Source organism: Leptopilina boulardi, unplaced genomic scaffold (genome assembly GCF_019393585.1).
Source record: "Leptopilina boulardi isolate dan_hultmark-lab unplaced genomic scaffold, ZJU_Lbou_2.1 LbouV2_327, whole genome shotgun sequence".
Lineage (NCBI taxonomy): Eukaryota > Metazoa > Arthropoda > Insecta > Hymenoptera > Figitidae > Leptopilina > Leptopilina boulardi.
Genome location: NW_026137893.1, coordinates 1,073,716 through 1,998,087, shown reverse-complemented (window position 1 = coordinate 1,998,087; position 924,372 = coordinate 1,073,716). Strand labels below are relative to the sequence as shown.

Genomic DNA, 924,372 nt, shown 5'->3' with positions numbered 1-924,372 from the left:
TTTTATTTATTAATAAAAATGTTATAAAATAAAATTCTTTTTTATAAAGAAAATTTGCAAGATTTTCAATATTTATAATTAATTTTGTTATAATAAGATACTCGGTCCATTTTGATAGTGACGATTCTTCAAGTTGTTTTCTTAAATTTTGTTCATTGTCCTCAATTATTAGAAATCTTTTTGTTGTATTATCTTCAATTATTTTATTCTCTATTGTAATACTAAAATTTTGATAAAGAATTTCAATAATATCTTGATGATTTTCTTGATTATTGATAATTACATGTAAATTTGTTGTAGCAGCAAAAATTTTTTCCACTGTTGTTACAATACAATTGGAAATTTGTGTTTCTTTTTTTATAATTGATTGAAAATTATCCAAAAATATAGACGATGAAATAGAACATTTTAAGAGTAAAACTATTGTGATTATAATTGACATTATTTTATTTATAATTAATTTTCTCGGAATTATTTTTCTTTTTCGTAGACGTTTGAGAAAAAAAAAAAATGTTTTGTCATTTCAATAACTTTTGTGGTTATTCTTATTGCAAAAAAAAAAACGTATAATAATCGATGGTAGAAATTGTTCTCTAATAGAAGAAAAATATATTTTTATAATAAGTGAAAGAGTTTTAGATAAATACAAATTGATGAAAATTATTGAGTTGAAATAATAATTCGATAACTTTTTTTCCCCCGTTTATCAGATATGATATAATAATGCAAAATAATAGAATATAAAGAAATAAGTGTTTTATTGATTAGAAATATTTTTTATGGCAAATGTTTTTGTGCGGTAAATACATTTTTCAATGGACAGTTTTTTTTTTTTTGTTATCTTTCTCGCAACATCAGAAAATATTTATTGCAAAATGACACGTAATTTTTTAAAAAAAAATTTTTCGCATATACAAATGTATAGCCTTATTTAAAAAAAGAAATTTTATTAAATTAATAATAAGAAGCAAATTAATATCTACACGATTTTAATAATTTGAATAATTAAATATGTATATGTAAATTTAAAAAAAAATTATTTTTAATTTGAATCTTTTTGTAGTTTAAAATTAATATTTGCTCTACATATAATCATAAAAATGTACCTTTTTTTTTAATATTTATGATTTTAATTTTACACAACAAAAATACGTTTATCAATTCAATTTATTATGTAACGTTTCAAATTGTTTCGTAAGAATAAAATTATATTGAAAATAGTCGTAAAAGAGGAAAAAGAAAGTATAGGAATTAAATAAAAATTTTACTATTAAAATAATAAATAAAAAATATAAAAATTATAATTATAAATCATCCTAATATATTTTATTCAATTTATATGCAGGTTTATATACTTTACTATATTTAATATGACTGTTCTTGACATTTACCACTGAATTTATTTACTTTGTCCGAACATATTCTACTTGTACTACTGATAGAAAGAACCCTTTTTTATATTGAACTAGCGCCTCCGACGGCCTTTGGCCGTTATTCTTTGTCCATTCAATTTAATTTTTAATTTATGTTTCATAATTTATTACAATTATTTTATTAAATATTTAATAATATTGTTAACAAAATGCAAACAGGCATGTAATTATAGAAAAAGTTTTAAACAGAAAAATAATAATCAATTATATTTGTAGTCTGAAAATGATAATAATTGTTGAATAATTTTTTTTAAAACTAAAAACACTTTTTTATTCAAGGGTAATATTATTTTCATAATAATTTAATTTATTTCAATTATTTTATTATAATTTAATAAATTTCATTATTTTAAAAAAGCGTTCTCTATTTTGTCATGGGCCAATCATATGATTTCAACTAAATGTAGGTTATGTTCGTTTCTGATTCATGACAGCTGCAAACATTTACAACAAATAAATGCTTTGCAAGTGTATATTTATTGCACTTAAGTAACTTATGCAAAATATATATATGTAGAACAATAATTTAAAGTGATTTTCATAAAATGAATATTGATTTAGATGCTGTGGAAAGCAAAGTTTATTTTTTCGACCATCGAGATATTTCGATACATTTTCATGTGCTTTGCATGCACTGTCTTTTTTAAGAAAGGATTATCGTTTAAAGATTTCTTATATAGAAATCATGGAGTAGTATAAGGAGACTGAACGACATACATTAAAAGTGGACCAAATTTTGGTAATCGCTTAGTGTCATGAAAATACGTAATGAAACACTAGCGCTCTCGTGGGAAGTATGTAAACAGTGGGAAAAATTAGAAGTACGTTGAACATAACCCAAAAATACATCACAGAAAATTAAAAGGCATTAAAATAAGCGTTGCAGCTTAAGGTGCTTATATACCTCAAATTTCGATCAGATGAACATTATTTCTGGACCGTGAAAATGCGTGAAAAGTCATTTTCACGGCGGGTATTTTTGAATTGTTTTAAACAAAAAATGTTTTTTTAAGAAATATAATATTAAATAATTGTTTTAATATGTAAGAACACTTTAAAATAGTGATAGAGAGATGATTTGATTAAAAAATTTAGCAAATTTTGCTTTAAAACGTTTTCTGCTACAAGAAAGTGTAAAATGACGATGTTTGTGAAATGGTTTGTACAGAGTGCTTCTTCCTTGTTAGTGTCTCTCAGAGTTTTGTTTATGTTATGTCGGTTCTTTTTAACTTGTAATAAATAATGAGTGCTGAAAATAAATCGGTAAGTTGAAATGTTTATCAAATAAATTTAAATTTAACTAATTGTTTCGAATAACTGAAAGAAACATGTACACATGTACACTGTACAAACCATTTCACAAACATCGTCATTTTACACTTTCTTGTAGCAGAAAACGTTTTAAAGCAAAATTTGCTAAATTTTTTAATCAAATCATCTCTCTATCACTATTTTAAAGTGTTCTTACATATTAAAACAATTATTTAATATTATATTTCTTAAAAAAACATTTTTTGTTTAAAACAATTCAAAAATACCCGCCGTGAAAATGACTTTTCACGCATTTTCACGGTCCAGAAATAATGTTCATCTGATCGAAATTTGAGGTATATAAGCACCTTTATTTTAATGCCTTTTAATTTTCTGTGATTGCTCCTTATTTTTAAAAATTTTACAATGGCTGACTGTCCAGCTGAGTTTAACACAATCAGTGGCGCTAGTGTTTCATTAAGTATTTTCATGACACTAGGCGGTTACCAAAATTTAGTCCACTTTTAACGCAGATTTAACATGGTCGTTCGGTCTCCTTATACTACTCCATAATAGGATTATGCGTATTTTTTTTAATTTTTTTTATAAGTACTCAAATTTTTGAGTTATGAATATTTAAAAATCTGCTTTTTTCAAGCTTTTTAAAAATAAACTTAATTTGAATGACATCTAAATCTAAAAGTATTGAATTTAACAATTAAAGGCCAAGATTGTAAAATTAAAAAAAAAGTAAAAAAAAACGTGCTCAAATTTAAAAAAAAATAATATCTTTAAAAAAATCGTTTTTTTTAAATTCTATTTTTAATAATAATTCTTTGGAAAATTACACGTGTTTCATTAACGGTACTATAGCGGGGAGTTCAGTAGGATACACAAAATACATAAATCAATTGTTTTATTCAGAATATTTACCCAGCTGGGTATAGACGAAAAATATGTAAATGAGTTAGGCAATAAATTTTTAAATATATTAATAAAATGAATTTATTTTTATCGAATTTCGTATATATAAAGAAAAGTTTGAAGAAATATTTTATTGCTAGTAAAAATATTTATTAATTTCGACAATTTAAAAAAAAAATTATTAATATACATACTTATAGAGAAAGCAAAAAACTTGTTTTATTTCAAATAATTTTTTTTTTTAATTGAAAATTTTATTCTTCAACATTTGACATAGTGATAATATTTATAAATTAAGGTAAATATTTTTTTTATAGTGTAACACCTACTTTTTTTTAAGTTTTAACAAAATTGGTAAATACCACTTCAACTTTTAATTTATTTTAAATCTTTGAAGAATTTTTGTACCATACAATCTGAAGTCCATACAAATTTTATCTGAAAGCAAAAACTTATTTCAGCAGACATTAACGTTCTAAAAACTTTATTTAAATCATAAACATTCTAAAAACGTTGAAGGAATTTTGTTTTAGAAAAAATAACTTTTTTGTATCGACTTGGATTCAGTATTCTCTAAAAGCTTATATGAACAAAATAATTCAGAAATATTTATAACATACACAGTAAATCGGTTTTCCGGATAAGTTGCCATTTCTCAAAATTTTAAAAATTTTAACATAATTTTAATTAAAATTTTTCAGTTTCACTCAATAAAAATGCAGTTCTTCATCTGTGGAATATTTCTAACGGTGCTTATTGTATTATCCACATGTAAAACTCCATTTCTCTTACACAATGAAGATCATGAGAAATGCATTGAGACGAAAAATTTTCTTCAATTGTCCGCCAATACAAACTGGTCAAAAATCAAAGCAATGATTTCAAACACCACTGACATCAAATGTCTAAATATGCAAAGTAGCAATATAGAGTACATAACGCCTTCAACATTTCAAAAATTTCCAAATTTGGAATATCTAAATCTTGCCGATAACAATCTTCAAAAGCGAAATTTGGATTTTGTATCAAGAATGACAAATTTAAAAACACTTGTACTTGACAAAGCCTACAGAATGGATAGCGTTGATGGTGATGAATTTCTCTTTAATGTCGAATCGTCAAATTTAGAATCACTTTATTTACGATATAATGGAATTAAAAAATTAATTGTTTCACATAATGTACAATTCAAAAATCTCACCAAATTAGTTCTCAGTGATAATAAAATCGAAGAGATCAGAATCATAGGAAATGGACCACCTACTAAGGCGAATTTTAATTGGTTACCTCAATCATTAAAGTATCTTAATATCGAGAACAATAAATTAAAAGAGTTAAATTTAAACAATATGATAAAACTCGTTGAATTGCAAGCGCGAAACAATGAATTTGAATCACTAATACTGGAAAATCTTCCCAATCTTCAATCACTTTTAATAAATGAAGAGTCCCTTAATCTAGTATCCATAAAAAATCTCACCAAACTCGAGGATCTTGTACTTGGTCTCAATAATCCTAATGAAATTCTACTTTCCCACATCAATGGTCTCACAGCACTTCAAAGTTTACAATTGGAATGCAAAAATGTCTCACTATTCGACGGTGAAATAATAGATCAAATGCCATCACTTCGAAGTTTATTCATTGGCGGTAGTTTACTGAATGCCATACCAAAAATAACAAATGGAACCCATTTAAATTATCTATTTCTACCCAAGAATAAAATTGAAATAATAAATCCAATTGATTTTTCAAGTATGCCAAATTTAGAGGAACTAAATCTTTCTGACAATTTAATAATGGATCTATCACCTGATACTTTTTCGATTCTAAAAAAATTACGAATTCTTAATTTAGAGAAAAATCTTCTCAAGCGTGTTTCACATTTAGCGTTCAATTCTTTTGATAATTTACAAAAATTACGACTATCTTACAATAGTATTACTTCTTTTGATGCAAAAATTGTCAATTTAAATCCATCACTTAAAGAACTTCATTTGGGAAACAATTTTTTAAAACAATTTCCCCTAATCAATAGAGCAGAGAATTTATGGTATTTGAATTTAGGAAGCAATAAGCTTAGAGTTTTGGAAAAAATTGACCTTAATTTAATGTTTCCCAATTTAGAAGTATTGATTTTATCCTTTAATAATTTGACAAGAATTGATCGTAAAGTATTTGATAATTTAAAAAATTTAAGAGGTTTACATTTACATTCAAATGAATTACAAACAATGCCAGATAATTGGTCCTTGTCATTGAAAAAACTCGAAACAGTTAGTTTAGATAGAAATAAATTTAATGATTTTGAAGCGCTTTCATTGACTGAAATAAATTTTCAAAATGTCGCCCTATCCTATTCATTGGCAAATGATCATTTTCTCTATTGTACTTTAAGAAATGGTATCAATATTTATTGTAATTTTATCAAGGAATATAAAGAGGGCGACAATATTTTTTATTTTCAAAAGAAATACATGACTTTTAAAAAAGTAGCAAATAATAAATTAATGTTAATTCCATCGGCTGAAATGTAATTATTTGATATAACTATTTGATTTTGAAATTTAGTATAAAATTGTCAATTATTTCTATACTTTGAAGGGTTTTACCATTATGTATTATTAAAACGTTATTTTCATATATTTGACTTTGAAAATTAATGCACACGCAGTATTTATAATTATGTGGGAAAAATTAATTATATGAAATATCTAGAGCACAATTTGAATTATGAATTACAAAGTTAAAACTAATGAAAAATATAATTATTTTAATGTTAAGTATTTATTTTTATTAAAATAATGTAATTTATTTTATTTAAGGTTTATGTAAAAATTGTTGCATTAATAAAATATATTAATTTATCCTGAATTTGTAGTTGTCACATTTTGTTGTTCAAGATTTTCACTAAATTGTATTGTATTTCTATTTACTTATTTACAGAGAATATAAGTTAGCTGATACTGCTAACTCTTAGCTATTTCAGCTAATTTTAATTGCTATTATATGGATAGAAATTTTATTATAGCTATTTCTACTAATTGATGTTAGCTAGATGCTGTTAGTTATGGCAGCTAAGAATTCGTCAGGTTAGCGCAATAACGTACCAATTCAGAAACAGATACAAGAAGGTGCCTATTCAGAAAAAAGGGTCAGAAACGTGCCAATTCAGAATTTGTATTTTTTATTAATTTTTAAGTTGGTAACATTGTCAATATTTAAATATTGACAGCTTTCTTAATATAAAAATTGCGTACATATAGTTTTTGAAAATTATGGTTTGTTATTTTCTACATATAAATTTCTTTGAATATGTTTTCACAAATAATTTTTTTTTAAAGTAGAAAATCATATTGTTTACTAGCTTTGATTATTATTGTACAATTTTAATTCTTTCTTAAGTTTATTATTTTTATAGTTGTAAATAGGAATTCCAGAGTTTATGACAAAACGTTAAAATTGCAGTATTTTATATATTATTATTTATAATAATGTTATAAGTTTTTAAATCAAATTGGAATCATATAAGTATCAAGTATTCAAGAGTTTGTGTAGTTCTATTTTCATGTTAAAAATTTGATAAATATTTTTAATGATTGAAATTAAAAATTTTATAAATACGACATTTTATTACAGGAAGAGGAAAACTTATTCGTAAAAAATAACATATTCAGAAATGCTAAATGTAGGGGAATAGTGTCAGGGTTGGACACAGTTTTGGTTTTTTGTTTATAAATATTTTGTTTAGATAAATTCAGTCAATTGTGGTGTATGGGTGGAAAGATCTACAAAAGAGGAACACTTTTGCTGTGGACCGTAAATTGATTGGTCCAAAATTAAAAAAGTTATAAACATTTAAAAAAAAAAATTCTAGTCAGGGTTGGACACTTTTTGAAAATCGAAACGCATTATTGGTAAAAACGTAAAATAACATTTCTATAACACCTGTCGTCAAAACCTCGACTTAAAAGTAGTTTTTTTATCATACTACGACCTAAAAGAGGGGAAATCTACTTTTAAGCACAGGTTGGTCCCCACTATCAATCTTTCTCAACAGTGCTACCAACTTGATTTCTCCTTTAGTTGCTGCGAAGTCACTAGATCGCGTCTACCACAGTTTGCGTCATTCGTGATTAGAATCTCGTTCATTCTTTATCGCCAGTTTTTTTATACATATTTTGTTCAAAAATTTATTATTCTCATTATGGAGTCGCAAGAAAATGTTGACGAAAGTGTCGGAACTCTTTTCAAATCTGCAAAGGAGCAATTAATACCGAAAAAATCGAAGCATGTGTACATAACCTCTTATGAACACTTCAAAACATGGCAAAAAGAAAAGAATTGTTTGTCAATATCCGAGGAAGTTATTATGGCGTATTTCGAAAATCTATCTGCAACAAAAGCACCGTCCACATTGTGGTCCACGTATTCAATGATTAAAAAAATGATTTGTCAAAACGAAAATGTAGACATTAGTCAATACGGAAATTTAATCGATTTATTAAAAATAAAAGCTAAAGGTTTTCAGCCAAAGAAGGCACAAGTTTTGACACCAGAAGAAATCAACAAGTTTATAAACGATGCCCCAAATTATCAATATTTGGCAACAAAGGTATTTACAAATTAATTCAACAAAATAACTAAAGTTTAATAATATTTACAAATAAGTATATTTACAAATAAATAACTAAAGTTTAATAATATATACAAATAAATATATTTACAAATAAATTATCAAGTTACAATAAATATTACATTTTTAAAAATAAAAATATAAAAATACAAATTAATAAATAATACGATAAATTAATTTAACTTAATGTGTACAAATAAATAGCTAAGTTGTATTTACAATTATATTGACAAGTTATAAAATATAAAATTTTTAAAAATATTAACAAAACATAATAAAATGAATTTATTTTATAAAAATGATATGCACAAATAAATAGTTAAGTTATATTTACAATTAAATCAATAGGTGGCTTTAATAATTGGCGTTCTTGGAGCTTGCAGAAAAGACGAATTGCACAAATTATCCATAAGTGATATTATTGATCGTGGATCCTTGTATTCAGTTACACTGCCAATAACCAAAACAAGTGTTAAGCGGAATTTTGTTATTGAAGGACTCTTCTATAATACAGTAAAAGAATATATTTCTTGTCGACCAAAAGATATTCAGTGCAGCAATTTTTTTCTAAATTGGCAGAAAGGGAAATGTACGAAGCAGGTCATAGGTGTTAATAAATTTGCTAGTATGCCACAAACGATTGCTAAATTTTTAAAGTTGCCTCAGCCAGAATTGTACACTGGACACTGTTTTCGACGATCATCAACAACAATTCTGGCTGACGCAGGTGCTGATTTAATTACATTAAAACGACATGGAGGGTGGAAGTCGAACCAAGTAGCAGAAGGGTATATTGAAGATTCGATGGAAAATAAAAGAAAAGTCGGTAATATGATTTCGAAATCCATTTTGAAAACTTCAACTTATATTAACACTGAAACTCAACCATCAAGCGAGGGAGTCAATGTCGCTGCATCAACTTCTAAACAAACTCTGTCGGTTATCAATAAAGAAATTCAAAATACTTCTAATATTATGCAATCCTCAGGCTCGGATATTCTACGTATGGTCAATTGTCAGAACGTTACTATTAACATTTTTAATGAAAATAAGAAATAAGTATTCTCCTTTATTAGTTTGTCCCTTTGAGAAGCTTTTTATGTTACAAATATTCTTATTTACTTGAAGAGAAATAATTTTTTTTTAAAATAAGTATTAAAGTAAAATAAGTATGTACAATACTTATTATATTATCATTTAAATTATACATTGAAAAAATTTAATATAAATATTTTAAAATGTTATATAAGACTGTTTTGAATCTAAATAATACGACAAATAATTATTTAAATAATACGATAGTATTTTAAATACCAAAGTCTTAGAAGAAGATAACTAATGTGATATTTTGATATTTATTAATATAATTATATAATTGTTATTTGTCAATAAAATAAAACATTTGATATAAAAATTTCTAATTTATTAATTTCATCATACATTCTAAACGATATTTTAATTTTCGATTTTTTTTTATTAAACAGTTTTTTTAATTTTTAAAATAAAGTTAATAATTTATTTAGTAATTTAATCTTATTATCTGGTTTTTTGTGGTCGGGGGGCTTCGCCCCCCCAACCCCCCGACCGGGGCGCTGCCCCTGGACCCCGTCGGGGGGAGACCCCCCGAACCCCCCCGCGGCCAAAATCTTTTGAGCGCTTGATAGTATTTCTGTGACAAGACTATACATATGTCTCGGTTTTGACACATGGTGTTATAGAAAATAGTGTGTGCAACGTGGGCGCATTCTAGGGGAATCTCGACTTGTGTGATTGGCAAACTTCACACAAGTCTCGATTCCCCTACAAATGCGCCCTTGTTGCACAAATAACTATTGTAATGTTTTTTATTCTTATTTTTTCATGTTTACCTTTACTTATTGTTTACAAATTGTAAAGCTTCATGGGTTTAAAAAGGAATGAACTCAAATTACAAAAAATAACGCTTTATTGTTCCAAATAACTCAATGAAATGATGAACAAAATTTATACAATTTAAGTATTATTTTTCTAATAACTTTGGCACAATTTTGCACTGAAATATCAATAAAATAAAATTTATTTGTATATTTATTTATAAATTGTGTCAAATTCATAATTAATATGGGTGTCCAACCCTAACTGTATAAAGTGTCCAACCCTAACTAGAAGCATCATTTTCGAATTGTGCTAACCATAACCAGACATGTGTCGCGATTCGATTTTTCACTTTTTTTCTTCTTAAATTATGTACCCCACAATACATTCAATAAGCTTACCTTGCTGAATTCTTGCTTTTTTACACATTTTTTAGGTTTATTCTCAAGTCAAACAAAACTTTTTTTGTCTCTTCGATTGCATCGAAGTCACAGGAGACGCTACTTTTGATTCTCCAAAAATGTAATGCCACAAAAAGTTAGGTTACACTCATAGAAGATTCGTCACGTACGCACACAGGTGGCGCTAGTGTTCTTATTGAAAAAAAGCCAAGTGTCCAACCCTGACACTATTCCCCTAATAAAATAAGATTCAGAAATGCAAAATGTATACCTAATAAAGTTAATTAGGGTCAACCGGGGTAAATCCGAACGCTTTTAGTAAGTTTCAACAATAACATAAGTTTTTTCTTTAAAAAAAAATACTTCCGGTATTCTGGTGGATGAAGTTGTTACTTTACTTCCATAGAACAATTTTATGGGGTAGAAAAAATTTTTGATAAATTACAATCGCAGGAAACTTAGCGTTCGTATTTACCTCGATACTTTGCAACTTTCCTAATACATGGGGGGTAAATACGAACGCCACTGTATTTCAGAAAAATCTTAGGGAAAATAAATTTAAAGTATTGCAATTGTTAAACTTATATAAAAACTGAAAAAAATGCGATAATAAACCTATTATGTAATAATGCATCATATATAAATACAAAAATCAAACAGGTTAAAAATTAAAATGCATTACACAATTAAAACCTTCAATAACTTTATCAAATCATAACGGATTTTTGCAAAACTTGGTACAGAAAGTATTTTGGAGTGATTGAATGAAAATACAAAAATAAAAGTCAAATTTTTTAAATTCAAAATGGCGTACTTTCCTAAAACTTATTTTTAAAAATGATCAAATTTGCTAACCCTGAAACCCCCCGAGTAACAATTTTCGAGGGAATCCAATGAATTTTTTAATTCTCGTCCGCCATTTTGAATTTTGAAAAACTGACTTCAAATTGGTAATTAGCGACCCCAAAAACCGTAGAATAGCAAATTTTATTAAGATCCTGAAAAACTTTTTTCAACAAACCATTTGGCAAAAAAATTGAAACACTCCTTCGAGAGAACAGAGATTAAGTTTCTGCTTATTAATTACTAACGAGGATACGTATAGAAAGAAAAACTTTTTTCTATGTACTTTTATAATGTTAAAATAATAGTGTAATCAAATAAAAACAATTTTGTGTGGCTTTGATGTAAAAAAAAATTATTAAAAATACCGTTCGGATTTACCCCAGTTTTCCAATTTTCTTGGGTAAATACGAACGGTCTGATATTATTAATAAAATTTTACAGAAGGCAAAAATCAAATATAGTTTCTGTTCTAGTATTCATAACAAACAATTATAAATAATAAAATGAATTTTTAGCTTCTTTTTCTTCAAATACGAGACAAAATACTGAAAGAGTGTCATCTTTGATTTTCAATCTTTTTTGCAATACTTGTTATCTTTGTTTATGCTGTTGCTAATTAACAAACAAAAAATGGGATAATACTTAGAATCTCTTCAAGAGGATCTGAGGTAAAAATTCTCATATCGAACTTATTTTTAAAAATTTTAATTAAGCTGAAATAATTAGCGTTCGGATTTACCCCCCGTTCGGATTTACCCCGACTGACCCTACAAAAAATGTATATTATTCTTCTCTTTTTATAAAGTTTCTAAAATTATTTATAATGTTCAATTTTGATATTAGATTTTTAAAATTAAAACAAAAATATTTGCTAATTGCATTTAAAAATTTTATTTTTATTTATTTATTATTATTCGGTATTATTAATTATTTATTTAGGATAATAATAATAATAATATATTAGCAATAACAAAATTTCAAAATACTTTTATATTACATGTAATTTAAATTTTCCCAATAATTTACATTGAAATATTTCAATTTTTCATATACATCTAATTTTTCATGAAATTTTACATCCCTAATCACGCACTACATTTAACAAAACAAAACTTTTCATCAAATGTAGCAAATATTTATTAGCTGCAATAACAAATAACTTGCTGTATCAGCTAAATACCTAGCACAACTAGCTAATTGATTTCAACTAATGCATATTTGCTGCTACAGCTAATTCATTTTTATTCGTGTTGAAGCCGCTATTATCTCAAATAATTGTACAAAGTTAAAAAAACGATTGTACTCATTATTTCTTCTTGCGCTAAAATCAAAATATGTTAAATTAATTATTACATAAGCACCACAATGGTTTATAAAATTTTTGAAATACGTTTCTAATAAATATTTTATTTAATAACTATAGTAACAATATAATCAACAATGACAAACTAGTTTTTAAATTTAATAGAAAAAAATAATCTTTGTTACTTCATGCTCCCATATATTCATGAATGCTTGTCAAACGAACGAAGCTTTTCAATATAACTATTTAAGTCAAATCAAACATGTATTCTTTTGTCAGAAAAAAAGGAGCGTTAATAACTACAACTTTATATTCATATTATTAAACAGTTTCTATAAGTCAAACAAGGTGATTGTCCACAATAAAATTTATAAGTTTATTTATTGTTAGTTACATTTTTTGAAGGGAAATCTCAGGAAAGTCTTTTAATTATTTTGATGGATTGATAAAGTATCTCAAAGACGATTCTAAATTGCATCAGGTAGTGTTCATTCTTGACGATGAAGAAAAAAATATAGACCCAATTATGTTTTCCCTTGTGACAACAGTCAATTCGCATTTTCCATCTGTGAGCATCAGCTAGAGTCAAATGAATTCTAAACTTACTGCATCACACTTTAAGTTTCTTTTTCGACCGAGAAGTACTACACTGTTTATTTTACAGTGGATGGATGAGAGTACTATGATAAATCTTGACAATTTTTTGATAAAAGATAATGATCTATTATTAAAATCATCAAAACCAAGATGTTTAGTTGTAAATTCTAATTTCTGAACTCATGATGACATCAATGGAACCTTGCATTTATTCTGGTTGAATAAATATTTAGACATTACTTTATTGACATACAATAGTGAATTCCAAGTGATTCTCAAACCAAGTTCTAAAAAATTACCTTTATTAAGTGACATAAATCCTTTTACCAACAATTTATCCTCGCAGACAATATCATCAGAAAGTCAATGGTTTCCCAATAAACTGAAAAATCTAAATGGATACAAACACAGAAAATTAAAAGGCATTAAAATAAGCTGCAACGCTTATTATTTTAATCCAATTTTGCTTATTTTAATACCAAAATGAATTAAAATAAGCAAAATTGGATTAAAATAATAAGCGTTGCAGCTTATTTTAATGCCTTTTAATTTTCTGTGAATTAAATTTCGTGTTTTTTAATTCTACTTCATCAGTACAAAAATTATTAGGCTTTAAAAGATTTATAGAAATTTTCTCAGAATCGATGAATTTTGAACCTGTCACATACATATTTCGAAATACTAATTCTAGGCGTAACTTTAAAAATGTCGATAGTAAATTAAAAAAAATTGAAAATATAAAAAGAAAAATACTAAAGGAAATAGATCCGGAGTTTTCGCTAAACTTCCTAATATTATATAATGTATCTACATTTAATGTAAATATGCGAATACTAAACATTAGAAAAATGAAAGCTATTATTCCAAAGGGGGTAAAAGTCACTAAAGACATTCAAGTTTCACATGAATTCTGGTACATATGATCTTGATCACAATTGGTGCAATTGTTGTTATCCGTTTCACGGCCTTTTTGATGAAATTCAGAAACAGCACATGGCAAACTTTCAATATCAGTCAAATTTTAATGGGAATGCCTACTACTCAGGAACCAGTGAAATGGCTGGAAAGGATAATTTTTGGCTCACTACTGATTACATGCATCGTCTATACAAGTTATATTTACACTATAATTCTGGACATTAACTTTGTATCAGCTACTGAAATTTTATCTCTTGAGGAACTTGTTAAATCTCATTTGACGCCAGTGATGGAGGATTCTGTGTACCGTAATATAAGAAATAGTTCAATTTCTAATATTCGTCAATTGGCAGAAAAATCCATTCAAACGATGTCATTTAGAGGAATCATTCCATGTTTGGTAAACTTAGTTATGTATAAAAATGTCAGCTGTATTTTTCATCTTTCTGATAATTTTATTAAAAATTTTGAAGAAAGTTACTAAAAATTAAATGTTACAGTATTGCAAGAAGTTATTCAATATTATTTTATATATACTTTACCGTCAAAGGCTTGGTCACCCTATTATGATCGTTTCAATGAATTAATTCTGAAAGCTTCAGAGTTTGTATTACTTACAGAATTTCCTGAAATTACAACAGCGTACAACAGTTTTTCAAAACCAGAAATAATTTCCAAAGAAAAACTTTTTCTTGTACTATTTTCTGTATTAGGCATTGGATACTCTCTTTCGATTATTGTTTTTATTCTTGAAGTAATTACAGTAAAATTAAAAAGAAGATATTTGCAAAAGGCGATATTTCGATTTGTAAATTAGAGAAACCTCATTATTAAGGATGCAAAAATATAGATTTTATTTTAAGTTTATGTAAAATTGCATTAATAAAATATATTAATTATATAGTCTTGAATTTTTAGTAGTTACATTTGTCGTACAAAATTTTCACTAAATTGTGTTGTATTTCTATTTATTTGTTGAAGCATTTCTTAGGAAAGTCCTTCCTACTGAGGAAAATTTTGACATTCGAGCAAAAAGAAATGTGTTTTTCATAGTTTTAAGGATTCTTTGCTGTGTCTATTTGGTAGAAAGTAAAATTTTGTATTAATTAGTTTTAATTAATTTTTTTCTTTCTTCTTCGTTAAATTAAAATTACATATTTCTTTTTAATTAACAGATATTAAATTAATAGAATATGCAATTTTATTGAAATAAAAATAGAAATTGTACATTATTTTAAATCTGTTTTCATTGTATTGAGTGAAGTAATGAATTCATCCATTTACCAAGGGTCACTGACTGCTTCATTTGTAGAATAATATAAAGGCAAAGGCGACTAATAAAACTGTCTCTATAATTCAATTTCTTTTTTTTTGCGTTTAATTTCCATACACATATACATGTATATATTTATATATAGAAAGATATTTTACATTTAAGTTATAATTTCTGGTGAAAAATGTCCTTCTATCATTTATTCGAACCTGAATGACCTATAATTCGTCACTTATCCGATTAAAGTAAATCGGCAGATGTTGAAATTAGACTTACTCACACATGATTCACTAAACATGATTAAAGGGCTGAAGGTTTAAAAGCCTCTTGTTGCAGCTCCTTGTGCAACACACATTATTGTGACTCCAAACATTCAACATCTCAAATATTGAATAAAGAAATTCTAATAATTTTTCTTTTCTTTTACTAAAAAAAAAAATATCTCATTTTTCTTCATAAATAAAAAATTTTCCAACCAAATTACGCGTAAAAGTGTCGAGTGATTAAACGAAAGAGACAAGGTAATTTTTAAGTTTATTAAGATATTTTGGAAAAATAAAAATTATTTCTATTTATACTGTGTGATTTTTATGTTCCGGAGTCCCTAAAAAATTTTTTTTAAATCCACTTTTAAAAAAAATGAGATTAAAAAAAAATTTTTTTGGGGGTCCGGAACATAAAATTACCCTTATATGTATATTTAGAGCTCCTATCATATAAATAGCAATGAACTCTCGATAAACATAATTTACATTTGTTCAAAGTTTTCTTATTTGTATATAACATAATTTGTAAATAATATAAAATATAAATACAATAGATAACGTACATTATATATTTTATAAATATTGATATAAATAAAATAAATACAAATACAGATCTGACCGATAATAATCATTTGGCGTACAGTATACATATATATCAAATATTGATAAACATAATCGTTTGTTTAATCAGTGTGAAACGATATAAATAATGATACAAATTAAAATTAATGAATATAAAATTATCTATTATTTGCTATTCAAAATCGACATTGACCTCTTCTTTTACTATTATAAAAATAATATTAAGCAAATGATACAAAAAATGTACAAAATTTTTTTTTTTACATTTGTATTGCATTTAAAGATATATTTGGTTTCTTATTTTCGAAATTTTTTGTCTCGAAATAGTTTTGAATTTGTTTTATTTGAAAATAAATAATAAAAATGTTAATTTCGAAAAAAAATTCATTATTATTTTAACTGTTTAAAACAGCAGGAAAAATTACGACATTCATATGCAAAAAAAATTTTATGAAATGCAGTAAAGTTAAATATATTCGATGAATATTGTTATTAAAATTTATTTTATTTAAGGGTATGTGGGAACCTCCCACGTGACCTAGTATGGGAAAATGTGTTTTGGTAGTATACCCTGGCGGAATAAAATCACTCAACGTCCACTTTGTAAAGTAGACATTGAGTGGACATTGGGTAGAAACTTGGTAATTCGCAAAAATAAATGTTAAAAAATGACAAAATATGAAAAAATTTGATTTGCAAAAGGTAAATAAATATCCAGAGACTCAATTCTAGTAATAATTGCGTTAAATAAAGCATTAAATATTAAAAAATTAATATAAATTGTGCAAAGTAACTTGTCGCATGTTTACATTCTATTGGTTTTTTTAATATTTCCAATAAATTAATATAAAATGACGTATAACTTTACACATAATTTTAAAAAATGGTTAAATTCATCAAATTGATGTATTTTTGAGGTTAATTAATTAATAATATTAAAAATTATATTTAATCTCAATAGTGTTGTGAAATACTATAGAAATTGTATTACCGACCACATGTGATAATAAAAAGTTCGATTTCACGGTAAGTAAAGTTATAGTTATGCATAAATACTTAGATGTCACTATAGTCACCTTGAATATGCTTCTGCTGGAATATAGATTTTGAATTGAATATGACATGATGATCGTTATTTTAAGTTGATGCCAGGACGCGACTATATATTATAAATGGGGTAAAATTCCTGTAGCGAACTAAGTGAAAAAAAAGTTGATCGGATCCGGCTGTAATTTGCACATAGTTTAACCCTAGGAATGAGTAATTTAACCACGCATTTATGCATAACTATAACTTTACTTACCGTGAAAGGGAAATTTTTATTATCACATGTGGTCGGTAATTCAGTTTCCATAGTATTTCACAACACTATTGAAATTAAATATAATTTTTATTATTATTAATTAATTAACCTCAAAAATACATCAATTTGATGAATTTAACAATTTTTTTAAATTATGTGTAAAGTTATACGTCATTTTATATTAATTTATTGGAAATATTAAAAAAACCAATAGAATGTAAACATGCGACAAGTTACTTTGCACAATTTATATTAATTTTTTAATATTTAATGCTTTATTTAACGCAATTATTACTAGAATTGAGTCTCTGGATATTTATTTACCTTTTGCAACTCAAATTTTTTCATATTTTGTCATTTTAACATTTATTTTTGCGAATTACCAAGTTTCTACCCAATGTCCACTCAATGTTTACTTTACAAAGTGGACGTTGAGTGATTTTATTCCGCCAGGGTATACTACTCTAAAATGAAAAAAAGATTTTTGTCTAAAATTTTAAGGGATAATAGATTTGGGTTCAAGGAATCTCGTAGTTCTCCGAAAAATACATAATTTTGTGTCAAATTATTAAAAAATGAAGTTTAAAAAGTGGCATTTTTAAACTATAATGAAAACAAAGATGGCGGCGCATACACAGACGTTGCTTGAGTGTGTCAGTGCTCCAGTAAACAGCGCCAATTCGAGCGAGTGGCCGCTGAATGAAATTAACCCGAAATAATTTTTTATTTCAGAGATAGTTTCAAACCACAAAAAACGTCCTTTGCCCACATACCCTTAAGTGAAGAAAAATTTACGAAAGAAAAAATACGTAGTTTTGAAATTTTTCAAGTTATCCCGAAATTCCAACCTCCATCTCTCCTCGCGGGAAATAACTTTTTCACGCTCTCCTCATTTATTTTTAATATTTTCTTTTATTTTATAAAAAAAATTTGTTCTAATAATCAAATATTTAATTTTTAGGTTAAGTTTGCGAAACTGAATTCGTTACACTTATTTTCTAAGGGTTTTATATATTTCTCATTTTTGAAGTAGCTGCACTAGTTCTTCATTCAACATTTTTGAATAATAATTAATATTTACTTACTGCATTTAACAAAACTTTTCCACGGTTAACTGTCCATATCTTTTGACGCAAAGTAAAACTGGCGTCACTCCGCAATGCTGGCCGGCTACGGGGTTTACACACACGGACTTTCTAATCCTTAACTGTCTAATACTTTTTTATTTTAAATATTATTATTAATTAATACTAATAATAAATTAATATTACTTTTTTCTTCATAGGATTATAAAAAAAATGACGGTTTTAACATTCGTACTGTCATTTATTTGTCTGATGAGTGTACTTTCAAATGGTTCAACATTACCGGCAAATAAAGAAGCAAAAAAAAATTTCGAATCAGAAGAATATACAAGAGGCTCAGAAGAGGATAGTAAAATTGAAATGGATTCATTGGAAGATAAAAAATTATTAAAATCACAAGAAACAGATAAAATAAGTCGATCAAAGCGTTGGTTGGTCCAATCGACATCGACGACAAGTCAAAATCCAGAATTTGTTTATAAACCATGGCTTTTTGCTGTTTAATTTTTGTCACAATGACGCAAATGGAAAAAAATATATTGTTTTACATAAATGTAAATGATTTGTTATACTTTAAATTTAAAAAAAAAATATTTAACTTTCCAAAGAAAAATTAATTTTTTTTTATGTATTTCATCTTATTTATCATATACTAAAACTCTAATTATATAATCATTTCTTTCAGAATTTTGTCAGTTTTTATAGGAAATATTTTAAAAGGAACAAAATTTAATTTTTATATTTTTTTAATTTTAAAGTTGTTTTACAATCATAAAGAAAAATATCGAAGGCTATATAATTTCTATATCTGTAGTGTATATATGATAAAATAATTTATTTGTCATATTTCATAATTTCATGCACGTTCTGTAAAAAAATATTGAACGTAATATTATATATTAATTTTTTAAATGCGAAAAAATATTTTTTTAAATTTAGAGAAAACTTTCATTATAATAAGATATAAAATATTTATTGTGCCATCTCAACAAAAATTGAGAGGTTGATTTTAATAAATACATAATAATTTACAAAAGAATAAATTACATTTCTTCAAGCAATTCCTGTATTTCTTCTAAAGTCTTTCCTTTAGTTTCAGGCATAATAATATAATTAGACAATGTAATAATCAAAGTGACTATTCCATATAACCAAAAAACACCGTATATTTTAAAAACACTAACTAAATATCCAAAGCTCAATTGAAGAAAGAAATCTACAATTGACCATAATATATTATTAATAGAAGAAGCTGAACTTTTGATTTCAATTGATAAAAGTTCCGCTACTTGAATTTGACTAAGACTAAGTAAACCAGAACTACTGCCAACTATATAAATTAATAATGCAACAAATGGAATCCAATAAATTGATGACAATTGACCGTTAAAATAATATTTATAAAAAAAGAAACCACCAATTGTAAATGAACTTAATCCAACCAAAATTCCATACAAAAAAGTTAAAATTCTTCTACCCAATAAATCAGGAATTGGTGATATTATAATTGAGGAAATTAATACTATTATCATTATTAAAACTGTCGCTTGCTCAGGTTTTAATGGAGTGTCAATATATCCAATAATTGTTTGAGCATGTCCTGCAATTACTGTTGATCCAGAAAAAGCAAAACTTAAAGTACCAAGAGTACAGATTAGTAGAGCTTTTCTATTACTTCTCACACTAAATAATTTCATGAGTAAAATTTTTTTTGAATTATTCGTTTTTATTATTCCTTTTTTCATTGATTCGATTTCTAATTCCAATAATTTTGTATCACGTGTTCCACGTAATTTCACTAGACTTTGAAATGCATCTTCTTCTCTATTAATTTTAATATAAAAATATGGTGATTCGGGCATAAATGAAAATGTCACAACAAAAATCAATGATATTAATAACAATATTAAATTCATATTGTCATAGGTAACAAAAGCTCCAAGTATAACAACAATAAGTGATCCTAGAACGTATGCAATTTTTCCAATGACAATTAAAAAACCGCGAATATTTTTTTCTGCAATTTCACCCACATAAATAATATCGACAACATAACTTGCACTATATCCAATTCCAGAGAGAATTCTTGCAGCATAAAGATGATATACATTTGATGCATAATAAATTGTGAGCCAAGAAAAAATTTGTGGTATGGCAAATAAAAGCATTGTGTACTTTCGTCCTATTCTATTGAAAAATAAAGGATAAAGAAGAAATCCAATAAGAGCACCAAAAGTAGCTAAAGATACAACCCAAGATGCTTCGTTTGAATTTATTATAAATTTTGAATTTGATGATGTTAAATGAGGTATTGCTGGTGATGACCAGTGAATTACTGTTCCAAATCCTAGTCGTATGAGACAAGCTAAAAATGTTATATTATTATATTATCGAATTGAAAAGAAAAATAGTCGAAAATAATTAATTTCTATAATTTTAATAATAATTTTAACGCACTCTGAAGAAAGGGACCTAAGAAGCAAACGAATTATAGATTATATTTCGCACCTTGAAAAGTCGTGACACTTTTATAATAATAATAATTTATAATTATTCACACAAATATAATATTTAAAAAATAGACATAGCATACACTTAACATTTGTCAGATTTGATTCTGTTAAAAGTTACGCAGGGGTGTCCACAAATGAACCTCTTTAACCTAACACTTGCTTTGACAACACTGTGACATAACCTCTAGATTTTTGGCTCACACTTTCCAATATATAGGAAACATTAAAGTTCAATCTCCATATTATTATTATGGTTGGTTGGTTTTGGTAACAATTATAAAAATTATGAAAATGTCACAAGTTTTTTAAAATAGTCTCAAACCGAAAGGACAGCATTTATAATATTAGGTGTATAATTTTTTGCTCTTCTTCAATTTTTTTTCCCCCTTTCTTCATTGCGAGTTACAATTAATTTTAATAAATATATTTACAACTTATTGCTGCAGGTAATTGTAGAGAACATTTTCTTTTATTTGAATAATTTTGTAGATTATTCGTTGTCATAACTTTATGCATTATTTAAAAAACAATAGTTTTATTTTTTTGCAATATCCGCTTGCATGACAATATCTCATTATTGGCTATATAGGTTACAGATTACTGAATAAGTTTTTGTAAATTAATTATATTTTATGATAAGGTATATTGAAAAACAAACAAATAAAACATAAGGAAAAACGTGAATATAATATAACAAAGTATTATACAATTACTTATTAGTATATTTCTATTTTAAAATTATATATCTGGGACATTCCACGTCAACACGGACAGAGCTCTAAACAAAAATGGTTTTGAAGGATTTAAACGTTCTAGGGCTTAAAAGATTTCTACATTCATGTACTTTAAGATGCCGATGGGCGTTTTTAAAAAAAATTCATTTTTGACGCCAATAGAGCTGTCAAAAGTCAAAAAGTCTAGAAATTTTAAAATACTTTTACGAATTAAAAGCTAAAAACGAGGTTTATAATTCTGAAACTCATTCTTTAACAGTTTTGAGGGTCACTGATTATAAATTTAAAGTTTGTTTCAAAAATTCAAAATGGCGGATCCAATATGTCGGACAAAAGCTGAAAAAAGCAGAAAGAATGGTTTTTTTTGCGGATAACATATTATTCGATAGTTTTTAAGGTTGCTGATGAAGAATCTGAAGTTATTTTTAAAAATTTCAAAATGGCGGATCCAAAATGGCGGACAAAAATGTTTAAAAACATTCAAAAATTCGTTTTTTTTGCTTGAAACTTTCCATATGAATGTTTTTGATGTCTCTCATGACGAATCTAAAATTATACTTTAAAAATTCAAAATGGCGGACAAATTTTTTTTAAAAAAGTTCAAAAATTCGTTTTTTTGCTTGTAGCTTTTTATATGAAGGTTTTTGAGGTCGTTCATGACGAATCTAAAGTTATTCTCTAGAAATTAAAAATGGCGGATATGTCATGTTCAATTTGAAGGCGCTAAAAACTGCAAATTGTGTATCAGAAACTTGATAAAGCTCTTTAAACTTGTAATGAACAATTTATTGGCCCTGAAAAAGGCCGATTGTATGTTGAAGTTTTTAGAAAAATTTTAAAACTTTTAATAGATAATTTGGTGGCCCTAAAAAGGGCCTTTTGTACGTTGATAAGGTTTGATAAAAAATAAAAACCTTTTTGATAAAAATTTACAATGTTTGTAAACATTATAGCACTCAAGTATTACAATACTTTCAAAGTTTTATTTGGCTCAACTATAAAGCCATGACTACTTTGATTATTTTTAACTGCAGGAATAACAAAATAATAAATAAAAATAAAATAAATCCATATAATAAATAAAAAATTTTAATTTCTTATAATTTATCAGCAACCTCAAAAACCTTCATATAGAAAGTTTCCAGCAAAAAAACGAATTTTTGAACTTTATTAAAAATTTTTTTTTGCAATTTGGATCCGCCATTTTGAATTTCTAAAGTATAATTTTAGATTCGTCATAAGCGACCTCCAAAACATTCATATAGAAAGTTTCCATCAAAAACACGAATTTTTGAACTTTTTAAAAAAAATTTGTCCGCCATTTTGAATTTTTAAAGTATAATTTTAGATTCGTCATGAGAGACCTCGAAAACATTCATATGAAAAGTTTCAAGCAAAAAAAACGAATTTTTGAATGTTTTTAAACATTTTTGTCCGCCATTTTGAAATTTTAAAAAATAACTTCAGATTCTTCATCAGCAACCTTAAAAACTATCGAATAATATGTTATCCGCAAAAAAACCCATTCTTTCTGCTTTTTTCAGCTTTTGTCCGACATATTGGATCCGCCATTTTGAATTTTTGAAACAAACTTTAAATTTATAATCAGTGACCCTCAAAACTGTTAAAGAATGAGTTTCAGAATTATAAACCTCGTTTTTAGCTTTTAATTCGTAAAAGTATTTTAAAATTTCTAGACTTTTTGACTTTTGACAGCTCTATTGGCGTCAAAAATGAATTTTTTTTAAAAACGCCCATCGGCAACTTAAAGTATTATTATTGTAAAAAAAAAATTTTTTTTTAAATATTAAATATTTAAATATTTACGTCAATTTACATTTATGACAAGAGTTACAAAAACCAGTAATACTTAACTTAAGTGTAGCCTACGAAATTTCTAAGCGCTATATTTTTTCTTATCAATCAAATTTGTGGACTTGAGATTGAACAGGACTATTAAGAGGCGCATGAATTTTCTTTAAATTTCAAATGGCCTAAAACTTAATTGACCTAAAAGTCGTATGAACTAATTATTATTTGGCCTAATCTGTATATGACCTAATTATTATTTATCCTAATCTTTATTCAATCTAATCCTCATTTGTACTAATCGTCATTTGTCCTAATTCTCATTTGGCATAATCTTAATTTAAACTAATTCTTATTTAACGTAATATTTATCTGCCCTAAATCACATCTGACCTAAATTTTCTGTAACTAATACTTCTTTAGTCTCATTTTTATTTGACTTAATTATTACTTAGCCTAAACATCATTTGCCATAATTATCATTCGAAATAATTTTCATTTGGCCTATTTACTATTATTATTTGGACTAAACGCCCCTTAAACTAATTTTTGTTTGATCTAATCTTTATAAAACCTAATTCTCATTTGGCCTAATCATACTAATCATACAAATTGTTATTTGTTCTAATATTTATCTGACCTAATTCTCAATTGGCCTAATTTTACTTTATCCTAATTGTTACTTGTTCTAATATTAATCTAACATAATTCTTAATTTGCCTAATCTTCATGTAACCTAATTCTCTTTTGTCCTAATCCTAATTTGATCTAATTCTCACTTTGCAAATAATTTCGCATGAAGTTTTTCGGAATTGATAGTATAACAAGTAATAAATTGTTTATTTGTTTAAAGACATAACGTCTATACAAAGAAGTTGCGAATATAAATTTACAAAAACAAATTAAAATTTATAAAAACATTTAAAACCGAGGAGTTACAAAAATTTACGTGATTATATATAAAATTAAAATTTGCAAAATTCACACGAAGTTTTCCCTTTAAGTTACAATAGACTCAACAAATTGGTACAAATTTTTAATCCAATCTGTGGATTGTTAAAAATTGCAAATACTGCCGCCGATTTTGTGGATTCATTCTCCGCATCACAAATGAATTTTTCCCTTTCTTCATTGTGATGTCTACACTCAACCAAAACATGATAACCAAATTTGCCATTAATGAGAAGACCACAACCACCGCATATTCCCTTACATCTCCAATTATACATTTTATTATTTATTCTCACTTTCGACTGAAATTTGTTAAGAAGCCGCATTTGGGCAATTATACTAAAGTATTTTATTGATAGACAAAATTTAAGATACTGTTGGATATTCTCGTTTACTGAGAGATATGAGAGAAGCTGCAATGATCGGGATACACTTAGTCGAGACATATCTTCCTTGTACAAAAAACACTCATAATCAGATACCCAGCGGATTTTATTTAACTTCAATGAAGTCAAAGTAAGATTTTCCCATTCAAAAGATTTATTTATTGATTTAAAAATTTCCCCTATCTGCGCACACCAGTTATATTTAGGCGAAACATTGTTGTTTTCTGACAGTGTCTTTAACTTTATAAAAGACTTTTGAGGATAACGGTCACTGTCCAAAGTAAGTGTCTTTTCAATAAAATTGAGAGCTAACTTGAAACAAATTGCAATAAGATTGCGGTTTCCTGTTTCCAATCTTACTGCGTATCTAGGTGTGTTAAATGGTAATTGTAATAATCTTTTATAAAATTGAATCTGAAATTTCTCAATTTCATTTCCGTATCTTAAACTCCAGATTTGTACGTTATACATCAAGACACTCAAGGACATACTCTTGAATAAACGCTCAATCGAGGACCAGGAATCCAGCTTCACTTTTTAATTACACAGAGAAACTTTGTGTATCACTTTTTGTTAAACTCATATGTATTTTTAGTAAATTGACTACTAAAGTGGGGAAAAAACGGGAAAAAGACGAAATTTCTTATTTAATAGAAGTCTCTTTAACAATATATGACTTCTTTTTTCAATATTTAGTAGTCAAGTTAAGAAAAATTTGACGTGGACAGTGTCGTAACTAAAAAGGGTTAGATGAAGCCCCGACTTAATCGCAACAATTATTAATTAACTTTTAATTGAATCATAAGTAATATTAATGAGGCTTTACTTTAGGTTATTTTTCTTTTTCTGTGTTTAAAATTTCAGAATCCGGTTAGATTATAGGGTAACTGCACCAGTGGTGGATCAATTAAGCCTACTAAATTTATTATTTTGACTTTACAGGTGTACAGATTTTTTCAGATGAAAAATATAGGGTAATCTTTACAATAGTATGAATTAACAAGTCTTCAAGGACACTATCGTGTAGTTTTCGACCTGCTTGTAACGTTTACACCCCCTCACACCCCCATTCAACAATAAAATGACATTGCTCCAGTCGTGGATCATTTACCCCTTTACACTACACAAAAATAACTTAATGATGTAAATTTTTTTCCAGAAGTATTCTATATGGAAAGAATTGATTACTTTCTACTCTAAAAATTAAAAAAATTTAGACTAAACAATTATTTTTTAAGATTTCATGTGAAAAAGCATAAAATCAATAATTGTTGTATTGCTTTGTTTTCCTAAATATTTTCAAATGATTTTATTTCATAAAACTTATCTATACACCTCCCCTAAACGATTGAAACATTTAGTTCAATTAGAAATAGCTTATTTTAACCTTTTTAACGCTGTTGATCCACCATTGGTGCCTGATCCACCACTGGTGCATTTACCCTACATCGAAAATACTGTTTTTATGAAGTTAGGGGCGCTTAAAACATACAGTACCTACTCTCCTGAGCACATGTGAGCTTGTCTATGAAACCCCCCCAAAAAATATATCATGTCATGTACATCTCTTATCCAAAGATATAATTCTTTTAATTATTGAGAATCGGTTTCAAATGAACACTATTTTTGTTTTTTCTTTTTTTGTAAAGTTGAAGTGTATTTGTGATACTTCGTGTCACTAAAAGTGAGGTTAGGTGCGATACAATACTAAAGGCACTCTCACACCTTTTTGGCTGCCTGCAGGTTACCATGGCAATGCATGAGAGTAAGTGCGACAGAAGATTTAAAATTTTGAATATTCAAATTTTCTGTCTCACTCACACTCGTGTGTTGCCATGGTAACCTGCAGACAGGCAGGCAGCAAAAAAGGTGTGAGAGTGCCTTTATACGACAAAGTTATTAATCAAAACAAGACAGCGGAAACACCAAGGCGAAGGAACAAGTTCTCATCAGATCACGCAAGTTAAGCAACGTTGGACGCGGTTAGTACTTGGATGGGTGACTGCTTGAATTGACATTCGGCGATATGTTTTTTCGTGAAATTTAATTTTCGATCAAATGCCGCAAATTTTAGTAGTCAGACTAAGAAAAATTCATATCGTTGCAGTTTTTCCCCACTTTAGTAGTCAATTTACTAAAAATACATAGTGAGTTTAAGAAAAAGTAATACTCAAAGTTTCTTCGTGTAAGGAAATTGTTTTAAATTGCGCAAGATTAGCCTAATCATATAATTTTACTTTATCCTAATTGTTACTTGTTCTAATATTAATCTAACATAATTCTTAATTTGCCTAATCATAATGTAAACTAATTCTCTTTTGACCTTATCCTAATTTGATCTAATTCTCAGTTTGCAAATAATTTCGCATGGAGTTTTTCGGAATTAATAGTATGACAAGTAAATAATACAGCTGAGAGAAGAAAGATAATTAATATACGGGTGATTCATAAAGTGATCGACAAACTGAAGGAGTGTAAACTAGACGAAATTCTAAGATAGCCTATTTTATTTTCGAAAAAGCGTATTTTGAATAAGTGAGAATTAAAAATGTTGTGAAATGGGGATGAATTTGAAGAACTTGAACGCCATTTAACGAATGAAGCCAACTTCTCTCTAATTGTAAAACAAATGAAATCAACGCAAAACAAAAAGTTGCTTTCAGCCAATTAGAAATGAGTTTTAGAAAAAAATGACTAGATTAATGTCAATTTTTAATTTAAAAAATGTAAAAAAAAGTATTAAAAATATTTTTTTTAATAATTGCGAAGTAAGATATAAATTAGAAACAGTTAGCTAAACTATTCATCATAAGTGTAAGTAAATCAATAAATAAACTATTAAAATAACAACTTTTATTTCTTGATATTTCAAAAAGAATTTTTAAAGACTTCTTTGAGGATACAAATTAGGACGAGTTTTACGAATACTTGGTTGTTTTTGAGGAATACTTCGAAGGTCGAATGTAGGACGAATTTGAGGATCATATTTAGGATGAGTTTGCTGAGTTCTTTGAGGATCATATGTAGGACTAGTTTGAGTATTTCTTTGAGGATCAAATTTAGGACGTGTTTGAGGACTTATTTGAGGATCATATTTAGGACGAGTTTGAGTACTCCTTTGAGGATCAAATTTAAGACGAGTTTAATTTAATTTTAATTTCGGTATATTAAATTACTTACTTTTAAGATGAACAATTTGACAATTTTGAAATATTGAATAATGTTTCCCACTTAATTTATTAATGTTCTTAATACTTTGTTCACATCTTTTAAATTAAAAATTGACATTAACCTAGTCATTTTTTTCTAAACCTCATTTCTAATTGGCTGAAAGCAACTTTTTGTTTTGCGTTGATATCATATTTGTTTTACATTTAGAAAGAAGTTGGCTCCATTCGTTAAATGGCGTTCAAGTACTTCAAATTCATCCCTATTTCACAACATTTTTTATTCTCACTTATTCAAAATAAGCTTTTTCAAAAAAAAATTAAAAATAGGCTATCTTAGAACTTCATCTAGTTTACGCTCCTTCAGTTTGTCAATCACTTTATGAATCACGTACAATAAAATCACTTACTTTTTCAATTTATTTATAATTGATGAATATCGTTGAAAACTCGTTTAAATCAGAACCTTGAAACCTTGATATAAATTTGAATGATATCTTGAACTGGACCTTCAACTTAAATTGGTTCAAGTACTGGATGTTGAAGATAGAACTTGGATAAATTTGAATATCATAAAAAGAATTTAAATAACTGACTAAGAACTGAAGAAAAATTTAGAATTTGAATGACTTTGAATTAGAAGAAAGAAGTTGGAATTAAAACTCCAATAAGAAATGGATATAAATTTTTTTTTTAATTTGGGTGCAAATTTGGGGATGAACGATAAGAAATTTGCAAATAAAAATTAAGAAGAAAAAGAAAATAACGAGAAAAATATAATGAAATAACGCAGAACTTTACACTCCTTTAAGCGTACAGAGATTATGAGTATGAATTGAGTTGAATATCTGATTTCTATAAAAGTAGAACTATTTTGCTTATTTGGTGCTCAGAAATAATTTACAAAAAGGTCTATCACCTGTGTGGGATGTTTGAAATAACTTATGGTATGAGGAAGCAAAAATTACACATGTAAATGAATGCACGTACATTTTCATTTTTTGTAAATTACTAAATATATGTATACAATAAAATGAGACATATACATAGAAACTTGTGGTTCTTTAACAAATTTTAGACATCGTCATTACTAGAAAACTTCTTCTATGATTAAGCAAAAATTATACAAGTAAATTAATGTACATAAAATGTTTATCTTGAAATAACAAATCAGTTTCTATTCTCGCACGTCTAAAAATTATTTCATTTTATCACAGAGAATACCATTTTTTAAAGTGATTATTGTGTTTCTAATTGTTTTTTTGTATTATAATTTCTTTAACTTTGTGAAATTTATCAGTTTCAACGTTTTGTTATAAATCTCTGCAAATTAAAATTAGATTAAAAATATTTTTTCAATCAGTTTCTTTCTATTCATTTTTGTTTTGAATATGTCAAAGGAAAAATTTATTTTGAGTGGACCAGTTTTAAAAAAGAAATGGAATTACGAATCAGTAGGTGAATATTTTTTTCAAAAATTTACTGAAAATGGAGAAAGCACCGCACTGGTAAAGTTATTACTATACGATTTTAATTTTTTGTCTTTTTATTAATAATTAATATTAATGTAATTTATAAATTAATTAAAATCCACTTTTCAGGTAGATGTTGAGACAGGAGAAGAATTATCACACAGAAAACTATTTGAAAAAAGTCTTAAATTATCAATGATTCTCGAGAAAATGGAATTAAATGTAAATGATAAAATTGGCATTTGCAGTGAGAATAATATAAATGTTGCAATTACAATTTTTGCTAGCATTTTTAAAGGCACTACTATTTGTCCATATAATCCTCTTTACACTGAACAAGAATTAATTCACGTTTTAAATATTTCCATGCCTAAATTTATTTTTATCTCAAAATCTGTTTGTGGGAAAATGGAGAAATTAGTGAAAAAATTATCATGGACAGTGAAACTAATTCTACTTAATGAAGATGATAATTCAAAAATTCCAAATCTTTCAAATTTAATTGCAAACATTTCAAATGATGAATTATCGAAATTTCAATTGCCAAAAATTGAGAAAAATGAACACATTTCAATAATTGCCTCTTCTAGTGGTACAACTGGACTCTCAAAGGGTGTTATGTTGATGGATAAAAATATTTTATTAATGATTCAAACTCAAACTGAATGTTTAGAGCCTGTAATGAAAAATAAAATGATTGTATCAGGCTTTATGCCGTTATTTCATATTTATGCTCTAGACATTCTTTTATTTACAGTTGCGTGCAATTCAAAAATGATTATTTTTCCAAAATTTGAAGAACGTTCCTTTCTACAGGCAGTTGAAAAATATAAAATTCAAATTGTCTGCTTAGTTCCAACGATACTCATCATTTTCTCAACAAGTTCAATAATTCATGAATATGATTTGTCCTCCGTTAAACGAATAGTGTTAGTTTTCTTTTTTTTTTTTAATTATTTATTATTTAACAATCAAATTATTATTTATTGGCGATTTCACTTATCTTATTTGATTCCCTTGATCTTTTCCCTCCCTCTTTTTCTAGTTTTGTAAAAATTATTAGTTTCACTTTTTTTAGAACTGCAGCGGCGCCACTGCCTCCTAAAATAGGAGAAACAGCAAAGAAACATTTTCCGAATTCGGAGCTTTATATTTGCTATGGAATGACGGAAACTTGTTTTGCAACGACATTTGCATTAGCAGAAAACGATTTAAAAAGCGTTGGTGTCCTACAACCGGGCTATCAGGGTAACATTAAATTATTGTTATTTCCGAATAATATTATCTAAATATTTTGTTGAAAGATTTTAAATACGTGCCCAATTTAAAACAAATTGAGTTTTAAATATTTAAAAATAGTATTTTATGAGGAACCAGAATTTATTTAATGTATACTTATATGCGTGTAAATAATAGATGTTTTAGATTTGGGTTCATATAAATTTATTAACAATGAAGTTATTTTCTTTTTTCGTTTTTATATTTATGCATTAAGAGTGTCGAACGGTAACTGAAATTCTTTGGCAAGAAGAGAGCTTTAATTATCGCTCTGAACGTGAAATAGTATTAATTTTAAAATACTTTTTTCTCGAAACACGAACACTTTTAACAAAATCAGCCAAAATCCTCATCTTATAAATTTCCTAAATCCAAAAGACTGTACGAATCCTTAGAAAAACATGGTTGCAAAACAAAAAGTAGAAAAGTAATCTAATAACAGCTGCGACTTTGTGCGCCCTGCATGCTGCTGCCATCTGACGGCGGCAGGAGGTAATGAACCCCTCATTATATTACTTTTCGTTTTGCAATCGTGTTTTTGTATGAATTCGTATAATCTTTAGGATTTAGGAAATTTAGTCAAAAAGAATTTTTAAGTGCCAATTCATTTTTATTTAAACCACCTTCTGACGTATTTTTATACAATATAAAATTCCATTCCCCATGTGGCCACAATACAAACTATACCTAAACAAGTACGAGCCAATTTTTATTTTATTATTTTACAGCCAAAGTTATTGCACTAACTGACGATTCAAAAGAACCTCTTGGACCAAATTGTGAAGGGGAATTGTGTTTTAAAGGAGAAAATATCATGAAAGGATATTATGGCGATGAAAAAGCAACGCGAGCATCAATTGATGAAGAAGGTTTTCTTCACACCGGTGACGTTGGATATTATAATGAAAAAGGGTATTTTTACATTGTCGATAGAGTGAAGGAACTTATCAAATACAAGGGATTTCAAGTTCCTCCCGCGGAGCTCGAAGCTATTTTATTCACACATCCGGCAATACAGGATGCAGCAGTCGTTGGTTTACCCGATGAATTTGGTGAAGAATTGCCACTTGCTTTTGTTGTTAAAAAGCCCGATGTCAATGTTTCTTCCATCGAAATCATTCAATACGTTAATGGTAAAATCAACTGTATATAAGGAAAGTTAGAAAATTTACGCGAAATAAAAATTATTATTTTACGAAACTAACAGCTCAGTGTACCGACTCAAGATTACTATATTATAGACTGAAGCAAAAATAAAACGACGAAAGGACTTAGTCAAACGCACGGTCGGTAACGAAAGGCTCCGCAGTCCCCACTACGAAGTACCATAGAGATATCTAATGTGACGTCACACTCAACCGGTAAAGTCACAGAAAGTAGAGCGATTATCATCGTGGCCCCAAGCTTACATTGGCTTATATAGAAGATGGCAGAAAATGTTTTTTTTTCCCTGAAATTAAATAATAAATCATGATAACCATTTGTGTTTCGGACAAAGTAGTGATTTTTGCAATACATATGTATTTTTAAGTCTGTCATTAATGTTTGAATAATTTACAAATTAAATAAAATCAGCTCTAGCAGAAGAGTATATTTGTATTTTCGTCTGCTAGAGCTGATTTTATTTAATTTGTAAATTATTCAAACATTAATGACAGACTTAAAAATACATATGTATTGCAAAAATCACTACTTTGTCCGAAACACAAATGGTTATCATGATTTATTATTTAATTTCAGAGAAAAAAAACATTTTCTGCCATCTTCTATATAAGCCAATGTAAGCTTGGGGCCACGATGATAATCGCTCTACTTTCTGTGACTTTACCGGTTGAGTGTGACGTCACATTAGATATCTCTATCCAATCTCTCCTCCTATGGGATGCGCGTCAGTTAATCAAGAAATTAGTTTCAATGTTGGTGGTAGATGGAGCTAGAGTCCATAATTTTTAAATTGCGACAAAATGTGAACGTGCGTTAGGTTCCAAAAGAATAGTGCCAGAATTTTGGGGAATAATATAAATTTCCCCAAAAATTTTTCACTAGATGACTGAAAACGTGATTTCCTTCATTGTGGGGATTACAGATTAGATTACACCGGACCACACTGGTAAAGAAAAGAAGATAAAACTTACACTACCGTCGGAAATTGTCGGTACGGCTGACGTTCGAGGAGTGGAAATTCGGTGCTGACTTTAAAGCAAGATATTTCAAGTTAGAAAAAAGTTAGAGACTTCTAACTTAGGCCCTGGTGGATCTCGAAATTGGAATGTACGCTGAATTCGTTGTACATTCGTTACACATTGGTTAAACATTTAGTTGGAGTGAAAATTGTGTGGAAACTGAGTGGAAAAGTGTAAATGAATTGAATAATAAAAGTATTGATAGATTTGTGCTGTATTTGTGATAAATTAACGTGTTATTGTTAAATAAATAAAGTTTAAAGTGTAAAATGTTCGCGTAAGTGAGTTTGACAGGCTAGGGAATTTTCTAGTGACATCCAAATTGATAGTCGATAAAGAAGTTGAGCCGCCGACTTTGCACGGTAGGTGGCAGCATTCATACTTTCGCCTTTTTAAAAATTCTCTTTTTCAATTGTAAATAGAAAAATTAATTAATAAGTTTTATAGTTTCTATGTTGTCATTTTTTTTAACAATTGAATTTTTGAAGATTGTTTAATGAGATAAATTAAACTTGTATAATCGATGCAAATTGTTGTTTTTTAATTAATTAATTAAATTAAAATGACAACATAGAAACTATATAACTTATTAATTAATTAATTTTTCTATTTACAATTGAAAAAGAGAATTTTTAAAAAGGCGAAAGTATGAATGCTGCCACCTACCGTGCAAAGTCGGCGGCTCAACTTCTTTATCTACTATCAATTTGGATGTCACTAGAAAATTCCCTAGCTTGTCAAACTCACTTACGCGAACATTTTACACTTTAAATTTTATTTATTTAATAATAACACGTTAATTTATCACAAATACAGCACAAATCTATTTCTAAATACTTTTATTATTCAATTCATTTACACTTTTCCACTCAGTTTCCACTCAGTTTCTACACAATTTTCACTCCAACTAAATGTTTAACCAATGTGTAACGAATGTACAACGAATTCAGCGTACATTCCGATTTCGAGATCCGCCAGGGAGGGCCGTCCATAAACTACGTTACCTATTTTAGGGGGGGAGGGGGTCAAAAAATCTAAAAAAATGCATTTAACGCAATGGTAACGAGGGGGGGGAGGGGGTCTAAAAAGAATGAAGAAGTGGTAACGTAGTTTATGGACGGCCCCTTACATGGTTGGAAAGCTGATAAAATTTTGCTTCTGAATGTATATCGAGAAAATTTTTTTCTTTTTTTTTGGTATTTATAACACCGAAAAGATTTCAAGAAAAAATTATGCAATTTTCCTACTTTCGTACTAATGTTTTTGACTTCCGGCATAATCTAGAATAATGTACGGAAAAATTTTACAACATAATCTTTAGGGTCTTAGCTTTAACTACAAAACATTTTTTAAGTTTCAAAAAATCAAATTAAAGCTAAGACCCTAAAGATTATGATGTAAAATTGTCAAATTTTTCCATACATTATTCTAGATTCTGCCGGAAGTCAAAAACATTAGTACGAAAGTAGGAAAATTGCATAATTTTTTCTTGAAATTTTATCAGCTTTCCAACCATCTAAGTTAGAAGTCTCTAACTTTTTTCTAACTTGAAATATCTTGCTTTAAAGTCAGCGCCGAATTTCCACTCCTCGAACGTCAGCCGTACCAACAATTTCCGACGGTAGTGTATGTATAATTACGATATTTAAAATTTTTTAATTGAATTTTGTTAATTAATTAAGTCTGTCAATGAATTTTAATAGTTTTAACAGTTATAGTCCAAGTCAAAGTTTCTTTGTTTACATTTTCATAACCTCAAATTTTTATATTTTAAATGAAAAATTACTGCGGGTTTTAAAAAAAAATTATTTAAGTTGATATAAATGTTTCAAAATGATTGGATAAATTATTTTAGACTTTCTTTAATGCAATTACATATTACGATGCACATTTATGCAATTATTAATTTAATTATTTAAGATCAAATTTTATCTGACGCATTCTAACCTCTAAATACATTATTTTCGACACAGTAATTGACACGCAGAAACTAATTCAAACGCGTAGTAATACAAAATTTCAATGTCACTTTTAACTGCTTAAATTTGTTTAAATAATGTATTTTTAAATACAACTGCCTATGTATGGGGAAGTCGACCAAGCCTGCTTAGAAATGCCAGTTGGTCTTGACTTTGACTTTGAAAACCATATTTATTTATCATTGAGAGTTGTACATTAAAGTTATACAAAAAATTTCTTAATTCTAAGATATATATTCAGCGCCTGTTATTTTAAGTAACTTATCTGAATGTTTTTTATTTTATTAAAGTTTATATATTTAATAATATTTATATATTCTTTGTTTGGGTAAAAAGGTAGAATAATTCAAAAACCATTTGAAAAATGCCAGTTGGTATTCAACGCGTCCGATATTTATCCGCTACGCGTGTGCGACGAAAACTTTTGCACTCTGCGCAGAGTTACATTCGTTTTTAGTAAGCGACGCGCATACAGGTGGTGAGGGAAACGCGGCCTTTCTCCACCGTCCGTGCGTTTGCCTGGGTCTGTTAATATTTTTAAATTTCAAACTATATTTATAGTTATAATTCATTTTTAAAGTCTATTTCAATTAAATTTTTATGAAAAATAATTTTCAAAATACTATGAACAAAATTTCCATTTAATCGAATTTTCATTGGTACAACTTTATTTTAACGAATCCCTTATTTATTAATAATGGCAAAAGAAGTTGAATTTTATAATAAAAATCAAGATATAAATATTCATATACGGAATAATTTTTTTTTGTAGAAGCTGTCTCACCTCAAAAAAAATTAAGAGGAGGAGTTAGATTTATCGAAGCAATTCCAAGAAGTTCTGCTGGAAAAATTCTACGCAAAGATTTGCGTAATATATTAGTTTCAATAAAAGATTAATAAGTAAACGATTATACGTAAGAATTATGAATAAATAAACAAACTAATAAATAACAATTCTCATAATTTAATACCATAGTACTTATGAAAAAAAGAGTTACAAATTTATTTATCAATAATGTACGAACATCACATTTTTTTTTGTTTATGAAAAACTTTCAAGGCCTTTGACGGTTTTTTTTTCTTATTTTGAAGTTCTGTAAGATGTTTTAAAAAATTAAAATGGAATGTTTATTTCTAAAAAGAAACACATTTTATCTGTTAAAATAATAAATTAGGTACAAAATTTTATCATTTATATTTTAATAAAATAGAAATGAAAAAAATTGCGTCGTATATAAATAAAAATTACTCTCTTTTAGAATTATAAAGAGAAATTAAAATAATAAAATAAAATTTTTTAAAATTCATCTAACTATGAAAATAATTTACTGAAATTTCTGTTTTATTTCGTCTGGAATGTGATTTAAATACCAACGATGATCTTCATCAGGTGCAGTGGCTAAAACTCCTCCAATATTTGGAAAATCAGTTTTCGAATCGTAATTATAAGTTTGTCCAAGAAGATCTGTAAGTTTTCCACCAACTGCATGAAGAATTGCTTCCGGTGCACATGTGTCCCATCTTTTTGATCCTTTACTTGCAAAAACATAACAGTGAGCCTTTCCTTCTAACAATAACATCACCTGAAAAAAAATTAAATTATTTCATCAAATTTTAGTAATAAATTTAGTTTTTCCAAATTTTGTAGAAATTAGAGATAATAATTATTTCCGAAACGATTCTAATTTAAAAAAAAAATAAACTAATTAAAATTGATCTTACTTTATGTCCTGCACCTCCGACTCGTAAAACTTCAGTAGGCTCCAAAGAATTCACAGCTTTTTCTACAGTCTCATTGGAATGCGATCTATTGGAGAAATAAAAATAATATATTAAATAAGCTCTAAAATTATTTTGTTATAGAAACATTAATTGACCAAATTTCATTACCTAGAATTTTTTTTTAGTAAAATTTTTATTTTTCCCAATTATTATTTAACAGAAATTCCAATAAAACGAATTATTATATATTACAGAATTGTTACTTAAATGAATTTTTATTTTGTTTACAGAAAAATTTGGACGCGAATTTTAAAATTAATCCGAAATTATCAACAAAATTAAGAGTGGTTAATTTTTAAATTCGCATCAAAATTTTTCTGCAATTTTCGGACAAATGAAAGTTCTGTAAAATAAAAATTCGGCATTTTAAGAATTCTGTAAAATGTAAATTCGAGCAAATGAAAATTCGGCTAAAAAAAATTATTTCTGTAAAATAAAAATTCCTTTTAATGACTATTATGTGTAAAAATAATAATAGTTTATGTAAAATTCAAAGTCGATAAAATAAAAATTCAGTTAAACAAAAATTCGTTACAGTAACAATTTTATAATATTTGAGAGAAAGTTCCATTTTAAAATAAAATTTGCAAATAAGTTAATAAAAATCATACCGACTAGTTGTGAGGATTCTCTTTCCAATTGGTGGAGAAATATTCTTAAAACCACCAATGCCCACGCCGTCAATACCCCAAATTGTTCTACCCAAACTTCCATTATTGTCATTTTTATAATAAGGTTGATGAATAATACCGGCAACTGCCCTTTTGCCAACAGCAACGCCCACCAAAACGGTTACATGCTCAACTAGACCCTGAGTATATTCTGAAGTTCCTGGATAATTATAATTATTAAAAATTATTTTCAAATTCTTTTGTCTTTTTATTTTCATTTTCATTTACTATTCTTACGATTACTTCAGTATAATATATAAACACAGTCAAAATAAAACTAAATATTATATCGAAAATTTTCTAATTTCTAATTTTAAATTACAATTTTTTAAAAATTTCTAAAAAATAAAAATGTTATGTTTTTGAATATATAAAGAAAATTATATAATAATAAAATGCTTGGTCTGTCCTTCTGTCCTAACTTGAAGTTGGCCTTTTCTGATTTCACTTGTTTTTTTGAATAGCAATCTTATGACGTGTCAAATTTTGACAATTCTTTTTCTAATTTTTGCCAAAGTTGTATAATTGTGTTTCCAAATTTCGGAATAAGTTTCTTTAAAATTCCAAATTCGAAAATTCAATTCACGAAGCTGAAGTACACAACGTTTACCAACGAAATTTTTTTTAAAGTTGTATATTGATTCAAAAATTCTATACAAATACAAAAAATTTATGATGAGAAAAAAGATGCGCCAGGAAATTTCGTACAAGATAGTAATTTGAAAAAAATTTATTTTTCAAAATTAATTTTTAAGGTACTATAGGGGCCAGCGAATACCTATTAAGTAAATATTAATTATAAAAACACAGGCCTCGAATCAACTTAAAGACACAAAAAAGTCGTTTTAGTCGATTTATATTCCAATAAAAAGTGGATTTGTTTTTTATTTTAACAAAAATATTTTATAGATTTTTAAATAAAAAAATTTTTTTTCATAATAATCCTTTTCGAAGGGTTAAAGTTGAAATTTTTAGAAATAATTAAATTTCAAAAGATATTGTTAATTTTCAAACAATTATTAAATTTTACAGAACTAAAAATAATTTATTAAACAATTTTTGGAAAACATTTTTTAAATTTAATTGAATTTTCAAAGATTTGAAATTAATTGAAACTTTAAGTGTTTTGTAATTAAAATTTTAGATGATTTCACTAAAAATTTATTAGAAAATGTGGACAAAATACAATAATTTGAAAATCATTTTTAATTGAAAAATGGTTTCAGATAGTTGAATTTTCAAAGAATATTATTAAAATAGTTAAAAATAATTGAATTTCCTTAGAGTTATAATTGAACTTACTAAATTTCAAAAAAAAAAATTTCGATGGAAAATTTTAGAAATAATTAAATTTTAGATGCTGTTAAATTCAAATTATTGAAAATTCAATTAATTTTGAATTCAAATTTTTGAGAATAACGAAAATTTAATTGATTTTAAATTTGGAAAATAATTGAATTTCAGTTCATTTTCAATTGAAAGTAATTGATTGATTTTAAATTGAAAATTTTTTAAATAATTAAATTTCAATTAAAATTTTGGAAAATAATTTTATTTTAGTTAAATTTTAGTTGATTTTGAATTGAAATTTAGAAAACAATTGAATTTTAGTTGATTTTGAATTGAAATTTTTGAAAATAATAGAACTTTAGTGTATTTTGAATTGAAATTTTGGAAATTTTTGAAAATATTTAAATTTCAATTAAAATTTTGAAAAATAATTGTATTTTAGTTAACTTTTAGTTGATTCTGAATTTAAATTTGGAAAATAATTGAATTTTAGTTGATTTTGAATTGAAATTTTTGAAAAAAATTGAATTTTAATTAATTTAGAATTAAAATTTTCGAATAGAATTGAATTTTAGTTGATTTTTAATTGGAATTTTAGAAAATAATTGAATTTCAATTGAAATTTTGAATAATAATTTAATTTAAGTTCATTTTTGATTGAAAATTTGGATAATTAATTTTGAATAGAAATTTTAGAAAATAATTGAATTTTATTTTATTTTAAATTTAAAACTTGGTAAATAATTAAATTTTAAACTGAAAATTTTGGATAATTATTTGATTTTTAATTGATTTTGAATTAAAATTTCGGGTAATAATTGAATTTTAGTTTATTTTGAATTGAAATTTTTGAAAAATAATTCAATTTTATTGTGATAAATTTTTTAAAATTATAAACAATTGTTAAATTTCATAAAAATTTTAATTGAAAAATAATTTTGATATAATTGAATTTGTGATGTATTTCATTAAAATTATTAAAAATAATTAATTTAGTGAAGAATCATTTTAGTTCAAAATTTGTTAAATAATTGAATTGAAGAAGATCTGAAGAAGATCTACATTTTATACTAAAAAAATGTATTTTATTTACATTTTTTTTCAAATGTAAAAAAAATGTCACATTTTATTAAAATAAGTCGATAAAAGTCGTATTTTTGAAAAAAGTCGGAAAAAGTCGTATAATCCGAGGCCTGTAAATATATAATTTCCATTATTATCATTTAATATGTAATAATATTCTATTAAATTAAATTATTATTGATAATATTAATCTTTAATTTCTTTATAACAAACAATTAAATACTCAATTTGAAGCGCTTGCGCGCGTTTAATTTTGCTAGTATTAAATAATATATTATAATAATAAAAATAATAATAATACATACTTTGTAGAAATAGGTCCATATGTTTGAATAAATAAATAAATAATTTAAAACATTACAAAAAAATGTTAATTGTCAGATGTTTAATAATTTATTAATGTAAAAATTCTAATTAAAAAGATATGAATAAACTTAATTTATTAAAGTTATCTGTATTAATATAAATAAATTTATAATTTATTTATATTAATTAGTGATTAATTACTAAACTAAATTTAGTAAATAATTTAACTGAAAATAATACCCAGTTAAATATAATTTTTTTAAGCAATTTAAATTTTGTCTGTTTCAATAAAATTAAATCATTAAATTTAAAAAAATAAATAATTTATTAAAAATTAATAAAGTAAAAAATAATAAATAATAAATTAAAAATATCTACTTACCATCAAGTGGATCGACCCAAACACATATATTTTTTGCCTCGATATTATCGAGAGATTCAGGTAATTTAAGAGTGAGTATCTCTTGATCCATATCGGTGACAATCCAATCCGAAGGAATTTCACAGGAGGCAGAATTATCTTCGCCAATAATTGTTATATTTGGAAAATGTTTACTGAGCGATGAAATAATACATTTTTGAGCTGAACGATCGGCTTCAGTTTGTAAATCATTTTTACCCTTTTCAATTATATTCAATTCACCGCGACTCATTACATCACGTATTATTTTTCCCGCTCTATTCACAACAATCACAGAAGATGCAACTATTCTTGCCAAAAGGGTTGCACTTTGAGCCATTTTTTTTTTTTTAAATCTTTCTTTAAAATCGATTAAACTGCTTTGTCTGTTCTGTAAACCACTGAGTGTGAGGAAATATAATTATAGACAAAAGTATAATACTTTCTAATTTTTTTTTCCCGTTATATAGAAATACGTCAACAAATAATTACGAGACCAAAAAATACAAAGTATATATTTAGTAAAAAAAAATCGACCTTCCACTCAAGGTTCAATAAACGAATAAATGCGTAATTATACAATGAAATTTAATAAGCATAATGGTAAATTTTTTTTAATAATTTATATATATTAAGTTTGTTTATAATTATAAATTATATATTTTTATTTACTCTCTCTCTACCAATGTAGAGTTTGAGGCTCTCAAAAAATACAATATAAATAATATTTATATTTATATGTAAGGGATTTGAAAATGTTAAAACTATGTACATAGTATTACAAGAATAAAATACTACCACTACAATATAAATAATATATTAATTTATTCAAGTTAATTTAGAAAAAAAATATTAATTTTTTATTTTATATTTTTTTTTATTTTCATTTTATATATTTTATTAAAATTTAGTAAAAATTAATGAAAAAAAAAAGATAATATTAAAATTATTTAGGAGAAATAAATTTATTGAGGGATTATAAAAAATAAATTCTACTTAGTTCTTTTTTTGTCAATTTTTATAGACATAAATTTTGTTAAATTGAAATTATATTAATTTAAAATTTTTAAAATAAAGTATTAGAAAAAATGCTTTATAAGTGTTCTGCTAAATAGAAATTCTTTTAAATCGAATTTTAGTTTAATGTAAATTGAAAATTTTGCATAATATAAAATTCACTTTATACAATTTTGCTAAATAGAAATTCGATAATTTAATATTCGACGCCGTAAAAATGTTTATAATTTAAATGTGGGTATTGGCATTAAATAATAAATTATTCGTATTAATGAAATAATTTAATTTATTTGAAATTGAACCGATAAAATAAAATTGTATCAAATAATTTTTATTTTATATTAAAAAAACCAAATATTTCACTGAAAAAAATTAATTAATTGTTATCCAAGTTTAAAAAATCATTTATTAGATTCAATAAATAGTAGTAAATAATTATTTACTTAATGAATATAAGATATATCACATGCTTAATAATTGAGTGTGAAGGCCAAATTTTTAATTTGCATTTGCTTTAGGAAAAAAGTAAAAAATTTTTTGAAACTAATAGTTACTTTAATTTATTCATAAAAAAATTCCAGAAAATTAAAGAAATTTCCTGACTTTTCTGTGATTTTTCCCTGACCATTTATATTCTCTGACTTTTCCCTGACTTCCCTGACCGTTAGACACCCTGTAATTGTTTAATAAAATAATTGAAATTATTTTGAAAAATTTAATACAAAAAAAAATTGCAATTACATTAAAATATTTAATTAAATAATTGAAAATTATCCTAATATATTTAACCAAATTATTGAAAATATCTTTAAATTTTTAATCAAGTTTTTTAAATAATTATAATTATCTTCAATTACTCAATGAAAATAATTGAAATTATTTTGAATTACTGAGTCAAATTAATGAAAAATCTTTATAATTATACTCAATTAAATAATAACTTATATAATTATAAATCATTATTATTATTATTATTATTTTATAATTATTAATATTTTATAATTATTATTATTCATATATAGCAAAAAAGTACAAATGATAAATTCTGTTAACATAACCTAAAAAGTTTATATACGCGATGTATATATTTTGAATTAAAATCTATTATAAATAAATAAAAATAAATTATTAATAATAGCTAAAGTATAAAATAAGTTTTAAAACTATTATTTTCAAAAAAAATAAAAGAATATTTTACTTACAATGGTCGAAATATAATTTTCTAAATGCAAACAATAAACTTATGTCAAGAACACAATTTTTTTTAAAGTTATAAAGAATAGAATTTTAACAATTTTAGACAACAAATAAAAACAATAAAACAAATAAAGTTTGTACGTCAAAAAATTACAAATATTAAAATCCACAGGCAGATGTAAACATTACTCGGAATACATGCGAGGTATAGGTAAGGTAAGGTTAGTTTGAAAGCATAATAACATGTGGAAAACCTAACCACAAAAAGTTTGTTGTTATTTTCTCAAAATCTCGGCGATATAAAAATTCTCTAATTTTGTTTGTGAAATTATTAACTTTTGTAAAAACGAAAAAACACCTTTACTTAAATTTGACATTGTGTCTAATTAATAAAATGGATAATTTTACATCTAATTTTAATAATTTTTCGAATTTTTTTAGTGAAAAAATTCAACTTTAATATATTATACGAGAAAAAAGTAAATTTTTTTTTATTATCGCGACTTAAACATTCCAATAAATATTTATATTTATATACATGTCTTCAAAAGAATATTTCGTATATGATTTTACAAAATTCAATAATGTTAAAACTTATCAGAGATCAATTTTCCACGACAATAAAAAATTCTATTCGATGTTGTGCTGCAATAATAAAGAAAAATGAAGGTTTGTTTTTAATATTTATTTTATTTATTACTTATAAATATTAAATTTAAATTGTTTTATTTAAACAAATTTTAAATTTATGTTTTTAATAAAATTCCTATAAAGAAAAAAAATTCATTTTCTAATAAATTTCATTGTTTTTTTATTTTATTGCGATTTTCTTTTCTATAAGTATTTTTCAATTTTTATTCTTCCAATAAATTGAAAAAATAATCTAATATTTATTAATTTTAAAAATAAATATGAAAGTGAAAAATTAATTTTTATCTATAAAATATTTTTAAAAAATTATTAAAATTGGTTAAAAATTAATTTTATTTGTTACTAGAAAACTATACATAAAATAAATAAAAGCGTATTGCATTGTTAATTTATTTAAATTGTTAAGTAAGTAAATTATATAATTACAAAATTTTTATTTTTATATTTTGAATATTTAAATTTTAATTTTTCTATTAGGAATTTTAATAGATTACTATTTTTCAATTGTTTTAAATTAATTGAAATTGAAACATTCTCTCAATAATATTTTCGATAAATTATAATATAATTTAATTTTGAATATAATTAATAAAATTATAAATTGAACATAAGCAATATTTATATTATTCTTTTAATTTAAAAACAATATTTTTAATTAATATACAAAATTAATTTCACAAAATTGTTGTTCACATTCTTCGTATTTTATTTTAAAGAAATAATCAAAAAAAACTTTTTTTCGAAAGTAAAACTAAAGAATTATCAATTGAATACAAGATTTATTATTATTTTTTTCTTCAAATTAAAAGGAAAAAATCTTTTTAAAATTTTGTTTACTTTTTTTCCATTTTCAATAAATATTTAAATAACATTTTTCAATTAATCACTATTAATTAAATTAACTAACAATAATAAAATAAAATTAATTATATTTTTATTTTCTCTTTTTTATTGTTGTAGAAAATAAAATACCCGAAAATATGGATGTAAACAATAATTCCGAAAATGAAAAACCAAAGAAAACTACATATAAAAAGAAGGAGGGTATAACTAAAACTGAAATTAAAAAATATTTAAAATCTGTAAATTCAGAAGAACTAATTAATAATATGCCAAATCCTATGAACAGAAGATCAAGAAATCCAGCCGCTTTGTTTCTTATTGATAGTAATTTGGCAGAAAAAATTGCTAATAAATTGGAAGATGCACTTACATCAGATCCTGATATGTTTATTGCTGAAGTTAATCCCGGTTGGGGATTATTGACGGAAAATTTATTAAAAAAGTCAATTTCAAAAATTCATCTTTATGAAACATTTGAATTTTTTTTAAATCCAAATTCTCGATTACAAAATATTGTCAAAAAAAATGAAGAACGTTTAGAATTACGTAAAAAGAATTTATTTGATCTTTGGACAATTGTATTTCGAGATTTTCGAGGATCAACGAATGATGAGGAAAAATTGTTAAAGGGAACAAAAATAAGGGAATGGAAGGATAAACCATATATGACAGTAATTGGTACTATAACAAATGAAAGTTTTATAAAACACTTGATAATGAGTGTTCTTTTTCAAAATACATTCATGAAACGAGGAAGAATTGTTTTCTATTTAATGATAGATCCAATAATTTGGGAGGTGTGAAATTGTTTTCTTATTTTTTAAAAATACATTTATTTTCAAAAAAAAGGAGAAAAAAAAAGTTTCTAAAAATGTTACCATTTTTTTTTTAATTATAAAAATCTTATTTTAACGGAAACTTAAAAAAAAAAATCAGACTAAGAATCGGAACAGAAGTAAATAAATTTCTCTTGAAATTTTAAAAAAGTAAAAAATTTTAAATAATTTAATTTTTAACATTTTAAACAATTAGAAATTGTATTTAAATTAAAATTTAAAATTTTTATGCAATGTCTAATTGTTTAAAATTAAATTATTTAAAATTTCACCGAACCTTTTTTAAAATTTAAATCATTTTTTTTTTTTTAATACAAAAATAAACAGTTGGACTAACTTTTTTTCCGATTCTTTGTCTGATTCTAACTTAAGCAGAAAAAATTCAAATCTAAGGAATTAAATGTGATTTTTTTTTAACAAAAACTGAGTTTTAAAAAATCAAAGTTATTAATATTTTAATAAAAATTTAATTTTTTATTTATATAATATCTATAAATTTATTTTACAAAAAATACAATTCCCTGGGATTTAAAATTAATGCGTTAAAAGCAAAAATTTTAAATTAAAAATTTTTTTAAATAATTAAATTAAATTATTTTAATTAGTATGTTTTTTTAAAATTTATTTAGAAAATTAATTATTTATGTAAATTATTTAGTTTTTGAAGAATTTATTCAAAATTTTTGAAAAAATTAAGTTTCTGAAAAATTTGAATTACAATTTTAATTAAATAATTGAGAATAAGAATTTTAGAAAAAAAATTTTTTTAATATAATATTGAATATTCGAAGAATTTTAATTGAAAAATATATAAAAAATTAAATTGTGAAAGTATTAAAGAATCATAGTTTTTCGATATCACAAAAAAATTCAAATTTAAAGGATTATGAGTTATTACGTGAAAGGTTAACCTTGAAAAAAATAATTTTGAATATTAGAAATCTTCAAAAGACCTTGATTAAAAAAAAAAGTTACTGAACACCCTGAGAATGGTATTATATAAAATTTCTAAAACACGACAAAAATTTTAGTCAAAAAAAGTCATTTTTATGTTATGTGTATTAAATACTTCGTAAATTAATTATTTTTTTGAAATTAAAAATTTTTTTTATTTTTAATTTCAAGAACATATTTTTTTTATTCCTGAATTTTTTGTTTTTGTTACGATTAATATCGTTTTTCGCTAGTAAAAACTTGGTAATTTTATAATTTCTTTGTAAATTTTTTAAATAAATTTTTTCCTCATAAGACAAAATTTTATTTAAAAATTTTCAATTTTGTTAAAAAATTAAAATAATGAAAATTCTCTTTAATAAATTTAAATTTGTCCTACATGAAAATTCATCATTATTATTATAATAATTATAAACTTTTATTTTATTTTTAATAATCATCTACAGCAAATAATCTTACAAAATATAATTTTTTTTTTTTCAGAAATATATATCACCAAAACAGACAGGAACCTATAATTGTCGAAGTGTTATATTTCAAAGTCTATTTGATTATGAGAAAATTGAGACATTACCAAGAAAATCTTTTCTACCTTGGCTTTATAAAAAAACTTATTTGAATCAAACAAATAATAAAAATTTAAGAAAATTGAAATATGAATATGTTTATTTTGTAAGAATTGAGCCAAAAATTGATTTATACGACAACATAAGTCAAGCGGATTTACTCACATATTATTATTTTATCAAATATCATATGCAAATATCGCACACAAGAGTAATACCGGCTTTAGAGTAAGTAATGTAAAATTTTTTTTTTTTTATTTTGAATTTGAATTTAAATTATTTTCCCTAATCCTAATGAAAATAATTCAAGAGATTTTCAAATTATAAAAAAATGTGAGAATAATAATTTTTTGAAACAAAAGTTTGAATTGAAAATTTCAAAAATTATAATTTTAGTAGGATTTTTAGAAATTTGATATTTTTCCAGTACTTTTCATATAAAATTCCGAAGTTGACTTTGACGGTATTAGCGAGGAAAAATCTCTTAAATTTAAAAAATAGAAATTTTTTTCAAAAATCCGAGACGCAATATAAAAGTTATTTCATGTAATTTACAAATTACAATTGGCAAACAACATGAAAATTTTGTTTATTAGAATGTGAATTTACTATATTATAATTTTTATTACTTAAAATAATTAATTAATTAAAAATTCTTTTTTTAACCAATAATATTTCTTTCATTTTACAGAAATTGGATACCCGGTTGTGGACCACGATTAATAATGCGTAATTTTACTATTTACACGGAATTTCAAGATTTAGATGTGAAACAACTTTTGGATCTTTATAAAGAATTTAGCTCTTGGCCAGAATTCAAAGAGTGTTATTTTCTTACTTTATCGTCCGATTTTTATTCTTCAATGGAGGATGCTTTTCATGAAATGGGATGTATTTAGCTCTTATTTGTTTTTGAATTAAAATTATTTAATTTTGTTACGACTTTATAAATGATAAAAAATATTTTTTCAACAAGGAAAAAAAGAATTGCTTATGGGACATTTCATATGAAATTTTTTCAATTAACTTCAAAAAAAAAAAAAAAATAAAAAAAATCTCTTATAACTAATTGTAAATAATAATTTTAATAAAAAAAAAAAATTGTTGCATATTTTATATGAAGTGTCACTATATTTTACAATTAAATTGAAGCAATAAAACAAATGTGTATAATATAAGGACGTAATTAGAAAAAAGAGATTCGACAATTTCATTTCCTTATCAATAAAGGAATTTATCCTTTTGTGAATCAGAAGGAAATGTTTTTGTTCTTGTAAATAATTTATTGTATAAAATTATATAAGGAAAATATTTATATCCTTATTGAATGAATTTTATAAAAATAACTCTTTTGTATTTATTTGTGTTACAAATGAAAAATTTTCATTTTTTTCTCTCTTGGGAAATGTTAATTTTTTTTTTTTGAAAATTAGTCGCGTGAATGTATCTCAAGTTCAAGTGCACTGTCCCGCTAAGTATTTCTCGCGTGTGTTTGTTTCATTAATTTATTTATCACTGACGTAACTGGAGAATGAATAATATAAAAATCCGGTTACTTTTTTTTTTTTTTTATTTCAATTCAAATGAGATGAGCGTATTTGTGTGTAACTTCAACTCGACCGTTTTATTTTCTTCTCTTTTTGTATATGTAGTTTGCCTTGAGAGGCAATGCTCGACGATAATCTTCTCTCACTATAAACTCAGATTCTCAGTCTCAACTTTCTCAGTGGGAAGTTAACATTATAATAAGTTATTCACCCCAAATTTATTTTATTTTTTTTCTATTTTTCTATTTTTTTTTTTTTTTTGATATATTTTCTTTTATAAAGAAAAAATATGAAAATTATTCTACAATTTTTTGTTACGGCTGCAATTTTCTGGCAAATCTGGAGTCAGGACATTGCATTTCCAATTGAAGGTACAACGAACCACGTGAGCGGAAATATTGGAAATCCTGGCGGACCAGTTGTAAGTTTTTTTATTGAATTTTTATTATTTTTTTTTTTTAAATCAAGTTGAAATATCAATTTTAGAGATTTTTTTTATAATTTTTTTTTCTCTTATCTCGTCACAAAGAGAAACATGAAAAATTAGTTTTAATTAAAAATTCGAATAATTATTTGATTAATATTTTTTAATTATTTTTGTTAAATGTTTCGTTTGATCAATTTTTGTGTTGATTTTTGACAAATGCTGAAAAATTTTATAAATTCATTAGAAACTTTTGAAACAAAAATATTTAAACTTTCTATTTCACAAATATTTTAAAAAAATATATAAAGTTTTGAATTTCGTCATTTTCAAGTTTTTTCATATCGTGAAAAGATCATCATAGACGTTTAAAATATAAAGAGAAGATTTAATTATTATGTTTATTAATAAGAATAAAAAATATTTTATAATGATTAACAAATTATCTGTTTTAAATTTAAAATTAATATAATTTCTATCAATTTTTTTTTTTTAAGTAGGAATTGGATAGACAGTCAAATAAAAATTTTTTTTTTTTTAAACAGTCTCTGATAAATAAGGAATTTTTTTCCTGTTTATGCGAAAGTGGTGTTTTTTGCCATTAAAATATTATTTACAATTTTTAAGCTAGATGCAAATTTACATTATGTATTTCTGAAAATAATATAAAAACAAATGAATTATAAGGGAAAAAAATTTTAATTGCTAATAACTTTAATAAAAAAAAAAAAATTTCTTTTTTGTTAAATTTATTTTTATTACACTAAGAGTAAAAAAAATTGATTTTTAAATCATTTTAAATTAAAAATTTAAATGTAAATTAAATTTCAAATGATCCGTTTGAGAAATTCTGACGCAATATAATTTTGTTTTTTTTTTTGTTTTTCAGTTAACAGAAAGAATTCCGGTACATTCGCCAGGACAATGTCCTGAGAATATGTTACTTTATCCAGGAGCTGGAAACAGTAGCACATGGATTTGTGATTGTAGATTGAATTTTGTCTATTTTCCGGATTCGGACAGTTGTCATGAACTTTATAAACGTGGTCCATGCCCGCTAAAACAAATTGTTGTTTTACCGCGCAATGAAGTTATTCCAAAGTGCATTGACAATTTATGCCAAGAGGAAAATCAGGTTCCATTTAATGGCACATGCAGTCGAATTGGTAGTATCGGCGGAATTTGTGGCATGAAAGGAATGCTTATTATTAACGGGACAACATATCAACTTGAATGCATGGATTTGGGAGTTGAACATTTTGTTATAATAAATGCGCCAATGAAAGTTTGTCCACCCGGTAGTCGTCGAAATTCCTCAGGACATTGTAAATATGTCCTTTAGGGGAATTAAAAAAAAAACAACATTTTTCTCTAATTACATATTTTTATTATCATTAATTTTCATTTTTTTTTTTTTTTTTTTTTTTTTTTGAAAATTTAGTAAAAAAAAAATTTCACAAAGTATCTGAGAGGCTGAATTATTTTAAATAAGACTGGAGTTAATTAGCGATGATTTTTTTTTAATTTTACTTTTCAAGTGTTTACAATATTAGGGTAAATGATACAGTAGTCGGCCACTTAAGAACAGGCGTCGACAATTTTTTTTTTTCAAAATATTGATAATTAAAAAAAAAAATTACAAATAACTAAATTTAAAAATTAGAAAATTTAACATTTTTCCGAAACTTAAAATTTTAAGCTAGAAAAAAATTAAGAAGCAAATATTTGTTTAATAACGTTAATTTATTATTAAAATTATTATTATTATTATTATTATTATTAAGTTATTATTATTATTATTATTTAAAATTATAATGTTATTAATTTAAAATGTAAGCGAAAAAGTTGTACTGCTAATTTATATTTTAAAATATAAGACATTTTTTAATTTCAGTATTTTTCAGTTTCATATAATAAATTTTTTTTTTTTAAATAAGTCTCATAAATAGATTAAGAATATAATTATTTTTTCTCAAACTAAAAATTCCAATACTTTTTTTGAAAACAACAAAATTTTCAATTTAAAATTCAATTCGTCACATAGAAAATTAAATTTTAAGAAATTTTTAGTTATAAAATTAATATTTTTCTAAGAAACAAATTTTAATTGTTAATTTCCAAATTTTTGAGACAAAAATAATATAGTTTTCAAATTTTTATTAGGAAAAAAAATTAAATAAATAAAAAAAAAAATGTTTAATATATATATATAATTTGAATCAGTTTTTTAAGTGTTAAAAATTAAATTAATTAAAACAGAAATATGTTGATGTTGAAAAATTGCAAAGACAGAAAATTCATAAATGAAAGAATACGCCGACAACACATTAAAAATGTTTACACTATTAAAAAAAAAAATATTATTAAAATGCAAAAAAAAAAATTAGGAAAAAATTTGATACCAGTTGTCCTTGGAATTATTAAAATTAGTCTCCTTTTTACAACTCTGGAAATATGAATTTATATATATTGTGAAGAAGCATTCAGTTTCATTTGATAATTCTGTCGAGTTTCATCACCTGGCTATATCTTTTATTCGCAATTTAATTATTATATCAAGAGAAAATAACATCAGTTCCAGGAAAATTGCTTTCCTATTAATAATTATGAGGCAATTACAAATTGTTCTTGTGTCATTTATTATTTGTCAAATTCGAGCCGAATTAATTGATTATGCGGTGAGTTTCCTCAATTTTTGACGTCAAAAAAAAAAAAAAATTTTTTTTTAATTAAAATATACTAAAATTCATATTTAAAATTATTGTATCCGTAAATTGTAATTTATTATTAATTATTAAATAAACTATCGAGGTACTTAATTTATTTATTAAAGCATGTAAAATATAAATAAATATTTCAATTTTAATTGAATTAAAGTTTAATTGAAATTTACATTAAAACTAAAAAATATTAATAAATATAAAATTCTAATTTTCTCGTTTCACAATTTAAAAAACTGAATACTATTTTTTTTATTTAATTTTCGAAACTAATTAATTTATTTAATTATTAAAAAAGTGACGTACGCCACTTCTAGTTATGAAAAAGTGGAACAGTTTTCAGTGATACAAATTATTAATAGTTACCCCACGCGTTCGTCAAGTGGCGCCACTTCGAACTAGAAAATAATTTTCAGTGGTATATATATTAAATGAAGTAATTTTGTACTTTATATTTAAGTAAATATTTTAAAATCGCTTCAGGAACGTTTTTAAAGCAAATATATGATATATTCCACGCCAAAGTGTAAGTCCATCTGCAATTGCATCTCCGATTTTTTTTTCTTTTAGTACTAATTGAGACTAGCTTCCATGAATTTTTTTCAAATTTTTTTAGCAAGCCGTTTTCGAGTTATGAAATTTTGAAAATTGGAGAATTTTCATGACTTTTAATTTTTGAATGCTCATAACTTCCTTAAAAATGCATTAATTTTAAAAGTCTTTTTTTTTAAATGTGTGTGTTTTAAACGTACTTTTCAAGAAAAAAATCGAAATTTTTTTTTAAACGATATTACTATCAAATTTTTGATTTTTAATGATAAAAAGTAATTTTTCTCATTTGACACGTACTGATCGATTTTTTTCAAAAATTTTTCAAAAAAACTACTTCATTTTACAAAACTTTTAATCCTAGCCCGATAATAGGCAAACAATTTTTACAATATTTTCGGAATTTTTCAAAAAATTTTGAATTTTTTAAAAATATTTTTGGCTTTTTTTTATACTATGTACTTTTATGTATTTTGATGCGCTGATTACGAAAATTTAGTGACAATATCCAAAAATTTGATTTTTATGGTGAAAACCATAAAAAAGTCCCAAAATTTATAGTTTTTTTCGTTTATTAGGTAAAATATGCAAAATTAAAAAAAATGCATTAGATAAAAAAATGTATTTTAATAATATCTATAACTTTTGTTTGAACATTTTTTTTAATTTTGCATATTTTACCTAATAAACGAAAGAAACCATAAATTTTGGGACTTTTTTATGGTTTTCACCCTAAAAATCAAATTTTTGGGTATTGTTAGTATGATTTTCGTAATCAGCGCATCAAAATACATAAAAGTACGTAGTTTAAAAAAAAACCAAAAATATTTTTAAAAAATTCAAATTTCAAAAATTTTTGAAAAATTCCAAAAATATTGTAAAAATTGTTTGCCCATTATCGGGCTAGGCTTAAAAGTTTCGTAAAAAGAAGTAGTTTTTTTGAAAAAATTTTGAAAAAAAATCGATCAGTACGTCAAATGAGAAAAATGACTTTTTATCATTAAAACTCAAAAATTTGATAGTAATATCGTTAAAAAAATTTTTTGATTTTTTTGTTGAAAAGTACGTTTAAAAACACACATTTTGAAAAAAAAGACTTTTAAAATTGATGCATTTTTAAGGAAGTTATGAGCATTGAAAAAATAAATTAAAATTAAAAATTAAATTAATTAAATTATTCTCCAATTTTCAAAATTTCATAACTCGAAAACGGCTTGCTAAAAAAATTTGAAAAAAATTCATGGAAGCTAGTCTCAATTAGTACTAATAGAAAAAAAAATCGGAGATGCAATTGCAGATGGACTTACACACTTTGGCGTGGAATACATCATATATTTTTAGAATCTATTGAATAGTTACCCCACGCGTTCGTCAGGTGGCGCCAGTTCAATTTTATTTTTAAAGAAAGTAAAAATTATTTTAAATAAAAAACGACTGAATGTACTATTTTTTTTTTTTTTTTATTTAATTTTCCAGACAAATTCGACAACATGTGAAGATAAAAATATGTTGCCCTATGCGCTGGATGAAAATTACACGACTTGGATATGCGATTGTATGATAAAATATTTATATTTTCCGAAAACTGATTCATGTCACGCTCCATACAGACAAGGACCATGTCTTGTGGGACAATATTTAATACTTTCGGATAATGATAATTTTGGAAAATGTGAGGAAAATCCATGCTTCTATGATGGTCTTGTGCCTTTTAAGGGAGGCTGCCATTCCCTTGGACAATTTGGACCACCTTGCGATAAAGACAATCAAACTGCTCTATTAGTTACTCTCGATTTTAAATTGATTTGTTCGTATCCTGTATTTTTTGGAATTATAACTGCGCCTGGAAAAACATGTCCAATTGGCAGTCGACGAATTGCTCTTGGAATTTGTAAAAAAATTTTGTAATCGTAAAAAAAAAATTACAAAATTTTACAATTGTCGTTTTTATTTTATTTAAGAAAAAACAATTGTAAGTTCAGGATATACACTAGTGAAATATATAATTTTATAAAAAAAAAAAATTTGTAATAAAAATATTATTCTCTAAATAATAATAATAATAATATAATATTATTCAGTTCTTTCGAAATTTTTATTTAATAAATTCTTTTTATTTATTTTGAACTTTAGAAAGTATTTTTTATTTTATTAATACAAAACAAATTTTTTTTTTTTTTTTGACAAATTATAAATTCTCGTTAGCCTTGAATTGTATGAGAACATGCTGATTGTTATTTATAGTTTATAAAACTAAAATTGATGAGCAAATGATTTCAGTGTCTCGCAGACTTTCAAGGATAATTGATCATTAATTAATTTGTTTGAAAATTGTGATTTTTCCATTAAATTAAGGGGGAAAAAAATAATGTGGATTCTTCAATTTTACATTATGTCTATAATTTTTTGGCAAGGATTGTGTCATGATGTTGATATTTTGGTAAAAAATAAATATTAAATTTTTTTTCCTACAAAAATTATTTTTTAAAAATTTTTTCTATAATTAACTATTTTTAATATGCCTAATTTTTTTCAATTTAAATTAAACTTATCCAATAGAAACACTCGAGCTTAATAAATTTTTTTCATTTTTTTGTTATTTTATTTAAAAACTGATTTTTAATTTTATAAAGATATATATGTATATAGGTAATTTTATGAACGATTTGAGTATTCCTTCATTAGTGTTTCACTACAAAAAAAAACTCTTTTATGTCAGTTTATGTTAATAAATAAATAAATTTAAAATTATTTACAAATATGTGGACAATAAATTTTTCAAAAATGTTATATTTTTGTTTTTAATTTACAGACCTGTCCACATAGAATGGTAGCGGTTCTAGGATTGGAACCAAATACATGGGTTTGCGATTGCATCAAACCATTTGTTTATTATTCCGAAACGAATTCTTGTCATGAAGTTTTCTTTCAAGGTCCATGTCCAACTAATTATTATTTAGTGTTTCCTAGTGGAGAATTAAATGCAAAATGTGAAGAGAATCCTTGTCACGAATACGCTGTTGTTCCATTTAATGGAACTTGTGCTCATCTTTATTCAAGGGGACCATTTTGTTCAAATGATTACTATGAATTACTTGTTAATGATAATTATGAACTTTATTGTGGTGTTCCCAAAGAATATACAATTATAACTGCTCCTCCAAAAGCATGTGAAAAAGGAAGTCGAAGAACTTCTTTAGGGCTTTGTAAAAAATCCTTACAATGAGAATTTTCACTTAATAATTTACCTAAATGAGATCTAATTCTGTTTTTTAATGACGAAAATTATATTCATATTTAATATTATATATTCGAATTATTGATGAGTAAAGTAAAAATTTCTCTGTTAACAAAGTGTTTTCATACCTATATATTACACTAATACCGAATTTTTCACATAAAGATTTAAGATTCTTACGCACGGTGAGCTTCGTTTAGGTTCAACCTAAACTGCATGACCCTTCTCAGGTTTTTTTTTATATCAGTTCGGTGATGCCTCACGATCATTTTAAGACGAAAATTAAAATAATCGTTGGAGGGAAACTCAAATTATATTGATTTTTAAATTTTTTTTCTAGGTTATTGAAGATATTTTCATTAAAATACCGTTTGGTAAAATACTCATTGCTTCAAAAGCTACAATTTAACATAAAAATAGATTATATATAATAATTAAACCATTTTGATACATAGAATTAAGAAAATGTTTAAAAACCCTGGCGGATTCGATTTGCGTAATGTCTACTTAACTAAGCGGACTTTAGGTAGACATTAGGTAGACATGTAAAAAAACGTATAAAAAAGCTATTAATCGACTTATTATGATAAAAAAAAGTTGATAAAAGGGTAAATGAATGTTTATAGAGTAAATTCGTACAAAATTTGTAATTAATAAAGCAATAAATAATTAATAATGAATGGAAATGTGCGCGAGGTACCTGATCAGTTCAGCTGTACAATTATTTTCGTGCTATTTTCATGAAAAGAATATAAATTAACTGCAAAAACAATTGATATTTATAAAAAAGTGTAAAATTGATTTAATTTTATTGTTTGCAATACGAATTATTAAATAATAATTAAGTTTTTATCAAATGTGAATAGTGTTGTGAAAACCTGTGAAAACTAATGAGTTACTACATTACCGATCGCATATGATAATAAAAAGTTCTCGATGAGTGTAACAAAAAAGCTGCAATCATGTCCGTAATTTTGGACGAGAAACAATTATGAAATCAATAATTATTTGTATAACTTTATTCTGCATTTTAAAATTCACTTTTTATTTTCTTTCAAAGCAAAAGCTTGGAAGAAAACATGCTCGCACTGTATTGTAAAAACTGGTGGCGCCATCTCTCATATGCGATCGGTAATGTAGTAACTCATTAGTTTTCACAGGTTTTCACAACACTATTCACATTTGATAAAAACTTAATTATTATTTAATAATTCGTATTGCAAACAATAAAATTAAATCAATTTTACACTTTTTTTATAAATATCAATTGTTTTTGCAGTTAATTTATATTCTTTTCATGAAAATAGCACGAAAATAATTGTACAGCTGAACTGATCAGGTACCTCGCGCACATTTCCATTCATTATTAATTATTTATTGCTTTATTAATTACAAATTTTGTACGAATTTACTCTATAAACATTCATTTACCCTTTTATCAACTTTTTTTTATCATAATAAGTCGATTAATAATAATAAGTCCAAGTCGGTTGGAGTTGGTTGCGCACGCATGGTGTGGCCAACTGTCGCCGAGTTGAAAATGAAAAAAAAATTGTGCGTGATCTCGTGCTCACGAAATAGTTGAGGTTATGTACCTCCCTGCTAAAAATAAAATCAGAAATCAGTCTCAAAACGTCAGAAATCCTGACGTTTTGAGACTATTTTGATGTTCTGTGATGCTGCTGACTAATTCTGACTTAAATAGTTTTTATGGGCCTGACGTTTTCTAAAAAGTGACGATTTCTCACTACGTTTTATTTTTTTTTGTAAAAAGGGTTCCAAGAGAGGTACCAAGGCCACTCAAACCCACCATATAACTCTATTATATTATATATTCCCTTTTTCCAACAGAAGGGTCCTTTCGAGGGTCCATCAGGTTTTATGACTTTTTAATGCAAAATAAAAAATTATTTAAATTTAAATAAATATTTTTTTAAATGTTATATTTGTAATTTATAGATTTTAACGATTCCAATGATATAAAACATTATGTAAAAACTCTAAAATTACATAATGATTATACAATAAATACTCCATTAATTAAAATTAATTCTCAATAATTTAAAAATATTTGCAAAAAATTTTATATCGTTGTAATTGTATTAACATGTACATTACGAATATAATATTTAAAAATCATTTTTTTCAAATGTAACAATTTTTAATTTTGCAATGAAAAGCCATAAAACCATAAAAGATCCTTCTGGCCTATACTTTTCTTTTTGTCCTTTTCTAACGTACATATAATATATATGGAATCACGTTTGTAAGACAAGGACAGAAAAGGGAAGGCGTCAATGACTACGACTATACTTTTAAAGTCCCTACTTCAAATTTGTATTTATTATTTTACAGTAAGCTAGTTTCCTTACATTTAGTTATAAGAAAGCAACATATGTTGAAAACCTATTCTTACCATTGTGTTAACTCTATATATATATATATATTTGAAAAAAATTAGAAATCGCTGGCTATTTCACATAAAAGTTTATTTTTTTACAACTAGATGAGCAAAAACATTCCGGTCTCTTGTAAAATAGAATATATGAATTGATCGCTCAATCAATCTCTGAGCGAATTTGATCCAGTTTTCACTAAATGTAAATTTGATTTGAACTAAATATTACATCTAATTATAGTGCAGTATGCTAAAAAGAGAAATTAAAATTAGTAATTATTTAGTTGATTTGTGGAAGAATTATGTTAAATTGAATTTTAATAATATAGTAATTAATATATGCATATTAATTAATTCTTATCATTATAATTAATTATAATAGTAATGAATGTGCTAAAACGTGAGCGAAAAACCTGATAAAATTCGCTCAGAGTTTACTTGAGACAATCCGACAGTATCTTATTATTCTAGACTATTTTATTTGTATATTACACATATTCTTTTAAGTTCGAATTCAAATAATATTTACATACGAATTTTTTGTTTAATTAAATATTTGCTGAAGCAAATTTTATTAATTGAATACATTAATATATGATAATTGGACTACAAATGTTTTTTGATCAATATAACAGTATACCTATTTTAACTTTACTTGTTAATTTTTAAAAATTATAAAATTTTTTTAAAATAATAATAATAATTATCAACAAAATATGTTGATAAAATTGAAAAAAGTAATAAGATCTTCTATTTTCATAAAACCGTATTCTATTTTTAAGATCTCAGTTAGGTTAGTTTAGCTCAGGGGTTAGGTATTCGGTTTGCGTTCGTTAGGTTGTGAGTTCGATTCCCTGCGTTTGCGAGATTTTCTTCGATAGGAGTAAATAAATATAATAAATTGTAAAAATAATAATTAAGAATGTGTAACGTAAAGATAAAAAAATGTTGTACGATAATTTATTTTTTTAATGATAAAATATTGATTTTTTTTAATTTTTAAATATTTGTAGTCAGAATTCATGAGAAGTAAGTCAGGAATCTTCAAAACTATTTTATAGAAAGAAATGTCATTTAACATCACAAATAGTCACAGGGTTTAATGATTTATGGTATGGCAAAAAAAAGGGTCTCCGACCCTCATAAAAAATCTGACTACTATTGACGATTCTTTGACTAAACCTCACTTATTGTGGTGTTCTGTGACTGCAATCGTAACAAAAACAGTCTCAAAACGTCAGAGATCCTGACTAATTTTTTGACGTTTTGTGATTTTATTTTTAGCAGGGCTTTGAAGCTGTAAACACGCTGTAAAGTTTAATAAATTATTTGTTGTTGTTACTGTTGATGTTGCCGCTGTCTCATCGTTTTTTAAAGAGAAGAAAAATATAAATTAAATTAAATTTTTCTTTTATAAATAACAAAATTTTTTTCCCCGAATAATACACACATGCAATGAATTTTATATTTGTAATATATAAATATAGTAATAAAAAAATATACAATTAATAAGATGAACTGTCAATACAAATTTTTTTTTATGTTTTTTATTGACATTATAATAAAAGTTTTTCATCATTTTGATTTCACAATATATTAAAAAGGTATTTTCATGAACATAACCTTACAATATTATTTTACATTTTATCACATGAGAAGGCCGTAATCATAAAATGGAATTAAATTTAAAAATATTTGAAAAATAATGGAAAACGTGCGTTAACATATTTATTATATTTTTAATTAAATACGATTTTTAAAAATAATTTAACTTAAGATTACATTATTCTCATTAACAGATTATTTTACTATATTATTTTAATGTTATTTTCAGAATTAAATTCAGATTAGAGTATTTAGATTATAGTGTTTAAAATGTTTGTAGAGTCTTAAATGTTTTCTTTTCTTCTAATAAGAAATCTGTATGTCAGGGAAAAAGTTATTATTTACATGGAAAAATGGAGTATTCAGGAAATTGGATTACAAAAATATTATGGCAACGCATGAAGAAATTAACTTTTTAAAGAATTATCACATATAGTAATTATATTCAATGAATTTTAGACGAAAAAATTCATTCATAAAATATTAAACTTTGAAAATTATCTGCATTCTCTAATATTAAAATAAGCAAAAAATATTGTAAGGTTATATGTTAATGACAATACCTTTTTAATATATTGTGAAATCAAAATGATGAAAAACTTTTATTATAATGTCAATAAAAAACATAAAAAAAATTTTGTATTGACAGTTCATCTCATTTATTGTATATTTCTTTATTACCTATATTTATATATTACAATAATATAAAATTCATTGCATGTGTGTATTATTCGGGGAAAAAAATGTTGTTGCGTTTATAAAAGAAAAATTTAATTTAATTTATATTTTTCTTCTCTTTAAAAAACGATGAGACGGCGGCAACATCAACAGTAACAACAACAAATAATTTATTAAACTTTACAGCGTGTTTACAGCTTCAAAGGTACATAACCTCAACTATTTCGTGAGCACGAGATCACGCACAATTTTTTTTTTTCATTTTCAACTCGGCGACAGTTGGCAACACCATGCGTGCGCAACCAACTCCAACCGACTTGGACTTGGACTTGGAGTTGCCAAACGGAGCTATTGTAGAAGCTCCTTAAGAGAGATTTGAGTAGTCCGAAAATGATATCTTGAACTCGAAATATCTCGATGAACTGACTACGGAAGCGCCTACAAGTCACCAGCGAACTATCTTGTTCGCGTCACATTTTTAAGGTGCTTATATACCTCAAATTTCGATCAGATGAACATTATTTCTGGACCGTGAAAATGCGTGAAAAGTCATTTTCACGGCGGGTATTTTTGAATTGTTTTATACAAAAAATGTTTTCTTAAGAAATATAATATTAAATAATTGTTTTAATATGTAAGAACACTTTAAAATAGTGATAGAGAGATGATTTGATTAAAAAATTTAGCAAATTTTGCTTTAAAACGTTTTCTGCTACAAGAAAGTGTAAAATGACGATGTTTGTGAAATGGTTTGTACAGTGCTTCTTCCTTGTTAGTGTCTCTCAGAGTTTTGTTTATGTTATGTCGGTTCTTTTTAACTTGTAATAAATAATGAGTGCTGAAAATAAATCGGTAAGTTGAAATGTTTATCAAATAAATTTAAATTCAACTAATTGTTTCGAATAACTGAAAGAAACATGTACACATGTACACTGTACAAACCATTTCACAAACATCGTCATTTTACACTTTCTTGTAGCAGAAAACGTTTTAAAGAAAAATTTGCTAAATTTTTTAATCAAATCATCTCTTTATCACTATTTTAAAGTGTTCTTACATATTAAAACAATTATTTAATATTATATTTCTTAAAAAAACATTTTTTGTTTCAAACAATTCAAAAATACCCGCCGTGAAAATGACTTTTCACGCATTTTCACGGTCCAGAAATAATGTTCATCTGATCGAAATTTGAGGTATATAAGCACCTTTAGCTGTGAAACCGAGGAACGCGTTCGATGGTTTCGCTGTTTCCTTGTTTTTGAGTGACGATAAAACACACTGTACGATTCGATAGTTCGATGGTTCTTTGGTTTTACTTAGTTCTATCGTTATCGAAGTCTAAATTTTGTATTAAAAAAATAAATTTAAATTTAAAAACCGAAATATAATAATATATTTAAATTATATATTTGAGATATATCAGATATCTTATAATGTGTGCCTAAAAAATTATTTTATTTAAAAATAATAGTACAAAATATTATTTTGAAGTAAGTTGATTTGTTTGCATTTTATATTTGTACTATACTATTAATATTTTGTACTATTATTTTTAAATAAAATAATTTTTTAGGCACACATTATAAGATATCTGATATATCTCAAATATATAATTTAAATATATTATTATATTTCGGTTTTTAAATTTAAATTTATTTTTTTAATACAAAATTTAGACTTCGATAACGATAGAACTAAGTAAAACCAGAGAACCATCGAACCGTATAGTGTGTTTTATCGTCACTCAAAAACAAGGAAACACCGAAACCATCGAACGCGTTCCTCGGTTTCACAGCTAAAAATGTGACGCGAACAAGATAGTTCGCTGGTGACTCGTAGGCGCTTCCGTAACTGACACAGCCTAATATGCACAAAAAATTCAGTTACTACCCAACTCTGCTTTCGTGCAACAATACAGACGTTGAGTTGTAACTTCCCAGTTCTGATTATTATTGTCCGATGTGAAAGTAACAAAATCTCAAAATATAAACTTATTTTTTTAAAAATTATAAAAAGTAGAGTAGATTGAAGTTTTGAGTTTTCATTTATACTTTTCAATATACCTAAAAAGTTTTTTTCAAACAAAATTTTTTAACCCTATTTTTTCAAAATTAAACCTTATTTTTCATTTTTAACCAAATTTTCCCTTTAAAATTAATAATAAATATTAAAAAGTGGACATTTAAATTTCTCAAAACTGGTCCTGGGAAACCTACACCGAAAAAACGGCATTCTAGTTTTAAAATTATTATTTTCTTAAAAAAATATTCTTAAAAATATTCTTAAAATATTCTAGTTTTAAGAATGATAAATTATTACATAAATATTCTTAATAATATTCTTAAGCAGATTCTATCTTTAAGAATATTTTCTATGTACTAAATCTTCTTCTTCTTTAAACAAGAATATGCGCTAGAATTGACGTGCTGCTAGCTTGTTCGCGTCGCCATTGACTAACGAGTCGTCCTGCAATTATTTTATTAATATAATTATAGCTTTTTTGATTAAATGTTGATTACCAAAAGTGGTCAACATTACCTCTATTTGCCGCGAAAACTGTCAAGCGTGTGTGCAGTCGTCGCCACGATCCAACAACGTGTATATAGCTATATAGCTGTTATCGATTGCTTTTTCAGTGTAGCATCGATAAAGACGACTGTTCTAACGTTGTTGTTGTTTTTTGCTTTTTTTTGTTTTTCTTGTTTTTCTTGTTTTTTTTGTTCTATTTTTCAATGTTTTATATTATTATTTATATTTGTGTGTTGTGTGTAGGTAATAATATAAACACCATGAAAAGAGTGAGAGGTCTTACTATGGATTTGATAATTAAGTTTATAGTATTCTTAAAACTGCTAAAAGTATATTTCTTGATACAAGAAGAAAATATACTTATTTTAAGATTATATTCTAAAAAAGTGATTCTAAGAAAATATTCTTAATATAAGAAGATTCAATTCTTAATTTAAGATATATATATTTGTGGCGCCTATTTAAGTCTCGCATATTCTTAAAATAAGTTGAAAATTCTTAAAATTAGAATATCGTTTTTTCGGTGTAGAGAAGTCATGGAAATTTAAAAACAAACTTCTGTTGCAACCCTGATCATTTTTATGATTTATACGTACTTTTTGTTGTTTCGTATATATTTATTCCTTTGGACATTTGTATGTTTGGAATATTTAGTTTATACTTTAGAATTCTTCGCTAAATTTTAATCCAAAATTTTGTTAGCTGAGGCAAATATTCTGATTGGTTTAATTTTAAAAAATTGCGATCGAAAACTTCAGATGGATTATAATAAGTTTAAATTGACACTTAAAATTCAGAATCATGAAGTGGAATAATGTAAAATAAATAAAAGCAATGATAAAAGTTTTATTTAAATTTATATAATTTATTGTTGTTTAACTATTTTTTTTACACAGGAAAAACAAAGTGTTATTTTAACACCAGAATTGGTGTTAAAATAACACGCAATAAATTTTACCCTAAATCTGCGGGTTAAATCTTATGGGTTTTAGCATTGGAGAAAATTACTCGCAACAAAAATAACACCAGCTTTTTTCTGTGTAAATTTAATTTGACAAATAAAAATTATTTTTTTATTATCAGCACACATTTTTATAAATTAGATTTTTATATACCCACATGAAAAGATTTCCCGGAAAGTGCCCCCTGGAGGTTCTATCAGAATTCCGCCGGAACTTCCAACGTAATTCCATTGGAGTTCCAAAGAATTTCCGATGGGATTCCGACGGAATTAGGACTCTAAAAATTTTGAAAAAATTAATCGTAACTCCGTCGGAATCCCATCGGAAATTCTTTGGAACTCCGATGGAATTACGTTGGAAGTTCCGGCGGAATTCTGATAGAACCTCCAGGGGGCACTTTCCGGGGAATCTTTCCAAGTGGGTATAGATAAACATAAAGTTTCTATAAATTAAATACTAAAGTGTAATCAAAACAAAACCAAAACAATGAAAAATATAAAGGATTTGAATGTAATTTTTTTATTTCAAACATCCTTTTTTAAAAAAAAGAAAGAAAAACTCTTCATTCTGATTTTACCGCCGAAAAAATCAGTAAGACATTATAATTACTAGTAAAATTTTTAATTACAGTTTACATAAAATCGCGTGTGAGACTCTTTAAGTTCTTTTAATTTTATCATTACTTCTTTCTGTTGCTCAAATATACTCAAATTTTTATCATTATGAGTTATTTTTATTCTTAAATCAACACCATTAATATCATTCGTCCTTTCATTAGTAATAAATTCCGTATCTGGAAGCAGAACTGTTTCTCTCTCAAGAGAACTGAGTGTTAAATTATCAATATTTGCACTCAAAAATGGCTTTGCCCTGTTGAAAATTCCGACCTCGTTTACGACGTCGTATTCTAAGTAGTTTGCGACGTAGTAAACGACGTAGTAAACGAAGTAGTAAACGACGTCGTAAATGAAAGCGGAATTTGGGATAGCAAACTACGTCGTTTACTACGTCGTTTACTACGTCGTTTACGATGTCGTTTACTACGTCGTTTACTACGTCGTTTACTACGTCGTTTACGATGTTGCAAAAATTATTTTAATATTATTTATTTAGTAATTTAGTAAGTCCAATATCCAATATTAAAAATTTTAATAATAATTTAAAAAATCAATAATTTAAAAAAAAATTTATTTTTATTATTTTTTTATAGTTATTATTATTATTTTATTTTTAATATTTAAATTAAAATAAAAAAATGGTCATCAAAATATTAGTGAAACCATTTCTTCCAAAAAAGAATTTGTCTCAAATCCAATAAAGGAGAGACATCGGGCAGAAAAAAATTTCGACAAAAAAAAAATTTTCGATCACTGCTTATATACCAATCTAAAGGCACCTCAACTGCGAGAAACAGTTATGATGTTCGCCCTCCCTGTGGCGTTGAGCGAACTTAAGTCCAGAGCTGAGCCATCAGCGCAGCGCGGAAACATTTGAAAAATTTGATTTTATTAGATATTTTATTTTATTTTAAATATGACAAATAATTAACTTAATAAATAATTAATGTCATAAATAATTATTAATAACATAATGTCATACTTAATAATTCGTTAATTAATTATTTTTAACGAAAATTTGACAAAAACAAAATTTGTTGGCCAAAAAAAATATTACCATTAAAAAATAATTTTTTTGTTAAAATTTCGTAGTAAAAAAAATTTTTTCAAGACAATTATTTGTGACCTAAAAAAATATCACGATGAGAATATAATTAACAAAAAAATTACTCGTAGCACAGAAAAAATTTCACCATGAGAAAATAATTTTTTTTAAATTTTATTTGTAAAAAATTTATTGGTAGCTCAAAAAAAATATCACGATGAGAAAATAATTTTTTGTCAAATTTTCTCTGTAAATAAATTAATTAACTAAATAACGTACCGTAAAACGGGGTTATTTCGCTCATTGCGGGTAAATTCGCTCACCCACTTTTATGCTTTATTTCAGCTTTAAAATAAAGTTTAATACCTTTATTAGCAGGTAAAAATGTTAAATTTGTTAATAGAAATACTAAATTTTAGTTTTTAATCAAATTTAAAGAAAAAAAATGGGTGAGCGACTTTACCCGCACTGAGCGAAATAACCCTGTTTTACGGTAATTATTATAGTTACTTAATTTTTTACTACGAAAATGTAACAAAAAAATATTTGTAGAACAAAAATAATATCAAGATGAGAAATTTAATTATCTTTAAATTTTCTCTGTAAAAAAAATATTTTGTGGCCTAAAAAAATTATATCACGATAAGAAAATAACTTTTTTGTCAAATTTTCTCTTAAAAACAATTAATTCACTAAATACCGTAATAAATCGTTGATTTTTTTTACTACGAAAATTTACCAAAAATTTATTCGTAGCACAAAAGAATATCACAATGATAAAATAATAATTTTTTTTCAAATTTTCTTTGAAAAAAAAAATTCGTGTTTTTAAAAAAAATCACGATGAAAAATAATTTTGTTGTAAAAATTTCTCTGTAAAAAGATTTAACAAAACAATTATACGTAGCACAAAAAAATATTACGATGAGAAATTTACTTATTTTAAAATTTTCTCAATAAAAAAATTATTTGTGGCCCAAATAAAATATCACGATGAGAAAATAATTTTATTTGTCAAAATTTCTCTGTAAAAAAAATTAATTAAATAATTATATAATAATAAAATGTTTGGTCTGTCTTTCTGTCCTAACTTGAAGTTGGCCTTTTCTGATTTCACGTATTTTTTTGAATATAGTAATCTTATGACGTGTCAAATTTTGACAATTCTTTTTCTCATTTTTGCCAAAATTGTATAATTGTGTTTCCAAATTTCGGAATAAGTTTCTTTAAAATTCCAAATTCGAAAATTCAATTCACGAAGCTGAAGTACACAACGTTTACCAACGAAAATTTTTTTAAAGTTGTATATTGATTCAAAAATTGTATACAAATACAAAAAATTTATAATGAGAAAAAAGATGCGCCAGGAAATTTCGTACAAGATAGTAATTTGAAAAAAATTTATTTTTAAGGTACCAGGGGCCAACGATTACCTATTAAATATTAATTATAAAAACACAGGCCTCGAATCAACTTAAAGACACAAAACAGTCGTTTTAGTCGATTTATATTCCAAAAAAAAGTGGATTTGTTTTTCATTTTAACAAAAATATTTTACAGATTTTTAAATAAAAATTTTTTTTTAATAATAATCCTTTTCGAAGGGTTAAAGTTGAAATTTTTAGAAATAATTAAATTTCAAAAGATATAGTTAATTTTCAAACAATTATTAAATTTTACAGATCTAAAAATAATTTATCAAACAATTTTTGGAAAACATTTTTTAAATTTAATTGAATTTTCAAAGATTTAAAATTGAGATTTTTGAAATTAATTGAAACTTTAAGTGTTTTGTAATTAAAATTTTAGATGATTTCACTAAAAATTTATTAGAAAATGCGGACAAAATACAATAATTTGAAAATCATTTTTAATTGAAAAATGGTTTCACATAGTTGAATTTTCAAAGAATATTATTAAAATAGTTAAAAATAATTGAATTTCCTTAGAGTTATAATTGAAATTATTAAATTTCAAAAAAAAAAAATTTCGATGGAAAATTTTAGAAATTTTAGATGCTTTTAAATTCAAATTATTGAAAATTCAATTAATTTTGAATTAAAATTTTTGAGAATAATGAAATTTAATTTTGATTTTAAATTTGGAAAATAATTGTACTTCAGTTCATTTTGAATTAAAAATTTTGGGAAATACTTGAATTTTACTTGAAATTTTTTATAATAATTTAATTTAAGTTCATTTTTGATTGAAAATTTGGATAATTAATTTTGAATAGAAATTTTAGAAAATAATTGAATTTTATTTCATTTTAAATTGAAAACTTGGTAAATAATTAAATTTTAAATTGAAAATTTTGGATAATTATTGAATTTTAATTGATTTTGAATTAAAATTTCGGGTAATAATTGAATTTTAGTTTATCTTGAATTGAAATTTTTAAAAAATAATTCAATTTTATTGTGATATTTTTTTTTAAATTATAAACAATTGTTAAATTTCATAAAAATTTTAATTGAAAAATAATTTTGATATAATTGAATTTGTAATGTATTTCATTAAAATTATTAAAAATAATTAATTTAGTGAAGAATCATTTTAGTTCAAAATTTGTTAAATAATTGAATTGAAGAAGATCTGAAGAAGATCTACATTTTATACCAAAAAAATGTATTTTATTTACATTTTCTTTTCAAATGTAAAAAACAAGTCGCAATTTATTAAAATAAGTTGATAAAAGTCGTATTTTTGAAAAAAGTCGGAAAAAGTCGTATAATCCGAGGCCTGTAAACATATAATTTTCATTATTATCATTTAATATGTTATAATATTCTAATAAATTAAATTATTATTAATAATATTAATCTTTAATTTCTTTATAACAAATAATTAAATCCTCAATTTGGCGCGCTTGCGCGCGTTTAATTTTGCTAGTTAGCTTAATAATAAATTAATTAATTTTTTTATTACGAAAATTTAACCTGGTAATAAATGTATTAAACTTTATTTTAAAGCTGAAATAAAGCATAAAAGTGGGTGAGCGAATTTACCCGCAATGAGCGAAATAACCCCGTTTTACGGTACGTTATTTAGTTAATTAATTTATTTACAGAGAAAATTTGACAAAAAATTATTTTCTCATCGTGATATTTTTTTTGAGCTACCAATAAATTTTTTACAAATAAAATTTAAAAAAAATTATTTTCTCATGGTGAAATTTTTTCTGTGCTACGAGTAATTTTTTTTGTTAATTATATTCTCATCGTGATATTTTTTTAGGTCACAAATAATTGTCTTGAAAAAATTTTTTTTACTACGAAATTTTAACAAAAAAATTATTTTTTAATGGTAATATTTTTTTTGGCCAACAAATTTTGTTTTTGTCAAATTTTCGTTAAAAATAATTAATTAACGAATTATTAAGTATGACATTATGTTATTAATAATTATTTATGACATTAATTATTTATTAAGTTAATTATTTGTCATATTTAAAATAAAATAAAATATCTAATAAAATCAAATTTTTCAAATGTTTCCGCGCTGCGCTGATGGCTCAGCTCTGGACTTAAGTTCGCTCAACGCCACAGGGAGGGCGAACATCATAACTGTTTCTCGCAGTTGAGGTGCCTTTAGATTGGTATATAAGCAGTGATCGAAAATTTTTTTTTTGTCGAAATTTTTTTCTGCCCGATGTCTCTCCTTTATTGGATTTGAGACAAATTCTTTTTTGGAAGAAATGGTTTCACTAATATTTTGATGACCATTTTTTTATTTTAATTTAAATATTAAAAATAAAATAATAATAATAACTATAAAAAAATAATAAAAATAAATTTTTTTTTAAATTATTGATTTTTTAAATTATTATTAAAATTTTTAATATTGGATATTGGACTTACTAAATTACTAAATAAATAATATTAAAATAATTTTTGCAACATCGTAAACGACGTAGTAAACGACGTAGTAAACGACATCGTAAACGACGTAGTAAACGACGTAGTTTGCTATCCCAAATTCCGCTTTCATTTACGACGTCGTTTACTACTTCGTTTACTACGTCGTTTACTACGTCGCAAACTACTTAGAATACGACGTCGTAAACGAGGTCGGAATTTTCAACAGGGTGGAAAATGCATTTCATAAACTGTTGAAGTCATGTTAGTTGCATTTTTTCTGTCTGTCGCGTAGGTAGCTGCTACTGCTTCATTTAATGATGTTGAAGTAAATCTTGTCAATGTTGCCGTTCCATTTATATAATAATGTGTTTCATACCACGTATTGAGTTCGCTTTGTCCTCGATACAATATAGAATTATGATATTTACTTGGATCTTTGGATTGTACTATTGCTAATCTGTAGAAAGCATTCCTCATTTGTCTACCCTCATCCGTGTCTTGTCTTATTCGTTCAAAGCCATAATTAGTGTAATATGCAATGGAAAAGGCATCTTCAAAACTTATTACAGATGACAAATTAAAAATATTATATATCTTAGCTACTTTATAATACATATCTTTAAAATGCCTTAAACCGTAAAAGTACCAATCATAACCCAAATTCTTGCTATTACCTAAATGATACAATATATGTCTATGAGTATTTCTCCCCATTTCATATAATCTATATGACAATGAGCAATTGTTATCAAAATTTTCCTTGTGCATTAAGTCGTAAAACAATTCTGGTTCAACCATTCCTGAAGCTGTGAGACGTGCAATTTCTTTATCCCTGGATAGTTGTTCCTCATTTAATTCAGAAGCATTGCTGCAGGTGCACAACGTAATAAGAATAAGAATAATTTCCAAATAATGAATTACATCATTTGATATAGCCATGATTGGAATCTGAAAAATTGTATCAAAATTATTGCGCCTTTTTAAATTTTAATTAATAAATATTTTAATAATATTGTTATTTTAAATAATTTTTAACTATACATTTAGAAAAAATTTTAAATATTGCCTAATTTATTCATGCAAAATTTTTGTTTTATACATTTTTTTTTAGGAAAATATTTAACGTGCTATTAAATTATCTTTAGTATTATGAATTTTTAAAATTTTGTATGATAAGTCATAATTGTTGTGTTGAAACAAGATATAAGAAAAAAAAATCAAAATTCATTTCTAGGAATTTAATAAATTATATAGTAATTGACAATTGTCAAAAGAGCAATCATCATGAATATAAAATATGCATAATTATTTAAAAATTATCAAATTAATTTAACAAGTTTTGTTACATATTTTCAAATTTTAACCAATGTAATATTGAAAATATCAGTCAATTATAAGTAATTTTTATAGTTACCTTCTGCCTTATTTTTCTTTAGACTTATTTAGTTACACTTATAGTGTTTAATATAAATTTCTACCATTTATATACTGCTCACAGCAGGTATAGATAACACAGTAAAATAATAAAAACAAACATTTCAAGTTGAAATATAAATTTTTTGTGATCAATTCATGTACACTTTGCTTCTGCATGAAGATATCGAGTCTATATATTAGAATAGATGTTGTATATTAAAAGATTTTATTTATTAATTTTTATAAGAGAGATTGTATATTTTGGATAAGGACTGTTTTATTTATATATATATATAAATAATTACTGTCATTATTTAATTATTGCATAATTAATTTATTATTATTATTGTTATTATTAAAAAACTTTTTTAGTAATTTAAAGATAAAAATGAGTTTTTAATAGATTTACAAAATAAGGTTTACCAATTTAAAATTTATTAATTTTAAAAAATATATTTATTTGAAAAGAACAATAAAAAAAAATTTAAGAAAGTAATAAAATATTGAGAAAAATTTTTAAATATTATTTTTATGTAAAATGCATGCGAATTGAAAAATAAAAGAAAGATATATCTTAATCGCATGCATTTTACATAAAAAATATTATCCTATTTTTTTAATATTGTCGGTTTTTTTTATTTTTCTTATTTATATTTCTTGTTCTAAATTTTAAATATACGTATTCTTTAAAACAAAGTTTTAAAGTAGTAAAAATTCTATATTTTTTAAATAGCAACATTTCACAAAATTATTAAAATCAAATTTCATTTCAACTTATATATTTTAATACCTAAACATTTTTTGTTTGTTCAAAAATCAAATATTTTTTTTCGCCATTGACATGAAAAAGTGTCTTTTTTGTGCCTGTTTTGGGCAGATAAAGTAGCACTTTTTAAGGCAGTTTGGGCCAACTGCCTAAAAAAGACTTTTTTAGGCAGAAAACTGCCCTGTATAGTCTTTTTTAGGCAGTAAACTGCCCTATAAAGTCTTTTTCAGGCAGTTGTTAATTTTTGCATAATTTTTGTGTTGCTTTTATTTTATTTATCAATTTTTATTATTTTATTTTATATACTATTTCATATATATTATATTATATATTATATATTATATATGTGTGCGATTCCAAGTGAGATTTTGACTTTTTCGGAGTAGGTTAACCGATTGCAATGAAACTTTGGAATTTTGTTATATATAGTAAGACTAATCTTTAACGTAAATTTCAGCCTAAAATATTTGTTAGTTTACGAGATTTGCAATAATAACAAAAAATTTAAAACTGCTATATCTTCCGTTCTAATAAACGGATTGAGGTCTACTTTTTTTTAAAATGTCAAGGAAAATGAGAGGAATAAATCTCTTTCAGAACATTTTTTTATAATTTTACAACTAAAAAAATTATTAAATAATAATTGAATAACTTTCGCGCGACTAACTAAAATTCAATCACTTAAACGCTAAAATGATCTTACCTGTGTTTTCTTTAATGTTCCAAAGGATTTTTATTGTAAATGTAAGTTTAACTTAAGAAATTTTATTAATTTATTAGTATAAACAATTGAGATTTCTGCTAGTTGACGTGCAGACGACATTGCGCACGCAGCATTCTCACATAGCCAACTGACGTGATTCGTGGACTAAATTGGCTATGTGAGAATGCTGCGTGCGCAATGTCGTCTGCACGTCAACTAGCAGAAATCTCAATTGTTTATACTAATAAATTAATAAAATTTCTTAAGTTAAACTTACATTTACAATAAAAATCCTTTGGAACATTAAAGAAAACACAGGTAAGATCATTTTAGCGTTTAAGTGATTGAATTTTAGTTAGTCGCGCGAAAGTTATTCAATTATTATTTAATAATTTTTTTAGTTGTAAAATTATAAAAAAATGTTCTGAAAGAGATTTATTCCTCTCATTTTCCTTGACATTTTAAAAAAAAGTAGACCTCAATCCGTTTATTAGAACGGAAGATATAGCAGTTTTAAATTTTTTGTTATTATTGCAAATCTCGTAAACTAACAAATATTTTAGGCTGAAATTTACGTTAAAGATTAGTCTTACTATATATAACAAAATCCCAAAGTTTCATTGCAATCGGTTAACCTACTCCGAAAAAGTCAAAATCTCACTTGGAATCGCACATGTATATAATATATATATATATATTATATAAATAAATATATATAAATATATATATATATATATATATATATTTATAACAATGGCGAAAAAAATAGCGTATGAAATTTCTTTTGACAATTTAACATTCTCGTAAAAATGTATGCCTGGAGATCCATTCCTAGACAATGGGACTTTATGGGAGCCCACACAGCACAACATCTTACACCAGGCCTACAGCAGGCTTACATGTAAGGTTTGTAAGGTAACATCGTAAGCCCATAGTAGACTTACAGTAAACCTAAAATGTCCGCCTTACAGTAAGCTTACATGGTAGGGTCGAGGTAAGTTTACATGGTAGGGTCGAGGTAAGCTTACACGGTAAGGTCGAGGTAAGCTTATGAGTAAAGGCTGTGGTAAGGTTATTATTAAGTTGTAAGGTTGAGGTAAGGTTGTGGTAAGCTTACAAGGTAAGGCAAGTTATATTCAAATAATAATATTAATAATAAATAAATATTCAATAAAAAAATTTTTCTTTTGCCTTATTCTATTTTGGGAACCTATCATTTCGCAGAAAGTTTTGAAAACAAATTTGGGAGGAGTAGGATTCGAACCCGGGACCGAAGTATATACCTAACAACCTAACCAACTGAGCTAAACGGGGAACTGACAATGAGAAAAGTAATCTTGCTTTTAAGGAGTTGATTATCTTCTTGGTTCCACTTTAAAAGTAAGATTACTTTTCTCATTGTCAGTTCCCCGTTTAGCTCAGTTGGTTAGGTTGTTAGGTATATACTTCGGTCCCGGGTTCGAATCCTACTCCTCCCAAATTTGTTTTCAAAACTTTCTGCGAAATGATAGGTTCCCAAAATAGAATAAGGCAAAAGAAAAATTTTTTTATTGAATATTTATTTATTATTAATATTATTATTTGAATATAACTTGCCTTACCTTGTAAGCTTACCACAACCTTACCTCAACCTTACAACTTAATAATAACCTTACCACAGCCTTTACTCATAAGCTTACCTCGACCTTACCGTGTAAGCTTACCTCGACCCTACCATGTAAGCTTACCTCGACCCTACCATGTAAGCTTACCTCGACCTTACCGTGTAAGCTTACCTCGACCTTACCGTGTAAGCTTACCTCGACCCTACCATGTAAGCTTACCTCGACCCTACCATGTAAGCTTACTGTAAGGCGGACATTTTAGGTTTACTGTAAGTCTACTATGGGCTTACGATGTTACCTTACAAACCTTACATGTAAGCCTGCTGTAGGCCTGGTGTAAGATGTTGTGCTGTGTGGGAGGGGATCCAATAGAATTTAATTTCATGATTTTTATATTTATTAATTTTTATAAAAGAGATTGTATATTTTGGATAAGGACTGTTTTATTTATATATAATTATATAAATAATTGATGTCATTATTTAATTAAGGTTTAATAATCTAATCTAAGGTTTGATACTCATATTGCCAATACTGTTAACGCGGCACTTAAAGTGTTTGGCTCAATCCAAAGAAATGCGTGTCATTTTAAGAACATAGTGGTCTTAAAGTCATTATTTTTTGCTTTAGCCAGATCAAAATTAGAATTTGTAATAGCAATATGGGTCCCATACCAAGAGTACCAATTGTTAAAACTAGAGCGTGTACAAAATAAATTTCTCCGTTTTGCAACAAGACAAGTTTGTGTATATTACAACATACTCAGTCATGATTATACAGATTTAAGAAAAACACTAATGGTTCCAAAATTCTAGTCCAGAATTATTTTTTTGGACCTATTATTATTGTTCAAAATACACAGAAAAAAGGTGGGTAAAATGTTGTAAAGATAGAGGATAAAAGTCGTTAGGATACAGGGTAAAGGATAAATTTGTGATGGATAAAAATGTTACTAAAATATTACTAGAAAAATGGATGTTCATCGAGATATTTCGAGTTCAAGATATGACGTCAGAGGCCTGGAGGGACAACAAACAGACGACACAATGTTATTCTTATGGGAAAGAAAATTTGTTTCCACTTTCATCAATTTTATTCATACTTTATGAACACGGAAAACGCTTGTTGACATATAATAAAATTAAAATTTGTGTTGATAATTAATTTTGTTATATATTTGATATCATGAAGTAGTATAAGGAGACCTCACGGCAATGGTAGTAGAGGTAAAAGTCAGCCTACATTTGGGGGAATAGAGTTGTGCTAGTTCTGACAACGTTCAGAGGCAGCGCTTTTGCGGAGAAAATGTAAATTACAGAAACAGTTTTGGCGGTATTATGCTTATTGTGTACTACAGGTGGTTTGAGATTCAAGTGAAAAGTGTTGTGACAAAAAGAAATAAAAGAAAACAGTGCAAATGCCTACAACTTGCATAATACAATACAATTATTTTATTAATTCCATTTCATTTCCCAAGTATGTCTTTCCAGGGTTGCTGCAGATCAGGGAAAAGTCAGGAAGTTTTGTCAAAAAGACTGCAAAAATTTTTAAATCGTGGATTGGATACCAAAATTCTGGGTTTTTAATATTTTTATTAAAAAGTTCTGTAATTATAATTATGAAATTGTTTAGTTGATTAACTCGCTTCCTTGAATGAGACTTTACGACTGACTTTTTTTAAGAAAACACTTAATTTATTGACTCCTTAAACTCGTCTCAAAATATCAAAACATCTCTTTAAGCCTTTTTTATTAGGAGCGGGGAAAAAGATAAAACTTCGACTGGAAATCAGGCAACAGTCAGGGAAAAAATTGAATATCTGTAGCAACCCTGAAATTTCACTTTTTAGTTGTTACTGAATTTTCAGTATTTCATTAAAATTTGCCTAAAAATATTAAATTAAATTTCACTTTTCACTTGTTACTGAATTTTCAGTATTTCATTAAAATTTGCCTAAAAATATTAATTCCATCTCTATTCCATTTTATCAACAGTATATAATAATTTTGTTACTTCTTCTTCACTTCGTAAAGTTATAAAGCTTGAAAGTGGGTTCAGCTTTTCATGGAAAAAAATTTTTACTTCTAAATTTTTTAGAACAACAATCTTTCTTTCGAAACTGGCATCATCTCCCATTCTCACGAAGGCAAAGAAATTTTCACCTCCAGGAATTGTACACCACTGCTTTGAAGGCAATTTAAAAGATTTAAAATTTTGTTGGCATTTTTCAAATGAAAATGCATTTTCCGACATGATCCCTGTAAAAATGGTAATACAATTTTTATAAATAAATAAATAATGACATGCAATAAAGTACACTTATGTACATTTATTTCAATAATATACCAATAAAATTTACTCATGTACTTACCTAAAATAACAATCTTTCAGAATTAATATATTTTATAAACCGCACTTATATACAGCTAGGATTTGAAATAATACTCAAATTATGTTTACATCCGTTTAATACAGGTTAATATGTCAGGAGTAAGCAGACGATATTTCAGTACTAAATTTCAACCGCAGAGGCGCAACCTCTGAACGTTGTCAGAAATCGCACAACTCTGTTCCCCCAAATATAGGCTGGCTTTTAAGCCGCGTGAGGTCTCCTTATACTACTTCATGTTTGATATATTTTATATATTTGATATATTTTATATATTTGAATTGCATTGATAGATTCTCTGAATTCGTGATAAAATATAAATATTGAGGTTAGAAAAGTTTGTTTACTAATCACATTTTACATTTTAACATTATTAAACAATATCCAGTATGCATGTTATTCAAAAAGATAAAATATATATATTTTAAGTGGGAATTACCGCAGCAGTAAAAGATTTCAAGTTAGTAAACAAACACCCCTAACCTCAAAATTTATACTTTATCACGAATTCAGAGAATGTATAAATGCAATTGAATCAAATATATAACAAAATTAATTATCAACACACATTTTAATTTTATTATATGTCAACAAGCGTTTTCGATGAATAAAATTGATGAAAGTGAAAACAAATTTTCTTCCCCATAAGAATAACATTGTGTCGTCTGTTTGTTGTCCCTCCAGACCTCTGACGTCATATCTTGAACTCGAAATATCTCGATGAACTGACACAGCCTAATATGCACAAAAAATTCAGTTACTACCCAACTCTGCTTTCGTGCAACAATACAGACGTTGAGTTGTAATTTCCCAGTTCTGATTATTTACGCACTGTCGTCAGCTATCAGTTGTATTAGTCAAAGATATTTTTATTAATAGACAATAATTATAGGCAAAATATTTCCACATGCAATTACTTATATATAAAATTTGTGGATTTAATAAGTTATGTGTAAAATTACTAATATTTTTATTAAATTTAGACAGTTTACTCAAATATGACATCCATTTTTCTAGTAATATTTTAGTAACATTTTTATCCATCACAAATTTATCCTTTACCCTGTATCCTAACGACTTTTATCCTCTATCTTTACAACTTTTTACCCACCTTTTTTTCTGTGTAATTAACGGATTAATCGATTGTCCATCGATATTGTCAAGCATAAATTTTATTGTTCCTTCAAAAGGTTTAAGAAATCAAAAACTGTTCAGAGTTAAATTTAATAAATCTAACTATTTAGACAACAGTGTTATTAACAGAATTTGTACTAGAGCTAACGAGTACTGTCCATAGAGATAATATAAATAGAGTAGACAAGGTATAGGCGGCTGCGTAAGAGGGAAGTGTCCTGACATAAACAGAATGGGTTGGAAAGAGAAGAAAGATTTAACACCAGTATCTGTCCTTCAATAAGCACCAGCGCAAGAGAGACACCTACTGGTGCTAAAATCGCGTTCTCTTTCTATCAAACGGACGCCTCTATACAGACCATCTCCATTCTATTTATATTATCTCTATGGTACTGTCACGCGTTAGACTTCTTTGGTATATAGCTTTAGGCAAATTCAGAAACGACCTACGAAAATTAATTTTGTATTTATCTATATGTCACCTACATGATTTCGTCATTCTGTGATTACATTCATTATATCTTCTTATAATATTAAGTGCTTTTGCACTAAAGGGCATTTTTAACTTTTTATTTGTAAGCCCTTACATTGTAATTAAATAAATAAATAAATTATTGCATAATTAATTTATTGTTATTATTAAAAAACTTTTTTGGTAATTTAAAGATAAAAATGAGTTTGTAATAGATTTACAAAAATAGGTTTACTACTTTAAAATTTTTTAATTTTGAAACATATATTTATTTGAAAAGAACAATAGAAAAAAATTTTAAGAAAGTAATAAAATTTTGAGGATAATTTTTAAATATTATTTTTATGTAAAATGCATGCGAATTAAAAAATAAAAGAAAGATATATCTTTATCGCATGCATTTTACATAAAAATAATATTTAAAAATTATTCTATTAGTTTCTTGAATTTTTTATTTATTGTTCTTTTCAAATAAAAATGTTTTTTCAACACAAAGCTTTTAAGAATTAATAAAATTTTTTCGTAATTCTATTACAAACACATTTTTATCTTTTAATTCTTAAAACCCAATTTATTTAACCCATAAAATTAATATGGGGTTAAAATGCGACACCATTAAAATTTTCCGACTAAGTCTTTTAAAATTGGTCGTTCAAAATGATAAATTTGATAATTATTTTTAATAAAATAAATGTATTTTTTAACTTTATTTTGCATATTTTTGATTATTATTAAGAAACTTTTATTATTAATTTAAAATAGCTTATAATCTTCTGAACAAAAAATGTTAAAATTACAAAAACCCCGAAAATCAATAGTTTTTGAGCTACACTACATATTGAGTTTAAAGAAATGGGCTCAAGAATTGACTGTGGCTTGAAGCTTGATTGTGGATCAAGGCTTGATTCAGATTCAGAATCATGGCTCTAGGATGGATCATATGGCTCGAGTCTATAGTTTCAGATTTTGGTACATAGCTCAAATCTTAAACATGACTCAAGGTTTGATTCTACACTGAAAAAAACAAATTTATTTGATTCAAATACTTCAAATTATTTGAAAAATATTTAATTGGTTCAAAGACTTTTTATTTGGATCAAAAAAATATGTATTTGATTCAAATAACTTGAATTATTATTGAATCGCATTTATTTGAACCAAATAAATCGTATTTGGTTCAATTAAATAATTAATTGAATTGAATAAATGAATTTATTTAATACAAATAATGAGTTACTTGAAACTATTCATTCATTTATTTCACTCAAATATTTCGTTTATTTTAAATAAAAATAAAAAGTATTTGACACAATAAATTTATGTAATTGATTTAAATAAACTGAATTATTTAATACAAATAATTCGTTATTTAATCCTAATACTCTATTTTATCAAGACAAATAAAAAAATGTTTTAATCAATTAAATGTTTATTTGAAACGAAAATAATGAGTTACTTAATTTATTATTTAATGTTAATTAATTAATTAATACACTATTTTATTAAAGGAAAATACAATATTTTGATCAATTAAATATTTAAGTGTAATGATAATAATGAGTTATTTGATACTATTTATTTATTTATATATATTATTTAATATTCTAAGTCCAAAAGTTTTTCATCAACAAAAAATTAATGTTTACAACGATTCAGAACAACGAAAAACGCGTTTTTAATAAAAATATATTTACACTTTTTTTGAAAATTCACCTGGGATGATTCATGATAATAATCATGAAGCATATAATTAATTATATTTCATAAATTGCATTTAATTGGGAAATATAATTTAATATATGAATTTTAACTAAATCATGTTAACTACGCGTAGCGTAGTTGGTTAAGCGTTAGACTCATAATCCGTAGGTCGTAGGTTCGATTCCCCCCATGCGTTAGATTTATATATTTCTCAGGTTTGCGTTTAATCATTAATTATATGTATGAATTAGTTGAAAAATGAAAATATCCGATCATAGTATGTAGAAATTACATATTTTTTAATTTATTTATTTGAGTAAGATTTTAATTTAGAAATGGAAGAATTAGTAAATAAATATGTTATTTATTCAATTCAAATTTTGATTTATTTGAATCAAAAAATTCTTACATTTTATGCAAATAAATTATGTATCTGGATCAAATAAAATAATAATTGCCGCAATTAAAGAGGTTTTAGTTTCAATTAAAACAATTACTTATGACAAATAATCGAATATTTGATTCAAGAAAATTTTTACTTGTTTCAAGAAAAATATTTTATTAATGCAAATAAATATTTATTTGAATCAAAAAAACATGCAGTATTGAATGAAATAATTATCATAATTGATTCAAATAATTATTTATTAGCTTTGAATATTCCATTTATTTGATTTGAATATTTTGTATTTGATTCAAATAACTATTTAGTTGATACGATAAAATAAAATACTTATGTCTAGTAAATGTGTATTTAGTTTAAATACATATTTATTGGAGGATATAATATAAAAATATACATGACAAAATTTACAGTTATATAAGAATTTTATATCTCTCTTGGAAGTGTGTTTAAAAACAGATATTTCCCTTTATAGAAAAAATATTACGGAACTAAAAAATTGTACCAACATGCGTATTATAACATTGACACCACAAAAAAATGGTTCGTCTAAATATTTGAATAAATCCAAGATTTTTTTTTTCTTTTTTTTTAATGACAAAAACTATAAAAAAAAGCCAATAAAAGTCTTCTTCATTGCTTGTGCACACTCGAATTTTATATGCACTACGAAGTTTACGTTTCTTTCGAAATCTTTACAGCGGAAATCGTATAATGGTATATATATTCCACATTGATGCCGACGACAGCGTTCTGGATTATGGTGTCGTGCCAACTGTGCTGAAATTTAATGGGGTCGCACACTAGAACTAAAGAAAAGTACCAACCGTGTGTTCTTTCAGATTGTGTGTATATTGCAAGCGTCCAATTTAAAATCTTTTCTCGAGTTGCACTTTCCGCCATGAATCTCCTTTTGTTTCGATTTAATTAGAACTTTTCTTCTCCAAAATGAATCCTTCTCTCACTTGATTCTCTTTTTCTCTTTGTGAAATTTCTATAAAAGCCTCTGCATTTTTTTTCTGTGTATAAACAATAAACTCAAATGACAAAAAAAATTGCATCACTTGAAGTACATAATTATGTAGAAATATAACAAAAAAAAATCGGAATCGTTATAATAAATCATTAACTTAATTTTATAATGATTATTATTTTTATTATTATATTTAGTAAATTAATTTAAACTGTTATTATTTATACGAAATACATTCACATTCATATTCATCATTTCTTCTTATAGAAATCTACAATTTTTAATTAATTATTGCCTGCAAGTTACCATGGCAACGCATGAGAGTGAGTGCGACAGACTCTCTCTCACACTCGTGCGTTGCCATGGTAACCTGTTGGCATTGAATAATGGTTAAAGTGCCGCCATGACAGTTTTTAGTAGTTCTTTAAGGCTGCAGTCCCATGGCAGCGTTTTGCGTTGCGTTTTGTCACTAGACCGTGAGTGTAAACATAGCAAACATATATCTGCATCTCTTTTACACTCATGGTCTAGTGACAAAACGCAACGCAAAACGCTGCCATGGGACTGCAGCCTAAAGGATTAACCGATTGAAATAAAAAATGTTTAGAATTTGAATTAAAATTTTTAATTAACATTTCGTGCATAATATTTATACAAAAGGGAACACAGAAAAAAAGGTCGGTAAAGAGTTGTAAAGATAGAGGATAAAAGTCGTTAGGATACAGGGTAAAGGATAAATTTATGATGGATAAAAATGTTACTAAAATATTACTAGAAAAATGGATGTCATATTTAAGTAAACTGTCTAATTTTAATAAAAATATTAGTAATTTTACACTTAATTTATTAAATCCAAAAATTTTATATAAATAAGTAATTGCACGTGGAAATATTTTTCCTAAAATTATTGTCTATTAATAAAAATATCTTTGACTATTACAACTGACAGCTGATGACAGTACGTAAATAATCAGAACTGGAAAATTACAACTCAACGTCTGTATTGTTGCACGAAAGCAGAGTTGGGTAGTAACTGAATTTTTTGAGCATATTATGCTGTGTCAGTTCATCGAGATATTTCGAGTTCAAGATATGACGTCAGAGGCCTGGAGGGACAACAAACAGACGATACAATGTTATTCTTACGGAGAAGAAAATTTGTTTCCACTTTCATCAATTTTATTCATACTTTAAACACGGAAAACGCTTGTTGACATATAATAAAATTAAAATGTGTGTTGATAATTAATTTTGTTATATATTTGATTCATTTGCATTGATAGATTCTCTGAATTCGTGATAAAATATAAATATTGAGGTTAGAAAATTTTGTTTACTAATCACATTTTACATTTTAACATTACACAGGCACACAAAAAATAAAAAGTTGTTTGGCCGAGACACTACAATAGTCTATTTTCATGTATTTTTTCACGCTGAATCCGAATCCGAAGTCAGAATTATCAGATTGGCTCTTATTTTTGAGATAAACTCAAAAAACTGCTCAGAAAGAAAAATAAAATCAAAAAGTTAAAAAAATTTTGAATGTCACTGCGATAGTGTAATTCCATGTATTTTTTGTCGCTGATTCCGAATCCAAAGTCAGAATTGTTAGATTCGCTCAAATTTTTGAGATAATTGCAAAAAAACACAAGTAACAAAAAACTCAAAATACTCAAAATCAGTTTTTTGGAATTATCTTTAAAATTTGAGCCAATCTGTCAATTCTGACTTCGAATTCGGATTCAGCGTGAAAAAAAAAAGAAATTGCACTATCGTAGTGTTTCGACAAAAAAATTATCTGTGCCCCTAATTCAGAATTTTTATCAGTTTTTGGCGATTTTAGCTCAAAGAAATTTTTTTTTGCCGAAACATTACGATAGTGCATTTTCATGTATTTTTTCACGTTGAATCCGAATTCGAAGTCAGAATTGACAGATTGGCTCAAATTTTGATGATAATTCCAAAAAACTGATTTTGAGTATTTTGAGTTTTTTGTTACTTGTGTTTTTTTGCAATTATCTCAAAAATTTGAGCGAATCTAACAATTCTGACTTTGGATTCGGATTCAGCGACAAAAAATACATGGAATTACACTATCGCAGTGACATTCAAAATTTTTTTAACTTTTTGATTTTATTTTTCTTTCTGAGCAGTTTTTTGAGTTTATCTCAAAAATAAGAGCCAATCTGATAATTCTGACTTCGGATTCGGATTCAGCGTGAAAAAATACATGCAAATAGACTAGTGTAGTGTCTCGGCCAAACAACTTTTTATTTTTTTGTGTGCCTGTGTTATTAAACAATATCCAGTATGCATGTTATTAAAAAAGATATAAAATATATATTTTAAGTGGGAAAATTACCGCAGCAGTAAAAGATTTCAAGTTAGTAAACAAACACCCCTAACCTCAAAATTTATATTTTATCACGAATTCAGAGAATGTATAAATGCAATTGAATCAAATATATAACAAAATTAATTATCAACACACATTTTAATTTTATTATATGTCAACAAGCGTTTTTCGATGAATAAAATTTATGAAAGTGAAAACAAATTTTCTTCCCCATAATTTTAGTAACATTTTTGTCCATAACAAATTTATCCTTTACCCTGTATCCTAACGACTTTTATCCTCTATCTTTACAACTTTTTACCCACCTTTTTTTTCTGTGCAGTCCGTAACAATTCGATTCTAGGTCGATCAAAAAACATAACCTAAAATGAGTCTGGAATAATCCGGCGATTGTGTCTAAGAAATTCGGTATTAGCAACAATAAGAGTCTTAATCTGTCCAGTAATAAAAAATAATTGGGAGTAAGCGAAAAGAATTGGGGATGACTTAAGCTCAATTCGGTTTCGTGTCTAAACCGAATTGTTACGTTACGGTGAATTCTTTTTTTCTTACCTTGAATTCTTTTCATCTGAATCAATTGAATTTACGTTTATTAATTCGAGTTGACATTATAAATGAAAGAAGTGATTGTTCTTAAGTGTAAAAATGCCGATTACGAACAGGAAATATGAAATTTTGTTAAATTGTGAAAAAGATAAATTTGACAGGCAGGCTGTATAGTGTTGATCTATTACCATCCCAAGCAGCACGGTATATCCCCTGAATATCCCTTGAATACCACCGTGGAATATTCCCATGATCTTCTAGGAAAATCAAAATGTCCGCATCATGGGAATATTCCACAGTGACATTCAGGGTATATTCCAGTGACATTGAGGGTAATATTAAAGAAATATTCCAGTGACATTGAGGCTAATATTAAAGGAATATTCCAGTGATATTGAGGGAATATTCCACGGTTATATTGAATTTTTTTTAAGTGTTGAAATAATAGAAATGTGTTATAAATTGTTATTTGAATAAGCAGGAAGATTAAAAACACATTTAAAAAAAAATTCAATGTAACCGTGGAATATTCCCTCAATATCACTGTAATATTTCCACAATATCACCTGAATATCCCCTTAATGTCACTGAAATATTCCATGAATGTGACCGAGGAATATTCCATCAATGTCACTGGAATATACCCTGAATGTCACTATGAAATATTCCCATGATGCGGATATTTTGATTTTCCTAGAAGATCATGAGAATATTCCACTGTGGTATTCAACGGATATTCAGGGAATATACCGTGCTGCTTGGGATATGATTTAGGCTGTTTTTGTGGTTCGCGCTGTATGCATAAGTGCATCTTTTTAGAAATAAAGGTATAGGTATTAGAAAAAGTTAACTTATTCACACAGCGTCCTCAGCGCGAACCTCAAAATCATATGGTAAGTCATATGATAATAGATCAACACTATGCTTCTACCTGTCAAATTTATCATTTTCACAATTTAACAAAATTCCATATTTCCTGTTCGTAATCAGCATTTTTACACTTAAGATCAATCACTTCTATCATTTATAATGCCAACTCGAATCATTAAACGTAAATTCAATGATTCAGATGAAAAGAATTCAAGGTAAGAAAATAAGAATTCACCGTAACGTACGTACCAATTCGATTTAGACACGAAACCGAATTGAGCTTAAGTCACTGCCAATTTGATTTTGCTTACAATTATTTTTATTACTGGGTGGTATAACATCTTAATCCAAAATGAGTCCGAAAAAATCCGCAATTTATATATGTACAAAATCATCATTGTTGTGGACTAATACATTTACATTTTCAATTAAGATTTTAGACCTGCTCTACCTAAATCCGGATTTGTTACACACAGATTGCCTATACTAATTCGGATTCCTTTCTGATTAAGATTTTTGTTTAGACTGTTTTGATCTAACTAAAATCAAATTGTTGTGGGCTAATTGTGGATTTATTTTATGCTAATTTCGGACTATTCTGGACTGAACTCGGATTTATCTTTTCATCCAGATTGATTGCTGACTAATAAGGATCATTTTCTGATTGTTTTCATACAATTTCTGTAGACTAATCCGGAGTGATCTGTCTGCATTTTATCTGAAATCAGTCCGAAATTTTAACCAGGGTCTACTATTCTCAAAGAGTAAAATCCCAATGAAATTTTTTTCGAACAACAAAATAAAAATTTAGAACCTATACTCTTAGGAATAATTAAAATAAAATTAAACTATACTAATATATAGTAATTTAAAAATGACAAGAATGCTGTTATAATAGGTATAAATCTCGGGCTTTTTAAATTAAAAGATAAGTGCAAAATAATTCTTGAGAAAATTCAGTAATTTATGATATCATAGTTCGGATAATAAGTAACTTGTTTTCCTTGAATTTAAAATAATATTTTGCTTCCTTGTATGATGTATCAATAAATATAAATCGCGATGTACGAACATATTGTGTGTCATAGTCTTTTGAGTTTTGTTCTTCTCTAGAATTTGATAACTTTGGCTTTACTTAATTTTTTTAGAATTATTATAAAAATTTTAAGATTTAATTTCAAGATTCTTCCATTTGTATTTAACAATGACATTTTTTAGTCAAATTTATTTTCCTCTTGTCATTCTTTCTCTAGTTTCTAGTCACGGAACAGTTGGAAATCCAAGTGAACAAAGTGTAAGGCACTTTAATTATCTTTTTAAAAATTAATAAAGGATCGGTATTATTGGATAATGATTTCACTATTGCGGCAGTTTTAAAATAAATTGAAGTTATTTTCGATTTAAATATTTAAATAAAATTTGAAAAGTATACCATTATTATAGTTTCAAATCTAATATAGAAATAAACAAAACTTTAGAAATTAACTCTTTTAGGAAAAATCTTGTCCGGAGAATATGATTCATATACCAGAGTCTGAGAATTCAACGGAGATAATTTGTGATTGTAAACCGAAATTTTTATATCATCGAGACAGCGATTCTTGTCACGAAGCATTCAAGAGAGGTCCTTGTCCTCCTGTACATTATTTTGTACTTCCATCTGAGGATGTATCAGCAAAATGTGTGAAAAATCCGTGTGTCGACGATGGACTCGTTTATTATCAAGGAAGTTGCAATCGACTTGGACATAATGGATCACCCTGCGAGGATGATTCAATTTTATTAGATGTCAATGAAATTAGTTTTGAACTCGAATGTAAGCCAATATTATTTTTCAGTAGTCGTCTCAATGTACACAAAAATTCCAATAATAATTGTCCTCGAGGTAGTCGTAGAATTTATTCAGGAAAATGTAAACACATTTTTCAATAAAATGTAATTATAATTGTATTATTTAAATTAATGTACAAAAAAAAAAAAATAAAAATACAAAAAAACGTAATTCATTCGATTTGAGTTTATTAATTTACCCTATTGAGAATTCCTTGGATACGTTCACGTAACTCTCACTCTCACTCAAAAATTTTTCAATTTCACTCTCACATTCACTCATAAACTTTTCACTCTCAATATCACTCTTACTCCAAAAATATGATAAATTGAAATATATAAAATCTAAATTTGAGGTTCATTAAAAGTAGAGTCAATTGAAATTTTAATCATTTAAATTTAGTGTGGATTGAAAATTTAATCAATGTATTGTTTTAAGAAATTAAAACTTGAAATTTTGTATTTAAATGTTCATAAAATGATGCTTAAATTAAAAAAAAATTTACAATATTGTTTTAATAATAATAATTATTAATACCTACAAATTTCAACTAATTAAACTTTTAGAGATTAGATTGTCACCTTTTTACCTTTGACACCTTTTATAATTTTTGTCTCATTTTTCGTCTACTTCGTTAATTTGTCACCCATTTCACTGATTTTGCTATTTTTTCAGATTTTTAATTTTAACATATTTTTAATACATGTTAACAATTGTAAAATTTTTTTTAATTTAAGCATCATTTTTTTAACATTTAAATACAAAATTTCAAGTTTTGATTTCTTAAAACAATACATTGATTAAATTTTCAATCCACACTAAATTTAATTCATACAAAATTTAAATGATTAAAATTTCAATTCATTCTACTTTTAATGAACCTCAAATTTACATTTTAAATATATATTTCAATTTATAATATTTTTGTAGTAAGAGTGATATATCGAGAGTGAAAAGTTTTTGAGTGAATGTGAGAGTAAAATTGAAACATTTTTAAGTGAGGCACAGTGGGGCAGAATGCATAAAAAGTTGGCAAAAAATGAAAAATTGAAAAATTTTATTCCAACTTTTAATTACATTATTTCAATAAACAATAAGTCAAAGTTTGATGAAATATATTATTTATCATGGAATCTTCAAATTCAGGTATTTAATTATATGATAGAAAACATAAAATCGTATTTTATAATATTTTAATTATTAAAATTCTTAAAAGAAACGAGCTTCTGAAATTCAAAAATTGAAAAAATTTTCTGTAAACAGTAATCATTTTAGTTATGTTCCAAGCTAGTCCAAGCGTTAATTCTTGAATTTTTTATTATGTTTTGATTCCAGGTTTCTGAATCTGCTTGAACTTTTTGCGAATATTTGCGATTTTTCGAGAAAAAGTGATTTTATTGGACCCATTGCAAAATACAGAAATATATATTTTCAATAATGAGTGTACTTTGTTTTAAGAAAATTTGTTAACCTTTAAAAATTAAACTTAATAAGATTTTGATTTTAAAATGTTCTAAATTATTAATTTTATATTTAAAAGTTTATAATTGAAATTTATAAAATGGGATAAATAAATATTCTTACAATTTTCGAATTTTTTTGTCGCATAAGTATTTTTAATTTAAGTAAATATTTGTAATTAGTGTAGAAATTAAAAATAAATTATTGTAATTTTTATATTAGGAACGACTTCAAGCACGCTTCATGTAAAGAGAATAGAACTCGTTGAAATAATCAACCGTTCAAATAGCAGTAAATTCGATGAGAGATTTAATTTTTTAACTGAAGAGATAATAAAGCGAACACAATGTGACGGAAAGGATATTAATAATTTAAAGCATTATTTATCTTATTTTAAATCCCAATATCAATCTCGTTGATTTTTTCAAAAAATATCTGCCATTTTGTATCTGCTATTTTGTAGTTTTAAAAAATTGACTTTATATTCGTAATCAGCGATCCTAAAAACACACGAATATCTAGTTTCAAACGATTTCGTTGAAATTTAAAAAAAACATCCACCATATTGGATCCGCCATTTTGAATTTTTAAAAACTGACTTCATATTCATAATCAGCGACCCAAAAAACTTTAAGATTTTTAATGTCAATAATTTTCAATGAAAAATACATTTAATGCCAACTTTTTTAACATAATGCCCCACTGTGTGAGGGTGAGATTGAAAAATTTGAGTGAGACTGACAGTGAAAAATTTTTTAGTGAGTGAGGGATGATTAGGCATAATGCATTGGATAATTGAGCAAACAATTAAACATATAATGTCATAAAAGTGGTAAAGATTATTAATATTTAAAATTTTTTTATAATTTTTAAAATAAAATTACCTAACACACTTTCTAAATGAAATTTAAAAAAAAAGTGCAAACTAAAATAGTCGAATTTCATTCTCGTGACAATTTATTGTCAATCTCACGAGAATTCATTACAAAAGATGTAAATTTACATATATACATATATATTGATATCATTATTTTCTATTTTATCTTATTGAATGTGCAATGTTGTTTGCCTTGATTTTTGACGAAGAGAGGCGTACGACATAAGCATCTTGTAAAATCGACAAATATAAAATGATATCAACAGTAGATTCTCAGTCTTTTGCGAACATTCATCGGATTATCCTTTATTTAAGAGAAATAATTATTATCTGTTAATTTTTTCGTACCTACTAAAATAAAATGCAATTAATTTTTCAAATTAGTTTTGGAATTTTCATTTTATCACAAATTTTAGTTGCTGAAATCAATATACTGGTAATTAATACAGATATAATTTTTTTATTTTCTTTTATAATTAATTTCTTTTGGCAAATTTTAGAAAAAACTAAATTGTGCGGATCAAAAGAACCGGTTATAACTTTTTTTAAAACTTTGAAATCGTTGGCCTCTGAATTGAAAAAAAAGTTTTCATTAGTTTTCTGAAAGTATTTATTTTTATCAAGAATATGTAAAAATACCTAACGGAAAAATGAGATTCAAATTTAAATTTATTGGCCAGTAATTTTTAGTTTAAAAAAATTATAACCGGTTCTTTGATTGGGACCCTTAATTACCTTATAACTAATGCGAAAATAATTTAGGTTTGAATCATAAACAACAAAATGTAATATTAATTTTTTTGCTTTTAAAATGCAATTTTGTAAGTCATAAGAGATGCTTTTATAAGATATCAAATAAATTTTTAAATATATAAATAAAAGCGTCAATTTTATATAAATTGTGTTAAGATAAAGTTGAATAAATAGATTCCAAATAATAATTTCAGTTCTTTTTTAATTTAAATCTTCGTGTACCGGCTACTGACATTCAATGTGTGATTGTAATTTAGGTTTATGAGAAAAAAATAATTATTTTTCCAGATTCCACCTGATGAGCCATGTCCAAAAGGATTGGTATTCTATCCATCGGATGAGAATTATACGACACTAATTTGCGACTGTGTAGACGATTGGCTACAAATTTATCATCCAGATACTGATTTATGCTACTATCCATATACACAAGGTCCATGTCAACCTGGATATTACTACGTGTTACCAAAAGGAGAAGAAGTTGCCAAATGTGAAGAAAGTCCCTGTGATGAAGGCTTAGTTCCATACGAAGGTGGATGTTACAAGCTTGGAGTTTCAGAGCCTCCATGCAAGGCAAATGTAACTTACCTGACAATTGAATTGCTCACTTTGGAAATAAAGTGCTTGGAACCAATGGGTCGAGTTGCTGGTTATGTTCACACAATTTATGGTGGAATCATCAATGCACCACTCAAGGAATGCAGAAAGGGAAGTCGTCGAATTTTCTCAGGCAAATGTAAACGTGAATTATTCTAATGTTCTTGAAATTTTCTAAAATTTGAAATATTTACAGTTTTTTTGAAGTATTTGGTGTTGCAAAAAACTGACAAAAAGAAACATTTTTTCTATATTATTATTGTAAACTATATTATGAAAAATAGTTACAAAAAGCAAATAAAAATTCTAATTTTCAGAGACTAGATCGGCTATCACATCCTATTTAATCAATTTAAAGGTTTATTAACTTAAATAACCTGCATATAGTAGATATTATGTTTAATAATTGTAACAGGAAATATTATTTTAAAATATTAAACAAAACTTTTTATATAGTCGGCTAACATATTAGAAGACTTGGGCGAATTTTGTTAAGGGTTGATCCCTGATTGTTGTCATAGCAACGGAGCGTGCGCGAAAATTTTCGCCGACAGAGTGCGCACGTACGATGGAAAAATCATTCCTGGATCAACCATTGTAAAGAGTGATATCGCGATAAAATATTTTATATTATAATAATTGTGTGAGTATTCCTGATTGCGGAGGTACCTTATCGTTTGGATAGAGTATACTGTATACTGTAATTAAATTTCCGATTATTAAAACCAATTGTCGACAACGCTGAGTTTTTATTATTTAGGTTATTTCCATTTTACCCCTCCTTTTCTTGTTAAAATACTAAAGTAAATGTTAAAATCAATTTTCTCTCTATATTATAAAAAGATTTCGCCGCCGTTTCAGTACCCCTTTGACCTTGACCTTTGCCCTCAAAATTTAGGTCAAATTTAAGAGCAGTTTTGACCCTTGACCTTTGACCTCCTTTGCCCTCAAAATTTGGACCTTTGGCCTTTGACCCATGTTTTTGACAAGGTTAGGTAAGGGTGAGCCAACCCATGTTTTTGACATGGATAGTACAATAGTTGGTTACACTTGAAATGGAATGACTCATATGAATATAGCTGCAAGTCCCTCCCCCTTCTCCCCCTCCCTGGCAAAAAATGACCTAAATTTTAAGGTTATGTTCGTTTCAAGACTCTGAATAGAGCAGCAAGTCGTTCCCCTTCCCTCATCTCTCTCCGTATTTCCCGCCAAAAATGACATAAATTATGAGGTTATGTTCATTTCAAGACTTTCAATATAGCCGCAAGTGGAGGTAGATTTCCTGCCAAAAATGACCTGAATTTAAAGGTTATGTTCGTTTCAAGACTGTGAATATAGTCGCAAGGCTCCTTACGTTGAAGGAGAGGTGTATTTTTTGCCGAAATTGAACTAAATTTTAAGGTTAATTTATTTTGTCAGGCAACGACCAAGAAACAAACATTACCTCAAAATTTAGGCCAAAATTTGGCGCAAAAAGACAAAGGAACAAACATAACCTCAAAATTTAGGTCAAACTTTGAAGAAAAATGACCAAAAAACGAACATAACCTTAAATGTAGGTCAAATTTTAGCTGGAAAATTTAAAAAATTAGATAAATTTTGTTTTAAAAATTGAAAATAATAAAAATTATTGTTAATTAAAATCGTAAATGACATTTAAAGAAATAAATGGGTCAATCCATTATATTTCGACTGAAGTCGTCGCTGACTAATTTTTAAAAATTATAATACTTTGCAGGAATGATTTTGAAGTTATCAAGATCACGAAATGAAAAGAATTTTATTAAAATTTTAATTATTTATTGCAAAATATGAATTTAAAGTATATGAGGTGCTGAAAACTGCCAATTTTTTAGCCATTAGAAAATATGCAAAAATACGTAGAATTTACCATAAAAATAAAAAATTTTTTTTGTAATTTACTAAGAATGAATAAATTTATCATTATCAATTGATGTAATTATTTAAATATGTGAAATAATATATAAAATATGATTTTCAAGTTCGCCTGTCAAATAACCTAAATTTGCAAATTTCATCTATAAAATGTGAGAAAGAGAAGTCATTAAATTGAAAAAAACCTTACCAAATATAAAGTACTTGTGACTAACTTTTAGTTTTTCTTAGCACTTTTTTCCTTTTTTCTTCATAAATGTGAAATAAAAAGCAATAAAAATTGGCACTTTGCTTATTTTCACTATTTTCAAATGTAAATAACTTTCTTGGAGAAAACTGAAAAATTACAAAACTTGGGCAATATCTAATTGATCACTAACTACACACACTGGAAAAAAATTCGCTTTGGTCCCGAAGATACTTTTTGAGATAATTAAGTTTAAACTTTTCACAATTTTTATCAGGTTAATACATGTAGTTTTTTAAGAACGAAGTTAGGTTTTATTGGTTAAACATTTTGAACTAACTTCAATTTTATAAAAATCACATGCATTAACCTGATAAAAATTGTGAAAAATTTAAACATAATTATCTCAAAAAGTATCTTCGGGACCAAAGTGAATTTTTTTCCAGTGTGTGTATTTAGTGATCAATTAGATATTGCCCAAGTTTTGTAATTTTTCAGTTTTCTCCAAGAAAGTTATTTACATTTGAAAATAGTGAAAATAAGCAAAGTGCCAATTTTTATTGCTTTTTATTTCACATTTATGAAGAAAAAATGAAAAAAGTGCTAAGAAAAACTAAAAGTTAGTCACAGCTACTTTATATTTGGTAAGGTTTTTTTCAATTTAATGACTTCTCTTTCTCACATTTTATAGATGAAATTTGCAAATTTAGGTTATTTGACAGGCGAACTTGAAAATCATATTTTATATATTATTTTACATATTTAAATAATTACATCAATTGATAATGATAAATTTATTCATTCTTAGTAAATTACAAAAAAAAATTTTTATTTTTATGGTAAATTCTACGTATTTTTGCATATTTTCTAATGGCTAAAAAATTGGCAGTTTTCAGCACCTCATATACTTTAAATTCATATTTTGCAATAAATAATTAAAATTTTAATAAAATTCTTTTCATTTCGTGATCTTGATAACTTCAAAATCATTCCTGCAAAGTATTATAATTTTTAAAAATTAGTCAGCGACGACTTCAGTCGAAATATAATGGATTGACCCAAATAATAAAATATTAATAATAGTTTTAAATTCCAGAAATTGTCTAAACATTAATTCAAACATCTACAAAACCAATAAAAAATAGGGGGTTGGCGCGCGCAGCCGCCCTAGTATTTAAAATAATTAAATGTTCACTGGGTTAAAATTAACAATATAAATTTTTATCACAAAGTGTTTTATTAAGAACTGTTCATATTACCTGACTGGCAATTTTAGACACATTTCCCCTAAAATTTAATTTCATTGAAATGTTTTTTTACAACCATTAAATGCTCGTCGAGTACCTGGTGGACAAGTTCTAATTGGTGCAGTTATGATACCATCACGATGTTGAAAAATGGGAAATGCTATTGAAAGCACACATTGTAACTGTGAAGTTTTTCCATCAACGCCTAAATAATGATTGTTAGGGCAAGGAGATCCGAATTTGTATAGAGGATAACAACCATCTTCAAAAGGAACAAGACGGTCATAAAGACAAATATTTTTTTCACACTTTGCTTCTTTTGCGCCTGGAGGATGAACTAAGAAATATTCTTCAGGACATGGTCCTTGTCTGTATGCTTCATGACAAGAATTTGTTTTTACGTCATGTAAAAAACCTGGATTACAACCACAAATCCATTCTGTCTGATTATCATTCGCAGGCACAAGCATCGAATTTTTTGAACAAGATTTTGATATTTTCTGAAAATAAAAATATATTTATATACTTTTTCAAAGATTTGGAAAAATTTTTAGCTGCTTCAATACAATAAAATTAGACTTCTAATATTGTGTTTTCAATATATATACCAATTTCAACATGTCGCCGACATAAGGCTCATCACTGCATTCTATTTGAAATGTGTTTCTATTGACAATTAAATGATGTGTTTGTACTTTACAGGGTATTTCAGATACCCAGAGTAAATAACATTTGCCCTGGAATGGAACAAGTCCGTCCAAAATGCATGGATTTTTTTCACATTTTGCTAATTTTTCGTCTGAAGAAAATATTAAGTAATGTTCAGAAGGACATGGACCTTGTCTGTATGCAGCGTAACAAGAATTATCACTAGAATAATTTAAAAAAGTATCCAGGCATTTGCAAATTGTTTCTGAATTGTTTTTACCATCATTGTCAAGTACCATATTCTCTGGACATGAATTCTCGTTTCTCTAAATTAATAAAATTTTATATAAATCTATAAAAATGCGATAAATCAATTATTTTTTAATTAAAATGGAATTTTTCAATTGGGTTAAGTCAGATAATTAGCAGTTGTTAGGGCATAAATTGAATAGAAATCAATTTTTTTTCATTAATTAGTATATATTAGATTTTTTTGTAGATTAAATATTTTGTTGGCTTTAAAGTAAGTTACTGCTTACTAAAATGTTATATGTTGAAAATGTCCAAGAAAGTTGTAAAAATGCACAGAACGGAATTATTGACTTCATGTTTTATTCACTTAATTGAGAAATTAACTGTTGTTCTAATTACACGGAAAATAAAAATGTTTTCTACTTAGTTAAATACTATGAATGTATCAAGCAACTGTATATCTCCAGTGACTGGATGCAAACTTAATGAGAAATGAAATGACAATATAATTCTATAAACTCTGTTATAAAGTTAAACATGTTTTTATTTCAAGGAAAACCAGTAAATAAATACATCCGAAAACGCATGACATATCCTTAGTAGTTTAGCTTTCAATTTTATAAATGCTATCTATATTATATTGTAATGGAAAAATATTTCTTGACGTTATTTCGAGAAATAAAATTATCAAATATCCTAGAATAAGGGTAAATAGGGTCAATAGTTTGCCTCTGCGATCTTATATCGATCATAGCGCTAATAGTTCAATATATTGTCGCATTACCAAAATTTACTGGTCCGTAACTTTTTCCGGATTCCAAATTCCAGATCCCACTTTCAAAATTCCGTATTCCATTTTTCCCATTCCGTATTCCACTTTTAAAATTTCGGATTTCACTTTTCATATTTCGTCCCAGATAGCACGGAAACTTGCGGCAAGCTTACCGTGCAAGCTTGTCTGAGCTAGCGAAGTGTCCCACCCAGGACAATCTTGCCGTGAAACCTTGCTGTAAGCTTTCCAGGAAAGCTTGCTGCAATCTTGCCATGAAAGATTGCTGCAAGCATACTAAGAATGATTGCGGCAAGCTTGCCGTGAAAGATTGCTGTAAGCTTGCTACGTAAAGTTGCAGGAGAATTTCAACAAGCTTCTGGAAAGGTTGCTGCAATAATAAATATTATTATTAAATTAACAAATGTTTAATACATTTAAAAAATTTTATTCATCTTTTCAATAAATATTTTCATATTTTAAATAAATTTGATAAAATATAACAATAATAACATTGATTAATTAACAAATAAAATAGAAAACACAAAATTTCTATTTAAAAGCATTTTGAAAAAGCCCGCCGTTTTTCAACTGTTTTTCAACTCATAAAAACAGTCGAGGGTTAAGAGCAAGATTTTTTTATTCTCTGATAGTTGGTCGAGTAGGTTCTCGGTTAGTGTCTGTCGAACCCGGGTTCAATTCCCAGTCCCCTCAAATTTGTTTCGAAAATTTTCTCGTTAAGTTTCCAAATGAAAATAAACAGGACATAATTAATAATAATAAACGTCACAAGGATTTTCAAATTTAGAAAACAAATAATTTTTTTTTTTAATTTAAAATGTATTTTTTTAAAATTGCAGCAAGCTTGCAGCAACCTTTCCAGAAGCTTGTTGAAATTCTCCTGCAACATTACGTAGCAAGCTTACAGCAATCTTTCACGGCAAGCTTGCCGCAATCATTCTTAGTATGCTTGCAGCAATCTTTCATGGCAAGATTGCAGCAACCTTTCCAGGAAAGCTTACAGCAAGCTTTCACGGCAAGCTTGCCCTGGGTGGGACATTTCGCTAGCTCAGACAAGCTTGCACGGTAAGCTTGTCGTAAGCTTGCTGCAAGTTTCCGTGCTATCTGGGGTATTCCAAATTCCACATTTCGGATTCCATGTTCCAATTACCACATTCCGGATCCCACTTTTCACATTCCGTATTCCTTTTCCACATTCCGGATCCCACAATCCAGATCCCACATTGTGGATTCTATTTTCCACTTTCAGAATGTGGAATCCGGAATGTGAAAAGTGTAATCCGGAATATGGAATCCGGAATGTGGAATCTGAAATACGGAATTTTGAAAGTGGATCCGGAATGTAGAATACGGTATTTTAAAAGTGGAACCCGGAATGTGCTATCTGGAATCGGGAATTTTGAAAGTGTGATCCGAAATGTGTGAAATATGAAATGTGGAATACGGAATGTAGAATACGAAATGTGGGATCCAGAATGTGGGATCTCGAAAAAATTACGTAATTGACCCCTGTATATATCCACAATATATTTTCTTGACAAATATAAGATTTTAAAATGATTAATTTAAATTGTCACATACTAGGCAAAATCCAATTAACTATTAAATTTAACTAAATACACGTTTGCAACCTAGAAAATGTCTTCGACTACCTGGAGGACATGCTTTCTGTGGAGGATTTATAATTCCAGGTTGTTGTGAAGTGGATAACAATCCTCCTCTTAGTTGGTATATGTTTTTATTCTGTTTTGGCAGTTTGCTAACTACGCGATCATACTGTTTTGACAGTTGACTAAAGTGAATACACATTAATTGAAAATTATTTCTGCTGACTGTTAAAACTTGAAATTCATCAGAGCATGGAATTCCACTTTTGTATATTCGATGACAATTTCCTTCGAAAGGCACCAATCCATCATCATGACAAGGATTTTCCTCACATTTAGATTCATTTCCCGATGGAGAAAATATAAAATAATTCCCTTCCAAACAAGGACCCTGCCTGTATGCTTGATAACAGGATTTATTTTGTTCCGAAAATATAAATGTTTCTTTACATTCACAATTGTATTGCGTATTATTTTCATCCACTGGAATCATATAGGTATTCTCTGGACAAGATTTTGAGGATTTCTAAAAAAAAATGTAATTATATTAGATATAAGAATAAAATAAAATAACTTTAAAAAAATTTGCGGTATTTTTTTTTTTTATTTACCAAACGATCAATGCTGCCTAAATATTTAGAACTGCCACATTCAATTTGAAATTCTTTGTTGATTCCTAAATACGTGTTATTATCTTTGCAAGGATTTCCGGATTTCCAAAGAAAGTGACATTTTCCATTAAAAGGAACAAGACCATCAACATCACAGGGATTTTTTTCACATGTTGCTAATGCTTCTCCTGGAGGAAGTATAAAGTAATGTCCAATTGAACAGGGACCTTGTCTATAGGCATCGTAACAAAAATTATCCGAAACATGATAGAGAAAAGTATCTTTGCAATCACAAAATTCTCTTCCTTCTTCAGAAAAAAATTTCATATTTTCTTTACATTTTATAAACGAATCCTAGAGATAAAAATAAATTTTTCTGTGAATTATATTTTTGTAACAAAAGTAATAAGAATTTTAAAAAATAATTTTAATTATATCTCTGGTAAAAATTTCTATATAATATTCTAAATTAAATTAATCAATGAATAATATTGTATAGTTAAAATTTATTGCTTACAGCAGAAATATTGAAGACATTGTAGATAAGCACAAAGAAAACACTGACTTTAAATAATATTTTCATTTTAACTTTACACTTAATCACAATAAATTCAGGTAAATGTTTTACACAATTTCTTAGTGAAATAACACTTTTAAAAATGAAGACAATCTTTGTAAGTTAATTTATATTAAATTATTGATAAATACTAGTTTTTGTGATTTATACATATCATTTAACAGGTTGTGATCTTATGTTTTGTTATCACTAAGGTTTATCAATTACATCTACAAATAGTTTATATACATAATTATATAATTCTTAGAACTCATGTTCTATTTGATATTTTTTCTATGTCAATTATTTTGCATAATTATGCGTTAAATAATTAAATTATTTTCGTGTATTTTTTACAGACTAATAAAAGTAATTTTAACCCTAATAACACAAAATATCTTGGGATATATTGATAATATCCCGCAGATATCCTAGGGATGTCCTTTGGATATCAAAAGGATCTCTTAAGGATATCCAAAAAATCGGCCTAAGATATCCTGGGGACCATTCTAGGATATCGACCATTGATATGGATATCCTAGGGATATCCTTTTGTTATGAGGGAATTATCAATTTTGATAAATACTTAGAAATATTTTACAACTCCAGATCCCGCAGTATGGACCATAAATGGGTAATTTATAACTTTTTAAAAAAGATAAATTAAAAAGAAATCAAAAATATTTTTTTCGAGTGTTTTTTTTTTTTATTGAAAAACTTTTTTGCAGTCTGTAATTACTCTTCGACTTCCTGGAGGACAAGCTTTTTCTGGAGCATTTATAATTCCACCACCACCTGCACCCGAAGGTGGACGATAAATGCATTTTAGTTTAAATGTTTTTGCCGTGACTGTCAATTGAGTACGAGAATCAGCACAAGGAGGTCCAAATTTATAAATTTCATGACAATGTCCTTGAAAAGGAACATAACCATCTTCTTGACATGGATTTCTTACGCATCTTGGCTCTTTTTGTTCTCGAGGAAGTACATAGAAGCTTCCTTGCTTACATGGTCCCTGTCTGTATGCCTGATGACAAGAATTATTTTTTGCCGAATAAATATAAGTTTCTTTACAGTTACAAATGAAATTCGAATGTTCATTATCTGTTGGTTCTAGATAAGAATTATTTGGACAGTTCTTGGATATTTTCTGAAAAGAGTTATATTATTGATTGAATTATATATTTTTTAAGAAGATTCTTATTCTATATTCAAATTTATTTTCCCTTTATATTTAAGAGGGGTTGTAATTTTCGAAAAATCGATTTTTTTGCATTTTCTTAAACTATATGTTTTTAGAAGTTCGTCTTTAAATGATCCGGTGAAAAAGAAATGAGATATACAGGAGGCATTTAAATTTTAAATATTAATTTTAAAATACTTTTTTCTCGAAACATGGACACTTTTTTCAAAATCGATCTAAACACCAAGGATCCTTATCTTATATATTTCCTAAATCCGAAAGATTGTGCGAATCGATACAAAAACGCGATTGCAAAACAAAAAGTAGGAAAGTAAGTACAGTGGCGACTTTGTGCTCCCTGCATGCTTCTGCCATCTGACGGCGGCAGAACGTAATAAACCTGTCATTATATTACTTTCCTACTTTTCGTTTTGCAATCGCGTTTTTGTATGAATTCGCACAATCTTTCGGATTTAGAAAATTTATAAGATAAGGATCCTTTGTGTTTTGGCCGATTTTGTAAAGTGTTTTTATAGGATCAAGTTAAAATAACGAAAATCAAAATTACCAATTCAATCCAGCTACCAATGTATCTTCTGTCACTGCACTCTATTTGAAAATTATCATTGATTCCTAAAAATAAAGTTTCGTTTTTACAAGGATGTCCTGATTCCCATAGAAAATGACATTTTCCATTAAAAGGCACAAGGCCGTCTATACGACATGGATTTAATTGACATGTTGCCACATTCTCTCCAGGTGATAATGCGAAATAATATCCTGATGGACAAGGACCTTGTCTATAGGCGTCATAACAAAAATCATTTTCAGGATGATATAAAAATGTATCTTGACAGTCACAAAACTGTTTAGTACTATTTTCACTAACTAAAAAAGATTGCATATTCTTTGGACATCGTAGAAAATTCGACTGTAAGAAAAACGTTTTTTTTTTTTTTAATTTTAATTAAATTTTTTATCTAAATTTTATGTTAAATTGATAGAAATTTTTGAATAATTCTCTGGATATGCTTCATTCAAATTAATTGAAAGACATAAGAAAATAGTTTTTCAGATTCTGCATTATTTTTTAATGAAATCACTCTATCGACTAATTGCCAATGACCCGAAACGAACTCAACTGAGCTTACGTCATTGGAATAAAATAAATAAATTCTCAAAACTATATATTTATAACACTTTTATTTTTAAAAATGTTTTAAAAAAAACTGAAAACGAATTGTTAACCTGTAATTAATTACTTATTTTTATGTTCAATTAATTTAAAAATAAAATGCATAAAGAACAAAATTAAATTAATTTACTCACAAATAATTGAAATATATTTTTTATTGCTTACTGGATTTAAACTGCTTGAAATTTGGTAGATGTGTGAAAGAAAAACACTAATTATAATCAACAATTTCATTTTTATTTCACTTGTTGACAAATAGTACCTATCAATTTATTGAAAGATTTTATTTTGTTAGTGAATGAAACTTCAAGAAACTAAATACCATCTTTATAAGATCATTTATATAATAACGAAGACTCATCAAATCAATTGGAAAATCGTTTTCTTCATTATTCAAGAAACCGGTTTGAATTTATCCGAAAAATAACAGAGAACAAAATTATTTAATTGTTTTTTTTTCATAATTTATACACTTTTTCCAATAAACTTAGTGTTTTTTCTTTGAATAAAAGATAAGACATTTATCATTTTTCATCTTGTAATATAGTTTTACAGAAAATAATATTAATGTTTTAATAAAATATTACCTGTATTTCTCTTTTTCATTAATTTTTAAAATATTTAGAAATAACAATTACAATAAAATTATAATAATTTATGATTTATTATTATAAAATCTTAGTATTTATAATAAGTGTTTTTAATTTTTTATATGATTGTATCCTGATACAATTATGACGCATCATGTGATGTGTTTAGGAGACGATATTTTAATACAATGTTTGCCGTGAAACTTCTATAATAATAATTTTATTAGTGTCTTCCCTATTATGAAAAATAATTATTGGAATAATTAATAACAAAATTATTTGGATATTTACTGGAATAACTGTTAGATTAATTACTGGAAAGTCCAGAAATTTTTTCCCCAGATGTATTTTTTTAGTAAAACAAAATTTTTTTTTTAATTTCAATGGAATTGTAATTTTGGGTTAAATATATTTCAATCATTTAATTTACAATAAAAATCTATTGCCTAGACATAGAGGAGCTGTAGAAATAACTTAGTCCGCAACAAGTTAATTTTTAAGATGTGTATGGCTAAAAAATTACTGGATGAGTTACCGCAATAATTAATTCAGTTGTTATTCCAGTAATTAACACAGTATTTATCTCAATAATTATGCTAGTAATTAACTATAATAATCTTGGTATTCATTCATTCATTCATTCATTCATTCCGTCCGGACCCCTGCTGGGTTTTCGGTGACAGAGAAAAGAACAAGTTATGGAGAGAAAAAGGTATATCTTTATTTTGCAAATGAGGGTTAGCTTGACCTGCAATCTGTTAAGAAGGATTAATTAATAACTCTGAGGACCCTGGTAATTATTTCTTTCTCCCTTTATCACGTGAAAAAGCTATAAAGAAAGTGTAAAACTGAATAGGTAACGCATACCTTTCTTTCTTACACCAAGAAATATAACATAAGTACTTCTTTGTTTAACATTGCGTTTCTCTATCTAGACGATTGAAAATGGCATAAGAACATCATCGTCTAAAATCTTAATCTTCTTTCATTTTTGTTTTAAAAATAAAAAAAAAATTCATTTATATGTATATATGTATGTAGGGGAGAGTGACAAACAGTGGAACACTTTTTTTCAAAGAGATATTAATATGTCAATTTTATATATTTTTGGACACTTTTTGGTACTACCATAAAATTTCAAGTTTTTGGAACTTGATACATTTTTCTTGTTTTTAAGGTTTGTGTTAAACAGTGGGACACCTATTATTAATTATTAAATAATGAATAATTGTTTCAATAATAATATTCTGCTTCATACTTTGTAAATACATACATATATATGTTTTGCATTAAATAACGTTAACAAATGTATCAAAACACTCATAATTTAATAATATTTTAAATTTTTATAATTTTTTATTACATTTCATTATGTACTCCGAGTTAATCTTCATTAACAAAGGTTCTATTGGCCAAGGGTTGGTACATCTTTATTTTTGTATATAATAAATGTGAAAAAAGAAATTATTACCTGGGTCCTCAGAGTTAATCCTCATTAACAAAGGTTCTATTGTCCAATGGTTGGTTCTTTTGTGGTATTTGTTCCGGGGTTTTAATACAGGTATAAATACGTATATATGTCATTTATAATGAACTACTGATTACTCATATAAGAGTGTCCTTTTTGCACTTAGTGGCTGATCAGTAGTTACTGATTCATAGTTACTTATAGTTCTCTCATTCTTTTGGATATTTGGTAGTTTTATTGGATAAAAGGCAAAATTAATTATATTGGATTAAAGTAAAAATTGGTTATATTGAATTAAAGGAAAAATTAGTTATATTTAGTAAAAGGTAAAATTAGTTGTATTGAATTAAAGAAAAAATTGGTTATATTTAATAAAAGGCAAAATTGGTTATATTAGAGAAAGTGAGCAAAACGGTTAAAGATATTTAGATTTTCATGCATCAAAAATAAAATTAAACGAAGTATAATATGGCCAACATTAAAGAGTATGTTATTTTAAGTGATAAAGATTTAAAAATTATTGAAAATAGAAATAAATTGTTAAATTACATGCATATGTACAAATATGAAGATTTATTAAGAAAAGATTCCAATTCTTTTTTTAATATGCAAAGTGCTTTGTATGTACAAATTCTTGATTTTATTGTCCCAATTAGAGACGGTGATAAACATATTTAAATACTTTTTAGCGGTAATAACAATTATGGTCACTGAATTTATGTCTATTACTATAGAGTAAGGCTTTATATTTTTGATAGCCTTAATAAGGGGTGTTTAAATGTGCAGCAAATAAAATATTTAATTAGATTGTTCCATTTTAAACCAACAGTAGTTTTTGAAGCTGTTGATCAACAACCTTTTGGTAGTGTTGAGTGTGGAGTACATGCAATAGCATTTGCAACATCTATATTATTTAACGTAATGCCAAACCGTGTAAATTATGAAACTGATAATAACAAAATGAGAAACCATTTTAAGTCAATGTTTGAAAATAATTACTTAAATCATTTTCCGACAGTAAGAACGTCTCACAATAGGAATTCGATAATAGAGAATGATTAGAACCGTCTTTTCATAAATTGAACTCAGGAACATAAAAATTATATTTTAAACTATTGTTCTGTTTTTAATACTTTTCCCAGTAATAATATTAACAGAGTTCTATTAACACAAGAGTTAAAAATTAAACATTCTTTAAATGACACTAGTGAAAAGAAAATAATTCGTACAACTTATAATACTGTGAACAAAATTTTACCACATGAATATTTAACAATGAAAACTTTTCTGAGTAAAGAAAATGATAAAAAGATAAATCGAGCAATTAAAGAGAAGGGAAGAAAAAGGAAGGCAAGGCGCAAAGTTACATATGAGCAGTAAATAATAAGACAGGAGAATGAGAGATTGAGAAAACGTAATCGTAATAAAACAGAAATAAAAAAGAAAGAGCGCAAAAAAAATTTGACATGCAAAAAAAAGAAATTATCTATAAAAACTGAAGATGGAAAGAAAATACGCAAGGATAAAAATTTGGCATGTAGGACAAGAAAAATATCAATGGAAACTCAAGATGAAAAGAAAGTGCGTCAAGAAAATAATTTGTCATGTAAGAAGAAAAAATTTTCTACGGGAACGGAAGATGAAAAGAATGTGTGAAGAAAAGAATTTGACATGTAAAAACGATAATCGGAATAAAAAAAGTGCAGGAGTTGCAATAATGTCTTTTGAAGATTTAGATGAAAGTAAAGTACCACAGAATTATTTAGGTTTAATAAATGTAGAATGTAAGTTTTGTAACGCGTTACATTTTTTGTGTGAAAGACCGTAACATAGATACATCACGGAGGAATGTCCCCGTGAAAAGGACATTATGATATGTTAATTATCTGAGCCAATAATGACAGCGCGATTCTGATAAAAGATATTAAAACACTTTAATGAAATGAAAAGAAACTTGTTTATTATTAGAAACATTAAAAATAGTACAAAAGCAAAAAAATACTCTCCGTGCGCACTCGTCACGAGACAAAACAGTTTTATAGATAAAACAATCGTAGTACAGAAACTACTTAGCGACGACAGCGCCATTGGCTGTTCAGTAAACTGATTCAAACAAATGACAAAATACTAAATTGCATCTTTTTCAACATGATATCGCCTGAATGTCACAAGAATATTCCCAGTTGATATCAGCTTGACATTCAAGGAATATTCCGTGCTACTTGGGTGGTAGATCCAATATAAAGAAATTTTTTTTTACATTTCTAATATTAAATTTTTTTGAAAAAAAATGAATAAAAAATATGGTTAATGGGTAAGAATTCCTGAAGTGGCCCCCTAATATTTTTTGTGTAATAGAAAAAAGTGATACCCACATATTTTGGTAGTCCATGATGTCACTAAGAAACCCCTGAAACGATTTTTCAAAATTCGAATTTTTTCATAAGTTATAAACAATTAAACTTTTTTGCAACGTTTTGGAAAAAATTCTGTATCTGGAAATTGGCCGAACCGATTTTAATAAAAATTGGTTTGGAGAAAGATTAAGATACGTACTTTTGATAAATAAATAAATTATGAATAAAAAGTATAATTTGTTTAAACAAATTATATTGTTAATTTTTAACTTTATAAATTAACAATGTTCTCAATCGATTTTTCCAATTTTTTTTATAGAATCATAAAAAGGGACTTTTCACGATTCCATGACAAAAATAAAAAAGTGGGATTCTCAAAAACTTTAGAAGATACAGAATTTTTAGTCTTAACGCGCGCGAGTTTTCTGAGCAGCTCACGCATACGGCGCGCCATCTCCCGCGCGCCCCGCGCCAACCAAGACTCCATATAAGAGTTCCCGATTATAATATTTTATTAACTCAATTAAACTAAACAGTTGTTTATATGTATTTTATTATTCATATCATTTTTGTTTATATTTAATAATTTTTATTATTTATAAAATTTCTGTTTATAATAAGTTTCTGATTATTTAATTTTAATGATAAATTTTCAACGTTTTTTAATTGTTTTGTTTATGTATCAATGAATAATAAAATATATTATTATCCTTTAATTTGTTGATGGCTGCTTTGCACGAAAAACAAATGAACTGTCCTATTAAATTTTTAAATCTATAATTCCACGAATTAGGCACTTTCACAAGATTTTTATAAACTGCTTTATGTTCGTTTTTTTTCAACGGGTTGCAGCAAGTAGTTGCTTTTGGCATATTTTAAGATTTGTTTTTATAGCACATACGCGAAAAAGTAAAATTTTTAATATACAACGTGAAAAATACTAATCGAAACAACAAACACGGACTTACATTTATGTATACGTAAAGAAAATACTATGATCTAAAAACGAAATTATCATGTTAGGTGAATGACCAGACGATTGTCGCGATTCTTTTGTTTTCACGTGAAAACGCGCAAATTTTCATTCAGTGCGCATAAACGTGAAATTTGTTAAAATTTTGATAGCAAACGTTAAACAATGCGGTCTAGAAAAATAAAACACGGATTCGCAATAATATATTTTATTATTCATTGATACATAAACAAAACAATTAAAAAACGTTGAAAATTTATCATTAAAATTAAATAATCAGAAACTTATTATAAACAGAAATTTTATAAATAATAAAAATTATTAAATATAAACAAAAATGATATGAATAATAAAATACATATAAACAACTGTTTAGTTTAATTGAGTTAATAAAATATTATAATCGGGAACTCTTATATGGAGTCTTGGTTGGCGCGGGGCGCGCGGGAGATGGCGCGCCGTATGCGTGAGCTGCTCAGAAAACTCGCGCGCGTTAAGACTAAAAATTCTGTATCTTCTAAAGTTTTTGAGAATCCCACTTTTTTATTTTTGTCATGGAATCGTGAAAAGTCCCTTTTTATGATTCTATAAAAAAAATTGGAAAAATCGATTGAGAACATTGTTAATTTATAAAGTTAAAAATTAACAATATAATTTGTTTAAACAAATTATACTTTTTATTCATAATTTATTTATTTATCAAAAGTACGTATCTTAATCTTTCTCCAAACCAATTTTTATTAAAATCGGTTCGGCCAATTTCCAGATACAGAATTTTTTCCAAAACGTTGCAAAAAAGTTTAATTGTTTATAACTTATGAAAAAATTCGAATTTTGAAAAATCGTTTCAGGGGTTTCTTAGTGACATCATGGACTACCAAAATATGTGGGTATCACTTTTTTCTATTACACAAAAAATATTAGGGGGCCACTTCAGGAATTCTTACCCTAATGCATACTAGCAACGTAGTCGGCCGCTTGCGGACGACAAAGTTGCTAGTTATATTATAATTTTGAAATCTTTTAACGATTATTGATCAAAATAAACGTGTATCGTCCACATTATTCGAACACTTAATTTATCTTTATAAACTTACGCTGAAAACCAAAGGGAAATTGGGACCAAAGAAATCATCGCGGTGTAATGATGAGCAAACAATATTCGAGCAAGAAGCAAAATCACATATATAATATATTCACATAAAATACCTTCAAATTAAAGCAAGAAATAATAAAATAAGCGTTTACTTTATTCTAAATTTAATTATTAAGTTTCTATATAAAATAATTTCCTGTCATTAAATAAAACAATTAATAATTCAACAACAATAATTGACAAAGAATATAAATGGATTTATTAAAAATAACACTAGATTAGATACAATAAAAGCGTGAAATGCGATTTTTAGAAAAATATAAAATTTCCCGAAATGCGACTTTTCAAATAGAAGATCCAGAATCGAATGACAAATTGACGATCACTTTCCCTTAGATCCCTAATCCGAGAGAGGAGTACGATTCTTCCTAGTCAACCTCATCGCTCCATTCGTTTCCTTGGACGACTTTGGTGGCAACAAATATTTATATGGAAACTCATAACGACGCTGACAATCGGGCCTTTAGGCGACACACATTCATAATTCATTAACGCGGAAAAACTGCTAGAACACAGGTTCATAACACGGTGACATTATTAAAATATCTGTATATAATTATTTCAGCAGCAAAAACAAAAAATGAACACAGTAGTATAGCAAGGGGGCTTCTGCCCCAGGTTCTGATCTCGGCTAAGTACCTGCAGTCGATAACTACTCGGTCGGTAATGCAGATTTCTACTTTATCAACAGTCGGTAAGGTAGGAATCTGACAAAAATTTCAACTCGGGCGATAAGGTAGGAAACTGTTTTACCGACCGAACATTGAAGTTAGTTTACCGACCACCCAATAGATGGCGCTCACTTCAGAGTGTGTTGCCGACTTTGATTAACCTTTTAATTAAAAATAAAATTATTCTGTTTTACTGAACATTGAAGTTAGTTTACCGACCACCCAATAGATGGCGCTCACTTCAGTCTGAATTTTTTGTCAGATTCCTACCTTACCGACTGTTGATAAAGTAGAAATCTGTATTACCGACCGAGCAGTTACCGAATGCAGGTACTTAGTCGAGATCAGAACCTGGGGCAGAAGCCCCCTTGCTATACTACTGAACACTAATAATCAATCAAAAGTATAATAATCATCGAATTCATGTATTTTGGGATGTAAAAGAATTTTCCAGTTTGTACAAATCGATTAGACTTTGAAGATTCGATACTTGTGGAATGTATGCAGCATCCCACTTTTGACTGATACCAGATTCAATAAGAGCTGATGTAATATACTCAAATTGTCTTTTATAAGGTGATCCTCGTAGAAGATACAATACACCTGGTCATACTCCAACAGATTGTTTCAAAATTTTTATTTTCGATTGATTAATTGTATTTCGATCATTTTGAATGATCAAATGTGCAGAATCTTCTCGTCCATCAAAATTTCTGCACATTTATCCAATGATTCTGCAGAAAATATTCTATTTTTCAGCAGTATTTGATAGGTATCATTTGTATTACTTTCTTTATTTCATTCATTATTTCCATGTTTGATTATCGTCAAATTTGCGTCAAGTATGTCTTCAAATGTTTCCATTTCTTTGATAGCTGTTTTTTGTAGTTGAAGACTTGTTAATGTGGTAAGAATATACGACGGCTGGAGAAAAAAGAATATTATCATTGTTATAAATACTATTTTCTCTACAGAATTTTTCGGTTCTTTTGGAATGTAAAATCCGAGTACGATTTGAACAACGTTCATCAGTTTCCAGATGCGTTGGTCAAAATTGAAGAATCTAGCTATCAACCAAGGTAACAAAATCAAGCACATGATGTTAACTACTTTCATTAAATTCCACTCGGTTGTTAAAGCTTGATTTAATCATAGCGGACTAAATAGGTGTAAACTCGATCGTTATGTCCATTTTTTTGGCATAGTATGCTCCATTTGAGTTTGATTTCAACCAGCTTGAATAATTACACAGGTCCACAAAATAAATTCAATGAAATTCAATACTTTGACCAAACATGATGTATTATATGTTTTTGGGGCCGCTGATCACGAATCTGAAATCCGTTTTGCTCCATCACGTCAGGATTTTTTCCTAACCTCAAAAATATGTTGGATTTTACGTTGCAGACAACATTTTGTAAATATTGACGGATTTATCTCAATCTTGGTATCTAGGGGTTTTTGGGGTCGCTGATTACGAATTTGAAGGCATATTTTCAAAATACAAAATGGCGGATCCAATATGGCGGACGTAGTTTTAAAAAAAATTGCATTTTTACAAAACTTGGTATCTAGGGGTTTTTTTAGGTCGCTGATTACGATTTTGAAGTATGATTTTCAAAATCAATAGATATAACATGAGTTCAAGATATGTTTTAGTTTGCAATTACCTACATTCAGCCGTACCCAGGAAGAAACGACGTGGACGTAGCAGGCTTCTGTTCCCTTCGGGGTGCTTGTTTATGGTGAGTTTTTTTGCCTCTCACTATTCTTAAAAGGAGATTGACTGGGGTCGTAAGTGGAGAATTAGCTATTAAAAATGTCCGATTTTTTTAAAGCCTGCTACGTCCACGTCGTTGTTCCTGGGTACGGCTGAATGTAGGTAATTGCAAACTAAAGCATATCTTGAACTCATGTTATATGTATTGATTTTAAAAATCAGACTTCTAAATCGTAATCAGCGACCTAAAAAACCCCTAAATACCAAGTTTTGTAAAAATGCAATTTTATGCATTAGGTTAGGAAAAAATCCTGACGTGATGGAGCAAAACGGAATTCAGATTCGTGATCAGCGATCCCAAAAACATACAATACACCAGGTTTGGTCAAAGTAACCTTTCATCGAATTTATTTTGTGGACCTGTGTTATATATCATATTCACCGCAGTGAAATTCATTACTTTTGAGAAGAACAGCATTAAATTGACATCAGGGCCGTGGACACACACAACATGTCTTGTAGAGTTTCGTTCGATATAGGCATAAGGTGGAAAGTGAAAGAAGTACACTTTTATTTTGTATCCATTCATGTTAGTTTATTTGGAAACAAACTAATGCTTTTTAGGAATGATCTTTTATAAGACCTTTCAGTGAATGGATTGTAGTAACGCAAATTAACGATTTTCGGTTGAAAACATTGAGCTAGCAGTTTGTTACATTTTTGAATTTTAAGCTGAAGAATAGTGACATTCAGAAACTTTTTAGACCACAACAATTTGAAAAATTATTGATATCTTGTATGTTGTGTAACTTGAGTAAAAATCAAAACCTTTGGACGCATTTTTGGATGAAAGAATTTCGCAATTGATTTCAGTACCTCAAATAATTTTGATGAGTTTCCGTACTCACTTTGGTTTGAAATAACAACAATTGCTTTTATTTGAAATAAGTTTGCTACTTTCAGTAAATTCTTATTTTCATCAATAACGTTTGTAAAATTGACATGTCGTGTTGGCATCGTTCTTAAAATATTCTTAGAAAGATGGAAAATTTCTGTACTCATAAGATCGTCTTTATACAACAGAAGCAGTTGATTCATTTTGGATTCATGTTTTAGAACATTTGATACATGAAGTTAGTCATTTCCTGTCGTTGTTCCTTTGCTGATACAATAAAGTACAAACAAAAATATTCTTGAAGTGTTTGATGTCCTCATGTTGGTTTCTGCCTCAGATTTTAATGTTTAAATTTAAACATTCTGAAATATTAAAATTAGTATCGAATTATGTAAAAAATTTAATTATACAAATGCATAATCATATTTACCAATCAGAATTTGTCTTCTGTTTTACTAATTTAAAAAAAATGCATAACACATTTGGGTGATAACACATAACTAAACTGCAAAGCAAAAAGAAAGTGTAGCTGTAACGAAATCGATGTTAATGTTTGGAAATGTAGATTTGTATGCTAAGATAGAATCTGAGTATTTATATTTTCTTTATGGAATACGAAGGTTAAAATGTGAATAATAAAGGCCATTGTGAAATAACGATTTTTTAGTATTTTACATATATACTGCAATTAGAATTTTCTTCAAATTACATATGTACAGAATAACTTTTATTGAAACATTTTTTTGCAACTTTTAACAACTCTACGACTTCCTGGAGGACAAACTTTTAATGGAGCATTTATAATTCCACCTCCACCCATACTAGGTGGTGGATTATAAATACATTCTAGTTTAAAAGTTTTTGTTGTAACAGTTAATTGAGTATATTTTTCAGTACAAGGATGTCCATATTCATAAATTTTATGACAATCTCCTTGAAAAGGAACAAGACCATCTTCATGACATGGATTTTTTTCACATATTGGCTCCTTTTGCCCTTGAGGAAGTACATAGTAACTTCCTGTTGGGCATGGACCTTGTCTATAGGCCAAGTGACAAGATTTATTTTTTGCCGAATAGATATAAGTTTCTTTACATTTGCAAAAGTAATGCGTATGTTCATCATTTGTTGGCATCAGCAATGAATCCTTTGGACAAGACTTGGATGTTTTCTGTATGAAGAATTATTAAAGATTTTATTATATATAATGACTAAGTGCATATAGGTGGTATTTTAAAAAAAAATTTTTTAAATAAAGAAAATTAAAATTACCCAATCATAATACCAGCCATTATAACCTGTTCTACTGCATTCTACTTGAAAATTGTTGTTAATTCCTAAATATGTGTCTGTGTTTTTGCATGGAACTCCTGATTCCCATAGAAAATGACATTTTCCTTTAAAAGGCACAAGGCCGTCTATACGACATGGATTTCTTTTACATGTTGCCACATTCTCTCCAGGTGATAAAGCAAAGTAATATCCAGATGGACAAGGTCCTTGTCTGTATGCATCGTAACAAGAATCGTCTTTTGGATTATATAAAAATGTTTTATCGCAGTCACAATATTTTTTTTCACTATTTTCACTAATTAAAAAGGGTTTCATATGTTTTGGACATTGTAGAGACTGCGAACAAAAAAAGTAATTGATTTTTATTTCGATGATAAGTACAATTATATAAAATATAAATATTTATATGGGTGATTCTACAAACGAAGGACGAAAATGAAGAAAATATGGACACAACATTTTTTTCTCATTTAACGTCTAAAAAGTACTTTAACTTCAAGTTAATGACACTAAAAAAGATATCTGAAAGTGGCCAGACAAAATATTAAAAATTACAAAACTTATGGTTGTTTATAAACAATTTATCAAGGAAATTAAGATCGTGTATAGAAAATTCACATTAACACTAAAAATAATGGATGGATTTATACAAAATTTATTACTCGGAGGTTTTCAAGGTCGCTGATTACGAGTCAGAGTTCAGTTTTTCAAAATTCAAAATGGCGGATCCAATATGGCGGACTTTTTTTTTAAAAAAATCGTTCAGATTTGCTTGAAACTCTCTACTCGGGGGTTTTTGAGGTCGCTGAAAATGAATCCGGAGTCAGGTTTTCAAAATTCAAAATGGCGGATGCAACATGGCGGACAAATATTTAAAATCACTGGAAACTACTTACTTCAGACGAATATTTTAAGTTTTTTCAAAAGTTGTCCGCCATATTGGATCTGCCATTTTGAATTTTGAAAAACTGACATCGCATTCGTAATCAGCGACCCCGAAAATCCCCGAGTAATTATTTTCAGACAAGTATATTAAGTTTTTTCAAAACTTGTCCGCCATATTGGATCCGCCATTTTGAATTTTGATAAACTGACCTCTGATTCGTAATCAGCGACCCCGAAAACCCACGAGTAACGAATTTCACAAAGTTCAATAATTAGTAATTTGTTTATAACAAATTACGTGTGTTCTACTAGAACATAATTTTACAAATCACAAATCTATAGGAGTACTTTAAGTGTCTAATAATAAAAAATATTTCGATTTTGTTGTGATATTCATACGATTCACAGGAAAAAGGTACTTTTTATTTGTTTATTTATATTAATATAATTATATATACAAAATGAAAATTAAAGATTGTGGTTTAGCAATATCTTAAAAATTTAGTGAGGATTATTTTAAGTCAAGAAAATCGAAAATTGTTAAAAAATTATTAGTTTTACGCTGTTTTTAGTGCTTAATGTATATCCTGTCTCAAAAGTGCCAGACGAATGAGAACCAGACGAATGAGAATTTGGCAGTTTTTTTTTAAAAAAAAGGTAGAAACAACATTAAATAAAAAAATAAGCAATTCTATCCGATAGAGAATTCAAAGTTGCAATACATAAGGCTATAAAAGGACCTAAAAATAATATTTTTTTCAAAAAAATAGATGCCAGACGAATGAGAATTTAGCACTTTGATGTGTATTTTTTGCAAGAAATATTTTTTTTCATCGGCTGCTTTTTAGTGCCACAATAGAAACCATTTAGACTTACAATTTTCATTAAAAAAAATTATTTTTTTCAAAATTAATATACAAAATATGCTTGACCGCTCATAATTCCCTCGTTTGTAGAATCACCCATATATATTATATAGAATAATTAGTCATGAGATGTATACTGTGACGTTGTAAAATTTTTATTAATTTTAGTTTAGTTAATCTTAGATTTATGTATTAATTTTGTAAATTTATTTCATTTATGTAAACTTCGTTTTCTGATTTCTAATTCCTGTTCAATGAGGAGACTATTGAATGATCAATTTTATTTAACATAACATCTGGATTAAATAATAATCTATTATTACACCGTCCGACAAAATTCAACTTTTTTTTTCACACACGAAAAAATCAATGATTTTCAGAAACTAGGACCAAAAAAAAATACCCGTGTCTGGCCGTTTTGCTAGATCAGGTCATTTTTTGCTTTTAGGGGTAAAAACAACCCTTAAATGAAAGGTGATAGGAAATCTTGTACAAAAAAATAATTTTTTATGAAACCTGGTATCTCGGGGTTTTCCGGGTCGCTGATTACGAATCTGATGTCAGATTTTCAAAATTCAAAATGGCGGATCAAATATGGCGGTCGAAATTAATAAAAATTCACCAATTCATTTAAAAGTTGTTACTTAGGGGTTTTTGGAGTCGCTGATTACGAATATGATGTCAGATTTTCAAAATTCAAAATGGCGGATTTAATATAGCGGTCGAAATTTATAAATATTAATTATTTTTTATAAAACTTGGTGTCTATGGATTTTTGGAGTTGCTGAGTACGAATCTGAAGTCAGATTTTTAAAATACAAAATTGCAGATTCAATATGGCGTTTGAAATTTATAAAAGTTCGTCGAATTCACTTGAAACTTGTTACTTGAAGGTTTTTGGTGTTGCTGATTACGAATTTAATGTTGGCTTTTCAAAATTCAAAATGGCAGATCCACTATGGTGGTCGAAATTTATAAATGTTATTATGTTATTATTATTATTATTATTATGTTATTATCAGCGACCCCAAAAGCCTCTAGACACCAAGTTTTATAAAAAATAATTAATATTTATAAATTTAGACCGCCATATTGGATCCGCCATTTTGAATTATTAAAATCTGACATCATATTCGTAATCAGCGACCCCAAAAATCCCTAAGTAACAACTTTCAAATGAATTGGTGAATTTTTATAAATTTGGACCGCCATATTGGATCCGCCATTTCGAATTTTGAAAATCTGACATCAGATTCGTAATCAGCGACCCGGAAAACCCCGAGATACCAGGTTTCATAAAAAATTATTTTTTTGTACAAGATTTCCTATCACCTTTCATTTAAGGGTTGTTTTTACCCCTAAAAGCAAAAAATGACCTGATCTAGCAAAACGGCCAGACACGGGTATCTTTTTTTTGGTCCTAGCTTCTGAAAATCATTGATTTTTTCGTGTGTGAAAAATCGTGTCGGACGGTGTTATCAAGGAATGAAAAGGGTCCCAAAAATAGCCTTACAATACGTCTCTGTATGAAACAACGAAAATTATGTTTGATAGCAGAAGACAAAAGAAGACCGGTACATGACAACCAAATAACAAAAATCTTTTTATCAGTCTCTTTTCATCAACCTCCAAAGGATAAACATCGTTTGTAAATTAAAAATTGATTTTTCTCTTATAAAAGTTGTTCTTTTAATTAATTATTTTGTGTCCTGTGTTTATTTCGAACATTTGTGATTGGTGAGAATCTTTTCTATTAGAATTCAGCAAAAAGAAGAAAATTTATATTAATTTAATTTTCGTTATTGTCAGCCATTTTTAATTTTTATTGAAAATAATTTTCTTTTTCTGAATTTGTCTTATTAATTTAATATTTGTGACTTATTTCGACATGTTTTGATTATGTATTTCACCGTTATTAAATGTGTTTTTATTGAAAATTTACTATTGACCCTTTTTCCTTATTAATATTTATTTACGATATGACAATTATTAATTTTTTCTTTTTATGTATTTTTACGATTCCCTTAAAATTTTCTGATTTATTATTGATTGATTTTCTAATTTATTGATTTATTTCATTATTTAATCGATCTTGGAATTCCGTGACAAGAGAGGGCAAATGTAACGTTTATCGTTTGTTTTTGTCCATTTTGTATTTTTAATCATCAATTTTAAAAATTGTGTTTTAAATCAAAAATGTTTAATTATAAAATTTATCTTTTGTAATTTTCGTGAATTTATTGTGTTGATTTAATTCTTGCAAAAATTAATCCGTAGTTTATTTGTGAAATGTGATTAGATGTTCTTTTACCATGTCCACTTAAAAAATGAAAGAATGTTTAAAAGTGTATTGATAATTTTTATTTAAAAAAAATAATCAAAAATTTATATTTTGTATTGCTTACAGAAGCTACTCCACTTGAAGTTTGGTAGAAATGTGTAAGAAAAACACTGATTACAAATAGTAATTGCATTTTTATTTCACTTATTTACTAACAATTTTGAAGAAAATTAAATTTATTCAGTTGATTAATTTTATTCTTTTTCTTAGTGAATGACATTCATGAAACTAAAGATAATCTTTGTAAGTCCATTTGTATATATATTAACTAAGACTCATCAAATCAGTAGGAAATATTAATTTATTTCATTATTCAAGGAAAACCGGTTTAAATTATCCGAAAAAATAACAACACAATTGTTCTGTCATTATTTATACACTTATTCAATTATTCAAGTTTTCGCTTTGAATAAAAGATACAGACAAATATCATTTTTCACCTTTTAACATATTTTTGCTAATATAAAATTTGTAAGAGATAATTTTTTAATACAATATTACCTATTCTTCTGCTTCCAATTTTTTTTTTTTAATAATTAGATTCAACAATTGCAATTTAATTGTAAAGTATGATTGTAGTTAATTATTGTACACTTATTGATTAGTCATTCTAATTTGAAATTTTTAAGTTATAATAAATCAATAAGTTGAACATTTAAAAGTTTTCATAATCTATTCTTTTTTGATTATATCGTTACAGTTTCTAGCACATCAAGATATGAAGAAAAAATACTAAAAACTCTGAAACCCTAATTTTTTCAAAAAAAATTTTTATCTTGCACATATGGGTCTTACAGTGTACGATTTAAGCAAATTTAATTTGATATATATATATATATATGTGCCATTCCAGGAGTTTTTTAGCACTTTTCGGAGTAACCTTTCCAAATTAAATGAAACATTTTTTTAATAATATTTATTAATATAAAGGTCCAAAAAAATCACTTTTTAAGTAAAAACAATTGTTTATTTAAAAAATACAACAATAAATAATGCAAAAAATTCACTTTTTTCCTGCAACTCCAAATAAATTGGTTTAAAGATCAAAATTTTCCTTATTTTTCAAGCTTTAATACCGCACAAGAAACATAGAGTCCGAGAAAATATTCAACTCGCAATTTTTTAAACAATGTTTGTTTACTTTTTTGTATTTTATTTACTGTGAAACGTCTGCTAAAGCTGCGCGCGACGTTTGGAAGTTGTCGCTTTCCTTATTGAGCAGAAGCTCATTACACTAGCGTAGTAGAAAGCATGTTGTGCGAAAAGTGAGGTTATGTTATCATTAAACGAAACGTAAAAATTTCTGGTTATCACATTGAATGGTTTTTAATTATCTACTTTGCAGTAAAAAATCATAAAAAACATTTTTAAAGGATGAAAAACCTCACTTTTCACACAACATGTTTTTTACTACGCTAGTGTAATGAGCTTCTGCTCAATAAGGAAAGCGACAACTTCCAAACGTCGCGCGCAGCTTTAGCAGACGTTTCACAGTAAATAAAATACAAAAAAGTAAACAAACATTGTTTAAAAAATTGTGAGTTGAATATTTTCTCGGACTCTATGTTTCTTGTGCGGTATTAAAGCTTGAAAAATAAGGAAAATTTTGATCTTTAAACCAATTTATTTGGAGTTGCAGGAAAAAAGTGAATTTTTTGCATTATTTATTGTTGTATTTTTTAAATAAACAATTGTTTTTACTTAAAAAGTGATTTTTTTGGACCTTTATATTAATAAATATTATTAAAAAAATGTTTCATTTAATTTGGAAAGGTTACTCCGAAAAGTGCTAAAAAACTCCTGGAATGGCACATATATATATTTTTTTTTTTTGATAATAACGCTGTGAATATTTAAAAACCATTATTGGGTTAAATTTTTTGAATAGGATTGTTATTGATGCTTATTAATGTGTAAATTTCATATAATCAACTTCATTTTATTAATATTTAACGAAATTTTCAGATAACCGCGCCACCTAACCCCGAATGTACTTTTGAAATATTTATTAATTTTTTATAAAAACTGTTAATATAAATGAAAAAATTTTTTTTGTTTCTTAATAACAAATGTATAGAGCTCAAAACTTAATATTTGAGCTCTTCTAAAATGAATTTTTTAAAGAGATATCACAAAAAAATGAAGAGGTTAAAAAATTACTTTGGAGTGCCAAAATCAGTTATTTTAATCTATACTCCACAATAATTAATGAATATTAATGAAATTTTGTACAAACTTACAGTTCATCAAGTACTTTAAGCAGAATAAAGAGAAAAATTAATGTAACTTAACACTTTTGAATAAAATCAAGTGCGCCAAACAACCCCGGTCTCCCCTAATTAACAGCTTTTAATATTACAAATACTAATGTGAGAATAGGCTACACCTCGTTTAATTGTAACAAAAATAGATAATCGTATCAGTTTTTATATTTTTGTATAATTAAATCTAATGTGCAAGGAAGGGTGTGTAGTAAGTAATGTCAACATAAGTATTCATGAAATAATATATTTTAACCATTACAATTCAACTTTCATTAAACATAAATTGTTTAAACCTTTTCGCCTTTGTATTACCGGATTTGGAGAAAATAACTATTTTAGTTTTTTCCGTGTTGACTGTTAATTTATTTAAAACGCAGAAATCATGCAAAACTTATCTAATTTTTTTTTTATTAAATTCTAAAGAAGAATCTGCTAGTAAAAGTTAGTTGTCGGCATACACAATCATAAGAACCTCAGTTCATTCATCAATTAAGAAAAAACAATATATCCTTATACACACAGAAAAAAACTGAACTCAGAATGAGTCGTGTAGGCGGCTCATTTTGATGTGCAACAAAATTGAGTCAAGTTGGTGGCGCCACTTTCTATGTCGTTTAGCATTGACTCATTTTGAGTTGCAACAAAAATGAGACTAGATTTTTTCTGTTCAGTAGGATCCGTTTATAATGATATTGAAGGGACATAGAAATTTGGTCATACTAAGCGGACGTCATAGTAAACGGAAAATAAGCAATGTCATTTAAATTGAAAAAAAAGATCAAGTTTAATAATAAAAATTAAAAACGTCAAATATTTTAATTCTGGATTTACTGTACAAATCGATATATTTTGTTGCAAGAATTTAATTCTTCAAATGTGTCATATTTTTTATTGTTTTAAAATTTTTCACCTTTATTAAAATATATTTCTATATGTTAAAGGAAATATTGAAGAAATTTGCAACTAATTTTTTTTTTTAGATACAGCAATGAAGCAATAAAAGTCAGAAGGATAATATTAAATATTTTAACGTTTGACTATATCAAACAAAATTTTATTCATTTTTTAAAAATTTTTGCCATTTAATATTTCTTTTTTACTGTTGTCGACAAATTGATATATTTTATTGCAAGAATTTAATTCTTCAAATGTGCGTCATATTTTTTACTGCTTTAAAATTTTCCACATTTATTAAATGTATTTCTATATGTAAAAAAAAATATTGCAGAAATTTGCAACTCATTTTTTTCTAGATACAGAAATAAAAGTATGAAAGTTAGGACAATTAAATATTTTAACCGTAGATAACAAACGTTTCCCGTACGCCCTGCACATTGTATTTTTTTTAAATAATATAAAAATAAGAATAGGGGATATATAAATTTTAGTTTTAAAATTTTTCACATGTTAAAAATTTTTTTTTCTAGAATTCATTCATTCTATGAATTTGTTTTTTTTTTTACTTTCTGACTTTCTTTCTTAGAAAATATAAATTAGAGAAAGTAAATAAAAGTAGATTCAATTTTCGTTTCGTTCAACAAACGGAATCGAAAGTTAATTTTTGATTCCGATTTCGAAATTAAAACTTAAATGAACAAGTGTTTTGATAATACAATAAAATCACGGTTTTATTAAAAAAAAAAAAAAAAAAAAATCTATTTTTTTAAGCCAAAAATATATTTTTTAAGTCAGCTATAACCTATCCTATTAGTGGATAAAATAAAAACTATTATAAAAAATAATATTTTCAGCTTAGCATATTTTATTGAAAAGCTTTTTTACATAGTGTTAAAATTCGTCGACTTCCTAATGGACACACTTTTCGCGGTGCATTTATAATGCCACCAGCACTTAGCGGTCCAAAAGATTTAGTTTCAAATGTACATTGCAATTGAAAAGTAATTTCGTCGACTGTTAATAAATCAGGAATAGGACAATGAGGTCCTGATTTATAAACTTGATGACAGCCACCTTCAAATGGAACTAAACCATCTTCATGACAAGGATTCTTCTCACATCGCGGTTCATTCTGACCCAAAGGAAGAACAAAATAGTTTCCAGGAGAGCAAGGGCCTTGTCTATAAGCCATGTGACAAGAATCAGTTTTTGATAAATATAAAAATCTTTGATTGCATTCACAACTGTAACTAGTGTTGTCCTCGCTTGTTGAAATAAGGTGCGAATTATTTGTACAGAATTTTGATATTCTCTGTAAAAAAAATATGCATTTTATATATTAAAACATTAAAATATAGTAGAACAATATGACATCAATTATCAAAGGCATTAATCATTTGCTTATGCTAACTCATCTTTACAGCAGCTTTTTATATCGTAGTTCCACATTAACTAATTAACTAAATTCAGATTGTTGCAGACTAATTGCGGATTTAGGGGTATGTGGGAACCTCCCACGTGGGGCGGTATGAATTCAACACAAATAAATTCTACACAAGAAAATACTGCACCGCTAACTGTACACGAGTCAATTGTCAACAAAATTAAATAAAAATATATTCTTCACAATTAAATACTACATCGAAAAGCCCTACACAATAAACTATTTACTAGAAAATTATCTTCATAAACTCTACACAAATAAACTCAACACATTAAGATTTAGAATTAGAAAAATGAAAAAAAGAAATTTTTTTTATAATTCTACACAAATAAATACTACATCAGTAAATTTTACACAGCTATAAAAAATAAAAAATTAAATTCGACACAATTAAATTTTACACATGAAAATAATATTTTCTTTATTTCCACGTGTAACAAATTCTTGAAATTTTAAAAAAGTTTTAAAGTATGAATTACATGTGGAATTTTGTGAAAAATAACTTTCAAATTCAAAGTACGAATTACACGTGTAATTTTTTTGTTAGGGAGCCCATGACTTTACCGATAATGGTTCATTATTGGTTGCCATTATTGAAATTATATTGGCATCCCTGGCTCCCATATTATTGGGCCATTAATATGTTAATGGTATTTTTCTTATTGGGAATTCATTTCTATTGATTTTAATTCGTCGTGACAAATCAGTAAGCGGGATTCAGAAGAATTCAACCAAAAGTCAATTCATTTCAATTCATTTTAATTAGTTTTTTTTACTGGAATATTTCTCATTTGTACTAAACGTCGTTTGTCCTAATTCTCATTTGGCATAATCTTTATTTAACCTAATTCTTACACTGAAAAAAAAGTTCTGGTTAAAGCACGAAGTAGTATAAGGAGACGTAACGCCATGCATTCAAAGCAACCCCAAATGCGTGTCCTAGAGTTACTAAGGTTTTCGAATAATGCTCTTGTAGCGCCTCTACTGAGATAAATCGGAATCAAAATATGTCGTCTGCTATCGCGTAAACAACTGTAGTTGACAGCAAAAGTGTTTTGATCACGAAGTGGTTTTGATAAAATATTGTGTAATAAATAAATAATAAAATAAATATTGTGAAATATTAAATATTAGTGAAAGTAAATAATATAATATTAATATTGACGGCACTGCTCCTTTTACAAGGTCATATCTACCTCGTTTTATTTTGTGTACACTACCATCAGGTAACTTTGTGATATAATCTTTCAGAATATCTGATTCCACAAAGTGCAAATCACATATCTTATCCTTTTTTGTCAATTTTGGTTTTTTTCCAATACCAACAATAGCACTCGACCAAGTTAACAAACTTTCATTCTATAATAGGAAAGCATTAAAAAATAAAAAACACTTCGGAAATAATTAAAACTCTAATGATATCCCTACTGAAAATCCCTGTATAAGATCTTGTACAATTTCCTGTACAGGATCAGCAACTGAACTTGTACAAGTTCTGACCAGTTCCTGTACAGGAAAATGCATACGAATTTGGAACAAGTTCATGTGTGAGATCTTGTACAAGATCTGGTGCAAGATCTTGTACAAGAAAGATATTTGTACAAGAAAATGTACATGATCTTGTACAATTTCATGTATAAGTACTTGTACATGAACACGTTCATGTTCTTGCACATGTATAGTTGTAAATTTTTTTTTTTTTTAATAAAATTTGAGATTTTAATAATTTTTAACCACTAAGATTCGTAACTCATGCATGCTAAAAACTATTGCGCAGCTGTAAAGGTTAATGTAAACTATTGCGCAGCCTTTGAAGTTTTTAATTTTTAGTAAAGAAAAACACGAATTAACATGTGCAAGAACATGTACATTTTCTTGTACAAGTATCTTTCTTGTACAAGATCTTGCACCAGATCTTGTACAAGATCTCACACATGAACTTGTTCCAAATTCGTATGCATTTTCCTGTACAGGAACTGGTCAGAACTTGTACAAGTTCAGTTGCTGATCCTGTACAGGAAATTGTACAAGATCTTGTACAGGGATTTTCAGTAGGGATAATATTAACAATAATAAAACAATAATAAATAATAAAAATTAAATACTGTTCGAGCTGAAAAAAAACTTCGATTTTCTCCATTTTTTTCTTCTTTTGTAGTTATTTTTGATCCACATCCTTTTATAAAACATGACATTTCACTGATAACATTAACAAAGCACAAAGTGCAAGCGCGAAACACCGGTTCAAGACAATTTGTAAGCACATGCGAGCACGTGATAAATTTTAATTCTCTATTTCTCCACGCGCGGCGTCCTCATCGCATTATTAGAAAAATGCGTAAACTCTAGGACACGATTTTGGGGCTCACTTTCACCACAATCTACTATGGGCGTTACGTCTCCTTATACTACTTCGTGGGTTAAAGTTACTAGATGCGTCTGGTTAAAAAATTTCTAGTTATTTTAACAAAAAAATATAGTTAAAAAGACTAAACAGTTCTAGTTAAATAAGTATGGTTAAATTATTCTGGTTAAAAACGCGCGTTCGCGGACACTGCGTAGCGTCTGATGTTCTTTTTCGAATATGTATTAGTTTATCGTGCGGATCGCAAGAATGGATGAAAAAGTTAACCAAGCTCTGGAAAATTGGGGTTTGGGAGAATTAAAAGATCTGTTTAAAGGTAGGTTAATTAATTTTATAATATAAGTGAAAAAATTGTTGACGAACGGCAAACCCGTTCGTGTGGAAAATAGTTTGAAGGTTATGTTAAAAACGTGTTCGACACGTTTTATCCGAATTTTAGTTCTGAATAATCATATTTAAATAAACATTATTAAGAGAATTTTAGTGTAAAGGTGTTATTATTTGATTGCATTTATATGTACATAATACAAACTTTTTAATACATATTTTATAATATTTTATAATATAATATAATAATAATAAATTTAATTAATTCTCGGATTAACTAGAATTTCTGGTAAGATCAACCAGAAATTTTTTTACCAGAAATTTTTAACTAGAAAAATTCTAGTAAGATTAACTTGAAATTCTGGTTAAATTAACCAGAATTTTAACCAGAATTTTCTAGTACTTTTAACCAGAAAAAGTAGTAAGGGTATATATAACTTTTTATTCTGGTTAGATTAACCAGAATTCTGGTTATTTTAACCAGACTTTTTTTCAGTGATATTTAACGCCTAAATTTCACTTGGCCTAAATTTTCTGTAACGTAATACTTTTTTAGTCTCATTTTTATTTGATCTCATTATTACTTGGCATAAACACCATTTTTCATAATTATCATTTGAAATAATGTTCATCTTGCCTAATTATTATCATTTGGACTAAACGCCGCTTAAATTAATTTTCATTTCGTCGATTGAGGGCAGAAACACGCCAATTCAGGCGAATGTTGAGAAACATGACAATCTAAAAAATATTAGGGAAACCTGCCATTCCAGTGAAGATTTCAAAAACATGCCATCTCAGATGTCAAATTTTTGTTGATTGTTTTAGGTTGGTAATACTTTCTTGAGAATGTTATATTATAGTTAACAAAATTTTATTCTTGAAATCAATATTAAAAATTAAGAAAAGTATAATCATTAATAATAAAATTATTAAAGGTTCTACCGACTTAGCCATAAATATTCAACAAAATATTAATTATTTTGACTCATCAATTTTTCGTTTACAGTGTTACCAACCTAAAAAAATCAACAAAAATTTGACATCTGAGATGGCATGTTTTTGAAATCTTCACTGGAATGGCAGGTTTCCCTAATATTTTTTAGATTGTAATTTTTCTCAACATTCGCCTCAATTGGCGTGTTTCTGCCCTCAATCGACGATTTGATCTAATCTTTATAGTATTCAAGACTGTTCTCAACTGTGAGAAAAAAAATTATCACCATCTGGCGGCGTAAGAGTGGAACTATGATGATCTACATCTATTTTAGAATTTCCTATATAATTTCCTTTATAATATCTCATATAATTTCCTACTTGGTATCTTAGATGGACAATTAAAATAGTGAAATCCACACATGACGTCCCATATAAATTCCTATATGATAAATTCTTACATGAGATCCTATGTAGGAATCCATATGAGAATATATTTAGGATCTTATATATGATTTCTTATGTTCAAATCCATCATATATATTATCCCACGTGAGGATTCTTAATATGATTTCATGTCAGATTTTTTGTAATAATTTTTCATTCAAGAATCGAAAAAAAATTTGATGTATGATTTGATATTAAGAAAATTTCTGGTTAAAGATTGAGCAATAAATTTTGGTAGGTTTTTTAATAAGAAAACTCGAAGGAAATTGACATAGGAAATTGACATAAGAAATTGAAGGAAAAAATTTGACCAGAAAAAATTGTAGGATTTCACATAGGAATTTACATAATTTATTATTACCTAAGAATACGTTTATAAGAATTTACATCGAATCCCACTTCAAATCATGTCTCAATTTCCTATATGATTTTTCATAAGATCCTATATAGTTTCTTACATGACATAGGTATAGGATTTTATATGAATTTTAATATATGAATTTATGTGAGATCCTATATAAGATCCTACATGAGAATTTTCAGTAGGGAAAATAACAAAAATATGTTTTGTCATTTTCTCTCTCATGATTGACGTTCATGAGCGGATGACAAATGAAGTTTAGGTCAAATGCGTACTGTTTGCGGATAGTTTACATTAAAAATTCTTGATTATTCTGGATTCATTTTGGATTGTTTTTCGATCTAACTAAAATCAAATTATTGCGGGCTAATTGTGGATTTATTTCATGTCAATTTCGAACTATTCCAAACTGATCTCGGATTTATTATATTTACATCTAGTGTGATTGCTGACTAATATGGATCATTTTCGGATTGTTTTCGTAAAATTTCTAGACTAATCCGAACTGATTTGTCTGTGTCCAAAATTTTAACCAGGTATAAGATGTTGTTCGAACAGACATGAATGTTCTAAGAATACCCTAAAAACGACATATCCAAGGCAAAAAAAAAAATGTCCCCGTGCTCATTGGGAAATAAATATAATTACCAAATCTTCAAAGTCTCCATGATATTTAAATTTATTGCATTCAATTTGATAATTTTGGTTGAAACCAAGATATGTATATTCATCATCACAGGGTTTTCCATTTGCCCAGAGAATATGACATTTTCCACGATAAGGAACAAAGCCATCAACGCTGCAAGGATTCTTTACACATCTTGCCACCGCTTCTCCAGGAAGAAGTACTAAATAATGTTTGTATGGACAAGGTCCTTGTCTATAAGCATCGTAACATGAATCATCTTGTGGATAATACAAAAGCTGTGATTTGCAATCGCACACTCTTTCTGTAGGATTCTCATTAATTGAATAAGCTATCATATTTTGTGGACAAGTGAGCAAATTATCCTGTAAACAGAAACAATCTTAAGGTGCTTTTATACCTCCAGTTAATTGAAAAGCCAGTGAAATAAAATGTTCTAACAGTTATTTTATTGTAACTCTCAATAAAATTTTAATCAGGGGACGTTGGTAAGTGTCACGTCTCTGAAGTGTCGCCGTGAGCGCATGCGTCTCGCTAAAGAATTTTAGCGTGAGGCATGCGGTGATCTTGCCACCATTCTTGGGCCTCCCGTCTGAAAAAACTTGTACAAGAAAATGTACAAGTTCTTGTACATGTTCATTAATGAACTTGTTCATTTTCTTGTACATGCTCAAGTAATATTCTTAAACAAGTTCAGCATCCGGAATTAAGACATGTTCTTGTACCAGAAATTGTCCAAGAAAATATACTTGTACATGAAAATGTACATGTTCTTGTACATATTTTTTGGTGCAGGTTTCATGTACATTTTCTTGTACCAGATGTGGAACATGTTCTTGTACATGTTCATTTATATTTTTTTAAATTAAAAACTGTAAAGGCTGCGCAGTAGTTTTCTGAAGCCTTTACAACAGCGCAATAATTTTTAGCATGCATAAGTGAAGAGTCTTAATAATTATAACTTATTAAAATTTCAAATTTTTTTCAAAAACATTTTTAAACAAATGTTCTTGTACAAGAATTCGTGTAAAAGTACTTGTACATGAAACCTGCACAAAAAATATGTACAAGAACATGTACATTTTCTTGTACAAGTATATTTTCTTGTCCAGGATCTTGTACAAGTTATGGTACAAGAACATGTCTCAATTTTGGATGCTGAACTTGTTTAAGGGGACATTCCAGTTTAAAATGGGAAAAAGAAGTCTTTTTTAAGATGTACTTCTAAAAAAAAACCATGACATTTATTCAAAATTTTTGTTTACATGTTATAAATAACTTATTCAAGAATATGAAAAAATTATTTTTTTTCACTTGTAGTCCAAGATGGCGTCGATGTACAACATTTTCAAAAAATGTTCATTTTTTCATGGGGGGATCGATTTCGAGATTTCTACAACAGATAGAGACATAAAATAAAAAGCATTTTCTTGGTTAGATCTTTCTCTATGCATGGAACCTCAAAAACTGGAAAATTTCTTTTTCTCTTTTTTTCTATAACAGAAATTCTGAATAAAAACTACATGTGTTTTTTTCAAGTTTTGAGAAAAACTTACCATAAAAAAAAGAAGAGGACGAAAATTCCACTTTTTTGAGGTTCCATCCATAGAGAAATATCTAACGAAGAAAATGCTTTTTATTTTATGTCTCTATCTGTTGTAGAAATCTCGGAATCGATCCCCCTATTAAAAAATTGAACATTTTTTGAAAATGATGTACATCGCCGTCATCTTGGACTACAAGTGGAAATTTTTTTTTTTAATATCCCCCACAGCACCGAAAATTTCCTGAAAATTTCCTAAAGATTTATTTGCAAACTTCGGAAACTTTAATTGCAAAGTTTAGAGAAAATTGTATAAAGATTTAAATGTCCAAAATGAATAAATGTTTGGCGTAAAACTTGACGGAAGATTTAAATTAAATTTTCCAGAAATTTTCGACGCGAAAATTGAGTGAAGATTTAAATTAAAGTTTCGTGAAATGTTTGGCGTAAAAGTTGACTAAAAATTTAAATTAAATATTTATTAAAAATTTATACCGAAAGTTGAGTGAAAATGTAATTTAAATATTCAGTCAATTTTTGTGACGAACATTTCCTAAAAATTTAAATTAAATTTTCAGAAAAGGTTGGACGAAAATATTTGTAAAAAATACAAAAATAATATTTAAGAAGTATTAATATTATTATTAATATTAATAATAATCTTTATACAATTTTCTCTAAACTTTGCAATTAAAGTTTCCGAAGTTTGCAAATAAATCTTTAGGAAATTTTCAGAAAATTTTCGGTGCTGTGGGGGATTTTTCAATAAGTTATTTATAACATGTAAACAAAAATTTCTGAATAAATGGCATGGTTTTTTTAGAGATACATCCTAAAAAAGCTTTCTTTTTCCCCATTTTGAACAGGAATATCCCCTTAAGAACGTTACTTGAACATGTACAAGAAAATGTACAAGTTCATTAATGAACATGTACAAGAACTTGTACATTTTCTTGTACAAGTTTTTTCAGCCGGGCTGTTTCCGTATAGTAAGCACATGTTTGTTGCGTATTGTTATGGGTTCGCCCAATTTTACCCCCCCCCCCCTTCTTGAGATTAATTAAATTAAAATTTCTTAAAAAAATAGTTTGTAACATGAAATAATATTGTCAACCTTCTGCCGATTGGCGCCGGGCAAATAAATAAAAAGGGAATTATCTTGAACCCACACAGTTCTAAACCCGATCGCATATGGTGTGGAGTAAATTCAAAAAATAAATATATAACTCCTGTTTCAATGTTAATTCAAAAGTGTGTGCTATATATGATTCTTATTGAAAATTTTATGGAATATGAATCTAATTGCATCTTGAAATTTTAATTATATACACTCATATTTTTAAAATTATTTTAATTAATACACTGAGAGTAAAGATTAGTTGGGGTTACCATTTTTGAGGTGACCATTTTTAGTTAGTAAACTATACTGCTGCTAATTTATTAGTTGTGGTTACTATTTTTATTGGTTGGCATAACTATTTTATTAATTAGTTTATTGGAATAACTATTTAATAAGTTACCGTCCTAACTAAATATGGTTATGCTAACTAATTGGTATCAGAAACTATAATAAATTAGCAAAAATACTCTTACTAACAAAATGGTATAATCGCAACCAATCGTTGCGAAATGTGTGAAAGCAATGTGAAATATTTTTGTATAAATATTCCATATTTTAATGTAAATATTAATAAATCACTTTATCTGATTTAATTTTTATTTAAAATTAAATATTTTCAATCAAAAAATACTATAGGGTCAGTTGGGGTAAATGGGGACAAAATCGCTATTTTTCACAAATTACGTAAGTTTCTTCCTTTAAAAGGTGCAAGGAATCTCGCTGTTCTTCACATTTACTATAACATAACGCAAAAATAATAAAAAAAATCTGGCAGCCCCCTGCGGGGGCGGCCACATTCTCATCACGCGCTTCGCGCGTAGGGGCTCGCTTCGCTCGCTAGTTTGAGCGCGCCCCGGGGCGCGCGAAGGATAATCGTCCCGCTTCGCGGTCCGATATTATTACGCGCTTCGCGCGTTTTGTTTGTTTATTACAATTCAAAACCTATTAGCATTAATTACTTTTTAACTACACTCTGTAATACAAAAATTTTCCTATTAAATTTAAAAATTGTATTAATTGTACTACCAGAAAGTAGTTGAATGACCCAAGAATCTATTTGGTAGAATGAGATTTTGTAGTTGTTTTAGACTTTGTAGTTGATTTAATTAATTTTGAAGTAAAATGTCAAGAAGAAAGAAATTATTTTTATTTATTTTATTAAAAAGAATAAAATTAATTACACACAGAGTTAAAATAAGTAAAAAAGTAGTTATTTTAAAAGTGGATGTTCATATAATCGACTTGTTTTGAAAAATTTATTAGAAACAACTCATAGTCTTTATTAAAATGCGTTAAATTAAATTATAGAAATAGGTAAGGTTTAAAGGTATTAGAATAAATTTTTTATCGGGCACTGAAGAATGACGGCACTGTAGCTGTTCAAACTTAGTTCCTTAATATTGCGCCGTGGATTGGCCAGGTCTTTGTAATTAACGAAAATCGACAAACCAAATTATTTACTAAAATAAGATATTCCGCTTTGAGCTAATTTCAATTGAGTAAAAGAAAAAATTAATTGAAGTGCGATTCCAGGTGAGATTTTGACTTTTTCGGAGTAGGTTAACCGATTGCAATGAAACTTTGGAATTTTGTTATATATAGTAAGACTAATCTTTAACGTAAATTTCAGCTTAAAATATTTGTTAGTTTACGAGATTTGCAACAATAACAAAAAATGCGAGTTTAACTTATTTAATTTTAATAATTTACGTGTATAAACAATTGCGATTTCTGCTAGTTGACGTGCAGACGTCATTGCGCACGCAGCATTCTCCTATAACTAGCTGACGTGATTCGTGGACTAAATTGGCTACGTGAGAATGCTGCGTGCGCAATGTCGTTAATGTTCCTTTGGAACATTAAAGAAAACACAGGTAAGATCATTTTAGCGTTTGAGTGATTGAATTTTAGATTGTCGCGTGAAATTTATTCAATTATTATTTAATAATTTTTTTAGTTGTAAAATTATAAAAAATTGTTCTGAAAGAGATTTATTCCTCTCATTTTCCTTGACATTTTAAAAAAAGTAGACCTCAATCCGATTATTAGAACGGAAGATATAGCACTTTAAAATTTTTTGTTATTATTGCAAATCTCGTAAACTAACAAATATTTTAAGCTGCAATTTACGTTCAAGATTAGTCTTACTATATATAACAAAATTCCAAAGTTTCATTGCAATCGGTTAACCTACTCCGAAAAAGTCAAAATCTCACCTGGAATCGCACTGAAAATTTAAAAACACTAAAAAAAAAGAACTTTAAAGTAAAAGCATTTTTTAAAGCAACAAATTTATTATGTGAGGTTTTGCTCTCATGTTTTTATTCATAAAAATTTTTTTGTACAATTTATATAAGTGAAATTTTTGGTTTTTATAAATTAAATTTCATTTTCTTAAAGTACTTTGACTTTAAGGATAACATTCTCATCACGGCACTCGCGTTTCACGCTCGAAAATTAGAAACATACAATAGGAAAAGGAGGCATGCATTAACCTATTAACGAAATTTTTACAGGTAATTTGAGGCTCTCTCAAATAGTGTACTAAAAGAACCGAAAATTTTTAAATAAACAATTTACAAGCATTAAAAAAAAGATTTTTTTAGAATTTTTGTTCAGTTTTTATAATTTTTCAAATCTTATCCCTTCAGAATACCTTTAAATGCTAAAAATATGGTGTCAAAAATGTTCCAATACGCCATTTTGAATTTTTAAAAACTGACTTCAGAATCGTAATGAGCGACCTACACACCAAGGAGTAGAAAGATTTATTTAAATTTGTTAAAAAGATTGTTGAAAAATGAATTTTCTCTTAAAAAATATCAATGTTTCTACTTAGTTAATTCATAATTCTTTATAATTTCGCCTGCAACACTTATTATTTTTGTTTCACTTCACAATGCTTTCGTTATAGTGGAAAAAATGTTTTAGGAATACTGCTTCAAAAACTTTAAATCTAGAGATGAAAGTTGCTAAAAGAAAAGGTGGCAAAATAGGTTAAAACTGGGACGCAAAAAATTAATGAGTAAAATAACCGAATTTTAAAATAATCGAATCAATGTTAAATTATTCCGTTATGATGGGCCAGCCATTTTGGATTTTTTAAATCTAACCTCAAATTCGAATTCAGGGACCTCGAAAACAACAGTGTACTCATTGATACTTAAATAGAAAAAGATTTACTATTTTCTTCAAAGGTGTACAAATACGTTCAAAATCACAAAAACGGAACGTCTTTTTATTGGGATATATATGAGCCATAAACTGTCAAGGGGTTAGATAAAAAAAAGGGCTAAAACTAAAAGAAGTTCACTAAATTCAAAAGTTAGCAATCGAAAACTTACGATATTCTAGTAAAAACAGTGCAACATGAACTAATCAGAAACATTATGAAAAAAATTGCAATTTTTGGAAATGGATAGCAATGGTTCACTTATAAAAAAAAAATTCAAAAAAAGTCAAAAATATTTAAATGTTTTGAAAATTATGAATAAGTTACTTTAATTTATGTTAATTGAAGGTGGTTTAAAGAGAAATAATTCATATTTGAACACATTTTTTCAAAATAAAGTGATTTTGCTCTGCATTTTACCCATTTTTCATCGGTTTTTGTCATTTTTTGTCTTTTTTTAAAAAAGTGGTATAACTTTTTTGTTTTAATCGCTATTAAAAATTGTCAAAAGAAAAAAGTGTTTATTTTTAGTCGTAATTTTCAAAAAAAAATTTAAAAAAATTTTTTTTTGAAAAATGCGAATTTTTGAAATTTTTAAAAACTCAAAATTTGAATAATTTTGTTGATTTTTGATGAAATCATCTGGCCAACGAACTCAGGCGAGATTTTGGTACACTTAAAGTGTATACCAAATTTGAGGTCGATTAATTAAAATTTACTCAAGTTATCGTCGAGACAACTTTTTTGTCTACAGACATACAGACATACATACATACATACATACATACATACAGACAAACATTTGTTTAAAACCTATTTTTTTGGCATCAGGATGTCTTGAAACGTGGAGATTCACAAGAATTAGATATTGGTCAAAATCGGGCAAATGTAATACTTTCTCATTATGATGAGAATGTAATAAAGCAATAAATAGTAAAATAATGTATTATATCATAGTTCATTCAGCGGCCACTCGCTCGAATTGGCGCTGTTTACTGGAGCACTGACACACTCAAGCAACGTCTGTGTATGCGCCGCCATCTTTGTTTTCATTTTCGTTTAAAAATGCCACTTTTTAAACTTCATTTTTTAATAATTTAACACAAAATTATGTATTTTTCGGAGAACAGCGAGATTCCTTGAACCCAAATCTATTATCCCTCAAAATTTTAGACAAAAATCTTTTTTCGTTTTAGAGTAAGACATATACTACCAAAACACATTTTCCCATACTAGGTCACGTGGGAGGTTTCCACATACCCTTAAAGAATGAAAAAAATTGAAAAAAAATTGTAGTAGATATATAATAGTTGAACCGCAATTAAAATTTTTTTATTTTTTTTTTATTTCAGTATTTTGTCTCGCATTTCAAAAAAACACTTAAAAATCATACAAACTTTTTTTTGTTATTCCTTATGACTCCCATAACAGAAATTCACTTGAATTTTTGATTTTTGTTAATTTGGTTAATAATGACAAGCTGTCCCCATTTACCCCAAAAATTTGAAAACTCAGGGTAAATGGGGACAGGCTGTCATTATTAACAAAATTGATAAAAATCAAAAATTCAAGTGAATTTCTGTTATAGGAGTCATAAGGAATAAGAAAAAAAATTGGTATGATTTTTAAGTCTGTTTCCTTTGAAATGCTCGACAAAATAGGTCGGTAAACCTGGAAGTACCACATTCATAAAAAAAGTTTTTACATATGCCAACATTTAGGGCTCAATTAGGGCTAATTTAATACGACATGCAAAAATTTAGGGCCCTTTACATATTTGAAATAACCCTTGGTACTGCTGGCTTGACGTCAAGCTGGAAGTACCACACTATAGAACCTAAATATTTTTCAAAATTTCTTCCATAGAAATTTAGGGCTCTCAACTGGGACTATTTAAAATTTTTAAAAACCACCCCTAAGTACAAAAAAACATCCCCAATTATTTAAACTCAATTAAAGCAAAGAATAATCATATAGGAATTAAGACCTAAATTAGGGTTCTTCAATAGCACTAAATTCACTTTTTAAAAGTGCACCCCAACCACCCCAGCCAAGTAACTGATAGATAGTCAACCACAAAAACTACTCTCAACTAGTTAAAACTCAATATTTTCAAAAACTAACACATACGCATTTAAGACTAATTTAGGGCTCTAAAATATAATTAGATTGGTTATTCAAAAATGATACACCAACTTTAAAAACTACCCCAGAGTGGTTCAAACTTAATTTTTTTAAAAAATAAATACTTAGAAATTTAGGGCTAATTTAGGGCTCTTAAATAAAACTACATTGAGTGTTCAAAAACGATACACCAACTTTAAAAACTACCCCTGAGTAGTTCAAACTTCATTTTTTTTAAAAAAAACTTAGGAATTTAGGGCTAATTTAGGGCTCTTAAATAAAACTACATTGGGTGTTCAAAAACGATACACCAACTTTAAAAACTACCCCAGAGTAGTTCATACTTAATTTTTTCCAAAATAAATACTTAGTAATTTAGGGCTCTTAAATGGAACTACATTGGGTGTTCAAAAGTGACGCATAAACTTTAAAAACTACCCCAGAGTAGTTCAAACTTAATTTTTTCAAAAAAAAATATTTAGGAATTTAGGGATAATTTAGGGCTCTTAAATGGAACTACATTGGGTGTTCAAAAGTGACGCATTAACTTTCCATTTAAGAGCCCTAAATTAGCTCTAAATTCCTAAGTATTTATTTTTTGAAAAAATTAAGTTTGAACTACTCTGGGGTAGTTTTTAATGTTAATGCGTCACTTTTGAACACCCAATGTAGTTCCATTTAAGAGCCCTAAATTCCTAAGTATTTATTTTGGAAAAAATTAAGTTTGAACTACTCTGGGGTAGTTTTTAAAGTTGGTGTATCGTTTTTGAACACCCAATGTAGTTTTATTTAAGAGCCCTAAATTAGCCCTAAATTCCTAATTTTTTTTTAAAAAAAATGAAGTTTGAACTACTCAGGGGTAGTTTTTAAAGTTGGTGTATCGTTTTTGAACACTCAATGTAGTTTTATTTAAGAGCCCTAAATTAGCCCTAAATTCCTAAGTATTTATTTTTTAAAAAAATTAAGTTTGAACCACTCTGGGGTAGTTTTTAAAGTTGGTGTATCATTTTTGAATAACCAATCTAATTATATTTTAGAGCCCTAAATTAGCCTTAAATGCGTATGTGTTAGTTTTTGAAAATATTGAGTTTTAACTAGTTGAGGGTAGTTTTTGTGGTTGACTATCTATCAGTTACTTGGCTGGGGTGGTTGGGATGCACTTTTTTAAAAGTGAATTTAGTGCTATTGAAGAACCCTAATTTAGGTCTTAATTCCTATATGATTATTGTTTGCTTAAATTGAGTTTAAATAATTGGGGATGTTTTTTTGTACTTAGGGGTGGTTTTTAAAAATTTTAAATAGTCCCAGTTGAGAGCCCTAAATTTCTATGGAAGAAATTTTGAAAAATATTTAGGTTCTATAGTGTGGTACTTCCAGCTTGACGTCAAGCCAGCAGTACCAAGGGTTATTTCAAATTGGTAAAGGGCCCTAAATTTTTGCATGTGGTACTAAATTAGTCCTAATTGAGCCCTAAATGTTGGCATATGTAAAAACTTTTTTTATGAATGTGGTACTTCTAGGTTTACCGACCTCGACAAAATACTGAAACAGTTTAACTTTGATTTTCAAGTTTTTATGCATTGAGCGATAACTTTTTTTATCTTGCTGCCAATTGTCAAGATAAAAGCTTGGCAATACTCAAAACCTATTGCAGGTGATCTGAGGTTAAAATATTGACGTTGAACTTAATTTTAAAACTGTAAATTAAGCCCCAAAACATCTTGTCCCATTTATCCCAACTGACCCTAATTAAAGTAATTTTAAAAATATATAATTACAATTTTAAGATGCTAGGTTAAAAAGAGAATATATTTTATATAACCATACGTCAACATTATAATTTTTAAAGGTGAAATTATAATTTTAATGAAAATTGACTCAAATAAACATTATATTAAATTTTTTGTTTAATTAGCATTTTATGACACTCAACTTCAAAGAGCATTTTATTACACAAACAATTGAATTAGCTTCATATTCCACAAAATTTTCAATAATAATCATATAGCACACACTTTTGAATTAGCATTTTATTCCTCTGGCTTTTAAATTAACATTTTATCAACAAGTACTGTCAAAATGTATTTTTTATTACTTACAACAAAATATGCTGTGCTCTGAATTTCCCAAAAAATCATAAACAAAATATGAACTTGAATTAATACCTTCATTTTGATTTCATATAAAAAAGACAAATAATTTCTAAAGATATACTTTTACTTTTTCGTTTGAGAATAAGTTTCTTATAATAGTCTCACTGACGAGCATTAGAAGACTGAAGAAAATCTTCAAAAATATTTAAATAGTTAATTTCAAGGTGAATAGTAATGGGAAAGTAAGGTAATATATTCTAAGAGTACGCATTGCCTAAGAGTAGGCACAATCTATCTCATTAAGTAAAGCAAAAAAAAAAATTAATAATAAGTCATTACATTTACATGGTCAGTTAACTTTCGATCTAAACATTTAATCATGGTGGCCATTTTAATACTCAGATAGCACGTAAGCTTGCAGTAAGCTTAAATAGTTTGCACTTAAACCTTTAACCCTTGTGTCCACACTCAACATTTTCTACGTTGTCTCGCACCCACTACAGCAAAAAATTTATAAAAAATAATATGACGATCAGATCTGGTTAAAAATGTTTACTCAAAGTTTTTTGGGATCGCTGATTATAACATAATAATATAATATAATATAATTTCAATAATGGCACCCAATAATATGGACCATTATTGGTAAAGTCATGGGCTGTCCATGCCGATGCCAATGATTGGCCAATATTAAAAATTTTAATAATAATTTACAAAATCAATTATTTAAAACAAACATTTATTATTTTTTAATAGTTATTATTATTATTTTATTTTTAATAATTAAATTAAAATAAAAAAATAGTCATCACAGTAGTAGTGAAACAATTTCTTCCAAAAAAAAGATGATGTTCGCCCTCCCTTTGCAGTGTTGAGCGAATACTAAAGTCCAGAGATGAGACATTATATTAATAACATAATGTCATATTTAATAATTAGTTCATTAATTTTTTTCAACGAAAATTTGCCAAAACAAAAATTTGTTGCCCAAAAAAATATTACAATAAAAAAAAAATTTTTTTGTCAAATTTACGTAGTAAAAAAAATTAATTAACTAATTAATAAGTTTTTTAGTTAATTTTTTTAACAGAGAAGATTTGAAGAAAAAATTATTTTCTCATAGTGAAATTTTTTGTACTACGTACGAGTAATTTTTTTGTTAAATTATCGTAACAAAAAAAATTAATTAACTAATTATTACGTTATATAGTTAATTATATTTTTGGAGAGAATATTTGACAAAATAATTATTTTCTCATCGTGATATTTTTTTAGGCCACAAATAATTATCTTGATAATAATTTTCTTATTGAGAAAATTTGACAAAAAAATTATTTTCTTTATCTTAATATTTTTTTTGGCCACAAATTTTTTTTTTTGGCAAATTTTCCTTGAAAAAAATTAATTAACTAATTATTAAGTATGACATTATGTTATTAATAATTATTTTTTAAATTAATTACTATTTGTCATATTTAAAATAAAATAAAATATCTAATAAAATCAAATTTTTCAAATGTTCCCGCGCTGCGCTGATGGCTCGGCTCTGGACTTTAGTTCGCTCAACGCCGCAAAGGGAGGGCAAACATCACTGTTTCTCGCAGTTGAGGTGCCACTAGTTTGGTATATAAGCAGTGATCGAAAATTTTTTTCTCGTCGAAATTTGTTTTTTCCCGATGTCTCTCTTATTTATTGGGATGCACAGTGGGGCAGAATGTTAAAAAAGTTGGCATTAAATGTATTTTTCATTAAAAATTATTGACATTAAAGATTTTAAAAGTTTTTGGGTCGCTGATTACGAATATGAAGTCAGTTTTTAAAAATTCAAAATGGCGGATCCAATATGGCGGACAATTTTTTAAAAAATTAGTTTGATTTCTATAAAATTTGGTATCTAGGGGTTTTCGGGGTCGCTGATTGCGAATCTAACGTCAAATTTTAAAAATTCAAAATGGCGGATCCAATATGGCGGACAATTTTTTTTCAAAATTGTTCGATTTCTATAAAATTTGGTATCTAAGGGTTTTCGAGGTCGCTGATTACGAATCTAAAGTCAGATTTTTGGGGTTGCTGATTACGAATATGAAGTCAATTTTTTAAAACTACGAAATAGCAGATTCAAAATGGCAGATATTAAAAAATTAAATCTCTCATCGAATTTACTGCTATTTGAACGGTTCATTATTTCAACGAGTTCTTTTCTCTTTACGCATGAAGCGTGCTTGAAGTCGTTCCTAATATAAAAATTACAATAATTTATTTTTAATTTCTACACTAATTACAAATATTTACTTAAATTAAAAATACTTATCCGACGAAGAAATTCAAAAATTGTAAGAATATTTATTTATCCCGTTTTATAAATTTCAATTATAAACTTTTAAATATAAAATTAATAATATAGAACATTTTAAAATCAAAATCTTATTAAGTTTAATTTTTAAAGGTTAACAAATTTTCTTAAAACAAAGTACACTCATTATTGAAAATACGTATTTCTGTATTTTGCAATGTGTCCAATAAAATCACTTTTTCTCGAAAAATCGCAAATATTCGCAAAAATTTCAAGCAGATTCAGAAACCTGGAATCAAAACATAATAAAAAATTCAAGAATTAACGCTTGGACTAGCTTGGAATATAACTAAAATGATTAATGTTTACAGAAAATTTTTTCAATTTTTGAATTTCAGAAGCTCGTTTCTTTTAAGAATTTTAATAATTAAAATTTTATAAAATACGATTTTACCTTTTCTATAATATAATTAAATACCTGAATTTGAAGATTCCATGATAAATAATTCAAAATCTGTCACATTGTACGTCTTAATCAGGTTACAAACCTTACCTTGATAAATAAACAAAAAAGCGCCAACATAACCGTTGAAAATAGGTCGACATTAAAACATATTTCTATGAAAATCCGCAGTTAAAAAGAGCTAAAAATTATATTTCATCAAACTTTGACTTATTGTTTATTGAAATAATGTAATTAAAAGTTGGAATTGAATTTTTCAATTTTTCATTTTTTGCCAACTTTTTATGCATTCTGCCCCACTGTGGGATGTGAGATCTACTTTTTTTGGAAGAAATGGTTCCACTAATACTGTGATGACAATTTTTTTATTTTAATTTAATTATTAAAAATAAAATAATAATAATAGTAAAAAGTATTAAAAAATAATAAAAATAAAAAAATTTTTTTAAATAATTGATTTTTTAAATTATTATTAAAATTTTTAATATTGGCAAATTATTGGTTGCCAATAGTTGGCATTGGTGTGGACAGCCCATGACTTTACCAATAATGGAGGGACTATACACCGCAGTGAGAAGAGAAACATTGTCATGCGAAAGTGAGAAACTTTTCTCATCGATGAGTGAGTGAAATCAAGGTTGCCAACCTAGAAGACGTGTTGGTAAGGTAGGTATTGAATAGTTTCTTAAGAAAAAATTCAATACCTACCTTACCAACACGTCTATACGGTCAATGACAAGGTAAAAAGTAATGGTGTAGTATCACATTCATATAAAAAACCGGTATAGATCTAATCCATGAAGTTTGACTCTTTTTTTTTTAATGATAAAAGATAAAGAAAAACATTTTGCAATAAACATTTCTTATAGTTTAAGAATCGCTCTTTCGAATTCCACAGTGAAAATTAACGAACGTTTATAAATAAACAAATGGCAGGATATGTTTTTTAATAAAAAACACTATTTTCTTAGTTTTCTTTTATTTATGACTTTTTTTGGCACTTTAATTTAAAGGAATATTTTTTACTAATACATATTTCATGGCAAGAATAGTCAAGCTTTACGGTACAATTATTTATTTTATATTATTTCAAAATGGCGGCTAAAATAGATTCTTTTTTGCAAATTCATATAGTAGGGTGTACGAAATCCTGAGAACAAAAAAAATGATCAATTGTGCTTAAAATTTGGTACTCGGGGGTTTTTTGGGGTCGCTAAATACAATTCTAATGTCAGACTTTCAAAATTCAAAATGGCTAATCCAATATGGCGGACGACTTTTGCAAAAATTGATTAGATTCAATTCAAACTTGTTACTCAGGGGTTTTTAGGGTCGCTAATTACGATTTCAAAATTCAAAATAGCCGATCCAATATGGTTGTCAAATTCAAAAAAATCAATTTTTTTGCAAAATGACTGGATTTTTAGAAAATTGACCGCCATATTAGTTCTGACATTTAAAATTCTACAAATATAACTTTAAGACCCCAAAAACCCCCGAATAATAAGTTTTAAGCCAAATTGATCATTTTTGCAAAAGTCGTCCGCCATATTGGATCCGCCATTTTGAATTTTGAAAATCTGACCTCAGAATCGTCTCCAGCGACCCCAAAAACCCCCGAGAAACAAGTTTCAATCCAAATTGATCACTTTTGTAAAATTCGTCCGCCATATTGGATCCGCCATTTTGAATTTTGAAAATCTGAACTCAGAATCGTGTTCAGCAATTCCAAAAACCCCCGAGAAACAAGTTTCAATCCAAATTGATCACTTTTGTAAAATTCGTCATTAATCTGCTATATTTATTCCTGGAACATTATTTTCTTTTCCAACAATTTTTTTGATCCAGGGACCATTCAAATGTCTAAAGTAATTAGGAAAGCTAACGGCTTATAACAACTACCGGGGATTCCCCGCATTGGCTATATTAATAATAATTCAACCTTGCTTTTCTTATATTGTGCAACTTATTGTTGATTTGACTACAATTTTGAAACCACTAATAGTTTTTTTTATGTACAATTTTCTATTTGAAATGAACGCCATATAATATTAAGTGTCTAATATTTTATGATTGTTCAGAAAAAAATACTATTAAAATCAACCTTGGAATTTCTTGTACTCATCTTAAAAATTCTACTTTATTTTTTAATTATAAATATAACCGGTTTTCATATAGATATAATAAATACGATTCTCCACTTACATATATAATCACTATGTATTCTTATAAATATGAAGATTATCAAAGATTTTCTACCAGTCATTATTTAATTGAAGGTGCTAAGTTATACAAGCAAAACTAACTTGAAGAAAATAATTTTCAAAATTGTTTTTAATCATCAATAAGTGAAGACAACATGAAGTTATTATTTCAAATATGTGTTTCCTTTGTTATTTTTTGGGAAATATCGTGCGACGTAAGTCCCGTAATTAGTTATATCAAGGACTTTTCATATAATTAATAAATATAATTGAGACACCGGATTAAAAAAAAACTTGATTAATCAATCTTCAATACTAACTTAATGTATTGTAGACAAATTATTTTGGAAAAAAAAAATTGTGGTTCTTTCCGATCTAATAATGAGAATTTAATTTTTATTTACTTTATAATTATATTATTACATAATATTACATAATTCTAAAATTAGATTTCTATATTTTATTATAATTATAATCTTTTTTTTTTTGCTGTTATTATTTTAATTAAATTTAACATTAAATTAATAATCATGTATTTTACTTTAATTCCTTTTCAATTTTTTCTGTAGTTGTATATAAGATGTATAAAATATTTCCTGAATTTTTTTTTTAATTTATGCTCTTTTTAGAAAAAAATATTGACATTTAAAGTGAAAATTAATTTTATAATTAATTAAAATTTTAGTCATTAGTCGGAAATCCACGTCCAGTTGATGTAAATAAAGATGAAATTCAGCAGTACGCAAAACTTGGTCTTGCGGAATATTCACGAAATTTACAAAAATCCTATGAACCACTAATAGAAACTGTTATTAGTGCTACAGAACAAGTTGTCTCTGGAACAAGATATATAATAAAAGTTAAATTCACTGAAAGCACTTGTTCTAAAGGAGAGAAAAATAATGAATGCCTTTTGAAAGCGAAAGGTGAATCTGAAGTTTGCATCGTTGACGTTTGGTCACAACCTTGGGAAGATAAAGGTGTTCCAAAAGTAACTGTTAAATGTCAATTGGAACAGTAAAATAAAGGTAATTCAACGTCTTTATTTTATCAACCGTAATCTGTATTTAGTCCAAAACGATCTGGTTTTTGTCATCCTGAATTAGTCAGATAATGTCCTAAATTTGCCTGGTTTGTGTAATTACAGTGAATCCGAAATTAATCAAATCTAATTCGAATTCAATCCAATCAAACATAATTAGTGAATTCAGATTTCGGATTTAGTATTTAAACATCTGAAATTAATTTTAGATTCAATAAGAGTAATTTCACAATCGTAGTGGTTGTGTATCATTAGATTAATTTCGGATTGTATCAGATTAATTCTAGTTTTTACTATTCACACATATAATACTAATTTCGAACACAACCATCTAAATTCGGATGACAAAAACCTGACTATAAACTGTAGCGTTTCAGATTAATTCCAAATTCAGGAAATTTAACTAAAGTATTCATTATTGAAATTTATATACGAAAATTTGTATCGTCTGTGTATAACTAAACACATAATAATAATAACAATAATAATGATAATAATATCGCTAGTTAATAATCAACTTATCTACATTTCAGATTATTTACTTTTTTTCAAAATATAAGATGTTATGAAGATAATCCTGAACTATTTACGATTTGATTACATCAAAAATCTTTTCTAAAATTTGGTTTTATGCTGAAGCATAAGTAACTAAAAATACTGAGAAAATTTAATTCTGATTAAAATTCTTACGTTCTACTATTTCAAAATTGTATAATATCTAAATGGAACAAAAAATTAAAATAAAAAATTTTATACAATTATTACGTGTTTTACCTCCTCATAAATATAATAAACTTATACCGAATTTTCCATATCAAATTAAAGTTTTAAGTGCAACAAACAAATTTTCAAGCAAATTCAAATGTTCTTTTTAACAACTAATATAGCAAAATTATCAACTTCTAAATAAGAATAGAAGTTAAGATATATTATTAAAATTCATTTCAAAATAAATTTTTTTTTTATTGTACCAATCAAAATTTAGAAGCAAAAAATTATAAAATACTTACATTTTTAAATTAATGTCATATTTTTGAAAAATTGAAACCGGTCTTTCATGAATAATAATTACAATTTTCCTGTTTTTATGTTTACCATCTTTGATTTAATGAGGCGATTATAAAAAAAAATCCCCTACAGTCTTTGAACAATTGTTGTATTCATGACAAATTAGATAAAAGGAAGGAAAAGAAAAAATATATTCTTTTAAATATTTCACTAGTGCAAACATTATGAAATTATTACTTCAAATAAGTGCTTCCTTTGTAATTTTCACGGAAATTTCGAGCAATACTACTCTTGTAAGTTAGAAAAATATTTATAACATATAATTACTGTCATTAATAATAAGTACAACCTTTTTTTTAAATATGTTATTGTGTAACATTTATTAAGTAATATTGGTTATTATCCAATGTTTTCTTCACATTTAAAACAAATTTTCAAAATCTCAATCTGTTCACAGCTTTCAATTATCCAATGTCCAATAAACATGCAACCTTTTTATGCTGATAAAAATTCCACTAGACAAATATGTGATTGTGAAGATACTTTTCTCTATCATCCTGAAGATGATTCATGTTACGATGCCTATAAACAAGGTCCATGTAATTCTGGACAATATTTTGTACTACCTTCAGGAGAAATGGTAGCAAAATGTATAAAAAATCCTTGTGATATAGATGGATTTGTTCACTATCAAGGAAAGTGTCACATTCTTTGGGAAAGGGGAATACCTTGCAAAGATCAATCGACTTACTTAGGAGTAAACGACAATTTTGAAATAGAATGCAATTCAAGAAAATATTTAGGAAATTGGAAAACATTGGTAATTTTAGTTTGCGATCGTTACAATAAAATATTTTACCTAATCATCATCTTTCAAAATTAATTCTTTAGTATTTGAAAAAAAATTAATTCATACCTTCTATAGGTGACGCTCGGTGATTAAAGATACCTTAGCTCCTAATTGTCACAACTTGCAAGCCTGTAACGCTAATTTAGATATTAGAAATATTAATTAAAATTATATTATTTCACAGCCCCGTGTTTAAATTACGTACTGTTATTTCCCTACACACTACTCTCCGGCATACGAGCCTCTCTCATGGGGAGATTCCGCTGAAACGATTGAGAAACACGACGACGACCTGATTTGAACTACCTGTTACCCTTATATATGCTACTCACTAAACACACCTTTGTTGAGATAATCCGCTGGAACGACGATGTGGCTGCGAATTGACCCCAAGGATTGAAGACACAAATAACTCACGATTTTAACTTGGTCGGTGAGAATCCGGAAATATCTGGGACTTCCTAATCCTTCATTGGACAACGAACCACCTATACTAAGGAAAACCGCTGACACGCACAATCACACACAAATACGAATAGATTTCCCTGTATGACATATCCGACGCTGATACCAAAGAATTCACGAAAAATATAAATATTCTTTAGAATATTTATTATAACGTATCCTTCGTTATAAGCCATAAAATTTCAATCAGTGATGTAATACAATCATGTGTTTTAATTAAGTTTTAACTTGAATTTAATTTAATCCAGCCAATTGCTTGACCAAAATACTGGAGTTATAAAAGCACCTTAATGAAATGTATTTGGAGTGAAATAGTGAAGTTCCTATTTTTTTACGAGTGAAATGGAAAATTTGCATAATCCTTGGTATGTAAAGCAGATATTTGGAGCCTGTAATCAAAACTTATGAGGATTCTTCTTTTTCAAGTCAACCCACTAAAAACCGCACCATTTGACTGGACTGATTCTCACACTACGAAACTAGCGCCAGGCTTTAAACTTCGTAGGTGAAGGTCCTTGGGATCTCGATTTCACGACTTTTCCATTGCCGATCTTTCTGGCCTATTTATTCTTCGTTCGTGCGAAAGTCTTCTTCGTTTCCTCGAAGGCTGATCAAAAGACTCTGCAAACTTCTGTACCGGCGACATGGTTGTTATTTGCTATATCGCCGTACTTCTCTTTGTATAAAATGCAGCTTAGGCTTCTCTTGCAGTCTGCGAACTTGTGATCAGCTTCACTACTACTAAAACGCGCAGCTGAGCTGTTCGCCGCCTTACAAGCTTATCCTATGTACCCATAATTAAGGCATCGATGACACCTACTCACCAAATACTCTTTTCTTTATCGGGCACAACGTAAAACCTATCTTTAAACGTCCTAAGTGATCAAGTCAGTACGCCTCTTCTTCGTCAGTGTCTATAACTGCAAGCTTCATCCCACGCTTGATCATTACCTTTCTGAGCACTTCTTGAAACCTTTGTTGTACTTGTTTCTGGGTAAGACAATCCAGTTTGCGAATCGTCAGTGTGATTTTTCGATATACCGTCAGAACCTTCCCCAAGCTTCCAACGTTTTGGTGACCTATGCAATCAAGGCCTCCTTGTCGGAATCTCCTCCGATTTTGATCAAGTCCTCCTTCCTTTAGACCTTGCATCCACGACCTGTGCGTGGCTGACATCTGGATTCACTTTCCTACGAAGTTTTGTCAGTACGTCGGCATACGTATTTCCAGTTACGACTCGGATCACCAGTGAAGATCCACTCGTTACCATCTTCTTTCTGGTTTGCTTAGGATTCGGTGATTCCGTCATTTTCGAAAATTTAGTGAAGTTTCTATTATCAGTATCCTATTATTATTCTCGAAAGAGCCTAAGTTTCACATACTTCGTGCTCGGTAAATTATATATCAGAGAGAGAAAGAAGTTACAACGGAAGAGAGAAGACAGAGCCGGAGTTTCACGAAGCTCAATGATACAGTGGGAATAGTAGTAAAATTAAAGTGAAAGAGCATGTTCAAATTCGATTTTTTGAGCTAAGGTACCTTATGTCGTAGAACACCACATACAGTGGGACCGTGTAATACCGACAGATTAGATTTGAGGTTAGGATTATTAATTAATAATTGAAACAGAAATAAATTTATTCCCACTGAAATATATATATACTACTGGAACAGGCACTGTCTACTCGTGGCTGTAAGAGGAAAACGATCCTGCGATAGACTGCGATTGGGGGGCTTGGTATCTTTCTTACTGCGTTTGTACGTAGGCGAAAAACGCGTGATTACATTGTACTAAGAGAGAGAAAGCGAGCCACCAACACTCTTCCGCAGGCTCGTTTTTAGCAGCGTAGTGCCTGTTCCATTAGTATATATATATATTTCAGTCAGCGTTTCTTATTAGTATTAATTTATTCTTAAATAATAAACCTTACCTAAAATTACCTAAAATTTTGCAGAAGGAATCGAAATCCTGTCCGGAGAATTCATATTTACTTTCAACAAACGATGAGCACACAAGTTACGTTTGTCAATGTAAATCAGAAAATGATTTTAATCTTCCTGAGGGTAGCATTGACATTAGAATCACATACAAGTTAGGAGGTGGTATTATAAAAGCACCTATCAAAGCTTGTCCTCCAGGAAGTCGTAGAATTTTCTCCGGAGAATGCAAACGAGAATTTGTTTAATTTATGATTTTTAGCATGCATAAGTGAAGAATTTTGAAGATTATAACTTATTAAAATCTCAAATTTTTATCAAAAACATTTTTGTTCCCAAATGTACTTGTATAAGAACATGAACGTGTTCATGTAGAATTACTTCTACATCAAGCTGCATAAGAATATGTACAATAACATGTACATTTTCTTCACTAGAACTGGTACAAGTTCAGCTGCTAAACTTGTAGTAAGAACATAACTGTGAATGCAGATTTTGGATTTACTTTAACAATGGATTAATTTCGGATTCAACAGAAGAAACGCATTCACTAGTTATGTATGATCAAACTAATTTCGGATATTTCCGAATTTACAATAATTTACATATTTAAAACAGACACCATTTAATTGACTCAAATAAAAATTATATTCATTTAATAATAGTGAAGTAACTAATTATTTGAATCAACTTCCTTTTTTTAAGTGTAAATAAATAATTAACATGATGTTATCAGTTAAGTTGTATTATGCCAATCAAATTTTAGAAGTAAAAAATTAATTACAAAATATTTTTGAAAAATTAAAACCGGTCTTTCATGAATAATGATTACAAATTTCCTGTTTTTTATATTTATCATCTTTGATTTAATGGCACGATTATAAAAAAAATCCCCTACAGTATTTTAACAAATTGCTTCATTCATGGCAAATTAGATAAAAAGAAGGAAAACAAATATATTCTTTAAAATCTTTTACTGATGTACGCATTATGAAATTACTACTTCAAATAAGTGCATCCTTTGTAATTTTCTGGGAAACTTTGAGCAATACTACTCCTGTAAGTTATAAACAAATTTTCTTTTCTTCAAGTTTCTTATTAACACGTAACAGTTACATAATTAAAAGTAATTTTAAAAACTTCAATCTGTTCACAGCTGTCAATTATTCAATGTCCAAAAAATATGCAACCTTTTTATGCTGATAAAAATTCCACTAGACAAATATGTGATTGTGAAGATACTTTTCTCTATCATCCTGAAGATGATTCATGTTACGATGCCTATAGACAAGGTCCATGTAATTCTGGACAATATTTTGTATTGTCTTCAGGAGAAATGGTAGCAAAATGTATAAAAAATCCTTGTGATATAGATGGATTTGTTCACTATCAAGGAAAGTGTCACATTCTTTGGGAAAGGGGAATACCTTGCAAAGATCAATCCAATGCCTTAGGAGTAAACGAAGATTTTGAAATAGAATGCAATTTAAGGGGATATAAAGGATTCTGGAAAGAAAAGGTAATTTTAACTTGCGATCGTTAGGTGCAATTAAATATTTTATATAATCAGTATAGATATGGATGTTCAGAAAATTGTACAAACTTCCTAATCATATTCCATGGTCTACTGAAAATTAAATCCTTATGACTTCTGTAGAATTTTTGTAATATGCAATTGGATATTTTGACATAAGTTAGACTGTCAACAGAAAACTGCTGTTTCACTATTGGAATGCTGCCGTTTTAGGATTGTGATACAGAGAAGTTCGCTTAAACGGTAGCATTCCTATACTGTAACAGCAGTTTTCTGTTGTCAGTGTAAGGGTGCAGTCCCATGTGGGTAGAATAGTGGAATAAATGTCGACCAATGAGATGAGTCTAGGGGAATTGGACTTAAGGTGTTAAAATGTGAATATCGTTTTGAAATCTATGTGTTTGATGGTTCGTGATAGTGAAATCATTTATTAAGAAAAATGACTTTTTATCATTAAAACTTAAAAATTTAATAGTAATATAATTTGAAAAAAATGTTCTATTTTTTTAATGTACGTTTAAAATAACATTTAAAAAAAAGAAAATTTAAAAATTGATGAATCTTTTAGGAAGTTATGAGCATTCAAATATTAAAAGCCATGAAAATTCTCCAATTTTCAAAATTGCATAACTCGAAAACGGCTTGTTAAAAAAATTTGAAAAAATTCATGAAAGCTAGTCTCAATTAGTAATAAAATAAAAAAAACGGAGATGCAATTGTAGATAGAACGTCACTTTGGCGTGGAACACATCATATACCTACAAAAATATTTAATGAAAATTCAAAGATTTTATACATAGTGTTGAAAATAACCTCAAATTTTATATTTATTTATTATATAAATTAAATAAATTTATATAATAATTTATATAAAATATTATACATTTATTTATTATATAAAGTGATTTTTTATTATAAAAGAATTATTAATGAGTTAGTTTCATACCTATTATGTCATATAGTTTAAATACACAGGCACACAAAAAATAAAAAGTTGTTTGGCCGAGACACTACACTAGTCTATTTTCATGTATTTTTTCACGCTGAATCCGAATCCGAAGTCAGAATTATCAGATTGGCTCTTATTTTTGAGATAAACTCAAAAAAGTGCTCAGAAAGAAAAATAAAATCAAAAAGTTAAAAAAAATTTTAATGTCACTGCCATAGTGTAATTCCATGTATTTTTTGTCACTGAATCCGAATCCAAAGTCAGAATTGTTAGATTCGCTCAAATTTTTGAGATAATTGCAGAAAAACGCAAGTAACAAAAAACTCAAAATACTCAAAATCAGTTTTTTGGAATTATCTTCAAAATTTCAGCCAATCTGTCAATTCTGACTTCGAATTCGGATTCAGCGTGAAAAAATACATGAAAATGCACTATAGTAATGTTTCGGCAAAAAAAATTTCTTTGAGCTAAAATCGCCAAAAACTGATAAAAATTCTGAATTAGGGGCACAGATAATTTTTTTTGCCGAAACACTACGATAGTGCATTTTCATGTATTTTTTCACGCTGAATCCGAATTCGAAGTCAGAATTGACAGATTGGCTGAAATTTTGAACATAATTCCAAAAAACTGATTTTGAGTATTTTGAGCTTTTTGTTACTTGTGTTTTTTTGCAATTATCTCAAAAATTTGAGCGAATCTAACAATTCTGACTTTGGATTCGGATTCAGCGACAAAAAATACATGGAATTACATTATCGCAGTGACATTCAAAAATTTTTTAACTTTTTGATTTTATTTTTCTTTCTGAGCAGTTTTTTGAATTTATCTCAAAAATAAGAGCCAATCTGATAATTCTGACTTCGGATTCGGATTCAGCGTGAAAAAATACATGAAAATAGACTAGTGTAGTGTCTCGGCCAAACAACTTTTTATTTTTTGTGTGCCTGTGATATTATTATTATTATAAATATACGTTAAATGTATTGTACTTTGTTATTATTTTGTCTATTCCACTATTCTACCAAAATCAAAAAGCGCGTGTCCCATGTGGTAGAATAGAAATAGTGGAATAGTTGAATTGCTGTTATGCAGCCAATAATAAGCTGCATTTCCACTAGATCCCAATCTTACAATTACCACGATTCGCTTTTTCTGTTCCTCTATTCCACTATTCTACCAGCTGGGACATAGATACCCTAAATTTGGTAGAATAGGTAATTGGACATTTTTTTAAAAAATTAAAAAAATTATTAAGTTTACAAATCACTCAACCGATTTTATGAATATTTTAATTTTATATTTATTGTTTTGTGTTGTACTTATTATGTATTTATTTAATTATTGTTTTAATTATTGATTATTCTTCAATTGATTGAGTCCAAGTTATATATATGTATATATTTATTAAGAATTTAATTTGTATAGAATGTGGTAATTTTTTAATTTTGAAAAATAAATTTAACATCAGTATTGTCCAAATTTAATTTTTGAGTAAACAAAATTAACACCAAAATTTTTTATTTAAAACTTTTAGTTGGTAGTAGGGATATTAAAGTTGTATATTTAAATATGTTATTTACATATATTTCAATTCCGCAAAATTCTTTACCTCTAAAAATTATGTGCATCACTCACACATAGTTAAAAATACATTTTAGTAATTGTCATTGAATTGTTTGTTCATTTTTCTTAATAAATGATTTCACTATCACGAACCATCAAACACATAGATTTCAAAACGATATTCACATTTTAACACCTTAAGTCCAATTCCCCTAGATTCATCTCATTGGTCGACATTTATTCCACTATTCTACTATTCCACTATTCTACCCACATGGGACTGCACCCTAACTTATGCCAAAATAACATGGTTTTACCGCTAAAACGAAAGCTTTTTCCTCTCAATGTACGAAGGAAGTAAAAAATCTGCATATATCCAAGGCAGACACCTGGAGCCAGGTGCTCTGAAGTTGGGTAGGAATTGCCGTTCTGGTTCTGGTCAACCTACTAAATATCACACCTGTGTGTGGACTAATCCTAAAACTACGGAACTGCCATCAGGTTTTAAACTTCGTAGGTGAAGGTCCCTGGGATTTCGATTTCGTGACTTGCTTATCTTTCTGGCCTATTTATTCTTCGTTCGTGCGAGAGTCTTCTTCGTTTTCTCGAGGGCTGGTCGGAAGACACTGTAAACTCCTGTACCGCGGCGACATAGTTGTTATTCGCCATATCGCCGTAATTCTCTTTGCATATAAAAAGCAGTTTAGTCTTCTGTTACAGTCTGCGAACTTGTGATCAGCTTCACCGCTACTAAAACACGCTGCTGATCTGTACGCCGCGTTACAAGCTTATTCTATGTGCCCATAATCAAGTCATCGATGACATAAACTATACTCTTTTTTTTATTGGGCTTGACGTTAAACCTATCTTTATGCGCCCCAAATGATCCAGTCTGTCCGCCTCTTCTTGGTAAGTGACTACAACTGCGAGCTTCATCCCACGCTTGTTTGGTCCTCTAAGACCATCACCTTCCCGCTTTCTAGCTTTCCGAGCGCTTTTTGCAACTTTTGTTGCACTTCTCCCTCTTCTTGATTTACATCAACATGTAAACACATCTTAAGACAATCCAGGTTGCGAATCGTCAGTGTGATCCTTCGATACACACTCAGCACCCTCCTCATGCTTCTAACCGTTTTGGTGACCTATGTAATCCTTGTTAGAATCTCCTCCGATTTTGATCAAGTCTACCTTTCTCGTAGGCCTTCCAACCGTGACCCGCGTGTGGCTGATATCCGGATTCAATTTCCTACGAAGTTTACTCAGTTTTTTGGTATTCGTATTTCCAGTTGCGACTCGGATCACCAGTGTAGATCCACTTGTTGCCATCTTCTTTCTGGTTTGCTTAGGAATCAGTGCTTCCGTCACTTTCGAAAATTTATTGAAGTTCCTATTATCAGTAACTTATTATTTCGTGCATGGTGAATTGCATATCAGAAAGAGAAAGAAGTTAGAACGGAAAAGAAAAGACAGAGCCGAAGTTGCACCAAACTCAATGATGCAATGGGTATGGTAGTAATAATAAAGTGGAAGAGCATGCTTAAAATCTATTTTTTGAGCTAAGGTACCTTATGTCATGAAACATCACATACAATGAGACCATTTAATACCGGCACATTAAATTTGAGGTTAGGATTATTACTTAATTATTGAAACAAAAATTAATTTGTAATTATTAGCGTTCCTAATTAGTATTAATTAATTCTTAATTTATTCCTAAATAAAATACTTTAACTGTCTTACATTATACTTGAAATTTTTTCAGATGGAGTCGAAATCTTGTCCCGAGAATTCATATTTATTTTCAACAAACGATGAGCACACGAGTTACGTTTGTGAATGTAAAACAAATTTCATATATTTTGAAAATAATAATACTTGTCAGCCATTTTGTATTCAAAGTTTTTGTCCTTCAATAAATAACGTACACCTTAAAATAGATTACAATTATGGAAGTGGTATTATAAAAGCACCTTTCAAAGTTTGTGCTCCAGGAAGTCGTAGAATCTTCTCCGGAGAATGTAAACGTGAATTTTTTTATGTTACACAAGGTGTGCATTTTTAGTTAAAAAAAATTATATAAACCATTATTAATATGTAATATTAATAAATCATAATTTATTTAAAATAAACTTGTAATGGCCTCCGCTTTTAGATTTTTATTTTTTAAGGACTCAACCATAAACTTTGATAATGTTAACTTTTGCAAATATTAAATATTTACTGTACAACCCTAGACTTTAATAAAATGAGGACATGATCAGTGCAAGTACAAAGATTGCGATTTTCAGTATAAAGTTAATTTTATTAGATATTAAAAAATAAAGAATTAATGTTTTTATGAAAGAAAAAAGGTTTTTTTAGAAAAAATTATGTTTCTTTTTGTTAAATTAAAGTGTGGCTATTCGTAATTGAAGTTATATTATTTTTGTCATTAAAATACATCCAGGATTGAATTGAGATAATTTATAAATATGCATATATGTATTCATTGCATTATACAAATGCAAAATATATGTAGCAACATGAAAATAAATATATGTGCATTTTGGGTGGATGAATCAACTAGTTTTCCTTGAAATCCAGTGATTTCCCCTTCCTTCTTAAAGATTCTATATGCTATAATATGTCAATTATCTTGCAAACTTTTTCTTTTGAGTTGCATTCGTTGTTCGAAAAAATAAAAGGCGCTAAAAATTTTTTATTCTTCTGAATATTTAAAAGAAATTTTTGTATTTTCTAAAGTGATTAAAACATGAAATTATTATTGTTTCTTTGTGTCTTTTATCATATTTCATGGACAGTAGTATCCAGACGTGGTTTTTTTATTGTGAGTAATTTTTAAAAAGTATAACAATTTTCTTTTATTTTTATAAATAAAATTATTTTCAAAATTTCAGTAATTAATAAAAGTCGCTTGCGAAGGATTAATACCTGGCAAGAGATTTTGTTGATGCACACGAGCTGCAGATTTCAAAAAATGATAACTAGCATTACTTTTTTTTAATTAACAGTTTTCGTTAATAACGGTGGTTCTCGAATAGTTTCAACTATGATTTTTTTCCACACCTCTAATTTTTTGGGGGAATGATAAGGGACTGACTCAGAATCATTTTCCAAGAAAAATTAAAATCGCAGACAGCATTATTTTATTGTGATTGTTCTACTTATTTTATAGCATACGTTTTTCTTTTTGAAACTATTACGCTTTTCATTCTCAATTTACTCAATATGTTATTAAAAATGTTTTTTTCCGAAATATATTACACAAAATAAATCGAATAAAGGAAATTTCATTTTAAAAATATTTTATTGACTTATAATTAAACAGATGTGTAGGCTTGCTATAAACTTAAAATGTGATGCTTCTACTTTAAACTTATATTTTGATTTTCCTCACCTCTTCCCCATCTATGTCTCTTGTCACTTTTCTAAATTTAAATCTATTTACAACACACGATTGTAATAATATAATAGCAATATGATAAAACTATTTTACTTTGTTTTTAGAAAAATGCAGCACCTTGTCCACAAAATATGGCTCGCTACATTGATGAAACGAATCATTCCATCACATTTTGCGACTGCAAAGAAACATTTTTATATTTTCCTGAAAATGATTTTTGTTACGATTCTTATAGGCAAGGTCCTTGTCCTTCTGAACAGTATCTAACACTTGCTCCAGGGGAAAATGTTGCAAAATGCGAAAAAAATCCTTGCTTATTAGATGGTCTTGTTCCATTCGATGATAACTGTTACTTCCTCTGGAAATCTGAATTGCCTTGTGAAAAAATGTTTCATAAATTAATAGTTAACACAAGTACATTTAAAATAGAATGCAATCAAGGAAGTTATAATGGCGATTATTCAACTTTGGTAATTTTTTAAAAATTTTAAATTCCTGTTATATTTAACTAAATGTGATTGTTAGGTCCAAAATTTTGAATTTTATCAAGAACTATATTCTTAATATATCAAATGGTTTGATCTGAGAATTTATGAACATCAATCCATAAAATATTTTAAGAATAAAGTTCCTGACAAAATTAACATTGTACACCTAACAATTATTATTCAAATCTATTAACACACAAAAAATTGTTCTTTATCTTCCAGAAAGAATCAAAATCATGTTCCAAAAATTCAATACTTTCTTCCGTAGATGAAAACGAAACAAAATGGAGATGTGAATGCAAACCGGGATTTCTTCGTGATGTAAAAAATAATTCTTGCCATGAAGCATATAGACAAGGTCCTTGTCCTCCAGAACATTTCTTTATCCTTCCTCCGGGAGAGAAAGAAGCGAGATGTGAAAAGAATCCCTGTCTTGAAGATTCTCTTGTTCCTTTTGAAGAGGGCTGTTATACTCTTTTTAACTTTGGATCACCTTGTTCTAGTTCTTATTATTATTTGGGTATTGATGAAAATAATTTTCAATTAAAATGTATTTATTCAAGTCGTTATCATTCTGGAGGTCACCATGCTGGCGGTATCATTACTGCACCTCTCAAATCTTGTCCTCCAGGAAGTCGACGTGTAATACATGGTTGTAAACACGTTTTTCAATAAAAAAAAAAACTAGTCACGTTTTAAATTTTTATTGTCTGTTCATAAAATCTCAATTCACTGCAAACAATAATTTCACACAAGCAGGAATAATGAGATTAGTGATTACATTGTGTGTGCTTCAACTAGCCGCAGATATGAAAATGTATCAAGAAACGGCTGACGGGGAATTGTTCTAAATATCCTACAGATTCCAAATTTTTAAGATTTGAAATCCTAGCTGCTCCCCTTTCTGAGATTATAATGTGAAAGCTAAATATTTGCCATGAAAAGGCGAAAGAAGCAACCAACTCAAAAAAATTACGAAATAAGACGCATCAGCTCGTATTATAGACAGAATATACGAAACGCAAACAGTGATAACATTCGTATAACCTCAAATTTTCTGCCAATTTTCAGGTTTTTTTCTGCGTGTCAATTACTGTATTAAAAATAATGCATTTAGAGGTTAGAATGCCCGTAGTAAATGAAGCTAGTAAAAAACGAAAAATATTTCAATTACCGCGGCAGATAAAATTTCTTCTTAAATAATTAAATTATAATAATTGTTTAATCGTGTATCGTAAATATATAATTGCATTAAAGAAGTCCGAAATAACGTATCCCAATCATTTTGAAACATTTATATCAACTTAAATTATAAACAATTAATTATTATTTTTTAAAACCCGCAGTCATTTTTTTCAAAATATAAAAATTTGAGGTTATAAAAATGTAAACAAAAGCGACGAAACTTTGGCTTGAACTACTATAACCGATAAAACTATTAAAAATTCTTTGACAAACTTAATTCATATTAACAATAAGCATTATTCAATTAAAAAATGTTAAATATTATTGTAATTATACATATCTTTTATTGGATAAAATAATAAGTGTTGCAGCTTAATTTAATGCCTTTTAATTTTCTGTGTTGTCCTCACTCGCCAAAGTTCCCACTCGCCATTTGTCATATAATGCTCGTCAACTACCGTACCCTGCTCTAGTAAAAATTTAGTGACTTTATGAAAATTAAAAGTTACCTTGTTATATGCATTATGTAGAAAAACCATATGTTGATTCAAAATCTTTTTTTAAATAATTTTTTTAAACATTTTAATGTTTTTTCTTTCTGCTAAGACGAAGAGTATGAAAGGGAAAATAAAGTTTTGTAGTACCTGCGGACTTTTTAGCTAATACTATTGTTTTATAGTAAAATAACTTGGATTTTCAGAAAAATTATTTCGTAAATTTAGATTAGGAAATTTTTCATTCGGAACATTATCTTTATTCGAAAAATTATAATTGCGGAAAATTTTATAAATATTGCTTTCTTTTATTAAAAAAACACTAGTTTAGCTTAATAATGTAATAATTTAATATTTTACATATTTAATTATAAATGCATCTTATCATTTTTCATAATTTCCAAATGAAATTAATAAAAACTAAAGCCAAAGATAAAATATTTTACATACCTATATTTATTCCATTTGATTGAACAAAATGAAATTTATTAGTACAGTTGTTCTATTAATAAATATATAGTTCTCATTAACATAATAAAATGAACGGATTTCCTTATAAACTATATAATATATGTATAAGATACTTTATTAGAAGACGCAAATGTTTTTATTTCATTCAAGAATTCAAAGAATAATGTATTTAAATTAAAAATTTATTGAAGTTTTCACACCTATTTCAACATCAATTGTTGAATATATTAAATTAATTTTAATAATCACTGGATTATCTCTAAATATAAAAAAAATAAAATTTTTTTAAATTAACATTACAATAAATAATTATCTTTAAAAAGTAAACAAAAAAATGAAGTTTTATAAAAAAGCAAGCATTTTGATTCAAATATAATTTTTAAAAAAAATTATTCAATTTAAAGAGTATATAATAGTTTGTACAGAATTATAATTTTCTCTTTTAAAATAAACACATTTTGAAAAATTTTAGAGAACTAAAATTTGGATTTTATAAATAAATATTTATTAGGAAAGAGTTATACTATATTGTACATTATTGTTATTTTCAATTATTTTATAATATATTAGTAATTTCTATACAGCGGACCATCTGGAATCGGCATTCTTGATGAACAATAATAATAAGATACATCATCTATTACAACTTCATCTAAACAATAGCCTAAGAAAGAAAGAAAATTAATTTAAATAATAATAATTATCTAAAATTAAAGAAATTAATTTTCAATAATCATTTTTTACTCCTAGTGTAATGAAAATAAGTTTTTGAAATTATTAGAAAACAAAATTTTTTTGTTATCGTTATTCACAATTAATATTATTTATATCAAATTATTAATTTTTTTCTTTAAACACTTGTTTCAAAAATTTTCTAAATTCATGATGAATTTCTTTGTATGAAAAATTTTCTATTTTAAAAATGTTCACAAAAAAGGCAGCCTCCAGTTGACTGGATTTTAAATTGATAAAACTTTAAATTTAACAAGAAAATGTTTTTTTGTAATAATTTCAGAAACTTATTTTGATCACATTAAAAGTAAAAAAAAAAAAAAAAATTTTACATTAATAATTAATTAATTTTTGAAAATTTTAGACGATGCGTTTGAGAAATTTTAATCCAATAATTAAAATTAAATTTTGAATTTTATAGTTTTATTATTTTAAAAATTTGACTTACTTGCACCATGAACAATTCTATCGAAAAATTCTACACTCCTATATCCAGTACAAATGAAATAATTTGCCAAAAATTCAGAAGGCTGCGTACAATATACTGAAATTTACAAAAATAATAATTTAAATTTAAATTAACATAAAATAGAGCTTTTGATAACAGTATAGTATTACTCGTATTATACGACTTTTTTCAAAAATACGACTTTTATCGACTTATTTTAATAAAATGAGACATTTTTTTTACATTTGAAAAAAAATGTAAATAAAATACATTTTTTTAGTATAAAATGTAGATCTTCTTCAGATCTTCTTCAATTCAATTATTTAACAAATTTTGAACTAAAATGATTCTTCACTAAATTAATTATTTTTAATAATTTTAATGAAATACATCACAAATTCAATTAAAATTTTTATGAAATTTAACAATTGTTTATAATTTTAAAAAAAAATTTCACAATAAAATTAAATTATTTTTTAAAAATTTCAATTCAAAATAAACTAAAATTCAATTATTACCCGAAATTTTTATTCAAAATCAATTAAAAATCCAATAATTATCCAAAATTTTCAATTTAAAATTTAATTATTTACCAAGTTTTCAATTTAAAATGCAATAAAATTCAATTATTTTCTAAAATTTCTATTCAAAATTAATTATCCAAATTTTCAATCAAAAATGAACTTAAATTAAATTATTATTCAAAATTTCAATTGAAATTCAATTATTTTCTAAAATTCCAATTCAAAATCAACTAAAATTCAATTCTATTCGAAAATTTTAATTCTAAATTAATTAAAATTCAATTTTTTTCAAAAATTTCAATTCAAAATCAACTAAAATTCAATTATTTTCCAAATTTAAATTCAAAATCAACTAAAAGTTAACTAAAACACAATTATTTTTCAAAATTTTAATTGAAATTCAAATATTTTCAAAAATTTCAATTCAAAATATACTAAAGTTCTATTATTTTCAAAAATTTCAATTCAAAATCAACTAAAATTCAATTGTTTTCTAAATTTAAATTCAAAATGAACTAAAATTTAACTAAAATAAAATTATTTTCCAAAATTTTAATTGAAATTCAATTATTTAAAAAATTTTCAATTTAAAATCAATCAATTACTTTCAATTGAAAATGAACTGAAATTCAATTATTTTCCAAATTTAAAATCAAATAAAATTTCATTATTCTCAAAAATTTGAATTCAAAATTAATTGAATTTTCAATAATTTGAATTTAAAAGCATCTAAAATTTAATTATTTCTAAAATTTTCCATCGAAAATTTTTTTTTTGAAATTTAATAATTTCAATTATAACTCTAAGGAAATTCAATTATTTTTTAACTATTTTAATAATATTCTTTGAAAATTCAACTATCTGAAACCATTTTTCAATTAAAAATGATTTTCAAATTATTGTATTTTGTCCACATTTTCTAATAAATTTTTAGTGAAATCATCTAAAATTTTAATTAAAAATCACTTAAAGTTTCAATTAATTTCAAAAATCTCAATTTTAAATCTTTGAAAATTCAATTAAATTTAAAAAATGTTTTCCAAAAATTGTTTGATAAATTATTTTTAGTTCTGTAAAATTTAATAATTGTTTGAAAATTAACAATATCTTTTGAAATTTAATTATTTCTAGAAATTTCAACTTTAACCCTTCGAAAAGGATTATTATTAAAAAAAAAATTTTTTATTTAAAAATCTGTAAAATATTTTTGTTAAAATAAAAAACAAATCCACTTTTTTTGGAATATAAATCGACTGAAACGACTTTTTGTGTCTTTAAGTTGATTCGAGGCCTGTGTTTTTATAATTAATATTTAATAGGTATTCGTTGGCCCCTGGTACCTTAAAAATAAATTTTTAAAAATAAATTTTTTTCAAATTACTATCTTGTACGAAATTTCCTGGCGCATCTTTTTTGCTCATCATAAATTTTTTGTATTTGTATACAATTTTTGAATCAATATACAACTTTAAAAAAAATTTCGTTGGTAAAGGTTGTGTACTTCAGCTTCGTGAATTGAATTTTGGAATTTGGAATTTTAAAGAAACTTATTCCGAAATTTGGAAACACAATTATACAACTTTGGCAAAAATGAGAAAAAGAATTGTCAAAATTTGACACGTCATAAGATTACTATTCAAAAAAATACGTGAAATCAGAAAAGGCCAACTTCAAGTTAGGACAGAAGAACAGACCAAGCATTTTATTATTATATAATTAATACGGTCAATTACAAAAAAAACAAAGTATAGTAATAATTAATTATTTTTTTCACTTTCAAAAAAATTAAATTTATAAAATTATGGTTTTGAATAAAAAAAAAAATTCAACTTACAAGCTGCTTCTGTTTCATTACTAAATTGTCTGGTATTGAGACCTTCACCCTTATAAACAATTAAGCAGATGAAGAAAAGTATTAAGAAACGCATGTTATCAGTTTTATATATATATATATATTGATTTTTGTATAATTAAATAAATTTTTGTATTTATATAAAATTTATTAACTAAATCAATTTTTTACAAAATTGTAAATTAAAATCTTTTTTTGCAAAAGTTTTTTTTTTCTTAGCACATGTCTCAATCATCCTTTTATATTAGTTGATTGGCATAAAAAACAATTTAACCCATTGTCAATAACATCTGTTTAAACAGAATAAGTTACATAAAAAATTGTTAATGAAAATCAAAATTCCCCATTTTAATTATAAGTTTTTTTTTATAGGACAATTCTCATTTGTGTATTCAAAGTTTAAGTTTAATTAATAAATCATTTTTAATCTATAGATTGAATATTTATATCATACATATTATTTCGTAGAAACACTATTTTAATGAGTTTTGAATGAATATTAATTCAGTAACTTTGTTCTCTCCTCTATGGTAGAGACGACAATTTTTTGTACAATATTTACTAGCTGTTCATTACAACTATATATAGAAGACGAAAAATAACTGTACTCTGTATGAAATTTGTTCGATTTTTCTTATTCTTAAATTTTTTATTAGATGCGTGTAAAGTAAAAAATAACAAAAAATAATAATTTTGATCAACAAAATTTATATGTAACAGAATTTTCACAGATATTTATTTCAAAGAATTTATGATTAATGAAATTTTTATTTAATTGAATTTTTGTATTGATTTAATTTTACTTATCTGAATTTTTATTTAATCGAATTTTGACTTATCTTAATTCTTATTCAGCACAACTTTTATTTAGCCAAATTTTTATTTCAACTAATTTTCAATTAATAGATAGAAATAATCTTAAATAAAAACTCTATACGAAATGAAAATTCGATTGAATCAGACTTCGGATCAACTTTAAGGCACAAAAAAATAGTTTTCGTCGTATTACATTACAAAAAAAGTTGAAAAAGTCGATTTTATAATTCTTAATACATTTAATATTTTTATTAAGTATTTTTAGATTTAAAAAAAAATTCAGGTTTCTTTTTTCTTAAAAATTTTATGGAAACTTTTTTAATTCAAATTTTCAATACAATTTCCGAGTTAAAATCGCCTTAAACTTTCAGTCTTTTTTTTAAAAAAATTATATAACGTCAATTCTTCATAAATTGAGTCAAATAATTTAAAAAAGTTTTAAAATAATTAAATTTTCAAAAATTATACAAAAATAAATTTTATGTATTACTTTATCATATAAAAACTCAATAACAAACCAAATATTTGTGATAAATAAAATAGAATTCTTTATTAATAATAATTCATGAAAATATTCTTAAAAAAATGTTATTTAGAATTTTTCAGAATTTAACTGAGAAAAATTTTCATGATCTTTAGATTAAAAAGAAAATTCATGATTCTTTTTTCTGAACTATTCTTAAGTTTTATTTATTTGTTTATTTATTTAAAGTAAATTTATAGAAATTTTTTTCAGATTTTCAATGAAATTTTTGAGTTGAAATTGTCACAAACTAAAAATTAGTTTTATAAAAATTTATACTTAAGATCAATTATTACTGGTAAATTGTTGAGTCAAATAATGAAAATAATTTTTAAGTTAGAAGAATTTTCAAGAAATTCAATAAATAAATCGATTAGTTATTTTTTACTCTATAAAAACCGAAATAAATCTCATTTTATCTGAAAAAAAGTCGCATTCATTGAAAAAAGTTGAAAAAGTCGTACAATTTGAGGCCAGTTGAATTAGTATCAATTTATTAATTCCACTCTATAAACTTTCGCTGAATAAAAATTAGTTCAATTATAAGATTCGTTCCACTGGAAATTTGTACTACATAATGAAATTACTGAAATAATGAACCGTATTATGTAAGAGAACATTTTTGACCAATAGAGATTAAAATTTAAAAACTTCATGTTGATTTCAACTTTAAGCACTAAATTTAAAACAAAAAAGTTGTAATGTCAACTTAGAAACTTGAGATTTTCTCGATTCAAATAAAGGAAATTAAATTTTCAGAACTATATTTCATAAAATTCTCTGCCATTTCCAGGTTATTAAGGTTTTCCATGACTAAAAAAAATTTCCATGCCAATTTCAGGTTTTCCAAATCTATGTCAACCCTGTTTCTCCTTGTCAAAGAATTTCAGAGACCTTTCGACACCCTTAAATTAAATTTTGATTTAGTATTTTAAAAATTTTTAAAATTAGTTTTTTAAAAAATTTTTTTCAAGCTCACCGTGAGGGGTTTTTAACAAGGAACAATTATATAATAATAAAATGCTTGGTCTGTTCTTCTGTCCTAACTTGAAGTTGGCCTTTTCTGATTTCACGTATTTTTTTGAATAGTAATCTTATGACGTGTCAAATTTTGACAATTCTTTTTCTCATTTTTGCCAAAGTTGTATAATTGTGTTTCCAAATTTCGGAATAAGTTTCTTTAAAATTCCAAATTCCAAAATTCAATTCACGAAGCTGAAGTACACAACCTTTACCAACGAAATTTTTTTTAAAGTTGTATATTGATTCAAAAATTGTATACAAATACAAAAAATTTATGATGAGCAAAAAAGATGCGCCAGGAAATTTCGTACAAGATAGTAATTTGAAAAAAATTTATTTTTAAAAATTTATTTTTAAGGTACCAGGGGCCAACGAATACCTATTAAATATTAATTATAAAAACACAGGCCTCGAATCAACTTAAAGACACAAAAAGTCGTTTCAGTCGATTTATATTCCAAAAAAAGTGGATTTGTTTTTTATTTTAACAAAAATATTTTACAGATTTTTAAATAAAAAATTTTTTTTTTAATAATAATCCTTTTCGAAGGATTAAAGTTGAAATTTCTAGAAATAATTAAATTTCAAAAGATATTGTTAATTTTCAAACAATTATTAAATTTTACAGAACTAAAAATAATTTATCAAACAATTTTTGGAAAACATTTTTTAAATTTAATTGAATTTTCAAAGATTTAAAATTGAGATTTTTGAAATTAATTGAAACTTTAAGTTTAAAAAAATTTTAGATGATTTCACTAAAAATTTATTAGAAAATGCGGACAAAATACAAGAATTTGAAAATCATTTTTAATTGAAAAATGGTTTCAGATAGTTGAAATTTCAAAGAATATTATTAACATAGTTAAAAATAACTGAATTTCCTTAGAGTTATAATTGAAATTATTAAATTTCAAAAAAAAAAAATTTTCGATGGAAAATTTTAGAAATAATTAAATTTTAGATGCTTTTAAATTCAAATTATTGAAAATTCAATTAATTTTGAATTCAAATTTTTGAGAATAATTAAATATTATTTGATTTTAAATTTGGAAAATAATTGAATTTCAGTTCATTTTCAATTGAAAGTAATTGATTTATTTTAAATTGAAAATTTTTTAAATAATTAAATTTCAATTAAAATTTTGGAAAATAATTTTATTTTAGTTAAATTTTAGTTGATTTTGAATTTAAATTTAGAAAACAATTGAATTTTAGTTGATTTTGAATTGAAATTTTTGAAAATAATTGAATTTTAGTTTATTTTGAATCGAAATTTTTAAAAAATAATTCAATTTTATTGTGATATATTTTTTTAAATTATAAACAATTGTTAAATTTCATAAAAAATTGAATTGAAAAATAATTTTGATATAATTGAATTTGTGATGTATTTCATTAAAATTATTAAAAATAATTAATTTAGTGAAGAATCATTTTAGTTCAAAATTTGTTAAATAATTGAATTGAAGAAGATCTGAAGAAGATCTACATTTTATACTAAAAAATGTATTTTATTTACATTTTTTTTCAAATGTAAAAAAAATGTCGCATTTTATTAAAATAAGTTGATAAAAGTCGTATTTTTGAAAAAAGTCGGAAAAATTCGTATAATCCGAGGCCTGGAAACATATAATTTTTATTATTATCATTTAATATGTAATAATCTTCTAATAAATTAAATTATTATTGATAATATTAATCTTTAATTTCTTTATAACAAACAATTAAATACTCAATTTGACGCGCTTGCGCGCGTTTAATTTTGCTAGTTCTTAAATAAAATTCAGTGGAAAAACCAATATTTAAAATAGTATTAAAAAAAATAAATGACCTTCAAATAAAAAATATAATTACTTTTATTTTTTTTAAATTACAGTAACTAAGAAAACAATTGATAATAAACATTCTAGTTTTATTAGTAAAATCCAATGTTTACAAAAAATAAAACTAAATTTTCATACATTATAGAAACTTTGAGGTGATTATACAAATAAAAATTAAAAGTTAATCAATAATTGACATCTTAACTGCTCATGATTAGTTTTAATTAAAAACCTAATATTCGACTAACTTTTAATCAAAATTTATAACTCTCGCTTGATGAGTTCTAAGCAATACTTATTAAAAGAATAAGTTAAAGAATAAAGATTAAATTTCTTATTCCTAATAAGTCTTCAACAGTCTCTCCACTTTATAAAATAATTTGTTTTAACAAATTTAATATTTTTTTTTAGGTATCTGAAAATTAGTTAATGAGTTTTACACAACTGATCACAAAAACTATTTAAACAATTAGGTTTTAAGATTGTAAAACAAATTTTTTGTACAAGTTAAGACTTTGACAAGAATAAGTAAAACAACTCATAATAAAAAGAACATTTTTTTTTAAGTTTATGTAAACTTAGTACAAAATAGCAGATTGAAATATTTTTTTAAAAGTATTTCTTTACAAAGAAAAATATTTTTTAAATTAAAAAATAAACTTTTTTTATGTTTAATCTAATAGTCATTAACAATTGTTAAATCCTTTTAAAAACTTCAAAATTTTTGTTTAAATATAAATTTACATGCAAAAAAAAATTGTAATTTATTAATTATAAATCTAAAAATGTTATTTCTTCGTAACAAAGCCAAGATCTCTGGGTGTCATATACTCTTTTACAATTTCGTCTGTTACTTTTGTTCTATTTTCCTGATGAGCGCCTACAAGTTTTTGCAAAACTTCAATTAATTCCTTTTTCAATTCACCAGTCAAGATTTCTCCAGACGTATATCCCTGAAAAAGAAAAAATAATTAATTTAAATCGATTATTCTTTAGATATAGATTGAAATTTTGTTAATTTGGAGTATCAATCAATTAAATTTTCATTTTATTCAAATTTTAATTAATGAATTTGTTTTGACAAATAAAAAATAGAATTGACTGAAAGTTGGATGACATGAAATTTAAATTTAGATTGAATTAAAATTTGAATCGATTAAAATTTAATTAAATTATAATTTTAATGAAATAAATATTAAATCAACTAATATATACTTATTTGGACTTTATATTACAACAATTTAATTGTTATAAATAAGGGGAAATTATATTGTAAAACTTAAAAAGTGTACAATGAAGAAATAAAATCTAATCTTATCTAATCTATTAAACCAACTAAAACTGGAATTTAATAAAATGTAATTAAATTGTAATTTGTATCAATTAAATATTGAACTGATTAAAATTTGGATAAATTAAATTTTGAAAGGATTAATTAATAAACAGATTAGAATTATTAGAATAAATTTAAATTTAGATCGATTACAATTTTAATCAATAAATTCTTCAACTAATTTAAATTTAGATTTATTGAAATTTGATCCAGGTAAATAATTTGTAAATCGTTAAAAATTTTGATAAATTCAAGCTTAGGTCAATTAAATCATCAATTTTTTAATTCAATTTAAATTTTTTTCATTATTAATGCAGGCTATGGATCGACTTTAAGGTACAAAAAAAACCGATTTTTTAATTTTAATCAAATTTATGTAGTTAAGATAACATTTTTTAAAAGTAATTGAATTTTTAAAAATTTAGAATTCAGATTTTTGAAAATAATTGAACTTCAAGTGATTTTTAATTAAAATTTTTGGTGATTTCTGTTGATGAAGTATTTATTAGAAATTATAGAAAAAAATTGAATTTCAAAAGTTTTTAACTGTGAAATGTTTCCAAATAATTGAATTTTTGAAGAATATTATAAAAAATTATTTCAAATCATTAAATTTTGGAAAAAGTTTTAATTGAAATTTTTAGAAATAATTAAATTTTAAAAGATTTTAAATTGAAATTTTTGGTAATTTTATTTGATTTTTTTAAAATTATAAACAACTAGCAAAATTAAACGCGCGCAAGCGCGCCAAATTGATTATTTAATTGTTTGTACATATTAAATGATAATAATGAAAATTATATGTTTACAGGCCTCGGATTATACGACTTTTTCCGACTTTTTTCAGAAATACGACTTTTATCGACTTATTTTAATAAAATGCGACATTTTTTTTTACATTTGAAAAAAAATGTAAATAAAATACATTTTTTTAGTATAAAATGTAGATCTTCTTCAGATCTTCTTCAATTCAATTATTTAACAAATTTTGAACTAAAATGATTCTTCACTAAATTAATTATTTTTAATAATTTTAATGAAATACATCACAAATTCAATTATATCAAAATTATTTTTCAATTCAAATTTTTATGAAATTTAACAATTGTTTATAATTTAAAAAAAAATATCACAACAAAATTGAATTATTTTTTAAAAATTTCGATTCAAAATAAACTAAAATTCAACTATTACAAGAAATTTTAATTCAAAATCAATTAAAAATCCAATAATTATCCAAAATTTTCCATCGAAAATTATTTTTAGTTCTGTAAAATTTAATAATTGTTTGAAAATTAACAATATCTTTTGAAATTTAATTATTTCTAACAATTTCAACTTTAACCCTTCGAAAAGGATTCAATTTTTTTTCAATTTAAAATGAAATAAAATTCAATTATTTTCTAAAATTTCTATTCAAAATTAATTATCCAAATTTTCAATCAAAAATGAACTTAAATTAAATTATTATCCAAACTTTCAATTAAAATTCAATTATTTCCCAAAATTTTCAATTCAAAATGAAGTGAAATTCAATTATTTTTCTAATTTAAAATCAAATAAAATTTAATTATTCACAAAAATTTGAATTCAAAATTAATTGCATTTTCAATAATTTTAATTTAAAAGCATCTAAAATTTAATTATTTCTAAAATTTTCCATCGAAATTTTTTTTTTGAAATTCAATAATTTCAATTATAACTCTAAGGAAATTCAATTATTTTTAACTATTTTAATAATATTCTTTGAAATTTCAACTATCTGAAACCATTTTTCAATTAAAAATGATTTTCAAATTCTTGTATTTTGTCCGCATTTTCTAATAAATTTTTAGTGAAATCATCTAAAATTTTTTTAAACTTAAAGTTTCAATTAATTTCAAAAATCTCAATTTTAAATCTTTGAAAATTCAATTAAATTTAAAAAATGTTTTCCAAAAATTGTTTGATAAATTATTTTTAGTTCTGTAAAATTTAATAATTGTTTGAAAATTAACAATATCTTTTGAAATTTAATTATTTCTAAAAATTTCAACTTTAACCCTTTGAAAAGGATTATTATTAAAAAAAAAATTTTTATTAAAAATCTGTAAAATATTTTTGTTAAAATAAAAAACAAATCCACTTTTTTTGGAATATAAATCGACTGAAACGACTTTTTGTGTCTTTAAGTTGATTCGAGGCCTGTGTTTTTATAATTAATATTTAATAGGTATTCGTTGGCCCCTGGTACCTTAAAAATAAATTTTTTTCTAATTACTATCTTGTACGAAATTTCCTGGCGCATCTTTTTTGCTCATCATAAATTTTTTGTATTTGTATACAATTTTTGAATCAATATACAACTTTAAAAAAAATTTCGTTGGTAAAGGTTGTGTACTTCAGCTTCGTGAATTGAATTTTGGAATTTGGAATTTTAAAGAAACTTATTCCGAAATTTGGAAACACAATTATACAACTTTGGCAAAAATGAGAAAAAGAATTGTCAAAATTTGACACGTCATAAGATTACTATTCAAAAAAACACGTGAAATCAGAAAACGCCAACTTCAAGTTAGGACAGAAGGACAGACCAAGAATTTTATTATTGTATAATATATAATTGTTGAATTTCATAAAATTTGTAAATGAAAAATAATTGAAGATAATTGAATTTGTGAAGAATTCCATTAAAATTATTAAAAATAATTAATTTAGAGAAGAAGTTTAGTTAAAAATTTGTCAAATAATTGAAATAAAGAATATCTGCATTGTATACTAAAAAAGACGGTATTTTGTTTTAAAATTTTGTAAAAAAAATGTAAAATAAAGCCGAAAAAAGTCGTATTTTCAAAAACAAAAAAAAAAAAAAAAACAAAAAAATTAGAATAAGTCGTATAATTCATGGCCTGTTAGTAAAATAAATGATTGAAGTTATATTTTTCAAAATCATCATGTTTGATATACATACGTCAATTCAAGAAAAATTAAAATATTTTTAAATTTAAGATTTCTTTTACGATAAAACTAATTCTTTTAACCATTAAAGGACTTGATTTAAAAGAAAATTAGTTTAAAATTTAATAAATCATTTTTCTCAGTGTACACACAATTCAGGACAAAATTTGTTTTTGAAAAATAATTATTGAATATTTCTGCGTTAAAATTTTTTCAATTTAAATTTGACTTAATTTGAAAAATTTATTATTAAAGATTTTTTGAAAATTGTTGTCAATTTCTTTTTGTTCTGGTCGTTGTAAAAATTGTTTATTTTTAAATATAAGTAAAATTTTTGCAGCACAAATTGGTAGAAAAATTATTATTTTTTGAAAAAATAAAATGGGGTTGCTGAATTTTTACATGTCTTTGTAGCTACATTGTGTAAATAAATTTTTTTTCAATTATAAAAATAAATAAAAAAATTACTTACAACTTTGAGTTTTTCTAATTTCTCATCGTCATCGAGGAAAAATGTTAGCCACTGGTATGAGATATCAACATCGCAGTTTCCTCCAAGTTTTCTATGTTCCTCGAGAGTTGCTTGTCCACCGGAAAAAGCGTGCTTATTCACTTTGTCCTTAATCTTCTTTGGTGTATCAATTAGAAAAATGGCAGAGTTATCTTCGCTGGCAGACATTTTTGTTTTTGAACCTTGCAGTGCAGGGAAGAATGTGGAATGTAATAATGCAGGTTTTGGATAGCCAATTCTTGGAGCTACATCCCTCGTCATTCTAAAGTAAGGATCCTGATCAATTGCACAAGGAATCAAACAGTGTGCTTTTGAATTTTTAAAAATAAATGGAAATGTACTGCAAAAAGCAGGCGCTGCTTGCGTTGGAGGAAAGGAAATTTTTGCAATTGGATCACTATCACCAAATCCAAAAATTCCTTTAACTTGATTAAATGTGACGCATTTTTGAATTCTTATCATATTCTGATAGAAGGCAGGATTATTGCCAATATGTTCAAGATTTGAAAATATAAAAGTTTTTTTAATATTAAAACCACAAGCAATAATGTCTTTTGCATTTAAATAAGCAAGTTCAATTGCAGTTTCAAGTTTGATATTTTTCCAAATTGATTTCTCGTCATCAGTTAATTGAATCACTAGAGGAACATCGAAAACATCCTGCAACCATTTACAAAACATAAAAGGAATCAAATGACCAAGATGCATTGACTCAGAACTTGGACCACGTCCTGTATAAAGATAAAATGGTTTTCCCTCTTCGTATAATTTTAAAATTGTATTCATATCTCTGTGTGAGAAAAATATTCCTCTACGAAGAAAATGATGTGGCTTTTGTCCAGTAACTTTTTCGAATCTTTGAAGAAGTTCATCATCGATTTTTGAGCTTCCAAAGCGTTCTATTAAAGAAAAATTTCATTTTTAGTTAAAACTTTATCAACTTGCTTTGAGAAAAAAGTAAAAAAAAATTTTTGAAACTAATAGTTACTTGAATTTATTTATAAAAAAATTTCAGAAAATTAAATAAATTCACTGACTTTTCCCTTACCGTTAGACACCCTGATGGTATCTTAAAATAACGAAGTACGCAACATTAATAATAAATGATTTTTAAATAAAAAAATTTTTTAAATGTAAAATTCTCTAATTGTTTGCCTAAAAAATATTTCATGTAATTTTCATTAATTAACAAAATAAGAAAAAAATATTTTTTAGACAAAAAATTACAAAATTTTTCATTTTAAAAATCGTTTATCATAAACGTTGTGTACTTCAGCTTTGTTTAAATAACGTTTTTTTGTACTTTAATAATGTAAAGTTGATATTTAAAAATTTTTTATTAAATTTTTAATAAATTAAATTAAAGAAAATAACTAATTAATCATTTAGTTCAAAAAATATTTTACCAACTAAATTTTTTTTTGTATATTTCATTTTAATTTTATAAAATTTCTTACTGAAACTGCCAACAAAAAAATGGGTTGGAATATTTTAATTATAATTATATTTAATTTTTTAAAAAAGCTTTTAAATTTAAATTAAACTTTTAATAATGTTTGAAAATTATTTTATGAAAATTTGTTTGAATTGCTTTTTTTGCATTATTCATTGAGTAATAATAATAAAAAAGTATCAGAATTTCTGTCGTCTAAACTAAAACTACAAAATATTATTTTTTATTAAATTTGAAAGAAGAGAATAAAATTTTGGTTCAGTAAAAATAAATTTATTATCGAAATACAAAATAAGAATATAATTTTGGTTATATTATATGTATTAGAAATTTTGTTTTACAAATAAAAGTAATTAAATAAAATAAAATTGCTCTTAATTTTTTTTTTTAAATTTCTGACAACAATTCAATTTTAGAGTTTTTATTTAAACATTTTTTGAATAATTAAATTTAAAAAAAAAAATTATTAAAAATAATTGAATTTTGGAAGAGTTACAGTAGAAATTTTTAGAAATAATTAAATTTCAAAAGATTTTTTTGAATTTTTAGAAAATAATTAAATTTGACAGAATTGACAATAATTTAACAAATAATTTTAGATAACATTTTTTGAAATTAATTTAATTTTCAATAAATCATTCAAATTTTTGAAATTTTTGGTAATTTCTGTTGCTGAAGAATTTATTAGAAATTAAAGAATTGAAAAACGCTTTCAGATAATTGAATTTACGAAAAATATTATAAAAATCATTAATAAAAATAATTGAATTTTTGAAGAATTATAATTGAAATTATTTAATTTTAGAAAGTTTTAGATGGTAAATTTTTACATGTTTTTAAATTCCAATTTTTTCTTACCACTTTCAAAGCAAATGAACAGTAACATTTTTTAACGTTTATTTATTTTTTTTTTTTAATATGAGACGCATTGTTTTTGAGGTTATTTATCTATTTAAACGAACATATTTAAGCACTTTATAATAATTTATTTTTTTATTTTGCCGGTGTTTTAAAATTGTAAAGATAAAGTGTTGTTTTTTTGTGAAAGAAATTCTAAACTAGACAATAAATCACACTATGAAAGACTCTTAAATTAAAACTGAAAAAAATTTAGAATAAATAAATAATAGAAATAAATCTACATAAATAATTTTCTTTTTACCAATAAGTTTATCGTAGTCAATTCCTTTTGCTCCTGTACTTTCAACATTCCAAGGTGTAACAACGTCTTCACTTTGAACATCTCCATTGGCGTTAATCGATAATTTTTCAATTCCCATTTCGGCACTCATTTTTCAATGTTTCTTAGTTATTTATAATATGCACACAATTTTAACTATTAATTTCAATAAATTAAAAATAAAAGCAAAATTTAAATGTTTTGATCTTTCAAGCTGTTTAATGCAGGAATGATACAGGATCTAAAGCATGCTCTCACCTCTCTATACAAAAACATGATTCAAGAGACAAGGTTGTCCAAATCTGCGCTACCAGTGGCATTGTGCGCCGGCGCAGAGCAATTTTCAAATAGAGTTAAAGCTGCTTCTACAACAACATTCTTTGTGTTCATTAGGCTTGAGCACAGTGGTGTCGTAAACGTAATTGTAAATTTTTGAATAACGTAAAACTTCTCACGTCTAGTCTCATGGAGCGGTAACATCTCGCCTGCAGGAGCAGTTGCCAATGACAACCGTGTAAGAGTAAGAGAGATGGAAAATCTTCTATCTCTCTTACTTTTACACGGTTGCCATGGGCAACTGCTCCTGCAGCCGAGGTGTGACCGCTCCATTACAATAAAAATATTTAATTATCAAAGGCCTCAAAAGAATTATGAATTATTTATTGTATTTCATTAATTAGTGAAACTAAATTCTTGGACTACTGAAAACTGTTGCGCGCGCATCGTTTCGACAACAAATCGGAATTAGCTTGTTATTATTACAAACATTACTTTTAAACTGTCACATTTCGGACATTCCACCCTACAAGAGTCGAAATACATAAAAAAAAATGTGAATGCACCCTAAAGTTAAGCGTCATTTAAAATAGCTATACAACCCTGATGGTTTATATGGTGATCACTGATTCTTTTGAGACGCCAAGAATTTTATTCTTCTATTGAAAAAGGTAATTTATTATATACAATAAATATATATAAATAGCATATAATAGTAAATTTACATAAATTACAAGTTTCTAAAAAATATTGATTATTTTTTTTAATGCATTCAAATATCCAAAATCTTTTTTTACAATAAATATATAATGTTGCGTAGTCAAGAGACGCAAAATGAAAATTCTCATACAGAAAAATATTGAAAAATAACTTTTTTAGAAAATAAAAAAGATCTTTAAACTTAAACACAATATTTCACTTTTTGTTGCAATTGGAAATTTTATTTATAAGATATTTGACGTAAAGTAATCAAGGTTAAAAAAAAAATTAACATGCTCACGCTTAGGTAAATTTTTTCCATTAAATACTAAAAAAAATTTTTTGACGATAGTTTTTTCTTACGCTTTTTCAATTAGTAAAATGCATTTTTGAGAAAAAAAAAATTTTAACCAAACAAAATGAAAAATATATAAACCAAAATTCACGAAATGGTTCTATGTAAAAAATACACATTTTTTTCCCATCTATATTTATAGTAAAACATCAATTTTTTTTAAAAAAAAAAGAAAAAATCAAATTTATTTATTATTTTTCTTTTTTTTTTTTTTTTTTTGATCGAAGAAAAAATTTTTTCAATGCATTTTCAAATTGTCTAACGAACCACGAATCCGGGAAATCCCCGAGAATTTAGTTCAACCGGGAAATAACAGGAAAAACCCTAGTAAATTTTTTTTTAAGTTCGGGAATTTATTCTTCGTGAAATATATTTTTTATGTTAACAAAATGTTATTTTATATTTCCACTCTTCTATATTTTAAATTTGTATTAGTAGAATTTTGATTAATTTAATTACAGTATTCGGTTGAACTAATTAATTAGCAATTAATTGTGTTCTGACTAATTTAATTAATAAAATAATTATTCTAAATGTATCTTTTTTTTTTAGTATATAAAAATATTTTCTTCTTATACTTACAAAAATTAATTACATAATATTTAAAACACTTTCATAAAAAATATATTTCAAAGTGTAATTATAGAAAATTATTAAAATAAAAGTAGAAAAAATGTACTCAACCTAAAATTCAATGTTTTTTAATTTTTTTAATGCAATTTTAATGAAAATTAGGAAATAAACGAAAATTTTAACAAGTTTAAAACTGAAAATAAATAACAGTAGTTTTTTAAAGAGACATTATTTCTTGATAAGTAAATATCCGGTTTTTTTTTGAAATTTTATCACTCAAAAGTGATTAATTAAATTCGTAAATTAAAAATTTTGACTAATTCACAGTAAATAGTTTAAAATAGTCTGAAATTACTATCAATTATGTAGAGGCAGTTGAATAAAATTTTGTTTTTTATTTCAAATTTAAATTTATAAATTAATTTTTTTTTTGAAGTCAAAATTTTCAAAACTAACTTAAGAACTGTTTTACACTGAAAAAAGAAATTTATTTGATTCAAATACTCGATTACTTGACTATTATCAAATAAATATTTACTTGAATCAAAAAATTTTTATTTGAATTAAATAAACTGTATTTAAAACAAATACCATTTAATTAATTTGATAGAAATAAAATATTTATTTAATAATAGTCAAGTAAGCGATTATTTGAATCAAATAAATTTTTGTTCTTCATTATATTAAATCAGGGTATCTAACGGTCAGGGAAAGTCAGGGACTTTAAATGGTCAGGGAAAAGTCAGTAAATTTCTTTAATTTTTTGGAATTTTTTATGACTAAATTAAAGTAACTATTTCAAAAAAAATTTTTACTTTTTTCCCAAAGCAAATGCAAATTAAAAATTTGGCCTTCACACTCAATTATTAAGCATGTGATATATACGAAGCTGAAGTACGCAACGTTTATGATAAACGATTTTTAAAGAAATAATTTTTTCAAATGAAAAATTCTATAATTTTTTGCCAAAAAAATATTTTTTTTATAATTTGTTGATTATTGAAAACTACAGGAAATATTTTTAAAGCAAAAAATCATAGAATTTTTCATTTTAAAAAATTATTTCTTTAAAAATCGTTTATCATAAAAACGTTGCGTACTTCAGCTTTGTTGATATATCTTATATTCATTAAATAAATAATTATTTACTATACTATTTATTGAATCAAATAAATGATTTTTTAAACTTGGATAACAATTAATTAATTTTTTTCAGTGTAAATATTTGGTTTTTTAATATAAATAAAAATTATTTGATACAATTTTCTAATACTTTTTAAAAATTTTAAATTAATATAATTTCAATTTAACGATATTTATGTCTATAAAAATTGACAAAAAAAATAACTAAGTAGAATTTTTCATAAATGAAAATTCTGTTAAATAAGAATTAGTTGGAATTAAAATTTTCTCTAATAAAAACTTTGTTAATTAAGAATATTGTTAAATAGAAAATTAAAAATTCCATATTTCAGATTAAAGGTGAAATTTGAAAAATATGGATCAAATACGATCATCCATAGTAACAGAGATGAGACATTATCCATATAAATGTTTCGTTTGTGAAGAAAGAAAAAATTTAAAAAGATGTTCTGGATGCAAAATGATTTCTTACTGTTGCAAAGAACATCAAACGCAACATCGTTCAGAGCATAAAAATTTTTGTAAAATAATATCCGAAATTTTAAAATCACAAAAAAAATCGCACATCTATGAAAATATTGTTGCATCAAATTGGTTTAAAGAAAAGGAGAAAATTATTCATGAAGTAATGAAAAAATCAAAGCGACCTCCAACTGAAGATGAATTATATCTTCTCAATTATCCACGATTATGTTCCATTTGTCTTGAAGCCAATCAGGATAAATTGAAAACTTGTCCTAAATGTTTAATGACAAGTTTCTGTACAATTCATTCAAACAATTCTATTCATGATAAAAATTGTCGAATCGATAGTGATTTTAAAAATAATTTCTCATCATCAATAATGGATCCAAATTTAAAATCACTCGTCACATCAATTGTTAATGGATTAAAAATTTTAAAATCCGATGATTCTACTCCAACATCAATGGAAGAATTTTTTGAATTCTACACAAAGCATAATAAAATATTTTTCGACAATTTAAACAAGAATTCAGTAGCATTGCTTTCTGAAATATTCAGCATTCCTTTGACACTGTTCAATGCATTGAAAACAGTATACAGTAATATTCCTTCAAATTTGATTATTTTCTTGAAAATACAATACGATGATAATATAATGAGCATGAAGTTTTGGGAAACTTTGTTACACTTATTGCCAAATGTAAAGAATTTGAAAATTATTTACTTTCCAACTGATAATTTAAATCCTAAGAAATTGCAAATTGATCTCTGCAAGGATTGTAATATTAAGAAGAAAAATTTAATAATCGAAAATCAACAATCATACACTGATAATGATGAACCATCTTTAATTGCTGTTTTCGATTTACAACCTTCGAACATAATGGATTTTTTTCATAAAATTGATTATTTTAAGACAACAACGAATAAATTTACTTGTCCTTTGTTAATAACGGTTCCATTTCTTCAGAATCTAACAGAAATTGAATCATTAAATTTATTTACCAGTTATCGAAAAATTTACCATGGATACAATGATTTTTCATCTTTAATAGAACAACCAGTTGATATTAAAGGTCGTTATTCACAATTTATAACTATTCTTCTGCCTGATGATGAGAATTTTTATGAAACTTTTTCATTTATTGACAATGACGCATCGTATTATCATCAAATTTGTCATTTTTGTCATAAAATGGATGGGAAAATAATTTGCAAACATTGTAAATTTGTTTCCTATTGCAATCGCAAACATCAAAATCAACATCAAATTCATCATAAAGATTTGTGTGATGTAATTTGTTGTCTACAACAGAAAATGATTGGAAAACAACTTTTTTCTAATGTAACAACTACAGATCCTGAGGAATGGCTACGCATGAGAATTGAAATATTGAACGATGTACAAATGAAAATTGGAAAAAAATTGACGAAATTTGAGGAGGAAATGTTTCTTTTTCCAAAAAATTGTGGAATTTGTCACGATTGTAACTCGAATTCGCTGAAAAGTTGCGAATGTGGGGTAAGATTTAATTTTTCTTTTATTTTCACTATAATATGAAATTATTTTTAATTTATTTTTTTTTTTTTGTTACAAAAAGAATTTCCATTTTTAAAAATTAAATTTTTATAAAATTATCAAAATTTTTAACATCAACAGGCCACGAATTGTACGACTTTTATCGACTTATTTTAATAAAACACAATTTTTTCGACATTTTTTTTTTACATTTAAAAAAAAAATTAAATAAAATACATATTTTTTAGTAATAGAAATAGATCTTCTTCTGATTTTATTTATTTCAATTATTTAACAAATTTTTAACTAAAATTTTTCTCTAAATTAATTATTTTTAATAATTTTAATGAAATTATTCACAAATTCAATTATCTTAAACTATTTTTGAGTTAAAAATTTTATGAAATTCAATAATTGTTTAAATTTAAAAAAAAAAAAAAAAAAAAAAAAAAAAAAAACAGCAAATAAACTTAGCGTCAATTTTAATTTGAAACCTTCTAAAATTTTCTAAAGTTTTAAAAATTTTCACTATAACTCTTCCAAAATTCAATTATTTTTAATGATTTTTAAAATATTCTTCGAAAATTCAGTTATCTGAAAGTATTTTCAATTTTTGACTGTAATTCCTAATAAATTCTTCAACAGAAATCACCAATAAGTTAAAATAAAAATTACTTGAAGTTCAATTATTTTAAAAAATATTGGATCTAAAATTAATTGTTAAATTTTCAATTCTGTAAAATTTAATTATTGTCTGAAATTAAATAAAGTTTTCAATTTAAGAAAATTGCTTAAATTAGACTTCAAAAAAAATTTTGAAATAGAACTTTAAGAATTTTTTTTTAAAGTTAGTCTTATTTAATTAAAATTTTGAAAATTTGTCTTAATTCGATTCTGAAATTTTTTGAAATACATTTTATTGATAATATTCTTATAGAATTATTCTTATTAAGGAATTAATAAAATGAATTTATTATTCTCGATTTTTTTTGGATTGTAAATCGACTAAAACGACTTTTTTTTTGCATCTTAAAGTCGATACAAAGCTTGTATTAATAATGAACAAATTTAAATTGAACTAAAAAATAAAAATTTATTTATTAAAAAATCTTTTACTTATTTAAGAAAATATTTTTCAAATTTTAATAGTTCTGGTAATATAGTAAAAATCACAAAAAATTTGTGAAATAAATTTTTGAATTTAGTTTGTATAAAAATTACAATTAATTTCCCGATGAAATTTTAATGGGATTTCGTCTTATTAATAATTTAAAAAAAAAACTCTGAATAAACACTATTTTTAATATTTTTTTATTTTTAACTATAGTTTTTTTTTTGTTTTCTCTATAGGTATTTCTTTGCAAGAAACACAAAAACGATCCTCAACACAAGAAAATTTGCCAACAATTGAAAATTGTTTTTAAAATGTCTACGAATCCACTGACATTCAATAAAGGCTGCTTTATTGAAACAATTTTTTCATTATTGAAAGAAATTTCCGATAAACTATTCAATGGAAAATTACCAGTATCGATGAAAATGTTGACACCTCCAACAATGAATGAAATTTCAGTAAAAAGTGATAATTTATCAAAAATATTATTCGCAAACACATTTCTCTCATCGCCATTGACTTTATTCTATGCAATTGAAAAATTAAGCAAAAAAATAAATTCATCAGCAATCGTAATTCATGTAATTGGTGCAAAACAAGTGAATTTTGAGAAAAAATTTCTTTGGGCATTTCATTTTTATCAAGTCAATGAAATAGAAAAATTAAAATTAATATTTATCGATGAAGAATTTTGTAATTTTCCTGAAATTGATGTTATCAATAATTCTGAAATGAAAAGAAATATCAAAATTGAAGGTCACGCTTTAAATTACGACAATTATTTTTCGAGTAATAAATTTATTAAACCTGACTTTATTATTGGATTTGATCTCAATATTCATTATGAAAAAAAATTACTATCAACGTCGGAAAAAGTTTCGAAAGAGACAATTTTAGCAATGGAAAAATTAAAAGTTCCCTTTATTCACACAGCTGGAACTAAAGAACGCGCTGAGAATAATCATAAAATGATTTGCGATAGTTTTGAAAAATCCATGAATTTTGAATTTTTTGAAGAAAATCCATTTGGATCATTGTGCCCAGAACGAGATTTTGAAACTACAGGTGTAATGTATTCAAATAAATATATAATTGCTTACGATTGGAAATTGAAAAATTCAAGTGAAGGGATGGAGAAAATTAATGCCAAAGAATTTTTGAAATTTGAAAATATTCATTTGGAATCTAATGAAAATAATGTAAACCCCGAAGAAGCAATTCAAGAGAATATTGAAAAGAATTTGAAAAATGAATCAAAGGAAAATATTCCCACGAATTTAAATATTGAAATTAAAGAAATATTAACGGAAAAAATTAACAATGATAATGAAAATTTGAAATTTGTAAAAATGCATTTTGACACTGAGGAAAAATATTCAAAAGAAACAATTCCAAAGGTAAAAATTGTGAAAATTGACAAAAATCAAGAAAATGAATCAGAGAAAATTATCTGCGAAAGTGAAAATGAAATTTTATTGACTGATACAATTAATGAAAATCGTTTAGAATCGAAGAATAGTGAAGAAAGTGTTTTAAAAATTAAAGAAGTGATTCCTGAGGAAATCATCGAAAAGAAACAAGAAATCGATACAGAAAAAATAAATGTTCTCCCTGAAAGTTTAAACATTGAGAAAAAAGGAGATGAGAAAATCGAAAAAAATAATTTACAATCTGATGAGGTTTGTTCGAAAATTTTAATTCAAGACAGAAAGAAAATAAAAATTCAACGAGGTAAAGGAATTATAAAACAACGAGAAAAAATTAATGTTATTTCTGAGAATATTAGAAAAATTAAACAAGAATCACTGTCAGAGAAAATTGATAAAAATGAAAGCTTACAAGAGGAAAAGAAAATTATTGAAAATAAAAGCTTACAAGAAGAAAAGAAAATTATTCAAAATGAAAACTTACAAAAGGAAAAGAAAATTATTGAAAATAAAATCTTACAAGAGGAAAAGAAACTTATCAAAAATGAAGACTTACAAAAGGAAAAGAAAATTATCGAAAATAAAATCTTACAACAGGAAAAGAAAATTATCGAAAATAAAAGCTTACAAGAGGAAAAGAAAATTATCAAAAATGAAGACTTACAAAAGGAAAAGAAAATTATCCAAAATGAAAACTTACAAAAGGAAAAGAAAATTATCGAAAATAAAAGCTTACAAGAGGAAAAGAAAATTATGAAAAATGTAGACTTACAAAAGGAAAAGAAAATTATCAAAAATGAAGACTTACAGAAGGAAAAGAAAATTATGAAAAATGAAGACTTACAAAAGGAAATGAAAATTATCGAAAATAAAATCTTACAACAGGAAAAGAAAATTATTGAAAATAAAAGCTTACAAGAAGAAAATAAAATTATCCAAAATGAAAACTTACAAAAGGAAGAGAAAATTATCGAAAATAAAATCTTACAACAGGAAAAGAAAATTATTGAAAATGAAAATTCTAAAGTTGAAAAAATGATTCCAGAGACAAACCAGATTATTGACGAAAATCAGAAAGAAGAAAATGAAAATTTAATGAGCAAAGAAGAAACACTTGTGGAACAAATAATTCAACGCGAAGATTCGAAATTAATTGAACCCGTCGATTTTGAAAAAAATGATTCAAAAATTGTGGAAATTATCATTGAAACAAAGGAAATTATTCAAGAAACCGAAGATAAGAAACCGGTAGAAATAAAAATTACCTCTAATGATTCAATGGACGAAAACTTATCATCAGCCAAACAAATTTTGTCTCTTCAAATCGAGAATGAAAAATTGAGACAGGAATTAAATTTATCGGAAAAATTAAATGAAAAACTAAAAAATCAAATTTTAGTTTATCAAACAATTTATCCAAATTTCATGGATAAAAGTAATTTGATAAAAGAAGCATTGGAGTGTATTACAAAAAATATAACTTCAGCATTCGAGAAAGAATAAAAGGTAAAAAATAGTTTTTAACATTGAAAAATGTTTAATTATTTTAATTTTGTTATTGTGTTACTAATTTAATAAGTTTAAATTCCCTTTTTAAGTTATAAAACACACGAAAAATTTTTTGTTGAAAAAAAAATGTCATTAATCAAAAGGGAAAAAAAGTTTAAAAAATAGTTTTTAACATTGCAAAATGTTTGTAATGTTACAAAAATAGATTTAATAAGTTTAAATTCAGTTTTGTTACAAACACACAAATATTATGTTTTTATTGAAAAAAAATATAACTTTAGCAATCGAGAGAGAGAAAACGTTAAAAATAATTTTCAACACTGCAAAATGTTTTTAAGATTATTATTATTATTATGTTACTAAAATAAATTTAATAAGTTTAAATTCAGCAAATTTACGAATATTGTGTTTTCATTTGAAAAAAATATATATAACTTCAAAAAAATCGAAAGAGAATAAAATTAAAAAATAGCTTTTAACATTGCAAAATGTTTTTAATATTATTATTATGTTACAAAAGTAGATTTAATAAGTTTTAAGTTACAAACACACGAATATTATGTTTTTATTTAAAAGAAATATAACTTCAGCTATTGAGAAAGAAAAAAAGTTTTAAAAAAACAATTTTTTAACGCTGCAAAATGTTTTTAATAATATTATTATGTTACAAAATATATTTAATAAGTTTAAATTTACTTTTAAGTTACAAACGCATGAACATTGTATTTTTATAAATGTTGATCCTTTATATTTATTATAGTATTTTAATCATATGTATCATTTATAAAATATGCTTCTGCATTATGTATCAAAATGTATTTTTTCGATTTTTAACTAAAATATATAAAAATATCCAAAATATTTTGTTTATCTTTCTTGAAATATCGATCTAAAATATTGATTTCCTTTATTTAATTTGGAAAAATCTCAAGTACTCAAATTTTATTTATTTTTTTTTTTTTTTTGTAGAACTTTCTAAATTTTCATGACTAAGTTTAGTCAAAATTTGTGAAGTTTGCCAATATTTTTTTATTAATTAAAAATTTAAATTCAAAAAACAATTTTTTTAACTAAGAAATATTCAAAAATTATTATTTTTCAAAAACAAATTTTGTTGCTAGTCAAGAACAAAAAAAACATAGAATTTTTTTTGTGCTGGCAAAATTATTTTTCGAAAATTATAATTTTTGAATATTTTCTTGATAAAAAATGTATATATTTGAATTTTAAAATTTAATTATTAAAAAATGGTAATTTTTCGTAAATTTTATAATTGTTTCTTTTTGTATTAAAAGCATAACTTACAAAAAAAAAAAAAAAATTCAGAATTAAAAATTATTCATATTAATATTTTATTTTTAAATTACAGCTTTTTTTTATTTAATTAGAGATAAATTATACAATTTATATAATTCAATTATATTTACTCTTTTAAAGTAACTTATTTTTTTTATATTAAAACATTAAATATTCCATTTTTAAATAAATCTATATTATTATTATTATTTGATTATTCCAACTGAAATTAATTCTAAATATGGAAAACAAAATTTGTACAATTTTTAAAATAAAACAAAAAAAATTATTATATAGCTTTTTTAACTATTTATTTTTCGTTGTGTTGTCAAAAAATAAATCTTCAGCATTTTCAATTCGAGTCATTGATAAAATATTGTAAACCGCTCGATTCATTGTTGATGTTGGACCTAAAATTTGTATTCTAACAGCAAATTTAGCAAAAAGAAATTGCCATTTTAATTCCAGACGCTGTTCTTCATTTAATTCCTGTTAATTATTATAATATACTAATAAATAACAAGTTCGAAATTAATAGTAAATTTAACTATAATATACAAAATTTCTTACTTGGAATTCTGTAGCTGTACATCCAAAAATTTGTTCCCCTGCATTTCCCATTATTCTACATCCAATAAGATAGCCAGTGTCATCTTTTAAATTCAATTTTACAACAAAACTAACAACATTGTATGGTTTTTGACTTCCATTTCCCGATGGACATTCCAAATTCATACATGAATCTTGATCTTTTTGCACGAGTCTTTTGCAAAGAGCACTTAAATATAAATAATAAATTCATATTAAATATTTTAATTTATTAAAATTTTTAAATATTTTCAAAATATAAATTCTATTTTATTAAATTTAGTAAACGAACAAAAAAAAAATGAAATTCTCACCATTTTGTCATTAAAACATTTCCATCTTTGCTGTCTAAATTAATTTCAGTGATTTGTGCATATAAAATAACAAAAAATTGAATTCTTTCGTAATTTTCGGCGGGAGTTGAATTCAATTTCTCAGTAATTTGTTGTACAGTCATAACGGAAGTAATATTTTTCACTAGAATTAATATTTTATTTATTAATATTGGTTTTTAGTGTTTTCAAGTAATTAAGATTTTTAAAAAAAATTTTAAGAACTTTTTGAAGATCTAAAATAATTTTTCTCGATTCACATTTTAACTCTGAAAACATTTTAAAATGATTCTTCAATACTTATTCAATTATTTACCTATATTTTTCAATTAAAATTCTTCGCAAATTCAATTTTCTTAATTTTCAATCAAATTTTTACGAAATTTCAATTATTTAAAATTCTTTTTATTAAATATTTTTGAGAATTCAATTATTTTCAAAATTTTAATTAAAATTAAATCATAAACATAATTTTTTTTCAGAATTTTTAATAAATTCTTTGAAAATTAAATTATTTAAAATACATTAAACTGCATTTTTTTTATACGTTTAAAAATAATATTACGCAAATTCTAATTGTTTTTCGATAATTAAATATTTAAACTAAATTAAAAATATTGCTTCAAAAAGGAGAATTCAAAGTTTTTAAGAGTCGCTAAAAATCGTGGCTCGAACTAATTAAAATATACTTACAATTTGGAATAGAAAAAGGATCAGTTGGCGTAAATTCGGGCCTATTTGAAATTGCAAGCCTTAATTCCATTGCTTGTGAAATATTAGGATTTTCAGTGATCAAAGTCTTTCTCGCTAGATATTGCAAAATTGTGATTATTCTCTTAGATAAATATAATTTTAAATTATTTTCTCAGCAAAGAAATATTTTTTAAAAAAAAGTTTTCTTACCAATAGACATGTCGATACGTTTTTTAAAATTATTATATCCAATACGAATTTCGGCTAAAAATAAAACTGTTTTTCGTGGTTCCCAAAATTCAGACAATCTTATCCATTCTGAATCCCAAAGTTGAAGTGATATTGTTTTATTTGTTGACTTGTCTGTTATTTCAAAAGAACGACATTTAAAATTTCGACCGTCTCGACTAATTATTTCACGAACTTCACCAATCTATAATAAAAAAAAATAATTTTAATTTACAATTTATTCTTATTTAATAAATTAAAAATTAATTAATTATATTTTTAATTTATATAATAATTGTTTTATTAATTATTAAATATAATAATTTAGTCTTACAAAGGTAACAATAACAAGAAGATCAATAAATTGATCTTTTAGCTCTTCAATATGATCCAAAGCATAACTCAATGTTCTTAACGTATCCATTGATTTTGTGGGCAAATTTAGTAATGGTAACAATTGAGCCTTATCATCTGAATCGTGATTTTGTATTAAAGCACTGCCTTCATTGACAGTAATTTTAAGTTGACTAGTTACAGAAGGAACAAATGATTCATTTGGATCATCCACTAATCGACCAATCACTTTACCGCTTATAATTTCAACTGAAAAATTATATTTTAATTATTTAATTTTTTACAGATGTCAAATTAATCTTTTTTCCGTGTAACTCATTTTTAAAATTCAAATTCCAAAGTAAATATATAAAATTTTTATTAAATAAATTATTCATTTTTTAATTTTATGGATAATGAAAATGATTATTAGGAATTTTAAGATTTTTCTAAAAGCAAAATACAAAACTTCAGGTGAAATTGAGGATTGACCTATAAATAAAAAAAAATGTTATAAAACAAAAATTATTAACAATTTTAACTATTATTATTTATTAATTAAGCTTCAGCCTTTCGGCCCAGAAGTGGACTTGGTTTAATACAAAATTTAAAAAAATATATATATTAACAATTTTAACTAATATTTTGGAAGAAAAATATTTGTATTTTATAAAAAAAAAGAGCAAAAATTTAAGGCAACCCACATTTAAATAAACTGAAACTTTTTCACCACATTCTACAATAAATGCAACGATTTTTAAATAAACAATAGAAATATATATGTATATTTACCAACAGAACCAATTTGAAATTTATTGAAAAGAGAATTAATAAATTCTGAGCTTCCCCAAACAGTCACATTGATAAAATCATCAGGTGAATCACGCATAGTAAAAGTCCAAACCGCACGTTTTATTTCATCATTAACTGAAAAAAAAATCATAAATCGGATAAAATATCTCTACTTTTTAATTGCCTTTTCGGCCTTTCAAAATTATTAATTGAAAAATTTAATATATTTCAATATTGAAACGAATTGAATGTCCAGGCCTTGGAACGACTTTAAGGCGCATAAAAAAGTCATTTTAGTTGATTTACATTCCAAAAATAATCGATTTTTTTTTATTTTAATTAAATTTAATTAGTTCATAAATATATTACTTTAAATGACTAATGTTATTAGATCTTAAATTCATTTTTTTTAACTCCTTAATAACAGGGTATCTACTAGTCCTGGAAATGTCCTTGAATGTCCTGGAATTTTAATTTTTGTCCTTGAATTTTTTATATTTTGCTTTTAAATTTTCAAAAATTTATAATTTTGTCAATCAAGTTAAAAAAAAATCATTAAATAAGTAAAATGAAAATTTACTTAAGTAATTAATTAATTTTTGAATAATTTCTGAAAACAATAGTTAAACTAAAAATTTTTTTATTCCTTAAGATCATCCAATTTAATGTCTTGGAAAAATAAGAAATTTGTCCTGAAAAAGTCCTGGAATTTTAAATCAGATTTTTAGTAGACACCCTGAATAAAAATAATTATGTGTATAAGAATATTATCAAGAAATTTTTATTCGAAAATTTCAGAATTGAATTAAGCCAAATTTTAGAAAATTTTAACTAAGTAGGACAAATTTCTAAAAAAAAATTCTTAAAGTTCCATTTAAAAATTTTTTTGAAAGTCTAATTTAAGCAATTTATTTGAATTAAACATTTTAGCATAGTTTTTAGCATTTTAGCATAATCAATGGAATTTTTGATAATAATTAAATTTTGAAAGAGTTGCAGTTGAATTTTTGAGAAATAATTGAAATTCATAAGATTTTGTTAAATTTTAAACAATAATTAAATTTTACAAAATTAAAATAAATTTATATAATATTTTTTAAAAAGCAATTGAATTTTTAAAGAATTAAAATTCAAATTTTTGAAAATAATTACACTTCAAGTGATTTTTAATTAAAATTTTTTGCTGATTTCTGTTGCTGAAGAATTTACTAGAGAATAATAGACAAAAATTAAATTTTAAAAATTTGTAATTAATAAATACTTTCAAATAATTGAATTTTCGAAGATTGTTATAAAATTAATTAAAAATAGTTGAATTTTGTAAGAGTTACAGTTTAAATTTTTGAAAAATTATTGAATTTCAAAAAATTTTGTTAATTTTCAGACAATAATTAAATTTTTCAGAATTGAAAATAATTTATCAAATAATTTTAGATAAACTTTTGTGAAAATAATTAAATTTTCAAAAATTTACATATCAGATTTTTAAAATTAATTGAACATCAATTGATTTTTGATTGAAATTTTTGGTAATTTTTGTTGCTGATTATTATTATTGAATTTCATAAAATTTTTAATTGAAAAATAGTTTAAGATAATTTGTGAATAATTTTATTAAAATTATTGAAAAATATTAATTTAGAGAAGAATTTTAGTTAGAAATTTATTAAATAATTGAAATAAAGAAGATTTGCATTGTATACTAAAAAAACATATTTTATTTAAAAATTTTGGAAAAAAATGTATAAAATGTAAAAAAAAAGCTGAAAAAATCACATCTTATTAAAATATGCCAAAAAAAGTCGTATAATCCTAGGCCTGAATAATAGGATCAGATTTGGAATTAAGTGGTTGCAACTTAATTTAAAAAAAAAATTGATACTTTAAGAAATGACACTATGATATTTTGGGAACGAAATAAAAGAATAATGTAAAATTTTTTATTATTTCCCTCAAAATGTAAGTTTAAAGTGGATAAAATACTGAAAACTCACTTTATTAGCAACTAAAAAAATATAATAAAGAACCTAAAATAATTCTTAAGATTGTAAAAAGAATTATTTGTTCTTTATAGAATTAATTAATTAATTTAATGTTTAATGATTAAAGTAGTGAAAAATTAGAAAAATCGTCTGACCCTAATATTTAATCAAAATCCATTCCAATTATTATAAAACAAACATAATTATTATTTTGCACAAAAAAATGACATTTTATTAAAATTAATCTTTACTCACATTTTGTAAAGGAATTTTCAAAAATTTTCGGATTGGAGCTATGAATTATAATTCCAATAACAATAGAATTTTGAGTTCCTGGTTGTAGGGAATTTAACTTTTGTGTCCAAACTCCAGCCATATTTACTGTAGTATTTTAAAACTTTTCAATAATCATCAAAAGTCTTTCTAACTAAAATATTTTCTTTTTTCCAACGACGGTTGAATATACATATATATATGTATAGGAAGATTTTTAGGTAATCAAAAGTTAAAACGCGCCAAAATTAACTTTTTCTGCGCATGAACAATTTTTCTGCAAGTATTAGCAGAGTTGGGAAGTTCTGCATTAAGGTGCTATCGTTGTGTTAACTCAGTAGGAAGGAACGTTCGAAATGTAAACTAAGGGAACGGTCACAGCTTAAAGGTACGGTCACACGACTTTTGGAAAAACCATTCTTGTCTTTCTCTCTCCTAAGACAGAGACATAAGATTGTCTCACTCTGCATTTTCTTACATTTCCCAAAGACGGAAAATGCAGAGTGAGACAAACTTATGCGTCTGTATGCACGACGATAGAATACTCGGGATCGGTGAGGTATACAAGCGCCTTAAGGTGCTTTTATACTTTTATAAAATGTTTTTTTAAGAAATATAATATTAAATAATTGTTTTAATATGTAAGAACACTTTAAAATAGTGATAAAAAGATGATTTGATTGAAAAATTTAGCAAATTTTGCTTTAAAACGTTTCTGCTACAAGAAAGTGTAAAATGACGATGTTTGTGAAATGGTTTGTACAGTGTACATGTTTCTTTCAGTTATTCGAAACAATTAGTTGAATTTAAATTTATTTGATAAACATTTCAACTTACCGATTTATTTTCAGCACTCATTATTTATTACAAGTTAAAAAAAACCGACATAACATAAACAAAACTCTGAGAGACACTAACAAGGAAGAAGCACTGTACAAACCATTTCACAAACATCGTCATTTTACACTTTCTTGTAGCAGAAAACGTTTTAAAGCAAAATTTGCTAAATTTTTTAATCAAATCATCTCTCTATCACTATTTTAAAGTGTTCTTACATATTAAAACAATTATTTAATATTATATTTCTTAAAAAAAACATTTTTTGTATAAAACAATTCAAAAATACCCGCCGTGAAAATGACTTTTCACGCATTTTCACGGTCCAGAAATAATGTTCATCTGATCGAAATTTGAGGTATATAAGCACCTTTAACGTATGCGTTATGATCCTATTGAAGAAAGACCTTTATGCTGATTCTACACTTATTTTTGGTCTATTGTGACGGCAGCTTAAAAGTCCTCAGAGCCAACGGAAATACAATTTAACCGTAATCGCAATCGTAAACGGAAAACTAAGTTAGAGAGGGATAGTCATATATTGTTTTTCTTCTCTTACTAATTCTTCCGTTTGTGATAACTATAAGGTTATTCAAGTTGGGTGGGGGAAAGCCAAGATGGTTGCTTGCTGGTGCACCTATCAGCCTATCAGCATTCATTCCCACGAGAAATTTCTCGTGGGAATGAATGCTGATAGGCTGATAGGTGCACCAGCAAGCAACCATCTTGGCTTTCCCCCACCCAACTTGAATAACCTTATTCCGGTTACCTTCTATTGTGCTTAGGCCTTCAGGCTGCAGTCCCATGTAGATAAAACAATGGAATATTATAACAAATTTGACCAATTAGATGATTGGATTTTTTAAAAACTTTTTCTTATTGGTCAAATCTGATCCTTATTCTACCCACATTGGACTGGGGCCTCAAGGTGCTTTTATACCTCCAGTATTTTGGTAAAGCAATCGGCTGGATTGAATTTTCACGGTTGTATCACTGAATTTGATTGGCTCTGACTAATATTCCATTTTCACCGTGAAAATCTAATATTTGTCAGAGCCAATCAAATTCAGTGATACAACCGTGAAAATCCAATCCAGCCGATTGCTTGACCAAAATACTGGAGGTATAAAAGCACCTTAAGACAAAAGCAGAATAGAAATGGAAACGGAAACACAAATGCAAAAACGTAAACGGAAAAATGAGTTAGAGAAGGACAAATATATATGCTTCTATTTTGATTGATTTGCAATTGGACAATTTACGAAAATTGACGCTTAAGGTGCTTACATACATTCTTAAGGCGCTTGTACAATTCACAAATTCTGAGTATCTTCAGAATTTGTCAGAAGTTTCACTAACTTTGATTGGCTTTGCTCATCGAGAATTTAGAAATTTTCCTATCTTTTGGAAATTCTCCATGAGCAAGGTCAATCAAAATTAGTATAACTTTTGACAAATTCCGTGTATAATTAGAATTTGTGAGGTGTACAAGCGCCTGAAGCACCTATATAATTTCTGTTTTCACGCCACTGTGGAAAGGGTTTTTGATTGGTTAGCAGTTGGACTATTTTCGATAGTTTTCAAATCAAAAAACCAGACTACATGAAAAGCGATGCGGCGCTTTACGTTATCATGTGATCTCACCCTAAATCCATGTGATTTTCTTTTCCCTCTTATATAATTATTTTTTTTTTTTATTTCATTATAAAATGAAGGAAGTAATTTTAAATTCTACTTCATCAAATTTTCACAAATTGTATTCCCACCGTATTTCTCAATCCTTCAATATCATTGGAAAAATTTGAATGTTTATTTCGTGCGCTTTTCAACGGTTCCAGTGGGAGTGAGAGGAGACGTTGTCGTTTATTGGCTATTGGTGACGCCAGCGTTTACCAAGTTATTTATAATCAACGCATGCGCAATGCGAATTCTAATATCCGCCATTCATACTCGAGTCGATTTCGTGTCGTGTGTCGATGTTTCTATGTGTTGAATCAAGAGAGGCATGGTGACGGTGATCACATTGATATTCTTACGAAAAGCGACGAAAAACATGATACAAGTGAATTAGTGATTAAACAAGAAACTAAAACATTTATACCATATATTATTAGGAAATAAAATACGCCCGCGAAACAACTGACGATGATATTGATATTTTGTTGCAACCTCTTCACGTAAGTATACATATAGTATCTTCGCTCCAAAAAATCCCAGCAGCCGAAAATCTCTCCCTTTGATTATCGCGCTAAAATAATTTTTAGTCGAAATAGAAAAAAAAAAATTATGAATTTTAATTGAGAAAGTTTTTTTGTTTATTTTGAAAAAATTGTTCGTTTTTTTCTAATTAGAAATATAATTTGTTAATTTTTTGTATTTTAATTTTCATTCTTGTTTCGTGAGCGTGAAAATATAAGGTGAAAGCTTTATGTTTTCTGCATTTAACGCGCGATCATTTCGTTCACGCATCTTTCGTTCTTGTTTACCGGCTGAACTGTGTTTTTTGTTTTTCTTTTTTTTTTTTTTGCTACTTTTTATAATCTATAACTCGGAAATTTTTAACTAAATTTCCTCGTAGGAGTTTTGTAAATTGTTCGCAACCTCGAAAATATTACGCGATGACGCTGCCAGGAAATGAACGCAGCTTGTTCTCTCTGCCAACGCTCTATTTTCAGAATCTTGTGATCGTAGTGTTCGGTTTTGTGAAAAGCAAATAAAACCGCGCGCTTCTATTCTCTCTTTGCTGAAATCCCTGTTTTTTTTTTGCCCTATGTCACGCTTCATTTTTCACTAAATAAATAAAAAATAAACTTTCCCTCTCTGCATGCTGAAAAATTAACTCTTTTTTTTCTGTTTTTCTGCGAGCACACTCTATTGACAGTGTGCTCTGACAATTTGTTATAAAAGTGAACAGTGCTCTTCATTATCAAAACACAAAGGTTGCAAATATTGTGGCTTCAAATAATTAAGTTAATAATTCAGTCGATTTCCAACCTTTTGAATTTCTCTAAAAGAAAGGTATTTATTCATATTTGCTTTTATTATTCAAAAAAAAAAAAAATATATATATATATATATAACCTTTTTGTTAAATGTAACTTCGTGCAAAACAAACTTATTTTTATTTCTTTTCTTATAATTCATAAAAAACAAAAGTTTAAAAATGAATTAAAATGGTTTTTAGAAATGTAAAATTTTTTAATACTGTGAAATTGAAATTAAAAATATTTTGAATTGTTTCGACTATTGACTATAATATAACTTTAAAATAAATGATGCAATTTGCATCATGTGTGGGTGGAAATTAAAGGAAAAGGGGGGAAATAATTATTTAATAAAAAAAAAAAGAGTGCTAATAAAATTACAAATCAACAAATTGCAAATATTTAAATATTAATTTTATATATGATTTTTTTTTGTTTTAATTTGAATTCTCGGGTATTAGAAAATTAGACATAAATTATTTTTATTATTTAAAAAAAAAAAATTATATTTTCTATGTTCGCTTCTGTAAATCTTGCGCTCACGTGAAGCAAGAGTACACACTTACGTATTCATTTGAATACGTAATAACTTCAATGAAAAAGAAAAAACAAATATGTCTACAAGTTGTTGTAAACACGTGATTAGACTGAACAGTTAGACGATTTCACATAAAAGCATTAAAATTACATAAATTTTGTAAACCAAAAAAAAAAGGATAATCACATTTTCAGAAAAATTTAGAATTCTTCTTTTTCAAATTTAATTCTCTTGGGAGAAAGTTTACTACGAATTTAATCGTCATGAAAATTGTAAGCTAATATTTATCATCACTAAATTTAACTTTTTATTAACTGTTAAATTAATTTTTTTTTCTTTTTTTTAATGAAAAATGTTTATCGATTAATTTATGAAATTTTAAATTTAGAAAATTTTTATTTTTTCAAAAAATTCAAAATAGTAAATTATTGGGCGAAGTATTAATTTTTAAGATTTTTAAATTTTAATTTATATTAATTTTTTATAAAAAATTAAAATTAAAATTTTGCAGAAAATAAATTTTCTATACTTTACAAATTCAAAAAATGTTTCAGAAATTATTTAAACAATTTGCTTTACTAATTATTGTTGAGAATTTTTATTAATATGTGTATATTTGCATAGAATTTCAAAAACTAAAAGAATACACATACTTGTAAGTAAAAAGAAAAACGATTTTTTTATTTAAATAAAATTTATATTTTTGTAATATTTTTCAAAAATTCATTTTTAAATAGTTTTTATTTTTAAGTGGTTGTTTTAATAAATACTTAAACAATAAATTTAATAATACAAGCGTAAGGAAATATTTATATATTTTTATCAAAGGAAATAACATTTTTGAATTAAAAATTCAGTCCAACAATATTCATATTTTTTAAAATTGTTAATTGTTAATATATATATATATATATTTTTTTTTTTTTGTTTAAAGTTAGTAAACAATTATATTTTTTCATCCAATTTTTATAAACAGTAAATTATTCTCTTTAATTCTGTTAGTTTTTTTTTAAATAATATTTAGTTTAAAAAATATATTAAAAAAACAAAACATTTAATTTCTATAACTTTTGAACAAATATTGTTAAAATTTAACAAAAAAAATTGTAGAGAATCTTTCGATGAGTAAAATCAGCTATTGTTTATAAAAAAAGGATAAAAAAATACAATTGTTTACTAATTTTAAACAGAAAGAAAACAAAATATTAAATAATTATTATTTAACAAGAAATTTTAGCTCAAAATAATTGTTTTTTGAAAATTGTACAATTATTGAATCTTTAAAAATTTAATAAAATCAATTTTAATTGTAGTATACACATATAAAAAAAAACTTTCATATTTATTAAACATTTCTTAAACTTAATATTTCATAATTTAATTAATTTTTTAAACCAATTTGTAATGAATATAAAAATCTTGATTGAAAAATATAAATTTAGAAATTAATTTAAAAATAATAACAAAATTTCACTCGATAGCAAAATTTATATTTAGGATATCTTATAAAATCAGAAAAGATAGAACGAAATAAAATCAATTTAAATAGGCAAATGTAAAAATACAAAGACAGACGACAGGAACACAATAATCAAATAATGTAGAATTATAAATAAAAATTCACAAAATTGAAACATTAATAAAATTAATTAATATATTTACTAACTTATATTTCGTATATAAAAAATCAAATCCAGTAGTCTCGGGACGCGTCTCATGTAAATTTACACTCGAATCTCGAATCTTTTACAATTTCGGGATTAAATCCTCCCATTTTCTTTAGTTCTATACAGGGGCGCATGATCTTTCCACAAAAATCATTAATTAAAATTTTTATTTTCAAGTATTTTATTAGAAATAATTATTTTTTACACAAATTTTCAACTTAAAATTTGATAGATTTTCTTTTTATACGAATTTTTACAGAATAAAATTTTTAGTTACCGAATTTTCGTTTGGCAGAATTTTTATTTTACGGTAATTAAATTTATATGACTTTTTATTTAAGAGAATTTAAAATTAATTGAATTTAAAATTAACAAAACTCTCATTCAATCGAATTTTATGTGTTTCGAATTTTTAAATAACAGAAATTCCAATTCACCGAATTTATAATTTATCCGAATTTTTATTTGTACGAATTTTAAATTCGATAGAATTTTTAAGACGCCGAATTTTCATTTGTCCGAAATTGCAGTTGGCCAAACAATTAATCGACAGAAAGATTTCGCCGCAATTTTTAAAATTGACCAGTCACAATTTTCTTGATCGTTTCTAATTGGTCAATTTTAAAAATTGCGCCGAAATCTTTATGTCTATTATTTGATCGGCTATTTGTAATTTCGGACAAATGAAAATTTGGCGTCTTAAAAATTCGGGCAAATTAAAATTCGGTGAATTGAAATTTCTATTATTTACAAATTCGAATCACAAAATTCGATTGAATGAGAATTCTGCTAAACTAAAACTCAATTACATTAAAATTTTCTTAAATAAAAAATTATATAAATTAAATAACTGTTAATTGAAAATTCTGCCAAAGAAAAATTTGGTTGCTAAAAATTTTGTTAAGTAAAAATTCATTTAAAAAGAAATTCTGTCAAATGCTAATTCAAAAAAAAATTCGTCTAAAATATAATTTTTTCTTTTTAAATAAAATTATTTAAAATGAAAATTCTAATTAATGATTTTTTAAAGATAATCATGCGCCTCGTGTTACATTTTTGTTTTACACTTAAAGTAAGCCACGTTTTAATACTAATTTAAAATTATGTGATAATCTCAATTTAAAAAACAGAATTTTTTTTTTTTTTTTTTTAAACCGGGGAGAAGCCATGAAAAAGTGTATAAACACAGGGTGGCCACCGAACCGGGAAAAAGTCAGTGCTAAAATTATAAGTCTTTTTTTTAATGTCTGTTTTTAATTGAACTTCTCAAAAATTTCTTGCAAAAATTTGTACATTTAAAATTTACTATATTTTTTGTAATTTAAACGTTAAAATCTTGTTTTTAAAACTGTTTGTATTTTTCGATTTATTTTTTTTAAATTTTCAAAAAAAACTACTTCCTTTTACAACAATTTTAACTTGAGAAAACGATTTTTTCAATATTTTCGGAATTTTTTAAAATTTTCGAAATTTTGAATTCAAATACATTTTTTATATCTTATGCACTTTTTGACAATTTTGCATACCGTAGTTTAAAAAAAAACCAGAGATATTTTTAAAAAATGCAAAACAAGATTTTAACTTTTAAATTACGAAAAATATAGTAAATTTATATTTTATATAATTTTTTTGTATGAAATTTTTGAAAAGTTCAGTTAAAAACACACATTTTGAAAAAGAACTTTTAAAATTGATGCATTTTTAAGGAAGTTATGAGAATTTAAAAATAAAAAATCATTTAAATTCTCCAATTTTGAAAAATTAATATTTCGTAAATATAGCTTGATGGAAAAATTTGAAAAAAAAATCATAAAGATCTATTTTGAAGGGTACAAAATGGTAAAAATGTTTGTGCCAAATCAAAGATATTTTTTGGACAAAATTAATATCATTTATATACAACTACATATTATATAAAAGTAATTTTTTGATCATAGTTAAATTGTAACTAAAAACACCTCCATGAAGGTGGCGTCGACGCTCATCGCCGAAAACTGTTTTTTACAGGATTAAAAATGTGAAATTATTATTTTTTTTTTTAAAGATTTTCGATCCTAATAATGCCTTGATAAAATGAAGCTGAAACAATTACAATTACAAATGATTCTATTATTATTTATTAATGAATGCATTTAAAAAGGGGGAGAATATTATTTTTATTTTATTTTTTTTTTTGAAGCAAATAGAAGTTAAAGAAAATTAATTTAATTTTGAAAAGATTTTCCATTCAAATTCTACGAAAAATTATTAATTACAAATATTTTTCGTTAAAGATTCGGAAAAAAAATTCCAATTTCTCCCTTAAATAAAATTTAACACTTGCAATATTTTTTTCAACTTCTTTGGGTCACAAAAAGACTGAAAAAATTATTGCAGGTGTTAAATTTTATTCAAGGGAGAAATTGGAATTTTTTTTTCTGAATTATGGTAGAAAAATCTTTATAATTTCGTTTGGAATCCAAGTCTCGCGATCACAATTTTTTTTTAACTTCCTTTAGTCCCGAAAAGACTGAAAAAAAAGTTGAAAACTGTTAAATTTTATTGTGGAGAAAAATTAAAAATTTTTCGTAGAATTTGAATATAAAATCTTTTCAAAATTAAATTAATTTTCTTTAACTTCTATTTGCTGCAAAAAAAATAATAATATTCTCCCACTTTTTAAATGCATTCATTAATAAATAATAATAGAATCATTTGTAATTGTAAATTTTAATGTTGTCGTTATTATTTTCATTATTTATTTAAAAAAATATTTAAATTTATTTTTGATATTTTTTTGTCGTATTCATTTGTTTTCTACACGGAAAGACTTCTTATATTAAAAGACATTAAAAATGGTAATACATTTTAAGAAATTCAATATTAAATGGAGGCTATTCACAGTTCACTAATAATATTTAAAATTGCAATATGAATACTTATTAATGAAAGAAAATTAAATTTCATATATTGACTTAGAAATTTTAGTTTTTGTCTCTATTAAATTTGAGACTAGTAATTTGTAAAAAAAAAAGTTTACTTTTCATTACTAAAAATAACACGAATTAAAATAAAGTTTTTGAAATTTTAACATATTAAATATGAAAAGATCTTAAAACCATAGCCACACGTATATCGATGTGAAAAATTAAAATGTTCACTTTGGAAATTTAATATCGACCACTATTGATCCTCGCGCTTGGCTCCCGAGGATTGACGAATCTACCCGAAACTATGAATATGCCGCGCGGGAAGATAAACGACAATCAGTTCGATTTTAACGATTTTCACTGGGAAATCATTAGCAGAAATGATTTAAATAATGCTGCTTTTTCGTATTTAAATACGACAAGAGATGGAATGTATATTAATAAAACTTGGATCTGAATAATGGTTTTTTCATTTTTTTACTCTCTTTCAAATTATATATTTGTCGTTATGAATAGCACTTTTGTAATTTTATCCCAAATAATAATTTAATATTTTAAAATATTTTAGTTTATTAATAATTTACATTTATATTTACTGATTATTTATTATTATTTCTTAAAATATTTTAAGATAACTTAGCTCAAAAATTGACCATTGATACTATATAACTACTTATGTGTAATACATTGATAATTATTATTATTTACAATTATTTTAACAATAATGGTCCTTTCTCATAAGTGGTGAAAAATTGTCTTGCTTAGTATATAAGCAAACCTCTGCTTTCACTCCTCAGCGTAGTTGCGTGCGAGCGTTTACATGTATTATGCGTATATTTGAGTGTATAGGTAGCATTAGGCTGTTAGGTAGGTGTGTATGTTTCTATGTATTTGACTTGGTGAAAAGCGACAGGTATGTAAAACCGACCACCTCATCCCTCCATCTCCTTCTAAATCTCCTTAAATTTCTATCTGCCTGTCCTTCTTCATGTTCTCTCTATTTTCCCATTCTCATACTTTTATGTCTGTCTCATCAATTTTTAACAGTGCCGATATTAAAATTTGCTTTTCTTGGTTTTAAAATTTGTAATCACTTTTTTTAATTAAGAAAATTGTATTTATGAATTTTACAAATATTGACAAATGATTTACAGAATTAATAGTGACTATAGTGATTTTAAATATTGACCCTGAATAGCCTCACTTTGATATAGTAAAATACTAAATTTTGGTTCTATTTTTACAAATTTTTAATATAAGAAGTCTTTCCGTGTAATGAATAACCTTTGAATTATATACTTTTCTTTTGATGTTTGAGATTTTTGACAAATGGTATTCTTTTGTTTTAATACCAACTTGAAAATTTCAAAAATTAAATGGGTGCTAATAACAAGGTTTCAGCTTCATCTTGATAAATACTTTTTAAGTTATTATGTGGACCCAAAACCTTTTTAAAAATGATTTTCTATTTTTGATCCCGTGAAAAATAATTTTCGACACTGAGTGTCGACGTCTAAAAACCGGGAGAAAACGCTCATTTTTACCGGAAGACAAAAAGTTTAAATACAGTGACCACCCTGAAAAAACCATTGTCATTAGTATTACTTTAATGATATTTTCAAAAATATAATTAATTTTCAAACTGGTTTAATTTTGACTAAAATATTGGATACTGCTTTTTTTCCAGATAGGAAGACTACGAGATATCGCTAGAATAAATCGAGCAATGAAAATGCTGAATAAATAATATTGAATTTTGACTGAGAACGAGTAATTGAGTTGCTTTTGCCGACAACAAGGAACGTATTGAGAGTATGGGGGCGTTTTTGGATACACCGAAAACGGAAAAGTGCAATGAACATGGGGCAGGAAATGGTTTACGATATGGAGTTGCCAGTATGCAAGGCTGGCGACTTGAGATGGAAGACGCTCACAAGGCCATTACTGGCCTCGACGGTGGACTCACGGATTGGAGTTATTTTGCCGTGTTCGATGGTCACGCGGGTGCGCTCGTTTCCGCGCATAGCTCCAAGCACCTACTAGAATGTATAATGCACACAGAGGAGTTTAAAGCTGAGAATGTGATAAAGGGAATTCACTCTGGCTTTCTTCGGCTCGACGATGAGATGCGAGACCTTCCGGAAATGAGTTCTGGCAATGACAAATCAGGCTCGACCGCAGTCTGTGCATTCATTTCGCCGAGGAATGTCTATATAGCGAATTGCGGCGATTCAAGAGCAGTTCTTTGCAGTTCAGGAAATCCAATATTCTCGACGCGAGATCATAAACCGGGTCTACCTGCTGAGAAGGAGAGAATTCAAAAGGCTGGCGGAAGCGTCATGATACAAAGAGTTAATGGCTCTTTGGCAGTGTCGCGTGCCCTCGGCGATTATGAGTACAAAAATGTTGAAGGCTGTGGGCCATGCGAGCAATTGGTCTCACCTGAGCCAGAGATATTTGTCCTCGATCGACAGGACGAGAATGACGAGTTCCTAGTCCTTGCTTGTGATGGAATCTGGGACGTCATGACCAATGAGGACCTCTGCAATTTTATACACTCGAGGCTCCTAATTACCGACGACTTGGTAGCTGTCACCAATCAAGTCATAGACACATGCTTATACAAGGTAAGATTCTTTAAAGAATATGTGACGCTCCACGAGAAAAGGGGCCTATCTCCGAAATAATATTAGGCTTAGTTTTCATGTACGGTGCACGGAAAACTGAGCTTAATGTTATTTCGGAGATAGGTCCCTTCTCTCGTGGAGCGTCACATATATTTATTTTTTTTATCCTTTCGTAATTTATACATAGAGGTCGTTTTCACCTTATGGATAAGTTGTGAGGGGGAAATATTTCTTGACGTTATTTTGAGAAATAAATGATCAAATATACTAGAATAAGGGTAAAAAGTCACCCCTGCGACCGGGTCGGTTCCTCACACTTTATCCGTACGTCATATGATGTGTTTAGAGTATATCTCCTTGTGTGAATTTATAGTCTATAATCATTATATTCATTTCTTATTTGGGATCAATTAATATTTGACAATTGTACTTGAAGATCGACATTATCCGAATAGACTATTTTATTGTTGAAAGTGATATAAGGAAAAGAGTCGATATTTGATCATTATTGAACTTAAGGGGCTATACCAGAGTGACACTTTCAAAAAATCAATTTTTTGGCTTATTCGATAGTTTATACTTTCAAAAATATCATGTGAAAGCGTCAAGATTGTATCTTGATTAGTTTTTGAATGGCAATGTTCTAAAGAGCGACCGCTCGCTGATATAAACCGCACCACCTGCCTATAGACGATCTTTAGCGTTTTTTTGGAAACGACATTTTTAAAAATTGCTGACATCATAGCTTAACGAGAAATTCACCGATTGACTTTAAATTGAAACTGAGTATTCTTGAATATATTTACTATACAATGACCTACGATCTTTTTGATTGGTTGAAAATTGTCAATTTGGCATTAAAAAAAACGACCATTTTTTACCCCAAAAACGACACTTTTTCAGAACTACGCCATTTTATTAGTTTTTGATATTTTTCAAAAATCCTAGGTCATTGTATAGGAAATACCTTAAACTTCAAGAACCTTTTTGAATTTTTTTGTTTCATCTACTCATTTGGCCGGAATCATGTCAGCAGTTGGGGAAAATTTTTTTTGCCACCTCCGAAGACAGCACATAACTTCGTTATTTTTCAATATTTTTGTAAAAAAAATCTTAAAATATAACTAAAAATATGCCTTATTATGTCCAAAAAACATCAAAACATTCTATTAAGTACTTTCTTTTAAAAAAATACCCAAAAATCGTCTAATTTTTCATGGGTTTGGTATAGCCCCTTAAACAAGTAATTAATGTATTACATTTGATCTTTGTAATAAATTTTATATTCCTGGAAGTCACTTAATATTTTATTTTTATATTTTGTATTTGGGTTCACCAACTTCCCTCCCTGTGATCTTAAAGTCTTTTGTTAATTTTAACTAATAAATTAACTGTCGTTCGCGTGCAAATTATATTATTTTATTTATCATCAAATAGAGCCCCAGCAACTTTGAACCCGATCGCGCTGAATGTGGAATAATTTTATATAATTTATGTGAGTTTTGTGATCATTTATTCTTATTTAATTATATTTTCTTTAAATAACAAATTATTCCGTCTCTAAAGTTTAATTCTCCGAGAGGTTAAAAACAGTAGATATATTCTGCGTCTGCGCAGAATGTTCGCTTCTGCGCAGTCGCAGAATATATCTACTGCTTTTAACCTCTCGTAGGATTTTAGCCACACGGTGAAAATGGCCTCATAAAGAGAAGTAAATGATCTTTAAAAGGTCAGGAGAAATAAAATTATTTAAATTTTTTGATTTCATTAGATGGTTTGCCAATCTCCTCAAGCTTAAAAATTTTTATTTATTTTTGTAACAGGACATTTTATTTAGTGATTTATTAACGCTATTTATAAGTTGAGCCGATTAGCGTTTAATTGAACGAAGTCGACTACTTGGAAAAAAATCATTTTTAGACTGATCACCATTGATCATGTATTGATTTTGTGTATTTTATAGTGTGTTGTATAAGTGATAATACAGTTTAAAAATTAGTAAGTTAGAATTTCTATGTTACCGAATTTTATAAAATAGAAATTATATTGAATTGCATTTTCATATTTAAACATTTTTTTATTTAACAATTTTGAGAAAATGATCAAATCATCGAATTTTCATTTGACCGAAATTGCAAATGGCCGAACAAATATCTGACAGAAAAGTTTTGGCGCGATTTTGAAAATTAACCAATTGGAAATAATCAAGAAAATTTTGATTTAATTTTTGAATTCCAGCCAAAAATTTTGTCGGATATTTGTTCGGTCAAATGAAAATTCGGCGTTTTTAAAGGGGTGAAATCCAAAAGATAACCTCAAAAATGAAAATCACTTAAAATTCTGATAAAGAGAAATTTTGTAAAATAAAAAATCTGCCAAATAAAAATTCGGTATCCAAAAAAGTCTGTTAAAGAAAAATTATTTAAAAAGTAAATTTTAATGAATGATTTTTATGGGAAATTCATAAATTTTTACACATAATTTTCTTTACTTTTGTCATTTGATTTGAGGCCAATAAAGTAAAGTATTTACTTTTAACAATTTATTTCAAAAAAATAACAAATTTTTTTAAAAATAAATGAAGGATTATAAAATTATAAAATTTTATTAAAACAAAAAGAAATTGAGAATTCAATCTGAAGATATATTTGTAGAACCCCTGTTAAAAGCATCAAGTTTGTATCACTTATATTATTATTTTTCTCTCCTCCAGTTTAATAAAATTCACCTTGAAAAGAGAAAATCTTAAAATAGAAAAGTACTTTTATAAATATGATTATAAGGTATTCTATTTCAAACCTTTTCACCAGGAAAAGATTATCACGTACAAAAGATTTTTTCAAATGAATATGTATATATTTTTATGAAAAGAAAATTCAAAGGTATATAATTCATAATAGTAAAGGAATCAAAAAGATGGAGAATTTAATAAATTTTATATTGGCTGTAAAATTTTTCTGAATTTTATTCGATTTTTATTCTAGTTTTTAATTATTATTATTATTACTACAGGTGTTAAAGACGATTAAATAATAAATAATAAATTCATCGATTAAGTAATAAAAATTAAAATGCTATTTTTTTAAAATTGTTAACATATACTGTAAATGCAATATAAATTAAAAAATTGCTGAACGATGAAAACTAAATATTACAGTTATTAACATCGTAAGTTTAAATAAATGTATGTATTTTTTAAAAAAAGCAACATTACGGAATAATGAGATGGGAAAATAATACAATAAGTAGTTTCTAAACTTCATCTGAATACACGAAAATTAATGCCAAGAGGTTTTGGCAATGGCCTCTGCATATTAACGTAATGGGTTAGATATTTAGAGATTTAACGCTTTTGATTCAGATCAAGTTCACTTGATATTTTCATTATTATTAAAACTTTGTCTAAAAACAAATAACAATTTTTTTTTTCTTAGTAATATTTATTGAAATCTTTATTCATTTAATATTTATTTATTTTATCATTTTGAATTTAAAAAATTAAAATTAAACAAAATTAACTAAAGCAGTTAAATTATTATCAAACAATAACTTAAATTTGTTTCTTCTGAATTTATTTTTTTTTTTATTGCCAATATTCCTATTTTTATTTTCCCTTATATTAACTGAACCAATTTTTAATTTTAGTTTTTTTTTATATAACCGAAAATGTTCATTTCACAAATAATATTGTTTCGTAACATATTAATTTTGAAGAATATTCATGCAAAAGAATAAAAATTCTGTAAAATTAAAATTGTGTACAATTTTTTTTTTCTCCAAAATTAAGATTCTTTTAAATTACTGTTTTGCAAAAATAGTATTCTACAGAGTGGAATTTTATTAAAACAAATGAAAATTCTAACAATTGATTTTTAAAACTTATTCATACGTTCCAAAAAAAAAAAAGAAAACAGTTTTGATAGTATCGAAGATTTGATTAATCTAAATAATTATCATTATTTTTACAGGGCAGCCGAGACAATATGAGTATAGTTCTGGTAACCTTCCCAGGAGCGCCAAAGCCGAGTCCTGAAGCGCAGGAAAAAGAGACTGCACTCGAAAAGGCCCTCGAAAGGAAGATCAAAGGTTCACTGTCTTTTCCTTTTTCACATTCTATATTATCTCTTTGTTGTGGTATTAACTCGCGATCTCGATATCGTAAACGCACCTGACGTCAATCCCCCAATTTTATTTAGAGAAAATAATTTAATTTTAATAAATACCTCCTCCCCCACCCCTAGCCGTTAAAAAAAAAATAATTTACAAAAAGTAATGAATTTGATGAAACTACGAAAAAGTAGTTAAAAATATTTAAAAAAAAAAAAAAATTCTAACCGGTGACAACGGAGCGCACTTTATAAAATTCATTAGCTAGAATTTCAATTTCATTTCTTCGATTTAGAATTTTAACGAATTTCTTGTTAAACAAATTTTTATATATGAGAATTTTTAAAGTAACCAATTTTTTATTTAAAAGAATTTTTAACATCTTTTTATCAAACAACATTTTGGGTTCGAATTTTAAAATCGACAAATCACCAAAAAAAATTTTGATATTTAAAAATTTTTAAATTTGGGCCGAAATTTTGTTTTGTCGATTTTAAGATTTTAAGAATTCTATAAATTTGCAAATAAAAATTTGTACAAGAGAAGATTCCGATGAACTGAAAATTCAAATTCGAATAACTGAAAATTCTGTTGATTGAGAATTTTGCTAAATTAAAATTCGGTTAAGTAAAAATGGAGTTTAAAAAAAAAATTTAGTGAAATGATAATTCGAAGAAATGAAAATTGATCAAAATGAAAATTATTTTAAATAAAAATTCTAACTAATCAATTTTATGGAATTATCAAGCGCCCAGTAGTAATTAATAAAATAAATAGAAATAATAATTTATTAAAATACAATAAAAATCGGTTTTTGTGGGATTATCTGATTAAAATCACAAAATATTAAAAAATATTTTGAAATTAAAATACAAAGTATTTATTGGAGGGGGTCAACGATATTTTAGCAAATATTTTTTATCCTTTTGTACTCTACGAAAAAGGGTTCCATGATTTTTTTTTCGAATTTTTCATCAAGCCTTATACGAGATATAATTTTTTTTTTTAAATTAAAGATTTTTTTCTTTGATTGTTCATAACTTTCTTTATATTGTTTCAATTTTGAAAGTATTTTTTTTTTAATCCTGGGTAAACTTTTCGCAAATTTGATGCAAAAAATGACGGAAAAATAATAATAATAATAATTAAATTAATTTTGAAAAATTTATATTTAGTAAACGGTTTGATAAAAGAAAAAAAGAAAAAATCCTGGAACTCTTTTTCGTATCTAATTTATTTAATTCCCGCATTATATCAATTTTAGAACTTCTAAAACGGTTTTTTTTTCAATCTTTGAGTAGAATATATATTTTTTCTATGAAAAACAATAATCCAAATGTGCGTGTGTCACGTTTTGTTGCCTTTACAAATTTTATGATGAAAAATATTTTTTACATTAAATTTGGTACGTTTTTTGTGGTGATTGATCGGTGATAAAAATTTTTAAATATGAGGCAATTTTATCCAAGATTTAAAATAAATGACAAATAATTCGAATATTCATTCGCATATCTTGCGTATAGAAATGAATATGTACCAAATATTTCTATATTCAATTTTTTAAATTCGTCTAACGAATAATATATATAGAATTTTATTGGTTTTATATTATTTGACGAAAATCCCATTTTACTGCCATGTTGTTAGGAAGAGAAAATTATTAAGTTTTTCTTATAAAAAACCATTTTTATAACAAGACAGTATTTTGTTTTTTCTTTTCTATATAGATTTCAAAAAACGAAGCACTTTCTTAAAAAAATTATCCCTATTGAAAAAATATCAATTAAACAAATTGACAAAATTTAAAATTAGTAATAGAGAAGAGAAATTTAAAAACTTTTTAAATTTCTATAAAAATTAGTAATTATACAAAAATTTATTTTTAAATATTCCAAATTTATATCAAATTACAGAAAATGAACATTTAAGTTTCAATAAATTATTTGTTGTTTTCCACTATAAATTATGATTTAATTTTTTTGTTCAGTTAAAGTTTTTTTTTTATAAATAAATAGGAAAAAAGTTAATTTAAACAAAACCACTTTTTGTTCAAATGTTTACAGTTATTAAAAATACATAATTCAAATTTAATTTTGTTTGAAATAAATAAAAAGTTACTTTTTATTTTTATTTGTAATAAAATCCATTTATAAAAAAAAAAATTTTAAGAGAGAAAACTGTCTTCTCAGAAACACAAAGTATTAATCAAAACTTAGCTCAAAATAATTCGTTCAAATGTATAAAGAATGATGAAAAAAAAATATATATATATATATATTTTAATAGTATTAGCGAGAGTATAAAGATGCTCAAACTTTCAAGTATTTTATGTATAACAAATAACGAACGTACGTCTCGTAAAGAAAATACAATTTTAATTAGATTTCTTTGTAATTAACAATTATAATATAAATATATACTAATGACTGATTCATTAGTATTGTGTGCAAATCAAATGATAGAGAATTAGGATAGTAAACCAAATACGTGAGACCTTACTCGGAATTTTTCACCTCATGTCGATCAGTATTAAAACAAATTAATTAGATATAATTTAAATTAATTAACTTAACTATATATATATATATAAATTTCAGTGAAAGTTAATTTAAAAAGTTCAAATGACAAATTTTAAAAAAAAATTAATTTACAATTAGTAAAATTTGATAAAAAAAAAGTAAATTATTTGACAAAAATAGGTACATATAATATATATCTTTAGTCAAATGAAATAAAAAATTGAAATTTTATAAAAAAAAATATAATATATATTAGAAATATTTTAGATATTTATCATGTGATTCATAAATAGTCTTAATATCAAAGATATAGTTATATAATGTGATTAAAATTATTCCTAGTTATAGGAGCCCAAATATTTCCGAATTACTTTTAATTGTAAAGAAAATTATATTTTTCTATGCCGTTAAGTAGTGACAAGTTTTATTTATTTTAGAGTTATATATAAATTAAAAGAGTTTATTAGAATGTTGAAATTAATTAGATTTAATTAAATTATTATGGATTATCCATATCATGTTGAGTTTTTTTTCATTAATTTTTTTTTTGTTTTGAGAAATATGAATGTGTTATATAGATTAAAAATTAGAATTAGAGTAGGTTTTTAGAAAAAAAAGTGTAGTTTTAAAGGTTGTTCTTTGAAATATATAAATAATGTTAAACTCTCTTTTAAACATAGTGAGCTCTAATTGTAAGATAAATTTTATTTTTTTTTTGTTAACAATATATTAGGGTGGCCACTCAATCAGGAGAAAGGGGAAAAAATTTCAATCGGGAAAAAGCCGGGACTGAAATTTTACACCGGGAGATTTTTTCAAATTTTTTCATCAAGCCGTTTACGAGATATAAATTTTGCAAAATTTGAGAATTCTAATGATTTTTTATTTTTGAATGCTCATAACTTTCTTATAAATGCGTCAATTTTATTTTTTTGTTAAAATGAGTATTTTTAACTGAAAATTTCAAAAATTTATACAATTAAAATTTACTATATTTTTTTGTAATTTAAACGTTAAAATCTTGTTTTTAAAACTGTTTGTATTTTTCGATTTCTTTTTTTTTTTTTAATTTTCAAAAAAAACTACTTTCTTTTACAAAAATTTTTGAGCCTAGTCTGGTCGTGAGAAAACAATTTTCTCATTATTTTCAAAATTTTTTAAAATTTTCGAAATTTTGAATTGAAATACATTTCTTATACCTTTTACATTTTTGAAAATTTTGCATATTTTTACCCAAAAAAACAAAAAAAAAAAAAAAACAAAAAATTTAGGACTTTTCTATGGTTTTCACCATAGAAATCAAATTTTTCGAAATTGTCACTATCATTTTCGTAATCAGCGCATCAAAATACATAAAAGTACGTAGTACAAAAAAAACCAGAGATATTTTTAAAAAATGCAAAATTTCGAAAATTTAAAAAAATTCCGAAAATATTGAAAAAATGTTTTTCCCATTATCGAACCAGGCTTGAAATTTTTGTAAAAGTAGTTTTTTTTTGAAAATTTAAAAAATCGAAGGATACAAACAGTTTTAAAAACAAAATTTTAACTTTTAAATTACTAAAAATATAGTAAATTTTAATTTTATAATTTTTTTGTAATGAAATTTTTGAAAACTTTATTTAAAAACATATATTTTGAAAAAGAACTATTAAAATTGATGTATTTTTAAGGAAATTATGAAAATTCAAAAAATTAAAAATTATTTAAATTCTCCAATTTTGAAAAATTCATATTTCGTAAATATGGTTTGATGAAAAAATTTGAAAAAAAATCATGACGATCTATTTTAGAGGGTACAAAACGGTCCTTTAAAATCAAAATATATTAATTTTCATAGTAACTAAAAACCAAGAGAAAAACGGGAGACAAAAAGTCTAAAAATAGTGGCCACCCTGTAATAAAATTATTGTCCTTTTGTTTTGTAAAACAAAATTTTTTTCTCGATTTCAAATTCCGTTTTTTATTAACGTAAAAATTGAAAATTTTTAAAAAGTTTTTTTGCCAAAGAAACAATAAAAAAAAAAATTACGAACTAATATCTTGGAGATTGCGAATTAGTACCTACTTCAAAGGAAGTTAACAATATTATCAAATTAATCAAGAATGTGAAATTGAATTTTAGGACAATTAGAATTTTATCTTAGTAATTATAATTACAAGATAATTTTTATTTTCAATCGTTTCTGTTTTTTTTTCTTTTTTTTTTGAATAGTTGTAAAACATTAACTTTTTTTTAATGTTTATTATTGAATATAAATTATTTTTTTATTAAATATTAATTATTTTTTTAATTAATATTAAATATTAAAAAAATAATAAATGGAAATAATGAAATTGATAAGGGGCCAAATTAAGGGAATTGAAAAGTAGTTAAATTTGTAAATGTATAATAATCTGACTGAAAAATTTTTATTTTAGAATTTTGAATTTGAAATCGAGTCATGAGACAGAAACGATTGATAAAAAAATTTAATTTGTCAAATGAGACTGTTGTTAAGTGCGTATCATTTCATTAAATCTAGTCATAAATAATCGAAAGAAATGAATAACTGATACGAAATACTTAACGTCTAATTATGAAACTCAAATTCTCAAAAACAAAAAAAGAAAACAATGTGTTTTAGACAAAAATTTTGATACGAATTTAGATCATAAATTATTTATATATATATATAAATATTTTCCATTAGATTGTTAAGCCTAACAGCGGTACAAAAATTAAAAAAAAAAAACCGAGTGCCAAATAGTTTTATTTTTTTTTTGTTTTTATGAAACTCGTGAATATTCCTGAAATTTACTCGTTTATCCAGTGACCAAACAATTTTGTTTTACAATTGAAAATTAGAAAAAAAAACTTGTTAAAATTTTTCCCTTTTTCTAAGTAGAGACAAAATTTAATTATTTTTTTTATGTTAAATGACGTATAAATTAAAAAGTATTAAAAAATAAATAAATTTTGTTAGCCTTGAATAAATAAATAAAAAAAAAAAATTGAATGAATATTGATGCGTCTCTAAAAAAAATTGATTTATTAAAATATAAAAAAAAAGAAAGAAAGGAATTTTTTTAAAAACTGATATTATTGTACCACTGTTACCTGATTGTTAAGTAGTTAATCGTTGATGTGCGAAATCTTTATATACCTTCAAAGAATGTGTTCCACCCTTGGAGTTGTTAGAAAGGAAACATTAAAGTTCTTATTGTAAATAAAAAAAGTCTCGTTTTGTATTGAAAAAAAAATAATTCATTTATACATAGAAGATTTTTTAAGGTAGGTACTACTTTCTTTATGCCTCTAGATCTCCGTCTTTTTTTTCTCTTCACTTTTTCACCCCCCCCCCCCCCCCATTCAATCCTTTTTTGCAGGCATTTAACGGCAATGCATTTCTTATGGCGGAATTTCCTGCATTAGCCGTTAAAAAAAAAAAAAACAAATTTTTTATCGATTATCTAAAACAAATATGAAAAAAAAAAAAAAATGATTCCGACAATTCCAGAGGTGGACAAAATTGATAATTACGAAAGAGAAACGCTATATGCTTACGACCGGAATACAATTTTTTTAAATTGGCACTAAAAATGAATTTAAAAAAAATAATTTTTTTTTTTAATTTCCTATAATTTATCGGATGGAATTAATTACCCATAAGAAATGTACTATGGCTTTTGTCATTTATATTCCAGTCCTGAGTAGTTTGCATGTTCCCCTTTTATTCGTTTCTCTTTCTATTTAGAAAATCCCTTTCTTTTCACAAAATAATTTTTAATTTACAAGAAGAAAAAAAACAAAAAAATTTGTTACGGTTTTATTATGCCAATATTGAGACAGTGGGAATTTTGTTGTTTGCATTTTGAATGAAAGCTTTTATCTCACACCGGTATAACAGTTGATACATACATATTTATATATATAGTTTTGGCTTTAAAGTCAAAAGACGTGTTTGAAATATTGTCTTGATTTAATTAATTAGTTAATTAATTGCACTGTTGTTTGTTCGTTTTTTTTTTTCTAAAGAAAAAAAAAATAATTGTCAAAGAAAGCACGTGCAGTTTTTTTAACGTTATATAAACTCTTTATATCTCACAATAATTATTTTTGTCTTATCTTATTCTATTTATTTATTTTTTTTCTGTGAAACAGAAATCGTTGAGCAACAGGAGGGAAAAGAGAACTTCGACTTTGTTCAGATGCTCAAATTTCTTCTTTGTGTGGAACTACCGAATCTGCCACCTGGTGGAGGACTTGCTGCAAAGTGAGTTTGTTTTTTATTTTTGTATTTTACAAAAAACTTTTATAAGAATTTCAAATTTTTATAAAAATTAACGTCGATGAAGTTCACAACGATTTCAGGCTTCGGATTATACGATTTTTTTCTGACTTATTTAAATAAAATGTGACGTTCTCGACTTTTTTTTTACAAAATTTTTAAACAAAATACGTTTCTTTTAGTATACAAAGCAGATTTTACATCTTGTTTATTTCAATTATTTAACAAATTTTTAACTAAAATTTTTCTCTAAATTAATTATTTTTTTATATTTTTAATGAAATTCTTCACAAATTCAATTATCTTAAATTATTTTTCAATGAAAAATTTTATGAAGTTCAATTATTGTTTACAATTTTAAAAAATCAAATAAAATGACAAAAAATTTCAATTTTAAATATTTAACAATTTAATTATTTCTAAAATTTTCCATCTAAAACTTTCTAAAATTTAATAATTGCAATTTTAATTTTTCCGAAATTCAATTATTTTTAATAATTTTTATAATAACTCTTCAAAAATTCAATTATCTTAAAGTATTTTTCAATTTTAAACTTTTGAAATTCAATTTTTGTTCGTGATTTCTAATAAATTCTTCATCAACAGAAAACACTAAACTCCTATTATATAATTATTATCTGAAAATTAACACAATCTTTTGAAATTCAATTATTTTCCAAAATTTCAATTTAAAAACCTCTAAAATGTAATTATTTTAAAAATTCTCCATCTAAAACTTTTTGCAATTTAATTATTTTAATTAAAACTCTTCCAAAATTCAATTATTTGAAAGCATTTTGTATTTAAAAATTTTGAAATTTATTTTTTGTCTGTAATTTCTAATAAATTCTTTATCAATAGAAATTACTAAAAATTATTTCAATTAAAAATCACTTGAAGTTTAATTAATTTTAGAAATTTGAATTGTAAATTTTTGAAAATTCAATTATTTTTAGAATATGTTATTTAAAATTATTTGATAAATTATTTTTAGTTTTGTAAAATTTAATTATTGTCTGAAATTTAACAAAATCTTTTGAAATTTAATTATTTTTAAAAATTTCAAACTATAACTCTTCTAAAGTTCAATTATTTTTAATAATTTTAATATTTCTGTAAAATTTCATTTAAAATAGTTTCAAATAAAAACTCTAAATTTGAATTGTTGTCAAAATTTTTTTTTTTTAAAGAAATTTGTCCCATTTAATTAAAATTTATAAAATTTACGTTTTCGATTTTGAAATATTTTTTCAAATTTTTTTTTAGTATTTTAGTTTTTTAATAATAATAATTTAAAAAAAAAAACTTATAACTTTTCTACAAATACTTTAAAAACAATAATTTTAATTTACTAATTGCTTAAATAGTTAAATTATTGAAGAAGTTTATTGAACTTTTTGTAAATTATAAAATTTGCAAATAGTTTTAGTTATCTTTTTTTTAATAAATAACAATTATTATGGATATAATAGAAATAAATCAATATTAAAAGAGATGTTTTTAATTATTCAATTATCGAAGAATTTATTAAAAATTTTAAAATAAATAAGTTTCTTTTAATAATAATAATTTAAATTATATTTTTGAAAATAATAATTGAATTTTCGAATATTATTGAATTAAACGAAATTGAATTTTGAAATTTATATATTTTATATTTGAAATTTTGTAAAATTTGATTGAAACCTTTGAAAATAATTATTGAAATTTATAATCTTATTTGTAATAAAAATTAATAAAAATTAATAAAATTTTACAAATTTCTCTTTATTTTCAATATAATTAAAGAAATATAATATTTAAATATTTTCGTTTTTGTTCACAGGCAAACGTTTATTGAACGTGTATTTCGAAAAGTTTGTCCCAGCAGAGCAGACAGCGTAAGTTTTGGATGCGATTATCCTTCGTTATAAGTAAAACTCTCCTGTCTTTTTATTATAAATTTATAAATATAAACAAAAAAAAAAAAAAAAAATCCGTGCATCAAATGTACAACTACAATATCATCAGTTGCATACCACTCACATTTTTCAGATAACATGTCATTTGTGAACAAAATTTTTTACAATAGTTATGCCTCCTTGACATTGAATTTTATAGAATTTCTTCACAAATTCATGTCTGCTTATTGAAAATAAAAAAATAGAAAAAGGAACAAATTTAATTAAAAAAAAAAAAATCATACAGTTACGGTAAAGATTTTTTAAAATTCTCTGAATTCTTTCCAATAATAATAATAATTACACCCCTCCCGCAAAAAAAAGGCAGACATGAACTTTAATTTCAAGTTATGCTTGTAATGAAAATTATTGTTTATTGAATGAAAGACAAAACTAAAATAGAGGAGAAAACAAAAAATCGAAAGTCCACGTAAATGTCGTATTATTGTTACATTGATAAGTTTTTCGAGAATTTCTTTTTTTTGCAAGTGCATTGCGGAGATTAATTCGATATTTAATTATTAATGAATTTTATAATCTCTGCTCATATGCATATTATGAAAAAAAATAAACTTTTATCATTTTACGTTAATTTCGACGACAGTACAACTATAAATAAATAAAAAAATAAATATATATATATATACAAATCATATATTATTATATACAAAGCAATTTATCATGAGGGTTTGCGAGAAATTATTCATCTCAGAGAATTTTCATGATCCCGAAGGAGAGAAAGAAAGAGAGAAAAAAAATCCTTATCAATGTCCGTAAAAAAAAAGAAAAACTTTCAAATATATAACACGGGATTAGAAAACGATTAGTTAGAGATAAATTCGCTACGGATTTAATAGACTTGTAAGTAAATAATAATCCTCCCAAAAAATATTGACTTGATTATTCCAGAATTACATTTCTTGCAATAATTTGCATAAAAGAAAAGAATTTTTTTTTAATTTACATTTACGTTTTTAAATTCAAAAATATTTAAATTAATTTCCCTTTCTTTTTCATTGTAGATACTTTGAAAAATAACAAGAATTGTAATTCGTGGAAATTTATAGTCTCTGCATTGCAAATTCCCTTCCCCCTTAGATTTAGAAAAGTAGACTTGTTGAATTTTATATATAAAAAAAAAAAAATATTGTCTTAACGAACGATAACAAAAAAGAAAGCAGTTTGTTGCCTTGAATCTTGAAAAAAAAAATTCTTCTCTCTTACTTTTCAAGATTTGAGACGAGACTCGCCGAATGAGTGACTTGAGTTCCTCGATAATATATTGTTGCACCACTGCGATTTTTATGACATAATAATAAAAACAAAAAAAACATAATATTGAAAAAAGGGGTAAAAAATTATTTACAAAAAAAAAAAAGTGACATGAGAGCATAATACCAATCGAATTACCGATTTGATTTATTGCAACCCCCCTGATTAACGACGACAAGTTTACAAATTTATAAAAACAAGCTTAAAACAATAAAAAACTTTCAAATCTCGTACTGTATTTTGTGCGAGAATTTTGAAATTAATAAAAAATAAACTAAAGACGTGTACAGACCGATGAGTGTTCGGAAAAAAAAAAAAAATGAAATAATATGAAAAATGATGTAGATAAGAAATTAAATGACTTGTTAGGCGCGAATAATATTGAGAAGGAAGAATTTTTATGTCTTTTCTTTAAATATAATTTCCTTAATAATGGAAATTCCGAATATTTCTATCCTCTGCCATGTTGACAAAAAAAAAAAAATGCGTAATGTAATAATGTAACAATAAGTATACAACACATATACATATATATTTTTTTCTAGTTGTAGAAAATTGCGCTCAGATTATTAACATATTATACACATACACAAAGTGAGATTGGTCACTTTTTCCTCTTTATTGTTAATTTTTCAACAAAAAAAAAAAAAAAAAAAAAAAAAAAAAGTTTCTTTTTTCGACTTTTTTTTCAACGAAAAATTTCTTTGCAATTTGAGGCAAACTTTGAGCGCATTTACATTTTTAAACCCTTCTGTGTCTTTTTTTTTATTATATTATATTTTTCCTTTATAAATTCTTCCAAATCCATTTTTCATATAGAGATTTTGATTTTCCTTAATTCGATCAAAATTACACTAAATAATCATTTATTAATTTTTAAATGGAAGATGTATTCGAACAATTTTTTACTTTAATTTTAATTTTTAATTTTTATATTCTCTTTATATGGGAAAGAAACCAATAAAATAAATTAATATAAAAAAAAATCCATTAGTATAAATGTAGGAAACAATTGTTTTTAATTAAAATTACAGGCCTCGGATTATACGACTTTTTTCAACTTTTTTTACGAAATTTTTAAACAAAATACATTTTTTTTAGTATACAATGCAGATCTTCATTATTTTAATTATTTAACACATTTTTTACTAAAAATTTTTCTCTAAATTAATTATTTTTAAAAATTTTAATGAAATGCTTCACAAATTCAATTATCTTAAACTATTTTTCAATTAAGAAATTTTATGAAATTCAACAATTTTTTACAATTTAAAACAAAAATCAAGTAAAATTATTAAAAATTTCAATTTAAAACATACAACAGTTTTAAATGATTTTCATAATATTTTTCGAAAATTCAATTATCTGAAAGCATTTTTCAATTTAAAAAAATTTTAAGTTCAATTTTTGTATTTATTTTTTAATAAATTCTTCAACAACAGAAATCACAAATAAATTTGAATTTAAAATCACTTGAATTTAATTATTTTCAAAAATTTTAATTTAAAATCTGTATAAATCTTCTAAAATTTAATTATTTCTAAAATTTTCCATCTTAAACTTTCTGAAATTTAATAATTATAATTTTAATTTTTATACCTAATATTCTTCGAAAATTCAATTAAAATTTTTTATTTAAAATTTTTCCAATTCAATTTTTCAATTAAAAAATTTTAAAGTTCAATTTTTGTCTTTAATTTTTAAGACATTCTTCAATAACAGAAATTACTAAAAAAAATTCAATTAAAAATCACTTTAATTCAATTATTTTCAAATTTTAATTTAAAACCTTCTAAAATTTAATTATTTTTAATATTTTCCATCTAAAACTTTTTGAAATTTATTAATTTCAATTATAATTTTTTCGAAATTCAATTATTTTTAATGATTTTTGTAATATTCTTTGAAAATTCAATTATCTGAAAGCATTTTTGAAATATAAATCGACTAAAACGACTTTTGTTTTGTGCCTGAAAGTCGATCCGAGGCCTGATTTTCCTTAATTCGATCAAAATTGCACTAATTTATCATTTATTAATTTTAAATGGAAGATGTATTCGAAAAATTTTTTACTCTAATTTTAATTAAAAATTTTTATATTCTCTTTATAGGAAAGGAAACAATAATAGAAATTAATAAAAAAAAAAGAATCCATTAGTACAAATGAAGGAAACAATTATTGTTTTCAATGAAAATTAATTACAATAATAATTATTATATTCAATTATTTCACATTTTGATAAAAATTCAGTTAATCAAAATTTGAATTTTTCAATTCAGGCGAAAATTATGTTGAAAAAAAAAATATTACATTGTTTCCTTACCGAAAATATTCTCGTTTCTTTGAGAGAATTTTTCACAAATGAAAACGTGTCGGAAAAATTGACCATTTTCATTTTTTTCAAGCAAAATCAATCCTGTATATACATGTACATCATTAATGTCTACATTACAATTTTATCATTCTTTTTGTCTCAAACTTTTCTATATTTTTCATCGATTTTTCTCCTATCCGAAAAAATAGCTTTCAAGAATTTTCTCCCAATTGATATTTTATAAGAAAAATATTGTAAAATATTCGGAAATTAAAATTTTTTTAAATGAAAATTTCTCTTTTGTCAATAGTTTTTTTTTTGTATTAAAACTCAACTTTTCTCTAATTTTCTTATTTGTGTAATTAACAATTAACTGTTATTTTTATTTTTTTTTATTTTACATAATTTTTTATTTAATTCTATTTATAATTTGCCATAGTTTTTTTTCCAATATTCAAATATATGTTTTGAAATTTGATTTTACAATTTATCTTATTCATTATTTAATGCTATTTTTTAAGTTATAATTAAATAATCTATATTAATTCTTTATTATTTATAAGTTTTTATATTAAAAATTTATTAATAATAACAATAAGGAACATTGTAAAAAAATATTTTACTAAACAATTATTATTAGGAATAGAAACGACTTTTTATGAAAAATCAACTAACATGAAAAAATTAAATGATAATATTTAAAGACTTAAAAAAAAAATACAGAATAAACTTAATGGCAAATTGTCTTTTGTAAACATACAAAAAATTAGGTAAATAAAAATTATGTAAAATAAAACTAATAGTAAGTTGTTAATTGTTCATATTGGAATTTAAATAATTTGAAAATAAAAAAAATTTCATTTGTTAAAAAATATTTTTTTTCAATTTTTATCCATTTTTAATTTTTTTTTTTAATCTTTTTTCTCATATTTTTTAAATCGTTTTAAAAAAGACATTTTACCAAATGAAAATCTGTAAAATAATTTTTGTATTAAAAACTGAATATTAAAAAAAAAAAAAAAAATTTGTTAAAAATAAATGTCATGGAATTTTTTGTAAAGTTAAAGAAAACACGTGTTACGCATATCAGAATTGTAAAAAAAAGTGTTTGAAGATCTTTTTAATTTTTTTTTTTTTTGTACGAATATTTTTTTTATTACAATGGATCTAAAAAGACGCATTAAGTATATATATATTGTGAAAATTTTTCTATAGAAAATAAATTTATTGACAATTTCCTCCTCTGACTGTCGAATATTTTTTATTAAAAGATAAATTTTTTCCCAATACGGAGAGAAATATTAAGCTTTAATGTAAATTGAATTTTATTAATTTTGCTTTCTTCAATAAATAATTTTTATTTTGAAAAAAAAAAATTTATTTGATTCAAATAATCGGTTACTTGACTATTATCAAATAAATATTTATTTGTATCAAATAATTATTATTTGAGTCAATAAAATGGTATTTATTTCAAATACAGAAATTATTGATTCAAATACAATTTATTTAATTTAAATAAAAATTCTTTGATTCAAGTAAATATTTATTTGATAATAGTCAAGTAATCGAGAATTTGAATCAAATAAATTTTTTTTTCCTGTGTATGTTCGTTTTAAAATGATGATGATAATAATGTTAGAAAATTTTTCGAAGCTTTCTATTTGCTTTCTTTTTACAATGATACCAAAGTATAATTAGTTTTAAACCATTTAATAAAATATAGAAAATGAGATTCAATGCTTGACAAATATGGTGTAATTTTGATTTGTCAAGCAAGAAATGATTTTTTGATTTGCATTTATTAGCGCTTGTCAAAAGAGATGAAGTTTTTGTACACTTTTTAAGATTATATATATATATAGCAAATACTGAGTGTAGAAATCGTGAATATTGTTATTATTATTATTATTATTAATTTAGAAGCTGTGGAATGCTCTGATTTATTGTTCGCAATAATCATTAACGTAAATCAAAAGTAATTTTAATACTCTTTAATTTATTGTTAAAAGCAATTTTTTTTTTACATTTCAAAAGTCATTCTTCTATCCTTTTTCATCTTTTTTTCTTTTTTTCTGTCAAAAGAAATAATATCTACATTGAATGTAAATTTTTTTATAATCTGATTTGGAAATATTTAATATTGTACACTCAAAGAAAATAATTTTGAAGGCTTTAAAATTTTTTTTAATTCTTGTTTAAAAGAAATTTTTGATCTTTTTCTGTAAAATGGTTTAATTTTAATTTTTTTTTTAAGAATCTCGTTTGTACTTAATAGAATTTTTTTTTGTTTGCACAATTTTGGAAAATTATTATTTCGAATTCAAAGCCTTCAAAATTTAAATGAAATTATTTTGTAAATAGAATGTCAATTTTTAATGATTATTTTCAAATTCGAATAAACGTGATTTTTTTAAAAAGTTGTTTCTTTTTTTTTTTGATTTTTCGAGTTTCATTAAAAAAAAAATATATATTCCTAAGAAAGACTTTTTTAAGTAAGGAAACAAAAAAAATCCTTCGTAAAAAATGATAAATGGATTTATAAATATATGACGAGAACATGAATAATTATTATTATTATTATTATCCTGAATCTGCGAATTTAAAATTATTTTGTAAACGTCGATTTTTTTAGATTATTTTGGTGATTAAAAAACAAAAAAAGCAATCTGAAGCTTTTTTTTCGAAAATCCTGCTCAACACTTGTATTAAAAGAAAATTTTTTATATTTTTTTCAGCTGCACTGATTCAAGAGATTTACTTGCACCCATGGCTAATAAATTATTAACTTGGAGAAGAAAAATGTGAAAAAATAATTTATTAGATCTACACGTTCGAAGATCGGTACATGGAAAGAAAAAAAAAATTGTTTCTTTTCGATGAAAAATTCAGCGATCCAACCGCTGAATTGAAAAAAAAAAAAAAAAAAATTTTTTTAAAACAAGAATAGAGCAAATCGAAATGTTTATTATTGGCTATAGATTTTTTGTCATAGAGGTATTTTCATGGTAAATTTGTTCTCAGTGTAGAAGGATTGAGCAGAATTTTTTTTTTTTATAAAAATATTATTAAGAAAAAAAAAAAAACCCCTTGAGTCCTTCGCTATCAAGCACGGCACAACCTTTACTTAATTAATCAATTTGTACACTTATGAATTTTAAGATTTTATTTTTAACAAAATTTGGATTTTTTTCTTTTATTGTCAAAAATGCGATCTTCTTTTTTGGAAAATATATTTTTTTTCGGATTTTATTGAAACGTTTTTGTGGTAATTGACTGCCAATTGCAGATTGTAATATTCACAAAATGTGTGTCTTCGAACTAAAATTGATTTGAAACTTTTAATTTCTATCGATGATGTGGTAAATTCTCTTAATTATATGTATATTACATTAAGGTTGTTGAGAAAAACAAAAACTTATAAATTTAATTAATTTTAATTCTTACAATTTATTTTGTATTCGAAACATTGGAAAATGTAAATTGTTCAACTTTGCAAGAGGTATTTCAATTGAGAAGGGTCTTCTTAAAAAAAAAAATAATAAAATACAAATTATATAATAGAATTGAAGTAATTAAAATGACCCAATTATTTTATATCTGACTTTTGTAGATATAAAAAAGAAGAAAAATATATTTATTTTCGTATTCTTCAACAACAAAGGTAAGTGCTAAAAAATAAAAATTTTTTCTAGTAGAATTTTCTTTGCTGTTTTTTTTCGAAAATTCGGTGCAAAAAATTCTAAAAAATTAATTTACTATATATTATTGGCAATTTAAAGATTTAATTTTAATTTTTTTTTTGCGTTCTTTGGATAAAAGTAATGAATAATAAATAAATAATAATAATAAAAATTAATAATAGTAATAGTAAAATAAATACTTGCCAATTTTTAAATGATATTTTATTCTTTTAAAATTGATGATTTTTTTTACTGGTAAAATAAGAAGGGTGTCTAACAACTGCTGGGAAAAAAAATTCCCTGACTTTTCACTCACCTGAATTACACTAAAAAATTTTTATTTTAATACAATTAAATCATTTACCTGTCTATTATCCACTAATTTCATATATATTTGAACCAAATAAATAATGTTTCGTAAAAAATATAATATTTAAGTTAAATAAATAAACTAATTGGGGACGTATAAATATTCTCAAAATTTAATTTAAAAGAATTTTCACGGCGTCAAATCTTAAATTATTAAATTTTTATTTAGTAAAATTATATGAAGCAGATTTTCTAGTACATTGAATTTCAAATTAATACAATTTCAATTTAATGGAATTTATGTTAAGAAAAATTGCATAAAGAACAATTTTTTTTAACAAAATTGTTATTTTAGTAAATTTCGATTTATCAAAATATTTACTTAACAGAATTGTCATTTAATAAATCCACAATTAACAGAATTTCTATTCAACAAAATTCTTAATTAACAAAGTTTTTATTAAAGAAAATTTTAATTCGTACTAATTCTTATTTAACAGAATTCTCATTTAAGAAAAATTCTACCTAATTCTTTTTTTGTCAATTTTCATAAACATAAATTTTGTTAAATTGAAATTATATTAATTTAAAATTTTAAAAAAAGGATTAGAAAAAATGCTTTATAAGAGTTCTGCTAAATAGAAATTCTTTTAAATCGAATTTTAGTTAAATGTAAATTGAAAATTTTGCATAATATAAAATCCACTTTATACAATTTTGCTAAATAGAAATTCGATAATTTAATATTCGACGCCGTAAAAATTTTTATAATTTAAATGTGGGTATTGGCATTAAATAATAAATTATTCGTATTAATGAATAATTTACTTTATTTGAAGTTGAACCGATAAAATAAAATTGTAACAAATAATTTTTATTTATATTAAAAAACCAAATATTTCACTGAAAAAAATTAATTAATTGTTATCCAAGTTTAAAAAATCATTTATTTGATTCGATAAATAGTAGTAAATAATTATTTACTTAATGAATATAAGATATATCACATGCTTAATAATTGAGTGTGAAGGCCAACTTTTAAATTTGCATTTGCTTTGGGAAAAAAGTAAAAAATTTTTTGAAACTAATAGTTACTTTAATTTATTCATAAAAAATTCCATAAAATTAAAGAAATTCCCTGACCGTTAGACACCCTGAATAATTTTATTTATATTTAATTAATTAATTTTTGTCTAATTCCTTGAAAGATTTCTCTGATTTTTTCTCTGGAGATTCATCAATCGATTTTGTATTACTGTTATTTTGTTTATTATTTTTTTTTAAATATTATTTAATTAATAAACTAGCAAAATTAAACGCACGCAAGCGCGCCAAATTGAGTATTTAATTGTTTGTTATAAAGAAATAAAAAATTAATATTATCAATAATAATTTAATTTATTAGAATATTATTACATATTAAATGATAATAATGAAAATTATATGTTTACAGGCCTCGGATTATACGACTTTTTCCGACTTTTTTCAAAAATACGACTTTTATCGACTTATTTTAATAAAATGCGACATTTTTTTTTTACATTTGAAAAAAATGTAAATAAAATACATTTTTTAGTATAAAATATAGATCTTCTTCACAGCTTCTTCAATTCAATTATTTAACAAATTTTGTACTAAAATGATTCTTCACTAAATTAATTATTTTTAATAATTTTAATGAAATACATTACAAATTCAATTATATCAAAATTATTTTTCAATTAAAATTTTTATGAAATTTAACAATTGTTTATAATTTAAAAAAAAATATCACAATAAATTTGCATTATTTTTTAAAAATTTCAATTCAAAATAAAAAATAAAATTCAACTATTACCCGAAATTTTAATTCAAAATCAATTAAAAATCCAATAATTATCCAAAATTTTCAATTTAAAATTTAATTATTTACCAAGTTTTTAATTTAAAATGAAATAAAATTCAATTATTTTCTAAAATTTTTATTCAAAATTAATTATCCAAATTTTCAATTCAAATTCAATTATTTCCCAAAATTTTCAATTGAAAATGAACTGAAATTCAATTATTTTCCAAATTTAAAATCAAATAAAATTTCATTATTCTCAAAAATTTGAATTCAAAATTAATTGAATTTTCAATAATTTGAATTTAAAAGCATCTAAAATTTAATTATTTCTAAAATTTTCCATCGAAAATTTTTTTTTTTTTTGAAATTTAATAATTTCAATTATAACTCTAAGGAAATTCAATTATTTTTAACTATTTTAATAATATTCTTTGAAAATTCAACTATCTGAAACAATTTTTCAATTAAAAATGATTTTCAAATTATTGTATTTTGTCCGCATTTTCTAATAAATTTTTAGTGAAATCATTTAAAATTTTAATTGCAAAACACTTAATGTTTCAATTAATTTCAAAAATCTCAATTTTAAATCTTTGAAAATTCAATTAAATTTACAAAATGTTTTCCAAAAATTGTTTGATAAATTATTTTTAGTTCTGTAAAATTTAATAATTGTTTGAAAATTAACAATATCTTTTGAAATTTAATTATTTCTAAAAATTTCAACTTTAACCCTTCGAAAAGGATTATTATTAAAAAAAAATTTTATTCAAAAAACTGTAAAATATTTTTGTTAAAATAAAAAACAAATCCACTTTTTTTTGGAATATAAATCGACTAAAACGACTTTTTGTGTCTTTAAGTTGATTCGAGGCCTGTGTTTTTATAATTAATATTTAATAGGTATTCGTTGGCCCCTGGTACCTTAAAAATTAATTTTTAAAAATAAATTTTTTTCAAATTACTGTCTTGTACAAAATTTCCTGGCGCATCTTTTTTTTCATCATAAATTTTTTGTATTTGTATACAATTTTTGAATGAATATACAACTTTAAAAAAAATTTCGTTGGTAAACGTTGTGTACTTCAGCTTCGTGAATTGAATTTTCGAATTTGGAATTTTAAAGAAACTTATTCCGAAATTTGGAAACACAATTATACAACTTTGGCAAAAATGAGAAAAAGAATTGTCAAAATTTGTCACGTCATTACTATTCAAAAAAACACGTGAAATCAGAAAAGGCCAACTTCAAGTTAGGACAGAAGGACAGACCAAGCATTTTATTATTATATAATTTTGATTAGGAAATTAATTTAACAACAATAACTATAAATATTTTTATTAAACACGAATTCTTTTTACAGGCATTTTACTTTTGTTAACTACATAATATCTAAGAAAAATGTAAATTATTTATTTGGTAAATGTACATTTTATTTTAAACGTATTAGAAAAATATAGTTTTTGTTTTTGTTTTATAAATGAATGCAAAAATTATTTATTTTAACCAATTAAATCGATTTAGTCACTAACTAACAATTATACAACTATTTTTACTTAAAAAGTCACAAAATAATAATAATAAAAAAAACAAAGTTTTAACGTCTAAAACAAATTGGAATTAAAATACAATTATTTTGAAATTCGTATTCGTATTTTTCGTCGTATCTTCATTTTCTCGGATTAAATATCATTTTTGGTCTTTCACTGCAGATTTGTTTTAATTTTCTTTTCAATGTATTTGAACTCGATTCTTGATTTTGTTTCTTGCGTTCTTGTGAATTAATTTTAATCATTTCCTGAGGTAATTGTTTTCCAATTAGTGTGTCGTTTTTCATTTTATTTTGCTTCTCATTTTTCTCCTTGTTTTGTTTGGAAATATTTAATGCAATAAGTTTTTCTTGTTTTGTATCAAAAAAGAGATTTTTATTATTTTTCTTTTTTATTTGAAATGAAGCTTTTTCTTTCTTTTGTTTTTTATTTAATTGCATCTCAATTATTTGCTTCCAATCAAATTGCTTTTCTTTATTCTTTTGTTTTTCATTTTCAAATCCCATATTTTTTTCTTTCACTTTCAAAAATTCTTGTTTCTTTTCAATTGAAGAATTTAATTCATTTTTTTTATTCGTTTTATTTTCCTTTATTTTCTGTTGAGATAAATTTTTATCTAATTTTTGACGTTTTTCCGGTAGATTTGCAATAATTTCGGGTGATAATCGTTTTAAACCTTCAGATTTTGTTTTTTTCATAAATTTCTTTTCAATTTCACATTCCTCATCTGAATATTCAAGTTTTTGTTTGACATTTTTCTTTTTTTTCAATTTATTTTTTTCTTTGTTGATTTTCTCAACTTGAAATCCGGTATTTTTCTCAATTGAAGTTGTTGATAATTGTAAATTGAAATCTTCAATACACCAATTGTCATTTTTATTGAAAAGTTGAGTTTTATTTTCTTCTTTTAGTTCTTTTTTTGATTCTTTATTCTTTGTTTCTTTTGTAAGATTCTTTTTATTGTCAATTTTCGCCTTTTTTGTATTGTAACTTGTATCAATTGTTTTTTCACTTTTTACTTTGTCTTTCTGTTTTTCTTCCGTTACTTCTGTTTCTTTTTCAATTTTTAATTTCTTCTTTTTAGAAGTTTCTTTTTTCATTAAATTTTCAACTTCTTTAGTCTCGTCATTTTCTGCCGTTAATTCTTGATTTATTTTTGATTTTCTCTTCTTCTTTTTTCGTTTCTCAAAATCTGTAGCTTCAATTTCTTCATTCTTGGTCTTCATTAGAATTTTAACTTCTTTATCCTCTTGATTTTCTTCAGTCACTTCTTGATCAATTTTCGATTTCTTTTTCTTTTTTCTATGTAGGGTTTCTTCTTTTTGTTTCTCGGAAACTTCTTCTTCTTCTTGATTTTCTTTTGCAAGTTTCGAAGTTTTCTTTTTCTTTTTTAATTTTCCTAGTGTTTCTTCGTTTTTCAACTCCTCTGGATTTTCAATTTCTTTCTCCTCGACTTCATTATCTTTCTTCGATTTCTTCTTTTTCTTCTTTCGTTTCTCGGAATTAGTTTCCGTTGGACAAAATTCGGTTTCTTGTACTGTTGTGATTTTCTCAAAATTCTCTTCTGTTTCAAGTATTTCATGTTCTGTTTCACTCTCTTTTCTCTTCTTCTTTTTCTTTGATTTTTTATCCTTTATTACAGTTTCTATTTCTTCTCCTGGTTCCTCGATAAATAATTTTGATTTCTTTTTCTTCTTTTCCTTCTTTAAATTCACTTCTGAGTCCACAATTTTTATTTCTTCTTCTTCTTCTTTGTTCTTTAATTTCTTCTTCTTTTGACTCTTGTCTTTAGCGAAAGAATTATCTTCATTATTATCAATTTTTCGTTTCTTTTTCTTTTCTTTGACAAAACTTGAATCGTTATCGACACTGTCATTTTCAAATTTATCTAAAAATTTCGGGAAATGAGATTTTTTTGTTAATTTTTCCTCATTGTCAACATCATCATCATCATCATCACTGCTTGTTTGATTCATTATAAATGCTGGAAGTGTTTTCTTTCGTTTACTTTCCTTTTTCAAATTATCGTCGAGTTTTTTGAAAAATGGTGAATTTGATTTTGTCGATTGATGAATAAAATCTTGAACTGAAATTTTATTAATCGTCTTTAGAGGACTTTTTGTTTTTTCAATTACATTGATTTTATCCGAAATTTTTTCATTTGAATGTAGTAAAATCTTTTTTTCTTTAAACAATTGATTTAAGGGAATTTTCTCTTTAAAAATTTCAATTTTCCTCACAATTGGACGATTTATTTTTTTCTCTTTTTCATTGGTATTAATTTCTTCAATTTTCTTAAACGGTGATAATTTTTCTTGTTTTTTGCTGTCAGCAATGATTTCTAAATTTTTTTTGGGTGATTTTCTAGTAATTTTCTCAGGTGATTTTTCCACTATTTTTTCTGGTGATTTTTCCATTATTTTTTGTGGTGTTTCGCGGTGTTTTGTTGGTGATTTTTCCATTATTTTTTGTGGTGTTTCGCGGTGTTTTGTTGGCGATTTTTCCATTATTTTTTGTGGTGTTTCGCGGTGTTTTGTTGGCGATTTTTCCATTATTTTCTGCGGTGTTTCACGATTCATTGGTGATTTTTCAATTATTTTCTGCGGTGTTTCGCGATTCATTGGTGATTTTTCAATTATTTTTTGAGGTGTTTCGCGATTCGTTAATGATTTTTCCATTATTTTTTGCGGAGTTTCACGATGTTTTGGTGATTTTTTAATTATTTTTTCCGGTGATTTTTCTAATGCTGTTTCATCAATTAGTTTCACTGAAGAATTTTTGTCTAATTCCTTGAAAGATTTCTCGGATTTTTCCTCTGGAGATTCGTCAATCGATTTGTCTGAAACATTTTTAGTTTCCATTTCTTCAATAAATTCAATTGACAATCTTTTGTGTTTATTTTCATCCTTCTGCAAAATCGTAATAGGAGAGTCATTGTTAGATTTGTTTTTCGTTTTCGTTTCACTATCATCGTCGTCATCCTCATCATCATCATCATCATCGAGGAGAATAAAATCATCTTTAGATTGAGTGGTAAATTCCTCGGCAGTGACGTCTTCGAAATAAAACAGTGCGTCGTCATCTTCCGTTGTCTGCTTTTCTGGCGATCCTGCAACAATAGAAGATCTTCTATTTTCCAATGATGGAGAAATTTGACTTTCAAAATTTACTTTTTCTAAATCTATTTTAAAATCGTTATTCGACCCGACATTGTTCGTAGAAATATTCTCTTTTAAATTTGAATTCGAATTTTCCAAATCATTGGATTTTGATTTAGAAATTTCTTCTATTTGAAAACTTTCAGAAATTTCCGATTCATTTGATTTATTTTCTATCTTTTCCTCTTGCTGAGAAATTAATTTTAATTTTTCCTCATTCAATGATTCATTTTTTGTATTTTCTTCGTCATTTAAATCAAAACTTTTATTTTTATGAGAATTTTTCACTTCAATTGATAATTTTTCTGGACTTTTTTTAATGCTAACATTTTCGTCAATAGTTTCTAATTCATTATCCGAATTTGTATTGTCTGTTTCAATTGCCGAATCTTCTTTATCGTCAATTTTATCAGCGATTTTTTTCAAAAATTCCGAATTTTCTTCTGCTGCCGGAACATTTAAATTTTCACTGTCCGATTCACTTTCATATGTCAAATTTAAATTAACACTACTTTCTTCTTCACTGTGAGGTGTATCAAGAATTTTGCAATTTTTAGGAGATTTTTTCACACTATTTGAATTATACGAATCGTTAGATGGAGAATTTGATTTTTCAACAGAATTTTTAATTGGCGTTTTAATTGGCGTTTTAATTGAAGAATTTAATTTTTCAACGGAATTTTTAATTGGAGAATTTAATTTTTCAACAGAATTTTTAATTGGCGTTTTAATTGGAGAATTTGATTTTTCAACAGAATTTTTAATTGGCGTTTTAATTGGAGAATTTGATTTTTCAACAAAATTTTTAATCGGCGTTTTAATTGAAGAATTTTTTTTCGGTGAAATTTCCAATTTTTCAGCATCATCATCAATTAAAGAATTTTTCTCTTGTTGACAAATATTTCCAGGAGAATTGGAAATTTTCGGTGATTTCGAAATTTTTCGCATCAATCTTGGACTTTCTTTGCTTGGAGTGTTTGCAACATTTTTTGGACTCTCGTAAGATGAAAATTGTTTCTTTGGACTCACTTCTTGAAATAATTTCACGGGAGATTTAAGTGTTTGAGCTTTATCCACTTTCTCTGTAGGCTCAACCAAAAATTGATCAATTTCTTTGAGAAAAGAATCTTCCTGTGTCGATGGTGATATTTCTTGTTCATTTGCCTGACTATCTGCATTTGAGAGAAGATCATTGGATTTTTCTGTTTCCGATTCACATTCAGTTTCGGGAATAATAGAACATTCCGTGTCTTGAGCATTTGAGACTGTATCTTCGGATTCTGAAGCAAGAACTATTGTTTCTATTGTTTTTTGAGAATTTTCCTCCTCATTTTCCTTTTCTAATATTTTTTCTTGTATTACATCTTCTTCTATTTTTGTTTCAGTTTCTGTTTTTTCTGATTCATTTTCTAAATTATCGATTTCTTCCTCAACATTGTCAGTTATGTGTCCAGCAATTTTACGAACTAATTCTGCCGATAAACTGTTTCTCTTCTTTGGAAGTGAAACATTTGCATTCACTCCCTCAGTGATACTTCGTCTCTCGTGAATTTTCTCCGTTCGTTTTGAGAAAAATAATTGCTTCATTTTCACATACGAGGCGTTTATTTTGACTTTTTCTAAAACATCTTCTAAAACAACAACAACTTCTTGATTCTCAATATTCTCCTTCTCCTTTTCAGTCGTTTTCATATCACAAACATCAATTTCTTCGTCGCTATCCTCGTTTTTAGCCACTTTAGAAATGTCATCGGGTTTATTTGTCAATCCACAAACATCAACGTCAGAATCACTGTCAATCTCGTGTATTGAAGTTAAATTTTTTTTCACTTCGTCAAGTGGTTTTTCCTTCAATAAATCTTTTGTTGTATTTTCCGTGAGTTTATCAATTGATTTATTACATGAATTTGATGAGTCGATTAATTTACTTTCATCACAGCCATTTGATTGATCATCCTCAGATGCTTTAGTGTCATTGGGATTTGATTTTGAAGGACTCATCTTGTCCTTGTTTATGGAATCAACTTCTTCGATATCGCCAATTGTTGCGGAATCTGATTCAACTGAGAAATATTGTTTTATTCTTTTACACGAATATATCGATATTAAAATTTATAAATTTAAAAAAAATAAATAAAACAGAGAAATAAATACTTATAAAATTTATTTTTATATCTGATCCACATATAATTAATATATTTCTATAATATTATAAAAAAACCAAATTATTATTTATTAATCTTCATAGTGAGATAATAATAAATTTAATAATAAAAACAACCAACAATTAATTATTGAAATATCAATTTCATTTGATTTTCAATCTAAATAGACAACGAATCTCTTTTTAAATTATTTTAAGAATTATAATTTAATTTTGCATAATAAAATGATTTGTTTTTATTATATATCTCTCAGAAAGTCAATAATTAATTTGATATATATATATACCTGAAGTTCTAAACGTTTAAATGAACGAAAAATTTGTTTCTAAATTTCAAATTTCATTATAAAATATAGCTTTCTGTATTCGAAAATAAATTAATATGTTTACTGTACTTTTTTATTTATTTTTTAATTATTCTTATTATAAGAATAATAATATATAGCTAGATAAATAATTTATTAAAGAATAATAATTTATTATTACGTTTTTTTTTGAACCTTCAAAACTTGAGGCACATAATTTAATTTAATAATTTTATATAAAATTCAACAAAAATGATTTATTAAAATTAAAAACTTTGCAATTTAATAAAAATAAAATAATAGTTTATCATTTGAAGTAAGAATGATAAAAAATATATATATAAATTTTGAAGATTTGATAACTCACCAGAAATCTCATCTTCTATTACTATAACTGGAACTTCGGTACTCTGACAGGTTTCTTCCTTCAAATCTTGAGTTTCCTCAGCAAGAGAAGGTTGAGAAGGTGCCATCGATAACCGTTTGCGAGACCTTGTGGGAGTTCCGAAATGTGTCCGAGTGGATAGATTGGATAGAGAAGATTTCAAATCATCATCAGACATTGTCACAGAACTTGCTCTCGTTCTGCGAGTAACTCTACCTGGTGTTATCGTTTTCGTTTCCGATCCACATCGAACATCCCGTCTACAAGCATTTTTTTTTAATTAATTTTTTTTTTCCTTTTAGAGCTATATTGCATTATTTTTTTTAATATTGATACATTTTTTTACTTATTCATTGCTCTCTAACATTAAAAACTTTTAAATTCAAGATTATTCACTCTAAAATAATTACATTACATATTTTCAAAAGTTTTAATGAAATTCTTTTTAAAAATTCAATTATTATCAAATTTTACGAAATTTCAATTACAACTTTTTTTTTAATTCACTAAAAATTCGAAACTTCAATTATTTTCAAAAATATAATTTAAATTATTATTTAAAAAAACTTAATTAAGTATTTCATAATTTTTAATACATTCTTCGATATTGAATTATTTAAAAATGAAATTTTAATTTTAAATCATTCAAAAATAGAAAAAGTCAAAACATTTTATTGCAAATATTACAATATTGATTTATTTCTATTAAATCTATATAATTATGTTATTTATTAAAAAAAAAAATAAAACTAAAACTCTGCGAATTTAATCATTTTAAAAAATTTCAATAAAACTTTTTCAACAATTTAATTATTTAAGCAATTATCAAATTAAAATTACTGCTTTTAACTAATTAATTTTAATTTACACAAAATTTATTTATTTGTAAAAATTAAGTTTTTCAAAAATTTAATTGTATTATTAAAATTTTTGATTGCAACTCTTTGAGATATCAATTATTTCAAAACTAGCAAAATTAAACGCGCGCAAGCGCGCCAAATTGACTATTTAATTGTTTGTTATAAAGAAATCAAAAATTAATATTATCAATAATAATTTAATTTATTAGAATATTATTACATATTAAATAATAATAATGAAAATTATATGTTTACAGGCCTCGGATTATACGACTTTTTCCGACTTTTTTCAAAAATACGACTTTTATCGACTTATTTTAATAAAATGTGACATTTTTTTTACATTTGAAAAAAATGTAAATAAAATACATTTTTTTAGTATAAAATGTAGATCCTCTTCCAATCTTCTTCAATTCAATTATTTAACAAATTTTGTACTAAAATGATTCTTCACTAAATTTATTATATTTAATAATTTTAATGAAATACATCACAAATTCAATTATATCAAAATTATTTTTCAATTAAAATTTTTATGAAATTCAACAATTGTTTATAATTTAAAAAAAAAATATCACAATAAAATTGAATTATTTTTTAAAAATTTCAATTCAAAATAAACTAAAATTCAATTATTACCCGAAATTTTAATTCAAAATCAATTAAAAATCCAATAATTATCCAAAATTTTCAATTTAAAATTTAATTATTTACCAAGTTTTTAATTTAAAATGAAATAAAATTCAATTATTTTCTAAAATTTCTATTCAAAATTAATTATCCAAATTTTCAATCAAAAATGAACTTCAATTAAATTATTATCCAAAATTTCAATTAAAATTTAATTATTTCCCAAAATGAACTGAAATTCAATTATTTTCCAAATTTAAAATCAAATAAAATTTCATTATTCTCAAAAATGTGAATTCAAAATTAATTGAATTTTCAATAATTTGAATTTAAAAGCATCTAAAATTTAATTATTTCTAAAATTTTCCATCAAAAATTTTTTTTTTTTTGAAATTCAATAATTTCAATTATAACTCTAAGGAAATTCAATTATTTTTAACTATTTTAATAATATGCTTTGAAAATTCAACTATCTGAAACAATTTTTCAATTAAAAATGATTTTCAAATTATTGTATTTTGTCTTCATTTTCTAATAAATTTTTAGTGAAATCATTTAAAATTTTAATTACAAAACACTTAAAGTTTCAATTAATTTCAAAAATCTCAATTTTAAATCTTTGAAAATTCAATTAAATTTAAAAAATGTTTTCCAAAAATTGTTTGATAAATTATTTTTAGTTTTGTAAAATTTAATAATTGTTTGAAAATTAACAATATCTTTTGAAATTTAATTATTTCTAAAAATTTCAACTTTAACCCTTCGAAAAGGATTAATATTAAAAAAAAAATTTTTTATTTAAAAATCTGTAAAATATTTTTGTTAAAATAAAAAACAAATCCACTTTTTTTTGGAATATAAATCGACTAAAACGACTTTTTGTGTTTTTAAGTTGATTCGAGGCCTGTGTTTTTATAATTAATATTTAATAGGTATTCGTTGGCCCCTGGTACCTTAAAAATTAATTTTTAAAAATAAATTTTTTTCAAATTACTATCTTGTACGAAATTTCCTGGCGCATCTTTTTTCTCATCATAAATTTTTTGTATTTGTATACAATTTTTGAATCAATATACAACTTTAAAAAAAATTTCGTTGGTAAACGTTGTGTACTTCAGCTTCGTGAATTGAATTTTCGAATTTGTAATTTTAAAGAAACTTATTCCAAAATTTGGAAACACAATTATACAACTTTGGCAAAAATGAGAAAAAGAATTGTCAAAATTTGACACGTCATAAGATTACTATTCAAGAAAACACGTGAAATCCTAACTTCAAGTTAGGACAGAAGGACAGGCCAAGCATGTTATTATTTCAAAATATTGAAATTAAATTTTTTCCCAAAAAAATTTGTACCTATAAAATTTTTCATTTACTTTTAAATATTTTCCTAATTTTCAATTGAAAATCTTTTAAAATTTTATCATAAAAAAAATTAACTACTGACCTTCGAAAATTTAATGAATTAAAAAAATGTTAACAAAAATTCTTTGAAATTTCAATAATTTGCAAAAATTTTTAATTAAAAATTCTATAAAACCTTCAAATTCAATTATAGTTAAAAATTTATAGAAAAAAAAATTTTCAGCATTTCTTTACAAAAAATTCCAATTTCAAATCTTCTGAAATTCAATTAATTCTAAAAATTTTTAGTAGGAACTATTAGAAAATTTAAGTATTTATAAATATTTAAAGTTTTTCGCAAAATGAATAATTTTTAATAATTTTAATAGTTTTTCAAAAATTATGTTATTTCAAAAAAATTTTAATCAAAAATTTTCTAAAAATTTAATTAATGTTTGAAATTTTAATAGAAAAAATTTAGGAGTATAAATTTACAAAAAATTTAAATTTCTAAAAATATAATCTGTTAATCTTTAAAAATTCAATTATTTTTGATATATTTTCATTTTTTTTTCATCACATTTAATTCTTTGAATTTCTTCTCTTAATTTTAAATTTTAACCGTTTATCTTCAAACTGAGATTTTTATAGTATTAATTAAACTATAAATATTATTTTATATAAAATTTTAATAATTCCTAAAGTTTTGTATTAAAATTCAAAGTGATTCAAATATTTTCAGAATTTCGTGAAAAGTACTTTGTATCTAACCATTTAAGAATTTTATTTCTTGAAAGAAATGAAATTTTTTAAAATTTTCACACTTGATTGTTCAAAAAAAAAAAAAACAGCCTAAAAAATAGTCGATGAAAAATAATATAGAAATTATGAAAAAAAAATTGTTAAAAAGAAGCGTAAAAAACTCTGTTAATGAAAAATAATAGAAATTATGAAAAAAAAATTGAAATTTTTCAAAATTCCCACAATTGATTGATTGAAAAAAAGCGCAAAAAATTATCTATCAAAAATAATAGAAATTTTGCAAAAATTCTAATTAAAAATTTTCACATATTACATTAAGTCATGTAATTAATACTGTCGAAAAAATGTAATAATAATAATAATAGTAATAATAATAATAATAGTAATAATAATAATAATAATAATAGTAATAATAATAATAATAATAAATAATAATTTAACAATATTTGAAACAAACCTTGTATTTTTAACAGTTTCCGTTTCAGGTTCTACTGTTGAAGACCGACTTCGGCTTCTGGTAGTTCGGGGAATTTCAATAACTTCAGAGGTATCATTTTGTTTGCTAATACGAGAACTACGTCGTAAGGGCAATTCTGCGACTGAATAAAGTGATCGAGTTCGCCGACCTGTAATTGGGGCTAAATAAAAGAAACATTAACTATTAAAAAATATTTTCAATAAATCGAAAATATTTTTATTCATTTATTTGATGTAACAAATTTGACAAACAGTATTTATAGATTTATTACCATATTTTCTATGGTCATATTTTCTAAAGTTTACAAAGAAATCAAAATCACGGCATGAAATTAAAATAAACAAAAAAATAAAAGAAAGACAAAACGTGTATAGATGGAAACCTAACCTCACTTTTTAAAATTCGCTTAAAACTTATTTTCAACAATAATTTAAAAAATGAAAAAAAACAACTTCTTTATAATTAATAAAAGTGAATAAAATAGTTATTAAAAAAACTGTTATTCAAAAACATTTTGCTATAATGGTAATTGTGTGCTATAAATATTAAATTCGCACTTCCAAGTTGTATAAATTATTATTACTATCCATTTATTCAGTTCAAATAAATTTTAATTTTATTGAATATTTAATTTTAGGGGGAAAAAATGCATTTAGTTTTTTTTTTAAACATATTACTATATTGTTATTGCAAAATAAACGAACCTTTTGCATCCTTTCCATCTTCATCCAATTTCATTGATCGTCGCATTTTTAACAAATGCTATTTATACATGCATTCATGAAATTATTAACTGATTTTAAAAATCACAAAAGTATTTTAACATTAGTTGAATAAAAAACACGTGCACATGCAAGATCTGAATACTATTGTATAGAGCAAAAAAAAAAAATTGCCGGTAACAAATTACAAAAAAAAACGAAAGAAGATTGCGCACGCAGCGGAAGGATACATACAATATATTTGTCAGGTTAGTTCAAATTATTTTTAAATTGGGAGAGGGAAAATTCAAGATGGACGTGAATGTAATGAATTTTAAAAAAGTTCCCTATTTTGAATTTTGAAAATTCGTTATAAGAGACCTCAAAAAAAAGTACCAATTTTCAAAAGAATTGCAAACAATTTTTAAAAAAACCTTCCTCCATATTGTGTCCGACATTTTTAATTTTAAAAAGCCCCGACTTAAGCTGTCTCTACAATGGAAACGGAAGATACAGACGTGAAACGCGCGAAAATGCCATGTTTTTAAATAATCAAACTATTAGAAACTTTATATAATAAATTATTATTATTAATTACATGATGATAATTGTTGTTATTCTTTTAATTTTAATAAAAAAAAAGGCAGGTAGGTGTGATCGTACCTTTAAGTGTCCATCGTCTTTTAGCGGTCATTTTTTGTACTAGATTTAAAGTGTTATTTTACTTAATGTATAAACTTCTTATCGTTTTACTTATGAATGAATTTTTAATTTCTTCGAAACGAATAAAAATAAAATAATCTTCTCTCGTGGAGCGTCACATATTCATAGATAATATACTTTTGCAAAAAATATAAAATGACTCCTCCCAAAAAATTCACATTTCGGACGTTCTATCATATATTTTACGACTACTGATTGGTTGATTCCATTTGAGTTTATCGCTGATTCGTTTATGAATGAGTGTGTAACATTTAAATAGAACATTGGACACGTAAGAAAAATAAAATTGTTTCTGTATAGAGAAATTTCGAATGGCTGCCAACTCATCGAAATGTTGACGGTGGTGCAATGAAATTTTCATAGTTTTCTTTTTTCTCAAAAAAAAAAAAAAAAAAAACGAAGTGCACAAACATTTTTTTCGTTTAATTTTTTTAACAATTTCTAATAGAAACAATTGAGTGCTCAGGAAAAATGAATACGTGTAATTTTGTAATTTTCGGCCTCCTTTTACTTATCGCTCATGTTCGTAGTATCATGTGGTATCTGGAGCCAAATCATTCAAAATGTTTTCGAGAAGAAATTCAAGCTAATGTTTTAGTTAGTGGAGAATATCATGTATCTGAAGTACAAGGTCAAAAAGTTGATTATGTGGTGAGTTTTTCATAGAATAATAAGTGAAAAAGACCCTTTTAGGTTAGGTTACTGTAACCTTCAATATGGTTAATAAAATTCAAATTGTTTTAATAAATATTATTTTTTTTATCATTTCTGAATATTATAGAAGATAATTTAATTTTCTTTCCAACTTGTTTTACTAATTTTCATTCATTTCTAAGTGACGATAAAATGACATTGCGATTTTCAGTCTCAAAATATTTTTTTCTAAAATTATTATTGTCTAGAGTGTATTTTCTGATTTGCTTCACTATTTTCTTTTATTTTTAGACTGAATTTATTCATAAGAAGGAAATTAAACATATTTTCGTTAAATTAGAATTTTTTAATTATTTGACCTTTAAAATACCGATTTTTTTTGGGAAAAAAATTGGAAAATTGAAAACAATAACTTTATTTTTCTTGTATAGATAAAAAATTATTTTTTGAGGAATTATAAATAAATGTAATTCTAGCTTTCTATGTGTTAATTTGTTTGTTTTTTTTTTTTGCAATTTTTAAGGTTCGCGATTCGAAAGGACATATTCTTGCGCAAAAACAAGATATTCCTCATGGAAAGTCTGGGAAATTTTCATTCGTCACTGAAGTTTATGACAATTTTGAAATATGTTTCGAATCGCACGTTGCAAAAAGTAAGTTTTAGATTTTTCTTATTACATATGTATCTGTTTTGAAAATTTTTGAAACTTTATCAGGGTGTCTAACGGTCAGGGAAGTCAGTAAATTTCTTTAATTTTCTGGAATTTTTTATGAATAAATTAAAGAAACTATTAGTTTCAAAAAAAAATTACTTTTTTCCCAAAGCAAATGCAAATTAAAAAGTTGGCCTTCACACTCAATTATTAAGCACGTGATATATACGAAGCTGAAGTACGCAACGTTTATGATAAACAATTTTTAAAGAAATAATTTTTTCAAAGGGAAAAATTCTATAATTTTTTGTCTAAAAAATATTTCTTGTAATTTTCATTAATCAACAAATTATAAAAAAAAATATTTTTTAGGCAAAAAATTTTCCCTTTTAAAAAATTATTCCTTTAGAATCATTTATCATAAACGTTGCGTACTTCAGCTTCGTATGTTTGAAATAATTTTGCAATTATGACTATTGACATTAGTTTAAATTATTTTAAATTCAATATTTCAAAAACTTATTCAATTTTCGTAGAATTTATTTAGAATTTTTTTGTTCTAAAATTACAATTGTTAAAATAATTAAATTTTTAAAAAATATTTAATTACAAGGATGTTAAATAAATGAAAATTTATTAAATTTCAATGCAGATTTTAAAAATAATTAAAATTTTTATAGAATTTTATTAAAAATTTTGAAAATACATAATATATTTAAATTTTCGAAGAATCACTTGAAATTCAATTAATTATTTTCAAAAATATGAATTGTAAATTTTTGCAAATTCAATTACTTATAAAAAATGTTATCTAAAATTATTTGATAAATTATTTTCAATTCTGTAGATGGAATTTAATTATTGTCTAAAATTTAACAAAATCTTTTAAAATTCAATTATTCCTAATAATTTCAACTGGTAACTCTTCGAAAATTCAATTATTTGTAATAATTTTAATATTTCTTTGAAAATTCAATTATTTAAAAAAAAAAATTCAAATAAAAACTCTGAAATTGAATTGTTTTTAGAAATTAAAAAAAAAATACAACAGTTTTTTGTAGAAAATTTATTTGTTAAAAATTTTTTGAAATTCAATCATTTAAAAAAAATTAATTTAAAAATCTTGTGAATCTTAATAATTGACCGAAATTTTTTTTGACCATTAAAACTAAAAATTATCTGTGCAAAAATTTTAAATTCGAATAAATTGCTAAAACGACTTTTTTGCGCCTAAAAGTCGATCCGAGGCCTATTATTATTATTATTATTTAGTGTTACAAAAAATTAATTATTTACAGATCAACGTGGCATAAAACAAGAAATTTCCTTAAATATAAAACGAGATCTTGAGGCAAAAAGTTATGAAAGCGTAAGTTTACTATTAACATTAACATTTTATTCTCTACTTTATGAAATTCTAATTTTTCCTTTTTTTTATGTCGCTTGAATGGGCGAGCAGCTGGTAAAGTCAAATTATTATTATTATTATTTATTTAAAAAAAAAAAAAAAAAAAATTGCATGAAGTTTGATTTATGAAATTGCGAATGTTCCTTATATTCCTTCTTTTTATTATAAATATTATATTTTTGTTTTCTGTAATATGTAGATTTAACGAGCATCATTTTTAATTTTTGAATAACAGATTGTGCCCTTTATTATTTTTTTCATTTAGTGTAATTTGTATTATTAATTTTTTAGTGTAAATTTTTGTTTGCAAATTATTTTTATTGCGATTGTATATTTTTGTTTGATTTTAACAGCAAGTGCCTATATAATTATATTACTTACACCTTTAATTTATTAATTGTCAGATTTTTTTTTTTTAGAAAGTGAGCTTTTATTATCATTATTTATTTTATTTATTTTAATTATATAATTGATTTATTTTTATTTATAGCTTGGCGAGGCTTCTAAATTAAAACCCGTTGAGGTCGAATTAAAAAGATTGGAAGAACTTTCCAAAATAATTGTCGATGATTTCTCGAGAATGCGAAAAAGTGAGGAAGAAATGAGAAATACAAATGGTAATTAATTTTTTTAAATTTTTATTATAATTTATTATTTTTATTTCTATTTTATTTATTTATTTCATATAAATCTATTAGTAGGTCCTTTTATTTATTTTTTATATATTTCAATTTCTTTTTTTTAGAATCGACAAACGCTCGTGTCCTTTACTTCAGTATATTTTCCATGTGTTGTTTATTGGGTTTGGCAACATGGCAAGTCTTCTACCTTAGACGTTATTTCCGAGCGAAGAAACTCATAGAATGAATGCTTCTTTTTTTAAAAAAAAATCAGATTTTCTCTGAAAGAAAAACAAAAATGACGAGGACTTGAAAACGAAAAAAAAAAATAAACTCTTTCTAAAGACTTGAAATCTTCGTCAAAGGAATGCCAATGTTGTGAAGTAAAAAAATCTTCACAAAGTATGGTCATGCCATGTAATTAAAAATATTGTACAAAAGAAAATCAAGCATACTTCATCAATAACAAAAAAAAAATGTTTTTGTATTTTACCACACATTTACTCACACTTGAAACCATTTTAAATGTCAATCAAGGAGAGTGTTTGCAATAATTGAAAAAGAGAAAAAAAAAAAACCATTTCGAGTAAAGGAAAGCGAATCATATTTCAAATATTCTAAAAGAAACTCGATCATGAATTTAAAATCTCGTAAAAAGAAAATGGTGACTAAAAACAATTTTACTGAAAAGATGATTTAGAAAAAAAAAAAAATTAAATGACTTATTAAATATCGAGTTTGCTTTACTTTATTCGCTATAGATTCATTAAATATAAGCATGGAGTGATTTAGTTGTTACTAAATAAATCATATTATTTCTTAAGGTATCTAAGGTATTTCGGGATTTTTGTACATGTGATTTCTTTTTTTGTTCATTCCTTCTTCTTTTTTTTCTTGTTAAAAAAATTCAATATTTCTTCATTTAGATCTAATTTTATTGAATTATTCTATTTCTTTTGAGAATAAGAGAAAACAGTTTTTTTTTTTTTTTATTTCACAGTTCATTCGATGGATTAATTTTTATTCGTGATATTTTGTTTATATTAAGTGTGTAACTGGATAAAATGATCTTGTGGAAATAAAGTGTAATATTTATCATAGATTTCAGTCAATTATTTATTCATTTGACAATATATTTTTCATTAAAAAATTTTTTTTTTGAAAATTCCTAACATTTTTACAAAACGGAACAAAGATCTTCATTTTTTACCATAAAATATTAAATTATAATTTTTTTTTCTTAAATTTGTTTATTATTAAAAATTTTCGTTTTTAAAGCGATTTTTCCTTTAAAGTTTCTTTTTTTTGCAATTCATAAAATTTTGTGTATTTTACTTTTAAAAAATCAGAAAATTTTCATTTTTCCCGCAATTTTATTCTTATATTCTGAAAATTTGTAAAATTCTCATGTTTTTTTAAATTCTTTTTCAAATCATTCTTCAAATTCTCGTATAATTGAAATTCCTAAAGTTATCTATTTTTCTTTCAAATAATAATTAATTATTTGATTCAAGTAAATATTTATTTTATAATAATCAAGTAACCGATTATTTGAATTAAATATAATTTTTTTCCAGTGTATTTTCTTATTTAATTATTTTTAAGTCAAAAAAGCGGCTTTTTAAAAAATGTTTTAATAAAAGTGTACGGACAATAATTTTATTTTATTTTTTTTTATTTTCGTATAATTGAACAAAAAAAAAGATTTAAATTCTCGCGGGTTTTTTTTTCTTACATCAGCTGTCAAAATTTCAAAGATGGCGGCTTTAACTTGTTGACAAAAACAAGTAATAACCTACAAAAATAAACTATTTTACACCGAAAAACTATTCATTTTTCTTGATATCAAAATTATAATTATTATAATTAACAAACATATAAAAGTGAAATGCCTGAAACAGTTAAAAGTGTTATTACCAATAGAGATCGTACTTGTCTTGGCTGTAGACTTGTTAGTGGTTGCGGTCTCCTTGGCTCTGGACTTTATGTTTCTTATCATTCGAAAAAGTTTCAGAAAATCCCTACAAAATCAGTTATGCTCACAGTCGGTGGTGGTAAGTGAAATATTTACAATTCCTCATTAAAAAAAACACACAAATTGATTATTTCTTTCGATAAAAACACAATTTGTAATTTGAAAATTTTATGTTTATTTGCAAACAAGAATATTTTACATACCTATATTTTTTCGTGGTGAAATTTTGTCATATTTTACACATAAAATGAAAAATATAATTTTTTTAGCTTTGATGGCACTTGGTACAGCGAGAGTATTAAATCTACCACCATTTCAGGATCAATTTAATAATAATAATAATAATTAACTGAACTTGTTTTTCCGATTTTATCATTTATATTTTTTCGATAAATATAAAAGAATTTGTAAATTATTCTCATTTTTGTAAGTATATAAAATGTAAATAAAACTATATATTCCCGCAAATAATAAGTGATTATTTTTAACCTTCAAATATTTCTCATAATATTAAAAAAAAATTTATTAATCACAAAATAGTACATATTTGATAATTATTTATTTAAATTTGTATATTTATATTTTATATAAATTTCTTTTATATATTTCTTTATATTTTTATTCTGTGTTTTTTTTTTAAATTTGCCCATAATTGGCGGCACAAAAAAGTAGTTTCACGTTCCTGTTTCTTTAATTTAATAATCTTATAAATATTTTAATTAATTTGCATTAAAATAAAAATAAAATAAAAATGATGTATTTTTTTAATTTTTAGTAATAATTTCGTTATTTACATATATATTGTACAAATTATATATTTAAATTTCACATGAAAATTAAAGAATTCAAATCTTTTTTAGTTTCGCGCTAAAAATTAGTTCCGTGTTCCGATGGTTCAATGAAAAAATGCAAGTCAATTTCCATGTTCTCCCCACGTATTCTATTTGAGTCTATATAAACTCATGAAGTTGCAAAATAGAGACAAAAATTTCTTTACAACTGAGTCAAGATATTTCATCAACAAATTAATTAGAGAATCATTATTTTTGACTATTTGTGATATACAATAGGCAATTTAAATAAAAAGAAGAAGAAGAAGAAAAGTTGGAGAATCATTCTGACGCATGTAAGTATTTTCAATTGTCATTTGTCATCATTTATATAAAACTGACTATATATTTATGTGAATTATAACACTTAATTTATATTATATAAAAATGTGTTAGTTTCTGATTTATTCCATATGTAAGAAAGTTACTTATAATTTACCCATTTTATTTATATCGTAAAGTTAAAAATTTGAGGTTATCAATTGCTTGTTGCATATCTTTCGATGTTCGCGCGCCTTGGATTAATTCTTGAAACATTTAAAAGCGAAAAATTGTTATAAAATCAAATTTATTAAAATTGAAAATAGCCACAAGTTAGGAAAAATTCCTTTCTTATGGTTCAATTAATTTTCTAATATTTAAAAAATAAATATACAATCTAAAAACATTAATTTAAGATCAGGAATGATGAAAATTAATTTATTAGTTTAAAAAAAAATTCTTTTTTCAACGTTCCTGAACTTATATTAATTTAGAGAGAAGAAAAGTACAGATTTACATATTTTCATCATTTTCAAATGTTTGAATTGATCCAAGTTTGAATTTATCAAATTTTATTTTATCGATTTAAAAATTATTTCGGCTTAATTTCAATAAATCTAAATTTAAATTAGTTGCATCATTTATTGCAATTAAAATTGTAATCGATCTAAATTTAAATACATTCTAATTCCAATTAATCGAAAAATTAAATTATCTAAATTTTAATTGACTTAAATTTCAATTTATCTAAATTTTAAATTATTAAAGGAAGGCACCACCTTTATTTTTACCTCCTTTCAAATTTTAATGATCGCATGATGTTATTTTTTTTTTATTGCATCATTTTGGTCCTAAAAACTGAATTTTTAACCATTTTAGAATTATTTGTATTTTTCAAAAAGAAAAATAAAAATTTTCAAAATTCATAAGTAACAGAATTATAAATTGAATTTAAGAAAATTTAAATATTTTTTCAAATTCAAAACATAATATATTTTTTGAAATTTATCGATTTATGTCCAAATTATTTTTTTAAATTAAATTATTTTTATTGCTCCTTAAAAAAAAAAAAAATAAAAACTTCAGTACCACGATTTTAATATTCGAATTTTTTTTTTAGTGCTAAAATTTCCAATTCATCAAATTTTCAATTGTTCAAATTATTATTTGATGGAATTTTTAAAAACACCGAATTTTCATTTGTCCGAAAAATTGGCCAATTACAATATTTTCTTGATTATTTCTGATTAATCAATTTTGAAAAATCACACCGAAATCTTTCTGTTGATTACTTTGTCTCGATCATTTGCAATTTTAGAAAAATGAAAATTGCCGTTTAAAAAATTCTATCAAAATTCTTGTAAATAAAATCTCGGACAAATGAAGATTCGATGAATTGGAAATTCCGATGTTAAAAAATTCAAATCACATGAAATTCTGCGTCGCTTCAAAATTTTTCTAAATTAAATTTTTTTTTTTCTGAAATTAAATTCTTTCATAGAAGAAAATTATCAGTTGAATCAATGATTTTTGCTAAACAATTTTTCCGATTATATTCTCTATAATTAATGAATAATTGGATAATTGAAATTTTGTGAGTATGGAAATTAAAAAATTAATTTTCTCTTTAAAGCTTTTTTGCTGCATGTAAAAGAGGAAGAAAGAGATACAATGGAATTTCCAAATCTCGGTGAACATTGTACGGAGCAAACTTGCAATCGTCTCGATTTTCTGCCATTGCGATGTGATGCGTGTAAATCAATTTTTTGCACCGATCACATAACATATCAGCAACATTCCTGCGCTAGTGCATACAAAAAGAATGTACAAATTCCCGTTTGTCCACTATGCAATGTGCCAATACCATCGAAACGTGGTGATCCACCGGACATTGCCGTTGGACAACATATGGACAACGATTGTCAAATACAAAAAGATCGTCGAAAAGTATTCATCAATAAATGTTCTCAAAAGGGTTGTAAAATTAAAGAAATTGTCCCCGTTAAGTGCACTGAATGTACACAAAATTATTGCCTTAAACATCGACATCCCAGTGATCATACATGTCCCGGTAAAGAGGCATCAATTCGTGCGAAAAGATTAAATGCAATTAATTCACAAAATCAAAATAAAAAAACGACGCAACCTGCAAATAGTTTGTGGAATTTAAAAAATGTTCAAGGACAATTGAGTGAAGATGAGGCACTCGCGAGAGCACTTCAGGCGTCTTTGCAGGACGAGGAACGGACCCGAAGGCAGGAATTGCAACCAGTGCCTTCCAGCAGTAGAGACAGGTGTAGACTTTCTTAAAAAAGAAAAAAAAAACCTTTAATTTTAAATAATTTTCATTTTAAACGCACAAGATAGAGGAAAAAAATATATATAGAGAGAGAGTCAATCCATTATATTTCGACTAAAGTCGTTGTTGACTATTAAAAATTATAATACTTTGCAGAAATAATTTTTGAAGTTGTCAAGATCACGAAATGAAAAGAATTTTATTAAAAATTTTGATTATTTAATATTTTACAATAAATAATTAAATTTTTGTCACAGATCTGGAGAACTTGGAATTGTCATGGAAATTTTTTTTAATTCATGGAAAACCAGAAAATGTCAGGGAATTTTATGAAATATCTTTCTGAAAATTTAATTTCCTGTATTTGAATCGAGAAAATTTCAAGTCAGGGAAAGTCAAAGAATTTAAGGGGAGGGACCGCTGAAATTTCAACTTTTCAAAATTGAGACTGTTTCAGGTTGTCAATTTTTTTTCCAGTTAATATTGAGTATTTAAAACTGTAATATACTATGGGAAATTAATAAACAATTAATTTATTAATAATTTTTAAAATAAAACTCGAAATTTTCAAAAACTAAAATTTAAACTTCTATCACAATTTTTATTATTTTTCATTGCTGATTTTTTTATACACTTTTTTCAAGATTCTGAACAATCAATTGTATGGATTTTGAAAAAATTCAATGTTTTAAAAAATGAAATTTTTGAAAAATAAAAAAAAATGCAAAAATTTGTTAAAAATAACTTTTTTTTTCATTTTTCATAGTAAAATATGAGTTCAGGTTTTAAAAAAATTTGTAAAAAAAAATTGTTACCCCTAAAACAAACCAATTATGTTTTGTTTCAATTTGATCAATTATTCCTTAAAAATTCAACTTCTTCGACAATTTTTATTATTTTTTGTAGGCTATAAAATTTTGAAAATCGTCAAAAAATTTTTTTTTTTAATTGTGATAATTCACAATAATTTTAGATCCAAAATAATGTCAGAAAAAAATTGACACCCTTTAACAACATTAATTTCGATAAGTTGAAATTTCATCGATCCCTCCATTTAAATATTCAGGGAAAAGTCAGTGAATTTCTTTAATTTTCTGGAATTTTTTAAAAATAAATTAAAGTAACTATTAGTTTCAAATTTTTTTTTACTTTTTTTTCAGTTAAATATTTGGCTTTTTAATATATAAATAAAAATTATTTGATACAATTTTATTTTATCGGTTCAACTTTAAATAAAGTAAATTATTAATTAATACGAAAAATTCATTATTTAATGCTAATACCCACATTTAACTTATAAAAATTTTTACGGTGTCGAATATTAAATTATCGAATTTCTATTTAGCAAAATTGTGCAAAATTTTCATATCGTAGAATTTACATTTAACTAAAATTCGATTTAAAAGAATTTCTATTTAACAGAACTCTTATAAAGCATTTTTTCTAATACTTTTTAAAAATTTTAAATTAATATAATTTCAATTCAACGAAATTTAAGTCTATAAAAAATGACAAAAAAAGAACTAAGTAGAATTTTTCTTAAATAAGAATTCTGTTAAATAAGAATTAGTTCTAATTAAAATTTTCTTTAATAAAAACTTTGTTAATTAAGAATTTTGTTAAATAGAAATTCTGTTAATTGTGAATTTATTCAATGACAATTCTGTTAAGTAAATATTTTGAAAAATCAAAATTTACTAAACTAACAATTCTGTTAAAAAAAATTGTTCTTTATGCAATTTTTCTTAACATAAATTCCGTTAAATGGAAATTTTATTAATTTGAAATTCGATGGACTAGAAAATCTGCTTTATATAATTTTACTAAATAAAAATTTGATAATTTAAGATTTGACGCCGTAAAAATTGTTTTAAATTAAATGTTGAGAATATTTATACGTTCCCAATTAGTTTATTTATTTCACTTAAATATTTTATTTTTTACGAAACATTATTTATTTGATTCAAATACATATGAAATTAGTGGATAATAGACAGGTAAATGATTTAATTGTATCAAAATAAATTTTATTTGATCAGAATAAAAATTTTTTAGTATAATTTAGGTCAGAGAAAACTCAGTGAATTTTTTTCCTAGCAGTTGTTAGACACCCTGAAATTTCCAGTGGAACGACTTTTATACCTAATTGAACTAATTTTTTTATTTAGCAAAATTTTATAAAATGCAAAGTATTATAAATTTTTTAAAAAATATTCAACGACTTTGGTCGAAATATAATGAATGACCAGAAATTATTCCTATTTGTTTCCCTGTAATTTTAAAATAATTATGTAAATATAAGAAATTGAAAAAATTCCTAATTTAAATATTTTAATTTCTTCATTGCACCTATTTTAGAAGAAAATTTTAATTTCTATTTCTTTAGTTTAAAGAATTAAATCTTTGTATTTGAATTTAAAAAGTTTGTAATATACGGTTACAAATAAAAAATTCTAATTATCTTATTTAGATCTTATCAAAAAAAGTTTCAACGAATATTTAATTTTGAAATATCAGTTGAATCTTAATATTTAAAAAGTAAATTTATTAGCAAAATAACTTTCGAGATCTGGTATAGGAAATATAAAAACAACATTCGCTTAATGTATGAATATTCGAATTATAAAAAAATTTGTTAAATATAGCTTTGTAAAGTCAGCAAAAAAAAAAAAAAAATTATATTTCGATGGGAAAAAAAACTATGTTGGAAAATTGCAAAAACTTCTAAAGTTGCAGTTTTCAATTTTCAAAAAGGGAAAATTTTCTAAAAAAAAAAATCTCCAAGTGTCAATTAAAAATAGAAAAATTTTGCTCATTAATGAAGATTTACATTTCTTCACGTAAATTGTAATTATAGAATTTTCTAGAATAATAACTGATTTATAATATAAGGAAGCAAAATTTTAATATTAAATTTACTAAATATCCACTTATTTTTCTTTTTCTTATACTATTTTTAAAAAGATTTTCGATAAATTATTAATAAATTTGACTGAAATGCCAGCATAATACTGTGATAATGAATAAATAGAATTGTAACTTTCTTCTCCAGATTCAAATAGATTTTGAAAAAATAGAAAAGAAAAAATAAACAAATGTTTAGCATATTTTTGAGATAAGGCTTTCTGCATCGTATAATAATAATAATAATAATAATACTTTATTATGAAAAATAAATGATCTACGATTTTAAGGCTTTTAGCATTATTTGCCATTCCACTCGCATTTCAAATAAGAAAGCAAATTAAATTTTTTCACATCTCTTTTAAACATTCCTAAAAAAAATTTAAATTAACATTATACACAGTTTTACGTCCAATTTTTGTTGTTATTTTAATAAATATTTATTATCTCTAGCTGACTTGATTTATTTTTGAATCCTATTAAATGAAAATTACAAAATGAGGTAAGTCCACGTTAGAAATATCAGAATTTTCAAGTGGTTCTTTCATTTTAATGATACTTGGTAAAATTTTAGTAATCTGAAAGGATTTTTCAATTAAAAAAATTTAAAGTTGAATTTTTGTCTTTAATTTTTAATCAAATTCTTCAGCAACAGAAATTACGAAAAAATTTCAATTAAAAATCACTTGAATTCAATTATTTTCAAAAAAAATCCGAGGCCTAAATTTATCAAAAATATAATTTAATGTTCAATAATTTTTGTTATTAAATTTATCTCAATGAGAAAGTAAAGTATTTATGAAATAAAGACAAAAAATTTAACTTTTCAGTGGTTTTTAATAATCAAGTAGAATAGATCATTCCGAGTCAAAGAAAATAAGAAAAAAAATTCATTTTACCTTTTATCAGCACATCTCTCCTCTTCAGAAACAGTTTTACTATGTTAAAATTGATTAATTTTAATACTTTATTTTAAAATGAAAATTACACTAAAAAAAGAAATAAATGATAATACTGTTATAAAAAATGCTTTTTTAAAAAAAGAAATAAAATTAATTTAATTGTTCAAATGTATAAATTTAGCCTTTCAATTATATATATATATATATATATATATATATATATATATATATATATTATACATAAAAAGTATCGTGAAGTATTTAAATTTATTTTTAAAATTTATAAAAAAAATTTTCACTTGGATAATTTTTGAAATTATATAATATGATAATTAAATTACGTACTAATTTTTTAAAATCCAACTTTTCCCAATTTTGTATCGGTTTTTGGATTTGCAGTTATTGATTGAACACTGACAATGGATTCGTTGATTTTCGTTTGCAATTCGCGAAGATCTTGAATATAGAGAAGTTGAAGAATTCTTGAGGCTTTATTTAAAACTGGATCCTTCATATCGGGACCAATTTTTTGTTCTAAAATTGGAAACGCTTTGCCTTCGGGTATAAAGGCATTTGGATTTTTTACAATCGATGGACTTAATTTCTTAGAGACAAGTTTACTGCATGCCTCTAATGTTATTAGATGATCTGGATGTTCTTGAATGTCCAACAATTTCGCCAAAGCGCTCACTCCTTCCTTGAATTCTTTACTGTCGACTTGAAATTAAAAATATTTTTTTTGTTATTAAATTAATTAAATTAATTATTAAATTGTTAAATTAAACAATTTTTTAAAGAGAAAATTTCAAGTTACAATACTTATAATTCTCATATGAATATATAGGGTGTCTAACAACTGCTAGGAAAAAAAATCATTGACTTTTCCCTGACCTAAATTACATTAAAAATTTTGTATTTTGATCAAATAAAATTTATTTTAATACAATTTTAAAAAAAAAAAAAATTTTGTATTTTGATCAAATAAAATTTATTTTAATACAATTAAATCAATATTAAATCAATTATCCACAAATTCCATATGTATTTGAACCAAATAAATAATGTTTCGTAAAAATAAAATATTTAAGTGAAATCAGTAAATTAATTGGGGACGTATAAATATTCTCAATATTTAATTTAAAAGAATTTTTACGGCGTCAAATCTTAAACTATCAAATTTTTATTTAGTAAAATTATACAGATTTTCTAGTTCATCGAATTTCAAATTAATACAATTTCAATTTAACGGAATTTATGTTAAGAAAAATTGCATCAAGAACAATTTTTTTAACAAAATTGTTATTTTAGTAAATTTCGATTTATCAAAATATTTACTTAACAGAATTGTCATTGAATAAATCCACAATTAACAGAATTTCTATTTAACAAAATTCTTAATTAACAAAGTTTTTATTAAAGAAAATTTTAATTCCAACTAGTTTTTATTTAACAGAATTCTCATTTAAGAAAAATTCTACTCAATTCTTTTTTTGTCAATTTTTAGACATAAATTTCGTTAAATTGGAATTATATTAATTTAAAAAAATATTAGAAAAAATGCTTTATAAGACTTCTGCTAAATAGAAATTCTTTTAAATCGAATTTTAGTTAAATGTAAATTGAAAATTTTGCATAATATAAAATCAACTTTATACAATTTTGCTAAATAGAAATTCGATAATTTAATATTCGACGCCGTAAAAATTTTTATAAGTTAAATGTGGTTATTGGCATTAAATAATATTCGTATTAATAAATAATTTACTTTATTTGAACTTGAACCGATAAAATAAAATTGTATCAAATAATTTTTATTTATATTAAAAAAGCAAATATTTCACTGAAAAAAATTAATTAATTGTTATCCAAGTTTAAAGAATCATTTATTAGATTTAATAAATAGTATAGTAAATAATTATTTACTTAATGAATATAAGATATATCACATGCTTAATAATTGAGTGTGAAGGCCAACTTTTTAATTTGCATTTTCTTTTGGGAAAAAAGTAAAAAAAAATTTTGAATCTAATAGTTACTTTAATTTATTCATAAAAAATTTCAGAAAATTGTAAGAAATTCCCTGACTTTTCCCTGACTTTCCTGACCGTTAGACACCCTGACCCATTAATTGTTTTTATTATTAATAAATACGTACAATCTAAACTGTCCAATGGATTTGTTGATTTAACTGTAGGAGCGATGATTTCAGTTTTTTTGTTTAATTTATTACTTAAAATATCTTGACATACTTTTTCTGCAATAAAAAAAAAGAAATATTAAAATTTTTTTTCTTATTTGAAATTCATATATTTTGAATTAATAAAAGGAAACTAACGATTATCCTCGTATTCGTAACGAATCGCTTGACCCACGAGCCATTCAACTTTATCAAGCAAAGAAGTTTTCACTGGACATCCAAGTTCTTTGCAATATTCATCAAATGCTTTTGGCCAATTGTTTGATTCAATTTCGCGTAATGCAGTTCGACCTTCGGGTTTGTGGTAGCGAATTTTTTGATCTTCCAACCACAATACAAGATGACGAACTTCACCTGAGTCTATAATGCAATTTCAATGAAATGTAATTACAATAAATAAATTTGCTAATTTCTAATTTAAGTTACATATTACGTGGGCTTTTTTAAAAAAAATTTTTTGTTAAAAAAATGTTGTAGACAAAATGTAATTGAATTTTAGACAATTTTTCATTGAAAAATATTTTAAATAATTGAATTTTCAAAGGATTCCATTAAAATTATTGAAAATAATTAATTTTAAAATAAAATTTTTGTAAAATTGAATTGTTGAAGATTTTTAGAACCAATAATTGAATATTAAAAATTTTTTAATTAATTAATTTAAAAATATTTGAAATAATTGAATTTTAGAACAACCTAGTTAAAATTTTATTAAAAATAATAAAATAATTAACCTGGCGAAGAATTATAATAAATAGTTATAAATATAATTATAATAATTATAATTATAATAATTATAATTATAATAATTATAATTATAAATAATTCAAATTTCAGAAGAGCTACAGTCCAGATTTTTAGAATTAAAATTTCAGGATATTATGAATTGAAAATTTTGTAAATTTAAATTGCTAAAGAATTTTTTAAACGAATTTTTTATGCAATAATTGAATTTTAGATAATTTTTAATTGAAAAAATATTTTAAACAATTGAATTTTAGAACAATCTGGTTAAAATTTTTTTAAAAATAATAAAATAATTAACCTGGCGAAGAATTATAATAAATAGTTATAAATATAATTATAATAATTATAATTATAATAATTATAATTATAATAATTATAATTATAAATAATTCAAATTTCAGAAGAGCTACAGTCCAGATTTTTAGAATTAAAATTTCAGGATATTATGAATTGAAAATTTTGTAAATTTAAATTGCTAAAGAATTTTTTTAAACAAATTTTTTATGCAAGAATTGAATTTTAGATAATTTTTAATTGAAAAAATATTTTAAACAATTGAATTTTCGAAAGATTTCATTAAAATTATTAAAAATAATTAATTTCGCAAAGAATTATTAGATTATAATTTTCAATTGTAATTGAATTTTTGAATTCGAATTTGGCGAAGAATTTTAGATAATTTCAAAAAAAAAAAAGAATTTTGGAAGAATTACATATTTAAAATTGTAAGAAATAATTGAATTTCAAGAAATTTAAAATTGCAATTTTTGAAAAATTAAATTGTTGAAGATTTTTATTTACAAACTACAAAAAATAATTTAATATATTAAAAAAATTAATAAAATTTCAGGATATTTTGAATGGAAAATTTTACAAATTTGAATTGTGAATTACGTTTTTAAATGAATTTTAGTCAATAATTGAATTCTATTTTTTATTAATTAATAACAAATTTCATTTATTATATAGATTCTAAAAAAGGTAAAACTATTAACTTAACCTAAAAACCGTATTTTTGAAAAACCGACTCACCGTTTCCATTAAACTTGTCCCAATCTTCAAAATCTAAAGCTTTTAATCTTCTACGAAACATAACTTTAAGTTTATAATATCAATTTTGAGTATTTTTATGTATAAAAAGAAGAAAAATTTGAACTTTGCGTGATAAGAAAGTACGTGTATACTCGCGTGTTTTTGAAACACACACTCACACAGACACACAATGATACTAGCAGACGACTTTTTTCGGCACTAACCGGAATGATTGTTTTCATTTATTATTATTAGTGATTGTCAATGATTAAGTATATTACTCACAACAATTAAAAACATGAATGCTCCTTATCTAGTGGAGGAAAGTTCTCTTGTACAATTGGCTCCAAATTTAGAAAATTTAGTAAAATCACTTCCTAATAATGCGACACAAAATGATTATCTAATTACTGTTGTCATTGTTGTTTTGGCAGAAACAGGATTTTTTATTCCTTCTGATAATGATCAAGAAAGGTACGTATTAAATATATTTCGCTTTGATATTATTTATAATATACTTTTCTATTAATTTTCATTATTCATATTCATTTTCTATTTTATTTTCTATTAATAATTTTGTTTTACTCGCATTTATTTAAAAAAAAATAATAATAATAAATTTCAATTGTAAAAGGCACACAGTTCATTTTATAACATTTATTGTAAATAATTAATCATTTAATGTCATATATATAAACAATGAAGAAAAAATTATTATTATTATTATTATTATTATTATTATATTATTTAAATTATTTATTAACCAAACTTATTTTAAATAAAAAATAATTACTATCAGAATTATTGGAATAACTACTGGATTAATAACTGGAATCTTTAATAATTTTCTCTCCATATATTTGTTAAAAATTTACTTGTTGCGCATTAAGTTTCTATAGTAGCTCATATGTCTGAGCAATTGTTTTTCGTTGTAAATTAAATGCATATAGGAAATATATTTAACACAAAATTACCATATTCTATTGAAATTTAAAAAAAAATATATTTACTATAAAAAAATACATCTCGTGAAAAAATTACTGGAGTTTTTAGTAATTAATCCAATAGTTATATCCCAATAATTATGACAGTAATTATTTTTCATAAGGGCAAAGACAATGAAAAAAAACCTTTTTTACAAACATTATTATAATATTATTTACAACAATTATAAGGTTTGAAAAAAAATTAAATAATGAATTAAAAAACAAAATAAACGAATATTTATCCAAACAAATTATTTTATATAAAATTTGTCAAAAAATTTGTAATAAAATCTTTTTTTAATTTGCAGGCTTTGAAGTGACACACTTTTTTACTTTTTTGATACTTTTTTTTCGACAAGGCTACTTTATTACTACTAATTTTGGCCAAAAGTTATTAAATGCTACTTTCTTCAAAAAATAATTTTAAAAATGACAGAATTCAAGAATTTTCAATTTTAGCGAATTTTTTTGATTCTTAAAATCTTGCCAAGTTGATGATTTATTATTGGCCACGTGAACAACTGATTTATATAATTATTTTTTTACACGAATTTTCATTTTTCAAAATAGCATTTAAAATAATTTCTTTTTAAACGACCTTTTACTCAATAGAATTTTAAATTTGGTAAATTTTTTTTGTCAGAATTTTTATTTTACAAAATTTCTCTTTACCCAACTGTTTTTTTAAAAAATAATTATAGTTTAACCGAAATTCAGACAATAATTGAATTTTAGAGTATTTCGAATTGAAAAATGTTTTCAATAATTGAAATGCCAAGATCTTGATCAAAGTTATTAGAAATAATTATTTCAACAAAAAAATTTGAATCAAAATTTTTAATAATAATTGAATTTCAGGAGATTTTGAATTAAAATTTTAGTAAATTAGAATTGCTGAAAATTATTAACAAAGTTTCAAACAGTAATTGAATTTTAGAGAATTTTTAATTGAAAAAATGTTTTATTTAATTGAATTTTTAAATAATTGAATTGAAATTATTAATTTAGCAAAGAATTTTAGATACAAATTTTAGAAATAATTGAATTTTGGAATAATTCGAGTTAAGATTTTTAGAAATAATTGAATTTTTTGAGATTTTTAATTAAAATTGTTGTTTTAAAATACAAAATATTTTATATAAGCTTCCGATTCCAAGTTCTAGGATTTAAAAATTCGAATTACTTAAAATTCTACTGAATGAGAATTCTAATAAATTAAAAATAGATTAAATTAGAATTGTTTTCAAGAAACAGTTGGGTAAACAGAAATTTTGTAAAATAAAAATTCTGTTAAAAATTCGTTACTTTGAAAATTCTTGTTGAGTAAACATTCGTTTAAAAAAAATTCTGTGTTAAATACTATTTTGTAAAATAAAAATTCATGTGAAAAATCATTTTTATGGAATAATCATACGCTTCTATCGTTGTGCCAAAAACAAAAAAGTTAATCGAAATTTAACAATAGATAGTTCTTTTTTTAAATAATCAGGAAAAAAATGATGTGAATTTTATTCCTTAGAATTTTTTTTTCAATTTTTTAAACAAGAAAATATTTACACTTCAATGTCAAAACCTAGAAAACTAATTTTACTTCATTTTAAAGATGCCACTTTTTTTCAATTTTGGGGATACTTTAAAAAAAATGATACTTTTTTATATTTTTTTTACAATTAGTTTCTTACTACACTTCGAAGCCGAATTTTAATTTTTTTTACAGTGTAGACAAAAATCTAAAAAATCTCGCTATTTTTATCCAATTTTTATAAACAATAGCTTAATTTTATTCGCAGTAAAATATTCTCTACAATTGTTAATTTTTTCCAATATTGTTAAAACTATTTTGTTAAAAAATTATTTAATAAATAAAATTTGTATTGTTTACAATTTTTTAACAACATACTTTTAACAAATGAAAAAAAATTAATGATTGTAGAAAATATTTCACTGAATAAAATAAGCTTATTGTTTATATAAAAATTTGATAAAAATTGCGATTTTTGGCTAAGCTAAAAGAAAAAAGTCAAATCTTCTAAAATTGTTTGAAATTAATTTTTTTCAAGTTCAAGAACCATTTTTCAGTTTTGAGGTTTTATAAAAATGCTAGACCATAACGGACAATTGTTAATTGTTTTAAAAAGTTTATTATAAACGACTAATTGATTAAAATTATTATTTTAATTTTCTAATATAAACGGTTATTTAATTTAAATCACTGAAGCTCTTAATTTTGAGATTGAAGTCAATCTTTCTAATTTGAAATAGATTCGGTTTTGTAAATTACTATTTTTAATAATAATATTTAACTACGTATTATTTTTTTTTTAATTATTCTATATTTTTTCAACTAATTATTATTATTAATTATTGTTGTTTTTAGATGTAGCATCAAATCTCTTAGGATTCCACAAAATTGGAAATCTGTTGATGGAATATATCGAATCACATTTCAATATAATATTGGAAGAGATTTTACTTGTAAATTAGTAGCAATTCCAATAGGCGATAAAGTAATTTTAAATTTTTCCTCACAATCTCTTCGTTGTTTAGTATCGCAAACTTTAAAATATATTAATCCTCATTCGAGTGAAATTAGTGGAAAATTTTGGAATTTAAAAGAATTTTCTTTCAGGTAAAAATTCTCTCAAGTCGTTAAATGTGTGATGCACAAAATTATTATTTTTTTTTTTTGAAAATAATTCAAATTTTATTATAATTATACAGTGAAAATTTTTGATAATTAAATTTTTTTATAGATTAAAAAATGAAGTACTAACGCCATTACGTGTGGAACTTCTTACTACATTTGGTCTTCCAAGTCCAAGTCTTTTTGGACTTCCAGAAGAAGTAAAAGTTTACATTTTACGAATGCTGGACTCCAAGAGTAAACGAAATTTGTTTCTTTGTTGTCCACATTTTTCTGATATTTCTTCAAGAAGAAGATAATAAAATTTGTAGATTATTGTATGTATATAAAAAATGTTTATACAATTTTATACATACTATGTGCTACGTTTTAATTTATAAATTACTTTTTATTTTGATATAATAATAATTTTAATTTTCATACACTAAGAACTTCGACCAAAAATATAAACCTTATTTTATATAAACATTTCTATAATAAATATTTATTTTTTCTTATACGCTGTTTTCTTCAATTTTTTATATAAATGAAATTTATACTTTTTGTCCAACAAGCACGATAAACGTAATTTCAATGTTGGAAAAACAATTACAAATTCATTTTACAATTGCTCGAAAATAGTTTTTTTCGAGTGCATGATTATTCCATAAAAATTATTAATAAGAATTTTTATTTTAAAGAATTTGAATAGAAATAATTATTCCTTAGATAATTTTTCAAATTTGGAATTAAAATTTGACAAATTTTCTTTTCATACGAATTTTTACAGAACAAAATTTTTAGCTACCAAATTTTTGTTTGGTAGAATTTTTATTTTACAATTATTTTCATTACATGACTTTTTATTTAAGAGAATTTTAATTTAATGGAATTCTTATTCAATCGAACTTTATGTAATTCGAATTTTTAAATGTCACAAATTCCAATTCACCGAATTTCAAATTTGTCCGAATTTTTAAGACGCCGAATTTTCATTTGTCCGAACAAATAATCGACAGAAAAATTTCGGCGCAATTTTTGAAAATTGACCAATCACAATTTTTTTTGTTAAATTCTAACTGGTAAATTTTCAAAAATTTCGCCGAAATCTTTCTGTCGATTGTTTCTTCGGTCATTTGTAATTTCGGACAAATGAAAATTCGACGTCTTAAAAATTCTATCAATTAAAAATTCGTACAAATTATTGTAAAATAAAAATTCTGTCACATCAAAAATTTGGTGACTAAAAATTTTATTTTTGTAAAAATTACGTATAATAAAAAAATCTCTCAAATTTTACTTCGATAATTGAAAATTCATCTAGAAAATAATTATTTAAAATAATCTTTTTTTTACCCCTCGATTTACCCATATTTTTAGGCAATCAAATTGAATGTAGAATAAAAAAAGATATATTTGTCTCAAAACCAAATAAATATTTACTTGTTTCTTGTTTCAAATAAATTTTATTTTACTTAAATAAAATTTTATTTGTGCTTGGTAAATTTTTTTATTTAAAACAAAAAGAAAAAGTTATTTGTCTCTGAGAAATAAATATTTTTTTTATTTGTTTCAAATAAAATATAATAACAGAGTGTATGAAAAATTTAGAAAATAATTTCCACGAGATATTTTCATTATCTAACCACAATAGTTATATGAAATTTTTTTTTTTTTTTATAAAATTTAATTTTTTACCTACAACAATTGTAGATCTATTAGATATAGTAAGTACTTATAAATTTTTTATATTGCAAGGGGAAATAGACTCTTAATTCTTGGAAGTATATAGGAAATAATAGCTAACATTATATTTGCATTTGTTTTTCCCGAACTCTTACTTCCGTTCTAGGCGTATAGAGTCTCATAAGTTATTCCACATCAATGTAAGAAGGGATATTTATAAGTTAATTTTTTATGTAAATTGATAGATACGTTTTTTTATTAACGAATATACATTTTATCTTGAACAAACATTGTATTTGTTTCTTCATCATTCAAAAGATGGGAGATTGAAAATTTTTCATGTAAATTAAAATAGATACATTTATTGTATCGAATATATATTTTATCTTGTGAAAACATTGTTGTTTTTTCTATCATTCTTCATTTTTTTGTTGTTGTTAATTCAATGGATGTATATGAAAGTTATTTCAAAATTAACAAACTGGCCTTATGTGCAATTGGACAATGGGTTTATCAGACAGTAGCCATAAAAATTTTCACTAGAATTTTAATTTTAACGTCACTGTTATCTGCAATTATTCCTCAGGTATACATTATTGTAAAAAAAATTAATTTAAAATTACTTAAGGGTGTCGAACGATCTCCAAAATTCTTTGAAAACTTTGATTTTAAAATACCTTTTTCTTGAAACATGGACACTTTTTACAAAATCGGCCAAAACATCAAGGATCCTTATCTTATAAATTTCATAAATTCAAAAGATTGTGAGAATTCATACAAAAACGCAATTGCAAAACGAAAAGTAGGAAAGTAATATAATGACAGTTTTATTACGTCTTGCCGCCGTCAGATGGCAGAAGCATGCAGGGAGCACAAAGTTGCAGCTGTTATTATATTACTTTCCTACTTTTTGTTTTAATATTTTTGTATGAATTCTCACAATCTTTTGGATTTAAGAAAATTATATGATAAAGATCCTTGCGGTATTTTGGCTGATTTTGATTGGAGAAAAAATGTATTTTAAAATCAGTGTTTATTATTTTCACGTTCAATGCCGTTTTTATAAGGCGATAATTAAATGCCAAAGAATTTCAGAGACCATTCGACATCCTTAAATTAACTTTTTTATACAAGAACAAATTTTTATTTTAGAGACTATAAAAAAATATATTATTATACGGATCCAATATGGCTACCAAAAAATTTTTTAAATTTCTCGGATTTGCTCGAAACTTGTTACTCGGTGGTTTTTGGGGTCGCTGAATCCAAATTTGATGTTGGATTTTTAATTTTCAAAATTTCGGATCTCGTATATAGCGATGATAAATTTAAAATTTGATCAAATTCGCATGGAATTTGTTTAAATTTAAAATCTAATATCAAATTTGGATTCAGCGACCCCAAAAACTCCCGAGTAACAAGTTTTGAGCGAATCCAATAAAATTAAAAAAAATAGTTTTTTGGTAGTAATATCCCTGGTTAAAATTTCTGACTGATTTCAGATTAAATACAAAACAGAACACTGTGCGAATAAGTCCAAAAATTTTACGAAAACAATCCGAAAATGATCCGTATTAATCAGCAATCAGTCTCGAAGAAAAGATAAATCCAAAGATTAGTCCGGAATAGTTCGAAATTGACATGAAATAAATCCACAATTAGCCCGCAGCAATTTTATTTTATGTTATATCAAAATACAATCCAAAATGAGTCCAAAATAATCTGCAGAATTTGTATGTAAACTATCCGCTAACAGTACGCAACAATTCGGATTAAGTATTATTAAAAAACTGAATCCAACATGAGTCAGTAATAATCTGAAATCTTTATGTGGAAAATCCGGTATCCTGATTTAATCTAGTAAAAAATCTTAATCAGAAAGGAATCCGAATTAGTCGGCAATCTGTGTGTAACGAATCCGGATTTAGTCAGTTCTAAAATCTTAATTGAAAATCTGTATGTAAAAATTCTCTGGTATATTAGTCCACTACAAATGATGATTTTGTACATAATAAATTCCGGATTTTTCCGAACTCATATTTCGGATTACGATGTTATACCAGATTAAGACCGGATTGTTACTGTGACTAATATCGAATTTCTTAAATACATACTTCGGATTATTCCGGACTCATTTTAGGTTAAGCTTTTTGATCATCTTAGAATCGAATTGTTACGGACTGATTTCATATAAGTTTCGGACTACTTTGGACGTATCTCATATTTGTTTTCTTTCCGCACTAATTTCGTAATGTTTCATATCATTTTCGAACTGTTTTCGTACAATCTAGACAGATTCAGTTCGTTTAAAATTCTGAATCCTAATTTATTCTGATATCCGACATTCTATATGTATGAAATCCGTAATTAGTCCGCAACAATCTGAATTTAGTTAGGTTTTGCTGCTTTTATTACAGTTCCCACTTATGCCGCCAGGTGCAGTTCTCTCACAGTTGAGATAAGTCTCGAGTTCTATATAAGAACTGTTCACTGTCGGCGTAAAAAAACATGTTACCTTATCTGATCAATATAGTCATTATACTTTGGTTAATATTTCGGAATGTGGAATTAATCCGAAACAGTCCGCTTTAGAGTCGGGTTTCTATTATCTGAAATTAGTCCGGTTAAGTCCAAAATTAGTATTATTTGTGTGACTAGTAAATTCAGAATTAATACAGTCTAATCCGAAATTAATAGGATCATACACAACTAATAAATGCAAAATTACTTCTATTGAATCCGAAATTAATCCAGCCTGTGTAAATCAGTAAATCTAGAATCTGCGTTTCACCCCTGGCGGATTCGATTTGCGTAATGTCTACTTAACTAAGCGGACTTTAGGTAGACATTAGGTAGACATGTAAAAAAACGTATAAAAAAGCTATTAATCGACTTATTATGATAAAAAAAAGTTGATAAAAGGGTAAATGAATGTTTATAGAGTAAATTCGTACAAAATTTGTAATTAATAAAGCAATAAATAATTAATAATGAATGGAAATGTGCGCGAGGTACCTGATCAGTTCAGCTGTACAATTATTTTCGTGCTATTTTCATGAAAAGAATATAAATTAACTGCAAAAACAATTGATATTTATAAAAAAGTGTAAAATTGATTTAATTTTATTGTTTGCAATACGAATTATTAAATAATAATTAAATTTTTATCAAATGTGAATAGTGTTGTGAAAACTAATGAGTTACTACATTACCGATCGCATATGAGAGATGGCGCCACCAGTTTTTACAATACAGTGCGAGCATGTTTTCTTCCAAGCTTTTGCTTTGAAAGAAAATAAAAAGTGAATTTTAAAATGCAGAATAAAGTTATACAAATAATTATTGATTTCATAATTGTTTCTCGTCCAAAATTACGGACATGATTGCAGCTTTTTTGTTACACTCATCGAGAACTTTTTATTATCATATGCGATCGGTAATGTAGTAACTCATTAGTTTTCACAGGTTTTCACAACACTATTCACATTTGATAAAAACTTAATTATTATTTAATAATTCGTATTGCAAACAATAAAATTAAATCAATTTTACACTTTTTTATAAATATCAATTGTTTTTGCAGTTAATTTATATTCTTTTCATGAAAATAGCACGAAAATAATTGTACAGCTGAACTGATCAGGTACCTCGCGCACATTTCCATTCATTATTAATTATTTATTGCTTTATTAATTACAAATTTTGTACGAATTTACTCTATAAACATTCATTTACCCTTTTATCAACTTTTTTTTATCATAATAAGTTGATTAATAGCTTTTTTATACGTTTTTTTACATGTCTACCTAATGTCTACCTAAAGTCCGCTTAGTTAAGTAGACATTACGCAAATCGAATCCGCCAGGGACTAGTTACGTTTGATCGAACTGACTTCGGTTTAGACCTGATTAATTCCGGATTCACTATAGTTACACAAAAATGGGGCAAATTTCGGATTTAACCGGACTAATTTCGAGTGACAAAAACCGGACTGTTTCGGAATAATTCCAGTAGATTAGTCCGGATTTTTTTATTAGGGATTAGATCCGCTATTTTGAATTCTGAAATTTTTGAGTTAGGATCATACACAGTGGGCAAAAAACAATGTTCGTTTTAAAAAAGTTTTAAAGAACGTTTTTAAAACGAACATTGTTTTTTGCCCACTGGGTATGATCCTAACTCAAAAATTTCAGAATTCAAAATAGCGGATCTAATCCCTAATAAAAAATCCGGACTAATCTACTGGAATTATTCCGAAACAGTCCGGTTTTTGTCACTCGAAATTAGTCCGGTTAAATCCGAAATTTGCCCCATTTTTGTGTAACTATAGTGAATCCGGAATTAATCAGGTCTAAACCGAAGTCAGTTCGATCAAACGTAACTAGTGAATGCAGATTCTAGATTTACTGATTTACACAGGCTGGATTAATTTCGGATTCAATAGAAGTAATTATACAATGTTCGTTTTAAAAATGTTCTTTAAAACTTTTTTAAAACGAACATGGTTTTTTGCCCACTGGGTAATAAAGTATGTAGGCACCAAATTCATGGTAATAAAAAAACTAATCCTAATGTATTTAGTGTAATTTTCTCATTTCGGTCATTGGTAATGATACTGACGCAACTTTTGAGTGCCTTCCACCTCTTATTTTTAATATTTTGTGCTATTGTCAATATGGAGTTGTTACACTCAAACAAGACAAGGTATATTAATATTTCATTCTTTTCCTCAAAATTTTGTAAAACATATTCTAAATTTTGTATAAATTGACTGATACGATATAGTTGCGGATTCTCGTCAAATATATGCAGGATGATTGGAATTTTTGGACATCTAAGGTAGAACGTACAATTTTGCTAAAATCTGCAAAGCAAGGAAGCCGTCTTACAATTTTATATTTTAGTAAATTTCTCGAACATAAACATGTACATGAACTTGTACATGTTTTAAAAACATGTACATGTTTATGCATCTTTAATCGCGGGTTATTTCACTGAATTTTTGTTTATCTTTAAAATAATGTGATTGTTGTCATTTCACATGATTCTTCGTACACTGAGAAAAAAGGTTTGAGCTGACAACCAAATATTTCATTTAATATATGTGCAACTAAAATTTTTTGGTTGACACAACTAAACTTTAGTTGACATCAACCAAAGTTTGGTTCAGACTACTAAATTCTTTTTCATTTTCTTATTTAGTCGTCTGAAACAAACTTTGGTTGTTGTCAAATTTAGTTGTGTCAACCAAAAAATTTTAGTTGCACATATATTGAATGAAATATTTGGTTGTCAGCTCAAACCTTTTTTCTCAGTGTAGATATTTTCGAAAAATAATTGATAAATTAAGCTAAAATTTTGTGGAGAATTCATCAGCAATTTCTTATATTTTTGATTTAATCACAAAAAATTTAGCTTAATTTATCAAATATTTAAGAGAAAAGTAGATAAATTTACATGTGAAATCACAACAATCACGTAATCTTATAATGGAGTTTAAAATTCTTAATTTATATATTTTTTCAGTAAATATGTATAGTTCAGTATTAATTTTCGTATCAATGTCAATGATGCCGATTGTATGTGACTATTTCCTGCCGTTGAATAATGCGACTCGTACGAGGGTATTAGTGCACGCTACTAAATTTCCTTTAGATCATAATAAATATTTTTCTTGGATATTGGTTCATGGTTCTGTTACTTCTTTTCTTAATATGACAGTTATGTTTGCTTGTGAATCAATGTTTGCAGTTACAACACAACATGTTTGCGGCTTATTTGCAATTGTTAGGTAAAGAAATTAAATTCCATAAACACACCCCAGTTGAAAAAATCGGATCCTAAATCTGAATCTAAATAAGATAAAAAATCGGAGCATAAAATCTGATCATATTTAGAATCTCTTGTAAAGCATTTTACTTTCCTCAATGTTGCAGCTAAGTTTTAATATTTATCTTTTCATTTTTGGGATTTAGTTCCGTAATTTGGAATTTAGTTCCATTTTAAATTTTGTGATTTTAATTGATTTTAATAATATACTGTCCCAAGATGAAAGGATTGGCGTCTATTTTTTACTGAGTTTTAATATTAATTTCCGATTATAGTCATCATTTGCAAAGTACAATGAAATACGCAAGCAAGGAACAAAACTATAAAATCATAAAGGATTCGAGTTATAAAGAATTGTCATCTTCTATTAGGTGGCACAATCATGCACTTCAGTATGTTGAATTGTAATAATAAATTTAATAAATATATATGGAATATAATAATTGCAAAATTATATTTCAGATATTCAAAGATACTTAACTCTTGTTTTTCGCCACTTTTATTTTATTCAGTGGTATTAAATGTTATAGCCACCAGCTCTGTGTTGATTCAAGTAAAAATTATTCTCATTTCTTTGTCTGATAATTTATCAATTTAACTCAACTTTTCAATTATATATTAAGAATATCTTATTAATTTTTGCAGACTTTAAACTCAATTGGAAAATTAAATCTGGTCATAAAATATGGAATGTTTGGTAGTGCTTGTTTGATTCATCTTTTTTGTTTAACATTGCCAGCTCAAAATTTATTAGACAGTAGCTTATTAGTTTCACAAGAAACGTAAGTATATTTTTATTTAACAGGACACAAAAATGACGCTTTTAGACATTTGAAGATGGGGCCATTGTTCAACTGAATCCAAAAAAGAATTACATTTTCTCCCTAGTGTAAAATAGGCGCTATTTTAATTCAGTTTAACAAAATATAAGCTTTAAGATCCTTCAGATATTTAAAATCAACACATTTGGAATAAAATGTATATATGGTAATATAGCGACAGGGAAATAATATCAGCCCAAAATTTTTGTAGTCCCAGAACTATTTGTAGTAATTTTGTAGCACAAACAGATGTGCTATCTCTGGGGCATAAATTTATTTAGCCTTTTGGGAAATATTCTTTAATTTTATATATAAATCTGTTTTCAACTTCAAAAAGATGTAACGGAGAATGGTATAATTTGCCACTTTATGGACCGAAGTTACTTGTGCCAATAATACTTCGAGGTCAAATACCATCAACTGTGACGATTGGAAAATTTTGTAACATGGATATGGTTGCGTTTGCAGCGGTAAGAATTATTGAAAATTTCGTTTTGTAATTTATTAAAAATTAATTTAAACAGATTTTGTTGCAATCATATCACAGAAAATTATAAGGTATTAAAATAAGCTGCAACGCTTATTATTTTAATCCAATTTTGCTTATTTGCATACCAAAATGGATTAAAATAAGCAAAATTAGATAAAAATAAGAAGCGTTGCAGCTTATTTTAATGCCTTTTAATTTTCTGTGATATTATATTGCGTATAAAATGTAAATGATGTATTAATTTTAAGCTTCTCAAGACGACACTCTCTTACTTTACGGTTCTTTCATCTTTGCGTTAAGATTTTCTCAAGATATATATAAAATTAAATTCTTATTAATGAAATATATCACATTAGTTGCACTAAATACATAATAAGAGTAATCAAATATCTTTGAGGTAATTTGGAGTCTTCAATATCATGCATCACTGGAAAACATTGTATTGCATTAACGATATTATATATATATTGACAAAAGTATAAAAGTTATTGATTCAAATATATATTTTTGACGAATTAATCACGTTTTATTTTATTATTAGTTTGTAATGAGTCATTTCAATTTTTCATTTAGTAGCCTCACAATGAATAATTATAAGTTAGGTAGCTGCATCGAAAAAAAAACATTCTGAAATGTTGAATTACTTAAGACTTATTTTAGAATATTTTATACTTAAATTCAGTATGTAATATTCTAATTTTAAGGCGGCAAGCTTCAAATGTCCCACCTGACCTAAGATTACCTTGCAAACTTGGGTCAGTTGGGACATTTGAAGTTTGCAGTAATCTTGCGGTAACGTTTGGCAATATTGCGCGGCAAGCTTCCCGCAAGGTTGCTGCAAGCTTACGTCCTATCTGGGCTGTGTTTAACCATTATTATTATTATTATTATTGGTAATTTATATAAACCTTTGTTAATTTTTGAAATTTTGTGTTTTCATTTTTATCTGTTCAATTTTTTTTAACATTATAATTTTTATGATTTCCATTAAAAACTAATTTATAACTTATAAACTAATTAATTCATGAAACATTACGAAAATAAAAGTTAAATATATATATATATATAAGAATACAGAAATTCTTTATATTTTGCCTAACAACTCCATAAACCAGAAGGAAATCAATATCATATAATATGTTTTTTTCGTTTTGCTTCAAACAAAACTAAGAAGTATATAATCATGGCAAATATTTTAAAAGTTACATTTCAATCAATTTATCTTTTTATTTTAATAAAAAACTGTGTTTTTCTACCTACTAATAAACAGAATGTAAGTTTTTCTTATAAATAATTTTACATTTTTCAAATATATTTTCAAAGTCACGGTATCTGTAGTAAAATACTAAAAACAAAAACATAGTAATAAAATAATAAAAGGGTAAGTCCACGTCAGAAATATCAGAATCTGCAAGTGGTTCTTCGATTTTAGTGATACTTGGTAAAATTATAGCTTTATATAAGAGCAATGTGTAAGTAAAAGGAATTTTTAAAATATCTAAAATTGTAGGAGTTATATCACTTTTAATTTTGATACTGCATTTTTTTCTTTCCTTTATATCTCGGTCAATTTTCAACCGATTTTGATGAATCAAAAACGATTTTTTTCAGAAAATTACGTATTTTCAGAAAATTTTAAAATAAAAATAAAATTTTGTTATTTAAATAGAAAAAAGCAAAAAACAAAATTTCTTTTAGATTTTTTTTTAATTTTTAATTTTTTAATAATATTCCTTTTTATTTTATCTTTAATTTAAAAAAAAATTCATCCTGGAGACTTTTTTAGATCTCGTGATATCGTTCTTTAAATATCCACATCTCAAGAAAACTAGGATCCAGATTTGTGTTTCTACTTTCATTTGTTTTATAATATTATTGTTACAAACTAGAAACTTTCGCGTAATAATGTTTTTATTTTTAAATTACTTGACTAAAACAAGTAAAAATTCAAGCAAATCAATATTTTATTAATAGATTTGAAGCAAAGTTTTTATTTTTTGTAATATTTATAATTTCAAATAAATTGTAATGAAACCTTAACAATGCAACCTGAAATTGTAGCTGAAGTTTTTAGCGCTTTCTTTTAGAGGATTCTAAAACAAATAGTTATTCATAACCATAAAAAATTTCAACAAACAAATGAAAGTAATGATAGAAGCAAGTCCTGCGGTTTTCAAATTGATGAAGACTTATAATACTTAAAGGACGATATCACGAGATCTAAAAAAGTCTCCAGGATGAATTTTTTTTTAAATTAAAGATAAAATAAAAAGGAATATTATTAAAAAATTAAAAATTAAAAAAAAGAGGTCGAAATTGAAAAAAATCTAAAAGAAATTTTGTTTTTTACTTTTTTCTATTTAAATAAGAAAATTTTATTTTTATTTTAAAATTTTCTGAAAATACGTAATTTTCTGAAAAAAATCGTTTTTGATTCATCAAAATCGGTTGAAAATTGACCGAGATATAAAGGAAAGAAAAAAATGCAGTATCAAAATTAAAAGTGATATAACTCCTACAATTTTAGATATTTTAAAAATTCCTTTTACTTACACATTGCTCTTATATAAAGCTATAATTTTACCAAGTATCATTAAAATCGAAGAACCACTTGCAGATTCTGATATTTCTGACGTGGACTCACCCAAAATATATTTAATTTATTTAATGTAACGTATTTTTAATATTAGTACAATGAAAAAAAATTTATTTGATTCAAATAATTGATTATACTTTATTAAATAAATATTTATTTTGAACAAAATAATTTTTATTTGAATTAAATAAATTGTGTTTGAACCAATAATTTTTGTATTTGAAACAAATACTATTTAATTGATCCAAATAATAATTATTTAATGCAAATAAATATTTATTTGATAATAGTCAAGTAACCAATTATTATTAGAGAAATGTTTTATTTGAACCAAATATAATATATTTGAGTTAAATAAACATATATATTTATCTCACAGCCTACTAGCAGCCCATTTATTTGGCGTAAATAAAATTTTTTATTTAAATCAAATAAATATTTATTAGACTGTGAGACAAATATACAATTTTTCTGGGTGTATTGTATTGTTTTTGTTTACAGTACTTTATTATTGTAAGAAATAAAATTAATATATTTGACATTTTTTTCTGATGACTAAAAAATTTTCCTAGGTAAAAGAAGAAAGTATGCTTGAATTAACGGAAGTGGAATTACCAAAATTTCCAGGTAAATACTAAAAAGTATATTAAATATTCTAAAATAGGTGCCAAGTATACTAAATTTCAGAATATTTTTTTTTTTCGGTGTATTATATATTTTTAAAATAGGAAATTTTAAGGATTTAAAAATAATAAAAAAAATTTTTAATTTCAGTTATCATGATGGAAATTCCAATAAAACTCGATATAAATAATCCATTACTTAAAAATCTTCTTGCGAAGGGTGCGGAAAAATATAAAAAATATTATGAAAAATCTTATGAACCACTTATCACCAACATTCGCAGTATCAAACATTTAATTAAAATACAATCAGAATTTATATTCCATGTAACGTTTGGAGCTAGTAACTGTACCAAAGGATTGAATGAACACTGTGTTCTTTTACCAAATGGAGAAAACGATGAATGTATCATTGATGCTTATTCCCTCTTTCGTTCAACTGAAAATGAGAACTATCGAGTCTTTATTTATTGTACTCCCGATGTATTAAAGGAATTTCCAAAAACTCCAGTGAATTTAAAAGTACAGCCTTACGTCTTCACGCCAATTATTCTTTCCAAATGGCCATTAAGATAAAAATGTCGGTTTATTTTATTTTTTACTTCATAAAATAAAATTAAAAATTCATTTTAATAGAAAGAAAAAGAAATATATTTATTATATTAGTATAATAAATGTATACCTTTACTGTACTGTCATTAAAAAAATATATATTTTCAACATTTTAAAACTGGTCTTCATTCGTCATTTGATTCATTACTCCTCATAAGGAGTAATTTACTATTTAAAAAACGATGATATCATTGTCATTCCTATTACAGTATTAAATATGAGATTTTCTTTTTATGTTTAACTTACACTCAGAAAAAAGATATGTTTGAACCAAATGTACCATTTTTTTTATATTTACCCAATTTTTTGGTTAATTCAAACAAAATTTGTTTAATTCAAATAATAAATATTTATTTCATCTAAATAACTGTTTGGTTTATTTTAATAAATTTTTTGAACAAAGAAAAAATTTGATTGATAAACATTTGGTTTATGCAACCAAATGTTTGGTTAACTGTATATCAATGCATTTATTTTGTTGATTTAACCAAAATTTGGTTGCTTCAAACGAATTTTTTTCTGAGTGTAGAAAATAAATTTTTCTTTTAAAACAAAAATATAATTCTTGGATTAAATTTAGCCGAATTCTCATTCAACAGAATTTTAAGTTATTCGAATTTTTAAATTCCATAGAATTTCCGCAATTAAGTGAATCTTTATTTATATGATTTTTTATTTATACGAATTGTTATTCGATAGAATTCTTAAAACGACGAATTTCCATTTGACCGAAAAACAATCGACAGAAAGATTGCGGAGCGAATTTTAAAATTAACCAAACAGAAATTTTTTTTTTTTAAATTGTGATTCGTTAATTTCAAAATTCGCGCCGAAGTTTTTCTGTCGATTACTTGTCGGTCAATTTACAGTTTTTTTTTTTTTATTTAGTATTTATTTTGTACTTAAACACACTGAAAGAAAAATTATTTGATTAAAATACTTGATTTCTTTACTATTCAGGGTGTCTAACAACTGCTAGGAAAAAAATTCCCTGACATTTCACTGACCTAAATTACACTAAAAAATTTTTATTTTGTTCAAATAAAATTTATTTTGATACAATTAAATCATTTACCTGTCTATTATCCACTAATTTCATATGTATTTGAACCAAATAAATAATGTTTCGTAAAAAATAAAATATTTAAGTGAAATAAATAAACTAATTGGGGACGTATAAATATTCTCAACATTTAATTTAAAACAATTTTTACTGCGTCAAATCTTAAATTATCAAATTTTTATATAGTAAAATTATATAAAGCAGATTTTCTAGTACATCAAATTTCAAATTAATACAATTTCAATTTAACGGAATTTATGTCAAGAAAAATTGCATAAAGAACAATTTTTTTAACAGAATTGTTATTTTAGTAAATTTCGATTTATCAAAATATTTACTTAACAGAATTGTCATTGAATAAATTCACAATTAACAGAATTTCTATTTAACAAAATTCTTAATTAACAAAGTTTTTATTAAAGAAAATTTTAATTCCAACTAGTTCTTATTTAACCCTTTGAAGCATACATTTTTCTTTGACAAGGAATTTATCTTTGAAGTGCATTATAGGGGGTTTTAAGGATCGCTGATCACGAATCCGAAGCCAGATTTTCAAAATTCAAAATGGCGGATCCAATATGGCGGACAATTTTTTTTAATTGATCATATCCGCTCGAAACTGGTTACTCAGGGGTTTTCGGGGTCGCTGATATTACGAATCCGATGTCAGTTTTTCAAAATTCAAAATGGCGGATTCAATATAGCGGACAATTTTGTTAAAATTGATCAAATTGATCACACACACACACACACACAAAAGCGCCATTTTGAATTTTGAAAATCTAACGTCATATTCGTAATCAGCGCCCCCAAAAACCCCCGAGTAACAAGTTTCAAGCAAATCCGATCAATTTTTCATTTTGTCATCCGCCATTTTGAATTTTGAAAGTCCAACGTCATATTCGTAATCAGCGACCTCAAAAACCCCCGAATAACAAGTTTCAAGCCATTCCTATAAATTTTTCATTTTCTCATTCGCCATATTGGATCTGCCATTTTGAATTTTGAAAATCTAACGTCATATTCGTAATCAGCGCCCCCAAAAACCCACGAGTTACAAGTTTCAAGGAAATCCGATCAATTTTTCATTTTGTCATCCGCCATATTGGATCCGCCATTTTGAATTTTGAAAATCTAACGTCATATTCTTAATCAGCGCCCCCAAAAAGCCCATGAGTTACAAGTTTCAAGGAAATCCGATCAATTTTTTATTTTTGTCATCCGCCATATTGGATCCGCCATTTTGAATTTTAAAAATCTGATGCCAGATTCGTAATCAGCGACCCCGAAAACTTTATAGACATTATTGTTAGGTTATATCTTATTGTTGTTTAGTCACAATTACATTTATTGTTTAAAAAAACGCTATTTTTAAACTTAATTTGTTTATAACATTTATTTTATTTATAAAAAACACTTTTTTAATGTAGTTATATTGTAATAGATATTCTAAAATACATTTTAAATAAATTTTGTTACTGAAATGTGTAAAATAGTGGCTAAAGTATATTCAAAAAAAGTGCAAGAAAAAAGGTGACACTCAGGAGTGTCACTATGCCGCAAAGGGTTACCACAATTCTTATTTAAGAAAAATTCTACCTTGTTCTTTTTTGTCAATTTTTATAGACATAAATTTCGTTAAATTGAAATTATATTAATTTAAAATTTTTAAAAAAAGTATTAGAAAAAATGCTTTATAAGAGTTCTGCTAAATAGAAATTCTTTTAAATCGAATTTTACTTAAATGTAAATTAAAAATTTTGCATAATATAAAATCTACTTTATACAATTTTGCTAAATAGAAATTCGATAATTTAATATTCAACGCCGTAAAAATTTTTATAAGTTAAATGTGGGTATTAGCATTAAATAATAAATTATTCGTATTAATGAATAATTTACTTTATTTCAAGTTGAATCGATAAAATAAAATTGTATGAAATAATTTTGATTTATATTAAAAAACCAAATATTTCACTGCAAAAAAATTAATTAATTGTTATTGCATTATTTGCTTTGGGAAAAAAGTAAAAAAAAATTTTTGAAACTAATAGTTACTTTAATTTATTCATAAAAAATTCCAGAAAATTAAAGAAATTCTCTGACTTTTCCCTGATTGACCGTTAGATCTATTATCAAATAAATATTTACTTGAAACAAATATTTTTTATTTAAATTAAATAAATTGTATTTGAAACAATAATTTTTGTATTAAAAACAAATATTATTTAATTGACTCAAATAATAATTATTTTTGATACAAATAAATATTTATTTTATAAAAATAAAGTAACCGATTATTTGAATCAAATAAATTTTTTTTTTTTAGTGCATAAAATTAGAATAAACTGACAATAATTTCCAAACAAGTAAATTTAAAAATTTTCAAAAAATAGAATAGAATAAAATTTATTTTCCTTTGACAATACAAAATAGTATTGTTTCTTGTCTAGAGATAGCCACATATTAATAAAAAAAAAAAAAAATTTTACATTTACATTCTATTTTCTCGATTTTCTATAAAACAACACAAATTTCATTAAATACTTTACAAATATCAATGTCTATTATTTTCAAAAAATAAATTCTGTCAAATATGCTTATTCGTTAATTCATGCATTATTTAACAATATCCAGTATCTTACGAATGTTATTAAAAAGATATATTTTAAGTGGAAATTACCGCAGTAGTAAAAGATTTCAGTAAACAAACAACCCTAACCTACAAATTTATATTTAATTACAAATTCAGAGATTTCACCAATGCAATTGGTATACACAGCACATTTAATTAGCAAAACACTATTTATTTTTATTTTATGTCAATAAGCGTTTTCCATGTTTCAAAAATATGAGTAAAATTATGATAAAAGTGGAAACATTTTTTCTTCCCCATATGAATAACAATTGTGTCGTCTGTTTGTTTTCCCGGTTTTTTTCCCTCCAGCTATCTGACGTCACATCTAGAATCAACTCTGACTTCACACGATCTAATTTATGAATTTAAAATTTAAAGAAAAACTGTAAATCCTAATTTATTAAACAAAAAAAAATAAAACGAAATAACTTTTAAGAAAACTTAGGAATTTTATTTTACGAAAAATTACATTTCAAAATTTCAGATATAACTTTCCGCGTGATTTTTCAGTAAAATTGTTTTTGGAAAATTTAAAGAAAATCTTAATTAGAATTTTTGCAGCAAAATTGCAATTTGTCATATTGCAAATTTACTGCAAAATTCCTGCAAACATTATTTTGTGCTAGGATAGTCTGCTTCTCTTAAATCGCCAATCACGTGACTGGCGAACTAATTCACTCGGCTTATTTCGCCAGACATCTGGTGAAATAGACATACACAGCGTTTTTATTTTATCAGCATACACACATTTCGTTTTTGTTCGTTTTACAGTTAACAGTTCAGTTGTCACTTGTCTGTGGGTGGGAAAACAGAAAAAAAATGTCCGCTCTGCGGAATTTCATGTATTTAATATTTTTCTATGTTTTCCTCTTATTTCAAGGCATATTATCGACACCTGCCAATGTTCCATTATCAAGTATTTCCGATTTACTTGTTGAAAGTGCTTTGACTACATTAAATGAAAATTCACCCAATCATCGTGTTTACAAAAAAGCTGAGCTCATAAATGCTCAAAAAACTGTAAGTGATAAATTATGTTATTTATTTCCTGTTAATATAAATATATAAACATAACCTTCAAAACAAATAAGATGCGATAAAAAATGTGTTTAGTTTTTCAATTTTTTTCTAAATGCAATTTTAATTTTATATGGTTCACAAATGAATTCTTAATATTTATTAATTTATTCTTTATTGATTATAAAATTTGAAAAAATAGGCTAATTTATTTTTTTTTTTTTAAGAGAAATTGAATTTGTTTTCTTTCTTTATATGAATTGATATGGAGCTATGATGTTTTGTTAGCTGCGCAATTGCAAAAAGTTTTTGTAATTTTTTATAATGGATTTATTTTTTAATTTTTAATTTATTACAATTTGATTATTATTTTGTAAAATACTTTATTAAATTCTTATTTCACATTAAATTAATTTATTAATTATTAAATTTTTTTGTGTATTATTACAATTTATTTTCTAATATTTAAAGAAAATTTAATTGCAATTTCGAATTTGTCTATTTATATAAATGAAACAATGTTTTTGTCATGAGTTAGTCACATTTATTTTTAAGGAAAATAATAATCAAACAAAACAATTGAATAAAAGATATTTGTGTTTTTGTTTAAGAAAAAAATTAATTAAACTTTTCTTTTTCTCGATGATTTAATAACAAAAAAAGAAAAAAAAAATTCTCTTTATTTACATAAATTTTAAACTAAGTATTATATCAAAATAAATTACATTAATGATAAAATAATAATGTATAATAAATATTAATATTTTATTTATATAATAATAATAATAATATTTGACAATATTTATTTTTTATTATTTTATTTATAATTTTATTCAAATTACTTTGAATTGAATTAAAAAATTTTATTGACTATTAACAAATTGAAATAAATAAATATATAGATAATTATTTAATTTTTCATATGTTCTAAATTTTAATTTTATATATGAATATTTCATTAATTAAATATGTTTATATTGCATAGAATAAAATGTAATATGTTCGTTAAAGATTATATTTTAATGAAATGCTTGCAATTAGATTGGAGATGAAATTAAAATAAATAATGAATTTAGTCAAGTATGTCAGGGACAAAGAATCATTTTAAATTCACAATTTTGCTTATCGTGCGCTATTATTCGATATAAATTATACTCATTTTTTTGACACTCATAAAATGACATTTATAAGAATTATCATTTTTTAATTGAAAACAAAAAAAATAAAATCCATTCTAAATTTTAAAAGTAACTTGAAATTTTGCTTTTGTTCTATTGGTTTTCTATTATTATTATTACAATTATTATTTATTGTTTATTATTATTATTATTATTATTATTATTATTATTATTATTTTGTTTTTTTGTAATATTATTTTCTTGTCATTTTCAATGTGCTTAAAGTTTTTAATTAAAAAATCATTTTTTTCCTTCATAAATTGTTTAAAAATTACAATTACAAAGGAAAAATAAAAAAAGTTAATTAAACATTTAATAAACTGTTAATTTATTTTTTAATATACAAAAAACAATATTTTATAATAAAATTTGAAGTTAAAAAAGTGATAAACAATCATTTTTCGTTCATTTGAAATTTTGATTTTTAAATAAAAATTTTTTTTTAATAATAATCCTTTTCGAAGGGTTAAAGTTGAAATTTTTAGAAATAATTAAATTTCAAAAAAAAAATTTTTGGATGGAAAATTTTAGAAATAATTAAATTTTCGATGCTTTTAAATTCAAATTATTGAAAATTCAATTAATTTTGAATTCAAATTTTTGAGAATAATTAAATTTTATTTGATTTTAAATTTGGAAAATAATTGAATTTCAGTTCATTTTGAATTGAAAATTTTGGGAAATAATTGAATTTTAATTGAAATTTTGGATAATAATTTAATTGAAGTTCATTATTGATTGAAAATTTGGATAATTAATTTTGAATAGAAATTTTAGAAAATAATTGAATTTTATTTCATTTTAAATTGAAAACTTGGTAAATAATTCAATTTTAAATTGAAAATTTTGGATAATTATTGGATTTTTTATTGATTTTGAATTAAAATTTCGGGTAACAATTGAATTTTAGTTTATTTTGAATTGAAATTTTTAAAAAATAATGCAATTTTATTGTGAAATTATCAACAATTGTTAAATTTCATAAAAATTTTAATTGAAAAATAATTTTGATGTATTTAATTAAAATTATTAAAAATAATTAATTTAGTGAAGAATCATTTTAGTTCAAAATCTGTTAAATAATTGAATTGAAGAAGATCTGAAGATCTACATTTTATACTAAAAAAATTTATTTTATTTACATTTTTTTCAAATGTAAAAAAAATGTCGCATTTTATTAAAATAAGTCGATAAAAGTCTTATTTTTGAAAAAAGTCGGAAAAAGTCGTATAATCCGAGGCCTGTAAACATATAATTTTCATTATTATTATTATTATTTAATATGTAATAATATTCTTATAAATGAAATTTTGTTTTTCATCTAATTATAACTAAATTATAAATTTAATTAATTTATTTATAGAATTATAAACGGATGGTAAATCTTTTACAAATAAAGTAATATTAAAAAAAAAATATGGTAATCAATTAATTTATAAACTGTCGTTAAAAGCAGTTGTAAGCATGTTTTATTTATAAAAAAAAACGTTGCTTTTAACTTCCGCTTTACTCTACGTTAATTAAATTTTCTTCTTTTCATTGTAATTTAATTATATTCATTTCTTATAACATAAAAACGAGTCATTTTTCTTTTAAATTTATTTTTTTTTCCTGTTACATAAAAATCTTACATTACGTTTTAAATTTTATTTACACCAAGAAGAAAAACGTAATATAATAAAAATGTAATCTAAAATTATTATCCAATTTTAATAATTATATAATTATTATAAACATATATGACAAACAATTTGAATCAAATTTTGTAAATTAAGAATAGTTTTGAATTTCAAAAATCTAAAAAAAACTGTATTTATTTCTGAAATTAATTTTCCTGTTATTGTGGATAATTCTCAATAAACTTTGTTTGTATTGCCAGAGTTATAAGAAATCAATTACTGATAAAATACGATTTAAATAAATGGGGGTTATCAATGATTTATATTTTTTAATTATTAAACGATAAAAAAAGAAACTAGAATTGCTTGAGTAAGCTAATTATTTATTCAAAGATTAGATTTTTTTGTCAATAGAAATTCACAAATTTACGCACTAACTTTCTAAGGCCTTGATATTTCTATTTCGATAAAAAAAAAATTACTAAAATTCAAGAAATCGATTTAAAAAAAAAATTTTTTATTTTAATTCAATTGTTAGAGTTTTCTTTTTTTGCTTTTGTTATATTCTAAGGATTGTATTTCAATCAACAATAATTATTTGATTTTAGTATTAAATAGGAAAAAATTTTTTTTTTTTTTAAATCAAAAATTTCATTTGTAAAATTAAATATGCAATAGAATTTAAAGTAGAAGAGAGGCAATTAATATGACGCACATTGATATCAAGAAATTAACACATTTTTTTAAAGATGAAAATAAAATTAAAATTATTTTTTATTTCAAAAATTTGTTTTAAAACAAAATTAGACATTTAAATGCAAATGTTTGATTTTATACAGAAAAGTTTAGTTCCTCATTTTTGAATGAATAACATATTTATATACTTTTTATGTCTTATCAATATTTAAGTGTCTGATTCATAAGAAAAATTAAATAAAATATTTCATAAAAATGAATTCTTTGTAGAATCTTCTCGTGATGCTAATTTAATGCATATTATCTCTAAAGAATGTAAAATGAATACAAAAAAAAATATGTTCACAAAAATTTAATACAAATTTTCTCTAATTTAGTGAAAAAATTGTTCATTTTCAAATTTAAGACAAAACGTCATTTTTTTTAAATTTTAAATTTTTATATTATGTATTGAAATTAGCAGAAAAATTGTTTTTTTATAGAGAAAAATACTTTTTTTAATACTTTCAAATGAACGAAATAAATCTTTTTTCTATAAATTTTTTCAAAATTACTACAACATTAAAAAATAAAAAAAAGTTTAAATATTAATAATTTATAAATTTATTTTTAAATACAGAAATTAATATTTTATAATATAAAATTTTGAATCTTTAAATTTAATTTTTAACCATTAAATGTTATATTTTAATAAAAATTACAATTTTTTAACAGTGGAATATAATTTGTGCTAAAATTCATTTTTTGAATAACTAAAAAATCTGGTAAAAAAAAACCAAAAAATTATTTTTAAATATAAAAAGTTAAAATTTCCAAAATAAAAATATATTGTGCTGAATTGTGCTTATTTTTGTTCACAAATTCATTTTTAAAAAACTCAAAATTCCGGGCAAAATTTAAAAAAAAAATTTTTAAAATGTCTAAAATAAAAATTTTTAACAAAAAAACTAATACTGTGCCCAATTGTCTTATTTAGAGAATTTTGCAATTTAAAAAAAAAAATTAAAAAAAAAAATTTTTGCCTTAAATTTTTAGACGTTTTAAAAATGTTTTTTAAACTTATTTGCCCGGAATTTTTTTAGTTTTTCAAAAAATGAATTTGTGCACAGAAAAGAGGAAAAAATTCAACACAATATTTGTATTTTGGAAATTCCAATTTTTATATTATAAAAATTATGTTTTTTTTTGGTTTTTTTGCCCGGAATTTTAAGTTTTTCAGAAAAATGAATTTTTGCACAAAAGAGCACACAATTCGATCATAATTTAGCACAATATTTGTTTTTTGAAAAATTTATTTTAAGTGTTTTAAAAATATTTTTTAATTTTTCTGCCCAGAATGTGGAGTTTTTCAAAAATTTTGCAAATTAAAATTTATACACAAATGATCACAAGTCAAGTACAATATTTGTTTCTTTTTTTAAAATTTTTATTTTAGACGTTTTTGAAATGTTTGTTTTTAAATTTTTCTGCCGGAAATTTTGAATTTTTCAAGTAACGAATTTTTGTACTAAAGAGCAGAATTCAGAACAAATTCAGCATAAAATTTATTTTTTTGGTAAATTTTATTTTTGAACGTTTTAAAAATGTTTTTTTTTTAACTTTTTGCCCCGGAATTTTAATCGTTTAAAAAATTGTTTTTAATTTTTCTGCCCGGAATTTTGAATTTTTCATGAAATGAATTTTTACACACCAGTGTATAAGAGTCGAGCACAAATTCAGCCCCATATTAATTTTTTTTTGGTAAATTTAACTTTTTGACGTTTTAAAATTGTTTTTTAATTTTTTTGCCCGGAATTTTGAATTTTTCAAAAATTTTACAAATTTAAATTTGTGCACAAATGAGCACAAGTCGAGATTAATATTTGTTTTCCTTTTTCTTTTAATTTTTATTTTAAATGCTTTTGAAGTGTTTTCTAATTTTTCTGCCCGGAAATTTTGAATTTTTCAAAAAATGAATTTTCACACAAAAGAGCAGAATTCAGTACAAAATTAATTTTTTTGGTAAATTTCATTTTTCGACTTTATAAAAATGTTTTTTTTTTTAACCTTTTTGCCCGGAATTTTGAGTTGTTCAAAAAATGAATTTTTGCACAAATGAGCACAAGTCGAGAAAAATGTAGCATAATTTATTTTTTTGCTAAAAATTTTAAACGTTTTAAAAATTTTTTCTAATTTTTTTGCCCGGAATTTTAAATTTTTCAAAAAATGAATTTGTAGACAAAAAAGCTCAAGTCAAGTACAATATTTGTTTTCTTTCTTTTAAAAATTTTATTTTTAGACGTTTTTAAATTGTTTTTGTTTTAATAATTGTGCCCGGAATTTTGAGTTTTTCAAAAAAAAAATGAATTTGTGCACAAAAAAACACAATTCTGCCTGATATATTTTTTTTAATTTTTAAATTTAGACGTTTTAGAATAGTTTTTTTTTTTTTTTTTTTGTCCAGAAGTTTGAATTTTTGAAAAAATGAGAAAAAATTTAAATCCTTTTGGACAATTATTTTTAAAAAAATTAATTTGACTTATATTTTTATAAATACATATAAGAAATCAAAAACAAAATCGTGCAATAATTCTTATAAATATATATTCTATTACAGTTTGAGCCGCCCTTTATAATTTATCATCTTTCACTGAAGCTCGATCCAATTTGTAAAGAAGAAACATGTGCTCCAGAAACATGTTCCGTTCAAATAAAACAAGACGATCAAGGATCCACCATCATCAATCAATCATCAATTCTCTGTTTAAATCTCAATCCCTATGTACCACCGGAATTATCAACAAATTTCGAAACACCAACAAAAGATCAAGAAATGATCGAATCACTCGAGAAACAAATAGATGAAAATTTACGACTAGATCATGAAATTCAAACATCAGCCGATCACAATGATCGTCCATTTATTGCAGTTCCCGCCTCAACATCACATTATTGTCCCGGATGTCCCTATAATCTTAATCCAAATCTTCCGGGTCTTTCGGCATTTAGTGAAAAAATTGTCAATTCAATGGACAATTCATTGGCCGGTGAATATAAATATAAAGTGATTCAAATTTTACGTGTAACACGTTCAGTGCCACCAAATGCAAATGTTGTTCGTTATGAAATTCTTCATGAAATTGGCGAAACCAATTGTTTAAAATCAAGTCATGTTGAACGTTCACAATGTGATTTACATTTGAATACACCAATAAAAACATGTCATGTGACATTGGAAGAGAAACCATGGCAAAAAAATAGTCTTAGAATAACAAAAAATAATTGCACTGGAACAACACTTGAAAATGAATTGGACGCAAGTGTTGGTCCAAATACAGTGACTGAAATTCCTGAATCAACAAATCGTGATGTCGATGATGATATGAAGACAGAATTTTATGATCAAGTCGCTCAAGAGGGTAAATATAGTACTTATGAAACAATGATTGATCAGTATTTTGAATCGCCAATTTTAAATTTGACAAATGAACGCGATTATGTAGAGGAACCACAAAAAAAGATACAACTAAAAAAAGATTCCGATCTCGAGAAACCAAAGGGTTTTGTTGATAAACAAAAAGAATTCGATGTATTTTTAGAGGATTTTGATGTACCTATAAGGGAAATATCAACGCCAAAAGATGATCGTATTCCAGTTCAGGAGGAAACAATAAAATCGGTAAAAATTCCCAATGAAGAAATATTACCCGAATCAATTCGCGTGAGACGAGAAACAAAAAGTGATTTAATAAATGTTCATGATGATTTATTGGGAAAAAAATTGGCAAGAAAAGCAATTACAATATTGGACGATGAGGATTCAGATTCAATGAAGGAGGTTGTTATGAAAGTTCTCGATATAAAAAAAGAGAAAAAAAATAATGGTGATTATTATTTAAAATTAAAAGTCGCTAGAACAAATTGTAATGAAGGTGAAATGGATTTTTCTGAAGAGCGTACATGTCTTCAGGATATTGTTTATCCAATTAAAATTTGTAAATTAATATTATCAATTGATGAAAAGAATTCTTTGAATAATTTAAAAATAATTCAATCCGAATGTTTTGATGAAATTAAAAATAGACGCCGACGTAGTGAAAATTTGGGTGGACATAAAAAAATTGATGTTAACGATCCTGATGTTAAGAGATTTGTTAATATGGCTTTAAATAATTATTCGGAGAATTTGAAAAAAGAATATGAACCAATTGTTGTTAATATAAATGATGCGAGTGTACAAATTGTCTCGGGTAAATTATATAAAATTAAAGTAACATTTGGCGAGAGTAATTGTGCACGTGGAATAAAAGAAAATTGTCTCGCAAAAACAAATGGCGAATTAGAGGAATGTCTTTTGAAAGTTTGGCATAAACCATGGTTAAAAAATGAAGAACCACAAATAACGTACGAATGTAATGGAAGAAATAAACGATCGGCAAATGTTGAGAAAAAAATAATGCCCGGTGCACCACATGAAAAAGATGTAAACGATCCGGAGATAAAAAAATATGCAAATTTTGCACTCAAAGAATATTCGAAAAATTTAGAAAAATCTTATGAACCACTTATTGTTGAAGTATTGAGTGCAAGTAGTCAAGTTGTTGCTGGTATACTCTATAAAATGAAAGTAAAATTTGGCGAAAGTAATTGTGCAAAGGGAATAAAAGAAAATTGTCTTCTAAAAACAAATGGAGAATCTGAAGTGTGTTTTATTGAAATTTGGTCAAAACCATGGGAGGATAATGATGAACCAAAAGTTACTGTTAATTGTAAACATGAAATGAAAAAAAGAAATCTACGGGGACAAAATTATCAGCAAAAAATGTTGAAACAATGGCAAGAAATAACAAATAATAAAGATGGAGAGTCGAGAGAATTATTTAAAAATTTTGTTGATAAATTTCAAAAAGTTTACACAAACAATGAAGAGAAAGAAAATCGTTATGAAATTTTTCAGAAAAATTTAAAAACAATTGAACAACTAAGAAAAGAAGAACAAGGAACTGGTGAATATGGAGTGACAATGTTTGCCGATTTAAGTCACGAGGAATTTACTTCTTCGCATTTAGGTTTTAGAACTGATTTACAGCAGGAAAATGAAATTCCCTATCCAATGGCAAAAATACCGGATATTGAATTACCAAATGAATTTGATTGGACGACAAAGGGTGTTGTTACTGAAGTTAAAGATCAAGGTTCATGTGGTTCATGTTGGGCATTTGCTGTAACGGGCAATATTGAGGGACAATATGCAATAAAATATGGAAAATTAATGTCCCTATCGGAACAAGAATTATTGGATTGCGATAAATTGGATGAGGGTTGTAATGGTGGATTACCTGATTCGGCGTACAGAGCAATTGAATCGTTGGGTGGTTTGGAACTTGAAAGTGATTATCCTTATGATGCGGAGGTTGAACAATGTCATTTTAAACAAACCAAGGCCAAAGTTCAAGTATCGTCAGCGGTGAATATTACATCAAATGAGACACAAATGGCGCAGTGGCTCGTTAAAAATGGACCAATTGCAATTGGAATAAATGCTAATGCAATGCAATTTTACATGGGCGGAATTTCACATCCTCCGAAATTCTTGTGCAATCCTACAAATTTGGATCATGGAGTTCTCATTGTTGGCTATGGAGTACACAGTAAGTTTTTATTTTTTTTTTTTTTTTGCTTTCTTAGCCTAATTTTTTTTTTTTGGAAAAAATTTATTTCCATTAATTTTTATTTTTTCTAATATTTCAAATTTATTCAAATAATAATTTAATTTTTCATCCATTGAATATTATTTGTAATTTTTGTGTTTTTTTATATGAATAAAATTGAATCAGAATTTCTTAAATAGATTTTACATTTTTGACTTATTTTAATAAAAATCGACTATTTTCGACTTATTTAAATAAAAAATGCGACTTTTTCAACTTTTTTTTTACATTTTTTTACAATTCTTTTTTCTTTAAATACCTACGTCTATTTTAGTTTATAGTGCAGATTTTTATTTCAATTATTTAACAATTTTTTCTCTGAATTAATTATTTTTAATAATTTTAATGAAATTTTTCAGAAGTTCAATTATCTTAAATTACTTTTCAATTAAAAATTTTATGAAATTCAACAATTGTTTACAATTATTATATAATAAATAATAAAATGCTTGGTCTGTCCTTCTGTCCTAACTTAAAGTTGGCCTTTTCTGATTTCACGTGTTTTTTTGAATAGTAATCTTATGACGTGTCAAATTTTGACAATTCTTTTTCTCATTTTTGCCAAAGTTGTATAATTGTGTTTCCAAATTTCGGAATAAGTTTCTTTAAAATTCCAAATTCGAAAATTCAATTCACGAAGCTGAAGTACACAACGTTTAACAACGAAATTTTTTTTAAAGTTGTATATTGATTCAAAAATTCTATACAAATACAAAAAATTTATGATGAGAAAAAAGATGCGCTAGGAAATTTCATACAAGATAGTAATTTAAAAAAAATTTATTTTTAAAAATTAATTTTTAAGGTACCAGGGGCCAACGAATACCTATTAAATATTAATTATAAAAACACAGGCCTCGAATCAACTTAAAGACACAAAAAGTCGTTTTAGTCGACTTATATTCCAAAAAAAAGTGGATTTGTTTTTTCTTTTAACAAAAATATTTTACAGATTTTTAAATAAAAATTTTTTTTTTTTAATAATAATCCTTTTCGAAGGGTTAAAGTTGAAATTTTTAGAAATAATGAAATTTCAAAAGATATTGTTAATTTTCAAACAATTATTTAATTTTACAGAACTAAAAATAATTTATCAAACAATTTTTGGAAAACATTTTTTAAATTTAATTGAATTTTCAAAGATTTAAAATTGAGATTTTTGAAATTAATTGAAACTTTAAGTGTTTTGTAATTAAAATTTTAGATGATTTCACTAAAAATTTATTAGAAAATGCGGACACAATACAATAATTTGAAAATCATTTTTAATTGAAAAATGTTTTCAGATAGTTGAATTTTCAAAGAATATTATTAAAATAGTTAAAAATAATTGAATTTCCTTAGAGTTATAATTGAAATTATTAAATTTCAAAAAAAAAAAAATTTTGGATGGAAAATTTTAGAAATAATTAAATTTTAGATGCTTTTAAATTCAAATTATTGAAAATTCAATTAATTTTGAATTCAAATTTTTGAGAATAATGAAATTTTATTTGATTTTAAATTTGGAAAATAATTGAATTTCAGTTCATTTTGAATTGAAAATTTTGGGAAATAATTGAATTTTACTTGAAATTTTGGATAATAATTTAATTTAAGTTCATTTTAAATTGAAAACTTGGTAAAAAATAAAATTTTAAATTGAAAATTTTGTATAATTATTGGATTTTTAATTGATTTTGAATTAAAATTTCGGGTAATAATTGAATTTTAGTTTATTTTGAATTGCAATTTTTAAAAGATAATTAAAAAAATTGAATAATTTTATTTATTATTAATTTTAATTGAAAAATAATTTTGATGTAATTGAATTTGTGATGTATTTCATTAAAATTATTAAAAATAATTAATTTAGTGAAGAATCATTTTAGTTCAAAATTTGTTAAATAATTGAATTGAAGAAGATCTGGAGAAGATCTGCATTTTAAACTAAAAAAATGTATTTTATTTACATTTTTTTTCAAATGTAAAAAAAATGTCGCATTTTATTAAAATAAGTCGATAAAATTCGTATTTTTGAAAAAAGTCGGAAAAAGTCGTATAATCCGAGGCCTGTAAACATATAATTTTCATTATTATCATTTAATATGTAATAATATTCTAATAAATTAAATTATTATTGATAATATTAATTTTTTATTTCTTTATAACAAACAATTAAATAGTCAATTTGTCGCGCTTGCGCGCGTTTAATTTTGCTAGTTACATAGTATAATAAAATTACCAAAAAATTCAATTTAAAATCTTTTAAAATTTCTCATATCTAAAACTTTTTGAAATTTAATAATTTTAATTATAATTCTTCTGAAATTCAATTATTTTTAATAATTTTTATAATATTCTTCAAAAAAATTCAATTATCTAAAAAGATTTTTCAATTAAAAAATTTTTAATTTCAATTTGTTTCTTAAATTTTTAATAAATTCTTCAGCAACAGAAATCACGAAAAAATTTCAATTCAAAATCACTTGAATTCAATTATTATTTTCCAAAATTTCAATTTAAAACCTTCTAAAATTTAATTATTTCTAAAAATGTCAACTGTAACATTTCAAAAATTTAATGATTTTAAATGATTTTTATAATATTCTTTAAAAATTCAATTATTTAAAAGCATTTTTCAATTAAAAACTTTTGAAATTCAATTTTTGTCTATAATTTCTAATAAATTCTTCATCAACAAAAATTTCAATTAAAAAACACTTGCGAAGTTCAATTAATTTAAAAAATCTGAATTTTAAATCTTTGAAAATTTAATTACTTTTAAAAAATGTTATCTAAAATTATTTGATAAATTATTTTCAATTTTGTAAAATTTAATTATTGTCTGAAATTTAACAAAAAATTGTTTTGAACAAATAAAAATAAATTCGGCTAAAAGAAAATTCTGTGAATTAAAAATTCTAACAAATTAATTTTTTGACATTATTCGTGCGTCTCCTGAAAATATTGGAACAAACAAATTTGTTTTGTCAAAGTTATAAAAGCAATAGAAATTTTTAGCTGTCTTAAATAAAAAAAATGTCCCGTATTAGTCGCCTTACTTATTTTATTCTATATTTAGTCTTATCTGTGGTTGAAGAAAAGACAAGACAATTTGAAATATAAATAAGAAATAAAATGACTTTTTTTTCTTTCTATTTTATGTATAAAATTTTTAGTTTAATTTTCCATCCGAAAAATGAACATTTCATTTAATTTAAACAAGTATGACAATTTATTATAGATTTTTGTACAACATATACAATTAATTTTTTATTAATTAATTAAAATTATTTCTAAATGATTTTATATAATAATTGACATTATTTAAAACATTTTTAAATTTAAACAGATTTATAAAAAAAAAATTTTTAAACATTTTATAATATTATTGAACCAAATATTTAAAAGAACTTTTGAGTTTTGGAATATTAAAAAGTTGAAAAAAATTCTCTACTTTTTTTTTATAATTCCAAAAAAACGATTTTTTGACCTATAACAACTTCTTAAACTTGATTCTCATCTTTTTTTGAAATAAAACAAAATTTCATTTTTATGAATATTTAAAAAAAATTTTAGAATGTCAAACCAAATGTGATTTATCGAGGTCGCTAATTACAAATTTGTAGTAAATTAAAATAATTTACGTAGAAGCTTTGGTATTTCTTTGTTTTGACTATATAGATTCGTAACTAATGACCTTGAAAACCTGTACATTCTAATTTTCACGCAAATACATATCAATTTTTCATTATAAATTCTTTTTTTTTTATCAAAGATGCCTATAAATTAAAAAATTTTTGTATAAATGAAAAATATGTGCCTCTGTAAGCTAGTATTTTTTTTCTTAAATATTCCATCACTATTTTTTTAAATATGTGAAAAATGTCAAGATAATGAAAAAGTTTATTAAAAAAAAAAAAATTAGAAAAAAAATTCTATTGTTTTTTTTTGCACAATTTTTATTCTTGAAAAAAGATTTTCATTTAAATATTTTTATTATGTATTTTTTAATTAATTATAAAATAATAAAATATTGAACAGAATTTACATGTCTAGCAAAATATTCATAAAAAATCATTTTTATTTAAAAAAAAATTGTTCTTTTATCGAAATTTTATTTAAGAAAATATTTACAAAACAGTATTTTTATTAATTGAATATTTTTTAAAAAAATAAATTTCAGACATTAATTAAATTTTTGAAAAATTATTGATTTAGCGAAGAATTTTGGATAAAAATTTATAAATACTTAAATTTTCGATTAATTAAGATTTTTAGAAATAATTGTATTACAAAAAATTTGAAATTGAAATTTTTTGTAAAATTGAATCGTTGTAGATTATTTTACAAATTAACAATAATTGATTTTTATAAAATTTTTGCAAATAATTGAAATTTCAAAGAATTTTTGTTAAAATTTTGTTAATTAATTACAATTTTTTAAGTATATCAAAATAATATTAAATTTTTAAAGAGATTTACTATATTTTTTTAAATTGAATTTATGGAAATTAAAGATTCAAATTTTTTGTAAGTTAATACTTTTGAATTTTTTTAGACAAATTTCAGACAATAATTTTAAATTTTAGAAAATTTTTAATTAAGACTTTCTGCAAATAATTTAAAGATCGAAGAATTTATGTTAAAATTTTTTTAATTAATTAAATTTTCGAAGTTTAGCAGTTAAATTTTTTGTTAATGATTAAATTTTAAAAGATTTTCAATTGAAAATTTACAATGAGTTGCAATTAAAAATATTGATTTTTTCTATTTTTGAATGATTTTAAACTGAAAATTTGAAAACTAATTAAATTATCGAAGAATTTATTCAAAATTATGAAATAATTAAGTTTTTTTTTAAAAAAAATAATAATAATGTAAATTATATTTTTGAAAATAATTGAATTTTCGAATTTATATTGAATTAGAAGAATTGTAAGTAATTTAAATTTAGTAAAATTTGATTGAAAGCTTTGAAAATAATAGAATTTAAAAAAAGAATATTTCATTAAAACTTTTGAAAATATGTAATTGAATTTTTTTAAAGAATTTTAATTGCTCTTTATACAATGTTTGTTTAACATAATTTTCATTTATCACCATTTTTTAAAAATAGAATTCACATTTGATAAAAAGAACAAAATTCGAAAATTTCCAAAAAAAGGCGTAAAAGCCTTTTTTTTAAATTTAATTGAATTTAATTAGTTAATAAATATTTTACTTTAAATATCTAATGTTCTTTTATATTATTTAATTTATTTTTTCATTTCTTAATAAGAATATTTCTACAAAAATATTATCAAGAAAATTTATTTTGAATATTTCAAAACCGAACTAAGACAAATTTTCAAAATTTTAATTAAGTAGGACAAATTTAAAAAAAATTTAAAGTTCTATTTAAAATTTTTTTAACAGTCTGATTTATGCAAATAATTTGAATTTAAAATTTTTGCATAGATTTTAGTTTTAATGGTCAAAAAAAATTTCAGAAAATAATTAAGTTGAAGCTTTCTTAAATAAATGAATTTTTAAAGAAATATTCAAATTATTAAAAATAAAAATTGAATTTTTCAAGAAATATTAAAATTATTAAAAATAATAATTGAAATTTTCTAGAAATATTCAAATTATTAAAAATAATAATTGAATTTGGAAAGAAATATTCAAATTATTAAAAATAATAATTGAATTTGGAAAGAGTCACAGTTGAAATTTTTAGAAATAATTGAATTTCAAAAGATTTTGTATAATTTTACAGAATTGAAAATAATTTATCAAATAATTTTAGATAACCTTTTTTAAAAATAATTGAATTGAAAAGAGTTTAAGATAATTGAATTTGTAAAGAATTTCATTCAAATTATTTAAAATAATTAATTTAGAGATGAATTTTAGTTAAAAATTTGGTAATGTAATGTAATGTAATGTATAATAAAAAATACGTATTTTGTTTAAAAAATTTTGTTAAAAAAAAAAGTAAAAAAAAAGTCGAAAAAGTCGCATTTTAGTAAAATAAGTCGAAAAAAGTCGTATTTTTGAAAAAAAAGTCATGAAAAGTCGTATAATCCGAGGCTTGTAATGATGTAATAAAAATAAATTTTTCATTTTAGCATATCCAATTTTTAAGAAGACACTTCCTTATTGGAAAATAAAAAATAGTTGGGGACCACGATGGGGAGAAAAAGGATATTATCGAGTTTATCGTGGAGGAAGTACCTGTGGATTAAATCAAATGGCGTCTAGTTCAATAGTCACCTAAAAAAATAAGAATCTCAGAATAAAAGAAAAACAAAATCTTTATTTACTTGTAAAGAGAAAAAAAGAACAAAAAAAAAAACTGAAGTCACACATATATCATTTTAACAATAACAATGTGTGATTGTATCGAGTAATTATTATTTTTTTTTCTACTCACAAAATGCTTACAAGAATTTCTCAATAAGCTATTTATGAGAAGATACTTGTCTCTCTAATGACAAAATAATCAATAGAATTTTTTATTATAAAAAAAAAAAGAAATTGAAAAAAAAAAGAAATTTGTAGTCATAGTCAGCTCTCTAATTCTTAACCAGAGATTGTTAATATTAATATATTTGTAAAAAAAAATCAAATTTTGCAAAACACGTTGATTGTATAAAAAAAAAACGACATGAAATGTCGATTTTTATTTTTATTTTCGAATTTCGAAAAATCTTTTGTTTTTCAGACATAAAGACTGATTTTATAAAAAAAAAGTCTTAGTCTGCAAAATTTCCCTCTTTGATTTATTTTTTCTTTTTTTTTTTTTTTTTAACGACACAAAAAGAAAAACAAATCACAGAGGGAAATTTAAAATGTAATCAATTTTAATTGAAAATTAAAAATATTAATTTTTTCAAACGTTTAAAAATTAACTAATAAAAAAAAGTTAAGATATTCAGGAAAATGAAAGAACAAATAAATATTCAAGAATGTTTTGTTGTTTTATTGAAGGCGAAATTATTGCGAAATATATATATATATTTTTATTTTTTTGTTTGTTGAGTATTTTTTATCTATTATTCAATTGTATATGTAAAACATCGACCTGGTAATAAATGTAATTTTTATTTTCTTAAACTAAGAATAAACAAAGAAATAAAGGAAAAAATTCTCATTTTTTTTTTTTATTTCTTATTTCACCTTCAAAAACTGTTTTTTTTTTTTCTGAAAAAGCTCTAGTAGATAATTTCATAAATTCTTTTCTAATTTTTTAAAAAGCTGTCACACAAAAATGTTACGTTAATTTTATTGAAAGCATTTTTTGTTACCAAGAGAAAAATAAAACTTTTTTTCTTCTATATCAAAAATTTTTTTAATGCTAATTATTATCTAAAGGCAAAAAAATATAAGAATGCACAAAATAAACAAAACTTTTTTTTCAAGTCAAAGTTCTTTATGAAAAGGAAAAATTAAAAAAAAAAAGAAGAAAACATTGACAATTCTTTTAAAAACAACTGACGACTTTTTTTTCACTCATATATATATATATATAGAAAATTGATTGATAACGAAAATCAAGACATACTTTTACGTCACTATTTTTAAGGTCGCAAATATTATATCCTGAAAAAAATCCAATCTTTCAAAAAAAAATTAATTAAACAAAACAAAATTTGCAAAGAAAAATATTAACTTGAAAATTTAACGTTTTTTTTTAACGTTAACACTTTTTTTTTGAACTGACACATTTTTTTTAAATAATGGAAAAAATGGATTTTTTTATTCTCTCCTCTGTCTTTTTTTTAATATGAAAATAAGATGAGAAAATTCAGATTGTTTTTTTTTTTTTTTCTTTTTCTTTTTCTGACGGATTGATATCAATCAGCTGTGTAAACGCGTGTATGTAAAACTCAGAGAATGTACAATGAATAATAAATGATAAGACATGAACACTAATGACGAAGATCAATTTAATAATAATTATAAGATCCCCATTGATTATATGATCCATAAGCTTGAGGTCCACCTTGGCTGTATTGCCAATTTTGATAATTCGCATAATTTGGATCCGAAGGCGGTGGATATTGTTGGTATCCCTGTTGATAACCACTTTGACTGCCGTATTGGCCACTTTGAAATTGTTGTTGCGATTGATAGGGACCACTTGGTCCACTGCTGTATTGATAGGAAGATTGTGAGCTGATTGAAGGCGGTGGCGGTACATTTGATTGATCGCCAGATTTCATTTTTTTCGGTGGTGACATGTCACTGAAAAAAAAAAAAATGTTTTAAATTCAGGTATTTAAGAAAAAAACGCGTTAATATATTTATTAAAAAAAAATACTATATCCGGAAAGAAAAAGTCTAAAGAATATTTTCATATTAAATATTTGGACGAAATGGACAAATTTATTTGATTTCCTAGAATTTATTAATAGTAAAAAGAAAAAAGAAATATTTCAAAAACAGTAAAATTAATTAAGTACTTTATAAAACTATCAATATAAATACGGAACAAAAATTTTTTTTTATACTTACAAAAATAGATCGTAGAGAGATTTCGAATGAACCATTAATAGTTTAAAATTTGGGTAAATTAAAATACCGATAAATTAAAACTTCAATCAATTAAAATTTAGATAAATTAAAATACGGATAATTTTAAACATAAATTAATTAAAAATTTTTAAAATAATTTTAAACTTAAGTCAATTAAAATTTAAATAAATTAAAATTCGGATAATTTAAAATTTAAATGAAATAAAATTGAGATAAATAAATTAATATTCGAAAAATTTGAAACATAAATCGATTAATTTTTATAGATATATGTATATTAAAATTTCGTTAATTTTAAGTTTCAATTGATTTGGATTTGCATTTGATTGAAATTTTAATTAATAAATTTTGTTTCAACCAATAAAAATTAGAATCGATTTAAAATTGAATAATATGAAATTTAAATTAAAATCAAATTGAATTTTGGATAAATTAAAATTTAATTTCGATTTTAATTTTATTTTAATATTAAAAATTTTATTTTTTAAAATAATTTTTTAATTACAAAAAGAAATTATAGTAAAAAAAAAATAAAGAATTTAGAAAAACTTACGATTTACTGTCGTCGTTCTTTGTTTTCTTTCGTTCCTTGGCTTGTTTTATACATTTTTGGAATTGTTCATGTGCCTTGAGAACTTTTTGAATATCGGGACTAAACTCCTCGAGAAATTCAACTTTCCTCTGTGCAAAAAGAACTCGTTGTTCTAAATCTGCGTGTTCTCTATCGATAAACATATCCATATAGCCAACAATTTCTTGTGTATCCACTGGATTCCTCTGAAGACCCAAATCTATTAACTGTAGATACAATCTTGGATTTTCCTTGTCCTTATCTGCAGCCTACAAAATCAAAAAATATATAATTTTTTAAAAAATAAAATTAAAATAAATTTTTAAAAAACTAAAAAATATTTAATGAAGATTTTTAAAAAATACATATTTTAAAATTACACAATGAAATATTGAATTATTTAAAAAGTTTTTAATTTTTTACCTTAAGTAAAACTTTGACAGCTTTGTCAGTGTCATTTTTGACTTTACATAGAAATCTCGCATATTTAACAGCAATATTATTGGCAATTGTACGATTTTTGCTGTTAGCAATATAATTATCATAAAGAGTGCATGCTTTTTCCAAATCTCCCCTTCTTCTCTCAAGATTAATTCTTCGATAAGCAATTTGTAACATATTTGGAAGAACATTGTCAAAATTCTCAAGAATTTCTGCGGCTTTCTCAAAATTTCCTTTACTTTCTTCAAAAGTCGCCCATTGAAGATGAAGATTTGGCTTTTTTGGATGATGAACTGTACAGGCACGTGTGTAAACATCACGAATTTTCTCCGCATTATCGATCTTTAAACTTTCCAAATAGCGAACAAACTGTAGATTTCAAAAAAAAACATTTTTACTTTTTTGTCAATAGAAAACAAAAATTATTACTAAATTATTGAATTAAAATAAAACTGAATAAATAAAAGAGAAAAATACCTAATTTTGAATTAAGTCAAACGAAAAACTGATTTGTTTGTATACTGAAAAATTTAGAAGAAATTTTTTTAAAATAATTTACATTTTATTATCACTTAATTTTTGTTGTAATTGAATGAATAAATTATGAAACAATTTTGAAATTGTCAAAAAAAAAACAAAAATTTCTTACCCTCATCCAAAATTCGTCATAAAGTGCACATGCAATAAGACACCTTTCAAAAAGAATAATTATTCTGTTGGAATCCTTCTCATTGATTTCAAAATCTAAATATTCCTTCCAATTTTTTAACTGACATCGCTCTAATGGTTTCACATGGAAGTAAGGTCTTTTTATCTGAAAAATATAAAAATATATTTGCTTTTTGTAAATTAAATTTTTAAAGAAAAAATTCCAAAAAATTGATATTTTGAATTCTTAATAATTTGCAGTTAATTGACAAATTGTAAAAATCAAAGGAATATATTAAATGAAAATTAGATTAAAAAAAAAAATTACCTATTAATTTTTATTTAATTCTAAAAAATTATGGTTAATAATTCCATTACCTTTCTAATCATTTGTACATGTGTATTTATTTAACAAATTTTTTTTATTTCTACAACTATTTCATAGTACATATTTTTAGTAATAACACGTGTCTAAAATAGAAAATATTGAAATTGAAAAAATTATTCTCATAAAAATCAAAGATTTATACTAATTTTTTGTGAAAAATAGTAAAATTTAGGAAAAAAATTTTCAATAGGTTTTTATTTAGTTTTTACTAAGTCGCATTTTTTTGAAGAAAAAGTAAAAAAAAAAAAATTGTAAACTACGAGTTATGAAAAATGTTAGTTAATTATAATTTTTCAGAGAGCAAAAAAAAAAAAAGCAAATACACTTACGCCTTCCTCGTAACTCCACCTGGCAGCGACCGCATTCAAATTAGTTTTATGCATCTTACGTCGGCTACTGATGATTTTCTCTCTAATTGCCCTTGTCTCTTCATCGGTGGGTGGCACTTCATGTGGCGGTGGTTCTTCACCTGGTGGTGCATCCGCTGAAGATGAGGGTGTAACATCCTCTGATTTGAGGAGTAATTTCACCTCAGAACGTAACGAGAGAAAATCGTCAACACTGAGAATTTGATTTGGTGCATTTGACGAAACAAATTCTTGGAATGAGTCAAAATGTGTTGAATTTGACCATGTGGGAATTGTCAATAGACGATCATAAATTGCCGTCACTTTACTCAATCGTTTACCCTCCGTCTCCCATTTAATGTAACTCTCCCATAATTTATCGGACCTATAATGTTAAAAAGAAAATTAGTGAAAAAAATAATTTTTTTTTTGAGACGCAGGAATCAACTCTTAAACTTAATTTGTTAGAATTTGTATTTGAGAGAATTTTATTTTCTAGAATATACTTTTAGCAGAATTTTCAATCCTTCGACCTATTTTTTAATAGAAATTTCATATAATCGAATTTTTATATTAGAGAGTTTTTACTTAAACAGTGTTGCCACAACAATTTTTTATTCTATTTTTCCCTGAATTCAAGTCAGAATTTAAATTTTTTCCCCTGATCTTATAATGAAAATATTTCAAGAGGTTTTCAATTATATAAAAAAAAAATAAGACAATCATTTAAAAATCAAACTTTTGCTTCTAAAAGCAAAAGTTTGAATTGAAAATTTCAAAAATTATAATTAGTAGCATTTTTAGAAACTTTATATTTTTTCAGTATTATTATTTTCTCAAATTATATTATTTGCTAAAATTTTCATTAAATAGAAAAGTAATTAAAAATAATTTTTATTTTACAAAAAGAATATTGAAAATAATTATTTTCTAGTCGAATTTAAATTTATTCGAATTTACATTTTACGAAATGAAATTCTTTTTAAAAATTCAATTATTTTCAAAGTTTTTAATAAATTTTTACGAAATTTCAATAACAAAAATATAATTAAAATTACTATTACCAATTTAAAAAAAACTTAAGTATTTCATAATTTTGAATAAATTTTTCGATAATTGAATTATTTTTGAAAAAAAAATTTAACGTTGAAATTAGAAAAAATATAGTAAATTTTAATTTTATAAATTTTTGCATGAAATTGTTGAAAATTTCAGATAAAAACATACATTTTGAAGAATAAAAACTTAAAATTGATGCATGTATATAAGAAAGTTATGAGCATTATATTATTTATATAATAATAAAATGCTTGGTCTGTCCTTCTGTCCTAACTTGAGGTTGGCCTTTTCTGATTTCACGTGTTTTTTTGAATAGTAATCTTATGACGTGTCAAATTTTGACAATTCTTTTTCTCATTTTTGCCAAAGTTGTATAATTGTGTTTCCAAATTTCGAAATAAGTTTCTTTAAAATTTCAAATACGAAAATTCAATTCACGAAGCTGAAGTACACAACGTTTACCAACGAAATTTTTCTTAAAGTTGTATATTGATTCAAAAATTGTATACAAATACAAAAAATTTATGATGAGAAAAAAGATGCGCCAGGAAATTTCGTACAAGATAGTAATTTGAAAAAAATTAATTTTTAAAAATTACTTTTAAGGTACCAGGGGCCAACGAATACCTATTAAATATTAATTATAAAAACACAGGCCTCGAATCAACTTAAAGACACAAAAAGTCGTTTCAGTCGATTTATATTCCAAAAAAAGTGGATTTGTTTTCTTTAATTTTAACAAAAATATTTTACAGATTTTTAAATAAAAAAATTTTTTTTTTAATAATAATCCTTTTCGAAGGGTTAAAGTTGAAATTTTTAGAAATAATTAAATTTCAAAAGATATTGTTAATTTTCAAACAATTATTAAATTTTACAGAACTAAAAATAATTTATCAAACAATTTTTGGAAAACATTTTTTAAATTTAATTGAATTTTCCAAGATTTAAAATTGAGATTTTTGAAATTAATTGAAACTTTAAGTGTTTTGTAATTAAAATTTTAGATGATTTCACTAAAAATTTATTAGAAAATGCGAACAAAATACAATAATTTGAAAATTATTTTTAATTGAAAAATGGTTTCAGATGGTTGAAATTTCAAAGAATATTATTAAAATAGTTAAAAATAATTGAATTTCCTTAGAGTTATAATTGTAATTATCAAATTTCAAAAAAAAAATTTTCGATGGAAAATTTTAGAAATAATTAAATTTTAGATGCTTTTAAATTCAAATTATTGAAAATTCAATTAATTTTGAATTCAAATTTTTGAGAATAATGAAATTTTATTTGATTTTAAATTTGGAAAATAATTGAATTTCAGTTCATTTTGAATTGAAAATTTTGGGAAATAATTGAATTTTAATTGAAATTTTGGATAATAATTTAATTTAAGTTCATTTTTGATTGAAAATTTGGATAATTAATTTTGAATAGAAATTTTAGAAAATAATTGAATTTTATTTCATTTTAAATTGAAAATTTTGGATAATTATTGGATTTTTAATTGATTTTGAATTAAAATTTCGAGTAATAATTAAATTTTAGTTTATTTTGAATTGAAATTTTTAAAAAATAATTCAATTTTATTGTGATTTTTTTTTTAAATTATAAACAATTGTTAAATTTCATAAAAATTTTAATTGAAAAATAATTTTGATATAATTGAATTTGTGATGTATTTCATTAAAATTATTAAAAATAATTAATTTAGTGAAGAATCATTTTAGTTCAAAATTTGTTAAATAATTGAATTGAAGAAGATCTGAAGAAGATCTACATTTTATACTAAAAAATGTATTTTATTTACATTTTTTTTCAAATGTAAAAAAAATGTCGCATTTTATTAAAATAAGTCGATAAAAGTCGTATTTTTGAAAAAAGTCGGAAAAAGTCATATAATCCGAGGCCTGTAAACATATAATTTTCATTATTATCATTTAATATGTAATAATATTCTAATAAATTAAATTATTATTGATAATATTAATCTTTAATTTCTTCATAACAAACAATTAAATACTCAATTTGGCGCGCGTTTAATTTTGCTAGTTTAAAAATAAAAAATTATTAAAATTCTTAAATTTTGAAAAATTTATATCTCGTAAACGGTTTGATGAAAAAATCTGCCGGTGTAAAATTTCAATCCCGCCTTTTTCCCGGTTGGGTGGCCTTCCTAAAAATTCTATCCTAATTTTATAGTTTATTCATGTTTTCTTTCTTTTTTTGTTTTACCTAAATTCGAGACCACAGGCAGAAATGGCATTTTCATACTGCTCTCTCATCTTCTTCTCATCCTTCTCATAAATGACCTTACAGTGATTGATGTAATGAATCCAGAGATCAACGCTGAGTGAAATTGCTTTAAGTCCCGCGTCAAAAACCTGTGATAATTAAAAATCCTTTTAAAAATTAGGACTCATGGCTTTCTGGTTTGCCGGTTAAAAAGTGGTTTTTTTTCGGGTAAGGATTCACTTATAAACCTATAGAGAATTCTCATATTATAAATTGTCTTTTTATATATATAAATATAATTTTTTTTTTCTTATAGCTTTCGTTAAGCATATAGCGGTTCATTAATTCGAAATACTCACGTTTGGTCGTGCGCGTTCTGTAAATAAATAAGTACTTGATAATTAACACAGAGATTGCAGAGCATTGTGGATTCACCTTTAAAGTTCAGGGAAGTGTTCCGATCAAGGCGCCTCTCTCTCTCTCTTTCTCTTCCGCCAACATAATTTTCTTGTATCTCTCCCATTTTTCCGTGGCCCGTTTCCTAAGGTTTTTCTTTTTTTTTTTCTTTAAAAAAAAAAAACAAAAAAACAAAAAAAAAATGCCCCCAAAAAAAAGAGAAATATTTTTTTGTCTTCATTGACAAAAAATCGATATACAATTTCGCAATCTTAATTTAAGTTTACAATATGTTATTGCTCAAAAAAAATTTTTTTTTTTTTTTGAGCAAATTTTTAAGTTTTTTGTGTTTTGTCTTACATAGGCTTAAAGTAACTTTTTATAATAAAAAAGCACAAAACATACGCACACACACACAAAGTGATACACACAACAATAAATAGTTGTGACGACGGTTAATTCGCAAATTCGAAACAACGTCTTAGGTAATTATTTAATAATATCGATTAAATTATAGCGATATTTTTTTAAATATTGATAATTAAGATATTGATAATAAAATAGAGATGATAATAAGAATATGTAATAATAGCACTGTCGCAACGGTTCTAGTAGAATAATAATAATAATAATGATAATAATAATAATAATAATAATCATAGTAATCATAATAATCATATTTAAATAAGTAGCTAATCGATAAACGAGGAGAGTCGATAAGGTGCCGCAAGACGTGCTAGGCTGTTGGAAGGGAAAACCATATTTATGTGCGTGCACACTGCCCACGCCTCTTCCTACCACGAGCTAGTTTCATTTAATTAGATTATTTGCGTTAATCAACAAGTAATATATCATGTACGGTATTCAAAAAAAAAATAAAATAAATTTAAAAAAAAAACAAAAAAAAAATTGTTTTCTTTTTGAACAAACATGTATAACCTTTAATCGCACATAGAAATTGAGATGGACTCACCTTTTGCACGTTCTCGGGATCACCCTTTTTCTTCTCGTAGTCTGCATATTTTCGCCAATAACCATAGCAATATGGATATCGCTCCAGGAACTTTGTATAAGCTTCTCGAGCAGCCTCAGCATCATTCTGTATAATTTATCGAAAAAATTTAATTTATTTCTCTCTTTTTTTTATTTTTATTTTTTATGTGTCTTTCTATTATTATTTCAATCAAAAAATCATTGCCGATTAATTATATAATTTTTGAAAAATAATTTTTTCCTCATAAAGAAAGTATTGAGCAATTCCATGGGATGTGATAACAAGAATTTTTTATGATTGGAGCAATTTTATTGAAACCTTGTGAATATGTTCCTTTATTTGTACAGAATGAAAGCCCACAAATAATTTTTTATAACGCGGTGCAAAAAAGAGGCACTTTTTTAGCACGCCGTGCTAAAAAGTGCGTTTTTTTGCACCTTGTCATGAAAAGTATCGTTCGTAACTTGTGTTAATATTTGCAGATTTTTGAAAAAAACACTTTTTCAAAAATCTGCAAATATTCACACTCGTTACGAAATATACTATTTCAAAATTTTCAAAATTTTTCGAAATATCTCTAATTAAAAATTTATGTCATTTAAAAAAAAAAAATGTAACTTTATTTCTTGTTATCAAAATCAGATCAATTTTTTTTCAAATTTCTTACAAAAAGATGCTATTTTAAGAAAAAAAATAGTTCATGAAAAAAAAATTTTTTTTGCCCGGAAAAAATGCAAAAAAAAATTTTGAATTCATTTTGAATATTTCAAAACCGAACTAAGACAAATTTTCAAAATTTTAATTAGGTAAGACAAATTTCCAAAAAAAAATTTTTAAAGTTTCATTTAAAAATTTTTTTAAAGTCTGATTTGTGCAAATAATTTGAATTAAAACTTTTTACATTGTTTTTAGTTTTAATGGCCAAAAAAAATTTTCGGAAAATAATTAAATTTAAGCTTTTTTAAATAATTGAATTTTTAAAGAAATATTCAAATTATTTTAAAAATAATAATTGAATTTTGAAAGAGTTACAGTTAAAATTTTGAAAAATAATTGAATTTCAAATGATTTTGTAAAATTTGACTGAAATAAAAATAATTTATGAAATAATTTTAGATAACCTTTTTTTAAAAATAATTGAATTGAAAATAGTTAAGGATAATTGAATTTGTAAAGAATTTCATTCCAATTATTTAAAATAATTAATTTAGAGAATAACTTTAGTTAAAAATTTGGTAAATAATTGAAATAAAAAAAACCTGAAGAAGATCTATATTATTGTATAATGAAAAAGACGTATTTTGTTTAAAAATGTTGTAAAAAAAAAAGTTAAAAAAAAGTCGAAAAAGTCGCATCTTATTGTTAGTAAAATAATTCGAAAAAAGTCGAAAAAAGTCGTATAATCCGAGGCCTGAAAATGCATGTAATGAAAATAAAAAAAAACGTAACTAATTTTTATTATAAAATAAAGAACAAAAAAAAAAAATAAAGAAAAATTGAATTAGTTTTTTACCTCTTGGTCAACGTATTGAAGAAGATAAGTCCAACCAGTAAAATCAGATGGATCTTCATTAACGGCTTTCCAATATTTTTCCAATTCGGGTAGGGATTTCTTTTTCGGTGATGCGGGTTTTGTTTCCAATTTAGCGTCAGATTCCGTATCCGAAGCCAAAGCCACTTTCTTTGCTGGGGTTTCGTCATTATTTTCAGAAGTTGGCGAACTTGGATCGTATTCACCGTCGGCGTTTAATTTACGTTTATCTGGAAATTTTTATTTTATTTAGAAACCAGAAAAAAATCAATCAGATACGTAAATACAAACATTTAATTGCAATAATTATTGCGATTAGAAAATAATTTTTAAATTGTGTACATTTAAATTACATTTAACTTATATTATAAATAATAAATTACGTTAAGGATCAAATTATCGTCAACGATGAGTGATTTAGACGAAAATTTGGTCATAATTAAAAAAAAAAAAGCTGTAAATATGTTGAAAAAAATATTAAGATATGTTGTAAATCGAAACATTTTTTGTCATTTCTCATCACTCACTTAATTTATTATGTTTGTTGCGTTCTTTATAAAATTTATATTCCACACACTTTTTGACCTAGAGGGCCACATATATTACGGTATAGATATATGTTAAACTCTATTTTATTATTATTATTCTCTAGATATGTACATATATATCAATAACGGTAAGATAGAAAGTTAATTAAAATTAATTATGAATCTTTTTTGTAATTTTTTTTTAAAGTAATAAACATAGTTAAAAATATGCAACAAGTTGAACTTTAATAAACAATATTATTAAAACTTTCAAACAATGCAAGGGACATAAATTATAAGAACATAAAATTGTAAACTTAAGATTAAGATTTTAAATCTGTATTTTTTTCTAAATTTTCAAAAATGTTCTAATTCTTAACTGGCACCATGGGTCCAGTAGACCCGAGCATTTTTTCGAGCTCATGAATTTTTAAGTAAAAAACACGCAATTTTTCGTTTTTATTTTTCACAATTTTTTTCAACTAACTTAAAATTCCCCAGTGTGAAATTTCCAAGACTGAATATTGGCTAAATATTGGACCAAGTCTGGGAGTGTAGAGACCAATGCCAAGGCTCGAATTTCAATATTGGCCCAATATTCAACCAATATTCAAAAATAAAAAAAATCAGACTTCAGCCAAGATTAAAAAAATTAATTATTAAAACTAAAATATAATAAAATTTTTTGTTATATTTATATATTATATTTTATTATATATATAATAACATTATTATTTCCCTTCGGATCAAGGGTTATATATAAAATCATCCGCAATAAACGGAGAAAAAGAAAAACATTTTCTAACGTCATGCTAGACATTAACAATTATCAGTTAAATAAAAGAGATATTGTAAAGATTCTATACATATCGCGGATACTTATACCCTAATCGATTGATGTTGTTTATGAGAGAGAAAAACACTGCCATCTGGTGGATAGTTAGAAAATTAACGTAGCGCGAAATTCAAACTGTAAGTATGAAGAATTAAAATTAAAAAAAATTATTTTTGATCATTGTAACATTAATTAAGTTTTGTTTAATGCAATAGTATGCATTCTTAAGTAAATACATTTTCAAGTAAATGTTTATATTTACAGTTTTTCCTTTACGCAATTTGAATTTCGCGCTACGTTAATTTTCCAACTATCCGCCAGATGGCAGTGTTTTTCTCTCTCATAAACAACATCAATCGATTAGGGTATAAGTATCCGCGATATATACAGAATCTTCACAATATCTCTCTTATTTAGCTGATAATTGTTAATGCCTAGCAGAACGTTAGACAATATTTTTTCCTTTTTCTCCGTTTATTGCGGATGATTTTATATATAACCCTTGATCCGAAAGGAAATAATAATGTTATTATATATAATAAAATATATAAATATAACATAAAATTTTATTATATTTTAGTTTTAATAATTAATTTTTTCAATCTTGGCTGAAGTCTGATTTTTTGTATTTTTAAATATTGGTTGAATATTGGGCCAGTATTGAAATTCGAGCCTTGGCATTGGTCTCTACACTCCCAAACTTGGTCCAATATTGATTAAAATAGTGGACCAAGATTGGCAAAAGTGCTCCCAATATTGGACCAATATTCAGCCAATCGTGCTTTTCCTACTGGGAATACACGTTTGAGTACGTCGGGTCCAGAAGACCCGTTGTGCCATTTACGTTCGAATTGTGCCAGTTATGGTTTAAATATTTTATGGTTATTTCAATTTGAGTTTTTTGTGTAACCTTCTTAATGACTCTCACCAACGCAGACTCATTTTTACGCATCTTCCACCATCATTCAAGGAGGGATGAAATTTTGCAAATTGTTGGAGTGGAAAATCCAAAGAGAAGAAACAATTTCTACCTTTTTTTCCCCCGGTCATGACAACCGATGCCTTATCCAACTTTTCTCCAGCTAACTGGTGAGTCAGTGTTTTTAAATTCTTCATCCTTGATGGATTTTGGTCTCATCGCGGATTAGAGCCTTTGGAATTAATCAGCCAACTTCATCTCCAAGTTCGAGCCTAGACCGGAGTTCGCTTCTCTCTTAGAGTAGGAGTTTGAAGTTTTGGTATAAATAAAATGAACTTGTATGATGTTGTTTGTTTGTTTTTTTTTAAACCCACTGTTTCTGTTGTTTTTCTAGTCTAAGTTCTATTTGTTTCTTTATAACAAATCTAATTAATATTTATTGTAAAGAAGAAACTAGGTGAGACCTCTTTTCAAACGGAAGGTCAAATCTTATAATTTTCAAATAAACTAATTTGGGTTGTTTTTTTTAATTTCTAGTAAACGAAAAATTTCTTAATTACGTAACAGGATAAAAAATATTTTTTTGAAATTCTAATTATTATTTTTTCAAAACAATTTTTACTGTACAAAATGATACAAAAAAATTTTTTTTAAAAATAAAATTGCTTTGCTAACTTCTTGCACGTATGGTTTATCATAGAAATTATTTCGTTTTAAAATTATAGAGAAGAGTTGTTTTATATTTCTACTTTATTTTCTCCATTGCGTACTTATTACAAAGTTTTACAATTCTTTTTTTGCAGCAAATTTAAAAAACTAACAGTGAATAATAATGATAATATAAAGATAGTAATATACAAAATTGAAACACAAAACTTAAAGTATAAAATTACAAACTGTAAAGGACAATGCTATACGTTTAGATATTTATGCATTTGATTAATAATTTATCCAATTCATCTTCATATTAATTTCCCTCTTCATTTTCCTACCCCCTCAATGTATTTTTTTCAATCATCTGTGTAGCATCTTCAGAAGCCCAAATGTGAACTTGATTTTCTTCAGATTTGACACATAACCTACATGAAATGTCCTTGTACCTTGTACCCCTTTTTTCCCACGTTTCCGCATGTTAATCTTGCCCAATGTTCTTTTTCATTATCTCCTTAGTCTCTCAAAATTCTTCCTTCCCTACAAAACTTTTTTAATTTTTATTACATATTTGTCTACTTTTTCTTTTAATGGTAATTTTTTCTAAGTTAATCAATTTTATTGTTTTAAAAAAGTTTTTTTCATCCCTTAAGGGTATGTGGGAACCTCCCACGTGACCTAGTATGGGAAAATGTGTTTTGGTAGTATACGTCCTACTCTAAAATGAAAAAAGATTTTTGTTTAAAATTCTGAGGGATAATAGATTTGGGTTCAAGGAATCTCGCTGTTCTCCGAAAAATACATAATTTTGTGTTAAATTATTAAAAAATGATGTTTAAAAAGTGGCGTTTTTAAACGAAAATGAAAACAAAGATGGCGGCGCATACACAGACGTTGCTTGAGTGTGTCAGTGCTCCAGTAAACAGCGCCAATTCCAGCGAGTGTCCGCTAGTGAATGAACTACGATATAATACATTATTTTACTATTTATTGCTTTATTTTTATTATTTTTGCGTTTTGTTATAGTAAATGCGAAGAACAGCGAGATTCCTTGCACCAAACGAAATCATTTTTCCAAAATTTTAACCCGAAATCATTTTTTATTTTAGAGAAAGTTTTGTTACATCCGGAGATATAACATAATTAATTTAATAATTGTTTAATTTTTAAGTCTAGACTTTCGTCCTACAACTTAGGAATCTTTTCGATTAGATTTCTTGTTGAGAAAATAAAATTTTTAGAAGGTTAGGAAATGATTTTAAAAGGAATTGAGAAAATAATTGCGCACTGGTAGCACTAAAATTTCTCGGAAAGGTTTTCAATAATTATGAAAAAATAAGATTTTATAATTTTGGAATGTGATAAAATATCGCGCACCATAGCACGAAATTTATCGGAATTGAGAGATGGATAAGATTAAGAAAAGAAAGAAATAATAGATTTTAAATATAAACTTACTTTTTTTTATTTATTAAAAATGATTTTCCCTAAAGATGCAAAAATTAGGAGAACGTCCTTCGAATTCAAAAATAGGTTGTTTGGACAGCAATTAAAATAACAGGAACTCGTAGAATTGAATTGAATTTAAACAAGATTTTTAAATTCAGAAAATAACTTTGAAAGTAATTTGTCACTGAATGTATAACTTTTTAATCAGAGAAATTGAGATTGTATAATTTGTAAAATAACTTTAAATTTTGAAAACTTGTAATGTAGAAAGAATTTGAAAATAGGAATTTTGAATGTTGAATAACTTGAATGACTTGAAATGCTGAATAACTTGAGTAACTTGAATAACTTGAATGACTGAATAACTTGAAAAATACTCAATATTTTAGGGAAACATACGTTTTTAAAGGTTTGTCCCCACTACTAATTTTGAGTTTTTGGGGTAGATTTTGAAGAAGGGAGAGATTTTTTGTAGAAAGGGAAATATCTTGTAGGCGGAGAGAAAAAGGGAGTTGAGAAAACTTATTATTAGAGTTTCTCAAAGAAAATGGTAAAAACTCGAAAGAAAAAATGAAGAAAACTCATTTACATTTTCTCCCTATTGGGCCCCACTGACCCAGCCCTTAGGGTTGGTTCGAACGTGTGGGTTGTCCTTCAGAGACACAGATTTCCAAAAGTAGGGATAAATTCTTTAAAGAAGGGAAGATCATCCATATTTTGCATCTTTTACAATTAAGCTAAATTTTTATTATTAACAATGATTATTATTAATATTATTTATTATTAACAATTATTATTTAATTTATTTTACATATTCCTTTTTGAATTTTAATTGTACGATGATTTTTAAGAAAGATACAATTTATAAATTTAATTTGTTTATAATTTTTAATAATAATAATTATTTTTTATTAATTTATAAAGTAATTTAACCTAATTTTTTTATAATAGTCGAAATTATTTAAAATTTTAATTATTTATAATTATTTATTGTTAAATATCAATATAATTTAATTATTGTTAAATTGTATTAAATTTTAATTGTTTATTTATTAATTTTATATTTTTTATAATTTTTATTATTAATTTTACTTATATTAATAATTTTAAACAATAATCAATTATACATTTTGACAATTATTAGTTTTTATTAAAATTTAATATAAATTGTAAAAAAAATAACATTTTAATTATTTATTAATAATAATAATGAAATTAATTATTAAAGTTAATTGTTATTAAAAATTTATATGTGTGTGAATTTTAGTATAATATATATTTTCGGAACCTAGACAAATTTTATTACAAACAGAAGGAAATCTTGGCGACAGGGACTCTCGGACCTGTCGTAAGAAAAACGAAAATGAAAGGAAAAGGACCTCAGCGGTCGACATCTGGAGGATGCACTTGTAGAGTTTAGAAAAGATTTTTATGGTTGTATTTTATAATTTTATTGCTTACGGATGTTTCGGTTTCTTAGATTTTTGGAAAAAGTGCATTCTGTATATGTCGTCCACTAAGATTTCACGCTTCATTATCTACTTTTAAAAGAGAAAAAACAGATACATTATGAGTCGGTGAATAAGAAGAAATAACATGATTTTTTAAATAAACAGATGTTTTTTTCTTAAGAAAATAAGAAACGCGGAAAAATTAAATATAGAGTAAAAAAGAAATAAAGTCGAAAAAATGACCAGATGTAACACCCCCACCGTAAAATGGTTAGTTGAGGATGCAAGACGAAAATAACCATACTTTGAGCAATAATCAAATTTTTGTTACATAAACTTTTTTTTTTTAAATAATAATAATATAAGAAAGTAAAGATTTTGTTTCAGTTGTTTGAGAATTGCTTATATGACAAATAGCATTTTGTTAAGTCAGAAAGAATTTACTGCAAGTTGAAGATGTTCTTAATCATAATGATTAATTAAGGTGTAGGCGAATGTTCAATAGACGAATTTCTTGATACTGCTTCTTTGATTAACTTATTTCAGAACAATAACTCCATTATTGTTTTGTTTGATGATGATGTATTTAGTGGTTGTTGTCACGCATTAACTAATGAATTTAAATGTAGATTCATTTTAATGTCCGAATTTATATGAATTTCGGAATAAGTTAACTTTTGATGGAAGTTGAATTATGAGTACATTGTAAACTCATTTCTAATTGTTGTAGAAACATGTAAGGTGTAGAATCTTCATAAAACGTCTTCTGTTTGTTTTTCAAATGTGTTGTCCATTGATATGTGTTGAATGTGCAGTTGCTTCTGATAAGGATCAATTTCAATCATATTATTAACTTATACATATGTAAAATATAACCAATTTCTCTTGCAACTGCAACTTATTTAATTTTACTTTTCTTTTACAACTTCTGAATTATTGAAATTAATGTATTGAATTTTAAAAATGATTATTAGTCTCAACATATAAATTAAATTTTTAACAATTAACCGCAAAATAAACTAATGCTATTCAGTATTGTACATAATTTTGTTGAATTTCTTGATTTTACAAAAATTGTTGATTACTGTTGAGTTGTTGTATTCCTTGTAATGCTGTTGGTTTTCTTGTGAATCCTTACAAATATTAATAACTATTGTTATTTATTTATTTTTTTGATTCTATATAATACAAAATTTTCCTTCAATTGAAACTGTAAAAAATTTTCTGATATTTTTTTTTATAAATTTCGACATAGTTTAATCTGTAACATATAAGAAAATTTTTAATTTATAAGAATAAAAAAAAATAAAAATTTTTCCATTTTTTTTAAACAAAAAAAAAAAAAAAATTGAACTTTTGTTTATAAGTTCTGTTTATTTATTTTTGATCAATCAATTATGTGTTCTTATTCATTACAATTCAATATATAAATTATTATATTCATTTAATGTTTTCCCATTTTAATATTTTAGACTCAGAAAAATCGACTTTAAATTAAAGATAAAAAATTTTCATTGCGTATGAGATAAAAATCTCTGTTGTGTCTGAAAGTAATTGAAACTTTATTTGTTAACGAATGCAACCTTGCCTCTGAAAGTAATCGAAACTTTATTCATTAAGAAATGCAACCTTGCCTATGCACAATCTATACACAATCATTGATATAAAACATGTATCTTACTGAATTTGAAATGAAAAAAAAAATTATAAATAAATAACAAAATAACAACAAAAATTGTTCTACAAACATTACTGCGCAATAAGGAGGAAACGAACCTCAATTTATGAATACCAATATTTTAAAAATTTTACAGGATTTATTTTCATAAATGCACCAAGCTATCACGGTGTTTGTATTCCAAAATTTACAATTACTTGATTATATCCAACAATCTTTCATTCATATTCAATAAATGTTTTATTATCTTTTTAAATAAAATCAAATTATCATTACAATTTCTAAATTGATTGTTTAAATTTGTCTTAAATTTCTTTTATTAAATTCAATAGAAAAAGAAACCCTTTGGTTAGAAATTTGTATCATAAAAAAAAATAGTAAAATGGTTCACTCAAAAGAAATATAATTGGTTTTAAATATTTAATATTACATTGTAATAAACGAATCACAAATTATTAATCTGAAAATTAATGAAAAATTAACATATTTTATTTTTTTATGTTCATTTTGAAAAATTGTTGATTTTGGTATACTATATTGACAAAAATTTAGATATGACATTATTGATTTGGAATTTGATTTTTACATTCTCATTTTTATTTTAGTTTGGCTTAAATATTTTGATTTTAATATTATTTTTATCCAGATTTTAGAATTTTCTTTATAAGGATATTAACTTTTGTAAATAAAATAGTAAATATTGTTTTGTTTTATTTGACTAATATATTTCATCTTATTGGTCTTGAATTTTTGAATTTTTTTTTTGATTTCGTTTTCTTTAGTTTTGTTTGAATGTGATATCTTTTGAAACATTTTGATAAGAATGGATTTAAATTTAGCTTTTGATTTTTAAAATAAAATTTATTAGAATTTTATGTACATTCAGAATTAGATTTAGTAATTTGATTTTAATTTTAGAATTGGGTTTTGTTTTTGATTTAGTTTTAGATTTTGAATTCAATTGTAGAATTCGATTTAGAATTTGTTTAAAATTTTTATCTTTTACGAGACTTATAAAAACTTCGTGTAAAAATCCTCTTATAGGAATATAAAATTTCGTAGAAAAAAGAAATCCTCTATGGGAATATAAAATTTCGTATAAAAATATCCTCTTTAGGAATATAAAATTTCGTAGAAAAAAGAAATCCTCTATGGGAATATAAAATTTCGTATAAAAATATCCTCTTTAGGAATATAAAATTTCGTAGAAAAAAGAAATCCTCTATGGGAATATAAAATTTCGTATAAAAATATCCTCTTTAGGAATATAAAAACTTCGTTGCAAAATTTATCCTCGATGGGAATATAAAAATTTCGTATAAAAATCCTCTTTGGGAATATAAAATTTCGTATAAAAATCCTCTTTGGGAATATAAAAAAAAATTCGTTGCAAAATTGATCCTCGATGGGAATATAAAAAATTCGTTGCAAAATTGATCCTCGATGGGAATATAAAAAATTCGTTGCAAAATTGATCCTCGATGGGAATATAAAAAATTTCGTTGCAAAATTGATCCTCTATGGGAATATAAAAGTTTCGTATAAAAATCCTTTTTGGGAATATAAAATAATTCGTTACAAAATTGATCCTCGATGGGAATATAAAAAATTCGTATAAAGATCCTCTTTGGGAATATAAAAAATTTTGTTCATAAAAGTTTGTTATCCTCTTTTGGGATAGAAAAATTTGTTCATAAAAGTTCGTTATCCTCTTTTGGGATAGAAAATAAAAATTTTGTCCATTAAATAATCGTAAAATTTGTTTTAATATTTAGAATTTCATTGAATGTAAAAAATTTTTGAAATTCGATTTAGAATTTTTTTTAAAATTAAAAATTTTAGTATTTGATTTATAATTTGATTTAGTAATTTGTTTTCGATTTAGAATTTTTAATTTAGTATTTGATTTATAATTTGATTTAATAATTTGATTTTCATTTAGAATTTGATTTTTAAATAATATATCGATATATTCATGATTTGGAAATTGCAAAAATGTTATTAGAATTCACGAGGTACGTCGCGTTTGTGATATAGCGCGCGGAAGTAGAGATGAGTTGGTGGGGGTAGCGCGAAACTACTAGAGTATATGCAATATGGCCGAATGTTGGTAGTAGTTATGGCCGGTATATGGCTGACCCAATCAACCGTCTAACTAGTAAGGGTCTGTTTCCCCTCACACAACGCGTTTAGCGAGAGTCACAACCATCCACAACGTGATTTTTATAAAAAAGTATTTATTATAAAATTTATTTAAATAATTAATTTTTTTAACTTTTTATAATTAGTCGTAAGATAGAAAAATTAAAAATGATATTAAAAACCGCGAGGGACTTCGCGTTCGCGAGATAACGCTCGGGTCGCGGCAGGTATACGAAGTACTGGCGGCGTTACGCGGCAGCGCGACCTAGCTATTATACAAAGGGGACCCTATAAGGGACCATGAGAGTAGAATTTTATGTTTTACTCTTACACAAAAGAATATAATTTATTTAACAATTTCTTATTAAGTCTTTTTTTATAAACAAATAAATTTTATTTAAAAAAAAATTCATATTTTTTTGTAATTATTTAAAAAAAAATGAATTATCTTATTTATGAACTCAGATTTATTTTTAAATGTAATTAAATTGATTGATTTGAGAATATAATCCATAATGACGCGTATATAGAAAAATATATAAGAAAAGATTAGAAAAATTCAATAGAAATCAAACCAAAACTATCCCCCCGGGGCCTCCAAAATTTTATTATGTTACATCCGGAGATATAACATAATTAATTTAATAATTGTTTAATTTTTAAGTCTAGACTTTCGTCCTACAACTTAGGAATCTTTTCGATTAGATTTCTTGTTGAGAAAATAAAATTTTTAGAAGGTTAGGAAATGATTTTAAAAGGAATTGAGAAAATAATTGCGCACTGGTAGCACTAAAATTTCTCGGAAAGGTTTTCAATAATTATGAAAAAATAAGATTTTATAATTTTGGAATGTGATAAAATATCGCGCACCATAGCACGAAATTTATCGGAATTGAGAGATGGATAAGATTAAGAAAAGAAAGAAATAATAGATTTTAAATATAAACTTACTTTTTTTTATTTATTAAAAATGATTTTCCCTAAAGATGCAAAAATTAGGAGAACGTCCTTCGAATTCAAAAATAGGTTGTTTGGACAGCAATTAAAATAACAGGAACTCGTAGAATTGAATTGAATTTAAACAAGATTTTTAAATTCAGAAAATAACTTTGAAAGTAATTTGTCACTGAATGTATAACTTTTTAATCAGAGAAATTGAGATTGTATAATTTGTAAAATAACTTTAAATTTTGAAAACTTGTAATGTAGAAAGAATTTGAAAATAGGAATTTTGAATGTTGAATAACTTGAATGACTTGAAATGCTGAATAACTTGAGTAACTTGAATAACTTGAATGACTGAATAACTTGAAAAATACTCAATATTTTAGGGAAACATACGTTTTTAAAGGTTTGTCCCCACTACTAATTTTGAGTTTTTGGGGTAGATTTTGAAGAAGGGAGAGATTTTTTGTAGAAAGGGAAATATCTTGTAGGCGGAGAGAAAAAGGGAGTTGAGAAAACTTATTATTAGAGTTTCTCAAAGAAAATGGTAAAAACTCGAAAGAAAAAATGAAGAAAACTCATTTACATTTTCTCCCTATTGGGCCCCACTGACCCAGCCCTTAGGGTTGGTTCGAACGTGTGGGTTGTCCTTCAGAGACACAGATTTCCAAAAGTAGGGATAAATTCTTTAAAGAAGGGAAGATCATCCATATTTTGCATCTTTTACAATTAAGCTAAATTTTTATTATTAACAATGATTATTATTAATATTATTTATTATTAACAATTATTATTTAATTTATTTTACATATTCCTTTTTGAATTTTAATTGTACGATGATTTTTAAGAAAGATACAATTTATAAATTTAATTTGTTTATAATTTTTAATAATAATAATTATTTTTTATTAATTTATAAAGTAATTTAACCTAATTTTTTTATAATAGTCGAAATTATTTAAAATTTTAATTATTTATAATTATTTATTGTTAAATATCAATATAATTTAATTATTGTTAAATTGTATTAAATTTTAATTGTTTATTTATTAATTTTATATTTTTTATAATTTTTATTATTAATTTTACTTATATTAATAATTTTAAACAATAATCAATTATACATTTTGACAATTATTAGTTTTTATTAAAATTTAATATAAATTGTAAAAAAAATAACATTTTAATTATTTATTAATAATAATAATGAAATTAATTATTAAAGTTAATTGTTATTAAAAATTTATATGTGTGTGAATTTTAGTATAATATATATTTTCGGAACCTAGACAAATTTTATTACAAACAGAAGGAAATCTTGGCGACAGGGACTCTCGGACCTGTCGTAAGAAAAACGAAAATGAAAGGAAAAGGACCTCAGCGGTCGACATCTGGAGGATGCACTTGTAGAGTTTAGAAAAGATTTTTATGGTTGTATTTTATAATTTTATTGCTTACGGATGTTTCGGTTTCTTAGATTTTTGGAAAAAGTGCATTCTGTATATGTCGTCCACTAAGATTTCACGCTTCATTATCTACTTTTAAAAGAGAAAAAACAGATACATTATGAGTCGGTGAATAAGAAGAAATAACATGATTTTTTAAATAAACAGATGTTTTTTTCTTAAGAAAATAAGAAACGCGGAAAAATTAAATATAGAGTAAAAAAGAAATAAAGTCGAAAAAATGACCAGATGTAACAGTTTCAAACCACAATAAACGTCCTTTGCCCACATACCCTTAAATTTGTTTTTTGATTTTTTCTTTCTGACAAGTAAACGTACGGAACCCAGACTCACCGATTTCGATGAACCAAGGTTTTTCTTTTAGAATATGAAAAAATATTAGACATGAATTTTTTTGATGTATCAATGCTCAAATTTAAGGATAGAAACCACCACTAGAAGAGTAAATTTTGACATTCCAGGTCATTCAACTACATATAGCCTACTTATAGTGTGGATAGCAAAAGAATAATGACTGGAAATGAGAAAAAATGTCAAGAAAATTTAAGGCTTTCAAAAACTTGGATATGTAATCGGCGACCCAAAAAACCCCCGAGTAGTCATTTTCAAGAGCTTACAATTAGCTAAACTTTTTTTTCAGCCGATATTTTGTATTTTTAAAAAACTGACCTTGGATATGTAATCAGCGACCCGAAAAACCCCTCAAGTAGTCATTTTCAGGAGGTTAGCTCAACATTTAATTTTGAGGCGCATGAATTTTCTCCAAATTTCAAATGGCCTAACACTTAATTAACCTAAATTTAATTTGCCTAAAAGTCATATGGACTAACTATTACTTGGCCTAAGGGGCCATCCATAAAGCATGTGATGCTTTAGGGGGTAGGGGGGTCAGCAAAATGTCACACTACATGTTAATCATAAATGGAAAAAGCATCACAAGGGGAAGGGGGGGGGGGTGTCAAAATTTCGAAAAAATGTATCACATGCTTTATGGATGACCCCTAATTTGTATATGACCTAATCTTCATTCAATCTAATCCTCACTTGTACTAATCGTCATTTGTCCAAATTCTCAATTGGCCTTATCATATTATAACCTAATTCTGATGTAACATAATATTTATCTGCTCTAAATCTTACATGACCTAAATTTTATGTAGCCTAATACTTTTTAAGCCTAAGTTTTTATATGACCTAATTATTACTTGGTCTAAACACCTTTTTTCATAATTATCATTTTAAATAATTTTCATTTGGCTTAAACCTCATTTGATCTAATTCTCACTTAGTTTAAACTTCATTTGTTACCCATTTATGAACGTGAATAATAAGAGAGAAAGTGAAAACACATATTTTTGTTCTTTTCTCTCTTATATTATTTACATTCATGAATGGGTAACAAATGAAGTTTAAACTAAGTGAGAATTGGATCAAATGAGGTTTAAGCCAAATGAGAATTAGATTACATTAAGATTATGCGAATTGAGAATTATATTAGATTAATATTAGTACAAATAATAATTAGGCCAGATGAAAATTATTTCAAATGATAATTATGGTAAATGGTGTTTAGGGCAAGTATAATAATTAGGTCAGATAAAAATGAGGCTAAAAAATTATTAGGTTACAGAAAATTTAGGCCAAGTGAGATTTAAGGGTAGGGTCATTTGGGGTAAATGTAAACGGATTTGCTTAGTTTCGACAATAACGTAAGTTTTTTATTTTAAAAAGCAATACTTCCGATTTTCTACTGCATGAACTTGTTACTTCACTTCCCTAGAAACATTTTATGAGGTACAAAAAAATATTGATCAACTTGAATCGCTTAAAACTGACTGTTTACATTTACCCCGAGATTTTGAAATTTTCCCAAAATTCGGGGTAAATGTAAACACCCCTGTAGTTTAAAGAGGTTTAAGAAAAAAGTTATCCCAAGTATACTACTGTGTAAAGGGATGTAAAAACTGAAAAAAAATTCTTGGTAGATGTAAAATAATTGAACCAATTGATTGATATGCAACATATAAAATAAGCAATCATTACCATAACAAAACTAGTAATGTAAAAACTTGAATAACTTGAATAAATTTTAATAGATTTTCATTCAACTTGGTGAAAATAAGTTTTTAAGGTTGCTGAATAAGATTCTAAAATCGAATTTTTAAATTTCAAAATGGCGGATCCAAAATGTCGGACAAACATAAAAATATTGTTAAAAATTGATCAAATTTGCTTGAATCTCGCTACTCGGGGGTTTTTGAGGTCACTGAATACGAATTTGAAGACAAATTTAAAATTTTCAAAATGGCGGATCCAATATGGCGGATGAACCTAAAAATATTTTTAAAAATTGATCAAATTTGCTTAAATCTCGCTACTCGGAGGTTTTCGAGGTCGCTGAATACGAATCTGAAGTCAGATTTAAAATTTTCAAAATAGCGGATTCAATATCGCGAAAGAAGTTTTTAAAAATTGATCAAATTGGACTAAATTTCTCTGCCCACTGACATTTAGAAAATCAATCAATCAATCAAGCAATCCACCAATCAACCACTCAATCAACCAATTTATAAATCAATTATCCAATCAACCAATCAATCCACCAATTACTCAATCAACCAATCCATAAATCAATCAACCAATCAATCCATCAATCAATCCATCAATCAATCACTCACTCTTATTCTAGGATTCCTACGTACCTGAGTTTTATTCACCAATCGTGAATCGCTTTCCTATATTTTAAACACGTAAATGCACTATGCAATACTATGCAGGTCTATACCTGCAACTGACTAACACGAAGGAGATATAAAAGAAGATCTAATTTCGTTTTTTATGTAATTTTACAGGGCCAAAATAATGTTTTCGAATTCTCGGGGTAAATGTAAACACTTAATTATCTATTAACTGAATTAACGAAATTAAAAAATCAAAGTCAGCTCTTGTTAAGGGATTCATAAGAAATAATTAGAAATTTTAGTTTGAATTTTTAGTTCATTTTTATTCAAATACGAGACAAATTACTGAAACGGTAAAACTTTGATTTTCAATCTTTCATGCATTAAGCGACAAATTGGAGTATGGCTTTGACAATTGTCGAAAAAAAAAAATTGGCAATACTCAGAACCTGTTGCAGGTGAGCTGAGGTTAAAATATTGGGGTCGAACTTAATTTTAAATCTGTAAATTAAGCTGCAATATCTGCTGTTTACATTTACCCCTTGTTTACATTTTCCCCAAATGACCCTATGTGGGCAAAGGACGTTTTTTGTGGTTTGAAACTTTCTCTAAAATAAAAAATGATTTCGGGTTATAATTTTGAAAAAATGATTTCGTTTGGTGCAAGGAATCTCGCTGTTCTTCACATTTACTATAACATAACGCAAAAAGAATAAAAATAAAGCAATAAATAGTAAAATAATGTATTATATCGTAGTTCATTCACTAGCGGCCACTCGCTCGAATTGGCGCTGTTTACTGGAGCACTGACACATTCAAGCGACGTCTGTGTATGCGCCGCCATCTTTGTTTTCATTTTCGTTTAAAAATACCACTTTTTAAACTTTATTTTTTAATAGCGAGATTCCTTGAACCCTAATCTATTATCCCTCAAAATTTTAGACAAAAATCTTTTTTCATTTTAGAGTAAGACGTATACTACCAAAACACATTTTTCCATACTAGGTCACGTGGGAGGTTCCTACATACCCTTAAGGCAGATAAATATTATCATATTAAATCAGAATTAGGTTATATTAAGATTAGGCCAAATAAGAATTAGGTCATATACAGATTAGACCAAATAATAGTTAGTCCATACGACGTTTAGGCCAATTAAGTGTTAGGCCATTTGAAATTTGGAGAAAATTCATGCGCCTCTTAATTTTTTAGCCTGACATTTTGTATTTTTAGTAACTGACTTTGGATTCGTAATCAGCGACTCCAAAAACTTTTACATACGCATGATGTCAAACATTGTATTATACTTAAATAAAAACTCAGGCCTTGAAGGGTTAAAAAATTATTTTAGAAAATTAAATATCTTGTAAATCTATCCCAAAATAAATTTATTTCATGTTCTGTAAATTGTCTGTAAATCTAAAAAAAAAAAACTTTGGTTCATAAAAATTAGTAAGTCCGGGTTCCATACGTTTACTTGTGAGATATTAAATGAATAATATGCTGCCAGTCCTAAGCCTGGGGAAAGTGTGAAAAGAAAATTGTTAAAATTAATAATACATTACTTAATCAATATTTATTAATAAACAACTTATTTAATAAATAATTATTATTAATTAATATATTTATTAATAATTATTTATTACTATATATTCATTAATATATTATTTATTAATAATTTTCTTCTTCCTACGTGCAGATGCGAATCACATAAGTCCTCTAATTGTTATGTCTACTTATGCAACCATTAATTTTATTTCATAAACACTCTTTTAGTCCATGCTATTAAATCAAGTGAGCGTCCATACTCTTTTTCAATTGTGTGCTAAGTTTGATTATATTCGACTATCAATTTGTAACGAATTATAATCGTTACTTAGGTTTTCTTGTCTGCGTCTTGACTCTCTTAATTAGTCAGCTGTTGAATATTCCTTGTCAGCGTGTTTATGACCCGTCGTTATCCAAGTTTTCACGTTGCCGCCAAATTAATCCTGATGGGAAAAGGATGGAGAGATGGAGGGTTGACTAGGAAGGAAGATAGCGCACCCCTCTCGCGGATTTGAAATCTGATGGGAAGTCGGCGTCGATTAAGGATCTTCATATTAGAAAATCGCGTTTCACGGAAATCACATTTTTAATAATTGCGTTTCACACGCTTTGAACATTTTATTATCATAATTTTTGTTAAATAAATCCATATATTTTATTGTTAATTGTTATTGTTTTATTATTAATTGTTTTTATTATTGAGTGAGTGGTTGGAGGAAATATTCACCGTCAATTGAGGGTTCCCATCATAGAACCTGTTATAATTTTCTGACGCTCAAATTAGTTGTCCACTAAGTAGAAAATTGTTTTTTTTTTTTTTTAATTTTTGTTTTTTGTGAGCTTATTCCGATAGAGAATTTTATTGCCCATTTTTTTTCTCTTTGACGAAAATTCCCACATATTATGGTTTTTGAAATATTCTTTAAAAAAAACTGTTTTTTTTTTTTTAAACTAAAAATTTAATGATTTTTTTGACTTCAACTCGCGAATAAATGAGCCGCCGGAAAGTAAAAGGGCGCATAAAATTTGTACGGCCGTTCGAGTTGGCCCCTGACGCTTGAAAAATCGATTTAAAAAAAAAAAATTTTTTTTATTACTACATTACTGGAAATTTTATGCCGCATCTTTTTTCTTCTATGAAAAAAATCTCTATCTTTTTCGGTTTTCGAGTAAATCGAAAAAAACTGGATTTTTAGAAAACACAAATTTAATTAAATTTTTCACTTCAACTCGCTCTAAAAAACAAAGTTATAAATATTTTTTGACAAAATTTACAGGAATTATAGTTTAAACTATTCTTAAGACGACAAACTTTGTAAGAATGTGATTTTTTTATTTCGAAAAAAGTTATGAATTTTTTTGTTTCACAGTGACAAATTTACGTTTCCAAATTTTCAAGGGCTTCGTTTATCTGAAAAATTTTCAGTCAGTGAAAACTTATCCCGAAAAAAATGTTCACTAGGGTCTTACAAACATTTTAGTAAAATATTTTTGCAATTGGAATAGCCGTTTACGAAATATTATTGAAAAACTATTTTTCGTCAAACGCGCGCGAGTCAAAAACTTCCCGTTTGTGTGAGCCGGCTAGTACTCAGCAATGGCTGCCAAGGTCGTTTATGTTTACTCGCGCGCGTTTGACGAAAAATAGTTTTTCAATAATATTTCGTAAACGGCTATTCCAATTGCAAAAATATTTTACTAAAATGTTTGTAAGACCCTAGTGAACATTTTTTTCGGGATAAGTTTTCACTGACTGAAAATTTTTCAGATAAACGAAGCCCTTGAAAATTTGGAAACGTAAATTTGGCACTGTGAAACAAAAAAATTCATAACTTTTTTCGAAATAAAAAAATCACATTCATACAAAGTTTGTCGTCTTAAGAATAGTTTAAACTATAATTCCTGTAAATTTTGTCAAAAAATATTTATAACTTTGTTTTTTAGAGCGAGTTGAAGTGAAAAATTTAATTAAATTTGTGTTTTTTAAAAATCCAGTTTTTTTCGATTTACTCGAAAACCGAAAAAGATAGAGATTTTTTTCATAGAAGAAAAAAGATGCGGCATAAAATTTCCAGTAATGTAGTAATAAAAAAAAAAATTTTTTTTAAATCGATTTTTCAAGCGTCAGGGGCCAACTCGAACGGCCGTACAAATTTTATGCGCCCTTTTACTTTCCGGCGGCTCAAATAAGACAATTTTTGATATTTTTTAATCAAACAAAAATGAAAATAAGCCTTATTTTATTGTTCGGTTGATAGTGTAAACAAAAAAAAAAAATTAATTTTTTTTCTGAACCAAAGCAAAATTAGTGCGTTTCAATCTTCCAGCGCTTCGTTTATCTGAAAAATTTTCACCAACAATAAACTTTCAGTGAGAAAGTTGTTCATTAGGACCTAAAAAAGTTTTCTGAAAAGTATGAATACCTCACAATAATTAGTATTCAATGTCGTCGTTTGGTCGAGTCAGCGTTGATGAATTTATCTCATATTTAAATCTTGTTGGTTAACCTTGCACCAGTGATTCTTTTTAGTCAGAATCCCTTTGGCTTCAGGGTAAGTTTAAATAAAGTAAAGAATAGGTATAGAATAATTGGGTCGGTGTACGCTTATTTTAATTATTAATTCATCATAACAGTGTACTAGTTTCATTATATTGGTGACTAGTGCACCTGTGTCCTTCGACACCTCAACATCTTTAATGATACCCCTTTAACAAGGCTTCAGTATGTTTCATGGTGATTGAAACTGAGTGCCATATTAAATACATATAAATATAAACTGTAACATTGTAAACCTGTGCACCGATCTTAAACTGATTTCAGTTTCTATGATCTTCACTTGTGCATCAAACCCATTCTAATCTCATAGTAGTTCTCCCAATCATCTTCTTCCCTTTTAATGTTATTTCTCTCAGTCAACCAACACGAAACTTGCTCCAACATACAACTGGATTTACTTATGCTACTTATGATTTTATCTTATTTCAAGTCATGGCTTGATCTTTGCTTTGGGACAAGAGGTCAATAACCAAAACCAACCAAACTAATCTGATTTACTTTTCCTCATATTCTTTTCTTAAAAATCACTCACTTTTAAGGCACAATTTATATATATATATATATATATATATATATTTCACTGAGCACACTAATATTCAATTTTTTTTTATGTATTTCGACATTAGGAATCCAAAAATCACATTTTTAAAAAATGTCGTCCCATGTGTATGTATATATTACAGGCTTCGAAGCGTAGTAAGAGACTAAGTATGAAAAAATATCCCCAAAATTGAAAAAAAGTATCAAAAAAGTGGCATCTTTAAAATGAAGTAAAATTAGTTTTCTAAGTTTGACGTTAAAGTGTAAATATTTTCTTTTCTAAAAAAATTGTAAGAAAAATTCTGATGAATAAAATTAACATCATTTTACTCCTGATTATTTAAAAAAAAAAACTATCTATTGTTAAATTTCGATTAATTTTTTGTTTTCGACACAACGGTAGGAGCGTATAATTATTCCATAAAAATGATTTTTCACATGAATTTTTATTTTACAAAATAGCATTTAATACAAAAGTTTTTTTTAAACAAATGTTTACTCAACGAAATTTTCAAAGTAACGAATTTTTAACAGAATTTTTATTTTACAAAATTTCTGTTTACCCAACTGTTTCTTGAAAAGAATTCTAATTTAATCTATTTTTAATTTATTAGAATTCTCATTTAGTATAGAATTTTAAGTAATTCGAATTTTTAAATCCTATAATTTGAAATCGGAAGCTTACATAAAATATTTAGTATTTTAAAACAACAATTTTAATTAAAAATCTCAAAAAATTCAATTATTTCTAAAAATCTTAACTCAAACTCTTCAAAAATTCAATTATTTCTATTGGTATCTAAAATTCTTTGCTAAATTAATCATTTCAATCCAATTATTTAAAAATTCAATTAAATAAAACATTTTTTAATTAAAAATTCTCTAAAATTCAATTACTGTTTGAAACTTTGTTAATAATTTTCAGCAATTCTAATTTACAAAAATTTTAATTCAAAATCTCCTGAAATTCAATTATTATTAAAAATTTTGATTCAAATTTTTTGTTGAAGTAATTATTTCTAATAACTTTAATCAAGATCTTGGTTTTTCAATTATTTAAAATATTTTTCAATTCAAAATACTCTAATATTCAATTATTGTCTGAATTTCGTTTAAATTAGAATTATTTAAAAAAGCACAGTTGGGTAAAGAGAAATTTTGTAAAATAAAAATTCTCTTAAAAATTCGTTACTTTGAAAATTCCGTTGAGTAAACATTTGTTTAAAAAAAATTCTGTGTTAAATGCTATTTTGTAGAAAAAAAATTCATGTAAAAAATAATTATATAAAGCAGTAGTTTTAAATAATTTTAAATAATTTATTTAAATAATTTTTTAAATAATTTTTTAAATTATTTTTTGAAAAAAGTAGCATTTAGTGGCTTTTGGCCAAAATTAGTAGTAAAAAAGTAGCTTTGACGAAAAAAAGTATCAAAAAAGTGTAACACTTCGAAGCCTGATATTACATTTTCATAAATATCTCGAATGTTATAAGAGCTAAAGGGATAATTTTTTTTTATATCATTATAATATCTAAATAAGTTACCATAAATTGATCACAAAAAATTTCCATGAGGCAGTAAAGTGTTCATGAAATGAACACAAAATGTTTATACTTCAACTTGGCAGCAGTTTTTATTTTTAATTTGTTTATTTGATTTACTATATTTATTATTATTAATTTATTTTATTTCTTTTTAGAAAAAAAATTAACTAAAAAGTGGCAACTTTTGTTTTTTAAATTAATTTATAAAAATAAACTTACTTGCACCGTCAACTTTTGTCATTTTCTCAGCGGATTTCTTTAATCCCTTCTTCTTTTTCTCACTGTCTGGTGGAAGTTCGTCTTCTGAAACGGATTCTGTTTCACCCAAATCAGCGGGAGCGGCTGCAGGAAGTTCTTCATCAGAAACAGCCTCAGTTTCTGGTTCCTAATATTTACGTAATAAAAATTAAAACAATTTTTAAAGAAAATTTTTAAATTAATCTACAATAATTATACAACAACTTTTTTTGGCAAAAATTCATAAAAAATATTGCAATTCTTTTTTTATTAATTAATAAATTTACTTTTAAATATATCAATAAAATTATTTGAAAAAGAATAATTTTCTAAAATAAAATAAATTTAAACAAATAAAAAAATACATTTTAATTTCAAGAAATAAATTTTTAAAAAGACAAACAATTTACGAAGGAACTGGAAGGATGGAAGGATTTAAGGAATACCTGGATCATGCACTCGATGGGAAAATCATCATCGGAAACTTCTTCCATATCTTCAAGCTGAATTAAAAAATTTAATAAATTTATCCAAATCAATTATATGGATTTCAAAAAATTTTAATTTTCTCAAAAAAATAAAATTTCTAAAAAATAAAAAAAATATTTTTCTTTAAATTTTAATGATAAAATATGGGTTTAAGTTTCTAAAAAATGACATAAAAACAATTTTAGTTTTCAAAGAGAAAAAAAAAAAAAAAACCTAAAACTTACTTTGGCTGCAGCTTCAGTCGGCAATTCATCTTCGGAAACAGCTTCAGTGTCTGGTTCAATTTTCTTTTCTGTTTCGGAACTATTTGTCATTTCCTGATCCTCAATTGTTTCAGTTGTTTGATTCTTATCCGTCATTTCTTCCATTTCCTCTGTGGGTTCTGGCTCAATGACGGCATCGGGTTCACATTCAATTTCGTCTTCTTTAAAATCCTCTGATACATTTTCTGTAATCTCGACAATTTCAACGGCGTTTTCCTTTTGAATTTCTTCTTCGATCTCCATAACTGAACTTGGTTCTGATTCTTCAATTGTCACCATGTCGACAACTTCCGCCGGAATCATCTCGTCTGTAACCTCCGTTATATCCTCTACAATATCCTCTGTAATGTCCACTTCTTTTATATCTTTGTTGTTTGTTTCCATTTCTGAATTTTCCTCCTAAAAAAAAAGAGGGGAAAAAACAAAATTTTTATTTCATTTCACCTAAACAGTAACCGTAAACCAAAAAATTGTTTTATGATCAATTAGAAGTAATATTAATTTTACAAAATTTTGACTTTTGAATTATCAAATTATCAACTTTTTAAAAAATTATTTTGAGTCAAAATTTGTTGTCAAATAATAATTCTTTAACATTTTGCATTTTTTATTTAAAGTTAGTTAACAGTTACAATATTTTATCCAATTTTGTACAAACAAAAGCACATTTTACTCTAATAAAGAATCTCTAAAATTCTGTTTGTTCATTTTTGTTAAATAATATTAATTTAAAAATTATTGAAAATTTGTATTTGTTCAATAATTTTTGAACAAAATATTGTAAACAAAATTCAACAGATAAAATTGTACAGAATCGATCCAAGAGCAAAATGAGTTATTGTTTACAAAAAATTAGATAAAAATTATAATTGCTTACAAACTTAAAGCAAAGAAGCACAAAAATGAAATAATAATTTATTTATTAACAAATTATTTATCAACAAATTCTTTAAAAATTTAATTATAATATTTCCAAATTTTTTTAAAGAAATTCTTTAGAAAATTCAATTATTTTCAAAATTTTTCAAATTACTATTATTCAGAAAATTAATTTTTTCAAAATTTTGAATAAATTCTTGAAAAACTGAATTATTAAAAATTAAAATAATGTAAAAATGTTCAATTGCATGTTAAAATATTTATTTTTAATTAATAAAAAAAAATTTTTTTGTCAAATTAATCATTTTTAATAATTTTCATAAACTTCTTAGAAAGTGTAATTATTTTACAAATCGTTCCATAAAAAATTCTCCAAAAACTCGAATTATTTTGTTAAAAATTTATAAACAATTTTCAGAAATTCAAATTTACAAAAATTTGAATTTAAAATCTACTGTAATTCAACAGGGTGTCTAACAACTTCAAGAATAAAAAAAATTTACTGTTTATTCATTTACATAATATAATATTCATTCAGAATATTTTTTAATTTTCATTGATAATCAAAATATTTATCATTATTTAAATTTTTAAATGTTTTACAACTTGTTTAAACAAATTATTATAATTATCAAATAATTAAAAAAAAGAGAATAAAAAATTGAAAATTTTGACACAGTTTGTAAAAATAAATATTTAATTTTGAGAAATTAGAAACAAATTGAATGAAAAATCAAGAATTTAAATAATTTTCAAAATACAATAAGAATTTTCGGGGAATAATTAAAAATTGTGTACAAGTTTGTTAAAGTAATTTTTATGAATATCAAGAGAATAATGGAAATTTCCTGACCGTTAAACACACTGTTCAATTAATTCTAAACATCTTAATTGTAGCTCTTCTAAATTTAAATTATTTATAAATTTTTATTTAAAATTCATTGCAAAGTCAATTATTCTGAATAATTTTATTAAACTTTTTTGAAAATTCAATTATTTAAAAACTTAAAAATTCTCTAAAGTTCAATTTGTTCAAAAAAAAAAACAGAAATTGAAATTTACAAAAAATGTCCATTTAAAATCTCCTGATATTCAATTATCATTTCTAAAAATCTAAACTTTATTTCTAAAAAATTAAATCTTGTTCAATTCAAATACATTTTCTAAATTCTTCTAAATATTTTAAAAGTAATTATTTGTGTGTTGTAATAAAATTATTACTTGAAAATTGAAAATAATTTCTTACCAAACTCTGTGGGGATTCTTTAACTTTGAGAGTTGAATGAATTGCAGTTGCAGTTTGAACGTTGGTAACACTTGGTGGAGGAGGAGATTCAAGTTCAGGAACAATTTCCTGACATTCCTCAAGGTTCAAATCAAGCTGATTTTCTTTCATTTCATTATTTTCTTCTGGTGCAACTTCCACGGGGACACCTTCGGTAACTTCCTCTTGTTGTTCCACTGCTTGAACACCGTTTGCTGGAATTTCATCTAAATCTCCTTCAATCACTGTTGTCTCATGCTAAAAAAAAAAACATTTCATTAACACAACTGAAATTAAAGTATAATTCAAATTTGAAATGCAAAACTTAAATTTTATCAAGTATAAATTTTTTTTTTTTTTTTTTATTAAATATAAATTCTTTTAAAAGAAAATTTCGTTACATGAAAATTGGATCAAAAGCGAATTCGATTAAATGAAATTTAGTTAAACAGGGTGTCTAACAACTGCTAGGAAAAAAATTCCCTGACTTTTCCGTGACCTAAATTACACTAAAAAATTTTTATTTTTATCAAATAAAATTTATTTTGATACAATTAAATCATTTACCTGTCTATTATCCACTAATTTCATATGTATTTGAACCAAATAAATAATGTTTCGTAAAAAATAAAATATTTAAGTGAAATAAATAAACTAATTGGGGACGTATAAATATTCTCAACATTTAATTTAAAACAATTTTTACAGTGTCAAATTTTAAATTATCAAATTTTTATTTAGTAAAATTATATAAAGCACATTTTCTAGTACATCGAATTTCAAATTAATACAATTTCAATTTAACGGCATTTATGTCAAGAAAAATTGCATAAAGAACAATTTTTTTAACAAAATTGTTATTTTAGTAAATTTCGATTTATCAAAATATTTACGTAACAGAATTGTCATTGAATAAATCGACAATTAACAGAATTTCTATTTAACAAAATTCTTAATTAATAAAGTTTTTATTAAAGAAAATTTTAATTACAGCTAATTCTTATTTAACAGAATTCTCATTTAAGAAAAATTCTACCTAGTTCTTTTTTTTATCAATTTTTATAGACATAAATTTCGTTTAATTGAAATTATATTAATTTAAAATTTTTAAAAAGTATTAGAAAAAATTATAAATAATTGAATTTATCACTCGGTTTTCTTAGTTAAAGAAAGAAAATTTGAATAAATCGATCACTCCGAGTCAGGCTTTTAGAAAAAATTAGAAAAAATGCTTTATAAGAGTTCTGCTAAATAGAAATTATTTTAAATCGAATTTTAGTTAAATGTAAATTGAAAATTTTGCATAATATAAAATCCACTTTATACAATTTTGCTAAATAGAAATTCGATAATTTAATATTCGACGCCGTAAAAATTTTTATAAGTTAAATGTGGGTATTAGCATTAAATAATAAATTATTCGTATTAATTAATAATTTACTTTATTTGAAGTTGAACCGATAAAATAAAATTCAAATAATTTTTATTTATATTAAAAAAGCAAATATTTCACTAAAAAAAATTATTTGTTATCCAAGTTAAAAAAAATCATTTATTAAATTCAATAAATACCCAGATAGCCAAGCGTACTAAACGTTATTTACGAGTACGGAGTACTGGTATTATACTAGTTTCATACCAGTACAAAATAATTATGTATGTACGTACCAGTGCAGTACTAGTATAATAAAAGTATGTCGTACTGTTAGAATTATAAAATGTGAGTACTCGATAAAAGTATAGTACTAGTACAATGCCAGTACGTCGTACTTCTGAAATAAGAAGCACAACATACTCGTACGATACAAGTATAATGCTGGTACGTCGTACTGTGACTCTTTGCTGGTAATGCCAACCTAACCTCACTTTCTTAACAGTTGTCAACTATGAACGCGTCACTGAAAACGGTGCAATAAATGTTGGTGAAAAAAGTGGTTTATGATGCAGCAAAAAAGTTTTAACGTTTGTAACTTGTGCTTCTGTACTTATCTTGAATATCCGTGATTAAATTTATATTAAATTATCGATTTTTATAAGATTTATGTTGTTTTGCTTTGACATGACGCTTTGTGCCACAGTGTTCTTTCATTGAAAAAAATCTAAATCTTTTCTTTTATAAACTTTTTTATAAATTTATATTGAAAAAAATTCGTAAACTTAATCTTGATGATATTAATATAAATTGAATTGTGTTACTTCGCTATAGTTTTTCTTATACATATATAACATATTTATAGGTTAGGATGTGATAAGATGTTTCACCCAACATCAAAACAATTTGAAACATCAAGTTTAAAATTCTTTTGAAATAATGTTTAAATACAAGCAAGCAGTCAATTAATACTTAATAAAGTTAATTAATTAGAATAATATAAAACATGAGATATTCTAAGATAAGTGAGAATACAAGTTACATATTTTATATAATATATGCAAAGACATATATGATATAAATAAAAAAAATTATTGAATAAAAATAAATAAAAATGAATTATTATTATTTCAGTCCTCCCAAAGATTTTCCTTTTTAATAATAAATTAAAATAATTAAAATACTATTGTAGAAGGAGAGAGGGAGGGGGTATAGAATTTTTACTTTATACAGCATACCAGTATTGTACCAGTACAATAACGGTACGTTATACTAATTCACAAAAGACTTTCAGTACGCCATACTTTTATCGTACTAGTATTGTACCAGTACAGCGTAATAATACGACGTACCAGTACAGTACCTGGTACCCTACGGAGGTAGATGGCGGGTACAGTACTAGTACGCTTAGTACGCCGTACTCGTATTGTACTTGCATCGTACTAGTACGCTGGTTATCTGGGTAGTAGTAAATAATTATTTACGTAATGAATATAAAATATATCACGTGCTTAATAATTGAGTGTGAAGGCCAATTTTTTAATTTTTAATTTTTGGGAAAAAAGTAAATATTTTTTGAAACTAATAGTTACTTTAATTTATTTATAAAAAATTCTAGAAAATTAAAGAAATTCCCTGACTGTTAGACACCCTGATTTTATAAAGTATAAATTTTTTTTTTTTTTTTTTTTTTACTAAATATAAATTGTTTCAAAAGAAAATTTCGTTACATGAAAATTGGATCAAAAGCGAATTCGATAAAATGAAATTTGGTTAAATGAAAAATGTTTAAATAAAAATCACGTCAAATAACAATAAATTTGTTAAATGAAAACTGATAAAAATTTAATTTAATGAAAAATTTGTTAAATAACAATTTGATTAACATAATTTTTTTTACTAATATAATTTATCTGCTTTTGACAAACATATTTTGCTCCGTTTCGGAAATATTAAATTGTTGTTCTTATAAAAGAACAAAGAGATATGAAATTGTTTTGTTAACTTCAAGTCCTAGAATTAAGGATTTCAATTTTAAAAAAAAAATCAAATTTAACATTTTCAAAAGAATAAAATACCTATGTTAAATTTTAATAACAGATAAATTAAATTAGAAAAATACTAAAAATTGCAAAATTACAAAAATTTTTTGGAGCTTCCAGAAAAAAAATTAAAAACTTAAAAAATGTTTGATTAACAAAAGAATTTTATTAGAAAATAAACATTTAGAAATGGAAAAATTGGATTTTTTTTTTTTAATAAAAAGTTTATAATTGAATAATTGTTAGTAAGAAAAGAAAAAAACTATTAATTAATTATTAAAACTATTATATTAAAAAATTAATATAATATAATATAATAAATTTAATTCTATAAAATTATTGAAAAATAATTTTTAATAATAAATTTAAAAATTATAAATAAACAAATCAATAAAAATAAAAAATAAATTTTTTTTTTAAAATAAACACCGAAATAAAGCCGTAGTAAAAAAGAAACATTAAATCTAAAATTCTCTCTTACATCTTCCTCAACTTCCTGTGTTTTCCTTGGTGAACGAGCAGCTCGTGTAACTTTCTTGACTACTTTCTTTACCGGTGTCGGTGCCGCAACTTTTCTAGTAGCTCTGCCTGATCTCGTTCTTCGTACTAAAATAAAAAAAAAAAATTCAGAAAATTCCACAAAAATTTTTTTTTTTTAATCAAACATTGTGATAAGGTCATTTACACATTGATTATATTGAACAAACAATATAGTTACCAACGAGAAAAAAAAATCAATAATCCCTTTATCCCTTGAAACCTTTAAATTACACACATTAAAAAATACAATTATATAAAATAAATCGTTTAATATGAATTTTCACTTTGAAATAATTTCTATATCAACAAAAAAAATTATTCATATTCACGGAATAAATTTCCGCGGCTTATCACAAAGTCCGACGTACATAACCTTTTTTTTTTGGAGAAAATTCTAAAAACGTATATTGAAAACGTTGATCGATTGAAAGCATGAAATTTTGCTACAATTCAAATTGAGGTTAGATTTTCAACAAAAAAAAAATAAACATATAAATAAATTGTTTTTCAAAAAGAAAATAAATTAATAAAAGGTGTGACGCCACATTTATTTAATGGCGGGTCGATCCATGAGCCATGGCGATGTGCCGGTTATGTGTTCAGGATCACGATTATCGCGTCGCGAAATATGTAAAAAATATTTTTAATTAAAATCAAAATACACATGGATTGTTATTTATTACCTGCATCTTCTTGAACAATTTCAGCCTCGTCTCCGCTCAAGGTCGACATTTTTTTTGTCAATCTAAAAAACACCACAATTTATATAGAATTTCACGATGATGCGAAACAGCGAAAAAAAAAAACTTCTGCGGTGATATAGCGCTTAGAAATCCACTACTAAACTAAAAATGGTTGGCGGAAAAATGGCTGAACTCCAGAGAAATCCGGCCAATCAGCGATCTTTCTTCTTTATCAGCAGTTGATTTTCAAATTTTTTTTAAAAATTATCAATTATTAACTCACAGCTGTTTTTTAACGTCTTTTTATAATGTAAAGAATAATGAAATAAAATATTTTTCTCCTTTTTTTTCTAATTATCTATTTTCTTAATAACCTGAAAATTTATAACCTTTTTGTTCTTTATATTTGGTTTTACACAAAAAACGATTTGTTTTTTTCAATAATTTTTCTGAAAAGGGAAATATAATTAGTAAAAAAAAAATTGTTTTGAGAAAAATTTATTTATTTATTACAATAACATTTTTTAAAACTTTTAATAGTGCGCATGCGTAAACTTTTGTTTTCGATTGGTCGGAATGTTTTGCAGTGTATCATTTAAAATGTTTTTAAAAAACTATTTTATTTTTGTTTACTACTATATAATTACTGGTATCTAAAATTTTATATTAGTTAAAATTGTATTAAGAAAACCTATAAATAACATTTGTTATTTAATTTACCGTTAAATTCTAGTATTGTTTTTGCATTTAGTTATTAATATCAAGGATTTAAAAAAAATTGTTAATAACAATTTTTTAAAAAAAATTTAAATTATGCGGAATATACAAAAGTAGAAGGAACTAAAAAAAATTCTGATTTAAAATTTTAAATAACCAAAAAAAAAAGTAAACAAAATAAATTTTCTCATTTCGTCAGCACCCTTTTTCTATGGGCTTTGTCGTGTCGTTCGTTTTTATTTTGTCAACAACAATCCAAACAAATATTTCCAATTTTTTTGCTCAATTCCGTATAAATTGCGTGCAAAAATGGGGAAATAGGGGCGCGACAGTTTTTTTTTTTTTTTTTCAATTGTCCCTTTGTAAACGATTCTTGATAATATGGGAAATGCGAGAAAGCAAGAAATCGCAGTGCTTCTGCGTAAAGCTCTCTCAACATCATAATATACACAAGTGAACTATATAAGCATAAGTAGAAAAAAAGAAAGAAAAGATTATTTAATCACTTTTTACACTCAATTCAAATCGGAAAATAAACATTGCATAAGTGTCGTGCAACGCGAAGTGTCTCTATTTTTTGAGGTTAAGTTTCACGGGGACTAAATTGCACGATGACAATCATTTAAGATTTCTTTTTCGTTTATATATATTTTTCTGACATCGTCGGGAATGTCAGAGCGATTTCTTCCTTTGGATTGTTTGGTATTGTGTCAAATTGTTTCGGGAAATGTCTTACAGTGATGGCGGGGGACGTTCAATACGAAAATCATCAAATAGATCACCAAAAAAATTACGCGTAACAAAAGCTGAAAATAGTGATAGAACAACAACAACGATAAGTTATAATAATAATCAACGTTTTGGTGAGGGAAGTCATAATCCACCCTCAATACATAAAAGAAATCTTTATGTTGTTTCATTGCCGTTAATTTTTCTATTCAATATTCTACGCTCATTGATTTATCAATTGTTTGTTGTTTTTAAATATTTATATGCCTCGACATCGTATTTAATTCGTCGTCGACAAGTTACAAGAAATAATTGTCAATTGGAAATTGTCGTTGATAGAGAGACAGCTGAAAATTTATTACAAGTATCAACAACAAGAGAGGACGAGGGAATGTCACAAATTGTTAAAAGAACAGGTCCAGGACCTGGTGATCCTCTTCTCGCTAAACAAAAACATCATCATCGACGGGCATTTGAATTTATTAGCAAAGCTCTTAAAATTGACGAAGAAAATGAAGGTATTTTTTTTTATTCATTTTTATTTTGTTTTATTTCAAAAGAAAACTCAAAATTTAGAGAAGATCAATTTAAAATGAATATATATTTTTTTAATATTGTCGATGTTATTTTTATATAATTGAGGTAAAAATTTATTCAAAAAAAAAAATAGTTTTGTAAATTAGAAAAATTGAAAATTTTAATCTCTTTCTCAAAATATCAAATTTTGTAAACAAAGGTCATTTATGAACTATTTATGATAATTTCATGAATAAATTGAAAATTCCTTTGCAAGAAAGGATAAATTTATTTATTTTTTTTTCATTTTTTTTTTCTATATTTATTTATGCAATTTATGTTTGAAAGTTCGAGAAATTTCATACGAATAATATTTATTTTTAATAAATAAAAATTTTAATTAAAAATGATTATTTTTTTGTATTAAATTAATTTAATTTAGGGCACTGTTTCAATTATATTTAGAACTAATAAAAAAAATAGTATTTTGAATATAAAATTAAAAAATTTGAAATTTTTATTGAAAAAAATTAAAACAATTTACACTATTAATTATTTACCAATTAAATTCAATTATAAAAATTTTCAACTAAATGTTTCAATTTTTTTTTAAAATTCTATATTGTAAAGACTTAATTATTTTCTAATTTAATTATTTTTTAATTAAAAATTAGAAAATTGAAAAATTTAATACATTCTTTTTTGGGATTTCAATTATTTTCTTATTTACATAATTATTTAATTTTTAAACAATCAATTTGATATAAAGTTTAAAATATTTTCGGCGCGAAATTAATATTCTGATTACTTTTTTTTGTAAGTTTCGTTCATTACAAAAAGATATTTCTTTCAAAAAAGCAATTTATAAATTTTTTTTCTAGTTCAAAAAGCAATTTTAAATAATTTTGATACAAAAGTTGTTTTTTCAAATTTGTTTAATAAATATAAAAACAATTCGGGATAAAACATTTTTTCTAATGATGTACATAAATTTTCAAGTATTTTGAATAAATTAACAAAAAAAAGTATTTTAAATTTATTACTTAATTAATTATAATATTAATTTACAATATTCTTAAGTACAAGTCAATAATTTTCTCGTTATCCATTTATAGTCTCTTATGGACTACGGGATCAATAGTTGTAAATAAAATAAATAAAATTATAAATTTAAGATTGAAGTAATATTTATATTATTCTTTCAAAATTAAAAATATAAAAATTTTTTAACTAAGATATTTTTTTTAATAAAATGTTATTAAAAATTTTATTATTAATAACATTTTTTTTAATGTTGAACAAATGTAATTTCACAAAATTATTGTTGAACAATTTTAAGTTAATTCTTTAATTTTAATTTAATTATTTCAAAATTAAAAATAATTTAAAATTTTTTTGTGATTTTCCTATATATAGAAACTATTTATATAAAAAAGATAGTTTTGAACAATTTTTAGTTTGAAAAAATATTTTTAAACCAATTTTGCGCATTACGTTATCAAAATCGCGATATGTACCAGTTTTTATTATTTTTTTTTAAATCGAGCAATAAAAATAAAAAGAAAGTAATTGAATTTACAAAATAATTTACTATGCAAAAGTAATTGAGATTACGAAATAAATTTAATTAAAAAAAAAAAAAACAATTTACTTTAGAAAAGAAATTGAACAAGTAAATTGATAAATTTTTTAAAAATATGTTTTTAATTTGAAAAAAATAATATAAATATTCCTAATGCAAAATTTATGATATGATTATTAGTTGAATTAAATTAATTAATAATATATTTTATTAAATCAAGTAAATGCATATTATATTTATTTAAAAAATTCTATTTTACAAATATATATATTTTTATTTTGAAAAATTTTTGAATTAAGTGAATTTTAAACTAAAATATTCTTTACTGTTTTCTTCCACAATATCGATTATTTAAATTTTTCTAAAAAAAAATATCTATTACATGATCTCAATGCAATTTTACATATTGAAAATTCATTTTTTTTGTAGTAAATCAATATTTATTACATTCGGAGAATTCACCTACGATTATCTATTGTCAATATCAGTCAAGGAAAACGACTTGTCTGATTTTCTTCTGATTATACAAATAATTCATTTGTTTTTAAAAAAACAAAGAGAAATGATTAATTTTTTTTTTCAATAGTTTTATTTGCAATGTTTACAGGTCACAAGGAAATGGCCATTGAACTTTATAAAAAAGGAATTGGCGAATTGGAAAAAGGAATCGCTGTCGAATGTTATGGTGGCCGAGGGGAAGTCTGGGAACGAGCACAGAGACTTCATGAAAAAATGCGAACCAACTTGGCAATGGCCAAGGACAGACTCGATTTTCTTGGTAAATATTTCTTACATGTATATTTCTTTTTCCCTTATTGAAAAAGCAAGTTTTCTTCGATTTCCAAATCATCAGCTTCTAATTGTCGAAACCTAAATTCCTTATTTATCGATTCCGCACAAAGTTCTATTTTCTTCTTCTTTATAATCTATTTCGAAACAATTCTCTAATGTATACCATTTTTGGAAATCGTAGAAATCTTAATGAAATTTTTGTTTAGCAAAAATATCTTGAAATCAAATGGAGAATAATTTAAATATTTTGCATAATTTAATAAAACAAATATTTTTTAACTAGAATTTTAGTAAATTTTTTTGTTAATTATTTTAATGATATTTTTTTTTTATTTTGAAAAAAAATTTATTTAAAAAAATCAGAAAATTTGCTTATTATTTAAAAATATTTGTTGTAAAGTTGACGTTTTTTATATAAAAAATTTTCAATTAGTTAAAATATAAATTGAAACCATTTAAAAATTTACGGGAATTATATTTTTCAAAAATTTTTATAGTTTTATTTCGATCTTTGAAAATATTATATTATTATTAACAATTTTATTTTTTTTTTTGAATTAATTTATTATTTATTAATTGTAAAGAAATTTTGTAAAAATATAAAATTAAAGAAAGTTTGTTGAAATTTTAATTTTTAATTAAATAATAATTTGTTAAACGAATTATTCAACGTAAAAGATTTCAGAAATTTTGGAACATTAATTTCAAATTCTGATGTTAAATGTTAGTTTGTGAAATAGGATATTTTTGTGCTGCGCATGCATATAAAATAGCCCAAATTCATTGTTACTTAAAAAAAAATTAATAACAGTTTTGTTTTCAATGTTCACGAGTTTTGCACTTTCGTTAATTTTTCTATTATTTTTTTTCCAACTGTATTGACTTCAAAACATAATAATGTGTCAGAAATTATTCTAGAATATTGTATTGAACAATTGAATTTATAATAAGGTGTGATGTAAATGATCGCATTGAATCTTTTTTTTTTTGTAAAGAATCAGTTTGATATTTAAATGACATTTCCTTGAAACATCGTAAATGTTTCGAATAACCTTTTTGCTTTTTAAGATTTAATTTGCATTTCTCTTTTCTTCTCTACATAAATTAATACAAGCTTTGGACTTGAGTTCCATTATTTGTTAACTAAAATATTTATTATATCCTATAGACTTTCAATATTGATTTTTTAAATTATTATTTAATTTAATTAATTAATTTGAATTATTATTTCATTTTTAAGTTTCGATTTTTTCACTTTTGCAGGCCTCGAATTATACGACTTTTTTGAATTTTTTTACTTTTTTTTTTTTTACAAAATATTAATTAATAAGAGAATTAAAATTCTCATAAAAAGTTTGATACATGCAAACTTTTATTAATTGAAAATCTATTTGTTTTACTTTAATTTCAAAAATAAAAATTGTTATCAAGCGAAAAGTTTGCTTGCATAAGAAATTAAATGAAAATCATTTACCGCGCTTAACTCTTCTATAAAATTTACATAACTAATAATTTTTTGTATTTAATTTTAATTATATTTTCAATTTTTATTTTATTATTTAATTTAATTTAATTATTTTTATTTAATAAAAATACGATTTTCAAACACACTTTCTAATTGCAATCAGTGTTAATACTAAAATATAATTTTTATAATATAAACTTTTCTTTTGCACTAGATGTGTTTCATAATAAATTTACTTGTTTTTTCTTATTCATTTCATTTATCTACATTTTTGTATTTATTTTCTTGTTATTATTACTGCCGTGCAAAATTGAAATACCGTAACTTGTTTTTTTTATTTAGGTTATGGTTTTTTGGTTTCTTCATTTAAAAAAATTTAGAGATTAAAATTATGGAAATTTTGATCCATGAAAGGTAAAAATAATTATTTCTATCACCCTCGTGAAGTTGCCACCAAAACTTTGCAAAAATCAACTTTTTATTGTAATAAACGTTTGTTGGTCGTTTGATAGTCGATATTAGACGTTTGATACCAAAAACTAAACAATCCCGTGTGGAAAACGCCCCGTTCGTCCCACGCGTGATAGGGGCCCCCGGCAGGGTCCCAAGTGGAAAATCCATGCGGGCACCAGCAGGGCCCCCGCTATTTGCCCTCACGGTGCCCTGCTCAAAAATTTTTCTAAGTTCAAAATTCAAATATTTTTTCATCAACAAAAAATGAATGTTTCCAATGATTCAAAACAACGAAAAACGCGTTTTTAATAAAAATATATTTACACTTTTTTGAAAATTCACCTGAGATGATTCATGATAATAATCATAAAGCATATAATTAATTATATTTTATAAATTGCATTTGATTGGAAAATATAATTTAATATCTTAACTTTAACTAAATGATGTTAAGCACTTTTCTTTGTTAGGTATTTTTGAAGTTTAAATAGCATCAAGAAGTTAGCATTCGTTTTGAAGTAGCGTGCGTAGCGTAGTTGGTAAAGCGTTAGACTCATAGTCCGTAGGTCGTAGGTTCGATTCCCCCCATGCGTTAGATTTATTTATTTCTCAGGTTTGCGTTTAATCATTAATTCTATGTATGAATTAATTGAAAAATGAAAATATCCGTTAATAGTATGCATAAATTACATATTTTTTAATTTTTTAATTAATTAATTTATTATTACTTTTAATTATATCCGACAGTTAATTAATTAGAACGTTAATTAATAAATTCAATTTGAGTAAGAATTTAATTTAAAATTGAATAATTATTAAATAAATATGTTATTTATTCATAACTTAAGCTTATTTATTATTAATTAACTTTTATAATATAAATTTATAAAATTTATAAATAAAATATAATAAATTTTAATAAACGAATTACAACCTCGTAATACTTTTTTATGTAATATTGCATGAATTATACAAATAAATAATAATAAAAGTATAGGAAACGATAAGGATATTTAAAATGGCCTCTAATGGAATCCGTGAGGGCACCATATGGAAAATCCATATGGAATCCACGAGGATTTTCCATGAGGGTACCCATGAGGGAAAGCATGTCACGCCTTTGAGGGCTCCACGTGGATTGCCCCTATGGTTTCCATGCGGCACGAGGGCAATCCACGAGTGCCCCTCACGGGGCCATTGCCAATTTTCCACACGGGAAATTATAGAGAATTAAAAAAAGGGTGCTAATTTCACGGTGCATCCCAATTTCAATGAATATTAATTTGCTCTTCACCAATCGTTTGTTGCTCGTTTGATAGTTACTGATAGCTCATTCTAAACGTTTGATAGACCTTATTTTAAAAGATATCGTCATTCCTAAAAACATGTGGAAATCTAGCAACCATCAATGTGCGCAAGCGCAGAAGAATGAATGGCGGTAAATTAAAAACTGATTAATGACATATCGTGCTTTATTACTATTTCCAAACAAATTATACTATTAATTGTGTGTTCAAACATTCGAAATTAAAGATTTATTAATTTTAATTAAAAGAAATATAATAGATTAAATAATTATCACAAAGGAGTGCCAACTTCACGCAGCACTACAAATTCAGTATTTTTCAATTCTTTCACTATTAATCGTTTGTTGGTCGTTTGATAGTGATTGATATTCACTTTCCAACGTTTGATAGTTGATATTTACTTAGATAACAGCATTTTCATTAAAACAAAATGTTTGTTAAAGCGCAGGCGCGCAATATAATGTCTATTATTTCTAGTACATAATAAAACCCGTTAGGTATAGTTTTTAAAAAATAATAGGATTGCTCTAATGATATTTAATTAGTTTTTAATTTTACTTACATATCAATTCATTTTAATCATTAATTTACAAAGGGGTGCCAACTTCACGCACACGGCTGTCTTGAAGCTAGGAAATTCCAAGCAAAAATGACGAGTAAAACTGAAACGGGGAATGTGTTCGGGGTGGCGTAAATATCACAAATCCGTTTGATTTGAAATCGTAGCTGATCGTTTAAGCGAGATATTGCAAATTTTCATAATTTTCGATAAATAAAGGAAGATTTTTATTTTCGTTTTTTTAAAGAAATGCAACTTCAGTTTTATTATTGGTTTTACATTTTACATTTGACTTGATTGGTGAGTTGGTTAAATATAAATGACACAAAAATGTCTGAAAATGATGTATCAACAACCCACGAAAAAAACCACCGAAAAATTTGCGCCCCTTGTGGAGAAAAAATTGTTCTCAAAGAAAAAAAGTTAGAGTGGTTTTCTATAACTGAAAAATATGTAGATTTGATCAAAAAGTTTTTAAATGAAAAATTTGATCTACATAATTCCAAGTTTCCTTTAAGTATTTGCGTTTCTTGCCGTTTATCACTTGATGATTACGAAAAGGGTGACTTTAAGAGACCAGTACCAGTAATGCCGAATTATTTAGATATACAATTACCAAAGAATACTCGACAAACTGATAACCTTAACTGTTGTGATTTCATTTGTACAAAGGCCCGGTATAAAGGTATTATATAAAATAAATTGAAATATAAAGAAATTAAAAATTGATCTAATTTTATAAATAAAATAAAATAAACAAAGGTCACGTTAAACCAAGAAAAGGGGCTGGTAACAAAAGAAAATTTGAAAATCGTATTGTTTTATCAACCCAAAATAACGTTTCTTCAAACTGTGAACAATCTGGAAAAACTTTGAATGAAACCACAAAATCTGTTAATTTAACAACGAGGTGCAAAATTTGTTGGCAAGAAATTGGTCGAGGTTTAAAATACCCCTGTTCTGCCAAAACTGCCCTTCAACAGGGAAATACACGTAAGTACAGATCCAGAATAGGTCAAACGACAATATTTAATAAAATTTATTTACATGAAAATATTCTATTGTAACTAATTTTTTTAAGGAAATGTCACGCACCTATTTCTTTCCGTTTTAGGGCTGAATAGTAATCTTGTTTGTGAAAATGTGGTTGATATTGTAAAGCACCTGCCCGAAAGACAACAAGATCGCATTTTATGTAGTTTGTTAAAAGATCGAACCAGCAAAAATGATAAAAATAAAAAAAATATTAATATTGAACTGACAAATGTATCAGGATCTGCTATGAAAATTGCACTTCACCCTGTAAATAAAGTAATTAAAGTCTCAAATGAAGAATTCAGCAATTTTCAAGTTAATACCGGATCGTCAGGAAGTCTTATGAAAAAGATGGCTAATTTTGTAAGGTGTATTGCTGGTAAACATTCAGTACCTCCAAAGTTAGCGGAGCATCTATCGCTAAACTCTAAACTATTGTCGGATTTATACCACTACGAACTGAGGGACTTTGACGTAGAAGGTATAAAGGGTATCAAAGAAAAAAGGCCCGTTGTGTATGCTGATGCCGAAAAGATAGTGTCAAGAATTATTGAACATCGGAATTTAATTGGAGATTATCATATTAAAGTTCTTGCAGATGGTGGACAGGGTTTCTTTAAAATTTGCTTAACTTTATTTCCACATAATTACAATACCGAAAAAGAAATTGATGTCGATGATAAAGCGGACGAAAATGTTGAACCCGATTATCCTGTCAAAAAACGAAGACGCTATTGTGAAGGCGCAGTAAGTGGAGAAAAGGCAAAACTGACCAGTGTTAATCGTTTAATAATTTTGTGCTTAGTTCCAAAAATTAAGGAGACATATGGAAACTTGGAATCGTTGTTTGAGCTGACTAAATTAAATAATATCCCGTTCAAATTCGTTGATGACTTCAAGTTCATCTTGTTGGTAAATGGTCAACAAACCGCAATTTCAATGTTTCCATGTCCATATTGTTGCGTATGTCTGCGTACTTTGAGAAATTCAAGTGAGGACGAAAAGAAAACTTTAACTTCAAAGAAAAAAAAAGATTATTCACATTTAGAGTCACGAGAACTAAAAACATTTGGACAATTGAAAAATGACTTTCAAGCACTTTGTGACGCAGGAAAAAACAAAATACTTGCTCCAAATTATCATAGCACAATAAATGCATCGTTATTTCAAGAATCTGATGATCTCTGTGTACTGGAGAAGTGTATTGTCCCGGAATTACACATTCTTCAAGGATTTGTGAATCACTTGTTTTGGGATGGAATAGTGCGTGTTGTTGGTCGTGAAAAGGCTCTTGTGTGGCCCAGGAAACTTGGTATCATCTCGAAGGCTTACCATGGTGAAGTATTTGAAGGAAATGGTTGTAAAAAACTTTTGTCCGAAGCAGATAAACTATTAGATCCGCAAATTTATGAAGGTCACAACCAATACACACTTGTACCTTTTGTATCTGCCTTAAAAGCTTTTGACAAATTAGTTAACAATTGTTTTTCGACAAAAAAAGTTAACTACGATGTATTAAGTTCTGAAATAAGCAACGTAAAAAAAGCTTATGAGGCTACCGAAATGACCGAAACTCTCAAGATACATGTACTTCTAGATCATCTTGCTCAATGCCTGCAGTTTTTAGGAAGGTCTGATGGCTTGGGAATTTGGTCCGAGCAGGCGGGCGAAAGTGTTCATCATGCTTTTTTGAAAACATGGAATAAATATAAAGTAAATTCTATGGTAGACGCCGAGGGATCGTTTGCAACGTATGCGGAAAGATTGATGAGAGCAGTTGTTGAGTTTTCTTCTCAACACATTTAAATATTTCAATTAAATTTGTATTTTTCGTTGTTGATAAAACATGTAAAATAAGTTATAACCTTATTATTAAATTATGCATTTAATAGTTTACATTTCATGTAAAATAATTCAAATAGTATATTAAAATCATCCTTTATTTATTGAAAATTGTGAAAATTTGCGATATCTCGCTTAAACGATCAGCTAGGATTTCAAATCAAACGGATTTGTGATATTTACGTCACCCCGAACACATTCCCCGGTTCAGTTTTACTCGTCATTTTTGCTTGGAATTTCCTAGCTTCAAGACAGCCTTGCGCAGCACCTTAATTTCAATATTTTTTAATTCTTTCACTATCAATCGTTTGTTGGTCGCCGTTGATAGAAGACGAACGGGCCTTTCTCTTCGGCGAAAGGGCCTTTTCGGGCGGACCGTCCTTTCTCGCAGGCGAACGGGCCTTTCTGGACGACGGACCGGCCTTTGGAGAAGGCGAACGGGCCAGAAGCAGTTTTCCTCATTTTTCTAGGAGCAGTTGGTGGCGACGGCTCCCTGCATCGCTTACTGGATTTGTAGCGCTGCCTTCCGAACAGCTCCAATTCCTTGACCAAAGTTTTAAAATCCCTAGGTTCCTTAGACACTTCCACCGGAAGTGGCTCTGGCAATCCAGGGACCATGTTGGTGGGTCTCTCATCCGAGAAAACAATTTCTTCCTTTACAGAATAGCGATCATCCTCTTCCTCAAAGGCATAGGACTCGTAGAGAGTATAGATGCTAGAACAATAATACAAAAAACAATCAGTCACCTGCCCAGTAAATTTTGCAAATTATTTTGTTTAGCTAACTGGTCGAACATTCACCCAATACAAGATGCAATTAATTACCAGCCTAGTAAATTTTGCGAACAAAAATTTTTCCACATTATGCGTAGTTTGCAAATACTTTTGAGCGCTGAAAAATCCTCTGTACAATTCAATTAGTCAATTGGTTTTAAAATTAGACGATGTGTGTAATTTTATTTATATTTTAGATAACTGTTCGGGAATAAAAATTCGTTTAAGTAAATTAAATTATGATTTATTTAACGTTAATTAACGTTTAATGAACATTAAAGTTTGAAGAAACTCAAATAGTATATAAGTACAAGAAATTTTATAATTGTAATGTTTCTAATGTAGATTTTATATCGCCGTGGACGTTTTTTTCGGTCAAATAATCTCTTAAATTAATTAAATGCGAATACAGTTGCACAAATTTAATACTTTTTTTAAATCGGATTCTGAAAAAATTTTTACATTTATGTGAGGTTTTCCAGTTTTCGAAATACAAAGTGCTACATCTATTCTTATAAAGGTACTTGCCGGTCGACTTTTAGAAACATCATTAAATGACAAAAAGCATGTTCGGCAATAATCGTTGAGACTGAGACGATTAAAAGACAGACACATGCCTCCTAGTAATGCATATGAATAGTCGCATACAGCTTGTTTGGGTACAATGCCGACTTTGATCATCCACGCATTTAGCCAGAATAAAATTGTGTTTGTGTCCAAAGCAGCAGACAGCATTTGTCCTACGGAGACAGTCGTTTTTTGAAAGTTGACGACAATTTCAAATAAAAATATAGCTGGAGCTTTTACATCCTTCATGGAAGTTACTGGAACAACCAAACTCGATGTGCTATCCAAGCTGACCTGTGCTTCGTTTTTCGTAAGACGAAAGTACTCTTTCACCAAAAAGATTTGTTCACCAGGAAGTGGCTCTTCTTCGCATATTCCGCTCAAAATATTTCCACAAGCACTACTCTTACATTTTCCGGAAATGTATAAAAAAGGTCGAATATTATTGTCTCGAGTCACTTTATTACACTTGAATGAGAAGGCGCAAGGAAGTTTATATTGCTTTAGGAAAGCATCAGCAATTACATCTGTCCACTCCCCAGGCTTTAATATTTGGTATTCCCTCTTAGCATATTTTTGTGTAATAGGCTTTATTTTTTCCCAAGAAGCATTATCAATTTTGACGTCGAAAGTATTACCATCAGAAAAATTTGAAACTATCGGCATTTCAAATATTGAACCGTCGTCGTCGTCGTCGTCAGAATCTTCATCTTTGGTTGAAGAAACATCAATATTTGCACTATTTTCCTTTGCAGCAGCTTTTTCTTCAATACCAAGTTTTTGGAACACTTTCTTTCTAAGATCTCGTCTATCATTAAAACTCAAATAGTATATAAAACTACATATCTAAATAGCATTATAATCGCACAAAATAGTGTCAAATTATACAATTATTTGGAATCGAAGAATCACATATAAAACATTTCCAAATTCGCTATCCAACATTTTGCCAGAGCTAGGAAAGAAAAATGCGTTGCCCAAGGTCTAAGTGAAAGAATTAAAAAATATTGAAATTAAGGTGCTGCGTGAAGTTGGCACCCCTTTGTAAATTAATGATTACACTAGAGTCTCCGAAGAGAGGACAGAAAGAGTCTTGGACCTCTCTACGGAATTCGTCCTTGACGCCGAAAATTGTAAACACTCCAGGGCCGTATATCGTATCACAGAGATGTGTTTTTTTTAACAGAATACATTCTGTTACGTATGTAAAACACTACGCGAGAAAGGTACACTAAAAACAAACGCTCCTGAGTTCACGTTCCTCTTCCTGATCCCGCCCATCTCTTCTCCCCTCACTCCTTACCGCGCCGCGTCACTACTTAGTCCTCTCTTCAGAAGTCCTCTCTTGGGAGACTCCAGTGTAAAATGAATTGATATGTAAGTAAAATTAAAAACTAATTAAATATCGTTAGAGCAATGCTATTATTTTTTAAAAACTATACCTAACGGGTTTTATTATGTACTAGAAATAATAGACATTATATTGCGCGCCTGCGCTTTAACAAACATTTTGTTTTAATGAAAATGCTGTTATCTAAGTAAATATCAACTATGAAACATTGGAAAGTGAATATCAATCACTATCAAACGACCAACAAACGATTAATAGTGAAAGAATTGAAAAATATTGAATTTGTAGTGCTGCGTGAAGTTGGCACTCCTTTGTGATAATTATTTAATCTATTATATTTCTTTTAATTAAAATTAATAAATCTTTAATTTCCAATGTTTGAACACAATTAATAGTATAATTTGTTTGGAAATAGTAATAAAGCACGATATGTCATTAATCAGTTTTTAATTTACCGCCTTTCATTCTTCTGCGCTTGCGCACATTGATGGTTGCTAGATTTCCACATGTTTTTAGGAATGACGATATCTTTTAAAATAAGGTCTATCAAACGTTTAGAATGAGCTATCAGTAACTATCAAACGAGCAACAAACGATTGGTGAAGAGCAAATTAATATTCATTGAAATTGGGGTGCACCGTGAAATTAGCACCCTTTTTTTAATTCTCTATAATTTGTATAGTTTTTGCTATCAAACGTCTAATATCGACTATCAATCACTATCAAACGACCAACAAACGTTTTTTACAATAAAAAGTTGATTTTTGCAAAGTTTCGGTGCCAACTTCACGAGGGTATTTCTATAAAATCCAAATCAAATTTTTCATAATTTTAATTTCTATATTTTTTTAAAAGAAACCGAAAAAACATAACCTAAGTAAAAAAAAGGTAATTCAGATTTAAACGGCCTTCTGAAGAAAGAGACCCAAGACGCAAAAAATTATAGGTTATGTTTATGATATTTTGAAGTGAAAATAAACAAAAAGAGAATTAATTCTAAATACAAGTCCTCAATTTGTCTTCATTGCATCCAAAATATTCACTTAAGAGTATGTGGGAACCTCCCACGTGACCTAGTATGGGAAAATGTGTTTTGGTAGTATACATTTCATTCTAAAATGAAAAAAGATTTTTGTCTGAAATTTTGAGGGATAATAGATTTGGGTTCAAGGAATCTCGCTGTTCTCCGAAAAATACATAATTTTGTGTTAAATTATTAAAAAATGAAGTTTAAAAAGTGGCATTTTTAAACGAAAATGAAAACAAAGATGGCGGCGCATACACAGACGTTGCTTGAGTGTGTCAGTGCTCCAGTAAACAGTGCCAATTCGAGCGAGTGGCCGCTGAATGAACTATGATATAATACATTATTTTACTATTTATTGCTTTATTTTTATTATTTTTGCGTTATGTTATAGTAAATGTGAAGAACAGCGAGATTCCTTGCACCAAACGAAATCATTTTTCCAAAATTTTAACCCGAAATCATTTTTTATTTCAGAGAAAGTTTCAAACCACGAAAAAACGTCCTTTGCCCACATACCCTTAAAGCTTATTTTGTTTTTAAATAAAAAGGAATTTTAAATCAAGGTCAATCTATCATAAACATAACGTATAATTTTTTACGTTTTACGTTCCTTTTCTTCCAAAGAGTGTTAAATTATCATTCTTAATTTTTTTTATTCCATCTGCGATCGAATTCAAATATTAATTTTATTATTTTAATACATATTTATAAAATATTTTTATTTATTTACAGGGTGTCTAACGGTCAGGGAAAAAACAGGGAATTTAAATGGTCAGGGAAAAGTCAGGGAATTTCTTTAATTTTCTGGAATTTTTTATAAATAAATTAAAGTAACTATTAGATTCAAAAAAATTTTTACTTTTTTCCCAAAAGCAAATGCAAATTAAAAAGTTGGAATTCACACTCAATTATTAAGCATGTGATATATTTTATATTCATTAAGTAAATAATTATTTACTACTATTTATTGAATCAAATAAATGGTTTTTTAAACTTGGATAACAATTAATTAATTTTTTTCAGGGAAATATTTGGTTTTTTAATATAAATAAAAATTATTTGATACAATTTTATTTTATCGGTTCAACTTCAAATAAAGTAAATTATTTATTAATACGAATAATTTATTATTTAATGCTAATACATTTAACTTATAAAAATTTTTACGGCGTCGAATATTAAATTATCGAATTTCTATTTAGCAAAATTGTATAAAGTGGATTTTGTATTATGCAAAATTTTCAATTTACATTTAACTAAAATTCGATTTAAAAGAATTTCTATTTAGCAGAACTCTTATAAAGCATTTTTTCTAATGCTTTTTAAAAATTTTAAATTAAGAGTAAGTCCACGTCAGAAATATCAGAATCTGCAAGTGGTTTTTCGATTTTAATGATACTTGGTAAAATTATAGCTTTATATAAGAGCAATGTGTAAGTAAAAGGAATTTTTAAAATATCTAAAATTGTAGGAGTTATATCACTTTTAATTTTGCTACTGCATTTTTTTCTTTCCTTTATATCTCGGTCAATTTTCAACCGATTTTGATGAATCAAAAACGATTTTTTTCAGAAAATTACGTATTTTCAGAAAATTTTAAAATAAAAATAAAATTTTCTTATTTAAATAGAAAAAAGTAAAAAACAAAATTTCTTTTAGATTTTTTTCAATTTCGACCTCTTTTTTTTAATTTTTAATTTTTTAATAATATTCCTTTTTATTTTATCTTTAATTTAAAAAAAAATTCATCCTGGAGACTTTTTTAGATCTCGTGATATCGTCCTTTAAGTATTATAAGTCTTCATGAATTTGAAAACCGCAGGACTTGCTTCTATCATTACTTTCATTTGTTTGTTGAAATTTTTTATGGTTATGAATAACTATTTGTTTTAGAATCCTCTAAAAGAAAGCGCTAAAAACTTCAGCTACAATTTCAGGTTGCATTGTTAAGGTTTCATTACAATTTATTTTAAATTATAAATATTACAAAAAATAAAAACTTTGGATATTTAAAGAACGATATCACGAGATCTAAAAAAGTCCCCAGGATGAATTTCTTTTTAAATTAAAGATAAAATAAAAAGGAATATTATTAAAAAATTAAAAATTAAAAAAAAGAGGTCGAAATTGAAAAAAAATCTAAAAGAAATTTTGTGTTTTACTTTTTTCTATTTAAATAACAAAATTTTATTTTTGTTTTAAAATGTTCTGAAAATACGTAATTTTCTGAAAAAAATCGTTTTTGATTCATCAAAATCGGTTAAAAATTGACCGAGATATAAAGGAAAGAAAAAAATGCAGGATCAAAATTAAAAGTGATATAACTCCTACAATTTTAGATATTTTAAAAATTCCTTTTACTCACACATTGCTCTTATATAAAGCTATAATTTTACCAAGTATCATTCAAATCGAAGAACCACTTGCAGATTCTGATATTTCTGACGTGGACTTACCCAAAATATAATTTCAATTTAACGAAATTTATGTCTATAAAAATTGAGAAAAAAAGAACTAAGTAGAATTTCTCTTAAATGTGAATTCTGTTAAATAAGAATTAGTTCGAATTAAAATTTTCGTTAATAAAAACTTTGTTAATTAAGAATTTTGTTAAATAGAAATTCTGTTAATTGTGTATTTATTTAATGACAATTCTGTTAAGTAAATATTTTGATAAATCAAAATTTACTAAAATAACAATTCTGTTAAAAAAATTATTCTTTATGCAATTTTTCTTCAGATAAATTCCGTTAAATTGAAATTTTATTAATTTGAAATTCGATGTAATAGAAAATCTGCTTTATATAATTTTACTAAATAAAAATTTGATAATTTAACGAAGCTGAAGTACGCAACGTTTACGATAAAAAATTATAGAAATTTTTCATTTTAAAAATTTATTTCTTTAAAAATCATTTATCATAAACGTTGCGTACTTCAGCTTAGTTAATTTAAGATTTGACGCCGTAAAAATTCTTTTAAATTAAATGTTGAGAATATTTATACGTCCCCAATTAGTTTATTTTTTTCACTTAAATATTTTATTTTTTACGAAACATTATTTATTTGGTTCAAATATACATATATGAAATTAATGGATAACAGACAGGTAAATGATTTAATTGTATGAAAATAAATTTTATTTGATCAAAATAAAAATTTTTTAGTGTAATTTAGGTCAGGGAAAAGTCAGGGAATTTTTTTTCCTAGCAGTTGTTAGACACCCTGAATTTAAGAAATATATCATTGACGGTGGTGTAGTCCTGGTGTGTAGCATGGCCAGAGAATGTTTTCTCTTTTTTTTCTTTTTATTTTGTAGTGAGTGTGTGCGAGCTGAAAAAGATGGAGATTGCCAACCAAGCTCAAGGATCAGACCACGATGATTGTGATGACGTTTCTGATGAACGTCCTGGAAATTATTTGAGGAAAAGACGCAATTTACAATTAAATCACAATAAATTAAAACAAACAAAAAATACAAATCACGCTCACACACAATCACTAACATTAAACACTGGACAATATAATAATACACAAATACCAAAGCCATCACAGAGGCCTCGATCTCCGAAAAATTCTCATAATCGCATGTCCGAAGGTATTTTCATTCTTATTTTTATTTTATTATTTATCACTTCTTATATTTTTCTCTTTTTCGTTTTTTTCCCCACAATGCACTGCATTTTCTATGCATGAACGCTTTTCTTAATTTTTTTTTTGTTAGCGGCAAATCATTATTTGTGCAATTGACAATTTTAGTGAAATAGTTGCGAAAATAATAATTATAGTTTTTAAATGATAAACTAAAATAATTTCTTGATTATTGACTAATAATCAAAAATTAAAATATTTACTGATTTTCGAATGCTTCCTTAGAATTTAGTAAAATTGGGTAAAAGTAGAATTAGGTAAAATTCCCCATACTAGAATTTTATTTAACCGAATTTTCAATTGATAGAACTTTGCATGTAACATAGTTTTTTTTTTTAATTTAATAATATTAATTTGAATTTAAAAGAATTCGGAATTATTCAAGCAAATATTAATCAAATAAATTTTTTTCAGTGTATAAGTTTTTTTGAGAAAAAAAAATAGAAAACTTTTTTTTTGTAAAAAGGAATTTACAAACGAAAATAATTGAAAAGAGAAATTAAAAAGTTTGGATAAATAATTTTTCTTTTAGCGTCGGGGAGAAAATTGACGATTCCTGGAAAACGAATTTCTGGTGCTGTGATGAGTAAAAGTCAAACTTTACCGCGAAGTATGGGAAGATCAACGCCGTCATTGCCTTGTCATAGAAACATTCCATTAAAACCATCGTCAACGCCTCCTGCGGTTAAAAGACAATTATCAGTTCCTGGCAATGGTTCGCCAATTAGAAGACCAGGAACACCCGGTGCCAGCAGTAGCAATCGAGGAACTCCAACGAGAAAAATTCCAAATTTAAAAGGAGTTGATCCCAAACTTGCCAATGTTATTCTCGATGAAATTTTAGAAGGCGGAACTGCTGTTCAATGGGATGATATTGCTGGACAAGAGGTAAATGAGGGAGAAAAATTAAAAACAATTCAAGGTTGCCACGAAAGACTGATTTCAAAAATTCCATGACTTTTCCAGATTTTCAAGACCATTTAAAAAAAAAAAAAATTCCAGACCCAAATACAAATCTATTTTGATGAATTTTTAGCCAAAAAATACAAAATATTTCAATTAAATTAACAATAAAAATATTCTGTAAATTAATTTCTTGCAAGAAACCACAAAATTTAATTCAAATTAAAAATAATGATTTTTTTTCCATGTTTTGATGATCGTGTTAAAATCGTCTAAAACATTCAGTCTCTTTTAAAAAATTTATTCACAGGTTAATGCTTCATAAATTGAGTCAAATAATTAAAAAAAAGTTTTAAAATAATAAAAAATTTTCAATAATAATTCAAAACTAAATTTGTTTTATGTACTAATTTATCATGTAAAAACTAAATAACAAACCAAGTATTTGTGAGAAATAAAATAGAATTCTTTATTAATAATAATTCATGAAAATATTTTTAAAAAATCAACTTTCTAAATAAAATAAATAAATAAATAAATGTTATTTAGAATATTTCATAATTTAACTAAGACAAATTTTCAAGATCTTTAGATTGAAAAAAAAATCAAGTTTCTTTTTTCTGAACCATTTTTAAGTTTTATTTATTTGTTTATTTTAACTCATAAAAATTTTAAACAGGAATCTAAGGCAAAAATAAGTTTTTAAAAATTGTTCAAAACCAATTTTTCATATCTTGCTTTATCATATAAAAATTATATAATAATAAAATGCTTGGTCTGTCCTGTTCTAACTTGAAGTTGGCCTTTTCTGATTTCACGTGTTTTTTTGAATAGTAATCTTATAACGCGTCAAATTTTGACAATTCTTTTTCTCATTTTTGCCAAAGTTGTATAATTGTGTTTCCAAATTTCGGAATAAGTTTCTTTAAAATTCCAAATTCGAAAATTCAATTCACGAAGCTGAAGTACACAACTTTTACCAATGAAATTTTTTTTAAAGTTGTATATTGATTCAAAAATTGTAAACAAATACAAAAAATTTATGATGAGAAAAAAGATGCGCCAGGAAATTTCGTACAAGATAGTAAATTGAAAAAAATTTATTTTTTAAAATTTATTTTTAAGGTACCAGGGGCCAACGAATACCTATTAAATATTAATTATAAAAACATAGGCCTCGAATCAACTTAAAGACACAAAAAGTCGTTTTAGTCGATTTATATTCCAAAAAAGTGGATTTGTTTTTTTTTTTATTTTAACAAAAATATTTTACAGATTTTTAAATAAATTTTTTTTTTAATAATAATCCTTTTCGAAGGGTTAAAGTTGAAATTTTTAGAAATAATTAAATTTCAAAAGATATTGTTAATTTTCAAACAATTATTAAATTTTACATAACTAAAAATAATTTATCAAACAATTTTTGGAAAACATTTTTTAAATTTAATTGAATTTTCAAAGATTTAAAATTGAGATTTTTGAAATTAATTGAAACTTTAAATGTTTTGTAATTAAAATTTTAGATGATTTCACTAAAAATTTATTAGAAAATGCGGACAAAATACAATAATTTGAAAATCATTTTTAATTGAAAAATGGTTTCAGATAGTTGAAATTTCAAAGAATATTATTAAAATAGTTAAAAATAATTAAATTTTAAATGCTTTTAAATTCAAATTATTGAAAATTCAATTAATTTTGAATTCAAATTTTTAAGGATAATGAAATTTTATTTGATTTTAAATTTGGAAAATAATTGAATTTCAGTTCATTTTGAATTGAAAATTTTAGGAAATAATTGAATTTTGATTGTAATTTTGGATAATAATTTAATTTAAGTTCATTTTTGATTGAAAATTTGGATAATTAATTTTGAATAGAAATTTTAGAAAATAATTGAATTTTATTTCATTTTAAATTGAAAACTTGGTAAATAATTAAATTTTAAATTGAAAATTTTGGATAATTATTGGATTTTTAATTGATTTTGAATTAAAATTTCGGGTAATAATTGAATTTTAGTTTATTTTGAATTGAAATTTTTAAAAAACAATGCAATTTTATTGTGATATTTTTTTTTAAATTATAAACAATTGTTAAATTTCATAAAAATTTTAATTGAAAAATAATTTTGATATAATTGAATTTGTGATGTATTTTATTAAAATTATTAAAAATAATTAATTTAGTGAAGAATCATTTTAGTTGAAAATTTGTTAAATAATTGAATTGAAGAAGATCTGAAGAAGATCTACATTTTATACTAAAAAACGTATTTATTTACATTTTTTTTCAAATGTAAAAAAAATGTCGCATTTTATTAAAATAAGTCGATAAAAATCGTATTTTTGAAAAAAGTCGGTAAAAGTCGTATAATCCGAGGCCTGTAAACATATAATTTTCATTATTATCATTTAATATGTAATAATGTTCTAATAAATTAAATTATTATTGATAATATTAATCTATAATTTCTTTATAACAAACAATTAAATACTCAATTTGGCGCGCGTTTAATTTTGCTAGTTCAATAAATAAATCGATTAGTTATTTTTTACACTATATAAAAACTGAAATAAATCTCATTTTATCCCAAAAAAAGTCGAAAAAAGTAGCATTCATTGAAAAAGTCGAAAAACTTGAGATTTTCTCGATTCAAATACAGGAAATTAAATTTTCAGAACGATATTTCATAAAATTCCTTGACATTTCCAGATTTTCTATGACTAAAATAAATTTCCATGACAATTCCATGTTTTCCAGGTCTGTGGCAACCCTGCATTAGTTTGAAATTATTTAATTATTCAATAAAAATTGGCTATAAATGCAGTGAAAATTGATATTCTTTAATTTTTCAGACAGCTAAGCAAGCGCTTCAGGAGATGGTGATTTTACCTTCACTGCGACCTGAATTATTCACAGGTCTGCGAACCCCATCACGAGGATTATTGCTGTTTGGTCCGCCAGGTAATGGAAAAACACTTTTGGCACGAGCAGTTGCGACTCAATGCAATGCAACATTCTTTTCAATATCGGCGGCAAGTCTCACTTCAAAATACGTTGGAGAAGGTGAAAAATTGGTGCGAGCTTTGTTTGCAATAGCACGAGAACTACAGCCTTCTGTGATTTTTATTGACGAGGTTGATTCTCTCTTGAGCGAACGCAGAGATAATGAACATGAAGCTTCCAGGTATGTTTTTTTTAAAATTGCTTTCATTTTTTTTTGTAAATATATTTACTGCTTTTGATTACCGTGGATGTCCCAGTTACCGTCCACCTAAGACCTAGTTTCCGTCCAGTTTAATTTTCAAAATAACATTTATAAAAAAATTATTTTCTTTTATTTGTTTACTTAAACTAATAAGTCGATTGTGTGCCAAAAGGAATAAATTATTGTTAAAAAATAATTTAAATTACTATACGAGATATTTGTAAAATGGACGGAAACTGGGACATGGACAGTAACTGGTACATCCACGGTATATTTATCTTATATTTTTTTTAAACTAATTTTTCTAAGAGACAAAAGTGATTTTATTAGATAAAACTTTGTAAAGAATATAAATTTCTTATTGTTAAAATAAATCGGTATTTTGAATGAGCCTTGAGATTTCTAATTCAATTTAATTTTACAAAAATTTCTCGACTATTATTACAGACGATTAAAAACAGAATTTCTTGTCGAGTTTGACGGTCTTCCTTGCAATCCTGAGGAGAGAGTCCTTGTAATGGCTGCAACAAATAGACCTCAGGAATTAGATGAGGCCGCTTTAAGAAGATTCACAAAACGTGTTTATGTAATGCTGCCAGACATAAAGACTAGGGTTCTCCTATTGCAGAGACTTTTGGGAAAGCACAATGATCCTTTAACTCATGCAGAACTGAATCGCATGGCAAATTTGACTGAAGGATATTCCGGAAGTGATTTAACGGGACTAGCTAAAGATGCGGCACTTGGACCCATAAGAGGTATGTTGTGATAAAATTCACCTACAATTATCAAATTATCAAAAAATAAAAAAACACGATCCAACGCTTGCATAAAAAAAATCTTGTATAGAATAATTTTTCATAAGTATCGATTGTACCAAAAAATATTCTTCAGATCATTCACGACTGAGTTTTGTCGATAGAAAAAATAAAATTCTCGCAAATTCCGTTTCATCTTTCTTTGGATAACTAGTCTTCATTAAAATTCTCACACTTCTTTTTTGTTGCTCATCATTTAATTTATACCAAAAATATTTAACAGCCATCTCAAGGCATTCAATCATTGAAATACGAAACATTGTTTCCTCAATGTTTTGACTATTATTGCAAAATTGATACCATGAAAATTTTCTTTTCAAATTTTCATTTTGACAGCCAATTATAAAATGTTTTTTATCATCCATTTGCAATAAATTTTTCCAATACGCTATCACATTATAACTTGAAGACGTATAAATTGTCTCCAAATAGAAATTATCAAATCTCTCGTCCTCGGGAATTTTCTCCCATAAATTTGGAATATAATCATCAAAACAAAGAATGCATGCAATATTAAAGAGTTTTTTATATTTCAATTGTTTTTTATTGTACCAATTGTGAAAAATTCTCTTTTTGTCAATAGTGCCGTAATTAGTCCAAAAAATTTCTGAGCTCGCGTCAATGTTTAATTCCAAAATTTTGGCAACAAATTTTCTCCAATGACAAATTTGCAATCCAGTGATTATAATGGAATTTTTTAAATTTGCTCTTACATTCAATGACAATGGTAAATTATGGAGAAATGCCACTAAATTACTTGTCAATTGTTGATTCCATTTTTGATATAAAAAACAATCGTCATCAGAAGGATAAAAGTTATTGAAAAATAAGTCAATTTGCTGTTTAGTTTCATTTTTATTCCAAATAATCGTCGCTATTTTGAGCATATAGAGACGCTGTAAATTTAATTCCGGTTTCATTTTTCCCTTATTAATTTTTTCCATTTTCAAGAATCTGTAAAAATTTTTGTCAATTTCATATAAAACTGAATTAACTGTTTAAAACCTCAAGCCTCGGAAATTATACAACTTTTTCGACTTTTTTTTTAAATTTTTTTACAAAATTTTTAAACAAAAAACGTACTTTTTAGTATACAATGCAGATCTTTTTTTATTATTATTTAACAAATTTTTAACTAAAATTCTTCTCTAAATTAATTATTTTTAATAATTGTAATGAAATTCTTTACAAATTTAACTATTTTTCAATTAAAAATTTTATGAAATTCAATAATTGTTTAAATTTTTTAAAAATCAATAAATAAAATCACTGAAAATTTCAATAAAAAATCACTTTAAATTCAATTATTTTTAAAAAATTAAATTTTAAAACCTTCTAAAATTTAATTTTTGAAGTTCAATTTTTGTCTGCAATTTCTAATAAATTCTTCAGTAACAGAAATAACCAAAAATTTCAATTAAAAATCACTTGAAGTTTAATTATTTCGAAAAATTGGAATTGTAAATCTATGAAAATTCAATTACTTTTTAAAAATGTTATCTAAAATTATTTAGTAAATTTTATTTTCAATTCTGTTAAATTTAAATTATTATCTGAAATTTAACAAAATCTTTTGAATCTCAATTATTTCTAAAAATTTCAACTGTAACTCTTCCAGAATTCAATTATGTTAAATGATTTTTATAATATTCTTCTAAAATTCAATTATTTAAAATCATTTTTCAATTTAAAAACTTTTAAAGTTCAATTTTTGTCTACAATTTCTAATAATAAATTATTTACATACCAAACAGAAATCACCAAAAAATTTCAATAAAAAATCACTTGAAGTTCAGTTATTTTCAAAAATCTGTATTATATGTAATTCTTCGAAATAAATTTAATTATTTTTAAGGTTATATAAAATTATTTGATAAATTATTTTCATATTTGTTAAATTAAATTTTTTTTTTTTGAAATTTAATAAAATCTTTTGAGATTCGATTATTTCTAAAAACTTCAACTGTAACTTTCCTAAAATTCAATTATTGATAATAATTTTAATATTTCTTTAAAAATTCAATTATTTACAAAAATTTCAAATAAAAACTCTAAAATTGAATTGTTGTCATAAATTAAAAAAAAAAAATACGGCAGTTTAAATTTAAGTATTAAAAAAGAAAATTTAATTCAAAAATCTGTAAAATTTAATTATTGTACGAAATTTTATTGGTTATTGTAACTAAAAACTAAAGCAAAATTTTTAATTCAAATAAATTGCTTAAATCTGACTTAAAAAAAAATTTTTAATGGAACTTTAAGAATTTTTTTTTACAAATTTGTTTAAAATTTTGAAAATTTGTTTTAGTTTGATTCTGAAATATTTGAAATAAGTTTTCATGAAAATATTCTTATTAAGGAATTAATGAAATAAATTTAATATCTAATAGTATTATTTATTTGAAGTAAAATATTAATTAATTTATTAAATTAATTAATATATAAAAAAAATCGAACTAAAACTACTTTTTTTGCGCCATAAAGTTAATCCGAGGTTATAAGGTTACTGTAATCTTAAATATAATTAAAACATAAATTTTTGGTATTTGTTGCAGAACTAAATCCAGAACAAGTAAAAGAGGTGGATTTAAATCACGTGCGAAACATTACAATTCAAGATTTTTTAGATAGTTTGAAAAGAATCCGCAGGTCGGTTTCACCCGACAGTTTAGCCGCTTTTGAAAAATGGAGCCTCGAATATGGTGACGTTAGTCTCTGATCGGAGCACCTTACGAGTTCTTGCTCAAAACTTGAATCTCGCCTTTATTCAGTTAGCACAAGCCAAACTGACAGTCACTGAGCGCCTTTTTCTATTACATTTAAAGAAAACAAAAAAAAACCCGTGTCTCGATTTTGGTAAAAATAAAAAAAAAGAAATTTTTTTTTTTATTGACTTGAGATACAGCACATCAAAGAGACGTTTAGCGGCTTTTATATTTTGGACAATATTGTACCAATTTCATCTTTTTGCGCTCGTCAATCAATTTTTGCACTATTGAGAAAATATAAAGGCAAATTACATTAATTTTGCCAATTTCTTGTGAAAGCAAGAAGACTGCGTTTATTGTTCTAAGAACTTGTTTTTTTTTTTTTTTTTACTTCAAGTCGGACGTACAAATTATTTCTGGGGTTTCGATCTGTTTATTTGCTCTTTGGAGTTTTTTAAAAGTCATTCAATCGGCTACGTTCCTTGTATGTACTGAATAATACAATGTTCATTATTATTCGATTTTCACTAGACTCAATTTAGTAGAAATTTGAGAGACGTAAGATACTTAATATTTATTATTATTATTATTGTAGTAGATAAATGTTTGTTTCGTTTTATTTAAATCATGTCGTGTGCAGGAAAATGATATTTTAAATTGACTATGAAAAATTTGATTTTGCGTTTTCACCTTTTTAAAAATTTTAATTATATTATGAAATTTTACAAAAAAATAATTTATCAAGTTTACATAAGTTAATTGAAATTTCATATTTTTTTCATTGTTATTTTTCTTCACCAACAAAATAAAAACAAGAATATTCTAAACAATTAAATGAAAATTTGAAAAAAAAATTTTTTTTTTGTTAAAATTCATAATCTAATTTGAAATCTTTATTGCTGTCAATTTAAAATTTCACTATTTAAATACAAAAATATCAATAACTTTCTTTTTTTTCTATATCTTTTTTCTTACGCTTCTTAAATCTCGCTCAAAACTTAACAATAAAAAAAATTTTTTTAATTAAAATCAATACTTTTTCGCATAAATATTAAAAATCGATAATTTTACAATAAAAATAAAGAATCGATAGTTTTTCAGTAAAAATAATAAAAAAAAATACAGCGTACCTAAAAAAAAAAAGAGAGAAACTTCATTTTTCAAATTTAACTGATAAGTAATTAAAATTTAAGAAAATTTGATAATAAATTTAGAAGTGCTAGAAGTCGGTTTTTTGTTTGTTTAAGCGAGAGATATTCTGATTGATAGGAAAAAGAAAACACAAAAGATTTTTTATGATGGCATCGAATGGATTAAATTATTTTGGTTTCGATGTGAGAAAATTTACTCTTGACAACGAATGAATAAAATAAAAAAAAAAAAAAAACGGAAATGGTATCTTCCATGAAAAGGGCTTTATCTAAAAATATCAAGTGGTTATTTGCAAATTATGAAAAATGATTGTAAAATATTTTTATTCTATATAATATTTATATTCATTATTATTGTTGTCGCTGATAATAATATTATTATTCAAAGATATTTTAACGAAGTTTGCCCGTTACATTCCACTCGTTATTTCACTAATAATTGAGTTTTGTGCCTAATATTTTATTCTTTGTCGATTCTCTTTTTTTCAAATAAATAAAACGAAGGAAAAAAAGAATCAGATTGTGGTTCAGAATAAAAAAAAAAAAATTGTTTAGATGAGAAAAAAGAAGCATTTTTTTAGGGAAAAAAATAGTAATAAAAATAATAATCAATGTTCAAAATATATTTTTTACTAACAAAATACTATTTCTTAAAGAAAAACATAAACATTGATTTATGTAATAAAGAAACTTTTGAATTATTTCCATCTTATTAAATTATAACATTAAATGTGAAATTTTTGTCAAAAACAAAAAAAAAATGTTAGGTCACGTAAAATGAAAATTAAATTTGAAACAGAAAGTCTGTTACACAAAATTAATTTATGATATCTATTTACTATAAACAATATTATTAATGTACAGTACTATTAAAAAAAAAATAGATTTTAAGTCGATAAGAATGTGATAAATGTTGATAATTTGTGAATGTAAACATAATTTGAAATTAATTATTTCCATGATTGTTGTGTGTGAAAAAGTAAATTGTTTCATCGAAATATTTCGAAGTGAGAAATTTGAATAATGTTTTATCGATCAAGATATTTACATAGTGATATTAATTTTACAATAATTACAAAAATTGTTTACTAAATTTTCTTCGTCGAAAGAAAGTGAAAATTAATTTTTCTGTACAAAGTTTTAAAAATCATTTTCTTTTGATAGATTGAAAATTGTAATTAAAATCATTTTTAGTCAATTTTCGAAATTTTCATTTCTCTAAATAATATGTTTTCTACGTAGTAAAATAGAAATTCTTTTGAAAAAACATTTTTTTTTTTTGAACAATTTCCGTTGATTTTAAAATAATTTAATTATAATTTTAAACAAAACTTTCGAAATTCATTTAAAAAAAAAAAAAAAAAAAAAAAAAAAAAAACTTGAGAATTATATTCCAATACTAGCCATATAGAAATTAAGAAAATGCACTTCCTATATTTGGGAATTTTAATCTTATTGTCTCGAGCTTAATTACATAAGGAAAAAAAAATTAATGAAAGCTTATCATTGATATTTTGCAATTTATATAAATTATTAAATAAAATTCAAATTCCGGTAAATTGAAACTTGAACGCTGAGATAATTTTTAATCTCACAGCCTTCCATAAAATATTCAGCTCTGCCTTGATCCAGTTATTTTGCTACTTTTATAAAATTTAGCAATAAGTTAAAAAGATTGAAACATACATAATATGAAACGCCAATTTTTCTCGAAAAATTCGGATTTATAAAAAATTAACAGTTTTTTTTTTATTTGTTTAATTAATGAAATTTATTACAGAAATTTTGTTTTTTTTCTAATTTTTTAATTTAATTTAAACGAACTTACCGAATATTATTAATTACCTTTTCAAATTTAATTTTTACAATCGATATTGTTTTAATATTAAATGTTTTTAATAATAATTTTTAATAATTCAATTTTGTTTTTCGTAATTATTATTGACAATAAATTTTCATTTTTTTTTCTTATTTTCATTAACTGTAAGTTTTCAATTGTAAAAAAAGAATATTTATAAAGTTATATTTGGTAAAATAAAAAAAAAGACTGACAGTAGAATTGAACATTAAAATTCGGTTAAATATTTTGTAAAGAAAAAAAAATATAATCTTGCTTTAATAAAAATTTGAAAAAAAAGTAAGATTATAGGTATAAGTTAAAAGGGAAAAATTTTGGTCAAATAAAAATTACACTATATTAATTGGGTTACTTAAAGTAAATTAATCAATAGAAATATTTAGAAATTATAAAAATTCCTACAATTCTACATTTGTCAGTCCAATCTTTAAAATTTAACAGATTTTTTTGCTTTTCAAAACTAGAATATAGTAGAAAATGAAAGTTACATAAAATGTTTGTTAAAAAAAAAATATATAAAAATTAGGCCTCGTTTCAAAATATAGTTATTAGTATGAAATTTGTGAGTGCTGAATTAGAATTAAGAGAAATTTGATTATAGCATAAAAAATGAATGGCTTTTGTAAACAGTCTTTGTGTCTTTGTAAGCTTCGAGAGGAAATTAAAAAAAAAAAAATTTTTTTGCGTGCGAACAATCGCAAAATTCTCTTAAAGCTTCAACAAAACTCCGTTATATTGTTAATGTTTATTTAATAATTTATTTATTGATTCAATTTTAGAATTGATTCAATTTATATTGTAAAAATTGTGAAAAACATTTTTAATTTTTTAATAGTCAACAATTTATTAATGCAGTATTGAACAATTTAATTATAAAAAAAAAAATGATACACTCATATATTTCTAGTCCCTTATTATAAAAATAGATTTATTACCTTATATTTAATGATTGTAATACTAGCTACGCTTCTTATAGTGAAATAATTATTCTAAGTTATATATTAATGAAATAAAAGAATTGTCAAATATTGGGGAATAAACGAATTCATTCCACAAGATTTTTTGTGTTTCATTTAAATAAATAAACTTAATTCAAAATCATAAAATTGGGTATTATTTAAAATTTTTTAAAAACTTAATAATTTCATAATTTTTAATAAATTCTTCGATAATAATTGAATTATTTTTGAAATTTTTAGTTTAAATTCTTTTAAAAATAAAAAACAAATCAAAACTTTTTTTAATGCAACTCTTTCAGTATACGGAAAAAAAAATAATTACTTGGATGAAATAAAAATTACATGATACAAGTAAATAATTTACTTGTCTATTATCCAGTAAATATGTATTTGAACCAAATAAATATTTACTAGATCTAAGTATTTTATTTTATCGTATCGAATAAATAATAATTTTCATCAAATACAAATTACTTAAATCAAATAAATGGAATAATTCAAGCTAATAAATATTGCTTTAAATCAATTATGAAAATTATTTCATTCAATACACCATGTTTTTTAATTCAAATGAATATTTATTTACATGAAAAAAATATTTTTTTTTTTTGGAAATAACTAAAAATTTTCATTTAACCAAATATTCAATTATTCAACTTGAGTAATTGTTTTAATTAAAACTAAAACCTTTTTAATTGCGGCATGAACAATAAGTTCTTTCTAATAATTTACAATAATTTTTCAATAGTTTAAGAGAAAGGAGAAATTAAATTTCTGTTGTTTATATGATTGTCAATTTATTTTTTTAACAATATTGAGAATTATAAATTATGATATACTATGACAAATTAAAAAACAATTAATTGTCAAAAATAATTTTTAAAAAATTTTAATAATATAAAATAATTTTAAATTCTAAGACATTGAGAAAAAAAATGACAAAACAACATACATTTCAAAGAGTTGTCAAAAAAATGTGCAATTTCGGCAAAAGAATTTTTTTTGTGGTTTAGAAATTTGATAGTTCACGCCAAAAATAAAAAATTTGTTTGAAATTTAGAAACTAAACCACTGTGGAAATGTAACAAATAAAATTTTTATAAAATTGATAGTAGATTCAAAAATTTTTATCTTTCTTTCAATTACACTCGACATATTTGACTCGGGTTTTTCATTAATTGCAGCCTTTCTATTGATCCAAGCTTTGTAAATCTAAAATTCATAATAATTAGTTATTTTTATTTTAGATAAAATAAAATTTAAAAAATAAATATTTGCATATATGTATATTATATGTGACTTGGGATTTTTAAATTTTTTATTTTTTATTCAATTATTTTTAATAGTTTTTATAATATTCTTCAAAAATTTAATTATCTGAAAGTATTTTTCAATTAAAAAATTTTTAAGTTTAATTTCTGTCTGAAATTTCTAATAATTTCTTCAGGAACAGAAATCACCTAAAATTTCAATTAAAAATTACTTTAATTTCAATTATTTTTAAACATCTGAATTGTAAAATCTATAAAAAATTAATTACTTTTAAAAAATATTGTCTAAAATTATTTGATAAATTATTTTCAATTCTGTAAAATTTTAATTATTTTTTGAAATTTAACAAATTCTTTTGAAATTCAATTAGGATTTCTAAAACTTTTAATTGTAACTTTTCCAAAATTAAATTATTTTTAATAATTTTAATATTTTTTTAAAAAATTCAAATATTTTTAATATATATTTTTTTAAATTGAATTATTTTTAATAATTTTAATATTTACAAAAAAATTTAATTGTTTAAAAAAGTTTTAAGTTAAAACTTTTACATTGAATTGGAGCACATAATTATATCCGATAAAAATAATAATTTAATCGAATTTTAATTGACAGGATTCTCATTTAAACAAATTTTATGTGATTCAAATTTTTAAATGACAGAAATTCCAATTCACCGAATTTTAATTTGTACGAATTTGTGAATTTTTATATTGATAGAACTTTTAAGACACCGAATTTTCATTTATGCGAAACTACAAATGATCGAAGAAACAATCGACAGTAAGATTTCGGCGCAATTTTTAAAATTGACCAATTACGATTTTCTTGGTAATTTCTAATATTGGACAATTTTAAAAATTGCGCCGAAATTTTTTTTTGTGGATTGTTTGTTCGACCATTCGTAATTTGGGACAAATTAAAATTCGGTAAATTGGAATATTTGTGATTTAAAAATTCGAATCACGTAAAATTCGTTTGAATGTGAATCATGTCAATTAAAATTTAATTAAATTAAAATTCTTTTAAATAAAAATATATGTAAATTAAATGATTTGAAAATAAAAATTTAGCCAAACAAAAATTCGATATCTCAAAATTTTGTTAAATAAAAATTTGTATAAAAAGAAAGTCCGTCAAATGCTAATTCGAAAAACGAAAATTCGCCTAAAAAAAAATTATTTCTTATAAAATTCTTTAAAATGAAAATTTTAATTAATTATTTTTATCGGATAATTATGAGCCCGATTGAATTGTCAGAAATTTGCAAAAAAAAACAAAAAATCAACGACATTTTAGATTTGCAGAAAATATATTTCAAATTTAAAATCTTCTGCAATTCAATTGGGTATTTAAAAAAAAATTTAATTTAAAAATCTGTAAAACTTAATTTGCATTTGCTTTGGGAAAAAAGTAAAAATTTTTTTGAAACTAATAGTTACTTTAATTTATTTATAAAAAATTCCAGAAAATTAAAGAAATATCCTGATATTTCCCTGATTTCCCTGACCGTTAGAAACGCCGAGTCATTAAATTAAAATTTGATGACATTGTAAGGATTGACAATATTAAAATATTGTTTTTCTATAAAATCTTGCGTCAAAAATCACCTGAGCATAATTTCCAGAACCAATGGAAGTTGTACTATCGAATTTAATCAAAAATTCCTTCCAATTTGGTCCATATGTCGCTTCCAATAAGTGTCTTGTATAAATCCAAAAATATGAGGTAGTGTATTTTTCAAGTTTTGCGAATTTCAAACACAATTCCTTGGAGAAAATGTCTCTTTGAATTGATAGCCATTGTCCGAATTTAATAAAAGTTGGTTCTAAAATTTCAATTACTAAAATATAAAAAGTTAAAAATTTAATGTTACACTAAAAAAGAGTTAATTTAATATAAATTTTTTGCATTATTGTTTAAATTTAAATTAATTATACCTTTTAAAAAAACAGAAGGAAATACTTTACTAATTCCAAGAACTCGAGTAATGAAATACAATGTAATTAATCCAAAAATCACAGTGATAATAAAAATAATTGTTAATGATATAAATATAAAATTTAATGCCAAATTAAAAAAGCATTGGTAATTATTATTTTTATCCTTTGAAAATTGATTTTGAGAATTTGTTATGTTTGGTAAAAGTACAATAGTTCGAAAAAAAGATGTTCTCGACAGTTCAGTAAAATTTTGTTTAAAACATTCACCAGACCTTTTGACACAGTGTTTATTTTTAAAAAATGTTATTCCCAATTTTAAAAAAATATTCGAAGTCAGTCTATTAAGAAAAAATTGTTTCATTACCAGAATTTGTTTGTTAAAAAAAAAAAAAAATTTTTTTTTGGTTATTTCATTTTGAAAGAGTGTGAAGTATGTAAATAACTACTTCATAGATAAATAATTTTAAAACTCGAATATTTTTTTTCTTTATTTTCAGAACAAAAACAAGAATTTATATTTACATTTTTTTTTTATTTTAAACTAACAATAAAGTAAAAAGTGATTTTTAAAAAAAATATATATATAATGTTGGTAAATTAATAATATAATTGCTTGAATTATTTTTAACAGTTTTTGAAGAATTAATTTATGGAAATATTTGGGTTTCCTGTTCAATTTCAAGTGTTCTTGTAATATTCATCTCTCCTTTTTGACAAAACTTATCAACGCATAGATGAAAGAACCGTAAAGTAAGAGACTGATGTTTTGAGAAGCTTAAAATTAATAAATTTTTAATTAAATACTGCTTAAAACGACGTCGGTGATGTTCACAAAGTTTATGATCAACCGAGGGGGAATTTACTCAGGTAGTCAAGTGTTCACTCTTCCTGTAATACTTGTGTTATAACGTGTAATACCGTGTAATAATGCGTTATTACAGTGCTGTAATAACGCAAAAAACTCTGTAATATCTCTGTAATAATTTGTAATACTCTGTAATAACGTGTAATACTTAGTAATAAGGGTAATATGAGGTGTAATACCGGTAGTCAAGTTTACACGTTCTTAACTAGTAAATTCCCCCTCGTGATCAACGATTTAAAAAAAATGTATTTTTCACTCAAAAAATAATAACTATTTTTTCGCCTACAAATTTTTTTTCCAAAAATTATATTGATCAAGAAACGTTGCAAAAATTTTTTTAAATCAAAAATAATAATAATAATAATAATAATTTACATAGAAAAATAGTTATTCTTCTCAATCGTTGATCATAAACGTTGTGAACTTCACTGACGTATAAAACGTACATATAGAAATTTACAAAATTTTTAACAATTCTTACTGTTGCAAACGCAATCATATCCATGGTACAAAATTTTCCAACAGTAAGAGTTGAAGGTATTTGACCACGAAGTATTATTGGCACAAGTAATTTTTGTCCATAAAGTGGCAAATTATACCATTCTCCATTATATCTATTTACATTTTTAAAATTATTTACTGTTTTTTTGGAAAATGAAAATATAAAAAATTACCGATATAGAAATCTACCTTACCGACTGATGGTAAAACAGGTTTTTGAAAAATGACAATATAAAAAATTTTCGGCATAAAAACCTACCTTAGTGTAGATTTCTGTGACAGTAACTTTTTATGTTTTCATTTTTCAAAAACTATTTTACCATCAGTCGGTAAGGTAGATTCCTATGTCGTCAATTTTAATATTTTCATTTCAAAGAAAATTTCTTTACCATCAGTCGGTAAGGTAAATTTCTGTGTCGGTAATTTTTTATATTCTCATTTTCCAGAAAAAAATTCTTTACTATCAGTCGGTAAGGTAGATTTCTAGGTCGGTAACTATTTATACTTCCATTTCAAAGAAAATTTCTTTACCATCAGTCGGTAAGGTAAATTTCTGAGTCGGTAATTTTTTATATTCTCATTTTCCAGGAAAAAATTCTTTACCATCAGTCGGTAAGGTAGATTCCTATGTCGTCAATTTTAATATTTTCATTTCAAAGGAAATTTCTTTACTATCAGTCAATAAGGTAAATTTCTGTGTCGGTAATTTTTTATATTCTCATTTTCCAGAAAAAAATTCTTTACTATCAGTCGGTAAGGTAGATTTCTAGGTCGGTAACTATTTATACTTTCATTTCAAAGAAAATTTCTTTACCATCAGTCGGTAAGGTAAATTTCTGAGTCGGTAATTTTTTATATTCTTATTTTCCAGGAAAAAATTCTCTACTATCAGTCGGTAAGGTAGATTTCTAGGTCGGTAAATTTTAATATTTTCATTTCAAAGGAAATTTCTTTACCATCAGTCGGTAAGGTAAATTTCTGAGTCGGTAATTTTTTTATTCTCATTTTCCATGGAAAAATTCTTTATCATCAGTCGGTAAGGTAGATTTCTAGGTTGGTAACTTTTTATATTTTTATTTTTCAAAATTTTTTACCATCTTGTTAATTTTTTAACCATCTACAGTGAAACCCACGTAGGGTAACTGCACCAGTGCTACTATGGGAAATTTTCTCGAAAAGCTGGCCAAAATTCAAATTTTTGGATAGACATAAAAAAATTTTTTTTTGTAGGATATTGTTTATTTATATGTCTAAGTAATAGAAACTGGGCTTTATTTTGTCATTGCAATTGTTTTTGTTTTTATATTAGCGGTCAAAGTTGCGAGATGGTTTAATGCTCAATCGTGTTTACAAAAGTGACTTCAAACAGTAAATTGTAAAGTGAGTTTTATTAATTAAGAATGTGAAATATAATTAAAATAACGATGGAAAATAATCACACGAGTAAGTATTGTATGTTACATATGATTAATGTTAAAGTTTGTTGTGGAATAAATAAATAACCATATTATTTGTAAATTAACCTAAAAGTAAAGTAATTCATGTTTGAATAGACATATAAAATTTTGGGTGCTTCTGATTGCATTAAATCTTTTAGAAATATTTAATCTATTTTATTATGAATCCACTGTTCTTTTGCCGTTTTGCGATTTTTTGCGATTTATGAAATATTTTAATTTTTCTAGACACTATCTCAGTTGAAAATTCCTGTTTGTTTGAATCGTGGTTGAAAGCGACAACGAAGGAACGGAAAAACGAAAATGTTTTGGAATGCTTTCTACACAATCTTTCTAAAGATACAACAGATGAAGAATTATTATCCAATTTAAAAACAAAAGTCTATTTTGTTTGTCGAGATTTAGAAAGACGTTGGCAAAAGTGCCATAGGAAAGTCGATGTTCTTCGAAATAAACATGAGGTCTATCTTTCAAATACGACAACAATAAAACTGATAGATTCAGGAACAAAAACCTCTACATCGAAAATTGAAACAGAATTAGCTGCAGAACCATCAACATCTGCGCGAAGTCGTAAAAGAAAATTATTTGAAGAAAGCTCGAAACGAACGAAGCGAAGGAGAGCTAGTGAGATTTCAAATTCAGCGATGGATGATACTAATCTGTTGATTCGTGCTGCATGTACTTCTGCATATAAAAACTCAAATTCAACCTTATCACGAGCATTAAAAACGACATTAGAAAGCCCAGAAAATATTTTAAAGCTAAGCTCTGTGGAAACAAAGAGTATAAATCCATTAACATCAGATGAAGCTTTAGCTTTCTTACTCGAAAACAATTTTAGTAAAGCGCAATATTGCAATATTCTAAGCGAAAATAAACTTCGAAATTGTAATATATATCCACCTTACAAATCTTTGACTGCTGTTAAATCTAAATGCAGACCTGACGGTATAGAAGCATCAGAAAACATTGCAAAAGTACCTTTGGAACAACTTCTACAGCATACGGCTTCAAGAATTATTGCATTGCAAATGGAAGTTATAATGGCTTTTCTAGATAAAACTTCATCAAATTCAATAGATGTTGAACTACTTGTCAGTTATGGATTCGATAGCAGCACTGGTCAGTCGAATTTTAAACAGAAGTATATTGAAGAAAACAACAATTGTTCAGATTCATCTCTTTTAGCATCAACATTGATTCCTCTCCAATTGATTAATTCAAATAAACATATCATATGGCAAAATCGAACTCCACAATCGATTCGATTTTGTCGACCAATAAAGCTTGAATTTGTTAAAGAGACTAAGGAGACTGTTTTAAAAGAACGTGCTGAAATAGACGAGCAGATTAAAAAATTAAGAATATTTCAATTTCCAATTGACGATGAAAAATACATAAATGTGCATTTTAAATTGTTTTTGACAATAATCGATGGCAAAGTTCTTAATATCTTAACGGAGACTCCTTCATATCAAACCTGTCCTATATGTGGTGCTACACCAAATGATTTTCTTGCAGTACATGATTTTACTTCAGAAAAGTTTAAGCCTAAAGAAGGTCATTTAAGATATGGAATAAGTCCGCTTCATTGTTTATTAAGATGTTTTGAATTTCTTCTCCATCTTGGGTACAAAATGAAGGTAAAAAAGTGGCAAATAAGAAGTGAAAAAGATAAGAAAATTGTAGAAAAAAGTAAAGAAAGAATACAAAAAGAATTTTTGGAGAAATTAGGTCTGCGAGTCGACAAACCAAAAACTGGGGGATTTGGCAGCAGTAATGACGGTAACACTGCAAGACGAGCGTTTGATAATTATGAAGTATTTTCAGAAATACTTCGTGTAGATAAAGATTTAGTTTTTCGATTCAAAGTCACTTTGATAACGTTATCCTGCCAACTACCTGTCGACTCAGAAAAATTTCAAAAATATTGTTTCGATACAGGATTGCAGTATATGAAAAAATACCCTTGGCTACCGATGACACCCACAGTACACAAGATCATCGTACACTCACGACAAATTATGGAAAATTCGATTTTACCCCTGGGATTTTTCGGAGAAGATGCAGCAGAATCAAGACACAAAGTATATAAGTCGGACAGAATAAATCACTCTAGGAAAAACAACCGGAAAAATAATTTGACCGATGTTTTTCATCGCGCTATGGATAGCTCTGATCCTTTTATTTCATCAATTTATTTAACAAAGCGTATTAAACAGCATAAGAAAGCGAACCTTCCACACGAAGTTATTCAAATGCTATCCTGTAACGATTTATTTAACGAAGATGACTATGACAATGATAAACAGGATTGTGATGATGATGATGATGATAATGATGAAAATGATAATGATAATGATGATGATAATGATGATGATGATGATGATGATGATGATGATAACGACGATGACGATGAAGATACCGATGAAGATGATCAGGGCAGCTTTACTCATGAATAAAATGTGGTACAAAACTATTTTCTAATAATGTTGTGCACTTCAGTCATTAGTTATATGTACTTAATAAATTGTGAAAAGACTTTTTTCCACCATTTTTCATACATTTACCAACTATTCAATATAAACGATTTAAAAAGTACCATACATAATCTTCAATAAATTTGTTTATTATTTTCTTCTCTTTACGTCTTTAATTACCAACTCTAGAAATCCTAAAAAAATAGATTCATTGAAATAGAACATTTTTAACAAAAAAAACCGACATATTGGATCTGTCATTTTCAATTTTTAAAAACTAACTTCAGATTCGTAATCAGCGACCCTGAAGACCCCCGAGTAACGAATTGGAGGCGATTTCCGTCACTTTTTAAAAAAGTTGTCTGACATTTTAGATCCGCCATTTTGAATTTTTAAAAACTAACTTCAGATTCGTAATAAGCGACCCTGAAAACCCCCGAGTAACGAATTGGAGGCGATTTCCGTCACTTTTTAAAAAAGTCGTCTGCCATTTTAGATCCGCCATTTTGAATTTTTAAAAACTAACTTCAGATTCGTAATCAGCGACCCTGAAAACCCCCGAGTAACGAATTGGAGGCGATTTCCGTCACTTTTTAAAAAAGTTGTCTGCCATTTTAGATCCGCCATTTTGAATTTTTAAAAACTAACTTCAGATTCGTAATCAGCGACCCTGAAAACCCCCGAGTAACAAGTTTCAGGCAATTTGGAACGTAATTTGAATTTTGGCCAGCTTTTCTGGATAATTCCCCATAGTGGCAGTGGTGGATCAGTTAAGCCCCTTAACTTTCTTATTTTGACTTTGAAGTTCTGTATAGGTTGCTTTTAGACAAATTCGAGGTTATTCCTAATAGTATTATGGACTAGATAGTTCCAATAGACATTTCCTTCCAGGTTAGACTTGATTTTGACACCTACACTGTAAAAAGTCCAAACAGAATTTTCCCAAAGATAGGAATTTTACTTTTAAGAATCCATGGCACAAATACTATATTAAATGCAGAAATAATACAGGGTCCAAAATGGAAAATACAATATTTGGTAATTTTACTATTTCGAATATTGGGATTTTCCATTCCTCGGCGAAATTCCTACTTTTAAAGTGGGTAATAATGTTACCCACTTTCAAAAGGACGAAATGACTGAAGGCTGTGAAACTGCACTAGATGGGAAAATTACCATTGGCGAACGTAACCTTACTAAAGCAAAAATGACAATTCCACACTGTAGTATTTTTCCTGTTTTTAATGTAGTATAATCACAAGTGTTGGTAATATTCCCGTTTCTTTAGAAAAATACATTAGCGTGTAAAATTACCATTTTTTAAAAGTAATATTAACAATTTTTGGAAAATTCCCAAATTTTGAAATTCATAATATACGCACACATTTACGATTTATGCGCCGTGTGCAATCGTTAATGCCTGGCAGCAGTCGGCATTCATCGACAATTGTCTTTTTGATTGTAAAGATGACGTAAAAATGGTAAAATTTTACGACACGAGTTATTTTATCCTTACATAGGACAATTCATAAAAGTTTTTGTTCATAATTTAAATTAAACTTGAATATGAAAAACAAAAATGTTAATGTTTCTTGTGCAAAAATATAGGAATAAAATATAGAGTCTAATTGTGTTTATAATTATTTTTTCTTTATTTTATAAAATTCTTTAGCGAATATTAATAACTTAAAAGTAAATACCTTCATCGTAATCGCATAAAAAGTATAAATTATTCCCATATTTTTTTCTAAACATAAAAATTTAATATTTTATAAAATTTCGGAAAAGTACTGATGTCTGTATATTTACTTTCTCCTGCGTTTAAAATACCAGAAAGTGTAACTGTACAGTTCGTGGCAATTTTCCCATCTCGTCTGGAAAATTACATAACCTAAAAATTTTATTCCCATCGACAGTAAAGGTGCCGTTCTGATAGTGGGTAATAATCTTTCCCACTTTCAAAGTGGTAAAATTCCATTAAGTCTTTTTACAGTGTACGTTTACTTTAATGCTCCATCAAAGATAATTTGTCAATGATCCTATTCTGGATCACTGTTTGCACCAGTCATGGTTATAGATTGCTCCAGTGGTGGATCACTTAAAAAATCATACTAAAAAACATTGCATTTCAAAATTACGAGACTGAGACGTTTTGCAACTTTTATAAGGCTTTACGGACAGATTTTCAAATTCACTTTCCTATCATAAAATTTTTAATTAAACAAAATTTAATTTTATGTTAATAATGTGGAGCGTCCACAATGCGTTAACAGGCGAAAAGTAGGACTGATCCACCACTAGATTTTGTTACTTTTTTGGTTCCAGTCGTGGATCACCCCAAAACAATGGACACGCGCTACTTACAGACGTAAATATTGTTTTCAGGGCTCTATGGGGATGAAACGAAATGCCTCCTATTGTGAAAAGAATTAAAAATTGTCCTAAAATGGCTCCAAAGCTTTCTATTCCAAAATATACTCTTAACTTACATGCTAAGGAAAACTCTTGTTTTCTGTCACCACTTTAGTAATTGTTGTCTTGCTTTCTTCGCGATGAATTTAAAAATTTTTTTAAATTGTAATATTGATCTGTATAACTTTCTTAACAATTACCGACGCACTTGCGGTTCATTTACTTACAAACGTGTAAACACAAATGACCATTTTTCTCGCAGTTGATCCACCACTGGTGCAGTTACCCTATATCGGATTTCAAGGGACCAGGAGGGTTTTGTATCAGGAGAAAAATATACTTACGTTCCTCGTGACACTAATAAGCTACTATCTAATAAATTTTGTGCTGGCAATGTTAAACAAAAAAGATGAATCAAACAAGCACTAGCAAATATTCCGTATTTAATCGCTAGAGTAAAAGTACCAATTGAATTTAAAGTCTGGAACAAAGAAAATGCTAATTATGTAATGCAAAAGTTATATAAAGAAATATTTATGGTCGATTAAATATAAAATGGCATTTTTCTATCCTTCTCATGAATAAAAAGTACACCGTGCGATTACAAAGAGAAGTAAGAATAATTTTTACTTGAATTAGTAAAGAACTGATGGCTATAACATTTAATCCCACTGACCAAAATAATAATGGCGAAAAACAGGAGTTAAGTGTCTTTGAATATCTGAAATATAATCTTTAATCATTATTAAATCCTTTTAATAATTTTATTATTTTTTCGCAACTTACTGAAGCGCATGATTGTGCCATTTAATAGAAGATCTCAACTGTTCATAACTCATTGAATCTTTTATGATTATGTACTTTTGCTCCTTGTTTGCGTCCTTTATTATATTTTTTAAATGATGACTAAATGAAAATTAAAAGATTATGTTTTGTATAACGAATTTGAATTTTTTTTTATCATTAAAATAAATCGATATTTTGAAACTGCGTATGATCGAAAATAAAAATCAAGCTATGGCACGGCGTTCCTTAACCAGCATTAAATAAAAAATGAATGGACCTCCGATTTTTTTTCGGGGTTTTGAAGTAGAGGTAAAAATATTACTTTTTAGCCCAAAACGAAAATCTTCGGTCGAGCTTAGAATTTTTTTTCAATTTTAATTTTTTATACAGGTTTACAATGCATTTTTGGAATTATTTATGCGTTATCCAGCATATATATAGTATATACATATATGTATTTATGTATATATCTATATATATGTATATTATGTATATGTATATATATACATATATTATATCTACACTCACACACGCACACATACGCATATACACGCGCAAGCAGAATGTATCTTATACAAAATAAAACACAACAATTTTAAATTTAATTTGCAGAAGCAAAAATAAAAATGAATTTTTTTAATACTCAATAGAAATTCATAAAGTTTTACATAATTTTTTTTAACTCAACGAATGATAAATATAAGATCAACAATAATAATACATATTTGAAGAACAATATAGTAAGTTGCAATTTAAACATTACTTATAGGGTAAAATTAAATGTTACAATTTAAATATGATAAGAATTATATTCACCAACTGCCCGCATCAATTTTGCACCATAATCTGGGTTTTGTTCATAAACTTTATACTTCAGCCAAGTAACATTAAAGTCGTGGTGTACGGACTCCATAGCCTGCTCCCCGTAGAAGCCTAAGCCACATTGATATTTCTCACAAAAATCTGGTACATGGAAAAATACTGCATGAACCTTTGGTGTTACTGAAGTTTCTAATTTTAAATAACTTGATTTGAAATCTTCAATGTAATTTTTATAATTGTCATCCAACGTAATACCAAAACAGGCTTCTATGTGTATGTGTGCGTGTGTGTGTGTAGATATAATATATATATATATGTATATATATATATATATATACATATACATAATATACATATATATAGATATACACATAAATACATATATGTATATACTATATATATGCTGGATAACGCATAAATAATTCCAAAAATGCATTGTAAACCTGTATAAAAAATTAAAATTGAAAAAAAACTCTAAGCTCGACCGAAGATTTTCGTTTTGGACTAAAAAGTAATATTTTTACCTCTACTTCAAAACCCCGAAAAAAAATCGGAGGTCCATTCATTTTTTATTTAATGCTGGTTAAGGAACGCCATGATGGGAGAACCAGGCAAACGCACGAACGGTGGAGAAAGGCCTCGTTTTCCTTGCCACCGAGATGCGCGTCGCCTACTCAAAACGAATTTACTTCCGCGCACTGCACTGTTTTATTTACAAACCAACAGTGCTTTCCAAATTTAGATAAATAATTCCTAAACATTTATAAAAATTATTTAGTAATACCATATAAGTTTAATAGAAACTAAAACTTTTGGGGAGTCGAGGTTTTTTTAAGAATTCGAAATTTAATTAGTACTAAAAATTAAAGTATGCATATGTAAATTAACTTCTTAACCTGACAATTGCAAACAAGCCGCAAACATGTTGTGTTGTAACTGCAAACATTGATTCGCAAGCAAACATTACTGTCAAATTACATAAGGAAGTAATAGAACCATGAACCAACAGCCAAGATAAATATTTATTTTCATCTAATGGAAATTTAGCTGCATACACCAATAACCTCGGACGAGTCTCATTCAGTGGAAGGAAATGGTCAAAAACAATTGGCGCCATTGACATTGATATGAAAATTAATACTGAACTATACATATTTACTGAAAAAAATATTAATTAGGAATGTTACATTTTATTAAAGATAAAAAAAATTAAGTTAAATATGAGCATATTCTCTAGAAATTTAAAAAATGTACACTCTAAATCTGAATCAGTGAAAATTTCACTGATTTCAATTCAGTGGACGAGTTTTCTTTAATTCATCAGTAAAATTTCACTGAAAATCAATCAAAACCACTGATTGTCAATGAAATTCCACTGATTCATCAAAGAAAACTCGTCAACTGAATTGAAATCAGTGATACATTCACTGATTCAGATTTATAGTGTATTCCATTGTAATTTCTGAAATCAGATACTCCTTAAATTTTGCCACATAAGCTTTTAAATATATATAGTTTAAAATTTAAAAGAAACTTGCCTAAAGTTCTAGAGCCTAGCGCACTTATTAAATTAAAATCTTATAACATAATGAAAATATTACTAGCATATAAAATTGTAAGACGATTTCCGTGTTTTGCAGTTTTTAGCAAAATTGTACGTTCTATTTTAGACGTCCAAAAATTCCAATCATTCTCCATATGTTTAACGAGAATACGCAGCTATGATGTAAGAGTTAATTTTGTGAGCATACACATAACATATATAAATATGAGAGATTCTTTTTCAATCGCCCCAGCCCAAAAAGTCAATGTTCTGGGATTGGCTTCATACTTTGGTAAATTGTTCTCCTATATGATAGTAATAAATCCCTAAAATATAAACTAATTAAAAAAATATTTGTAGAAAGTAGAGGGGGTTGAAGTTTTGACGTTAAGGGTAACATTGTCATTTTCAAATCCGTATAACTATGACAAAAGTTAATGGATTTTAATTTATCTATAATGAATTTTATTGCATTTTTCACGTACTTTTCAAAAATGTGTACGAAATTTAAAAAAAAAAATTTTTAACCCCTTTTTTTTCAAAATCAACCCTTATTTTTCGATTTTCACCCCTTCGGGTATTTTTTTTTTTTTTTTTTTTATTTTCATTGGAAAGCTGAGGTTTTTTCCCATGAGCTATGTAAATATGAAAATGGGACAACAATAATTTTGTGAGTAACAGAATATTAAAGTAGGCGGTGCCGATAAGGGGTGTACCTGGAGATCATCTTTGAGGATTTAGATAGGCACCGCCTAATTTAATATTATGTTTCTCACAAAATTATTGTTGTCCCATTTTCATATTTACATAGCTCATGGGAAAAAACCTCAGCTTTCCAATGAAAATAAAAAAAAAAAAAAAAAAAATTCCCGAAGGGGTGAAAATCGAAAAATAAGGGTTGATTTTGAAAAAAAGGGGGTCAAAAATTTTTTTTTTTAAATTTTGTATACATTTTTGGAAAGTACGTGAAAAATGCAATAAAATTCACTATAGATAAATTAAAATCCATTAACTTTTGTCAAAGTTATACAGATTTGAAAATTACAATGTTACCCTTAACGGCACCCTTATCGGCACCGCCTACTTTAATATTCTGTTACTCACAAAATTATTGTTGTCCCATTTTCATATTTACATAGCTCATGGGAAAAAACCTCAGCTTTCCAATGAAAATAAAAAAAAAAAAAAAAAAATACCCGAAGGGGTGAAAATCGAAAAATAAGGGTTGATTTTGAAAAAAAAGGGGTTAAAATTTTTTTTTTTTAAATTTCGTATACATTTTTGAAAAGTACGTGAAAAATGCAATAAAATTCATTATAGATAAATTAAAATCCATTAACTTTTGTCATAGTTATACGGATTTGAAAATGACAATGTTACCCTTAACGTCAAAACTTCAACCCCCTCTACTTTCTACAAATATTTTTTTAATGAGTTTATATTTTAGGGATTTATTACTATCATATAGGAGAACAATTTACCAAAGTATGAAGCCAATCCCAGAACATTGACTTTTTGGGCTGGGGCGATTGAAAAAGAATCTCTCATATACAAAAAATTAAGAAACTTTGTGGAAAATGAATTAAATACTTTTATACCTTGCCTTGTTTGATTGTAAAAATTGCAAATTGAAAATAGCATAAAAGAACCAGAAGAATCGGTGGAAGACACTCGAAAGTTGCGTCAGAATTACCAACAACGGAAAAGAGAAAATTAAACTAAATGCGTGGAATATTATAGTTGTTGCTAGTATTAAAACTTTTTTCTTATATTATATCAGAACTAACAATTTACCTAAAACATTTAATAAAATTATAACAATTATACGAGTCAAATTATACTGCAAAAATGTCAATATAGTCTTTTAGTTTTTCAGATTCAATGAAACTTACCCAGGCGAGAAAAACCAATGCTGACAATGGATTGAAGCTTGATTTTAGATTAAATGCCCAACGTGGGTAACCCAAACTGAAAGCAGCCTTTATACCACTGTCGATCAAAATTGGTTCAAGATTGGTTACCAATGCTTGTCTCATGCTGGATTCAAGACTAGTTGAATCCTCATGAGCAAAGCCTAGAGTCCAGTCTAGATTCAATCTTGAATCAACTTTCGACTTAATATTCGCAGCTTAATTCAATATTAATTATTATGTTGTCTAAAATACAATTGTATTGAGTAATTATTTATATACGTTCAATACAAATTAAATAATACATTGTTTACAATTTTTGTTAATTACAATTTAATATATTTTATAATTATTAATTACTATTATTTAAAATAATATATTGCTATTTATTTCAATGAAAGTATTTTTTGTTTTTTTATAAATAAATATTTCATAAATATTATATTTGTAAATACAATAAAAATCATAATAATTATATTCAACACATTTTTGAAAATAATTTCTTATTTTGATTAATTTTGTTTTTTTAAGATTATTTATATTATAATAATTTATCATCTTTATTATGTATTATTATATATTATAATATTGTAATAATTAATTAATTAATTAAATTTAATACATAATAAAGATGATAAATCTTTAATATAACGTAAAAAACAATATTTGCTATAATATTGTATTTTCAAAAATACAAATAATTCAAAATACACACTTGACCGAGCCTGAATCAAAATTCGGCAAGATTCATTCAGTCTTGGGCGCCAATGCTCAACCCAGCCTCAAACGTCAGGTTTAGATCGGTGTTACATTCTAGACTAGAGCAGCCTTACTTCCGCTTTCTCACCAAGGCTCAATCAATATTGACCAATGCTCAGGCAATCTTTATAAAGCTTCAACCCATCATCACTTCGCGCCTGGGTATTATGATAAAGAATTAAAAATTTTATGATGGAACGCATAAAAATGCAACGTGTCATTTGTCGGAATAGTCATTTAACAATAAGGGGCGGAAAAATGTCGGTGGTACTGAATGGACGCTAGCGTCTCCGTCCACCTATTTCATCTCACTTTAGTGTTATTTAAAAATTATGTGTTCTATTTAATTTAATTAAGATGAAGAATTAACTTCATCCAATTTCTAAAGTATTATTTTGTGTTAATTGTTAAACTGATAAAATAACAAACTTAGCTCCTATTTACCGCGAGGCTATATGACATCCTAACCTCACAATCATTACTACTGAGTATAAATTAAACTATACGCATCAATTTGAAGAGGATTCTATTATACTGATAATTATTGAAGAAGAAAATCTAAGATTTCTATACTATCGGGGAAGTGATTTATTTTCAACAAAATCATAGACAAAAAGGATTACCTCTCTACAAAACACGAGGCAACATAACCCCATAACGTCTATCTACAACAACTTACATTACTTGAGCCTTTACTGGATATCTTCTTCTTCTTCTTCCCTCTTAAATGACTTTAGGCTTGGCCAACTGTCAGAACAAAAACTTACAATTAGAGTTAAGAAGTTTCAGATATATAAATGCACTCGTCGCAGCTGCAACTTTAAGCTCCATCCAGTGTGTGTCAGAGTCCGCCAAGCAAGTTGTTTGAATTAAGCTTAAGTGAACATTTGAATTGCTCCTTATTGGATGATGTTGAATTGAGTTATTGCCATTAAGGATGGAAATTAAGGGTCAGGAAAATTGGGCCATATCTAGTCCCGCACTCGCCTCCGCGTTCCATCGAAATTGTACTCGAGCCTAAGCAAATTTCATGCAGCGAGGAGTCTGTACGGGAGTCAGACAAATTGCTTTGCGTAGCACAAAAACCCTCCCACCTCTCTGACAATTTCATTGTCCGGAGCAGAAATGAAAGATTCAATTGAAGCCACACTGGGTTCCATACCGGGAAATTTAGTTGCTAAAAAACTATAAAATCTATCTCTAACCGGAGTTAAAATTGGGCATACGTTCAACAAGTGTTCCATGGTCCTCCTCTCCTCACCACAAGCGCACACGGCAGCCACATCCCAGTGGATCCGCTGAAAATGATCCCAAGTATATGTGTGACCAGTTCTCAATCTGGTCATTGTATTTATCAAACATCGCGGAAAGTTCATACCATCAAACCAAGGTCTACTAGTTTTGAATGATACCCGAGAGAAATATCTCCGCCCCGTCTCCTCCTGTTCCCTAAAGGGCCAGGAGCGAGAGAGCCATGCTGCTCTATCCGGAGCCAAGATGATTTCCCTGAGATCACTAAACGGTGGCCCAAAGTAGATTCTACTATTTATTCTATTAATTCCCCGGCAAATTCTGTCCGTCCTTTCGTTACCAACCACTCCCTCGTGTGAGGGGACCCACATAAATTTAATATTGGCTTCAAGTAACAATTGCAGGGCAGGAAAGATAGTGTTTAAGATCTTGTACAGAATATCAAGGTTTTCTTTATAGTGGAGACAATTTCTTATTCTATAGAGTGAAGCAAGAGAATCCGTGATCACCAGGGCCCTGTCAAGTCTTCTCTTCTGGGCGTATATAATCGCCATATAGATAGCATAAAGCTCTGCTGTTAATATCATCACTCCCTGCTGCAGAGGAGCTCTTGAGGAGTAGCGAGTCTGCTCGTGAAAAAATGCCGAAGAGGCCAAACCCGACTGTGGGTTCAACGTGGCATTCGTGTACAGGAGATGATATCCCTGAGCTTTAGCACGGATAATCTCGCGAAAGCATTCCTCCGGCGAAGGATGATTAGCTATAATGTTACACGAATCAACGTCACAATCAGGAGAAACAATCAATGAAGTCCATCTCCAATCAAAATATGCAGGTCTCGAAGTTCTGCCGCAAATCTGAATTACAGGGACGATTCGTTGATAAGTATTAAGTAAGGTTAATCTGCTCTTGTTCAAATGGAAAGTTCTCAAATGTGATTTCTCATCCAACATTCTCAATTTGGGGAGTAGGGGGTTATCCCTCCATTTAAAGTTACGCGCGAGAAACTGGATCGACAAATAAATTCTACGGAAAGAGAGAGGGGGTTCATCCGCCTCCGACAGCAAAACTGGAGTCGTAGCGGATCTCATACATCCCCTAGCTATTCTCAAGGAAGCAAACTGAACACGATCCAGCATCTTTAATGTCGTGATTGCTGCGTCTGAATAAAGGGGAACCCCAATATAAGATTGCACGTATGAGGTTGCGATAGACCATAAGGGCGAGGGTAGGGGATGTTCCTCAGGTAGGTCTAGAAACGATTTTCAGTATGCCCATGGCTTTAGTGGCTTTTTCTGCTTGGCTTTTAATATGTGGGTTCCAGAGAAGTTTTCTGTCCAAGATGATGCCAAGATGTTTCATGGTGTTCTCACACCTAATTCGTGTCTCACCCATAGTGACTCTAATCTCCTCAAAAGTTTTCCTAGATCGAGAGAAAACACAACAAGTTGTTTTAGCGGGGGCCACATCCATGCCCAAACCTTTCAACCACTCAGTCAGCCCTTCCAGGGCAGAGGATATCTCATCAGAAATGGTATCGAGATCCCTAAATCTTATATAGAGCAACAAGTCATCCGCATACATAGCAAATTTCATCGCGGGTGGTAACACACGACCTATATCACGAAGGTATAGATTAAAGAGAAGAGGCGACAGCACACCACCCTGTTGGACACCAACTCCACACATTCTCGAGCCGGAGCCATCAACATTGAATGTGATGTGCCTCTTTGAAGTAATGAAAGTTACAAAGTTAATAATGCAGGGGTGAAAACTCAGGTCTATTAATTGTTTATTCAGACTGTCAGGTCGTACGTTATTAAACACACCTTTGATATCAACAGAAAGGGCAATAATGTGATAACCATCCGCGAATCCGTTCACAATGTCAGTCACGAATGCCGCCATACAATCGATCGCTGACCTAAGTTTACGGAATCCATATTTAGAGATAGGAACTTTCTGCTAAAGCATAAAAGCATAATTTTGCTCGAAATTTTTTAAATGTCATAAAACGTCTAAAAACCTTATAAAACATGTTTTATAATAGAAATTTGATTAAATTAAATCAGCATAAAAAAGCATAATTTAATCATTTAAGCAGCACAATTTTCATGTGATAATTGTGCCGCCGAATTGACGACTTTCAGCCGATATTCAGCACAATTTCATCATAATTTCAGCACAATTCGAAGATTAAATGGTTATGATGGCAAAAAGTCCAGTAGAGGGGGAATTGAAGCGATGACTTTGGTTTGAACTGGCTTTATATTTATATTAAAATGGCGACCAGCAGGGCGCTACGATCTACACGAAACTTATATTAGGGCGAAGTCCCATGTCAGCGATTTGCTTTTCGACTTGTAACTAGACCATGAGTGTGAGAGAGATGGAGATATACGTTCGCTATGTTTGCACTTATGGCCTAGTTACAAAACGCAACGCAAAACGCTGCCATGGAACTCCAGCCTTAAGTCGATTTTGATAGGTTATCAAAATAAAAACGCGTTTTCGACTCTTTCTACACTGTCAATCCTTTGGTCAATCCTATTTTCATGGAACTTTGTAAAACAGTGAACATATGTTTGATTGGTGTAGTTTAAGTTAAAATGTTTTATTTTATTCAAAGATATTTATTTGTATTTTTATCATGAAACCAACGACTGGTAGAAATAAGGTGACTATTAATGAGCGTTATGAGGAGTATAAAAATGAGGGTATCTATATATCAAATTTAAAGGCCAAAGAGATGATGTGCAAATATTGCAATGTTCAAATTAACTGGAAAAAAAAGTCTACAATCATAGCTCATTGCAATGAAGGGACTGGTCATGCAAAACGTAAAAAAAAAATTCTCTTAAATGAAAGTTTACAACAAGCTACAATAGAAGAATCTTTGAAAAAAGTTCTAAAATCAAAGATACCAAACATAACCTCAATATGTCAATGGTCGATACATGTTTCAAAGCAAATATTCCTCTTCAGAAGTTAGATACTCCGCCATTCAGGAAGTGGATTAATGAAAATGTGAATAGTGAGTTAAAATTTAATGTTTTCTATTTACAATGCAGTTCTAGAAAATAGTAATTAAATTCATTTTTAGACAATCTGATTATAATTTAAATAGTAGTAAATTCTCATAAACTAATTTAATAAATTAAATTGAAGAAATTTTTTCCCCTTTTCTTTTAAACACCACTTGTAGCAATCAAAATATTATTTTTAACTATTATAATTAATATTATTAATTATGATAATTAACAATCAATTTTATTCATATAATTATTAAATAATATTAATTATTAAATGTAGACAAATTCAAATTAAAAAATTATTATAGTGTAAACGCATTCAATTTTAATTTTATTCACATTTTCTTATGCTAATAATTATTATAGATGGTGGTAGCATTGCTTCTGCTAAATGGCTGAGAGAGAATTATGTTCCTCAAATTAAATCTAATTACGAAAAAGCTATAAAAAATGTAATGAAAGGGAAACAAATAGTTGTTATGTGTGATGAAAGTACAAATCGCAAAGGAGAAGCAGTGTTTTTAGTCATATTTAAAATTCTTCCTAGTCAAGAAAATTCAGAATCCTTGATGCTGATTGCTGCTGCGGAAATTCTAGAAACATGTTCTGGCGATACTTGTTGTAAAACTGTTATAAAGGTAAAATATTTATTTTATTTTTGATATAATAGGATGAAAACGATTGCATTTAATTTTCTTAATTCTTTAATTATTAATTTCTTTATGCAGGCTTTAAACAAATTCGACGTAGCTTTTGAGAATGTTGTTGCAATCTCGTCTGATAGTGCTGCTTACATGAATTTATGCGTCCGTTTGCTAAAAGAATTGGTTAACCCCTCGTTAGAGCACATTCAATGCTGGGATCACAAACTAGACAAAGTTAGCAAGATGTTCAGCACGAAGCTTACGCGTTTAAATGAATGTGTTAAAAAAACTAAAAAGTTCTTTAAGAACACTAGAAAAAGGAGAAACGTTTATATGAAATTCTTGAAAGATAGGTACAATTTCACAAAAAAGAAGGCTCCAAAACTGTTTCCTCTTCCAGTCATGAGCAGATGGGGTTCATGGAGGAAGTCTGCTGAGTATCTTTTTGAATACATAGAGGATGTGACAGACTATGCGAAAACTTTAAACGACGATGTAGAAGCTGTAAAGTACTTCAAAAATTTAACTAAAGAGGATATTGATATAATGAGAACTGAGGCTTCATTTGTAAAAGACTACAGTCGACCTGTTGATGACCTGTTACTGCTTTTGGAAGGTTCGAAGTACCCAACTGCTCATCGGCTTTATCCTCAAGTGAAAGAGGTTATCAAATTCTTCTCTGTACTTTATGAGGTGAAAGATCCAAAATCAGTTTTAATGGAAGGTACGAAACGATGTTTGACGAAGGTGGAAAGTAGAACGAGACGTAAAAATTTGGAAGACAGAATGCAGAATTTGGCTAAGTCTTGTCAAACCTTATTGACAGATTTTATTGCTAAGGACCTGGGGATAACCCTGTTTCGTTGTTGTGAAGCTTTGTTTTCTCCATCGGCTATAGTAATATTGAAATCCAAACCAGTGTCTGAGTCATCCGAGATTGTAATCAACAATAAAGAGCAGTTATATATTTTAAGAAAGATACCTTCTCCTGAATTTCTCGTGCTTTATTTACTGATGATTGATCAAGTTTGTGATGCAATTAGGACAAATACTGCTATCAAGGACCGAGACTACTGCGTTGTAAAGGATGTTGTACTCAACATGAGATCCATGCATCCCGATTTCGCGATTTCTTGTCTGCAAGTCATTAGCTTACCTACATCAAATACTGATGTCGACCGAAGTTTTTCTTCATATAATGAAATTGTTTCTGCTCGGCGTACTCGACTTCTAGAAGGGAGTGCAGAAATCATGCTGTGTTTGTATGAAAGTGACGAAATTAACGTCAACAGCGATGGAAATCAGAATATCAGTTTCTCTTTTTAAGAGTAAAAAAAAGGTTATTTAATTTTAAAGAGATAATTTTTTATTAAATTTTATTCACTATATTGTATTAAAATACTAGTCAGTATAATAATAAAGTGCATAATTAAATCCACTGTCTTCATTTCCTTGGCTTTTTTATTTGTTCTATTTGTTTCAGTTACTATAAATGAAGTCTAACACATTTTAGCTTAAACGAGCAAATTACTTTATATTTAATTAGCATATATAAAGCACATTCGATAGCCAATTTAAGCCGAATTTCAGCACAATTCAGCAATTTCTTTTAGCATAATTCGACGTCTCAAAAAAGCAGAAAGTTCCTATCTCTATCCATATTGATGCTTAGGAATGAGTCTTCTTGACTCTATCTCGTGCTTAAGTCTACCCTGCACTAACTTTTCAAATATTTTTGATAAGATTGAAGTGAAAGCTATAGGGCGAAAACTCTTTCCTCCCGGTTTAGGGATCGCGAGTACTCTGGTTCTAGTCCAAGCCTCTGGAAAAGTCGAAAGAAAGAACATTCGATTAAAAAGAATCAGTAAGAATTCTCCTTTCCATTATCTCAACCTACAATCCTCAATACTTTTCCTTTCCTAATTCTGCATCCTGCATCCACATATGCTTGACTTAGTCATTTTGCTTTCAAAAATTTCTATTTTGCATTAATTGCAATATATATAAATTTTCTACGGTGATCATTCTATACAAGTAAGTTTTGAATTTGTTTTCTCACTCTTCCTTTTTCTTACCAAACGTATTATCGCTTCTCTTTTCTGAATTAATTATTTTATTATATGTCATAGTTATACAAATGCACAGTCACTTTGTTCACTAGTTGGCTTATGTTATTTTTAATTCAGTTGCTTAATTTTAACGTCTCTATTTTGTTGTGTGAGTTGAGTTTTGGTTTATTACATATTATGCCTAAATATTACGCTTAAATTGATGAGCGGTCGGTATTCGGCATCAAATCATACTATTATTATTTAAATTGGTTGATTTTGGTCTGAGAGTTAGACCTGGTTGATTTAACTAATTTTTGTTGAATCTGTATATAGTTTGCAAAAATTTATATTAGGAAATATTAAACTCAAGAAAATATTAAAGTTAATAATTTAATTGTTAGATTTTTCGTTTATCTAACAACTAAGGTAAATGTCCCAATTTGTGACCATGTCCCAATTTGTGTCCACTTGCACATTTATGCACGAAATAAAATAAAATTTTTTCGTTTATCTAACAACTACTTATGGACAACCAGGAGAAATGTGCTGCAGCGAACAAAGAAGTAGTGCGGGACCAAACTCGGCCTGGTCACTCGATGGGTGGAGATCCTGATCTGTCTCAACGAGAAAGAGTGCAGACTGCAACTGATGACCGGAACCATGGTCTATCTAATGAATCGGTTTTTAATTTAAATTTCGATCTTTTGACCGATGGCAACTCACAGATAGTATCTCAACAAAACACTTCTACACCCCAATCTTCGGTAAATCCATGTGGTAAAAGACTGAGAAATTTACCCGGTTCTGATTCTTCTTCTAACGGTTCCTTTTCCCCACGCTCCAAAAAAGACTACTTTGGAAGATAACGATTCTCTACTTTCTCAACAATTCGAATCGGCGATACGAATTGATAAACACAACATCGATGCAGTCCCCAAGATCAATGAAGAGGTTACCTTATGGGACAAAAATGACCTCGAATGGTACAACGACACTGTACCATCTCTCTACACTTCCAATAGTCCAGCCCCCTACGTAGTTCTGGTCGAAAGTTCTATTAGGGGCAGAAATATAGGTAAATTAGATCCAATCTGTGTTATTGACCTTCTTAACCCCCTAATTCATGGTAAAAAACTCATTACAAGAAATGGCCAAAATCAAGTCAAGGTGGTATGCGACTTTTGGCAGAGTGCCAACGACCTTGCCCAATCACGTAATCTTGTAACTGCTGGATATAGAACAATAATTCCTGATTTCTTCCTACGAAAAAAGGGATTTACCACCTGGATCCCTTGGGACAGATCTATCAAGGACATAGTTAGAGTGTGTTCGGCTAAGGACTTGGAAAGTATCGCAAGTATTAGAAGATTAGTAAATGAGGATAATACTATCCACGACAAAATTGAATTTATTTTCGAATCTCAAACAGTCCCACGATATATTCAATTGGGGGAATTTATGATACAAATCACCCCCTCAATTCAACGCCCTCGCGGATGCTTCCGTTGCCAGCGATTTTGTCATGACTTGAATCAATGCATGTCAACTTACCCTAGTTGTGAATTTTGTGCTGGTAGACACTTGACCAAATTTTGCCCAAACGGACACTTCCCACCGAAATGCAAGAATTGTATAGGCCCTCATCTTCCGAATGCCCTGTCTATAAATTTGAATTTGGCATTCTCAAACACAGATACAGTACTAACTGCAATAGGGATGAAGCTAAGTTATTGTTCTTCTCTGAGAATCCAGATCTGACCAACAGAGTATCAGTGAGAGAGGAATCTTTCTCAATTTCCTCAAGTGATTCACCTGATAATTTGAATACTGATGTTTCCAAACCCACAACCTCGAAAAACTTCCAAATTGATGAAGTGGCTAACGCAGATCAAGATATCCAAATTCCTAAGGATATGAATGCATACAAAATAGATGAAAAACTTCAAGCTGTTAACTCAAGAGAACTTGATCTCTCCGCTAAAAGAGTTCCATGGGGCATCTTTCCCTTTCCTCAAGAAGTAAAACGATCACATTCTAATCATCTTGATTCTTTAGATTAAGTTAGTTAATTTTTATTTTTTTTGGTTTACACTCACGATTAGATTTAGGGCTATGGTTTTTTAAGCTAATTTTAATACTTTATTTCGAATTTTCCAGAATCTACAGAAAAATCTGGTTAAAGAAAATATACCCCCAGTTCACCTACCATTGATGGAGGGAATTAACGTCGATGACCGAATGTTTTGCCGCTTCTCTATCACTGAACTCAAAGCTGCATTAATGAGTAACAATAAAGACTCAGCTCCGGGCCATGATTCCATCTCTAATTCAATTTTACGTCATTTACCTCCACGCGCCCGGAATTTGTTCCTGTTCATTTTTAATGGTTTTTTTCTTTCGTCTATTTATCCAGCGACCTTGAGAAATTCCAAAGTCGTCTTTATCCCGAAACCCGAGGGAAAAGGCTATCGACGAATCTCCTTAACATCGGCTGTAAGTAAACTATTTGAAAGAATGGTCCAGAAAAGACTGGAACACTATATTGAGTCGGTTGAAGGTGTGCCATTGATGCAGTATGGTTTCCGCAAGGGACGATCCACCACTGACTGTGTCTCTGTTTTTGTCACCGATATACAGGACAGTTTCTTAAAGGGAAGGCATACGGTCGCCTTGGCTGTTGATTTGGTTGGAGCCTTTAGTAATATTTTGCCACTGTCCATTTACAATCGACTAGTAGAGCTTACAGTTTCTGACAAGATAGTTAATTTTGTGTCATTCCTTATAGCTTCAAAAAATTTGTTTTTCGCCTCAGAAAATTCCAACTATAAGGTATCCTATATAGATGTACCACAGGGAGGTGTCTTGTCTCCCCTCCTTTTCAATCTGGCAATCAGTAAAATTGACAATGTTCTACCTAAATCAGTCAATCGCCTAATGTTTGCTGACGATTTACTTTTGTACATCAGTTCGGATAACATTCAGGATGCAATAGATACCCTTGAAAATGCAGTGGCTACCTTGTCTCCTTGGCTTGCTGAAGTAGGCTTATCCATTTCTCCTAATAAATCACAACTTGCACTTTTCTCTAAATCTTGTGAAAAAAGTAATAACGTTTTTCTAAAAATCGACAACAACAAAATCAGGATGCAGGACGAGCTGGTCTACCTCGGAATCCACTTGGTCCTTGCACATCAATGATCTTGTCAAAAAGGCTACCAAAGCAATCAACATAATCAAAGCAATGTCTAGGATATCATGGGGAGCGAACCCAACTGTCATGTTGATGGTCTATAGGGGATTGGTTAGATCGCATCTGGAATGGGGTTGTCAGCTGTTTTCTTCTGCCTCTCACTCTAATTTAGAAAAGCTCGACAATGTACAATCACTAGCCCTCCGAACAATATTGGGATGCATGAAGTTAACACCTATCAGTATCTTAATGTCTGAATCGGATGAGCCTCTGCTATATCTAAGACGATCCACCTTGTGTCGTAAACACATGATAAGGAATTTTTCCTGGTCCTTGAACCCCCTAATTCCTAAGTAACAATTGCTTTCTGAGAACTGCCTATTAGACAAACGGTACCGAAATAATATCTCTTCCTTGAAATTTTCACTACTGGATTCATTTCGCGAGATGAATAACATGACTCACAGATGTACTAGATTAATTAAGCCTTCTACTTTCGATTTTACTGGGAGGAGCTTACTATCCCGATCCTCATAGATATTGATTCAGGTCTGAATATGAGGGTTGATTCTAATCCGGTCTGATGTCCATCGAATCGGCTGAATAGGGAGTTTGCATTAAAATTTTTTTTAATTTTAATCGATAGATTAGGTCTAATTTATATAACAAATTTTTTTTAAAATAATTTTTTAATCAAAAATAAGCATATAATTAAATAATAATAGTTTATATTATTTTAAAACATCGAAAACGGTCCGGAAAGAGCCGAGTCTTACCGAACAGAATGTGACGTATGTAGTGCCCAAATATTGCTGCTGTCATGAACTGTTTGTGAATAACCTAATGGAACGAAAGTTTTTTCTGGAAATTTTTATGAAATGGAGAAAATCAAGAGATATAAAACGTGTTTTGTGCCAAATTGTCTTAGTACAACAATTAAAACACCCGGAAAATTGTTTTTTACTGTGCCACAGAAAGAAGATATTAGGAGACAATGGTTTCAAGTTGCAAAACGAAATGATAATAATATGTTATCGATGAATTCAAAATTTTTTTTTTGTCAAGATCACTTCAATGTGAATATTTACATTGAAATAATTTAAAATTAAACTAGTTATAAATTATATTTTTAGACATGCAAATTTGCATGTTTTTTTGCACTTAAGTTAAAAAAACTTTCAAATGTCACTATATAATGTAAATAAAAGTAGTCAACATAACCTAAAAATAAAAAATTTTAAACCTCAAAATATTTTTATCACTTATTCATTGTAGTTGAAGGATGATATGGATAATTACAATAATAATACAATAATAAATAAACACAATAAATCACTTATTTTTACTTAAAAAAAATAAAATAATTTGAAAACAGCGAACGCATATATTAGTAAACACAGATCACACATGGATCATGTAGCAGACGATGCGACAGTAGACACTTATGACGTCACGTCCCAGCACCAATAAAAATCGTTTTCTTTCAGTATAAATAGTTTCAACTTTTAAATAAAAATTTTAATATGTAAAATTTAAAAAAAATTAAAACTTTCAACACTAATATATTTTAAAATACCTATATTTACGATTTTATAAAAAAAAAACGTAACATTTTTTTTATGCAAACTCCCTATTATACGCAATTTTCTCGGCATTAAAGTATTCCCTTCGAACAAGATTTGATAACGTGCTTGTCATTTCTGATTCTCGAGGATCCCTGCGAGATTTAAAGGAAATAATGTTTGTTTCTAACCCCCACCCATTTATAATCAAGATCACTAGAATGATTGTCCAACTGATGGCAACCGGTTGCCAAATTCGTTTTCTCTGGTTATCTTCTCATGTCGGAATTAAGAGCAATGATATAGCAGACAGACTAGTGAGAGAAACATTGGATTTCCAATTTGGTAAATTCTCTGGTGTACCCCCCCGCGATCTATTACCTGTTTTTAAAAAATACCTTTATTCCTGGAAGAGACTAATTTGGCCATACACCGACTACAAACAATAACGAAACATATACTATTTGAGAGTGGGCTACAAAAATAAAAGACCTTGGTTCCGCGGCATTGATGCGGCTAGGAGATACATCAACACTGTGACTAGACTGAGGACATCCCACATCTGCACTGATGATCACTTCAATAGGATGGGATGGAACACTCCTCCTGGTTGCGATTGTGGGGCCGAACATAAGGATCTCAAACATTTATTGAGTTTCTGCGTCATATTGTCTCCTGGCAGACCTAACTTTTTCACATTCTTAGCACTTAATATTCCAGACTTTAATCCACACGACATAAGTTTGGATGAACTGATTTTCAACTCTAATCAAGAATTTACAGTAGAAATTGGTAGATTTTTCGCTTTGGGTAAAATTATACAGACAGGGAGACCTAACTTGAAATGAACTACATCTGAACTACGACAACAACATATTTACGTTTTACTACGTAACTATACCCGGATGAACATTTTGTACTGGCTACCTGTTAAAACAAGAGGCCATTTAAACAAACAGAAAGAAGAACAATAAGGGGCCATTCAATAATTACGTAAGGGTCCACAGGGGGAGGGGGGTTCATAAAATCTCTACATGGTCTTACGTTGGGGAGTGGAGGGGGTCAAAAGCTACTCTTACGTAAGATTTTGCCAAGTATTTTTCATTTGTATAGTTGTAATTAATATTTAAATTATACATTAATATTGTTAAAAACTTACGTAAGAAGGAGGAGGGGGGTCCGAAAAATCTTATGTATCCTTACATGGTATAAGGGAGGGTCAAAATTAGCCAAATTGGCTAATTGGGCTCCTTGGCAAGGTCTGCTCGCGCCTAAAATTTGACTGTGGCGCTCAGGCGCCATTTGGGCTCCTCGAAAAAGTCCAAATGGCGACTTTGGGCGATTTTCAATTAAGAGTTTTGTCACCTGCTGCTGACGACGTCTGGCGCCAACCGTTTGCTTAACCACTTGAGCGTCATGGCGTTCCAACTGGCGTCGTGCGTGGCAGTGACAGAAGCGTCAAAAATGCATAAATGGCGTTCCTACTTGAATTCAATTTGTAAAGTCTGTAGACATAATTAACTAACTATAACTTACTTTTTATATTTTTTGAGATTAAGCAAGACGTATGTAACACAAAAAAATTATTTTTTTAAACATTCGAACAGTTTTTTCGAAATTTAAAGTCGACAATTTTTGGTACTTTTTTGCGAATGGCGTTCTAACATTTACTCAATAAAATTATATTTCTGCTTCCAAAAACTGTGCAAACCCCCCAAATCTTGTTACTCGGGAATTTTTGGGATCGCTGAACACGAATTTGATGCCAAATTGACAATTTGACAGTTGACAGCTGTCAACTCAGTTGTCAACTTCTATAAAAAACAATTATTTTTTATGAAAATAACTGTATAAGGATTTTCGGGGTCGCTGATTACGAATATGAGATCAAATTGACAATTTGACAGTTGACAGCTGTCAATTCAACTGTCAACTTCTATAAAAGACAATAATTTTTTATGAAAATAACTGTATAAAGGTTTTTGGGGTCGCTGATTACGAATATGAGATCAAATTGACAATTTGACAGTTGACAGCTGTCAATTCAACTGTCAACTTCTATAAAAGACAATTATTTTTTATGAAAATAACTGTATAAAGGTTTTTGGGGTCGCTGATTACGAATATGAGATCAAATTGACAATTTGACAGTTGACAGCTGTCAATTCAACTGTCAACTTCTATAAAAAACAATTATTTTTTATGAAAATGACTGTATAAAGGTATTCGGGGTCGCTTATTAGGAATATGAGATCAAATTGACAATTTGACAGTTGACAGCTGTCAATTCAACTGTCAACTTCTATAAAAGACAATAATTTTTTATGAAAATAACTGTATAAAGGTTTTTGGGGTCGCTGATTACGAATATGAGATCAAATTGACAACCCCCGAAAACCTTTATACAGTCATTTTCATAAAAAATAATTGTTTTTTATGAAAATGACAGTTGAATTGACAGCTGTCAACTGTCAAATTGTCAATTTTATCTCATATTCGTAATCAGCGACCCCAAAAACCTTTATACAGTTATTTTCATAAAAAATAATTGTCTTTTATAGAAGTTGACAGTTGAATTGACAGCTGTCAACTGTCAAATTGTCAATTTGATCTCATATTCGTAATCAGCGACCCCAAAAACCTTTATACAGTTATTTAAATAAAAAATTATTGTCTTTTATAGAAGTTGACAGTTGAATTGACAGCTGTCAACTGTCAAATTGTCAATTTGATCTCATATTCGTAATCAGCGACCCCGAAAATCCTTATACAGTTATTTTCATAAAAAATAATTGTTTTTTATAGAAGTTGACAACTGAGTTGACAGCTGTCAACTGTCAAATTGTCAATTTGGCATCAAATTCGTGTTCAGCGATCCCAAAAATTCCCGAGTAACAAGATTTGGGTGGTTTGCACAGTTTTTGGAAGCAGAAATATAATTTTATTAAGTAAATGTTAGAACGCCATTCGCAAAAAAGTACCAAAAATTGTCGACTTTAAATTTCGAAAAAACTGTTCGAATGTTTAAAAAAATAATTTTTTTGTGTTACATACGTCTTGCTTAATCTCAAAAAATATAAAAAGTAAGTTATAGTTAGTTAATTATGTCTACAGACTTTACAAATTGAATTCAAGTAGGAACGCCATTTATGCATTTTTGACGCTTCTGTCACTGCCACGCACGACGCCAGTTGGAACGCCATGACGCTCAAGTGGTTAATTGCCTCATTATCCTGCTTGTGTATCGTACCTAATGATTTATACACATTGAGCCAAGCATGTCAACAATGACAATAGTCTATGACTTTTATTCTTTCCTGTCAAGTCGTTCCGTTATTGACAAACTTGCCGAATGTCGAACATTTGTGGATACTTTTTATTTTTTAATGTGCTCTTGCGAGTTCGCATTGTGGATAAATTATTATTATTATTCATAATAGATATTTTTTGGCAGGTATGTATGAATGTTACATTTTGAAAATTTTCACAATATAATTTGATTTTACCCAGTTTTAAAATATAACCACGTGTTGAACACCATGTAAAGAAATATGTACGTTATCTTATACTATAAATATGTGAGACAGTGTATTGAAAAGTAAAGTAGTTTGTATTTCAAAATATTCCTTTTGGCTACATATTTTATTTTAATTTTTTTTAGAATGGGAAAGTGGGGTAAATATCCCAAAAAGTACTGTGTTAGTTGGGAAAAAGATTCGCAACTAAAAGGTTGGTTACAACGGTCAGTTGAAACTGACATTTTGCAGGGGGGAAAAATATATTAAAAAATGTGATACTAAATGACGCAAAAATATGTTAAACAATGTGATACTAAGTAACACAAATATATGATCAGTATTTCTACTGTGTTCCTACGAATTTTATTTCTAAGATTATAATAAAATTGTTATACTGATTTATAACAAGTTGATACTGATTTAATACTGATTTCAGTATTATGCTGGTATTACGTAATTTACAATGATTATAATAAAAGATTTACATTATTTATTGAGAGTTAAATTAACATTTTGCATACTATTTGTGCAATCATTTTTAAATATTGATAAATAAACATTAAAAAAGTTTATAAATAAGCATTTAAAACTTGGCGCTTTTTTGGGCTCTTCGATTGACCTCTAGTGGCGCTTTTGGGCTCCTTGCTCAGCCCCGAGTGGCGCTTTCTCGAGGCAAGAGTCTGGCAACCCTGAAAACGCCATTAACAGAATTGTCACTTAACTGACTCGATAGTTAACCGACGTGTCAAATAACAGAAATGTCACTTAACCAAAATGACAAGTAACCAAAATGTCAATGAACAGAATTGTCAATTAACCGAAATGTCATTTGACAGAAACCACAATCAACGGAAATGATGCTTAACCGAACTCTCAGCTAACAAAAACGTCAGGTTACGGAAATGGCACATAACAAAATTGTTATTCAACGAAATTCTCAATTAACGGAATTGCCAGTTAACGGAAATGGCACATAACAAAATTGTCGTTTAACGGGTTTGCTTATAGTTAACGGATTTGTCACTTAACCGAAATGTCAAATAAAAGAGTTTTCTTATTTGACATTTAAATGTTAATAACACAGAAAATTATAAGGTATTAAAATAAGCTGCAACGCTCGTTATTTTAATCCAATTTTGCTTATTTTAATACTAAAATGAATTAAAATATGCAAAATTGGATTAAAATAATAAGCGTTGCAGCTTATTTTAATGCCTTTTAATTTTCTGTGAAGCGGAAATGACGATTAACGAAATTGGCAATTAATAGACATGTCAAACAGCCGAAATGTCAATTAACAAAATAGTCATTTAACGGAAACGACAATTAACCGACATGCAAACTTAACGAAATGTTAAATAACAGAATTGTCAGTTAACGGATATTTTTTTATCAGAATAGTTAATTAACGGAATTATCAATTAACCGAAATGTCAATTGACTGAAATATCAATTAACTGAATATTCAGTTAACGGAAATGCAAATTAACGGAATTGTCACTGAACGGTATTGTGACTTAACAGAATTGTCAATTAACGGAATAGTCATTTTGACGAATTGTCATTTAACTGAATTGTCAGTTAATGGAATTGTCATGAACACTTCGGTTAATTGACAATTACGTTAACTGACTAATCCAAACTGACAATTGCGTTAAATGACAATTTTGTTATGTGCTATTTCCGTAATCTGATGTTTCTGTTAGCTGACAGTTTGGTTAATTGGCAATTCCGTTCATTGACATTTCGGTTACTTGTCATTTTGGTTAAGTGACATATTTCTGTTAGATGGCAATTCTGTCAAATGGCAATTCTAATTAAGCTGTTGTTACTTTTTATCTGAATCTGATCTGAATTTTTTATATGGGTAGTCGAAAAAATTAGTCCAGTCTGTATAGCTATATAAAAAAGAAGTAAAATCTAAAAGTGTTTTTTTTCCCAAAAGTGTACCTGAGGAATAATTGCAGAAGTAAGTGATAACAAAATTAAAATTCTTGTGATAATTTTCATGGCTACTGTCTGATAAACCCATTGTCCGATTACAAAGAGAGCGAGTTTATTAATTTTAAAATAACGACTCTCATACACGTCCATTGATTCAACAAAAGTTAGGAAAAAAAGAAAACACAATGTTTATACAACATGAAACGTATATTCGATAAAAAAAAATGTATCTATCAATTCAAATGAAAAATTATCTTCTAATATTTTTTCTTGAGCTGATGTGTTGAATAACTTATGAATAACTTACTTTCCTATATAACGGAAGTAAAATTTCTGGAAAAGAATTGCGAATAATATTGACGATTATAAAATTCTATATTTCGAAGAATTAAAAGCGTCTATTACCCCTTACAATATAAAAAATTTATTTCCCTTATACTTATAATAGACCTAAAATTGATTCTTTTTATTGTAAAATTCAGTTATATAGGAAAATATTCCATAATTATTGGTTATATGTATTGAAAAACAATTCTTGGAAAAACAATCATTTATTTTCTTATTTTAATACACGTTGTTCAATATTTTTTTTGCAAATAAAGTTACTCAGAAACCATGATAGTTATAGATACCAAACGCGTTGATACCGATAAATCGACTAAAATTAATAATTCATATTGTTTGCCATCCTTCAAAACGCCTAGTATTAGGTATACCTATATATATTTGAAGGGTAGAATGACAAAAGGGGACAAGCGCTAATTTTTCGAAATTGAGATTTTTTCATACAAAAATCAATTAAATTCATTTACACATTTCTGTAAAAGGATTTTCTTTTTTATTGCGCTTTTAAAGAAGTTTTATTAATAAATAATATTAAAATCATAATATAGCTTCAAATTTAATTCATTACAATTCGATTGAAAAACAGAAGAAAATGGTAAGTCAACAATTATATAATAATAAAATGCTTGGTCTGTCCTTCTGTCCTAACTTGAAGTTGGCCTTTTCTGATTTCACGTGTTTTTTTGAATAGTACAAGATAGTAATTTGAAAAAAATTTATTTTTAAAAATTAATTTTTAAGGTACCAGGGGCCAACGAATACCTATTAAATATTTATTATAAAAATACAGGCCTCGAATCAACTTAAAGACACAAAAAGTCGTATTAGTCGATTTATATTCCAAAAAAAAGTGGATTTGTTTTTTATTTTAACAAAAATATTTTACAGATTCTTAAATAAAAAATTTTGTTTTTAATAATAATCCTTTTCAAAGGGTTAAAGTTGAAATTTTTAGAAATAATTAAATTTCAAAGGATATTGTTAATTTTCAAACAATTATTAAATTTTACAGAACTAAAAATAATTTATCAAACAATTTTTGGAAAACATTTTTTAAATTTAATTGAATTTTCAAAGATTTAAAATTGAGATTTTTGAAACTAATTGAAACTTTAAGTGATTTTTAATTAAAATTTTGAGATGATTTCACTAAAAATTTATTAGAAAATGCGGACAAAATACAATAATTTGAAAATCATTTTTAATTGAAAAATGGTTTCAGATAGTTGAATTTTCAAAGAATATTATTAAAATAGTTAAAAATAATTGAATTTCCTTAGAGTTATAATTGAAATTATTAAATTCCAAAAAAAAAATTTTCGATGGAAAATTTTAGAAATAATTAAATTTTAGATGCTTTTAAATTCAAATTATTGAAAATTCAAATTTTTGAGAATAATGAAATTTTATTTGATTTTAAATTTGGAAAATAATTTAATTTCAGTTCATTTTGAATTGAAAATTTTGGGAAATAATTGAATTTTAATTGAAATTTTGGATAATAATTTAATTGAAGTTCATTTTTGATTGAAAATTTAGATAATTAATTTTGAATAGAAATTTTAGAAAATAATCGAATTTTATTTCATTTTAAATTGAAAACTTGGTAAATAATTAAATTTTAAATTGAAAATTTTGGATAATTATTGAATTTTTAATTGATTTTGAATTAAAATTTTGGGTAATAATTAAATTTTAGTTTATTTTGAATTGAAATTTTTAAAAAATAATTCAATTTTATTGTGATATATTTTTTTAAAATTATAAACAATTGTTAAACTTCATAAAAATTTTAATTGAAAAATAATTTTGATATAATTGAATTTGTGATGTATTTCATTAAAATTATTAAAAATAATTAATTTAGTGAAGAATCATTTTAGTTCAAAATTTGTTAAATAATTGGATTGAAGATGATCTGAAGAAGATCTGCATTTTATACTAAAAAAATGTATTTTATTTACATTTTTTTCAAATGTAAAAAAAAATGTCGCATTTTATTAAATAAGTCGATAAAAGTCGTATTTTTGAAAAAAGTCGGAAAAAGTCGTATAATCCGAGGCCTGTAAACATATAATTTTCATTATTATCATTTAATATGTAATAATATTATAATAAATTGAATTATTATTGATAATATTAATCTTTAATTTCTTTATAACAAACAATTAAATACTTAATTTGGCGCACTTGCGCGCGTTTAATTTTGCTAGTTAATAATAAATTATTAATTTTAATTTTATATAATTTTAATATCATTTTATTATTAGTTTATAACTATTTTTATAATTATAATAATTGTTAACAATTAAATTTAAAAATGAGATATTTCTCGATTGCAAAGCAAGAACTTATTTTCTTTTCGAAAACCAACAACTTTTTTCAAGTAAATTTTTTTTCATTCAACTCGTCTTTTCAATATAGAAAAAACTAATTTTCCAGTTTTCCTATTTTTTTCACAATTATAGTTTAATTTAAATGTGCGTATAGTCGATATAACCTTAAGGGTACTTTCTGGTTTAGAATTGACAAAATAAGAAACACGTTTTAAAACTTTTGTTGTAATATATAATTTCAAATTTCAAACGCGAATCTTTTCATAAGGGTTTATTCTAGACAATAAACGATTTTTTAGATAAGATTTTTTTTATTTTTATGAACATTTTTTTCAAAAATTTGAAAAAACACCGTGTTTTTGGAACAATTTACCCCCGTATAAAAAAACATGGGGTAGAAATATGAAGTTTCAAAGGTTTATTCTCTATAGTTTTTTAACTAAGGAATCGAATGGTTCTTGGTTTTTTAAAATCGGTTCAGTAGATTTCGAGAAAAGGCGTGCACCAGTTTGAAAAATATGTTTTCGAGAAAAACGCGTTTAAAGGTTTCATAACATAATTAATACATTGAGCCAAGACTATCAAACAATTTTTTATTACAACTTTTGTTTTTTTACACATTTTTTAAAAAACGTTTTCGGACATTAATTTTATGATACTAAGGAACATTTTCAATATAAAAAATCTATGTTTTTGGAATTCTAAACCAGAAAGTCCTCTTAAAGCAGTACAGTTTTTTTTATTTTTCTCGTTATGTAGGTTTATTTGAGCAAATTGTTGTTTATTTATTTATTAAAATATAATAATATCTCTTTCTTTGTATAACAATGTCGGAATATCTAATATGAAAGAAGAACTAATTAAATGCATAGATCAATCTCGAAGGGAGGGGGAAGAATTGATTATTGTAGGAGATTGGAACGCGAGAGTAGGAGAAGAACTGGGTGGATGCGACTGGGATAGACTAGATCCTTATAGAGGATACAGTAGAAATAGGAAATCCAAGGATAGAGTTCTCAACGCTGAAGGGAAAAAACTGTTAGATATTTGTGAAGAACAAGGCTTAAGAATTTTAAATGGTAGAATAGAAGGGGATAGAGAAGGAAATTGGACGTGTATCCGCGGAGAGGGAGGATCGGTTTTAGACTATATTATAGTAATGGAAAACAGTAATGAATGTCCAGTGAAAAAATTGGAAGTGAAAACTAGAATAGAATCGGACCACTTTCCAATAAGTTTTAATTTAGAATTAGATGATAAATTAATTAGGGTAAATCAGAAGGATAGAGTTAAAAAACAAAGAAAAAATATTCTTAGGTGGGAAAAAGAAAAGGGGGAGGATTATAAAAAGGAAATGGAAAGCTTATGGGAAGAGGGGGAGAAAAGCGAAAACTGGGAGGACAGATGGTCAAATTTCAAACAATGCATATGGAAAGCAGCAGAATTAGTAGAATTAGTAAGAAAAGAAAGTAATGGAAATTTCAACGTTAGAAGATGAGGTTTTGATAAAAAATGCGCAGAACAAAGATCTAAAGTGTGGGAGTGTTTAAAAAATTTCCGTAAAAAAAGAGACGATGAAAGCAGATTAAAATTGAAAGAGGAAAAAAGAAAATTGAAAAAGTTATGCGACTCAAAAGAAAAAGAAAGAAGGGAGGAAAAATGGAATAAGGTGAAAGAAAGCAAAAGCATGAATAGTTTTTGGAAGGCGATTGGGGATTTTAGACCGCGAAAAAAAAGAAAAGAGGCAGAGGAGTTGAAAAAGAAAGATGGTTCCAACATTTCCAAGGTTTACTAAACGGGGAGAATAGAGAAAATAATGTAACGACTAGGGATAACGTAACGGTAAGGAATAACTCGGAGAACGATGAAATGGATTCAAATCTAGAAACTGAAAACGACGAAGGTGATAACGACTTGAACGCTGATATATCTTTCGATGAACTAGCGAAATGCATTTTGCGAATGAAGGCAGGGACAGCTCCAGGAGAAGACGGGATACCTATAGAGTTTATAAGAGGAATCCCTAGTGTATGGCCTGCAGAGTTACACAAAGTAGTGAATGGTTTCTGGAATCAAGGGAAATTAGGAAAAGGTTGGGAGAAAGCGAGAATTATACCAATTTATAAAGAGGGGGATGAAAATGATACAAATAACTACAGGGGTATTTCCTTACTCGATACGGCTTACAAAATTTTAGCTTCAATATTAGACGACAGAATTAGAAATTGGTTGGAAAAGAACAATAAGTATATAAAGAAAATCAAGCAGGCTTCCGCAAATGTCGGTCGACCAGGGATCATATTTTTGTTTTAAACTCCATTGTTAAGAATAAATTGAAAAGAGAGAAAGGTAAATTGCATGCAGCATTTATTGATTTTAAAAAAGCTTTCAACACAGTGGATAGAAGAATTCTTTTTAGGAAGCTCTCAAATTTGGGAATTAATGGGAAAATGCTTAATATGATCAAGGAAATATATAGGGTTACATCGAACGAAGTAGTAACTGAAGAAGGACTTACGAATTCATTTGAAACGAATAGAGGAGTAAGACAAGGCTGTCCTCTTAGTCCTACGTTATTCAATATTTTTATAGAGAATATATGGATGATATTTGGGAAAGCAAAAAAGAGGGAGGCACTGTCATAGGGAAAGTCAAAATCTATTCTTTAAAGTTTGCAGATGATCTAGTGCTATTGGCAGATTTTCCAGAAGGATTAAGGCAAATGCTAAAATCACTAGAAGGGTACGTGGTTAGAAATGGATTAGAGATCAACACTAAAAAGTCGAATGTTATGGTGTTTAGGAAAGGTGGTAAATTAAAGAAAGGGGAAAAATGGGAAATTTTTGGGAAAAAGCTGGAAATCGTTAAGGAATATAAATATTTAGGGTACTGGTTTTCTTCAAGAGGATCCCACGGAAAACATGTTAAAAAAATGGCAGGAAAAATGCAGAAAGCAACAAATGCTGCTTGGGGCGTATTAACAAGAGCAAGAATAGGCTGACTAAAAACGAGACTTTTCATTATGGATATTCTGTCCAAATCTGGAGGCCTATACGGAGTCGAAACGTGGGGATGGGAAAAATGGGAGGTAATGGAGAGAGCACAAGGAAGATTCGTTAAAATGGCAATGGGATTAGACATTAACACACCAGATTATATCTGGAAAATGGAATCGGGAAGGGTTAGCCTTGATGTAGAAGCTAAACGAAGAGCGTTCAAGTACCTTATTGATATTTTAATGATGGAAGAAAACAGACTTCCAAGGATATGCCTAAATGAGGAACTGAGAAGCATTAAAAACAATTTTCCATCATCATGGGGAGCACAAGTAATAAGAGTACTCAATGATGTTGGAGATGGCAGAACGATTCATCTATTAAGTCTTGAAGGGAAAGAGAGAGATATATTTGATAATTTAAAGGAAAATATCAAAGTCAAAGAGGATCAGGAAATTCAGGGACTTTGGAATAAGATTGATAGGTCCTCGTATTGCAAAGATTTTGGAAAATGGAAAATTAAAACAGGGAGAGAAGATTACTGGGATTTAAAAGAATTAAGTTACAAGGACAAGGAACAATGGGCTAGGATTAGATGTGGTAACGTAGGAAGGGCCGGGAATAAGGGTTTTAAAGACGTAAGTTGTAGATTATGTGGTTCAAAAACGGAGGACATAGAGCATATCTAGGTATGTAAAAAAGCTAGAGAGTTGATAGAAAAAAAGTGGGTTGAGGAAGTGGATAAGGCTGCAGTCCCATGGTAGCGTTTTGCGTTGCGTTTTGTCACTAGACCATGAGTGTAAAAGAGATGCAGATATATTTTTGCTATGTTTACACTCAGGGTCTAGTGACAAAACGCAACGCAAAACGCTGCCATGGGACTGCAGCCTAAGTGGACCGATTGCGGCAGAAATGTTAATCAGCAAAAAGTTCGGGAAATTTTGTCTGGTAGGCCGAGTATAGCTCTCTGCAGATACACAAGAGCTTTCGAGGAGATAGCTAAATGTAAATAAAGCGGTTTATAGTTTTAAATGTTATAAATAATTCTAATGTATTTTTAGTTAAGTTAATTGAAACTATTCATGTTTTTAATAATTTGCAAATATGAAAAAATATGTATGGGAAATGTAAAAGGCCGAAAGGTCATACATAAATCAATAAATCTATCTATCTATAATAATATTTAATAATATTATTATTATTTTTTGATACTCAATGTATTTTAAATTGGGAAAATTGCAAAAAGAACTGCAACTTTCTATAGTTGAAATAGAAATAAATATTTGCAATTTTTGTGTTTTGTAAATGTTACAGAATAGTTCTAGAACGAAAAATTAATGAAACACCTCTTCTTGTTTAATTATGATGTTTATTAATAGACAAAAATAGATTTCACATTCATTTTTATAATCTTTTCATAAATTATCCATAGATAACATTCAATAGTTTACAAAAATATTTTATTGAAGACATTTGATTTTCTTAAAATATATAAAAATTTCTCTGACAGACAAAACTCATATAATAGTGTCTTTAATTACTACAAAAAAAAACGAAAAACATTATTTCCTAAACTTTTTTTTTTATATTTTAAAACTATTTGTAAAACACCTTCAGTCAATTTTCATTAAATTACAGTCTTCTATAATATTTTTCTAATGAAATTTCACTCGCTTTACGCACTTGTATCATAAATAACTACTTTGGAAAATTTATTTTCGAAAAATTTAATTAATTTTGAAAAAAAATACAAGTTACACTAAATTGGGGCGTATAAATTTCCCATAAAAATCATTAATTAGAATTTTTAATTTAAAGTATTTTATTAAAAATAATGATTTTTTTGACAAATTTTCATTTTTCGAATTAATATTTGACAGAATTTTTTTTTTATAATAATTTTTACTAAACAAAATTTTTAGCTACCGAATTTTTGTTTGCTAAAATTATTATTTTAAAATCATTTTCTTTACATAACTTTTTATTTAAATGAATTTTAATTTAAGCGAATTTTAATTTAACAAAATTCTTATTCAATGGAATATATTTGTTATTCGAAATTTTAAATGACAGACATTCCAGTTCATCGAATTTTTTATTCCGACAAATTAAAATTCGATGAATTCGAATTTCTGTCATTTAAAATAATAAATTCATGAAAAATATTTTTTTGATTGTTAACTACATAAAAATTTTTAAAAGGCTTTTGATACCATCGATCACCACTTATTATTCGACGAAATTATCCGAACTTGATTTATCACATAACTTCAAAGTATATTTTTTCTTCTTTGTAAAATTTATACAATCTTTTGATAACGGTTTTAGAAATTATTATCGAATTATATATATAACGAGAACATTTAATGAAAATACATTTTTCGAAACACTTAATATTTCTTTAATGTACCAGTTGTACTTATCAGATTGAAAACTAAATTTGAATTTAGTGTTAATTACAAGAAATTAACTTTAAAAAGTATTCTTTTTTTTTATTTTATTGTAACTGAACATACAAATGTTCTAATCTGACTAAATCCTTGTAAAATAATTATATACGATTTATAAATTAAAAAATGAGGTCGTTCTATTGTTTCTCCAAAATCTACACTTTTAAATTATCTTTATTCAAAAAAATTACTATAAAAATACAAACAGAAACCAAAAATTATTTTGTTTCAGTCTTGTTTATTACAAAAAAAAAAAAAAAAAAAAAAGTTAAAGGCAAAAGCCTTTTTTTCTTCATGAAATATAAATCTTTATAAAAAAAATATTCTCTTTACTTTGGCAGAATACAATATTTCTTCTAAACATTATTAATAATAATATTATAGAAAAACATAAATTTTTAATATTCTCCACTATAACAAATTATTTACACAAAAAACTATTAAATTTTGTATTAAGCAATTAAATTATCTCTTAATAGACACATTTCTTAAACAATGAACAATAATCTTATCACGGCCATTAATACCTATTTCTATTTTTATACTTTCTATTTGTATCTATATTACACGTAAATAAATCACAATTCTAAGCAATCTACTGACAAGGAGGTAGTCGTTTGATATTTTTAAATATCACATCAGATCAAAATTTATGCGATCACAATGAAAAAAAACATAGAGAATATCAAAGAATAGAAAAACACGATCCAACGCTTGCATAAAAAAAATCTTGTATAGAATAATTTTTCATAAGTATCGATTGTACCAAAAAATATTCTTCAGATCTTTCACGACTTAGTTTTGTCGATAGAAAAAATAAAATTCTCGCAAATTCCGTTTCATCTTTCTTTGGATAACTAGTCTTCATTAAAATTCTCACACTTCTTTTTTGTTGCTCATCATTTAATTTATACCAAAAATATTTAACAGCCATCTCAAGGCATTCAATCATTGAAATACGAAACATTGTTTCCTCAATGTTTTGACTATTATTGCAAAATTGATACCATGAAAATTTTCTTTTCAAATTTTCATTTTGACAGCCAATTATAAAATGTTTTTTATCATCCATTTGCAATAAATTTTTCCAATACGCTATCACATTATAACTTGAAGAAGTATAAATTGTCTCCAAATAGAAATTATCAAATCTCTCGTCCTCGGGAATTTTCTCCCATAAATTTGGAATATAATCATCAAAACAAAGAATGCATGCAATATTAAAGAGTTTTTTATATTTCAATTGTTTTTTATTGTACCAATTGTGAAAAATTTTCTTTTTATCAATAGTGCCGTAATTAGTCCAAAAAATTTCTGAGCTCGCGTCAATGTTTAATTCCAAAATTTTGGCAACAAATTTTCTCCAATGACAAATTTGCAATCCAGTAATTATAATGGAATTTTTTAAATTTGCTCTTACATTCAATGACAATGGTAAATTATGGAGAATTGCCACTAAATTACTTGTCAATTGTTGATTCCATTTTTGATATAAAAAACAATCGTCATCAGAAGGATAAAAGTTATCGAAAAATAAATCAATTTGCTGTTTAGTTTCATTTTTATTCCAAATAGTCGTCGCTATTTTTAGCATACAGAGACGCTGTAAATTTAATTCCGGTTTCATTTTTCCCTTATTAATTTTTTCCATTTTCAAGAATCTGTAAAAATTTTTGTCAATTTCATATAAAGCTGAATTAACGGTTTAAAACCTCAGGCCTCGGAAATTGTACAACTTGTTCGAATTTTTTTTTGTTACATTTTTTACAAAATTTTTAACTAAAATTCTTCTCTAAATTAATTATTTTCAAAAATTTTAATGAAATTATTCACAAATTCAATTTTTTAAAATTATTTTTCAATTAAAAATTTTATGAAAGTCAATAATTGTTTAAATTTAAAAAATTAAAGAAGATTTAAAAAAATTAACAACTAAATTACCAAAATTTTTAATTTAAAACCTTTTAAAATTTTCCATCTAAAACTTTCTGAAATTCAATTATTTTTAATGATTTTTATTATATTCTTCGAAAATTTTCAGTTATTTAAAAGTATTTTTCAATTAAAAATTTTTTAAATTCAATTTTTTTCTGTAATTTCTAATAAATTTTTTAGCAACAAAAATCCCAAAAAATTTTTAAAAAAATATCACTGGAAGTTCAATTATTTTCAAAACTCTAAATTGTAAATATTTGAAAATTCAATTACTTTAAAAAAAAATTAAAACAAATTATTTGATAAATAATTTTTAATTCTATAAAATTTAATTATTATCTAAAATTTAACAAAAATTCAATTTTTTAAAAATAATTTTGATAATATTCTTCGAAGATTCAATTATCTGAAAGCATTTTTCAATTAAAAATTTTTAAAGTTCAATTTTTCTCTGTAATTTGTTATATAAATTCTTCAGCATCAGAAATTACCAAAAATTTTAATAAAAAAATTACTTTAAGTTTAATTATTTTCAAAAATCTGAATTGTAAATATTTGAAAATTCAATTATTTCTAAAAAAAAAAAAAAATGGTTATCTAAAATTATTTTCGATTCTGTAAAGTATTTGATGATCGTCTGAAATTTAACAAAATCTTTTGAAATTCAACTATTTCTAAAAAAAAAATTCCAACTGTAACTCTTCCAAAATTCAATTATTTTCAAAAATTTTAATATTTCTTAAAAAATTCAATTATTTAAAAAAGTTTCAAATAAAAACTTTAAAATTGAATTGTTGTCAGAAATTTAAAAACAAAAACTACAGCAGTTTAAATTTGTTGAAAATTTATTTCAAATTTAAAATTTTAAATTCGAATAAATTGCTTAAATCAGACCACAAAAAAAATTTTTTAAACAAAACTTTAAGAATTTATTATAGAAATTTGTGCTAGTGAATTAAAATTTTGAAAATTTGTTTTAGTTCGATTCTGAAATATTCGAGATAAATATTCTTAATAATTTTCTAATAGAATTATTTCTATTAAGGAATTAATTAAATTACAAAAATTTCAAAAAAAAAAAACGTAATTAACGTTGATGCGTATTTTAAAAAAAATATGAGCATTCAAAATTTGAATTTTTTTAAAAATGTTATATATCTCGAAAATGTCTTGAAAAAAAAATCGAAAATAATCATGAATTTCTTTTTTGTAGAGTACAAAAAAGATAAAGAAATTTTAATATTCATATTATGCAACATTAATGGAAAATTAGTTTTAACGATCATGTCATGAATGGAAATACTTATTGAACTTTCGTATTCCTTTATTTAATTTTGAGTGGAATATGATTAAAAACTGAATTAATCACCTTTTATTATTTTCTAATAATTTTTTTTCAATTGTAAAATGTTTTTCTAGTTCAATGAAATTTATTTTTTTTTAAATTATAATTTATCTATTTCTCTTAAAATGAAAATTACCTTCTTTCACTTTCAAAGTTTAAAAATCGTTATTTCTCCGAAATCCTCAGTTTCTTTGTCGTATTGTAAACAAGACCATCAAACTAAAAAGAAACAAAAAAAAAACAAATTCAATATTTAATTCAAAGATACTTGCTTCTACATGAATTCAATTTTTAAATGAAAAATGCAAATTCAAAATAAATATTTCAAGTTTCAAAAAATACATTAATATAAAAATAAAAACTAAGATAAAAAAAAGAATCGTTGTTGTAAAAATATTTATTACTGTTTTTTTAAATACAAAAGTAACAAATATATGTAAATATAATATTTTTAAAAAAATACATTATTTATTCGTTGAAAAAAATTGATTTTCAATTTAATTCTCTCATATAATAAACAAATCCAATTTCATGGGATAATTCGTAATAAACTTTCTTCTTGTCTTTTATTTTGTTAATGTTCAAAAGATTTCTTCTTTTCGAAATTATTCTCTTCTGGAAATTTTGATCATTAATTTAAGATCCAGATGAATAATTTTAAATATTTCAATTTATCGTCGTAAGATTGTATTAAAGTTTAAAAATTATATATCATAAATAATTCTTCGCACAATTAATTAATGACAGTAGCATCTCAATAATTTAATCGTTTCTCAATCATTGATTAATGTTCTTTTTCAACGTTATGTTTGAGAAATTGTACATTTTCAATTTGTCATATTAATGGCAGAATTTTTTTTTCATATTTTCGAAAAAAAGACATTGTCAATCGATATTTTTCTAATCTCCAGTAATTGTAATCAATTGTAATTCTATTTTCCAATTTTCAAACAGATAAATATTTTGTAGATTTAATTCGACTTTTATTTCCATTTTTTTCAACTTTCTTTCCACTTTTTATTTCCATCCATTTATTCATTTTTTTTTCTAAGTTTGTGTCCAATTTTTGTTTATATTAATTTTTAAACTTGATGTAATACCCTCTGTTTCTTTTTCTGCAATTATTTTTTATTTTCAATATTTCTGTAAAATTAAAAATTTCTCTAAAAGCTTTTTTGTCGAAAAAAAAATTTCATTATTATTTTTATTATAATTATATATCTTATTATATTAGTTTTTATTATATTTGTGCACTTTGATTAAATTTTGAATGAAATTGAATTTGCATTAAACAATTTGAAAAATTGAACTCTGAAAATCCAAAAAGAAGATAAAAATTAAACATTCAATTGTTAACACCAATACAAATATAGTTTGTTTTAATGACACTAAATTAATATTCCTTTAACACAAATGTATTATTAATTCATGATTTTTATCGTAACTTAATGTATAACATGAAATTAAATTTTCAAATGAGAATAATGTTTTAAAAATAATTAAAAATAAATATTTTATACTTAAATTTATTTTTTTTTAAATTTATTTAATAATCTGTAATTAAAAAAGAATATCTATATGTGTTTTTTTAATTATCATTAAAAAAAATTTTTTTAAACAAAGATGTATAAAAATTAAAAAAAAATTACATATAATTAAATATTTACAAATTTAAAATAATATAATTCATTTTTTTAATCAATTTAGATTTCATAATTAAAATATTTTTAATTTAAGTTTGTTAATAATAAATTTTTTTATATAAATCTTTTTATACAGAATAACAAATTTTCAATTAATTTTATTAGAAAAAAATTGATTTTGTATTTTTATTTACTAATAATTATTATTATTATTATTTATTAATAACAACATTTTTTTCAACAAATTCCTCGATTAATTTTTTCCTGATGTTAAAAAAATTCGTTTTGTATTTAAAGGAATTTTTTTTATAATTGAATTATAAAAACAATTATTATATTTATCAGATATTGTAACTTAAATATATTTAAAAATAATCCATAATATAAATTTTTATTTATAAGTAATTATAACATATGTTTGCATCCATATGGAATTTAAAAAATATTTTGAATTATAAATAAATAATAAAATAATCTCGTTCTTAGGTAATAATCTGAGATTATCTGTTTTTAACAATTTTTACGCGGAATTTTATTGACATCGACAAATCTCACACACATGATTAAAAGAAAATTATTAATAATTGATTAAAAAATGCAATAATGAAGAACAATGAAATATAATTAAAATATATTTTTTTGGAAAAATTATTTAAAACAATATAAAATTAATTTTAAATCAATTTATAATGAAAAATAATATAAATAAATTTAAAACATAACCTCAAAATAATTGTGTCAATACGCAAATTTTTAATGAAATTTATTCTGCTATATACCTATTTTCCATAATTCACAGCAATTTCAGTCTTATTATGAGGAATTAATTAACAAAATTAAAAATGATATTAAACTTATAAATGTAAGCAAGGGCAAAATGTTATGTTTTTCATCATTTTACCCTTTCAATTGTTAAAACTCTAATTAATGAGGTAACTAAAAATTTCGTCTCCCTGTGTCTGAAAAATTTTTTTAGCACTTACCTTTGTTCATATTTTTCGTATTTTATTTCTATATTTTTCAATTTAACTGTGCGCGCAACATTTATTAATATTTATTATAAAGTAATTCAAATTGTTAAAAACAGGTGTGTATTAATTGTTTATATTTTTTCAAATTAATTTTGTCAGTAACGTAACAATGCCACAAAAAATTCAAATAATCCCTCTTTTTTTTTGTCTTCTTCAAATACTCGAACAATTTATTTTATTTGTGTACATGAATAATAATATTGTATTCAAACAAAGTAAATTTAATAATTTTTTTACCACTAAATTAAAATATTTTTCTTTTTCTGATAAAAATTCAATTAGCCGGTTTTTGGACATAATGACGGCCCTGAACCGGTTATTTTGACAGTTTCGTAAATTTTTTTTTTTTGACGTTTATCAAAACTTTTTTTGAATTAAAAAATTTCAAAAGCAAATTCTTTTCTACAATTAAGTTATTGATATCGTAAATAGGTTCAATGAACCCTGGGGCAAAATTTCATCAGGTAATTAGAAGCACATTATGTCGTCTTTTTCTTATAAATAGTCCGATTACTTGAGATAGATTTCAAGTGTGAGAAACGTAGTGGGCGTCACCGCAGCGTCGTCTTAGGTTTTTTTAGCATTGCGTGACTAGTCGTCGTAGTGTTAAGTTGTATACAACGATCGATTTTGTTTTTTAATTCACGAAAAGAAAACTTAATAACTCACCTTTCTTTTCTTTTCTATTGTAAGAAAAAATTTCACTTTTCCAATTTCCGAACAAATTGTGTGCTTTCATCTTATTCTTCAGTGTTGTCAAACGAGAATAACAAAAATCAAGAAATCAAAATGTCACAACAACAATACTATCCATTCAAGGTAAGATTCAAAAAAAAAAATTTCAACAAATTTTATCTTACATTATCAAAAAGTAAAGAAAAAAATGTTATGTTATTTATCACGAGTTTAATTCTTTGGATAATTTAGGTTAGAAAAATGATTTCACTATTTTTTTTCTCCTTTTTTTATTGCATTACAATGTTTTATATTTGAAGAATGATGTCATTTATTAGCAGGAGAATATAAATTTGTTTGATAATTGAAAAATAATGATTTCCTTCCTTTAAATTAAAAAGGCGAAATTCTATATTATTTTCGGGTTTTCTAACCTATAAAAATAGTGCGAAAATTTTGAAAATATTTTTTAATTTATATAAAATTGATGCTGCTTTTGGATTTTTTTTTTTTTTTTTTTTTGCAAAATTTCTACATTAAAATATTTTTTCACTAAAAGCAAAAAAATATGTAAAATAATAATAGAAAATAATTTTAATTTTGAAAAAGTAGTTTTATTTTTATTTCAGCTTCAAGCGAAAATTGAAATAGCTATTTTTGTTTCTGTGAGATTGTAAAAAGTTTTAAATGAACTTTTATTAGTTCAAAAACTTTTTTACGAACCCATAAAAATCCATTAAATCAACTGAGAAAGTTGTTTTTTGAAATTTTCAATATAAAATTTTGTTAAACAAAAATTAATTAAAATAGCGCATTTAAGAATTAAATTTAAAAAAATATTTTTACAATTATGTTTTTTTGTACTATTTTAAAAGTTTTGCATTTTTTTTTTTAATAACATCCGCAGTATTTGTATAGTAATTATATTAATTTAATAAATGTTAATTATATGCAGTAAATAAGTTATTACTAAACTGAACAAAAAAAAGTAATTTTTGGATAATTTTTTTCTTTTCTAAAAGATGAAATTGTACTACTATAGAAACTGGATTTTCAAGGACGAATCGTGTAACATTTTTCAAGTGCAAATTATGCAATTTTTGCCAAGAACAGGATTTCAATGATAGGTTTATTTACTTATTCAAGGCAAATGGGTTTACTGCACTGTTTATTTAACCAAATTATTATTTAATTTTCTTTTATAATTTGCCATTAAATTGCAAAAAAATTTCTGATTTTATATTTTTTTTTAAATAGTTAATTATTTTTTTTTTAAATTAAAACCTGCAATTAATTATTCTAAATTTTTTATTCGATTTAGCGTTAAAAATGTATTTTAAAAAAAAATTAAAACATCAAGAACTCATTTAAATTTAATTATGAAATTTTACATTATTATAAAAATGCCTCCAATAATATATAGGTATTTGTAAAATTCGATTTAGCGTTAAAAATGTATTTAAAAAAAAAATAAAAAAACAAGAACTGATTTAAATTTAATTATGAAATTTTAATTGAAATTTTAATAAATTTAATATAATTTTTTTAAATTGATTTTTTTAAACAAAAGCGAATTTTCAAAAATTTTACATTATTATAAAAATGCCTCCAATAATATATAGGTATTTGTAAAATTCGATTTAGCGTTAAAAATGTATTTAAAAAAAAATAAATAAAAAAACAAGAACTGATTTAAATTTAATTATGAAATTTTAATTGAAAATTTGATTAAATTTAATATAATTTTTTTAAATTGATTTTTTTAAACAAAAGCAAATTTTCAAAAATTTTACATTATTATAAAAATGCCACCAATAATATATAGGTATTTGTAAAATTGTTCAGTCAGAATTTTGAAAAAGCAAAATTTGTACTACTAATTTTATCAAACAATATTTAAAAAAAAAAATTTAGTAGGTACTATAACTTACTTTTTTTGTTAATTTGCATTTATTTCTTAAAATCAGTCCGAAAATTTGTTTTTGCAATAATATTTCTAAAAAGATTTTCATTTTGTTCAAAATCAACAAAATAAAATTATTTTTAAATTATGTAAAACTCTTAATTTATTAAAAATAAAATTCAATTTTTTATGTTCTGTTTGTTCTGAACGTTCATATGAACAAAAAATTTGTTTTGTAGTTTTTTAAGTTCAAATTTTATTAGTTTTTATATTAAAAAAATAAATAAATAATTTAATAAATATTGAATAAATTTATTACTTTTTCATTGCAGTAGTAATTTTTAAAAATTTTAGACCCAAAAAATGGTTTTATTCATTTGCAAGTTGAAAACTTCAATCACATAATTTTTAATTTTCAATAATTGTAAAATTCAATTATTATGTAATTTGTTATTAAAGTAATTTTTAAAATTCATTAATTTTGTCTTATTCAATAATTTTTAAAATTGAATTTTTTTACTAATTCAATTTCAACCATTTTCCCCAAATTATGATTTAAATAGAATAGAAGGAAAAGAGAAATAAAAATAATTAAATAAAAAATTACAGTGCACCCCAACGGTTTATCCCGCCGAGCCATTCAATGCAAATGCTGATGCAGAAACATTGAGAAAGGCAATGAAAGCTTTTCACACTGACGAAAAGGCCATCATCGATGTTTTGACCCATCGTGGTATCGTTCAACGTCTTGAGATTGCCGAGGCATTCAAAACTCTCAACGGCAAAGATTTGATATCCGAATTGAAAAGTGCTCTCAGCGGCAAATTGGAGAGTGTGATTGTCGCCCTTATGACGCCATTGCCACATTATTATGCACAAGAATTGCACGATGCTGTCGCTGGACTTGGTACCGATGAGGAAGCAATTGTTGAAATTCTCTGCACCCTCAGTAATTATGGAATTCGCACCATTGCTACATTCTACGAAAATCGTAAGATTTTTTTTTCTCTCTCTTCTTTAATTTTAAATTTATTTATTTCCCATTTTTTTTAACCCAATAATTTTTAAAAATTTTGCAAATTTTTTAAGCATTTGGAAAAAAAATCAAACAATTTTATATAATTGATATAAAAATATTTTTTAAATTGGTTAATTGAAAAATTTGGAATAATTATTTATTAGTTATTTTACTGGTAAATTATTTTTAATTTTAAAATACTTTATATTTTACTTTATTATTTGATTCTTTCCTTTTTGATTTATCATTAATAATACATAAAAATAAATTCAATTCAAAGATAAAAAAAATATAAATGATTTATACTTATGAATAAATAATTATACTAATAAAAAGACACAATTAAAATAAAATTTAAAATTAATTTGTAAATTAGTTTTCATTAGGAATATTATTTTGAAATTGATTTCATTTATTATTTTTAAATATCGATTTTTAGAGAAATAACTTTTTAATATTAATTTTTTAATTCCTAGTGTAATTAAATTAGTTTATTGAATGCTATTTTTTCTTTTGAAATTTTTGATATTTCGAAACTCGAAGAGTAAACGAAAAGCCTACTTTGTTTGTCCTTCAACGTCTGTAACTTTCATCTTGAAATCAAATATATTATTGTGTTTCGATTATTTTCTAAAACTATTTTTAAAGATTTTTTTTTTTTAAACTTAATTGGATTTTGCTATATAAAGTTAATATTAAATTAAATTAATAAATAAAATTTGAATAAAAATTTAATAAATAAAAATGGAGAATAGAATAGTACAAAATGATTTTTAAAAAAATATATTTAAAATAGTTTTTTAATAATTTTCAAAAAAGTATAATTTTTGTGTCATGAATTCCAAGTAATGTAAATCATAGATTTTCTTTTTTTATTTTTTTTTTGAAGCGATTTCTAGTAAATGAGTCAGTGTAATTCCTCTTTCTTTAAAAGAAACAAGAACTGCACTGAAGTCATTAAACGTACATATGAAAAGAAGGACAGTGAGTAGGCATCTATATTTATAAGAATGCTAGCAAATATGATGTCATCACTTTTACGAGATAGTCAATTATTGATGATACGTGATGCTGTATACCTGTTAGCATTTTAAAAATACATTCATTGATTTTGTTCAATTTCACTCGAGTTATTTTTTTTATATATTTTATTTGTTTTTAAAATTCTTCTGATTCTGTTTTAAATTAAAAATAATTATAAATTAATTATTCTTATTTTGTAGGTTTTTCTTCTTGGTTTGAAAATGATTTAATCAGTTAATGATATTTTTTCCTTTTTTTTTAAATTATTTTTCATTACAATCACTAAGTTGTTTCAACAATTTTACTTTGTATCATTTTTTACTTGTTTTATAAATTTTATCATTTTTTACTATTTTTCTCGTATTATTTGGTTATTCTGTAACATTTTTAAAATTGTTTCTTTTTTTTTTTGCAATACTTTTTCTATTATATATTAAAATTTAAAACATACAATTTTTTTCATTTTGTTCAATCCTTTTTGTTTTATTTATAATTTAATTAAAAACAAGATTTTTTATATTATTTATCTACTTTTGTATTTTTTATATTACTAATTTTTATTTTATTTGTGTTTTCTTTCATTTATTCTACTTTTTTTTAATAATTTTTTTCAATATTTTACTGTTTTTTTACTTATTTTATTATATATAAACTGTTTTTTTTCATTTTATTCAAATATTGAATTTACAAGAACAAAAAATTTTTTCAACATTATTTTAAAGGAGTTTAAAAATTTTTATTTTTACAGTTTACGGAAGAACTTTGGAACATGACTTGAAAGGCGATACTTCTGGACATTTTAAACGTCTCTTGGTTTCATTGTGTCAAGCAAATCGTGATGAAAATCAAACCGTTGATCACAATCAAGCCGTTGAAGATGCACAAGCTCTCTTTGATGCCGGTAAGTGAAAGAAAAATTACCTTGAATTTTAAAAAATTTGTCAGGGTTACCACGCTAACTGAAAACTGAAACTTAGTCATTTTTCCCAACGAAATTCAAATCAAAAAAATTAAATGTGCATTTTCAAAGATTAACATGTTACATTTTTAAAAATAATTGAATTTCAGACAATTTTAAATTGGAATTTTTTGTACATTCATATTCCTGAATTTTTATTATACAAATTTCAGACAATAATTAAATTTTAGAAAATTTTTGATTTAAAATTTTTTTGAATAATGAAATTGGAATTTGTTGTAAATTTGAATTGCTTAAGATTTTTTTTTTTTTTTTTTTTTACAAATTTTTAACAATAATTGAGTTTTAGAGAATTTTTAATTAAAAATATTTGCAAATAATTGAAATTTTAAAGAATTTTCATTAAAATTTTTTTATTTATTAAATTTTCCAAGTTTATAAGTTAAATTTTTTGTTAATGATTAAATTTTAAAAGATTTTCAATTGAAAATTTGAAAAATATTTAAAAGTATGAAAATTTTATAATTTTAATTTGATAATTGCCTAAATAATTAAATTATTGGAGAATTTTTTGAAAATTATAAAATTTCCAGAATTTTAGTTAATTTTTTTTTATAAATAAATAAATTATATCGAAATAAATCAATATTGAATGAGTTGTAATTAAAAGTTTTGACTTTTTCTCTATTTAAAAGATTTTAAACTAAAAATTTCAAAAATAACTTTTTTAAATGAAATTAATGTATTAAAAGCAATAATTTTAATTTGGTAATTGCTTAAATAATTAAATTATTGAAGAAGTTTATTGAATTTTTTTTTTGAAATGATTTTATAAATAACATAATTGAATATGGATTTAATAGAAATAATTCAGATTTCATTCAGATCGAATTTTCATATGTCACTATTTTTTAAAATAGAATCATTTTATAAAAAAAACAAAATTCGAAAATGTTAGGAGAAAAAACCAAAATATTGTCTGGAAATCAGGGAAAATTATAATAAAAATTTTGTACAAGAAAAAAAAAAACATAAAACAATTTCTCTTTCGTTTTTCAGGAGAAAAACAATGGGGTACCGATGAATCGAAATTCAATCAAATTTTGGTGACACGTAGCTATCAACAACTACGTCAAACATTTTTGGAATATGACAAACTCGCTGGACATGATATCACGGTAGCAATCAGTAAAGAATTCTCCGGCTCTATTGAGAAAGGTCTTCTTGGAATTGGTAAGCAATAAAAAAAAATTGTTTATAAATTAAAATAATAATGTAAATTTTAATAAAAAAAAAAAAATATTTTAAAAATATTTTATATGTGGTAAATTTTTTTTAATTCTAAAATATTAAAAGGTTGCAAATTATTATTAAATTTTTTTTTTAATAGTCTATTTTCTTTTTCGTTTACAGTGAAATGCGTCAAGAGTAAAATTGCTTTCTTCGCTGAAAGACTTTATGCAAGTATGCACGGTCTTGGAACCAAGGATCGTACTTTAATTCGAATTATTGTTTCTCGAAGTGAAATTGATCTTGGTGATATTAAAAAGGCGTTTAACACCGTTTATGGAAAAGATTTGGAGTCCTACATTACCGTGAGTTTTATTTTATTCATTTTATTTACTTTATATTTATTTTTTCTATTTTTAATTAATTAATAAATAAAATAATAATATATTATTAATAAGTATATATATAATAAAAAAATTAAAATAAATTTTAAAAATAAATAAAAAAATGTTTATTTTTTCATTTTTTTTTTATTTTAGTTAATTTTTGTTTTTAATTATTCATTATGTTATAATTTTTTTTTTTTTATTCTTTTGTTATTTAATTTATTTACTTACTAGATTAGAAATGCAGAAATTACTATAAATTTTTTTTAAATTGAACTTTGGTGTAAAAAAACTGGAATTTAAATTTATAAATATAATAAGTTACCTTTTTAATTATATAAAAAATATTTTATTTTTCCCGAAATTATAATGAACAAATTTTTTTTTTCTTCTTCTTTTAGGGTGATACATCGGGTGATTACAGGAGAGCTCTTCTCAGTCTCGTAAAAGATTCACCATAAGATGTCGAAAAAAGAAGAAAACAAATTTTTACAATTTTTCTACGTGTCGCTCGCTTTGTTGGTGCACTGCCTAAAAAAAATCAAATGAATCTCTTATCGTCTTATGACATTTATACACAAATTTTTTTGAAAAGCTTCAATGCTTTTAATTAATCAACTTGAATAATTTTGAAAAGTTGAACGAGTAAGCGACCAGAATCAACGAAAAATTTAATTTAATACATATCTGTAAATTTTTGTTCTTTTTTTTTGTGTGTGAGAGGGTAAAAGACAAGGCATTTATTTTTTTTTCATTTTTTTAAGGTAACAGTTTAATAATGAAATCAAAATTTGGCTATTTATCCTCTATTTTTTTTTTAGTCAATCAAGTAGAAACAGATTTTTGTCTTAGTTATTTTCAAATTATTATTTTTTATTTAATTAGAAAAGATGTTTCTTTATTCGAGCAAATTGTAAAAAAAAAATGTTAAAAGAATTATTTTGTTCTTTATAGAAGTTTAATTATTGACAAATTATTAATTTTTTTTCTTATTGACAAATCATTGTTATTTGATGAGGCATTGTCATATATTATATTTATATATATAAAATTGTTACTATTGGAAAATCTGGTGCTTGAAAAACAAAAAAAAAGAAATTGTCTTTTGCTATAAGATAAAAAAAAGAGGCTTCAATTTTTTTTTCTAATGTTGCCTTATACACATATATTTGTATATAAATATAATACATTATATATTATATATATATATATATTCATATTTTTTTATGCAATTTTGCTATTGTCACTGTTTCAAGATTATACGTCTCTATTTTCTACAGAAAAAAAAAAAATTATATTATTTATTGACAATTGGTTGTTTCTCATTTGAAACTCCATACAAAGCAATGTTCACGCGTCAGTGTTGAAAATTTTAAATGCAAAAATAAAGAAATTAACATTAATTTTCTCCAATATTATTTATTTCCCTTTTTTCACGAAAACATTTCATTTTTTTTTTGTATTTTATATTCTAAGTTAATCTTCTATTCCATCTGATGTGATCTAAAAATGAAAAATAAAACAAATTTTATTTTATTTTTACATTTTGTTGAAAGATAAAAAAAAAAAAAAAATTACCTGAAATGTCATTGAAGTTATTCGCCTTAATGAAGATTTTATAATTTTCGCTGCAAATTGATTTTGTTTTATTGAAGCCAACATTAATCGTCGATGCATTCGATTGGCCGTCACTTCACCACCAGAACTGACAAGTTGAAAATTTTTTATCTCATTGTGTAATTGATTTTTCATTTCGTTTGTGACTATTATCACAATATTTGAAAGTGACAATTCTCTTAATAATTTTAATATATAAAAATAGGATTGCGTTCGTTTCCAACTGTCAGTTTGAAATTGAATTAAATGAGATAAACTGTCCACAATCAGAAGGCGAACCTTAGATGAAAAAAATTTAATTTTAACACTTAATTTTTAAATTAAAATATGAAATTTTTAATATAATTAATAATTTTCAGTAAATTCGATCATTTTTTTATTTTTATTAATCGTCTCCCACTTTTGAATTTTTGAAATCTAATGCCAAATTCGTAATCAGCGACCCCGAAAACCCCTGAGAAGTCGTTTTTTTTTAAATTTGACTTATTTTGAATTTTTCTTATTTTAGTGGCCATTTTGGAGGCGCCATTTTGAATTTTTAGAAACATCGAATTTATATAAATTAGAGAAATTTTTTTCTTATCAGAGAATGGATGAAAAATATCGTAATTAAAATTAAATAAAATCTCATATAATATAATTATAAATAATTAAAAATTAAATTCGATTTTTTAATTAATATTAAAATTACCTCTGGATTTTTCTTGACAAGTTTTACTATATTTTCGATAGTGTCATATAATTCAGTAACTGTCTGTGGAGAGAAAACGGCGATACTTTTCAAAATACATTCATTATTTAATGATAAATTTTTATATCGATTCCTGTATCCCTGAATTATATCTGAAAAAAAATTTTATTTTTCTTTTATATTTCAATTTTATTGTTTTTTTTTATGTTTGTAAGTTTGTATTTTCAAAACTCCCTCACAAAAGTATCGAAAGAAAAAAATTTGGCGCGAACTTTAAAATGAATTTTGGTTTTTGTAAAGCAAGGTTTTAAAAATTTATTTTAGTAACTCATACACAAAGTGTTATTTTATATTAATAAATACACTAATATAAATTATTTTTTATTTGAATTAATTTTGAATGTCAAACTAGTATTTCAAGCGACGTTGCAATTTTCTTGAACTCTCTGGCAACACTGTCAAGACAAATAGTAAATAAACACATGTTCAAAACATAAGAAAAATGCGTGAGTAAAACATAGTGTAATTTACAATGTGATTTTACATGAAAAATTTGAGTGAAATCTCTAAAAATTTAAGAATTGTGTAAATTTACTATTAATAATAATTAAAAAAATTCCGTGAAAAATGGGTATTCGTGGATTGGCAACATATATGGCACAACGTTCTGATTGGCATTTAAAACCATTTGAACTTCATAATACGTATTTAGTAATTGATGGCAATGCACTTGCTTCACAATTATATATTCAACATGCAAAATGCAATTGTTCATTTGGAGGTGATTATGATAAATATGCACGAACAATTTGTGAATTTTTCGACAGTCTCGCAAAATGCAACATAACCCCATTAGTTATTTTCGATGGCGGTTGCGAGGAAAAGAAAATTAAAACTGTTCGCAAAAGAATTCGGGATAAGGTAAAATAAATATAATTTAATGTTAAAAATAATAATAAAATAATAATAATGCAGTAAAAATAAAATAAAAAAAAAACAAACTTTTTTCAGCTAAAATTTTGTCACATGATTATTGTCTACTTTTATAATTTTGTTTACATTTTTTATCTTTTTTTATGATTCGATTAATTTGTTGATGTCATATTTCAAAAAAAAAAAAAAATTGAATTTATTAAAGTTTTTCATTTAAAAATTATTTAGGCCAAATATTTAATAAATCGAAATTTAAATTAGTTGAAGTATTTAATTGATTAAAATTGTAATCAATCTAAATTATTAAATTCAAATTTTTAATTATTTCTAATTTCTATTAGTCAAAAAATAAATTTATTAATTAATTGTAACTTAAAAATTAATGAAATTTCAATTTATCTAAAGATTAATTAAGATTATTTTTATATTTAAATATTAAATTGTCCAAATTTTAAATGATTTAAGTTTAAAATTATCCGAATTTTAATTGATTTAATTTTTAAATTATCCGAATTTCAATTTATTTAAATTTTAATTAATTTAATTTTTATTAAATTATCCGAATTTAAATTGGTTCAAATTTTAATTGATTTAATTTTTAAATTATCCGAATTTAAATTGGTTCAAATTTTAATTGATTTAAGTTTTAAATTAATCGAATTGAAATTTACCCCAAATTTTAACTGATTTAAATTTTAATTGATTTAAGTTTAAAATTATCCAAATTTTAATTTATCCAATTTTTCACCTTTTTAACATTTCAGTTGAATGAAAAAATCTTTTAAAAGAAAATTTAGTCAAATGTAAAAATTCGATACAATAAAAACTATATTATTGTAAGATATTATTATTATTATTATTATTTTTCAAATACTTTAAATTTTTGGAAAATTTTTACTTTCAATAATAATAATTTTTATTTTTCTTTCAACAACTATTTTGAAAATTTGTTTAATTTAATTGTTTAGAAAAGTGTTTTCAATTTTTTTAACGTTTTAATTAGATGTCGATTATCTATAAATGTTTTTTTTTTTTTAAATAATGCGATTGAAATTTAATTTTTTTTAAACTAGTCAATATTGAGTCAAAATTTTGTAAACTGTGCCATAATTTTTTAAAAAGTCGAAATTTTTTCATGAAATTTACGTTTTTCTATTCAAAACAGTAAATAAAAAATAAGAGTTGGACAGTTTTGACAAATTTAAAAATTTATATAAGTCATTGTTATAAATATATTTGTGCATACAAAATATTATTTTTTTTTAAATGTTAGAATTTCTAATAAAATTCTTGACAAGTTAATTATGAAATTAATATATTGAAAAAATTAATTATTATTTTGTAAATTTAAACCAATTAACTTTTTCTAAAGCAACAATCTCTCATAATAATTACATAATAATTAATTTACTCCTTAATTAAAAGAAGCTAAAAAAAAATTTTAAGTCGGTTTAATATAGATATTAATAAACTGAAAAATTATATTTTCAGGTAGGATCTGCTTTTGGTTACAATCCAACAACGCAAAGAAGTTACAAATTTTTCCCCCTTCTCATGAAGGAAGTTTTTAAGGAAATATTATCAAAAAAGGGTATAAATTATGTGCAAACACTTTTTGAAGCCGACGATGAAATTGCGTCAGTGGCACGAATTTTAAATTGTCCAGTTTTAAGTCTCGATTCTGATTTTTATATTTACAATGTAATGTACATTCCAATTAATACTCTTGATCCATTCATGGTACAAAATCGACCGGGAATTGGTTACGTGAAACGTTGTAAAATCTATAGAGTTGAAAGTCTCTTGAAACAATTTCCGGGTCTTGATTCTTTACATCTTCCACTTGCCTCGACATTGCTTGGCAATGATTATGTTAATTGTCGAACATTTAAAGAATTTTTCCTTCATTTGCGTCTTGCAAAAGCAACAAAAATGCGCTACAATCAACAACAACGACGAATTGAAGCAACAATACTTTGGTTGAGTAAACATTCATTTCACAATGCAATCACACAAATTCTCGCTCGACTACCACAGGAATCACGATCAAAAGTCTTGGAAATTATTGAGATGATTGTCAATGTTTATACGACCTCAGATCCACAAATACTCATTAGCCTTGGTTTCCCAATGGAATTTGTATCGGAAATGAAGATTAAATTTAAAAAGGAACCTTTTAAATATAAAAGTGATGATGATATTAAAAATTTTCGCCCTGAGGAAGATGTAGAAGACGGCGAGGAATTGGAATGCGGTAAGAAACTATTATTATTCATATATGAATTATTATTATTATTTATTATTATTATTAATTAATTAATTGAAACTGCGAAATTTTTTTCTATTTTTTCTTCTACAAATTTCTTTCCAATAATATAAAAAAATTTTCAATTCTGGGTCAATCCATTATATTTCGACTGAAGTCGTCGCTGACTAATTTTTAAAAATTATAATACTTTGCAGGAATGATTTTGAAGTTATCAAGATCACGAAATGAAAAGAATTTTATTAAAATTTTAATTATTTATTGCAAAATATGAATTTAAAGTATATGAGGTGCTGAAAACTGCCAATTTTTTAGCCATTAGAAAATATGCAAAAATACGTAGAATTTACCATAAAAATAAAAAATTTTTTTTGTAATTTACTAAGAATGAATAAATTTATCATTATCAATTGATGTAATTATTTAAATATGTGAAATAATATATAAAATATGATTTTCAAGTTCGCCTGTCAAATAACCTAAATTTGCAAATTTCATCTATAAAATGTGAGAAAGAGAAGTCATTAAATTGAAAAAAACCTTACCAAATATAAAGTACTTGTGACTAACTTTTAGTTTTTCTTAGCACTTTTTTCCTTTTTTCTTCATAAATGTGAAATAAAAAGCAATAAAAATTGGCACTTTGCTTATTTTCACTATTTTCAAATGTAAATAACTTTCTTGGAGAAAACTGAAAAATTACAAAACTTGGGCAATATCTAATTGATCACTAACTACACACACTGGAAAAAAATTCGCTTTGGTCCCGAAGATACTTTTTGAGATAATTAAGTTTAAACTTTTCACAATTTTTATCAGGTTAATGCATGTGATTTTTATAAAATTGAAGTTAGTTCAAATTGTTTAACCAATAAAACCTAACTTCGTTCTTAAAAAACTACATGTATTAACCTGATAAAAATTGTGAAAAGTTTAAACTTAATTATCTCAAAAAGTATCTTCGGGACCAAAGCGAATTTTTTTCCAGTGTGTGTAGTTAGTGATCAATTAGATATTGCCCAAGTTTTGTAATTTTTCAGTTTTCTCCAAGAAAGTTATTTACATTTGAAAATAGTGAAAATAAGCAAAGTGCCAATTTTTATTGCTTTTTATTTCACATTTATGAAGAAAAAATGAAAAAAGTGCTAAGAAAAACTAAAAGTTAGTCACAGCTACTTTATATTTGGTAAGGTTTTTTTCAATTTAATGACTTCTCTTTCTCACATTTTATAGATGAAATTTGCAAATTTAGGTTATTTGACAGGCGAACTTGAAAATCATATTTTATATATTATTTTACATATTTAAATAATTACATCAATTGATAATGATAAATTTATTCATTCTTAGTAAATTACAAAAAAAAATTTTTATTTTTATGGTAAATTCTACGTATTTTTGCATATTTTCTAATGGCTAAAAAATTGGCAGTTTTCAGCACCTCATATACTTTAAATTCATATTTTGCAATAAATAATTAAAATTTTAATAAAATTCTTTTCATTTCGTGATCTTGATAACTTCAAAATCATTCCTGCAAAGTATTATAATTTTTAAAAATTAGTCAGCGACGACTTCAGTCGAAATATAATGGATTGACCCTTCTACATAAAGCAAATTATTTCCTAACATTTTTTTAAATATTAAGATAAATTAATATTATTACATTTTCCTTAATTTTTTTTTAGAATGAATTATCATGAATTTTTCATAAAAATAATTAATTAGAATTTTTATTTAAAAGTATTTTATTAGAAATTATTATTTTTTTAACGAATTTTCATTTTTTCGAATCGAAATTCGACAAATCTTTTATTTTATACGAATTTTTGTTTAATAGAATTTTAATTTTACAATCATTTAATTCACGTGACTTTGTATTAAAAAGAATTTCAATTTAACAGAATTCTCATTCAATTGAATTTTATGTGACTCGAATTTTTAAATAACAGAAATTCCAATTCACCAAATTTTAATTTTGTACGAATTTATAATTGATAGAATTTTTTAAGACAACGAATTTTCATTTGTCCGAAATCACAAATGGCTGAACAAACAATCGACAGAAAAATTTCGGGGCAATTTTTAAAATTGACCAATTAGAAATTATCAAAAAAAAATCGTGATTTTTAACGACTTTTTTTTCAAAAATACGACTTTTTTCGACTTATTTTAACAAAATGCGACTTTTTTAAAAAAAATTTAAATAAAATACGTTTTTTTAGGATACAATGCAAATATTCTTCAGATCTTCTTTATTTCAATTATTTAACAAATTTTTAACTAAAATTCTTCACTAAATTAATTATTTTTAATAATTTTAATGAAAATCTTCACAAATTCAATTATCTGAAAACTATTTTTCAACTAAAATTTTTATGAAATTTAATAATTGTTTATAATTTAAAAAAAATTAGCAAATAAAATTACCAAAAATGTTTAATTCAAAATCACTTGAAATTAAATTATTTGCAAAAATTTTAATTATTTTTAATGATTTTTTATAATATTCTTCGAAAATTTAATTATCTGAAAGCATTTTGCAATGAAAAAAAATTTAAAGTTCAATTTTTATGTTTAATTTTTAATAAATTTTTCAATTACTATCAAAAATTTCGATTCAAAATCAACTAAAATTCAAATTATTTTTTAAAATTTCGATTGAAATTACATTATTTTCAAAATTTTCAATTTAAAATCAACTAAAATTCAATTATTTTCCAAAATTTCAATTTAATATCAATTGAAATTTAATTATTTTCAAAAAAATTTCAATTTAAAAGCTTCTAAAATTTAATTATTTCTAAAAATTTCCATCTAAAATTTTTTTAAATTTAATAATTTCAATTATAACTGTCGTGAAATCAAATTATTTTTAATGATTTTTATAATATTCTTCGAAAAATTATTATTTAAAAAAAATTTAATAAAAAATCTGTAAAATTTGATTAAGTTTTTGCCTCCAGTTATTTTGTTTATAAATATATATGTTTATAATATACATATTTATAAATAAATTATAAAAATGGAACTACAAGAATTTTTTTTTGAAATTTGTTCTACTTAAATAAAATTTTTAAAATTTGATTGTGAAATATTGGGGTCAAACCATTATATTTCAACTAAAGTGGTCGCTGACTAATTTTTAAAAATTATAATACTTTGCAGGAATGATTTTGAAGTTATCAAGATCACGAAATGAAAAGAATTTTATTAAAAATTTAAATATTTATTGTAAAATATGAATTTAAAGTATATGAGGTGCTAAAAACTGTCAATTTTTTAGCCATTAGAAAATATGCAAAAAAACATAGAATTTACCATAAAAATAAAAAAAAATTATTGGAATTTACTAAGAATGAATAAATTTATCATTATCAATTGATATAATTATTTAAAGATGTGAAGTAATATATAAAATATGATTTCCAAGTGCACCTGTCAAATAACCTAATTTTGCGATTTTTATTCATTAATTATAAAAAATAGAAAACATTAAATTAAATAAAAACTTACCAAATATGAAGTTCTTGCCATAAACTTTTAGAATTTCTTTGCACTTTTCTTCTTTTCTATTCATAAGTATGAAAAATTTAAAAAATAAAATAGCTACTTTGTCTATTTTCACTATTTTTGAAAGTCAATAACTTTCTTGGAGAAAAATGAAAAAATATGGGGTTTCGAAAATTATTTAAATACACACTACATATACATTCACTGAAAATTTCGCATTGGTCCCGAAGCTATTTTCGAAGATAAAGTAGATTAAAAATTTCGTATTTTTTAGGCTATATTGACATGGGTTTTAAAGGTATTAAATCAATGTGAAGTTTGTCGTCACCAGTGAACCACCTTCACATTGATTTAAAATCCATGTCCATATAGCCTAAAAAATACGAAATTTTTAATTTACTTTATCTTCGAAAATAGCTTCGGGACCAATGCGAAATTTTCAGTGAATGTATATGTAGTGTGTATTTAAATAATTTTCGAAACCCCATATTTTTTCATTTTTCTCCAAGAAAGTTATTGACTTTCAAAAATAGTGAAAATAGACAAAGTAGCTATTTTATTTTTTAAATTTTTCATACTTATGAATAGAAAAGAAGAAAAGTGCAAAGAAATTCTAAAAGTTTATGGCAAGAACTTCATATTTGGTAAGTTTTTATTTAATTTAATGTTTTCTATTTTTTATAATTAATGAATAAAAATCGCAAAATTAGGTTATTTGACAGGTGCACTTGGAAATCATATTTTATATATTACTTCACATCTTTAAATAATTATATCAATTGATAATGATAAATTTATTCATTCTTAGTAAATTCCAATAATTTTTTTTTATTTTTATGGTAAATTCTATGTTTTTTTGCATATTTTCTAATGGCTAAAAAATTGACAGTTTTTAGCACCTCATATACTTTAAATTCATATTTTACAATAAATATTTAAATTTTTAATAAAATTCTTTTCATTTCGTGATCTTGATAACTTCAAAATCATTCCTGCAAAGTATTATAATTTTTAAAAATTAGTCAGCGACCACTTTAGTTGAAATATAAAGGTTTGACCCATTGGAAATAAATTTTCTCGATAATATTTTTATAGATTATTCTCATTACAGAATTAATAAAATGAATTTAATATCTAATAACATTAGTTATTTAAAGAAAAATATTCATTAACCAATTAAATTTTGTTAAAATAAAAAAAATCGACTTTTTGGATTTTTTTCGAATATAAATCGACTAAAACGACTTTTTTTGGGCCTTAAAATCGATCCGAGGCCTGTAAAATTTTAAAAATTGCGCGGAAATCTTTCTGTCGATTGATTGATCGGCCATTTGTGATTTCGAACAAATGAAAATTCAACGTTTTAAAAATTTTATTAATCAAAAATTCGTGTATAAATTATAAATTCGGTGAATTGGAATTTCTGTTATTTAAAATTCGATTGAATAAGAATTTTGCTAAATTACAATTCAATTGAATTAAAATCCTCTTAATAAATTAAATAAAAAAATTGTGTTAAGAAAAATTCTGCGAAATAAAAATTCTTCCAAATAAAAGTTAAGTAAAAATTTGTTTAAAAAAAAAAAAAATTTGTCACATTTTGATTGAAAAAATGAAAATTCGTCTAAAAAAATAATTATTTCTATAATAAAATTCTAAATTTGAACTAATTATTTTTGATGGAATTAATATAAAATACTTAATTTTTATTTTAGACCTCACCGACTTAGAGGAAGAGGAAATGGTAAAAGACGATCCCGAATTTCGATACGATCCAAATATTGAAAAAGTTGCTCCTCCCTGGTTTATCGAAGAATTCCAAATGGGACGCTATGCTTCCTATTTCATTGACATATTCACAAGAAGATTTTACGTTTGTCCACCGCAAATTGAAGATTACTCATATCCCGCGGCAATAAAAATTAGTACAAAAATCATAAGCGTTATCTATAGTTTATTGACAAAAGGTCTTCAAGGACCAGTTTTACTTTCATATCTTTGTCGTGGTTCAGGTAAAAATGTTATTGTCAATAAATTGGAGGCCAAGGAAAATATGCTCGGTTGTCAATTACCAAATCTCTTTGATCTACGTAAATTACCAATAATAATTCGTAAGAAAATTTTAGATGAAACACTTGGTATTCCTGAAATGGCACTCGCTACATTACCCAATGAATGGCAACTTTATGTGGCAACAATAATTTTTTGGATGTCACAACAGGAGAAACCGTCGGGTACAAATTGTCATTTATATTCATTGCTCTATTCAATGCTTTTTAGTGTTGTTGATAATAAAATTGGTTATCATCGTTCTGAGCAATATTTTCATCAAAAATATGATCAACATATAAAAACAATTTTTTACAATCGTGAAAATCAACAACACGAACAATTAAATCAAAATTTAACAATTTTTCAAGCATACTGTCAAATTAACATTGACGATTGTTTATTGGCTGCGCCATTTTTATTGAATAATTTTGAAATTGATCAACATTTATTGTGGAATGTGAAAAAATTTAATATATCAATTGTTCATGCTTTTGCACAATTTCAAATTTGTCTTAGACATAGTGTACATCTTAATGCATTATTGGGATTTCCTTATCAGCAAACGAGAATTTCTGAATTATTTAATGGTACATTGGTGTATAATTTGTATACAAATTTTAAAGGACGCAATGACATTGACGCTTATGTTTTTCATCAATTGCAAAATTCGCCAACATTATTGAGACTCTTTAATCTTTTGTTAGCAAATATTAAGGGACTTTTGAAACAAGATGTTTTAGATAATAAAGTGAATTGTGCGCGTCGACGAAGAAAACGTAATAAAGTTAAAAATTGTGTAGAAACTACACAAATTATTGAACCTGAAGATTCAACTTCATTTTACGATGTAAATAATCGATTTTCGATGTTGAGAGGCAATTAGCTGTTTTGTTATTTTCTTTTATTTTCAATTGATTTAAGAAATACTGTTTATATATATATATTCGGTTTATACATTTTTGATTTTTATTCATTATTCTTTATGAACTTGTTCAAAATGTATATTTGTTTTGATTTTGATTAATGCATTTATAATAAAAAAAATATTTTTAAAGTTTATGTGAATTTTTGAAAATTTAATTCACAGGGTGTCTAACAACTGCTAGGAAAAAAATTTCCTGACTTTTCACACTAAAAAAAAAATTTATTTCATTCAAATACTTCAAATTATTTGAAAAATATTTAATTGGTTCAAATACTTTTTATTTGGATCGAAAAAATATGTATTTGATTCAAATAACTTGAATTATTTGAATCGCATTTATTTGAACCAAATAAATCGTATTTGGTTCAATTAAATAATTAATTGAATTAAATAAATGAATTTATTTAATACAAATAATGAGTTACTTGAAACTATTCATTCATTTATTTAACTCAAATATTTCGTTTATTTGATACAAATAAAAAGTATTTGACACAATAAATTTATGTAATTGATTCAAATAAACTGAATTATTTAATACAAATAATTCAATATTTAATCTTAATACATTATTTCATCAAGACAAATAAAAAAATATTTCAATCGATTAAATATTTATTTGAAACGATAATAATGATTTACTTGAAACAATTAATTTATTTATTTCACTCAAATAATTTTGTTTTATTGAAACAAATAAAAAGTATTTGATACAATAACTTCATTTAACTGATTCAAGTCAACTAAATTATTTAATACTAATATACTATTTTATCAAGACAAATAAAAAAATATTTTAATCAATTAAATGTTTATTTGAAACGAAAATAATGAGTTACTTACAACTATTAATTTATTTATTTCACTCAAATATTTCATTTTTTTGATACAAATAAAAAGCATTTGATACAATAAATTTATTAATTCTAATTAATTAAATTATTTAATATAAATAATGTGTTATTTAATGTTAATACACTATTTTATTATAGAAAAATAAAATATTTTGACCAATTAAATATTTAAGTGTAATGAGAATAATGAGTTATTTGATACTATTCATTTATTTATATAAATATTATTTAATATTCTAAGTCCAAAAGTCAAATATTTTTTCATCAACAAAAAATTAATGTTTACAATGATTCAGAACAACGAAAAACGCGTTTTTAATAAAAATATTATTGCTTCCTCGTGGAGGAAGCTTTGTAGTCCTTTCGTTTATAAAACTTTTCAAAGTGGCGGAAACAAATTTTTTTCTTTATAGAAACATGTTATATGAGATCCTGATCAATTGTCCGGATGTATGTATGTGTTTGTGTGTGTGTGGATCCCTTTTTTGTTTAGAAGATAACTTTAACAGGTTTTAATGGATTTAGATAAAATTTAGTAGGCTCATTTATCATATTAATATCTCAAATCTGACCAAACGATTTTTAAAAATACCTCAAAAAATAATTTTTATCGCCTTTTTTCCAAAAATTTTTTTTGGCGGTATTCCCGAACGATTATCTCGCGAATTTAATTTTTCGAAAATTTTTCAAAAATATTTTGTAGTGTAGCTCAGCATCCGCTGGACCAATCAAAAAGTGCGCCATACATTTTTTGATCAGAACTTTCTTCTAATCACTATGGCGGTATTCTCGAACGATTATCTAGCGAATTTAATTTTTCGAAAATTTTTCCGAATTTGTTTTCTAGTTTAGCTCAGCATCCGCTGGACCAATCAAAAAGTACGCCATACATTTTTTGTTCGCTACTTTTTGCTAAAGAATTTGGCGGTATTCCCGAACGATTATCTCGCGAATTTAATTTTTCGAAAATTTTTCAAAAATATTTTTGAGTGTAGCTCAGCATCCGCTGGACCAATCAAAAAGTGCGCCATACATTTTTTGTTCGAAACTTTTTCCCTATTTTATTGGTGGTATTCCCGAACGATTATCTCGCGAATTTAATTTTTCGAAAATTTTTCAAAAATATTTTTGAGTGTAGCTCAGCATCCGCTGGACCAATCAAAAAGTGCGCCATACATTTTTTGTTCGAAACTTTTTCCTAATTTTATTGGTGGTATTCCCGAACGATTATCTCGCGAATTTAATTTTTCGAAAATTTTTCAAAAATATTTTTGAGTGTAGCTCAGCATCCGCTGGACCAATCAAAAAGTGCGCCATACATTTTTTGTTCAGAACTTTCTTCTAATCACTATAGCGGTATTCCCGAACGATTATCTAGCGAATTTAATTTTTCGAAAATTTTTCCGAATTATTTTTGAGTGTAGCTCAGCATCCGTTGGACCAATCAAAAAGTACGCCATACATTTTTTGTTCGCTACTTTTTGCTAAAGAATTTGGCGGAATTCCCGAACGATTATCTCGCGAATTTAATTTTTCGAAAATTTTTCCGAATTTGTTTTCTAGTTTAGCTCAGCATCCGCTGGACCAATCAAAAAGTACGCCATACATTTTTTGTTCGCTACTTTTTGCTAAAGAATTTGGCGGTATTCCCGAACGATTATCTCGCGAATTTAATTTTTCGAAAATTTTTCAAAAATATTTTTGAGTGTAGCTCAGCATCCGCTGGACCAATCAAAAAGTGCGCCATACATTTTTTGTTCGAAACTTTTTCCTAATTTTATTGGTGGTATTCCCGAACGATTATCTCGCGAATTTAATTTTTCGAAAATTTTTCAAAAATATTTTTGAGTGTAGCTCAGCATCCGCTGGACCAATCAAAAAGTGCGCCATACATTTTTTGTTCAGAACTTTCTTCTAATCACTATAGCGGTATTCCCGAACGATTATCTAGCGAATTTAATTTTTCGAAAATTTTTCCGAATTATTTTTGAGTGTAGCTCAGCATCCGTTGGACCAATCAAAAAGTACGCCATACATTTTTTGTTCGCTACTTTTTGCTAAAGAATTTGGCGGTATTCCCGAACGATTATCTCGCGAATTTAATTTTTCGAAAATTTTTCAAAAATATTTTTGAGTGTAGCTCAGCATCCGCTGGACCAATCAAAAAGTGCGCCATACATTTTTTGTTCGAAACTTTTTCCCTATTTTATTGGTGGTATTCCCGAACGATTATCTCGCGAATTTAATTTTTCGAAAATTTTTCCAAAATATTTTTGAGTGTAGCTCAGCATCCGCTGGACCAATCAAAAAGTGCGCCATACATTTTTTGTTCGAAACTTTTTCCCTATTTTATTGGTGGTATTCCCGAACGATTATCTCGCGAATTTAATTTTTCGAAAATTTTTCCAAAATATTTTTGAGTGTAGCTCAGCATCCGCTGGACCAATCAAAAAGTGCGCCATACATTTTTTGTTCGAAACTTTTTCCTAATTTTATTGGTGGTATTCCCGAACGATTATCTCGCGAATTTAATTTTTCGAAAATTTTTCCAAAATATTTTTGAGTGTAGCTCAGCATCCGCTGGACCAATCAAAAAGTGCGCCATACATTTTTTGTTCAGAACTTTCTTCTAATCACTATAGCGGTATTCCCGAACGATTATCTCGCGAATTTAATTTTTCGAAAATTTTTCAAAAATATTTTTGAGTGTAGCTCAGCATCCGCTAGACCAATCAAAAAGTGCGTCATACATTTTTTGTTCAGAACTTTCTTCTAATCACTATGGCGGAATTCCCGAACGATTATCTAGCGAATTTAATTTTTCGAAAATTTTTCCGAATTTGTTTTCTAGTTTATCTCAGCATCCGCTGGACCAATCAAAAAGTACGCCATATATTTTTTGTTCGCTACTTTTTGCTAAAAAATTTGGCGGTATTCCCGAACGATTATCTCGCGAATTAAGTTTTTCGAAAATTTTTCCGAATTTGTTTTCTAGTTTAGCTCAGCATCCGCTGGACCAATCAAAAAGTACGCCATACATTTTTTGTTCGCTACTTTTTGCTAAAGAATTTGGCGGAATTCCCGAACGATTATCTCGCGAATTTAATTTTTCGAAAATTTTTCCAAAATATTTTTGAGTGTAGCTCAGCATCCGCTGGACCAATCAAAAAGTGCGCCATACATTTTTTGTTCGAAACTTTTTCCTAATTTTATTGGTGGTATTCCCGAACGATTATCTCGCGAATTTAATTTTTCGAAAATTTTTCCAAAATATTTTTGAGTGTAGCTCAGCATCCGCTGGACCAATCAAAAAGTACGCCATACATTTTTTGTTCGCTACTTTTTGCTAAAGAATTTGGCGGTATTCCCGAACGATTATCTCGCGAATTTAATTTTTCGAAAATTTTTCAAAAATATTTTTGAGTGTAGCTCAGCATCCGCTGGACCAATCAAAGAGTGCGCCATACATTTTTTGTTCAGAACTTTCTTCTAATCACTATGACGATATTTCCTAACGATTATCTGGGGAATTCAATTTTTTGAAAAATTTTCGAAATTATTTTTGAGTGCAGCTCAGCATCCGCTGGACCAATCAAAAAGTGCGCCATACATTTTTTATTCGAGACTTTTTCCGAAAATTTTTCCGAATTTGTTTTCTAGTTTAGCTCAGCATCCGCTGGACCAATGAAAAAGTGCGCTATACATTTTTTGTTTGCCACTTTTTTTATTTTTGTTCGAAACTTTTTGACTATTTTTGCTTCCTCGTGGAGGAAACTTTGTAGTCCTTTCGTTTATAAAACTTTTCAAAGTGGCGAAAACAAATTTTTTTCTTTATAGAAACATGTTATATGAGATCCTGATCAATTGTCCGGATGTATGTGTGTGTGTGTGTGTGTGTGTGTGTGGATCCCTTTTTTGTTTAGAAGATAACTTTAACAGGTTTTAATGGATTTAGATAAAATTTGGTAGGCTCATTTATCATATTAATATCTCAAATCTGAACAAAGGATTTTTAAAAATACCTCAAAAAAAAATTTTTATCGTCTTTTTTCCAAAAATTTTTTTTTAATCGAAAAAATTTTTAAATGGAAAAATTTAAGGTTATATATAATAAAATCGTATTCCTTACGTCAAGACGAATCGATCGATATATATAAATGAATTAGTTGAAAAATGAAAATATCCGATCATAGTATGTTGAAATTACATATTTTTTAATTTATTTATTTGAGTAAGAATTTAATTTAGAATTGGAAGAATTAGTAAATAAATATGTTATTTAGGGTCAGTCGGGGTAAATCCGAACGGGGGGTAAATCCGAACGCTAATTATTATTTCAGCTTAATTAAAATTTTTAAAAATAAGTTCGATATGAGAATTTTTACCTCAGATCCTCTTGAAGAGATTCTAAGTATTATCCCATTTTTTGTTTGTTAATTAGCAACAGCATAAACAAAGATAACAAGTATTGCAAAAAAGATTGAAAATCAAAGATGACACTCTTTCAGTATTTTGTCTCGTATTTGAAGAAAAAGAAGCTAAAAATTCATTTTATTATTTATAATTGTTTGTTATGAATACTAGAACAGAAACTATATTTGATTTTTGCCTTCTGTAAAATTTTATTAATAATATCAGACCGTTCGTATTTACCCAAGAAAATTGGAAAACTGGGGTAAATCCGAACGGTATTTTTAATAATTTTTTTTAACATCAAAGCCACACAAAATTGTTTTTATTTGATTACACTATTATTTTAACATTATAAAAGTACATAGAAAAAAGTTTTTCTTTCTATACGTATCCTCGTTAGTAATTAATAAGCAGAAACTTAATCTCTGTTCTCTCGAAGGAGTGTTTCAATTTTTTTGCCAAATGGTTTGTTGAAAAAAGTTTTTCAGGATCTTAATAAAATTTGGTATTCTACGGTTTTTGGGGTCGCTAATTACCAATTTGAAGTCAGTTTTTCAAAATTCAAAATGGCGGACGAGAATTAAAAAATTCATTGGATTCGCTCGAAAATTGTTACTCGGGGGGTTTCAGGGTTATCAAATTTGATCATTTTTAAAAATAAGTTTTAGGAAAGTCCGCCATTTTGAATTTAAAAAATTTAACTTTTATTTTTGTATTTACATTCAATCACTCCAAAATACTTTCTGTACCAAGTTTTGCAAAAATCCGTTATGATTTGATAAAGTTATTGAAGGTTTTAATTGTGTAATGCATTTTAATTTTTAACCTGTTTGATTTTTGTATTTATATATGATGCATTATTACATAATAGGTTTATTATCGTATTTTTTTTGAGTTTTTATATAAGTTTAACAATTGCAATACTTTAAATTTATTTTCCCTAAGATTTTTCTGAAATACAGTGGCGTTCGTATTTACCCCCATATTTTAGGAAAGTTGCAAAGTATCGAGGTAAATACGAACGCTAAGTTTCCTGCGATTGTAATTTATCAAAAAAATTTTCTACCCCATAAAATTGTTCTATGGAAGTAAAGTAACAACTTCATGCACCAGAATACCGGAAGTATTTTTTTTTTTAAGAAAAAACTTATGTTATTGTTGAAACTTACTAAAAGCGTTCGGATTTACCCCAGTTGACCCTATTCAATTCAAATTTTGATTTATTTGAATCAGAAAATTCTTACATTTTATGCAAATAAATAATGTATTTGGATCAAATAAAATAATAATTGCCGCAATTAAAGAGGTTTTAGTTTCAATTAAAACAATTACTTATGACAAATAATCGAATATTTGATTCAAGAAAATTTTTAGTTGTTTCAAGAAAAATATTTTATTATTGCAAATAAATATTTATTTGAATCAAAAAACATGCAGTATTGAATGAAATAATTTTCATAATTGATTTAAATAATTATTTATTAGCTTTGAATATTCCATTTATTTGATTTGAATATTTTGTATTTGATTCAAATAACTATTTATTTGATACGATAAAATAAAATACTTAGGTTTAGTAAATGTGTATTTGGTTCAAATACATATTTATTGGATAATAGACAAGTAAATGAGGTATTTGGATCAAATACTTTTTATTTGATTCAAATAAATTTTTTTTTCAGTGCACTGACCTAAATTACACTAAAAAAATTTTATTTTGATACAATTAAATCATTAACCTGTCTATTATCCACTAATTTCATATGTATTTGAACCAAATAAATGATGTTTCGTAAAAAATAAAATATTTAAGTGAAATAAATAAATTAATTGGTGACGTATAAATATTCTCAACATTTAATTTAAAAGAATTTTTACGGCGTCAAATCTTAAATTATCAAATTTTTATTTAGTAATATTATATAAAGCAGATTTTCTTGTAAAAGAACAATTTTTTTTAACAGAATTGTTATTTTAATAAATTTCGATTTATCAAAATATTTATTTAACAGAATTGTCATTGAATAAATCCACAATTAACAGAATTTCTATTTAACAAAATTCTTAATTAACAAAGTTTTTATTTTATTAAAGAAAATTGTAATTCCAACTAATTCTTATTTAACAGAATTCGCATTTAAGAAAAATTTCTACCTAGTTCTTTTTTTGTCAATTTTTATAGACATAAATTTCGTTTAATTGAAATTATATTAATTTAAAATTTAAAAAAGTATTAGAAAAAATGCTTTATAAGAGTTCTGCTAAATACCTAGAAATTCTTTTAAATCGAATTTTAGTTAAATGTAAATTGAAAATTTTGCATAATATAAAATCCACTTTATATAATTTTGCTAAATAGAAATTCGATAATTTAATATTCGACGCCTTAAAAATTTTTATAAGGTAAATGTGGGTATTAGCATTAAATAATAAATTATTCGTATTAATAAATAATTTACTTTATTTGAAGTTGAACCGATAAAATAAGAAATTTCCTGACTTTTCCCTGACCGTTAGACACCTTTTTACCTTTTAATTTGTCTTTTTTAAAAAAAAACAAAATTAAATCAGAGTGGCCACAAGAATTTCAATTTTCTGATATTTCGTTAATTATTAAAAAAAAAATTTCTTAAATTTAATGAATTATAATTTAGAATAATTTAGTTACAAAAACGTTTTCCTATACTATATTTCATTCTTTTCAATATAACAGGGATCAGGTACCTTTTTTTCTTAAAAATAGGTAAAAAGGTGACAAATAGATAAATTAAAATTCGAATAGTTTAAAATTTGGACAAATTGAAATTCAGATAATTTGAAATTTAAATTATAATTAATCTCTAAATAAATTGAAATTTCGTTAACTTTAATTTACGATCAATTAAATTTTCATTTGATTAAAATTTTAATTAATAAATTTTTTTTTTACCAATATAAATTAAATTTGATTAAAAGTTGAATAGCTTAAAATTTAAATTGAAAAATTAAAACACAGTACCTTTTTTCTTAAAATTATAGGTAAAAAGGTGAATTATTTACCAAAAATAGGTGACAAAAAAGTAATAATAAAAAAAAACAGATAGTTAAAACCAATTAACGTGCAAAATAATTTATTTGTATTTAGTCAAATTGTTCATCAAAGATTGAAACATTGATAGTTTAAAATTTTCGTAAATTAAAACTTAAATCAATAAAAATTTGGATAATTTGAAACTTAATTAAAATGTGAATAGATAATTCTAAAATTAAGTTAATTAAAAATTTAGACAAATTGAAATTTCAAATTTAATTAATCTTTAGATAAAGTGAGATTTCGTTTATTTTAACTTACGATTAATTAAATTTGCATTTAACCTCATGTAAAAAGATATTATCTATCTATGTTACATTATTATAATAAATAAATAATAAATAAATTAAATTTGCATTTGATTAAAATTTCAATAAATAAATTTGTTTTAACTAATAAAAATTAGAATTGATTGAAAGTTAGAGGAATTGAAATTTGGATAGATGAAAATTTAATTTAATTAAAATTTGCATGAATTAAAATTTAGACAGATTCAAATTTAGATAAATTGAATTTTGAATTGATGGTTGATTGGAAACTTCATTATACTTTCTAGAAACTTAGGAAAAAATTAGTTGCAATATCCATTCGTAAACTTATTACTAAATTCTCATTTTTAATCACTATATTTATTTTTCATTTATAAATTAATAAAATTTATCGAAAAAAAAGATAATAAATAAATAAAATTGTATAACATTTTGAATTTTCAAAAAAAAAAGAAAAGAAAACAAGCAAATCATATATTTGTAAATATATACTAACAAACTTTACGTATTTTTGTCTAAAAATATATATAGTATTTACACTTTATTTCATTTCATTGAAATTTCACAAGACTTAACTTTCTTTTTAGCAAAAAAAAGTTTATAAATTTCAATGACAATATTGTTCCTCATTTTCTAAATCATCATTCCAAATGATTTCCATAATAGTTTTTTTCAGTCTCGTTTTTTCAGGTTCCATTTTTTTCGCCAATTCACCAGCGACTAATTTACCAAATATCTCATCGGGATTTTCATCTCTTTTACATGTCTCAAGATACCTTTGAATAATTGATGATATATTTGCAATTATATCTTCCGTTGATTCAACGCATTTTCGTTTTCCAATTTTTCGTCGTTTATTGGAATTATCAGCTTTCTCTGATAACGACGTTCCCGATTCCGATGTACTTTCTTCATTTTGATAAACAACCTCAACATTACTTGGTAATGATGTGCCAACATTTAATGTTTCCGTTTTTATTGGTATTGAATTGCAATTTTGATTTTGATTTGATCCAACGAGTTGAACCATCACTGTTTTTGGCACTTGGACAAATGATAAATTACTTGATTTAAAATCAACAGATTGTCCAAGTCCAGTTGTTGAAATTGGTTTTATTTGCGTAAACGCCTGACCATTGAAAAGTGTTGTGCTTACATTTTCATTTTTTGCATTTTTCATTAGTTTTGAATCGAAATTTTTTGGTTTATGATAGACACTGAAAATGAAAAAAAAAGGGATTTTTAAACATTTTTTTTCTCTTTTTTTTTTACCTTTTGTTTTAAATTAAAATTTTTATTTACTTTCTTCGTTTGATGAATGGTTCGAGAAATCTTAATTCTTCATAAAACGGCCAAGTTGATAATTTAAATTTATTGTTTCCTGTTCGTTCGAATTCTTCTTGTACTCTTTTTTCCTTGGAAAATTTTTCCCTCAATCTCACCCATTTTTGTTGACATTCATTTACTAAAAATGTGAATTTTTTCTTTATTAATTTATTTGCTGTAAAATTCTTTTCTTTTCTTTTTTTTTTACTTTCGTGAAGATTAAACTAATTTAGAAAATTTATTTTAAATTCTACCAATTTTTTGAAAATAATTAAAAACTGCACAGGCAAAATTAGGAAATTTTAAATTAGTATAAAATAAATTAACAAAGAATACAATTTTCTTATTTTGTAGTTATTAATTATTACTAATTTAATTAAATGAATTTTTTTTCAAATTAATTAATAAAGATATATTTATACCAGAAATATTTAGAGATGCAGCAATTTCATGCCAAGTTTGTTCTCGTTTTTCAATGTCCTTAAAATCCTTTAATTCCTTATTGTAAAGATGAGAATTGTATTTAACTAAATCTATCAATAAATAATCTCCTTCTCTAATTGATTTTATTTGCACACGATTATCAGTATAATCCTGATGGTCTGCCATTCTAAAAAAATAAAAAAAATTTATATATATTTTTTTAAAATAAAATAAACAATAAAATATATAATATACAATTGAAAGAAAAAAATAAAGAAAATTATAAATATTTCAGGTAGAATTTTTAAAAAACATAATAATTAAAAAAAACAACAATCGCAAATTTTCACCAATACAATATTTACTCTAAGAGAAAGGAAAATAAATTTTAATAGAAAAATTTTAATTCTTTAAAATTAACATTATAAAAATTTTAAATATATTAAGAATAACAATTTTTGTATAAATAGTAATAAAAACAATAATACAAATAATAATAAAAATAAATAATAAAAATAATAATAATAATGGATATATTAATTTAAAATTTAATTTATTTTATCATTTTTATTATTATTGTTTTAAACATAATTTATTAATAAAAGTTAATGAATAGAATAAATATTATAAAAGAGAAAAATAATGATATAAAAATAATATTCAATTGAGAACAAACCTTTTATTGTTACATGTGATAAAATTTAAGATCCTTTGACACATGACAATATTTTTTAATCAATTTTCTATAACGAAGCATTTACTCACACTTGACAATTTAATTGATTTTCTAAATTTCTCATTAATAACAAATAAAAATTTACGAATTTTGAAGAAATTGTTACATATTTTCAAATAAAAAAACAATTAATAACCTCAAATTAAATTGTATATATAATAATTACCTTAAATTAGAAAGACATATTTTTTCTGAAATACTTTAAAATAAGTCCTTTTTTTAAAAAAAAAATAATTTCAAATATTTTTTTTTGATTTTCAAAAATTTTTCTAACCTTAAAAAAATGTCACTTTTTTTAAAAAATAAAAATAAACAAATATTTTCAAATGTTTCGATAATATTGTAACGAAAAATGAATAAAAAGGTAAAAAAAACAACAAAAAAATAACAAAAGAAGTTAATCAAAATCGGAATAATAAAAATAATATATTTTTAAAAGCTAATTACACAATCATTATAATACTTACGTCGTTATCCGCTACTGATTTTAAAACAAATGTCGCGCTTTCAAAAACTTCTTATCACATTATTATTTTTAAAAAACATTGAAAAGCTATTTTTGCAATTCATTTAAAATTTTATCACGTGCTTCTTTTTTTGTATATATGTAGGTATATCCAAAACTTGAGAAAATCTAGATTAATCTGGATTGGTTGACATAAGCCTTTGCAACTATATATTCGCAAGAATTTACATTACACAAATTTTTACTTTTGCTTTACATATTTCACTTTTCACATTTTTTTTTTTTTTTTTTATAAAAATATTGCAAAAAATCAATTTTTCACAATTATAAACAAAATACAAATACTTTAAATATAGGGGAAAATATTATTTTTATATAAAAAAAAATTAGGATGCAACAATCCTTTTTATTATGCGTGCAAAAATAGCTTATGCACCATAACCCCAATGCACGTAATGCAATTGGTGGAAAATATATGCTTTACGTTTTTCAATAATTAAAATTTCAACTTAAGAAAATTAACCAATCGCTGGCAATTTCTTTTTTTGAAAATTAACTTTCATTGGTTGACAATTTTCTTTACTGTGTCTATTCATTGAGCGGTAAATTTAAACAATAATTTTTTTTTTACATTAATAAAATTTGAAATTTCTTGTATTTTTAAAAGAAAAACAGAAAGAAAATAAAAAATAGTAAAATTATTCCACTAAACATAAGCTGCATTAAATTAACTGATTACAACAAAAAAAAGTCTTGTCACATTTATGATTGTTGTGTTTTTGAATTTAAATCAGAAACATAACCTTAAAATATAAATTTCTTTTATAAAGTTTGTTATGAAATTAAATTTAAAAAAAGGTGAAATAAATTTAAGTGACAATTATGAAAATATAAAAAAAATAAATAAAAATAATGGAGGAAATTAAATATGTAAAAGAAATTTTTCAAAATTACTTCAAAGACGAGTTAAAAAGTAAAGAGATTGGTGCTTTTTATGTAAACACATGTCAAACTTGTCATTGTTTGGATAAATTGGAAAAACGTTTAAAAAGATGTAGTGGTTGTCATATGATTTCTTATTGTGACACTGAACATCAAGCAAAACATTGGCCAATTCATAAGAAATTATGTAAAATTGTTAAACAAATTATTTCCACCAATGGCGGTAATAGTATTTTTGGTAATACAAAAGGATTGGATAAAAAAAATTGGGTAAAGTTTTTTGTTCAAATTAATTTAAATTTGTTTAATTTCATTTCAAAGAAAAATTTCCTTGATTTATAAAGAAATTTTTTTTATGTATAACAAAGAATTTATTTTTTAACTCAAAAAACTTAATTTTTTTTTTAAATCAAAAAAATTTTTCTTGCGTAAATGCGTAAAATTGTTGATTCAAAAAAAAAAAACATTTAATATTGAAAATAAAATTTGTTAATTTTAGGTAATCGGTTTGAGAAATTCTGACCCTTTTACGAAATTTTAATTATATAACAATTTGTTAAATTAATTTTTGAAAATTTAATTATTTTCAAAATATTGTAATTCAAATTTTTTTAAAATAAACTTAGTTTTTTAATAGAATTTTAAATAAATTCTTCGAAAACTGAATTATTTAAAAAAAAATTAACTTAACATCTTTTTATAAATAATTTTTTTTATAGGAAAATTTCTTTTTATAAAATAATATTAAAACTTTCTATAGGAGCTGATTCAAAATTAAATTATTTTTATAATTTCCATATAATTATTTTATTTACAAAAAATTTTAACTGAAACTCTTGGCAAATTTGATCATTTTTAGGAATTTTAATCAATTTCGTTTTAGTTATTTAAACAATTTACAAATTAAGAAAATATTGTTTTTAACAAATTAATTGTACTACTACGGAAATTTATTTATTTAAAATTTTTTTTATTGTAAAAAACTTACATTTAAATATATAAAAAATTTTCAATATTGCAAGTCTTCTAAAATTTAAATATTGACAAAAAATGTAATTAATGTTATCTTACGAATTTGAATGAATTTTATCGATATAAAATTTTTGTTTCTACCACATTTAATACCTTAGATTTGAATTTTTCTGCATAAGATTTAATGTTAACCGTTTGTAAGTGAGATTTTTATATTTCAAAATATAAATATTATTTGAGAAAATTTTAATAATTGAAAGTTTCGTTTTAAAATTCAAAGTGATTTCAAGGTTTTCAAGAACAAAAATAAAGCGACCTTCTTTTTTTTCAAAAAATAACTTTAAAATTAAAATATCTAAAATTTTTACTTCATATTTTCTAAAAACTTATAAAATTATATATTTTGCAGGTTTCGGATGGACTTTGGAATGCAAAAAAAGTCGTTTTATTCGAATTTTATTTTATTTCAATTAAATTTAATTAGTTAATAAATACGAACTAAGATAAATTTTCAAAATTTTGATTAAGTAGGACAAATTTCTAAAAAGAAAATTCTCAAAGTTCCATTTTTTCAATTTTTTAAAGCCTAATTTAAACACAATTTATTCGAATTTTAAATTTTGGCACAGTTTTCAGTTTCAATAGTCGACAATAATTAAGTTTTACAGATTTTTAAATTAAATTTTTTTTTAAATAATTGAATTGCAAAAGATTTTAAAATTAAAATAAATTTTCTGCAAAATTTAAATTGCTGTAGCTTTTTTTTTTATTTCTGACAACAATTTACATTTCGATATTTTATTTAAAACTTTTTTAAGTAATTGAATTTTTAAAGAAATATTACAATTTATTTTTGAAAATAATTGAATTTTGGATGTTATAGTTGAAATTTTTAGAAAAAATCAAATCAAATTTTACAGAATCGAAAAATAATTTTAAATAACCTTTTTTTCAAATAATTGAATTTTCAAAGATTTACAATTCAGATTTTTGAAAATAATTGAATTTCCTGTGATTTTTTATTAAAATTTTTGTTAATTTCTGTTGCCGAAGAATTTATAAGAACTTACAGACAAAAATTGAACATTAAAAGTTTTTTTATTAAAAAATGCTCTTAGATAATTGAATATTCGAAGAATATTAATGAGCCAAAAGTTTTGAACGTTTAAATGAACAAACTTTTTTTTGAACCTTCTTTTAGTACGAATTTTATTACAAAATATTGTTTTAAATATCTTAAAAGAAGTTATTGATTTAATATTTGTTTAATTTACTATTTTATTTAACATTGACATCATAATTTTTAATAATTTATAGATTGAAAAAAATATTTTGTTCATTTGAACGTTCAGAACTTTTGGCTCATGAATATTATATAAATTATTAAAAAAATAAATAAATTTCCAAAGTTTTTAATTGAAAAATGCTTTCTAATAATTGAATTTTATAAGAGTTACAGTTGAAATTTTTTAAAATAATTGAATTTCAAAAGATTTTGTTAAATTTCAAACAATAATTAAATTTTACAGAATTCAAAACAATTTTTATCAAATAAATTAAAATTTTTTTTTAAAGTAATTGAATTTTCGAAGATTTACAATTTATATTTTCGAAAATAATTGAACTTCAAGTGATTTTTGATTGAAATTTTTGCTGACCAATTATTAGATTTTAGAAAGTTTTAAATGGAAAATTTTATAAATAATTAAATTTTAAGATTTTAAATTGAAATTTTTGAAAATAATTGAATTTCAAGTGATTTTGAATAGAAATTTTTGGTAATTTTATTTGTTGATTTTTTTTTTTAATTTTAAACAATTATTGCAATTTTATAAAATTTTTAATTGAAAAGTAGTTTAAGATAATTGAATTTGTGAAAAATATCATAAAACTTATTGAAAATAATTAATTTAGAGAAGAATTTTAGTTAAAAATTTGTTAAATAATTTAAATTTCTGTATTGTTTAATGAAAAAAATATATTTTGTTTAAAAAATTTTTGTAAAAAATGTAATAAATCATAATTTTTCGACTTTTTATATTATCTATTTTTTTGAATTATTTTATTTTCATTTGTTTTTTTTTTGTAAATAATATTGTTTTCTACTTTCTATTTTTAGGTAAAATTAAAAATGAATACAATGCTAATTGTATCGTTAAAAATTGGACGAGAATTAACGACAAGTGAAAAAGACATGTTTCTATTTCCACGAATTTGTTGTATTTGTCATGATAGTAATCCACGAGCATTGACAAATTGTCTCGATTGTGGAAATTCAAGTTTTTGCAATGATCACATTTCCGATGCAAGACATAAAATAATTTGTTCATCATTTGCGCTTGGTTATAAGTTAAATCTTTTTAAAATGTTTACCAGCAATATAAATATTTTGGAAATTATTTCCATTCTTCTTGATAAAAATCCAATTAATTGCATTCCATTTGCAGTGGAAAATTACAATTTTCTTTCAATGAGACAATTTATTGATATTTTTTTCCATGAAATAATTAACAATCATTGTCAAGAAAATATGATGAGTTCTGATTTTTGGGAAATTTTTATTGCTGACTATTTTACAAGACCATTGACACTATTGTCGGCAATAAAACTTATAAATTACAAAGTGGAACGTGAATTAATTATTCACATTATTGGATCCTATTATCTTGAATTAAATGGAATTTTCGCGTGGGAAATTATTTTTCATCTAATGACGAGTATCGAAAAATTGACAATTATTCTCATTGGTCCAGGCCTTGTTGAGGATAAAATAATGAATCCTCAACTTTGTGAGAATTGTCAAAAATTAGGAAAATTTATTAATGTTATTGTGGATAATAATTATTATCATGAATTTATGAACGAAGAAATGAGACCAAATTTAATTATTGGTTATAATTTGGGAATAAGTGAATACGAGAATCCAGGAAGTTTGGACGATACATGGCAATTGACAATTTTGAAAATAGTCGAAATTAATGTACCATTTATAATGACTTGTTACACTGAGGGCGAAGCTCACAAAGATCATGAAAGAATAAATTATTTTTTAAAAACAAAAAGCAAAACAAATACGAATTACACTATTCTACAACGAAATAAATTTGCCAGTTTAACACCTTTCAGGGATTTTGAGACTGAAGGTGTATTTTATCAAAATGATTATTTAATAGTTTATAATAATTGGCAAAAATTAATAGTAAATAATTGAAAGAAAAAAAAAAATTTCTTTTTTAATTTCAATAAAACTCAACTAGTATTAAAATATAAAAATTAAATTTTGTTTTATGTAATTTTTTTTCTAATTAAATAAATAATATTTTTGTAACTTGTGTGCTTTCTAATTTAATTTTATACTCTCTCTCTATTTTTTCTTTCTTTTTCTTTTGTTTGTGAATTAAGTAAAAGAACCGTAAATAAATTGTTTTTTTTTTTAAATAATAGTTCATATTTTGTTAAATAATAAATTCAGTTTTTCTTCTTGTTTCAAAGAAGCCGATAAATTGTAAATAAAAATGTTTTTAAAATTATTGACAAGTATTACCTGTCACTCGAAGTGAAGAAAATCCGTCTCTCGTGTCAATGTAAACAACTTTTCCATTTAATCCTCCATACCTTTTATTCAATTGAACGGCAACACTCGCTTGAAAACTGAAAGAAAAAGGAATTTATAAAAATTGAAAAAAAAAACTTTATTTTTAATAGGGAATTTTAAAAAATTCTAATAATATTTATTATTAATAAAAATTGAATTTAAATTTAAAAAATAAAAATTCAATAGTTATTATTATTTGAAACGATATCAAGGTGTCCAGAAAAATTTTGAAAAAAATTCAAAGCCTTTTAAAAATACTTTGAAAATTAAATTCAATATTTTTCAAAATTTTAATGAAATTCTTCTTCTTCTTCAAAAAAAAAAAAAAATATCAAATATTTCCAAAATTTACAATCAAATTTTACGAAACTTCAATTATTTAAAATTCCTTTCATTAAATATCGAAAATTTAATTATTTTCAAAATTGTTATTCAAATTTATCAGAAACTTAATTTTTAACAGAATTTTAAATAAATTCAATTCGAAACTGAAACTTTTCGCAAATTTTATTATTTTCAGAAATTTTAATTAACATTGTTAATTATTTTAAAAATTTACAAATTAAAAATTTTGCTTTTAACACATTAAATTTAATACTTAGGTAATTTATTTATTTTTAAAAAACGTTGTAGATATTATGAATTTTTCAAGAATTTAATTATTCTTAAAATATTTAATTCTATTGTAATGGCAAATAGAGTAAATTAAAATTAAAAAATTGTAATTTTGAAAATTATTGTGAAATTGATTTTTAAATATTTCAAATGACAAAAAATTGAAAAAAAAAATAATAATTAATATTTTTTGCTGTGATTGTTTTTGAAAGTATTAAACTTATATCTTATAGATATCAAATTGAAAATATTTTCAGTTTTCTTTTCTTTTAATTAAATTTTTGAAATTTTACCAAATTTGTGATTTTCCAGATCCCATTGCTCCACATAATTCTGTTATTGTTCCACATTGAAATCCTCGATCCAAAATTATATTCAAATTCTTTGAAGGAATTAATATTATCTCTTTCTTATTCATTTTCTATATACATTGAAAAAGAAATGAATTATATGTAAAAGGAAAAAAAAATATATTTAAATTGTAAATGTTATTTCATGTAATTAATTTACAAAAATAATAAATAGTAAAAGAAAAAATTCATACATTAAATAAATGTATTATCTCCACTGTTTTAGGGACATCATTTAAATGTTTCAGTTCTTTGTCCGTTAAATATTTATGTGACTCTATAAAAAAAAAAAAACCAGAGTTTATTACATAATTATTAATAAATAAAAATTTAATAAAATAAATTATAAACAGAATAAAATCAATAAATTAACAAATATTAAATATAATAATAATAATATCAATATAATATACAATAAATATATGTATATAATATAATAGTTGTTAATTTATTCATTTTATTCTTTATAATTTGTTATTTTATTAATTTTTTATTTCAGAATAATAAATAATAATTTATTATCTCTTACCTTTATTATTTTGAATATCTTCGAGAAAATTGTAACCATTTATCATTAATTTAGCGATAGATTCTTGTGAAATTTTTAAAGTTGAAATAGGACGTAACATATCGTTCAAATAATAATACATATAGTTTCTAATCTAAATCGTAAAAAACTTTTCACATTATTTCTATTTTGAATTAAAAATAAGTTAACACTTACTTACACTTAACACTTAACACTTAAAATTCAAATATTTAATAAATACAGACAACTCTAAAATTAAAAACCGGGCACCAAAAGTTGTTTGTTTATTTTAACGATTCTAACCTTAAAAAAAGAATCAAAACAAAATTCAAATCTTGCGGAAGTTTATATAAACAGCTGTTTCCGTATTTTACAAACGCAATGTTACCAAATTAAAATTGCACAAAAAAATGTTTGTTTATTATTTTTCGATATTATCTTTTAAAGAATCATTTTTATAAAGTAATAAATATCTTTGTTTTCATAAATTTAAGTACTTTTAATCAAATATTTCATATATTTTCGATTTATCTATTTTCACTTAATAAAAATCAGAAATTTATTTTGTTGCCGATCAGCGTGATTCACAAGAAAGGCGCGAAATTTCAAATAATTTGAATTCTATTTTCTTCATTTCTTTCGATTAAATTTAATCTAACATTTTTTTTTTTGCAAAAATATATCTATAAATATTATAATAAAAAGATTGTAAAAAAAACTCAGTTGATATTTGTTAATACCAGAAAATAAAATAAAAAAAATGTTTACCAAAGATATTGTTTCCCAACTTTGGCAACAGTGTTTTCATTCCCGAAATTTCCCTTTGTTACTTTTTCATATCGCTCTTTGTCTCTCATTTAAATTCCATTTTTTATCTCCATCAAGATTATAAATCAACAATGAACACGATAAAGTAGAATATAAGATTATCTCGATTGTGTGTGATTAAAAAAAAAACAAAGATATAAAAGTGCAAAATTCGGAAAACAATCAGTGTCTATTTAGTGTTTGAACATAACCTTTAAAAACAGAAAATGACTTTCTACGATTTCTTCAATTTTCTTTTTAATGACTATGACGATGACGACGACGACAGTTACAATTATTATTACAATTATCCACATAATCGAAAAACAGTGATAAAAAAAGATCCCTCCGAAGAGCAAATTGATTTTTTCTATCCAAATGCATGTCAAATTTGTGGTTCGCGTAAAAATCTTAAACGTTGCGCCAAATGTCAAATGATTTCCTATTGCGGTAAACAACATCAAACTGAACATTGGCGTTTACATAAATATTATTGCACATTACTCGTTGATTTACGTAAAAAACATGGTTATCTACGCAATGCAAAAGATCGTAAATTAGAAAATTGGACACAAGCTAAAATCGCTTGTATCAATAATATTTCAACGAAACTTGGACGTCAGCTCACTTTATATGAACAAAAAGTGATTAAATTTATACGCTCCTGTTGCATTTGTCATGATATCGATAATAATAAACTTATAAATTGTCCAAATTGCGCGAGTATTAGTATTTGTCATCAGCATAAAGATCGTTTTCATGATATTCATACAAAAGAAAAATGCGATGGTTTCAAACTTTGCTATCAACTTGATTGCGAGCAACTTCAATTGATAAAAGAAAAGGAGGAAATGAAGAAAAACAAAAAAAAGAATGACAGCGATTCGGAATATTTTAATAATTCCAGCGATGATTTTGATTCTAATGATGGTTCCACTTCCGATGATGAAAATAATTCAAATTTAAAAATCACTGAATTAAAATCAGCGCCAATGAATTTAATTCCATATTTCCAACAACAACAACCGAATTCAACATTAAAATTCATCGAAATGTCATCAATTCAAAAAAAATCATTTAATGAAATAAAATTAAAGGATTTTGAAATTCCCGATTTATTCATAAAGCCATTGATTGCATATCGTGCATTACAAATTTTAAATCAATTAAATAAATTTGATATTACAATTCATTTAATTGATTCACAAATTAATGATCTTGAAACATGTGATTTTTGGGAAACATTATTTCATTTAATTCCCAATTTAAAAATATTAAAAATTATTATTTTAAATCCAGAATTTTCAAAACAATGTCTACAGCCAAATTTATGTACAAAATGTACAAATAGCGAGAAAACATTGATATTTGAAATGAAAAAAATTCATTACATTGATTATTGTAAGGATAAAATGTATATAATGCCAAATTTGATAATTGGTTATTTGACATTATTAAAGGAAACTCATGATGCTTTAAAAGCAATTGGAAATTTGAAAATAATACCATTGGCATTGACGACAAATTGTCAGAAAACAACAAATGAAAATTATAAAATTGTGGAAAAATTGTTTGGAAAAAATATTATTCATCAACATTATTATGAAAAGAATTTATTTTGTGGCGTTAAACCAATAATGGATTATAAAACTGATGGATTTTATTACAATCATCAATTTTTGACACTTTATAAAAATTTCGATGTAATCGAAATGAGAAAACGGAAAATGAATGGAATTCAAAAATAGACACACACAAGTTTTAGGTTTGTTTTTTATTTTTAATTTTGAAAAATAAGAAAAAAAAATTTTCCATCGAAAAACAGATTTTCTTTTCTTTTTATATTTGAATTTTTTGATTTGAAATAATATTTATCGAATGAGCTGAAAAAAGTTATCGTTTGAAATAAAAGGAAAATTTATTTTTATATTGCATTTCTTGAGTAAAAAAAAAAAACTTTTGGGAGTTAAAACAAAAATATTTTCAAATCAAAAATTAAATATTTTTAATAATATTTTTTGTTAAAACGGAAACACAAAGTTTATGAAAAATCTGTTTTAGAGAATGAAAGAAAAAACTTATTTTTTTTTATAATATATTAGGTAAGAGGAGGCAAATAGATAAAAGTAATTTTAAAATTTAAAAACTTTTATTTAAAGTACTTATTGTATGACAGCAATTTTTATTCCTTGCCAAGAACCGTTTATTAATATAAAATAAAAAAATAAGTAAAAAAAATTTCCTTGACGTAAAAAATAGTCGAAAACACTGAAATCAAGTTTTCATTTATTTTCCTATTTTCTATAAAAACGCAGGAGCTTTTGAAACGAAAGACTATTTTACAAATATAAATTGTTTAAATACTTATTTTATTTTTAATTAAAAAAAGATATTAAACAATTTTCAAGATTTTGATTGTACATTTTTTAATTTTTTTTTCTCGAAAATACAACTTTTTTCGACTTTTGTTATAAGATGCGAATTTTTCGCCTTTTTTACATTTTTTTTTTTTTTTACAAAATTTTTAAATAAAATTCGTCTTTTTTAGTTAGGTATCTAAAAAAAAGTGAACTTTCAAATGAGCGAAATCATTTATATAAATTTTTTTTAGAAATTACTACAGCAATGAAAAATAATAAGTATATTAATTAATAAATTATTGAAATTAAGTTTTGGACGCAGGAAAAAATATTTTGTAATAAAATTCGAAGTTAAAAAAGTAGCAAATAAATTTTTCGTTCATTTTAATGAATTTCTTCAAGAATTCAGTTATCTTCAACTATTTTTTAATTAAAAATTTTATGAATTTCAATAATTTTCTAAAATTTAAACGAAAATTATCAAATAAAATTACCAACAATTTTAATAGAAAATTATTTAAAATTCAATTATTTTCAAAACTTTTAATTTAAAAGATAAAATTTAATTATTTTTAAAATTTTCCATTTAAAACTTTCCAAAATTTAATAATTTCAACTCTAACTCCTCTGAAATTCAATTATTTTCGAAAATTTCAATTTTAAATCTAAAATTCAATTATCTAAAAACATTTTTCAATTAGGAACTTTTGAAGTTCAATTTTTATCTATAATTTCTAATAAATTTTTCAGCAACAGAAATGTAAATAAAAAATAATTTGAAGTTTAATTATTTTCAAAAATTATTAAAAATTATTTTCAAAAGCAACAGAAATTTAAATAAAAAATAATTTGAAGTTTAATTATTTTCAAAAATCTGGATTGTAAATTTTCGAAAATTCAATTATTTTTGAAAAAAAAGTTATGTAATGAATTATTTTCAATTCTATAAAATTTAATTACTATCTGAAACTTAACAATATCTTTTGAAAGACTTTTTCGATTATTAAAACTGAAAAGTATACAAAAATTTTAAATTCGAGTAAATTAATTACTTTAAAAAATTTTTAAAATGGAACTTTAAGAATTTTTTTAAAGAAAATTGACTTTTTGTGGAATGTAAATTGACTAAAAATTATAAAAAACCGACTTTTTACCTTTAATTTAATATTTTCTCGCAAACCAATTGAAGTTCCTTTTTTATATTCATATTATTTTATTGGAATTTAAAAAAGTTTTGGCATTACAATAGAATTAAAGATTTTAAGAATAATCAAATTTTTGAAAAATTCATAATTTTTCTAAAAAAAAAAATTAAACTTCTGACAAATTAAAATTACAATTATGAAAATAATTGAATTTTTTATGATATTTAATAAAAAGAATTTTAAGTAATTGAAATTTTGTAAAGTTTCCTTGAAAATTTTCAAAACCTAATTGACTTTTTTTCCTAAAGAATAAAATTTTTGAAAGCATTGAATTTAATTTTCAAAGTATTTTAATTGAAATTTCACAGTTTTTTGATGTCACAAAAAGATTAAATTTTAAAGGAATTAAAAATTGCTACATTAAAGATGAATTTTGAAGAAAAAAAATTATTTTAAATCTTAGAAACCTTTATTTTAGATAATTTTTATTTTAAGTTGAAACATTGTTTTTTTTACTTATTTTCAGGATTTGTAATTTTTTTTTACAAAACAAAGGAAGGAAGAGGACAAAAATTCAAAGGATGATGGGGAAAAAAGGAAGATTATTGTAATCTTGTAAAAAAAGATTTTTTTATATTGTCAAGATCATTATTATAAAGCAATGAAGTATATCTTCGTACTCAATTATCCAGTATTTTATGCTTTTAAAATTAAAATTAACTATATTATTATTATTATTTTTTTTATATAAGAAAACGATTTCAGTAAGTAAACAAGACTGATAAATTTCAAATGTAAATAATTTGAACAAATTTTTCTCAGGTGTTCATTAAGTTAAGATGTTAAAATGTTCATATATAATCGTATGCTTGTAATTTTATTTCAATACTGTTTTTTTTTCTATGTTAAATTTTCGTTTATTTTTAGTTTTAAAATTGAAAATAATTTAAAGTTCGTTAAGAAATGTGATTAATGTTGAAAACGAAAAAAAAAAAGTATTTGCAGAAATCTCTTTAAAATAATATAAATTCAATTTTTCACCGTTCTTTTTTTAATTTTAGTAACATTATAAAAAGAAAAAAAAATCAAAGTTTAAAAAAAATTATATTACTAAGTAAACAATAAAAATACAATTTTTATTTTAGATTTTCTCTTCTTTTTCCAAAGAAAAAAAATTGTAGTTTATTCATAACTGTATTATAAATTAAAATATAATAAAGAATATTTTTTACATATTTCCTCGTTTATTTACTTTTATTTTAAAAAATTATTTTCTATTTTGTTGAAAAGAATTTTTTTGAAAAATTAATTAATTTCTTAAATTAATTTTTCATTTTTTCTCTTTTAAACATTTTTGTCAAAAAAAAATTTTATTTTGAGTGTCACTTTTTTTGATACGATCCTGAATTCTCACTTGGTATGACTTTCACTTTATTAAAAGACTTGCAGTTTTTTTTTTTTTTTTTAATGTCTTCTTAAAGTAAACATGTAAAATAAAGTTTTTTTGATGTGTGACAGTGACAAATATTTGTTGCAAAAAAAAATTTATGAAATAAAGAAAAATGAAACAAATTATATTTGACTTGAAATTACAAGAAGATATATATTCACACATTGAATAACAATGTTGTACATAATACAAAGCTCACGTTTGATAACGAATCTAAATTTATCATCAGCATAACTTAAAGTTAGTTTATCATCAATCGTTTTGTAATGAGAGCAAAAGTTAATTATTAACGTTTTAAGAAAACTGAATTATAAACAAATTGAATAAAAAATTTTATTTTAATATTCAATTAAATTTATTACAAATTTTAAGTGCTCAAAAAAAAGTATTTTAAAAAATTTAGTTTTTTACATTTTTTTTTGTTTGTTTCAGTTAAACTAATTATTAATGATAAAACGATTTCAATTTAATTATTAGAATTCAAATTGAAATTTTTTATTTGGATAAAAGGATTTTTATTTGTTAATAAAACTTTCCATCGACTTCAAAGGTATAAAGTTTATATTTTTACATTGTAAATATAAAGTTAATATAAAAAAGTAAAAAAAAACTAAATTAATTTTATTTCAAAAATATTAATAAAATATAAATTTTTTTTTTGAAATGTTAAGAAAAATTTTGTAGCTTTTATAATAATTAAAAAATTAATTTTCTTTAAAATCTTTTTAATTTTTCGAAAGTTGAAAAACATTTTAATTTTTTTCTAACTCATCTTTAAAATGAAATTTCCAGTAGATTAAAAAAAGAAAATATTCGTAATTTTTTTTCTGATTGGTAATATTTTTTTCCAGTGTGCTAAAAACAAACATTGAAAATGGCAAATATTTTAAGTGGACCGCCTTTTTTAAACGAATGGAACTACAAATCAATGGCAGAATTTCTTTATGAAAAAATAACACTACATGCATCGTCAACAGCTTTAGTAATATAAAAATTGTTTTTTTTTTAATCTTTTTTTTTTACTAAATGAAAATCAGTATAATTTTAAATTTGATGAATTTTTTTTATTTTTTAACAAATGTCAAGGAAAGAAAAAACTTACTTTGATAAATTTAAATTAATTGCAAATTTTTTATTACAATTTTTTTTTGTCTTTTATGGTCTTTGAACTCAAAAATTATTTTGTTAAAATTTTCATTTGTCGGAATTTCATTATCTAGAATTTATTTTGAATTGAATTTTTATTTTTTCGAATTATTATTCAACAGAAATATTATAAATATAAATATTATTTGCTCAAATTTCCATTAGACAGAATAGTCACTTAAAATAATTTTTTATTTTACAGAAAGAGTTTTAGAAAGAATTTTTTTTCTATCCGAATTTTCATTTGTTCGAATTTACATTTCACAGAATTCTTAAAACGACGAATTTTTTTTTTTTAACAGAAAAATTTTGGCGCAAATTTCAATATTGACCAATTAAAATGAACAAAATTATAATTGGTTAATTTTCAAAATTTGCTCCTAAAGTTTTTTTTATATTTATTCAGAGAAATGAAAATTCTGTAAAATAAAAATTTGTCATTTTAAGAATTCTGTAAAATTTAAATTCGAACAAATGAAAATTTGTCTAGAAAAGAATTATTTCTGATATTTTTTTTTTTGTAAAATAAAAATTCTTTTAAATGACTATTCTGTTGCATGAAAAATTTGAGTAAATAATAATTCTAAGAAATTCGATGAAATAAAAAATTTGTTTTAAAATTATAGTAACAATTTTGTAATATAGAAATTTGGTTTAAAGAAATTTCTGTTATAATTCGAACAAATAAAAGTTTGACTTAAAATAAATTCTAGGTAATAAAATTCTAACAAATTAAGTATAGACCTTATTCATGCGTCAATTTTTTTTTTCACTTCTTTTTCTAGATAAGTATGGAAACCAAAGAAGAATTATCGTACAAGGAATTTTTGGAAAAAAGTCTAAAATTATCAGTGGCACTTGAAAAAATGGGATTAAAAGTAAATGATAAAATTGGAATATGTAGTGAAAACAATTTAAATTTTTGCATTGCACTTCTAGCGAGTATATTCTTAGGTGTGACAATTTGTCCCCTAAATCCTGCGTACACTGAACAAGAATTTATTCACGTATTAAAAATTTCAAAACCAAAATATATTTTTGTCTCAACAATAATTGTAGAGAAAATGATGAATGTCGTCGATAAATTGTCATGGTCACCAAAATTAATTTTACTCAATGATAAAAGTGATAATTTCAAAATTTTACGGATCTCAAATTTAATAGCTAACATAACAAATGTTGATGTGAAAAATTTTCAATTTCCCATAATTAACAAAAATGAACATATTTTATTGATTGCATGTTCAAGTGGTACAACGGGTTTACCAAAAGGTGTTATGTTGAGTGATAAAAATTTTTTAATTCAATTACAATATTATGTTGAGGATAGGTTTCCATTTTTTCAAAATGCCGGTAGTTTTTTGGGACTATTGCCAATGTTTCATGGTTATGGATTTTTTATTTTTCTTGTGAGTCTCACTTTTGGCAATAAAATAATTGTAATGTCACGATTTGACGAACGACTTTTTTTACAAGCTGTACAAGATTATCGAATTAAAACATTGCCACTTGTTCCGCCGTTGTTGGTGTTTTTGGCAAAAAGTCCAATTGTCGATGAATTTGATTTGTCATGCGTCAAACAAATATCGTTAGTAGAATTTTTTTTATTTACTATTTATTATTAATAAATATTTACTATTTACTAAATTATTAATAATTATACTTAAATCAAAAGAAAAAGAGGCGTATGAATATTTTCCATAAAAATCAATGAAGAGAATTTTCTTTTTAAAGAATTTTATTATATCTATAATTATTTTTTAGACGAATTTTCATTTTTCAAAATAGCATTTAAGAGAATTTCCTTTTTAAACCAATTTTTAATTAACAAAATTTTAAGGCACCGAATTTTTGACAAAATTTTTATTCTACACAATATTTATTTTACTGAACTATTTTCCCAATTTTTCTTTTTTTAAATTGTAATTTAACCAAATATTATAATTTAGCAAAATTCCCATTAAACATAAATTTTTTGTGTTTCTAATTTTTAAATATCAGAATTTCCAATTCATCGAATTTTTATTTGTATGAATTTTTATTTAAAAGAATTCTTTAATTGCTAAATTTACATTTGTCCGAAACTGCAATTGACCGAAAAATTAATCGACCAAAAAGATTTTGGCGTGAATTTTAAAATTAACCAATCACAAGTTTCTTGAATAAATTCTAATTAGTTAATTTTAAAATTCGCTAATTCGAAAATAAAAATTTAAGTAAAAATTCGTTTAAAAAGAAAATATTCTGTCAAATCTTAATTTGAAAAATAATAATTCATCTAAAAAATAATTATTTCTAATATAATTCTTTAAAATGAAAATTTTAACTAATAATTTTTATGTGAAATTCAAACTTTTATTTTAATTTAATAACAGTCGAAAGTTTAATTTCAAAATTGAATTTTTAGTCGTTTTCAATTTATTTAAGTAAAAGAAAAAAAAACAGTAAAATCGATTAATTGATTTAATTGTTTTTATAAACAATTCTTTTTTATATAGATGTGGAGCGGCTCCGGTATCTGAAAATATTAAAGAAGCAGTGCAAAAGAAATTTAAACTTCCGTTTATTAGAAACGGCTATGGATTAACGGAAACTACAGTTTCATTAATGAATTCATGTAACGAATTGAAATCTGAAAGTGTCGGAATTTTACGACCAGGATTAAAAGGTTAGAAAAATATTATTATTATTATTATTATTTAACAAATTTTTTGCATCTTTAATTTTTCAAATAGAACTCGAAATTTTTGAAAAATTAAAATTCGATTTTTATTCATAATTTAAATTATTTTAATTGTTAATTTTTTTTACACTTTTTTCATGATTCTCAATATTCAATAATATTTTAATGTCAAAAAACACTACTTTCGCATAAACAGAAAAAAGTTTAGAATGTGAAAAATTAGATCTGAAGAAAAGTTTATTTATCAGAAACTGAATTTAAAAAAAAAAATTTCAAAATTTGATCACTTCGGTTTTGAGAAAATCACTTTTTATAAATAATTTCAATTTTTTAGATGCTTCCGTTGTAAATATTAAAATTATTAAAAAATAATTACACTTTTGGAAGAGTTATATTTGAAATTTTTAAAAATAATTAAATTTCAAATGATTTTTTTTTATTTTAGACAATAATTAAATTTTACAGAATTGAAAATAATTTATCGATTAATTTTAGATAACACTTTTTAATAGTAATTGAGTTTTCAAAGATTTACAATTTAAATTTTTGAAATTAATTGAACTTCAAGTGATTTTTAATTGAAATGTTTGGTGATGAAGAATTTATTATAGAAATTACAAACCAAAATTAAATTTTAAATTTTTTAAATGAAAAATGCTTTGAAGTAATTGAATTTGCGAAGAATATTATAAAAATCATTTAAAATCGTTAAATTTTTGAAGAGTTACCTACAGTTGACATTTTTAGAAATAATTAAATTTTAGATTTTAAATTGAAATTTTTCAAAATAATTGAATTCAAGTGATTTTGAATTGAAATTTTTTGGTGATTTCTGTTGCTGAAAAATTTATTAGAAATTACAGACAAAAATTAAATTTCAAAAGTTTTTAATTCAAAAATCATTTGAGATAATTGAATTTTCGAAGAATATTATAAAATCATTAAAAATAATTGAATTTCGGAAGAGTTAATTAAATAATTAAAATTATTACATTTCAAAAAGTTTTAGATGGAAAATTTTAAAAAATAATTAAATTTTGAAAAGGTTTTAAATTAAAAATTTTTGGTAATTTTATTTTTAAATTGTAAACAATTGTTGAATTTCATAAAATTTTTTATTGTATAATAATTAAAAATAATTGAATTTTGTGAAGAATTTCATTAAAATTATTAAAAATAATTAATTTTGAGATAAATTTTAGTTAAAAATTTGTTAAATAATTGAAATAAAGAGGATCTGAAGAAGATCTGCATTGTATACTAAAGAAAACGTATTTTGTTTCAAAAATTTGTAAAAAAAAAAAAAAAGTTGAAAAAGTTGCATCTTATTTAAATAAGTCGAAAAAGCTTTATATGTAGTCCGAGACTTGTATAAATAATCAATATATATCAATATAGTATAAAAAAGAAATGAAAAGAAAAACCTTGTAATTGTGATATTTTTTATGAATTTTCTAGCAAAAGTCATTTCAATAGATGGAAATAGTAATGAACCACTGGGACCAAATCGTGAAGGTGAATTATGCTTTAAAGGAGAAATTATAATGAAAGGATATTATGGCGATGAAAAAGCAACGCGAGCTGCAATTGACGAAGATGGTTTTCTTCACACCGGTGATGTTGGTTATTACGATGAAGATGGTTGTTTTTTCATTGTCGACAGAGTGAAAGAACTTATTAAATATAAAGGATTTCAAGTTCCGCCCGCGGAGTTGGAAGCTATTTTATTGACACATCCGGCAATTAAGGATGCTGCAGTCATTGGAATGCCTGATGAAGTTGCTGGAGAATTACCACTTGCTTTTGTTGTTAAACAATCTGGTGTCAATGTTTCTCCTAGGGAAATCATTCAATACGTTAATGGTAATTATAATTGAAAAATTCACATAATTAATAACAGAAAATAATAATAATTGATCTCGATTGAGAATTATCGAAGAAAAATTCAATTTTCGCGACGCATGAATATATTCAGGATTATATGCCACTCTTAAAAATTTTTAATTCTTTTTGAATTTATTTTTTCTTTTACCATGAAAATATTTAAATCACTTTGAATTTTAAGGGAAGGCACCACTCCCTATTTTGACTCACTTAAAGAATTAATTTAATTTAATTGAAAAATATTTTAAATTATTGAAATGCCAAGATTTTGATTTAGAGTTATTAGAAATAATTATTTCAACAAAAAATTTGAATCAAAATTTTTAATAATAATTGAATTTTAGGAGATTTTGAATTAAAATTTTAGTACATTAGAATTGATGAAAATTATTAACAAAGTTTCAAACAGTAATTGAATTTTACAGAATTTTTAATTAAAAAATGTTTTATTTAATTGAATTTTTAAATAATTGAATTTTTGGAGATTTTTAATTAAAATTGTTGTTTTAAAATACTAAATATTCTATTAATTAAAATTGTTTTTTTAAAATACTAAAATAAGCTTCCGATACCAAGTTCTAGGATTTATTTTTTGAAATACAAATTTTTGACAATTAAAATTTTTTAAATTAATTGAATTTCAGAAGATTTGAAATTTGGAATTTTTTGTAATTTCATACTCCTGAATTTGTTTTTATACAAATTTTAGACAATAATTAAATTTTCGAAAATTTTTGATAAAATTTTTTTTAAATAATTGAATTTTTGGAAAACTATTAAAATTATTAACAATTATTGATTTATCGAAGAATTTTAAATAAAAATTTATAATTTTTCAATAGTTTCTATTAAAATTTTTAGAATTAATTAAATTTCAAAAAATTAAAAATTTCAATTGCTGAAGATTTTTTTTAAACAAAAATTTTTTTTATGTATATTAAATGAAAATTCGACGAAGTTAAAGAATCTGTTACATAAAAAATTCGGCTAAATTGAAATTCTATAATATTCATGCGTCACATAATTTTTCATTAAAAAAATTAATCAAAAAGAAATTTTATTTTATTATTAAATTTTTTTTCAACGAAAAGTAAATAATTTATACATGTAAAAGATTAATTTTGTGAGTAATTGAGTTAAGTTTAGAAAAAATATTTTTAAATTATCATTCAGTACAAATCAAGGTGTAATCAATTCGACTTGGTTTCATTGATAATAATTTTACAATTTTTTTTTTCTTATATTATTTACCAAGTGATAAATTCATATTATTGAGTCATTCAATTAATTTTCGTTTCTTGCTATCATTATATATTTAAAAAAAAAATCTAATTATGAAAACGTTGAATAATTTGAGTTTTAATATCAAAATATTGAAAATAATTGATAATAATTATATTATTATTAATATTATTAATTATAAAATTATTAATTATAAATTTTTCTTAATTAGTAGCGTAGAATTACTTAATAAAAAAAAGTTAATTAATCAAGTATTAAAAAAAAAATATTTTTTTCGCAAATTATATTTTTTAAAAGAAGTTAGTCTAATTTTTGGAATTTTTGAAAAAAATCATAACTTCCATATTTCAGAACGAGTTTCGTCACATAAACGTCTAAGGGCTGGAGTTCGATTTATTGAAGCAATTCCTAAAAATCCCTCCGGCAAAATTCTTCGACGAGAATTACGAAATATTTTAAAATCGAAAATTTAGTGATTAATGTTTTAACAACAATACTAATATATATATAATTCTGAAAATTTAATTTTTAGATTTTGTGTTCCAAACAAAAAAATAATTAAGTCTTTAATAAATATAAGGAAATTTATCATAAGTAAAAAAATTATTAATTTAAATAATTTTTACATTTTTAAGTAAACAATTTTATAAATTTAACAAATTTAATAAAATAAAAAAAGTAAAACTTTTTGAATTTTTTTTCAAAAACTGAAAATGCATGATATATTAACGTAACTATTAAAAAAACGAATTGATTAATTATAACGGTATTTTAAAGAAAAGTAGAAAAAAAATTGCTTCCTCATGGAAAGAAAAAGTTCATAATGTTGACTATTAATATGACGTGAATTTTATTTTATTATCGAACGTTTTGTTCCCTCATAAATAAATAGCTAATTACTCTTAATTGTAAGTAAAATATGGTGTTTAAATAAGTTCAATCGATTCGTTTTCGTGAGAATAAAATTTTCTTATTTGTAAATTTGTTTTGAATTTATGATATGAAAAACGTATTTTTTTTTCGTTTTTGTAAAAATGTGTATTTTAAAAATGATACACTACTTTTTAGTCTAGAAGGACAGATAACAAAAAAATTTAAATAGATATTATGCCGGTAATCCTTGTATTTGATTTTTATATTGATGACTGTAATAAAATTTGATATGAGAAAACGTTCTTGAGATTTACAAAAAAAAGAGAAAAAAAAACGATGACACTCAAAATCGTTAACTTTATAAAGCTTCCTGTATGAGAAAAATAATGATAAATAAATGTACAACTGTCGAATTTTAATATAAAAGAATTCTCATTTAATAAAATTTTAAGTGATTCAAATTTTTAAATAAGTAGAATTTACAAATCACCGAATTTTTATTTATCCGAAAATATTATTCGCACGAATTTTTATCTGATAGAATTCTTAAAACGCTCATTTTTCATTTTACCGAAATTATAAATTTTCACGATTTGTAAAATTATTAAAATTATTAAATTAAAATTGAGATTAAATTATTAAAATTATCGATAAAATTGTAATTGGTCAATTTTAAAATTCGGGTTGAAATCATTTTTTGTCGATTGTTTGTTTGGTTTTTAGAAATTTCGGTCAAATGAAAAATCGGCGTTTTCAAAAATTCCATCAAATTCTCGAAGAAATATAAATTCAAACAAATAAAGATTCGGATAAATTGGAAATTCTGGTTTTTCAAAATTCAACTCATTTAAAATTAATGTTAAATGAGAATTTTACTAAATTAAAATTCGGCAAAATTACAATTCTTTCTATAATAAACAAATGAATGAGAAATTTTGTAAAGAGTGAAAATTACATAAATAAAAATTGGAGGATTTAAAAAATTTATTTAAATAAAAATTCAGGCTAATTTAAATTCGATTGAAGAGAAATTTTGAAAAATGAAAATTCAACTTAAAGAAAATTTTATCTGTTGCAATTTTTTAAAATAAAAATTCTAATTATTATAAATTAATATATTGCATTATAATTATTGTAAAAGTTATTTTAAAAAAGCGGTGGGGGGGGGGTAGTGAAATTTTCCATAAAAAGAAATTCTTAGAATTTTTATTTTAAAGAATTTTAGTAGATATTTTTTTAGACGAATTTTTATTTTCAAATTCAATTATTTTTAATTATTATACAATTAAAAATTTTATGAAATTCAACAATTGTTTACAATTTAAAAATAAAATTACCAAAAAATTTTAATTTAAAACCTTTTCAAAATTTAATTATTTTTTAAAATTTTCCATCTAAAACTTTTTGAAATGTAATAATTTCAATTATAACTCTTCCGAAATTCAATTATTTTTAATGATTTTATAATATTCTTCGAAAATTCAATTATTTCAAATGATTTTTGAATTAAAAATTTTTGAAATTTAATTTTTGTCTGTAATTTCTAATAAATTTTTCCGCAATAGAAATCACCAAAATATTTCAATTCAAAATCACTTGAATTCAATTATTTTGAAAAATTTCAATTTAAAATCTAAAATTTAATTATTTCTAAAAATGTCAACTGTAGGTAACTCTTCAAAAATTTAACGATTTTAAATGATTTTTATAATATTCTTCGCAAATTCAATTACTTCAAAGCATTTTTCATTTAAAAAATTTAAAATTTAATTTTGGTTTGTAATTTCTATAATAAATTCTTCATCACCAAACATTTCAATTAAAAATCACTTAAAGTTCAATTAATTTCAAAAATTTAAATTGTAAATCTTTGAAAACTCAATTACTATTAAAAAGTGTTATCTAAAATTAATCGATAAATTATTTTCAATTCTGTAAAATTTAATTATTGTCTAAAATAAAAAAAAATCATTTGAAATTTAATTATTTTTAAAAATTTCAAATATAACTCTTCCAAAAGTGTAATTATTTTTTAATAATTTTAATATTTACAACGGAAGCATCTAAAAAATTGAAATTATTTATAAAAAGTGATTTTCTCAAAACCGAAGTGATCAAATTTTGAAATTTTTTTTTTTAAATTCAGTTTCTGATAAATAAACTTTTCTTCAGATCTAATTTTTCACATTCTAAACTTTTTTCTGTTTATGCGAAAGTAGTGTTTTTTGACATTAAAATATTATTGAATATTGAGAATCATGAAAAAAGTGTAAAAAGAAATTAACAATTAAAATAATTTAAATTATGAATAAAAATCGAATTTTAATTTTTCAAAAATTTCGAGTTCTATTTGAAAAATTAAAGATGCAAAAAATTTGTTTAATAATAATAATAATAATAATATTTTTCTAACCTTTTAATCCTGGTCGTAAAATTCCGACACTTTCAGATTTTAATTTGTTACATGAATTCATTAATGAAACTGTAGTTTCCGTTAATCCATAGCCGTTTCTAATAAACGGAAGTTTAAATTTCTTTTGCACTGCTTCTTTAATATTTTCAGATACCGGCGCCGCTCCACATCTATATATAAAAAAGAATTGTTTATAAAATCAAATAAATCAATCAATCGATTTTACTGTTTTTTTTTCTTTTACTTAAATAAATTGAAAACGACTAAAAATTCAATTTTGAAATTAAACTTCCGACTGGTTATTAAATTAAAATAAATGTTTGAATTTCACATAAAAATTATTAGTTAAAATTTTCATTTTAAAGAATTATATTAGTTATAATTATTTTTTAGATGAATTATTATTTTTCGAATTAAGATTTGACAGAATATTTTCTTTTTAAACGAATTTTTACTTAAATTTTTATTTTCGAATTAGGGAATTTTAAAATTAACCAATTAGAATTTACTCAAGAAAATTGTGATTGGTTAATTCTAAAATTCGCGCCGAAATCTTTTTGTTGATTATTTTTTTCTGTCAATTGCAGTTTCGGACAAATGTAAATTCCGCTATTAAAGAATTCTATTAAATAACAATTCGTACAAATGAAAATTCAAAAAAAAAAGAAAGAAAGAAAATTCGGTGAATTGTAAATTCTGATATTTAAAAATTAGAAATACCAAAAATTTATGTTTAATTAGAATTTTTTGCTAAATTATAATATTCGTTTAAATTACAATTTTTTAAAATAAAAATTTTCTAAATAGAAATTCTGTAAAATAAAAATTCTGTCAAATTTTAATTCGAAAAATGATAATTCGTTCTAAAAAATAATTAATAATTATATTTAATAAAATTTTTTCAAATTAAAATTTTAACTAATTATTTTTATAGAAAATTAAAATGTAATTTACAAAAGTATTTGATTATAAATTTCGAAGAATTGAGTAAAATTTCGATTAAAAAATAATTTTTTTTAACAAAAATTAAAAAAGCGCCCCCAAAATAATTATAACAATAAATTTTGAAAAATATAATAATTGTCATCGAAGTTGTAGCAAAGAAGAAAAAAAAACAAAGGTAAAAAAGTAATTAATCATACATTATCAACTTTTGTTCAATAATATGAGTATAATATATATATCTGATAATATGAGACTGGTATTCCAAGGCTGTAGAAATTTAATTTTTTTTTTCTCTCCAATGTGTACTTAACAGAAAGTTTCCAAGAAAATATTTCTTGCATCCGCACGTGTTTATTTCCGAATCTTTTATTCTCAATATTCTCTCTAAAGTTCGGCGGCAGTTGGCAGTTGGTATGTCAATAGATTTCCAACAATAAAACGATGAGAGTATAGAGAGGACAATAATAATTCAACTTCGAGGGAGAGCGGTTCTCTGCGACTTTTCAAAAGCGAGTATAGTAGTCGTGCATTAGTTTTCCGCTACGATCAATGTTTCTAGAGTCACGGTGCAGCTGATACTCTGTAATACATATATAATAATAATGTTCTCTGATAACAAGTCATAAAAAAGCGGTGATTCGAATTAGATTATTTATTTTTATCATTAAATGAAGAATGACAGTGCATCAAAATAATTTTTTTTAAAAAAGTATTTTAATTTAATTGACAAATTAGAATAGTAATTGTTTTACTATTTTTTTTTATCTAGTCTTCAGCAAGTGAACATAATTTTCTCCAAAGGAGGTGAATTCATAAATTAAATATCATATAATATTATTTAATATATTGTCGAAATAGTGAAATTATTTGCAATAATGCAGAATAATACAAAAATAAAAGATAACATTATTTATGGTCCACCGTATGAAAAAGAATTTCCCTATGAATCGATTGGGGAATATTTTTTGGAAACCATGGGAAAACATGGTTCGTCAACTGCACTGGTGAGATAATTATTTCGTAATTATTTTTTTTTTTTTAAGTAAATCTAGTGTTTTTTTTTATTTAGTTTTCTTTGCATTGGATTTAAATATTCATTCTTTGATATTGAAAAAAAAATTTCCTCGATATTTATTCAATTATAATATTAGTATTGAATAATTTAATTATAAATACCTGTTTTATTTTAAATTTCTGCTTTATAGTTTTTTTTTTATTTATTAAAATATTATTAATATTATTTATTTGTTTTATTTATTTAATTTTTGTTGTTTTTTTATTTATCTATCATTTATTATAATAATTATTATTATTATAATTTATAATATATTATTATTATAATTTATAATATATTATTATTATATATTTTAAAAATATCGCAATACATTAATATTCAAAGGAAATAATAAACAATTTTTTTATTTTACATATCTTTATTTACTATTTATAATCGCAAATGACAGTAAACAATTTTTTTTTTTTACAAAATTTAAAATTTTAATCTACTTTATATTTTATATTTTTTCTTCTTTTTGCTTTTTTTAAATTTTTAAACTTGTTATTTAAAAATAAAAGAATAAATTTTTTTTTTATTCTAATAATCAAATTATTTTGAGTTTTAATTTCCAATTATTTGAATAATTTTATAATTGAAAAATAAATTATTGTATTTGAAAATAATTATATTGTACCTTAATTTTCCAAAATGTAAAATAATTTGAATTTTAATGTAGCAAAAAATTGAGTCAGGGTTTTCAGCTAATAAAATCTTTGAATTTTCCTTTAATTTATTTTTTTTTTCATTAAAAATCTTAAAATTATCTTGAATTTTCAAAATATGCTCTAAAATTATTAAAATTTTTATTAAAATTGTTTGTCTCGAATTTTATTGTTAAATTTTTGTATTGTTGTTTGAATTTCATTCAAATTCGATTAATTAAATAAATTTCTGATTTTTAACAAATATTCGGCATATTTTATAATCATTAACACCCAAACAGGTAAAAAATATTTAGAAAAATTAATAAAAATTATTGGATTTTTCAAAATTTACAATTTAGATTTTTAGACATGATTGATTTTCAAGAGAATTTAATTTGTAATTTATTATAAATTTGAATTCCTGAACATTTTTTGACAAACATAAAATAATTGATTTTTTTTGAGAATTTTTAATTTAATAATTTTTTTTTAATAATTGTATTTGCTAAAAACTATTAAAATTATTAAGAATAATTAATTTGGTTCTAAATTTTTGGCTAAAAACATTTATAAATCATTCAAATTTGGAAAAGTCAGTTATAATTTTTAGAATTAATTGAATTTCAGAAAATTTCAATTATTGAAAATAATGAAAATTCAAATTTTTTTTTAAATATGTAATTAAATTTTATTAAATTGATTGAAAATCAATTATTTGTCAAAAGAATTTTAGTGTTTAAAAATTATTAATTGTCAAAAAAATTTAGTGAAAAATTTTATTAATTATTAAATTTTGCAAGATTAGCTATAAAATTTTAGAAAATTTGCAATACCTATTGAACATTTTTAAAATATTTAAATGTATGTAAAAAACTTTCAACGAATTTTTGAAAAAAAAATGTAATTTATATTTTTGAAAATAATAATTGATATATTATTTCAAAAAGCTGCAAAGTTTTTAATAATATTTAAATTTATGAAAAATTTATTATTACATTTTTTTTTTGATAAATAAATTCTCATGGGGATTACCATATATTAATGTATTAAAAGCAATATATTTTTCATTAAGAAATTGTTTAAATAAAAATGTTATTGAAGAAGTTGATTACATTTTCTAAAAATGATAAAAATTTGCAAAGAGAGTTTTAGTTGAAATTATATTTTGAAAATAAAATAATTTTATTTTATATGAAAGAAAGAATTTTATTTTGAAACAATTGGAATTTAAAGTTTTTCTCATTTTAATTTTAAAAGGTTTTGTAATAATTCAGTTTTCGAGAAATTTATTCAAAATTATGAAATAATTAAGTTTCTGGAAAATTTGAATTAAAATATTGAAAATAAAATTGAATTTTCAAAATTTTTTTTTCTTTTTTTTTATGAAAAATTTAGAAAATGATTGTATTTTTTTAAAATGAATTTCATTAAATTTTTTGAGAATTGATAATAAATATCTAGTAATTTTTGTAATTTCTAATAATTTTAATTTTGAATAGCCAAAAAATTGCAATTATAAAAAAAAAATTGAAGTCATTTGAAAATAAAAATTTGAAAATAAAATATTTTTTATTTTCCAATAAAATTTTTTTTTTCATTTGCAGATAAATATGGAAACAGGAGAAGAATTATCACACAGAGAGGTTTTGGAGAAAAGTTTAAAATTAGCGACATATTTAAAAAAATTGGGACTACAAATAAATGATCGAATTGCCATTTGTAGCGAGAATAATTTAAATTTTAGCATTGCCGTATTATCGAGTATTTTCCTTGGTACAACAATTTGTCCATTAAATCCAATGTACACGGAACGTGAATTAATACACAGTTTAAATATTTCAAAGCCAAAATTTATTTTTGTCTCGGCATTTGTTTTGCCAATAATGAGAAAATTAATTAACAATTTATCATGGTCACCAAAAATTATTTTACTTTATGAAATTACAAATTCAGGAATTCCCAATATCGTTGAATTAATATCAAAAGTATCTGATTATTCATTGAAAAATTTTCAATTACCAAAAATCAATAAAAATGAGCATGTCTCGATAATTGCATGTTCCAGTGGAACAACTGGTTTACCAAAAGGCGTAATGTTAACGGATAAAAATGTTTTAATTCAATTGAGAAGTTTTGCTGAATCTCGTTCATTAAAATTGAGTGATAATACAAGCGTTTTAGGTTTATTGCCATTATTTCACGCTTATGGATTATTTGTTTCGTTTTTGATTTTTGCAAATGGCTCGAAATTAATTGTTTTGTCGCGTTTTGACGAACGTCTTTTTTTGACGGCAATTTCAAAATATAAAATTGATTCATTGACTCTGGTCCCACCGCTTATGGTGTTTTTGGCTAAAAGTCCAATTGTCGATGAATATGACTTGTCATGTGTGAAGGAAATTGCGTAAGTTGAAGATGTATTTAAAAATTTTTTGATTTATTTTTATTTTTTTAATTAGATTTATTTTCTCTATTAGTGTAATTTTACAAAGTTTTACAAATTTTTTTTCTGCAAGTTTAAAAAAGAAAACTAATTTGTAATTTTTCCTTAGATTTTTATTTATTTTTTTTTTTACTTTAAATTTGGTTTTTATTTTAAGTTTTTTTCTTGTAAAAAAATATTGTTTTAAAAAACTTCTTTAAAAAAAATTAATTAAAAAAACAAAATAAAAAAATTGTTTTCATTTTGTTAATTAGAAAAATTTTATTATCTTTTTTCTGTAATTGAACAAAAATTTAATTTTCCTTTAAATATTTCAGATGTGGAGCTGCTCCATTGTCTAAAGAAATTGCACAGGCTGTTCAAAAAAGGCTAAATGTGCCATTTATTAAAACTGGTTATGGATTAACGGAAGCTACTTTAAGTGTAGTTAGTTCTTTTGATATTCCTAAACCAAACAGTGTTGGAATTTTGGTTCATGGAGTTATTGGTGAGAAATTTAATATTTTATTTCATTAAAAACAATTTTATAAAAATTAACTGGAAAAATATCAAATTTCTAAAAATGCTACTAAAATTATAATTTTTGAAATTTTCAATTCAAACTTTTGCCTCTAAAAATTAATGTCTTAATTTTTTTTATAATTGAAAATCTCTTGAAATATTTTCATTGAGGTCAGGGAACAAAATTTTAATTCTAACTGGAAATCAGGCAAAAAGTCAGGAAAAAAAGAAATAAAATTTTTATAGTAACCCGGATTACTAAGAATAATTAATTCGATCCATAATTTTGGATAAAAAATTTCTAACTCATTAAAATTTAGAAAAGTCACAGTTATGATTTTTTAGAATTAATTAAATTTCCAAAAATATTTAAATTGTTGAAAATAAATAAAAATAAACAAATAAAATAAATTTTTCAAAAATTGCTTACAAATTTTTAGCAATAATTGAATTGTACAGAATTTTTAATTCAAAAAAAATTTGTTTAAATAATTTACCTTTTCGAAGAACTTGATAAAAAATAATTAATTTGTCGAAGGTTTTTTTTAGTTAAAATTTTTTTAAATAATTACATTTTCGAAAGATTATTAATTAAATTTTTTGTCAGTAATTAAATTGTAGAAGATTTGCAATATTAAACATTTTTAAAATATTTGAATGTATGTGTGGAAAAACTTTATAGAAATTTTTGAACATATTTTATTTAGATTTTTGAAAATAATTTAATATTATTTGTATTTGATAAAGCAGCAATAATTTTTATTAAAAATTACATTTCTGAAAAATTTTTAATGCAACTTTTATACAAATAAAAAAAAATTCTCTGGTAATTAAAAAACCTGCTGCTAAATTTTAAAAATGTGTCTTTTGTATTCCTGAGGTCGAAAGACATAAAAAAAAGTCGAATTTAAAAAATTTTGGTAGTTCCTCCACGAAGAAATCAATTATTGAATATCAATATTTGTTAAAGGGAAATTGTTTAAATAATTCAATTATCGAAGAAGATAATTAAAATTTCTAAAAAATGATACAATATCCGAAAAGAATTTTATTAAAATTTTTTTGTGAAATAATTATATGGATGTAATAAAAATACTTCAATATTTCAATTGAAAGTTTGGTCTTTGAAAACCTTGAAAAAGGTGAATTTTTATTTTTGTCAAAAGTTGCTAGAGATAATGCGTAAACTTGCGACAATTAGTTAATTATTTTTCAAAATAAAAAAAAGAAAAATTTATTTTTTTTTGCAGCAAAAGTAATTTCATTGGATAGCAAATCGAACGAGCCATTGGGTCCATTGTGCGAGGGAGAATTGTGTTTTAAAGGAGAAACAATTATGAAAGGATATTGCGATGATGAAGAAGCAACGCATGCTACAATCGATGAGGACGGTTTTCTTCACACCGGTGACGTTGGATATTACGATGAAGAAGGATATTTTTATATTGTCGACAGAGTAAAGGAACTTATTAAATATAAAGGATTTCAAGTGCCACCAGCTGAGCTCGAAGCCATTTTATTGACACATCCAGCAATTAAAGATGCTGCTGTTGTTGGATTACCCGATGAACTTGCTGGAGAATTGCCTCTAGCTTTTATAGTTAAACAATCTGGTGTTAATGTTTCACCCGTGGAAATAATTCAATACGTTAATGGTAAATTGCACAATTATTATTATCATATTCACGAAAAGTATATATATAGTTTCAAAATTGTCTATTTTATTAATATATCGATTTTTGTTCATTGAATTATCAAACTATTTCTGTCATTTTTTTTTTTTTTTTTTTTGCAGAACGAGTCTCAGTTGGAAAAAAATTACGAGGAGGAGTTCGATTTGTTGAAGCCATTCCAAAAAATCCATCTGGTAAAATTCTACGACGAGAATTACGAAATTTATTAAAATCACGTTTGTAAGAAAATCAATTGTCGATTTAATAGTTAATATATTATTTAGTCAGTGAATTAATTCTTTATACATATTATATTAGAAGATAAACTTTTTTATTCTGTAATAATACAATTTATTGCACATTATAAAAGTTTTTACTAATTTTTTCGTTTTTCTTGTACTATAAAAAAGGGCTACCAAATTCTGTACTTCAATTTATAATTGTAAATTTTTTTTTTTGTGTATTTTGTGTAAAAATAAACTTGTTAATTAAAAAAAGGGAATTGTTTTCCAAATGAAAATTGTTTTATTTAATATTCCCATTAACGCGTTAAATTAAAAGTTATTAAAAGAAATAAAAAAAAAAAATTGTAAGGAATCGCAGTTATGTGTTAGAGTATTAATATTTTATTTAAAAAAAATTATTTTCAAAAAATTGCATATTTGAAGAAAATTCAATATTGCGACAATACGATTTTAGTCCTTTCCAAAAAAGCAATTTTTTAAGAATAAATTTTTTGATCACTCAATCTGAAGAAGTAAAATAAAATTCTTTATAGTAAAATAAAAGATTGTCACACATTTTTTTCAATTAAAAAATACATTTTTCAGGGTTGCCACGGATCAGGGAAATCATGGAAAGTCAGGGAATTTTATGAAAAGTACTGGAAAAATATCAAATATCTAAAAATGCTACTAAAATTATAATTTTTGAAATTTTCAATTCAAACTTTTGCTTCTAAAAATTATTGTCTTACATTTTTTTTTATAATTGTAAGCCTCGGATCGACTTTAGAAAGAAAAAAAAGTCATTTTTTAGTCGATTTACATTACAAGAAAAGTCTAAAAAGTCAATTTTTTTATTTTCCATAAATTTAATTAGTTGATAAATATTTTTTTATTATTAACAATTTGTTATTAGAAATTAAATGAAATTTATTAATTCCTTAATAAAAATGTTTCACAGAAATATTTTCAAAAACCACCGAATTAAATTGAAACAAATTCTCAAGATTTTAATTCAGTTTCAGAACAATATTTTTAAAAAATAATTGAATTTCAGAAGACTTTTTAATTAAAATTTTAAAAACAATTTAATTTAGAAAAGTTTGATTTAAAATTTTTTAGAAATAATTAAAATTCAGGAGATTTTCAATTGAAACTTTTATAAATTTAAATTATAGACATTTTTTTTACAAATTTCAGACAATAATTGAATTTTAGAGAATTTTCAACTGAAATATTTTCTAAATAATTGAATTTTGATAGAGTTACAGTTAAGATTTTTAAAAATAATTGCATTTTTTAAGATTTCAAAAATTATAATTTTGTTGTAAGTATAAACATTAATTAAAAAACGATTTGAATAATTGAATTTTTTAAAAAATTGAATAAAAACTGTTTAAATAATTAATTAAACAAAGAATTGTTTAATTAATGAAAATAATTTAATATAATAATTAAATTCATTAAAAAAAACTAATTTAGCGAAGAATTTTAAATAAAATTTTTAGATATAATTGAATTACAGAAAATTTTCAATTAAAAAATGTTTTAAAAAATTGAATTTTTGATTTTTGAAATTTTCAATTAAAAAATTTTAATAAACTTAAATTATTGAAATTTTTTAAAAATTATATAAATAAAAATTTAATTTTAAAGAATTAATTAATTAAAAAACGTTTTATGTAATTGAATTTTTAAAAAACTTGATTAAAGTTATTAGAAATAATTAATTAAAAAATGTAATTAAAGTTAAAAATTTTAGAAACAATTAAGTTTTGGAAGAGCAATAGTGAAATTTTTTTTAACTAATTGAATTTCAATTTAATTAAAATTTTCGTAAATTGAAATTTCTGTAAATATTTTATAAGCTTTAAACAATAATTAAACTTTGGAGAATTTTGAATTGGAAAATTGTTTTAAATAATTGAATTTTCGAAAATATTGATTAAAATTATTAAAATTTAACTATTCAACAAAGAATTTTAGATAGAAAATTTAGAATGTAATTAAATTTTAGAAGAGTTCGAGTTAAAAATTTTTTAAAATAATTCAATTTCAATAGATTATTAATTGAAACTTTCGTTTTGAATTGGTGAAAATTTTTTGAAAAACTGTAGACAATTATTAAAATTTTAGTGAATTGAAAACCTCTTGAAATATTCTCATAAGAGTCAGGGAAAAAATTTCAATAACTAAATCTCATTTATGAAAAATTACTGGAATCATTACTAGGATTAATTAATGGCATAATTATTGGGATAACTACAGTGATAATATTACTGGAATAATTACAGAATTACTAGAAACTCCAGTAATTTTTTCACGAGAAGTATTTTTTTATTACAATAATTTTTCTTTTAATTTTCAATGGAATCGTAATTTTCTGTTAAATGTAATCCAATAATAATCATTGCAGTAATTATTTTTCATAAGGAAAGACTCTATCAAATTAGACTAACGATTCAAACATTTATGAATCATTATTTCAACAGCTAAAATAAGACATGAAAACGAAAATCCAACAAGAAGGAGAACAATCGTCAAATGCAAACCCTTGGAAATTAGAGAGCTTTCTTGATTAAACATTTCGCTTTGATTTTCCTGAAACAATACTTTTGGAATGTACTTAGTATCCCACTTTTCGCTGATACCAGATTCAATAAGAATAGATGTAACAAACTCAATTTGCCTTGTAAAAGGTGATCCACCAGCATGATATAATCCACTTGGTCTTACTTGACCAACTTCTTTCAAAATTTTTATCCTCTCCTGTTTATTTGTATTTTTAATTTTCTGAATAATTAAACGTGCAATATCTTCTCTTCCATTACAAGAAATATTTCGATAATCCATCAATATTTGTGCACATTTTTCCAATGATTCCTTCGAATAAATTGCATTCTTCATCAATAATTGATATGTATCATTGTCTTTATTTTCTTTATTAATTTGTCCATTGCCATGTATAATTATTGTTAAATTTGCAGCTAATAAATCTTCAAGTGTTTCCATTTTTCTAAAAGTTGTCTTTTGCAATTGAAGACTGGAAAATGTTGTAAATACATATGATGATTGTATAAAAAAGAAAAACATCATTATTAAAAATACTATTCTCTCTAGAGATTTCTTTGGTTCTTGTGGAATGCTCATACCCAATATCATTTGAATAACGTACATTAGTTGCCATTGTTGTCGATCAAATTTACATGATTTACCTATCAACCATGGCATCAAAATCAAACAAATGATACCAATTACATTCATTAAATTCCATTCAGTTGACAATAGTTGTTCTTCATTTGGTAAAATTGGAACGAGAAAAATGAAATTTAACATTCGCGTACCTCGACTGCTGAGGGTAAATTTACTAAAACATGTTCTAATCATAGCAGACTGAATAGCTGTTAATTGAATATCATTGTATATCAAATCTCTCGAACCACCGGAATTGTATTCTTTTGTGCAATTTATTGGAGTCCAATTTGTTAAATTATATATCTTTTTTTCTAAATTAAAATTCATTGCATTTGAAAAAAATTCCATTAAATTGACATCAGGTCCATGAACATTTAATTCTCCATTAGAATTTCGATTTGTAAAAACATAAGGTGGATAGTGAAAGAGGCCAACTGTGATTTTGTAGCCATTCATATCACGAAGCTTTTGAGGAAATAGAATGCTATTTTTTGAAAATATTTTTTTATAAAAACTTTCAGTAAATGGATTGTAGTAATGTAGATTAACAATTTTCGGTTCAATACATTGTTTGAGTATACAATTATTTTGCTGCATTTTAAGCTGAAGTATCGTGACATCCAAAAATTGTTTATACCACAATAATTTAAAAAATTCTTCATATTTCGTTTGTCTTGTGACTTGAGTAACAATTAGAATTTTTGGACGTGTTTTTGGATGGGACAATTCAGCAATTATTTTTAATACATTGAATAAATTGGATGAGTTTCCGTAATTATTTTGGCTTGGAATAATAACGATTGTTGTTGTTTGAATTAAATACTCAGGTATTGGTAGTTTATGTTTTTTTTCTTCTCTGATTTTGATGAAATCAACAACTTGTATTGGTATCGTTCTAGAAATATTTTTTGAAATTTGAAAAATTCCTGTACTGATGATATTGTTTTCGTACAACAAAAGCAGTTGATTTATTTTAGTATCATGTTTTAAAACATTTGCTATGTAAAGCCATGCTTGATTTGCTTTTATTATTTCTTTGCTGATACAATAAAGAATGAATAGAAATACTGTTGAAATGTTCATGTTTGTTTTCTGTCTTAAATTTCTTTGATTCTGAAAGATTGAATTAATTGTTAAATAATTAAGATATTTTATAGAAAAATCGATGAAAATTTTTCACAAATACACAGTAATAGCGGTCAGAAATGTAAAATTATATAAATTGAATTGAAACAATTAGTTTAAATATGAAAAATTTTTATAAATAATTTTAATTCAAAATTTCAGGCCTCGGATCGACTTTAAAGCACAAAAAAAAGTCGTTTCAGTCGATTTACATTCTAAAAAAAGTCGAAAAAGTCTATTTTTTTATTTTAATTAAATTTAATAATTAGTTAATAAATATTTTACTTTAAATAGCTTTATTAGACATTAAATTCATTGTATTAATTTCTTAATCACAAGAATTCTATAAGAATATTAGTAAGAAAATTTATTGTGAATAAATTTTCGAAATTTTAATTAAATTGAACAAATTTCTAAAAAACAATTCTTAAAGTTCTATTTTTTAAATTTTTTGAAGTCTAATTTAAGCAATTTATTCCAATTTAAAATTTTTGTGTACTTTTTAGTTTTAATGGTCAAAAAATTGTCGAACAATAATTAAGTTTTACAAATTTTTAAATTAAATTTTTTTTAAATAATTGAAGTGCAAAAGATTTTAAATTTGACAGGGTGTCTAACAACTGCTAGGAAAAAAATTCCCTGACCTAAATTACACTAACAAATTTTATTTTGTTCAAATAAAATTTATTTTGATACAATTAAATCAGTTATCTGTCTATTATCCACTAACTTCATATGTATTTGAACCAAATAAATAATGTTTCGTAAAAAATAAAATATTTAAGTGAAATAAATAAACTAATTGGGGACGTAGAAATATTCTCAACATTTAATTTAAAACAATTTTTACGGAGTCAAATCATAAATTATTAAATTTTTATTTAGTAAAATTATATAAAGCAGATTTTCTAATACATGGAATTTCAAATTAATACAATTTCAATTTAACGGAATTTATGTCAATAAAAATTGCATAAAGAAAAATTTTTTTAACAGAATTTTTATTTTAGTAAATTTCGATTTATCAAAATATTTACTTAACAAAATTATCATTGAATAAATCCACAATTAACAGAATTTCTATTTAACAAAATTATTAATTAACAAAGTTTTTATTAAAGAAAATTTTAATTCGAACTAATTCTTATTTAACAGAATTCTCATTTAAGAAAAATTCTACTTAGTTTTTTTTTGTCAATTTTTATAGACATAAATTTCGTAAAATTGAAATTATATTAATTTAAAATTTTAAAAAAGTATTAGAAAAAATGTTTTATAAGAGTTCTGCTAAATAGAAATTCTTTTAAATCGATTTTTAGTTAAATGTAAATTGAAAATTTTGCATAATATAAAATCCTCTTTATACAATTTTTCTAAATAGAAATTCGATAATTTAATATTCGACGCCGTAAAAAATTTTATATAATATATAATAATAATAATATAATATAATATATAATATATATATAATTATATAGTTTAAATATGAAAAATTTTTATAAATAATTTTAATTCATAATTGCAGGCCTCGTATTGACTTTAAGGCACAAGAAAAATCGTTTTAGTCGATTTACATTCTTAAAAAAAGTCTAAAAACTCGATTTTTTTTATTTTAATTAAATTAAATAATAAGTTAATAAATATCTTACTTTAAATAACTAATGTTATGAGACATTAAATTCATTGTATTAATTCCTTAATAACAATAATTCCATAAGAATATTAGCAAAAAAATTTATTTGGAATAAATTTTCAAAATTTTAATTAAATAGAACAAATTTCTAAAAAAAATTTTAAAGTTTCATTTTTAAATTTTTTTTGAAGTCTAATTTAAGCAATTTATTTCAATTTAAAATTTTGGTGTACTTTTTAGTTTTAATGGTCAAAAAATTGTCGAACAATAATTAAGTTCTAAAAATTTTTAAATTAAATTTTTTTTAAAATAATTGAATTGCAGAAGATTTTAAGTTTGAAATAAATTTTCTGCAAATTTAAACTGCTACAGTTTTTTTTTTTAATTTCTGACGATATAATTTTAGAGTTTTTGTTTGAAACTTTTTAAATAGTTAAATTTTTAAAAATATATAAAAATATAAAAAAATATATTAAAATTATTAAAAATAATTGAATTTTTGAAGAGTTAGTTTGACTGTTTGTTAAATAACAGACAATAATTAAATTTTACAGAATTAAAATTTCAAAGAATATTATAAAAATCATTAAAAGTAATTGAATTTCAAAAAAGTTATATAGTTGAAATTATTTTTCAGAAAATTTTAGATGGAAAATTTTAGAGTGGTTTTAAATTGAAATTTTTTGAAAATTATTATTTATTATTTATTTAGGTATTTATTATTATTATTTATTATTTATTTATTTATTATTATTATTATTTTGAATTGAAATTTTTGTTATTTTATTTGATTTTTTTTTTAATTTTAGACAAAAATTGAATTTCATAAAATTTTTAATTGAAAAATAGTTTAAGATAATTGAATTCGTGAAGAATTTGATTAAAATTATTAAAAATAATTAAATTAGAGAATGTTTGTTAAAAATTTGTTAAATAATTAAAAAAAAAGTCATATAATCCGAGGCCTGTAATTGAGGGTCCAGATCAAAGAAACGGTTACAACTTTTTAAAACTTGAAATCGTTGGCCTCTCTGAATAAAAAAAAAGTGTTGAATTTTAATTTTCTGCGAGTATTTATTTTTATAAAGAATGCGTGAAAATACCCTGCAGAAAAATGAGATTCAAATCTTTATTATTTTGAATTTACGAGTCAGTGATTTTTAGTTTCAAAAAATTATAATCGATTCTTTGATTGGGACCCTCAATTAAGTATTAAGAATACAAAATAGATTAAATACGTATTGGATTCCCTAAATTTTTTACCTTTAAATAATATCAATTTCTTTTTGTCTTTAAATTTTTCTTTTGTCCTATTAATTTAAATTTGAAAACTTCTATATAAATTTATTAAACTTTTCATTATTTTGGTCATAACACATTTGAACTAGAATGTTAAAGAAATTTTAAATTTGTTGAAAAATCGATATTAATATGTACATGAAAACTAAATATGTATAGGATGTACATAATATTTATGTAAATGATCTCATAGGACTGTAATTTACAAATCAATAAGTAACATCAATTTTGCAATAAATATTTGTAAGTGAAATTCCATATAGTGTTAAAAATTTTATGTTTCTATAAAAACATTCGCTCACATAATTGTTTATTTTTGATATATTATTATCGACGTACTTTATTTAAACAATAAAATTTGTGATATATATAATTGTAAAACTTAATTTTCAAAATATTTTCTTTTTGAAAAAAATAATTTTACCTTTAACTTTAGTTTCTTATATAAACAAAGTTAAATTATCATTATAATAAAAAAATAGTAATATTCCCTTAAAACTATTGTTTATTTAAATTTATAAATAGCGGATATTTAAAATTTAAATATTTATCATTTCATACGAATAAATTTTCTTCACAGATAAAAAAAATAATTAAAGTGAAAAATACCAGAAAAAAAATTTACTTCAAAGATTATAAACATAACCTACAATTTTTTTGCTTCTTAGGTACCTTTCTTCAGAGCGCGTTACAATTTATATATCGCTTTTTTTTGCATAAATTAGCACAATCTTTTGGATTTTAGAAATTTATAAGATAAGGATCCTTAGTATGTTGGTCGTTTTTGCAAAAACTGTCTGTGTTTCGAGAAAAAAGTATTTTAAAATCAAATGTTTATCATTTTCACGTTCAGTGCCGTTTTTATAGGGCGATAATAATTAAAAGTTTTTCTTTACAATCTTTACCAAAGAATTTCACAAACTGTTGAAATTTACAATTCTTAAAACAATTTTAAAAACTGTTAAACCTTAACTTGAAAACACAAGGGGTTGGTATAATAATAATAATAAAATAAATTTGAAATTATTCTTCCGAAAAGTTGTACATATCGAACTTTTATTCTGCTCAACCTTTATTGATTGCAGCGCTATACTCTGGTGGATTATAGTTAAAGTATAAATGTGTTCAAACCTCGAGTCACTTATAGCGCATTCACTTAACTGCTTCGAGTGCTTTGAAAGCGCTTCGAGCAGTAGTGGCGTATTCGGTTTGACAAAACTGCTTTGAGGCAAAGCGTTACTGCTTCGAAGCACTTTGCTTTGGAGCACAGCAGATTGGCGCGAAATATGAATTCAAATAAATTTTAAATTAATAATTATAAAATATTTATCTGTTATTAAATATAAACCTAAATTAAATTATTATTAATGTAATAAATAATTAATAATAATAATATATATTTATGTTATATTAAATGTAACCTTAAAATAAATTATTATTAATGTTATAATTAATAAGTAATTAATTAATCAATTTTATTATGATTGGCATTTAAAAATTCGACTCAGACGAAATTTTGTTTAATAATAATTCTAAGAAATAAAAATTCGTGTAAAAAAAAACTTCTTTTGAATGAAAAGTGTGCTAAATGTAAATTACGATGAAAGAATATTCTGTTAAATAAAAAATGTATTACATAGAAATTCTGTTAAGTATAAATTTTATAAATTTAAAACTGTAATATATGTACTATGAGAAAAACAATTAAGGAGGTTCAACCCATTAACATAACCTCAAACTAAAAAGTAGTTTTTAACAGAACTAAAAATATATTTAAATTTTATTACACCCAAATTCGACAGATCCAATTGTACAGTTTTGGAAAAAAATTATTTTCAATTAAAATTTGTTGTTAAATAATAATTAATAAACATTTTGTTTTTCTTCTTAAAAGTTAGTGAACAATGATAATTTGTATGCCAATTTTAACTCAAAATATTTTTTTTCCAAAATTTGTAAAATTGGATCTGTCGAATTTAGATGCAATAAATTTTAAACATATTTTTACTTCTGTTAAAAACTACTTTTTAGTTTGAGGTTATGTTAATGGGTTGAACCTCCTTAATTCTTTAATAAGTTTTTAAATAAAACTAAATTTTTAAAAACTAAAAATTCAAACTTCTGTCGCTATTCAATTATGTTTACAATAATAATAAAATTTATTAATTATAACATTAATAATAATTTATTTTAAGGTTACATTTAATATAACATAAATATATATTATTATTAATTATTTTTTACATTAATAATAATATAATTTACGTTTATATTTAAATAACAGAAATATTTTATAATTATTAATTCTAAAATTTATTTTAATTCATATTTCGCGCCAATCTGCTGTGCTCCAAAGCAAAGCAGTTGCTTACATGACGTCACGCAGTGCTTCGAGGCAAAGCAAAAAGTGCTTTCACTCCAAGCAAAAGCGCTTTGAAAGCAGTTAACTGAATGCGCTATTAATTCAATCACCATGAGTTTAAGATTAATGAATTTTAGTTTATGCCTTTACGCTGTTTATAGTGCAAACACGTGAACTTTAAAAAACGTGTATTAACACATTTAATACATATAATAAATATTATTATTATTATTTTGTTAAAGAATTGGTAACATATTTAGAGGTGAAAATAAGTGATAGCAAAAATTTGAAGAAATTAATAAAACACTATACAACGTAAGTTTCAAATTACATATTTATATATTAATACATAACCCTAAATAAAGACTCGTGGCGCATTCATAAACGATTCTATATTTTATCTTTGTGTAAAATATATTTTTTATTTAAGGGAATATTCTTTAAATGTAGGCTAATTTTTTTTCTTTATATAATATACTTCAAAAAATAGTGTGTAATGTAATTTTAGTTTTTTAAAACCTAAAATTTTTAATAACTATAATTACACGGATTGCATATTATTATTCGAATTTTAATTTATCTAAATTTTAATTGATTTATGTTTCAAATTGTTCGAATTTCAATTTTAACAAATTACAATTAACTAGCAAAATTAAACGCGCGCAAGCGCGCCAAATTGAATATTTCATTGTTTGTAATAAAAAAATTGAAGATTAATATTATCAATAATAATTTAATTTATTAGAATATTATTACATATTAAATGATAATAATGAAAATTATATGTTTACAGGCCTCGGATTATACGACTTTTTCCGACTTTTTTCAAAAATACGACTTTTATCGACTTCTTTTAATAAAACGCGACATTTTTTTTTACATTTGAAAAAAATGTAAATAAAATACCTTTTTTTAGTATATAATGTAGATCTTCTTCAGATCTTCTTCAATTCAATTATTTAACAAATTTTGAATTAAAATGATTTTTCACTAAATTAATTATTTTTAATAATTTTAATGAAATACATCACAAATTCAATTATATCAAAATTATTTTTCAATTCAAATTTTTATGAAATTTAACAATTGTTTATAATTTAAAAAAAAATATCACAATAAAATTGAATTATTTTTTAAAAATTTCAATTCAAAATAAACTAAAATTCAATTATTACCCGAAATTTTAATTCAAAATCAATTAAAAATCCAATAATTATCCAAAATTTTCAATTTAAAATTTTATTATTTACCAAGTTTTCAATTTAAAATAAAACAATATTCAATTATTTTCTAAAATTTCTATTCAAAATTAATTATCCAAATTTTCAATCAAAAATGTACTTCAATTAAATTATTATCCAAAATTTCAATTAAAATTCAATTATTTTCCAAAATTTTCAATTCAAAATGAACTGAAATTCAATTATTTTCCAAATTTTAAATCAAATAAAATTTAATTATTCTCAAAACTTGGAATTCAAAATTAATTGAATTTTCAATAATTTGAATTTAAAAGCATCTAAAATTTAAATATTTCTAAAATTTTCCATCGAAAATTTTTTTTTTTGAAATTTAATAATTTTAATTATAACTCTAAGGAAATTCAATTATTTTTAACTATTTTAATAATATTCTTTGAAAATTTAACTATCTGAAACCATTTTTCAATTAAAAATGATTTTCAAATTATTGTATTTTGTCCTCATTTTCTAATAAATTTTTAGTAAAATCATCTAAAATTTTAATTACAAAACACTTAAAGTTTCAATTAATTTCAAAAATCTCAATTTTAAATCTTTGAAAATTCAATTAAATTTAAAAAAATGTTTTCCAAAAATTGTTTAATAAATTATTTTTAGTTCTGTAAAATTTAATAATTGTTTGAAAATTAACAATATCTTTTGAAATTTAATTATTTCTAAAAATTTCAACTTTAACCCTTCGAAAAGGATTATTATTAAAAAAAAATTTTTATTTTTTTTTATTTATTTACTCTCCCTGCCTTAAGCAGGGTTTGAGGACCCAAATACATTAGAAACTTATATCCTAAATACAATCTTAAATCTAAAGCGCAACTTATCTAATTAACCTCACTATTCGCCAGTGCCGGGCTTCCGTTTCCAGTTTCCTTTTGCCCTTTTGGCTTCGTCAATTAACCCCAAATAAAAACGATTCCCTCCCTTAATTACATTACTTTAAAAACCCTATGCTCTCCCTTCCATTCTCTCTTCTCTCATCGCTTCCATTTCTCTCATCCATACCTCTCCTTGACCATTCTCACTCAAAATCCATTTCACTTTTTTTTTGAATATAAATCGACTAAAACGACTTTTTGTGTCTTTAAGTTGATTCGAGGCCTGTATTTTTATAATTAATATTTAATAGATATTCGTTGGCCCCTGGTACCTTAAAAATTAATTTTTAAAAATAAATTTTTTTCAAATTACTATCTTGTACGAAATTTTCTGGCGCATCTTTTTATCATCATAAATTTTTTGTATTTGTATACAATTTTTGAATGAATATACAACTTTAAAAAAAATTTCGTTGGTAAACGTTGTGTACTTCAGCTTCGTGAATTGAATTTTGGAATTTGGAATTTTAAAGAAACTTATTCCGAAATTTGGAAACACAATTATACAACTTTGGCAAAAATGAGAAAAAGAATTTGTCAAAATTTGATACGTCATAAGATTACTATTCAAAAAAACAAGTGAAATCAGAAAAGGCCAACTTCAAGTTAGGACAGAAGGACAGACCAAGCATTTTATTATTATATAATTTAAGTTTCAAATTGTTCGAATTTCAATTTTAACAAATTATAATTAATTTAAGTTTCAATTTATCCAAATTTTGAACTATTAATTCTTCAATCACTGATAAAAGATTTTAATTAAAAATTTTTTAATATTTTTAACAAATGGTAAAAAAGTTCCTTTCTTCGAATTTTTAGTATTATTCATCTTTTATTAATAAATTCGATTTTTGTAATTAAAAAAAAGATACTTTTTCGGCTTTTATAGTGTAAATCTAAATAAATAAAAGAAAAAAAAATTCCAAAATTAAAAAGCAAAAATATATAGGTAATATGTAAAAAAGAAAATGTACTTTAAAATGATTTGAAAAAATTTATTTTTAAGTTAAAATTCTTTTTTAATTTTTTTACGAATTCAAATCTTGAGAATTTTTCAGTTCCTAATGAACTTGAAATTTTTTTCAAAAATCTTCAATTACTCTTAGTTGAATTCTAAAATATTCTAAATATAATTGCATAAATGTAATAATCAAACATTTTCAGTTGTTTTTTTAAGATGCCAAAAATTATTGAATTTAAATATACTGGTCACTATCACTTAAAATAAGAATAAAAAATTTAATTTTATGAAAATAAATGACTACTTTTTGAAGATAATTGGTAATTAATAAAAATTTTAAATTTCGCCAATAACTAAGTAATTTTGATGACACTTTTTATTTTATCTATCTCATGGCTGTTTTAGTTAAAAAAACAAAAATTAAAATGGAAGTAGATCCTGTAATTTCTGATAATGAAATGGAAGGTGAAGAAGAGGAAGAAGAAGAAGAAGAAGACGATGAAGAAGATAGTTCTAATGAATCAATGAATGAAGAAGACAGTGATGATGATGACAATGAAGAATGTAAAGAGGGTGAAGAAAAAATTTATCTACCAGGTCAACCATTGAAAAAAGGCGAAGATTTAGATTATGATAAAAGTACATACAGAATGTTACATCGTGCACAAACAGGAGCGCCTTGTCTTAGTTTTGATGTTATTCGAGATAATTTAGGAACATCACGTGAATCATATCCACTTTCAATGTATCTATTAGCTGGAACACAAGCTGCAAAAGCTCATGTTAATAATATTCTAGTAATGAAAATAACAAATTTAACTGGTAAAAATGAAGATGAAATTAATTCTGACGATGAATCAAATGATGAATCGAGTGATTCAGAAAATGAAAGTGAAAAAAATCCTAAAATGAAATTAGCATTAATAAATCATCAGGGATGCGTTAATAGAATTAGGTAACAAAAATTAGCAATTTATTTTTTACATTAAAACTAAGAAACATTTTTAGAAACTTTATATTGAATAAAATTTTCTTTTTCTTTTATAGATGTACTCGAATGAATAATACAACTTTAGCGGCAAGTTGGAGTGAATTGGGACGTATTAATATTTGGGATTTAAATGAACAATTGAAAGCATTGGACGATCCTCAATTATTGGAAACTTATAGAAAAAAATCTGAAAAATCAGAGAATGCAGTGAAACCTCTTTTTACATTTAAAGGACATTTAACTGAAGGCTATGGTTTAGATTGGTGTCCAACTAAAGATGGTTGTTTAGCATCCGGTGATTGTAAAGGTAATATTCACATATGGAATTATGGCGAAGGAAATGAGTGGCACGTTGATCAACGACCTTATAATTCACATGCACCACATAGTGTCGAAGATTTACAATGGTCTCCTAGTGAAAGAAATGTCTTAGCCTCCTGTTCAGTGGACAAAAGGTAAGAAACCCTTTTTTTGTTTCAGGCCTCGGAATATATTTTTTTTTCAAAAACCTATTTTAATAAAATGCAACTTTTTTAACTTTTTTTGTTTACATTTTTTTACGAAATTTTTAAACAAAATACGTTTCTTTAGTATAAAATGCAGATCTTCTTTATTTTAATTATTTAAAAAATTTGTAACAAAAATTCTCTAAATTAATAATTTATATTAATTTCAATGAAATTCTTGACGAATTCAATTATCTGAAAACATTTTTTAATTATAAAAACTTTTGGAATTCAATTTTTGTATGTGATTTCTAATAAATTCTAATACTTCTTTTAAAATTTTAAATTAATATAATTTCAATTTAACAAAATTTATGTCTATAAAAATTGACAAAAAAAGAACTAGGTAGAATTTTTCTTAAATAAAAATTCTGTTAAATAAGAATTAGTTGGAATTAAAATTTTCTTTAATAAAAACTTTGTTAAATAGAATTCAGGGTGGCCGCAAGTCAGGGAAAAACTGGAAATCAGGGAAAAGTCAGGGAATTTTGATTCAATTCAGTTTTTTTTATTTAGACGTTTTTGTAATATAGTTCATTATAATGGTGCCGTCAGATCTTTCATTTTTCAAAGTATTTACTTTTTTTATAATAAAAGTTTTAAATATAATAAAATTTTGTTAACAAACAATGTTTAATTATCTTATCGTTTCCTTTATGAATAAAATTGTTACTTAAAAAGCATTATAAAAATTTCAATCAGCAATACAGAATATTAAATAATTCAAAAATTTTTTAGTTAGGGAAAATAAAAAATTAGTCAGGGAAAAGTCAGGGAATTTGGAAAATAAAATTTTGCGGTCACCTTGATAGAAATTCTGTTAATTGTGGATTTATTTAAAGACAATTCTGTTAAGTCAATATTTTGGCAAAATCGAAATTTACTAAAATAACAATTCTGTTAAAAAAGTTTTTCTTTATGCAATTATTTTTCTTGACATAAATTCCGTTAAATTGAAATTGTATTAATTTGAATTTCGATGTACTAGAAAATCTGCTTCATATAATTTTACTAAATAAAAATTTGATAATTTAAGATTTGACGCCGTAAAAATTGTTTTAAATTAAATGTTGAGAATATTTCTACGTCCCCAATTAGTTTATTTATTTCACTTAAATATTTTATTTTTTACGAAACATTACTTATTTGGTTCAATATATTTTTAATTTTGTATTAAACCAAGTCCACTTCTGGGCCGAAAGGCTGATGCTTAATAAATAATAATAATAATACTTATTTGGTTCAAATACATATGAAATTAGTGGATAATAGACAGGTAAATGATTTAATTGTAACAAAATAAATTTTATTTGGTAAAAATAAAAATTTTTTATTGTAATTTAGGTCATGGAAAAGTCAGGGAATTTTTTTCCTAGCAGTTGTTAGACACCCTGTTGTCTTAAATTTAACTCAATCTTTTGAAATTCAATTATTTTCAAAAATTTCAATTTAAAAGCTTCTAAAATTTAATTATTTCTATTATCCATCTAAAATTTTTTGAAATTCAATAATTTTAATTATAACTCTTCTGAAATTCAATTATTTTTAAAATATTCTACGAAAATTCAACTTCCTGAAACCATTTTTCACTTAAAAAGTTTTCAAATTATTGTATTTTTGTTTGCAATTTCTAAAAATTTTTTTAGTAAAATCATAAAAAAAATTTTAATTAAAAATCACTTGAAATTCAATTAATTTTAAAAATCTAAATTGTAAATCTTTGAAAATTCAATTACTTTAAAAAAATTTTATCTCAAATTAATTGATAAATTATTTTTAGTTCTATAAAATTTAATTATTGTCTGAAAATTAACACAATCTTTTGAAATTCAATTATTTCTAAAAATTTCAACTTTAACTCTTCCAAAATTATTATTTAAAAATCTGTAAAACTTGATTAAGTATTGTCTAAAATTTTGTTGACCATCAAAACCAAAAACTATGAAAAAATTTTAAATTTGAATAAAGTGCTTAAACCAGACTTCAAAAAATTTAAAAATAGAACTTTAAAAATTTTTTCTTAGAAATTTGTCCTACTTAAATAAAAATTTTAAAATTTGTGGCCTGTGTTTCTATTTTTTAAACATTGTGCATCAAAAAGTTGAACATTTTTAAAAAAAAATTTCATATTTTCCATTTTTTAGTATAAAAATTTGGGATACAAGAGCAAATCCACATTCTGCTTGTATGATAACAGCAGCAGAAGCTCATACAGCTGATATAAATGTTATTTCTTGGAATCGAAAAGAATGTCGATTTCTCGTGTCTGGTGGTGATGATGGAGTTGTTTCCGTATGGGATTTACGTCAATTTAGCAGCGGTAAACCAACTCCTGTTGCAACATTTAAACATCATACAGCGCCAATTACAACAGTCGAATGGCATCCGGAGGATGCATCAGTTTTTGCCTCTGGTGGTGCTGACGATCAAATTGCACAATGGGATTTATCATTAGAAGTCGATAATGAACAATCACAACAAAGTTCAGAATTACTTCATTTACCACCGCAACTTCTTTTTATTCATCAAGGACAAACTGACATCAAAGAACTTCATTGGCATTCACAATGTCCTGGAACACTCATCTCAACAGCTCTATCGGGTTTTAATATTTTTAGAACTATTTCTGTGTAATAAATTAAAATTTATTTTTAAAAAAATAAAAAAGATTTTTATAAATTTATTTCATTTAAGAGAATGAAGAAAATTATTTTAAACCCCTTCTTTCTTTCAGTCAATTTTTGTAACTTTGTAGTTTTTGGCATTCTTAACAACTTTTTTCATGTGGCAAAATATTTGAAATTAATTTTGTTCCGAGTTAGAAGCATTTGAAGTCGTCAAAATGTGAAAAACGAAAATTCTGATTTATATAATGTTTAAAAAGAATTAAATGTCTTATTTTTGTCTTAATAGTAATTAATATTTAATTTTTATTATTTTATTATTTACTAGCAAAATTATACGACTTTTTCCGACTTTTTTCAAAAATAACACTTTTATCGACTTATTTTAATAAAATGCGACATTTTTTTTTACATTTGAAAAAAAATGTAAATAAAATACATTTTTTTAGTATAAAATGTAGATCTTCTTCAGATCTTCTTCAATTCAATTATTATTTAACAAATTTTGAACTAAAATGATACTTCACTAAATTTATTATTTTTAATAATTTTAATTAAATACATCACAAATTCAATTATATCAAAATTATTTTTCAATTAAAATTTTTATGAAATTTAACAATTATTTATAATTTAAAAAAAATATCACAAAATTGAATTATTTTTTTAAAAATTTCAATTCAAAATAATCTAAAATTCAATTATTACCCGAAATTTTAATTCAAAATCAATTAAAATTCAATAATTATCCAAAATTTTCAATTTAAAATTTAATTATTTACCAAGTTTTCAATTTAAAATGAAATAAAATTCAATTATTTTCTAAAATTTCTATTCAAAATTAATTATCCAAATTTTCAATCAAAAATATACTTCAATTAAATTATTATCCAAAATTTCAATTCAAATTCAATTATTTCACAAAATTTTCAATTCAAAATGAACTAAAATTCAATTATTTTCCAAATTTAAAATCAAATAAAATTTCATTATTTTCAAAAATTTGAATTCAAAATTAATTAAATTTAAAAAATGTTTTCCAAAAATTGTTTGATAAATTATTTTTAGTTCTGTAAAATTTAATAATTGTTTGAAAATTAACAATATGTTTTGAAATTTAGTTATTTCTAAAAATTTCAACTTTAACCCTTCGAAAAGGATTATTATTAAAAAAAAATTTTTTATTTAAAAATCTGTAAAATATTTTTGTTAAAATAAAAAACAAATTTACTTTTTTTGGAATATAAATCGACTAAAACGACTTTTTGTGTCTTTAAGTTGATTCGAGTGCTTTATTTTTATAATTAATATTTAATAGGTATTCGTTGGCCCCTGGTACCTTAAAAATTAATTTTTAAAAATAAATTTTTTTCAAATTACTATCTTGTAGTATTAAAAAAAAACACGTGAAATCAGAAAAGGCCAACTTCAAGTTAGGACAGAAGGACAGACCAAGCATTTTATTATTATATATAATTATATTTTAAACTGAATATCGGTGTACATATTTACATGCAAGTTAAATAACATAGTAAAATAATTAAAATTTAATTTAATATAATTCAAATGGTCCATCAGTAATTGGAATTCTTCTTGCACAAAAGTAATAAGGAATATCGTCGATTATAATTTCATCTACACAAAGCTCTGTAACAAATTAAAAAAGAAAAAAAATTATATATAATAAACAATGCATAAATAAATTTAATTGATGCAAAATATTTTAAAAGCAAAAAAAAAAAAAAAATGGAGAAAAAAAAGTTTACGTGGTTGATTAGCTATTTTCGATTTTTTTTCATTTTTCTCAAATGATATTGAAAAAAAATTTAGAAATTTAGTTAATTCTATTCTATACAGTAAAAAATAAAAAAAAAAAATTTTTAAATTTTTGAAAAAAATTAAATCTAAAAATCAAATATTTAAAAGAAGAAAAAAAATAGAAATAAAAAGAATTCAAATAAAATATAACTTACAAAATAAATTTTATAAAATTGAAGTTTTTGTTTTCTACACGAATCGAGGAATTAAATAAAAATATAAACAAAATTACATATTTTTTTTTTTATATTAGTAATTAATAATAATTTATAAATAAAATAATTTGAAAGATCCTTTACCTTTGCCCTGTTTTATTCTATTAAAAAATCTTACACCTGAATGTCCTGTGCAAGTATACCAGTTAGGTCGCTCGACTATAGGTTCTGTACAGACCACTGTAATAGATTTTTTTTAAATTATTATTATTAAACACTCGATATATTTTTATTTCTCTCATTGCAACAATATTGTTTTCTATTATTTTAATTAGAATTATAGAAAAAATTAGTAAGACAAGCATTGAAATCAAGTGAACGATTTTAATAATAAAGTTTATACTAAAACAAAAAAGAAAAATTTTAATTTAATAAAAATTATGTACCAATTTGTCCCGTTTATTATTAAATAATAATTATTAGATGTAAAAAAAATTAAAAAGAAAATTTTTTTAATTTTTTAAAAATATTCTTTGAATTAAAATTAAAATTTCTAAAAAAAATATATTTTTTTGTCTTACTAGCCGCATGTTCTTCATCAGAATATAATTCTGTATTGCGACTTTCGCAAAATGTATAAAAAATAAAAAAGAGGAATAAAAACATTAGAAATCGCATTTTTTTTAATGGACAAACAAGTTTCAAATATGTAATAACAATTTTCGAAATTGTAAAAATTTCTACTTATGAAATGTGAAAAAAAATTTAACTTATTTATATACCTAGGTAAAATATATTAAATTTATTTTATTTGCATAATAAATTCTATTCTATTCCATTCTAATAGGTAAAACATGAATGCATAATTTTATTTATACAGTTGAAATTTAATATTAAATTAGCGTAAAAATGAAGTAAAGAAATATAAATAGATTTATTTATACAATCTGTTTAATTCAATTTAACTAAAAAAAAAAGAAAAAAATTACATCATTTTAAATTGCAACAAAATTTTTGAAAATATTCACAATTTCAATAATTGTAGAAAAGTTTCTTGGTTTTCCAAATTTTTTGAATTTAAAATTTTATATTTTAAATATAATTTTACGATATCACATTCGTGATCAGAAATTCCAAAAAGTTTCTGTATAATTAGCTTCAATCGAATCTACTCAATTTTTTGAACATAATAATAATAATAATAATAATAATATTAACCAAATTAATTAATTTTCTTATATACAATGAGAGAATGATCCACAAAAAAAATTTAATTATTGATTTTTTTCATATAGGTACTTGTATATTCAAAACAAACTCATTATTTAAAGTAGATTTAGAATAAGAATGATGAAAAAATAAAATTTCTATAGTATTGTGTAAAAAAGAGATTTAATTATAGTATATATACAGGTGATGACTAACAATTGCGTACAAAATAATTTAAAAATGTATACAATTAAAATTTTAATAAAATTGAATTATATTAAATGTAACGTAAATTATATATTCAATTAAATTCCACTTCTTTTGTATTTAGATTTTTGATACATTCTTTGAAAAGTGGATAACTCATAAGATATAATAAAATAGTAATAAATGTACATATTATATATTGATACTTAATTTATAAAGTATATCAATAATTTACAAAATTGTTCAAAGCAATGACTAATAATTCTTCCACAATAGGGAAAAATTAACTAAATATTACTGAATAATTATTACATTAATTAAATTATTCATTTATTTAATATTATTTAATTAAAGTAAATTTTTTAATTAATATTAAATAAATAATTTTTTATTAATCGTACTGATTAATTTAATTACTATTCACATTAATGCAAACATTAATATTTGTATAATTAACAAATAATTTGAGGTAAGTTGCAATTTTTCTCTAGAAAGAAAAAATGAAACGACTACAATACAGAAATTTGAATGAATGTTTAAAAAAATATAGAATTCTGACTTTAGAATCAAGATATGTTTCCTTTCTCGTCAATTCACAATTGAAGAGAAAATTCCATTAAATAGAGGATGTAATACTCGAAGAGGTTTTCATATATTTTTTTTTTATTTAAACACAAAGCGAAATTCTTCAATAATTTCCAAGACTTCTTTTCTGAAATAGAAAGAAATTTATTTTCATTTCATTTTTAGTTATTTAAAAAAAATACAAGGAAAAAAGGAAATAAAAAAAAAAAAACGAAAAAATGCTAAACAGAATAAAAAATACTTTTTATAAAATTAAAATTTAATCGGTTAAACTTCGTGAAACATTAAAGGAAAAGAAAAAAAAACTCACCATCACTGGATTGAAGTTGATATCAAGAAAAAAAAAGCAAAGAAAAAAAATTAACTGATATCCTGACTCTGTGAACTCGTTGCTGCTTCAATTAATTTCTGTCGTTCTCTATACATTGAGACTTTCATATTTTCCAATTGATGATAACGAAGTAATTTTAATACGGCAAATACCGAGAGTCCAACCCAAATTGAAAGACTGCTCCATGCACCAAATTGAGCGGTGCCCAATTCTATATGAAAACTCGATGTATTAATTCCATCTGCTTTATCAATATCGTTACCAGCGGCAAGTTCACATGATGGAAATCTTTTGGTCATACATTGGCACCATGTCATAAATCCAAGTGTTATTAAAATTGCCGCAATAAGTGTTATTGTTGTGAGAAATATTGATGAGACAACGTCAATGAATGCCGACAAAAATGAACTATCCTCGCCACGTTTCATAAACATTGAGAGACGATAAATTTGTACTGCCGATGCAACATGTAGAATAATACCAACAAAAATTGTATAATTGCAATAAAGTTGCGATGCCCAATGAGCAACAAATTGACCGTCTGTCTCTTGCCATATTCCCGTGGAAAATAATAAACAGTGACCTCTGAAAAAAATAAAAATTAAATTCAACATTTCGAAATTACGGCTTCTTATAAGGTTGTTAATTTTTTTTTCATGAAAATATTGAATACTTAAAACTAATATACGATGGTAAATTAAAAAACAATATTAATAATTTTTTTAAATAAAACTCGAAATTTTCAAAAACTAAAAATTTTAAATTCTTTCGCAATTTTTATTATTTTCCATTGCAGATTATTTTATACAATTTCAATCAATAGTAGGGATTTTTAAAAATTTTAATATTTTCAAACTCCGAAAATGCTCAAAAAATTTTTTTTTTAAATTTTAATAAAAATTTAATTTATTTATTTAGATACATATTCCCTCAGTCAATAATTAAAGGCCTCGGATTGACTTTAAGACACAAAAAAAGTAGTTTTAGTCGATTTAGATTCTAAAAAATGTCGAAAAAATAGATTTTTTTAAAATTTTAATTAAATCAGGGTGTCTAACAACTGCTAGGAAAAAAAATTCCCTGACATTTCACTGACTTTTCCATGACCTAAATTACACTGGAAAATTTTTTATTTTGATCAAATAAAATTTATTTTTATGCAGTTAAATCATTTACCTGTCTATTATCCACTAATTTCATATGTATTTGAACCAAATAAATAATGTTTCGTAAAAAATAAAATATTTCAGTGAAATAAAAAAACTAATTGGGGATGTATAAATATTCTCAACATTTAATTTAAAACAATTGTTACGGCGTCAAATCTTAAATTATTAAATTTTTATTTAGTAAAATTATATAAAGCAGATTTTCTAGTACATCGAATTTCAAATTAATACAATTTCAATTTAACGGAATTTATGTCAAAAAAAATTGCATAAAGAACAATTTTTTTAACAGAATTGTTAGTTTAGTAAATTCCGATTTATCAAAACATTTACATAACAGAATTGTCATTGAATAAATCCACAATTAACAAAATTCTTAATTTACAAAGTTTATATTAAAAATTTTAATTTTTTTTTTTAATAAATTTTAATTCCAACTAATTCTTATTTAACAGAATTCTCATTTAAGAAAAATTCTACTTAGTTCTTTTTTTGTCAATTTTTATAGACATAAATTTCGTTAAATTGAAATTATATTAATTTAAAATTTTTAAAAAGTATTAGAAAAACTGCTTTATAAGAGTTCTGCTAAATAGAAATTCTTTTAAATCGAATTTTAGTTAAATGTAAATTGAAAATTTTGCATAGTATAAAATCAACTTTATACAATTTTGCTAAATAGAAATTCAATAATTTAATATTCGACGCCGTAAAAATTTTTATAAGTTAAATGTGTGGGTATTGGAAATTATATAATAATAAAATGCTTGGTCTGTCCTTCTGTCCTAACTTGAAGTTGGTCTTTTCTGATATCACGTGTGACAATTCTTTTTCTCATTTTTGCCAAAGTTGTATAATTGTGTTTCCAAATTTCGGAATAAGTTTCTTTAAAATTCCAAATTTGAAAATTCAATTCACGAAGCTGAAGTACACAACGTTTACCAATGAAATTTTTTTTAAAGTTGTATATTGATTCAAAAATTGTATACAAATACAAAAAATTTATGATGAGAAAAAAGATGCGCCGGGAAATTTCGTACAAGATAGTAATTTGAAAAAAAAATATTTTTAAAAATTAATTTTTAAGGTACCAGGGGCCAACGAATACCTATTAAATATTAGTTATAAAAACACAGGCCTCGAATCAACTTAAAGACACAAAAAGTCGTTTTAGACGATTTATATTCCAAAAAAAAGTGGATTTGTTTTTTATTTTAACAAAAATATTTTACAGATTTTTAAATAAAAATTTTTTTTTTAATAATAATCCTTTTCGAAGGGTTAAAGTTGAAAATTTAAGAAATAATTAAATTTCAAAAGATATTGTTAATTTTCAAACAATTATTAAATTTTACAGAACTAAAAATAATTTATCAAACAATTTTTGGAAAACATTTTTTAAATTTAATTGAATTTTCAAAGATTTAAAATTGAGATTTTTGAAATTAATTGAAACTTTAAGTGTTTTGTAATTAAAATTTTAGATGATTTCACTAAAAATTTATTAGAAAATGCGGACAAAATACAATAATTTGAAAATCATTTTTAATTGAAAAATGGTTTCAGATAGTTGAAATTTCAAAGAATATTATTAAAATAGTTAAAAATAATTGAATTTCCTCAGAGTTATAATTGAAATTATTAAATTTCAAAAAAAAAATTTTCGGTGAAAAATTTTAGAAATAATTAAATTTTAGATGCTTCTAAATTAAAATTATTGAAAATTCAATTAATTTTGAATTCAAATTTTTGAGAATAATGAAATTTTATTTGATTTTAAATTTGGAAAATAATTGAATTCTAGTTCATTTTGAATTGAAAATTTTGGGAAATAATTGAATTTGAATTGAAATTTTGGATGATAATTTAATTTAAGTTCATTTTTGATTGAAAATTTGGATAATTAATTTTAAATAGAAATTTTAGAAAATAATTGATTTTTATTTAATTTTAAATTGAAAATTTGGTAAATAATTAAATTTTAAATTGAAAATTTTGGATAATTATTGGATTTTTAATTGATTTCGAATTAAAATTTCGGGTAATAATTGAATTTTAGTTTATTTGGAATTGAAATTTTTAAAAAATAATTCAATTTTATTGTGATATATTTTTTTTAAATTATAAACAATTGTTAAATTTCATAAAAATTTTAATTGAAAAATAATTTTAATATAATTGAATTTGTGATGTATTTCATTAAAATTATTAAAAATAATTAATTTAGTGAAGAATCATTTTAGTTCAAAATTTGTTAAATAATTGAATTTAAGAAGATCTGAAGAAGATCTACATTTTATACTAAAAAAATGTATTTTATTTACATTTTTTTTCAAATGTAAAAAAAAATGTCGCATTTTATTAAAATAAGTCGATAAAAGTCGTATTTTTGAAAAAAGTCGGAAAAAGTCTTATAATCCGAGGCCTGTAAACATATAATTTTCATTATTATCATTTAATATGTAATAATATTCTAATAAATTAAATTATTATTGATAATATTAATTTTTTATTTCTTTATAACAAACAATTAAACACTCAATTTGGCGCGCTTGCGCGCGTTTAAATTTGCTAGTAAATAATAAATTATTCGTATTAATGAATAATTTACTTTATTTGAAGTTGAACTGATAAAATAAAATTGTATCAAATAATTTTTATTTATATTAAAAAAGCAAATATTTAACTGAGAAAAATTAATTAATTGTTATCCAAGTTTAAAAAATCATTTATTAGATTTAAAAAATAGTAGTAAATAATTATTTACTTAATGAATATAAGATATATCACATGCTTAATAATGGAGTGTGAAGGCCAACTTTTTAATTTGTATTTGCTTTGAGAAAAAAGTAAAAAAAATTTTGAAACTAATAGTTACTTTAATTTATTCATAAAAAATTTCAGAAAATTAAAGAAATTCCCTGACTTTTCCCTGATTTTCCTGATCGTTAGACACCCTGTTTAATTAAATAGAACAAATTTCTAAAAGAAAAATATTTAAAGTTTCATTTTAAAAATTTTTTGATATCTAATTTAAAATTTTGGTATACTTTTTAGTTTTAATGGTACAAAAAATTGTCGGATAATAATTAAGTTTTACAGATTTTTAAATTAAATTTTTTTTAAATAATTAAACTGCAGAATATTTTTAATTTGAAATCAATTTTCTACAAATTTAAACAGCTGTAGTTTTTTTTTCTTTCTTTAATTTCTGACAATACAAGTTTTGAGTTTTTGTTTGAAACTTTCTTAAATAATTGAATTTTTAAAGAAATATTAAAATTATTAAAAATAATTGAATTTTTGAAGAGTTAGTTTGACTGTTTGTTAAATAACAGACAATAATTAAATTTTACAGAATTAAAATTTTGAAGAATATTATAAAAATCATTAAAAATAATTAAATTTCAAAAAAGTTATATAGTTGAAATTATTTTTCAAAAAGTTTTAGATGGAAAATTATAGAAATAATTAAATTTGAGAAAGTTTTTAATAAAAAATTTTTGAAAATAGTTGAATTTGAATTAAAATTTTCTGTATTTTATTTGATTTTTTTTTAATTTTACACAATTATTGAATTTCATAAACTTTGTAATTGAAAAGTAGTCTAAGATAATTGAATTCGTCAAAAATTTCATTAAAATTATTAAAAATAATTAAATTAGAGAAGAATTTTTATTAAAAATTTGTTAAATAATTAAAAGAAAGAAGATCTGCATTGTATACTAAAAAGGCGTATATTGTTTAAAAATTTTTGTAAAAAATGTAAAAAAAAAAGTCGAAAAAGTCGCATCTTATTAAAATAAGTCGAAAATTCCATTAATTTTAAGTTTCGATAAATTCAAATAGCTTTTGATTAAAATTTTAATTAATAAATTTATTTTGTCTAACAAAAATTAGAACTGATTGAAGATCGTATCAGTTAAAATTTCAATTAAAATTTACATTTAATTGAAATTTCGATCGTTTAGAGTAGAATAAAATTTAATTAAATCGAAATTTGGATAAATTAAAAATTAAATAAATTCAAATTTGAATATTTCGATTAGAATAAGAAATTTTGTTTTTATATAAATGATTTTTATTTGAGTTTTATATTATTTATATGTCAAAATGTGTAATAATAAATTAAAGTACTTGAACTAAAATTTATTGACTATAAAAATAGAGTTTGTAAAATGTTTTAATATCGAGAAAATTAATAATAAATAACTCACCGAAATTCACTTTGATGTAAACTCATAGGCACAATAATGCATAATGATAAAATAAGTGCAACAAAATAGCCCGCAATTTGGCTCAATAATAAAATATTTGCAAGAGCCATTTACGTTGATAATTTTTGAGGTTATGTCACCTTCATAAACAATTTAAAAAAAAACAACACCTGCGTAAAAAGTTACGCGCAATGCACAATGACCTATCAATCACAAAGTACACTCGACTTCCTTTAATTAGTAAATCAATTCAATTTAATATTCAACAATCAAATTAATTCTTTAATATTCCTCACTTGTTACGCTTGTCATTCTTTTTCTTCGCATCAACAAAAGGAAAATGTCAGACAAGTGCCGTACACATTTTCATAAATCGTCTGAGAATAAAATTTTCATTTTATCTCTGTCTTTCTATTTCAAATCCATTTCACAATAAACTAAATAATTATAGAAAAAATTGTTGTTTTTAGTTATGTAGTGACATGAAAAAAGTTTCTTTTTAGAGTAATTTTTATTTTTCATTACATTGATACGTTCCTGGTAGTAGACAAGGAGAGAAAATACTGCGACATCAGCTGATTTCAATCAATGAAAAAGTAACCAAAGAGCCTCTGACGTTTCTTGTGTGTTTGGAATTATTATGAAAACAATAAAAACATCGCGCTACCTCCAGGACATTGTGGTGTCAAATTTAATAATTCGTTTATAATTCTTGACAACGCGTGTTTTATTATTATGTTTATTGTGATTGTCCCCGGGAATAGGACACGTGTATCGCGAATGTGGAGAATTATAAAAATAAAAATCCTCGACGCATTTTTCATCCAAGAGTAGAGTATATCATAAAACCTAACCTAACATTTGATTATTTCGCGCATATATGACGACAATTAGAGTTCCTGGAGAAACTTATTATCAACATTTCTCAACGTGAATCTAAATATTAATAAGTGTCAAATATTACAAACAAAGTGGAGTGTGTGTGATGTGAACGGTGTCCCGTTTTTTTTTCTTCTCGAGCGGGGGGCGAAAAGAAAAAAATAATATGTCGTGGTTAAATCCATTGGGACGCTTTCAATGGACCGAGGGTATCAAGAATACGGCCTGCAGGTACCTTTTGCAAAGGTATCTGGGACAATTTCTCGAAGAAAAACTCACCCTCGATCAACTCACTGTCAATCTTTGCAATGGCACTGGCTCTGTGACAAATGTCAAACTCGACGTTCAGGTATTTGCAATTTTTTCTTTGTTTCAATCTATATGTACAAAAATATTATTCTTATTATTTTTTTTTTATTATTATTATTGTTATTATTATTATCAGTATAGTGTGACCCTCGAGAGAGCTGATAATGCGCTATTGGATTTTTATTTTCCCACGCATATATATTATTTTTTTTTTTTTTTTAAATGAAATCTACGCGTTTGTTTATTTTTCCATTACCTTTAGTTGTGTTTTTTAAAAAAAGAATTATAAAGAATTTGTTTCTTGAGAAATAATGTTTTATATTAAAATAATTAAAAATAAATAATAATAAACAAAAGGAACTGTTCTTTTGTTTGCTAGTTATTACTTTTATTATTAATTATTGTTGTTGTTATTATTTTTTTTAATTATTATTATTATTATAATTTTATATTATTATTACTATTATTATTACTATTATTATTGCTATTATTATTATTTTTTAATACTATTTTCCTTTGTTTCTTAAATAGAGGGATTTTTTCCCCTAGAACTCCAATTGGAAGTGTTTTGGTAAATAAAAATTAAAATTGGGTCATGGCTATATATAGGGAAAGGGATTGTTGTGAAATTTAAGTTTTCTTTTGTGGTACCTACTTCTCATTCGAAAGGAGAAATTTCATAAAAAGTTTTGTAATTTTAATAAAAAAAAATATAATTTTAATATATTCTCATTTTTTCATTTATTGTTTTTCTTTTCTACTTTTAAATGTATAAATTTTTTTTTTAATTTTCCTCATATGTAATAAATCAAGGCTGATAAAAATCATTATTTTTTTTTTTTATTTATTTTTTACTTACGTAACATTTTTAAAAAGTTCATTTTTAAGTAGTTTGTTTTTTTAATAATTATTTAAACGATAAATTTAATACTACAAGTATCGGGAAATATTTTTATGTATTTTTTTATCAAAGAAAATAACAAAATTAAAACTATTCAACAAATTAATGTTTTTTAAAAAATTGTTTTTAAACGTCAATAACATTGTAATAATTTATATTAAAATTTTATAAATAAATAAATCGATACGTTTTTAAATATTTTATTAACTGGTTATGATAATTTTTATACAAAGATAACTTTGGATATAATTTCGGTAGAGTATATTTGCCAATTGGTGAAAAGATGAATTTTAAAATTTTAGAATAAACAAAATTGAATTTAAAAAAATATGTATTAAATATAAATTTAAAAAAAAAATGTTTATCCACTACAGTCTAGTAATAAATAAATAAAAGCAAATTAAAAAAAAATTATTCCCTAATAGCTTTTACAGAATTTTTGATAATTTAATTATCTATTAGAAAAATAATTTTTTATTTCTAAAAGTTAGACTTTTTTGAAATATTTTATAGTTTAAAATTTTTTAAAAATATTTAAAGTGTGAAAATTTTTTAAAAACATTTATGTCAATTTGAATTTGAAACTTCTTTGTAATCATAATTTTTTAAATGTTTTTGAAATTGAAAAACTTTTTTTTTTATAATGTTTCTTTGTTTTTATTTCAAATTTTTCTAATATAACAATAATCGATAATATTTAGTAATAAATATCGTTTTATTTTATTTATTTTTTTAATTCAGAAAATTCAAAATATTGAACATATTTTTTACAAAATATTTTTATTTCGATTTTAATAAACTTTTTTTTTCTAATTTTTCACGTTGAAAAATTAGTGTAAATATCAATTTAGTAAATTTAAAATAAAAATATAATTCAATTTATGTAAATTACAATCGAAATAAAATTGATTCCTCTCCTTAAATTTTTCATACTTTCTATTTATTTATCTAAACTTGTTGTTAAAAATTCTACATATTTTTTAATTAATAATTCCACATATGAATAATAATAATAATAAAAATAATTTATAATAATTTATGAAAATTTATTTATATAATAAATATTTAATTTTTGCATAAGAAATTTATATTTCTGAGTCATCACACCACGGCTTATTTCTTTCTTATAATGTTTTTCATTTATTCAAGTGCCTATAGAAATCTATTTACGCATATATATATAAATTTTCTTTCTTTGTTTTAGATTATAGATTATTTAAAAATAATTTCTACACCATATATTTGATAAGCTCCATTGAAATTATCATAAAAATATATATTTATTTACCGTGGAGTTATTTTAATTTTTGTTTTTTCCAATTAATATTGTCCATAACACAATATAATTAATTCTTTTTATTTCTTCATTAACAACACGCTTATAATCGCATTTATACATATGTATATATCTTTGCCTCTTTTTTTGTTATTCTACAATATGTGATTTATTAATGCAATTATAGATTCACTATATTATAGCAAATTAATAATCAATTGATTAATTAATCGATACAAAAAAAAGAAAATTTAATCTGTTATGCAGTAAGTCAAGTTCACTTTTGAATTTCAAGGCTCAATAAATAAATAATTAATTAAATAATTATTTAAATAATTACACAAAAAATATATATATATATATAAATAATTTTTTTTATAATAATTAATTTTTTATTTTTTTCCAAAAATAAAAAATTAGATTTATTATTATTATCAGCTATTAAAAATTGAGATTTTAGTGAAAAAATGATTTTGTTTTTCAGGCCCTGAACGAGATGGGCAAACAGCAACAGTTGCCGTTTCAATTTATCGACGGTTCCGTCGACGAAATGTCGATAAGCATTCCGTGGTTGAAGCTGTTAACGGAACCGAGTTACATTGAAATTAAAGGACTTCGATTGACGATTCAGCCAAGAAAACGGGAAGACACAGGAACATCGATGTTTGAATCTATGTTGAGCTCAATGAGTTCTAGTATGCAACTCGCTCAAGAATGTCTTCAAGAAGACGCTAAAGACGCTGGAAATTCACAGCCACTCGAGAGTGTTGAACTTTTCGCACAAACAATAGATTCAAGTAAAATAAATTATAATCTATCTTTTAATTAAAAATTTATTTAATTTACGTATTTATGTTTCAAATTAATTCTATTTTTTCAAAATTCAATTTTTATTCGAGTATTTCTTTTATAATTTACCGAAGATTTTTTTTTTCTCGTAAAAATATTGAATTAGTATTTTTAAATTAATTTAATTAATTAATAAAATTTTATTTGCATTTTTTGTAAATTATTTTTAATTTTAGTTAATCAATTATTTTTTTTAAAAAAAGGCGAAATTTTGAAAATCGGGAAAGTAACTGAAAAATAAATTTTTTATTAAAAATTTAATAGATCGAATTTTAAAATTAACGAAATTTCAATTTATCTAAATATTAATTGAATTAAGTTTAAAATTTGTCCAATTTTAATTTATTGTATTTATAATTATTATTAATTTAATTAATCAATTTAATTAAATTTTTTTCATTCAAATTTTAATTGAATCGAAATTTTTAATTTAACTTTAAAGTTATCCGAACTTTCAATCAATTCTAATTTTTATTGATAAAAACAAATTTTTTAATTTAAATGTTAATCAATATCAAATGAAAATTCAGTTGATCGAATATTAAAATTAACAAAGTTTTAATTTATCTAAAGATTAATTGAATTAAGTGTCAAATTATTCGATATTCAATTAAACAAATTTTAATTGATTTAAGTTTTAAAAGATCTAAATTTTAATTGATTTAAGTTTTAAAAGATCTAAATTTTAATTGATTTAAGTTTCAAATTTACTGAATTTCAATTTTTCGAAATTTTATTTGATTTTAATTTTATATAACTAATTTCGATTTATTTAAATCTTAAGTTTAAAATTATTTGAATTTCAATATTTTCGAATTTTAATTTCTTAAAATTTAAAATCGAAATTAAATTATTATTGATTTAAGTTTCAATTTATCAAAAAATTAATTTTTCCTGATTTATAAACTATTAATGCTAGTAATGATGAAAAATTTCAATTAATTAATATTTAAATAGATAGAAATTTGTTATTTTGCATGTTAATTGGTTTTAACTATCATTTTTTTTTTATCAGCTTTTTGTCATCTATTTTCAGTAAATGATTCACCTTTTTACCTGTTTTCAAGAAAAAACTTACTGTAATCCCTGAAATTGAACATGAGCTTTATATTTGCATTATTCTTTCAAATTAGAATCGTATTCAATATTTTTTAAAATTTTACTATTCTTTTTTTTCAAATTCACAACATTTTAAAATTAATTCATTAACAATAAAATTCAAATATTTAAAAATCAAATTATATTAAAATTTTGAAATCTATAAAAAAAGAATTTTTAATCAATTTTTTGTTTGAAATTTAATTATTATTTTTTTAAAGTTAAAAAATAATTTTTAATCGATTTTACATTTTTTTCAGCAGTCAAAACGAATCGATTTATTTATCTGATATTTAGAAAATAAAAATATAATTACTTTTTACAAATTTTTTTACAAAATCAAAAATTTTTGTTATCATTTTTTCCATTACTATTTTTTAAAAGTGATAAAATAATTAATTCAAAAAAATTGAAAATACTTAAAATATATAAGTTTATTTTAGATTAGGAAAAACAACTTTTTGTAATTGTAAAAAAAAAAATGTTTCAGTTCTGTGCAAAATCAAAGTCAGATTTCTAAACACAGTAATTCGAATGGAACATATGCCATTGGGATCGAGAACAGGTGTTGCTTTGGAAATAAGAATAAGAAATTTAGAATATTCCGATGAGGCCGGCTCGGATCCAAGTAACGCAAATTTAGATCCAAATCTTCAATCGAAAGGATACGTCATTCCGGCATTTATGACAAAGAAATTTTATTTAGAAGGTGTAACAATATTCACTGATGAATTTCCTTTCACAGCAAGAACTTCTTCACGAAGTCGTTGTTCTACTCCCGACTCAAAGGTAAACTAAATTCTTCTTCTTTTGGTTTTTAAATTTTTTATTATTTTTCAAAACAAATAAAAAATGTTTTTTCTTTTTTCCACCCTCAGAATTCCGATGCGCAATATTCATCACCTCAAATATCACCAAATCAAAGTTTCCAAACGGGCGTCGATAGTGACGCAAACAATTCACCGACTAGTGTTAAGAGTCCAATAATAATTGCAAAAATTTCCGGACGACAGGAATTGAGATTGAAAGTGAAACAGGGTGAGGTGCCGGGGCCAAAAGTGGAATTGGAAATGATTTTGGGTTCGTTCACGACATTTTTGAGTCCAAGACAAATGCATGTTTTAATTGAATTGGCACATGGACTTGCATCACCTGATATGGAGGATGTGAGTAATGTGCCGTCGAGAAATTGTACGGAAAAACCAATGTTAAACAGTGATTTTAATCGTGTTGAACGTGAACTTCTTCAGAAAATTCAACCACTTCAAGGTCTTCGGACAATGGTAAAAATATTTTCAATATATTATTTATACAATTAATTATATAGAATAAAATGATAATATTTTATTTTAATTCATGCCATTGACTTTATGAATTTTTTATTTTTCAAATTTTCCGATTTTTTTTCGAAATACGTCTTTTTTTACATTAAAAAAAAAAATTTAATAAAATACGTCTTTTTAGTATACAATACAGATTTTCTTTAGATCTTCTTTATTTCAATTATTTAACAAAATTTTAACTAAAATTATTTTCAATTATTTTAATGAAATTCTTCACAAATTCAATTATCTTAAACTATTTTTCAATTAAATCATTTTATGAGATTCAATAATTGTTTAAAATTAAAAAAAAATCGGCAAATAAAAATACCAAAGATTTCAATTCAAAATTGTTTTTAATTCAATTATTTTAAAAAATTTCAATTTAAAACCTTATAAAATTTAAACGTAAACTACAAATAAATAAATAAAATTTAATTATTTCTAAAAATATCAACTTAACTCTTCCAAAATTTAATGATTTTAAATGATTTTTATAATATTCTTTGAAATTTCAATCATCTAAAATCATTTTTAAATTAAAAACTTCTGAAATTTAATTTTTGTTTGTAATTTCTAATAAATTCTCCAGCAAAAGAAATCATCAAAAATTCTAATCAAAAAAATGGTTGAAATTCAATTATTTTCGATAATCTGAATTGTAAATCTTTGAAAATTGAATTATTTTTAAAAAAGATTATCTAAAATTATTTGATAAATTATTTTCAATTCTATAAAATTTAAGTACTATCTGAAACTTGACAATATCTTTTGAACTTCAATTATATTTAAAAATTTTAACTTCAACTCTTCCAAAATTAAATTATTTTTAATAATTTTAATAATATTCTTCAAAAATTAAATCCTCTAAAATCATTTGTCAGTTAACAATTTTTAAAATTCAATTTCTGTTTGTAATTTCTAAAAACTTCTTCACTAATAGAAATTATCGAAAATTTCGATCAAAAATTAGTTAAAATTCAATTATTTTCATAAATCTGAATTGTAAATCTTTGAAATATATAAATTATTTTTTGAATTTTTATCTAAAATTATTTGATAAATTATTTTCAATTCTGTAAAATTCAATTATTGTCTAAAAATTAATAAAATCTTTTGAACTTCAATTATATTTAAAAATTTTAACTTCAACTCTTCCAAAATTTAATTATTTTTAATAATTTTAATAATATTTTTCAAAAATTAAATCCTCTAAAATCATTTGTCTGTTAACAATTTTTAAAATTCAATTTTTGTTTGTAATTTCTAAAAACTTCTTCACTAACAGAAATGATCAAAAATTTCGATAAAAAATTAGTTAAAATTCAATTATTTTCATAAATCTGAATTGTAAATCTTTGATATATATAAATTATTTTTTGAATTTTTATCTAAAATTATTTGATAAATTATTTTCAATTCTGTAAAATTCAATTATTGTCTGAAACTTAATAAAATCAATAAATTAATCAATAAATCAATAAATTCAATTATTTCTAAAAAAAAAATTCAACTGTAACTTAAAATTCAATTATTTTTAATGATTTTAATATTTCTCTAAAAATTTAATTATTTAAAGAAGTTTCAAATAAAAACTCTAAAATTAAATTGTTGTCAGAAATTTAAAATAATAAAATTACAGCAGTTTAAATTTGCAGAAAATTTATTTTAAATTTAAAATAATGAGTAATTAAATTATTTAAAAAAAATTAATTTAAAAATCTGTAAAAATCTATTAAAACTAAAAACTATGCAAAAATTTTAAATTCGAATAAATTGTTTAAATTAGACTTCCAAATTTGAAAAATAGAATTTTAAGAATTTTTTTCAGAAATTTGTCCTACTTAATTAGAATTTTGTAAAATTTGATTGCAGATTTTTAAAATAATTGTATTTTTTAAAGAATTTCATTAAAATTTTTGAAAATATACCTACACTTAAATTTTTGAAGAATTTTAATGAAAAAATTGCTAATTTTTAAAACTTAAAAAGGCCTTGAACTTTTTTTTTATTAGATAATTCCTTATACTATTTTTAAGTTCTCCATAAAATTTTAGCTCAATCTATCAAATATTTTTGCGAGAAAATCTGCGGAGAATATTTACATGTGAAATCACATGATTTTAAATAAAAATGTTTCGTGAATTAAAAATTGAAATATATTTTCAGGATTTGAGGCACACACAAGGTTGGTCATCAACAACAATGGAATCAGACAACGAAGATGAATTCCTTCCAATGCGTGCACCAGGCGCTAATTCAATGTGCGATTCACTAACAAGTAATAACACCAGTATGGACGGAAGTATAACAACTTCGAGTATTAGTTCAAAAAGTTCAATGAATAATGTTCATAAAAATCAAAAATATCGTCAAAGTATAGATATGGATACATCGGCTGAGACATCACAATTTCATGTGAGAGTTTCATCAATTGCCATGGTTCTTCTTCATGAAGATATTTTAACATTATGCACCGAGGGTATTGGTTTAACGAGAGCAAGTACACGACAAATGGAAATAATTGCTGAGGAATTTTTCAAAAATATGGATTTCTTTGTTTCAAGTGGCTATGGAAATAAAGACTTTGAGAAAGCATCGAAAATGTTTATTGAGGCCTGTCAACTTAGTCATATAAGAATTCTTGCTGCACCATTAGTGATTGAGGCCAGTGAAAAAACAACAGCTCAATTTTCATCTATTTCATGTAGTTTAAGTCTCGCGAGTTTAGAAATTGTCGAGTCATTAGTCAATTCAAATTCAACAAATTCCACATGTCAAGGAACAATAACTCCCGTCACGGAATTTATTGAACTTCTTGCCTTTTTTAAGGATTCAAATAAATTGGGATTTTCAAATACAACGGATTTTCGAATGTGTTTTAAACACACGGAAAAGGCAATAAGACATGGACAAAGCACGAAATTTGCACATCCACGAACGGAAATTGAGTAAGTTTTTTTTTTAATTCATACTTTTCCGAATTTTTCACAAAATTTCTAAACAAAATACGTCTTTTCACTATAAAATGCAGGTCTTCTTTATTTCAATTATTTAACAAATTTGTAACAAAAATTCTTCTCTAAATTAATAAATTATAATAATTTTAATGTAGTTATTGACGAATTCAATTATTTTAAACTATTTTTTAATTAAAAATTTTATGAAATTTAATAATTGTCTAAAATTTAAAAAAATTAGCAAATAAAAAACTAAAAATTTCAATTCAAATTCACTTACTTTAAAAAATTTTCATTTAAAACCTTCTAAAAAATTATTTCTAAAATCTTCCAACTGAAACTTTCTGAAATTTAATAATTTCAACTATTTAATTATTTATAACGATTATTTTTTTCATTTTTATTTTTATTTATCGATTTTAATTATTATTTTTTGAAATTAAATTATTTTTAATGATTTTAAAAATAATCTTCGATAATTCAATTATTTAAAAGCATTTGTCAATTAAAAGCTTTTAGAGTTCAATTTTTGTATGTAATTTCTAATAAATTTTTTAACAACAGAAATTACCGAAAATTGCAATCAAAAATCACTTGAAATTCAATTATTTTCAAAAATCTGAATTGTAAGTTTTCGAAAATTCAATTATTTTTAAAAATTTTATTTAAAGTTATTTGATATATTATTTTAAATTCTGTAAAATTTAGAATGAATTGATTAAATTAGACTTAAAAAAATTTTTAAAATAGAATTTTGAGCATTTTTTTTTTAATAAATTTGGTCCTCCTTAATTAAAATTTTGAAAATTTGTCTTTGTTCGATTCTGAAATATTCCAAATGAATTTTCATGATAATATTCTTATCTTATTACTGTTAAGGAATTAAAATAATGAATTTAATATCTAAGCATTAGTTACTTGAAATAAAATATTTATTAACTAATTATTAAATTTAATTAAAATAAAAAAAAATCTACTTTTTTAGAATTTAAATCGACTAAAACGAATTTTTTTGTGCCTTAAAGTCAATTCGAATACTGTTATTTAAATCTTCTTTTTTTGTGACTCGGGTAATAACCGAACCTTGAAACCTTGAAAACAGGGAAAACGACATGAATTCAGTTACTCATTGAAAAAACCGTGAATTCCCTTTGAATTTTTAATTGAACCTGGAATTTTTTTTTTTTTCAATTCACATTTTTATTTTCTTTTAAATTGAAATTTGTGATGAATTATCCTAAATTTTTTGGTTTACTTCGAAATAAAACGTTTTTTAAAAAAATGAAAAACTAAGAATTTGTAAAAACAAATTTTATAACTGATTGATTAAAAAAATACGATTCTAAAATTAAAAATTAACTCTAATTGAGTTTTATAGAATTTTTAATTACATTTTTTTTTTAATAATTGAAATTATACTAAAATTTTTTTTAATTATATTTGAATAATTTTTTTTCAGCATTAAATTGGGACCAATAAGAAGCGAAATTGATGTTACGATTGTTGATCGAATTTCTGCTGTTTTAAATCCACAACCAATTTGCACCTGTAGTTCAAGTTCATCAACGAGAGATGCTTTAGTAAGTTTTCTATTTTTATTAGAGTTTATTTTCCTGTATTTTAATTTATTATTTTTTCAATTTCTTTTGTAGACTATTTTACAGTTTTGGTATAGTGATTTTCAATTTTTAAATAATAATAATAATAATAATTAATAATAATTACTTTTTACAGAATCAGCAATCTCTTTTTGAGAGTCCACACTTACCAGATTCTAGGACAGATATTAAAATTTCATCACCTCATTGTGTCATAAAACTAAGGTAAATAATATCTTTCTATTTAATTTATTATTTTCACACAAGTTTTTTTTTTTTATTTTTATTGACACTTTTTACATATAATTATAAAAAAAAAATTTATTTTGATTTTACTACTGAAAATGCGATTTATCGACTTTTTTTTAAACTCAAGCAGAATTTTTCTAATTAAAGTTAGAATAAAGTTGCAAAAAATACTTTTAATTTTTAATTGATTGTAATTAAAAAACAATATTAGCTACAATCAATTGAAGAGATATTTGTTATTTTTATAAAAAAAATAATTTTGAATTTTTTTTTAATTTAGACTTTTTAAAACACTTTTTCAAAAGTTCAAATCTGAAAGAATTATTATTCTAATATATAATAACTATTTAAAATAATAGATTTGGAAAAATTAATTTTCGCTAAAAGTGCCTCGGAAAAAACTTTTGGAAAAAATAATTCGGAAGAAAAATCGTTCGGTAAATAAACATATTCGGAATTTGGAAAATTCAAAATTTTTTTCGAAAAAAATGTCTGGAAACAGATTTTTTGTACATATAATTAAAATAGAAAATTTACTGATATTATCTTAAAAATTTTATCCAAAAGTCTAAATTTGATTAATTTCCATAAATTAATTTTAATTAATTTTTTTAAGACTAATTTCTAAAATGGTCAAAAATTAAAATTTTATTTTTTTTTACCATTCTTTACGTTTTTAGGACCCAAATGATGGAAGAAAAAAAATATAACTTTTTAAATTTAAGTCGGTCAAAATTGGGGGTTGTGCTTCCCCCCTTAAATTATTTTTAAAAAAAATTTATTGTGTATAAAAAGAATTAATATTTTTATGAAAAATGACAATAATTTTTTTTTTTTTGTCTTTTAATAAAAGATTTCCAATTCCCGATATGAGACCATTGCACGACATGAATCGTGTTCCCTGGTGGAAACGTTCAGTGCGTGGTGACTATGTCACTTTCAATTTAATGGATACAAAAATTCATTCATCAATGGAGAGTCGATTACGTTATTTGTCACGACATGAGATTCAATGTCGACAATTACTCATGACATACACTGAGGCCGATTCTGATGTTCCTGTGGAAATTGGAAAAGCATCGGCTGATGAAAAATCCGATGGCACATCATTGCAACAGGACAATAGTGAGGGTTTTGGTTGGCCGAGAATTGTTATTACAATTTTTCCAAAACATTTGGGTGGTCCATTGGAGGATAGCTCGGAAGGTGAACCTGACTCGAGTTTAGATGATACTCTTCAAAATTTGGAGAATGCCTCGAGACACGCACCATCGCCGTTTAGTTCAAAAAGAATTATTCACGAATCCGATACGCCTCATTCTCGATCTCAAGCTCAAGGCGAACGAAATGATACTGATAACAGGTTTGATGATAATTATTACTTTTTTTTTATAAAATATTTTTTACTATTAGTTGCTTTACATTTTTAATTCTTTAATTTTTTTTTACTTTTTTAAATTGATATTTAACCATTTATTAGAAATTTTATTTGTTTATTTATTTCTCAATATTTCATTTCTTTTTTTTAAAAATAAATTCAGGATGTCTAGCGACCTGGTCCTTGAATTTTATATGTAAAAGTTCTTGAATTTTTTATTTGGTCTTGGAATTTTCTATTTCGTGTAAGATTTTTTTTCTAACTGCGTTTGAAAACACGAAATTTGGTAAAATAAAAAATAAGTTCGACTTTTTCGACTTTTTTTTTAAACATTTTTTAAATAAAAATACTACTTTTTTAGTATATTTACATCTTCCAAAACTGAATTATTAAATTAATATTAACTAAAATTTTTTCACAAAATAATAATTTAAATCAAGTTCTCTAAAAATTCTCTTATTTAAAATATTTTTTTAATGAAAATTCTTTTAAATTCAATTATTGTTTAAATTATGTAAAAAAAAATTCAATTAAAATTTATGAAAGTTCCGATTTAAAATCTCCTGAAATTCAATTATTTCTAAAAATTTTTAATTTAAATTTTCGAAAAATTAATTATTTAAAAAATTCTTTGGAAAATTAATTATTTCTAATAAATTTTATCAACATTTTCAAAAATTTAATTTTTTTAAAACATTTTTTAGTTCAAAATTCTCTAAAATTCAATTATTATTATTATTATTATTATCAAAAGGTTATAAAAAAAACCTACAGCAATTCAAATTTAACAAAATTGTTTTCAAATATCTTCAAAAATTTTTTGTTAATTTTTTCTAAATTTATTTTTTCAATAATACTTTAATGCGTCCTTCCAAATAAAAAACATTTTGTTTTTCATTTCTTAATTAAATATTTAAAAAACAAAATTTCTGTTTTCAAAAATTCAAGCTGAACGTTTCAAATTTGCATTTACCTTTAATTTAAAAACTGATATTTGTCAAAATTTGTCATCTCATTTTGAATATTACAAAATTTACTTATTTTATAATTGTAATTTCTAATATTTTTCCAAATTTTCTAAATGTTTTTTTTTTTTTTTTTTAATATTTCAAAAGAGATGGTGAGGAATTGATTATTCCCGGAAATCGTCAAGAAATGCTCGAATTTATTGAGGAGGGAACTCGTGGTTCAAGAATACAATTGGAAATTGGTCTACCTTGTACTTCAATTCAAATTCCATCGAAACATTTGTATGAATTATTGTACAATCGTTTTAATTCTGATCTATTATTGTGGGAACCGTCAGCGCCAAGACCAATGTACACATCACCGGATACACACATTGGTCTCGATTTTTCGCCAAATCTCTTACAAGAATCAATATATCCCAAGTAAGAAAAATATTTTTATTATTTTGCTTATTAAAAAAAAAAAAATTCAAATCTTTTTCTCACTGAAATATTTTTATTTTTATTTTTAAATTTCATATCAAAAGTGTTATAATTTTCTTCATTTATTTAATTATTTCTTTAGATTATTGATAAAAAATTTTGCTGAATAAGAATTTTATTAAATAGAAATTACAATAAATGTAAATTCTGTTAATAAAAATATTTGGATAAATAGAAATTCGATAAAAGAACAATTCTGTTAAATAAAAATTATTAAAAAAAAAAAAATTTGAAAAATGTTTAGATTCAGCATGTGTAAAAGTGGAATACAATATGACTCGGAATCGGATTCAGAGGATGAGGGAATATTTTATTCGACAGCTGAAAAAAGTATGAAAACAAAGCAAATTCGATTATCAAAAAATGGACAATCAAAAATTGCATTAACTTTAAATATTAATCATGGTTTATTAAGTATGTATACGCCGGTGAGAGATTCAATGAGAAATGTAATACCGGGACAACAGGGTGAATTAATATTGAGAGTTGAGGATGCGACATTATTTTTTGTCACATCGTATAAAGGTGATATTAATTTGGGATATATTTGTGCAATGTCAAAAAATATTTCACTAAATCATTGTGGATTAACAACAACACCATCGCAAACACCGCCATTGCGATCGATTAACAGCATTATACCGAGGCATTGTCTTCAGACAATATATAGAAGTGAATCAGGAACAAATGTCACGCTCAAATCAACTGACAAAGATATGCTCGCTGTTGCTATTCGTATACAAGCTGCGCATCAAACACACAAAATAAAGGTGAGTTTTATTTTGCATTTTTAGCATTATTATTAATTTTTTTTTTTTCATTTTTTAATTTGAAGCGTTAAAATCATTATTACCCGTCAACCAGAGTAATTATACTCACAAATGAACTATTTTTTTTACTCGACATTTATGATTAAAATTTAGAATTAAAAAATGTTTGTTAACTACTGTAGGCATCGGATTATACGACTTTTTCCAACTTTTTTCGAATTATTTTACTAAGATGCGACTTTTTCGACTTTTTTTAACTTTTTTTTTTTTAAAAATTTCTAAACAAAATACGTCTTTTTTAGTATACAATGAAAATCTTCTTCAGGTCTTTTTATTTCAATTATTATTTAACGAATTTTTAACTAAAATTATTTTCTAAATTAACTATTTTTAATGATTTTAATGAAATTCTTCACAAATTCAATTATCCTAAACTATTTTTCAATTAAATCATTTTATGAAATTCAATAATTGTTTAAAATTTAAAAAAAATAGGCAAATAAAATTATCAAAAATTTTAATTCAATATCATATGAAATACAATTATTTTCAAAAATTTCAATTTAAAATCTTGTAAAATTTATTTATTTCTAAAATTTTTCATCAAAAACTTTCTGAAATATAATAATTTCATCTATAACTTTTCCAAAATTCAATTATTTTTAATTATTTTTATATATATATTTATATATTTTTTAAATTATTTTATCTTCTAAAATTCAATTATCCGTAAATATTTTTCAATTTTAAACTTTAAACTTTAATTAAATTAAAAAGTTGGTCTTCACACTCAATTATTAAGCATGTGATATATCTTATATTCATTAAGTAAATAATTATTTACTACTATTTTTTCAATCTAATAAATGATTTTTTGAACTTGGATAACAATTAATTAATTTTTTTCACTGAAATTTTTGGTTTTTTAATATAAATAAAAATTATTTGATACAATTTTATTTTGTCGGTTCAACTTCAAATAAAGTAAATTATTCATTAATACGAATAATTAATTGTTTTAAATTAAATGTTGAGAATATTTTATACGACCCCAATTAGTTTATTTATTTCACTTAAATATTTTATTTTTTACGAAACATTATTTATTTGATTCAAATACATATGAAATTAGTGGATAATAGACAGAAAAATGATTTAATTGTTTCAAAATAAAAATTTTTTAGTGTAATTTAGGTTAGGGAAAAGTCAGGGAATTTTTTTCCTAACAATTGTTAGACACCCTGTTTAAGTTTCAATTTTTGTTTGTAATTTCTAATAAAATTTTCGGTAACAGAAATCATCAACAATTTTAATAAAAAATCACTTGAAATTCAATTATTTTCAAGAATATAAATTTTAAATGTTTAAAATTTTAATTTTTTTTTAAATTTTATTTTTAAAAAAACTAATTTAAAATTATTTGATAAATTATTTTTAATTCTCTAAAATTTAATATTATTGTCTAAAGTTTAACAAAATCTTTTGAAATTCAAATATTTTAAAAAAATTTCAACTTTAACTTTTCTAAATTCAATTTTTTAAAATAATTTTCTATTATAATATTTTTCAAAAATTCAATTAAAATTCAAATCTGATAGATTTTTCAATTAAAAACTTCTGAATCATTCAATGTTCAATTATTTTCAGAAATCTGAATTATAAATCTTTGAATATTCAATTACTTTTAAAAAATATTATCTAAAATTATTTGATTAATTATTTTCAATTCAGTAAAATTTAATTATTGTTTGAAATTTGAAAAAATTTTTTGAAATTCAATTATATCTAAAAATTTCAACTGTGACTCTTCCACAATTCAATTATTTAAAATAGTTTCAAATAAAAACTCTAAAATTAAATGACTGACTGAAATTTTTTTGACTCATTAAAACTAAAAACTATACCAAAATTTAAAATTCGAATAAATTGTTTAAATCAGACTTCAAAAAATTTTTAAAATGAAACTTTAAGAATTTTTTAAATAAATTTGTTCTATATAATTAAAATTTTTTAAAGTCTTAGTTCGATTTTGAAATATTCGAAATAAATTTTATTGATAACTAATAATTATTTATATAATAATAAAATTCTTGGTCTGTCCTTCTGTCCTAACTTGAAGTTGGCCTTTTCTGATTTCACGTGTTTTTTTGAATAGTAATCTTATGACGTGTCAAATTTTGACAATTCTTTTTCTCATTTTTGCCAAAGTTGTATAATTGTGTTTCCAAATTCTGGAATAAGTTTCTTTAAAATTCCAAATTCGAAAATTCAATTCACGAAGCTGAAGTACACAACGTTTACCAACGAAATTTTTTTTAAAGTTGCATATTTATTCAAAAATTGTATACAAATACAAAAAATTTATGATGAGAAAAAAGATGCGCCAGGAAATTTCGTACAAGATAGTAATTTGAAAAAAATTTATTTTTAAAAATTAATTTTTAAGGTACCAGGGGCCAACGAATACCTATTAAATATTAATTATAAAAACACAGGCCTCGAATCAACTTAAAGACACAAAAAGTCGTTTTAGTCGATTTATATTCCAAAAAAAAGTGTAGGTATTTGTTTTTTATTTTAACAAAAATATTTTACAGATTTAAAAAAAAAAAATTTTTTTTAATAATAATCCTTTTCGAAGGGTTAAAGTTGAAATTTTTAGAAATAATTAAATTTCAAAAGATATTGTTAATTTTCAAACAATTATTAAATTTTACAGAACTAAAAATAATTTATCAAACAATTTTTGGAAAACATTTTTTAAATTTAATTGAATTTTCAAAGATTTAAAATTGAGATTTTTGAAATTAATTGAAACTTTAAGTGTTTTGTAATTAAAATTTTAGATGATTTTACTAAAAATTTATTAGAAAATGAGGACAAAATACAATAATTTGAAAATCATTTTTAATTGAAAAATGGTTTCAGATAGTTGAATTTTCAAAGAATATTATTAAAATAGTTAAAAATAATTGAATTTTCTTAGAGTTATAATTGAAATTATTCAATTTCAAAAATTTTAGAAATAATTAAATTTTAGATGCTTTTAAATTAAAATTATTGAAAATTCAATTAATTTTGAATTCAAATTTTTGAGAATAATGAAATTTTATTTGATTTTTTTGGAAAATAATTGAATTTCAGTTCATTTTGAATTAAAAATTTTGGGAAATAATTGAATTTTAATTGAAATTTTGGATAATAATTTAATTTAAGTTCATTTTTGATTGAAAATTTGAATAATTAATTTTGAATAGAAATTTTAGAAAACAAATGAGTCAAAAGTTTTGAACGTTCATTTGAACGAAATTTTTTTTGCAATTTCTTTAAGTACGAATTTTATTACAAAATATTGTTCAAAATATCTAAAAAGAAGTTGTTAATTTAATTATTGTTTAATTTACTGTTTTATTTTACATAGTCATCATAATTTTTAATAATTTATAGATGGAAAAAAATATTTCGTTCATATGAACGTTCAAAACTTTCGGTTAATTGGATTTTATTTCATTTTAAATTGAAAACTTGGTAAATAATTCAATTTTAAATTGAAAATTTTTGATAATTATTGGATTTTTAATTGATTTTGAATTAAAATTTCGGGTAATAATTGAATTTTAGTTTATTTTGAATTGAAATTTTTAAAAAATAATTAATTTTTATTGTGATATTTATTTTTAAAATTATAAACAATTGTTAAATTTTATAAAAATTTTAATTGAAAAATAATATTGATATAATTGAATTTGTGATGTATTTCATTAAAATTATTAAAAATAATTAATTTAGTGAAGAATCATTTTAGTTCAAAATTTGTTAAATAATTGAATTGAAGAAGATCTGAAGAAGATCTACATTTTATACTAAAAAATTTATTTTATTTACATTTTTTTCAAATATAAAAAAAATGTCGCATTTTATTAAAAGAAGTCGATAAAAGTCGTATTTTTGAAAAAAGTCGGAAAAAGTCGTATAATTCGAGGCCTGTAAACATATAATTTTCATTATTATCATTTAATATGTAATAATATTCTAATAAATTAAATTATTATTAATAATATTAATCTTTAATTTCTTTATAACAAACAATTAAATACTCAATTTGTCGCGCTTGCACGCGTTTAATTTTGCTAGTTTAATTAATAATTAATTAATAATATAATTAATAATATAATTAATAATAATTAGTTGATAATTAATAATTTTTTATTGAAATTTTATTATTCATTATTCTCATAAAGGAATTAATAAAACGAATTTCATATCTAATAACATTAGTTAGTTAAAGTAAAATATTTATTAACTAATTAAATTTAGTTAAAATTTCAAAAATCGATTTTTTTAAAATGTAAATCGACAAAAACGATTTTTTTTGCGCTTTAAAGTCGATCCGAGGCCTGTATTTTCTTTTACTCAACGCATGATTAAAATTCAGAATTTAAAAAAAAAATTGTTAACTATTGCGTTATGTTGTAGACGTTTTTCTGGAGTGTTCCTTATAAATTGGACGATAAAAATTTTTTTTACTGGAGTTATAGAAAGAATTGAATGAATTTAGAAACTCGTTTAGAAATTAAGATGGATTTTGTAAAACTATCAAATACTTTTCCACTCTATTTTTTTTTGTAGACTTTTAGGGTGGCAGTTGGAATAAGAAATGCGACCCTCAGGCATCGAATGAGCGCAACTCAATCTTCATGGTTCTCACAATTAACTGACTGTTTGGACGTTACTGATCATCCAATCGCGGGTTATTCTCCACCGGGAGTACTTACCGAATTGCATCTTCATCTCTGGGACTGTGCAGTTGCTTACAGGTAAATTTTTCATCTCTTTTCCTTCCTCATGTAGAAAGTATTGTAATATTTTTTTCAAATTCGATTTTATGATTTATCTTTGTTTTTCGATCTCAGGAATAAAATATCTCGAATTCTATAAAAGCTATAGGGATTACTTTTTTTAAATTGTTATTTTATTGACATTTCAAAAGTCAAAACATTTTTGGATAATTTTAGTTAAAAATTTTTAATCATCTTTTTTATTCACAATTAGTTTTATTTTTAACTTGCGGGAAAGAAAAATTAATATTTAAAAAAAACATTTAATTCTTTAGTTTAGGTAAATGCTTTTTTGTTTTCTTTTATAGACCAATTCATCTTCCACTGAGATCAATGGTTACATTGGGAAGTTTCAGTATATCGAGTAATATTGCAGCTCAAACAAATACATCGACTCTTCGTTTTATCGCTGAGGATTTGGCTTTATTTATTTCCGATAAGCTTGGCAATCATGTGGATTTGAAAAGAGATTTTGTCTGTGTAATGGATTTGGGTCTCTTTGAATTGTCATTGAGACTCAATGAGAAAATGTGCGGCGGTGCACCGCGTGTTGATTTACGTGCAAGTAACAATTGTTTACACGTGAGAACTTGCGCTGATTCGGGCAGTGCTTTAATGCAACTTTTAACATATTTCGCGAGTGATGGTGATATCGCGTCAAATCTTGATACAAGTGATACAATATCAGTGCCAGGATCGGGAGATGAAGAGACATTACTTGGCGATGAGACAGCTAATAATTTGAGTAAAAGCCAAGTCGAGAGGGTCAATAGTTTAATGGAAGAAGCAATGGAGGACACTGTAAAAGGTATTCAAAAAATTTTAATTTTCTAAAAATTATAAAATTTGTTTTATTAAAAACAAATTTATAGAAAATTAATTATAATTTTCTTTGTAATTAATAATATAATTATTTAGATCAACATAAATATCGAAGGGTTAAAATTTTACTGGACCCTCCTCTTAACTATATATTATTGATAAATAAATTTTTAACGTATTATTAAAAATAATTTAAGGAGCGGCTGTGAATTCATGTAAAAAATCACCGGAAATAGAGAAACAAGTGAAAGTCTTTTTTTTTCCTGACGAATCAAATCCTCTATTACAAAATGAGACATCGCACACGGAAACAAAAATTACGTCTCCACAAGAGATAAACATGGAAGAGGAAGAGGATCCTGATGAGGATTTTTGTATTCTCGGCGAAGAAGCGGGAGTTGGAATTCTACCAAGACATGGTGTACCAGAAATTCGTTGGCTATCACCCGAATCATTGCGTGTCATTGACAATCATTTTTCAATTCCATTGGGAAAAGCTGATGTTCTTAAAGCACCAAAACATTTTCCACTTCCTGTTTTACGTTACACATTGTGCGAAATGAATCTCATTTGGCATATGTACGGTGGAAAGGATTTTGGAAATCCTCAACCACCACCAAAGAAACATGTCACAATTGACGAGGTCGGACAAAGGTACAACGCTATGAATCAAGGAAGGTGAGAATGATTTTTTTTTTTGTCTTTAGGTCCCAATTTCTAAAACGGATCATCATTCAGGCTTCGAAGTGACACACTTTTTTACTTTTTTGAGACAAGGCTTCATTTTTTTATCACTAATTTTTTAGCCAAAAGCCACTAAATGCTACTTTTTTCAAAAAATAATTTTAAAAAATGACAGAATTCAAGAATTTTAAATTTTATCGAATTTTTTTATTCCTAAAAGCTCGCCAAGTTGATGATTTATTATTGGCCGCTTTATATAATTATTTTTTACACGAATTTTCATTTTTCAAAATAGCATTTAACATAATTTCTTTTTAAACGATCTTTTACTGAATAGAATTTTTAATTTGTCAAATTTTTTTTGATAGAATTTTTATTTTACAAAATTTCTCTTTACCCAAATGTTTTTTTTAAAAATAATTCTAGTTTAACCGAAATTGAGACAATAATTGAATTTTCGAGTATTTTGAGTTGAAAAATGTTTTAAATAATTGAAATGTCAATATCTTGATTAAAGTTATTAGAAATAATAATTTCAACAAAAAATTTGATTCAAAATTTTTAATAATAATTGAATTTCAGGAAATTTTGAATTAAAATTTTAGTAAATTAGAATTGCTGAAAATTATTAACAAAGTTTCAAACAGTAATTGAATTTTAGAGAATTTTTAATTGAAAAAATGTTTTATTTAATTGAATTTTTAAATAATTGAATTGAAATTATTAATTTAGCAAAGAATTTTAGATACAAATAGAAATAATTGAATTTTTGAAGAGTTTGAGTTAAGATTTTTAGAAATAATTGAATTTTTTGAGATTTTTAATTAAAATTGTTGTTTTAAAATACTAAATATTTTATAAAAGATTCCGATTCTAAGTTCTAGGATTTAAAAATTCGAATTACTTAAAATTCTACTGAATGAGAATTCTAATAAATTAAAAATAGGTTTAATTAGAATTCTTTTCAAGAAACAGTTGGGTAAAGAGAAATTTTGTAAAATAAAAATTCGGTTTTTGTAAATTCCGTTGAGTAAACATTCGTTTAAAAAAAATTCTGTATTAAATGCTATTTTGTAAAATAAAAATTTATGTGAAAAATCATTTTTATGGAATAATCATACGCTTCTACCGTTATGCCAAAAACAAAACGTTAATCGAAATTTAACAATAGATAAATAATAGTATTAATAGTTAAATATGTTATTTTTACTCCTTCTGTGATCAAAATAAGTTTCTGAAAATAGAACAAAAAAATAATTGTTTCTTAAAGTTATAAAATGAAATTTGTAGCTGTGTCAAAAAAAGAAAATTTTCTTTGGTTCGAATTGACAAATTTAAAAACAAAAAATAGGTTTTTACTGTCTTGGAAGTATTTAAAAATAATTTGTTTTTGAAAATTTTTTATTTTAAATAGTTTTTTAAAATTGAATTGAATTGAATTAAAATTGAAAATTAATTACTTTTAGAAAATTTTAGGCAATCGGTTTGAAAAATTCTGATTTGTTTTTTTAGTTTGAGTTTAATTAAAAATTTTTAAACTTTATATATATATTTTTTTTTAGTTTTTGTATAAATATAAACATTTATAGAATCAATCTTTGATTAAAATTTGTATTTTTTATTTATTGCAGGAATCACAGGTTATCTATTTACCATTGTTTCACCTATTTCAAATTTTGTCACCTATTTCACCTATTTTGATAATTTTTTACCTTTTTCACGTTTTTTATAATTAAAATTAATTTGCTGGTGTAATATTTCAAAAATAATTGAATTTACAATGTGTAAAAACAATTATATTTAAGCTCGTATGTTGAAAAGTAATTTAATAGTTTAAAAAGAATTTTTTTTTTTAATATTCCTGTGAGAAATTTAGTGAACATAAAATTACAGATTTTTATCTTTTTCTACAAAGAGATTCCAATTGATTCAAGTTTAAATTCATTAAAAATTTTCATTTCAAAAATTATTTAGATCAAATTTCAATAAATCTAAATTTAAATTAGTTGAAGCATTTATTGATTAAAATTGTAATCTATCTAAATTTTAGTTAATTTAAAAACGAAATTTTTATTTAACTTTCAAGAGGTCCAACTTTCAATAATTTTCATTTTTATTGATCAAAACAAATTTATTATTTAAAATTTTAATCCAATGCAAATTCAATAGATCGAATTTTAAAATTAACTAAATTTCAATTTAACTAAAAATTAATCGAATTAAGTTCCAAATTTTCCGAATTTCAATTTGTCAAATTTATCATTGATTTAAGTTTGAAATTCACTGAATTTCAATTTTTCTAAAATTTAATTGATTTCAATTTTATATTTTAATAATTTTTATATAATAATATTCAAAATTTCTATCAAATGACAATTCGTATCAATAAAAAATTCTGTCAAATAAACTTTTGATGAAATAAGAATTCTGGCCTTTGAAATTCGACTTAATTAAAATTTTGTCCCCATTAAAAATTATAATCAATACAAAATAATATGCAAGAAAAATTTGTTGAAAATATATTTGAGTAATTAATAATTTTAAGCAATTAAATCCATTTTATCATTGTATTTTCAATAAATAATTCACCTTTTCATCATCTATTTTTGAAAATTGATTTCAGTTATAAAATAACCATTGTCAAAAAAAAAATTGCCTTTTTATTTAAATAAAAATTTATCATTCGCCAGGAGTCGTTCTGTGATTGGTGGTGTTGGCTATAAAAAAAGTTCACCAAATGAAATTCGTTTTGGTAGTGTTCCAAATTCACCACGAGCACGTGCTCGTGAATCGCCATTGGATTGGTGGTGTCTCGGCGGACCGGGAAGAGATGAGAAACTCCTCATGGAACTTCAATTGCACAAAGTACGTTTTCAACATGAAGTTTATCCCGAGGAAACAACACAGGCGTCACGACAAATTCTTCTCATTAGTGAAATTGAAATTCGCGATCGACTCGATTCATCGAATATTAATAAATTTCTCTATCAATGTAATAGCGAGGATAAACCAAGACAATCACATGCAAATATGTTTGAAATGAAAGCTGTTCACATTCGTCCTGATCCAAAACTAAGTAGTCAGGAGTGTTGTTTGAAATTGAGTATTTTGCCATTACAATTAAATATCGATCAGGATAGTTTACATTTTCTCATTGATTTTTTCACTGAATTGAGCGGTGGACCAAGTCAGGATAATGCAAATGTCAATAGTAATGCACAATCGTCGCCGGGATCAAAACAAGGAACACCAACTCATCATCCACCGGTGATGAGTGTCAATGACACCAATGCAAATTCAAGAAGCATGAATTCATCACAAGAAAGCGATACGGTTGTCGATCAGAATTTAATGATTTTACTTGAGGATGAATTAACAATTAAGGAAAATAAACAGGATACAAAAATTATATCCGAGTCACAGGACGACAGTCAACCAATGTACTTCAGGTATTTCTTTCTCTTTTTTTTTTCTTTTCCGCCTCTCTTTGTTTCCCTTTAAAAAAAAATAAATTATTACTTTTTTGTTTATTGCGTCTAATAGGCCTCGTATTGTACGACTTTTTCTGACTTTTTTTTTCGAAAATACGACTTTTTACGACTTATTTAAATACGATGTGACTTTTTCGATTTTTTAAAAATTTTTATTTGCAAAATTTTTAAACAAAATACTTCTTTTTTAGTATACAATGCAGATCTTCTTCAGATTTTCTATATTTCAATTATTTAACACATTTTTAACTAAAATATTTTTAATAATTTTAATTAAATTCTTCACAAATTCAATTATCTTAAATTATTTTTCATTTAAAAATGTTATGAAATTCAACAATATTGTTTAGATAGATTCAATAATTGTTTAAAAATAAAAAAAAAATCGGCAAATAAAATTATCAAAAATTTTAATTCAAAATCATATGAAATTCAATTATTTTTAAAATTTTCCATCAAAAACTTTTTGAAATTTCATAATATTTCGATTATAACTCTTCCGAAATTCAATTATTTTTATTATTTTTAATGATTTTTATAATATTCTTCAAAAATTCAATTATTTGAAAGCATTTTTCAATTAAAAACTTTTGAGATTCAATTTTTATCTGTAATATTTCTAATAAATTCTTTAATAACGGAAATTACCAAAAATTTTAATTCAAAGTCACTTTAAGTTCAATTAATTTCAAAAATCTAAATTGTAAATCTTTGAAAATTTAATTTGAAAAATTATTTGATAAATTTTTTTCAATTTTATACCTAAAATTTAATTATTTCTAAAAATTTCAACTAATAAATTTTCAATAATTTTTCCAAAGTTCAATAATTTTTAATAATTTTAATATTTCTTTTAAAATTCAATTATTTAAAAAATGTTTCAAATAACAACTCTGAAATTGAATTGTCAGATTTTTTTTTTAAATTTGTCCTTTTTAATTGGAATTTTAAAAATTTACGTCTTCGATAGTGAAATATTTGAAATTAAATTTAAAAAATTTTAAATTAAAATTAATTTAATTTCGAATTATAATTAAATTTTACAGAATTGAAAATAATTTATCAAATAATTTTTAATTGAAATATTTTGTGATGAAGAATTTATTAGAAATTATAAACAAAAATTAAATTTTAAAATGCTTTCAAATAATTGAATTTTTGAAGAATATTATAAAAATAATTAAATTTTGGAAGAGTTAAAGTTGACATTTTTAGCAATAATTAAATTTTAGAAGGTTTTAAATTGAAATTTTTGAAAATAATTGCAAATTCAAATGCTTTTAAATTGAATTTTTTTTGTGATTTTTGTTGCTGAAGAATTTATTATATATTTATTACTATTATATTTTGTAATTAGGTTAAGGTATGAAATGTATTTTGGAGTCTCGAACCCTGCGTTTGCAGGGAGAGTAAATAAATATATATATTCAAAATTAAAGACAAAAATTTTTTTAAATTCAAAAATGCTTGCAGATAATTGAATTTTAGAAGAATATTATAAAAAAGTCATTAAAAATAATTAAATTTTGTAGAGTTATAATTGAAATATTATTAAATTTCAAAAAGTTTTAGATGGAAAATTTTAAAAATAATAAATTTTGAAAGGTTTTAAATGGAAATTTTTGGTAATTTTATTTAATTTTTTTATTTTATTATTAAAATAATAAATACCAAATAAAGTTGAAACACGAAAAATGAAAAAAAAAACAATATTATTTTAGTTTTATTATATAGAATTGTTGAAATTCATTAAGAATATTCAATTTAGATAATTTTTGAATTAACTATAATATAATATATCATAATATAATATATTATAAATTTTTAATTTATTATATAAATAATAAAAATCTTTAGATTAGAAATTTCACGAATTTCTTAAAAAAAAATTTTTTAAATAAAATGTTGTTCTTGAGTATTAAAAATAGAAATTCTTTTTTTTTTAGGAGTGTCGTTTTTGGACCATCAGTGAATATAAAAGTGGATTATCAAGCGAAACGAGTAGATTTTAGTCGCGGACCATTGGTTGGCATTTTAATGGGACTTACGCATCTAAATAAATCGGAATTAAGACTGAAGGAATTGTCAAATCGTCATGGATTATTGGGTTTTGACAAATTAATTACATACCTGCTTCAAGAATGGATTCAGGATATTAAAGATCATCAACTAAAGGGCCTATTGGTTGGCGTTGGACCAATGCACTCTTTAGTTCAACTATGTGAGTTTTTTTTCTCATTGATTTCAAGTTACATATCCCTCTAAAAAAATTTAAAAAATTTAATTTTAAATTATTATTGTTATTATTTATTTATTTATTAATATTATTTTCATTTTTTATTTTAAAATATAATATTTTCTTATAAAATTTTATAAAAAAAATTCTTTAACTTAATATTTGAATACTTAATTATTGTAAATTAAATTATTTTTGTAAAATTTTTGGGTATGCAATTTAATTTAGATAACTATGAATTTTCTTGTTTAAAATGTTGATAATGAATAAATAATTATTTTTTTGTTTTAAAGTCCAAGGAATTCGTGACTTGTTCTGGATGCCAATCGAGCAATATCAGAAGGATGGAAGAATTGTACGTGGTTTACAAAGGGGTGCAAATAGTTTCACAACATCAACAGCGATGGCTGCTCTAGAATTGACATCGCGATTGGTTTATGCAATTCAAAGCACTGCCGAGACGGCCTATGACATGGTCAGTCCTGGACCAAGTGTCAGAAGAAAGACACGAGGTCAGAAAGGACGGAGGAAAAGATACAGTCAACCCTCTGATATTCGTGAAGGGATGACGAACGCCTACATGCTAGTTAAAGAGGTATTTTACACTTTTTTTTCAAAAACAATTCCATTTTCGCTAAATTTAAAATATAAATTAGGGTCAGCTGGGGTAAATGGGGACAAGAGGTTTTGTAGCTTAATTTACAGTTTTAAAATTAAGTTCAATGTCAATATTTTAACCTCAGACCTCGCTTAATGCATAAAAACTTGAAAATCAAAGTCAAACAGTTTCAGTATTTTGTCTCGCATTTCAAAGAAAACAGACTTAAAAATCATTCACTTGAATTTTTGATTTTTATCAATTTGGTTAATAATGACAAGCTGCCCCCTTTTACCCTGAGTTTTCAAATTTTTGGGGTAAATGGGGACAGCTTGTCATTATTAACCAAATTAACAAAAATAAAAAATTCAGGTGAATTTATGTCATGGGAGTCATAAGGAATAAGAAAAAAATTTGGTATTATTTTTAAGTCTGTTTTTTTTAATGCGAGACAAAATACTGAAATAAAAAAAAAAATAAAAAAATTTTAATTGGTTCAACTATTAACATTTATTGATTAAAATGTCAATCTATTTTTTACATTAATTTTAATTTTACTCAACTATTAATTGCAATATAAATCAAAAATTGAATTTATCTAAATTTTAATTTATTCTTTTCATTAATTTAAATTTAATTAAAGATTACTCGTTTTAAATTTTAATCCATCTAAATTTTAATTCAATCTAAATTTTGAAATTAAATTTCAATTGATTCAACCTTCAATCAGTTCTATTTTTTATTGATCAAAACAAAATTATTAATTTAAATTCTAAGCAAATGCAAATTTTCTAAAACCAATATTTTAGCTGATTTTTAATCTTGAAAAAAGTGTTATAAATTTTTATTATTTATAATATTATTATTATTTGTTAATTTTATTTGAAGATGATTAATTCTAATTTTTTTCTTAATTACGTAGAGGTAATTTCAATTATTTCATTGAATAATTGAAGAAATATTTGTTATTTTTATAAAGAAATAATTTGAAAATTGTTTTTAAATTAGAGTTTTTAAAACTTTTATAAATTCATAATATCTGAAGAATTATTCTAATTCGATAAATTCTTTCAAAAATATTTGAATCAACAATATTTAAATGAATTAATCTTAGAAAATGTTTTTTGTACATTTTTTTAAAAATAGAAAATTTATTTATTTTATATTAAAAATTTTGTCCAAAAATTTGAATTCAATTAATTTCCATAAAATCAGATGGAAAAATCTTTCAGAAAAAAAGGAAACTTGAAAAAATCTATTCTGAAATATTCGAAATAAATTTTCTTGATAATATTCTTATTATTATTATTAATTAAATGTAATTAAAAAATTTGGAAATCGAATTTGTTTGAAATGTAACTCGACGTTTTCGACTTTTTTTTGCGTCTTAATGTCGATCCGAGACCTGTATAATTAATCAATTTAAAAAAAAATGATTTATTTTATTATTATATTATTTAATTATTTTCTCATTCAATTATATGGTTATTTCTGTTAATTTTCAGGGTTTGGGCGAGACTGCGAATCAATTAGTGAGAGTCGCGAGTGAGGAACATGAGCACAAAGGCGTTTCCGGTGCGGTTGGTGGAGTTTTGAGACAAATTCCACCGACAGTCGTGAAACCAATAATCCTCGCTACTGAAGCAACAAGCAACGTTTTAGGTGGAATTCAATCGCAATTGGTGCCAGACGCAAGGAGAGAAGCTGTACAAAAATGGCGACAAGATTCGACCGACGTTAATTGAATATAAAAAAAAAAAATTCACATTAACGAAAAACTATAATTTTTTTTTTTTTTGAGAGATAGAAGAGAGAAGATGAAATGTTGAAAAAAAACTCGCGCAAAAAATTTTTTTTTCCTTTTATAAATAAAAAAAAAAAAATTAATAATGCGAGAAAAATTTTATACTTGAAAGATTTATAAAGTGTGTATAAAAAAATTAATTTCGGAAACTTTTATTCCGAATTATATTTGCAAATGCAAAGACTTAAAAAAAAATTATATATATATATTATATATATCTTCCGTTCCAATAGAAGAAAATTGTGTATAAAAGAAATGAAGAATGTTGAAAAGATTTAGAGTTTAAAACAAAAAAAAAATTGTGATTATAATTATAATTATATAATGAGATAATATTATATATATATACATAATAATTGAAACTTATATACATATTATGCCTGATCACTAAATCGCTTGTATGTATTTTTGTTCTAACGTTGTGTAATAATGTTTTGTACCCATGATGATGACTCGTAAAGAAACAAAAAAAACTTTTATTAATAAAATCGTGGATTAATTGAATTCTACATTTTTCCAAATCGAAATTTTTCGTCAATTTTTTATTTTTCATTTAAATGTTGAGTTTTATTAATTTTATATCTTTTTATTATTTTTATTTTATTATTTTGGTAATTTTTTTTAATGTTGTTTTTAAAAATTTGGTTTTTTTTATTTGTTTAATATTTATTTTTTATTTCTAAATAGTTGGTATTATTTAATATTTTTTTTCTTGATTGCTGTTCGTTTGCTAATTCGTTTTAATATTGTCAAGTTATTTTTAATGTTCTTTTTTTTGTTTATTTTTGACCAAGTTAATTAATTTCATTTAATGTTGTTCACAGTTTTAATTAAAAAATTTTTTTAAACTTTTTTGAATATTTGTGTTTTTTTTTTTTGCTTTTTTATGTTTTTTGTAATTTTTTGTTTGTGTTTAGTAATTATTATTCCTAACTTCAAAATTTGTTGTTAACGATATTAATTGTTGTTAATTTAGTAAATTTTTTATTAACTTTTTACTAATGGTTAGTTTTTTAATTGTTTAATCTTTTTTATTAATTTTGTAATTTATATAAAATTTTAATTAATTTTTATTTGTTTTTATATTGATTTCAAGTTGCTTTTTTTAATATAGTTTTTAATTTTTAAACTTAAATATTTCTTCATTTTTTAATTTTTACATTTTCCCATCACATTTGAATTCAAATTAGTTTCCCGACAATTTATAAATTTCTTTGCAATAATTTCCATTTATTTAATTAATTATTTGTTCATTTACAGAATAAAAAAAGGTTTTCTGTTCTTTAATTAACGAAAATTTAGTTGTTTCAAATTTTATTTTTAAATGTAAAGAAAACAGAGAAATTTTTTTTAAAAAAGTGTTACCATCAGTATTACCAACATAAGATGTCACTACTTGTGTTTTCCTTCTGTTTTTTGTTGAATAAAAAATAAATTATCTCTAATAATTAATAACAATCAATTTTAAAACAAATTAATTGATTGTAAATTTAATCATAATTGTAAAATCGTAAGAAAATATTTAAAAAAAAATCAATTATCTGTCTTCGAAAGTACCACGAGGTGGCGCCACATGTTGCAAATAAAATCACATCCGTTGCCCGTGGTGACAGAAATTGTTAAAAATATCATTGCGAAATCAAAAGAAAGTCACGCAATTTTAATCAAAAATTAATTTTTCTCTAGTGTTTTATCGTCAATCAATCAAATAGAAACTTTCAATTTTATTAAAACCGTCGGAAAAAATATTCCTAATTTCCCTCTTGTCAAAATTTTCCTTTTTTCTCGATTTTTTCTTTTAATTTATTCAGAATTAACTTTTTTTTTTTGAAAAACATAAATATTTTCAAATACTTAGAAATTAAACCAAAAAAATTGAAAACTCCTTCATTAACCTAGTTTTTTTGAGGTTATGAAAATTTTCATATTTGATATTATTATATAGGGGGGTTGTAGTAGATGTATTTTTTTTATTATTCAAATAAACGCGAACAAAGAAGAACTTTGAATATAGTATATTATCACGAAAGTTAAAATAAATTAATAATAAATGTCGGAGGCAAGTAAATCGTATTCAGGTGAATATTGTGATAAAAGCAAATTCGAAGAAGGACATTGTATTAGTGGTGGTGAGAGTGATAAAATCGATTATGAAACGAAGGAGAAAGAACAGGTGGATTTGAAATCAGTCAAGATCACTGAGGAGACCTTGAAACGAATTTGCCAACAACTTTGTTTGATAAAACTCGGCTTTCCATCGAAAGTAGAGCTCGATCAGAAATCTTCTTCTTCTTCTTCGTCGTCTTCGTTTTCTTCGTATTTGAAACTTGTACCTGAAACTTATTCACAAAATAGTGAAAAAGAAAAAGTTTTACTTTGGTATGCCGAAAATTTCCGGCGACAATTCCACTATATTTATAGAAATCGAAAACCGTTGTTAATGGCATGCGACAATGAATGCGGAATTCAGGTAAATCTATATTATATTTTCTCTGATTTTCTTTTTTTTTTTAATTATTTTGGCTTTTTTGTCAAAAAATTAGAAATAATAAAATTATAAGTTTACAAGGGGTGCAACATAACCTCAAAAATGCGACTAATTAATATTTATATATTTTTCTAGTTAATTTTATAAATTTCTAATAATAATAATAATAATGTATTTTCGTAAATTTTGTATTTTAAAATATTTTATTTACGAACTATTGTATTTCTGCTGTTATAATAAAGTTTTAGAAAAAATTTAAATGATTTTAAATTAAAAATTTCAAATATAATTCAATTTTCAAAGAATTTATTCGAAATTACATTTTATTTTAAAATTAGAATTTTGAAAATAATTATATTTTACATTTTCTATTTTCAATTTTATAATGTTGAAAAAAAAAATAACTGAAACGTTGATGATAAAAATAAAATAATTCTTTTTCAACACAAAATATATAAATTAATTTATTTAAATTTTCAAAAAAAAAAAAAATATTTCGAATTTATCGTCACGTTTACAGAAATTTGTAAATATTTACACGACTTGAAAAATTGATTAAAAATCGTGTACAATTCTCGTTTTTTTTAGGGGTGGTTAAATTAATCAATTTAATCAAAATATTTGATTTTTTTTTAAACAAAAAATTCTAATATAAAATGTACGAATCCGAATAAAAATAAAAAAAAAAATTATTCATTTCGAAAATGAAAGTCAAATAGTAAAGATTATTATTATTATTATTATAATTTGTTTTTGTTTATAAAATTAAATGGCAATTTATAATGAAACGAAATTTTGTAAATTATTATTGAGTTTGTGTGGGGAGCTCATAAAATCAGTTGAGCGACTATAAGGTCACGGTCATTGGCGCGTCTGTGAATTGTACGTTATTCAAAAGAATTTCCTCGCTCCATTCATGTCTCCTTTTGCTTTCTATGATCTTGAAAGTCATTCCATCTTTTCATAAATTTTCTACAGCCATTTAAAATCTTTAAAGCGATAGATAGAAGTTACTTGTATTTATAAATATATATGAAAAGACAAATTAAGATGTCAAATTTTCATCTTCTTCTTCTTTTATTATTATATACATACTGTTTATATAATCAACCGATAATTTTTAAATTATCCTCAAATTTTACGCTTGTATAAATTTGTAAACAATTGAGAAAATGTTATTTTTAGGGAAAAAGAGAAATTTCAAATTTTACTCGCGTAATTTTTTTTTAATAAATTTTAATTTTAGGGGGGAAAAACAAAATTAAATTTTCAAATTTAATGCAAAAAATTGAAATTAATTGATTAATTAAATATAAAAAATTTTACAACTTATACCTTAGTTGTGATTTTTTTTTTTTAATATTGTTGAAGTAAAAAAATACATAATTTATTTTTGGCATAAAATTAACACTAAATTATTGTTAAATGAAAAGTAAACAAAAATTAGACAAATTTTTTTTAATGAAAATAATAACATTTAATTAATTAAAACTAATTAAGTTGCAAAATAATACTAATTTGTATTTAATGAATTTTTTTTTATCTTCGATTAATGGATAATTAGTTTAAAATTTTAGATAAATAAAATTCCATAAAAAATTTATGGAATGAAAAAACTGAAATCAATTCCTTTTTTAAATTGTAATTTCATTAATTTTCAATTTTTATCATATTAAATTTGCATTTGATTAAAATTTTAATTAATAAGTTGACTGCTAAATTAGAATTGAAATTTGGATTGATAAAAATTGTAATTGAATAAAATTAGAATTAAAATATGAATTTAAATTTTGTTTCAAATTTTTAATTAATAAGAATGCGCTTCAATTAATTTAAATTTATGGAAATTTGTCCTAATTAATTTTTAAAATTGATGAATTTAAGCTTGGATCACAGTTTTTGTAAATTTGATAATTTTTGACAAATTGCCACTGAAAATTAATTGAATTATAAAAAAAGTTGAAAAAGGTAACAAAAATTAAACTTGCTGAAAAATGAAAATTAATTTCCATTTTTTAAAATATAAATAAAATATAAAAATTTTTACTTACCTGAATTATTGATTTCTTTTTCTTACATCGCCGATAAAAAAATTAAATTTTCATAATAAAATAATTATTTAAAATTTAGATAAAAATACATTAAATTAAATAATTAAATTTAAATGAAATTATTTTCGTTATTTTACTTATTAATACAATTAAATATTTAATTTTCATAACAAAATTTTTTTTCCAATCATTTTTTTTGTAAATCAAATAATTTGAATTTAATTTTATAAAATTATTAAATTAAAAATAGAAAATAAGAGGATATTAAAGGAGACATGAAGGAGTAGAAAAAAATTAAATAGACAAATTAGCTATGTTTTAATTCTCAGTGTATTCTTCGATAAATACTTTCGATTTTCACATCGTACAAAGGCGTTCTTTTTACATATCAAAAAAAAAAGGAAAAAAAAAAGATGATGATTTAAACAATATAACCTACTGCTTTTTTCGTTACTTATCTATTCGTGCGAGGGTAACAAGAGGAATGTCGTTCGAAATAAATGAGGTTACAAGGTCATTTTGCTTTTATCGATCGTTGCCCTTTTTTCCCGTGTCCCTTTCCCATCTCTTTTTCCGCCTTTTTTTTTTTTTCTTTAAGCCAATTCTTCTTTAAATGTCAACTATTTTCGAATATTATATTTAAAAAATATATTCTAAAAAAAAGTCGACTAATTAATTAATGAAAATTATCTATTTTACGATATAAAATTTAATAATAAATTAAATATATTTATAATAGAAAATTTTTTTTTTTTTTAATTTAAAAAAATGTTTATTAAACAATTTTTTTTATTAAAAAAATTTGTATGAGAGAAAAGAAAAAGGGAAAAAAGGTCAACTATTAAAATAGTTCATGTGAGGAATTTGTATATTTTAACGCACAATTAGCATTATTATTATTTATTATTTTTTTTAAATCGTCAACTACAATTTTTGTTTCTAAATAATAAAAATAAACTTCCTATACATTTATTCCTCGCATGCATGCCGTTTTTTTTTTGTGTTTTTTTTTTATCTCTGAGACGCACTACGACAAACACGTATTACGCACTTTGCGTGCAACTGCACGCTCACAGTCTTATTTACACGTGCTGTTCTCTTTAGACACAGCACATTCTTCACTTTGGTTTTTTTTTTTCTTCTTTTTTTTTGTTTGTATCTTCCTTTTCTTCATAAATACGTTTTCGCTGTCAGCAAGTTGCTTACCTCGCGAGCAGAAAACACCCTATTCGGTCATTTGTCGCGAGACTTAACAAGCGAAATATTTTTCTTTCATTTTTTTTTTTTTTGCATACAATGTTTTGTGAAAAAAAAACTCGTGAAGAAATTAAAAAAAAAAAAAAAAGACGCCAATAATACTTTTCGAAAAAATTTTTATTTTTACCCTTAGCCAAAGAATACACGAGTTTATTATTATTTTTTTTTTTCATTTTTTAGAACACTAAAATTTTTTTTTTTCTCAAATAATTAATTTTGCTTTATTACATAATTGTTATAATTATATATATAAAATTTAAATTAATTATTTTCAAGAAAAATTGATCAATTTTGAAAAAAGAAAAATTTTCTTTTTCTATAATCTGCTCGCGAGTTCCTTTTTCTCACTCGCACATAATAATAATAATAATTATCGCGTTTTTTGTCACTCTCTCTCTTGTTTAATTTTTTGTTTCTTTTTTATAATAATAATTTGTGATAATTTTTTTTTTTTTTCGGTGAAACCTCTCGGCACTACGACTAACAATATATATCAATAGTGGACTTTTTTTTTTTTTTTTCTAACAACTCAGACATTTATATACACATACATAGATATCTAAAGGCGTTAACAATTTACAATATTCGTGGCCGAGAAAGCGAAAGGTAACCTTCTCAAAAAATTTTTTTTTTTTTTTTTTTTTTTACACACACATACACACACATACATTTTCATAAATTTTCTTTTTTCGAAGACAAGGCGCGCATCATACTAACACAGCGAAAGAAGAATCTCGCGAGCTAAATATATATTTATATTTATTGAGTAGTGAGAGAAAAGGGACAAAAAACAGTCTTTGATATTGGACTATTATACATAATGATAATAATTATAATATTTTATATATATATATATATATATATAAACGAGCCGAATAAGAAAAAAAGAAAATAATTTTTCTTTGCCCAAAAAATTTTAAAATTGTCTAAAAAAAAATTTCACATTTCGTAAAAATATTTAAAAAAAAAAAAAAAAAATGTTTAGTAAACAAAAAGTAAAATACAATTTTTTCATGTGGGATATATAATTATTTTCTGTTTATTTTCTATATTCTCAATTTAAAAAAAAAAAAATGCTTGAGATAATATAATTGCCAAAAAAATGTAGGTAACTGTTCTGAACGTTCACTTACAAAAAAAATTGTTTAATTTTCAAAAACTGTTTTTTTATCAATTATTTATTTTAAGTAATAATAATTAATAAATTATAAAAACAATTTTTTTTCGTTTTCTTCTTTATTATTTCTGTATTTGTTTCTTTAATGTATATTAATTAATATTATTTTCATTTTTGCAATTTAAATAATTAATTTAATGGTTTAATTACAAATTAGTAAGTAAAGTAAAAAAATTAAATTTTTATTTTATTATTAAAAAAATTTTTTATTATTCTCTTAATTGATTTTTTTTTTACTTATTTTTGCTTTTAGACTATTTTTTCTCGTAATTAAAACAATTCTTTAAATTGCAATTTTGAAAATTCGTCTTTTGTTTTAATTGAAAAATAAAATTTCCAATCAATAATTTCAAAAATATTTATTTTTTATTAAAAAATATAGAAAATAATATTACAATTTTTTCCGGTAAATAATTTTTCAATTAAAATTCAATTTATTTTCAATTTCAATTAAATATTTCAAAAATTGTCAATTACATTTGAATTTTTTTTAGCTTTTTGTATTGAAAAAGTTGTTTAATTTAAACAAAAAATTTTAATTAAATTTTCATTGTTGTAAAAATACAATTTTTTCTTCTTCTTTTGATTGAATGATTAATAAAAAACAAAAATACGTGAACGTTGAGAAAATTTGCAAAAAATAAAATATATATTTCTTTTTTTTTTGTTTTGAAAAACAGAAATTTGTATCCACAACAATTAGACGAAGTACATTGCCGTACCCGGAATTGTCTACGTGGCAGGGATGCGCAAAATTTGTGAGTGACTATGTGACCTATGAGGCACCAAAGTGGCCCCACGCAATGGTAAGTAGATGAGCTGTAAAAGTTTTTTTTTTCTTTTCTTTTCTTTTTTCCATCTTATCGATATTATTTAAATAGATTATATAAATATATGTCGGATAAGTTTTTTCAACGAAAAGCAAAAAAAAAAGAAGAAAAAAAAAGAGAGAGAGAGAGAGATAAACAATATTTTCTCTAATCGTCACATCGATATGGCTTTTGTCGACTGTTGCTTCAGATACAAATCACAACTCGTTCTTCTTTTTTTTTTTTTTTGTTTTGTATCATCGGGAGTATAGACGTAAAACCGGTCAGGCGAGGGACGAAGTGATCGATCAGCAATTCTTGAAATTCGTTTTCGAAGCGAAACACATCCGGAATTCCAAACGCGTCGATCAAGAGAAAGAGAGAGAGAGAGAGGGAGAGAGAAAAAAAAACTAAAGCTACTTCGTCTTCAGATATGTATTAAAAAAAAAATACCACCCCGGACTAGTTTTCTTAAAATTCCGTTCGAGAATTTTGTCTCAACTTCCTCAAAGTTTTGCGATTTAAATCCAGTTATAAAATCCCTTAAATATTTTTTTAGAAACGAAAAAAATCTCTCTCTCTTTCTTTCTTTCTTTCTATTTTTCTCAATTCGCTCACATACATTTATATATATATATAGATATTTACACGCAAATAGTCTTAAATTCGCTAATGAATCAATTGCAATGGAATAACGATAAATCTCTACGGTTTACAATATTTCATAATAATAATAATAATATAATAATAATAATAATAGAATAATAATAATAAAACCTTAATTGTATACACAACTTTAATCGATTTAAGAATTTGGTATATTCTCTTATTTACAAAGTGTGAAGAAAATCGTACGACCTATATTTTGATTCGGCCCAATAGTTTTTATTTAAATTCTTATAATTTCCCTTTTATTCCGTTCACGAGGTAACTTAATTTTCACGTCGCGTTTATAGAGACGATTCTATATATATATATATTTTTTTTTTATTGTATCTAGATTTTTTTTTAAATCTATATAAATTGGCCAAATTCTTCGAATTCGTAGCGTTTAAAATTAACACTTTTGTCCCGTTCACATATTATTATTTAATTTTTATTAATTATTTTAGAGTTTTTTTTTCAATTTTTTATGTTTATAATTATATATATATAAATATATATATATAACATTTTATAAATAATTTAATTTATAATTGATTACGATTATATGAGCAATTAGTTTTGTCTAATTAGTTACTTTTCTAACTAATTAGTTGCATCAATAAACATCAATTGCTTTTATTAATATTTATAAAATAATAATTATTAATAAATGTTTATTGATTTTTATTTATTATTAACGTTTATTAATAAATACAATTTATTTTACAATAAATCCAAATTTAATTAAATTTGAAAATTTTTTTAAAAAATTTTTAAACGTTTATTAATAATTAATATTCATTAAAGATGTTCAAAATAAAACTAATTTTTCACAGTTAATAATTTTATTAATTGTTTATAATTAGTTTTTTTCACGTAAAATTCTTTATAACTCAATTTTCGTAATCAATTAATTATTATTATTAATGCATTATATTATTAATTATTAGAATTAATTTTTGAATATTATACTTTATAATAATAATAATAATAATAATAATAATAATAATAATAATAATAGTTTTCATAAACAATTTTTTTTCAGTTAATTAATAATATTTAATAAAAATTAAACAATAATATGTGAATATATATATATATATATTTTTTAAATTTTCAATAACTTGTTTTTATTAACGTTAAAATTTTTTTTGTTCTTCAAAAAAGATAAAAAGCTCTCCTCTTTAAACGCTCTGAATTTGAAACACTCACACACGACAATATTAATGTCCAATTAATTATTATTATTATCATTGAAAAAATTTAACCAGTTGTACAAGTCATATTATTATTATTTGAAGAAACATTAATTCTCAAATAGTGAAAAATCCTCGCTCAAACGATTTCTTATATTATTATATTATATAATATATACATGTCTATATAGATATTTACTTATAACGAACGTGTGTTTATAGGATTCAAAGACTAGCTTTTCATTCAGTGACAAAACAAAAAAGAAAAAAATTTTCGAAAAAAAAAAAAATTGCAAAAAATGTAAAAACTGAAAATAATTTTTTTTTTAAACAAAAAATATTTTGTTTTAAAAAATGTTTTAGTGATAATAATAATAATAATAATAGCAATAATAATATTATTATTATTATTAAAAATATAAGATGATAATTATCGTAATTGTGTACATTATAATAATTAATTTTTATTAAAAATAATTACGTTATTATAATATAAAATAATTATTTTTTGCATTATATTTAATTATAATGAATTTATTAATAATTAATTATAATTTAAGTTATTTTAGACAAAATATATATAATACGAAACATTAATAGCAATGGAACTCGTGCATTCAAGCTGAGAGACAGAGACCTTTAAATCAGTCAGCTGATTGTGGGTTTTAAATTCAAATCCTATTCAAAAATAAAAAAAATTGCAACAAAAAATTTTTTTTTCAAAACATTAATTATTTAAACGTACACAATTAGTATTAAAGAAAAAATTCTTTTCAATTAATCAGATTTAGTAATTAATTATTAATATTGTTCCCAACATCATATTTGAAAATAAACGAGATATTAATCAATAATAATAATAATAATTTACGATCAATAGCAAAAAGAAAGAATAATTATATTATTTATAATAGACAATAAATAAAAGTGCTATTTAGTTTTTAATGTGTAATAAATGAAAAATATTTCGATAAGTAAATTGAAGAGAAAAAATATCGGTTACTTTTTTTTTTTTTTTGGCTTTTAATCATTTGAGCGGGTTTTTGTGCGCATCCCTTTTTTCGAATTTAAAAACGCGGAATTATGATTCTAAAAAAAATGTATCTTACATTAATATTTATATATACAAACTACATATACATATGTACTTAACGATCACAGCACCCATTGCGGGGATCTTGTTTTTATTTTTTTTTTTTCTTGCTTACTTTCTGCTTTGCTTGAGACTTGGCGAGGCCCTCTTCTTTTTGCAGTCCTTGAGCTTGTCCAACATCATTCGAAATTGGAAAACTTGAACACGTGTCACTGCTGGATCAGAGCACTTGTCGAGCCATTTGAAAAATTTTTCACCATGCTCAATTGCCTCTTCAGTTGTATGTGGTACGTCGACATCATTTTCTAATTCATCGTCGTAATTAAATAATTTTTTCACCGATTCATTATTATTGTTACACAATACACTGTCGAGCATTGCTTTTGCTTTTGTTGGTGATCGTCGTGGTAGGGTATTGTTTTGTGGCACTGGCGTTGGACCACGTGGAGTTGTTGTTGTTGTTGCAGTTGTTGTTGTTGTTGAATTAGTTGTCAATGGTGTTGGATGAAGTGATGTTGGCGGTACAACACCGTAATGTTTGTACCATGTCCAAAACCAAGAGCCCTCTTGACTCGCTGGATTAAATGGCGTTGATTGTTGGCCAATTATTTGTTGTTGTTGCGTTAACCATAACCAAAGGGCTTCGTCCATTTTTTTTGCATTTATTTCATTATTATTATTGTTGTTTGTCTTCTTTTCGTTGTTGATGTGTTTTGGTAATTGATTATTGATTTGATTTGACAATTGACTAATAAGTTGATTGGACAATTGGGTTGACATTGAATTTGCCAATTGGCTTGTCATTGGATTTGCCAATTGATTGGTGAGTTGGGATGTCATTGAATTGGATAGTTGATTTACCATTGTTGTGGATAATTGATGATTTGACATTGGAACTTGACTTAGATGAAGTGGATTTGTTAGTTGAACATTTGGCGATGCTGGTACATGTGTGGCTGGTGCTTCGGCAGCTGGTGGGAGACTTTTGCGGGAAACTGATTTTACCATTGAATCCAATTGGGTTGGTGCAATTGCGCATATTGAATGCCTTTTATTATTGGTGGTTGTTGGCGTTGCGGTTTTTGTATATTGAAGACCATTTTCAACAAGACCAACTGTGGGTGTTAGTCCAGTGGACATCATATAATTTTTTGCACTTTGGGACATCATACCAAGATGTTGAAGAAGGAGAGCACTACTGTCGGAACGCATACCGGCCGCTGCCATTGACATTAGTCCAAGGTAATCGAATTTTTTCTGATCGATTTTCGTCGATGCGTCACCATTGTCGGTTATTGTTGCGTCAAGTGCGGATAATTGATGTTCGGTTTTTATTCGCTTTTGAATTGGACCCTCATCCTCACTGGAATGACTTGTACCGCCGCCAATTTGGGAATTTGAATTTGTAATATTGACTGCGCCCGATGATGATGCCGGTGAATGTGCTTCGCTATCGGGTGTTGAGGAATTTCTTGCCATTCCACGTATTTTGTGCTCGGATTTACACCAACCGCGAAGTGTCGATTCAGGAACGCCAATGTCCCGGGCAACTGACGCCTTACTCTCGCCATCGTGAACACGTTGAATTGCTTCCATTTTCTCAGCGGCCGACAATGCCCTCAGGGGACGTTTGCCCGGTCTTGCTGTTTCGGCCCTCATTGTTACGCGATTGTCTTTCATACTTTCTTTAAGACGATCCTCCAAATTATTGTGACAATTATTTTCCAAATCGCACAATTTGCGTAATTTGAGCGAATCCAGGCCGCCGATCCTACGATCTGCGACTAGATTCGCCGTATTGGCTATTGATAGATCCACCTTTGATAATTTATTCAATCCGCACAAACGAAAAACTCGTTGCAACACGCACTTCTTTTTTTTTTGGAACGCGACAGTCACCAAAGACACACGACGACAGTAAATATCACCGCAGTTACGGAAGAGTTAGCCCCGTAAATGGGGAGGGGGTTGTGTAGTACGCTGTAGAATAGCACATGCGCTCACAGAGTAATAAAGAACTTTTTTATGAATGAAACAACTCGCCCCCACCACAATATATATATATATATATGTATATATATCTTTCTCTCTTCTCCCCCTTGGCCTCCAAGTAAAACTGTACAGCCAATCCGATGTGCGCGCGGGAAACAATATTATTGTATCGCACGAGGAGAAATTTAATCACTGTTTATAAAATTCACAAATTGTCACGAAACAAAAAGGGTCTATCTCCGTCCCTGTCGTCGATTCAAATTGCGTTACACAAATTGTGAGCCAACTTCGCACTCGGGTTATTATTTTTTATCACAATTTTTAGCAATATTCTCGTAACACACACTAATATCCAAGAAAAACAATTCTCTTAATGTGGGGGGAAAAAACGTAATGTGACTATCTTTTTTTTTTTGCCTTATTTGCACCCGGAGAGGACTCTTGCAAAATGACGATGTTCTCACGTTGAAGCGCAGCGCTGAACTGAGTGGACGCCGGTTCTTCACGGCAATCGCGCGACGCTGTTTCCATCCCCCCCACCCCTCTCTCCTTTGGCTTCGCGTTTCCGCGCGCCCCGAGGGCTCACGGGACTGGTCCTCCCCTCTCGCGTCACTACAGTTCTCTTCTCCCTTCTCCTCCTCGTCCCTTCTTCAACTCCCCCGCTAGTCGACCTCTCTTATTCGCGAGCTCTGTCTCACTCTACCGCCAAACTGGCCTCTACCCCTCGCTTCTCGCGCGGCAACGACGATGCCGCACGAAACCTCCTGAGTTCGGGTTCTTCGTCATTCCTCCCCTCTCTCTCTCTCTCGCTCACTCTTGTGCGCACTTTGGTCCACCCTTCCCTCTTGTCCCCTTGGTTCCCCTAAGTCTCTATCGGCGCCCCCTTTGCCAAATACTCTCCATCTCTCTCTCTCTCACTCTCTCTCGGTATATACTGAACTCCAACGCTACTCACGTATACACCGCGGCTTCCCTAACGATCGGTGAGGACCTCGGGAATATTTCCCGGAAAGTAATCCGGGGCTGTGAAACTATCGTGACGAGAAACGATGGGACGAGCATCAACCAACCCCCCGAGAAAACACGCGCGAAGGGCAACGCGTGTTTTTGGAGAAAGAGAAGATAGAGAGAGAGAGACAGAGCCGGTTTTCGTGACGAAGCCTGGGGCTTTTCACTATATGTGCGGATGAGAAAGGGGTTGCACAAATGGATGAGAGAGAGAGAGAGAGAGAGAGAAAAAGACAAGGTTCAGAGAATTATTTTCGAGGGAGAGATTTAAGTTCGATGGAAAGTTTTCTTTTTTCTTTTGTTTCGAACCAAATAGAATAGTGTTATATTTTTTTTGGTTTCTTTTTCTCTCTCTCTCTCTCTCTCCGGATATGCGGTCAAGTTTCATCATTATATGAAACGGTTCGAGAAAATTAAATATATTCAATACGGTGAAGATCGATCGATAAAAAGAAAAACAAAGATGTCCATATGTATAGAATTCCTTTGAAAATATATATAATATGAAGAAAAGTCGTTGAATTTTCTTTTGTACTTAGAAAGGCGGGAAAATATTCTTTACATTTTTTTTTTCCTGTGGAGTATATAGTTTTTTTTGTTTTAAATTCATTTTAATAAATATATAAATGATGATAGTAAGAATGAAGTTAATTTTGTTTGAGAATTCTGTAACTAAATAGTATACTTTGTACAAATAGGCTCTCTGCACGTCTATTTTGAATAAATAAAATTAGACTTTTGTCTGTACATTGGTGACTCTCTTTTGAATTATAGTGAAAATTCCATTTATTAATTTCAATTAGTTTATTTTCTACTAATTTTTAGTCTAACTATAAATTTAGTAAAAAAAAATATTAGGTATTAATTAAATAGTAATATTTTACTAAAAATTAGTGAAAATTTCTAATAATTTTTAGTTTTTTTTACTAAAATTTTATTAAAAAAATATTGGGTATTAATTAAATAGTAATATTTTACTGAAAATTAGTGAAAATTTCTAATAATTTTTTAGTTTTTTACTAAAATTTTAGTAAAAAAAAATAATTCTAATCTCTAAATTTGAATTAGTAAAAATGTTTGTTAATTTAAATTATAGTGACTCACTTTTTTCTTTAGAATTAGTTACATTTTATTAATTGTTAGTAAAAGTTACTAATAATTAGTAAAATTTTACTACTTCAGAAGCCAAAAGTAAGTCACTAATTCAAATTAGTAAATTTTTTTTATTAATTCAGATTTAGAGAGTATTAATATTTTTTTTTACTAAAATTTTAGTAAAAAAACTAAATATTAGTAAAAAATATCACTAATTTTTAGTAAAATATTGCAATTTTACTCATTGTTAGTAAAAGTTACTAATAATAAGTAAAATTTTACTAATTAAGAAGCAAAATGTGAGTCACTAATTTAAGTTAGTAAACATTTTTACTAATTCAGATTTAGAGAGAACAAGAAAGAGTAATATTTTACTGAAAATTAGTGAAAATTTCTAATAATTTTTAGTTTTTTACTAAAATTTTATTTAAAAAAAATTTTCTACTCTCTAAATTTGAATCAGTAAAAATGTTTATTAATTTAAATTAGTGACTCACTTTTTGCTTTAGAATTAGTTACATTTTATTAATTGTTAGTAAAATTTAGTAATGATTAGTAAAATTTTACTACTTCAGAAGCCAAAAGTGAGTCACTAATTCAAATTAGTACAAAAATTTTATGAATTCAGATTTAAAGAGTAGTAATATTTTTTTAACTAAAATTTTAGTAAAAAAACTAAAAATTAGTAAAATTTATCACTAATTTTTAGTAGAATATTACAATTTTACTAATTGTTAGTCAAAGTTACTAATAATTAGTAAAATTTTACTACTTCAGAAGCCTAAAGTGAGTCACTAATTTAAGTTAGTAAACATTTTTACTAATTCAGAATTAGAGAGAAAAAGAAAGAGTAATATTTTACTGACAATTAGTGGATATTTCTACTAATTTGTATTAATAAACGAATTATATCTAATTCAAATTTAGAGAGTAATTATTATTAGTAACATATTATATTGCTAAATTTTCTACTCTCTAAATTTGAATTAGTAAAAATGTTTATTAATTTAATTTAGTGACTCACTTTTTGCTTTAGAATTAGTTAAATTTTACTAATTGTTACTAAAAGTTAGTAATAATTAGTAAAATTTAACTAATTCAGAAGCAAAAAATAAGTCACTAATTCAAATTAGTAAACATTTTTGCTAATTCACACGGAAAAAAAGAAAAAGTAACTTTTACTACTTTAAAAGTAAAATTGGACCTGTCCGAAGTTTCTGCGCATCTCTGGCAACTTTTACTCCAAAAATAGTAAAATTTACTTCAGAAATAGTAAAAATTACTACGGAAACAGTAAAATTTACTACAGAAATAGTCAATTTTACTATTTTTCGAGTAAAAGTTGCCAGAGATGCGCAGAAACTTCGGACAGGTCCAATTTTACTTTTAAAGTAGTAAAAGTTACTTTATTCGTTTTTCCATTTTTCTCCGTGCAGATTTAGAGAGTAAAAAATGTCATAAAACGCTATAAATGTATTTTCAATATTTTTTAAAAAATTTTAAATATGGCAACCAGGCTTGGCCCTGGTTGGGCCCATAGAAATTTACTAACCAGGGGCCAGAACAGGAAATCGGATCGCGACCAGGTCGGTAATCTGGATAAAAAAGTGGCAATTTCTGCACGGGCTTGTTAAAGTTTTAAATGACTAAAAAAATTAGTCACAAGAGTTAAAAATTCATTTGTATTTTTCAAATACTTTTCTAAAAGCTATTACTGAATTTTAACAACGTGATGAATATGAAAAACCAATTATTGTATACCAGTCGGTACCTGGTATTATAAATCCTCTAAAGGTACCAAAATATTCCCCCCCCCCTCAAATATTTGAAAATTTGTCTAATTAATTTCTCATTAAAAGGGAAAAAAAATCCGTGACATCTTCTACCGAAAAACTCTTTTGTCTATGTGCAAATGCTTTATGAATGGGAATACCCACAAAACCCCTTTTCAGACATTTAAATTTATAGCGTTTAGTCATAATAGGCACCTAAGGAATGCAAGGGCTCATTAAATAATGATAGTTTACTTGTCGGGGAAAATAAATTCAGTGTGTCTGTTTAGAAGTTTTGTCCATTTAGAAATTATACATTATCCTTTAAAAGGGTCATCTGAAAATTTGTGAAATCTCATTAAAAACTAATTATACTATTTGCGCAGATTTTTTTTTTAACTACTGATATTTTTAATATATACCGTGAAAATTTTTTCAAGGGTGAATAAATATTTGTTATTCTCATTAAAATTTATTTCCAATATGAATTAATATTTGATAGAATAATTAAATCTTTATTCTCCGCATAAAAAAAAGATCTTAATGTAAGATGTTTTGATGGTCACATTTTAGATATTTGAAATATTTTAGTTTAAGACGGAAAAAAGAAATTGCTTGCAGATGTTAATTGATGTTTGCCATCATATATCTATCAAAATTAGTAATTACAGCTAAATTTTTTGCTATAACAACAAAAAAGTTTGCTGTCGTAAACAATATCAGTCTTAATTTTTTAAAATTTACTGTCACAGCAAAATTTTTTGACCTCACAGCAAATTTGTTTGCTGTATATTAGCTAACGTAATTTGCTGTGACAACAAATAGTTCGCTGCCACAGCAAACTTTTTCTATGCGTGCGTGTACTCTATAAATCTGAATTATATAGTCACTTTTGACAGCACCGATTCGTTCATTAAATGAATTAGTAATAGCAATGATTAATTTTTAGTCAAAAATGACTAATTCATTAGTTAAACTAATTTTTAGGTTATGTTACACACAAACACATAGAAAAAATTTGCTGTGTCAGCGAACTATTTGCTGTCACAATAAAATTACGTTAGCTAATATAAGGACAGCGAACAAATTTGTTGTGGGATCAAACAAGTTTTCTGTGACAGTAAATTTTAAAAAATTAAGACATATTGTTTATCACAGCAATGCTTTTTCGTAGTCATATAGCAAAAAATTTAGCTGTGGTTACTAATTTTAAAAGTTCCGATGGCAAACATCAGTTAGCATCTGTAAGCAATTCTTTTTTTTCCGTCCATAACTAAAAAATTAGTAGATTTATATCTATCAAATATTTTAGTATAATTTTTTTTACTCTCTAAATCTGAATTAATAGTTTTCTACTAATGAAAGAGTGCGTATTCGTTTACCAATTGAATTACTCTCTAAATCTGAATTAGTAAAAATGTTTACTAATTTAAATTAGTGACTCACTTTTGGCTTTAGAATTAGTTAAATTTTACTAATTGTTAGTAAAAGTTACTAATAATTAGTAAAATTTTACTAATTCAGAAGCAAAAAGTGATTCACTAATTCAAATTAGTAAACATTTTTACTAATTCAGATTTAGAGAGTAGTAACTGTTTTGACTAATTTTTAGTAAAAAACTACTGATTGCTAGTAGGAAACTACTAATTGATTAGTAAGTCGTATTTTTTACTATATCAAATTAGTAAGCCGATTTACTCCATGAATTAGTAGTTTGCTACTATAGCAATTAGTAGTTTTTTTTACTAAAAATTAGTAAAAACTGTTACTAATTCAATTGGTAAACGAATACGCCCTCTTTCATTAGTAGAAAACTACTAATTCAGATTTAGAGAGTACAAATAATTAGGTTTTGACTGTTAAATTTGTTGTTTTATGCTAAAAATTAGTTATTTTTTACTAATTGAAATAGGGCCAATTCGTTTACAGTTTTTCTGTTAATTAGTAGTTTTCTACTAATTTAAATTAGAGACTCACTTTTTGCTTTAGAATTAGTTAAATTTTACTAATTTTTAGTAAAAATGACTAATAATTAGTAAATTTTTACTAATTCAAAAGCAAAAACTGAGTCACCAATTCAAATTAGTAAATATTTTTACTAATTCAGATTTAGAGAGTATATACGCACCTATAAGAGAATGTATATTTAATTTTTAAAATCTCAAAAATGATTCTCAACTAATTTCCTCTATATAAAGTAAACTTTCTTCAGTAAGAGTTATGAAAATTTTATCGGATAAAAAGCAAGCGCGCCATGGAGAGAGAAAGAGTGAAAAATCACATATCCATAAATCAAGTTAGTATTTCCAATAAAGATATTTGGAAGTTTGGAAAAGCGGTAGATAAATTTGAACGAAGCCGATTCAACAAGTGGTAGAAATATATATATACACATACAATATGTATGTATATATATATATATATATACATATCCAAATAACAGTCGGGAATTATCTAAATATTTACATAATTGTAATAATCGTTCATCGCTGCTACGAATTTTCCGAGAAGAGGAAGAGAAAGATGGAATGAGAAACTTCGTGATCGCAATATAATAGTTTTTCCAAGTTTATATATATATGTATATATTTAAACTTTTATTTTCTGAATAAGCGCGGGGGTAATAATTCGTTATTTCGTTACTCTTTTTCTCTCATTCTATATATTTATGTGTGTGTGTATTTTTTTTTATTCAAATGAACCGAGAGTGATGAATGTCGTTCTTGAAACGTGAATTTGTCTCTCGTGTCCCGCCATGTCGTTTAGGAAAAGAGATATTATCGTTACTCGAACGGTATACAATAGGGTGCTTAGGATCCCGACTCGCATTACACAAAACTCATTAGACGCTTGAATCACCTCATTCTTGATGAGCGACGAGCTCGAAAGTTTACATAAGGCGAGTTCTGTAATTTGCTCGGATTTTAGGTAAACTTGCTCTCCCTTTTCTCAATCCTTATGCTTTTAAACTTTATACCACAAACTCTTTAATTTATATATATATATGAAATTAAGACAAAAAGTTTCAATAGAGAACTCGAGTCATATACTTACATCGAAAAAAGAAAATGGTTCTAAAGAATATCTTCTTGGCGTATATTTAAGAATGTTTTCCATACATTTTATATAGTCTTATAATATTAGAATAAAATGCTCTTAAAATACTCTCTAAATCTGAATTAGTGAAAATGTTTACTAATTTGAATTAGTGACTCACTTTTTGCTTCTGAATTAGTAAAATTTTACTAACAATTATAGTAAAATTTAACTAATTCAGAAGCAAAAAGTGAGTCACTAATTCAAATTAGTAAACATTTTTACTAATTCAGATTTAGAGAGTAAGAAAGAATTCTTAAATTAAGAAATAGTTCTTTATTTAAGAAGTTTTTCTTATTTACAGAACATTATATTCTACGTTTAGGAATAAAATGCATTCAAAATATCCTTAAATAGGCGCCAAGAAGATATTCATAAAAAAGTTTTGTTTTTACGGTGTAATAAGTTAATTTAAAAAATTTTACTAGACAAAATTTAGTCTATTTTGCTTCCTTCCTACTATTTTAATCAGAATTAGTGAAAATTGAGCTACTAATTCACATTAGTAAGAATTTTTCCTAATTTTTAGTAAAATATTACTATTTGATTTAGTAGTTTTAAATTTTTTGACTAAAATTTTAGTAAAAAGTGACTAAAAATTAGTGAAATTTCTTACTAATTTAAATTGGTAGCTCATTTTTCACTAATGCAGATTAAAAGAGTACAAAAAATTTCCAGATTTTTTTGAATCATAGAAATGTTTCTTTGATAAAGAGGGTCAAAAAAAAGTTTTATTTAATTTAAAGATAATAATTTGTTTAATTTAATGAAATATTTTTTAAATTTCAAATAAAGTTTTATCTGTTTTCTTGACAGTATCAATTTGATGCCAAATTGAATCAAATTGATCCCAATATTTGTATCAAATTGTCGCACAAAATTAAAAGGCTTTAAAATAAGCTGCAACGCTTCTTATTTTAATACCTTTTAATTTTCTGTGGTGTTTTGATCCAAATATTTTGGGATGAGTTCGTTGCAATTTGATACTTTATCAAATTATAACAGTGTTTTTGGAATAAAAGAATTTTCTTTAAATCAAATAAATTTTTTTTTGATTTAGAGAAACATTTTTCTGGGTGTATATCAAAAATAACTAATTGTTAGTATATAAAACTACTAAGGCTACTATTTCAATTAGTATATAAAGTTTAATAAATGGACTCGTAGTTTTTTATTGTCAATTAGTCATTTTTTGACAACAATTTAGTAAAAACGGTTTCTAATTTATTTAAAGAACGAATCGGTGCAGTTGACTTATACAGTCAAAAGTGACTAATTTTGAAGAAAAGACGAGTATTATCATATCTATCTATACATCTTTCTATATATTTTTCGCTTATCTTACTCTCTTTATTTTAAGGAAGAATTTAACATATTTCGAAAATGACGTTGAATGGAACATTAAAAGCAGTTACTGTTGAAAATCAACAAATAATATACTATCTTTAAATAACAAAATTTTTATTTCGAAATGATTAAATTCAATCTCTCAATTTCATAAAGAAATTCTAGTTTGGAATTTAAAATGCCTGATATCTCAAAACACTCCTTCTTTCCAAAAAAGGAGTTTTTGAAAAACACACTCTCTTAATTTGAATCAGTGAAATTTCACTGATTCAAATTAAGAGAGCACGAAAGTTGAATTCCAATCTACGTCAAAATCGATTTTCATTTTCAAAAATAAAAATTTATAAAAAAGAGTAATTTAAAATTACGTTTATTTCAATATTTTTTTTACAGTGATTCTGCACCGAGAAAAATGAAAAAACGAATAAAATACCTTTTATTACTTTAAAAGTAAAGCCTTAATTGTCCGCAGTTTCTGCGCATTTCTGTCAATTTTTACTCCAGTGGTAGTAAAATTTACTTCGAAAATAGTTAAATTTACTCCTGAAATAGAAAAATTATTCTATGGAAATAGTAAATTTTACTATTTCTGTAGTATAAAAATTGACAGAAATGAGCAGAAACTGCTGACAGTTCAGGTTTTACTTTTAAAGTATAATAAAAGTTATTCTTTATTCGTTTTTCCATTTTCTTCTGTGTGATATAAGATTTAATTGCAAATTACTTTTCAAATTCATTGTCCAAAATTAATTGCACTTTTTATTCAAAAAACTAATGAAACAAAAACAATGAAAATCGACTCTAACGTATTTTGGAATTCAATTTTATTTATATTTTATTATTATTTTTCTTAATCCTTTCTTAGAAACTACTCTCTAAATCTGAATCAGTCATATTTCACTGATTAGCAGTAGAAATCTACTAATTGCTATAGCGAGAATTGAGCAGCTGACAATTAGTAGAAATTTACTGATTCAATTAGTAAAATATAAATTACTGATTGAATCAGTAATATAAGGGTGAATCTCTCGAAAAGGACAAATGCTGAATTAAGAAAAAAAAAAAAAAAAAAAGTTCAAAACCACTGTTATGACTATTGCTATGTGAAGAGAAGGACCTAAATAAGTCTCTAAAATACGTTGTTACGATCTTTATGAACATTATTGTTTAAAAAATAATTGTTTAATATAAAATAATTGTTTAATATTTTGTCACCGATACAATGATCGAATCCGTTTAAATCTTGTTACTCGAGGGTTTTTGGGGTCGCTAAACACGAATCCGGTGTTAGTTTTTCAAAATTCAAAATGACAGATCCAATATGGCGGACGACAATTTCAAAAATCAGTCCAATTTACTTGAAAATGGTTATTCGGGGGTTTTCGGGGTCGCTGATTACGAATTTAAGATCCGTTTTTAAAAATTCAAAATGGCGGACGACAGATTTAAACATCCATCCAATTTACTTGAAAATAGTTACTCAGGGGTTTTTGGGGTCGCTGATTACGAATCTGGAATCAGTTTTAAAAAATTCAAAATGTCGGACAATTATCTTTTAAATCTATTTAATTGGCTTTAATATCGTTAATTAGGGGGTTTCAATAACGGTGAACACAAATCTGAAGGTAACCCAAGTAACCATTTTCAAGTAAATTGGATTGATTTTTGAAATTGTAGTCCGCCATATTGGATCCGCCATTTTGAATTTTGAAAAACGGACCTCAGATTCGTAATCAGCGACCCCAAAAACCTCCGAGTAACCATTTTCAGGTCAATCGGATCGATTTTTTAAATTGTTGTCCACCATATAGGTTCCGCCATTTTGAATTTTTGAAAACGGACTTCAAATTCGTAATCAGCAGACGAAAATCTTGAAGGAACGATTTCGTTTGATTTTTTTAACATTATTATTCGATAATATTACATGTTCTTTTTTTTGACATGGCCCCCTTTGACCCCCTGTAATTCCGAAAGGGGGCATATGCTCATCTTGAAATTTTGCAGGGATTATTGGGTCATCATATGTTACCATTTGGCATAAAGAAAGTTTCAAAATTCGAGGTACGAAAAAGGTGCATTTTTTTGCATGAGGCTTTATAATCGATGGATGTGACTAGCGATCACGGAGGGGAGTTTTCTTCCTTTAGGCGTAGCCAAAATTTATTGATTCTAATATAAAAATAATAAATTTTATAAAAAAAGTAATAATAGTATTCGCGATATTTAAAAGAATATTCTAAAAATTATTAATAATATTTATTATTTATTTATCAAAAAACTAAATTTAAAGTGGTCACGGAGGGGAGTTTTTTTGTGTCGACGAACATTGCGAAACTGAAAATCTTTCTGACACTTATTGTTTTCATTTCTTTCATGATGTTGTGTACTGACCAAAACAACATCGTCACTGTAAACACTTTTGAATTCTTCATTTCTCAATTATCATTTTTTTTTTCATTTACTCATTATATTTGTAATTGGTCACGGAGGGGAGTTTACTTTGCGAACAAAACTTATTTAATTCTAGGAAAAAATATTTTACAAATATTCTGTTTTACACTTTATAAATCAATTATAAATAATGTAATTAGTAGATGTTACTAGACAAAAGATGTTTTCCTATTGCAGTATGAATGCAATAATTCTTCTTTAAATAAAACTTACTTCGCGAACGGTAACGGAGGGGAGTTTTTACACTATATAAACATGATTATATTCAATTATTTAAAATTGTCAATTTTTTTTTATAAAATCTTATTAAATTCTGTTGACTTCTATAATAAGGCCTGCAACATTTTCAATTATTATAATTATTTATTAAAAATAATGTCATGAACGTGTCATTTGTCCTTTTTGTGAGAATGACCCATAAACATATGGCAGCGGCCGCAAAATCTACTGATTTAACAGTTAACTTTAAAGGTTATGTTATATACAAATTACTGATTTACATAAGTTATTTTTTATTGCTTATATAGGTATTCACTAATTATATTAGTAAATTTCAAAAAATAACTGAAACTTCAGTTAAAATAAAAAGTACTGATTGAATTAGTAAAATTTCTACTGATTCAGATTTAGAAAGTATATGCTGTCCCCATTTACCCCAAATTTTATGAAATTTTCTAAATCTTGGGGTAAATGGGGACAATCAGTTTCATGCGTTTAAAGCTTATCTAAATTTTTTTTTGCTGCATAAAATTAATCCTGAGAATGTAAATAACAACTTCAAAAAAATAAACCCGCAAATATTACCTTTTAAGGGAAGAAACTTAAGTAATTTGTGAAAAATAGGGATTTTGTCCCACATTTACCCCAACTGATCCTAGGTTTTAAGCGGCGAATCGTGAATCGCCCGGTTTTAAGTATGAATTTAAGGTGGGGTGTTTTAAGATATGAAGCATTTTAAAAGTCAAACTAAAATTTCTTTATGAAATTGAGAGAAATTTTGAAAAATAAAACGATCAATTCAAAGAGCATTAAATTCCCCTTCATAATAGTGTATAATACAAGGTGTCCCATTTTAATCTATCAGGCAAAATAACTTTTAATCAGTTGATTTTACAAAAAAATGTTTTAGACAAAAGTTATTGTCCTTACAGGGGGACATCCAGTGGTAAACTTAAATTTGACCTAAATGACCTAATTTAGGTCATTTCAAGGTCAATTCATTTATTTTTAATGAAACCACCTACTTTTTATGCCGGAAATCGATAAAGCAGGAAATTCCACGTCGAAATCGTTGATGCACTTTTTTTCGATAGATCGACCTAATTAGGACAAATAGGTCATTTAATTATTATTGTATTTGGGGAAATAACTTTAAACTAATTAATTTTACAAAAACATGTTTCAGTCAAAAGTTGTTGTGCTTAAAGGGGAATATTCAGTGATGACCCTAAATTTGTCCTAAATGACCTGAATTAGGTCATTTCAATTTCAACTCATTTTTTTTAATGGAACCATCTACTTTTCATGTTACAAATCGGAAGATTAGGAAATTCCACGTTGAAATCGTCTAAGTACTTTTTTCGACGGGTCGACCTATCCAGGTCAAATAGGTCATAATCAATTTTACCTACATGGTCGAAAAAAGTACTTGGACGATTTCAACGTGGAATTTCCTGGTCTACTGATTTGTAACATGAAAAGTAGATGGTTCCATTAAAAAAAAATGAGTTGAAATTGAAATGACCTAATTCAGGTCATTTAGGACAAATTTAGGGTCATCACTGAATATTCCCCTTTAAGCACAACACCTTTTGACTTAAACATGTTTTTGTAAAATTAATTAGTTTAAAGTTATTTCCCCAAATACAATAATAATTAAATGACCTATTTGTCCTAAATAGGTCGATCTATCGAAAAAAAGTGCATCAACGATTTCGACGTGGAATTTCCTGCTTTATTGATTTCCGGCATAAAAAGTAGGTGGTTTCATTAAAAATAAATGAGTTTACCTTGAAATGACCTAAATTAGGTCATTTAGGTCAAATTTAAGTTTACCACTGGATGTCCCCCTGTAAGCACAATAACTTTTGTCTAAAACATTTTTTTGTAAAATCAACTGATTAAAAGTTATTTTGCCTGATAGATTAAAATGGGACACCTTGTATATTACAAATAATTTCATTTTTTGTAAAAAAAAAATTCAATTTAAAAAATACTCTCCTTGCGATCGTCTTTTAGATGGACGGGTTTTGATGTAGAATACCCCATATGCAAATTGCTATATTTCATTTTTCCCTTTGATTTTTCTAACAAGTAGAAATGGATTTTATATACAAAACAATAAGTCCTGACATATGAATTATTTTCGTTTATATTTAGAGAATATTCTTATTATATATATGTTTTATTTTCTCTATACGCCGCGTTAGTTACGAATACTGTAGACGTACCTTTAGATTCTATTAGAAACATAAAGCGCGCGTGTATGAAATAAAAGTTTCAATAATTGATTTTGACAAAGGGAAATTCGAGGAATTGCGGTATGACATAATCGCTCGTCGAATAAACATCACGATTATTAGTCTTATCGATATTTTCGTTAAAACAAATGTCACCTTCTTTCTAAAACAAAGACAAATTGATGAAGGGACTTGCGTTAATGAGGTCGTTTGAAAGTCAGTTCCTTATTTTCGTTTTTATAGAAGAGAGAAAAAAAATTTTATTTCTTGTTATTTCAAAAACGAAAGTTTCCTTTTGTCCAAACACTAATTTAAAAGTATCAAATTTATACACGGAAAAAAGGAATTGCTGATGTTTGCTATCAGATCTATCAAAATTAGTAACAACAGCTAAATTTTTTGCTATGACAACGAAAAACTTTGCTATGATAAACAATATTAGTCTTAACTTTTAAAAATTTACTGTCACATAAAACTTTTTTAATCCTACAGCAAATTTATTCGCTGCCCATATAATAGCTAACGTAATTTGATGTGGCAGCAAATAATTCGCTGCCATAGCAAATTTTTTCTATGCGTGTCCCAAAAAATATCGAATTGATTTAAAGATATGTATTAATTTGATATTTTTAGTTTCAATTTGATACTTTTATGTGTGGCTATTACACGCATAGAAAAAGTTTGCTGTGGCAGCAAACTATTTTTTGTCACAGCAAATTACGTTAGCTAAAATACAGTAAACAAATATGCTGTGGAGTCAAAAAAGTTTGCTGTGACAGTAAATTTTTAAAAATTAAGACTGATATTATTTATCATAGCAAGCTTTTTCGTTGTCATAGCAAAAAATTTAGCTGTGGTTACTAATTTTGATAGATCCTATAGCAAACGTCAGTTGTAAAGAATTTTTTTTTCCGTGTAGTTAGTAACAGTAGTTTGGCAGATGCTAACTGATGTTTGCTACTGGATCTATTAAAATCAGTAATAACAGCTAAATTTTTGGCTATGACAACGAAAAAGTTTGCTGTGATAAACAATAACAGTTTTAATTTTTAAAAATTTATTGTCACAGCAAACTATTTTGACCACACAGCAAACTTGTTCGCTGTCCCTATATATTAGCTAATGTAATTTGATGTGACAGTAAATATTTTGCTGCTACAGTAAACTTTTTCTATGCGTGTACTAACTACTATTTCCTCAATGCTATATACGGAAAAAAGGAATTGCTTACAGATGCTTACTCACGCATAAAAAAAGTTTGCTGTAGCAGCGAAATATTTGCTGTCACATCAAATTACGTTAGCTATAATAAAGACACAGCGAAAAAATTTGCTGTGGGGTCAAAAAAGTTTGCTGTGTCAATAAATTTTTTAAAATTGAGACTGATATTGTTCATCACAACAAACATCAAACAACATTTGTTGTCATAGCAAAAAATTTAGCTGTGGTTACTAATTTTGATAGATCCTACAGCAAACATTAGTTGTATAGTAATTTTTTTTTCCGTGTTGTTAGTAATTTAGTAGTTAGTAAACAGTAGTTGTAATTTAGTTGTTACTATATTTAAAACATGAGTTTTATCATCATTATTATTTTACTACATATCACATTATCAATTCCCTTGTTTATTAAAAATAAAATTTCTCCAAAAAAAATATAGCAGACTTTTTAAAATCTTTTATCCGTTGAAAGCATCGTCCAACTTATTCGCCTCGTGTATAAAGCGAGAAAGAGAGGCAAAAAAAAAAAGAGAGAGAGAGAGATTATTGTGCCTCTCTTGAAAGAAAAAAAAAAAGACGAAAAAAAAAAATAAATATATAACGTCCGCCCAGTCGTCAACCTCGCGCGCTCTTTACGAATGCGTGAGCACTCTCTCGCTCTCTTTTTTTTTTTTCATTGGTGCGTTCCTCGTCTCGTCTCGCGACACGTCGTCGCGGTTCAAGACACGCACTCACCGAGCGAAACGACGTTTTCGAAAGAGATCGTCGTTCGTGCAAAGAGAAGCGAACACACACATATATATACATATATAGCAAAGTCTTCGTGTCCCTTATCGAGGAAGAGAGAGAAAGAGAGAGAGAGAGAGAAAAAAAGACTCAGCCGTAGGCCGTGCGGCGATTAACGAATTGAGTCGCGCGCGAAGCGGGACGAAGAGGCAACGGGGTGAAACAGTCGTGAAGAGAGAGAGATAAGGTCAACGCGAAACGAACAAGGATGGAGAAAGTGCGACAGCATCAGGGCACAGTTATAGGGTTAGAGAGAGAGGCAACGATACGAAAGTGAGTGAGTGAGCGAGTTAGAGAGAGAGAGAGAGATGGAGAGTATTGGGAGAAACGGGTGGATTGTGGTTGTTAGGAGGGGTGAACAGGGGGGAGAAGGGGGGGAGCAAAATCGATCGACGCGTCCTGTGTACTGGCGAGAGAGACCCACACTTTGCGCCAAGGCAGGCCTATACATGCTCCTTGAACGAGCTGGTAACCCGTACAATTAATTTTCACCTGCTTCCCTCACGGTCTTTCGCGGAAGGATAAACCGTCCAGTGGACGGCTATAAAACGTACCCGTATATATATATATATATATGCTCGTACGTGTAACGGCTCTAAGGTTATACTATACACAACACCAACATATATACACACATATATATATAGAATCCGTGGAAAGATCGACGCCAAGTCGGCGGCATCAGCAACAATAACGCACGAGAGCTGGTCAAATCGCTATATGATCACTTTTACCCCGGAGCGTTATTCCCGTCAGATTCAAGGACTGATATATAGAAAACACCACATTTGCAATTCAATATGTTGAGATATCCCGAATATCGCAAAATATCAATGTATATATATATATATATATATTTTGAGTTGAAATTTCTCTAGTAATATATACTATATATATGTCGAATATCGTTGAGAGCGAGTTTTGACAAGATAATCTGGATATAGTTACTGATAACTTATAGTCCAATCAAATTAGTCGAAAAAAATAAGGCGCATAGCATTTTTTAACTTGGGATACTTGAATTTTTTTTTGCTTAAACCCTTCATTTTGGGGTAAAAATAAAAGTACCTTTTGGTACTTCAAATTGCTACTGGAACCTAACATTTTTTTTTTAGAAATATAGGAAAAAAAACCCATTTTTTCGCGTGATTGTAGCAAAAATCCGGTATTTTTCAGTTTTTTCGCAATATTGCTTTTAAAAAAAAAATGATTTTTTGAAAAAATGACAACAGGAAAGTTAAAGCTGGGGGTCAATTACGTAACTTTTTCCGGTTCCCACATACCGGATTCCACTTTCGAAATTTCGTATTCCAGATTCCACATTCCGTATTCCACTTTCAAAATTCCGTATTCGGGATTCCACTTTTCACATTCCGGATCCCACTTTCAAAATTCTGGATTTGACTTTTAAAAAATTCCGTTTTCCGGATCCCACTTTCAAAATTCCGGATTTGACTTTTAAAAAATTCCGTTTTCCGGATCCCATTTTCAAAATTCTGGATTCGACTTTTCACATTCCGTATTCCGGATCCCACTTTTAAAATTCCGTATTCGGGATTCCACATTCTGTATTCCGGATTCCACTATTCAAATTCCGGATTCGACTTTTCACATTCCGTATTTCGAATCCCACATTCCGGATCCCACTTTCAAAATTCCTTATTTCAGATTCCACATTCCGAAGTCCACTTTCAAAATTCCGGATTCCACATTTCACATTCTGTATTCCGGATTCCACTCTTCATATTCCGAATTCCTCATTCTGAATCCTATATTCTGGATTACACTTTCAACATTGCGGATTCTACATTTACATTCCGGATTTAACATTTCGGATTCCACTTTCAAAATTCTGAATTCCACATCCCACATTCTGAAAGTGGAATCCGGAATGTGGAAAATGGAATCAGCAATGTGGCATCTGGAATGTGGAAAGTGGAATACGTAATGTGGAGTATATAGTATTCGGAATACGCGGAATTTCTAAAGTGGAATCCGGAATGTGGAAATCAGAATATGGAATCCGAAATACGGAATGTGACTAAATTCCTGACAATTTGCAAAAAATAACAACGTGATAGCTCTAATAGTTTCTGATACGCAGTCTCTCAAAGTTGATTCTTTTGAGTTACATACAATCTCATTTTTTATTACCATTGTATATGTAAAATCTCAAAAGGGTCAATTTTGCGACATTGTATCTCGGAAACTATTACAGCTATTACATTGTTCTTTTTTGAAAATTGTTAGAAATTTAGTCAGCTTTAACTTTCTTATTGGATATTTTGTCGAAAAATCATTAATTTCAAAGCTATATTGGAAAAACTGCAAAAATACCTGATTTTAGCTAAAATCACGAAAAAAATGGGTTTTTTTGCGGAAGTTATATCTCGATCAATTTTTGAGCTACAGGGTTCAATTTTTATTAAATTTCACAGAATTTTATACACTTTCTTTTTTATAGTAACTATTTTTATGCTAAAATGTCATGAAAAGCGTCAATTTCCAAAAAACTGATTTTTTACATCAATTTCTTTAAAAAAATTTTAAGTTCCGGTAAGAGTTCTAAGTAACAAATTTAGGTATATAGGATAAATGTCCCAATTACTGTTATGTACAATCCAAGACCGGCTTTAATGATAAAATAATAGAAGTGTAAATGAAATAATGATTTAATTCATTTTGTTAAATCACTATTAGTATCTATTGAAATATAGAAACGATACTTTAAACTTGAAAAAAAACAAATATATTATTAAAAACATTAACTTTTTAAAAATGTCATATATGCTGGTATTACTGCAGGTTTGCATGAATTACTGTGCATCGTGTGCGCCAATTACTGCAGCGCTAAAAGCGTTGATTTAGAGGTTAGGTTGATTGTATAGACCACAGTAATATAAGCATGAGAAAAATATACGCATTCTCTAATTACTGTGATAGGTTCAATTGAAACTTGAATAACTAATTTGATAATAGTCGAAATATGCATCTTTCGTGGATATATCAAATATCATTTGGAATAATTTTTAAAGTCATTTTGAAACAGTTTATTTATGTTCTCATTTAGTAAGTTTTACTAATTTTATAGAAATTTCAGTAATTGATACACTTACCCAACTTTATTTTTACTCTAAAATGAAGGGTTTAACCAACAAAAAAGTTGAGGTTCTGAGTTAAAACATCTAAAAATTCTCTCTTGACTGGACTAGTTATAGTAAGACTACTGTTTCAATTAGTAATCCGTAATAAATGAATTAGTAGTTTTTTTTTACCATAAATTAGTCATTTTTTGATAAAAAATTATTAAAAATGGTTACTAATTTATTTAATGAACGATTTCAATTAGTAAAAAATGATTCATTTAGATTTAGAGAGTACAAAAAAAATTTGAATTTTTTCTATTCCACTTGTATTTTTAAACCACCTTATTGCGCTATCTAGATAATATACTTTCAAAATCTGAATTAGTGAAAAGTGAGCTACTAATTTAAATTAGTAAGAATTTTCACTAATTTTTAGTCACTTTTTACTAAAACTTTAGTAAAAAAAATTAAAAACTACTAAATCAAATTATTTTTATTAAAAATTAGTAAAAATTCTTACTAATGTTAATTAGTAGCTCACTTTTTACTAATTCAAATTTAGAGAGCACATTAGTATACATATATACAAGTTAGTGACAATTTTCGTTCCACTTTTTTTTTGTGTTACAAGAAATTATTTTCTTTTTCTGAACCCGATACATCAATGTGCCAAATATATATCGACATTGTTGGCTCTATCACGATGCTCCATTGACTGCGTATAGTATATAGATATATATTAGTGTGCTAGCAGGAATCGTGATATTTCATCCGACGTGAGGATTGGACTCTTGTTTTTATTGCCACGATTATTATCGATAAGGAATATTTCAGTTGGGTTTATATGCTATTGGTTCGCGGCGATCACGTCTCGCCACTGGTAGCGATTTGAGGGTGGATATATATACCTATATATATAGGAGGATTGAAAGATGAGATCGATGGGATGAATCGATAAAAAGGATTGAATAATTTCATTTCGGAATCTATAGGAATTGATGGAGGTGGAATTTTTTGGATTAAAAGATTAATGGAATACGTTTTTATATATATATAACTGCGCACGCATAAAAAAAGTTTTGTTTGAATATACCAATTTTTTACTATTAAAATTTTTGTTTGTTATTTTAAATTTGGTTTGAATTCAAATAAATATATTTATTTCAAATCTTTTGGTTTACAAACTTTTACGCGACTAAAACCACTATAAATATTCTAAAAGTTTTCCTTGGAAAAAGTTTCGCTGGTAATAGTATCTATATTCAAATTTTAACTGCGACATAAAAAATATTAAATTTAATATTTATTTTAATTTAAAAATTAAAAGAAAAATGATTTTTTTTAATAAAAAAAAATACAGTCAAAATTTGAGTAGAAAATGATTTTGAAATTTTAGTGCGAAATTCCGATGAGGGAATAAACTTGCAAAAATTGTTTTTTACGGCGCATTGCGGTTTTGAGGCGCTGGCATAAATCCTTAGCGTTCTTCATACTTGGACACGTGGCTTCACGTACGTGTAGGAAATTGTGTATATATGTATATGTTAAATGTGTAAATGTCTTTTGTGTGTGTATGTGTGTGTGTGTTGAGAGCGACTATCGTGAGGCTCCACGACAAAGTGACGGCGACGATAAATGGTTGCTACGAAGAAACACATTGTAGGTAGAGGCCAGTCAGACTTGGACCTCGGCAAATACGTATAGTGTTTAAAAATGGCAGACCCAGAATCTGTTCTTGTCCAAGCGATTAATTTTCACCGTTACCTCTTCTTCTTGTTCTTCTTCTTCTTTTGCAATGCTCACCCCAAATTTAAAAGGAAATTGTTCTCAATTATATTGAGGGGAAGAGAAAAAAAATTATTGCAATATTTTTCTCTCATATCTATTTTTAGAATTTATTTTTAAAATGCATTGAATAATGACTGAAATTATTTTGTTAGAATAAAAATTCTACTTTTGGGCATTTCGTATTTTTTTATGAGATAAATAAAGATTTTTTGTATAATTTAATAAAGAATATAAATAGAATTTTGTCGGTGGTATGATTACTTTTTTTTCTATATGAAAGTTGTGAATTATGTAATTAATGATTTTTGGATCATCGCGGAGAAACCCGGAGCATGTTTGCTTCTCCTTTTTTCTTCTCATCTTTAAAATTTCTTCTACCTTTCTTTTTCGCTGCTCGCCGCGTCGAATAATATTTTCTCGAGGAAGGTCGACAAATCTCTCTTGGCTTATGGAGTCCTTATGAGGGAAAGTGAATATTTCAAGCGTTTAAAAGTAACTCTTTCACGGATATTGTCAGTCAATATTATACATATATATCTCTCTACTTTTAAAAGAAGAAAAAAATTTGCATTATTTTTTTTAAATTGCAAAGTGATTTCAAGTGGAAAAATAAGACGACAGAATTTTTAATTTCTGTTAGACAATTTTGTAATCGAATAGTCGCTAGTAATTGTATATTATAGAAGGTTAATAATTATTTAAATGTCTGCAGGTTCAACGGTATATCGATGATTACTGATAACAAAAGAAATGCATATAGATGTCAGAAGAACCTCGAGAGAAAATGAGAAGACAAGAAAAAAAATGTTTCATGCTATGATGATGAATAATAATTTATAATATAAAAAAATTAATGAGTATATTAGAAGAAATTTTGAAAAACTATTGTTTTAAAGATACGTATAGAAAACTCGTTATTCTCTTTTTTTTTATTTTCTTTCTGTCGTCCATTTCGTTCTTAAATTTGATTAATTAGTTCGTTACTATAATTAGCATTCAATTTCGAAGCTTTGTTAGAGATATTTGAATGAGACACATAGTAAAATTTATTTGTTAAAATTTTCATTAGCTGGAATTTTGTTTTCAGTCATAGTTTCATTTCTTATTATTATTTGATAAAATTCCCTTTCAATTGATTTTCTATATCATAACATTTTTCCTTAACAGCACCATTTTACAAAATTTCTGTTAGAATTTTCATCAGTTACAGATACAAATTTTCATTTTACACACTTTTTATTTTATCAAATTTCCATTTGGCAAAATTATTAATTTTCAATAACATTTTGATTTTTTAAAATATACAAATTATTAAATTTTATTTTACAGAAAGGATATTATAAAGAAATATTTTCTAGCAGAATTCTCATTTGTTCGAATTTACATTTGACAGAATTCTTAATACGACAAATTTTTTTTATACAGAACTTTCATTAGTCCGTATAATTATCTAGCAGAAAATTTTGGGCACAAATTTTAAAATTAATCAATAAATGAAAGTTCTGTAAAATAAAAATTCGCCGTTTTAAGACTTCTGTGTAAATTTGAATTTGTCTAGAAAAGAATTCTTTCTAATATTCTTTCTTTCAATAAATTATTCTTTTAAATGACTGATCTGTCTAATGAAAATTCGAGCAAATGTAATAATTCTGACAAATTCGATGAAATGAAATTCTGTAAAATTAAAATTTGTTTAAGTAACAATTCTAATATGCATGGAGAAAAATGAAATTTGGAAATTATCAATTCAGTCCTATAGTAAATTGAGGAATGCGAATCCACGATGAATTTTAGGAGAAGAGTCCTATAGTTTTGTATTTAGAAGTAAAAACTACACTGAAAAAAACTTCTGGTTAGGCTATATTTAACATTACTTTCTAGTGTTAAATTAACCAAAATTCCAGTTACATTAACTAGAATTCTCGTTAAAATAACCAGAATTCTGGTTAACCGAACCTGACTCACAATGTTAAATATACCCTAACCAGAATTCTGGTTATTCTAACTAGAATTTTTTTTCAGTGTAGGAACGTAAACCAGTAGTGTTAGACTTAGTAACAAAAAATTATGAACGTAAACAAGTGTCGCTTATACTGTTTCGAAAACTTTTTGATTGAATTCCTAATAGTTTTAGAATACTTAAATTTCATCTTGTATTCGCATTCGTAGACTTTTTGGACTCGATACAAAATCCTAGTTCTCAATATTTAAATTTTAATATAGAATTTTAAAAATCAATTTTTCGCTTTAAAATATTTAGCGTTCAATGCCATTTCTAAAAATACGATTTTTCTCCGTGTTGTATAAAAATTCGATTAAATGGAATTTCCATTAAATAATAGTTCAAAATAAGAATTAGCTAAAAGTAAATTCTATAGGGTCAGTTGGGCTAAATAGAAACAAGGGGTAAATTGAAACAGTAGTTATTTCAGTTAAATAAAAATTTTTTTAAATAAATACGACCTCAAATCTTGGGGGTGATCTAAAGGTTCAAGGTTTGAGACCGTATTTATTTAAAAAATTTTTTATTTAATTAAAATAACTACTCTGTTTCGGTTTACCCCTTGTTTCTATTTACTCCAACTGACCCTAGGTAAATGAACTCGTCACACTTTGAAAGTACTAAATTTATCCCTTTATATCAATTTGATACTTGTGGTATTAATTTATACTTAAAACCGTGCTGATAATTGACAATTCTAACAAATTAATTTTAGAACTTATTCAAACGTCTCCTAATGAAATTCTGTTGAATGGAAATTCAAGAAAATAGATATTTGTACTTATTCATACGTCTTATACACGGAGAAAAATGCAAAAACGAATAAGGTAATTTTTACTATACTTTAAAAGTAAAACCGGAACTGCCCGCAGTTTCTGCGCATTTTTGTCAACTTTTACTACAGAAATAGTAAAATACTATTTCCGGAATAATTTTTCTATTTCAGAAGTAATTTTTACTATATTCGGAGTAAATTTTACTATTTCTGGAGTAAAAATTACTAGAAATGCGCAGAAACTGTGGACAGTTACGGTTTTACTTTTAAGGTAGTAAAAGTTACTTTTTTTTGTTTTTTTTCATTTTTCTCCGTATATTTAAAATCTAAAACATTTCGTCTAATTATAATGGTACAGTATAATTAACGATTGCTTTTTATACTTAAAGTTGCTTCTGAATAACGAATTCTACTGTATAGTGAAGTTTTTAGAAGTTCATTATGATATTAAAACATATATATCCATTATATGGATTTTTTTTATTTGTCAAGAGTTAATTGGTCGTTTCATATGCATAGGGGATCGATTTATTATATATACGTATATAGATATATGTATTATGGTAAGTCGGTTGATTGTTCATGGGAAAAATCGTTTATTGCTGACAGGAGGTGCATCGTGAGTGAGGGGTCATAACGCGATGCAACAGGAAATTGACAGCTTATCGATTTTGGTGCCTCTTTCGGGGTTTTACGAGCCTTACTAAAAAGCCAAGTTCTCTCTTTACCTCTCTCTCTCTCATTCTCTCCACCAAAGTCGTGAATTCAAGAAAGTCGCAAAACGATCGGCTTTCGATTCTCGCGCGCTATAAACAGCCAAACTAATATACGCCCAACTTTGGTGTGTATACATATCGAAAGCATGCAAAATTCCCCTTTTTCCGTATAAAAAATAATTGAAAAATACACTGGCCAAGTAAATTTTTCTCGTTTTTCAAAATACGGAGAGAGGGAGAAGAAATGCGTCTTTGACCTGGAAAAAAGGAGGGTGGAAATTTACGGGTAAAAAATGGGAGTTGAAGGTACGTGATTTCCTTTCGATGGGAGAAGGTTCGCGTGGGGAATTTCGAAATTTTCAAGCGATAAAAAAAGAGATCGATAGCCACCCTCGTTGGACCGGAACACGTAGACCTTCTCACGTACGCGTCGACCGCTCTGAACGTATTACATTTGTGTATATATATAGACACACATACAGAGAAAAAGAGAGAGATGCTCGCACCCGCGTAATCGCTCCCGAAGAAGAAATCCCCGAAGCATCGTCGTCGCAGTAAAGCGAAGGAGGCGGAGGTGGTGAAGAAAGAAGAAAACGGACTCGATTTTGCCATGGTAGTAGTGCAGCTGCTGCTGTTGGCGATATGGTGTGGTCGCAGCAGGATGCGAAAGTAGAGGAGTAAAGTAAAGGACTACATACATAACAAGGGACACGAATGTAGAGAGAGGATATGCGAGAGAGAGAGAGAAAGAGAGAAGCAGATACAGGGCTGTAGCTATACTTGATTGGCAAGATCGATTGGTCTCCGTATTTTCTTTCTCTTAAAACAGATTTCGTCTCATTATAACGAAAAAGAAAAAATACATATTGACTTCCATTTTCGGACAGTATTCAAGTCTTCTTTGTTGTGAAAAAAAAAGTTGATGTGTCACCGATGTGCCGCGCATCTCTATATATATACAGAGTTTACTATTACAGCTGTCATGTCTCTTGCAGTAGCTTCCATTACATCTGCTACGACACATTGACAGTAATACGAAATGCAATGTTGAGCAAATCGGAGAAAATCGATTTTAGAGGGAAGATATTCTTAAAAAATTTTTGATTTCGATAAATATATTAAAATTTTAGATCTATATCTTGTTGTAGCCACTGGTAACTCTAACAAAAAGTTACATAAATTCCTTTTGGGCGGTCAGTTTGGGCATATATAGGGATACTCTAAATCAGTAAAAATTTCAGATTTCAATTCAATGGACGAGTTTTTTTTGATGAATCAGTGGAATTTTACTGACAATCAGTGGTTTTTACTGATTCTCAGTGAAATTCCGCACTGTTTTGCATCAAAGAAAACTCGGCCACTTAATTGAAATCAGTGAAATTTTCTCAGATTTAGAGTGGAGGAAGTCTAATATTTTATATAGGTGTCAATTTGTACAAATCTTATATTTTCGCCAATATGATGAAAAAGTTAGCAAAACTAGAATCATGAGATTAAATCTTCATCGTGAAACTTAACATAATAGAGCTGAAATCCCCCGAACAACTTGAATACGAGATGCTTTTGAAGGGAACAGAAAAGGCCGTATCTCCAACCGAGAACCGGATGCGCGGTTCGATCTGCGAAACGGCCCCCTTTAATTTTCCAAGACACGCAACAAAGGGACCAGACCATGACCAGGGCGTCGTTGTCGTCGCCACCGCCACTACCCCGAAAATATCAGCTTTATCCTTGTTCGCGTCATCAACGACGGGTGAATTTACCGATGGGTGAGGGTCCAAAGTAAACGAGCTAGGTAGGTAGGTAGGCAGATATAGGTATATATATAGAGGAAGGTAGATAGGTGGGCAGATAGATAGGATAGACTAGAGGTAGCTATAGTAATAGCCACAGCTGTACTATTACTACTATGTACCCACACCACCACTACTACTACTAGCTATATATAGTTACAGAGAGGATCCTATATCCCGCTTTCTCCATTGCGCGAGTAAACTGTGGCCTCGGGGGTCTTTCTCTCTCTCTCTCTCTGCCTCACTCGCTCTTTATGTCGAACCCGATCCCGCGGTCGTCGTCGTCGTTGCCTCCCTCGATCGTGAACACGGTCGCGTTTGAACATATATATATATATATATATTTACCACCGAGTCGATGGCTCGGTGGTGGGTCGTCGTCGTCGTCGGATGGTCCCCAGTACATTACATCCAAAAGGGGTGGTAAAACGCATCACCATGCGAAGCAGGAAACTAAGGGACACACGCACACGTTACCATCTTCTACCCTCACAAGCGTGTATTTTATTACGCACATGCGTCGCTTTAATATCACTAGGTCACACACATTAGACATCATAAATACATTACAAATTGTTTTCATCATTAACCTCTTTTTCTCCTATTTTTATATATGTATAATTATGAATCAGTTCGTTTTTATTAATTCTCAAATCGAAATTATTGAAGGAGTAAAAATGAATTTTCAGAAATAGTACTGAACACTAGTATTTTAACACGAATAATTGATTTTTAGTATTCAATATTAAAATTTAAATATTGAGTACTAGGATTTTGTATCGATTCCAAAAAGTCTACGAATGCGAATCTAAGATGAAATTTAAGTATTCTAAAAATGTTTGACATTCAGTCCAAAAGTTTTCAAAAGTTTACGTTCATAATTTTTTTGTTACTAAAAGTCTAACGCTACTGGTTTACGTTCCTACACGGAAAAAAAATTCTAGTTAGAATAACCAGAATTCTGGTTAGGGTATATTTAACATTGTGATTGTGGTTAGGTTAACCAGAATTCTGGTTATTTTAACGAGAATTGTAGTTAATGCTACTAGAATTGTAGTTAACTTAACACTAGATAGTAATGTTAAAAATAGCCTAACCAGAATTTTTTTTCAGTGTAGTTTCTACTTCTAAATACAAAACTTTAGGACTCTTCTCCTAAAATTCATCGTGGATTCGCATTCCTCAATTTACAAGGACTGAATTGATAATTTTCAAATTTCATTTTTCTCCCTGAGGCTTTATACGCACACTAAAAAATAATACTTACTTCCATTTCACATTTGACTAAAGCCGTTAACATTAGAACCGCATTCTAACTGAATTTTAGCCTTGAGTGTATGATTTTAAGTCCTAAAGTTGAGTTAATCTAGTTTTAGAATAATAATTACGCTAGTTTCCACGGATTTTGATTTTAAGATGTTAACGGTTTCATTATTTAATTTTTGTGTATAGATTCCCAAGTTCAAGTGAACAGGGTAGGGGTATGAACCCTTTTTAACTCTTGCAAAATAATGAATGAAAAACCTTCGATATGATGTTTGTTTTTGTTAGCAAATATATAAGATATTTTAATTAACACTGAAGAAAGGTAATTCTGAATTTAACATCTTTGGGGCATTTAAGAATATTTTCCATGCATTTTAATTTTAGGGCCAGTTCTTTGGTCGGTTAGGGATTTAGTCATAGAGATATAAGAATAGAGTGCGCAAGTCTGTACAATTTCCATGTTACGCTGCGACAAACCAATAGAAGAAGACAGATGCAACCAGTGGGCCCTGACTTCCTTCTTGTCTTACTAACTCTGAAACATCAGTGAAACAAGGATGGGAAAGGGGCCTACAAATCGCATCTGTCTCTTTCTGTCCAACGCATATAATCTGTCGTTTTTTCGAGCCTATGGATTTAATCGCTGATTAACTTTTAACTGAAGTTGGTGAAACTGGCTCTTAAAGTTACAATATAATAAGCCTAAAATAAGAATTTTTAAATTAATTATTCTTAAATTAAGAACTATTTTTTTAATTTAACAATATATTTTAGAATATATTGTAACTTTAAGAATAAAATGCATGGAAAATATTCTTAAATACACTGAAGATTTGATTTTGACAACAAAACATTTGGTTGGTATTTAATGCTACCAACCAAAGGTTTTGTTGTCAAAATCCCGTTTTCAGTGTTGTGGCGCAAGATATTCTTTTTAAAGTTTCGGTTTTTTCGCTGACTTTTAAAAATAGAAAAAAAAAAAGTTTTATGGATTATAGTTTTGCAACCGTTCCCTCGCTATATGGTCCTAAACACCATACACATGCATACATGCATACCCAAACATTTTCTCACCCAGATCTTATTAGTGGTAATGTATGCACATACTCGAATTTGCGCGTTGTTTATCAAGCATACAAACACTCACAAATATGTGAGGATACACACACACACCCATATAAATGAAGATGCTCTCACACTGGAAAATGGATATAGACCAACACAAACATATAGACAGTTGGATTGTTAGACTCATACCAACATGAATGCAACAATGTTAGTGAAATCGCTGGACACATATAGAATATAGATATACATAGTTACATGGATAAACTTCTATAGATTAGTGGAACACATCCTACACTTAAAGCATGTATATATGTATGAATCTATGTGTGTATATATGTATCTGTGAGGATTTCCACTCATCTGTGAGACATGTACAATGACAGGAACCATATCCTTGTACACACCTGCATCCATACATGTGTATAGTTACATCCTTACATCCTCATATACAGAAATACCTCCTCACACATACAAAAATAAGTTCTCACATACAGAGAATACAACCCTACAGACACAAATGTAATCTTACACAACTACATGAATTTCCATATAGAGAGGGATATATCCTCACATACAGGTGGATATACCCTCTCATATGGGTTGATATACCCTACATATAGGTTGATCAGCCCTCACATATATTTTATCACACATACGAAGTGGACACACCCATACACAGTAAAGGTAGTATAAGTACAGTATTCGCATTAACATGAAACTACGCACAATTCGTGGCAACGCAATTCGCAGATACATACATAGACGTACTTATTTTAACACATACATACAGAAATTCGTACACAGATGTACTTATACAACACATATACATAAATAGAGAGAGAGAGAGAGAGAGAGACTAATACGAAGGAAAATGTGCACACACAAAGAGAAGCACGTGCACGCGAGGAATCGACTGAAGCGAGAAAGGGAGAAGAGAGGAGGAGGAGGAGGAGGAAGAGGGGTTAGGTTAGGAGACAGCTGCAGGCCATGCGAGGGTCCGTCGACCAGGCCTGGCCGTTTACCGCGGAATACACGGTCCCCCTCGTCTTTCTCCTCACCACCCCCTGTCTGTCTCTGTGTGTGTGTGTGCTTCTCGCCGCTACACCTCGCTTGCTCTCGCCTGACGGCCGCCCCATGAAACCCAACCCCCTTACTTCTCGTCCCTTGCGCCATTCCTCCCTCATTTACCCCCTCCCCCCCTTCCACCCCGCCTAATCCCCTTTTACCCGCACACCGTCATTCTGCTGCTGCCTCAACCCCGCGGCACTCCATCCCTTTCTCTTCTCTCTCTCTCTCTCTTACTCTCTCACTCCGCATCCCTTGTGCGGTCCGTGTACAGCAAAACCCAACGACCCAAACCCTTGGCGCCCCTTTTGCTTTTGCCGCGCGCGCTACGTTACGACGAGTATGAGCCGCGACGAACTTGGTTGTAGAGAGAGTGAGAGAGTGAGAGAGAGAGAGAGAAAGAGAGAGCTACCATGGACAACTTCCCTGTAACTCGCGCTCCGGTAAATTTCCACGGAGACCTTTTCCTCTACCTCTCGGATTTCTCATCTTGTGCGCTTCGTGTATAGCTTGGTATATAGGTATATGTATATACCTATATATATGTCACTATCCTTCGTTCAACTTGGTGTGTCTCTGCTTTGGATGCTTGTTTGCACTGCTTGAAGACAGCAAAGTAGTTTTCTGGTTGTATGGTTCTTGAAATTTTTCACTACATATTGTAATTTACGTTGATTATCTCTCCTTTTTCTTCTCTTCACTTTTGGAATATTAGCTTCTTTTGTATTATATATATAACCTTGTCGATGATATATATGCTATATATATATATTGGAAAATAGTTTTTATTAGAAATGTACAAAAAGCTCGAAATTCGATCAAGTATTTTCGAGTTTTTCGAGTCGAGTCGAGCCGAGTTGTTTCAGCAGCTAGAAGTTTTCGAGTATTCTAATTTTTCATGTTCTCGAATCTATTCGAGTACCTGACTGATTTCGAGTACTCGAATTTTTCACATTCTCGAATCTATTTGAGTACTCGAATGATTTCAAGTACTCGAATCCATTCGAGTTAATAAAATTCCTGTAGTCATATTTATATTCTTTCAATATATGGGGCATTCTATGGGAAATTTTCATTGAAAATTTTTTTTTGTCCCAAAACATTTTTTTTCGAAATCTATATGAAAAATAAGGAAATACATATTTTTATTTGATAATTATGCTATATATGAAATTTGTTCATTTTTTCTCAAATTTTTCAAATATATGCTCAAAAATAACGTACTTATAACAGAAACAACAAAAAAGTTGAAATTAAACTTATAAAGTGAGTTTTCTCAAAAGAGACACTTTCGATTTTTAATTTTTTTTTTGCATTACAATCTCTGATGACTGAAAATTTTTTTCCCCTATCTGCGAAAGTGGTACTTTTAGTTTTTAAATTACTATTTACAATTTTTAAGCTTGACGCAACGATTTTTAGTATGTTTTTATGAAAATTAAAAAAAAAACAAATGAATGTTAAGAGCATTTGAACCTTCGTGACGTCACAAATCATGGCGCATAACACGCAAACTTCTCAGGTATGTGAAAAAAACACAATTTTGAATATTTTTTAAAAAAACCTTTTGGAAAATGTTCAGAGAAACATAGACTATGTCTGTTATGTGCGAAAAATTCAAAATTTTGCGTTTAAAACGTTTTTTAAACAATGCCTACATATAAGCAATTCGTGTATTTTTCCTTACTTGTGACAACCAACTTAAACATTGTTTAAAAAACGTTTTATACGCAAAATTTTGAATTTTTCGCACATAACAGACATAGTCTATGTTTCTCTGAACATTTTCCAAAAGGTTTTTTTAAAAAATATTCAAAATTGTGTTTTTCACATACCTGAGAAGTTTGCGTGTCATGCGCCATGATTTGTGACCTTAACATTGTTTAAAAAACGTTTTAATCGCAAAATTTTGAATTTTCCGCACATAACAGACAGAGTCTATGTTATTCTGAACATTTTCCAAAAGGTTTTTTTAAAAAATATTCAAAATTGTGCTTTTCACATACCTGAGAAGTTTGCGTGTCATGCGCCATGATTTGTGACGTCACGAAGGTTCAAATGCTCTTAATGGAAAAAGGTTATATTTGTAGAAAAAATGCTTAAATTCTGTGAGCCGTACTAAAAAAATTGTAAATAGTAATTTAAAAAAAAACTAAAAGTACCACTTTCGCAGATAGGGGAAAAAATTTTTCAGTCATCAGAGATTGTAATGCAAAAAAAAAAATTAAAAATCGAAAGTGTCTCTTTTGAGAAAACTCACTTTATAAGTTTAATTTCAACTTTTTTGTTGTTTCTGTTATAAGTACGTTATTTTTGAGCATATATTTGAAAAATTTGAGAAAAAATGAACAAATTTCATATATAGCATAATTTTTAATTTATTAGTACAATAGATTAAAAAATGTTCCAAAAACACATTTTCCTCGTTGACGTTAAATTTCAAAAAATCATAACTTCCTTCATTTTCATCAAATAAAAAAATTAAAAAATAGGTATTTCCTTATTTTTCATATAGATTTCGAAAAAAAATGTTTCGGATAAATAAAAATTTTCAATGAAAATTTCCTATAGAATGCCCCATATATTCTCAATTTATATGGGCAAATCCACGAAACTTATAACTTTTGTGATTTTCGAATCGAACACTTAAAAATCTGAATTATTTTTAATTAAAACTTTGGGTAACATTTTTTTTTCTTTGCTAAATTATATGCAAAGGAACATTTATGTGCAATATTAGAACAAAATATTTATTTGACAATTAGTTTTGTAAGTTAAAAAGTGAAAAAATGCTTAAATTTCATTTGAATTTCTTGAAAAAGTTTATATTTTTAACGTTTTTATTTTTGGGGCGTGTAAAATATCACTTCAGCTACTATGGAAATATCTAACAGACATATTTTGTCAAAAAATTTTCACTATCCCTTTAGTGTGCCACCACTAAAACTAAAAATACGAATGTTTAATTGAGTGTGATAGCACTTTTTAAAAAAATTCAATTGAACGTCTTCTTATGAAAATATCTATTACGACGTTGGATAAAAATAAAAGTTCAATGCATTTCTTAAAAGGTGATGAAAAAACAAAACTTTTAAGACCTTCTTCAATGATGTGCCTCTAATTGTATTCCTGTGGCATCAATTTAAAGATGATAATAAAAATCGTGATTTCATTTAAATTTATACATTTTTGAAAGGCACAACTGCATTTTTGCTTTAAACAGATCAATCTACGGTGTGATCGAAACATTTTCATACATATATTTAAACACAAAAACGCCGCTTAAGGATTTTGAGTGAAATAAATTTTATTATGTTAAGAATATGCTGAAAACACTTTTTTGGAGTCTTTACCCCCTCTTTTCTCAAAATTCTGACGTGCTAAGCAAATTTGGGTGCCAGAATCGTGTTCAGAGGACGAAAATACTTTGGAAACCACTCCGATATCAAAAATAAAAAAAATTGAATTTTTCAATTTTATATGTAATTTATTAACATTAAAGAGTTTAAAGAGTTAAACATTGACGTCATGAGCTTAAAATGAATCACGCATATGAATTTGTAGTGCTAAAATGTACTTAAACGTGTATTCAAAGTGACATCAATGTGCCCCTGAAAATTAAAAAAAGAAATTTTTTTTTTCTTGAAAGTTAAAAGTTTCGTGGATTTGCCCATATGTAATTTAAAACAATCTTATTAATTTGGCAGAAAGAGGATTGGAAAGAATATTAATTTTGCAGAATATTCATGTTGAGAAAATTAAAGTAGTCGAATATCAATTTGCCAGAGGTAATTCGTCGGAAACTTCAAATTCGACCAATCACAATTTTCTTGATAATTTCTGATTGGTCAAATTTGAAGTTTCCGCCGAATTATTTCGGGTAAATTGATTTTCGACCATTTTAATTTTCTGGAATACAAAATGCCGTTTTTTTGTTTTTGAAATAATAATAAATAAATCAATTAATGTTAATAAAAAATAAAATATTTTACAAACAAATAAAGTCACCGTAATTCTAAACTTACGAATCGAAAGCTTATGTAATTCCACATCAAACAAGCTCTACTTGAAGTATTTTGAATTGCTAATAAATAATTTCAATGCTAACTAATTATTTTATTATAACAATCCATTAATCAAAAATACTTCAAATGTAGAGCTTGTTTGATGCGAAATTACATAAGCTTTCGATTCGTATAAGTTCAAAATTATACGGTGACTTTATTTGTTTGTGAAATATTTCATTTTTTTATTAACATTAAATTAGTATCTCGGAAAGAAAAAAACGGCATTTTGTTTAATTTTTTTTTAATTAAAAGTAACCATTTTAAGATTCAAGGTCATAGATCAAACATAACCTCAAAATTCAAGAACATATACACTGCAAAAAGAAGTATCTTATTTTAAGATGTTTTGATATAACGTTTTTAAGACATTAAGATGTTTAAGATGTCTTAAAAACGCTACCAAAATATCTTAAAATATGATACTTCTTTTTACAGTGTAGGTTTTCAGGACTCAAGGCTTTAGCTCAAATATAACCTCAAAATTCAAGAACATAGGACAAGAGGCCATCGGTTTAAGACTATGTCCGACAAACATAACCTTAAATTCCCTTAACCAAAAAACGAACATAACCTCAAAATTTAAGAAAACTTTAAAAAATTTTAATATTTGCGTCTTTTAAAAAATTAACCCTTAAAGCCGAAAATTATTGGGGGCGTAATTCCCCTAGTATGCGTATATATAGAATTTGATGGTTGGATAAGATTATATTATAGAAATCTATAAATTTATATACAATTTATATAAAGGTTTATCATATTTAAAGGGTAAGAAGAGTGACGAAAATATTATACAAATTTTGTTACCCAATGGAACGGTACAAGTGCACAATATATATATAAATAATTGATTCTTATGCTTTATGTGGTCGTTATATATAGTATAATAAAATAATAATATTGTACAATGCTTTTGAAGCATCTTACAATTCTCGTTACGGTGGTTATGATGTAATAAAAATAATAATAATAATAATAATAACAAGAATTATTGTTATTATTAAATTAATTATTAGCCCTTTAAGGACAAATTTTTTGATTTTTAAACAATAGTTTTGCAGGAAAACTAAGTACTCTTTATAAATCTGAAATATAGTCTTATTTGACTAATTTAATTGCGCTGAATCATTCATTATGAAGCATTAGTAATTTAAAAAATTTGTTTGGCTGTATTGAATTCGCTATAATAAATTTTGAAAAACCAACGTCGGATTCGTAATCAGTATATGACTGCTAAAAACCTCAAGAAACAAGTTTCAAGCAAACTCTAAACGATTTTGAAATTTTTTAACCGTCATATTGGATCCGCCATTTTGAATTTTGAAATGACTTGTCTCATTGGTTAAGATACTATTTGAGACTTTTCGTCATTAGTCGAAATCTAAGACATCACATTGCAAAAACAGATGTCTTATTTTAAGACACTTTTGTCCTATATAATTTTTAAGACATTTTCACAAAAAAAACCTGGACTCATTTTTGTTGCAACTCATTTTAAGATCGATATCAAATTGGGTAAATGACAAACTTCAAGTTACTCAATTTGAGAGCGCCTTAATTTCAGATTTTTATAGGTTAATATCATTTTAAAACTGATTTACAATTTAAATAATTTTTTCTAATATTTGAATAATATTAAATATAGATTCTTAACGTCAGTGCGAATATTTAATATTTTTTAAGTAAAAAAAAATATTAATCATTATTTATTTAAATAATAATTAATTTTACCAGTTTTCAAATTTCGCGCCATTGTTTAGGTTGGCAGTAACGTTTTTCCGGTCAAAACATATGATTTCACGTTCATAACCTAAAAATATGTTTCTCTTACTTAAAATTTTACTACGCACACTGTAAAAAATCTTTTTGGAGATTGTACATTCACAATTTGTCTTTGTGTTAAAATTTGTAAAATTATTTTATTCAATAAGGTTATGTTACTACATTAAAAAAAGCACTTTTACAATTTTCTCTAAATTTACTACTTTCAAAGTGGGTAATAAGTGAAACATAATTAGTTGTTGCATCCGTCACCTATTACCCACTTTGAAAGTAGTAAATTTACAGAAAATTGTAAAAGTGCTTTTTTTAATATAGTAACATAACCTTATTGAATATAGTAATTTTACAAATTTTAACACAAATACAAATTGTGAATGTGTACAATCTCCAAATAGATTTTTTACAGTGCACGATTTCAATATACTTTTAGCATTAGAACTCGAAATGAGACAAAAAGTTTCATTTTTGATGCGTATCAAATTGAGTATGAATTTCGTACTTAATTTGAGATGAGGTTTTTTTTTGTGAATTAATAATCATGAATATTATTTTTAATAATACAATTTGGTAAAAAAAAAGAAATTTACATATATATGTTTAACAACCACGGGAATATGCATTATTCTCGGTTAGGTATATATATATATATATATGATTTTTTGAAAAATAATAGAAACGTCCACCATTATATTCGGAAGAGAAAGAGAGAGAGAAATTCACGATATTGGCATCGTTAGCATTAATCGTGTGATCTCTCATGCTGCAACAAAGACCACATTGTCATGCATTTATTTTTAAAGGAACAGTGCGCATATTAAAACGACATGATCCTATATATATATATATATAGCAAAAAAAATAGGATTTTATATTTTTAATTTTAAATATTTACAAAAAAAAAATTTTTTAATTTTCTCAAAAGTTGCACTGAAAAAAAATATTCTCATTTTAAGAGGAAAATTCCTCTTTCAAATCCCTTTTAAATTTTATACTTTAAACAAGAGTATTACTCTTGAATTGAGAATATTTTCGTCTCTTTTTTAAAAGGCTTGCGTATAATAAGAGGACTACTGGTACATTCCTCTTATATTGAGAATAATCTTTTTAAAATTGTATTAATATTCTTAGAACTTAGAATAATCTCTTTGTTTTAATTGTATTTCTCTAATTTATATTGTATTGTAATTGTAATTACTAAAGGTAAAATAATCTTCACCTGTAACAGCGATTAGTTTCTCTAGAACAATAATATATTTCTCTAGAATAGCGAAAACATTCGCTGTTTTAATGAAACATATCGCTGATCTAGGTAAAGGTTTTTTTTTACGTTTATTATAATTTTATATTATTGTAGTTTTTTGATAGGTTATTTTGCTCATCTTAATTTGAAAGATTCCTCTTACATTAAGAGGAATAATCTTATGTAAAGGACAGTCCTCTCAAATTAAGAGGAAATCTTTTTTGATGCATATTCTAGAGGAAAATTAGAATCAAAATAAAAGGAAACCTCTCAAAATAAGAATATTTTTATTTAATTAAAATTATTTTTTTTATATATTTTTATAGTTTGTATAACTTTTTTAATTTATAATTGTATGTATATATATTTTATACTTTTACCATTCTTATATCCCTAGTGAATAGAATTTAAAATTATTTTAATTCCCCTCAGTTTTATTAGCGGATAAACAGTATAGTGCGGCTGATGGTTTAATTGTTTCACGTACAACTATATACATATATATATCTCTTATTATTTGTTCACTTAACTGTATATATAGAAATATAATTATAACAGAGATAATTAAATTAGTAATGAAATGGAAATTAATATAGTGAAGTTTAGTTGAGTGTCCTTCCCCAAGAAACGAAATTGAATTGAGACTAATCTCATTATCCTTTGCAACAGGTTTGCAATGTATCAACTCTCTGAATGGAATTTGAACCAGTTTCTGACAAATCTTTTCAAAACTTTTCGCAAACTTTCCTGTAGTATATATATATATACTTTTTCTTTTATCTTTTTTTTTCTCTTTTCTTTCACAAATTTTCCTTTTAACTGATTCATACAACGAAAAAAATATATTCTAAATTTAGAATATACATACTTGGCACTACCTTTTATATATATACTTAATTTCGTTTATGTAATATTCTTAAAATTAGAATATATATTCTTAGTATTTATAGTTTATATATATTAGCATTTAGAATAGATACTAAGTATTATTTACTATTAATATTGATTTCATTGTATATACCCCTCTTGGGGTCTTTACAATTTCCTCACAACTCTATTAAATCTTTAAACTCACAAACTTTAAATCTATATACTAAGTACCAAGAATATATTCTAATTTTAAGAATATTACATATACTGAATTTATAAGTATATATGAAATATAAAATAGGTGTCATGTATTCTAAATTTTAGAATATTTTTTTATCGGTGTACTAATCATGTTAAAAACATATATAAACACGAACATAACTTTAAAGTTCAACATAGCCTTAAAATTCAAAAACATTGGTAAAAACGAACATAACATTAAAAATCAAGGTCGTATGTCAAAAAGATAGGTTAAAGACAAACATAACCTTAAAGTTCAAGATTAAATGTCAAAAACATAAGTTAAAATGAACATAACCTCAAAATAAAAGGTCGTGAATATAGTCACAAGTCTGTGATTAATGACGTGAATATAGCTGCTAGTCTATATATGTAACAGTTATGTCAGTTAAAATACGAACATAACCTCAAAAATTCAAGATTTATGAGGGTATTAAAAAATAAACGTATTAAATAGATTTGTATTACTTTTTTGTATTTTTGTTATTACTATTCTTAACATGTACGTAAAAAAAATATGGAAATGGAATTCGAACAAAAATTGCGCTATACAATGATCATAACTTTTCGGGAACCGCAACTTCAATCTCTAAACTCTAAACAACTCAGAGTAAACCGTATCTCATCTCGACCCCATCTTTCTCTCCCGTCGTAAACCTCTCTTCCCTAAAAACCATAAATCCTCTCACCATCCACTTACGCGGTTACAACCCGTAATCAGTCAATTAGGCTCGTCCTTTGCTGTCACCAACTATATTACTCGATGTTTGAAAATTCCGCTCTTTAAAGCTTCTTTTTTTTATTACATAAATAAATCTCACCTGTATACATATATATATATATACCACCTATATCGACATTCCGTTTTCATTCACGATTTCGTTTCTCTTTCTCTCTCCCTCTCGCTATTATATATGATGTCAAATAGGTTATACGCATTGCCAATGAAATTCTATATAAATAAAGATCAAGATCATTTATCAAACTCGAGAAGTAGTATATAATAATTATAATTATTGTAATTGGTTTTATATATTTATATTATCATTATATTTATATTAGATATAATTAATTTTTAGACGAATTTTTTATTTTTCGAATTAGCCTTTAATATAATTTTATTTTAAACGAATTTTTATTTAACAAAATTTTTAGCTACCAACTTTTATTTGGCAGAATTTTTATTTCACAAAATTTCATTTTACTTAATTTCATAGAGAAAAGCTGGTCTCAAAATGAGACAGGTTGGTGGCGCCACTTTCTATGTCGTTTAGCATTGACTCATTTTGAGTTGCAACAAAAATGAAACTAGGTTTTTTCTGTGTTTTTTTATATTAAAAAGAATTTTAATTTAACCGAATTTTAATTTAACATTGTAATTATCATCGAACAGAATTTTTAAGAAGAAATGTAGAATCTTTTAAATTATATAAAATATTGAAAAGAGAAAAAAAATGAGTGAAGAAGAAATTCGTTGAATGTGATTAGTGCATCGTATTGGATTTATAGTGGCTAAAAGCAAGTGTTTCATACTAGATAATGAATAATTGGGGAATAATACATCATAATCTTAAATTTTGAAGTCATAATATTAAAATTTAAATAACTCATGAATTTTTAAGTAAAAAAAGGGCAATTTTTTGGTTTTTTTTTCACAATTTTTTTAACTAACTTAAAATAAAAGAATCCATGTAAAACTAATTACATTTTAAAAAACACGTCATAAGCTACCTCAGATTAAATTTTTGTACAAAAATATTCAATACCGGCTGTACAATACACGTTTGAATACATCGGGTCTAGCAGACCCGTTGTGCTATTTACGTTCGAACGTGGAATTCGTTTTAAAATAAATTTTGTCAAATGCTAATTTGAAAAATGAAAATTGTAACTAATGATTTTTATAAAATAACACAACCACAAAAAAAAGAAAAAAGTTTTTATCTGGGGGTCTGACTATGCCTACTTTATGTTTTTTGGGTCGCTGAATCCAAATTCGAGGTCCGTTTTACCCCATCAGATCAGGATTTTGAGATAACCTCAAAAAACCAATATGGCGGACAGTTTTTCGAAAAATTCATCGGAATCGCATGAAACTCGTTACTCGGGGGCTTTCGGAGTCGCTGATTACGAATTTGAAATCAGTTTTAAAAAATTCAAGATGGTGGACACTTTTTCGAAAAATGCCGTCATGGCAGATACACTTAAGAAATTTTTACGATGCCATCTTGAATTTTTGAAAACTGACTTTAAATTCGTAATCAGCGACTCCGAAAACCCCCGAGTAACGAGTTTCAGGCGATTCCGATGAATTTTTCGAAAAAGTGTCCGCCATTTTCAATGTTTAAAAACTGACATCAGATTCGTGATCAGCGACTCCAAAAACCCCCGAGTAACGAGTTTCAGGCGATTCCGATGAATTTTTCGAAAATGTGTCAGCCATTTTGGATCCGCCATTTTGAATTTTAAAAACTGACATTAGATTCGTGATTAGCGACCCCAAAAACCCCCGAATAAAGAGTTTCAGACAAATCCGATGAATTTTTCGAAAAAGTGTCCGCCATTTTGGATCCGCCATTTTGAATTTTAAAAACTGACATTAGATTCGTGATTAGCGACCCCAAAAACCCCCGAATAAAGAGTTTCAGACAAATCCGATGAATTTTTCGAAAAAGTGTCCGCCATTTTGGATCCGCCATTTTGAATTTTAAAAACTGACATTAGATTCGTGATTAGCGACCCCAAAAAGCCCCGAATAAAGAGTTTCAGACAAATCCGATGAATTTTTCGAAAAAGTGTCCGCCATATTGGTTTTTTGAGGTTATCTCAAAATCCTGATCTGATGGGGTAAAACGGACCTCGAATTCGGATTCAGCGACCCAAAAAACATAAAGTAAGCATAGACAGACCCCCAGATCAAAACTTTTTTTTTTGTGGGGCTGTGTAATTATTGGTCTCTATAGATTCATAGATTTAAAATTAAAAATTAAATATTTTTTTAATTACTTCTTTTTTATTTTACTTTTAAATTTAAAAATGATAAAATGTTGGGGTTAATTTGAATTTTTTTTTCGTTTAAAAAATTTTAAATGCACCTTTCTCCTCACTTCGAAGTGTGAATTATTTAATAATTATTTTTCAAAAAATCTGTAGAATTTCATATAATTGCTATTAGTGAAAAATAGTGGCACATGCAATTAACTTATGACATTTAAGGTGATTTTAAAATGCCATACTGCATATATAATTTCTTCAGTGTATATATGTATATTGCGCGCTTATAAATAACAAGAGCTTTAGGGTATATAGAAAGTCTCGCACTTCTGGACATAAGATGTCCGATACAAGAAGATGCCCTTAGGTAGGGCAATCAAGATATCGATGTAACAAAACAAAAAAAATTACTCTTCAAGACTAGCTGTAATTCAGATTGAATATCAAGTATGTACATATATGCTATGGTTTTAGGCGAAATTTCATCTCATGCGATGTATATAATCGACAGCTGCGTGAATCTCGAAACATTTTCAAGACTCCTCAAATGTCCGAAAACAAAATCCAAAAATTGAATTTTCTTTTTCGTTACTCTTAGAATTCGTTTACATAATTTAAATTTTAATGGAAATTTCTACTAATTTTTAGTCACTAAAAATTTAGTTTAGTTTTTTTTCACTAAAAATTTAGTACAAAAAAGATATTACTAAATCAAATAGCAACAATTTTTCTTTTTTTTAGATATCAATGTGGTTTCCAATGTATTTTTATGTGCTAACCACGATCCTGGGTTCCAAAATTGCATATCACGTTAGGATTTTGAGAAAAGTGGAGATAACGACCCCAAAAGCATGTTTTTTAAGATTTTTTTTCTTTTTATCCTCCACTTTACTCAAAACCCTGACGTGATATGCAATTTTGGAACCCGGGATCGTGTTCAGCGCACAAAAATACATTAAAAACTACTCCGATATCAAAAATAACAAAAAAAAATTTTTTTAGGTCTTTAACCCTTACTTTTTAAAAATCAAAAAAAAAGGTGAGGCAAAGACCCCAAAAAAATTTTTTTTTTTTGTTATTCTTGATATCAGAGTGGTTTCCAATGTATTTTTGTCTGCTGAACACGATCCCGGGTTCAAAAATTGCAAATCAAGTTAGGATTTTGAGTAAAGTGGGGGTAAATACCCCAAAAACCGTTTTTTTTTAGGCGGTTTTTCAGTATATTTTTTTTCTAGAGACTTCTATATTTATTTTTCTACGTTGAAGACTTTTGAAACATTCTAAGTGAAATTTCACTTATTCAGATTTAGAGAGTGAACTGCTAATTACATAAAAAATAGTTAACCTTAATAACACCTACAGAGTTAACCTAACTAAAAAAAGTAGTTACCTTAACTACTTTCCAATTAACTATTCAATGGTAGTTAAATTTCTCGACTAAATTTCTTCTTCAATGTATAGTATTTGAACCGCGCCTAGTAAATAGACTGATGCATTTCCTTAAAAAAAAAAAAATTAAAAGATTAAAATCGTTTATTTTCATAGAAGGTTAAAATATAAAAATCGAGCTTCGTCATTTCCTTGCAATGTGAAAGGTAAACTACTGGGCAAAAAGGGGGCGTCAAAACTAGTGACTTGCTGCTGCTGCTGCTATAGTGCTGGCGATTCTTTTTTCGTCGATCGATCTTCTGCCTCGAGTATCGAGCGTAGCCATCGCTTGTGACCCTGCCACAGAGAGAGAGAGAGAGAGAAAATTGTCATCGAGAGTCGCTCGAGGCTATATATATATATATATATATATATATATATATGCCGCGGGGGTGGCGCGTTGGTTGGCTTTGATCCCCTTTGCCCGTTTCCCCATTTGCACCATAGGAGTCCGGAATACCGAGTTTCGGGCCACCCGTGGCGAATGGCGAGGAAAATCGCGACTATCGCGGCAGGACACTCGTGTCGACGCCATTTTAAGGGACCAAGGGTCGATCACGTCGTCGAATCTCTCTCTCTCTCACTCTCTCGAAGCCACGTCCAAAATACCCGCTTTCCCCAGAAAACCGTTCAATATAACACAAAAGAATGCACCGAATCTTAACGCTTTAACCAGCTTAAATTTTCATCCATAAAACGAAACAGATAAAGAGCAAGCAAAAAAAAAATGCTATGAAAAAAAAATTTAACAAAGAACATGGCAAAAAAAAATTGTACGCATTGACTCACTTAATTTTTGACAAGAAAATAGATACAAAAAGGAGACAAAAATGAAATATTTAGTATTTTCAAAATTTTTAATTCTAAATTCTAATTTTGGACTCTATTTTGCGATTATATTCCTTGTAAAAATTATCTACTTTACGCAAAATAATAAATTACTGCAGAGGACCCAAATCAAGGGTCGAAACATAACAAAGGAACATATAGTTTCATTAATTTTTACATCAAGGACCCTTAAAAAACAACCAGCAAAACATTATACTCAACAATTTTTAATTCTAAATTAGAAAAATTCTAAATTAGTGTAGAGTTCAATGGTGTGCAATTTGACTATGTGTAGAATTTAATAACCGGAACTGCCCGCAGTTTCTGCGCATTTCTGACAATTTTTACTCCGGAAATAGTAAATTTTACTATTTCCGGAATAATTTTTATTATTTCAGGAGTAAATTTTACTATTTCTGGTGTAAAAATTGACAGAAATGCGGACAGTTTAGGTTTTACTTTTAAAGTAATAAAACTTACTTTATTCGTTTTTCCATTTTTCTCCGTGTGCCTCTCTAAATCTCAATTAGTAGAAAACTTCTAATTAACAGTAAAACCGTGAATGAATCGATCCCAAAATCAATCCTATTTCAATTAATAAAAAATAACTAATTTTTAGTAGATAACAATACTAATTTAACAGTCAAATTTGACTAATTATTTATAAAAAAAATTACTAAAATATACTGTATACAAACAAATCGATGCTGTTGAATTAGTCGCAAAATGTGACTATTTCAAAATTAGAGAGTGTGCAAGGTTAAACAAAAATTATAATTTTCCATTATTAAATAATGCGTGTGTATTTTAACGCAGTGATGAATTTATCCTTATAGGGTTTTGAAAATAATAATTTGTTTTAATTAAATAAACGTATGTAGAGTTTAACGATGTAGAATTAATTTAAATTAAACTTTAAATATCGAGTACCTACAACAAAATTTATGTTTAAAAATCACTGTTATAAAATTAAACCCCTTTTTCTAAAAATGAAGTCTCATTTTTTCAATTTTCAAAAATTCGAATTTTTAAAATTCTTTTGTCACCAGAAGAAAATTTATTCAACTTATGGTTAAAAGTATATAATATGAAGGTGTATAAATAAAAAAAAAAAAAAAAAAATTTTAAGGACACCTTTTGTGACGTGGCGCGCCACGCTGACGCCGTTTTCTAATTAGCGAAGGGACGCGCCATCGCGCTTTAAAATCGACGGCGCGTCGGTCGATTTGACCCACGAAACTACATTTTCTTTGGAAAATGATAAATTTTCCATGATTTACAACAACTGACAAAAACGGGACTCAATTTTGTTAGGTGACATTTTATTTAAGTTTAAAAATTCGATGTTTTAAAAATTTAAACTTTTAATATCTAACGATATATCTAAAATAATTTTTTCTTTCTATTAACTAAAGTTCAATTCTTTATTATAGTGGTTTGTATTGATTAGAGTTGATTCTCTTTGTTTATTTTCAATATTTAAAAATTACAAACATAACTTAAAATTTTTTGCCTCCAAAGTCCATTATTTTCTCGTGAAGCGTTACATATATTTATATATTCGTATTTCGTCCTCTAAACACGATTCTGGCACCCAAATTTGCTTAGCACGTCAGAATTTTGAGAAAAGAGGGGGTAAAGACTCCAAAAAAGTGTTTTCAGCATATTCTTAACATAATAAAATTTATTTCACTCAAAATCCTTAAGCGGCGTTTTTGTGTTCAAATATATGTATGAAAATGTTTCGATCACACCATAGATTGACCTATTTAAAGCAAAAATGCAGTTGTGTCTTTCAAAAATGTATAAATTAAAATGAAATCACGATTTTTATTATCATCTTTAAATTGTTGCCACAGGAATACAATTAGAGGCACATCATTGAAGAAGGTCTTAAAAGTTTTGTTTTTTCATCACCTTTTAAGAAATGCATTGAACTTTTATTTTTATCCAACGCCGTAATAGATATTTTCATATGAAGACGTTCAATTGAATATTTTTTAAAAAGTGCTATTACACTTAATTAAACATTCGTATTTTTAGTTTTAGTGGTGGCACACTAATGGGATAGTGAAAATTTTTTGACAAAATATGTCTGTTAGATATTTCCATAGTAGCTGATAGGATATTTTACACGCCGCAAAAATAAAAACGTTAAGAATATAAACTTTTTCAAGAAATTCAAATGAAATTTAAGCATTTTTTTCACTTTTTAACTTATAAAACTAATTGTCAAATAAATATATTTTGTTCTAATATTGTACATAAATGTTCCTTTGTATATAATTTAGCAAAAAAAAAAAAAAATAATGATACCTAAAGTTTTAATTTAAAATAATTCAGATTTTTAAGTGTTCGTTTCGAAAATCACAAAAGTTAAAAGTTTCGTGGAATTGCCCATATATGTAACTAAAAATTTTCTTAACGGATACATTGTATGTATTCTCTTAGTACTAACCAACTGACGCTTCGGATTTTAAAAGAATGCTCGAATTTACACACGGAAAAACTTTGTTCAAGAATCATTCCTGAATTTGTTCAGGAACTGAGGACGCGAGAAAAATTCTGCAAAATTTACAGAAAAATACAAAAATCATTCAAGAAAATACTTGTATTTTTATTATGACATTGGAAGACTTCTTGTTAATGCCGCGATCGGAATATCTCAGTCACTGGGCGTTGAAAGTTTCTTGAACTGTTTTAGAAGACTTTCTGTAGTGAGTTTAGGAAGTTGTCTTGAATTTGTCTACAATTCTTATAGAAATACTGCTTAGAATTTTTCAAATAAAATATAAATAAGATTTCTTAAATTATTCTCATATTCTCAGTTCTTAAACAAATTTAGGAATGATTCTTGCACAAAGTTTTCCGTGCATCACAAGTTTTAGTCTAAGGTGTTAAAATTTTGAAATTCTTCAATATCAAATTATTCCAAAGATAAGAATCAACTGTTAAATTTTTGATATTGACCAATTTCAAAATTTTACCAAAACTAGTGACGCAATTTGAGAGTGGACCCTTTTAAAATCCAGAGCCTGGTAAATATTCTTTCATCAAAACATCTATTTTGCTTCTTTCTTTCAAATCGAAAGGGAAAGATCCATACCTATTGAAAAATTTTTGACAAAATAGTGGAAATACGCGGTCTCTCTCTCTCTCTCTCTCTCTACTGAGTTGAGTCTCTGAAAGTTATAAAAACATTTAATAATTTATTTGTACCTAAAAGGTTTGACGCTTACATACAACCCTGATGGTCATTCTTTTCCTGGAAAAGGAAGTGAATCACGCAGAGAATAGAGAATACATATATATAGGTATACCCGTCCGTCGTTGTTGCAGATATAGATATAGTGGCAAATTGAGCTCAGGTACATATACAAATACTAACAGAAGCCATCGCAACAGACCTTGTCGTCTTCGTTGTCGCGACCATTTCATGGGGGGGTGGAGCGAACAGCAATCCTCACATTTTCTGCCACCCTTGGTTTTCCCCATATACCTTTTTGCTATAGTCGTAATAGTGGTAGTAGTTGTGAGTTGAGTGCTCTCTTATCCCTCGAGACACACACACACACATATATACACAAATACTTAAGGTTTTGAACCTTTGAAAGTAATTGCCTTTGGGGCCCTGGTTTTGGGACCGCCTGCTGTTCAAGGGAAAATCACCAACGATGAGAAGCCGACCGCGACCGCACACTCCTTATCCTTCGTTGAGGATAGCATAACAGACGCTGCTTCTCGCGTCCTTTTAAACATGAACACATCAGTTTTGTGTTGGTACTATATATATATATGTATATTGGGTATGCAAGTTTATGCGATGACGTGTACGTAATCCAGTGGCGTACACATTGAAAGAGAGAACCCTCGTTCTCGAATACGCCTGGGAGACGAGGACGATCAGGTTTCTTCACGCATATTCGGTTTCGTCGCGAAAATTAATCCCTTGAATATAAGGCTATCTCACTCCTCTATGTACCTCGTGTGAACCAATGAGGAGGAGCGAAAGGGGAGTGAAGTATCGTCATATATATTTTTTTTTTTTTTGCATTGCACAGGTGATATCCGCATGTGCAGAAAGATTCTAGGGTGGTCCACATATTGAAAATCTTGGAACGATTCTTTAGTTTTAGTTTCACTTATATAGACGGTATGCTATTTCTTCTAGCAAGGAATTTATCACTTAAAATAATTGATTAAAATCTGTAAAATCTTAGTGAAATTGCAAACCCAAAATTAGAACCATATTAATGATTCCGAAATAAAACAAATGATTTTAATGGTTTGTTCCTTGTAACGGATAACAGTAATTCAGAAACACAATTAAAATCCATACAATTGTGATTCTGAAATTGGGTTCAATTTTATTAGATTTCTATTGGTTTGTTTCTAAACCCCATCCAATGATGATTTTGAAATGGATCATTGAGTTTTAATGCATTTCTATTGGTTTGTTTCTAGAAGTAAAGGTTGAAATAATTCATAAACATATTTAAAATGGGTCGATAATTGACACAAAATTTTTCGTAATAATTGTTATATTCAGCAAACGGTGATAATACCGGTACAAAGAATAAATGAAATTTTACTTTTCAGTTCGATAAAATAAAATTTCGAATTTAATCTTTGTACAAAACAACATTATTACCGGTTGTACAATATAAGAATTGTTACGAAAAATTTTGTGTTCAAATAATACTGATCCATTAAAATCCTTACAAAAATGATTCTAAATTGAATCTATTGATTTTGATCGAATTCTGTTGGTTTGTTCGGAAAAAATAGCAATGTAACAGTTTTGAGTATTGCAAACCCAGAGAAATGATTTATTTGAACAAAATAAAATATATTTAAGTTAAATAAACGTACTCATAGCCTACTAACTTATTTAGCCGAAGTGTACTGTGCATCTGTTCATTTTATCATAAAATAGGAAATTTAATTACATAATAGATTCAAAATTTTAGAATCCAAAATTACATTGTTAAAGTATTATTATTTTTTTTAAATCTATACACACGATGATAAATAATATTTATAAATATGTGAAACTACGTGAGGACGGTAAAGTGAACTAAACTCGATAAATACGGTTATTATGGTTTCAGTTATTTACATTCATTGAGAAATGGTAAAGTTTAGTCATAATCAACAAAACGTGCTCTCTCTCTCTCTATCTCTATCTCTCTCGTTTAGACAAGAGAAGAATAGAATCTGACTATAGTGATGGCCATGGGGCCTCACAATATTTCAAGACCGCCCATTGAGCCGAGGAAAATTATTACAACAGCCGCGCACGAGGCTTTTCGTTTTCATCATATATAACGACTCATCTGGAGGTTTTAGACGAAACACGCCTTATTCAACTTTGCAAATGCCCATTTATACACTATTTACACTGAAACGATATATGTCAACTCACGTTTTTGCCAAAAATTTTCCCAAAAAATATGTATTTTAAACTTAAAAGCGCACATTTCAAAATGTCACACGGTATTCATGTATTTAGATATAGTGTGTCAACATAATTTCACGGATTTACATGAACAAATACCAAAAATGCATTTCAGAATCATTAATGTACGGATTTTAACTGTTTCTGAATTATTTATTATTATTATTATTTAACTAATATTTTTAGGAATAAAGCTATAGAAATCGATAAAAACTAGTTGATTTATTTCAAAATCATCATTAATTCTTCTTCTTTATCAAAGTTTTCTTTGTTTTTTTTTTTAATTATTTCAAACTGTTTTTGCTAGAAACAAATGAATGGCAATCGATGAAAATCAGTTGATGCATTTGAAAATCATCATTGTATAGATTTTTAATTAATTAAATTTTAAACATAATTTTTCTAAATTATTTCAAACTGATTCTTCTAGAAACATACAAATCAAAATCCATTAAAACCAATTGAACCTTTTCAAGAATCATCATTGTAGAATTGTTAATTATATTAATTCTAGAAACAAACGAATAGAAACAATTAAAATCAGTTGATCTAATGTAGAATTAGCATTGTATGGATTTTGTATTATGTTCCAAAATTATTTCAAACTGTTCCTTCTAAGATGAAACCAATTGATCAAAACCAATTGATACAATTCAGAATTATCATTGTATGGATTTTAATTGTATTCCTGAAGTATGTTCCTTTTAGAAACAAACTAATAGAAATTGATTAAAACCAATTGATGTATTTCAGAATCATCTTTGTATGGATTTTAATTATGTTCCTGAATTATTTATTATTATTGAACTATATTACTTCTTGGAACAAATCAATAGAATGCGATCAAAATCAATAGATCCAATTTAGAATCATTTTTGTAAGGATTTTAATGTAATCAGTATTAATTGAACACAACATTTTTCGTAACAATTCTTATATTGTACAATCGGTGATAATGTTGTTTTGTACAAAAATTAAATTCGAAATTTTATTTTGTCGAATTGAAAATTAAAATTTCATTTATTCTTTGTACCGGTATTATCACCGTTTGCTGAATGTAACAATTATTACGAAAAATTTTGTGTCAATTATCGACCCATTTTAAATATGTTTATGAATTATTTCAACCTTTACAATTTCACTTAGATTTCACAGATTTTAATCGATGATTTTAAATGCCAAATTCCTCGCTCGAAGAAATAGCATACCATCTATATAAATAAAACTAAAACTAAAGATTCGTTTCAAGATTTTTAATATGTGGATCACCCTAGAATCTTTCTGCACATACGGGTATGACCTGTGCAGTGCAAAAAAAGATGACGATACTTCACTCCCCTTTCGCTTCCTCTCATTGATTCACACGAGTTTAGTTTGAAGAAAACAAATTTTTACTTTATTTTATAAACAAAAATAAATTTTCTACCATAATAGCCCCAAACTGCGGGGTTATTATAGTACAAACTTTGAGTTTACATAACTCTAATGAAAGAAACATTTTTTATTAATAAAACTTAGGAAAAATCTTTATAAGGATGTTCACAACATGAATAAATAGTTTTTAAACATTTTTCTATAACGTTAAAAAAAAATTGCGTTTTTCGTACCATAATACGGTTGATGATTGGTATTATTTTATGAAAGAAAAATTGTTGAAAATTAAAATTATTTTTTAAGTTTAAAATTTTTGGTTTTGTCTTTTTTTGAAAAAAATTTGATTTCGTGATATTTTTTTCCTGCGATTTCATAAAGATAATATATATATATATACATATATTGTGAAGAATTTAAGAACGCTAATCTTTGAGAGAAGACCGACAGTCACGGCTTAGACCGCTTTCTAGGTATTTGGGATGGGCCTTAAAACTCGCGACTCGTTATAGTTAATCTGGGAAATCGCTAGGGGCTGTAATTTACTTTTACCCTTGTATGTTTCTATGTATATACATATATACGTATAATATTCGACTTCGCCGTATTTTTATACATTTAAAAATTTTCGAAATCCGCCTCCAAATTTGCCAATTTTGAAATGAACAATAAATAATACTTGGAAAGAAATTAAGGGCATTTTGTAAAATTGAGTGGCAAAATTAATTTTCTACAGTAATTACAAATTCGCACGGAAAAAACAGGAATTGCCTACAGATGCTAATTGATGTTTGCTATCGGATCTATCAAAATTAGTAACCACAGCTAAATTTTTTTGCTATGACAACCAACATAATTGCTGTAATAAACAATATCAGTTTTAATTTTTAAAATTTTTCTGTCACATCAAACTTTTTTGACCCCACAGCAAATTTGTTCGCTGTTTCTGTATTATAGCTAATGTAATTTGATGTGACAGCAAATAGTTCGTTGCTACAGCAAATAGTTCGCTGCTACAGCAAATTTTTTCTATGCGTGCGTTTATATTTGAAAAATAAATTTTTTTTTTTATTGTAAAATTTTACCAAGTGATAATAATTAATAACTATTTTTTAAATTAATTAATTATTAATTGATTATTATTTCATTATCATTAATCAAAATTATTTTTGATTAGGGAAAGGTGGGGGAATTGTGATTAAAAATAACCAACTTATTGTTACAATAAAATATTGTTCTGGTCATTTTTTACTCCTTTTGTTATTTATCTTTAATTATAATTAATTAGAAATTAAGAACAAAAAAGTAAGTTAGCAAAAAAAAAAATTTTTCTAAAAAAATGCATTTTCTCCCATTACCCCGACTAATCAACATTTTTTTTACTAATTTTTTTAGTAATCTCATTGGTAATTCTCGTTTTTTTTTGGATAAACTAAAATCGAAAAGTTTTCGCACATTTTAGTTTTTATTGAATAAGGGTTCTATATAGTAGTAGTGGATCCATTAATACACAGTGTAATAACAATTACAAAGAAAATAAAAGTGTTGACGAAAGTACTTTTGTCTCTGTGTAAAGAAACCGAAAGTATATGTATATATATATGTATATATATATATATATACACAGAAAGCATACGTGACTGGATCTTTTATAAGCGACATTCATTAAAAAGATTTGTTTCGGTAAAAGGTTTTTTAACTAATTTTTTTGGTTTTGATAATTTGATAATAATAAATAATAAAAAAAATTTCAGTAATTATTAAATTTTTTAAAAAATATTTTTCATTTTAAACTTTTAGAAATTTGTATTTTTAACAATTTCATCTTTAAGGCCAGGTCCAAGTCGTGTCAGCTGTTCCTTTGAAACTTCAAAGGAACAGCTGACTCGACTTGGCCCTGGCCTTAAGAACCTAACCTAACCTAACCTAACCTAACCTAACCTAACCTAACCTAACCTAACCTAACCTAACCTAACCTAACCTAACCTAACCTAACCTAACCTAACCTAACCTGTAACCCTTAACATAACCTATAACCTAACTTAACCAAACCTAACCTTACCTGAATCCTAACCTAACTTTTAACCTAACGTAAGCTGTAACCTAACCTAACCTGAATTCTAACCTAACCTGTAACCTAACTTAACCAAACCTAACCTTACCTGAATCCTAACCTAACGTTTAACCTAACGTAAGCTGTAACCTAACTTAACCGAACCTAACCTTACCTGAATCCTAACCTAACCTGTAACCCAACTTAACCAAACCTAACCTTACCTGAATCCTAACCTAACTTTTAACCTAACCTAACATGTATCCTAACATAACCTGTAACCTAACCTAAGCTAACCTAATCTAAAAGTTTTGTTCATAAATAGTACAAATAAAACAACTTTAAGTTTAAAGAAATTAAAATAAATTTTAGTAACAATTTTACTGTATAATATAGAAATTCAGATAATTGAAATTTCTATTAAGTAATAATTCGAAGAAATAAGAATTCAGTTAAAAATAAATATTTAGGTAATAAAATTCTGTCTTCGATTTTGTCATTAGAAAATTTTAACAAATTATAATTTTACAACTTATTTATCCGTCTTTCTAATCTTTTGGTGACACTAGTCTTTGAAATAAATCGTATTTTTCAAGTTTATTTATCATTATAATCTAAGTAAACACCTTGTTTCTTTATACCTGCTGAAAATGATTAAAGTTTCAAATATCTTTCAAAAACAATAATGCGCGTGTCTCTAGTTGAGTTTACAATATAAAACGAAAGTATCGGCTCCCTCTTATACCATATCCTAAAGTCTTTATAACAATAAGAATTAATTAACCTGTCGATTTTAAGAACTGATAATACAATAGAGTATATACAGTGGCAAACACTTTTGGTTTTAAGTTTGTCCATTAAAATAATACAAGTGTAATCCTATTGTGATAGAAATTTTACAGGATTTTCAAAATATATAAGCAATAAATCAAATACGCGTCATGTTTTTGAGTAAAAGAATAATATGAATTTCGTATCTCGCGCGCTTGTTGTTGTGACGAAAAAAAAAACCGGTGGTCCTTTTCAATATTTTATGAGTAAGGATTTTAAAAATGGCCAATGTTATCTTCTCCTCCTACTTTTCGTTTCTTTTCTTTTTCTTTTGACAAAGGAATTTTTCGAGTCTCATTATATATTTGTCCAATATATTATCGGATTCTTATATTATTATACTTAAGTTTTTGTAAAGTTTTCCGCACACCGAATAGAATATTTATTTTTAAGCGATCCTCCAAAATATATACGTTTTTACAAAATAGAGAAAAACTTTCATAAATTTAAAAACGCTTATTCAAGGACGTATTTTTCTCTCTCAATATTATTTTTAAAAAGAAATTAAAAAATTTTCTTTGCGAATTTTTGAGAAAATATTCCTTTATATATGCTGGGCAAATACACAAAATCGTTTGACTTACTCACAAATTTTCCTATTTTAGAAGTATCCTAATAATTATTTTTATATTTATATCATTTTATAAAATTTCTGAGAACCTATCGAACTAAGAAAATTAGATAAATCTTAACCAATCCGCATTCTATGAACAATAAAATAGAGTTAATTAACTTAAAAAAATGGGACACGTGCGAGTTACTCGTATTAAAACCGAGGGTTCCGTACCCCTTATCCTAAAATTTGAGGGGTTTAAAGTGTGAAGGCCGATGGAAAAATTCCAATTTTGCTTAATCTTTCCATAGAAATACATATCATAAGTTTTTAAAAATATTTTAATTTTTTTATCATTTAACATTTTCAATTTTATGATTTTTTTTAGATTTCACCAAATAATAAAAATATCAACAAACAAAAAATGTCAAAAGATAAAAAAATAGCAAATGGTAAAAAAAAGAAAATGGCAAAAATGGCAAATTATAAAGAATGGCAAAACACTACAAAAAAATATAGCAAGCACAATTGAAGTTCTCGCTATATTTTTTTTGTAATCTACACGCAAAAATACGTAAAAGTGTATAAATTTGAAACTCTTTAGATAAAATATTCTTCGTTTTTTGGTGAAAAATTATGATTTTTATCGAAAATCATCAGTTTTTCCTTGAAAACACTATGATAATTAACTCCAATCGTTCTCGCTATATTTTTTTTGTAATCTACACGTAAAAATACGTAAAAAAGTATAAATTTGGATCCCTTAGGATAAAAAATTCTTTTTTAATTCGAAAAATCCATGATTTTTTCTAAAAATATGAGTTTTCCTTAAAAACAATATGAACATCAACTCCAATTGTGCTCGCTATATTTTTCCTCTAATCTACACGCAAAAATACGTAAGTATACCAAATATGAACTGCCTTCGTCAAATATTGTGTGCGCTAGGAGGATTAATCGCTTTTTTTCAAAATTTTTGATTTTTCCTTGACAACGCTATGTAAATGAATCCGAATCATGTTCGCTATATTTTTCTTGTAATTTTCACGTAAAAATACATAAGTGTACCAAATTTGAGCTCTCTATGTAAAAAGATGTGGCAACCAGGGGGGGGGGTACATAGTCATTTTCCCCTTCGGGTACGGAACCCTAAAAATAACACAATAAAATTATATTTTATTGAACTATTTTAAATAAATAATTATAATTTTCCATGTTTTATTGTTTAAAATATTTCGTGGAAATACAATTATATATACAAAAATAAAAACAAAAGAATAAACACAACTTATTTTTTATTATGATTATCTCGAAAAAATTATATTTTTGTTCTTGCCTTGTAACTCCTACGGCATTCAAAAAAAAAATGAATCACAAAATAAGAAAATTGTTTTTAAATCAATTTTAAATAAAATAGTTCAGAAATGAAAAGTGTGCTTACGTTTTGAAAATTTTTATCTTTATAAGCCAAAATCAACCGGTTCTGTGGATTTGCCCATATGTATATATTTATTATTTGTTAAATTTTTTAGGCTATTTTTGGCCTTAATATTGATTTAATTTATGTTTTAGGCCTTAATAACTTTAATTGACTCTATCAAAGAAATTTTCTTTGAAACTAAAAAGCTTTTTTTGTTTCAAAGAAAATTTTATTTTCAATGCAAGAAAAAAAGTCAAAGAAATTGGTTCCTTTAAATCAAAGAAATCTTTTCTCTCTCTAATCTGCGAATTTCTTTTTACATTATTCTTGTTTTTCTCTCAAATCTTTGTTTTAAAACAGCAGGATCAATTCTTCTTTTCTTTTTTAAAGGTTCTGCACTGAAATATCATAATTTTCCAATAAAGAACAATTCTAGGCAGAAAATAAGTTACTAGGGTAAATGCCTCGGTAAATGCACTAATTACGGCGCGATTCGAGTCAAAACACCTTTGAAATAGAAAATTCGACATTTCTATTGTATAAAGTCAATTTAAGAGTTATTACTCTCTAAATCTGAATTAGTAAAAATGTTTACTAATTTTAATTAGTGACTCACTTTTTGCTTCTGAATTAGTAAAATTTTACTAATTGTTAGTAAAAGTTACTAATAATTAGTAAAATTTTACTAATTCAGAAGCAAAAAGTGAGTTACTAATTCAAATTAGTAAACATTTTTACTAATTCAGATTTAGAGAGTAAAGTAAAAGGTTGTGTTATTTAGATATTAAAAAAAAAATTTTAACTTTATAAAAATCGATTATTTAAACAAATATGAGAAATTAAAACTAATACCGTAATTTTCTATTACGGCGCGTTTGTATCAGTTTCGGTGTATCAATTACGATGACCATAAATTACATGAATTTTGAAGATACTTTGCCCACCGTAATTGGAGCCAATGCGTAAATCTTAAAAATGTTTCAATTACGGCGAGGGAAAAAAATTTATCTCTAATAATTGTTTAAATGTGCATCTTTATTAGTAATTGTATCAAAAAAAGATTAAAATAATTTTTTTAAATCATTTTACAACTGTTATATCAAATATAATAGTAATAATTGTTATTTTTTATGAACGAGCCGTAATTGATGCACTTACTCTAAATAAAATTATAAATTACTCAAAATGAATAACTTTGGTTAAATTGAAAAAAAAAAAATATTATCAATCCAATGCAAAAGGATTAAAATGGGGCAAAAGAGGATGGTGAGATATGGTATGGGGATGGGATTGATGTACCGCAGAGATTATTATTCGTTATTATATAAATGTACTTTATTATAAAGTGTGAGTAATTTAAGTTTTAGGCTTTTATAGTTTATAGCCACAGGTCGAAATAACGGGAAGCTCAGAACCAGAAATCCTCGACTCCGCCCCACGCCCGCAGAAAGTGTCCTGAACAGTCAGCTGCGGAAATTCTAACGGTCCCCTTCTTCTTCTTCTTCTTCTTCGTCTTCTTCGTCTTCTTCTACTTCTCTATATAGTCGGTGGACTTGAACGATTCGCGCTCGTTGATTATACGGTTTTTCAATGGCGAAGGTCAAATTTCAAAATTCTTTAACATATTTTCCGTGAATTTTATTTATATAGGTATCCATCTGAAACATATTTATTTATTAAATTTGGAGCGCATGTTTACCATATAAAAACCATTAGTTACAAATTTTCATTTTAAAGACTTCTATTTTATATACCTAATTATTTTTGTGATTTTTAGGTTATTTTTATATTTCGTCGAATTTTTAAATGTAAAAATTCATTTTTTCCTTAATTTGTAGGTTATGTTTGCCTTTTGTTTTATGACTTTATCAATTGATCTTGAGTTTTAAGGTTATGTTTGCTGCTTTTAATTCCAACCCCCCAAGGATATCTCTGTAAATTTGAATTAGTGAAAAGTGAGCTACTAATTCACATTAGTAAGAATTTTGACTAATTTTTAGTAAAATATTACTATTTGCTTTAGTACACAATAAAATTTCTTTGATTCAAAGAAATCAATTTTTTGTCAAATTTTTCTTTAATACAAAGAAAATTTATTTATTTCAAACAAATTATCATTGATTCAAAAAAAAATTATCTTCGTTCAAAAGAAATTTTTTATTGAATTCAAATAAATGTTTCTTTGATTCTATATCAATGTTAGAATTTCTTTTGATTTAATGCACAAATTTCTTTTATTCATAAAGAAAATATCTTTGAATCAAAGAAATTTTCTTTAAAACTAAGGAGCTATTTTTGTTTCAAAAGAAAATTTTATTTTGAATCAAAGAAAACAAGTCAAAGAAATTGGTTTCTTTAAATCAAAGAAATCTTTTTTCTGGGTGTAGTTTTTAATTTTTCGACTAAAGTTTTAGTAAAAAGTGACTAAAAATTTAGTGAAAATTCTTACTAATTTAAATTAGTAGCTCCCTTTTCATTTATTCCGATTTAGAGAGATATGACTTTCTATTTTAAGGTTATGTTCGTCTCGTAATTCGAAACATTGGCCTAATTTTGAGGTTATGATCGAATCTTGAAACAAATGGTGACGGTCATTTCTATTTGTAATATTTGAATTTTATTGTACGTACTACACTTATAATTTATGACAAATATTACTTATTACAGTCTTTTTTTCAAAATTCACAAGTTTAGGAGTTATAAAAAAATATTTTATAATTTAAAAATTAATTTTTATTTTGGAACACAAAATAGTACATTTCTATTTGTTTTTTCTACTTTTAAATGTGATTTCAATTTTTTTGCGCAATTTTGTGTATATATGAGAAAGCGTTGTAACGAATTAGAAATATAATAATTATTGTCAGTTTTATGGAAGTGGATACGTCCCTGGCTCGTATGGGGAAATGCAGCGATTTTGTCGTAAATCACATGGAGATAAACGTACGCCATTCACGGCTACAAAGTATAGTAACCTAGTGACACAAGGGTTATACGCATGCTATTCACAATGATATAACAATATATATACAACATGAGGACTTTTTTTTATTATATACACGAAATACTCCCTTCGATCAAATAATACGCCCTGGACATTTTTTTTCTTTTTTTTTTTTAAGAACCATACAATAAAAAAATAATATATTACAATTCTCGGTGTGCTTTAAAGTAAATTTAGTGTGAAATTCAACATTAATGGGGAAAATTATTATCACTATTTATCCCTTATATTATCCTTGAAAAGAAAATTGAATTATAATTTAAAGTGGATTTAAAGTGACTTTTTACTCCAAAGGAGTGAAAATCATTCAACTTTTTTTTTAACTAACTGACTTTTTAATTTGCTTTTTACATTTTGCTTTTTTTGGTAAAGTTACTCCGTTTGGAGTAAAAATTTTTTCCTTTTGGAGTGAAAATTTACTCCCCTTGGAGTGATGTCATTTATCACTTAGAGTGAATCTTTGTTCTTCGAATAACATCTGCAAAATTGATGTTGTTTTATAACAAAATTCAGTTTTTAAAAAAGTGATTTTATGTATTTTTAAATTTTACACTTGGAGTGAGAAATTTCATCCCTTTTAGAGTTGAATTTCATATTTTGAATAATATTGTCAGTTGCGAATATTTTTTTGCAAAAAGGAGACTTTTTTTCAGTGATATATAAATATTGAAAATTTTATAGACATATATACGAAAAATTGCTTTTGTAGTAGAGAAAATTTTCACTCCAATGGAGTAGAATTTCCATTTTTGTAGAAAAGAAAGTAGAATATGGGCTTAATGGTCTATATGGGCTTAAATTACATCAAATTTTGTATATTTTTTGATGGCGTATGGCACTTTTATAAATATTAAACATGGGGATATAAAAAATTACCGACATAGAAATATACATTACCGACTGATGGTAAAAACAAAGAAAACGAAAATATAAAACATTACCGGCACAGAAATTTACTTTATCGACAAATGGTAAAAGCAGGAAAATGATTATATAAAAATATTACCGATATAGAAATCTACATTACCGACTGGTGGTAAAACAGGAAAGTGAAAATTTAAAAAATAACCGACATAGACATCTACCTTACCAACTGCAAGTAATGTAGATTTCTATGTCGGTAATCTTTTATATCCCCATGTTTAATATTTAAAAGGTGCCATACGGTATCAAAAAATAGACAAAATTTGCTGTAATTTAAGCCCATATACAACTTTTTTTAATTAAATCTATTCTGGGCAGAGGGTGGGTCTTTTTAACAAAGAATTCCTTATATATAAAAAAATATTTTACTTAAAATTATATAGATTGCAAATTATTTTTTATTTTATTACCATATAATAAATATCGTTAATAACAGATTAATATTTTGCAGTTTATTTGACAAATTAAAAATTCATCTTTATAACGTTTTTTTGGTCGTTTGAAGTGACTTTAATTCGATAAAATATTGCACTTTATTTGGTAAATCGTGCGCAATCTTTTTAACACGACTAATTGAGTGTACTGTATTTAATTAATCGAGTTTGGTGAATTTCAATTGAATTGAACATTTATATATATATAGATAGGCTATATCGATATCACTCTTTCTTTTTGATTTTTCTTTTTTTTCTATATATATTATTATTATTCAATTACGATTGACTTCCTCTTTTGACGATGAAGGGGACATGAGCCCCTGAGCTGGTGCTTTATTTTTCATTCTAAACGGGTTCTCAGTACTTATTTGTCCCTCAGGTTCATTGTCATTCGACCCCTGATCGGTTTTGCATTTCGGTGTATGTGCGGATGCAGGCGCCCATTGATATTATAATTTCACAGGCGGTATTTTCCAAGGGTCGGAAATGTTTTGTCCCGAGAGAGCGAAAGAAAGAGAGAGAGAGAGAAAAAAAAAATTACTTTTCAATTTATATAAATACAAATATAGGCTGCTTTATCTTTAATTACATAAATGAAAATTACGTCATTTACAGTTTTAGTCACATAATACTAATAAATATAAAAGAATTTTTTCCTTTTTATTTTATATTACTTTGCATTATTTTCTTATTTTCAAAAAAAATAAAAAAATGTAAAAATGACAAATTACACAAGATTGCATGGTTTTTTTTTATTTTTGATATCGGAGTGGTTTTCAATGTATTTTTGTCTGCTAAACACAATCCCGGATCTCAAATTTTTCTAGTGCGTCAGGATTTTAAAAACAGTGTTTTTAGAGGTGTTTCTTTTCTTTTTATCACCACTTTTCTCAAAATCCTAACGTTCTAGACAATTTTTGCACCCGGGATCGTGTTCAGCGGATATAAATACATTGAAAACCATTCCGATATTGAAAATAAGAAAAAAAAATTTTTTGTTTTATCTTTACCCCCACTTTACTGCAAAAGGCTCCGTTTTTTTGTTTTGCGTACGTGAGTCTTAAAGTATCACAGAAAATTATAAGGTATTAAAATAAGCTGCAATGCTTATTATTTTAATCCAATTTTGCTTATTTTAATACCAAAATGGATTAAAATGAGCATAAAATTGGATTAAAATAATAAGCGTTGCAGCTTATTTTAATGCCTTTTAATTTTCTGTGATACGATTTAAATTTTAATTAAAGACTACACGGAAGTCTCTAGCGCGTCAGGTTAAAGAGAAAAAAAAAAGAAAATTCACAAAAACACGTTTTTGGGGGTCTTTATTCCTACTTTTTTCAAAATCATGTAGTGCTATAGACTATTTTGGACGCGGGATCGTTGTTCAACGGACAAAAATTATGGAAAAATAATTTATTAAATTTTTTTGCAATTTAAAATTAAAATCTTATCTTTTTCAAAGTTGTTTGTATTCTACGATTTTTATTGGAAATTTTTTTGAAAAAAACTACTTTTATAAAAATTTTAAGGTACCCAAAGCGAAATTTGAATCCTCTTTAGCTACCCTTAAAACCTAAATAGGCCCTCTCTTGGATCTTGTACACTCCCGTAGACTCTCCTTTGAATCCAAACGTGGAAGAAAGGGAAATTTGCGACTGGTTGAGAAAGCTAAAGAGGGTCTGTTTAACCCTACTTTACTCCTTGTAAAGTAGGCCTTAAATTTCGCCTTGGATATTTATCCTGTATTGAATTGGAAAGGAAATGATTTTTTTCAATTTTTTTGTCATTTTTGAAAATTTTGCGTATTTTACCAAAAAAACCGTGAATTTTGGATTTTTTCTACAGTTTGAAGTACGAAAATCTAATTTGCGGGTATTATAATCCTAGGCAGTACAACATAACTGGTTCATACGTAGAAGTACAACTGCTCTCTAAATCTGAATTAGTAAAAATGTTTACTAATTTGAATTAGTGACTCACTTTTTGCTTCTGAATTAGTAAAATTTTACTAATTATTAGTAACTTTTACTAACTATTAGTAACTAAAAATTTTTTACTAATTATTAGTATTTACTAACAATTAGTAAAATTTAACTAATTCAGAAGCAAAAAGTGAGTCACTAATTCAAATTAGTAAACATTTTTACTAATTCAGATTTAGAGAGTGGGGTAGAAAACTACCCAAAAATTGTTTTCTAAACTCTAAATTCTGGTTTTTAAGACCAAGTGCGAAACGCCAGGACTGCAAATCCGGCCCTACATTGGCTCAGTACTGTCTGCCATAGTAGGCCAAATGTTACTGGGCCAGTATTGGTGCGTAACTCGTCCCATTACTAGGCCAATATTGGCACCGATTCTCAGAAATTTTAATTTGCCAAACTTGGGCAAAATCTCGTGCCATTATTGAGCCTATATTGGCACCAATTCTCAGTTATTCCTATTAGATAAAATTTGATTAATGCTCGGCTCAATATTAAGAGAATGTTGGCAACGCACTTCTCGATAATTCAAAATTTTCTGGAATTGAACCAAATCTCGGCTCAAAACTGGGTCAATATTGTCAATAATTCTTTGTAATTCGAATTTGTTGAAAATGAACTTAATCTCGGCTTAATACTGGAATAATGTTACTCAACCAGTATTGGCGGAAAACTCGTCCCATTACTGGGCAAATATTGGCACCGATTCTCAGAAATTATAATTTGACAAACTTGGGCCGAATCTCATCCCATTACTGGCGCAGCAATGGCAAAAATTTTGAATCTTTTACAGTAAATTCTTTCTGCCAACGATGAAACGAATCTCGGCCCAATAATGGCACAAAGACGGCCGATGTGTTGAATCTATTATGGTAAATTATCTTCACCAATCACGAGACGAATATCGGCCCAATAATGGTACAACGACGGCAGATGTGTTGAATCTATTGTGATAAATTTTCTTCGCCAATAACGAGACGAATCTCGGCCCAATAATGTCTGAGTAGTATGGCAAATGTTACTAAGCCAGTATTGGCGCGCAACTTATCCCGTTACTCGGCTAATATTGGCAACGATTCTCAGAAATTTTAATCTACCAAATCTCGTACCATTACTGAGCCAATATTGGCATCAATTCTCAGTTATTCTGAATAGATAAAATTGGATTAAAACTCGGCTCTATACTGGGACAATGTTGGTAACCCTTTTCGATAGTTCTATATTTTCTGGAATTAAACCAAATCTCGGCTCAAAACTGGGGGAATATTGGCACTATTTCTCAGAAATTCTAATTTACTGAAATTTCAAAAAACCTAGGCTCAAAAAATTCTCAAATATTGGCATCAATTCACAGTTATTCCGAATAAAAGAAATTTGACTGAAATACGGCTTAATACTGGGACTAACTTGGCAACAACACTTTAACTCTAATTTGCTAAAAATAATCCTAACCTTGGATGAATATTGGAAGAATGTTGGCAGCATTTCTTGATAATTTTGAACATTCTAAACTTAAACAAAATTACGGCACAAAACTGGGTAAATAATGGCAACAATTCTTTGAAATTCTAAAATGTTAAAAATCTCGGCTTAATACTGGGACAATATTGGCAATACTTCCTGGTAATCGTAAATTTTCTGGAATTGAACCAAATCTCGGCTCAAAACTGGGGCAATATTGGCAATAATTCTTTGTAATTCTAATTTGTTAAAAATAAACCTAATCTCGGGTCAATACTGGGATAAATTTACTATGCCAGTATTGGCGGAAAACTCCTTCCGTTACTGGGCCAATGTTGGCACCGATTATCAGAAATTCTAATTTGAAAAAATTTGGGCCGAATCTCGTTGCATTACTGGCGCAGCAATGGCAAAAGTTTTGAATCTTTTACAGTAAATTCTTTTTGCCAATGATGAAATGAATCTTGGCCCAATAATGGCACAACGACGGTGGATGTATTATATCTATTGTGGTAAATTATCTTCGCCAATAACGAGACGAATCTCGGCACAATAATGGCGCATCAATGGCAGAAGTTTTGGATTTTTTACAGTAACTACTCTTTGTCAATGATGAAATGAATCTCGGACCATTAATGGCTCAACAACGGCTGAATTGTTTAATCAATTGTGACAAATTATCTTTTTAAAGTTGAGACAAATCTCGGCCCATTAATGGCACATCAGTGGCAGAAGTGTTTAATCTTTTGCGGTAAATTAGCTTTTCTAATAATGAGACGAATCTCGGCCCAGTAATGGCGCATTAACGGCTGAAATATTTCTCAAATGCAGCTTATCAAAACATTTTTGTGTTGAGATTTCCATATCCGCGTAGTGTGGTGGTTCGCGTGTTAGACTTCGATGCGTTAGGTTGCGAGTTCGATTCCCGCGAGCGTTAGAAATTTTTAAATGTTTCAAAAACTGCGCTTTCTGTCAGGACTTACATTAAAAATGTATAGTGAATTAATTAGTTAATTAATTAATAATTATAAATAATTTTTTTTTAAACTTTGACAATACTGGACTACTAATGTCAGCCAAGATTGGCCCAGTAATCGTACACGATATTTGGCTGCCGACGTCTAGCCGCACTTAACACCACAACAATCGGAACATTATTTTCTGCCAATTCTCGCTGACAGTTTTGCCATTGATGGACCAGTATTGGGCCGTGTTGATTTCGCACTTGGTTGACGGTATGTAAATATAAATATTTTTCGCAAAAAAAAATTTGCAAAATAGTGTATTGAAAAAAAAAAATAACAGTAGTGAAGAAAGAATGAATGAAATCCCGATGTTATACATATATTTTGAGACACGTTTTCATTTTTTTTTTTTTTCTTATGAAACGGTGTTTGAAAATGTAATTTTTGTTCGGAAACAGCTTGCGGTAAACAATTCGTTGGCTATTATCTGTCGCGTTTAAGTGTGCGCTCGTATAGGATATATATAGGTATATATATATATACAGAGCAAAATATAGGGGCACGTTCAACACAGCAAGAGTTCGTTTTTCACCTTGCGTTACTGCAATGTGGCCTCTTTCTGTTTTCACAGCAGGCGTCCTTTACCGCGCGGATGGACCCAGAATCTCCGGGGACTTACAATCTTCTTTCTTCCCCCCCCCCCCACCAGTCTCTTCTCGTCTTTCTCGTTCATCAAGGAAATAAAAAAAAAAAAAAAACATTCCTGACCCACGGTAGTTGAAGTCGCGGTCAAAATTTTACAGCTTCCCCCCTTCCCCCTTTCTCCTTCTTATTCCCTCTTCTTGGCATATATCGACGTGACGTAAATCGCGAATGAAACAGTATAATGTGTATATATGTATATACTTATATGTATATGTATATGTCGTAGATATGTAGTTGTAGGAAATTCCAGAATGCGGAATTCATTTTTACGATTATTACATTACAGGTATACGATATAATAGCAGTCATTAATTAAATCACTTAAATATCATATTATGTATTTTAATTGACATATATAATAATGCATATTGAAAAAAAAAATTATTTCTAATATTCTATATTTAAGATTATAAACTGTATACAGTATATAAAAAAAAATAATTTTGAAAAATCTTCCATGGGGATCGAACCCAGCACCCTTGATTCTGTACTACTTTAAAATTTTTGTTTATTAATACCTCTAAGAGTAAAAAAATTTTTTTTTTTACTATCAAATAACTTATTCAAAAGCAAAAAATAAATTGCTAATTTAAATTAGTTAACATTTTTACTAATTCAGATTTAGAGAACATGTAGACAGAAAATTAAATAATTATTTGATATAAGTCAAGTAACGGATTAATTGAATTAAATATACTTTTTTTCGGTGTAGATATATGTATATACATACATATATGTGCATTTCGAGTCTGTGTATTGCAAGCCTGCAGAAAGTCACACGATTCCCCGCAGAAAGGGATCGGACCGGAAATCTTGGGCAGGCCACTACTGTGAAACACTGTGTCGCGTATATAACCTACAACATGTATATGTCTTCCTTAAAATTTCCAGGAAAACAGGAAATGACCCCAACCCTACTTAAGACCAAATGACAGATAAAAAAATGTGCGTATTTCCATTTATTAGGTTTTACACCCTTGACACACTAATATAATATTAGTTACATACACAAAACATATTTCATAAATACATCATCATGTCCATTTACTCGAGATCTAAAAATAAAATGTGCACATATTAACAAAAAAAAAAAAATGATAACCAAAATTTGTTGACAGAAAAAATATAAAATTTAGAATTATTTACTAAGTACTTAGATTCGTCTCATTATTAGAAAAGCTAATTTACAGCAAAAGATTAAACACTTCTGCCATTGATGTGCCATTAATGGACCAAGATTTGTCTCAACTTCAATGTAAAACGAGAGGTATTAATTTAATACGAACTTTAGGTACTAAATTGCCTTTTGGTTCTATTTTAATACCTAAAATCGGTACTATATTAGTACCTTCTTTTTACAGTGTTTAAAAAGATAATTTGTCAAAATTGATTAAACAATTCAGCCGTTGTTGAGCCATTAATGGCCCAAGATTCATTTCATCATTAACAAAGAGTAGATACTGTAAAAAATCCAAAACTTCTGCCATTGATGCGCCATTATTGTGCCGAGATTCGTCTCGTTATTGGCGAAGATAATTTACCACAATAGATATAACACATCGACCGTCGTTGTGCCATTATTGGGTCGAGATACATTTCATCATTGGCAAAAAGAATTTACTGTAAAAGATTCAAAACTTTTGCCATTGCTGCGCCAGTAATGGAACGAGATTAGGCCCAAATTTGTCAAATTAGAATTTTTGATAATCAGTGCCAACATTGGCCCAGTAACGGAAGGAGTTTTCCGCCAATACTGGCATAGTAAATTTATCCCAGTATTGACCCGAGATTAGATTTATTTTTAACAAATTAGAATTACAAAGAATTATTGCCAATATTGCTCCAGTTTTGAGCTGAGATTTGGTTCAATTCCAGAAAATTTACGATTACCAAGAAGTATTGCCAATATTGTCCCAGTATTAAGCCGAGATTTTCAACATTTTAGAATTTCAAAGAATTGTTGCCATTATTTACCCAGTTTTGTGCCGTGATTTTGTTTAATTTTAGAATGTTCAAAATTATCGAGAAATGCTGCCAACATTCTTCCAATATTCATCGAAGGTTAGGTTTATTTTTGAGTAAATTAGAGTTAAAAAGTGTTGTTGCCAAGTTCGTCCCAGTATTAAGCCGTGTTTCAGTCAAATTTCTTTTATTCGGAATAACTGTGAATTGATGTCAATATTTGAGCATTTTTTGAGCCAAGATTTGTTGAAATTTCAGTAAATTAGAATTTCTGAGAAATGGTGCCAATATTCCCCCAGTTTTGAGCCGAGGTTTGGTTTAATTCTAGAAAATATAGAATTATCGAAAATTCCTATTCGGAATAACTGAGAATTGGTGCCAATATTGGCTCAGTAATGGTACGAGATTTGGTAAATTAAAATTTCTGAGTATCGTTGCCAATATTAGCCCAGTAACGGGATACTCCTGGCATTTCCAAATATTTTCTTAAAAAGTGACGATTTTTTAATTTTAGACTAGTTTTTCAGCAAAACTAATTAAGGTGTTTTTTGTCTTAAAAACCAGAATTTAGAGATGAAAATTTATTAGTCCAAATAAAAAATATTTTTACGTATAATATTCATTTTTTTTAATTGTATCGAAAAACAAAAAAAGTCATCTTCTTTTTTATAAAAAGACGTAGAAAATGACTTATAATAAATCTATTTTGCGTTAAATATGAACATTCTAGCAACAAAACAATTTTTGGGGTAGTTTTCGACCCCAGTTGTACTTTTACGTACGAACCAGGTATGTTGTACTGCCTAGGGTTAAAATACCTGCAAATTAGATTTTCATACTGAATAATATAGAAAAAAAATCCAAAATTTTTTTGCAAAAAAGTGGAGGAAAGATAAAAAAATTTTTTTTTTGTTATTTTCGATATTGGAGGGGTTTTTTTTATGTATTTTTGTCCGCTGAACACGATCCCGGATCCAAAAATTGTCTACAACGGACAGGATTTTGAGAAAAGTGGGGTGTAAATAGGAAAAAATCTTGAAACCCCCTAAAAACACGTTTTTTGAGGTCTTTACCCCCACTTTTCTCAAAATCCTGAAGTACTAGACAAATTTGAGACCCGGGATTGTGTTTAGTAGACAAAAATACAAAATTTTCAAAAATTCACAAAAAGTTGAAAAAAATCATTTCCTTACATTGCATTGGCAAAAAGAATTTACTGTAAAAGATTCAATACTATTGTATAAGTCCTGACATTTCGTATTTGGGTTAGTTACAATTTCTAAATAAATTATTTATATGCAATATTTTCGACGTTTTAAATGAAAATCGAGAAAATTGTATAATAATAATAATTGAATGGCGAAAATGAAATATAAACGTAGGTTATTAATATGACGGGGGTTTTCTCATAAATGCGAGGACTGAATAGAAGTATATATATATGGGACGTTTCACGTTAAGCGGGCCACCCCGATGGCCAAAATTGAGAGCTTCCAAAAAAATCGCTTATACCCAAAAATTATTCATATATATAAGTACTTTCAAAAAATATGTGGCCTTTTGAAAAATCTAATATGGCGGCCCTAATATAACCTACAAATGTGTCTAAAATTAAAAAAAGAGGCCTAAAAGTGCTAATAAAAAGGGATTAAATGAGGAAATCACCTATGTATTGGCGGTAAAATTAGCACTAGGATACATACTTTGTATTCCGCAAGCAATACCGGTAATTTGATATTAATTTTCAGAAAATAAATATGGCGGATCCAATATGGTGGAAAAAAAAATTTTAAAATGCATCGGATTTGCTTGAAAGTTGTTACTCGGGGGTTTCTGAGGTCGCTGCTGCCGAATCTGATGTTAATTTTCAGAAATTCAAAATGGCGGATCCAATATGGCGGACAAAAATTTTTTTAATTCATCAGATTTCGTTGAAAGTTGTTACTCGGGGGTTTTTGGGGTCGCTGATACCGAATCTATTGTTAATTTTCAGAAATTCAAAATGGCGGATCCAATATGGCGGACAAAAATTTTTTTAATTCATCAGATTTCGTTGAAAGTTGTTACTCGGGGGTTTTTGGGGTCTATTTATTTAGTCAACTATTTATTTAGTCCTGAAAAGGACTGATTGAAATATTTATCTGAAATAAATATTCTGTATTATAAAAAATCTGCAAAATAAGGGAAAAAAATGTTATAATTCAAAAAGAAAATAGTTTTATAAAACTACTTATTTTAGTCCTAAAAAGGACTAATTCAAATGTGTCCGAAGTCAATATTCAGTGTTTTAAAAAACAAAGAACAAAAAAAAATTTTTTTATCCTCTGAAAATTAGAAAAAACTGAAATTCGAAACAAACCTACAACGTAGTAGAAATTACGAAGGTATATACACTAAATAATCGTCAATGGTTAACGACGTAAAAAAGAATAGCCACAAAAGCACGTCTATTTAATGTATTGAGGTTCAATGTCAGTTGCGAGATAGAAATGAATACAATCATGATCGACATCTAGCAGACAACAGCGTAAATTAAACAAATGGCGCGCGCAATTTAAACTACATTCGAAACACAAACTTAACGTCAAGATTTAAATAATAATAATAATAATACATAATAATTGTTGTGGATAAAAATTTCTTTATTTGTTTCCTTTACTTTTTAATACTTTATTTAAATAATTTTCAAGATCTTTTCATATAATGAGTATGAAAATTTAAAACATGTAAACAAATATTGAAATTAACTTAGGCTAAAAAAGAGTCTAATAATATTCATTAAACCAAATATTTGGCAAAATAAATTCACGAAAATTCTTTATTTTTTACATAAATTAATTTTTCAAGGCGCGCCGTAAAAAATTAATAAATATCAATAATAACTTAATTAGATAATTATTAAACCAATTAAGGATGAAGTAATTGATGTTTTTTAATTTTTGCTTCCTCATGGAGAAAGTATCTTTATTTTCTACACGGGGCAAACTAAGAAAAAATATTTTTTTAACGCACCATATAAAACTTTCTAAAAACCAAAAACCAATATTAGATACTTTATCAACGACCCCATAAACCTCCTAGTAACAACTTTCAACCGAATCATTTGATTAAAAAAATTTTTTGTCTGCTATATAGGATCTTCCATTTTGAATTTCTGAAAATTAACAATAGATTCGGTATCAGCGACCCCAAAAACCCCCGAGTAACAACTTTCAACGAAATCTGATGAATTAAAAAAATTTTTGTCCGCCATATTGGATCCGCCATTTTGAATTTCTGAAAATTAACAATAGATTCGGTATCAGCGACCCCAAAAACCCCCGAGTAACAACTTTCAACGAAATCTGATGAATTAAAAAAATTTTTGTCCGCCATATTGGATCCGCCATTTTGAATTTCTGAAAATTAACAATAGATTCGGTATCAGCGACCCCAAAAACCCCCGAGTAACAACTTTCAACGAAATCTGATGAATTAAAAAAATTTTTGTCCGCCATATTGGATCCGCCATTTTGAATTTCTGAAAATTAACAATAGATTCGGTATCAGCGACCCCAAAAACCCCCGAGTAACAACTTTCAACGAAATCTGATGAATTAAAAAAATTTTTGTCCGCCATATTGGATCCGCCATTTTTAATTTCTGAAAATTAACATCAGATTCGGCAGCAGCGACCTCAGAAACCCCCGAGTAACAACTTTCAAGCAAATCCGATGCATTTTAAAATTTTTTTTTCCACCATATTGGATCCGCCATATTTATTTTCTGAAAATTAATATCAAATTACCGGTATTGCTTGCGGAATACAAAGTATGTATCCTAGTGCTAATTTTACCGCCAATACATAGGTGATTTCCTCATTTAATCCCTTTTTATTAGCACTTTTAGGCCTCTTTTTTTAATTTTAGACACATTTGTAGGTTATATTAGGGCCGCCATATTAGATTTTTCAAAAGGCCACATATTTTTTGAAAGTACTTATATATATGAATAATTTTTGGGTATAAGCGATTTTTTTGGAAGCTCTCAATTTTGGCCATCGGGGTGGCCCGCTTAACGTGAAACGTCCCATATATATATATTTATATAAATAATATACATCCTTAAAGTGAATTTCTCCCTTTAGATATAGGTTTACACAGATGTATATATGTGTGTGTATGTATTCAACCACAAAACTCGAAAACTCGCTTAACTTGAATTACCACCTATTACCACACTAATCATTCCCAAGTCCAACGAACGTCTCTCCTGGCAACGTCAGCAGGTCATTCCGCGGGAGTCTCACGAGACATCCGGTCGATATCTGGCCGCGTTAAGGTACGATCTCGTTTCATTCGCGATATATATATATATATAGAAAGAGAGAGATAGAGAGAGAGAGAGAGGCGACGCGGCGATATCCTGAAAGGAAGATTCTTTGTTCGAGACAGCCACTAGAGGCTATCCAATCGAGCCAAAGACGACGAGGACGCCCGTAGGTTAGACTTGGAGCTCTCCTAATTGACGGCTCTCGCGAATTTTTTTCTTAGCTGACCGCGAAGCCGGGAGTCTTCTTTTTTTATCCCTCTCTTTCAAGTTTTGTCCTTTTCTTCTTTTTTTCTCTCTCTCTTTTTATTTTCATCTTTTTTTTTTTTTTTTTTTTTTTTTTCTCGCGAGAGAAACTGAAGGCCGAGAGGCACAAACCAAGATTATGTGTAGGTGAGGAGTAGTATATATGCAAAAGAGAAAGAGAGACACCAATAGTCGCATTAACGCGTTGGCATTCGCGGTTCTGGCTTAAAAAAAAAAACTTTAAAGGGGGCACTGGCCCCTTGACTTATTTTATACTCGCTCTCTCTCTCGCAATCTCTTCTTTCTTCTTCTCTTACACCTTTGAAAAGTCTCCAATTTTTATCTTTCATTTTGGTTTTCATTTTTTTTTTTTTTTTTTTTTTTTTATTCTCAAACTACTTTTTGCCCGTGAGTTTTAAAGTCGAGGCCAACATTGCGAGCGCGAAAGTCGAAGAGTATATATATACGAATTGAGAGAGAGAGAGAGAGAGAGAGAGAGAGAGAGAGAGACAGAAAGAGAGAGCGAGAAAAAAAGAAGGAAGGAATGAGCGCGATTTACATCGATCGCGTGCCAGGGACGTCTTTCTTAGGATCGGGACCCTTTTTTTTTGGCTTTTTTAGTTCTACGCACTTATGGAAGAGCCTTTCTTTTTTTCGTAAAATAAAGGTGTCTCGATTATTTTTTGTTGTTGTTGTTGTTGTTCTAACTTTCAATTATCTAATTTGAATTCACTACACTTTGAATAGTAATCTTATAAACCGTTAATATACAGGGTGTTCAAAAAGTATGGAAACTTGCAAATACACAGAAAACTAAAAGGTATTAAAATAAGCTGCAACACTTCTTATTTTAATCAAATGTTTCTTATTTTAATCCATTTTGGTATTAAAATAAGTAAAAATGGATTAAAATAAGAAGCGTTGCAGCTTATTTTAATACCTTTCAATTTTCTGTGTATTTCGAAAAGTACGCATTTTCGTATATGCAATGTTGGATCCCGGGGCCAATTTTATAAGTTCAAAAATGTAGATTTTTTTGTTGGCAACAACTTTTGTATTGAATATTTTTCACGAAAATGCGTTTCATTTTCAAAATATTTGCAAGTTTCCATAGTTTTTGAACACTCTGTATAGGGTCAGTTGGGGTAAATAGGGACAAGAGGATTTGGAGCTTAATTTACAGTTTTAAAATTAAGTTCAACGTCAGTATTTTAACCTCAGATCACCTGCAAGAGGTTTTGAGTATTGCCAAGCTTTTATCTTGACAATTGGCAGCAAGATAAAAAAAGTTATCGCTCAATGCAGAAAAACTTGAAAATCAAAGTCAAACTGTTTCAGTATTTTGTCTCGCATTTCAAAAAAAAACAGACTTAAAAATCATACCAAAGTTTTTTTCTTATTCCTTATGACTCCCATAATAGAAATTCACTTGAATTTTTAATTTTTGTCAATTTTGTTAATAATGGCAAGCTGTCCCCATTTACCCTGAGTTTTCGAATTTTTGGGGTAAATGGGGACAGCTTGTCATTATTAACAAAATTAACAAAAATCAAAAATTCAAGTGAATTTCTGTTATGGGAGTCATAAGGAAGAAGAAAAAAATTTGGTATGATTTTTAAGTCTTTTTTTTCAAATGCGAGACAAAATACTGAAATAAAAAAAATAAAAAAATTTCAATTGGTTCAACTATTATATGTCTACACTCAGAGAAATGATTTATTTGAACCAAATAAAATATATTTGAGTTAAATAAACGTATATTTGTCTCAGAGCCTACTAACTTATTTATTTGGCGTAAATAAAAACTTTATTTGTCAGAAATAAATTTTCCTTTGGCTCAAATAAATTTTTTATTTCAATGAAATGAAATATATTTGCAACAAATAAATGAGTTAGTAGGCTCGGAGACAAATATACCATTTCTCTGAGTGTACTACAAATTTTTTTCAAGTTTTTTCATCCCTTAATACAGTAATATACTTAAGGAAACTTTTTTCTTAAACCTTTTTTAGAAACTATGCTGTCCCCATTTACCCCAAATTTTATGAAATTTTCTAAATTTTGGGGTAAATGGGGACAGTTAGTTTCATGCGTTTAAAGCTTATCTAAATTTTTTTCTGCTGCATAAAATAAATCCTGGGAACGTAAATAACAACTTAACAAAAAATTAACCCGCAAATATTACCTTTTAAAGGAAGAAACTTACGTAATTTATATGAAAAATAGCGATTTTGTCCCCATTTACCCCAACTGACCCTATATATTTATATGGATCAGTTTTTATAAAAAAAGAGTAAGAAATTTATTTAAAAAAATATACCCCATTTTGTACAAAGCACTAGAAACAGTTTTGTTTGAACCGAATGTACCAATTTTTTTCCGATTATTTCTAAATAAAATTTGACTTGAAACAAAAAAATATATTTCTTATATCTATAGATAAACGTTTGGTTTATTTTATAACGAATTTTTTGTATGAAGAAAGAATTTTATTTGAGCTATAAATGTACTTTTTTGTTTATTCAACCAAAAGTTTGATTAACTGTATATATAGCAAATATTATTTGTTAGATTTAATAAAAAATTTGATTGTTTCAAGCAATTTTTTTTCTCAGTTAACATTGTTTAAAAAATTGAAAAACTTACTAATTATTTGAAATTTGGTATCTTAATTTTTCCAGCTTACTGATTACGAAACTGGCAACAGTTTTTTAAAATTAAAAATTGCACCAAAAACCCTCGAGTAATAAGTTTAAAGCGAATCCGATAAATTTTTTGATTTTATTGTCCGTCATATTGGATCCGCCATTTTGAATTTTGAAAAACTGATTTCAAATTCGTAATCAGCAGGGATGTGTCCGGAAACGGAACTAAAATCAATTTTAATTTTGTTCCGTTCCGTGCCAGAGGCATGAAACTGAATTACTTAAGAAATTTGTTTTGTGTCCCGGCACGAAACAAAAATAAGAGGCAATTTTATTTTGTGCCGAGGAACGAAACAAAAATACGAGGTAATTATATTTCGTGCCGAGGTACGAATCCAAAATAAGTGGTAATTATAATTTGTGCCAAGGAACAAAACAAAAATAAGAGGTAACTATATTTTGTGCTGTGGAAAGAAACAAAAATAAGTAGAAATTTTATTTCGTTCCAAGCTCAAAAACAGAAATATATAGTAATACATTTACGTGTCCTGACACGTTACTAATTAGACTCGGATTTTGTTTTGATTCTAAACCCTCTATTCAACATGATACAAACATTTAAATCTCATAAATTCCGAGAAATGAATATTTATCGAATTCTATAGTTTATTTCATTATTAAGATTAAATAAAAATACTCTATAAATTTTAATATATGAATATTAACATCATAAATGAATATTGTACCCTATCAGATATATGTATATTTTTTTACTCAACAAAGTTTACAGATCATTGTACCCGTAAGGGTTTTTGGGGTCGCTAATTAAGAAACCAATATCAGTTTTTTAAAAATTCAAAATGGCGTATCCAATATGGCAGACGAGTTTTAAAAAAAATTATCGGATTTACATGAAACTTATTACTTAGGGGTTTTTGGGTCGCTGATTACGAATCTGATATCCGTTTTTAAAAATTCATAATGGCGAATCCAATATGGCAGACGATTTTTTAAAAAAATTATTGTATTTACATGAAACTCGTTACTCAGGGGTTATTTGGGTTACTGATTACAAATCCGATATCAGTTTTCAAAATTCAAAATGGCGGATTCAATATGCCGAATAATTTTGCAAAATGTCCTAGCCGTAGCCGGATATCTCTACGATGTCCTCAGGATATCTATGGTTATCCTAATTACCGGATATCCCTAGAACGTTCGTAGGATTTCTTGAATATCCGGATGCTGTTAGGGAATATTAATTGAGTAAAAACTCAAAGAATATTTTATGATTACATGTTTTCATGATAGTACCCGGTTATGATACACCCTGTATATATTCAGTCTATATTTATTTTATTTTAATTAAATTTCTCAGAAGTCTTATTTAACATTTAATAGACAGTCAACTGGTTGATAAACAATTTTTATTGTATGCGACTTATTTATTTTAATTATTTACTATACATATATACACTGCCGCTCAATTATATTTACCCACCTTACAGCATATTAGGGCTTTTCAAAAAGTTTTGTATCTTTAATTCTAAAAAAGATGTAACCTTCCTCAAATATTCATCTTAAAGCTTACATCTTTGACTTTAACGATACAAAAAAGAAAATAAAAAAAATGCATTGTTTAATTGTTTAAAATAACAAAAAAAATTTTCATTTTTTTTGTAAATTTCAAATTGATCTTGGTTATGAAGAAATGATCAGAATTTAATTCTCGATACGGCATTTGAAAGCTTATTTTATCACCTTTTCAACGCTTTTTTGAAAATTTGTGTACGATGATTTTTGAAAAAGATATGACCATTTATTTAAAAAAATGGACCATTTTTTTCAATTGTTGATAACTTATGAACAATTGACTTTTGAAAAAAATTGTTTAGAGAAAAAATGTTCCTTATTATGTGTAGAACTAGGAAAAAATAATTAAAATTTTTTAAAAATAATTTTGTTTTTCTCATTTTGACCTCATGTATTTGTCGTAAAAATATATAAGATCAAAATGGGAGAAAAACAAAATTATTTTAAAAAAATTTTTAATATTTTTTTCCTAATTCTACTTATAATGAGGAACATTTTTTCTCTAACCAATTTTTTTCGAAAGTTAATTGTTCATAAGTTATCAACAATTGAAAATTTTTTTCAATGACTGATAACTCGAAAAAAATGGATTTTTTAAATTTTTGATAAGAGAAGAAAAGTTTCAGTTTTTCTTTTACTTTTCAATAATGTTAACAAAATTTTTTTAACAATTTTACAATTTTTTTTAATTATTAAAAATGCGCAAAATGCTGCGCGCGGTGTTTAAACGTTTACTTAAACCAATAAAACTTATCGGCCCACTCTACATTTTTTTTTTCAAAATTTTCTTAGTATTTCCAGGTATGTTTAAAAAAAATTAAAAAAATATCATAGCCAAATTAAAAAAAACTTTATTTGTTTAGAAAAAATTGTTATTTTTTTAATAAAAAATGAAAAAAAAAATTTTTGTTAACATTATTGAAAAGTAAAACAAAAACTGAAACTTTTCTTCTCTTATCAAAAATTGAAAAAATCCATTTTTTTCGAGTTATCAGTCATTGAAAATAGGTCTACATTGAAGAAACTGAAATTTCGAAAAATTTTCAAAAAATAAAAGAAAATAGAAAAAGTAACGGTAACGCGTTAGTCTTTTCAAAAAGTAACTGTTCCCATAGCACATTACTGTTTAGAAAATGTAACGCGATAATTTTTAGAAACATTATCGGTAACGATTACGCGTTACTGTTTAAAAAAAGAATGTTAACGAATTATTTTTTAAAAAATGTATTGGTCACGATTAGCGATACTTTTTACAAAAAGTAACGGTAACGCGTCACTTTTTAAAAATAGTTACAGTAAAGATTGTATGTTACTACATAAAAAAAGTAACGGTAACGCGTTACTCGTTAAAAAAAGTAACTGTTCCCACAGCACATTACTGTTTAGAAAAAGTAATCCTATTGATAACGAGGGGGGCCGGGGGTTATAAAAAGAATAAAACATTGTTAACTTATTTTATGGAGGGCCCCTTATTAATAATACCACCCTTTATATGATACATTTTATTTTTGTCTCTTTTCATTTCTAATGTTGGACATATAACGAATTTGAAAGATAATATCCTTGAGTGCAAGGACACTTAATGTAAACAGGCCCGACAATCTGTTCTCATTTATTGTTGTTTATACGTATTTGGAACGGAATAATATTCTTAAATAATTAATTTTATTCTGTACTTATAGCACGAAAATAAATACCTGTAAATTTTTGTTTTGTACCTTGGCACGGAATTAAATATACAACTATTTTCGTTCCATGCCTTGGAACAGAACTGAATATATAACCATTTTTGTTTCGTGCCTCGGCACGAAACTAAATATGTAACTACTTTCGTTCCATGCCTTGGCACGGAACTAAATATTTAACCATTTTCGTTTCGTGCCACGGCACAGAACTGAATATACAACTATTTTCGTTCCATGCCTTGGCACGGAACTAAATATATATACATTTTCGTTTCGTGCCTCGGCACGGAACTGAATACACAACCATTTTTGTTCCGTGCCTTGGCACGGAACTAAATATGTAAATATTTTTATTCCGTGGCACTGGCACGGAACAGAACAAAAATGGCATTTCCGGACACATCCCTGGTAATCAGCGACCCCGAAAACCCCTGAGTAACAATTTTCAAAAGAATCCGATAAATTTTGAAAAAATGTCTGCCATATTGGATCCGCCATTTTGAATTTTGAAAAACTGATTTCAAATTCGTAATCAGCGACCCCGAAAACCCCTGAGTAACAATTTTCAAAAGAATCCGATAAATTTTGAAAAAATGTCTGCCATATTGGATCCGCCATTTTGAATTTTGAAAAACTGATTTCAAATTCGTAATCATCGACCCCAAAAACCCCCCGAGTAACAAGTTTCAAGTGAATCTAATCAATTTTTAATTTTGTCGTCCGCCATGTTGAATTTTGAAAAACTGATGTCATATTCGTAATCAGCGATCCCGAAAACCCTCAAGTAACCAATTTCAGGAATAATTAATAATTTTTTTTTTAGTTATTTTTTTAAGTTTTGGACAGTCTTAATTTTGAAAATATATATGTCAGCGATGAGCAACGTATGGATTAAATAAATATTTATTTGATTCAAACAAATTTTTTTTTTGAAATAACCAAAAAATTGTGTTAATTCAAAAAAAATGGTATGTTTGATTCTAACAAAGCTTTCCTCTGAGTGTTGTAATTGTTCTTTTTTGGAGTTTTATATAAATTATCAAATTATATTGTGAAACTAAAAAAAAATTTTGAAAAATCATTTTTGTAATAAAATTACATAATTGTGTTCTTATATTTTTGTTACAGAATTCAACACAAACATTTCTCGTGAGTAACTAATTACCTAATATATTCTTAACCTCTGTTATATATATTGTACTTTTTTCAAAAATATATTTCTCGACATGCGCAGTTGTTTTGTGCGCACTCCTGATATGCGCAGATGTATTTTACGCACTGTATAAATGCGCAGATGTCTTGTGCGCACTCCAGACATGCGCATATGTTTTGTACGCACTCTAGACATGCGCAATTGTTTCTTGCGCACTCTAGATATGCGCAGATGTATTGTACGCACTTCAGACATGCGTAGAAGAATGTCATGCTTTCTAAACATGCGCAATTGCATTTTTGATGTATTTCTACATATACAAAAGTATTTAAATTCACTTAATTTCAAAAATACTCAAAAGAGTATTTATTCTTATTGATTTAACTACTACAATTGAATAATTATCATTTAGTTTGGCATCCATTATCGATAATAGAAAATATGAAATAGTACGAATATACGTGAGAGGATGAAGCATTGCAAATCCGTATATATATACAGAAGGGCCAATTAATTTGAGATCGAGACTTGCCTCTCAGTATATATATATATATATGCCTGTATGTGTGTGTATTTGAAAGCGTTCTGCAGATGCATCACGAGGGTGGAGAGTCTTTAACTTGAACTTCTCTAGTGAATCTACAGAAAAAGAAGCTGAGAGAGAGAGAGAAAGTCGAGTGAGCCAGCTAACATTTTTTTCCCTCTTTCGAGAGCAACGATTCTCAAAAGGTTTCCGGGACTTTTCCCGCATTCCCGACTCTATCAGCCTCATCGTCGTCGTCATCGTCGAACTAACGCTACTTCAAGGTTCCTTCCTTCCTTTACCTGCTTACTGTTTGCTTTCCTGGAAGTGGATCGCTTGGCTTGCGTTCTCGTTTCCAACGGAAACTATATGGAGCTGATCGATTCCTATGTTAGTTTCCACGAGTTAAGCTCACTACGATTCATCATGTACTACGCTTCTTGCCAACTTCGATATTCCATGTAGAGATGAAAAAACAAAACCAAAAAAATGGATCATTATCAAAACAATTTCTACATTTTCAAAATATTTTTCTCTTTTTTCTTTATTTTGCAAAACTAGTTATCTTTTTTTAACAAAATATTATTATAGACATTTAAATAGATAGAAATAAATTTTAACTTAACTGGTTAGGGCCTACCCAGTTTTCCCTGTTTGGAAAAATGTAGATAAACTTTTTTAAGATTACTATAGTGTTTTAATGTTTTTTTTTTATTTTAGGCATTTGATTAGAATTCCCGGATAAAATCCCAAATAGGGAAAACTAAACAGAGCCCCATTAGCACTCTAAGCATGCGCATATGCTCTATACGCAATTTTAACATACGCAAATGTTTTGTGCGCACTCTAGATATGCGCAGATGTTTTGTACGCACCCCAGACATGCGCAAATGTTCTGTACGCACTCGAAGCATGCGCAGATGTTCTGTATGCACTCTAGACATGCGCAAATGTTCTATACGCACTCGAAGCATGCGCAGATGTTCTGTATACACTCTAGACATGCGCAGATATTCTGTGTCTACTCCAAACATGCGCAGAAACTCCGTTCACACTCTAAATATGCATAAATATCATATGTGCACTTCAGGCAAGCGAAAATGAATTGTATGCACTTTAGACATAAAATTCAAAATCGGGAAAGCCGAAGAAAAATTATTCAGTACTTCATCAGGCTTAAAACTTTATTTTTCATTTTTAAAGAATAAAAAATATTTTTCACTTCAATTATTAGTGATTTTGTAAATATTTTTATTAAATAAATTATTTTCTGTAAAGAATATTGCTACATATATAGTGAAATGTGGAGGAATTTGATATATTCTTTTTGGTGTGCTTGCGATGTAAATTCGAGATGTGTTGGTAATTTTAACAATGAGATGAAAATTGACATGGTGACAGTGTCAACTTCCCTCTCTCTCTCTCTCTCTCTCTCTCTCTCTCTCTCTCTCTCTCTCTCTCTCTCTCTCTCTCTCTCTCTCTCTCTCTCTCTCTCTCTCTCTCTCTCTCTCTCTCTCTCTCTCTCTCTCTCACTCCAACACGAATGCGTTTTGGAACAACCGGTGAGGTCATCTAAAATTTGTCTCTCCCGCGCGCCGAAGGCCAAAATGCACTCGGCTGCTCAATAATAAAGACGCATGAGTATGCGGTGCATTAACTTGAAGTTATATGGACAGCATTGTCGTCGGTCCGCCCCACGGACGACGGTTCATGCGCGACGCTCTCGAAATTGCCCATGTTTATTTCAACACCTTGGTTATACGCGGTTAATCTTAACTTCCTTGGCTTTAACAAAATACTGTAGCGCCACACAAAAATGAAACAAAAAAAAAAAATTGAAGTTTAAAATTTTAATTTTAATATAATTTTTTACTTTGAATTTTTATGCTTGTTCCTTTCTTTACACTAAATTATTTAAAAGAATTGTAAAGTATCATTAGGGTGTTAAAATTTAAATAATAATGTCGGTATTTTGTTAACAGAGACAAAATGTAGTGATAAAATTCAAAAAGAATATTCCAAAGATTTGTTAAACAACGTGGCTGTGTGGTTAAAGTACGCGGCTTGCGTCCCAAGGGACCTGGGTTCGATTCCTCATGAGTGCGAGATTTTTTTTCAGTCTTATACACTGAAAAAAAAATATTCTAAAATTTAGAATACACACTTGGCCGTCTATTTTTAGAATATTTTATACTTCAATCCAGTATGAAAATATTCTAATTTTAAGAATATTACATACTAAATTTAAGTATAAAATTTTTCTAAAATAGGTGCCAAGTATATATATAATTTTAGAATTTTTTTTTCGGTGTAGTATTAAGTCATGAAAACTCATATTTTTTTCCGTATTTCATTCAATATTTCGTTGAACGAAAAAAATTTTATGTCCAGGAAGTTCATTTTTGGAAAAACTCAAAATTCCGGGCAAAAATATCAAAAAACTTTTTTTATACGTCTAAGTTTAAATTTGAAAAAAAATAATTCTGTGCTAAATTGTGCTCATTTGTATGTTAAAATTCATTTTTGAAAGAACTCAAAATTCCGGGCAAAAAAAACCAAAAAACTTTTATAAATCTAAAAAGGTAATGTTTAAAAAAAAATATTGACGTTTTTGGGTCAAAACAATATTTTTTACAAATTTTGGTCAAAAACTTTTTTTAATTTTAATCTTTTACATATAACAATGGTGAAAAAGTCGAGTTTAATTGGGAATAAGTTTTTTAAAAAAATTTAAACTTTACAGGTCTAAAATAAGTTTTTTCATGTGTTTGCCCGAAATTTGGGTTTTTCAAAAATGAATAGCACTTGTTGAGCACAATTCAATGCAATATTTGCTTTTTCTTAATTCTACACGGAAAAAAAGATTTACCTGGAACAGCGAAACGTTTCACTATAGCATAGCGAAAGTTTTACTTGTTTCAGTTAAATTTTTCACTATTTCTAATGAAATCTTTCGCTGATTCAGGTAAATATTTTTTTCCCTGTAAACTTAAAGTCGTCTAAAATAAGTTTTTTAAAAATGTTTTTGCCCGGAATTTTGAGTTTTTCAAAAATTATATTTGTTTTCTTAAATTCTAACTTTACTGCGGTCTAACTTCCTGGACATACAAATTTTACTATTGTTTGAAGTAACTTTTCTTGAATAAAAAAAATAGTTGCTCAAATAAAAAACTGAACTAAACTTTACGACTGTTATAATGGAATATATACAGATAAATAAATGAATCTCTCTCTCAAAAATCAAACATCGTTAACTATCCTATACTATTTTTTTTCTTGGTTCCTTTTTTTTTTAGATTTGCTATTTTATTAATCACTCTTTAAATTTTTTTTATGCTTTAGCTCATTACTCACACATTAACACAAAAAACTTTCTATTTATATATTAAAAGGTATATTTCTAAAATATATTTTTTACACATAGAGTGTATCTAATGGATTATTTGTCGAAAAATTTTTGAGAGTCGGTTTTATATACATTATACATACTATAAATAGAAGAAGAATATAAAAGTTGCGTGAAATTCGTAGTAGGTAGAAAACTCGCGAAAGAAAAGAAAAGGAGAGAAAAAAAAAAATATATATATATAGGGGCCAAGGGTCGAGAGTTGAAGGAAATGTCGAGGGGTCGTTAATTTCTCGATCGCCTTTTTCCCCCATTGCCCTACTATATATATATATACGTGTGTGTACCATAAAAACGACGCGTGTACTTCCGTATAGTGCGCAGTATCATTTATTCTCTGACAACGATAACACAATACGTTCACGAAACTAGGCCATTCGGAAAAGAAGAAAACGAAAAAAAAGAGAGGGAGGAAAAACTTTGCCGAATTGGGTTAATAATTTTAAGTCCCTTGAGACAGTTTCTTTTTTTTTTTTTTTTTTCTTTACACGCGTTTCTTTTATGTTATCGATCGAAAATTACATAGTTGTTAAACTGCCAATTATTACATTGTTTCCTTTTATCTGTAATTACATTGTTTCGATCTTTTCTTTTTAATGACTCTTCTCTATCATATATATTTATTTATATTTCGCTCGCCAACCCCCATTACTTTCCATTTTAAGACTAAATTTTTTAAAGGCTTGTAAATATTGAAATTATTAAAATTTTACCTAAATTTTGAGGTTATGTTCGTTTCTTGGTTAGGGAGGGGATTTTACCTAAATTTTAGGTTATTTCTATCAGACATTATCTCAAACCCAGCGGCAATCCTGGGGACTTGCGGCTATGTTCACAGTCAAAATTAACATAAATTTTGAGGTTATGTTCGTTTAATTGTTATGAGGGGCGATTTCCTGACAAAATTTGAGGTTATGTCTGTTGAACATAGAAGTTCTGTTAAATAAAAATTTTGTACTATAGAAAATCGGTTTAATAGAAATTCTGTTAAAAAAATAATTCAAATAAATAGTAAATTTGTCTATAAATGAATTTTCGATTAAGTAAAAATTTTGAACTATGAAAAATCAGTTTACTGGAAAATTCTGTTAAAAAATAATTGGAAAAAAATATTAATTCGGCTAATATGTAGGTATATATAAATAAAAAAAAAAAATTGTCAAATAATGTTTTTTCCCTATAATTATAGGGAATTTTATATATTGTATATCAAATTTTCTAATTATAATGAAATTAAAAGTTAAACTCTTTAGAGAAACGATTTAAAAAGTGAAACGTTATTTAAATATAAACGTTTCAATTGCGCATGTGTGAAATGAGGAGGGAAAAAAACAAATAAAATATGAGTATTGAAAATTGGCGCGAGCGACAGGTGTTTAACGTCAAAAAAAAAAAAAAGGAAATAAAAACTCGAAGGCAGGAAGGAACGCGTTACCAAATTGAACAAGGGTGTTCCGTTAATTATCCGAGTTTATATGGGAAAATGCTTAAGTAAAAACTTTCTCTCAAAGTGGACCACTCGAGTGTAAGCTTTTGGCCAGCGAGCGTATCACGTGAAGCGCGCGGATCGATCGTGCTACAACGGTCAGAGCCACTACGCTGGAACCCTTAATTTTCTGCGCATCGTGAGAAAATTCCCTTCCACCTCGAGATTCACCTATATCTCCCAAAAAAGGAAACTTTTCCTCGAAAATACAAGAAAATCCCCGCACATTCAACGTATGCTGTACTTTTAAATTTTGTAAAATTAGAAAAATAATAACTATTTTTTTTAGTATAATTAAAATTAGTGGATTTTTGAAAAAATATATTATATTTTATTACCAAACGGGCACAAAAAAGGGACATAAAAATTATTAGTTATAATTTTCAACTACCGAACTATTTTGTTGTGTTAACCAAATTATGTATTTTGTTGTCGTAACCAATCTTTGTTAGCTTAACCAAATAACCCATACGACTTTGTTTCAGCCAACAAAAATTTCGTTACAAGAACCAAAATTGCTTAACTAAACGATTTTGTTGCAAACAAAACATTTTTTCAGGGTGTTAAATGAAGAATTATGCTAAATTAAAATTCAGTCAAATTAGAATTTTTTTTAACCCCTTCGCAATCTAGTAGAAAAATCGTTTATGGGCACATTAGATTAGAACATTAGAAAAAAAATACTAAACATAATTCGATTTGAGTGTCAATGGATATACTAAGGTTTTCGGGGTCGCTGAATCTGAATTTTAGCTTAAATTCAAGAAATTCAAAATGGCGGACCCAATATGGCGTCCAAAAAATTTTTTTAATTGACTAGATTTGCATAAAAATGGTTCCTTTAGGTTTTTTGGGGTCGCTGAATCCAAAATTAATGTCAGATTTAAAAAATTCAAAATGGCGGACCCAAAATATCCACCCAATACAGCGGAAAAAATTTAAAATTGATTCGATTCGTTCAAAATTCGGTACCATGGGGGTTTTTTGAGTCGCTGAATCTAAATCTGACCTCAAATTTGGATTCAGCCACCTCAAAAACCCCCAAGTACCGAATTTTGAACGAATCGAATAAATTTTTAATTTATCCGCCATATTGGGTCCGCCAATTTGAATTTTTTAAATCTGACCTCAAATTTGGATTTAGCGACCCCAAAAAACCTAAAGGAACCATTTTTATGCAAATCTAGTCAATTTAAAAATTTTTTCGACGCCATATTGGTTCCGCCATTTTGAATTTCTTGAATTTAACCTAAAATTCGGATTCAGCGACCACGAAAACCTTAGTATATCCATTGACACTCAAATCGAATTAAATTAGTATTTTTTTTTTCTAATGTGAACATATATGTCCAAAATCACAAAGGTGGCACAACTTTTTTTTTGATCATATATGGGCCATCGACTGTCAAGGGATTAATAAAATGTTGGGTAAAAAGAAGTTCTGTGAAATAAAAATTCTGCGAAATTTTGAAAATACCGGAATTTTCATTTGACCGTATTTGCAAATAATGCCCGAACCTCGGCCCGAACAAATATTATCTATAAAAGAAAAAGTTTTGTTGGAAATTTAAAAATTAAACAATCACAATTTTTTCGATTATTTTTAATTAATTTTTAATTTTCTGGTACAGAAATTTACAGAATTCTTAAAACGTCGAATTTTTATTTGTCCGAAATTGTAAATGGCCGAACAAACAATCGACAGAAAAATTTCGGCGCGATTTTTAAAATAAATAAATATTTTTAAATATTAAATCAACACAAAAAATTAAAAGGCATTAAAATAAGCTGCAACGCTTATTATTTTAATCCAATTTTGCTTATTTTAATACCAAAATGGATTAAAATAAGCAAAATTGGATTAAAATAATAAGCGTTGCAGCTTATTTTAATGCCTTTTAATTTTCTGTGAAATAAAAATTACCTAAAAATTCTGTTAATTAAAAATTCTTTAAGGCCATGTGAGAAATACCCACGTGACCCCCATGCAAAAAACATGGTAGGGTAAGTGTACTAATTACGGCGAGTGCACCAATTACGGCGCGTTCATAAAAAATAACTATTATTACTATTATATTTAATATAACTGTTGCCAAATGATTAAAAAAAATTATTTCAATCTTTTTTTGATACAAATACTTATAAAGATGCACATTTAAACAATTATTAATTTAATTATTTGAGATCAAATTTTTTTCCGCGCCGCAATTGAAACATTTTTAAGATTTCCATTGGCTTCAATTTCGGCGGGCAAAGTATCTTCAAAATACACGTAATTTTGGTCACCGAAATTGATACACCGAAACTGATACAAACTCGCCGCAATAGAAAATTACGGTATTAGTTTTAATTTCTCATATTTGTTTAAATAATCGATTTTTATAGAGTTAAAATTTTTTTTTAATATCTTAATAACATAAGCTTTAAGTTTAATAAGTCTTAAATTGAGTTTATACAATAGAAATGTCGAATTTTCTATTTCAAAGGTGTTTTGACTCGAATCTCGCCGCAATTAGTGCATTTACCCTATCGTAGTTCCAAGTTTTCTCTAAAATGGTAAAGAATTTTTGGTTGAAATTTGGAAAATATGATAGAGAACAACAAGGCGGTGGTACACACAGACGTCGCCTGAATGTATCAGGAACCAGCGCCAATTCGAGTTAGTAGTCGATCAAAGAACTAACAAAAACCCTATTAACTCCACTATTCATTATTACTTTCTTAAATTATTTCGCATTCAATTACAGTAAATAATTAGAACGGCCGAATTCCTTCAACCCTTTTTTATCATTTCTCAAAATTCCAACCCGAAATTTCGTCTCATTTCCGAGAATACTTATGAAATCTACAAAAAATTGTCTTTGTCTCACATGGCCTTAAAGAAAATTTTGCTAAATAATAATTCGTTTTAAAAAAAAATTCCTTTAATTATGAATTCATTAGTTAAATGAAATTTGTTAAATATAAAAAGTGAATTAAATAATAAATTCTACTTTATAAAATTCCGTAACATTTACAAATTTGAGTCTATTAATTTCGAAACCGTATATAGAAATTCCAACAAATTCAATATGTAAGGCGCGAATATCAATTTTTCACTCTTGAATATTTTTTCGATAATATATGTCAAATGATCGATTACTATTTGATTGAAATAAAAATTTTTTTTTCTCAGCATACGCGAGAAACACAAAGTTTCTGGGAAGTCATGCAGTGACCCCATTTTTAAGGAACATATATATATATATATATTATACGTCGCGTGTCTATAGCTATATATTTTTGCTCCACATGTGTATTATATCGGTAACGCAGGCGCGATAGGAAGTCACACAGGTATATATATATATGTGAGTTTGAGTAAATATGACCTTGCTACTTACCGTTTACAAACTCTTCCGACCTCGCACTCGTCGGGAGCTTAAGCGCACTGGAATTCCGGATAATCTCGCGAAGTTGGGCGTACCGGGGGCCGTTATATCGAGTATATTTATTTACCTGTACATATATATAAACGTTGCGCGCCAACGTCTCGGTCAAAGCCTCTATACATAGGGTGTACGGTTATAATCGGCAAGTCGATTTACCGTCTGAAATAATGGGGATAATGAAAAAAGTCCATAATTACGTTCCAATGATCTCTGCCCTCCTATATATCGCCACTTTATATATCCGCCTTCGTTTTTAATGTGTATATATATATACAACTATTAAAAGTCCAATAATAATAATCCCTCTCTATTTCTTTTCACAGAAAAAAAAACTGTACTCAAAATGAGTCGCGTACACTAAAAAGAAATTTGGGTTTGCAACAAAATCGTTATTGTATAGGCAAAATTTTGGTTCTTGTAACCAAATTTTGGTTGGCTGAAACGAGTTATTTCAACTAAAGATTTGGTTAGGCTTATAAATTTATTTGGTTGAACATTTTTAAATTCCAACAAAAATTTGGTTAACACAACAAAATAGTTTGGTCTAAAAAACCAACTGATCATCTGTTGTCCTGACCAAAATTTGGTTACCACCAACCAAATAATTTAATTCGATCTCAACTCGTACCTTAGGGAAGTTCTCCGGCAAATCGATTTGTGATAGATTTTTCTAAAACTTTGAGGAAATGCTCATTTTTATATCCTGTATGCGTGGTAAACTTAAAACTGAAAGAAAAAAAAAGAACTTATGAAGAAATGAAAATTGAAATGCTAAAACAAAATCCCTCAATTTATTTACTGAAAAAAAATTTAGAATCATGTCGAGTAAAAAGGCGAGAAGAAGCTAAAAAGACGGGCACAGCAGCTGATCATTTAAGGAACTACCCAGCTCTTAACATCCCTGATCTTGTAAGCATACATTCAAAGTATTTATTCTTTTTGTACATATATAGATGGACAACATATATTTAAGTATTTCTTTACTGCTGTGGCGAGAATTCGAAGCAGAAATTTCAATAACTAAGGACCAAATTAAAAACAATTGGATATCTGCTCTTCACTCCCTTTCAACATTTTTTTGTCCTGACCTCCGAAACATGGAGAATTTTTCCTTAGACCAAATGACAGTAATAATTTTGGAGAAAGTTCCGCAATATTTTAAAGTACGTAAAGGAAAAAACTGTAGTTCCACCACAGTTCTGAACCAAGTTTTCGATGTATGTATTTAAATATTAATTTTATTTTATTTGTGATTTTTAAAATACTAGTAACATTTTTTGTTTAGGCTGCAACATCAATTGCTCAAATAAAACCGAAAGCCGATGAAGCTCCAAGATTAATAGGAGTAGGTTCCAATGATGAGATAAATTTAATGTTTTCATTATTCGTTGATTCTGAAGCCTTATTTTGCGGAACAGCTGTAGATTCATTGCTTCAAATGTTTGCGCTGTATTCGATTTTCAACATTGACTGTCCAAGTGCGACTCAAAAATTTCTTATAATTTCATCGCGGCTGTATTATTTAGAGAAAAAGTTTCTCAGTACTATTCAAAGTATACAAAAGTGTAGTAAAAATTTTAGAGCAACTTCAACTATTTTAAAAAATATTTTATATATTTTATATCACCTTTAATTGTTAACCCCTTTCAAAAAGTAAATTTATGTTTTCTTTTGTTACTATATAGAAATATATTTGAAAACTTAATTTAAAAAATCTATATAGACAAACTAATTAAACAACTTATATAAGTTGATGGTTACTTTTCATCGACAAATAAACTACCTCATTGCATCAGTATTGTTTAAACTTACATTTTCATGGAAATATTCCCTGAAAAAAAGTATTAAAAATTTAAAAACAATTTAATTGTTTGAAGGCGATAGTTTTTAAATATTTTTATAACTTGTTTATATTTGTATTTAAAGAAGATGAATAAAGTTGAAAGCTTATATGTTTAAAAAGCGTTTATTATTTTTTATTGTATTAAGAGAATATTAAAAAAAATTTACTAAACTTTTTAGCAGTAAGGATCTGCTAAAAATTATGGGCAAATTGTTTTTTTTTTTAACATTTTCTTTATAAAATGTAATTAATTATACCCATAATTTCATAAGTAATAAATCAGGATAAATTTAAACTGTATTACTTACTATACTTTTAAGTCTTTAAGAAAACTTTATTTTAGTCAATATATTGACATGCAGTAAATTCGAGTTTAAAAAAGAACTATTTTTAAGCCTACTTTTCGGCTTACAGCTATTTTTGAGAACACATGGTGACTTTATTTAAGCTTTAGTACCGACTTCTTTTAAGACTCTTTTATCAAACTAATATTAAGTCCAAGAAGACTACTTTTTGTTACATCTTAAAATAAGCTCTTTTGTAGACTACATTCAAACTTTTTTTTTTCTGTGTACGTGATAACTTTTTCTCAAAAACTAGTATATTGTAGGGGCGAATTAGAGAAATAAAAGTAAATAAAATTCTATAGGGGTAACGATGTTCAATTTTTAATAACAGTAATCTGAAAATCGAAATTCAAGTGATTTTCTAGTGAACTGCGACAAATAGGAGAAACACAACCGGTCGGGTCTTGGCAACACCGCACTGTTCGTATGAAACGCGCGCATATAAATAAATAAACAAACATAAAAAATAGGTTATGTTCTTCTTGCGATGAACCAACTTGTGTCAGCTGTTTATAGTCAGCCGTTCTACACTGTTGCCGTATCTGAAAAAGCTGCGTACAATTACAAATTTTGCACTTCTGCACTTGACAGAGGGGAAGGGAAACAGGAAAATGTTCTCAACTATTTCTTTTGAGGGAGAAGTTATTCTTATATATATAGAGAACAGGTTGTTATTGAACTCCACTGGCGCCGGAGAGCTTCCTTAAGAGAACAATTAGTTTAAATCTCTCACAAAGATGCGGGTAGTCTAGTGGTCAGAGCTTCCGACTGTTTAACAACAGAGGTTCGATCCCAGGAGATGAGATTTTTCAAACTACACAAATATTTCAATTGGATAAATATAAATTAAACGTTAAATTCATAATTAACGAAAAATAAAATAAATAAAAAAGATGAAATGAAAAGAAATAAGGTAGAATCAAATTTTTAATTTTATACAAAAAAAAACTGTTGGTTTGATCAACTAAACATTTTTGTTGACCTAACAAAAAAATTTGGTTGAGCTAACCAAACATTTTTGTTATGTCAACAAAAAATACTCATCCAAATTTTTTGACTGACTCTAACAATTAGTTTGGTTGCTTAAATACCAACAAAATTTTGGTTGTTCTGACTAAACATTTTGCTCAGTGTATACACTACACTGTAAAAAATTTCGGAATTTTTTCCAATAAAATAGGATATTTTTCCGAAAGTAGGTGGAAAATACGGTTTTCCGAATGTTTTATAGGAAATATATCCTATAGTGCCAGTTACAGGTTAAATAAGTAATAAATAAAAACTGAAAAAACAAATTGTATTCCATATTTCCGCTATTTATCAGTAATATTGTTTCATTCACTTCTGTGTATACAGTTATTTTGTTGACTTGTATTATTTTCTGTTTTTTTGCCTCCCCCCCTCTCTCTTTCTCCCTGTCTCTTAATTTGGCGATTATAAATGAATACGATGAATGTCTACAGCTATATATATATATATATATATATGTATGTGGCTAAAGTTAAAATGTATTTGTGTGTGAATTGTGAACTCACGCTAAACGAGCACGCAGCTTAACTCTGGCAACGGTTACGTTGTAGCAGTATATGTATATATATGTATATAAATATATACATGTGTATAGTTTCAACAGATACATATTTACAACCCTTTCCCAGTGAGACCATCGGGACCTCCTTTCGAGGCCGAGCGTGCCTGAAATGCACTGTAATTTCAGGATGTCCGACCTGCAAGCGTTCTTCCGCACTCATCCGCTGGCCAAGCGAAATTCTCCTTTTTTTCTCCCACCCTCCATTTATTAGCTATAAATATTTCTTCCCTTCTCGCGCCATACATTTCTTTTTTCTCATATATATATATATATATAGATATACAGATATACTTTATGTAATTTAACACTGGAAATTTTTCTACTTCATTTACACCTTTTTTTCAGTTAATCGCAGTTATTTTCTTTTTTGCTGATACATAATTCCATTTTCTGAACGTGCGAAATGCTTTATTTATTGTTTGTTTTTTTCATGCTATTGCTAAAATCGCTGAGTTATATTTACAAAAAATAAATTTTTGTTTCAAATATTTAAAAACTTTGTGAAATAACACAGGCATACAAAAAAAAGACATTCATGTTGTGAGCTCGAGGTGAAACCATGACTACTTTATGTTTTTGATGTCGCTAAAACCGAATTTGAAGTCAGTTTAACCCCATTACGTCAGGAATCTGACATAACCTTAAAAAAAAACCTCAAAATTTGTCCTTAAAATTTTAAAATCAAGTAAAATTCAAATCTATAAGTATTAACATGAGTACTTTGTAGAAATATCCCTAAGCTTCCCAACGTGATAATGGATTCCGACTAGAACCGCGCTAGAAAATCTAGCCTAGAAAACTCGTACTCGAACCTGATTAGATTCTAGTGAGAAATTCAGACTAGAAATATCTGCTGAGATCCCGTTTGAATTCTAGAAAGGCAATTCAAACTAGAAAAATCTGATTAAGCCCTTACTAAATTCTAGCCAGAAATACCTCAAATCGGACTTAGATATTAGTTTTTGATGTTTTCTTTATTTAAAATATGAATTTAATTATGTTCAATAAGGGACACAAATATGTTTAAAATGTTTGTTTTAGAAATAATAATAAAAAGAATAAATATTAATAATAAAATTATTAAATAAATTAATTTATTATTAAATAACACCGAGTGATAGAATCAAAATAATATTATTAATAAATTACATTGTTATATATAGTTTCACTTTTTATTTAATTTAAAAATAATATTTAAATTTAAATCGAAAATATCGAAATCGATGTATCGAAGTTTTCAATATATCGATGCTCCATCGTCGAGAATGATGACATGAATGGTGCAAGTGCACATGTCATTTTGTGTGAACCTGAATTTTATTGTTCTTTTGTTAATTAATAATGGAAAATAATGACTCGACTTCTTTATCAGATGGTAAATATTAACATAATATTATCAATTTAAGAATATTTAATATTAAGCCAACAAACATGAAATATGTACTTAGAATATTAAAAGTAAAAAATATATTGATTGGTTTTCTAACCTCAAATTTTGTCTTTATGTTAATATCATTATTGCAAATTTTTAATTTTTATTATGATTATTCCAATTTCTTTAGGTAATATTATGATTTCTAACTTTTTTATTTATAATTCTGGTTAAAATTCTGTGTTACTACTGTTTGGAGGTTAGGAAGTTCAATTAAACTTCACGGCTATAATAAATAGCATAACGGGCGTTTTTAACTCTACAATTTCAAAAACACACACGGAAGAAAGGACGTTGGATCTTTATATAAATATGTTTTTTGAATTTATAAAATATTTATTAATTTTTATTTAATAATAATCGATTAAAGGGAGCTAATAGGGTTCTAGCGAGAACCCTTTACTTCTGGTAGGGAAATCGCAGGGATATCCCTGCTAGATCCCTACCAACATTCCTCGCTGGCGTCGATCGTGACGAAAAATGCCGGGTCCCGCCTAGAGTTTCCCTTCCGGAACCCGGGCAAAAAGGGACGCACAGCGAGGTCCCTATTAAAATCTAACTCAAATTTCTGCACGGGTTTATATTTTTAGGTTCGCTGAAGCCAATAAATCTGAAGTCTATTTAACGTCATCACAGCAGGTTTTTAAAATAACATAAAAACACATTTTAAGAAAATCAAATTTTGGGAATTTTTCAAATTTATATGCGTCAAAAGCCTGACGTGATGGGATTAAATAGACTTCAGATTTGGCTTCAGCGATCCCAAAAAATAATAAATTAGACGCAGTAAGACTTATAAATCAGAATGTTTCTTGATTTCAAAATTTTGGGGTCAAATTTTAAGTTTGTTTAAAAAATTCTGTTAAATTTAAGATTGAACAAATCTTTCTTTTTTTTTAATTATTCAATACGTATTTGAATCATATTTTTATTAAATAAAAGTAAAAATTTTCTCAATCAATTGGATATAATACAGGTGTCGTGTATAAACTTAATTACTTTGCGACTGTGATCGTATACATATATGTTAATCATGTCATACAGGAAAATACGTTTAATGACTAGATTAAATGAACATAAATCGAACATAAAATTGAATATATAAGAGATATATTATAATGTCATCATTAAACATCGAGTTTCCATTTCCAATATAATGATTTGGTTCTCAATAGGACAGTGACTGAATGGGGGGGGTCACTTTTTCCAATTCACCAGTTCCAATTTTTTTTTTTTTCAAAAATTTACATTCACAGAAAAAAACTGAACTCAGAATGAGCCGTGTAGGCGGCTCATTTTGATGTGCAACAAAAATGAACCAGGTTGATGGCGCCACTGTCTGTGTCGTTTAGCATTGGCTCATTTTGATTTGCAACAAAAATGAGACTAGGTTTTTTCTGTGTTATAAATTTTCAAATGGTTTAAAAAATTTTTGCTTTCTGTCAGGATTTATATTATTATTGCCAATGATTATATTTAAAAGTGATATTTTTTTCTAATTTAATCCATTGGCCTCTCTCTAAATTTGAATTAGTGAAAAGTGAGCCACTAATTCAGATTTTAATAAGAATTTTTATTAATTTTCACACAGAAAAAACCTGGTCTCATTTCTGTTGCAATTCAAAATGAGCCAATGCTAAACAAACATAGACAGTGGCGCCGCCAACCTGGCTCATTTTTGTTGCACTTCAGAATGAGTAACGTAGGCTACTCATTTTGAGACCAGATTTTTTCTGTGTGCAGGGGATTTAGTAGTCAAAATTTTTTTTTTTTACTTTAGATTAGATTTACTTTAAATTTTAGTAAAAAGTAACACAGAAAATTAAAAGGCATTAAAATAAGCTGCAACACTTATTATTTTAATCCAATTTTGCTTATTTTAATCAATTTTGGTATTAAAATAAGCAAACTTGGATTAAAATAATAAGCGTTGCAGCTTATTTTAATACCTTTTAATTTTCTGTGAACTCAAAATGAGTGAAAATTCATACTAATTGAAATTAGTAGCTCATTTTTTACTAATTCAAATTTAGAGAGTTATATTAATTTTTATAAATTTTCACAGAGAAAAACAAAAGAAAGGTTATAAAACGAATAAAGATTTCGTCCCTTGTGTCTGAGATTTACAATTAGTGAGAGTCACTGATTGAGCGTGTGCCTTTGTTTAGTGCGTAGATAAACAATTACACACACATACACACAAATAAATATATATATAGCAGAAAATTACCCAGAATTCTGAACTAAACCTCGTGGGAGGTCGATATGGGGGTTGTAAATGACTAGCAAGGTCGTATTTACCAAAACTTACTGCCTTTTTCTCTTTTTTTCATTTCTTTCTCTCTCTCTGTCCTTATCTAATCCTTCTTCCACTTTGTCTTCACGGATCTTAAGTACCACATGTTGGGTCCAAATCTCCAGACCCAAAGAATTCACGATGTAAAAGTCTCTTTCGAATATAAATTTCCAGGAAAAAGAGAATAATTTTTTTTTCTCTTTTATAATATTATAGTAAATTTAAAAAATATTTATTATAATAATTATATAATTAATTCGATTATAGCTTCCTGAATTAAAAGTACTTATAAATAAAAGTTGGAAAATTTTAGAAACAATGCGATTTTTATAAATTATATTATTATAACTATTCCCTAACAAAATTGACAGATTTTACTACTGGCACAGTACTGGCACAGTACTGGCATCAGTACAGTATATTAGAATATATTTTTGGTACTTTTAGTATATATTCTAAATGCTAAGAATATAATATATTCTTAAAATTATATTCTAAATTTAAGAATATTTTCTTGGCGCCTATTTAAGAATATTTCCCATGCATTTTATTCTTAAAGTTATAGAATCTAATATTGTAAAAATAAGAAACAATTCTTAAATTAAGAAATATTCAACAGACAATAGAAAAAACTTCTTAATTTAAGAAATGTTTTTTATTTTAAGAATATTATATTCTAATTTTAAGAATAAAAGGCATGATAAATATATTCTTAAATAGGTGCCAAGAAGTTATTCTTAAAATTAGAATATAATTTATTCAGTGATATATATTTTAAGGACAAATTGTGTTGATAGCTACACTGAAGAAAAAATATTCTAAACTTTAGAATATATATACTTGGGATTTATTTTAGAATATTTTATACTTAAATTCAGTATGTAATACTGTATAATAATGTAATACGTTAAAAATATTACATACTGAATTTAAGTAGGTATATAAAATATTCTAGAATAGATCCCAAGTATATATGGGCAAATCCACGAAACTTTTAACTTTCAAGAAAAAAAAATTTCTTTTTTTAATTTGCGGGCACATTGATGTCACTTTGTATACACGTTTCAGTACATTTTAGTACTACAAATTCATATGCGTGATTCATTTTTAGCTCACGCCGTTAATGTTTAACTCTTTTAACTCTTTAATGTTAATAAATTACATATAAAATTGAAAAATTCAATTTTTTTTATTTTTGATATCGGAGTGGTTTCCAAAGTATTTTCGTCCTCTGAACACGATTCTGGCACCCAAATTTGCTTAGCACGTCAGAATTTTGAGAAAAGAGGGGGTAAAGGCTCCAAAAAAGTTTTTTCAGCATATTCTTAACATAATAAAATTTATTTCACTCAAAATCCTTAAGCGGCGTTTTTGTGTTTAAATATATGTATGAAAATGTTTCGATCACACCGTAGATTGATCTGTTTAAAGCAAAAATGCAGTTGTGCCTTTCAAAAATGTATAAATTTAAATGAAATCACGATTTTTATTATCATCTTTAAATTGATGCCACAGGAATACAATTAGAGACACATCATTAAAGAAGGTCTTAAAAGTTTTGTTTTTTTCATCACCTTTTAAGAAATGCATTGAACTTTTATTTTTATCCAACGCCGTAATAGATATTTTCATAAGAAGATGTTCAATTGAATTTTTTTAAAAACTGCTATCACTCAATTAAACCTTCGTATTTTTAGTTTTAGTGGTGGCACACTAATGGGATAGTGAAAATTTTTTTGACAAAATATGTCTGTTAGATATTTCCATAGTAGCTGAAGTGATATTTTACACGCCGCAAAAATAAAAACGTTAAGAATATAAACTTTTTCAAGAAATTCAAATGAAATTTAAGCATTTTTTTCACTTTTTAACTTATAAAACTAATTGTCAAATAAATATTTTGTTCTAATATTGTACATAAATGTTCCTTTGTATATAATTTAGCAAAAAAAAAAAAAAAAAGATACTCAAAGTTTTAATTTAAAATAATTCAGATTTTTCAGTGTTCGATTCGAGAATCACAAAAGTTAAAAGTTTCGTGGATTTGCCCATAATATATTCTTAGAATAGGTATAGTCCTTAAAATTTCAAAAACTAAACTAAATTCATACCCTTTTTCCACGACTCCGTGAATGATAACTAAATAAAATAATAATAATAATTAGCTTTTTGAATTCCTATACCCCCCCCCCTCTCTCTCTCTTGTATTATATTAAGAGATACCTTTTATTCTAATTGAATCATTAACTCCGACAGTGAAAATTATCCGAATCTCAAATCTTTTAATTTTTAACTACCTCCATTACAATAAAACATCCCTCTGTTCATTCCGCCCATTAAAATACAATAAAACTCCCTTTTCTCTCATATTCTCCATTCTCCAACATTATATCTTGAAAAGAGGGATGAGGGGGGGGACCCTCTCTTTTCACTTCCCTAACAATATTCACTGTCACCTATATATATATATATATATATATACCATCTAAACCCACTCATTTTCCAAATCCCAAAACTTGAGACTTATTCACCTTGTTTCCGTCAGCAAGTGGAAGACCTCGTGTCCTGTTAGCGACGAGGGTAAGAGAGAAATCGACGGAGTGTAAGAGAGAGAGAGAGAGATAGATATTCTGTTCGGAAGGACGGCAAAGTACAGAGCATAGTTTGGTGGCTTGGAAAGGGGTGTGTGGGAGAGAGGTGAAGGGAGATAGAAGATAGGTTGGAAGAGCCATGAGCGACGTAGCGAGAACTGGGAAGAGGGTGGTTTGCCAAGGGGGGTGGTGGGAGGGTGAGAGGGGGTGAGTTTAGGTCGCGAAGGGACGACGCGCGGCCAGCTAAATAACGGCCAGCCCTATCCACGTTCTCATCCCCATTTCTATCCTTCTCTTCTGCCCTTTACTCTTCTGTCTCTATCTCTCTCGTTCGCTATTTCTGTCTCTCACTCTATTTCTGTCTTTCTCTCTCTCTCGTTCTCTCCTTCCGTTTTCCTCCCTATTCCGATCTTCTGCACGTTTCTCTCAACTTCTCTTCTCACCCCTCCCTCTTCCTTTCTCCCTGAGGTCCCTTTCCTTCGATCCCTCGTCCTCAATTCTAGCGTCGACCTACGTTGCGCCACCTCGCACTTCATCCCTCCCCCTTTGAGCGTCAGCCACCCCGTGGCCACTCACCCACCTCGAAAGCTCCCCGTGTTTTCAGGCTTACGTGCGCGTTACGTGTACGTAAGCGCGAGCTCTATCTCTCTCACTCACTCTGCTTTCCCCAAGAGCTACGTGTCCTTTTTCCCAGGGGCGAATTTGCCCCCGTCGGTGAATGTAGAGTGAGAGAGAGACTTCGTCTCCAGAATCTCACTCTCGGCTCCTCTATGTATACTCAGCAAGAGAGGACCGAACCGGTTCGATAAAATCGACTCGCGCACACACACACATATACACAAGAAACGAAACTGCGGAAAAAAGGTTGAGGAGAGTTTTTCCAAAGGGGGGGAATGATTCTTTAAAAAAAAGAAGTGGAAAATTTTTCAATTATATATATAACTATAATATAACAGGCCTTGGATTTTTGAGACTTTTTTTTACAAATTTTTAAAATTAAAATGGAACTTTTTTTTTAGTATTACACTGAAAAAAAACTAGTAGGTTTTACTACTTTTTAACTACTCTGAGTAGTACAATATTGGGATCTGACATTCGTACACATGCCATCTGGTGTTGAAAAATGTAACTAGTTTTGGATAACTGTTTGTGTCACTTGCAATTGTAGTTCCGCTGTCATTGTTAATTATTTTATCATTATGAATGAAGCTACATTTTTTACCGCGTAAGAAATCTTCCTGCAGAATTAAGTGTTCTGTGAGAGGCTGTGGCAGTACTGTAGCGAAAAATTTAAGCGTAATTTTCCATAAATTTCCGAAACCAAAACAACGAGTAGTGGATGTGAAATTACGTTTGATAATTTTGAAAAAGTCGATCAATTAAAGGCCTGGAAAAATGCTTTAAAAATAAACAGTATAAAGCCTTCTATGAGAGTATGTTCTCTGCATTTCAAAAGAAGTGATTACATTTTGCCAGGTAAGTTTAAGATTTTAAAATTTGGAGGTTATATAATCTTTCATATTACCCGTGCATGTGAACATTTTGAAAGTTAATTTATCACTGTAAAAACGGATAAATAAATTTTTTTTCAGTTCTTGTTAACAGACTTTTACAATGAAAAATGAAATACATACATTTATAAATTTTCATATAATTTCATGAAATATAAAGGAAAATACAATACTTTTCTTGCACATGTATCGCTGGATTTGAGAAAATAATTTGTATAAAAATAAGATTTCTTTTATATTTTTATTCATGTTTGTAAATAGGAATGTAAATAGTAATTTTGTATTAAAAAAATTCACTTATACATTTATTAAATTAAGCAATATTTTTTAAACGATTTTGTTCTATTGCATCCCATGTTATTCCCATGTAAATTCACTAAAAGTGTTACCCAATTTACGCCATATTGCTTTAGGCCCCGCCCCCATGTCAGATCCCAATATAAAAATAGTTAAACCTATTAAAAATGTAATTGCGGTAGAATGACATTTTGTGATTGTATTAACTCAATTTAAAAATGTTAAAACAACTCAAGATGTAAGTAGTAGATTTTACTACTTAAAGTGGTTCAATAGGCTTTACGAACATTTTTTTGGTACATTTAATAAATATTTTGCAATTGAAACTACTACTTTAAGTAGTAAACTTTACTACTGAAAGTGGTTCAATAGGCTTTAAGAACATTTTTTTGTAGAATTAATAAATCTTTTGCAATTAAAACTACTACTTTAAGTAGTAGATTTTACTACTTAAAATAGGAAAATAAAATTATTTTTTATTTATAATTGTTTATTATCAGTAGAATTGACTTTTTCATCCTCTCTCCTATACTGACGCTTATTTTATGCCCTAACGATTATGTACCTAACGGAGAAAATTTCTAACCGACGGGAATTGAACCCTCGACCCTAACGCTCGCAATCTGATACCTTAACCAACTAACCACGCACGCTCGCTACGTCAGTCTGCAAACTACTCGAAGACTACTTTCTGCTTGTCCAATTGGTAATTTAACTATTTAAAGTAGTCATTTTTACTACTTTTATTAGTTGCTATAACTATCCTTTTTAAGTTTTGACTTGTCAATTTTTCATCTTTTAATTATATTATGAGTTGTTTAATTGCATAGTGCAGTAAAATCTACTACTTAAAGTGATAGTTTTAATTGCAAAGGATTTTTTAATTCTACGACATAAATGTTCTTAAAGCCTATTGAACCACTTTAAGTAGTAAAAGCTACTACTGAAAGTAGAAGTTTTAATTGGAAATGATTTGTAAAATTTACATCAAAAACGTTTTTCAAGCTTATTGAATTAATTAAAATAGTAAAAAATTACTACTTAAAGTAGTAGTTTTAATCACAAAGGATTTGTTAATTCTACAACAAAAATGTTCTTAAAGCCTATTGTACCACTTTGAGTAGTAAAATCTACTACTTAAAGTAGTAGTTTTAACTGGAAACGATTTCTACACTCTAAATCTGAATCAGTGAAAATTTCACTGAATTCAAATCAGTGGCTCAGTTTTCTTTAATTCACCAGTGGAATTTCACTGAGAATCAGTGGTTTTTACTGATTCCCAGTGAAATTCCACTGATGAATTAAAGAAAACTGAGCCACTGATTTGAATTCAGTGAAATTTTCACTGATTCAGATTTAGAGTGTAAATTCAACATCAAAAATCTTCTTTAAGTTTATCGAATTAATTAAAATAGTAAAAATCTACTACTTAAAGTAGTAGTTTTAATTACAGACGACTTGTTAATTCTACAACAAGAACATTATTGAAGCCTATATAAAATCATAGAAATTAATAAAAAATTGACTACTCAAAAAGCAGTTATATTAATTAAAGAAAATAATTCCTTTTACTACATTTCATATAACTGGTGAATAGTAGTTGGATTTACTACTCTTCAAATTTTGAGTTGACTACAATTCCACTTGTTTTTACTATACCTTAAGAAAGTTAATTTTACTATCGACCTGTAGTTGTACTTTAACTACATATTTACGTAAAATCAACTATATTACTTATTAACTTCTTAAAAATAGTTACATTAACTACATCAACATGATTAGATTAACTAAACAAGTAGTTATTTTAACTACTTTCTAGTCAACTACCCAATGGTAGTTGAATTTCTCGGCAACATTTTTTTCAGTGTACTATACTTTAAAAGTAAAATCTGAATTGTCAGCAATTTTCTTCGCATTTTTGGTGCAACGTTTATACTATATAGAAATAGTAAAATTTAGTTGGAAACCAGATTTGCTGACTTTTAACTATTTTAAGCTCTTACATGGAGAAAAATGGAAAAAATACTTTAAAAATAAAACTTAAAGTGTCCGCAGTTATTGCGCATTTCTGGCAAATTTTTACTTTAGAAGTAGTAAAATTTACTTCGAAAATAGTATAAAATTTACTCTTGAAATATAGTAAAAATTATTCTGGAAATACTATATGTTTCATGAGTAAATACTATTTTCGGAGTAAATTTTACTACTCCCTGAGTAAAAATTTGCCAGAAATGCGCAAAAACTGCGGACAGTTCAAGTTTTACTTTTAAAATATATAGTAAAATTTACTTTATTCGTTTTTCAAATTTTCTCCGTGTATATATACTATTGAAAGAAAAAAAATTAGCAAAAATTCTAGAAGTATATTTTCAAATGTTTAATTTTAAAATTCTTGCCGAAATGCTTCTGCCGAATATGTTTATTAAAACCAAAATTTCGAACAATTACACTAAGAAAAATATGCTATTGAATCAACAGCATTTCTGCTAAAGGTACATAAAAATTATTGATTCAAAAGCATATGCTATAAAATTTGTAAAATATTTTATAGATTCTATAGCATATGCTTTTGAATCAATAATTTTTATACCTTTGGCGGAAATGCTATTGCGATTCAATAGCATATTTTTCTCAGTGTTTAATGAATTTTCGGTTAAATACATATAGCACTAAATGTTGGAGCACCAAAAAGTCTGCGAATTCAAAATGAGTTAAATTCAGATTTAAAAATTTGAAGTGCAACAAAAATACGAGTCAGTAATGCTGTTGATTTAATAGCATATATTTTTCTCAGTGTACAGTACTGTTGACAAGTGACAATTGAATCAAGACAATGGAAATAACATATTTCCGAAATATGTCGGAAATAATTCTTACTATTTATTCGGTATAATATTTCCACCCCTTGGAGTTCCGTGTTTTGTTTTGTCGAAGTTTGTAAACCTGAATTCCCTTTGACATTGAATACTTTGGACAATTTCAGGCAATATTAAATAAAAATTATGTTTTTCTTTTCAACCTTTTTTTTTGGAAGTTATCAAATTGATATACCGAATTGGATCGAAATTCATACCAATATTTGGATCAGTGTTTTGATCCGCTGGTATCAATTCCCTTCAAAGTTGCAGATTTTGAATTTTGTTTTAAAAAATATGGATCAAATTTAAATTTTAGGTGTCCGACTTCGATCTTGCCATAATAAACATCGTGAAATAATACGTAAGTAATCTGTACATATATATAACCCTTTATATAAACTTCTGTAACAAAAATTGATTAATTTTCAGAATGGAGTTTTCGTTATCATCATCATCATCAGACTGGTGTTATGCAAGAATAACGAAAAAAATTGTTTTTTTTTTGAAAACTAAATCGTAATTATATATAAAAAAAAAAGTTGTTGCGTCCCTGACAACTGTAATCTTTCTCTCTCTCTCTCTCGCTCGTTGACGAGAGAGTCGCGGTCGCCGATTATTAAACGAGCTCCCTTTTAGTTGAATCCGCGGACGTTTCACCTCAAAGGGATGACGACGCGACTACTACACGGTGAAAGAGAGAAAGAGAGAGAGCAGACTGAAAGGAGAAAGAAGGCCGATGTCCTTGGCGGAGCAAACCGGGCGGAAGTTAATCGTGCGTAATTGTCGAACTGGTTCTTTCTGAGAAAGAGGAGTTTGAAAATCGCGTAATGAATCGGGTCTGATATCCGCTAAAAACCCCTTTCCTCCTTCCCCCTCATATAAGAGATCGTAGTATAACTTGAGCGGCTTTCGCGTCGAGAGATGCCGATACATAAATTTCATAGCGGCTACCCGCTCATAAACTCGAGAGCGGATTACATCCAGCGGACGCAAACATAGCGTTCATACGTGTATATATATATATATGTATATGTGTGTTCGTTAAAAGGCGTTTACGGCCCCCTGAGCGGTCGTCCAAGGCGAGCGCAAAAATGCCACGATTAAACATTCAAAAGTTCCCCGGGCAAAGTCTCACTGGTAGTAGTAGTATATGTTAAATTTTGCTGTATACAAAATGAAAATTTCAAAAATGAATTAGAAAATCTGGTGATTAGAAGGAAATTAGAAGTCTCTACGATCAGTTGAGAAAGGTTGAGAAAGAGAGAGGGAGATAAGAAGTGAGATAAAATTCAACGGATATAGGGTCGTTAGAACGTTAAACTCTTTTGTTTTCGTTGTGATTCTATTTTACCGACAGAGACCAACGACACAAAATGTATATAGTTTTAGCGACTTTGAAGTCGTCTGCGCCGTGTGCTACTCGGATTACGGAAGCAAAGTTTTCAAGTTCCACGACACTGACCCACTTTGCCTCCTCGGATACTTCCACCCAGTAGTTACGTTCACCGGTATACGTATATGAATGCCGCATAAAGCGCTCTCGCTTTCATCCTCTCCGCCTCTCTCTTTCTCTCTCTCTCTCTCTCTCTCTCTGGAGATTCTCTTCGTCGTCGTCGTCGTCGTGAATCCCATCTCTCCTTCGAAACGCCAGGCTACACTTTGCAATATTGCATGTTCGATCTCGGTCCGCGCGCACAGCACACAGAACATCGTAGAGTCGAGGCATATCCTTCAACTCTGATGGTGAGCTGGTGCTTATTACAGGGGAATCTCCATCGGTTATATCTCCTGAAATTTTGCATTCATGACGGAAACCAAACCTTTGCCCTCGATTCTGATCGTGCCTTCCAAAACGAGAACATTTCTCAGTGGATTCATATCAAAATCCACTATATATATATATTTTGAATACTCTCGTACAAATTCCATTTTTCATATAATACTGTAAAAAGAAAGTACTAAAATAGTACTGATTTTAGATATATCAAAATAGAACCAAATGACAATTTAGTAACTAAAGTAGGTATTAAATTAATACCTTTACAGTAAATACACGGAAAAAAAATTAATGACTTATATTATCCTTAAATGCAGAAAAATAGAAATGAAATAAATTTAAATTTACGCAGATAAAACTGAAAATAACATTATTCTATATAGTGACACAAAATTTCGAACTCTAATGAAATGATTCCAAATGACAAAAAAACCTGACCACATAACCGGATTGTTGAAAAATATAATTCTAGAATCACTACAATTAGAAAAACCAGACAAATTTCGCACCTTACTGGAATAATTCTGCATTTTCTGCGGTTACACAAACATGAAATAATTTCGGATGACAAAAACGTCACCACAAACTGGATTCCTTCAAAATAATTTCGGATTCACATGATATACAAACGGGACTAATTTCTGATTCGACTGAACTAATTCAGGATGACAAAAAAATGACTGTAAACCGTATTTTCAAAATAATTACGGATTTATTGTAATTACAGAAACCGGTGTAATTTCCAACTTTATCAGACTAATTCCGGATAACCAAAAACCTGACTATAAACCGGACTGTTTCGAACTAATTCCGGATTTACAATAATTACAAAATCCGGACAAATTACGAACCTAGACAGATTAATTTTGGATTCACTGAGTGAAATTGGATTAATTCCGGATGACAAACACCTAAAATTTCAACGGAATTGATTCAAAATTGTTACAAATTCACTATAGTTACAGAAAACGGTAAAATTTTGAACTTCTTGGACTCGTTCCGTATATATTTATTATAGTTACATAAACCGGTCTAATTTCAAACACTATCGAACTAATTCCGGATAACCAAAACCTGACTATAAACCCAGACTGTTTTAAAATAATTCCGAATTCACAATAGTTAGAAAATTCTAACAAATTTCGAATCTAACCAAACTATAATTCTGGATTCACTGGTTATAGACAAACTGGACTAATTTCAAATGACAAAAACCTGAGTATAAACCGGACTAATTCTGAATTCACTGATTACATAAACCGGAATAATTGTTGATAATCAAAACCTGACTATAAACCGGACTGTTTCAAACTAATTCCGGATTCACAATAAAAATACAAAATCCGGACAAATTAAGAACCTACACGGATTAATTCTGGATTCACTGATTACACAAATTGGACTAATACCGCATGACAAACACCTGAGTATAAATCGGACTAATTCTGGTTTCACTGATTACATAAACCGGAATAATTCCGGATGACAAATACCTTAATAGAAACCGAACTGTTTAAAAATAATTCCAGAATCACTACAATTGAGTCGCCGGAAAGTAAAACCACACATAAAATTCTGACGGCCATGTTAATTCAATGGGAGTCAGAATTTTATGTGTGGTTTTACTTTCCGGCGACTCAATTACAAAAACCGGACAAATTTCGAACCTAACCGGACAAATATTTTGAATTTACTGGTTATACAAACTCGACCAATTTCGGATGGCAAAAATTCGACCATAAACCGGAATTTTTCAAAATTATTTGGCATTTACAAGATACACAAACCGGACTAATTTCAGACTTTACCGAACTAATTCTGTATGACAAAAACCCTGATTATAAATCGAATTGTTCCAAAATAATTATGGTTTCACTATAGTTACCAATAACGGAACAAATTTATAACTTAACGAGAGTAATTCTGGATATTAATATCAGATTTATTCCGGATTCACTGTATTTACACAAACCGAACAAATTTCGAACTTAACCGAACTAATTCCGGATTAACTAGTTACACAAACCGGACTATTTCCGTATGGAAAAAATCTGAATATAAACCGGACAGTTTCAAAATAGGCCCAGAATCACTACAATTATATTCAAAAATCAGAAAAATTTCGAACCTAATCGGACTAATTAAGGATTTACTGCGGTTACACATAAGCAGAACGAATTCCGGATGACAAAAAAGTGACCATAAACCGGTCTCTTTCAAAATAATTACCGATTTATTATAGTTACAGTAATCGAACAAAATTCTAACTTAACCAGAATTAATTTCGTATAACAAAAGCAGATTAATTCCGGATTCCGAGCCGGATTCACTACTTACACAAACTATATAAACAAAATTTCGAACTTAACCGGACTAATTCCGGATTAACTAGTTACACAAAAACCGGACTAATTTTGCACTTAACCGGACGAATTCCGGATTTACTGCTTACACAAACCGGATTAATTTCGGACTTTATCGAACTAATTCCGAATGATAGTTTATATGTTTAAATCTTACATTAAATATGTCTTATTGTTCTTAAATTTTTTTGTGCACAGCTTATTTTTTTCACATTCCAAAATTAATTCCGGCTGGCGAGCTAAGAAATTATTGCAACTTTCGCAAAATAAAAACCACCCTAATGTATATGGGTGATTCTCCAGAAACGGGTCACTTTTGAATAAGGAATTTTTTTTTCAAAATTATTTAAAAATACATGTTTATTGCATCCTTTTTATTAATTATGATTGGAACAAGTGATTCTAATAAATATTTGAGCTTAAAAACCGTTTTTAATGTAATTTTAACGATAAATATGTATTGTAGTACTTTCAGCGCAATAGCGTAGCAAGGGCGGCCGGGGCCCCAGGCACCATTGTTTTTGCGCAGACATGTAATTAAATTTTTAATATTTAATTTTTCGAGAACAAAACAATAATTTCTTTGCAAAAATTAATTGTTTTGTAGAAATTTATCTCGGCTTTTTTTTATAAAAATAGAGAAAAAAAATTAAGTTTCTTAAACGCAAGGGAACTGAAAAGCTGAATGACGGCCCTGTAGTTGAGTGTCGTTTCTGCTCGCGCGAAACTTGCGCATGCTCAATAAAATTTCGGGGGCCGGAGTTGAGAGAGCTGGAGTTGAGAAACAAATGAAAAACATTAATTACTTTGTTAATTAAGGACTAAATAAAAAATCCTTTAGGGATTTTATACAATTTTATTACTTTTATCGATACTATAGGTTGAAATTCAAAATTATTTTGAAAAACGATTGTTTTAAACAGGTTCGGAGTTGAGACATAATAAAAATACGCAAATTGTATTGTTTAATAATATAAATTTAAAAGTTAATTAGTTAATTAGTACCGTTGATTTTTATTCAATTGGGATTTTTACACATATTTATCAAAAAATTGCTTTAGTTACAATGAAAATAACAAGCAAAACCTCGAAAAACTAGTCAAATTCTCAACTCCGGATCCAGAAAAAAATTTACGAAGAAACATTATAAATAAACATTTTTTTATTTAAATGGACGAAAAATTAAAAACCCTTTTAGGGAATAACAGTTTTTCAGCTATACTTTAAAATGACTATAATGACAAATTTTATTTTTTTAATTTTAATGTCAAAAATCTTATTCAAAAATAGCAAAATCCATGTGTGGAACGAGCAAAAGTATATTTTTAGCATATTTCAGATGACAAAATAAATTTTGGGAAGTAAAATATCATTATATTGATAATGAGTTTATTAAAGATCATTAAAATGAAGAAATTAAAAAAAAAATAAACCAATTCTAGATAATATTTATTAACTAATTAATCAAAGAATCAAAAGTGACCTGTTTCTGGAGAATCACCCATATAGTTGAAAAAAGAATTTAAAAATGTTTTCAAAATTCCATTTTTTAATTCATATAAAACAATGATTTTAATGATATAATGATACCAATCGCCGTGGACATATGTTCTTGACGATGATGATAATAATAATCGAAGACGGAATTAGTCATTGTATGTATGATTTGAATTATTGGGATGTGCAATAACTAATAACTATTGATTCAACATAATCGGCCTTTCCCGTTGGTAAAATCTGAATTGTCCGTTTATCGATACTGCTATTAATTAGTATACAAGTGCACGACTGACGTGCGGCATTAACTCTGCGGAGGATAAGTTCAATGACGAATCCTTGCCCATATATATATATATGAATGTGGAAGCGAATGCATATAATATGATAATGATCATTAAAACTTCATCTTCCTCTCTTGAAAACCATTTTCGATCAGATGAAAAAAAAATACTACTTCTGTTGCCGTATTTATCTAAAATGTACTCTTTACCTATGACTAGAAGTCTTGGTTAAAATTTCGGACTGATTCCACAACTAAATCCGAACAGATATTAGTATGGATTTGTCCGAAAATTATACGATGACTATACGGATGTTTAAAATTCCCGTGAGTAATTTCGGATTGAATTACAGACAGATCAGTTTAGTTTAGTACGAAAAATATGAACAAAAGTAATTCGAATTAGCAACATAATGATGATTTTGTGCACATTTACAAATTCTGAATTTTTCCGGATTAATTCCGGATGACAACCTAACCACAAACCGTATTGAATCGGAATAATTCTGGATTCACTATAGTTACAAAATTAGGACAAATTTCTGACATAATCATACTAATTCTGGATGGCAAAAAACCTGACTATTAACCGGTTTATTTCGGAATAATTCCGGATTCACAAATTACACAGACCGGAAAAATTTCGGACTTACCAGGACTAATTCTGGATGACAAAAACCATAAACCAGATTTCGGTATTACGACGGATTCACTAATACACAAACTAAGTAATGTTAAATATAGCCTAACCAGAATTTTTTTTTCAGTACTGATTACACAAACTCGACTAATTGCGAACTCTAACGAACTAATTTCAAATAATAAAAACCTGAATATAAACCAGACTGTTTCAAAATAATTTCGGACTCGCTATACAATTATAAAAACCGGACAAATTTCGGACTTTACCAATATAATTCCGAATGACAAACGCCTTTGTCTTTTTTCCTTTGTAGGAAAAATTCATGCTTTAATGGTAGGAATCATTTTCATGCTATTAAAGCTAGATTTTTCTCTCTCTGTACATAAACCAGAATAATTCCGGATGACAAAAACCTGAACGTAAACCGCGGATTGTGTAAAAATAATTCCAGAATTACTACAATTACAGGAACCAAATAAATTTCCAACTAAAACTAAAAACCGGTAAAATTTCGAACTTCTTGGAATAATTACGGATTTAGTATATAGTTACACGAAATGGTATAATTTTGGTCTCCTTCGAACTGGATTGTTTCAAAATAATTCCTGATTCACTACTTATACACAAACCAGACTAATTTCGGACTTTATCGAATTATTACTCAGGATAAGAAAAACCTGATCGTAAACCGAACTGTTTTGGAGTAATTCCGGATTAACTATAGTTACACAAACCGGACTAATTTGAGACTCTACCGAATTAATTCTGGATGACAAAAGCCTGACAAACCGGACAAATTTCGAACTTGTCTGGACTAATTTCGGACTTTACCGAACTAACTCCGAATGACAAAAATTTGACTATAAACCAGATTGTTTCAAAATAATTACAAATTCACTATATAGTTAGAGTAATCGAACAAATTTTGAACTTAAACAGACTAATTCCAGGTTCATTAATTACACTAACCGAACTATAATTTGCACTTAACCAGACTAATTCCGAATGACAGAAACTTGACAAAATCAGACTAATTCCGGATTCACTACTTACACAAACCGGACTAATTTCATACTCTACCTAATTAATTCCGGATGACGAATGCCTAACCATACAAAAATCTTGCTAATTTTAGATGTTACCGAATTAATTTCGGATGTCAAAAATGCATAAACGTGACTGAATCGGACTAATTCCGGATTCACCATAAACGAGCGAATTTCCGACTCTACCAAACTAATCCCGGACGACAAAAACCTGACCATAAATCCTACTATTTCAAAATAATTCCAAATTAGTTTCGGAATATTTCAGAATTTACCCCAGTAAATATACGTCATGATTTTTGTTTTCAAAACCAAGGTAACAAAAAGTGTTTGTATGATTTTTTTCATGCGCTGCTCTCACTTTTTTTGCGTTTTATTGGTCGCAGTTGTATATATATCTAAACACGTGCGCGACTCAATATGGCGACTGCATCAATAAACAGCTGATTCACCGCTTCGTGTCATGCTATATACATATATATATATATATATATATGATCAGAGAAAAAGAACCCCATTTGTTTGCAAACGCTTGTTATCTACTATATATATACATTTAGAAAATTGTGTCAACCACCACCCTTGGAGGGACAGACACACATCTTCTAATCTGAGGGAAGCGAGAAAAAAAAAAAAGAAAGGAAAACCCCAATCGATTTTCGAAGCGCAGAAGAGAAGAAAAATAAAGTAATCATGATCGCAGGCCTACGGGCTTTTATATATATATACAGAGAATCGCCATGAGGCACACTGACTGTGAGATCAGAGCGAATTAATCAAAATTCAAATGCTGCCGTGCGGGAGGGGGAGAAGATGTGGAATAGAATAAATTAGGGAAGCAGAGAGTGTGTGTTTCGCGGGCGGGGAGAGAGAGAGAGGATAAAAGTTAGACAGCGACAGAGCGGCGACTTAGCGGGAACGCTATTTTTCTCCTAAGCCTTATTGACTCGCCCCTCAGGTCATCGCGAAAGAGAGAGAAAAGAGAGAGAGAGAGAGACGATCGTCACGCAGAGCCGCGTTCAACTTTTGTTAGTGTCGTTCCCAGACCGATTGCAAACGAAACCCATAAACGCCATTGCCAAATCGTTCCTCCCCCCTTTTTTTCTCTTTCCACCCTCCGGCCCCATCTGCTCGCGTTTGCCCCCCTCTTTCTCTCTCTCTCTCTCTTACTCACTCTTATTGTCCGCGCCTCTTCATATCCCCTTCGGCACGTCTCACCTTTTTCGATCGTCGTTGGAACGCGCGGGTTTTGCTTCGCGATTGGAAAGTGCGCCCCACCCTGCATGAATTCTCTCTCTCTCTTTTCTCTCTTTCTCTCTTGTCATGTCGTCGTCGTCGAACTAAAACCCCGTGGTGAGAGAGACGATTCGATACCGTGATGGCAAAGTCCACGGAGGCCGCCTGACGCTTCGGCGGAAGAGAAGCAAAAAAAAAAAAAAGAAAGAGAGAAAGAAAAGAAAAGAGGAGGAAAAAAAGTCCGAGAGTCAAAGAGAGGAGTAAACAGGCCCCCGTGAGACGAGGCTGTGGCTGGTTAGGGCAAGTATTGCGCGCTCTTATAAGGCCCCTGTGTGTGCCAGAAGAGAGAACACAGCCGGCTGCCCATGCAACCCAACTACAGCCATCAGCCATCCTGTCATAGACAGGATGTGAGGGTCCGCGAGCTCGACCGCGTCGCGTTTGCCATTACTGATGGTTGTGTGCGTTTGCGGCGAGACTCACGTATTTATATACATATATATATATATATATGTATGCATGAGGAGACGTTTGCGTGCGAACTGCGACTATCCGCTGGGCACGGTGAAGTTTTGTTTTCAACTGCGCGCTCTTTAAAACCTCGTTAGAAAACGTGCCGAGCAACTTTTAGAGCTGTTGTATATAGTATAACGTTTGCCTGGCAAAGGATGTGCCAGTAATTTGTTGTTGGTAGAGAATTTTTTTTTTTTTAAAAGATTTTTCATTTTTATATATAGATATCATATTTCAGCATATATTGAAATTGGAGTTTGAATAAAATTTGTTAGAACAACAAAATTTCATCTGTTACAGAAAATTTTTACTAAAATATAGAAAGATTAAACTGTAACAGTTAGAAATTTTGCTAATCTAGTGAAATCTTTCACTGTTCCAGGTAAATCTTGTTTTCCATGTAGTTTGTTTAAAATATATTATTTTCTGCTCAGAATGTATAATAATTAGATAGTATTATTAAATTAACCATTAAAAGCGGTCTTTCAGACCGTGTGGCAAAAAGTACTTTTTTTTGGCCAAAATTATGCCGATAGTTCGAAAGTTGACTAATTTTAGTCTACTTTTTTTAAAATGATCAAATTCATATCAGGCAGGCTGAAAAGTCGTTTATCTAAAATTTATCGAAAAAAAAATTTAGTATTGTAACTTTTAAGGCCATGTGAGACAAATACACTTTTTGGTAAATTCCAAGTATTCTCGGAAATGAGAAGATATTTCGGGTTGAAATTTTGAGGAATGATAAAAAAGGGTTGAAGGAATTGGGCTGTTCTACTTATTTACTGTAATTGAATGCGAAATAATTTAAGAAAGTAATAATGAATAGTGGAGTTAATAGGGTTTTTGTTAGTTCTTTGATCGACTACTAACTCGAATTGGCGCTGGTTCCTGATACATTCAGGCGACGTCTGTGTGTACCACCGCCTTGTTGACTTCAACTTTCGTTCAAAAATGGGAATTTCCAAACTTTTATTTTTAATACTTAAACGCAAAATTGTGCTTCAAACAGAGAACAGCGCCATTCTAAATGCTATTCTCTATCATTTTTTTCAAATTTCAACCGAAAATTCTTTACCATTTTAGAGAAAACTTGGAACTACGATACCATATTTTTTGCATGGGGGGGGGGTCACGTGGATATTTCTCACATGGCCTTAAAGTAATTTAGATGTCTCATTTTTTCTTTCTGCATTTGAAAGAGCTTTTATTTTTCTATCAAAATCCGTTGGAAAAATTTAAAAAAATCTTCAAAAATAACTAAATAGCAGCCATTTTAATAACAAAATTGAAATTCTGGTATAAGAGAAACAAATTTTTTTTTCTTGTTATTTTTTATGAAAATTTTTTTTCTCTTATACCAAAATCGGGCACAAATTGAATATTTTTCGGATTTTTTCCGATTTAATTTATTATATTCTAACTTTTCCTTTATTTTTAGTTATAAATTCAGAGAAATTTAATAAAAAAAAAAATCAACTTCTTAGAAGAAATTAAATTGCTTCATTACAAATAATAACAAAAATAATATTGAGTTGTTTTTTAATGTAAATTAATCGAAATGTCTTTCATCTTTTAAAAACAGTGAAATTTCACCCGCGACTCAATCTATAACGAGAAGCCTGTAACATGACGACAACTCAAGTTGAAGCGAATTTTTTTTTCTCTCTTTCTCTCTCTCTCTCTCTCTCACTATGGAAAAAACATCTCTAGGATTCCTCAACTATCTCTCGCTCGACGAGATCGGCTCTTTTTTTCTGTCTCTCATTCCGGATGGACCTCGACACATCGCGCATTCCGGTGCGTTATCGAATGACCCACAGGACACGAAACTTTTTTGCTGTCACTGTGACTGCGCGTCGCTCACCAACGACGATTAACAGTCATTGGCGCATTTGTGTATCCTGTTTCTTTCGTACATGTATATATATGAATACATTCTCGAGCGCACAAAATGAGTTTCACGCATTCGACACACGCAACTGCTTCTATATTGTACATTTATATATATATGTATATATTTCTTTAAAAATTGTTTTTCAATGCGCATTCAAATAAATCTTATACAATTGGAAAATAACAAATAATTATTTAATATATCAATTTTTTAGCCCAAAAAACAAAAAATCTATAATAAATATAGTATAATATAATAAATACCATATAAGTACCAGTGTTGGGTAATAACTAGTTACTACACTAAAAAAAAAATTCGTTTGAAGCAACCAAATTTTGGTTAAATCAACAAAATAAATGTATTGATATACAGTTAACCAAACATTTGGTTGCATAAACCAAACGTTTATTTAGCTCAATCAAATTTTTTCTTTATTCAAAAAATTTATGAAAATAAACCAAACAGTTATTTAGATCAAATAAATATTTATTTGAATTAAACAAATTTTGATAGAACTAACCAAAAATTTGGGTAAATATAAAAAAATGGTACATTTGGTTCAAACATATCTTTTTTCTGAGTGTATAGAGTAACTAAGTTACTAAAAAAGATACGTTACCTGTAACTTATAACGTAACTTAGTTACTCTTTTTTTTTAAGTTTTTAAGTACTTAATTCTGATATTTCCGATAGTAACAATTTTTTGTTATTAGTATAAGCTGTCATAACATCAGTACTTATTAAATAATTATTATTTAAATATTAATAGCCATATTTTTATAATTTATCTCTTTTATATTATATATAAGGGATAAATATAAAAAATATTAATTTGAAATAATAGTCTTAAATATTTAAAAAAAAGCTCGTGACCAAAAGTGGAACAAAAAATGTCCCCAAATGTTGCTATGGCCACTACTGGTGAAAAAGGACTTCTGAAGCAATTTAATTTTTTTTAAATAAATACATAATGTTTAAAAATATTTTTGATTACAATAATCAAATTAATAATATATATTAGACTTGATAAAAAATAAATTATAATTAAATATAGTGCGTGAATGTATTTATTTTTTTAATAAACGATGACAAATCGCTTAAAGTGGCCAAAAATGGTACTTCTATACATGTACTGCAATAATATTTTACATTTTCATTTAATTCCTACTTAATTAAAAAAATTGAATTTCGATAAGACAAATTTTAAAATAACTTTTCAGTAACTTGAAAAGTAACTTAAGTTACTTTGTAAGTAACTGTAACTGTAACGAGTTACTTTTTTATAAAAGTAACTGTAACTAGTTACTTTTTTATAAAATTAATTGTAACTATAGTTACTTTTTTATAAGAGTAACTAGTTACTAAAAAAAAGTAACTTACCGAACACTGGTAAGATACATATCTTGTATTTTAGTAATTTACAATTTTTACATGAGAACTATGAATACTATAATTATAAATTCTATTACATGTTTAAATATTATAAATACAAAAAAATCAATATAATGAATCAAATAGCTGAAACTAAACGATTTTTAAATTAAAAGTAAAATCTAGTTGTAACACTATATACATTCGACAAAAAGCAAATATTTACACTAACAATCTTGTATATATTTATATAGTAAGATTCAAAGATTAATTCATACGATAAATATTCATAGCTATAAAATATTCATAAAAATTAACATTAATCATGTAATTAGATTCTTAAGCTTTTATAGTGAGTACATAAAGTAAGAATATGTGCATTTAATATATCTACTAAAATTTATACTAACATATGAAGTACTAGTCATAAGAATCTAAATGTTCATGTAATATATACCTATATAATAAAAATCTATTCATTTCTCCATAAAATGGTCACAAATTCTCTAATATTTATATATATATGTAGAAATTTTTTTCTTAAATTTAGTTTTTCGTTGAATCAAATTTTGTCTTTAATTTAAAAAATCAATTATTTAACATCATTATTTAGAATTGAAAATTATTTAATTAATTATACATTTAAAAAATTATTTGTTATATATTCAAAAATTCATTCAAAGAAAAAATCTTTGAATCTAATAAATTTCTTTGAATGAATGAAATTTTCTTTAAAACTAAGAAACTTTTTTTGTTTCAAAGAAAATTTTATTTTTAAATGAAAAACAAAACAAGTCAAAGAAATTGGTTTCTTTAAAGATCAAAGAAATCTTTTCTCTGAGTGTATATACAGTTAAACAAATGTTTGGTTGGTTTAACTAAATTATTTAGTTGAATACATTTATTTGAATGAATAAAATGATGATTTACTGCATTTGACTAAATTTTAATCTTAATCGAAATAAAAATTTCAAAACAAAAAATTTAACGGATTCACTTAAAAATTGTTACTTTGGGGTTTAACTGTTTAAGGGATCGCTGATTAAGAATTTGAGGTCGTTTTTAAAAAATTCAAAATGGTGAATCTAATATGGCGGAAAAAATATGAAAAATCAAACGGATTTGATTGAAACTCATTGCTCGGGGGTTTTCTTGGTTGCTGATTACGAATTTAAAGTCAGATTTCAAAAATTCAAAATGGCGGATCCAATATGGCGGATTTCAAAATTAAAAATATATCGGATTCACTCGAAAATCGTTACTCGGGGGTTTTCGGGGTTTCTAATCACGAATTCGAAGTCAGTTTTCCAAAATTCAAAATGGCGCGTCCAATATGGCCGGAAAAATCAATTATCTATCAAATTCTTTCGAAAAACGTTACTCGGGGGTTTTAGGGGTCGCTGATAACGAATTTGAGGTCAGTTTTCAAAAATTCAAAATGGCGGATCGAATATGGCGGGTTTCGAAATTTATCTCGAAAATCCTTACCTGGGAGTTTTCGGAGTCGCTGAATATGAATCTAAGGTCAGTTAAAAAAAAATTCAAAATGACGAAATTTACGAGTTAATTTTATGCCTAGGGATTTGGTTTTAAAGGTGTTAATTTAATTATTAACTTCCTTTTTGAGTTGATTTTTAACTCGAAAATTTTAACTCCCAGTAACGTTAACTCCCTAATTTTTTTACATAGTGTACAAAATTGACCCTCCCAAGAAATGTTGCCTCTTTAATTTCGAGTCTCGCTCGCGTGATTGAATCCCCTTTCTCTTTGTTTTCTGCGCTACATTTTTTTTTTCTTCTTTCCTTTTTGGATGGCTGTTACGCGTGCGTGCGTGCTGAAAAGCGAGGGAAGGAAGCCTGGAGGGAAAGAAGGGAGTTCTCTCTTTCTCTCGCTTGCGTTGAGAGAGGGCCGCAGGTATATATCGGATCCCCTGAACCAACCGCGACGATAACCCACACCCATCGTCCTCGCGGTGTTCCACGAGGCGTAGCTCGCATCCCTTTGTGCTTTTGCCCGCACACAACGACATTGCACAAGGATATTGAAAAGGCAGCTGGTCGTCGTCTGCTATATATATATATGTATATGTACGGTGCGACGCGACACTTCCACTCGATCCGCGAGACCCGCATGCCTCGGCGATCGACGATCGTGTTGGCCCGAGGGCCCCGTGCCTCTCCTTTTGCTCACACACACATGTTATATGTATATATGTATATGCATCGATCTCACACCGACAAACCAATATATACACACAGGGCAAAATTACAAACACGCTGCCGCACCTCCTCGTCCGCGACGACATATATCGCATGTAACGCCAACCGTCGAGACTGCCGACGATATTACCCACCGACATTCGCGCTCACGTACTCTAACAATATATGTATATGTATATATGTGTGTGAGTGTGTGCGTGTCATTTGTACGCACTTGGGCTTTGTGTGAATTTTGTACCAGTAAAAGCAGCGTATTTTTCTGTGGCTATTTCATTTTGTTGGGTATATATATATATTTTTTTCTCTCCTCTATGCTTTTTGGATTTTTGTTATTTTCCATTCAATTGTTGTTGTTGAGCATATTCTGTAACATGCAGGAAAATCTAGTTTTGCTTTTACATATATTGTACAAAATTTCTCGGCATATACATATATAGGGGAAATGCTTCTATACTGGTTATGGTCAATTTTATACTATTTTCAGTATATTGACACTGTATGGTTGAACTATACAGAAACTACCCGTGTAGAAATGTCCCTAAGCTTCCCAACGTGCGATAATAGATTCCGACTAGAACCGCGCTAGAAAATCTAGCCTAGAAAAGTCGTACTCGAACCTGATTAGATTCTAGTGAGAAATTCAGACTAGAAATATCTGCTGAGATCCCGTTTGAATTCTAGAAAGGCAATTCCAACTAGAAAAATCTGATTAAGCCCTTACTAAATTCTAGCCAGAAATACCTCAAATCGGACTTAGATATTACTTTTTTGATGTTTTCTTTATTTAAAATATGAATTTAATTATGTTCAATAAGGGACACAAATATTTTTAAAATGTTCGTTTTAGAAATAATAATAAAAAGAATAAATATTAATAATAAAATTATTAAATAAATTAAATTTATGATTAAATAACACCGAGTGATAGAATCAAAATAATATTATTAATAAATTACATTGTTATATATAGTTTCACTTTTTATTTAATTTAAAAATAATATTTAAATTTAAATCGAAAATATTGAAATCGATGTATCGAAGTTTTCAATATATCGATGTTCCATCGTCGAGAATGATGACATGAATGGTGCAAGTGCACATGTCATTTTGTGTGAACCTGAATTTTATTGTTCTTTTGTTAATTAATAATGGAAAATAATCACTCATCTTCTTTATCAGAAGGTAAATATTAACATAATATTATCAATTTAAGAATATTTAATATTAAGCCAACAAACATGAAATATGTACTTAGAATATTAAAAGTAAAAAATATATTGATTGGTTTTCTAACCTCAAATTTTGTCTTTATGTTAATATCATTATTGCAAATTTTTAATTTTTACTATGATTATTTCAATTTCTTCAGGTAATATTATGATTTCTAACTTTTTTATTTATAATTCTGGTTAAAATTTGTGTTAGTACTGTTTGGAGGTTAGGAAGTTGAATTAAACTTCACGGCTATAATAAATAGCATAACGGGCGTTTTTAACTCTACAATTTTAATAACACACGCGGAAGAAAGGACGTTGGATCTTTATATAAATGTTTTTTGGATTTATTAAATATTTATTAATTTTTATTTAATAATAATCGATTAAAGGGAGCTAATAGGAGCTAATAGCTAATATTACTTCTGGTAGGGAAATCGCAGGGATATCCCTGCTAGATCCCTACCAACATTCCTCGCTGGCGTCGATCGTGACGAAAAATGCCGGGTCCCGCCTAGAGTTTTCCTTCCGGAACCCATCTGGCAAAAGGGACGCACAGCGAGGTCCCTATTAAAATCTAATTTCTGCACGGGTAGCTAAAAATGTAATGATACGACCAACAAATTTCTATAGATATATACTTAAATTCTGTTGATACTATTTAATTGCAATTTTCCTAACCTCAAAAAACATATCAGATTTTTGGTGGTATAAGAATTTTTTAATAAATTATAGATTTACACAGAAAAAACCTGAGCTCAAAATGAGTACTGCACTAACTTTGAACTGTAGCAAAAATGGGGGTTTTACGGTGTATATAAAAAAATTAGTACCTATCTAGGGTAATTTGTGGTCGATGATAACAAATATAAAATAAAAATTTCAAAATTAAAAATGTCCCATCCAATATGGTGGTTAAATTTTTGGAAAATTGATAGTTTTACACGCAAATAGGTATACCTAAGGATTTTTAAGTTCGCACTAATAAGAAATTGAAGTCAGATTTTTAAAATTCAAAATGATGGATCTAAGATAATTGACAAAATTGATATATATTTATTTATTTAATATATACCGAAAAATCGTTAGTATATACAGTTTGAAAACAAGTTTTAGATTGCGCCTGAAACTTAAACCTTGGGAATGATGTTTATTTCATATGACAAGTTTACAAATGTAAATGGAACTTGAATTAAATGCAGTTTCGTCTCTAGGACTATTAATTAGTCACGCCCCACTTTTATTTGTTTTTATATATATATATAGAGAGAGAGCATTATCATATAAATATACATATACGGATGCTTACGAAAGAGATATTTAAAAAAATGCATCAAGAATAAAGATGATTGACGGAGTGATAAAGCATAACCTATTCACATATAGCGATTGGTAAGTTATTAGTGCGATTAGATTCCTGAGCAAGATTCTTAAGGCTACGTGCGAGTAAAATTGTTAAAATTGTTGAGTAGAGTAATGAAGCGTTAAAGATTAATCAGGGAATGCGCGCAAGATATAAGTTGGAAATTACGGCAGTACCGTTATCAACGAGGTTAGTCAACAAGTGTCTAGAAATTAATTCAAGAGAAAAAGACACGCAGCTAAAAGGTTATGGATAAAAAAACAGTCTACATATATATATAGACACGAATAACTATATCAACATCCTGCTATAAAAATATACAGAATTAATTTTTTTCAAATAAGGAAAACTGACTAGGTGTTAAGCGCGGCTAGGCGTCGACAGCCGAGTATCGAACGCCATTACTGGGTCAATCTTGGCTGCCATTAGTGGCCCAGTATTGTCAAAGTTGAAAAAACTTTAAAAAATTATAATTATTAATTAATTCATTCATTATACATTTATAATATAAGTCCTGGCAGAAAGCGCAATTTTTTGAAACATTTGAAAATTTCTAACGCTCGCGGGAATTGAATAAATGTTTTGACAAGCTGCATCTGAGGAACATTTCAGCCGTTAATGCGCCATTACTGGGCCGACATTCGTCTCATTATTAGAAAAGATCATTTACCGCAAAAGATTAAACACTTCTGCCATTGATGTGCCATTAATGGGCCGAGATTTATCTCAACTTTAAAAAGATAATTTGTCAAAATTGATTAAACAATCCAGCCGTTGTTGAGCCATTAATGGTCCGAGATTCATTTCATTATTAACAAAGAGTAGTTAGTGCAAAAATTTCAATACTTCTGTCATTGATGCGCCATTATTGGGCCAAGATTCGTCTCGTTATTGGCGAAGATAATTTACCATAATAGATTCAACACATCGGCCGTCGTTGTGCCGTTCTAAGACCGAGATTCGTTTCATCATTGGCAGAAAGAATTTACTGTAAAAGATTCAAAAATTTTTGCCATTCCTGCGCCAGTAATGGGATGAGATTCGGCCCAAGTTTATCAAATCAGAATTTCTGAGAATCAGTGCCAATATTGGCCCATTAACGGGACGAGTTTTTCGCCAATACTGGCTCAGTAACATTATTCCAGTATTAAGCCGAGATTAGGTTCATTTTCAACAAATTAGAATTACAAAGGATTATTGCCAATATTGACCCAGTTTTTGAGCCGAGATTTGGTTCAATTCCAGAAAATTTAGAATTATCGAGAAGTATTGCCAAGATTGTCCCAGTATTGAGCCGAGCTTTGGTCCAATTTTATCTATTCGGAACAACTGGAGAATTAGTGCCAATATTGGCTCAGTAATGGCAAGAGATTTGGCCAAAGTTTGGCAAATTAGAATTTCTATGAATCGCCGAGTAGAAATTTTGTCATGAACCAAACCTGGCCCAAATCTGGCGTCCATAAAATTGGCATGAAACGCCTTACCCGATTTGGGCAACATATTGGGCCCATATTGGGTGAGACATTTCAAGCCATATTTGGCCCAAATATGGCAATTTCTAAACGGGTCGGTGCCAATATTAGCCCAGTAATGGAATGAGTTGCGCGTCAATACATGGTTTAGTAACATTTGCCATACTACTCAGACATTACTGGGTCAATATTGGCCCGGATTGGCACTCCTGGCATTTCGCACTTGGGTATAACCTTCAATATAATTTATTTTAGACGAATTTAATAAAATTTTTAAGTACCAAAGTTTTAATTGTCCAAATTTTTTATTTCATAGAATTTGTATTTACCAAATTTTTATTTAAATGAATTCTATAAAGTATCACATCCCAAGTGCGAAAATCAACACGGCCCAATATCGGCCCAGTATTGGCAACGATGGCGCCGAGTGTTGGCAGCAAGACTGGGCCGATAACTGGGCCGACTCTTGGATGTTTACCACGGCTGGACGTCGGCGGCCGACAATCGGCTGCCATTATTGACCTAATATTGGTGCCGATTCTTGGCCGAATGTTAGTTTTTAAGTGTTGACTGACATTCGGCAGCCGAATCTCGGCAGACATTAATGGCTCGATCTTGGCGACTAATAATGGGACAATATCGGCTCAATTATTTTCAATGAAATAAATTATTAATTTTTAATAGTTAATTAAAATAATAAAAATACGAAAAAATTAAGTAAAATACGTTTTATTTTTTTTATCTTTTTGAAGGTACAATAAGGAGCTTACAATGAGCTTATTAAAGTTAACGCAATGTTTCAGGTTCTTCTGCGTCATTTTGGCCATTTTGGTCCAATTTGCAATTTTCTGCAAAGTTTTTTTCTGCCTCCTTCATCTCGTCAGAATCGTAAGCTGACAGAGAATCGTCACTAAAATTGATTAAAATTGACCATTTTTAATTAATAAACTGAATTTTTTTAAAGTTAATATATTTGAGTTATTTAAAGGAAAAAAAAGAAAAAATAGACAAAATAATTTTTCAATTGACTTTTTTAAGAATAATCTCAAGAAATTAAATTATATTATAAATTTATTAAACATTTACCTCTGAGAAGCTACAATGGGCAACACAAAATTATCAACATCAACTGCAGATGGAATAGGTGGTGAATCTGATTTTTCTGGCAAAGGGAGATTCTCTGACAAACACACTTTTCCCATATTTCGATCCGATCTGGAAAAAATTATTTCTCATTGTAAGATACACATATATAATTGTAAAATTCATAAGATAAAAATAATTATTTTTATATTGTATATAATATAACTTACTCATATTGTGGAATTAAATTATTGTCCATTGTTGAACATGCTGACTCCGAACTGACAAAATCCGAAGTCGATCCACTTAGAGACAAGTTCATCAATTTATCTGGCGGCTCGAATTCATCACTGCTATCTTTCTCGAGTAATCGTTTTAAGGCCCGATACTTCACTGACTTGTAACTGGTCATTTTTTTGGCATATATTAATTACTTATAAAAAGTAAATTACTCGGCAAACAACAGTTTTAGGTTATGTGTTACAGTTTCAGGTTACGTAAACACATGCGCATGTCTTGTAGCACTCGTAAACAACGATAAACACTTGGCAGATTTTTTTTGCCATTATTGGCCCGAACTACGTCGCACTACTGGCAATTATAATTCGCCATTATATACATCGACCCTTGAATAGTAGAAAATCAGTGCCAATGCTGAGCCAGTATTCGGCCGAGACACGTCGCGATATTGGCAATGCTTATTTGCCATTATAAATTCTAAAATAATTAATTATCGGTGCCAATATTATCCCAGTAATGGGCCGAGATTTGCCTCGTTATTAGCGATGTTAATTTGCCATTATTGGTTCATTATTTGGCCCGTTAATGTACCATTATTGGGCCAAAAACTCCGGCTAGTCACAGCAAATTTGAAATAGTGAGCATCAGTGCCAATGTTGAGCCAGTGATCGGCCGAGACACGTAGCGATATTGGCAATGTTAATTTGCCATTATAAATCCTTGAATAATTAAGGATCGGTGCCAATGCTTAGCCAGTGATCGGCCGAGACACGTCGCGATTTTGGCAATGCTAATTTGCCATTATAAATCCTTGAATAATTAAGGATCGGTGCCAATGCTTAGCCAGTGATCGGCCGAGACACGTCGCGATATTGGCAATTCTTATTTTGCCATTATAAATTCTATAATAATTTATTATCGGTGCCAATATTATCCCAGTAATGGGCCGAGATTCGTCTCGTTATTAGCGATGTCAATTTGCCATTACTGGTTCATTATTTGGCCCGTTAATGTGCCATTATTGGGCCAAAACTCCGGCCAGTATCAGCAAATTAGAAATAGTGAGCATCAGTGCCAATGTTGGCCCAGTAATCGGACGAGACACGTCTCGTTACCGGTAATTTTAATTTGCCATTATTGGCTCCTTACTTGGGTCGTTAATGCGCCATTATTGAGCCAAGATTTGGGCCAGTCTCGTCAAATAAAAAAAAAGAACATCGGCACCAGTAAAGGCACAGTAATGGGACGAATTTAAACTCCAATATTGGCCCAGTAATGTTAGCCGAAATACGGCTGACATTACTGGCCCAATATTGGACCGTATTGGCAGTCCTGGCAATTCGCACTTGGGATATTTATAACAATTTATTAAAAAGATTTAAAAGCAAATAAAGAAAACAATGAAACAAGAATATAATTCCTCGTTAGATGTAATCGTATTAACGCGTTCTAATTAATTACACCTAAATTATTTTCAATTTTCCCCCCTTTAGTTCGAGTGTGTGTAAATCCTTTTGTTCTCTTTAATATATATATATATATATTATTTCATGGACCTTTTATTTTAATTTTTCGCGGTGATAAGTATCTATAACTTTTTTTTTAACCCCAAAACGATGTTGCAAATTGTATCGGGTCTATTTATATTATTCGCATCATATGACTTATATATTATCTTCCAAATGTGCGGGAGATTATCAATATACGATTGGATTTTAATGTATTCAGTTAAAACTGGGGTGAAAAATTCTCCCACTACCTTACTGCAGGGGATATATAAAAGATTAAATGATAAGCTACTTCTCTATAATTGTATATCTAAAAAAAAAGTGAGGGACGATTTTTATATAAAATTTATATATGTTAAGTGATTATTGTTGGGTGTAAACGATAAGGAAAACAATTTTTAAATGTTAATGTTATGATCAAACAGATAATTAAGGATAAGGATTTTTCAATTTTGTATAGTTTTTTTTTTATACAAATGTAAAATGTAAATTCGTGTAAATGAAAATTTTTATATTTGTTCGAAATTTTCTTTTAGCCGAATTTTTATGTTTGAAATTATTTTTTTGACAGAATTTGTCGTTGATTTTCAACATTAGATAATTTTTATATAATCGAATGTTTACTATATGTTTGCCGTATTTTGACAGACATTACTGGGCCAATGTTGGGCCGTATTAGCCTGTAACTAAATTTTAGCTATAATATAGTTAATTATTTTTCTCAGTGTATAGATTTTTTTTTTTTTTATTATTATCCTTGGGATATAATAAATTTTGCTATTGAGTTGGTTTTGTCGTCGCGGGTATTTTAGACACGAACTGCGCAGTGTTTCTAACCTGTCCGCTGCGTCATCCTTTGGCTAACCGGCTCTTATCGAATTCGTGCCTTCTCGCAGAGCCTATATGTGTACCAATCGGGTGCGGCGAAGCGAACACTGCGATAGTCAGCTATATAACGCTACCGCTGCCACCTATACATATATATATATACACACACACACCGTATAGTACACAGTACCGTTCATTCGTTCGACCCCTGGCATGGAATTTCCTCTGGTCGCCGTCGCTCCAGGGGTTAATTTGCCAGAAATATGTCCAGGCTCAATTCCAATAGGGGCTTCCTAAACCAACCAGATAGACACCATAGGATATACACTTTTTCTCGAGAAGAAGCCACCACGATATTTGCAATATACACATACATACAATATATTTATATATATATATATACAGAAAGAGAGAGAGAGAGAGAGAGAGATCCAATTAGCCCTCAAATTATCCGAAAAGAAATTATTGAAGACAATATTATTCCGCACTAATGATACTAGGGGTCGGAAAGTGGGGCGTGACCAATTATTTAAGGATTTTTGAACTTTTTCCTAGGCGAACCGAAACATATTTTTCTGATGTATTTTGATGCGTTAAACATACGAATCTGAAGTTCGATTTGCTTCAACGCGTCAGAATTTTTTTCTAACCTCAAAAAGCATGTCTAATCAAACAAGTAACCAAACAAAAATTTCAGTATTATACCAGAGTTGACTACTGGCGCAGTACTGGTTCAGTATTGGCTGTCGAGACTGGGCAGTCTGTACTGAACCAGTACTGCGGTATTTTCATTGTATCAGTACTGTTGCAGTAGCACCCTTCCATTACTGGAAAACCAGTACTGTGCCGATATTGAGCCAGTACTGACTAAAATAGATTTTCTTTTTAATACTAGTTTACCTAAAGTTCTAGAGTGAACCTGATGAATCTTTTTGTTTAAATATTTTGTTTATAAACTTATCTCTGTAACCTAGTTAAAGCTTTCTTTTCGTATACAATAAATTACAAAACTGCCAGTACTCAGCCAGTACTGAACCAGTAGTGGTTACCAGTAATGGTGCCAACTCTGGCAGCCAATACTGGTAAAATGTTATCATCCCAAAGTTACGCCAACTCTGGCGCCAATACTGGGTGCCAGTACTGTGCCAGTATTTGCCAGTACTGTGCCAGTATTTGTCAGTACTGCGCCATTAGTAAATTTTTAATTGGGTAACTGAAAATTCTTATGGGCTTAGGTTTTTTGGAGTCGCTGATTACGAATTTGATCTCAGATTTTCAAAATTCAAAATGGAGGATCCAATATGATGGAAAAGTTTTTTAAAAAATTACTTGATTTTCATGCAAATCAGTATCTAGAAGTATTTGGGGTCACTGATCACGAATCCAATGTGAGATTTCAAAAATTCAAAATGGTGGATGCAACATATTGTTTTAATTGTCCTTCATATTGCATCCGCCATTTTGAATTTTTAAAATCACACATCATTTTACAAATTTTGATTTAGAGATTCCAAATATTTTTTCTTTCTCTCTCTTTTTTTATATACATATATAGAGAGAGACTATTAAAATATCGATTTTCTATAAAAGCCAGATCAGTCTCGTCCTGATGTGTAAAATTTATTTATTTTCGTCGTATTGGTGTTGTGAAGAGACAAGAGTCACGTATATATAAAAGCCTCCTTTCGCAAGTTGTATATATATGTAGTATATACACTTATTTGCATCTTATTCTTCACGGGGAATCGGTGATTAATCTGCGCGCGCAAACGTAACCGCAATTACGTCACTTATGACGTATAAGTGACCCGCGTGTATAGGATAAATGTGCTCTATACATTCTCTATATAGCTAATGCGACAAGACACGAGGAGGTGCGGGAAATATCTCCTTCTCTCTTTCTCTCTCTCTCTCTCTCACTCTTTCTATACGTACGCCTTAGATCGCGCATCAGACTTAGCTTTACCTGTTAACTTATTCCGGGCGAGCCTCACAGCCAAGTGTATAATAAACTATGCTCGTTTCGCCTTCTCGCAAGGCACATTTCATACAAACACGTACACAAGTTCTATACTAGCGAAAAAAAAGTTACATATATATATATATAGATACCACACAAACACATGGAAACATGAATACAACTGTAGCGCCCACGTACACGTGGACCACCAAAAAATCGTACCAAGTACGAGCGGGGACAAGGGGGCGGAAGTCTCCAGGGGCTTGGACGACCGACTAGATTCCTGTCGACTGCTAAATACATCCCAGCCACGAATTAGAACCTCTAGGCTTTCGCTGACGCATCTTTTCCGGTCCCTACATCCGCCCCCGCGCGTGTGTGTGCGTTTTTTTTTTCTCTCTTTTTCTTCAACCTCCCGCCCTCACTCCCCTCTTCGAAATGGCATGATGCATTTGTTTTTATATACACTTATCTTTGCGATTATAATTTTTTGAATTATATTTTTTAATGCAATATAATTATCCTTATTTTATTGTAAATTTTAAAAACATCGAATTCTCGAAACATTAGAAATTATATTAAAATTGAATAAAGGACTTTCTTGAATTGTTAAAAAAGTTCGAATTATCAAAAAATCGACCAGTATTGACGCGCAACTCATTCTATTACTGGGCTAATATTGGCACCGACCCGTTTAGAAATTGCCATATTTGGGCCAAATATGGCTTGAAATGTCTCACCCAATATGGACCAGAACTGGGTAGCGTCAAAATGTGCGGCTTCATCTTGTTGCCCAAATCGGGTAAGGCGTTTCATGCCAATTTTATGGACGCCAGATTTGGCCCAGGTTTGGTCCATGACAAAATTTCTACTCGGCGATTCATAGAAATTCTAATTTGCCAAACTTTGGCCAAATCTCTTGCCATTACTGAGCCAATATTGGCACTAATTCTCCAGTTGTTCCGAATAGATAAAATTGGACCAAAGCTCGGCTCAATACTGGGACAATCTTGGCAATACTTCTCGATAATTCTAAATTTTCTGGAATTGAACCAAATCACGGCTCAAAAACTGGGTCAATATTGGCAATAATCCTTTGTAATTCTAATTTGTTGAAAATAAACCTAATCTCGGCTTAATACTGGAATAATGTTACTCAGCCAGTATTGGCGAAAAACTCGTCCCGTTAATAGGCCAATATTGGCACTGATTTTCAGAAATTATAATTTGACAAACTTGGGCCGAATCTCATTCCATTACTGGCGCAGCAATGGCAAAAGATTTGAATCTTTTACAGTAAATTCTTTCTGCCAATGATGAAACGAATCTCGGCCTTAGAATGGCACAACGACGGCCGCGATGTGTTGAATCTATTATGGTAAATTATCTTCGCCAATAACGAGACGAATCTCGGCCCAATAATGGCTCAACAACGGCTGAATTGTTTAATCAATTTTGCCAACACTAGGCCAGTATTGAGCCGTGTTGGTTGTCGCACATAGGGCTTTATCGAATTGTCAAAAGTTCATATAACTAAAAGATCGAAGTTTTGAAAAAAGTTCTAATTAGCAAAAAAAAAATGGAATTCTTAAAAGTTCGTATTACCTAAAAAAAGATGGATTTTCTATAATAGTTCGTATTATCAAAAAATCGACTTTTTAGAAATTCGAATTATTAAAAGTTCGAATGATCGCATTTATAAAAGTTCGAATTACCAAATGATCGAATTTCCAAAAATTCTAATTCTCTGGGAATCGAATTTCTGAAGTTCGAATTATCTAATAATAAAATTTCTAAAAATTCAAATTATGAAAAAATCGAATTATTAAAAGCTGGTATTATGAAAAAATCGAATTTTTAGAAATACGAGTTATTAAAAGTTCGAATTACCAAGAAAAGGGTTGTTTCTGAATAAAAAAAAATGGAAAATGACAAAACTCAAAAGAACGCGGACATATTGGTCTACGAATGGAATCGTATAGCTATATATTTGTGAGAAGGTAGAGGTTGAATTTTTCTTTCATTTGTTGAATTTGTTATATATCTAGAGATTTAAAGAAAGAAATAAAATTTTTCTTCCTTTTAAAAGAGGGACAAAAAATTTGAAAATTCATTAAAATAAAGAATAAACATAGTAATATAATAAAATAAAATATTTTTAAAAATTACATAATATGTAATGAAAAATATAATATAATAAAATTAATAATTCAGTAAAATAAATAATAATAATAAAAAATGGGACAATTGTAAGTGTGTGTTAAAAGTATAATTTCAGAGACTTCCAGTATATACATATATAGAAACTGGAAAACATATACATTCTCGATAGCAATTCTGAACAAACTATCGATCCATGAATATGCGATTCTGTATTAGAGAAAAAGTAAATTATTGTAAATTTTGAAAAAATATATTTTTCTAGAATAGTTAGAAAATTCTTTTTAATATTCAAAAATGCAAAATTTTTCGAATTTTTTTTTTTTATGAATTTTTAGAAATTCAGAATTAAAGATAACTTTTTAATTCATTGAGAATATCAATCTTAATTTTTAGTTATTTTTATATTTATTTATTTATATTGTAACACAAAATATATTTATAACAAAATTTAAGTAAAAAAATCTTTTTTCTATCAAAAAATTGTTTCATTTCGGCAAATTTCAATTTTAGAAAAAAATCCTAATTCCAAAACAAAAAAAATAAAATTTCAATCAGTTGTGAATTTTTTCAATTCATAAATCGAAAATTAAATGTAAAATTGATTTTTAAATATTCAATTTTGAGAATTTTTTTTCAATGCACTAAAGGGCTTTTGGCCCATTAAAAAATGAATAAATAAATATAGTATACAATGTGACAAAATATATTTAACGTCTTAAGGAAACAAAAAGAAAAAAAAAAAGAAAAATATAATCCTGGGACCCGTTTCACGCAACTCTAAAAGAATCCTATAAAAGGAAGTACTCCTTCCTAATTGCCCCTCAACATATAAACATACATACATATATATATATATATACAAAAACAGCATTATATTATGTCTGACCACAACAACCTTTTTCTCCTTCAACGAACTCCGGTATTTAATTCCCCCATCTCTTTCTCTTTTTTTTTTCTTTTTAGTTGGAAAAAAAAACAAAGAGAGAAAAAAAGAGAACAGCTCCCAATACGCAAATTAATCTCTCCCTCTCTTTTTTTCTCAATAAACCCCCTTTCCAAAAAAATATTCTCCTTAGAGAAAAATGTCTCACCCCTTCAACTTTTTTTTTCCTTTTTATCTATATATCAGTTGGTCTGTCTTTTTTTCTTTCTCTCTTTTCTCTCTCTCTCACTCTCTCACATGGTTATCCCATAAAAATTATTAGTGAGAATTTTCATTTTCAATAATTTTATTAGATATAATTATTTTTTTTTTTTTTACTTTATGGCAAAATGATCTCATCAAAAAGCCACTAAAGGAAAGAAGAAGGGAAAGGAAAGAAGATATAATTAGTTTTTACATGAATTTTCATTTTTCGAAGTATAACATTTGTCAGAATTTCTTTTTTAAACAAATTTTTAATTAACATAATTTTTAGTCACCGAATTTTTATTTGATAAAATTTTTAAAACGCCGAATTTTCATTTCACATAGAAAATTAAAAGGCATTAAAATAAGCTGCAACGCTTATTATTTTAATCCAATTTTGCTTATTTTAATCCATTTTGGTATTAAAATAAGCAAAATTGGATTAAATTAATAAACGTTGCAGCTTATTTTAATACCTTATAATTTTCTGTGTTGGCCGAAAAAAACAATCAACAGAAAGTTTTCGGCGCGATTTTTAAAATCCACCATTCACAGTTATTTTTTTTTTTACAACTTTTGATTTGGTGGATTTTTAAACATCGCGCCAAAATCGATTGCTTTTTCGGCTATTTTGCAATTTAGGACAAAAGAAAAATTCGGTGTTTTAAGCATTCTGTATAAAATAAAAATTCGGTACAATTCTGTTAGGAAAAATTTGTTTAAAAAGAAATTCTACACAAATGTTAATTCGAAAAATAAAAATTCGTCTAATTCTTTAAAATTGCATGGAGAAAAATGTTTAGTCAAAGCAATCAGAATTTGATTAGACTATAATAAAAGAATTTTGTTGGTATTCAAGCAACCAAACTATTTGTTTGAGTTAACCATAAAATTTGGTTGAGTGTTTTTGGTGGACATATAACAAAAATGTTTGGTTAGCTCAACTAAATTCGCTTTTGTCAGGTTAATAAAATTATTTGCTTGTCGTAACCAAATTTTGGTTACGATAATTTGGTTTTTTAGACCAAACTATTTCCTTGTGTTAACCAAATTATTTTGCTGTCATAACCAAATTTTGCTTGGAATTTAAAAATGTTCAATCAAATAATTTTCTTGGCCTAACTAAATGTTTGGTTACAAGAACCAAAATTTTTCTAACCAAAATGATTTTGTTGTAAACACAAAATCTTTATTTTCAGTTTGAAAATTTTAACTAATGATTTTTATGGGATAATCATCTCTTTTTTCTGTCTCTCTCTCTTTGCCTCTATTTTTTTTCTCTCTCTCTATTTTTTTCTCATTCTCCTCGTTTTCCAATGTTAAAAATTCTTTTCGCAAGCCGCGCCTGGCACCCGAGAAAATGAACCTTTCGTGCTGCACACGCAGAAGGGGCCCTCACACATACAAGGGCGAGGCGTGAGAGAGTGTGTGAAATAACGCGAGGTGATGGCAGAGGACAAAGGATCCGCGACGCGGGTACTAGCAGGGGCTAGGCAGGAACTATGGTGAACAGAGGGGTTCCGGGAGGGGGAGACGAGGTCCCACCCATTGGGGGAGACATGGCGAGCGGGTGAATGTGTGCAACGCGCGAACGCGAACCCGCGGGTTCCATGCCATTCGGTCGGTTCGGTGAGTCACGCATCGCGAGCTTCCTGCTGCCAGGCTGCTTCTCTCTACACCGAACCCCCCTCCCCCCCCCTCTTTCCCCCCTTTTCAGTGTCCCCGATTCTCTTTACCCCACTAGTTCCCCTTATCCTCAAACATTTGCCAATCCTCTATCTCTCTCTCTCTCTCTCTCTCTCCTTGTACCGCGCCATTCCCCTTGCGTCCGACCCCAATCCCTTTTGTCTGACTGTCCGTCCGTCCGTCCGTACGTAGTTCGAACCGACCATCCGACCGTCACCCGCAGGGTTAAGGGTCTTCTAAAGAGGATGGCTCCCCCCTTACTTTAGCCCCCTTTTACTCGGCAACCGCCTCTCATTCTCCTCTATATATATATGTGTGTATGTATGTATGTATGTGTGTTTCGAACTCGATGCGCAGCAAACGACGAGACTCTCGCCTGGTGCAAATGACGTGATAGCAGAGGAAAAAAACTTACTCATGTGATGTTTCTTGAAGGTTTCGTTTTTCTCGCTCGCTCGCTCGCTCTCTCTCTCTCTTCTTCTTCTTCTTCTTCTTCTTTTACTCGCATGTGTATGATAAGAATGGAATTTTGTTTTTGATGAGATTGAGAATGTTTGGGTTTATATAAAACGTGGTTTCGGATTTTTTTTTATAGTTGCGATTATTGCCCTTGTAAATCAGATTATCATATAAAAATCATTAGATAGAATTTTCATTTTTAAATTTTTTAGTAGAAATGGACCAGTGTTGGGTAGTAACAAGTTACTAGTAACTAAGTTACTGAAAAAGATACGTTACTTGTAACTTATAACGTAATTTAGTTACTCTTTTTTCAAAGTAACTTGTAACGTAACTTAGTTACTATTTTAATAGTAACTTTTAACTTTACGTTATTTTGTTACTTGCTTTGCACTTTTTTTCTTGCTTTAAAAATTTAAAAATTTCATCATTCAAACTCTCTAAATCTGAATTAGTAGTTTTCTACTACACTACAAAAAGAAGTATCTTATTTTAAGATGTTTAGGTCGACTTTTTAAGATGTTTTTTATAACTTGCTTCTAAGTTATCTAAAACAACTTAAAATGCATTAGTTTCTTAAGATATAAGATGGATAGGAAGATACTTTTGGTAACTTGCTTCCAATGTATCTTATAATAAGATACTTCTTTTTGCAGTGTAATAGTTTTTTACTAGCAATTAGTACTTTTCTACTAAAAAAGAGTCAATACCCAAATAGCACAACTATTTACAGCAATTTTGCAGCAAGTTTGCAATGCCAAGTTTGCAAAATTGCACTGCAAAATTGCTGCAAATTTGTGGCAAATAGCGATATGTCCTCCCTTTTCCAACTTTGCATTATAAGTTTGCAGGAAAATTTTTTCAGAAAGTTTGCAGAAAAATTTCTTAGGAAGTATGCAGAAAATTTTTATGTCAAACTTGAAGAAAACTTGCAGAAATTTTTAGAAAAAAATTTTTAAATTTTGTGAGTTGTAAATATGATAATATTTTGTTACTGGATAACTTTCCTGTGGAAAAGGCCACTAAAATCTATTGCGCGCAGCCCTAGGTGCCATAGATAACTACTGCGCATGACATGAACTTGAGCAAATAATTAGCAAGTTTTCTTCAAGTTTGACATAAAAATTTTCTGCAAACTTCCTAAGAAATTTTTCTGCAAACTTCCTAAAAAATTTTCTGCAAACTACCTAAGAAATTTTTCTGCAAACTTTCTGAAAAATTTTCCTGCAAACTTATAATGAAAAGTTGGAAAAGGGAGGACATATCGCTATTTGCCACAAATTTGCAGCAATTTTGCAGTGCAATTTTGCAAACTTGGCATTGCAAACTTGCTGCAAAATTGCTGTAAATAGTTGTGCTATTTGGGTATTGACTCTTTTTTAGTAGAAAACTACTAATTGTTAGTAAAAAACTATTACACTGCAAAAAGAAGTATCTTATTATAAGATGTTTTGGTAGTCATTTTTAAGATGTTTTTGGTAGTAACTTTTTAGTTATTTAAAATATCTTAGTTTAAGATGTTAATAGTATCTTCGCCAAAGTGCTTTACATATTTTTGATGAAAAAAATTTTGAGGTTAACTATGGCCTCTTATGTAAGATGCTTAATGTATTTTATATTTTAGTAACTTAAAATTCTGACGTATCTTAGAATTTACAAGCATCTTTTTTCTAAACATCTTATGACCCCACAAATATCTTAATTCAAGTTACTTATAGAAACTTACCGAAGTAACTTAAATTTAAGATGGAAGAAATATTTTCATTTTTGTTAAAACGCAAAAAGCATATTAAATATTAATAAGATACTTTATAAAATATCTTTTTTTAAGGTGGAAGATACTATTTTTCCATATTACATCTTATTGTAAGATACCAAATAAGTCACTTATTTTTGCAGTGTAATTCATAGAGTAAATCGTATTTTTTTAATATTTTAAATTAATAAGCCGATTTACTCCATGAATTAGTAGTTTTCTATTAGCAATTAGTGGTTTTCAACTAAAAAAAAGAGTCAAAACGGTTACTAATTTAATTGGTAAACGAATCCGCACTCTTTCATTAGTAGAAAACTACTAATTCAGATTTAGAGAGAAATGAGCACACAAAGTGATCGTTCCATAGTGTATAAATATAGTGGACAAGATTTTTTTTACTTTAAGAAATTAATTTAAAAGAATATCAGTTGTACTTAATTCTGATATTTCCGATAGTAACGAATACAAAAGTAACTAATTTTGAAGGTTTCATTTCATGGGTAGGTTTTGCAGAATTCTTTACTTTTACTCTAAGGAAGAGAATTATTATTATTATTATGAATATGAAGTCGGATTTTCAATATTCAAAATGGCGTCCCAAGTATCACGTAATATTACAGTAACATTACAGCAATATTACCCGGTAACATTACAGTGATATTAAAATGTCCGCATCATGGTAATATTTCACGGTAATATTAAGGCATTATTACTGCAATATTACAGTAACATTACAATAATATTGTATCGTAATATTAAGGTAATAATACACAATAATATTGCAGTAATATTAGAAAAATATTATTTCACAAAAAAAATGTATCCAACCGAGGAATTGAACTCCGATCTCAAGGCATACAAGTCCAGAGTTTTATCAACAAGCCACACTGACTTACAATATATTTATGATTGTGATGCTTTATGAGTAACTTAAATCAATCTGTAATATTACTGTAACATTACCATAATATTACAGTAACACCGTCCGATACGATTTTTGACCCACAAAAAAATCCAACATTTTTGTAAACTAGGACCCAAAAAAAATACCCGTGTCTGGCCGTTTTGCTAGATCAAGTCTTTTGTGGTTTTTAGGGGTGAAAACAACCCCTAAATGAAAAGTGACAAGATATATTTTAAAAATTATTAATTTTTTATAAAACTTGGTATCTTGGGGTTTTCGGGGTCGCTGATTATTAATCTGATGTCAGATTTTCAAAATTGAAAATGGCGGATCCAATATGGCGGTCAAAATTTTAAGAAGTTATTAATTTTTTATAAAATTTGGTATCTAGGGGTTTTTAGGGACGCTGATGTGGAATCAGATGTTATATGTTTTCAAAATTCAAAATGGCGGATATAAAATAAAAAATTAATAATTTCTTAAAATTTTGATCGCCATATTGGATCCGCCATTTTGAATTTTGAAAATCTGACATCAGATTAATAATCAGCAACGCCAAAAACCCCCAGATACCATGTTTTGTAAAATATTAATAATTTTTAAAAGATATCTTGTTACTTTTCATTTAGGAGTTGTTTTCACCCCAAAAAACCACAAACGACTTGATCTATCAAAACGGCCAGACACGGGTAATTTTTTTTTGGTCCTAGTTTCCAAAAATGTTGTATTTTTTTGTGGGTCAAAAAAAAAGTTGAATTTTGTCGGACGGTGTAATATTACTAGGTATAATATCACCATCAGGCGGACTTTTTAATATCACTGTAATATTCCAGTAATATTATCGGATAATGTTACTGTAATATTCCAGTAATATTATCGGATAATGTTACTGTAATATTACAGTAATATTACGTGCTAGTTGGGGTATCTAATATGGTGGACGAATTTTTAAAAATTTATCAGATTCAGGCCTGAAATTTGTTATTCGGGGGTTTTCAGAGTCGCTGATTACAAATTCGATGACACTTTTTTAAAATTCAATATGGCGAATTCAATATAGCGAAAAAAAAATTGTTTTATTTGATCCGATTATCTTGAATTTTTTTTTTTTGATTAAAATAAGAATTTTTCTTTGCGAAGAAAGCTTAAATAAAGTTGGATAAAAAAAATGAAAAAAGCCACTTTAAAAAGAAAATAATAAATGAACTTTTTCAGTAGGGGAAAAATGAGTGTTCGACTTTAAGAACAGGTCTAAAGGTTAAATAAGTGTTAATGAGAGAATGAGGCATTGATATTAAAGGTGAGGGAGGCAAAAAAAAAAGAAAAGAATGTGAATGGAAAATGTAATCTCTATGAAGAAAAAATGAATTTAAGAGATGGAAAATTTTGAGAAAAAAATTTTTTTGGAAAATTCAAAGAAACCAATTTCTTTGATTTGTTTTCTTTCATTCAAAATAAAATTTTCTTTGGAACAAAAAAAGCTTCGTAGTTTCCAAACAAAAATTTCTTTAAATGAAAGAAATTTGTGCATTAAATCATAGAAATTTTAACATTGATATAGGAGGCCAAAGAAAAATTTATTTGAATTAAATAAAAAATTTCTTTGACATGACGATAATTTTTTTTTTTTTTTTTTTGAATCAAAGATAATTTGTTTGAAACAAATAAATTTTCTTTGTATCAAAAAAAAAGAATTTGTCAAAGAAATTGATTTCTTTAAATCAAATAAATATTTTCTCTTGGTGTATATTATTTTTTATTTATATTATTATATGATATTATTATATATTACCCTACTGTTTTATAGGCTTTTTTTTTTAGAAAAAATGAAAAAATAAACAGTAAAGAAAACGAGAAGAAAAGACGAAAAAATTACGGAAAAACCAGAGGAAAAAAGGTGATAGAGAAAAAAGAGGAAAATAAAAAGGAAATGTATAAGAGAAAATAGAAAATAATAAAATATGTAAAGCAATAATAGAAATGTAAAAAAAGCTCAACTAAATGAGAGAAATAGAAAAAAAAACAATTTTAATGGATAGGAAAAAAAATAATTAAATGAAAAAAAAATTTTCAACTTTTAGAAACGCAAGAAATACGAAAATAAACATAATTATTATAAATAAATAATAACCCAAGTGCGAAATGCCAAGAGTGCTAATACAGCTCAACATTGGCCCAGTAATGGCGTCCAAGAATCGGTTCCAGCTTTGCCAATACTGGGCCAGTATTGAATCGTGTTGGTTTTCGCACTTTGGAATATACCCATGTGCGAAATGCCAAGACTACCAATACGGCCCAACATTGGCCCAGTAATGTCTGCCGACGTACAGCAAACGTTACTGGACGTTGGAACGAATCTTGGCCCAGTAATGGCGCATTAACGGCGGAAATGTTCCTCAAATGCAGCTTATCAAAACATTTTTGTTGACAATGCTGGGCCAATATTGGCCCATGATGGTTTTCGCACTTAAGAATAATAAATAAAAAAAATTGAAACAATAAACAAAATAAAAACAATGAATATAATGCGAAGAAAAATAAAGAAAAAGACATAAAAGAAGGAAAATGGGTCAAGAGTGTGTAACAAAAAAAAAGTATGTATTCTATATAGATTTTAGCTTTATAATAATGAATGGAGAAATTTGTTTTCATGATGGGGGAAAAAAAGAGAGAGAGGAAGAGAAAGAGAGAGAGTGAGAGAGATGAGGATGTTTTTATTTGTGGGAAATGTTCAGTTAGTTAGGGATTGTTTTTGAATGAAAGTGGCCGAGAATAAATTGGAACGGGGTAAGTGAGTTAAATAGTTAAAGAGTTAAAAAGTTGCCGAGCACAGGGAGATAGAGAGAGAGAGAGAGAGGGGTGGGAGGGAATGAAGGGTAGATTAAAGCATTCACGAGTTTATTTAGGAAATTACTCGACGTGTTAATTTTTAATCGTGAGAAAATTATCTCTATCGTTTTATTTTTAAACGTCATAATTATAATATAAAAATCCTAGAAATCAAATATTAGACGTGAAAAATTAACATGGAAAAAAAACTAATTAAATTATTAATAATAAATATAAATAATTATTTAATAATATTATTATATTATTCAATAATAATAATAATAATAATAATAATAAATAATTTCTTAAGTGCGAAATTAACACGACCTAATGCTGGCCCCGTATTGGCAAAACACTTCTGCCATTGGTGCGCCATTATTACGCCGATATTCGTCTCATTAATGGTGAAGATAATTTTACATTATAGATTTGCAACTTAGACTGAAGATACGCTATACTATAAAAGCCGAAATTCGTGTTCAATTTCAATAAATTAGAATTATCAAGAATCGGTGACAATATTGTCCCAGTATTGAGCCAAGGTTGGATTTAATTTTCTCCATTCTGAATAACTGTGAATCAGTGCCAATTGTTTTTCAAAAAATATTGAGAATATATTTGGCCCAATTTTGACTAATAAGAATAACTGAAAGTTAGTACCAATATTGGCCCAATATTGAGCCGAGTTTCGGACCAATTTGTTCTTTTTAGAATAATTAAGAATCGGTGCCAATATTTGCCTATTTTTAATCCGCGGTTTAGTTAAATTTCCTCAAATTAGAATTTCTGAGAAATTGTGCCAATATTGGCCCAGTATTGAGCCGAGATTTGGTTCAATTTCAAAAAATTTACGATTACCGAGATGCGTTGCCAACGTTATCCCAGTATTAAGCCGAGATTTTTAACAAATTAAAATTACAAAGAATTGTTGCCATTATTGCCCCAGTTTTGTGCCGAGATTTAGTTTAATTTTAGAATATTTAAAATTATCGAGAAGTGTTGTCAAGATTTTTCCAATATTCAGCCGAGTTTAGGTTTATTTTGAGCAAATTTAAGTTAAAAAGTGTTGTTGCCAAGTTTGTCACAGTATTAAGCCGAGTTTCGGTCCAATTTCTTTTATTCGGAATAATTGACAATATTTCACCATTTTTTGAGCCAAGGTTTGGTGAAATTTCAGTAAATTAGAATTTCTGAGAAATGCTGCCAATATTGAGGTTTCAATTACAGAAAATTTAGGAATATCGAGAAGTGTTGCCAACATTGTCCCAGTATTAAGCCGAGCTTTGGTGCAATTTTTTATCTATTCGGAATAGCTGGTGCCAATATTGGCTCAATAATGGCACGAGATTTGTCCCAAGTTTAACAAATTAAAATTTTTGAAAATCGGTGCCAATATTAACCCAGTTATTGGACGAGTTTCCCATACCAATACTGGTCCACTAACGTTTACCGTACTTCGGCAGACATTACTGGGCCAATGTTGGCCCGTATTGGCAATCTTGGAATTTCGCATTTGGCTTCTTAAATTAAAAATTATTCTTCTTGTAAGAATATTATCTTTATTTTAAATTTTAGGCGCCAAGAAGATAGTCTTTTTTAGAGTTTTATTTTTTCAGTCTTGATGGTTATAGAATTCTTTTTTTTTTCTCTCTCTTTGCATATATACGATATTAATATTATATATGGCCTCAGCATTGGGAGGCGGATGTTTCTGATAAATCTATCCAGCATCTTTTTTAAACTGACAGGATGTCGCACTCGAGCACTTTTTCGTGACAGCAGGGTCGAAGAAGATTTCTGTTTTGTGTCCCTCGCTCGTCGAAAGTCACGAAATCAACCGGAGGCGTGGAGAGGAGTAGGGTCGAATGAAGAAGAAAAAAGAAGAAACGAAAAACGTCGTTCATTGCACAGATAAAATACATCCATATATTTCTATGTCTATATATGTATATGTATAACGCTGATTCGAGGGAAACTAGACCGTAACGAATCAGGGCCAACGATTCCTCTTCGTGCACGACTCGAACGTTGGACATTTGGCTAGATATTGAAAGCAATGAGACACTTGAATCGGCATTTTCAGCTGTGGGGGGATCATTTTGAGTTCAATACTGGCATAAATTCTCTTTTCAAAATAGGTCTTCACGCATTCGATTTTCTCTCTCTCTTTCTAGCTGGTAGTGACGTATATATATATATAGTTAACCTGGAAAAAATCGATACCGCGCATTTTCCCCCTGGTGTTAGGTTTAGCTTCGATTACTGCACCACCTTCGCGCAAAACCCGAGTCGCACTAACGGACATCCGCCAATCGCGAGCTTCCAATCGATTCTCCGCACTCAACGGTTACGAGGGCTCCAACTTCCCTTAAGCGTATTTATATATATATACACACCCAACAAGAATTTTCCCTCTGGCATTTTCCCTTCGACTCATTTTTCAAACCAGTTTTGCCCACTGACTGTGTCCTACTTTTATAGACGATATATATATAGTATAGAATTTTTTTTCTCCTTTTTTTTGTTTTTTTTGCTATCTTACAAAAAGAAAAGCTTTTTTTGGTCTTTTTTTGGCAAATTTGATTTTTCTAATCTTTCATAGAATTTTAATTTTATCTTTAAAATACTCAATTGAGTTTCAAAATTGAGAAATAAGGGTTTTTTTTTCTGAAAAAACATAATTTGAAATTGAAAACTGTCAAAAAAATACTTTAAAAGAATTTTTAAATTTGAGGAGCGCATGATTATTCCATAAAAATTGGTTAATTAGAATTTTTATTTTAAAGAATTTTATTGAAAATAATTATTTTTTTGACGAATTTTTAACTAGAAAAATTTTTAAGACGCCGAAATTTCATTTTTTCGAAATTATAAATGGCCGAACAAACAACCCAAGTGCGAAATGCCAAGACTGGTGTACGAGCAAATATAGGCCCAGTAATGTTACTCTAATTTGCCATTATTATAGGACGAACTCCGTCACATTACTGGGCCAATTTTTGGCACCAATACTTTGTAAATCTGATTTGCCAAGATTGGCCCAGTAATGGCGTCCAATACTCGGCCAAATATTGTCTGCCAAGGCTCGATGCCAACTTTGCCAATACTGGGCCAGTATTGGTCCATGTTGGTTTCTCACTTAAAAATTGACAAAAAGAATTCGGGGCAATTTTTAAAATTAAGCAATTAGAAATTATTCAAAAAATAATGATTGTCCTAAGTGCGAAATCAACACGACCCAGTGCTGACCCAGTATTGGCAAAGCTGGCACACTACGCGGATATGGGAAACTCAACACAAAAATGTTTTGATAAGCTGCATCTGAGGATTATTTCAGCCGTTAATGCGCCATTACTGGGCCGAGATTCGTCTCATTATTAGAAAAGCTAATTTACCGCAAATGATTAAAGACTTCTGCCACTGATGTGCCATTAATGGGCCGAGATTAGTCTCAACTTTAAAAAGATTATTTGTCAAATTTGATTAAACAATTCAGCCAATGTTGGGCCATTAATGGTCCGAGATTCATTTTATCATTAACAAAGAGTAGTTACTGTAAACATTCAACACTACTGTCATTGATGCGCCATTATTGGTCCGAGATTCGTCTCGTTATTGGCGATGATAATTTACCACAGTAAATTCAACACATCAACCGTCGTTGTGCCATTATTAGGCCGAGATTCGTTTCATGATTGGCAGAAAGAATTTACTGTAAAAGATTCAAAACTTTTGCCATTGCAGCGCCAGTAATGGAACAAGATTCGGCCCAAATTTGTCAAATTAGAATTTCTGAGAATCGGTGGCAAAATTGGCCCAATAACAGGAAGAGTTTTCCGCCAACACTGGCTCAGTAACACTATCCCAGTATTAAGCCAAGATTAGGTTAATTTTCAACATAATATTAGAATTACAAAGAATTATTGCCAATATTGCCCCAGTTTTGAGCCGAGATTTGGTTCGATTCCAGAAAATTTAGAATTTTCGAAAGGTGTTGCCAACATTGTCCCAGTATTGAGCCGATCTTTTGTGCAATTTTATCTATTCGAAATAACTGAGAATTGTTGTCAATATTGGCTTAGTAACGGCACGAGATTTGGCCCAAGTTTGTCAAATTAGAATTTCTAGGAATCGGTGCCAATATTGGCCCAATAATGGGACGAGTTGCGCGCCAATATATGCTCTACTATGGCAGACATTACTGAGCCAATGTTGAGCCGGATTTAACAAATTATTAAGTGAAATCAAAAACTTTTAATTTTTGCTTGGGGCTTTCGAAAAATAATCCCCCATGTATGTACCTATATGTAAAAATAATAATCAATAAATAAGCTGCAAAATCTAAACAATATTTGAAAACTGTGTATATCACGTGACTGGCAAATTGTTATCGATATATGCATAGCCTCGCTTGTAAAGCCACAAATGTAATATGTTTCTCGAAATTGATGCTCTATAGTTGTCTGCTATATTAATTCCAGATATATATATATTCGATCCCAAGTCGAATGACAATATATGTATTGTATAATATAATATAGAGAGACAACAAAAAATATTGTATAAGACTTGAAATAACAGGTCAAATTGATTTGAAAATCACATGCCAAGTGTGAGATTCAACAAGGCGCAAAACTGGCCCTGTATTGGAAAAACTGTCACCGACTCATGACAGCTAAAACTGCACCGATTGTCGAAGTTTTATCCTCGATTAAAAGTTGGTAGCCAAATATCGGCAAACACTATTTATCTAATCTTGACAGCCATTACAGGCCATTAAATATAATAATAAAATTTAATTTGAAAAAACTAATGACAATATTAATAATAACATTATTTAGTACTGTATTAGTTTTTTATAAAAATTGAATGTTGATTAAATTGAATTAATTCTCGGTATGTTAATGTGCCATTATTGAGCCAAGATACGTATCATGATTGGCAATGAGAATATGTGCGCCATTATAGATTGATGACTTTAATTTGTTAATGTGCCCTTTATTGAACCTCGAAAACGTTTGATCATTGGTAAAGATAATTTGCCATAAAAGATAGAAATCTTGAGCCGTTAATGCGCCATTATTGAACCGAGATACGTATCAGCATTGGAAGAGATAATTTTACATTATAGATTTTCTACTTGGTCCGTAGATGTGTCGCTATCGAACTGAAATTTGAGTCCAATTTCAAAAAATTAGAAATATTGAAATTCGGTGCCAATATTGTACCAGTATTGACCCGAGCTACGGTCCAATTTCCTCCATTCGTATTAATTGAGAATTGGTGACAATATTTGTCCAGTTTTGAGCCAAGATTAGTTCAAATTTTAGCAATTTAGAATTTCTGAGAAACAGTGCCAATATTGAACCAGTATTGTACCGAGATATGGTTCAGTTTCAGCAAATTTTGAATTATTGAAAAGCGATGCTAATGTTGTAGAGGTATTGAACTAATATTTAATCTAATTTTGTCCATTCAAAATAACTAACGTCAGTGCCAATGCTGGCCCAGTTTTGAGACCAAATTTGGCCCAATTTTTTCAAATCAGAATAAACGACAATCGGTGCCAATATTTACTTAGTTTTGAACCGAGATTTGGTAAAATTTCAGCAAATTAAAGTATTTGAGTCTAGTTGCCAGTTTTGAGCCGAGATATGGTTTAATTTTAAAATATTTAAAATTATTGAGAAGTATTTCCCACATTGTCCCAGTATTGTGCTGACGTTAAGTTTATTTTCAGCAAAATAGAATTACAAAGATTGGTTTGCCAATTTTGTTCCAGTATTAAGCCAAGTTTCCGGCCAATTTGTTTTTATTCGTAATAACTGAGAATTAATGTCAATATTTGACCGTTCTTAAGCCGAGGTTTGGTGAAATTTTAGCATATTAGAATTTCTGAGAAATAGTGTTAATATTGGCCCAGTATTGAGCCGGGATTGGGATCAATGCCAGAAAATTTAGGACTATCGACAAGTGTTGCCAACATTATCCAAGTATTAAGCCAATATTAGGTTTATTTTCAACAAACTAGAATTAAAAAAAATTTTTTTGCCAATATATCCCCAGTTTTGAGCCGCGATTAAGTGTAATTTTGCCCTTTTTAGAATAACTGAATGTTAGTGCCAATATTGACCAAGTATTAAGCAAAGATTCGGATAAATTTTTAGCAAATTAGAATATCTGGAGAGTTGCTGCAAATTTTTTTTGTACAGTGTAATGTTGCCATTTCAACGCCAGTGCTGGCCCAGTAACGTTTGCCACTTTTCCGCATATTTCGACAAACATTACAGGAACATTTTTTAACCGTACCTATATATATATATATATTGGAAGTCCTGACATTTTGCACTCAGAATTACCACTAAATTTTCTACTTACTTTTTTATTACCTGTTTTCAAAATTCATTAAAACTTATTTAAAATTTATTTCAATTTCTTTTCCCCAACTTTCTCTTAATTTTCGCCCCTTTTAATCTTTCCAGTAATACTGGACGCGACGATATCACTTGAAGAAAGCATAAAAGTCGGGGAGGGGTAAAAAAAAAGAAAAAATTGGTGACCAGGGGTTTCGGCGACAGTCGCAAGGGGTGAAACTGTATATCTGTATATATATATATATATATATATATATATATATATATATATATATACAATTGGACGGATGAGAGTCACGGAATGAAGAGTAGAAAAGAAGCGAAGCGAAAACTTGAGACACGCAGATTCTCGCTTTTTAGTTCCCTCCTTTAGAAACAAGTTTTCGCCTTAGGCTTGGTTCTTGTGCTTGTAGTGTTACGATGGAAAGCGAGCTGTGAGATTTTTCAGGCACTCAACGATCAGACTGTCTCTCTGTATTGGTAGAATGTTTTTATATATATATATATGTATATAGATGATATGGTACCAAAGGAGGCACACGCGGGGTGTGCCTATAACGGTTTTCGATATGACCGGCACGAGACGTCGTTCCTAAAAAGAAAGAGACGAAAAAAAAATTGAAAGGTTTATGTTGGCCGGACTGGTTAGTGTGGATAAAATGTTTGAAGTGGGGGGAAAAGTCGACAGACCAACTTTGATAAGAGAGGCCCCACACACACACATACTCACACTAATTGGAACAAGTTTTCGAGAGGACAAAAAATTCTTCATTAATGCAAAAAATTTTCAAAAATAACTTTTCTAATCCTCTCTCTCTCTCTATATATATATATAAAAGATATAAAAATATATTAATCATATTTATTATTATTTGTATTATTAGACTTATCATTAGCCTAACAAAAAACCGTTACGAAAAAGTAACGCATTACGGTTACAAAAAAGTTATGTTTTACCTTGAGTTACTCATATTAATCATATTTATTATTATCTGTATTATTAGATTAATCATTAGCTAAAAATACCGTTACGAAAAAGTAACGCGTAACGGTTACAATAAGTAACGTGTTACCTTGTGTTACTCATATAATTCATATTTATTATTATCTTTATTATTAGATTAATCATTAGCTAAAAATACCGTTACGGAAAAGTAAAGCGTTACGGTTACAAAAAAGTAACGTGTTACCTTGTGTTACTCATATAATTCATATTTATTATTATCTTTATTATTAGACTTACCATTAGTCAAAAGTAAGATATAATTGTTACGAAAATGTAACGCGTTACGATTACAATAAAAAAGTAACTTTTTTCCCCATTATAAAGTTGAAAATAATGAGCGTTACAATTTTTAATAGTTGCGCGTTACCGTTATCGCATAAAAATAACAAGTTACCGTACAAAAGAAAGTAACACATTATCATTACAAAATTTACAGTCACCTTTACCGTTATCGCATAAAAATAACGAATTACCGTACAAAAGGAAGTAACACATTACCGTTACAAAAGAAAATACATATGTTACCGTTTAAAAAAGTTACGCATTTTTTATAGGCCAAAAGAACAGGTGTTACTGTTACAAATAAGTAACGCGTTACGGTTACAAAAAAGTTACGTGTTACCTTGTGTTACTCATATAATTCATATTTATTATTATCTTTATTATTAGACTTACCATTAGTCAAAAGTAAGACATAATCGTTACGAAAATGTAACGCGTTACGATTACAATAAAAAAGTAACTTTTTTCCCAGTATAAAGTAGAAATTAATGAGCGTTACAATTTTTAATAGTTGCGCGTTACCGTTATCACATAAAAATAACAAGTTACCGTACAAAAGAAAGTAACACATTACCATTACAAAAGTTACCGTTACCCTTACCGTTATCGCATAAAAATAACGAATTACCGTACAAAAGGAAGTAACACATTACCGTTACAAAAGAAAATACATATGTTACCGTTTAAAAAAGTTACGCATTTTTTATAGGCCAAAAGAACAGGTGTTACTGTTACAAATAAGTAACGCGTTACGGTTACAAAAAAGTTACGTGTTACCTTGTGTTACTCATATAATTCATATTTATTATTATCTTTATTATTAGTCTTACCATTAGTCAAAAGTAAGACATAATCGTTACGAAAATGTAACGCGTTACGATTACAATAAAAAAGTAACTTTTTTCCCAGTATAAAGTAGAAATTAATGAGCGTTACAATTTTTAATAGTTGCGCGTTACCGTTATCACATAAAAATAACAAGTTACCGTACAAAAGAAAGTAACACATTACCATTACAAAAGTTACCGTTACCCTTACCGTTATCGCATAAAAATAACGAATTACCGTACAAAAGGAAGTAACACATTACCGTTACAAAAGAAAATACATATGTTAACGTTTAAAAAAGTTACGCATTTTTTATAGGCCAAAAGAATTAGGTGTTACTGTTACAAATAAGTAACGCGTTACGGTTTCAAAAGCGAGTAACGTACGTATTATCTTTAAAGAAAAGTAACTCTTTCCATTAAACAGTAGAAAATAACGCGCGTTACGTGTGTTTCACAGTTACAAAAATGCAACACGTTACTATACAAAAAATTAATGTGTTACTTTTTGAAAAAAGTAACTCTTTTCACATTAAACTGTAGAAAATAGCACAGAAGAAAAAAGTAGTATCCTATTAAAATTTTGATAAGTTGCACGTTACCGTTATTATAAAAGTAACGCTGACACTTACTAAAGAAAGTAACACGTTATAGTTAAAAATAATAAGTAACATATTAACTTTAGAAAAAAGTAACTCTTTTCCCATTATTGAAAAGTTTTGCGTTACCGCGTTATCATAAAAGTAACATACGTTACAAAAAGTAACGCGTTACGGTTCCAATAAACAGTAACGTGTTACCTTTATAAAAAAGTAACTTTTTTCCTGCTTAAAAAAAATAACGAGCGTTACTGTTTCATAAAAGTATCGCATTCCTGTATAAAAGAAAGTAACACACGTTACGGTTAAATAAAGTAACATATGTTTTCATTTGAAAAATGTAATTTATTTGATGAGGAAAGTACGTGTTATTTCGTTTAAAAAAAAAAGTAACGCGTTACAGTGCCAAAGGTAAATAACGTGTTAATGTTTCAAATTTATTACCGTTACGAGAAAGAAGTAACGCATTAAAAAATAAAAATAACGTATTTCTGTATAAAAAAAATAAAAATATATCAGAAAAAATAAACAGCATTATGGTTACAGAAAAAAAGTAGAAAATAATAAAAAAAATTTTTTATTTAAAAAAAATTGCTAGTAAAAATAATAATGAAAAAAAAATGCACACACAACAAAGACTTGAACTTGAAAAGATCATGTTGATAAGGTAGGTATATATAAAAAAAAAAAAAAAAAAAAAAGAAGGGCGACTATTAATAGTTTCTCGTGCTGAGAATATGAAAATGAAACAGAGCAAATTGGAATGAAGGAAGTGAGGTATTAATATAACGTGAGCAGATTACCATTTACAATTTCGATATACATCTCACTTGAAGTGAACTCAAGTGAATTAAAGTAAAAGTAAACGTATTCAAGAATTAAAAAGAGGTTAAATTCAAGATGAATTAAGGTTGATTTCAAGGTCAAGTTAAAGTGAATGGAAAATGTTGAATCGGAGAGTATAATAATATAAAGTATAGTGTTGAAATCTATATAAATCAAATGAATGATCACTGGAATATATTAATCAATTATAATTGATATTATTGTTAAATATATATATTTATATTAATTAGCGATATCAAAATAGTTATTCACTTTTGTTATATCATCATTTCAAAATGTGATTTTAAAAAAAATTTTTTAAGCAATTTTGTAATTTTTGCTGTTTTTAAATTTTATCTAAAAATTTTAATTTAAAAATTTTTTTTTGTAATTTTTAACTATTTTAAATTTTATTTAAAAATTTTTTTGTTTATATTAATAATTTTTAATGGATATAGATATAAATATATTAATTACAAGTTTATTTATTATTATTTAATTAAGTTATAACCTTAGAATTATATCATAGTTAACTTTAATAACAAACACCTAAAATAAAAAAATAATAACTTAAATTTTGCAATTAATTTTTGCATTAAATTATAAATTTTTTTCTCATTTAAAAATAAAATCAATATCCATTAATTTAAAATTAAACTTTAAATTAAATCTAATACATATACATTGCAAAACCGGTTTTGATGAATTTGAATTAAATTATGGTTCTCTTTAAAGAAAAAGCATGATTTAAGAATCAATTATTTTATTCATTCATTATTTCAAGATTAATGGTCCTCAAGGTCAGTGAAAGTAAAATTCATAGTTAATGAAAGCACGTTTATATAGTCGTTAAATCGTTTTTTAAATTAAAATTTGAATTATGAATAATTTATTATTAAAGATTTTAAAAATTTTAGTAAAAATTTTCTTTTTTTTTCTACACTTGTACGCAATTATTGTTTATTTTTAATTTTTGAGCATAAAAATGTTTTTTTTAAAATTATTATCTTTTTAAAAAAAAATATTTTGCAGCACTAATTAGTACAAAATATTTCTTTGATTTGAAGAAATTATTTCTTTACTATTTACTATTTGAATCAAAGAAATAAATTTTTATTTTAATACACACATTTTTTTAAATGGAAAATATATTTATTTCTTTTTGCCATTGTATATATATATCCCAAGTGAGAAAATCAACACGGCCCAATACTGGCACAGTGTTGGCAAAGCTGGCAACGAGTTTTGGCAGACAATATTGGTCCGATTTTTGTGGTGTTAAGCGCGGCTAGACGTCGGCAGCCGAGTATCAGACGCCATTACTGGGCCAATATTGGCTGCCATTAGTGGCCCAGTATTGTCAAAGTTTAAAAAAATTTTTTAATTATAATCATTAATTAATTAACTAATTAATTCATAATACATTTATAATATAAGTCCTGACAGAAAGCGCAATATTTAAAAAAAAGAAAATTTCTAACGCTCGCGGGAATCGAACTTGCAACCTAACGCATCGAAGTCTAACACGCTATTCACTACACTAAGCGGATATGGGAATCTCAACACAAAAATGTTTTGATAAGCTGCATCTGAGGAACATTTTAGCCGTTAATGCGCCATTACTGGGCCGAGATTCGTCTCATTATTAGAAAAGCTCATTTACCGCAAAAGATTAAACACTTCTGCCACTGATGTGCCATTAATGGGCCGAGATTAGTCTCAACTTTAAAAAGATTATTTGTCAAATTTGATTAAACAATTCAGCCAATGTTGGGCCATTAATGGTCCGAGATTCATTTCATCATTAACAAAGAGTAGTTACTGTAAACATTCAACACTTCTGCCATTGATGCGCCATTATTGGGCCGAGATTCGTCTCGTTATTGGCGAAGATAATTTACCATAATAGATTCAACACATCGGCCGTCGTTGTGTCGTTCTAGGGCCGGGATTCGTTTCATCATTGGCAGAAAGAATTTACTGTAAATGATTCAAAACTTTTGCCATTGAAGCGCCAGTAATGGGACGAAATTCGGCCCAAGTTTGTCAAATTAGAATTTCTGAAAATCGGTGCTAATATTGGCCCAGTAACGGGAAGAGTTTTCCGCCAACACTGGCTCAGTAACACTATCCCAGTATTAAGCCAAGATTAGGTTAATTTTCAACAAATTAGAATTACAAAGAGTTATTGCCAATATTGCTCCAGTATTGAGCCGAGATTTGGTTCAATTCCAGAAAATTTAGAATTATCGAGAAGTATTGCCAAGATTGTCCCAGTATTGAGCTGAGCTTTGGTCCAATTTTATCTATTCGGAACAACTGAGAATTAGTGCCAATATTGGCTTAGTAATGGCAAGAGATTTGGCCCAAGTTTGTCAAATTAAAATTTCTGAAAATCGGTGCCAATATTGGCCCATCAACGGGACAATTTTTTTCGTCAATACTGGCTTAGTAACATTATCCCAGTATTGAGCCGAGATTAGGTTCATTTTCAACAAATTAGAATTACAAAGAGTTATTGCCAATATTGCCCCAGTATTGAGCCGAGATTTGGTTCGATTCTAGAAAATTTAGAATTTTCGAAAGATGTTTCCAACATTGTCCCACTATTGAGCCGAGGTTTGGTGCAATTTTATCTATTCGGAATAACTGAGAATTGCTGTCAATATTGACTTAGTAACGGCACGAGATTTGGCCCAAGATACGCCTTAAAAAACTACAAAATTAAAGAAAAATACTTATCAGGTATCCTAACATTTTTTTTTAAAGTTATGGACAAAATACGTTTTAAATCACATTAGGTTTATTTTAAGAAACTTGAAGTTGTCTATTAACTCATTTTGATGAAGATCTCATAATGAGGTGCAAGAAAAAATAATTCCAGTTTTTTCTGTGATTTATTTATATTCAATGTATTTTTCACCAAAATTTCTCATCGATTTTTTTTTCAAGCGATTTCTCGCTTGAATGCAGCACTACAATATATTATATACATATACTATGCGAACATTAGACAGTCAAGAAAATGTGTTTTAGGGATGGATAACTAGTCAAAGATGGAGAAAAGCACAAAGAGAGAGAAAGAGAGAGAAAGAATATGTGAAAAGGGACATGCTGATTGCACACAGTTGGGCCGTGGGTCTCTCTTGTGAGGAAACGATAAGGCACTGGCAGCCGGAAAAGGGAGCGGGGAAGAGTGACGGGGGTATATAGCCAACTATATACATATATATATATATAGAGACGAGGAAATGCTTTGGGTGTGGGGCAAAGGGAACTCTTAGTGGCAAGAGGGTCAGTGGGAGGAACGGGGGGAGAGAAGGGAGAACGAGTGAGCAGGAGCAGTTGGATGGCAGAGGAAAGGGGGGCAGGGGGGGGAGGGTTGAGAGATGGGGTAGCGCGGTGGACGATGGAAGGCGGTGACCCGCGGTGCCTGTCTGCTGCTGGCCGCGTTTCAGACCCGCAGCTCTCTAGCGCAATAGAGAGCACACACACACACACACACATACACGCTATTGAATAGTAGTATTAGTAGTGTTGTATATAGGGTTGGTGGCCAAGGGGTACGCGGGGGCGACAGGGGGACCTGTAGGAGGGAGTGGTTGAGGACGACACGGGTACGGGGTAGGGACGAGGAGGGAGGACGGAGGTAATTTGAGCGTCACACGCCGAGCGAGCGGCAACGAACGAACGAACGCCAGGCAACGTCTATGTGCTACATAAAGAGCCCCCCTTATGTATCCAATCCATCGCGAACCTACGATGCGACGATCCATGCACACACACACACATATATATATATATAACGTGTCCCAAAAGTCCCTCTTTTTCTCTTGAATATAACGAAGGTTATATTGGATTACAAAAGAAAAAGAAGAATTTTCACTCGAATATTGGTGTTAATGACACCTTTCATTATATATATACATATACACTACATGGAAAAAAATGTAAAGTAACTTTTACTATACTTACAAAGCGAAAGAAAATATTTCAAATTTTTAATGAAAAAATAATGTTTGGATTAGTTTTTGGCACAATTTGAAGCAAAGGATTGTATTTTTTTGTATGTCGTTCTATGGAAGTATATATTTATTGTTTTGATGATAATACACGTTAGCAATCGGTAGAGGATGAAATAAAAGAAAAATTGCGGCAAAATACTAGGAGAGAAGAAAAGAAAAATCGGTTTTGGTTGAGAACCACTGCGAACAGCTGATGTAGAGTGCGCGCGCATACATTTGTTGAGTAAGTAAACCAATGAGAGAGGTTCGTCGCAGTGGTTCTCAACCATGTCGAGTAATTAAGAAAATTATAATTAGATTATAATACAATTATATTATTAGGCAGTATAATACAATTATATTATTATAAAATTTTTATTATTAATATAATACAGTTATATAGGATGATTTTTATGTTCCGGACACCCCAAAAAACTTTTTTTAATCTCATTTTTTTCATTTTTAAAATAAAAACGGGAATAAAAAAAATTCTAAGGTGGTCCGGAACATAAAAATCACTCTGTATATTGTATAGTACATTATTGTACAATAATTTACAAAAAAAGGAAACAAATAAAATAGAAAAAAAATAATAATAATATAATCTAAAGAAAGTAAAAAGAATACTGCTCCGGTAAAGATCAATTAAATATTGTGGGAGGGGGAAAGAAAAGTTAAAAAAAAGTGTCAATAGGAAAGCGGCAATTAGAGTGAGTTGGAAATAGAGTAAAAGTTTCAAACTCTTTTATCTACTTGCATTCTCTTTTTCCTTCTGTCTCTCTTTCTGTCTATCTCACTCTTCATTTCCCTTATTCTCCGTCGCGTACATTGTCTTCCGATTTTATCCACCCGGAAATTTCTCCTTGTCCGGACTAGGAGAAAAAGGGACGCAGCCAGCAACATATCCAAGGAACGAATTCTCCAAATAGGTATATATATATATATTTATATCCTTGGCCTATGTAAAAAGAGAGAGAAAGAAAGAAAAAGAGACTCAAATGTGCTCTCGTTCATTCATGAGCTTTCGATTGAATCGGTGAAATCGAGGGAGGCGTAAATCCTTTAAAACCTGTATTGGTCCCCCCCCCCTCAAACCTATACGACCGCGCGCTTGGCAAAAAAATAAAAGAGAGTCCAGAGTGTATAATGTACACGGCGAGTACAAAGAAAACCTTTAAACTTTTAGAGCGAAAGAGAGGACTGCGCGCACTAAGAGTCATCAGTCACTGTTTAATTTATTGTTTCCAGAAGCTAAATTTAAAGGAGATAATTTAAGGACTTAATTTGGTAAAAAAAAGAAGAAGAAGAAAAAGAAAGAAAGGATATAGTTATGCGCGCCTCTCTTTTATATTAGGGTTTAGTGACGTGTGGCATGTTTTTAAGGAACGAGATTCTTTTTCTTTTAAATTCTTTTCGAAAGTCACTCCGTAAGGTGAATAATATTTTAATATCGCACGTTTTTTTTTAAGATTGACATTTTTTTCGCAAAGATTTATTATTAGCTAATATCATGTTTCTTTTGTCAATAGATGATTTTTAGTTTCTTTTAATGCTACGTTCCTCATTTTGCTTGAAATCTTATAAATACTTTGATTTTTTTGAGAAAAAAATGAATTTTTAGATTCTTTTTTTAGAAAAAGATCACCTTTTTTAATATAATATATTTTGTTATTCTCCGCCCCTTTTATGTAGGTAAGAGGCGGTCTTGTTAGGCACCGCCTTTTTTTCTAAAGAAACCTAGTATGCCCCGCCCCGAAGGGACGGGATTATTTAACACCCGCCTCATTAGGGTGTAACCATGTGACTCATCTCTTTTAAAGCCCCGCCCATTTTCAGTATAAGCTTGAAATACTCCGCCTTTATAATAAGAAATTTGTTATTCTCCTTCCCTTTTTGGGTGGGATCTCGTTTGGCACAGCATTTTTAAAAACCATCTAGTATGCCCCATCCCTTTGAGATAGAATTATTTAACACCCGCCTCTTTAAGATGGGACAATGTGCTTCGTCTTCTTTTATGTTCCGCACCTTCTTAGAAAAAGCTGCAAATACTCCGCCTTTTTAATAGAAAAGTTGTGAAACTCCTCCCCTTTTTGGTGGTGGGTTGTTTTGTTCCGCCCCTTTGGAACAAGACTATTTATTACCGCCTTTTCAGGGCGGGGCCATCGCTTTTTATACCCCGCCCCTTTTGAGTAGAAGCAAAAAGGCTCCGCCTTAATAGAATATTTGGTTATTCTCCTCCCACTTTAGGATGTGGGCGGTCCTGTTTAGGCCCCGCCTTTTTTGAGAGACGCCTAGAATGCCCGTCCCCTTTCTTTCTACTAAGTGGAATTTAAAATATTCCACGCCTTTTGTGGGAGTGTTTTTTTAAAGCCCCGCCCCTTCTAGGTGGGATTCTATAATGCTCCGCCTATTTGGGGAGTTATTGTATTCTAAACCCTCCCCTTTGGGCGGGGTCTTGTGATGCCTCGCCTTTTATTCAAAAAATATCCATTTATTGACAAATTTTTTTATTTTTCTACTTTACGATGTGACTTTTTCTTAACGTTTTCTCTCTTTTGAATGTAATTACTTAGTGGTACTAATTTTTAAAATCTATTTTTCCTCTTTAATTCATTAATTATTGACTTAATCATAAATTATTCTCAATATTGTTTCAAGGAGGAAATTTGAATAATTCCAAAGAATAGAAGTGAAAATGAAGTTTTTTTTTCAAAAAAAAAAATGGAAGACATTAAAATATTGTTTAATGACTGTTGACAAGACTGCGCATACACATAGCTATAAAGACAGGAAGCATTTCTTCTTTGAAGTCATCAACTCTTAAGTAAATGGTTTTAGGAGTCTTTGTTTTTTAACGAGGGGGGGGGGGGATTTGGAATTTTCAAAAGTCGCACGTGTCTGGTGCCAAGTGTCACGACTGTCTCGCGTGTTCAGGTATAAACGAACCCACAGGTGCGTTATTTTAAGCCGAAGGGTTTCTAATAGAAGGGGGACTTGGGGAAAAATCCCACATATCTCTATCTCTCTCTCTCCTTCTTTCTTTCTTTTCTAATATTTCTCTTTCACCTTCGTTCACATTTGAACTTTACGAGCTCTTTCTACCTTGAATTATGCTAATCATACAGTAAGTGGATAGTAATTTTGATTCTTTGGCGAAATTAATTTTATTTTCAATCACTTATGTGTATATACATCTGCCTTTGAAATATATATACATATTATTGTGTATACAGCTATAAAAAAAACCCCACGTCAAGTGGAAACTTTCTTTATATATATATATATATGTATACATTAAGAAATTTGTGTTTATTTCCATAATAAAATATATAGAAGATATGTAATTTATTTTCATGAAATATTCTAATTGTTTTAATTAGATTATTATTACATTTTATTATTACTATTACTATTACTATTATTATTATTATTATTATTATTATTATTATTATTATTATTATTATTATTAAATTTCAAAATTGTACTAATTATAAAATAATTAAATGAAAAATATTCTTTTATTAAAAATTAATGGTTTTAAAAATAGAAAATTAGGAAAATTTGTAAAAAAAAATAATTTCAACATTAGTTGGTTTAAGTGATTTAACTGTCGTGGATCGGTAGAGCGCGTGAAGTTTCGCGCGGCAGGTCGTGACCGGAAAGAGGCGTTCGAACCGGAAGCGGGCGATTTTACGATATTCCATCTCTCTCTCTCTCTCTCTCTCTCTCTCTTTGTCTCTTTTAACGGTATCGTTTCGATCCAAAGAAGTGCTGCTATTCTTGCACATGGTCATAGCGTGTTTTTACTTTACAATAATTATATTAAAAATTAAATAAATCTTCCCTTTATACTATATATACTGACATTTTTCATATTGTGACATTGCAATACTTGAATATTTCATATTCTTTTTTTTTAATTTTAGAATTCAATGAATTCTTCGAATTTAGTTGCTAAAATTTCGAAAAATAAATCCACATTTATCTTATGTTAGACCTATCTTTAACCTTAATTTATTTATCTCATATTAATACTACACTTTAAAAATACATTGAATCTTAATAAGATCTACAATTAAACTATATATTGACACCACATTAAACCTGCCACATTGAACCTACATTGAGTCGATTCGAATTATTAAAATAATATTATTAAATTATTAAAATTCACCTAATGTTCACTACTCATTTTGAAGTGCAGCAAAAATAAGTCAATTTGGTGGCGCCACTTTCTATGTCGTTTGAACTGCAGCAAAAAATGAGACTAGGTTTTTCTTATATACAATCAACAGAAAGATTTGAGTGTGATTTTTAAAATTGTTCAATCAGAAATTAACAAGAACATTGTGATTGGTAAATTTTAAAAACATCGTCGAAATCTTTCTGCCGATTATATTTGTTTGGCCATGTTCTCCCAAGAAGGGTTGACGGGATTTTAGTGGGTCGGGGCTGGTAGTAGTTCGCCAGCTCATTTTGTTTAGTGTTCTCCTTTTTTTACCAACCCCACATAACCTTGGCATGCGGAAGCCAAGGTATCTGTATACAGATTTCCCAATAGTCCCTAAGCAAAAAAAAAAAAACAATAACAATTCGTATAATTATAAAATTCAGATAAGTTAAGATTCGGTAAATTAAAAATTCGAAGCACTTAAAATATTGTTAAATTTTGAGGTTATGGTTCGTTTCTTAGTTAGGGGAAATTGAAGTTATGTTTGTTGGACAGCGCCTCAAGCCCAACGATCCCTTGACCTATGTCCTTAAATTTTGAGATTATGTTTGACCTATGCCTTTGAATTTTGAGGTTATGTTTGATCTCTGACCTCGAATCCTGTAAACCTAAGCCCTAGAATTTTGAGGTTATGTTCCATCTATGACCTTAAATCCTGGAGACCTAGGAGCTTAAAGTTATGTTCGTTTTAATCTATGATTCTGTCGTTTGACAGACCTTGAGTATTGATGTTATGTTAATTTTTAACTTATGTTTTTGATATATATAGTACAATATCTGAAATTTTCGAGACAAATTCTGAACGGTACGTGAATTGCAAGGTGGGCGAGTACAGCGAATTCCAGCATAGTGTCGAAATTCCCCCTCCCCTCTTCTCTTTCTTTTCCCCTCCCCCCACCCTAAATTTAGAGGTTAAGATCGTTTCAAGACTCTGAATATAGCCGCAAGTCCCCCTCCACCCTTCTTTTGACTTGCAGCTATATTCAGAGTCTTGAAACAGCGGCGGCGGCGTTGGCGGCGATATCTTTTTATAATATAGGTTTTATAATATATGGGTCATTCGATGTGAAGAGTAATCAACCTAAAACCTATATTGTACTTACCATGTCAAAAACATAGGTCTTAGGTTGTTTACTCTTGACGTAGAATGACCCCATGACCTATACATTAGTATTAAAACGAACATAACCTCAAAATTTAAGGGCATCATAGGTTTACAGGATTCAAGGCCTTAGTTCAAACATAACCTCAAAATTCAAGGGCATACGATTCCAAAATTCAAGGCCTTAGTTCAAACATAACCTCCAAATTCAAGGGTATACGATTCCAGAATTCAAGGTCTTAGTTCAAACATAACCTGAAAATTTAAGGACATAGGTCATGGGACCGTTGGGTTTGAGGCTATGTCCGACAAACATAACTTCAAATTCCCCTAACTAAAAACGAACATAACCTCAAAATTTAGGTAAAATTTTAATATTTGCAAGCCTTTAAAAAATTAATCATTAAAGTGGAAAATAATGGGGGTTGGCGAGCGAAGCGCACAGGGGGCATAGTCCCCCTAGTATATATATATATATATATATATATTTAGAAAGGTTGCGTAAAAGATAATCAGTGCAACCGTTACAATAATCGACATGGTGAGAAGTTAACTTTTAGTTAGTAAAAATCATTTAAAGAGTAAATTAAAAAATGGTAAAACTCCTTTCCGCAGAGTTGAAAAGTAATTTGTGCGTATACGTATATATATATATGTAACGATATGGGCGAATAACAACAGTTAATTTTCGTCTTTTATTGCAGTTAGAAATGACGGTCGAAGATCATCTTGAAATTGCTTAGGACACATTACCGTGTGAAAATTGAAGTACTAACTGAATTTCCTGCATGGTATAGTTATTGCGCACGTGAACTTGAGACGTTGGTGAACGAAAAAAAAAAAAAAATCAAAGCTTTCCGCATTCTCGTCTTTATGTCCCTATTCCAAGTAATTTTGTGCGTTTAAGTACTCCGTAACTGCCCCGTTCCGCGGTGTTCATGTACAACTTGGAAGGTATTCTCTCGCGCTCGATGATATAGGGAAAAGAGACGAAATTCTCTGTTTCTCCTTTAAAGAGACCACCATGGACGAGAGGAGTTGTTTCCTTTTCACTTAAGGCGCAAACTTTTACTATTTTATGAGAGAGTATAGTCTTTATATAATGAATTTTCCATTACGGTTGCCCACTTCAGAAACATTTCATTTGACTTGTGTTATTTTTTTTCCTTTTTACAGTCTTTTACATTCTTTTTAAATGCAGACTTTTTTGTGTTCTATTAAAAGATTTATTGACTCATAATAGAAGAGGTTTTTTTTTTTATATCTTACAGTCGTTTAATGAGATATTTATTTTTCCGGAACTTTTTGGACAAAAATTGACAATGGTCTAATATCAGTAAAATTAAAAAATTAATTTTCCCATGAATTCCAAGATTTTAACAATGGTTCCAAATCCGTAAAATTATTAACAAATTTTTTCTCTCATGGTTTCTAAGATTTTAGCAATGGTCAAAAATTCGTAAAATTTAAAAATTATTTACCCACACGGAGAGAATTCTGTGGTGATTTTTATACGAAACATAACCTAGATTATTCATATAGAAGAGTCGTAGCAACTTTTGCTTGAATTCAAATAAAATTCGTGAGGAAACCGACTTATAATAGCACTCAGTTCTCCTTATAAAAATTACAAAATTTAAAAAAAACTTTCAAACAAAAGTTATAGACCTTATTGAAATACCTTTTTTTTAATTTTGTATATTTTACCCAATAAACGAAAACAAACATAAATTTTTGGACTTTTTTTATGGTTTTCACCATAAAAATCAAATTTTTGGGTTTTGACACTATAATTTTCGTAATCAGCGCATCAAAATACATAAAAGTACGTAGTATAAGAAAAAACCAAAAATATTTTTAAATAATTCAAAATTCAAAAATTTTTGAAAAATTCCGAAAATATTGTAAAAATTGTTTGCCCATTATCGGGCTAGGCTTAAAAGTTTCGTAAAAAGTAGTTTTTTCGAAAAAATTTTGAAAAAAAACGATCAGTACGTCAAATGAGAAAAAATTTGAAAAAATTCATGGAAGCTAGTCTCAATTAGTACTAAAAGAAAATAAAATCTCAAAAAAATCGGAGATGCAATTGCAGATCTTACACTTTGGCGTGGAATACGCATCCTATATAAAGACACGAAAAATGCTTCCAAAGATGACGGTTACCACTTAAAAAGGTAGTTCTTAACGAGAAAAAAATATGCCAATAGTTGTAATTTGTCATATTAATTGTCATAATAAAAACTAGGTGTTTATTTCATGACCATTTAGCTTCCTCATCGTAATACGATGAGGATTATATTCAAGATTAAAAGAAGGATTACAACTAAAATAGCGATCAATTTTATAAATATTAGTAAAATGTAAACTTTGTATACCTCAATCGACTCGTTTTAAGGCAAGAAATAAGTTTTTTTACTAAACAAAATTAAATTTACAAAGAAAAAAATTTTTTTTTTAAATTTTGAAAAAATTGTGAAAAATAAAATGTTGTGAATATATTCGGAAATCCTGGTGTCAGATTTTAGGTATTAATGATTACAATCAGCATACAAAATTTTAGGACAATTCGTTAAAACGTTTCTGAGATAATTTGTACACAATATTTTGTGACCTACACACACATACATCTAGACATTTGCTCAGGACTTCATATATATTATTTCTAGATGAAAATGAGTCCATATAACCCAATTTTAAAAAATCGAAAAACGTCATGAATGCAAAGCTTCCTCATGAGGAAGCAAAATTAAGGTGGAGCACGACTCCCCACGAGGCACAACTCCCAACTCTCCCTTATAACAATTATCGACATAGAAATCTACATTACCGACTATCGGTAAAATATGAAAATGGCTATATAAAAAACTACCGACACAGAAATCTACATTACCGACTGTCGAAAAACATGGAAATGTCGATATAAAAAATTACCGACACAGAAATCGACATTACCGACTGTCGAAAAACAGGAAAATGACAATATAAAAAATTACCGACATGGAAATCTACATTACCGACATAGAATTCTACATTACCGACTGTCGATAAAACATGGACATGGCGATATAAAAATTACTGACACAGAAATCTACATTACCGAGTGCCAAAAAAACAGGAAAATGACAATATAAAAAATTACCGACATAGAATTCTACATTACCGACTGTCGGTAAAACATGGACATGGCGATATAAAAATTACTGACACAGAAATCTACATTACCGAGTGCCAAAAAAACAGGAAAATGACAATATAAAAAATTACCGACATAGAATTCTACATTACCGACTGTCGGTAAAACATGGACATGGCGATATAAAAATTACTGACACAGAAATCTACATTACCGAGTGATGGTAAAACAGGTTTAGCAATGGTCCAAAAACCGTAATATTATATCATTAATTTAAAATTTTTATTTTTAACTTCTAAAGAATTTTCTTAGATATATATAATTATTTTTAGATGAAGTTTCATTTTTTAAAATAGTATTTGACAAAATTTCTTTTAAAAATGCGGAAGTGGTATTAAAAATTAGAAAAAGTGTAAATGGTAATTAGAAACATTGAAAGTGGAAGTGCACATTTGAAAAAGTGAAAATAGAAAAGAAGTGGAAATGAAAATTGGAAATGTGGAAGTGGAAATTGGAAAAAGTGTAAATGGAATTTGGAAATAGTGGAAGTGGAAATTTGAAAAAGTGAAAGTGGAAAGGAAGTGGAAACTGGAAAAGGTAGAAGTGGAGATTGAAAAAAGTTGAATTCGGACTTAGAAAAATGAAAATTGGAAATAGTGGAAGTGGAAATTTGAAAAAGTGGAAGTAAATATGAATATACATAATCGACCCCCAGAATAGGAAATAAATTTTCGTGTGAAAAACTTGAATTTGAGAAAATATATTATAAAAATTATTTAAATAATTAAAAATAATAACGATATAATTTAATAATTGAATGTAATAAAAAAAAAATGCCAAAATATTAGATTGCATTGTATGAAAATTAAGCTGATGCGTATGGCAATATAGAAAATAATGTAAAATGTGTTTTAATCTAATTTTGGTGCAGCAAAGCACGTTGAAAATGTCCGAGAGTAAATTCTGTGGGATTGGGTTTACGTTGGGATGCAGTTAAGGCGGTTTTGGGTCGTGAGAGAGAGAGAGAGAGAAGCTTCTCGTTTATCGTCAAACTCAAAGCTCCCCATAGCCCATAGGACTGTTGAGGCATTTTACGTGCGCGACATAACCTCAAATCGCCTGGCGTCCAGCAACGTCGTCGTCGTAGTCGTCGTCCCGGCGCGCCACTTTCCAGTAATTATCGAACCGGGCTTATAGGCGATATATATATACATATACCTATATATATATAACCGACTTCAATTTGTAGGCTGGGCATTAATTCAATTGCCCCCCCGACGGTTTCCAAGGTACGAGTGGGCGGTTTATCGCGTTTATACGGTATACGTAATCACCGCCTCGGTCAGCCGTTCCGCGTCGATGTCCAGTACAAACGTCTTCAAACGCGAATTTCGCAAACGACGCCATTTTCAAACGGAAGCCGCTCCCTTGTACTATATTCAGAGAGAAATAGAGAGAGATATAGAGAGAACATTGGAACACTGAGCTTCACAAATATTCCATCTCTTGACAATTTACGACCTTAGCACGATGTCAAATTTGTTTTTATGGATATGCATTAAATCTGTTTATACTGTTATATAACTGTTCTATAATTGTTATATAGCTGTTATATATATTTAAGTTTCGTAAATCCTCGACGAATTTACAATCAAGATATGCACCGGATGTGAATCGAGAGTTTATAATTGTTATGTTATTTGTATATATTATATAATGTAATATGTGTGGAAATTTTGAACGAACCCTGATGGGGCCCTAGTCGGGAAGCCATTAATTTACATGAAACACTAAATTTGGAAATTTTTGACACATTTCTATATACAGTTACGGTGCAGTTATATACTATTTTCTATTTAGCCACTGTATAGTTGAACTACACTGAAACTATCTTGTACCGACCAACAAGTTTCTAGATATTCAAACTATATGGAAACTATATATAGTTTCTAGATACTTGAACTATGTCGAAACTGTCCAGTACCATCTAAATAACGTATCTTTTTTTATTTAAAAATTGATATGCATTTTTTTTACAGAGATCATAATATTTTATCATAAATGGAATGACCTTGAGAATTTCCAACTTAGGAATTTTTTTTGAATTATAAAAAAATCTAAAAATATACAATATGATTATCAGTGTTGGGTAGTAACTAGTTACTAGTAACTAAGTTTATTAAAAAAGATACGTTACCTGTAACTTATAACGTAACTTAGTTACCTTTTTTTCAAAGTAACTTGTAACGTAACTTAGTTACTATTTTAATAATAACTTTTAACTTTACCCAACCAAAAATTTCAGTATTATACCAGAGTTAACTACTGGCGCAGTACTGGTTCAGTATTGGCTGCCGAGGCTGGGCAGTCTGTACTGAACCAGTACTGGTATTTTCATTGTATCAGTACTGGTGCAGTACCACCGATATTGAGCCAGTACTGGCTCAAATAGATTTTCTTTTTGATTAATACTAGTTTACAAAAATTTCTAGAGTGAACCTGATGAATCTTTTTGTTTAAATATTTTTTTTATAAAAATTTTTTCACTTTGATTTTATTTTTGAAAATTAAGGTATTACTCACACGACTGGTAACATTCAAAAGTTTTTTCTAGTCACTGTACTTATGAAACAGTAAAACATGCGAGTTTCAAATAAAACTTTTGCGCAGGTACAGTTTCACACATTAGGCATCTCAGTTCATATACACAGACACACACATATCACGGTCTAGAAAAGCGATCATGGCAACGTCGCAAGTTTTTGATTGCAAATGGCGTCTTCTGTTAAAAGATTCTTTCGCAGTGAAAGATAAAAGTTTTTGTTTTAAAGTGCGTGTAGATGTAATATTAAAATTTAAAAGATGGAAAAACAATTGAGACACAAAGGCAAATTTATTAAACAAAGCGTTCTTACCAAGAAGACGAGTTTTCTTGCCCAAATGACTCGGGGAAAACAACTTTGCGATGAATTAAATAATGTCAAAGACGTAGACGTAAATAAAGTGACAGAAATTTGTCCTGGTCGACGAATTGTTGAATTGGACGTCATAGCAAAAAATTTAAAGTGTATAAAGTGCAAGGAAGCAATTTTCCTGAATGATATTCAAAGTGAAAAGTGTTTTGGACTAAACTCAGTTCTAACCATCCGCTGTCAAAAATGTTTGACAGAAACATCAGTTCCAACTGGAAAATTCCACAAAACCCTGGAATCACACTCTCACTCTGACGTGAATACAAAAGCAGTTTTAGGTAAGATTTGCTGGTTTGTGAATTACTTTATCATCTTAATCTTAACCTAACCTCACTTTTTAAATATGCAGGAGCTGTACATTCAGGAATCGGAAACACGGCGCTAAATAAGGTGCTAGCGTGTTTAAATATTCCTTCAATATCAACAAACTTGTATAAAAGATATGAAAGGGAAGTTGGGCCTGCACTGGAAAAAATTGCAAAAGACAGTTGTAAACAAGCCGCTACGGAAGAACGCCAATTGGTAATAAACAATGTCGACCAGCTGTGTGAGGATCTGTAAGGTTTTTTTTAGTTCTTAAGTTTATTATTTAATTTAAAACAAAATATAATTTACTAGTATATTATAAACATATAATACACTTATAAAATATTAAATAGAATTGAATGCTTTTATAATTCTTCATTTGATCTACAATATGTATATTTATATATTACGAATTAATTTATGTTATCATTTCTACAATATTGAATTGTATAAAATCAAAATTTTTTAAGTATACACATATTTATACATATAATATACGCATATTTCTAAGTGTCCAAATGATATTAAATGTTTTCAGAATATTTTATAAGATCTGACATAAGCCAAAAGTTTTGAACGTTCCTATGAACGAAATTTTTTTTGCAACTTCTTCAAGTACGAATTTTAATACAAAATATTGTTCAAAATATCTAAAAAGAAGTTATTAATTTAATAATTATTTAATTTACTGTTTTATTTTACATGGTCATCATAATTTTTAATAATTTATAGTTTGAAAAAAATATTTGTTCATATGAACGTTCAAAACTTTCGGCTAATGATCTGACTGCATATTCATATACCATAAATTGATTTAAGTATTGATTTATACTAAATTTAATTGTATAAAATTTAAGAAATTTTAGCTTGAAATGTGTAACACGTTTATAAAATTCCGTAATCTTATAAAATTAAATAATGTAACATTATTTAAATGTTGATGTCCATATTTTAAGGCATTTACATTTAAGATAAAATGTAACAAACAATAAACAATTTGAATTAAATTTTTAAATCTTTTCATTTTCTTTCTTAATATATAAAATTTATATTTGAATTTTTTTTCAGTCCACTTGATATTGCGAAAGATATTTATCCGTTCAAAGAGATTTTGAAAAACACACCAGAAGAATTTGACTCGGCTTTGGGAAATATTGTCAATATCATAATATCATATGATATGGGATGGAGTAAACGCGGAAACGGAAGAAGTTATAATAGTTTAAATGGATACGGTTGTATAATAGGATTTTTAAGCGGGAAAATACTAGATTTCGGGACGAGAAATCGCAAATGTAAGCTTTGCGCAATAGGACGACAGAAAGAGGATCACGATTGCCGTCAAAATTTCGACGGGAGTGCCAAGGCGATGGAATCTGATTTGGGAGCTGAGTTAGTAAACAATAGTTCAATTTTAAAAGAAACTGGTGTTAAAGTCAGAGTTGTGATTGGTGACGAGGACAGCTCAACAATTGCGAACATTCGTAAAGGGAATGAGGAAACGATTTACAAACTCGCTGATCAAAATCATTTACGCAAAAATGTTGGTAAAGAGTTATACGCATTACAAACCGATTTTAAGGAGTTGAGAAAAAAAGGTGTTATCCAACACATTAAAAAGTGCTTTTGTTACGCAGTTGCACAAAACGAAGGAGATCCTGATGGAGTGTCAGCAGCGTTACTCGGAATACCAGAGCATTTGTTTGGAAATCACGGAAACTGTGGAAATTGGTGTAGCAGAAAATTAAATAATGCTACAAAATCACAGACAGTTTTATTGACTGATAAAACTCTCAAGAAAGAATTGAAACAACTTTTCAAAAAATATGCGGATAGTCCAGAAAAATTTTCCATTGCTGCTTCAAGTCAAGCAAATGAAAGTGTTAATAATATTATGGCCCATAAAGCTGCGAAAAATCAATGTCATAGTCTAAGTGAATCTGCGGATTATCGTTTTGCGAGTACTGTATGCTCCAAAAATATTGGAGAAACACATTTGTTGAATGTGCAAGAAACATTAAATCTTTCTCCTGGTAAGCATACGAAAGCGTTTGCAGAAAAAAAAGATAGAATTCGATTGGCAAGGAGGATCAGACAAAAATTACCAGAAACAAAAGCAAAAAGAAATTTATTAATCAAAGAAAAAGAAAATCAACGACAACAAAAAGAAAGAAACGAAGGAATCAAATATAAATCGAATTGTGGCTTTGACATTCCAGCGGTTGCTGACAAAAAAGCTATTCTACAGTCTTTAAAGAGTTTAACAGGAATTGTTTCTAGAACAATTATTCAAAAAATAGCTAATGCAGGTCTAGATTTTGAAAAACTTGAAACAACATATAAAAATGCAGGAAGTGTAGGTTTGGTACAATTGTTGACTGCATTGAATGACCAAAAGAAGGCATTGGTCACTAAACACAAAAATATTCTTGAAAAAATTACAGATTTTTTCAAAAATCATTGCAAATGAAAGCCAATGTTAATTTTATTATGTAAGTTGTTTGCAAAAATGAAAAACATTCAATAAAACTTGAATACAAAATTATATAATTTATTTTTGTTGAAAATGTTCAAATTCTATGAACAAAACAGTATTTTTATATATTATAACCAAATTAAAGATGTGCAAATGTGTAAGAATAATATATATAATATATTATTGTTTCCGTTGAAAGTGTTTATAAACAATTTAATATGTAAAGTGTAAAATTATTAATTTAAGAATAAATAAAAATGAATTATATTTTAAAATATTTGTAATTTTTATCATTTATAATTATCCTCATAGTTTTATTTATTTTTAAATCTTTTTTTTTAGATAATTTATAAGTTAAATCTTAAAAACCAATTTTATTTGTTAAATAATAAGTTTATGAAATTTTTATATAAAAAATAATTCAAAGTTTAGGCCATTTAATCAAAGATAGGAAAAACATTTTTTTAAAAACTTTTCTATTTTAATTTTCATCATCATTTTCAAGAGATTAAAAAATCTATAAACCATTTTATTACATTTTGTAAAAAAAAGCAACTTCCAATTGTATTGAAAAATTATACATAAACGTGCGAATGTATAATATTAATAACAAAATATATAAACATGAAAATACCATCGAGATGTTGAGATAAAAAATAGAAAATTGATTTTGTTTTTTTTAAACATTAGAATATATGGCTTAAACAACAAAAATTTTTATAATAACTTTTGTTTATGATATTTTATATTATTATATATTTAATAAGAAGTTGTGACTATTGAAAAGTAAGACAAAGAACCAGGATTTAATTCAAATTTCGCGCCTAAATCAGCAGATCACATGTATCGTTCAACAAGCGCTGTTGCCACATATACTCATTCATCCTTCAAAGACAGCAAATATTTTATTAATTTTTTATCTTTGAAATTAAATATTTTTTGAACAAAACGGTAAAAAATTTTCATTTTTTTTATATAAGTTCATTTTTCCACCATAAATATTGTGTTAGTTTTTTTTCTAAATCTGTCGAGTAGTAATGATGCAAAAAATTGAAATCTGTAATGAATACATGGTTTTCGTATCCCGTACATGTAAAAGATTGAAACTTTGATTTCATTTTTTGGGACTTAGAAACGGTCAATTTTATTTTTTTTTTGTATTACTTTGTAGATAAATACCTAAGGAATAACCAGGCACACTTTTAAAAAAATCTGTCGAAAAAAAATCTACGTGAGTAATACCTTAAAAGGTATTTTATTTTTTGCTTTTTGTGGGTAAAATTATTTAAACAAAAAGTTTCCTGAGACTAATTCTAAAACATTTTGCAAGTTTTTTTTTATTGTTTTCAGATATGTAATAAACCAAAAAAAAATTTAAACGATCAAACTAAAAACAAAATAAACTTTTTTATAAAAAAATTAATAATTTTTTAAATAAAAATTTTTAAAAATTTTCTTGACAACACTTGTTAAAAATTAAAAAACAACTTTTATTTTCTTAAAAAAGTTTTTCAAAAATTTATTTTGATGCAAATAATTAAAGTGAATAATAAAATAATTAAATAGCTAATTGTATAATTATATAAATTATAATTATTTTATAAACATTTTTATTTTTACTGAACTGGTTTTTTATATATTATAAAAACTTTGGTTTTATAATAAACATATTTTTATATTTATTTTTTGATTTTTTAAAATAATAATTTGCAATATATATTATAATAAAGAATAAAAATTCATTCATAAACAAAATATTAATTAGTTAGTTGACTAATTTAATTAATATTTAATTTGTGTTGGGTTACTAAAAATTTCACACACTTTTTCCTAAAAAAAAGTATTACCTGGAGCAGAGATTTCACTATTGCAGTGAAACTTATCTCTGTTACAGTTAAAGCTTTCTTTTAGTATACAATAAATTACAAAACTACCAGTACTCAGCCAGTACTGAATCAGTAGTGGTTACCAGTACTGGTGCCAACTCTGGCAGCCAATACTGGTAAAATGTTATCATCCCAAAGTTACGCCAACTCTGGTGCCAATACTGGGTGCCAGTACTGCGCCAGTACTGTGCCATTAGTAAATTTTTGATTGGGTAGGTTATTTCGTTACTTTCTTTGCACTTTTTTTCTTGCTTTAAAAACTTAATAATTTTGTGATTCAAAAAGAGCACACAAAGTGATAGTTCCATCGTATATAAATAGTGGACAAGATTTTTTTTACTATATAAGAAATTAATTTAAAAGAATGTCAGAAGTACTTAATTCTGATATTTCCGATAGTAACGAATACAAAAGTGACTAATTTTGAAGGTTTCATTCCATGGGTAGGATTTGCAGAATTCTTTACTTTTACTCTAAGAAAGAGAATAATTTAAAATTAATAAAAAGGGTAGATGTACATTTGCGGCCACTGCACCGGTTTTAGCCACTTTCAGATAAGTTTTAATGTAGGTTGAATGTAGAAATATTTTCAAATTTGGGTGAATTAGGTTTAATGTAGAGTCAAAATAGGTTAAATATAGGATTTTAGTTAAAGAAGGTTTAATGTAGGTTCAATGTAATGTCAAACTAGGTTGAAGGTTATAGGTCTTAATAGGTTTAATGTAGAGTTTAAGAAGGTAGGATCAAAGTTGATTTCAGGTACCCAATCAAAAATTTACTAATGGCGCAGTACTGGCGCAGTACTGACAAGTGTTGGCGCAGTACTGGCACCCAGTATTGGCGCCAGAGTTGGCGTAACTTTGGGATGATAACATTTTACCAGTATTGGCTGCCAGAGTTGGCACCAGTACTGGTAACCACTACTGGTTCAGTACTGGCTGAGTACTGGTAGTTTTGTTATTTATTGTATACAAAAAGAAAGCTTTAACTGTAACAGAGATAAGTTTCACTCCAGGTAATACTTTTTTGGTATACTTAGGAAAAAGTGTGTGAAATTTTTAGTAACCCAACACAAATTAAATATTAATTAAATCAGCCAACTAACTAATTAATATTTTATTATATATAAAATCGAAAACACCAAGAATTTTTATTCCTTATTAAGTATAATATATACATTGCAAATTATTATTTTAAAAAATCAAAAAAAAAATATATAAAAATGTTTATAAAATAATTATAGTGTATATAATTATACAATTAGCTATTTAATTATTTTATTATTCACTTTAATTATTTGCATTAAAATAAATTTTTGAAAAACTTTTTTAAGAAAATAAAAGTTGTTTTTTAATTTTTAACAAGTGTTGTCAAGAAAATTTTTTTAAATTTTTATTTTAAAAATTATTAATTTTTTTAATAAAAAATTTTATTTATTTTTAGTTTGATCGTTTAAAATTTTTTTTTGGTTTATTGCATATCTGAAAACAATAAAAAAAATTTGCAATATGTTTTGAAATTGGTTTCAGGAAACTTTTTGTTTAAATAATTTTACCCACAAAAAGAACAAAATAAAATACCCTTTTAATTTTCAAAAAATAAAATCAAAGTGAACAAATTTTTATAAACAAAATATTTAAACAAAAAGATTCATCAGGTTCACTCTAGAACTTTTTGTAAACTAGTATTAATCAAAAAGAAAATCTATTTGAGCCAGTACTGGCTCAATATCGGGTTAGTACTGGTTTGCCAGTACTGGAAGGGTGGTACTGCACCAGTACTGATACAATGAAAATACCAGTACTGTTTCAGTACAGACTGCCCAGCCTCGGCAGCCAATACTAAACCAGTACTGCGCCAGTAGTTAACTCTGGTATAATACTGAAATTTTTGGTTGGGTAGTGTTTAAGTGGGTTTCAGGTAGAGTCAACGTAGGTTCATTTTAGTGTGACACATATTTTTTTAAAAATTAAATTGTTATAGAATAAAAAATAAATACACAACATTTCGTATGAGGAAAAATGTATAATAAGAGGAGAGATATAATAAAAAATTTATAAACGGTAAATTAAATATTTTTTTTTTTTACAATTTCACAAACTAAAAAGCTATATATAGTGCTTTAGTCAATGGTGCGCAGTAATTTTCCCTTTCATCGCAGAGAGTCGGCTTCTCTCTCTCTCTCTCTTTCTCTCGTGAAGCAATCAGAATGACACAGTGGGATTGGTAATAACAAAAGACTTATTCTCGGTTACGGATCATCGAAGCAAACACAAGTTCGCAGAGTTTTTCGCTTGGTTTAATCGAATTGAGGAATCTAATTGGTGCTCGGTACACCCCAAAAAGTTACGCAAATTCTATTTTAAACCCTTTTTAGTTTTTTCTTTTTTTTAACACCCGACATACTCGTCGCAGCTCCACGCACTTTATACGCTGATTTTCTTTTTACAATTTACTCGCACTGTATATTTTATGTAACAATTGCGTAATACTTATATAGAATGTGAAATTAAACCAAATTTCTGCTCACTAGGTCAAGATGACATTCTTTATTTATTGAGACTTGAGTTATTCTTGGGTGAGGAAAACTTTGTTTTCAAAAGTTGAAAAGTTTTTTTGTGAAACTTTTTATACTTTTTTCTTTGTAAAAGTGCTGAATTTAAAAATTAAACTTATTTTTTATAAACATATAAGAAACTGTTCAATATTTAAACGTTGCAAAATCCATTATTGCTGATATATATATAAATACATGATCGAAGAATGCGGGAAATATACTACAACGCGGGTGAACACATGTAAATGAATATTAAGTGTTCGAAAGACTTCCTCCTTTACAAGTTGTTCATTTAAAAAAAAAATAATTTTTTTTTATTTTCTCCTTCCTTTTCTGTCTCTCTCTTTCTTTTTCTCTTATTTCTCTCTTTCTCCTTCTCCTCGTCTTTTTCTGCGGCTCTAATGCTTCTTATTCACAGTGTACATATATACATATAGATATGTACTGTGCCTTCTTTTTGCCCTTAACTACTTGTTCTTTTGATTCTTCTTTTTCTTCTTCGTTTACTTCACACAACTTTTCATACCACTTCCACGGCGGATAGCCACTTAGTAAAGAGAGGTAGTGAAAGGAAAAAAATACTTACACCTTAAGTCATTCCATAAGGGGTCAGTTAACAGCTCTACTTTATCGCTTTGACAGTAACTGATTTCCCATAAAGTGTCGAAGATGTCAAGACGATTCGATTGCACGCTTGGATAAATAAGATCCCATATATATGTATACCGGATATCGATTTATTTATTCGACTTGCACGCTGTGATGTTGAAATGGGAGAGAATTATTTTGTTGAGCTTAAGATGTGTACCTACTAGCTTATCTAAATGATTTTAATATTCTTATGTCACACACACACATATATATATATTCCACGCCAAATTAGATACTATTTTGCATTTACATCATCGATTTTTTTGAAACTTTTTTTTTTCTTTTAGTACCAATTGAGACCAGCTTTCATGATTTTTTTCAAATTTTATTTTAATAAACCATTTAGGGGATATGAATTTTTCAAAATTTCAGAATTTTAATGATTTAAGAATATATGGGCAAAGGACGTTTTTTGTGGTTTGAAACTATCTCTAAAATAAAGAATGAAAATAAAAAGAATGAAACTCTAGGTGGGACCCGGCATTTTTCGTCACGATCGACGCCAGCGAGGAATGTTGGTAGGGATCTAGCAGGGATATCCCTGCGATTTCCCTACCAGAAGTAATTAAACTCCCTTTAATCGATTATTATTAAATAAAAATTAATAAATATTTAATATATCCAAAAAACATATTTATATAAAGATCCAACGTCCTTTCTTCCGTGTGTGTTTTTGAAATTGTAGAGTTAAAAACGCCCGTTATGCTATTTATTATAGCCGTGAAGTTTAATTGAACTTCTTAACCTCCAAACAGTACTAACACAAATTTTAACCAGAATTATAAATAAAAAAGTTAGAAATCATAATATTACCTAAAGAAATTGGAATAATCATAGTAAAAATTAAAAATTTGCAATAATGATATTAACATAAAGACAAAATTTGAGGTTAGAAAACCAATCAATATATTTTTTACTTTTAATATTCTAAGTACATATTTCATGTTTGTTGGCTTAATATTAAATATTCTTAAATTGATAATATTATGTTAATATTTACCTTCTGATAAAGAAGATGAGTGATTGTTTTCCATTATTAATTAACAAAAGAACAATAAAATTCAGGTTCACACAAAATGACATGTGCACTTGCACCATTCATGTCATCATTCTCGACGATGGAACATCGATATATTGAAAACTTCAATACATCGATTTCGATATTTTCGATTTAAATTTAAATATTACTTTTAAATTAAATAAAAAGTGAAACTATATATAATAATGTAATTTATTAATAATATTATTATTTTGATTCTATCACTCGGTGTTATTTAATCATAAATTTCCTCGTAAATTTAATTTATTTAATAATTTTATTATTAATATTTATTCTTTTTATTATTATTTCTAAAACGAACATTTTAAAAATATTTGTGTCCCTTATTAAACATAATTAAATTCATATTTTAAAGAAAGAAAACATCGAAAAATAATCTAAGTCCGATTCGAGGTATTTCTGGCTAGAATTTAGTAAGGGCTTAATCAGATTTTTCTAGTTTGAATGGCCTTTCTAGAATTCAAACGGAATCTCAGCAGATATTTCTAGTTTGAATTTCTCACTAGAATCTAATCAGGTTCGAGTACGACTTTTCTAGGCTAGATTTTCTAGCGCGGTTCTAGTCGGAATCCATTATCACGTTGGGAAGCTTAGGGACATTTCTACACGGGCCTCAATGTCACTGGAATATACCCTGAATGTCACTGTGGAATATTCCCATGATGCGGACATTTTGATTTTCCTGGAAGATCATGGGAATATTCCACGGTGGTATTCAAGGGATATTCAGGGGATATACCGTGCTGCTTGGGTAGAATTCACTTATCACGTCAGGTTTTTGAAATATTCTAACCTAAAAGTACAAAAGACGTTTTTTTTATTAGAGTACTATTCTAACCCTTTAAAATATATTTTGAAACTTTTAAAAATCTTTATTTGGCTCTGAATTATCTTCATTATTTGATTATTATCTGATACACGAATATTGAAACATTCATCATCAACACTCAGAAAATTAAAATGACGATAACTCACAACCAAAAAAAGATTTTTAAATGTTTCAAAATGCATTTTAAAGGGCATGAATAGTACTTTCAGATGCTGTAACAATCTTTTTGAAGAAAAATTATTTCTTGATGTTACATGACCTCAAATATTGTCAAAAAACATCTTTTTTTTGCACTTTTAGGTTAGAATATCTCGAAAACCTGACGTGCTGAGTGAATTCTATACTCTCTAAATCGGAATAAGTGAACCTTCACTTAGAATGTTTCAAAAGTCTTCCACGTAGAAAAATAAGTGTATAATGCACTTAAAAATAAGTGAAACTTAACTTATTTTTGAGTGAAAATCACTTATTTTTAAGTGCATATACACTTATTTTTCTACGTATGGAAGACTTTTGAAACATTAGAAGTGAAATTTCACTTATTTATAGATTTAAAGAGTAAGGTTAGTTTTGGATTCAGCACGTGAAAATGCTTCGGAAAATTATAGTCTGGTTTTTGGTTCTAAGGTAGGCAAAAATGTGATTACTTGAGTCAAATAAATCGTATTTTGTTTCCACTAAAGAAATTATTGGTTCAAATACAATTTATTTAATTAAAATGAAAATTATTTGGTTCAGGTAAATATATTTATTCAATAATAATAGTCAAGTAACCGATTATATGAATTTTAAGGTAATGTTTGACCTATGACCTTGATTTTTGAGGTTATGTTTGACCTATTACCTTGATTTTTGAGGTTATGTTTAAACTAATTGTAAGACCCTGAATCCTGGAAATCTAATTCTTTGAATTTTGTGGTTATGTTTGGGCTATGACCTTGAATTCTGGAGACATAAGACCTTGAATTTTGAGGTTATGTTCGTTTTAATATTATAATACATATAGGTAGATATATGGGTCGTTTCACGTCAATTCACGCCGCTGGGTTTGAAGTTAAAATCAAAACTAAAATACTAATATAACCAACCTAAAACTTTTATTGTATTTACCGTGTAAAAAAATATAGGTCTCAGGTTGGTTACCCTTGACGTAGAATGACCCATCTGGAGACACCGGCGAAATCTTTTTATAATATAGCGAGATATATTCTTAAGAAGTTTTTTTTGAAGTTCTATCAATCAGTATTATCAAATTCATATAATTTACTACGATAATAAAATAATATTCTAACAAAAAAGAAATTTACGACTTTATACACGTCATTGACCTCTAAATTACGTTTCGATGCATATAGCGCGATTTTATACATGATAAAGATTCCCTAAATGTGTCTTCGGCTCCTTTTTCATGTTCGTTTTTTTTTTTTTTTAGAAAAAAGTGAGAAAGAAAGAAATAAAGTGAGAGAGAAAGAGAGATGTGAGGGGAGTTGTATATATATATGTGTGTGTGTATGTGTCGCGTTGAGAGAAAACGTAAAAGATCTTTTGCGCGGAACTCGGACTGGATTGCAGGTCGTAAAATTCCCGTGAACCTGACCGATGGGGTCGTTAACGTGTTCGTGCTTATTATTCAAATTAAACCGTGGCGTTTACACCGAGCAACCACAGCGAGCTCCGTTTTAAACGGATACTTCTATACACTATATATATATATATATATATACCCCAGGTCCCTTGTTGGCAATATTCATTTGGTGTCCGCAGGTCTATATATTTTCTTTTCTCCGCACTAAAAAAAAAAAACGTTAATATTTCCCGATTGTCAATTGAGTTGCTAATTTAAGTTACGTTACATTCTTCTTTTATTTTATACATACAATTTGAACACATACCTTGCTATAGTGGTAGGGAAAAATGACCTTTAAAAAGAGAATGAAAATGTTTTTTTTTCCCCCTAGATAGTAAAGTGACCGTTTTTAGCCGCAGGGGAGTATAGTAAATTTAAATAAAAGCTTCACGCTAATTTTTTGGTTCGTACACAATTTAAGAATATCTACATAATAAGATTTATTGACAATAATGTATTTCAATTTAGTATCTTGTGCTTGCACTATGAGGCTTATTTTTCCCAAATTCAAATTTTTCGATGTAACTTAAATTACACAGGCACACAAAAAGTAAAATGTGGTTTGGCCGAGACACTACACTAGTCTATTTTCATGTATTTTTTCACGCTGAATCCAAATCCGAAGTCAGAATTATCAGATTGGCTTTTATTTTTGAGATAAACTCAAAAAACTGCTCAAAAAGAAAAATAAAATCCAAAAGTTAAAAAAATTTTGAATATCACTGCTATAATGTAATTCCATGAATTTTTTGTCGCTGAATCCGAATACAAAGTCAGAATTGTTAGATTCGCTCAAATTTTTGAGATAATTGCAAAAAAACAAAAGTAACAAAAAACTCAAAATACTCAAAATCAGTTTTTTGGAATTATCTTTAAAATTTGAGCCAATCTGTCAATTCTGACTTCGAATTCGCATTCAGCGTGAAAAAATACATGAAATTGCACTATCGTAGTGTTTCGGCAAAAAAAATTATCTGTGCCCCTAATTCAGAATTTTTATCAGTTTTTGGCGATTTTAGCTTAAAGAAATTTTTTTTTGCCGAAACACTACGATAGTGCAATTTCATGTATTTTTTCACGCTGAATGCGAATTCGAAGTCAGAATTGACAGATTGGCTCAAATTTTAAAGATAATTCCAAAAAACTGATTTTGAGTATTTTGAGTTTTTTGTTACTTTTGTTTTTTTGCAATTATCTCAAAAATTTGAGCGAATCTAACAATTCTGACTTTGTATTCGGATTCAGCGACAAAAAATTCATGGAATTACATTATAGCAGTGATATTCAAAATTTTTTTAACTTTTGGATTTTATTTTTCTTTTTGAGCAGTTTTTTGAGTTTATCTCAAAAATAAAAGCCAATCTGATAATTCTGACTTCGGATTCGGATTCAGCGTGAAAAAATACATGAAAATAGACTAGTGTAGTGTCTCGGCCAAACCACATTTTACTTTTTGTGTGCCTGTGTTATTTTTCCTTTGACTTTTGAATTTTACTCTCTTAATTTGAATCAGTGAATTTCGCTGTTAATCAGCTATAAGTATACTAAATCAGTGAAATTTCACTGATTTGGTATACTTATAACTGATTCGAAGTAAAATTCGCACTTATTCAAATTAAGAGAGCACAGAAAAAACCTGGACTAATTTTTGTTGCAACTCATTTTGAGATCGGTATCAAATTGATAAAATGACAAAGTTCAAGTTACTCAATTTAAGAGCGCCTTAATTTCATATTTTTAGGTTGATATCATTTTTAAACTGTTTTACAATTTAAATAATTTTTTATAATATTTAAATAATATTAAATAGATTCTTAACATCAGTGCGAATATTTAATATTTTTCAAGTAAAAAAATTTTAATCATTATTTATTTAAATAATAATTAATTTTACCAGTTTTTAAATTTCGCGCCATTGTTTAAGTTGGCAGTACCGTTTTTTCTGTCAAAACACATGTTTTCACATTCATAACCTAAAAATATGTTTTTCTTACTTAAAATTTTACTATACATAATTACAAGCAATTACCTTTAAATTAAACAATATAATAAGTTTATTTTGTTATTTTTATTAGAAATTTATTATATATTTTGGGAGACATGAAGATGACTCGAAATGAGACAACCAGTTTCATTTTTTATGCATATGAAATTGAGTATGAATTTCGTACTCAATTTGAGATTAGGTTTTTTCTGTGAGGATATTCAAATACAAATTACCCGAATAAAAATTAAAGTCGCCATTATATAGGACCTAGGACGGTTGGCCTACCTGGCGACATAGGCCTGCGACTTTTTTTTGACATACTGTCTACATAGAAATGTAACGCTTGGCTACGTACGGTGTACATAGGCCACGAGATATAGGACCTATGTAGGACTTTTATACTAGCTTGTATATAGGCCAGATGATGTAGGATCTACACAAGAATGTAACGCTTGGCTACATCCAATCTACGTAGGCTAACATACGTAGAGCCTACATTGAAAGGCATATTTTCATTAATTAATAATTAAATTATTATTTAAAAAATCAGGAAAATTAGTAGTTTATTTCAATATAATCTAAACAATATAAATTCAATAAAAAAAAAGTACCTTTCATATTTTTGCGGGATTTTCCTATACAATGGTAGGTGAGATTTGAGCCCTCTACTCTATAGTGTTGTGTGTGCAATTGGGTCTGGGGAGGGGAGCCTACAACCATTGGGAGCGGCGCCTTAACGCGCTCGACCAAGGGAGGCTATGAAGGTTCCGTACAAAGTTAAGAAATAAGTGGAGTAGCGTAGATGTTCTCTTACAAAGCAACGCAGTAGAACTATTATAAGTATAGCGCTATATAGTCACAATAAAATACAGCAAGTACACAAGTACTTTATATTGAATTAATATTGATTTATATTAAAAATGGATAACAAAATTTTATATTAGTATTATTTGTTTACAAATAAAATAATTATTATGCATTAAAAATTATGACAATTATATAATGTCATTATGAAACAAAAATCTTGTTTTTAACGTATAATTATTATTTTAAATAATATTAAAACGTAAAATGACTTAAATGTTCAATAATATCAAACATGCAGAGTATCAATTTGTAATTTTTAATAAATCCAAATTTAATAAATTAATAATAATAATAATAAATTAATAATTTAATAAATAAATAATAAATTTAATAAATAATTTTTAATATAATTTGAAATTTTAAAATAAGTGACTCAAAAATATTTCTAATATAAGCACCTATATAAAAAGACCTATTCTACATAAAATATGTTATGTCCTACGACCTACATTGAATGACCTGCAGGAAAACAATCTCAATCCTATGTCATGTGTCTTATAAAAATCCTACATAAACAAGCCTGCGTACATGCTATGTAGTTATTACATTTTAAGGCCTATATAGAAATGCAGATATTTTTTCTACATAGAATGTATGTTAAAAGGCCTATACAGATCCTACATCGAAAGGCCTAAATAAATTCTACATAGTTTTGATATCAAATGGCCTACGTAGAAAGGCCTATGCATTTCAAACCTAGAATGTATGTTAGAAAGCCTATGTAGAATCTACATCAAAAGGCCTACATAATTTCTACATAGTTTTGATATCAAATGGCCTATGTAGAAAAGCCTATGCATTTATTATGTAGAATGTATGTCAAAAGGCCTATGTAGAATCTACATCAAAAAGCCTACATAAATTCTACATAGTTTTGATATCAAATGGCCTATGTAGAAAAGCCTATGCATTTATTATGTAGAATGTATGTCAAAAGGCCTATGTAGAATCTACATCAAAAGGTTACATAGATTCTACATAGGTTTGACATCAAATGACCTATATAGAAAGGCCTATATATTCCCTACCTAGACTGTATATCAAAAGGCCTATGTAGATGGCCGTCTTAAATTCTATACAGATGCGATGTAAGATTTACATCTGCCGTCTTAAATTTTTACTCGGGTAGAAACCAATTTTTGCAGTCTAATTGTTTTTATATTATTGATGAAAATTACGAGATTTTTGAATACTAAAAAACTGTTTACACCCATACCTGACGTTGGTTTAAAGAAATTCAAAATGTCGGATCCAATATGGCGAAATTTTTTTTTTAAATATTGATGAAATTTCCTAAAAATTTGTTACTAGGGGGTCTTTGAGGTTACCATTTATTTATTGAATGTTATATTTGTCATCAGTGACCACGAAAACCGTCCTATTTTCAAAATTATTCAAATTGGAGAAATTCAAAAAAAATTTGTCATATTGAACCAGCTATTTTAAATTTTTCATAACTTACATCGGATAACATCCAAGTAGTAATTTTTGTGAGCTTAGTTGGACCTTTTGAAATTTTTGAAGTTTGACTTAAGCAATTTATTCGAATGTAAAGTTTTTTATACATTTAATGGCAAAAAAAAGTTTCGGACAATAATAATTAAGTTTTACATATTTTTCAATTAATTTTTTTTAATAATTGAAGTCCAAAAGATTTTAAATTTGAAGTAAATTTTCTGCGAATTTAAACTGATATATGTACCTATATATTTTTTTAATTTCTGTCAACAATTCAATTTTGGAGTTTTTATTTAAAATTTTTTTAAATAATTTAATTTTTAAAGAAATATTAAAATTAATAAAAATAATTGAATTTTGGAAGAGTTACAATTTAAATTTTTAGAAATAATTGAATTTCAAAAGATTTTGTTAAATTTCAGACAATAATTAAATTTTACAGAATTGAAAATAATTTATAAAATAATTTTAGATGAATTGAATTTTTGAAGATTTACGCTTAAAATTTTTGAAAATAATTGAATTTTAAGTAATGTTGAATTGAAATTTTTGGTATTTTCTGTTACTGAAGAATTTATTAAAAATTACAAACAAAATTTAAAATACAAAAATTTTTAATTGAAAGATATTTTCGGGGCGGTACAAATTGCCCACAAATAAACTGTATACGAGAAAACTGCACACACTAAACTGCACACAGTAGAAGTGTATACAAGCTGTTAAAAAAAAATTTTTTTTAAATAAAAATTATAAACTGTATACAGTTAAAGTGTACACAGTAAAACTGTATACGGCAGAACTGTATACAAGATATTTTTAAAATAAATTAATAAAATTTAAATTAAAAACTGCATACATTTAAACTGTATACCGATAAACTGCATACATCAAAACTGCACACGAATAAAACTTATGACATTTTTATTTTTAAAAAGTTTGGAAATAATAGCATACAGTTGAACTGTATACGGTAAAACTGCACACAGATTAATTTTTAAGAATTTTAAGAATTAATCTTAAAAATTAATCTGTGTGCAGTTTTACCGTATACAGTTCAACTGTATGCTATTATTTCCAAACTTTTTAAAAATAAAAATGTCATAAGTTTTATTCGTGTGCAGTTTTGATGTATGCAGTTTATCGGTATACAGTTTAAATGTATGCAGTTTTTAATTTAAATTTTATTAATTTATTTTAAAAATATCTTGTATACAGTTCTGCCGTATACAGTTTTACTGTGTACACTTTAACTGTATACAGTTTATAATTTTTATTTAAAAAAAATTTTTTTTTAACAGCTTGTATACACTTCTACTGTGTGCAGTTTAGTGTGTGCAGTTTTCTCGTATACAGTTTATTTGTGGGCAATTTGTACCGCCCCATATTTTCAGATACTTGAACTTTTGTAGAATATCATAGAAATCAGTAAACACCGAGGTAAAAACAATTGAATTTCAAAGCAGTTATAGTTGAATTTATTAAATTTTAAAAATTTGTAGATGGAAAATTGAAAATGGTTTTTAATTATAATTTAAAATTTTTGTAAATATAATTGAATTTTAAGTAATGTTGAATTTAAATTTTTGGTAATTTTAATTACTAATTTTTAAAAAGTTTTAAACAATTATTGAATTTCATAAATTTTTTAATTGAAAAATGCTTTCCCACTTAATTTAAACGAATATGATTATAACATTATTAAAAATAATTGAACTTTGGAAGAGTTACATCTGAAATGTTTAAAAACAATTGAATTTTAAAAGATTTTATTACATTTCAAACAATAATTAAATTTTAAAGAATTTTAAATAATTTATCAAATAAGTTTAGATAATATTTGTTTAAAAGTAATTAAATTTTAAAAGATTTACAATTCAAATTTTTGAAAATAATTGAACATCCAGTGATTTTTAATGGAAATTTTTGGTGATTTCTGTTGTTAAAAAATTTATTAGAAATTACAGACAAAGATTGAACTTATTTAAAAGATTTTATTTGAAAAATTTTTTTATTTATTTATTTATATTTTATTTATTTAAAAAAAACTAAAAATAATCGAATTTTGAAAAAGTTAGAGTTAAAATTTTTAAAAATAATTGAATTTCAAAAAAAAATTTTAAGACAATAGTTAAATTTTAGAGAATTAAGAATAGTTTATCAAATAATTTTAGACATCATTTTTTAAAAGTAATTGGATTTTCAAAGATTTAAAATTCAGATTTTTAAAAATATTTTAACCTAAAGTGTTTTTAATTGAAATTTTCGGCGTTTTTTGTTGCTATAGAATTTTTTAGAAATTAAAGATAAAAATTTTTAATTAAAATATGCTTTCAGATATATGTAATGGAATTTTCGAAGAATATTATAAAAATAATTGAATTTCAAGTGATTTTGAATTAAAATTTTGAAATTTTGAAAATAATTGAATTTCAAGTGATTTTGAATTGAAATTTAAAAGTTTTGAATATAATTGAATTTCAAGTGATTTTGAATTGAAATTTTAGGTAATTTTATTTATTAATTTTTTTTTTAAATTTTAAATAATTATTGAATTTTATAAATTTTTTAATTGAAAAATAGTTTAAGATAATTGAATTTGTGAAGAATTTCATGAAAATACCTAATTGAAAATGATTAATTTAGAGAAGAATTTTAGTTAAAAATTTATCAAATAATTGAAATAAAGAAGATCTGAAGAATATTTGCGTATACTAGAAAAGACGTATTTGGTTTAAAAAATTTTTGTAAAAAATGTTTTTTAAAAAAAAACTCGCATTTTATTAAAATAATACGCAAAAAAGTCGTGTTTCCAAAAAAAAGCCATATAATCCTAGACCTGTACATATACTAACGGAAAATAGAAAATTCAGAACGAACATTGAAAAATGGATCTTAAACCTTCCACATGTGTAGCGACGATAAATCAATTCGAAACCTCCTTGAAATTCATCACCTACTAGTTTGTTCGCTTTCAAGTTATTTGTTTCGAACACGGGGGGTGTTTTTTTTTTTTTTTTGTTGTTGTCTCTTTTAGTATATATCCAAAAGAAAGGAACGCAACTCATGCTCCAAGAAATGTGGATCTCTTTTTTAACGCGGGAGAAGAGAATCTTTTCCCCTTCTTCTGATTTCGCATAATTAAGATCCAATTGGAGGGCCGCAAAAGAAAAATATCCGGAAAGTGCGTTTTGTCCTCACGCAATGCGTGAGGGGGAAAAAATTTGATAAGGTTGGGGGCAGTTTTTTTTTTTAAAAGAGAGACAAAGAAAGAAAGAAAGGATTTCGTTTCACACTGATGATGAGGCAGAGAAAGAGAATTGAGAGAAAGAAATCGTCCGAATGATCGATGTGACATGTATACGTGCGGAATGTAACGACTGAGTTGACGTCTGTTAGGACAGTTCAGCTTTAAAAAGAATACTTTAAAAGCCGGAGGGTTTATAACGGGCCGGGGGTATATAGCACGACGTATAGTATGGGGAAGGAAGAACTACATATAGAGGTGTAACGAGCAGAACTCAACTCACGAACTCACTCCCAGTTTTTAGTGGCAACTTGTTGCTCTATGCCCATTCATACGGCTCTAACCATTACGTCACGTCACATCAACTTATAATAATGGTAATGGGGTGTGCGCTCCGCTTTGCGAAAGTCCAATCCGAAATGTGAATTTGTTTTAGTTGTTATGCATTTTCTATATATATGATTCTTGACGATCAAGTTTAACGGTTCTTTTTATTTGGCTGCAAAAAAAATCATTATTTCTAAAAAAAACCAGTAGCTAATGTTATTTAGGTTTTGTAACTTGATTAGAACTGCGACTATTCCTATTATAGCAGCATTATTTGCTGTGAAAATCAGAAATTAATCTTGTTCAATCGAAAATCATTCGAATCATCATTGTGAAGACTAAAGTATTAAGATTGTCAGCAACTAATGAAAATTGTTTCGAAACTATAGGTTGGTTCCTCAATAATTTTAGATTAGGAGGAAAAAAAGTCTGCAAATAAAGTTCCTAAATCGTTTTTAGAACCTACTGTTAAAATAGCATTCTAAGGATATGTTTCATTTTCGGTAAACGTTTGGCAAACCTGAAACATTTTTAAAATTTTGAGCAGATATTAATTTTCTAAAATTGCTTTGACCCTAATGCAGTTGTTTATTAATTATCATATACCCATCTTTTTGATCCAAATTCCTGTATCAGATGTTCTAAAATCACTTTGATTCTGATTATACATTTTGGCAATTTTGAATGATTCAGATTTATAGTAGTACCGCAAGCAAAAGTTTTATCTTTATATTCTGTATTAGATGTCCTAAAATCGCAAACAAAAATTTTACCCCTTTTCAATGATAACATTTTTCACTTGTGCAAAATCTAGAGAGATTCTTATATTCTTTAACACTCTGAGTTAGACAAATATTCCACCCATTTCAAACCGTTATCAATTTATTTTCGATCATAATTATTTTATTTTTAGGATATTGATTTCCTTACCGCGCTTACGTGCTGGAGAAAATGTTGAGACTGAATTGGATAAATACTTCGTTGTTTAGTTTATGTAACAAAATAATTATAATTAAAATGAATTTGAATTTCCTTAATAAATACCTCCGAATATTTAGAGGACTTTATTATAAAATTTGTAAAAAAAAAAAACTAAAATCTTTTCAAAAATCAAAACTTTGAAACCGAATTTTGATTTAAAATTTTTATTTTCGCGATTTTGTAGGTAAACTAGAGTTAATGCTTCATTTGTACAGTGAGAAGAGGAACTATTTTTAATGCACCATTCGTTCTATGAGTGAACCGCGATTAAAAATTGCTGAATTTTGATTCTCACGCGAACGCCGAGTTCTTGCGCGAAAGTAGTATAACTTAAAAAAAATGACTCCTCTCGCTTCGCTCAGCCATGGTGCCTCTGTCCACGGATTCTTCTCCGGATGTGCAACTTGATACTTTTCTGGATTATAATAATTCGTCCAATTTAATTTCTTTTCAATAAATCATGAAATCTTTGAGGATTTCTTAAAAATTTTGTCTTTTCCTAATTTACACTATAGAATGCTTTAACCCTATTTTGATGGTTATCGCAGTAATGCGCATAAGAATACTCCCAACAATAAATCATCTAAAAATCGTATCATCTCTTTTTTATTTAATCATTTTTTTCTTCTCTCTTTTCTTTTTTGATTCAGTAAATTTTCCAATGCTCCAAATGTTACTGCGGATCGCGGCTAGAAATAATGCCTTGAGCCAAACTCAAACACCCACCTCTGTCTCTCCTGCTCTTTACGTTGAAAATCTACACACGAGGATGTCGAAACGCCAAACAGTGCTGACGGCGGTTTATTTAATTCAAACGACAAAGGATATTCCCGTCGGTAGCTGCTGCTGCAGCAGTAGCATAGCTAAACCCTTATCCGTTGCTGGCCGTAGCATTAGCCGTCGATCTACCAAGATACGAGATCAAGAGACCGCGTCAGAGAGAGAGAGAGAGAGTATTAGAACGTGAGAGATACACACAAAGGAGAGAAGCTTCGAGAGACAGAATCGGAGAGCAAGAGGAACTGTGAGGGACAAAGAGAGGGAGAGGTCGATTCCAGGCACGTCTACTCCATAGAGCGCAGGCACACATTGAGAGTACCTGCTCTAGGTACTCACATGTACCCGATAGGTTGGTGTGGTATATGGCATACACACACATATATATAGACATCCATAGAGTACGTGGTTAGCTATATATAGAGAGAGAGAGATAGCTGTAGCTAGAGTGCACCCAAAGGGTAGGACCGCGGCTAGCTCTCGCGACCGGGGGGTCACTTATGTATATAGAACCAACCGTCGAGTTCGCGGGAGCCAGCCAACTCGCAGCAGACCAGATCCATAGTTAATTACCAGCCTAATCTCTATTCGCGATTGCCTGAAACCGCTCGTAAATCCCTATCGGTCCGTTCACCGCACGCACACCGACCATCTATATATATATATATACGTATAAATATATCTATATATATACATATATAAATATACCTATATATACGTACATGTATATAGGTTACACATCCTCCTCGCGCGGCCATTTCCTCGTCCTCGAGTTCCCAAAGCCTGTCGGGTACCACAAAGAGAAAATCCAAATTCCCGCCCCCAATGTCCAACACCGATCGACAAACATCCTCTGGCGTTTGTACCGCACGAAACACGAAATTGACCCTAATTCCGGCTTCTCTCTCTCTCTCTCTCTCTCTCTCTCTCTCTCTCTCTCTCTCTCTCTCTCTCTCTCTCTCTCTCTCTCTCTCTCTCTCTCTCTCTCTCTCTCTCTTGCTCGTCAATGATTTCGTTTGTTGCTTACGTTAAAAATTTATGTTAAGCCGAATCATTTCTGAGCCACTGTTAATTTTGATAGTGTTATTTTAGAATGCAAACCAATCAAAAATTTACTAATGGCGCAGTACTGATAAGTATTGGCGCACTACTGGCACCCAGTATTGGAGCGAGAGTTGGCGTAACTTTGGGATGATAACATTTTACCAGTACTGGCTGAGTACTGGTAGTTTTGTAATTTAATAAAAGAAAGCTATAACTGTAACAGAGATAAATTTCACTGCAATTGTGAAATCTCTGCTCCAGGTAATACTTTTTTTTAGGAAAAAGTATGTGAAATTTTTGGTAACCCAACACAAATTAAATATTAATTAAATTAGTCAACTAAGTAATTAATATTTTATTATATATAAAATCGAAAACACCAAGAATTTTTATTCTTTATTAAGGAGGTACCACCTATTATCGAATAAACAAGCAGTTTTTGGTAAAACTTGATACACTACTAAATAAAGCTTCTAAAATTCTGTAGTTAAATTTTTGAGACCTGTAGGTTCCGGAGAAAAAAGTTCTGATCGATTTATTTTTTCACTGTTTAACATTGATTCTTATGGGAATTCATTACTTTGTCACATATATTTTCATACTATGAAATATTAAACAAACAGATGTTGATCAAAGTTTGTATAGTTAAAGACAGATATGCAATGAACCGGTATTGAATTTAAAAAAGGACAATAGGTTCCTGTGAGAGTTCAAAATAGTTCATTTATAAATTTTTTTTCCACTTTTTGTGATACAGAAAAGATAACTTAAAACATCTGGCAACACGGCATTTCGCGTCTTCACGGTTTTCACCGTGCGCGTGCGCTTGTCAAAGTTTTGAGGTTATGCGCGCGTTATTTCAAATTTTGATTTCTGGGAAAAGAATAAAATGTTCAAATTAAAAACTGAAATTCTATTAGTTAATAAAATTTTTATTATTAACTTGAAAAATATGCCAAACACATAATATTTTTAGAAATTAAAGCTTATAAATAAAATAAATCATGGAAAAACAAAACAACAGTTGTTGACAACGTACATAACGTGAGTTGCAGTGTTGCCAGACGTTTCAAAATACCGAGCAAGTCAAATCAGACAAAAATGGTTATTGCTTTAACTAGTTCAGTGAAGGGATGGAACCTCCTTAAGTATAATATATATTGCAAATTATTATTTTAAAAAATCAAAAAATAAATATAAAAATATGTTTATTATAAAACCAAAGTTTTTATAATATATAAAAACAGTTCAGTAAAAATAAAAATGTTAATAAAATAATTATAATATATATAATTATACAATTAGCTATTTAATTATTCACTTTAATTATTTGCATCAAAATAAATTTTTGAAAAACTTTTTTAAGAAAATAAAAGTTGTTTTTTAATTTTTAACAAGTGTTGTCAAGAAAATTTTTTAAAATTTTTATTTTAAATATTATTAATTTTTTTATAAAAAATTTTATTTATTTTTAGTTTGATCGTTAAAAAATTTTTTTTTGTTTATTGCATATCTGAAAACAATAAAAAAACTTGCAAAATGTTTTGGAATTAGTCTCAGGAAACTTTTTGTTTAAATAATATTTTACCCACAAAAAAGCAAAATAAAATACCTTTTAATTTTCAAAAATAAAATCAAAGTGAAAAAATTTTTATTAACAAAATATTTAAACAAAAAGATTCATCAGGTTCACTCTAGAAATTTTTGTAAACTAGTATTAATCAAAAAGAAAATCCATTTGAGCCAGTACTGGCTCAATATCGGTTCAGTACTGGTTTGCCAGTACTGGGTGGGTGTTACTGCACCAGCACTGATACAATGAAAATACCAGTACTGGTTCAGTATAGACTGCCCAGCCTCGGCAGCCAATACTGAACCAGTACTGCGCTAGTAGTTAACTCTGGTATAATACTGAAATTTTTGGTTGAGAAGGTTTTGATTCGATATTAGGTATCCAAATATTTGGGATATTTTTTAGAAATGATCCGAAAATTGGAATCATTTTTTGATAACTAAATTTGTATCAAAAAATATAACTGTCATGGTTTCGAGTACTTTTGCTTCCTCGTGGAGGAAGCTATGTAGTCCTTTCGTTTATAAAATTTTTAAAAATGGTGAAAACAAATTTTCCTCTATATAGAAACATGTTATATGAGATCCTGATCAATTGTCCGGATGTATGTATGTGTGTGTGTATGTGTGTGTGTGTGTGTGTGTGTATGTGTGTGTGGATAGTTTTTGTGAACACGATATCTTTAACAGGTTTTAATGGATTTGGGAAAAAATTTGGAAGGCTTATTTAACACATTAATCTCTCAAAAATGACGAGAGGATTTTTAAAAATACCCCAAAAAAAAAATTTTATCGTCTTTTTTCCAAAATTTTTTTTTTAATTGAAAAAATTTTTAAATCGAAAAATTTAAGGTAATATATAATATAATCGTCTTCTTTATGTCAAGATGAATCGATTGATATATATAAAATATAGATTTGATTGAAATTTAAAGAATTAATGAAAGTTAAAAAATCAAAAATTCTCATTTTAGCTAAAAAATGATGTGTTTATTTAAATTCATGTTTATATATGAAATAATTTTATTTCCTGCATTGAAACGAATTGGTTGGTATATATAAAGTATAGATTTGATTGAAAATTTGAGAATTAATAAAAATTCAAAAATCGAAAATTCATATTTTAGCTAAAAAATTTTGTGTTTTTTTAAAATTCAAGTTGATGAATAAAATAATTGTATTCCTTGCATTAAAACGAATCAATTCGTATATATAAAGTTTATGTTACACTCAAAATTAATTAAAATTTTCTTTATTTTTCAAAAAATTTAATTAATTTAAAACATTTTTAACTCGAAATTTTTTAAATCAATCAATTGAATTGGACAAATTCATTGCTTCCTTCACGAGGAAGCGAATTTTTTGCTTCACATAATGAGGAAGCATAATGTTTATGAAATAAACATAAAGGACCCCCTTCTTGTTTGTATATATAGGAAATACACAGAACTGATAATAAAAAATGACAAAGGTCGACAACATGTACTTTTCAAGAATCAAACAATACTTTTCCGTAGGTTTTCGACGTGCTGAATCTGAATCCGGACTCAGAATTAACCCTGCACGTCAGGTTTTTGAGATATTCTAACTTCGTTTTTTAACTGCATTTGAGGTCATGTGAGATAATTTTTTTTTTCCCCAAAAGGTCAATATTGCACCTGAAAGTGCTATTCTTCCCCTTAAAAACCCATTTTGAAAATTTAAAAAATCTGCATTTATCTCTGGAATAATCGTTCATTCAATTTTCTGTGTATGGCGAATTCTTCGATATTCCAAAACTGAATAGGAACAAATAAAATTTCGATAATAGAGAAGAATATAACTATACAAACGCATCTAAATTTCAAATAGTTCTGCAGATTTTCGGTATAACTGAACATGAATTCGATGTCAGATTTTCAAAATTCAAAATGGCGGATCCAATATGACGATTTTTTTAAAAATCGATTGTATTTTCTTGTATAATTTGATACTCGAGGGTTTTTGAGTTCGCTAAACAAGAATTCGATGACAGATTTTCAAAATTCAGAATGGCGTATCCAAAATGGCGGACGATTTTTTTTAAATAACAAACTCTCTAAATCTGAATTAGTAAAAATGTTTACTAACCATAAATATGGTCAAAAAACATCTTTTTTCCACTCTTAGGTTAGAATATCTCAAAAATTTGACGGGCTAGGTCAATTCTGAGGTCAGAATTAGATTCAAATAAAAAATTTTCGACCATTTGCATTTTCTGTAAAATTAAGATTCAAACATATTAATATTCTATATGATATTTAATATTCTGTCTAATATTATTTCTGCATAATTAGGATTTTTTTTTTTTAATAATTATTGTGCAAAGTTATAATGTTCTCTGAAACAAGGTTTCGCACAAATTGAAATTCGATCAAATTGAATTTCTGACTAATTAATTTTCGTGTAAATAAAAATTCTACAACATTGATAAAATCGTTTGAATGCGGAAATTCTGTAATAAGAAAATTCGAACTATATTGTGTAAAATTAAAATTTTGTACAATTTTTTCTGTAAAATTAAAATTCTATTATACTATTTTGCAAAAATCGAGGCAAAAATAATATTCAACTGAATAAAATTTATTCTCTTAAAAAATAATTCTAAAATATTAGTTTTTCATTCGTTTTGGGTGAATATTTAGTAATGCTTTTTATAGTTTCAACTTGACCGAAATAAGCGCGCATAACTGCATTAAAAAAAATCTTGAATTTTTGAGGTTATGTTCATATTTTAACTGACATAAATGTCATATAGACTTGCGGCTATATTCACGTCATTAATCACTGACGGTCTTATAAAGGCTTGTATCTATATTCACGAGGTTCAAATTTGAAGTTAGGTTCGTTTTAACAATAGAGTACTATAAGGAGACCGAACGACGTTATACTATATTCCATGGTTTTAACTTATGTTTTTTATGACCTTAATTTTTAAGGTTATGTTCGTTTTTATCTGTTTTCGCCTTATGATCTTTGAGGTTATGTTGAATTTTAGGGTTATGTTCGTCTTTAAACTATGTTTTTAACATGATTAATACAATCCTAGAGACAGCGGCGAAATCTTTTTACAATATAGAGATATAGTATATTTATTTATACTATATATTTATGATAAAATACATGTTATATTTATTACCTTAAATTAGAAAATATTATCAAATAATAATAAATAATAACTACATTAAGAATAATATAATTTGTAGAATATTTTTTTAAGAATAAAGTATGAATATAATTTTTTTTTAATGATGTCTGTATCTATAGCATATATTTCGCGTATATTAGCGAAACGGGACTAAAGTTAGTTCAATTTATTTACGTTGATGTTTGCAGCGCCCTCAATTGCCACTCGTGCTGCAAACATCAATGCGTAAACAAATGATGTATGTTTGCCTTTTACGCAGGAAAAAAAAAACTATGTTCAAAATGAAATATAGTGTATACGCTACTCATCAGATGAAGTGCAGTAAAAGTGATCTTAATTGAATTTGTGTTTTTGGCTAAACGAATAACATAAGTAATTATTTATAAAAATATTAATTAAAATTTCTTTTTTTGCAACTAAGCAAAAGAAAATTTATTCAATTGTTACTTTGCAACAAAAACTGTTATTTAACTGTCACTTTGAGGTTATGTCACATTTCAACAAAAAAAAATATTCAATTGTTACTTTTAGGTTATGTTACATTGCAAAAAAACTTCTCTTCGACTGTTACTTTGAGATTTGGGGCCATCCGTAAATTACGTAACGCTTTTTTTTTTTGGAAATTTTAACTCCCCACCCTCTTCTCATATAATCCATTTTTGCATACATTAACGACCTTTTTTTCCGCTGCTCGTAACAAATAGCTTGACCCCCTTCCACTTTGAAACGTTACTTAATTTATGAATAGAATGTCACATTACAAAAAAAAATTATTCAATTCTCATTTTGAGGTTATGTCGCATTGTAAAAAAAACCTTTAATTCGACTGTAACTTTGAGGTTATGTCACATTACAAAATTACTTTTATTCAACTATCAATTTGAGGTTATTTTAAATTGTAAAATAACTTTTACTCAAATTTAAAGTTTAATTTTTATTTAAGGTTATGTTGCTTCTTTCGAGCATAAAATTCAATTTTATTAATTTCAAGAAATAATGTCAGTTAATTAGTTTTTATTTAAATATTTAACTGTTTGGTATGAAAAAAAAAAAAATTTATTGTTTCAACAGAAAATTTTTATTTTCCATTTTTATAAAGTTTTAGACGAGGAATAAGTTTAAGGTTATGTTAAATTGAAAGTTAAGTAAGCTTTAAGGATAGATCAGATTACATTCATTCAAATCAGAGGAACGTGAAGTTCAATCTTATAGTTATAAAGAGGTATAAGGCATAAAATTATATTCAGTCATGGTCATAAAACTTTCAAATAACACGCAATTAGTTGGCAATAAAAAAAAAACAATTTTTTTTCTCCTTCCCCTCATCAAATAAAGAATAGGAAAATTTTGCTTCCGTATTAAATTGAAAATTGTCCGGATTTTTTTTTGTCGCGGTTTTTTTTTTTTTGTAGAGAAAAATTAAAGTACAAGGAGATACATTATTGGAAAGAGAAATGGGAGAGGTAAAGAATATAAGAGAAGAATATCAAAGTGAGAACCGACATTTTTCAATATAACATAGTTTACCTTAATTTTAACCCCTCGTGCGCGCGTATTTTTGAAAGTCAATAAACCATGAATTGTCGAAAAAGACCCTGGCGCGTGACGGTTTTCTTTATTTAGTTGAGCATGCTGTTCGCGATACAACAAAAAAAAAAGAAAGAAAGAGAGAAAAGAAGAAAAAAACGGGGCCCACCCTAAATCGCTTTTACCACGGTGACAAATATCATCGGCCCAAAATTCTAGGTTCTTGTTCATTCTTCTTCCTTCTCTATTTATCTGCTTCTTTCAACTCCCTTCCCCCTCCCACTTCACTATATCGTTAGGTTGCTTTCGAAAGTTAGAGGTCCCCTTCCAGGAATTAATCGCGGATTTTTTTTTTTTGAGGGGGGACCCACCTTTTAACAGATAAAGAAAACACTAAATATGTACATGACTGTGTTGTGTATTACTCTCTTCAGGAATGCGATTTTATCGAAAATTGACAATTTAAAATTTTTTTTTTTATTTTTATTCACAACATTTATTATTTACATAAAAGATATCGCCGCTGACGTTGGTTCAAGAATTGCAGGGAAATACCAACAAATCTGAAAACATAACCTTTAAATTGTAGGTCATAAGTCAAGAGTCCGTTATAGGTTTATGAGGTTAAACCCAGAAAAAACCTAGACTCATTTTTATTACAACTCATTTTGAGATTGGAATCAAGTTGAGTTTATGGTAAACTTCAAGTTACTTAATTTGACAGCGCCTTAATTTCAGATTTTTAGATTGGTATCATTTTTAAACTGTTTTACAATTTAAATAATTTTTTCTAATATTTAAATAATATTAAATAGATTCTTAACATCAGTGCGAATATTTAATATTTTTCAAGTAAAAAATATTAATAATAAATTTTTTAAAATAATAATTAATTTTACCAGTTTTCAAATTTCGCGCCATTTTTTAGGTTGACAGTGCCGTTTTTTCTGTCGAAACACATGTTTTCACATTCATAACCTAAAAATATGTTTCTCTTACTTAAAATTTTACTACACAATTACAAGCAATTACCTTTAAAATTAAAAAATATAATAAGTTTAGTTTGTTATTTTCATTGCAAATCTATAATATTTTTTGGGTTTTTATATACAATTACTTGTTATTTAATAATATTTTTAAATATTTATCTTTTACTCGATATGAAACTGCATTGTCTCATTTGAGATCAGTTTTTTTTCTGTGAAATCTGAATTTATAACCTCAAAATTAGACAAATCTCTTACGTATATGTATAAGGTCATTATCTTTAAGTTTGAGGTTATATCTCTCGACCTATATTGGATATCCCTCTACCCTTTTTACCCTATATCAAAATTTAGTTCAGACACAGAAGGTCATAATCTTAAATTTAATAATACATCTTCAAAATTAGGTCAAAGCTGAAGAAACCCTATTCCTTCTACCTCATTTCCTACTCCTTTAAAAATTTAACACTTTTTCAAAAATACTAATAATTAGTAGAATTTTACTAATTCAGAAATAAAAATAATTACAAAAGGGAAAAGTCATCCACTGAGGATTAGTAGAAAAACAACTAATTCAAAACGTTATTTTTTCATTACTAAATTAATTGTAAATCGTGAATTTCGAAAAGGGCTCAACTCTAAAAATCATAAGTGCCTTTTTCACTATCAATTAGGTGCGAAAATAATTTGCGTTCCATTTGCAAGCAAAAAAAGATTTTCACAATACGTAGGGGTTTCTAAAATATAGATAATGCAATATATTGCATATTATTATTATAATACCAATAAAATTTGTACTTACAAAGTTTTGAAAATAATATTTGTTGAAAGTCATCAAAAATAGAATGATCTTAATAATTTCAATTATAATGACTTGTTCAATTTAAACGAAATACACTTTTGTTGGAAAAATATTCAACGAAGCAGAAACCATTTGACGCTGTACGAAGTTTACTATTTCCAATAGTGAACACGAGGAGCGCTACCTTTGCGTCACGTGACTATTTCACTAAATTTGAATAAGTGAAAACTCATCTTCAATAAAAGATTAAAAATTCTTACTATTTTTAAATAATTATAAATTTTGTCATAAAAATTCTATTAATAAAAATTGATAAATCTACTAATTCGTTAAAAAAGTATTAAAGTATCTATAATAATTTAATTAATAATATTTTATTAAAAATAATAATATTAGAAAAGAAATGTCATTCTTGAGTATAACTGAAAGGAAGTAATTTTCTGATATTGAAGTCAATATATATATATATACAATCTGGATGAGAGAAGCTATAATCTTTGAAATTTACCTTTCTTGTTCTATAAAACAATTAGAAAAATGGATTATTTCGATAACGTACTATTTGTATTGATACTGCAACTGTTGGACAACTTTTCTTGTATAAACGTCTGTATACCTGTAATACCAGATTATAAATTCTCTAATCACAGATTTTAGATTATGTAATCTTTAAAATTATATACATTTTATAACCCCGGATTATATATATTCTACAGTCTCTATGATTATAAATTTATTATTGGGGGATTTATATCGATTTAAAAGAATACATTTACAATATATAATATATGATAATGGTGATGGAACAATGTATATATATATATATATATATATATATTTCAAATTTATGTCGTTAAAAATACGTTTTTTTTTAAAGATTTACTTATACTTTTATTTGTACATTTTGTAAAAAAAATTAATAAACTCCAATTTTCGTTACCGAATTTTATAAAATAGAATTTATAATGAATTTTCAAATTTCAGAACTTTTATTCAGGGTGTCTAGCCACTTGAAATTCCTTGAAAACCTGGAAAAGTCCTTGAATTTTATTTTTACCTGGAAAAGTTTTTGAATTTTTCATTGGGTATTCTGGAATTTTCTATTTCGTGTAAGAATTTTTTTCCAATCGCATTTGAAAACACGAAATTTGGTAAAATATAAAAATACGTTCGAATACGTTTGACTTTTATGGACTTTTTTCAATGCATTCGACTATATATTCGACTCATTTTAATAAAATTTTACTTTTGCGACTTATTATCTAAATTAATATTAAAATGACAAAAAAATTAACAGTAATATGTGTAAATCTTAAATTTACTTATATGAATCAGAGAAGTTTAAGATGATCTATTAACTTGATTTTTAAACATTATATTTTATTGTAGAATTGAATTTTATTTGACTTCTTTTGAGACAAATTTCACGGTTTACATATACTTTAGAGAAGAATGTGGACATTAATTTATTTTAAATAATTTCTAATGGGCCAAGTCCGAAATGCCAGGATTGCCAATCCGGCCCAACATTGGCCCAGTAATGTCTGCCGTAATAGCAAATGTTACTGGGCTAATATTGGCACCGATTTTCAGAAATTCTAATTTGCCAAACTTGGACCAAATCTCGTGCCATTACTGAGCCTATATTGGCACCAATTCTCAGTTATTTCGAATAGATAAAATTAGACCAAAGCTCGGTTCAATACTGGGACAATGTTGGCAACACTTCTAGATAATTCTAAATTTTCTGGAATCGAACCAAATCTCGGCTCAAAAACTGGGTCAATATTGGCAATAATTCTTTGTAATTCGAATTTGTCAAAAATGAATCAAATTTCGGCTTAATACTGGGATAGCGTTACTGAGCCAGTATTGGCGGAAAACTTGTGCCGTTACTGGGCCAATATTGGCACCGATTCTCAAAAATACTAATTTGACAAACTTGGGTCGAATCTCATCTCATTACTGGCGCAACAATGGCAAAAGTTTTGAATCTTCTATAGTAAATTCTTTTTACCAATGATGAAACGAATCTCGGCCCAATAATGGCACATTAATGGCAGAAGTGTTGTATTTTTTACAGTCACTATACTCTTTGTTAATGATAAAATGAATCTCGGACCATTAATGGCTCAACAACGGCTGAATTGTTTAGTCATTTTTGACAAATAATCTTTTTAAAGTTGAGACAAATCTCGGCCCATTAATGGCACATAAATGGCAAAAGTGTTTAATCTTTTGCGGTAAAGTAGCTTTTCTAATAATGAGACGAATCTCGGCCCAGTAATGGCTTATTAACGGTTGAAATATTCCTCAGATGCAGCTTATCAAAACATTTTTGTGTTGAGATTCCCATATCCGTGTAGTGGTTAGCGTGTTAGACTGCGATGCGTTAGGTTGCGAGTTCGATTCCCGCGAGCGTTAGAAATTTTCAAATGTTTCAAAAATTGCGCTTTCTGTCCGGACTAATATTATAAATGTATAATGAATTAATTAATTAATTAATAATTATAATGAAATTTTTTTTGACAATACTGGGCCACTAATGGCAGTCAAGATTGGCTCAGTAATGGCGTCCGATACTCGGCTGCCGACGTCTAGCCACGCTTAACACCACAACAATCGGACCAATATTGTCTTCCATATTAAATGTAGAGAAATCTGTTCAGTACCCTATCAGACCCACATTTCAATTACGGGTTTGTTCTATTTAAAATAGGATTTGATCAGAATTTCGCCAGTTTTCCTAGTTTGAAAAACTATAACTAAATTTAGTTTTATTTTAATTAAAAAAATAAACCTAAATAATTTATAGGAAAACCAATAAAGCCCTGACCAGTATTTTGTTAAGTTGACTATATTGATCGCGAACTGTGTAACTAGGCTCAAACTAGACTCTAGTAGGGCTGGCTAGTAGTGCTCTACTCAGTTTTTCTTGGAAAGTCCAAATTAGAGATAGGGAAATCTGAACAGTACCATACCAGGCCCACATTTAAATTACTGCAAAAGTTTCTTCAATTTAAAATAGGGCTTGAGCAAGGCTATGCCAGTTTTCCTAGTTTGAAAAATATAAATTAATCCATTTTTTTTATAAAAAAATACTCTAAGAAACCATGGTAATTTTTAGAGAAACTGACCAGGCTCTAACTAGTTTTTTCCTAAGGTGGGTATTAGTCGGAAACAGAGTTACAGCCTTGTCGGGCGCTAGTTACTTTTTTTGATAGAGGCCACTTCAGTGATTATAGAAACTAGATAGTCCGATGTTTAAATTTTTGCTCGAATTTCTTCTATTTAAAATAGGTTTTGGACAGAACTTCGCCAATTTTTTCTAGTTTGCAGAAATATATAAATAAAGTTATTTAAAATAAAAAAACTAAAAAAAACTATATGTAAAAATAATGTAAGGAACCAGAATTAATTAAAGTTAATCTGACAAGGCCCTGTCTAGTTTTTTGCCTAATTAGGATTTTAATCGCTTCGTTTATACAAGTTTTAATAATTTTATTTTAACAATGTGACCAGAATTCATCGGCGTAATACCAAATAGGGTAATTCACTAGTTTTAAAATAGGGCTCTGATCAGGTTCTGATTAATTTTCCTAAACTAAAATTTTAATTTTACATTTTAGTAGAGGAAAACTGGACAGTTCCTTATCAGGACCATATTTCAATTTAATCTACACTGTAGAGCCTTAATTTAAGCACTTTTGCAATTTTAAATCCCAAAAAGTGTAAAATATTTTAAAAATCTTGCAATTGAACATACATATAATTTTTATCATTATAAACATGAAAGTAAATAATTTTTTTTTTTAAACCGAATTAAAGCTCAAAGCTAGTACTATACGATGCAATTTAGGGAAACAAAAAAAAATTTGTAAGCCACAAAAAAAATTCACAAAAATGACAAAAATAGTAATTTTTATTCATTTAAGCTAATATTACCAAAAATTCTAACGTGACAGGCTATTTTAAAGATTATTATCGGATTCTGTGTGAAAAATTCTGCAAGAATCACCGCTCCCTTTTTTTTGTAACAGACATAAGTGACTTTTTGCAAAAGCTTTGTATTTTTTACCGTATATTATATATATTTATTTCGCAAAATTTATATTTAATAACATTTAAAGGAATTTAAAGAAAAACAAACCCGCTTTTAATCCTGAATCTAGAAAACCAAAATTAAAAGTGGTCAAAAAAAAAAAAAAAAGAATTCTTATAATAGGGGTCAAGGAAAAGAGTTTGAAGTCAAAGTGATGGAAAAAAGGAGTGACGTTAAATCCAGCAAAGCGGAAGATAGTTTCCTTGTTAGGAATCTGGGTTCTCGACCAAGTAGATTCTCAATTTTTATCCGCCGTATATATAGGTATATACATATATATATATATATATATATGTATAGTAAAAGCAGGGGGAATTTCGTGGAAATGTCGGGGGTGTGTGTAGAGGGAGAGTGAGAGAGAGAGTTTATCAGACGAGGCTTGGAAATAGGTGGATACGTTACTGAAGGTATGGGTTTCGCGCGAAATGGGTCCCCGCGAGGCGTAACGTAGAACGTTTTCAGGGCCCCGGGCACGGGCAGATAGGAGGTAGTTAGCAGAGGCAGCCTCGTAAGATTTCGGTGTGGTAGTACGTGTTCCTCATCCTGTCCACCCAACTCCGCTTATGTTTAAGCGGAATTCACAATGGTCACTGGCATTTTCATTCGTTCGTCGAAAATCAATAAGTTTTCTCTATATTCTGAGAAATTTTTCTATTTTGTTAATTTCAATAAAATTTAATCGATTTAAAAATTAGAAAACCAATTTTAATTTCAATTTTAATTTAGTTATTTGTTATTTTTGTTTTTTTTATAATTTTAATCGTATTTTTTGGATTCATTACTTTTATTTTTATTGTTAAGGAGGTTGAAGTTCCTTAACATAACCTCAAAACTGAAAAATTGTTTTTAACGCAAACGAAACAATAAATTTCAAACAAGTTTTAGAAGATCTATAGTTATACTAAGTTACATATATATATATAGTTATATTGAACTATATTTTTTGATTTAAAATCTTTTGCTAAATATAATTATTTTATTGTAACAAAAAATTATAATAATTACATAATATAAATTTTTCAGAAAAGTGTATAAATAAATCTTCTAAAATTGTTTGAAATTAATTTTTTTTTAAAGTTCCGTTTTCGTTAAACACCATTTTTCAGTTTTGAGGTTATGTTAGGGCCTCCATTCTCCTTAATTAATTTTAACATTTTTTTAACTAATTTTATCCATTTGTTAATTTTAATTGTTTTCGTAATATTTTTTTAGTCATGTGTACATTTTTTAAATGAGTAACATTATATTTACAAAATTGTATACGTGAATAATATTATTTAATAATAACAATAGATAATAATAATAATAATATATGTGAACATTTTGAACTAATAAAAGGTTGCGGATTTGTATATAGCAAATTGCAAATATTTCTTTCTCAATTGAAAACGATTTATGTGAAATAACCTAAAATTCGACTGTGAAAAACATTATAAAGAATTGTACGATTGAACATAACCTAAAAAATGGACTTAAACTTTAAAACGATCTTTAAAACATATTTGTGACGCGCCATACGAGAAAAAGTACCCTAGAGGTACAAAAATTTCAGGTTATGTTTGTAATTTTTGTGATTGTAAATACTCAAAAAGGATTAATTTTTTTAATATAAACCACTAAACCTTTTAATTAGATCCAAAATATTCAATAAAAATTGATTTTCATTTCAAATAATTAAAAAATAAACGTTTAATCAAACTGAAAACTATCAATAAACATAACCTAAAATTTTTTACCTCTAAGGTAAAAGAAAAGACACCCAAAGAAAAGATTTATTTAATTTAAAGAAACCAATTTATTTGACTTTCTTTTATTAAAAATAAAATTTTCCTTGAAACAAAAAAAGCTCCTTTGTTTATTTACATCATAGAAAAATTTGTCAAAGAAATTTATTTCTTTGAATCAAAGAAATCTTTTTTCTGAGTATATATATTTATCTAGTTTCAATATTGTGATTATAAATAAATAGAATTTATTTGAAAGAAATAAAAAAAAATATATTTATTTAGCTCTGTGATAAATATATTATTATATTATATAAATTTAATAATATTATATTATTAAATATATATTATTATATATTATTATTATAATGAAAATAATGAAATTTTTTTTATAAATTATAAATTAATCTACATATTTACAAATAGTTGAATGTTAAAAATATTTTTTCGCCAAATTTTGAGAATTTTTGTTGATTTTTGAATAAATTTTTGAGTTCAGTGTGAACGTCGCTTTAAGTTTCGGTCGCCCACCCGCGCACACATACAGATTAAAGGCAAAGCGACGTGTATGTGGACCATCACGTTGCACACGTTTCTGCTTGGCTGTATTTCTCCCTCGTTCCCCCTCCCTTCTCCCCCCCTCTCTCTCTCTCTGTCTCTCTCTAGTTCGTTTCGGACCTGAAGACCGAAGGCAGATCGATCGGACGATTTTCCTCAGGGTTTTCCTCAACGGTCACCCCGCGACGAAACGAGTAAGTGGTCGTGGCGACTCGCGTTTCTAGGACGAAGAAAACGCGCTGCTTTGCCGTTATACACTTCTACCTTCAATCTATACATATATATATATATATATATATATAGATCGTCGTTCCCCCAGAATAAAAATACTCCCTTTTCTAACAATTTTTCTTTCTTTCTTTCCTTTTTTTTCTTTCTTTTTTTTTCCCTTCTTTTTTTTGTCATGAAAATACGAAAGAAGATCACGAATCACCAAGTCGGGAAATTGGAAAAGGAAGTTTTTTTTCTCTCTTCATTTATATATATATATATATAGGACAGTCTCGATGCATTGAATTTATTCGTCGATAAGCTCTGAATATTTGAATTTTTATTCTTTTTTTTAAGGGTACCATTACGGGTATTAGTTTAAAATTATTTCGGTTTGAAAAAAAAATTATTTACTTTCATGTTTATAATGAATTGCAAGATTTTTTTAAAAATTTTACACTTTTTGGGATTTAAAATTGCAAAAGTGCTTAAATTAAGGCTCTACAGTGTAGATTAAATTGAAATATGGTCCTGATAAGGAACTGTACAGTTTTTCTCTACTAAAATGTAAAATTAAAATTTTAATTTAGGAAAATTAATCAGAACCTGATCAGAGCCCTATTTTAAAACTAGTGAATTACCCTATTTGGTATTACGCCGATGAATTCTGGTCACATTGTTAAAATAAAATTATTAAAACTTGTATAAACGAAGCGATTAAAATCCTAATTAGACAAAAAACTAGACAGGGCCTTGTCAGATTAACTTTAATTAATTCTGGTTCCTTACATTATTTTTTACATATATAGTTTTTTTTAGTTTTTTTATTTTAAATAACTTTATTTATATATTTCTGCAAACTAGAAAAAATTGGCGAAGTTCTGTCCAAAACCTATTTTAAATAGAAGAAATTCGAGCAAAAATTTAAATATCGGACTATCTAGTTTCCATAATTACTGAAGTGGGCTCTATCAGAAAAACTAACTAGCGCCCGACAAGGCTGTTACTCTGTTTCCGACTAATACCCAACATAGGAAAAAACTAGTTAGATCCTGGTCAGTTTCTCTAAAAATTACCATGGTTTCTTAGAGTATTTTTTTATAAAAAAAATAGATTAATTTATATTTTTCAAACTAGGAAAACTGGCAAAGCCTTGCTCAAGCCCTATTTTAAATAGAAGAAACTTTTGCAGTAATTTAAATGTGGGCCTGGTATGGTACTGATCAGATTTTCCTATCTGTAATTTGGACCTTCCAAGAAAAACTGTGTAGAGCACTACTAGTCAGCCCTACTAGAGTCTAGTTTGAGCCTAGTTACACAGTTCGCGATCAATATAGTCAACTTAACAAAATACTGGTCAGGGCTTTATTGGTTTTCCTATAAATTATTTAGGTTTGTTTTTTTAATTAAAATAAAACTTAATTTAGTTATAGTTTTTCAAACTAGGAAAACTGGCGAAATTCTGATCAAAGCCTATTTTAAGTAGAACAAACCAGTAATTGAAATGTGGGCCTGATAGGGTACTGAACAGATTTCTCTACATTTAATATGGAAGACAATATTGGTCCGATTGTTGTGGTGTTCAGCGCGGCTAGTCGTCGGCAGCCGAGTATCGGAGGCCATTACTGGGCCAATCTTGACTGCCATTAGTGGCCCAGTATTGTCAAAAAAAATTTCATTATAATTATTAATTAATTAACTAATTAATTCATTATACATTTATATTATTAGTCCGGACAGAAAGCGCAATTTTTGAAACATTTGAAAATTTCTAACGCTCGCGGGAATTGAACTCGCAACCTAACGCATCGAAGTCTATTACGCTAACCACTATACTACGCGGATATGGGAAACTCAAGGCAAAAATGTTTTGATAAGCTGCATCTGAGAAACATTTTAGCCATTAATGCGCCATTATTGGACCGATTTTCGTTGCATCATTAGCAAAAAGAATTTACTGTAAAAGATTCAAAACTTTTGCCATTGCTGCGCCAGTAATGGGATGTGATTCGGCCCAATTTTGTCAAATTAGAATTTCTGATCAACGATGTCAATATTGGCCCAGTAATGGGACGAGTTTTCCTCCAATACTGACTCAGTAACATTATCCCAGTATTGAGCCAAGATTAGATTTATTTTCAAAAAATTAGAATTACAATGAATTATAGCCATTATTGCCCCAGTTTTTTTAATCTATTCGGAATAACTAAGAATTGGTGCCAATATTGGCTCAGTAATGGCACGAGATTTGGTCCAAGTTTGTCAAATTAAGATTTCTGAGAATCGGTGCCAATATTGGCCCAGTAATGAAACGAGTTGTGCGCCAATACTGGCCCAGTAACATGAGCCATACTACGGCAGACCTTACTAGGCCAATGTTGGGCCGGATTGTCAGTCCTGGCATGCATTGCGCATTTGTTATTCTCAAAACTTTTTTTTTATTTCTGTTATTTCGTGAAAAAGATTTCTCCCATTGACAAAAAAGATAAGATATATAAATATCCAAAATTGCCACATGATGATTCAATTTAAAAAGAAAGGAAAAAAAATTTTTTTTGCCGTTATTCATCCCTCATAGATTTTTTTATCTATATCTTTCTATATCTATATCTATGACCTGAAGCATATCTTGTGTATGTGTTTCCTGATGATCAAAATACATCAAGCGAACTGTATTTGCGGCATGATGTCACGGATTACCAGCCTATATACAAACATACTACACCTTCAGTTTAACAAGGCATCGATGACGTCATTCTCATAAACCCAGGAGAAACGCAAAATGACTAAAACTATAGAGGCAGATTTAGGTGTATATACATATATATATATATATATATATGTAGGTTTAGGATCTCCATAAATCTGAAGTAGTACGCGCTCACGAAGATTGACGGAACTGTTATTATTGACCAATAAATCAAAATTCCAATCAAAATCAATGGAAATCTCAATATTAAGGAAAAGTACAGTACTATGGCTTTGGTACTGCGCCAGCATTGCTGTAGCATATTTTTTAAAAAAATGTCATTCTGAGGGTATGCAGATCTCGAATTGTACAACTTTTTCGACTTTTTTTTACCTAAATTTTTGAATAAAATACAAGTTTTTTTTTAGTATACATGGAGAAAAATGGAAAAACCAATAAAGTCCCAACCAAAAATTTCAGTATTATACCAGAGTTAACTACTGGCACAGTACTGGTTCAGTATTGGCTGCCGAGGCTGGGCAGTCTGTACTGAACCAGTACTGGTATTTTCATTGTATCAGTACTGTTGCAGTACCACCCTCCCAGTACTAGCAAATCAGTACTGAGCCGATATTGAGCCAGTACTGGCTCAAATAGATTTTATTTTTGATTAATACTAGTTTACAAAAAGTTCTAGAGTGAACCTGATGAATCTTTTTGTTTATAAAAATTTTTTCACTTTGATTTTATTTTTGAAAATTAAAAGATATTTTATTTTGCTTTTTTGTAGGTAAAATTATTTAAACAAAAAGTTTCCTGAGACCAATTCCAAAATATTTTGCAAGTTTTTTTTTAGTGTTTTCAAATATGCAATAAACCAAAAAAATTTTAAAACGATCAAACTAAAAATAAATAAAATTTTTTTTAAAAAAATTAATAATTTTTAAAATAAAAATTTAAAAAAATTTTCTTGACAACACTTGTTAAAAATTAAAAAACAACTTTTATTTTCTTAAAAAAGTTTTTCAAAAATTTATTTTGATGCAAATAATTAAAGTGAATAATAAAATAATTAAATAGCTAATTGCATAATTATATAAATTATAATTATTTTATAAACATTTTTATTTTTACAGAACTAGTTTTATATATTATAAAAAATTTGGTTTTATAATAAACATATTTTTATATATATTTTTTGATTTTTTAAAATAATAATTTGCAATATATATTATACTTAATAAAGAATAAAAATTCTTGGTGATTTCGATTTTATATATAATAAAATATTAATTAGTTACTTGACTAATTTAATTAATATTTAATTTGTGTTGGGTTACTAAAAATTGCACACTTTTTCCTAAAAAAAAGTATTACCTGGAGCAAAGATTTCACTATTGCATGAGAAACTTATCTCTGTTACAGTTAAAGCTTTCTTTTCGAATACAATAAATTACAAAACTACCAGTACTCAGCCAGTACTGAATCAGTAGTGGTTACCAGTACTGGTGCCAACTCTGGCAGCCAGTACTGGTAAAATGTTATCATCCCAAAGTTACGCCAACTCTGGTGCCAATACTGGGTGCCAGTACTGTGCCAACACTTGTCAGTACTGCGCCAGTACTGCGCCATTAGTAAATTTTTGATTGGGGTAACTTTTACTACTTTAAAAGTAAAACCGGAACTGGTTTTTCTGCAGTTTCTGCGCATTTCTGGCAATATTTACTTCGGAAATAGTAAATTTGACTATTTCCGGAATAATTTTTATTTTTTCAGGAGTAAATTTTACTATTCTCAGAGTAAAATTTACTATTTTTGGAGTAAAAATTGCTAGAAATGCGCAGCAACTACGGACAGTTCCGGTTTTACATTTGAAGTATAGTAAAAGTTACTTTATTCATTTTTCCATTTTTCTCCGTGTACCTAAAAATTCTATTATTTAATTTCGTTAACTTGTGTAAATCAAATTTGAGAATTAAACTTTTCTTTAGAGGGCCATACACAGAAAAAAACCGAAAACTGAAATGAAGAATATATTCTTGGCGCCTATTTAAGAATATTTTATAACTTAAACTCAGTAGGTACATATTATTCTTAAAATAAGAATATATATATACTGAATGTAAGAATTAAATATTCTTAAATAGGCGCGAAGAATATATTCTTAACTAGCAACTTTGTCGTCCGCAAGCGGCAAATAGCGATATGTCCTCCCTTTTCCAACTTTGCATTATAAGTTTGCAGGAAAATTTTTCAGAAAGTTTGCAGAAAAATTTCTTTGGTAGTTTGCAGAAAAATTTTTAGGAAGTTTGCTGAAAAATTTCTTAGGAAGTTTGCAGAAAATTTTTATGTCAAACTTGAAGAAAACTTGCAGAAATTTTTAGAAAAAAATTTTTAAATTTTTGAGTTGTAAATATGATAATATTTTGTTACTGGATAACTTTCCTGTGGAAAAGGCCACTAAAATCTATTGCGCAGCCCTAGGTGCCATAAATAACTACTGCGCATGACATGAACTTGAGCAAATAATTAGCAAGTTTTCTTCAAGTTTGACATAAAATTTTTCTGCAAACTTCCTAAGAAATTTTTCTGCAAACATCCTAAAAATTTTTCTGCAAACTACCTAAGAAATTTTTCTGCAAACTTTCTGAAAAATTTTCCTGCAAACTTATAATGCAAAGTTGAAAAAGGGAGGACATATCGCTATTTGCCACAAATTTGCAGCAATTTTGTAGTGTAATTTTGCAAACTTGACATTGCAAACTTGCTGCAAAATTGCTGTAAATAGTTGTGCTATTTGGGTTCATTTTTTTGTGATAACTCTTTAAAAAATTAATTTTAGAAGAGCTCAAATATTAAGTTTTGAGCTCTATACATTTATTGTTAAGAAACAAACAAAATTTTTTGATTTATATTAACAGTTTTTATAAGAAATTGATAAATATTTCAAAAGTACATTCGGGGTTAGGTGGCGCGGTTATCTGAAAATTTCGTTAAATATTAATAAAATGAAGTTGATTATATGAAATTTACACATATTAATAAGCACCAATAACAATCCTATTCAAAAAATTTAACCGAATAATGGTTTTTAAATATTCACAGCGTTATTATAAAAAATATATATTTTTTGGTAATTTTACGATTTCATTTAAATCAAATTTCATTTAATTTAAATGAAATTTTCTAATTTTTAAATTTAAAATAATTTTATTGTATAAAAATAAAAGTATTAAATATATTTCAACTTTCTTTTTTTTTAATTAAAGCTGATATGTTACAACAAGTTTTCTATAAATTAACTTTTTCAAAAAAGCAAAAATGAGTGAGTTACACAACAAAGAGTAAAAAGTGCGCCAAGTAACCCCGGTCTCTCCTACCTTTGTTTATGAAAAACAATTATTTTCTTTCATATTTTTGTGAGTACTTATTTGTTTATCCACAATAATTTAACATTAATATCGAACTCAAAATGAACCTGCTCTGGTTCAATTTGAAACGTTTCACTAGAAATTCAAAATAAGTCAAACCAAGATTAACGATACTTATTTTGAGTTCAGTTTTTTCTGTGTATGAATTTAAAGTAGATTAAAATAAAATAAGTAAAATGGTGATACAAATAAATATAAATAAATTACACAAGTTGCAATGACGCGATAAACACAAGAAAGAGGAGAAAGGCAGCTAAAATGAATAAATGTAGGTGAATGGTTATGTAAATGAAAGAGAGGAGGATGGCATGACATAGAGATGGGTATAGATAAACGGCGGCCAAATAAACGGACGAATGAGTACGAGGGATATAATATACAGGCAAGTGGTGTGACAAGGAGAGAAAGAGAGACAGAGAGAGAGAGAGAGAGAGAGGGGTATGATAAGGGTATATGAAGAAGCATAGGAGGAGAAACAGATTGCTATGACAAATTACTGTACGAGCAAGTTCGAGGACAAGTCACACATGTGTTCGCCTTCGTAAGTTTGGACGCTTTTGGTTCCATCACATCGGAGTCTCAATTTCGTTCGATTCGTTCGACTAACTTTCGCGGCACGCTGGTTTTCGCTCGTGTGGAATGTCGTTCAAGATAGCACCGTTTCAGCCTCTTTTTTTCTTCTTTCATAAAAAAAAAAGAACAGATACCTCTACAAAGATAAGCGAAGAATTCCAAAATGAAATATCAAAATGGAAAATTCAAACTGTATCAGCGATATTATTATTTTTAAAATTATCATTTCTCTTAACAAGCATATGACATTTATATAGTTGCTTTACTATATATGTATTGAGATGTAATAAATAGAAAATAAAAATTTATGCAAATTTTATATTTATTTCTATTTTTATTTAAAAGGAAGTCATTTAGTATAAGTATTAAAAAACCAGTTATATACTTTTTGAAAAATTTTAAATGATCCATTCTCGAAATTTTAGCCCTATATATTTTTTAGATTAAAGTTTATAAAAATTGAAAATGAAAACAATTGTTATATCATTTTATGATGCAAGTTTAAATTGTGTATATAGCCAATATCAATATTTGAAATTGAGATGAGGTATTGTTTGTTTGGTTTTTTTGTGGTCATCCTTAAACCACCAGATTCAACATTGGTATATTTGGAGGCTTAGGGACTCTAATGGGTCGCATTGCCATTTCGAATTTGGCCCAATATCACATGTCGTGCAACCACACATTTTGCTATCAGGATTACACAAAGCGAGTAGTAGAGATAGTGGCCTCTCAGGCTTGAGATCGTGCGAGCCTAGATAATTCGACTAAATCGGATAAGATACACGCATTAGAGACAACGTCAATTAAATTCAAGACCCTGATAGGTTACCTAACCATCCCAAAAGAAAGTTTCAATTAAAACTCATTAAAAGTATACTTTTGCAATTAACGGCCATTTCTATTTATATGATATTTATATATACTTATGGTTTTTTTAAAACTCAAAATGTATATATTTAAATTCATTTGTTGAATAAAAAATTATGGAATTTATTACTAGAACATATTTTTTTTTTTACAGAAAATATAAAATTTTTGTAAATAAAATAACTAACAACGAAATTATTTTTATTATTTTGACATAACCTCAAAAATGACATGAATACAAAAACTAGAAAAATAATCCATCCCTCGGAAGCAAACCACGTTTATTATATGTGTTTGGGGTCGCTGAAACCGAATCCGATGTTCCTTTTACCCCATTACGTCTGAATTTTAACATAACCTCAAAAAACTTTCACAGAAATGCAAAAAATAGGAGAATAATACAACCCTTAAATGCAGACTATGTTTATTTTACATTTTTTGTCTCGATGAAACCGAATCCGATGCATTCATTTTGTACCCCATTACGTCCGAATTTCGACATAACCTCAAAAAAAAACTTAATAGAACACAAAAAATAAAAAAATAATTCATCCCTGGGAAGCAGACCATGTTTATTATATATTTTTGGAATTCCTGATACCGAAGCCACTGTCCATTTTACCCCATTACGTCTGAATTTTGACATAACCTCAAAAAACCTTCACATGAATACAAAAACTAGAAAAATAATTCATCCCTGGGAGGCAAACCACGTTTATTATATGCGTGTTTGGGATCGCTGAAACCAAATCCGATGTTCCTTTTACCCCAGTACGTCTGAATTTTAACATAACCTCAAAAAACTTTCACAGAAATGCAAAAAATAGGAGAATAATACAACCCTTAAATGCAGACTATGTTTATTTTACATTTTTTGTGTCGTTGAAACCGAATCCGATGCATTCATTTTGTACCCCATTACGTCCGAATTTCAACATAACCTCAAAAAAAAACTTCATAGAACACAAAAAATAGAAAAATAATGCATCCCTGGGAAGCAGACCATGTTTATTATATATTTTTGGAATTCCTGACACCGAAGCCACTGTCCATTTTTTATCCCATTACGTCTGAATTTTGACATAACCTCAAAAAATCTTCACAGGAACACAACGTTTAGAAAAGTAATTGAACCCTGGGATTCAGACCATGCTTATCATATATTTTTGGGGTTGCTGAAACCGAATCCGATGTTCATTTTACCCCATCATGTCTGTATTTTGACATAACCTCAAAAAAATGTCACAGGAACACAAAAAATGAAAAATAATTCAATTCTGAGATTCAAACCATGTTTACTGTATTTTTTTTAAAGTTGTTATGTCAAAATTCTCAAGTGATGGGGTAATATGGATAGCAGATTCAGTTTCAAAAACCCCTACATCATAGGAATAAAAATATACTCGGACTTCTACGGTGTAATTATTTTTAATTTTTCTTTAAAATTTTTTTTAAAGGTTATGTCAAAATTCTAACTTGATGGGGTAATATGGAATCACAGTGAAAATAAATATTCTGACCAATGAAATTAAAGGGAATATTCATGGATAGTGAAATAAGTGAAAAGTGATAATTAAAAGAAAAGGAGAAAAAAAGGAGAGAAATATATATGGGAGGTGAAAAAAAAGAAAGTTCCGTTTGGCGCCTAATCGAATTAAGCCCTGTACGAATCGACTCTCCAGGATATTTCAAGGAACATACACAGCATTCTCTCCTTTTCTTTTGATTTCGTAATTTGCTCTCTCTCTCTCACTCTCAATTTCTCTGTTTCTCTCTGTCTCTCTCTCCATGTTCTGGTGCGAACGGCCATCACAAATTCAGAGATAGGAGGAGCCTTTGTCCCGGGAAATTCGGTGCTGATGCAGCCATGTGTGCTTGTCTCTGTATGTTGACTCAAAATGAAGAGCGAAAAACATCTCTTAAAATTGCGGGACTCAAAATTTTTTCTCCAATTTTCGAAAACAAATCCTCTTTATTTTTTCTCTCTAATCTTTTCTTTTGATTAAAAAAAAAGTAATAATTCCCTGTTTCGTCCAGATCAAGGCCAGGTTGCGCCGAACTTCTGCACAAGATGGAACAAACAATTTTGAATTTAATTATAGTGCCCTACTAGTCAGCCTTGCTAGTGCCTATTTATTCTGTTGCCGACCAATACCCTACTTAGGGAAAAACTGTCCACTCTCTAAATCTAAATTAGTAAAAATGTTTACTAATTTGAATTAGTGACTCACTTTTTGCTTCTGAATTAGTAAAATTTTACTAATTATTAGTAACTTTTACTAACAATTAGTAAAATTTAACTAATTCAGAAGCAAAAAGTGATTCACTAATTCAAATTAGTAAACATTTTTACTAATTCAGATTTAGAGAGCAGGACGCTGTCATAGTTTTTCTATAAACTAGTGAGGTTTCTTAGATTATTTTTATTTAAAATAGATAATTTTATTTATATTTCTTTAAACTAGGAAATCTGGCGAAGCCCTAGTCAGGGCTTTTCTATATTTTTCTAAATAGAGAAAAATAGTTTTCCCTAATTGATAAATATGTTAATAAACTAAGTTTCGAAAAGTACCTTTTGTAAAAAAAATTTATTGACAATTAAAGGGAATCTTAAAACTATATATATATATATATCTACCTATATTACAAAAAGATATCGCCGCCAACGCCGCCGCCGCCGCCGCTGTTCCAAGACTCTGAATATAGCCGCAAGTCAAGAGAAGGGGGGGGGGTAGAAGAAAAGGGAGGGGGGGACTTGAGGCTATATCCAGAGTCTTGAAACGATCTTAACCTTTAAATTTAGGGTTGGGGGAGGGGAAAAGGAGGGGAAGAGAGGAGGGGGGATGGGAGTTAGCGCGCGAAGCCGCTGTTCCAAGACTCTGAATATAGCCGCAAGTCAAGAGAAGGGGGTAGAAGAGAAGGGGGGGGGGGACTTGCGGCTATATTCAGAGTCTTGAAACGTTCTTAACCTTTAAATTTAGGGTGGGGGAGGGGAAGAAAGGAGGGGGGATGGGGGTTGGCGCGCGAAGCGCGCAGGGGGCATAGCCCCCTAGTATATATATATATATATACTATATATATATATATTTAATACAGGTTTTGACAAGGTTTTCATCAGTTTTTCTAGATTGAAAAAATATTACTAAATTATTTAAAATAAAAATAATCTATAACAAACCAGAATAATTTGTAGAAAAATTTTCAAGGAACAGTGGGCTAGGAACGCTAATTTTTTGGACCAAATTTATAATGCTAAATAAATTCCTTAAATTACATTGAATTCACTTGAAACGCGTTATTTGGTAGTTTTTTAGGGTCTCTAAGAAATGAGTTTCAATTGAAATACGTTAATTTCCAATAAATTTTTCCACCATTTTGAATTTTGAAAAACCCCCGTGTAACGAGTTTCAATAGTAAATTTTATTCTTTTTGATTAGGAAAAATGTTATATTTTGATAATGGTCCAAAAAAACAAAATAGCGATTATTTAAAAATTTTGACCCGATCTTAAGAAATGGCTAACGCCATTGAAATCATCGTACCCAAATTAGGTTAAGGCCTGAGCAGAAGAGAAACGTAATCGGAATCGTAAACGTAAACGCAACTGGAAGAATGAGTAAGAGAAGAACAGATAGATTGTTTGTCCTTCTCTAACTTATTCTTCCGGTTGCGTTTACGATTACGATTCCGGTTACGCTACTATTCTGCTCAGGCCTTTAGTACATTACAGTGTTAAGTAACTAGTTACTAGTAACTACGTTACTGAAAAAGATACGTTACTTGTAACTTATAACGTAACTTAGTTACTTTTTTCAAAGTAACTTGTAACGTAACTTAATTACTATTTTAATAGTAACTTTTAACTTTAACCCGGCGAGTATGTGGCGCGAAACTGTTACACCGACTATGTGGTGGGCATGACATGCCCTGACTGTAAAATTGCTATTTGAAGTTAGATTTTACTATATTAAGTTAATTTTTGGTATTATATTATAAAAAGGTATCTAATAAATACACTACGATAACTCCAGCTACTCGAAGTGCCAAAACGCCAAAATGAAAATTATAGGAATTAATATATTTCAAGTAAATGTGGGGCATGAGATGCCCAACCACATACTCGCCGGGTTAAGTTATTTCGTTACTTTCTTTGCACTTTTTTTCTTGCTTTAAAAACTTAAGAAATTAATTTAAAAGAATGATAGAAGTACTTAATTCTGATATTTCCGATATAGTAACGAATACAAAAGTGACTAATTTTGAAGGTTTCATTCCATGGGATAGGATTTGCAGAATTCAGATTCAGATTTCTTTTCATATTATTAAATTTTATGAAGTTACTATTACATTATATGTACATATTTATGGAATTCTGAAATAATATGACAACACTATGTGACAACTTATTTTTGATAGAAGTCCAGTTGGCTCAATTAAAAAAAAATATTTATTTTTTACAGTGCAAATTAAAACAATTTTTTGTTAATTGTTAGTATAAGCTGTTATAACATCACTGCTAAGTAAATAATTATGATTTAAAATTATAATAGCAATATTTTTATAATTTATCTCTTTTATATATGAGGCAAAATTCCTGAAATGTCCGAACAAAAAATTAAAAGTTCTCGAATTTAATCCATACTTTTCTAAAATGTTGTTATTGTTGGTGAAAGTCTAAAAATCAATTATTATTGAATTTAATAAAATAGTTTTTGAATTATAACGTTTTTAATTTTTGACTTTTGAAAAAAAAAATTTTTTCAATGTACAATATTTATAAATAGAATGCTTAGAGTTAGTTAGTTTAGATTTACGATAACTTTATTTTTTTGTAAGATATTTCATTTTTTATTGTTATTTAACTAAAATTGAACAAAAATACTTCATATAGGGCTTTTGGATGCTTATTGTTAGTAAAAAATAAAATATTTTACAAACAAATAAAGTTATGGTAATTCTGAACTTACCAATTGAAAGTTAAGGTAATTCCGCATCCAACGAGACCTATATGAAGTATTTTGGATAAGTAGATTGTTAATAAACAATTGCAATGTTAACTAATTGTTTATTAAAAATCTACTTATCCAAAATACTTCATACAGGGCTCGTTGGATGCGGAATTACGTTATGTTTCAATTGCTAACTTCAGAATTACGGTAACTTTATTCGTTTGTAAAATATTTCATTTGTTATAAACATTAATTAATTAATTAATTAATATCTCAAAAACTTTAAAAGATCCCACTCTGAAAATTACATGTTTTGTAAGAAATTAGTCAAGCTTTCCTTTGAGATAGTTAAAAATAATTTTAAAAAATCCGATTTTGAGATAAACGTAAATTAACATTTTGACCTTGAATTTCAAGGTCAAATGTTATTTAAAAAAAAAATTTTATTAACAGCGTGTAGCCCGTCAAAAAAGCTTTAAAAATCATTATATATAATATGTTAACTTTTATGCATTCTACTTATAAATATTGTACATTGAAAAAAAATTTTTTTTTCAAAAGTCAAAAATTAAAAACGTTGTAATTCAAAAACTATTTTATTAAATTCAATAATAATTGATTTTTAGACTTTCACCAACAATAACAACATTTTAGAAAAGTATGGATTAAATTCGAGAACTTTTAATTTTTTGTTCGGACATTTCAGGAATTTTGCCTCATATATATATATATATATATATATATATATTAATTTGAAATAATAACCTTAAATATTTAAAAAAAGCTTGTGACCAAAAGTGGAACAAAAGGTGGTCACAAATGGTATACTTCTACCCTACATGTACTGCAATAATATTTTACATTTTTATTTAATTTCCACTTAATAAAAAAAATTGAATTTCGATAAGACAAATTTTAAAATAACTTTTCAGTAACTTGAATAGTAACTTAAGTTACTTTGTAAGTAAATGTTACTGTAACGAGTTATTTTTTTTTATAAAAGTAACTGTAACTAGTTTTTTTTATATAAAAGTAACTGTAACTAGTTACTTTTTTATAAGAGTAACTGTAACTACATATATAGTTACTATAAAAAAAGTAACATACCCAACACTGATACACTATATGCCAAGTTGGTTCCAAAAAAGAGTATCTTTTTCGAACACAGTGCTATTATTATTATTAGTACTATTATTATTGTATTATAAAAATTCGTGTTAAATTAATAAAATATCTTTGAAAAACATTTCAAAGATAAATTCTTTGCATCAACAAAAAAACAAGTAAAGAAATAATTTCTTTAAAACAAATAATTTTTTCTTTCACCCTAAATAACAATAATGCACAGATTTCTTTGATTCAAAGGAAACTTCTTTAAAACAAAGAATCTTTTTTTTTTGGGTGCGTATAAGGAAACGATCATTTTTGAATATATACCGCATTTACAACGAAATCGTTCTTCCGCAATAGCCATGAATCAAATCTGCGCTTTAACTGCAATTTCCTTTTTTTTTTTTTTTTATTAAGTATTAATATTGACACACCCTCTCGTGTCTTTTTTCCTTTCTCTCTTTTTTTTTTTTTTGCTCCTGCATCTTCCTTTTAACCTTACCTCGTTCTTTCCAACAACCCCTATCCCTATATCCCCTTTCTCTCTATACTCTTATCCAGTGGCGGAAGAATCGCACACGCGAATCCAGTGAGGCCACTTTGCCCGCGTTCTATACCCTTCCCTCTATATAGTCCTCTGCCCTTAGGCAACAAGGGTGGCACCGTGAGGGCCGGAAAGGGGGTGAGGTGACGGTTGGAGGGTGGGTTACGACCAAGCTCTTCATGGCGAGGGGTTCAAGGGGGGTTCGAATCAGGGGAGAAACGCGCAGTACGTACTAACGTTGAACCACGTACAACGTAGATAGATATAGCACCTCACATGTATATGTGTCCATATATGTATATATATATATATATAAATATATGTATGTGTGTGTATATAGCGAGAGAGAGAGAGAGAGAGGACTTCTACAGAAACGCGTCGGTTCGCTGGCACTAAGTATAGGCGTCCTCGCGACGCCGGCCGTCAATATACCACCCCTAACTAACCCCCCGGGGGGCTTTTGGATGTGGGGTGAGGTGGGACGCGGGGGGAGGGCTTTCGTGAGTGAAACGAGAGAAGCACGGTAGGACGGTATATAGTTGAGTGAGGTGGAAAGACGGAGAGAAATCACGTAACAGAGATATAGTAGAAGTGAGAGTAAGAGAGAGAGAGAAAGAAAGAGAAAAGGATCTTAGGGAATTCTAAAACTTTATATACAAAAAAAAAGAAGTTGGTGATTTCAACAATTTTCTTAAAAAATAAAATACATGATGTGAAAATATTAATTTTATCAAAATTCTTATTTATAGTTTTCAAATAATAGGAAAATCCAAAACAGAATTTTTGTTTTTGTAAAAAAGATAAAAATTAAGATTCTAAAAAAGTATCGATTGTGAGTATACTTATTTTTAACTCATAAGTATATATAATTAAATGAGATGTATATGAATATAGAGTCATTTGGGATAAATATAAATAAAATATTCAAATCAATTGAAACTTGTTACTTTGGGATTTTTGTGGTCCCTTTAATTAGAAATACAATGATCCGCCATTTTAAATTTTGAAAATTTTTAAAAACTTACTTCTGTTTCGTAATCAGCAACCGCCAAAACCCCCGAGTAATGATTTTTATACGAATACGTTAGGTTTCTTCAAAAGTCGACCGCCATATTGGATCCGCCATTTTTAATTTTGAAAAATGGACATTAGATTCATAATAAGTTACCTCAAAAACTCCCGAGTAACAAGTTTCAAGCAAATAGGGTAAATGTCCCAATTACTGTGATGTACAACCCAAGACAGACTTTAATGATAAAATAATAAAAGTGTAAATGAAATAATGATTTAATTCTTTTTGTTAAATCACTATTAGTGTCTATTAAAATAGAAACGATACTTTAAACTTGAAGAAATAACAAATTGATTATTAAAAATATTAACTTTTTTAAAAATGGCATATGCTGGTATTACTGCGCAAGTTTGCATGAATTACTGCGAATGGTGCGTGCACCAATTACTGCAACGCTAAAAGTGTTGATTTAGAGGTTAGGTTGACTGGATAGAACACAGTAATAGCAGCATGAAAAAAATATACGCATTCTCTAATTACTGTGATAGGTTCAATTGTAACTTGAATAAATAATAATTTGATAATAGTAGAAATATCCATCATTAGTAGATATAATATAAAATATTATTTGGAATAAGTTTTAAAGTCATTTTGAAACAGTTTTATGTTCTCAATTATTAAGTTTTACTAATTTTATAAAAATCGCAGTAATTGGCGCATCAGCAGTAATTCATACACTTACCCTATAGTAAATTTAAAAAAAATTTTCCACTATTTTTAAAATTTGACCTTGGATTCGTTATCAGCGACACAAAAAACCCTTATATAAAAAATTTTATTAAAATACAAAAATATTTTTTTCTTCGCATTTTGGGCACTTTCTGTAAAATCATAATCGCAGGTAAGAGTTTAAACTTAAGGCAAGTTTTAGGATTGCTCATCTAGAAAAAAGATTTCTTTGACAAATTTTTTTTTGCTACAAAGAAAATTTATTTGTTTTAAACAAATTATCTTTGATTCAAAAAAAATTATCTAATTAAATTTTTTATTTAATTCAAATAAATGTTTCTTTGACTCTATATAAAATGTCGGAATTTCTTTGATACAATGCACAAATTTCTTTGAAACTAAGAATTTTTTTTTGTTTCAAAGAAAATTTTATTTTGAATAAAAGAAAACAAGTCCAACCAATTGGTTTCTTCTGACCTAAAATCAGATGTTTAAAATTAAAAATGGTTGCCAAACCTAAAATTTACTAGGCTGAAATAAAATTGCGAAATAAGAAAGAATAAAATAAAAAATAATAGAAATAATATTATGAATGCTACTCTAAAGTTACTTTATAAAATACGTTAACAAAAACATAATTTATCAGTCTTAATGGTTTTTTTTGGTTCGGTATCATATTGACACAAATTTTTTTGTGAAAATTCTTATATTATGTATAAATAGTGATATAATTTCATTTTGTACAACTATTAAAATCCAAAATGTTATTTTGTACTATTGTTATATTTTTATTTTTAAGAATTAATTAACTTTTATGTTTTAGTTGTACTAAATAAAATTTTGGATTTTAATAGTTGTTTACTGAGAAAAAAAATTTAGTGTTTGCAACAAAATTGTTTGGTTAGGGAATTTTGGTTCTTGTAGCTAAATTTTGGTTGGCTGAAACAAAGTCACAGAAAATTAAAAGGCATTAAAGTAAGCTTCAACGCTTATTATTTTAATACAATTTTGCTTATTTTAATCCATTTTGGTATTAAAATAAGCAAAATTGGATTAAAATAATAAGCGTTGCAGCTTATTTTAAAACCTAATAATTTTCTGTGGTCGTAGAGTTATCTCAATCAAACATTTGGTTATAGGTCAACAAAATTATTTGGTTGAACATTTTTAAATTCCAACAAAAATTTGGTTTCGACAACAAAATAATTTGGTTAACACAACAAAATAGTTTAGTCTTAAAAACTAAATGATCGTTTGTTGTCCTAACCAAAATTTGATTCGCTCTCAGCTCATAGCTTCAGAGAATAGTTAGTTTAAATCTCTCACAAGCACAGAAAATTAAAAGGCATTAAAATAAGCTGCAACGCTTCTTATTTTAATCCAATTTTGCTTATTTTAATACCAAAATGGATTAAAATAAGCAAAATTGGATTAAAATAAGAAGCGTTGCAGCTTATTTTAATGCCTTTTAATTTTCTGTGAGGATGGGTAGTCCAGTGGTCAGAGCTCCCGATCTTCAGTTTTAAAATAGAGGTTCGATCCCAGGCGGAGATGAGATTTTTCAGTCATCAAATATTTCAATTGGATAAATATAAATTCAATGTTAAATTGATAATAAATAAATAATGAAATAAATAAAAAAGAATAAAATGAAAAGAGATAAGGTAGAATAAAATTTGTAATTTTACAAAAAAAAAACTGTTTGTTTGATCAACCAAACATTTTTGTTGACCTAACAAAAAAAATTTGGTTGGGCTAACCAAACATTTTTGTCATGCCAACAAAAAACACTCAAATCAAATTTTTTGGTTGACTCAAACAAATAGTTTGGTTGCTTAAATACCAACAAAATTTTTTTGTTGGCCCAACCAAATTTTGGTTACTCTGACTGAACATTTTTCTCAATGATACAAAATAGCATTATCACTTTGTTATAAAATATAATAATTCTCACAAAAAAATTTATTTCAATATGATACCAATCCAATTAGTATAGCAAAATTTAACTTTTTAACAAAATTAACCAAATTCAAACTGTATTCGGTTTTCAGTTTGGTTTTCCAAATTCGCCATGATTGCATAAGAGATAAAATTCATATATTTTTCTTCATTTTTATAAAAGAATATCAATTTTTATCTTCCTCTTGCAAAAAAATAAAAAATACCGAAAAAAAACATTGTTCTCTCTTCCTTTAGAATCATCGTCATATTATTGAAATTCAACTAAATCACGACGACCAAAATCTCAAATATCAATCCCAAAAAGAAGTTCTCAATCCCCTCAGATTTCACCTGGTTTTCAATTTGAATACATGTGACGGTATTAAAATCCCCACGTCAAGATATCCTCTTTTATATATATATATATATATATATATATATATATATATATATATATATATATATATATATATATATATGTATTTTTTTTCCTAAGTCCAACCATGAACACATATATCCAAAAGCCTTTTCTAACTTGAAAGCTTTTCGAGTGTGCGTTAGAAACAAACGAAAGACAGAGAGAGAAAGAGAATGAACCGCAGAGTGAGTAAGAGAGAGAAATAGTTTCTATCCTAGAGAAAGGGCAGCCAAGAGTAAAGGAGAACGGTATGTGTGTGTGTGAGAGAGAAAGAGAGAGAGAGGAAGTCCTGAGAGGAGGTAAGAGGAACGTCGAGTAAGAGAGGTTGAGAGAGAGAGAGAGAGAGAGAGAGAGAGAGAGAGAGAGAGAGAGAGAGAGAGAGAGAGAGGATACAAGAGGGACGGAAGTATTCGAGGGCACTCAAGTTAGACGGAGACAGAACTCTCTATATAGCGCAACGATAGGGTGAGTTCCTGCAGGAGAGGGCCAGTGTGGGTGGTCCTCTTCTATGTCCTCCTATTCCGCACGGTCGCTATCCTATTCCATCCTATATCCTGATGCACACTTCTCTCCACACTGGCTTAGTTTAGCTTAGAGTCCTGCACCCGGGAGCCAAAGGGAGAACGCGGAGAGATGGATAGATACGCGATGCAAGATAGAGGAGAGAGAGAGAGAGAGAGAGCCAGACTTGGACATCAAATAGACTGAGCGAGAGAGAGAGAGAGAGAGACAAGCACTAAATAGACAGAGAGATTCTACAGGAGAGAAAAAGAGAGAGATATATACATTTTGCGCAAGTTGGAGAGTGAAGGAAAGAAAGCTTCCGTCAGTGGGAGAATGATGGACAGAATGTTCGCGAGAGAGAGAAACGAGGAATAGAGGGAAGGGAAAAATAGAAATAGAGAGAGAGATGAAAAACAAAGAGAGAAAGGAGATTTGTATTAGCGGAAGAGAGAGAAATCAGAGATCGTTGCATAGAAACTAAAAGTTAAAGAGAGACAGAGAGAGTCAGGTTTCTATTTCTCTCTCTTTACCTTCTAAACTCTCTCTCTATTTCCTTCTATTTTCTAACGCTCTTCATATATTTCGCTCTTCCCTTAAATCTTTCTCTCTCCTAACTTTCTTTCTTCCTCACTCCTAAATTTTCTAACACACTTTCTTTCTTTATCTATCAATGTATCTGTCTTCTAACTCACTTCCTTTTGGAAAAGAGAGAGAGAGAGAAAAAGAGTAGGAGTGAATAAGAGAGAGAGAGAGAGAGAGAGAGAGAGAGAGAGAGAGAGAGAGAGAGAAGGAAAGAGTAAGTGAGTAGAAGAGAGTAAGAGAGAGAGTAAAGAGGTTAGACAGAAAGGGATGTTGGAGCGAGAGAGAGAACACTCTGTAGAGGACGGGGGTGAGAGAGCATAGGGTTGGTAGGACATTGCGGATATTCGCTATCCAGAGCAAGCTCGAGCTGGTCGTAGTAGTATACTGGTATATATATATGTATAGGTATATATGTATATATAGGTATATATATGTATATGTAGGTATATATATACATAAAGAGAGAGAGGGGTATATACATACATATATATATATATATAGGAGAGAACCACGGTATCCTCGCGCTCTCTGGCCATCCTGCGACGTAATCAGCGAGAGAAGCCACCCTTCACCCCTGCCAATTCCACCCCTCGGTGCCTCGTTTCTCGCCACCCTCGACAGCAACGCGCCACCCTCTCTCGACCTACCCTCACTCACTAACACACACACCCACTCACCACCCACCTCCCAACACCCCTTACCACTTCCCTCTGGCATGCATCTATCTGGTCGTCTATCTATCCATCCCAGATGCACTGGGTGTCCAGGGGAATAATACGAGCACATTCCACGTCGAGGAACTAACGAGGATGCTGTTGGTGCTCTCTACTGCTGTTGATAATCGACGGATGAGCTCTCATCCACCAGTATATATATATATATGTATAGCTTGTATATATGAAAGAGAAAGAGAGAAAATTATGTGAGCTGGGAATTTTATTTTTTGAGAAATTCAAAATCATGTGCGGAGATGTGGGTCTAATGTGGTGGTGATTAGATTTTTTTTATTTCTGATGCGGCCCTTAAACTGTCAGGTGCCCTACTAGTTCCTATATATATAGAAAAAACTACCCCCTTAAACAGTTATTAAGAAATAATAGATAATTACCAAACCTTGCAAATATAATTGGTATAAATACAAAAAAAATTTATTAAACTTGTAACAATAGGATTATAAATCTGATCGTTATTTAATTCATAGTAAAAAAAGTAGATTTTTTACCCTAAAATCGGTATAAAAATTAACTGCAACAAATTTTATCCAAGTTGAGGAGCGCCACCGTCTATGTGAATTAGCATTGGTTAAAATTACCCGCAACAAAATTAATACCGCACAAGAAACATAGAGTCCGAGAAAATATTCAACTCACAATTTTTTAAACAATGTTTGTTTACTTTTTTGTATTTTATTTACTGTGAAACGTCTGCTAAAGCTGCGCGCGACGTTTGGAAGTTGTCGCTTTCCTTATTGAGCAGAAGCTCATTACACTAGCGTAGTAGAAAGCATGTTGTGCGAAAAGTGAGGTTATGTTGTCATTAAACGAAACGTAAAAATTTCTGGTTATCACATTGAATGGTTTTTAATTATCTACTTTGCAGTAAAAAATCATAAAAACATTTTTGAAGGATGAAAAACCTCACTTTTCACACAACATGTTTTTTACTACGCTAGTGTAATGAGCTTCTGCTCAATAAGGAAAGCGACAACTTCCAAACGTCGCGCGCAGCTTTAGCAGACGTTTCACAGTAAATAAAATACAAAAAAGTAAACAAACATTGTTTAAATAATTGTGAGTTGAATATTTTCTCGGACTCTATGTTTCTTGTGCGGTATTAAAGCTTGAAAAATAAGGAAAATTTTGATCTTTAAACCAATTTATTTGGAGTTGCAGGAAAAAAGTGAATTTTTTGCATTATTTATTGTTGTATTTTTTAAATAAACAATTGTTTTTACTTAAAAAGTGATTTTTTTGGACCTTTATATTAATAAATATTATTAAAAAAATGTTTCATTTAATTTGGAAAGGTTACTCCGAAAAGTGCTAAAAAAACTCCTGGAATGGCACATAAATTTACATTAGGTTGTAATTTGATATTAGCTAAGAAATCTAAAAATCTTAAAACTTGTGAAATACAAATAAATATTTAAAATTTATCTATAATAATTCATTTTTAAAATAATTATTTATTATTTCATTATTGTATAATAACTTTATTCGCTATATAACTGAAAAATTAAAAAAAAGCGATAGTTTTCAAAAAGACTTTTTGAAGTCTTCATTCCTTTATTTATGTTATTCATTAACTGTTTATAAATATGTCAATTAAAATCAATATTTGAAAAGAAAAAATAACCATGGCTATCTTCTTTTTAATTGATGTTAAACGTTCCTTTGTTTTCTAAATTCTAAAAAATAATTCTACACAGTACTCAGAGCTGTGAGAAAAGCAGTCACGACTTCGAGCAAAGAATTTATTGCTACATTTGTAGTTCTGAATAATCTGTTGTCAACTGAGAAAAAAGGTTTGAGCTGACAACCAAATATTTTATTTAATATATGTGCAACTAAAATTTTTTGGTTGACATAACTAAACTTTAGTTGACATCAACCAAAGTTTGGTTGAGACTACCAAATTCTTTTCTTTTTCTTTTTCTTATTTAGTCGTCTGAAACAAACTTTGGTTGTTGTCAACTAAAGTTTAGTTGTGTCACCAAAAAATTTTAGTTGCACATATATTGAATGAAATATTTGGTTGTCAGCTCAAACCTTTTTTCTCAGTATGGAGAACATTCAGAGGTTTGAAATTTAATTTTTTGGTTTACACAGTAGCCAGTGCTATGAGAAAAAATATTCATTGCTTTCAGATTTTCTCCGTACAATGTATTTTTGTGTGCTGAACACGATCCCGGATTCCAAAATTGAGTAACAGGTCAGAATTTTGAGTAAAGTAAGGGTAAAGTCTCCAAAAAACCGTGTTTTTTAAGGGTTTTTTGTATTTGTTTTCCTCCTTAACCTGAAGTGCTAGAGTAGACTTTTATATATATAGGTCTAAATTAAACCTTAAAACTAGCCAGGACCTTATCAATTTTACTATAAATATTTCTTGTTTCTTCAATTACACTTGCACACAAAAAAAATTGATGTTCTGAGCTTTTGATCAAACCATGACTATTTTATGTTTTTGGGGTCGCTGAATGCAAATCTGAAGTCTATTTAACCCCACTACGTCAGGATTTTGAAATAATCTCAAGAAACACAAAATTTTTGTTTTTTTGAAGTTATGTCAAAACCCTGACAAAAAACCAAAAATTTTGTGTTTCTTGAGGTTATTTCAAAATCCTGACGTCATAGGGTTAAACGGACTTCAGATTAAAAAATTTTGCTCAAAACTCTTTGAATTGGTAAAATTTATTTTTGAAATAAAATTTTTTTGGTCAAAAAAAAAAAAATGAAAATCAAAAATAAATTAAATTTTTTTTGGGTGAAAAACATGATTAGTTTTTATTTTTTTAACGAAGCTTTCTAATTACTTACACTGAAAAAACGATATTCTAGATTTTAGAATGTCTACTTAAATAGGAGCCAAGAATATTTCCCACTTAAAGTATGTGGGAAATATTCTTACAATAAATAACACAGCCACACAAAAAAAAAAAGTACCCGGGCCGGGAAATGAGACCATCATTTCTTGATGTATTTTGATGCGCTGAACACGAATCTGAAGTCCGTTTAGCTCCATCACGTCAGGATTTTGACATAACCTCAAAAAACATAGCTGATTTTATATGACAGGAGAAATTTTTTAAATAATGGCAGATTTGCTTGAATCTTGTTACTCGGGGGTTTTGGGAGTCGCTGATTACAAATTTATCGTCAGATTATTCAAATTCAAAATGGCGGATCCAATATGGCGGACGAATTTTTAAAAAGTAGTTGGATTTTTACGAAAATTGGTATCTAGGGGTTTTGGGAGTCGCTGATTACAAATTTATCGTCAGATTATTAAAATTCAAAATGGCGGATCCAATATGGCGGACAAATTTTTAAAAAGTAGTTGGATTTTCACAAAAATTGGTATCATGGGATTTTTTGGAGTCGCTGATTACGAATTTAACGTCAGATTATTCAAATGTAAAATGGCAGATATAGTACGGTGGTCAAATATCTTTATGTTTCTACATGTGTCTGCATCCAGGGTACCTCCACGCGGTGACGGTGGACAACGGAGTTTGTCCGCTATCCGGCTAAGTCCCTGGATAATGGCTTTGATGCTGTCATGGCAGACACACGTAGGAAACGTATTACGATGCAGGGACTCGGAACCCCAGTATCGGCCAAGTTACATAAAAATTCAACTATTTTTTAAAAACTCGTCCGCCATATTGGATCCGCCATTTTGAATTTGAATAATCTGACGATAAATTTGTAATCAGCGACTCCCAAAACCCCTAGATACCAATTTTCGTAAAAATCCAACTACTTTTTAAAAATTCGTCCGCCATATTGAATCCGCCATTTTGAATTTTATAAATCTGACGTTAAATTCGTAATCAGCGACCCCAAAAACCCCCGAGTAACAAGATTCAAACAAATCTGCCATTATTTAAAAAATTTCTCCTGTCATTTAAAATCAGCTATGTTTTTTGCGGTTATGTCAAAATCCTGACGTGATGGAGCTAAACGGACTTCAGATTCGTGTTCAGCGCATCAAAATACATCAAGAAATGATGGTCTCATTTCCCGGCCCGGGTACTTTTTTTTTTGTGTGGCTGTGTAATATATTCTTATTGTAAAAATATTTTCCACTTAATTTAAGTGGAGAATATTCTTGGCTTCTATTTAAGTAGACATTCTAAAATCTAGAATATAGTTTTTTCAGTATGTAGAAACCTAAAAAATATTTTTTTGAAAATGTTCAGGATCGCTGAATGTAAACTTTTGATGTTAAACATTATAATATATATATATATATATTCGAATAATTGTTATGTACTTAAAAAGAAATTATAGAAAAAAAATATTATTATAATATTAAACAAACACACGTTTATTGACACAAATATTGATATACCACATATATATTTATTTATATATACATATATTGGTCAATAATGGATTTTTTTTCTTCGCATATATTGAATTACATATATGAGAGAGTAAAAAAAAAGTATGAAGAAAAAAAGGGACCCAGGGACAGTTACTGTTGAGAAAAATATCGACTTCGTTTCGCTTGATTATATCAGAGGGATTTAATGGAGCCAGCGGATCGAACTGAACGGAAAGTCGACGAGAAAAATCATTTCACGGCATTCGGGTCTCGAAGCTTTTATATCCGGAAATAGAAGTTTTTTTTTAGTTTTCATTTTTGCAGTCGATATATTGTGTGTTTACAAGTGCATTTCAACATATAGTATATATATATACATATCTATCGTGAACTCATTGAGACACGTGGCAAGTGTGATTCTTAAAAAAAGAATTTGTTGAAATCACAGAAAATTAAAAGGCATTAAAATAAGCTGCAACGCTTATTATTTTAATCCAATTTTGCTTATTTTAATCAATTTTGGTATTAAAATAAGCAAAATTGGATTAAAATAATAAGCGTTGCAGGTTATTTTAATGCCTTTTAATTTTCTGTGATAATATAAATTTAAATATATATATATTACATAATTCATATATTTAATTAATAATAGTATTTAATATTATTAGTAAATAATAAATAAATAGTAAATAATAATATTAATATAATTTTTTATTACATATATTATATATAAACATATTATTGTATTTCAACAATTTTTTTTTAAACTTCCCGCCATTTATCTATAGTTTTTTGTTTCATAATTGGCACTACTGTGAATTCGCAAGATTCTTAACCTAAAAATTTTGCTATATTTAATCTTGAAAATTGTCAATAAATTAACAATATTAGCAAAAGTAAAAAATGTGTCAAAATAGAAAAAAAAAAATTTTAAGGAAATACGATACCTCAGAAAAGAGTTATTAAAATGACTAAAAATTATATAGAAGTTTAGAAATATTTACTAAAATTCAAAATACATTTATTAAAGATTGAAATAAATTTTTACAAGTTTAATACATATAGTAAATTTTATATTGATATTTCACATTTTTCGCCCAAATTGAAAAATAATTAAAATTTCTACTAAACTGAAATTATTTCTTAAATATTTTTTCTTTTACAATAATAATTGAAAATGTTTATATAATTTTAATATAATGAAATGAAATTTAACGTATTTAACGCTGATGTATTATATTTGGTCAAATAATTTTAATTTAATAGAGACATATATAAATATATATATATGTATATATATAAATTAGAGTAAATGAATTAACATCACATATAGTAATTAAGTGAAATGTTAATTATATTTAGATGACGAGAGTGAAGTTATAAAACATAAATTGCTGAAAGGAGTTTGTCAACAAAATTAACTAACAACTATTATTTATATATATATATATATATATATATATATATATATATATAGAGTATATATGAGACAGACTTTCGCTATCGATTACAGTATCACCCCACGCATCAATAATCTAATCATCGCAAAATTATATTACTATTCCACTTATGCATCCCATATATCTAGTTTATGAATCTACCCTATGGCTGTGACAATTTTGGTTATTCTATTGAATATACAAACCGCAGACATTTTTCATTAAATCTGTCACATTATCTTATATAATATATACATAATACACCATTGCCGTATTCTCTTTGATAATAAATTTAAACAGTATATAATTATTCAGTCAACAATTATATAGTTATACAACTATTATTATGCTATTTATATATATTAAATTTTTATTAAACCAACAATTTTTTTTTTGGGTTTTTGCTTTTTCGGTTCTTATTGAAAGCGTTTACAAATTAAGTACCGGTGCAAAAATTTGAGTTAGATTTTAATAGGGACCTCGCTGTGCGTCCCTTTTGCCAGATGGGTTCCGGAAGGGAAACTCTAGGCGGGACCCTGCATTTTTCGTCACGATCGACGCCAGCGAGGAATGTTGGTAGGGATCTAGCAGGGATATCCCTGCGATTTCCCTACCAGAAGTAAAGGGTTCTCGCTAGAACCCTATTAGCTCCCTTTAATCGATTATTATTAAATAAAAATTAATAAATATTTAATAAATCCAAAAAACATATTTATATAAAGATCCAACGTCCTTTCTTCCGTGTGTGTTTTTGAAATTGTAGAGTTAAAAACGCCCGTTATGCTATTTATTATAGCCGTGAAGTTTAATTCAACTTCCTAACCTCCAAACAGTACTAACACAAATTTTAACCAGAATTATAAATAAAAAAGTTAGAAATCATAATATTACCTAAAGAAATTGGAATAATCATAGTAAAAATTAAAAATTTGCAATAATGATATTAACATAAAGACAAAATTTGAGGTTAGAAAACCAATCAATATATTTTTTACTTTTAATATTCTAAGTACATATTTCATGTTTGTTGGCTTAATATTAAATATTCTTAAATTGATAATATTATGTTAATATTTACCTTCTGATAAAGAAGATTATTTTCCATTATTAATTAACAAAAGAACAATAAAATTCAGGTTCACACAAAATGACATGTGCACTTGCTCCATTCATGTCATCATTCTCGACGATGGAACATCGATATATTGAAAACTTCGATACATCGATTTCGATATTTTCGATTTAAATTTAAATATTATTTTTAAATTAAATAAAAAGTGAAACTATATATAATAATGTAATTTATTAATAATATTATTTTGATTCTATCACTCGGTGTTATTTAATAATAAATTTAATTTATTTAATAATTTTATTATTAATGTTTATTCTTTTTATTATTATTTCTAAAACGAACATTTTAAAAATATTTGTGTCCCTTATTGAACATAATTAAATTCATATTTTAAATAAAGAAAACATCAAAAAATAATATCTAAGTCCGATTTGAGGTATTTCTGGCTAGAATTTAGTAAGGGCTTAATCAGATTTTTCTAGTTTGAATTGCCTTTCTAGAATTCAAACGGATCTCAGCAGATATTTCTAGGTCTGAATTTCTCACAAGTATCTAATCAGGTTCGAGTACGACTTTTCTAGGCTAGATTTTCTAGCGCGGTTCTAGTCGGAATCCATTATCACGTTGGGAAGCTTAGGGACATTTCTACACGGGTAACATTTTTTGGACACTTTTTTAACCCTCCTCCCTCCTTCTTCAAATAGAGGCAAATAATATTTTCTTATACCTCTCTTACGGGGCGCATGATTATACAACAAAAATCATTAATTAGAATTTTCATTTTTAAGAATTTTTATAGAAATATTCATTTGTTTGAATTAACATTTGACAGAATTTCTTTGTATTCGAATATTTACTTTAAAAAATTTTTAGCAACTGAATTTTTCTTAGGTAGAATTATTATTATTTTACAGTCATTTAATTTAATTGAATTTTAATTTAACCCTTAACTGGTACCATGGGTCCAGTAGACCCGAGCATTTTTTTTCGCTCAAATTAATTGAATGTGTAGCTTTTCAATATAATATATTAGTTTGACATATTAGTAATTTTCTAAGATTTTGATACAACTAATTCGATACAAAAGAATAAATTAGCTTTTCAAACATTAATAAATTATAAATTTTTAATTTTAACCTAAAAAGTCACATTCTATTCTGCAAAATAAATACCTTTTTTGCAAGTCCTGCTGTTGTGTTTAAATAACTCATGAATTTTTAAGTAAAAACACGCAATTTTTTGTTTTTATTTTTCACAATTTTTTTTAAACTAGCTTAAAATAAATTAATCCCTGTAAAACTAATAAAATTTAAAAAAACACATCATAATCTACCTCAAATTAAATTTTTGTGCAAAAATATTCAATATCGGCTGTACAATACACGTTTGAATACGTCGGGTTCAGCAGACCCGTTGTGCCATTTACGTTCTAATTGTGCCAGTTAATGGTTAATAGAACTCTCAATCAGTCGAATTTTATTTGATTCGAATTTTTAAATTACAGAAATTCCAATTCACCGAATTTGAAATTTTTTCGAATTTTTATTTATACGAATTTTTAATTGTTATAGAATTTTTGAGAGACTGAATTTTCATTCGTCAAAAATTACAAATGTCCAAACAATGAATCGACAGAGAACTTTAATTATCTTCCTATAAAATCGGCAATGAACGTGAAAATGATAAACATTTATTTTAAAATACGTTTTTCTCGAAACGCGAACACTTTTTACAAAATCGTCCAAAACGCCAAGGATCGCGTTATCTTATAAATTTCCTAAATCAGAAAAATTGTAAAGGAAAAAAAAAAGTAAAAAAGTAGGAAAGTAATATAATAACATCTGCGATTTTGTGCTCCCTGCACGCTTCTGCCATCTGACGGCGGCAGGACGTAATAAACCTGTTATTATATTACTTTCCTATTTCCAATTTTGCAATCGTGTTTTTGCATAGATTCGTACAATTTTTTGAATTTAGGAAATTTATAAAATAAGGATCCTTGGTGTTTTTGACGATTTTGTAAAAAGTTTCAGTATTTCAAAAACAAGTATTTTAAAATAATCCATTTTCAAGTTCAGTGCCATTTTTATGGGGCGATAATTAAAAGTATGAACAAAATTATTATTTTTTACTAAACAATACGCTTAATCAAGACACTGATTTAGTTAAATGGAACAAAAAAACCTTTAAATCAAAATTTTTTGTATCAGATAACTAAATAAATTTTTGGCATTTACTCTAAAGAACCAAATTTTTATTTGAATTTACTAAAATTTTTCATTGTATCAAGCAAAATAGGTTAATTAAACTGTTTGATTAAGTCAAATTAACTTATCTCTTAGTGTATACATATTATGTATTTCATTGTAGAAAATTACGATTACAAATCTTATATATTTGAGAGAAATATGAGAAAATCTGAGAACTAGCGAAAAAAGGATACTCTTAACACCATAAAAATAAACACTTTACTGCTACAAATGGAGTTAAAGTTTATATGAGAATCGAGAGGGAATTGTGGATACTGTAAGGTATATATATATATATTCTCTTCTATATATATATATATGTACATATATATTCTATGTGGAAGGCGCGCAGAAACTTCTAAAGTGTGCGGATGAATGAGTCCCACTCTCTTTTCCCCCTTTCCACTCATTCTTCTTGTGAATCCTCTGCCGCTTTGATAATGGAGACATAAAAACCCAACTGCTGTTTCAGTTAACCTTCTGTTGACATTGTTATTAAATGACTCTTCATCCCCTTATTTTTACATCTGGATTCAAACGGTTAATTAACCGATGCATATTCATATACCTATATATGTATATAAATATGGCAGAGTCTTCATCATAAACTGCGATTATTTTCGATGGAAAAATTTTCTTTTTTTTTTTTTTTTCTTTAAAATGGTAAGTAACTGATAAGTGATTTTTTTAATCAATTTCAATTTATTGACAACAGATGTATATATACTTGAAGTGATCACATTATTTTAGTAGTAGAAGACTTTTACTGATAGAGTGCATTCAGGCTTTCAGCTGTCAAAATAAAACGGGAAACTAACCTCAATTAGTGCGATCCGCAGACATATTCGTAACATAAACTAAAATATTTATCTTCTTCTAATATGTATTATTAATTGAATTATTTGCTTTATTTTTACCGTCTAAATATTGTATATAAGGGACGTTACACAGAAAAAAACTGAGTTCATTTTTGTTGCAGTTCATTCTGAATTCGGTATCATAATGAACAACAACTAACTTCAAGTTACTCAAAATGAACCGGACCCGGATCAAATGTCAGGTTATGTTAGTTTCTGTTGAAATTCAAGATTTTAAGATTATTATGTTGGCAACAACTGCAACTTATGTATTCAGCGCCACACTCTGGCGCAATATTCAAATTGAAATAGTAGAAATATTTTTTACTTTAATTTAACAATAAATTTGAATAATTATAGTTAATGTATAATATAAATTATTATTATATATTATATTTATAATATTCATTTACAAACTATTATATTTATTATATTATAAAATAGTATAATATAAATATAATAATAGATAATATATAGTAATTGTAAAATATACAAGAATTACAATTAAAAAAATGGTATGGGATAAATTTATTAAAATAAGTTTAAATAAAAATTTATATGTATATGTATATATATATATATATATATATATATATATATATATATATATATATATACATTAATTATATTAATATTTATTTAATATTAATACTTTTATATTATTTGATTAGAATTATTTATATATTACAAAACTGGACTGTGGATGTAAAATAATTAAATTATACATAAAGTAGTAATTATAATCTGTCACATAATAATATTCTTAAATTAATTATTTTATTATTTTTAAAATTAAAAATATTACATAATTTAAAAATATTTAAACTGAAGAATGTTATAACAATCATTACATTATTATAATGAATAACACTTTATTTTTGGCTATAGTTTCAAGTTTAAATTTGGCGCCATTATCTTTGGTTTTTAGACAGTGGCGCCGTTAAATTTCATGTTTCGTGTTGCATGGTTGGTATTTATTTCTGTCAATTCAGAAGTTTCTAACCTAAAAATAATTTATTTTGTTTTTTATAAATTCAATGAATCGGATTTAAGAAACAAAGTTTTTTCAAGTGTAATCTGTTTGTTCATTGAAAACAATGATTTTGATTAATGGTTTTATGATAAAGTGCTTCTTAATTGACTATAATTGTCATTTTAACTTGAACTCAAAATGAATCGGATCTAGCTCATTTTTATGCTTTTTGCCTGAAGTTCAAAATGAGTTTCTTGAGGTTCATTTTTGAACTCAGTTTTTTTCTGTGTATACACGTTAACAAGAACCGGCTTTTGGACAAAAATGGTTTTAACGGATTTCAATGATCCTATAGGGCTTAAAAAATTCGTATATTCCTATACTTTCGAATATGTCGAGTGGCGTTTTTCAAAATTGTAAATGGCGACTTCAATATGCCACATAAATGGCAATAAGTTCGGAAATTTAAAAATAAATTCGTGAATTAAAATTCCGATAGAATTTCATTTAATCTAAAACCCCTCGTACAACAGTTTTTGGGGGTAGCTGAATGCAAATCTGATGTTGGTTTTCCAAAATTCAAAATGGCGGACAAAATTTTAAAAATTGATCGAAATATGGCTTTGAAACTTGTTCCTCGGTTTTTTTTGGGTCGCTATAATTACGAATTTGAAGTTGTTTTTTAGAAATAAGCAAAATTAAAATAAATTCCAAAATGGCGGACAACAATTTTTAAAAACAATCGAAATTACTTGAAACTCTTTTTTCGGAAGTGTTTCTTTGGCGGCTGATTACAAATTCGAAGTTGTTTTTTAGAAATAAGCAAAAATTAAATTAATTTCAAAATGGCGGACAAAAACTTTAAAAAACAATCGAAATTATTTAAAACTCTTTTCTCAGGGGTTTTTTGGGTTGCTGAATTCTCATTTAGTCAAATTTTTATTCAAACCAACTATTGTTTTGAAATTTAATTTAATTTAACATTAAATTTGTTTTCATTAAATTTTTTATTCAATAGAATTGTCATCATGTTGTTTATTTAGTTTCTATATATATTTAAAAGTTTCTATACAACTTAATTAGAAGAAAAAAAAATTTTTTCTTTATTTTATATGAACAAAAATAAATTTTGTATACCATAATAACCCTAACCGCGGGGCTGTTATGGTATACAAACTTTGCATAATTTATCAATTACATAATATGAAAGGGAAAAATTAATTTCTTGTTAACATTTCAAAAAATCATTTTTTTTTTAAATCAATTAAAAGTTTTTTCACGAAAAAGTAATAAAATTTAGAAATAACATATATATTTTCTGTATAATACACAAAATGAAATTGTAGACGAAAAACAGAACAAATTTTTTTTCTCTCTTTCTCTCTCAAATTCGTTCACATTTCCACTGAATGAATATTATTCTCATTTCTTTCAGCTTTTTATGTATAGGTTTCACTTTTTTTTCGTGACCCCAATTCTACTCTATAATGGTTGAGAATCCGATACCCACAGGATCAACAAGTTGTTACACATTTTTTTCCCTCTGATTTTTCTTTTATGTGTGCATTAGGATTATATGTATATACAGGAGATATTAATTTTACATTTTAATACAATCATTTTCTCTTCATATTTAAAAGTTTTAAATATACAATGAAATTTTAACCATACATATACTGACAATATGTTACTATATATAATAGTGGTATTGCTAAATTAATAAATAATAAATAATTTAAATAATAGTATATTAAATTTGAAAATAAATAATATAATTTCTTTTTATTAAAAATAATTTTTTAAAACAATTTCATTTACATTTTGTTCAATATATATAGGAAAACTGTCGAGATACTAGTCAGAGCCCTATTTAAATCTAGTGAATACCCTATTTTGTATTTCGTCTATAAATACTGGGCCAAACCCCTAAAATAAATAAAAAGGTTTCAAAATATTTTCAGACATTTAAATGTTTTTACACAAAAATGATAAAAAACAAAAAATGGTCATTATAGTTTAAAATAAACTTTCCATTATACAGAAAGTTATTGATAAAATATTTTTAACATTTAATTTGACATATTCTACTCTAATCTAAAAAGTCTTGGATAGTCTTACCAATAATAATAATTATTTAAACTTAAATATTACTGCACTATTATTTTTATTATTATTAATAATAATATTATTACTATTATTGTCATTATTACAATATGAAGCAATAGTTATTAGCAAAGTGTAAAAAATTTAATTTTTATATATGTATAATTACAAGAAGATAATTAGATATATTTCCGTGTGAATGATGGCATTTTGATATAAGGTTTTGCTATTACAATTTAGAATTATCAGATCGTTGATTCCTTGTGCATTGATGTTGATGACTTGCATATATTGCAATAATATTGCCTCAAAGCTCAATGAGTCGTGCGATTTGAAGGCGTGAATATATAGATATAATATTGTAAGGGTTCTAAACGAAAGAATCATCCATGGGTAGCCATGCATTTATACATATAAAAATAGGTGCATATGTTGTGAGTGGAATTCAAATCCAAAAGGGGAATTTATAAGTTTTTTTTTCAGTCAACATATATATTCATTATTCCACTCATGTGAAACACTTTATGGTATTTAAATATAAAAAAACATATACATACATTTACTGTTGTTTAAAATTTAATTTACAGTACACTAAAGACTACGTATAAAATACTAATCACACTAACGCTTGTAATTTCACATAAAGAAAAAGAGTTTCACATAGAGTAACAGGATATCAGTTAAATTTTACTGATAGTAAATTATTTAATAATGACACTCGACGAAAAAAGACAATACACTGGATCCACTATTATGAATTTTTAAAATCTGACATATTTGTAATCAGCGACCTCAAAAACCCCCGAATAACAAATTTCAGACAAATCGGTACAATTTAAAAATTTTTGTTCACCATATTGGATCCGCCATTTTGAATTTTAAAAATCTGACATCAAATTCGTAAACAGCGACTCCAAAAACCCCCGAGTAACAGACAAATCTGTAGAATTTTTAACTTTTTGTCCAACATTTTGGATAAGCCATTTTGAAATTCTGACATCATATTCGTCATCAGTGACCTCAAAAACCCCCAAATAACAAATTTAAAATAAATCTGTCGAATTTTTAATTTCGTCGTCCGCCATATTGGATGCGCCATTTTGAATTGTGAATATCAGATATCATATTCGTAATCAGCGAATTCCAAAACTATAATACATAATGTCATTAATTAATATTTTCTGTTTGAAAAATTCGTGCTTCCATAAGGGTTAAGAAGAAAGTTAAATACATTTTGACATTAATAAGAATACAATCAAAAATTTTGTTGTTGAGATATATTTCGCACATCGTTTAAAAATTACAAATAATTAAGTTAGGGAAATAAATTGTAACCTTGAATCTCTATAGAAGTTCATATATATGCAAGGAGTTCAGTTTGAAGTATTCTGCAGATATTACTGAAATTGTTTTTCATAACATCGTATACTGTATAACTACTGCACCCAGGATATTTCTACATTGTTAACAGGATTAACAGGTATCTTAGAATTCAAGCGAATTTCATCAACTGGAGGCTGCATTATTCCATTAGTCACTGAACTGCTTCTACCAAGAGCTTTATTTTTATTTTACGAGGGAACTGGAAAATCTGCATAACTCTTGGTATATTCAAGGCAGATATCTGGAACCCGTGCTTCGAGGTTATATGAGGATGACCGTTTTTGTTCTGGTAGACCCACTAAAAACCATACGCTTTACCTGGACTAATCCACGTACTGCTGTCAAACTTTAAACTTCGTAGGTGAAGTTCCCTGAGATCTTGCTTGTGCTACTATGAACGTTTATGTTCTGGTGGACCCACTAAAAACCACATACTTTAGCTGGACTAATCCTCACATTACGGAACTTTCATCAGACTTTAAACTTCGTAGGTAAAGACCCCTGGGATCTCGGTTTAGCGATTCCTCCATTGCCGATGTTTCTGATCTATTTATTTTTTGTTTTTGGAAGAGTATTCTTCGTTACCTCGAGGGCTGATCGGAAGACTCTGCATCTGCGATTCGGTTTGTTAACTTACAAACTTTTCCTATGTGGCCATAATTTAGACATCAATGACACCTAGTGACCATAACTCTTTTCTTTATTTGACACGACATAGAACCTATCTTTATGCGCCCCAAATTCTCCAGCCTGTCCGCCTCTTCTTGGCCAACGACTAGAACTTTCCTGCTTCCTGGTTTCTCTTTTCCCATCTTTTTGGCCTATTTGAAGACTCTGCATGCTTCACTACCCGCGACATAATCGGATTCCACATTTTCGTCTGACTGACCTTGGATAAGAAGCAGCTTGGGCTCTTCCTTCAGTCCACTTACTTATGATCGGATTCTCTGCACCCATCACTCTTTTCTTTATTGGACACAACATAAAACCTATCTTTATGAGCCCCAAATGCTCCAGTCTGTCCGCTTCTTCTGGGTCGATGACTACATCCACGAACTTCATCCCTAGTCGCTTGGGCTATAACACCAACACCTTTTTTACTTCCTGTCTTCTCGATACATATAGCAACTAGTAATATATGTTGGACCTAGCTCTTCTGCCTAGGTAAAGCAATCTATACCACTGTGGGACCCTTTAATCAACCGGCTGTATGTTATGTCTTCCATGGCTTTCGAGACTTCAGTGGTAAAGGTGTACTCGGATTTTGGTGAGGTCTTCTCTCTTTGTAGCTCTTGCTGCTACCATTTGTATATGCCTGATGTAAATGTTTGCTTCTCTTCAAAATTTGCTCAAGACGTTGGCGTTATGTATTTCCTTCCTTGAATTTGACGACCATACCCCCTCATCACCGTTTTCTTCATTTTAGGTCACTTCGATACTTTCGCTAGCTTCTTTAGAGGTGCTTCCTTTTTTGCTTCTTGCTTGATTCAGATCCAGTCTCTTCTGAATGCTTTGTTTCTAATCTTCTCACAATCAGTTATTTTTCGCGAAACGTACACTCGTTTCCGAATTCAAGTCTGACACTTTGATGGCTGCGTGATTAACATTCGGTTCATCGATGAGGGCTTAAAGAGTCTTTAGTACATCTTTTTTCGTCTTGTTCACGTTCCTATGAATGTCGCAAAATTTGATCATCCTTGAAACTTGCTTCTCGATCTTCTTGAGAAATTATGACTCTTTTTTACTTAGTGCTACGCTTCTCTATGCTACCACCAAAAACATGATTTTTTACCCACTGGGTAAACATTCTTTTAGCTTCGTCCACTGTAATCGATGGTATACAGTCAAAGCGGTGTTGCCCTACTGTATCTACTAGCCATCGCTCTTACGCCTTGCGCTTGACGATCGGAACCAAACAGAGATTTAGCGTTTGCTAAATTCTGTCTAAATTTCCTTTTCCAGTCTGAAGTGGTTTCTACGTTTCATCAGGAAAATTTCCTTTCTGCCTGTAACTGTTACAGCAATGTTGTAGGTCAAATAAACAATTTTAATCCCTGCACTAGGTAATATTGGACATTTCATAAAGTTCTTGTTAAGAACCCTGCAGTCAAGTTTAGCGTTTACAACTTGTTTGAATACATTCGGAAATTTTTCTGGTCCTGCAGATTTGTCACTTTATTGTCTTCCTTGAAAGCTTGGATTTACTCAAATGTTTTGCCTTTCTTAATTTATTGCCTGAGATATTCTAAGTTTTTCAGGAAATATCTATAACGACTCTACATATAATAATTCTTTTATTTATAGATGAATTCGTTTATCCTAAATTTCTGTTATAATGCGTATACAAGTAAAATATAGATGGGAATCATAATGAAAAGACCATCGATGACCCAATGACGAAATTTCACATTTATCCGGTTATCACGTCAGCTGGTAAACTCGCAAATGGAAATATGATTCGCCACTTAGTAGGAATAATCATGTCGCACATATATACGGCAATATATAAATGTAACCGTGTGCATGTAACCCAACAGACGAACCCGTGTATACACGTGTATCTGTTATTCTGATATGGATGTTAATAGGTTAGAGGGTCTCCAGAGAATGTGGGGTGAATCATGATTTCGATAAGGGTTTATATTCTCTTGTTCTCCCTCACTCTTCTCATCATCCTTCTTACTCTCGTGCATCTCCTCATAACCCCCCTCATTCCTCTCTCTCTATCTCTTTAGCTTTAACTCTCTCTCTCTCTCTCTCTCTCTCTCTCTCTCTCTCTCTCTCTCTCTCTCTCTCTCTCTCTCTCTCTCTCTCTCTCTCTCTCTCTCTCTCTCTCTCTCTCTCTCTCTCTCTCTCTCTCTCTCTCTCTCTCTCTCTCTCTCTCTCTCTCTCTCTCTCTCTCTCTCTCTCTCTCTCTCTCTCTCTCTCTCTCTCTCTCTCTCTCTCTCTCTCTCTCTCTCTCTCTCACTTTAGCTCACTACTCCACGTCTTTCCTCCCTCATCCATTTGCCGTAAACCATTCTATATATCGAAATCGACATAGCTCTTTCTCTTGTTTCATTCATCTCATTCTTCATATGTATATACATACATATATACTCTTCGTCTCTCTTTTTCTTCTCTCGCTATACATAAACTCGACGCACATTCAAAACAGTCTTTATAGGGCTTCTATATAAACTGTTCCGACTATTGGTGTATATTTTCTGACATTCTATCGCTTCCGGAAACACGTGTATAGATACTTGTACAACGATCGATGATTTCTGATAGGAAATTGTATACATATATGTGGGTACATATATATATATAGAGAGAGAGAGAAGCAAGAGAGATTATATATCGGATCTCTCAAGATTAAGAGGAGGCCAAACGGGGGATTAGATTGTTTTCGATTAATTACAGTCTAATTAAATGGATTTTCAATGTGTAGGTGTTCTCCCTATTGATTACTCAATTATTCTTATTGTTTATAATAATAATCAAAAAATTTTGGTAATTATTATATATTCTTTCCTCTTTGAAATAAGGTAAATGTCCCAATTTGTGACCACTTGCGCATTTATGCCAAAACGAGGAAAGTATGCCGCCATCTTATAACGATTGTCATATTAGACAGGTTAGAAGAATGTTGTTAGTACAATTAAACGTCTATTGTTAAATTAAATTTTTAAATAACATTCAAGATAATATAGTTTTACTGTTTGGAGGTTTTTTTTAATGTAAAGATAAGTTAATTTTTATTTATACCTAAAAATATAAATACGTACACTAAAATGAGAATGATCCTATATTTGTGTTTACATACAATAAAACAACTTTAAGAAATTATTATATATTATATAATATTTTGTTGGTCATTTAATTTATTACTTTTTGCGTCATTAAAACATTTTCTACACTTCGGTATCCGGTCAATTTTCCGAAATCCGCCCTCCCGATAAATAAAATTTTTGAATGTCTAATTTTCAGAAAGCCTTTTTCCCATATGTCTATGTAGAGGCGTATGAAAAACATAAAACCCTATTGTCCGAATGACCATTTCATCAAAAACCAGTTGTCCGAATTAAGTTTTGTCAGAATCTTTTTTTGTCCGAAATGAGAATTGCCAGAATATTTATTTCTCCGATTTTACTATGAACATATAACTGTTCCAAAATAATTTTTGACCGAATTTTTATTTCTCAGACTCTAGATTCATCCGAATATTTATTTTTCCGAATTTACGTTAAATCCGAAAGTTTATTTTACAAAAAGGGGAAGTATCCGATTTTTATTTCTACCGAATTACTGTCTAATCGAATTTTCAACAATTCGAAACAAGGAATGATAGAAAATTTATATTTTTCCGAAATGTGATTAGACAGAATGTTTATTTTTCTGAATTAACATTGAACCGAAAAATTATGAAACAGAATTAATAAATGATAAAAAGTCTTTTAAACCGAATTACAAAATGACAGAAAGTTATTTAAATAGAAATAAGGTTTGTCAGAATTTTAATTAAACCGATTCATAATTTAACCGAATTTTCTTTTTTCTGAAATGACGTCTGTCAGAAAGGATTTTTAATTGAAAATACGTTAATCCGAATTTTCATTTGTCCGAAATTACGTTTTACAGAATATTTATTTGATCGTATTTAAAAATAACAGAATGTCGATGTCAAAGAATTGGCCGAAAAATTATCAAGTTTATGTTTAACAACATCTGAAAAATTTGAACTAACTTTAGCTAACTTGTAATCATTTATGTTTTACATTTATGTTACGTATATTAATAAGAATAACAAATACAAGAAAATTCGGATAATCTATAATGTTTACATCTGCGGTGTTCTGGGGAAAATATTCTCTTATTATTTTTGTTGACAGTACACGGTGCGCCAGAAGGAGGTTTAAATAAAAATGAATTGGCACTTAAAAATTTCTTTTGATTATGGTTCTAAGATGAATAAAAAACTTTTCTCAATAGGTTTTAAAATCAGCTTACGTGCCCAATTTAAAACAAATTGAGTTTTAAATATTTAAAAATAGTATTTTATGAGGAAACAGAATTTATTTAATGTATACTTATATGCGTATAGATAATAGATGTTTTAGATTTGGGTTCATATAAATTTATTAAAAATGAAGTTATTTTCTTGTTTCGTTTTTATATTTATGCATTAAGACTGTCGAACGGTATCTGAAATTCTTTGGCAAGAAGAGAGCTTTAATTATCGCTCTGAACGTGAAAAAGTATTGATTTTAAAATACTTTTTTCTCGAAACACGAACACTTTTAACAAAATCAGCCAAAATCCTCATCTTATAAATTTCCTAACTCCAAAAGACTGTACGAATCCATAGAAAAACATGGTTGCAAAACAAAAAGTAGAAAAGTAATCTAATAACAGCTGCGACTTTGTGCGCCCTGCATGCTGCTGCCATCTGACGGCGGCAGGAGGTAATGTACCTGTCATTATATTACTTTTCGTTTTGCAATCGTGTTTTTGTATGGATTCGTATAATCTTTAGGATTTAGGAAATTTATATAAGATAGCGATCTCTAGCTGCTTTTGTAAAAAGTGTCCGTCTTTCGAGAAGAAATTAAATTAAATTTTTTAAAATCGGACACAAACACTGCAGCAATATATTTATTTATATGTAAAATTGAAAATAAGTAATTATTTTATCATTTATTACAGTATTTATTAGATTAAATAAATTCTAATTCCCCATAAAACACTGTTTTTATGTAAAAACTCAATTTTATTTAAATCGGACACGTAAACTGATTTTAAAAACTATTGAGAAATGTTTTTTATTCATCTAAGAATCATAATCAAAAAGAATTTTTAAGTGCCAATTCATTTTTGTTTAAACCACCTTCTGGCGTATCGTGAGTACGAACTTAAAATTACAATATTGATCATCCTACTTTCATCTTCAAAAATTATATAGTAATATATTATTATATTTACATTAAATAAATATAAAAAAATGCACTAGTAATTTCAACTGATCTGCACACCGTAATTAATTATTAAATTTAATTAATTAATGATTTAAAATCAAAATTATTTTTATTAAGCTAATACTGTTTACCTACAAAATATTTTTTTTAGAAAAAACAATGACATGTACATAAATCTATTCGAATACTATTTATTATAGTAATGTTGGACTCTATTGTGCGACCCAAAAGATGTAAAATTGCTGAATAGAATGTTTTCTGGTTTTTTAGGGTCCTTATTATGTATAATACAAATGAAACTAGATGTTCTTTGGTTAGACATTTCGACCCTTGGTTTCGGTCCTCTTCAATAATATTTTATTTTCTGTAAATTACATAGTTTTTAACAGTAAGGAACATAATTCTATCATTTGTTTTTTTTAATTATAAGAAACAAGATGTTTTTTTTATTTTTTATATAAATTAGTTTATTTTTAAATGGTTTGATAAATTAAAAAAATTAAAACTTAGTATGATCTTACCTTATAACATAGTTTATAAGAATTAATGTATGTGGAAGCACATTATTTTTAAAAATTAATTTTTTTTTGTTTCTTTTAAATTTTTAATCAATTTTATATGAATGATAAAAATTGCACTGCACTAAAATATTGTGGTGTTAGAGATTTGAAAGTTTTCTGAATACTGAGGATATTTTGACATTCGAGTTTGGAGTTAACATGTGTTTCTTCTTTGTAATTTTTTTTATATAGTTTTAAGGAGTCTATTCAATTTTTGTGGAAATTTGAGAAAGGCATAGCCAAAAGAAGTTTTAATGAGAAAAATTTCTAGTTTAGGAAGTGTTTTTATTTTCTTTTTTTATTTATGAAAAAATCAGTAAATTTCTTTTTTTTCTTAATATAAACTTTAAAAATATTCTTTATAAAAATTCAATAGCTTTGATAAATATCACAGCGATTAGAAACAAAAGAAATGGAGAATTTTTTTTTTGGTTTTTTACTGAAGTTTTTAATTAATTTGTTTAATTAAATTTTTGAAGAATTGGTAAATAAATCTCTGACAAACGTTCTATGTCTTTTCTTTCATTCACTGAGTTTGAGAAGTAACTATTCGAGTCATTTCAAGAACCAATCTTTTTCTATATTTAGTCGTTTTATTTAAAATTTTTGTTTTTTCAAAATCAAAGTTGTGATTATGTTTATCAATATGTTTTGTGAGGGCAGTTTGTTTATCATATGATTTTAGATAATCTCTTTTATGTTCATATATTCTATTCTTTAAACATCGTTTTGTTTGTCCTATATTGACAATCTTTACATGGAATTGAGTAAATTATTGTTAGAATTTTGTTCTTTTGTTAATTTGTCTTTCTTACTGAGTTGTGTGTTGCAATGTCTTTCTGTTTATTTGTTAAAGTCGTTAATCTTTTTTTAATGTTACTTGTAATGAAGTGAGTAGGATATCCGTTATTTAATAAAATATGTTTGATTTTTTGTAAATTGCTTTTATGAAATTGGAAATATGACAATGTTATTGCCCTATCAACTAAATTATTTAAAACAGTTAATTTATATATACTTTTGGTTGATGTGAATCGAAATGAAGATATCTACCCAAGAAATTTTCTTTTTGAAACCAATTTGTTATAAGTTGTCCTTCTTTTTTAATAAACGTTACATCTAAAAAATTTATTTTATTATTTTGTTCCAAGAATAATTTTACCTACCTCAACTATACAAATTAGGGGCTGTCCATAAAACTACGTTACCAATTTTTCATTCTTTTTAGACCCCCTCCCCCCTCGTTACCATTGCGTCATTTTTTAGACTTTTAGACCCCCTCCCTTCCCGCTTTTGATTATAACAGACATTTTTTTTCACAGATATTAACAATAGTTTAAAAAATTCTTGTTTATAAATTAACTTTTGTCACTATATGTGTACAATTGTCAGATTAAGTTACCTATTATTTAAAAAAACTATCCACTAGAAGCGCTTTGAGCAACTTTATATATAGATACTTCAATATACTGCTACTGAATTTCTGAAAATTTAAAAATAGTAAATTAGAATTTCTTTTGTTTTCTCTATATGGAGAAAATGAGGTTAATGTGTGTATACCTCTGCATGAGGAAGTGCATGGTTTGTTTTATAATGGTAGCAAAAGTCTTTAATTTGCGTCTTTTTGGTGGAAATTGGAGCTTATATGCAGTTGGGTTTGGATTTCGGTGACCACCGTGTACGTAAACCGAACGTCGCAGCAAGTCAGCCACGGAAGAGGGCATGTAAAGTGACTCGGTGTTAGTGTTAGATGCACACGAATGCAACTGATGTGTGTTATCTCTCTCTCTCTCTCTCTCTCTCTCTCTCTCTCTCTCTCTCTCTCTCTCTCTCTCTCTTCGTATTTACTGATACATAACGTTGGTAGAGGAAACGCCTGTGTTAGTCAGGTACATGGCTCGAAAACTAGATGGTAGTACCTAGTACCCGGGAATAGTATAGAACTGCGGATATACTGAACGGTACGGACGCCAAATAGCGGTTCGCATATTCAGAGAGATAGCGCAGTATATAGCGACGCCGCGCGATCGTCCCTGATTTAGGCCTCTGGCCGCGTCCACAGATAACGACCTCGATATGCTACGAACGCGGTGAGGCGCCCCGAAAAGCTTTATCTTGCGTGCCGCGCTTAACCTTCTTGAACATTAAGCTCAGGGCCGTATCGAGGACAGTTTTCTCTCTTTATTACTTACATATATATATATTTATTATAACGAGTGTTTGAATTTATTTTCAAGAATTTTGCGATTTTTTAGAATTTACTATTATTATTAAGGTACAATAATTAATTATCGTAATAATAATTCCTCATCGCTTATATCATTTCTAAATGTTTTTAAAATCATTATTATGAATATGATGTTCGTTTTTGAAAATTCAAAATGGCGAATCCAATATGGCGGACGAAATTTTAAAAATTCACCAGATTCGCTTAAAACTAGTTACTCAAGAGTTTTCGGTTTTAAAATTTTTACTGACATATTAGATCTATTTTGAATTTAAAAAAAACAAACATTTAACACTTTTGTGTGTTGATTTTATACACTTTTATTTGAAATTTAATACATTATTGTGTTGAATTTCATAAATTTTTCTATGAAATTCAAAAAATTTTTATCCTAAATTATTTTTTTAAAGTTATTTAAGTAATTTTATTTAAGTAAAGTATTTTTAAAGTTTTGTTTGAAATTTTATACATTTTTGTTTGAAACTAATTCTGTAGTTATTTAGTACTTAAGAACTTAACAATTTTCAAGTAAAAAATGTCAATAAGACAACAATTTTAATTAAGTTATAAATATCTTAGAAATTTTTAATTTTTACATCATATACGCGATGCTCAAGTCTTAGTTAAAGTGAGATATTTTTACTCCATCCTTCCTTTTTGTTCCTTGTTGCTGAATTTATATCTTTAAAAATCAGAAAAATTATAATTATTGTAAATATTTGTCTATGCACGATATATATATATAAATATATATACTTTCATCAACTTTTTTTGATTTAAAAAAAATTGTTTTCAGTAACTTTTTAAAAGAAAAGTTTTTTATTTATTCTTTATTATAACCTCTCGGACGTTAAAGACTTGATTAATTTTTTGAAAATATGAAAAATTTGTACTTAAAAAAATAGTATTAAATTAAAACCAAAATTAAAAATTTTGAGATTAGGTTTAAAAGATGTGGCGTAAAAATAGATAATTTATTTTAACTCTATATATTTATTTTTTTAAAGGTTTTTAATACAGTATTAGTATGAAATGATGTGTGTGTATTCGTGTATATTTAAAGAATTTACTTACAAGAACTTATAAATTCTCCTTTTTTATGTAATAACGTTTTTTTTCTTTTAATTTACAATAATTGCCTTTAAACAAAGGTAATCCTTTTCTGAATTGACAATAATAATCCTTTTTCTTTCGAATATTAATTTGTCTATATATATATTTATCTCTTTTTGCCACTTTTGTGGCAAAAAAGCTTTCAATGCTTTAATCGAATTTAAGGCGAGGTTCCCATGGCAGAGGCCAAAATCAACGCAAACTGTGACAATTTTTTACGGGGAACGGTTAAGACTTAGTGATGTAGTTTTTTTCTTAAATAAAGGTACATCTTTGAACTTTTAAAACATATATTTCATTTTCAAAAAATAACAAAATGGCGACCAATATGGCGCACCTAGTAAATAATGTTTCTTTAAATAGGGAAAACGGTGGGCATTCTGCAATGCGCAATTTTAAGTCTAAACCAAAAACTTAACATTTTTTAGAAAGGTGACATCCTAAAGAATAGATTATACCTATAAAATAGTTAAAAAGTTAAACAAATGACAAAATGGTGACCAATTTTTTAAAACACTGCGTTTTTTGCCTTATTTTTTCATGTTTGACCTCTTGTAAAAAATCTTTATTGTTAACAATTGTATCATATTAAAGGTATAACCCCAGCAGAATTTAGTTACCTTTAATTAGCCACAAACCCGAAGTTGATTGGTCAAATAGTTTAGATGCTACGTTTGAAGAATCTTGTTTCGAGAAAAACGCGTTTAAAGTTTTGGGAAAATTTTGAAGCATTTTTATGTGTAATATTTGTCTACTCTTAAAAAGCGATTCAAATGCCTGAAATTCCTTACTCGGAAGTTTTTGGGGTCGCTGATTACGAATATGATATCAGATTTTCAAAATTCAAACTAGCGGATCCAATATGGCGGAAGACTTACGACCTCAGCGGTTCTCAGCTTCGGAACATCGGTGAGTTCAAGACGCTATAGAAACGAAAATATTCTTCGGATCAAAAAATCGCTTTACACACTCATTCCACACATATATAGCTTTCAAAAAATGCAATAAAAAAAATATATTTTCTTTCTCCCGCAATGGGAACCTCCCCTTAAAATGATAATGTACGTTCAATTATTCCTTGTTTTTTTCTTCCTCTTTTTTTTCTATTTTGACTTATAGATTACACTCAAATTATTTTTTTCTTCAAACGAAAATCGGTCTAGTTGACTGATTCGTGGTCTCACCTCGAGACTCACGAAATTAACTGTCTTGATTTTTCCCTGTCGTTCTGTTTCATTGTACGACAATTTAGTGGGGAAAAATCCACGTTGATGGTTTAAGAGCTTCTTACTAATTGTAAGTTGATCGTTTTTGCCAACTTGCAATTTGCAAAAGGTGGTCTCACTCCGAGTTCGACAACTCGAGTCCACTCTCTAAATTTGAATCAGCTAAAATCCGCTGATTGGCAGCGAATAGTCACTGATTGAAAAAGCTATAAGTATGCAGCTGCGAATCATCGACTAACAACTATTTCAATCAGCGGAATACTGAATACAAGAGTGTTTAAAGGAGAAAATATATGTTATGTATATGTGTATCAAATGTGCGATAGAAATTTTGAATTTAAATAATTAAAATTGTAGCGGCTAACATATATACACACTAAGTAATAAATATTATTTAATTTGTTATTAAACAATTCAGCTTTTAAATATTTTACTAAATATAATATTCACTGTCAAATATAATTTTAATATGAGTAGTTTGAAGAAAATCAGCCAGGCGACCGCAATAAAAGTCGGTACATTCGGGTTGTCGCAAACATTAGAATTTGAATATTTTGTAGTTTAAATAATAAAGTAAAATAATTTCGAAATATTCATCGACCAGTGTTGCCGATTCTACGGAAAATGCATTTTCAGTAATTATATAAACGACCACGACAACATTGCCCTTTTTGGGTACGAAATGTACAAGCCCTTCTGGCGGAGTCAGTACTCTGCTGACTACAAGCTACTCGCCGCATTTTCTTAAACTCTCTTCCGTGTTCAGCACTTTATAAATTTATTGAACTCTTAATAAATATCGTTTGTTTTTAGTGTAACCTTACTTTGATTTCTTTCTCCTTCCTTTATTTATTTAATATTCAAACCGTAGGATAAATACCTACAAAAATAATTGAAATAATTGAAAAATAATAATAATTAAAAAGGACAAACATTTTTTCTTTTTTTTTTGACTGAATATAAAAATAAGTTTTGATTGGCTGATCGTAACAAGCGAATTTTATGAATTTAAAAAAAGTCTGCGATGTTTTCTTCACAAAGCAACATTTACAAAATAAAAAATAATTGTTTCACGTTGATATAAAATATTCTCTACTGTTATATTTTCAAAATACATTATATTAGACAGTGCCAGTGGTGTAATTTTTTTGCTCCCTTCCAATACACAATTTTCACCGAAAAATTTTTTAAATAAATTTTTCAATTAAGGATAACTTCCTTTGACACATATATATATATATATAAGTCAAATTTTGTTATTAAGTATTTCATTAAAAAATGTGTTTTTGCAATCCAAATATATTTATATACACTTGTATCGGATTATTTATGACACTTTATACTATAAAACTTGTTTACGTAAATATTGTGTATATTTTTTTAAAGCAAATATCCGACAAGAGGAAATGATAGTGAAGGTAGAGGTTTCGTGAAATTTCTGTATCACAAAATAGGTCATTTTTTGAAATGTATCTCGATTTTTGATTTTTAATTTTCATTTGTTTCGTATTTTTGTTTATTTTATTTTTTTGAGAATGAAAACTAATAATTTATCTTTATAATAGATTGTTTTGTTACAGTTCACACTGTCGTTTATATATTTCTATATATAAATGCAACGATTTATTTGATATACTGCAAATTGCAAATGCATTCCACAATGAATTACACATGTTTACATTCCGCAACATTCCATCAAATATATAAAAATTCAGAGATTCGTATAGAAAAACTATTGTATTTTGTTTATGTACACATAAGGGTACTTGAAAAAAAATAATTTATACAATTTTTGCTCTTTTCAATTAGTAAATGCTATTTTTTTTAAAAATATAGTATTATTTATATTTTTGATAGTAAGACAAAATTTACATAAACATTATTATGAATAGATTAATTCAACTCAAAAAAAATGTTTTTAATTTTATAAATTACTTAAATTAGTTTTTTACTCTACTGGGGTGAAATTAACATTTTTTTGTTTACTGTAGAAAAGAACAAATTTATCCTACTATTTATAGGATGAATTCTAATTGCCCATAATCCTCTAATCTCCATATAATTGAGACGTCGCGCGCACTAACGACCTAAGTACCGCTTGTAAACTGAAATCCTAACCTTAAATTTAGTTAAAAATTCTTAGTTTTTTTTAATAGGATAAATAACTCAAAGCATACCTAACCTAACCTCAAAATTATAATTTTTAATAATTATTAATTCTTTAACGTCCGAGTAAAATATATTTGAATTTGTTTCATAATAAAAACGATAACATTTGGACAAATGGATTTTAATAATATTTTCTCCAACGTTTCGAAATCACACTGATTTCCTCTACAGGGAGTCTAACAATACAAAAAATTATAAAATTAAATTTTTTGTATTATTAGACTCCCTGAAGAGAAAATCAGTGTGATTTCGAAACGTTGGAGAAAATATTATTAAAATCCATTTGTCCGAATGTTATCGTTTTTATTTTGAAAAACAATTCAAATATAATTTTTAAGTTAATTTAATATTATTGTATATATATAAAAATTAAAAACTTTTTATTTCGTTAACATATTTTGTTATGGATGGAAAACTGAAACTTTTTTTTGTCGCAAAAATGTCTAAATTCAATACTTTTAGAGTTATAGATGTCATTGAAATTAGGTCTACCTCGAAAAATCCAAATTTTTTAAAAATTCATAACACGAAAATTTTCAGCACTTGTTTAAAAAAATTAAAAAAAAATACGTATACTTTTTTTTGGCAACGAACGAAAAAAATATTTATCCGAATTTAAAATGTCATAGGTAAATATCACGTGGAATCGCCCACATACATATATGTATGTATATATTCTTAATAAATGAAAAATTAAACTCGATTGAAATCAATTTCCTAAAAATAAATTTTCTCCGTTAACAATAGCATGCAAACGAAAATGTAAAAGCCTCATTAATCATAAAATCGTTTATTATATATTATAACGTAGATTTTAATTCCTTTAATGATTTTTATTTTAAATTTAAATTATTTATTATTATATTTTTTAAAACAATCTACGTTATCTATAATTTTTAATTATTAATTTTGCCAAGACGCCAAGTTATTTTATGGAAAATAACTAAACCTAAAACAGTAGTTAAATAACCCGACAAGTAAATTTTATAATTCTACTTAGGAAAAACTAAAACCAGCTCAGGAATTTCATTGTTAATTTACACCAACAATAGAATGCTGTGAGGGGGGCATAAGAAAAAACACTATTAATTAAACAAAATTTATAACAGTTGCACTATTTATTAATAATCACTTCAAGTTTGATATTTAAAAAAGGCACAGAAGGCCGATTAACAAGATTCAATTTGATTTTATTAATTATTATTATTTTTATATAATAATGAGGTCGATTCACAAGGCAAACGACTCATAATATATAACTGATGGGGACTCACCGCCCATTTGACGATGACGCTTCGTCCCAAAAATTATAAATTTATCACATTTTAAATTTAATTCCACAAAAAAGAACAAAATCAAATTTACACTAAGGACACCAAAATGTGAATGAGAGTAAAATGGCTGACGAGTCAAACTTGAAAGCGTCGCTAAACAGCGGCCTCTCTTCTCGGTGCGTCATTGAAATCAATTAATATTCAAAAATATAATACCCGCGACCGATAATCGACGTCAGTAAAGCAGATCCCTGCACTATCCGATGTTAAATTGATTGATGCGAGGAGTCCATAGGGATTGACTGCCAATAATAGTTTGACAGATTGTCAACAAAACAGCAATTTCTTCTCTCTGGTGTTCTTGAATATTCGGAATTCTCATCCAAATATATGTATACACTAGGAAGCTTTTCCCTTGATGACTTTTAATTTCTATGTTTGATAATGATGTCCTCAACGTCTTTGTGACCCGGCGAAAATCCTCAATGTCTCGCGAGAGTTTTCATAACAGAACGAAAGAACAAATCAGAATCGAATTTATTTATTATAGGTCGACTATTAATCTGACTACTTTAGCAAGTTGGTTTGTTAACCCTTTAAGGACGGGACGGACACATTTTAGAGGCAATTTTTAATCGTAAATTTATCGTCGACCAGGGGTTTAAAAAATCCATGAGAGCTATTCCTTACGTCTTAGGCATCGCTCTTTCAGAATCTGTACTCAAAATTAAAAACAAAAACCAAAATGTTCAAGCATTTATTTATTTGCTTAAAATTAAAAATGGCGGATAAAAAATGTCGACCAAAAGTCAATTTTTTTATAATATAACAATCTTGTGTACGAAATTTAAAAAAAAATGCTCAAATTCAGTTGCAACTATTTACTCATGTTTTTTAAAAATTTATCAGATTCGACTAATAATATTTCTCTATCAAAAGTTATCTGTTTTTATATACTCCACAACGCGTCTTGTTAGTGAGAGAATCAAAATCTTTCCACCTTGCGGACAAACATTGAACTATAAACTAAGACGCGGGAATTTTTGAAAATGAGGAAATTTTTGCATAAAGAATAGAATAACGAATTACGTTTAATTAACATAAAAAATCATTAATTCAACATAATAAAAATATTAAATATCAATTAACAAAAATACGGACGTTAAAAGAAAATTACAACAAAATATAAATATTTTTTATTAAAAATTAATTTTATATATGTAGAATATTATTGATTTTTTATATACAATAATTAATAATTATTATATAAATATATACTTTTATTATAATAATTTAACAATTTATATTAATTTTTAATATCATGATAATTTGTGATATGATATATCATTAATTAACACATAAAATTAATAAAATAACAAAATACATCAAAATAATAAAATTATAAAATAATAAAATGAATTTTAATGGAATCAGATAAATTTAAAAAAAAAAACATTCCAGTATATTGGATCCGCCATTTTGTATTTTTGAAAACTAACTAATTAACCATCTAAAAGCTTGAACATTTTGGACGCGATATTTTAAGGTATTGCGAACTTCTTCGGACTCAATTCCTTAAAAAAAATTCATTTTCAAAAAAAAAATTTCAAAAAACGTTTTTTTACAAAAAAAAGGTCGTAACACTTTGGTTTTTGTTTTTTTGAGTACATCAGAATCTAAAAGAGTGATGTACAGAACGTAAGAAATAGCTCTCATGGAATTTTTAAAACCCTTGGTTGACGAGAAATTTACGATTAAAAATTGTCTCTAAAATGCGTCTATCCCGTCCTTAAAGGGTTAATACGTGAATTTGATTATTTAAAGATGAGTGAGTATCATAAGAAAACAATTTTAGATTACCTTTACGTAAAACTTTTTTTTGTAGCAATCAAAATTTTACCAAGATTTTCTGAAAAATTTATAGAACTTTAAAAAACAAATTACTTGTTTTAAAAATTAAAAATGAGCAAAAATATTTTCCAAATAACACTTTTCTGAAGTATCAATATTCTTCAAAATAATTAATAATTTTTACCTAACATAAATTTTCTACTTTGTAATTTTCAATCACCTGTTACCATTTTTATTAATTTTTATTCTCAACATTTCTTTACATAATTTCTGTAAAATTTTAAAATGTAAAAAAATGTTTAGAGACGATTCAGACAACATATAAGTTGCATACCTAATTATAATTGTATCCAATACTTCACAGATTTTTTAAATTATAAAATAAATTTTTTTATAATGAGTAATATATATTGACAGTTTTATTTATTTTTTATGGGCCAACGCATTCAATTTTTTTCAATTTATTCTCTGAAGTTACAAAAAGAGTAAAAGTCAGGATAAAAAAAGTAGTCAAAATGTATATTTCTGAGGAATAAAAATTTTTTAGGGGGTCGTTTTTGTTGCTCCTCATTTTCTCCTATCTTAAAAACGAGACGTGTAATTGCCTAACTTCAAGTGTAGACACCTATCCTTATTAGTAGAATTCAAAATTATAAATTGTGATTGGTCAAAATTGACGACATACTTTCATCAGATACTTGCAGCTAACTTCAAGTGTAGACACCTTTCTTTATTGCGGTTATTTTGCACATTCTTCTTAATTTTTATTGGTTCATTTTTCTAATTTGAAAATAAAATTTAATATTTTTTAAAAAATAAATATTTTGCATGAAGCATTAAATAACATAAAACTAACATTTTTTAAATAAATATTTTACAAATAAAGATGTGAATCCATCAAAAATATAAACTTATAAATTGGTGCAATTCGCTTTTGTCAAGGTTGGGTAGCTACCTTGATTTAAATATTTTCTTTAAGGTGTGCTTTCACCATTGTCTGTTCATATCATGTTGATTCAATTATAGTTTTCAGGTTATATAATCACAAAATTGAAACATTTATAGAAATGAAGGTGCATGATTAGAATAAACATTACAGAGTGGATGAGCCTGTGCATTTGGTGACGGTAGGTACATGACAGCACTACTGAAAAAGTTGTTTATTTTTGTGTCAGTTTGTTATTTATTGTAAGTGATAATAGTGTTTTCAGTATTTAGGATAATTTTTTGTGGTGAGAAAAAATGAAGAATTTAGTTTGTAATTAATTATTAGTGATTACAGTGTTCTCAGTATTCATGATAATTTTTTTGTAATTAATTGTTATAGTGATTTCAGTATACATGATAATTTTTTTTTGTGAGAAAAAATTGAGTGATCATTTGTAACTAATTATCAGTGATTACAGTGATTTCACTATTAAATTTTTTTTTTGTATTTCTACAGTGATTTCAGTTTTTGTGTTAAAGAAGTGATGAACTGGGCAAGAAAAATGTATTGTATTCTTTTTCTTTGTTATTGTGATATTTAATTGAAATTATCTGTTTACTAATTTGATAAGCAAACTTTTGAGATGATTGACCTGATCTATGCAAAGATGTTTTTATAATCATGGTCAATTATATGTTACATTTTTACGAATTCTGTCTTGGGAATCTCTCAAATTTTTCTTCGAAGTCAACAAACATAAAATATTGTTCAAAATTATGTATATGAGCAATTCCACGTGAGATTGAGGGGTCTATCCTCCAATTCCTTCTACACTACGTTTTTGGGTAGAAGTTATGAGTCTAATTGAGTAAAAAAAAATTTTTTTTAAATATTTATTATTTTCCGAGATATTTGCATTAAAAAATTAGTGCAACTTTTTTTTCAATTATATTCATAACTTTTTCACTTTTAGTCCTAGCAAAAAGTTTCTTATACGTTGTTTGCTCAGAAAAAAATTAAAGTTTAAGAAAAAAAATTAATATTTTTAATTTATTTATTTAAAAAATTAAATTTGTTTTTAATTTTAAACTTGTTATCGGGCTCCGTTTAAGCTGAAAAAATTCATGAACATTCCTTAATATGAGCCAAAGACTTGTGCCAAATTTGGAGATTACCCTATTTTTTGTTTTCGAGATAATAATTAATTAATTAATAAAAATTAATAAAAAATGAAATATCTTACGAACAAATAAAATTAGAATAATTTTAAAAACGCCATTTTAATGCTTATCAAAATCCGCATCCTACGAGCCCTATATATGAACTATTTCGGATGAACGAATTTAAATTAATAATTAATAATAATAATTATTTAAATAATTAATAACATTTGAAAGAGTGACGATAAACAGTTAATTTTTTTTTGGAAGATCATCTAATTCTGTGTCAAATAAGACCATTGCAAATAGCATTTTTAACAATATATTTTTTTTCATATAATAAATAATTTTTTTGATTGGAACACTTTGATTTCCTATAGTACACTATAATATGAATAATTTATAAAATTTTTGAAAAAAAATATTAAAAAACAGGGTCGTAGCAACAGTTCCTTTGAGACCCCTTTCGAAAAAATTGATTTTGCAGTGGTCCCCATAATTTTTGACTGCTTCATCTAAAATCAAAAACCAAATTTTTTTCTGTTAGTGGGTGAGTATAGCTCGTGATTGAACGAAGGATTTTTGAAAAAATTTAAATTCGAATTTTTGGCAGCGTTTTATGTCAAAATATACGATTTTTAGGACCATTCAGACCATGTAAAATCTGTTCTAATCAAGAGAAAAAAAAATCCTTCGTTCAATCACGAGTCAATAATATCAAGAAGAAGTGCGCCAAAATTCAGGAAAATCGGTTCATTAGTTTTCGAGAAATCTTGACCACCGACTTCAAAAACATGGTTTTGAGAAAACAGCGTTCAAAGTTAGACGATATAAAATCCAAATTATTTTTCTATATTTCATCGGATTCTTTTGAAAATCATTACTCGGGGGTTTTTGGGGTCGCTAATTACGAATCCGGTGTCAGTTTTCCAAAATTCAAAATGGCGGATCCAATATGGCGGACGACTTTTTGAAAATCTAATGCAAATGGATTGAAAATCGTTACTCGGGGGATTTCGGGGTCGCTGATTACGAATCCGGTGTCAGTTTTCCAAAATTCAAAATGTTCATCCGAAATAGTTCATATATAGGGCTCGTTGGATGCGGATTTTGATAAGCATTAAAATGGCGTTTTTAAAATTATTCTAATTTTATTTGTTCGTAAGATATTTCATTTTTTATTAATTTTTATTAATTAATTAATTATTATCTCGAAAACAAAAAATAGGGTATTCTCCAAATTTGGCACATCTCTTTGGCTCATATTAAGGAATGTTCATGAATTTTTTCAACTCAAACGGAGCCCGATAGTAAGTTCAAAAATTCAAAACAAATTTAATTTTTTAAATAAATAAATTAAAAAAATTTAATTTTTTAAAATTAATTTTTTTTCTTAAACTTTAATATTTTTCTGAGCAAAAAACGTATAAGAAACTTTTTGCTAGGACTAAAAGTGAAAAATTTATGAATAATTGAAAAAAAAGTTGCACTAATTTTTTAATGAAAATATCTCGAAAAATAATAAATATTTTTTTTACTCAATTAGACCCATAACCACTACTCAAGAACGTAGTATAGAATGAATCGGAGGATAGACCCTTCAATCTCACGTGGAATTGCTTATATATATATATATATATATATATATATACAAAATTATACATTTAAAATTAATAAATATATTTTATGATTCATTCAAAATTTTAGGTTATTAAATTACAAAAAAATTAACACGCGTGCACAAGCGCGCGGCGAGTCTCGTGAATCTAAAAAATAGATTCAAAATGAAACCTCCTGCTTTTCTGTATTGCAATATTGAAGATATATAGCAATAATTATTTGCAATATATAGAAAAGTTAAATTTGAGAACCACTGAGCGCAGCTGCCGCGGCGGCGGTATCTCCGCGTTGTCTGCTCCCTCACACCCTCGCCTTTTGCGTCCCACGTGGGTGACGGTCGAAGGGGTCGCGAGGCGGAATGAGGTTGACGAGGGACGCGTCCAGGGTGTAGAGGAGAAGAGGGGGGGCGGAACAGTTAGGAGGGTGTGTGTGTGTGTGTATGTGTGTGACAACGACGACGACACGATGGCGCGCGGGTAAGGGCGAGAAGCAGTGGGATCACGACAAGAGGTGGAGAGGGGGTGGTGGGGGGGGGGTTAAAATAGGGTTGGGTGAGGAGATTCGGGTGGGTGGATTGAGGGGTAGGGGCAACTTCACACTATGCCACCCACTGACCATCTCTCTCTCTCTCTCCCTTTACCCTAACGCCTAGCTGAGCGCTACGTGTTTTCACAAAAAAAAAAAAAAATAAAGAAAGAAAGAAGATTCCGCTTGTCTCTCTTCTCAGTATCCCCTTGACGTCAGTAGAAGTGGGGTGAGGGGCGAGGTGGAGTAGAGAAAGAAGGGTGATGACACTTGTCTCTCGTCTCCTCTTTCTCCTCCACCCTTCTCCGACCTTACCTTGGTTCGTTACGATGGCGCGTTATCTTGCAAAAGAATCGTATATAAGAGACGAAGATAGAAAGAAAAAGAGAGAGAGCGAGAGAAAAAGATACTGAACTTTTCCCGCGAATTCGGTTATCGGGAAATGAGTCGAATTGGATAGTTGATGGTATAAGGGAGAACTGTAAGAGAGGGAGAGGATATGGGGGAATTTTATGAAGTCGATGCTCCACATTCGATTGATCGGCTGACTATGTCACGTGTAGTAAAAAAAATAAAATTTTTCAATTGAAAAAAAAATTCCCTTTTCCAAAATTCACCACTGGTGGAGTAACAACGGCAATTTTTGTCCTTTTTTAAATTTTTGTAACAAATAATAATAATAATAATAATAATATAAAAGAATATTTTTTTAATTTTAAATAACAGAATATTTTAAATAAACAAATTGTAATTTTAATTTGTATAAACTGTTTAGTTTATATATGAAAAATAGGGACAAAAAATAAATTTTGGGTCGATAGTTTGTAGTGAAGATGCGCGCGCGCGTTGCCAATTTGAAATTTGTAAATATGTGACGGAGTAAATATATATATAGTGTAGGAAGAAGCTCCATTAGCCAGTCAGCTGATCGGTAAAAGCGACGCTCTTTTTGTCAAGGTCGTGCCTGCCGGTGGAAAGAATGGGCGGCAAATATTTTCTAGAGAGGTTATATTGCGCATTTCGGCTAGTTGTCTCGAGAGTTTTCCCCCTCTCTTTCACTCTCATGGATTATTATCACCGTTCGTTGTATATATATGTATATAAAACGGTGGAAATGTCGCTTGCGCGTTAATCAACTCGCAGTTAGGCGCCAAACTTATTATGCAACTTCTCGACGAACACTGAGGGGGAGAGAGAGAAAGAGAGGGAACACGAGCCAAAGCACGTGTTTACAGTTGAATATACTCTACGGCTGACGTTTAATGTGGGTTTCTATGCCGAATATTATCATTATTTTCCTCCTGATACAAATTCTCTTGTTAATCGATAAAAATATTTTATAGAGTGTTATTTCACCGACGAGAATTTTCATTCGTTTATGTTTCTTTAAACAGAAAACTACATTATCAACGGCTGATATTGTATTTAGTCTTATCATTTTGCTCACGGTTGGTAAATGTTTGGGGAGTTTGGAACTTTACAAGTGGCGTACTCTGAACGAATTATCTGGAAGTAGAAAAATTTTTTTTAGTACAATGCTCTCTCAATGAGTTTTTTTTGGTGATTTCTTAACCCTTTATCTTTAAAGAACAAATGTATATAAAAATTTAACTTGCAGTCTGACAATTTTTTAAACTAACAAAACGCACTATAAAAAAATTCGCAATATATATTTCTTATCGTTCCGGAAGCGCTCTTTCAAATGGTGCATCAGAAAAATCCATAAATTAAAAAATAAAGAAATTATAGACAATTATTTACTTAAAAAAACATAGATTTTCAAGGTTTTTTTACTTTATAATATTTTTGGATAATGTGCCATTTTAAAATATCTTGTCCAGATATAAATATCACGTCAAAAATGTCTGAGCTTTCACATGGTGAGTTAGATTTAAAAAACAAATCAAAATGGCGCAACAATATTGTCGATTAAAGTATAATTTTTAATAACAAATATGCATCTAGTTGCAAAAAATTTAAAAACTCATTAAATCCACTCGAAAATCGTTACTCAAGAGTTTTCGGGGTGGCTGATTACGAATCTGAGGTCGATTTTCAAAAATTCAAAATGACGAATCCAATATGGCGGACGTCAGTGTTAAAAATTCATCGTATGCACCTGAAAATCGTTACTCGGGGGTTTTCGGGGTCGCTGATTACGAATCTGAGGTCGATTTTCAAAAATTCAAAATGGCGGATCCAATATGGTGGACTTTTTTTTAAAAAATCGTTTGGATTCTCTTGAAACTCACTATTTGGGGGTTTTCGGGGTCGCTGATTACGAACCTGAGGTCGATTTTCAAAAATTCAAAATGGCGGATCTAATATGGTGGACTGTTTTTAAAAAATCGTTTGGATTCTCTTGAAACTCACTACTTGGGGGTTTTCAGGGTCGCTGATTACGAATCTGAGGGCGTTTTTTAAAAATTCAAAATGGCGGATCCAATATGGCGGAAGTCATTGTTAAAAATTCATCGGATGCACTCGAAAATCGTTACTCGGGGGTTTTTGAGGACGCTGATTACGAATCTGTGGTCGATTTTCAAAAGTTCAAAATGGCAGATCCAATATGGCCGACGAAAACGTTGATAATTCATCAAATCCACTTGATAATCGTTACTCGGGGGTTTTCGGGGTCACTGATTACGAATCTGGGGTCGATTTTCAAAAATTCAAAATGGTGGATCCAATATGGTGGACTGTTTTTAAAAAATCGTTTGGATTCTCTTGAAAATCGTTACTCGGGGGTTTTCGGGGTCGCTGAATACGAATCTGAGGTCGTTTTTTAAAAATTCAAAATGGCGGATCCAATATGGTGGACTTTTTTTAAAAAATCGTTTGGATTCTCTTGAAACTCACTACTTGGGGGTTTTCAGGGTCGCTGAATACGAATCTGAGGTCGTTTTTTAAAAATTCAAAATGGCGGATACAATATGGCGGAAGTCATTGTTAAAAATTCATCGGATGCACTCGAAAATCGAAACTCGGGGGTTTTTGAGGACGCTGATTACGAATCTGAGGTCGTTTTTTAAAAATTCAAAATGGCGGATCCAATATGGCGGAAGTCATTGTTAAAAATTCATCGGATGCACTCGAAAATTATGACTTGGGGGTTTTTGAGGTCGCTGATTACGAATCTGAGGTCGTTTTTTAAAAATTCAAAATAGCGGATTCAATATGACCGACGAAAACGTTGAAAATTCATCAAATCCACTTGATAATCGTTACTCAGAGGTTTTTGAGGTCGCTGATTACGAATCTGGGGTAGGTTTTTAATAATTCAAAATGTAAAAAAGGAGTATCACTTAGAAGGGTTGAATTTAAGCACTGAATTTATAAATAATGCACAAAATTTAGCCTTAAATGAGCACAAATTACTGGCATATAAAAAATTTATTTCTAACAAAGTGGTTCTTGTTTTACAAACCAGAAATCACATATTTTCAATAATTTTTTATTAATCTTCTGCTTGGAAAAAAAATAAACTCAAAAGCAAATGTGTCAAAATAAATTTAAATATATTATCTAAACACAATATTATTTTCGAAAAATTGTCATTTCATTATTGATTTTTCATATAAAATTTTTTTTTTATTTCTATTACAGCCAGAACGTATACGATCGCCAACATGGTTAACAATTTTCCAAACGGGCAACAGTTTCGAGTGTTCCTCTCTTTTGGCAAGTTTACTAATTGGTCAGGGTTACAATGCCTATGTTGTGAGTGGTTACGCCTCAAGGGAACAGGTCAATTGTGATCAAACAAAAAGACCATGTCCTTTTTTGCCAAAAAAAGATGATTTATCAGCACCTGAAAAATTAATAGACACATCAAAATATCAATTAAAACCGCCACCAAATTTTCAAAGTCAATTTGAACGTGAAATGGAATTAGAGGATGAAATGGCGCTCAATGAACAACTACAAAGGGAAAAAGAAGAAAAAGAATTTGAAATTAGAGAATTTGAAAAACCACTTCCAGACGAATATCAGGGACATCGAATTCATTCGTGGGTGATAATTCTACCAGATCCTGGTGGACCTAGGGGACATGAAATTATTGAACCATTTTTTATTGAATCATCATCGGGTGTTGCGTATATGCCAAAAGATGAGGAAACAAATATTCTCTATTTGGGAGTCGAAAGTATTTGGAATGACACTAATTATTGGGTGAATATGCAAATTAACAGCAGTGGATGTCAAGAAATTAATTGGAATTTGAGTAAAGTTGAACTTTGGGAACATTTGCTACCGGGTGAACCTTGGACTATGAGAGGAATTGATGATATTGATCAGGAGGAGGATGAGGAGATTTCTATTGCACAGGAAAAACATCTCGATATGCCTGGTTCTTATGTGAATCAAATAGAAATTCATAGTCTAGGTAATAATTTAATTTGTCTTTTAACGCCAAGTGGTACATATATATGCTGTACCTTAAATTTATTGATATCATCATAACTTATAAAGAAATGTATAGGGGAAATTTTAGAACCATCCAGGGGGTTAATTCCGTAAATTTCTCACTTTTCACTATTCCAATTCCCACTATTCAATTTCTAGTTTCCATAATTTTATTTCACACCTTCTACTTTCCATATTCCATATTATTACATATTCTTTAACTTTCCCTTTTTCTATTTCCAAACTTTTTACTTTCTACTTTCCACTTCTTATTTTCTACTTTCTACTCTCCATCTTTCACTTTTAACTATTCCACCTCCTATTCTTCACTTTCCACTTCCTAATTTCTACTTTCCATCTCCTACCTTCGACTTCCTATTTTTTATTTTCCACTTCCTAATTTCTATATTTTCCATCTCCTACTTTCTACTTTCCATTTTCATTTCCTACTTTACACTTCTCATTTTCATCCTTAAACTTCACAACTTTTAACTATTCCACCTCCCACTATCGAATATCTTCTTTTCACTTCCCACCTCCTACTTTCAATATTCCGTAACTTAACGAATTTCAATTTCCCAAATTTCTATTTCCCATTTTCTACTTCCCATATTCCGTTAACTTTCCTATTTTCCACAATTTAATTTTCTATATTCCACCACCCACATTTTACAATTCCACCTCCCTCTGTCTACTTTCTACTTCCTATATTCCATATTATTCCATATTTTGTTAACTTTCCTGTTTTCCACAACTCAGTTTTCTACTTTTCACCTCTCAAATATCACTATTCCACTTCCCATTGTTCACATTCAACCTTCTACTTTCCATATTCAGTAATTTTCCCATTTTCTACTTCCCTCTCTCTACCTCCCACATTTCACAATTACACTTTTCATTTTTCATATTCCACTTTCTACTTTCAACCTCATAACTGTTAACTATTCCACCTCCCACTATAGAATTTCTTTTTTTCACCTCCCTCATTCTACTTTCCATATTCCGTAACTTTCTCATTTTCTACTTCCCTCTTTCAACCTCTCACATTTCACTATTTAACTTTCTACTTCCCATATTACTTATTCTTTCATATTCCGTAATTTTCTCACTTTTCAGGTCCTAATTCTCACTTTCATCTTTCAGGAAGTGAAAAGAGTGAAAATTTCGGAATATGAAAGAATATGGAATATGAGAAGTAGAAGGTGGAAAGTAGGAAGTGAAATGTGGGAGGTGGAAAGTGAGAAGTAGAAAATTGGGAAATTGGAAGTGGAAAAGTTACGGAATATGGAAAGTAGAAATTGAGAGGTGGAAAGTAGAAAGTGGAATGTGAACAATGGGAAGTGGAATAGTGATATTTAAGAGGTGAAAAGTAGAAAGTAGAAAATTGAGTAGTGGAAAATAGGAAAGTTAACAGAATAATATGGAATATAGGAAGTAGAAAGTGGACACTGGGAGGTGGAATATGAGACGTGGAATAGTGAAATGTAGGAGGTGGAAAGTGGGAAACAGAAAATTGGGAAAGTTACAGAAGATGGATCAGCTCTTCAAAATCAAAAATGGAGGACCTAATATGGCGGATGAATTTTTTAAATTTCATCAAATTAGCTTGAAATTGCTTACTCGCGAGGATTTTTGGGGTCCCTGATTACGAATTTAAGATCGGATTTTCAAAATTCAAAATGACGGACTAATAATAATAATTTTTTATAAAAATTATAATAATAACTATAATTTTTTAAAAACTCATTGGACTTTGAAAGTTATTACTCAATAGTTTTTAAGAGTCGCTTATTACGAATTTCAAGCATTATTTGCAATCATTTGCTTCAAATAACCGTAAATATCAAGTTTCCTTAAGGGGAGGGACCGGTGAAATTTCAGCCTACTGAAGTTATTATTGTTAAAGAGTGTCAATTTTTTTTCTGGCATAATTTAGGATCCAAAATTATTATAAATTATTAAAATTTCAAAAAAAATTTTTTTAGCCATTTTAGAAAATTTATTTTTTGGAAAAATTAAATTTCTTTAAATTTCATACGATTGATTGTTTAAAATCGTGAAAAAAGCGTAAAAAAAATTCGACAATAAAAAATAATGAAAATTGTGGAAGTAGTTGAATTTTTTCAAAATTACCACTAAAATTGAAAGCAATCAAAATTGATCTTGTTTAGGGGTAATAATTTTTTTCAACATTTTTTTTTCAACCAAAAATCTTATTCTACTGAGAAAAACAACAAAAGGTAATTTTTAACAATTTTACAAATATTTTTATTTTTCAAAATTTTCATTTTTTGAAAAAATTGAAATTTTTCAAAATCCATACGCTTGATTGTTTAGAATCATGAAACAAGCGTATAAAAAAATCGGCAGTCAAAAATAATTAAAATTGTGAGAGAAGTTTAAATTTTAAATTTTCGAGAATTTTGAATTTGATTTTAAAAATTATTAACAAATTTATAGTTTTTCAATTTTTCATGATATATTTGTGGTAAAACAAATAAATTTATTAATAAAATTAAGAAATACACTTGTTTAAAAATTAAAATGTTCAAAATAAACTCGCAGCACACTGCCTAAACCACCATCAACATTTCTCGATACATATCTCATGACATCGTCAACCATTCTGCTGTGTGAGAGCCTTTCGTCTCCTTTTACGGTCACTTACGCTTTTTAACGTAACTTAACTTATTCGACTTAACCTAATTTGCGTATCGTATAATAAAATTTAAATTTAAATTACAACATATTATACATTTAAATAATTAATATTGTCAGAAAAAAAATTGACCACCCTTAAACAGCTTTAATTTTGATGTGTTAAAATTTCAGCGGTCCCTCACCTTAAAATCCGACATTTTGAATTTGGAAAATTTGACTTCAAATTCGTAATCAGCAAATTTTTGTAAAAATTAATCAAATTTTTGAAAAACAGATTTTGAAAGACGTTATCCAAATGGAAAAAAGACAACTTTCTTCAAGAAAACAAAAGTTGAACAATTTGCTCCCTATTTCAATGAAAATGGTCTTATCGAACGAGTAACAATTTATGACGACTATGAATACACGATGCCAATTTATTGCTACGAAAAATATTCAAACAGAAAGGATAAACTAATAAAGAGCGAGAAAGATTTGGACACGAATATGATTAATGATTTTTATAAAAGAGGACGTCCTGATGCATGCAAAGGTCTTGAAAAATAAATATGAGTGATTCTCCACGAAGCGTACAATTCAATGTCTCTTGTGTTTTTTAAGAAATAAATATTGTACTAAATTCACTGTGTAAAAGTAACTTTAGTGTTTACAAACAAAAGCCTTTAATTTATAAAATTAAATATTATTTTTAAAATGCAAATTGTAAAGCCAAATCGTCATGGGGAAGCCTACCATTAATACGAAACAAAAATAAATATTTTTAACAAAATATACAATAATAAAAATAATTACTGATAACAATTTTTTATTGTCCATGTTTGTAGAATTCAGAAAAAAATTGGTTGTTAAAAAAATTTATTTTTTTATAATCTTTTCTCGATATTAACTCTTGTCCCCAGTTAAGGCGCATGAATTTTCCATAAAAATCATTAATTAGAATTTTTATTTCTACAAATTTTTAATTAATAAAATTTTCAAGATGCCGATTGTTTTCATTTGTCCGAAATCACAATTATGCGTCCGAACAAACAATCTACAGAAAGATTTCGGCACAATTTTTGAAAATTGACCAATTAGAAATTATCAAGAAAATCGTGATTGGACAATTTTAAAAATTGCTCCGAAATCTTTCTGTCGATTGTTTATTTGGTCATTTGTAGTTTCGGATAAATGAAAATTCGGCGTCTTAAAAATTGTATCAATTAAAAATTCGTACGAATAAAAATTTGGACAAATTTAAATTCGGTAATTTGGCATTTCTGTCATTTAAAAATTCGAATCAGATAAAATTCGATTGAATGAAAATTCTGTTAAATTAAAATTCGATTGAATAAAAATTCTGTTAAATTAAAATTCTTTTAATTAAAAAGTCTTGTAAAGAAAATGACTGTAGAATAAAAATTCTGCCAAACAAAAATTCGGTAGCCAAAAATTTTGTTATGAAAGAATTTGTATAAAATGAAAATCTGTCAAATTATAATTTTAAAATTGAAAAAAAAGTAATAAAAAAAATTATTATTTCTAATAAAATACTATGAAATTAGTATTTTAATGAATAATTTTTACGGGACAATCATGCGTCCCCCCCCCCCCCCAGTTTTGTGCGTCATGGTGAAGCCTTTTATAATAAAACTGTATTAATTTCATAAAGATCAAAACAAAACTTAGATATACTTTAGCAGAAGCAAAAATTAACTCTCCCAAGTAGATTCATTACGGAAGAAACTCATTTTATAATTGATTTTTTTGTGTTTATACTTTTAAAACGACAATTTTACATAAGAAATCACAGAATCGTCATGGTGAAGCCTTCACATATTTTACAGTAAATTAAATAATTATTAATATTTTCTGTTAAATAAGTGTAGTTGTATTAATTTAGCAAGTATAAATGCCGTGAATACGAAAAAGATTGAAAATTATTGATATACTAGCAAAATTAAACGCGCGCCAAATTGAGTATTTAATTGTTTGTTATAAAGAAATTAAAGATTAATATTATCAATAATAATTTAATTTAATAGAATATTATTACATATTAAATGATAATAATGAAAATTATATGTTTACAGGCCTCGGATTATACGACTTTTTCCGACTTTTTTCAAAAATACGACTTTTATCGACTTATTTTAATAAAATGCGACATTTTTTTTACATTTGAAAAAAAATGTAAATAAAATACATTTTTTTAGTATAAAATGCAGATCTTCTTCAGATCATCTTTAATCCAATTACTTAACAAATTTTGAACTAAAATGATTCTTTACTAAATTAATTATTTTTAATAATTTTAATGAAATACATCACAAATTCAATTATATCAAAATTATTTTTCAATTAAAATTTTTATGAAATTTAACAATTGTTTATAATTTAAAAAAAAAATATCACAATAAAATTGAATTATTTTTTAAAAATTTCAATTCAAAATAAACTAAAATTCAATTATAACCCGAAATTTTAATTCAAAATCAATTAAAAATCCAATAATTATCAAAAATTTTCAATTTAAAATTTAATTATTTACCAAGTTTTCAATTTAAAATGAAATAAAATTCAATTATTTTCTAAAATTTCTATTCAAAATTAATTATCCAAATTTTCAATCAAAAATGAACTTAAATTAAATTATTATCCAAAATTTCAATTAAAATTCAATTATTTCCCAAAATTTTCAATTCAAAATGAACTGAAATTCAATTATTTTCCAAATTTAAAGTTAAATAAAATTTCATTATTCTCAAAAATTTTAAATCAAAATTAATTGAATTTTCAATAATTTGAATTTAAAAACATCTAAAATTTAATTATTTCTAAAATTTTCCATCGAAAATTTTTTTTTTAAATTTAATAATTTCAATTATAACTCTAAGGAAATTCAATTATTTTTAACTATTTTAATAATATTCTTTGAAAATTCAACTAGGGTCAGTCGGGGTAAATCCGAACGGGGGGTAAATCCGAACGCTAATTATTTCAGCTTAATTAAAATTTTTAAAAATAAGTTCGATATGAGAATTTTTACCTCAGATCCTCTTGAAGAGATTCTAAGTATTATCCCATTTTTTGTTTGTTAATTAGCAACAGCATAAACAAAGATAACAAGTATTGCAAAAAAGATTGAAAATCAAAGATGACACTCTTTCAGTATTTTGTCTCGTATTTGAAGAAAAAGAAGCTAAAAATTCATTTTATTATTTATAATTGTTTGTTATGAATACTAGAACAGAAACTATATTTGATTTTTGCCTTCTGTAAAATTTTATTAATAATATCAGACCGTTCGTATTTACCCAGGAAAATTGGAAAACCGGGGTAAATCCGAACGGTATTTTCAATAATTTTTTTTTACATCAGAGCCACACAAAATTGTTTTTATTTCATTACACTATTATTTTAACATTATAAAAGTACATAGAAAAAAGGTTTTCTTTCTATACGTATCCTCGTTAGTAATTAATAAGCAGAAACTTAATCTCTGTTCTCTCGAAGGAGTGTTTCAATTTTTTTGCCAAATGGTTTGTTGAAAAAAGTTTTTCAGGATCTTAATAAAATTTGGTATTCTACGGTTTTTGGGGTCGCTAATTACCAATTTGAAGTCAGTTTTTCAAAATTCAAAATGGCGGACGAGAATTAAAAAATTCATTGGATTCGCTCGAAAATTGTTACTCGCGGGGTTTCAGGGTTAGCAAATTTGATCATTTTTAAAAATAAGTTTTAGGAAAGTCCGCCATTTTGAATTTAAAAAATTTGACTTTTATTTTTGTATTTACATTCAATCACTCCAAAATACTTTCTGTACCAAGTTTTGCAAAAATCCGTTATGATTTGATAAAGTTATTGAAGGTTTTAATTGTGTAATGCATTTTAATTTTTAACCTGTTTGATTTTTGTATTTATATATGGATGCATTATTACATAATAGGTTTATTATCGTATTTTTTTTGAGTTTTTATATAAGTTTAACAATTGCAATACTTTAAATTTATTTTCCCTAAGATTTTTCTGAAATACAGTGGCGTTCGTATTTACCCCCATATTTTAGGAAAGTTGCAAAGTATCGAGGTAAATACGAACGCTAAGTTTCCTGCGATTGTAATTTATCAAAAAAATTTTCTACCCCATAAAATTGTTCTATGGAAGTAATGTAACAACTTCATGCACCAGAATACCGGAAGTATTTTTTTTTTAAAGAAAAAACTTATGTTATTGTTGAAACTTACTAAAAGCGTTCGGATTTACCCCGGTTGACCCTATCTGAAACCATTTTTCAATTAAAAATGATTTTCAAATTATTGTATTTTGTCCTCATTTTCTAATAAATTTTTAGTGAAATCATCTAAAATTTTAATTACAAAACACTTACAGTTTCAATTAATTTCAAAAAATCTCAATTTTAAATCATTGATAATTCAATTAAATTTAAAAAATGTTTTCCAAAAATTGTTTCATAAATTATTTTTAGTTCTGTAAAATTTAATAATTGTTTGAAAATTAACAATATCTTTTGAAATTTAATTATTTCTAAAAATTTCAACTTTAACCCTTCGAAAAGGATTATTATTAAAAAAAAAAATTTTTATTTAAAAATCTGTAAAATATTTTTGTTAAAATAAAAAACAAATACACTTTTTTTTGGAATATAAATCGACTAAAACGACTTTTTGTTTCTTTAAGTTGATTCGAGGCCTGTGTTTTTATAATTATTATTTAATTGGTATTCGTTGGCCCCTGGTATCTTAAAAATAAATTTTTTTCAAATTACTATCTTGTACGAAATTTCCTGGCGCATCTTTTTTCTCATCATAAATTTTTTGTATTTGTATACAATTTTTGAATCAATATTATACAACTTTAAAAAAAATTTCGTTGGTAAACGTTGTGTATTTCAGCTTCGTGAATTGAATTTTCGAATTTGGAATTTTAAAGAAACTTATTCCGAAATTTGGAAACACAATTACACAACTTTAGCAAATTTAGGACAGAAGGACAGACCAAGCATTTTATTATTATATAATTGTTTATTATTGAAATATTGTTTAAAAAATCAGTATTAGTTGTGCGTCATGGTAAAGCCTCAGCGTCGTGGTGAAGCCTTTTTAATTAAAACGCACTAATCCTGAAGATTAGAATTTAATTTTTGTTTAATTGTAAAAAAAAATTATTAATAATAGCAATAACTAAATTGTACGTTACGTGGAAAATCACTCATATATTTATTATAAATAAATTATTATAAATAAGAATTATTTTTTTCAAAATTTAATGAATTGACATATAGAATTTACATTTTTTGCATTTTTAGTGCATCGCTATTTTTCCCAATCAAATGACAAAGTTGAAGATGAAAGGACAATCGAATTTTATAATACAGTTCGTCTCGATGGTCTTTTGAGACTTCAAATGCATCCTGAATATATGATTGTCGATTACGAGAATCGCGAAGATTTTCTTTATAAACGGTAGATAATATTAAAAAAAATTACACTGTAAAGTAATTGAATTTAAATTTTAAAAAAACTGTTTTTTAACATTTTCTTGAAATTATTTTTCAGTGAAGTTCAATATTCAACGGAATGTAATTTAAATTCTGAAAATTTAACCAATTACCGAGAAATTGAAGTGAGTCAAACTTAATAAATTTTTATTAGCAAAAAAAAAGGAAAATAAATTTTTTTTTATTTTTCACTTGAAACAATTTTAATTTCTTAAAACATAATTTATTATTATTTTTTTTTTGTAGAAAATAACAGAAACATTCCATAGAAATGAAAAAATTCCAGCTGAGGAAAATATTGCAATTAGAGAATTTGCAATTAAAGAAAATGAAATTCGACTAAAATTTCATTACAATAAAGGTCAATATACAAGAGCGACACGAACTTTTGTCAAACCGTCAGTATCTGAAAGATGTGAACGCTTTGTTTTCAAGCGAGAAATGGTTTTCGAATACAATGTAAATAATTTTATTAAATTTTTTTTTTTTGTAAATTTGTTTAAATTACTTTCTATTAACGTATTAAATTTACTCAAATTGTAATTTTCTAATCCATTTATTATCGATAGCAAGTATTATTTGAATATTTTTTAAAAAATACAACTAATTTTTCCATTTTTCAACTAAAAAATAAACTTGTTCAGCCCAATCCTATGGCGACAGAAAAAAAATCTTTGGATCTTTTCAATGAACTACAAATTCAATTGGAAGAGGAGGAGAAAAGTTGCAATCGAGTTAGAGATGCAGAAACGGAAATTAAATTTTTCATAAAAATTCAAAAAGACGAAATTTCCAAACCCAAATTGTCCGTGTCAATTTTTGACAGAAACAGAAATGAAAAAGCAAAAAATGAAATTCTAGAACAGGTTTTCAAATTTTTTTTCTTATTATTCATTTAATTTGTATCTTTCAGTTCTTTATATTTTTTATTAATTAAATATATTTATTTATGGAGCTATCTTTTTCAAAAAAGCACCCCCTCTGATGGTAAAACAGGAAAATGAAAATATAAAAATTACCGACATAGAAATCTACATTGCCGACTGATGTAAAACAGGAAAATGAAAATAATAATAATAAAATAACCGCCGCAGAAATCTACACTACCGACTGATGATGGTAAAACAAATTTCAAATTTTAAAAAAAAATTCCCCTCTTTACCACCAGTCGGTAATTTAGATTTATGTGTCGGTAATTTTTATATTTTATTTTCTTCTTTTACCATCAGTCGGTAATGTAGATTTCTATATCGGTAATTATTTATATCATCATTTTCCTGCGTTTACCATCAGTTGATAATGTCGATTTCTATGCCGGTAATTTTAACCTTGTTTTAACTCTGTATTTGAAAAAAATATTACTTTTTTCAATAATATTAAAGGTTTTTTTTAAACATTTGTGGTCCCCCATGTTTAGTATTTAAAAAGTGCCGTTCGACATCAAATAAAATAGACAAAATGATGGGTATCTTTTTGACAAAGAATGCCCCTTATAATTATAAATATATATTTATTTAATCAAAAAAAGTTTAATTTTTTCATTTTTAATTTCTTTTTTTTTTGTTTTTATTTATTAAGAATTTTTAATTTTAAGGAGAAACTGTTGAAAGCTGAAATTGAAAAAGAGAAAGAAGAAATCATTGATTTATTGGCGCCTTATGTGGAGAAATTTGGAAAACCATTAACATTTTCAAAAGAAGAAGCATTAAAAATAAAGGACGAGTTCCTTAAAGATTTTAAACAAACACAAGTTGATCGGGCCAATCGAATGCTTCATAAAATTAATCAAGGCAATCAAGAACTTCAAAAGATGCAGACTAATTTAACTCAGGTATTATTTTTTTTTTTTTTTTGAAACGCATCAATATTCGCCTTACACTGAATTTTTTGGAATTTCTACGATGTCGAAATTAATAAGGTTAAATTTTGATGTTACCAAATTTTATAAAGTAGAATTTATATTGTATTAAATTTTTATTTTGAATTCACATTTAAAAGTATTTTTATTTAACACAACTTTTTTTTTTAACTGAATTTTCATTTTAAAGAATTCCAATTTAAGCAAATTTCTATTTAACAGAATTTTGACTTCGTCGAATTTTTAAATGACAGAATTCTTATTTTTCCTAAACTTATAATTTGCCAGAATTTTTATTTCTATGATTTATCATTTGAGAGAAATTTTGAAAACCCCAAACCCACACAGCACATTATATTTCCTAAACATTTCATGAATATTTCATTGAAAGATTTGAAATATTTCAATGCAAGGTTCATGAAATGTTGAGGGAAACAGGAAAATGTCCGCCTATAAGAAATATTGCCGTGCAATTTTGCTGAAATATTACACTTTAATACTCCTGCAATATTACATATGAAGACTCTGCAATATTCAGGAAACATTTCAAAGAAAGTTAGAAACTTTTTTAAGATATGAAATCAATCGTTACTTTCTAACATGTTCAATACCTTAGGATCCTGGAAAATTAAAAACTACTGCGCAGCTGTAAAGGCCATAGAAACTGAGATCGACCAGTGCGCATCATTTAAGTGGAAATTTTCTACAATATTTTAATGAAATGTTTCAGCAAAATTACACGGCAATATTTCTTATAGGCGGACATTTCCCTAATTTCAGTAATATTTCAAGGATTTCGCATTGGAATATTTCAAAATTTCAATGAAATATTTCAGAAATATTTAGGAAATATTATGTGCTGTGTGGAAATTTTTCATTTGACTGAACAAATATCCGACAGCAAATTTTTAGCGGGAATTTTAAAATTAATAATCACAATTTTCTCGTTTATTTATGATTGGTTAATTTTAAAATTTGTACCAAAACTTTTCTGTCTGATATTTGTTCGAACATTTGCAATTTCGGTCAAATGAAATTTTGATAATTCGATAATTCTCTAAAATTTCGACTAAGTAGAAAGTCTATTAAGGCCATTCGGGAAAAATCCCTAACCTAAAAGTGTTTTCCCTTGCGAGATATTACTCGTAAATAACTTGAAATATTTTGTTCGGATTTGTCGGATTAATTGGATGAGGGCGAGCTGATTAAGAATCATCTCCATTTTGACAAGTAATATTGTAAAAAAGTATTGAAAATCGTGGTTATAAAAGTTGGATTTTTGACAGAAGTGGGGATAGACATTGAATCTATGTGGCGCCAATTTCTAGCTAGTGGCCGATGCTGAACTAACATAACCCAAATTACTCCACTTTAAATCTTTAATAAAATAATTTCCTAACAATATTATTGCAAAAATGGAGAAGAGCCCCACTCAGTGACCCTTCCTCTGTTATTCCTCCAAATGCCAACTCGAAATAATTTATCCTTTAAAGATGAGAAGAAATTTACGAAACCCCTTTTTGCCAATGTTTAAACAAACATTTTCTTCAATAATTATTTATCAAGATTATGCAAAATTCCGAGAAAAGCCCATGGCAGGGTACCTTCATCTATTATTTCCAAAAAATTACAACCTAAAATATTCTATTTTTTTCAAATGAGAAGAAATCTACAAAACCATTATTTTCTCCCGCATGCCCTTAAAAGAAAATTCAGCCAAATAATAATTTGTTTAAGGGCATTTGGGAGAAAATAATGGTTTTGTAGATTTCTTCTCATTTGAAAAAAATAGAATATTTTAGGTTGTAATTTTTTGGAAATAATAGAGGAAGGTACCCTGCCAGGGGCTCTTGTCGGAATTTTGCATAATCTTGATAAATAATTATTGAAGAAAATGTTTGTTTAAACATTGGCAAAAAGGGGTTTCGTAAATTTCTTCTCATCTTTAAAGGATAAATTATTTCGAGTTGGCATTTGGAGGAATAACAGAGGAAGGGTCACTGAGTTCATCACTCTTCTCCATTTTTGCAATAATATTGTGAGGAAATTATTTTATTAATGATTTAAAGTGAAGTAATTTGGGGTAAATTAGTTCAGCAGCGGCCACTAGCTAGAATTGGCGCCACCTTCTGGGCCACTGACACATAGATTCAATGTCTGTCCCCACTTCTGTCAAAAATACAACTTTTATAACCACGATTTTCAATACTTTTCAATAAAAGTACTTGTAAAAATGGAGATGATTCTTAATCAGCTCGCCCTCATCTAATTAATCCGACAAATCCGAACAAGATATTTCAAGTTATTTACGAGTAATATCTCGCAAGGGAAAACACTTTTAGGTTAGGGATTTTTCCCGGATAGCCTTAAATAAATAAAAAAAATTTCGAATTATCAGAAAATTAAATTTTTAAAAGTTCGATTTATGAATAATAGAATTATTAAAGGTTTGAATTATTAGAAAATCAAAATTTCAAAAGTTTGACTTAATATCAAATTTCTAAAATTTCGCGAATTACAAAAATATCGAATTATTAAAAGTTCAAATTATCAGAAAATCAAATTTTCAAAAGTTCGGTAAATGAAAAAATAGAATTGTTAATAATTTGAATTATCAAAAGTTTGAATTACAAAAAAGATGAAATTTTTAGAAATTCGAATTATCAGAAGATCAAAATTCTAACAATTCGAATTATCAGAGGATCGAATTTCTTAAAGTACGAATTACCCAAAGATAGAATTTCTAAAAGTTCGAATTAAATAATTTTTTATTTTAGAAATACAATCTTTTAGTAAGTCTTTTAATATAACACAGTCACACAAAAAGTAAAATGTGGTTTGGCCGAGACACTACACTAGTCTATTTTCATGTATTTTTTCACGCTGAATCCGAATCCGAAGTCAGAATTATCAGATTGGGTTTTATTTTTGAGATAAACTCAAAAAACTGCTCAGAACGAAAAATAAAATCAAAAAGTTAAAAAATTTTTGAATGTCACTGCGATAGTGTAATTCCATGTTTTTTTGTCGCTGAATCCGAATCCAAAGTCAGAATTGTTAGATTCGCTCAAATTTTTGAGATAATTGCAAAAAAACTGATTTTGAGTATTTTAAGTTTTTTGTTACTTGCGTTTTTTTGCAATAATCTCAAAAATTTGAGCGAATCTAACAATTCTGACTTTGGATTCGGATTCAGCGACAAAAAATACATGGAATTACACTATCGCAGTGACATTCAAAAATTTTTTAACTTTTTGATTTTATTTTTCTTCCTGAGCAGTTTTTTGAGTTTATCTCAAAAATAAAAGCCAATCTGATAATTCTGACTTCGGATTCGGATTCAGCGTGAAAAAATACATGAAAATAGACTAGTGTAGTGTCTCGGCCAAACCACATTTTACTTTTTGTGTGCCTGTGTAATTTTTTAAATTTCTTTTTAAACTCAAATTATTTAATTTCAGTTATAATACAATTTTGATTATTATTATATACCAAATTATGATTATGTATACATAATTTAATCTTAATTCAAAATTTCTTAAAAAAAAATAATTTCTTTTTTTTTGCAATGCAACTTTTAACTTTTAACTTTAAAATATGAAATAATAATTAATTTTTATCAATTAATAATAGGACGAAGATATATCTATAGAAGAAAGGGAAAATCTTCGAGGGCAAATTGACGAAATGAACATTTATCTTCTTACACTGGAGGAGAGATTGGAGCGACATGAAAAATTAATTCCTGAAAGATACAAAAAAATGTTAACCATCATTGAAGAAGACGTGAGATTTTCTGTCTTGCAAAGATTACAAACACCGAAATTTAATAATTAAAAATTATTAATTAAATTATTAATTAAAAATTAATTAAAATTATTAATAAAAATTACAGAATATAATACTTTCTTTTTTTTCTTTATTACTTTAAATTTAAATACAAAATTCTTTATTTTAAAATGTGAATTTTTGTTTTTACAATTTTTTATTGGAATGACCAGGAACCCATTTGTCCGATGCAGCGTCCTGCAAAAAGAAGAAAAAATAATTTTAAAATTAATAAAAAAATAATAATAAACATTTTAATAATTTATAAAAAATGATTTATTATTTTATATGTTTTGTCTAAAAATGAATGAATTATATATATATATTTACCTTCATCATCAAATGTTGCCAGAGTGAATTTACTGAGTTTATTCGTGAAACTTCCAACGTTTGCAACAATAGATCCATTTTGAATTCGATTGAGATTTTCATTATTGGATTCAATTTTTTGATTTTCCTCAATGAATCCTGATATTAAAGTGTCCATCATAATTGCCTGTTGGAAGAATTTTGTTTTTTAATTTAATTTATTTATATATTTGTTCTATATCAGAGTAAAAAATCCCTAAAATATTTAATTTTTGAACTTTTTTCATTTTTTTCAAAAATGCATTTATTATTAATTCAAAGAAATGTCAACAAAACTATCAAAACTGATATTGAAAAAATTTCTATTTTTTTTAATTGAATGTTCAAAATTTTTAATTATCAAAAAAAAAAAAAAATTAATGGGGCGGTTCAAATACTACACAATTAAATTCTACATCGTTAAAACCCTACACGTCAAACTCTACACAGTTAAATTGCACACCGTTAAACCTTATACAATTTATTTTTTAAATTCTACACACTTAATGTGTACAATGTTAAACTCTACACAAATTTATTTTGTAGTGAAAAATTAATTTCTTTAAATTCAACACGGTTAAATACCACAACGTTAAACTCTACATATATTTCTTTTGTAATAAAAAATTAATTTTCTTAAATTTAACACAGTTAAATTCCACATCGTTAAATTCTACACATATTTATTTTGTAATGAAAAATTAATTGCATAAAATTCTACACAGTTAAATTGTTCACCGTTAAACTCTCCATAAATTTATTTTGTATTATAAAATAAAATTTGTTTAACTCTACACAGTTAAGTTGCATATTGTTAAACTCTACAAAAACTAATATTATAATATAAAATTAATTTTAATAAATTCTACACCGTTAAATTGCACACCGCCAAACTCTTCATAAATTGATTTTATAATAGAAAATAAAATTGATTAAATTCTACACAGTTAAATTGCTCACTGTTAAATACTAAAGAATTTATTTTTTAAATTCTGCACAGTTAAATTCCACCTCGTTAAATTCTACACAGATTTATTCTCTAATGAAAAATTAATTGCATAAAATTCTACACAGTTAAATTGTTCACCGTTAAACTGTCCACAAATTTATTTAATAATAGAAAATAAAATTTGTTGAACTCTTCACAGTTAAATTAAACACACTTAAACTCTACACACATTAATCTTATAATATAAAATTAATTTTATTAAATTCTACACAATTAAATTACACACCGTTAAACTCTTCACAAAATTTAATTTAAAAAAAATAAAAATTTATTAAACTGTACCCCGTTAAATTGCACATTGCTAAACTCTAAACGATTTAGTTTTTAAATTCTAAACAATTAAATGCTACAATGTAAAATTCTACACAAATATATTTCGCAATTAAAAATTAATTTCGTTAAATTCTACATAGTTAATTTCCACACTGTTAAACCATGCACAAATTATTTTTTAATTGTACACAATTAAATTGTACAATGTTAAACTCTACGCAAATTTATTTCATAACAAAAAATAAGTTTTGTTTAATTCTGCACAGTTAAATTGCACACCGTTAAACCATATACAATGTATTTTTTAAATTCTATACATTTCAATTGTACAATGTTAAACTCTGCACCAATTTATTCTTTAGTGAAAAATTAATTTTGTTAAATTCTACACAAATTTATTTTGTAAATGAAAAATTAATTTTGTTGAATTCTACACAGATAAATTCCACACCGTTAAACTCTTCACAAAATTTAATTTTAAAAAAATATAAAATTTATTGAACTCTACACAGCTAAATTGCACATTTTTAAACTCTAAACAATTTAGTTTTTAAATTCTACATAATTAAATGCTACAATGTAAAATTCTACACAAATTTATTTCGCAATTAAAAATTAATTTTGTTAAATTCTACATAGTTAATATCCACGCAACGTTAAACATCAGACAAATTATTTCTTAAATTGTACACAATTAAATTGTACAATGTTAAACTCTACGCAAATTTATTTAAAAAAAAAAAAAAATCCGCCATTTCAAGAAAATTGTTACTCGGGGGTTTTTTGGGTCGCTGATTACGAATCTGATATCAGACTTTCAATATTTAAAATGGCGGATCCAATATGGCGGATGATTATTTAAAAATTTGGATGCATTTTCTTGCAACCTGATTATTGGGAGGTTTTCGGGGTTGCTAATTACGAATCTAATGTTAGTTTTTCAAAATTCGAAATGGCGGATTTTTTTTTTTTTTTAAATAAATTTGCGTAGAGTTTAACATTGTACAATTTAATTGTGTACAATTTAAGAAATAATTTGTCTGATGTTTAACGTTGCGTGGATATTAACTATGTAGAATTTAACAAAATTAATTTTTAATTGCGAAATAAATTTGTGTAGAATTTTACATTGTAGCATTTAATTATGTAGAATTTAAAAACTAAATTGTTTAGAGTTTAACAATGTGCAATTTAGCTGTGTAGAGTTCAATAAATTTTATATTTTTTTAAAATTAAATTTTGTGAAGAGTTTAACGGTGTGGAATTTATCTGTGTAGAATTCAACAAAATTAATTTTTCATTTACAAAATAAATTTGTGTAGAATTTAACAAAATTAATTTTTCACTAAAGAATAAATTGGTGCAGAGTTTAACATTGTACAATTGAAATGTATAGAATTTAAAAAATACATTGTATATGGTTTAACGGTGTGCAATTTAACTGTGCAGAATTAAACAAAACTTATTTTTTGTTATGAAATAAATTTGCGTAGAGTTTAACATTGTACAATTTAATTGTGTACAATTAAAAAATAATTTGTGCATGGTTTAACAGTGTGGAAATTAACTATGTAGAATTTAACGAAATTAATTTTTAATTGCGAAATATATTTGTGTAGAATTTTACATTGTAGCATTTAATTGTTTAGAATTTAAAAACTAAATCGTTTAGAGTTTAGCAATGTGCAATTTAACGGGGTACAGTTTAATAAATTTTTATTTTTTTTAAATTAAATTTTGTGAAGAGTTTAACGGTGTGTAATTTAATTGTGTAGAATTTAATAAAATTAATTTTATATTATAAGATTAATGTGTGTAGAGTTTAAGTGTGTTTAATTTAACTGTGAAGAGTTCAACAAATTTTATTTTCTATTATTAAATAAATTTGTGGACAGTTTAACGGTGAACAATTTAACTGTGTAGAATTTTATGCAATTAATTTTTCATTAGAGAATAAATCTGTGTAGAATTTAACGAGGTGGAATTTAACTGTGCAGAATTTAAAAAATAAATTCTTTAGTATTTAACAGTGAGCAATTTAACTGTGTAGAATTTAATCAATTTTATTTTCTATTATAAAATCAATTTATGAAGAGTTTGGCGGTGTGCAATTTAACGGTGTAGAATTTATTAAAATTAATTTTATATTATAATATTAGTTTTTGTAGAGTTTAACAATATGCAACTTAACTGTGTAGAGTTAAACAAATTTTATTTTATAATACAAAATAAATTTATGGAGAGTTTAACGGTGAACAATTTAACTGTGTAGAATTTTATGCAATTAATTTTTCATTACAAAATAAATATGTGTAGAATTTAACGATGTGGAATTTAACTGTGTTAAATTTAAGAAAATTAATTTTTTATTACAAAAGAAATATATGTAGAGTTTAACGTTGTGGTATTTAACCGTGTTGAATTTAAAGAAATTAATTTTTCACTACAAAATAAATTTGTGTAGAGTTTAACATTGTACACATTAAGTGTGTAGAATTTAAAAAATAAATTGTATAAGGTTTAACGGTGTGCAATTTAACTGTGTAGAGTTTGACGTGTAGGGTTTTAACGATGTAGAATTTAATTGTGTAGTATTTGAACCGCCCCAAAATTAATACCTGTTTAGAAAAAACTTGTAGAATTTTATAAACTTGAGTTCCATTTTCCCGAACGGAAAACTGAAGGAAAAGACAAGGCAAACAATCGGAATTTCCCTCATCAGAAGGTTTTGCCATTTCCCAACTTAATTCCGAATACTTCAGTCCGAGTAGAAGGCTCTGAAAATAATAATTTTCAAAATTTTCATTGATATTTGAAAAAAAATGCATTTCCATTTATTAATTTTTAAAACTGTTAAAATATAAAAAACAATAAAATTGAAAATAATAAAATTTTAATCAACATGTTTGAACTAAATTTTTAAAAATTAGAAATATGATTTTCCCATCTATGATCCGTCTATGATGCGCCTCTTAAATATGTTTTATCGACTGAACATAGATTGGAAACTCTCACACAAAAATGTGCATAGAATTCTAATTAATTTTTAATAAAAATATTTCTCTCTCTCTGTGTCTCTCTCTTAAGTGTGACAACTTACACATTGTGCATCGTCGACAATATAAACGCCATTCGTATTAATGGCAATTAAAACCGGAAGATCACGATTTGTAATCCATGATGCTAAACCACGAACTGGACATTCGATTTGACCTTGAAAAAATGCTGCACCATAACTCGGTAAACCCCAACAAAATTCCAAATATTTTCTCATAAGTTTACGTGTATTTGTATTCATTCCCGTGTGATTTGGAATTTTTTTATATTGTTCCAAAAGTCTTGCCTCGGGTGCACCTTTACCACCGACAAGACCCAAACCAAAACCGAGGCCTAATAAAAAATTTGGCGAATTATAATGATGAGGAAGAAATCGTCCTCTGTGCTTTCGAAAAAAGGCCAATGTGTGCGTTTGTGAATTATAAGGTCCCAATTCAATGCGAGCCTGTAATGCTCCTAGGCTCGCGTATCTTGCCTGACCCTCACAAGGACATCTTCCTGAAAAAAAGATGGAAAAATTTTTCTTTAATTTTACATATTTTAAAATATGATCAATTAATTTTAAATGTTCTTCCTTACCGACATTACCCTTTGTGGCGTATGGTGTAACTTATACACCACACTGTAAAGTCGGTAAAGAAGAATTTTTAAATTATCTTTTTCCTTATATTAAATCATAGTTTTACCTTCGAAAACGTTATGTTATGTTTACCAAACGGTAAAGTCGGTAAGTCGGTAAAGAAGACAATTAAAATTAATATGCTTTTTTGTAGTAAATAATGGTTTCATATTTTTCAAAACGCTGTGTTATGTTTACAAAACGCTCAAGTCGGTAAAGAAGAATTTTTAAATTAAGAAACAGTAAAGTCGGTAAGTCGATAAAGAAGAATATTTAATTTAATTTACTTTTTACATTTATTAAATCATTGTTTTACCTTCCGAGACATTAGTTTATATTATTTTTACCTAACGGTAAAGTCGGTAAAGAAGAATGTTTACATTAGTTGACTTTTTTATATTAAATTATGGTTTTACCCTCCAAAATGTTATGTTTACAAAACCGCAAAGTCGGTAAGTCGGTAAAGAAATTTTTTTTAATTAATTGGCTTTTTTCTTATATTAAATCGTGGTTTTACCTTCAGAAACATTATGTTATGTTATGTTTACGAAACGGTAAAGTCAGTAAAGAAGCAAATTTATATTAATTGGCTTTTTTCCTTATATTAAATCGTGATTTTACTTTCAAAAACTTTATACTATGTTATGTTTACGAAACGGTAAAGTCGGTAAAAAAGAAATTTTAAATTAATTTACTTTTTTAAATTAAATCTTGGTTTTGTATTTTTTTAAACGTTATGTTTACGAAACACTTAAGTCGGTCAGATGGTAAAGAAGAATTTTTAAATTAGGAAACGGTAAAGTCGATAAGTCGATAAAGAAGAATATTTAAATTAATTTGCTTTTTTCTTATTTTAAATCATTGTACTGCCTTAAAAAACTTTATGTTATGTTTTGTTTACGAAAAGTTAAAGTTAGTAAGTCGGTAAAGAAGAATTTTTAAATTAATTGGTTTTTTCTTATATTAAATCGCGGTTTTACCTTCAGAAACATTATGTTATATTATGTTTACGAAACGGTAAAGTCAGTAAGATGGTAAAGAAGAATTTTTAAATTAAGAAACGGTAAAGTCGGTATGTCGATAAAGAAGAAAAATTTAAATTAATTTGCTTTTTTAAATATTAAATTATAATTTTACCTTCTAAAACGTTATGTCTGGCTTCGGCGTAAAGCAATTCGAGAATTTTTGGCTCTTTTATTTGTTCCTCGTCGTGTCTTGTTAAAAAAACATTCCTTCGAAAATAAAGTACAGGCTCCTCGTCTTCTTTTCCACTTTGAGATCCGTGCTTAGCAACTAATTTTCGCCATTTTCCCGCTAATTCCAAAGGCCTACAAAATTTAATTAAAATAGTAATATAATAATTTATAAAATAATAATAATAATAAAACTGATAAAATAAAGAAAACTACATTTTTTTTTAACCAAAGCACAAAAAATAACTTTTTCTTGAACAAAAAAAGAAAATATTTTAAAATATAAAATAAACAAATTTTCATTCTAACTGACCTATGGGAAGGTTTCAATTGAACCTCCAATTGTGAGGAACAGAGCCAAAGTGCAAAAACCGGTTGTCCAGCAATTGGTGGCGATCTCATTAATCCCAACTCGCTATCCGATTGAATGATATTAATAATTTGTTGAGATGTGGCATTTTTTTCAACATCCATTGTCAATACAACATCTGACATTAAATAAACTGCGACACAAACTGTCGATGATCGAGTTTTAGATCCAGATAAAGTATTTGCTAAAGAAGAAGAAGAAGAAGAAAATATTTTTTTAATTTCAAACAAAAATCAATATAATTTATAAATATTTTAAATATAGAAAATTAATTTTGTTATTTATTTATTATTTTTTTTTCTTTTGAAGAAACTCACGTGGTGAGGGATCATTTTGATAACGACGAACAACTCGTCTTGTTCTCGAATCTTCTTGTGATTCCATTTTTTGAAAATTCTCAATTTTCCAATATATTTGATTATGTTAAGTGAAGAAGAACTCATCGAATAATGAATTTTTCTCATTTGCACTTGATGATTTCATGGTAAATTTCTTTGAAGACTATATAACATGTGAGCCGAAGGGGATGATTATTGATTTTTTATAGTTCGCTTGTTGACAGGCGAACTGCGCTTTCAAAGAGCCGCGATTTTTCAATTTTTTTTTTATATTTATTATAAAATTATTTTTTTTAACAATAAATAATCATCATTTAATAAATTTAATACTTTTAAACTTTGAAAAACATTTCAAAAAAAAAAAAAATATATAAAATTTTGACAATTCTTTTTCTCATTTTTACCAAAGTTGTATAATTGTGTTTCCAAATTTCGGAATAAGTTTCATTAAAATTCCAAATTCGAAAATTCAATTCACGAAGCTGAAGTACACAACGTTTATCAACGAAATTTTTTTTAAACTTGTATATTGATTCAAACATTGTATACAAATACAAAAAATTTATGATGAGAAAAAAGATGCGCCAGGAAATTTCGTACAAGATAGTAATTTGAAAAAAATTTATTTTTAAGGTACCAGGGGCCAACGAATACCTATTAAATATTAATTATAAAAACACAGGCCTCGAATCAACTTAAAGACACAAAAAAGTCGTTTTATTCGATTTATATTCCAAAAAAAGTGGATTTGTTTTTTATTTTAACAAAAATATTTTACAGATTTTTAAATAAAAATTTTTTTTTAATAATCCTTTTCGAAGGGTTAAAGTTGAAATTTTTAGAAATAATTAAATTTCAAAAGATATTGCTAATTTTCAAACAATTATTAAATTTTACAGAACTAAAAATAATTTATCAAATTTTTGGAAAAAATTTTTTAAATTTAATTGAGATTTTTGAAATTAATTGAAACATTAAGTGTTTTGTAATTAAAATTTTAGATGATTTCACTAAAAATTTATTAGAAAATGAGGACAAAATACAATAATTTGAAAATCATTTTTAATTAAAAAATGGTTTCAGATAGTTGAATTTTCAAAGAATATTATTAAAATAGTTAAAAATAATTGAATTTCCTTAGAGTTATAATTGAAATTATTCAATTTCAAAAATTTTAGAAATAATTAAATTTTAGATGCTTTTAAATTCAAATTATTGAAAATTCAATTAATTTTGAATTCAAATTTTTGAGAATAATGAAATTTTATTTGATTTTAAATTTTGAAAATAATTGAATTTCAGTTCATTTTGAATTGAAAATTTTGGGAAATAATTGAATTTGAATTGAAATTTTGGATAATAATTTAATTGAAGTTCATTTTTGATTGAAAATTTAAATAATTAATTTTGAATAGAAATTTTAGAAAATAATTGAATTTTATTTCATTTTAAATTGAAAACTTCGTAAATAATTAAATTTTAAATTGAAAATTTTGGATAATTATTGGATTTTTAATTGATTTTGAATTAAAATTTCCGGTAATAATTGAATTTTAGTTTATTTTGAATTGAAATTTTTAAAAAATAATTTAATTTTATTGTGATATATTTTTTAAAAATTATAAACAATTGTTAAATTTCATAAAAATTTTAATTGAAAAATAATTTTGATATAATTGAATTTGTGATGTATTTCATTAAAATTATTAAAAATAATTAATTTAGTGAAGAATCATTTTAGTTCAAAATTTGTTAAATAATTGAATTGAAGAAGATCTGAAGAAGATCTACATTTTATATTAAAAAAATGTATTTCATGTACATTTTTTTTCAAATGTAAAAAAAAATGTCGCATTTTATTAAAATAAGTCGATAAAAGTCGTATTTTTGAAAAAAGTCGGAAAAAGTCGTATAATCCGAGGCCTGTAAACATATAATTTTCATTATTATCATTTAATTTTTTTGTTGAATCAACAAAATTTTGGTTGTTCCAATTAAACTTTAGTTAGGACAACAAAAATCGTTTTTTTCTAATTTTGGTTGTGTCAAACAAATTTTGGTTGAGACAATTAAAATTTTGTTAATTTAACAAAACAATTTTGTTTGCTTAAATACCAACCAAACGTTTGGTTGTCAATACCAAACCCTTTTTTCAGTGCTATTTTTCACAAATTACGTAATTTTCTTCCTTTAAAAGGTAATATTTGCGGGTTTTTTTTTTAAGTTGTTATTTACGTTCCCAGGCTTAATTTCATGCAGCAGAAAAAAATTTAGATAAGCTTTAAACGCATGAAACTGACTTGTCCCATTTACCCCAAAATTTAGAAAATTTCATAAAATCAAAAATTCAAGTGAATTTCTGTTATGGGAGTCATAAGGAATAAGAAAAAAATTTGGTATGATTTTTAAGTTTCTTACACTGATTATTTATTTGTATTAAATATAATTATTATTTAAATTAGTTTTTTCTTTAAAAAAAAAAGAACTAAAAACTGTTGTGAAAAATGTATTTTTATTTAAAGCAATTAATAACATATCGAGAATATTTTTACAATATTTTACAAGACAGAATTATCATGGAATTAAAAAAAAAAGAAAAAAAAATCGTAACCTTAATTTTTATACTCAAAGTATAAATCTTATATTTCTATAAAGTCACTAACTATTCTTTTATTATTAAACATAATAATTAATATTAAGTTAAATTATTATAGTGAGAAAAAAAAGAAGTAATAGTAAATATATAGGAATAGATCTTAATCGATAGCGCAATTTAAACTAAATACATTTAATTAAATTAGATCGGCGACATTCATTGGCATTTCATCAATTTGCGTTGAATAATATTGTTCAATATCACGCAAAATTCTTATGTCATCAGTTTTAACGAAATTTATCGAGACACCTTTCCTGCCAAATCGTCCTGAACGACCAATTCGATGAATGTATAATTCACGATTATTTGGAAGATCGTAATTAATAACAAGAGAAACTTGTTGTACGTCTATTCCTCGTGCCCAAACATCAGTAGTGATCAACACTCGGCTGTAATTTAAAAAAAAATGTAATTCATAAAATTATTTTATTTTATTCGTAATGTATCAGAGTTGTCACAAAATTTTCATTATAATTTCTCTGTTTTTTCATTTTTTTTTTTCATTTTCATTGTATAATGAACAATTCAAATTCTTAAAAAAAAATTCAATTACATATTTTCAAAAGTTTTTATGAAATTTGAATTAAATATAATTATTTTAATTGAATATTTTCGAAAATTCAATTATTTCCAAAAAATACAAATAATTTGTACCAATAAAGTTTTTCATACTTTTAAATATTTTTCATATATTCAATTGAAATTTTTTAAAAATTTAATCATTAATAAAAAATTGGACTGCTTAATTTAAAGAATTTAATTCATTAAAACAAATTTAACAAAAATTTTTCGAAATTTCAATTATTTGAAAAAATTTTTAATTTAAAATTCTCTAAAACTCAATTATTGTTAGAAATTTGAAAAAAAATCTTCAGTAATACAAATTTTACAAAATCAATTTCAAATCATCTAAAATTCAATTAATTCTAAAAATCCTAATAGAAACTATTTATTAAATTTTAATATTTCAACATTTTTTTTTAAATTTGAGGCAATAATTAAATTCTACAGAATTTTTAATTAAAAAAAAGTTTTTAATAATTGCTTTTTTGAAAAACTTGATGGAAATTTTTATTAATTATTAAATTTGTAGAGTAAGGATTTTCCCTTCCGGAATGTTTAATAAAAAGTTGAGAAAAATTCGATCCTTGGAAGGAATGAAATAACATAAAAGTTGTATGTTATTAATATTGTTTATTGTTACAAAACAAGAAACGACGTTTCGATGACTTGGTTCGTCATCATCTTCAGGTTAAGTTTACAAAAAATTAATTGAACCGTTACATCTTAGCGTTAAAATTTTATTTTGCCCAGACTATGCTGGCACGTCAGGTTTATAGATCTAAGATGTAACGGTTCAATTAATTTTTTGTAAACTTAACCTGAAGATGATGACGAACCAAGTCATCGAAACGTCGTTTCTTGTTTTGTAACAATAAACAATATTAATAACATACAACTTTTATGTTATTTCATTCCTTCCAAGGATCGAATTTTTCTCAACTTTTTATTAATTATTAAATTATTATTAAGCTTAGATTTTTGTAAATAATTGAATTTCATGTGATTTTTAAATTGAAATTTTCGGTAATTTTATTTGTCGATATTGTTCCTTTTTTATTTAGAAATTTCCAAAAATCATTGAAATTTTAAACATATTTAATTGAAAAATATTTACAGACTATTGAATTTTTGAAGAATTTTATCTAAATTATTGAAAATAATTAATTAAGCAAAAAATTTTAGTTAAAAATTTGTTAAGTTAACAAATTTTGGAAGAGCTGCATTGTATACTAAAAAAAAAGTTGTATTTTATTTGAAAATTTTATTAAAAAAATGTAATAAAATTAAAAAAGTCGCATCTGATTAAAATTAGTCGAAAAAAGTCACATTTTTGAAAAAAGTTGGAAAAATCTTATATTAAGATTTAAATTTAAAAAAGTACTTTTTTGAAATTGGAAATAAATTAAATTACTTTTAATTTAATTTTTAAAAAATTTTTTAATTATTTTTTTCTATTTTTATTTCTATTTATTTAAATATGATACGTTTAATGATAGAGTAGAATTTTTTTTTATTATTGAAATGTTAATTAAATATTAATTAATTAATTAATTACCTTTGTCCAGATCGAAATTCCTTCATGATATTGTCTCTCTCTTTTTGCGGCATATCACCGTGCATCGAGCAAACAGTGAAATTTGCTTCTCGCATTTTTTCCGTGAGCCAATCAACCTTACGTTTAGTATTGCAGAAAATTACTGCCTGTGTTATGGTCAATGTATCATAAAGATCGCAAAGTGTGTCAAATTTCCATTCCTCACGTTCAACGGCGACGAAAAACTGTTTAATTCCTTCAAGAGTCAATTCATCACTGAAAATTTTTTAAAAATTCAAAATATAATTTAAAACAAAATCACTTAAATTTTCTCCAACGATGTTTTTTAAGGCTATTTTTCCCTTTCAAATCATGCACTGAGATTCAAAATCATGTTTCATACGATTTTTATTGTTTTCTAGCTTAAATAAAGAAACACGTATTTTTTTGTTTGGTGAAAAAAACTTTTTTTAAAAATAAAAATCGTATGAAACATGATTTTGAATTTCAAAATATTTTCACTGCATGATTTGAAATGGAAATAGCCCTAAGTATTTAAAAAAAAAAACTTTCATTTAATTTAAATTACAAAAAGCAACTTATTTTTTTTTTGAATTTAACGAAATTTTCTTTTTTTAATTTAATTTTCTTTTAATTAAAATTTTGTATTTCAGATTTTATAATCGATTAGAATATATAGAAATAAATAAATTGTTTTCAGTGGAAACACAAATCAAGGATATAATTACCGTTTAACGAGAATCCTAATAGGATCAGTCATGAATTTTGAAGTCATTTCTAAAATTTCATGGGGCAAAGTTGCAGAAACAAGAACAACTTGTGTCGCTGGTGGTAAATATCGATAGACGTCATAGATTTGTTCCTTAAATCCTTTGTTTAACATTTCGTCGGACTCGTCAAGAACGAGCATTTTAATTGCCCGTGTTCTTAGTACACGTCTTTTAATCATATCTGAAAAAGACAATAGAATACAATTTAATTTCATTTGAAATCAAATTTTTGATACATGATCAATAAAATAAAAAATTAATTCTTAAACATCAAATTAATTTTATAAATTCTTTCAATAATTAAGAATAATTATTAGAATAAAATTTCAAACTTAAATTCAGTAAAACATTTCCATTTTTCAAAAAAAAAAAATTTTAGAATTATTCTAAAATTTAAATTGAAGAAACAATTTTTGGAGATGAAATCAAAATATTTCAATTTTAAACAGATTTATTAAGAATTCTCAAAACAATTTGCAGAATATTGTTCAGACAAATATTTAAATAGTCTAATTTAAAAATAATATTTCAAAAATCTTAAATATTTATTTAATCAAATAAGTAAAATTATCTTTAAATATTTAATCAAATTATTGAAAAAAATTTCAAATATTCAATTAAATAATAGAAACTATTTTTAATAATTCAATTAAATTATTATTAAAATTATATTTAATTATTCATTTCGATAATTGAAATGATCTCCAACTTATTATTATCATTAATTGTTATTATTTTATTGTTAAAATAAAGAATTTTTTCTTTTTTAAATAAATTAAAATTAAAAAGAGACAAAAAATAGAAATTCTGTTTTTTTTAATAAATAAAAGAAAAACTGAACAATAACATAATAAGAATTTTGAATGAAAAAAAAGAATTCGATTTTTTTTTCTCGAAAAATATTAAACTTACCAAAAACTCTTCCGGGTGTTCCGGAAACGACATGTTGTCCATAGTCGAGTCTTCGGATATCCTCGCCAAGATTAGTTCCACCAATGCAAACGTGACATTGAACGCTCATAAAATTACCCAAAGCGAGAACGACTTTTTGAATTTGTGTCGCGAGTTCTCGAGTTGGTGACAATACGAGAACTTGTGTTTCACGAACTTGAATATCGAGCGACTGTAAAATTCCAATTGAAAATGTCGCTGTTTTTCCTGTACCCGATTGTGCCTGAGCAATTACATCTCTACCCTTCATTATTGGCTTTATTGCTCTTTGTTGAATTGCCGAAGGTTTCTCGAAACCTGTAAAACAACAATTGAGGCATTTTTTTTAAAAAAAGAAGAAAAAAAATTTCTATAAAATAATTTATTTTTAAGGGACGCATTAATAATCCCCACACTAAAATTTTTGGGGCGAATGAATTTCCCATAAAAATCATTAATTAGAATTTTTAAAGAATTTTATTAGAAATAATTATTTTTTAGACGAATTTTTAATTTTCGAATTAAAATTTGATAGATTTTCAATTTATATGAATTTTTACGTAACAAAATTTTTATACCGAATTTTTGTTTGGTAGAATTTTTATTTTACAGTCATTTCATTTACATGACTTTTCATTTAAAAGAATTTCAATTTAAGCCAATTTTAATTTAACAAAATTCTCATTCAATCGACTTTTATGTGATTCGTATTTTTTAATGACAGAAATTTCATTTCACAGAATTTTAATTTGTCCAAAATTACAAATGGCCGAACAAACAATTGACAAAAAGATTTCGGCATAATTTTAAAAATTTACCAATAACGATTTTCTTAATAATTTCTAATTGGTCAATTTTGAAAAATTACGTCGAAATCATTCTGTCGATTGTTTGTTTGGCTGTTTGTAATTTTCGGACAAAATGAAAATTCGTAATTTTAAAATTTCTATCAAAAGACAATTCATATATTTATATAAATAAATTCATAAAATTTCTATTAAATAAAAATTCTTTTAAATGCGAATTCAGTTAAATCAAAATTCTGTTAAGTGAATATTCTGCTAAATAAAAATTAGATTAAAGAACAATTATGTTAATTAAAAATTATGTATTATGTAAATTTTGCAAAATATAAATTCTGTAAAATAGAAATTATATTAAATGAAAATTCAATCAACTAGAATATTTGTTTTAGAAAAATTCAACTAAATAAAATTTCCTTTATAAAATTCGGTAACATAAAAATTCGAGCTCATTAATCTAATTTAAAAAAAATCAATTTTTTTAAATATAAGGTGAGAATAAACAAAAACATTTGGATAAATAATTTTTATCAATTAACTTATTTTTTACTTTCTTTATATTTACTTATTTACGTATTTTATTGTTTTACAATAATAATAACAATAATTTTTTTTTATTTGTCTTATAAAAGAGAAAAATAATAAATTGTTACTTTTTATTTATTTATTTTTTTTTTTGTTATTGTGCGATTCCAAGTGAGATTTTGACTTTTTCGGAGTAGGTTAACCGATTGCAATGAAACTTTGGAATTTTGTTATATATAGTAAGACTAATCTTTAACGTAAATTTCAGCCTAAAATATTTGTTAGTTTACGAGATTTGCAATAATAACAAAAAATTTAAAACTGCTATATCTTCCGTTCTAATAAACGGATTGAGGTCTACTTTTTTTTAAAATGTCAAGGAAAATGAGAGGAATAAATCTCTTTCAGAACATTTTTTTATAATTTTACAACTAAAAAAATTATTAAATAATAATTGAATAACTTTCGCGCGACTAACTAAAATTCAATCACTTAAACGCTAAAATGATCTTACCTGTGTTTTCTTTAATGTTCTAAAGGATTTTTATTGTAAATGTAAGTTTAACTTAAGAAATTTTATTAATTTATTAGTATAAACAATTGAGATTTCTGCTAGTTGACGTGCAGACGACATTGCGCACGCAGCATTCTCACATAGCCAACTGACGTGATTCGTGGACTAAATTGGCTATGTGAGAATGCTGCGTGCGCAATGTCGTCTGCACGTCAACTAGCAGAAATCTCAATTGTTTATACTAATAAATTAATAAAATTTCTTAAGTTAAACTTACATTTACAATAAAAATCCTTTAGAACATTAAAGAAAACACAGGTAAGATCATTTTAGCGTTTAAGTGATTGAATTTTAGTTAGTCGCGCGAAAGTTATTCAATTATTATTTAATAATTTTTTTAGTTGTAAAATTATAAAAAAATGTTCTGAAAGAGATTTATTCCTCTCATTTTCCTTGACATTTTAAAAAAAAGTAGACCTCAATCCGTTTATTAGAACGGAAGATATAGCAGTTTTAAATTTTTTGTTATTATTGCAAATCTCGTAAACTAACAAATATTTTAGGCTGAAATTTACGTTAAAGATTAGTCTTACTATATATAACAAAATTCCAAAGTTTCATTGCAATCGGTTAACCTACTCCGAAAAAGTCAAAATCTCACTTGGAATCGCACTATTACAATTATTTCTTATTTATTTTTTTAAATTGTAATTTTTTAACAATATTTTTTTTTTTTAGAAAATATTTTACCTTGAAAAACGAATCTATTGATGTATATAAAATACATATTTTAATAGAAATTTGTAAAAAATAATCGCTATTTTTGGTTTTTGAAAATATTTTAATTTTTGATTTTTTTCTATAAATTTGAAAATTTTCCATTATTTAATAGATTAATTTAATTAAATATATTTCACCAGAAATTTTTATATTTAATGGCAATATATTACTTTTAAGAAATTCAAATTTTTATCTGTCATAACTTTTTAAATCAAAATAATTTGAGACAAATTGAATGATTTATAATAAAATAAATTATTTTGTATTAAATAATTTTTAAAATAATTGTTTCTCTATGAGGAAGCAAAATTGTTCATAATATAAAGATAATCATTTTATTTATTTAATATTTATGTATTTTATTATTTTTGTATTTATAATTTTGTTTTTGTATGGTATTTAATATTTTATAAATATTTTTAAGACTCCCTAAAGAGGAGGTTATTCCGATTTCGAAACGTTCGAGTAAATTAAAATTAATATTTGTCCCAAAAAATTTAATAAATAATAATAATAATAATAATAATAATAATAATAAATAAAAATTCAAAATAACTAGCGCCATTTGAAAACAAAAAATAAATTTTCAAAATTTTACTCCAAAACGTTTTGATAAATGTGAGGTTATGTTACAAATATATGACAAAATATAGTTCGGAATAATTGTAGGTATACTCCAAAAAAAAAATTATTTCCAATGTAAAACTGCATGTTTTAAAACAAGTAACTAGCAAATTATTGAAAAAATATTCCTCTATTTAAAAGAAACGAAAAAATAATACCATAAGCATAAATTCCTCGTAGAAGTTCATCACGTAGACCCATGTTGTCAAAAGTTGGTACAACCTCAACATCTTCGGATGTCTCGAATTCAACGTTTGAAAGATCCTCAGTGGGAAGTCGCCGACCTTTTGTTTCTGACATTTTTGCTTAAATTTTTGTCAAAATATGAAAAATAGAAATAACCGATTAACTTTTATATTTTTTTTTCACGCTAAAGCAAAATCGGAGACGCCACACACCACTACTCAAGTTGCGATAACAGTCGACAATAAACGAGTCACACAATCGTCAATTGTCGACAATTACCGATAATATCCGAATACGAACGATGAAATTGGAGCAAAAATGTGCTTTCTGTTCGGAGTTGTTCGGGGGGACTTCTTTCAAAACAAACCAAAACTCTAGTTTTTATGGTTATGTTTAAATTATAATATTTATTATTGTAATTGTTAATTAGTGAAATTAAATAATATTTTGCGAAAAAATGATATCAGGAATACTCTCCTCCCTTTCCAGGTGAATGACTCTTTTTTAAAAATATAAATTAACCTTTATTTTATTTTAAATAAATTAATTTTGTGACATAACCTATAGAAAGTTTGTTAAAAATTTATTCCATTTTATTATATTTACTAAAAAATAATAACAATCTATTTTAATATTAATGAATAAAAAAGTAAATTATATTTATCAGCTAATTTTCTATTTTATGAAAGATATTAAAACTAATGACAAATCCCTTTTTTCGAGTGCATTTATCACAAGGAAAATTGGGATCAAAATTCGAAATTTAAGATAAATAAAAAAAAAAAAAATTAATAAAAAGCATAATTATCAATTTTTAGATTATCCATTGGCAATGTACAAGGAACCGGAAGAACTTTCACTACAAATACAATTCCTCTTTATTTCAATGCAACACAAATTCTTTGGTAAATTTAACATTTTTCCCATTTTATTTTTTTTATAAATAATAGAATTAATTATTAATTATAAAAATAATTACAATTAATTTTAGTTACATTATTTTAAATACGAAATAAATATTTTTTTCTATTTTTAAACTTGTTTATTTATTTTTAACTTTAAATAAGAAATATTTTCTTTAGATTAGGGAAATTATTTCATATTTTTATTTTTATTCCCTATTATTAAAAAAATCTTTTAATGTTATAAAATTTTTTGAAAAATTTAAATAATTTTGAAAAGAAAATATTTTCAGATTTTTTTTCAGCAGTACTTTTCAATTATTTTTTTTTTTACTATAATTTTAAGTAAATTTAGAAAACATAATTTGCAGAAATTTTCAGAATTCAGGGTGTCTAACAGTCAGAAAAAAGTCAGGGAATTTCTTTAATTTTCGGGAATTTTTTATGAATAAATTAAAGTAACTATTAGTTTCAAAAATTTTTTACTTTTTTCCCAAAAGCAAATGCAAATTAAAAAATTGTCCTTCACACTCAATTATTAAGCATGTGATATATCTTATATTCATTAAGTAAATAATTTTTTATTACTATTTATTGAATCTAATAAATGATTTTTTAAACTTGGATAACAATTAATTAATTTTTTTTCAGTGAAATATTTGGTTTTTTAATATAAATAAAAATTATTTGATGCAATTTTATTTTATCGGTTCAACTTTAAATGAAGTAAATTATTCATTAATAAAAAAATAATATTAATAAAAATAAAAAAATATAAAAATATAATATAATAATAATATAAAAATTTTTACGGCGTCGAATATTAAATTATCGAATTTCTAATTAGCAAAATTGTATAAAGTGGATTTTATATTATACAAAATTTTCAATTTACATTTAACTAAAATTCGATTTAAAAGAATTTCTATTTAGCAGAACTCTTATAAAGCATTTTTTCTAATACTTTTAAAAAATTTTAAATTAATATAATTTCAATTTAACGAAATTTATGTCTATAAAAATTGACAAAAAAAGAACTAAGTAGAATTTTTCTTAAATGAGAATCCTGTTAAATAAGAATTAATTGGAATTAAAATTTTCTTTAATAAAAACTTTGTTAATTAAGAATTTTGTTAAATAGAAATTCTGTTCATTGTGGATTTATTCAATGACAATTCTGTTAAGTAAATATTTTGATAAATCGAAATTTACTAAAATAACAATTTTGTTAAAAAACAATTTTCTTAATGCAATTTTTCTTGACGTAAATTCCGTTGAATTGAAATTGTATTAATTTGAAATTCGATGTACTAGAAAATCTGCTTTATATAATTTTACAAAATAAAAATTTGATAATTTAAGATTCGACGCCGTAAAAATTCATTTAAATTAAATGTTGAGAATATTTATACTTTCCCAATTAGTTTATTTATTTCACTTAAATATTTTATTTTTTACGAAAAATTATTTACTTGGTTTAAATACATATGAAATTAGTGGATAATAGACAGGTAAATGATTTAATTGTATCAAAATAAATTTTATTTAATCAAAATAAAATTTTTTTAGTGTAATTTAGGTCAGGAAAAGTCAGGGAATTCTTTTCCTAGCTGTTGTTAGACACCCTGGAATTATATATTTGATATTTCTTTATTTCTTTTTAATACGTATCAAGAATTCAAAAGTAATATTTTTTCGAAAATTTAATTTCCGTATTTTTTTATATTTTCTGCCTAGAAATGTTCTTTATTGTGAAAATTATGATATTTCAGTGCAGAACCTTTAAAAAAGAAAAGAAGAATTGATCCTGCTGTTCTAAAGCGGAGATTTGAGAGAAAGACAAGAAAAATGCAAAAAGAAATTCGCAGATTAGAAAGAGCTAAAAAAACTTTAAAACCAATAATGGAACTGGAGGTACCAAAAGAGATTTATATGGAAAAGAAGTAAGATTATTAAATATATTTTTTATTTTTATTTGATTAACATTTTTTTTATTTTTGTGTACTCTACGTAAAAGGATTCCACGTTTTTTTTATCAAGCTGTTTGAGTTATGAATTATTTAAAATACTCATAAAATTTTTATTAAACCGATTTTCTATATTATAGAATTTTTATATAACCGAAAATTCACTTCACAAAATTTTTATTTGTTCGAATTTTCAATTTGTCAGAATTTTTATTTCCTCTAAATTTCATTTAAAATAAAAGCCATTTTAATGATTTTTTATCAGGTACAGTTTTATTGCATAGAATTTTCTTTTACTTAGATGATTTTTCATTTGTTCAAATTATTATTTAATAGAATTTCCATATAACCGATTTTTCATACTACAGAATTTATACTTAACCGAAAAATCATTTAACAGAATTTCTAATTGATAGGAATTTTCATTTGTCCGAAATTTCAAATGTCCAAACAAACAATCGACAAAAAAATTTCAGCGCGATTTTTAAAATTAACCAATCAAAAATTATTATCTATAAAATTCTGATTGGTTGCTTTTAAAAATCGCGCCGAAACTTTTTGCCGATTGTTCGTACAGTTCGCAATTTCGAACAAATGACAATTTTATCCATTCGAAATTCAGTTAAATTATTTTTCGGTTAAGTATAAATTATGTAGCATGAAAAATCGGTTATATGAAAATTCTATCAAATAATAATTCAAACAAATGAAAATTCATCTAAAAATTCTACCCAATAAAAATTAATTAATTAAAAATCTGCAATATAGAAAATCGGTTTAATAAAAATTTTACAAAATAATAATTCGAACAAATAAAATTCAGCTCATTGAAAATTGTATCTATTGAAAATCTCTATTAAATGAAAATTCTAAAAATTAATTTTTAAAACATTTTCATGCGTCAAAATTTAGTTTAATTAAATTAAAAAAAAATTTTGTTACTCAATTTAGTTTGAGGATAAGAAAATTACCGAAAATGTCGGAGGAAGTTGCAGCTGAGAGAATTGAAATAAGAGACAAGTGGGCTCATTATAAACTGTTGGAGTATATGAAAGATATGAAAACTTTGGAAAGTATTCGAAATTCTCAAGAGAAAGCACTAAAGGCTCTTCGAGAGGAATCTGAAGAACTATATCAAGAAGCAATACAAGTAATAAAAATAAAATTCTTGTTTGATAATTTAAATTAATTTAAACTTAAAAATTTTAATTTTTACCAAATTTTAATTTAATGCAATTTGAATTGATTTTTTAAAAATTTAAAATGAAATCTTATTAATTTTTTTTTGCCTCTTCTTTTTGAAAAGCGATTTTTTCTAAATTTTCTCCACTTTACAGTTGGATCTTTCTTATTTACCGTATGAAGTATCAGGTCCAACTATCACGCCACCCATCGAAAATTATAAATCACCAGATGGAGATCATTTTGATATTACGAAAAAATATGAAGGAGAATAATATAAAAAATATATATGTTAATAAATTTTTAGCTCGCAGAATAAATTTTGTTTCTTTTTATCTTTCTTCTTTTTGTTGAAATGTACAAAAAAAATTATTTTGTAATCGTATTCAGATTTTCATTTTTCTTTTTATTTCAGTAGAAAAAAAATGATTACATATATGTATTTTTATTTTCTTATACAAAAATATGGTACACACAAATACATACACATTCATACATATTCGACACAATAGAAAAATTGATTCAAGGAATAAATAAACGAAATATTTATTATATATCTATTAAAAAAAGATTAAACTTGCAAACATTGAAATAAAACGTTAAATTCATGAAAAACACTGTAAAAAGTTTTTATACAAATAAAACTTAAGTGTTTTTCATGAATGTTTATATATATATTATATAGTGAATGATTCGTTTGACGGGGGAAAAAAATTGATAATTGTTTTGCGAGAAAATGTCAAAAACATGGTTAAAGAATAGTTTGGATTTTTACATTTTCATTGTTCTCCCATTTTTATATTTACATAGTTTATTGGGAAAAATCTCATCTTTCTAATAAAAATACAAAAAAAAATTAACGGGAGAAAAGGGGATGCAGCGTGCAATAACAACACCAACGCTCGGGCTGTGGGTCCCAACCGCAATATCTACTTCGACTTGCGCAGTAGAAATTAGATCGGGCCAATAAGGAGGCTATTCTTATTGTATCAACCTAACCTCAATTATTGTGTGATTTTCATTGCTTTTAGCGGTTTTACTTTTATGTTTTTTTGCATGAAGTAGTATAAGGAGCACTCACTCCATAGGCAGTTTTTGAAAATTCTTCCCCAGCCTTTCCAGATTTAATAGAAGCATTTACATATCCCCGATACAAACAACCCTAGCGGAAAAGCGAGGAATTACAGGTCATGTGGTACATTGTTATATAAGTGTTTGTGTATAACTGTCAGTTGGCGTTTTTTTTTAAATGTGTTTGATGCGAGTTAATTTTGTGTAATTATGTGTGTAACTTTTTTCTTTCTTTACACTTTTTCTAAAATTATTATGTATCACTTTACACTGTTTACTATATGAGAACAGCTGTCACGAGGCGCAGCCATATTTTGAAAACTTCTAAGTACTCCGCTTTTCCGCTAGAGACGTCATAATCGGAGATATGTAATTTCGGATTTATTCTCATGCAGGGAGCCTATAAGCTTAACAAGCAGTGAGTGCTCCTTATATCATGGTTTTTTGAAAATAAATAGTGAATAAAGGTGGAAGATCTGATCATGATGAATGGACAAAGTTAGATTTCGTTTTGCAGAGGCAAAATGGAAAAGTTGTTGCATTTTGTAACGTTTGCAAATGTGGTTTACAAAATACAGCTGCAGTAAGGTTAAAAAGACACAGAAAAAATTGTCTCCTTCGAGAAAACAATCCAGGTGATGATACTTCAAAACGTTTAGTGAACTCTGACATTAGTCAAAATTCAATAATGAGCATTCAAATGAATAAAAATACAGTTAATGAAGACGCTTTTAAAAAATAATCATTCTTTTAGCATCCAAACGGACGAAAGCTCGTTGAAGGATCCAATAATAATTCTGTTAGCTTTAAAATGGACCAAAATGCTTCTAAAGAAATTATTTGTAATCAATTCATCCTTTTTAGAGGCACCTGTTTATTGAACTTGATTGTGTAGGTATTCGCATACTGGCAGCGAGTGAGGAGATAACTCTACTTCTCTCCTATTGCCACTCTCTATTAAAAATGGAACGTGAGGATTGAAATTCCGTCTTCAGACGGCTTCTTTTCCAATTTTGTGTGACGATTTTAATGCTCATCATGAGTGCTCTTCGCTCTAATACAAGAGATCGCGACTTACTCCAGTCTACTTTGGACTCAGACTTTGTTTCCAGATTTATGATCAATTTGTTGCTTCTTTCGTGGATGCGATTCAGTCTGCTGGGGACTTTCTACCTTCCAGTAAATCATCAAGATCCAGAGTCCAACCGTTGTGGTAAAATCCAGAGTGCGACTAAGCTATTTGAAAAAGGAGAGTAGCCAACAGAGTCTTTTGGCCTAGTCAAACGCCGGCCTTGGATAGGGAGGCAAGGCGAGGTGACCAGGAGGTCAAATGGCTTCTTAGCGCCAAGAAGAGGGATTATTTTCAAGACATGTGTAATAAGATGACTCCCTCTATGGGTGTAGAAAAGGTGTGATCTCTGGTTAAATCACTTTATCTCCAGAACCATAGAAATAAGCCAGTCTCAGATGACTGGCTCGATTGTTGATAATCGACTAAAAAAGGAACTTGTCTGTGTGGCAGTTCCGCTTTTTCTCATTCCGAGGGTGATTTGTTTGACGAAGAGGACCCATAGTAGGTGTTTTTTGAGATTAATTCGAGCGCGGCAGATGAACACAGGGAGATACCTTGCATGTTGTTGAGTACCTCTTCCTAGTTCAGTGCTCTGAATGTCAACGTGAAGAAATTGAAGCAAGCGCGGGTAAACTGCGGGAGTAATTATGACATTTGATACGGCTCCTTAAACAGAGTTGACAAAGTTTTAAGAGCGACAGTAAGTGAGTGGCTTCATCTGCCACACGATGTTCCCAAGGCATTTTTCCATTCATCGGTTTAAGATGGTGGATTAGGCATCCCTTCAATGAGATGGATGGGTCCCTTGCTGCGGAAGAGGCGTCTGGAGGGATTACGCGCGGAAGAACTTGGCGCAGCTAACTCGTTTCTCGAAAACGAGATATCAATCTGCGAACGCCGATTGGTGGATCAGGGTAATCGACTTGGTTCACTTGATGATGTCATAAAACTCTGGGCTGGAAAACTCTATTCTTCGGTGGATAGAGGCGGCCTCAGAGATTCGACCAGAACAGCGGGTCAGCATTATTGGGTGAGTGACGGCACGAAATTCTTGACTGGCAGAGACTTTATTAGGTCCTGCCGGTTAAGAATAAGTGCTTTACCGACCAGGTCTAGGACCTCTCGAGGGCGAGTTAGAGATAGGGGTTGGAGAGCAGGGTGCTTTGATCCGGTCACACTAGATCGGGCACCGGAAACCCTTAATCATGTCCTTCAGGTGTGCCACCGAACGCATGCAGCGCGTATTAGTCGGCACGATGCTGTGGTCTCTTATGTTGCAAAACAACTACGCGAGAAAAGGTGTAATGTTCATCTAGAGCCTCGCATTAAGACCAGGGAGGGCCTTAGAAAGCCTGACCTTATCGCGACGAGAGATCTGTCTGCGGTAGTAGTTGATGCACAAGTTGTTGGTGAGCAATCCGATTTGGGGACCGCTCACTACAACAAGGTCCGCTATTACCAAGGTAATGCGGAGATCGCAGCATTCGTGTCCGGCGAGTACGGTATTCCTGTGGACCAAATCTCTTTTACATCGGCCACCCTCAATTGGAAAGGGGTTTGGTCCCCCAACTCCGCCAATGATCTGAGAGGTTGGGCGTTTGTCCAAAAAGATTTTAAGATCGTTTCCTCCAGGGTGTTAATTGGCGGGCTGGCCGCATTTAATATCTTTAATGCTAGCGTGGTAACCAGGAGAGATTGAATGGGAATCGGGTAGAGTGAGATTCAAGTTAGTTTTGGTGACGCCTGCCATACAGGCGCAATATTTTTTTTATTATTTTTGTTTTGTATGGCCCCCAGGGACCAGCCTTACCAAATAGGTTTGAGTTGGCGTATAAAGCAATAAAAAAAATTATGACTCTCTCTCTTAACGCAGACGCGGTGTCGTGCATGGGTGTATGAGCGCGGGTTCACGATTTTACAAGGGCAGGGATGGTCTTCTGACAAGATCTATCTACGACGTAGGGTCATTCAGGGAGATTCGCTATCATCGCCGATCTTCAATCTGCTGACCCATAGGCTGTTGGAATGTATCCCAGCCGAGGTCTGTGTGACAATCGGAGAAAAGACCATCAATGCATCTGCCTCTGTGAATGATATGAACCGGATTTTTGCCCTCTGTTGTAATTTGATCTCGAAGCTATACCATCAGGCTTCCTTGGGGAACGTGCTTGTCCGAGCCTTAAATAAGGTAGACAAGGCAGGAATGACTTAGAGCAGAACAAGATCTGGCTCAGATTAATTCTTTCCTCGAGGCTGAGATATCAACTTGTGAAAGAAGATTGATTGATCAGGGTTCTCGTCTGGACTCTCTCAACGATGTTAAAAGGCTATGGACCGGAAAACTCCATTCTTCTGTAGATGGATGTGGCCTCAGGGACTCAACAAGAACACCTGGTCAACATCGTTGGGTGAGCGATGATACAAAGTTCTTGAATGGCAGAGATTACTTAAGATCCTGCCGGTTGAGAATTAGTGCCCTACCGACCAGATCGAGAACCGCTCGAGGAAGGATGAGGGTGAAAGGTTGCGAAGCAGGGTGAGCAGTCGGATTTAAAGTCTGCTCACGACAATAAAGTCCGGTATTACGGTGGTAATCTGGAGATCACGGCATTTATATCCAACGAGTACGGGATTCCGGGGTCTAACGTCTCCTTCACATCCGCCACCCTGTATTGGAAGGGAGTTTGGTCTTCCTGGTCTGCAAATGACCTTAGGGGGTGGGGATTCGTCCAGATAGACTTTAAGACCGTCTCATCCAGGGTTTTAATAGGGGGACTGGCGGCTTTTAACATCTTTTTCGTCAGCACGGCAACAAGATATGCCACGCGCACCAAAGTGGGATAGTGGAGCAAGACCATCGGAAGTTCCTTGGGTGCCGCCTGCCAGAATCAGGCGTAATATTTTTTATTAGGGACCGGCCTCATGCTTCTCTTCATTCTTATTATTTTTATCGAGTATGAGACCGGCGTTTTAATTAAAAAACAATTATGACTTTCTCCCTTAACGCAGACGCGGTGATGTGCAGGCGGTGTCGTTTTAGACCAGATACCACGGCACATGTTCTGGGCTATTGCTTTTTCAACAAGTCCTATCGAATTGCGAGACATAATGAGATCCTTGATCTCGTAATAAATAAGATCTTAAAGTGTGGGATTGCCATCAAGGTGATGAAAGAACCTGAGGTGGACATCAACGGGGTCCTTTTGAAGCCGGACTTAGTCTTGGTAGAGGAGGATGCTGTTGTTGTAATCGATGTAAAGATTAGATATGATCAAGAGCAGTCCCTCTTTGAACCAAAAAGAGAAAAAGAGCCAAAATACCAACCTGTCGCTGATCACCTCGGTGGAACCAATCGTTGTTGGCTCTAAGGGGCCCTTTCGCACCTTTCTGTCCGCACGCTCGAGAAATGTGGATTCACGGTAGGAGATTGTAAAACTATTTCATTAATAGCCCTCAGAACATCTATGGAAATTTTCCTTTGGTTTCTGGGTGGCTTGGTGATCGAATGCTACAAGATGTCATATAATTCAAGTTTCACTTTTATGACGATCTTCTTCCTTATATACCCTTCCTTTTTATCCTTTGACTATTTCCTTATTTTACTTTGACTATTTTTTTATTTATTATTTTATTTTAAATCTCCTAACGTGGGTGGAGTAAAATCTATAAACGCCATGGAATGTAGTATACATATATATATATATTTTCTTCTTATACTACCGGAAGATAGCCAAATGCCTCCTCATCTAATAAGTGACGCGCTTGATTGGATTAACGAGTACCTCTTCAAAGTATTAACTCTTGTTATCAAGACATGCGTCTAGGATAGTCCATCAGATTAGTAAAAAAACCGATGGTTGAAGATATTGATGAGCGTCAGATTAAGGTAAGGAGGGTTAATTACTAGCTAAAAAATGTACATTTAAAAAATCTGATAATTTGAGCGTAACGTAAGGAAGCAGGAGGGTTACAAATTTGCAAAAAAACGTTGTCTTGACATTCTCGAGCACAGTTAATTTTTTTTAATTTGACTCTCTGAACTACTGTCTTACTTCACTGACGGATCGGTTAATGTTCCTGATCGTAGTAGATGTGGCTGTACCTTTTACTCAGCTGAAAGCGATTTCCGTTTTGGCATCCCTTTGCATCTCCTCGTACAGCGAGGATAATAAAGCTTATGCTTTATTAACCGCACTCAAGCATGTTTTGAATCATGGTATGAAGGTTTCCGCGGGTATGTATGCCCTTTAAAATCAAGTTTGGTTTGACTCATCAGGATCTCCATGATGTAATCGATTTAGAGTACTCTACTTGCCTTTGGGTTGGATAGCCCTATTATGGTGACAGGTCTAAGTTTTGTAATGACTATTTACTCCGCAAGAGGTTACTAATATAGAAGAAGAAGACAGATAGTTCAAGCATGGTCTAAGCGTACGTATTGTTATTGCACACTGCTGCTCAATTAAAAACTTTTTGAAAATTAAATTCGATAAAGTTAAGTCAAACTTATACAGATTTTAATGATTACTCCGATATATTTGGGGTGGCTTTATTCTCGGATAATGTCTCATATATACAGTGTGATTTTTATATTCCATACCTCCAACAATATTTTTTAATTCAACTTTTTTTATTTAAAAAACGAAAGAAATGAGATTTAAAAATATGTAGGGGGTGCCGAACATAAAAATCACCCTGTATATGCTTTTTTGGCATATATGCATATTTAGTATAAAAAATATGAAGATGGAAAAAATGAAAAATATGAAAGTAGCATATTGTGCTTTTTTTCTTATCACAGAGTATTTACGTCATCGGAGATTCATAAATGTGACGGTGTCTACAAAGAACGAGACCTAAGAAGTACAAAAATTTAGACTATGTTTATGATAGTTTAACCTTGAAACTAGATGCATTTGATCGGAATGACTTCGGATTAAACCTAATAAATTCCGGATATAGTTACACAAATCGGGAAAATTTTGGACTTAACTGAACTAATTCTGGATGACAAAGTTCTGACCGGTCTGTTTCGACTTTAATTCCGAATTAATTCAAATCGAAGGAGTCAGGAATTTTAATCAGAGTAACCTATAATTTTTTGGTTCTTAGGTCTCTTTCTTTTAAAATCACATCACATATTTATAATAATGTAATAACAACCATCTCAATCGAATTTGAGTTCTCTTTTACACATCGGACATTTGTCACTACTCTTAAGGCATTGTCTTAGACAATCGGCATGAAAAATATGATGACATGGTGTGATACGTGCTTTTGTCATTGAAAATAGACAAACGGCACAAACATCATCAAATTTTTCAATTTCCTCACATGTTGCTTTTCTATATCTATTAAGAATTTGTCTTTCTTTTTGAAGTGCGGAGCCGGAATTTTGAGCGAGTTCCTTTGATCTCAAATAGACGTTGATATAGGTGGCGACTAGTAAAAATCTCCACGACGCTGATGTGGGAATTAGAATAAGTGTGAAAATCAATGACATGACAATTGTAAAACAACGAAGTATCACCGGTGCATAAAGATTTTCAATATTCTCAAGAATTTCTAATTGAAGAAAAATAAGTATTCCCGGGAACATTTCCACAAACACCTTCTCGGTGGCTAAATAATAGAGCCATGTAATTGATGTGTACAACATTGAAGGTCTGAAATTTTAAAACATTGCGTACATATTATCTTCAATAATCTCAATAATAAATAGAGTATACTCTATATTATTATTATTATTATATACCCAGCAAAATGAAAACTAGTTCATTTGAATTGAAATGAATATAGCTTGGAGTTCAGTGAATTCCGCTTAGCGACAAATTCGAATTGGAGCTATGTTGCAATTCTCCTGAATTCGACAAAACTGAATTCTACTTCCAAACTCTCTATTTGTACTATAATTCAATGAACAAACTTTTGAGCATTATTTTTTTTAATTAGTTAGCACAAATTCAATGGACGAGTTGGTCATTTTGTTTGAATTCTCAACCAATGAAAACTCATTGGTACGAATTGAATTGAATATACAAAGGACTTCACTGAATCTTGCTTAGCGATAAATACGAATTGGACTTTGTCAAAAAAGTTAATTCATTTCAATTCATCTGAATTAGTTTTTTTTTACTGGGTAGGTTAAATTTGCGTCTGCGATGCCTAACGTGACATCACTTCCGTCAGTAAAGTCACAGAAAGTAAAGCGATTACCATCATGGACCCAAGTTTCCATTGGCTTATATGGGAGATTTTAGAAATTAATTATTTTCTCTGAAATTAGAAAATAATTTATGATAACTTTTTGTGTTTCAAATAAAGTAGTAATTGAGGGTTCACATGCAATAAGGGGATACGCATGAAAGTGAAAGTCCCCACGTACAGCGATTCTGCGGCTGCGCGAGGGGCTAACGAAAATACTGCGCGTCCCCTTATTGTATGTGAACCCTCAATTTATGCAATTTACGCTTATAATTGTCATCAATGTCTCAATGATTAAAAAGTAATAAAAAATCAATTCTAGCAGACGAAATTCTCTTCTGCTAGTTCTGTTGGAATTGATTTTTTAATCGTTGAAACATTAATGATATAATTAAAAGCAATTACGTATAAAGTACTTTTTTATTCGAAACAAAAATAGTTATCATGAATTATTTTCTAATTTCAGAGAAAATAATTAATTTCTGAAATCTCCCATATAAGCCAATGGAAACTTGGGGCCCCGGTGCTGTGAATTTACCGACAGAGGTGATATCACGTGCTTTTTTGGGCAGACGCGAATTTATCCCACTTTTTTATCCATGTTTAATTTATCAATTTTCTACTTTATCATCTGCGACAAAAACAGCATCAAAGAAAAAATTTTACTAACCTATAATTGTCCAGTCCTTGTTCGAGACCGAAGAAAAGTAGCATAAAAGTAATGGTCACAACAAAAGTGACAGCTTTCGTCCATTCGAGAACAATTTTTGTTGCCGACATGGCGAGATGTTTAATTTGCGATTGTTCGGTGAGTGTAACGTACGGTGACCAATCCTCTTTTTCAATAAGCTCCTTAATATAACTGACACAGTAGGCAATCACATTGTAAAACATAAGGGTATACAAGCATGTCATTCGCTGTTGTGGAACGAGAACTTTGTCGGACAACATCAAAAATACTATTTGATTCATCATTAGTGAGAGATTTTTCATTTTTAAAAAGAGATTCTCCGCCCTATCAATTGGTCCATGGATACGTTTCAAGAAACCACTTAGAGGTTTCCATCCTTTTTTCGCAAGATCTGAAAGAAGAAAAGAAATTCAATTAATATAGATTTAAATATAGATTTTTTCAATTTTGTAGAAAAAAATTATATTTATATTCACTTCAATGATTCAATCTCCTCTCCTTGCATATTCTATTATTTTTCCGCTTTACTCTATCTTATTTATTTCCTCTACTTCTTACTTCATTCACTTCCCAAGCAGCACATAATATTGCAGTAATATTACCCGGTAATATTACAGAAATATTAAAATGTCCGCCTCATGGCAATATTACCGGTTAATATTACTATAATATTACAATAATATTACTACAATATTACAGTAATATTACTGTAATGTTACTGTCATATATATTTTTTTAAATATAATTATTTTTTAATTGAATTATATAGGGTGGATTTCACTGTTTTGAATTAAGTTTTAATCCTTAAAATAGCAGTTTGCAAAATCGAATTTCATCTGTGAGCGCTACGCGATCATTATGATTATTTCACCTTACCGACTGATAGTAACATTTTTTTGAAAAATGATAATATAAAAATTACCGACATCCGTTAATTAAAATTATTTTTCCTATGGTTCTCATGATTTTAGTAATGGTCTATAAGTAAGAATAATGTTAATTGTACGCCTACTGAAAATTCTCATGTAGGATCATATATAGGATCTCACATAAATTCATATATTAAAATCCACATAAAATCCTATGTGTCATGTAAAAAACTATATAGGATCTTATGAAAAATCATATAGGAAATTGAGACATGATTTGAAGTGGGATTTGATGTAAATTCTTATAAACATATTCTTAGGTAATAAATTATGTAAATTCCTATGTGAAATCCTACAATTTTTTCTGATCACATTTTTTCCTTCAATTTCTTATGTCAATTTCCTTCGTGTTTTCTCGTTAAAAAACATACAAAAATTCATTGCTCAATCCTTAACCAGAATTTTTCCTATATCAAATCTTTTTTCAGTTCTTGAATAAAAAATTATTACAGAAAATCTGACATGAAATCATATTAAAAATCCTCACGTGGGATCATATATATGATTGATTTGAACATAAGAAATCATATAGGATTTCATGTAGATTCTGAAATATCTTTATCTAAGATTTCACATAGAATTATATAAAGGAAACAATATAGGATTTCATATAGGAATTTTCAGTTGGCAGACGGCAGTTTATAAAAAATAAAAATTGTTTAATTAAAAATCAAATAATATTACTGCAATTCATCTGAAAGAAAAAAAAATTGTGCTTTGCAATACACTTTCTGAGTCAGAGTCTCCACAAAAAATTAAAAGGCATTAAAGTAAGCTGCAACGCTTATTATTTTAATCCAATTTTGCTTATTTTAATCCATTTTGGTATTAAAATAAGCAAAATTGGATTAAAATAATAAGCGTTGCAGCTTATTTTAATGCCTTTTAATTTTCTGTCTCAGCTTTTATAGTATTCAAGACTGTTCTCAACTGTGAGAAAAAAAATTATCACCATCTGGCGGCGTAAGAGTGAAACTATGATGGTCTACATCTATATTGGAATTTCCCATATAATTTCCTACATAATTTTTCATATAATTTTCGACTTGATATCTTAGATGGACAATTAAAACAGTGAAATCCACACATGACATCCCACATAAATTCCTATATGATGAATTCTTACATAAGATCCTATATAGGATCTCATGTAAGAATTCATCATATACACGGACAAAAAGTACAACTGCATCTGAGAATTTTTTCGCCATAACAATTAAATATTTCGTCAAAAATGAACCAGCGATATTGTATTGACAAAATGCCTGACTAGAAAGATTGAACTCTAAATTCACTATAGCCGAATTGGCTAAACTTTCGGCTACTGCGGTGAAACTTATTCACAGCGTTGGATGTTTCGTTCCTTCATATTAATTATATTCCCAAATAGCTCGTTCACGTCGTAAAATTTTTTTCCGTGTAGGAATTTATGTGGGATGTCATGTGTGGATTTCACTGTTTTAATTGTCCATCTAAGATATCAAGTCGGAAATTATATGAGAAATTATGTAGGAAATTATATGGGAAATTCCAATATAGATGTAGATCATCATAGTTCCACTCTTACTCCACCAGATGGTGATAATTTTTTTCTCACAGTTGAGAACAGTCTTGAATACTATAAAAGCTGAGACTCTGACTCAGAAAGTGTATTGCAAAGTACAATTTTTTTTCCTTTCAGATGAATTGCAGTAATATTATTTGATTTTTAATTCAATAATTTTTAATTTTTATAAATTGCCGTCTGCCAACTGAAAATTTCTATATGAAATCCTATATTATTTTCTTTATATAATTCTATGTGAAATCTTAGATAGATATTTCAGAATCTACATGAAATCCTATATGATTTCTTATGTTCAAATCCATCATATATATGATCCCACGTGATTTTTTATTCAAGAATCCAAAGAAAATTTGATGTATGATTTGATATAGGAAAATTTCTGGTTAAGGATTGAGCAGTGAATTTTGGTAGGTTTTTTTTATAAGAAAACACGAAGGAAATTGAAAGAAAAAATGTGACGACAAAAATTGTTGGATTTCACATAGGAATTTACATAATTTATTACCTAAGAATATGTTTATAAGAATTTACATCGAATCCCGCACTTTAAATCATGTCTCAATTTCTTATATGATTTTTCATAAGATCCTATATAGTTTATTACGTAACACATAGGATTTTATGTGGATTTTAATATATGAATTTATATGAGATCCTATATAAGATCCTACATGAGAATTTTCAGTAGGGACTACCATAGGAAACGGACATGAGGAATGTTTTTTGAGATTTTTTTCAAGTTTTAAACTATAGATCAAGTCGTTCTTACCTTGGCAATCGATTTTGGTTTTTATGATTTTATATTCATGGTTCGATTTACACGCGGGTTTCTATTCAATTCTATTAAATTTCTTAAACAGGGGAGAAACTCAAAAACAGTGGAAGGGAAGTAGATTAGCACATGTATGTTGCGAGTTCATTAAAAAGGAAGAGAGTGGAATGGAGTATAAGAAGGATGTATGTATTGCTTTTTCATTTATATTACAAGTTTAGTAGCACTTTTTAAGTTCATTTTGTGTATAAAAATTATGTAAATTATTTCTTTTATAATAAATAATTCAAAAAGAAATTTTTTTTTTAAATTATAATAAAAACAACAAAATTTTAAGTATTCCTATCTTAAAATTAGCGTTTTCTCAAAATAACAAATATTTGACCAAATTTTACATTATATAATGACATTACAATGATTAATTAAAATTTAATATCTCATATTCTTAAATTAAAATGTTCACATTTGTTTTTAACATTTTATCAGATATAAGTCTAATTTTGTTTCACCAAACAAAATTCTTTTTTTTTTGTCATTCCTTAACTTTCTTATATAGGTATACATATCTGTTCTTAACAGAATAAATGTAAACAATACTGTGGATAAGTTTATAATTGAATTTTTTTTGTATATTTGACCTGAAATTACAAAAAACACTTAACGAAATATTTAGTATTGAAGAAATAATTTAAAGTTCACTTATCAATATTTTCTACTTAGATAATATATAATATATAAATATTAAAATTATAATAATTAGTACATATTAATAAATTATTATTATTAATATTATTATAATTATTATAAATTTGATAATTATTTTGTTGAGAGCAAAAATAAATTTCTCCTTTTAAAAATGAGAGAGATAATTTTTACAAGGCTCTTTGTTAATAATACATAATATATGAAAGGGTGAAAAAAAAATTAATGATTGTGTTGTATTTATAATGAAAGTAAATGGAGTTTGGCTTGATTTTTCGTAATTTTATGAAATTTACATATTAATGGATGTCAATCAAAGAAGCATTTTGCTAACAGGATGAGACGGATAAGATGGACAGGTGGGTCGAAGTTGCATGGCAACCGTTATCGTGTCCCTTTAGAAAAAAATGAAGAATTGCACGCAGTATAAAAACACTTCAAATTTCATTCTCTCAGCCATATTAATACATTAGATCCCAAAAAGAACATCTCAAGAATTCTTTTAAAATTGTTCTTCTTCAAAATTATAAGACTTCAGAATTTTAACTAAGGTAAGAAAATCTATTCTTTTTTTTTCTTCTATATTTAATTTAATATTTTTTCATTCATTTGAATTTATATATTAGATTAACAATATTAGCAAATAATTATTTATTCGAATATTAATTTTTTACTTGCATATGTTATTTACACAAATTTTCAAGTTTTAATTAATTTCGTGGGACGTATATGAATTTTGCATAAAAATCTATATGGTTAGAATTTTTGTTTTAAAGAAATTTTCTCAAAATTTCTTTTATTTTATTACTTACAGTTATTTTTTTAGACAAATTTTCATTTTTCGAATTAATATTTAATAGAATTTCTTTTTCAACAAATTTTTACAGATTTTTTAGGTACCGAATTTTGATTTTATAGAATTTCTCTTTTTCCACTTTTTATTTTTAAAAAATACTAATTTAATCGAATATTAATTTAGCAAAGTTCCCATTCAACAGAATTTTAAGTGATTTAAATTTTTAAATGCCAAAATTTTCAATTCACCGAATCTTCATTTATCCGAATTTTCATTTGCACAAATTTTTATTCGATAGAATTCTTAAAACGCCGAATTTCCATTTGACCGAAACTGTAAATGACCGACAAACAATCGATAAAAAGATTTCGGCGCGAATTTTAAAATCAAACAATCACAATTTTCTTTATAAATATTTAGTTTATTCTTCCACAATTATTTAATAAATTAGTTTTTCGATTTTTTGGAATAGGTAAGGTAAAAGAAAAAAACTTTCACTTTTTTAAATTTGTAAGACAACGTTTGGGTGGTCTGGTTCGCCACCATCATCAAGTCACTGATCATCATTGTGGCGAACCAGACCACCGAAACGTTGTCTTACAAATTTTAAAAAGTGAAAGATTGTTTTTTTCTTTTACCTTACATCTTCCAAAAAAATCGAAAAACTAATTTATTAATTTTCTTTATAATTTCTGGAGTCGATTTATTGTAGCCTAAATCAAAAAAGTTCAAATTAGCAGAAATCGAATTTCTGAACGTACGAATTACTAAAAAATCAAATTTCGAAAAATTCGTATTTTTCTTTAACCCATTAACGACCGCCAGGACGAAAAATTTACCTTCACTTAGCAGCTGTTATTTTATATGAAAAAATAATTCAAAAAATTCAGGATAGCCCATTTCTAACGTAAAATTTATCGCTCTTTTCGATTCTGAAGTCCAAATTTAATTATAATTAAATCCTTAATATTTATAACAATTTTATTGCAAAAAAACATGATTTTCTGCAAAAAAATTTTTATTCAAAAAATATTTTGACATGGAAAACGACAGTTAATTTGCTCCGGAACCCAAAATATCGCGTCCTCGAATACCCAGCTACAAAACTATATAGTTGCGAATTTCAAAATTTAAGATGGCGGACGACAAAATGGCGATTTTCCACTAAAAAAAACACGAATACGGTATAAGTTTTCAAAAATTCAAAATGGCGGATCCAATATGGCGGACAATTTTTTCAAAAACTCAATGGATTTATCTGAAATTTGTTACTCGGGGGTTTTTGGGGTAGCCAGTTACGAATCTGAAGTTACTTTTCAATAATTCAACATGGCGGATTCAAAATAGCCTACAAATTTTAAAATTCACCGAATTTGCTTAAAAATCAATACTTATTGAGTTTTCGGGGTCGTTGATTTCGAATTACTTCACTTTATATTGAAATCAAACACATTTTTTATTACTGATCTACTATTTTATTACTGTAATTCGAAATCAACGACTCCAAAAACTCAATAAGTATTGATTTTCAAGCAAATTCGGTGAATTTTAAAATTTGTAGGCTATTTCGAATCCGCCATGTTGAATTATTGAAAAGCAACTTCAGATTCGTAACCGGCGACCCCAAAAACCCCCGAGTAACAAATTTCAGATAAATCCATTGAGCTTTTGAAAAAATTGTCCGCCATATTGGATCCGCCATTTTGAATTTTTGAAAACTTATACCGTATTCGTGTTTTTTTAGTGGAAAATCGCCATTTTGTCGTCCGCCATCTTAAATTTTGAAATTCGCAACTATACAGTTTTGTAGCTGGGTATTCGAGGACGCGATATTTTGGGTTCCGGAGCAAATTAACTGTCGTTTTCCATGTCAAAATATTTTTTGAATAAAAATTTTTTTGCAGAAAATCATGTTTTTTTGCAATAAAATTGTTATAAATATTAAGAATTTAATTATAATTAAATTTGGACTTCAGAATCGAAAAGAGCGATAAATTTTACGTTAGAAATGGGTTATCCTGAATTTTTTGAATTATTTTTTCATATAAAATAACAGCTGCTAAGTGAAGGTAAATTTTTCGTCCTGGCGGTCGTTAATGGGTTAAGGGTATGTGGGTAAAGAACGTTTTTTGGGGTTTGAAACTTTCTCTAAAGTAAAAAATGATTTCGGGTTAAAATTTTGGAAAAATGATTTCGTTTGGTGCAAGGAATCTCGCTGTTCTTCACATTTACTATAACATAACGCAAAAATAATTAAAATAAAGCAATAAATAGTAAAATAATGTATTTTATCATAGTTCATTCAGCGGCCACTCGCTCGAATTGGCGCTGTTTACTGGAACACTGATACACTCAAGCAATGTCTGTGTATGCGCCGCCATCTTTGTTTTCATTTTCGTTAAAAAACGCCACTTTTTAAACTTCATTTTTTAATAACCCAAGCAGCCGGGATATCCCTTGAATACCACCGTGGAATATTCCCATGATCTTGCAGGAAAATCAAAATGTCCACATCATGGGAATATTCCACAGTGACATTCAGGGTATATTCCAGTGACATTGGGGCTAATATTAAAGGAATATTCCAGTGATATTGAAGGAATATTCCACGGTTATATTGATTTTTTTTTAAGTGTTGAAATAATATAAATACGTTATAAATTGTTATTTGAATAAGCAGGAAGATTAAAAACACATTTAAAAAAAAATTCAATGTAACCGTGGAATATTCCCTCAATATCACTGGAATATTTCCACAATATCACCTGAATATCCCCTTAATGTCACTGGAAAATCCCATGAATGTCACCGAGGAATATTCCCTCAATGTCACTATGGAATATTCCCATGATGCGGACATTTTGATTTTCCTAGAAGATCATAAGAATATTCCACTGTGGTATTCAACGGATATTCAGGGAATATACCGTGCTGCTTAGGAATTTAACACAAAATTATGTATTTTTCGGAGAACAGCGAGATTTCTTGAACCCAAATCTATTATCCCTCAAAATTTAAAACAAAAATCTTTTTTCATTTTAGAGTAAGACGTATACTACCAAAACACATTTTCTCATACTAGGTCACGTGGGAGGTTCCCACATACCCTTAATCGAATTATCAAAAGATTGAAACTTTTTACTCATATAAGTTTACTTTCTATATTTTATATAGCCACAGGGTATTCTATTTGGGCGCGAAATTTAAAAATTCTATATTTATTTTGAATTTCGAGCACAAATAGAATTCACTATGGCTAGATATAAAACATAGAAATCAAACTCACATGAGTAAAACGTTTTCATTTGTTGATAATTCGAACATTTGGAAATTCGACGAAATGAAAAAATATATATTTCTCTAAAAATAGTTTTATGATTAAATTTGATTTTAAATTAAAAAACATGTAAGATTAAAAAAAAAAAATTTTAATTGAAATTAAAAAAAAAAAAATTTGGTTACTGACCTCTAGTTGTTTGAACGATTGTTTTTAATGTTGAAACTGGATATCTGTAGTTGGCACTGAAAACAACCGGAAGTACCAGGGCCGAATAAAGTGCGGGTGCAGGTGGAGGCAACAAAGGAAGGGGCCCCCTTGGGCAAAAAGGAAGCAATAATACTGCACTCAAAAGACAAACGCTTTGTGCTGTTTTTTCCTTATCGACTCCAAATGAATTTGCTCTAATTCGTCCCCGAACTCGTGTTATCATTCCCATTTTTGGTTTTCTGAAAATAATTATAATTTTATTTCTCAATTAAACAATAATTTTTCTTATTTATTATAATAATTATAATATTTTATTATTAATAATTAATATAAAATAAATATGAAAATAATTTTTTTAATATTACATTTTATGGAAATGATGACAAAGAAGAAAGAATTTTTACACTTTCTTGTAGAGTTTTGCAAAAAAAAAAAAAAATTTTGCCATATTTCCGTTTGAAAACAGCGATTTCTTGGCAGAACGCCAACTTTAAATCCCACGTTTCTAGATTGAGATTAAATATTCTAAAATCAGTCACTCTTGATTATTTTTGGCTGAAAATTTTCGGCATTCTTAATCGGTGAATTTCGACAATTTCAATGATCGTACTTCATTTTAATAAACAAGCTCGCGGGATCGTTGATTTGTCGCACGCGAAAAAAAAAAATTAGACTTTTGAAAATATTCAAACAAAAAAATGTTCAATTTGCACAAAGATAATTTTTTTTTCAATTCTACACAAAAATTTGATAGAATTAAACTAAATAAATTATTTTTATTATTTTTATTATTAATAGTACATAATATTATTTTTTAAATTCATTATATTAATATTATTTATTATATTAATTTTTAATTATTAATTATTTACAATTATTTATTTAATATCCATTAAGTTTTATTAAATAAAATTATTTATAATTATAAATAATTAAATAAATAATCAATAAATAAATAGTTAAAATATTAACTAAAATAAATTTTGTAAATTAATTATTTAAGTAAAATAAAATTCTTTCGGAAAAATGAATTAATAATAACTATATATATATATAATGAGTTTTCTTTGAAAATTCTTGATGAGTCAGTGACACGTTCATTGTTTGTATTCGTCTACTCATAAAATTAAAAATAAACTATTTGGACAATCAACTGTTTGGTGTGCGATTTATTTTTTCCCAAATTTGCAAGAAACATTCAAGTCACTAATTGCAAGCATAAAAATTCCTATTAAAAAAAAAATTTACAATTTTTTAATAAAACAATATTTAATATGTTCAATAAATTTTAGATAAAAATTGAATATATGTTTTTAAAATTAAAATTAATCGTTTATTGTACAATAAAGATATTAATTAATAATTAAAAATCATTTAATAAATTATTAATTAAATGATTAGCAATAGTATATTGATAATTATTAATTATTTTTTAATTACAATTGACTTAACTTATATAATTAATTTTAATGAATTTTTAAATTAAAAATTTATTAAAATTACAATATAAGTTAAAATATATTTTCAATTAAAGAGTCTTGAAATTCTTTTATCTTTGCAAAAACAACAATTTCTTTTAAATGTATGATTAAAAAAATATAAAACATTCAAATTGATCTGAACTTGAAATTTTTGACTTTAATGTAATATATACAAAAATCTTCGAAACACTTTAATGTTTAAAACAACGCAAATTGGAACTTTCTGTAATCAAGTTTACATTAAATGCGTTTCTCTTCAAATTTTGTAAACAGGAAGAGCGCACAATTTACAATAATATTTTTAAAAATTTTTTCCTTCCAATAAAAAATGTATTTTTTAACTTGATTGTTCAAAAAAATACAATTTTAAAAATAACCCACAATCTAAAAATACTTGCATTTCAATAATTTGATATAATTTTTTTCAATAATAATAATAATTATTTTTATTATTATTATTAATTTATTATTATTAAAAATCGATTAATTTATTTCATATTTCTTTCTTTTATTAAACATTTTGAATATTTTAATGAAATTAACAAAAGTTAACAATTACTTAACAATAATAACAATATATTATTAAAATAATTATTATTTTTGTTATTATTATTATTAACACCGATTATTTTATTTTAGGTTTTTTTAATTTTATTAGATTTATTTATATTACTAATATTTCATAAAATTAACAAAAATTCACATTCGACAGTTAAAAATTAAAAAAATTTTGATAAAAATGAATGAACATTTGTTTTTTCAAAAAATTAAAAAAAAAAAAAAAAAAGAAAAACAATCTTCTTCGTTCCTTATAAATATTTTGACGTCTCTGATTTTGTACACACGTGAAAGTAATTATTTTGGCTCTTTAGTAACAAAAAGCATTAGTGCCACGTGTTTTTGTGAATTTGCAATTTTGTAAAGAATTTTGCAATCATCCGTCATTTGATCAATAGACTAAAAATAATAAATAAATAAAAACTATTCTTTATTGAAAAATAATTATTAAATTAAAAAATTTTTTTTAATCATAAAAAATGCATTAAAACTTTTTTTTTAAACAAAATTTTTATTAAAATCTATTAAAATTAATATAAATAAAAAAAATTAAATAAATTAATTGACATGTAAAATAAATAAATAATAATTAAATATTTTAATTAATTAATAACCAGTAGTAATATTAATAAAGTTACCTTTTAAGAAAATAGTTTTCACGTTCCCTTATAATACGTGGTCCACGTTATATGCACAGGTTTAAAAACAAAATTAAAAAGAAAAAATGAAACAACTTGGATATTTTAGATAAAACACGTCCAATTGCTTTGAATTTCTATGAGATACTGCGGCAATGAACATTTCTGTTTATTAAAGAAAGGATATATAGTAAGAAAATCTGGCAAGGGCCTAAAGCTACGCAAAAGACGCCAAATTTAATTTTAGATTAAATTTAAACACGAATTTTGAGATCATTCATTGATCCACGACGACCTATCCTATGTTTTTTTTATTGAAAAATTTTTCAATTAATTTTTCTTTACTACTTTTTTAATAAATTATTTAGAATTTTCTTTAGATTCTCTAATTTATTTCTTTTTAAAAAAAATTTCACTATTTTCTGAAAAAGATTTATAATAATAATAATATTAATAATAATAATAATAATAATATTTATAAACATCGATATTGGTATTCGATAACTAGTTCTTGAAACTTAATATATCGATAGTGATAATAGATACATCAATATTTATAATCGATAGATCAATATTTGTAATCGGTAAATCGATAGTGATATTCGATATATCGATATTGGTAATCACTAGATCGATACTGATATACGATATATAGATTATTGGCAATCGATAAATCGATAGTGGCATTCGATGTATCGATATTTATATTCGATATATCGATATGGGTAATCGATAAATCGATAATAATATTCGATATATCGATATTGGAAATTACTATATCGATACTGATATACGATATATCGATTAAAGTAAACGATAAATCGATAGTGGCATTCGATGTATCGATATTTATATTCGATATATCGATATGGGTAATCGATAAATCGATATGGGTAATCGATAAATCGATATGGGTAATCGATAAATCGATAGTAATATTCGATATATCGATAGTGGTAATTACTAGATCGATACTGATATACGATATATCGATTATTGGCAATCGATAAATCAATAGTGGCATTCGATGTATTGATGTTTATATTCGATATATCGATATGGGTAATCGATATATAGATATGGGTAATCGATAAATCGATAGTAATATTCGATATATCGATATTGGTAATCACTAGATCGATTCTAATATTCGATATATTGATATTGGTAATCGATAAATCGAAAGTTGTTTTCGATATATCGATATTGATATTCGATAGATCGATAGTGATATTCGATAACTAGTTTTTGAAACCTAATGTATAGATAGTGATAATAGATACATCAATTTAAGTAATCGATAGATAAATAGGGATATTCGATATATCGATATTTATATATTCGATAGGCCGATTGTAATATTAAATAAATCGATATTGAATTTAGATATATAAACATTGGTTTTGATATGTCGATCACGATATATCGATATTGATAGTTGAATTCAATGTATCATTAATGCTTTGCATTCTTGAAATTTGTTGTTTGACTCATCTTTTTATTTTTAATTGTCTAACAAAAAATTGTAGTACAAATATATATATAATTATGTATTATGTATAATATTTATAATACTTTCACGTATAATTTGACCCTACATATTCTCATAAAACAGCACCCCCTCCCCAATACGCCCACTATTAAACTTTATTTATGAATTAAATACTTTGTTGATATATGTACATACACTCATTTAAATAGATTCATATCTACGTTAAAACAATGTTGACAATATTTTGGCCCGCCAACTTAGATTTATATAATTAAACTTCCGGGAAGTGTAATATATAAATATATAATCATTAAATGATTCAAAACCACGCGAGTATAATTGCAATTGCAGTAATGTTAATTGTAAATATTTTTTTGTTAGTTTTTCAGAAAACAATTCAGGTATATCTGTAGAGGTTTTTAGAGTTGATGATGACGAATTGAAAAATTCAAACTATCGGTTACAATATTGAATTATTTTTTTAACTTCTTGATTTTTGTTTCTAACATGGTTTCTGAGAGTTTTTAGGGTTACTGATTAATAAGAAATAAAAATTTAAAAATTCGAAGTCTGATGCAATTTAAGACAGACTGGATATTGGAAATTCCTATGAGGATTCCGTACATGTGTTCTATGTAGAATTTCTTATAGGGTCCTATAAAAAAACTACACAGGATACATGTGTAGTCTTCTTAGCCTGCTTAAGGGCTGACCTAAAGTCACAGTATCCTCCTCTGTCTGCGACGTGGTTGATTAATACCTTATTGCCGAACTTTTTGCTACATAAGAAGCAGCTTCCACTTTTCTTACAATTTACTTACGGTCGACTTCTTTGTACCTAAAGCTCGTAGCCTATCTGTTCTCCTTCTCACAATCTCTACTTAAGTGTCCTTACTCAGTGTAAAATTGCCAAGATTAACCAATATTCATCCAACATTCAGCCAATATAGTCTAGTACTTACATTTGCCAATGATTTGTCTTGGCGAATCATTAGCTGAACCTTGGGATGTCCATACCATTGTCAATCATTGGCTCCCACTTTTGGTCCAATGATAAGCCAATGGTAAATTTTCCACTGGGTACTCAAAGCACCGTCTTCGACCGCCTTGATAACTTCTATAGCAAATACCTTCTTGTTAGAGCCGCCTAAGATTTTAATCAAAAGGTCTCCCTTTTTCGTAGTTCTAGCAGTCAATACTCTTGTTTAGCTGATGTCCGGATTGAGCTGCTCGAACTATACATGTCGTCTTAGTGTGCAGGATACATATCAAATGAGATAGAACAAGACAATACGATATTTTTGCCCTTTCCTATTCCACTTAAGACAAATCCAGCAAAAAAAGTTCAACTTTTTCCGATTATGCATAAACGGATTCTATGTGGTTGTTTCCACTGGAAACTCCATTCATTTGATACGTTGGTGTCGCAGCGTGGTAAAACGTCAGGAGCGTCTATTTTAAGTGTATCATTCATCAGTTAACATTAGTTGCTTTATGCATTATACGTTCTCAGTGAAAGTCCTTATCTTTTTTTATTCGTATTACAGTCCTGAATGTTTACGGTTTTCGGCGTAGCGGTCGCATCAAGTACAAACTCCATTGACACTGGGCTAAGACTCGAGCCGTTCAGTGTACAAAGTATAATATTTTCCAGATATTACATTATAATATTATTATATCAATATTGTATTATAATACAATCAAAGAAGAACGCAAGAAGTGTTTAAAGCTCAGATAGAAAAAAGGTGAGTGTCTTCAGAGGATCGAAGAAAAATGTCAACATAATTATTAAGGGCGGACTTAAGGCTCTTCAAGATCTTGTCAGTGAGGCAAAGACAGAGCACGCTCTAGCAGATAATTGAGAAAACAATCTTGATGACGCTATAGGCTATCCGAAGGTGAACCGAAAAGAGCGAAGACGGTAAAGAGAGAGTATCCATGAGAAGCGGCTTCGATGCGCAGTCATAGAGGCGCAAAAAACGAAGAAAAAGCTCTAGTAGTTCGAAAAGAATTGACGCCAAGAAGAAGAAGAAAAAACAAGAGGAGGCACCTCTTGTTAAAAAGATTGCGAAGGTGACAGTAGTACCGAATCCTAAGCAAACCAGTAAGAAGTAAGCGACAAGTGAATCTAGAATGGTGATCCGAATCGCAACAGAAACAACGTATGCTGACGTACTGAGCAAACTTCGGAGGGAAGTGAATCCGGACGTCAGCCACACGTAGGTCGTGGGTGCAAGACCTAAAAGACAGGGAGATCTCCTCATTAAAATCGAAGGAGTCTTCAATAAGGAGGCATTCACCGCTGAGGTCACCAAAAGGTTGGAAGCATGGGAAGGTGCAGACGGTGGATTGACAGGTCACACTGGAAATCAACGACTTGGATTGCCTTACTTAGGAAGAAGAGGTCTAATAGGCGTTGGCATAAGTGCTCCAGAAGCCAGGAAGCAGGAAGTTGACGGTCCTAGGACCCAACCGACGAGGTATGATGCTCGCGGTTGTAGTCACCGATCCAGAAGAGGCGGATAGGCTGGGGAAATTGGGACGCATAAGGATTGGCTTTATGTGTTGCCTAATAAAAAGAAGGATGATAGTCGTTCGGTGCCATCAGTATCTGGCGTACGGCCACATAGGAAGAGTTTGTAAGGCAGCGGACAGGTCGTCTGCGTGCTTCAAGTTGCGGTGAAGTCGATCATAAGTTTGCAAACTGCAGTAGAAGCCCAAGCTGCTTCTTATGTAGAGAAAAATATGGTGATAGAGTAAACATTAGCCATATCGCAGGCAGAGGTGGATGTGGAGTCTTCAGGATGATCCTTGAGGATTTCAAGAAGACTCTCGCACGAACAAAGAAGAATTACGCCAGAATGTTTGGTAACTGCAAGGGTCACGAAAGCGAAATCACAGGGACCTTCATCTACGAAGTTTAAAGCTTGACGGCAGTTCCGTAGTGTGAGAGTTAGTCTAGCCAAAGGGTGTGGTTTTTAGTGTGTCGACCAGAACAAGAACGATTATTCCCACATAACTTTGGAACACCGGGTTTCAAATATCTGCCTGGAATACTAAGGGTTATGCAGATTTTCCACTTCCTTCGAAAAAAATCATGTATATTCACATTCTGATGTGATTCTATACACGACTACCAATCCATCTAATAATCGCACTTAAAGTTGCTTAATCTTTTGTGATTTACAATCCACGATTTTTATCATTTAAGCCAGTTTTATATGAATTGAATCATATAATTAATCATTATTATAATGAAAAGAGTAATATTATACTCGTTAAAATTAGTAAACTATCAGAGATAATTTTAAACAGAAATAGATGGTACAAACTGATTTGAAAATGTAGTGTAACTAATTTCTAAAAATTAATTGCACTTTGTATTTGGGTAGATAATAATAATCTCGTAAGAGATAATTAAATTTATTGAATTTATTATGACTACAGTTTGGGATTTGAATAAAATACATGAAAAAATGAAACTCGAAATATATAATCATCAAAAGAGGACTGGCCTCCTTATGCATTTATAATATACAGATATTTTATAACTTAAAAGTCACGATTTCTTAATGAGTATATCGATGTCTGCTCTGTGAACATTAATTAACAGTAATAATATGTTCAACCCTTGACATTTGCGCTTTCAAGCGTATAAAGTCTCCGTTACGAAAATCTAAGTAAATAATTCAAGGTAATCATAGAACACTTTTGTCGTTCATCTATTTTCCTTATTTGTATAATTAAAATATTATAAATATTCAAAAAAAAAATTTAATGATAAATTAATTTTTATAACAAAATTAATTAAATTGTAACTTAAAATAATATGAGGCACTCCACGATAAAAGGGACCTTAAAAGGCAAAAAATTTTAGGTTATGTTTAATGATGTTTAAGCTTGATTAAACGTTCAATTCAAATTATGTAAAATCAAAATCAGTTACTATTAAATATTTTGGATCTAATAAAAAACATAAATAACGGATTCTATTAAGAGTTGATCCTTTTTGTGTATTTTCAATTAAAAAAGTACAAACATAACTTAAAATTTTTTGTCTCTAAAGTCCCTTTTCTCGTGTAGAGTAATGCGAATATCAGTTAAGTTAAGATTAGTTATATTAAGAAATATCAGTTAATCAAGAGATTATTATTTAAGATATTATATTATAATATTAATATTTCTATTATAATATAATTTTTTAAAAATATTAATCAAATTTTGATTACAAAAAAATTTTCTAATTGTTCAAAATTAGTTTTTTTGAAAATTTTTTTAATTTTAGAAAGTTGCTATATTATTCAAAAAACAGAACTTTATTGATTACACTAAAAAATTTCTTTAGAAAAAATTTGGTCACTTGATAAATTTAGACTTTGCTCGAGAGAAGACGATTATTGAGAATAAGTTATAAAGAATTTCTCAAACGACAATCGAGTGGGGATCATTGAAAGATAGAACTGGTCACTTTCATCCGCTTCTCGAAACAGTCGAGAACGGCAGAAAATAATTTTTTTTTAAAAATTAATTTTGTTTTTTTTAGATAAAAAAAAATTATAAGGTATTTTTAATTACCTATAAAATTTCAGGCGAAACTGAAGTTTCACACAATGATGGAAATTACTGTTTTCTTGGAAACTATTTTTTTCTCATTTTGAGAAAATGGTGACTTTCAATAAAAAGTATTAAACAATTTTTTTATTTTAATAATGATATTTATTTAATTAAATGTGCAAAAGTGGAATTTGTTAATAAAAAAAAAAATTAACAGTAGAATCAAGAAAGGATGTCGAGCCTATGGACGTCCTGAATGATTTCCGGTAATCTTTCTAATCAAAAAAATCGGTGAGTTTAAAAAAAGAATTATTCCAGTTTTATTATTATTAAAAAAATTCAAATTGTATTCAATAAATAATTTAAAATAAATGAACTAAAATGGAAATTAAATTATAAAAATAATTGAAATTTTAAAAAAATTTCTTTATTTAAAAAAAAAGCATTGACATCTCTAAGAGAAAATCACAACTTCCTGGCATCGACGTCTCTTGCAGGATCTATTACTTTATAATTAATAATAATTGTAATTCGTCTAAATAAAGTAAATAACAGTAAAATTTTCACTTGATCGTTATTAGAATAGAAAAAAATACTTTATGCTTCATTATTTCAATAAAAAAAAGAATATATTCAAATTTCTCGAAAAAATGAAACTTTGTTAATAAAAATAATAAATAATTAATTTACAATTTATTAATGTAAATTAATATTTATGAAATATGAATAAACCTTCTAGTATTATTTTCTATTCATTTTAAGAAGTTGAAATAAATTTTATTATCATTTTATTTCCTGTTGGTAGAAAGTTAAAAAAATTATTCTTTTGGTTAGCAAAAAAAAATTTTATTAAAAAAATTTACGGCTCATTTAATCGTAAGTTTTGTTGTTCATTATGAGGTCCGATTGTGATTTTGTAGTAAACAGTTCACGGTACAAGACCCAGATAATGGGAAAAGTTTTCCTTGTTCGTTACAATCATTCAATCAGTGATTAATTATTCTCATCCCCTTCCATTCATTAATTAATAAATAATTTACTTTTTAAAATATAAAAACACAAACAAAACACACAGTCGTTATTATTTACTATTATTATTTATTTCTTATTATTATTATTATTATTATTATTATTATATTCAAAGTTAATTAAATAACAATTATTTGTATATAAAATGATATCAATTTATAAACAATAAAAATAATTTTGTTGCATAAAATAACGATTAATTAAGTTAAATTGAACTTTGATAGATTTTTTTGAATTTAATTATAATACTGTATTTTGTTTACCTAGCAAATTGTATTATATAAGTATTTTACATACAATTATATATATATATATATATATATATATATATATATATGTATATATATGTATATGTACTCTCCTAAGTTATTAATTAATATTTCTGATTCTAATAAAATTTTTAATATAAAATAAATAAAATAAATAACAAATTTTTATATAAATCATGAAAAAAAATTTTTCTCTAACAATCGTTACAAATAATAAAAATTTATACAAATATAATAAAAAAAGTATTAAGTATAAAATTTCGATTTAATGAAAATTTAGAAGTAATAATAAATTAAACGATAATGAATGAATTTCTATACACATTGTAACAAAGTAGAAAGAAAAAAAAATGTTCTTTAAATGATAGTGTTTAGTGATATTAGGGTAATAAATGTTGCTTTAAAAAAAACAAAAAATAATCTCTATTTAACAGTTAAGAAATAACTTTTTCCCGGACTTGGTGGCGCTCAAGTATTACAAAACATTCCGATAATCGTTAAGTCATTTTTACATGATTTTTTTTCTCCTTTTTTTGTGCATGTACCATATTTGTCAAGAACACGTGAAGAGTATATTCGAATGATGAAACTGTACATTGTATCCGCAAGCGAGAATGACATGTGCCTTTAAATCATATTGTCTATAATTCAAGAGAGTTTCCTCGAAATTAGAAAAATTTATTTTCTAATTATAATTGTACTTTTTATTTCCATTTCATGAAAAATATATTTTAAAAATACTTTTTTTTATTCTTCTCAACTATTTGAAGATTTTTCTTAATTATAAATGATAATAACTTTTTATAAAAATATAGTTTAGGATAATTTTTTTAAAAATAATAATTATTATTATAACCTGGATATAAAATTAATCTAATACTCGGTGCCATTAATTATTAATTAAATTTAATCTAAATAGATCTCTAATTTAAATTAATTTATAAACAATTGAGATCGGGATAAGCTTGATGAGGGAAAAGAATTACTTTTATTATATGATGATACAGATGTATGTATATTTTTTATTGATAAAATAACATTTGTCTTGTGATTATTTTAGTGATTTAAACTCTTGTTGTTCTGGTCGACCCACTAAAAACCACACCCTTTGGCTAGATTAACTCTCACACTACGGAACTGCCGTCAAGCTTTAAACTTCGTAGATGAAGGTCCCTGTGATTTCGCTTTCGTGACCCTTGTAGTTACCGAACATTCTGGGGTAATTCTTCTTTGTTCGTGCGAGAGTCTTCTTGAAATCCTCAAGGATCATCCTGAAGACTCCACATCCACCTCTGCCTGCGATATGGCTAATGTTTACTTTATCACCATATTTTTCTCTACATAAGAAGCAGCTTGGGCTTCTACTGCAGTTTGCAAAATTATGATCGACTTCACCGCAACTTGAAGCACGCAGACGACCTGTCCGCTGCCTTACAAACTCTTCCTATGTGGCCGTACGCCAGATACTGGTGGCACCGAACGACTATCATCCTTCTTTTTATTAGGTTACACATAAAGCCAATCCTTATGCATCCCAATTTCTCCAGCCTGTCCGCCTCTTCTGGATCGGTGACTACAACCGCGAGCTTCATTTCTCGTCGGTTGGGTCCTAGGACCGTTACCTTCCTGCTTCCTGGCTTCTGGAGCACTTCCGCCAACGCCTGTTGGACCTCTTCTTCCTGGGTAAGGCAATACAGGTCGCGGATCACCAGTGTGATCTGTCAATCCACGGTCTGCACCTTCCCATGCTTCCAACCTTTTGGTGACCTCAGCGGTGAATGCCTCCTTATTGAAGTCTCCTCCGATTTTAATCAGGAGATATCCCTGTCTTTTAGGTCTTGCACCCACGACCTTCGTGTGGCTGACGTCCGGATTCACTTTTCTCCGAAGTTTGCTTAATACTCTCTAAATTCGAATCATTGAAATTTCACTGGTGAACCAGTTATAAGTATACCACTGGTTTCATTCAGTGAAAATTTCACTGAAAATCAGTGTATCTTCACTGATTGATAGTGAAATTTTCACTCAATGAAACCAGTGGTATACTTATAACTCAGTGAAGATCAGTGATTAACTCAGTGATTAACTCAGTCAATCAGTGAAGATACACTGATTTTCAGTGAAATTTTCACTGAATGAAACCAGTGGTATACTTATAACTGGTTCACCAGTGAAATTTCACTGATTCAAATTTAGAGAGTACGTCAGCATACGTTGTTTCTGTTGCGATTCGGATCACCATTCTAGATCTACTCGTCGCTTTCCTCTTACTGGTTTGCTTAGAATTCGGTACTATACTGTCACCTTTGCTATCTTTTTAACAAGAGGTGCTTCCACTTGTTTTTTCTTCTTCTCCTCGGCGTCAATCCTTACTGGTCTGCTAGAAATATTTCTTCGTTTCTGCCCTTCTATGACTGCTCGCCGAAGCCGTTTCTAATGGATACGCTCTTCTCGGTTCACCTCCACATTGCCTATAACACCACCAAGGTTGCTTTCTTCATTATCTGCTATAGGGTGTGCTTTGTCTTCGCCTCACTGACTGACAAGATTCTGAAGAGTCTTAAATCCGTCCTTAATAGTTATGTTGACATTCTTCTGAACTTCGCAAGAGTTTACCATCTTGTCGATCTCTTCGTCGATCCTCTGAAGACACTCAGCTTCCTCCTACCACAGCTTTAAACACTTCTCGCTGAGCGCTAACAATCAGAACCGCTTACGGATTTAGCCAATGCATTACTCTACAGGTACTTCTGTTTTTCATGGTCGCTCATAATCATTCTTATAGTCTAATTGATTTTGGTTCGCCCTGGAATGAAGCAGATCATCAAAAAGTGGTTGACTGTAACGGTGACTACTAAGATTGGGATAAGATGTGGTGTTCTCTCTCCTCATTATTTTTCAAACTGTTTATATCCGATCTTGGTGAGCAATTTAAATTCTTTAAATACCACTAACATGCGGACGATTTTAAGTTGTATCTGCCCTTCTCTATGTCGTCGTTAGATGATTTACTAAATTAGGTTCAAACGAACATTAACTATGTTGTTAAATAAGAAAATGATAATGGCCTTGCTCTTGACCCTGCTAAGACTCAAGCTATAGTATTTGGAGTATCCAGAATTCGCCCTGTAGGCTCTCTATCCACTTCCAGTACAAGGAATCGCTTTACGCGTTTAAAAAACAGTCAAAGATCTTTCTTTAATTATGGCTGTACTGTACACGACGACATAACCGATTACTTGAATAATATAAATTAGAACGAAGTTGTATTCGTTTTGTTTTTGAATTACCTAAGGCTGAGCATGTGACAAATTGCAAAAAATTTTTTTTTTTTACTATAGAATACTTCATATATTATTATTTAGTCAAAGGAATCTGAATAAATTAATTTAATTAAATTCAGAAAAAAAATCATTCACTAATAAAATTTTTATTTCTTTTATGATTACAGATTTCCTGAGTAGAAGAATGGCAAGTCAGAGCATATGTACTTTCCTATTGGTCACAATACTTCCCTTGTAAGTATATTTTTAATTAATTATTCAGTTTTAGATATAATGATGTTATTATCTTGTTCATTAATAATGTTCTAATTGTTAATTGACTGTCAAAAATAATTTATTGAGAAAAACTTTTTTTATTTTTCTTTTATTCATTTGATTTTATTAATCATATCATCATTCAATTCAGTTTATTATGTTTTTTTATTTATTATAATATCAATTATTTAAATAATTATTTAATTATTAAAATAATAATTAAAACAAATAGATTAATATTAAAATTATTAGCATATATTACAACAGATGTAAGAAATAAACATGAAATGCTAAAAAAAAGAAATAAAAATAATGCATGATATTATAATTATAGGAAAGTTTTTGTCGATTTTGATAAAATTTATTGCAAAATTCATTAAAAGGGGGCACCGACATTTAACATGACAATAAATTTTTTATCCCATAAACGAAGCTCACGCGATTATATCGTTTATTATTAATTAGTGTTTTTTAGAAAGTCATTGATGCGGACAATGGCAATAATAAATTATTCTTCATTTCTTTCCAAGATGCATTGCTCATCCAATGATAAAAGATCGAGAGGAGGAGAGATTATTGTGCGAAACTTGTGGCGATGATTGTGACAAATGTAAATTTGGCGTCACTTTTTCTTCACTGTGTGAAGTCTGGCAATGTCAACGGGTAAGTTATTGAAAAGAAATTTTTCATTTTCTTATTGTATTTCCAAAAAAAAAATTTAATTTTATTAATTTTTTTCCATAGATTATAGAGTAACTATTTAATTAATAATTTTTTTTTACTATTGTTAAGATTAGATATTGTATTATTTATAAATAAAAAATGGAAATTAAATGGTATAATTATTTTTTTAAAGATCCTATGGAAAAATAATTCTAATGAACGTTTTGTTTGTTGTTACCAAACAAAATACTGTTAAAATATATGTGTCACGTTTTGAAAAATGGAACCTAAGAAGCAAAAGAATTATAGATTATGTTTATAACAGTTTTACCTTGAATAAAGAAATTGATAGAATTCAGTTGTTAGAAACATTGACTACTTTTATTATAATGAGGCAAAACAAATTACATAATAGAAATAAGAAAATTTTATTAATTTAATTAAGTCTCGAACTTATTTAGAATTTAATAAACAAAAAAATAATATTTAGTCGAAATCTCTGACGCTGCCAAACCGTTTCCCTACATTTATTGAATTTAATTTCAATTTTTTTTTATTTAACATAGTCGGAGAAATCGCCTTATCAATTCCTTCTCGAATATTGTTTCCAATTTCATAACAAATTTTGTTAGCATTTTTATGACAAAAAAGTAAAATTTAAACTAATTTATTAAAACTGAGTCAAAAACGTGTACTTCAACCTGGATGTCAGTAATGTGGAGAACCGCCACTCAATTGCTCGTTCGTTATATGGTTTATAGGATTCTACTCGCCAGAGGGCGCATTCTCATTTGCGAAAGGGCGCATTTATTTAAATTCGCCTTTCACTAAGAACAGCTCATTCGCACTCGCTGATACGCTATTTACTATATTTGAAAATACAAATCTTATATTTGTCATATCCAGCTTCGGAGTATTAAATAATAAAATAATATAAAATATTTTCAAACAGCTGTAAATAAAAGGCTGTTGGTTTCAGTAGCTCCAGTAGGCTTAACAGCACCCTCAAGTTGTATTTCAGATTCTTCTCACTTCGATTCTGAGAATCTATATTGGTATTCTTAAATTGCGCTAGTGTTTGGTTGCATCCAAAAAACTTAAACAAAATAAAATAACAGAATCTTAAATAAGAAAACAATAAAGTACGTAAGGAAATACGACGTTTGTTTTCTCGGTTTCAGTCGCACATAGTATAAATTTGAAAGAAATCTAAAAGTTCGGTTTCACCTTACGCCATCCAGGATTAAAAAGATGTTGCTAGTAATTTCTACATCGTTACACTCCAAACTATCATAAACATAACCTATAATATTTTGCTTCTTAGCTACCTTTCTTCAGAACGCGTCCCCATATTTATACTTTACCTCTTAAGTTCTAAACGATATAAAAACAAATATCTAAATTTATTTTATATTTAAAAAAAAGATTATATCTAATTATAATTTTTTCTTAAGGGTCCTGGTGAGATATGTGGTGGCCGTGGCGATAAATATGGCGTCTGCGGAGATGGTCTCTCCTGTCATTGCAATAAGTGCGTTGGCTGCAGTATCGACTCGTTGGATTGTTACGTTAACAATTGTCTACCACGCACGGAAATTCAACTCTCACATCCAAATCGCTTCAATGAACTTATTCTTGGGAAGTAACCAGGATATTATTCTAAAAAACAACGCTAGGCAAATTCAAATTTCGTCTTATTTATTTCATATTTTATTTAATAAAAAAGAGATCTCATTAGTTAGACTGCTCGAAAAATTGTGATAATTGTGTCCCAAATCTCCCCCACCCTCTTGTGCAACATTTAAAGCAATTTCATCATTCATTTAGCGAACTTTAATTTCAAGTTTCATTTTAGTTCAATATTATGTATATTTTCTAAATATTATATACTTTCTGAGATATATCAAAGTTTTTACAATTTGTAAATTAAAATTTTTATTTTCAATTTTTAAAATCTACAATTTAACATATAAATACAATTTTGTGTTAAAATTTTCTTTTTTTGGAAAAAAAACAACAAAATTAATTTTTAGCATGTTATTGTTTACTGTTTATAAAAACAGTTGTAAAGATTAAATTATGATATGACTCAGAAACAAAATTGGTAGCTTATAAAAAGTTTTGGCTGTGGCTAAACGTTGATAAATCGCGGCTAATCCCGATCAAAAAACTCCATTTAAACTGATTTGCAAAAAAAATGTTGATAATTTAATTAACGAATCAGTTGAACTTTAGTTCAAACTCTAGAAGCTGATAACCTTATTATTAAAAATAATGTTATTGAAATTTATCAAAAAATAATTTAATGGAAATATTTAAACGAGTTATAAAAATAATTTCTGCTACCTTTTTAAATCTAGCGCCAAAAGTATAGTAACGCTATTTAATCTTCATGAGCGAGGGAAATTTAAATGTGTACGCTTCGATTTTTATATGAATGTTAATTATTTTAAATTATTCTCTTAGATTTTAAATACAATTTTAATTGCTTAATCATATATATATAATATATATAAAGAAGGCAGAAAAGAGAGAGAAAGAGAAAGATACCAACAATAAGTATCTTGGCGCGCACGACTATAAAAAAATTATTAAATTGATATATTAATTTTAATATTAAATCAAGGACTATTAAAACAATTAAATTAAGTGATACTTACTTAATAGGTTTATTATTAACCTCTTAACTGTGATGACGAAGATTTGACGGCCAAAATCTTCGTCATCAGCAGTTAAGGGGTTAAATAATAATTACTTACTTAATAATTAAATTAATATTAATACTTAATACTTAGTTAATAATTTAAATATTTATATTATCGATTATAATATATTATATAAATATTGACATTAAAATATCAAATTTAAAGAGCAATAGAATAAAAATTTGTGAGATACACTTAATTTAATTAATTAAATACAATTTAATTTTTGAAACAAAAAACAATATTCAACATTGTGGTGTGCTGAGAAATTCAGTATTGCGTGCCTGAAATTATCAGCTCGCTAAATACTCGTATTTATTTATGTACTAGTCAGCCAGTGTGCATTTAGAAGAGTTTTAAATGTCTTAATAAGAAGGAGAGGGTCAGATATTTTTGGATAATTTATGTTAAGCATTTATTGTATTTAATTGTCAAAATAAAAAAAAAGTGTTAAAATTTTGTTTTCTTTACTGTATTTTCTAAGTTTTTTGTTACGAATGAATTTCGAAACTTTTTAAACTTTTCAATTTCAAATAAAATATCCTTAAATTATGAACGTTGTGAAAATTTTATTAATTTCACAATTCAAAATTTTTATTTTATTTTTAAAATTTTATTAAATAAATTTTATTTATTCGGTTTTTATAAATTTTGTTAAATATTTGGAGGTTGCAGCGAATGTTCCAAAATTGATTTAGTTTAATTAATTTTAAATTCCTTTATTAATTTCATAAATTTATTTCATTTATGTAAACTTCGTTTCCTGATTCTCAATTCCTGTTCAACGAATCATCGTGGGAAATTATAATTTTATTTCAAGGATGATTGGGACGCCTCTTATCTATTGGGAAATAATAATTGTCTAACTATTATTCAAGAAATTATTTCAAATTTACCGCCTATTTTGATGTGTAATCCATTGACAAATCAGAAGATCGAAACCTATTCCACATTCCTAAAATCCATGGCCCTAGAATATTTGTTTTTTATTATGTTTTATTACGAGATTGTTGCCTCCTGCTTTTCTACGTTAATATATTTTGGAATTTTATGAAAATTATATAAACCTTGGTAGAATTCAACTAGCCTTCTGTCCTACTATACGCGAAGCTTCTAATCCCTTAGGCCCATTTGAATCGTCATATGAATCTGGCAAGACCATTTTATTTTTTATTTTTATTTTATACCACGCGTTGTATCTGGACCCCATTATCTTACCCCATCTATCCTTTTCATCCTTCTCTACCCACCCTACGCTCATTTCCATCCATCCACGCCCCCTTTTCATTCCCTCTCTTAACGCTTCCTGTCTCTCTCTTTCCCATCCTGGACATTCTTTCTCACTTCTCCTCTCTCCCTCTCTAACCATCCTCCAACACAATTGCGTCCATTCATTTCCTCTTTCTAGTTTCATTTTTTCTTCCAACCCCCAAGCTCTCCTCCTTTGCCGCACTACTATTTTTTCTCTTCCTAATTCTTCTCTTAACATGTATCCTGGGCAGTTTGCACTCATCCCCATCACCCATCTGAGAAACCTCTCATGCATCCTTTCCACATTCTTCCATTCTTTCCATCCCCACACTTCTACACCATAACTCACAATCGACCACACTCTTTTCTTCCAATCATCCTTAAACCTTCTCTTCCCTATTCCCCATACTTGTCCTATACACTTGCATGCTCATTCTATCCTTCTTCTCACATTCAATTCATATCTTCCATTATAACTAAACCAAAACCCTAAATAACAAAATTCATCCTTTTCCTCTGCCATTCTTCCATTTATCTTCCACACTTCTTTTTCTCCCCCTCTTCTATTCCTGAATCTCATGACCTTCGTTTTTTCCACATTCACCCAATAGACCTTTATTAGACGCATACTTTTCAAACTCACTCAACATTAACTTCATTCCTGCCTCATTCTCAGCCATCAATACTACGTCATCTGCATACGCTAACAAATACACTCTTCCTCTGCCCAGGATCATACCACCTTTCCCTCTCTTTTGCAGTCTCTCCTCCATGTCCGCTATTAACAAGCTGAAGAGAATTGGACTCAACGGGTATCCCTGCAAGAGCCCTCTTCCCAACCCAAATTTCTCTCCCAACCTCCCACCTACTCTAACCCTCGCCCTTTTTTATTCTCTCTACCAATCTGTCATTTATCCCTCTCTCTTTCAGCGCTTTCCACATTATTCTTCTATTTACCGATGGAAACGCTCCTTTAAAATCAACGAATGTAGCAACCATCTTTCCTCCTTTTTCCTTTAATTTCCTATTCACCACATAATTTACCGTGTATATATGCTCCATAGTTCCCATTCCTCTTCTAAAACCTGCCTGATTGTGCAGTATTCCTCCCATTCTCTCCACATTCCTTTCCAACCTTCCTCTTAATATTTCAGCATACACTTTGTATGCAACTGGCATCAACGTTATTCCTCTATAATCATCAATTTTCTTTCCCTCCCCTTTTTTCACCAATGGCACTATAATTCCCGTTTTCCATTCTTCAGGCCATCCTTCTCCTTTCCATACTCTGTTCATTATACTCCATAACTGCTCTTCCACTACTTCTCCTCCATATTTCAAACTCTCTGCTTCGATCTCATCATACCCTGCTGCCTTATTCCTTTTTAATTTTCCTATAGCCCCTACTACCTCTTCTCTACTTATTTCCTCTTCCCCATCATTTTCTATTATCTTTCTGCCTTCCCCTCTCACCCTCTTTTCCACCCCTCCGCTCATATCCTTGAAGAATTTCGTCCATTCTGTCATTTTTATTTCTTTATTTATTACTTTCCTTCTAATTCGCTCTCTATTGATTACTTCCCAGTCCACGGTGGGCTTGAACCAACTTTGAATAAAGGATCATAGCACACCTTTTTTTATTACAAATTTTGGTTATTTAGGTCATAAATAGCGTGTAAAAAAATTATAGCCCATAACTTGTCGAGCCGTTTTTGAGAAAACTCATTTTGAAAGAAAATCTAGTTTTCTTTGGAAAATTTAATACATTTACATTGAATTCCCAATTTAAGTATTTCAATTATGACATTTATACTTTTTCCAAATTATAATGAAAATAAAACGATATTTCAGAAATTATAATTTAATTTTTTAAGTAATACATTATTTGTTTAAATAAATTGACTGTATTTTGTAAAAAAATAAAAAAAATTTATAGTATAAGAGAAAAACCCTTTAATGGACGAAACTGTACCAGATATATCATAAACTTTTATAAAATGTAGAATTTAACAACTCAATTGTACAGAATTTTAGACACTAATACTTCAGATTTTTAAATCGCAGGCTTAAATATGTTGAGCGTTATATTCTTGTACTGCTCTAAGTAATTTTGATGGATATTCCGGATGCTTGTCAAAAACTTTATATTTGGCCCAAGTTGTCTTGAAGTCTGAATGTAAGGATTCTACAGCTTGCTCACTATAAAATCCCAATCCCTCGCCTGATTTCTCACAAAACTGAGAAACATGAAATATCACGGCATGGACTTTCGGCGTAACGGAAATGTTCAAATCATAATAACTTTTTTTAAAGTTAGAAATAAATTTTTTTTAATTAACATCAAGAGTCGAAGAAAAACACGATTGCACAACGGTTTTAAAATCATCAAAACATTTCACGTATTTCAAGCAATTGATACTACATATCTGTCGCAATAGATCTGTCCTATTTAATAGGATATTGCATGATCCTTTATTCAAAGTTGGTTCAAGCCCACCGTGAGTCTCTTCCATCTTCAATTGAGCCGCTGGATTCTAGAAGGGCACGTAAATTTTTTCTGCCGAAAAACGAAGTCCCCTGGACACTTAAAATTCATTTTTCGAATTTTAATATTTTTCGAGCATATTCTTATACAGAATTCGATTACGCATCTTTCATTCTTAATAAGAAATTTTCCATCTTTTTCCGTTTTCAAAATATAAGGGAAAAACTGTTTTTTTAAAAAAGAAAATTTTCATTGTTTTTTTGACTTCAACTCGCGACGGCTCAGACAATTTTACGAATTTCTTAATGAAACAAAAACGAAAATACGTGTTATTATATTCAACGAGTGACTAAAAAAGAAAAATGTTGTTTTGATTAAAAATAAATAAGTTATTAATTTTTTAATGAGACATTGCAAAATTCATGAACTGCAATTTTCACCCCGTGAGGAATTTTCGTAAATTTTCACTAGCAACATACTTCCAGTGAGAAAGTTGTTCATTAAGGGCCAAAGAAGTTTTCTGGAAAGTGAATTTTAAGTTTTAAGTGTCCAGGGGACTTCGTTTTTCGGCAGAAAAAATTTACGTGCCCTTCTAGAATCCAGCGGCTCAATTGTTAAAGTAAATATCTTGCAATTCAATTAATGTCTGAAGCTTATAAAAAATATGCTGCAATTATATTTCAAATTTAAGAAAATTGTAATTAAAAATATCCTGAAATTCAATTATTTCAAAAAATTTTTTCACGAATTCTTCCGCAAAATTTAATTATGTAATTCTTCTTTTTTATCAAATTCCACTGAAGAGGAAATCATTTATAGACTTTAGAAAAAGAATAAAAATTGCTTAATCAAATAATAAAATTTTCTTAATAATTAGTAAAAAAATTCTTACTAATTTGAATTAATGAATTTTCATTAAAACTGGGAGTTTTAATCTTTTTTTTTTGCTTAGTGAAATTGCTTACAGATACCTTGGTTTTCGCACTACAAATATGTTGTGCTACGTGGAAAATCTATTTTATCAGCTAGAAATAAATTAAACTAACCTGCATCAGTTAAATCTGTATTATCGACTTTTCATAATTAATATTTAACTGACAAATAGTAAAAATTGTTTTATCGACTCCCAACAAAGTAGATTTAAAACTATTTTTCACTGAAAATGTAATTGATATTTTCTAATCAATATTAAATTTCAATTTTTGATAGTTTTAAAAAAATTGCAATGTCTAATTTTTAAGTTTTCAGTAAAATAAAAACGGATTTTAATTATATTGAAATGAAGTTAAAATTTTTTATTGTGATTTTTCGATGAAATTTATACATATATATATAGTTTAATGAACAGTATAAATTTATACAGAGTAGAGAAAAATATTTAATAATGAAATAAATTTTTTCATTTTTTATTAAAAAATAAATTTTTTTAAGTACTCTGAAAAGGATGTTAATAATACACCAAAAAAAAGGAGGATTACGTACTTTATTGCGAATTTTTTTATAATAATAATAGAAAAGTATATGTACAAAGTCGAATACTTAAGATTTCAGTCAGAAAAAGCTCAATCACTATCAATGTATTTTTTTAAATTAATCAATATTTTTTACAAATTAAATGTGTACTTTTTTTTATACAATCAAAAATTAATTTCATAAAATAATAAATTATACATTATAAAAAATAAATATATTTTACAAAAGCATGATAAAAAATGAAAAATATAATTAAAAATACAATACAATTTTGAATAAAATAAAAATATTTAAGAGTAAAATATTTTGAATTCAGAAATATTTTTAAAAAATTTTTACAAGATTGAGATAATAGTGACTTTTTCATAAATCTAGTAATACAGAAATATCTTAACATACACTGCGTTAGGTAATTTATAATTACAATATAGACTATTATAATGATAATTAATAATATTATTAACACGAATAATAATAATTATAAATCAACAAATATTTATTTCCTTCAAGACTATCACAAGAATAATTATTTATATATATATATTTTTTTTTTAATAATAATAGCTATAATTGAAACATACGATTTTTTTTATACATGTTGGTGGTTCGATGTCATTAAAAAATTTTCATCCTCGATTAAAAATGCACGAGGAATAATTAAAAAAAAAATGATTCTAAAAACTAAAAACGTTCAAGGCACAATTTTCGTGTTTTTAATTTAAAAACTTGTTAACACTACAATATTTCATTCGGAAAAAAAAATTAAAGTTGTTTTTAATCTAAAAAGCAGTTTTTTTTTAGACAAAATACATAAGTTTTGGCTTTATTTTTTTTAACAAGTATAGAATGGATGTTTTTTTTTGTGAAATATACATAACAAGTGTAGTAACGATTACTCGTATAATTAGAGGAGATGTATACAAGTCTTAACACGTGAATAAAAATTTATTTGAGCCCTAAATAATTTTTTCTATACAAATAAATAATATTTATAAAATATATTATTTTTTTCAAGAAATATTACTACTTTCTAGGGCAAAGTGAAATCCCTTTTTAACGTTATATAAAAATCTTTAATTGATTTTGTGCGTCTAAAAATATTTCCCCAAAAAAAACAAAAACAAAAAATACGTCTCAACCTACATACATCTCACATATACATATATATATATAAACAAAGAATTTGTTTTCTTTTTTATAAATTTAACAGTTAGTAAAATATGTATTTATGGGGAAAATTATTAATTTAATAATTAATAAATTTATAATATATATTATATAGATAAACTATATTCATAACAGATAAAACAGATATTAAAATTTTTTTTCTATATTTATATATAGTAAAAAACATATTTTTTTTACAAATATTTAAAACTTTTTTTCTTAGTATCAAAGTAGTATGAAAGAATTTATTGTTCTATTGAAAATGATAATATTTTGAGATTTTATGATGAAAATTATTATTAATATAATAATATGATAAAATGAATAATGACTTGAAATTATAAAATATGAGACGTGTGTGTATGTGTGTCAATGAAGAGATTGAGATTCACGTGGTCCCTCGAAGTTAAATTTTTTAAAGAAGCCATCATCTTCTGTTTACCAAGTGCATTTTAATACACGTGGTAAACAGAAGATGATGGCTTCCCCAACGCACTCTCGAACTGTGTCAATGTCATCAGCTGCAATGAAGATCTACGTCCTATTCTTCAGTTTGGCTCTGAAATTCAAAAAAATGTTTTTTTAAATTTTTTCTTTTATATAATGTTTAGTTATCTATATGTAATTAGTTTGCTTAATTACATCAAAAAAATTTTTTTTATTATTCACGATAATTTTTATTGTAGTTAATTAATTTTTTTTTATTTTGGGTCTCAATGATCTCATGCCTCAATAGATATAAGTCTCAATAGTCTCAAGACTCAATAGTTACATGTGTCTCACGTCTCAATAGATTTAAGTCTCAATATTTTCAAGTCTCATAAATATCACGTCTCAATAGTCTTAAGTCTCAATATTCTCAATTCTCACGTCTCAATAGTTTCAAGTCTCAACGGTCTCACGTCTTAATAGTATTAAGACTCAGTAGTCTCAAGTTTCAATAGTTTTAAATCTCAATAGTCTCAAGTCTCAATAGTCTCATGGGTCTCTGCTCTCAATAGTCTTAAACCTCAACGGTCTCACGTCTCAATAGTCTCATGGGTCACAGGTCTCAACAGTTTCAAACTATAACGGTTTCGGCGCTAAGCCGCGAAAACCTAAAAATTGGTTTAAAAAAATGGCTAAATTTTATTTAACAATAAAGTTGTATTAAAAAAATTAGATAATTTTTTTTTTTTTTGAATGATTGTTTTTCCTGTGAATATCTATTATATCTTCAATTAGATTGTAAATGGAAACGCGTATATTTTATAATAAAAGTTATAAAACCAGTTGTGTAAAAAAAAAGAAAAATAAAAAAAACATCAATTAAATTAATTGAAAATTGTGATTTTCAAGTTTCAAATGACTTTTATAGGGTGACGCATTAAATGCTTCCGCGATTATCTAATAATGTTTTTAATTGAGTAATTAACCATGTGAATTAAGTGACAAATTATTATTTGAAGGACTTTTATTGTAAAAATTTTTCTTTAAATTTTCTAACATCTGCTGATATTTTGTTTTAAAATTTAAAAAATAATTACAAAAATGAGGGATTTTATGTGACAGACAAAATTTTATTGATATTGACGGATTTTCTTTAATCTTATGGTATCCAAGTGTTTTTGAGATCGTTCAATACAAATTTGAAGTTAGATTTTCAGAGGCCAAAATGGCTGATCCAATATGGCGGTTGAATTTTTTAAAATTATTCGCATCTTATTAAAATTTAGTAATCTATAGAGATTTTTGAGGTTGCTGATTACGAATCTAACGCCAGATTTTTGAAATTTGAAATCCAACAATTATTTAGAAACTCTTTCACCATTTTTGATCCGCCATTTTCGATTTTGAAAATCTGACTTGAAATTCGTAATCAGCGACATCTAAAACCCCTTGCATACTAAGTTTTATAAAAATTCAAATGATTTTTAAAAATTCGACCACCATATTGGATCCGCCATTTTGAATTTAGCAAATCTTATTTCAAATTCGTAATCAGCGACCACAAAAAACCCTAGATATGAGTTTTATAAAAAATTTTACAATTTTTAAAAAATTTTGACCGCCATTTTGGATTTGCCATTTTGAATTGTGAAAATCCGACTTCAAATTCGTAATCAGCGACTCCAAAAATCCTTGGATAACAAGTTTTATAAAAATTTAATATTTTAAATATTCGACCGCCTTATTGGATTTGCCATTTTAGTTTTTTAAAATCAGTGACCCCAAAACCTCTAGATACCAACATTAAAGTAAATTCGTCAATATTTATGAAATTTTATCAGTTACATGAAATCCGCTGTTTTTTTTTTTTTTTTGAAGTTAGAATATAATCTTGATGTGATGAAGGAAAACGGACTTCAGATTCGTGTTCATCTCAAAAAAATTAGACCAGAAGTTTTCTTTTTAATCGATAAATGAGTTTATTAATAAATCCATTCATTAGTAGATTGATTAGTGAAATGATTGATTGATTGATTGGTCAATTTAATCTACCACTAAAATTAATGGATCCATTGTTGGATTCATTGATATAAATTTATAAAATATTGAATTGATTGGTGAATTTATTAGTTGATTGATTGGTGCATAACACAATGGATTAATAAATTGATTGATTGATTAGCGGATAGGTATATTAATGTCAAAATTCATCAATCATTTGGTGAATTGATTGGTGGACTCATTTAAGGATTGACTGGTAATTGGATTGATGAATGCTAAGAGATTGATTGATTAATTGGTAAATAGTAAACAAACTGGTCAATTGATTTACGGATTGATAGATGAATTACTAAAGATTGAATTTATTGGTGCATTTATTAGTTGATTGACAATACATAATGGATTAATTAATAAATTGATTGATTAGCGGATGGATAGATGAACTTATTAAAAGATTGGTAGAAAATATATTGATAAATTTTAAAAGATCGGTTGATTGGTGGATTAATAGATGGATAACATATGGATTGGTGATTTGATAAATGGATTGATTGATAAACAGAGTACTAATGATTGAATTATAATTGATCGATTTATTAATAGTTGATTGAAATAGTTAGTTGATTGAATAGTTGATTGGTGTATTACATAATAATTTAATAGGTAAATTAATTTAATAGCGGATGAAAAGATGGACTTTGGTTGGTTGATTGATTGATAAATAACAGACGGATTGTTGAATTGGTTAATGAATTGATTGATAGATTACTAAAGATTGAATTGATTGGTGGATTTATTAATTGATTGATTAATGGATTGTAAATAACAAACGGATTGGTGAATTGATTAATATGGATTGATTGATAGATCATTATTTGAATGATTTCGCATTGAATAATTATTTATGGATTGGTAGATTGATTGGTGGATTTATTGATAATTTGATTGATCTTTGATTGATCGGAATATTGATCCTATTGTCAAAATTGTTCCAATTGTTTTTTTCTTTATCTCATTGCTTGTGCAATTTTATTTTCTTTATTTCGATTTTGTTAACATCATTTTTTCCTTTCTTTAATCACTAAATTGTATTTTCAAAATTTTTCTTTTTTAAATTTCTATGACACAACATTTCAATAACAGTAAAACAAAATTATTTTTAAAATACTGACCTTTTTTTTTGAATATTTATGAAAATGGAAGTTTCATCTTTTATCTCAATCTGATGAAATAGCCTCTTGAAAAATTGATGGATAATTATTCCACAATGAGACGAAACTTATTTTATTATTACTATTATTATTTGACGAGTCCTTTTTAATCTCTCTCAGCTTTTTTCTTCTCTCGAGCATTTTTTGGGCGAAATATCATTGTCCCTTTTGCTTTAATAATTTCCTCGTGCGGAAACCACGAAAACCAGCTTGAATTCTCGTTGCCGCTTGTTGCTCCTGTTGATGTCGTTTGCGTACTAAAAATCCACGTATTCCAGCTTGAATTTTTGTTGCCGATTTTTCTTCTAATGAATTTTTTAAATCGTCACAACACTTTAATGATGGTGGACTGTAGGAATTACTCATTACATCATCATAATCACTGTCATTATTGATCTTATTTGATTCTTTCAATTGTTTTCGTACACGATAACCACGAAATCCAGCTTGAATTTTTGTCGCTGCTTTATTTGCCTTCATTTCTTCGTCGTTGGCTTTAGTCATTTGGAAGAAAACAATTTTTTTTTTGTTTTGTTATCACACTTGAGAAATAATTTTCAATTATTTCCCAGTTTTATGTTTTTTATAATAAATTCTTCTCCTTTGAAAATAAATTTTCAATTTTGTCGCACAAAATTTGAATCAATTTTTATGATTTGTTTTTAAATTTCAACGGTTTCCAATTATTATTATTGTAATTCGATATTTTTCGATAACAATTTTTTTTTCTCTAATAATTATTTTCCAAAAAATGAAACTTAGATGTTTTTTGAAAATAACAATTTATTTTCTTGTTAAAAGTTTTCAAAGGGATAATTTTTCAAAAAAAAAAAATTTCCCAACTTTAACAATTGGTCCAGCAGCATCCAATTGCAAAATAAAAATTTCTTTTTTTTTCAAAAAAAAAAGAAAAATCCTAGCACTTGTAAAAAATTTTCTTTTTGAACAATTTTTTTTCCACGGTTTTTTTTTGTCTTAAATTTTTTTTGATTATTTTAAGAGAAACTAATGAACACTGAGATTTCTTTTTTTTTTCTAACAAAGTGCCGCACAACTCGAGATGTCGAGTGAGACTAGAAGCAACAGGCGCTCGCGTTTTACTGTTTATAGAAGATGTGGCTAATGTATCAGTGAACGCATGCGCGACATGATTTATCCCGAATAATTTTTTTTTTTTTTAAATTAATTTTAATTTTTCAATTTAAAATTAAAAATTCTAATTCGATTACTATTATTATTATTATTTCTTTTGAAAACTATTATTTTAATAAATAAAAAAAATTAAGAATGAAAATGAAAATTTATTTTCATTAATCGATATACATATGCAGAAATTGTAAATCCAAGGGTGAATCTTCTTCATGGAATTTTGTACTATATGTGCAATAAATTTGTTGAAGATTAATTTTGTGAGACAAATTCTATGCCAGAATTGATGTAGGTTATGAGATGTAATTTTTTATTGGCTTATGTACAATTTACACATAAATTATATATGTATATATGCAAGAGGAAAAATATTTTTGTTATACTCAAAACAAAATTGTATTTTAGTAAAATTGTTTTCAATGAAAAATAAAAAAAAATTTATTAAATATTTTATTTTTATATTATATATATTTTAAATAATTTTTCCTTAATATGAAAACAGAAAAAAAATTTCGTTGGAAAATTTTTCTTTGATACAAAGAAAATTTATTTCTTTTAAACGAATTATCTTTAATTAAAAAAAAATTCTCTTCTTTCAAAGAAATTTTTTATTTTAATTCAAAATAAATGTTTCTTTGATCCTATAAATAAAATAAAATAAAAATAAATTTAGAGAAATATTTGGTACTCACCACCGAAAAAATTTAAGAAAAAAATAATTCAAGAGGATTTCTCTTATTTTAATGCATATTTTCCTCTAGAATATCATGCAAAAGAATTTCTCTTATTTTAAGAGGAATTATTTTCTATTTTAGAATATTTCTCTTAAATTAAGAGGAAAATACTCTCCGATTAAAAGTAATATTCTTGATTCAAGAGGATTTTCGCAAGAGGAATTTTCCTCTATTTTCAAGAATATTTTTTATCGTTGACCTATATGATTTTTAATTATTATTTTTTTATTATTCATAAATAAATTAATTATATTTGAATAGTATTTTTTTTCTAAAGTATTTTTTTCAATTTCCTCTTTTAGTAAAATAATAGAGATAAATTATTCATTTTCGTAAAATATAATTAAACTTTTAAAGCAACAAAGATAGTAAAAGAATTTTAAGAAAATAATTTTCTAATTTTTCTTTTTTTAATAAAATAAAATTTTTATTTTTAGTCGAATTTATTAATTAAATTAATTTTTTATTATTATTTTTTTAAAACAAATATTTTTAATTTCTTACATTTTCCATTATTTCTTTTTCTTTAATTTTTCTCTAATTTCTTTGTCAAAATAGTTATTTGTTTTTTTAAAAATATTCTTCATTTATTTACTAGAAATATTTTTTATTTTTAACAAAATGTTATTTTTTTTTAACGAAAATATATTTTCTAACAAAATTATGTAACATTTAATCAAACATTTAATCAAAGAAAAACTATCATAAACATAACCTATAAATTTTTGTTTCTTAGATCCATTGCTTTAGTTTTTCATGATTTATTTTTTTAATTTTTTTCTTATCTCGTTTACATGTAAACAAATAAATTAATTAATCAACTATTTTATTTTTATTTTCATCGACATTGACTTTCACTTTGATTTTCACTTTGATTTTCACTTTTAGTGAAATAGATTTTTAATTGAATTTCATTAAAAGTGAAAATGAAAGTGAAAATCATTATGAAAGTCAATGTTCATGTGGAAGTCAAAATGACATAATTGTATAATTTTTTAAATCAAATTAAAAAAAAAATTATTACATAGAACCAAAAAAATTGTTTCAATTAAAAATTATATTTTAAAGATTGTAAAAGAGTTGTAAAATTTTTTTAAATTACAATTTTTTTTATACTTCATTTTTATTTCATTTTTCATTCATAAATATAAAATATTTTTTTTCAATCTTATCTTTTTCATTGAATTGAAAAAAAAATTGTTAAAATATTCTTTTTCTTTAAATTAAAATATTTTTTTCTTAAATTCAATTTTTTTTTTCGAAGACAATAAAATAAATTAATCAACATTGCATATTTTTTTATTAAAAGAAACTAAAAAAGAAATTAATTTTTTTTTAAATAATTATTATACAGCGATAAAATAAGAAAATAATAAAATTTAACGATGTGGAGTCACTTGGAAATAATGTTAAACGCGCGATTCGCATTTACGCTACGTCATAATGCGACCGATGCATCTCGTCCACTCACAAATTACGTCACTTACAGGTGTGCTTTCCTCCTCGTATGTTTTATCTCATTTATAAACGCACGTGTTGCCTACATTCATTATTATTTTATTATTATTATTATTATTATTATTATTATTATTATTCTCGTTTAAACTGACATAAGATGAGCGTTCGATAAAATTTTATAACATATACACACACACACATACAAATGTCCATATTTATTAACGGAGAAGAATAAAAAAGAAGTTAAATTAAAAATTGACCTTGGAGAACATTGATATTTTATCAAAGTGCTATATATGACGTCACATCCGCATTGTCCACAACGTCACGTGTGATTACGTTCATTATAGATATATCGACACGTCAAAGGGAGAGTGACGATGAGGAGATTTTTTTTTCGTCCACATCGTTAAACACACGTATATTATATATATGATGAAAATAGAATAAAGAATATATAAAGGTCATTGATTGTTCCCTGACCCTGAATTCCTTAACACGATAAATTGACTGTAATTAGAGTTGATTATAAGTGCGATGTGAATAAAAAAAAAAAGTGCACGAAGATTATTTATTATTAATTATTTAATTATTTTTGTTTTTATAGAAATTTGATACCTATTATTACATTTAGTTAAATCTTTTTTAAACCCTTTTAGGATTTTGAATTTATTGTTATATTTTAAAATTTAAATTTTCCGCCAAAAATTGTATTCACGATGAGTGTAAAACCTATAGCGGACGATTCATGAAGCTTCAAAAGAAGTCTGTTTATTTTTAATGGACGTAAATCACATTGTAAAAATATTACTTATAATGTAGTAATATGTTATTTAATTAGTGTCATTCAGTGAATTTATGTGGAATATTTAGTGTTATTGGGAAATTTGAATATAAAAGTATTTTCAGTTAAAAATATTTAATTTTGTTAGTCATATTCCAGTTTAGTTCTTACAAAGAGTTGATATTAATAACACAATTCCCAGATAGCGCGTGAGCTTGCAGCAACCTTGCGGCAAGCTTTCCGCACAATATTGCCAACCTTGCACGGCAAACTTTCGGAAGCTTCAAATGTCCCACCTGACCCAAGCTTGCATGGTAAGCATACCGAAAGATTGCAGTGTAAGGTTGCTGAAAGATTGCACAATAAGATTATCGCAAGATTGCTCAGTAACCTTGCACGGTAAGCTTGTAGTAAGGTTGGTGCAAGGTTGCCAAATAACCTTGGTTTGAACCTAAAAAAATTTTTTTTTTTAACGTTTCGTCTAATTCATATTATAAAATTATGTAAAGTAAACGAAACATTAAAACAAAGAGTTTTTTTACGTTCAAACCAAGGTTATTTGGCAACCCTGCACCAACCTTGCTACAAGCTTACCGAGCAATCTTGCGATAATCTTATTGTGCAATCTTGCAGCAACCTTATACTGCAATCTTTCGGTAAGCTTACCATGCAAGCTTGGGTCAGGTGGGGCATTTGAAACTTGCGGCAAGTTTGCCGTGCAAGGTTGGCAATATTGCGCGGCAAGCTTACGTGCTATCTGGGAAACTACTTTGTAATCAATTATTTTCGTTCGCTATTTTAATTAATAAACCTCATTTTATTATTTTGTAAATTCCATTTTTATTTTACGATCCTTGGAAATTAAAAATGTAGAAAAAATCTATGTATATTAATTTTTAGGTTATGTGTACGTCTCATTGCAAATAGGGTACCTTCAATTTTTTTTATTATTATATTGCTTATAATTATTATTTTTTCAGTTACTATATTTATGGAATTAATATTAAAAACTAAATTTTAGGACTAAATTAAAAACCTATTAAATTCACGTTTGTAAACATTCAACGGAGACTTTCTTCAGATCACGTGACCCGAATACATGGTCGCAACTGCAGCGCCTCTATAGGTCATGCTCATCGCGAATACGCCATATTGGATCTAAACAATCATAAACATAACCTATAATTTTTTTTTGCTTCTTAGATCTGCTTCTATATAAATAGAATATAAATAAAACAATATAAATATAAATAATGGAATAATAAAATTATCAACTTTCAGAAACTTTTCTCTAATCTTTCGAAACTTTTTTTTAAATGCTTCCCAGTATTACATTTGTATTTTTTATTCTTATTTTGAATTTCACTTTTACATATCTGATGATGTCAAATGCGCTATTAAAACAAACACAAATAAATTGTTACAATGTCTCTGGTGTAACTAAATAAGTAATAAAAATGAGGAATTTATTTGAAATACAAATAAAAGCCATTTTACTATCTGGTTTATGGGCGCAATTACGCCAATGTGTATTTGTGCAAGCAATTCCAATTGTGATCCGTCATGAATGGAAACGACACTGGTCTAATTTTTCAGGCAACGATCGAACGCGATTCTTTATTCTCAATACCTATATTTTTTTTCTTTATGTATGTGACAGCTTCTCAGAATTTCAGTTAAGAAAATGCAAACTCACTTTTTCTATATATATATATACAAACATCAAGTCGTTTTAATCATTTTATTTACTTTTTTCTTCAAGTAGTTAAGTATATTGTCCATTTCAATTTTAATCAATTAAAAAAAATAAGTAAATCCATTTACACTTTCACCGAGGGGAAAATAAGTTGTTAATTGAGGTGTACACTTGTGTTGAATTATCTTGAATTACGTGAATTAACCGTCCAAATATTGATGTGAAAATTTCAATCAGAAAAGAAATAAAAGAAAGAGAATATCCTACACGAAATAGTACGAAGAACAGTTTTTCCTTCTCAGTATTCTCTGGCGGAAAAATTTTGGTTTTCCGCTCTTTGGAGTGAAAAATATCTTTAAGCAGCCCGAATTCCAAAGCTGATCGCATGAATTTATTAGGGGGATCATAATAATTAGACCACAAATTAGAGATGGCATTGAATTCTTGTAAAACAGTTTCGTCCACTATTTTAACATTTATACCTCATATTTAGCGCTGTACTCATTAACAACGTTATAATTATAATTTGACTGATGTTTAACATTTGCCATGTACTTCTCTCGAATCTCATATAAAAAGCTGTTAATCGAATGATGCCAATCATACCAATTGTTCCCAAGAGCAAGTACCAATATTCTTCAGACAGAATCATATATTATTAGAGCGTTTAAACGTCTTTGGAATAACAAATTTGTAACTGTTAATTCTAAGAATGATTATTTGCCCTTTTAAAAAATCTGAATCATTTAGGGAATCTGAATAAGATTTTACTTTATAAATAGATTCTAATTTAAAATCATACATACTCGGTTATATTTATTATATCATGCTTCATAATCAAAGATAGAAAATTCATGTTAACAACTGTCATAAGAGAATTCATTACTGGTTCATTTTCAAGAATAAACACCACCTGTCGAGGTTTCTTTTCGTTTAGGTGTTTTATCAATCCATTGTAATAATTATTTTTTGTAGATATTTCTAGGATTTTCGTCCAAAGAAAGCAACTAACAATAATATGTACTGTTGGATTCCAAATAATAAATTTGTAGATTTTTATTTAAAACTTTCTTTATTAATTTGGGAGTCCTTCTTCGAAAGCAGTCACGACTAATCTGACTTTTGGAAGATTACATGTAGCTTATATATTAGTGAGAAAGAAAGAAAAGATAAAAATATGACAAAGTTCTAGTCCTTACAAAGTTCAGTTTACATAGATATAAAATGACTAAGCCCTAGTCCTGTACATAATAATGATTCAATACTTATAAACTTTGCCCTTTTAGATAGTAGAAAAATAGAAATGAATTTGATCGTGAGAAAGACTCTTACAAATATAATATTACAATTTAAAAATACATAGACATATAACATCTCCCTTTTTTAGATTGAAGACGCAAGTGTTCAAATCTCTAGTAAAAAAAAATTATTATTTTTTTTTTTTATTTTTCCCTTTTTTTTTTTTTATTTATATTGTATTATATTTTTATTTATTTATTTTATATGTATTACAAAAATTACAATTAGATTTGTTGAATTTATATAGGTGTAGTACTTCTGCGAGATTTTATTTTGGATGTAGATGGTGAATGTAAAATTGGAATCGATGTAAAATCATCGATTTCTTCTGCTATGCTCCTCCTTCCGGCTTGCTCTATGTCCTCGCAGGAATTTCTTTTTGAATACACTACAACCTCCTTTGTGTGGAGATTAGAGTCGAAATTACAGTTGACGAAGTTTTTGATCGTTGGTGGTAAAATCTGTCCCGTAACTGGATCTGAAGTAAAGCAGCACCATTTTTTTATCCAGCGGAGACATCCGCACCATCGGCAACAGTTACCAATTATGAATAGTAACATGACTGATCCAATCATTGCTAAAAGAATTGTATACCACTTGGTATGGGTAACAATGAATGGTTCGTTTATACGTTTGTTAATTATTTCGTCGAGTTCATTTAATTTTTTATTTGAATATGTGAGGTCTGAGAGGTCGATGTTCGTTAGATGTATTGGTTTCAAAGGAATGGATTCAATATGTTTAATATCTACGTTTCTAATACAACAATCGTCTTGAATTATGCTGATATTAGGTATATGGAAAGTTACGTTTGTGTCAGCGAAGTTAGTTGTTTCTAATGCGTAACGATTGGTGTAACCCTTGCAGTGATCTTGTAACTTAACTAGACCTGTCTGATAAAGGATGACATCAGTTATTTCTTCTTTTGTGTTTCTACAGATGATTGTAAGTGTTGTTGGCCTCTGGAGTACGTAGAACCATTGATTATATCCTGCGTATTTCCAAGTTTCGATGATGGCCTTTGTAGTTTTAATCTGGCAATCCTCGGGCAGTTGATTAGTATGGGGTAGCAACAGTCTGACTTCACACTCAGGTTGATCCGTTACTTGTGTGACGTATGCGTCGAAACAGACGTACTTTCCCTTTAAATACTCGATACAATCCGACAATTTTTCCAAGGAAAGGAATTGGAGTTTTGATTGAGATAGTAAGAGATGTTGATATTTGGGAACAATGTAGGAAAATATTGAAGAATTTGCGTGTTGAATTGGAAGTGGGATTAAATGATAAAGATCAAAATGCATTTTTGATATCAGCGGAACTTGAATACTAAAAATAGTTATTTTACTAGTGTGAAATACATCAACTTTTAATAATTTATATAACATAGGAAAATGTTTTTCATCTGGAGTAATTAATAATTCATATTCTCCATGATATTTATTTAATTCTTCTAATAATATTTTAGGGGTAATTATTAATGGAGATAAAATATTATATTTAGCTAAATTTATAGCGTCTATATATTCACTATAATCTCTGGAAATTTTGTTTGCTAATTCCAGTATTGTAGACGTTTGAAATGTAGTCAATGTCTCTAATTGTAAAATTGATGTCTCGATATTAGTATTGGACATAAAATTGTTAATTTTTTCTGAATTAGAATTTAATATTTCTTCTTGACTTTTTAAAGAATATAATGAGTTATTAAAGTTTTTTATAGTATTAGAAACAATTTGTATTTGAGATTTCAGAAGAGTTTGTACTTGGTTATTATCATTTATTAATTTAGGAATACTTTCGGAATAGTATTCTGCATCATCGGCATCAGGTATACCGAATAACCAATTGACTGCATAAGAAACACCGTTCATTAAACCACGACGTTGACGATTTAAAAATTGAGTAGTCAATTGCTGAAGAATCTCATTTTTTCTATTTATTTCATTTATTAATTCGAATATTAACCGTAAAACCCTTTCACAATGAAAACTAACATGTCCTCGCGCGTAAGGCGCATCTGATAATTTCTTACAAAGATATTGGCTTTGAATGGCATTATTAACCATTATCATGCGAGCATCATTTAGATGTGTGAAATTAATGTGGGCTAAGAGTGTTAGTTTAGAATTTGATATCCTGGCTATTCCTTTTTTATCATAAAGAATTCCGCTTGTATGATTTAGTGGTGTGTTTGTGTAAGGTAAACTAAGGATGAGTTTTGGAAGTAGAAGGAAAAGAAAGATCGTCACTTTCATCTGGAAAATAATGTTGTAAAAGGTTAGTATGGTATGTAATTTCTCTTTTTCCTATTTGTACGCCTACAGTTTGATTACCATAAACTTTTGTTACTTTGTAGGGTCCTTTTACTCGAGGGGTTAATTTTTTACTCAGTCCAATTGTACTTTGTTTATTTAAAACACAAACGAAATCATTAACATTGAAAGTTTTGGGATTACTTTTCTTGTCGTAATTATTCTTGCTATTTGTTTTTGATTTTATTATATTTTCTCTAGCGATTTTAAATGAAACATTTAGCTTGTTTTTTAAAGCGCGAACATAATCATCATAAGAGTAATGAAATTTAGGCTCTTGTGTGATTGACGAAGGCAAGTACGCTTTTGATCCGAAAAGAAGTTCGTATGGCGTGAAATTAGTAGATTTGTGAGTTGACGTATTGTAGCTAAACATAGCAAATGGTAAGTACTCGTCCCAGTCTGTTTGGTCGTATTTGACATAGTGTTTTAGATAATCTTTTAAAGTGAGATGGGATCGTTCTAGTGCACCATTTGTTTGCGGGTGATAAGGTGTTGTCAACAAGTGTTTTGAATAGGTTTTGAATGGTTCACTTAATTTTGATTTTGGTTTAGACTTTTATTTATTTATTTATATAATTTTTGACTTAGAAATTTTATTGTGCAACTTTGATTTTTGAGCCACATTTAGATTTAGAATTTTGTTTTAAATTTAGGAATTAAATCTTTTAATTTAAACCTATTTATATATAACAAAATTGTTTTTATTCAGAATTTTGATTTAAAATTATCGATTTAAGATTTTGATTTAGAGTTCTGAATTTAAAATTATGATTTTTTGATTTTCTAATTCAACATTTTGTGTCAGAAATCTTGATTTAGGATTTTGATTTTAGAATTTGCGATTTAAGATTTTTGATTTAGAATTCTTGACTTAGAGTTGTGATTTAAGATTTTCTGATTTAAGATTTTCTGATTTAAGATTTTCTGATTTAAGATTTTCTGATTTAAGATTTTCTGACTTAAGATTTTCTGACTTAAGATTTTCTGATTTAAGATTTTCTGACTTAAGATTTTCTGACTTGAGATTTTATGATTTAAGATTTTCTGATTTAAGTTTTTCTGACTTAAGATTATCTGATTTAAGATTTTATGATTTAAGATTTTCTGATTTAAGTTTTTCTGACTTAAGATTATCTGATTTAAGATTTTCTGACTTAAGATGTTCTAATTTAAGATTTTCTGATTTAAGATTTTCTGACTTAAGATTATCTGATTTAAGATTTTCTGACTTAAGATGTTCTAATTTAAGATTTTCTGATTTAAGATTTTCTGACTTAAGATTTTCTGATTTAAGATTTTCTGACTTAAGATTTTCTGACTTGAGATTTTATGATTTAAGATTTTCTGATTTAAGTTTTTCTGACTTAAGATTATCTGATTTAAGATTTTCTGACTTAAGATGTTCTAATTTAAGATTTTCTGATTTAAGATTTCGATTTTAGGTTTTTGATTTGATTTTTAAATTTTAATTTTGGATCTTAGAATTTAGATTTTTTGATTTGAATTTTAAATTTTAAGTTCATCGGCCTTGAAATTAATTCGTATAGGATTACAGTTGATAACGTATTGATATTTGTTTAACTGAAATCGCCATCTGACGATTTTTGAAAATTGATTTTTACCATTAACACAGAAAATTAAAAGGCATTAAAATAAGCTGCAACGCTTATTATTTTTATTCAATTTTGCTTATTTTAATCCATTTTGGTATTAAAATAAGCAAAATTGGATTAAAATAAGAAGCGTTGCAGCTTATTTTAATGCCTTTTAATTTTCTGTGAAAGGGCCATTGAATTGGCCTGTGGTCAGTGTAAATCGTAAAGAGTTTACCGTGGAGATAAGGTCGAAAATTTCTAATGGTACAGATAACGGCTAAAAGTTCTTTCTCCATTGTTGAGTATTTTTGTTCTGCTTTATTCAATTTTCTTGAATAGTAAGTGATGGGTAGGTGATTAGAATCTTTTAATTGAAATAAGACACCTACAATAAAATGTTCTGAAAGGTATGGATATATTGCATGACCTGAATTTTCGCATGTTTGAATAAATTCGCGTTTATTAAGCTGAAGTTGTGATTGCTTAACGCAAAGTCTTTGAAAGACATTTGTTAATTTGTTTTCGTGATTTTCGGAAGATGATCCATGTATAACAATGTCATCGAGATAAACGAACCATTGATTTTTATTCAAACTTAGAAAAACAGAATTCATGTGTCTTTGAAAATACGCAGGTGCATTTTCAATGTGAGATGTCGAGAACGCGTCACCGATTATCTTATTTAGATTTCGATAGTCAATTACTATGCGTCGTTTACGCTTACAAAAAGCATTTAACTTGTTTGGAACTACCCAGAGTAGACTTGACCACGGATTCATAGAAGGACTTACGATATCTTGTTTGAGCATTTTATCTATTTGCCTACAAGCCTGAGCTTTATTTGTTTCGAGTTGGAAAAGAGGTATTGGTGATGGAAACGCCTTAATTGAGATCGTGTATTTGTCATAATCAATTTGACTTTTTTGGTTGTGGAAGAAATCGTGACCTAATAAACCGTCGAATGGAATATTTGTTAAATTATTTATTAGGTGGAATTTTGAATGAATAGAATTTTTGTAACATTGCAATTGAATTTCGATTTCGCCTAGAGTTTGAAGAGGCGAGGAAGGAGAGATACCATTTAAGATAATAGATTTAGGATTTATTATGTCATAAATTTTAAGACTCGTGTTCTTTATTAATGAAATAGAAGCACCGGTATCAATTATAAATTTTAGAGTTTTGTCACAAGAATTAGCAGAAGGTGATTTTAATAACACGTATGTTAAATCGTTAGTGTCAAGTAAAATGTTTGATCGTAAAAACGTATTGAATGTTTGACCGATTTGGTCAGAATTTGAAGTTGAAGGAATTGTAACGTCATTGTTACAAAGATTTTCATTGTTGGTGTTAATTTGAGAAGCTTGTTGAAAATTAACGCTTTGATTTGAGGGGCTATTATCTGAGTTTAAATTTTTATCGCGATTTTGATTTACCCATTGTCTTTTTCTACATTGTTCAATAAGATGACCAGGCCTTTTACAATATCTACATGATATATTAGATTTATTCGAATTAGATTGAGATGTATTTTGATTTGTTTCGTTATTAGAGAAATTTAAATGATTTATAGATTTGTTTTGAGAAGATTTATAATTTTTATTTTTATGATAGCAATCTTTAGCTAAATGGTTAGTTTTATGACAAATGTGACATTTTTGAGAAGAAAAATTGATTTTCATGCCTAGAGCTTTTTCTTCTGCTGTAGCAGCAGTGAGAGCGCTGTTTAAAGTTTTAAATTCGCGATATCTTAACATTTGAGAGATTTGTGGATGTGTATGATAAATAAAACGATTCAAAGTCATGTCGTTAATCATAGCAATTCTACCTTTTAAAATATCTTTATTAGTTTCAGTGGTATGAATTACGGCTAAGATTCTTGATGAGAGATCTTCTAATTTTTGATAATAAAAAGATACACTTTCGTTTGGTCTTTGTTTAATATTATTAAGTTCTTCAAGCAATTGATCTAATGATCTTTTATCTTGATACAAATTGAGTAACAATTCTGAAATCTCCTCCCAATTGGTGAGATTACAGTGAATATCTATTTGCTCTCGGGCTTTACCGATTATTTTACTTTTTACATATAATAAAAGGGGTGTTATTTGATTTTCCTTAGCTATTTCGAACACTGAATCTACTTGTTTAACAAAGCTTCTAATTTTGAATCTATCTCCGTCAAAATTGTCAGGTAGTAATTTAGTAAGAAATTCGAGTGATACTGAATTAATTACAGCACTTTGATCTGGATCAGGCATTTTTCTTCTCTTTTAGGAATTTGAAGAAATGAATTTGAAAGAATTGAGAAAAAGTCGGAATGCAATCGAATACCAAAAGTGTCAGTACTTACGTTGAAGATTCTCGGGTGATGGAGTTGCTAATTCCAAGACGTCAACCTGAGAATGTTGTCTCTGTTGTTGGAGTTGCTAATTCCAAGATGTCAACTTGATAATGTTGTCCCTGTTGTTGGAGTTGCTAATTCCAAGATGTCAACCTGGGAAATGTCGTCCCTTCTGTTGGAGTTGCTAGTTCCAATACGGCAGTCGGAAGTTCACTTTTTTTTTTGTAGTTGCTGACTCGTTCGCGGACCGAATTTCAACAATTAAAATTGTCACTCGTTTTTAGGATGGAGTTGCTAGTTCCAAGAATCACTAATATAGAGTATCGGACCAATCCGTATCCTCGTCGCCAAAAATTATGTTGGATTCCAAATAATAAATTTGTAGATTTTTATTTAAAACTTTCTTTATTAATTTGGGAGTCCTTCTTCGAAAGCAGTCACGACTAATCTGACTTTTGGAAGATTACATGTAGCTTATATATTAGTGAGAAAGAAAGAAAAGATAAAAATATGACAAAGTTCTAGTCCTTACAAAGTTCAGTTTACATAGATATAAAATGACTAAGCCCTAGTCCTGTACATAATAATGATTCAATACTTATAAACTTTGCCCTTTTAGATAGTAGAAAAATAGAAATGAATTTGATCGTGAGAAAGACTCTTACAAATATAATATTACAATTTAAAAATACATAGACATATAACAGTACACTTATTAACTTCATTGTGCACAACCACCATGTTGAAACTCTTCAGACAAAAAGACTAGAATGTAAGACCCGATTTCTGTCATCAGAAATTAGTCATGGTTAAGTCCAAAATTAGTATTATTTCTATAACTAGTAAATCCGGAGTTAATCCAATCTAATACTAAATTAATCAAATCATAAACAATCAGCAGTGAATGCAAAATTACCCTTGTTAAATCCGAAATCAATTCAGCAATTCCCAAATAGTGATTCCTTATGTACAATTAGTTAAGAATTTGCGCAGGTTATTTTTAATCCAACTCTTTCTTTAAAGAAACATGTTAAACACATTCATAGGAATGTTTAAACAATTCAAATAGAAAAGCTTTCTCTATTAATTTAAATACCCAGCTTGTGTATTTTTTGATATTGCATATGAGTTCAATATCCTAGCATGATGAATTGTTCAATTTATAAACGTAAACACACATTGTGCAACACACATTACGGATATTGGGTTTAATTTGCAGGGTCAATTAATCTGAGCTGGTGGATACATATAAATGTTTTTGTGTATTATTTTTATTTTCCTGAAACTTTGACGGTGAAATTGACAGATGTATTTGTTTATCAGTAACGTGTATTACACTCAATTGATCACATAATACATATATATGTTGAACTGATTCCTAAATGACTGTCGTAATAAATTCATCGTCTTTAATTGAAACCAATTATTCCCAAGACGAAAGTCCGAGAAATGATTTTTCTTTTCACAAATGGTTTAATGTCCCTAATGTTCGCAAAAAAATAACTTGACACTCTAATTCTCTCGTTTGTTTTCATTCTAGAGTTATTTTATTTACATTTAATTTTGTTGTTTTGGTAATAGTTTATAACACTTTTAAATAAATAATTATTTAATTTCAATAAGAAACATGAAAAGTCCAGTAAAATTAGTATTCTTAAATTCTGTAAATTCGAACCATAATTTTTTCTTGCTTAAACTCTTCACTGTGTAAATAAAAATAAATTACCTATCTAAGTTTCGTACAACGAACTCCAACCGAAACCCAAAAATTTTGTATGAAAAGTTTTTAAAAAAATAAATGAGTTACGGTGATCTAAAACAAAAATTTTAAAAATAACGCTGCTGCTTTCTACAGTACAATAAACTCTATACTTTATTTAATGAAAAGACAAAGTAAATGTTCTTAAAAAATCCATAATTTCTGAATTGCATATTATGTAAGAATTCGTGAACCACATGTTTTTCGACTTTTTAATATTGCTACTTGGATGTGAGAAAGCATTCCTTCGGCCAAATAAATAAGGAACTATTTTCAAGCATATTACCATTGGGAATCGTTTCAGGGTAATGATTGTTGCCAGCTTCTGAAAGAAGCAGACAAGCTTATGGATTCAAAAATTTACAAAACTATTAGATATTTCCCAAACATTACCCTATGTAAATTTATTAAAATCCATGGATAAAATAGTAAACTGCTGCTTTTCGTTAAAGAATGTTGGTTTGAATCTGAATCATTAAATTGATGAGTTCCGAAAAGCCTTGTTCAGAAAATGTTCAACAGTTTTTGCAGTTTTTCGGACATAATTCTGTCTAAGGCCTTTTTTCGGAGCAAGAAGGTAAATCTATTCGTGGACATTTCTTGGAAACTTGAAGAAGTCACAAAATTAATGACATTAATCATCAATCTTATCTAGAAAATCTAAAAAGAGTTCTGGTCTATCCACTAAAAACTACACCCTTTAGCTGGACAAATCCTCACACTACGGAACTGCCGTCAAGCTTTAAACTTTGTAGGTAAAGGTCCCTGGGATCTTGCTATCGCGACCCTTGCCGTTGCTTATCTTTCTGCCCTATTTATTCTTCGTTCATACGAGAGTCTTCTTGGACTCCTTAAAACCCATCCTGAAGACACCGCTTCCTGCGGTATTGCTTATGTTCGCCGTATCGTCATACTTTTCTCTACCTAAGAAGCAGCTTGAGCTCCTACTACAGTTTGCAAACTTATGATCGACTTCACCGCATTTGAAGCACATAGTCGATCCTTATGCGTCACTTTCCTGCTTCCTGGCTTCTGGAGCACTTGCGCCAATGCCTGTTAGACCCCTTCTTCCTGTGTAAGGTAATTTAGATCGCGGATCTCCAGTGTGACCTGTCGATCAACGTTCTGCACCTTCTTCATGCTTCCAACCGCTTTGGTGACAACAGCGGTAAACATTCTTCTAAGACACCTTATTGGAGTCTCGTCCGATTTTGATCATGAGATCTCCCTTTCTTGAAGGCCTTGCGCCTACGATCTGCGTGTGGCTGACGTCCGGATTCACTTTCCTCCGAAGTTTTCGCAGTACGTCGACATACGTTGTTCCTGTTGCGACTTGGATCACCATTGTAGATCCAATTGTAGTTTTCTTCTTACTAGTTTGCTTAGGATTCGTTTCTACCGTCACCTTCGTAATCTTTTTGACAAGAGGTTCCTCCTCTTGCTTTTTCTTCTTCACCTCGGCGTCAATCCTCTCCGGACTGACAGAGCTTTTTCTACGTTTCTGCGTGTCAAAGCCGTTTCTCATGGATACGCTCTCTTTTCCTGTTTCGCTCTTCTCGGATTACCTCCGTATTACCTATAGCGGCACCGAGATTGCTCTCTCCATTATCTGCTAGGTCGTGGTTTGTCTTGATTTCACTGGCAAGATCTTGAAGAGTCTTAATTCCGTCCTTAAAAGTCATGTTGACATTCTTCATACATTTTGATGTTTAAATTTTGTTTTCGACTGTTGACATTCTTCTAAACTTCACAAGTCTTAACCATCTTGTCGATCTCCTATTCGATCCTCTGAAGACACTGTGCTTCCTCCTGCCTAAGCTTTAAACACTTCTCGCGTTCTTCTTCGATTATCTCGTTGTCTAGGTTAGATGGAATGAAACTTCTTCTGCTGCTGACACTAGAAACGCTTGAAGCGCTTCCTCCTCCTCCTGCAGCACTGTTGTCACTGTGTTTTGACGCTGGGAAGCCAACTTTCGCACTTCCAGCAGCGCCGGCACTGAGGTATCCCTCCTCTGCATCATAAACGTCTTTATTTAATCCTTTGCTTTCCATATATCTTTTTTTCCTTACCTTACATCTTGGTTTTTGGATGTTCTTTAGTAAAAAGGCCCACCACCACAACAAGTTCTACCATAAATTGACAAGACTCTTGGTAGCGGACAACCATCGGCAGATTTGATTTTGTATCCTGAGATGATACTTAAAAACATAATGCAAAAGATCAGGAATAGAACCGTTTCATTATACCGCTTTGATAAAAAGATTGGCACAGTGTCCATCCCGAAAGGATGTCTGTACACAGACATAAGAAAAAATAAAGCAGGAGTCTTATCACAGAACAGCTCAGGTTGACCACTCGTACAGTTTGGGGTCCACCGCTATATTGTTATAATCCGAAATTATAACGATACTCTATCCTTTTATTGAATCCTTATATGTCCTATGTAATTGGTCAAATCTAGTGGCTAATATCATTGAGGGAGGAGATCAAGTAGACACTATAGATTTCTTCAAGACCACACAATTTTTGTTGCTAAACTTAACGTCCTGGTTTTTGCTAAAGATATGCTTTGTTGGGTCAGAATTTATAGATACTTATCTGTAAGAGTATAGAATATGATTAATCTGACGTTTTTTAGCCACCTCTAGTGTTCCTCAAGGTTTGCATCTGAATCCTCTACTTTTTTATTGCATTTGTAAATGACACTACACCAATATTTAATATCAGCAATTCGGGGACGTAATGGGATTACCTAATCTTCAATGGCTGTAAAAACAATTGTAACCTATCTTAAATATATTAACCCAAAAATACCATTAAAAATGGTAATAAATAAAAATCATAACAAAAATACCCAATACCATTTTATATTAAAAAAATATGTTTCTTGTGATAGTCATTTAATTTCTAAATTTAATTGCGAAAAAATAGAAAAATAAAAATTTAATCTAGACAAAAACCTCGCCTGTATAGGTACTATAATGTAAAGAAAGCTGATACAAAGGGATAAAAATAAATTTTTGCACCTCTTGTTAAAAGAGAGAGAGAGAGAAAAGTGATTTTATTGGGAATTTAAATGGCTTGTAACGGGCGTCCAATCAACGTAATGACGCTTGTATATATATATATACATGTTTCCATACACCAGGCCACAGTTGCAACATTAAGCTATACTATTAATAAACTATCTCTTTGGTTCTCCGATCAGTCGTGCGTCACTGTCGGTAAGCGTCAATGAGGATGTCTTTGAAATATATAGTCCAACTGTGGGACACCGGTGCATTTACCCTCGAATTGACCTCAAACTTCACAATAATGAATGAACCACTTTTACGCCATTGCCAACCATTATTTTTACTAATGTTCGTCAATACATGTTTAACAAAAATATTACTTATTTTTAATTAACGAAATTTTTTTTTAATTTGTAGGTTTTCTTCTTTAATTAAAGGAGCATAGAGGCACGAACATAACCTTAAAATTGAAAAATGATTTTTAACGCAAAAAATTCAAAATGGCGCATACAATATGGAGACAGGTATTTTTAAAATTGACTGGATTCACTTGAAATTTGCTATTCGGGGGGGGGGGGGGGGTCGGGATCGCTGATTACGAATCTAATGTCAGTTTTTAAAAATTAAAAATGGAATATCCAATGTGGCGGCAGTTAATTTTGAAAATCGATCGGATTCACGTGAAACTAGTTATTCGGGGTTTTTTGAAGTCGTTGATTACGAATCTTTAGTAACCCGGGTAGAAATTTTGTCATGGTCCAAACCTGGGCTAAATCGGGCGTTCATAAAATTGGCATGAAACGCCTTATCTGATTTGGGCCATAAGATGAAGCCTGAAGCCTAAGATTTTGACGCTTCCTAGGTCTGGCCCATATTGGATGAGGCGTTTCAAGCCATTTTTGGGTCAAATATGTCAATTTCTACAGGGGGAGATTTAAAAAATTCAAAATGATGAATCCAATATGGTGGTTAAAAAAAATCTTATTTTTGTTAATGTAAGAAAAAATATTCAAAATGACGGTATTAATCCTCAATTTTGATTTCTGAAAATCTGACATCATTTGTAAGCATGGATCACGAAAACCGCTAAGTAACGAGTTTCAGGTGAATTTTAATTTTAAAAAATTTGAAAACCTAACAATAAAAATTTTCAAAAAATGTCATAAAATATGGCCATAACTTTTTGGTTTTTAATTTTTTTTGCTTCTCAATTCTGCTTGCAGATTCTGAAAAATATAAGGAATAATACTTTTGAAATTTTTGATGATCTCAGTTCATCTATATATAATTATATTATTTTCAAATTCTCTTGTTGTGACAAAAATGGAAAAATAAAATTTTAATTTTTTTACGTTTCAATTGATCTCACATATGCTATTCGAATGGAAGCGGAAATCACGCAAGACATTTGCGTTTGGTATCTACAATCAAATGACGCGTGAACTTGGCAACGATTTCTCCCATTTATTACGTGTGTCCCACCCGCGCTTAATTTTGTCCCTGTGCCCGCAGAATGTCGACCTCCAACTGTCTCCATGATAAATGCAATTGTTTTTTTTTTTTTTTTTTTTTTCAAAACAAAAGTCCCATGAAACGCATTCATTTTTTTGTTATCTATTTGCAGCATTAGATACATATTATAATTTTTTTTTTATTTCATTCTTATGAATTAATTTACAACTAAAAATATGAATTTAATTAAAAATATCGTTGTTTTAATTTTATAATAATAGTTATAATAATAATTACCCTAAAAGAATGAAAAATGTTAATTGAATAAAATTTTTTATTCAAAAGAAATGAATTTGTAACTATTTTTTTGAAACGTTTGCATTTCATAATCGGATATTAATATAATTTGTAATTTTGTCATTTTTATAATAAATCATTGTGGCAAATGGAAAATTGTCCATTAAATATATATTGAGGAAGAGAAATTGCAAAAGATCACAAACGATGTCAGTCAAGATTCAAAATATGATCCTCTTAAAACTAAAATTTACAAATATTGAGAGCATTTGCAACTATGAGGGAACACTGTCCTAGTTTCATGCATCTAATCTCTGTCCGACAAACTTTAACATTTTGGCAAGCTTCACTCATTAACCTGGCTTGATATTACGTCACGATACGATGACTTACTCATGCGACACTTAAAATCAGTGTTTTTTTTCCTTCCTAAAATGTATGCTTTTCACCATTAATTATTATCACATAACTTCATTTAAATATATTAAATTCAATTTATTAATATAGTTATTCATATATACGTACCTTATCAAAATCTCAAAACTGAGGAATTTTTTTTTAACAATTTAACGTAAACAAAATTATGATTAAAATTAATTTACAACCAATTTTAGAAGATCTTGTTATATGCATTTTGTAGAAAAACGATGTTGATTTAAAATCTTTTTTTAAATAATTATTTTTTTAACATTTTAATTCTTTTTTCTTTCAACTCAGACAAAAATCACAATTTTTATCTAATTTTAATAAACAAGGACTTATTTAATTCAGTGAAATCTACTCTACAATCGCTTATATTTTTATATTGTTCAACAATAAGTTGTAAAAAAATTATTTACTAAATAAAATTTCAATTATTTCTAAATTATTTAACAACTTACTTTTAACAATATAAAAATTCAAGCAATTGTAAAGAATGTCTTACTGAGTAAAATAAGAAAATTAGATAAAAATTGTGATTTTTGTCTACGCTGAAAGAAAAAACATTAAAATGTTTTAAAAAATAATTATTTAAAAAAAGATTTTAAATCAACATCGTTTTTTTGCAAAATGCATATATAACAAGATCTTCTAAAATTGGTTACAATTAATTTTAATCATAATTTTGTTTGCGTTAAATTGTTAAAAAACAATTTCTCATTTTTCAAGTTATGTTAACGTGTACCATTCCTTCTTAAAAACTAAAAAATAATTTAAGGAAAAAATTTGCCTTACTGAATATTTTTTTCAACTATATCACTTTGTAAGTGAGCAAATTGATTTTCACAATAAAAAAAGTAGAAAATAGATAGAACGAAAAGAAAATTACAATTAGGAATGAATAACTTTAGAAATATAACATATCTTCTATTGACTAGATTTAAAAATTAAATATCTTTAATTTATCAAAGGATCATGCAATGAATTATTAAAAAATGTTGTAACCTTAGTTTAAAGAAAATTCTATATTTTTATTAAAAAATCTAATCTCTTTTATATTTATTAAATAGTTTTTTACAATATGTCATGGTATCACTATTATCTGAAAATACAAAAAACTCCTCAGTGTGTCAACAGTATATTTATATATGTGATCGTATCTGAAAAAGGGGTGTTATCAATTAAAATATCGAATTTTTTTTTTCTGTCGATTTTAAAAAAAGGACACTAATTACAAATCCAACAACAAGTATTCAAAATACAAAATATCCGATTCACAAAATACGAATATATTATTCAATCTATAATCAGCTATCCTAAAAATTCACGAATAACGACTTTAAAGCAAATATGTTAAACTTAAAGAAAAAAATTTGCTACATTGTAACCATCATTTTGAATTTTAAAAAACTAACATCGGATTCGTAATCAGCGACCCCAAAAACCCCCAAGTAACAAGTTTCAAGCGAACCTGATCAATTTTTGACAAATTTTCCGCCATATTGGATCCGACATTTTGAATTTTTAAAAACTGACAACAGATTCGTAATCAGCGACTCCCAAAACCTCCGAGTAAGAAGATTCAAATGAATTTGATCAATTTTCAAAACTACTTGTCGACATATTGGATCCGCCATTTTGAATTTTGTAAATATCAAGTCAAATTCGTAATCAGTGACCACAAAAACCGCTACATAACAAATTTCACGCAAATCCGATCAATTTTTGAAAAAATCGTCCATGTTGGATTCGCCATTTTGAATTTAAATTTTTTTTTAAAAACTAACATTGGATTCGTAATCAGCGACCCCAAAAACCCCTAGTAACAATTTTTTAAGTAAATTAGATGAACTTCAAAAAATGTCCGCCATTTTGAATTAATTATTTAAAAATACGCCCGCCATATTATATCCGCCATTTTGAATTTTGAAAATCTGAAGTCAGATTTGTAATCGGCGAACGCAAAACCCCCCGAATAATAAATTTTGAACAAATCCGATCAATTTTTCATCAATATGCCGCCATATTTGATCCGACATTTTGAAATTTTGTAAATCCGGTCAATTTTTATAAAAACCTGCCGCAATTTTGAATTTTGAAAAATTTACACCGAATTTACACTCATCATTTATTTTGATCGATAACACCTGCTTTTTTCAGAACGCAATCACAATTATAATTTTGATAAGAAGAACATTTATCTTTACATTGTCTTTTATCACTATTTTCCCTTCAACTTTTTTTTCTCAATGCACTTTCCAGAACTAGAATCAGTTTCATTACCTCTTGGACTTGCCTTCTCCTTCATTTCTAATGATTTCCTCTCTTTTACATTGACACAATTACCATTACTTCTTCCATTTTCATTTCTGACAAATTTTTTAGTCAATTTTTCACCACGACCCTTACTACTTTCTCTATCGTTAATTCCACTTTGCCTTTTACTAACGCCACTAAAAGATTCATCACGTCCCTCAGACTTCTCTTCAGAACTCTTTGATTCCATTTGCATCATTGTAATTGGCGACTGAACAGTTTCCATACAATGTTGAGAATTTTTTGAATCTCGCGAACTTCCAAGATCATCGGTGGAGTTGAATTTAGTCAATGAAGGTGGTATACGAAATTCCTTGCAACTTTCGTCCTCAGAACCCAGACCAAGAACATCGTCAATATTCATAGAAAATGAAAGAGTACTTAGGGAAGCATCAGGAAGAAGGGAAGAGTCTTCGAAATTTGGATAATCATCCCTTAGAGACGAGGGATTAGGATCATCTGAAGACGAAAGTTCTTTATTTAAATTTTTAGCGGAAGGAATCAATTTGTCACTTATGGAAGATGAGAGTTCCTTCTTTCTTTCAAAAGAATAAAACGTCTTAAGATGAGGATTATCATCATTGTTTGTTGAAGATTTCATCTCTTCTTGATTCCCTTTACCATTCTCATGGATTTTGTTTTTTGATAATTTCTCGACAGTCTTGGAGATTTTCACATCAGTCACTTCCTCGAAAAAAGTTGAGGATCTTTGGCAAAAGTCTATAATTTTTTTCTCTTTAATTACATTAACCTCCTGTACCTTTTCCATGTCCTTAGCCTCTTTGAAAGTTTCCATCTTCTCCTTCTCTACATCCTTAATTTCTCCTTCTCCTTCATGTTCCTCTATTCCCTCTAATTCCTCTTGATTCATCACTTGATCTCTTCCCTCCTTTAAAGATTCTTCAAGAAAAATAAATTCCTCCTCCTCCTCCTTTGAAGTTAACGACGAATTGGTGACAATTTTATACTCCTCAATGAATATCGAACTCGTCTCCTCCAAACTTGTTACATCCTCTATTATAATTCTTTTGGGACTTCCAGGTATGGCTAACGGTTCCCGAATACTCTCATGGGAATTATTTTTAAGATTTACTTCGATTTTTTCCAACGGTACTTGAGAAACATCTTCAGGAGAATTATCCTCGACGCTCGTTATAAAATTAAGATAATTATTCTCGAGCATTGGATCTTCCTTGGCGAAAAGGATGTCGAGAATAGGTCCAAGTTTGGGATTAAAATCCAAATTAAATGATGATTCCTTAGGAAAGATATTCTCCACATGTGGAGGAGAATGTGTGAAACCATTGGGAATGGGATAAATTCCTTGATGGCAAAAATAGTTCAAATCATGTTGAAAGTAACAATGAGATTCTTCTGCAAGATTTTCTTTAGGTTCATCAATTGGATATTTGGGTTCATCAATATTTTCACCACTTTTACTAAACTTTTCTTCCATTTTAGTTTCGTTAATTATTTCTTTCCTTCCACTAATTGTTTCCTTCTCTTTTCCTATCCCGTTGAATATTCTTTCACCGCTGGATAACTGTTCCTCTCCTCCATTAACCAATTGGTTTGTATTAATTGTTTGACTTGCTTTTTCCACTCCATTAATTTTTTCTCTACTAATTTGCCCTTCTTTTTTCGAATTCTCCTCCTTTCTTTCGATCTCTATAATCTGATTTGAATTTCGATCTTTGTCTTTTTCCCTTCTCATTGAAAATTGACTCCTTCCGCTATTTTTCTCAATTCCGTTACATTTAGCTGCTCCATTCTCTTTAATTTTTCCGCTGTTATTTTTTGTTTCCACTTCCCTTTCTCTATGAGTTTCTCTCTTTAAGTATCTTTTTACCTCTTTTCTTTCATCTTTCTCTTTTCCAAACTCTCTTCTTTCACTGTTTGCTTTTCTTCTCCCACTGTTTGTTTCTAATTCCATACTCTGAATCTGTCCTCCATTTCTTTTGGTGGATTCATTTTTTATTTCTCTATCTTTGTTTCCTTCCTTTTCCCTCCTAGCTCCACTTGTTTCTTTTCTTACCTCTCCAATTGTTTCCCTCCTCCTCTCTCCTTCGAATTTCTTTTTTCCCAATGAAAATTTATCTACTCCATTCTCTAAAATTTTTGTACTCCTACTATTTTGTCTAATTCCATTGCATATAATTGATTCATATTTAGCTTCATCTTGAATTTCCCTTAATTTTTCATCTTTCTCCTCTTCTTTTCCAAGTGACTTTAATTCTATTCCATCATTTATTACATCATTTTCTTTTATTACATTTTCCTTTCTCTTATCTTCTCTCATTCTTATTGTTGTCTCTTTTACAATTTCCTCTTCCTTCCCTTTCTGTTGATTTTCCTTCGGTTCCTTTGCTTCTTTTTGACCTCCCTTTCCACTTTCTGCTTCCTTTCCTCTTCCTTTAGGACCTTTCCCACCTTCATCATCCTCCTTTTCCTTATCTCGCAATTTTTCCCTCCCTCCTCTAGCACTTCCGGGTAATTTCTTCCCCCTGTGGCGTCGATTTTCAAATTGAAAAACAGGCAATGGAATGCAATCGTGAAATTCACCGGTATGTTGAAGTCCCCCTTCGGCAAACGCATTTTCCAATGAGAGTGTCGGCCTTTGAATGGCATCTTCTCTTCTTAGACGTTTTCTATTTGTTGATTGACGAGTATTATCATCAAATGATTTCAGTGTTACCTCTTCAATTGGTGATAAAAGTGATTCTGTTATTGTTGTACCAGGATCGACCTAAGTAACAATTTCACAAAAAAAAATGATTTTCTTTTAAAGACCATCAGGTGCGACAGTTTCGACAAGTATACGTGCTAGAACTTTTTAAGTGACTTCCGGTTCGTTTCAATCGAATTACCCACTGTACGTAATGGATTATTAACAGATCAAAAGGGACTTTGATTCCTAAAATCGATGACCTTGTAGCCACCCCTCACAAGATTTGAATTCCTAGTATTAATGTTTTGTACGTTTAATTTTATTTTTCCTAGTTTTTACATTGAATATTAAAGAATCCAAAGTTAAAGTTATATTAATATTAATTAATATAGTATAATTATATAATATTAATTAATATTAATATTATATTAAATTTCTCTACTTTTTTTAATTTCTTTTTCAAAATTTTGTATTTAAATTCTTTTTGATATAATTTTTTGTAACGAACATGAAGTCTATTTGTATTTTAAGCAGTGTAGACACAAATGAACAAATAGAATTAAGAAAAAAAAGTTGGTTACAATGTAAATAAGTTTCAAAAATATATTTATAGATATAATTACGAAAAAATTACATATTTTTTTTAAAAAGCTTTTACAAATACAAAGTGCACTAAGCTTTACATCAACGCAATTATAACGTAATATAATAATGTAATTTCATCAGTTAACACATGAGAAAAAATTCCTGAAGTGGATTACCCAAATTAAAGATGTACTGTATTTACTTGGAAATAAAAAAATTAAAACAGTTGAAAAACTGTCTCAAAGGATTTTTCAAAAAAAATAAATTTCTCATAGTTATAAACAATTGAAGTTTTTTGTAGTCTTAAGTTAAAAAATAAATATCTTAGAACTAGGTGAACGGATATTTATAGAAATTGTTATACTTACACAGAAAATGATACAGTTTTAATTGAAAATTAAAATTTTTTTATTTTTAATAATTGTTATTGTAAAATTAATTGTTTATTTAAAAAATAAACCATGTTCTCGTTGTCGTAGAAACATGATCCAAAGTTTATTGCAAAGGGAATTTCATAAGGATTCGAAAACCGTTTTAAAGTTTCGTGGATCGCAATTAGCAAAAAAGTTATCGCGTTTTTTGTGCAGCGCTGCGTGTCTCTAATGCTAGCACGCAGAATGTATTTCGCTCAAAAAATATGGAAACTTGCAAATATCTCGAAAAGTGCAAATTTTTATAAAAAATGTTTAAGACAAAAGTTGTTCCTAACAAAAAGATCTACATTTGTGAATCCAAAAAATTTGTTGTTTTTGTTAAATAAAATCCTCTAATTTTCAGAATCAAATTCGTAATCCCTATATGAAATTTTGTGTTTTAACGTGTGAAGTATATGAAAAAAATATTGGACTGAGGAATCTTACATTGAGCTCTAGGCCTAATGCGAAAAATAGCTTCGAATTTCTAATATGTTACCCCAAAAACCACATAAGCCGTGATTTTTTTAAATTCACTTATTTGAAGAAAAATGTTGGGCCCAATGTCAAGGATTCTATCTAACGAAATTCAGATAAGTGAAATTTCGGACAAATAAAGTATTGGTGAAATAAAAATTCTTTGTCTTAAAAATTTAGCTAAGTAGAATTTCTTTTAAAGGACAATTTTATTAAGGGTATGTGGGCAAAGGATGTTTTTTGTGGTTTGAAACTCACGCAACTCATTTTAGAGTAAGATGTATACTACCAAAACACATTTTCCCATACTAGGTCACGTGGGAGGTTTTCACATACCCTTAAATAAAAAATAAATATAAAAGAAATTTTATTTCCTAATAAAAGTTTTGTTATATAGAAATTCTTTTAATTGGAAATTCTATTAATAAAAATACTTTTAAGTGAATATTCGGATAAATAGAAATTTGACAAAAGAACAATTTTGTAAGAGTATGTGGGAACCTCCCACGTGACCTAGTATGGGAAAATGTGTTTTGGTAGTATACATTTCACTCTAAAATGAAAAAAGATTTTTCTCTAAAATTTTGAGGGATAATAGATTTGGGTTCAAGGAATCTCGCTGTTCTCCGCAAAAAATACATAATTTTGTGTTAAATTATTAAAAAATGAAGTTTAAAAAGTGTCATTTTTAAATGAAAATGAAAACAAAGATGGCGGCGCATACACAGACGTTGCTTGAGTGTGTCAGTGCTCCAGTAAACAGCGCCAATTCGAGCGAGTGGCCGCTGAATGAACTACGATATAATACATTATTTTACAATTTATTGCTTTATTTTTATTATTTTTGCGTTATGTTATAGTAAATGTGAAGAACAGCGAGATTCCTTGCACCAACCGAAATCATTTTTCCAAAATTTTAACCCGAAATCATTTTTTATTTCAGAGAAAGTTTCAAACCACGAAAAAACGTCCTTTGCCCACATACCCTTAAATGGAAATTGTATTATTTGAAAATTCGATATATTAGAAAATCTTTATTTAATATTAAAGTTCAGTTAAATAAAAATTCTATAAAATAAGAATTTTTTTAAATAGATATTTTTCGATATTAAAATTGGGCTCATTGTAAATTCTACTTTTTTTTAAATTCTACTAAATGAAAATTCGATAATTTTTAATTTGACACAACAAAAATTCCGGCAAGTATAATTTGGGGAATATTCATGCGTCCCCATTTTTAAACCAAAAAAATTGGGCCCGGGACCCAATGTGAGGCCTTACAGCGAAAAAAGTAGTCTTTTGAAATGAGACCACTAATATTGTGTATAAAAATCGTAATCCTCATAAAATTCTGCGTTCACACATGTGGTAAAAATACACAAAATATTAGGCCCAATCCTTGACAGTGGGCCCAACATTTTTCTTCAAATAAGTGAATTTAAAAAATCGCGGCTTACGGGGTTATTGGGGTAACATATTAAAAATTCAAAGCTAATTTTCACATTAGGCCTAGAGCCCAATGTAAAATTCCTCAGCCCAATATTTTGGTCATATACTTCACACGTTAAAACACATAATTTCATAGGGATTACGAATTTGATACTGAAAATTAGAGGATTTTATTTAACAAAAGCAACCAATTATTTGGTTTTACAAGTGTAGATCTTTTTGTTAGGAACAACTTTTGTCTTAAAATTTTTTTTTAAAAATTCGTATTTTTTGAGATATTTGCAAGTTTCCATACTTTTTGAGAAAACACGGTGCGCCAGAAGGTGGTTTAAATAAAAATGAATTGGCACTTAAAAATACTTTTTGATTATGATTCTTAGATGAATAAAAAACATTTCTCAATAGTTTTTAAAATCAGTTTACGTGCCCGATTTAAATAAAATTAAGTTTTTATATAAAAACAGTGTTTTATGGGGAATCAGAATTTATTTAATCTAATAAATACTGTAATAAATGATAAAATAGTTACTTATTTTCAATTTTACATATAAATAATTATATTGCTGTAGTGTTTGTGTCCGATTTTAAAAAATTAAATTATAATGTTAAAAGAACGATTTTAAGAATGACAAAATTTATTTAAGAGAGTCGAATGATCTCTGAAATTTTTTGGCAAGAAGAGACCTTTAATTGTCGCTCTATAAAAACGGCACTAAACGTGAAAATGATAAACATTGATTTTAAAATACTTTCTTCTCGAAAGACGGACACTTTTTACAAAAGCAGCTAGAGATCCTTATCTTATATAAATTTCCTAAATCCTAAAGATTATACGAATCCATACAAAAACACGATTGCAAAACGAAAAGTAATATAATGACAGGTACATTACCTCCTGCCGCCGTCAGATGGCAGCAGCATGCAGGACGCACAAAGTCGCAGCTGTTATTAGATTACTTTTTTGCTTTTTGTTTTGTAACCATGTTTTTCTATGGATTCGTACAGTCTTTTGGATTTAGGAAATTTATAAGATGAGGATTTTGGCTGATTTTGTTAAAAGTGTTCGTGTTTCGAGAAAAAAGTATTTTAAAATCAATACTATTTCACGTTCAGAGCGATAATTAAAGCTCTCTTCTTGCCAAAGAATTTCAGATACCGTTCGACAGTCTTAATGCATAAATATAAAAACGAAACAAGAAAATAACTTCATTGTTAATAAATTTATATGAACCCAAATCTAAAACATCTGTTATCTACACGCATAGAAGTATACATTAAATAAATTCTGGTTCCTCATAAAATAATATTTTTAAATATTTAAAACTCAATTTGTTTTAAATTAGGCACGTAAGCTGATTTTAAAACCTATTGAGAAAAGTTTTTTATTCATCTTAGAACCATAATCAAAAAGAATTTTTAAGTGCCAATTCATTTTTATTTAAACCTCCTTCTGGCGCACCGTGAAAAATACATTCTGCGTGCTAGCTTTAGAGACACGCAGCGCTGCACAAAAAACGCGATAACTTTTTTACTAATTGCGATCCACGAAATTTTTGAAACGTTTTTTGAATCCTTATGAAATTTCCTTTTCAATAAACTTTGGATCAAATTTCTACGACAACGAGAACATGGTTTATTTTTTAGATAAACAATTAATTTTACAATAACAATTATAAAAAATGAAACATTTTTAATTTTCAAATTTTCAACTAAAACTGTATCATTTTCTGTGTAACTATAACAATTTCTATAAATATCCGTTCACTTAGTTCTAAGATATTTATTTTTTAACTTAAGACTACAAAAAACTTCAATTGTTTATAACTATGAGAAATTTAATTTTTTTGAAAAATCCTTTGAGGCAGTTTTACAACTCATAATAATGTTTTAATTTTTTTTATTTCCAAGTAAATACAGTACATCTTTAATTAGGGTGATCTACTTCAGGAATTTTTACTCATATAAAAAAGATAAAGTTTAAAATTCAACCTACTATAATTGTACCTAAATTAACCATATTAATGCAATCATGCGATTCCAAATAGATTTAGTAAAATTGGCAACATTGTATTAATATTCTAATATTGCAGAAATAATGGCAAATTTAAAGCAATCTTGACAATATTGTTGCAATTTTAAGTGCTATGTGAATGAAAGTTGTAAAACAAGCATTAATTTATTTTGTTAAAAAATTTTAATTTTTAAATTTTTTATAATTATTACTGTTAAATTCTAAATTTAATTCTTAATGGATTACGAATTTAATATTAGATTTAAAAAAAATTTAAATGGCGAATCCAATATGGCGGACAAAAAAAATGAAAACTTGGCTAATTTCTTGAAAATAACTACTCGAGGGTTTTTGTGGTCGTTGATTACGAATCTGGTGTTAGTTTTTAAAAATTCAAAATGGCGGATCTAATATGGCGGAATAATTCTTTAAAATTGATTCGATTCTTTTGAAATTCATTACTCGGAGGGTTTTGGGCGTCGCTGATTACGAATCGGTTGTCAGATTTTTAAAATTCAAAATGGCGAATCCAATATGGCGGCAGGTATTTTTAAAAATTGACCAGATTCGCTTGAAACTCGTTACTCGGGAGGTTTTCGGGGTCGTTGATTACGAATCTAACATCAGATTTTCAAAATTCAAAATGGCGAATCCAATATGGCGGAAAAATTTTTTAAATTGTAGAAAATAAATACTCGGGGATTTTCGAGGTCACTGATTACAAATCGAATGTCGGTTTTTCAAAATTCAAAATGGCCGACCATATTAAGTCAGCTATTTTGAATTTTTTAAAAATCTGACATCAGATTTTGTAACAAAGTGACACTAAAAGCTTTCGAGTGAAAAATTTTAAGTAAATCCAATCAATTTTTAAACGAAAAAATTTCCTTCATATTTTGAATTTGAAAAATCTGATATCAGATACATAATTATTAGAGTCACTTTTCTCTATTAGAATCAACATAAAAGTGAAAATCGATTTTAAGATCGTAAACACTCTTTTCTCAGACGCAATCACATATATTTATTTTTTCTCTTAGGCTTTGCTAATTTTAGAAATATTTCTATAAACATCAATATTTTCCTGTGTGACACAGAAATAGAAAAAAAAAAATTTGAACTGAATCATTTATGTTTATATTAATTCTAAAAAAGAGACCTTCAAGAAAAAGTCTGTAAATATCATTCAAATGACCCCTAATGAACTTTTTATAAACTTGATTAACTTTGACATTAATGATTTTTATTTTAATAAAATATATACATATATATATATATATAGATATTTTATTAAAATATTATAAATAAATAATTTATATTTATATAAATGGCAATTAAAAAACTCTAAAGAGAACAAAATTCATTAACCAACTAAAGGTTGCTTAAAAAAATAAATAATATATAGGTAGAAATATTGTTTCAAGAATTGTACCTTTAGTTTATAAATTATTTTTCTCAATTGTTCAAGTAAGTATTCACATTTTTTTCAATAATAATTATTTCAATAGAAATAAAATATTTTGAAAGTGCGTTTCTATTATTTCCCAAATTTTGTTTTTTATATTAGAAAAATTATTTTTAGAAACAATATTTTCGAATATATGAATAATATTTAAAAACAAATATAAAAAAAATAAAATAAATGAAGAAATTAAAAAAAAAATTTTAACTATAAAATTTCTCTTCACTATTTTTTGGTTTTTAAACGAATTTTCTTTTCTTTTTTTTTTTTTTGATTTTATTGATTGGTCTAATTTTGACATAAGATTTACCTTGAGATTACAGAAAGAATATAAATGAAAATCTCAAAAACTTGTCGGAGGAATGAATATGTATATATATTTATTATCAATTCCTTTTTTCAAACGATCTGAGGGAATGTCGTGTTGAAAGGTCATAAAACTTAATATAACTAAAAATCAATATTGACGAAGTATATATCCTATCAAAAAGAAGTTAACAACTTCTTTGATAAAAAAACTATTTCCTTACATTAAAAAATTCCTGATTATAGATGTGTATAAATATTTAATAATTCTGCAATGTTAATAATTCTTTCCAATAAAACTTATTAAGAATCTTTTTTTAATAAATCTTTAAAATTATTTTAATTAAAAATTTTTTTTTGGTCTTGAACAAATTTTTGTTTTTCAACAATAAAATTAAAAATTTTTCAATTGTTTATAAAATTTAATTATTATTTTTTTTAAATGCATAGAAAATTAATAAAATTAAAAACTTTTACCTAATTTAAAAATTTAATTATTTTTTTTTAAATAATAAAATTAAAAACTATTAAAAAATTTAATTCTTATTTTTTTTAAATGTATGGGAAAATAAAAAAAAATTTAAAATTTTCAATTCAAAAAATTATTATTTTTTCTAATGTATAGAAAAAAATATAATAAAAAATTTAATTATATTATTTTTTTTAAATGTATAGAAAAATAATGAAATTAACAGTGTGAAAAAAAATTTTTTTGGTTCTAAAATGGAAAAAATATATTTTAGAAGAAAGAAATTTTCTGATGATGATAATAATTTTTCAGAAGTGAGTGAAACGCGACGAGATTATCTATTGGTCACGATGACAGGACGCGCTTAGTGTAAACAACAAGAATAATAATAATTTCTCAGTTGCAAGTGCACCAGATGGACGTTTACTTCTACGAAAGCCTTGAATAACTTGCACTACAATTGAATTCGGGTCAGTTTTCAAAGCAAACTTTTCATCGTTTATTCAAACCACACCAAGGAGAAAAGCTTTCAAAGAAAATGGGTCAAATTCACATCAATGTTAATTAATTTCTTCACTATATCTATATATACTTACAACAAAAAAATTTTTTAAAAATTTTATTTTTAAAAAAAAATTGTTTAAATTAAAAAAAAATTATTTAATAAAAATTTTTTTTTTTTGCAAAATTAAATACTATATTTTTATTTTATATAAAAACGACAAATAAAATAAGAATAATAGTACAAAAAAAGAAAAAAGTAAATAGGTAACATAAAATTATGTAAATAATTTTATCTATAAAATTATTTTTAGAAAATATGAGGAGGGTGGGTATGACCAAATAATACCTGAATATAAAATATTTAATTTTTCAACAATAAAATTGGCATTTATTAGGTTAGGTTTTTTATTACAATTTTATTATTAGTAGTTTAATAAGTAGTCACGTTCCGCGTATTTTGGACGTGCTAAAAAAGGGTTTCGTATATTCGTTGTAGCTTAGAACATAAATAATGTATATAGCGAAATTATAGCTAAAAAAATTCAAGTGTTTAAACAGTATACTAACGATATTTGTACATAAATTATTTGGTCACGCCCCACTCTCCCTTAATGAGTTATAATAAAAGCAAATATATTTTTTATAATAATAATAATAATTATTATTATTATTTAATAAGAATTCAATAAAAATATAAATAATAATAATAGCAATAATAATAGAAATTTAATAATAATAACAATAATAATAATAATTAATTATTTAATTAGTTAATTAATAATAAAAACTTATATTAAATAAAATAAAATAGTAAATGAATAATAAAAATTTGCTTTTATATATTACAACGACAGTAAAAGAAGAAGGTTAATGAACTTTGGGAATGAAGAACAAAACGTGCTCTTCGAAATTCAAATGCCTTCTCATATATAAATTTTGAAAAGGAGGTAAATAGATTATTTTAGAAACATTGAGTCACTTCCGCTATTCGAATTTCTATTTTATCCAAGTTACTTTATATCAAAGCACATTTTTTCTAAGGCGATCTTTCGTTAAAAATGTCAGTAACATCAAAAAAAGATCCAATTAATTAATTTCACAATTTATCAAACAGTTAAAAATTTGTTTTCATAATTAATTATTTGTAAAACATAAAATCAATTTTTTCAAAGAGAATTTTCTACGATTAAAAATAAATTTAGAAAAAAATAACTATTTATTATCCATTTATTATTATAATTATAATATTATTATTATTTTATTTCTCGTAGGATGAACGAGATGAAAAACAATTTGGTACACCAAGGAGGTAATTACAATTACTCTAAGGAGCATAAAATCACAAAAATTGTTTTTATAAAAAATCTCTAGTTGGTTACTATTAAAAAAAAAAAAAATAATAAAATACAATAAATTTTAAATAAGTATCAATGTGAAAATACAAAGCTTCCTCGGGAGGAGAGGCAGCAAAAAGTATTTTAAAATTCATATAAAAAAGAAAAGAAAATCCCTTAATTTTTAATTAAAAAAAATAAATAAATAAATTGTTTAAGAATACCTAAAAGAATAATATTTTCAATTACAAATTTTTTTTTAGCTGAAAAAAACATTGCGAATTAAAGTTGTAATAAAAAAAAAAAAAATTGAAAATTTATCTCGAAAATGAAAAATGAATTTTTAAGTGCGAAATTTTTTTTCTCTTCCAATTTATTGCCAGTTTCATGTAAATTTAAAAGCTCCATTAATAAGTCCTCTGGACAAAAGTGAAAGGGGACGAATATCAGCTGTCGGATGATAGGCAAGACGATCGGGTTAAAAAAATATTATCGTAAATCATGTTACGGCCTTCTAGTCAAAATAACTTGACACGTATCTTATTTGACGAGGGCGAATATTGCCTCCTTCGACGAAAAAAAAGAAAATAAATACATAAAAAAAAACTTTTATTTACCTTTCATTTTTTTTTTTTTATTTTTTTATTCTATTCGCAATTTGGAATTTTGGAACACATAAATATTACCCACACTGAATTTGTTGAAATTTCTACAATTTCGAAATTAATAAGCTCGAATTTCCATTTTACTTAATTTTATAAAGTAGAATTTTTGAATTTTCATAATTAAGAATTTTTATTTAACTATGAATTCATAATTAAACGAATTATTATTTAGTCAAACTTTTATGCAACAGATTCTCTAGTTTAATGAATTTTTATTCAATATAATTTCTATTTAACAAAATTTTTAATTTGTAAAATTTTTACAATATAAAATTTTAATTTAACATAATTGTTTTTTAATTTAATGTTCATTTTACAAAATATTCACTTAACCCCTTGAGTGTGAGGATACGTCTATAGACGTACCTACAAAAAAAATTGATAAAAGGCACAAAAAAAAGTAGATTTATATCACACATACGTTATTTATGGTATTTTTGACGCTGAATCCGAATTTAAAGTCAAATTTTTAAAATTCAAAAACCAAAATCAAACTAATATCTCGCACAATAAAATCAAAATGTTTTCGAGGTCTCTGATTACGAATATGAAGTCAGATTTTAAAAATTCAAAATGGCGGATCCAATATGGCGGACGACAAAATTAAAGTTGATCGGATTCGCTTGAAACTTGTTACTCGAGGGTTTTCGGGGCCGCTGAATTCGAATCTGAGGTTAGTTTTTCAAAATTCAAAATGGCGGATCCAATATGGCGGATGACAAAATTAAAAATTGATCGGATTCACTTGAAATTTGTTACTCGGGGGTTTTTGGGGCCTCTGAATTTGAATATGATGTTGGTTTTCAAAAATTTTTTTTTTTCAAAATGGCAAATCCATTATGGCCGACGAAAAAATTAAAGTTGATCGGATTCACTTGAAACTTGTTACTCGGGGGTTTTTGGGGCCTCTGAATTTGAATATGATGTTGGTTTTCAAAAATTTTTTTTTTTCAAAATGGCAAATCCATTATGGCCGACGAAAAAATTAAAGTTGATCGGATTCACTTGAAACTTGTTACTCGGCGGTTTTCGGGGCCGCTGAATTCGAATCTGATGTTAGTTTTTCAAAATTTAAAATGGCGGATGACAAAATTAAAGTTGATCGGATTTTTTTCTTTTCTTAACATTTCTGTTAAAAAAAATATATAAATCAAAAAAAATCTAAAAATACAAAAAAAGTAAAAAAAAAAATGTAGTGTAAAATCACGCTGCACTCTTCCACGTGGTACAACTTGGGGTTGTTAAATTATTTACTAGCTAATTGCGGCTGTGGAATTTTATAGTTATTTTTTTTATTTATTATTTACATTATTAATTTTCGCCATATTTCATTCACAGTTTTTAATTTCTAAAATCTAAATTTGAATTTAGATGACACTGAAAACCTTTGAGTAATAAGTTTTAAGTAAATTCGATTGCTTCTTAATTTTTCTGTCCGCCATTTTGAGTTTTGAAAAAGTAATATCAGATTTGTAATAAGCGATCTTGAAAAGCTCTGAGTAATGTGTTTTGAAGCAAAAACTGACGCAATTTTGAAAAATATATCCGCCATATTAGATACGCTGTTTTGAATTTTGAAACACTAACAACAGATTCGTAATCAGCGATCTCAAATACCGCCGATAATAAGTTTCAAGTGAATCCGATGAATTTTTAAAAAATCTTCCGCCATATTGGATCCACCATTTTGAATTTTAAAAAACTAACATTAGATTCGTACTCAGCAACTCCAAAAATCTCCAAGTAACGTGTTCCAAGCAAATCCAACGAATTTAGAAAAATATGTCCGCCATATTGTATCCGCCATTTTGAAAAACTAACACCGGATTCGTAATTAGCGACCCCAAAAACCCCCGAGTAACGTGTTTCAAGCAAATCCACTGAATTTAGAAAAAATATGTCCGCCATATTGGATCCGCCATTTTGAATTTTGAAAAACTAACATCAGATTCGTACTCAGCAACCCCAAAAACATAATTTCACTCAGTTACAAAAATTTTGATTGTAAAAAAGTTTCTTAACATTTTGGACCCACATTTAAGATTTTACTCCTCACAGCGAAGGGGTTAATAAAATTTTGACTTAACTAAATTCACATGTAAATTTATTTTTATTTTTATTTAAATTTTTATTTAACAGAATTATCTTTTAATAGAATGTCTACTTATTGTTAGTCGAATTTTTAAATAGCGCAGAATTTCCATTTTATCAAAACTTTATTTGTTGGAAGTTTCATTAGTACGAATTGTCATTTGAGAGAATTATATCAAATCACCGAATTTTCATTTGACCAAAATTGCAAATGTCCAAACATATATCCTAAAGAAAAGTTTTGGCGCGAATTTTAAAATACACCAATCAGAAATAATCAAAAAAATTGTGATTGATTAATTTTAAAATTCGCGCCAAAAACTGTCGGATATTTGCAATTTCTGTCAAATGAAAATTGGGTTGTTTTAAAATTTCTATCAAACGACAATTTGTATAAATAAAAATTATGGCAAACCAAGTTTCGATGAAATTAGAGATTCTGGCATTTAATAAAAACGTTACTCAGTTAAAATTATGTTAAACACAGAAAAAATGCTGGGTAAATTTTGTTGCGGGTAATTTTCACCAATGCTAATTCACATAGACGGTGGCGCCCTCAACTAGGATAAAATTTGTTGCAGGTAATTTTTATACCGATTTTGGGGTAAAAATTCTACTTTTTTTTCGTGTGAATGAATATTCAGCTATAGGAGTTCCAATAAATAAAAATTCTTTTAAATGTGAATTCAAGTTAAATAAAAATTCGATTTTAATAAACTTGTAATTTTGTGCCTGCTTTTTCTATGAAATTTTTTTCATCCAGATTGGTGAATGAAAATTTGCAATTTAAAGTTGTAATTTCATTTTAATAGAGTATTGTAAATCAAAGTCGAGGTCAGTTTCTAGGTTTCTGGTTTTTTTTTTTATATAAAGAACGTCTACCTGCATTCGGTATCACGAAAAGTTCAACAAACTCGGTAATTACTTAAAGCAGGTGAATTTTTTTTTTTTAATGAAGACAATTATAGTATAATAAATATTTTCAAGCCATTTCGATAATATTTTTTCTAAAAACAATCATAACCTTAAAATATCGAATGAAAATCGAAAGTCGAATAATATTGTGCGTGTTCGTGAGAGTTACTGGCAGTAAAAATTACCTAATCAGAATATAGATTTTGTTGGATCAGCCCAATAACAACATCACTGACAGTGACTGTTAGTGATTGCCGAACACTTCCATTATTGACCGAATCGAATTTGCGCGTGCTCTTATTTAAAATAATTTAAAGTCAATTAATGTCAAAAATAATTAAAATTTCTGGAACTAATTCAATTAGTCAAACTCAATCTTTTTTTCAGTTATTTTTACACTGAAAATTAGTTATTTTTTACTGATAATTAAATTATTTTTTCTAATTGACGAAGAAGAAACTCAAAAAAACTCACAACTAACTCATAACAATTAGTTATTTTTAATTAATTCAAATTTAGAGAGTGAAAAAAGCAAGAAGAAATTAAAATGATGAAAATTTGAAAGATTCAATTTAAAATAAATGTTGCAATGTAATTAATAAAATAACATAATAATAATTAATATTATTATTATTACTATTATTTTTATTATTAATATTATTTTTTTAAACCAATGCAATGTGATCGTAAAAAGATTTGACTTTGCAAAAAGGGAAGTATAATTTTAAAAAACGTGACAGAAACGATTTCTCTATAAATTCTGGAGGAATTTACAATACATAACATACGTCCTTGACCATAAATTAAAAGTAGTTTATAGACCTTGATATAATAGAAAAGTCATATATCATCACAGTTAAATTGAAAAATTATTGCTATAATACGTATTCTGAATATTTAAATACGTTTAGTGAATATTATACATAAATAGTGTTCAGATTTTTACTGTGTATGGGAATAGTCAATTTATATTCTTTAAATGTAAATGCAGCGTGTGTACATATATATATATATATATATATATATATATATATATATATATATATATATATATATATATATATATATATATTTCGATAACAGTGCGTGCAAACCGTGAATGAATTCATGTCTAAGAGAACGAGGAAGGCAGCACGTACAATAGTCATGATGCATTATAATAATAAAAATAAATTACTCACCACAAAACTCTCTTGGATCGATGGTACACTATCCAATGTTGAACTGCGAAATTGCGAATTCTGTAGGCGTCTTCGAATTAAAAATCCTCGAATCCCTTTAATGGAAATGAAAATTCTTATCAGATGTCCTTTATTTCATCATTTATAATAAAGGCAAAAAAAAAAAAAATTACGAGGTCATTTCTAAACGAGACAATCACTCATTCTAAAACTTAGCAATTTTCTAATTTCCGGTAAATTTCTTTTTTTCATTTAATCGACCTTAAGGGGGGAACACCAGTTGTAACTTTCGAAAAATCGATTTTTTTTTTGGTGCATTTTCTTAAAGTATACATATTTAGAAATGTGTCTGTAAATTTCAAAGTTGATCCGGTGAAAAATAAATGAGATATACAGAACACTGCAGCGGCGCGTCCCGTGGCTTCATACAAGGTGGCCAGCCATACCTGACCCTAACGACAGATGGCCTTTTCCTATGATTTAGAAACGGCAACCACTGCGGAAGAGTTATTATATGGTCCAGGAATCGATGACTCTTTGTAACTTAGAAACAAAATTTCTTCTGAACAAAAAAAAGTAAGTTGAAACTTTTAATGCGTTTTTCTCAAAATGACATTTTCCAAGTCGGTGACCACGATTACTCGAATACCATTAAACCGATTTATTTAAAATTTAGTGTGCTTCATTTACACATATAAGTCTAGTTCGTGATCGAAGGATTTTTTTTTTTAATCAAAACTTTTTTTTATATAGCTGAAAATCGACCGTATTTTTTTAACGAAAATCATACTTTTGACTTTGACAGGTCGCCATTTTGTCAAATTTTTTTTTTTTTTTAAATCCTTCGATCACGAACTAGATAATCTTATAATAAATGTAAATCAATTTCATTTTTGTATTTCAGACGAAGTATACTTGCAGAATGCTGGTCACCGCAATTCGCCTTTTTTCTTAAGACGCCACTTCAATGGCTCATATCTCCAAAAGTTTTTGTTAAAAAAATTTTTTTTTTCTTTTAAATTACAGCTTTTTACATGTACTTTTAACTAATAAATAGTATTCTTTAAAAAGATTCATTGTTCTTTTGGAAAATATTCTTGAAAAAAGCATTATTTTTTGAGTTACAACTGGTGTTCCCCCCTTAAACAATTAACAATATATTTCTTCAAGAATAACAGTACGTAAAATATTTTTAACGTACTTTACGTATTATATAGGCATTACGAATTATTTTACGTATTTTACGTAATTTACGCATTATACGTATTGCAAATTATTTTACGTAATTCACGCATTATAATAGCGAAACTTACCCTGAGTTACGTATTTTACGAATAATAATGATTTTACGTAGATGTGTGTATTATTATGTAAATTTACGTATCTTACGTAAATTTATCTGTAAATTTAATGCGCAACATAAATCTATGTAAGATAGCGTACGCTACCTTGCATAATTACACTCTTTTACACATAGTTACGTAAATTTATTCACTGTAACGTAATCTTAAGGTACGGAACATACGTAACGCATATTTTTTCGTATTACATGTATATTTTGAGCCATGATACGCTTAATACGTTATATCGAATGTTTTGCGTAACATGACGTTATTTACATGTTTTTACGTAGTTTTATGTAGAAATACAAATATTGCAACTTTAAGTAAGATCATTTTTTACATGATACTACATTACGTTACGTAAGTTACGTAACAATAAATCCTAGGTGCACTTTTATGAAACAAAAGGCGCTCTGAAGAAAGAGAGCTAAGAAGTTAAAATTTATAGGTTATGTTTATGATAGTTTTAGAACAAAAATTTCCAAATTGAATCAAAAATTCATTATAAACTAATGTTATTCAGGGCATATTCAAATATAAACTGATTTTGATTATATATATAATTAAAATTTTTAAATCAAACTAAAACTATCATAAATATAACCTTAAAATTTTCTTTTGAATCTTTGGGCCCTTTCTACAATGCACATCACAAATATTAAAATTAATAATAATCATAAAATTTTTATAATACCTGCTTGAATTTTTGTCGCTGCTGAGATGAAAGAACTAGAATCGGAAATACTATTTTCACTGTCATTTAAATCGGGTACATAAATATGATATTCTTTTTTTTCATCCAAATTATCATCATCAATGGCATTTGTAACAATATCGGCTTTTATTGTTTCTTGAATTTCAAAATCGTTATTTTTTTCGTTAATTTGTGTTTCATTTTCATTATCATTGTTTTTTTCAATTTTATTAATTTCTTCACTATTACTGAAATGTTCTTCCTTCGTTGGCGAATTATTTGCAGAATTAATACGTCGTGTTGTACATTGACTTGCAGATCTTGATTCTATTAATTCAATTGACTCTTCTTTTTCATTTGCATCAGTTTGAGGAATTTCTGATTCTTTTTCAATTTGAGTCTCAATATTTTTTTCGTTATCAATTTTGATACTTTGTTCAGCTTCAAATTTATTTTCTTCTTCGACTGCAGCTTCTTTTTCAGTAACTTTAATTTCGTTCTCTTCATTGTCCTTAACTTCTGTATCTTCTTGGATTGTAGTTTCCTTTTCTTCATTAGCTGCAGTTTCTTCTTTATTTTCAATTTTAGATTCTTCTTTTCTTTCCGTTTCAGTATCGATTTCTTCTTTAAGCTTAGCTTCAGTATCTTCTTCTATTGTAGCTTCTTTTTCATTAATAGCTTCTTCTTGTTTTTTAGTTTCAGTCTCGGTTTCTTCTTTATTCGTAGCTTCTGTAACTTTTTCGATTGTAGTTTCTTTTTCTTCTTTAGCTATATCTTCTTCTTGTTTTACAATTTCAGTTTCGGTTTCTTCTTTAAACTTAGATTCTGTATCTTCTTCGATTGTAGTTTCTTTTTCTTTTTTAGTTTTAACTTCTTCTAGTTTTTCAGTCTCGATTTCTTCTTCAAGCTTAGCTTCTGTAAATTCTTGGATTGTAGTTTCATTTTCTTCTTTAGCTGTAGCTTCTTCTTGATTTTTAATTTCAGTCTCAGTTTCTTCTTCAAGCTTTGCTTCTGTAACTTCTTGGATTGAAGTTTCTTTTTCTTCTTTAGCTGTAGCTTCTTCTTGATTTTTAATTTCAGTCTCAGTTTCTTCTTCAAGCTTTGCTTCTGTAACTTCTTGAATTGTAGTTTCATTTTCTTCTTTAGCTGTAGCTTCTTCTTGTTTTTCAATTTCAGTCTCCGTTTCTTCTTCAACTTCCTTTTCAATTGTATTTTCTTTTTCTTTAGCTAATGTTTCTTCTTTTTCTTCAATTTCAGTCTCTTTTTCACTTTCGGGTTTAACTTCTGTAACATCTTCAACTGTTGCTTCTTTTTCTTCTTCAATAAAAACTCTTCCTTCTTCAGCTGATGCATCTTTTTCTTCCTTAACGCTAGCTTCTTTTCCCTCTTCAATTTCATTTTCTTTTTCTACTTCAACGGCAATATTTTTTTCTTCATTGATGTTAATTTCATTCTCATCTTTCACTATTTCAGTTTCATTAGCCTCTATTTCTTCTTTTCTATCGCCTTCCACTGATGCCTTATCATTTTCTTTAGATTCCTCTTTCAATTCGTCTTGAAGCGAAATTTCTTCTTTTGTGTCCATTTCTTTTGTTACATCATCCACTTTTATTTTTCCTTCTTCTTGATTTACATCATTTTTTCTTTCTTCTTTTTGAACTTGATCTTTAGTTTCTTCATCTAATATTGACTTTTTATTAAAAGTATCTTCTGTTTCATTTTCTTCTTCTGCTGTGTCTTTATTATTTTCTTCCGCTTCATCTTCACCACCTGAAGTTGTCACATAAGATGTAGCTTTCACACAAAGATCCTCTTTTACTTCCACCTGTTCTTTAACCATTTCTTCAATGACTTTTTGCTTTTCAAAACTATCAGAATTTATTACTTCTTCTACTTTTTTTAGTTCTTCAGAATTAATTACTTCTTCTTCTTCTTTTGCTTTAGCAATATCAACCCCTCCATTCTCATTTCCTTTATTATCATTTTCTCCAATATCTTCACCTTTAATCCCTTCGCTTTCTAATTTACTAACTCTCGCCTTCTCAACATTTTCTTCAACCTCTTCCGGTTTTACTTTATCTACCTCACTTCCTTTTAAATAATCCTCTTCTTCTTTTTCCTCCTCTTCAATTTTTTCATTATTGATAGAAATTTCTGGCTCCGTCGTCGAAACAATACTCTCAGTTTCTTCGTTTTCCTTTTTCTCTATTTCTTCATCGGTCAGCTTAAATGAGGAAACAGTTATATCCTGAAGGGAATCTAAATTCAATTCGGGAACAATAGGAATTCCTGGATCAAGAGAGAGACTCGTATTTGATTGATCAGTCATTGTAGTCTCCTTAACCTCATTTGTTGACTCTATTGACCTACCGGTACTTTCTTCAATTTCCAAGGAATTCTCCACAACATCCGTTGTCTCCTGAATCCCATCAGTGATGCTCGTTTCTTTTGTTTCGTCTGTCGATTCTGAATCTGCTATCCTTTGCACTTCCGTTGATAAATCTTCAAACAGATCTTGATTCTTATTTTCATTTTCCTGTAATATTTCTCCATTCTCGCTTTCTTGGATTTCTTTAAGAGACGACGTCATTAGTTGAAGAACCTTTAATTCCTCCTCATCAATATCTTCACTCTCATTACCCTTGACGTCTTTCGTTTTATCCTGATCCTCTTGTTCTTTATCCTCAACATCTCCCTTTACTTTATTTTCAGTCTCATCTACTGATTTCAGAACATCATCATCTTTCTCTATTTTAACCTCTTCCTCTATCTGCTCTACATTATTTTTAACCTCTTCCTCTATTTTATCCTGCACTTCTTCCACAATCTGTTGTAATTCCGTTTCTCTTCCAGATTTAATTCTAACTGCCTCACTATCTTCTTCTTTAATTCGATCCAAATCTTTATCATCCTCCTCCTTAATTTGATCTAAATCTTGATGAGGAATCATAATATCGTATCCGGTTTTCGTAATCAAATCAATATCATGCAAAGAACTCTTTGGTTCGGGTTCGATAATTTCTCCAAAAACATATAAATCCGAAGCTTCCGGTTTATTAGACAACTCGTCGTCTTGATCTTCTATTTTATTGGTATTTGGCGTCATTCTTGATCGAACTTCACCATCCTCAACTTCAACTTCAAGTATATCGGAATCTGGAGTTGAAATTCTATCAGGTATAATAACTGTTGTCACAGAATCTGGAATTTCACAAGGAGAACCTTCGGTTAACACAAATGAATAAGGAATTGAAGGGATAAAATTACCCTCTACTTCCTCCTTGTAGAATTTATCTTCTTTATCTGAATTTGCGTTATCTTCTTCTTGTTCCGTTTCCTCCTCCTCTACTTCATCTTTTTCTTTTTTAACTTCACTTTCCTCTTCCTCGGTATTGTGTTTCTTTTCCTTTCCTTCACTTTCCGAATTTCCATCAACTAATTCCTCTTCCCCTATTATTGCACCTCCGGAATCTTCTTCCTTTCTAAAATTTCCTGGCTCATCCAAAAAGCTATCGATTCGTTTCTCCACTTCCTCTAGTGTCTTTAATTTTTCCGCGACACTTTCAAGTTTTTCTGTTTCTTGCAAAATATCATTAATTCTCAGTTCAGAATTTTCGAGCTCTTGTAGTTTCCTCCGTATACTTATTTCGTCCTGAGATAAATTATCTTTAGGATCTAAAAGACTCTGTATATTCTTCTCCACTGTTTCAATTTCCAATAATTGTTCCTTCAGATCCGATTGCTGGTCTTCCTTTTGCACTTCCGGTTCCAAAGAATCCGGCCTCGATGGAGTCTCAGAAGGTTCCGGTGTTACGTTTAAACTATCCCTAAATACCTCCTCTATCTCTGTGTCTATAATTTTTAACTCCTTCGGACTCATAGGTAAGGAATCATCGACATTATCTACACTATAATTTTTATTATCTACAATTTCTTCATATTTACCACTAGTATCACTAATATTTTCTTCTCCAACAATTTTTTCTTCACTTATCTCCTCCTTTATTCTCACATCTGCTTCCTTTTCCACACTAGAACTACCGGGACGTGACAGTACAGGCAATATCAAATCCTCCTTGATCTTGGTAGATTTCGGAGCATCTGGAGAAATTGGAGGTAGAACAAAATTAGCAGAATCACTTCGCGAAACACTTCTCGAATGAGCTTTAGAAGACAGCGGCCTGACAACAGGAAAAGAAACATCCGAACCCTCCGACATTCGATTTCGAAGATCTTTGGCAGAAGAAGACCTTCTCATTGGAGCCGTAAACGCCGATGATATTCCCTCCAAAAGAGTTTGTGTTTCATTTAATCTCATCTCCAATCCATTTTTCGATCCAATTGATTCCACCTCCGATTTTAGAGTCTCAACATCTTCTAGAGAATCATTTGGTTCTACCTCAGAAGCTTTTGAACTCTTTAAACTTTTTAATTTTTGCTCCTTTATCCTTGAACGACTGATTCTCTCCTCCCTATTCTTTTTCTCTTTTGATTTCTCATCTCTGGACTTTTTACTTCGGAATCTATTTTCGGATTCTTCGCTTCCCGACTTGCCACTAGATTCTTTGGATCTTGACTTATCACTAGAGGATCTCTCCGATTCGAGGCTCCTAATTCTCTTCGAATTCATAGAATTCTTAAGTTCCTCAACTCTTCCTTTTATAATTGGCGCTGTCTCATCGATAACTTCTTGCACCTTTTCGACATAAGTCGGTGACTGCAGCTCCTCAAGACTCCTTGTCGTTGAAAACTTCTTCACTACATAATCTTTCACTCGATCCATACTGAGACCCTTTGATTTCCTTTCTAAACGTCTCCTCCTCCCTTCTTCCTCCATCTCTCTTCTTTCCAAAGTTCTTCCACTACTTTTCAAACTTTCCGATTCCGTCTTCTCGAGAAAAGTTCGCCTCTCCTGACTGCTAATTCTATTCTTCCTCAACTCACTTTTAATATCCTTTACAGTGCTACCAGGCAGAGTAGGAATTTGCGAAATTAACTTTAAACCATTCCTTACATTACCTTCATCTTTTTTTCTCGTTGTTCGTTTTTCCAACGAACGATGTCGACGGTAATGTTCAACTTTCTCTCTCTCCTTCTCAGAAGCCAATTGTCTTACCTCATCGGTGGTTATTTTTTGTCCCTCTTCACCGAAAATACTTCTATGACGCTCGAGAACTTTAGCTGTCTCGTTTAACGACCAACCACTTTGATATGCGAAATCTCGTGAATTTCTCTCCTCTCGAAATGCGTCTCTCTTTCTTAGAGCCTCACTCATATCACGAAGTGCTTGAATATTTCTCTCATCCACCGATAGACTTCTCGTTACACCGTAAGCTTCGCGAAGATGAAGAAGTTTCTCAAAATGATGAGCTGCAAAAACATAAATGTCTTCCGGTCTTTGGCGAATCACCTCGCGAGTCAGACCTTCCACGGCTGCTGCCAATCCCTGAGGTACTCGAGGTGCCACCAGGAAGCCTTCCGGAATATTTAAATCCTCCGTTGAGGTCGCCATTTTACTGCGAGCTGAAAATTCAATAAAAAACGATTCTTTGGATTCAGTTCAACGTCTTTTTTTTTTACTGAATGAATGGAATACTGTTAACTGAAATTTCGATATTTTTTACTTATTTTTTAGATACATTGATTGCTTTGGGAGAAGTGACAATTCGGTCTCAAAATTGTCGAAAAGAAAACGAACTTCAATTGATTTAGAAAGAAAAGTAAAAATTTCTCTGTGAAGTTGATAGTGTCAGGTACAAACGATACTACTGCACTGAAATTTCATATAAGTCCGTCAACACTGTCAACGACAAAAATCTAAATTAATTATTTTATGTACCAAATTAAAAGATACGACTAATGTTCTTTAACATTTTAAATATACATATGAATAAAAGACGACTTTTCATAATACATTTAATTTTGTATTTTTTAACTCGCAAAAGTTTGTGTTAAGTAGGGAGCTTGAAACTTTTACGAAAACAGTCCATAAGAAATTTATTTTAGACCATTCAAAAAACTTAATCTGAAATGAGTCCGGAATTTGTATACGTGAAAATTTTTTTTTTGGAACAATCCCATCATAATCTGATCTAACATTGTTACAAATCAAAAATGATTAAACTTATCCAAACATTCAATTTTTTTTAATTTTAAAGTTTTAAGAAAAATATATGTCTGAAAAGTGAATAATTTATTTGAAATATTTTTAATGAAAATTGTTGGAATACAACGACTAAGCACACTATTACAAATACACTTACACCACTACAAACATTTTCCTTCAATACCTGACACTACAAAACCTTTTCCAAATCTTTAAAGGACAACTCGGTCTGGTCCTAGCCGTCAAAAGGGACACCGACTTATTACAACAACGTCCGATAAGCATCAGTATTATTGTCACTCATTAACACACTATTGAATCACGTGTAAAACATTTTATTCTTCTAGCTTATTGAATAAATGTGTAACTGTAATTTGTTGTGTTCTCATTGTCTTTTAAACCTTTGATTTATTTCTCTAATATATTTAATAATCCCAACAAAAATGTTTGAATACAACATTTTTTATGGTGTGTGCTCCCACAAGGGAAAACAGTAGACCCAAAATGGTGCTACCTATCTATATTTTATGTTTAGGAGCTTGGCGCCACCATTGTCGATAGAGAGATTTTAATAGTATAAATATAAAAACGTTTAAAGAAGAGAATAATTGTGTAATATCAGTGTAAATATGTATATTAAAATTTCGGAATCAAAATTTTTAAAATAGTAGCAATATAAAAACATTTTTTTGAAAAAAGAATGAATTTGAAACAAAACATTATGATGTGCGAAAAAATCGATTTTTTATTGATTGGTGATTCTGATATAGAAAACTTTTTTCTATCACAATCACCAATCAATAAAAAATTAATTTTTTTTGCACGTAAGTCCCTTTTACACTGTCCAGGTCATATCCGCCGTGGAACGAGTTTTACACACTGTCTGATTTTTGTCATACGACATTTGATCATCCTACGAAAACTTCAGGTATGCGAAGGAATTCTTTCAGATATGATTACAGTCGCACGTTAGCCCGAGTACAGTGTGCAGCAAAGTATTATTATAATTTGATATTTGCTTTTAAAAAATGAATATTAAAAATATAGTTGTCACAGCTTGTCTGCTACGTCGACGCCTTGTTTATGCGTTGTAAAAATCGGAAACTACCTGAATCTATGAGCCTAATGATATTTTAATTATGGAGTTAACAAACATATCTTTTCTGAAAGCTGTTCAGAATCAGAGAGTATTTTACCTCTATGGTTTAGAAAAAAATTTTAAATAAAATATTGTTTAAAAAATTACTTTGTTTACACAAATTGTTATAAACAAATAAGAAAATTCAAATTTTTCATTTTTCTAATAGAGTTCACGTAGAATTGGAAAAACTACCGAAAAATTCTCGGATAGTGTGCAAGCATCCATTGCTTTTCATAATGTTGTCGTATTTAACGGTAACCGACCCCCAGTATGGCCTCAGGTTCCCTGGATACTGGAAAGTGGTACTCATACCTGAGTAGAACGGTATCACGGGTTTGTGTCTGGAGCCCAGGAGACCTTCGGCTCTCCGCCAGGCATTGGGTATGAATTCGTGGTGGCATTGGTTACAGCCTACATCGCTTGAGGCTAGCGTGCGTTAGCACTTTGTGCACACGTCTTTCGCATTCGGTGTGTGAGTTGCATTAACTGAACTCTTGACCCCATGTCTCGTGGGGGACCGTATTTGTATACATGTATATGGAGATCTTACACGTAAAACAAATTAGGCGCTGTTCAGGTCATATATGCAAAATCATCATTTTTGCGATCTTGGAAAATCTGAAGTTATTAAGAAGTTATCAAGTTTACTTGTGTATATATTCGGATATGAATCCCAAATATTTAAAAGCACCAGGAAGATAAAATCACTGTTTTGTTGACGATCTGTCAAAATATTTCTGCAGCCATTTTCCTGTGAACTTTTATCGTCAATCAATTCAACATCGAATAATTACGGGATCTGCGTTAACGACAGCCACGAATCGGTTATCGATATCTAGCGGATATTATATTAAATTGAATATTATAATTAATCTGAATGTTCTACATTTATTTGCGAAATAATTATAAAAAGCATATAATAATGGGACGCAACGTCTTCGTCATTATTAAAAAAATTGTAAGTAAAATTAAATAAAGAATCTTGTATTTTCGTTCTTCAGACACGTTTTAATTACTCGGAATTTTGCCGAATTAAAACTAAGTAATAAATTAACAATCGGGATTAAACCCAACTTAAGCAATTATTAAAATTTTAATTAAGGCAACCGAGTGATAAATTCAATTATTTATTTAAGCAATTATTAATAAATAATGTAATTGTAAATTCTGTGCAATTAATGGTGTTTTTCCTTACCGCCTCCTTTCTACTGCAACCATAAAGTAACAATAGAGTACCTGTGCTGGTTATTAGTAAAAATAAATTAATTTATTTTTCGGGTTATTTAAATGTTTTCTTCCGGTTATTTTTTTTGTAAAATTACTTGGCGTCTTGGCTCTCGTAAATAAAGTAATTAAAAGTGTAGTTAACTAGTGCTTTTATTGTTAATTAATAAACTGTATTAATAAAATAATAATAAATTCTCTGAAAATTCAAAAATAAATGTAAAAACCGTTATTAGTAGGGGTTTAAAACCCTTTCACATTAGCGCCATCTACCTTTACATGTAAGTACTTAAAGCGATAGTAATAAACTTTTCACATCACTTTTAGCAAGTCTCAGTGAAATGCGTAATTTGTATAGACATGTTTTGTAAAAGTGCACTAAAGATTAAAAGGAAAACTTGTTTATGATGTCCGAAAAAATGAATTAAACAAAAGAAGAAGATGCAAACAGTAATGTAAGTTGACTAAGTTTATTCGTTTGGCAATTCTTTGAAAATGTGGTGCCTTATTTGATGTTTGTATCATGCTTTTTTGTCTGTGTAATAAAAAAGTAAAACGACGTGATAGTGATGGTTGGGCCACTTAAAATTTTGCAATTATGATACAATTACATCTTTTATTACATTCATTTTTCTACTTAGCGATGTGTCAAAAACGTCATTTACGCTTTTAATACTTTATTTTGACGTACATCAAACGTTTTAGGAACGTTTCTTTAAAGTGAATCTAATGGATTTTGTTGGAAAAATTTTAATATTATTAATTTTTGTCATTTTTCTAGAATTTTCAGACCAACTTCGAGAAGAAAGAGAAAAACCAACCGCGGGAATTTTGATTTGCTTGACAGTATTAACTCCAGATTATTCTGGACTCATTTTGGATTAATAATATTCAAACCAAAATCAGATTGTTTTCAAAATATAATTACAGATTGATTTCATGTCATTTCTAGACTATTTCGAAAAGATATCGGATTTAAATATTCGTCCGGATTGATTGCTCACTAATACAGATTATTTTCGTATAGTTTCCGCAGATTAAACCGGACTGTTTTTGTGGATTTAATCCGAATCTTTTAAATAAAATATAATAAAAAAAGTTATAATAAAAATTTTTAATAAAATATAATAAAAAAAGTTATAATAAAAATAATTTTAACTATTTTTATAGTTGTATCTAATTTTTGTGAAAAAAAATTTCATTTATGTAATTTATTTTGTGCATTTTTTTTTTAGATTTTCTGTTCAAATGTAAGATAGAATGCTAATTCAGAAACTATTGAGACAGTTCATAAGTGTATAAATAATGCTTTGAAGTACATTTTGTATATATATTTTGCGGACTGTAAAGTTTGCAAAGAGTCAACCTTGACGACAGCATGAATAAACATTCTTGTCGTCATAAGAGGTACATAGAGCTAAAACTTAGTTATTCATAGATTTAAACATTTCAGCAGTTTTAAATGTCATTAAAATGTTTCTAATATCTTTGGAAAATATTCATTATCGTCAATTTTTGCAGAAAATAAGATCAATTTTTGTTATTATTTCAAATTTTTTTCTCACATCTCCGATTTTTAGAATATTGAGAAAAATAATGAAAATAATTTTGGAATTATATTTATAAAAAAAATTTTAATTTTACAACAGTAATAAATTAATTAGATTAATGAAATTAATTAATTAAATCACTTATATTTATTGTATTTATCAAATTTTTTCAATTTACATCTATTTCAAGTTCAATAGCTTTTCAAACCGCAAAAAAAATTGAAAATTCGATTTTGAAAATTAAAAACATGGTATAGTAAACAATATACACGTGATCTAAACAGTATTTTCTAATAAATCAAAAGTCCTAGACAACTTATAAAGTTATTTATGGATGATTCTAAAATGCTAATCTTTGCCCTGAATCGATTTTATTGACGTCATTAGGCTAAAAATAATTTTTCGGTTTAATGACAGGTTTATTTAGTTTCCTCGTCACCAATCATCTACAGATTTCACCGCAAAATATATTTACAAAAAAAAAATTATTTTCAATTTTTATTTTCATATTTTCTTTCAATTATTTTTTAATTTTTGATTCAATTATTAAATTTAAAATTACTATTTAATTTAATATGAAAAATAATTTTAAATATATTGCGAAACATTAATACATTTTGTGACTTTCAAAATCGATAGTTTCACGCTGCCGATAGTAAAATATCGATTTTTCTATTATTGCAAATTTTATAGGTAGGTTAATTTAAAGATAAATAATAAAAACTAAAAAAAACTATTAAATAAAAAAAAAATTTTTTTTTATAAATTTTTAGGGAAAATTTTTTTTTTCTTTTTTAATTGACGGATATAAATGTTTGTTGTCCTTCAAGAAGTAAACAATATAATTATTATCAATCAGTCTCTAAACCGCAACTGCGAAATACAAAAACCAAGTAAACACGCGATCAATTAAAATTCTTAATTACTATTTGTAACAAATTATTCTTGTGTGTCATTCTTAATTTAAATTATAAGAAATAATTTTATAACTTTTTTTTAACTACTTATTTATAGAAACTTTAAATAAGTTGATTTAGAAAACTTTTTCGTTAATTTGATTTGTGGCAAAAAAAGAAACTAAAAAAATAAGAAACAAGGGAAAATTTTTTTTAGAACTTCGGATAGACATATATATATATATATATATATATATATATATATAAGCGCATCAGTTCAATCTGATTGAATGTTTATTGTACGAATTTTTAGCCGTGGAATTTTGCGGAAATCTCTTTCATCGTGACTCCGCTGACTATACTAGTAAAGTTTATGATCTTTTATATTTACTTCGAGGGTGAAAAGGGGGCGAGGAAGGCACGTGTACACGCCTTTATCATTTATGATTCACAAATTTAGAATTCAATGACGATTTCATTGAAATATTTCAAAAAAAAAGAATGATTTCTTTTTTAAATATTTTTTATTTTTTTATTATTTTTTTAATATTTTAATATTTACATTTATATGTTGTATTTAATATTTCTGAGTGAAAACAATTTTTTTAAAAAAATGTTACGCAATTTTTTGTTGTTACATTATTGAAAAAATATTTTTTTACGGTATTAGTTTTAATTTCTCATATTTGTTGAAATAATCGATTTTTTTGAAGTTAAATTTTTTTAAATATTTAAATAACATAACCTTTTAGTTTAATAAGTCTTAAATTGACCTTATACAATAGAAATGTTGAATTTTCTATTTCAATGGTATTTTGACTCGAATCGCGCCGAAATTAGTACATTTACCCTATAAACTATAAACTATAAACCTATAAACTCAACACTCGTAGGGCCATAATTAATACAGGATATTATTAATGAAATATATTATAAAAATATTATAATTTTTTTTTAAATTTATTTAAATTTAAATAATAATAAAAAAATTTAATGAATTAACAAATTCTGAAAAAAAAGGTTTAAAAAAATTGCATTTCTCTATCGATTTTTCATTTTCAAACTTCGAGGAAACGTAAACTTACTTTTTCAGTATTGTTTTATCTACATAAAAACTTTATATATAGGTATATAAAATTCAAGAACAAATTTTTTAATAAAAACAACCAACGAGTTAAATTTAGAAATAAAGAAGATTGACAATAAATAAAAAAAAATTCCAATATTTCTTTTCAATATAAATTCTCTTTTTATAATTTAATAATCGATATTTCATTAACGTTAACATCAAAATTTATATATTTCATTTTATGATCACCAAGGACAATACATTTAAAAAAAATAAAATTTCAATAAACATTTGAATTGTTTCGGAGCTGAAAATCAATTCCCTTTTGAGAACTTTATTCTACAAAAAAAATTAGTTTTTTTTTTTTGACAATATTTATTTTCACCCATTCTTTGTAAATTTAAATTAAATTTGAATTTAATTTTGCAAAATTTAATTAATTTTATTTAATTAAATAAAAAATTTCAAGTAACATTTTTTTATTTATTTGTTATGAAAAGCAAAAAAAAAATTAAAAATTAGCCGGTTTTCATTTTTTGAACTTCCTTATCAGAAAGTTCATCTCTACTCGTATTAAACGATTCGTCTATAGGTAGATATACGATAAAAACAATAAAAAAAAATTTCTAGACAATTATAAATCTATAAACAATGCGATCACTATAATAAAATAAAAACGTACCTCTAGAAGATCTGTTTTTTTTTAAGAAAATAATTTAAAAAATTTTGCACGTTCCTTTCAATAAACAAAAGAATTAAAATTAAAAACAGGTTTAAGGGAAGTTGCAGGTGGAGGTTCTTCGTTTGACTGAACAACGACAACGGTTTTCACCTTCGTCAGGGGGCGGTCGATGCTTTTCCATCGATTAGGTGCGGGTTCCATGGCCACGTGACTATAAGAAAGAAGTATTATACTACAGTCGATGCAAATGTTATATATATATATATATATATGTATACTTTCGACTAGTTTGAGATTTCATTTCTAAAGGGTTGACAGCGAAACATAGTATATGTATCTCCAAGAATCAG

The 924,372-nt window shown here is 26.7% G+C and overlaps 56 protein-coding genes and 2 long non-coding RNA genes across 79 annotated transcripts; 34 read left to right on the top strand and 24 right to left on the bottom strand.

The window, feature by feature from the left end:
• Positions 1-3,763: 3,763 nt before the first annotated feature.
• On the top strand, positions 3,764-6,328 carry LOC127284842 (leucine-rich repeat-containing protein 15-like). Its single transcript, XM_051310536.1, has 2 exons — positions 3,764-3,906; positions 4,310-6,328. The coding sequence occupies exon 2, from the start codon at positions 4,325-4,327 to the stop codon at positions 6,143-6,145; it is 1,821 nt and encodes a 606-aa protein (XP_051166493.1). The 5' UTR covers positions 3,764-3,906; positions 4,310-4,324; the 3' UTR covers positions 6,146-6,328.
• Positions 6,329-7,676: 1,348 nt separating this feature from the next.
• On the top strand, positions 7,677-9,311 carry LOC127284843 (uncharacterized). The gene is made up of 2 exons (XM_051310537.1): positions 7,677-8,223; positions 8,593-9,311. The coding sequence occupies exons 1-2, from the start codon at positions 7,816-7,818 to the stop codon at positions 9,301-9,303; spliced, it is 1,119 nt and encodes a 372-aa protein (XP_051166494.1). The 5' UTR covers positions 7,677-7,815; the 3' UTR covers positions 9,304-9,311.
• A 6,333-nt stretch (positions 9,312-15,644) lies between these two features.
• On the top strand, positions 15,645-19,780 carry LOC127284869 (uncharacterized). 3 transcript variants are annotated; one of them, XR_007843537.1, is made up of 3 exons: positions 15,771-15,957; positions 18,873-19,226; positions 19,766-19,780. It is a non-coding gene; the product is annotated as an uncharacterized LOC127284869 (long non-coding RNA). The 3 variants fall into 3 exon arrangements; XR_007843536.1 differs by lacking the exon at positions 19,766-19,780 and adding an exon at positions 19,358-19,514; XR_007843535.1 differs by lacking the exon at positions 19,766-19,780 and having other exon boundaries at positions 15,645-15,957; positions 18,873-19,231.
• LOC127284868 (facilitated trehalose transporter Tret1-like) lies at positions 18,973-21,761 on the bottom strand. Its single transcript, XM_051310565.1, has 2 exons — positions 21,617-21,761; positions 18,973-21,037 (listed from the first exon to the last, which is right to left on the bottom strand). The coding sequence occupies exons 1-2, from the start codon at positions 21,699-21,701 to the stop codon at positions 19,716-19,718; spliced, it is 1,407 nt and encodes a 468-aa protein (XP_051166522.1). The 5' UTR covers positions 21,702-21,761; the 3' UTR covers positions 18,973-19,715.
• Positions 21,762-29,405: 7,644 nt separating this feature from the next.
• On the top strand, positions 29,406-36,098 carry LOC127284844 (uncharacterized). 2 transcript variants are annotated; one of them, XM_051310539.1, is made up of 5 exons: positions 29,406-29,690; positions 29,834-30,633; positions 30,783-30,952; positions 31,711-32,115; positions 35,917-36,098. In XM_051310539.1, exons 2-5 carry the CDS (start codon positions 29,900-29,902, stop codon positions 36,039-36,041), a joined length of 1,434 nt encoding a protein of 477 aa, XP_051166496.1. In that variant the 5' UTR covers positions 29,406-29,690; positions 29,834-29,899; the 3' UTR covers positions 36,042-36,098. The 2 variants fall into 2 exon arrangements, with proteins under 2 accessions (XP_051166496.1, XP_051166495.1); XM_051310538.1 differs by having other exon boundaries at positions 29,406-29,740.
• Positions 36,099-36,327: 229 nt separating this feature from the next.
• Positions 36,328-43,086, bottom strand: LOC127284846 (3'(2'),5'-bisphosphate nucleotidase 1). Of its 3 annotated transcripts, XM_051310541.1 has the most exons (6): positions 42,896-43,086; positions 42,248-42,366; positions 40,659-41,077; positions 37,538-37,757; positions 36,867-36,951; positions 36,328-36,727 (listed from the first exon to the last, which is right to left on the bottom strand). In XM_051310541.1, exons 2-6 carry the CDS (start codon positions 42,319-42,321, stop codon positions 36,470-36,472), a joined length of 1,056 nt encoding a protein of 351 aa, XP_051166498.1. In that variant the 5' UTR covers positions 42,322-42,366; positions 42,896-43,086; the 3' UTR covers positions 36,328-36,469. The 3 variants fall into 3 exon arrangements, with proteins under 3 accessions (XP_051166498.1, XP_051166500.1, XP_051166499.1); XM_051310543.1 differs by lacking the exon at positions 42,248-42,366; XM_051310542.1 differs by lacking the exon at positions 42,896-43,086 and having other exon boundaries at positions 40,659-41,067.
• A 119-nt stretch (positions 43,087-43,205) lies between these two features.
• LOC127284845 (dimethyladenosine transferase 2, mitochondrial) lies at positions 43,206-50,136 on the top strand. The gene is made up of 5 exons (XM_051310540.1): positions 43,206-43,559; positions 44,502-45,181; positions 46,658-46,968; positions 47,432-48,708; positions 49,601-50,136. Exons 1-4 carry the CDS (start codon positions 43,454-43,456, stop codon positions 47,637-47,639), a joined length of 1,305 nt encoding a protein of 434 aa, XP_051166497.1. The 5' UTR covers positions 43,206-43,453; the 3' UTR covers positions 47,640-48,708; positions 49,601-50,136.
• LOC127284857 (uncharacterized) lies at positions 48,577-50,053 on the top strand. Its single transcript, XM_051310554.1, has 2 exons — positions 48,577-48,708; positions 49,601-50,053. The coding sequence occupies exons 1-2, from the start codon at positions 48,577-48,579 to the stop codon at positions 50,051-50,053; spliced, it is 585 nt and encodes a 194-aa protein (XP_051166511.1).
• Positions 50,137-50,962: 826 nt separating the features above from the next.
• Positions 50,963-53,986, top strand: LOC127285019 (uncharacterized). Its single transcript, XM_051310779.1, has 2 exons — positions 50,963-51,389; positions 53,457-53,986. The coding sequence occupies exons 1-2, from the start codon at positions 51,318-51,320 to the stop codon at positions 53,886-53,888; spliced, it is 504 nt and encodes a 167-aa protein (XP_051166736.1). The 5' UTR covers positions 50,963-51,317; the 3' UTR covers positions 53,889-53,986.
• Positions 53,821-55,206, top strand: LOC127285020 (uncharacterized). Its single transcript, XM_051310780.1, has 2 exons — positions 53,821-54,420; positions 54,793-55,206. Exons 1-2 carry the CDS (start codon positions 54,349-54,351, stop codon positions 55,204-55,206), a joined length of 486 nt encoding a protein of 161 aa, XP_051166737.1. The 5' UTR covers positions 53,821-54,348.
• Positions 55,207-69,114: 13,908 nt separating this feature from the next.
• Positions 69,115-70,521, bottom strand: LOC127284969 (uncharacterized). The gene is made up of 2 exons (XM_051310709.1): positions 70,330-70,521; positions 69,115-69,863 (listed from the first exon to the last, which is right to left on the bottom strand). The coding sequence occupies exon 2, from the start codon at positions 69,852-69,854 to the stop codon at positions 69,135-69,137; it is 720 nt and encodes a 239-aa protein (XP_051166666.1). The 5' UTR covers positions 69,855-69,863; positions 70,330-70,521; the 3' UTR covers positions 69,115-69,134.
• Positions 70,522-85,317: 14,796 nt separating this feature from the next.
• LOC127284975 (uncharacterized) lies at positions 85,318-86,253 on the top strand. The gene is made up of 2 exons (XM_051310717.1): positions 85,318-85,545; positions 85,746-86,253. The coding sequence occupies exons 1-2, from the start codon at positions 85,456-85,458 to the stop codon at positions 86,181-86,183; spliced, it is 528 nt and encodes a 175-aa protein (XP_051166674.1). The 5' UTR covers positions 85,318-85,455; the 3' UTR covers positions 86,184-86,253.
• A 2,433-nt stretch (positions 86,254-88,686) lies between these two features.
• Positions 88,687-90,509, top strand: LOC127284974 (uncharacterized). Its single transcript, XM_051310716.1, has 2 exons — positions 88,687-88,856; positions 89,462-90,509. The coding sequence occupies exons 1-2, from the start codon at positions 88,782-88,784 to the stop codon at positions 89,927-89,929; spliced, it is 543 nt and encodes a 180-aa protein (XP_051166673.1). The 5' UTR covers positions 88,687-88,781; the 3' UTR covers positions 89,930-90,509.
• Positions 90,510-93,085: 2,576 nt separating this feature from the next.
• On the bottom strand, positions 93,086-94,499 carry LOC127284963 (uncharacterized). The gene is made up of 3 exons (XM_051310701.1): positions 94,288-94,499; positions 93,709-94,074; positions 93,086-93,600 (listed from the first exon to the last, which is right to left on the bottom strand). The coding sequence occupies exons 1-3, from the start codon at positions 94,354-94,356 to the stop codon at positions 93,154-93,156; spliced, it is 882 nt and encodes a 293-aa protein (XP_051166658.1). The 5' UTR covers positions 94,357-94,499; the 3' UTR covers positions 93,086-93,153.
• A 22-nt stretch (positions 94,500-94,521) lies between these two features.
• On the bottom strand, positions 94,522-98,105 carry LOC127284961 (uncharacterized). Of its 2 annotated transcripts, XM_051310699.1 has the most exons (4): positions 97,526-98,105; positions 97,009-97,362; positions 96,443-96,923; positions 94,522-95,160 (listed from the first exon to the last, which is right to left on the bottom strand). In XM_051310699.1, exons 1-4 carry the CDS (start codon positions 97,589-97,591, stop codon positions 95,138-95,140), a joined length of 924 nt encoding a protein of 307 aa, XP_051166656.1. In that variant the 5' UTR covers positions 97,592-98,105; the 3' UTR covers positions 94,522-95,137. The 2 variants fall into 2 exon arrangements, with proteins under 2 accessions (XP_051166656.1, XP_051166655.1); XM_051310698.1 differs by lacking the exon at positions 94,522-95,160 and having other exon boundaries at positions 96,272-96,923.
• Positions 98,106-98,245: 140 nt separating this feature from the next.
• Positions 98,246-100,284, bottom strand: LOC127284965 (uncharacterized). 2 transcript variants are annotated; one of them, XM_051310704.1, is made up of 3 exons: positions 100,108-100,284; positions 99,316-99,678; positions 98,246-98,714 (listed from the first exon to the last, which is right to left on the bottom strand). In XM_051310704.1, exons 1-3 carry the CDS (start codon positions 100,174-100,176, stop codon positions 98,271-98,273), a joined length of 876 nt encoding a protein of 291 aa, XP_051166661.1. In that variant the 5' UTR covers positions 100,177-100,284; the 3' UTR covers positions 98,246-98,270. The 2 variants fall into 2 exon arrangements, with proteins under 2 accessions (XP_051166661.1, XP_051166662.1); XM_051310705.1 differs by having other exon boundaries at positions 100,077-100,234.
• A 10,133-nt stretch (positions 100,285-110,417) lies between these two features.
• LOC127284966 (uncharacterized) lies at positions 110,418-115,383 on the bottom strand. The gene is made up of 3 exons (XM_051310706.1): positions 115,222-115,383; positions 111,045-111,401; positions 110,418-110,943 (listed from the first exon to the last, which is right to left on the bottom strand). Exons 1-3 carry the CDS (start codon positions 115,288-115,290, stop codon positions 110,500-110,502), a joined length of 870 nt encoding a protein of 289 aa, XP_051166663.1. The 5' UTR covers positions 115,291-115,383; the 3' UTR covers positions 110,418-110,499.
• A 3,135-nt stretch (positions 115,384-118,518) lies between these two features.
• On the bottom strand, positions 118,519-135,059 carry LOC127284964 (uncharacterized). The gene is made up of 3 exons (XM_051310703.1): positions 134,903-135,059; positions 124,847-125,209; positions 118,519-119,630 (listed from the first exon to the last, which is right to left on the bottom strand). The coding sequence occupies exons 1-3, from the start codon at positions 134,972-134,974 to the stop codon at positions 119,184-119,186; spliced, it is 882 nt and encodes a 293-aa protein (XP_051166660.1). The 5' UTR covers positions 134,975-135,059; the 3' UTR covers positions 118,519-119,183.
• Positions 135,060-139,884: 4,825 nt separating this feature from the next.
• Positions 139,885-141,659, top strand: LOC127284976 (kininogen-1-like). Its single transcript, XM_051310718.1, has 3 exons — positions 139,885-140,071; positions 140,542-140,884; positions 141,432-141,659. The coding sequence occupies exons 1-2, from the start codon at positions 140,012-140,014 to the stop codon at positions 140,875-140,877; spliced, it is 396 nt and encodes a 131-aa protein (XP_051166675.1). The 5' UTR covers positions 139,885-140,011; the 3' UTR covers positions 140,878-140,884; positions 141,432-141,659.
• A 289-nt stretch (positions 141,660-141,948) lies between these two features.
• LOC127284968 (uncharacterized) lies at positions 141,949-151,359 on the top strand. The gene is made up of 5 exons (XM_051310708.1): positions 141,949-142,199; positions 142,364-142,726; positions 145,177-146,218; positions 146,316-146,678; positions 150,971-151,359. Exons 3-5 carry the CDS (start codon positions 146,150-146,152, stop codon positions 151,268-151,270), a joined length of 732 nt encoding a protein of 243 aa, XP_051166665.1. The 5' UTR covers positions 141,949-142,199; positions 142,364-142,726; positions 145,177-146,149; the 3' UTR covers positions 151,271-151,359.
• Positions 151,360-151,844: 485 nt separating this feature from the next.
• LOC127284962 (uncharacterized) lies at positions 151,845-154,749 on the top strand. Its single transcript, XM_051310700.1, has 3 exons — positions 151,845-152,035; positions 152,716-153,081; positions 153,322-154,749. Exons 1-3 carry the CDS (start codon positions 151,961-151,963, stop codon positions 153,772-153,774), a joined length of 894 nt encoding a protein of 297 aa, XP_051166657.1. The 5' UTR covers positions 151,845-151,960; the 3' UTR covers positions 153,775-154,749.
• Positions 154,750-163,008: 8,259 nt separating this feature from the next.
• Positions 163,009-170,697, bottom strand: LOC127284954 (tryptophan--tRNA ligase, cytoplasmic). The gene is made up of 3 exons (XM_051310684.1): positions 170,390-170,697; positions 167,736-168,673; positions 163,009-163,946 (listed from the first exon to the last, which is right to left on the bottom strand). The coding sequence occupies exons 1-3, from the start codon at positions 170,517-170,519 to the stop codon at positions 163,782-163,784; spliced, it is 1,233 nt and encodes a 410-aa protein (XP_051166641.1). The 5' UTR covers positions 170,520-170,697; the 3' UTR covers positions 163,009-163,781.
• Positions 170,698-171,292: 595 nt separating this feature from the next.
• Positions 171,293-179,866, top strand: LOC127284940 (reticulocyte-binding protein homolog 2b-like). The gene is made up of 3 exons (XM_051310667.1): positions 171,293-171,354; positions 173,786-175,440; positions 176,788-179,866. Exons 2-3 carry the CDS (start codon positions 173,809-173,811, stop codon positions 179,479-179,481), a joined length of 4,326 nt encoding a protein of 1,441 aa, XP_051166624.1. The 5' UTR covers positions 171,293-171,354; positions 173,786-173,808; the 3' UTR covers positions 179,482-179,866.
• A 1,185-nt stretch (positions 179,867-181,051) lies between these two features.
• Positions 181,052-187,124, bottom strand: LOC127284952 (protein hold'em-like). Of its 2 annotated transcripts, none has more exons than XM_051310682.1 (8): positions 186,842-187,124; positions 183,750-183,884; positions 182,959-183,227; positions 182,607-182,829; positions 182,397-182,510; positions 181,686-181,848; positions 181,354-181,561; positions 181,052-181,272 (listed from the first exon to the last, which is right to left on the bottom strand). In XM_051310682.1, the coding sequence occupies exons 2-8, from the start codon at positions 183,844-183,846 to the stop codon at positions 181,090-181,092; spliced, it is 1,257 nt and encodes a 418-aa protein (XP_051166639.1). In that variant the 5' UTR covers positions 183,847-183,884; positions 186,842-187,124; the 3' UTR covers positions 181,052-181,089. The 2 variants fall into 2 exon arrangements, with proteins under 2 accessions (XP_051166639.1, XP_051166638.1); XM_051310681.1 differs by lacking the exon at positions 186,842-187,124 and adding an exon at positions 185,987-186,163.
• A 1,651-nt stretch (positions 187,125-188,775) lies between these two features.
• LOC127284956 (protein phosphatase 1B) lies at positions 188,776-217,556 on the top strand. Of its 4 annotated transcripts, XM_051310689.1 has the most exons (6): positions 188,776-189,018; positions 196,627-197,566; positions 201,535-201,652; positions 208,337-208,448; positions 210,289-210,343; positions 216,729-217,556. In XM_051310689.1, the coding sequence occupies exons 2-6, from the start codon at positions 196,754-196,756 to the stop codon at positions 216,735-216,737; spliced, it is 1,107 nt and encodes a 368-aa protein (XP_051166646.1). In that variant the 5' UTR covers positions 188,776-189,018; positions 196,627-196,753; the 3' UTR covers positions 216,738-217,556. The 4 variants fall into 4 exon arrangements, with proteins under 4 accessions (XP_051166646.1, XP_051166644.1, XP_051166643.1 ...); XM_051310687.1 differs by lacking the exon at positions 216,729-217,556 and having other exon boundaries at positions 196,631-197,566; positions 210,289-211,193; XM_051310686.1 differs by lacking the exon at positions 216,729-217,556 and having other exon boundaries at positions 210,289-211,193.
• Positions 217,557-221,133: 3,577 nt separating this feature from the next.
• Positions 221,134-232,389, bottom strand: LOC127284939 (myb-like protein X). Of its 2 annotated transcripts, none has more exons than XM_051310665.1 (4): positions 232,152-232,389; positions 231,427-231,607; positions 227,356-227,633; positions 221,134-226,582 (listed from the first exon to the last, which is right to left on the bottom strand). In XM_051310665.1, exons 1-4 carry the CDS (start codon positions 232,195-232,197, stop codon positions 221,481-221,483), a joined length of 5,607 nt encoding a protein of 1,868 aa, XP_051166622.1. In that variant the 5' UTR covers positions 232,198-232,389; the 3' UTR covers positions 221,134-221,480. The 2 variants fall into 2 exon arrangements, with proteins under 2 accessions (XP_051166622.1, XP_051166623.1); XM_051310666.1 differs by having other exon boundaries at positions 221,134-226,573.
• Positions 232,390-233,149: 760 nt separating this feature from the next.
• LOC127284972 (transmembrane emp24 domain-containing protein bai) lies at positions 233,150-237,306 on the top strand. Its single transcript, XM_051310714.1, has 5 exons — positions 233,150-233,522; positions 234,049-234,178; positions 235,477-235,547; positions 236,077-236,203; positions 236,332-237,306. Exons 1-5 carry the CDS (start codon positions 233,343-233,345, stop codon positions 236,451-236,453), a joined length of 630 nt encoding a protein of 209 aa, XP_051166671.1. The 5' UTR covers positions 233,150-233,342; the 3' UTR covers positions 236,454-237,306.
• Positions 237,307-237,939: 633 nt separating this feature from the next.
• On the top strand, positions 237,940-238,655 carry LOC127284978 (uncharacterized). Its single transcript, XM_051310719.1, has 2 exons — positions 237,940-238,260; positions 238,451-238,655. The coding sequence occupies exons 1-2, from the start codon at positions 238,095-238,097 to the stop codon at positions 238,528-238,530; spliced, it is 246 nt and encodes an 81-aa protein (XP_051166676.1). The 5' UTR covers positions 237,940-238,094; the 3' UTR covers positions 238,531-238,655.
• Positions 238,656-239,102: 447 nt separating this feature from the next.
• LOC127284971 (AN1-type zinc finger protein 2A) lies at positions 239,103-242,543 on the top strand. The gene is made up of 2 exons (XM_051310713.1): positions 239,103-239,307; positions 240,906-242,543. Exon 2 carries the CDS (start codon positions 240,944-240,946, stop codon positions 241,580-241,582), a length of 639 nt encoding a protein of 212 aa, XP_051166670.1. The 5' UTR covers positions 239,103-239,307; positions 240,906-240,943; the 3' UTR covers positions 241,583-242,543.
• A 3,082-nt stretch (positions 242,544-245,625) lies between these two features.
• Positions 245,626-249,502, bottom strand: LOC127284967 (RNA transcription, translation and transport factor protein). The gene is made up of 4 exons (XM_051310707.1): positions 249,354-249,502; positions 247,713-247,934; positions 247,533-247,631; positions 245,626-246,094 (listed from the first exon to the last, which is right to left on the bottom strand). Exons 1-4 carry the CDS (start codon positions 249,412-249,414, stop codon positions 245,730-245,732), a joined length of 747 nt encoding a protein of 248 aa, XP_051166664.1. The 5' UTR covers positions 249,415-249,502; the 3' UTR covers positions 245,626-245,729.
• A 130-nt stretch (positions 249,503-249,632) lies between these two features.
• LOC127284973 (uncharacterized) lies at positions 249,633-253,480 on the top strand. Its single transcript, XM_051310715.1, has 3 exons — positions 249,633-249,827; positions 252,717-252,968; positions 253,093-253,480. The coding sequence occupies exons 1-3, from the start codon at positions 249,652-249,654 to the stop codon at positions 253,280-253,282; spliced, it is 618 nt and encodes a 205-aa protein (XP_051166672.1). The 5' UTR covers positions 249,633-249,651; the 3' UTR covers positions 253,283-253,480.
• A 1,170-nt stretch (positions 253,481-254,650) lies between these two features.
• On the top strand, positions 254,651-265,586 carry LOC127284949 (uncharacterized). Its single transcript, XM_051310677.1, has 10 exons — positions 254,651-255,234; positions 259,230-259,352; positions 259,434-259,551; positions 260,175-260,439; positions 260,753-260,869; positions 260,940-261,030; positions 261,123-261,259; positions 261,636-261,768; positions 264,957-265,011; positions 265,159-265,586. Exons 1-10 carry the CDS (start codon positions 255,094-255,096, stop codon positions 265,581-265,583), a joined length of 1,605 nt encoding a protein of 534 aa, XP_051166634.1. The 5' UTR covers positions 254,651-255,093; the 3' UTR covers positions 265,584-265,586.
• A 4,415-nt stretch (positions 265,587-270,001) lies between these two features.
• On the top strand, positions 270,002-286,956 carry LOC127284941 (uncharacterized). Its single transcript, XM_051310668.1, has 3 exons — positions 270,002-270,340; positions 276,427-279,460; positions 285,616-286,956. Exons 1-3 carry the CDS (start codon positions 270,140-270,142, stop codon positions 285,762-285,764), a joined length of 3,384 nt encoding a protein of 1,127 aa, XP_051166625.1. The 5' UTR covers positions 270,002-270,139; the 3' UTR covers positions 285,765-286,956.
• A 463-nt stretch (positions 286,957-287,419) lies between these two features.
• On the bottom strand, positions 287,420-325,514 carry LOC127284944 (pre-mRNA-processing factor 39). Its single transcript, XM_051310669.1, has 13 exons — positions 325,341-325,514; positions 324,599-324,723; positions 320,686-320,961; positions 318,522-318,959; positions 317,791-317,956; positions 296,621-296,868; positions 295,087-295,212; positions 293,718-293,866; positions 290,403-290,805; positions 289,687-289,851; positions 289,020-289,406; positions 288,579-288,865; positions 287,420-287,734 (listed from the first exon to the last, which is right to left on the bottom strand). The coding sequence occupies exons 1-13, from the start codon at positions 325,387-325,389 to the stop codon at positions 287,437-287,439; spliced, it is 3,117 nt and encodes a 1,038-aa protein (XP_051166626.1). The 5' UTR covers positions 325,390-325,514; the 3' UTR covers positions 287,420-287,436.
• Positions 325,515-326,234: 720 nt separating this feature from the next.
• LOC127284946 (spastin) lies at positions 326,235-355,414 on the top strand. 2 transcript variants are annotated; one of them, XM_051310671.1, is made up of 7 exons: positions 326,237-327,304; positions 329,492-329,662; positions 343,376-343,654; positions 344,240-344,595; positions 347,469-347,800; positions 348,269-348,579; positions 351,195-355,414. In XM_051310671.1, the coding sequence occupies exons 1-7, from the start codon at positions 326,785-326,787 to the stop codon at positions 351,356-351,358; spliced, it is 2,133 nt and encodes a 710-aa protein (XP_051166628.1). In that variant the 5' UTR covers positions 326,237-326,784; the 3' UTR covers positions 351,359-355,414. The 2 variants fall into 2 exon arrangements, with proteins under 2 accessions (XP_051166630.1, XP_051166628.1); XM_051310673.1 differs by lacking the exon at positions 343,376-343,654 and having other exon boundaries at positions 326,235-327,304.
• LOC127284960 (uncharacterized) lies at positions 348,616-403,249 on the bottom strand. Of its 2 annotated transcripts, none has more exons than XM_051310697.1 (3): positions 403,090-403,249; positions 400,804-400,886; positions 348,616-349,593 (listed from the first exon to the last, which is right to left on the bottom strand). In XM_051310697.1, the coding sequence occupies exon 3, from the start codon at positions 349,581-349,583 to the stop codon at positions 348,717-348,719; it is 867 nt and encodes a 288-aa protein (XP_051166654.1). In that variant the 5' UTR covers positions 349,584-349,593; positions 400,804-400,886; positions 403,090-403,249; the 3' UTR covers positions 348,616-348,716. The 2 variants fall into 2 exon arrangements, with proteins under 2 accessions (XP_051166654.1, XP_051166653.1); XM_051310696.1 differs by lacking the exon at positions 348,616-349,593 and adding an exon at positions 397,638-399,048.
• On the bottom strand, positions 356,265-358,987 carry LOC127284979 (uncharacterized). The gene is made up of 3 exons (XR_007843545.1): positions 358,528-358,987; positions 358,198-358,430; positions 356,265-356,527 (listed from the first exon to the last, which is right to left on the bottom strand). It is a non-coding gene; the product is annotated as an uncharacterized LOC127284979 (long non-coding RNA).
• On the bottom strand, positions 359,157-389,560 carry LOC127284955 (odorant receptor 67b-like). The gene is made up of 9 exons (XM_051310685.1): positions 389,267-389,560; positions 370,998-371,117; positions 369,458-369,575; positions 368,753-369,014; positions 367,035-367,154; positions 366,879-366,969; positions 366,593-366,729; positions 359,877-360,009; positions 359,157-359,304 (listed from the first exon to the last, which is right to left on the bottom strand). The coding sequence occupies exons 1-9, from the start codon at positions 389,408-389,410 to the stop codon at positions 359,254-359,256; spliced, it is 1,176 nt and encodes a 391-aa protein (XP_051166642.1). The 5' UTR covers positions 389,411-389,560; the 3' UTR covers positions 359,157-359,253.
• Positions 403,250-403,681: 432 nt separating the features above from the next.
• LOC127284959 (annexin B9) lies at positions 403,682-411,898 on the top strand. Its single transcript, XM_051310695.1, has 6 exons — positions 403,682-404,160; positions 406,529-406,910; positions 408,709-408,861; positions 409,939-410,112; positions 410,293-410,474; positions 410,897-411,898. Exons 1-6 carry the CDS (start codon positions 404,131-404,133, stop codon positions 410,954-410,956), a joined length of 981 nt encoding a protein of 326 aa, XP_051166652.1. The 5' UTR covers positions 403,682-404,130; the 3' UTR covers positions 410,957-411,898.
• On the bottom strand, positions 411,895-441,458 carry LOC127284958 (uncharacterized). Of its 4 annotated transcripts, XM_051310694.1 has the most exons (7): positions 441,053-441,458; positions 440,718-440,800; positions 440,467-440,594; positions 439,508-439,614; positions 412,804-412,955; positions 412,074-412,391; positions 411,895-411,998 (listed from the first exon to the last, which is right to left on the bottom strand). In XM_051310694.1, exons 1-7 carry the CDS (start codon positions 441,171-441,173, stop codon positions 411,972-411,974), a joined length of 936 nt encoding a protein of 311 aa, XP_051166651.1. In that variant the 5' UTR covers positions 441,174-441,458; the 3' UTR covers positions 411,895-411,971. The 4 variants fall into 4 exon arrangements, with proteins under 4 accessions (XP_051166651.1, XP_051166647.1, XP_051166649.1 ...); XM_051310690.1 differs by lacking the exons at positions 411,895-411,998; positions 412,074-412,391; positions 412,804-412,955; ... (2 more) ...; positions 440,718-440,800; positions 441,053-441,458 and adding exons at positions 431,432-432,315; positions 432,401-432,563; positions 432,847-433,034; positions 433,524-433,636; XM_051310692.1 differs by lacking the exons at positions 411,895-411,998; positions 412,074-412,391; positions 412,804-412,955; ... (1 more) ...; positions 440,718-440,800; positions 441,053-441,458 and adding exons at positions 431,434-432,315; positions 432,401-432,563; positions 432,847-433,034.
• On the top strand, positions 413,253-422,626 carry LOC127284945 (protein asteroid). Its single transcript, XM_051310670.1, has 3 exons — positions 413,253-413,724; positions 415,228-415,990; positions 421,231-422,626. The coding sequence occupies exons 1-3, from the start codon at positions 413,431-413,433 to the stop codon at positions 422,448-422,450; spliced, it is 2,277 nt and encodes a 758-aa protein (XP_051166627.1). The 5' UTR covers positions 413,253-413,430; the 3' UTR covers positions 422,451-422,626.
• On the top strand, positions 434,847-439,341 carry LOC127284953 (uncharacterized). Its single transcript, XM_051310683.1, has 2 exons — positions 434,847-435,261; positions 438,083-439,341. Exons 1-2 carry the CDS (start codon positions 434,962-434,964, stop codon positions 439,172-439,174), a joined length of 1,392 nt encoding a protein of 463 aa, XP_051166640.1. The 5' UTR covers positions 434,847-434,961; the 3' UTR covers positions 439,175-439,341.
• Positions 441,459-441,859: 401 nt separating the features above from the next.
• LOC127284950 (uncharacterized) lies at positions 441,860-446,508 on the top strand. Its single transcript, XM_051310678.1, has 2 exons — positions 441,860-443,624; positions 445,891-446,508. Exon 1 carries the CDS (start codon positions 442,087-442,089, stop codon positions 443,605-443,607), a length of 1,521 nt encoding a protein of 506 aa, XP_051166635.1. The 5' UTR covers positions 441,860-442,086; the 3' UTR covers positions 443,608-443,624; positions 445,891-446,508.
• Positions 446,509-446,803: 295 nt separating this feature from the next.
• On the top strand, positions 446,804-454,456 carry LOC127284948 (luciferin 4-monooxygenase-like). 2 transcript variants are annotated; one of them, XM_051310675.1, is made up of 7 exons: positions 446,804-447,054; positions 447,247-447,364; positions 447,666-447,796; positions 448,746-449,548; positions 450,459-450,628; positions 452,102-452,506; positions 454,121-454,456. In XM_051310675.1, the coding sequence occupies exons 3-7, from the start codon at positions 447,689-447,691 to the stop codon at positions 454,240-454,242; spliced, it is 1,608 nt and encodes a 535-aa protein (XP_051166632.1). In that variant the 5' UTR covers positions 446,804-447,054; positions 447,247-447,364; positions 447,666-447,688; the 3' UTR covers positions 454,243-454,456. The 2 variants fall into 2 exon arrangements, with proteins under 2 accessions (XP_051166632.1, XP_051166633.1); XM_051310676.1 differs by lacking the exon at positions 446,804-447,054 and having other exon boundaries at positions 447,079-447,364.
• A 3,778-nt stretch (positions 454,457-458,234) lies between these two features.
• LOC127284947 (luciferin 4-monooxygenase-like) lies at positions 458,235-464,820 on the top strand. The gene is made up of 5 exons (XM_051310674.1): positions 458,235-459,004; positions 461,306-462,105; positions 462,462-462,631; positions 463,896-464,300; positions 464,441-464,820. The coding sequence occupies exons 1-5, from the start codon at positions 458,876-458,878 to the stop codon at positions 464,560-464,562; spliced, it is 1,626 nt and encodes a 541-aa protein (XP_051166631.1). The 5' UTR covers positions 458,235-458,875; the 3' UTR covers positions 464,563-464,820.
• A 9,473-nt stretch (positions 464,821-474,293) lies between these two features.
• LOC127284951 (glutamate-rich WD repeat-containing protein 1) lies at positions 474,294-481,431 on the top strand. The gene is made up of 4 exons (XM_051310679.1): positions 474,294-474,471; positions 477,657-478,206; positions 478,299-478,697; positions 480,893-481,431. Exons 2-4 carry the CDS (start codon positions 477,677-477,679, stop codon positions 481,380-481,382), a joined length of 1,419 nt encoding a protein of 472 aa, XP_051166636.1. The 5' UTR covers positions 474,294-474,471; positions 477,657-477,676; the 3' UTR covers positions 481,383-481,431.
• Positions 481,432-485,656: 4,225 nt separating this feature from the next.
• Positions 485,657-491,407, bottom strand: LOC127284970 (transmembrane protein 179). The gene is made up of 2 exons (XM_051310712.1): positions 491,064-491,407; positions 485,657-486,262 (listed from the first exon to the last, which is right to left on the bottom strand). Exons 1-2 carry the CDS (start codon positions 491,171-491,173, stop codon positions 485,707-485,709), a joined length of 666 nt encoding a protein of 221 aa, XP_051166669.1. The 5' UTR covers positions 491,174-491,407; the 3' UTR covers positions 485,657-485,706.
• Positions 491,408-491,631: 224 nt separating this feature from the next.
• Positions 491,632-521,080, top strand: LOC127284938 (autophagy-related protein 2 homolog B). Of its 2 annotated transcripts, none has more exons than XM_051310664.1 (17): positions 491,632-492,291; positions 494,913-495,225; positions 496,866-497,164; positions 497,254-497,658; positions 499,867-500,648; positions 502,117-502,237; positions 502,392-502,480; positions 503,358-503,867; positions 504,998-505,273; positions 505,578-506,103; positions 510,733-510,920; positions 511,250-511,749; positions 511,961-512,441; positions 515,204-515,896; positions 517,885-518,159; positions 518,468-518,769; positions 520,278-521,080. In XM_051310664.1, the coding sequence occupies exons 1-17, from the start codon at positions 492,109-492,111 to the stop codon at positions 520,515-520,517; spliced, it is 6,183 nt and encodes a 2,060-aa protein (XP_051166621.1). In that variant the 5' UTR covers positions 491,632-492,108; the 3' UTR covers positions 520,518-521,080. The 2 variants fall into 2 exon arrangements, with proteins under 2 accessions (XP_051166621.1, XP_051166620.1); XM_051310663.1 differs by having other exon boundaries at positions 515,138-515,896.
• Positions 521,081-522,158: 1,078 nt separating this feature from the next.
• LOC127285014 (dynein regulatory complex subunit 7) lies at positions 522,159-804,824 on the top strand. 2 transcript variants are annotated; one of them, XM_051310774.1, is made up of 11 exons: positions 522,159-523,046; positions 528,230-528,355; positions 610,255-610,275; positions 790,103-790,883; positions 793,839-794,096; positions 798,873-799,029; positions 799,123-799,189; positions 799,311-799,523; positions 799,709-799,930; positions 800,659-800,895; positions 804,556-804,824. In XM_051310774.1, the coding sequence occupies exons 1-11, from the start codon at positions 522,627-522,629 to the stop codon at positions 804,757-804,759; spliced, it is 2,706 nt and encodes a 901-aa protein (XP_051166731.1). In that variant the 5' UTR covers positions 522,159-522,626; the 3' UTR covers positions 804,760-804,824. The 2 variants fall into 2 exon arrangements, with proteins under 2 accessions (XP_051166731.1, XP_051166732.1); XM_051310775.1 differs by lacking the exon at positions 610,255-610,275.
• LOC127285015 (protein distal antenna) lies at positions 528,512-533,818 on the bottom strand. The gene has a single exon (XM_051310776.1). It carries the CDS (start codon positions 532,970-532,972, stop codon positions 531,404-531,406), a length of 1,569 nt encoding a protein of 522 aa, XP_051166733.1. The 5' UTR covers positions 532,973-533,818; the 3' UTR covers positions 528,512-531,403.
• Positions 694,452-695,671, top strand: LOC127285017 (uncharacterized). Its single transcript, XM_051310778.1, has 2 exons — positions 694,452-694,960; positions 695,032-695,671. Exons 1-2 carry the CDS (start codon positions 694,573-694,575, stop codon positions 695,241-695,243), a joined length of 600 nt encoding a protein of 199 aa, XP_051166735.1. The 5' UTR covers positions 694,452-694,572; the 3' UTR covers positions 695,244-695,671.
• LOC127285016 (FERM domain-containing protein 8) lies at positions 804,822-812,158 on the bottom strand. Its single transcript, XM_051310777.1, has 7 exons — positions 811,937-812,158; positions 811,563-811,803; positions 811,194-811,384; positions 809,481-809,935; positions 808,999-809,157; positions 805,081-805,246; positions 804,822-804,948 (listed from the first exon to the last, which is right to left on the bottom strand). The coding sequence occupies exons 1-7, from the start codon at positions 812,001-812,003 to the stop codon at positions 804,908-804,910; spliced, it is 1,320 nt and encodes a 439-aa protein (XP_051166734.1). The 5' UTR covers positions 812,004-812,158; the 3' UTR covers positions 804,822-804,907.
• Positions 812,159-814,450: 2,292 nt separating this feature from the next.
• LOC127285011 (eukaryotic initiation factor 4A-III) lies at positions 814,451-822,111 on the bottom strand. The gene is made up of 5 exons (XM_051310771.1): positions 821,837-822,111; positions 818,415-818,750; positions 817,461-817,683; positions 816,733-816,987; positions 814,451-815,002 (listed from the first exon to the last, which is right to left on the bottom strand). Exons 1-5 carry the CDS (start codon positions 821,976-821,978, stop codon positions 814,750-814,752), a joined length of 1,209 nt encoding a protein of 402 aa, XP_051166728.1. The 5' UTR covers positions 821,979-822,111; the 3' UTR covers positions 814,451-814,749.
• Positions 822,112-822,182: 71 nt separating this feature from the next.
• Positions 822,183-826,250, top strand: LOC127285012 (39S ribosomal protein L40, mitochondrial). Its single transcript, XM_051310772.1, has 5 exons — positions 822,183-822,353; positions 822,683-822,769; positions 824,539-824,709; positions 825,685-825,883; positions 826,071-826,250. Exons 1-5 carry the CDS (start codon positions 822,322-822,324, stop codon positions 826,188-826,190), a joined length of 609 nt encoding a protein of 202 aa, XP_051166729.1. The 5' UTR covers positions 822,183-822,321; the 3' UTR covers positions 826,191-826,250.
• Positions 826,251-832,404: 6,154 nt separating this feature from the next.
• Positions 832,405-846,043, bottom strand: LOC127285004 (uncharacterized). Its single transcript, XM_051310762.1, has 4 exons — positions 845,884-846,043; positions 843,186-843,445; positions 834,933-835,344; positions 832,405-833,724 (listed from the first exon to the last, which is right to left on the bottom strand). The coding sequence occupies exons 2-4, from the start codon at positions 843,433-843,435 to the stop codon at positions 833,226-833,228; spliced, it is 1,161 nt and encodes a 386-aa protein (XP_051166719.1). The 5' UTR covers positions 843,436-843,445; positions 845,884-846,043; the 3' UTR covers positions 832,405-833,225.
• Positions 839,318-860,590, top strand: LOC127285007 (neuroparsin-A-like). Of its 2 annotated transcripts, none has more exons than XM_051310767.1 (4): positions 839,318-839,474; positions 856,679-856,745; positions 857,297-857,429; positions 858,884-860,590. In XM_051310767.1, the coding sequence occupies exons 2-4, from the start codon at positions 856,696-856,698 to the stop codon at positions 859,073-859,075; spliced, it is 375 nt and encodes a 124-aa protein (XP_051166724.1). In that variant the 5' UTR covers positions 839,318-839,474; positions 856,679-856,695; the 3' UTR covers positions 859,076-860,590. The 2 variants fall into 2 exon arrangements, with proteins under 2 accessions (XP_051166724.1, XP_051166725.1); XM_051310768.1 differs by lacking the exon at positions 839,318-839,474 and adding an exon at positions 851,854-852,220.
• A 4,745-nt stretch (positions 860,591-865,335) lies between these two features.
• On the bottom strand, positions 865,336-871,309 carry LOC127285008 (abnormal spindle-like microcephaly-associated protein homolog). The gene is made up of 2 exons (XM_051310769.1): positions 870,113-871,309; positions 865,336-867,069 (listed from the first exon to the last, which is right to left on the bottom strand). Exon 1 carries the CDS (start codon positions 870,653-870,655, stop codon positions 870,308-870,310), a length of 348 nt encoding a protein of 115 aa, XP_051166726.1. The 5' UTR covers positions 870,656-871,309; the 3' UTR covers positions 865,336-867,069; positions 870,113-870,307.
• Positions 871,310-891,520: 20,211 nt separating this feature from the next.
• LOC127285010 (titin homolog) lies at positions 891,521-924,136 on the bottom strand. Its single transcript, XM_051310770.1, has 4 exons — positions 924,023-924,136; positions 911,355-916,877; positions 909,318-909,412; positions 891,521-895,533 (listed from the first exon to the last, which is right to left on the bottom strand). The coding sequence occupies exons 2-4, from the start codon at positions 916,864-916,866 to the stop codon at positions 892,693-892,695; spliced, it is 8,448 nt and encodes a 2,815-aa protein (XP_051166727.1). The 5' UTR covers positions 916,867-916,877; positions 924,023-924,136; the 3' UTR covers positions 891,521-892,692.
• Between the last annotated feature and the right edge of the window lie 236 nt (positions 924,137-924,372).

What these genes read in the sequence shown, in the direction of transcription:
- LOC127284974 (XM_051310716.1), top strand. Translation starts at nt 88,782, where the DNA reads ATGCAATTAATTTTTCAAATTAGTTTTGGAATTTTCATTTTATCACAA. An exon ending in TTGCTGAAATCAATATACTG is followed by an intron (nt 88,857 to 89,461) that starts GTAATTAATACA and finishes TTATTTTTCCAG; the next exon opens with ATTCCACCTGATGAGCCATG.
- LOC127284971 (XM_051310713.1), top strand. Translation starts at nt 240,944, where the DNA reads ATGGAATTTCCAAATCTCGGTGAACATTGTACGGAGCAAACTTGCAAT.
- LOC127284962 (XM_051310700.1), top strand. Translation starts at nt 151,961, where the DNA reads ATGAAATTATTATTGTTTCTTTGTGTCTTTTATCATATTTCATGGACA. An exon ending in CCAGACGTGGTTTTTTTATT is followed by an intron (nt 152,036 to 152,715) that starts GTGAGTAATTTT and finishes CTTTGTTTTTAG; the next exon opens with AAAAATGCAGCACCTTGTCC. An exon ending in ATGGCGATTATTCAACTTTG is followed by an intron (nt 153,082 to 153,321) that starts GTAATTTTTTAA and finishes TTTATCTTCCAG; the next exon opens with AAAGAATCAAAATCATGTTC.
- LOC127284946 (XM_051310671.1), top strand. Translation starts at nt 326,785, where the DNA reads ATGTCTTACAGTGATGGCGGGGGACGTTCAATACGAAAATCATCAAAT. An exon ending in TCATAATCGCATGTCCGAAG is followed by an intron (nt 343,655 to 344,239) that starts GTATTTTCATTC and finishes TTTTTCTTTTAG; the next exon opens with CGTCGGGGAGAAAATTGACG. An exon ending in AATGAACATGAAGCTTCCAG is followed by an intron (nt 347,801 to 348,268) that starts GTATGTTTTTTT and finishes CTATTATTACAG; the next exon opens with ACGATTAAAAACAGAATTTC.
- LOC127284973 (XM_051310715.1), top strand. Translation starts at nt 249,652, where the DNA reads ATGAATGCTCCTTATCTAGTGGAGGAAAGTTCTCTTGTACAATTGGCT. An exon ending in TCTGATAATGATCAAGAAAG is followed by an intron (nt 249,828 to 252,716) that starts GTACGTATTAAA and finishes TGTTGTTTTTAG; the next exon opens with ATGTAGCATCAAATCTCTTA. An exon ending in TTAAAAGAATTTTCTTTCAG is followed by an intron (nt 252,969 to 253,092) that starts GTAAAAATTCTC and finishes ATTTTTTTATAG; the next exon opens with ATTAAAAAATGAAGTACTAA.
- LOC127284843 (XM_051310537.1), top strand. Translation starts at nt 7,816, where the DNA reads ATGGAGTCGCAAGAAAATGTTGACGAAAGTGTCGGAACTCTTTTCAAA. An exon ending in ATCAATATTTGGCAACAAAG is followed by an intron (nt 8,224 to 8,592) that starts GTATTTACAAAT and finishes TTAAATCAATAG; the next exon opens with GTGGCTTTAATAATTGGCGT.
- LOC127285011 (XM_051310771.1), bottom strand. Translation starts at nt 821,978, where the DNA reads ATGTCAGAAACAAAAGGTCGGCGACTTCCCACTGAGGATCTTTCAAAC. An exon ending in ACGAGGAATTTATGCTTATG is followed by an intron (nt 818,751 to 821,836) that starts GTATTATTTTTT and finishes GTTGTTTTACAG; the next exon opens with GTTTCGAGAAACCTTCGGCA. An exon ending in ATTAGGATTCTCGTTAAACG is followed by an intron (nt 816,988 to 817,460) that starts GTAATTATATCC and finishes AAAAATTTTCAG; the next exon opens with TGATGAATTGACTCTTGAAG.
- LOC127284958 (XM_051310690.1), bottom strand. Translation starts at nt 433,567, where the DNA reads ATGTGTCAAAGGATCTTAAATTTTATCACATGTAACAATAAAAG. An exon ending in ATCACATGTAACAATAAAAG is followed by an intron (nt 433,035 to 433,523) that starts GTTTGTTCTCAA and finishes TTATTTTTTTAG; the next exon opens with AATGGCAGACCATCAGGATT. An exon ending in TGCATCTCTAAATATTTCTG is followed by an intron (nt 432,564 to 432,846) that starts GTATAAATATAT and finishes TCACATTTTTAG; the next exon opens with TAAATGAATGTCAACAAAAA.
- LOC127285010 (XM_051310770.1), bottom strand. Translation starts at nt 916,866, where the DNA reads ATGGCGACCTCAACGGAGGATTTAAATATTCCGGAAGGCTTCCTGGTG. An exon ending in AGCGACAAAAATTCAAGCAG is followed by an intron (nt 909,413 to 911,354) that starts GTATTATAAAAA and finishes TTTCCATTAAAG; the next exon opens with GGATTCGAGGATTTTTAATT. An exon ending in CGATCCAAGAGAGTTTTGTG is followed by an intron (nt 895,534 to 909,317) that starts GTGAGTAATTTA and finishes ATTGTTACTTAG; the next exon opens with GTCGATCCTGGTACAACAAT.
- LOC127284949 (XM_051310677.1), top strand. Translation starts at nt 255,094, where the DNA reads ATGGATGTATATGAAAGTTATTTCAAAATTAACAAACTGGCCTTATGT. An exon ending in GGCTTATTTGCAATTGTTAG is followed by an intron (nt 260,440 to 260,752) that starts GTAAAGAAATTA and finishes TTCCGATTATAG; the next exon opens with TCATCATTTGCAAAGTACAA. An exon ending in TTATTAGTTTCACAAGAAAC is followed by an intron (nt 261,260 to 261,635) that starts GTAAGTATATTT and finishes AACTTCAAAAAG; the next exon opens with ATGTAACGGAGAATGGTATA.
- LOC127284842 (XM_051310536.1), top strand. Translation starts at nt 4,325, where the DNA reads ATGCAGTTCTTCATCTGTGGAATATTTCTAACGGTGCTTATTGTATTA.
- LOC127284844 (XM_051310538.1), top strand. Translation starts at nt 29,624, where the DNA reads ATGTCAAAGGAAAAATTTATTTTGAGTGGACCAGTTTTAAAAAAGAAA. An exon ending in TCCTCCGTTAAACGAATAGT is followed by an intron (nt 30,634 to 30,782) that starts GTTAGTTTTCTT and finishes CACTTTTTTTAG; the next exon opens with AACTGCAGCGGCGCCACTGC. An exon ending in AATCATTCAATACGTTAATG is followed by an intron (nt 32,116 to 35,916) that starts GTAAAATCAACT and finishes TTTTTTTTGTAG; the next exon opens with AAGCTGTCTCACCTCAAAAA.
- LOC127284953 (XM_051310683.1), top strand. Translation starts at nt 434,962, where the DNA reads ATGGAGGAAATTAAATATGTAAAAGAAATTTTTCAAAATTACTTCAAA. An exon ending in GATTGGATAAAAAAAATTGG is followed by an intron (nt 435,262 to 438,082) that starts GTAAAGTTTTTT and finishes TTCTATTTTTAG; the next exon opens with GTAAAATTAAAAATGAATAC.
- LOC127285004 (XM_051310762.1), bottom strand. Translation starts at nt 843,435, where the DNA reads ATGGGAATGATAACACGAGTTCGGGGACGAATTAGAGCAAATTCATTT. An exon ending in AATCGTTCAAACAACTAGAG is followed by an intron (nt 835,345 to 843,185) that starts GTCAGTAACCAA and finishes TTCTTCTTTCAG; the next exon opens with ATCTTGCGAAAAAAGGATGG. An exon ending in CAAGGACTGGACAATTATAG is followed by an intron (nt 833,725 to 834,932) that starts GTTAGTAAAATT and finishes TTAAAATTTCAG; the next exon opens with ACCTTCAATGTTGTACACAT.
- LOC127284846 (XM_051310541.1), bottom strand. Translation starts at nt 42,321, where the DNA reads ATGGTCAGGGAAAAATCACAGAAAAGTCAGGAAATTTCTTTAATTTTC. An exon ending in TTGGGTCGATCCACTTGATG is followed by an intron (nt 37,758 to 40,658) that starts GTAAGTAGATAT and finishes ATAATTATCCAG; the next exon opens with GAACTTCAGAATATACTCAG. An exon ending in AGAATCCTCACAACTAGTCG is followed by an intron (nt 36,952 to 37,537) that starts GTATGATTTTTA and finishes TTTCTCCAATAG; the next exon opens with ATCGCATTCCAATGAGACTG.
- LOC127284965 (XM_051310704.1), bottom strand. Translation starts at nt 100,176, where the DNA reads ATGAAATTGTTGATTATAATTAGTGTTTTTCTTTCACACATCTACCAA. An exon ending in TTTCAAGCAGTTTAAATCCA is followed by an intron (nt 99,679 to 100,107) that starts GTAAGCAATAAA and finishes TTTTTCTTACAG; the next exon opens with TCGAATTTTCTACGATGTCC. An exon ending in TTGGTAGCTGGATTGAATTG is followed by an intron (nt 98,715 to 99,315) that starts GTAATTTTGATT and finishes AACTCTTTTCAG; the next exon opens with AAAATATCCAAGAACTGTCC.
- LOC127284956 (XM_051310687.1), top strand. Translation starts at nt 196,754, where the DNA reads ATGGGGGCGTTTTTGGATACACCGAAAACGGAAAAGTGCAATGAACAT. An exon ending in TAGACACATGCTTATACAAG is followed by an intron (nt 197,567 to 201,534) that starts GTAAGATTCTTT and finishes TTATTTTTACAG; the next exon opens with GGCAGCCGAGACAATATGAG. An exon ending in CCTCGAAAGGAAGATCAAAG is followed by an intron (nt 201,653 to 208,336) that starts GTTCACTGTCTT and finishes TCTGTGAAACAG; the next exon opens with AAATCGTTGAGCAACAGGAG.
- LOC127284938 (XM_051310663.1), top strand. Translation starts at nt 492,109, where the DNA reads ATGTCGTGGTTAAATCCATTGGGACGCTTTCAATGGACCGAGGGTATC. An exon ending in CGCACAAACAATAGATTCAA is followed by an intron (nt 495,226 to 496,865) that starts GTAAAATAAATT and finishes AAAATGTTTCAG; the next exon opens with TTCTGTGCAAAATCAAAGTC. An exon ending in CATCAACGAGAGATGCTTTA is followed by an intron (nt 502,238 to 502,391) that starts GTAAGTTTTCTA and finishes TACTTTTTACAG; the next exon opens with AATCAGCAATCTCTTTTTGA.
- LOC127284948 (XM_051310675.1), top strand. Translation starts at nt 447,689, where the DNA reads ATGGCAAATATTTTAAGTGGACCGCCTTTTTTAAACGAATGGAACTAC. An exon ending in ATGCATCGTCAACAGCTTTA is followed by an intron (nt 447,797 to 448,745) that starts GTAATATAAAAA and finishes TTCTTTTTCTAG; the next exon opens with ATAAGTATGGAAACCAAAGA. An exon ending in TTTACGACCAGGATTAAAAG is followed by an intron (nt 450,629 to 452,101) that starts GTTAGAAAAATA and finishes TGAATTTTCTAG; the next exon opens with CAAAAGTCATTTCAATAGAT.
- LOC127284959 (XM_051310695.1), top strand. Translation starts at nt 404,131, where the DNA reads ATGTCACAACAACAATACTATCCATTCAAG. An exon ending in ACAAGCTCTCTTTGATGCCG is followed by an intron (nt 408,862 to 409,938) that starts GTAAGTGAAAGA and finishes TTCGTTTTTCAG; the next exon opens with GAGAAAAACAATGGGGTACC. An exon ending in GAAAGGTCTTCTTGGAATTG is followed by an intron (nt 410,113 to 410,292) that starts GTAAGCAATAAA and finishes TTTCGTTTACAG; the next exon opens with TGAAATGCGTCAAGAGTAAA.
- LOC127284939 (XM_051310665.1), bottom strand. Translation starts at nt 232,197, where the DNA reads ATGCGACGATCAATGAAATTGGATGAAGATGGAAAGGATGCAAAAG. An exon ending in AGATGGAAAGGATGCAAAAG is followed by an intron (nt 231,608 to 232,151) that starts GTTCGTTTATTT and finishes TCTTTTATTTAG; the next exon opens with CCCCAATTACAGGTCGGCGA. An exon ending in AATAGAAGATGAGATTTCTG is followed by an intron (nt 226,583 to 227,355) that starts GTGAGTTATCAA and finishes AATATTTCTCAG; the next exon opens with TTGAATCAGATTCCGCAACA.
- LOC127285014 (XM_051310774.1), top strand. Translation starts at nt 522,627, where the DNA reads ATGTCGGAGGCAAGTAAATCGTATTCAGGTGAATATTGTGATAAAAGC. An exon ending in ACGTCCTGATGCATGCAAAG is followed by an intron (nt 794,097 to 798,872) that starts GTCTTGAAAAAT and finishes TTGCATTTTTAG; the next exon opens with TGCATCGCTATTTTTCCCAA. An exon ending in AAATGGTTTTCGAATACAAT is followed by an intron (nt 799,524 to 799,708) that starts GTAAATAATTTT and finishes AAACTTGTTCAG; the next exon opens with CCCAATCCTATGGCGACAGA.
- LOC127284976 (XM_051310718.1), top strand. Translation starts at nt 140,012, where the DNA reads ATGAAGTTATTATTTCAAATATGTGTTTCCTTTGTTATTTTTTGGGAA. An exon ending in TTTGGGAAATATCGTGCGAC is followed by an intron (nt 140,072 to 140,541) that starts GTAAGTCCCGTA and finishes TTAAAATTTTAG; the next exon opens with TCATTAGTCGGAAATCCACG.
- LOC127285019 (XM_051310779.1), top strand. Translation starts at nt 51,318, where the DNA reads ATGAGGCAATTACAAATTGTTCTTGTGTCATTTATTATTTGTCAAATT. An exon ending in CCGAATTAATTGATTATGCG is followed by an intron (nt 51,390 to 53,456) that starts GTGAGTTTCCTC and finishes TTAATTTTCCAG; the next exon opens with ACAAATTCGACAACATGTGA.
- LOC127284845 (XM_051310540.1), top strand. Translation starts at nt 43,454, where the DNA reads ATGATTTTACAAAATTCAATAATGTTAAAACTTATCAGAGATCAATTT. An exon ending in TAGATCCAATAATTTGGGAG is followed by an intron (nt 45,182 to 46,657) that starts GTGTGAAATTGT and finishes TTTTTTTTTCAG; the next exon opens with AAATATATATCACCAAAACA. An exon ending in AGAGTAATACCGGCTTTAGA is followed by an intron (nt 46,969 to 47,431) that starts GTAAGTAATGTA and finishes TTCATTTTACAG; the next exon opens with AAATTGGATACCCGGTTGTG.
- LOC127285008 (XM_051310769.1), bottom strand. Translation starts at nt 870,655, where the DNA reads ATGACTAAAGCCAACGACGAAGAAATGAAGGCAAATAAAGCAGCGACA.
- LOC127284964 (XM_051310703.1), bottom strand. Translation starts at nt 134,974, where the DNA reads ATGAAGGTATTAATTCAAGTTCATATTTTGTTTATGATTTTTTGGGAA. An exon ending in AGAGCACAGCATATTTTGTT is followed by an intron (nt 125,210 to 134,902) that starts GTAAGTAATAAA and finishes TTCTGTTTACAG; the next exon opens with GATAATTTGCTCACTTGTCC. An exon ending in ATGGAGACTTTGAAGATTTG is followed by an intron (nt 119,631 to 124,846) that starts GTAATTATATTT and finishes TTTTTTTTACAG; the next exon opens with AGAATATCAAAATTCTGTAC.
- LOC127284951 (XM_051310679.1), top strand. Translation starts at nt 477,677, where the DNA reads ATGGAAGTAGATCCTGTAATTTCTGATAATGAAATGGAAGGTGAAGAA. An exon ending in GGATGCGTTAATAGAATTAG is followed by an intron (nt 478,207 to 478,298) that starts GTAACAAAAATT and finishes TTTCTTTTATAG; the next exon opens with ATGTACTCGAATGAATAATA. An exon ending in TCCTGTTCAGTGGACAAAAG is followed by an intron (nt 478,698 to 480,892) that starts GTAAGAAACCCT and finishes TCCATTTTTTAG; the next exon opens with TATAAAAATTTGGGATACAA.
- LOC127284968 (XM_051310708.1), top strand. Translation starts at nt 146,150, where the DNA reads ATGAAATTACTACTTCAAATAAGTGCATCCTTTGTAATTTTCTGGGAA. An exon ending in CTTTGAGCAATACTACTCCT is followed by an intron (nt 146,219 to 146,315) that starts GTAAGTTATAAA and finishes ATCTGTTCACAG; the next exon opens with CTGTCAATTATTCAATGTCC. An exon ending in AAGGATTCTGGAAAGAAAAG is followed by an intron (nt 146,679 to 150,970) that starts GTAATTTTAACT and finishes AAATTTTTTCAG; the next exon opens with ATGGAGTCGAAATCTTGTCC.
- LOC127284952 (XM_051310681.1), bottom strand. Translation starts at nt 186,107, where the DNA reads ATGGCTGGAGTTTGGACACAAAAGTTAAATTCCCTACAACCAGGAACT. An exon ending in ACGTATCGACATGTCTATTG is followed by an intron (nt 182,511 to 182,606) that starts GTAAGAAAACTT and finishes TGCAATATCTAG; the next exon opens with CGAGAAAGACTTTGATCACT. An exon ending in AATGTTTTAATGACAAAATG is followed by an intron (nt 181,562 to 181,685) that starts GTGAGAATTTCA and finishes TTTATATTTAAG; the next exon opens with TGCTCTTTGCAAAAGACTCG.
- LOC127284950 (XM_051310678.1), top strand. Translation starts at nt 442,087, where the DNA reads ATGACTTTCTACGATTTCTTCAATTTTCTTTTTAATGACTATGACGAT.
- LOC127284978 (XM_051310719.1), top strand. Translation starts at nt 238,095, where the DNA reads ATGCCTGAAACAGTTAAAAGTGTTATTACCAATAGAGATCGTACTTGT. An exon ending in TATGCTCACAGTCGGTGGTG is followed by an intron (nt 238,261 to 238,450) that starts GTAAGTGAAATA and finishes TAATTTTTTTAG; the next exon opens with CTTTGATGGCACTTGGTACA.
- LOC127285017 (XM_051310778.1), top strand. Translation starts at nt 694,573, where the DNA reads ATGGAAAAACAATTGAGACACAAAGGCAAATTTATTAAACAAAGCGTT. An exon ending in GAATACAAAAGCAGTTTTAG is followed by an intron (nt 694,961 to 695,031) that starts GTAAGATTTGCT and finishes TTAAATATGCAG; the next exon opens with GAGCTGTACATTCAGGAATC.
- LOC127284954 (XM_051310684.1), bottom strand. Translation starts at nt 170,519, where the DNA reads ATGAGTGCCGAAATGGGAATTGAAAAATTATCGATTAACGCCAATGGA. An exon ending in TGACTACGATAAACTTATTG is followed by an intron (nt 168,674 to 170,389) that starts GTAAAAAGAAAA and finishes TTTCTTTAATAG; the next exon opens with AACGCTTTGGAAGCTCAAAA. An exon ending in AATTAGAAAAACTCAAAGTT is followed by an intron (nt 163,947 to 167,735) that starts GTAAGTAATTTT and finishes TTTCTTTTTCAG; the next exon opens with GGATATACGTCTGGAGAAAT.
- LOC127284967 (XM_051310707.1), bottom strand. Translation starts at nt 249,414, where the DNA reads ATGTTTCGTAGAAGATTAAAAGCTTTAGATTTTGAAGATTGGGACAAG. An exon ending in TTACGAATACGAGGATAATC is followed by an intron (nt 247,632 to 247,712) that starts GTTAGTTTCCTT and finishes TTTTTATTGCAG; the next exon opens with AAAAAGTATGTCAAGATATT. An exon ending in TCCATTGGACAGTTTAGATT is followed by an intron (nt 246,095 to 247,532) that starts GTACGTATTTAT and finishes TTTAATTTCAAG; the next exon opens with TCGACAGTAAAGAATTCAAG.
- LOC127284940 (XM_051310667.1), top strand. Translation starts at nt 173,809, where the DNA reads ATGGATCAAATACGATCATCCATAGTAACAGAGATGAGACATTATCCA. An exon ending in TGAAAAGTTGCGAATGTGGG is followed by an intron (nt 175,441 to 176,787) that starts GTAAGATTTAAT and finishes TTTTCTCTATAG; the next exon opens with GTATTTCTTTGCAAGAAACA.
- LOC127284966 (XM_051310706.1), bottom strand. Translation starts at nt 115,290, where the DNA reads ATGCAATTACTATTTGTAATCAGTGTTTTTCTTACACATTTCTACCAA. An exon ending in CTTCAAGTGGAGTAGCTTCT is followed by an intron (nt 111,402 to 115,221) that starts GTAAGCAATACA and finishes TTTTGTTCGCAG; the next exon opens with TCTCTACAATGTCCAAAACA. An exon ending in ATGGCTGGTATTATGATTGG is followed by an intron (nt 110,944 to 111,044) that starts GTAATTTTAATT and finishes TTCTTCATACAG; the next exon opens with AAAACATCCAAGTCTTGTCC.
- LOC127285015 (XM_051310776.1), bottom strand. Translation starts at nt 532,972, where the DNA reads ATGAAAGACAATCGCGTAACAATGAGGGCCGAAACAGCAAGACCGGGC.
- LOC127284955 (XM_051310685.1), bottom strand. Translation starts at nt 389,410, where the DNA reads ATGGACGTGTATGAGAGTCGTTATTTTAAAATTAATAAACTCGCTCTC. An exon ending in GGCTTGTTTGCAATTGTCAG is followed by an intron (nt 367,155 to 368,752) that starts GTTAAGAAGTTA and finishes ATTTTCATTTAG; the next exon opens with TCATCATTTAAAAAATATAA. An exon ending in TGGCACAATCATGCGCTTCA is followed by an intron (nt 366,970 to 367,034) that starts GTAAGTTGCGAA and finishes ATTATATTTCAG; the next exon opens with ATATTCAAAGACACTTAACT.
- LOC127285016 (XM_051310777.1), bottom strand. Translation starts at nt 812,003, where the DNA reads ATGGAATCACAAGAAGATTCGAGAACAAGACGAGTTGTTCGTCGTTAT. An exon ending in TCAAAATGATCCCTCACCAC is followed by an intron (nt 811,804 to 811,936) that starts GTGAGTTTCTTC and finishes CTTCTTCTTTAG; the next exon opens with CAAATACTTTATCTGGATCT. An exon ending in GGCAACATTTGATGATGAAG is followed by an intron (nt 804,949 to 805,080) that starts GTAAATATATAT and finishes TTCTTTTTGCAG; the next exon opens with GACGCTGCATCGGACAAATG.
- LOC127285007 (XM_051310767.1), top strand. Translation starts at nt 856,696, where the DNA reads ATGGCAAGTCAGAGCATATGTACTTTCCTATTGGTCACAATACTTCCC. An exon ending in TTGGTCACAATACTTCCCTT is followed by an intron (nt 856,746 to 857,296) that starts GTAAGTATATTT and finishes TTTCTTTCCAAG; the next exon opens with ATGCATTGCTCATCCAATGA. An exon ending in AAGTCTGGCAATGTCAACGG is followed by an intron (nt 857,430 to 858,883) that starts GTAAGTTATTGA and finishes TTTTTTCTTAAG; the next exon opens with GGTCCTGGTGAGATATGTGG.
- LOC127284945 (XM_051310670.1), top strand. Translation starts at nt 413,431, where the DNA reads ATGGGTATTCGTGGATTGGCAACATATATGGCACAACGTTCTGATTGG. An exon ending in GCAAAAGAATTCGGGATAAG is followed by an intron (nt 413,725 to 415,227) that starts GTAAAATAAATA and finishes TTATATTTTCAG; the next exon opens with GTAGGATCTGCTTTTGGTTA. An exon ending in CGGCGAGGAATTGGAATGCG is followed by an intron (nt 415,991 to 421,230) that starts GTAAGAAACTAT and finishes TTTTTATTTTAG; the next exon opens with ACCTCACCGACTTAGAGGAA.
- LOC127284969 (XM_051310709.1), bottom strand. Translation starts at nt 69,854, where the DNA reads ATGGCTATATCAAATGATGTAATTCATTATTTGGAAATTATTCTTATT.
- LOC127284857 (XM_051310554.1), top strand. Translation starts at nt 48,577, where the DNA reads ATGAAAATTATTCTACAATTTTTTGTTACGGCTGCAATTTTCTGGCAA. An exon ending in GAAATCCTGGCGGACCAGTT is followed by an intron (nt 48,709 to 49,600) that starts GTAAGTTTTTTT and finishes TTTGTTTTTCAG; the next exon opens with TTAACAGAAAGAATTCCGGT.
- LOC127284947 (XM_051310674.1), top strand. Translation starts at nt 458,876, where the DNA reads ATGCAGAATAATACAAAAATAAAAGATAACATTATTTATGGTCCACCG. An exon ending in ATGGTTCGTCAACTGCACTG is followed by an intron (nt 459,005 to 461,305) that starts GTGAGATAATTA and finishes TTTCATTTGCAG; the next exon opens with ATAAATATGGAAACAGGAGA. An exon ending in TTTGGTTCATGGAGTTATTG is followed by an intron (nt 462,632 to 463,895) that starts GTGAGAAATTTA and finishes TTTTTTTTGCAG; the next exon opens with CAAAAGTAATTTCATTGGAT.
- LOC127284972 (XM_051310714.1), top strand. Translation starts at nt 233,343, where the DNA reads ATGAATACGTGTAATTTTGTAATTTTCGGCCTCCTTTTACTTATCGCT. An exon ending in CGAATCGCACGTTGCAAAAA is followed by an intron (nt 234,179 to 235,476) that starts GTAAGTTTTAGA and finishes AATTATTTACAG; the next exon opens with ATCAACGTGGCATAAAACAA. An exon ending in AGAAATGAGAAATACAAATG is followed by an intron (nt 236,204 to 236,331) that starts GTAATTAATTTT and finishes TCTTTTTTTTAG; the next exon opens with AATCGACAAACGCTCGTGTC.
- LOC127284961 (XM_051310698.1), bottom strand. Translation starts at nt 97,591, where the DNA reads ATGAAAATATTATTTAAAGTCAGTGTTTTCTTTGTGCTTATCTACAAT. An exon ending in ATGTCTTCAATATTTCTGCT is followed by an intron (nt 97,363 to 97,525) that starts GTAAGCAATAAA and finishes TTTTATCTCTAG; the next exon opens with GATTCGTTTATAAAATGTAA. An exon ending in TAGGCAGCATTGATCGTTTG is followed by an intron (nt 96,924 to 97,008) that starts GTAAATAAAAAA and finishes ATTTTTTTTTAG; the next exon opens with AAATCCTCAAAATCTTGTCC.
- LOC127285012 (XM_051310772.1), top strand. Translation starts at nt 822,322, where the DNA reads ATGATATCAGGAATACTCTCCTCCCTTTCCAG. An exon ending in ATACTCTCCTCCCTTTCCAG is followed by an intron (nt 822,354 to 822,682) that starts GTGAATGACTCT and finishes ATCAATTTTTAG; the next exon opens with ATTATCCATTGGCAATGTAC. An exon ending in AATGCAACACAAATTCTTTG is followed by an intron (nt 822,770 to 824,538) that starts GTAAATTTAACA and finishes ATGATATTTCAG; the next exon opens with TGCAGAACCTTTAAAAAAGA.
- LOC127284963 (XM_051310701.1), bottom strand. Translation starts at nt 94,356, where the DNA reads ATGAAGTCAATAATTCCGTTCTGTGCATTTTTACAACTTTCTTGGACA. An exon ending in TTTCAACATATAACATTTTA is followed by an intron (nt 94,075 to 94,287) that starts GTAAGCAGTAAC and finishes TTATTAATTTAG; the next exon opens with AGAAACGAGAATTCATGTCC. An exon ending in TCGGCGACATGTTGAAATTG is followed by an intron (nt 93,601 to 93,708) that starts GTATATATATTG and finishes TTTTATTTTCAG; the next exon opens with AAAATATCAAAATCTTGTTC.
- LOC127284960 (XM_051310696.1), bottom strand. Translation starts at nt 399,038, where the DNA reads ATGGAAAAAATTAATAAGGGAAAAATGAAACCGGAATTAAATTTACAG.
- LOC127284868 (XM_051310565.1), bottom strand. Translation starts at nt 21,701, where the DNA reads ATGCATAAAGTTATGACAACGAATAATCTACAAAATTATTCAAATAAA. An exon ending in ATTACCTGCAGCAATAAGTT is followed by an intron (nt 21,038 to 21,616) that starts GTAAATATATTT and finishes TAACATTTTTAG; the next exon opens with CTTGTCTCATACGACTAGGA.
- LOC127284944 (XM_051310669.1), bottom strand. Translation starts at nt 325,389, where the DNA reads ATGTCGACCTTGAGCGGAGACGAGGCTGAAATTGTTCAAGAAGATGCA. An exon ending in GACAAAAGTTGACGGTGCAA is followed by an intron (nt 296,869 to 317,790) that starts GTAAGTTTATTT and finishes AAAAATTTCCAG; the next exon opens with ATAAACGTAAATTAAACGCC. An exon ending in GGTGGAGTTACGAGGAAGGC is followed by an intron (nt 289,852 to 290,402) that starts GTAAGTGTATTT and finishes TATATTTTTCAG; the next exon opens with ATAAAAAGACCTTACTTCCA.
- LOC127284970 (XM_051310712.1), bottom strand. Translation starts at nt 491,173, where the DNA reads ATGGCTCTTGCAAATATTTTATTATTGAGCCAAATTGCGGGCTATTTT. An exon ending in TTACATCAAAGTGAATTTCG is followed by an intron (nt 486,263 to 491,063) that starts GTGAGTTATTTA and finishes TATTTTTTTCAG; the next exon opens with AGGTCACTGTTTATTATTTT.
- LOC127284941 (XM_051310668.1), top strand. Translation starts at nt 270,140, where the DNA reads ATGTCCGCTCTGCGGAATTTCATGTATTTAATATTTTTCTATGTTTTC. An exon ending in TCATAAATGCTCAAAAAACT is followed by an intron (nt 270,341 to 276,426) that starts GTAAGTGATAAA and finishes ATTCTATTACAG; the next exon opens with TTTGAGCCGCCCTTTATAAT. An exon ending in TGTTGGCTATGGAGTACACA is followed by an intron (nt 279,461 to 285,615) that starts GTAAGTTTTTAT and finishes TTTTCATTTTAG; the next exon opens with CATATCCAATTTTTAAGAAG.
- LOC127284975 (XM_051310717.1), top strand. Translation starts at nt 85,456, where the DNA reads ATGACATTTTTTAGTCAAATTTATTTTCCTCTTGTCATTCTTTCTCTA. An exon ending in GAAATCCAAGTGAACAAAGT is followed by an intron (nt 85,546 to 85,745) that starts GTAAGGCACTTT and finishes TAACTCTTTTAG; the next exon opens with GAAAAATCTTGTCCGGAGAA.
- LOC127285020 (XM_051310780.1), top strand. Translation starts at nt 54,349, where the DNA reads ATGTGGATTCTTCAATTTTACATTATGTCTATAATTTTTTGGCAAGGA. An exon ending in GTCATGATGTTGATATTTTG is followed by an intron (nt 54,421 to 54,792) that starts GTAAAAAATAAA and finishes TTTAATTTACAG; the next exon opens with ACCTGTCCACATAGAATGGT.